Consider the following 1,036,059-nt stretch of genomic DNA (forward strand, 5'->3'; position numbering starts at 1 on the left):
AAATTACCATAGGGTAATGGAGCACTCACAGCTCTGCCTGCCTGCGCAGGCAGTAATTGGAGTAAGAGAGAAAGTCAATTAGAGTGAAAGAGACAGTAAATTCAAATTTGTATGCTGCCTACTAGCTGTGAGTGCGCCTTAAGTGTGCCAATTATAGCGCGGTTCTGGTTTAGCCGTCTTTGAAATAGAAAATTCAAAAATTATAATGAAAGAAGTAAATTTATGGCTTATTAAACTAAAAGCCCGTGTCATATAGATAATAAAACTTTTATAAAAACTTTATAAAAATTAATTATTTAAACAAAATTAAAACAATAAGAATTAGGATTAAAAACGTCAATTATGGCGCGGTTGAGTCAATTTCGGCGCGCCAATTACGGCAGGGAAAATAACGTGTATTTAGAGGTTGTGTTGCGCGCCATAACTGGAGCACGCACATTCAATGAAAATGTGCCAATTATGGCGGGGCACAATTTTTGTACTCAAATAATTAAACCAATAATAGTTCAAATGTGTTTTTTTTCGTACAATTATATCGAGTAAGGTCGAAAATAACTTTTTCTATCATTTTCAAATAACTATATTATTCTAAAATAGTAAATAATTCTATTTTTTACAAAGTCGCCATAATTGGAGCACCCGCCACAATTGACACACTTACCCTAGGAAGTCTCCATACTAAAAACGCTTGATTTTTCTCTCCGTGTAGTATAGGGTAAAAGTGGGTATTATCGCGGTATTTTATATTTTAATGAATATTTCAAATAATATAAAAAATTTTTGACACTAAAAAATCACTCCTTGAACCTGACAACTAAGACATTATAATATGCATCATATTTTTGATTATTTTTCTATTAATCAATTTATTAAAAATGTTTTAAAATTTGTTGTCTGAAAAAAGTTCAAAATGGCTCACCTTGGTTTGAGATTCAACTCTACAGTGGTGTCAAAAATTATTGTTTTTATGTTCTATAAAACTCTAAGAGATGATTCTTTTTTTATATTTTGGTAAATTTATTGTTATTCTTCATAAAAAAAATTTGTTTAGTTAAAAAAAATTGATTTTTATTAAATATTTACAGTCACGATAATGGAGACATCTTTTTTTTAACATGTGGGTATTTTCGCGGCTCCTATCATAACCCTTGAAAGTAAGGTTAGCAGTGTGTCTCTAAAGTTTAAAACGTTGAAATTATAGCCGATATTATTTTTGCTTGTTTTAATTTATATTTTAATAAAAGTACTTTGTATGTATATAAAAAAAATTAATTTTCAACTAAATAAATGTTGAATTAACATTGTTTTTCCACTTTGCACAGTAACTGTTAAACACATTTAGACACAATAAAAATTTCGTTTATTTGAACGTTCAGAATTTTAGTATATCTTATAACAGTTACAAAATACAAGCAAGAAAATAAAGAGTAATGGAAAAGATAAAAAAATTAAAGTGAGATCTGTATATTTAAGGAAAAAATTTTTAATAGCTATAAAAAAGGAGCAAAAGTGTCAAATGAGAATTGACTATACGTTAGAAATATTTGATAATAATTGCTTTAGAATATTTTATCAGAGTATTATTTTAGATTCTGAGACTAATTAAGTTATTATAATAAAACCAAGTATCTTTCTTCTTGTGATACTAGTTTACTATTGAATTCGTCCATTTATTATAATGCTTAAAATTTTCTTTAATTCAAGTTCTTGCGATATTTATATTTATATTTTTAAAAACTATATTATTATTCCCTTTAATTTTTTACATTTACTACATTTTAATTAAGTAACTATTACAAAAATCCAAAAAGCAATAAATAAATTATCCGCGATATTTACCACGCGATAATACACTCATCCGCGATATTTGACACGCGAAAATACCCTCAAGCCATTACAAGTCCCGCGAAATTACAAGCAAAGGAGTCTTCTATTTAATCATTTATTTAACGATTAAAACTATTTTCTATAACATTGGCAATTTTTTTTTAAAGAAAAGAAAGCTTAAATATTCATTTAAAAAAAACAATGCCATATACATTTATTTATAATTTTTAAACCACTTGGATGTATGACGTATACAAAATTCCTCGATAATACCCACATTTACCCTATTATATGTGACACGGACAGTTAAAACGGACCTACGATCCGAAAAAAAGATTTCGAGAAAAACGACTTTGAAGTTTAGCAAGTTGATTTTGATACTTGTAAACGTTTTAATGAATTGAAACTCGTTACTCGGGGGTTATTGGGGTCGCTGATTACGAATCCGATGTTAGTTTTTAAAAACTCAAAATGGCGGATCCAATATGGCGGATGACTTTTTTAAAAATTGATCGCATTCGCTTGAAAATCGTTACTCAAGGGTTTTTGGGGTCGCTGATTACGAATCCGATGTTAGTTTTTTAAAATTCAAAATGGCGGATCCAATATGGCGCATGACTTTTTTAAAAATTGATCGGATTTGCTTGAAAATCGTTACTCGGGGGGTTTTTGGAGTCGCTGATTATAAATCCGATGTTAGTTTTTAAAAATTCAAAATGGCGGATCCAATATGGCGGATGACTTTTTTAAAAATTGATCGGATTTGCTTGAAAATCGTTACTCGGGGGTTTTTGGGGTCGCTGATTATAAATCCGATGTTCGTTTTTCAAAATTCAAAATGTCGGTTCCAATATGGAGGACAAAATTTAAAATTTGTTAGAATTCGTGTAAAACTAAAAAATTTCGTTGCCACCGAAAACGAGGTCACTGATTAAGAATCCGATGTTCTTTTTCCGAAATTCAAAATGTCGGATTCAATATAGTGGACGTAGTTTAAAAAAATGTTTGGATTCTCATATTAATATATACTTTAGGGGTACTTTGGGGTCGATGATTAGGAAACAGATGGGTTTCTGGATCTCTATGTAAATTAGTATTTATTTGTATTAATGATGTGTTTAATTGTTCTTACCAATGTCATAGTTATTTTGTTCTTGTAGTTATTTTATTCCAAGTATTTTTCTTAATGCAGTAGCTTCAAAGGATGCATTTATTAATTTATTATGTAACAAACACCATCGGTGGTGGGACAAAGTTAACATTTTGTCATTAGTGTCAGAACTGAAGTATTAGCTTATGTTTACTGCGCGTAAATAAAAGAAAAGAGTTTGGTTACCGTGGCAAAGCAAAGAAAAACTGATATATCAGATACAAAAATTAAATCCACGAAAAAAATATTAAAGAAGCAGAATTAATTTTAAAGAACAAAGTTTTTAAACATTTTAAATTTGTGAATTTTTTAAGTTTATAATCTTTTAAATGCTTAATCTTAAGTTCTTTATCGTGTTTTTCTTTGTCTTACGTCTTTTTATTTATTGTGTTCTTCATTAAAGTAAATTTGTAAAATAAATAAAGATATGAATATTCTGTTTGCTCATTTAAAAGACCATATACATATTTGTATTAAAATCATACATTTCAAAATTCTGAAAAGCAAATCCCTATAATTTGTAAATAACTCGTCCGCCATATTGGATCCGCCATTTTGAATTTTTAAAAACTAACATCGGATTCGTAATCAGTAACCCCAAAAACCCCCGAGTAAGGAATTTCAAACGAATCCGATCAATTTTTAAAAAAGTCATTCGTCATATTGGAGGAGCCATTTTGAATTTTTAAAAACTATCATCATATTCGTAATCATCGACGCTAAAAACCCCCGAGTAACGATTTTCAAGCGAATCCGATCAATTTTTAAAAAAGTCATCCGTCATATTTAATTCGCCATTTTGAATTTATAAAAACTAACAACGGATTTGTAATCAGCGACCCCGAAAACCCCCGAGTAACGATTTTCAAGCGAATCCGATCAATTTTTAAAAAAGTCATCCGCCATTTTGAATTTTTAAAAACTATCAACGGATTCGTAATCAACGACCCTGAAAACCCCCGAGTAACGAGTTTCAAGTGAATTTGATTAATTGCAGAAAAGTTTGTCAAATTTGATTTTGCTGTATTTTTTTTGTCAAAGTACCTAACTTTGAAGTGAAATTATTTAAAAAAAACTAATGCAGCTAGAAAGCTGCGGTTTAATGCGTTAGAAAGAGCGGTTTATTTACCATAAGAATCAATAAAAAAATGAAAATCGATTTTTTCGGACCGTAGGTCCCTACTGTCCGTGTCACATATATCAATTTCTAGAACATTGTTTCATTTGAATATTAAACAATTTTTGAAAAATAAAAAATCTCCCACAGAGCCATCTGTTAACAATGTTTAGAAGTTGCAAGCGACTTTCCGAACGCTTACTGTTTCATTTATCTAAAATTTTCAATTAATTATTAATTAACTTTATTAAAGTCTGTGGTTTTTCATTCTGTCCGTTCGCAGTATGAAGTTAGTTGTTAGTTATCATTTGCGAATTATTATCATGATTTTTTTGTTTGTTTATATTTTTCGTGATGTTTTGACATTTCCGATGTTATGTTATGCGGTAGTGCGGGTGTTTTTAAAAAACGTTAAATTGTGACAAGAATTATTGTGTTTGAAAAATCGTGGAAAAATATCTGGTATCAGGCGAGAGGTTACCGTTTTCAGTGGAAAAAAAACTGTAGATTGGTAAATTCTAATTATTAATTAAAATTTTCTTCTTAATTAAATCATTTATATTATTTCATTTTATTTTGTTAAATAAAAATCTCAAAATAACTTAAAAACAAATTTTATTCGTATATCTTATTATTATTATTATTATTTTTTTTTATTTATAATTATAATTGATAATATTTATTGTATTTTGATTTATTATTATTATTGAAAATTTTATGCATTTTTAAAATCTAAAAAAACTGAAATATCGAATTGTCAATAAAAGTTGTATTATTTTCAATTTTCAACGATTATTAATTTTAATTAAAAAATTCAATTTTCCTGAATCAATAAAAAATATCGTTCTAAATTTTATTACATTGGTCGTTTTCGTAAATTACTATTCAATAATATTAATTATTCAAAATAATTAATTTTTTAATATTTAATTTTTCAAAAATTTAATTAATCTTCAATTATTAACTTATACAGTGCAGGATCTAGAGTCTAAATTTTTTGGGAAGAGCGATCCCTTTAGTGTGTGCTTTTTTTGATTGCTATTATGAGTGATAATAGCTCCTGGTTCTTTTATGTTTAAAAAATTGTTCGAAATAATTAATTTTTCAAAAATGAAAAAAAAAATTCAATTGTTTCAAATTTTAATTAATTTTAAAAAAATGATTTTACACAAAAAATTTATTTATTTTTAAAAATAATTGCAATTCAAAATCTATTTGAATTTAGTATTTTAATAAATTACTTTTTTTATTATGTTAAAAATAAATTGTTTTTTTAAATATTTTATTAATTTTTTACAATATTTGAATTTTAAATAATTCAAAAGTCAATTATTAATTATTCAAAAATAAATCAAACAATTTTAATTAATTCAAAAATAAATTATTCTGTTTTTAATAAAAATTTAATTATTTTGAAATCATTGAAAAATGTAATTGTTCAAAATAATAATTAATTATTCAAATATCAAAAATACAATTAATTCAAAATTAAATTATTTCATTTTAAATAAAAAATTGAAATTAATTTATTGGCACTTACGTAAAAAATAAACGTATTTCTGTGTGTGTTTGTGTGTAGAATTAACTTATAAGTGCTTTCTTTTGCAAGAATTAAACTTATCGTTATCTTCTGTTCAAATAAAATATAAAATGTTAACGTTTTTTTTAACACAATATCATAGAAAATAGATTTTCTAAAAAGAAAAAAAAATAATGAACTTAAAAAAAATACTTTAGGCACCGCCTTTCATTTCAACTATTTAAATACTATCAAGTCTTTTAAAGACTATATAAAGTCTTCAAATCATGAAAAATACATAATAAAAAATTGAATTATTCCGAATAAAATTCAAAAATCAACAAAACAATCAATTTACAATTAGGGCCATTTGGGGTAATTGTAAACAAGGGATAAATGTAAACAATAGATGTTTCAACTAAATTTACAAATTTAAAAATTAGTTTTAAAAACTTGAAAAAAATTGTTCATAAATTTAAATTACTTTAAAAATATCCAATTAAAATTATTAAAGAAACACAATTATTAAACAAAAAATAAAAAATAATTCTTCAGAAAAATTTAATTAGGGTTTCCAAAATTGATTTAATGATTTTTAGCGAAAATTTAATTATTTTCATAAATAATGACATTTTTTGAAGAAATTCAATGATTCTCAAATTTTTTGCAAGAATTTAAATGAAATTCAATATATTAATTTTAATTAAAGAGGCATTTCACGTCAGAAATATCACGATTTGCAAAGGGTATGCCGATTTTCGCAAAAGTTTGTGGGATTATAGTTCTATATAAGAGACTTCTTTCCCCCAAATTTTTTCAAAAAAAATTCAAAATTGTTGAAGATACGCCATTTTGAATTTTAATATTAATTTTATAAAATTTTGAATATCTCGGAATATTGTTTATGGATTTTTATGAAATTTACACATTTTTCAGGTAAAAGTATGTACTTTAAAATGCAAATAAAGTTAATAAAAAAAAAATTAATTTTTAAATAAAAAATTAAAAAAAATTTTTTAAAACAATTTTTTGTTTATTTACTCCTCTCTGAGAAAAATGTTATTAACATATTTGGATTCCTTATGAATTCACCTTTAATTTCATAAAAAAAAATTGATGGAGACTCAACTGGTTCCAGAGATATTGAATTTTTTGTAAAAAAATAGTCATAGTTACAGCAGCAATGCACGACTGCGGTAACGTACTACGCGACTTGTGCAGTATGGTGCTATGGCGCGGCGACGCTTTTTTTTACAAAAAATTCAATATCTCCGGAACCAGTTGAGTCTCCATCAATTTTTTTTTATGAAATTAAAGGTGAATTCATAAGGAATCCAAATATGTTAATAACATTTTTCTCAGAGAGGAGTAAATAAACAAAAAATTGTTTAAAAAAATTTTTTTTAATTTTTTTATTTAAAAATTAATTTTTTTTTATTAACTTTATTTGCATTTTAAAGTACATACTTTTACCTGAAAAATGTGTAAATTTCATAAAAATCCATAAACAATATTCCGAGATATTCAAAATTTTATAAAATTAATATTAAAATTCAAAATGGCGTATCTTCAACAATTTTGAATTTTTTTTGAAAAAATTTAGGGGAAAGAAGTCTCTTATATAGAACTATAATCCCACGAAGTTTTGCGAAAATCGGCATACCCTTTGCAAATCGTGATATTTCTGACGTGAAATGCCTCTAAAATTAAAAATATTGAAACATAAAATTATTAAAGAAGATAGGAAACAAAAAAGTAAATTACAACTAAATCAAAGAAGATAGAAGAAGAAGATATTAATATAGAGAGAAGATATAAAGATAGAAGATGTTAATTGAATAATTTTATATTTCTAAAAAAAATGTATTTTTCATTCTTTCCAGCATTTCCATTTTTTAAATTTATTTAAAACATTATAACGTCATAATAATAATTAAAATACCCTTAAAAATAATAATAATCATTTTAAAGAATTGCTATTTTAATAGAAAAAATATATTTATATATATATTAAAACATAAAATTATTAAAATATTAAACAAAAAAAAAATATAAACTGCGAACAGATATTTTCAATTAATAAATAAAAATTTTAATTTATTTATATAAAAAAAGAAAATGCAAAAATATATTAATTAATAGAAGATGAAATAATTTCTTTAATGGCATTTGAACCATAATGACGTCACAATTTGTTCACAGCATTTGCTAAAAAATTGTGACATCATAATGGTTCAAATTCGCTGAAAAAATAAAGTTTTAATTATTTAAAATAAAACGTTGAAAAAAAAATGCACGCGCGCTCGCGCGCGTCAGTTTTTGCTAGTAAATATTATTCTTACTGTTCCGACTCTTTTAGTCTTTTATTCTCGCGGTACAATCATTTTTTGTCATATTATTAAATAATTAATTACTTTTTAAATAAAATTAACAAAAGAGAATATTAATGCAAGTAATTTCCCGCCCAATTTGTGAATCTATCGGAAGTGTTGTCGGTTGTCGGTCAATTCTCCAATTCCAGTAAAAAAAAACATGGTGTCAATATAATCACCCGCGAATTTCAGCTCTCAAATTTCTTTCATAATCTTAAAAAGAAGTACTAATTTATCAAAAAGTTTACTCACTGAACAATTCAGTACATTTATCGGTTACTTTAATCAATAAATATCAAAAGAATTATTTTACTTTAAGCAAATTTCGAAAAGATTTTAGTTCACGTGGTGTGAATGTTTTTTTCATTGCCGGCTCAAATTATTTTCTCGTCCACGTGCGTTTACCATATTATTCTCTGCTTCAATCAGAACCAGATTTTCAAGTATAAGCAGCAAGTTTACGTGAAAAGGTAAGAAATTTTTTTTTATCTTAATATTAAAAATAACCAAAAAACTGTCATATTCCATTTTCTCCCCTTCTCCACCCCTTTGTCCTTGAAATTTTTCTTAATAACGAATTTTTCAAAATACCTATTTCTAAAATGATAATATTGAAATCGGTATTTAATTTTGAATGTTGAAAAATTATTTTCATAGGCATAATTTAATTAAAGATTTATTTTTTCTTTTTTTTAATTTTCTAATTATAGAGAATTCTATAATTTTAATTTTATATAAATAAAGAAAACAACAAATTTATGGATAACTGTTCTATTTTACTTGATGGTATGTTTTGTTACATCAGCTTAAATACTTTGTTTTCAAAGTCTTCGATCCCCTTGGCAATGCTGAGACATGAAATATTGTTTCTTTTATCTAAGAAAATTGTCACTATACAAAATGGATTATTACGATCTATATTTAAAACGAAGGAGGGGATGATTATCACAAAATTGTCGCGACGATTTTTCTTTTCTTTTTTTTGTCAGATTTTTACGAAAATCTGTTATAGCTGTTAATTATTTAATTATCTCAATTTTATATAATGGTATTCGATAATTAGCTTGATGTATATATTTATATATGTATACATTTTATACTATTGTAATAACGCTGCAGTACTGAAAAATGTTTCAATTTCCCTAAATTATTAACTCCAAGTATATAATCAATTACTTTACAAAGTGCAATTTCAGAAGCTTTTGCAAGTACTTTTTTTTAAAAGTGAATGATTCCCAATTTTCATTTTTTTTCTTTTGGAAAATATATATGTTTCGCTTAATAATTAAAGCATACACGTTTTTTTAATTTTAGGAAAAACATTCAGCATTTTATTTTATTGAAATGTGATGATAGGTAATATATCATAAAAAGAATCTCCGTGATATTTATCCTTCTATATTAACTATTGCAATTATCAATTTTTAACAATTAATGAAGTAAATAATTATTTACATCAATTACAATTTTCCATCAATCACGGTTCAATAGATACTAATTAATATACATACAATTCTTATCCGCCATGTATAATAGTTAACGTGATGTTTATTACAATTGTCATTATTCTTATAAGATAATTATTCAATGCCAACAAGTTTGAGATTAATAATTCTCGGTGAATGTCTTCTTAAAATTCAAGTTAAATTTTCAAGTCTACATTCAGGTCTAGCCTGTGTTTCCAAATATTGAATTTCTGCTTTTTTTTATAAATAAAAATTTTTTTTTACATGAAAAGAAAAATATTGCACAAAATGCTGCAAACTTTAATAGAAATTTAATTCTTTTTCTTAATTTCTAACAACATTTCATTAAAAAATATTATTCACGTTTGAAAAAAATTAATTTGTTAAAAAAGATTTACATTGATTTGTTAGAATTAAATTAATTCATTAAAATTGTTAAAAAATTAATTTGACTAAATTAAAATTTAGTCAAAATAATGAATTTTCACTAAAATAAAAATCAACGATAAATTTAGCTCTTTTTTTAAAAATAACCAGATTTAATAAATAGATTTTCAAAGGAGAAAAGAATTTGAAAAAAATTTCAAAGAACGTTAAATATAATTTTAAAAAAATAAATTTACAAAAATTGACTATTCTAAAAATATTAAAAGTTTTTTGTGCCTCTTTGGACGAGATAGTTAAAAACGTTCGTGTCGTAGAATAATTGCAAATTTAAAAAAAATAACTTATAATTTCAAGAGCCGTACAAAAAAAAATTTTTCTATAAATTCGTTTAAAAATTAAAAAAAAACTTAATTTTTGAAAAAAAGACTGGCGTTATTGCAGATTTTCAATTTTTGCAGATAATACTTAGTCACTTATTCAATATTGTATTCAGTACGTGTACAATATGTTGTTACAAAATACAGAATACAGTCATGAACTCGTTAATCTTAAGCGCTATTTACAATTCCATGTAAAATCTAGCTCAATAATTAATCATTCCTAATATTTAGCTAAATTACTTATTACAGGATAATTATTTATACATAGTATAAGTATGCGCTAATGATGGAATTTCTGTCGTTTTTTTTTCTTTTTCTTTTTCTTTTTTTTATCATAAAAAATAAAAATACTGGGTCGTTTAATTCAAATCGAATCACCGTTTTCTTTTATTTCACATTTTTTCTTTCTATTTCATAAATAAAAATTATTACTTCATTCCAAAGCAAACCACTTGTATGTATCACAAATATAAATGATAACTTCAGACACGATTTGAATTAATTATCCAGTTTTATCACTAAACAGTGGAAAATCCTTCATTGGATTTTTATTATTCCTGCTCAAAGAATGTGCAAGTAATAAGAAAATATCACGCTAAAAACCAATTTATAAATTATTCGTTTTTTTCTAAAGAATAAGAAAAAAGAGAAATTATTTTTACGCCGGAAATATTAAAACCGATTGTGAAATAGAGAAAAGAGAAATCTAACGTCTAAAATAATTAAAAAGAATAAATTTACATTAAAAAAAACAAAAATGTACAGATCTCACTCTTACAAATTGTAGATATTAGAGATAAACGATTGGAATGAATATAATAATGCATCGAACACATTTAGGTACATTCTAAAAATAGTGAAAGAACAGTGTTTAGTGAAACACTTTTTTTTAATAATACAATGTGTAAACTTATAAAATGTGAAATTCGCTAGTAAAAAGAATACTTATTCATTCCAATCGTAATGTGAAACAATCGTTAATGATTTTACGTTCTTGGAAAGACTTTCAACAACTAAAATCATTTTGATAATACAACTTAAATAAATTCTAAGCTAAATTATATATAACTTGTTCCAATTTTGTGGAATTCTTTTTTCTTTAAATTTCGTAGCTCTGCTACGTTTTACCTAGAAGAAAGATGCCTTGTTAATTACAATTTTGGGATAACTTAATTGTTAAGAATGAGACAAATCAATTGTTGAAATTGACTCATTTCCCAAAAGCAAGCGTAGCCTTTTAACAGGCGGTGGAGGAGGATTAAAATCAAGTCCACGTCTTTTGTGTCGCCTTTCACGATTTCGAGTTTTATGCTTTTTTCGTCGCCTGGTATTTTCAACACCTTCAAGTTCAACGACTTCGTACTCGGGCTCATAACTATCTTCGCTGAGACTTGTTCCTGATTCCATATTGTCATCGACAACTGGCGATCGTTTCACGCGTAATGTTAATTTTAATCTTCCACTTGTTTTCTCCGGTGTTGTCGGATACACTCGACAATTCGTATTTCCATTTTGCCACTGATAATTTGGCAATGCTGGAACCTTGAGAAAACTCTTTTCATTATGAATGATCATCCTAGAAAAGAGAAATTAAGATAAATTCACAAATGTTTTTAATAAAATTTCAAATTATACTATTTGCTCTCCAACAATTTTCATTTTTCTCTCATTTTTTGTTCTACAATTTTTCGATTTTTAATGACCTTAAGGATAGAGTTTGACTACATTTTTAACTATATCAAGAAAATGATTTACATCTTCCATAAAATTATTTTTATAATAATTTTTAGAGAGGAAATCAATGGTCAGAAAATATTCTGATCCTTTTTTTTATTTTTATTTTTCTTAACCCTTTGAGGACCAGTGTTGCTTTCAGGCAACATGAACATTTTTTTATTAACTCGTGCATAAATTTTTTAATTTTCAAAACTGAATATTGAAACAATAATTTTCACATAGTCTGAAAAATTTCGTATGACAGACACTGGTCTTCAAATAAAAAACTTCAATAACTGTCCCTGAAAATTTTCCTTAAAAATTAAAAATCGCGATTTTTTAAGAAAGAATTTGGTCCTCAAAGGGTTAAAAATTTATAGATTTTAAAATCCATCCGTAATTTTGTAGAAAATATTCTTTTTTTATTCACAAAAAATTGCCGGATGAAAAAAAATTATTTTTAATATTTTTCAAGTATTTTTTTTTAAAGACATTGTTTTTAGGTTGAAAATTGTAAAAAAAACCATTGTTATTCAATTTTTTTATATGGAAATTCACGTGTTCATTTTTCTAACTAATTTTAAATCATAAAAATAATTGAGTAATAATGGTTTTTTAAGCATTTTCAAAATAAAAAACAATGTTTTTTTTTCAAAAAAATGCTTCACAAATAATAAAAATCATTTTTTTCATTCGGCAATTCTTTTGTGAATACAAAAACATATTTTCTACAAAATTACGGATGGATTTTAAAAAATCTATCACTTTTTAAGAAAAATAAAAATCCAAAAAGGGACAGCATTTTTTTTGACCGTTTTTATTTTCCGACCATTGATTTCCTCTCTAAAAATTACTATAAAAATAATTTTATGGAACATTTAAATCATTTTCTTGATATAATTAAAAATGTTGTCGAAGTCTCCCCTTAAAGTTTTCAACGAAATTTATTTTCCCACTTAAATATTTCCAAAAATTACTGTACTAAATTAAAAAATAAATAAAAAATTTTTACTTATTGTTAGTTTCAATTTTACGTTGGTAAAGTTCACAAAGTTTATAATCAACGATTTATATAAAAATATATTTTTCTGTTTAAATTTTTATATATTTATGTATAAAAAATGTTTTTCATAATTTCTTGTTCAATAATTGGAAAAAAATGTCTAAACAATTTTATTGTTTTTGTCAAGAAATTATAGAAATAGTTGATCATGAACGTTGTGAATTTCACTGACGTTAAATTTTTGAATATAGAAAAAATTATATTTTGTACTAAAATTCAAATTGAACGAAGTAATAACAAAATTTCCGTTCCTTTGAATGTTCAAATATATTAGAAAATTAACGAAGTTAAGTCCACAATGTTGATCAACGAAAAAAAATTTGCTGAATTTATTCGAATATTTTTTTCAAGAAATATACAACAATTATTGTTGAAAATATCAGTAGAAATCTGCAATTTTTTATATATATTTTTTTAATAATACACTTATTGAAATTCTTTTTTCGATGATTAATTTCGTTGTGAAAATTAATATTAGAATAGTTTTGTAAAAATTGAAAAAAAATTGAAAAATATGTATTGAAATAAGTTAAAATTGAAATATTTATACTTTTAAATTATTCAAATATATGTCTTTCAGATTTTTTACATATATTTATTTATTTATTTACAGAAAAATAATGAAACCGAAGTTACGCAACGTTTCTAAAAATTGAAAATTAGAAAAGAATTTTTTTCAAAATTAAATCATATTCAATTTTGATGTTTCTAAATTTTTAAAGAATCAACTTTTTCTTGGTGGACAGTTATTTATAAATAATAAAAATTTAATGCCAAAGAATAAATATCGTCTCATCATTTTTCGTTTTTAAAAACGTTGAAGAATTCTGTCACATAAAAAATATTTGGTCCACAGAGTTAAAAAATTTGTATTCAAAATTATTAAAAAATATCTATTTCAAAATATTTGAAAACTTGTAAATTCAAATTTATTTGAAAATTAATTATATCTGAATTTATTTTTTACTGAAGTATTTTCTCCAAAGAATAACAAATTTGTATTCAAAGTTATTAGAAAATATTTATCTCAGTTTATTTAAGTATTCAAAATTATTAGAAAATATCTATTTCAAAGTATTTAGAAATTTGTAAATTCAAATTTATTTGTAATTTAATTATTTGAATTTATTTTTTACTGAAAAGTATTTTTTCCAAAGAACAAAAAATTTGTATTCAGTTATTGAAAAATTTTTTTCTACGAAGAATTTAAAAACAGTTATAAGTGGATTGCATTTAAATTCGATTTTTTAATACAGAAAACGAAATGAAAAATATTTTTACTAGAATTCGATTTGCTGAAAGAAAATAAAGCAGGAAAAATAATAAAACAAAAAAGTAGCGAATTTTCTTGAAGCTGAATTAAATTTAATGAATTTAATTTTAAAAAAATTGTGTAATATTTAAATTTTGAAGAATACAATTCTCATTTTCCAAATAAAATTTTTCAAAATTGATGTAATTGATAATTTACCCATTTGGCTTCTCTTCGACTTTAATGGAACTTTTTCTCGACTGATTACTGCTATTAAAGTTATAACTTTGATCTTGTGTTGAGCTCTTAGTCCATTGATCATCAGAAATTAAATTCTCGGTTTTAATTTCCTCCTTAATATTCACTTTCGTCTCCTCTGGTATTCCCACATCTTCCTGTAAATTCGTCTCCTGAATTGGAGAACGTCTTTCAAATTTATGTCTCATCACCGATGACAAACTAACACTCTCAAGATTACTGTCCTTCTCGCTGAATTCATAAATATCGCCTTGAATTCCCGAATCATCATCGGCCGCGCCAACAACTGCTGTATTGATAATTTTATCGACATCCTTTTTTTGACTCCTCGTTAATCGACCACTTGGATTGGCAACATGCGCAAGTTTCTTTTTACTAGACGTTGTTCCTGTTGTTAAGCGACTTCGTGCCTTTTTATTTCTTGATTTCGTTGATTTTCGACTTGATTTTGTTTTTTGCTCTTTACGTGGACGCAGTGAAACATCAAAATATTCACTACGTCTTGACAGTGATCTCTTTAATGTTAAATTTCGATTATCTTCCGATGTTTTAGTATTTATTGAATCGGAAATATTTGTTTCATCACAATTATCAATTCCAATTTCTGATTCTGATTCGGATAATCGATGAAGTTTTGCCTTTGATAATTCATTGTTTGTTTCAATGGGATTTATTTCGTGAAAACCCTCGGCAATCGATGGTTCCATTGAATTTGGGGAATTTTTCTCTTGCTCATACTTAACAAGTTCATTGCTGAATGTCTCCATTGTTAGGCCTAGAGAATTTTTCATATGAAAATCATCATTTGTTTCGTTAATATAAGTGGAAGTTTTTGGTGCTTTTCCATGTACGGGCGATTTTCGACAATTTGGATCAAGTGGAATTGAATTGTGTTTGGTGATTGTTTTATCGTAGAAAAATTGATTTAATGTTTCATTGGGTCGCGATGGTGATGAGGAATCCTTGAGTCTATTTACGTTTAGCACTTGATGATCACAGCGTTCAATTTTACATGTACTGACACAGAGATAGCCATTTTTTGTTTGTAAAACAGAATCATTTTTATCAATATTTTGTGAATTGTAAAGTTTTGAATGAGCAAAATTTTTATTCTCTTCAAATGAATGATGATGTTCTTTTTCGTATGAGGAATGTTCGGTGCTTTTGTTTTTTGTTTCTGAATTTGAGGGGGGGCAGTGAGCTGACAATCTGTCGTTGTAATTATTGCATCCACGTTGTTTTGGAATGTAATTTCCAGTGGCAGCTGATCTTAAATTTGGAATTTGTGTTTCATCGTTACGAATTGAATTTTCAATGTGATGATTGTGAGAATGAAATGTACAGTCACGTTCTTTTGATACTCGATCGGAATCTTCTTTTCTGTGTGACGCCTCAATTTCACTGTGATCCTCTGTCAAATCATCAAGTAATGAAGATGAGCTTTTATTTTGATTTGTTCGGCCTCTTTTCTTTTGAAGTCGTGAAGCACTAAAACGCTTCATATTATTTCTATTATTATTTCGTTCAGTCTTATTAACTTGCTTATTACGGAGATTTCTCGTTGCCGAACCAGCGACAGCGTTATTATTTTGTTGTCCTTGATTTTCCTGTGAATTCTCCTCATTATTCAACAAAAGTGGCTGTTGTTGAGCAATGTCCGAAAATCGACAGCCTTGTGCTATAAGTTCGGCATCGTATTTTGTTAAACCTTTTCTTCTTTCTTTCATGCATAAAGATTGAGGCGTTACCGCAGCATTACCAACTAGTAATTCATTTTTCTCAGTGAGAGTGCTTTCTATTTGCTGTTGTTTGTTTCTGTTCAAAGGCTGTTGTCGATGTTTTGTCCGGTTAATACGATTATCAGTTTCACGCAGTCGATAACCTGAAAAATGTTTTATTCAATCTCTATTTTTCAATTTAAAGAAAAAAACTATTTCAGTACAAAAATACTTAATTGAAAGTATTTCAAATTTTTTTTTAATTTTAATTTTCTTTAACGTTTGACACTTATTTCATTGCAAATATTTGTGATTAATTTTCTAATTACACTCACCAGACGATTGATCATCTCCAAGTTTCTGACTGGCGAATGCGCCTGTTCCACGCCTTTCACATGTTTCGCATTCACAATAACAGTTTCCGTCGCCAAAAAAATCTTCGCCATAAAAACAAGTGATTTCTTCGCCCGCTTCGATATCTCGTAAGGCTTTAACGCAAGCTGTATCCCGACCAGTTGCAACAAACTGAAATAAAGTTACATTTCTCACTTTTCGAAAAATTTAATTTCTGTCAAATCCCTACTTTTATTTTTAGAAATAAAGTTTTATTCTGATTGTGATATTTTTTTTAAAACTTGTATTTTTCTCTTATTTTTCCTTTCCGTCTTTTTTAAGGAAAGGATTTTTTAAAGAAAAATTATTCAAACAAAAAAGGGTTGCCACAAAAATTTAATTTTGTTTTTCCCTAACTTTTCTCTGATTTCCAGACAAAATTTTGACTTTTTTTCTGACCTTTAAGAATATTCTGATTCACTCTAAAAAATGAGTAAATTGATAACCCAGGTGGAAATATTCCCAGGAATATTTCCACAGTAAACAAATTTCTTTAATTGTCGAATTATTCCAAAAGCTCAATAATTTTATTAAAAATAAATACTTAATCTAGTATTTTTCCATAGAAATTAAGATTTTCAAAAAATTTCAAATTCGTATCTTTTTCAAGTTCAACAACATATAATAATTAAAGATGAACGAGTGATAAAATCATTATTTTATATTATAAGAATATTGTTATTGTAAGTTCTTCAAAATTATTTTCATCATTTCAATTAAACTATTATTTTCTAGAATTTGTAACTTAAATTCTTCTTTAAATCACTTATTTTTAATAATTTTTTAAAAGGATCTTTGAGAATTTTCAAATCCATTTGTTTACAATTAAATTTTACAAAATTTCAATTATTCGTAAATTCTTCAATTAAATATAATATTAGGAAATAAACACTTGAAATAATTTTAAAAAAAAATTCAATTAAACTTTTTAAAAAAAATTAGTTCTGCAGAATTGTTAGTTAAAAGTATAAAAAATTCAAATTTTCAAAATTTGAAACCTTTTCAAAATCCAATTACAATTTCTAAAAATTCATGCTATAATGCTTTTAATATTCAATTATTATCTACAATTTTAAATAAAAATGATTTTTAAATCAATTTTTATTCGAAAGTTCTACGAGAATTCAATTATTTAGGTAAATATAAAATTAAATAATTAATTGAATAATTGAATGCTTCTTAAAATTGAATTTTCATAAAGAATGTTATCAACAAATTTTTGATTAATTGAATTCTTTTGACTAATTTTAATAAAAGTTTTATTAACATCGAGAAATTCTATTAAAATTGTATTAAAAATAATTTAAATTCTGCGATGAGTTTTATTATTTATAAAAATAATTAAATTTTATTAACACTTTTTTTAAATAATTGAATTCTTTTGTAAAATTTTATTAAAATAGTAGATATTGAAAATTTTTGAAAATAATTGAAATTTTGCAAAGAAATTTATTGAAATTTTTAATGATAATTGAATTTCGGAGAAGAATTTTATTATTTATAATAAAGATAATTGACATTTTGACGAAAATTTTTTTAAATTTTTGAACATACACTGAACTCTTGCTGTAATGGACTAGTTTCATGATGAGTTGGTAAGCGGGAAACGGGGGCCCTGAATGTTATTGTGACCTTGCTTCAAGGGTACTCTTGCTGTAATGGACAGCACATTCGAGTCCATTACAGCGAGAGTTCAGTGTAATTGAATTTCTGCGAATAATTTTATTACTTTTGAAAATAATTGAATTTTTGCAATCATTTGTAACTTCTACAAAATTCAATTTCGTTTTTTAGTGTTTTAAACTAAAATTCTTCTATAAATTAGAGCTGTGCAAAATTCGATTCGAACTGAGTTTTGTTCGGTTTTGGGGCGCCGAAATGTCGAATGCCGAAAATTCAACATTTGAATCTCCTAGTTCGAATGTCGAATGTCGGAAACTAGGCTAATTCGAAAGTCGGTTTTTCGACATTCGAACTGGACTGACTCGAATGTCGAATATTCGACAATGTCGAACTAGGCGATTAAAATGTCGAATTTTAGCGTTCCAAAACCGAACAAAACTCGGTTCGGCTCGAATTATATATATATATATATATATTAAAAAATTTAAGTCATTTCAGAAGAATTTGAATTATTAAAATTTTTCAAATTTCTAAGTTCGTTAAAATTTTGAATTAAATTCATTCAAAATTGAAATTTAGTAAAATGTCATATCAAAACCTTTTAAATTTCATGAAAAGTCATTTCCGCAGTATTTAGTGCGCTCAATCCGAATCTGGCAACAAAAACCTTCCATCACGTCAGGTTTTTAAGAAAAGTGGGGGTGAATTCCCAAAAATCATGTTTTTCGATGTTTTTGGAATTTTCTACCGGGAAAATCTGACGTGCTAGAGACTTGTCATAGGACATTGTCTGTCAACTTTTATGCTTGACAACTGTTAAAAAAATCTTTTTTGACGGCTAATTTAGTTTGTTGTTAGCAATATCGCTATATCTTCGTAAAGTAGAGGCTTAAAGCTTTAATTTGACTCCTATGACAAGTTTCTAGCACAACGGATTTACACTGTATAAATTTTCAAAGAAAGCGAAAAACATGATTTTTGGGAATTTACCCTCACTTTTCTCAAAATCCTAACGTGATGGGAGGTTTTCGTTGCCAGATTCGGATCCAGCGCACAAAAAACTGCGGGAAATGACTTCTCCATCTCAGACAACGAAAATTTTTATTTTTTTACAGGCTTGTGTAATTTATAAGTAATATTTTTATGATAGTTCTTCAAGAATTAAGTTATTTAAAAAGAAATTATTGTCAGAAATAGAAAAAATTAAAGGTAATTATATATATGATTAATAATTATCAAACAATCCAAGTCAGGCAAAAAAATAAAATAAAAATTTATGAAGCAGAAAAAAAAGACACAAAAATTCATAATTTTCTTATGAATTCTAAAAATTTTATTTTTTCCAGTACAGGGTGGCCACCGGTCCTTGAAAACCTTGAAATGGACGTAAATTTTGTGAAACCTTGAAAAAACCGTGAATTGGACGTGAATTTTTTTAAAAACCTTGAATTTTAGTATTATATATTATTAAAACTAAAAAAAAAATTTTTTGACTATTTTCAAAATTTTATTTTTTGAAAAAATTAAAATTTTTTTAAATCTATACGATTGATTGTTCAGAATCGTAAAAAAGCCTATAAAAAATTCGGCAATGAAAAATAATAAAAAATGTAGAAGCAGTTAATTTTTTTAAGTATTACTATAGTAAAATTTGAACCAATAAAAAAAACCTTGAAAATTTTTTAGAAACCTCGAAAAAATCGGGAAATAGACGTGAATTTTATTCACGAGTTTTGGTGGCCACCCTGCAGTACTTTTAAGAAAAATCCCTTGACTTTTCCCTGATTTCCCTGACTTCTCTGACAAGTGGCAACCCTGCAAAATTATTTTTCTTAATGAAAATAATTACTTTGCAATTTGCTCTGCAATCGTGATTAATGTAAGCTGCTGGACCGAGCCAAAGTTGAGCGCAATTTTTCCTGCAACTGAACATGACTGAAAAGTCATTTTTCCCCGGATGTAATAAAGCAGCTTCCTCCTAAAGAAAAAATAGGGCGAAATTAGTTTCTCGAAATTTCTCCTTGATACATTTTCATTTTTGATGACAATTATTTTAATTATTTTTTTTATTGAACCTTTTCGGATAATTCTGCGATGCATCCGACGAGACAAGGAATTTCATCGTGTTTCAACCATTTACGAGTTGCACTTATTTTTGCTCCTTTTTGACCCTCCAAGGAATATCTGTAGCAAGCCTCAATGGCAAATCCAGAATCTTTATCGAAAACCCTTAAATATCGGTATATCTAGAAAGAAAATTAATTCACAAAAAATTGTAGGTTTTAAAAAAGTTTGTTTTAAAAGAATTGATAAAACATTACACTTAGCCACTTACATGTTCCTTTAGATTTCCCTGTTGTTGTTTAGATTTTGTATGTGGTAGACGAGCTCCCCAATCACCACCAATTAACTTTTTGTAGGTCTTCTCATAATTTTGGGTTTGAATGAACTCCTTGATAATTTTCCGTAGCTCTTCCTTGTTCGCTTTTAAAGGTCTATACCTATTTTTGAAATTTGAAAATATTATTAAAATTTCAATCGACACAATGTATTTTTGTAGAATTAAAAAAAAGATGCTTTTCGATGAAAATTGTATAAAATCTTACCTGACATTCATTTTGTGAGTGGTGAATCCTAAATAAGGATCCAATACGAGGGAAGTGGCTAGGTCGTCATTATCAGAAAGTTCTTTGGGTGTCATCCCACCACCATTTGTACCTACATTTGGCTGCATTTTGGAATTGACAGAAGTGCCTAATCTTCTCTCCTGCTTCCTCGCTACAGCTATCGAGCCCTGAACTGACAAACAATCTACCACCATTCTGCAATTTGTGCCTTCACTAAACAAAACAAACGACAAACAATTACATTGGAAATCGTTAAAATTAATTATTTATATTGTAATCAATTATGCGAACATGCCAACTTAAACTCATTATCAACGAGGTTATAATATGACTTATCACATTTTTAATGCGTTAAAATTAAGTCTCATTTTCAAATCGTTCTAATTAAATTAATACAAAAATTCAACAGTCAAATGTTAAATCATCTACTAAAAAATTATTGACACGATTTCATTTGTTCGACATAAAAAAAGAAACTTGCTGATAATTTCTATTTGAAATTCATTCTAGAGCGAAAATGTGAAATATTTTTATATAAAATCACAAAAGAAATTATTGAGAAAATTTCTGAAGTTGACTATAATTTTAAAATATAAATTCCAAATTGTTTTTGTATTTTATTATTCAATACCTAATTGAATATTATTGTGAATAATACATTTTTCAGTGCTGTGCAAAAAGAATATTTTTACAGCTATTTCAGTATATCATACTTGAGACTTTCTCACATGACAAGCTGACAAAATGCTATACACATCAAATTTCCGTTAACTTTATTTAAAATATAAATTTATATAATAGCACAATTTTCCACAATTAGTTAATAAATAAAAAAAATCAAGTTCGTCGTTGTTCCAGGGTCAAGTTCTGAGCAACCTCAAGATACATACTTGACACTTGAAAAAAAATCCAATTATTTCAGGGTGTGTTGGTTGTTTTTGTTTCAACACAAATTAAACTGATTAATCATTTTAAGAACGTAAAATAACTTTCTCATCATATGGACACTATTTTGTAAAAACGTAAAACTACTTTTTTATTTTTGGCAATTTGACACAAGAGTTCTTGGCGATTTACAGAAATGGCCGCAAACGAAGCCAAACGATCCAATAAAATGACTGTTACAGAAAAAAAAATCCATTTGCTTCTTATTATATTTCTAATTCACTAATTACAATTGAAAATAATTGACTGTCAATGAATTTCATGCTCACCGTAATTATCTGCTCCGAAAAGCACAAATTTTGCATTTTGCTAAATAATTTACCGACTTTTTTTCTCACTGTAAAGAAGACGCGTTCTGATCTATCATGGCAGATTGACCAAATCGCACACTTCCCTTATTTCCTGATTAATTAATTAAATCCTATTGAATTATGCGTGAAATCAACATATGCAAATTAGAGTATTGGGGGAAATTATTACACTAATACTTAACAAAGAAATGGAATCACTTTAAACCGACAATTAAGAAAAGAAATCTTGTTTTGGGCCTACACAACTTCGCGTACGATTCTATCGTGTGCATTCCGTTCTAGTCACAAATGTGGGTTTTGGCTCCATTAAGTCTGGAGGAATTTACACTCAATAATTCTCAAGTAAACCTAATAAAATTAAAGTATTAAAGTTATTTTTTCTTTTAAATGCGAAACAAATTTTTAGAAACGATATTTACAACTTGTTAAGTAGTAAAAATTTATTATAGCAGTACTTTTTTTTACAAGTACACTTGTTACTAGAAGTATCTAGTTTCTTTTTCCTCTATTGGTCATAATGGGTTTCCATGACGACGCACAAGTGTTGTTTACATATAAGCGCGAATAGTGTCCGAAAGCATTGTAGTAATCTGGAATTTAATTAGTATTTTTCATAACTTTTCAATAATAATTGTCCTTTTTTAGATATTGAAAGTAACTATTGTTAGCTATTTCACTTTATACAGTGTTATTGTGATATAATCATCATAACAGTGAATTAAGAATTAAATTGACAAGCGAACTCCATTCTAACCTCAAAATTGATTGTCACTTCAGCGATTATTGGATTCAACGTACTTGAAATATTTGGTAAATTATATTTTGAAATATTTTACTGTTTATTATTACTCGAAAAGTGTAAAAAATTTAATTAAAATAAAATTCAATATTTAATTATTTTCTTAAATTTATCGTCTTGTTAGGAAACTTAGTTTATTGCGTAAAAAATAACGCAGAAAGTTTTGATAAAAAAATGTCTTATTGTTTAATTTTTCAAATCGATAATTACTACTTTTTAGACTTTTCTACCTAATATTGACACTTTTTTGGTATAAAATTGTAAATATTTCGATTTTTATAAACTGTGGAAATTTAATATAGTAAAATCTTTCAGAAATAACTTTTAAATAAGCTTTTTAAGATAATTAAATTTTTTAAATATACATATAATTGAGGGTCTGGAACGGATAACTGCCTACTACGCATGGTTGAAAGAGACTAGGTATACCAGACAGGTAGCAGTGAGTGCCTCTATATAGACCTGTAGTTTTTTATGTAGTTTTTCGAAAGTAATTGAAAAATGTATAAAAAAATTTTGGACAATTTTAATTAAAAAATTTGAAAATGATTTTTTGCTACAAAATTGTAATAATAATTCTAAATGCATTTGGAAATATTATAAATAATTTAATTTAAAAAAATTTAAATAATGAAATTCTAAGAAATACTTTATTAAAAAATATTTTAATACAATTTTTAGTAGCTAATTTTCGTTAATTATTATCAGTGGAAGATTTTTCATTAGAATTTTTGATAATTTAATTATTTTCAAAAATTCGCAATGAAAATTGTAGAGAATATATGATTTTCAAAATTTTTAATTATTTAAAAACTCTTTAATTTAGGGTCTGGAACAGATAACAATTTTTAAAAAAGACTAATTTCTAGAATTTTGTATAATAATTTTTTTAAATTCAATCAGCTTAAAAAAAATTAAAATTTTTTTAAAATCTACTTTATTAGCTTTATTAAAATTTTGGAAAAATCGTGTATTTTTCTTGAATTGTTCAAAAAAATTGGATTATTTTTTAATACTATCCAAAAATTCTTCTAAAAAATTCAATTATTTTAAAAAAATTTAACTAAATTTCAATTATTTGATAATTTTTCAAGTATTCACCTAAATGGAGACTAGAGACTATAGGGGAGACTGGAGCGAAAGGTTAAGGGGGAGTGACACCTTTGACCCGAAAAAAAGTCGAATTTTTTTTTTTGATTAAACGATACTTTATAATGTGTAGAATAGAAATTATATCGTCATTAGAGATGATTTCGAAGTTATTTTATATGAAAAAAATCAAAATCTGCAAAAGGTGTCCAAGAGCGCTTCAAGTGCTTTCAAAACTTTAAACGCGTTTTTCTCGAAATGACGTTTTTCAAAACGGTGGGCAGTCTAGCTAGAACAGTTTTGATCGGATTGACTTCGGACAAAGTTTTTTTTTTGATCGTCATTTACTAATGCTTTCGAGTACGTATAGTGGATTTTTTTTGGTTTCTTTGTTTTTTTTGGCAACCGATTTTTAGACAAATTTTCGCCCTAAAAATCGACTTTTTAATTCAAACAACTGCCAAATACACCAAAATTAATATTTTAAAAATATTCTACGTACTCGAAAGCTAAATCTATCTCAGCTTAAGAAAAACTTTGCATTTTTGATTTAGATTAAACGGTCTAACCGAAATCTTGCCCACGGATTTGCTCTGCAGAGAAAGGTGACAAACTTCGGCGCCCTCTATAGGCAACAAATTTAAACTTTTTACGTATAAATATATTTTTGTAAACTTAAAAAGTTAACAAATAAATCACCCAAAACCAAATTTTGTTTACTTTATTCCCGTGTCTTAAAAAAATTCATTAAAAACAGGTTCAAAAGAGGCTTCAAACACGGAGAAAAATGGGAAAATGATTTATGCAATCAGTGTAGTACTCCTTTATAGAATAATATGTGACAGGTACACACTATAGTATTAGAAGTTTCATAGCTGAACAGTTTGGGACTCAACACAAGTTATCCCATTCATCAGCTTAAACAAGACTGTTTATATAGTCTAAGAGGGAATAAGAGTATAAAAAATTGGAATGAGAAATTTCTTTCTCATGTAATTGTTAAAAGAACGCGGCATAGTGTACAAAACACAAGTCAATAATAGAAGCGAATATTGAACAAATAGTACTCAGTCCAGTTCTTTCGAAAAATGAACGCCGTGCACATACAGTAGATACCTACTCGAAAACCACAAGTTATTCTCTCTCTCTCTCTCTCTCTCTCTCTCTCTCTCTCTCTCTCTCTCTCTCTCTCTCTCTCTCTCTCTCTCTCTCTCTCTCTCTCTCTCTCTCTCACACTAATGGTCGTTCACTTATCTTACCGTTTCACTTACTCTTACTACTCTCAACTATTATGCAGTGCAGTTAAGTTCATTAAATTATTAAATATTGGTGTGAAAATAATTAATTATACATTTCATTCAAGGTCAATTCACTATTTTGTACACTCAGTTGTGCTTAGGGCTTAACCCATGCATTGCGTTCGCGAACGACATTCGCAAAGTAGTTGTGCTTAGGCCTTTACAATTATACATAAAGGAGCATTCAGACCTCTGCAGGCTGCCTGCCTGCGCAGGCAGAAGATCGTTCACACCTCACTTTTCTCGTTGAAAAATGAGGGAAGATTTAAATATCTATTAAAATTCAAATCTTCCCTCATTTTTCAACGGGAAAAGTAAGGTGTGAATGATATTCTGCCTGCGCAGGCAGGCAGTCTGCAGAGGTCTGAATGCTCGTTAAGAGCTACGTATAATAAATAACTTTTCAAAAATAAAATTTTTCAAAAATCATAATTATGAGGGGCTGGATCTTAAAACAACACATAAAATTTCTACAGCGGTATTCGCTTGGCTTTTTTCTCAAAAACTGTTATAAATATAAAAAAATCATGAGAAGAAAAAAGATGCGCAAGGAAATTTCCTATAAGATAGTGAAAAACTTTATTTAAGAAAATTATTTTTGGGGTGTCAGGAGCCAACAAAAAGCACTGTATAAATTTTATGTGTTGTTTTAAGATCCAGCCCCTCATTTAATTCATAATTTTGTAGTATATAGGAGATATTAATATAAAATTATAATTTTAAGAATCTTTTAAATATACTTTAAAATATATTTATCTATATAGTTTCACTAGCTGACATTTTTTATAATAAATACTTATTATAATGTTCATATTACAGAATTTGGCGCCATTATCTTTGGTTTTCAGGCAGTATTAAAATTTTTGTATTTTATGTTGCATGGTTGGTATTGATACTTATAAATTCACAAGTTTTAACCTAAAAAAATCTGCCCGCCCTTCGGGCAGCTTCTACTTAGACAGCTTCTAATATTGCTCTAAAGGATGGAAATAAAGGAAATATTAATGAAGAAAGTCACTTATATGGTGCAGGCATCGTAGATTGAAATGACATTTTTCAAAACGGTGGGCAGTCTAGCTGGAACAGTTTTGATCGAATTGACTTCAGACAAAGTTTTTTTTTATCGTCATTTACTAATGCTTTCGGGTACGTAGCGGATTTTTTTTGGTTTCTTTGTTTTTTTTTGGCAACAGATTTTTTGACAAATTTTCGCTCTAAAAATCGACTTTTTACTTCAAACAACTGCCAAATACACCAAAATTAATATTTTTAAAATATCCTACGTAGTCGAAAGCTAAATCTATCTCAGATTCAGAAAAACTTTAAATTTTTGATTTAGATTAAACGGTCTAACCGAAATCTTGCACCGATTTGCTCTGCAGAGAAAAAAGACCAACTTCGGCGCCCTCTATAGGCAACAAATTTAAACTTTTTTTACATATAAATATACTCATACGAGCCTTTTCCGCAATGAGAAGTGTATAGATGCTTGTATACGAGGTGACTTTTAAAGCATTTTTCTTAATATAACACTATTTTAAAGTAAATGTAGATAATAGAAAAGAATTTTCAAAGTAAAACAAAGCTAAATTTATAAGGGAAATGAAGTTTTAAGAAAAAAAGGATAATTTTATTCAAAAAATTGAGACGCATGCATATCCCCTAATCGCCAAGTCGTCGAATGATTAAACAGTCGAATGCCAAGTAATCGAATGGACAAAAAGTCGAATGCTAAAAACATCGAATCGGCATTTAGTCGAATGCTAAAAACATCGAATTGTCAATACGTCGAATGTTCAAAACGTCGAATTATCAATTCGTCGAATGTTAAAAACATCGAATCGTCAATACGACGAATGTTCAAAACGTCGAATTATCAATTCGTCGAATGTTAAAAACATCGAATTGTCAATACGTCGAATGTTCAAAACGTCGAATGATAAAAACGTCGAATGCTAAAAACATCCAATCGTCATGTAGTCGAATGCTAAAAAAATCGAATCTTCAGTTAATCTAATGCTAAAAACATCGAATTCTCAATTCGTCGAATGTTCAAAACGTCGAATGTTTAAAACTTCGAATGGTAAAAACCAGGAAGGAAGAGTAAGGAGACCGAACTCTGTGTAGAAAGCGCTTTAAAAATCTCAGAGAAATATGCACGAAAAGTGCCAGGCTCACTGCGTTCTAGTCGACCTCCAATTAAGTTGATCATGCGCATAAGCTGTGTTGTGTCTCTGTTTCTCGTAAAAATTGTGCGAGTGAGATGTAAGATCTAATGTTTACATTTAGCCGGTCTTAGTGAGATACATACATAATTATACAATACATTTCGTTTTAATAATTATTTATTTATTTTATTTAAAAAATGTCGTGTTGTCTGCCAGGATGTAAAGAAAGAAAAAGAGTCTAAAAACATTAGTCTCTTCTATCCTTCTACGGTATGTAAATATACTCTAGTTATAAACACAATTCTTCTTAACCATTTTCGCAAAATTTTTCCCTTTTCATAAATATATTATTAAATTTTATTATTTTGAAAATCTAAATAATATCACAATTGCAAATAAATAAATTTGCTTTTAAAATTAACACTTTTTAAACTATATAATATTTACCTTGACATAACCACACTTTTCATCTATGTCAACACTGAACTTTAGTTCAGTGCGCATGATCGACTTAATTGGTGATCAACTAGAACACAGTGAGTCTGGCACTTTTCGTGCATATTTCTCAGACATTTGTAGAAGCAGAGTTCGGTCTCCTTACTCTTCCTTCCTGGTAAAAACGTCGAATGTTCAAAACGTCGAATGCTCAAAACGTCGAATCGTCATTTAGTCGAATTATAAAACCATCGAATAGTCCATTCGTCGAATGCTCAAATAGTCGAAACGCCATCTGTTCGAATTATCAAGTAGTAGAATGGTAAAGTTGTCGAATGTTCAAAACGTCGAATCGTCATTTAGTCGAATGCTAAAAACATCGAATCTTCATTTAATCGAATGCTAAAAACATCGAATTCTCAATTCGTCGAATGTTCAAAACGTCGAATTATCAATTCATCGAATGTTAAAAACATCGAATCGTCAACATGTCGAATGTTTAAAACGTCGAATTATCAATTTGTCGAATGCTCAAAAAATCGAATTGTCAATACGTCGAATGCTTAAATCATCGAATTTTCCATTCGTCGAATATTCAAAACGTCAAATGATCAAAACGTCGAATGCTAAAAACATCGAATTCTCAAATCGTCGAATGCTCAAATAGTCGAAACGCCATCTGTTCGAAATGTCAAGTAGTAGAATGGTAAAGTAGTCGAATGGTAAAGTAGTCGAAACGCCATCTGTTCGAATTGCCAAGTAGTAGAATGGTAAAGTAGTCGAATTATCAAAACGTCGAATGATAAAAACGTCGAATGCTCAGAACATCGAAGTGTTAATTCGTCGAATGCTCAAAACGTCGAATGATAAAAACGTCGAATGCTAAAATCATCGAATCGTCAAAAGTTCGAAAAAGTTCTTTGTCTTCAGTAGACATTAACTTAAAACAAAGAACTTTTTCGAACTTTTGACGATTCGATGATTTTAGCATTCGACGTTTTTATCATTCGACGTTTTAAGCATTCGACAAATTAACAGTTCGATGTTCTGAGCATTCGACGTTTTTATCATTCGACGTTTTGAACATTCGACTACTTTACCATTCTACTACTTGGCAATTCGAACAGATGGCATTTCGACTACTTTACCATTCTACTACTTGACATTTCGAACAGATGGCGTTTCGACTATTTGAGCATTCGACGATTTGAGAATTCGATGTTTTTAGCATTCGACATTTTGATCATTCGACGTTTTGAACATTCGACGAATGGAAAATTCGATGATTTAAGCATTCGACGTATTAAAAATTCGATTTTTTGAGCATTCGACAAATTGATAATTCGACGTTTTGAACATTCGACATGTTGACGTTTCGATGTTTTTAACATTCGATGAATTGATAATTCGACGTTTTGAACATTCGACGAATTAAGAATTCGATGTTTTTACCATTCGATTAAATGAAGATTCGATGTTTTTAGCATTCGACTAAATGACGATTCGACGTTTTGAACATTCGACAACTTTACCATTCTACTACTTGATAATTCGAACAGATGGCGTTTCGACTATTTGAGCATTCGACGAATGGACTATTCGATGGTTTTATAATTCGACTAAATGACGATTCGACGTTTTGAGCATTCGACGTTTTGAACATTCGACGTTTTTACCATTCGAAGTTTTAAACATTCGACGTTTTGAACATTCGACGAATTGAGAATTCGATGTTTTTAGCATTCGATTAACTGAAGATTCGATATTTTTAGCATTCGACTACATGACGATTGGATGTTTTTAGCATTCGACGTTTTTATCATTCGACGTTTTGAACATTCGACGTATTGACAATTCGATGTTTTTAACATTCGACGAATTGATAATTCGACGTTTTGAACATTCGTCGTATTGACGATTCGACGTTTTTAGCATTCGACGTTTTAAACATTCGACGTTTTGAACATTCGACGTATTGACAATTCGATATTTTTAGCATTCGACGTTTTGTCCATTCGATGTTTTTAGCATTCGACTTTTTGTCCATTCGATTACTTGGCATTCGACTATTTGATCATTCGACGACTTGGCGATTAGGGGATATGCATGCGTCTCAAAAAATTTATTCACACTGAAAACAGGTTAGAAGTTAATAATTCCTTGTTACTCTAACTAACCGACATTAGATATTTCTCGTATACGGTAAGCAGATTTTGTATTAAATTTAATTATTTTATATAAGAACATTTATATAATAAATAAATAATAATATATTATTAATTAGTATTGAAAAAAACTTATTAATTCTACCGCCAATACAAAATCGTGCTTACCGCATCCGAGAAATATCTAATGTCGGTAAGTTAGAGTAACAAGGAATTATCAAATTCTAACCTTTTTTCAGTGTGAATAAATTTTTTGAACAAAATTATCCTTTTTTCTTAAAACTTAATTTCCTTTATAAATTTAGTTTTGTTTTACTTTGAAAATTCATTTCTATTATCTACATTTACATTAAATTAGTGTTATATTAAGAAAAATGCTTTAAAAGTCACCTCGTATACAAGCATCTATACACTTCTCATTACGGAAAAGGCTCGTATGAGAGTTTTCTCATATTTCTCATACGAGCTACCGAGCTCGTATACGAACTCCGCGGTCCGTGTATCGAATTTTTTTTACTGGGAGGCCTCAAAGGTGTCACTCCCCCTTAAACTGTCAAAACAGTTAAAATTCATTATCTTTTGAACAGAAATAGTTAGAGCATTGCAATTTTAATTATAGAAGGGTGTTATGACCCTAAATAAATGTCCGGAGTTATGTGACATTCTGCTCTCTAAATCTAAATATGTGAAAATTCACATATTTGTACGTTATAAGTCGTCCTCTCGATCAATAAGTGCATATACACTTATAATAAGTGAAATTTCACTCAGAATAAGTGAAAAATTCACTTATTTATAAGTGTATATGCACTTATTGATCGAGAGGACGACTTATAACGTACAATAAGTGAAATTTCACATATTCAGATTTAGAGAGTGTTCATTTTTGTGGTGTCCATATTAAAATTTTTTTTTCACCCTACTTTTGAAAATTTTTTCATAAAAGAAAATATCAACTTTTAAGTATATTTTTGCATTTATTCTCACCGCGATTTTTTTAGTTCATTATTTGGGTCCCCTGAAGAGATACCTAAAGGTATTTGCTAAATGAGGGGCTCAAAGTAAAAGTGGTATAAAATAACAGTGCAAGCAAAAGTGAGTCAAGTTTTCGTAAGCGCGGAAGAAAGAAACAAATGTTACGCTACGAGGAAAAACGAATTACTTTTGGCTGCGAGCAAAAGCGGGATAAGATTTCACTGCGCGCAAGAAAGGGATACAGATATATTCCGTTTTTGCCCGCACTCATTTTAAGATTCATTTTTGCCTGTTTCACTCTTCCCATATATTTTATATTATTACCACTTTAATACTTATAATGATATTATTTCAAAATTAATTAACAAATTCAATTTTTTAAAATTTTAATTTTAAAATAATATAATTATTTCAAGTTTTAGGTATTTAAATTTAAATTCAATTACTTTACAATCAGACAAGAATCGAAAATTTTTTTTCAGCAGACCATCAATTTTTTTGCATTTTCCTACTCAAGTAGGTACCCAATAAATACCTAATAAGTTTCGTCCTATTATCGATAGGGGAAAGTTGTTAAATCAACCCCTAAATTTAAAAAAATAAAAAAAAATAGGAAAAAATTGTTATTTAAAAACTAATAACGAGACCATAAATTTTATTGCATAAAATTCATTCACTCGATGCCCAATCAATACAAAAAAATTTTGACCCGCAAGTCGATAGGGGAAAGTTGTCATTTTCAACCCTTAATATTTAAAAAATCGAAAAAAAATTACAAAAAACTTTATTAAAATTGCAGTTATCCTTTGACCAGCGATTTTCTTTTTGTTTATTGTTTCTACATACTCCACTAATAAGTAAAAATAATTTCAGAAAAATCGCCGCCCGGAAAACTTGACTTTTTTGCCCGTAAAAATTAAAAAATTGAAAAAAAAGTTAGAAAAAAATTTGTGAAAATTACAATTATCCTTTGACCAGGGATTTTTTTTTTGTTTATTGCTTCTACATACTCCACTAATAAGTAAAAACAATTTTAGAGAAATTGCCGCCCGGAAAACTTGATTTTTCTGTCCGTAAAAATTAAAAAATTGAAAAAAATTAGAAAAAAATTTGTTAAAATTACAATTATCTTTTGACCAGGGATTTTCTTTTTGTTTATTGCTTCTACATACTCCACTAATAAGTAAAAACAATTTCAGAGAAATTGCCGCCCGGAAAACTTGATTTTTCTGTCCGTAAAAATTAAAAAATTGAAAAAAATTAGAAAAAAATTTGTTAAAATTACAGTTATCTTTCGACCAGGGATTTTTTTTGTTTATTGCTTCTACATACTCTACTAATAAGTAAAAACAATTTCAGAGAAATTGCCGCCCGGAAAACTTGATTTTTCTGTCCGTAAAAATTAAAAAATTGAAAAAAATTAGAAAAAAATTTGTGAAAATTACAATTATCTTTTGACCAGGGATTTTCTTTTTGTTTATTGCTTCTACATACTCCAATGATAAATAAAAATAATTTCAGAAAAATCGCCGACCGGAATACTTGATTTTTTTGACCATAAAAACAAAAAAAAAATAAGAAAAAAATTGTAAAAATTACAGATGTCTTTTGACCAGAGATTTTCTTCCTCTTCTTACTTCTACACATTCCCCTAATGTATCTACACAATTTCAAAAAAATTGTCGCCCGGAAACTTTGACTTTTTTGCCCGTAAAAACAAAAAAATTAAGAAAAAATAGGTAAAAAAATGGTGAAAATTACAAATTTCTTTTGACGAGAGATTTTCTTCTTGTTTCTTACTTCTACATATTTCCCTAATGTATCAACAAAATTTCAAAAAATTCGTCGACCGGAAACTTTGATTTTTTGCCCGTAAAAATGAAAAAATTAAAAAATTAAAAAAAAAATGTAAAAATTACAGTTGTTTTTTGACCAGGGATTTTTTCTTCTTTGTTATTACTTCTACATATTCCTCTAATATGTGTACATAATTTTAAAAAAATTGCCTTCCGGAAAGTTTTACTTTTTGCCCGTAAATATTAGTAAAACTCAAAAAAATAAGAAAAAAAATTGTTAAAATCACAGTTGCCATTTGTCCGAATTGTGCAATTCAAGGGGAGATTTTTATTTATCGTGTCTTCTTTTGGCATTCGTTCAGTGCTCGGCCAATGCAGCGATACTTTAAATCCTACGGGAAGACGAGATTACCCGAATACACCCGAAGTAATTCTCCAACACAAACTCTCAACGTCGCCTGTTCTCTCCGCGAACTTGAGTGTTTGCCTGTTGGGTCCTAGCTCTGGTGCGTTCGGCAATTTTCGGCTTACCTTGAGATTTAAAGACTCGCTACGTTGCTTTCCACGTTTAGCACAACGAACGAAAATCGAATAGGGACTACCAAATGACATTTTGGTCCTACACACAGTGGGATTTTTTTACAATTTACTTTTCAAAAATGTCTTCAGCCTACAATTTTTAAACGATTTGAGTGTTCTTGTATTTAAATTAAAGGGGAATAAATTCTTATGACATCCCTTGAGACTGATTTTTGAGATATTAATTGTTTATAATTTTTTAGTTTAATCAAAGTTAACAAATTAATACAATTTTTTAAAATGGACTTTTATTTCTTATTCCGTTACTGCACATGATTTAAATCAGTTCAAGATAATCCAAGAAGACCACTAGGCAATTAATAAAACATATAATAATTTTTTTAATTGTTGTAAACAATAATAATTGAAAAATAGATTTTTCTGAAATTATTTTTACTTATTAGTGGAGTATGTAGAAGCAATAAACAAAAAGAAAATCCCTGGTCAAAAGATAATTGTAATTTTCACAAATTTTTTTCTAATTTTTTTTCAATTTTTTAATTTTTACGGGCAGAAAAATCAAGTTTTCCGGGCGGCAATTTTTCTGAAATTATTTTTACTTATTAGTAGAGTATGTAGAAGCAATAAACAAAAAGAAAATCCCTGGTCAACAGATAATTGTAATTTTCACAAATTTTTTTCTAATTTTTTTTCAATTTTTTAATTTTTACGGGCAGAAAAATCAAGTTTTCCGGGCGGCAATTTTTCTGAAATTATTTTTACTTATTAGTGGAGTATGTAGAAGCAATAAACAAAAAGAAAATCCCTGGTCAACAGATAATTGTAATTTTCACAAATTTTTTTCTATTTTTTTTTCAATTTTTTAATTTTTACGGGCAGAAAAATCAAGTTTTCCGGGCGGCGATTTTTCTGAAATTATTTTTCATTATTAGTGGAGTATGTAGAAACAATAAACAAAAAAAAATCGCTGGTCAAAGGATTTCGATTTTTTAAATATTAAGGGTTGAAAATGACAACTTTTCCCTATCGACTTGCAAGTCAAAATTTTTTTGTATTCATTGGGCATCGAGTGAATGCATTTTATGCAATAAAATTTATGGTCTCGTTATTAGTTTTTAAATAACAATTTTTTCCTATTTTTTTTTATTTTTTTAAATTTAGGGGTTGATTTGACAACTTTCCCCTATCGATAATAGGACGAAACTTATTAGGTATTTATTGGGTACCTACTTGAGTACGAAAATGCGAAAAAATTGATGGTCTGATGAAAAAAAAATTTCGATGCTGAGCATCGATGGCAACTTCAGGCACATTAAAATTTAATTATTTAAAATTTCAATCTAAATTCTAATGTATATTTAATAAAAATTGAATTTTAGAAAAATTAAACTACGAATATTTGTAAATTTTAATTGCTAAAAATTTGCCTTAAATTTCATACTATAATTTTTTGAAAATAATTAATTTGAAATATAATTTTTGTTAAAAAGTTTGTAAATAATATAAATGTAGGAAATTTGAAATACAAATTTTTGTATATTTGAAATACTTACTTTTTTTCACAAATTTAGGTCAGTAATTACATTTTAAGGAATTTTTAATGCGAGATTTTTTAAACATAATTGAATTTCTAAAAAATTTTATTACAATAATTGAAATTGACTTATGAAACTAAACTTTTATTAAAAAAATTTTAATAATTGAACTTTGGAAGAAATAGAGTTATAATGTTTAGGAATTTTGACTTGAAATTTTTTGTTAATTTCAATTATTAAAATTTGTTATTTAACAACCTTTTGAAAATAATTTTTCGAGAAAAATTTTCGAGAAAAATGAAAAAGTTTTCCAGTAAAAATTAGCATGTTAAAAACTTGAAAAATATTAGGAAATTATTTATCTACATATAAATAAATAAATAACATGATCATATTTTTAATGTAACTAACAAATTTTTCAACAACAACAAAATATTAAAAATAAGTTTTGGAAGAAATATTCTGTTCACTTTAAAGGAATATTCTATCAATATTCACACATTATTATTATTATTTTTATTATTTATTCTTATTTTATTATTCACACATTGAAACAATTAAATAAAAGTAAAATAAACGAAATGGAATCAAACGTCAAATTGTCAAAATGTAGCGACGGCTCGTATCTCGACATTACTATAGACTTCACGGTGCGAGCAAAAGCGGATCAACTTTTGACTAAGAGCAAAAATGGGATAGCCATTTAGCCCGCTTTTGCTCGCGCTCGAAAGAAATTCTGTTTTTCCTCGCAGCATTCATCTGGCCCATTCTTACCCGTCAGAAAAGTTAACTCACTTTTGCTCGCACTGTTATTTTATACCACTTTTTCTTTGAGCCCCACAAATATCTTTAGTCAGATTTTTTATATTTGTTGTTCAAGCCAAAAACGCACCCTGTGGCGAAATGTCAAAAAAAGAGTGGGGCGAAAAGTTAAATGTATTTTTACATGTTGTTAAAAATATTTTTTACATTTTTCGCTTTTTGGGTTTATTTGTTTAAAACTTATTTATTTGACATTGGGCAAGTACTCTGTTAAAAAACAAGACCGTTCACGTGAAATAAACCAAGATTTTTTTTTTTGAAATTTTATTTTTTTAACTTTACAACTGTTCTAAATCTTTTGTTAAATAAACACAGATCTTTTATTAACTAAATTACTTGTTTACGTATACTTTAACTTATCTACTACTTAACACCTATCAGAAAATAGTTTTAGTAGGCTAGAAATAGAATTTAACATTTTGCCCCAGCATGGGGCGAAAAGTTAAAAAAAACGAAATTTTCAAAGAAGGACAAAACATGTATTTTATGCGAAAATATTTTTAAAAAATGTTATTTCGTATATGAGTGTGTGTGTAAACATCACATTTTCATAAATATGTATCTCGAGATCATGAAGAGGGTATAGGTACAAAAGGTCCAAGACAGAAAGTCCAATTTGAAAGGTCCAATACAAAATATCTAAAATTTTGAAAGGTCCAATAGTCAGAATATCCAGAAGTACAAAAAGTCAAAAATTTAAAAATATCCAAAGTAAAAAAATTTATTCCAAAACCAATGTACTCTCTAAATCTGAATAAGTGAAATTTCACTTATTTTAAGTGAATGAATATTTATTCCATGTTTCAAAACTCTTCCACGTAGAATAAGTGAATATTCACACATGAAATAAGTGAATTATATTCACTTATGAATAAGTGAATTACATTCACTTATGAATAAGTGAATATTCAATTATGAGATAAGTGAATACTCAGACATTAAGAAGTGAATGTAAATAAATAATCAGGATCAATATTATATAAAAAAAATATTTATTTACTATCAACTATTTAACACTCTCTTCTCTTCTCATTATCAGTCTGAAACTTATAAACATATCAATTTTTCAACTTTTTTAAGCTAAATTCCCAAACGGTCACCCATCCTAATATTAACAGCAAGCAATGTCGCTTAACTTTCATGATCAACGAGAAACACTACAATGCCACTTAATAAGTTGCCTTATACTCATAGAAAATTATTGGGTGATACTTATAAAGAGTTAGTTTATTGTGTTCTACTTTAACGTTTTGTTTAAGATTTCTCTTATTATATATGTATATAAGTACTTAGTAAATAAAAACATTTAAAAGTTGGTATAAATAATAAATTGTAATATAATGCGCAGATGAATTTCTTTTTAACTAAATATTTCACTTATACATAAGTGGGGATTTCACTTATTGATAAGTGAAGACAAGTTCACACATAAAAAAGTGAATGTTTCACTTATGTATAAGTAGATTCTACTTATTAATAAGTGAGAAAAAGGTTCACACATGAAAAAAGTGAAAATTTCACTTATTCAGATTTAGAGAGTATAAAAAAAGGTTATATAAAACATGTGATTTTAAAAATATAAATGGTATCCAAGTAATTTAATGTATTCCATCTGTCGCGGTTGCCCTCAACAAATGTTTCGTAGCGAGTCACGATACTCAAAATTTTTTCTTCAATGCGTTGAAAATGATCATCTATCAATTTTAACATTTATCACAACAACTTATAAAAATATAAACAAACTCACAAAAAATTTATTTGACATTTATAAAAAAACAAAAAAGCATGCAACAACTTCAAACCAAAGAAACGACAATAAAACAATTCATTCGATTATTTTCAAATTTATTATTTTCTATTAATAATTTTCTCTGGACTTTTTAAGTTATTGGAACTTTCACATTGGACATTTTGCCCATTTTGGACTTTTTAAGTGTTGGACTTTTCGTCCTTTTGGACCTTCTAATCTAAGTCTTGGATCATTTGCCCTCTGGAACTTCTAAGTTTTCGAACTTTTCGGATTGGTTTTTTTACTTTGGATCTTTTGTACCCCAATCCATGAAGAGCTTTAGGAATGAATTTTTTTTAACCCTTTCGCGCCTCCAGTACATAAATGTACCACTTACAAAATTTAATAAAACTCTTATAATTTTAAACCTATTAACAATTAATATAGCTTTTTTAATCACCAACGTAACTACAATATATAAAAAATTACATAGTACTATTATAATTGTTATAAACAATATGTCTAATATTGTTAAAAAAATAGCAAAATTTCACTGTAAAAGAAAGAGCGTCTTGGTTTAAGACGTTTACGTGGTCACATTTTAGACGTTTATAAGCGTCTTATTTGCCTTCTAAAATGCATGTATTTGGAGGTTATGTTTTTCATTTAAGACGCTCAAATAAGACGCATATAATTTACATAAGACGTTTCTAAACGTCTTATTTTTAGACGCCATTTTTTGCAGTGTTCCCGTGTAGAAATTTATTTATCGCTGATTATGAATTTAAAGTCATAGTTTTTCAAAGTTTTCAAAATTCAAGTTGATGGACATTTTTTTCAAAATTGCTCATATCCCAGTAAAAAAACGAATTCAAACGGATTGAAATAAATTAAGATTTTTGGTAGAAAGCGAGATTCATTCAAGCTCTTTGTATATTCGATTGAATTCGATTCAATTGGCCTGAAGTTGTGCAAACGAATTCGCATTCGTAAGAAATGACCAAGGCATATGCATTGAATTCGTGCTGACGAATTAAAAAAAATTAAAGGCCCCAAAACTTGTCCATTGAATTAGTATGAATAGAAGGTTTGGAAGTTCAATACAGTAGTTTAACGAATTCAGGAAAATTGCAACATAGCTCCAATTCGTATTTGTCACAAAGCGGGATTCACAGAAACTCTTTGTGAATTCTTTTTAATTAATTTCAATTAGTTTTTGTTTACTGGGATTCGCTTGAAATTTGTTACTCGGGGTTTTTCGGGGTTGCCATTTTGAATTTCAAAAATCTGGTTTCAGATTCGTAATCAACGACCCCGAAAACCCCCGAGTAACAAATTTTATGCAAATTCCCTACTAAAAATAAAATCACAAAACGACAGAAATTTAGTCAGAATCTCTGACGATTTTAGGCTGCATTTGTATTACGATTGCAGCCACAGAACGTCAGGCTTGAGTCATGTTTAATCAGAAAGCTTCAAAAGTAGTTAGGTTTTTTATACAAAGTCGACACCCTTTTTTACCTGGAAAAAGGTCAACTGACCGTAATAAAATTGAAGGGAAATCTTTTTATTTGTTTATATTCATATTTATTTAAACATTATACTTGTTTTTCATCGACTTATAACACAGCCCCACAAAAAAAGAAAAGTACCCTGCGCGAAAGTTTACAGTACCATACCCCTATGTATTTTGATGCGCTGAACACGAATCCAAAGTCAGATTTGCCCCATCACGTCAGGATTTTTTTCTAACCTCAAAAAACATGTCAGATTTTATGTAATTTATGTAAAAAACAAAATTTTTTAAAAATTCATTAGATTTTTCTCAAACTTGTTTTTCGGGGGTTTTTAAGATCGCTGATTACGAATCTGCAGTCAGTTTTTAAAAATTCAAAATAGCGGATCCAATATGGCGGCCAAAATTTAAAAATTTGGTGGATTTTCACTTTACTTGGTATATAGGAGTTTTCGGGGTCGCTGATTACAAATTTGCAGTCCGATTTTAAAAAAATTCAATATGGCGGTCATTTTTTCGAAAATTGATTTCTTTTGCTTTAAAATGGGTACTCACTGGTTTTTTGGATCGCTGATCACAAATTTCAAATCAGACTTTAAAAATTTCTAACAACTGGTCCAATATGACTTGATATGCAAGCATTTTGGGAGTCGGTGAATTTAAAAGTTTCGAAAAGTTTGTTGGTAAACATTTATGCAGCAGGAAATGCAGATTTTTGGTAACCTGAATGCCTAAATTAAAATGTATTTATCGAGACGACATCTAGGAACATTTCTAGAGAATTAGGCATAATTTCTGGATGAAGTTCAATTCAACAATTGCAGAATACTTTTCTCTTGAACGCAGGCCTGCTAGGACATAATACTGTATTGTATTTCCATTGTGCTTTGGCACAATATAGACCTTTTCATTTAAGACCGGAAGTTGAAGCTACGCCATGACAGACGGCGCGATTTCAAAATTTTCGAGCAACTTTGTGTCAGAATGTATATATTGTGCTAATAACAATTCAAATAAAAAACTCGATGAAAATGATATTCCAGAAGCTAAATTAATGTTTGAACAGGTAGAGAAAAATACTGTAGCTGTCAATTAAAAATTGTATATTGTATATTGTGCTAATAACAATTCAAATAAAAAACTCGATGAAAATGATATTCCAGAAGCTAAATTAATGTTTGAACAGGTAGAGAAAAATACTGTAGCTGTCAATTAAAAATATGGTTATAAAGCCGAAGTCAGTGTTTAAAGGGTAAAAAAGTCTATATTGTTTACATGTAAATAAGGTTATGTTATGTTATGAACATAACCTTACCCAAAGGTCTCATTTTTGATATACTTGACAAGTTTTGCAATTACTTCGAATATTTTCATTCCTAATATTTCATCTTCTAAATGTTAAACGGTTTTGGGAAAGAAATAAAGTAATAATTTTCAGTCAAATAAGACTTGCAACGAGCATCACTTTTGCAATTCCCAAAACAATATTTTTTTTGTGCATCAATTTTTTTCCTTTGTTGATTATTTTTCTCAGGGATACTGCTCATTTTTAAAACACGCTAATTTTTTTTTCTACATTTATTAGTAATATTTTTTAATTACTTTTCACTATTGGCACTGTGCATTTTGTACAAAAAGTGCTCGAAACTTTGTTGGAAGTTATATATATACTCCGCGCTTGCGCAGTACAGATTCCTTAAATGAAAAGGTCTATTAATCCTTCTGCTTCGATAGATGTAGTAGGCGACGACAACTGCCCCGAAATGGGATGTGTAGAATGATTTGCTTCCTGTCTATCGAAGTAACGAAGCCAGCGAAGGCGCGCTGCCTTGCAGGGTGACGTTAGGGTGTGAGGATGATACCGTAGTGTGTCCGACGACGAGTTGATAATGTCCTCGTCAAAGTCGGAAAGCTCTCATACTTAGGCCTAGGGAGGTATGAGGGTTATCACCCCTAGGACGGCGGACTCGCCTGCGATCGGACCAGAATCCCTAGCGTGCGGGCATTTTCCTAAATATCATGTCTTTCAATAATCAAAACAATAAAAAAACTTCAAACGCTTCAAAAGTTCTTTTTGGAGTGTCAACCTCACAACATACATGTGACAGCAAAGCAGATGTATTTTGTTACGTATCCGGACAATTTTATATCCCGAAAAATCGCAAATTAATCAATGAAAACATTAAACAAATTTACAAAGATTGTTTTGATTTTGAGATAGTCAATCAGAATGAAAAATGGGTTTTAAATACAATCTGCAGTTCCTGCTACACAATGTTAACTCGTTGGAATGATACGAAAGAGGATAAACACCTGAAGTTTAAAAAACCAACATTGTGGAAAAAACCATTGAATCGAGAAGATTGCTACTTTTGCATGACCAATGTAAAAGGCTATAATAAATAATAAAAAGAATATAATTTACGCATGTGTAGTATCTGTGAAAAAACCCGAAATTTTAAGTCATTTAACTCTTTCTTCTGCAAATATGGAAATCGACAGTTCACCATTAGAGTATGTACTTTCCGATATAAGTGATGCGGTTAGTAATATTGTAGAAGACAATGATGATATTTATATTCCAGATGGTTATCAGGAAGAAAAGGTTAAAGAAGGCTTTACGCAAGAAGAGCTTAGCAACCTCATCAGAGATTTGAAATTACCCAAAAATGGAGCAGAATATCAGCTAGATAGAAAAATGCAAAAATAGAATATGCAGCTAGATATCTAGCTTCAGTTTTAAAAAAGAAAAATTTGTTATCTAAAGGCACCACAGCTTACTTTTATCGTGACAGAGAAAAGGAATTTTGGAAATATTTCACAAAAGACGATGAGCTTTCATTAGTATATTGTTCTGACATTGAAGGACTAATAAATGAATTGAAACCAAACATATATGAAGATCAACATAAGACTAGACGTTATTCATTGACTCTTCTAAAAGAAGTCTAAAGGCAGTGCTAATTCATAACACTAATGTTTTTGCTTCAATTCCCGTAGCCCATTCCACTGAACTTAAAGAAGATTATGAAACTGTTAAATTAGTTTTGGAGAAAATTAAATATAAAGAACACAATTGGCAAATTTGTGGAGATTTTAAAATTATAAGTATCATGTTGGGCCAACAAGCAGGTTTTACGAAAACACCTTGCTTTTTATGTTTGTGGGACAGTAGAGATCGAAAAAAACATTACGTACAAAAAGAATGGACCAAAAGAACATCCTTTACACCAGGTTCCAAAAATATTAAATAAAAAAACCTCTAGTTGATCCTACAAAGGTAATTCCACCACCTTTACATATTAAACTAGGGGTAATGAAACAGTTTGTAAAGTCTTTAGATAAAGAAGGGAAATGTTTCAAGTACCTGGAACAAAAATTTCCAGAGATATCTGATGCTAAATTAAAGGAAGGAATTTTTGTTGGGCCTCGAATTCGCAAACTAGTAAAAGATGAAAAATTTATCACAGTAATGAGTAAAAAAGAGAAAGCCGCATTTGGCTTAGTTTTAAGGGAGTTATTGAAAACTTTCTTGGCAACCATAAGAGCGAGAATTGGGAACTAATAGTGAATGGTATGATCAAAAACTTTCAAAAATTGGGATGCTTGATGAGTTTGAAGCTCCATTTCCTACATTCACATCTGAGTTACTTTCCCAAAAATTTAGGAGACTACAGCGAGGAACAGGGAGAACGGTTTCATCAAGATATTAATGAAATGGAGAGCAGATATCAAGGCAGATGGGACGTAAATATGATGGCTGACTATTGTTGGATGCTAAAAAGGGATATTGTTCCAGGAAGAGTAAACTTAAAAAGAAAACTACTGCACAGGTCTTTCGAAGCCAAACGAGTCTGTTACCATAAACAGACATAAATAAAAATTACATTATTTTCAAACGGACATATTGATTTTCCAAAATCTAATTGAAGATTTGTTATCAGTGATCCGAAAAACCACTGAGTACCCATTTTAAAGCAAAATAAATCAATTTTCAAAAAAATGACCGCCATATTGGATCCGCCATATTGAATTTTTAACATCTGACTGCAAATCTGTAATCAGCGACCCCGAAAACCCCTATATACCAAGTAAAGTGAAAATCCACCAAATTTTTAAATTTTGGCCGCCATATTGGATCCGCCATTTTGAATTTCTAAAAACTGACTGCAGATTCGTAATCAGCGATCTTAAAAACCCCCAAGAAACAAGTTTGAGACAAATCTAATCAATTTTTAAAAAATTTTTTATTTTACATAAATTACATAAAATCTGACATGTTTTTTGAGGTTAGAAAAAAATCCTGACGTGATGGAGCAAATCTGACTTCGGATTCGTGTTCAGCGCATCAAAATACATAGGGGTATGGTACTGTGGGCTTTCGCGCAGGGTACTTTTCTTTTTTTGTGGGGCTGTGTAATTCATCTACACGGAAAGAAAAAGTCCGTCAATCATTAATAGACTAGTATATTACTTTGAGACGGGACACAAAATCATTCAATGGATAACATACTTTGAGTCACAATCAGTGACGAGTTGCTTGCTAAAATTTAGAAAACTGTCATCATTATATAAAACTCGTTCACTAAAATTTAGAAAACTGTCTATTAAATTTTCTATGACTATCAAAAGCATTCAAAAAATTCAACTTCTTTCAGAATTATCCCTAATTTTAGACACTATTTGGTTCAGAATGAACACATTTTTTTCGTTGCACAGTTCCGATATTTTATTTACACTCTTAGACGCTTTAGACCAACACATTTTCCAACACATTTTCGCACTTATAATAACTACACGTAGAAACGCACACTTATAACACTTTAAGTTTAGAAGCAAACTGTTCTTATATACCAAATAACAAAATTTTTCACAACTTGTGAGAAATGATTTTGCACTAATAACTACTTTTTAATTAGCGAGAAATATAAAAGAAAATATATTTTCATCGAGGTCAATTTCTAGACGCAATTCAACTGCAAATTGTTAGTTAAGTTAAATATTCACATTACACATAATAGTATATAGGGATATGTATAGCAGACAGCAAAAACACATGGACTATAGAGAAACCGGAAGAAATGCGCATCGGTACACTGCGCAACAATGCGCTAGTGAAGAGCGCCGATTTAGAATACGAGTCAACTAACGTTTCACAAACTTTCACTAATGATTCGTAAACATTCAAACAGCCATTGATAACAATTCAGCATTAAATCTAAAACAATTGGTCACATACTGGCATTCTAATCAATCCATGACTCGTTTTCAATCGTTAAGTAAAGTTAAGTAACCATCAACGGAAAAAGTGTCCCGTCTCAAAGTAATATACTAATCCATTAATGGTTGACGGACTTTTTCTTTCCGTGTAACAATATGCTCTTATTATACATGCAATATATCCTTTAGAACTTAAATTCAAAAATACCCAGTGGGAAATTTGCAACCGGCGCGGATCCTCGCCTGTACCGACGCCGGAGTAGTGGTACTGGCTGGGAACCGCCTGCCTACCGCCCGAGAACTGGTATTCTACCAAAAGATGACTTGGCCAGGAGCTGGCTGGCCATCCGTCTCGGAACTGGCATTCTACCGCCCGGTAACCGGCCGCGAAGAGCCGTTCCGTGTATAATTCAACCGGCTGGGACCCGGCACTGTACCGACTGCGGATCTTTCATTTCCTAGCCAGATGTGCGCTGGCAATGCTGGCATTCTACCGCCTGACAACCGGCTCGGATCAAAATGATAATTTCAACAAATATCAATAAAAAATAATAATTAATTGCAAAAGATAAATACGGATGACAATTCATTGACAGTTCACTTTACACATTTTTTTATTTCTTTATACACTTAAACGAAATTTTTTATTACATACACATTTGAAAAATCCTAACGCTTGGGGGTACGAACCTACGCCTAACCGAATATTTACGCACCGAAATCTCGCACGCTAACCACTATGCTACGCTCGCATGGAACTCTCAAACCTTAAGTGCTTTCAAGTCTCACTAGCTGAAATAAAAATTGTAAAATTACTACGCGGCAATAGGCAATTTGGAAATACGAACTGATGTAATACCGGTATATTTTCAATACTTTACTGAATGTGTATTTATGAATATTTCAATATTTCGTTTAAAAAAAAATGTTATATTTTTATTATTATGTTTTTTAATATTTTATTACATAATATATCGAATAATATGAACATAACTTCACTGCAAAACAATTTATAACATATAAGTAATAGTATTAAATTGAATAAAATTTTAATGCACAACACATTTTTTTAATTATTTAATTTGCAGAAAAGTGTCAATAAATAATTACTTAATATATTGTTTAAATTAAAAAGAGATTATTAATTAATTAATAATAAATTAATTAATAATAATCTCTTTTTTATATATTGTATTTAATATGTTATTTATTGTAGGCATTATAATATATTGATCACATTTTCTTTCAAGTTAAATATATTTAACTTCTTTCAAATTAATATATTATTTATTAAAAATTATTTATTTAATTGCACATTAATAAAGTTGGATTTTTATATATATATAATGAAAAAATTAAGTTTTTTATATTCTTCCTTTGCATGAATACTTATTGGTTAACTAATAATAATATTATAATAAATGCAATTAGTTATTGTAATAATTAATTATAATAATAAAATAAATTTATGATTATACTGATAATGTAAACTATAACAATAAATGACGAGATCCGCAGTCTGATCCGCCCCAGCACCGAGCCAGTACAGACCTAACATCCGTCATTCTTCCGACGTGCGTAGAAGAATGAAATCTGCAGGCGGAACAAATCCAGCACCGCGCCAGTACTGACGAAAGTAGAAAGGCGGATCCAAAAGTCGGAGCCTAATCTGTTCCGCGCCGGTTGCATTTTAGGATCCGAATCGGTACAGACCATCGGTGCTGGCGGTCCGTACGGGCGCGGATCCCAGGCGGTTGTATAATCCGACATTCGTCCGACTTTTCCTCCTGGGATGATATCCTTTTTTATTTAACAATTACGGTTTTCGAGATACGTTACAGTTTACTTAAAAAAATGTTTTTACAATAAATTTTAGATATTTGTAATTGTGGAGATTTCTAGATTTTGAATTTATATTCATTTCACTTGAAATTTTAAAATTGCAAAACTTTTGAGCAATAAAAATTACACTGAAAAAAAAGTGCTGTTGAATCAAATATCTCCATGCTATTGAATTCCCCGTCATTGATTCAATGACACATTTATATTAATCGAAAAGTATATTGCTTAAAACGAAAAAATGAAACTGTTTAAATTAAAAGTACGGTACTGTAGAATTAATGATATTGTGCAAATTGTTTCTATAGTTCATCTATATATAGCAACAGAATAATTTATTGCTTCTTTGACATTATTCATTTGAAGCATCTAATAGATAAATTTGAAGAAAATGCATGTAAATTTAAATCAAATGAAAAATTGTTTGCTCTAAAGAAGCGCGCTCTGAAAACGAAAGCATATGCTTTCGTTTCAATGAGTGGTGCTATTGCGGACTGCCTATAGCATATGCTATAAAAATAAGAACACTATGTTTTGAGACATTGACAGGTACTAAATTTATTGAAATACTTACCCACATATATTTATATGTTTATTAAACCTGTCATTTTTGAGATTCTAATATAAAAAAGTATTATTTAAATTCTTTTAATTAATTAATGACTAGTTAAATATAAATTCACTATATAAATTCCCTTATATACGCGAAAAATCTCGAGCACGGTATTTAACCACAAAGTAAGTGCCCAACGTTGAGAAGCGGATGTATTACATTGCAGCGCGGCGGTTCTCGTCTATCACGGAAGTTAAGCGTCGTTGGTCGCGGTTACTAAATGGATGGGTGACCGCTTGGGAATAGCCGTATTTTTCTGACTAAAAAAGATAAGTGTGTTTGAATGTGTATGTGTGTGTGTGTTTAGCCGTTGGAAAAAATAAAAATAATAATAAAGATGTGTATATGTTAGTGTGAAAAATTGAAAAAAAGATGTGTATAAAAAGTGTTATGTTAAAGGTGTGAGAATTAATTTATAGTATATAAAAAACATGTGAACAAAAATTCCCTTTTTTCAATTTATCGTTAGTATATATTTAACCACATAAAAGAATTGAATTAACAGTATGGTGTTATTCAATCGATAGCAACAACTAAAAAAATTAAAAGTACAAATTTTTGAATCATAAAAATGATGCTTTTAAATTTAAAAGTTATAGTCATTGACTCAAAAGCATATACTGTTAAATTAAAAAATTTTGTTCATTGATTCAAAAGGAATACCTTCGAATTAACATAGTATGCTGTCAATTTGAGAAATATGCTTTTGTTTCAAAGAAAGTGATACTATCGAATCATTAGAATCGGTGCTTTCAAAACAACAGCATATACGTTAGGCAGCCCGTTATGACACTATTCAATGAATCAAACCCATATGTCATTGATTCAACAGCATTTTTTTCTCCGTGTATAATTTTAAATTTCTGATTAAATGTTTATTACTTATTAAGTAAATAATTAATTATTAATGATTATTATTTTCAAAAATTTTAATAAAATTCTTCACAAGAATTAAATTATTTTCATAAATAATAGCACTCTTTGGAAGGATTCAATTGTTTTTATAAATAGTGAAATTTTTTTGCAGAAATTCAATTATTATCAATATAATATTAATAAAATTAAAAAATCAAAATTTCAATTATAATTATAAAGAGACAAGATTATTTTTGAAAAATTAAAAAAATTTAAAGATTTATTTATTTTCGAAATCAAATTTAAATTTAAATTTAAATTTGATGAGAAAAAAAACCGGGAAAAAATTTGGACATAACCGGGAAAATCCGGGAAATAACCGGGAATTTTGTTGAACGAAAATACTAGACACCCTGATTAAATAATTGAATTACCAAAAAACTTTCGGAAAATTATTACAAATAATAGATTTAATGAATAAAATACGAGTATCTAAATATAAAAATTGTAATTTTTGTATTTAAATAATCGAATTCTCGAAAAACATTCGGAAAATTATTATAAATAATTGATTTAGAGAAGAATTTTAATTAAAAATTTCAGAAAATAATTAAATTTTTGTTACCAGTTACAGTTTGGTTGTAAACTATTTTTTTTGTGAAGATTTTAGTTTAAAAATGTGTCTTGAATGCCCTGAAAGATAATTTAGCTTTTTAGGTGAATCAAAGAATTGAAATTACATAGTAATTTTGAACCCCCCCCCCCCGTTCCCCCATGTCACACACTGTCCCTTACATTAGGTCACAAATGTCTTGAAGTTAATGTCGATGCTGAGCGGCAAAAAGCCTTTTTTCTCAAAAATGAAGAAAATAAAACAATTTTTTTTAAGGTTTCAGGTTAAAAAAAAGTGCCTTGAACATATTTTTCACTTTCGAGGTGAATGAAAGAAGTAAAATTAGTAACATTTTCATCTCTAAAAAGTCCAAACAATAGTTTTTCGATGCTAAGTGTCGACGCTAACTTTTGGGACATAAATAAAATAAACGTCTTTTTCGACTTTTTTTGTATTTTAAAGTCGATTCGAGGCCTGTTTCTAAATTCGTAAATTGTACATTTTGAAATAATAATTATTTTTACAGTCTGAATGAATTGCAAACTTTGAAATTAATTTAATTGATCAATTAAAATTAAGTTAAATACATTAATATACTTTATTTTGTTATTAGTATGAAATACAGTGAAAAAAGTATAAAATAAAATAAAGTAGTTAAATAAAATATTTCAGGTAAACCACGTTTTCTGTTTTTTTCTGTAACTGAGGAGCTGGATCGAAGAGCCGGTTCTTCGATCCAGCTCCTCAATTATTATAGTGACGTTGGTGGAGTTTACAACGTTTGTAATCAACGATTTAGAAGAAAAAGTATTTTTCTATTTATATTTTTATATAAAAAATGATTTGCATAATTTTTTGTTTATTAATTTGAAAAAGAAAAATTTGTAAATAAAACATTTTGTTATTTTTGTCAGAAAAAATATTTTTCTTCGTTCAATCGTTGATCATAAACATTTGTGAACTTCACCGAAGTTTATGTTTGCCTGCTTCCTACATTAATTTTATTTATTTATACACTCCACTTGTCTTTTGCCTTAATACTAGCGTTACAAGTGTCCCCGTGGAATTTTTCTTACATTCTACTTATACTAAATTTTTGCGTCTACAGAACGGCTTGAAATTAGGAGTAAGGGAAGTGTTCCGGTTGTGGGCACCCTTTTGTTTTTGCCTCATAACATTTGTCCATGTGCATATTATACAAATATATGTGTACGAATTTAAAGCTAGAGGTCTAAGGTGACTGTCAGTGAAGGAATTAAATTGATTCCTTTAAATAAAAAAGTTTTATTAGAAATTTAGTGAAATGGGAATTTTTTGACAAAAAAAATTTTGTACCCGGTTGTGGGCACCCTTGAAAAATCCGCTAAAAATGGAAAAATATTAAAGGAAACCAACACAAATAAAGAAGAAATGAAAGTTTCTTTATTTTAAGAGAATTTGCCGGGATAAAGAACAAAAATGATGACACGTTTTCACACTATGCTCATCGCTAACAAAAGCATAATGCTTCATGTGAAGTAGCTAGTACGCATACCATAACGCACTTCTAATGCACTGAACGACTATATTCATCGCATTTAATGGAGTTTGCGGCTGTCACTTTCCTTGGCAGAAAGTTTAGATAGATGAGACAGTAGTCCTCATCATTGTCAGATGGTAGAGCCTCCTTAACATAAAGGTGCCCACAACCGGGAATGACAGTCATTTTTTAAAAAGACCAACACATTTTGTGATGCAGGATTTTGGTTAAACACGAAGGTAAATCACAAAATATAATGACAACACTGCAAAAAAAATTAAACCCTTCTTTTCTGAACAAATCTACACCCATATGTTGCTCTTCGAAAACAATACAAAATTACTTTTTTATTTATTTAATGCAAATTTTCTTTATTATGCTCACAGCTATTACACAAATGCATATATTTGTTTCGTTATCAATACGAAAAGTCCGTATTGTCAACGAACACGACTTGCAATACTTAGATCAGTAAAGTCTGCTTGCCGTCGAAGTTTACGTAGGGGTGCCCACAACCGGCGCACTTCCCCTACTCGCATTTGCCTGGACCACCCGTCTAATGGGTTTTCTCGCCAGTGGAGAGGGAAACTGTAGAAAACCTCTCCTGAGTACAACTGGTTTATCGACAGTCGAGTTCTAATGGTGTGCACCAGACAATAATCGACGGTGCACATCATTATACCTCGACGTCAAACCTCCCGCTCAGATTATCTCACGTGCCGGAAAAATCCCAGGCTAATGGGCAGACCGCAAAGCTCGTTCACTACATTAGTCGATTGCCGGCTTCCTACATTAATTAATAATTTTGCATTTTTAAATGCCATCGAAATAGTTTCGACAATATTAACAATAATTGAAACTTTTTATTAAAATGTTATTTATTTTTTTATGAAAACTTATTTTATGAAAACTATTTGTGCTTAAAAATATACAAATATTTAAACTGTAAAAATGCTTAATTTATTTTTAAACAAATTTTTTAAATGCAATTGAATTTTACGAGAAATAATATTCATTTTGAACATTTCAACTCTTTATAAACATATTATTTAACATTTAATAGTTTTCTTAAATAATTCTCTCGATATTTTTCACATTGTTCGTCATCATCCTCATGTGAGTTCCATTCACGATGGCAAAGCTGAAAAGCAAGAAATAATTTTTTATATATCTGAAGTAAAATAATTAGCATAAATTATTTAAAAAAATAGACTTACCGCAACTGGTGTATAGCCAAGAATTTTGAGTTGTCTACATCTCATTGCTAAAAGCCCACTATATTCTTCACTGCCATTAAGCCTCATTCGCCAATTAGTTACGATCAATGACAACCATTTGTAGTTTTTCGCCTCTTCAGGAATACGTTTCACAATACCTTTTGGATATTGTGATAAAAATGGTTCCGGCGAAATTTGATTATCATTTTCATCATAACAAAGCACAATATCTTCGGTATAATAGTGAGGCATAATTTTAGTAAAATAAGCCGGTTTTTTGAATATTCTCTGTAAATAAAAATTTTATTATATCAATAATAATAATAATATCTGTATGTATAGATAAATGTGATAATTACTTCATATATTTTAAGGACTTCTGCCGTAATATTATTTACACTGTTTTCCGTCAGCTCATGGGATTTAAATTTCTGAAATCATATTATAGTAAGCGCAAAAAATATTTTTTAAATAAATAATTTATTTTCATGTAAATAATAGATAATTAATTCACCTTTGAAAAATGCGTTTGTAATTTCTCGCTTAATAAATGTCCTGAATAATTAGGACGCTCAATAATCAGAGAGTTATATATGAAATAATGACAACCAATCATTGCATACGGACTCTTATATTTTTTATCTATATATTCTTGATCCATGATTTTTGATATTAAATTCTCCGGATAGATATTAACGTAAACCAAACTCTGTAGAATACGAATAAATGCTCTCGTGTGACTAAAATAATGTAAAAAAATAAACATTGCAGATAAAGTATTTATATATATGTATGTATGTATACCTACTCTTGATATCTATAATTATGTCGATTTTTTCTTTTACCGAAACTTACTTTGAAATCTCCTCCTGTCGACTTGGATTATTCAATTCGTTCAAAACATCATTATAAAAAGGATGATTGGCGTAATTAAATACTGACATGTTACAGGAAATTCTTTCGATATCTGTCAGTGTTAAATTGTGCATTTCACTCGCAAACCTATTTCGAGAATTTAAATTAATTTAAATCATTTATTAATATGTGATTAAAAAGTTGCATATATCATTTTCGATAAATTTTGAACGTTCAAATGATGGAAATATTTTATCACTATATATAAATATTTTTAAAAATTACTGACTGTGATAATAATTAAAAAAGTAGGGGAGACTGGGCAAAAAGTTAAATTGTGAAAACAGTTAAAATTCATTATCTTTCGAACTGAAATAGTTAGAGCATTACAATTTTAATTATAGAAGGGTGTTATCACCCTAAATAAATGTCCGGAGTTATGTGACATTCTGTTCATTTTTGTGGTGTCCATATTTAAATTTTTTTTTCACCCTACATTTGAAAATTTTTTCGTAAAAGAAAATATCAACTTTTAAGTATACCCAGGCGCGAAAGACCAATGCTGACGATGGGTTGAAGCTTGATTGAGTCTTGAACGCCCAGCGTGGGTAACCCAGAGTTGAAGCAGTCTTTATATCATTGTCACTCAATATTGGTTCAGCATGGGACACCAATGTTCGTCCCATGCTCGATTCAAGACTCGGTCAATCTTCGTGAGTGAAGCTTAAACATCCCATCTTTATTCAAGCTTGAATCAATCTTGATAGTTTATTTATTACCGTGTGCACTTAACAATATTAGATATAAATATTTATAAATTATTTAAAAAATTTTTTAATTAAAAAAATAATATATTACAGTGGAACATAAGCGCGCCAAAGCTAGCGTGTAGATTCTAGATCAATTATTAAGAAAATACTAAATAATTAATTCTTTATAATTAATAATCTCAACTTATTAAAAAACTAAAATTCTAATTTTGGTAAAAAAATTGTGATAAAAAAATAGAAAATCTTTACTATTTTATAAAAATCTTTTAAAACTTTTAGTTTTATTTTCAATTAAAAATTGTGATTGACAAATCGAAATTATAAAAAAAATTTCCTTTATTTCTAAAAGAACCAGAAGTTTCATTAAAAAATTGTGATGAGAAATATATATGATCCAAATTTGTTTCTTTAAAAAAAAATAAAGACATGATTTTGTATAAAACAATTTTTTTTCTTTTTTTTATAAGATTCTTTTGATATTCTCAATTTTATTTTTAATTAAAATTTATATTATTAACAATAACAATTAACAAATTTATAAAAAAAAATTCTTTATTTCTAGAAAGATAACTTGAAATTTCGTTATAAACTTGTAATTTGGAAATAGAAATGGTGCAAATTATATCATTTAAAAAACATAGGGTGACTGGACTAAATAGGAATTATGCAAATTGTTTCTTTCTAAACAGAAACTTATTATTTTGTGTAGGGGAATATAGTCGAGGTCGGACCACCTTTTGAGTTTTGTTTATAACTTTTTTTAAAAATAAATTTGGCCAATTGAAGTATATTGTTGGAAAGTCCTGTTTAAGGGGCACACCTAGTGTGAGTGACTGAAAAAAAACGGTGATTTTTAGGAATTTTTTTCAGGGAAATTATTGCATCTAATTTTTTTTAAAGTTTTGTACATGTATATTTGTATAAATAGTGAACATTTTGTAATTTTTTTAAAGAAAAATATCTTTTTTTAAAAAAGTTATTCGCTATCTCCTGAGTATCCGAAAAAAAAAGTTCTCCCACTGCTGCAGTGATTGCGGCCTTCTCAGTGACCTAAATCAAAAAAACCAAAAAGATTATTAAACTAGAAGATATTTGCCGTACAATGACCCTCGGACGAAAAAAAATATTGAATTGCAACAAAATGGCGGAGTTTTGAAAAAAGCTTATAAATTTCGCCTAAAAAATCCGATAGTTTTTGGCATCCCAGAATTTTATTTTTCATCAAAAAAAAAAAAAACTGGAGCCTCATAGTATGGCAAATATCTTCTAGTTTAATAATCTTTTTGGTTTTTTTGATTTCAGTCACTCAGAAGGCCGCAATAACTGCAGCAGTGGAGAAACTGGTTTTTTTTTATATAGCGAATAACTCTTTAAAAAAAAGATATTTTTCTTTGCAAAAATTACAAAATGTTCACTATTTATACAAATATACATGTACAAAACTTTAAAAAAAATTAGATGCAATAATTTCCCTGAAAAAAATTTCTAAAAATCGACGTTTTTTTCAGTCACTCACACTAGGTGTGCCCCTTAATAGAAATATTTTTTCTGTACAAAGTAAATTGATTAATTTTAAAATGAAAAAGTTATAAAGATTTCAAAAAAAAAAAATTTGTAGTCCAGGTTGGCCCTTATGGCGCTCGCACAGCAATACTTCCTGCATGAGAGTAAGAGAGAAAAACATTGATTTTGAATTTTCTGACTTATTTACTCTCATGTGTTCCCATGACAACTATGCATGCATTGGCAGGTTTGCAGAGCTGTGAGAGCGTCTTTACAGTCAAGGTCGGACAATGTTTGAAATTCAAAGGGCATTACCGTTAAAAAATAAAATAACATTTTTAGCGTTACCAAAAATGTATCCTTTATTGTTTACAACTTGTAAAGAGTTACAAATACAAAAAACAAACTAACTTAATTAAAAAAGTATCTGTCAAATTCATGTATTATAAATGGTGGTCCGACCTTAACAAAATGCACCATTGTCGAATTGTTCTAACCAAGAAGAGATAAGTTTCCGGATTCAATTTTTCACTTTATTTTTTTTTTAATCATGAATCCAACAATACATCTGCATGCTTGCCTTGAGGATTCCATGTTTTTTTTATATTTTATTAATGGTTTTTCACATGATGCACAAAAATTTTTTTGAGCTTTTTTTGGACCGAGGTCATAAAAACACTACATTTAATACTCCAAAAATGGAATATAACAAAAAGTTAGGTGTCACTAAGTCAAGCTTTGACAATCATGCGCGTAGGTGGCGGTAGTGAACTTGTCCAAAAAATCTCGAATGGTTTACCTTGACAGTGGTCCAACCTCGACTATACTCCCCTACAAAATTGTTATTGAAAAATAGGTATATTAAATATAAGAAAATGAAAAATTTTTTCATTTCTTAATCATAAATTTTTAATTATTTTCTAAGATTCTAAGATTTTTTTATAAATAAATAAATAAAAAATCCCTACATACTTTCGATTTATCAAACAATGTTTTTTATAAAAAAAAAACAAAAACTAACTTCAGAATGCGGACAGAATGAATGAGAGAATACCTACAAAAATTGTTATTTGGAAAATAAAATAAAATAGTAATAAAATAAAAAGAAAGTAATAATTTTTTAATACGTCACGCAATATAATTCTAGTAAAATTTGAATTTATAAAGGAAATAAAATGAATTCCGTTCATTTTAACGTTCAGAACGTTTAAATTCAGAATTTGAATTTAATTAAAAGATCTTACCTTTCCGTAATATAAGCAATCAATACTTCATCACGGATAGTAACAGATGCTGCTAGATTAAGAATGTTAGACAAATTCCTCAAAGAAAGTTCGCCCAATCTTGGTTGAATGGCTTTTAATATTCTTTGAATAATTTCATCAAAATTGTCAGTTATTTTATACAGAAGACTAAAAAAACAACCGAATAATTAGTATAAAATTTTTAAAATATGTTTTTAAAACAAATCACACATACCTTAAATATTGGAAAACAGTATTTATATGTGCAGTGTCAATTTCGTTTATGTTCTTTAGAATAAATTGATAAATATATTCTCTCATGTTTTTATTTCTAATTTTGTATTCGTTTCTTAAAAATCCATAAAATATGTACAAAATTTGATTAATTTCAAAGGTGTCCCATTTTTTTTCAATAGCGTATTCAATATTGTAAAAGTTTAATGGAAGATTACTACAATATGCAATTAATTGCATAAATTTGGATATTTCCAGTGGAGTTAATTTTTTCATTTTACCATTCATGCGATATATTGCTTTCAAAACAAAAGGACTTTTTTTCGCAAGAGCAACGTGTTTGTATGATTGACAGAGTAATTGTAGATCATGAAAATTGAATTCTTTTAATCTCTTTATTAATTCAACATTAAAATTTGATAATATTTGTTGCTTTAATTTTAAAACATTTTCTGATCCATTTTTCCAAGAAGCTGTATGCCTAAAGATGAAAATTATTTCGTTGGTTGAAAATTTAGAAGTCAGTAATGAAATTCCTTGTAAAAGATTATCAAAATTGATATTTAGTAAATCATTCGTTTGTCTAATATACAAATAGAGATTTCCAAAATTATGAATGAATTCTTCTGTTGTAATTTTTGTCCAATCTAAATTTAATAATTTTTCAATGTCTCCATTAGTAATTTCTGTATTTTGCAATTTTATTGGTTCAGATTCGAGAAAATTCTCATCTCTTGCAGTTGCAATATTAGTGCAAAATCTTTGAGTATTCTCTGAAAGAGAATTCAGTGGATAATTATCTGTTTTTATGTATTTACTGGTTATACTTAGGCATCTACAATGTGTGAAATTATTATTTCTGAAAGTAGAACATTTAGTTTTATCAAAATATCTTCGCAGAACAAATTGTTTTTCACTAATCTTTCTAAATATGTTTGGTAACATTTTTCACCTTTTTATTTTTCACTCTTGTAAATTTCTTTGATTCTGAAAATTATAAATTATAATATATTAAATAAAAAATAAAATCTGGTATAATACATTGTAATAAGAAACCCAAAATTAATTAAATTCATATAATATATTATAAAAGTTATAAACATTTATTGTTTTTTTATTCGTTTCTTTTATAATGATGCAAGGAAAACTACACATTTTCTTTGCCCTTATTACTTTCCAAAATTTGGTTTTTGAAATTTAATGAAAATTTTTCATTTTTTAAAATACATCATTTTTCTAACAATTTTTCTTTATATTTAATTATTTGAACAACTCGTATAGAAATCGGAAGATATTTCTATAACAGCAAATTGAATGTAAGATATTTTTGATTGAATAATTGAACCTTCGAGTACCACTGGAACTATCCTGGTAATAAGTTTATTCTAAATTTTTTTAAAATTCAATTATTTTCCAAATTTGCAATTAGAATTCTTCAAAAATACGATTATATTTCAAAATAATTTTTAAAAGTAAACAAATAAAATTTATTTTAATGAAATTTGACAAAATTTTCAATTGTTTCAATTTATTAAAATTATTTTCGGAAATACAATTTATTATTTTTAAAAAATTTTAATTACATTTTTTCAAGAAATAAATTTTTTCGGAATTTGTAAATGTTCCTGTTTCTAAAAACAGGAATTAAAATTTCATATACTTTCAATAAAAAACCTTTTGAAATTTAATTATTTCTACAAATTGCAATTGTAATTCTTTCAAAATTCAATTATTTTTTTAGAATTTATGAATAAAATTATTGGAAAACTTTAAGAATTTTTAAAGAAAAATAGTGTAATTAATAATTTTTTTAAAATAAAAATTTTAATATTTTTATACTTCTGCTTCCCTTATATTTTTAAAGAATTTAATTTCAAAATCTTTTAAAATATAATTAATTCATAAAATTCCTGTTATAACGCTTTAAATATTCAATTATTCTCTAAAATTTTAACTAAATTTTTTTTAAATCAATTCCTATCAGAATTCAACTACGAGAATTTAATTATTTAAATAGAATAATTTTTGTAAACTCATAAAATAATGTTTTTTTTCAAAAATACAATTATGTTTATAGATAATTTTTACAAATGAAAAAATAAAATTCAATGACCAGGGTGTCTAGCGAATTATGATTTTCAAATTCCCGGCAAACTATACTATTAAAATTTCATAATTTTTTAAATACAGTGGAAACTGAATTATACGAACTAATTCAGGCAGGATCTGGTTCAGATAATGAAAAGTTCAAATAATAGAAATTGCAATTATTTTTTTTATATTTGTGGATAAATGATTGTTTCGGAATTATTTTGCAATACCCAATGGCATTTATGTCTTCTTTTAGATATTTACATTAAAAGTCACTGAGGTTCAACTGCAATAAGTTAAAAATATTAGGATTTATAATTAAACTTTTAATTGAAGACTTTAAAATGTTAAAAATGTATGCAACAATTATATAAATAATAACAATATACGGTCAATTCTACGTCACAAGTATATTTTATTTATAGTATATGGAGTGTATAACTCCTTTTTCATTTTAAGCCAAGTATAATAAAGTAAAGAAAAGTAAAGATTTCCTTCTTCTTTACTTTATATTTTATTTATTCCTTTTAGAAAAAAGGTATACGTATCCTTTATTTTTCTATTCTATAGGGGGACCAAAATATTTTTTGCAAACTATCCTTATTATTTGTAAGTATGTATTAGATAAGTTTTCTAAATTCAATAGTTTTAGAGTTATAGATTTTAGAGTCTACTTTTAAAAATCCAAAAATTTGGTTACCTATAAAAAATGAAAAAATAGATTTACAATAATATATTTTCATCCTAATTGAAAATGTGGATTGAAATTTAACGTGAAATTGCCTATACATATACTTATAATATATGTTTTTTTCATTTTTGAAAAATATATGACTGAAGGTAGTTCTCTGGCTTCTACTCTTGTAAAAATTTATTTTCTTCAAATTTTGAGGAAATGTTTCTTTTGGTGCCCTTTAAATGTGGTAAAAATTTCAAAACCCTTTGCGATGCTAAATTTTGACTTATTCAAGTTCAAACTTTCACTTTTCCATGCGTTTATGTTAAAAATAAAAAATGTCAACCACAATATCTCGTTTTTTGACATGGCAAAAGGTTTTGAAGTTTCTATCACATTTAAAAGGCATCCGAAGAAATATTTCCTCAAAATTTGAAGAAAATCTATCGAAAATCAATTTTTAAAAGAGTAGCAGCCGGAGAACTACCTTAAATTGAAATTTTTTTTATAGATTTTAATGAATTAGAGAAAATTTCCAAAAATTCCCGGATATTTTTTTCAATTCCCGGCAATTTCCCGGGTTTTTCCCGGTCGAACTAAATTCCCGGCAAATTCCCGGTTTTCCCGGACGCTAGACACCCTGAGTCAATGTAAAATAGAGCTGTGCAAAATTCGATTCGAATCGAGTTTATTTTGGTTTTAGGGCGCCGAAATATGTCAAAAATTCGACATTTGAATCTCCTAGTTCGAATGTCGAATGTTGAATGTCGGAAACTAGGCTAACTCGATTGTTGGTTTTTCGACATTTGAACTAAACTGACTTGAATGTCGAAAATTCGACATTCAAACTAGGCGATTGAAATGTCGAATTTTGGAAATTCGACATTTTAGCGTTCCATAACCGAACAAATTCGGTTTGGTTCGAATTTTGTAGTAACTAGGCAATTCGAATGTCGAATTTTCGACATTCGAACTAGGCGAAAAAATTCGAACCGAATTATTTTGCACAGCTCTTATGTAAAACCACTGGACAAATTTTTTATGAAAATTTGAACTGAATTTTTGAATAATATTATTGAAAACTTTTAATTTTTAAGGAAGCTAAAAAATTATTAATTTTTTATATTTAAATATTATTATACTTCTACACCAATTAGAATTTTAAAGATTTGGCAATTTAAAAACTTTTTGAAATTTAATTATTTCTAAAGAATCCTACTTTAGCACTTTTATATTATTTCCTAAAGTTTTGACAAAAATTCTTTTTTAAATCAGTTCTTATCAGAATTCAATTAAGTATTTAAATAAAAAAATAAATAATTCATAGATTAATTAATTATTTTTAAAAATTGCAACTATACCTCTTTATTGAGTTTTTGAAATTTGGGTTAAATCGAGGGTTAAATCTTCTTACTCCACTTATTTACTAATTAACTTTCAAACTTTTGACATAACAATTCGAACTATATAAAACAAAAAATTGGAATAAAACACTAACTTCACGTGAGGACAGATTATGTCGATTATTATATAATATAATAATAATTCACTCGCCCGTCAACTGGCGAAATAAAAAAAATAGTTTATTTCGCCCGTCAGTGAAAATGCATGGGAAAAAAGACGGGCGAAATAAGAGAAATATAGTTTATTTCGCCAGTCAGTAAAAATATATGATTACTATTTAAAAATATTTGTAAATTTTTCTCTTTTTATTTTGGGGAAGAAGGAGTTATCCACCTTGGGTTTTTTAGAATTAAAAATAAAAATAAAAAACAAAAAATATCACAATTATCCCTCCTATCAATTATATTTTGATAATAAAAAAAATTTCCAACCCAAGGTGAATGACTCCTTCCTCCTCAAAATAAAAACAGAAAAATTTACAAATATTTTTAATTAGTAATCATATATTTTTACTGACGGGCGAAATAAACTATTTCTCTTATTTATAAGCCCGTCTTTTTTTCCCGCATGCATTTTCACTGACGGGCGAAGTAAACCATTTCTCTTATTTCGCCCGTCTTTTTTTCCCATGCATTTTCACTGACTATTCTTATTTAAATTTTATATTTCTATTCTTAATTACCTTGATTAACATTTGTTTAAACTATGTTTACATACAGGTTTACAACAATTGTTTTTATAGTCGGTTTATTTGGTGCTTGCAATGTTTACTTGCGGTTTATTATTTTGTGCAATTTAAAGGTTAGGTTTCTAGTCCTGTCCTGTTGGTCATGTTGGTAGAATTGTCAATGATTAAAATTTTCTTTTGTTTAGAGTGGTATTTCTGTCCGAAGAAAATATTGGAAAATATAACCAAAAATACAGTTTTCATTTTAAGTTTTCAGCACAGTTTTTTCGAATTTTCTCTTTCGTGTTGTAATATTTTTTTAAAAATTTAATATAATTAAATAATTTTTTAAAATTAAAAGTTCATTTTTTCATTTCAAAATCGGGAGTGTTATAGTTTTCATGCAAACAAATTTTAAGAGAGTTTTTTTTCGTAACACCCATTATTTAATTTTAAAAATTTATTGCTTTAATAATTAAAATAATTTTTAAGTAGGTTAAAAAGAAAATAATTAATTATAAGTATTTTGTAAGTGCTTTTAAGGTAAAAATAATAATAATAAATAATAATTTTTGTAGCTGGAAAAAAGTTAAATAAAACTGAAAAACACTTCATTATTTTTATCATATGGATATGAGATTAGTAACAATTAGTAACTAAACAATTGCTTTGTAGATGAATTAATAGAATAATAATTTTTTTAAATATTTTATTAATTTTTTCAGATTAACAGGCAGGATGATACCAGAAAATACAACTTGCCCCACTAGTCATCATGACTGTGAAAACAATCTACAGTCGGTGAGTACTTATAATTTTATTTTTTCAAACAATATAGTTTATTATCTATTATTTTGTCTTATTTATTTTTTTTAAATATGGCGCGAAAAATTGTCTAATCAAATATTAGGTAGTCCGTTGGATGGGGGAAATTCAATATGGCTGACATCAGCTGATTTACCGGAGGACAAAAGGTGCTTCTATACCTCCGGTGGATTGGTCAAGCAATCGGCTCGATGAATTTTCACGGTCGGAAAATGTACTTTCATGGCGGGTATTTTTGAATAAGTAAATGTTGAAAAGGTTTTTACTTGAAAATTTATTTAAAAAAATGATTTTATCATAGAAATTCTTTTGAAAGTAATGTTAAAAAACATGTTTTATTTTAAAAGTTATCAAATTTTACATAATTCAAAATGTTTTAATTTTCCAAAGAAGTGTAAAAAGCCTAATGTTTTTGAAATGCTAGTACAGACGGTACAGACTGTTTGTTATGAATGTACATAATCTAGCGTTGTGTTGTCTGTTCATTATTATTTAATATAATTAAATCATTAAATTTAGAATATAATAATATCACAAGCACGACAACACAACGCTAGGTTATGTACATTCATAACAAACAGTCTGTACCGTCTGTACTAGCATTTCAAAAACATTAGGCTTTTTACACTTCTTTGGAAAATTAAAACATTTTGAATTAAAATTTGATAACTTTTAAAATAAAACATGTTTTTTAACATAAATTTCAAAAGAATTTCTATGATAAAATCATTTTTTTAAATAAATTTTCAAGTAAAAACCTTTTCAACATTTACTTATTCAAAAATACCCGCCATGAAAGTACATTTTCCGACCGTGAAAATTCATCGAGCCGATTGCTTGACCAATCCACCGGAGGTATAGAAGCACGAGAAGCACCTAAACAATGCATTGAATTCAATGGGACAAATCAGTTTTTTAACCATAACTTTTTAAATATTCATTTTTGAACCATAGTGTAATGGAAAATTATTCTTTATTTATCGAAATCTATTTTTTAAAACAATAAAATTTAATTTTTTGGTTTCATTGTTTTAAAAAATAGATTTCGATAAATAAAGAATAATTTTCCATTACACTATGGTTCAAAAATGAATATTTAAAAAGTTATGGTTAAAAAACTGATTTGTCCCATTGAATTCAATGCATTGTTTGTCCTCCGGTAAAGGCCAACGCAGAATAGATCTGTAACCGGAACCGCAATCGTAACCGTAAGCGTAAGAATGAGTTAGAGAAGGATAAACAATATACCTATCCTTCTTTAACTCATTCTTACGGTTACGCTCACGATTGCGGTTCCGGTTACAGATCTATTCTGCGTTGGCCTTAAATCAGCTGATGTCAGCCATATTGAATTTCCCCCACCCAACTTGGACTACCTAATTACGCTGTTGCTGCGTGTCGGTTGTCATGACAACGTACACGTAAAACTAAAAATTCAAACATTTAGTTATGTGAATAATAAACAATGTGCACATTAAATTGTTTACAATGACGAACTGTCTGTGCTCTTTTGCATTTAATGCAAGTATATACATCTTATAAAATACAATTTTTTTATAGATTGCGTAAATTGACGTATTTTATATACAGTATAATACGTGGAATCGGTAAAAGTTGTAATCTGACGTATCGCAACTGTCGTTATTGTCCGACCGTCGTTATTGTAAAGTTGTTTGTGATTTGTGTCGGTTACAAAATTTGTGGATATTTTTATGAAAAACAATGAATTCTAGAAGACGCCGTAGTGGCGATTTTACATCTTCATTATTGGAATATAATCGTAAGTTAATAAATTTTTATTAAACCTTTTTATTTATTTTGTAAAAAAGAATTTTCTATATACAAAAAATACAAAAGCATGTCCTAACCTCAATTAAATAATTACACTGTAAAAAAAAATTTCTGTACATTTACAGTTTTGTTTAAAATTTTATAAAAACTTGTAAAATAACTTCTTTAAAAGTAGTGAATTTAAAATCCCTTCTGTAAAATTAATACTTTTAATGTGTCAATTTTACAATTTTCTGTAAATTTACTACTCTGAATGTAGGTAATATTTTTGTCTTTTTATTACCTACATTCAGAGTAGTAAATTTACAGAAAATTGTAAAATTGACACATTAAAAGTATTAATTTTACAGAAGGGATTTTAAATTCACTACTTTTAAAGAAGTTATTTTACAAGTTTCTATAAAATTCTAAACAAAACTGTAAATCTACAGAAAATTTTTTTTACAGTGTATTTAAAATTGTAAACCTTGTAAACTATTGATTTTATCAGATAATTTATTCACTTTAATATTTTAATTAGTTTTCATTGACAGCAAAAAGTGTTTTTAATTTATTTTTGCGAGATTAATTTATTAAAATTTAAACAATTTTCAAATTCGCATTTCAATTGCAGTATATATTTTCTAATTCATATTATTTTTTTCAAGGTACAATAGAAGCGGAGAATACAGAGATAGATATTTATGAATTAAATTCTATGGAAATAGAATTAGAAAAGAAGAAAATGGTTAATATAAAATCAAATGAAACAATAAGTGCAGATACTACTATTTTTCAAAAAGTTATTGAATTGAGATCTCAATTAAAGACTCAACAGCAAAATTCGCCGAAAATTATAAAAACATATAAAAATCAGGGAAAAATAGAAAGCATATCACCAATAAGTAATGTTTTAAATAAAATCAGTAAAACCTTAGAATTGAAACAAGAAAAGGATAATGTTCAATCTCGAATTGAAACATGTCGTCAAGAACCAAGTAAATTATGGAATGCCCTCACAAATTTTAATAGAAGTTTAAATTCAGACAAAAGTGGTGTACAATCACATCAAAAAGTATTGAGTAGACTTTCCCAAGAATTTCATTTGTCACCAGCAAAATTTGCTGAAAAATTGGTGACAATAATAGAAGAATCTGTAATGCCATCAATATCTGATCCAAAAGATTATTCCGGTGTCAGTGTACATCGAATGACGCAGGAATTTCGCAAATTATGTAAATTCATTGAAGATGAGTCAATGCCAGAATGGCTAATAACATCAGATATTCAAGAAGAACAAATAGAAAATCAAACTATCGAATTTGCTGATGAGACTTGTTTGGAGGAATTGGAAAGATTTTCGTCAACACCAATTAATAGAGAGAATGGAATTAGGGAAATCGAAACTTACCAAGAAACACCTAAAGGTATTTTTAAATTTGATTCCACGCCGAAATCTGATAAGAAACAATTTAATAAAGCCAGGAAAAATGGTCGAATTAATGATACAAATAATTCATTCGAATATTGGGAAACAATGTGTAATGGTGTATTTTTACCCCAGCGAGGTTCACCACAAAAATTAAGAAGAAGTTTATCATTACCTGATTCACCAGTCACAAGATTCAACAATATTAAATCAACCTGCGATCGTCAAATGGCTTCTTTAGATGACACTGCAATCAATGAGAGTCGAATTGGTTATAAGTCTCGAAATTACAGGGATATAACGTTCAGTCCAAAAAAATTAATAAAGGAAAAAAAATGTCAACCAATTGAGAAAAAATCAATATTTCATCAAAATGAAGCCAACAATGAGTATAGTTTCAATTGTGAAGACGACATGGATAAGAGTTTTTTGGCAGAACTTGCACAGAGAAGGCAAAGATGTTTCGAAACAGCGAAAATAATAATGGAAATTGACAAAAATGATCCCACAGTTACCAATAATTCAGAAGTAAAGAAAACAGCGGAACTTATCGCAAAATTAGCAAGTCCTAATAAATCTCTCTCCTTACCATCAAATAATCTCGATTTTCTAAATACAATCAATCACTGCATGGAGTATCAAGATTTTCTATTGAAAAAGAGAAAATCCATTTTTCACATTCTTAAAAATCCAGTATCTTCTGATTCAAAATTAGAAAATAGTCCCGAATTGAAGAAGACAGAAACTCCTATTTCATCAGGTAAAAAAGCTTCTTTAATTTTCACTATTCTATTTTTTTATCCTTAATTCTTTATTCTAATTCTTTTATTTCCGTCTATTTTCAGTGAAATCGAAAGCTCCCATCGACACGAAAGTAAAGATTATGGAAAAGAAAGAGACAACAGTGCCAAAAAGAAAATTCTTCTTCACACCAGGAAAAAGTCCACGAAATGACGCTGTAAAACAGAAAAAAGAATATTTTCCACAAGTGGAAAGTATTTACAATTCACAAACAATGGCAAATAGTTTAAAGAGTCCTCGAACTCCAGATGTGAGGAAAAATCTGTATGATTATGTAAAATCGCCAATTGCTGAATATATAAGAGGTACCGATACAAAATTAGTCAAGAATGTTCAGGGAAAAAATAATGAATGGTTATTAACGCCGCAACCATTAGGAGTTTCAAATGAATCTAAAGGAAATCGTCTTACACCATTGAAAAGTTTTCAAGAATCTTCGGCACTTAAATTCAATTTGTCTCCATTAAATAAAAAACATCAAGATGAAAATAATCTTAGGAAGGAATTTCAATTTCCTAAAGTTGATTATAAACCTTCTTCAATTCAAATGGTATGTATTTAAATGTATGTTTTTAATTTATTACAGGCCTCAAATTTTTCTACTTTTTTCAATTATCAAAATACGACTTTTTTCAGTATAAATTGAAACTTAATTCGATTTTTATAGTATGAAAAGTAATTATAGTCAAATCTTTCAAAACGTATAATTGAATAATTTTTGTGAGATAATTAAATTTTTGACATTTACTATAATTACAAAAATGAGAATTGGTAAATATCAGTATTTCCAAGTTAGGAAAACAAATCAATATTTTTTACGTTTCAACAGCACAGCTGTTGTCTTCAGAAATGAAAAAATATTATTTTCTTTTCCTGACTTCGAAGGATTGATATTTACCAAATCTCATCTAGTTTTACACAGAGTGATAAATTCTCTCAATTGTTTATATAATTACAAAGTTTTTAAAATAATTGAAATTTTGTAAAATTTATTTAAGAATACTAATTGTTTTTTGAAGAATTTTAATCGCAAATTTTTAAAGTAATTGAATTCTTAAAAATTTTAATGAAAGATCTTAAAAAGAAAATTTGTTAATATAAATTAATGGAAATTACCTTTAAAAAATTGTATTAAAATATTTTTTAAAAAAGTAATACTTAGCTAAGTTTTTCATATTTTTCAAAATTCAATTTCTTTTAATATTTTCAATGACATATTTTCGAAACTTCGAATATCTACAAAAAAAATAACACTAAAATTTGTTTAGAAATTTAATTTTTGAGTATTATTAAAATTTTGGGGAATCAATCGTTTTCAAAGGATTTGATTAACCCGTGCCTCAAAGACTCTCAAATTTTCCATGTATTTTAAATTTGAAAAAACGATTTTTCGTTAATTTAATATAAAATCTAGAGAAAATTTTTTTTTCCAGTCGGTCTAGGATGTTTCTCTTTTAAAGTGTTCAAGGATTGTAATCCTCTTATATATTTAACAATTTTTTTTAATTTTTATATATTTTATAGATTTTTGAAAAATCCTCAACAAAACAAAAAACGGTAATTTATTATTTTTTATTAGTTATTATCATTTTTTCTCACCTATTGTAATACAATTGGCTTTATGAATCTATCAAAAAATAATAAATATAAATTCATTGAACCAATTGAATTACAATCGATGAGAAAAAATGATAATAACTAATAACAAATAATAAATTACCGTTTTTTGCTTTTTTGAGAATTTTTCAAAAATCTATAAAAAATAAAAAATTTGTAAAATATCTAGAAGTATTTCATTATTTGAACAATTTAAAAAAGAAATATCCTGGACCTACTGGAAAAAAAAATTTCCTCTAGATTTTATATTAAATTTACGAAAAATCGTTTTTTCCCCATTTAAAATACATGGGAAATTTGAGGGGCTTTGAGGCACGGGTTAATATTAATTTATTATCAAAAAAAAACAGGGGTATTTTTTTGTATAAACTTTAATCCTAGGGGGTGAGAGCAAAAAAATTCCGACCTTCTTTTTTTGGACCACCCTAAGGGACATTCAATTTCGAACACCCGTACATACAAAAATTCATCGTTCCATAATTGGTACAGTGCAGAGTTCCAAAATTTAATTAATATTATTCTTATTTCATAAAAAATAATCATTTAAGGGTCTAAATCAAGAAGGCTACACTGAAAAAATGTTGAGTACCGTGCAATCCCAATCTTTGGAAAGTGGGGGAACTATAGTTTGGATGTGCTACGTTCTCAATTCGGGAGATCTACGTTCCCATGTCGGTGGCGCTGAACACCCAAGATTTGAGACTCAAAACCTTGGAACTGCAATAGCCGCATCTTGGGCGTTCAGCACGCCTAAGTTGGAAATGCAGCTCCTCCAAACTAAAGTCGTATCGCATTCGTACATTTTCGGTCTACTTGGAACGGCACGTCACCCTAGATTTTTTCCGTGTACTATCGGTGTAAAATGTAAAGTCAGTTGGCTTTGACCGCTTATATCTTGAGTAATAAAAATCGCATAATATTGAAACAACTTGGAATCAGTAGCTACAACATTTCTACGTTACTGTAGAAAATGAAGGAAATACAAAAAAATTATTTCGAGAGTTATTAATTTTTGAAGGGAAAAAGAACATGTTTTTTGACACTATTTTCAATAAGGCCTACTTTGGTAACATGTAACTCGTTTAATGAGAGTCCTATGATATTCCTGATTTTTTTCTATGTTCCTTAAATCTTTCTGAATAATGTTATTTAAACAAATAACCGTTATTATAATAACTTTTTGAGATATTTAAACGAAATAGTAGTCATGTTATCTTTGTTGGAAATTAAGGTACGAAGATGAGACAAAGTACACGTTACGGAGAATACGACACTTATTACGATTCATCAACAAAAGTTTGGAAAAAAAATTATATCAAGAAGTTATTTGCAAAACTATATTCAGTTTTTTGCTTTATTGCACCATTAGCGGTAAGGTGCACACCATCATAAACCATTTCCCATAGGCGTCAACATTTTAAATGCGATAAACTGTATTATTGTAGACATGAGCAGGTAAGTGAGGACTTCAGGTCACTTCTACCCAAACCTACATACAATTTTGAATTTCTTAAGACAGGAAAAATATTTTGGGTGTTTACACCTCTGTACATCCTTAGAAACCAGATCTTTAAAGTTATAAATCAGTTTCAACCACAGAAAAAAATGACCAAAAAAAGGGTAGTAGTGCTAAACTTGGAGTCTCGGACAAAAAGACTTACAGTAGTATGCACCTGACTGCTAATGGTGCAATAAAGCAAAAAACTGAAAATACTTTTGCAAATAATTACTTAAAATAATTTTTTTTCCAAACTTTTGTTGATGAATCGTAATAAGTGTCGTATTCTCCGTAACGTGTACTTTGTCTCATCTTCGTACCTTAATTTCCAACAAAGATAACACAACTACGGTTTCGTTTAATAATCTCAAAAAGTTATTATAATAACGGTTATTTGTTTAAATAACATTATTCAGAAAGATTTAAGGAACATAGAAAAAAATCAGGAATAGCATAGGACTCTCATTAAACGAGTTACATGTTACCAAAGTAGGCCTTATTGAAAATAGTGTCAAAAAACATGTTCTTTTTCCCTTCAAAAATTAATAACTTTAAGAAAAAAATTTTTATTTGTTTTTAATTTTTTACATTAATGTAGAAATAAATTACTTACTGATTCCATACAGTTTCAATATTGTGCGATTTTTTTTATTCAAGTTACAAGCCTTCAAAGTCAACTGACTATACTTTTTGAACCGATAGTAGAGTCAGGGGGTGAAACTTCGGTAGTGGGGACGAGTCAAGAGCCTTTCATTAACCAGGCGTTTTTCGTTTCGAAAAGTCGCCGGCGCGGTGCTTCTGCACATCACTCACACATTCAAATTCTTGTATACCGTGTGTTTCACATGTGTATGATATGATTTTAATGTGAGGTTAACTTTAAAGTGCAATCGAGACACAATGTGTGTCATAACGGATATATATATATATATATATATATATATATATATATATATATATATATATATATATATATATATATATATATATATATATATAGAAATAATGTGAGTGATTATTAAATGAAGTGTTATTGAAATAGTTAAAAATTCCGAAAACGTGCTGTGTGAAAAGTTGTAACAAGAAGAAAGATAAACACAACACTATGACTATTACTTTTTGTTAACTTTTAATACACTTCATGCTACAGTTTACACATTTTTTTGGTTTTAAAACTTTTTTTTAATAACTAAAAGATGTTTAAAAATATAAATTTTTATATTTCATATTGTATTTGTATAGAATATATTTTCCCGTGTTTACGTGTTTAGATGCGCAGAAGTCCATGTGGTCTATTGCGGCGAAAACTTTTTTGAAAGTAAACGCCTGACCATACATCAGCTGAGTGACTCAGCATTGCCATACCCCCACTACCGAAGTTTTACCTCCTGTCTCTAGTCTTCTTGGTCTAAATACTACTAATAAAATACCAATCTTTTAATATATATATACCCTAATTATTCATATAAACACTTCTAATTCCAAGATATTTATCATAGAAATTTAGTTATATTATTTGTAGTTAAAGTTCTTCAAGAATCTTGATTATTTTTTATATTTTCCAAAGATTTTTTAAAAATATTTTCCAAAAATTCTTTTAACATTTTTACTAAATATCAATTCAAAAATCTATTACCTTTAAAAAATTATTTTTCAATATTTTTAAAGAACTAATTTTAAGAATTTAAAAATTATTTTCAATATTTTCGGTTACATGTTTTCAATAATTCATCTCAATAACTTTTAATAAGAAAACATGATAAGTTAAAATAAAAATTATTTATAGAAAATAGAATTCTTGTATTTAAATAATCGATTTAGAGAAGAAGTTTAATAAATAATTCTACAAAATAATTGAATTTTGAAAAGGTTATAGACGCAATTTTTAGACCTATTTCAACTATTTTTCAATTTTTTCAATCCAAACTTAATTTTGTAAGACTTGCAGTTCAAATTTTCATAAAAAATTTTTTCAATCGTTTTACATTGAAAGTATTTCGAAATTTTAAGTAAATATAAAGAATAACAAGTATTTAAATATTTATTAATTTACAAAAATGATTGGAATTTGAAAGATTTAAATTGACAATTCTGAAAAAATTAGGTTTTTAAAAAATAGTAATTAAAATTTTTTGAAGATATACTTGAATTCCTGAAAATAATTTTAAAAAATTAAAACTCACTCGATTCTCGTTATAACGACGATCTCGGGACTTCAAAATCTCGATATTACGACGGAAGGAGAGGATCCTACTTCACGTTCTATTCAAACGCATGAATTTATCCGTGATTAACAATACAAAACGTCAAATACGTGCAAAATTTTTCGTAAAGTATGTTTATTTATATTAAAAGTTTCTGAATTATGGAATCAGTTTAAAGAAAAAGTAAGTACATAGTTTTAATAATAATCCGATCACTAGATTCTTTAGGTTAAATAAAGTTAAGGGTTGATTAACTTTGTCTTTTTTTGAGTTAACCAAAATTTTTGTTAAATTAAATTCTTAAATTCGTTCGTGTTTTTTTGTTGTCGTTGTATCGAGAGTTTTAATGTTCGTTATAACGAGAGAACGTTGTAACGAGATTCGTTATATATAACAAGAATCGAGTGCAATTGGAAAACCGCTGTCATGTTGTACATTTTTATAATTTTGGTGTTCATTTCATGAACACTTTGCTTCCTCATAGAAATAATAATAATTGAAATATAAGAGTTAATTTTTATAAAAGAGTTAAAAACCATTAATCTTGGTCCAAAAAGTATGTTTGATTTTTCAAATACCAATAATTTGATAATTTTTAACCGAATCAGGTTCAAAAATAGTTCAATCGAAGCCTTTTTTAATGCTCTACAAGTTGGTAATGATACTTTTAAAGTTACTTTTATATTTTTCAACAAAATTTTCAAAAAGTGTTATTTTTGAAAAATTTAGATTTTTAAAACTTTAATATCTCTGGCTAATATAGACGAAAAATGTTCAGTGAAGGCTCAAAAGATGCGTCTGAAAAAATTCTACAAAACTAAAGAAAAACATTTATAGGTGTCCTAACATTTTTTTAAGTTATGACCAAAAAACGTTTTTTTACAAAATGAAAAAAAATATAGTTAAACTTTTATGAATCGGGCTGAAAATACTCTCATTTTATGTCCCCGGGGAGACTTACAATTTAAAAAAAAATTGATCTTTCTCGTTCTGAAATATTAAGGCAAATGTAATGTTAGTACACACACATCGGGACATTTTTTTAAAATCCGTTTTTTGGACTTCTGAGATAAAATTACATCAAAAATTTTTTTTATTTGGGTCATTCCAGCGAAAATCGTCTAGAGCTGGTTGCTCGATGATTTAAAAAAATGCTGTAATTAATATATGTGACGCTCCACGAGAAAAGGGACCTTATGACAAGAGTAAATAAGGTCCCTTTTCTCGTGGAGCGTCATATATAATATTCTTCAATACAATTAGATTATCCTTTAGTGGTTTATAGCACAAAATATATTTTACATTCTTTTAAATAATTATTTTAAATTTCTAACTGGTTATGAAGTCTAACATTACCCATTTTTCAAAAACTCAGTATAAATAACTAAAAACAGATTAAAAATACTGCTTTTTATTTTAAATATATATATTTTTGTTAAATACATCTAAATAAACGAAAATTATTTAAAAATAACTCACCAGAACATTTAAATCAGTATTTTTTTGTACTTGCACAGTATAATAAACATCATTTTCTTTTTCTTATATCTTCTGTGGAGAAAAAGGAATCTTCACGAAACCTTTTAAACTGGATTTGTTTTAAAATTATAAATTTATTTAAATTGGAATTTTTTTGGGACCTGTACTCATTAATTATTTAATAAATATGAAAAATTTTATAAATTTAACCTGATTTTGATTAAATTTTTATTTTCATGACTAGACTGAAGTTTGTTTTCTTTAAAAAACGATAAGGTGATGAACTTCAGTCTAGTCATGAAAATAAAAATTTAATCAAAATCAGGTTAAATTTATATAATTTTTCATATTTATTAAATAATTAATGAGTACAGGTCCCAAAAAAATTTAAATTAAAATAAATTTATAATTTTAAAACAAATCCAGTTTAAAAGGTTTCGTGAAGATTCCTTTTTCTCCACAGAAGATATAAGAAAAAGAAAATGATGTTTATTATACTGTGCAAGTACAAAAAAATACTGATTTAAATGTTCTGGTGAGTTATTTTTAAATAATTTTCGTTTATTTAGATGTATTTAACAAAAATATATATATTTAAAATAAAAAGCAGTATTTTTAATCTGTTTTTAGTTATTTATACTGAGTTTTTGAAAAATGGGTAATGTTAGACTTCATAACCAGTTAGAAATTTAAAATAATTATTTAAAAGAATGTAAAATATATTTTGTGCTATAAACCACTAAAGGATAATCTAATTGTATTGAAGAATATTATATATTAATTACAGCATTTTTTAAAATCATCGAGCAACCAGCTCTAGACGATTTTCGCTGGAATGACCCATTTATTTATAACATTTATACGGGCAATGCCCATTCGTGCATAAAGTACTAAAAGATTAGGTATAATGAAAAAAAGTTTATAAATATGTCAAAAAAGCACAATCGAAAATTTTACTAATACAATCCTTCCTCTATGAGGAAGCAATATTGTAAAATTTTATATTTTGAAGAATTTTATTTATTCATCTTTAAAAATCTGTTGCTGCTAGAATTATCTTAGCGATTTCTATACGAGTTGTTCAAATAATTAAATTTAAACAGAAACTGTTAGAAAAATTATATTTTTTAAAAAATGAAGAATTTTCATTAAATTTCAAAAAGCAAATTTTGTTAGTTTTTATAATAATTTCCAAAACATTAATCATTTAAAATTTTTATTGCCCGTGTGGAAAAGTGGTGTTGGCCCACGCCGGGGGCCTGCATGGATCGCCCACATCCATGAGGGGCCCACGTGGGTGATCCAGGCGAGGCCCCTCATGGAAACGACATGCTGATCGATGAGGGCGCCCGCATGGGCGATCCACGCGGGCGCCCTCGTCGGCCCCCGGCGTGGCCCTCGCGTTTGCCCTCATCTTAGCCCTCGACTTACCCTCACCTTTATTTTTCAAAATTAAGTTAATAAATTAATTATTTATTAATAATAAACAAGCTCAACTATTAATAAATAACATTGTTATTTAACGATTTTTACTTTTTTTAATTAAATCGTGACCATAACAAAAAACATGTTTTTCATTGTTTAAAATAATTATAAACATTAATTTTTGTTATGTAAAAAAATATTTTTTGTTTGGACTTAAAAATTTTTGCAAGTCAATGATGTGGGCGATCCATGCAGGCCCCTCGCGTGGGCCCTCAAGGATTCGCCCTCATGTGAGTGTTATATTTTTTTAAAAGTAACATTAAATATTTGTGAAAAACGTGTTTTTCATTGTTTAAAATCATTATAAACATTAATTTGTTGATGTAAAAAAAATTTTTTTTTTGGACTTAGAAATTTTTTCTAGTTAATGATGTGGGCAATCCATGCGGGCCCTCGGCGTGGCCCTCAAGGATTTGCCCTCATGTGAGTTCGATATTTTCAAAAAAGTGTAAATAATTTTTTGTTAAAAATGAGTTTTTCATTGTTTAAAATCATTATAAACATTAATTTGTTGATGTAAAAAAAATTTTTTGTTTGGACTTAGAAATTTTTGCTAGTGAATGATGTGGGCGATCCATGCGGGCCCCTCGTGTGGGCCCTCAAGGATTTGCCCCCATGTGAGTTCAATATTTTCCAAAAAATGTAAATAATTTGATGTTAAATATGTGTTTTTCATTGTTTATAATCATTTTAAACATTAATTTTTTGTTGTAAAAAAAATTGTTTTTTTGGACTTAGAAATTTTTGCAAGTCAATGATGTGGGCAATCCATGCGGGCCCTCGGCGTGGCCCTCATGGATCAGCCCTCGTCGGCCCCCGCCGGGGGCCCTCGTGTCGTGTGGGCTTGATGGGGGGTGAAAAAGCATGTTTTTGGCTATATTTAATTATGATTAAAAGAATGGGGCTTTTTCCACACGGGTGTATATTCAATTTTTCTAAATTTTAATGTATTCACAAATTTTAATCATTTCTAGTTCTAAATTCAAATTTTAAACAATGTAGATTTCAAATTTTAATCTTAGTCTCAAATTCAATCGTTTTAAACTTTAATATTGGTGTACTTTTTTATTTGTTTATACAGTAGAACCTCGGTTATCCGAGCTTCGATTATTCGAGACTCCGGGTTATCCAAGGCACTAAACATGCTCGGATAATGCGGAAAAACTCGAATAAAACGGATAGAGCGACCAAGTCTTAAAAAATAATTAAACTTTTTAAAATTTTCATTAGTTCATATTATCCGAGTTTTCGATTATCCGTGGCACCACTTCTCCACATTACCTCGAATAATCGAGGTTCTACTGTATTTGAGAAACAATTTAATAAAACTTGACAAATATTAAAAAAATTGTGCATGGAAATGTTAAAAAACATTTTTTCAAAACTAAATCTATCAATTTTTATAAATTTGCTCTTTATTTCAAAAAATTTTAAATTGACTTAATAAAGATTTTAATTTGTCATAATAGGTCTGTGAAGCTGGCCGAACCACTTTTATAAAAATGAATTTAAATTATACCATTAATTAGTGCTCAATTAGTGCTATTTTTGTACCATATTGCCGAATTTAGTGCTCAATGTTTATTTAAAAAAAAACAATGGTTCTGCTGAGTGAACGTTCCGCTGGCCGGACCATAACGAAAAACGCTTTAAAAACGCCAACAGAATATTTATAAATAGCCTATTATTTAGTGCTCAATTAGTGCTCAAAGATTAACAAAATAAAAAATTTTTTAATTAATTATTTATTTAAAAAAAATTTTTTTTCGATTGAGTGACTAATCCGCCAACCGCACCATTACGACAGACACGTCAAAAATCACAACAAAATATTTATCAATACCCTAAAATTTAGTGCTCAATTAGTGCTTAAATATTAACACAATAAAAAATTGTTTATTAATTATTTATTTATAAAAAACATTTCTTCGAAAGAGTGAACACGTTAAAAATGTTTTAAATTCGTTTTATAATTCGTTTTCTTAGCCTATAATTTAGTGCTCAAATAGTGTTCGCAGATTAAGAAAATAAAAAATTTTTTTTATTAATTATTTATTTAAAAGAAAAACTTATTCAAATGAGTGAGCGAACCGCTATCCGCACCATTACGAAAAACACATTAAAAACGCCAACAAAATAGTTATCAATAGCATATTATTTAGTGCTCAATTAGTGCTGAAAGATTAACACAATTCAAAATTTGTTTATTAATTATTTATTTAAAAAACTAACTTATTAGCTTATTACTAACTCAGCGATCCGCTGGCCGGACCATAACGAAAAACACGTTAAAAACGCCAACAGAATATTTACAATTAGCCTATTATTTAGTGCTCAATTAGTGCTCAAAGATTAACACAATTCAAAATTTGTTTATTAATTATTTATTTATAAAAAACATTTCTTCAATAGTTCTAGAGTTCCTGATAGTTTTTAGAAATAGTTCCGGCAATTAAATAGTAAAAAATAAGTTTTTTCATAATAGGGGACCAACTTCACGCAGTCCCTCACTATTGAAAAAGTGGATTTATAATTAGAGTTTTGAGTTGTTTTAATAGAGTTCTAGAGTTCCCTTCCTTTTCAAAAAATCTAAAATGTTACGTTACAAGAGTTCTAATCAGATTTCTGTGAGCCCCCAATACTGTTCGATAAAATAACTATAATAGGTAACAATTTTCTTAAGACCCAAAAACTACTGAATTACAAGACTTTAAAGTTTCAAAAAAATTCATTTTTTTGTTAAATTTAGAGTTCTAAGAGTTCTGATGAGAGTTCTGCGAGCCCCCAATAGTGTTCGATAAAAAACCCTGAAACCAATTTTTTCAAAACCTAAAAACTATTAAACTACAAGACTTTTATGTTTCAAAAGAAATTTGGTTTTTTTAAATTGAAAGTTCTATGAGTTCTAATCAGAGTTTTGTGAACCCCCAATAGTGTTTGATAAAAAACCCTAATAAGAATTTTTTAAAAACCTAAAAACTACTGAACTACAAGACATTGAAGATTCAAAAAAAATTTTTTTTTTTAAATTAAGAGTTCTTGTAGTTCTGATCAGAGTTCTGTGAGCCACCCATGGAGTTCGAGAAAAAACCCTAATAACAATTTTCTCAAAACCCAAAAACTACTGAATTACAAGACTTTAAGGTTTGAAATTAATTTGTTTTTGAATAATTGAATAAGTTCAAACACTTAGTCATGTAAAGTTGGCACTACTTTTTAAAAAAATCAAAATTTTAACAAGAGTTCTGGGCACTTTAGCAATAGTTCTCGAGTTCTATAACGATTATTATTTAAATAGTTCTGATGATTGACAAAAAAAGCGACAATGAAAAAACTTGGTGTTAACTTTGCATAGAACTATTATTTATGCAAAAAAGAGTTTTGTTCTCATATTCTGAAAGAGAATAAAGAGTTCTACAGTTCTCTACCAAAAGAACAAGAGTTCTGCAAAATTTCGAAAGTTATTAACAAATTAACCCCTTGGCTATCAACGAGATTTCCACTGTTCGGGCCAAAAGTTTGTTGAAAAAATTTTTAATGGATTTTTATGAAACTTGGTACCTTAAGGTTTCTAGGGTCGCTGATTATAATATATAATAATATATTATATAATATTATCTCTCTATATTACAAAAAGATATCGCCGCCGCTGTTTCAAGATTTTTTGACCTACAGGTCGAGAGTTGACCTGTAGTTTTCCCCTCAAAATTTAGGTCAATTTTGAGGACTGTTTTGACCTAGACGTCAACATTTGACAAACAATTTTCGCTACCCTCAAAATGTAGGTCAATTTTGAGGGCAGTTTTGACCTACGCATCAAAATTTGACAAAGAATTCCCGCTACCCTAAAAATTTAGGTCAAGTTTGAGGGCAGTTTTGACCTAGACGTCAAAATTTGTCAAACAATTTCCGCGCGCAGACTTAATGATGAGGTGAAGTTTGCCATCTGACCTAACAATGTAAGGTAATTTTATAATTGTGTTTGCTCTTACACCTATCATTTTGACCTAATTTTGACGTTTCATTTTTTACTCTCTCATTTAGTTACGTCATAATCTATGTGTAATTTGACTTTTATTTAACTACAACTTAAAGGGTTAATCTGACATCAGTATGATAATTTTTGGTAAAATCAAATGTCAATAAATACCCTGACATTAGCTGATGAATTTAATTTTTATAGTTTATTAAAATTTTTATTTAAAATTTTTTTTTTATAAAATTTTTTTTTTTTTTTTTTTTTTTTTTTTTATTTTTTTTTTATATTTTTTTACTTTTATTTTTTTATACAGGGGAGGATGGGGCAAGGATAGTAAGTTTTTGCTTATGCTCAAAAATCGAGTAATTCATGGTATATTCGCATTTTAACACCAAAAGATGATAGTAAAAATTGGAAGTCAATCTGTCACTATTTGCGAAGTTAGGAGTTTATTTTTGAAAATAGTCTATTTTGCTAAAATGTCAACGTTATGTTTATCATATTGTTTTCTATATTAGAGTTTCAGAATATTTATTTACGTAAGTGTTTTTCGGAGTGGAATTTCCTGCTGAACACGAATATTGTATTTATTTTCAAATTAATTCACGTCGTTCCTTAAAATTTAAAAAAAACTGAAATATGCGCTCAAGGGGCAAGGATAGTTATAGAGATAATACGGCACGGTAAAATCCTGTTAATGCCATTGCAAATTTTAAAAAAGTGTTTAATTGTTCTTTTTAGGTTGATATACATAATGGTGCGTAATTATATATGTAAAACAAAGCTTATTGACCAAGCAATTGGTAGTTGTCTGAAGATTTGGGGTTCACAAAACTCTGATTAGAACTCATAGAACTTTCAATTTAAAAAAACCAAATTTCTTTTGAAACATAAAAGTCTTGTAGTTTAATAGTTTTTAGGTTTTGAAAAAATTGGTTTCAGGGTTTTTTATCGAACACTATTGGGGGCTCGCAGAACTCTCATCAGAACTCTTAGAACTCTAAATTTAACAAAAAAATGAATTTTTTTGAAACTTTAAAGTCTTGTGATTCAGTAGTTTTTGGGTCTTAAGAAAATTGTTACCTATTATAGTTATTTTATCGAACAGTATTGGGGGCTCACAGAAATCTGATTAGAACTCATAGAACTTTCAATTGAAAAAAAAAAAATTTCTTTTAAAACATAAAAGTCTTGTAGTTTTGTAGTTTTTAGGTTTTGAAAAAATTGTTATAAGAGTTTTTTATTGATCTAGATGGGGGGCTAACGGAACTCTAATTAGAACTCTTGTAACGTAACATTTTAGATTTTTTGAAAAATTCTCGTGTTTTCAATTATTTTTTTATGACTTCGGATTATCAGAACTATTCAGTCATGTAAAGTTGGCACTACTTTTTTGAAAAATCAAAAATTTTACAAGAGTTCTAGGCACTTTGGTAATAGTTCTAGAGTTCTCTAACGATTATTTAAATAGTTCTGATGATTAACAATAAAAAAAGCGACAATGAAAAATCATAGTTCTAACTTTGCATAGCACTATGATTTTTGCAAAAAAGAGTTCTGACCTAATATTCTGAAAGAGAATAAAGAGTTCTAGAGTTCTTTACTAAAAAAACAAGAGTTCTGCAAAATTTCAAAAGTTATTAACAAATTAAAAAAACATATGAAAATAATATTTTGCAAGTTCTGAATAGAGTTCTGGCATCGTTGCGAAGAGTTCTATAAGTATGTCTAATGACATTTTGTTCTAAATCCAAAATCAAAAAAGTTACGGGACTATGAAGTTTTTTAAAATTTTCAAAATTTAAAATTCAGAGTTCTGAGAGTTTTGTAAAGAGTTCTGGCATCGTCATAAAGAGTTGTATAAGTATTTCTAGTGACATTTTGTTTTAAATCCAAAATCAAAAAAGTTACAGGACTTTGAAATTTTCATAAATTTTCAAAATTTAAAAATTCAGAGTTCTGAGAGTTCTGAAAAGAGTTCTGGCATCATCATAAAAAGTTCTATAAGTATTCCTAATGACATTTTGTTTTAAATCCAAAATCAAAAAAGTTACAGGACATTGAAATTTTAAAAAAATTTGAAAATTTGAAAATTCAGAGTTCTGAGAGTTCTGAAAAGAGTTCTGGCATAATCATAAAGAGTTCTATAGGTATTCTTAATGACATTTTGTTTTAAATCCAAAATCAAAAAAGTTAGAGGACTTTGAAATTTTCATAAATTTTTAAAATTTTAAAATTCAGAGTTCTGAAAGTTCTGAAAAGAGTTCTGGCATCATCAAAAAGAGTTCTATAAGTATTCCTAATGACATTTTGTTTTAAATCCAAAATCAAAAAAGTTACAGGACATTGAAATTTTAAAAAAATTTGAAAATTTGAAAATTCAGAGTTCTGAGAGTTCTGAAAAGAGTTCTGGCATAATCATAAAGAGTTCTATAGGTATTCTTAATGACATTTTGTTTTAAATCCAAAATCAAAAAAGTTACAGGACTTAACTGTTTGAGGAAAGTGCAACATGATTGTCCCAAAATTATTAAACATTAAATCCTCAGAATTCTGAATTTTTAATTTTTTTAATTTCTTGAAATCTTCAAAGTCCTGTAACTTTTTTGATTTTGGATTTAAAACAAAATGTCATTAGGAATACTTATAGAACTTTTTATGATGATGCCAGAACTCTTTTCAGAACTCTCAGAACTCTGAATTTTAAAATTTTGAAAATTTATGAAAATTTCAAAGTCCTGTAACTTTTTTGATTTTGGATTTAAAACAAAATGTCACAAGAAATTCTTATACAACTCTTTATGACGATGCCAGAACTCTTTACAAAACTCTCAGAACTCTGAATTTTAAATTTTGAAAATTTTAGAAAACTTCATAGTCCCGTAACTTTTTTGATTTTGGATTTAGAACAAAATGTCATTAGACATACTTATAGAACTCTTCGCAACGATGCCAGAACTCTATTCAGAACTTGCAAAATATTATTTTCATATCTTTTTTTAATTTGTTAATAACTTTTGAAATTTTGCAGAACTCTTGTTTTTTTAGTAAAGAACTCTAGAACTCTTTATTCTCTTTCAGAATATTAGGTCAGAACTCTTTTTTGCAAAAATCATAGTGCTATGCAAAGTTAGCACTATGATTTTTCATTGTCGCTTTTTTTATTGTTAATTATCAGAACTATTTAAATAATCGTTAGAGAACTCTAGAACTATTGCAAAAGTGCCCAGAACTCTTGTAAAATTTTTGATTTTTCAAAAAAGTAGTGCCAACTTTACATGGCTCAACTATTCGAATAAAATGTAGGGAACTCTAGAACTCTATTAGAACAACTCAAAACTCTAATTATAAATCCACTTTTTCAATAGTGAGGGACTGCGTGAAGTTGGCCCCCTATTATGAAAAAACTTATTTTTTACTATTTAATCGCCGGAACTATTTCTAAAAACTATCAGGAACTCTAGAACTATTGAAGAAATGTTTTTTATAAATAAATAATTAATAAACAAATTTTGAATTGTGTTAATCTTTGAGCACTAATTGAGCACTAAATAATAGGCTAATTGTAAATATTCTGTTGGCGTTTTTAACGTGTTTTTCGTTATGGTCCGGCCAGCGGATCGCTGAGTTAGTAATAAGCTAATAAGTTAGTTTTTTAAATAAATAATTAATAAACAAATTTTGAATTGTGTTAATCTTTCAGCACTAATTGAGCACTAAATAATATGCTATTGATAACTATTTTGTTGGCGTTTTTAATGTGTTTTTCGTAATGGTGCGGATAGCGGTTCGCTCACTCATTTGAATAAGTTTTTCTTTTAAATAAATAATTAATAAAAAAAATTTTTTATTTTCTTAATCTGCGAACACTATTTGAGCACTAAATTATAGGCTAAGAAAACGAATTATAAAACGAATTTAAAACATTTTTAACGTGTTCACTCTTTCGAAGAAATGTTTTTTATAAATAAATAATTAATAAACAATTTTTTATTGTGTTAATATTTAAGCACCCCAGGTGCAAATTTTGGTCGGCCGCCAGAGTTGGAAGGTCGGGCGCAGGTCGGCCCATCTATGGCTGCCAATAGGTCGGCAGCCAAAGTCGGGCCGACTTTGGTTACTGTTTCCACCCAAGTTTGGGCCGACTATGGGTGCCAAAGTTTAGAGAACCTAATTTTAGTTGGTCGGGCCGACTCTGGCCTCAGTCGGGCCGATGGTCGGTAAAACTATGGCAGCCAGAGTTTAGAGAACCTAATTTTAGTTGGTCGGGCCGACTCTGGCCTGAGTCGGGCCGATGGTCGGCTAAAGTATGGCAGCCAGAGTTTAAAAAGGTTAATTTCTGTTGGTCGGGCCGACTTTGGCCTGAGTCGGGCCGATGGTCGGTAAAACTATGGCAACCAGAGTTTAGAGAACCTAATTTTAGTTGGTCGGGCCGACTCTGGCCTGAGTCGGGCCGATGGTCGGCTAAAGTATGGCAGCCAGAGTTTAAAAAGGTTAATTTCTGTTGGTCGGGCCGACTTTGGCCTGAGTCGGGCCGATGGTCGGTAAAACTATGGCAGCCAGAGTTTAGAGAACCTAATTTTAGTTGGTCGGGCCGACTCTGGCCTGAGTCGGGCCGATGGTGGGTTAAACTATGGCAGCCAGAGTGCAAAAAACCTAATTTCACTTGGTCGGGCCGACTCTGGCCTGAGTCGGGCCGATGGTCGGTAAAACTATGGCAGCCAGAGTGCAAAAAACCTAATTTCACTTGGTCGGGCCGACTCTGGCCTGAGTCGGGCCGACGGTCGGTGAAACTATGGCAGCCAGAGTTTAGAGAACCTAATTTTAGTTGGTCGGGCCGACTTTGGCCTGAGTCGGGCCGATGGTCGGTAAAACTATGGCAGCCAGAGTTTAAAAAGGTTAATTTCTGTTGGTCGGGCCGACTTTGGCCTGAGTCGGGCCGATGGTGGGTTAAACTATGGCAGCCAGAGTTTAAAAAACCTAATTTCAATTGGTCGGGCCGACTCTGGCCTGAGTCGGGCCGACGGTCGGTAAAACTATGGCAGCCAGAGTGCAAAAAACCTAATTTCACTTGGTCGGGCCGACTCTGGCCTGAGTCGGGCCGACGGTCGGTAAAACTATGGCAGCCAGAGTTTAGAGAACCTAATTTTAGTTGGTCGGGCCGACTTTGGCCTGAGTCGGGCCGATGGTCGGTAAAACTATGGCAGCCAGAGTTTAAAAAGGTTAATTTCTGTTGGTCGGGCCGATGGTGGGTTAAACTATGGCAGCCAGAGTTTAAAAAACCTAATTTCAATTGGTCGGGCCGACTCTGGCCTGAGTCGGGCCGACGGTCGGTAAAACTATGGCAGCCAGAGTGCAAAAAACCTAATTTCACTTGGTCGGGCCGACTCTGGCCTGAGTCGGGCCGATGGTCGGTAAAACTATGGCAGCCAGAGTTTAAAAAGGTTAATTTCTGTTGGTCGGGCCGACTCTGGCCTGAGTCGAGCCGACGGTCGGTAAAACTATGGCAGCCAGAGTGCAAAAAACCTAATTTCACTTGGTCGGGCCGACTCTGGCCTGAGTCGGGCCGACGGTCGGTAAAACTATGGCAGCCAGAGTTTAGAGAACCTAATTTTAGTTGGTCGGGCCGACTTTGGCCTGAGTCGGGCCGATGGTCGGTAAAACTATGGCAGCCAGAGTTTAAAAAGGTTAATTTCTGTTGGTCGGGCCGATGGTGGGTTAAACTATGGCAGCCAGAGTTTAAAAAACCTAATTTCAATTGGTCGGGCCGACTCTGGCCTGAGTCGGGCCGACGGTCAGTTTGAAGTTGCAGCTTATAAAATCATTTTTGTTCTTAGGCTTTCATGTAAGCGTAGCGTAATGGTTAGCGTGTTAGACTTCGGTGCGTTAGGTTGCGAGTTCGATTCCTGCGAGCGTTAGAAATTTTAATTTGTATTTATGTGTAAGATTGCGTTTAGTGTTAAGATGTATACAATAAACAAATAAATAATGAATAATAATAATTAATAATAATAATAAATAATTAATAATTTTTTGCAATCGGTCGGCCGACTTTTGGCTGCCAAGGTCGGCACGACCAAGGTTGCCAAAGTGAATCCGACCTTCTTTCTCATGGTCGGCAAAGCTTTGGCACCCCTGGTCGGCCCGACTTTGGCTACCATAGTCGGCACGACCATGTCAGCCACTGGACGGCGGGTGTTACAATTCGCTAGTTCGGCCGACCTTTGGCTGCCAAGGTCGGCACGACCATGGTTGCCAAAGTCAAGCCGACATTCTTTCACATGGTTGGCAAAACTTTGGCACCCCTGGTCGGTCCGACTTTGGCAGCCATAGTCGGCCCGACCATGTCAGCCACTGGACGGCGGGTGTTACAATTCGCTAGTTCGGCCGACCTTTGGTTGCCAAGGTCGGCACGACTATCCACTTGGTCGGCGCGACCATGGCCCGACCAACTTTTCGCACCTGGGACTAATTGAGCACTAAATTTTAGGGTATTGATAAATATTTTGTTGTGATTTTTGACGTGTCTGTCGTAATGGTGCGGTTGGCGGATTAATCACTCAATCGAAAAAAAATTTTTTTTAAATAAATAATTAATTAAAAAATTTTTTATTTTGTTAATCTTTGAGCACTAATTGAGCACTAAATAATAGGCTATTTATAAATATTCTGTTGGCGTTTTTAAAGCGTTTTTCGTTATGGTCCGGCCAGCGGAACGTTCACTCAGCAGAACCATTGTTTTTTTTAAATAAACATTGAGCACTAAATTCGGCAATATGGTACAAAAATAGCACTAATTGAGCACTAATTAATGGTATAATTTAAATTCATTTTTATAAAAGTGGTTCGGCCAGCTTCACAGACCTTGTCATAATTTATAAATTGTAATAAATTTAATTTAAATTTAAATTTATTGCTAAATGACTAAATAAATCAATAATTTTTATTGATAAAAAATTTTAATGGTGAAAATTTGAGTCTAATCTTTGGAATCATGAGTTTAAATTTTAATTCGTTATAAATTAAATCATCTTAGCACGACCTTTTAACCTTTAAAGTGCTAAGTGTTGAAAAATCACGCTCAGTGCTAACCCCGGTCTGTCAGACCGCTATTCCCTTTTGACAGTTTTTTAGTCATTTATAATTTTTAAATTTATTTTATATTATACAGGGTGTCTACTGGTCCTTGAAGTCCTTGAATTCCTGGAAATGTCCTGGAATTTGAAAAAATGTCCTGAAATGTCCTTAAATGTCCTGGATTTTGAACTTTTGTCCTTGAATTTTCCATATTTTGCTTTTCAATATTCAATAATTTAAAAATCTTACTCAAATTTAAAAAAATAATTTTTTGACCCATCAAAAAATAATTTTAATTTGTCATTTGATTAAAGAAACTGGTATCTAAAATATTGATTTTTAACTCTTTTTATAATAAAATAAATATTTTTGTTCAAGTAGGTTAATTTAAATTATTTTAATCGTAATATGAAATAATATTACACAGGGTTGCCATCAAATTTTATTTTTGTTTTTCCCTGACTTTTCCCTGATTTCCAGACAAAATTTTCATTTCTTCCCTGACCCTCAAGAACATTAATAACTTCATTTTTAAATAAATATTTAATCATTATTATTTTTCTATAGAAATTAAGATTCTCAAATTCAATTACTTACGAGAATACTATAATAAGACATGAAAAAATTTAAGATGAGAAAGTAATAAAATCATTATTTTATTTCATAAGAATATTGTAACTAAAAATTCAAATTTTCAAAGATTTTAATTTTAACCCTTTTCAAAATTCAATTATTTCTAAAAATCCACGTTATAATGCTTTTAATATTCAATTATAATTTAAAATTTTAAGTGAAATTCATTTTTTAATAAATTTTTATTAGAAAATTTCCCGAGAATTTTATTCAAATTTTTTTAAATAATTGAATTTTTGCACAATTTTTTAAAACTTTTTAAAATTAATTAAATTCCATTTAGAAATTTCAATAAAGAAATTGAAAATAATTGAGATCTGACAAAGAATTGAAAAAAAAATTTTTTTTAATAATTGAATTCCTGTGAAAATGTTTATTTTTAAAAAATTGAATTCTTAGGAAGAATTTTATTAAGATTTCTTAAATTATTGAATTGCTTAGAATAATTTTATTTTTTACGAAAATAATTGAATTGTTTCGAAGAGTTTTACAAACATTTTGGACAATAATTGTATTTCTAGAAAAAATGTTGTATTTTACGAATATAATTGTATTCTATGACCGATTTTATTATAATTTTTCAAATTTATAAAACATTTTATCAAAAGTTTTCAAAATAATTGAATTGTCAAAAAAGAAAATAATTGATTTCTAGCGAAGAACTTTATTCAAATTCTTTTAAATAATTGAATTTCCATAAAAAATGTATTATTTGTGAAAATAATGAATTCTTAAGAAGAAATGTATTGAAAACAATTGAATTGTATAGGAAAATTTTATTAAAATTGCAATTTAATGAACTAAATCTTGCAAAGAATTTTGTCAACATTTTTTTTAAATAACACAATTATTAAAAGAATTTCATTTAAATTTTTCGAAATAATTGAATTTCTCAGACTATTTTTTTTGATTTTCTTTATATATTTGAATTCTTTCGAGAAACTTTATTAAAAAATTAAAAATAATTGAATTGATGTGAAGAAATTTATAAAAGAAATTGGTAAGTAATTGAATTCCTGTTAAATTTTTATTAAAATTTTGTTTAAATAATAGAATTGTTTTGGAAAAGTTTATTAAAATAGATATCAAAAATAATTGAAATGAGGAAAATTTTTAAAAATAATTGAAATTTTGCCAAGAATTTTATTAAATTTTTTGAAAATAATTGAATTTTGGAGAAGAGTCTTATTATTTATAAAAATAATTGATATTTGACAAGAATTTAAAAAAATTTTTGAACAGAATTGAATTTATGCGAAGTTATTTAAAAGTTATTTAAAAAGAAATTATTGTCAAAAATAGAAAATATTGAAGGGTTTGTATTAGAATTCTTGGCAAGTTCATAGTTTACAAGGCAAACAAAAAAGTCACCAATATTCAGATCTTTCCTATAAATTCTAAAAATTTAATTTTTTCCAGTACTTTTATTAAAAATACCTGACTTTTCCCTGAATTCCTTGACTTCCCTGACTTATTGTGGCAACTTTGGCAACACATATAAATGTCCTGGAAAAATAAGAAATCTGACCTGGAGAAGGAAATTTAATCAAAATTTTATTAGATATAAATTATTTATTGTGTATATATTAATTTATTTTGTTTAACTTCTTTTGTTATCTTTTTGTAACATATTTTTAAAAAATATGTTACATCTTCAAATATTTAAGTCTAAAAAACAGTTTGTATTCTGCATTTGACATAAAACAACATTTTAAACTCAAGAAATGAAATTTCTACTCATTAAAATGTATAAGAAAAAAAAAATTTATTTTCGAATATTTCTGAAAACTTATAGGGTCATTTGGGGTAAATGTAAACGGAATATCTATTTTTCACGAAAAACATTAGTTTTTTTATTAAAAGGTAAAACGGACGGATTTCTTTTTCCCTAGAAAAATTTGATGAAGTACAAAAAATTATTGATGCACCTAAATCGCCTAAAACTGACTGTTTACATTTACCCCGAGATTTTGAAATTTTCCTAAAATTCGGGGTAAATGTAAACACCACTGTAGTTAAGCGAGGTTTAAGAAACAAGTTATTTCAAGTATACTACTGTTTTAAAGGATGGAAAAACTGAAAAAAAATTCTTCGTAGATGTATAGTAGATCAACCAGTTGACTGATAATGTATCATATAAAATAAACAATCAACCATTACAAAATTAGTAATGTAAAAACTTGAATAACTTGAACAAATTTTAATAGATTTTCATTCAACTTGGTAAAAAGAAGTTTTTAAGGTTGCTGAATAAGAATCTAAATTCGAATTTTTAAATTTCAAAATGGTGGATCCAATATGGCGGTCAAACATAAACTATGACTAATTGACTAACACGAAGAACGACTAACAAGAAAGAAGACCTAATTTCTTTTTCTATGTAATTTTACATTGCCAAAGTAATGAAATTGTCAAATAGAAGCAAAGTTATTCAATTATTTTCTTTTAAAATGTAGTTCAAGTTCTGTTTACATTTACCCCGAGTTTTCGAATTCTCGGGGTAAATGTAAACACTTAATTATTTATTAACTAAATTGACGAAAATCAAAAATCAAAGTCAATTTTTGTTAAGGCATTAATAAGGAAGAATTACAAATTTTAGTTTGATTTTTTAATTTATTTTTATGCAAATGCGAGACAAAATACTGAAACAGTAAAACTTTAATTTTCAATCTTTTTTGCATTAAAAGATAACTTACACTATGGCATTGCCAATTGTCAAAATAAAATGTTGTTAATACTCAGAACATCTTGTAGGTGAGCTGAGGTAAAAATATTGACGTCGTACTTATTTTTAAATTTGTAAATTTAGATGAAATATCTACTGTTTACATTTACCCCTTGTTTACATTTACCCCAAATGACCCTAATTATTATTGAGTTAGATTTTTAAAAATTTTTTTCTAAATTTAAATCTTAAGAATTTTTATAGCAACTTTTTTTTCTTATTTAACTCAAAAATTTTTCCAAGCGCTGAGCTCTAAACAATAGTTTTAAAAAGTGACAAATTTTTTTGATCATTCAAAAAATGACTAATTTGGAACAATTTTACGACGTATAATTAATGAACGATCAAAGATAAAATTATTTTTCACACGGAAAACAATGAAAATTTTCTGTTTCTAATCTAATCAGACACCGAGATCGAGCTGGATTTTCCTCAAGAGGGGAAAGTAAGCACCTAAAATTTTCTGTTTAAAATTTTTCTTTTTAAATAGTTGATCAGAAAATACGTAAAAAGTTTTTCAAACATAATTTTATGAATAAATATTTTTTGCACCTTAAAGACAATATGAGGCCTGTTATTATTATTATTATTATTATTATTATTATTATTATTATTATTATTATTATTATTATTATTATTATTATTATTATTATTATTATTATTATTATTATTATTATTATTATTATTATTATTATTAATATTATTATTATTATTATTATTATTATTATAGAGAATAATAGTAAATTACTAACAAATTAATAAAAATTGTTATTAAATACATTTGAATTTCTTTACAGATAAATGATGATTGCGAGATAACGTCTAAAAATTCAGGGAAAAGGATGAAGAATTTATTGAAATCGTGTGAGAAAAAAATTGTAATTAGACACGAGGGACGTGTGGGTGTTGCAAGTCCAAGAAATATAAATGATAATGGCTCGGGTACTTTAGTGGACACTTCAATACAAGTAAAAACAATAGCGAAAAAAACTGATTCCATTAGATCACGAAATGTTCGATAATAATTAAAAATCAAAGTTATTTCGATATTTTATACACGTAGCATTTATATTTAAGCGTAAGAGGTTTGTTTCTTAGGATACTAAGTTTATTTTTCATATAATTTTATTTTCATTTTTTTTCTACAATTTAAACTTAAATCAGATTGTAAATAATCAAAAAATGTTGCTTCAACTTATCTTTAAGTGGTTAGCAAAGATATTTTTTTTCTATTAATATAGTAAGGTAATACATTTTTTAATAATTTACTATATGTTTAAATGATGATTAATTATATTGCATTAATGCAAATAATTTTTTTGTTTGTACTTTCTTTTCATTTGTAAATCGTCTTCCAGTATTTAAAACATTATTGAATTTAAACGAATAATTTTCTAATCGAAATACATGTTTCTGATTTTTTAAAAGGGTTATTTATTCAATCTATTTTTTTAACAAATTATTTTTAATTTAGTTGTTTACAATTCTAAGTGATTAAACATTTTTATCTAGATTATTATTAATATATTCGAAATATGAAGCACGTAAAAAATAATAATTATTACCTAATATTTATTATGTAATTATTAATGGTAATTAATTTATTAAGAAACAATTTTTCTGTTTTAAATCTTTTTAAATAATAGAATAATTATTATTACACGGAGAGAGATTTTGTATTAATATTTGTTAAAATTGGCAATAGAATTTAATATATTCTTTTTCAATTTAGGGAAATCGTGTTTTATATTAAAAATTAATATTGTGCATATTAGTAGGCAGCCCTTGATATATTTTACAAAAATTAATAAAATTGTAATACAATTTAATAAAAGAATTATAATTTTTAAAAATGACTATATTAAAATCGCAGTCCGTGAAAGTATCGAAAGAATAAGAAAAATTGAAATAGTTCTTTTAAATTTTAGAATAAAATACATATTTCAATCTTTAATATAGTCAATACTAAAAATTATGAGTGAGTCGAAAAGGACAGGAAATAAAAAGACGTAGGAAGGAGGAGGATAGAATTATCGTTTCGAAAGTATTTCGCACACATACCAATGAGCTAACGCAAGCATCATACTATACATCATACTATACAAACACAAACTATATACAATTTCGGAGATCTATGTTAAAACCTATAAACGCATACATATAAACTTAACTTAAATACAAATAAACGCAATAACGCACGCACGCACGCTGTACATTGGGAGATACAGTTCTCAACTTCCTTATATACTAAACTCGAGAAATTTTCTGAACTTGTGAGAAAGTGATATTTTCTCCATATTTTGTTTAAAAAAGTTCTTAATTTATTTTACATTATAAATACATACTTTTGTATGCTGGGTCACAATTTTATTCAGAAATGTTTATCATAATACTGTTTTTAAAATTGTTTGTTTCTGGAAAATGATTTCTATTGAAATTATATCCAATTTTTCGTTATATAAAAAAACCCATCATTTAATTTATTGGCATAAGAAAATGCAGCATATCTTAAATCATTTTTTTTAAATACCTTCCAATGTCCTAATTCATTTTCGTAAACGGAAAAAAATTAATATCTAAACTTGAAATAATATTAATTTGAAATCCAATGGAATGTAAGTATGTCTAAAGTAGACATTATAGTCACAATTAAATTCACATCTCTGATTTAGAGATTTGTTAATTTCACAACTTATCTGATGTGAATTACATTGCGTTTTAAGTTCATCATTGCCCTACTAAAAATAAAGTCACAAAACGACAAAAAAATCATCAGAATTTCTGACGTTCTGAGACTGCATTTGTTACGATTGCAGCCACATAACGTCAGGCTTGTGTCATTTTTCATCAGAAAACTTCAAAAGTAGTCAGATTTTTTATACAAAGTCGACACCCTCTTTTACCTGGAAAAAGGTCAACTGACCGTCATAAAATTGAAGGGAAATCTTTTTATTTGTTTATGTTTATATTTATTTAAACATTATACTTGTTTTTCATCGACTTAGAATTCTTCTCACAATATGTTCTTGTTATATAAACAATAATATATCCTTTAGAACTTAAATTCAAAAATGATATCAGTTTTTATTTATCAATTACGGTTTTCGAGATACGTTACAGTTTTCTTAAAAAAATGTTTTTTAAAATAAATTTTAGATATTTGCAATCGTGAAGATTTCTAGATTCTGAATTTATATTCATTTCACCTGAAATATTAAAATTGCAAAACTTTTGAGCAATAAAAATCAGGTTGAAGACCCGAAGCGCGTAACAATAGACCCAAAATTCTATTGTGAAAAAAGGGCTACGCACAAATTTCAAGTTTTTATGGTACTTTACATTTACCAACTATCTTTCGGTGGGGGACTGTAAATTAAAAAAATGAATTCAATGAGAAATAATCACAATCCATAAACATCAGTATTCAACAGTAGGAGCATAAAAAACCTTGTAGTCAGAATTAACCAAAAGCATCAGAAAACGTCAAAGTAGTCACAAAACATCAAAATTCTTCAGGAAACGTCAAAGTAGTCACAAAACATCAAAATTTCTGACGTTTTTTCATTATTCCTGATTTTATTTTTAGCAGGGTGTCAAAGAATATTTAAACCATTTTAATTATTTAAGTATTAATTTTATATTTTAAATGCAGTTTCATTCCCAGTTTTCACTTTCCATATTTTACAAATGTTTTTCGCGTTATCACGTGTGGGACATATTTTTATTTATTAGTATTTTCAGGTTAAACTTTCGTTTGACACTTGAAAACCTAACCTATATTGAAAGTTGTACCAAACCATGTTTTTTTATTAAGAAATAGAAAAAGAATGTTTATATTGTGTGATGTTGAGATAATTTGATTCAAATAAAGAAATGAAATAATAAAAAATTCATATTATCTTCAAAAAATGTCCAATTTTTTATGATTGTCAATGGATTTTTTTATAAGTTCATACTAAAAGAAAAATATACATTCTTTGAATAATTCTCACTCTAAATTGTGATAAATCATAAAATTTGAGATTTCTAATATCATTTTCAGGCATAAAAATACGGATTCTTCACACTGATAATATATGCGGATTAGATATAACTCTAAATTTCAGTTTTACAGATCTGTTCAAATCACACATCCGATTCCAGTGATAGTTTATGCCTAAATCTCATATTAAATCTCTAATTTAGAGATTAATTTCTTTCCGTGTAAATTTTGAATGCTCTCAAATGCTCATTTAAAAGACAATGGACTATGCCTTTTACTACAATTAGGAAATCTTCATTGTCGATTAAAATTATTGAATGAACAAAATAAAATTGTTCACCCAATTCCGACACATTTTGACACATCAAATTAAAATATTTTGGGGTAAACACAACGTGCACATGTTGCCACGAGGTTTGACTCGGATAATTTCGGAACTGCTCGACTGAAATATTCGGCTAATCTCGGACAGCTTCGTAACCGCTCTACGTCAGCCTGACGTCAGCCCATAGCCTGCTATGGCCTGCTACTAGGCTGGTCATAATTTTTATTATAGTCGATAATACTATTCGTAACTAAATTAACAACTTATGTAATTCTTCGATAGTATTTAGTATAATCATCTGGTAATACTTTTTACTATTGCATACTTTCTTACTTATAATATTACAACTTCTTATTGACTATTTCAATTTCTATTACTTCAGAATAATACAAAGTAATAATTTGATTATAAACTTTCTTAAAAATGGTAATATTAATTCATAAATGTACATGATTTCCCCAAATTGCAATCGGTTTTACTAAATACTAATATAATAATACGAAATATTAAAACAGAATCTCTCTCCGTGTATTATAAATTATAAATATGTAAAAAGTAAATAAATTAATAATTATTATAGTTTTTTAGACGTGATTAATATTTCATATACAATTATTTTATTATTTGAATTAAGAATTTGCAATTACATTCACCTTCAAGAAAATAATAAACAAATTTTTCGTTTCACTCGACAAAATAGGAGAAATGCATTTTTTTTTGCTTTGTCATTCTTAGTTTTGTGAAAGAAGCCGACAAGGCACCCATAAAGAAATTGGCCGCTTGAAATCTCCTGCCGAGTTTTTATTTTGTGGAATAATATTTCCCTGGGCCCTAATGTAATTAGGTGACTTTTTCCAAACTCACTTGAGAACATTTTTGGCTCATAATATTTTGAGCTGGATATGTTTCATGAACAAAAAAAATATTGAATATAACTTTTCTATTTTGAAAAGAAATCATGAAAGAAACTTGTTTTTTTTTCATTATAGATCGCAACATCGAATTTTAATTTCATTGATGACTTTTACTTCTTTACAAATATTTCATAGAAAGGAAAATAAGGGAATAGAAATTTTTAATTCTACTTATCCTTTGAATCTTTTTATATTTTCTTGAAATCGAAATTCTATTAGTTTTCCTTTTCTTTAGAGGACGATATTAAAAATTTTAAAATCTTAAAAATTACAGTACAGAAATTATAGTAAAAAGAAAGAAAGTAAAGAAAGTAAAAACAAATATAAATTAAAAATAGAAAAAAATTAGAAGAGTGTTAAAAAATATTTTTTATTCACATGAGTTATAAAATAAATATTTAAATAAAGTCCATCTAATTATTCATTTTTGAAATAACTTATAAATTTTAATGATTTATCGACTGAAGAAATATGAAAGGATAGAAATCAAGGCAACTGTTTTATCAGTGAACAGTTGATAAAAAGTTTAAAAATTTCAAAAAATCTTATTTGATATAGAGCAATTTATTATATTCCATTCTCTTTCATTTTAGAATAAATTTAAAAATTTTAAGAAATTAATTTTGATTAAAAAAAAATTCCAAAGAAACATGTTGCTTAAGAAAGTTTACAAAAATTTATTTTGTCGTCTCAGCAAAACATGTGATTAAATAAAATATTTAATTCATTCAAACAAAATTGTTTGGTCTGAATATTTTATTATCAAAACAAAAAATTGTTTATCAAAAAAAATTTTGCTTTAGATATTTTATCATCAGAGCAAAATAATTGTTATTCAAAAAAATTTACAAAATTTTTTTTTGTTTCTCTTCAAGAAATTTAGTTCATTCAAATAAAGTTTTTTGTTGGAATGTTCTATATTGTGAGAACATATAAGGGGCCGTTCAAAAAATACGTAACGCTTTAGGGGGGAGGGGGGGTCAAGCTATTTGTTACGGTCAGCAGAAAAAATGACGCTAATGTATACAACATTGCGTTACATAGGGGGAGGGGGGGGGGGGGGGGTCCAAATTTCCGAAAAATAACGTTACGTATTTTTTGAACGGCCCCTAATTGTTTCGTTGAAAATTTTTGTCCTAACAAAAAAGTATTTTTTGCAAATAAAATAATTTTTTTAAACAAATTTCTGAAATTTTTACAAAAATTCTGCCTTTTGGTCTCCAAATTTGAAAAATATAAAAAAAAACCTTTATTTCTTCTTTGGGATTTTTTTCACCTTAAAAACTTTTGAATCGCTATAAATTTTAAAATGATTCCTTAAATTTTTCTTATTTGTTTAAATAATTACATTTTTTTAAATAATTTAATTCTAGAATGACTATCTTAAAGTTAAATAATTCGATTTAACTTAAAAAAAATTTTAGTCGAAAAAAGTTTCAATTTTCAAAAATAATTTCATAAGATTTTAAACAAAAATTCTTAAAAATTGCAATTGCTATAAAGAAATTAATAATTATTTTATTAAATATTGATATTAAAAATTATTCAAGTTTTAAATAATTATAAGTAAATAATATTTTAAAATTGTATAAAAATTGTATTTCTATGAGATTTTAATTCAATTGTTTAGAGATACTTGAATTTTTAAAAAACTTTTTTTTTTAAATTATAAAATTAATTGAAATTTTTGTGAAATTCTTTTAAAAATATTACAATTTGTTAATAAAATATTCCATTTAAAAATGATTCAAGTTTTCAATAATTTTATTGAAAATTATGCAAAAAAGTTTGGTTTTTAAATAAAGTTTATTTCAATTGTTTACGGACACTTGAATTTTTATAGAATCTTTGTTAAAAATTATCAAATTATCTAAAATTTTGTGAAATTTTATTAAAAATAATACAATCGATTAACCCTCTGCCTACGCTGACTTATCCCCACTCTAGCGCTTTTGAATGTAATTCTTATAGTCCCCACCAGGCGTCCAAATAGACGATTTTAGACGATAACGGTCACATGAGTAGGCAGAGGGTTAAGAAAATAGTTCAATTGACTTTTACAGAGTCACAATTAAATGTTTTCATATGTTTATTAATATATAAAAAGCAGCAATAAAGTTTCTAAATTGTATCTTAAATAATTTAATTACGAAAGAGTTACATTTTTTTTAAAGAAATAGGTTTTGGCAACCCTGAAGTTGAAAAATAGAAAACTACAATTTCTGTATTGTCTAGATACATCTTTTGTGTTTTCTTCAGAAACACCCGGAAGAAAGATATATTTCACTCAGAGCCTGCTAAACATTTTATTGTTTCAAATAAAAATTTTTTTTTATTTTTGTGAAATAAAATTTTTATTTAAAAGAAATAATTTAGTAGAATCTGAGACAAATATACTTAACTTAAATAGTTTATATTTGCGGTTTCAAATAAAATTTTTCTCTGGATGAAAGAATTTTGGTAGTATGATAATTTTCTTTCTAAATAAAAATAAATATAAGTATAATGAGACTTGATAAAAGGTTGATATAGGTAACATACATGACTGCAAAAAGTGAGGATGGGAGATGTAGGAAAAATATTTTAGTGGGGGAATTTCTACCTTGGTGCGCAGGCCGCAGAGCTCGTTCACTACATTAGTCGATTGCCGGCTCTGTTAGACGCGCAAACTCGTCCTATCACAAACTGTACTGATATCAATAGAAAACTATCATCATCATCTTTGCTTGAAATTTATCTGCTTTTCTCATTAAAGCAAATAACAAGAACAAAGGATAATTTTTTTTTCATTCCTATTCGACATAAAAACGCGAGTGATCCATCATCTTTGTTGTTTCAGTTATTATTTTTGATATTTCATTAATAATAAATAAAGTGCATCGATAAATATTTGTGAGTGTCTTTCTAGATCCGACTAGATTTTTATATATATAAATATATATACATAGGAAAATAAAAAATAGGAGATGAGTACACCGGTGAAGAAGGTGCCGATCCATCTGCAGGTGAGATTAGAGAAGAATTTTTTACAATATCGAAGGGCGGTTTTATTGAAGGAGGTTTTTAACCCTGAGGGTTAAAATTGTTGCGCAATTGCTGTCAACCCCTTACGAGAGCTTTCAAGCTTGTAGATTAGTGAGTCAACCCCCATAGACTATGATTCTTGTCATTTCATCGGTTTTCATCCCTTTTTGAACAATTATTGCCAGGGATCAATGATTTACTATAGTTTTAAGTATTTGAAACTTAATTTATTCTCTGTGGTCATGTTATTTATGGTTATTTTTAATATCAGTCGACATAAATTAATATACACGGTTGTTCTGGACGGGTTTATTGATTGGTTCACATATTACAAGACAGATTTTTATAACTAAAAGTAAACGTAGAAATTTTTCTCTAATTTCTACAATTTTTGGATGACGAATGATAATTTATATAAAACTAGTTTGTTTATAAATATGGTTTTTAAATAAATAAATATAAATTTTCTAGAAAATACAAATAATTTAAATACCTAAAGATTTTTTGGAATCGAATAACGTTTTCCTAATAAAGTTTTAAACGTTCAAATAAGCGAAATTTTTTTTCTGTTTCAATTGTATTAAAAATTACACTATACACTAAGAAATGATTACACTTTATAAATCAAATAAACCTTTCTGAATCAATCTAAAGTTCTTTATTTTTTACATTTTTAAAAATTTTGTTTACATTTCTTTTAATCCAAAAGATATTCAATATTTAATTAGATACAATAAATTAATTTTTTAAATATTGAAAACAAATTTTTGTAGTAAAATTTAAATTGAAATATGTATCGAAAAAAAATATTTTATCTTTATTTGATTTAAAGAAACTTTATTTGATTCACAAAAGTTTTTTTTGATAAAAAAAACTGTTAATGATTTGAAAAGTTTTATTTGATCTATAGAAATATGTTTTTTTGATGTTTCTGAAGTTCTCAGTTTTTCTAAGGATATCAAATTCAGACAAAAAACGAATCAAAACGTTGCTTCCTCAAAATAAATAAATTCGTTTAATAAAAATGAAATTTTTTAAATCAAGCAAAACTATAATTTTATTTAATCAAATAAACCTTCTTGAATTATTTTAATAGTATATTACGATACTAGGCCAGAAAGTTGGATTTCCTGGCCGGCGTGATATATAAGGCCGAGGCGAAGCCGAGGCTTTATATATCACGCTCGCTAGGGTATCCAAATTTCTGGCCGTGTGTCGTATACAATTTTTCTGTATCCCCAGCCGAAAGTACGTTAAATAATTATTGTTTGAATAATAAAATAGCTCAATAAGTTGCCCGCCCGACTTTTGCAAAGTCGAGGCGAAGCCGAGACTTAGCTGGTCGGGGCGGGCATGAAAAAAAAATTATAAGTAAAAAATAATTGTAAGTAAAATTTAAAAAATAGTAAACAAGAAATTTTCTTTTACAAATAAATATTTAATAATTTAAAAAATAATAAAAGAAAATAAGAAATTTCATGCATTATTTTGATGACTGTCAGTTGTTTTCAAAACGTGAGCTCTGTATGTAACGTGTCTGTGTGGTTGCTATGCTAACATGTACGTGTGTTGAAATTCTTGTAACCAATCAGAGCGCTCGTTGGGTCTGTCGAGCCGGCCACAAAAGTCGCTATTCCCGGAGCCAAATCAGACCGGGAAGACAGTACTTTCGGCAAAGGGATACAGAAAAATTCTTTACAACTAAAGTTTTTGTGAACCAAATAAAGAATCTTTAATTGAAGTAAACTTTGTTTGACAAAAAAGACTTTTTTATCAAATAACATTTTTCCAAACAAATAAAGTTACTTTATATAGTAAAAACAACTTTTGAATGAAATGAAAGCACCTTTATGAATTTATGAAAAAAATTTTTATTTTTAATCCAGCTTTGTTGAACTAATGAAAACTTCCTGAAAGTACAAAGAAGTTTTTTTGAGTAAGATAAATTACATTCGAATCAATAATGTACTTATTATTTAACTGAAATTTCTCAAAAGAAATTTATAACAATGTATTTTTTAGATATATAATAATCTAAAAGAATTTATTTAAAAATTATAATAATATTATAATAATATTACAATTATTATTATTATTATTATTATTATTATTATTATTATTATTATTATTATTATTATTTTATAAATAATATAAAAATACTATATTTATATAAATAAAGACTTATTAAAAAAATTACTATAATTAACTACTCTACTTATATATATTAATAATGAATGTCCGAAAGTTTATATATTGATTCATTATAATATATTAATTCATAAAATAGTTTCAAATTATAAAAATACATTTTTAATTGGTGATTGTTTTAAAGAATGGTAGTTTTAATTATGTGAGTATTATTTTTGATTAGAGGATTTGTTTTAAAGAAAGTGATAAAACAATATGAAATTAAATAATAGCATACACTCTCTAAATCTGAATTACATTGTGAAAAAATAAACAAATCTCGTTGTCCTTCAAAAAATACTGTATATATGTTATTTTTGGCATATATAAGGGAAAATTCGATTCTTCGTTGTCATAGCATCGGAAAATTTATGTTCAATAAAACAGTACCACATGTGGAATATAGAATCAGACTTGTTCATATTCTATTCTTAGAACCCAAGCATTTACATCGTAGAGTGTAGACAATTGAGTACATATTTTTTTCTAACAAATCTTGAGTAATTCATTATTATTTTCATTGAAGAAAAAATCCGCATTTTAAAATATTTCTAATGATTCTTTCAGTACTAAAAACATTTTTTTCAGTTTAAATTTAAAGAATTATTTCCCTTTAACTTTAAGAAACATTGAGCTATCGCCTTTTTTCTGATTTTGGCAATTTGCCAGTTCATTCTGACGAACAACAATGCTCGCAACAATGAATCAAAATATATGTCAATATTGATTTTACACCTAACATATTTAACAATTCCGATATATAAATACTTTTCATAGTCAGAAAAAGAAATAATTTTTCTACAGTAAGATTCATTTATTGTTAAATAATTATCTTTTAAATTGTTAAATAATTTTTTTGACACAAAGTGAAAATATTTTTCTTTCATATTATTTCCGTTTGGAGTGTAAATCATTTCCCTTTGGATTATATGCCTCAATTTTCTCCAGACAGAGTTTCATTGACGTAAAATTAAGTGTCAGTTGCTTTCGCAGCGAAAACTTGTTTTTCATTAATGCTATATTATTCTTTATTAAAGCGCATTTCCGCGAGTAATTAGGACATTACAATGAATGCATCATATGTTTCACGTTGCACCAAGCGTTTCAATGACATATTTAGCCTTGACTTTGCGTCTGTGCTCCTTGTTATATTATACATTTCTATTCATATTTCATTTATATATATACACATATGTATACTTTGTGGTGTAACTTTCTAACAACAGACATGAAATTATTCATTAAAAAGTATTTTCACGTTCGTGAATTAATTATATGGATATTTTTATCTTCATATAATAATCCGATTTAATTATATGTATTCTGATATTTGTTTCCTTCTTGTTTAATGCACATGGTAAAAGGGAAAATCTCATTTTAAGGGAAGAAAGAATCCTTATTTTTAATTGCAACTTTTTTACAGGCCTTGGATCAATTTCAAGTATTTTTTAGTTTTACTTTAACATAGTTATTGCCACAAAAATTTAATTTTGATTTTCCCTGACTTTTCACTCATTTTCAGTGTAGAATTTTAACTTTTTCTCTGCCCTGAAGAATATTATCTGATTCACTCTAAAAATGAGTAGATACACTGAAAAAAATGATATTGTCGATTTTGTCATACGAGTATAGTTAGGACATATAGCTGAAACAGCAACACTGTATTTCTGTTCTTCAAATACAGTATTGGGTGTTCTCCCACATCCCGAATAAAAATTAAAATCGGAACTATGTAGACCCTATGTCATCTTGCCTACAATGCGACATAGAAGGAGTTTACACCGTAAGCCTTAAATATAAGCCTCCGCGAGCATAAACGGATATGCCTCCATGAGCATATACTTGCGTCTGCGCAAAGTGTTTGCCTGCAGCTGTGTTGTGAAAGAGTTTGCCTTGACCACGTGTTCGCGCAGGCGCAAATATATGCTCCTGGAGGTATATCCGTTTATGCGCGCGGAGGCTTATATTTAAGGCTTACGGTGTAAACTCCTTCATAGGCCTGCGAGTTAAAACTAACATACAGTCTATGACGGAAATGTAACGCTCGGCTACATAGACTATACATAGGCTTAACAATGTAGGACCTACATAAAAGTTCTACATAGGCTCTATGTAGGTAAATATACATACGATCTACGTAGGGTTGGAATGTAATATTTATATAGACCAAATAATATAGAATCTACATAGAGTGTAAATGTCATCTCTACGTAGACAAACTGATGTAAAATCTATGTGTATGTAGTATCTATCTAGGCCAAATAATATACAGTCTATATAGAGTGTAATTTATTCTCTACAAACAGAAGGGATTGATATTTAGTTTAGTTTGGTGTTAAAATTAATTGTAAATATTTTATTATTCTAGTTCTAATAAACAAACAGAAATTACAATTAAATAAAAGAATAAAATTAAAACGATTTAATTATATTTATATACATTTATTCAGTTCCAGTTTTTCATAAGATAAAAAAAATTAAACTCGTATTTATGATACACAATTTATTTATAATAAATTTATATTAAAATATTAATAAAATAAAATAAAATATTAATTTAAATTTATAATAATATTTTTATTGAATAAATCAATTTAATAATTTCTATAAAATATAATTAAAATGTATCAGTCCTTTAAAATTCGATATCACACAATAACACTTAAACAATTCACTTTACAACAAATTGTTCACTTAAAAATATCCATTTTAATGCAACAATTCACAAAAAAACTCACTTCACAAAAAAATATTAACTTCAAAATAATAATTTTATCACATGCGGTTTTAGACTCTTTCTAACGAATGCACGGAGAAAAATGAGTTTGCTATTATATGGATAGCGAATTTTTAGCTATTACAGCTAATAATTAGCTGTTTTAGCAAAAAAAGTTAGCTAATTTAGCTAATTATTAGCTGCATTAGCTAACAATAATTGCTATCCATATAATAGCAATTAAGGTTAGCTAAGGTAGCTAAAAATTAGCTGAAATAGCTAACTATTTTTCTCCGTGTGCTAAAGAGCAACTGACGCTCGAAAGACCTTCGGAAAAAGATTTTACAGAAAATATTTGAAGTCTCTGAACATTTGCTCTGTATATTTCAATCTGAAAAACTTCTAAGTTTTTGTCTAAGTAAATCTATAAGAAAAAAAGAGAACTGGAAAAGCTATAAAATAGTCCCCCTCTTACAATGAGGAACCCTTAATGGGAGCGTTCACAAAATACGTAACATTTTAAAGGGGTGGGGGGGGTCTAGCTATTTGTTATGTGCAGCAGAAAAAATGGCGCTAATGTATGTTAGGGGAGCGTGGGGTAATGGGAGCTTTTAAATTTCACGTACTTAAAAGCCTTCAAATTCGCTGCAATGTCTAGAAAATCTTCTACAACCTTTGTTTATATCATTCCAAAACAAACGATTACATTCTTGCCAAATTTTTAGTAAAGACAAGGGAAAATGTATTTTTTGCGTTTTCGTTGTAAAATGCCAAATATTTCTAAACATCACCATAAGTAGTTAAAATCGTATTATTTAGTTCTGTTTTTTCATTATATTATAGGTGAATATATGTAGATATGTATACTTGTATAAAAATTGAAATAATAATAAAATTTGTTTATGTTTTAATTTTTTTATTCAAATTTTGGCCTGTAAGAATTCTGTGGGGTAATGGGAGAATTAGTGTCAGACCAAAGAATTTTCGTTACTATGTTGCGTCTTTCGTTATTTCTTTCAAAATTGTAAAAGGTATCACCTTATGAAAAAACTTTTAATTAAAAAATAATTTTTGGTGGGAAAAATGAAAAATTTAATTTTTTTTCAAAAATTTTTTATTCAATTATAATTTAGGAAAAAATTTATTCTAAGTCTAAAGTTTTGGCTTCATTGTAAGTATTAACACTTTTTTCTATTAGAAAACAAAAAATATTCCTAAAATTTAGAAATTTTTTAAATTTCAAGTGAAAGCTCCCATTACCCCACAAATTGGGTGATTGCAAAAAATGTATTTTTTTTGAAAATTTTTTTTTCCAATTTACTTTTTCTTTTTAAGTTTCTAATTAAACATAATTAAAGATAAATAACGAAATAAGTAGGAAATGACGAAAATAATGTATTATTATAAATATAAGTTGGTTTTTTTAATAATTTTCCTTAAGGGGCTCCAATTCCCCCACGCTCCCCTACAGTGTATTACATGGGGGTAAGGTCAAAATTTTCAAAAATTAGCGTTACGTAATTTGTGAACGCTCCTAAGATGGTCAACTACGACTAACCAGATGTGACAAACTCTTGAAAATAAGAAAATTCTTTTAACATTTTATATTTTTACCTTTATATGAAAAATATTTTACAGTTTTAATAAATTAAAAAGTTGCTTTTAATTGTTTGTAAAATAATTATATTTTTAAATATATTTTAAATACTTCTAAAAATATTTCTAACTCTTTGGATTTCTAACTCTTTGGCAGTCAACATTTTTAAATAAGATTTTGGATAAAAATGATTTTCTATTAACAGAAAAATAGCTTGTTTTATTTGATTTTTGATTGCTCATTTGCAATCAGGGTTTTTTCTAAATTATATTAATGAATATCATATTGTGTTCGTATATCCTATACAGATATTACATCTCTAGGCCTACTCATACCTTATCTCGATATTACGTTGGGTGGCCTGTGTCTTTTCTACATATGAATGTAGATGTAGATCCTACATAGATTTTACGAATTAAAGGCCTACATAGAAAAGCCTATATAAAACTTACCTCAACATTACGTAGGGTAGCCTATATCTTTCCTATGTACGAATTCTAATGTAGATCCTAAATAAATTTAATATATATGGGCCTACATAGAAAGACCTACCCAAATATTACCTCAATACTATGTTGGACGACCTATATCTGTCAGACACAGGAATGTTGATGTAGATCCTACATAGATTCAGAAATTGCAGGCCTACATAGATACACTACCGTCGGGAATTATCGGTACGGCTGCACGCGCACGGCCCAAAAACATACCAATCTTTAAATCACGATTTTTTTGTAAATACAAATGTTAGAAAATTAACAAATACACGGAGAAAAATGGAAAAATGATTTATGCAGTCAGTGTAGTACTCCTTTATAGAATAATATGTGACAGGTACACACTATAGTATTAGAAGTTTCATAGCTGAACAGTTTGGGACTCAACACAAGTTATCCCATTCATCAGCTTAAACAAGACTGTTTATATAGTCTAAGAGGGAATAAGAGTATACAAAATTGGAATGAGAAATTACTTTCTCATGTAATTGTTAAAAGAACGCGGCAGTGTACAAAACACAAGTCAATAATAGAAGCGAATATTGAACAAATAGTACTCAGTCCAGTTCTTTCGAAAAATGAACGCCGTGCACATAAAGTAGATACCTACTCGAAAACCACAAGTTATTCTCTATCTCTCACACTAATGGTCGTTCACTTATCTTACCGTTTCACTTACTCTTACTACTCTCAACTATTATGCAGTGCAGTTAAGTTCATTAAATTATTAAATATTGCTGTGAGAATAATTAATTATACATTTCATTCAAGGTCAATTCACTATTTTGTACACGAAAAAAAAAGAATAATCAAATTTACCATGAGGACTGTCAAACTTAAAAAAGGTTTCAAGGTTATTAAGAAAAAATTAATGTTTTTTATTTATTTATTATTAAATTCTAATAACCGTATCAAATTTAAACTAGTTGACAATATTATTTATTCAATATTATGAATATTATTGACATCCATACTTACATTAATTACAAAGTAAAATCCACGCATGATCTAATTTATTTCATTGGTAAGGGATGTTTCTTAAATAGGAAATTTCCGCCATCGATTGCGTAGCCGAGAGGCTTAATGTAAAAGCGTGCGATTTATAATTATGTGTATATTTAGTTGTATGGTTAGGTAGATGTTCAATTCCGTATGATTGTAAGATTTTCCGATGCATTTAGTTGTTAATTGTAAGTATGAAGATGTGGGAAGAATAAAACTTGTGAATTAAGGAATATGAATATATAAAGAGTGCATTTAACACATTTCTCTTTTTTTTAATGATTGGTTATTGTTTTTTTTATATAAAATTGACGAAGTGAATAAAAGGAAACAGTCGTTTCGCGTCGCGTCGGCCATTTATTTTGACAGGTTCCGCGCCTGCGTTCCCTCATTGTGAAAATTTCGAAGTAGGGGACTGAGTCCAGTTTCTCTACTATGCACACTGCAGCGCGCCTTATAATCTTCGCCTGTGTTTCAATGCTCTTTACAGTGACATTTGGAACTAAGGCCCTCTATACACTATACGCAACACCCTAAGATGCTTGATGGAAATGAATTAATGTACTTTTACTGGACTGAGTCCAGTTTTTTCAATATTGACTCCCAGTTTTTTAAACTCTATTTTTCTCAGTGTATACCATTCGAAAGATTATTAAATTCTACGATTAATGCTACATAACTGAAAATTTTAATACTTTATACAAAGATTGCAGCAATCGACAAATTTGACAAAAAAATTTAAAAAATGAAATTTTTTTCGAAATTTTTACAACCCCTGCATATTTTTTAATAATTGTAGAAAAAATTTAAAACTTATATAGGTGTGATCATTCAAGTCTCATCTTTAATTTAAGACCAAAAGAGTTCAAAAATCTTAATCGGTTAGCGAGATATCATTATAAACGGCCGAGCATTTTCAGCCAAAAACCGTTCAAAATCGACTAATTCAATGCATTTGTCAAAAAACATGCTCGGACGTTTATAATGATACCTCACGAACCGAATAAGATTTTTAAACTCTTTTGGTCTTAAATTAAAGATGAGACTTCAATGATCACACCTATGTAAGTTTCAAATTTTTTCTACAATTATTAAAAAATATGCAGGGGTTGAAAAAATTTCAAAAAAATTTTATTTTTAAAATTTTTTTGTCAAATTTCTCGATTGCTGCAATCTTTGTATAAAGTATTAAAATTTTCAGTTATGTATTATTAATCGTAGAATTTAATAATCTTTCGAATGGTACATTTGTTAATTTTCTGACATTTGTATTTACAAAAAAATCGTGATTTAAAGATTGGTATGTTTTTGGGCCGTGCGCGTGCAGCCGTACTGATAATTCCCGACGGTAGTGTATGTCTACACAAAACCTATGTAGACACTACATTGTAAGGCCTACATCAATTGACTATAGAAAGGACTACGTATATCCTACATAGATACTACATCTTATAGGCCTTCATAGGGAAATCTACGTACACCCTACCCTATTGAAAATCCCCATATGGGAAACCACATGGGATCCTATGTCAAAAACCATGTAAAACCCTACTTCCATGAAGGAAACCACGTGGTTTACCATGTGGTTTCCCATGTCAAACCATATGGGAAATTGAGACAGGATTTTAGTTAGGAATAGACATGGGGAATTTGAACACTTCATCTATGCATAAAACCATATCAAATCCCACATGTTTTTCCCATGTCAAATCCTAAACCAAATCCCATGTGAAAAACATTATCATTTATTTATAATTATTTTCCCAAGTCAATCCCCAAGTGAAAAACAGTATCATTTATTTATAATGATTTTCCCATGTCAAATCCTAAACCAAATCCCATGTGAAAAACATTATCCGCCTTATTGAATATCCCTACATGGGAATCCACTTGGAATTTTACAAGGGATTTCACATAGGATTTTATATGGGAATTGACATAGGATTTCATGCAAGATTTCACCTAGGATTTAATGAGACATCACATAGTATTTTATTAAAGATCCAATGAAGAAATTTTCAAAGGATTAAAAATTATTTAATAAAAAATTAAATAATATATAGTATTAGTGTTACAAGTCATCAAAAAAGTAAAAAAACGATAATTTGAAACACGTCCTCTCTGCTACAGGTTCTCAGCTTTTATATACTTCCAGAATCGTCTCAACAGCGAGAGAAGTCACTTTCGCCACCTAGCGGTGAAAGTATAGGAGCGACAGTAATCTTTAACATTACTAAAGAAACCATGTGGAATACCACGTAGGATTCCATGTGGTTTCCTACGTGGGGATTTACATGGGATTTTACTTAGGAATTTAAGTAGAAATAAATTCCCAAATGAATTCCTAAGTAAAATCCCATGTAAATCCCCACGTAGGAAACCACATGGAATCCTACGTGGTATTCCACATGGTTTCCTTAGTAATGTTAAAGATTACTGTCGCTCCTATACTTTCACCGCTAGGTGGCGAAAGTGACTTCTCTCGCTGTTGAGACGATTCTGGAAGTATATAAAAGCTGAGAACCTGTAGCAGAGAGGACGTGTTTCAAATTATCGTTTTTTTACTTTTTTGATGACTTGTAACACTAATACTATATATTATTTAATTTTTTATTAAATAATTTTTAATCCTTTGAAAATTTCTTCATTGGATCTTTAATAAAATACTATGTGATGTCTCATTAAATCCTAGGTGAAATCTTGCATGAAATCCTATGTCAATTCCCATATAAAATCCTATGTGAAATCCCTTGTAAAATTCCAAGTGGATTCCCATGTAGGGATATTCAATAAGGCGGATAATGTTTTTCACATGGGATTTGGTTTAGGATTTGACATGGGAAAATCATTATAAATAAATGATACTGTTTTTCACTTGGGGATTGACTTGGGAAAATAATTATAAATAAATGATAATGTTTTTCACATGGGATTTGGTTTAGGATTTGACATGGGAAAAACATGTGGGATTTGATATGGTTTTATGCATAGATGAAGTGTTCAAATTCCCCATGTCTATTCCTAACTAAAATCCTGTCTCAATTTCCTATATGGTTTGACATGGGAAACCACATGGTAAACCACGTGGTTTCCTTCATGGAAGTAGGGTTTTACATAGTTTTTGACATAGGATCCCATGTGGTTTCCCATATGGTTTCCCATATGGGGATTTTCAATTTTTTTTTTATATTTTCAATAATTTATAGTATACATAGAATGTACATAACTTGGCCTACATAGAAGGCCGATTATAAGACTACATAAATCCTACGTAGTATTTACATAGTCCGTGTTATATTTTTATTCGGGATACATATTACTGTCTCTCACATACATATGGCTGTTCTACACTGCGTATGGCTGAAACAGCAATACGTACTGTATGGCTGTTCCATATCCACCAATATAATATGTGAGATTGGCCATATTTATGGCAGTACCATAAATATATTTTTTTCACTGTAGGTACTTAAAAAAAATGTTTTATTACATTTATTTACGAATTTCTTTAATTGTAAAATTATTCAAAAATATCAATAGTTTTATTAAAAATAAATATTTAATCATTATTATTTTCCCATGGGAATTAAGATTTTCAAAAATTTCAAATTCAAATAACCTCTTTAAAAATCAACATCTTATAATAACACAGGACCACAAAATTTTTTTTAAAAGAAGTATTGACCGGACCACATCCAAAATGGCGGATTCAATATGGCTAACAAATTAGTTAAAAATTTATCAGATATTTAATTTTTAAAAACTAAGGTGAAATTCGCATTTAGCGACCCCCCAAAAACCCCCGAGTATAACGTTTCAGGTAAATCCAATAATTTTTTTAAAAATTGGTCAGCCATATTGGATCCGCCATTTTGAATTTTTGAAAACTAAGGTGAAATTCGTATTTAGCAACCTCAAAAACCCCCGAGTAACAAGTTTCAGGCGAATTGGGTAAATTTTAGAAAAATCGACGCCATATTGGATCCGACATCTTTAATTTTGAATATTTATAAGTTTCTTTGATTGTTTAACATTATATAATATTTTCTCAGTGTTTTAAAGTTGTTTTTTAATAGAATCTTCTGCTTATTTTTATTTAAATCTTATTGTTTACAGTCAGTTATTTTCGAATTTTATTAATTTGTGAAGAAACTTGACGTGATGGCGGAAAACTGAGTTCGGATTCGAATTAAGCGACCCAAAAAACATAAAAAACATGGTCCGGTTAATACTTCCTTTCAAAAAATTTTGTGGTCCTGTGTAATTAAAGATGAACGAGTGATAAAATCATTATTTTATATTATAAGAATATTGTTACTGTAACTTCTTTAAAATTATTTTCAATCATTTCAATTGAATTATTATTTTCTAGAATATTTTTAACTAAAATTCTTCTTTAAATCAATTATTTTCAATCATTTTTAGAAAAGTTCTATGAAAATTTTCAAATTCATTTGCTTAGGGGAGAGTTGTCAGGGTTGGGCATAGTTTTGACTTTTCTTCATAACTTCCCCTGTAGGACGAATTCCGCGATTTTGCGAATATTGTTGGAAATATCTACTTAAACGCAATGTTTTTGCTGCTCTCTAAATCTGAATTAGCGAAATTCCACTAATTTCCCAGCGATAAGTATATCACTGATTCAATTAGCGTATATGGCTCATTTCATTTAAAAGGTAAAATATAGTCTACAGGAAAGTTAAAATGTGAATTTTCGATTTTGTATTTGTAATCAAGTTTTCTATATTATTTAATGTTCTAAAAAAACGAAAGGGATAGTGGTTATAACATTAGACGTAAATATTTTTTTTAATGGCAGACAGCTTTTTGACAGAATATGATCACTATTGTTTGGTTTTCGTTCAACTTTATTTTTTTAAATAAATCAACTTTTTTCGTGTAAATGTTAAGATGCGTTTATATAAATAAATATTAATTCTATTGCGTGGACAACAAACTTTTTTTGTTTTTATACAAAAAATGAGAGAAGATTGGTTACGGTACTTCGGGATAGTAGGGGACATTTGAAAAAGAAACAGAATATAAAAAAGAACAAATATTATATTAAGAATATCTATTATACTATATTCATATAAATAACTTCTTATCATATAAAACCAAGTTCCTGTTTTTTATACATTGAATTTAAAAACTCTTACCCACATAGTAATAATAAAGCTATTATACGGGACAGTAGGGGACATTTAATACACGGGGACTACTGTCCCCGTGTTTTTTTTCCCCGTGTTTTGCTCTTTTCTTGATTCACAACATGAGTATGTTATTTAGAAAGCAATGGAAGCTGTCAAATTTCTTAAAGAATTGAAACTTTTTGCTAATAATTGACTTATAAGAGATATAAAGTATTTAGTTACCATTTTACAGGCGGGACAATAGTGGACAACTATGTTACAACCGTTAATCAATTATTTTTCTGCTCCATTATATAATTTGTAGGATAGAGACCAGAACATTCTAATTGCTTTGATGTTTTAAGGTTATTCATTTATTATTGTAACATCGGTAAAACAGTGAGTGTAAGCGCGTAACCTATTCGTAGTGAGTGTGCAAAAATGAATTCATTTTGGCAGAATATAAAATATGAAAATAAATTACATGTTTTTAATCATTTCTTAAAATGATATTCTTGAATTTTATATGAAGTAATTAATAAATTTTAATATATGAGATTTAGAGATTATAAAGAATTTTTGTTTAAATATAATGCAAAAGAATGTATTTATATTAATTGTTAGAGGCAATGTAGTGCAAGTGCCCCGAGGACAGGGACAGTAGGGGACATTTTGTCTGCTTTTTAGTTTGTCATTTCGTTTGAAAGCACCTCAAAGTTCTTCTATAAGTTAATAAAAAATTAGAGTATGTTAGATATTAATCAAATAAACCAAACAATATTCATTTGCTAGCTAAAAACTTTTTTTTTTTACCAAGGGACATAGATTTTACATTTTAAATGAAATGAGCCATATACGCTAATTGAATCAGTGATATACTTATCGCTGGGAAATTTGTGGAATTTCGCTAATTCAGATTTAGAGAGAAAAAAATTTGACCAAAAGTTTCGGAGTTATAAGCAATTTAAAAAAAAAATTGTCAGGGTTGAACACATAGACATATAAGAATAGACTGCGCGAGTTTCATGATTCCCATGAGAGGAGCAAGCCGGTGGTATAAAAAGAGACGGATAGAGCGTAAGAACTCTCTTTTTTCTCCCTCACTCCAAAGCATGCCGTGCGCTAGAAAGAGTCTGACAATCGGTTCTTCTGCTCTATCCGTCTCGGTCAAACGCATTGATGTCTCTTTCTATTTCACAAGCTGAATTTCAATCCTCTTGCGCAGTCTATTCTAATATGTCTATGGTTGAACATGGTTGTCAGAGTTGAGCCCCTGTAGAAAATCAATGAAATATTTAGGTAAATGATTAAAAATGACCTTCAAATGATAGAATGACACTTGGAAATGAGGAAAGGAACCATGAAATTAAAATAAAATCCCATATTATGTTTGCGTAGAATTTTATTAAAATTTTTTCTAAATAATTGAATTCTTTTGAAAATTTTTTCGTAAAAGAAAATATCAACTTTTAAGTATATTTTTTGAATTTATTCTCATCGCGATTTTTTTAGGTCCTTATTTGGGTCCCCTGAAGAGATAACTAAAGGTATTTGCTAAATATCTTAAGTCAGATTTTTTATATTTGTTGTTAATGCCAAAAATGCACCCTGGGGCGAAAAGTTAAATGTATTTTTACATGTTGTTAAAAATGTTTTTTACATTTTTCGTTTTTTTGGGTTTATTTGTTTAAATAGTACATTGTACAACTTGTGGCGAAAGTGTTATTTTTCGAGAGTGAAGTTTGCGGCTCGAGCAGCAATCACTCTCGAAAAATCATTCTTTCACCACGAGTTGTGCACTACGTTTTCTCCGACGCCTTGCGAGGAAAGGTTTCTTCGTGAGTTTCGTATAATTTTAATTTAACGTGTGCTTATTATGTTTAATATAATAAAAGACAAATGTTTTGAGTGGGGAAGAAGTTAGATACAAAATGTATCTCGGTCAAAGAACAAGAAAAAAGAATTAGGGCAAGATTTACTTTCGCCACGCTAAACGGAGAGACCAAGATTATTAATTTTTGTATAAAATCGCACTAGAATTTACTATTTTCACATTGCAACCACCGGAAATAAGGGGACTCCCTAGTAGAAATTTGTCATGGAGCCACTCGATTGTTCAAGTTACTGGTCAGTTTTTGTCACGGACACTAATTCTAGGCGGACTGGTAAATAACTGTGAAGTTACTGACCAACGCTCTTCGTTAAAGATTCAAGTTGAATTTGATATTGGCTAGACATAACTTCTGTCTAGTTTTTTTAATGTTACTTTAAAGTACTCCTAGAAATTATAGTTCTAAGTTTGTCGTGTCGATAATAATTATTAATAAAATAAATTAATTAAAAAAATTAATTAACAATATTAATTAATAAAATAAATTAATAATATTAATAATTAATAAAATAAATTAATAATATTAATTAATAAAATAAATTAATAACATTAATTAATAACATTAATTAATAAATATTTACAATCATTTATAATAAATATAAAAATAATAAAATTAGTTAAAAATTAATTTTTTGAAATTCCATTTTAGTTTAATTATAATTTTCTATTAATTAAAAATTTAATGAATTTATTATTATTAATTAATAATCAATAATTCATATTAAATAATAAAATTAATTATTTAATATTTATAATAATTTATAATAAATTAATAAAAATAATTAAAAATTTAATTACCTACAGTAATCAATTTATTTATTAATTGTTAACGTTGCAAATTAAATTACTAAAAAGTTATAATAATTAAAAAATCATCTAAAATGTTTTATTGCATAGAAAATATTAAAAGTATATACCAATGCTTAAAATCTCTAGTTACGGCGCTGAACTGAAACATATGTGCAGTGCTTATTAATTCTCAGTATCCATTGCGTTGAACGGTCGAGTGCGTTAAGCGGTGCGACTTTAGTCCAGCGGGACCCGGGTTCGCTCCCCGTTACCCCCCAAGATTTTTTCGGTGAAATTGCGTTATCGTTTTAAGGTTTATATAGATTATAATTGGTTATACTAATAAAAAATATTTGTTTCAGTGTTATTGTTAATAATAGTGCATTAAAAAAATGAAAGTTGTTTGAAAACAGTAAATATTTAGGATATTCGAATTTAGAATTTTTTTTAATTGAATTAAAAATCAAAAAGTAATGTAGAAAATTACATGTAATAATTTACTATTCACATTATTTTTATATAATAGTTCAACTAATTAATTAAAAATTATAAAATATTATATAATTTTTTATTCTATTCTATTTATTATGTTTATATTATAATTGATACAGAAATTTTCCAAAAATAGTTTTTATTGAATTTCTTTGGTGCTAAATAGAAATTTTATATTAATTGCATGAAATAAATGTGTTAACTACAGTAAATCTTCATATTAAACAAATTTTCAGTATTTTAAAAGAATTAATTTGTCTAGTTTTTCTACAGAACCGTTGACCAGAATTTATAAAGTTGGGCTAGATAATAACTTAATGAAAAAAGCGTGACACTCCATTCCAGTTATTAGCCAGTTGGCTTGTAAAGTAACTAGACAATTTCAAGCGCGACTGGACAGTTCCTTTATAATAACTAGGACAAATTTCTACTATAGGGCGGTCATTGCAACCATTTTTAGTAATTTTTACAGATGTGGGTCTCTCCGTGTAAAAATTACTTTCGCCACGCTCTTCAGAGCAGTTGAGAAAAGTTCTACTTTCGCCACACTTTTCTACCAAGAAAAGTACTCCTTTCAGAGCAAGCGTTGGAGAAAATTATTTATTTGACATTGGGCAAGTACTCTGTCAAAAAACAAGACCGTTCACGTGAAATAAACCAAAAAAATTTTTTTTTTTTTTTGAAATTTCAATTTATTAACTTTATAACTGTTCTAAAGCTTTTGTTAAATAAACACAGATCTTTTATTAACTAAATTACTTGTTTACGTATACTTTAACTTATCTACTACTTAACACCTATCAGAAAATACTTTTAGTAGGCTAAAAATATAATTTAACATTTAGCCCCAGCCATTTAACTTTTCGCCCCAGCATGGGGCGAAAAGTAAAAAAAAACAAAATTTTCAAAAAAGGACAAAACATGTATTTTATGCGAAAATATCAGAAACTTTTTTATTTTGAATTTGAAAACTTCTGAAATTTAATTATTTCTAAATTGCTACTGTAACTTCTCCAAAATTCAATTATTTTCTAGAATTTTAAACTAAAATTCTTCTTTAACCCTCCGTCACACACCTAGGGAGGGATTCCCTCTACGGTTTCAGTATTTTTTAAATAACTTTTGTTTTCCTCATTGCAAAATATAATCAGTTTCTATACCTTTCGACAATTTACTCCTCAACACATTTTTAAAAAAACATTTAGTTTAAACATAATTAATATTTAATTATGAAGCTTCAAAGCCAGAAAAAACTCGAAAAAGTGAGGTTATGTTAAATAAAAAAATCAAGTTTTCAAAACATTTTTTGTTCCACTGTTGGTTAATGACAAAATTATATTATAAATATAATTAAAATGAATTGTTTAATGATTTTTTTGCTTATTTGTTAATGTTACATTATTTTTACATGTAAAGTGGAATTCCTTCGAAGATGTGCATTCGTGTAATTAATTTTTATTTTTGAGACCGAAAATTAATTTTATTAATTTTATAATTGAAGGGCTACAGAAAATAAGGGGACGAACGCGTGGTTGAAAGGGATAATATCAGTCAGGTAGCAGCGAGCGGCTCAAGGCTTGTCACTGCTACCCGACTGGTAGTATCCCTTCCAAGCCTCGCGTTCGTCCCCTTATTTTATGTAGCCCTTCAATTTAGAATAATTTACTACATATTTGTAAGTTTGTGTTGTCATCTTGTTAAAATATGAATTATTTACGCATGATCATTGAGTATAATATTATGTATGCATGGTTTCTATTCCCAGGCGGAAATTTCCCACTGGCAGGGTACCGCGCCTGTACAGACGTCGGTAAGACTGTACTGGCATGGATCCGCCTGACGACCGGAGCGGTGCAGACATTGTACTGGAACCTGACAATGTGTTGTAGTGGCTGCGCGCCTGGCTCGGTACAGATTTGATGCCGCCTAACAACCGGCGTTGTACCGGAATTCGTCCGTCTGGCAACCAGGACGGGCCAAATTTTGTTCCGAAACATGACTTTCTACTGGCATTCGTCCGCCTAGCAAGCGACGCGGGCCAAATTATAGTCTCTATTGAAAAATAAAATAAAAAAAATATTTAATTAACTATGCATGGTGCATGTTAATTAACATTTATTTATAGATCATTTGAAGCATTTTTTACACATTTTACATTTTTTTACACATTAAAATTCTAAACGCTCGCAGTGGGATATGAAGCCCAAGCCTATCCTAATCTACGCACCGAAGTCTAATACGCTAACCACTACGCTATTCGCTCGCTTGCGGATGTGAGCATAACAACGCCAATATACAATACCGCTAAACAACAACTTATATATAAAGTGAATAATAATTTTTACTCAGATATTTTTTGAATATTTTAGCATTTTATTTATATTATGCAAATAAATTTAAAGTTTTATGATATTTTTATTTAATCTTCAATGTTTTTAATATTTATCTTTATTTTATTATTTAGAAATAATTAGTTGAACACTTCACTTTATAACTATTCGAAATCAATACAAAATTAACTAAAATAATCATTTGTAACTTACTGCGTTTCATTTATACTTTATAAATGTTTTTAAAAAAGAGAAAAAGATGAACACGCAGAAAAATCCGATTGAAAATTGTGGATTTCAGCGCTAGTAACTTAGATTTCATTCCCAAACTTGTCTACCTTTGCGGCTCCAGGATAGAAAACAGGGAAATGAATCGTAAAAGGTTTAAAGCACGTCAGTAGGCTTAAAATGTTTTCGTTCTTATGCACACTTATACGAGGAACAAAGCAGACTAAACACATTGATAGGCTCTTCTGGGCGGAGTCCAAGGCAAGTCTAGTGCCGAGTCCCATACTGACTATAATGTGAGCAGATCACTAGTGACCTACATTATTACTTTTATTTGTCAAAATATTTACTTTTATTGAAATATTCAATTTGAAACTAAATATAAAATCTAAAAATGAAACAACTGAAAATATTAGAATACTTTAAATTTTATAAAACTTCTCACTGGGATTTTTATTATTCTTTAGATATTTAAACGTATAGAATCTCTTTAAAAATTAAATACAAGTCCTTTGCCATTTTTACTAAAATGATCTGTTTTAAAATGTTTAAAGAAAGAGATTTTATTTAAATATCTACAGATTAAATAAAAATTCCAATGCGAAGATTTTTAAAATTCAAAGTATTCTCTATTTTTTTAAATATTATTTCATTTTAGACTTTACATTTAGTTGCCTAAATTGAACATTACAATAAAATATAATAACAATTAGGCATTGCATAACCGGCTAAAAACAAAATAAACACACACCTAACCTCAAAATGAGATCAAACATTTCACATAGATATTCTTCTACATTCATTTGTAACACTAGAACTTTATTACAAAACTGCACTCACTATTATATTTAAAACTAAAATTTTTATTAATTGAAACAATTAATACACTACGAACTACATCGAGACTTCCGTGTATATAAAAAACGAAGAAACTGAACAAACGCGGGCGCAGGCGCGCCACAGAGTTTCGCATTCCTAAACACTGTTTGGGAATTAATCTAAGGACTCTCGCACAGAACAGTCCCCGTTTACGTGAACGTTGATACAAAGTTTGTAACAATTGAGTAGCTGAATTAAAATAAATGCAAATAATAATAATTGTACCTAATTCTTTTCACCTTTGAATTAATTACGGAATCTGATTGCACTTGTTGAAAGAAGACTAATGGCGTTTATTAAGATATTCAGCAATGATCTTCATTGAAAATCGTTACTAAACTTTTTAGGATAGAGAACCAAAATTTAATATTTCTTCCTATGATAATACAAATCATTCAAATTGTTTTATATTCAGTCCGAAATCTGAATTTTCATTTTTCTCCGTGAATGTAATTAATTTGAAAGAAATATTAAATATTAATTAACATTCACCTTGCATAGTTAATTAAACATTTCTTTTATTTGAATTTTTTATAAAGAATATAATTTGGCCCGCGTCGCTTGCTAGGCGGACGAATGCCAGTAGAACGCCGGGTGTTTGGCGGGCTGAAACCTGCACCGAGCCGGACGCATTTTGCAATAGAATGACAGTGCGAATGTACTTTCGACTCATTAAAAATTATTAATACAAAAAATGTTTAAAGCATGATGGATTAAATTTATTATTATTAATTTTTATTATAAAAAATAGCAAAACTTGTCAGATTTTAAAAGATATTTGTGGTAAGATTTTTAAAAGCGCGCATTTATAAAAAAAATTATCCTATATAAAAATAAAACTAATTTGAAAACTAGTAACAATTACTATATTCTAAGCATATTCTTATTAATAAATTAATTAATTAATAATTTTTAATTTACTTATTTATTGATTTATTATCAATAAATAAACAAATAAGTAATATTAAATAAATCCAATCAAATTTATTTAATATTACTTATAATTTATTTATAATAAATCAATAAATAAGTAAGTAAATTAAATTAATTAATATATTAATAATAAGATAAATTATATAGTTCTCAGTCGGTAGAATGCCTGTACCGCTCGGGTCGTTAGACGGACGAATGCCAGTACAACGCCGGTTGCGAGGTGGTATAAATTTTGATCCGGCGGTCGGATCAAATCTTGTACCGCGCCTGTACTGCCGACAGTAGAAAGACTGTACCGAAAGTCGGATCCAACTTTGTACCCCGACAGCAGAAATTCTCATCCGAATCGGTACAGACTGCCTGCACTGGCATTGACTCTCCAATTCAACCGGCGCGGGCGCTAGTCGGTTGGACGATCCGGTATTCGTCCGACTTTTCCGCCTGGGATTATTCATTAAAAAAACAAATTTCTATATATTTCCTGTGTAAACAAGTTTTGATTTCTTTTTTATAAAAGTCGCAATTATAAAAGTAACTAGAAAGTTAGAACCCCCCCCCCCTCTCTCTCTCTTTCTTTCTTTCTCTCTTTGTGTGAATTGCGAGTGTGAATAAAATTCTTTTTTCAAAGAGAGGAATTCTCAGGATTACCGCAATTTTTTCATGCTTTTTCAAATTAGCGTTTCTCTGTGTCCTCAGGGGCAATTACCTTTCCAGTAAATAGACGTAACAAATCAGTGAATTTGTATGCGGAACGCGCAAAATAGAAAAGTTGCATAATCCGTTTAAAGTCACGTCTAGAACGAGGTTTGCTTTTTATCATGCGGCTTTCTTGAATTTTTTTTTTTTGCACTGTCTGTCTCGTGCCATTTTAGGCAACGAGTCACGAGTTTCCAGACCCGTAGGCATTTTCGCATAATGACATTTTATTTATGTGTCTAATTGCCATCGTATTGATTGGATTGATTCACAATCTTTTGCGCGCTATCCACTTCTTGTGCATAATTAGGGAAACAAAATTCTTTTTACTTCAAGATGTACTGTGGATAATTTAGTACCGTTAAATCAAATTGTCGTATTTTTAATTATACGAACAACTAAAGACGCTCTCACAGCTCTGCATGCATGCCAATGCATGCATAGTTGTCATGGGAACACATGAGAGTAAATAAGTCAGAAAATTCAAAGTCAATGTTTTTCTCTCTTACTCTTATGCAGGAAGTACAGCTGTGCGAGCGCCTTAAGAGTGATTTAAATTACTGTTTTGATTACCATTGATTGATAACATGTGGACGTCCACATGAAAAGAGCCCATATTGTCGGTTCTAGTTTTCGAGATAATCGCAATTTAGTAATTTTTGAGCAAATTCTTAATTTTTTTTTTATTTTTTATTATCAATCTACATGTTTTGACAAGTCGAATAATGCGGTTTTCATTAATTTATCGATAATTTAACTGTTTGATTTCATTGGTTCTTTAGAAAAATGAAAAGGGCCCATTTTGTCGGTCATTTGCAAAAGTAATCCGTATTTTAAAAATGGAGGTATAGAAAAATTTAAAACCTCTTGATTTTTCATCTCTAAGGTGTCCTGGACCGTAAACAATTCTTATCTGAATAACTTCTCAGAAGAACCAGAGATATTGATGTTAGAGTCTTTTTTTCGTAATTATCGAAATGAAAATTTGTATATTTCGTCAATTTTTTCATAATAGAGACTGTCAAAATTTTTTAAATAAGTTTAATATCTATTCTTTTTCTTCAAATGACACAATAAAATTGTACCTAATCATTAATCCTGTAAAAAAAATGGTTTTTTAATAGAAAAACTGTCCTTTTTAGAAAAGGGCCCATATTGTCGGTTTTTAAATTAATTAATTAATTAAGGGGAGGGGGTGGTTCTAAAAATTTAAAACCTGTTGGTTTTTTATCTTCAAGGTGCCCTGAACTGGAAACAATTCTTATCTGAATAACTTCCTAGAAGAACCAGAGATACAACAATTAGTTGGTATCGCAATCTTTAATTCCGTCTTTCTCGAAATGAGGTTTTTGGCGTTCTAAACTTTGAAATTCCGTAACTCAGCGAATTTTCAACCAAAAAAGTTCTAAGACCACTCAAAATTCTCCAAATTTTGCCAGGATTACGCTTATATAGATAACTCCAATAGTGCCAAAATGGGCCCTTTTCATGTGGACGTCCACATATAATTATTAAATAATATTGCACTACAGGTGTTTTAAAACTGTCAAGTAGCCAACGGCCATTAACCAAAGTAACATTGTTATTTAAGATGTAACAAAATTGCCATTTAACTGGATATGTACTTATTCGAATAGAAATTTAGCTGAATTTTTATGACTTGACATACGAGAGAATTGCGATTTAAAAGAACGAGAAAGAAAATTGATAGTCAACCGAAATGACCAGAAACCGCGTTGTCAATCAACAGACCTGACATTTGACAGGACGGATAATTTGCTGGCCTGACAAAGAACAGAAATGACATTTAATGGACTTGAAAAGCAACAAAACTGTTATTTAACAGAATCATTATTTACATGCAGTATTTATGACTTGCCACCAAATAAAACTGTCATTTTGACTTGACACGTTACAGAATTACCATTCAAACACAACAAAAAATTGGCAAAAAAAAGACGAAAAAACAAATTATATCTGTTTGCTCAATTGGCATCTTTGGATTTTTTTAACCTAAACGACGAGAAACAGAATTGTGAATGTCAATTCATCATTAGTACATTTTACAAACCTGAACAGATATTGCAACAGACTTGACATTTAAATTTAATCGACTTGAAAAGTAACAAATCTGTTATTTAACAGAATTATTTTACGCACGGAATTTAAGACTTGACTTGACATTGTAAATAAAATTGTCATTTTGACAACTTGATATATTACAGAATTACAATTCAACAGAACCAACGTGTAAAAAAATTTATTATTCATCCTAAATTATGAAGAGCAGAATTATCTATCAACAGAATTGACATTCAACTTTTACTTGGTATAAGAAAACAATTAACCCCTTCACAGTCCAGTGAAAATAAAGTTTTCATAACGCGGTGCTAAAAAGGGCACTTTTTTGCACCTTGTTATGAAAAATATCGTTCGTAACTAGTGCTAGCAGTTGCCAATTTTTAAACGAGCACTTTTTTTGGAAACAAAAAAAAAATTGGCAACTGCTCGCACTCGTTACGAAATAAACTATTTTGTGCCATAAGTGTTCAAAAAAAATTTTTTTTAAAAAAAATTTGATATTGGCATATTATATGTTTTTGAGGTCACTGATTCAAAATCCATGGTCGAAAAGTCAAAATTCAAAATGGCGGTTTCAAAATATCGACAAAAAAAAATTGAAAGGTTAACGAATTCGTTAACCACGGATTTGGAATCAGCGACCTTGAAAACCTCCGAGTAGGCATTTTAAGGCATTTTCAGACAGATTCGTTCACTTAAAAATTTTTTTGGGCGCCATTTTGAATTTTTGACAACGGATTTGGATTCAGCGACCCCGAAAACCCCCGAGTAAGGATTTTTAGCCAGATTCGTTAACTTTTAAATGTTTTTTTTCGATGGCCCTATAGAGCCCACTGACATACAGGGCACGACTTTTTTATGGCTCTATAGAGCCCACTGGCAGTGAAAGGGTTAATGATCTGTTTGCTCAATGTGCATAATTTGAATATTTTAACTGAAACGACGAGAAATAGAATTGTCATTGAATTAAACATTTCCAACCGACTTGAAATGCAGTAAACCAAATTTTAGTTTCATTACTAAAACAGAATTTAAGAATTCTCAGTTTCGTTTCAGAAGTATCATAACATCTTGTTAAGGGTATGTGGAATCAGCCAACTTCAATTAATACATGTATTAATATTCCCACCAGTTTTCTAAAAAAATATTTAATAAATCTTGACAAAATATAAAAAAAATAATATTTTATTTATTGAGGCATGGATCTCTAATCCAATTAATACAAAAATTTGCTTTTAAATATTATTTTTCATTTAATAAAAAGTTTGATATTTTCTGAGAAAAAAAGACAATCAAATACAAATTAATATTAAAAAAAATGAATAAATTTATATTTTTCTATTCAAACTTTCATTTTTTTAACAATTTTCGAGAAAAAAAGACAATCGAATACAAATTGCCATTGAAAAAAATGAATGTTAACATAGAAAGATATAAATTTATTCATCTTTTTCAATATTAATTTGTATTTGATTGTCTTTTTTTCTCAAAAAATATCAAATTTTTTATTAAATGAAAAATAATATTTAAAAGCAAATTTTTGTATTAATTGAACTAGAGATCCATGCCTCAATAAATAAAATATTATTTTTCTTATATTTTGTCAAGATTTATTAAATATTTTTTTAGAAAACCGGTGGGAATATTAATACATGTATTAATTGAAGTTGGCTGATTCCACATACCCTTAAAATAACAGATATAAACAATCGAGTTCTATTGTTTTGTCTCATTTCTTTTATGACAGGAGACAAAAATCAAAAACCTGTTTGATCAATGTGAATCATTACATTTCCTCATAACCGAAACGGCGAGAGACAGAATTGGCAATAAATTGAACATTGATGACTAAAGTGAATATCAATTTATCAGTAGAACAGATATTTTGCAGACCTGAACAGTTGTTGCAACAAAATTAACGCTAGTAAAAAATTTAGACCCTATTTTGACTCTCGCATTTAAGCCTCTTTTGAACCTCTAAACCATGCAGAAAATTTTCTTTAATGCATCATTTGTACACGGAGAGACCGAGATGTGTAATTTTTGTATAAAATCACACTAGAATTTACTATTTTCAAATTGCAACTACCGGAAATAAGGGGGATATTTGTATTTTTTACTATTTTCTACACTAAGTCACTAATCCGGCAAATGTTCACCAAATTAGCAAAGTTTTTCACTATTTCGTCCAATAGTTCCAAACAACTGTAGTACACTGTAAAAACAAAGTCTTCCTTTAAGCCCGAAATTTGTCTTTTTTCAAGGTGTAAACGGAAGTAGACCATGTTGGCTGAATGTCAGTAATGATTAGAAGTTTAAAAAGAATACTCCCCAATTGATATACAAGTAAGGTGTTAAATGAACTGAAATTCAACTGTAAGCTAGTAAGAAGGCTAAAATTTAACCAAACCATCTAGCTAAATTTCAGCCTTCCTACAAGCTTACAGTTGAATTTCAGTTTATTTAACACCTTACTTGTATCAATTGGGGAGTCTTCCGTTTACACCTTGAAAAAAGACAAATTTCGAGCTTAAAGGCGGTGTCAAAGTCGATGCGATTTTTCCATTGAAGCTCAATGCAAAAATCCAATCGACTTTGACACCGCCTTAAAGAAAGACTTTGTTTTTACAGTGTATGTTCATATTCTTGAATTTTATTAAAATAAACATATGTCACATTTAATTTCTTATAACAAACAACAATTATTAAAACTATCAGTGGAAATTTATCTCTTTAAGATAAAGAATTAAATGCTAATGCACATACATGACGGGTTCCACGTCAAGTGACCCAGGTCCAAATTTTAAATGTTTGGGATCGGGTTAAAAGTTTGCACAAACAGTAGTCCTATTCGATACAATTAAAAATACCAAATATTATTAATTTATTTAAACAAATATAAAAACTGGAGGGGGTCAAAGTTTAAATTTTTGGTCTAACATGGAATATTTGAAAAATTTGTAGTTTCTTTAAAACAAAACGAAAATACATTTTCTATTTTGGGTTTTTCTGCTATTTTTCAACACTTTCTAATGGTGTAAACAAATGTAGAGAAAAAAAAATTTTGACCTTGAAAAATTAAATTAAAAAATAAAATTTCATTTTTTCATCAATCCCCGTACACATAATACGTCACGCAATTTTTGACCACTTTTAACCCCTCCCTCCCCCTATGTCACACTTCGTCACAAATCTTGAACCCCCCCCCTCCCCCTACGTCACGTCACACACGTAAATTTCACTGTAAATTTTATACATTGGACAATATATATTATATCTTACACTCTACATTATTGAATCAGTTAAAAATACCTGATTTAGAAGCAAAAAGTCAGTCACTAATTCAAATTGTAATATTTTTTTCTGACAATTAGTAAAAAATAACTGATGTTTCAATACAATTGTTTTTGATTGATTCAATTAGTCACGTTTAACTACCTACATAGCACCGAAACTTTCCTAAAAATTTACTAAAGATTTACTCGCAAGCTTCGAAATATTTAAATGCAAAGTTTAGTGAAAATTGTGTAAAGATTTATATATCTTACTTCAATAAATGTTTAGCGCGAAACTGTCCTGAAAATTTAACTTAAGTGCGATTCCATGGGAGATTTTAGTTTTTTCGGAGTAAGTAAACCAATTGCAATAAAATTTTGGAATTTAAATCTACAAATAAAAAGGCATATTTCCACCAAATATTACGTCAAAATATTCAGTAGTTTTTGAGATGTCAAAATTTTGGAAAAATTTTGAAATCGTTATATCTTCTTTCCATCTTAACCAAATCACTTAATTTTTTTTTGGAGAAAATTCAGCATAAAAAAACGAAAAAGTTTTTTATATTATGTTTATACAAAATTTTTATAAACAAAAAAGTTATTAAATAATAATTGAATAACTTTTGAATAGCTTCACGGAATTGAATGAAATAAACACTAAAATAATCTTACCTTTGATTTCTTTAAGATTCCGAAAAAAATACCTAGCAACGAGATTGTCTTCATATAATATTTTTATTATTTTTGTTCACTTATGAACGTAAACATTAGAAGTTTCTGCTACTTTACGTGCAAATTCAGGTGTGCGCGCAGACCTCTCTTTCTAATCATCTCCGAATTTCCGGTTTCAGAGAGAAAGGTCTGCGCGCGCACCTGAATTTGCACGTAAAGTAGCAGAAACTTCTAATGTTTACGCTCATAAGTGAACAAAAATATTAAAAATATTATATGAAGACAATCTCGTTGCCAGATATTTTTTTCGGAATCTTAAAGAAATCAAAGGTAAGATTATTTTAGTGTTTCCCAAGTGCGAAATGCCAAGACTGCAAAAACGGCCCATCATTGGTGCAGTAATGTCTGCCGAGAATTGGCAGTAGTTACTGGGCCATTATTGGTAACCAAAACGTCCCATTACTGGGCCAATGATGGTGCCGATGGTCAGAATTCAAATTTTTTAAGACTGGGCCAGCTCTCGGCCCAATAACGGCACATTCATGGCAAAGTTTATCAATGTTTAATGTCAAAAGACAATTGCCAGTGATGTGCCGACCATCGGCCCAGTAATGGCTCATTATTGGCACTTTAATGGCAAAAAATTTGTATCGTTCATGGCAAATTATAATTACCAGTATTGGGGAGTAGCTTGGCTCAGTAACGGCATAATATTGGCAAAGTTGATCAATCTTTAATGGCAAAATTCAATTGCCAGTGATGTCACGAAGATCGGCCCATTAATGGCACATTAGTGGCACTTTAATGGCAAACATTTTGTATCTTTGATGGCAAATTATAATTGCCAGTATTGGGGCGTAGCTTGGCCCAATAACGGCACGTTATTGTCAAAGTTGATCAATCTTTAATAGGAAAATTCAATTGCCAGTGATGTGACGAAGATCGGCCCATTAAAGGCACATTAATGCCATTTTAATTTGGTATAATTTTTTATAAGAATTGAAATTTAAGAAACATTCAGGTATTCAATAAATTATTTATTTTGTATTTAAATAATTGAATAAGCTTGAAAAGGATTCAAATTAAAATATTTGAAACTTTGAATTTTCTATATTTTTAACTGTCAATTTTAAAGAATTAATTTTTTTGAAAAAGTTTAATTAAGTATTAATTTAAAAAAGAAGTTATTAATGTTTTCATATAATTTTACAATTAAAGAAATTCGTAAATAAATGTTACAGAAACCTTTTTTTGAGTAAAATTTTTCCTTTATTATCTAAAAATTAAGAAATTTTCAATTTCACTTTCAATTAATATTTGCAATTGACAAATAGAATTTATAAACATTTTTTTCCTTCATTTTTTAAAAATCTTTGAATTTTTCTTAAAGCAATTGTAATTAAGAAATAGAAATGATGCAAATTATTTCCTTAAGAAAATTTATTGAATAAATGAATGTTTTTTAAAATTTAATTCTCATAATTCAATTTTAAGAAACATTTAGTTATTCAATAAATTATTTATTTTTGCATTTAAATAATTAAATTCTCGTAGAATTTTGTAGTAAAAATTGATTTCAAAATGGATTCTAGTCAAATTTTCAGATAATAATTAAATATTAAAAATATACCATGAATTATGATATTAAAATTTTTTTAAATTCAATCGCCAATGATGTGACAAAGATTGGCCCATTAAAGGCACATTAATGGCACTTTAATGGCAAAAATTTTGTATCTTTAATGGCAAAATATAATTGCCAGAATTGGGGCGTTGCTTGGCCCAATAATGGCACATTCACGACAAAGTTGATCAATCTTTAATGGTAAAAGACAACTGCCAGTGTTGTGACGAAGATCGGCTCATTATTGGCACTTTAATGGCAAAAAATTTGTATCTTTCATGGCAAATTATAATTGACAGTATTGGGGCGTAGCTTGTCCCAATAACGGCACATTCACGGCAAAGTTGATCAATCTTTAATGGCAAAATTCAATTGCCAGTGATGTGACGAAGATCGGTCCATTAATGGCTCATTGTTGGCACTTTAATGGCAAACATTTTGTATCTTTGATGGCAAAATATAATTGCCAGAATTGGGATGTAGCTTGGCCCAAGAATGGCACATTAATGTCTATCATTTTGTATCTATGATGGCAAATTATAATTGCCAATATTGGGACGTAGCTCGGCCGAATAATGGCACAGTATTGGCCAGTGTAGTGTAGCTTATAAGAACCCTTTTGCTTCCTCGACTTCAAGTCAGAGTAGCAGAGTGGTCAGAGTGTTAGGCTGTGGAGCGTCAGGTTCAGGTATCGATCCCCGCGAGAGGTAAGAATTTTTCAAATATTTGTAAGTTTGCGTTTAAATTAGGGAAATAAGCCGTATAAATGTTATAAATTAATTAGTTAATTGAATAAAAAAAAATTATTTTTATTTTTTTCTAATTTTGTCAACACTGGGGGAGTAATGGCAGCCAATATTGGGCCATTAATGTCTGCTGAGATCTGGCTGCCAATAATGGGCCATTAATGTCTGCCGAGATTTGGTGCCAATATTGGGACAGTAATGTCTGCCGAGATCTGGCTGCCGACGTCCAACCGCGGTTAACACCACAAGAGTCGGCGCAAAGTCGGGCCAATATTGTCTGCCAAGTCTCGATGCCAGCTTTGCCAATACTGGGCCAGTGTTGGGCCGCGTTGGTTTTCGCACTTGGGTTATTTCATTCAATTCCGTGAAGCTATTCAAAAGTTATTCAATTATTATTTAATAACTTTTTTGTTTATAAAAATTTTGTATAAACATAATATAAAAAACTTTTTCGTTTTTTTATGCTGAATTTTCTCCAAAAAAAATTAAGTGATTTAGTTAAGATGGAAAGAAGATATAACAATTTCAAAATTTTTCCAAAATTTTGACATCTCAAAAACTACTGAATATTTTGACGTAATATTTGGTGGAAATATGTCTTTTTATGTGTAGATTTAAATTCCAAAATTTCATTGCAATTGGTTTACTTACTCCGAAAAAACTAAAATCTCCCATGGAATCGCACTTAAATTTTCAAGAAAATTTTCACGAAAGTATAGACGAAAATGCAATTCAAATGTTCAGAAAAGTTTCAAGCTATATTTTTAAGATAATTTGACGATAGACATTTATTGGAGTGAGAAATTTAAATCTTTACACAATTTTAAAATAAACTTTGCAAGTAAATTTTTCGAAGTATGCAAGCAAATCTTTAATATACATAGTTAGAAAAATTTCGGTGTTTTGTGGATAATTTTTCAGTTATTTTTAACTGATTAAGAAGCAAAAAGTCAGTCACTACTGATTGTCAGTTAAAACCATGATTTTTAACTGATTCAAATTAAGAGAATATATTATTTACCATATTATAAATAATATGCCAATACCCAATGGGAAATGTCAGTGTAGTGCCGATGTTCACCACTGGCTTAGTACTCAGACGATTGTTCGGCGTAGTCTAGCCGAGCCTCGACAATTAGTGCTGGCGCAGAAAAGAATTTTTGTTTCGCCAAAGCTTGGACAAGCCACGGCGGCAAGTGCTGGCTGAGTATAGAAAAATTGTTCACAACGCTCTTTGCCAACATTGCTTTTTTGACATAAACTTGAAAAAAATTATAAAAAAAAGTTTATAAATGTTTATAAATATAAATTTATTGAAAAAAATTAATATTTTACTTTTCAGTTGTTCATTTTTTATTCTTATTAAATTTAATAATAACAATTTAACACAATTGTCTAATTTTGTAAATAATAAATTATTTAAACAAATTAAAATTATAAACAAAATTTAAACTTTAATCTCAATAATAATTTGGTTCCTATAAAATACTATTATACTTCTTACTATGAATAAAAAATTATTAAAAAATTACCACGTAATTTAAGAATTACGTAAAATGTTAAATGGAATAAGTAAAGTAATTTAGTTTAATTATTAAAAATTTAGTTTAACTTATTTTACTTCAATTTATTATTTCTAACGTATCCCTATTTTTTTCTCATCTTTGACTCAATAATTGTATGTCTGAATGATACTGAGATATTAATACTTTACTGTACACATGTGTCGTTAGCATAGTGGTTAGAGCGTTAGTCTGTTAGTCCGTAGGTCGTAGGTTCGATTCCCCTCGTCAGCAATTTTGTTTATTTTCATAGGTTTGCGATATTTCTAGATTCCATTCGTTAGGTACTAAAATATGAAAACCTAATGCACACTTACTGTAATTGTTTATTATTTAATTTTTAAATGTTATAAACAATTTTTTTCTACTTCATTTACTATATCCATTGTTAGTCTCCATCTTTAATACGATTTCTTTAAGAAGAGAAATATTTTATGAATAATAACTATTTATTAATATTATTTACTATTTTGTTGTTAAATTATTTATAATTATGAATTTACGACTAATTAATAACAATACGGCATTTATTGCGGCAATATTCTCAGCCAGCACTGGTCCAGTGCTGCGCCAGCGCTGTCTGGCAGCACTGACAGACAGTACTTCGGCAGCGCCAGCCGGCGTTATCATCCTAGTGCCATGCCAGTGCTGGCTCTCAGCCATGCCGCCAGTGCTGCCAGTGCTGGCGCAGTACTACGCCAGTTGTAAACCCATTGGGTAGATGTTAAACAGGTACATAATAGATATTAAATAGTTTAAAGCATTTTTAACTTGTTTTATTTAGAAAAAGTGACATTGTCACATATAATTTCTTATAATCTTTGAATTTAAAAGATTGTGACGTAACACATGAGTTCCCCCCCCCTCCCCCATGTCACACTTAGTCACAATTCTCAGACCCCCTCCCTCCCCCTAGCCGCGTGACGTATTATGTGTACGGCCCCAAATGGACAGTTTTTATTTTTTTAAAAAAAATTTTATCATAAAGGTGAGGTTTTTTCCTAAAAACATGTGTAGGTCAAAACGTGGGACAAGAACTTTTAACTGGTCAAAATAAACATTTACTTCTGCAATCCACCGCCCCTGCGCGTTGTTGGGCTGTATATTGTTTATAACAATTAAAATAAATTATTTTATGCTTTATTAATTATCTGGTGGTCATATTGGATGAATTTAAATTGATTTAGATCATGTGCATTAACGGAATAAGAAAATAAACGTCCTTTTTTAAAAAAGTGTATTAATTTGTTAACTTTGATTTAAAAAAAATTATAAATAATTAAAATCCCCAAAATCGGCCTCGAAGGATGTCTTAAGAATTTATTCCCTTTTAATTTAAGACAAAGAACACTCAAATCGGTTAAAAATTGTAAGCTATAGACATTTTTTAATAGGAAATTGTAAAAAAATTCCACTGTGGGCCGGTGCAGTGCAGATGTAAATGCTTAATTTGACCAGTTAAAAGTTCTTGTCCCACGTTTTGACCTATACATTTTTTTAGGAAAAAACCTCACCTTTATGATAAAATTTTTTTTAAAAAAATAAAAACTGCCCATTTGATAAAAAAATGAAATTTTATTTTTTAATTTAATTTTTCAAGGTCAAACAATTTTTTTCTCTACATTTGTTCACACTATTAGAAAGTGTTGAAAAACAACAGCAAAACCCAAAATAGAAAACGTATTTTCGTTTTGTTTTAAAGAAACTACAAATTCTTCAAATATTCCATGTAAATTTTTGACCTGGGTCACTTGACGTGGAACCCGTCATATATTAGGTGACATTAAGATTATAAAATGTTTATAAACTTGTTTATAATCGAATTAAAATATTAACATACTAATAAAACTAAACTTTCCGTCTAAGATTCACCAATTATAAATATAATTTATGGACTTATATATTATTAATAAAACACGAGTCAAAAGTAAACCGACAAACCGGCGACGCGACGCGCTATTCAGACTTTTCACGTTTACAAATTGCGTCCCTTGTGACGTCACAATCAACTGTTTCAGCCTCGCCAGACTTACAGTCAGCTGTTAGCCTACCTTATTAGAAGTTAATTTCATCTAACTTTTTAATAATACCATTGGATCTGAAATTAAGTCCGGTGTAATTACAAATAAATTACAAACTGAGTTTTATTTAAGTAAGAGTACAACTAACTTTAATTTTCAGTTAGTTTTTATGATTAAATAAAGTTGATAGCTTAAGATAAGTCAAAAATTAAAACTAGCCACCATTAAATTTAAGACTTTGTTTTTACTGTGTAAACTCAGAAATATTGTGTACGTAAAATTACTATAGTCGTTTGTAAATGCAGAAAGAAAGAGTGAAAGAAAAAATACGGATTTTTATCGCCGGTTTCCCGTCAATTCTTGACTAATGGAGATAAACTAGAAGGATTTTTACACACACAGAGACACACACACACACACACACACACACACACATATATATATATATTTGTTGGATAAATATTTGAAGACACACACATGTTTATTTCACTTATATGTATAGACGCGGTTAATTAATACACTAATACACAACTGCACGCACGACAACGAATTTCACTGAAAGTATACATCTTTGTTTCCTTATATATTGAATGATAAAAATTTACAGCACTTACGAGAAAGCAGTTTACTTTTAACAACTTATTATAAGACATAGTTCTTGGGACAGGAATAAATGCAAAATGTATTAATTTATAATGGTCAATTTCTGAGATAACGAACGACCTACGTTTCACATTATATTCAATTATTCTAGATAATATCCAAATTTATTTTACATACGCGAAACATAGTCACTGTCAATGATCGGATGGCATCGGCTCATTTACGGAGATTGACGAAGTTAGCAACCAATAGAAATGCAGGCGCCATATGACTGCACTCGTTAGCCACACTTTCTTACCAAAAATTACTACAGTGGATAGTAGGTTTTAGTGGAAAATGTTTTCATTTGTCAGATTTTGTCTAATGAAATTAGATAAAACTATAATCAATTTTCGCTACATTTACAACTCTTACACAAAATATTAAAACTTGCTATTTCAATGTAGCAAATTTATCTATTTCTTTTGTAAATTTATCTATTTCTGTAGTACATTATGCTAAAAGTCCCCTTATCTCCGGTCATTGCAACCATTTTTAGTAATTTTTACAGATGTGGGTATTAAATAACAATTATGTTGCTTTTAAAGCCGATTGAATGTTTCCGGGTCAAGATTTTTAACTTTCTAAAAGTAATCCAAAAACCTTTTTTAGCCTCTGTTAAGTCTTCTTAACACTTCTAAATCATGAAGCTGAAACTGGCACCTAGTTATCAGTACCAACTTAATTTTGGAAATTAAATTTTAATTTTAAATATTTTTATGATTTAATTTCTAAATCCTTCTTTTAGACCTGAAAAACTGCAAAAAAAAATGTATTTGACACTACACTGCACACTGCACTGATCTAACAGACAACAAAATTATTATTCGACAGAACTGACACGCAACAAAATTGATATTTTAACGACCTGGCGTGTAACATAAATGTAATTCATATAGCAGAGGTCAACTCTTCATTATTTTGATGCATATCAATAAGTCGATGAAATGTAAATTCTGTGGTGTTAGTTCTGCTTGGTTCTGCTTTATGACAATTCTATTGTTATGTCTAGTAGCGAAAATTTCAACTCTGCTGTAAGCACTTTAAAAAAATGTATGAAATTAGAAGCAAACGGTTTCAAATCAAAGTCGTTTTTAGGTATTCAAATAAAACAAATAAAGGTTTAGTACCCAAATTTGGTTCTAAATCAATATTTATTATAATTTGACAATTTATTTTTGAAGGGTGTTAATCTGTTAAATGCTGTATTTCTTCAAATTCAAATTGTCTATTTGTGTCAGTTCTGTTGTATGACAATTTCCTTGCCTATATCAAGTCCGTTAAATGTCAATCTAATTTTGTATCAGGTCTGTTAAATTGACAATTTTGTTGCCTCTCACTTATACATGTTGAATATTCGGTAAATCGGTAAACTGACAAATCATTTCAGGTCTATTGATTAACAATTCTAATAAGTGTTCGAAGTCCATAAAGTAACATTTTTGTTGAATGAAGATAAAAAAATACCATTTCGATAAAATTGTAATAAAATAAATGATTGGCAAGTCAGTATAGTAAAATATAAGTTCTGTTGCACGTTTTGTCAGTTGAATGACGACTGTTTTAAATACATCAAGTTTTGTTAAATGACAATCTTACTAGATCACTAAAAACTTGTTCTGAAATTGAGTAAGAATTTGATTCAATTTGATAACGCATAAAAAAAATCTTTTAAAAGTTATGTTTGGCTGGTTTTTACCTTAATTTCATAAAAATTGCAAATATAACCTAACATTTTTTGCTTCTTTGGTACTTTTTTTAGGAGCGCGTTAGTTATTAAATTACGATTTTGCTATTTTTGTACAGTTCGGTTACTTTTGTCATAGTGCAAGTATAATAAATTTTGTCACTCAAAATTTCTTTTGTTCAAATAGCATAGAAAGCCGCATTTTCCGTAAAGTTGATATTTGCTAGGACACTAAGCAATTTTCGACCTAACGACAAATGCTACTTACTTTTAGAATCTATAGGGAAAAGGTCAATACAAGAAGAAGTCAAAAATAAATAGAAGAGCTTTAAATTGAAGCTTTGGAATTTTTTATTGGTTCATAATATTTCTAATCCTTCGTTACAAAATTAAGCGACGGGAATGTGATCACCCTCGGCGCGGAAACCATTTTCGTCGGCGACGTAGTTGACTTTGTAATGTTGGTTGGTTTCTGGGTCAACCCATTCGAAGCTTCCGCGGACGGCAATGGCTTCCTCTTCAGTTCCTTGGTTGATCAGTTCAGCGGTTTCCTCCTTCTTCTGTCCATCGGAAATTTCGTAGCTGTACGAGTATCCTTCCAATCCGTTGTTCTCGTGCAATTTCTCCTTGACGAGGACGGCTTCGACGGTAGCTGGGTGGACGCGACTTTCAACAGGTGCCAAGTAGGCGTTTTCAACCCGGGACTCTGCTACTGGCGCCAAGTAGGAGTTGTCAACTCGGCTCTCAGCAGCTGGCGCCAAGTAGGAATTGTCGACTCGGGATTCGGCAGCTGGCGCCAAGTAGGAGTTGTCCACACGTCTTGAGGCTGCAGCACGATGGTGACGGCTGTTGTGGGGAAGACGTCCTGCACAAGCGACGACCACGAGGGCGGCGAGAACTACGAACTGAAATTGAAAAAATATTCCTTATTCTTTATTTTTCGATTTTTTTTTGCATTTTCAGCCTATACCCGAGTCGAAATTCAGACCCTACTTCGAAGCTTTAAATGTTCTGCCCATAGCAAGCTTGCCGTAATTTTTTCATATTGCATAACAAGATTGCTGCAGTATTGCCTGGCAAGCTTGCTACAAATTATTTTCTTACACACGGAGAAAACTGGATATCTAAAAATGGATATTAAAAAAGATATTACCGTTTAACATCTAGATGTCAAAGTCCAGGCACATGCTCAGTAGTCACGTGACTAAAATTTAACATCTTGGATATTAAAGAATAATATTACTAAATGTAAACAAATGATATAACTTTAAATCATAAAAAGTGGTTTTTAATATATAAAATACACTTTAACTTCAGAATAAATTCAAGCAAAAAATATTGAATCTTAATATATTTAGATATAGCTGTCCTTATGTTAAAGAATAAATACATTTAAGAATTAAGTTTTAATATCTGGGTAGGACATTTTAAGCTTGCAGCAATCTTGTGTTAAGCTTAAAAAACTTGTATGGTAAGCTTACAAATTTTTGTTTGTAAATTGTACGTTTCTTATTATTAAGTTAGTCTTTAAAAGTAAACGGAAAAAAATGTTAACACTCAATATCAAAGTATAAAAGTTTGAGAAATTTGAAATTAGATAGAAAGTGACGAAATATGAATATATTTTTTGGTACTCTCACCTGTTTCATGGTGATTGTATAGAGAAGATGCTTTCCACGATATGAGGAAACTAGAACTGATGATTAGCTGAAGATGTTCCACGCCTTATATACCAATTTTTTTGGGATGCCCTTTCGATTATTAATTTCCAAATTTAGTCAATAGAGGATGACATTTAAATAATAATGAGAGGCATATTCGTATTACGTGAACAGCACATTTTGATTACCAAATAAATATCGCAACTTATTTTAATTTTGACAGCCCTTTTCCGATTATATGCTGGAATTTATAATTCGTTTTATAGTAATAAGAATTAATATTACTACTATATTACCATTATAATTATTAAGATTTAAGGTCGACGCTCAGCATCGAAAACTATTTCTTTTATAATTTTTAATGATAAACTGTTAATCAATTTCACTTCTTTCAATTACCTAAAAGATAAAAAAATTATAAGATCAGTTTTTTTCACATAAAACCTAAATTGTGTGATATTGATATTAATTAATAAAAATTTAATAAGTAGGAAAAAATCGCCAAAATTAAATAGTTTCTTATTTGTGATAATCTGTAAAAATTTCTACAATAAATTTAATATCATTATGTAAAACAGATTTACAATTTTCTTTCGGTTATAATTATTCTTGTTGGAATTTACGGACCATTTGTAGAGAGTTGATTAGCCTGTTAATTGTTATGGCTTCTTTCATTGTCTTTTTTTCAAGATTCTCAAACGGTAATTTTGCACGCAAGGTATATATAAATCATGTATTTTTTCTTTCTTTCTTTCGTTTTTTTTGTTTTCTTTGCTTCATCTTCAATCTAGTTTACACTTTGTGGTTCATTGAGCCAACTGAAATCATTATCATCACGTTTTTCACATATAACAGAGTGTGAACTTTTGAAACTAATTCACACCTACATTAATACATATACCATGAAACATGTATAAAATGAAACTTTGTTGTATCTGGTCTCATAAAATTTATCTCTCGTTTTTAATAAAAGTTATACCTCCCATTTAATGATATTTCTGGGGAAAACACCAAACATTTTATTTAAATTCACTAATTAAATTAAATAAACATGTTAATAAGTGCGGTCACGGTTCTAAGAATTGAGAATTACTAAACCGCGACTACACGGAAAAAAAAGTACGTGAATCCTTCCTTGAAAGTGCTTGACTTTTGGATAGGACACAAAATACAAGACTGTATCATATACTTTTTATTAGAAAATATAGAAAAGTCCTAGAGTTATTCTAGTACTAGTATGGGCAACAGTGTTTTTTAAATTTTAACGAAAAGTCATTTGTTCAGTTTTATAAAGTACGTGAAAGATTAGTTGACTGCACAGAGAGAAAAATCAAGCGTTTGTAGTATGGAGACTTCCTATGCTAATTTTGTATGAACGTCCTGCTAAAGAGGCATGTTTTTATACCTCAGTTGCATGAAACATATACTAAAAAAGCATGGATCTCTTGCAATCGTAGTATACTGACGTCCCATGCGTTACAGGTAGAACTTTTATGCTGATAACGTAGAAATTTATACAAATACAGCAGAAGTTTTACGCATATTGCGCATGTGCATTCTTTTACGAAATAAGCTTAACTGTCCATACTACAAACGCTTGATTTTTCTCTCCGTGTGCGCTTGAAAATTCTGTAGAGCATGCGCAGTGTGCGTTGCGCGTTTCTACCCAAGGTAAATGCCAGCTGATCGTCTGTTTCCATTTGTGTTAATTTCAGATGTGAATATACTATTATTTTATGAAAAACAAATAGTGTTAATATAAATTTGTCTTCAAGAATTGACTTTCAAAAAAATATTTTTTATTTTGTGTTTCTCACAAAACAGAATGTTATGTAACTCTCAGTTTCCAGTGAAATAGCATGTCTCAGAAGTCGTGAAAAATTTCACCATCCCAGGTGCGAATTTAGGTTGGCCGCCAGAGTTTGAAGGTTGGCCCAAGGTTGGCCTAACTTTGGCAAGCAAAGTTTTGGTTGCCAGAGTTTGCCCAACTTTGGCAAGTACTTGTGCCCACAGTTGGCCCGACTTTGCAAGCCAACCATTAAATGCAGAGTTTAACCAACCGTCGGGCCAACTTTGGCGACAAAGGTTGGCACAACTTGTCCAAACGTAGTTTAAAAGACTTTCAGTTTCGGTTGGCCGAACTCTGGGCCACGGTTGGCCCAACGGTTGGCAAAACTATGTAAAACACAGTTTAATTGACTTACATTATTTTGGTTGGCCGAACTCTGGGCCACGGTTGGCCCGACGGTTGGCAGAACTATGTGAAACGCAGTTTAATTGACTTGATTTTTCTTGGTTGGCCGAACTCTGGGCAACGGTTGGCCCAACGGTTGGCAAAACTCTAGAAACGCACTTTAAATGACTTAAACTTTCTTGGCTGGCCGAACTCTGGGCCACGGTTGGCCCAACGGTTGGCAAAACTATGTGAAACGCAGTTTAATTGACTTAAACTTTCTTGGTTGGCCGAACTCTGGGCCACGGTTGGCCCAACGGTTGGCAAAACTCTGTGAAACGCAGTTTAATTGACTTGATTTTTCTTGGTTGGCCGAACTCTGGGCAACGGTTGGCCCAACGGTTGGCAAAACTCTAGAAACGCAGTTTAAATGACTTAAACTTTCTTGGTTGGCCGAACTCTAGGCCACGGTTGGCCCAACGGTTGGCAGAACTATGTGAAACACAGTTTAATTGACTTAAACTTTCTTGGTTGGCCGAACTTTGGGCCACGGTTGGCCCGACGGTGGGCAAAACTTTGTGAAACACAGTTTAATTGACTTAAACTTTCTTGGTTGTCCGAACTCTGGGCCACGGTTGGCCCAACGGTTGGCAAAACTCTAGAAACGCAGTTTCATTGACTTAAACTTTCTTGGTCGGCCGAACTTTGGGCCACGGTTGGCCCGACGGTGGGCAAAACTTTGTGAAACGCAGTTTAATTGACTTGATTTTTCTTGGTTGGCCGAACTCTGGGCCACGGTTGGCCAAACGGTTGGCAAAACTTTGTCAAATGCGGTTTAAATGACTTAAACTTTCTTGGTTGGCCGAACTCTGGGCCACGGTTGGCCCGACTGTTGCAGCTTAAATATACATTTTGCGTTATGCACTCCCATGTGAGCGTAGCGTAGTGGTCAGTGTATAAGTCTTCGGTGCGTTAGGTTAGGGGTTCGATCCCAGCGAGCGATAGATATTTTCGAAAATGTATGTATGATATTGTGTTTAATAATAATAGGTAAAGGTTATATCTGATGTTCCCGCTAATAATAACGTGTTAATTGTTTAAATAATGTAGTTTTTTAATAATTTTTTACCTTTGGCTGTTGAAGTTGGCCAAACTTTGAAAATTGTGGTTGGCCCAACTTACGCATCTAAAGTTGTTCCAACTTTGGCATCAATCGTTGGACCAACCATTGAAATGTATAGTTGGCACAACACATGCATTGTAAGTTGGGCCAACTTCCTTATGAGTTGTCGGGCCAACCATCGTCGCCATTAGACGGTCGCCGTTATCATCTGTATGGTTGGCCCAACCTCTGGCACGAGAAGTTGGACCGACTTTGTAAAAGTTGGCCCAACTATGGGCCGACCAAAAAATCGCACCTGGGATGTGGTATATAAGAACAATTCGATACGTACTTTTAAGTGTTATGTGTGTGTTTATATTTAAGTTATACGCGAATATATGTGTGTGTTATAGGTTAGTTCATAAGTGTTGACGAACGTCGAAAAGTGATACAATAATTGTTCTTTGTTTGTGTGATTAATTATCCAAATATGTGAATGAATGAGTCAATTTCAGAAAAACTGTGTGAACAAGTGGAAATTATTTTTTTTATTTTACAATTTTTTTGAAAGTCAATGAAATTCTCAAGCAAGGTACTAGAAATTTTCATTGACTGCTTTTGAAACTCTCATGCAAAAGTACAAGACTGTTTTCAGTATTTTGTGTCGTATCCAAAAGTCAAGTACCGAGTCAATGAAAATTTCACGTACTTTTTTTTCCGTGTAATCCAGGCGCGGATTCAGAAGCAAATTTGGGGGGGGGGGTGATTCGTAAATTAAAACCTTATAGTAATGAAGGCATAGATATATTAATACCTAACATTACACATTAATTTTTATATAATTAAATCCACTTTGGTTTAATAATTAAGTAAGTGATAATTTATTAATTAAACCGATTTTGATTTTACAATTCAGTTAAATTTGTTTATATTTTGATACCTTAATTTTTAATTACCAATTTTTTCTTTATTTTATTTCAGTTAATTTTCATGTTTTTATTAAAAAATGAGAATGTAACATTGAATATTAAAATAATATTGAAAAAATATAATTATAGTGTTATTAAAGTATTTTGTAATTGGTCGGAATTGAAGTTATCGAAAGACAATAAAATATTTATCGCGGACAATCATAAAACATATTGATTCACTTTTTTGGATAATAAAAAGTAATATCGAGGAAAAGATTTTACCAAAAAATTGTCTTTAAAGGTTTAAAATTAAATCATTAACCCTTTGAGGACCAGTGTTGCTTTCAGGCAACATGAACATTTTTTTATTAACTCGGGCATAAATTTCTTAATTTTCAAAACTGAATATTGAAACAATAATTTTCACATAGTCTGGAAAATTTCGTATCACAAACACTGGTCTTCAAGTAAAAAACTTCAATAACTTTCCCTGAAAAGTTTGCTTACACGGAGAGAGATTCTGTTTTAATATTTCGTATTATTATATTATAGTATTTAGTAAAACCGATTGCAATTTGGGGAAATCATGTACATTTATGAATTAATATTACCATTTTTAAGAAAGTTTATAATCAAATTATTACTTTGTATTATTCTGAAGTAATAGAAATTGAAATAGTCAATAAGAAGTTGTAATATTATAAGTAAGAAAGTATGCAATAGTAAAAAGTATTACCAGATGATTATACTAAATACTATCGAAGAATTACATAAGTTGTTAATTTAGTTATGAATAGTATTATCGACTATAATAAAAATTATGTAAATAATTATTAATTAATTATTAATTATTATCAGTCGAGCATTTCCGAAATTATCCGAGTCAAACCTCGTGGCAACATGTGCACGTTGTGTTTACCCCAAAATATTTTAATTTGATGTGTCAAAATGTGTCGGAATTGGGTGAACAATTTTATTTTGTTCATTCAATAATTTTAATCGACAATGAAGATTTCCTAATTGTAGTAAAAGGCATAGTCCATTGTCTTTTAAATGAGCATTTGAGAGCATTCAAAATTTACACGGAAAAAAATTAATCTCTAAATTAGAGATTTAATATGAGATTTAGACATAAACTATCACTGGAATCGGATGTGTGATTTGAACAGATCTGTAAAACTGAAATTTAGAGTTATATCTAATCCGCATATATTATCAGTGTGAAGAATCCGTATTTTTATGCCTGAAAATGATATTAGAAATCTCAAATTTTATGATTTATCACAATTTAGAGTGAGAATTATTCAAAGAATGTATATTTTTCTTTTAGTATGAACTTATAAAAAAATCCATTGACAATCATAAAAAATTGGACATTTTTTGAAGATAATATGAATTTTTTATTATTTCATTTCTTTATTTGAATCAAATTATCTCAACATCACACAATATAAACATTCTTTTTCTATTTCTTAATAAAAAAACATGGTTTGGTACAACTTTCAATATAGGTTAGGTTTTCAAGTGTCAAACGAAAGTTTAACCTGAAAATACTAATAAATAAAAATATGTCCCACACGTGATAACGCGAAAAACATTCGTAAAATATGGAAAGTGAAAACTGGGAATGAAACTGCATTTAAAATATAAAATTAATACTTAAATAATTAAAATGGTTTAAATATTCTTTGACAATGATGAACTTAAAACGCAATGTAATTCACATCAGATAAGTTGTGAAATTAACAAATCTCTAAATCAGAGATGTGAATTTAATTGTGACTATAATGTCTATTTTAGACATACTTACATTCCATTGGATTTCAAATTAATATTATTTCAAGTTTAGATATTAATTTTTTTCCGTGTACGAAAATGAATTAGGACATTGGAAGGTATTTAAAAAAAATGATTTAAGATATGCTGCATTTTCTTATGCCAATAAATTAAATGATGGGTTTTTTTATATAACGAAAAATTGGATATAATTTCAATAGAAATCATTTTCCAGAAACAAACAATTTTAAAAACAGTATTATGATAAACATTTCTGAATAAAATTTTGACCCAGCATACAAAAGTATGTATTTATAATGTAAAATAAATTAAGAACTTTTTTAAACAAAATATGGAGAAAATATCACTTTCTCACAAGTTCAGAAAATTTCTCGAGTTTAGTATATAAGGAAGTTGAGAACTGTATCTCCCAATGTACAGCGTGCGTGCGTGCGTTATTGCGTTTATTTGTATTTAAGTTAAGTTTATATGTATGCGTTTATAGGTTTTAACATAGATCTCCGAAATTGTATATAGTTTGTGTTTGTATAGTATGATGTATAGTATGATGCTTGCGTTAGCTCATTGGTATGTGTGCGAAATACTTTCGAAACGATAATTCTATCCTCCTCCTTCCTACGTCTTTTTATTTCCTGTCCTTTTCGACTCACTCATAATTTTTAGTATTGACTATACACTGAAAAAAAAAGTTCATTGAATCAAGTAAATGTATTTTCTTGACCTGATTTATTTGAAACAAACCCATATTTTCTTATTGGAAGAAATTTATTTTCTTGTGTCAAGTAATTTTGAGCATTGATCAAAGTTATTGAAATATGAAAATATGGGTTTGACATAAGTAAATATCTTACTGTTTCAAACGAACTGTTTTACATGCGCCAAGTCTCGAAAAAGTATTGAATCAAGAATATCATGTTCTCACGTCAAGTAATTTACCTTGAGTCATTTGGTATCTTGAGTCAAATAATTTTTTTATTTCCTTTAAAGCAACTATTTATTTCATCCAACACCCATAGTCTTGAGCCAAGAAAATGGGAAGATTAATACAAGTTAATAATTGTTTCAACTCAATTAAAAATTATTTTGTTTCAAAGAAATATTAATTAATCTAAGCATTTCTTTTACTTGAAGCATTTCTATATTCTCATGTTTCAAAATCATTAATTTCTTGCGAGAATGTTATATTTTCTGGAATGAAATATTTTATTTATTCAATTCAATTAAGTGTAAGATCTTGAATTAAATCATTCTTTTGTTTCCTTTAAAAAAGTTTTTACTTAATTCAACGCTCATATAATCCTGATTCAAGAAAATACGAAGGTTAATATAAGTAAATATTTGTTTCAAGTTGATTAAAAATTATATTCAATTAATCCCATATTTGACGGGTTCCACGTCAAGTGACCCAGGTCAAAAATTTACATGGAATATTTGAAAAATTTGTAGTTTCTGTAAAACAAAACGAAAATACGTTTTCTATTTTGGGTTTTGCTGCTGTTTTTCAACACTTTCTAATAGTGTGAACAAATGTAGAGAAAAAAAATTATTTGACCTTGAAAAATTAAATTAAAAAATAAAATTTCATTTTTTTATCAAATGGGCAGTTTTTATTTTTTTAAAAAAAATTTTATCATAAAGGTGAGGTTTTTTCCTAAAAAAAATGTATAGGTCAAAACGTGGGACAAGAACTTTTAACTGGTCAAATTAAGCATTTACTTCTGCCGTGCACCGTCCCACAGTGGAATTTTTTTTACAATTTACTATTAAAAAATGTCTATAGCTTACAATTTTTAACCGATTTGAGTGTTCTTTGTCTTAAATTAAAGGGGAATAAATTCTTAAGACATCCTTCGAGGCCGATTTTGGAGATTTTAATTATTTATAATTTTTTTTAAATCAAAGTTAACAAATTAATACACTTTTTAAAAAAAGGAGGTTTATTTTCTTATTCCGTTGATGCACATGATCTAAATAAATTTAAATTCATCCAATATGACCACCAGATAATTAATAAAGCATAAAATAATTTATTTCAATTGTTATAAACAATATATAGCCCAACAACGAGCAGGGGCGGTGGATTGCAGAAGTAAATGTTTATTTTGACCAGTTAAAAGTTCTTGTCCCACGTTTTGACCTATACATTTTTTTTAGGAAAAAACCTCACCTTTATGATAAAAATTTTTTTTTAAAAATAAAAACTGTCCATTTGATGAAAAAATGAAATTTTATTTTTTAATTTAATTTTTCAAGGTCAAACATTTTTTTTCTCTACATTTGTTTACACCGTTAGAAAGTGTTGAAAAACAGCAGAAAAACCCAAAATAGAAAACGTATTTTCGTTTTGTTTTAAAGAAACTACAAATTTTTCAAATATTCCATGTTAGACCAAAAATTTAAACTTTGACCCCCTCCAGTTTTTATATTTGTTTAAATAAATTAATAATATTTGGTATTTTTAATTGTATCGAATAGGACTACTGTTTGTGCAAAATTTTTACCCGATCCCAAACATTTAAAATTTTGACCTGGGTCACTTAACGTGGAACCCGTCATTTATTTGAAGAAAGAAATTCATTTTCTTGTGTCAAGCAATTATTAGCATTGAACAGAATTCTTGAATTAACAATTTAGTATTTGGCAGAACTCAATATGTAATTATTTCAACCAAATATTTTACTTTTCCGAAGTACCAAAAAGTATTGAATCTAGAATATCATGTTCTTAAGCGAAATAATAAAGTATTGTGTGGAGAATTCATGTTTCTTGAATCGAATCATTTTATTTATTTGCTTTGAAACTTTTTTTTACTTAACACAATGCCGGTGTTCTTGATCCAAGAAAATATTTTTCTTCAAATGTATATGCAACTTAAATATCAGTTTTTGAAAACTGTCCATTGAGGCTAGGATGGCATAGTGGTAGCGTGACGGCTTCTGGTACGTGCAACCCGAGTTCAATTCCTCCGACCGTGGAAAATTTTCTTTCAAGGTATATTTGTTGTATTTGTGTTAAGTAATAATTAAATGTAAATATATATGTAAAATAACAATTATTTAATTAATTAAATAAAAAATATAAATGTTAATTAATTAAATAATAAAAATGTTTGACCTAAGTATTAGAAAAGATGGGATGGGGGTAAGGGGGGGGGTAATTTAAGTAAATAATTTACTTGTATTGAGAAAGTATTTTTTTGATTTAAATCTATAAATTTTCTCAAATCAAGAAAATATTTTCTTGGACAGAGAACATACTTTCTTGATTTGATGCATAAATGATTTTGAATTAATATATTCTGCATTTCTTACATGCTACTTAATTTCTTGATCGAATTCCATATTTTCTTGGATCAAGAATATCTGTTCTTCTCACAAAATAAATGTTTTCTTCATTTAAATCTTGAATTACTTGAACGAACGTTACAAAAAATTGAATGAATCAAATAAAATAATTCAATTAACTATATATATTCTTAGAACAAGAAAATATTTTATTCATTTAATACATTTCATACTTCGTATAAGAAGACTAACTTCTTGGTCGAATTCCATATTTTCTTGGATCAAGAATATATGTTCTTCTCCCAAATATCCTATGTCAAGAAAATCGTTTTCTTGAATCAATACTTTAATAGTCTTGGCCGTATTCAATCCCACGATTTGCTTCAACCAAGAAAAATTTTCTTGGTTCAATACTTTTTTTTTCAGTGTATTAAAGATTGAAATATGTATTTTATTCTAAAATTTAAAAGAACTATTTCAATTTTTCTTATTCTTTCGATACTTTCACGGACTGTGATTTTAATATAGTCATTTTTAAAAATTATAATTCTTTTATTAAATTGTATTACAATTTTATTAATTTTTGTAAAATATATCAAGGGCTGCCTACTAATATGCACAATATTAATTTTTAATATAAAACACGATTTCCCTAAATTGAAAAAGAATATATTAAATTCTATTGCCAATTTTAACAAATATTAATACAAAATCTCTCTCCGTGTAAAAATGAGAAATCGCGATTTTTTAAGAAAAAATTTGGTCTTCAAAGGGTTAACAAGAACTTCAGAATTTACTTGTTAATTTTTTTATATTTAAGAAAAGATAGTATACACGGAGAAAAAAATGCTGTTGAATCAATGACATATGGGTTTGATTCATTGAATAGTGTCATAACGGGCTGCCTAACGTATATGCTGTTGTTTTGAAAGCACCGATTCTAATGATTCGATAGTATCACTTTCTTTGAAACAAAAGCATATTTCTCAAATTGACAGCATACTATGTTAATTCGAAGGTATTCCTTTTGAATCAATGAACAAAATTTTTTAATTTAACAGTATATGCTTTTGAGTCAATGACTATAACTTTTAAATTTAAAAGCATCATTTTTATGATTCAAAAATTTGTACTTTTAATTTTTTTAGTTGTTGCTATCGATTGAATAACACCATACTGTTAATTCAATTCTTTTATGTGGTTAAATATATACCAACGATAAATTGAAAAAAGGGAATTTTTGTTCACATGTTTTTTATATAACTATAATTAATTCTCACACCTTTAACACAACACTTTTTATACACATCTTTTTTCAATTTTTCACACTAACATATACATCTTTATTATTATTTTCATTTTTTCCAACGGCTAAACACACACACACATACACATTCAAACACACTTATCTTTTTTAGTCAGAAAAATAGGCTATTCCCAAGCGGTCACCCATCCATTTAGTAACCGCGACCAACGACGCTTAACTTCCGTGATAGACGAGAACCGCCGCGCTGCAATGTAATACATCCGCTTCTCAACGTTGGGCACTTACTTTGTGGTTAAATACCGTGCTCGAGATTTTTCGCGTATATAAGGGAATTTATATAGTGAATTTATATTTAACTAGTCATTAATTAATTAAAAGAATTTAAATAATACTTTTTTATATTAGAATCTCAAAAATGACAGGTTTAATAAACATATAAATATATGTGGGTAAGTATTTCAATAAATTTAGTACCTGTCAATGTCTCAAAACATAGTGTTCTTATTTTTATAGCATATGCTATAGGCAGTCCGCAATAGCACCACTCATTGAAACGAAAGCATATGCTTTCGTTTTCAGAGCGCGCTTCTTTAGAGCAAACAATTTTTCATTTGATTTAAATTTACATGCATTTTCTTCAAATTTATCTATTAGATGCTTCAAATGAATAATGTCAAAGAAGCAATAAATTATTCTGTTGCTATATATAGATGAACTATAGAAACAATTTGCACAATATCATTAATTCTACAGTACCGTACTTTTAATTTAAACAGTTTCATTTTTTCGTTTTAAGCAATATACTTTTCGATTAATATAAATGTGTCATTGAATCAATGACGGGGAATTCAATAGCATGGAGATATTTGATTCAACAGCACTTTTTTTTCAGTGTATGTAATTAGAACTAATTTATGGAACAATGATATTGGTATATACATAAACAAATATTTAATTACTAATTTTAAGTAGACGGAAACAAGGCGTAAAATGCGATAATTTTCTGGTAATCTTGTCTATGTACTCTAGATTGTAATAGTATTATCATCATCAAAAATTATACACCGTTTTCAAAAAGAGTTTCTTGTATTTGAAAGATAAAATTGACAATAATTGTCTAAAAATAAAAAATATAAATATTTCTGTAGAAAATTTTTAACAATTCTCACAATCTTATAGAAAAATAGTGCTGCTGTTAGGAGAATAAATTGACTGCTAGTTTAAATAATATACTGCAAATTTATTTAATACTTGCAATATTAATTAATTCATAACAAATTGAAAGAAAATCTATCTGTTGTTATCGAAAACTTTTAGGAGCTGCAGAGTTGTGTAACAAATATTTTCTGGCAATGATATAAAATTTTATAATATATATATTATATATATAAACAGATAGTTAGTTTCACGCATCAGAAAATAGTCTTACAAAATCACAATTTAATATAATTCTTCCTTTTTTTATATACAATTATTACTCGTCAACTTCTGACAGGAGAGACAATTAGGTGTTCCGTTAGAGAAAACACAATGTGGTTAGGCAGATATACTATTCAAAATAACTTAATAATAAATTAAAAAATTTATTTTATTCTTCACTTATTCAAATTGAATAATCATTTTTAAATTAACAATCGTTATAAGCTTATTTTAAATACATGTAAATATAGCAAAAGAAATCAAATTCTATTATATATTAAATAGAAAGAACAGAATTCATCCCCTTAATTCTTATATTTAAATCTAATTGATGCTTGCCTCAAATACAGAAATTGGTTTAAATAGAGTTTGTCTTATATTTGAATAACAATTATTCATTTCAAGTAAAATGACGTACTAATAGTATACTAATGACGTACTAATAGTCAAGTAATTTATTATTTACTTCAAATAATTTTTTTACATTTATTCTATTATTAATTTTATTTATACAAAAATAATTGAATCCATAAATTTCGAAAAGGGATCAAAAATGACTTTCACTGCTTTCTGAGTTGAACTCTTTTTGAAAACGATTATTAAAAAAAATTAATTTTTAAATAAAAAAATTAAAAAAAATTTTTTTAAACAATTTTTTGTTTATTTACTTCTCTTTGAGAAAAATGCTATTAACATATTTGGATTCCTTATGAATTCACCTTTAATTTCATAAAAAAAAATGATGGATACTCAACTGAGTCCGGAGATATTGAAGTTTTTGTAAAAAATAGGCCTAGTTGCAGCAGCAATGCACGGCTACGGTAACGTACTACACGGAGAGAAATTTATAGTAGTGGGTAACATAATTGTGGTTAGGGTGACCATCTTTAATGCTACATATACAGACAGCTATCTAGATAGTCACCGTTACCATCAATATCATCAGGAGTAACATCTTGGTAGTACGGGGTAGCATAACTATATTTTTTTTAGCATCTGTGATGGTTGGCAGTAGCATAATGATAGTATCGTGTAACATCATCTTTTTAACATCAAAATCTGACTATCCATTTCTCTCAGTGTACGCGACTGTGCAGTATCTATGGCGCGGCGACACTTTTTAAATAACGTAACTACAGTAACTTACGTAAATAGAATAACTTACACAATTAATCAAACTTACGTTACTAGAATAACTTAAACAATTAAATAAACTTACGTAAGTTACGTAACTAACGCAATTAATCAAACACTTGTAATTAAAAAAAAAACTTACGTAAATGATCAAACTTACGTAAGTTATGTGACTTACGTACATGTGATTATTTATGTAAATGTGATTATTTATGTAATTTAAGTAAATTTGATTATTTATGTAAGTTATTGTACGTACGTAACTTACGTAAGTTTATTTAATTGCGTAAGTTACGTAAGTTCATGTAATTGCGTAAGTTATTATACTTACGTAACTTACGTAAATGTTATTAAATGTGCAAGTTATTCTACTTACGTAACTTACTTAAGTTTGATCATTTACGTAAGTTATTCTAGTTACGTAATTTACTCTGGTTACGTAAGTTACTGTAGTTACGTAATTTACTCTGGTTACGTAACTTACATTAATTACTTACGTTGCTCTAGTTACGGATGACAAGGGAAACAATTTTTCTGTGATTGACACTAAATAATTATGTTTTTCAATCTTTTGTTTTGAGTCGACACGAAACTAAACTCAGTTTGTTAATTTAGTTTCGTGTCGACTTGAAACTAAAGTCACTTTGTTAATTTAGTTTTGTGTCAACTCAAACACTAAAACGAAAGTAATTTTCTATTTAGTTTCGTTTTCGAAGCGGTCCCTGATAATAACAATAATAATTAATAAAAGATGTTTTGATTCTTCTGTTTGGCCTAATGGCTTTAAGCTATTAGGCCAAACAGAAGAATTAAAACATCAAAAAAAAAAGGATTTACAAACTTCAACAACGGAAGAAAAAAATCATCTATATATAAAACATCTTTTATTTAAATAATTTTATGGCTTCCAAAAATATTGAATTAATAATAATAATAATAATAAAAACAATAGTAAAAACAAAATATAAAGAAATAATCTCAAACTTTGTCGTTCTGGTCAAATAACTTGAACATGTAACTTGTAATGAATAAATCAATAGTTTGTCGAGACAGGTTTGAGTGAAATGTATTGTAATATATATATATGTATCTTTATGCATCTTTATGCAAATCTTCGCAACTAAACGGAATTTATTTTGTTTTTGCAATTTATAACAAATATTACAGATTTTTTTGAAAAGTGTGACATTTAAAATATAAATTATAATCATGTACCTACATGTGAATATACAGAAGAGAAATTATTATCAAAAATGTTATTTACACTGCAAAAACTAGCGTCTTAGAAACGTCTTATTTTAAGACATTAGACGTTTTGAAAACGTCTAGTCTGGAATAAATGACTAATTCATCTGTCTTTCATGCAAAGTGTCTAAAAATTTGAGACATTTCTTGCGTCTTACAAATGTAAACAAGTCACTTTCAGTGCTTATAATTTAAGACATATAATGTAGACGGTAAAAGTGTCTATATTTAAGTCATTTTTCCTAATTTAAGACGTTTTCGAAGTAAGACACTTTGAATAAAAGACATTTTGTGTATTCGAGTATCTTCGGTAATATTCGTCTTGCCTCGTCTCGATGAAAGTTTCCCGCGCAATATCAATGCATACATGCATTTTTAGGTTATGTATCGATTCAAGCAGTAAATTTCATCTGAATGAAGACACTTTAAACGTCTCCAAAATAGTCACATTTAACGTCTTCCTAAAAGACATCCCAAAACGTCTTACAAATGAGGACAAAAGTGTCTCAAATATAGACACCTGTTTTTACAGTGTAATGTTATATTGTAAATTATAAAAGAGCAATGTAAAGGTTGTTTATATTAAATACAAGAATAATGTAAGCAAAATCTTATTATGTTTGAACATAAAGGTATAATTTTTAGAAATGTCTACTGTTAAAATTTGCATTAAGAAGTATTTTTTAATAACAATAGTGGCGATTTGCAAAAGCATTAAGAAGAATAATTTAGTCTTTAAAGAAGCATAACCGAACTGCAGTCGAACCTGGATAAGAGAGAACTGGATAAGCGAGAAACCTCTATAAGCGAGAGTTATTTGCTGGTCCCGTGACTTAGACTTCTGTAGTTAAGAAACTGGATAAGCGAGAAACCTCTATAAGCAAGAGAAAATTGCCGGTCCCTTGAACTCTCGCTTATCCAGGTTCGACTGTATAAATATAAATACTCCAGAGTTTGATAACCTCATGATGAGGTATATTTTTATAATTTTTAAGCAATACCGCATTATTTAAGGAGCTGTATCGAAGAACTCACTCGACGCGCGGTTAAAATAGATAATACCAGTCAGGTAGCAGTGAACGACCCAGAGGCCCTCACTGCTACCTGACTGGTATTATCCCTTTTTTCACGCGTCGAGCGAGTTCTTCGATACAGCTTCTCATTTGATAACTCGAGATCTAATATTGTACTTTTTGATATTTAAATTATTACTTTGCTTTAATGTTTAATTAAACATTATTTATTGTTAAATATATATACATTATTATATATTAATAATGTTAATATACATTATTATACATTTTTATTTTATATAAAACTATATTCTTGTCTGTAAATACTAACCGAAAATTTTGTTGGTTCATCTAAAAATGAACTTTGTCATCAAATTTATTACTGTTTAAAAATTAAGACACAAAAAGGGTATAAATTTCTAAAACAATTAAAAATTAGTAAGTAAAGTAAGTAAAAATTTGGTTGGTCCAACCAAAATGAAACTTTATCGAATGTAATGCTTTTTGAAAATTAGGAAACAAAAAACGATCTAAATTTCTTAAAATGTAGTCGAAAGTTCTGTTGTTGGTTCAACTAAAGGCGAACTTTGTCTAATTTAATACTTTTTGAAAATTAAGAACCAAAAAAAGGATCTTAAATCATTCTAAACTGTAACCAAAAAAACTTGTTTCTTTTTAAAAAATTGCCAACAAACTGAATATACAAACAATTTTATTTCTCTTTAGTGAAGAGAAATTGTTTCTCTCACGGCGCATTATCTATAGAACAAAAACTTGGTGATTGGAACGAATCAAGTTGCAGAGAAGACTGAATCATAGTAATCGTCGTAGGTTGCATAAGAGCTCCGAGTTTAATTCACTCACTCACGCCGCTGATGAAAAGATACATAGCAAATAATGTTTTGTGCGCCGTTCCCCCTTTGTGTATATCTATATGTATGTGGAAAATTCTAAAAATGCGTAAAAAGACAAAAATAGATGTGTTTTCTGATGGGGATCCAGGTGTGACCTAGGCCTGCCACTTCCGGAACGGTCATTTGCAAATAGGGTTGTATATATATATATATATATATATATATATATACAGTAAGAGTATCTAAGTATGAATCACCCCTAAGCGTGAGTGCGAGTGAGCGAACATTGAACGCCGCATAAGAGTGTCCTCTTCGCACTCGTGGACTGACTGACAGTTAGGTATTCTTACTGTATAAATATATATATGTTTGTAGACAACGAACGAGAACCAGCTTTTTTTACGTATGACCCCTTTTTTAATAAATATGCGCAGCTTTACTCAAGTGAACAACGTAAACAGTCATGGTGGTCAAACTCTTGGTGCAAACCACGGGCAAAAATACGATACCTCTCTTATTCCATGCGCGCACACTTTTCTATCTGATTCTCAATAACTCATCCGTGACATAAGGGACTCTCGTATTACGGTAAAAGACCATCATCACAATTTTCTACTACAATTTGCAATCATGTACAGTTACGTCCTTTATCCTAGTACATTATGGAAAATAGGATTCCATATTAGACAAAATTTTTATTGATAAAAATGGTTTTGGGAATATTTTGATGCCTAAAAATTATTATAGAGAGTTTCTATTACAGTACCTACCTAAAAATCATGGAAACACAGAAAAGAACTGAACTCAAAATGAGTCGGAAAAGTGACTCATTATGAGTTGCAACAAAAATGATCCCGATGAGACGCATGCTTATTCCCGAAATCTTTTTTGACCAAATAGTTATTTGATATAAAACTACTTAACTTAAAATCCACATAATATGCACATTATTTGACATAAATTTCATTGCAGACAAAAACCATTTGACATAAATATCATTTGTCATAGAATTCATTAAACAGAAATATTATGTTACATAAAACTCAGATAACTTAATTCCCATTTGACATAAAAATTATGTAACATAAATTTCTATTAACATAAAAATCATTTAACATAATTTTCTTTCGACATAAAATTCATTTAACCTAAATTTTATTTGTTATAAAATTCATTTGACATCAATTTCATTTGGCATAAATGTCATTTAACGTAATTCTCATTTGACATAAATATCATTAGACATAAAATTAGCTTGACATAAATTTCATTTGACGTGAAAATCATTTAACATAATTATTATTTAATGTAAAATTAAATTTATATAAATTTCATTTAGCATAAATTCCATTTAACATAATTCTCCTTTGGCATAAAATTTACTTGACATAAATTTCATTTGGTATAAATCCCATTTAACATAATTTTCATTTGACATAAAGTTCATTTGACATAAAAGACATTTAACACAATTCTCATTTGTCATAAAAGTCATTCAACAAAATTCTCATTTGACATAAAAATCATTTTACACAAATTACATTTTACATAACAATATCGGCGCGAATTTTAAAAGTAACCAATTAGATATTATCAACAACATTGTGATTCGCCAATTTTGAAATTCGCGCCTATATTTCCATGTCAAATGATCTTTACGTAAAATAAAATCTATGACAACTGAATTTTATGTTAAATGAGAATTATGTGTAATGAGTTATCCGTCAAATGAAATTTATATCAAGTGAACCTTATGTCAAATGAAAATTATGTTAAATGGGATTTATACCAAATGAAATTTATGTCAAGTAAATTTTATGCCAAATGAGAATTATGTTAAATGGAATTTATGCTAAATGAAATTTATAATTTATATATTTATATATTATATATTTTTATGTCAATAGAAATTTATGTTACATAATTTTTATGTCAAATGGGAATTAAGTTATCTGAGTTTTATGTAACATAATATTTCTATTTAATGAATTCTATGCCAAATGATATTTATGTTAAATAGTTTTTGTGTACAATGAAATTTATGTCAAATAATGTGCATATTATGTGAATTTTAAGTTAAGTAGTTTTATATCAAATAACTATTTGGTCAAAAAAGATTTCGGGAATAAGCATGCGTCTCATCCCGATCAACTCAGTCAAATAACAATCACTTTGTCATAAAATATTAATTAAAATCATTGTTTTCAATAAACAAACAGATTGCACTGGAAAAAACTTTGTTTCTTAAATCCGATTCATTGTATTTATGGGGAATTGAAAACAATTTTTACATTCTCATCATATGAAAAGGTACTAGTTTTGTGCAAATTTTGACTTTTGCTAATTTTATGAAATCTTCACGTTTTGGGGTCCCCTGAACCCAAACTTTATATTATTTTAGGTTAGGAAAATACAAACATCTTTTCTCTACAACATTTTTTGATAAAAACTTATTTTTTTAAGTCATTGAATCAGACCACCTCAACTGTATTAAAAAAATTTTATTGCTATTCTAAAATTTAAAACTTTTATAAAAATCTGTAGTTTACAACAAAATAAAGAAAACACTTTCAACCGTTTTTTAAAATTAAAATTTTTTTTGCATTAACAAAATATCACATGTTCTGTTAATAATCAGACAATATTGGTTTCCTTAAGGGAGAGTGACACAGGAATGAAGTAAATAAAATTTGATTTCGAGGACTTTATTTGTTAACTTTTTAAGTATACCAAAATATATTTATACTTAAAAAAAGTTTCAATTTTTTGCCTATAGAGGGCGCCGAAGTTGGTCTCGTTTCTCTGCAGGGCAAATCGGTGAGCAAGACTCTGGTTAGACTGTTTAATGTAAAACAAAAATTCAAAGTTTTTCTGAATCTAAGATAGATTTAGCTTTCGAGTACGTAAGATATTTTGAAAATATTAATTTTTGTGTATTTGGCAGCTGTTTGAAGAAAAAAGTCGATTTTTAGGGCGAAATTTTTTCAAAATATCTATTGCCAAAAAAAACAGAACAAACCAAAAAAAAATTCTCTACGTACTCGAAAGCATTAGTAAATGACGAACAAAAAAAACTTTGTCCGAAGTCAATCCGATCAAAACTGTTCCAGCTAAACTGCCCACCGTTTTGAAAAATGTCATTTCAATTTACGATGCCTGCACCATATAAGTGACTTTCTTCATTAATATTTCCTTCATCTCCATCCTTTAGAGCAATATTAGAAGCTGTCTAAGTAGAAGCTGCCCGAAGGGCGGGCAGATTTTTTTAGGTTAGAACTTGTGAATTTATAAGTATCAATACCAACCATGCAACATAAAATACAAAAATTTTAATACTGCCTGAAAACCAGGGTTCGGAAGTTACGCGTAACTTGAGAGTTTTTGACGTATATTACGTTTTCGACGTAATATACGTCAAAAAGAGTAAAATATTCAGTATATTACGTTTTCAATATGGCGCGCGCAAGATGTGTATAAATTTTTCTTCAAAATAGTTTATGGGTGATTCTCCAAAAAACCTCATTTTGCATGTAATCAATATTTTCTAAATAATTATAATCATTTGGGAAAATACCAAGTCATATTTCCCTATTTTATCACTTTTTCTAAATGTTCTGCAAGAAAAAGTTGTAAAATTTTATTGTTTAATACATTTTTAAAATATTTTACCACCTCAAAATCGATTTTCTAACCTGTCATCTAAGTGCTTTTCATTTTTTCAATAGGTAAAACAATTATTTAAAACATGAAAATTGGTACTTTATTAATTTTTTCTAAAAGTTATGATATTTAAGAATAATTTTCTAAAATATGAATAAAATATGTCGTGTAGTTTTTTTAAATATAGAAAATGAAATTTGTCATGTAGTACCGCGTCATTCCTCTCACTCGTTGAATATTATCCAATATTTTTGCTGTGGGTAGAGATATTGATTAATTATTGTGATCAATATTTAAATTAACATCTCTAATATTAATTTCTTAAGTTACTTTTTAAAAAATGTCATTATTTTGCGTTAAAAAAATTTAAATTGAGACATAAGCAGAGATTCACAACCTAAAGCGTCATTCCTCTCACCCCTAATAAAAACAATATTAATATATATAAATGGATCGCAAATTTTTTTCACATAAAGTTATCCTTTATAAACATGATAGGGCATTCTAAGCTGGAGGAAAATTATTTGTCAATTAAATAAAATTAAAAAATGTTGAAATCGTCATTCCTCTCACCCGTCATTCCTCTCACTTTTTTGAATAAAAGTTAAAAATTGATATGATTGTCGGTTGTTTACAAACTGCCAGTGAAAAGTGAACCTAAAATGTATGAAACATAATTTTTAACAATTGTTTAAAGAGATTTTTGATAACTGTAAGTATTTCAAAATCTATAAAATTTATAGATAATATTAATAAATTATAATTTTTAAATAATTTTTTGTAAATAGAAAAATATATATAATAAAAAACGCCGGCGCCAAATTTTAACCTCTTAATTTTTTTGTAAATTTTAATTTAAAATATATACTTTTAAAGCTAAAAGTTAGCATGATCATGCTATAGAGGTGGTAGATTTTTGAAAGCTCAATATAATTGACTGCATTAGTCCATAAATAATAATTTTTTTTCTTTTCTGTTTGTAACTCACAAAAAGGAGTATTTCGGGAGAATCACCCTTATATTTATCTGGACGGCAGAGAAAAAAAAATTTTGTTACAATATTATATAATGCAGTAGGATAAACTCCGCAAATATCAATATTAACGTATTAATTTTTTTGTAAGGATGTTCACTCATAACATAACCTTTAAAAACATATACCTTATAATTTTCCCTACTTATTAAACTTTGCATAATTAAGCGATAAAATTATATCACGTTTTTTTAATTTAAATTTTGGTTTTTATACAATAATTATACGTAAATAGCATTAGTTTTCTGATAGTCTGTCAATTGTTTTAGAAATGTCTGTAAAAAAGGGTGACAAAAATGCGTTCAATGCAGAAAATTTGCAGTCAAAACATTCATCTTCGCAGGCAGATGATTAATAATAAACAATTTGTGGTTATTATTAACAATGTGGTTATTGAATTACAAATATTTGAGGTTATGTTATGCATATTAAATTATTGAATAAATGAAAAGCTCAGAGACAAATGATCAGATGAGTAAATAAGTAGATAAAATTTTCGGGATTAAATGAAAAAATATATCCAATAAAAAAAAGCAAATTTAAAAAAAATTAAATTAATTAATTTAATATTTAATAAATTAATTTTATTAATATTATATATCTTTATTTACTCTCCCTGCTTAATTTCGCAGGGTTCGAGGAACCATAATACAAAAAATTCTTAACCTAATATACAATCTCTTAACTTAACTTATCCTAATACAATAATCTTATTTCCTAAGTATTCGCCAGTGCCGGGCTTCCGTTTCCCGTTCCATTTGGCTTCGTCAAATTAAAATTTTAATTTTAGCATCGTTCCCACCCTCTTTATCTTTAATTTACCCTACTATTTTCTCATTTGTTCTAACTCATACATCCATTTCTCACCTTGCCCATTCTCATCCATTATCCATCCTATCCTTTCATCCACACCTTTCTCATTTTCTCCACGACTTGCACATCTATCCAACACATGTTCCCAATCTTCCAACTCAAAGCCACACACCCTACACAGTCTCTCACTCTCATCCATCCAATATTTACATTCATTCATTCCTTCTCCCATTCTAAACCTTATTATCCTGTTCCATCTCTCCTCTTTCCTTACTCTCTTCAAGTATTGAGGTATTTCACCTCCTCTTACCATCCCATACCATCTGTTGTATTTCGAGTTTCTTATCCTTTCCCATCTCTCTTCCCTCTCTTTCTCCCTCCACCCCTCTCTCAATTCCGTCCATTTTCGACCTCCTTTCATCCCTTCTTTAATTGCATCCCTTCTCTTAATTTCCCATCTTGACAATTCTTTCCTTCCTTTTTGCTCCCTTTCTTTCACTTGCCCCACGCACATTTGAGTCCAACTACACCCTCCACCCTGTCTTAGCTTTTCCTCAAAACTCCAAGCTCTACTTCTCTGCCTCACCACCATTTTCTCTCTTCCGACTTCCTCTCTTAACATGTACCCTGGACAGTATCTACTCACACCCATAACCCATCTCAAAAATTTCTCGTGCATACTTTCCACTTTTTCCATTTCCATCCATCCCCAAACTTCCACGCCATAACTCATCACCGACCATACTAACATATCATACAACCACAATCTCTTTTTCCAGTCGTTTTTGAACATTCTCTTCCCGTTTCCCCATACTTGACCCATTATCTTATTCGCTCTTTCCACTCTCCTTCTCACATTCAACTCATGCCCTCCACCATAATGCAACCAAAAACCCAAATAACAAAATTCATCCACTTCCTCAGCCACCCTTCCATTCAGTCTCCATTCATTCTCTTTTCCATCTTTTTTCTTCATAAATCTCATCGCCTTAGTTTTTTCCACATTTATCCACAAATCTTTCTCTCTCACATATTTTTCAAATTCTTTAATCAACAAACGCATCCCTGACTCATTCTCTGACATCAAAACCACATCATCCGCGTAGGCAAGTGAATAAATTCTCCCTTTACCTAATATTATCCCCCCTTTTCCTCTTCTTTTCAATTTTTCCTCCAAGTCCGCCATCAACAAACTGAAGAGAACAGGGCTTAGAGGGCAACCCTGCATCAGGCCTCTACCTAGCCAAAACTCTTTCCCAATCGTTTCTCCTATTTTGACCTGCGTCCTCACATCCGTGTACATTTCTTTTATCCTCTCCACTATTCCTTCCTTAATTCCTTTTTCCTTAAGTGCTTTCCACAATATTTTTCTATTCACAGACGGGAATGCAGCCTTAAAATCTACAAATAGGGCTATTAGTTTACCCCCTTTCTCTCTCAAGTTCCTATTCACTAAATAATTGAGGGTGTATATGTGGTCCATTGTACCCATACCCTTTCTGAATCCAGCCTGATTGTGTGGGATACCTCCATTTTCCTCAACTTCTTTCTCCAACCTTTTCCTAAGTACCTCCGCATATACCTTATAGCTCACTGGCATTAAGGTAATTCCTCTGTACTCCTCTATTTTCTCTCCCTCCCCTTTTTTAACCAGTGGCACAATCAGGCCCGTCTTCCACTCCTCCGGCCACCCATTTCCTTTCCATACCTCGTTGACAATTTCCCATATCACCCTTCTCACCCCCATATTTAATACCCTCTCCCTCCATTTCATCTTTACCCACCGCCTTATTCCTCTTCAGCCTATCAATCGCATCTTCTACCTCTTCTCTTGAAACGTCTTCCACATCATCCTCTCTCACTATCCTTCTTCCTTCACCTCTTATTCTGTAACTCGTTCCCCCACTCATGTCCATAAAATACGTAGTCCACTCTTCTATTTTAATTTTACCATTTATAGATTTCCCTCTCTTTCTTTCTCTATTTACTACCTCCCATTCTTTACCTTCTTGTACCGCCTTCTCTACTTCCTCCATGAATCTTTTCTTTTCCATTTCTCTTTTTTGTTTTAGTAATTTCTCGTGTTCCCTGTGTTTCCTATTATACTCTTTCCTCTCAATTTCCCCGTTCCTCCATTCTTTTATATAACCTCTCATTCGTTGCCTACTTTCTTCACATTCACTATCCCACCACTTTCTGTGTCCCAGTTCTTGCCCTTCTACATTGCCCATTTCTTTTTTAACTTTCTCAATCTTGTCCTTTAACTTTAGTATTTTATTATCCACACTCTCTTCGTCCTGCCATTCTTCCATTTCTCTCCGCATTCTTTCCTGGAAATCCGCTAACCTCCCCGCGTTCCATTTACCCATTTTAATTTTCTTTCGTTTCCCAACATCTATCTCTATTTCTGGATCTCTGCTTCCATTTCTGTGTCTCTTTTTCCCGTCCCTTAATTCTACCACCAACGGAAAATGGTCAGACCCTATTTCTCTCCCTACTTTCATTTTAATTATTTCCTCTCTTCCCCTCTCATCTGTCAACACGTAATCAATAGTGGTTTCTCCTTTTCCTCTGTAAGTAAAATTTCCTTCCTCGTCTCCTCTCATATTCCCATTGCAAATGGACCATCCTTCTTCCTCCAACAATTCCAATAATCTTCTACCCTCTTCATCCACTTTCTTATGCTTGGAAACTCTAATGTACTTCTCCATCTCTTCATCCCATAAACCACCCCCCAATTCTCCTGTCCATGCATTTAAATCCCCCCCAATTATAACCTTGTTGTCCTTTCCTTTTTGCATCCAATCTTTAATTATTTCCCAACCCTTTTCATCGCCTCTTCTTCTATAAATTCCTACAATATCTAGCGTTCCCCTACCTCTCTTAATACTCCTTACTATACAATCGTCGTTCACTACCATACCCTCTTTTCTTACTTCCTTGATCTCTTTTCTTACCCCTGAAATAATCCCTCCTGATCCTCTTCCTCTTTGTCCATCTCTCTTCGCTTCTTGCAATTTCCATTTGTACCCTTTTGGCAATGTTCTTTCAATTTTCTTAAAATCTTTCTTCTCTACCCACGTCTCACTAAGAAACAGCACATCCCATTTTTCTATAGTTCTCCAAAATCCTTCATCTTTATTTTTAATTCCCCCTACGTTCCAGAACCCCACTTTTATTCCTGCTTTCTGTGTTCTCTCCCAACTGCCCCTTCTTCCTGCCGAAAAACCTGCTCTCTACTTCTCCTGTATCCTACCTGCGATGTATTTCTCTCTCTTCTCCTTTCTTCCTCCACCACTTCTCCAGTCACTTTACAAACCACCCATTTACTACCATTAACCCACAAACAATCTCTTCCCCTTTTAACCTCACTACCTTTTACCCTCTCTTCCCATTTTTTCTGATCTAGTTTTCTTGAAATCACCCTCTCTTTCCACGTTTTGTCCTCCTCTATCATTACTTTCCTGCCTTTCAATTTATTTTTTGCCGACATGACTTTCATCTTTTGGTCTTCACTTTCCAGCTGTACGATCCAAACCTTAGGTTTCTCTTTATTCTCTCCTCCCACTCCATTCAATCCTATAATTTCCACATCCGCTCCGATATCGTCTAGCACTTTTTGTATGGCTATTCTTCCTTCTCTTCTATCAACATTCATTCCTCTTATCACTATATTATTCTTTCTCTTATCTCTTTCTGTTTTTTCCATCCATCTTGAGACCTCATTCATTTTCTCCTCCAATACTGATTCTCCTGAATTTTTTATACCCGTTTCTGTTCCTGATTCCAGAACAGTAATCCTTTTCCTTAATTCCCCTATTATTTCTCTAGATTCTCTCACTTCCTCTTTTACCGCATTTAATTCCAATTCCATTTCTGCTTCTATACCTTTCTGTCCTATTTCTAATTTTTCTAACTTTTCGTACATTTTCTCTTTTTCCTCACTCCATTTTCTTTCCCATTCCTCACACATCATCTTAACTTTGCCTATTTCACTACTCAGTCCTGCAGAAACACTGTCCATTTTTCTATCCAAATTTATATTTATTTTCTCCATACACTTATTTGTATTCTCCCCCATTTTCTTTATTAATTCTTCTAATTCACTTAACCCTTTAACTTTCTTTTTGTCTTCAGTTTCCCTTTTATCGCTTAAGTCTTGCTTCTCTTTCTCTAATTTTTTATTTTTATCCCCTGCTTTATCTTTCAAGGCAAACTTTTCCATCATATCAGACGAACCTGCACCTTTTGCTGCCTGCATTCTTTGAAAATTAGTCGGCCTTCCAGGTTTCGAATTCGTATTTAATTCTATTATAGTATCATCTGTCAACGATGTACTCCTGCCTGCTCTCGGGTTCCCCTTTAGCCTCTTCCCTGCTTTTTTCTCCTTCAGTGACTCAAGTAGTTCCCTTTCCCCTTGTTCTACCACTACCTCACTCTTATCACGTCTCTCCGACGATTCTCCCTGCCCTACCTTTTCTTTTTTCGGTGTTCTAGTCGTCATACTTCGCCTTCTCCCACGTGACTACACCTCGTGATCCTAGCCTTCCTCTACTCTCTCTCTCTCCCACGTACACCTGTCACACTCACTCACCACGTTCTAAACCTAACCCACAAATTCGTTCTTTTCTTTTTCACTCTTCTACACAATCACACAACACTTTTTATCCAAACTTTTTACACACTTTTTACACAATACTTTCTTGAACACTTTTATACTCTCTAAATTATCCACCCCTTAATTATAACCTTTTAAATTGGTTAGAAAACTTCATAAATCCCAAACGCGACTATACTGAATCGGTACCGGAAACGGAAGCCTTTTATTAATATTAATATTAATATTATTAATATTTTATTAATTTTATTAATTTTACTTTTTTTTTTATTTTTAATAAATTTAATTAATTTAATTAAATTAATTATTATTTTTTTTTTTTTAAATTTAAAGTTCTTACTGAAATTTGTTTTTTGAAAAGATTTTTCTGCTTTTCGTTCCAATTTATTTGGTTTTTGAAAAGTTTTCAGTTTATTCGCTTGACTTTGTGCATCATTATTTAAATATGAAGTCTGTCCTTTTTTTACTATGCAATAATAAAATGAAAACAATAATGTGAATTAGTAATTAAATGTTACACAACCATTGTATATGAAAAAATTGCTTTTAATTTTTTAAATATAAAGTTTCAATTTAAAATTATTCAATTGTATGTCGAACAAAATATTTGTCTTTTATATAATATATTTCATTCAATTTTATTGAATATATCTATGTATTTACCATTGAGTTTTGATGTATTAAGTTTTGAAGTGCCAGGCTTTGGAAAATTTCCAAAATTTATAGTTTTTAAAGATTTGTCAGAAGAATCATCTTTTTCCTTCAACAATTTTTTCTTGTTAAGCTGCAATTTTTTTGGATTAATTTTTCCTACTTTGGTTGATCCTTTCTCTTGAACTGAATGATTGTCAGTCATGCAACAATCGATCTGCCTCAGCGCTAAGTTGCAACTTTTTTTGTCTGATTTTCTTTTCCTCTTCTAACGCCTTTTCCTTGAGAGTGTGATTATTGTCACTGTCTAGAGAGAAGACGTATTCATCCTCTTCTAATTGATGCAACCGTGTTTCAGCTTCATCATACGACCCTTAAATGGAAATTTTTAAAAAATTAATATGAAAAATTTATGCAAAAAAAATAGACAAAAGCAAAATATTAAATTTTTTACATATTACAATTAGATTAATATTATTAATTTCTTTATACCCTGTCGAAAATTTCACCAACAAATGTGGGTTTCATGATGTTTAAAAATAGTTTTATTTTGCTCAAACACAGATCTCAGTATCTTTAAACACACTTCTATAATTAAACATATTTTGAACACACTTCTGACATACTTTTTATAGTAAGTAAATCATTCATTCAACACTATTTAAACATGTTACTCACATTAAGAGTAAACAGTCATAAGACATTTTCCTGACATACATATCAGGGTTCAAACCATGTTTTGAAAACACTAAGTTCACAAACTATTGTATATTTTACAATGAACATACTTGAAACTATCTTTTGACAAACATTTGTATGTTTGTTCAGTATTACTAAACAATGATTTCACATGCTTTGGAAAACAATGAATCACTCAAGTTGTATGTTAATAGTATGTTTAGAGAACACTCTCTGAACAAGTATGAACACGGAAAGAAAGTTATTTTCAAATTTTACAAAAATATTTTACAAGTGTTGGACAAAATGTGACAAAGGTAAATATTTATATCAGAAGTATTAAACTTTAAAAAAACTTATATGATATTTAGTAAAGTTATATAAAGTATCATAAACTTGTAACAAATTTTAATATAACTTTACTAAATTTTATAAGTTTTTTTAAAGTTAAGTATTTCTGATATCAAAATTTACCTTTATCGCATTTTGCCCTACACTTGTAAAATACTTTTATAAAATTTGATAATAACTTTCTTTCCGTGTATATGTTTCATTCGTATATTATCCCAGCAAACACGTTCTATAAGTATTCCATAACAGTGTGGTCACCGAAGTGCGGTCACAGTGTTATAGGACACTTGTTATAAATTCATTAATTAAGCTTAAATTTATTGCTTTAATATTTCATTTAAAAATTAATTTTTAAGCTTTTCCTTATACTTTTAACTTTGAAAATTAACATTCTTCAATAACATAACATATTAAATATAATGTATATTATACGTGAAATAATTATACTATTGTTGCAAATACAGTATCCTTTTTTCAAGTTACATAGCACATTTTCATAGTTCCTTCGTTACATATGTAAATTCTAAACTTCCTTTCATGAGCCTCCGTGGCGCAGTTGGTAGAGCGTTCGATTTCTAATCCACTCCTAGCTGCGTCTTGCGTTCGAGACCTCGTGATTGTAAATATTTAGATAAATAGCGAAACAAATTTTCGTCGACAGGTATAAACATTCCAAGTATGTATGACATGCGAGAACAGAATGGAATATTTTTTTACTGAAATTTAAATATTTTTTTAATGGCAGATTACTACACTGAGAGAAATGGATAGTCAGATTTTGATGTTAAAAAGATGATGTTACACGATACTATCATTATGCTACTCCCAACCATCCCAGATGCTAAAAAAAATATAGTTATGCTACCCCGTACTACCAAGATGTTACTCCTGATGATATTGATGGTAACGGTGACTATCTAGATAGCTGTCTGTATACGTAGCATTAAAGATGGTCACCCTAACCACAATTCTGTTACCCACTACTATAAATTTCTCTCCGTGTATAAAAACATAAAACTTTAAAAAGGTTGTAAAGAGAATGTTAAGTGTGTGTTTAATTAGTAGATCAGGGTTTCATGAATGTGAAAAGAGTGTTTCAAGAGTATTTTTACCTGAACATTGTGTGTTCTATAAACACACTTCTGACACACAATTCAGTGTTTTCCAAACACTCAAAGCGTTCCAAAATACACGGATTAGACACACTTTATTGTGTTCACAAACACATAAACGACACACAATAAACATTCTATAAAACACTATTTAAACACGCTTTGGCCAAGATATTTTCGACAGGGTATTTAATAATTATGATTAATTTCTTCTTTAATTTTTAACAATTTAATTATATTTTATTAATTTTAATATTTTTTAATTAAAAATTGATTCGTCACTAAATAAAATATAAAAATTAAAAAAATTAATTATTTTACTTACTAGCTCCTCCTCTCACGTTAACGGAATATTCAGGCCAATCCTCTGGTGGATCACTTAAGTTTTGAACAAAATCTTTCAGCAGAGAACATCTTTCCTCCGCGTAAGGGGGGGGGCATAAATTTTGTAACAATTTTCTTCGTTTTTTCGTTTGAACCAAGCCATTTTCGTGGCACTATATCAATTTTTTTTTCGTTTGAGGACCGCGAACTATGAACTGTATTAGTTCGTAAACGTAATCATCATCTTCAGTCATTTTGATAAATTATGTCGCTCGTATTTTCACTCGAATGATATTAAACACATTTGACACTGACGTACTGATAGAAATCAACAAGACATATGAATGAATGTTGAGCTACATGAAGTTGTGAATTTAAACATTTGAAAGTTTTTGGGAAAGTTTATTTATATATATTTCAAAATAAAAATATTATTAAAATTCATTTATAATAAATAACATTAAATATAGTCATTAAATTTATTTTTTATTTATTTCTTTCTCTTAGAATAAAAATAATTGCAATTATTTTTAAACTAATTTTTAAAAAAGTAATATTTTCATACAGAAAAATAGGTTATAAAATTTTCAAATAAAATTAAATAAGTAGTAAAATTTACAATATTAAATTATAAAATAAAATAAATTAATAAATAAATTGTCAAATGAATAAATAATAAAAATCAAAAACAGTATCTTATTGTAATGTCATATAACAATAGATAAACAAATAACTGCATAAATGTGCATCATAATAATCAAATAATTGAACAAATTATACTGAAGAATCAGCTGACTTTGAAATTTTCTAATGAAGCATTCCTATAGCATATACTTTTTGAGTATCTTTTCCCGAAGCGACGGATAATTTTACTAATTTATTATTAATTGCATTGATTGGACGAATAACAACTTCGTTAGTTGGTTTGTTTTTCAGTTTCCACATTTGTAGTTTGGCTGAATCACATGGATAATTATAAATCGATTTGTCTTTTTTCCAAACTTTACCCTCTATTTGCAGCGATTCAGGACTATTCCCCATTATTTTTTAATTTGAATAATTGTTTGATTATTTGAAAGTACAATGTTGTTGGGAGAAGATGTGGTTAATGTCATTCCTTTGTTTTTAATTTCTTTTATGCTTCCATTTCTAAAAGTTTTCTTTATTTCAATTAAGGCAGGTATATCTTGTTTATTTCTTTTTAACGTTCTCTCTTCGTGCAGTCTACGACATAACTGAGCCAATGGCCGATATGGAGTTCGAAAATATTTTTGTAATTTTCCTAATAGATTTTCGAAAGGAAAAGTTGTCACGATACTCAAACTACATTTCATAGTTATAACGTCATTTGCAAGATGTAAAAGGTGATGCACATTCAAAACCTGTGATTTCGGACCATATAAATCTACCATTTTAGTAAAAAATGTCCGCAAGTACTCTTTTGCATCATTTGCATATTCTAAACATATTTCTGATGAGCTTAAAATTCTACAAGCACTGTGAAATAAAAGAAAGTGGTTATACAATTCGTCCTTAAGTAAACCCTTCAAAAGTATAGGACCTGAATAAAGCAATAGAAATCTAAACTCAGTAGCTTTAAACTTTAAATATCCCTTCAGCCCTCTTGTTTTCCTTTGAAATTCACGAGGAATTTCTGATTTTATGTTTTTGAGCCTTTTTGACAATCGTTTCTTATTTTCAGCAGTCATTTTATATTTGCGTTTACTAGACATCCAATATTCTAGTAATTTTTTCATGACGCCTTGACAACATAAATGCATGAAATCAAGTACGAAAATAGAAATCATATTTATTAACGCGAATATTCTCAAAAAAGGAGATGGGCCATGATGGTGCTCTGGTTGTTCAAAGTTACGAAAAGATGTATCAGTCCGTTCAGATTCATCAGCATCAGGAAAAACGGTTGTACCGTCAATTAATTTCCCTTTAACTGTGCATCTATCACAAGCAAATTTAGATTTATGTCCAACCGTATTTTTTAAGAAAGCTCGTGCTGGAGTGTCAGCAATTATACATTTTATGCTAACCTGGAAATTTTTGCCAAACATTCGCAATCCATTTTCGTGTATACTATTAAATTCATTCAGAAACCGATCCAAAAATAGTTGAGGTGTTTTTGGTTTATTTTGACCTTGAAAAATTGCTATTTCAAAAGGTTTATATATATCTGGCTCATAGTGTACTTTTCCTGACAGTAGCCAAAAACTATCAGTTCCAGATATTGACACAGGCATGAATCGGCATGACATATTGACATCGGCATGAATTTGCAATTCTATAACATTGTCTTCGTGTAATTTTTCATTAATGCAATTTTTAAGCCCATTTTCCAGGCCAAAATAAACAAATGAACCTTTTCCTCCTTCTGCGTCTTCCATTTCTTCTATCTGGTATTTTGCATCGGTTGTTCTTAAAAATGTTTTAGAAGACTTTGGTAAACTAGGCAAAAGTCTGAATCTCAAAATATCTAACAGTTTATCTAAATGATTCTGGTGAATTTGACATTCTATGGCCCAATTTTTTAATTTAAATATTTCATCCATTTCATCATCTACATCTTCTTCTTCCTCTTCTTCATCATCTACATCTTCTTCCTCTTCCTCTTCTTCATCATCTACATCTTCTTCTTCCTCTTCCTCTTCTTCATCCTCTGCATCTTCTTCTTCCTCTTCACTTTCTGTGCTAACTTCCATTCTTTCTTCAATTTCTTCTGTACTTTCCTCTTCAGATGATGAAATGGACATATTCATATCTAAAAGAAATATAATAGTAAATATATTTGTAAACCCTTTAATATTATTTAATATTAATAAAATTAGAAAAGTAATAGTTAAAAAATGTGAATTTAAAAAAATTATTTTATTACCCTGTATAATAGAAAAATAAAATTCTTTAACCTTACAAAATTTGACTAGTTTCAATTAAACAAAATAGTACACAATAAAATATATAAAAACAGAAAAACATTTAAGTGTAAAAAAAATGAGAAAATTATATTTAAATTAAATTATAATTATATTTCAATTATTTGCATATAGAAAATATAAAAATGTAACATTTTTAAACTTTACAAAATTTAATTCTTCAAACAAAGTTTATGTGTAAATTTTTTTTTACCTCGATAAATTTTCTTGTTTGCTAATTCTTCAGGATGCATCTTCTTTTTTGCTGACAAAACTGCTCTTCTTTTTCTGTTATTAACTCTTATCTTATTTTGATCTCTCATTGTGATAAAAAAATGACAAAGTTTTTTAACCCTCAAAAATGACAGTTATAAAAAAATTGAAAAAGATAAATAATTTCATGCTATTATCGTAACCTTTTAATTTTCAGTTGCATTTTTAAGAGCTAGTGCGAGCAGTTATTGTTCCAGAATGTCAATTTGACATTTCAATTAGTTTTTGCATATACAACACAAGTTTAAATACGAATTTGTTGAAAAAAATCATTTTCAGAAAACCCTTATAATATTAGTCAGCCCCTAGTAGGGCGCTCTAATATTTCGCTCAGATAGCCACCGACTAAAATGGTGTATCGTTTCTGGCTGGGATCCAGCCAGAAGCCCGAGAAGTGCCCAGGTTACGTCTGTGTTCACTTCCCATAACACGACTAGCGCCCAATTTTAACACGGGCTCCCCGGCCATGGCACGGCTAGCGCCCAGATTCAATTTCCACACGGGAAATAAAATCAGTTTCTATACCTTTCGACAATTTACTCCTCAACACATTTTTAAAAAAACATTTAGTTTAAACATAATTAATATTTAATTATGAAGCTTCAAAGCCAGAAAAAACTCGAAAAAGTGAGGTTATGTTAAATAAAAAAATCAAGTTTTCAAAACATTTTTTGTTCCACTGTTGGTTAATGACAAAATTATATTATAAATATAATTAAAATGAATTGTTTAATGATTTTTTTGCTTATTTGTTAATGTTACATTATTTTTACATGTCAAGTGGAATTCCTTCGAAGATGTGCATTCGTGTAATTAATTTTTTATTTTTGAGATCGAAAATTAATATTATTTTTTTTATAATTTAGAATAATTTACTACACATTTGTAAGTTTGTGTTTAAACTAAATTTTTGTTGATTCCTTTGTTTATGTTGTAATGTTGCTTATTTTACAATGTGGTGAGGGATTCCCTCTAAACGTGTGTAAAGTCGTAATTTTTTCTCATGTGGGTGACGGAGGGTTAACTTGTAGAGCATTAAAAAACGCTTCAATTGACCTATTTTTGAACTTAATTCGATAATAAATTTCGAAATTATTGATATTTTAAAAACCAAAAATTGTGAAAAATGACATTTTCTCAACTTTTTTGTTTGAAATTTTTTTTTAACTATTAAATTATTGCAACTATCTTGTAGGGTATTTAAAAATACATTGATTGACCCAAAATTCAATCACTTTTACCATATTTATAAAAAGTTATTCATATATTTATATTATTTTTATCTCTATGAGGAAGTAAAGTGTTCATGAATTTTTATTTTGAATTCTGTTAAAATTAGTTGAATTTTTTAATATACATATGTATATTTAATATTATTTCAAAAATTTTAAAGCCACTAATTTTCCGAAAGAATTCAATTATCTTGATAAATATTAAAATTCGTCTCAAAAATTCAATTATTTTCAGGAAGTTCAATAAAATTCTTTACAAAATTCAATTATTTTCATAAATAGCAATATTAATCACAAGAATTCTATTATTTTCAAAAGTAATAAAATTCTTTGTATAGAAATTTAATTATTTTCAAAACATTTTTTAAAATTTTTCGCCATAACTCAATTATGTAGTTTCAAAAATTTTGATAAAATTTTTCAAAAGAATTCAATTATTTAAAAAAAATGTTGATAAAATTCTACGCAAACATCTCCCAGTAAAAAAAACTAATTCAAACGGATTGAAATGAATTAAGATTTTTGGTAGAAAGCGGGATTCATTTAAACTCTTTGTATATTCGATTGAATTCGATTCAATTTGCCTGAAGTTGTGCAAACGAATTCGCATTCGTAAGAAATGACCAAGGCATGCATTGAATTCGTGCTGACGAATTGAAAAAAATTAAAGGCCCCAAAACTTGTCCATTGAATTAGTAAGAATAGAAGGTTGGAATTTTTTCAAATTATTTCAATTAGTTTTTGTTTACTATGAGCTAATTATTCTCATAAATAATAAAAATTGCACTGGAATATTCAATTATAGGTTACCGTAATCAATGGTGAACAAGGGATAAAGTTGGGGAATTTTTTTTTCATATACGGAAATATTTTACGAATTGCGATTTTTTTTTATTTAAATAGTACATAATTATATAAACTTTTTACATATTTATATTTAAAAAAATTAAAAATGGCGGCTGTAGCTAAACTTAACAAGTGTCAGGGAATAACAAAATTAAATTTTTATGGCGACCCTGAAATTTTTTCCAATTGTATTTTGTGTTTTAATGCAGCCTATATGTAGTTTCAATATACATCACAGAGAAAACAGTCAAACAGATCACAACTGAAAACCCAAATGATTGAAAAGTAGAATATTTTTAAGCTTAATAGTAGTTGAGGTCTTACTTAAAATCATATTCTCAAGGCTAAAACATTTTTGTATATCTACTAAATACTTTAAATTCACAGAACGTTTGTACTATAAAGTTGCTGTAAAATTACAGAAATTACTAACAAAAATTTCGTTCAGATCATTGGAATTGCAAATATTTTCGTTTATAATTCTGAATAAATGATTTTTTAAAATTTATTTTATACTATTAAATGGCATAGTATATAGTCAATAAAATGCCATTATTTTTATGAGATTTTTGTACCTATACATATGTAAGAAATGAAATTTTGGGTTCGGATAATCGAGGTTCCACTATACAATATTTTGTAATTTCCAAAAGACTATTTAAAAATTACAGAATATTAAAGAATTCGGAAAAATTCCAAGTAAAAATTTTATTAACAACAACCTATCTTGAATTTTAAAAAACTGTTAATAAATTTCGCGACTAGGAAATTTGTCCGAAGAGAAAAGAATATATCTATATATAATTTCGAGGAATATTCGGTCTTTAACGCGCAGGTATATAATTGAGTAAAAATTGTCTATCTTTCTCCGCGATCTTTAATGAAGAATCGGTATAGTAAATTTATTAAAACCAGACGAGATTAACTCTGTCCGGCGATTGGGATTTAGGAAGCACCCACTAAGAAGAACCCCTATAATGTGTTCGAAGTCTTTCGAGAGAAAATTTATTACGACCAAGTCCATGTCAATTATTTTCGCCTCTTCTTTACTAGTAATAAGAAACTGCAGTATTTTACGCGTTAAATTTTCGTTCCCTTCTCTAAAATTAAATTAGCCTTTTCACAGTGTGTAAAAATAAATGTAAGTTATTATTTTTGTGTGGCGATATTGATTTAGGGTGCAGTCCCATGTGAGCAGAATACGTCGACCGAAAGCAGAAAATCATGAGAGTGAAAAGAACAACAATATCAACCTATCTCTTTTGCACTCATGATTTTATGCTTTCGGTCGACGTATTCTGCTCACATGGGACTGCAGCCTTACTTCACGAAACAAAAGAAAGGGAGAAATAATCACACTACTCCAAATAATATTCAGCCTTCCGTAAAAAAATTGACCCACTTTGTCCTTATTTGAAATTGAGTTTTAACGATAAGGTTTCTGAAGTCGGCGTCGATGTTTGGCGTCAAAAAACTTCTTTTTCCGCTGAATCGAAAACTATAATTTTATTGTCTAGTCCTTTAGTAATATAACTTATCTGATAGAATTGCCTGCATTAAAAATAGAGCTTTAAGGGCCCATAGCAAACTTTGTTTCTAAATTCTGATAAAGTCTTGGTTTAATGTCATACTACACTGAAAGAATTTTAGGCAGGCTGCTGGCTTTTCATGTCCGAAATCAGTGCCCCTTGCGCAGGGCTCGCAGCTCACCTCAAAAAAGCGAGCATCTACTCCCGAAAGGTGAGCAGCTGCCCCTGAGGCGGTGTTTACATGCTTGCGTTCGAACGCTGCGTTTTGCGTTGAATAATGAGATAGAGAAAGAAAGACATATACTTCTGTCCTTCTTACACTCACTGCTCAACGCAAAACGCAGCGTTTGAACGCAAGCATGTAAACACAGCCTGAGGAGTTGCTGCTTACCTTTCGGGAGTAGATTCTCGCCTTTTTGAGGTTAACTGCGAGCTTAAGGCAGCGAGCTCTAGCGGCACTCATGTAAAGCCTGCAGCCTGCCCAAAATTCTTTCAGTGTAGCGACATATCCTCACTCGCTAACGCGCTCGCTCGGTTGTATTTATAATTATTTGTTTTTATTTATTTGAGATAAGTACATAAATGTTTACTGAACATAAATATTTTATTTTATAGCATCAAATAAATAGTTATTTGTACCAAATATGAATTACTTAAGGAAAAATATGCAATAATTACATATAATATTACTTATTATTAAATATAATAATTAATAATTCATTCATTCTGTTTGTCCACATCTGAAGTTTGACTTTTGCGTATGGCTTTGTTTTTTTTTCTTTAGAAAATATTGTTTGACAAATAGAAAATATGCAGGTATTTTTCATAATTTATAATAAAATAATATTTGAAATTGGAAAATTAAAAAATTTTTTAAAAGTTATGATTAACAAATAAATTTTGTTTTTTTATACGCTTTTTATAAGAAACTTCGTTTGACTGATCTAAATTATACAAATTTGTATGCTTTTTATTTATAAAAAATATTAGAAAATTGTTAATTGTTAAAAATTATGATTAAGAAATAAAATGCATAAAATGGAAATATATCCATTTTATGCATAATTTTTATTTCTCAATGGGTCAGAATTTCTCAAACGGATCACCTAAAACTAAAAAATTTTCTTTTTGAACCAAAATAGTTTTTTTTACTCTTAATATCGTTAAGAAGAATCCCTGAAAATATTAAGGCAAAAAAAAAATTTTTTGTAAAAGTTATTAACAATTGAATTTTTTAGTACTGCTTAATTAACAAATTTTTTTCTCGAGTTCCAGTTGACGGATTTTAAAATTAAAATATGGGTTTTTTCGTCTTGGATTGTACTATTTGAATATATTTTTTGTTTTTAAATTTTTGTATTTTTTATAATTTTTTATATAATTTGTTTATAAAATGTTAATAAACAAATATGTTCTTCACGTCCTAACAAAAAAATTAAAATTATATTCTATTCCTTAAATGTCTCCGAGTGTAAAACCGTTTCGAAAAAAATAAGCCTCAATTAGAAAAACAGTTATTAATTAAAAACTGCAGCTTTGTAGAGCTTTATATGACGTTAAACTCGCCCCGCGCACATTGGCATTTCTTACAATTTACTGTTTAAAATTGTCTGAAACCTACAAATTTTATCGAATTTTCATGGGTTTGGTCTTAAATTGAGGGGGATAACATTTCTAAGAGATTCCTTTAAACCAATTTTTAAATTTTAAATTGTTTATATTTTTTTTTGTTATTCAAAATTAACAATTTACAATATTTTTAGAAAAAATCATGTTAATTTTTTTATTTTTTCATTGCAGATGATTGGAATCAATTTAAATTAGTCCAGCATGACCACCCGTCAAATAATAATGTATAATACAATTTATTTAAATTGTTGCAAACAATGTTAATTTACAAATAGAAATTTAAAAAAAAAAATTTTTTTTTTGCACACAAATTTATGTTTATTTAAGTAATATATGTTGATTTTGGTAAAAATTATTTTGAATTTAACAATTACCGTTGTTATTAACAATTACATGAACAATAATCTAGTTATCAATAATCAAGTAGAGCTTTACATGACTTTAAACTCGTTAACATACGAAAAATAATTTTTCTTTTTGCCGAAATAAGCCATTTATTTGTTTAAGAAGTAAATAATTTGTTTATAACAAATGTAATTGTTTGTGCTGATAAATTTTTGAAGTTTTTGAAAGAATGTACATATTATATAAACATTTTATGTTTAAAAAATGCATAAAATGTTTACAAATGTCAAAGAAACTTGATTATTGTTCATAATAATTGTCAATAACAATAATTTTTAAATTTAAAATCATTTTTTACTAAAATCGACATAGATTACTTAAATAAACATAAATTTGTGTGCAAAAAAAAATTTTTTATAAAAAAAATTTCTATTTGTTAATTAACATTGTTTGCAACAATTTAAATAAATTGTATTATACATTATTATTTGTCTGGTGGTCATGCTGGACTAATTTAAATTGATTCCAATCATCAGCAATGAAAAAATAAAAAAATTAACATGATTTTTTCTAAAAATATTGTAAATTGTTAACTTTAAATAACAAAGAAAATACACTACCGTCCGTGAGTATCAGGACGCCCCTTTTTTCATGAATGGAAAAATCCTTAAAACGTAGAAAATAAGAATGATATAAATTTTTCGTATTTTTTTCCTGAAAGCTAATGAAATTATGAAAAGACTGACACCTGATCGAAGAATTTTCGTTGACTATTCTGTCAGATACAGAAAAAATACTGGATTTTGAATGCTTTTCGTAATTTTTTAATTTCTCGAAAACTAATTAACTTTTATTAGCGCTCTTGGTCTTGTTTTAATCTCTATTTAATATAGAATCTAACTTATTAACTGGTATTGTGAAATAAATTTTTCCAAAAAAATTTGAAACCGTAAAAGTAGGATTTATTGTCGATTATTGGGCATTGTCGATAATGCCCGGGTATTTTTAACAAAATTTAGTAAAATGTGACAGTGCCCGGGCAATGTCGTCATTGCCCACTTACTTTTGGGCAATGTTATTTACGAATAAAAAAAGACGATTCAGTTATCCTGTCTTGCAGGTGCATCTGTCATACACTGTTAGAAATTTTTGTAGGATTTTTCAGAAACGAGCAACGGAAGTTTTATTTATAATTATAATTATAATATATATATATGTAGGGGAGAGTGGTCCTAAGTTGGCCGCCTAAGCAAATTGGTCGAAAATAGTAACAAAATGAAATTTAATCACTTCAGCAAGTATATATTAGTGTTCAGAGATCGTTTTGCTATAATTTTGTGGTATTTAGAACGTTATAGAATGACTTTTGTAGTCTTAATACAATAAATCGTGAAAAGCTGCATTTTGGACATTTCAGAAATAGCGGTCCTAAGTTGGCCACCACTTTTTTTCGCTTGAGTATAAGGAAGAAATGCATATTCTTTTCAATTACGCAGAAATTTTACAAATTTGATACATTTAGGAGAATAAAAACGCATTATTTAACTATTTTTGTTTAGAAAATGAAGCAATATTTTATTTCATTTATTTACAGTGGTGGATGGCTGTAGAGACAGGCGTTTTTGTACTTCATTTTTTCTAATGTTTTTTAAACCATTTTTTTTTTGTTTTTTGTCTTTGTTTAATTCCTACGTTACACTTTTACGGTCTTTCTCGTGATAAAAAACACAAAAAAGAAATAAAACATAAATAAAAACAAACAAAAACAATAGGTGGCTAACTTAGGACCACTGTAGATTTTTACAAGTTTCAAATTATTACGCTAATAAAAAAAATTTATTTAAAAAATCAACAGAACCTCTTATTACAACATTAAATAAAAGAACTAGCGCACACACTTATTTAGAAATTTTTAATTATTTATCTCTTGTAGCTGCTCTCGAAAAAACAAGAAAAATCAAATTTTTTTGGTCAAAAACAATATTATTGTCCTCACAATGCGTAGAAGAATCTTAGATTATAATTAGGTCCATAAATTATATCATGGTTTATCAATATATCATACCACAAAATTATAGATTCGTCCAGTATACCATCTCTGAGAAATGCAGGGTGGCCAACTTAGGCCCACGGCCAACTTAGGACCACTCTCCCCTATATATTATAATTATTTCTAAGTTTGTCTTAGAATTTTTTCTATTGCACTAGATTTTCAGTAAAAAAATTATTTAAACTTAAAAATATTGAATAATAATGCTAATGTTTAAAAATTATTTATTTACGGTTTATAAATAAATTTGGTCAACAAATAACTGATCAATAATATTAATAATATTTATTTCTTACTTTTTATACACAAAACTATTTATTCAATCAAATAATATTAATCATTCATGTATTAGTAATTAAATTTCATAAACATAATTCAATAAATAGTTTAAAACTGAAAATTTTGTTACAGTTTCGTAATTTTCAGTTACTCTTTATACTTTTTGAAACTATTTCCAAATTTTCAGTTACATTTCATTAAATTTCCTTAACTAGTTACTGATTTTAGTTTGACTGAAGTTAAAATTCCGTTACTCATTAAGGATTTTTACTAAAAATGTAATGTAAATGTAAATTTTGTATACGTTATTGTGTGATTAGTTTTGTATATATCATGACGTATGAAGCTATTATATAGAATTTTCGACATTGCCCAAGTTGGACCGGGCAATGTCGCCATTGCTCGAAAAGTTAGATGATATGAATATTTTTAGATATTGACCGGGCAATGTCCAGTGACTGTGGCCATTGTCGACTTTGCCCGGGCATTGTCGAGAATGCACAATAATCGACAACGACCGTAACAGATATACCAAAATTCAAAAAAGCTTCTTAATTACTTAATTATTTAATTTAAAAAAAAATTTTTTTTTTGAAAAAGTGTCAATCTGTTTTTCAAAATTTTTTTATCCGACTTTCACAGTTTCAAATTTTTTTGGAAAAATTTATATCACAATGCCATTAATTAATTTAGATTCTACATTGAATAGAGATTGACACAACACCAAGAACGCTAAAAAAAGTTAATTAGTTTTCGAGAAATTAAAAAATTACGAAAAGCATGCAAAATCCAGTATTTTTTCTGTATCTGACAGAATAGTCAACGAAAATTCTTCGATCAGGTGTCAGTCTTTTCATAATTTCATTAGCTTTCAGGAAAAAAATACGAAAAATTTTTGTCATTATTTTCTACGTTTTTAAGCATTTTTCCACTCATGAAAAAAGGGGCGTCCTGATACTCACGGACGGTAGTGTATAAACAATTTAAAATTCAAAAATTGGTTTAGAGGAATCTCTTAGAAATTTTATCCCCTTCAATTTAAGACCAAACATGAAAATCCGATAAAATTTGTAGGTTTCAGACAATTTTAAACAGTAAATTGTAAAAAATGCCAATGTGCGCGGGGCGAGTTTAACGTCATATAAAGCTCTACAAAGCTGCAGTTTTTAATTAATACCTTTTTTTCTAATTGAGGCTTATTTTTTTTCGAAACGGTTTTACACTCGGAGACATTTAAGGAATAGAATACAATTTTAATTTTTTTGTTAGGACGTGAAGAACATATTTGTTTATTAACATTTTATAAACAAATTATATAAAAATTATAAAAAATACAAAAATTTAAAAACGTAAAATATATTCAAATAGTACAATCCAAAACGAAAAAAACCCATATTTTAATTTTAAAATCCGTCAACTGGAACTCGAGAAAAAAATTTGTTAATTAAGCAGTACTAAAAAATTCAATTGTTAATAACTTTTACAAAAAATTTTTTTTTGCCTTAATATTTTTAGGGATTCTTCTTAACGGTATTAAGAGTAAAAAAAACTATTTTTGTTCAAAAAGAAAATTTTTTAGTTTTAGGTGATCCGTTTGAGAAATTCTGACCCCAATAGCAATTGCGAATGAGTTCACAAACTTATTATTTTCTTTTGGGGAATAAAACATTAAGTACGTATTCTCGTTTCTTAATATTTTTGTAAAAAATTCTCAATTTTCAGAAGGAAATAATTTGCATCAATTCTATTTCTTAATTTTAAATGTTTTAAAAAAATTCAAATTTTTTTAAATATAAAGGAAAAAAATGTTTATAAATTATATTTGTCAATTAGAAAATTTTACTGAAAATGAAACTGAAAATTTTTGAATTTTTAGAAAATAAAGGAAAAAATTTTATTGAAAAAATGTTCTGTTAAATTTATTTACGTGTATTCTTAATTGTAAAATTATTCGAAAACAATAATTTCTTTTTTAAATAAATATTTAATTATTATTATTTTTCCGCAGGAATTCAGATTTTTAAAAATATCAAATTCAAACCTTTTTGAAATTAAACAAGTTATAAAAGTATTATCATTATTTTATATTAAGAATATCTCGAAATATTTTTTATGGAATTTAATGAAATTTACACATTTTTCAGGTAAAAGTATGTACTTTAAAATGCAAATAAAGTTAATAAAAATAAATAAATTTTTAAATAAAAAAATTTTTAAAAATTTGTTTAAACAATTTTTTGTTTATTTACTCCTTTCTGAAAAAATGTTAATAACATATTTGGATTCCTTATAAATTCACCTTCAATTTCATAAAAAAAATTGATGGAAACTCAACTGGGTCCGGAGATATTGAAATTTTTGTAAAAAGAAGCGTTGCCGCGCCATAACACCACACTGCACAAGTGCATTGCTGCTGCAACTAGGCCTATTTTTTACAAAAACTTCAATATCTTCGGACCCAGTTGAGTTTCCATCAATTTTTTTTATGAAATTAAAGGTGAATTCATAAGAATTCTAAATATATTAATAACATTTTTCTCAGAGAGGAGTAAATAAACAAAAAATTGTTTAAACAAATTTAAAAAAAATTTTTTATTTAAAAATTAATTTTTTTTAATAACTTTATTTGCATTTTAAAGTACATACTTTTACCTGAAAAATGTGTAAATTTCATAGAAATTGAAAAAATTTGCGGGAAAGAAGTCTCTTATATAGAACTATAATAATCCCACGAGGTTTTGCAAAAATCAGCAGACCTTAAAGGGTGTCTAGCGTCCGGGAAAAACGGGAAAACCGGGAATTTGCCGGGAATTTAGTTCGACCGGGAAAAACCCGGGAAATTGCCGGGAATTGAAAAAAATATCCGGGAATTTTTGGAAATTTTCTCTAATTCATTAAAATCTATAAAAAAAATTTCAATTTAAGGTAGTTCTCTGGCTGCTACTCTTTTAAAAATTGATTTTCGATAGATTTTCTTCAAATTTTGAGGAAATATTTCTTCGGATGCCTTTTAAATGTGATAGAAACTTCAAAACCTTTTGCCATGTCAAAAAACGAGATATTGTGGTTGACATTTTTATTTTTAACATAAACGCATGGAAAAGTGAAAGTTTGAACTTGAATAAGTCAAAATTTAGCATCGCAAAGGGTTTTGAAATTTTTACCACATTTAAAGGGCACCAAAAGAAACATTTCCTCAAAATTTGAAGAAAATAAATTTTTACAAGAGTAGAAGCCAGAGAACTACCTTCAGTCATATATTTTTCAAAAATGAAAAAAACATATATTATAAGTATATGTATAGGCAATTTCACGTTAAATTTCAGTCCACATTTTCAATTAGGATGAAAATATATTATTGTAAATCTATTTTTTCATTTTTTATAGGTAACCAAATTTTTGGATTTTTAAAAGTAGACTCTAAAATCTATAACTCTAAAACTATTGAATTTAGAAAACTTATCTAATACATACTTATACAAATAATAAGGATAGTTTGCAAAAAATATTTTGGTCCCCCTATAGAATAGAAAAATAAAGGATACGTATACCTTTTTTCTAAAAGGAATAAATAAAATATAAAGTAAAGAAGAAGGAAATCTTTACTTTTCTTTACTTTATTATACTTGGCTTAAAATGAAAAAGGAGTTATACACTCCATATACTATAAATAAAATATACTTGTGACGTAGAATTGACCGTATATTATTATTATTTATATAATTGTTGCATACATTTTTAACATTTTAAAGTCTTCAATTAAAAGTTTAATTATAAATCCTAATATTTTTAACTTATTGCAGTTGAACCTCAGTGACTTTTAATGTAAATATCTAAAAGAAGACATAAATGCCATTGGGTATTGCAAAATAATTCCGAAACAATCATTTATCCACAAATATAAAAAAAATAATTGCAATTTCTATTATTTGAACTTTTGATTATCTGAAGCAGATCCTGCCTGAATTAGTTCGTATAATTCAGTTTCCACTGTATTTAAAAAACTATGAAATTTTAATAGTATAGTCATTAATGTCTTAAAAATAAATCCGGGAATAATTTAGTTTTAGGTCCGGGAAATCCGGGATTTTGCCGGGAATTTGAAAATCATAATTCGCTAGACACCCTGCCCTTTTGCAAATTGTGATATTTCTGACGTGAAATGCCTCATTTGTTAATAATTGAATTCCTGTGCAATTTTAATTATTTATGAAAATAATTTGTAAGTGTTTGAGTAGTTTTATTGAAAAATTGAATTCTTTTAGGAAATTTATTTATAAAGATTATGAATAAAATTTTTCTATAAATCCATTGTTTTTAATAACTAATTAAATATATCGTCGGCTGGGAGCAGAAAGGTGTCAATTCAGACTAGTCGTGAAAAACGTGCCGTTTTAAAAAACACATGAGAAACCTGCCATTTGAGCTGAGATTTGGAAAACATGCCAACTCCGAATTGACGTTCATTTTTTTTATTTGAAGTACAAAAGAGAGAAGTTACCCATCAAATAATAAATAATCAACACAGGAAAAAAAAGTCTGACTCCGTTTATACCTTAAATTCTGCCCATGTATTTCACATAAGTCTGTCCTTGTTTAACGGGACTGACTCCGTTTACACTTTAAATTCAGCCTCAAAAATAGGCTGAAAGTAAGACCTTTTTTTAGTGTGAACAAATTAATTCAATAAATCAGTCAAAAAAAAAATTTTTTTTTGATTTTTTTGAAAAATTTATAACTTTTGTTTAGTTTAATATTTTTTCATCAAATATAGCTAATATTTTAAGTTACACCAATACCTAAAAGATTGCCAAATTTTACTTCAATCGGTCAAGACGTTTTCAAAATAAGAAGAGGAAAATAAATGATGATGACAATCATCACACAGAAGGACAACATTCATTAAATTTCAAGGGTAAATTTAGGTCGAATCAACCACCATTCATCGTACAAAATGTGAAAATAGGGAATTTAACAGGTATTTTATCAAATATTACTAATATTCAAAACTTTATATTTAAAAACCTAACTGAAAATAAAGTGGCAATATATGTTAATAATTATGATAATTACAAAATAATGTTTAATGCACTTAAGGTTAATGAAATTGAATTTCACTCAAAAACCCCAAATGAGGAAAAATTATATTCATGGATTTTAAAAGGGTTAGCTGAGGACTTTGGAGAGGAGGACATCCTCACAGAAATTAATCACCTTAATTTGAAAAATATTGATATAAAAAAAATAGAAAAAATAAACTTGAAAAATTTTTTTAGAGCAAAAAGAGGTGGGGATGCCTTCTTGGTTAAGGTCTCGAATAAAAACGATAATGTAGAGTTAACAAGTATTAGAAGACTCGCGAATCAAATCGTTTGGTGGCAGCGAATTCGCCATAATAATCCCATACAATGTCATAATTGTCAACGTATAGGGCATATGGCAAAATTTTGCAATAGACCTTATCGATGTGTGAAATGTAAAGATAGTCATAATCCGGGTGAATGTCAGATAAGATTGGAAAGGGATAACGAAAAAGAGAATTTATTTTGTGTAAACTGTAAACAAAACGGACACCCGGCATCCTATAGAGGATGTCCAAAACTAATAGAAACACAAGCCAAATTTAACGAAAAACAAGTAAACATTCAATTATTAAGAGAGAAAAAAATTAGACAATATGAAAATAAAATTAAACCAAGCGTGTCCTTCTCCGAAATGGTAAAAAATTATAAGAACGAAAATATTAGTATTAATACTCCCGAGATACATGAAATAGAGAAAAGTAATTTGACGAATGAAAAAAGTAGTAACACGATATACGTTTTGAATGATAGCAATAATAATGTAAAGACATATAGTAATAAAGACGAAAATCAGAATTTTTATAAAAACGAAATCGAAAAATAACGAGCGTTAAACAAAGAACGGAAAATATAATCAGGGATGACGGTACATTGGAAGTAATTTTATCTTCTTTTATGACACAAATTAAAGAATATATGTCCTCCCAGCTAGACGGAGTTAAGGAAGCAGTGCAACTTAATACACAAAGAATAGATCAATTATTTAAAAAAATGGAAGAACAAAAATGAATAATACAGCAATAAATAAACAAAATCACACAAAAATATATAAGCTTAATAACTTAAATTGGCTTTCTATAAACGTCAACTCAATCGTTTCCAATAATCGTAGATATAATTTAATACATTTTCTTGAAAAATATAAAATTGATATTGCATTAGTAAATGAAACAAAATTGAAAAAGAATTATAAGATAGCTTTCAAAAATTACAATATAATCAGAAACGATCGAGTTGACGGTAGAGGTGGAGGTACAGCCATAATAAGCAATAAACGTATTAAAATAAAACACATGAACCTAGCGTGTAAGGAAAAAATTAAAACATTGGAGACGACAGTTATCAGGAATCCGATACACAATAATAATAAACTTTATATAATAAGTGCGTATGCACCGGAAATGGAAGGGGAATTTTTTCGGAAGAACTGAGTGAAACATTTGATGAATTAAAATTAAATTTAAATGAAAATTACTTCCTCCTAGCAGGGGATTTGAATGCGAGACACCCAGAGTGGGGGGATAACAATTATAATAACAGAGGATTGGGTTTGAGAAATTGGATGGAAGAAAATCAAATAAAATTTAGAGCTCAACTTGTAGGCCCGGTTACACCCACTTTTCCATTAAGTGGATCTTACCTTGACTTGGTGATTAAAGACGCTCGCGTAGAAGTAGTCAATAGAGAAAATATTAAACTAAAGGTAATGAATTACGACAGTGACCACAATGCAATAGTATTCAAAATTAAAATTGAAAATATTGATAAGTTTTTGTTTACACCTAACACAAAAAATTTTCACTATGATCTAAATAGAACTAATTGGGAAAAATTCAAAAATAATTTGCATAATTTAAAATTAAATATTCCTAGTGATAAAAATTTATAAAATAATGAAATTGATCACTACATTGATACCCTCAGCAATCACATAACGGATGAATATTATAAAGCAACCCCGATATGTAAAGAGCAAGATTCAATAAGTAGATATTTAAATCCTATGATTAAAAATTTACAAAAAGGAAAAGTAGATTACTATCGTAAATTCACAGATATAAGCGGAGGGGGGTAGACGATGGAGTGACCTTGCCTACACTTAAATTATTATTACAAGAAACAAAAAACGAACTACAAAACATCTTTAATAATTCAGTAAATAAATTTTGGACAAATCGAATTTCAAAAATTAAACACAATAATAGCAAAAATATGTTCTCAGAAATAAAGGGAATATTCGGAAATAATAAAGACAATTTAAGTATTCTAAATTTAATAGTACCTATAAATAACAATCAATTAATTAATAATGATAATTATATTGAATATTGCAAGATGCCCCGGAGTAAATAATAATATAACTATTATTGAACCTCGGGATAAGGCAAACATTTTAGCAAAGTATCTTTCGGATATTAATAATAAAGAGCGCAGATCATCGAGTGAAGGACTGGAAAGGGTGGTAAAAATAAAAATTGATGAATTTAAGAATGACAATTTCTCGAACCCAAATCGCACCAAGCATTTAATACTATTTAATAAAAATAATAACGCAATTGCGCCGATTTTTTAAACGGACCCAGAATTTTTTTATTCGTTTATATCACTTAAATTAATATTAAGAAAAATGAACAACAAAAAATCCGCGGGGCATGATAAAATTCCAAATCAAGCAATAAAAAACTTACCAAATAATGTAGTTATTATGTTGCTCATTCTATTTAATAATTTACTCAATAATAGCTATTTCCCTGAAAAATGGAAAATATCTAAAGTAGTTCCCATACTAAAAAAAGGAAAGAACCCACACTTAGTAGAAAGTTATCGTCCAATCAGTTTACTTCCGAATCTCGGTAAACTATTTGAAGTCCTGATAAATAAATCTATAACGCGCTCTGTCTTATCGACTTATCGACTTAGAGAAGGCGTTTAACTCCGTCTGGTTGGAAGGATTAATATTTAGATTAATAAAAAAGAATTTCCCAAACCATTTAGTAAAAATCATATGGAATATGTTAAGAAATAGGAAAATGTATATTGCACTCGCGAATGATTGGATTTGCAGACGATATAGTGATTTATATTACACGTAGGTGTCTTGTAGAAGCTCAGACAGAATTACAAAAAACATTTCGGGAAATCTCTAATTTTTTTAGTGCGTGGAAATTAAAATGTAATAATGACAAGTGCGAAACAATTCTTTTCAGGTCACTTGTAAAAGATATGAATTATAAAAATAGAAAATTGTGGAGAGAGTTTAAAATTATAGCAAACGAGGAAGAAAATATCCCAATAAAACATAAAAATATTGTAATTTTACAAAAATTCTTCTTAGGAGTGCATATAGATGAAAGACTTAAATTTAACGAGCATGTAGAATTAGCACTAGAAAAAGCAAAAAAATCTTTTTTTAATTATAAAAGGATATTTTACTCCTCAAAACTAAACACAAGAGTAAAATTGATCTGCTATATGCTTTTAGTTAGACCAGTTCTCTCTTATGGATGCCAGATTTGGTATGCGGTGGCGCCATCAACGATGGAAAAAGTAAGATTGTTCGAGCGAGGTTGTTTGAGAGCATGTCTCGGGATATATAGGAACCCGGGTGCTGATTTTGGCAAATACGTATCAAATAAAAAGCTATATGATGCAGCGAATATCCCAAGGTTTGATGGATTTGTTGTCGGCCTCTTGCGAAATCATATTGCAAAAGCCTGCAAAAATCTCAGTAATCCCTTGATATCGCTTCCATTCATGAAGAATGACGTAAATTTGGGAAGATTAGTAAACACGGGGTACCTGACTCCCGAGACATTTTTATACCTAGATAAAAATAATTTCGTACAGGATGAAAATAACGTTCCCATTCTATACCACATCTTGCGTCACGCAAGAGATAGGATAATAAAATATAATACAAGGGACCTGATAGAAAACGAAAACGTCGAGTTAAGATTCTCTACGAGTATATCAAATAAAGAGAAAGAAAATAATTACAGATTAAGAACAGACAAATATTGGTGGCTGCGCTGACGTATTGTTATTCGCGACAAATTGTAACTTTTCATTGTATATATCGTTTTAAATTGTAATTTTTTTGTTTTAATTAAGTTTTATGAAATGTTATTAAATTAAATTTTTATACAAGAATTTCAATGTAATTAAAACATAACAAAACATTAATTCAAGTAATTATCGATATAAAGTATTTTTGTATTGAATGATGGAAGTGAGATGAAGATAGAAAAAAAAGGGAATTATAATTATTACATTAGAATTGGAAGACGTTATGTTCTCTGTCCATTGTATGTAGACATCTACACTGAGAGACCTTTGAGACTGTAGCGGAACAACGTATGTGACAGCAGCTCCACTATGGTTTTGGTGCGCTGCTGTAAAATTTTGGGCGCGTGACAGTCCCAAATGTTGGTGAGCAGCTCACCGAAGTAGTGGGAATGCCGCCTTTGGTTTGCAGCTGAACAACTTTGGGACTGTCACGCGCCCAAGATTTTACCGCAGCAACCCAAAAGTATAGTCCTGTAGCGTTCCTCCAAAATGGTCAGTAGCAGCCTATCGAAAGTCTGCTGCTGACCCTCTCATTCTCTGAAAGTGCGAATATTGTTCAATTAAAAATGTTTTTGCTTTTTCTTTCTTTTTTTTTTTACTCTAAGGTATATCGATCAGAACTAGTTTTTTGCACACGTAGTGTTTTTCTAGTCGACATTAATAATTGCGAAATTAGTATGGATTAAGATTATAATATGAATGAAAGACTTTAAGATGTAAACATTGTGATTGAGAATCGACGAGTTCAGGCCTTAGTGCTCGTTCGACAAATATCCAACGACAAACCGAGCACAACGTTCTTTGGCATCATTTATTGCGTTATGTAATTATATGTATATTTCTGTTACTAAAAAATAAATGAAAAAAAGCGGTTTAAATGCGTGCGTTAGATACTTCCGTTATGCGTTAGGGGCGTGAGTAAGATCCCACATGCGAGCAAATATTTTTCATTCTTTGTTTTAAGCGCCATATAAAATAATAAAATTGTGTGTTGTGTTGTGAATAAAAAATGTGAACATGGTTTGTAAATAATGTTAAAAGTCTGTTAAAAAATCAAGAAAAAAATGTATCGATTAACAGAAAAATTGTATTTTTTTACTAAAATTATTTTTTTAGTATTACTATTTCAAATGACATTTATTGTTAGTAATATATTATTTACATGAAAATAAGATAATTATTATAATAGTAACTTATTGTCATTAAATATATATATACACACATACATGAATTAAAATAATAACAATAATATTTATTATTATTATTAATAATTCATATATTCACATTATATTGAATAAAAGTGAGAAACGAGTAAATTTGGGAACAGTGGAAGCAGTCTGCATTAGGCTTCCTCAGCATTGATTGAGCATTGGTGTCCAATGCTGAATCAAGGCACGCGCTGCAGTCTGGAATCGGTGTTACATTAAAGCTTCGATCATTCCTGCTCTCGCTGATTCACTCATGCTCAATCAATGTTGACCAATGCTCGGCCAATCTTTATAAAGCCTTAACTCGGCGTCACTTCGCGCCTGGGTATATATTATATATTTTTTTTTAGTGCAAATATTGCTGAAAACGTTGAACGAAAAATTTTGTGGACGAAGGAAACATTTTAATATAATATACACTGAGAGACCTAGACTTTCGATAGGCTGCTACTGACCATTTTGGTGGTACGCTACAGAACTATACTTTTGGGTTGCTGCGGTACAATTTAGGGCGCGTGACAGTCCAAAAGTTGATTAGCTGCAAACCAATGACGGCATCCCCACTACTTCGGTGAGCTTCTCACCAACATTTTGGACTGTCACGCGCCCAAAATTGTATCGCAGCGCACTAAAACCATAGTGGAGCTGCTATCTCATACGTTGTTCCGCTGCAGTCCAAAAGGTCTCTCAGTGTAAGATAAGATAAATAAGACAAGATTTACAAAATTACAAATAGGAAAATAGGACAACTTCTACTCGCGATATTATAATTCAACAACTTTATTTCATAATGAAATCTCTTTAACTTATGAGAACATTTGTTGTTTCTTTATTATTTGTTCACTATACTTTGTGAAATAAATATATATTATTTAGACTTTGTTTCAAAAAACTTTTAACCATAAAATTCTATACTGAAACCGATTTGAAACTTATTTGAAAAATTTTTTTTTTCGATATAAATCTTCGTAGGGCAAATCTCTTGTCGAGACATTTAGACCTTGAAGTTTGCGGTTCATCTCTCTGAAATTCCTCCTTCTTCTTGTAGTATGACTTCTATTTTTCAGGGTAGAAGTGCTATAAATATACTCATCCAGAAATACATATTTGTAAACATTCTCCCTAAAAATTTTTAATTAATCAACTTTTAAAATTTATTAAAATCGAGAAAGGCTTGTGATGAGTATTTTTAACTTTTGCTTTTTCGTATATATATCTATGGTGTTTTCTTATTTAAGTTTTTATAGTTTTGAAAGCTTTGTTTTAATTGTAATTCATGGTATTGCATTAGCATATGCTGGATATCACGTCAAAAGTCCACCCAAAAAAAAATGTTGTCCAATTATTCCCAAATTTTTTTTATGATATGCCCTATAGGTAAGTAATTTGACGGATAAATTTTTTTGAATTTTATAAAAAATTGTCCCAGGGGAAGGGGGTAGAAGTTCTGAACTTTAGCGTGACACGCTCCACTTTGATTATTTCTTATAATTAGAGGAAAATTTTTTTAAAAAAATTAGGATATGGGTTTTTTAGATTTTTTCATGGCCTTTCGAATGGCACAGTCTATTTTCAAAAATTTTTTTATTTTGACACAAATTTCAAGAAATGGATTTTTGAATATTGCGCATCACGACGTCGCGCCGCAATTTAATTTATAAAACATTACATTGAACTATTTTCTGCATTTTACAGGGTTGAGACTGACATTAGAATAATATAATGCCTGTATTATAGTTTTTTTTTATTTTTTTTTAATTAAAAAAAAATTTAATTTTTTAAAATTTTTAACAAAATTTTTAAAAAAAATTTTTTTAGACTTTTATTTCTAATTTAATACCTACATTTTTTTTATTTTCATTTCTTCCCATTTTTTTTATTTTTTGATGTTGAAAAATTTTCTCCAATTTTTAAATATTTCAAAATACTGATTTCGTTACATTTTCAAAACTGGTATTTTATTTTTTCTTTTTGTTGGCTTTTTTACTTTAGCTGTTCTCGACTTTGTCTCTGTACTTTTTGTTTTAGTGCCCTTACTTTTTTAATCTTTTGACTCGACAGGATATTCCTACACATGACGAAAAATTGTTCCTTAAAATAACTTCGTTGGCTTTAAATTATGTGGAGTTTCCAGCATCAAAAGATTCAAAAAGTATGGGCACTAAAACAAAAAATGCAGAGACAAAGTTGAGAACAGCTAAAGTAAAAAAAAGCCAACAAAAAAATAAAATACAGGCATTAAATTAAAAATAAAATTGCAAAAAAATTTTGTTAAAAATTTTAAAAAATTAAATATTTTTTTCATTTAAAAAAATAAAAAAAAACTATAATGCAGGCATTATATTGTTCTAATGTCAGTCTCAACCCTGTAAAATGCAGAAAATAGTTCAATGGAACGTTTTATAAATTAAATTGCGGCGCGACGACGTGATGGGCTATATTCAAAAATTCATTTCTCGAAAACAAAAAAAACGGTTTTTTGGAAAACAAGTATTTCATCAGAAAAAAGCTCAGCTTTCATTTAAAAATAAAAGGAAAACGAAAAAATGGACCCAAAGATGCGAAAAATGAAAATTTATTTTTATTTTTTAAAAATTTGTGTCAAAATAAAAAAATTTTTGAAAATAGACTGTGCCATTCGAAAGCCCATGAAAAAATCTAAAAAACCCATATCCTAATTTTTTTAAAAAATTTTTCCTCTAATTATAAGAAATAATCGAAGTGGAGCATGTCACGCAAAAGTTCAGAACTTCTACCCCCTCCCCCTCGGACAATTTTTTTTTAAATTCAAAAATATTTATCCGACAAGTTACTATCCTATAGGGCATATCATAAAAAAAAATTTGGGAATAATTGGACAACATTTTTTTTTTGGGTGGACTTTTGACGTGATATCCACCATATTGTGAATGAAGGTATAGTAGGTCATCATAAGAAATAATTTGCAGAAGTTGAGATGATTTTGATGAATAATTAAAATAGAAAAAATACATAGCTGCAGCACATTGCGTACACGTTGCAAGGTCATTTCTTTCGAAATCTCTCTTGTGTTTTAATATTTATTAATTCACTTTACTATGCATGATTTTCATAATATTGAACGTAATCAATCTCTTTTCAAGGTTATTAATCTGCCTTTTTCATAAGTAAAAAATATATTTTCTGAAAATCATTTTTTTCGTTCTCTTTAAATCTGAATTGCGTTGAAATTAACTAATAAATTATTTCTATACCTGTATTTCATTATCATTATTATTATTACACAGCCCCACAAAAAAAAGTGTCGTGCGCGGCAGACCAGACTAGTCATTTCCTATGTATTTTGACGCGCTGAACACGAATCCGAAGTCCGTTTTGCTCCATCACGTCAGGATTTTTTTCTAACCTCAAAAAATCTGTCGGATTTTGAGAGGTAGGCTATTTTTTCTTAAATTAATGGATTTACTTCAAACTTGGTAACTAGGGGTTTTTTGGGTCGCTGATGACAAATTTGAAGTTAGATTTTCAAAATTCAAAATGGCGGCTCCAATATGGCGGACGAATTTTTTAAAAGTTAATGGATTTACTTCAAACTTGGTAACTAGGGGTTTTTTGGGTCGCTGATGACGAATTTAAACTTAGATTTTCAAAATTCAAAATGTCGGATCCAATATGGCGGACGAATTTTTTAAAAGTTAATGGATTTACTTCAAACTTGGTAACTAGGGGTTTTTTGGGTCGCTAATTACGAATCTGAAGTTAGATTTTCAAAACTCGAAATGGAGATTCTTATATACATAAGTAAGGTATTCACGTCCTTTTATGGTAGCGCACTCTTTTGTCCTCAAAGGATCTGTGTAATGGTTTTCGTTTCAAATTGGTGCCTCCAGGTACAATATCCCTTTTCAGCATTCAACAGTAGTCGGACATCATATTTACATCCCATCTTCCTTGATAACGACGCTCAAATTCTTTAAGATCTTGATGGAATCGTTCTCCTTGTTCTTCACTGTAATCTCCCAAATTTTCAGGGAATCGATCCCGATGCGAGTCTAAGTAATGCATCTTTATGCTCATTAAGCATCCTAACTTACAAAAATTTTTAATCATATCACTAACTATTTGCTCCCAATTTTCACTCTTGTGATTACCCAGAAAATTTTCGACAACTGCTTTGAAACTAAGCCATGCGGCTTTCTCCTTTTTATTCATCTTGGTGATAAATTGCTCATCTTTTAACAATTTGCGAATTTGTGGTCCGTCAAAAACCCCTTCTTTTAGTTACGCATCAGATTTTTCTGGAAACTTTTGTTCCAGGTATTTAAAACAGTTTCCTTCTTTATCTAAGGCTTTGACAAATTGTTTCATTCCTCCTAGTTTCGTGTGTAAGGATGGAATTATCACCTTTGAAGGGTCGATTAGGGGATTTTCTATTATATTTTTTGAACCTGGTTCGAAAGAATTTCTTTTTGGCCATTGTTTTTTAATGTAGTGATTTGCTCGATCTCTACTGTCCCACAAACACAGGAAACATGGTGTTTTTGTAAAACCTGATTGTTGTCCAAGTAGTATGCTTAAAATCTCCACAAATTTGCCAGTTGTGTTCTCGGTATCTAATTTTATCCAAAACTAGTTTCATATATTCATAGTTTTCTTTCATTTCCGTTGAATGCGCTATTGGAATTGGAGCATAAATATTAGTATTATGTAGTAGTACTACTTTTAAACTTCTTTTCGAAGAGTCAATAAATAGTCTCCAATTTTCATCTTTGTATATATTTGTTTTTAATTTATTCATGAGTCCGACAACATCTGAGCAATATACCAACGACGGATTTTCATCTTTTGTAAAATATTGTCGGAATTCTTTTTCTCTGTCTCGATAAAAGCTAGCTGTTGTGCCTTTTGATAACAAGTTTTTCTTCTTCAACACTGATGCTAGGTGTTCTGCACAATCCTTCCGCAATTTTAAATCTCTAATGAGATTGCTAAGTTCTTCTTGGTTAAACGTTTGTCGAATCTTTATCTTCTGTTCATCATACGGAAGGTAATAGTCGTCCTCATCATCGGTTCTCATGTCTTTATTTTCAAAATCTAGAACATCTTCAGTTGAACTGTCAATTTCCAAGGTTTTGGGAGAAGAAGGTGGATTGCATGAAATTTCTGGTTTTTTTACAGTGGGGACATTAGCATACAATATGTTCTTTTTATTTTTGTTATTATATCCTTGCACATTGGTGTTGCAAAAATAACAATCTTTTTGATGTAAGAGCGTGCGATTTATAATTATATGCGTATATTTAGTTGTATGGTTAGGTAGGTGTTCAATCCCGTATTATTGTAAGATTTTCCGATGCATTTAGTTGTTAATTGTAAGTATGAAAATGTGGGAAGAATAAAACTTGTGAATTAATGAATATGAATATATAAAGAGTGCATTTAACATATTTTTCTTTTTTTAATGATTGGTTATTGTTTCTTTTTATATAAAATTGACGAAGTGAATAAAAGGAACACTTGCGTCGCGTCGGTCATTTATTTTGACAGGTTCCGCGCCTGTGTTCCTTTATTATGAAAGTTTCGAAGTAGAGGACTGAGCCCAGTTTCTCTACTATGCACACTGCAGCGCGCATTATAATCTTCGCCTGTGTTTCAATGCTCTTTACAGTGACATTTGGAACCAAGGCCCTCTATACACTATACGCAACACCCTAAGATGCTTGATGGAAATTAATTAATGTACTTTTACTGGACTGAGTCCTGTTTTTTCAATATTGACTCCCAGTTTTTCAAACTCCATTTTTCTCCGTGAGTTACATATCATTAAAAAAGTACAAATACTTCAAATTTTAGAAAAAAATTGTTTAAATTGAAATTTAGTAAATTTTTTTGAAAATATTGAATTTTTTAAATAAATTTTGAAAAATTTTAAAAATAATCAAGTTTTTGAAGAATTTTAATTAAAAATGTGAAAGTACATAAGTTTTCAACAATGTTAATAAAAGTCTAAAAAAGTAGATTTTTAAAAAATTTTTATATACTTTTTTTTAAATACCCAATGGGAAAAAAACCATTGGCGCATTAATGGCCTAATAATGGGAGCCACCATTCCATTATTGTCCCATTATTGGCACCCAATAATGGACCACTAATGGTAAAATCGTGGGATGTCCACGCCGATGCCAATAATTGGCAAACCATTATTGGCACATTATTGGCTGCCATTAAAAAACCAATAATAAAAAAAAATTTTTTTTTTAAATTTTATTAAATAATAAATTTATTTATTTAATAATTATTTTATTTATTATTATTATTTATTATTATTTAAAATATTAAATTTTTAATTAATTATTTTATAGAAATGGTTATTATTTTCTATCACATCGAAATGTGAATAACCCTTTCGTTCAGAGTCTAAAAATTATTTACCTCACATCCATCAGTGCAAGAAATAGGAGAGGACGAGCAGAATAAAATTCCACAAATATTCGTGAGAATGCTGGCTCCTTATATACTTTTCAAGTTTCATGTTAGTTGCGAGAGAGTTTCGCGCAACACCTCCTATGGGGCGTTGAGCGAACTACATACTTACTAAATGATAATTTCTGCAGCGTCGGTAAGTAATTGTATGCAGTTCGCTCAACGCTCCGTAGGAGGTGTTGTTTCAAACTCTCTTGCAACTAACATGAAACTTGAAAAGTATATAAGGAGGCATCATTCTCAGGAATATTTGTGGAATTTTATTCTGCCCGTCCTCTCCTATTTTTGCACTGATGGATGTGAGGTAAATAATTTTTAGACTCTGAACGAAAGGGTTATTCACATTTCGATGTGATAGAAAATAATAACTATTTCTATAAAATAATTAATTAAAAAAATTAATATTTTTAATAATAATAAATAAAATAATTATTAAATAAATAAATTTATTATTTAATAAAATTTAATAAAAAAAATTTTTTTTATCATTGGTTTTTTAATGGCAGCCAATAATGTGCCAATAATGGTTGCCAATTATTGGCATCGGCGTGGACATCCTACGATTTTACCATTAGTGATTCAATGGCTTCCAATATTGGGCCATTAATGCACCAATGGTAGACTAATGGCTATTTCCCATTGGGTAATTGAATTTTAAAAAATTATTAAACAAATTTTAAGAATTAGTTTTCTAAACATATTGTAATGTAATTTTTAGAAAATAATTGAATTTTTTAAAAGAATTTTTGAACAACTTTAAAAACTAATCTATTTTTAATAAAAATCAATATCTTAATATTAACAATTTTGAAAATGACGGTTTTCTCCAAAATTTTATTATTTCTATAAAAATTTGATTGATTCACTACTGAATAGAATTTTAGCTTGAGGTTATAATAATTTATATACGAAATCATCTATTTAATGTAATGGAGAGTTCGATGCAATAAAAACAAAAAGCAGCTGCTAATTTTGCACGAAATCTTTATTATAAATATAAAGAGAACGTGCTATAAAAGTATTAAATTCTTCTTATAAGAATCGCTGGAACTCCGACTGATTTTCAGGCGGACTTTATACAACACATAATCTTACCTGCGTATACGCACATATAACTCACACACATATATATTTCTCTGGATGATTTCGAGGAACGGAACGCGTACAACACGGTGACGTTTGCAATAACATAACCTAACAATTTTCACATGTTGCTTATACATTCAAACACGAATAAAAATGCAATAATTTTTAACTAATATACTTACTATTAAATAAATATTATCTTTTTATAACAGCAACAAGTATTAAATACTACATATAATATATAATGTTTTACAGGACAGAGAAATATCAAATATAGAGAGAGAGAAATATATATGTGTGTGAGTTATATGTGCGTATACACAGGTAAGATTGTGTTGTATAAAGTCCGCCTGAAAATCAGTCGGAGTTCGAGCGATTCTTATAAGAAGAATCTAATACTTTTATAGCACGTTCTCTTTGTATTTATAATAAAGATTTCGTGCAAAATTAGCTACTGTCTCTTATGCTTATTGCATTGAAAGTATTTTTACAATAAGTATATGAATCAATGCTAAAAATATAAGAGAAACGTTAAGCAATTTAAGTAATGTGCTCTTTCGAGTAATATTAGCAGCAGATTTCTCTCCGTGTGTGTTTTCGGAATTGTGTAATTGAAAGTATTAAAAATAGGGTAAGTGCGTCAATTGCTGCGGGTGCTTCAATTGCTGCGCGTTCGTGAAATGTGTAATTATTTATTTCTTAAGAAAATATTAGTGTTTAAAAAACATTGAAAAAATTATTTTGAACAATATTTTATACAATTGTCTAAAAAGATATACATTTAAAATAAAATGACTTTAATTATTTAACTTTAAATTCTGCTTACCGCAGAATCTGAAACATGCATGTGAAATGCATGTGCTTTAGTTGCTGCGGAAAAAATTGACACAGAGCGCAGGATTACATGCTTTTTTGATACTCTTTTTAATTATTTAAATTTAATCAAATGCTATAATTTTATAGGTTATTAAATGTTGTAAAAATTTCTTAAGAATACAAACAATTAGTTTAATAAATTTTTAATTTAATTCCTTTGCTATAAATATTTTTTTTCTATGCAAAAAAATATCTTGGCTGCTTTTTTAAAAAATAAAGTAATTTTTTGCATCTACACTGAGAAAACTGGAGTATTGGACTAAACATCTGGAGGGACAAATCGTTGATATTTGAGAGTTAGCTATTGGATAACAATCTAAATGTTCAAATTCACCATTGACAGATATTCGTGCCATTTCTCTAACAGAGGGACAGATTAACCATCTTAAGAAATCCCTTCCTTATCCGGCGCGAAATGAATAAATATGGCAACCTAACCCCTAAATTAAATACGCATAAAATGTCAGAAAAATAATTTCGCGCGCATCAGATCGTACACATTTTCTGCGCAACTTTAAACGCTCAGATATAATGAGAGAGAATATACAAGTAGATTTCCATTATCAATTCAAAATTTATTTTAGAAGGACTATTTAACTCTCTTCATAAGCAAAGGAAACATACACTTTTTGAACCTCTGAATTTGACTCTCCACTTTTCTCAGTGTAGAAAAGATGTTAAAGTTTATTTCTTTAAGATAAATACATATGGGAAACCACATGGGAAACCACATGGGATCCTATGTCAAAAACCATGTAAAACCCTACTTCCATGAAGGAAACCACGTGGTTTACCATGTAGTTTCCCATGTCAAACCATATGGGAAATTGAGACAGGATTTTAGTTAGGAATAGACATGGGGAATTTGAACAGTTCATCCATGCATAAAACCATATCAAATCCCACATGTTTTTCCCAGTCAAATCCTAAACCGAATCCCATGTGAAAAACAGTATCATTTATTTATAATTATTTTCCCAAGTCAATCCCCAAGTGAAAAATAGTATTATTTATTTATAATTATTTTCCCATGTCAAATCCTAAACCAAATCCCATGTGAAAAACATTATCCGCCTTATTGAATATCCCTACATGGGAATCCACTTGGAATTTTACAAGGGATTTCACATAGGATTTTATATGGGAATTGACATAGGATTTTATGCAAGATTTCACCTAGGATTTAATGAGACATCACATAGTATTTTATTAAAGATCCAATGAAGAAATTTTCAAAGGATTAAAAATTATTTAATAAAAAATTAAATAATATATAGTATTAGTGTTACAAGTCATCAAAAAAGTAAAAAAACGATAATTTGAAACACGTCCTCTCTGCTACAGGTTCTCAGCTTTTATATACTTCCAGAATCGTCTCAACAGCGAGAGAAGTCACTTTCGCCACCTAGCGGTGAAAGTATAGGAGCGACAGTAATCTTTAACATTACTAAGGAAACCATGTGGAATACCACGTAGGATTCCATGTGGTTTCCTACGTGGGGATTTACATGGGATTTTACTTAGGAATTCATTTGGGAATTTATTTCTACTTAAATTCCTAAGTAAAATCCCATGTAAATCCCCACGTAGGAAACCACATGGAATCCTACGTGGTATTCCACATGGTTTCTTTAGTAATGTTAAAGATTACTGTCGCTCCTATACTTTCACCGCTAGGTGGCGAAAGTGACTTCTCTCGCTGTTGAGACGATTCTGGAAGTATATAAAAGCTGAGAACCTGTAGCAGAGAGGACGTGTTTCAAATTATCGTTTTTTTACTTTTTTGATGACTTGTAACACTAATACTATATATTATTTAATTTTTTATTAAATAATTTTTAATCCTTTGAAAATTTCTTCATTGGATCTTTAATAAAATACTATGTGATGTCTCATTAAATCCTAGGTGAAATCTTGCATGAAATCCTATGTCAATTCCCATATAAAATCCTATGTGAAATCCCTTGTAAAATTCCAAGTGGATTCCCATGTAGGGATATTCAATAAGGCGGATAATGTTTTTCACATGGGATTTGGGTTAGGATTTGACATGGGAAAATCATTATAAATAAATGATACTGTTTTTCACTTGGGGATTGACTTGGGAAAATAATTATAAATAAATGATACTGTTTTTCACATGGGATTCGGTTTAGGATTTGACTGGGAAAAACATGTGGGATTTGATATGGTTTTATGCATAGATGAACTGTTCAAATTCCCCATGTCTATTCCTAACTAAAATCCTGTCTCAATTTCCCATATGGTTTGACATGGGAAACCACATGGTAAACCACGTGGTTTCCTTCATGGAAGTAGGGTTTTACATGGTTTTTGACATAGGATCCCATGTGGTTTCCCATGTGGTTTCCCATATGGGGATTTTCAATAGGGATACGAGGTGACTTTTAAAGCATTTTTATTAATGTAACACTATTTTAAAGTAAATGTAGATAATAGAAATGAATTATCTCAATTAAAACAAAGCTAAATTCATAAGGGAAATGAAGTTTTAAGAAAAAAAGAATAATTTTGTTCAAAAAATTTATTCACACTGAAAAAAGGTTAGAATTTGATAATTCCTTGTTACTCTAACTTACCGACATTAGATATTTCTCGAATGCGGTAAGCACGATTTTGTATTAAATTTAATTATTTTATATAAGAACATTTATATAATAAATAATGAATAATAATATATTATTAATTAGTAATGAAGAAAACTTATTTATTCTACCGCCAATACAAAATCGTGCTTACGCAACCAAGAAATATCTAATGTCGGTAAGTTAGAGTAACAAGGAATTATCAAATTTACTTTAAAATAGTGTTACATTAATAAAAATGCTTTAAAAGTCACCTCGTATACAAGCATCTATACAATTCTCATTACGGAAAAGGCTCGTATGAGAGATTTCTCATATTTCTCATACGAGCTTGCGAGCTCGTATACGAACTCCGCGGTCCGTGTATCGAATTTTTTTTAATGGGAAGGCAAAGTTAGTAAATTTTGCCAAAAAAAGAATATCTATTTTCTTATAAGAGAAATAAAAATCTCGTAAAAGTTTATGGAGCTAGCTAGATTTTGTCTTATCTCGAAATTTATCAAACCCCAGCAGTTGCTATATAGCATATATAAAGAGTATGAGAAATTTTCCATCCTAGATTTAATTTTTTTCTTCTTTTGTTTTCAACGCGGTAGGACAATAGAAATTCGTTTAAAATGCGATTTATATTCGTATAATGAAATAAATATCGATATAAATTCCGTGTGAGTGAGTGAGTGTGTAAAATTAAAGTTAAGCTTCTGGGGTTGAAAATATAATCGCACGCGGAAAATCTATACACGGGGGTTAATGATATATACGAAGGGCGTCGTCGTCGTCGTCGGCGTTATAGTGAAAGTGAAGGGTGGCAGACACGAGGGCCATAAAGTTCTTTTTTTTATGTTCTTTCTCACTTCGTTCAATATTATATTTTCTCTTTTCGAAACTCTTTTTTTTCATTCTTGTTGTCTACCTCATTGTTCAATACAATTTCACGTCACTCTTCTTAATTTTTCAAGGCAAAAATTTTATTTATCATCATTTCTGATCCTTATAATAATGTCCTATATTATTTTTACTTTTGTGTAAAAAAAGAATTGTTTATTTATTTGAAATTTATTTTAATTGAAAACATATTTTATCATAACTAATATTATTTGACATATTTTTTTTGCAAAATATCATAGCCTACAATCAGATGATCATACCAGGCACTAGTGCTTACAATTAAATACGTTTATCAAAAAGTACTTTGTTTTATACATGTGTTAGTGATAAAAATACAGTCAACTCTCGATAAGACAAAGCGCGATAACTCAAATTTTTCGGTAAGTCAAAGTAATTCTTGGTTCCCGTTCATTCCCTATAAGCATTATTAAAATTTGATAACTCAAACTTTTCGATAACTCAAAGTTTTTTCTGTCTCCCTTCGAGTTTGTCTTATCGAGAGTTGGCTGTATGTGTTTTAAATAATTATTGAATTTGAGTAGTGTAGAATTATAAAAGTCGATTTCAGTATTGTTCGAGAAATTCTCATTAAACAAACTAGTCATTCGATGTAAGGGAGAGTGATAACTGGCGGAGGACGAAGGCAAAGTTAAGACAAATGTTTGGTTAAATCTGGCATTCAATCGTGGTACTTTGAAATCTACACGTTCAATTAATTGTGGGAAGTCGATGATGCTATTTATTAAAGTTTATATGCATTGAATAAGAACGCGTCTATTTTGAAGAGTGGTAACATTGAATTCCTTGCAAAGCTATTGCACGGTAAGCACGCTGAAGATATTGGTGATGTCGAAGAAAATACACTGAGAAAAATAGAGTTTGAAAAACTGGGAGTCAATATTGAAAAAACTGGACTCAGTCCAGTAAAAGTACATTAATTCATTTCCATCAAGCCTCTTAGGGTGTTGCGTATAGTGTATAGAGGGCCTTAGTTCCAAATTTCACTGTAAAGAGCATTGAAACACAGGCGAAGATTATAAGGCGCGCTGCAGTGTGCATAGTAGAGAAACTGGACTCAGTCCCCTACTTCGAAATTTTCACAATGAGGGAACGCAGGCGCGGAACCTGTCAAAATAAATGGCCGACGCGACGCGAAACGAGTGTTTCCTTTTATTCACTTCGTCAATTTTATATAAAAAAAACAATAACCAATCATTAAAAAAAAGAAAAATATGTTAAATGCACTCTTTATATATTCATATTCCTTAATTCACAAGTTTTATTCTTCCCACATCTTCATACTTACAATTAACAACTAAATGCATCGGAAAATCTTACAATCATACGGGATTGAACACCTACCTAACCATACAACTAAATATACGCATAATTATAAATCGCACGCTTTTACATTAAGCCTCTCGGCTACGCAATCGATGGGGGAAATTTCCTATTTAAGAAACATCCCTTACCAATGAAATAAATTAGATCATGCGTGGATTTTACTTTGTAATTAATGTAAGTATGGATGTCAACAGTATTCATAATATTGAATAAACAATATTGTCAACTAGTTTAAATTTGATACGGTTATTAGAATTTAATAATAAATAAATAAAAAACATTAATTTTTTCTTAATAACCTTGAAACCTTTTTTAAGTTTGACAGTTCTCATGGTAAATTTGATTATTCTTTTTTTTTCGTGTACAAAATAGTGAATTGACCTTGAATGAAATGTATAATTAATTATTCTCACAGCAATATTTAATAATTTAATGAACTTAACTGCACTGCATAATAGTTGAGAGTAGTAAGAGTAAGTGAAACGGTAAGATAAGTGAACGACCATTAGAGAGAGAGAGAGAGAGAGAGAGAATAACTTGTGGTTTTCGAGTAGGTATCTACTTTATGTGCACGGCGTTCATTTTTCGAAAGAACTGGGCTGAGTACTATTTGTTCAATATTCGCTTCTATTATTGACTTGTGTTTTGTACACTGCCGCGTTCTTTTAACAATTACATGAGAAAGTAATTTCTCATTCCAATTTTTTATACTCTTATTCCCTCTTAGACTATATAAACAGTCTTGTTTAAGCTGATGAATGGGATAACTTGTGTTGAGTCCCAAACTGTTCAGCTATGAAACTTCTAATACTATAGTGTGTACCTGTCACATATTATTCTATAAAGGAGTACTACACTGACTGCATAAATCATTTTTCCATTTTTCTCCGTGTAGCAGTATTTTAAGAAACGGTTTTGTATTTTCTCAAGGTACTCTATATCCTTTTCGAAATGCGGATCCCATATATGTGGTACATATTCAGTTTCAGATCGAAAAAGTGAATTAAAAAGGACTTTAAGAACTTTTATATATCTTTAAAGTGTTTAGCATTACTTGAAATCATTCCTAAAGTTTGTGAAGCCGAGTTGTAAACCGAAAGGTAATAAGGACGAAAATTAAGGTTTCCCGTGTGGAAAAAGCCACGTTCGTGCCCCACAGCTCCGAGGCCCCCGTTGGGGGCTCTCGTGGAAGATCCATGAGGAGAAATCCACGAGGGCACCTGCAGGGGCCCCGTTCTATACCCTTACGGTTGCCCTGCACAAAAACTTATCTAAGTTTCAAAAAAAAAATTTTTTTATTAAAAAACTTTAGTTCAGAATGCATTAAATTACATTTCAAAGCACCTGAAATAAACATTAAGTGACATTTTTCCAGAAATCCTATCACAATGTTATGGAAATTTACGAGGGCACCAGCAGGATCTTAGCCATTATGCACGGAGAAAAATGGAAAAATGATTTATGCAGTCAGTGTAGTACTCCTTTATAGAATAATATGTGACAGGTACACACTATAGTATTAGAAGTTTCATAGCTGAACAGTTTGGGACTCAACACAAGTTATCCCATTCATCAGCTTAAACAAGACTGTTTACATAGTCTAAGAGGGAATAAGAGTATAAAAAATTGGAATGAGAAATTACTTTCTCATGTAATTGTTAAAAGAACGCGGCAGTGTACAAAACACAAGTCAATAATAAAACCGAATATTGAACAAATAGTACTCAGTCCAGTTCTTTCGAAAAATGAACGCCGTGCACATAAAGTAGATACCTACTCGAAAACCATAAGTTATTCTCTCTCTCTCTCACACTAATGGTCGTTCACTTATCTTACCGTTTCACTTACTCTTACTACTCTCAACTATTATGCAGTGCAGTTAAGTTCATTAAATTATTAAATATTGCTGTGAGAATAATTAATTATACATTTCATTCAAGGTCAATTCACTATTTTGTACACGAAAAAAAAAGAATAATCAAATTTACCATGAGAACTGTCAAACTTAAAAAAGGTTTCAAGGTTATTAAGAAAAAATTAATGTTTTTTATTTATTTATTATTAAATTCTAATAACCGTATCAAATTTAAACTAGTTGACAATATTGTTTATTCAATATTATGAATACTGTTGACATCCATACTTACATTAATTACAAAGTAAAATCCACGCATGATCTAATTTATTTCATTGGTAAGGGATCCCAGGCGGAAATTTCCAACCGGCGCGGATCCTAGCCCGTACTGACGCCGGTGTAACTGTACTGGCTCGGAACCGCCTGCCAACCGAATGTGAACGGGCATTCTACCGAATAGTGACTAGGCCAGGAGCGCGCTGGCAACCGGCTCGGAACTGGCATTCTACCGCCCGCTGACCGGCCGGGAGAAGCCGTTCCGTGTATAATTCAACCGGCTGGGACCTGGCACTCTACCGACCGTGGATTTTCCATTTAATAGCCAGCCGAGCGCTGGCATTCTACCAACTGACAACCGGATCGGATCCAAATGATAATTTCAACAAATATCAATAAAAAAAATAATAATTAATTGCAAAAGATAAATACTGATGACAATTCATTGACAGTTCACTTTACACATTTTTTTTCTTTTTTTATACACTTAAACGCAATTTTTTATTACATAGACATTTGAAAAATCCTAACGCTTGGGGGTACGAACCTACGCCTAACCGAATATTTACGCACCGAAATCTCGCACGCTAACCACTATGCTACGCTCGCATGGGACTCTCAAATCTTAAATACTCTCAAGTGTCACTAGCTCAAATAAAACTTGCAGAATTACTACGCGTCAATGATACCGCTATATTTTCAATACTTTATTGAATGTATATTTAGGACTATTTCAATATTTCGTTAAAAAAGAAACTTGTTATATTTTTATTATTATATAATACATATTATATTGAATAATTGTTTTTCAATATAATAATATTGAACGTAATAATATTAATAATTTTAATTAACATGTCAATAATAATAAATTTATTATTATTAAGATATTAATTAAAATTATTAATATTATTACGTTCAATATTATTATATTGAGAAACAATTATTCAATTATTATTGAGATATTATTAATTAATATTATTATTAATATTAATAATTTATTATTAATTCTCAATAATATTAATGTTAATTAATAATATATAATATTAATTAATAACGAATTTTTTTAATTATTTAATTTTTAAAAAAGTCTCAATAAATAATTACTTAATATATTGATTAGATTCATTTATTAATAATTATTTTCTAAAATAATGCAATTACTTGTAATAATTATTTAATTTATAATGTGACAATAAATGACGACATCCGCAGTCGGATCCGGCCCAGCACCGAGCCAGTACAGACTTAACATATCCGTCATTCTTCCGACGCCGCAGAAGAATAAGATCCGCCGGCGGAAGAAATCCAGTACCGAGCCAGTACTGACAATAGTGGGAAGACGGTTCCGACAGTCGGAGCATAATCTGTACCGCGCCGGTTGCTTTTTCAGATCCGAATCGGTACAGACCGTCGGTACCCAGTGAGAAATTTCTCACCGGTCCAATATCGGTCCAATATTGGGAGCCAAGAGACCGATCATCGGTCCAATAAAGGCTCCCAATATTGGACCAATATGGGCTGATGCTTGGGATGTAACGGCATCGCCAATCATCGGTTGTCAATATTGGTCCAATATTGGCCGAATATTGGCAACCAAGAGAAAAAAAATTTTTTAAATAAATTTTTTTTAATTAAATAATAATAATAAAAAATTAATGTTTATAATTTTTGTTTAATATATTTATTTGTTTAATTATTTATTTTTAATAATTCATGTAAATAATAAATAATTTATTATTTATAAATTATAATAATTTAAAAATGCAGCAGCTATTAGAAAATAGCATTCTGCAAAAAAATTCTATCATTGAAAAATCTATGATAGGCGAGAGAAATCCGCGTCTTTAAATAGATTCGCAGATGATAGACAAGAGATACCCGCGTCATTAAACGGATTCGCAGATATACTCTGGTCTCGCGACGAATCTCTCGATACTTATATACACTGGAGTCGCCGTGTCAGTTGCGAGAACGGTTACAGCGTCCCTCTTGCGGCAGAGATAAGAATTGTCACGTAAACTGCGGGTATAATAAGGCGGTCGGTAAAGCGATTTAGCAGTTTACGTGACAATTCTTATCTCTGCCGCAAGAGGGACGCTGTAACCGTTCTCGCAACTGACACGGCGACTCCAGTGTATATAAGTATCGAGAGATTCGTCGCGAGACCAGAGTATATCTGCGAATCCGTTTAATGACGCGGGTATCTCTTGTCTATCATCTGCGAATCTATTTAAAGACGCGGATTTCTCTCGCCTATCATTGATTTTTCAATGATAGAATTTTTTTGCAGAATGCTATTTTCTAATAGCTGCTGCATTTTTAAATAATTATAATTTATAAATAATAAATTATTTATTATTTACATGAATTATTAAAAATAAATAATTAAAACAAATAAATATATTAAACAAAAATTATAAACATTAATTTTTTATTATTATTATTTAATTAAAAAAAATTTATTTAAAAAAATTTTTTTCTCTTGGTTGCCAATATTCGGCCAATATTGGACCAATATTGACAACCGATGATTGGCGATGCCGTTACATCCCAAGCATCAGCCCATATTGGTCCAATATTGGGAGTCAATCGGCGCCCAGCACGGCAACCAATATTGGACCGATATTGGACCGATTAAAGTCTATTGGCAATTTCTCACTGGGTACTTGCGGTCTGTACGGGCGCGGATCCCAGCCGGTTGTAAACTCCGACGTTCGTCCGACTTTTCCGCCTGGGATGTTTCTTAAATAGGAAATTTCCGCCATCGATTGCGTAGCCGAGAGGCTTAATGTAAAAGCGTGCGATTTATAATTATGCGTATATTTAGTTGTATGGTTAGGTAGGTGTTCAATCCCGTATGATTGTAAGATTTTCCGATGCATTTAGTTGTTAATTGTAAGTATGAAGATGTGGGAAGAATAAAACTTGTGAATTAATGAATATGAATATATAAAGAGTGCATTTAACATATTTTTCTTTTTTTTAATGATTGGTTATTGTTTTTTTTATATAAAATTGACGAAGTGAATAAAAGGAAACACTCGTTTCGCGTCGCGTCGGCCATTTATTTTGACAGGTTCCGCGCCTGCGTTCCCTCATTATGAAAGTTTCGAAGTAGGGGACTGAGTCCAGTTTCTCTACTATGCACACTGCAGCGCGCCTTATAATCTTCGCCTGTGTTTCAATGCTCTTTACAGTGAAATTTTGAACTGAGGCCCTCTATACACTATACGCAACACCCTAAGAGGCTTCATGGAAATGAATTAATGTACTTTTACTGGACTGAGTCCAGTTTTTTCAATATTGACTCCCAGTTTTTCAAACTCTATTTTTCTCAGTGTATTATTGCGAAATGTCATTTTTGCGAATTATCACTTTTGCGAATCGCCATTTTTACGAATTGTCACTTTTCCGAAGTCTTTTATACGAATTGTCATTTTTGCAAAAAATGCTATAGTGAATCTATATATACATACAAGTTTACTATAGTAATTTTCGCAAAAATGACAATTCGCAAAAATGGCTTTTCGGAAAAGTGACAATTCGTAAAAATGGCGATTCGCAAAATTGACAATTCGCAAAAATGACAATTCGCAAAAACGACAATTCGTAAAAATGACTTTTCGCAAAAATGGCTATTCGCAAAAATGACAATTCGTAAAAATGTCGCTTCGCAAAAGTGACTACTCCTAAAAATGGCGATTCGCAAAAGTGACAATTTAGTGAATGTTAATAAAAAAATAATTATACAAGTTACACATGGCTGATTCTATTTTAATTAATGTAGGGCAAATAGGTTAAAAATTCTAAATCAAGTTAAAGGTAATTTTTCTTGTTCTTTAGGACAAATGAAGAGACACTAGTAAATGCAGAAGTAATCCGGTTGGTTTAACCAGTGAATGGGCAGCTAATCCGAAACAGTCTGCTTATGGACAGGTTTTTGTCGCTCAGAATTTGTCCGGATAAATTCAAACTTAATTCGGTTTGTGTATAACCAGTGAATCCGGAATTAGTCCGATCTAGTCCGAAGTTTGTCTGATAATACGCAACTTGCAAATGTGAAATTATTAAATCCGGAATTAATCTGGTATTGGTCAGGTTTTTGTCATACGAAATTATAATTATAGTTTGAATTTATCTGCATTTAATACAAATTGTTTTTAATATAGAAATTTAATATTATACCAAAATCATTCCGGATTAAGTCTTTGAATTGGATTGAATATGGATTGTTTTGAACTGTCTGTGGATTGTATATACACACTGAGAGAAGAAAAGCACAGATTCTGAAATGGAAAAGCTCAGCATCTGTACTCCAATTGAACGCAGCAGCAGTGCCACTGTGTAATAGGTGTTGTGCTAAAATGTGAAACGGATTTTGACTGTGGCTTGAGGTACAGATGTTGTACTTCAAATGCTACTGTTTAGAAGTACAGTATCTGTCGGTCACTATGAAACAGATCCTGTACTAATTAGTTCGTACCGCCGCCGCGCTGCTTGAGCATAGTATCTGAACTATGAATGACACCAACTGAATAAAATTAAGAACGGGCACTGACACGCATTTTACACGGCCGGTGTTTGTCACAGTACGGATTCTGTTTCTGTGCTTTTCTTCTCTCAGTGCAGTCAATCCTCCACAATGACGGATCAGCCCGAAATTTCCCCTTCTCCTATCCTTCACTTTGACGGTTGCCTACGTCACACCCCCTAACTACTTTTTCAGGGCTGTACATATTGTTTGGGACACACTGGGAGAATTTTCGTAGAAAAATGTTATGTGTGTATATTATTTATTTAAACGTGCTAACTATGAAATTAATTAATTGTCCGTTGGAAAGTGTAAATAATATTCATATTAAAGTAATTGTGATATTAATTATTATAATAATTAATACAATATGTGTCACGCTCTGAGGAAAGGTACCTAACCCTCCGTCACACACATGGGAAAAAATTACGACATTACACTCGCAGTAAGAGAATCCCTCTCCATGTAAAAATGATGTGACGTTGCCGCACATGTTTGAATCAGTACTTTTAGAGGTTATAGTATAAATTTGTAAATATTTACTGATTCGTTTTAAATTCTTATTCCAATTTCAAATAAAATTTTGATTCCTCTTAATAAAGTTAAAAAATAATTTTTAATCAATAACAAATTAATATTACTAAATCAATAAATATTTTAAAGTTTAAATTAAAATTCTAAGTGAGTTGACTTAAATTACTTACATTTTCCTACCATAATCTTATTAAACATTTGCAATTTATGATAATAAATAATTAAATCAAGCAGTATAATTTTAATTTAAAAATAAATAAAATCATCTGGATATTTTCGAATTATACATTCAGTTTTATTACGAAAAACATACAAATAATACAAAATAAGAACGATATTGTGACAATGATATTTTTTGGAAATAGTAATTCTGTTTAGTTTCAGTGTTTTAAATACTAGCTTACACGGAAAAAATTAGTTGCTGAAATTTTCCGCGACTTTGTAAAAGACTCTCAGATTTAGTGGAAAGTATTTAAATTTTTAAAATCACTGAGTTTTAAAAATCATATTAACAGGTTGCAGGAAAAATAAACTACATTCGAAGAGAATTTAGAAAAAGGATTCGAAACTTTCAGCGTCAGTCGCGGAAAATGAAAACACAGCCGGCGCGCGAACGATTTGGCGACAGTCGCGGAAATCTTGTTTTATAGTATTCTAAACTTTCATCGATAGTCGCGGAAAATGAAAAATTCGGCCGACCAATGAAAAAAAAAATTCTTTCAGTTCTTATTTATTTTATTCTTATTATGCCTTATATTTAATTACACTCGTACATTTATACATAATCACGACACTTATCACATGTAATCGAACACTATTTAAACACTAATTTCCTACGTCAAACTAAATAACTAACACTAACACGCATATATTACCCTACGCTTTCGCAGTTTCGCACGCTACAAATCTACTTTTTCATCGTCCTTATATAATAAATGAAACATTTCTTTACCGCTTGCGAGAAAAAGTGCAATATTTTGAAAATTATAAATCTCAAATATTTCTGCTCAACATATTCTAGAATTTTAAAGAGTATTTCAGTATGCGTTAAGGACTATTTTACACTTATTTCCATTTTATTATTTTTAATTTATCACATGTATAGAAGAATTATAATATTTAATGAAAATAATAATTAAACCAAACAAATTTTTTTCTGTTAATTACTGTAAAAACTTCTTTAACGATTAATAATTATATTTTATATTATTGTATGTTATTATGTTTTTAATTATTTTGAATAATATGATTTGATATATTATATATTATTATAATAATCAATAATAAATTATAATAATTCATAATCAACAATCCTAAAAATTTTGAATATAAAATATGTAAATAAATATTAAAATATAATTCTACAATTTCTATAAATTTATAATGCGCGTATTAAAAGTATTATTTACAATTTAATTATAATGAAATAAGCTCGAGAGTGATTATATTTTTTGATGAAACAAAATATTCATTTAAAGTTGGTATTTAATTGTCACAAATTATTTTAAATTTCTTACCGGATTTTCAAACTCCTCCATCGTAAAGGTGCGCGATACCAATGAAAATAAAAATAGTCACTTTCTCATTGAAAAGTAATGATACCTGTACAAACTGTTTTATTTTTTATAATTTTGTTATTTAATAATTGATTTGACATCGCTAAGAAAAAAATAAAAAAAATAAATAAATAAAAAATAAATAAAGAAAAATAAAAATAAATAAATAAAAAATACGTAAACAAAGTCAGTCAAAATTATTTCACGTGACGTTTACCGCCTGAGAGTTTGCGCATCTTTTCTGCGCATCATTTTCCGCGACTCGTCGACGAAAATTTCTATCCAAGTGTTACAATAATTCTACGACTATTTTCCGCTACTAGGTTTATAAAAAGTCCTCAACTTTTTTCAGAGAATTTTTGCTAAAAGCGAAGAGTATTTCAAAAAGTCCGTAAAGTTTTTTTCCATATCCGAGAGTCTTCAATTAGTAGCTGAAAACTTCAGCGACTAATTTTTTCCGTGTATAAATATCCAAAAATCATTAACTTATATGTATCACATTTATCAAGTATTTTTAATACATAACGCACCTTTAGTCATCGTTTTATTACAAATTAATTTAAAAGTTTCAATGAAATTTAACTTTTAGTTATCATTTAATGATATTTAATTTCTGTTTCATAAATTTAAAACTTTAAAACAACTTAAAACTTTTTCATCATAATAAAATCTACTCAAAAATTGAAAATTTTTTAAAACATTTGTGACATACTTTAATAGTATGTTTAATAGTATGTTCAAATTTTTGAAGAACATCCAATGCAGCTACTTTTAGAGAATCGATTTTTCTTTTTAGGACAGTAAATGCATTTAGATGAATTGTTGTTATTTGTATCATCTTCTACTCCCAGGTACTGTAACATGTCCTGTCTTAGATTAAGTGGAAGTGCTCTAATTGACAACCTTTGTACTATTTGTGGTTTAACCAATTCATGGGCCAAATTTTTCAAAAATATTCTCCTCTTCATTTCTTCTGCGGAATTCAGAGAATGAATAACAAAGCTGTTGATTCCTGCAACATTTAGAAGGGAAAAAAATAATACAAGTGGCCATCTATTAGTATCTCGAGCAACACTATACTGAGCTGAAAGTTTGTCGACCACATCAACACCACCCTTTATTGAATTGTAAAAAGAAATTATTTCTGGTAGCAATTTTTCTCCAGATGAAGTATCAATTTCACCCGTGTCGTGCAAAGTGGAAACTAAAACGACTGATTTGTTTCTTTTTGGAACGTAGGAGACAAGTACAGTATTTTTTCAAAAACCAAAGAGAGTTGATTTAATAGCCCTCTTTTTAGTTTGCACGAAAATCGGTGGAAGCTCTCGTTTGTTTCTTTTCACAGTACCCACGATAGTCAAATTATAATCATAAAGAAGCTCTTCAATTAGTGGAAAAGATGTAAACCAGTTATCGAATGTTACATTTCTATTTGAGTTTGCAATCGGGATAACCAACCTTTTGACTACATTACTCGGCTTATTATCAACGTAGAATGGCCCATTAGGTTGTACTCCGAGATATACTTCCAATTTTATAGTATAAAATGTATCAGCATCGGCAAGATTAAATATTTTGATTCCATATTTTGCCTGTTTGCTGGGGATATACTGTCTGAACGGGCACCTGCCTCTAAAAGATTGTAACATTTCATCGATAGTACAGGTTTCTCCAGGTGTGTATAATTCAGGTAATCGTTTATTGAAATCCTCGAATATTTTCCGGATAGGTGCCAGTTTGTCAAGAGCACGTCTCTCTTCCCTCGTTTCAATATTGTCGTCAAAACGTAGAGCCTGCAGTAAAACAGCAAATCGATTTTTGCTCATAACTAATCGAAAAAATTGTGGTGCTGTATTATCAATAGTCCAAAGTTCTTCAGTATTTACATGGGACATTTGAAGGACACCAGCCATATACAATATTCCAAATAGCGCTGAGTTCAATTGTAGCTTTGTATTCTCATTTACTTTTCCGGTTTGTTTATTATTTCGCATATGACGCAATCGAATATTTGTACACATTACAATTTCGTTCATTATTTCTTCGGTAAAAAATAAATTCTATATTTCAATTGGTGTCGTACAGTTCTGAGCATCACCTTTTACTCCAGCAGAGAAATTAACAATGTTTTTTGCTCTAGTCCTTTGATTTTTTGAAGGAGGTTCTTTATTCCATTTAGTTTCGTTATCTTTACCTAAGTAAAACGCCTCAACAGCTGGATTTTTCGATGCATTAGACGAAGTATCGCAATTGGAAGTAGCTCGCTTCGAATTATCCAATTTTTTTGATTTTTTTTAACAAGGACATTATTTTGCGTTCTGTAAAAAATTAAAGTTTAATTATTAAAAATGAATATTAATTTTAAGCATAAATTTATAAAACTACGCAAAAAAATTGTCTTTTAAGTACCTACAATAAAATAATAATAATAATTGATAAAAAAATAATCGGAAAGAGACAAAATGTCATTATTATTAATTTAAAATTACATAAATATAATCAACAGTCTATATTTCAAAATTATATTAATAAATTTAAAAAACCGTTTATTACACGGAAAAAAATAGTGTGCTAAAAACACATGAGCGAAACTGTTGTGTATATTGCACGCACGTTGGGTATATTCACGCACACTACCATGCGTGATTTGCTTCCCAGTAAAAAAAAAAGTATTCAGAATAGAGAAAAAGTATTGGTGGAGACGTTCGGTGAATGCGTTTTCGCGACAAAACCGTATTGGTGGGTCACGGTGAATACATTTCGCTTACCGTGAATACTTTTTTTTTATACTCTCGATTTAAAGATTCCTAAGCAAAGTTGAGAATATTTATAAAGAGCGTAAGTGATCTGAAGTATAAAAATGACGATTGCGAGAAGGAAATAAGAAATTTTGAGAAAAAACGAAAAATTAAATGTGACAAACCTACAGCGTATGATGATGAAAAGGAACATTGACGATACCGACAGAAACTTGAGAAATCCAAGTAAATGTATGTGAAACAGTAAGTTCCGCCGGTAACGTCAAAGTTCCTTTTAATCATCATACGTTGTAGGCACAGAAAAGCATATGGTAATTGATCAACATTTGACAATCTGTTTGTCACATTTAATTTTTCGTTTTTTTTTAAATTTCTTATTTCCTTCTCGCAATAGTCATTTTTATACTTCAGGTCACTTACGCTCTTTATAAATATTCTCAACTTTGCTTAGGAATCTTTAAATCGAAAGTTTTTAAAAAAAGTATTCACGGTAAGCGAAATGTATTCACCGTGACCCACCAATACGGTTTTGTCGCGAAAACGCATTCACCGAACGTCTCCACCAATACTTTTTCTCTATTCTGAATACTTTTTTTTTTACTGGGTTGGAATCCATCCTATTTTTGCATGGTGCCTTAGCAAAAGCCACATGAGCCATGGCTTTTACTACAACACCATGCGACAATAGGATGGATTCCAAGCAAATCACGCATGGTAGTGTGCGTGCAATATACGCAACAGTTCGCTATGTGTGTTTTTAGCACACTATTTTTTTCCGTGTAGAATTGTCAAATAAGGAAAATTTCAAAAAACTTACAATTTAGAAGCACCTTTGTTTGGTGCAAGTTGCTTTTTGTGTTTCGCGCTACTGTTATCAGGAACCCTGTAAAATTCATTTATGTAACATTTATTTTCAAGTTTTGTTTTATAAATATTTTTTAAGTTATATTTAAAGTACAAAAAGTATAAATAAAATAATTTTACCAATCATCATCGTCCAAGGTCTCAGAATTTCCTGAATAGTCTGAGAAACTAGATTTCGTGTCATGTTCGGAATAATTCAAGTGATCTTTTTCATCATTTGATGAAGAATTTTCTCCTGATGTATTTTTTTCAACCTCGAGGAGTTTTGTTGCATTAAATCTTTGGCGAGTCAGCATATTGTTATTTATACCTTTAAAAAAATAATAAAATTATTTTATGTCATAATAAAAATTTACAATGCTACACTTAAAAAAAATTCCGGTTCCTTGAAAATTTTGTAAGTGTCAATATTTATTGTGAAATCTAAGAAAATTGACAACATAACCTGCACCATTCGCACTTTAAATATCGAATTTTCATAATAGTGATTCAAATCATTAATAGTTCATTTGAATTATTAATTACAATGATATAAATAATCCAAAACAATACAACGAATTGGAGGTTATGTGAGGTTAGAGTAATTTATTAAAAGTTTTTAACAACTTAAACTTATATATTCATGATTATTTTTTACGCACGCTTCGACCAACTATTATTTAAATAAAAGTTTAAAAAGAAGTCATTAGGTATTGATTTTTCATTTATAATTACTTACGTTTATTTTGTCACACTTAATAGGTTTGTTCTCGCTAGCTACACTTTCTACACTTTGTACAAAAGTGTACACTACGGCGTTCTCGTTACCAGAAGTGACGCAATAGGGTACACCTAACTCCCTAGAAGCCCGTGCACTTTTCCCTATTTTATTACACCCGATTGCGAGCGAGTGTAATTGAGTGTTCTGATTAAAATGGCGGTAAATGGACATTTTATTTAAAATGCATTAATTATTTTATGAACATAAAATTATAATATATTTCTTAGTGACTTTTAATTTGTAAAATTATTAGTAAGCAATTCTTATTTTGTTAATATTTATATAAAGTACCACATTATAAACAATTAACATTGTAAAGCAATTTTTAAATAATTATTTTCCCATTTATTAAAACCAAACTTTATTTACATAGAATTTAAAAAAAAATTTCTTAATTTTATGATGGTAAACATATTTTTTAAAAAATAATAGAATTTATGAAAAAAATTAAGTTTGAAAGATAACCTTTAGAATATTTCAAAACATGTCGCTTCCGTTTTTCTTGAAACTTATGTGAAAATGAAGCTTAAAAATTCTAGTTTTATTCTCTGTAAACATTATAATGAGCAAATCGGTTGAAATTAAGAAATTAATTAAATTTTACAAAGATGTCAGAGTTTAAACTGTGTAAAAATTTGAAAAAATTAAATTCTGCTCGGTACATATACATTTAACCTTCGAAATTCTTGTAAAATTTAATTAATGTCTCAAATTTCCATGAATTGCCCATTATAAAGTTTACAGGGAATAATAGGAATAAATCCTATTATTTAAAAAAAAATTTTAACATCATAAAACTGATAAATTTTTCTCTTAAAATCACTAATAGTAAATAAATTTTGGCTTTAATAAATGTGAGAAATAATTATTTAAAAATTGCTTCACAATGGCAATTGTTTATAAGGTGGCTTGTTTTAAATAAAATGACCCATATATTTATTTATAAAACCTAACTATATTACAGATTGTATGCAGTTTACAATTAAGATAGCGTTAATTTTTTTTCATTTTTTCGTGCACTTTCTCTACACTTTTGCGTTCTCGCTAGATTTTGTACATTGTTTAAGTGCGCATGCTCCGTTTTACACTCTTGTTACACTCGAGTGTAGCGGTGTAGCTAGCGAGAACAAACCTATTGTCCCTAGCTGTGTGACGGAGGGCTAAGAAGCAAAAAATTTGAGGTTATGTTTTTAATTTTTTGAGTAAAAATACAGAAAGAGAATCAATTATTATTAATTAAAAATTATTATATTAATATATAATTGAGGCCTTGGATTCAATAACTCGCCCGACGCTCGGAGGAACGCGCAACTGCCAGTCAGTGAGCAGTGAGCGCCTCTGGGCCACTCACTGCTACCCGACTGGTATTAGCGCGTTCCTCCGAGCGTCGGGCGAGTTATTGGATCCAAGGCCTCAATTAAACTTTTTAATTATTTACATATTTAAATGAATAATGTAGTTAAAATAATATGCATTATCATTTAAATTATTTAATATAAGAATAAGCATTAAATAAATAAATTTATTTATTAATATTATATTATATTTATAAATATAATAAATTGATTCATTTATATTTGTTTATTTTTTATTTCTATCCTCCCAAAGAATACGACACTGAAACTTAATCAAATCAAGTAACGCCATCCCACCATTGTGACGGAGATTGGAACTAAACCGAACCGTCATTATAGAGGATTCTTCATTGTGAAAAACGTCATTGTGGAGGATTGACTAAATTTACAAATTCTTATAATAATAAGACTTATTTTCGGACTGGGGTGTTTTGATCGGATATTATTCGGATTGCCGCTGACTATTACCGGATTCTTTGCACACAGATTTTAGATTGTTCCATATACTTGTTTCGGATTAAATCTTTTAACTGGATTAAATTCGGATTATTGCGGACTGATTTCGTATTCTTTACTGATTTTTGATTATTTCGTATTTATTTTAGATGAGTTTTTTGACGGACATAATTTCAGATTATTGCGTAATAATTAAGGACCTAATTCATAGTTAGACATTTAAAATTACTCCAGACTGATTTAAGATTTATAATTTCGCTCAGATTGATGTTAGATTAACGCGGATCATTTTCGTACAATTATCGGATTAATCCACACTAATATACCCGGAGTTAACCCGGATTAGTCCGAAATTTTTAGCAGGGATATAATATGATTCGGGTGGCCGATTATTACCGGATTCTTAGCATACATATTTCGGATTGTTTCGTATTTGTTTCGGAATATGATTTTACCACACTATGAATTGTTTTGTACTAGATTAAACTCGGATTGTTGCGGATTGATTCCGTATTCTTTACATATTGATATCGGATAATTCCTTACTTATTTTAGAAGAATTCTTTACCGGTCATAAATTTGGATTGTTGCGGACTATAATAACGGACTGAATTCGTAGACATTCAGGATTACTCAGGAGTGTTTTCGGATTCAGGTTTTCGTTCGGATTGATATCAGACTAGCGCGGATCATTTTCGGACCTTTTTCGTACAATTTTCGGACTAATCCGTACTAATCTGTCCATATTTAATCCGGAATTAGTCCAAAATTTTAACCAGGGAAATTTCTCTACACTGAGAAAACTGGAGAGTCGAATTCAGAGGTTCAAAAAGTGTATGTTTCCTTTGCTTATGAAGAGAGTTAAATAGTCCTTCTAAAATAAGTTTTGAATTGATAATGAAAATCTACTTGTATATTCTCTCCCATTATATCTGAGGGTTAAAAGTTGCGCAGAAAATGTGTACGATCTGATGCGCGCGAAATTATTTTTCTGACAATTTATGTATTTAATTTAGGGGTTAGGTTGCCATATTTATTCATTTCGCGCCGGATAAGGAAGGGATTTCTCAAGATGGTTAATTTGTCCCTCTGTTATAAACTCATTTTCCCTCCAAGAGAAATGGCACGAATATCTGTCAATGGTGTATTTGAACATTTAGATTGTTATCCAATAGCTAACTCTCAAATATCAACGATTTGACCCTCCAGATGTTTAGTCCAATACTCCAGTTTTCTCAGTGTATATAATAATTTGCATACAATTGTATGCAAATTATTATATACACTTTATTATATACACAACTATTATATACACAGCAGCTTTCATTAATGAAAGCTGCTTAAAAAACATAAATTAGGAAAAATAACATTTTGTTGCAATTTAAGTTTTAAAATATGCAAGTTTGAATAAATGTAAACTTTCCATTATATTCTATTTATTTCCTAAAATTTTTGCCAAACTATATAATTCTATATAACAAAAATGTATCGAAACAAAGTTTCTCTATACAAAATTATTTCGGTTCAATACAATTTTATATATTATGAAATCCATTTTTATAATCATTCTCTTATTTCCATCTTAATATTAATTATTATTTTCATTCATTAACATTAATTGAAAAAACATTGTGTTTATAAACAATTTTCAACACATTCTTATTCTTATAAAAGAAAATTACATGAAAAAGAAGTTTTGACCAATGAAATAAGGTCTATCGAATATTATACAGGATCGAGTCGAATGTAAAGACCAAAAAGAGTTGGACCCAATACTGACCTCTAAAGAACGCCTGATGACGATATTTTAATAAAATTTCTCAAAAGAATTCAATTATTTCAACAAAATGTAATTAGTTGCAAGAATTCAATTATTTTCATAAATAATAAAATTCTTTACGGGATTTCAATTACATATTTAAAAAAAATGTAATAAAATCCGTTGCAAGAATTCAATTATTTTCATAAACAATAAAATTCTTCACAGGATTTCAATTGTTTTTAATACAATTTTAAATAAATTCTTCGAAAAATATAAATTACAATTTTCAAAAATTTTTTTTAAATTATTCGAAAGAATTCAATTATCTATTATTTTTAATAATTTTTGCAAAAGTTTCTTTAGAATTATTTTCAAATCCATTTGTTCACAATTATTTCTATAAATTCATACTCTAATACGTTTAATATTCAATAATTATCGAAAATTTTAAGTGAAATTCATTTTTAAATCAATTTTTATTAGAAAATTCTACGAGAATTCAATTATTTATTTATTTATTTATAACAAAGCCCAACAGTAAAAACCATTGACAGGGCTACTATAATTACAAAATTAAATTGTTGCTGAATACAAACTGTAGATATACATTGCTTAGAGTCTAAATTACGATGTTTGTTTTATAAATTTACGTGTTGCAGATATAAATTCACTTAAAGACATAGAAAACAGATCTAAATTCATACAATCAGATAGAAGAAACATATTATTGATATAAGAACACATTCGATAAAGTGGAGAATGAATATTAAGTACAGACGGTATATAAAAAGGAGCCGTATTTCTTATTGTGTAACTAGGGACATTGAAAGGTACCATCTCCAAAACAAAAGGACATTCAATCATACCTCTAATGAGTTTAAAGAGGAATATTATATGGGCAAATTCTCGTCTTTCTCCCAAAGACCACACACCAAATCTAGCTTGGAGAACCTTAAATTCAGTTTCTCTAGGAGGATAGAATTTGAATTTTATTAACATATTTGAATATTTTCGACGAATTTTAATAAAATTTTCAAGAACAATTACGTTTTTTGAGGAATTCGATTAAAATTGTATTAAAAATATTTAAAATTCAATGATGAGTTTTATTATTCATAAAAATAATTGAATTCCTAAGAAGAATTTTATTATTTATGAAAATAATTGAATTATTGCGATGAAATTTATAAAAAATTTGTAAATAATAGCTGAATTTCTGTGAAATTTTTATTATTTATGAAAATAATTTAATGTTTGCTTAGAATTTTATCAACATTTTCTTTAAATAAATGAATTATTGATGCCTCGAATTATTTTGAAAAATTTGATTAAAATAGCAGATACAGTCAACTCTACCAATAGTGCCGCTATCAATAGTGCCACTTCTCCTCTTTCTCGCTCGAGCTCTATCCCCACTTTAGCGACTCTAGCACGGTTTCTGAATTTCGAGTTTCCCCTAAGAGAGAAATATACAAACAGTGGGGGTACTACAGTTCCAAGAAAAGTCGTAAACGCTGTGCAATTTTGCGGCACTATTCATAGAGTTGACTGTATTAAAACTCGTTATTGAATTGTGGAAAATTTTTAAAATAATTGAAGTTTTGCCAAGAATTTTATTAAAATTTTTGAAAATAATTGAATTTCTGCGAAGAATTTGATTACCTTTGAAAATAGTTGAATTTTTGCAATCATTTGTAATTTCTCCAAAATTAAATTGTTTTCCTATATAATTTAAGATATTTACTTCATTATTACGCAGAAGGTGATTTGATATAATTTTTGAAAAAAAATGTTGAAAATTCATGAATGAAAAGAAATAAAAATTCAATATAATTATATATATATTGTAAAGCATAACGAAATATTTTGTAAATAAAATAAAATGTAAAGAATAGTATTAAGTTGAACGTCAAATTTTAAATATATAATTTTTAAAGAGGTTCATTTTCAATTCAACATTCGCCGGAAGTGCGTGAAAGTGAGTCAATTATTGGTCATATTAACCGGATGCCCTTCTTAATATAAAGGAAACATACAGAAGTGTTGATTTTTTTTCTTTTATCATAAACATATACATAGAAAATGTTTTCATTATGAAAATAATAAATTAATTTACCTTTAATTTAACCACGATTTATGTCTCAATCAAGCATTAATTATACGTATTCTATTATAATTTAAGTTCATTATATTCTAATCTTGCAGAGTGTAGACGCAAAGGCTATTTTTAATTAATTACGTCAAAAAAACCGTGATTAATTATAATTTAAAATTTTTTTCGTTATTTTCAGACTTATTTATTAATATAAAAGTTATTATAGTTTAAATTTTAATAATATACCTGGATATAAATGGAGAAAGAAACTAATAAGAATAATTTTTAATTTCAGAGCGCGCAGAATCGGCTTTTGATCAAGAACGGAAAAATCGTCAATGAAGATGACATGGTTGATAGTGACGTTTATATCGAGGATGGCATTATTAAGTAAGTCAATTTACACTTTTTATATAAACTTTTAGTTAAAAATTAAAAAAAGTTATAGCAATTGAATTTTTTTTTAAATTCTAAAATACACACTGCATTTTGATGGCGTGAATATATATTATAAACTTTTTGTAATATTTTAGCCTCAACCGACTGTATATTTGCGTGTAATGACAGTGGACAGATTAGAAATATTAAAAGGAAATAAGAGCCTTTTAATCACATGCGTTTTTACATGCTGTCTGCTTTCATCATAATATAAATCCTTTTAATATATCCGTGCGCGGAGAAACTTGACACTTGTAAATATGAGTTTCTTGACATGCAGACTTTTTCATTCAAGCAAAAATGAATGAAGCGAGAGATAGCCGATGAAATACGGACGTAATATAGTATCGTACACACTTCTATATATTTATAGTAATTATTAGTTGCATTTGAAATACATATTTGAGGCTCCTGATCAAATAACTCGACCGACGCTCGGACTGGTCGCTCGAACGCCAGTCAAGACCGTCAAAATAGCAAAAAAAAAATGTCGAAAATTTAAATATTGAAACACACTACCATTTAAAGCATAAAAATGCGCAACTTTTTTGTCTTTGAAATTTTTTTGTAAGGATTATTATTTGTAATAATAATGGACAAAAACTGAAATTTTTTCAATCGTCTTTTCTCAAACAATTCTTCATGAAATTAATAAAAAAATTAGTGTACTTACGCATTGGGATCTACTGAACACGATTAAACTATTAAAACTTGTTAAAAAATTTATTATTAAGTTATTTATTATTGTAAACAAACTCGTGTCGGTAAATACGATTTCTCTACTTTGACGAGAAAAAGTGTGCGGGGAACTTTCGAGTTAACAGAACTTTCAGTGAGAAATTTGTTTATTAGTATATTAAAAAGTTTTTTGAAAATTTTCAAGCCGTTTCATTGAAAACTTTAGATATTATGATCGTTTTTCGAAAATGGAATTTACGCGTCAGCGCCACCGTCACCACAGAAAACGTGCCATGCATGAAAACTATTTCCTCATAGAAAAATATTGTTCTATATTTTTTGCAATGTTTACATTATTACTTTAGTAATTTATTGAACTTTTCTTCGAAAATTATTTAATATTTTGTTTGTTTAATTCAGTTTTAATATTATTTAATACTTCTTTCTAATATCTAACGTGTGGAATATTACATGTTATTGTTTTTAAGTATATCGATCTTTGAGGTTGAAAATCAACCGGCTGCCGAATTTTGTTTATGATTTTATGACCATCTATTAGGGTAAATGTGGGTATTATCGAGGAATTTTGTATACGTCATACATCCAAGTGGTTTAAAAATTATAAATAAATGTATATAACTTTGTTTTTTTTAAAACGAATATTTAAGCTTTCTTTTCTTTAAAAAAAAATTGCCAATGTTATAGAAAATAGTTTAATCGTTAAATAAATGATTAAATAGAAGACTCCTTTGCTTGTAATTTCGCGGGACTTGTAATGGCTTGAGGGTATTTTCGCGTGTCAAATATCGCGGATGAGTGTATTATCGCGTGGTAAATATCGCGGATAATTTATTTATTGCTTTTTGGATTTTTGTAATAGTTACTTAATTATAATGTAGTAAATGTAAAAAATTAAAAGGAATAATAATATAGTTTTTAAAAATATAAATATAAATATCGCAAGAACTTGAATTAAAAAAAATGTTAAGCATTATGATAAATGGACGAATTCAATAGTAAACTAGTATCACAAGAAGAAAGATACTTGGTTTTATTATAATAATTTAATTAGTCTCATAATATAAAATAATACTCTGATAAAATATTCTAAAGCAATTATTATCAAATATTTCTAACGTATAGTCAATTCTCATTTGACACTTTTGCTCCTTTTTTATAGCTATTAAAAATTTTTTCCTTAAATATACAGATCTCACTTACTTTAATTTTTTTATCTTTTCCATTACTCTTTATTTTCTTGCTTGTATTTTGTAACTGTTATAAGATTTACTAAAATTCTGAACGTTCAAATAAACGAAATTTTTATTGTGTCTAAATGTGTTTAACAGTTACTGTGCAAAGTGGAAAAACAATGTTAATTCAACATTTATTTAGTTGAAAATTAAAGTTTTTTATATTATATACAAAGTACTTTTATTAAAATATAAATTAAAACAAGCAAAAATAATATCGGCTATAATTTCAACGTTTTAAACTTTAGAGACACACTGCTAACCTTACTTTCAAGGGTTATGATAGGAGCCGCGAAAATACCCACATGTTAAAAAAAAGATGTCTATATTATCGTGACTGTAAATATTTGATAAAAATCAATTTTTTTTAACTAAACAAATTTTTTTTATGAAGAATAACAATAAATTTACCAAAATATAAAAAAAGAATCATCTCTTAGAGTTTTATAGAACATAAAAACAATAATTTTTGTCACCACTGTAGAGTTGAATCTCAAACCAAGGTGAGCCATTTTGAACTTTTTTTAGACAACAAATTTTAAAACATTTTTAATAAATTGATTAATAGAAAAATAATCAAAAATATGATGCATATTATAATGTCTTAGTTGTCAGGTTCAAGGAGTGATTGTTTAGTGTCAAAAATTTGTTATATTATTTGAAATATTCATTAAAATATAAAATACCGCGATAATACCCACACCCGCGATAATACCCACTTTTACCCTATTGTGTGTTTTATTCAATGTGACGAATTTTTATATTTATATTGTAAAAGAAAATTAATTTTTGCAATTATGTCGGAAAATAATTATACTCAAAGAGGCAGAAAAAAACATGAGATTTGATTATTTTTATACATTTTAAGTAGTCTTTTTATTCCGTGATTAATACATAGTTGGGTAAGACTCCTTCAGAAAAATTACAATTTGCATGGGGTCTACGGATTATTCTGTAATTTGGTGAAGTTGTTATATTTGATAACAAAAATAAGTGTACCAAAGGATTTTTAAAAATTTTCAAAATTGTAAAAGTTACGCCATTTTGAATTTTTTTATAAGATTTTTTTCAAATGTGAATATTTCCAAAACAATTTAACGGATTTTAATAAAATTTAAATATGTTAAAGTTAAAATCATGTCCTTTCAGAATTTTTCAAAAGAAAAAAAAAATTTTTGTTTTTTTTCAAAAAAAAAGTAAAAAAAAATTTTTTGAATCGATTTATTAAGCACGGGACCGAGTTTTGAGTATTTTTCGATATATAATAAAATATTCCTTATAATTTCACCTTTCATTTACAAAAAAGAAAACGATGGAGACTTTAATAGTTTTCGAGATATTGCAATTTTTGTGGAAGCGCGACCACGTTTCAGTGCCAGCGCAGTATCTTTTACCCGGGACGCCTCACAGTGGGATTTTTTACACTTTACTTTTCAAAATTGTCTAGAGCCTACAAATTTTATTGGATTTTGATGTTCTTGGTTTTAAATGAAAATGGATAACATTTCTAAGAGATCTCTTTAAACCGATTTTTGAATTTTTAATTGTTTATTTATTTTTTTGTTACTCAAAGTTAACAATTTAAAATATTTTTGTAAAAAATACTGTTTATTTTTTATTTTTCCATTGCACAAGATCGAAATCAATTTAAATTAGTCTAGTCGGACCACCTGACAAATAATAATGCATAATACAGTTTATTTAAATTTTTAAAAAAACAATTTAAATTAACAAATAGATAACTTTGGTCTTTTTTTTAAAAAATTGTTTTTTTTGTAGACAAATTTATGTTTATTTAAGTAATGTATGTCTATTTTGTAAAAAAATGATTTGAAAGTTAACAATTATCATTGTTATTAATAATACTCAAAAGTTATCGATATTTAAGTAGAGCTTTAAAATGTTAAACTCGTTCAAAAAGGTTCAATTTTTTTGCAGAAATAAGCCATTTATTTGTTTATAAAGTTAATAATTTCTTATAAAAAATGTAATTGTTTGAGCTAATAAATTTTTTAAGTTTTTGAAAGAATGTACATATGATATAAATATTTAAAGTTTAAAAAATACTGGAGATGTTTATAAATGCCAAAGAAAATAGATTATTGGTTATATAATTATTAATAACAATGATAATTGTTAACTTTCAAATCATTTTTTTACAAAATGGACAGACATTACTTAAATAAACATAAATTTGTCTACAAAAAAAACAATTTTTTTAAAAAAACACCAAAGTTATCTATTTGTTAATTTAAATTGTTTTTTTAACAATTTAAATAAACTTTATTATGCATTATTATTTGTCAGGTGGTCAGACTAGACTAATTTAAATTGATTTCGATCTTGTGCAATGGAAAAATAAAAAATAAACAGTATTTTTTACAAAAATATTTTAAATTGTTAACTTTGAGTAACAAAAAAATAAATAAACAATTAAAAATTCAAAAATCGGTTTAAAGAGATCTCTTAGAAATGTTATCCATTTTCATTTAAGACCAAGAACATCAAAATCCAATAAAATTTGTAGGCTCTAGACAATTTTGAAGAGTAAAGTGTAAAAAATCCCACTGTGAGGCGTCCCGGGTAAAAGATACTGCGCTGGCACTGAAACGTGGTCGCGCTTCCACAAAAATTGCAATATCTCGAAAACTATTAAAGTCTCCATCGTTTTCTTTTTTGTAAATGAAAGGTGAAATTATAAGGAATATTTTATTATATATCGAAAAATACTCAAAACTCGGTCCCGTGCTTAATAAATCGATTCAAAAAATTTTTTTTTACTTTTTTTTTGAAAAAAAACAAAAATTTTTTTTTTCTTTTGAAAAATTCTGAAAGGACATGATTTTAACTTTAACATATTTAAATTTTATTAAAATCCGTTAAATTGTTTCGGAAATATTCACATTTGAAAAAAATCTTATAAAAAAATTCAAAATGGCGTAACTTTTACAATTTTGAAAATTTTTAAAAATCCTTTGGTACACTTATTTTTGTTATCAAATATAACAACTTCACCAAATTACAGAATAATCCGTAGACCCCATGCAAATTGTAATTTTTCTGACGGAGTCTTACCCAGTTATGATATAATTAATATATTATCTAAGTTAAATAAAATATACATAAATAGTTTCTTGTTTCACTTCGAACATTTCGAACTTTGGTACATAATTGCTTACTTGAAAATAATAATATATTTTAATATTTTCGCACATCACAAAGAAAATATTAAATTCGATGACAAGAAAAGAAATGTTTATGAATTGTGAAAATTGTTTTTTAGTATATGTAACTTATTTATATGACTGCTTTTAGAACAGTATTTTTATTTTCAATACATTGCTCTACCATTATTGCTTATAATAATAATAATAATAATACTATTCATACTATTCATTGGTTATAACACTTATAATCTCACAAAAGTTTTATGGATTAAAAAATAAATAACTTTTTTTAATAAACAATTTTTACTTCAATCTTACTTTTAATAAAAACTTACCAAATAATTTATAACTTTTCTTTTTAAACATTTTTTCTTGATTTAAATGTCTCTAGATCTTCTTTTTTAGATTTTAAATTTGCTGCTTCTTTGGTCTCAATTATACATTATTTTTCTTATACGTTTTTTTGGATTTTTTAATTATTTTTTTCGAATTTTCTTTCAACGAGGTTTTCTTGACAGGTTTTAAATTTGCAGTATTTTTTGCTGCCTTTTCACATTTTTTTGCAGATTTTTTAAGATTCTTCACAGCTGATTTAGGTGGTTTGACACATGACGATTCAAATAAATCATTATAAGACTGTTGTGCTTGGGGACTTAAATACTTAATTAATGCTCTTACATCCTTTACTTTTGCTTCTGATATTCCTACAGGAAGTGCTGGTCGAGTTTTTAGCAAGTCGTCGAATTCAAGGGTAGTTGACAGAGTGTACTGTGAATACTCGTCACTATAATTTTTATAGACGTGGATTTGGCCGTTTGGGAAATGTTGATTTTGACTGCCTCACTGATTAACATTGTTTCTGGAACAATGTTAACTTCTTGCGGAAGGTGCAGCTCAAAATCATGAATCGTTATTTCTGAATCTTTTACTATCGTAAAAGGTGGCAATGGTGGTTTTCTCGCACTTTCGATTATTTTGAAGTAGTCCTCAGCCGTTTCTATTGTTTCTGCCTGCTTTTTTTTGACCATATAAACCGAAATTTCGATCGCAGGAACAATAGGAATGGCCGCGAACTGGAAAAAGGTGCTGAATTTCGGTCTCTATTTTTTTGGACAGTAAAGATAAAAACGCAAGTGTCAAATAGTTTTTATTTTGACCGGGACAATTGTCTGAGAATAAAAAAATTTAATTGTAATAATCCAAGTTTAGTTCCTTCTTAATTGAATCGTACAGAAAATTACACACCGCATTGCTCCCTTTTTTAAATTTCACCTAGAGAAATGATTTATTTGAATTAAATAAAATTCATTTCAAACAAATAAAAAAGGATATTTGTCACAGAACCAACTAAACTTTTATTTAGCTCAAATAATATTTTTTATTTGAATTAATATATTTCGTTTAAATATCCATTTTTATTTAAATGAAAAAAATTTTATATTTTCTTTAAATATATTTTATATTTAGAGCAAATAAAAAACACTTTTCATTTTAATAAATCCTGTAAGCATTCTAAAATATTAAAATTCATTTATAACCTTCAAATAAATTTAACAATCCCAATCACTAATGGAACTTTTAATATTCATTAAAATAAATGTTTATTTTTATAAGAATATTTGTTAAATAAAGTCAGGTTTTTTTATTGTTAGTCATTTTACTTTACTTTTTCACTTCATATGTAAAAGTCTACTGTCACATTTTTCTCACAAAATCTCAAATAAGACACTAAAATGTAAATGAAATCACATACAAATCTGTTACTTTGTACTAATTAAAATTTTCACTTAAAAAGAAAAATTCTGTACTTAAATCAATTAAATTTGTTAACTATTCATGATGAATAAACCTCTTATAATTGTACGCGTTAAACTGTTAAAAGCAAAACATCTTATTGTTTTACTATAGCAATGCAATATGCGCAGGCGTCTACATAAGTCAAACAAACATTTATTTGAATCAAATATATTTTTTATTTGCTACAAATATACTATTTCATAAATTGCAAATATATGTCTTTATTTTAGATTAATTAGTGCATTTATTTGAAATAAATATTAGTTTATTTATTTTAAATAAAATATTTATTTGCAACAAATAAATTTTTCTTAAATATACACTTTTAGTTAAAATAAATAACTTTTTTCTCTGGGTGTTCCCTTCAAGAAAACAGTACATATAACTGCGTTTGTGTTCCCAAAAAACGTTAACATTGAAAATGTTCAATGATATGAGCCTTTTGTAAAATTGTTCAGATACTGAGATTTTTGGAAGATACAAGTTCTGACCAAAATCGAATTCTAAACATAGTACATTAAACGTGGACAGCATAATTTTTTTAAGATCTTATATTTTTCAACGTTTGTCTTATGCATAACTAAATCAGGATTGTCTTCCGGATCATTTCTATGTTCAAAACAGAAATCGCACACGTCTGTTCGAGGATTGGAAAACGAGAAATTCAAATTTTCATTAAAATGCTTGGAATACGTTGATTCAGAAATTACTTGTCCCGAATTGCCAGTTTTCTCATTGTGATATTCGATAAATAACGAGTATAATTTCGTTAGTGTGAGATCTGAATTCTCGAAATAATTTAATTGTGTTTTATCTAAATTGTAGTGAGATGGAATGGGAATGGGGAATCGATTGACAGTGTTCAACAATCATATTTTTTAAATCTTCACTTAATAATGTAACATGGTTACTGTGTTTGCCCGACTGGTTTTCAAAAGTTTCATTATTTAAAAGTTTTTGTTGAACGGTCGTAAGCCTTTCTTTCCCTATATTCAGGAGAGAGCACAAAAATTTTTGGCATACATCAATTTGATTTGCATCAGAAGTCGAGTGAAAAGAATACTGCCATAAATTGATAATCTTGCTTTGAGGAACACTTTGAGCAGAAACTGATGATTTGCGACTCATCAATCCAGAGATAATTATATTTTGTGACTTATAATCACCTGCCATTTTCCAAAAATATTCGAAAAAAGCTTCTTGGTCAGCATTGGTAATTTTCTTCCAGCACTCTTGCTGGCAACATGAATTAAAGGATGCAAAAATCTTTGCTGGAACTAATTTCTTTGAAGCTGAAACGTATTCTTCTCCCTGTTATATTAAATAAACAACTTATTAAAAATAATAGTAAATAATATATAATAGTGCAATAATAATATAATAAAATCTAACCAAGTTAGAAAAATTATGTAAATAATAAGATTTAATTACTTTATAACATAATTCATTAAAAATTCTAAAAATTTTGTCAAAAAAATATTATTCCTTGTCAGTAAAATAACGAATGACTAAAATTAAATAATTTTTTCAGTGTTTTTCTTAAATATATTAAATATATATTAACTATTATATAATAAATACATACCTCCCACACAGCACATGATATTTCCTAAATATTTCCTGAATATTTCACTGAAAGATTGAAATATTTCAGTGCAACGTTCTTGAAATATTGCTGCAAACAGGAAAATGTCCGCTTATGTGGAAATATTGACGCGAAAGTTGAGAAAATATTTCATTGAAATATTCCTGCAATATTACCCATGACTTTTCTGCAATATTGTGAAAATATTTCACAAAATGAAAAAATTTGTTAAACACCTGAAACCAATAGGAATTTTTTGAAATATTTTAGAAACCAAAGGACTAAAAAGCCAAAAACTACTGCGCAGCTCTACAGGCCATAGAAACTGAGTTCGACCAGTGCGCATCATTTCAGTTGAACATTTCCAAAATATTTCAATGAAATATTTTCTCAACTTTCGCGTCAATATTTCCACATAAGCGGACATTTTCCTGTTTGCAGCAATATTTAAAGAACGTAGCACTGAAATATTCCAATCTTTCAGTGAAATATTCAGGATATATTTAGGAAATATCATGTGCTGTGTGGGCTTATTTCCTAGCTGCTTTTTTTGTTCTGTTTCCAGTCACTTTCATTTCGTGTTCTTTTTCTGACTCTTTCAGTATAATTATTTTCCGACATAATTGCAAATATTGATTCTTTTACAATATAAATATAAAAATTCGTCACATTGAATAAAACACACAATAATAGATGGTCATAAAATCATAAACAAAATACGGCAGCCGGTTGATTTTTAACCTCAAAGATCGATATACTTAAAAACAATAACATGTAATATTCCACACGTTAGATATTAGAAAGAAGTATTAAATAATATTAAAACTGAATTAAACAAACAAAATATTAAATAATTTTCGAAGAAAAGTTCAATAAATTACTAAAGTAATAATGTAAACATTGCAAAAAATATAGAACAATATTTTTCTATGAGGAAATAGCACGTTTTCTGTGGTGACGGTGGCGCTGACGCGTAAATTCCATTTTCGAAAAACGATCATAATATCTAAAGTTTTCAATGAAACGGCTTGAAAATTTTCAAAAAACTTTTTAATATACTAATAAACAAATTTCTCACTGAAAGTTCTGTTAACTCGAAAGTTCCCCGCACACTTTTTCTCGTCAAAGTATAGAGAAATCGTATTTACCGACACGAGTTTGTTTACATTAATAAATAACTTAATAATAAATTTTTTAACAAGTTTTAATAGTTTAATCGTGTTCAGTAGATCCCAATGCGTAAGTACACTAATTTTTTTTATTAATTTCATGAAGAATTGTTTGAGAAAAGACGATTTATGTTTTGAAATTCAATGAGATTGAAAAATGAAAAAATTTCAGTTTTTGTCCATTATTGTTACAAATAATAATCCTACAAAAAAATTTCAAAGACAAAAAAGTTGCGCATTTTTATGCTCTAAATGGTAGTGTGTTTCAATATTTAAATTTTTGACATTTTTTTTTGCTATTTTGACGGTCTTGACTGGCGTTTGAGCAACCAGTCCGAGCGTCGGTCGAGTTATTTGATCGGGACCCTCATTTAAACTACATAGTAAATGTACAATTTATTTTTATTTTATTTTAAAAGTATATCGCGTATTTAGTATTCTAAAAAAATTTTTTTTTAAATATTTATTCTTTTATCAAATAAATATATATTAATTAAATTCTTTATCTACTCTAAATTTGAATAAGTAAAAATGTTTACTAATTTTAATTATAGTGACTGACTTTTTGCTTTTGATTAAGTAAAGTTTACTAAGAATTTAGTAGAACTTACTATTTATTTCGAATACAATTCATTTTTTTATTCAAATATAATTGTTCAAATTAGCGCGTCATTCATGATATTTTCGCGTCTTAACACCAAAAGATGATGGTAAAAATTGGAAGTCAATCTGCCACCATTTGCGAAGTTAGGAGTTTATTTTTAAAAAACACCTTTTTTTTGAAAAATGTCAACGGAATCTTTGTCACGTTTTATCATATTGTTTTCTTTATTAGTGCTTCCGAATATTTATTTGGGCGATTATCAATTCGCTCCGAACCCCGAACTCAGGCCCCTGGCCGCATGGTGGGAGAATGCCACTTCCCCTCACGGGAGCGAATCGATGACTGCCCTTAGCTCTTTCTCGTTCTGAGATATTGAGGCCCATTCGTACATAAAGTACTAAAAGATTAGGTATAATGAAAATATGTTTATAAATATGTCAAAAAATCACAATAAAAAATTTTGCTAATACAATCCTTCCTCTATGAGGAAGCAAAACAAAAAGATTAACGGTTTTTTCTAATTTAAGGAAAATTTAGTTATTAATTAATTCATTAATACAAGAATATAGTTAATTGATTAATTATATAACTTTGAAGTAGAGTGGTGGGGTGCAAAAGACTCTTTTTTACTTTTTACGCTATAAAATCGGAATTAAAAACTTTATATAGTTTCTGTTTTTTAATCACATAACGAAATTATAATTCTTTTTTAGAATTTAATTAAAAAAATTTGCATAATTTATATTTGATAATTTTTTTTTCTTTTTTTGAAAAAGAAAAAATAAATAAATTAGGACCATTTATATTTCTCCATCACATTTTTTTTTAACAAAAACTTTAATTTTTTTATTAATAAATAATAAGAATTTGCATTCATTTTTATTTCTCCATCACAATTTCTTAACAAAATCTCAAGTATATTTTTCTAAAAATCTGCTTAGATGCAAATATGAATATTTCAATGTCGTAGGGCAACTCGTCCTCAACAACTTTCAATAAAAAAATTTCTAAGATTTTCGCGTAAAATACATATATTTTGTCCTTTTTGAAAAATTTTGTTTTTTTAACATTTAGCCCCATGCTCGGGCTAAATGTTAAATTCTATTTCTAGCCTATACTAAAACTATTTTCTGATAGGTGTTAAGTAGTAGATATATGTTCAAGTATACGTAAACAAGTAATTTAGTTAATAAAACATCTGTGTTTATTTAACAATAGCTTTAGAACAGTTATAAAATTAATAAATTAAAATTTCAAAAAAAAAAAAAATTTTTTTTGTTTATTTCACGTAAACGGTCTTGTTTTTTGACAGAGTACACTGAAAAAAATACATGAGACATTTTCAACTACATCCCCTTAGTAGAGTAAAAAGTAATAAAACGAACTACTTTTTTAGTTAGTCTGGCTACTTTTGATACTTATTTTAACTGTTTTATGTAGTTAAAAATTATTAATTAAATTAATGTAATTTTACAGTTAACTTTGTAACTGCAGGTATGTTATAGAAATGACTACAGAAAGTAGTAGATTCTACTACTTAAAGTAGTTCGATAGACTAATTTTGTAGTAGTTTTTACTTCTTCTAGGAGTTGAATTATTTTCCATGTAATTTATGTTATAGATTTTTATAGAAGATTATCAACTGTGAAAAGTTGTAAATGCAACTACTTTAAGTAGTAAAATTAACTACAGTTATCATTTGAACTGTGTCTGGAATGCCTTTAAGTATTAAGCAACTCATCGAAGCGGGCGAGCGTGGTTAGGTGGTTGGGTTATCGGTTTACGAATGTAAGGGTCGAGCGTTCAACTCCCGACGTTTAGAGATTTTTCTCCGTTAGGTATATAGACATTAAATAAATAAGGTATAGGTGAACAAAAGTGGGTAGGGGGAAATATAAAAAAATACAACTCGATAATATTTATAATAAATTATAAATAATTTTATTTTACCATTTTCAGTAGTTACTTTATTACTGAGTTATCTTAGTAACTTTAACTACATATCAGCAGTTAATTCTACTGCAAAACTGTCATTGGTTCCTATTTAAATAAGAAAAGTAGTTAATGCAACTGTATTATCACTTCATTCAACTACATATCTGATAATTAATGTAAGTTCAAAATTATCTTTGGGGACTTATTGAACTAAGGAAAGTAGTTAAAAAGTAGTCAAATCTACTAATAATTTTTTTCAGTGTACTTGCCTAATGTCAAATAAATAATTTTTAAACAAATAAACCCGAAAAAACAAAAAATGTAAAAAACGTTTTTAACAACATGTAAAAATACATTTAACATTTAGCCCCAGCACTGTAAAAACGCGGCAAAAACAAGCATTTTTAATACATTATAATCACTTTTAAAACGATTAAAACATCTTATTTTTCCATCTTCTATCTTAGAAACTAATGCATTTTAAGATGCTTTGGATAACTTTTTGGAAACAACTTAAAAGTGACTACCAAAATATCTTAAAATAAGATGCCTTCTTTTTACAGTGAGGGTGCATTTTTGGCTTTAACAACAAATATACAAAATCTGACTACAAATATTTAGTAAAAACCTTTTGGTACATCTTCAGGGGACCCAAATAAGGACCTGAATAAATTGTGATGAGAATAAATCCAAAACATATACTTAAGGTAGTACGCTCGCGATCGCACTTTTCTATAGAATTTCCTGAAATTTAAAATATGAATAGTTAATAACAAGATCCACAAACTTGCACAATTTTAAAACAATTGATCTTTTCTAAAACAATATATTTAAGTTAAAAGTTTGTTATTTAACATGGTTATAACCTATAAAGAGTGCATACCCAGTAATAAGGGGTGAATTAAAGTGGATTGGCACTTTTATGCTTTTAAATTCCAAACCAATTCCGTTTTTGTCCGCAATCTTAATGAATTCCTTTTCTATTGTTAAATTGATAATTTCTATCCAATTCAATTCTCGGTAACCACGTGACCACACTGAAAAAAATACATGAGACATTTTCAACTACATCCCCTTAGTAGAGTGAAAAGTAATAAAACGAACTACTTTTTTAGTTAGTCTGGCTACTTTTGATACTTATTTTAACTGTTTTATGTAGTTAAAAATTATTAATTAAATTAATGTAATTTTACAGTTAACTTTGTAACTGCAGGTATGTTATAGAAATGACTACAGAAAGTAGTAGATTCTACTACTTAAAGTAGTTCGATAGACTAATTTTGTAGTAGTTTTTACTTCTTCTAGGAGTTGAATTATTTTCCATGTAATTTATGTTATAGATTTTTATAGAAGATTATCAACTGTGAAAAGTTGTAAATGCAACTACTTTAAGTAGTAAAATTAACTACAGTTATCAGTTGAACTGTGTCAGGAATGCCTTTAAGTATTAAGAAACTCATCGTAGCGGGTGAGCGTGGTTAGGTGGTTAGGTTATCGGTTTACGAATGTTAGGGTCGAGCGTTCAACTCCCGACGCTTAGAGATTTTTCTCCGTTAGGTATATAGACATTAAGTAAATAAGGTATAGGTAAACAAAAGTGGGTAGGGGGAAATATAAAAAAATACAACTCGATAATATTTATAATAAATTATAAATAATTTTATTTTACCATTTTCAGTAGTTACTTTATTACTGAGTTATCTTAGTAACTTTAACTACATATCAGGAGTTAATTCTACTGCAAAACTGTCATTGGTTCCTATTTAACTAAGAAAAGTAGTTAATGCAACTGTATTATCACTTCATTCAACTACATATCTGATAATTAATGTAAGTTCAAAATTATCTTTGGGGACTTATTGAACTAAGGAAAGTAGTTAAAAAGTAGTCAAATCTACTAAGAATTTTTTTCAGTGCAGAATTTGAATCCCCTTTAATGCCCTTTAAAGAATTCAATGTTAATTAAAAGGAATTAACTCCACAACAAATGATTCCCTTAAACGGCATTAAAGTAAATTCAGACTCTGGTCACGTGGTTACAGAGAATTGAATTAGATAGAAATTATCAATTTAACAATAGAAAAGGAATTCATTAAGATTGCGGACAAAAACGGAATTGGTTTGGAATTTATTAAGGGCATAAAAGTACCAATCCACTTTAATTCACCCCTTATTACTGGGTTTATACCTTTATTTCTTTTTTAAAATTTATACTATTTAATTACTTATATAAAGAATTAATTTATTTATAATAATTCCTTACATTATCATATTTTATAATAATTGAGTGTCCCTATCAAAGAACCGGTTATAAGTTTTTGAGACTCAAAATTTTCGACCTCTAAATAAAAAAAGGATTTAAAATTTTTATTTCTTGAAAACATTTTGTATTGGTATAAAGATTACCCAAATGTTTCTTAAAAAATTGTGATTAAAAACAGCTTAATTTTTTATTTATAGGGCAATGATTTCGAGCTTCAGGGGTAAGGCCACTGTAGAATTTTCAAAACATAAAATTTTTTTTATTAACTGAAAAAATTCTTTGAACCTTGTAGAATATAGAGCAAAAGGTTTTATATGTGTCTGAAATCGATTTAATTGAAATTTCGAGCTTTTTACCGAGCGCGCCGGGATGTTCCGCAACGACTACCTGCGTCTGATGGCTACCTGTTGGGCAGAAACTGCACGGAGAGAAAAGTTGTAGTTAATTCTACTTAACACGTTTAGTAAGTCAATATGTAGTAATAATAACTGAATATTCAGTTACATTTAATAAACATCATTTAGTTTCGTTTTGTCGATTTTACTAAACAGTGTTGTCGAAGACACTAAATGCTTAGTTAAAGTCACAAAACACTGCGCAGTACACAATTTTTTCAAAATGGCGCTAATGCGATTGCAGATAAGTTTTGATATTCACGAAGTGCTTATTTTGAGGTTAGAAATTGAACGAAACGCTACTATTATTGACAAACATTTCTTTATTAATAGTAATGCAGTTTTCTATATTTAATTTGAAAAATAATTTCTGTAGTGATTACAGAAAAAATCAACATAACCACTTAAAAATATGCAAATTAACTGCTCGAAATTTTTGTGATAATTATGTTTTTGCTTTCTGTCAAAATATAAAAATTTCACGTTGACTTTCTACTACTATTGAAATTATTGCAAAATTAAATGTAGAAAACAATATTTCAATATTTTTACATTTTACTAAACAGTTTCGTCCATTTGACTTTCTGTGCAGTTGAATTAACTTTTTCCTGAGTATATAGTCACAATGACTAAACGCCTGTTTAGTAAATCCTACTACCAGTTTAGTCAGTCCAAAATCGACTATTTTGTTTAGTACATTTAACTGCGCAAGTAGTTAATCCGACTATGCCCTTCTCTCCGTGTGCTCAGATGATGGTGATACAAATACAGAAAGATGTCTATATGATGCTTTAATTACAGATTAATGGTAAAAAATTTTTTCATTTTTTCATAGGTATGTTGTATATATCTTAAAACTTTAAACACGTATTTCTCAAAACACGATTTTTGAAATCTGCACGCAGCATAACTCGTACAATTTTCATTTTTTTTACTCCAAATTTTTATCACTTCTTGAAAATATGATTCCGCAGAGAAATACGTAGCTGATTTTCGATAAGTTAAAATTTCTATTTTTGGCATACAAATAAGTATCTCAGAGCACTATTTTGCATTATTTTTTAATAAAAAAAATTTTTTGGAAACTTTAAAAGATGCCTAAAAACATCCTTAAATATAATTACTCTCCAACTTTTCTTTCTACAAAAAAAAATCGCAAATATACGTTAATTTTGTAACCTTCTACAGTGGCCTAACCCCTCAAAAAACTTATAACTGGTTCTTTGACAGGGACCCTCAATTATAATTACTGAACAAATTACTTGCTTTCAATTTCTACATTTACCAACTAACGTTGGTCAAATGTTCAATGTGTACAATCACCAATTTACTTGGGAAATGTACATAATTTCTTCTGTGAATGATAGATTATTCACATTTACCAAAAAGCTTGGAAAATGTGCACATTCGCCGGTTAATGTGCACATTCACCGGACTTCGCACTTTAACCGTAACACATATAAATGGCACATTTCTTCTAATAACTTCTAAAATTGTCTGTAGATTGTTTTCAAAAACTAATGTGACTAGTATACTTGTGTGTGAGTGTGTCTGTACATATAGGGATGACTATACCCTGTTCCACGAGAGAATGCTGTCGTAAAAGGACGAGTTTTCGTCCACTTCGCGCAGATATTAGAGAAATTGTCACTATTCGCTAAATTTTGAAATTTAGACGGCCCATTTTCCAAAAAAAAATTGTGGCCAAGCCTTTTTCCATAATTTAAATCCCCCGACTCAAGTTTAACTCTCGGCCGACACATGTCTCGACGACCCACGTTTATGACAGTGGTAATAAATGAAAAAAATAGAGGCAATAAAATATTAAAAATGTTTAAATATTACAATTAATAAATTTTTAATAATATATTTGTAATCTATTAATTCTGCCGATTCAAATGATATATAATTTTTTTTTCAACTATGAAATTGAATATTTTCTATTGTCGATCTGCAAAGTAATAAATCTTAACAATTTTTATTGAGAGCTAATTTCACTGTCGAAATCACATAGTTCAATCTAATATATTTTAAATGATTAATAAATTTTAAAAAAATATTTTGAAAAAAATTTGGAGTTCTCATTTGTAATATAATTTAAAATAAAAAATTTTTAATTTTATGTTTAGAAACAAAAATTAAATATCAATGGAATCAGCAAAACTGATAGATTCCAAATTTGTTAATGGAAATTCATTAATTGTAATATTTAAATATTTTGAATATTTTATAGCCTCTATTTTTTTCTTTTATGAGTACCGTCATAAACATGGGTTGCTAGAACACGTGTCGGGAAAGAATTGATCTTCAGAGGTTTGAAATGTATACTCTGTCCAACGAGAGAATAACCTCTCAAAATGACGAGTTTTCGTCAATTTCGCGCAAGATATCATAAAAGTGATAGAGTTGGCGTGGCTTTCAAACTAGGGCCGCCTTTTTTGAAAAAAAACCTTGGCTAGAACATATGGTTTAAATTGTCTCCTACGGTCCCTTTTCAGCTCGAGCGTTCGCAGGTCTACGTTTATGGAAGTTCTAATAAACAGCACGTTACAGTGTAATAAAAAATTATAAATTTGTTAATATTATAAATATTTTATTTTGAATAATATATTCGGAATCTGCAAATTCTCACGATTTTAAGGATATGTAATTTTGATATAAATGAAAGTAAAGTCATGCACTTCTTTTTACAGTAAAGTTAGCATTTTTTGACATTTTATCACAGGACCGCAATTTAATTTTAAAATATCAGAGACAAACAACATACTGTTGGAATCAGAAAAAAATGAGGATTTTAAAAATAACATTAAAAATTTGGTAAGATCAAAATTGATAAATTTTGTACTTTATATAAAATCATTACCATTTGAAAGTCCCATTCAGGTATGAAGGTCATAAATTACCCTTTGGATCGTGTGGGCCCGAGTTCGAACGGGAAAGTCTGAGATTGAGAAGATTGTCATTGGCTATTTTCTAGCGAAAAAAATAGTGAGATGCCATTTTCAAGTTTTTCAACGCCCCAAAAGCAAAAAAAAACTGCGCGATCGAGGTTATTCTCTCGTTGAACAGAGTATAGGTGTTCAGTTAGCAGGCATGATTTTCATTGGTTACAGAATTTTCGGAAAACACCATTTTTAAATTTTTCTCCACCCTTTAAGAAAAAAAAACTGCGCGTCAGAAAGCATTCTCTCGTGGAACGCAGTATATATGTATTCATTACAGTCCAAGCAAAAAATGCTACAGTAACTGCACCATACTATAGCATTTTATTAAAATTTACTTTTGAGAGTGACTGTCGCGAGCGTGCTACCTTAAAAGTTTAAATTTTCTTTTTCGTAAAAATTTACAAAAGTAGGTTCAAAACACACTTCATTAGACACCACAAAAATGAACAGAATGTCACATAACTTCGGACATTTATTTAGAGTGATAACACCCTTCTATAATCAAAATTGCAATGCTCTAACTATGTATTTCCGTTCGAAAGATAATGAATTTTAACTGTTTTCACAGTTTAACATTTAGCCCCAGTCTCCCCTAATTTTTGTATATAATTTCTATTTCTTTATCACAATTGAAAAAGAAAACATATTTTTTTATTTCAATTGAAAACTTTGAATAAATTGTTAAAAAATTCTCATCGAGAAAGAAAAAATTATGCAAAATTTTTTCGTTTTTTAAAAGAAAAATATAATCTTGTAAAAATAATTGACAAATTAAAATCATGTAAATTATATCCATTATTTAATTTATTTATAAAAAAAGTTTAAAAATTATTTAACAAAGTGTTAAATATTATTTTAAAAAGTTGCAAAATTTCTTATTTAAAAAAAAATTCTGATTGTTTGGAATTAAATTCATAAAGATTAAAAATACTATGATAATGAAAGTTTTGGTAGGTACAATTAACTAAATTTGTCTTTAATTATTTTTTTACATATAGTATAGTTTTAATTAACTATCAATTTGTATTCTTTTAATAATCAGACCTAGTATTTTAATAAAGTTTAAAGAGTTTTAGAATGCAGAATTTTTGAATTTTGAAAAACGTGGTAAAAAAATTCTAAAAAATGACATAAATTGAATTTTGACTGCTGGAAGAGTATTATAAAGAATAATTAATTTAAGAATGTCTGACATAAAATAATAAAATTGGTTCTTTATTATTTTCTTTAAAGACAACTTGGCCGCAATCTTATAATTCCCGGTGGCACGAGAACAATTGACGCGAGAGGAAAATATGTTATGCCCGGCGGAATTGATCCCCATACACATCTTGAATTTGAATTCATGGGAACGACAAGCGTTGATGATTTCTATCAAGGCACCAAAGCGGCGGTATCAGGTGGAACGACAATGATCCTAGACTTTGTCATTCCAAGGCCAGATGAATGTATTCTTGAGGCCTATGAAAGGTACAGAACTAACGCTGATGAGAAAGTTTGTTGCGACTATGGTTTACATATTGGCATCACTTCCTGGAATGCAAAGGTAAAACATACTAATTTTAACCCTTTTTTTAATAATAATAATGTACCTCTCATTTACCTTTAATTTACCTGTCTTCTTAATTTATCTCTTCTTCTTCTTCTTCTTCTCGAACCACATTTTAAATAATAATAATAAGTTTGTAATGAGCAGTTAATATCTATATGGGACACGGGAATAATAAATACAGTAGTACAGATATTCTCAAGAGATTCGAATTATTGTTATCGAAATTCTATTGTTTTATTTAATAAATATTCATTAATTCATAAATTATTAATAATTCATAACATAAATAGGTAATATTTTTCATTTCTTCATTTAAATTACTAAGTAACTTTTTGATACCCTACAGAATACTCGTGACCATTGTCATCTTTTTACACTAACACTGAAAAAAAATTATTTCATTCAAATAATCGATTACTTGATTATTTATCAAATAATTAATATTTTCTTGAATCAAATAATTTTTATTTGAATCAAATATTTTCAGTATTTTAAGCAAATGACATTTAATTTATTCAATTAAAAATTATTTGATTCAAGTAAATATTTGTTTAATAATAGACAAGTAATCAGTTATTTAAATCAAATAAATTTTTTTGCAGTGTATCTAAACCTTTCTCAATCTATACCGTTAATTTTCACCTGTTTTCAAAGTTGCCACAAGTAAGGAAAAAACTAAAAACCAGGGAAAAGTCAGAGAAATTGTAAAAATCCTTCAAAAGTCAGGGAATTTTAATCGACAGAAATCACAAATTAAAAAAACTTTGCAAAGTTCACACCCAGAAAAAATGTTTAGTTTATCTAAGTTTTTATTTCCTTTTTTACAAATTTTTAATTACTTTATAAAATTTCAATTATCTTCATAATTCAATTATCAAAAATAGAATTTAAATATTTTAAAAACCAAATTTTAAATATAAAGTTTTTTGACACTTATAATTAAAAAAAATTGTAATTGTAACTCTATAAAAAAATTTGTTCGAAACAACCAAATTTTGGTTGAATCAACCAAATAAAAGCATTGCTATACAGTCAACCAAACGTTTGTTTGATTCAACCAAATAATTTCTTTCAATACGTTTATTTGTATTTGTTTGAGAATTGACCGATTGATAGGATTTTGGTTCACAAATAAAATTTGATGCAGACTATTAAAAAAAACTCAGTTTATTGAAAGTAGAAAAAGGTTGTCACTATAATGGCATGACCATGCCGCAATGTGAACACGCACTACAGTAACAAAAGGTTTTCTTATATGAAAACTTTCAATTGGGAAAAAACCCGAGAACTCACTTCTAATTGAGATTAATGTTTTTTTTTACTATTTGAAACCAAACTTTATTAATTGAAATAATGAAAAGTCTGATACTTAACGCGAGTAATGAATGTTTGAAATTTGAAATAAAAAATACTGAACAGTATTAACCAAATGGTTATTACACTTAACCAAAAATTTTTATTTTATATATCTAAAAAAATTGTTTATTTTAAGAGAAAAGATTTGTTTGATTCAAATAAATGTTTTAGTTAACGTATTTGGTTCATTTAAATAAATATTTTTGTTTACTTAATTTTGTTATTTATTTTTCTGTAATAATGTTTGAATTTTCTAATTTAATATTTTCTAGTACATATTATTGGTTAATTTATAATTTATTATATAATTATTGATAGAATTAATATTAAATTAGGAAATTTAAACATATTATTAGAGGAATAGTATATTACATTATAAGGGCAGAAAGTTCGAAATTCTGCCCGTGTAATGTATACTATTTTTCTTTATATACGGTCGAAAGTACGCTCGCTAATTTATTTTTTAAGAAAATTGCAATCGTGTTTCATTTGACAGCCGGCCATCTTTATTTACTTTTGCTCCTCGCTTCAACGCCTCTAGCGGACACTCGTGAAGCTCTGGTTTTTTCTCTGTCTCTCTCTTGCAAACAATATTCGCCTGCCCCGACATTTGATGCACGAGCGAAGCGAGTGCTTCTGGTCGGGGGCAGGCACGAAAAAAAATGTGAAAGATAAATTAATATTATATTTTCAAAAGAATATTTCTGGTGGTACAAAATTAATTTTATGTTTCTAAAATTCTAAACGTTCTAATGAACACAATTTCATTATTTCTTCAAAATATTAAAATTTTATTACAACACGGAAAGAAAAGGTCTGGAAGAGATATCCATAAAAATATTGTTGAGCAGAATATTGTTGTGTTATCCAATTCAATGGAAGAGACAACTTTCAGAATAGAAGCACATTCCATATTCAATGGATGAGGGAGCCATATTATATTGTTGAATCAAATATGGATGTGACATCCATAGGCATGGTTGGGCTTACAATTCATGCTATGGATTTTCACATATGGCTGCCTCATCCATGTAAACTTTGGTTGGGAGATCCATAGTTAGTTCAAAATTTCGATACATGTTGCGCGCAATTCATTATCATGGCATCCATTTAAAAATGGTCGTCTCAATTTGTCCGTCGCGTCGGTTTCCTGTCACGTCTATATAATCACGTTGTGAGTTTATTGTGTATAAATAGTGTTATAATTGTTTATTATTTATTATCGTTATTGTCTATTTGTGTTTATGTAAATTCATTTTCATGAAATATGTGTAGAGTATATAAGGAATATTATATGCTCAAATATTGTAGTTGTGTGTATAGTGTAGTGGATAGCGTTAGTGTTTAGTATGCGTTAGGTCTAGGGTTCGTGTCTCCCCCCATCGGTTAATAATTTATTTCGTTCATATGCGGTTATTCAATAAGTGGTGTGTATTAATTAACAAAAATGTGTATAAAATATCTCAAGTGACATTGAATCTAATTAATTGAGTGATTCCAATTTTTTGTTTCCCATTTCCATTACTATGGATCACCCAACCATTCCCAGTAAAAAAAAACTAATTCAAATGAATTGAAACGAATTAACATTTTTGGTAGGCTCCAATTCGTATTTGTCACAAAGCGGGATTCACTCAAGCTCTTTGTATATTCAATTGAATTTAATTCAATATCCCAATGGGAAATTTACAACTGGCGTAGTACTGCGCCAGCACTGGCAGCACTGGCGGCAAGGCTGAGAGCCAGCACTGGCATGGCACTGGGATGATAACGCCGTCTGGCGCTGCCGAAGTACTGTCTGTCAGTGCTGCCAGACAGCGCTGGCTGAGAATATTGCCGCAATAAATGCCGTATTGCTATTAATTAGTCGTAAATTCATAATTATAAATAATTTAACAACAAAATGGTAAATAATATTAATAAATAGTTATTATTCATAAAATATTTCTCTTCTTAAAGAAATTGTATTAAAGATGGAGACTAACAATGGATATAGTAAATGAAGTAGAAAAAAATTGTTTATAACATTTAAAAATTAAATAATAAACAATTACAGTAAGTGTGCATTAGATTTTCATATTTTAGTACCTAACGATTGGAATCTAGAAATATCGCAAACCTATGAAAATAAACAAAATTGCTGACGAGGGGAATCGAACCTACGACCTACGGACTAACAGACTAACGCTCTAACCACTATGCTAACGACACGTGTGTGCAATAAAATTTTAATATCTCAGTATCATTCAGACATACAATTATTGAGTCAAAGATGAGAAAAAAATAGGGATACGTTAGAAATAATAAATTGAAATAAAATAAATTGAACTAAATTTTTAATAATTAAATTACTTTACTTATTGCATTTAACATTTTACGTAATTCTTAAATTACGTGGTAATTTTTTAATAATTTTTTATTCATAGTAAGAAGTATAATAGTATTTTAATAGGAACCAAATTATTATTGAGATTAAAGTTTAAATTTTGTTTATAATTTTAATTTGTTTAAATAATTTATTATTTACAAAATTAGACAATTGTGTTAAATTGTTATTATTAAATTTAATAAGAATAAAAAATGAACAACTGAAAAGTAAAATATTAATTTTTTTTAATAAATTTATATTTATAAACATTCATAAACTTTTTTTATAACTTTTTTTCAAGTTTATGTCAAAAAAGCAATGTTGGCAAAGAGCGTTGTGAACAATTTTTCTATACTCAGCCAGCACTTGCCGCCGTGGCTTGTCCAAGCTTTGGCGAAACAAAAATTCTGTACTGCGCCAGCACTGATTGTCGAGGCTCGGCTAGACTACGCCGAACAATCGTCTGAGTACTAAGTCAGTGGTGAACATCGGCACTACACTGGCATTTCCCATTGGGATGTACCAATTTGTCCAAACGAATTCGCATTCGAAAGAAATGGCCAAGGAATGCATTGAATTCGTGCTAACGAATTGAAAAAAATTAAAGGCTCAAAACTTGTCCAGTGAATTGGTACGGATAGAAGGTTCGGAAGTTCAATACAGTTTCACGAATTCAGGAAAATTGCATCATGGCTCCAATTCGTATTTGTCACAAAGCGGGATTCACGAAAGCTCTTTGTGAATTCTTTTTAATTCATTTCAATTAGTTTTCGTTTACTGGGTTGATCTTTTGCTGCTCCAACAATATACAGCCAGCCATAGAATATGGATGGAGCAACCTTAACGATGGATATCCCGTATTTTTCAATATAATATGGCTGTGATATCCATGTATCTGGATGTGTCAACTATTCCTTTTTCTCCGTGAACATTTTGGCACATATTAAAAAAGAAATTAAAAATTTTTTAATTATTTTATTTTTAATATTTATTAAAATAAGTTTTGAAAAGAATTATATCAGCAAAAAAAATCGTTCATTTCAATATTCAGAGCTTGTGGATACTAAATTTATAAAGTAAAAAAAGTTTTCTTGATAATTTTTTTTCTCATTTTATATTGCGATAACAATTACTCGTTAAATTGTCATTGAACTCGAAATTTTCTTATTTGCCGACAGTGGTGTTTTTACCGACAGAGAATTCTTTTAGTAGTAGTAGTGTTTAACATTGGCACTTATACTAGCGTTGCGCTGTGTATATTCGGCCATGAGAATTCTTTTACTCCCGCTGTAATAGGTAGAGGTTGGGTATGAAAATCAACCAAAGCACAAATGCTTGACTTTCTGCTGCGAAATCGCAGAGGGAAGTACGTACTTTCGACCGAGGTATGAAGAAAAATAAATAACAATTGAATAAAATATTATATAATTATTTCTTCATATAAACAAAATTACTTAATTATAAAAAAACATTTAAAATATTACATTAAACATATTATATATAATTTTTATACGTGCACTCTAAAAAAAGTTTATTCGAAACAACCAACTTTCTTCGATTTACCGATTTAAAGTCGGTTCTACAATGAGCACGGTCGTTCGTGTTCGCTATCGTGAACGTGTACGTGCTCCATGCTACTAATGGAACGCGTACACGTTCACGACAGCGAAGACAAACGACCGTGTTCATTGTAGAACCGACTTAAAGTAGAGTCTACATTCCATGGTACCCGAACGTGAACGTGTACGCGAACGTCTGACGTCACCCATGCTATTCAAATGGGTGACGTCAGCACGGCAACGTTCGCGTTCATCCAATGTAGACTCTACTTAAAGTCGGTTCTACAATGAGCACGGTTGTTCGTGTTCGCTATCGTGAACGTGTACGTGCTCCATGCTAAACTAAATGGAACGCGTACACGTTCACGACAGCGAACACGAACGATCGTGCTCATTGTAGAACCGACTTAAGTAGAGTCTACATTCCATGGTACACGAACGTAAATGTGTACGCGAACGTATGACGTCACAATGTCAAATGGGTGACGTCAGCACGGCAACGTTCGCGTTCATCCAATGTAGACTCTACTTTTAATGAATTTAACGCGAACGCGGACTGTAGACAAGTGTGACCGCCATTTTTAAATTCACACATGTACTTTTTGAAACAAGCGAATATTTTTGTTTGACTTAAATAAAATGATTTGTTTGAATCAAACAAATTTGTGTGTTTGTGTCAAACAAATTGTATTTAACTAAACAATATTCTCTATTCAAAACACTAATTTCGGATAACCAAACAAATTTTACGTATTTATTAGAATGAACCAAATTTTTATTTAAATCAACGAAATTGTTTTATGGTAACAAATAAAATAGGTTAATTAAACAGGCTGGTTAAGTGAAATAAACTTTTTCTCTGAGTGTGTAATTAAATTATTTTAGATACAATTTAGAACCTTTAATGCTGCGCTTTTTACACTATGAAACATATGAAAACTTTTAATTGTGACTCATTGTAAAATTCAATTCAATTATTTATTAATTTTTTTTAAATTGTGTAATGGCCCTTTACAGATTCTACCTAGATTTCCAGTTTATTAACTTGGTCCTAGCTTGTACATCTTTATAGTGCCTACTTTGAAACGTCACGCACTTCTACCTTGGTCCTATCTAGAGAATCTAGTTTGGGCTAATAAAAGAAACAGTTTAATTAACTATTTAAAAAAATTATTTATTCTTATTTATTATTATTGAGATTCATTATTTCATCTTTTTTTACCTACTTTTGTTATCATGTAATTTTTAATACTTATATTCCTATATGCTAACAGAGAAAAAATCTCCAAATGTTGGGAGTTGAACGTACGACCCTAACATTCGTAAACCGATAACCTAACCATTTAACCACGCTCGCTTGGTACGATGTGTTGCATGATACTTCAGGTTATTCTTGTCATTATAAGTCATATTAACTCTTCCATTAAAAAAATCCCTCAAAATAAGAAAACTGAAGTCACTAACATTTTCGTTAACACAAAATGAGAAACGAATTTTTTTAAAATCAAGATACAATTAATTTCTAATAAAAAGAACTTAATTGTTCTTTTTATTACATCCTAAACAGATTTTTAACCTAATCGGGGAGGGAAAGTCAATTGTTATTTAAAAATTGAAGTTTTTATCTCATTTCGTTTATGTAAACGTTGGAAACTTCAGTTTCATTCAACGGAATATGATTTTAACGGAAGTTAACAAGTCCGTTAAGGGTTTCAAAAATTTAACTTGAAAAATATTTTGTAACGAAAATTTTAATTGAGTTAATTAACTGAAGCTTAAATCTCAAAGCTCATGAAACTTTTAATAAATCTTTAATGTCAGCAGTTTCTCAATGTTGGGCGCAAAAGTTAACTGAACATTGCATAAAGTAATCTAATCTAACAACCGAGATCGAGCTGGATTTTCCTAAAGAGGGAAAAATAAGCACCTAGATTAGAAAACCTATTGTACCAGACTCCAGCTTGCTCGTTTATAGCAACCCCTTTAGATTCCTGTTTTTCTCCAGAAGTCCAGTATCTCTTCTATCGATAGGTTGCTCACTTGCTTAGGGTCAATAATTGCTTGACCCCAACTAGATAGCCTGATCCTAGCTAACGCTGGGCATTCAGATAATATGTGAGTCGAAGTTTCGTTACTCGTCTCACACAATCTGCACATAGGTGAAACTTGTCTACCTATTTTATGCTGATGGTAATTCAATAGTCCATGACCTGTAAGCAGACGAACTACGGTTCTAACTCTGATCTTATCGAGTTTTAGGAGATCGCTCGCTCGCCTCTTGTTGAGTACTAGCCCCAACAGAGTTTTCGCTTGCCTTCCCACCCCAATGTCCGTCCAATACTTCTCATGTTCCTTTTGACCCCATCTTTCTATGGCTCCCTTAACCATGAAGGAGTATAAGGAGACATATCTCCAATGGGAAAATTTCCTGATATTGACTGTACTTCTCTGCATTAAAATCGACAGGCACGCGAAAAGTAATAGCCTCATGTTCACTGATAACAGCGCCGCCAAACGGGAGAAATAAGTGTAATTTTACATTTTGAGTATTTTTATCTTCGACAGCTGATTGGTATTTAAGGTTAGAGAATCCTCTGAGTGCAAAAATTCTTTGCATTAAATTCATAAATGTCTGTTGGTAAAAGTATAAAAACTTTTTCCCTTACAAAATAGTATATTAAATAAATTTATCATTCTCGGTGCTTTTAAAAAACACTTTTTTCAAAAGCATTTTTATTTGCTTTAAGGGACCGTCCATAAATTACGTAAGGCATTTTTCTTAAATTTTGACCCATGCACCCACGTCTGTAAGACTCCGTAAGATTTTGAACCACCCACCCCCCCTATCTTACGTAAGTTTTTGCTTAGGTATTTTTTTACGAGAATTTACTAGTAGCATTGCAAAAAATTGTTTAACTAATAAAATGAATGAATAAATAAATGTTTGGTGTTTAGTGTATAGTTCTGTATTTCTTAGAATATACTTAATTTATATAAAATTTATTAAACATATTTTCCTTTGGTCAAAATAATAAATATTAATGCAGAAATTTAGCTTAATATTAACATCTTTGGCATTGGGACGCGTCGCGTCTTCGTTGCGTTTTGGCTCATTCTGGAACGACCCTATCATAGCTTGAGAATTTCCGAAATTTATGGAGTAGTGTAAAAAAATATATCTTACGTAAGAAATTCGTTTAACCAGGTACCCACCCATGTAAGTTAACATAGAAAAATTGTCCACCCACCCGCCCACCCAAATGGCCTTACGTAATTTATAGACGGCCCCTTTTAACTAGACATGCAATTTTTTATAAAACAATTCATATTACTACACTGCAAAAAGAAGTATCTTATTTAAGATGTTTTGGTAGTCATTTCTAAGAAGTTATGGTAATCACTTTTTAGTCATTTAAAATATCTTAATTTAAGATGTTAAAAGTATCTTCGTACACATTTTCTGTGTTTTTTTGGGGAAAAAAGTTTTGAGGTTAACTATGGGCTTATATGTAAGACATTTTATGCATCTTAGTTTTTAGTAACTTAAATTTTTTTCGCATATCTTACAATTCACAAGTATCTTATTGCTAAACATCTTATTGTGACAGAAACATCTTAATTTAAGATACTTTAAAAAACTTACAGAAGTATCTTACTTTTTTAAGATAGAAGAAATATCTAAGACGTATAAAACATCTTAAAAATCAGTAAGATACTTTAGAAAACATCTTATTTTAAGATGTAAGATACCATTTTTCCATCTTACATCTTATTTTAAGATATCAAATAAGACACTTATTTTTGCAGTGTATTATTTTTGTTACTGACCGGGAAAATATGGGATAGATACAGAGGGAATTGATGAGAGATATGGGTGTAAATGAAAGATTTATTTACCACACTTTATAATGAAACATTTATTTATATATAATGATGGAATCTGATTATAGCAGAAAACAACAATTTATAATAATTATGATGGCGGTAAATATCTAATGACAAACAGAGAGATTTCCCTTTAATATTTTAATGGACTTACATGTCTTGAAATGAAGGTTCCTCGATCGAGTATTATATTTTAAATCTTGATGATTGACGGAACTATTTAACTAACTCGCACTAAATTAATACTTTTAATAATACAATTATAACAATTTAATTGAATAAATAAATTAACAAAATAATTTCACTGTCAGCCCTAGGCTATTCATTAATTAACAAATTACACTGTCAGCCCTAGGCTATTCGTTTCGACCTTTTCAGCCTAAGTCAGGCCCACTGCGGTCAATGACCTTTTCTTGTCAGATCTCGATCGTCACTCACTCGAGCAATTAAAATTTTCTTATCGCTCCGTCCCTCTCCCTTACCTTTCCTTTTTCCTCAATTTCAATCTATATTGTTCTCGTCGGCAACATCCTCCCCTTCGGTACGGAAACAATGTGATTCCGTACCCAAATCTATGGGTACTAGCACGATTATTTTGTTGGCGGCTCGTTTTAGAATTTTTCCTCGTGTTAGCACTTCCACTACTCGAACTCTTCCATCCTTTCCAGGGAATGTTTGTGTAATTTTTCCCTTTGGCCAAGTATTCCTCGGCATAGTTGAGTCAGCTATAAGGACCACATCGCCCGTCATTAAATTCCTGGTTTCTTGATTCCATGTTTTTCTCACTACTAAATTGGGCATATACTCCTTTACCCATCTTGCCCAGAAAAGATCCGCGAGTCGTTGGGAAATTTTCCATTGTTTGCGACAATCTAGGTCTTCAGGTGTAAACGTCGAACACGTCAGTGATCCGGTGGGTGATCCTATTAACAGGTGGTTTGGAGTCAATGAATCAGGATCTCGTGGATCTACTGATACGTTCGTTAAAGGCCTGCTATTTATAGTATTTTCCACTTCGGTAAGTAATGTCACCAGTATTTCTTCCTTAGGGATTTTTTCATTTAGGACCGCTGTTAATGATTTTTTAACGCTTCTGACCAAGCGCTCTCAGGCTCCACCCATGTGAGGAGCGTGAGGTTGATTAAATCGCCACTTAATTTTCTGATTCGTTAAGTTTTCCCGAAATTTTCCTTCGTCGATGTTTTGAAGAGCTCTTTTCAATTCTTGATCAGCACCTGTGAAGTTGGTGCCATTGTCAGAAACTATTTTGGCTGGAGTTCCACGGCGATTGCTCATCCTTTGTATGGCCATGATGGCGGAATCGGTTAATAGCGATGGTACGAGCTCGATATGTGTAGCACGTGACGTCAAGCACGTAAATAATGCTCCCCATCGTTTCTATCGCCTTCGTCCTACCGTCACTAACATTGGCCCGAAATAATCAAGACCACAAAACGTGAATTGTCGCCGATGATGACCTAGTCTTTTAACAGGAAGATTACCCATTCGTGGTTGTCCTGCCTTCGCTGATAAAATACGACATTTTTGGCATCGAGCTGTTATTTTCTTAACAGCAGGTCGCACTTTGATGATCCAGAATTTATGTTTGAGCTCATTTATTACAGTTTCTGGGGAACCATGGTGAAAGCGTTCGTGATATTCCTGGATAAGAAGCTGTGTGTAATAATGCTTTCCATCTAGTATTATAGGAGTTTTTATAGATTCTGATACTCCTTCGATGAAATTCAGTCTCCCGTCTATTTTTAGGATCCCATCCTTCCCAACAATCGGAGATAATTTTTTAAGACGACTGTTTTTGGATATGGTCTTATTCTTTAGCAAGTCACGAATTTCTTCAGGAAAGCATTCCTGCTGAACCTTTTTGATCAGGTGTTCTTCAGCTCGAATTAGATCTTCGACGATCAATTCCTTGGACCTTTCGCCTCTTCAAATTTTCGCTGTCGCAAGTACAAGTGCTGTGCTTCGGATTAAGTGTAACCATTTGCTGAATTTCGTGATATTCGGTGCTTCTAGTATTTTTGTTGTGCGTGTAACGGCTACGAATTCTTTTTTTATTTCGTTCATAGAGGAGTTATGTCATGATTCCACATTTGTTTCGGCCAATCTCCTTCTTCATGTTTAAGGAAGTCTGGTCCATCTCGTCGGGTTAGCGCAATATCAGACTTATTCGACAAACAAAGCAAGAACATACTTATTCAGAAAAAAGGCAAGAACATGCTTATTCAAAATATAAAGTAAAAACAAACGAATTCGCAAATTAACCTTTTTAGTCAGATTTTAAATTTTACTTTTGTACAATTGTTTTACGAATAATAACTTTTATTTAGTTCCATTGAGAATAATTTTTTTAATATTTTGTTTTTCTAATATGAAAAGTATTATTGAAATAAAATTATAATATTCTTGATAATTTAAAGTCTGACTAAAAAGGTTAATTTGCGAATTCGTTTGTTTTTACTTTATATTTTGAATAAGCATGTTCTTGCCTTTTTTCTGAATAAGTATGTTCTTGCTTTGTTTGTCGAATAAGTCTGATATTGCGCTAACCCGACGATCTAGCCACATGGACATTGCTTTCTCTATACTTTCAGTATTTTTCGTCGCGCAGTCAGCTGAATTTTGCTTGCTGGGTATCCATCTCCACTCTTCAACGTTATTCAACTCATCTATTTCGCCAAGGCGGTGGGCGACGAATGTTTGGTACTTGCGCGGGTCCGCTCGAATCCACCCTAGTACTGTGCGAGAGTCTGTCCAAAATACTCGTCTTTCAATTTTGATATCGAGTTCGTTGTTAATCGTATCTCCCAATCGACTGGCTAACAAGGCTCTCTGTAATTCCATACGCGGGATTGATACAGGTTTTAACGGAGCTACTTTGGCCTTACCCGCTATTAGTGAAATGGTCACTTTGTTTTGTTCGTCAGATGTCCGTAGATACGCTACCGCGGCGTAGGCCTTATCGCTGGCATCGATGAATATATGGAGTTCGGATTTTCGTCGGTCGCTTCTTGCTAAACTGTAGGCTCTAGGGATACAGTAACAATTTACTCGTTGCAATGCCAATATCCATTCAATCCAGACTGAAAATTCTTGTTCCTTTAATTTGTCGTCCCATTCAATTCAACTTCGCCACACAGATTGGAGTAGGATTTTACCTCGTATCGTGAACGGGAGAAGGATGCCCAGAAGATCGAAAATCGACATCAGTATGCGCAACATTTCGCGCTTTGTTGGTTTTGTGCGCGCTTCTGCAATGTCTTTAGGTACTTTATTCCAATTTAACGCGAATGGAATTGAATCCGTTGCTGTGTCCCACTGCAAACCCAATGTTTTTTCAATTACTTTTTCATCCTGTGTAAGATATAGTTCCCTTTTTTTTCGCGAAGCTTCCGGCAATTCTCTTAGTAATGAAGCGTTGTTGCTTGACCAATTTCTGATTTCGAAACCACAATTATTTTTAATAACCAATACGTCTTTAATGCAGTTAGAACCTTCCTCAACGTCATCAAAGCTGTCTAAATAATCGTCGACATAATAATTATTTAGTATCGCATTAGTTGCAGTAGGATAAACTGATTCGAATTCTAATGCATTTTTGCGCATGAAGTATTGAGCCGTAAATGGCGACGAAGCTGATCTGAATATCATTGATTTCATTACATAAGTTTCAGGTTCCGTTGTTCTGCTCATTTCTCGCCATAAGAATTTTTGCGCACATCTGTCTTCCTCTCGAATCTCGATTTGTAGAAACATTTCTCTGATGTCGCCCATCGCAGCAATCTTCTTTTGCCTGAATCGGATTAATACTCCCAATAATGGCTTCGTCCAAATTGGTCCGGTTAGACTGGTTCCCTTTGTTTTGGCGGCTCCATCGAACACTAATCGTATATTTGCTTGTGATTTGTTTGGGTGCACTACTCCAAAATGAGGTAAATGCCATGATCGGGGATTATCGTCAGATATCTCCGATATTTTTTCAGCGTATCCTGATGCGAGCAGGTGATTGATTAGTGCACAATATTTTTTTCCATATTCAATGTTCTTATCCAATTTCTTCTCCAATAATTTCAGTCGATTTAATGCATCTTCACGGTTGTTAGGCAATTGTATTTGATCGTTCTTCCATAGTAACCCTACTTTCCAGTGTCCGTTTTCGAACGTTGCTGTATTTTTCAGTATCTGTTCTGCCCTTTCTTCCAATTTATTTTTCCTCTTGTAGCTCGTTACTCCGATGCTTTCGAACGTGAAGTGGAACTTAACGAGTTTATTTAATTCCATATCAGTAATCGGATCCGGGCTGTGTGTGTCATTGCTGTTTAAGTGAAAGGCACTCTCTTCTGTTTTCTTCCTTTTATGGATAGGTAAATGACCGTGGATTACCCATTCTAATTTAGTAAGCGATGCTACAGGATGAAATTACGAGCTATGACGCATTTGAGTAGCAGTAATTAAATCCCAGTGATCCTGACCGATAGGAAGCGATGGTCTCGCGTCAGTATAATACTCGAATGGAAGTGATGACAAATGTTTGTACCCTTTTATGTCCTCTTCCGTTAAAGATTGCGAAAAGCGATTTAGGTCCTTTACAGTCGATGCTCGCGTTATTTTGTGAATATCATTACTATCTAACGCGCTTATTCCAAAATTTACTATTTGACTACTAGAATCGAGCGTTTTGATATCTCTTATTCCAGTTAATCCCAATGAAATACGCGAACCTTCGATACCCAATGTTTTTGCTGTTTCTGCATCGATGAGTGTCACTGTCGATCCTTTGTCCATGAACGCAATGATCGTAATACTTTTTGTGGGTCCGTAGATTTTGACTGGGATTACCTTTAATAGGACGCACGTAGTTTTCTTTCGTCAGATTTCTTCATTATCCCAATCGTCTGCCCTTGTGTTTGAATTTGCCAAGTTTGTTGACTCGACTCGCGAATGTCTCTTGTCCTTTCCCTGGTGTCTGTGAAGCAATTCGTGATGTTTCTTCGAACAATCATTAAATGTACAGGATGTTTCCGAACACGTACTTTGTTGATGGTTGGTGGCCTTTAGACATTTGAAACTTATTTTGTTTTCTCTCGACCATGTCCAACGATTCGGTATTGATAGGTTGCGAAACCGTTCGCAGTCCGTAATATTATGCGAATCCACATCACAATAATAGCAAGCTTCGTTGTTCTTCGTTCTTTTTATCTCTGGTCTATTGCTTTCGACGTTCTCAATTGTTCCGTGTGCCCTTTCTTGTCGTGATAACGATCGTTTGGCCCCTCGGCGATCTTCCTGTCGATTTCCCGAATTGTGATCTCTCGAATGATTGGTGTTGTCGCGTTTCCTTTGAGGTTCACCATAGCTTAAGTCGAACGTCCCGGCTTTGCATGCGATTTCCGCCCCGTAAAACAAAAAATTCGACAATGTTACTAGAGCAGGTTCACCCGATTTTCCGTGTTCACTTAAATACCGATTGTAGTTGTAGATCATAGCGTATGGCAATTTTTGAGTTATTTCTTTAATTAGATCATTGCTATGTAAATAACCGGTGTGGTTGGCAGCTTCTAACGCGGCCACGCAATTCTTTACTTTTGTGGCGAATACGACTATATCACCGTTATTGTGAAAAATTTTAGGCAGTGATTTGATGTCATGAATAATTCGGCCAGCTATGGCGTTTGCGTTTCCGAATCGCAATTCTAGTAGATCCATAATTTGCTTTGAACTTCGCGATGTTACCATTATCTGATTTGGGTCTGCCTCTTTTTCCCCTCCCGGCATGGTCTAAACGGGATGTATATACGTGAATAAATTTATTTTATTTACAATTTTATTTACATTATAATAGGTAATCTATATTACGTAAACCACAATTTTTACACAACAATTTTATTATTATTTCAAGTCGTAATCCAAGAAGATGTATTTTCGACATAACTGCAAAGTATTGTTTGCATTTTTTCAATTTTATAATTTTTAATTTAATCAGCAATATATAATTTCGATACACCAAATTTTTTTTTTTTATTATTATTAAACAATTTACTTGAATTAATCCGAATGTCGTTGATATACGGCCAATATATTTATACCTGATCAAACTTATCTTTATTTTCCGTGTTTATTAATTTGTAAATCTAATTTAATATATAGAATGAACTTTATATTTCAACGATTATAATAATTACTTTGCTTCTAAATAAGACGATTGCCATCTTCCTAAAATACTTAGAAATCTCTCTGTTCTTGTCTTTATTTATAGTTAAAGTAATATAATGATAGAAGGACAATAATATGTCACAGGTATCTAGTATATATATATATATATATATATATATATGTTATATATAATATATGTTATATGTTATATGTTATATATTTATATAATATATGTTAGGCTCGAGCAATATTCATACGTTGAGATTTGTAAGTACTATAGTTAATACAACAGGGACGTAAGATTATATTTAATTTATCTATTAATTTGGTACTTTAAAAAATTTCCTATTTTTATTATTACCCGGCGCCTCCACCATTTTGTTACTGACCGGGATAATATGGGATAGATACAGAGGGAATTAATGAGAGATATGGGTGTAAATGAAAGATTTATTTACCACACTTTATAATGAAACATTTATTTATACATAATGATGGAATTTGATTATAGCAGAAAACAACAATTTATAATAATTATGATGGCGGTAAATATCTAATGACAAACAGAGAGATTTCCCTTTAATATTTTAATGGACTTACATGTCTTGAAATGAAGGTTCCTCGATCGAGTATTATATTTTAAATCTTGATGATTAACGGCACTATTTAACTAACTCGCACTAAATTAATACTTTTAATAATACAATTATAACAATTTAATTGAATAAATAAATTAACAAAATAATTTCACTGTCAGCCCTAGGCTATTCATTAATTAACAAATTACACTGTCAGCCCTAGGCTATTCGTTTCGACCTTTTCAACCTAAGTCAGGACCACTGCGGTCAATGACCTTTTCTTGTCAGATCTCGATCGTCACTCACTCGAGCAATTAAAATTTTCTTATCGCTCCGTCCCCTCTCCCTTCCCTTTCCTTTTTCCTCAATTTCAATCTATATTGTTCTCGTCGGCAACAATTTTATTGTTATTATCAACTTGGTACATAACCAAAAAACTACGTAAACAAAACTTTTATTATGGACAGCATGGAGGGTATATATTTTCTCCTGTAGGGGAGCTAATATCAGTGAACAAATTTCCGGTATGCCAATTTTCGTGCATGGCGATTTTACGCAGTCAAGTACAGTCAAAAGGGATACATATACATACTTCTCCTTATACTCCTTCATGCCCTTAACCAAGCGCGGCATTATTGCCACTGCTGGTTCAGAACCTATAAACATAGAGATAATATAGAGTAGGCAAGGTACACGGAAAAAAAGTACATGAAATTTTCATTGACTCGGTGCTTGACTTTTGGATACGACACAAAATACTAGAAACAGTCTATAGCCCAGTGGGCACTGGGACGTCTAAAAGACGTCTTAAAGACGTCTAAAAGACATAAGAAAGGACGTCTAAAGTACGTCTAAAAGACGTCTAAAGTACGTCTAAAAGACGTCTTTTGGACGTCTAAAAGATATAAAAGGGACGTCTAAAAGACGTCTTTAAGACGTCTTTTGGACGTCCTTTTTACATTCCTTCAGATCTTAAATAAACATTTCTTTTATAACATTTTTTAAGTTGAAATTCAGTAATATTGTATTAAATTTATTTTAAGTTTAATTTTATTTTTTCTAAAATGTGGAGAAGTAATGAAAAAATTTCTACGAAGCTGGGATCGAACTCGGGTACCTTGGGCTTGAAGCATTGCGCCTTAAGCACCTCAGCCGTTCAAGACAGATATGAACCTCTACAAAGTTAACGATCTCACTTGTCAATGAAATGAATTTAACTTTAGAAATTTATGAATGTGAAATTCATTGGAATTTTTCTAAGTCCAAGTTGAACTTAGAAAATAATATTTTCTATTTATGGAAATTTTTCTGTTTTCAAATGTTGAATGAAAAAGACGTCTTTTAGACAGCTTAAAGACATCTAATGGCCAAGACATAGAACATAAATAGGACGTCTTTAAGACGTCTTAAAGACGTCTTTTTGTACAAGTCCAAAAGACGTCCGCAAAAAGACATCCTTAGGACGTCTTTTGAACAAGTGTGCCCACTGGGAGTACTTTTGCATGAGAGTTTCAAAAGCAGTCAATGAAAGTTTCTAGTACCTTGCTTGAGAATTTCATTGACTTTCAAAAAAATTATATATTTCTGTAAAACAAAAAAAATAATTTTCACTTGTCCACACAGTTTTTTCTGAAATTCACTCATTCATTCACATATTTGGATAATTAATCACACAAACAAACAACAATTATTGTATCACTTTTCGACGTTTATCAACACTTATGGAACTAACCTATAACACACACATATACTCGCGTATAACTTAAATATAAACACACACTTAACACTTAAAAGTACGTATCGAATTGTTCTTATATACCACATGGAGAAATTTTTCACGACTTGTGAGACATGCTATTTCACTGGAAACTGAGACTTACATAACATTCTGTTTTGTGAGAAACACAAAATAAAAAATATTTTTTTGAAAGTCAATTCTTGAAAACAAATATATATTAACACTATTTGTTTTTCATAGAATAATAGTATATTCACATCTGAAATTAACACAAATGGAAACAGACGATCAGCTGTCATTTACCTTGGATAGAAACGCGCAACGTACACTGCGCATGCTCTACAGAATTTTCAAGCGCAGTCAACTAATCTTTCACGTACTTTATAAAACTGAACAAATGACTTTTGGTTAAAATTTAAAAAACACTGTTGCCCATACTAGTACTAGAATAATTCTAGGACTTTGTTATATTTTCTAATAAAAAGTATATGATACCGACCGGCCTTCGGAATAAACACAACCCTCGTCTTTTCCCACACTGAAAAAAATACATGAGACATTTTCAACTACATCCCCTTAGTAGAGTAAAAAGTAATAAAACGAACTACTTTTTTAGTTGGTCTGGCTACTTTTGATACTTATTTTAACTGTTTTATGTAGTTAAAAATTATTAATTAAATTAATGGAATTTTACAGTTAACTTTGTAACTGCAGGTATGTTATAGAAATGACTACAGAAAGTAGTAGATTCTACTACTTAAAGTAGTTCGATAGACTAATTTTGTAGTAGTTTTTACTTCTTCTAGGAGTTGAATTATTTTCCATGTAATTTATGTTATAGCTTTTTATAGAAGATTATCAACTGTGAAAAGTTGTAAATGCAACTACTTTAAGTAGTAAAATTAACTACAGTTATCAGTTGAACTGTGTCAGGAATGCCTTTAAGTATTAAGAAACTCATCGTAGCGGGCGAGCGTGGTTAGGTGGTTAGGTTATCGGTTTACGAATGTTAGGGTCGAGCGTTCAACTCCCGACGCTTAGAGATTTTTCTCCGTTAGGTATATAGACATTAAGTAAATAAGGTATAGGTAAACAAAAGTGGGTAGGGGGAAATATAAAAAAATACAACTCGATAATATTTATAATAAATTATAAATAATTTTATTTTACCATTTTCAGTAGTTACTTTATTACTGAGTTATCTTAGTAACTTTAACTACATATCAGGAGTTAATTCTACTGCAAAACTGTCATTGGTTCCTATTTAACTAAGAAAAGTAGTTAATGCAACTGTATTATCACTTCATTCAACTACATATCTGATAATTAATGTAAGTTCAAAATTATCTTTGGGGACTTATTGAACTAAGGAAAGTAGTTAAAAAGTAGTCAAATCTACTAATAATTTTTTTCAGTGCAAAAGTCCGGTGTGTAACCAAGAGCTATACACGCTCTCATATATGAGAGTATAATAAAAATTAAATAATTATAATAATAATAATAATAATAATAATAGTTATAATTATACACAGGGGTAGCTTAATACATTTCAATCCCTTTTGCAAAAGAACTCAATATATACTGTCCCCCCTGAGGCCTTAAATGGTTTGAAAGTGCGTATTGCCCAATCAATCCCTTCCGGAGTTACAACTTTGGCTGCTAGTTTCCAGTGTTCCCGATTTCCTCGGGCCCTTCTGGGTCCCACGCGATAGTTATTCTCCAACTTTTCTCTAAAGTCTGGGAAGTTTACTTCCATTAGATACTTTCGGTACTCCCTTTTATCCTGCACTGAAAAAAAAGTGCTGTTGAATCAAATATCTCCATGCTATTGAATTCCCCGTCATTGATTCAATGACACATTTATTAATCGAAAAGTATATTGCTTAAAATGAAAAAATGAAACTGTTTAAATTAAAAGTACGGTACTGTAGAATTAATGATATTGTGCAAATTGTTTCTATAGTTCATCTATATATAGCAACAGAATTATTTTTTTGCTTCTTTGACATTATTCATTTGAAGCATCTAATAGATAAATTTGAAGAAAATGCGTGTAAATTTAAATCAAATGAAAAATTGTTTGCTCTAAAGAAGCGCGCTCTGAAAACGAAAGCATATGCTTTCGTTTCAATGAGTGGTGCTATTGCGGACTGCCTATAGCATATGCTATAAAAATAAGAACACTATGTTTTGAAACATTGACAGGTACTAAATTTATTGAAATACTTACCCACATATATTTATATGTTTATTAAACCTGTCGTTTTTGAGATTCCAATATAAAAAAGTATTATTTAAATTCTTTTAATTAATTAATGACTAGTTAAATATAAATTCCCTATATAAATTCGCTTATATACGCGAAAAATCTCGAGCACGGTATTTAACCACAAAGTAAGTGCCCAACGTTGAGAAGCGGATGTATTACATTGCAGCGCGGCGGTTCTCGTCTATCACGGAAGTTAAGCGTCGTTGGTCGCGGTTACTAAATGGATGGGTGACCGCTTGGGAATAGCCTATTTTTCTGACTAAAAAAGATAAGTGTGTTTGAATGTGTATGTGTGTGTGTGTTTAGCCGTTGGAAAAAATGAAAATAATAATAAAGATGTATATGTTAGTGTGAAAAATTGAAAAAAGATGTGTATAAAAAGTGTTGTGTTAAAGGTGTGAGAATTAATTATAGTATATAAAAAACATGTGAACAAAAATTCCCTTTTTTCAATTTATCGTTGGTATATATTTAACCACATAAAAGAATTGAATTAACAGTATGGTGTTATTCAATCGATAGCAACAACTAAAAAAATTAAGAGTACAAATTTTTGAATCATAAAAATGATGCTTTTAAATTTAAAAGTTATAGTCATTGACTCAAAAGCATATACTGTTAAATTAAAAAATTTTGTTTATTGATTCAAAAGGATTCACCTTCGAATTAACATAGTATGCTGTCAATTTGAGAAATATGCTTTTGTTTCAAAGAAAGTGATACTATCGAATCATTAGAATCGGTGCTTTCAAAACAACAGCATATACGTTAGGCAGCCCGTTATGACACTATTCAATGAATCAAACCCATATGTCATTGATTCAACAGCATTTTTTTCTCCGTGTGGGCATAATGCCCATTAGGTAACTTAATGGTAGTTAGTTTGGCCATTGGGTCTCTAGCTAGTACCTTATGGAGTCTTGATGCTTCTGATGCTCTTTCGATTCCCTCGCAAAAGCTCCTCTAGCTGATACCCCGTGCATTCTCTACCTCTTTCTTGTAAGAATTACGAGCCGCATGATGTTCATCCCATGCTTGCTGATTCTTACGTTTCTTGGCTTTATTGAAAACCTTTCTTACTGTTTGCCTATGTCCCTCCAAACAGGAGTTCCACCATTCCACCATTACAACCCCTGTTGGAGTCTACTTTTTTGGCTACACAGCTTCTTTCAAAAGAGCAGATAATCGAATCTCGCAGATATTCCGCTGCGAGTTCCAACTCTTCATATGTTTCATAAAAGGTGGAGAAACACTCCATGGGGCCTTGATGTCCTCAATATATGAAGCCCAATCAGTACTCCTAGGATTACGTCCCCATTTATGTTCCCGATCTTTCGATTCCATTCTGAATGTAATAAGTCTGTGATCCGAGAGGGAATCTTCATCAAGTCCCTACAGTCCCTCACACCACTCCACACAGACTTGGAATAGATCGTAATGTCCAACACTTCTTTTCAGTTAACAGTAACGAAAGTTGGCTCATTACCCTGATTTAAAATTTCTAAATCCGTATCTATCAGAAAATCTAAGAGTCTTCTGCCTCTGTCGTTAATGTCAGTGCTGCCCCATACGACATGGTGCGCATTGGCATCACAACCTATTATCAAAGGAAGACTTTGCCGTTGACAGTAATCTACCAACTTCTCCACCTCTGTAGGTGGTGCGGGGTCATCCCCGATCCTTAAAAATAAGCGGAAGCTACTACAACCTCCCTTTTATTTCCGTTCTTTTTCAAGTACTCAGCCTTAACAACAGCTAAGTCCCTAGTAGTTAATTCCAATAGAGGGAAAGCGTCTAGACTTTCTACTAATTATCAGTAATTCAATTTATTCTGGTAATAGCAATTAGTAGAATTCTACAGATAATCTGTAAAATTTTACAAATTCAAAGTTAAAAGTAAACATTTCAGTTCAAAATTATCTCAATCTTGCTATGTGATGTTTAAATATTACTTCAAATTACACATAAACAATTACTGATACATATTTTTAAATATATTTATAACTTATAATCTAACAAGAAGTTCTAGCTATTACAAGCTATATAGGGCCAGGTTAAGGTACATTCCAAGCTAGAACCATTATAGACCCAATAATCAATATTGGCAAACCTTTGCAATTTCCACACATGTTCTTTGAATAGGTTTAATGAAATTTTTCAACAAATTGTATTATTTTAATGAAAAAATTCAAGTATCTTTGAACAATTTATTGAATTAAACTTTCATAGAAATACAATTTTTTTCGCAGAATTTTAAATAAAGTTATTGAAAATTTGAATAATTTTTAATGTAAATATTTAATTGAAGGGCTACATAAAATAAGGGGACGAACGCGTGGTTGAAAGGGATAATATCAGTCAGGTAGCAGCGAGCGGCTCAAGGCCTGTCACTGCTACCCGACTGGTAGTATCCCTTCCAAGCCTCGCGTTCGTCCCCTTATTTTATGTAGCCCTTCAATTATTGTAACTTTCTTCACAGCAATTAAAATTTTCAAGAATTTTTGTTCAAAACCTTCTAAAATTTATAAATACTTTTGAAAATTGAAGATTTTTGTAACTATAGTTTTTTTCAATTTACATTAATTAACTTTAAGAATGTTACTCTAGAATTTAATTATTAAAAATAAATTTAATTATTTACAGAAATAAGAAATATTTTAGGAATTGTTTTAAAGTCTATTGCGGTTCAAAAGTTTATAAAGTGAAAAAAAATTCCAAAAGAGAAATTAAGGTTTTTATGATTTTCAAAAATGTTTTTGGACACCAAAAAGCAAGATTTTTGTAGTAATTCTATATAGAAGTTTGTTATTTTCTCAGTTCTTTTGATAAAATTCCCTAAGTTTTTCCTAAATCTCTGATTTACCTGACTTGTGGCAACCCTGTAAATAAATTTGTTTACTTAAAAAACAATATAAATTTTTTAATCAGCAGTGTAGAATTTAAAATAATGCTAAAATTTATTAGTCAGAGAAAACAAAAAATAGGTTTCATATTTCAATAAATTTTAATTTTTCAAAATTAGCAACGACTCAAATTTTAATTGATTCTGACTCGTCTTATTTATTGAAACTAAAGTAGGGTAGGGTGTGGCATATTACTATTCTTGTTTGGATTTTTGAGTCTAAAAAATGTATTTTAAAAAAATAAAAAAATGAGTAGGACCGTTTGAAAACTTGACTTCTTAGCTACAATTTTGCCATGTTTTATTTTGCTGTAACTCGATTCTGTTCCGAACTACAGGGTTTGTACGAAACTAATTTTTTTATGTCGAAAAAACGAGGGGCGAAACTATTCATTTATTAACAAATGATATAATACTAAAAAAATATAAAAATTAATTTGTTAATTGGAGGAGTTTTTCTCTTCCAATTTCTTACCATTCTAACCTAAAAACAAGCACACAAAAAAATAGGTACACTGTTTCATAGTTTTCGCTGTCATCAGTGGGCGAATAGTTTCGCCCCAACCGCACATTTTTTGAAAAAACACTTGTAAAATTTTTGAACAATAGAATATAAAAAATCCATTATGATATTCGTGTTCAGCACTAAATTTGAATTTAGAAATAATTTTTCCGACCGTTTATCACTATTTACAATGGCAGACTAAATGAGTGAAAACAAGTAAGGGAGCGTTCACAAATGATGTCACGTTTTTGGGGGAAGGGGGGGGGGGTCTTCCTAAACGTGACACAATGTATTTTTCTCATATGAAATTGCAAAAATTGCGTGACAGGGGGGGGGGGTAAAAATCTCCAAAAATTGCGTGACATCATTTGTGAACGCTCCCTAAGCGAGTATATCAAAATCACATTTGAGTACCTAACTCCTATGATAGATGGCGCCAGAAGCTCAAATGTGGCGTACAATGTTCATTTCACATGACAAGTATACAGTGTAAAAGAAACTTCAATCGGATGAATAGTTTTCTCTCCAGGACTATAAAATAGTTTCGCCCCGCGAATAGTAATGCCCCACCCTACCCTAATACTAATATTAAACTAATTTTGAGTAAAAAAATGAGAAAGATTAAGAAAACTGTAAACGAAACGTTAGGGAAGTTAACAACATTTAAGATCAACGATTAAAGGGAAAAATATTTGTCACGAAGAAAACAATACAATTTCCTGTTTACTTTTTTTTTTAATTATTGATCAAGAAAGTATGTAAAACATTTTAAAACAAAAATTTATAAAAAATATTAACAATAAAAATGTTTATTCTTTTAAATTGTTGATTGTAAACGTTGTGAATATTCTTTCTTATTTATTTATATTTCTAGAATTGTCAAAAAAAAATTCTGCTTTTTGGTGTCCAGCAACCTTTGAAAATAATCTAAAAATATTGAATTCTTCTTGAATTTTTTTATTTGACCCATAATTTTTGAAATCACCACGAATTGTAATGCAAAACCTTTTTTCTTCTATCTCTGGCAATAATAATTGAACTTTATAGAATATGAAATTAAGTTTATTTTAATTTAAAAATAATTTAATTCTTATTGAAATACTTTCATAAAATTATTATATTTATAATATAGGATATCTATCCAATAATTTTACTTTAAAATGAAAAAAAATAATTGAATTTTCCAAGAGTTCAGTACGCAATATTTTTAGTAAAAAGTAATTGAATTTTAGAAGATTTAAAATTAAAAATTCTGAAAATCATAATTCCTGGGGAAAAATATAATAAATACTATTTTGGATCTGAATTTATTTTATGAGTTATTTTTTTCCTACTTTCCTGTCACCGTTCTCTAAAATATAATTCAACTTTTCACGTATTTTTAAAAAGAAATGTCTAACTTTTATTCATGAAAATAATTTTAAAAATAGAAAATACTGAACTTTTAGAAGAAGAAATGTAAATAGGTAGTTCTTATCAATATAGTGTAGGTGTAATTTTCCATATTCGATTTGGTAATAGAAAAAAACGCCTAAACTTGAATGACGATTTATTTTTTTTATTTCTAATTTTTCACTGAGTCAATGTATCGTGGAAAAGAAGGTTAATTACAAGCTGGTTTGTTTATACAGAAGAATAATTTATTATGAATATATAATTAACGCACGCGAGAGAGGTTAACAGGTTGTGTGATCTTGTATGTCATGTGTGTGGGTGAAAATTTCTTTTCTCTATGCGTAGATATGTATATAAACGGGAGACATGTTAAAGAATTGTTACTAATTTTCCCCTGGAAAGAATATAATTAGGCACACTGTGTACTGAACCGTGTGAACCATATCATATATATATACGTAGAACGATGACCCCTGTGAACTCATCCAGCGTCACCGGTAGATCTTGTTAGCGTAATTCTGCACAAAAAAAACAAAACCGATTCCCTCTTTTCTATCTTGTTTCTTCCTTCCTTGAATTATTTTAAATAATGCATATTTTATACTACTGACCTAACAGATGTATTTTTAAATACCATTTTTCATAACCATTACTGAAGAAATAATTTATTTGATTCAGATAGCCGATTAATACTGGCAATTTATTATCAAAGAAATATTTACTGGAATCAAATAATAATAATTAAATTAATAAAATTGAATTAATTTTATTTGATATAATCATTTTAGCATTTGAAGCTAATACCATTTAATTAACTTAAATAAAAATTGTTTGAATCAAATAAATTTTTGTTTCAGGTAATGAACAAAATAAAAGTATAAAAATTATTTCATGAATATTTTCAAAGTTCAAGTAAACGAAATTTTGTTTTAAAAATGTTTATAAATTACTACCTTTACTACATTAAAAAGGAAGGTAAATTCAAAATTTACTTATTTAAGAATTAAGTTACTTTGAATACTTAATAGTTAAAATATGATTTAAAATTTTGTTTCTCAAATAATTTTCTCCAATTTCTAAAATTTTTTATTTTTAGAAATTAATTACAAAAAGAAGAAATAATAAATTAAATAAAAGCTTGGCGAATACAAAGTATTTACAATAAACTTGCAAATTTTCTTAACGCATCTATTTCTTTTTATTCATAAATTTTCTATATATTATAATAATTCGTTTTATTCCGGTAATCCGTTCGCATTTTGAAGTTAGTTGTTGTTTCCATTTTTGTTTCCTTATTATTTAAATGATTTTTCTTTTTAAATGGTATTAGGGGAGAGTGGGGCAAACCGCTTATACTAACGGTTTTTTTTATTCTTGTGACAAAATGAATCAACCGATTTCATTTTTCGATGGCTTGTTTGAAAGCTCATTTAATTGCGCAACTTTTTCCCAGAGACACATATACTTTATCTTTTATTGTTTAGTTGCTGTGTTAACTTTAAAAAATTTTGCAAACTGGTCGGTTTGCCCCACCCCTTGGGGTAAACCGGCCAGTTAGGTTTTTCATCTATAATATTGCGTTTGTATAATCTACAATAACAACAAACATAAAGAATAAAGTTTGAAATTGTCAGGGAAACAATATTAAAGGGTCTAATTCTCATTGGAAGACAATTATTTTTCATTGAAAGTAAATATTTTAATGAAAAAAAACATTCTAATTAATAATAATTTTCGTGAAACTCTGATACAATGAAAATATCCTATGGCCGGTTTGCCCCACAGGCCCATTTTGAGAATAAATATTTGTTAAAAAGAAACGCTTTGCAAATTCATCAAAGTTTTTGGTGGTAAATATTCCTGAGGTGTGTACCTTCAAAACCTAAGCTATTTCGGAGATATTGACACCTGGCCGGTTTACCAACCGGGACAGTTTGCCCCACTCTCTCCTAACCATAAAATTAATTTATTGAAAATCATTGAATTCCTGAGAAAATTTTATCAAAAAATTTGAAAATAATTGAATTCCTTAGAAGAATTAATTAATTTCTTCAATTTTTTTGTATGTAATTTAGGTTTTTTAATAATATTTTAATTGAAAATTTTTTAAATAATTGAATTTTACGAAGAATTTCTTTCAAGTTTTTAAAACAATCGTGATTTGAATTGAATTTATATGTAGAAATTTATTATTTATGAAAATAATTGAATTTTTTGGAGAAATTTTATAAAAATTCTACTGGAAATAAGTAATTAAATTCATAGGAAGATATTTATTTTATTAAATTAAATAATAATAAATTAAATAATTAAAATTGAATTGAAAATAATTGAATTCAATAAGTGAATTTAAAAATTTTTAATAAAATAAATAAATAAATATTATTAAAAAATTGAAATTGATATTTGAAAATAAAAAATTTTGTAATTTACTTAAAAATAATAAATTGAATACCGCGTTTGGCGCTTGAAACATTCGCTAGTATAAAATATTCTTAATTGAAAATTGGCATTGGCACTTTGATAAATTTACCAATTTTCAAACGCCTATAATTCTTTTGGTGTTAAATGGTTCAAATATGAAAAACCGGACAAGTGCGAGTAGAACTCGTACTAAAACCGAGAATTCCGTACCCTCGGATCAACTCCAATATTCTTCGCTGTGTTTTTTCTGTAGAGTAGAACGGGGTGAAATAGCCAGGGTGCAAAAAAGCCATTTGACTTTTATTTGAAAACTATTAAACCGATTTATCAGCTATTTAGAATATAAATACTATCACTTAATACGCAACTTTTGATACTAGTTTGGATGTTGTACCTATATTAATATAATTTTTATTGTAATTTTAATTTTTGAGTCGCTCTGCGTATAATATTTCGATGAACTTTTCGAACATATTACAACCTGTTTAAGTGAACGGGTAATAAAAATAAATGTTTGTACATAAGGAGAAAACTATACTCAAAACGTATACAATGTTAATTTTTGGAAATTGAACTGAATTTAAAATTTATTTTAGCTTTTAGAAAAACTGGTTTTGGGGGTGAAAAAGCCAGGGACAAAAGCCATTGAATATTATGTGAAATTCATTTGTTTTCTACTTAAACTAACCTTCTAATTTTACAAAATTTTCGCGTGTTTACTTAATAAAATTAATTAAACACGACGAAAAGATGGTATAAAGTGCGTTAAAAATAAACAACGAAAAAACGGTTGCAACAAAATATGGCATCTGTGGTGAAATTTAAGGAAGACTTTAAAAAAAGGTACAAAAACTTGGCAGTGTAAATTGAAAACAGGTAAACTTAACATAATATTCAATTTTCCTTGATAAAAGCTCTTTAAAATTTATTAAAATATTTTAAAAATAAGATTATTTGTCATGTAAATAAAGGAAATCTATAAAAATATCAAAATTAATAACATATTTTGCTAAAATCGCGAGGTGGCTTTCTCTCCCCACCAGGTGGTACAAAAAAGCCATTTGCAGAGGTTTCGTAAAACTCTTATAACTTAGTTCTTTCATGGGATAAAAAATATTTCCGTCAAGAATATTCAAGCTTAATAACTAAACTTTCAATGCCAATTAGAAATTTGAGAAAAAAATTTTAAATTCAGATTTTATAAATTAAAATGTAAAAATGTGGCTATTTCACCCCGTTCTACTCTAATCTACAGGTGAAAATGAATAAATAACCAATTTTCATCTCTTCAGATAAAAAACTGTGGGCGCTAGGGTAAAAAACACGCTTTTTTGACGAAATTTTTTAAAACTTTGAGTTTTTCGCTGAAAAAAATATGAAGATAAAATCCAATCATGTTCGGTGTATTTTTCCTGAAATCTACACATGAAAATACATAAAATAAGGAAAATTGTAGTCCAATAGGCCAAGAATTATAAAAACCAAGGGGGGGACACACACTTTTTTCCTAAATCAAAAAAAATTTCTAGTTTTTCGCAAAAAAAGTATGAAGATGAACTCCAATAATTTTTTCTGTAATCTACACGAGAAAATAAATAGAAAATGCCCAACGCCAGTCCACTAGACTAAGAATTGAGAGAACTAGCATAGGTATAATTGAGCGGATGGGAAGAAGAACTCGCCGAGCGCGAGACCGTAAGGGATAATATCAGTCAGGTAGCAGTGAGCGCCTCTGGGCCACACACTGCTACCTGACTGGAACAATCCTTTACGGTCTCGCGCTCGGCGAGTTCTTCTTCCCATCCGCTCAATTATTTTCAAAAATTAAAAAAAAATTTTAGGTTTTCGCTCAAAACGCTATGAAGATCAATTCTAATCATTTCCACTATATTTTTCCTGTAATCTACACGTGAAAATACAAAAGTGTACCAATTTTCAGCTCTCTAGGTAAAAAACTGTGAGCGCTAGAGTGAAATACACGCTTTTTTGACGAAATTTTTAAAAACTTTGAGTTTTACGCTGAAAAAAATATGAAGATCAAATCCAATCATATTCGCTATATTTTTCCTGAAATCTTCACACGAAAATACATAAAAAAAGCAAAACTGCAGTCCAATAGGCCAAGAATTGTGAAAACCAAGGGGGGGGGGTACACACTTTTTTTCTAATACGAAAAAATTTTTTAGTTTTTTGCAAAAAAAATATGAAGATGAACTCCAATAATTTTTTCTGTATGTTTGTTGAAATCTACACGAAAAAATAAATAAAAATGTATAACGTCAATCCACTAGATTAAGAATTGTGAGATCCAGCAAGGGTTAAAGTATTTTCGAGCTTGAAAAAAGAGATTTTAGTTTTTCGATGAAAACACCATGAAGATCAATTCTAATCACTTCCGCTATATTTTTCCTGTAATCTATGCGTAAAAACGAATAAGTATGCCAATTTTCAGCTCTCTTGGTAAAAAAAACTGTAGGCCCCAGGAGGAGGGGTACATGAATTTTTTTCAAAATTTTCGAGTTTTTCGCAGAAAACACTATGAAGATCAATACCAAATATGTTCGCTATATTTTTCCTCTAATCCATTTTTGAAAATACATATGCATACCAATTTTCATCTTTCTATAGGTAAAAAACTGTGAGCGCCAGGGGGGGTATATGCCTTTTTTTGCGAAAAACGGCCAAAATTTGATGTTTTTCGCGGAAAACTCTATGAATATTAACTCCAATCACGTTCGCTATATTTTTCGTGTAATCTACGCGTGAAAATACATATGTGACGCGACACGAGAAAAGGGACCTATCGCCGCAAAAGAGAATTTTACAGGGAGAGCGTTTAAAGCGCCGCCATGCGCAGAAAACCCGTGTATTTACGCGTACAAGCTTAAAATTTGGGCTTTATATTATTAACACTATTTAAGTTTTTCAACTTTTGATTTTTTCACGTGAAAGAGCAAAGAATAATCTGTCGAATAGCACCATAATCTCAAAATCGATTTTTTTAACGATAGGTCCCTTTTCTCGTGTCGCGTCACATATACGTGTACCTCTCTAGATGAAAAACTGTGAGCGCTAGGGGGGGGGGGTACATGGTCACTTTCCGTAACCGTTTTAATAGGGTTCCTATCGGGTACGGAACCCTAAAAAGAGCTAATATATTAAGAAAAATAAAAAATATTTATACTTGAATTCTAAGAAGTTGAAATACATTTGAATACCTATATTATTATAAATCTGCTAAGAATTATGTCGAGTATAATTGAAGGGCTACATAAAATAAGGGGACAAACGCGAGGCTTGGAAGGGATACTACCAGTCAGGTAGCAGTGACAAGCCTTGAGCCGCTCGCTGCTACCTGACTGATATTATCCCTTTCCACCATGCGTTCGTCCCCTTATTTTATGTAGCCCTTCAATTTATAAGACTTACATCATATGTGAATTTTTATGTAGTTATGCCATGACTCTCTTGATTCTCATAATAAAGGGCGTGTAAAGTGTGTTATTTATATATTTGAAATCTTAATACAACAACTTTGCGCATTTAGATAAAAATTACTGTTCCTTATCAATTTTTCATACTTTCTTTTTTGAATAAATATTTTTTATAAAAACATTAAAGAAGAGAAAATAAAGAAATTTTTATACTCTGCTAAAATAATTTTATATTAAATATAATATATATTGAATATACAATAATATTATTTATAATTGTATCAATAAAATATTTCAATACATTTTTTATTATAATTTTATAATCTGTTCGCAATAATGGACACTGTTTATATAAATATGAATACTTAATTTATTTATAAATACAAATAATATTGGTTTCATAAAATTTCTCTTTCATAAATTTCCGCATTTATAAAAAAATCACTTTCTTTAAATTTCAAGTTCTTTCGAGCAGAACTTATTTCCATTGATTATGATACTAAAATCTTTCAATTTCTTGCAATATTTCCTTAATGATAATTATTTCTTTAATTATTAGATAATCTATTTTTACAATCACTTTGCTTTCCTTCTGTGTTATTATTTTATTGATTTTATTTTAATGAAAAAGTAATAAATTACATTGTCTTTATTTATAAATGGGACAGTCGCAGTATTTAATTTCTTATTATTATTATTATGAAAATTTCAAATTTTTTACTTTTAAATATCAACTTCAATTTTCGAATGATTTTAGATTATGTTCATAAATGATTTAATTCTTTGCAGGAAATTCTTTTTTTGCAATACAATAATTTAAATAAAATTCCTCAAAAGAATTCCATTATTTTTACAAATTTTTATAAAATTTGTCGAAAGTAGGTTCAATTATTTTCAAAAAATTTGATACAATCTTTTATAAGAATTCATTTATTTTTAATGCAAATTTAACTAAATTGATTAAAAGAATTTTAAGTTTCTTCGAAACAATTAAATAATTTTCAAAATTTTTAATGAAATTCTTGGCAAGAATTCAATTATTTCCATAAATAATAATATTCCTCAAAAAAAATTCAATTATTTTCGATGCAATTTTTATAAAATTTCTCAAAAAAAAAATCAATTACTTTTAAAAAGTTTAATGGAATTCCTTAAAAAGAACTCAATTTTATTGTTTTGAAAAGTTTTGATAAAATTCTTTAGAAGAAGACAATTATAACTTCAGTACAATTTTAATTAATTTTCTCCATAGAATTTAGATTTTCTTTGAAACACTTATAAATTTGTACGTATACAATATTTTTAATTTTTTGTTTTCATAAATAATAATGTGCTTAAATTATTTTCAATACAATTTTAATAAAATTTCTCTAAATAATCCAAGAATTCAATTATTTTTAAAAATGTTAATAAAATTCTATGTAGGGGTACACATTATTGTCCGGTACACACCATTAGAACTCGACTGTCGATAAACCGGTTGTACTCAGGAGAGGTTTTCTACAGTTTCCCTCTTCTCTGGCGAGAAAACCCATTGACGGGTGGTCCAGGCAAATGCGAGAACTCCTAATAAAGTCGTCTGTAGACGCAAAATTAGGTTAATATATAGAAAAAATTTCATATGTAGAATGGTTATGCTTAATCCAAAAAAGTATTTCTCGGGGACTCTTGTCGAAGTGCGTAAGGCCAATAGGGCAGGAGTATAAACAATAAAAAAAAATTGGAAGGCTGTTTTGCTAAAATGTCAACGTAATGTTTATCATATTGTTTTCTATATTAGAGTTTCAGAATATTTATTTACGTAAGTGTTTTCCGGATCGGAATTTCCTGCTGAACTCGAATATCGTATTTATTTTCAAATTAATTCACGTTGTTCCATAAAATTTAGAAAAAACTGAAATTATTATCTCTAACTATAGTTAGAGATAATACGGCACGGTAAAATCCTGTTAATGCCATTGCAAATTTTAAAAAAGTGTTTAATTGTTCTTTTTAGGTTGATATACATAATGGTGCGTAATTATATACGGAAAACAAAGCTTATTGGCCAAGAAATTATGGTGGTCGTCTGAAGAAAATTGGTTAAACCTCTGATTCTAGTTCAGATGAATTTTAATACAATAATTGAAATTCAGAAAATGTTCAATACATATTATTTTTAATACTTGAAATATCAATATTGAATAGTCTAAATCGAATAAAATAAAGAAAACGAAAATTTACTGATTTTCTATAACATTTTTAGCATTCGGATTCTTTTAATATCCTTGCCCCGGTGCTGGGGCAAGGATAGTTAAAAATTTTTGTTTACTTTTTCATTCGTATCTCGTATAGGGATTTGAGTGTACAGTAAAATAATGTACAGCAAAATTATAGCCAAATAACCAGGCTTTCCAAAAATACTTTTTGTTTGCAGATACATATGGGGCATTCCAGGCCAAATCGGAAATCATTTTGCTTTTGCACCTCAAATTTTTTTTTAGCTCTTTGAAATGAGCTACCATGATTTTTTTCAAATTTTTTCATAAAGCGGTTCAGAAGATACAGATTTTTGAAAAATTACGTTTTTTCCGTAATTTTTTTTTTAAATTCTTATAACTCGGTCAAAAATTGATCAAATTGGACGTTTTTATAATAAAAAGTTTTTTTTTCACGCGTAGTTTTTAATAAAAATATTTTTAAAATTTTTTAAAATAATTTACGATAAGATTTAAAATTTTTTTAAATAAAATTTCATTTTTAACAATGTATGTATCGATCAATTTTTTTCAAAATTTTTCGTAAGAAACTAGCGCTAAATTAACAATTTTTAAGCCTTGTCCGATCGTGGGCAAACGATGGGATCTATTTATTTTGAAATTTTTAATTTTTATATACACAATGAAAACGGTACGCCTAACTTGCCATTTGACCAAATCACAATTTTACACAGAAAGAAGGTTAAGTTTAGAAAGACTCAGTCTAAAAACACATTTTCTGTGAAAAATTTGTTTGATTTTAAAAATTAAAAATTTCAAAATAAATAGATCCCATCGTTTGCCCACGATCGGACAAGGCTTAAAAATTGTTAATTTAGTGCTAGTTTCTTACAAAAAATTTTTTAAAAAATTGATCGATACATAACATTGTTAAAAATGAAATTTTATTTTTAAAATTTTTAAATCTTATCGTAAATTATTTTAAAATATTTTTATTAAAAACTACGCGTGAAAAAAAACTTTTCATTATAAAAACGTCCAATTTGATCAATTTTTGACCGAGTTATAAGAATTTAAAGAAAAAATTTACGTAAAAAACGTCATTTTCAAAAAATCTGTATCTCCTGAACCGCTTTATGAAAAAATTTTAAAAAAATCAAGGTAGCTCATTTCAAACAGTACTAAAAGAAACAAGTTGTAAATCCAGATGTTCATTACATGAACATTTTGCTTCCTCTTTACGAAAATTTATACTTTGTTTATACCAATCGATTCGTCTTGATGCAAAGAATAAAGTAACTTCAATAAGCAACTTAAAAAAATTTGTTTAAAAAAAAATTTTTTTTAGAAAAAAGTCAAAAAAAAAATTTTTTCTGAGAATTTTTTAAAGTCTATCAATCCATTTCGAGATATTTTTATGATAAATATACCTGGTAAATTTTAGCCAAATTCGTTAAAACCTCTTCGAGTTATCGTGTTCACAAAAATCGGGATCCACACACACACATACATACATCCGGACAATTGTTCAGGGTCTTATATAACATAGTCCTATATAGAAGAAAATTTGGTAAAAGGATTTTTAAAAATTTTGTAAATTAGACGACTACAAAGCTTCCTCACGAGGAAGCAAAAAATGTTTAAAAAAAATTTGAGATGCAAAAGCAAAATGATTTCCGATTTGGCCTGGAATGCCCCATATTCAAGTTTGGCCGTTAGATCCAAAAAGGTCTTACCTAACTATTCTTGCCCCATCCTCCCCTACTCTCTAAATTTGAATTAGTGAGAATGTTTACTAATTTAAATTATATTACAAAAGTAATATTATAAAAATATCACTGAGAAAAATGTTTTTTAATCTAAAAATATGTAGCCAACTCAAAAAATATGTTTAAATCAAACAAAAAATTATTATTTTTAATTAAAAAATAATTTTTGGTTGACTGTATGACAAAGATAATTGTGTTTGATTCAAATATATATTGTTTTCTCAGAGATTAAATAACAAAAAGTACCTAAATTCATACGAAAGGACAAGTCTCGTATATGTTGAATATACATAAATAAATAAATAAAAATATTATTATTACTATTGGCATTGTTTCGTATTGTTTAATATTTTTATTTTCTTGACTTCCTCGCTCACGAAGTTATTGTGTCTCATTTTTGAAGATGAAATTTTTTTGTCAGAGACCTTTTCAGCAAACTTTCCCGCTGTCATGGAATGAAAACAATTTGATTAAGAGTAGCATATGACAGAGAGGCTTTCAAAGCGTCAGGTATTTCAAGTACTATTATAAATGGATAATGACACTTTTTTCTGCTTCTGATGAGACAACTTTTTTTAAATCGCGAAACAAGTTGAATAGATAAAATTTTTCTATATACAACTTGAGAGATTTCTCATATAATCTCTCATAGATCTCCTCTCTTTAATATATACATAAATGACATCAACCATAACATCGCTTCGAAAATTCTTATTTTTGCTGATAATGTAAAAATTTATAAACTCATACAAAATTACGATGATGTATCCCTTCTCCAGTCTGACTTAAATTTAATTTTTGATTGGTCTGTAAAAAATAAACTTCCCTTGAATATTTCTAAATGCCATTCTTTATCTTTTACTAGAACAAAGACGCCTATAAAATGTGATTATTTAATAAACAACATCGCTTTAGAAAGAGTAACAAGTACATGTGTGGAGTGACTTTCGATAATAGATTATGTTTCAATGATCAAATATCTCAAGTAGTGTCTTCCGCATCTAAAGTCCCAAGGCCCTAGGGCCTTGGGATGTTTATTAACGTCAACTAAGTATTTTAGAAATTCGTCAACAATAGTTGCATTATATAAATCTCTGGTTCTTTCTAAAATAAATTATATCCCATTTATATGGATTCCTTATTACAACAAATATAATGATAAACTGGAGAAAATCCAAAAATCTTTTCTAAAGTACTTGGCGTTTAAAACTAATAGAATTTATCCACGACAAGGCTGTGATTATCTCGATTTGTGTAACAGGTTTCATTTTCGTACAATAACCCAACACAGAATCCTGTTCGCGACTTAAGGGGATCCCACTTATCGACATTGCAGATCTAAAATGATTAAAAATCTGCAACGACCGTTTCTTGGAAAATATAAGATATTATTACCTATAAATTTGGAAAACTCATTTTTTATCATGAATACACAGGATGAGTATTTTATTTGTTGTAATTATTTGAAAAAAATTATTGTTAGAAAGTTAAATATGGGCAGTTTCCCTGTAACACATCTTTGACTACTAGCTCAATCTGCAACGACCATTTCTCGAAAACAACGAAACAAAATAATTTTTCCATTTGGGAAATTTAATTTTGTAGGAAAATACGGAGGATGAGACTCATTTGCCATTCAGGAATGGTTCTATGAACTACTAAAAGCTGTCACATGTGTTCTTCTTGTTGTAAATTGCTATACAAAACAGTTTACATAAATTAAAGTTTTTTATTGTTGTTTTCATATGTAATTAATCTTATTATGTGTATTTTTTATTAAAATTAAGTTTGCTAAATGGAAAAATTATTTTGTTTTGTTGTTTTCAAGAAAAGGTCGTTGCAGTTTGGGCTCTTGGAAACTGACCATATTTAATTTTCTAACAATATATTTTTTTTAATAATTACAACAAATAAAATACTCATCCTATGTATTTATAATAAAAAATGACTTTCACAAATTTATAGGTCATAATTCCTTATATTTTTCAAGAAACGGTCGTTGCAGATTTTTAACCATTTTTTATCTGCATTGTCGGTATGTGGGAAAATCCTGAATTCCCAAATAAACGCTCCACAACTTCTCGCCCAGATACCTTTTAGAGTTCCTCATCCTGCTTCTAGAAATCTACAACCCTTTTACCTTGATCGGACCTCAAATGCAGTCGCAGAAGTCGCACCCTTGTATTTTTCGTGCAACCACATAAACTTGATGTTCACACAAATCAAGCCCGACCTTGATTTGTTTTTCTCATCTAGAAAAACTTTCCAATCTGCTCTTGATATTTATATTGACAACTGTTGTTGACAATGTCGTTCTCAATTTCTACTATCAATTTAATTTTTTGTTTTTTAGACTTAAGTATTGTTAAATAATTAATTTTATTTTTTTTTCGTAACCCATGTATGGTCCATCTTGGACTGCGGGAAAGATTATGTAAATAAATAAATAAATATAATTCATTGAAATGTATTTGAGGACGACTGGATTTTTTAAATAATTTTTTTCCTTTTTCTGTCTATCATTTATAAGCATTTGTGGATACTTTCTCTTATTCCTAATATGTTTCGAGCAAAAAACTTGAGAATTTACTATTATTACGAAAGACAGTTGCAATGTGTGAACTCAATAATTCAATGAAAGAAACTTTTAACCCACATTTTAAACTCGATTGATAAGTTTATATAGAAAGGTATCGGGAATAATTTATTTCACAAGAATTTGTAATTCGATATTTATTTAATGTTAACTCTACAAAGTATACACTTAAACTGAGACACAGCAGAATACGCAGTAGCTATATAACAAAAGATATAAACATTGAACGATGGGTAATCCCATCTACCTTCCCTCTCATTATACACGCAGGTATAAGTTTTAATTATTATTTCGTAGCACACTTTTGGATCTTTACAAATAATATTATTTAACCTTTATTAAGATAATAAACGAAGTGAGGAAAACTAACAGTTTATATAGTCGATTCAATTTATATTCAATTTCATTTTAATAATATTATTATGCATATATTTTTCCTTTTTTGGAATTTAATAAAATTGAAAAAAACGTTTGATAATTTTATTTTTTTACATTTTTAATATTTTCTTTTTTTTTAATTGAAAAATTATTTTCCTAAAATTTATTTTGCTTTATTTATTCGTTCGAAATTTGGAAGTCAGAAAACCAAAATATTTTTTATATCATAATTTTTATTATTAATTTATTAAAATTATTATTTAATTATATTCTTTAAACTAATTTCTGTATTTTTTCAGGTAAAAGAAGAAATGGCAATTTTGGCAAAAGATCATGGAGTGAATAGTTTCAAATTTTTCATGGCTTACAAAGATTTGTACATGTTGAGAGATAAGGAATTAATGGAGGCATTCGCTTATTGCAAAAGTTTGGGCGCAGTTGCAATGGTCCACGCAGAAAATGGAGACATTATTGCTGAGGTGAAATTACAGAAAACAATTTTTTTTAATCAGGAGCGTAAATTTTATTTATTAATTCCTTTTTGCTTCCTCGTGAGGAAGCTTCGTAGTCGTTTAATTTACAAAATTTTTAAAAATCCTTTTAACAAATTTTCTTCTATATGGGACTATGTTATATAAGACCCTGAACAATTGTCCGGATGTATGTATGTGTGTGTGTGTGGATCCCGATTTTTGTGAACACGATAACTCGAAGAGGTTTTAACGAATGTGGCTAAAATTTACCAGGTATATTTATTATAAAAATATCTCGAAATGGATTGATAGACTTTAAAAAATTCTCAGAAAAAATTTTTTTTTTACTTTTTTCTAAAAATTTTTTTTGTTCAAAAAATTTTTTTAAGTTGCTTATTGAAGTTAATATATAATAAAATCTTATTCTTTGCATCAAGACGAATCGATTGGTATATAAAAAGTATAAATTGTATGAGAATTTACAGAGTTAATCATAATTAAAGCTGAAAATTTCGCATTTTTATCAAAAAATGAGTTCTTTTCGCAAAATTATGTTGCCGTATAAGAAAATCTTACTCATTTATTTCTAAAATCTTATTCTTTTCACCAAGACGGATCGATTGGTATATATAAAGTATATATTGTATTTAAATTTATAGAATTAAAACCAATTATAGACAAAAAATTTGCACTTTTTAAAAAAATTCTTTTTTCTTAAAAATCATGTTGCTGTACAATAAAACATTATTTATTGAAAAATAAATCAAAAATCTTATTCTTTGCATCATGACGAATCAATTGATTAAAATAAAGTATGTATATATATATATATATTGAAAATTATAGAATTAATTACAATCAAATTTGAAAAATTCACTTTTTTACTAAAAGTTTTTTTGTTTATTTAGATTCATATTACTGTATAAGAAAATTTTATTCTTTCTATAAAGACGAATGCAATTTATTTTATAAATGTTAAATTGTATTAAAAATGATTTAAAAATGAAATATATTTATCGTTAATTCTTCCTCCACGAGGAAGCAAATTTTTTTTGCTGATCGTAAAGAGGAAGCAAAATGTTCATGTAATGAACATCTGGATTTACAACTTGTTTACTTTATTATTAAGTATTTTATTATATTATTTATGTATATTTTTTACTTTTCATTATTTAGGTACTGTTTCATTCATTTTCTTTATTTATACTTTTTACAAGCCTCGAATTCTATTTATTACATTATTGTCTTTTTAGGACTATTTCGAAATTATTTTTTTAATAATATTAGGGTCAATTGGGGTAAATGTAAACGGAATATCTATGTTTCACCAAAAACATTAGTTTTTTTTTGTTAAAAGGTAAAACGGACGGATTTCTTTTGCATGAACTTGTTGCTAGTGTTCCCTAGAAAAATTTTATGAGGTACAAAGAAATATTGATGCACCTGAATCGCCTAAAACTGACTGTTTACATTTACCCCGAGATTTAAAAATTTTCCTAAAATTCGGGGTAAATGTAAACACCACTGTAGTTAAGTGAGGTTTAAGAAACAAGTTATTTCAAGTATACTACTGTTTTAAGGGATGGAAAAACTGAAAAAAAATTCTTCGTAGATGTATAGTAAATCAACCAGTTGACTGATAATGTATCATATAAATAAACAATCAACCATTACAAAATTAGTAATGTAAAATCTTGAATAACTTGAACAAATTTTAATAGATTTTCATTCAACTTGGTAAAAAGAAGTTTTTAAGGTTGCTGAATAAAAATCTAAAATCGAATTTTTAAATTTCAAAATGGTGGATCCAATATGGCAGATGAACCTAAAAATAATATTTTTAAACAAGTTGTTCATTTCATGACCATTAAGCTTCCTCAATATATATTATTATATATAATTTTAAAAGTTAAATAATTATAATAGTTTATTAAATATAATTAATAAATCTTCTTTTTAATAAATCAAAAAAAAAAATTAATGTTTTAAAGTATTAAGATAAAATTTCAAAAAATACAAAATTTCAATTTTTTTATGAAAATCTAAAATATTTATTAATTCTATAAATATTGATAAAATATATACTTTATATACATGAATCGATTCGTTTTTATGTCAGGAATGCAATTTTGACAAGAATTAATGAAAATTTTAATATAGAAAATAGTTATTTTAAAAAATCCAAAAATTAATTTTTTCAAAAATTAAAAAATTGTTGAAAAAAATTTTTTTTTAGATATTTTTGAAAATCCTTCTGTCTGATTTTTGGTATTCGTGACCGTAATACACCTACAAAATTTTATCAAAATCCGTCAAGACGTGTAAGAGAAAATTTGTCCACAAGAATCGGTGACATACACACACACACACACATACATACACACATACATCCGGACATTTGTTCCTCTCGACGAATTATATATACTACACTTGAAAATTTGTAAAAATAATTGATTCTAAAAAATTCGGAAATCGACATCACTATAAGGCTTCCTTTATGAGGAAGCAAAATTGATCAAATTTGCTTGAATCTGGCTACTAGGGGGTTTTTGAGGTCGCTGAATACGAATTTGAAGTAAAATTTTAAATTTTCAAAATGGCGGACGAACCTAAAAATATTTTTAAAAATTGATCAAATTTTCAAAAAAAAAAAATTTTTTTTTTATCAAATTTTTTTTTTCCAAGAGGACCTAAATTCCTTTTCTATGTAATATTTACATTGCAAAATTAATGAAATTGTGAAATAGAAGCAAATTTATTCAATTATTTTCTTTTAAAATATAGTTCAAGTTCTGTTTACATTTACCCCGAGTTTTCGAATTCTGGGGGTAAATGTAAACACTTAATTATTTACTAAGTAAGTTGCCGAAAATCAAAAATCAAAGTCAATTTTTGTTAGGGCATTAATAAGGAAGAATTACATATTTTTGTTTGATTTTTAAATTTATTTTTATGCAAATGCGAGACAAAATACTGAAACACTAAAATTTTGACTTTCAATCTTTTTTGCATTAAAAAATAACTTACACTATGCCATTGCCAATTGTCAAAATAAAATATTAGCAATACTCAGAACATCTTGTAGGTGAGCTGAGGTAAAAATATTGACGTCGTACTTATTTTTAAATTTGTAAATATAGCTGAAACATCTACTGTTTACATTTACCCCTTGTTTACATTTACCCCAAATGACCCTATAAGATAATTTAATTTTTGAACTTTAGAATCAATTTATAATTATTTGTTTTTAAATTAGGGGAGACTGGGGCGAAAGGTTAAACTGTGAAAACAGTTAAAATTTATTATCTTTCGAACGGAAATAGTTAGAGCATTGCAATTTTAATCATAGAAGGGTGTTATCACTCTAAATAAATGTCCGGAGTTATGTGACATTCTCTTCAATTTGTGGTGTCCATATTTAAAGTTTGTTTTCACCCTACTTTTGAAAATTTTTTCGTAAAAGAAAATATCAACTTTTAAGTATATTTTTTGAATTTATTCTCATCGCGATTTTTTTAGGTCCTTATTGGGGTCCCTTGAAGAAATACCTAAAGGTATTTGATAAATATCTTTAGTCACATTTTTTATATTTGTTGTTAAGGGGACATTCCAGTTCAAAATGTCAAAAAAATCGATTTTTTATTTTTTTTATTTTCGGATTTCTTATAGTGTCAAGAATACTCTCCTAAAATTTTATTCCAAAATTCGAAGAAAAACAAAAGTTATACATACTAACTTATTCTTCGCCATGTCAAACATGTTTTTATATGCGGATAAGCAGAACCCAATCAAATGATTTAAATGTTTTCTTATTTGCATTTTGTAAAAAAGACAAACAAATATGTATTTGGTGTTGCTGATCACAAATTAGATATCAAATTTTTAAAATTCAAAATGGCGGATCCAATATGGCGGAAGAGAAAATTAAAAATCAAGTGGATTTGCTTGAAAATCGTTGCTCGGGAGTTTTTAGGGTCGCTGATTACGAATATGATATCAGATTTTTAAAATTCAAAATGGCGGATCTAATATGGCGGATAATTTTTCAAAATTAATCAATTTTGAATTTAAAAAATATAATATTATATTTGTAATCTGCGCCCCAAAAACCCCCAAGTAACGATTTTTAAGCAAATCCGATGATTTTACCCTCCGTCACACACCTAGAGAGGGATTCCTTCTACGGTTTCAGTATTTTTTAAATAACTTTTGTTTTCCTCATTGCAAAATAAAATCAATTTTTATGCCTTTCGACAAATTCCTCCTCAACACATTTTTAAAAAAAACATTTAGTTTAAACATAATTAATCTTTAATTATGAGGCTTCAAAGCCAGAAAAAACTCGAAAAAGTGAGGTTATGTTAAGTAAAAAAATCAAGTTTTCAAAACATTTTTTGTTCCACTGTTGGTTAATGACAAAATTATATTATAAATATAATTAAAATAAGTTATTTAAAGATTTTTTTGCTTATTTGTTAATGCTACATTATTTTTACATGTCAAGTGGAATTCCTTCGAAGATGTGCATTCGTGTAATTAATTTTTATTTTCGAGACTGAAAAATTAATTTTATTAATTTTATAATTTAGAATAATTTACTACATATTTGTAAGTTTGTGTTAAAATTAAATTTTTGTTGATTTCTTCGTTTATTTTGTAATGTCGCTTATTTAACAATGTGGTGAGGGATTTGCTCTAAACGTGTGTAATGGTGTAATTATTTTTAAGGTGTGTGACGGAGGGTTAAAAAAAATTTTCCACCATATTAGATTCGCCATTTTGAATTTCAAAAATCTAATATCATATTCGTAATCAGTGACTTCAAAAACCCCCCAATAACTCCCGAGTAACGATTTTCAAGCAAAACCGAAGATTTTTTTAAAAAATTGTCCAAACTTATCAATCAAAACTTTAAGTGCGTTTATCTCAAAATGTCTTTTTTGATCTGGTAAGAGTGATATCTCGAGTTCTTATGAAGCGATTTTGAAAAATCAAAGGGTATTTGATTCATTGGCATCTTGTCTATAAGTGGAACCTCAAAAACTGGAAAATTTCCAACTCCCTTTTTATTTATAAGAGAAATTCTAAATAAAAACATGTGTTTTTTTCATATTATGGGGAAAAATACTCTAAAAAAGGAGGGGAAGAAAATTCCACTTTTTTGAGGTTCCACACCTAAATAAATATCTAACGAAGAGAATGTCACTTCGTTTTTGGTTTTATCTGTTTTAGAAAGTTTGGAATCGATCTTACCATAATAAATGGACATTTTTGAAAATGACATATATCGCCGCCATTTTGAAGTAAAAATGAAAAAAATTTTTTTTTACATATCTTAAATAAATTATTTGTCACATGTAAAAGAAATTTTATAAATAAATGTCATAGTTATTTTAATAATATAAATATATATACTAAAAAAGCCTTGTTTTTTCCTGTTTTGAACTGGTATGCCCCCTTAAGTAATTAATAACTGAATAATACTAATTAATAAATTAGTAAAACGATAGAGCTTATTAATTGGTAATTAGTGATAATAATGATAATTTGTTGTCTCGTAGAACACGAAAAAATTACTGGCTGCTGGAGTAACTGGACCGGAAGGTCACGAGATGTCCCGTCCCGAAGAAGTCGAGGCGGAAGCGGTAAACAGAGCCTGCGTCATAGCTAACCAGGTAAACCGTTGCAAAATCGTTTTTTATTCTTTATATTTTTATCACGTCTCATTCTCTTTCTTTCTATAATTGTATACATACAAAACTGTTTTAAAAATAGTTTCTTTTTCTCTCTCCTATAGTAATGCGATGTTGTATTTTTCTTTTTATTTCCAATTGATGTTGTAATTGTTATTATTTAGATTATTTATTTTTTAATAATAATTATAAAAATAATTATCGACATTATTATTATTAAATTTATTATTGTTGTTGTAATGACTCTTGTTATCAGTTTTATAAAGCAATTAGTAGACATTTATTTGTGCTGTGATATTATAGAAAATTATATAGAAAAATTTTGATAAGATAGTTTGTGTAGCCAATTTCACAATCGATAATTTTACAGTTTTTTAGTATATTTCAATTATTTTATTGTTTTTTTTAACAAATTATCAAGTTTAAATTTTTTCGTTCGAATATTATCAAATATTAATAAATCGTCACCCAGAGAAATTTTTATTTTATTTTATTTAATAATTTATTTGAGTTAAATAAAAGTATGTTTGTCTCAGAGCCTATTAAATTATTTATTATTTTAAAGAAAAATTGCTTTCGATATAAATAAAAATTTTATTTAAACCAAATAAAATTTATTTGAAAGAAATAAAAAGTGTTGGCTCTGACTTTTTTCTAGTTTTGCTCTTTTTTCTGGGTGAATTTGAATGAATGGAATGGAAAAAATATATTTTTTCTGTTTAATTTATTTTTTTTTATTTTTTTTATTTTTATTTCTATTTGAATTATTTGCTTTTCTTATTTTTTTCGACAGTTTTGTTTGTATTTTTCTACGCTAATTTCTATTCAAATTTCACGTGCAATTCTAAAATAACTTTTTCTTTAGGTATTTATTATTTGCTTTTAAGAAAAGCTTTGAATATGTGTATTTATTATTATTGAATCATAATATATGTATACAAATGTTATTATCGAATGTCGTTATCTCACCAAACATTCCAGAGCCGAAACATATTAGCACTGTTTGATTAGAAAACGTGAAACTAGTTCATGACATTTCTACAACTGATTATTTTCAATTTTTCCTCTTCATTAATATTGATAATTAAAATTTAAAAAAAGACAAGATAAATACTTAATAAAAAAAGCCAATAAATATTTGGAAATAGTTATTAGAAATTATTGAATATATTGAACTCCGTGAAGGAAACACGAAAAAAGAAATTTTCATCTTTTTCATAGTTTTTTATAGGCATTTGTTTTGACTGCTTAAAATACTTTAAGAGAAGAATAAAATTAAAAAAACAACTCAAACATAAAATAATAAAAGGAAAATAATGGTTTTTGAATAAAGAAAACAAAAATAGCGAAGAAAAAAAACACACATACACTTAGTGAAATACGATACCGAGTAAACTATAATAATAAGATTGAAGAAAAAGAAATTCATTCATAGGATGCGTATCGTTTGTATGGTAATTTAAATTTAGAGAGTCAATTATAGACTTTGTAAAGATCTTTTGACCACTTGAGAAAGAGCTTCTGTTGTTACGTAGTCTCGTGAATATTACGTCACTCTAAAGTTCATACATGTGGTAAGACGATCGTGGACTCGAGAAATATTACGCTGTTTAGAGCCCTATTCTATTAGGAAAACTGTAGGTCATGTTTACGCACATATGACACAAGAGTTCTGCTTCTTTCAATAACACTTTTTATACCTTGAATGAGTGTATATTTTTACACGCAACACTCCCACGAAAATTATACATTTTTCTTTTCTTAACAAAATAAAGAATTCCAATATTTCCAACTCAAATTCAAATAAATTCAAATATTTTCCACTATGTTAAAATCATTTTATTCATTGAAATTATTTGATTCATTAAAATTAAACTAAAACAATTTTAATAAAATAATAATGAATTAATAATAAAATAATAAATAATTAATAATAATTAAAGTACGAAAAACAAAAGAAATTAAAATACAATAATACAAAGAAATTTTAATTTCATTTTTATTTTTAATACATAAATGAAATTCAATATTTTTTTTTTGTCAATTTTAATAAAAAGAATTCAAATTCACCAATTATTTTAAATAAAAGTAAAGAAAATAAAATTTTTTTTTGTAACAAAAATTATAATTGTGAATGAAAATTTCCTGGAAAAATAAATTTTGCTATATTTAAATAAACGTTGCCTTGACAATAAATACTTATCTATATAATTTTTAAACTATAAAGGGAAAACTACTCTTTTTGATTAAAAAAAGAAAAAATACTTGACAAAACTTTACCTACTTAAAAATTTCGCCTGTGACAAAAATAAGAATTTTCTACTTTAAACGGTTTGAAGAAAACGACTTTTTTTTGTAGAAGATGTGCCCTTCTTTACAAAATAATTTTTTCCACTTAAAAAATAATTTTTCATCCGGAAAATGTCTTTATTTATTTCAATGTCTTGATTTATGTAAAATAAAAAAATTAAGGAGGTTCTATTATTGCTTGACGTAACGAATCAAAACAGAAACCATTATTTTGAGATTTTTTTTTGGGTTGCGTTTTGTAACTATACCATGAGTGTGAGAGAGATACAGATATATGTTTGCTCTATTTGCACTCATTGCCTAGTTACAAAACGCAACGCAAAACGGTGCCATGGGACTGCACTCTTAGTCGTATTGCAAAAGGTTGGTACGACTTGTTTACATTTAGTTTTGCTTTTGAATAGCAAATTCTGTGCAATGTTGCCAGACGTTTAGACAGCTGTTTAATACACTGCACAAAACATGAAACATTTTTACAAATTAAATTATTGCAACTCTTACAGGTACCTAATGACACTTTTTTTAACAGATATTTAATCATTAGATATCTGTTTCGTATTAAAAAATGTTTCATGAATTTCTTAATGTTAAATATTTTGTGGTGAGTAAATATGTATGAAAAAGTACTCAATTCCCATAAGACTCAATGTTAAAAGTTAAAAAACAAAAACGCTTATAACTTTTTCCACAAGTACCCTCAGGTCTCAAAAATTTAACTACATATTTTTCAAACCTTTATCTAACAGTGGTCCAAGTTTCATTAAATTCTTAATGTTAATTCTATTTGCGATAGAACCTCCTTAATATTTAGAAATTTTGTATCAATTTTGTTTTAATTACATAGTTGAACTTTGTACTGGTTTAGATTTAGAAAACTTTTCTGTTACTTTTTGACAAAAAAAATTTTAATTATCTATTTCATTTTCTATAATTTTGCATTAATATATATGTAAATTTTTTCTTAATATAAAAAATGTACCTTTTTTCTTTCAAAAAAAAAGTTTTAAATTTCGTTACTGAGTTGTTTAAAAAGGTTTTATTAAAAACATTAAAAAATAATTGAATACTTTCGAGAAATTTAATAAAAATGTACTAAAAGAAATTGAACCTTTTCGAAGAATTTTATTAAAAAATTATTTTTTTTTCTTTAAAATTCTTTCGAGCAATTTGATTAAAATTTTATCGAAAGTAATGGTATACTTAAAAAGAATTTTATCAAAATTTTTTAAAATAATTGAATTCCTTCGAGAAAATGCATTTAAAATGCACTAAAAGAAATTGAATTGTTTCGAATTTTATTAAAATTTTGAGTAATAATTGAATTCTTTTGAGAAATTTGATTAAAATTATGTCAATAGAAAATTAAATTCTTTTGACCAATTTTATTAGAGTTTTTATAAATATTTGATTTTTTTTTACAAATTTCCTTAAACTTTTTGAAAATAATGTAGTTTTTTAATAATTTTAATTGAAGATTTAAAAAAAATTGATTTTCTCGAAGAATTTCTTGTAAGTTTTTAAAATAATCGTGTTTATTAATTGTAATTAAAAATTCGATTATTGAATTTAATTGAACTTTTATAGAAATAATTGAATTCCTTCGAGAAAATTTTATAATACCTAGGTGTATATACAGAAAATATTTGAATTCAGGAGAAGAAATTTATTATTCATGAAAACAATAATTAATTATTATTATTATTATTATTAACAAAAATAATTCTCTAAAGAATTCAGTTATTGAATTGTTTAGAGAAATATTGAATTCATAGAAAGAAATTTATTATTTATGAAAATAATTGAATTCTTATATAAATTGTTATCAAGATAATTGAATAATTGAGAATAATTGAATTCTTTAGAAAATTTGATTACAATTTTAAAAATAAAAGTTTAATTCTTTCGAAGAATTTTTTTAAATTGAAAATAATTGAATTCAACAAGTTAATTTTTTTTAAAAATGAAAAATTTTGTAATTTGCATAATGATAATAATAATAAACTGAATACCGCATTTTCGAGTTAATTTTTGCTGTACTTATGTTATATTTTTATAATAGAAAGAATAATAGATTAGATTCGATTTTTTTCTTAAAAGAACAATTTAATTTCTTATGAAAAACTGAATTTTTCTTGAAAGAGAAAAAAAATGTTAAATTAATTAATTATTTAAACAAGATTTACAGGGAAAAGAACGAATAAATAGTAAATAGTAAATATGATGAAAAAAATTATTATTTAATTTATTATAAATAAATAATGATGTAAATTTTCCTTTTTGTTTGCGGCTCTGGAATGTTGCGAGACATTTTGCACGTGCATAATATGTAATAAGATATGGCTAGAGAAGAAGAGCTTTATAATTTGCACGCTTAGGTCGAGTGTCCGCTGTACGTAGTGCATGTGATGAGTCGTAGCGCAGCGGAAGCGCTTGAGATTGCCCGGAAGCGCGGCGTTTGTGTTTGGGGCGAAACCCTGGCAGCAGCAGTAGGCACCGATGGTACCAACTACAAGCACAAGTGCTGGAGACATGCCGCTGGACACGTACTTAGCCCTCCTTTAAGGCCGGACGCCAATACACCACAAGCACTCATTACCAAACTAGCCACGTGAGTTCAAGACGCCCCCTCTCACTTTTTTCTTCTTCCCCAACATTACGCCTAACAACAGCAATCATCTAATTAGGATTTCTTCATGCATAGCCAACTTTTTTTGCACTCATTTTTTTTAATTGCAAAAAAAGTTTTTTTCATATTCTTGGAAAATGAAAAAGGGAAAGAATGACAGTCCTTTGAAGATAATAAGGAAAATCTTCTCTTGGGTCAAGAATCGAGAAAATTGGTTGTATGTCAATTTTTTCCTTTGCATGACAAGTTTTTTCTCTGTAAAATTCAAGTTCCTGAAGTTAACGTCGACGCAGAGCAACGAAAACAATTTTTTGTTTTTAGAGTTAAAAAATAGCCCTGATGGTTTTTTAATTCCTACTCTGAATGAAAAAAGTGCAATTGAGGGCCCCCTATGAAAGAACCGGTTATAATTTTTTTAAGCTCAAAATCATTGCCCTGTAAGTCAAAAATTAAACTGTTTTTAATCCCAATTTTTTGAAAAACATTTTGGTAAATCTTTATATAAATAAGTGATTTCCCTGAAAGTGCCACTTTTAAAATTCGATTTTTCAACTCATTTTTTTTTAAATTATATGTTTTTTTTTATTGAACTTACTTTATTTCATACTCAAGAGTAAGAATTCAAGTTGCGCAAAATTAATTGTTGAAAATATTAAAGTTTTTTTTCTTTAAAGAAGATTGACTTTGTTGCTCCAATTGATCAATTTTATTTGTTTCGTGATTTTTTTTATTAAATATACACACTAATATAATTCATAATAAAATTACACTGTTTAAAAAAATAATAATTTGCATATTTTAATACTAAATATATTCAGTTTAATTAAAATAAAAATCTATAGTTGATGGTTATTTAGATTAATATTTTCAAATCAATGCAGGTAAATACTAAAAACAAAAGAAAAACTCGCACATTTCAAGGAAAAAGCTTCGGAGATGAAAGATTCGGAAATGAAAAATAAATTTTTTTTCACATTTATTCACATTTATTCACATTAGGACACAATTAAAATATATTTTTTAGTAAAATTTACAAATTTCACACCGTAATTTTATATTATCATCAAAAATATTTCGTCAAAGTTACTCGTATACTCAATTATTGAATAAAAAGCAAAGCTTCGGAGATGAAATAAAATTTTTACTCGGGCCAATAAGTAAAATTTGATTATTCATAAAAGCAATAATTCCCCTCCTTTTCACAAATAATATATGGGCAAATTAAACGTCAGACACTCAACTTTATTTTAGTGTGCATTAAAATTTTGTTTAGAATAGTTTTAATGTATAAAAATAGCATTAATCGTCGTGAGGTAATTTTAACCTAAAACTGAAGACAAAGTTTTAACATTTTTATCATATATAAAACGGAGGTCTAAAAATTTTTAAAAAGCACATAATGATAGAAAAAACATTGTACTTTCTGACACTATTTTTTAAAAAATTCTAAGAGTTTGAAAAAAAGCATAAAAATTTAGTTTTCTTATAGAAAACCTATTGGAGACATGCTAAAAAGGCTTCGGAGATGAAATTATTTTAGCTATTGCATAAATTCAGTAGAATAAAATTGTTTAATTTTTTCTTTTTAATAATAAGTAAGGGCTAAATTTTTATTATGAAAATGGTTAACAATTATTAGCGAGTAGATTTTATAAAATCAGTCAAGAAATCAAAAATATCACAAAGTGTCACTTTCGGAAGAATCACCCAAATACGAAATTTTTTCAAGAAATTGAAATCTTAAATCCTTTTTTATTTAGAGGTTGAGAATTTTAAGTCTCAAAAACTTATAACCGGTTCTTTGATAGGGACCCTCAATTAGTGACATTTTCATCTCTAAAAACGGCAAATAATAGTTTTTGATGCTGAGCGTCGAAGCTAACTTCAGAAACACTAAAATTGGTTAATTTGGATAAATATGTTTCTCTTTTAAGAGAATTTTTTTAATTAAGAAATAATTTTTTAAGTTAGAGAATATTTTTTTTGGGAAAACATTTCTTCCATTTACTATTTTCGGAACGTAAATTTTACTACATTCAAAGTAAATTTTATTTAACAAATTTACTATTTTTTATTAAATTTACTCAGGGTTGCCACAAGTCAGGGAATTCAGGGAAAAGTAAGGAATTTTTATTAAAAGTACTGGAAAAATTTAATTTTTATAGGATTCATAAGAAAATTCTGAATTTTGGTATCTTTTTTGTTAGCATAATAAACTATGAAAATACCACGAATTCTAATGCAAAACCTCCAATTTTTTCTATAATTCTTGAAGAACTATCATAAAATTATTACTTAGGAATTATTTAATGACTAATTTTACTTAAATACTTCAAAATTAATTGAATTTTAAAAGAGTTGCGTTTACAATTTTCATAAATAGATTAACTTCAAAAGAATTCAATTTTGAATGAATTTAATTATAAATTTTAAAGAACTTAGACTTTTGAAAAATTTTAATAATTAAAATTCTTCTCAAATTAGTTAAATTTTTTAATATATATATTTAATTAATTATTAAAAATAATAATGGATTTATAGAAGAATTTTAGTTAAAAACATTAAGAAAAAATTGAATTTTTGAAAAAGTAAATCATTGCAGAAATTCAATTATTTTCAAAAGTAATAAAATTCTTTAAAAAATTTGTTGATAAAATTCTTCATGAGAATTCAATTTTAAGAAACATTCAATTATTCAATAAATTATTTATTTTTGTATTTCAATAATTGAATTCTCGTTGAATTTTCTAATGGACATTGATTTAAAATGAATTTTAGTTAAAATTTTAGATAATAATTGAATATTAAAATTAATATAGCGTAAATTTTAAGAAATAATTGAATTTTGAAAAGGTTTCAAATTGAAATCTTTGAAAATTTGAATTTTTCATATTTTTAACTAACAATTCTGTAGAATTAATTTTTTTGAAAAAGTTTCATTGAAATTTTTATTTTTTAATATCTTTATTTAATTCAAGAATTTCCGAATAATCGAATTTTCGTTAAATTAAATTGTAACAGATTGATTCGAAAATTCTCAAATAACTTTTTCAAAAATTATTAAAAATAATTGATTTAAAGAAGAATTTTATTGAAAAATTCTAGAAAATAATAAATTTTAATAAATTTTAATAAATTTTTTTTAATAATTTTAATTAGTCAGTTATTAACAAAATCTCTTATTACCAGTATTATATTTATAACAAAAAATGTATTTTACTCAAAAAATCTATTTTTATGCGAATGATAGGTTATGTTACCCATATATCATTCTTTATAAAATTTTTTCGCATCATTGAAATGCGGTGAGTTATAATTATGAAAATAATCGACACGATAAAAAAAAAACATTCCTTTGTAAAAAATTATTATTAGCGTATTTATTTCAAGAATATTTTCGGGATAAAATTTGGAGAAAATGAAAAAATTTGACTTCTTGAATGTCTTAGAAATTTATAAGATTTTTTCTATTTAATGAAAAGTTTCTTAAAGTTTGTTTGTTCAAGAAAGTAATTCTTGTATTGGGAAAAACAATTAATTTATAGAGATGAATTTTTTTGGAGTTTCGCTTTCCACTCGATCAAAAAAGGATAGCGCTAATTAATTAGGGAATAGAAAACATATTTAGAAAATGAAGCAATCAAGGTCACGAGACCTGAAATGGACAAAGTGGGTTGAGAATGAAATGCATAATAAGGCAAAAGAATTCGCGATTAAGGAAACAAGAGTAATTACTTTATAGTGGAAGAAAAACTAATACCTTTTTTTTAAACTATAACATTTACGGAATATTGGAAAGAATATTAGATTTTAATTTTTTGAAATGTTTGTCCTTGTATTTTACAAAAGTTAAATTTTTTCATAGAAAAAAGTTTATAACTTTTTTTTTATTTTTTTATTTTTATTCTTCTATTTTAAATGAGCAAATTTTTCTCATTTTTCTAAATAATTTTGAATTTATTTTTTTCACAAAATATTTTGATTTTTTTCAAAGAAAAAGTCAATTTTTTTTCAAAAGCATAATATTTACAAAATATTTAAATTAGAATATTAGTTTTCAATTTCTTTTAATTTGTATTCAATTTTACAAAAGTTAAATTTTTGTTCAAAGAAAAAAATTAATAATTTTCTTTTCGAAACAATAATTTGGTTGACAAAATATGGAAATTATATTCAAAAATTTTTTTTCTTCCCTTCTAAAGAAGTCAAAAATTTTTTTCAAAAAATATTATGAATTAAAAAATTCAAAAAGAATATTTTTTTATTGACAACTAAATTTATAATATAGAAAAGATAAAAAATAAGTTTTATAATTTTTTTACACCTTTTACAAATGTACTTTTTTTAACTTCTTTTTAACACTTTTATTAACAAAGTAAAATTTTTTTAAAATGAAAATTTTGCTTTCTTGTTAGAAAAATTGTCATTTCTCATATCCTTCAGTTTATATATATTTATACGCTTACTTGAAATGAAGCATTCTATGTGCACTTTAAATGAAAAAAGTAAATTGTACCGGGAAGAAATCACAAGTCAGTGTTACGGAAAGTACAAATTAGACAGTAGTAATTTACTTGAACAGGAACTATTGTTTTCTAAACATGAAAATTGGTTTTAAAAATAACGTTTCACTGTCAATCAATGGATTGTATTACAAAAAGCTTTAGAGTTAAATTAAGTGAAAATTTCTGTCCCAGACTGAGACTAAAATTGAATAAAACAAGTTGTTCATTTCATGACCATTTAGCTTCCTCAACATATAAAATATAAATTCGTGACGTAATTCACTTACAAAATTCTAGCAAACTCCATCTAAACATATGTATAAAATTAAATTTATCCCATAAAATCGGGAACATACACACACATTCATACAAACATTTATCAATTTTGTTTAAAAATAAAAAATTTATATTAATTTATTTTTATAACAATGTTTTTTTATGTTTAAAACTTTATTCTAATTTTAATCAAACATTATCATAAATAAATGATTTATAGATTCTAGTAATTTTTTCTTGTAAAAAACCTTTGTTATATCAAAAAATTTTTAAATTAAAAATTCGTTTTTAAAAAATTTTTTTAAAAAATTTAACAATGACAAGTCGATTTTAGAGGTCATTAAAATATTAAATTTATGTTTATTTAAATTTTTTTTAAAAATGAAAAAAATAATATAATAAATAATATAAAAAATATAAAAAAATTATAAAATAATATAATATAATAAGAATAATATAATTTTAATATTTATTATCAATATTTTTTATTATTTGAAGTAATTTTACAAATAATAATTATATTATAATCATATTATGATAATTTTTTACAATATAATTATAAAAAATAAATTATCATTAACGTGAATTGTTGAATTTTTTGTGAAAAAGAAAAATTTCTATTAATTTTATAAATTTTGATAAAAAATATACTTTGTATACATCAATCGATTCGTTTTCTTGTCAGGAATGTAATTTTGAGAATAATTAATTAAAATATTAACAGATAAAAAAATTATTTACAAAAATACAAAAAAAAATTTTTTTTGAATTTTAAAAAAATTGTATAAAATTTTTTTTTTTAGATATTTTTGAAAATCCTTGTGTCAGATTTTAGGTATTAATGACTGCAATAAATCTGCAAAATTTCAAGACAATCCATCAAAATTTGTTTGAGATAATTTGTACACAATTTTTGTGACATACACACACACACACATACACACACACATACATCTGGACATTTGCTCAGAATTGAATATACATATGTTATAGATGAAAATGAGTCCATATAACCTTCTTTTGAAAAATTGAAAATCGTCACGAATGCAAAGCTTCCTTATGAGGAAGCAATTAATTAAGAATCAAACAAAAATTTTAAACTATGAAAAATAAAATATTTACTGTAAATTTTATTAATAGATATTATTATATTAATAATATTAATTATTAAAGAAAAAAATGTAGGTAGCTATAAATAAAAATTTTTATTATTTTCCACGTGAAACATTTTTTTTAATTTAATAATTTCTTTCAAACTAAAATTTAAAAATAAAATCATTAAGTCCATTTTCACTATTAATTAGTTTTTAGATTCCCTTTTATTTTATTGCAAGTGAACTTTAGTGTGCGAGTTTTTTTTTAATACTTAAAAGAAAAAGAAACGCTTTTCTCGAGTGTTCCACTTTCCTCGAATTTTCACACGACTTCTAGAAGGAAAGAACATTATAGTTAAAAAGAAAACGCTTTTTCTTAAAAAAAAACACTTCACATACTGACATAAATTCTTGATACTTGAGTTTAAGATTACACGAGCATTTCTCACATTATTTTTTCCTTTTTTTGTATGAGAGGAAGAAAACTGCTTTGTTTAAATACTCACTTCTTAAACGACTTAAAGATTCTTTTCAAGTTGTAATTTGTGACAATTTACAGTGAACAAATTAATTAGCAAATTAATTGTTTGCTATAATTAATTAATTGTAGCATTAATCAATCAGTTAATTATTGTATTTATTAATTTTTATTCGGAAATAAATAATTTAATTTATGAATTAATTAATTTGTATTCACAAATAAATTATTTAATTGAAGAAGTAATTAATTTTATTTAAATTTTAATTCATAAATCAATTTTTGATGAAAGAATTATTATTAAATATTAATTAAATAACTCAACTATTTAATTAATTTAGGGAGCTTTCACAAATGATGTCACGTTTTTGGGGGAAGGGTCTCTCCTAAACGTAACACAATGTATTTTTACATATGTGAAATTGCATGAAATTGCGTGACAGGGGGCAAAAAATATTTATACAATTTTTCGCAATTAAATGTTTTTTAAAATTTAATAGTTTGATGTAATAATTTAGCAATTTTATGTTTAAAGTAGAAATATGCAAGTTAAATTAGCTTCCCTTGTATTTTTAAGAGCATGATCACAGGCTGTTATTTCAGTTTTCCTTCGTTCTCGCAATTTTATATTTTTTGATACATATTTCTTTTTTTGAAAATGTTTATTGCACACGAAGCACGATTCAAATTCATTTTTTATTTGCCTCTATACATATTATAGAATTTATATGCTAGTCTCGCTTTCGTAAATATCACTCGATGTTTACTCTCAGCATTTATAACTATAGAAATTATTTTCATATACCTACAATACTGAAAAGAAAAATTTTAAGTTTACAAAATAAATTTGAATATAATTTACAAAATAATAATTTTCAAGAATATTTCAATTTTTACTGTAACAGTAAAATTAGCTATTTTGAATAAACTATGAATAAAATTATGAATTACGAGTGAAGAATATGGCAGATTATATTTAGAAAATAAAATTAAAATACAAAAATTAAAATTTTTTGTATTTCATACACCTACGAGATAATAAAATGATTTTCAAATTAAATTTTTATTCTATACACAGAGTGTAAAAAGAAAAATGTGATTATGCGATATTTATGTGTGTACTCGATCAGAAGGTTGAAATTGCGGTTGTAATCCAGTTATTATTTTATTTTTAAAGAAATTATGTTAATATTGCGGCTGTAAATGGAAACTATAGAAATATTTCCAAAACAATCATTTTTTATAAATCCGGTTTTATATTTATTATATTATATTATATTATATTATATTATATTATATTATATTATATTATATTATTTTATTTATATTTATTTAAAACTAAAATATAATTAAATTAAACAAAGAAAATGTTTACTTTCTTTATATTTATTGAAACCAAGATTAAAATTAATATTGATTAATATTACAATTATTCTAATATTAATTTAATTTTTTACTGTTAAAAAAATTACTCACTGAAATTTCAGTGATTGAAATAAAAATCAAAAAAATAAATTAACTCTCCGTCACACACCTTAGAAAAAATTACGACTTTACACTAGAGTTGCCACCTCTTCGGGCCTTGCCCGGAGACTCCGGGCTGCGAAGTAGATCTCCGGGTCTCCGGGCCGCAAGTAAATTCTTCCGGTCTTCGGTTATTTAAAAAAAAAACTTTTAATTTTAAGTATTGAAACAATAACACATCATGACTGAATTAGTAACTACTCTCCATATTCTTTATTGTATGGTAGAAGCTTTAGGGAGCATTTACACCTTATAGTCAAGAAAAATTCTCCGGGCCGAGAGCCGCGATGAGGTGGCAACCCTACTTTACACACGTGTAGACTTGTAGAGGGAATCCCTCACCATATTGTAAAATAAGCGACATTACAACATAAACAAAGGAATCAACAAAAATTTAGTTTTAACACAAACTTACAAATATGTAGTAAATTATTCTAAATTATAAAATTAATTTTCGGTCTCAAAAATAAAAATTAATTACACGAATGCACATCTTCGAAGGAATTCCACTTGACATGTAAAAATAATGTAACATTAACAAATATGCAAAAACATCATTAAACAATTCATTTTAATTATATTTATAATATAATTTTGTCATTAACCAACAGTGGAACAAAAAATGTTTTGAAAACTTGATTTTTTTACTAAACATAACCTCACTTTTTCGAATTTTTTCTGGCTTGGAAGCTTCATAATTAAATATTAATTATGTTTAAACTAAATGTTTTTTTGGAAATGTGTTGAGGAGTAGATTGTCGAAAGGTATAGAAACTGATTTTATTTTACAATGAGGAAAACAAAAGTTATTTAAAAAATACTGAAACCGTAGATGGAATCCCCCCCTAGGTGTGTGACGGAAGGTTAAATAATATTTCGCTTAGGGACCGTCCATAAATTACGTAAGGCATTTTTCTTAAATTTTGACCCATGCACCCACGTCTGTAAGGCTCTGTAAGATTTTGAACCACCCACCCCCCTATCTTACGTAATTTTTTGCTTAGGTATTTTTTTACGAGAATTTACTAGTAGCATTGCAAAAAATTGTTTAACTAATAAAATGAATTAATAAACAAATGTTTGGTGTTTAGTGTATAGTTCTGTATTTCTTAGAATATACTTAATTTATATAAAATTTATTAAACATATTTTCCTTTGGTCAAAATAAATATTAATGCAGAAATTTAGCTTAATATTAACATCTTTGGCATTGGGACGCGTCGCGTCTTCGTTGCGTTTTGGCCATGAAGGAGTATAAGGAGACATATCTCCAATGGGAAAATTTCCTGATATTGACTGTACTTCTCTGCAGTAAAATCGACAGGTACGCGAAAAGTAATAGCCTCATGTTCACTGATAACAGCGCCGCCAAACGGGAGAAATAAGTGCAATTTTACATTTTAAGTATTTTTATCTTTGACAGCTGATTGATATTTAAAGTTAGAGGATCCTCTGAGTGTTGTATTGTAAAATAGATGAACAGAATTAAATTGTTTTATACGTTATATAAATAGAAAGGACTTCAAATAAACAACCAAAAATTCTTTGCATTAAATTCATAAATGTCTGTTGGTAAAAGTATAAAAACTTTTACCCTTACAGAATAGTATATTAAATAAACTTATCATTCTCGGTGCTTTGAAAAAACACTTTTTTCAGAAGCATTTTTATTTGCTTTATAACTAGACATGCAATTTTTTATAAAACAATTCATATTACTATTATTTTATTGTTAAAAAAACTACGTAAACAAAACTTTTATCATGGACAGCATGGAGGGTATATATTTTCTCCTGTAGGGGCGCTAATATCAGTGAACAAATTTCCGGTATGCCAATTTTCGTGCATGGCGATTTTACGCAGTCAAGTACAGTCAATAGGGATACATATACATACTTCTCCTTATACTCCTTCATGGTTTTGGCTCATTCTGGAACGACCCTATCATAGCTTGAGAATTTCCGAAATTTATAGAGTAGTGTAAGAAAATATATCTTACGTAAGAAATTCGTTTAACCAGGTACCCACCCATGTGCACCCATGTAAGTTAACATAGAAAAATTGTCCACCCACCCCCCCACCCAAATGGCCTTACGTAATTTATGGACGGCCCCTTAAACAAAAATTATTTTTTGGCCCAATATTATGACAATAAAATTTGGTTTTGAAAAAGAAATAACTATTTTTTCAATTGTGTGTGTATGTGTGTATGTGTGTGTATGTCACAAAAAATTGTGTACAAATTATCTCAGACAAATTTTGATGGATTGTCCTGAAATTTTGCAGGTTTATTGCAGTCATTTCTAAAATCTGACACAAGGATTTTCGAAAACATCAACAAAATTTTTTTTTATACAATTTTTTTAAAATTCAGAAAAAAATATTTTTGTATTTTTTTAAATAATTTTTTTATTAGTTAATATTTTAATTAATTATTCTTTAAATTACATTCCTGACAAGAAAACGAATCGATTGATGTATACAAAGTATATTTTTTATCAAAATTTATAAAATTAATAAATATTTTTCTTTTTCACAAAAAATTCGAATTTTGTATTTTTTTCATAATTTATATAATATTAATATTAATATTAATATTAATATTAATATTTTGAAATGATTATTCTATCATAAAAAAAGAAGCAATTGGCATATGAAAGTGTAAAAAATTACCAGAACCCATAAATCACTTATTTATGATAATGTTTAATTAAAATCAGAATAAAGTTTTAAATATAAAAAAACATTGTTATAAAAATAAATTAATATAAATTTTTTATTTTTAAACAAAATTGATAAATGTTTGTATGGATGTGTGTGTATGTTACCGATTCTATGGGATAAATTTAATTTTATACATATGTTCATACATATTTCTATTTATAAATTAATATATATGGGTAGTTCTACAAACGAGGGAATATATGATGTCCAAAGTTGTTTTATACATTAATTTTAGAAAAAATAAAATTATTTTCAATTGGAACTGAAGTGCTTCCCAGTAAAAAAAAACTAATTCAAATGAATTGAAACGAATTAACATTTTTGGTAGGCTCCAATTCGTATTTGTCACAAAGCGGGATTCACTTAAGCTCTTTGTATATTCAATTGAATTTAATTCAATATGTACCAATTTGTCCAAACGAATTCGCATTCGAAAGAAATGGCCAAGGAATGCATTGAATTCGTGCTAACGAATTGAAAAAAATTAAAGGCTCAAAACTTGTCCAGTGAATTGGTACGGATAGAAGGTTCGGAAGTTCAATACAGTTTCACGAATTCGGGAAAATTGCATCATGGCTCCAATTCGTATTTGTCACAAAGCGGGATTCACGAAAGCTCTTTGTGAATTCTTTTTAATTCATTTCAATTTGTTTTCGTTTACTGGGTTAATGATTACTATTATGCCACAAAACGTTACCCGATTTCAAAAAATATTTTTTGCAAAAAATAAGCATTCAAGTGCTAAATTCTCAGTTTCCTGGCATGTCCCAATGTGAAAATGAAAGTTAATAAATTATATAAATATTATTTTTAAGCGATTAAATACAAATTTACACTTGGATAATAATTTCAAATAGTTGTACTTTACAAAGATTAAAATAATTGTTACATTACTTGATATTTTATTTAAAAAATATTATCTTGAATTTTGTCCATCGAATTAATTCTCAGTTTCCTGGCATCATAAAAAACGTTAAAAATATTAAGAATTTTCATTCCGATTAATTCACCATTTTTCACAGTGCTTAGTCAAGGTTAACTAAATATGATATCACTTGCATTTTACTTAACTTGCATTTCAATTAACTAAAATTGTGTACTTTGTGACCGAAATGGCCATTTGGTCAGACAAATTCTCAGTTTCCTGGCACGCATTTTTAAAAAAAATATTTTATGTTTTTATACTTTTGTTGCTCGAGGTGTCGTAGAACCTTATTCCCTGTTGACCAGTATGCTTTATTTTTTTATTAAGCATTATTTTTAAATTTTTTAGATGAAAAATGACCCAATTCTCAGTTTCCTGGTTCTCAGTTTCCTGGCACTTTCTGACAGAATACACATGTGCTTAAGATGTAAAATTTACAATTTTTATTTTTTTGACTGGCCACTTTTAGGTAACTTTGATAATACTTTTAACTTAAATTTAACCTACTTTTTAAAACCTGAACGTAAAAAAAATATTGTTCCAAAATTTTTTTCATTTTCGTCTTTCGTTTGTAGAACTACCCATATTTATATATTTGTAACGAAATCTCAATATTAGTTTTTCAATAAGTATTAATTAATAAGAATTTTTAGTTTTTTTAATAATTGACCTAGAATGTCCACTGCGTTATATTATTTTTAATTTTTTTACTGAAAAAAATGTTTATTAATTTTAAAAAATGATAGATTTTATTTATTTATTTTTTGGCTTTGTTCCGTTAAGTTTTGAAATAAGAAAGAAATTATGCAAATTTTTTTATTTAAAAAAAAATTGTAATTTTGTAATAATATATAAAAATTGTAATTGACAAATCAAAATCATGTCTTTTTCACTTTTTTCTATAAAAATCCAAAAATTTTATAATTAATAAATCAAGATTATGCAGTTTTCTAATTTATTTCAAAAAAAAATTCGAAAATTATTTAACAAAATTTCTAGTATTTTTTTGTAATATTAAAAAATTTGCATAATTTCCATTTGATAATCACAAAGTTGTTATCCAATGTTAATTAATTGTTAATATTGGTAGTGTTAATTAATTTCTTCTTGAATTAATTTTTTAAATTTAAGGGTATGTTATTCATTGGTCACGTGTTCCCATAGTAAATTATATGGGGCACGTGACCACTGAATAACATGACCTTAATAATAAAAATGATTTATTTTGGAAATTTTCATGAACTTCGATAATTTTTCGTTTTCTCGTATTCTAATTTGAAATTGACAATTTGAAGAAATGATTATAACCCTGAACGATATAGTTGAAAATAGACCAAAAATTTGATGTGCCAAATCACACAGGTCGTTTTCTATTTCGGTGATTCGCGAATTCAAAACAGAATATGTGAAGACATAAATTTAGGTCATTGGCTGCACTCACATTGCACAATAATCTGCCATATTCTTAATTCGAAATCATGAAATGTCATTTTTAAAATAAAAAAAAAATTAATTTTCAATTTAAAATAATGGCTAATTCTTAATTCTAAATTCTATGGAATTTAAAGAAATTCAAAAAGAAACAACAAAGTAGAATGCATGGAAAATTGAGAAAAAATGAAAAAAAATATTTGAATAGATATTGAAAGATAGGAAAAAATAAAAAATAAAAAACATTTTTTGAAGACTGAAGAAAAAATGTTTATCGCGTTTAGGTGAATTGTCCGCTCTACGTGACAGCGGTGATGAGCAAATCAGCCGCAGACATGATATCTGCTAAAAAAGCCGACGGTTACGTCGTTTATGGAGAACCATTATCGAGTAGTGTCGGAATCGATGGTTCCGACCAATATGGCAAAGATATCAATAAAGCCAGATGCATTATTACAAATCCTCCTTTGAGACCGGACCCAACAACTCCGGCCTACCTGATTGAACAATTAGCTCAGTAAGTAATAATAATTTTCCAAGAGGATGCAAGAGAATTTCCTTTTTGATCATTATTTTCTTCATTTCAATATTCACTTTTTTATTATACCTACTCTCTAAATTTGGATTAAAATGTTATAATAATAATATTTATTATTTATTATATATTTAATACATAATAAAAATGTTTACCAATTGGAATTGTTAGAAATCACGTATTTTATACATTTAAGCACATGGATAGGGAAAAGAATTGAAAATCACGAATTGTTCGAATTAAAGAAAATATCTTGAATTAAAAATCATAAAGTCACTCAAGGTAATTTGAAAAATAAACTTTATTTAATAAAAGTAATAAAACTAAATAACACACAATAGAATTATTCGCTCATAATTATCGCACTCAATTAATACGGGTTTCAAGTTACTCGCTCGCTCAAATTCGCACTGCCCTTCAAGAGAACTTATCGCCCAAAAACGTCGCACTCTCGTACACACTCGGAAAAACTGTCGAACATTCCCGAAATAATAAGTAACACGCTATCACACGCTATCAGAATTAGTGCTTGACTTTTTGCATTTGAATTAGTAAATTTTACTAATAAATAGTATTTCTATTAATTTATTAGTGAAAGTAATTAATTCACACGCTATCAGAATTAGTGCTTGACTTTTTGCATTTGAATTAGTAAATTTTACTAATAAATAGTATTTCTATTAATTTATTAGTGAAACTTATTAATTCAAAAGCAAAAAGTACTGTAAAAGTAATTAATTCACACGCTATCAGAATTAGTGCTTGACTTTTTGCATTTGAATTAGTAAATTTTACTAATAAATAGTATTTTTATTAATTTATTAGTGAAAGTTATTAATTCAAAAGCAAAAAGTACTGTAAAAGTTATTAATTCAAATTTGTAAACGTTTTTAATAATTCAAATTTAGAGAGTATAAAATAATGTCAAAAATAGGAGAAATGTTAAGCGAGAGAAATAATTGAAAATATTTTCCAAAAGGAGCGAAATAATTTTTTTCTCCTATTCTTTCCATACTTAAGCAGGCCTTGGATGTATGACTTTTTCGACTTTTTCTGACTACTTTAAAAAAAGACGATTTTTTCAAATTAATGCGACAGACTTTTCATCCATAAATAACAAAAATACACTTTTTTGGTATAAAAAGCAACTTTTTTCGACTTTCATAGTACATGAAAAATAAATCTTTATCTGTAAAGAATCTTACTTTTTGCATGTCTTTTAACGCATAAGACAGAGTTTTGTCCTCATTGTAACCAATTTGGGGTTCTAAACCATTATCAAAGATAGACGATTTATTCGATAGAAAACATTTTTTTCTACCCACATAGCACGTTATTTTGCAGGAAGTTTACAGGAAGTTTACAAAGTGAAGTTAGGAAATTTTTTTTGTAAACTTCCTGTAAACTTTAAATGTCCACAAGAAGGCAATATTCTAGTGGAAACTTCCTGAAAAATTACTCATGTAAAATTGTTGGAAAATTTTCTAAATATTGGGGAAGTTCCCAATTGAAGTAAAGTAAAATGTTTTATGAAAAATATGTGAATTTATTAGAGAAGAAAAATATGTTTATACAAAGACATAATTATATAAAATTATAAAAATAGAGGAATTGATAAAATTTTTAAAAGCAATTGAAGTTATATAATAAATTAAAATTGATGAAATACAGTCGGGTCCCCATACTGTTACATTTCCAGAAATTTCCCACTCCTCCTGACTCAGCTCTGTTATGTGCTCAAAGTATGCCTACTGCGCACCTTTCAGGAACGTAAATATATAAACCTCAAGTTTGGCCTAGAAGTATATGCCCCCTTTTCTTTGGGCTTAAGAATACGGCCCTGAAAATTGGTGACGTCACCTAACACTTCTGAATTTGGAGGTTATGCAAAAACATTACACTACTGAGGACATAACAGTTTGGAATCTAACAGTATGGGGACCTGACTGTAGTCAATTATTTATAAAATATTTAATTAAAAGAAAAAATTAAATTTTTTTACTTTTAATTAATGATAAAACTTTATTAAATTCTTTTCAGTATTATTAATATTATTTTGTAAGGGATTAAATTACCTTATAAACCCACCGTTAACGAGATTAATTCTGAAAATAAATTTGGAGGGACGGAGATTCGAACCACAGTCAACCTGAGATTTGCGCATGAAGCGAAAGACCTAACAAAAACGAAACTAACCAACTGAGCTAAACAAGTAACTAGCGTAGAAAAAAAAATCTTTCCCTTAAGGTGTTAAACAAATAGTGCCACAAATAGTGTGTGGCAACCCTGATTCCTTGCTGGTGTGAAAAAGACCGCGCTTATTTGAAAATAATATTACCATACGAAAATGAAAATTAGAATTTAAAATCAAACGTATTGTATAAAATGTGTAATGTATAAAATGTGGAGAATACCAACCAAAAAAGGTTTTATCATGCTTCCTCTTCAACACTAATCTGTAATGAAATACTTCGCAGAAATTAAATTATTTTTAAAAATTAAAAAAATGCTTAACAAAAATTCAATTATCTTTATAAATAATAAAATTCGTCTCCAAAGTTGAATTATTTTCAACAATTTTAATAAAATTCTTGTAAAATTCAAATTATTTTCAAAAAATTTTCCGATAATCCATGATTTTCGATATCTACTAATTTAATAAAAATTTTTAAAAGAATCCCATTATTAAAAAAATTTGGATAAAATTCTACACAAACATTTAATTATTTTAATAAATTAATTTAAGTTTCACAGGATTTCAAGTATTTACAAATTTTTTATAAATAACTTTTCAATAATTCAATTATTTTAATAAATAATAAAACTCATTTCAAAATTTTTATTATTTTTAATACAGTTTTAATCAAATTCCTCGAGAATATAATTATTTTTAAAATTTTTATTCAAATTTATCTAAAGAATTTAATTATTCAATTATTTTTAAATTATTTAAAAATTTGTTGATAAAATTCTTTATGAGAATTCAATTTTAAGAAATAATTTATTATTCTATAAATGTTTTAATTTCAAATTCAATAATTATGTAACAAATTGATTAAAAAATGAGTTTTAGATAATAATAATAATTGAATATTTCGTCGGGTTAGCGCAATATCAGACTTATTCGACAAACAAAGCAAGAACATACTTATTCAGAAAAAAGGCAAGAACATGCTTATTCAAAATATAAAGTAAAAACAAACGAATTCGCAAATTAACCTTTTTAGTCAGACTTTAAATTATCAAGAATATTATAATTTTATTTCAATAATACTTTTCATATTAGAAAAACAAAATATTAAAAAAATTATTCTCAATGGAACTAAATAAAAGTTATTATTCGTAAAACAATTGTACAAAAGTAAAATTTAAAATCTGACTAAAAAGGTTAATTTGCGAATTCGTTTGTTTTTACTTTATATTTTGAATAAGCATGTTCTTGCCTTTTTTCTGAATAAGTATGTTCTTGCTTTGTTTGTCGAATAAGTCTGATATTGCGCTAACCCGACGATTTAAAGCATAATAGCGTGAATTTTTAGAAATAATTAAATTTTAAAAAGGTGTCAAATTGAAATTTTTAAAAATATGAATTTCTCATATTTTTTTCTGACAATTCTGTAAAAATTTTTTACAATATATCTAAATGAAGAATTTCCGAATAATCAAAATTTCGTAAATTTGAATTGTAAAAGAAATGAATTTGAAATTGTTCAATTATACTCAAAATTTAATAAATATATTTTCTTTGTATTATTAAACATAAACATCTGAATACTTATATAAATTTATTAAAATGAGCGCTGTTATTTAAATATCCTATCACAAAATTCCCAACAAAAACATTAATTGTAAAATATTTATATTATTACAAATCTTTAATTATTTCAAGTATTGCGTATAGTGTAAAATAAAATAAATTATGATTATTATTATTATACAAAAGGACAAATTTTTAAATAATAGAAATTTGAATTAACAACTTTGTTTATAGATCAAAAATATGTTATAAAGTATAAAGAATCATTAATTAAATTTATATTTTGAAGTATATACAATAAATTATTTTTGTACAGATGTACCAATTTATAATTTAGCAAAATTTAAATTGGAAAAGTTAATGTAAGTAAAATGTTTATTAAAAATTGTAAAAAGAACTATTAAATCATTTTAAGTTTTGAGTAAAAAAATGAATTATTTTTGTACAAAAAATTAAATTTAAAATTTCATTTGTACGCAATTTCTATTGATAATTGTAAAGAACTATATTAATTAAATTTATATTTTGTATAAAATAAGAAAGGATTCTTGTTGTACCAATGTTTATAATTAATCAAAATTTAAATTACAATTTCATTTGGTTAAAATTTTTATTAAAAATTAAAAAGGGTTATTTAATAATAATCCTAGATTACTACATTAAAAAAAATAGAAACAATTTTTTTTAATTTGAAATTTACTTTATTTTCAATAAAAGTAAAAAAATTTTTTAATATTTCATAGGTTAGCCAATCAGTTTAACTGCAAATTACACGTAAATATTAGTATTTTTTAGGTTAATGAATAAAAAATTGAATAAATAAATACGTTTGATTTTAAATTCTAATTTTCATTTTCGTATGGTATTATTATTTTCAAATAAGCGCGGTCTTTTTCACACCAGCAAGGAATCAGGGTTGCCACACACTAATTGTGGCACTATTTGTTTTACTCCTTAAGGAAAAGATTTTTTTTTTCTACGCTAGTTACTTGTTTAGCTCAGTTGGTTAGTTTCGTTTTTGTTAGGTCTTTCGCTTCATGCGCAAATCTCAGGTTGACTGTGGTTCGAATCTTCGTCCCTCCAAATTTATTTTCAGAATTAATCACGTTAACGGTGGGTTTATAAGGTAATTTAATCCCTTACAAAATAATATTAATAATACTGAAAAGAATTTAATAAAGTTTTAACATTAATTAAAAGTAAAAAAATTTAATTTTTTCTTTTAATTAAATATTTTATAAATAATTGACTATTTTATCAATTTTAATTTATTATATAACTTCAATTGCTTTTAAAAATTTTATCAATTCCTCTATTTTTATAATTTTATATAATTATGTCTTTGTATAAACATATTTTTTCTTCTCTATTAAATTCACATGTTTTTCATAAAACATTTTCCTTTACTTCAATTTTGGGAACTTTCTCCAATATTTAGGAAATTTTCCAACAATTTTACATGAGTAATTTTTCAGGAAGTTTCCACTGGAATATTGCCTTCTTGTGGACATTTAAAGTTTACAGGAAGTTTACAGGAAGTTTACAAAAAAAGTTCCTAACTTCACTTTGTAAACTTCCTGCAAAATAACGTGCTATGTGGGTTCTCGAATAACTTTCTCAAAATTATTAAAAATTATTAATTTAGAAAGGAATTTTTCTTTTAAGAGGTTACGTACACTTATGATTTTCAAAAAATCGATTTTTTTAATGCATTTTCTAAAAGTATACCATTTTAAAAGTATTCTCTGAAAATTTGAGACAAATCGGACTATTATTTATGGAGATATAGAATTTTGAATGGAGCCGTCTCAGCCGTTACTGTGGCCAGGCGGCGGTATTCAAAACTTTGAACTCGTTTTTCTCAAAACCATGTTTTGGGAGTCGGTGATCACTGTAACTTAAGAACGGCTTTACCAATCGGTTAAAAATTTTTACCACTTATTTGTTATATAATTGGCCGGTACTTGAACGAAGGATTTTTTTTGACAATAATTTTTTTTTATAGCCGAAAATGTGAGTAAAATTTTGGTCAAAATTCAATTTTTGACTTTCAACATCCGCCATCAAAATTTTTAAAATCCCTTCGTTCAAGTACCGCATTATATCATTACCTAACGATTTCTTCTTCACGATTTGATTTTAGATGATCCAGTCAAGAGATAGCGTGATCACCGCGAAACCATTTTTATTTAAGGAGCTCACGCAAATGTTCTATCATTCGCATATTTCTTTATATTTATGGACTATAATTTCAGAAAATTTTCTTGAAATATATATATATTTTATGTGGAAAAAGATTTGTTATTATTTATTTTAATGTGTGGCTACAAAAAATTCCTAAAAAACAGCTTTTTTTTGAAGCTCTAACTGTACGTAACCCCTTAATTAATTTAATTTTTTTTATAATATTTATTATGTAATTAAAAAATTTTCGAAAAATCAAAATTTCGTATTATTAAATTGAAAACATTTAAATTTTAGACAAATTTTCTTTTATTAAAAAAAATACATATTTTTAATTCTCAAAGAAATTTCTCAAAATTATTAAAAATGTTAGCAGAAATTTAGTTAAAAATTCTAGAAGACAAATAAATATTGCAAGAGTTACAGAAAAAGTTTTTCAAAATGTTTTGTATTAAATTAAGTCTCTTGAATAATTTCAGTTTTAATTTTTTCAAAATTAGTTGAATTTTTTAATATTTACGTAATTCAAAAATTTTTCAATAAATAAAACGCTAGTTACTTGTTTAGCTCAGTTGGTTAGTTTCGTTTTTGTTAGGTCTTTCGCTTCATGCGCAAATCTCAGGTTGACTGTGGTTCGAATCTCCGTCCCTCCAAATTTATTTTCAGAATTAATCACGTCAACGGTGGGTTTATTAGGTAATTTTAATCCCTTACAAATAACGTGTAGAAAACTCGAAAAAATTTCTGTAAATTATTAAAAATATTAGAAGAATTTTATTTCAAAATTGTAAGAAATAAATAAATTACAAAAGGTTTCATATTAAATTATTTGAAAATTTGAATTTTGAATAACTACAATTTAAAAATTCTAAAGAACTTACTTTTTTGAAAAATTTTAGTTCAAAGTTGTTTAACATTTGTTGAATTTTTGACATTTCATATCCGAGGCCTGCTCAAATTAAAACTTTTTCACAACAATAAAATTATAAGAACAGAAAAAATGTTATCAATATGTCAAAAACAAAAAAATGCTTAAGCGAAAAAATTAAAAGAATTTTTCAAAAGGATAAAAAAAATATTTTTCTCATATTTTTTCCACTCAATAAAATTTCTTATGTATTAATAAAAGAAAAAAAGTCAAAATTAGAAGAATAGTTATAAGTGAGAGGAATTATATAATATGATAATGAAAAAGTTGAGAACACGTCAATGAAATCAGATTATGCGGTAAAAATAAGGAAAACTGAAATCAAAGGAAAACTGTTATAATTTTGCCATTAAAATTCTAATCAAAACGTAATTCAATAATATGGTAATAATTTGTTTGCGTTATTCCCAACAGAGATGGACTGCAAGTAACCGGAAGTGATCACTGTACGTTCACGAGTGAGCAAAAGGCTCTTGGAAAGGACGACTTCACGAAAATTCCAAATGGAGTGAATGGAGTTGAAGACAGAATGTCTGTGGTTTGGGAGAAGGGTGTTCATGCGGGAATTATGGATCCCATGCGATTTGTATCAGTGACGAGTACAAATGCTGCGAAAATATTCAATTTATATCCAAGGAAAGGAGCCATTGCCATTGGTTCCGATGCAGACATCGTCGTCTGGGATCCGAGCAGGAAGCGAACGATTTCCGCTCAAACTCACGTTCAGGCTGTTGATTTCAATATCTTTGAGGTATATTCATATAATATATGTGATGAATAATGTGGAAAATAATTAAACATTCCACATAAAATTCAAACGAAAAGAAAAATTCGATTCTCACGAATCAAATAAACATTTTCAAATGAAATTGATCGATTTGAAATGTCTGAGTTTTTTTTTATTTAACTTTTCTCTGGTCGAGTCGATTAATTTTTAGTTGGCCCAAAATATATGCGAGCAAAATCTGCCGGATGTTTATTGCAAAACAAGCGCTGATGCTGAGAAAACACACATGATCTACAAATGTCATGCGATATTTAGAAAAGTCACGAGCTTCGCCGGATATTGGAATAATTATTATTTGCCTTTGACGAATTTTTCTTTTCTTTTCCAATTTTCTGTGATTAGGTTAATAAGAATAATTAGATTATTGGTTTATGAATATTTATATATTTATTATTTATTTATAAAATTAAATATTTATTTTTATTTTGTTATTATTTTATTAAACTATTTTTATTTATAGGAAATTTGTTATCAACTTTTTTTATTTCTTAAAAAAAATTTTATTTATTATTTGAAATACTCTGAGGATGGTACTCAACTTGTACCAATACATCAGTTTTTTGTAACAAAATTATTTTAATTAAATTGATAGGTAACAAAAGTATTAATTAATATTATTATTTTCTCAAAATTATTACTACTAATAAAGAAATTTACGATAAAAAATTTATGGATTTATTTCCACTAATTTCTATTTTTATTTATTTAATACAAAAAATATGTCCATATAAATAATTATGTATTTATTTAAATTAAATTCTATTTATATTTATATCGTAAATAAACAAACTGTTTGATAATTTTTTCCCTTTTCTAATTTTAATAAAAAATGTGTCTAATTTGAGAATTTAGGAAAATTTCTTTCACTTTCAATTAAATATTGTTATTTTTTCAGGGTATGGAAATTAATGGAGTGCCAGAATTTGTTATTGTCAATGGACGCATTTGTGTCGACGATTGTAACTTGAAGGCTGTTCATGGCTATGGAAAGTTTATAGAAACACCTGTCTATCCATCTTATGTATATGACCTCGTCAATGACAGAGAAAAAGTGAGTTTTGTAATTTTTTAAATTATTAAAAAAATTAATATTATAGTAAAAGCAATAAAATTATATTCTTTTACAAAAAAAATAATTAATAATAAGCCTAAAATAAAAATAAAGAAACGAAATATCGTAATCAATTTTAAACACTAGTGTTCAATATAGAAAAAACGTGACAATTAAAATAATTCTGCTGAAGTAAAAGTTTGTAATTTTTGAATTTAAATTGATAATTCTAATTTTTTTATTAAAAATGATTCTAGAAAATAATTGAATTAAAATCTTGAAAATAATTTTGAAGAAGGTGCAGTAGTAATTTTGATAAATTATTGAATTTTCAAAGATTAGAAATTAAACATTTTTAAAATATGAAAAAATAATAATTATGATTAAATTTTTTTTAAAGAACTATTGATGTTTCGAATAATTTTTTTATGTATTTAATCACTTTTAGAGTAAATAAATGTTTAAGAATATTATATATAGGTACCTATTAATAGGGGTATTAATTAGCCTATAAGCTAATTGGTCGAAAATAGTAACAAAATGGAATTTAATCAAGTCAACAAGTATATAATTGTGTTCAGCGATCGTTTTCTTATAATTTTATGTTATTTAGAACGTTATAGAATGGCTTTTGTAGTCTTAGTACAATAAATAATAAAAAGTTGCATTTTGGACATTTCAGAAATAGCGGTCCTAAGTTGTCCATCACTTTTTTTCGCTTGAGTATAAGAAAGAAATGCATATTCTTTTCAATTACGCATAAATTTTACAAATTTGATACATTTAGGAGAATAAATACTCATTATTGGGTCAACCCAATATATTTCGAATAAAGTCGTTGCGGCCTAATTTTTTAAAAAATTGATACTTTTGGAAATAAATCTGTATGATCTCCGGAAAACAAAATGAAAAGAATTAAGTTAAAATATTTATTACTTTTCTTAAAATATGAGTGTAAAGTGGAGATGGTGCGAAAAATAGCACTTTTTTAGCAATTAGAAAATATTTAAGACAAGTTGTAAATCCAGATGTTCATTACATGAACATTTTGCTTCCTCGTGGAGGAAGCATTAACGATAAGTATATTTCATTTTTAATACAATTTAACATTTATAAAATAAAGTTAATTTGTCTTAATAGAAAGAATATAATTTTCTTTTACAGTAATATGAATCTAAATAAACAAAAAAATTTTTAGTAAAAAAGTGAATTTTTCAAATTTGATTGTAATTAATTCTATAATTTTCAATAGAATATACACTTTATATACATCAATCGATTCGTCTTGATGCAAAGAATTAGATTTTTGATTTATTTTTCAATAAATAATGTTTTATTGTACAGCAACATGATTTTTAAGAAAAAAGAATTTTTTTAAAAAGTGCAAATTTTTTGTCTATAATTGGTTTTAAATTCTATAAATTTAAATACAATATATACTTTATATATACCAATCGATCCGTCTTCGTGAAAAGAATAAGATTTTAGAAATAAATGAGTAAGATTTTCTTATACGGCAACATAATTTTGCGGAAAGAACTCATTTTTTGATAAAAATGCGAAATTTTCAGCTTTAATTATAATTAACTCTGTAAATTCTCATACAATTTATACTTTTTATATACCAATCGATTCGTCTTGATGGAAAGAATAAGATTTTATTATATATTAACTTCAATAACCAACTTAAAAAAATTTTTTTTATAAAAAAGTCAAAAAAAAAATTTTTTGGGGAATTTTTTAAAGTCTATCAATCCATTTCGAGATATTTTTATGATAAATATACCTGATAAATTTTAGCCAAATTCGTTAAAACCACGAGTTATCGTGTTCACAAAAATCGGGATCCACACACAAACACATACATACATACATACACACACACATCCATACATACATACATCCGGACAATTGTTCAGGGTCTTATATACACGGAAAAAAAAAGTTCGAAGATTATTCGGGAACTTCGTTCTTAACTCTTGGATACGGCGGGTAGTTCACAGAGAACTAAAGGTTGCCTCGTTTAAATATGTCATTTACTATTTCTCTACAAATTATAACTATTTCACCACTTCTCGGCAAACTGTTCTTGAAAAAGTCGGGAACTGTTCAAGAAAATCGAAAAGTTAGGCGAATGCAAGAAAAAATGGATTCTGCTTCCCCCCTCCCACTTCCCCTCCTTGACACGTCCGCACACACACACACACACACATTTATCCTTGAAGATCACATACAATTTTTATTTTTTATTAAGTTTCTGAAATAGAAAAAACCATATGAGGGAAAAATCGACGGCGGCTGGAACAGAACTCGCGTACCCGAGGAATAGAAGTCCGGCGTCTTATCCACGTGAGCTAAACAGGAGCGTTAAATACCTCAGCATAAAATAAATATATAAGGCACGCAAGTCTTACTGACGTTGAGACTGGTGCGCACAGTTTCTGCGCACCAAGATTCCTTGACGAGTTCCCGAAAATTTCAGAAACAGTTGCGGCCAGTGCCATGGACTTTACATGAGAAAGAAATGAAAAAAAGACTATTGGACTATTTACAGCGTTTTCTAATACAGTTCCCGAATTTCTTTCAAACATTCATTGATTACCATTGAATGTTCGACGCTAGTTCAGAGCTGTTACCACGTATCCAAGAGTTAGGAAATAATTCCTGAAATATCAAAAATCAATTTCAATTAGAAGAAAATAAATAGTTTTAACCTGAAAAAGTGTGCAATTTTTAAACCTTTATATTTTTTAAATTACACCCGAGACAAAAACGAACATTTTTGTGTGTATATAGATTTCGTTGTGATTTAGAAGTTGTGAAAGTGCTAAATTTTTGCTTCCTCGTGATGAAGCTTTGTAGTCGTTTAATTTACAAAATTTTTAAAAATCCTTTTAACAAATTTTCTTCTATATGGGACTATGTTATATAAGACCCTGAACAATTGTCCGGATGTATGTATGTGTGTGTGTGTGTGTGGATCCCGATTTTTGTGAACACGATAACTCGAAGAGGTTTTAACGAATTTGGCTAAAATTTACCAGGTATATTTATTATAAAAATATCTCGAAATGGATTGATAGACTTTAAAAAATTCTCAGAAAAAAATTTTTTTTTACTTTTTTCTAAAAATTTTTTTTGTTCAAAAAATTTTTTTAAGTTGCTTATTGAAGTTAATATATAATAAAATCTTATTCTTTGCATCAAGATGAATCGATTGGTATATAAAAAGTATAAATTGTATGAGAATTTACAGAGTTAATCATAATCATGAAGGAGTATAAGGAGAAGTATATGTATAATGTATCCCTATTGACTGTACTTGACTGCGTAAAATCGCGATGCACGAAAATTGGCATACCGGAAATTTGTTCACTGAATTAGCGCCCCTACAGGAGAAAATATATACCCTCCATGCTGTCCATGATAAAAGTTTTGTTTACGTACACTGAGAGACCTTTGGGACTGTAGCGGAACAACGTATGTGACAGCAGCTCCACTATGGTTTTGGTGCGCTGCGGTTAAATTTTGGGTGCGTGACAGTCCCAAATGTTGGTGAGCAGCTCACCGAAGTAGTGGGAATGCCGCCGTTGGTTTGCAGCTGAACAACTTTGGGACTGTCACGCGCCCAAGATTTTACTGCAGCAACCCAAAAGTATAGTCCTGTAGCGTTCCTCCAAAATGGTCAGTAGCAGCCTATCGAAAGTCTGCTGCTGACCCAAAGGTCTCTCAGTGTAGTTTTTTTTAACAATAAAATAATAGTAATATGAATTGTTTTATAAAAAATTGCATGTCTAGTTATAAAGCAAATAAAAATGCTTCTGAAAAAAGTGTTTTTTCAAAGCACCGAGAATGATAAGTTTATTTAATATACTATTTTGTAAGGGTAAAAGTTTTTATACTTTTACCAACAGACATTTATGAATTTAATGCAAAGAATTTTTGGTTGTTTATTTGAAGTCCTTTCTATTTATATAACGTATAAAACAATTTAATTCTGTTCATCTATTTTACAATACAACACTCAGAGGATCCTCTAACCTTAAATATCAATCAGCTGTCAAAGATAAAAATACTTAAAATCAGGGAGTAAGACTAAGGAGACTGAACTGACTGTGTGAAGTCTCTCAAAAATGAAACCTTTTTCTGTAGGGGAACTATACTCGCAGAATGACAAAACTTATGCTCCGCGCGCATGCGCAGTACATGCGCATATTGCTCTCTCTCTTTATATCGTAAAATATAAGCAAGTGAGAGAACAAAAACTTATCAATAGGTTATGGTTATGTTTTGACATATGATTCTTAAAATAAAATTTCAAAATTATGGTTTGTTGCATACCAGGATGCAAAACATCATATTACAATGATCGACAAACGAATAAATTAACTTATTGATAACTTTTATGTGACATTTAAAGCTGTTTATTTATAAAGTATATAATTAAAGTAAATTACAAATTCGTAAATATTATTTATTTAGGAATTGTTCAATTGTTTCCACAAAGAATAAAACACTTTGTAGTTTATATACCAAAAAAATTGATTCTGAACATTTATAAATATTTTATTATATTATTAATATATTACTTATCACTGAAAAATATACACTCTTTAGTATATATTTTTGTATGCACATTTATATTTATTAAATTAATTTTTTTTCAATTTACTAATAGTTATTATTAATAATATTTCCTGAAACGCACAACATTCACAAATATTAAACATAACCTTCTCAACTTGTAGCTTATAATGATTTTCTCAGTCGCATCTGAGTTACTGAGAAAGACAGAGACAAATATATTGCATGTGCGCATGCGCGAAAACCATAATTTTCAGTCTTACGTATAGTTTCAATGCGACGAATGGTTTCACTTCCATAGCATTAGTTCAGTCTCCTTAGTCTTACTCCCTGCTTAAAATGTAAAATTGCACTTATTTCTCCCGTTTGGCGGCGCTGTTATCAGTGAACATAAGGCTATTACTTTTCGCGTGCCTGTCGATTTTACTGCAGAGAAGTACAGTCAATATCAGGAAATTTTCCCATTGGAGATATGTCTCCTTATACTCCTTCATGATCATAATTAAAGCTGAAAATTTCGCATTTTTATAAAAAAATGAGTTCTTTTCGCAAAATTATGTTGCCGTATAAGAAAATCTTACTCATTTATTTCTAAAATCTTATTCTTTTCACCAAGACGGATCGATTGGTATATATAAAGTATATATTGTATTTAAATTTATAGAATTAAAACCAATTATAGACAAAAAATTTGCACTTTTTAAAAAAATTCTTTTTTCTTAAAAATCATGTTGCTGTACAATAAAACATTATTTATTGAAAAATAAATCAAAAATCTTATTCTTTGCATCATGACGAATCAATTGATTAAAATAAAGTATGTATATATATATATATATATATATATATATATATATATATATTGAAAATTATAGAATTAATTACAATTAAAGTTGAAAAATTTACTTTTTTACTAAAAATTCTTTTGTTTATTTAGATTCATATTACTGTATAAGAGAATTTTATTCTTTCTATTATGACGAATGAACTTTATTTTATAAACTATAGCCACACTATCCGCGCGCAAGCGCGCGGGAATGTTGTATGGAACTGCTTATTTTAAACAATTTAAAAAATTTTAAAGAAATAATTATTATTACCTAACAAAGAGATTTAACTAACTAAAATTCAAATAATTTCACTCAATGGTCTCAATTCAAATAGAATTTACATTACTAGACTTAAACTATGGATAGGACAATTCCAATTAGTATCTGGGTCATCTTTTGCCACTGATCTATATACTAACTGGATGGCGTATGCCATGTAAAGTTGGAGCTAGTTTCTGCGACCAATAGAACGCCATTTTTTTCCCCCCGAGTGTGACTCGTATACATTCGGCAATCTTCGTGATTTTTTCGCGCGATAATATTCAAAACAATAATATATTCTGTTTGTAAAATTTAACGATTTTATGAAATTTCCTTTAAGAAAAGCAGTATACAAACAAATATATTTTAAAAGAATATATCTCATAATAATAATAATCCATATTTGCGACAATAATTTTTGGGAAAAAGGTTAGTAATATATTTAAACGCTTGTGAAAATGTTTTATTTAGGAAAAGAATCTAATTTACAAAAATCAATCTAAGTTTTAAAATTATAATGGTATACATATAACATGATATAATGTGATATATATTTTAAACTTTTGACTAAAATTTAAATTAAATTAAGTAAGATAATTAAAACACATATATAATAATATAAAAAAAATAGTACATAATTAAAAAAGTATGTAAATATACTTTCAATAAAACAAGTGGCAATAAATGCCAAAAATTGATTGTTTCATTTGTATATCTATCACTAAAACTATTTACTTACGTAATAAAAAGTAACTTCCTTTTAGACAGTAATAAATTGTAGAATATCAAGAGATAATTAAGAAGGAAGTACTTTTGTAGAAATTCCTAATGGCAATTTTATGTTACTTCTGACTAAAAATATTTTGCGCTGTGAAATTAAAAAGTATTTATTATCTGGAAACAAAGTTATAAATTACATAATGCAGTGAAATAGTTTAAGGTAAATGGAAACATATATGATGGGTTTGACAAATAATGAATGTTTTAGGTAAAATGAAAGAAAAGCATTGATTGTGAAAAAGAATTTTTGTTTAATTGATTGAGTAATAGTAATAATTTTACAGTGTAGGAAAAGAATTATTCCAAAAATCCAAAACATGCATGTCGAAAGATAATGAAACTTCACAAACATTTTAAAAAAAGCTAAAAATAAAGAGAACTGATTGAAAAATAATATTTTTTCTATGACTAATTTTAAAAAAATTATTTTTTTAAATAAATAAATAATTTTTTTTCTTTAAAACATAATATTTTTTATACGAATAAAATTTGGACTATTAGTCAACGAAAATAATTTTTCCCTGTATTAAATTAAATAATTTTTCTTCCAATAAATATCAGACTTATGGACAGCATACATAAATATTATGTTTCTATTGTACTACTAATACTTTTTAGACTTGTAGTCGACATATATATGATTTTTCTTTGGTTCTACTAACACCTTTTATATTAATAAGCAACAAAAATAATAGTTTTCTTGTGTTCTACTAGTACTTTTGGATTTATAAATAATAATACAAAAACAGTAATAAAAATGTGACTTTTTAAACAAATTAAAGTTAGTTTTGAATCATCTAATATCACAATTTTCTACGTGACAGTGTCAATTATTGGCCGGCCCAAATAATTTGTCGATTCATATGATGTCGACGACTAACTCCTGTCAGTTTATACGTAGCTGACTTTGTAGCTGCAAACATACGTAACTGAATGTACGTTTTACAAACTTGTTTCGATAGCAAATAAATATGATTGACCTCTTCTATAGAGTTGTCGAACATGTGATCATTTAATGAGGTAAATAATGTACATGGAGGTTGTAAAACATTTTGCAAAACAGAAGAGCAAAGCAATGCCGGAAAGTTTTTTTCTGAAGGAATCATTCCATCGAATTTTGCAAGGGAATTTCGAAAAAATATTTCCGTAACCTTACAAATTTTGACCACCGACTGACTTGGAAATATTAACCCTCCCTTACTTTTTGCTTCGATCAACCTATTATCAGACAATCTTTGAGATTCTGATTGAAGAAGAGCTTGACGACAAGACTCACACCATATCACTGATTGTTTCTGATAAATAAGTTTTCTTATCACCCATCCAGCAATATAACCTATCGTAGTTTCTGAAAAACTTGATAAAGTTGTAGGAATACTGTATTCAAACTCATTCATGAAGTTGTCATCATCAAGGCTTTCCATAGCCTGCAAACCGTACTTTCTACATACCCTCATATTTTGTATGCAAAATAAATGCATCATAAATGTCAGGATCGAAACGGTCAACATTTTTATTAGCGCGACTAGAAGATACAGAAAGTACTTTTGTGGAATCCATTGCGATCACATTTCCATTGGTTGCTTCAATTTCTTGGCGTACTAAGAGTCTCTTATACGCAGACACAAATTGCGAGGCAGTTGGATTTGGGCACCAACCGCCACATTTTCGTATTGCACAAAAAAAGAGCTCCAAGTGGTCCTGACTGAATTTATATGTGAGTAAATATGATAACTGAGATTGAGGTGGTGAAACAAGAGTATCAAAAAGAGATATCACAGATTCAACAGCTGTTATGAAACCAACAAATGGTACGTACCTACGGGTTTTATACATTGGTGTACCTTCCAAATTCGTAATACCCTTTAGATACTCTATGTCTTCGAGAATCGATTGACGCCAAAATGTTTCATTGCTTTTCCGCAAAGGAGCTTTAAATCCACGCCCGTAAGGACTGCGAGAGTTTAAAAAATCGAACAATCTATCAACAACCCTGATGAATTTTACAGTTGCTTCTGATCCTTCAAATGATTTAATTTCTAAAACACGAGAACAAAAATCTATAGCATCTGCAGTGCTACTACTAAGTGTTTGGGCAGCAAGATTCACTTTCATTTTACTTTTAAAGTACAAAATATGCGCCATTCTAACTTTATTTTCAGCCCTTAAGCCTTCATCTTCTTGTAGTTTAGCTAATTCTTCTATAAACTTCCAACAAATTAAATTTCCGTCCTTATCTTTTAAAACTTTCATGTCACCTAAACAATTTCTCATGAGTTTCAGCATGTGGCATGGATCTAAAATAACGTGCACTTTTTCTCCAGAGATGGGATGATTAAAGAAAGGTTTTGGATCAGGCATATTAAAATTAGCACCAAGTAATTTCATAGTAGAAAAATGTTCCTGAGGGCCGTCTAAAGTTATAGAAGTTACTTTAACACCAATTTCATGTAATTTAATAAGGGCCTCAGTGATTAACGAAGAATGAGTTTTAGAAGTTACTCCATTAACTAGAAAATACCCTATTGGTATTTTCCACGATTCATGAAGACAAACTACCAGAAGCACAAGAGCATTTTTCGCCAAAGGAAGAGTGTCATCTGATTGAATGTCAGTACCTACATTAACGTAACCTCTTACAGATCCATTTGGTAAATATTGAAGACCTTTTTTAATACCCATTTCATCTGACATCAGAGATACTAAAACTTCTTTTCCTTGACTTCTAGCTTGCTCAACCTTATGCTTAAGAGCATTGAAACTTTCCACAGTGAACCCTGGTTCACCATTGATTGTTGAGTACCATGCTCTTAAAGAACTAGGATGAGGCAAAGCAAAACAGAATTTTCGACGAATAAAACTATACGCTTTTGGGGAATAAAAATGAAGCGTCATTGCGAATGAACGAAGTGAAGGAGGATACTGCTCACGAGAAATTTTAATTTTAGAATTCAAACCCTGTCGACTTTTAAAGGAAGTTTTACGACTACTGTTACTGTTTTTAGGTGCATTTTTACAATAATGTTCTAAAAATTGACTCACATCATTGCTACTGTCATTATTAGCTATTGATTCTAAGCATGCAAAGCCAGTTTCACACATTGGTTTAGTTTTTTTTAATTCACTTACTATGTCTTTCAAGCTGGATATTTTTTTTTCCATTCGAACAATTTTTTGATTATTATTTCGAAGAGCAGTTTTCAATCTCTTGTTGTTTTCTTGTACCTCTAAAAACTTTCTTTTTAATTTCCCTGGTGAAGTGGCATAATTATGATCTGCAGAAGTAGATTGTACTGTTATCTGTTCTTCTCTGCAACTTGAATTATTATTATCATTGCAGTCTATGGAAGGTGCATCTTCAACAACCATCATTTCTTCTTGAACAGATGTCTGTTCATCGTCATAAGCAATAGGTATCGTCTCGGGCACAATTGGATTCTCTAAGTCAGGTGTCAGTCTTTCACTCTCTTGGTGTAAGTCTGAAAAAAGTATATGAGGCTAAAGTCGGCAACATTTTTAACCCTCCTACAGTTTTACCATTTTTTCATTTTCCGGAAAATAAATTTACAATTGTGTTAAAATAAATTTTCATAATTTAATTTTTACTTTAAAACAAAAAATCAAAAAAAAAATTTTTGTATGTTACATTCATTTGTAATTTTCATGTGAACAAATATTAATGAAATTGTATAAGAATATAATAATTGTTACAATATGATACAATAATATAATATAAATAGACTATATTAAAATTATTAAAAAAAAATTTCTCAAAAATAATATGAATTTGAATTAAAAGTAAAGTAAATCGTTGCATTACTTTTTTCGTTTTTAAAAACTCTGCTGACTTGAGCCTCATAAAAATTAATTTTTTTGTTAATAAGAAACTTATTCTAAAAATAATTTAATTACTTTTATTTACCGTTTGATGATATTTCTCCAAAAACTGTTGGTACTGCGCTTTTTTTTAAATATCCCTTTCGACGCTCGTGATTCCGATAACAATCATTTTCAAAATGATTCGAACAAATCAAGCTTGTCTGCGATGGGATTATCCCTTTCGATCGTGTTGATTTTAACCACATTTTCAAAAGAACCGCATCATTTTCAGGAAACATATATATTTTATTTATTTAATAATATTTTCTTTTAGTATTGTAATAAGATAAAATTTTTATTCCGATAATTGAAAGATAAATATTATTTATTATAAACGAATATTGCTGAAAATAAAAAAGAGTTTTAATTTTGAAACTTACGTGTGAAATGATGGACAGTTTGCTTGATACTGATGTACGCCACAACAAGCGCAATATTTCCATATTCTTTTGTTGAATAAATTTGGAATGCTTTCTGAAATTAATTTTTTGTTATCCAATTTAATACCATCTTTTGTAAAATGGTCAGAACATAGTCTCCAAGATTTATGTGGTGGATAGTCACAATCTAAACCTAAATTTTTATACCATGACTTTAATAGAGTGTCATTAGTTAAAGGAAACCTGCAATGATAAAAAGAAAAAACGTAAATTTAAAACTGAAAATAATTTCACGAAATTTAGTAAATTTAATTAATAGTAAACTTCAACAAGAATTAGTTAAGAATTTAAAAAAACACCACATAACCTTCAAATTAAAAAACATGTAAATAGTATATAAAAATGTACGCAATTTAATAATTTTATTGCTTTTGTATACTTACTTTATTAAAAATCGATTTGCATTAACTTTTTCTCCACAATACATACACCTATATTGCATTTTTATATAATTTACTTAAATAATTTCATTGATGTAATTTTATGTTGTTGCTAATATACCAACGTAAACAGAGATACGAACGTTTCCGAAAACACACGAACCACACTCGGCGTAAAAAAAAATGGCGTTCAATTAGTCATGGTTTTCGGCAGCACGTCCGCTATCCAGTTAATATATAGATCAGTGTCTTTTGCATTGCTTATTTTATAAACCCATTTTAATTTAAATACATTTTTAAGAAATAATAATTATTACACACTGAAAAAAGTTTTACTTGAAATAGCGATAAGTTTCTCTAGAATAACGAAAGTATTAATTGAAGCACTGAAAAATTTCGCTACTAAAGTGAAATCTGTAGTTTATCCAGCTAAATATTTTTTGCCGTGCATAACGAAAAAAGAATTAAATTAACATTAGATTTTCTAATTTAAAAAAAACGAATTCAAATAGAAATTAATCATTTTAAACTTAACCAAATTCACCCCAGAAATCACTGAATTCGATAATTTAGAAGAAAGTCAGACAAAAGCAGGGTTCCTACAGAATCTGGAAATCATGGAAATCATGGAAATGGTATGGAATTTTTAAAAGGCTTCTGGAAATCAGGGAAATAATGGAAAAGGCCTGAAATTTTTAAAAGTTTCTAAATTTTTCAGTTTTTCATTTTTTCTCTTAAATAGAAATTCAAAGAATAATAAAGCTAAATACCATAAAAGAGAGGAAAAAATGTTAAATTTTAAGAAATTCGGATTTTTGAATTTTTGATAATTTTAGATAATTTTAGATTTTTTACCAAAGAGTCGAGACTAGGGTAAGTGTACTAATTCCTGCGGTATTTTGGTCAAGACGTCTTTTAACTATAAAATATAATTTTTATATTGATCAAATTGAACTTATGTCTTATTAAATTTGTAGTTTGTGTTATTAAGATATGTTTACAATAAATAACATCTCTAAAATATAATTTATTTTAATAAATTTAATGAATTAAAAATAATATTCAATGCGTTTAATTCTGCGCGTTTGAGTCAGTTGCTGCGCATCAGTTGCTGCGCGAATTCAATTCCTGTGGGTCAGTTTCTGCGCATAATTTCGTGTTTATGTGTATAATACCGCAAACTACTATGAAATCAAAATGGGACAATGATTTTAATCAATGTTTAATTGAATAGAATATAAATTTATTAAAAATAAATATATATCATATATTAACAAAAGTAACAAATAATTTCTGAATTATCACATTTTTGAAACATTTAGTTAAAACTTAATAACAGAATTCTTCCTTAATTAATTTATGTATTTATTAAATTTTATTTAGTTTTTCCTCCATAATCTTCATTTTTTCTTTCATTTTCATAATTTTTTCTTGCTCTTTTTCAAAATAGATAGTCTATTGTAATACCAGTCTTAGTTGATTTTCTGAGGGCGCAGAAATTAAATCAAGCCCAAATTCTGTGTTAATTACTACTCTTAAAAATAAAATATAATAACAGACAAAAATAAAGTAAAGTTTAATTTTTCTTTTAAAACAAGGTTTTCTTTATCTAAAATCATCATAATAATAACCACTTTAAGTCTAAAAACAATAATAAAGCCTTTTTTATGTAGGTATTTTTGCACCGCCAGCAAAGTTAGCAATGAAAATAAATAAAACCTTGAACACGTCAACTTTTAATTAAAATAAAATACATAAATATTATGTTTTGGTATATACTTCCTATATCTATTTTAAAACTTACATCGTTAAGTAATTTTTAAAAAAAATTTCAAAATTATTTGTGCCCTGAACAAATGTATTCACTTAAATTATTAAAATGCCGCAGAAACTGAAGCACCCGCAGCAATTGACGCACTTACCCTATTTAATAAGTGACTGAAAATTAAGTGACTGAAAAATTTTTATTTATATAAATTTAATCTTAATTTTTTATAAAAATATTTAACTTAACATATATGTTAACTTAAACATCTTATTATTTATCTATCTCTTTACATTTATAAAATATTTAATTTTCCCCTTTATATAGGTATTCATATATTTCAGTCACAAATTTTCCAAGAGCACAAAAATAATGAAGCTAAATCTCATAAAAGAGAGGAAAAAATGTTGAATTTTAAGAAATTCAGTTTTTTGAATTTTGGATAATTTTAGATTTTTTACCAAAGAGTCGAGGCTATTAAATAAGTAAAGTATTTTCCAAGAGCACAAAATAATGAAGCTAAATCTTATAAAAGAGAGGAAAAAATGTTGAATTTTAAGAAATTCGGATTTTTGAATTTTTGATAATTTTAGATAATTTTAGATTTTTACCAAAGGGTGGAGACTATTAAATAAGTAAAGTGTTTTTAAAGAGCCCAAAAATATTGAAATTAGATTTAAAATTCCACTGGAATTTCGTAAAAATTTGACCTGGAAATCATCGAAAAGGTATGGAATTTTAAATTCGGATTTCTGTAGGAATCCTGAAAAGGAAGTTCTATTTTGAATTTCTAAAATTTAATGTCAAATTTAACGCATTAGAAACGAATTACAAGTGAATCCGATAAATTTTGTTAAAATGCTGTTACTGCTGTTTAACTTTCTTGTTGTACGAAGAAAATTGAATATCGCAAAAATTGTTACATATTTTATACTTTTATTTTCAAAAAAATTTAAAAATTAAAAATAATTTTGATAACGAAACTTTTAATTATTCTAAAAATTAAAATAATAATTATTCATTTAGCTTTTTAAACAAAGAATTCCGTATTTTTCGAATCTAACATAACTGCAAAATATTAAATTAATTGAAAATGATAAAGTTAAACAACTTTGAATTCTAATTTCTTTGGAAAACAAAAAATCTGTAGTAAAAATACTAATTATAACTTGCATTAATTATTTAATTACAAGATGTAATATAATATAATGAAGCATCAAATTAAAAAAAATTCTAAATTCGTTTTTAGAAACAACGAAAAAAATGCCAGGTAAATTTTAGGCGTACCATAGCCCCAAAATTTTAATTCTATACATTGGTTGTTTAATTAAATTTTTAACTTTATAATTATCATTTACTCGGCAGGTATGTGTCCATAATTTAATGTTAACATTATTTAAATATAGAGAAAAGATATTTGATGTAATATATTTTTAATTGAAAAAATTGACAATATATTTGGGTCAGAATTCGTGAAATTTTCACAGAAAATAAAAAGTATTTTTTTTAAATCGAAATGTTGAAAAAACATTTCTATTTGGCCTTAAGAATGTGTCCACCAAAAAACAGGAAAAAAAATTATTTTTTATAAAAGTTATTGCAAAATTAATTTTTTAGCAACTTTTTAAACAAAATTTTATTTCTCCTAAATGAATGAACCGATTTAAAATGAACCAAGCGGGAATATCAAGGGGATAAAATATACTTTCGTTTAGAATTAGAAAATTTCTAAAAAGTTTATTTTTTAATAATTATTTAATAAATTTTTTATAAACAATTAATTTTTTTTAATGTTCTGCGCCTTTTAAAAATTTGAAAAAAATATTAACATACACTTAAAACTATAAGAAATCAAAATCCGTTGACAAAATTTTGGAGCAACAATTATTTTAAAAGTTATAAACAAATTATATTGAACGAAGATGCGATTTTGATGATTTTCAGAATTAAAACATTATTTTTAACTACGAAATGAACAAAACACTGTCAAATTAACATTTTTATTCAATTATATAACCATAAAAATTGAAAAAAATGGTCAAAAACTAAGTTCAGCGTTGATGCACAACACCGCGCCAATATAATTTGTTTATAACTTTTAAAATAATTGTCGCTCCAAAATTTTCTCAACGGATTTTGATTTCTTATAGTTTTAAGTGTATGTTAATATTTTTTTCAAATTTTTAAAAGGCGCAGAACATTAAAAAAAATTAATTGTTTATAAAAAATTTATTAAATAATTATTAAAAAATAAACTTTTTAGAAATTTTCTAATTCTAAACGAAAGTATATTTTATCCCCTTGATATTCCCGCTTGGTTCATTTAAATCGGTTCATTCATTTAGGAGAAATAAAATTTTGTTTAAAAAGTTGCTAAAAAATTAATTTTGCAATAACTTTTATAAAAAATAATTTTTTTTCCTGTTTTTTGGTGGACACATTCTTAAGGCCAAATAGAAATGTTTTTTCAACACTTCGATTTAAAAAAAATACTTTTTATTTTCTGTGAAAATTTCACGAATTCTGACCCATTTTCATTGATTAGTTGAATATTCTATGAATCACGTATTAATTTAAAACATAAAAAAATGTTAAAACCCCAGTAGCACGTAATATTACAGCGATATTGGGAACATTGCCTTAACATTACCAATATTGCCTCAATGTTGTGGCATATTGCTGGAATGTTCCCAATATTACGTGCTACTTGGGAAGTTTATAAAATTAACATTATATTAAACAATATTTTTATGTTATAAAAATTATAAGAAATAAAAATTGTATTAAATTACTATTTTGTAAAATATACTTTGATAACTTAAATTTATGTTGTAGTCTTTAATAATATATAGTAATTATTTCTAATAATAATTATATCTGTAAAAAATTATGAAAAATAAATATTATATTTTTAATAATTACAGTATTTAGAGTTTTGCAAGTTAAAAAATTATTAAAAAGTTAAAAACTAAATATTCTGTAATTAAGAAATTTATGAAAATAAAATTCAATTGAATGTTATATCAAATAACTTTATCTTCATACCTCGGTCGAAAGTACGTATTTTCTGCTTCGATTTCGCAGCAAAAAGTCGAAGATTTGTGCATTGGTCGATGCACAAGCTCGCCCTCTGATACAGCGGGAGCAAAAGCTGTTAGCTGTTCTGCATTACCGGCAGAGAATTTAAAGCGCGAGTGATCCAGACGTATAGGGATTGACAGTTAACCTAAAAGCTTATTGGTTTTTTTCTGGTGCTTTACTTTAAGAAAAAATGAATCAAAATGTAAAACTTTAGAATCTTTGAATATCGTAGAGAACATTCAATATGATCTCAATTTTGATGTAAACAAAAATTTATGTATTAAATACATAAATTGTATATTTCATAAAAAAATTATAAATAATTTTTGTACTCTATCAGATTTGAAAAATAGTTAATACAATTAATAAATAAAAAAACTTAATAACATTTGTTATTTATAGTATAAGAAATAAAGAAAAGCTTTTAAAAATTGACTATTTATTTAAAAAAAATTTTTAGCTATATATGTCTATTTACATGGTTTTTCGATACCTGCTCCCGACATTTATTAATTTTGATGAATTAATTAATTTTTTTTTTAGTTGTGACAAAAACTGATATTTTATATTAGAAGGTTGTTTTTTATTACTTTCATTTATTCCTTTGGTCATTTATTGCAATTAATTATTTATTTAGATGTTAAAATTGTAGTTATATTTGGATTTTGCTTGTCTTTTCGATGCCGGCCCCCCCGACCAGCAGCACTCGTTTCGCTCGTGCAGCAAATGTCGGGACCGGCATCGAAAGTCAATAACGGCGTCTTTCTTTTAGAGAGAGATAGAGAAAAAGCCAGAGCTTCAGGAGTTGCCGATGGCGGCGCTGAAGCGGGGAGCAAAAGTAAAAGATGGCCGGCTGTCAAATCGAACGCGATTGCAAGATTTGTAATTAATAAATTATTAAGCGTACTTTCGGCCGGATATAAAGAAAAATAGTATACATTACACGGGCAAAAAGTTCGAAATTCCTGCATCGCGATGATGCCCTCGGCTTCGCCTCGGGCATCATTTCACGCGATGCAGGAATGTCGAAATTTCTGCCCTTATAATGTAATATACTATTTTTAATAATATTGAAATAATGTTAACATTAAATTATATACATTAAATTAAATTATAAAAAAGTATTTACCTTCAGAATGAATGATAGTTGAAAAGTTAAAAATTGAATTAAACACATAATAATATAAAACATTGTGACAGATATTTCAACAACATTGAAATTGCATCAACTGCACAATGTTACACTTTACTAATTTAACCTTAGGGGAGATTCCGCTTTGGACCCAAAACCAACTGATGCGACGACGGCGAGACAAAGTGACAGGTTTCCAACAAATTTAAATAGACTTACCAATGTCGAAAACGAACAGCAATAATTCAGACGACACAAACAATTATTAATAATAAAACACTCGAATTGTTAACTCACGAATTTATTAATTATTAAGTTACACTTGGGAATTCGGTAATTAATATTCACGGCAAAAATAATAGTTAACACGAATTTTACTTTGACACACAATTTGAATAAACTCTCTCAAAGCAAGCAATTATGATAATAACGCCGGCCGGCTTCCTCTCGCGACGCTCCCTCGAAGATCCAGTGGACGAACTCCTAAACCGCTGGAAACACCGCACAAGACGAAACCAAAAACCTCCGGCCCAATCACGAAAGCCCCGCAAATATTTAAATGTCAAAAATAACCCAAATGACCAAAAAGGAAATTATAACGAAATGCTTCGTTACAACATAACCATTGAAACACATCAAAACACATTAAAAAGTTTGACATTAAAAAATCAGGGTGGCCGCAAGATTGACTTTATCAATTTCCCTGACATTTCCCTGACATTTTACTGACATAACAACAAATTTCCCTCACAAAAATTTTGTTGTTTAGAGCAAAAAATGTATTGCATGACCGTCTTAATTTCTTTAATTGCCCAGACAAAAAAATTTTTCCTGACATTTCCCTGACTTTACTGACAAAAAATTTTTTTTCTGACATTTGCCTTCTTCTTTAATTGCCCTGACAAAAAATTTTTCCTGACATTTCCCTGACTTTACTGACAAAAAATTTTTTCCTGACATTTCCCTGACTTTACTAACAAAATAATTTTTCCCTGACATTTCCCTGACTTTACTGACTTTACTGACATGTGGCCACCCTGAAAATATAAAAAATGCCAATACTTAACCCACCAAATTTAATTTTCAAAACAAACAAATGAATGCAGATAGTTTGCTAACGGAAAGGAAACTTACGATTATTATAATGTATATGTTAAATTGTATTAAAAATGATTTAAAAATGAAATATACTTATCGTTAATGCTTCCTCCACGAGGAAGCAAATTTTTTTTGCTAATCATAAAGAGGAAGCAAAATGTTCATGTAATGAACATCTGGATTTACAACTTGTTTTTTTTCTTTAATGGAGTTATTAAGTTGTAAAGTACGCAACAATTTAGAAATTGCGTACTTTCAACTCAATATTTCTTGTATATTTAAAGGAAAAATTAAAAAAGTGATAAGAAATCCTGAAAGTTCATCAAAAATACTCTATATTCGGTGAGTTTTTATTTAATTCAATAATTTCACCTTCTAGTAGTTAATTGATAAAAACATCAAAATTAGGTTATTTAGCGAATCGACTTTAAAAACACATTTTATCTATTATTTTTATGTTTTTACTAGTTTTATTATTATTATTATTATTATTTTATTTTTTTTTTGCTTAGGGACTTTTGGGAAATCTGCCTACAGATACCTTGGATTCCGCACTCCAAGGTTATGTGGGGTTGGTAAAATGAAACAAAAGGAAATATTAAAAAAAAGATAAATAAATAAATGTTATAATAAATTTAATAAACTGGCGACCTACTACCAGCCCTTTACCCTCCCTCCGAACTGTCGTAAGACTTTAGCCTTCGAGGGTGGCGCTCCAACTCTGTCGCTAATGCGACCTTCTTCTTCTCTCTGCGGTTTTTCTGCGTCCGTAGTTAAAAAAAATGATTAAAACTATTTCATAGTCTAAGCGGAATTTACAGCACAACAATAATAATAAAAAAAAATTGTTTGAGAAGTGTTAAAAGTCAAAAGATAAAATTGTAAACGGATATAAAAAAGAAAAGAAAAAAAAGTAAACACGTTTATAATGTTGAAAAGACAAAACTGTACAAAGACGAATAAAAAACACAAAACAAATTAAACAATGTATAAGGACAATTAAATCACAAAATAAATTAATAAGAAACGAACAAACAAATTTAAAAGCTGTTTAAATTACGCTTTTTTGGCAGCCGTCGAGGTCCTTCCTCGACATAACCGAGATTATGAAGTTCTCGACTTGCTGCCAATTCTCTTCTGACTGGGTCATCAGCGATACCATGTTCTCCGGTGTAACTTGACTGTTTACACCTTCGAACATGGCCTGCCTCTCCAAGTCCCATTTCTTGCATGAGAAGAGGGTGTGCTCCGCGTTGTCCTCAGGGAACTGGCAATATGCACACACCTCGTCCTCGCGTAATTTAAAGCGGCACAGGTACGAGTTAAAACACCCGTGACCTGTGAGCGCCTGAGTCAGATAATAGGAGACTTCTCCATGCTTTCGGTTTATCCAGGTGGTGAGTGTTGGAATCAGACGATAGGTCCATCTGCCCTTTTCCTCCCCATCCCATCTGTCCTGCCATGTCTCGATAAGTCTGTTTCTCGCGTATTTGCGGATGCGGTCCTTGCTAGGTCTTTCTTCCTCTGGGTACTCGGGATTATTTCTTCTTTTAAAAAGAAGAAATACTTCCTCCCTTTCCCTTGCCATAAGATCTGCCGGCGGGACACTTGCAAGGACTTGCACAGCACTCGTCGAGACCGTCTTATACGCAGAGACGATACGGGTAGTAACACATCTCTGCGCAGACAGCATATTATCGCAAATGGTTTTGCTTCTTGTTTTAAGTGAGGGAGCCCACGCTGCTGCTGCGTAAAACAGCTTAGCGTGGGCAACACTAACCACCAGTCTCCTTTTCCTTTCACGTGGTCCGCGAACGTTTGGCATAAGTCGTGCCAAGTCTGACGCACACTTTATCGCCTTATTCAAGGCCGTCGCTATATGGTAATATAAGTTTAACCTTCCATCGAGCTCCACTCCTAAATACTTAATATGTTTACTCCACTTGACCTCGAATTCGTCTATCACGATTCGTGGGAAACTATAACCACGTCTGTCTGTGACGAGCAGAGCTTCGGTTTTTTCCAAGGCCATTTGAAGACCTCTGGCATCCAACCAGCTTTTAACTCGCCGCAGACATTCGTTCACCAATGTCCCAAGGGCTTCCTCGCTTTCGGCTGAGCACACGACCAACGCATCGTCCGCAAAGCCGATGATGACCGCGCCTTCAGGTAGACCCATTCGCAGGAAGTTATCATAGGATACATTCCACACGAATGGTCCCACCCTCGAGCCTTGGGGGGCACCACTTTGCATCTCTTCCTTCAGAGTCCAGTTGTCCCCCTCATATATTACCCACCTGTCGCTAAGATAATCATTCATTATCCGCAACAAGTAGGGCGGTATTCTCTTCTCCACCATCGACTGGATGAGATCTTTCCATCGTGCGGAGTTAAACGCGTTACGTATGTCAATAGCCACCAATGCACAGAAGCCCTTCTTCTTCTTTGGTCCCAATTTGTTTTTTCCCGCTTTGGCTATGTCCACAACTGCCTGAATGGCATCAACCGTGGACCTGCCTTTGCGGAAACCAAATTGGTAATCGGATAGACTATTCTCTCCGGTCAAATGGGTTTGCATTCTCTGCAGAACCATATCCTCTAGAAGTTTACCCATCGTATCTAACAGGCAAATAGGCCTGTACGACGAGACTTTATCTAGAGGTTTTTCACCTTTCCTTAGGAGGACTAACCTCTGTCGCTTCCAGTCGCGGAAGAACTCTCCTCTCTCAAGGCAAAGATTGAAGCATCGAAACAGAATCTGGGGTAAAGTGTCGATTACCAACTTTAGGATCTCGTTACTTATCCCATCGATTCCAGGCGCCTTGCCTGTATTCAATCTTCTACCTGCATTTTTCAATTCTGTAAGAGTGAAGAGTTCCTCCTCACCGACTTCGCAGGTACTCCAGTCCTTCCTAACCCACTGTTCTGCAGGAGGAAATAGAGCTCTTATAATCCTTCTGACCCAATCGGGATTGTCCAGGCCGGGGGTCTTTTGCCTCGTTCCTAATTTCTTAGTAACGATTTTAAAAGCCAGACCCCATGGGTCCTTCTCGACTTCATCAATTAGGTCTTTCCAGCAACGGCGTTGTGACGCTCGAATCTCTTTTTTCAGGCTTTTCTTGGCCTCCTTAAATACTTCCTTTAGCAAAGGATCTCCCTTAGAACGGGTATAATTCCTTCTAGCTTTGAAGCACGCTTTCCGCAAGGAGGCCAGCGCATCCGACCACCAGTGCACTGAGCTTTTACGTGAAGCGGTACACCTGCGACGCGGCATAGATGCATCGCAGGCAGCGGTGATGGTTTTCCTCACCGCTCGTACCTCTGCATCCAGGGTATTTGGCCTCTGCACCCAACCCAATTCCTCAATGAGGCGGGATTCTTCCAGGGATCGGACAAATTTCTCCTTATCGATTTTCTTCACATTCCAGGAGAGGCGTTTTCACACGGTGCTTCCTGTCTTCCACCATTTCCTGTGTCTCCCACTGAGACTGAAAACTCGATGTACTGGTGGTCACTTGCGGTATACTCCTCAGAGACTCGCCATTCGTTTATGCGTCTGAATAGAGGAGATGATGCAATCGTAAGATCAATGATTGATCCAATTGCACCCCTCCTAAACGTCCATGTCCTTCCCCGGTTCACAATCGTTAAATTGCTTCTGGAGACCATTTCTCCGATCACTCTGCCTCTTTTATCAAGCCTTGACTCGCCCCACTCCGGCGACTTAGCATTAAAATCTCCGGTGACGAGTACATCCAACCTGGATCCTCTAAGGCTCGACTCAAGTTGCCGAATGTCAGCTTCAAAGTCCGTCAGTGCATCGTTTGGCGAGAAGTAGCAGCTGTACATACGTATGCCCGCAACCTCTACCCAAACGAATCCACTGCTCGTCTCCAGATACCTGGCAACCCGCAGCTCAGGATTGCACACTTGAACAGCGGCCCTACCTGATTTATCCTGGTACCAAGGAGCGAGGTCGTTTTTCCTGTGTTGCTCGCTGCAGAACAGGATGTCGATCCCTTTTTCCTTGACCGTCTGCATCAGGAGGGCCTGCGCCGTCCTGCAGGTGTGCAGGTTGACCTGCAGAAACTTTAAGGGTTTGCCTTTTTAAGCCTCTGCAGCAATTCCCTGTAAACCGGGCAAGAGCTTTTCCCGGATATATGGACAATATCTGTCTTTCCTAAATCTGTGCATGTTAAGCACTTAGGTTGTTCGACAGAACAGTTCTTTGCCATGTGACCCTCACCGCCGCATCTCCGACAGTTTTTAGTTCTGTCGGGGCCTTTGCATGATCGGGTCACGTGTCCATATGTAAGGCACTTTAGGCACCTCACAACTTCCAGATGCTCTCTGACTTGGACGTTTAGCCATCCTATTCTCACTTTGCCGATCTTGAGCAGAGTCTGACTATCAGCCTCTGCCAGGCGGACCAACGCAACTTTTGTGCCACTAAAACGTGGCAGAAGTCTGCACACTATGTCCGTGTCAGGCTTCCCCAATTTCTCCCTCAAAACTGAAACTACATCCTCCTCAGTCGTAGTTTCATCAAGGCCGTTCAATTCCAGACACCTCTTATTTACAAGAGCCGTAACCTCGGCCCTACCGTGTGAGGCCGAGGCCAGAGCCCCCGCAAACTTCAAGGTGTCACCGCCCTTTCTCACAACGAGGAGAACATCTTTATTGAGTGCCCTCCTGATCCTGAGAACCTCAATATTGGACTCTTCAGGCCTCACAGAGCGTTTCATTTCAGTCACGATCTCAGCGATAGCCTTTGGGTTTTTCGCTGAGATCCTTACTGCCTCTGTATTTCTCGGCTTTGAAGGATACTTTTGGAGCTCCTTGTCTTCTTTCTTTTTTAAGGCCTTCTTTTTGGCCTTTGCCTTTTTATCGATGACAGCGGCAAAGCCGTCGCCATCCACTGTGTCATCCTTTGAGCTAACTGAAGCGTAAGTCTTTTTGACTTCTTTCTCGGCTTTTTCTCCACTACCTGGCTTCAACGGAAGGGTTTGCGCAGGTACTTCCTCGCACTTCCTCTTCTCAGACTGGCCATCAGGATGTGGACTCGCTTCTGGACCATTCCCGCTTCTCCGGCGCTTTCTATCATTAGTTGCACCGCTCGGACTCGCCGCAGCACGCCTCTGTGATGGCGATACACAGCTTGCGTTTGTTGGCTCTGGGATTATGAAGGGCTCGGGGATAAATCGCATGTTCCTGCGAATTATTTCGTGCACCTTTCCTAACGCCACCATTCCGTCCTGGACGTCCTTGCTAATGTTTTTCTGCTTTTTGCAGGCCCGCCACATACCCTCGAGTATTTTAGGCATTAGTTCGACCTGCTCTACAACATTTTTTTGGAAACTGTTAAGTCCCTTCTCCGCAGAATTTTCGTTTTGGCCCCCCCCCCAAAATCCGTGGGGCCTGCGACGGTCTTTGAAAGACCGACGGGAGTATTGTCCCCTTGCGGGGTTCCTCCTTGGGGTAATTCATTTACACTTTGACTCATCTTCATTAATTTTTGGTTTTTTTTTATCAGGGAACCACCCTGTTGGTTGTCCTTTAGTGAAAAGCCCCGCCACCACGGCAAGGTCTACCGAACATATCCAAGATGACAGTCGTGTCTGGCAGCGAACCCACTTCTCCTAACTCATCAAAGAAATCAATCATGTCTGGCAGTGGACCCACTTCTCCCAACCCATCAAAGAAATCAATGATGTTCGGCAGCGGATCCACTTCTCCCAGCACATCAAAGAAATCAATGACATTTGGCAGTGGATCCGCTTCTCCCAGCAAGTAAAAGACATCGATGATATTCGGTAGTGGACAACCATCGGCGGGGATTATTATTATTATTATTATTATTATTATTATTTGTTTTACGAAGGAAGTTGGAAATCTGTTCATCAGATCCCTCGTGGCCCGTACCACGAGTTTTGCAGGGTTGAACATTGAGCCGCGTGTAGCATAGGCTAAAACAAGTTTAGCTTAGGCTCTATCGACCTACTAAAACCAACTCCCTATTTCCAGGACTCCATTTCCACTTGCGGAACTACCTAATGGCTTTACTTCGCAAGTGGAAGTCCTCTCTCTTACTCCTCTCTATCCACTGTTAAAAAAACAATCTTTCCATTAACCACCGGGGGGAGTCGCGGGAGTGGGAGGAGGAACGAGAATCGTCCCCAGTGATTACTCCAGGTTAACCTCTTCTTCCGTCCACATCTTTTGTCTTCATTACCGAGGTAATGAAGAACTCGATGTGGCGCCAAGAGTCCGCGCTTTGGAGCATAGTTGAGACCATGTCATCAGCGGTGAATTGAGTTTTCACTGCGTCAAACATGGCCCGTCTTAGCTCACTCCATTGCCCGCAGGATAAAGAGAGTGTGTTCCGCGTCGTCTATTTCAGCGCCGCAATACACACATTTCGCCTCTTCTCTGATCTTAAATCTATGAAGGTACTGACCGAAGCAGCCGTGACCAGTCATCGCCTGCGTAAGGTAATAGCCAACTTCACCGTGCTTTCTTTCTAACCAGGTGGCGAGGTGGGGAATCAGGCGGTATGTCCACCTTCCTTTGGATTCCCCATCCCATCTTGCTTGCCAACTATCGACTAGTCTGATTCTTGCCGATTTGCGGATAGCCATCTTTAGGCTACCGCCGCTCTGTTGTTCCTGCGAGACAACTCGTTCTTTATTGAGCTGAAAGACTTCCTGTCTTTCTTTTGCCAACAAATCTGTTGGCGGTGTACTCGCAAGAACTAGAGCAGCGCAATCAGACACCGTCCTGTAGGCTGAGATTACTCTCCGTGCGCTCCCTGTCTGCACAGAGAGCAATCTGTCCAAGATGGCGTGGGTCTTAAGGGCATCAGCCCATACAGGGGCAGCATAAAGCTGCTTTGCTAGACCCACGGTCGCCACCAAGCGCCGCTTTTTTTCCCTGGGACCACCGATGTTGGGCATTAACCTAGATAGGTTACCCATACATTCGGCGGCCTTGAGTGCTGTGATGTTCACGTGGGGACCGAAGCTTAACCTTCGGTCCAACGTCACTCCCAGGTACTTAAGTTGATTTCCCCATGAGACTTCAGTTCCTCCTATTTTCACCTTCGGGGCTTCAAAAACTCGCCGGACCGTAACAAGCAGAGCCTCGGTCTTCTCTAAGGCCATTTGCAGGCCATGACGAGACAACCAACGCTCTACTCGCCGCAGACCTTCATCGAGTTTTATCTCGAGGACTTTGGTTTCCTGCGCTCTACACACCAGAAGTACGTCATCCGCAAAGGCTTTCAGGATCGTGTCTTCGGGCAGCTCCATTCTCAGGAGATCGTCATTATTATTATTATTATTATTATTATTATTATTATTATTATTATTATTATTATTATTATTATTATTATTATTATTATTATTATTATTATTATTATTATTATTATTATTATTATTATTATTATTATTATTATTATTATTATTATTATTATTATTATTATTATTATTATTATTATTATTATTATTATTATTATTATTATTATTATTATTATTATTATTATTATTATTATTATTATTATTATTATTATTATTATTATTATTATTATTATTATTATTATTATTATTATTATTATTATTATTATTATTATTATTATTATTATTATTATTATTATTATTATTATTATTATTATTATTATTATTATTATTATTATTATTATTATTATTATTATTATTATTATTATTATTATTATTATTATTATTATTATTATTATTATTATTATTATTATTATTATTATTATTATTATTATTATTATTATTATTATTATTATTATTATTATTATTATTATTTTTTTTTTTTTTTTTTTTTGCTTAGGGAATTTTGGGAAATCTGTTTACAGATACCTTGGATTCCGCACTCCAAGGTTATGTGGGGTTGGTAAAATAAAAAAAAGGGAATTTAAAAAAAAGGATAAATAAATAAATGTTATAATAAATTTAATAAACTGGCGACCTACTACCAGCCCGACCCACTAAAACCCGTAACCCTTCTTTTGGAGCCCTTTACCCTCCCTCGGAACTGTCGTAAGACTTTAGCCTTCGAGGGAGGCGCTCCAACTCTATCGCTGCTGCGACTTTGTTCTGTGTCTGCGGTTCTCCTGCGTCAATAGTTAAAAAATTTAAAACTATTTCAATATAAAAGCGGAATTAACAGCACAACAACAATAAAAAACAAAAATTTTAAGAAGTTTAAAAAGTCAAAAGATAAAATTATAAACGGATATATAAAAAAAAAATAAAAATAAACGCGTATAAAATATTGAAAACATAAAATTGTACAAAGATGAATAAAAAAAACAAAACAAATTAAAAAAATGTATAGGGACAAATAAATCACAAAATAAATTAATAAAAAACAAACAAACAAATTAAAAGCTGTTTAAATTACGCTTTTTGGCGGCCGTCGAGATCCTTCCTCGACATAACCGAGATTATGAAGTTCTCGACTTGCCGCCAATTCTCTTCCGACTGGGTCATCAGCGATACCATATTCTCCGGTGTAACTTGACTGTTTACACCTTCGAACATGGCCCGCCTCTCCAAGTCCCATTTTTTGCATGAGAAGAGGGTGTGCTCCGCGTTGTCCTCAGGGAACTGGCAATATGCACACACCTCGTTCTCGCGTAATTTAAAGCGACACAGGTACGAGTTAAAACACCCGTGACCTGTGAGCGCCTGAGTCAAATAATAGGAAACCTGACCGTGTTTCCTATTTATCCAGGTGGCGAGTGCCGGGATAAGGCGATAGGTCCATCGACCTTTTCCCTCACCATCCCATCTTTCCTGCCATCTTTCTATGAGCCTGTGCCTCGCTTCTTTGCGGATCAGGCCCTTGCTTGGTCTTAATTCCTCATCCCAGGAACTGCTTTCTTTAGAAAAGAGAAACATTTCTTCCCTTTCCCTCGCCAAGAGATCTGCTGGCGGGACACTTGCAAGGACCTGCACAGCACTCGTAGATACCGTCTTATATGCAGAGATGATACGCGTTGTTATCGATCTCTGCGCCGACAGTATCTTTTCACAGATGGTAACACATCTTTTACTCCTCAGGGATGGGGCCCACGCTGGTGCTGCATAGAGCATTTTAGCGTGGGCGACACTCGCCACCAGTCTTCTTTTTTGTTCACGGGGTCCGCCAACATTTGGCATTAACCGTGAAAGATTAGCCGCACACTCGATCGCCTTATTCGACGCCGTAGCCATGTGGTGGTGGAAGTTTAACCTTCCATCCAACTCCACACCAAGGTATTTAATTTGTTTACTCCACTTGACCTCGAATCCGTCCATCACGATTCGTGGGAGCTCATAACCACGTCTGTCTGTGACTAGCAGTGCCTCGGTCTTTTCCAGGGCCATTTCAAGACCTCTGGTATCCAGCCAGCTTTTTGCTAGTCGCAGACATTCGTTCACCAATGTCCCAAGAGCCTCCTCACTCTCGGCAGTGCACACGAACAACGCGTCGTCCGCAAAGCCGATGATCATCGCACCTTCGGGCAGATCCATTCGCAGAAAATCATCGTAAGATACATTCCATACAAATGGACCCACCCTCGAGCCTTGAGGAGCCCCACGCTGCATCTCTTCCCTGAGAGTGCAGGTGTCTCCCTCATATATAACCCACCTGTCGCTAAGATAATTATCCATTATCCGCAACAAGTAGGGCGGCATGTTTTTCTTTTCCATCGACTCGATGAGATCTTTCCATCTTGCGGAATTAAACGCGTTGCGTATGTCAATTGCTACCAACGCGCAGAAGCTCTTCTTTTTCCCAGGTCCCAATTTGTTTTTTCCTGCTTTGGCTATGTCCACAACTGCCTGGATGGCATCAACTGTGGACTTGCCTTTACGGAAACCAAATTGGTAATCGGATAGACGATTCTCTTCGGTCAAGTGGCCCTGCATTCTCTGGAGAACCATATCCTCTAGAAGTTTACCCATCGTATCTAGCAGGCATATAGGCCTGTACGATGAAACCTTATCTAGAGGTTTTTCACCTTTCCTTAGGAGGACTAACCTCTGTCGCTTCCAGTCGCGGAAGAACTCTCCTCTCTCAAGGCAAAGATTGAAGCATCGAAGCAGAATCTGGGGTGAAGTGTCGATTACCAACTTTAGGATCTCGTTACTTATCCCATCGATTCCAGGCGCCTTGCCTGTTTTTAATCTTTTGCCTGCTTTTTTCAGTTCACTAAGTGTGAAGAGTTCTTCCTCTTCGACTTTGCAAAAACTCCAGTCCCTTCTAAGGTATGGTTCTGCAGGAGGAAACAAAGAACTTATTATCTTTCTGACCCAATCGGGATTGTCCAGGCCGGGGGTCTTTTGCCTCGTCACTAATTTCTTAGTTACGATTTTAAAAGCCAGACCCCATGGGTCCTTATCGACCTCCTCGATTAGGTCCTTCCAGCTACGGCGTCGCGACTTGCGGATCTCTTTCTTGAGGTCCTTTTTCGCCTCCTTGAAAGCCTCTTTCAGCAAGGGATCTCCCTTAGAACGGGTATATGTCCTTCTTGCTTTGAGGCATTCCTTTCTCAAGGAGGACAGTTTTTCTGACCACCAGTGCAAGGATTTTTTCCTTGGAAAGGCGCCTTTGCGACGTGGCATCGACGCATTGCAAGCGGTGACGATTATATTTCGCACCGCTCGCACCTCTCCATTTAGACTTTTCGGCCTCCTCACCCAACCAGAATCCTCAATTAAGATAGATTCTTTTAGGGACCGGCTGAACTTCTCCTTGTCGAGTTTCTTAATGTTCCACGAGAAGGTTTTGCGACTAGGAGCTTCCTGTCTCTTTCCTCCTCGTGTGTCTCCCATTGAGACTGAGAACTCAATGTACTGGTGGTCACTTGCTGTATATTCCTCAGAGACCCGCCAGTCGCTTATGCGGCTAAATATATTAGACGATGCTATCGTTAGATCTATTATCGATCCGATCGCACCTCGTCTAAACGTCCATGTTTTTCCCCGGTTTACAACTAATAAATCGTTCTTGGAGATCATTTCTCCAATCAGAATTCCTCTCTTGTCGAGCCTCGTCTCACCCCACTCTGGCGACTTTGCATTAAAATCGCCAGTGATGATGACATCCAGCTTGGATTCTATGAGGCTCGATTCTAGGTCTTCTATATTGGCTTCGAAGGTGGTCAGCGGGTCGTTGGGTGAGAAGTAGCAGCTATACATACGTATGTTAGCCACCTCTATCCACACAAACCCGCTGCTTGTCTCCAAGAACTTGTCAACCCGCAATTCTGGGTTGCACAGCTTGATGGCGGCTCTCTTCGCCTTATCCTGATACCAAGGTGCGAGGTCGCTTCCTTGATACTGCTCACTGCAGAACAGGATATCCACCTCATTTTCCCTAGCTGTTTGCATCAGGAGCACCTGTGCATCCTTACTTGTATGCAGGTTGACTTGAAGGAGCTTTAAGGATTTGCCCTTTTAAGTTTCTCCAGTTCCTCCTTGTAAACCGGGCAGGAAATTCTTCCAGGGATATGGTTGACTTCCGTTTTTCCCAAATCTGTACACGTTATGCACTTTGGCTTGTCATTAGTACACTTTTTGGAGAAGTGTCCCGCTTCGCCGCATCTCCGACAGTTTTTTGTTCTGTCGGGGCCCTTGCAAATTCGGGTCACGTGTCCATAGGCTAGGCACTTTTGACATCTTGTCACTTCTAAGTGCGTTCGGATGGATGCATTTATCCAGCCAATACGCACTTTGCCCAGCTTAAGCAGACTCTCGCTGTCCGTTTCATTCAAGCGTACTAGTGCCACTTTCGTACCACCAAAACGTGTCAGAAGTCGGCAAGTCACCTCTAATTCGGGCTTTTGCAACTTCTGCTTTAAGACGGTTAAAACGTCCTCCTCTAAAGTTGTTTCGACAAGATCCCGAATTTCGAGGGTCTTTTTACTGACAAGAGCCGTAACCTCGGCCTTGTCCAGAAGAACGGAGGTAAGATTCTGAGCGAACTTTGAAGTTTCACCCCCCTTTTTCACAACAACAAGAACCTCTTTTTTAAGAGTTCTCCTAATTTTCACAATCTCTGTTCCAGTTTCCTCTGGCTTTACCGAAGTTGTTGCCAGTTTTATGAGATCATGGTAGGTCTCTGGATTCCGGGCCACAATTTTTATTGCCTCCGTTGTTCTAATTTTGGGGGGGCGCTTCTGAAGTCGCTCCCTCTCCTCCGCTTTCTTCAAGGCCTTTTTCTTACGGGCCTCCCGTTTCCTATTGGAGACAGTTTCAAAGTCTTTTTCGTTTTCAGGCTTATTTGCCACAGTTGCCTCCGAATAAGAAGCAACCCTGGCCGAAGCAGCCTTACTCACCTCCGTCTCCATAACAGTAGGGTTTGCCTTGGTCTCCTTGCTCTTAACCCTCTTACCCTTGGGAGTGGTCACAGAAGAATCAGTCTCCGGACCTTCAAACTCTCTAGGGCGCTTCCTTGGGTCGATGGACTTGCTCTCGCTGGATGTGGCATTATTATTATTATTATTATTATTATTATTATTATTATTATTATTATTATTATTATTATTATTATTATTATTATTATTATTATTATTATTATTATTATTATTATTATTATTATTATTATTATTATTATTATTTTTTTTTTTTTTTTTTTGCTTAGGGACTTTTGGGAAATCTGCCTACAGATACCTTGGATTCCGCACTCCAAGGTTATGTGGGGTTGGTATGATAAAACAAAAGGAAATATAAAAAAAAGAAAAATAAATCCATAAAAAATTAAATTTAATACACTGGCGACCTACTACCGGCCCGACCCACTAAAACCCGTAACCCTTCTTCTGGAGCCCTTTACCCTCCCTCGGAACTGTCGTAAGACTTTAGCCTTCGAGGGTGGCGCTCCAACTCTGTCGCTAATGCGACTTTCTGCTTTTCTCTGCGGTTATCCTGCGTTAATAGTTAAAAATTTAATACTATTTCACTATAAAGCGGAACTAACAGCACAACAATATTTAAAAATAACAAATGTGTAATTAAGTGTAAAAAGTCAGAAGATAAAATTATAAACGGATATATAAAAAAAGAAAAAATAAACGCGTATAAAAAATTCAAAAAACATAAAACTGTACAAAGATGAATAAAAAACACAAACAATTAAAAAATGTATAAGGACAAATAAATCACAAAATAAATTAATAAAAAACAAACGAACAAAATTAAAAGCTGTTTAAATTACGCTTTTTGGCGGCCGTCGAGATCCTTCCTCGACATAACCGAGATTATGAAGTTCTCGACTTGCCGCCAATTCTCTTCCGACTGGGTCATCAGCGATACCATGTTCTCCGGTGTAACTTGACTGTTTACACCTTCGAACATGGCCCGCCTCTCCAAGTCCCAATTCTTGCATGAGAAGAGGGTGTGCTCCGCGTTGTCCTCAGGGAACTGGCAATATGCACACACCTTGTCCTCGCGTAATTTAAAGCGACACAGGTACGAGTTAAAACACCCGTGACCTGTGAGCGCCTGAGTCATATAATAGGAAACCTGACCGTGTTTCCTATTTATCCAGGTGGCGAGTGCCGGGATAAGGCGATAAGTCCATCGACCTTTTTCCTCACCATCCCATCTTTCTTGCCATCTTTCTATGAGCCTGTGCCTCGCTTCTTTGCGGATCAGGCCCTTGCTTGGTCTTAATTCCTCATTCAAGGAACTGCTTTCTTTAGAAAAGAGAAACATTTCTTCCCTTTCCCTCGCCAAAAGATCTGCTGGCGGGACACTTGCAAGGACCTGCACAGCACTCGTAGATACCGTCTTATATGCAGAGATGATACGCGTTGTTATCGATCTCTGCGCAGACAGTATCTTTTCACAGATGGTCACACATCTTTTACTCCTCAGGGATGGGGCCCACGCTGGTGCTGCATAGAGCATTTTAGCGTGGGCGACACTCGCCACCAGTCTTCTTTTTTGTTCACGGGGTCCGCCAACATTTGGCATTAGCCGTGAAAGATTAGCCGCACACTCGATCGCCTTATTTGACGCCGTAGCCATGTGGTGGTGGAAGTGTAACCTTCCATCTAACTCCACACCAAGATATTTAATTTGCTTACTCCACTTGACCTCGAATCCGTCTATCACGATTCGTGGGAGCTCATAACCACGTCTGTCTGTGACCAGCAGTGCCTCGGTCTTTTCCAGGGCCATTTCAAGACCTCTGGTATCCAGCCAGCTTTTAGCTAGTCGCAGACATTCGTTCACCAATGTCCCAAGAGCCTCCTCACTTTCGGCAGTGCACACGAATAACGCGTCGTCCGCAAAGCCGATGATCACCGCACCTTCGGGCAGATCCATTCGCAGAAAATCATCGTAAGATACATTCCATACAAATGGACCCACCCTCGAGCCTTGAGGAGCTCCACGCTGCATCTCTTCCTTGAGAGTGCAGGTGTCTCCCTCATATATAACCCACCTGTCGCTAAGATAATTATCCATTATCCGCAACAAGTAGGGCGGCATGTTTTTCTTTTCCATCGACTCGATGAGATCTTTCCATCTTGCGGAATTAAACGCGTTGCGTATGTCAATTGCTACCAACGCGCAGAAGCTCTTCTTTTTCCCAGGTCCCAATTTGTTTTTTCCTGCTTTGGCTATGTCCACAACTGCCTGGATGGCATCAACCGTGGACTTGCCTTTACGGAAACCAAATTGGTGATCGGATAGACGATTCTCTTCGGTCAAGTGGCTTTGCATTCTCTGCAGAACCATATCCTCTAGAAGTTTACCCATCGTATCTAGCAGGCATATAGGCCTGTACGATGAAACCTTATCTAGAGGTTTTTCACCTTTCCTTAGGAGGACTAACCTCTGTCGCTTCCAGTCGCGGAAGAACTCTCCTCTCTCAAGGCAAAGATTGAAGCATCGAAGCAGAATCTGGGGTGAAGTGTCGATTACCAACTTTAGGATCTCGTTACTTATCCCATCGATTCCAGGCGCCTTGCCTGTTTTCAATCTTTTGCCTGCTTTTTGCAGTTCACTAATTATTATTATTATTATTATTATTATTATTATTATTATTATTATTATTATTATTATTATTATTATTATTATTATTATTATTATTATTATTATTATTATTATTATTATTATTATTATTATTATTATTATTATTATTATTATTATTATTATTATTATTATTATTATTATTATTATTATTATTATTATTATTATTATTATTATTATTATTATATTATTATTATTATTATTATTATTATTATTATTATTATTATTATTATTATTATTATTATTATATTATTATTATTATTATTATTATTATTATTATATTATTATTATTATTATTATTATTATTATTATTATTATTATTATTATTATTATTATTATTATTATTATTATTATTATTATTATTATTATTATTATTATTATTATTATTATTATTATTATTATTATTATTATTATTATTATTATTATTATTATTATTATTATTATTATTATTATTATTATTATTATTATTATTATTATTATTATTATTATTATTATTATTATTATTATATTATTATTATATTATTATTATTATTATTATTATTATTATTATTATTATTATTATTATTATTATTATTATTATTATTATTATTATTATTATTATTATTATTATTATTATTATTATTATTATTATTATTATTATTATTATTATTATTATTATTATATTATTATTATTATTATTATTATTATTATTATTATTATTATTATTATTATTATTATATTATTATTATTATTATTATTATTATTATTATTATTATTATTATTATTATATTATTATTATTATTATTATTATTATTATTATTATTATTATTATTATTATTATTATTATTATTATTATTATGAGCTCCCACGAATCGTGATAGACGGATTCGAGATCAAGTGGAGTAAGCAAATTAAATATCTTGGTGTGGAGTTAGATGGAAGGTTAAACTTCCACCACCACATGGCTACGGCGTCAAATAAGGCGATCGAGTGTGCGGCTAATCTTTCACGGCTAATGCCAAATGTTAGCGGACGCCGTGAACAAAAAAGAAGACTGGTGGCGAGTGTCGCCCACGCTAGAATGCTCTATGCAGCACCAGCGTGGGCCCCATCCCTGAGGAGTAAAACATGTGTGACCATCTGTGAAAAGATACTGTCTGCGCAGAGATCGATAACAACGCGTATCATCTCTGCATATAAGACGGTATCTACGAGTGCTGTGCAGGTCCTTGCAAGTGTCCCGCCAGCAGATCTTTTGGCGAGGGAAAGGGAAGAAATGTTTCTCTTTTCTAAAGAAAGAAGTTCCTTGGATGAGGAATTAAGACCAAGCAAGGGCCTGATCCGCAAAGAAGCGAGGCACAGGCTCATAGAAAGATGGCAAGAAAGATGGGATGGTGAGGAAAAAGGTCGATGGACTTATCGCCTTATCCCGGCACTCGCCACCTGGATAAATAGGAAACACGGTCAGGTTTCCTATTATATGACTCAGGCGCTCACAGGTCACGGGTGTTTTAACTCGTACCTGTGTCGCTTTAAATTACGCGAGGACAAGGTGTGTGCATATTGCCAGTTCCCTGAGGACAACGCGGAGCACACCCTCTTCTCATGCAAGAAATAAGACTTGGAAAGGCAGGCCATGTTCGAAGGTGTAAACAGTCAAGTTACACCGGAGAACATGGTATCGCTGATGACCCAGTCAGAGGAGAATTGGCGGCAAGTCGAGAACTTCATAATCTCGGTTATGTCGAGGAAGGATCTCGACGGCCGCCAAAAAGCGTAATTTAAACAGCTTTTAATTTATTCGTTTGTTTTTTTATTAATTTATTTTGTGATTTATTTGTCCTTATACAATTCTAATTTATTCCGTTTTATGTTTTTAATATTATATACGCGTTTATTATTTTTTTTTTTTCTTTTATATCCGTTTGCAATTTTATCTTTTGACTGTTTACACTTGATTAAACATTTTTTTTTATTATTGTTGTGCTGTTAATTCCGCTTTTATATTGAAATAGTTTTAAATTTTTAACTATTAACGCAGGATAACCGCAGAGAAAAGCAGAAAGTCGCATTAGCGACAGAGTCGGAGCGCCACCCTCGAAGGCTAAAGTCTTACGACAGTTCCGAGGGAGGGTAAAGGGCTATAAAAGAAGGGTTACGGGTTTTAGTGGGTCGGGCTGGTAGTAGGTCGCCAGTTTGTTAAATTTATTATAACATTTATTTATTTTTCTTTTTTTTTATATTTCTTTTTGTTTTTTTTATCATACCAACCCCACATAACCTTGGAGTGCGGAATCCAAGGTATCTGTAGGCAGATTTCCCAAAAGTCCCTAAGCAAAAAAAAAAAAAAATTATTATTATTATTATTATTATTATTATTATTATTATTATTATTATTACTATTATTATAATCAACTAATTTTAAACATGAATCAATAAATATTTTTGCACTTTTAAGCATTTTTTCTATACTTTTTAAAATTTTTTCTAATTGCTAAAAAAGTGCCATTTTTTCGCACCATCTCCACTTTACACTCATAATTTAAGAAAAGTAATAAATATTTTAACTGTGGCACAAGTGGAAAAAAGCTGTGCAAAGTTAGCACCGGCCTTTGCAAAATTAGGTACAGACGTCTATGCGAAAAGCGAACCAAAATGTCTTTAGCGTTATTCGTAACACATTTCTCTCCGTGTAGGTCCATAAATTATATCATGGTTTATCAATATATCACACCACGAAATTATAAATTCGTCCAGTATACAATCTCTGAGAAAGGCAGGGTGGTCAACTTAGGACCACTCTCCCCTATATAATATTAATATTTTTATTCAAAATATTCTTTAGAATTAAGTTTTTAGGGAAAATGTCAAGGGGTGAACAACTCGTGAATTATGGTGTACATTTGTATTGAATTACTAATGTGAATTACCGTAAATAACTGAATTATTATTGTATTAGGTGTACACCAAATTCTAGAGTTGTTTGCCTCTCGGAAAATGTCAAAATTCTGTCTGGAAATCAGTGAAAATAAGGGAAAAGCAAAATGAAATTATTGTGACAACCCTGATTTTATTTATTGTTTATTTAATTAAATTTAGTTTGGAAGAAATGTATTTTAATAATAAGTAATGATTAATTTTTAACTTTAATAAAATTTCTTTTTAGCGACTGAGAGGAATTGCTCGAAGTGAAGCTGACGAGAAGAGATTCGCCGAAGAAGATATAGCAATACAAAAGGCAAAGGAAGCTGCACGAGCGGCTGCAGCGATAAGCGCTGCGAGAATGAATCATACAAATGGCAATCACGATTCGACACGATCAAAATTATCTCATATCTCATGCACACCAACTTTACCAGAGTCTGCAGTTATCACTCCATCAGGTAAAGGACCACGAATGGAGGGTCAAAGGAATCTGCAAGACTCCACCTTCTCCATTAGCGGTACGTTGACAAGATTTTTTCTAAAAATATTTTTTTATTATAATAGTAATTGAGGTATTCTGTCTTTACCTGAAGTTAGGTTTGGTGCTCATTTCATGAACACTTTGCTTCCTCATAGATAATAATAATAGAAATATATGAATAACTTTTTATAAATATGGTAAAAGTGATTGAATCTTGGGTCAATCAATGTATTTAAATACCCTACAAGATAGTTATAATAGTTTAATAGTTAAACAAAAATTTTCAAACAAAAATGTTGAGAAAATGTCATTTTCCACAATTTTTGGTTTTTAAAATACCAATAATTTAGAAATTTATTATCGAATAAGGTTCAAAAATAAGTCAATCGAAGCGTTTTTTAATGCTCTACAAGTTGGTAACGATAATTTTAAAGTTACTTCTAAATTTTTCAACAAAATTTTCAAAAAAGTCTTATTTTCCAAAATTTATTATTTTTAAAAGTTTAATATCTCCAATTAATATGGTCAAAAAAATGTTCAATAAGCGCTCAAAAGATGCGTCTAAAAAACTCTACAAAATTAGAGAAAAACATTTATAGGTGTCCTAACATTTTTTTTAAGTTATGGACAAAAAACGATTTTTTGAAAAATTAAAAATCCAAAAAAATATAGTTAAACTTTAGGAATCGGGCTGAAAATACTCTTATATTATGTCCGCAAGTGAGACCTACAATTTAAAAAAAATTCGGCCCTAAAGCTCTTCATGATCTCGAGATATTTATGAAAATGTAATATTTACACACACACATACTGAACGACATTTTTTAAAAATGTCATTTTTGAACTCCTGAGGTCAAATAACATAAAGATATGTCAAAAAATCGAACTCGAAAAATTTTGGTATTACAATATACTTTCTCTATGAGGAAGTAATTATTGAAAATATTAAGTAGTCTATGAATTTTCTTTTTCAAATTTAAAAAAATCCATAAGTAGAGTTACAGTTGCAATTTTTAGAAATAAACAATTAATTTTTTTTGTATTTGAATAATTAATTTCAAGTACAACTTTTTAATAAGAATTGATTTCAAGAAGAATTTCAGTTAAAATTTTAGAAAATATTTCAAGTATTGGAAGAATTGCAGTTCTAATTTTTAGAAATAGTTAAATTGAGGCCTTGGATCGAATAACTCGCCCGACGCTCGGAGGCACGCGCTAATACCAGTCGGATAGCAGTGAGTGGCCCAGAGGCGCTCACTGCTCACTGACTGGCAATTGCGCGTTCCTCCGAGCGTCGGGCGAGTGTTATTCGATCCAAGACCTCAATTTCAAAAGGTTAAAACCTTTTGAACTTTTTACTTTATTTAAAGTATTATGAAATTTTAATTCCTTTTTGACACATAGATAACAATAAATATCAAATATTGAAAAATTATTTTTTAAAAAATAATAAATTTTCATTAATAGTTTCAAAAAAATAGTTTTTATTACTAACAATAGGCACGAAAATTTCACGCACGCTTTTAGTACATTAAAGATAAGAATATGAGAATTTTAATTTTATTATTTGATCCTCCGGCATGAAGGAGTATAAGGAGAAGTATGTATATGTATCCCTATTGACTGTACTTGACTGCGTAAAATCGCCATGCACGAAAATTGGCATACCGGAAATTTGTTCACTGATATTAGCGCCCCTACAGGAGAAAATATATACCCTCCATGCTGTCCATGATAAAAGTTTTGTTTACGTAGTTTTTTTAACAATAAAATAATAGTAATATGAATTGTTTTATAAAAAATTGCATGTCTAGTTATAAAGCAAATAAAAATGCTTCTGAAAAAAGTGTTTTTTCAAAGCACCGAGAATGATAAGTTTATTTAATATACTATTCTGTAAGGGTAAAAGTTTTTATACTTTTACCAACAGACATTTATGAATTTAATGCAAAGAATTTTTGGTTGTTTATTTGAAGTCCTTTCTATTTATATAACGTATAAAACAATTTAATTCTGTTCATCTATTTTACAATACAACACTCAGAGGATCCTCTAACTTTAAATATCAATCAGCTGTCAAAGATAAAAATACTTAAAATGTAAAATTGCACTTATTTCTCCCGTTTGGCGGCGCTGTTATCAGTGAACATGAGGCTATTACTTTTCGCGTACCTGTCGATTTTACTGCAGAGAAGTACAGTCAATATCAGGAAATTTTCCCATTGGAGATATGTCTCCTTATACTCCTTCATGGCCTCCGGACAGTATAACCGGTATAACCACACATAAAATTCTGACCGCCATGCTAATTCAATGGGCGTCAGAATTTTATGTGTGGTTATACTTTCCGGAGGCTCATTTATTATACCTACATACTTCATGACTTTCGACTTTAAGTGTGAAAATTTTTAAATAAATATTAAACATAAATTTTTAGTCTACTAAATATATAAAGTACAAACTTGAGGGTTCACGTGCAATAAGGGGACGCGCAGGCTATTCGTTGTCCTCTCGCGCAGCCGCAGAATCGCTATACGCAGGGACTTTCACTTCCATGCGTATCCCCTCAGGGTGAAGTCCCATGGTAGCGTTTTGCGTTGCGTTTTGTAACTAGGCCATGAGTGCAAATAGAGCAAACATATATCTGTATCTCTCTCACACTCATGGCCTAGTTACAAAACGCAACGCAAAACGGTGCCATGGGACTCCACCCTAAGGCTGGAGTCTCATGATAGCGTTTTGCGTTACGTTTTGTAACCAGGCCATGAGTGTGAGAGAGATACAGATATATGTTTGCTCTATTTGCACTCATGGCCTAGTTACAAAACGCAACGCAAAACACTACCATGGGACTCCAGCCTTATTGCACGTGAACCCTCACTTAAACTTGGAACTATATAATTAAATATAAAACAAGTTGTTCATTTTATGACCATTAAGCTTCCTCAATATATAAAAATTGCGGTTTTGCAAACTTTTGAAAAATTATGTACAAAAGGGTTCGTCCAGAAGATTGGTTAAAAATAAAATTATATAAATCATTTATAAGTTGTTGTATAAATATTTGGTGGAATTTACACTTTCATTTGCCAATTGCTTCTATTTTATGATAGAATAATCATTTCAAAATATTAATATTAATATTAAATTAATTATGAAAAAAATACCAAATTTGAATTTTTTGTGAAAAAGAAAAATATTTATTAATTTTATAAATTTTGATAAAATATATACTTTGTATACATCAATCGATTCGTTTTCTTGCCAGGAATGTAATTTTGAGAATAATTAATAAAAATATTAACAAATAAAAAAATTATTTCAGAAAATACAAAAAAAAAATTTTCTGAATTTTAAAAAAATTGTATAAAAAAAAATTTTGTACATATTTTTGAAAATCCTTGTGTCAGATTTCAGGTATTAATGACTGCAATAAACCTGCAAAATTTCAGGACAATCCATCAAAATTTGTCTGAGATAATTTGTACACAATTTTTGTGACATACACACACACACACATACACACATACACACACACATACACACATACATACACACACACATACATCTGGACATTTGCTCATAATTGAATATACATATGTTCTAGATGAAAATGAGTCCATATAACCTTGTTTTGAAAAATTGAAAATCGTCACCAATGCAAAGCTTCCTCATGAGGAAGCAAAACTATTTAATTAATTTGAATTAAGTCTAAAATAGAATTTTTTTGCATTTTTACTGAAAATAATTTTCAAAGAAAGAAAGTTTTATTTAGCAGAATTCTTTTATTTAATAGAATTTAAATTCAGGAGATTTTCAATAATTGAGGGCTCGGATCGAAGAACCGACGCTTGTAAACGCACAGAACATTGCGAAGCGTCGGTTTTTCGATCCGAGCCCTCGCAATTATATTAAAGAAGAATTTTTAAGGGCATTTGAACCATTATGAAGTCACAATTTGTGCAAAGCATGTATTCTAAAACTGTGACTTAATAATGGTTTAAATGCCCTTAAATACCCTGCCGGAAGAATGAACTGAAAAAGTACTGAAATTGTACTGGGCTCCAGTACAATTTCAGTCCGTTTTTTTTAATGTTTCGGTAGACATTTTTAAAGTCCTTTAACAATAGTTTCAAGTGTAGGTTATGATAAAAAACCATTGTTAACAGTTTGGAAGTGAAAATAAAAAAAGGTTAACAAAATTTTCAACGAAATTCCGGGCAGTGTCCGAGATAGTCCCGTGAGGGGAAGCAGCTTATCCCCACCATGCGGCACACCAAGTCGAAACTGAGTCCCGAGCAACCCTCGCAGCGGGGGCGCTTGGTCCCTCAAACCCTCATTAAGGAAAACTGTTAATGACTTTTCTATAAAAATATAAGGGTGATTCTCCAAAAAACCTCATTTTGCGTGTAATCAAGATTTTCTAAATAATTATAATCATTTGGGAAAATACCAAGTCATATTTCCCTATTTTATCACTTTTTCTAAATGTTCTGCAAGAAAAAGTTGTAAAATTTTATTGTTTAATACATTTTTAAAATATTTTACCACCTCAAAATCGATTTTCTAACCTGTCATCTAAGTGCTTTTCATTTTTTCAATAGATAAAACAATTATTTAAAACATGAAAATTGGTACTTTATTAATTTTTTCTAAAAGTTATGATATTTAAGAATAATTTTCAAAAATATAAATAAAATATGTCGTGTAGTTTTTTTAAATATAGAAAATGAAATTTGTCAAGTAGTACCGCGTCATTCCTCTCACTCGTTGAATATTATCCAATATTTTTGCTGTGGGTAGAGATATTGCTTAATTATTGTGATCAATATTTAAATTAACATCTCTAATATTAATTTCTTAAGTTACTTTTTAAAAAATGTCATTATTTTGCGTTAAAAAAATTAAAATTGAGACATAAGCAGAGATTCACAACCTAAAGCGTCATTCCTCTCACCGCTAATAAAAACAATATTAATATATATAAATTGATCGCAAATTTTTTTCACATAAAGTTATCCTTTATAAACATGATAGGGCATTCTAAGCTGGAGGAAAATTATTTGTCAATTAAATAAAATTAAAAAATGTTGAAATCGTCATTCCTCTCACCCGTCATTCCTCTCACTTTTTTGAATAAAAATTAAAAATTGATATGATTGTCGGTTGTTTACAAACTGCCAGTGAAAAGTGAACCTAAAATGTATGAAAAATAATTTTTGACAATTGTTTAAAGAGATTTTTGATAACTGTAAGTATTTCAAAATCTATAAAATTTATAGATAATATTAATAAATTATAATTTTTAAATAATTTTTTGTAAATAGAAAAATATATATAATAAAAAACGCCGGCGCCAAATTTTAACCTCTTAATTTTTTTGTAAATTTTAATTTAAAATATATACTTTAAAAGCTAAAAGTTAGCATGATCATGCTATAGAGGTGGTAGATTTTTGAAAGCTCAATATAATTGACTGCATTAATCCATAAATAATAATTTTTTTTCTTTTCTGTTTGTAACTCACAAAAAGGAGTATTTCGGGAGAATCACCCATAAATTTGTTAAATAGTAACATTTTTAATTTTTCATTGACATATTTAAATTCCTTACTTTCTCACGATTTCATACATACGTTGTTTATCAAAAAAAAGTTAAACTTGGACATCGCCCGAAATTCCCGTTAAATTTTAAACTTATATTGCAACCTCTGCTTTAACAATAGACCCGAAAGCCTATTGTTGTATGGGATTATAATTTTATGGCTTAAAAAGTTTACAATTTATATAATTCAATTTTCAAAACAAAAAAGTTTGAACCTGTGATGTTTTATGATTACAAATATCTAAAATTCATTATAAAAAATGTTTAATTAAAAAAGTTATAAACTATCTCGCAAACTCTAATTGTTATGTAAAAGCGGATGTTATTTTTTAATTTAGATTAACACGAATATTTAGCATACATAATAGTTACTTGTAAAGAATCTGAGTTCATGAAAAACAAATATAATGTTGAAATATAAATAAAAATTATTTTTAACATTAACAAAGAAATATTCGTCCTTCAACTTAATGACGGTCAGGCCATAAACATCACCGATAGCGACCCTTTTGCAGGTAATTTTTCCCAGTACAATTTCAGTGCTGAAACGCAGCAAATTTTCACTCAAATAGCACTGAGCTCTCAGTACTAATTCCCCAGTACAATTTCAGTCCATTCTTCCAGCAGGGTAGAAATAAACGGTTTAAATGAATTATTAATCCTACCAAAAAAAGCATGAAGGCATGGGCAAGGTCCAATATCGAAAATATCGAAGAGAATTCGCAGCGCGATTTGGAAAAAAGCATTTTTAATATTATTAATAACAATGAACATAAATTCTAATTCAGCATCAGATAATTAAAACTAGACAAACGGTATATATTTATTAATTTATGTTTATTAAAAAAGCAATTAGAATATAAATAAATAGAAATCAATATTATTGAAAATAATAAATAATTATTAATAATAGTAACAAAGAATATAATTATAATATAGCAGGAGTTTAAATCTATGTAATTTAAATGTAAAGAAATTAAAGTTATTATATAAAATTAGAATTAATTCAAAATTAGGTAAGCAAACTAAATTTAGAAATGGCGTAGAACAGTTAAAGATAATTCATCCCTATTTAATGATTAGCGTTCGCCAGTTTCTTATGCCTTACGCTTATATGTTTGTGTAAGTTTAATTGTATATCAAATACACAAAGAAAAACGAAAAATTGCAATTTTTTTTTCTTCTTAAATGACTTGAAGCTAGGCCAACTGTCAGAACACACACTCTTATATACCAACTAGTTTTGCGTTTCTACAGAACGACTTTTTGAGATTAGGAGTACTCGCATTTGCCTGGACCACCCGTCAATAGGTTTTCTCGCCAGAGAAGAGGGAAACTGTAGAAAACCTCTCCTGAGTACAACCGGTTTATCGACAGCCGAGTTTTAACGGTGTGTACCGGACAATAATCGACGGTGCACATCATTATACTTCGACGTCAAACCTCCCGCTCAGATTATCTCACGTGCCGGAAAAATCCCAGGCTAATGGGCGCGAACCAAGTACCCTTGGTCCGCCCACCGAGCCAGGCATTTATCCGACCGAGCTAATCTGTCGGTAAAAATTGCAATTAATTAAAAATTAGGCAGGGAACTGAATTGAGAAATGGCAGAGAACGGCAAAGGAGACGGCCGCTTGCGGCCGTCGACTGCGCTAGTTACACTACCGTCCGTGAGTATCAGGACGCCCCTTTTTTCCTTAGTGGAAAAATGCTTAAAACGTAGAAAATAAGAATGACAAAAATTTTTCGTATTTTTTTCCTGGAAACTAATGAAATTATGAAATTACTGACACCTGATCGAAGAATTTTCGTTGACTATTCTGTCAGATACAGAAAAAATACTGGATTTTGCATGCTTTTCGTAATTTTTTAATTTCTCGAAAACTAATTAACTTTTTTAGCGTTCTTGGTCTTGTTTTAATCTCTATTCAATGTAGAATCTAAATTAATTACTGGTATTGTGATATAAATTTTTCCAAAAAAATTTGAAACCGTAAAAGTAGGATTAAAAAAATTCAAAAAATTATCATGAATATTAAAGTGTCAAAAAGGTCAATGTAAAATCTGTGGAAGAAAGGCATAACAGCATAACTGACATTTTTATCAAATTTGAGATAACATCAGATTTGTATATATTTAATATTGCTCTTCAAAGTTCAATAGCTGAAAAATCATTAAAATGGTTATTAATGTAGAAAATAATGGAAAACATAATCGCATAATTGCGTTTTTGACAAAAGGAGACCAGCATAATAACATAACTGCATTCAGCTTAAAAAACAATTGACATAATTAAAAATGAAAATAACCTTTATGAATAAAAACAATAAGAATTTTGTAATAAAATGTTTTCAGTAAAATACATTTTTCGTACTTTAAATTAAATATATTTATTTTAATAAAACTGGAAAAAATTTTTTATAGCCTAAATTGTGCATTTAATTATGTACTTATTTTTAAGGGTATTTCTATTCTAAAAAATTTTGGAAAGTATTTCAAAAAATAAATTGAAAAATTCTTCAAGTTGAACAGTAAAGTAAATTTTTTTCTCGTTTCAATAAATTAAAAACATTTTATAAAAAAATAAATTTTATAACTAAATAAACTCTTATAATTTTTTCTAACGAATTAATAGTTTAATTTGTCTTTGTATGAAAAATTTTTTTATTATGACAAATCAAACCAAAATAAATTGTGACATTAAAAGTGTCTGAGGTTGGACTCATATACAATCTGAACTTGCATAACCGCATAAGTGCAATAAAACTCATGATTCCGATGAAAAATTATCAAAATTTATATCAAATCGTGTGTTTTATTAAATGTTATAAAAGAATTTTGAAAATATTTTAAATAATAATACTAAATGCAAAAGACCGAACAAATCTGTTGATTTTCTGAATTGACAGAAGTGAGAGAACATTAAAATTAATTTATCTCGAAATCATGACAAATGCAGTTATGCTGTTATGCCTTCACTGCAAAAACTAGCGTCTTAGAAACGTCTTATTTTAAGACATTAGACGTTTTGAAAACGTCTAGTCTGGAATAAATGACTAATTCATCTGTCTTTCATGCAAAGTGTCTAAAAATTTGAGACATTTCTTGCGTCTTACAAATGTAAACAAGTCACTTTCAGTGCTTATAATTTAAGACATATAATGTAGACGGTAAAAGTGTCTATATTTAAGTCATTTTTGCTAATTTAAGACGTTTTCGAAGTAAGACACTTTGAATAAAAGACATTTTGTGTATTCGAGTATCTTCGGTAATATTCGTCTTGCCTCGTCTTCGATGAAAGTTTCCCGCGCAATATCAATGCATACATGCATTTTTAGGTTATGTATCGATTCAAGCAGTAAATTTCATCTGAATGAAGACACTTTAAACGTCTCCAAAATAGTCACATTTAACGTCTTCCTAAAAGACATCCCAAAACGTCTTACAAATGAGGACAAAAGTGTCTCAACTATAGACACCTGTTTTTGCAGTGTTTCTTCCACAGAAATATGTTCATTTAATAGATATACTAAAATTCAAAAAAGCTTTTTAATTACTTAATTATTTAATTAAAAAAAATTTTGTTGTTGAAAAAGTGTCAATCTGTTTTTCAAAATTTTTTATCCGACTTTCACAGTTTCAAATTTTTTTGGAAAAATTTATATCACAATACCATTAATTAATTTAGATTCTACATTGAATAGAGATTGAAACAAGACCAAGAACGCTAAAAAAAGTTAATTAGTTTTCGAGAAATTAAAAAATTACAAAAAGCATGCAAAATCCAGTATTTTTTCTGTATCTGACAGAATAGTCAACGAAAATTCTTCGATCAGGTGTCAGTCTTTTCATAATTTCATTAGCTTTCAGGAAAAAAATACGAAAAATTTTTGTCATTCTTATTTTCTACGATTTAAGCATTTTTCCACTCATGAAAAAAGGGGCGTCCTGATACTCATGGACGGTAGTGTATTATAAATAAATAATTATTTTAAACAAGTATTTTGGAAAATTGGTATACATACAAAAGAAGAGTTTCAATTAGAAAATTAGAAAAAAAATTAATTGTATTTTTCTTTTATTAAAATAAAAAATAAGACTTGTTTTTTAAGTTAATTAAAATTATAAATTTTATTCTAAAAATTATGAAATAAATTTTTTACTTTTACAGAAGATACAGGCGAAGATCGAAGAGCTTGTATCCGAGTTAATAATCCACCAGGAGGTCGCAGTGCCGGTGGTTTTTGGTAAATTCGTGCAAATTTGTAAAAAAAATATGGTATTTAATGAACAATTATATACATCTATGTCTCCTCCCATTTACCTCACCCTTCCTCAACCCTTTTTTTCATCTCAAAATTTTAATCCTTTTCGAAACCTTCATTCACAACTTCTTAACTTTTTCTAAAGCTATCGTATAAAAAAAATCTTTTCTCCAACACACAGAAACAAACTCTCTTTTCTTTCTAAAACAATTATTTTCCTTCGAAAAGAAAATTATTCTGTTTCACAATAACTTCAGTCTTTAAATCATTCACGTCGATCTTGAATCATTTCAAAACACAAAATTATATTTCACCAATTGATCATTAATCAATGTGTTTGATTATGGAAATGATAAATCATTTTTTCAATAAAACTTATCAATTTTTGGAATAAATAATAATTTGTTTTGTTTAAGCAACAATAACTGTTTATTTTATTATTGTAATATTATTATTATTATAATATTAAACAATTTATTTGTTAATTTGAAAGTTTCAAGGTCTAAGTTAAATATGGGCATCTTAAGTTATTTGTATTTAATAGAATATTATTATTTAACAAAAAAAAACAAAGGTTAAAAAGAAAAAAATTGGAGAGGAATTTAAGAGTGAGAAAATTTCTCAAAAATTTGCGTGTTAAGTTTTTTAATTTTTTTTGTTGTAATCTTATATTGACAGCACAAAGTTGTAGTAGATATTAGCAAATAGCAGATTAGAATTAATGTGAATATTTATAATCGTTAATTGTTATGTTTACGTCGACTTGATTAAAATATTATTACTCTAATTACAATATGCTATAATAATTAAAATATATTGTGTTATTTTCAGCGCATGATATAAATAGTTATACAATTCTAATTACACGATTAAATACTGGTGAAAAAATTTATATTAAATAAAATTATTTTTATTGAAAAAATTTATTTTTATTACAAAATTTTATTTATTAAAAAATTTTATTTTTATTACAAAATTTATTTTTATTTAAAAAAATTATATTTTCAATTAAAAATAATTAATTTCAAGCATTAAAAATTAATTTATTAACTACAATCTGTCTAAATTGAACAAATTTTTTAAAAATCCAACTTTTTCTATTTAGTAGTAATTTAAAAAATATAAATTTTTTCTACAGTTTTATTCTTGCAATCGATAATTGTGAAGTATTATTAAAAAAAACTGTTTATTGAACATTAGAAATAATCGGCTCTAAATGTATTTAAATTAGAAATTTTTTAAATCATTGGTTAAATAGAAAAGATTATTTCTTCTAAAATATACGAATTGTTGAGAACAATACATTTTATTGTAGATTGTATTTGCGTAAAAATTATTAGACTGTATGATTGTACATTTTATATTGAATGTTTAATTATTGTTGACAAAGCTAAGTGATTAGAATTCGCAATTTAAATAATTTTGAAAAAATTTGCGATAGTGCATTTATCTTTTCAAAGATTAACATTAAAAAAAAGAATCAAAATCTGCGCCTTATTATTGCAGTATAGTTTTGTATTATGTGACAATTTTCAACGAACAATTTATAAAACGATGTTAAGTTTTAATATAACGGAATGAAATCTATGAATTTTTTTTACCTATTTTACATATTTATTCCATGCGCTGAAATCGTTGCGAATGTTATTGATTTTTGTGATTAAGGAAAATAATTAGAGGCACATTCGATCATTTCTTTATAGAAGAAGTTGAAATTTTTTTCGTAATTATTTTCTTAATTACCGAGAATAAATGATGAGGAAAAAAATTGTTTTTATATTTTTTTAAATATTTTTTTGTTGAATATTTTTTTTTACTAATTTTTCCTTGCGGTTTGATTTAAATTAAAAAAAGAAAAAGAAACATTTTTTTAGATGGAAAGAGAATTAAACTCTTTGATGTGCTCTCTAATTATTTAAACTTATAAAAAATTCGTAATTTTGAGGAAGGAATGTAAATGGAAAGAAAATAAAGAGCTTGTTGCAAATATCGAAACTGAAAGTCGCTTTACGCATTTTGGCTTTAATCGCCAAAAAAAAAAAAAAAATAAAAATTGTGACCATATCTTTCTCAAAACGATTGAAATAATTAAAACTTGAAGCCAAAAAGAAAAGAATTTGATACGTATTGCGATTTTATAAGAATTTCTTAGCCAAAGAGAATCACTTCCTCTCAATTTGCAGACCAATTATTGTAATTTTTAAAGTGTCTTAAAGTAGGTTGACTAAAATTATCGAAAAATTCAATGTGTTCATGTTTTAAAATTTAAAGATAAGATGATTTATAAAATCGAAAAAACTAGTTCATTGAAAAATAATTGAATTTTTTCATAAATGAAAATATTTCTTACAAATTTCAACGATTCGACGTTTCATATACACATAATAAATAAATAATTGAACTAAGAAACAGTATTAATAAATCAATCTTAAAAGCGTCAAAACGAAAAAATATTCTTTAAACAAAAAAAAGTAATTTTTGTTTGTTTTTAGGATTGATTTTAAAATATTGAAATCAATTTTATATTAACTCTTCTAAAAAAATTTTGTATGAAAATTTACTTCAACTTTAAGACCTAAAGACAAAACCATAGACTGCTTTAAAATGTAGAAGATACGTTTTTTAGTTAATAACGCACATCATTTATACTAAACAGAATTAAAAATGAGAATCGAATTGAAATAAAGATTATTATTAGGAATTTGCTACTTTAATAGTTTATTACGTTTATATAATGATCCTCAAATATATGTAATTCAAAGTTAGCTTTTGAAAATATTAAACGCTGATTTATGGCAAAAGTAATTTTAAATTGACTATTAAAAATCATTAAAAATATTTATTGAAAATAAATAAATAATTTTAAGAAATAATAGTTCTGGCGTCTAATATCTTTTAAAGCTGCCGTCAAATATCTAATAACAACAATAAAAAAAATTAATAACTATTTCATCATAAGGCTGCTACTTTTAGAAAAATGCATAAAAATGCAGGGATAAATTTTTTAAAAATAATCTTTGGATCATTTTTAACCGAAAAATTAATACAATTAAACTTTGAAAAATGTAGAAGTTATTGTCCACAAAAGAAAATATAGCTTTTTACAAGAAAAAATATATCTATTAGAATGTAAGAATCTTTTTATTTATTAAAAAAAATGATGTAGAATTTAGAAAATATTTATAGACGTCTAGAAAAGATTCTTTTCTTATTTAAAAAAAGGCGAAATAATGACAAGTTTACTGCATATTTTATAAGAATAAAAAAAACTATTATAAGAAATAGAATAAGCAATCGTAAATCGTATTTGAATGTTTCAATTTTCAAATACATTGAAAAACATTTCAAAAAAAAATTTTGTGGACACTAACCATTAATTTTTATTTTTCCAAGAGAAAATTCCCTGTCTTTTTTTATCTTGATACTTAAAAAAAGCGAATTTTTTATTTTTAATATAAATGAAATATTTCATGCACAATGACTTAATTCATTTCATTCGTGCTTTCAATTATAATAGAAATAGAAAATTCACAATAATTCACAATTAATGAAATCGTTAATTAAACTCTCGAAAATAATTAAAATAATTGTGGTCTTATGAAACTAAAAAGAGAAACTTTGATAAATTATTTCTAATAATCAAATAATGTTGTGACAAATTTTTTGTTTATTACTTTAAATTATATTTTCTAATTAATAGAGAGAAATTAAAGATCAGAATAAAAATTTTACTTTTTTAATTTGTGAAAATTTTGAAAAAATTGCTTTTTTATCGTTTAACAATTAATCACTGTCGGAAAATAATAACTTTTCAGTTTTCATACTATAAGAAATTTGCTATTAATGATCGTAATTTTCACTGAATAAAGTTTTATAAAAATGAAAAATTGTTAGAAACAAAAAATTAAAAAATTAATTTGTCAAAAATAAAGAAAAATCGATAATTACTATTGAAATTGAAATTAAATCACTTGAATATTTATAGTTATTATGTAAATTAAATGAAAGAATGAAAATTGAATTACAATTTTTCATTAATAGTGAAACTGTTACGAAAATGAAAGCTCGATTATGGTAAAATGAATGTTATGATAAGTATGTAATAGAAACATAAAGAAACGAAAATGTTGACAAACAAAAATATTTGTATCTGTACGTATAAAAATTAAAATAAATGTATGAAATAAGTAATTTTTTTCTTGAATTTTTAGTATATTTAAATATTATACTTTTCAATTTTCGCATTCAGTCCTTTGTTATACAATCTTAGTTCTAATTAACTATTATTTATTCGATTAAGAAATAGTTAAAGAATAAACATTCACATTTTGTATTAATTTAAAATTAGGAGAATAAATTAATTTACAAACGAAATAATCTTTCTAATTAATAACTAATTAAATAATAACAAAATATTTTTATTTCTCTTTTTCTTCAATTGCTCTTAAATATTTCTAAAAAATTCTAAATAAAACTGTTCTTATTTGTTTTTTCTTTCTGGAATTATAGTTTTTCCGACCAATAAAATAAATTATTTTTCGAATTTAATTATCTAAAATTTTATTCAAAAATTTCCTCTATGTCAAGGTTTACTTATTGATCCTTCCTTTCGAAATTCGCCCAAAATTCGTTTTAGTTCTGAAGATCGAGAATTTTTTTGCTGCAAAAGATAAAAATGAAGTACTTGATTAAAATATATTTTAGAATTTTTAAATTAATTTAATTTAAAAATGTTTTCAAATTTAGTGTCGGAATTTTATGATTATGATTGTAATTTTCACGGAACAAGGTTTTATATAAATGTGACAAATTGTTAGAAAAATAAATATAAAAATTAATTAATTTGACAAACAATACTTCAAGAAAATTTGATTATTGAAATTGAAATTAAAATTAAAATTGAAATTTTTGATTAATTTCAGATTCAAAATTTAAAAAATTCACTTATTAAGTTAATATTTCATTATTATTATTTTCAAAAAATTTAATTAAAATTTTTTGCAAAAATGCAATTATTTTCGTAAATAATAACATTCTTCGAAAGAATTCAATTATTTTTTTAAATTTTAATAAATTTTTTGAAACAATTTAATTGTTTCAATAAATAATAAAATTTTTCTCAGGAATTCATTTATTTGAAAATAACAGAATGTTAATAAAATTTAATATTCTAATCTTGAATTATAATTGTTAACAGACAGTATGTATTAAAAAATTGAAAAAAATACTTTGTTTAATTCAATTTTCTTCAAAATATTTAATTAAAATTATTAAAAAAAACTGGGACAGAATTTCCCAAACGGATCACCTAAAACTAAAAAATTTTCTTCTTGAACCAAAATATTTTTTTTTCTTAATATGAGGACGTCCACATAAAAAGAGCCCATTTTGGCACTATTGGACATAGCATTTTGAGTCGCCATAGAATTTTTTTGGTGAAAAATTCAATGCGTTACAGAATTTTAAAGTTTAAAACGCCAAAACCTCATTTCGAGAAAAACGGAATTAAAGATTGTGATACCAATTGATGGTGATATCTCTGGTTCTTCTGTGAAGTTATTCTGATAAGAATTGTTTTCAGTCCAGAGCACCTTAAAGATGAAAAACCAATAGGTTTAAAATTTTTAAAACCAATCCCCCTCCCCTCCATTTGAAAAATACGAAAATTCGACAAAATGGGCCCTTTTCTAAAAAGGACAGTTTTTTATTAATAAACCATTTTTTACAAGGTTAATGATTGGGTGCAATTTTATTGTGTCATTTGAAGAAAAAGAATAGAAATTAAACTTATTTAAAATTTTTTGACAGTCTCTATTGTGAATAATTTGACGAAATATTGAAATTTTCACTTCTACGACTACAAAAACAAAGACTCTAACATCAATTATATCTCTGGTTCTTCTGGGAAGTTATTCAGATAAGAATTGTTTTCAGTCTAGGGCACCTTAAATAGATGAAAGATCAAGAGGATTAAAATTTTTCCACACCTCCATTTTTAAAATACGGATTACTTTTGCAAATGACCGACAAAATGGGCCCTTCTCTTTTTATCAAGAACCAATGAAATCAAACAGTTAAATTATCGATAAATTAATGAAAACCGCATGATTCGACTTGTCAAAACATGTAGATTGATAATAAAAAATTTTAAAAAATTAAGATTTTGCTCAAAAATTACTAAATTGCGATTATCTCGAAAACTAGAACCGATAATATGGGCCCTTTTCATGTGGACGTACACATATACTTAAGAAGAATCCTTAAAAATATTAAGCCAAAAAAAAATTTTTTGTAAAAGTTATTAACAATTGAATTTTTTAGTACTGCTAATTTAACAAATTTTTTTCTCGAGTTCCAGTTGACGAATTTAAAAATTAAAATATATGGGTTTTTTCGTCTTGAATTGGGAATATATTTATGAATATATTTTTTGTCTTTAAATTTTTTTTATAATTTTTTACATTATTTGTTTATAAAATGTTAATAAAAATAAACAATTTACAATATTTTTAGAAAAAATCATGTTTATTTTTTTATTTTTCATTGCAAATGATTAAAATCAATTTAAATTAGTCTAGCATGACCACCAGACATATAATAATGCATAATACAATTTATTGAAATTGTTGCAAACAATGTTTATTAACAAATATATAACTTCGGTTCTTTTTAATAAAAAATTCTTTTTTTTGCAGACAAATTTATGTTTATTTAAATAATCTATCTCGATTTTGGTAAAAAAAGATTTTAAAGTTACCTACACTGCAAAAACAGGTGTCTATATTTGAGACACTTTTGTCCTCATTTGTAAGACGTTTTGGGATGTCTTTTAGGAAGACGTTAAAAGTGACTATTTTGGAGACGTTTAAAGTGTCTTCATTCAGATGAAATTTACTGCTTGAATCGATACATAACCTAAAAATGCATGTATGCATTGATATTGCGCGGGAAACTTTCATCGAAGACGAGGCAAGACGAATATTACCGAAGATACTCGAATACACAAAATGTCTTTTATTCAAAGTGTCTTACTTCGAAAACGTCTTAAATTAGCAAAAATGACTTAAATATAGACACTTTTACCGTCTACATTATATGTCTTAAATTATAAGCACTGAAAGTGACTTGTTTACATTTGTAAGACGCAAGAAATGTCTCAAATTTTTAGACACTTTGCATGAAAGACAGATGAATTAGTCATTTATTCCAGACTAGACGTTTTCAAAACGTCTAATGTCTTAAAATAAGACGTTTCTAAGACGCTAGTTTTTTGCAGTGTAATAATTATCATTGTTATTGACAATTATTTTGAACAATAATCAAGTTTCTTTGACATTTGTAACCATTTTAGGCATTTTTTAAACATAAAATGTTTATATCATATGTATATTCTTTCAAAAACTTAAAAAATTTATTAGGACAAACAATTACATTTGTTATAAACAAATTATTTACTTTTTAAACAAATAAATGGCTTATTTCTGCAAAAAGAAAACTTATTTTTCTTATTTTAACGAGTTTAAAGTCATGTAAAGCTCTACTTGATTATTGATAACTAGATTATTGTTCATATGATTGTTAATAACAATGGTAATTATTAAATTCAAAATAATTTTTTACCAAAATCGACATAGAATAGGGTGTTGTGGGGTGATGTGCAACGTTTTTTTTCGTTTGACAAAAAAGATGTCAAATAATTAAATTTTGAAATATTTCAAAATTTAATGACTTAGAGGCATAAAGGTACTCTCTCACCTCTACTGCCTGCCTGCAATTAGAGTAAGGGAGAAAAAACATTTAATTTGAATTTTCTGACTCTCTTACTCTTATGTGTTACCATGACGACCTGCAGGCAGGCAGGCAGTAGAGCTGTGCGAGCGCCTTTATAATAGAATATTTCTGCATTATTAGATTTTCAGAATTTTAAATTTTTCCTACAAATTTTTCGCATTTTCAAAAACGTCTGTTTTTACATTTTCCAAAAAAGTTGGGGTGATGTGCAACACCAGTAAAATTCAGGTATGAAATGCATAAATATCGATTAAAATCTCTTTAATTATTAATTTTATGCTTTTTCAATGCAAACTACTAATCGAAATCTGCAAAAAAAAATTTACTAAGGTATAATAATAATAATAATAATAATAATAATAATAATAATAATTTACTAAAGTGGAGATTTTACCAAAGAAAAAAATTTTTTTTTGTTTAATTTTTTATTTATTCATAACTGAATATGTAATATAATTAAAGGAAAATAACTCAGAATTTTTTATTCATCATGGGAATCGCAGTTATTGCACGTAAAGTATAAAAAAGAAAAAAGTGTTTCACATCACACCAAATATGATTAGAGAAAGGTAGATTATGCATTTTGAGTCCCTCTAATTATGCGCTTAAATTGTGTACAATTATGCGGAATTATGCAACTAAAAAGATGAATTCTGCGTTAATTATGCGATAAAATGAGCATGATTATGCAGAATTATGCAATTAAAAAGAATTCTGCTTCAATTATGCGCTAAAAAATGTTCATTTTACAAAATTATGCTGCATTTAAAAAAAATTTTTGATTTGGAACAGTTACTGGTTATTTTTCGAAACCAATTTCCCGAAAGGCCCTATCCCGAATGTCTAAAATCCCAAATACCTTTTTCCCGAATCTAATTTCCCAAAGATTTATGTACCCAAAATTTTTTTTTGTTTTTTATTAAAAATAGATATATGTGCGACTCCAAGTAAGAATTTAGTTTTTTTGGAGTAAGTAAACCAATTGCAATAAAATTCAGGAATTTTAATCTACACATAAAAAGAAATGTTTCCACCACACTTAATTCAGAAAAAAAAAATGAAAAATTGTTTATATTATGTTTATACAAATTTTTATAAACAAAACAGGCATTAAATAATAATTAAATAACTCTTGAACGACCAAACGAAATTGAATGAGGCAAACACTAAACAAATCTTTGCTGTGGTTTCTTTAAGATTCCGAAAAAAATTTTAACAACGGAAACATCTTTATACTAATTAGACATTCAGACACGGCCTTTCGGGAAAATGACCGGAAACGATGTTACTCATCATATATAGTACTTACTGCTTTTTAAAATTTAAGATTTATTTAATTTTTCAATAACATTTAACAAGTTAGTTAATAGTTTAAAAATTTATTTATTTTATTATTTAATTTAAAAAAATATTTTAAAAATAAAGAAACTAAAAAAAAATTTGCCATGGTTTTTAGTTAAAAAAGCACTATTTTGAAAATTTTGAGTCTATTCTGCGATCATTATGCAAAAAGAGTACAATTATGCAGTGAGTAAAAAATTATGCAATATTATGCGCTCTAGAAACATGTTGTAAAAGGTTTAAAACATGAATTAACATAATATTATAATGTTTCTACTTGATTTTAAAAAATTATGCAATTATGCAATCGCATAATCTACCTTTCTCTAAATATGATATTTTGCGAAAAATGATTTGTACACAAAATATAAACGGATATTTAAAAACAACTCAACTTACGTACAGCAAACCTGTCTGCGAGCTGTCTCGTGAGTTATATATCAAAAACAAGTTACTGAGGACACAAACAAAAGAGCCAAAGTTATCTATATTTTGTTAATTAACATTGTTTGCAACAATTTAAATAAATTGTATTATGCATTATTATACCTATCTCTCTAAATTTGAATTAGTAGAATTCTACTAATTCTTAGTCAAATTCTACTAATTGAAAAGGGGAAAAGTCTTACACTAAGAATTAGTAGAAAACTACTAATTGAAAAAGTTATTTTTCGCTACTAATTGAATTAGTAGAATGTAGAATGTCAATGCGCATGCTCCCGCGTGCGTCTTTTTTACTCGCTTCTTTGATTTTATAAAAACATGCCATCTAAAGAATTGTAAATCTATTTAATTATATTGATTGAATTAAACTTTTATTCAGATTATAATTATAATTGAAAAAGGGAAAGAATGTTTGAGGTTAGGAGTTTATATACTATTTTTTAATTATTAAAAAAGAAAATTGAATATTATATGTTAACTATTTTATCGACAGTATATATAATACAATTAATAATTTACACCATAAAAATATAGTTAATACACATTTTTTGTATGCACGTTTTTATCATTCCAGCATGCAATGATGAAAATACCGGCGTCTAAAGATATATATATACAAACCAAAAAAGAAAATAAAGAGAATGTGGTACACGCACTTTCCCAGTTCTAAAAAGGTGATGAACGATGATTTCAATATCACTTCACGCACTTGTTGTTTGTATAAATATTTTTTGAATTTTAAAATCTTGGAAAAAGATTGCAGCTTGCTCAGGAAAAACTTTTGACACTATATACAACAGGAAGCAAATGGCCGTTTAGTGTTACCGAAAGTGAACGCTAAGAGCGCTCCTTCGCGTCACCTGACTTTTACTAATTCAAATAGTAAAATAGTAAAAATTTAAATAGTAAAAATTCTACTAATTCAAATTTAGATGAGAGTATGTCTGGTGGTCATGCTACACTAATTTAAATTCATTTCAATCATTTGCAATGAAAAAATAAAAAAATAAACATAACTTTTTCTAAAAATATTGTAAATTGTTAACTTTGAGTAACAAAAAAAATATAAACAATTTAAAATTCAAAAATGGTTCAAAAATCTCTTAGAAATTTTATCTCCTTTAATTTAAGATTAAGACCATCAAAATCCGATAGAATTTGTAGGCTCCAGACAATTTTGAACAGTAAATTGTAAAAAATGCCAATGTGCGCGGGGCGAGTTTAACGTCATGTAAAGCTCTACACAGCTGCAGTTTTTAATTAATAACTTTTTTTCTAATTGAGGCTTATTTTTTTCGAAACGGTTTTACACTCGGAGACACTTAAGGAATAGAATACAATTTTAATTTTTTTGTTAGGACGTGAAGAACATATTTGTTTATTAACATTTTATAAACAAATTATATAAAAAATTATAAAAAATACAAAAATTTAAAAACATAAAATATATTCAAATAGTGCAATTTAAGACAAAAAAAACTCATATTTTAATTTTTAAATCCATCAACTGGAACTCGAGAAAAAATTTGTTAATTTAGCTGTACTAAAAAATTCAATTGTTAATAACTTTTACAAACAATTTTTTTTTGCTTAATATTTTCAGGGATTCTTATTAACCATATTGAGAGTAAAAAAAATTATTTGGTTCAAGAAGAAAATTTTTTATTTTTAGGTGATCCGTTTGGGAAATTCTGACTGAATTTAATTTTCTATCAATAATGTTAATAAAATTTAATAGTAAAATTATTGGTGATCATTATTAACAAAATCAATTATATAAAAAAAATTAAAGAAAATTTTTGAAAGAATTCAATTATTATTAAAACCTTTAATGAGTATCTATTCTACGAAATAATTCAATTAATTTCAAAATTTTAATAAAATTCCTTGAATTAATTTTACACACAATTATTTTATACAACTTTGCATACAACCAATTTTTAAAAATTGGAATAAAATTCTGAGAAGAATTTAATTATTCTCTAAAAGTTTTAATGAAATTCTATAGGATCATTTGGGGTAAATGTAAACGGAATATCTATTTTTCACCAAAAACATTAGTTTTTTTTGTTAAAAGGTAAAACGGACGGATTTCTTTTGCATGAACTTGTTACTTTATTTCCCTAGAATTTGATGAGGTACAAAAAAATATTGATGCACCTGAATCGCCTAAAACTGACTGTTTACATTTACCCCGAGATTTTGAAATTTTCCTAAAATTCGGGGTAAATGTAAACACCACTGTAGTTAAGCGAGGTTTAAGAAACAAGTTATTTCAAGTATACTACTGTTTTAAGGGATGGAAAAACTGAAAAAAATCCTTTGCAGATGTATAGTAAATCAACCAGTTGACTGATAATGTATCATATAAAAAAAATCAACCATTACAAAATTAGTAATGAAAAAACTTTAATATTAATTTTAATAGATTTTCATTCAACTTGGTAAAAAGAATCTGAAATCGAATTTTTAAATTTCAAAATGGTGGATCCAATATGGCGGTCAAACATAAACTATGCAATACTATGCAGGTCTATACCTGCAACTGACTAACACGAAGGAGGTATGAAAGAAGACCTAATTTCCTTTTCTATGTAATTTTACATTGCCAAAGTAATGAAATTGTCAAATAGAAGCAAATTTATTCAATTATTTTCTTTTAAAATGTAGTTCAAGTTCTGTTTACATTTACCCCGAGTTTTCGAATTCTCGGGGTAAATGTAAACACTTAATTATTTATTAACTAAATTGACGAAAATCAAAAATCAAAGTCAATTTTTATTAGGGCATTAATAAGGAAGAATTACAAATTTTAGTTTGATTTTTTAATTTATTTTTATGCAAATGCGAGACAAAATACTAAAACAGTAAAACTTTGATTTTCAATCTTTTTTGCATTAAAAGATAACTTACACTATGGCATTGCCAATTGTCAAAATAAAATATTGTCAATACTCAGAACATCTTGTAGGTGAGCTGAAGTAAAAATATTGACGTCGTACTTATTTTTAAATCTGTAAATTTAGATGAAACATCTACCGTTTACATTTACCCCTTGTTTACATTTACCCCAAATGACCCTAATCAAATATTTAATTTCCATTATTAACAAACACGATTATTTTAAAAACTTGAAATAAATTCTTCGTAATATTCAATTACATTCAATTTTTTCAATTAAAATAATAAAAAAACTCCATTATTTTAAAAAAATTCAAAGAAATTCTTCTAAAAGAATTTAGGTAATTATGATTTTCAAAAATTTTAATAAAATTCTTCAAGGAATTAAATTATTTTGAACTTTTTTGATAAAATTCCTTGCAAGAATTCAATGATTTGAAAATCATAGAATTAATTTTAAAATTGAAAACATTTAAAAAGAAAAATAATTTAAAAATTTAAGTAACAGACAAAGATTGATAATATAGAAGATAGAATAGAAAAGATTTAAATTTAATTAAAAATGTATTTAAATTCAATTTAAAAATAAAAAAAATTGTAAATGTCAAAAAATTGAAAAATAGTTTTAAAAAATTGTAAAAAAAAACATTAATTTAGTTAAAATGAAATTGAATGTGAATATTATTAAAAAAAAATGTTACACTAGGTGAGTTTCGGAAACAAGTTAATTCCTCGTCCAATCTTTTTCCTTCGGCTATTCCACAATAGTGCTCCAGTTCTCTACTAGAAAGAGTTAATAATTCTGCACCAGTCATTCCTTTTAAGTGCTTAGAAATTCTGTTAGTGAAAATTAATAATTAGTATCCGGTGAAATTTATATAAAAAATCTTTTTCTTCTTGCTATTTTCAAAAGTATTTAGAAACATTTTTTTTCAGTTAATATAACACAGAACAGAAAGAAAATATACTTTTCAGAAAATCCTTTTTTCGCCAACCAATTTTGAACATCACGCGATGTAGAACATTGATCTAAAGTTTCTTTTGATTCTAAATTTGCATTTTTGGCCTTTTTCTTTTCGCGAAACATTGTTAATACAGATTTTAATTCTTGTTGCATTTCATCATGACCACTGAAACCTTAAAAAAAAATTCTGAATTTATTTTTTACTTAAACATCCATTAAAATGTAAAAATAATATTTTATAAGTTTGTTTCAATAAATAGTTATTTCTAATAACACTTTTCTTTAAAAAATATTTTTTGGAAAGTAATAAACATAAATAAAAATAAAAGAATAATTTTTTTTTAAAATACTTTTGGAAAAATAATAAATAAAAATAAAAAAATACCTTCTGGCATCGATTGAATGCTAATAGTACTTTTGGTACTTTTGTTACTTTTTATTGATCCCATTTTATTATCATCGAAAGATGATTTGGGAAAGAATTCCGGAAGAGGTGGAGGTGGTGGAGGAGGAGTTGATGCAATTTTCCCCGAGGATTCTTTAAGATTTTTAAAAGCTGGTTCGGAAATTTGTTTCTGATAAACTTTCGAACCAATTTTCAATTCTTTCTGCGCATTTTTAATAAAATTGGAAGAGTTTTGAACTTTTGATGATTCAGATCCAGAATTTGTCAATGGTTTTTTATTCAATTCCCACGAATTGACAGTTTTTATACTTCCAGACGAATGTTGACTATCAGAAAGTGATACTACATCATCACTGGGAGCCTCACTTGAAACACTTGCTTCGCCTGTAGATAATTTAAATAAATATCAACTAAATGTCAAAATAAATGATTTAGACAACAATAAATGTACAATATTGGTAAAAATAAATCTACTTACCACATTATTTCTGAAATTTTCCACATGAGACACAAAAAATGGAAATGAAAACAAAAACAAAACATTTTTTCGTTTTATAAAAAAGAAGCAAGAATAAAAGCTCAGAATTGCAATTGAGAATAAAACTGGTACAATAATGAAGAAAAATCGAAAACTGTTTTTAAAAAATGTCAATTTGTAATTAGTATAAGCTAATTCAAATAATACAGAGAGTGAGGTACATGTACATAATTCGACACATACCAAGAAAACGAAAAAAAAATTTCTAAATTTAATAATTACAAAGTCACTTAACTGTATATAATTACGTTCTTTTTTTCTTAAAATTGTTCACTTGAGTTATGTACCACTTTAGAAAAATTGCAAAACTTTAAAAATCGCTTGCAGTTTTAGTTAAAAAATTTAAAAAATTAATTACGTATTTTTGTATAATTATTTTCATATATAAATATTTACTACAAAATTTCTACAAAAGAATTTTTATGCACTTTTAAAAATCTAACTTTAATAGTTAAAATATTTTATATTTTTGTATTTAAATATTTTTATTTATTTCATTTGAAAATATTATTATTTTCAATTTTGAAATTCTGCACGATTTAATAAATAGAAAATCCTTACTTTCCATTTTTTAAAATCATTTTTTTAAGTATCAACAGGCAATCAAACTCAAGTTCAATTTTAAGTTATACTACGATAACAATTTGAAGTTAATTTGAATACGTAGTGGAAATTTGGTTAGTCCATAAATACAGAACATTTAATAACATTTCGCTGTCTTCAAAATTATTAACGTAAAATATATAAAGCAATTAATGCTATTGGTAAAATAGAAAAAAAACAAAAATGATTCAAACCACATGACGGGAATCATTTTTCTCTTCAATGTTTGATTATGTAATTTCCTGGGAATTGAAATATACAGTAGAACCTCGATAAGTCGAAAACCTCTGTAAGTCGAAGAAAATGTCCATTCCCTTCCCTAGAAGCCCAAAAACCTCTGTAACTCGAACTTTTCAACCTCTATAACTCGAAGTAATTTTTATTTCCCTTCAACAACTTTTCCATGTATTTTAACCTCTAAAAACTCGAAGTTCAGTTTTGCAACCTCTATATAACTCGAAGTTAGTACATATGGCCCTTTTAAACTTCTGTAACTCTAAGGTTTTGTTTTTCGGAACCTCTATATCTAGAAGCTAATACAATACAATTGTTATCAAACAGTGTTCGGAATCTTTAAGGCAAACAAAAATTACAGATTTCTTTTAATGTTCAATAAATATACAATATATGAAAACCTCTATAAGTCGAAACCTCTTTAAGTCGAAGTTTTCACCGTTTCCCTTCAACTTCGACTTATCGAGGTTCTACTGTATATTTAAAATAGATATTCTATATATATAAATATATATGTATATATATACTATATAAACAAATTTCAAGTAGATCTTAAAATTTCTATCAGATCTTAGTTACTTTGAATTCTACGAGGATGAAAAAAAATTCCAGTCAACAAAATTAATATAAGCACAATGTTTACATTTTTTCACCTCTTAAAAAAATATTTTTCTATACACATAATTTTATTCTTTTCTCTTTTTTTTCTCCTTTTTAATATGAGAGAGAGAGAAAAAAAAATGTAGATTGCGCTTTTTTGGAAAACAAATTTGGCTGGAAAGAAAGTAGCGCATTCATTTCAAATTTCACAAAACACAAGACAATTTTTTTCCAGTACGTTCGGAAATTCTTTTTCTAGTCTATTTTATAGACTTTTTTAAAATTCTTTTTATAAAACTAAAGAAAAATTTATGATATAATAAAAAAGAAGAATTTTTTAAAAAGAATAATGAAGAAAAGTTTGAAACATTGAGAAAATATTTTTCATTAAGATTGCAAAATTATCCAACAGAAACAAAAATTGGAACGTACTGAACCCGATATTTAACCAAAAAAAAGTACAAAGATTGCTCAGTCTAGACGATAATAGCACATTTATCCTTATTTACAAAAGACGTGGATAAGCAATGTTGCGACAATAAAAAAAATGGACATTTGACACATGTACATTTTAAAGCAACTTGAATTGGCGAAAAAGAAAGAATCCCTCGGCGCTTTGTCATCAACGCAAAATAATTTAAACACTGAAATATTTTATAGAAGTGAAAGCATCCACGAATCAAAGTATTTCATGCAATTTTTTTTTCATTTCTCAATAAACTTAATTAAAAATAGGTATTAAAAAGTAAAAACAGAAAAATTCATCCATTCTCATATCAGGGTTGCTACAAAAAATTCATTTTATTTTTCCCTGATTTTCTGACAGAATTGTGACTTTTTTCCTGACTAAGAAATAAAAAATAAAAATAATATCCAGATGCACTCAAAAATAATTAGATACACAAAAAATGTATGTTATACACATATTTTTGAATATCTTTAATTGTAAATATCTTGAATTAATTATCTTATTAATTAAAGAAAATTGTTAATCAATAGGTTTTTCATAATAATAAATATTTAATTATTATTCTTATTTTTCCATTGGAATTAAGATTTCTAAAAATTTCAAATTTTGAAATTCTATCATTTATATATGAATTACTGCATCTTCTCCAAAATTATTTTCAAAATTTCAATTCAATTATTTTCCAGAATTTTTAACTAAAATTCTTCTTTATATAAATTATTTTTTATAATTTTTGAAAAAGTTCTTGGAGAATACAATTATTTATTCAAAGAAAAAAATATTCGCCTAAAATATTTCTGAAATCCACTAGTTTACAATTCAATTTCATGAAATTTCAATAATTTGAAAATTTTTCATATATATATATTTATAATGAAACTAGTTTCAAAAAAATTTGAATAAATAAATTTAAAATTTAATTACATTTAATTAAAATTTAAAAGATTAACTTATTCAGAATATTGATTTAAAATTTTATAAAATTCAAAGTTACTAAAACTTCAACTAGAAACCTTTTGAAATTCAATCTATATTAATAATCTTTGTACTCTGGTAGTCTCTTTGCAGAATGAAGTTAGTTTTTTGATAATTTCTTTTCTTAAATGTTTCTTACATTAATAAAATTCCAAATTAATTTTTTTAAGATTAAATAATAACAAAAATTAATTAAACAAAATTGTTTTGAATCAAAAAAACATAATTTAATTTAAAAGTTTGTTTTGATGTTTTGTCTCATATAATAAATTTAATAATAGTTTAAAATTGGCATTTGTATAGGACATGAAATGTATATACAACATTTACGTTTCGAAACCGGTACCGGTCTCCTCATCAGAATTTATTTAAAAGTCATAAAATATGCCATAATTTAAATTCGGGTATGGATGTGAATAAATCCAAATGCAAAAAAGTAACCTTATTGTTGTTTTATATATTGGTCATAACTATAACCAGATGTTTTTTGGTTAATTTTTTTTGGTTAATTTAAAAAATGAATTTAATTTAAGTTATTTTTTAAATTAACCAAAAAACATCTGGTTATAGTTATGACCAATATATAAAACAACAATAAGGTTACTTTTTTGCATTTGGATTTATTCACATCCATACCCGAATTTAAATTATGGCATATTTTATGATTTTTAAATAAATTCTGATGAGGAGACCGGTACCGGTTTCGAAACGTAAATGTTGTATAAACATTTCATGTCTTATACAAATGCCAATTTTAAACTATTATTATAATTTAATTTATAAAATTAATTTAATATTCTAAGTAAAAAAAAGAATTACTTATAAATTATTGTAGAAAAATAAATTATACTCAAAATATTTGAATTCGTTTAAAAAATTAAAATTCTTAAAAATAATGGTATTCTTTGAGAAATTTCATTAAAATTATACTGAAAATGATTAAATTGTTATATGGAATTTTATTAAAATTTATTAAAAATTGTAGAATTCTTCCCTGAAATTTTATTACAATTGTATTGAAAATAATTGAATTCCAATGAAGAATTTTGTTATTTATGAAAATAATTAAATTCATGTTCATTCTTCCGACGAATCTAATTAAAATTGTATGAAAAATAATTCAATTGTTATATGTTTATTAAAATTTATTAAAAATAATTGAATTCTTTAGAAAAATTTTATTAAAATTGTATTGAAAATAATGGAATTTCTGTAAAGAATTTATAAAAATGTTTGAAATTTTTTTGAAGAAGTTTTATTAAAGTTTTTGAAAATAATATACTATAATGATTAATTAATTGGTTAATAAATAAATTTTTTAAAAGTTTTGAATCTGAAATTATTCAAAATTTGCTAGTTACTTATAAAAATGGTAAACACAACTTCTATTTGAAATCTTTTTATAAATTATAGAAGTTTAATAGTTTTCTAGTACTTTATTGATAAAATTCTCTGATTTCCTTGACCTGTGGCAACCCTGCATATTATGTTTAAAAAAATCATTATTGTTTTTGCTCTTTTTGTATTAATCTTTAAAGTTTTTCTTTAAAATTTCGCATTTTACAAATCTAGTTTTATATTTGGCAAACCGATCAACAATGAAGTGGATTCTTTCAATTTAGTGCAAAATATTTCACTGATTCTGCAAAATAAGATTTACACTATCTTGGAAGATTATGCAATTTTTTCGCAGGCGAGGAGAAGTTTAAAAATATCTGAATTCACCTTTTTTTCCTAGACGTTCTTTGCGTACCCATTCAGCTGGTGCCGGAGGTGGAATCGTATGGGGTCGATGTGTCGTTTCCGGTCCAGGACTAGTGCTGGTATCCAATTCTGAATCCTGGAGAAGAAGAAAAAATGTTCACGTTTTCTTCGGTTGATTTTCTTCCCTTTAAAGTCATCAAAGAAAAAGAAAAGCAACAAAAAAAAAATAGAAAAAAATAGAAACTTTCACCAAATTTAACGCCCCTTTAAACTCCTTAAACTGCGCCTATTTATGAAAATTGTCCATTGTTCTCTCCGCTTGGAAATATAATAATAAGGAAGTAAAGTGATTAGTTGGATGGAAATCTCACCTCGTAATTGTAGCCGTGCCCCTGCCGTTGATAGCGTCCCGTGTAGAGTGGATTATTGAAGACGTCATTGTCATCAGTGTGAGAGGGATTGTGAGGCGTGACAATTGTGTGAGGAACATGAGCTACTTGTCCCCGGGAATTTCGCGCCTTCCACCATTTCCTGCTGTCGTCAAGGATCTCAAGATATTCGCCTCTCACGACAGTGAGTTCCTTGTCGTTGTTCGCCGTACGGGGATATGTGACCTGGACGATTTTCGCGTGACGTGCCAAAAGGTCATCTAGCCATGCCTCTTGGGCCCTCTCGTGACCCGGCACACCGCGAGGATTCCTCTCGATCGAATCAACCGATATGTCGCTGTGCGCTCGGGTTTGATCCACAACCCTCTCCCTCTCCTCGCGGCCATAAAGTTCTGGCGCTGGACCATAATTTCTGTCAAAATATTCAACATTCCCGCGCTCTTCTCTGCTCTCATAGTCGAGGTAGTCACTACTGTAGTGAGACTCGTCGATATCCCTGAAAGAAAGTTTCATTATACAGTACCGTCCGAAATTGTCAGTCCACCCATTTTCAAAGGAATGACAAAAATTTTTTAACATAAAATTCATGAAAAGTAAAATTTTTTTTGGTTTATATTTTGAAAGACGATAAAATTTTGAAAAGAATAAGACCTTACAGAATGAAGTCATTTGGCCAAAATTTGTAGAAGATATTCTTATAAAAATCGTCATTTTCAATGTTTTACAAAAATTTGAATAACTTCTAAAATAATGAACGCTTTTTAATAATCTTAGGCTTATTTTAAAGACCATTTTCTACAGAATAAGAATTACTTATAGGCATTAACCTGTAATTTTTAACTTGGAATAAGCATGACGTCAAAGTTGGACAAAAAAATTCAAAAAATTTGAAATAATATTATTAAAAGAAAAATAATTTTTGAAATTCAAACATATTTTTTTATTAAATTTTCTTGAAGAATCTACACCATATCATGTTTTATATATGTTCTAGAATAGTTTTTAGTACAAAAAATTGATTTCAAATTTTTACAATTTTTTTGTCTAATTTTGACGTCATGCTTATTCCAAGTTAAAAATGACAGGTTAATGCCTATAAGTAATTCTTATTCCGTAGAAAAAGACCTTTAAAATAAGCCTAAGATTATTAAAAAGCGTTCATTATTTTAGAAGTTATTTAAATTTTTGTAAAACATTGAAAATGACGATTTTTAGGAATATCTTCTACAAATTTTGTCCAAATGACTTCTGTAAGGTCTTATTCTTTTCAAAATTTTATCGTCTTTCAAAATATAAACCAAAAAAAATTTTAGTTTTCATGAATTTTATGTTAAAAAATTTTTGTCATTCCTTTAAAAATGGGTGGACTGACAATTGCGGACGGTACTGTAATTTCTATTTTATTTCAGAAATTTTCATTTCATTTTCCAAAATTCTTTACATTTATTTATTTATCCCAAGAAGGTAAATTCATTCTACCTTTCGAAATAAAGAAAAATTTTATAAATCCAAATACCTATAAACATCAATTTTTTAATAATTTCAAATTCAAAATTTGAAAAATTCACTCATTAAGTAGGGGAGAGTTGTCAGGGTTGGACATAGTTTTAACTTTTCTTCATAACTTTCCATGTATGTTTTTCTGCACTGAAAAAAATTTCTGGCATACCAGGAATTGACTAGTTTGTCTGGTTACGAGAGGCATCCACGAGGATAACCTAGTTAAAAGACTAAGGTCAAGCAGAGTCAAAGTGACTAGAAAATTAGTTAATGTGTATAAGAAAAATTATTAGTCAAATTGACTAGGATTCTTAATCGAATTTCTATTATCCGATAACAGACAAAAAGTAAAGATTAAATAAAAAAAGTAAATAATATTGCTTAGAACACATTCATAATTCACGTTATATGTATACGTCTTAGAATTAACACAAACTTATGAAATAAATATTTAACACGGGGGGGGGGGGACGCGAATACCTAACACTAACGCATACGCACATTGAAAACCCGGAACGCTACCACTACACTACACACGCACGTGTTGTACTAAATTATTTAACAGATATTAGAATTTCCAGTCAAAATTTTGAAAATACACAATTTTACTTGCTCGTCAAGAACTATTCATTTTTATTTATTTATGACATTTATATGTCATTAGTAATTAATAGAAAATTAACAAATAGTAAATTATAACATTAAAATGCAAGCATTATTATAACGGTACTTTACTTAAGCACAGATATTAAAATACTACAAAATTTTGATTCCACTTGTGTGAAATTTCAGGCTTTTTAGGTTAGCTATAAAGTTTGAACGAATTAAATTATCAAATACATACTATATATATATATATATATATATATATATATATATATATATATTATATATTATATATATAATATATCACTGTAGAAAATCAGTAAAATATTTAAGCTGAGTCTCCAATAGGTGCCAATGTAGGTGCAAGTGCCAGTGCCAATCCCCAATACATTTTAAATGGGTTTGGCACTGGCACTTGCACATGCATATTGGCACCTATTGGAAACTCAGCCTTATAGGTAAATGATTAAAAATGATCTTCAAATTTGGAAATGAACCGTGAAATTAAAATAAAATCTCATATTATGCATTTTCATATAACTTTAGATATTTTATTCCTCATCAACGAAATCCAAAATTGAAAAAAGAAAAAAATGTTAGCAAAATTTTTTTTTCCCTCTCTTTACAATGGAAGTGAAGTTTTTAACACCTCTTTAAGTCAAAAATGAATTTCTGTTGCAAGTACGCTTTGTAATTGCAAAATTTCAGGTGGCTCAACTCTAACAATCCCTCGTGGCTCAACATTGTCTCACGCGTCGTTTTGCGTCATAACACAAACACCAAATTACTTTTCACATATTTTCACATATCATCTTAATGAACAATTTTTGTAAACTTATTTTGTCTTTGGCATATTTCTTCTACATTAAGTTCTCTTCTTTTGACACCACCAAAAAGTTTTTGTTGAGCCTATATCACTGAGTCGCACAATACTCAAGTAGACGTTCGTATACTTCACTGCGACTTATGTGAAAAGTTTGCTGACATTAGTAGCAAGAATTTACGTACAAAGACAGATGGCGCTAGTGTAATAAAACAAAATAAACAAGGTGTCTCAACCCTAACCACTGCAAATAATAATAATAATAATTTAAAAATTAACTAAAACGAAATTAATAGAACTCATATAAAGAAATTCATTTACAGGACTCGGATCAACTTTAAGAAGCAAAAATAAAATTTCAATTGAATTAAAAATACAAAAAAGTAAAAAAAAGTGGTTTTTTTATTCAGTCTTGACACAAAAATTAATTTTTTTATTTCCCTGACCTTTGATTGATTTTTAAATTCAATTATTTTTTAAAATAAATATTTAAATATTTTATATTCTCACAGGAATTAAACTTTTTTGAATTTCAAACCTTCTGAAATTTAATAACTTACAAAAATTACAACAAAATTTAATTATATTACGATGTTATTTTGTTTGGATTTGTAATTTTAGTGAGATCTTATTTTGTAAGATAAGATCTCACCAAAATTTAATTATTTTTGGAAATGTTTAAGGGAAGGGTACACCAATATTTTTATCTAGATCAAGAAAATAATTTAAATATTCCATAAAATTGTTTTTATACAAATTTTTTAAAGGAATTTAATAGCCATAAAATAAACAAGGGTCAGAAAGTATTTTGATCTCTTTTGAATTTTTATTTTTCATAAAAATTGAGATTTCCAATTCCATGCGTAATTTTTTAGAAAATATGTTTTTGTATCCAGAAAAAAATTGCGAAATGAAAAATTTTATTTTTACTACTTTGGAGCATTTTATTGGAAAAAAATAACTTTTAGGCTAAAAATGGTAAAAAATACTACCGATTGTTTTTCAATTTTTTTACTTAAAAATTCATTTGTTTATTTTTCTAACTAATTTCAAATCATAATCTTTTTGTAAAGAATAAAAAATATTAAAACATTATTATAAGTAATTATGATTTGAAATTAGTTAGAAAAATAAACAATGAATGAATTTTTAAGTAAAAAAATTGAATAAAAATATTTTCTATCTCATTTTATTTTACAACCTTTTGAATTCCTCACAAAAAATTAAAATAAAAATAATTTCATGGAATACTCGAAATATTTTCTTGATATAGGGTAAACGTACCAATTGTCGAGGATGGTTCATGTTGTCGAGTAAACAAACTTTGAATTTTATTTAAAGAAAAAAATATATTAATAGGTATTATATCCACAAACAAATGAGACATTTTAGACAATATTTTTTGGTTATTACCATGGTAACATCGATAAATGGAACACCCTCGGCAATTGGTACACTTACCCTAGTTATAAAATATCGGCGTATCTTCCACTTAACTAAAGTTCTTCTCTAAATCAATTATTTTTAACAATTTTCCGAAAGTTCTTCAAAAATTCAATTATTTACTAAATTTACAATTATTATATTTACAATTATTTATTAAAAATTCAATTTTTTATAATAATTTTTGAAAAAATCTAACCCAAAATATTAAAAATAATTAAAAAAAAATTCTTAAAAAGTTTTTTTAAAAAATTTTAAAAATTATTTATTTATTTAAGTAGTAAACGGGCTTAAATTATTTTATTTAATTATATATCATTAATAAATTTTCAAAAAATGTATTGTATTTTATTGTGATGTAATTTTTCAAAAATAATTAAATTTCTTAAAAAATTTTTTGGATAATTTAAAAAAATTAACTCATTTTTTAAAGAATTGTTGACTAAAATTTTCAAAAATAATTGTTTTCTCTAATAATTTAAAAAAATTATATTTTTAGAAATTTTTAATTGTAATTATTCTTTGTAGATATTTGAATTTTCGGAAATATGTCATTCAAAATATTGAAAAAATTTAATTTTAAAAAATTGGAATGAAAAAATAAATCACTTAAAGTTAAATAAAATTAATTAAATTCATTAAAATTTTAGAAAATTTGAATTATTTAAAAACTTTTGAATTATATTTTTCAAAAATTTAATAACCTTAAACAAATTATTCGAAAATAATTTTTAATAGATTTAGCAATGCTTATTTTTTAATATTAAGGAGGGAGTAAGGTTTTTTTCGAATTTTTTTTCATTTTTTTATATTAATGTATGATATCTTAAAAATATTGTGTGAAAATTTCAAGACAATTTGAGCAAAACTAACGAAGATAATGGGATTGTAAGTCTCCGCCTCTCCAGTCATAATCTGCGTGCAGTGAATTTTTAGTTTAGTTTCTGTCGTGATTTTGCATTTATAATTGCTAAAATGACAAAAATAACGCAAAAAGACATTCGCTTTATGAAACTGAAATCGATAATTCAGTGTAAGTACAAGAAAAAAATTTTTTTTGTAGTGTAAAAATCATTGAAACATTTAAACGCGTTTTTCTCAAATTTAGGTTTTTCAGAGACGGTGTTCACTGTAGCTCCGAATCTACTGCTCCGATCTTTTTAAAATTTTGCACATTTTTTCTTCACATAAATGACAAGACAGCAACGTCGAGTTTTTATTTTTGTCTAAATTTTATCTTATTTTAAAATAGCGATTTTGACGAGTTTTTTTTAATAAAAATCGATGTTTTGACTTTTGAGTGATTTAAAAAATCGAAAAATCAAAGAAAAAAATAAAAACTCGACGTCATTGTCTGCTAAAACTTATTAGTTAATGAAATCATTTTGATTTTTTAAGTTTAGTTGATCCAGTGATGAGGTATGAGGGACACCGCGATGGAGCTTTATTTTGAGACGTCAGCGATGATACGCTGTCAGCGGCTCATTTCTTGATAAAAATGAATGAAAATTTCACACAATATTTTTTAAATATCACTTTATAATGTAATAATTATAAAAATGAATATACATACATATACTAATTGTGTTGTCAAAAAAAATTCTCGAAAATATGCTTTTTTTAGTACTAAAGTAACCTTACTCCCCCCTTAAGAAAATCGAAGTAAGTTACTTTTTATACCAAAAAATGGCATTTTGTCGCAATAAGTATTTGGAAGTAAATTGGAAAAAGTCAATTTTTGAAAAAAAAATCAAAAAAAGTAAATATATTTTTGAAAAGTCGAAAGAAGTCCAAAAAGTCATACTGTCCGAGACAGTAAAAAAAAAAAATCATATAAAATTTTTAATTATTAAAATTGATAATCAAAAATTAAAAAATATATTTTCATTTCAAATGTTTCCGATTTGTATTATATTTATTTTCTTAATATATTTAATGTTCACTGTATGGAAAATAGATTCCTGTCTAAAATATACTATGTAGTCTTTAAATTTTACTACAAGAAAAAGACAAAATAAAAAAGAATCTTTAAAGCGCAGGATAATTTTCTAAAATATTTAAAAAACTGTAAAAAGCACATATCTTGTCCTTTTAAGGACGAGATAAATTTAGAGAATTAGTTATAGTTAGTAACAAAGTTTGAAAATAACATAGCTCTCTTATCTCTACAAAGACGAAACTATTTCTTTCGTCCTTGTAAACATTATATTTATAGATGCGAACACTGCTTATAAAGTGGAGTCGAGGAGTTTATTAAACCAGAGTCTTAAATACAATTCTCAGGAGGTATCGTGACAGGTTTCTCTCTCTCTCTCTCTCTCTCTCTCTCTCTCTCTCTCTCTCTCTCTCTCTCTCTCTCTCTCTCTCTCTCTCTCTCTCTCTCTCTCTCTCTCTCTCTCTCTCTCTCTCTCTCTCTCTCTCTCGCTAAAATGAGTCGTACTTTGTTGCAATATTTGGAAGAAAAGTCGGAAAAGTCTCAATTTTTGAATATAAATCGAAAAAAGTTTCAATTTTCTTAATTTCCCTGACAAAAAATTTGTTTCATGTTATTTCCCTGACTTTACTGACATGTGGACACCCTGAAATGTTAATTAAAATTTGTAATAATAATAATACCAAATTTAAAAGTATTAAATTTTAGAAGGAAATAAATAGAAAAGAAAAATCACCTGTGATTGTAATAGGAATCATTTTGTGCCTCGGGAAGATCATCCCTCTTCTGTTTGTCGGCATGAAGAAGTGAATTGAGATGATCATTGTCCCGATCCTCGGGAATGGGATACTCAGGTGACCATCCATCCATGAAAACGGGATGATAGGGTGGCACGTGTCCCTTCCATTGATTCCTCGGCACCAACCACGTGTCGCCCAACGAATGCCAAAGTTCCGTCTCCTTGCTGGTCACACAGTTAATCAACAAATTCACCGCCTCACGGGTCAACAGCGGCGAAACAACTTTGCTCGGCAGATTTGGATCATAATTCGTGTCATGCGATGCATCGACAATAAGTGCGAGTGGAGTGAAGAGAAAATGCACCAATTCCGGCGCATTTGGATCGTGAATGTGCGCCTTCAATTTAGCCAAGAGATTAAATGATAATTTGAATTTTTGAAAAATATCGATGAATTCAATTTCAGGTGGTGGTTTTGCCCTCATTGTCAGCATTCCATCGCCTAAACTGCGTTTTTTCGATTTTCTATTACGACGTCGACGCTCCAATTCACGTGAGGCGGCTGACGCGTGCTGCAGGCGGGCGATAAATTTCTCAATATCGTCAAAGCAATGATTCAAAATTGTCACGTCCCTCTCGTATTTCTCGGACGATGTTGATGACACCTCGTCATTGTTTTCGTCACGCGATATATCATTGTGCCCATCATCTGGAACAAAATTAATATTCATAAAAAGCAAAAGTTTACTTATTTTCCAATATAAAATATGTCATTCATATAAAGCAAGAGTTTATTTTTTTCTTTGTATTTTTTAAAAATTAACGAAAACGAAATTAATATTCATAACAAGAAAAAGTTTTTTTATTTTTTAGTTTTGAAAATAAAAAAAAAATAAATTGATTTGCAGGTCTTGCATTAACTATAAGGAATAAAGAAGACGTTTAATCCAATTAAAGATTAATTTAATTAAAGGCACGAAAAAAGCGTTTTAGTTGATTCAAAATACAAAAAAAGGCGAAAAAGGCATTTATTTTATTTACAGTTGTCACAATTTAATATTCAATTTTTTTCCTTTTTCCCAATTTCCAAAAAAAATTTTAACTTTTCCCCCTCTTCTCAAGAACAACTTCAATTATAAGTTTTTGTAAAATTTCAATTATAATCAAATGATTTTCTGATGTTTTTTTTAATTTTTCTTTAAAATACACGATTACTTTTAAAAGCAGTAATAAAATTGTTTAAAACATAAAATTTATTCCAATAATAAAAATCTAATTATTTCAGAAATTAAAACTTTTAATTCTTCTAAAATTCAGTTATTGTTTAGAATTTTCAACTGAATTTATTCAAAAGTGTAATAATTTTTTTAAATATTAAATATTATTATTAAGTATTACCAATTGGAATTTTAAAAAAATTTTAATTTTAAACATTATATTTAATTGCTTTTAAACAATTTTTACAACTCTTCTAATAATCAATTATTTTCGAGATTTTTTTAACGAATCTAATATTAAATATTACCAATGCAAATTTTCAAAAATTTTTAATTTTAAACCTTCAATGTAATTGGTTTTAAACAATTTTTTCTATAATTTTCCTAATATTCAATAATTTTCGAGATTTTTTAAACGAATTTTCTTCTCTAAGGGACCTATCGCTGCAAAAGAGAATTTTACAGGGGGAGCGTTTTAAGCGACGCCATGAGCAGAAAACCCGTGTATTTACGCAGACATGCTTATAACTTTCTCGTGTCGCGTCACATTTTCAGAAACTTCTTCGAAAGTTTAATATTATTTAAAAGAAAGAAAGGTCTCTTAAAATTCCTCCTAAAATCAATTATTTTTTATAATTTTAAGAAAGTTATTCGATAATTCAATTATTTAAAATCCAAAATTCAATTTTTTTAATAAAAATTTACAAACTGCATGGATTTTTTAAATAAATTTTTAAAGTGAAAAAGAAAATTCAAGGACAATTTTAAGGTTTTCAGTATTTTCAAAAAGAAACCAAAAATTATAATTTTTGTAGTATTTATAGAAATTTGATATTTTTCCACTACATACTTTGGATAAAATTCCCTAACTTTTCAAAATTTTCTGGTCTGTGAAAACTGTATTATTCTGGTTAAAATTCATAAAATTGTAAAAACAGTTTAACTTAAAAATTAATGTTGGGAAATATTTAAAACCAAAAGTTTTTAAATTGTTTCAGTAATAATTTCACTTTTTAGTAGATATTGAAATTAATATTATACTTCTACAAAGAGTTTTAATTCGTTTACAGTGGATATTAAACCATTTGTAACATTCTTTTTAAAGCTAAAGACTTTTTTCAAAAAAAAAAATGTTTAATTCTTCTTATTTAAAAAATAAATCTTATTTCTCAATTTTTACTAAAAATTCAACTTTTTTCATTTTTTTCACCATTTTTATTTGGAAAACTGAGATTTTTTTTCTCAATAAAATATGTAAATATGAAAGTGCCAAAAAACCAAATGAAAAAATACAACTTTTTAAATATACTTTTTTTTATTGTACAGAAAACTTTACATAATTTATTGGAAAAATCTCAGATTTCCAGACAAATTGATAAAGAAAATTGAAACAAGAGAATATCTCAAGAATGCCAAATACCTAAAAATTGGACAAGTGCGAGTTGAACTCGCACTGCAATGGCGGGTTCCGTACACAAATATTAAAACAATACTTGCAACATTTATCGGTAATTGGTAGAATTAAAATAAACAATTAAAAAAATATATTAAAATTATTTGATAAAAAAAAATAACTAAAAGAAATTAAACTATTGTATAACTAATATTGTAAACAATAATAAGTCCAGGAACTAATTTTGAAAATTTTGTTCCTCTACTTATTATTGTTTACAATATTAGATATACAATAGTTTAATTTCTTTTAGTTATTTTTTTTTATCAAATAATTTTAATATATTTTTTTAATTTTATTGTTTATTTTAATTCTACCAATTACCGATAAATGTTGCAAGTATTGTTTTAATATTTGTGTACGGAACCCGCCATTGCAGTGCGAGTTCAACTCGCACTTGTCCAATTTTTTTTTAATTTTATTTTTAAATTTTTGTAACAAATTTTTAAAAAATCTAAAAAAAAAATTAAATTTTTTTTTTTTTAGATTTTTTAATATATTTTTTGTGATGAGACTGTAAAAATATACTAATAAACCCATTTTTAGTTAATTAGATCAAATAATGTGGAAATTAGAAAAAAAAAATTTTTTCAAAAAATTGTTTAGTTTTTCCTTGACAACGCTATGGCTATTATTACATAGCAAGTTCTCTATATTTTTCCTGTAATATTCGCGTTAAAATACACCAGTATGACAAATTTTAGCCCTCCATGTTGAATAGTTTTGAAGTTAAGGGGGGGAATGGTCACTTTTTATGCATTTTTGGCCAAAAATCCTGTTATTTCCTTGACAACGCTATGGCCATCACCTCCAATCACATTCTCTATATTTTTCCTGTAATCTACGTGTGAAAATACGTATCTGTACCAAATTTGAGCTTTCTAGGTCAAATAGTTTAGCCGCTAGGGGGGGACACGATTTGGCTACGGACACAAGAGTCTCACCAATAGGGTTCCGCCGATTCACCGTAGATGTACGGAACCCTAAAAAGAAACAGTTTCTGTAAAAATTCAAAAATAATGCTTATATTTTCGAAAAAAGAGGAGTTAACAATTTTTTTTTTAATTTTTGGAATTAAAAAGTAGACAAAGAGTACTTTAAAATTTACTATATAAAAATTAAAATCTCTTTTGTCGAAATTATGCAGATGTGCATAATTATATCCTTATTAATAAAATCAGATGTCTGTCTGTACATTGCTTAAAACTTCAAAATGTTAACATGATTAGTTATTATGGACATCAGAGATTCCAAAAATGTTCTTAAAAAATTTAATGTATGTATGTATGTATGTATGTATGTATGTATGTATGTATGTATGTATGTATGTTTGTCTGTCACAAAAACTTTGTACCCCAATCACACAAAAACATGTGAATCGATTTAAGTCCAACTTGGTAGGTTATTAGGTATTGACCCAAGGAAGGTTTATAAATTTACAGATTTAAAAAATATTAATTAGAACGGGAGATATTCAATTTTTTCAAAAAATTCAAAAAATCGAAAATTTCAAAATTTTTTATTTTTCATGGATTGCTTTTGAAGTTTATATACTTGAGTATTATATGTTATTTAGTCACATTATAGCATAACTTTGCAAAAAATAAAGTCCTATAACTAATATGTAAGTATAAAAATGTTTTCAAAAAATCGAAAATTTCAAAATTTTACATTTTTTTATGGATTGCTTTTAAACTTTCTATATTTGAGTATTACATGTTATTTGGTCACATTTTAGCATAATTTTTCAAAAAATACTATTCTACAACTAAGATGTAAATATAAAAATATTTTCAAAAACTTGAAAAATGGAAAATTTCCAAATTTCACAATTTTTAATGGATAGCTTTTAAACTTTCTAAAAATGAATATTATATGTTATTTAGTCAGATTTTATCATAATTTTGCAAAAAATACTATCCTACAAGAAATATAAAAAAATTTTCAATATATCAAAAAATCGATACTAATTACTATATGAAGTATAATTCAGTAGTATTTTTGGAGTCTCTGATTAATATTTTGATGTCAAAATAGTGCAATTCAAAATTATTTATCAAATCAATCTAATATTTTCAAGAAGTTCAGAAATATTGAAAATGGAAATTTTTTATGATTAAAATGATTTCGCAGGATGTCAAGAATTGTAAGTCACCTGTGATACAATACAAGCATATTATGCCACTAGGCAAAAACTTACATGTTAAAACGTTTTTTCATTTTAACTCTAGATTTAACTTTAAGAGATGTTTTGAGCAATGTAAAGACAAAAGTTAACACGGTGTCTATTTTTGTTTAACAAAATTCCCTGCTTTGTCCAAACTTTTCACGGTTTATCTCTTTTTTGTCAAATTTAAATTTACTTGATTTTATCCATAAATAAATCTACAAATGGCTATAAAAATTTACTTATTTTATGAAAATACTGTTTCTTAAGTTCATATAAATATAGATTGTATTACTTGCTGTCGTATAGTTTTCTGTTTATACTAATACATTTAACTGGGTATCTACCAAACGGGAAAAACTGTAAAAAGCTGGGAATATGCCGAACCGGGAATTTTCCTATCAAATTAAGAAAAGGTTTCATTATATTAATTCGCTTTTAAAAAATTGCTTTTTACTTCAATTTTTATTGATGTATAATATTTATGAAAACAGACCCGAGTCAAAATTTAAGCCCTACTTTCAGCCTAAAATTTAGGTCTTATGTTAGGTTTTAGCAGTCGTAACGTAGGGTCTACTTGCGATACAATTAGTTCCAATTAGACTCTACTATAACTCCAAAAACTGTATGGAAAATTTAATTTTTTTAATACATTAATTAAAGTACTACAAATTGATAAATATTGTTCTCTGCATTTGAATTGGTTAAAATAACTAATTTGATAACAAAAAGTCAATCACTGATTCAAATAGTAATATTTTCCTACTAAAATAGCTATAATGGTAACTAATTATTATTTTTTTCCGGTCAAATTAAATTCCCTAGCTATTTCCTGATTTTCCAGATTGGTAGAAACTTAAGGGGTTACCCCCACTTGTAGCGCAAAAAAATAAGCCTTTTTTATGAATTTTTTTAAAGAAAACTACAAAACCTTTTTAATCTATAACTATATCATCTTAAAGAACACATATTGAAGAACTTTTAGTAATTTTTTTGTTAAAAAATATTACATAGTTAAGTGTCAAACTGCCGTCAACGAAATAATATTTTTATTTATACGGTTTGCGGTGACCAACATTGCGGCGAAGTGAATCATCGGAATCAAAAAATGTGGATAAATTTAGTCAAATATGAGTATAAACTAGTCTTTAATCGAAGGATTTAAAAAAATATTTATTTTTCACAAAATGGCTGACAGTCTAAGTTAAAAGTTCGATTTTAACGAAAAAAAAACGTCCGTTTTTTGGCTATAAAACGGACATTTTTTTCGAAAAAGAAAATCGAACGATTAAAGACTACATTTTTATGTATTAAATAAGCCTGCAAAATTTCAAGAAGATCGGTTCATTAGTGTTTGAGTAATCTTGGTCACCGACTTCAGAAATGCCATTTCGAGAAAAACGCGTTTAAAGTTTCAATTTCAGTTTCCACGAAGAAAATAATTTTTTTGTAAAGTTACATAGAATCAACTCCGGTAAGTGGGAGTACGTAATAGTTTGGTTTCCAGAAGTAGGCTGAAAAGTCATGGTGGTAATTAAAAAAAAGATATTCATTTTATCGATGCATATATGTATATACAAATCAGTATATATCAGTCTCTTTCGTCTCTTTCAAAGCTCATATCTCAGTCAATTTTGTTGGAATTGACTTGAAATTTTCAGGACATACTTTCAGTTACTTATGCTTCAAAAAAATGCAATAAAAGAAAAATCGATTTTTTCAAAGTTGCAAGTGGGGGTAACCCCTTAAATGTATTGGTAGAAACTAAAACCCGTCGAAGACGGGTACGACAGCTAGTATGCAATATTATATTTTAGAATTTTATTATTTTTATATATTTGGAACAATTGAAAAGCAAGTTTTCAAAACTTGATAAAATTTTTATTTCGAGAAATTGAAACAAATTATTTTTCTGACATAATCATTACAAATTTTCAAATAGAAAATTTACAATGATTTATTTCTATAACAATGTTTCAATATTTAGGAAGTTTAAAATTTAAAATTTTAAATTAAAAGTTTAAAATTAAACTTTATTCTTATTAATAAAATCAGATGTCTGTCTGTACATTGCTTAAAACTTCAAAATGTTAACATTATTAGTTATTATAGACATTAGAGATTCCAAAAATATTCTTAAAAAATTTAATGTATATACACTGTTAAAAAAGATTGTAAATTTACAATACTTTCATACAAAAAGTGATTGAAAATTTACAAATATTGTATATGAAATAATTTCAAAAACGCGTGTTTGAAAGATTTGTAAATTTACAATATTTTCAAACAAAAGTGTTTGAAATTTTCAAAAATTTTTGTATGGATCAACTTCAAATACATATGTTTGAAAGATTTGTAAATTTACAATATTTTCAAACAAAAGTGTTTGAAATTTTCAAAAATTTTTGTATGGATTAACTTCAAATACATATGTTTGAAAGATTTGTAAATTTACAATATTTTCAAACAAAAGTGTTTGAAATTTTCAAAAATTTTTGTATGGATTAACTTCAAATACATAAGTTTGAAAAATATGTAAATTTACTACCTTTTCATAAAAAAGTGTTTGAAAAATTTATGTGTAAAATAATTCAATGCACATATGTTTTAAAATATTGTAGGTAAATTTACAACTTTTTCATTGAAAAGTACTTAATTTAAATTTTTTTGAGTTTTTATACAAAATTGCTTCAAACATATGTGTTTAATAATTCTGTAAATTAGTTTAAAACATTATTTATAAGTAAATACATTTTCAAATGTTGAAATAACTAAAATTTTTTTTAATCAGTTTAATTAGTTAAATTTGACAAAACTTGTTAAGAGAAAAAAACATTTTGGATGATATAATATAATTAATATAGTTAGTTATTTTGTACATATTAAAATTTAAAAACTGCTGAATTAAATAGAAAAATATTTTTCCATAAAAAATCTTCTGTGTATAAAGTATTGTTTAAATATTTCTTAAACATCTTAATACATATCATAAATTTAACAGAAACGTGAAGAGAAAAAAAGTAAAGAATACAAGAATCGGTTGGTGAAGAATTTTAAAGATATTAAATCTTTAGAAATTTAGAAGAAGTCAAAAAAAGGGAATGGTCCACATGTTTCTCACTACTGATACTTTGCAAGAGATTTTCATAGCCTCCCTTGGTCGAGCGCGTCTAGGCGCAGCTCCCAAGGTTGATGGCTCCATACAAGACACACTATACACAGACAACATTATATACGACTAAGGGTTCAAATCGTAGTGTCGCATTTCCGTAAAAATGCTAATGAAACTTTTTTTTTAATTAATTTACATTTATTGTAATATATCAAAACACAATATAAACAGTTTAGATTTTTTATTTAAATATTTAAATCGTTTTGGTATTTCAAACAGATTTGTTTGAAATTTCAAACAGTTTTGTTTTAAATTTCAAACAAAACTATTTGAAATTTCATTCAAACACTTTGTATTAATTTTACAAAGAAAAGTTTGAAAATTTTAAAGAAATGTGTTTTAAAATTTAATAAGAAAATTTGTATTAAATTTAAAAATGTGTGTTGTAGTTTTCCAAAATTGTATATGATAATTGCTTCAAACATTTTTGTATTAAATTTGTAACAAAAATTTTTAACAGTGTATGTACGTATGTATGTATGTCTGTCTGTCACAAAAACTTTGTACCCCAATCACACAAAAACATGTGAATCGATTTAAGTCCAACTTGGTAGGTTATTAGGTATTGACCCAAGGAAGGTTTATAAATTTACAGATTTAAAAAATATTAATTAGAACGGGAGATATTCAATTTTTTTTTAAAAATCGAAAATGTCAAAAATTTTTATTTTTGCATGGATTGCTTTTAAAGTTTCTATACTTGAGTATTACATGTTATTTAGTCACATTTTAGCATAATTTTGCAAAAAATAAAGTCCTATAACTAATATGTAAGTATAAAAATGTTTTAAAAAAATCGAAAATTTCAAAATTTTACATTTTTCATAGATTGCCTTTAAACTTTCTATATTTGAGTATTACATGTTATTTGGTCACATTTTAGCATAATTTTGCAAAAAATACTATCCTACAACTAAGATGTAAATATAAAAATATTTTCAAAAACTTCAAAAAATGGAAAATTTCCAAATTTCACATTTTTTAATTGATAGCTTTCCCACATAGCACAACTTTTCACTGTAAGGTTACCTGAGACGACATCTGTAGGGCTTGTAAGGTTATCAAGTAAGAGTGTGGTAAACACGATGAAGTCTAAAAACTTCCGCCTTACTGTAGCCTTACACATGAAAGTCACTGTAAGCTTACACGGTAAGGTCATTGTAAGCTTACACAGTAAAGTTACTGTAGGGTTACACGGTAAGGCCACTGTAAGCTTACACGTAAGGTTATGGTAAGGTTATACTGTAAGGCTGTGGTAAGGTTATTATTAAGTTGTAATGTTGAGGTAAGGTTGTGGTAAGTTTACAAATTATAGAAAATATTAACAAAATAATTAATAATCTAATTAAAAAATAAATATTAAAAAAAATTAAGTTTGTTGCTTTTCTAAATTTTGGAAACCTAACATGAAACAGAAAATTTTGGAAACAAATTTGGGGGCACTAGGACTCGAACCCGGGATCGACGCGCATAAACCTAACACTCTAACTAACTGAGCTAAGTGGGGAACTGAGGAAGAGAAAATCAATTTTGCTTTTAAGGAGTTACACTGAAAAACTGTTGGTAGAGCAGTTCCGCTATTGACTGTTGTGCAGCGCTACTTAACTTTAAACTCACAGCTCTATCAAAATTAGGCGAGTTGCTCTCCTAAACTTGACTACCAATGGCGTTGGCGAGCGGCTGCTTGACAAAAAGGGCAGCAGCTCTATCAAAAAGGAGAGTTGCTCGCCCAAAAAGGAGAGTAACTCGCCCAAAAATAAAGTGAGCTGTGCGTTTCTTTTTAACGCAGCAGTTCACCGCATTGGGCGAACAGCTCTCCTAACAGTTTTTCAGTGTAGCTCTCTTCTTAGTGCACCTTAAAAGCAAAATTGATTTTCTCTTCCTCAGTTCCCCACTTAGCTCAGTTAGTTAGAGTGTTAGGTTTATGCGCGTCGATCCCGGGTTCGAGTCCTAGTGCCCCCAAATTTGTTTCCAAAATTTTCTGTTTCATGTTAGGTTTCCAAAATTTAGAAAAGCAACAAACTTAATTTTTTTTAATATTTATTTTTTAATTAGATTATTAATTATTTTGTTAATATTTTCTATAATTTGTAAACTTACCACAACCTTACCTCAACATTACAACTTAATAATAACCTTACCACAGCCTTACAGTATAACCTTACCATAACCTTCCGTGTAAGCTTACAGTGACTTTACTGTGTAAGCTTACAGTGACTTTCATGTGTAAGGCTACAGTAAGGCGGAAGTTTTTAGACTTCATCGTGTTTACCACACTCTTACTTGATAACCTTACAAGCCCTACAGATGTCGTCTCAGGTAACCTTACAGTGAAAAGTTGTGCTATGTGGGTTTAAACTTTCTAAAATTGAATATTACATGTTATTTAGTCAGATTTTAGCATAATTTTGCAAAAAATACTATCCTATCCCAGGCAGAAAAGTTGGAGGTGTGCCAGCACTAACGACCGGCATGGTACCGAACCGGTTGTAAAGTCGGACATATGCCGGTACCGGCAAAAAGGTACCGGGCCGGATATGAAATAAATACCGGCCCAGTACCGGCCCGGTGGTAAATGTGGATTTCTACCGGTACTGGTAGTGTGTACCGGGCCGGTTGATTAAAAATATCTGGCCTAGCACCGGCCCGGTACTATAATTTACTTCTTTTTTTATACCGCCCAAGGAGATTTGCCGGTGATAATATTTGTACCGGCCCAGCACCGGCGTAGCACCGGCCCGGTACTGTCATTTCGCTCTGGTTTATACCACCGAAGGAGATTTGCCGGTGATAATATTTGTACCGGCCCAGCACCGGCGTATCACCGGCCCGGTACTATAATTTACTTCTGTTTTTATACCGCCGAAGGAGATTTGCCGGTGATAATATTTTTACCGGCCCAGCACCGGCGTATCACCGGCCCGGTACTGTCATTTCGCTCTGTTTTATACTGCCGACGGAGATTTGCCGGTGATAATATTTTTACCGGCCCAGCGCCGGCCCGGTACTACTATTTGGTTTTGTTTTTATTCGGACGAAGGAGATTTTCCGGTGATAATATTTGTGCCGGCCCAGCACCGGCCCAGCACAAAAATTTACTTAATGCTTTCTACTGGCACAGAAGTTTTGCCGACAAAAATATTAGTACTAACCCAGTGTCCTCCCGGTTGTTTGCCAATGTTAAACTATCAGAAAAAGAATTAAAGAAAAGAAAAAAAATTTGAAAATTAATTTATTAATTAATTTATTAATTTAATTATTAATAATAAATTAATTAGTTAGTTGTGCCAGCAATTATATTAATAACGAGTAGGTTGCTTATTGGTGCCGGCCCGGTATTTAACCGGTGAATAGGGCGGTTGTTATTATTATTTATAATTTCTATTTTTATTTATTTTTAATGATTTAAATTGAATTAAAATAAATTAGAAAATACAAATACTGGCCCGGTACCGCACCGGTTGAATATTAGTGCCGGCCCGGTACTGCTGCCCCCAGTAAACGAAAACTAATTGAAATGAATTAAAAAGAATTCACAAAGAGCTTTCGTGAATCCCGCTTTGTGACAAATACGAATTGGAGCCATGATGCAATTTTCCTGAATTCGTGAAACTGTATTGAACTTCCGAACCTTCTATCCGTACCAATTCACTGGACAAGTTTTGAGCCTTTAATTTTTTTCAATTCGTTAGCACGAATTCAATGCATTCCTTGGCCATTTCTTTCGAATGCGAATTCGTTTGGACAAATTGGTACATATTGAATTAAATTCAATTGAATATACAAAGAGCTTGAGTGAATCCCGCTTTGTGACAAATACGAATTGGAGCCTACCAAAAATGTTAATTCGTTTCAATTCATTTGAATTAGTTTTTTTTTACTGGGCCATGTGGAATGTCGGTTGGACTTTATAAGCTCACTTTGCATTTGCTTTCCATATGCAGGTTTAGGTTAGCGGATGTGGTGTCGACTTTGCAGCCTCAGGGTCCGGAGTTCAATTCCTCGAGTCTTCAGATTTTTCTATAATTGTTTATGTTTCTCTGTTTCAGCATTTAATATATTTACTGTTTCCAATTTAAAATTAATAATAACATTGATAATAATAATAATTAAACAATTAATCAGACTGAAATATAATTTTTTTAACCGGCCCGGTACCACACCGGTTGTTTTTTACTGCCGGCCCGGTACTGCGTCAGATATTTATTAGTGCCGGCCCGGTACGGTTGCCGGATACCTACCGAAGTTATCATCCGGCAATTTACCGGTACTGCGCCGGTGGAATGAACAGACTTATGCCGGTACTGGACCAGTACCTAGCCGGTTGTGCAGCCGGTAATAAACCGGCACCAAATGCCTTCCAACAATAACCGGGCCAGTACCGCCCCGGTGGATTATTCGGTACCGGCCCGGTACGTATGCCGGATACCTGCCGCAGTTATCATCCGGCAATTTGCCGGTACCAAGACGGTGAAAATTGCGGTCTTATGCCGGTACCGCCCCGGCACTTATAATCCGCCGTTTGTACCGGGCCGGTACCATCCCGGTCGTCAATTTCTACCTGGGATATGTAAATATAAAAATATTTTCAATATCAAAAAATCGATACTAATTACTATTAAGTTTAATTCAGTAGTATTTTTGGAGTCTCTGATTAATATTTTGACGTCAAAATACACAGAAAAAAATGCGAATGGTAAAAACAACCACATTTGTGTAGTTAGAAAAAAAGTAGTTAAAACTACCATATTCAGCAGCATTTTAACTACACTTCCTCAGTTAGTGGAACCAAAATGAAGTAGTTGGTTTTATGTAGTTAAAATAACTACTTTACGTAGTTGAAATGACTAACAGACGCTTGTAAATGGCTCAAATATAGTGTAGTAGTAAAAACTATTGTTAAAAATAGTTAATTTTACTATTGTGATAGCAAAAATAACTATTTTGTATTAGTTGCAAACAAAATGAGACTTACTGTTTTTATATAGTAAATACAACCTCTGAAAGTTGTTACTTTTATGATTTATGTAGTTAAAACAACTATTTCCTACTAGTTGCAGAGAAAGAAAGAAATTTACTGTTTTCATATAGTAAAATCAATTGTTGAAAATAGTTATTTTTACTATTTATGCAGTTGAAAAGATCATTTTTTTCTACAGAGAAAAAACGTGAGTGGTAAAAGCATCCACATATGTGCAGTTAAAAAAATATAGTTAAAACTACCATATTCAGCAGCATTTCAACTAAACTTCCATAGTTAGTGGAACTAAAATTGAATAGTAGGTTTTATGTAGTTAAAATTACTACTACACGTTATGATTGTGAATAACTCAACAATAGTGCAGTAGTTAAAAGTACTGTTAAAAATAGTTATTTTCGGAATTTCTGTAGTAGAAAAAATATCCATTTCTTGCTATTTGCAAAATAAATTAAAATTTACTGTTCCAAAGTGTAAAAACAACCGCTGGAATTTGTTATTTTTGTTACTAGCTTTTAATAATTTATCTCTATGGTGGTAAGAAACATTTATTTTTATAACTACAAAAGTCATAAAAGTAACAATTTTTATGTTATTTTTACTATATGAAAATAGTAAGTTTAATTTTTTTATAACTAGTAAAAAGTGGATAATTTTACTACAGAAATTCTGAAAATAACTATTTTCAACAGTACTTTTAACTACTGCACTATTGTTGAGTCATTTAAAATCATATGCTGGCTACATTTCAACTAAGTATTTGAGCTTAAAAAATTAGTTACTGCAACTAAACGGAGTAGTTATTATGACTGAATCTAAGAAGAATGTCCTCAAGTACAATGCCAGTCATCGTAGCGTGCGAGCGTGGTTAGGTGGTTAGGTTATCGGTTTGCGAATGTTAGGGTCGTGCGTTCAATCCCCGGCGTTTGGGGATTTTTCTCTGTTAGGTGTATAAGAATTTAATATATAAATTATATATGAACAAAAATAGGTAAGAGAAAATATAAAAAAATGGACCTCAATAATAATAAAAAACAAATGAATAATTTCATTTTACTACTTTAAATAGTTAATTTAACTATTTTTTACAGTTGTTACAACTACAATTTGTTACGGGCGCCTATAGGAACTATGAAAATTTAGTTACTACAACTAAATGAAGCAGTTAGTATGACTAACAACAAATAGTTAAGATAACTGTTTTAGTAGTTAAATTTACTGTAAAAATGGTATTTATTACTACATTTTATAGTTAGACTAACTATTCTGTCATAGTTCATTTTACTAAATAATGTTACGGGCGCCTATAGGAACTACAGGAAATAGTAAAAAAGTAGTCAAATTTACCATATTTTTTTTTTTGTGTGTAATGTAATTCAGAATTATTTATCAAATTAATCTAATATTTTCAAGAACTTCAAAAATATTGAAAATGGAAATTTTTTATGATTAAAATGATATTTCAGGATGTCATGAATTGTAAGTCACCTGTAATACAATACAAGCATATTATGCCACTACCCAGTAAGAAGCGAGGAATTGAAAAGGATTGAAATAATTCAAACTCTGTATGGTGTAGTAGAAATTATCCAATACTTTTCTATACCATGATAGGACCACGTTTCGTCTAAAAATGAATGCTATTCAATTCTGTTTGTAATTGTTAACAAAGACAAAATCTTTTTCTGAATGCTTTCCAATCCCATCCGAAATTATTACAGCCTGTCATTACATCACTTTTCAATTTTTCATTGGAACCGCGTTTCTGCATGCATTCAAGCAATCTTCTGGATTTTTGTAATTTATAAGATACATACAGTGGCAGATTTTGTAAAAAGTGTTTGTGTTCAAAGAAAAACTTGCTGAAAAATTGATTGTTTACCAATTTTACGTCACTTAAACGAGTCAGGGCCGTTATTCTGTTAGACAATAAATCATAACCTAAAAATTTCAGAGACCTTTAAACACTTTTAACCCTCTTAACTGATAATTTAATAATTATTCCTTTTTAAAATATCAAATAAAGTCATGAGTGCAGTTATTTGAAAGTAATTGAACATTCTATATGTCAACAATATTAGTATTATATTATTATCCCGTGTAGAAATTGCCATTATAGTCCCTGATAATAATAGGGATCTTTTGTGGCCCGTAACAGTTTTCCCCAACAAAAAATTATATCGTTTTCCCTATCAGGGCCTAATACGGCCCGATTGATGAGACCGAATTCCACATTTTCGAATATAATATGGCACGCGAAGTAATTCCCTTATAAGGGTCCCAAACAGAACAAATACGGTCCCTAATATTAAAAGTTCAATTAATTATTTTTTATTATTTTGCGTCTAGTATTATACAATCAAATTGTTAGTCTCAGTTTATTCAACTACTATATATTATTATATTATAGTATATTATAATTATTAATTAGTTATTCATTATTATGAATTTACATTTTTAAAAAATTAAAAAAATAGCTCCTTGCAACATTTTAGTTTATTTAAACAATTTGTTTATTAATGTGGCACGCGAAGTAAATCTCCTTCAACGGTCCCAGTCAGAGGAATAAGGCTCGCTGATTACAAATCTGAAGTCATTTTTAAACATTTCAAAATGGCGGATCCAATATGGCGGTCAAAATTAAAAATTTGATCAGATTCGAATAATATTTGTAAGCCGGGGGTTTTTAGAGTCACTGATTACGAAGCTGATTTTACTTTTTAAAAATTCAAAATGTCGGATCCAAAATAGATTGTCAAAAAACTTGTTACTCACGGGTTTTTGGAGTCGCTGATTACAAATCTAATATCACTTTTTAAAAATTCAAAATGTCGGATCCAAAATAGATAATAAAATATTTAAATATGATCCAATTCGCTTAAAACTTGTAAAAATAATAAATTATTTACATTATAGATTAGTGAAAGCAAGAATTTCTTAAAAGTGACTTCAAATTTGTAAATAGCGATCTCAAAAAACCCCAAATAACAAGTTTTATGTGAATCTGACCAAATTTGAATTTTTTCCGCCATATTGGAACAGCCATTTTTAATTCGTAAAAAGTGACTTCTGATTCGTAGTCAGCGACCCTAAAAACCCCCGAGTCACAATTTTTAAGAAAACTGCGTCAAATTAAAAATTTTTCCGCCATTTTGAATTTTTAAAAGTGACATCAGATTCTTATTCAGCGACCCCAAAAACCCCCGAGTAACAAGTTTCATGCGAATCTGATCAAATTTGAATTTTGACCGCCATATTGGATCCGCCATTTTGAATGTCTAAAAAATGACTTCAGATTCGTAATCAGCGACTCCAAAAACCCCTGAGTAACAAGTTTTAATTACTGATAGAGACATTATTTTTTGTAAATTAATAATTAATGTGAACATAAATGTCCTCGAAAGTATTAAGGAAGTCATTGTAGCGTGCGAGCGTGGTTAGGTGGTTAGATTATCGGTTTGCGAATATTAGGGTCGTGGGTTCAATTCCCGGCGTTTAGGAATTTTTTCTCTGTTAGATGTATTTGTATTAAATATATGAGGTAAAATAAACAAAAGTACGTAGGAAAAAAGGTTAGAAAACGAAATTAAACAATTATTAAACATAAATAAATAAATAATTTCAGTTAACTACCTACTTTATATAATTAATTTAATTGTTTTTTATAGTTGTTTCAACTACGTTTTTTATTGGGGCCTCCAGGAGCTATGATAATTAATGTTAGAATTATGATATTAATTTATGATAATTATTTACTCATCTTCCTAATTATTTACGCCTCCTGGAACTACAAGAAATAGTCAAAAATGAATAAAAACCAGGGTTTTTTAAGTAGGCGGTCATTTGTAATTAGTAGGGCTTTGATAGGGGTCCTGTTAGGCCCTTGTTTGGGGCCACATTAATTTTCCACTGTCGGGCCCTATTACCTTTTGCGTAACGAAACTGGTGAGAACCCCAGCAATTTGCCTTATTCGGCCCCTAATATTAAAAGGGAAAACTTATACGGCCCCTACCAGTGCCACATTGCAATTTCTACACGGGATACTACTGTCGCGGAATTCAGAAGCATAGGACAGAAATGGTATTCAAAAGGATAGAATTTTTTTAATGCTTCTTAATCTTTGCTTTCTTACTGGGTATTCAAGAGGATTGATATCGTTACTTTTCATATTGCTCTCACTGGATAGAAAAGTATTGGACAGAAATGGCATTCAAAAGAATAGAATCTTTTTAATACTTTTCAATTTTTCGTTTCTTACTGGGTAGGCAAAAACTTATATGTTAAAACGTTTTTTTATTTTAACTCTAGATTTAACTTTTAGAGTAGATGTTTTGAGCAATGTAAAGACAAAAGTTAACACGGTGTCTATTGTAACGTGGCGTTACAAATTCTCCCGCGTCTGCTGCGAATCGGGCGATTGAACCCGGAAACGGCCGAAGGGCCTCGAGGGTGTCAATCGCCAAATTCGCGGACAGACGTGACACTTGTTGCCTAGACTCGTTTCAATTAACAGTGCCGTGATTTCTGTGTCGCCTCCTTTCGAATACTCATTTATGAACTCATTCTACGGAACTTCGAGTAAGTTAAATAAATACTATTTTATACCATTTATTTGTTTATATATCTTTCCCTTTCCCACCTTTTCCCACATAATTTAATTGGAAATCCGGGCAACCAATTATAAATTTGCGCCCAACGTAAAAATCCATCTTTCCTATTTCCTTTCTGTAAAGAAAATTTTCAGAAATAATTTTTTTTTCAACATCTTCGTTTGTTGAAAATTCCCAAAATAATTTTTTCATCATCTTCGTTTGTTGAAAATCCCCAGAAAATTCATTAATTTTTTCATCATTTTTTAATTGTTGAAAATTTCACCTGTCACCTCATGGTCGCCTAACCTCGAAACCAAATCTTTTCTTTTCCTGTTTCCCATATTTAATTATGTATTTAATGTTTTGTGCATAAATATTATTGATTTTTACATTATTTGAAACATTCTTGTATTGTATTTCTTTGACAAATGTGACAAATTTTCTTTGTGACGGACGCAGACAAGACAAAATTTCTGTGCAAAAGTGCGCGAATAAACCGGTAAAAATTAATCGTGAAAAATTCTTTGAAATCGTGACTAAATTCGTGAAAATTAGCGAAAATTATTGAAAAAACGGAAAATAAAGTCGAGAGTTAAAAAGAAAAAGTGACACATAAAACATGGTTGCCACACAACCTGGAAAACCTGGAAATAGCATGGAAATTGAAAAAGAGTATGGAAAACCTGGAAATAGTATGGAATTTGAACGAATTTCTGGAATTTTTTTTGGATTAATGAAAGATATTAAGAAAAATTCCATTCAACATGTTATTTTTCTTTAAAAATGTTAACATGCAATTTTCCTTTTCCATGTTATCTTAATATCTCTAATAATATTATTAACCATTTCAGGGTGGCCACTTTTTTTGTAAAAAAAAATTCACGGTCATTTCCCGGTCCATTCCCGGTCATAAATTATTTTTCCCGGTCATAAATAATAACTCTGAAAATAAATTATTCAATGAAAGATTGAAAGAATTTTCTGATTTTTAGACAAAACTTTGACTTTTTCCCAAACCCTAAAAATATTTTAGTTTACTCTAGAAATAATTTTGAACTTAAATAGATTTTTTGAAATAAATATTTAATTATTATCCATTATTTTTCCATATAGTAGGTACTCAAATTTCAAAAAAAAATTCAAATTTCAAATCCTTTAAATTTGAATAATTTTTAAGAATTGCTACTGCAACTTATTAAAAATTATTTTCAAAATTTCAATTCAATTATATTCTAGAAATAACTAAAATATTTTTAAAATCCACTTGTTTACAACACAATTTCATGAAATTTTGAATAATTTGAAAATTTTTCAATTAAATATTACATATTTAAAAACATAACTAATTTGAAAAAATGTGAATAAAAATATTTTTAAAGACTAAATTATTCAGAATTTTTAATTAAAATCTTTTAAAATTCAACTTTTCTAAAACTTCAATTTAAAATTTTTTAAAATTCAATCTATAATAATATTAGTAATATTAATTTAACATTCTAAAAAATCGAAAAATTTGCTTATGAATAATTGTAAAAAAACTAATTGATATTAATGAAAAATACGGTTTTTTAAAATTTATTTTCTAAGAAAAGAAATTTTATTTATTTTTATTTACTTTATTTATTATTTAAAAATTCATTTTTATAAATTTCGTATCACTTTTGTTCTAATTAGTTCAAATTTTTAATAATTCTTATTTGTTTTCTTATAATATTAATTGCAAAAAAATTTTTAAATTGATTTATTTTTCATTATTTTATAGGATGTGAAATTTTTTCTCTTTGAAATTTTTTTGACAAATTTAATTAAAATTATATTTTGTTTAATTATTGTTAGAAATAGAAAGAATTTAAAATTAAATTTAATATTTTCTTTTTCTAAGTCTGTTATGTTGGACAACAAAATTCATAATTTTCTTATAATTTCTAGAAATTGAATATTTTTATAGTACTTTTTATAAAATTCTCTGACAAAATATAAATAGATTTTATAGAAGATCATTCAATCTTTTTTAATGAAATATAGTTAATACCTAAGTCTTAAAATAAATATTTCTATTTTTTCTCACAAAGTAATGTGTGTTTTTAAAAAAAAAATTCCAAAATCCCGGTCAAGATCAAAATTCACTGTCATTTCCCGGTTTTTCCCTGTCCAAAAAAATTCACTGTCATTTCCCGGTTTTCCCGGTTTCCCAGTCCAGCGGCCACCCTGTCATTTTCATAGTAAAAATTTAGTATTTACTTATTATTAAAAAAATTAAACAATTTTATTTAACTGAATTTATGAAACAGCTAAAATAATGTCATCTCCAAAGTCTTTTTAACATGTCTCCAATAGGACTTCTATAAGAAAACTAAATTCACGGTGATTAATAATGTTTTTATACATTAAAAATATTTTTAAAAAATTAGAATGCACATTAAAATAAAATTAAAGGTCTGATGTTTAATTTTTCTATATATATTATATATAAAAAGGAGGAATATTATTGCTTTTATAAATATTCAAATTTTACATATTGGCCCGAGTAAAATTCAAAGAAGAAAAACTTTAATATTTTCAAATTAATTTTGCGCAACTTAAATTCTTACTCTTGAGTATGAAATAAAGTAGTTTGAATAGAAAAAACCATAAAAAAATAAATTGAAGAATCGAATATCAAAAGTATTACTTTCAGAAAAATAAACATGCCTGTGATTTTAACTGTTTAAGAAAACATTAATTTATAACTATATAATAATGAATATTGTTAACACTGTTTTGTAAAATACTTGTTTTTTATCACAAATAATTCTTAAATTTTAACCTGGAATTTTTAATATTTTTAACCTGGAAAACCTGGAAAAAGCCTGGAATTTCGAAATCTAAATTTTGTGGCAACCATGATAAAAAACGGTCGTGCAAAAAAGAATTGATTTAAGTAACGAACATCTTCAAAGTTTCTAACAATTAATAAACAAATTTAATTCTAAATAACAAATTAAAATTAATTGTTGAAAATAAGTAAAAATTTTTATCGACTGTTTTTCTTTTATTATCGATAATAGAAAATTAGGAAGAAAATAAAACTTTTTGCAACGTATACCGGGTGTTCCAAAAGTAGCAATTTAATCTTTTTTAGTGTTTTTCGGAAAATAAAAGTGTAATACAATTTTTTTTAAAGCGCAAAATAAATAAATACAATAAATTTCGAGAAAATTAACAAAAATGAGTTCGAACATTTGTGATTGAGCAATAGAAACTTTTTCTTACATAGAGTTCATGACGTTGAACAATAATTAGCGGAAAATTTTTTTCTTTTTGCGTAAGTTGAACTTTGTAGAATGGATTAAATAACGATTTAAATTTAATTCTAATTTTTCAAAATTAAGTCACAAATGCAGTCGAGACGTGTTTTACGATCGGATACAAGAAAAATTCGGGAAAACAAAGAAACAGAAAATATGTCGGGAAGCGAAACGGAAACGGCGAGCGAAACAGAATCCCCCCACCAAAATGTTACACAAAAAAAGTCGCACAATTTGGAAGCCACAATTGAAAAACAAAATGCAATGATTCGTACACTCATTGACATGATGCCCCCTGAAAGATTGCAATTTTTGAATTCCAATCAATCTTTGCCCCTCCCTAGCGAAACGAGACAAGTCACGGCGAACGCATCTCTGCCATTGCCCGAACAGAGAGAACAAGTAAATGCCCCCAAACAAAATTCTATACTACAACAATACTTAAGAACGCTTAAGAAAACGGTTGTAGAGGTAGAAAAAGAGTCGGAAAATGTCACAGAAAATTTGTTAGGAAAATTATCGGAAAATGTGACGGAAAATTTTTCAGGAAAATCAAAAGACGGAACTTTTGATATTAATTCGTTTTTAGGGACAAATAATCAAATGATTAAAAGTAGAAACGAATTAACAGCATACGATGAAATGCTGAGAAACGAAAGGGAAAAATTGCGCGAAAGAGAAAAACAATTAGAACGCGAACATCGAAGAATTGTGCAGGAAAAGCACAAACCTTCAGCACATAGTTCGGTGAACAAAAATATACAAGTTAACAGCGATTCGGAAGATAGTTTTCGAACAAAAATAGATCAATATTTCGACTCAGATAAACGCGAAATTAGGGAAAAAAGACAAAATGTTCAATTTAAAAATAAAAATCAGGAATTTAACTACGAATGGCCGAACGATAGTGCAAAAAGGAATCGTGTACGAACCCAAAGAATTAGGAACTATTCCGAAAGAAAAAAATATTAATTTTCATCGGGAAATAAAAGAAAAATCAACCGAGTCAGATCAATTCAAAAATGAAATATCGATACGCGATAAGGAATTAGATCAACTTAGATTAGAACTAGACCGAATGAAAATTGCGATGGAAAATTTAACGAAAAATAAAAATCCAAATTTCGAAGAAAATTTCACGGAAAGCACGGAAATTGAAAATCCAAATGCCCAAGTCGACAACAATCGACATTTTGGAAATTTCAATAACCATTTTCCTTTTGGCATGTTACAAACACCTTTTCAAATCATGTCAAATTGGCCAGTTAAATTTCGTAATAACAAAACGGACAACCCAGTACAATTTTTAGAAGAATTGTTCAGATTTATGCAAGGTTATGAAATCCCAGAAAATCGTGTATTAGAAAATATTGACGCAGTATTAACAGACGAAGCCCTTGAATGGTGTAGGACGGTTAGAAGAAATTGGGTTTCTTTACAAGATTTTCGTGAAGAATTCAAAAGAACATTCTTAGACAAGAAGTTCTACGAAGAAATCAACACGAAAATAAAATATTGCAATCAGAAAGAGGGAGAAGAAATTCAAACTTTTCTGATTGGAATAAGACAATTATTCGGAAAACTATACCCGCGAAAAGGTTTACACTAGGAGTTACGTCGCGCTTACGAAAATATGCGAATAGAATATAAAATGTTTATACAGAGAAACGATTTTAAAACGTTTGAAGAATTAGAAAGTTTAGGTAAAGAATTCGAGATTAAGAGAAATAAGTCTAAAATTCGCGGACAATTTTTAAAAATCACAACGGATAAAAACTCGTCTAATGATAAATCTAAGCAAACTACGAATCAAGGAAATAACGGAAATTCTAGAAGGTTTGGTGGAAACTCGCGATTCCAATCAAAGCAGTCTGGAAATTATCCGCAAAAAAATCAGCTAAAAATTACTTTTCCACCTGACGCAACTACAGACGGTAGAAATGGTCAGAAAATGTTAGAAAGTCCTTCCGGTGACAATAACAATTCAAGTAATAGTCTTCAAGTGGCAGTACCAAACCGTTCTTCTGCAGGGAATGGTAATACTTCCAAGACGAACCAAAATGAGAAAAGTCATCCGAAAAAATGCTACGGTTGCGGAAAAGTAGGTCACATTCGTAGAGATTGTAGGTCGGAAAATCAGGGAAACGAGTAGAGGGGTACTGAAAAATCCAGTATCCTCAAAAAACATAGAATTACCAGAAAGTTGCGAAACGCTGGTGAAAGATTTACGATTTTTCACAAACATTAAATACCAGGATACAATTTTCGAAACTTTAATCGACACAGGCGCTACGAGTTCATTTTTTGGTCACAAAAATTGGGTATATTTGCAATTATACGGTGTAAAATTAGAACCAGTGAAAAATAAACTCGTGACAGCAGCCAACGGCGAAAGTTTACAAATTATAGGAAAAGTTACGATTCCGGTAGAAATCGGTAATATAACGAAAAATTTGACTTTCAGAATTGTTCCAGGATTAAGGCAATATGCAATTTTAGGAATAGATATGCTTCGCGAATTAGGAATAAAATTAGATTTCGAATCAGACACGTGGTCAATGAAAGACTTGCCTAACGTACGTTATAAAATCGGAGATAGGGAAAATAAAATAGTCGAGAAAATGATCGAAGCTGTTTTGACAAAACAAGAAGTGGGATCACAAACAGGATGGTTATGCTTAATCCAAAAAAAAGTATTTCTCGGGGACTCTTGTCGAAGTGCGTAAGGCCAATAGGGCAGGAGTATAAACAATAAAAAAAATTACTACGTAAAAATGTAAAATGGACTTGGAACGAAAATCAGAAAAAAGCAAAATTAAAACTGATCGAGTTGTTGACGACAGCTCCGATCTTAAACCCCCCTGATTTTCAACACACTTTCATTCTAGAAACTGACGCAAGTGACACGGGTCTAGGCGCAGTTTTGACACAAGACATTGACGGAAAAAACGTAGTAGTTGCTTATGGAAACAAAAATTTGAGCGAAACAATGAGGAAATATTCGACAACAGAAAAAGAGTGCCTCGCGGTAAAAACGTTCATAGGAAAATTTCGACAATATTTAGAAGGTAGTCATTTTAAAGTAATAACTTATCGCATTGCTTTAAAATGGTTACACAATTTGAGAAATCCTACAGGACGCTTGGCGAGATGAGCGTTGGAACTGTCGGAACATGATTTTGAAATAATTTATCGAAAAGGTTCAGCGAACGTAGTTCCAGACGCGTTGTCGAGAATTTTCGAAAAAAACAAGAAATTTCTGAAGAAATTAAAATCGAAAGTAGCGAAAATCAATCAGAAAATAATTGGTACGAAACAAAAACGAGATTAGTAGAATCAAAACCTAACGAACACGAAAATTGGCGAATTCGAGACAAACAATTATATTTTCATAGACCCGATCCGTTAAAATCACCCCTCCTTAAAGATGAAAACCCGTGGAAATTAGTTATTCCGGAAAACTTGAGAAAGCAGGTATTAGTCGAAAATCATGATAACGTGCAAGCAGGACACCTTGGTGTGGAGAAAACTTTCCATAGAATTTCCGAAAATTTTTTCTGGTCTGGAATGTACACGGAAATAGTACACTGTAAAAAAATCTGGTGTAAAATAACACAAAACTTGTAATTTCACACATCAAAATTATAGGTTGTACGTAGTAAATTTATTTCGTTTCAAAAGTAGTTTTACTATTTTTAATAATTTTACATTATACGACTATGTAATTTAATAGTTTTGTGTAAATTTACTACGTCCGACGTAGGAAAATTTGATCACTATGTCCGACGTGGTATTTTTACATTGCGTGTATTTCTACACTTTGACGTAATATTACGTCGCACGATCTGTACAATTACATGGCGAATGTAATTTTCTTATTCCTTTAAGATTTTCGAAAAATTTTCAAGTTTTTATAAATAACTCTAAAAAAGTGTATATAATGTACATTTATAGAAAGTATATGCTAATTCATAAGTAAATAATAATATTACAAAAAGTTTTGGGCTATATTTCATAAATACAAAAAGTTACGACTGAAAATATTATTTCAAAAAATATTTGCAGGTTATGTAGATTACAGTCGGCGTGTAAAAATACCACGTCGGACATAGTGACCAAACTTTCCAACGTCGGACATAGTAAATTTACACCAGATTTTTTTACAGTGTAAAGTATATTCGAAAATGTAAAATTTGCCAACAAGCAAAAGCAAATAATAAACCGAAAATAGGACCGATGGGTAAAAGAATCGTGGAAGAACCATGGACGATGGTTGCTTCGGATATAATAGGCCCATTACCCCTATCGAAAAATCGTAATAAATATATTTTAGTATTTCTAGACATTTTCACAAAATGGGTGAAAATAATTCCAATTAAAAAGGCAGACGGAAAAACTATAGAGGCAGAATTCCACAAAAGAGTAATTTCGAGATGGGGAACACCCAGAATTTTAGTTTCTGACAATGGCACGGAATATGCCAATAAACTAATACGGGAAATGTCGGAAAAATTCGGAATCAGACACTCTTTTACGCCAAAGTACTACCCACTGACAAGCAAACCCGACGGAAAGATCTAACCGATCAATAAAAACGGCAATTACAGCTTATTTAGATAAGGAACAGAATCTTTGGGATAAAGACATCGACGATTTACAATTTGCTTTAAATACCTCTAAACATTCCTCAACTAATCTTACCCCAGCTTTCCTCAATTTAGGTCGTGAACTTCAACCTTTTCAAACACTGAAAAAAGATTTCGAAAATCCGGACGAAATTGAATTTCAGGAAGTTGACAAGTGGACAGAAAGACTGAGACGCTTACAAATTATTAAGGACGAAGTTCAACGAAATTTAGATAAAGCGAACGAAAATCAAGCGAAATATTACAATTTGCGTAGACGAAAATTAGAATTTGAAGCAGAAGATCTAGTCTGGAAGAAAGACAAATCTCTTTCCAGCAAAGATCTAGGAATTGCGCGAAAATTAAAAAAAGATTTTGAAGGACCATATAAAATAATTCAAAAAATTTCCCCCACAATGTACGAATTAGGAAAAATTCGAGGAAAATCGATAGGATCGTGAAATATAAATGATTTGCAAAAATTCGTGGAAAACAAAAATTAGGAAAAATTTCAAGGAAAATATAGAAAATTCCTAGGCAATTAGTGGAAAATTAAAGAAAAATAATCGAAAATAGCACGGAAATTTAAAGAAAATTAGACTACAAAATAAATTAAGTGAAAATTGTGTGAAAATCTTAGGAAAATTTCATAAAATTATTATGAAAAGTAACGAAAAAATAAGCAAAAACTAGTTATCATTAAGTAAAAATTAATATTAAAGAAAAATTTTACGAAACTTACAGGAAACAATTTTTTTTTCTTTTTTTAATCATTGACAAATGTACAATAAAAAGGAAAAATGTTATTTTTTTAGAAAATGGAAGCAATTCAGCTCAACAATAACGAAATCAAGGAAAATCAAATTAAAACCCTAAAAGAAAAAAAAACAACAACATAACAGGAAATAACAGAAATAAATGAGAAACGATGCGAGTGCGAAAGTATCGCAAAATTTAGGATCGGAAAAAAATATGACGACTGGAAACAAATTTCGTAGACTATAGATACGAAATCGAAATTTTTTAATGAGATTAATGCGTCAATTATTGCATTTCACGAAAAGCAAATGTAAAATAATTGAGGAAATCAAATAGACTTTTATTTTTAATTTTTTTTAAATTAACGAGAAAATTCTTTTTTTTATTGTCTTTTACAAAAATTATGGAAAACAAAAATGGAAAGGTCAAATAGATAGATACGAGCTGACGTCAACTGGAGCCAACTGGGACAAACGACGAGAGGAACTTAAGGAACTTTTGGAGAATAGCCTAGCGGAAAATTCAAGAAAATTAGCGGAAAATAGTAAAAAAGAAAACATTGAATGTATAGTCTTCGATACTGATTACGACAAATTGTCGGAAAATTAATGAAAAAAAAAATTTTTTTGTAATAAGGGGTTACACATCGTCCCGTTTAGGGGAAGGGGGGTGTAACGTGGTGTTACAAATTCTCCCGCGTCTGCTGCGAATCGGGCGATTGAACCTGGAAACGGCCGAAGGGCCTCGAGGGTGTCAATCGCCAAATTCGCGGACAGACGCGACACTTGTTGCCTAGACTCGTTTCAATTAACAGTGCCGTGATTTCTGTGTCGCCTTCTTTCGAATAGTCATTTGTGAACTCATTCTACACGAAAAAAAAAGTTCACGAATCTCTCGTGAACTAGTATATCACTTTTGGATGGGACACAAAATTTCAAAATTTTCATTCACTTTTGATTAGAAATGGTGAACGTCAACGAAAAACTGAAACAAAGTTAATGAATTTTTGATGAACTGTGTTAAGGATGAGTAGTTCGTCAAAAGTAGAGGTACAAGTTCACGAAAAAATTGTGAACTCGCGAGTTTCAGTAGTATGCGCAGTTCGTAATGCGCATCAAATATGGCTGATCAAGCATCATTCATCATTTAGTCGGTGTCATCGGTGTTTACATTCGGGCAAATTCTTTGATGAAAGTTATTCTTTAGAAACAGTGTTTTTTATTATTTAGTGAATATTTTTGTGTGGTAATTTCTTTTGTGGAACAAATAATGCATAAAATAAATTAAAGGTTACGACAAGGGTCTTTTTCTACTTTGCACGGTCCTGAGTTTTACAGCAGACAAAGCTAATCGTGTCATTTGCAAAAGTACTGTGAATATAGATTTAGCCGTGGCGGTTAGTTGTTAGAAATATTATGTTATAGGGTATAGAGTACTAGGTTCGAATCCCGTGAAGCGAATTACGAATTTTAATGGCGATAAAATTGTGTATTCTGTGTAGTTGGGTGCGTATAGGCGTCAAGTAATCAAATTAAGTTAAATACTATAAAAAAGTAGTGCCTGGAAATTATTTTTTCTTGTTTTTAGCATTTTTTAAAAGTTCACGAATTTTTCGTTAACTTTGACGAAAAGTTCGGAAACCGTACTATGTTTCTAGTGAAGGAGTTGATGAAATTTTGACGAACTGTGTTTGTTGATTTTCAAGAATTTTGTGTCCCATCCAAAAGTGATAGACTAGTTCACGAGAGATTCGTGAACTTCTTTTTTCCGTGTACGGAACTTCGAGTAAGTTAAATAAATACTATTTTATACCATTTATTTGTTTATCTTTCCCTTTCCCACCTTTTCCCACATAATTTAATTGGAAATCCGGGCAACCAATTATACTATTTTTGTTTAACAAAATTTCCTGCTTTGTCCAAATTTTTCAAGGTTTATCTTTTTTTGTCAAATTTAAATTTACTTGATTTTATCCATAAATAAATTTACAAATGGCTATAAAAATTAACTTATTTTATGAAAATAGATACTCTTTCTTAAGTTCATATAAATATAGATTATATTACTAGCTGTCGTACCCGTCTTCGACAGTTTTCTGTTTCTACTAATACATTTAACAGGGTAACTACCAAACTGGAAAAAGCTGGGAATTTTCCTATCAAATTAAGAAAAAGTTTTATTATATTAATTCGCTTTTAAAAAATTGCTTTTTACTTTAATTTTTATTGATGTATAATATTTATGAAAACAGACCCAAGTCAAAATTTAAGCTCTACTTTCAGCCTGAAATATAGGTCTTATATTACGTTTTAGCAGTCGTAACGTAGGGTCTACTTGCGATACAATTAGTTCCAATTAGACTAAACTATAACTCCAAAAAATGGGTGGAAAATTTGATAAATTTTTAATACATTAATTAAAGTACTAAGTTATTAGTTAGTTATTTGTCAATTTGTAAATTGACAAATATTGTTCTCTGCATTTGAATTGGTTAAAAAACTAATTTGATAATAAAAAGTCAATTACTGATTCAAATAGTAATATTTTCTTCTGAAATAGCTAATGGTAACTAATTATTATTTTTTTTCCGGTCAACTTAAATTCCCGAGCTATTTCCTGATTTTCCAGATTGGTAGACACACTGTTAAATGTATTAGTAGGAACTAAAATCCGTCGAAGACGGGTACGACAGCTAGTTATAAATAAGTGATTTAAAGATTTTGGTAATTTTTCACAATAAAAAACATAAAAACTATAAGTCGAAAACTATATGTCGAAAAATTTTTAAATTGAAGTTATAATTTAAATTTTATCTTTAAAATTAAAAATTTTAAATTAAAATAAAAAATTTATCCAATTTACATTGGGAGTTAATAAACTTTATTCTTAAATTCAACAGTGACAGTTCGATTTGCGAAGTCCTTAAAATATTAAATTTATGACCTACATATCTCCATTTTCTTGGAAAATGAATTTATCAACTTTTAAAAACTTGCTCTTCAATTTATCATAGTTTCAAATCAATTACAGAAAATTAAAATTTTTACTTGATCATTTCACCTGGAATTGCTCTAGAGTTTGATACTCAATAAATTAACAGAAGTTAATTTTTCAATTATTCGCGAAACTAGTTCATATTTTTCTGTCACAGAGTATAAGCGAGGATTCCGAATTGCTGGAATGCTGCATCAGCCGGTCGCACTAGGCCGCGTCAGCCAATCAGAGCATCGCTTGCTCCCACTGCGCGCGCTTCCCCACTCAACAGCGCTACAGAGCTTGGAAACAGAACTCTCAGTCTCATCGCAGAGATGCCATTAGGCGGAGGAATTTCATCCCCACTCTTGCGCCATTTTACATTGACTTAAATGTAAAATGGTGCAAGAGTGGGGATGAAATTCCTCCGCCCAATGGCATCTCTGTCTCATCGTCACTTACGTTCGAGCAGCCGACCTGCCTAGTCGCATCGTTCTCGATCACTGCGAACAGCTTTACACCAAAAGCAACTTACATTCGAGCAGCCGACCTGCCTGGTCACATCGCTCTCGACTATCGCGAACAGCGATTTCACATTGTAACTCAGGGCCGCCAAGCTGTAATGTAAGTAACCAATATACTGTATAGTTCGTCGCCCCTGGGATGGAGGCGCTTCTGTCGCCACTCACACATAAGAAATATGTGTAAAGATAGAGCGGGGCTTATGTAGTAGTGTGTAAACAAAATTTTTAACCTTTATTATAATCGTTTGTTTAGTAAAAAATATTTAAAATACATCATTTGAACACGTTTTATTAAACAAATTTAATGTGAATAGAAGGGTGAAAATGACTTTGTTCTATTCTATCAGTATTGCTTAAGTAAATATTTTAATTTTTTGCAAACATATACCGGCATTATAACTGTCAGTTTACTTTTTCACTTTCCTTAGTCTTTGTATTTCTATCATTTAATATTAATATTAGTAATAAATATAACAAATTTAATATATAACAGTGATTGATTAACAAAATTTTAACAGAATAACATAAATTATCTTTTAATAATTAAGAGATTGCTTACTGTCAAAATGCCAGCATAAAAAAATTGAAATATTTTCCTAAGGAATACTTACATAGACTAACAAAAATTGTTCTCATTTTTCCCTTCATATAGTATTTTCTTTTTAATTTTTTTCAGTGAAACGTTTTCAAATGATGTATATTTAATATTTTTTACTAAACAAACGATTATAATAAAGGTTAAAAATTTTGTTTACACACTACTACATAAGCCCCGCTCTATCGTTACACATATTTCTTATGTGTGAGTGGCGACAGAAGCGCCTCCATCCCAGGGGCGACGAACTATACATTATATTGGTTACTTACATTCATGAAGGAGTATAAGGAGAAGTATGTATATGTATCCCTATTGACTGTACTTGACTGCGTAAAATCGCCATGCACGAAAATTGGCATACCGGAAATTTGTTCACTGATATTAGCGCCCCTACAGGAGAAAATATATACCCTCCATGCTGTCCATGATAAAAGTTTTGTTTACGTAGTTTTTTTAACAATAAAATAATAGTAATATGAATTGTTTTATAAAAAATTGCATGTCTAGTTATAAAGCAAATAAAAATGCTTCTGAAAAAAGTGTTTTTTCAAAGCACCGAGAATGATAAGTTTATTTAATATACTATTCTGTAAGGGTAAAAGTTTTTATACTTTTACCAACAGACATTTATGAATTTAATGCAAAGAATTTTTGGTTGTTTATTTGAAGTCCTTTCTATTTATATAACGTATAAAACAATTTAATTCTGTTCATCTATTTTACAATACAACACTCAGAGGATCCTCTAACTTTAAATATCAATCAGCTGTCAAAGATAAAAATACTTAAAATGTAAAATTGCACTTATTTCTCCCGTTTGGCGGCGCTGTTATCAGTGAACATGAGGCTATTACTTTTCGCGTACCTGTCGATTTTACTGCAGAGAAGTACAGTCAATATCAGGAAATTTTCCCATTGGAGATATGTCTCCTTATACTCCTTCATGCTTACATTACAGCTTGGCGGCTTTGTTGTAACTTCTTCCCGAGCTGCCTGCCTGCACGGTCGCACCGCTCTCAACTACCGCAAACAGTGTTACTTAAAAAATAAATTCATCTCTTTTTTTTAATTCAAGTCATTCCTGTTAAATTTCAACTTTTATTTTCTCCCATCCATTTAACTTTCGGGTTAAATTTTTAGAAACTTTCTGAGGGTCTAAAATTCATAAACTCCCTTTTTTCCAAGCAACGCAAACGTTGGAAACTCTCGGAGGGTCCGAGGTTGTGTTTCTTTTTTTTCTTTATCCCCTTTAATTTTTCTTTAATACACAGTAAAAAGAAAATCTTATTTTAAGGCACGAAAGCTGCCTAAAATTAAGATGCAACATTTTTAAGACAGTCAATGTTGAATTTACGCACGTTTTTCGTATCCTTTAACATTATAGCAGACAGTGTTGAATTCAAGGTAGCTCTTAAATTAAGAATTACTTTTTACTGTGTATAGAGAAATTCCGGTTTCGTGGAAATTCACGGAGGGTCCTAAAACTGTTATTTCTTTTTTCCCATTCCGATTTTTTTTAAAGCGATTTTTGGAAACTTTCTGAGGGTCCATAATCGTTTCCCCTTTTGTTTAATTTATTTTTTTTATTACTTTAATTTGGTTTGCGCGTAAATCATTTCCCCAATTAGAGAAATCTTCGGAAACTCACGGAGGGTCCGAGATTTCTTCCTATTTAAATTCGCCGTTTTACTGAGTTTTCGGAAACTTGTTAAACAAGGGTCCAAAACTCTGATATTGTCAAACCCCAAAATTGGCGGTATCAAGTTATTTTTAACAATACAAAAGTCGAAATAAGTTGCATTTTATACAAAAAATTAGTATTTTGCTGCAATATGTGGACGGAAGTCGAAAAAGTCTCATTTTTTAAAAAAAATAAGTCAAGAAAAATCCAAAAAGTCATACAATCCAAGACCTGTTAATTTATAGAAAAAGAAAATTGCCATCTGAAAGAAAGTGAGCAAGCTTTCGAGGGTGTTACTTTCACCCGCTGTCGCAAAATCATTACCAAGAGTAATTAACGGTGTAATTAAAGATGAGAGAAATTTAAAAATACTTACTATTAGCGGCATTAAATGCGGAGACTTGTTCTCGAACATTGACACCATTTAATGGTGGTTCTGGAGGCGGTAGTGCCGGTGGGGGTGGTATGTGGCCACGGGAACCTCGGGGCGATCCTCCGGGTACCAATTTTCCCATTTGTAACATTTTCAGATCTTCCACGAGGTCCTCGGCGGAGACACTTTGACATTGGAAGATGTGCATTTCGGCACGTTGACCAGAGCCACAGTCTTCGCCTACGGTGAAGACCAATATATTGTTATACATTTCCATCGGATCGCGTGACGTGAAGGCCGTGGGTTCCTGTATAAGAGACGCAGGAAATCTCTCCATGACGGCCTAAAATAAAAAAAAACAAAAATTCCCCACGTTACCTGATTGATGTAATCACTCCATTATGAGTGCTGACAAATTGTCAGCACAATTTTTTTACCCCTCTGAATTTATGCAATTACTTCTAATTATATCCAACTTTTTCTAAATCCGATTTCATCATCAATCTCTATTTATTTATTTTTAAAATATTTTCTATCAATCAAATTTTTTAATTCAATTTACTAATTTATTAATTATTGATTAATTTCAATTTTATTTAAATTTCAATCACAAATTTGGAGTTACAAAAAGAGAAAGAAAATCAAATAGTCCTATAGTAGAAGATTTGATTTCACTGTTGATGAAATTTGAGAAAAGTTTATGAGTATAAATTTACCCCAGTTTCGTTGTCCATGATGAGAACCCAATTTCGCTCGAGGCGAAGTTGCATCTTCTGACTCCAAATACCGTTACTTTTTTCCAGTTGTAAAAGACGTCGCATGCCATCAGCTGGATAAACAATTCCAGTTTCTTTGGTCACTGTGAATGTGGCCAAATGCTCCATCATGTATGTTGGTTCCGGTGCACCGACTGGTCCTCCGGATGTGCTCGATGGACCACTTGAACTTCCATCTGAAACGAAAATTATAAACGTTACAACTCAATTCAAAATCAATTTCAATAATTTAGTAATCAAATTATTATCTAGTAATTTAATTATTATTATTCTTAAATAATTTAATTATATAAAACAACAATTCAGTAATTCAATTCTCAATAAAGTAAGATTGTTCAAATTTTAAATACATTGCCAAAAGTAAAAAAATAATGTAAATCATTTTAATAAGGTTTTTTGGTCATGTTTAAATTAATTTTTTTATTTTAAATTTAAATCAATGTTAAAGTAATGTTGAACAAACTTAATCATGCTTAATTTATTTTTCATTTAGAGGAATAGGATTGTAAGAGATCTAAAAAAAATTTTTAGAACCAAGAAATACATAATTCTATTTGAATTTATAAGTAAATTGAAATTATGTTTAAAAAATAATAAATTATTTAAATTTCCAATAATTCTCAAGAAATAAAATTCAAAATCGTGTTTTCTATATCATATTTGTAAAGAATTTGAAAAAGAAATTTTTTTAAATAGATCCCTAAAGTTGGCGTTCACTCAGAGCATTGAAAAATACTTTTTCCACGAAACTGGAAAAAATTAATCAATTTTTTCAAAGTTTTTAAATTGAAAAAGTCTCTTAAAAAGATTTGCTAACTTCTTATGTGAATGAAACAAGTAAAATTATAGTGACATTTTCATTAGTCTGTACAATCCCAAATGCTATTGTTTTCGACGCTAACTTCAAAAATGAAAATAATAATTATTACCTAAATTAAAATTATTATTTTTAATAAATAATAAATTGTTTAAAATTTTCAATAAATTGCAAGAAATAAAATTCAAAATCATTTTTTTTGTTTACATCACTGGAAATAATTTTGTCCAATAATAAAAATAAATAAGATTGTCAATATTTACTTTGTAGAAAATGAATAAAAATATTAATTATTATAAAATTAAATATATTGTTAATAAATAGTAAATGTTTAAATTTTCAAATTATTTTTCTAAAAAAGTACATTGAAAATAGCTTTTCTCCAACACTTGCTCTGAAAGGAGTACTTTTCTTGGTAGAAAAGTGTGGCGAAAGTAGAACTTTTCTCAACTGCTCTGAAGAGCGTGGCGAAAGTAAATCATGAATTTATTCTTTTTTCTTGTTCTTTGACCGAGATTTATTTTGTATCTAACTTCTTCCCTACTCAAAACATTCGTCTTTTATTATATTAAACATAAGAACATTTTAAATTAAAATTATACGAAACTCACGAAGAAACCTTTCCTCGCAAGGCGTTGGAGAAAACGTAGTGCACAACTCGTGGTGAAAGAATGATTTTTCTCGAGTGATTTCTCTTCACTCTCAAAAAATCACACTTTCGCCACTAGTTGTACAATGTACTATTTTCATCTGTGGAAATAATTTTAATAACAAAAAGAGTTCAATAACACAAATAGAATAAAATTGTTGACATATTGAAATACTTTATAAAAAAACAAAAATAATAGGGTCAATTGGGGTAAATGTAAACGGAATATCTATTTTTCACCAAAAACATTAGTTTTTTTGTTAAAAGGTAAAACGGACGGATTTTTTTTGCATGAACTTGTTACTAGAGTTCCCTAGAAAAATTTTATGAGGTTCAAAAAATATTTATTCACCTGAATCGCCTAAAACTGACTGTTTACATTTACCCCGAGATTTTGAAATTTTCCTAAAATTCGGGGTAAATGTAAACACCACTGTAGTTAAGCGAGGTTTAAGAAAGAACCCAGATAACAATCATGCATCGCACTTTGTCGCACTTCGGGCGCAGGACATGCGAGTCACGCGGTGCGTGCATAATGAGACGCATTTAGCAGTCACTCGTTCTGATTTTGTTGCACTTTAGGTAAATAGAAGCAAAAGTGGGATAATGTCACCTTAATCTGCAAACCTCGTAACTCCATTTAATGCAACTTTACAGGAGAGCAATAAAACTGTTTATAAACATTAGATTGGATATTTAGGAAAAAGTATGGATTCTATTAGATATTAAGGGACTCCTTTTACATATTAATATACAATTTTTTTAACTTAACTCTTTGGCGAGTTACGAGGTTAGTACTTTGATAACGAATATTAATTTGAACTATTTCAATCGGATTATTTCTTATTTAAATTTGTGAAATTGAGCTTTTCCTTTCAGGTAATGCTAAAAATTTGTTAATTAATAAAATCAGTGAATTAAAGAAATAAAAACTTGGTATAATTCTATTTTTAAGAATAATAACTTTTTTGTGAGGTTGTTCGGATAAGGATTTTTTTCCGTGTAAAATTAATAAAAAAAAAATTGAAAATTAAAAAAATATGAATAATAAGGAAATAATATTAAAAAGTATAAATAAATGTTACCAACTTCAATTGGAGTTGGTAACAGTTTAGTAGTTTTTATCAACTAAGGATTTTTTCCTGTGTAAAATTAATGAAAAAAGAATTAAAAATAAAAAAATATAATAATAAAGAAATAATATTAAGAAGCATAAAAAACTGTTACCAACTCCAATTGGAGTTGGTAACATTTTAACAATTTTTATTAAATAAGCATTTTTTTCCGTGTAAAATTAATAAAAAAAATTGAAAATTAAAAAAATTTGAATAATTAGGAAATAATATTAAAAAGTATAAATAAATGTTACCAACTCCAATTGAAGTTGGTAACAGTTTAACAGTTTTTATCAGCTAAGGATTTTTTCCCCTGTAAATTTAATAAAAAAAGAATTGAAAATAAAAAAACATAATAATAAGGAAATAATATTAAAAAGTATAAAAACTTTTGTTTTTATAAGTTGGCAACAGTCTGACAGTTTTTTAAGTTATCGAAAACTCTACAAAAATATACAATGTGGAATATTTACAAAAATTCCGTACAGAATTCCATACGTAATTTCCGCACAGAAAAAAAACTTATTCGGTAAAAACTTATTTCATTTTTGCAATTATTTTACTTATTTTTATAGTTTTTCTTATTAAAAACGTTAAGGAACTGAAAAACACACGTTGTTGACTTTTGCAACTGACATCTATTTGTTGAATGTTGACATTTTTCCCCCATCTTGAATAATCATAGATGGAGTTACGAGATTTGCCATTTAAAATTTTTCGCAGTGGAGTTACGAGGTTTGCTGGGCAAAATTTTTAAGGTACTGACACAGCTAGCTGCTGCCTGTGCAGGCAGCTGAGATACAATGAGAGTGAGGGAGAAAAAACATGAATTTGAATTTTCTTACTCCCTTACTCTCATTGCATCTCAGCTGCCTGCACAGGCAGCAGCGAGCTGTGGCAGTACCTTTAGTCTGTTTTTATTGCATAAAAAGTTTTATCATTTGAATCATGAAGGAGTATAAGGAGACATATCTCCAATGGGAAAATTTCCTGATATTGACTGTACTTCTCTGCAGTAAAATCGACAGGCACGCGAAAAGTAATAGCCTTATGTTCACTGATAACAGCGCCGCCAAACGGGAGAAATAAGTGCAATTTTACATTTTAAGTATTTTTATCTTTGACAGCTGGAGTCCCATGATAGCGTTTTGCGTTACGTTTTGTAACCAGGCCATGAGTGTGAGAGAGATACAGATATATGTTTGCTCTATTTGCACTCATGGCCTAGTTACAAAACGCAACGCAAAACGCTACCATGGGACTTCACCCTGAGGGGATACGCATGGAAGTGAAAGTCCCTGCGTATAGCGATTCTGCGGCTGCGCGAGAGGACAACGAATAGCCTGCGCGTCCCCTTATTGCACGTGAACCCTCAAGTTTGTACTTTATATATTTAGTAGACTAAAAATTTATGTTTGATATTTATTTAAAAATTTTCACACTTAAAGTCGAAAGTCATGAAGTATGTAGGTATAATAAATGAGCCTCCGGAAAGTATAACCACACATAAAATTCTGACGCCCATTGAATTAGCATGGCGGTCAGAATTTTATGTGTGGTTATACCGGTTATACTGTCCGGAAGCCATGAAGGAGTATAAGGAGACATATCTCCAATGGGAAAATTTCCTGATATTGACTGTACTTCTCTGCAGTAAAATCGACAGGTACGCGAAAAGTAATAGCCTCATGTTCACTGATAACAGCGCCGCCAAACGGGAGAAATAAGTGCAATTTTACATTTTAAGTATTTTTATCTTTGACAGCTGATTGATATTTAAGGTTAGAGGATCCTCTGAGTGTTGTATTGTAAAATAGATGAACAGAATTAAATTGTTTTATACGTTATATAAATAGAAAGGACTTCAAATAAACAACCAAAAATTCTTTGCATTAAATTCATAAATGTCTGTTGGTAAAAGTATAAAAACTGTTACCCTTACAAATAGTATATTAAATAAACTTATCATTCTCGGTGCTTTGAAAAAACACTTTTTTCAGAAGCATTTTTATTTGCTTTATAACTAGACATGCAATTTTTTATAAAACAATTCATATTACTATTATTTTATTGTTAAAAAAAACTACACTGAGAGACCTTTGGGTCAGCAGCAGACTTTCGATAGGCTGCTACTGACCATTTTGGAGGAACGCTACAGGACTATACTTTTGGGTTGCTGCAGTAAAATCTTGGGCGCGTGACAGTCCCAAAGTTGTTCAGCTGCAAACCAACGGCGGCATTCCCACTACTTCGGTGAGCTGCTCACCAACATTTGGGACTGTCACGCACCCAAAATTTAACCGCAGCGCACCAAAACCATAGTGGAGCTGCTGTCACATACGTTGTTCCGCTACAGTCCCAAAGGTCTCTCAGTGTACGTAAACAAAACTTTTATCATGGACAGCATGGAGGGTATATATTTTCTCCTGTAGGGGCGCTAATTCAGTGAACAAATTTCCGGTATGCCAATTTTCGTGCATGGCGATTTTACGCAGTCAAGTACAGTCAATAGGGATACATTATACATACTTCTCCTTATACTCCTTCATGATTTGAATTATATATTTGTCTATTTATAAAGAATCAGATAACACAAAAAACTAAATTTCGACCAAAAGTGGAGTTACGAGGTTTGCAGATTAAGGTGACGATAAGTGACTTGGGCGCAAATACGAGCTAAAATGATTTTGTAATTTATGGATAAATTAATTATAATTAATGATCAAAAAATATTTAAAATAGTAAAGAAAAACTTTAATATTTTGCAAGTCATTCGTGTAATAAACTTATTGATAAATATTTTAATTGTTTTAAACCATTTTTGCTACCAAGTCACTTATCCCACTTTTTCTCCCAATGTTTTTTTAAACCACTTTATATCAGCCCCTCAAATAATCTTATATTACATTAAATCAATAAAATTTATGAATTTATGAAAATTACTTTAATAATAACTTGTAGAAATTTTTAAAATTGAGTTATTTAATAATTTACAATTTAAAATTTAATATAAAATTTATATTTTATTAATTTATATAATATGCATATGAGCCATTCCATTATATTTCGACGAAAGTCGTTGCCGACTAATTTAAAAAAATTATAATATTTTGCAGGAATGATTTTAAAGATATTAGGATCATCGAACAAAAAGAATTTTTAAAATATTTTTTATATTTATTGTAAAATAAGCATCTTATTATTATTGCCCAATTTTCGTAATTTTTCAATTTTCTGGGCAAAAGTTATTTACATTTTAAAATCGTGAAAATAAGCAAAGTGCCAGTTTTAATTGCTTATTTTTTAACATTTGTGAAGAAAAAAAGAAGAAAGTGATAAGAAAAACTAAAAGATATTAAAAGTTTCTTTATATTTCATAAGGTTTTATAGTATAGTATAGTAAATCAACCAGTTGACTGATAATGTATCATATAAAATAAACAATTAACCATTACAAAACTAGTAATGTAAAAACTTGAATAACTTGAACAAATTTTAATAGATTTTTATTCAACTTGGTAAAAAGAAGTTTTTAAGGTTGCAGAATAAGAATCTAAAATCGAATTTTTAAATTTCAAAATGGTGGATCCAATATGGCGGATGAACCTAAAAATAATATTTTTAAAAATTGATCAAATTTGCTTGAATCTGGGTACTAGGGTGTTTTTGAGGTCGCTGAATACAAATTTGAAGTCAAATTTTAAATTTTGAAAATGGCGGATGAACCTAAAAATATTTTTAAAAATTGATCAAATTTTCAAAAAAAAAAATTTTTTTTATAAAATTTTTTTTTTCAAAGAGGACCTAATTTTCTTTTCTATGTAATATTTACATTGCCAAATTAATGAAATTGTGAAATAGAAGCAAATTTATTCAATTATTTTCTTTTAAAATGTAGTTCAAGTTGTGTTTACATTTACCTCGAGTTTTCGAATTCTCGGGGTAAATGTAAACACTTAATTATTTATTTTTTGTTCGATTTTTAAATTTATTTTTATGCAAATGCGAGACAAAATACTGAAACAGTAAAATTTTGATTTTCAATCTTTTTTGCATTAAAAAATAACTTATACTATGGCATTGGCAATTGTCAAAATAAAATATTGGTAATACTCAGAACATCTTGTAGGTGAGCTGAGGTAAAAATATTGACGTCGTACTTATTTTTTAATTTGTAAATTTAGCTGAAACATCTACTGTTTACATTTACCCCTTGTTTACATTTACCCCAAATGACCCTAATTAAAATTATTCTTAATAAACAATTAATTATATAAATTTAAAATAATTTGCACAAAAGAAAATTAAAAATAATTTTTTTCATTTCATCTCTGCAAATAATTTTAATAACAAAAAATTTTTAATTTAAAAATAAAAAGTTTATAAGAATTGAAATAAATTTAAAACTATGAAAAAATGGGGGACTAACTCTGCTGGAGCTGTGGGAAAATTAAAAAATTTATAATTTTAATTAAAAAAAAATTTTTTAATTTATAATGTAAATAAAAAATTTAAATAATAATATTTGTTACCTCTAATTAAAATTATTTTTAATAATCAATTCATTATTTAAATTTTCGATAATATTCAAGAAATAAAATTCAATATTATTTCTTTGTTTACATTACTGGAAATAATTTAAAGAACAAAAAAATGTCTAATAATACCTACAAATAAAATAAATTTAAAGAATTTTTAATTATATACTCATGCAGTAAAAATTAAAAAATAACAAAACTTATAATTGTAAATAATGTGAAATTTTGAAAGAAAAAGAAATTTTCAAAATAAAAAATGAAAGTAATAATTGTAACAATTACAATTTTTTTACTTTAAATTGTTTAAATTTCCAAAAATATTCAAAATGAAATAATAATAATTTTTTTTACCTTTATTGTAAGCAACAGGTCCATGGCCACTATTGTAGTAAGGCATCTTTTTGTTAATCTGCAACATAAAAATAAACAAGTTGTTCATTTCATGACCATTTAGCTTCCTCAATACATAAATATTTGGTAAAATTTACACTTTCATATACCAATTGCTTCTTTTTTATGATAGAATAATCATTTCAAAATATTAATATTAACATGAAATAAATTATGAAAAAAATACAAAATTTGGATTTTTTGTGAAAAAGAAAAATATTTATTACTTTTATAAATTTTGATAAAATATATACTTTGTATACATCAATCGATTCGTTTTCTTGTCAGGAATGTAATTTTGAGAATAATTAATGAAAATATTAACAAATAAAAAAATTATTTCAAAAAATACAAAAAAAAATTTTTCTAAAATTTTTTAAAAATTGTATAAAAAAAATTTTTGTAGATATTTTTGAAAATCCTTGTGTCAGATTTTAGGTATTAATGACTGCAATAAACCTGAAAAATTTCAGGACAATCCATCAAAATTTGTCTGAGATAATTTGTACACAATTTTTGTGACATACACACACACATACACATACATACACACATATGTATATATGTGTGTATGTCCATACATCTGGACATTTGCTCAGAATAGAATATACATATGTTCTAGATGAAAATGAGTCCATATATCCTTCTTTCGAAAAATTGAAAATCGTCACGAATGCAAAGCTTCCTCATGAGGAAGCAAAAATTATATTACTAAAATTGTTTTTACAACATTGGTTTCAATCAAGAAGGCTAGAGACAGGAGGTGAAACTTCGGTAGTGGGGATGAGTCAAGAACCTTTCTTTAACCAGGCGTTTTTCGTTTCGAAAAGTCGCCGGCGCGGTGCTTCTGCACATCACTCACACATTCAAATTCTTGTATACCGTGTGTTTCACATGTGTATGATATGATTTTAATTTGAGGTTAACTTTAAAGTGCAATCGAGACACAATGTGTGTCATAACGGATATATATATATAGAAATAATGTGAGTGATTATTAAATTGAGTGTTATTCAAATAATTAAAAATTCCGAAAACGTGCTGTGTGAAAAGTTGAAACAAGAAGAAAGATAAACACAGCACTATGACTATTACTTTTTGTTAACTTTTAATACACTTCATGCTATAGTTTACACATTTTTTTGTTTTTAAAACTTTTTTTTTAATAACTAAAAGATGTTTGAAAATATAAACACTTATATTTCATATTGTATTTGTATAGAATATATTTTCCCGTGTTTACGTGTGTAGCTGCGCAGAAGTCCGTGTGGTCTATTGCGGCGAAAACTTTTTTTGAAAGTAAACGCCTGACCATACATCAGCTGAGCGACTCAGCATTGCCATACCCCCACTACCGAAGTTTTACCTCCTGTCTCTAGTCTTCTTGGTTTCAATAAAATCTTTCTTTTACAATTATTCCGTCAATTACTTTCCACATTGAAACACATTTATTTAAATATTAAAGTTGTCTTGTAAATATATTCTCTAAAAATTAATTATCATCTGAAAATTATTAAATTTACTCATTTTTATGAAATTTTGATTCCCCTTTCCCATTTTTTGAAACTTTTTCAGAAAATTGAATTCTTTTTGTATTATTTTATTTATTAAATTAATTTAAAATTTATATAAATTTTTGTTTCGATGGAAGAGAAAAAAATGTTGTTCGAATTAATTTTTCGTGGATTGAAACTGACGAAGAAGAGCAGAATGCAAGATAAAAATAAAAATTCTAATTAAAATGCGAAAATGAAGCAGAAGAATATAATTTGAAATTGAATTACAGGCAATGTTTGCACGCCATGTCGTATCCGGCACCGGGTCAGAGGGCCGTACTTGGTAACAAGAAAGCCAACAGCGCAGTGAAATAAAAAAATTCCATTCACCTTAAAATAATTTCTTAGTGTTGTTCTGCTTTCCCATTTTTCCAAACCCTTTCAGAAAATCTCATCGTCAATCTTTTAGAAGAAATTCTTCTCCATTTTTTTCTCATTCAATTTTCTCCCATACACAACATTCTTGAAAAAAGTCAATCAGTTTTAATTCGTTAGACATAAATTATTTATATTTTCATCCTCACCTACGGATAAAAATTTTCTTATATATATACATGCATAATATTCTTTACAAAAATATTTCACAAATCTAATTTGAATATTAAAATAAAAATAGAATCATGATTCTTGACTAGCACAGAAACCTATTTCTTTCTTTTCTTTTTTCTTTTTTAAATCAAAAGAAGTAAATTAGCATTTTTTATTATCCAGATGACATTGTATGTTAAATTTTCGATTTCTTCAGATTCTTGCGGGAATTCGACGGAAATGCGCCAATGAATAATGAGAGGGAGTTTTTTTCCTTTATTTCTTTTTTGTAATGATATTGACGCCACTGAATTCAACTTGATGATTCACTCCTTCTGCTTAAAAAACAGAACAGGTGAATCTGATTGACTCTAGACGGCGACGTATCGATAATATTAAAAAGTCCAAACAATTCTCTTTTGCCGCTTAACGTTTCGTCTTGAAATGAAAAATTTTTTCTTTACCTCTGCAATAATATTTATATAAAAATCGCAATCTTTATTTTTATTCCAAAATTCTCAAATTTCAAATTTATATATTTTTTAGAGAAAAAAATTCACCTATTGCGAGAAATATTACTAGAAAATATAATTTTTACTAGAGAAATAAAAAAGGATGACCCTGCATTTTTTTCCTTCGTTACAAAATTTTACTAGAAAAAAATTTTTTTACTGGATTAAAAAATTCTTTTCTACCGGTTGCAAGATTTTGCTAGGAAAAAAAGTTTCTTTTATTCTATAGTAAAGACAAAATTTATTTTCCAGTAAAATCTTGCAACAGGTGCAAAAAAGTTTATTTTATAATATTTTTTTATTTTTGTTGTTAATTTTTTTCTATCTTCTTGTAAATAATTTTCTGTTGTAAAATTGAACGGTTGTAAAATCTTGTACACAGGAGAAAAAAATTATTTTCCATAATATTTTTAATTCTTTGGCAAAGCAAAATTTATTTTCTAGTCAATTCTTGCAACAGATGCAAAAAATGTATAATTTGTACTTTTCTTATATTTTTCTAATGAAAAAATAGAAAATTGTCTAAAGACAATTTTCTAGTAGTAAAATCTGACTTCTTGTTTACCAGACTTTACAACTAGAAAATAAAAATATTTTTTACTTAAGAAGGGCAAAAAAAGTATAAAATAACAATAACAACAGGCTAAAAAGCCTGTTGCAAAATTTTATTAGAAAATAAGTATTTTTTACGTGACAAATAAAGAAGGTATGAAATTAATTTTTTTCAAGGAGAAATATTTCAAAGTCACGTATTAAAGTCAATCTGAGTCTGTCGTATATAAAAAAAAGTGACTTGCGTTTCCTTTGAATCAGAGCTTGATTTCCTTTTTACCCAACAAATTTTTATTTATCTATATATCGAGGGGACTTTTTTTGTGCATTATTGTTACAATGATCTAAATTGAAACAAGAGGACAAATAGAATTTTTTACTAATAAAATCTAAAGACAATCGATTTCTTCGTTAAGTAAAAAAAATTCTTTTATTTAAACATAAATTTAATTTTGTTAAAATAATTTAAATTTATTATCAAAGAATAAAAGAAAAATATGAGAATTTCTCAAAAATGAAGTCTGAAAAAAATGAAGAATTAAACTACCTAAAATTAATTGAATTTTGAATTAAAAATCATAATTTAATTTGTAAATTAAATATAACATGATATTTATGTTAAAAAAATTTTATCATGATTTTTATCTACCCAACATTTATAATTTTAAATCTAAAATTTTATGCAAAAAATTGCATACAATTATATCAAATTTTTTTTAAATAATTACATTTTTTAAAGGAATTTTATTACAACTTATAAAAATAATTAAATTCTTGCCAAGAATTTCGTTAAAATTTTATTGAAAACAATTGAATTCCTTCTAAGAATTTTATAATCTATGAAAATAATTAAATTCTTTCCAAAAATTTCATTAAAATTTTTGAAAATAATTTAATTGCTTAATTTTTAATTTAATTTTTGTGAACAATTTTATTATTTATGAAAATAATTGAATTTTTGTGAAGAGTTTTATTATTTTTTAAAATAATTTAATTATTGATAAGAATTTTATTAAAATTTTAAAAAATAAGAAATAATAATTAATTAGTTCAATATGTGAATTTCTTAAAAATTTTGAATCTGTAATCATTCAAAAACTGAATTATTTGATACCTATTTAAAAATAATTTTAAATTTTGTTATTTGCATAATAATAATTATGCTATAATTATAATTATTTTTAATTAAAAGCAAGAAATAATCCAATAAAAATAAAAAATACTCCTAAAATTTCGTTTTAAAATTATCCAAAGGGAATTTTATATACTTTTTTATCTCGAGAAATTGCCAAAATGAAACGAGTATGGAAAATAATTTAGTGGATAATTAAAAGGTTCATTATCCATGGAATTTTTATAAACATATATATAAATGCATGTGTATACGATGGAATGCAATGCGACACTTAAAATGATTTTCCTTTTACCGTTATCTCTAGTTACTTTGCTTGAAACACGCCAGGGTAACCGATGATGTACGTGCGAGTAAATACGTGCAAATCCTTCCTTTCATTTCTCAAAGACCATTCATCCCTTTCATGCAATCTATTTATTGATACCTCGCGCAAAAAAAAAATAAAAAAAAAATATTCACCTGTTGCAAGGTCTTATTGAATTGCAGCTCAACTTTCTTCTCTCTGTTATACGATAATTTCTCATAGCCAGTTCAAACATTCGATTTCACATAGTGTAAAATTACTGAATAGCTCTGAAACTTATGACTGATTGATTTTCTATCTTATACCGTTATAATATATTCCAAATGTCATTTCACGTGCGTTGAAAAAATTACATTTTTAATTAAATTAAAGTTTAATTAAATTTAATTAAAATTTAAAAAGATAATAAAATCAACTTTCCTGACTAAATTAGAATTAGTTTCATTAATTAATTTTAATTGATTTTAAATTAAAAAATTACTTTTAATTAAATTGACTTAAATGAAAATTTTGAATCAAATTAGTTAATTTTGAATTAAATGATAAATTAATTAAAATTTGTAATAACCCAGGCGGAAAAGTCAGACGAACGTCGGAGTTTACAACCAGCTGGGATCCGCGCCTGTACAGACCGCAAGTACCGAAGGTCTGTACCGATTTGGATCTGAAAAAGCAACCGGCGCCGTACAGATTATGCTCCGACTGTCGGAACCGTCTTCCCACTATTGTCAGTACTGGCTCGGTACTGGATTTCTTCCGCCGGCGGATCTTATTCTTCTGCGGCGTCGGAAGAATGAGAATGTTGAGTCTGTACTGGCTTGGTACTGGGGCGGATCCGACTGCGGATCTCGTCATTTATTGTCACATTATAAATTAAATAATTATTACAAGTAATTGCATTATTTTAGAAAATAATTATTAATAAATGAATCTAATCAATATATTAAGTAATTATTTATTGAGACTTTTTTAAAAATTAAATAATTAAAAAAATTCGTTATTAATTAATATTATATATTATTAATTAACATTAATATTATAGAGAATTAATAATAAATTATTAATATTAATAATAATATTAATTAATAATATCTCAATAATAATTGAATAATTGTTTCTCAATATAATAATATTGAAGGTAATGATATCAATAATTTTAATTAATATCTTAATAATAATAAATTTATTGTTATTGATATATTATTAATTAATATTAATATTGATAATTTATTATTATTTCTTAATAATATTAATGTTAATTAATAATATCTTAATAATAATAAATTTATTATTATTTAGATATTAATTAAAATTATTAATATTATTACGTTCAATATTATTATATTAAAAAACAATTATTCAATATAATCTCTCTATATTATAAAAAGATTTCGCCGCCGGATTCAGTGCCCTGAAGTTGGCCACAAATGGTCAAGGGTCATCGCTCTGAAGTTGGCCTCAGGTCACAGACGTAGGTCAAGAGGTAAACATAACCTCAAAATCAGGTCAAGGTTCATCGCTCTGAAGTTGGTCTCAGGTCATAGACGTAGGTCAAGGGGTAAACATAACCTCAAAATCAAGTCAAGGGTCATATCTCTGAAGTTGGCCTCAGGTCATAGGCGTAGGTCAAGGAGTAAACACATAACCTCAAAATTAGGTCAAGGGTCATCGCTCTGAAGTTGGCCTTTAGGTCATAGACGTAGGTCAAAAGGTAAACATAACCTCAAAATCAGGTCAAGGGACATCGCACTGAAGTTGTCCTCAAATAGCTATAGTATATTTAACATAATTTCAGATCACATACGTAGGTCAAGAGGTGAACATAACCTCAAAATCAGGTCAAAAGTTATTGCGGTCACAGACGTAGGTCACGAGGTAAACATAACCTCAAAATCAGGTCAAAAGTTATTGCGGCAACAGACATAGGTGGAGAGGCGAACATAACCTTAAACTTAGGTCAAAAGAGGGCCTATGAAATCGACAAATTTCCTTATATCTTCTGGAGTTAGATCAAAATTTAGATCAAAATTGACCTATTTATTAACTTACACATAAAAAAAGCCTTCATTAAGGCCTTCCAAGGGATCAAAATTTAGATAAAATTCAACCTTTTTTTTAAATTAAAGGGGGACATTAAGGAGTCGTTATCGTACGTCACAATTAATGTCAACAGTGTCAAAAATTAAATTACATTTCTACGTACCTTCCATATTATTTAAAATCGACTTCATATTATTACAAATTAAAATAAATTCAAATAAATTTTATTTTCAATTTACAAAAATTTACAAAAATAATATTAATTTTTGTAATATTATTAATTAAATTAATTTTCCTGCTTTATTGTTTATTAAAATTATTTATTTCAACGTTTTTTTCGAAGATATATTACAGGGAAGAAACGATTTTTTTAACTCAAAATCTAAATAAAAAGAAATTAGTCATGTCTTATATTTCGGACCTGATTTCAAATACTACAATCTGAATCTATAATTTTGAGATACAAAATTGGTTACTTCCCCGTAGTGTATCTTGAAAACAAATTGAATAATACAAATAATTTCAACAAACACTAATTTTACTGAATTTGGCTAAAAACCAATATTGATAATAAATATTATTAAATAATTCTTAATTTAAAAATTAATTTTAAAATAAAAATAGGGGGTTGGCGCGCGATGCGCGCAGGGGGGCGGAGCCCCCCTAGTATGTATTATATTGGCGATTCAAACAGCTAAACTAGCGCCTCCGGTGGCCGAGTTTAAACTAATATATACACGACTCCCTGCATGGTGTTCAATGTAAATATCAACGTTTTTATAGTTTTTCAGTTTTATTTTCACTATTAAATCAAGTTTTTTTTTAATTGTTCTACTTGTTTAAATATTTATTAAATATATTATAATAATTTTGAAAGAGCATCGTTACTCGCGGACAGAAAGAAAAGAAAAAATGGGAACGAAACAAATGTTATTCGCTCTGAATTGAAAAAAAACAGAAAATCTTTATCAGCTTCCAAAAAATGTTGTAAGACGTAAACAGTAGGCTATTGCATTTAAAACAGGAAAAAAATTAACCGACAAAATGAAAGTTTGCAGTACAAATTTTAAATCTAAAGATTACATATCAACTAGAAAGAACATTTTTTGGTTATGTTTTTATATGTTTGACAAAAATTCTAATTTTATATTACTTCTAATTATATATTATTAATTTAATCTCTATAGACATTAAATTAATAATATAAAATTAGAATTTTAGATTATTAGAAATATAATATTATTAATATTAGAATTATTTAATTATTAGAATTAGAGCGGAACATAATAATTGTTTCGATCCCGTTTTTTTTTTTCTTCTGTTCATGAGTAACGATGCTCTTATCCATATTTATTATAATTTATTTAATAAATATTTAAATAAGGTTAACAATTTAGAAAAAAAATTGATTTAATATAATGAAAATAAAACTGAAAAACTTTAAAAATGTTGATATTTACATTGAACACCATGCAGGGAGTCGTGTATATATTAGTTTAAACTCGGCCACCAGATGCGCTAGTTTAGCTGTTTGAATCGCTAATAATAATAAAAATATAACAAGTTTCTTTTTTAACGAAATATTGAAATAGTCCTAAATATACATTCAATAAAGTATTGAAAATATAGCGGTATCATTGACGCGTAGTAATTCTGCAAATTTTATTTGAGCTAGTGACACTTGAGAGTATTTAAGATTTGAGAGTCCCATGCGAGCGTAGCATAGTGGTTAGCGTGCGAGATTTCGGTGCGTAAATATTCGGTTAGGCGTAGCCCAGTAAACGAAAACAAATTGAAATGAATTAAAAAGAATTCACAAAGAGCTTTCGTGAATCCCGCTTTGTGACAAATACGAATTGGAGCCATGATGCAATTTTCCCGAATTCGTGAAACTGTATTGAACTTCCGAACCTTCTATCCGTACCAATTCACTGGACAAGTTTTGAGCCTTTAATTTTTTTCAATTCGTTAGCACGAATTCAATGCATTCCTTGGCCATTTCTTTCGAATGCGAATTCGTTTGGACAAATTGGTACATATTGAATTAAATTCAATTGAATATACAAAGAGCTTAAGTGAATCCCGCTTTGTGACAAATACGAATTGGAGCCTACCAAAAATGTTAATTCGTTTCAATTCATTTGAATTAGTTTTTTTTTACTGGGAGGTTCGTACCCCCAAGCGTTAGGATTTTTCAAATGTCTATGTAATAAAAAATTGCGTTTAAGTGTATAAAAAAAATGTGTAAAGTGAACTGTCAATGAATTGTCATTAGTATTTATCTTTTGCAATTAATTATTATTTTTTTATTGATATTTGTTGAAATTATCATTTGGATCCGATCCGGTTGTCAGTCGGTAGAATACCACCGCTCGGCTGGCTATTAAATGAAAAATCCACGGTCGGTAGAGTGCCAGCTAGTAGGTCCCAGCCGGTTGAATTATACACGGAACGGCTTCTCCCGGCCAGTCAGCGGGCGGTAGAATGCCAGTTCCGAGCCGGTTGCCAGCGCGCTCCTGGCCTAGTCACTATTCGGTAGAATGCCCGTTCACATTCGGTTGGCAGGCGGTTCCGAGCCAGTACACTTACACCGGCGTCAGTACGGGCTAGGATCCGCGCCGGTTGGAAATTTCCGCCTGGGAAAACGTAGTTAATTTTTAATTGAACCTAATATTGAATAATGAATTAATTTCTGTTCAATGGACTGATAAAAAAAATAATAAAAAAATCATATGATGCTTATTTATTTCTATAATAATATTTAGAGAAAATTTACAGTTTTTTTGTATTTCTTTTTGTCCATGTGGGAAATGGAGTAGAAAAATTTGCGAATTTTGACATTAGAAAGTAAAATGAGTGATAAATGTGGCATTAGATATAATCGACACCTGCCACTTTCTTCTCAAATGTCAGGAATAAATTTAACTACCGCAAGTTAATTGTTGCAGATAGAGGCACACATATTCTCGTGGTTAATATTATGCGGTTACAAATTGATCTGACAAGTGACCACTGATATTCCAGAGATCCTCTCTCCCGCTCTCTCTCCATGTAACAAAATTCAAATTATTCTAAATTTTCAAATATAGAATAAAGAAAATTTATTCTAACAATTTAAAAAGAAAAAATCCACCTAAACCATTTGCGGTAAAAATGGCAAATTCATTTTTTAAAAAAATAATCCTTAATAATAAAATCAGACTTTTGTCTGTACATTGCATAGAGTTCAAAATTCTATTATATTCCTTCTTTTTACACTCTAACCCTAGTAGAAATTTGTCATGAGGCCACTCGATTGTTCAAGTTACTGGACAGTTTTTGTCACGGACACTGATTCTAGGCGGACTGGTAAATAATTGTAAAGTTACTGACCAACGCTCTTCGTAAAAGATTCAAGTTGAATTTGATATTGGCTAGACATAACTTCTGTCTAGTTGTTTTAATGTTACTTTAAAGTACTTCTAGAAATTATAATTCTAAGTTTGTCGTGTCGATGACACTGCAATAATGTCTAATAACTAGAGAGCTCGACTGATTATTTGCTAGAGATAAATTTGTTCTTATTCTTTCCAATATTTTAAAACTTTTCATTCTAGGGTCAGATGGGGTAAATAGAAACAAGGGGTAAATCGAAACAGTAGTTATTTCAGTTAAATAAAAAATTTTAAAAATAAATACGGCCTTACATGTTAAAGCTTATATCACCCCCAACAAGTTCTAAGTATTTTCCCATTTTCCGTTTGTCAATTAGCAGCAGAATACATCAAAATATTTCCTATTGCATAAAAGATTGAAAATCAAAGAAGACACCTTTTCACTTTTTTGACTCGCATTTGGAAAAAATAAAGTAAAAATTCATACTAAAATTTATAATTATCTCTTATTAATACTACAACAAAAATCAACTTTGATTTTTTCATTTTGCAAACTTTATTAAAAAATAGGAGACTATTTCTATTTACCCCTAAAAACTGGAAATTCGGGGTAAATAGAAACAGCAGAAATTTCAATAATATTTCTTATAATATAAATGAGAAAATTATTTCTATCATACTACAACACTATTTTCAGCATTATATATATGAAAATGAGAGAGAATAGAAGAGAAAAAGAGAGAACAAACCTTTATTTGTGTAATGTGTTTCAAACTTTGGCATGGTTTATTTTTAAACTTATGTAATGCATTATTATTTATTAGTTTGAATTATTTTATAAATAACACAATATAGGTTAAAAAAGGTCCATAACATGGAGTAGTATAAGGAGACTTAACGTTCATGCCAGTATGATGTGAAAAGTGTGCCACCTTTTCGTACTACAAGTCCTCTCGTCTTACTTTTCCGGACGTCACGTCCCTCGCGGATAAAAATTGTACTTCGGTTGTAAACAAGAACACATGACATATAACCTATATACAGCAGTAAATTTTTGTAAATTTAAATAGTGGACAAATGCACTTCTCTTTTAATTAAAGAAGGACATAAATTGTCTTTCTTTAAACCAAGGGTTTGTTCTTTTAAATATTTGACTAATAATTTTAAATTGTAATTTGTTGAGTAATGAGAAGGCCTACATACGTTTTGTTTTTTAATGAAATTTATTAAAATTCTTATTGCTCAACAAATTAATTAATACGGTCAAACAAAAATCACAAATTTAAATTGTAATATTTGTTGCTGCCATTTATTAGGAAAATAGTTATGAATATTGGAAGCAAATTGTTCTACAAAAAAACAAAGAATTGCTGAGGAGTCATGTCATTTGTGAGTTGCATTTTAAAGAAATGCATTATTTAAATACACAAACACTAATTATCTGTTACAATTTATGAAAATACCTACATAAATAATTTTTGTAAACACTGAAAAACTTTTCAACTTTAAAAATATTTAATTTCTATAAACACATCGAGCATCTGACAGTAGCAGACGATATTTAGTTTACTTTTTCCCTTTAGAGACACTACTGTCTAGGAGAGTAAAGAATCATGAATTGAGATACATGAAATTGGCTCACATTGTATGTACGTCGTTGAATCTCCTTATACTACTCCGCATGGTCCATAACGATTGTTACATTATGTGTATTTTATCATATGTGTATGCCCGTGTAGAATTTGCCATGTTATGGCCTACACAATGATCAAAAGATCTGGCCCCGATTTGGGCCATTGTTAAATTTCTACACGGGTGTGTATCATATGTGTATCTATGTGTATTTTGTCAAATTTTAATATAAGGGAACGACCTCTTGAAGGATCCTAATTAATTGGCTTTTTTGAGGTATCCCTGGTAAAAATTTCGGACTAATTCCGGATTAAATACGTACAGATTATTACGGATTAGTCCGAAAATTGTACGAAAAAGGTCCGAAAATGATCCGCGTTAGTCTGATATTAATCCGAACGAAAACCTGAATCCGAAAACACTCCGATGTAATCCTGAATGTCTACGACAGAGATGCCATTGGGCGGAGGAATTTCATCCCCACTCTTGCACCATTTTACATTTAAGTCAATGTAAAATGGCGCAAGAGTGGGGATGAAATTCCTCCGCCTAATGGCATCTCTGGTCTACGAATTCAGTCCTTAAAGGCGCTAGCACAGCTCCTACTGCCTGCCTGCCTGCAGGTTGACATGGTAACACATAAGAGTAAGAGAGTCAGAAAATTCAAATTGAATGTTTTTTCTCTCTCACTCTTATAGCGCCTGCCTGCGCAGGCAGGCAGGCAGTAGAGGTGAGAGTGTACCTTATCAATCCGAATTTATGACCGATGAAGAATTCTTCTAAAATAAGTACGGAATTATCAGAAATCAATATGTAAATAAGAATACGGAATCAGTCCGCAACAATCCGAATTTAATCTAGTTAAAAAAAAACTTAATCCGTAAAATGTCCGAAGCAATCCGAACTCTGTAAGCAAGAAATCCGATATTAGTCCGCAACAATTTGAAATTAAGTGTTGCAAAATCTTATTCCGAAACAAGTACGAAACAATCCGAAAACTGTATGCAACGAATTCGGAAATTGTCTGCAACGATTGAGATTTAATCCAATTGAAAGACATAATCCGAAACAATCCGACCCGAATTCATTCGAGTACCCGAAATATTCGAGTACTCGAGTGAATTCGGGTACCCGAATGTTTCGGGTACTCGAAAATTTCGGGCACCCGATACATCGAGCCCGGCTCGGGCTCGGCTCGGCTCGGCTCGAAAAAATTGCGGCCCGGCTCGGCTCGGCTATTCGAGCTTTTTGCACACCTCTACTTTTTTTACTAAAATTATTTTTTTAAAATTACTATTCAAATGATATTTATTGTTAGTAATATATTCTTATTTATATGAAAATAATATAATTATTACAAATAATAACTTATTGTCATTAAATGTATATATACACACATACATGAATTAAAATAATAACAATAATATTTATTATTATTATTAATAATTCATATATTCACATTATATTGAATAAACGTGAGAAACGAGTAAATTTGGGAACAGTGGAAGCAGTCTTGTTTCAGTCCTGCTTTAGGCGTCCGCAGCATTGATTGAGCATTGATGTCCAATGCTGAATCAAGGCTCGCGCTGCAGTCTGGAATCGGTGTTACATTAAAGCTTCGATCATTCCTGCTCTCGCTGATTCACTCATGCTCAATCAATGTTGACCAATGCTCGGCCAATCTTTATAAAGCCTGAACTCGGCGTCACTTCGCGCCTGGGTAAGCTTGTAAGAAGGCTGAAATTTAGCTAGATGGTTTGGTTAAATTTTAGCCTTCTTACTAGCTTACAGTTGAATTTCAGTTCATTTAACACCTTACTTGTATCAATTGGGGAGTATTCTTTTTAAACTTCTAAATTCCAATCATTACTGACATTCAGCCAACATATTATTATATCTTTATAAATAAGATCAGACTTTTGTCTGTACATTGCATAGAATTTGAAAATTCATGTTTAGTTTTTCTATTCGAGTACCCAGGTGCGAATTTAGGTTGGCTGCCAGAGTTTGAAGGTTGGCCCAAGGTTGGCCTAACTTTGGCAATCGAAGTTTTGGTTGCCAGAGTTTGCCCAACTTTGGCAAGTACTAGTGCCCACAGTTGGCCCGACTTTGCAAGCCAACCATTAAATGCAGAGTTTAACCAACCGTCGGGCCAACTTTGGCGACAAAGGTTGGCACAACTCATCAAAACGTAGTTTTAAAGACTTTCAGTTTCGGTTGGCCGAACTCTGGGCCACGGTTGGCCCAACGGTTGGCAAAACTTTGTCAAATGCAGTTTAAATGACTTAAACTTTCTTGGTCGGCCAAACTCTGGGCCACGGTTGGCCCGACGGTTGGCAAAACTATGTGAAACGCAGTTTAATTGACTTACATTATTTTGGTCGGCCAAACTCTGGGCCACGGTTGGCCCGACGGTTGGCAAAACTATGTGAAACGCAGTTTAATTGACTTACATTATTTTGGTCGGCCGAACTCTGGGCCACGGTTGGCCCAACGGTTGGCAAAACTTTGTCAAATGCAGTTTAAATGACTTAAACTTTCTTGGTTGGCCGAACTCTGGGCCACGGTTGGCCCGACTGTTGCAGCTTTAATATACATTTTGCGTTATGCACTCCCATGTGAGCGTAGCGTAGTGGTCAGTGTATAAGTCTTCGGTGCGTTAGGTTAGGGGTTCGATCCCAGCGAGCGTTAGATATTTTCGAAAATGTATGTATGAGATTGTGTTTAATAATAATAGGTAAAGGTTATATCTGATGTTCCCGCTAATAATAACCTGTTAATTGTTTAAATAATTTAGTTTTTAAATAATTTTTTACCTTTGGCTGTTGAAGTTGGCCAAACTTTGAAAATTGTGGTTGGCCCAACTTACGCATCTAAAGTTGTGCAAACTTTGGCGTCAGTGTTTGGATCAACCATTGAAATGTATAGTTGGCACAACATATGCATTGTAAGTTGGGCCAACTTCCTTATGAGTTCTCGGGCCAACCATTGTCGCCATTAGACGGCGAACCGTTATCATCTGTATGGTTGGCCCAACCTCTGGCACGAGAAGTTGGACCAACTTTGTAAAAGTTGGCCCAACTATGGGCCGAGCAAAAAATCGCACCTGGGTAATTAAAAAAAGTTTTATTATATTAATTCGTTTTTAACAAATTGCTCTTTGCTTTAATTTCTATTAATGTAATATTTTTATTTGTCAAAATTTAAGACCTACTTTCAGCCTACAATATAGGTCTTATTTTATATTTTAGCAGTCGTAACGTGGGGCCTACTTGCGATACAATTAGTTTAATAGAAAAAGTCATTTATTGATTCAAATAGTAATATTTTCCTAATGAAATAGATAATGGTAACTAATTATTAGTTTTTTTTATTCAAATTAAATTCCCGATTGGTAGACACCTGTTGAAATATATTAGTAGAAACTAAAACCCGTCGAAGACGGGTACGACAGCTAGTAAACAGCCGATAATATAAATGGTAATTATTGTATTTTTTTCTAATTCTTATTTTTTTTAAACTAAAAAAATGTGTTTTTGTTTTAGAGGAATTTCTTTGAATGAGAGAAATGGAAAACATGTTTCAATGAAAAATGATTTGACGTGTTATTGATTGGGAATTTGATTTACACTATATAGACACTCGCCATACACGATATGTGAGATTTATATTACTTTCCAACGGCATCTCGAGCGTTACGGGTCAGCGATCAATGGGAATCTGGAATTTGGTGCGTCGAAAAAGTATGCGAGAGGTACGCCTTGTGAAAATACCTGTAGCATTGCAACTCTTATGGAAATACCTGTAGTAAACTTAGTCTCTCTTTTTCTCAGATCCCTTCCCTTTTTTAGATTGCCAACTATTATTGTACGTGCCTTTTGAAACTTCCCCAAAAACTACTCCATCTTTCTAACGACTATGAAATTTGCTCTCTTTTTTTATTCTTCCATTTCTTTTTCATTTTCTAGAATAATATTTTCCAAAAGTCAATATTTACCAAATGAAAAGTTATTATCGTTTTCTTTAATTGCGTGAATTAATTCCTTATTAATTGTTTATATCCTATGTGTTAATTTTTGATTTAGTACTTAAGTACTTAAACTTAAACTTAAACTTGAGTATACTTAAACTTTCTATTGCTTTTTCTTAGATTTAATGCTTTTTTAAAGATTTGTAATTGAGGCTCCGGATCTTAAAAGGGCACTTTTACCATTTAAAATCAATGCTGAAAGTGCCCTTTTAAGATCCGGAGCCTCAATTATAGAACTAAAAAAATCACTATTGTTATAAGAAAATTAAATCAAGAAAATCTATATGTACATATTAATAATCGTTGAATTCCGAATGTCTGTTCTCAATTTGAAGTTGATTATTTTTGTAAGCTTTTTTATTTCCTAATTTTGATTCGATAATTTTTCTTTTTAAATAAATGTTTTAAATTGTAAATTAACAAAAAAAAATGCTAATTTAATGTTTTGAAAGAAAATAAATTTGATTTTATTTATTTTAATATCTCCCAAATGGGAAAAAAACCATTGGCGCATTAATGGCCCAATAATGGGAGCCACCATTCCATTATTGTCCCATTATTGGCACCCAATAATGGACCACTAATGGTAAAATCGTGGGATGTCCACGCCGATGCCAATAATCGGCAAACCATTATTGGCACATTATTATAGCTGCCATTAAAAAGCCAATAATAAAAAAAATGTTTTTTATAAAATTTTGTTAAATAATAAATTTATTTATTTAATAATTATTTTATTTATTATTATTATTATTATTATTATTATTTTATTTTATTTTCATGTATCAACGGGCTTACAAAATATAAAACGCCCTTTCGTACAAAGTACTAATATAAGAAAAAGAAAGAAAAAAAAAAGAATATTAATTATAATGAATAATTAATTATTTGATTACGCTGTGTAATATTCAAATAATAAGTTGCGCAGGGCAGTGGTAAAACGTAGAGTTGAATTTTCGAAAAAATTTAGATCATGTGCACTTTTATTAGCCTCACGACATATACGTTCGAAAACATTATTATCACCATACTCTGTTCTATGATATTTAACTTTGAAAAGAAGAAAATTACGTGATGGTTTGTAAGGCACAGAGAAATTTATTTTACATAAAATATCCGGACAGTTAATCATTCCATTTATAATTTTAAAAAGAAACATTAAATCCGAGTACAGAAATCTGGATGAAATTGTCGGGATCTTCAATTGCCTCCTTACGTCATCATATTCATGTGAAAAAAATCATAGGTAATATCGAGTTTTTTTTATTATTATTATTATTATTTATTATTATTAAAAATATTAATTTTTTTAATTAATTATTTTATAGAAATGGTTATTATTTTCTATCACATCGAAATGTGAATAACCCTTTCGTTCAGAGTCTAAAAATTATTTACCTCACATCCATCAGTGCAAAAATAGGAGAGGACGGGCAGAATAAAATTCTACAAATATTCGTGAGAATGCTGCCTCCTTATATACTTTTCAAGTTTCATGTTAGTTGCGAGAGAGTTTGAAACAACACCTCCTGCGGAGCGTTGAGCGAACTACATACAATTACTTACCGACGCTGCAGAAATTATCATGTAGTAAGTGTATGTAGTTCGCTCAACGCCTCATAGGAGGTGTTGCTTAAAACTCTCTCGGAACTAACATGAAACTTGAAAAGTATATAAGGAGGCAGCATTCTCACGAATATTTGTAGAATTTTATTCTGCCCGTCCTCTCCTATTTTTGCACTGATGGATGTGAGGTAAATAATTTTTAGACTCTGAACGAAAGGGTTATTCACATTTCGATGTGATAGAAAATAATAACCATTTCTATAAAATAATTAATTAAAAAAATTAATATTTTTAATAATAATAAATAAAAATAATAATAATAATTATTATTATTATTAAATAAATAAATTTATTATTTAATAAAATTTAATAAAAATTTTCTTTTATTATTGGTTTTTTAATGGCAGCCAATAATGTGCCAATAATGGTTGCCAATTATTGGCATCGGCGTGGACATCCCACGATTTTACTATTACTGGTCCATTATTGGGTGCCAATAATAAACCTAGAGAAAACCAATGGCTTCCAATATTGGGCCATTAATGCACCAATGGTAGACTAATGGCTATTTCCCATTGGGTCGTTCTATGTAGAATTAAAAAAAATAATTTGTAGAAATTTAATACCACTTTTGTTTTAATTAGTTTGAATTTTAACTAAATCAGATTTATAGAATTAGTTTTATGATACTATACACGGAGAGAAAAAACAAGGCTTTTCCCCATGAAAAAATATGCATTTAACGCGTGAAAATTATCACAGTAAAAATGCAGGACGCTCACGGGTTTTCCCGGTGACATTCTTGCAACGAGCTAAGGCCAATAGGGGCTAAGGCATGGCCTAACCGCTAAACGCAAGAAGTTCATCGGGAAATCCGGTGAAACTCCTACCTGAAAAAGGCATGAATTGAAGTCACAGGGAAAAGCCTTGTTTTTTCTCTCCGTGTACTTATTCAAATTTTTTAAAAATAATATACCTAAAATTTGTGCAAAAAATTTCATTAAAATTCTTTAAAATAAATAAATTCCTGCGAATAATTTTATTAATTATAAAAATTATTAAAATCTTGCTGAAAATTTTAATAAAACTTTCTAAAATAATTCAATTAATGCAAAGAATTTCATCAAATTTTTTAAAAATAATTGAATTATTTCAGGAAATTTTTTTACAAATTTAAAAAATAATCAGTTATTTTATTAAATTATAATGAATAATAAAATTTTTGAAAATTATTTAATGGTTTTGGAGAATTTTATTAAAATTTCTAAAAATAATTGAATTCCTTTAAGAAATTTAATTAAATTTGTATTGATTTCCTATGAAGAATTTAATGGAAAATTTTTTAAAGTTGTTGAAGTCATTTGCAAAATTTTATTTAACTTTTTAACATTCTTTCGAGATATTTAATTATTTATAGAAAGAATTTAATTCTTGCATAGAATTTCATTGCAGAAATTCAATTATTTTCATAAACAATAAAATTCTTAACAGAAATTTAATTATTTTATTATTAAATTTGAATAAAATTCTTTAAGTGAAATTGTATTGAATTTTTTCGAGGTATTTAATTACAATTTTATTGGAAATAATTGATTTCTTTCATGGAATTTTTTCAAAATACTATTAAAATATTAAAAATAATAAGTAAAATTCCTGCGCTGAATTCGATTGCTAATGACAATTATTAAGCTATTGCTAAGAATTTTATTAAAATATTTCAAAATAATAAATAATTATTATAAATGAATTATTTAGTTGATAAAAGAATTTTTTTTAATTTTGTATCTAAAATTATTCAAAAATGGAAGTTGTTATTTAAAAAATTTTAAAAATTTGTAATTTGCATAATAATTAGTAAATTGAATACCGTTTTGCTATGTATTTGCTTATTTGTTAGATAAATAAATAAAAAAAGTTTTGAATTATTTAATATTTTTTCTTCATATTATTTATTTATTCAATATAAACAAATAATATGAAAACATTTTTTAACTTTTTTTTAATATTTATCGTAAGAATATTTATCAGAGAGAAAAATCGGTCGAAAATATCTTGTCTTAGTATGTTAAATATGTGGAAGTCAGTAAAACAAATTGATATTTAGAAGAAAAGTAAATAAATGTAGTGAAAAAAACATTAAAATAAAGAAATAAGATAATTTAAAATTAGTTCCCTTCATCGTCAAATACCAAATCGAAAGAATGCGGCAATTTAGAAAGCCGCTTTTAAATCCACTTATCGGTTGCTTCTCGTGGTTTCGAGTAGCTCGTTTTCCATCTGGGATATGCAAATGTTTCAGACAATCCGGAAAGCCGGTTCTTTTTTTTATTATTAATAAAAAAGCAAAAATCAAACACTACATCTTTCTTTTTCTCTTTAATAAACAAACAGCCGAATAACAAATTATTATTAGAAATTTATGCAAATAAAAGTGTAAAAAATAAAAATAAGATCGGAAAGTATTTTGTTGTGAATATTCTATAAAAATGAATAGACAAAATTTTCATTTAATTTCTATTTTCAATATTTATTCCAGTCTTTCGTGCGACTTGTTAATTTTTACGGCAAAAGAAAACAATAAATTTAGAAAACTTCCCTGTTTAAATAAATTTGTTTTAAATTGGAAAGTAAACGATACACTTTACTTTTTCTTCTTTTTTTGAAGAAAAAAGTGATCGGTTTTACATATGAAATGAGAAATAGAAAGTTATGGTTTTAACATCAGAAAAGTAGTGTTTTTAGAGAGGACATAAAATTATGCTTTATGATAAGATAATTTCAATTATTATTCCCTTTCAGTTTCAGTCTAAATTTTGTTTCACTTTTTCTTTTTCTTTGCAAACGCTATTTACTACGTTTATTGGATTTAATATAAAAATGACAACTATTGAGTAATTTTAATAAAATTGGAAGAAATAATATTTCTATAAATTTTCCATGTATTTCATGCCTGAGCAATTGTCTCAATTTATTTAATTAAGTTATTAAAATTCTTTCTTGACAAAAAAAAATCAACTTACTTGTTGCGTTTTACTATTAATTTTCACAAGAATGGAAAATGACCGAATTTGGAAATAAAATTAGAAAAGAAATCAAGAGGGTAAAAAAATTAAAATCGAGAGAATTCGAAATTTAAATGAAAGAAATTCAAAATTCAACCCAGAGGTTAAATTTTTTAAAATTTAAGAGAATACACTCTCTAAATTCAAATTAGTAAAAAAGAACATTAATTATTCTATATTGCAAAATAGCAGTCACTAATTAATGCTATTTAAAATTCTACCTAATTTATATTTTAATGAAAAAAAGATTTTTCAAAATAATATAAATTTAGAAAAAGATAAAATTTAAAAAAAAAATTCTACCAATTATTTATAAATTTGTAAATCAAAATTAAAGATCGATTATCAAAAGAAAAGTTCCGAATTCAAAGGGATTTAATATGAAAATTTGAAATTCCAATAAAAAATGGAAAATAAATAAACGAAGGTGATAATAATTATGGTCAGAAATGACTTATGGAAGGAGGTCACACCCAGTGAGAGACATCAAACTTGTGGAATGCGTTGTTTGGTATTCACGTCCTTGAAAGTACTTGAGTAGCGATGCCACATACTCGTTTGGCCAGAGGTTAGAAGCTAGAAACTGAGATCTCAAGCTGGACAGTCGCCCGAGACTCTGGAAACTTTAATGCTCTCAAAGTTGCACAGAGAGTTGCACAAAGTGTATATATAGAAGAATCCGCGCATGTCTCAAGAATTCTGTTGAAAATTGGTATATAAACTTTCTCTAAATTCCTCCAAGATAGGTGTCACTCATCCTCATCGTTTACAAATTATAACATTTTTTTATTAATTAATAAAAAATGTACTTCTAAATAAATAAATAAATTAGAAAATATATATCACACATTTAAAAAATTTACAGATATTTTATGCAAATATAAATAATAGGTACCTAAATATAATTTATTTAATTTTATAAATTATTAACATTTATTGCTTCACTCGATTAAGTAAAATTTATGCGAGGCGAGAAAAATTTCTAAAAATCATTTGATAATTTTCTATTTTTTTCTGTTACGAAAAATTGAGCCCAATGTGAAAAACTCGAGAACTTAGAAGAAAATTTTAATTCAAAAAAGTTTTCTGAAATTAACGGAAAATGAAAATTCAAATTAAATCCGAAATGGAAATAAAAAAATTTGAAGACTCAAAATTATTAAAAACAATCGAATTCTAATATTGAAGCTTCAAATATTCAAATTTCGAAAAGAGAAAATCGTAAATTTAAAATAAATCCAAAATGAAGATTAAAAAAATTCAAAGAATTAAAATTGTAAAAAAAGGAATTTTACTTCAATAGAGGCTACAAAAATAAAAGAAATTGAAAAATTTTAATGAAAACCAAAATAGAGAAAAACAGTTTAGGGGAGAGTGGGGCAAACCGGCCAGGTGTCAATATCTCCGAAATGGCGAAATTGAGCCCCTGGATTCTATTACTGCCGCTGCGCGTGGTTTGGAAGGGATAGTCCAGTCAAGTAGCAGTGAGGGTCTCTGCACGGAGAGAAATTTATAGTAGTGGGTAACATAATTGTGGTTAGGGTGACCATCTTTAATGCTACGTATACAGACACCCAGGAGGAAAAGTCGGACGAATGTCGGATTATACAACCGCCTGGGATCCGCGCCCGTACGGACCGCCAGCACCGATGGTCTGTACCGATTCGGATCCTAAAAAAATGCAACCGGCGCGGAACAGATTAGGCTCCGACTTTTGGATCCGCCTTTCTACTTTCGTCAGTACTGGCGCGGTACTGGATTTCTTCCGCCGGCGGATCTTATTCTTCTGCGGCGTCGGAAGAATGACGGATATGTTTAGTCCGTACTGGCTCGGTGCTGGGCCGGATCCGACTGCGGATGTCGTCATTTATTGTTATAGTTTACATTATCAGTATAATCATAAATTTATTTTATTATTATAATTAATTATTACAATAACTAATTGCATTTATTATAATATTATTATTAGTTAACCAATAAATAAATTAATAGTATTCATGCAAAGGAAGAATATAAGAAACTTAATTTTTTCATTATATATATAAAAATCCAACTTTATTAATGTGCAATTAAATAAATAATTTTTAATAAATAATATATTAATTTGAAAGAAGTAAAATATATTTAACTTGAAAGAAAATGTGATCAATATATTATAATGCCTACAATAAATAACATATTAAATACAATATATAAAAAAGAGATTATTATTAATTAATTAATAATCTCTTTTTAATTTAAACAATATATTAAGTAATTATTTATTGACACTTTTCTGCAAATTAAATAATTAAAAAAATGTGTTGTGCATTAAAATTTTATTCAATTTAATACTATTACTTATATGTTATAAATTGTTTTGCAGGGAAGTTATGTTCATATTATTCGATATATTATGTAATAAAATATTAAAAAACATAATAATAAAAATATAACATTTTTTTTAAAACGAAATATTGAAATATTCATAAATACACATTCAGTAAAGTATTGAAAATATACCGGTATTGCATCAGTTCGTATTTCCAAATTGCCTATTGCCGCGTAGTAATTTTACAATTTTTATTTCAGCTAGTGAGACTTGAAAGCACTTAAGGTTTGAGAGTTCCATGCGAGCGTAGCATAGTGGTTAGCGTGCGAGATTTCGGTGCGTAAATATTCGGTTAGGCGTAGGTTCGTACCCCCAAGCGTTAGGATTTTTCAAATGTGTATGTAATAAAAAATTTCGTTTAAGTGTATAAAGAAATAAAAAAATGTGTAAAGTGAACTGTCAATGAATTGTCATCCGTATTTATCTTTTGCAATTAATTATTATTTTTTATTGATATTTGTTGAAATTATTATTTTGATCCGAGCCGGTTGTCAGGCGGTAGAATGCCAGCATTGCCAGCGCACATCTGGCTAGAAAATGAAAGATCCGCAGTCGGTACAGTGCCGGGTCCCAGCCGGTTGAATTATACACGGAACGGCTCTTCGCGGCCGGTTACCGGGCGGTAGAATGCCAGTTCCGAGACGGATGGCCAGCCAGCTCCTGGCCAAGTCATCTTTTGGTAGAATACACGGAAAAAAAAGTTCACGAATCTCTCGTGAACTAGTATATCACTTTTGGATGGGACACAAAATTTCAAAATTTTCATTCACTTTTGATTAGAAATGGCGAACGTCAACGAAAAACTGAAACAAAGTTAATGAATTTTTGATGAACTGTTAATGAAGAGTAGTTCGTCAAAAGTAGAGGTACAAGTTCACGAAAAAATCGTGAACTCGCGAGTGTCAGTAGTATGCGCAGTTCGTAATGCGCATCAAATATGGCTGATCAAGCATTCATCATTCAGTCGGTGTCATCGGTGTTTACATTCGGGAAAATTCTTTGATGAAAGTTATTATTTAGAATCAGTGTTTTTTATTACTTAGTGAATATTTTTGTTTGCTAATTTCCTTTGTGAAACAAATAATTCATAAAATGAATTAAAAGTTACGATAAGGGACTTTTTCTACTTTGCACGGTCCTGAGTTTTACAGCAGACAAAGCTAATCGTTTCGTTTGTCGAAGGACAGTGTATCTAGATTTAGCCGTGGCGGTTAGTTGTTAGAAATATTATGTTATAGGGTATAGGTACTAGGTTCGAATCCCGTGAAGCGAATTACGAATTTTAATGGCGATAAAATTGTGTATTCTGTGTAGTTGGATGCGTAATAGGCGTCAAGTTATCAAATAAAGTGAAATACTATAAAAAAGTAGTGTCTGGAAATTATTTTTTCTTGTTTTTAGCATTTTTTAAAAGTTCACGAATTTTTCGTTAACGTTGACGAAAAGTTCGAAAACAGTACTATGTTTCTAGTGAAGAAGTTGATGAAATTTTGACGAACTGTGTTTGTTGATTTTCAAGAATTCGTGAACTTTTTTTTTCCGTGTACCAGTTCTCGGGCGGTAGGCAGGCGGTTCCCAGCCAGTACCACTACTCCGGCGTCGGTACAGGCGAGGATCCGCGCAGTAGCATAATGATAGTATCGTGTAACATCATCTTTTTAACATCAAAATCTGACTATCCATTTCTCTCAGTGTGGGCCGTTCACTGCTACCTGACTGGTATTATCCCTTCCAGACCGCGCGCAGCGGCCGTTATAGAATCCAGGGGCTCAATTGTCAAAAGTGTTGTTTAGAAATTTGAAACAACCATGTGTAGTATACCTTATTTTTCCAATTTGACATTTTTTACTTTTGTTTGTGCAACGCTGGGGGCAAACGTATTTTTTTTAGTTTTTTTAGTACTTTTACGAACTTGTTCTTAAGGAAATTCTGAGGAAATCGTGTAATATTTCCAAATATTAGGTCTTAGGTTTTGAACGTACAGTAGTGTTCAATGAAACCTTTCTCGGATGATCGTGTTGCACTCATGGGAGTATGTATATGAGTGCAACACGATCATCCGAGGAAGGCTTCATTGAACACTACTGTACAAACCTCAAGAATATTTACCACCAAAAACTTTGATAAATTTGCAAAGCGTTTCTGTTTGACAAATATTTATTCTCAAAATGGGCCTGTGGGGCAAACCGGCCATAGGATATTTTCATTGTATCAGAGTTTCACGAAAATTATTATTAATTAGAATGTTTTTTTTCATTAAAATATTTACTTTCAACACGAAGAGAAATATCTGGGCTTTTTAGCATGAAAGTTCTTCATACTACGATTGCAAGAGACCTATGCGATTTCGGTAAAAGTTTTCTGCAATGTGATTGGTCGGCCCAGGCTCTGGGCGTGGCCTAATAGCCAGTTAGGCCAGTCAATGAAGACAAAAAGTGCACAAAAATACAAACAGCAAAGTCTAAACGGTTTCTGGTAGTTTGGGGGCTCCTTATAAGAGCCCCACAGTTTGCTCTCGATTTCCGGGTGCGAAAAACAGTGTAAACAATCGCCAAAGTTTGGAAAACATGGTTTTTCGATGCTCGTTGCTTCCGGTTAAGTTTTAGGGGAAAACGTTGTTATTGAAAGTTATAGAGCTTGGAAATACCTTTCAAATGATGGGTCATACGTTAAAAAAGGTTAATTAGTTTAGTTGCAAATGAATTTAAACCATTAAAAATAGCACTTCTTTAATTGTTTAATAACATTGTTAATAATTATCGAATTTGTTCATAACTTACCAGGAATGTTCTCCTTGCGTAGCTGAATAAATCCCAAAAAAATTAACTAGATCGGAGAAATAGTTTATGCATAATTCCATTTGTTAACTAAAAACATGTAATTTTTCAACGGAATTTCCCCACTTTTGGTCCATCGAATTTCGATTTTTTTTTTTTGGAAAGTACACTTAAGAAGTCAAACTTTCATCCTACTTAAATGGCCAATTGATTTTTTTTATCTAAGTGCATAATAATGGACTTCAAAAAAGGGTATGTTTTTTTTACATAAACAAATGGAATAACTCAGTCAATTTTAACTTTATCAATTTAGTGTAAACGGCATTTAATTTTATTTGTTTTTACAAAACTTTTTCAAAAAAAAAATCCAACCTAGTTTCAAGGGGGGGAGAGTTAGTTTTTATTTTTCAAAAAATTCCTGACTAGATAATAATTAATATTTTTAATTGAAAATTGTGCCACTTATAGTTCAATACATGTATTTTACGAAAAAAAATTGAACATAAGGTTTTGTGCATTTATTTTTCATTTACATCAAGTAAAAGTAAATATATCCTTTTTTCAACCTCTAAACGTCGGAGTGGGGGTACTCGGAGGAGCGTGATTCACGCCGCCACAACTCAATTCAGCCGTTCAAATTTGCAAAAATTGTCATAACTTCGTTAATTATTTACCGATTTTAATCATTCTTTTTTTAATTTGATGTATTTTTTTACGCTGAATCCAAAAATGATTTTATATTTTTTCAAAATACAATATTTTTAAAAATAAAAGAGAAAATTTTTTTAACAAAAAATTTTTAATTATTATTTATAACATTTGACAAAAAATTCTTTTCATACATATAATTCCGTTGAATTGAAAATAATATTATGACATAAAAAAATTCAAATTATTTTTATATAAGTGTGTAGCATTAGGTTCACATATGCACGCCTGTTCAACTATCAGTACAACGATTTGATTCATTCAATTTTTTGTAACATTCGTTCAAGTAATTCAAGATTTAAATGAAGAAAACATTTATTTTGTGAGAAGAACAGATATTCTTGATCCAAGAAAATATGGAATTCGACGAAGAAGTTAAGTAGCATGTAAGAAATGCAGAATATATTAATTCAAAATCATTTATGTATCAAATCAAGAAAGTATGTTCTCTGTCCAAGAAAATATTTTCTTGATTTGAGAAAATTTATAGATTTCAATCAAAAAAATACTTTCTCAATACAAGTAAAGTATTTACTTAAATTACCCCCCCCCTTACCCCCATCCCATCTTTTCTAATACTTAGGTCAAACATTTTTATTATTTAATTAATTAACATTTATATTTTTTATTTAAATAATTAAATAATTGTTATTTTACATATATATTTACATTTAATTATTACTTAACACAAATACAACAAATATACCTTGAAAGAAAATTTTCCACGGTCGGAGGAATTGAACTCGGGTTGCACGCACCAGAAGCCGTCACGCTACCACTATGCCATCCTAGCCTCAATGGACAGTTTTCAAAAACTGATATTTAAGTTGCATATACATTTGAAGAAAAATATTTTCTTGGATCAAGAACACCGGCATTGTGTTAAGTAAAAAAAAGTTTCAAAGCAAATAAATAAAATGATTCGATTCAAGAAACATGAATTCTCCAGACAATACTTTATTATTTCGCTTAAGAACATGATATTCTAGATTCAATACTTTTTGGTACTTCGGAAAAGTAAAATATTTGGTTGAAATAATTACATATTGAGTTCTGCCAAATACTAAATTGTTAATTCAAGAATTCTGTTCAATGCTAATAATTACTTGACACAAGAAAATAAATTTCTTTCTTCAAATAAATATGGGATTAATTGAATATAATTTTTAATCAACTTGAAACAAATATTTACTTATATTAACCTTCGTATTTTCTTGAATCAGGATTATATGAGCGTTGAATTAAGTAAAAACTTTTTTAAAGGAAACAAAAGAATGATTTAATTCAAGATCTTACACTTAATTGAATTGAATAAATAAAATATTTCATTCCAGAAAATATAACATTCTCGCAAGAAATTAATAATTTTGAAACATGAGAATATAGAAATGCTTCAAGTAAAAGAACACGGAGAAAAATGGAAAAATGATTTATGCAGTCCTTTATAGAATAATATGTGACAGGTACACACTATAGTATTAGAAGTTTCATAGCTGAACAGTTTGGGACTCAACACAAGTTATCCCATTCGTCAGCTTAAACAAGACTGTTTATATAGTCTAAGAGGGAATAAGAGTATAAAAAATTGGAATGAGAAATTACTTTCTCATGTAATTGTTAAAGGGTAGTTGTGACCTACTCATCAAAATTTGACAAAGAATTCCCGCTACCCTAATAATTTAGGTCAATTTTAAGGGCAGTTTTGACCTAGACGTCAACATTTGACAAACAATTCCCGCTACCCTCAAAATTTAGGTCAATTTTGAGGGCATTTTTGACCTACGCATCAAAATTTGACAAAGAATTCCCGCTAAAATTTAGATCAAGTTTGAAGGCAGTTTTGACCTAGAGGTCAAAATTTGTCAAACAATTTACGCGCGCAGACTTAATGATGAGGTGAAGTTTGGTATCTGACCTAACAAAGTAAGGTAATTTTAAAATTGTGTTTGCTCTTACACCTATCATTTTGACCTAATTTTGACGTTTTATTTTTACTCTGTTATTTAGTTACGTCATAATCTATGTGTAATTTGACTTTTATTTAACTACAACTTAAAAAGGGACAATAAAGGACAACAAACGTATCTATGATACGTCAAAATCTATTTAAAATTTAACGTCTTTTTAACCTACAGGTTAAAATGGGTCAAAATATATGTCAAAGTTTAATTTAATTTTTGACATATAGATAAAAAAGGTCCATAACGATTGTTACATTGCGTCAAAATCTATGTGTATGTTGTCATATATGTATTGTATGTAATTTATTAAGATGCATTCATATTAAGAAAAAATTACTTTAAATTTATAAATATTAAAATAAATATAAAAATAGAGATAGGGGGTTGGCGCGCAGGGGGACGAAGCCCCCCTAGTACATATATATATATATACGAAAACCTACCACGTCAGTCATATCCCATGAGTGGGAGTGAGACAGACTAATGCGATTCCCATACTTTCCTATGACTGACGGATATATATATATATATATATATATTGTACAGTCAGACGTAAAGACATACATGGTATGAACTACTTCTCCCCCCACAAAGATGCAGTCAAATTTTCTACTCTCCCCTCCGCTAGTATTCAGTTCTTTACGTAAATTCGATTATTTTTAAATAAGAAAATTCTACACAGGATTTCTATTATATTATTTTTAATACAATTTTAGACAATCAATCATTCTTTTTAATATGAATTACACTTTTGAATAGTTTTACTTAAAGGGTTATTTATACCCTTTATGAGTGAACGGTGCTAAGTTTTTTGTAGACCTCCGCGGCGAGCAGCAGAAGTGCTACATTTTTTTTAATTCCTTAAAAAAATGTTATTATTGAATATAATTGAAATTAGGACAAGAATTTTTTTAACATTTATTAAAATAATTGAACTTTGGAGAAGAATTTTGTTATTTATAAAGATAATTGCGATTTCTACGGGAATTTTCCTTCCAAATCTAAGAATAAAATTACAGGGGAAGGGCGTCAATGAAATTTGACTGCATCTTTGTGGGGGGGGGGAGAAGTAGTTCATACCATGTATGTCTGACTGACGGTGCCCGGAAAGAAGGTAAAGTGGGGGAAGGGTCCGGGAGCGAGATTTCGACGCCGAGCAGGTATATGGGAGTGAGTTGGCGGCGAAAAGTACACGGAGAGAAAGTTTACCTGTCAAACACAGTGTCATCACATTAAAATACGATGAACTCTTATTATATTTTCATGAACAAGTAGGAATCTGAAATGTCGATGACTGTCACTGATTTCGTTAGTGGCGCCACTATTTCTGACACTGTCCGTCATAGAAAATTTGAATGTACTTCTACAATTAAATATACTATGTCGATCATATCGTTTTTCGAAGTATACATAGATTTTTCTGTTGACAGTGATTTGAGATAGAGTTGTTCGAATGAATAGATTTTTTATTTTGTATAATAAATAAAATCTAAAGTTTTTCTCGTTCCTGTTTTTATTGCGTGTATTGAAATTTGTTATCTTGTGTCTATAAAGTGTTTTTATTAAATAATATGGACGATTACGTAAAAGAAAATTTAAGAAATTGGAATTTTCCAATGCTTCAACAAGTATTCCGATGTAAGTATAAAAGTCACCTTGAAAATAATTTATAGTGAATAAAATTGTATATAATATTTCGATAATGGTATGATTTGTGAGTAAAGACCTGAAATGCCCACATTTTTTTTTAAATATATTATATAATTAATGTATAATATATTATAATATAATTTTCACCCTTATTATTTTTACGTAAATTAATTTTAACATGCATAAGCTTTTCAACTTGACTTTTTTTCTACCTGTTTACTCTACGTTTTGATAATTTCTCACTGATTTTTGATTTGAAATATACCTAAATTTTGTTTGTAAATATAAATCATGTAGCTATTTAAATTTTGGAGACATGGGAGATTTCAGTTATTTAATATTTTTATATTAAATATAATGGTTATTTGGCTTTTTATATAATATATATATATATACACAAATTTTAATTTGATATGTTTTTGTTTCTTTTGTCATATTTTCAAAAAGTATATTTTTTTAGTTCACAGTATTGACAAGAAAAGATTAGTCATTCTCATCTTCTTCAGTTGGAAATTTTGATTGAAGAGCATCACGCATTGTACGTTAAATTATTTGGAAAATTAAAACCAAAATTTCACTTTATGCTCCATTATAAACGACTAATATTACAAAATGGACCACTTATCAAGACATCGTCAATGCGTTTTGAATCCAAACACAGAGAAATAAAAACAATTTTAAATGCCATTGCTTCGAACAAAAACATTTTATTATCTGTTGGAATTAGAAAGCAATTAAGTCTGACTCATTTCATGTTATCGAAATATAGAAATTTGTATGTTACGTATGGTGCAGAGGTACAAAATGACTCGGTTGTTCATTTTTATTTTCCGTTATCAAATACTCGAAAAACATTAAATAATGTTACAATCAATGACGTAACTTACAAGTGTGGAACTGTTATCGTTGCAAGCATAACAGACAATGGACCTATTTTTGGACAAATCCAGAGAATTTATTTAGTGGACAACTCAATCTTCTTCAAATTTATCCCTCTTCGTATAGTTGGATTCAATGATCATTTTTTCGCGTTTAGTGTTTTAGAAGATGAGAATAAACAGAAAATAATTCAATACGATTCGATTGCATTAAGAACTCCTTGTTTAATCTATTTAAAAAACAAAATTTCTTATGTGTTTACAAGACACATTTTATAAATGTACAAAAACGGTTAATTCTTATGTAAATAAACTCTTGAAATTACTTTATACAAATGTTTCAATATTTTTAAAACTCATAATTATTTTTCGAGATGAATAAAACAAAATTAATAATAAAATTCAAATTTTGTATTATTGACTCTACATTCTATAAGGACTTAATGCTAACCATATATATTATTTATAAAATATTATTAACATAAAATTACCTAAAATTAATTGAGAAAAATAATTTGCATTTATATCAAATACCTATTTATTTGAATGAAATAAATATAATTAAAATTATTCAAGTTATTGGAAGGAAATAAATATTTATTAGACCCAAATAATAATTATTTGAATTAAATAAATATTTTTTCCAATTTAATCATCGAAAAATATCTTGCTAAATATAACAATAAATTTAAATGTTGTCCACCTAAAAACTATATGGAAGCATTAAGCATTAAAATGATGACACTGACTTTTTCAGTGAAACAGAAATCACTGTATATCAAGGTGAATACATTCTCTTGTTCAAAGATGGCACTGCAAATCATAGTGAAATTTCACTATATTCCACAGTTCTATAGTGTGCACTGTCTTTGACTATTCAACTTTCTCTCCGTGTAGACTGCCCTTGGAAAGGATAGGGAGCGTTCACAAATTACGTAACATTATAAAGGGGAGGGGGGGGTCTAGCTATTTGTTATGTACAGCAGAAAAAATGGCGCTAATGTATGTAACAGTGTCCCAGGCGGAAATTTCCAACCGGCGCGGATCCTAGCCCGTACTGACGCTGGTGTAACTGTACTGGCTCGGAACCGCCTGCCAACCGAATGTGAACGGGCATTCTACCGAATAGTGACTAGGCCAGGAGCGCGCTGGCAACCGGCTCGGAACTGGCATTCTACCGCCCGCTGACCGGCCGGGAGAAGCCGTTCCGTGTATAATTCAACCGGCTGGGACCTGGCACTCTACCGACCGTGGATTTTTCATTTAATAGCCAGCCGAGCGCTGGCATTCTACCAACTGACAACCGGATCGGATCCAAATGATAATTTCAACAAATATCAATAAAAAAAATAATAATTAATTGCAAAAGATAAATACTAATGACAATTCATTGACAGTTCACTTTACACATTTTTTTATACACTTAAACGCAATTTTTTATTACATACACATTTGAAAAATCCTAACGCTTGGGGGGTACGAACCTACGCCTAACCGAATATTTACGCACCGAAATCTCGCACGCTAACCACTATGCTACGCTCGCATGGGACTCTCAAATCTTAAATACTCTCAAGTGTCACTAGCTCAAATAAAACTTGCAGAATTACTACGCGTCAATGATACCGCTATATTTTCAATACTTTATTGAATGTATATTTAGGACTATTTCAATATTTCGTTAAAAAAGAAACTTGTTATATTTTTATTATTATATAATACATATTATATTGAATAATTGTTTTTCAATATAATAATATTGAACGTAATAATATTAATAATTTTAATTAACATCTCAATAATAATAAATTTATTATTATTAAGATATTATTAATTAACATTAATATTGTTGAGAATTAATAATAAATTATCAATATTAATATTAATTAATAATAAACTTGTCATTTGTTTATCAATAACAATAAATTTATTATTATTAAGATATTAATTAAAATTATTAATATCATTACCTTCAATATTATTATATTGAGAAACAATTATTCAATTATTATTGAGATATTATTAATTAATAATATATAGGGTAGAGTGGGGTAAAAAAGCCATGGTGTAAAAAAGCCATTTGAGTTTTATTTAAAAACTATTAAGCCGATTTATCAGCTGTTTAGAATATAAATACTATTAGGTAATACGCAACTTTTGAATCTAATTTGAATGTTGTACCTACATTAATATTGTTTTTATTGTAATTTTAATTTTTTGTTGCTTTTTTGAAAACATTTTGGTGAACTTTTCAAACATATTACAATCTGATTAAGTGAACGAATAGTAAAAGTAAATGTTTGTACATAAGGAGAAAAGTATACCGAAAACGTATACAATGTTAATTTTTAGAAATTGAACTGAATTAACAATTTATTTTTGCTTTTTTAGGGTTCCGTACACCTACGGTGTATCGGCGGAACCCTATTGGTGAGACTCTGTTGTCCGTAGCCAAATCGTGTCCCCCCCCTCTAGCGGCTAAACTATTTGACCTAAAGAGCTCAAATTTGGTCCAGATATGTATTTTCACTCGTAGATTACAGGAAAAATATAGCGAATGTGATTGGACGTGATGGGCATAGCGTTGTCAAGGAAATAACAAGATTTTTGGCCAAAAATGCATAAAAAGTGACCATTCCCCCCCCTTAACTTCTAAACTATTCGACATGGAGAGCTGAAATTTTGCATGCTGGTGTATTTTTACTCGAATATTACAGGAAAAATATAGAGAACTTGATATGTAATGATGGCCATAGCGTTGTCAAGGAAAAACTAAAAAATTTTTAAAAAAAAAATTTTTTTTCCTAACTTTTACATTATTTTACCTAATGAGCTGAAAATTGGTATCCTAGTGTATTATTACAGTCTGACGACAAAAAATTTATTTAAGAAACTTTTTGAAAAAAAATCAAAAAAAAAATTTTTTTAATTTTTTTTAGTTTAAACACGTGGCATTAAATATTTTAAGGAAGAGAGTGAAATTTGAAGAGAATAAATGAGAGATTGTTTTCTGACTTTAATTTCTTAACTAAAAATAAAAAAAAATTGGACAAGTGCGAGTTGTACTCGCACTGCAATGGCGGGTTCCGCACACAAATATTAAAACAATACTTGCAACATTGATCGGTAATTGGTAGAATTAAAATAAACAATTATAAAAATATATTAAAATCATTTTATAAAAAAAATAACTAAAAAAATTAAAGTATTGTATATATCTAATATTGTAAACAATAATAAGCAGAGGAACAAAATTTTCAAAATTTATTATAGTTCCTCTGCTTATTATTGTTTACAATATTAGATATGGGTGATTCTCCTGAAAGGGACCCTTTTTTGGTTGAATTTCCAAAAAATCAAATTATTCTTTTTTTCTTACTTTTCTTTCATAAATAAGTTTAGAAAATGTTTAAAGATAAAAATATAAGTTGCGCAAAATTAATTTTCAGAAATAAGACCTCCAGGAACATTTTACTATCATGTGTTCTAGAGGTTAAGTATAATTAATTATAACTTTTAAATTAATTATTTTGTAAAAAAAACTCGGTAGGAATATTTTTTTTAAATAATAAATTGTTATGTTTTAATTTATTGCACTTTTTGCTTGTATATTTTATTTTTATTAAATTAATAATTTAATTTGAGGGTTAAATATTTCAAAACAATGATTAAAAAATTAAAAACAAAAGAAAACGCCTATCAAATATAAAAAAGGCTTCGGAGATGAATTGATAATTTAATGAAAAAATTCTCATTTTTTCTAATTTTAAAAATATTACAATTTTTTAAAAAATATTTTTAGTTTTAATCATCAAATATTTTCACATCGATTACATATTATGTTTAAAACGTTAAAAAATATGATGTTATTATATAGAAAATGAGGCTTCGGAGATGAATTTAATTTTTACTCTCATTGATAATACTATTTTAATTAATAATTTAAATAACTTTTTTTACCTTATTTTAAACAAATGTAAGTAAAAAATAATCCTTATATTCTAAACTTTAATTTGATATATATCATAAATATGTTGAAATTGTTTAAATACGTTAAAATATAATTATAAAATATACATTCTGTTTAACCAAAATTCGATGACAAAATTAAATATGTTTTTTAAATAGGAAGAAATTTAAATATAAGCAATAGAAGATTATATAAAGATAGATAAATCTTCGTAGATTATAAATAAATTTTTCAAAAAATTTAAACTTGATAAAATATTAATGAAAAATTAATTTAAATAATGAACCTCATGTTGGAGACACGTGAAGTGGTCCCTTTCAGGAGAATCACCCATATATACAATACTTTAATTTTTTTAGTTATTTTTTTTATCAAATGATTTTAATATATTTTTATAATTGTTTATTTTAATTCTACCAATTACCGATCAATGTTGCAAGTATTGTTTTAATATTTGTGTGCGGAACCCGCCATTGCAGTGCGAGTACAACTCGCACTTGTCCAATTTTTTAATAACTGGTCTTGGGTGCAAAAAAGCCAGGGCAAAAAATCCATTGAATATTTTGTGAAATTCACTTGTTTTCTATTTAAGGTATTAGTCGCGCTGCTGGCTCTGGCTAAAAATTTACCGGGCCGCTTACTAGAGTGGGGCAGTGAGAGTGAGAGAGATAGTTTAACTCCCCACTCTATTCGTTCGTATGAAAATTCATATAATTTAGTTATTTTTTTAACTTTCTGTCAATATATTTATAGTTTGGTGCGGTCAACAAATGTCATGTTTTTTCTATTCATTTGTTTCATCTAATAGAATACTTTGGTAGTTTTATTTCAAAATCTGACGATTAGTTATCATATAAATAATTATTAAACAAAATTAATACATGCATTGGGTGCTTCCTCCATGCAAAATGTATGAACTTTGAATTCATTTTTTGAAGCTTTGAAACGGTCAAAATTAATGAAATTGGTCTCATTCTGTAGATAAATACTTCAGGAATAAGTATGCAAAATTTGAAAAAAATCTGACGAAAACCATTTTACGCGACTAATACCTTAAACTAACCTTCTTATTTTACAAAATTTCTCGTGTTTATTTAATAAAATAAATTAAACACGACGAAAAAGTAGTTCAAAGTGCATTTAAAAAATAAACAATGAATAAACGGTTGCAACGAAATATGTTATCTGTGGTAAAACTTAAAGAGAACTTCTAAAAAAGGTACGAAAAATTGGCAGTGCAAATCGAAAACAGGTAAACTTAATATAATTTTCAATTTTGCTTGCTAAAAACTCTTTCATAATTATTAAAATATTTTTCAAATAAGACTATTTGTCATATAAATAAAGGAAAAATATAAAAATACATAAATTGATAACGTGTTTTGCTAAAATCGTAGGGTGGCTTTTTCACCCCACCAGGTGGTGCAGAAAAGCCACTTGCAGTGCTTTCGTAAAACTCTTATAACTTAGTCCTTTCATGAGATAAAAAATATTTCCGTCAAGAATTTTCAAGCTTAATAACTAAACTTTCAATAACAATTGGAAATTTGAGAAAAAAATTTTAAATACAGATTTTACAGCATCAAAAGTAAAAATGTGGCTTTTTTACCCCACTCTACCCTAATATTAATTAATAACGAATTTTTCTAATTATTTAATTTTTAAAAAAGTCTCAATAAATAATTACTTAATATATTGATTAGATTCATTTATTAATAATTATTTTCTAAAATAATGCAATTACTTGTAATAATTATTTAATTTATAATGTGACAATAAATGACGAGATCCGCAGTCGGATCCGCCCCAGTACCGAGCCAGTACAGACTCAACATATCCGTCATTCTTCCGACGCTGCAGAAGAATAAGATCCGCCGGCGGAAGAAATCCAGTACCGAGCCAGTACTGACAATAGTGGGAAGACGGATCCGACAGTCGGAGCATAATCTGTACCGCGCCGGTTGCTTTTTCAGATCCGAATCGGTACAGACCGTCGGTACTTGCGGTCTGTACGGGCGCGGATCCCAGCCGGTTGTAAACTCCGACGTTCGTCCGACTTTTCCGCCTGGGGTGTTACATGGGGGGAGGGGGGGGGGTCAAAATTTTCAAAAATTAGCGTTACGTAATTTGTGAACGCTCCCATAGATAGCCTTCTTGGTATGTACCAAGAAGGTACTCATATATTCTTACACGCGCATGCGTTGACCTTCCCAGCTGTTGAGTGTCATGGCGATTATGGCGTCGCGTCTTTAGATCAGAAGCGTCCCTATATTAAAGAACCAGTAGAACCGGGTAGAATCAGGAGCCTACTTGCTTTGAGTTGGTTATTGTCACGTAAGTTCCAATTTCAAACCAGTAGATATGTATTTTCAGTTGGTTTGAATTCGGAATGTCAAGTTCAAAATGAACTGGTTTCAGTTTGAACATTACAGTCAACCGGAAATTCCAAGTAGGTTACATTGTACAATATGATCTTGTTTCAACTTGGATATCGATTCATAATTGGAAATCCAAGGTGGTTACAATTAAACAGATAGTTTTGAAAAAAAAAATTTGTGGAAAAAATAATAAAACATTCTTATGACCATTAATAACTTCATATTCTTAGCACACTCCAAACATACAAACATTTTCATTAAACTGGAAGAATTAAATTAAAACTTGTACCCTATGGGAATCGAACCCCGCACCTATGACCTATCTATCTAAACGCTTAACGACCACGGCTATCGAATCGACGTGAGAAATATTTTTCGACCTGTCTATACAGTAAGAAAAGCTATCCGTCAGTCATAGGAAAGTATGGGAATCGCATAAGTCTGTCTCACTCCCACTCATGGGATATGACTGACGTGCTAGGTTTTCGTACTGTATAAGCTGCAACTTTGAAAAACGCAAGTTTATGTAAAATATTATAATTTTTGTAAGTACCTATAAAAATACAAGCAGAATTTAAAATATTTATATAGATTTGCAATATATGCTATTATGTTAAAAATATTAATTAAATATTTAATAAGTTTCTGCTCAAATGTCATTTGACCGCGTTGTAATTTTTTGCAAAAATTTGCAAAAAATAACATTAAGCGAAATAAAAAACAGAAAATTCGTAAAAATTAAAATTCGCAAAATGACTCAACTGTGTTAAAAAAAATTCCATTGATTGTGAACTACAGATTTTTATAAAATTACAAAATTCACAAAATTACAAATAGCAATAGTAATAAATTCATAAAAATATCAATTCGAGAAATGCAAATTCGCAAAAATAAAATTTGCAAAACAACAATTAAGCAGAAATAATGATTCACAACAAAGCCAGTTTCGCAAAAAATAACAATTAGCAAAAGTATCTACCAATTTGTAAAACTGTCAATTGCGAAGAATGCAAGTTTGCAAAAATAAAATTTGCAAAATAACAGTTAACTAAAATAAATATTTGTAAAAATGTAAATTTGTAATAATAATTCTTTGTAAAAATAACAATGTATAAAATAACAATTGGCGAAAATGACAATTTTATGAATTCCAATTAGCGATTAATCAAACTCTTTAAATTTGAACTTGAAATTCCAAATAGAATGTATCCCCGATTGAAATTAAACCAAGATGACATTAATCCTTCACTGTAACATAAAAATTTAGAGTTGGAAATTCCAAACTCAAGCTTGTTGATTTTTAGTTTGGTATGCCAAATAGAATGCACTATTGGAGAATCCAAATTGAACCAAGTAGATACTTGAACTTAATTTTTGTATTTGGAAATGCAAGCTGATACTTGTAGTACGTGCGAACTTGGAAATACAAGTAGAAATGATAAGATTGGAAATCCATGTTGAAGCAAGTCGAAAGAAAAATTTAAGAGGACAATCCAAGATAGAACCATTTCAATTTTATCTTGGATATCCGTTTCAGTTACATAAATAGGATTTCCAAGTTAAAACCAGTAGAATTGCTACACGGAAAAGTTTTTCAATTTGGAAAGCAAGTTGACACCAGTAGATCCATGTTCAATTTCTACTAGTCTCAACTGGTTCTTTAATATAGGGGTGTGTTTTGCACTGTGTGATTATAAGTGTTGCTGTTTAATATGTTTAACTTTCACATTTTTTTAGTTTCTTGTAAATATCTTTAACCAATAAATATTTATCAGTAATAGACAAAATGAATTGACCAAAATTAGTGTTTAAACCCACACACAATAAATGTTTAGCGTTAAAAAGACATTTTATTGAATTCAACTAATCGTTTATTAAATCACAAAAAAATAACTTTGATATTAGTCAAATAATCTTTTATTTTTGAAATACTTTTTTTCTCATTCTGGTTATAATTTAATAATGGTTTCTCAACTTTTTAAAGCTCTAATTATTTTTCAACATATTACTATTTCTCACGTGGCATATCCCGTGTGGAGAATATTAGGATATCCCGCGCGAGTCTCCCATGGGATGGAAATTTGGAAATCCCAGAGATATCTCTGAGATGTCACAAATATCCCAGGGATGTCCATGGGATATCCCAATATCCCGTGAGATATCTCTAGGATATCCCTGGGATATCCTTTTGCTCAGAGGGCGTTTAAAAAATTGTGTCTTGGCCCCAAGGTGGTCGCTTTTGATTTTTTATGAAAATGTGTTTATACGCTATATCTATCAACATTTATCACTGTGAATGTAAATTTTATCAATTTTTAAGTTTTATGATGAATAATAATGAAATAGAATTATTTTCAAAATTTTACCTGTCTAATACATACACAAAAAGTATCATTTTTGACGAAAGGGCAAAGTGCAAAAAAAATATGTAATATGTTTCTGTGATTCTAAAAAGCAATTAATATTAAATAAACAACTTAATAATACGTTTTTTACATTTTTTTAAAACTTTTTTAGTGAATTTTTGTATGGTGACCACCTTGGGGCCACTTTTTTAAAAGTCGAATTTTCAACTTTTTTTAAAAAGTGCCATAACTTTTTTTTTATTAATGAAATGAAAAAAACTTTATGATAGGAAGTTAGGTAATAAGATAAAGTTTCAAACGCCGTATTATTGACCTTTATATGTAATTCCATTTGAAATCTACAGTCGTTCAAAAGATGGGTGACCACCTTAGGGCCGTCTCTCCTATCAAAAATTTTAATAAAATACCTACTTAAATAAAATCAATTAGTTTTAATAAAATTTTACAAAATTTCAATTATTAAAAAATTTTTTAATTATATATAAATATTTTAAAAATTTAATTATTAGAAAAAACATTATTCAGAAATAACTTTTGAAAGATTTAAGGGGTTACACCACCCTGAAGGCCTGAAAATTTTAAAAATAAATTTTGACAAAACTACTAAAAATACAACTTGTTACTAATTACAGTATAAAAATCCATATATTTAACTCTAAAAAAAATTTTGAAAAATGAAAAAATGGGGCGGTAGCGATACTACACATTTGAACTCTACATTGATGAACTGTACACGTTCGATTGTATACTGTTGAATTGTATACAAATATGTATTATAAATATTTATCATTAAACTGCATACATTTCAACTCTACACAAATAATTTTAAATAATTTTATTTTTTTAATATGCTTGTTTGAATACAGTTAGATTCTACACTATTAAATTTGGTAAAATTGTATCAAAAAATTGTACACAGTTTGATTCTATACAGTAGAATTATATACTGCAAAATATTATTTTATTCGTTGAACTGCATACAGGTAAATTGTATACAAGAATAAATACGATCAATTGTATTCAGTTGTAGTGTACACAGAAATTCTTTGTATAATATTATTATTACCCTACTAAAAATCCCTGTATAAGATCTTGTACAAGAAAATGCACACGTTCAGCAGCTGAACTTGTACAAGTTCTGGTAAGAACATGTACAATTTCTTGTACCAGGATTTGGAACAAGTTCTTGTATTAGAACTTGTACAAGAAAATGTACGAGTACTTGTACAAGAAAATAAACTTGTACAAGAAAATGTACAAGATCTTGTACAAGTTCAAGTACAAGTATTTGTACATGAACACGTTCATGTTCTTGCACAAGTATATTTATAAATAATTTTTTTTTAGAAAATTGGATCAAGTAAATTAATAAATAAATTTTTTTTTTAAATTGGCATTTTAATAACTTATAAGCATTAAGACTCTCCACTTTAGACAAGCCAAAAACTATTGCGCAGCTCTAAAAGCTTATAAAAACTACTGCGCAGCCTTTAATGTTTTTAATTTTTACAACTTAAAAATAATGTTTAAAGAAAATGTACAAGATCTTGTACAAGTTTATTTTCTTGTACAAGTACTCGTACATTTTCTTGTACAAGTTCTAATACAAGAACTTGTTCCAAATCCTGGTACAAGAAATTGTACATGTTCTTATTAGAACTTGTACAAGTTCAGCTGCTGAACGTGTGCATTTTCTTGTACAAGATCTTATACAGGGATTTTTAGTAGAAGGATTTTTTTTAGGTATACTGTATACATTTCAACTCTACACAAATAATTTTTAATAATTTTATTTTTTAATATGTCTTTTTGCATACAGTTAGATTCTACACTCTTTAATTTGATAAAATAATAACAAAAAATTCTACACCGTTAGATTCTATACAGTACAATTTTATATATTATTCTACTGTATAGAATCTAACTGTGTAGAATTTTTGTTATTATTTTATCAAATTGAGCAGTGTAGAATTTAACTGTATTCAAACAAACATATTAAAAAATAAAATTATTAAAAATTATTTGTGTAGAGTTGAAATGTATACAGTTTAAGAATAATATAATGCAAAAAAGTTCTATGTAAAATACAACTGTTTACAATTTATCCTATTTTATCTTGTATACAATTTACCTGTATGCAGTTCAACAAATAAATAATATTTTGCAGTATATAATTCTACTGTATAGAATCAAACTGTGTACAATTTTTGATACAATTTTACCAAATTTAATAGTGTAGAATCTAACTGTATTCAAACAAGCATATTAAAAAAAAAAAATTATTTAAAATTATTTGTGTAGAGTTGAAATGTATGCAGTTTAATGATAAATATTTATAATACATACTTGTATACAATTCAACAGTACACTGAAAAAAATTCTTAGTAGATTTGACTACTTTTTAACTACTTTCCTTAGTTCAATAAGTCCCCAAAGATAATTTTGAACTTACATTAATTATCAGATATGTAGTTGAATGAAGTGATAATACAGTTGCATTAACTACTTTTCTTAGTTAAATAGGAACCAATGACAGTTTTGCAGTAGAATCAACTGCTGATATGTAGTTAAAGTTACTAAGATAACTCAGTAATAAAGTAACTACTGAAAATGGTAAAATAAAATTATTTATAATTTATTATAAATATTATCGAGTTGTATTTTTTTATATTTCCCCCTACCCACTTTTGTTTACCTATACCTTATTTATTTAATGTCTATATACCTAACGGAGAAAAATCTCTAAACGTCGGGAGTTGAACGCTCGACCCTAACATTCGTAAACCGATAACCTAACCACCTAACCACGCTCGCCCGCTACGATGACTTGCTTAATACTTAAAGGCATTCCTGACACAGTTCAACTGATAACTGTAGTTAATTTTACTACTTAAAGTAGTTGCATTTACAACTTTTCACAGTTGATAATCTTCTATAAAAATCTATAACATAAATTACATGGAAAATAATTCAACTCCTAGAAGAAGTAAAAACTACTACAAAATTAGTCTATCGAACTACTTTAAGTAGTAGAATCTACTACTTTCTGTAGTCATTTCTATAACATACCTGCAGTTACAAAGTTAACTGTAAAATTACATTAATTTAATTAATAATTTTTAACTACATAAAACAGTTAAAATAAGTATCAAAAGTAGCCAGACTAACTAAAAAAGTAGTTCGTTTTATTACTTTTTACTCTACTAAGGGGATGTAGTTGAAAATGTCTCATGTATTTTTTTCAGTGTATACAATCGAACGTGTACAGTTCATCAATGTAGAGTTCAAATGTGTAGTATCGCTACCGCCCCGAAAAAATATCCAAAAATGGCGAAGATATGGTGTTTTTTCGAAACTACATTTTTCGGAACGGTGTACATGATTTCTCAAAAACTACTCAACCAATTCTCTTTAAATTTTGTACACAACTGCTCAATAACATTCTCTATGACGTGACGTAGGATTTTTTTGATATGATTTTTTAAAAAAAAGTTAAACATTTTTAAAAAAAATTTTTGTTCCCAAAATTTTAGACTTTTTTTTAAGTGCTCCCATTTGCTCAAAAAATGTTTTCTTTAAAAACGGCTACGTCACGTCATAGAGAATGTTATTGAGCAGTTGTGTACAAAATTTAAAGAGAATCGGTTGAGTAGTTTTTGAGAAATCATGTACACCGTTCCGAAAAATTTTTAGGGTGGTGTAACCCCTTAACTATATTTTCCACGCACACTATAAAAATTTAAATAAGTTGCATTTTTTACCAAAAATGTAGTATTGTGTTGTAATATTGCAATATGTATTTAGAAGTTTTGAAAATAGTCGAAAAAAGTAAAAAAAAAAGTCATAAAATCCAAGGCGTGATTATTTTATTCGAGAATTTTTTTTTTGAAAAATTGAAATTTTAATAAAATGCATAATGGTGATTAGAAAAATTCGAAGAACCGAAAATTTAAAAAAGTAAATTCTAATTCAAAAAGATTTAAAATTCAAAGCAAGTCGAAAAGACAAAAAATCGTTTCATTCAGCAAAATTTGAACCCCATTTGAAAAGAAAATATTTTTTTACTACCATTTTACTTTAGTAAACACATCAACATCAATATGCAAAAGAAAATATTTATCATGTCATAAATATGAGAGAATGCGAAACAGGAAGGGAAAATCAGAGAACAAACGATCCAATTTAGAAAACTGATTTGACTCAAGTACCATTGAAAATATAACAATGGCAAGACAAAACAGTTAAGTGTCTTATTTATGATTTTCAAATGAAAACCCACTGCATATTTTCCAACGAAAAACGACTCTGCTACTTTGATAGCTTCGTGCAACGATTCCTATTACTTCCCACACTTTGAAAATTAAAGTGTGCGCAACAATTTGCAATTTACGATAATTCGCGTAACTGATTACACAGAGATCAAAATTATTGACTGTAATTATTATTAATACAAAAATCCAGGGACCGTCACGGAATCAAAACAAAATTAAAAAATACTTTTGTTTTGATTCGGATATGGGTATCAGAATCAAAATTAGTCTGTATTCAGTTTTGATTCAGATAACCGAATCAAAAATAAATGTTGTCTATGTTCTAATTCCAGTATCAAAATAAAAATTCCACTCTATTTAGTTCTCATTCCAATATCAGAATCAAAATTCCACTCTATTTCGTTTTGGTTCCAATATCAAAATCAAAATTCCATTCTACTTAGTTTTGATTCCAATATCAAAATCAAAATTCTTTTTTGTTTTAATTTTGATAAAATACTACTGCGCATGTATAAGTCTCATTGAACCTAAATTTTGTTGCAAATGTCAAATATATCAAAAGATAATATCGTTTTTACATACGGAATCTGAAGTAGAATTCGAATCGACTTCTGTTTCTATAAGAAAACCGAATTGCAGTATTACAGTATCAGAATCAAAATAGGAAGTGAATTTTGTTTCGTTACAGTATCAGAATCAAAATAGGAAGTGAATTTTGTTTCGTTACAGTATCAGAATCAAAATAGGAAGTGAATTTTGTTTCGTTACAGTATCAGAATCAAAATAGGAAGTGAATTTCGTTTCGTTACAGTATCAGAATCAAAATAGGAAGTAAATTTTGTTTCGTTACCGAATCAAAATCAAAATACATTAATAATTTCGTTTTGTTTTGGAATATCGTAACGAAATCAAAATTTGATTTCCGTGACGGTCCCTGCAAAAATCTCTTTTTTCTTTATACCCGGTAAAAACGAGTGTATTGAAATAGATTGAAATGATTACAAGCATAGCTGAATTCTTGAAATCATTTTGATCTAAACGAATGACATTTTTGTCCATCAATAAATTTATTCCAATCACAGTAATCTATTTGAACACACTTAAATTCAGTTGAATACCTGTTAACATTTCAAATCTGTTAAAATGACGAAAAATGATATCAATTTAATACAGTTTAATGCTTTCTGGAAATTTTAAAAAGTGAAATCATTTGAATCCTTTCTTGAACATAAACATTGTTAACATTTTAATTTTTTTGGATTGAAATGGATTAAACTGATTACAAATATGCTATGAATTCTCAATCATTTTAATCCAAACCAATGTCGTTTTCGTCCTTTTTGTGATATCATTTTAATTCATTTTAATACACACCTTCTTACCGGGTACCTACCCATAAACAATGTGAAGTGACACATTTTTTTTCTGTGAAGAACAATTTTAATTTTACTATCTTGAAAATGTAGTTAATTTAAAGAAAAAATTATCTCGAAGTGAAAGTATCTGCAGTTAAATGTTTTTTTAATCTAAAAACTTTTTGTATCAAGTTTTTTTTACCAAGTTCTAACAAAATTAAAGTAAAAATTTAAGAAAGGAATGAGAAAATTAAAAGGTCAACATTCGAAAGTCAAGATTCAAAAATTAAAAAAATCGAGTTTCAGAATAATTATTTTTATTTAAAAAATTTTAATATTAAAACTTTAAAATAGACACAAAAATTTAATTTTGCTTTCCCCTGACTGTTTTTCAGAGAAAATTTTGATTTTTTCCTAGACCCTAAAGAATAATCTGATTCACTCTAAAAATAATTAGATACTCAAGAAAATGTTTTTTAAACATTTATTTGCGAACATTTCCTAATTTCAAAATTACTCAAAACGAAAATAATTTTTGAAAAAGTATTTAATCATTTAATAATGATTAAATACTTTAATTATTTATTATTATTTATTTTAAATACTTTTATTTTATTAAATACTTTATGGAAAAATAATAATTTATTTTTCCATAAGAATTAAGATTTTCAAAAATTCCATAATTCAAAACTTCTAAAATCTAATAATTTACGAGAATTACCACTGTAACTTCTCCAAAATTATTTTCAAGATTGGGAATTCAATTCTTTTTCAAATCAATTATTTATAACAATTTCTCTCCAAAATTATTTTCAAGATTCACAACTTAATTATTTTCTAGAATTTTTAACTGAAATTCTTTGATAAATTAATTATTTTTAATAATTTTTGAAAAAGTTCTGTGAGAACTCAATTATTTAAAGGTAGGAGAAATGAAATTTCACCAAAAATAATTTCGAAAACCACATATTTTTAATTCAATTTTACAAAATTTAGATTATTTGAAACTATATTGAAAATTTTTTAAAATAAATATAAATTTAAAAATTTAACTTTTTTCAAACGAATTGAAATGAAAATTTTTCAAACACTAATTTCTTCTATAAATTTTTAACAAAAATGATTTAAAATTCAAATTTTCTTAAATTTCAATTTGAACCTTTTTAAAATTCAATTATTTTGTAAATATGGTAAATGTAACTCTTCCAAAATTCAATTATTTTTGAAACTTTTAAGAAAAAATTATTTGTTAAATAATTTGTAAACAATAATTTTATGGTACTCTCTCAAATTCGAAGATTAAAATTCAAAAATTTGAAAAAATTAAAAAAAATTTAATTTAAGTGCAATTGAATAAATAAGGAATTTAAAATTGAATCAAGAATTGAATCCTTATAAAATCTATTTTAAATTTAAATGAAAATAAAAAATCCAAGAAACGAAGAAAATATTTCAAACAGAAATTCAAGTAGCAATGTAAAAATTTGAAAGTTGTTTCTTTTACTCTGGAACAATTCTCTGATGGACATTTTTTTCCATCTCTAGGAATTTTATTTTTTTCTTGAACAATTTTTTTATTTCTATTTAATTTTCTATGATATTTCATTCATTGTAAATTTTTCCTATTTCAATCATAAAATATTGAATATTAACAAAATATTTCACAATTAATATTTAATAAAATACACAATAAGGATTAGAAGAAAATGGAATATTCAATTCCCTTAAAATTTGATTTTCTTTAACTTTTTAATTTTTGAAATTTTATTTTAACCCAACCATAGACCATTTCTTTTTTTAAATTTTTTTATTAATATTTGAATTTAAATTATTTAACTTTGAAAATTCAAAATTAAAATCCATAAAATATTTAATTTCCTTCAAATTTGCTTTTAATTTAAAAAAAAAATTAATTTTTTCTAGTTTCTAGAATTCTTTATTTGTTTTTGGATTAAAATAAAACACAAATACAAATAAAAAATCCCAGAAAAAATTGAGGGCCTGGACGCGCCTCAATTAAATTTAGATACCTAGAAATTCGAATCAAATTTCAAAAATTAAAAAAAAAAACAAATTTCAAGGAAATTGAATATTTAATTTTCTTTCAAATCTCTATATGTATTTTATTAAATAATATTGTGGAATATTTTGTTAATATTAAATTAATATTTTATGAATGAAAGAGGAAACGTTTACTATGAATGAAATATCACAGAAAATTAAATATAAACAAGAAATTCTTAAAAAAAACTAAAATTCCTATTACAGATGAAAAAAATGTCCATCAATTTTAATTGTTCCATAGAGAAAAAGAAACAACTTTCCCCTCAAATTAGAGAGTTTGATTTGCTATTTGAAAAATGGTTGCCTCGTACGTTTATAATACTGTATATGTGTATAAATACACAATATTATAAAACCCGGTTTGAGGTGCGCAGGAAGGTGTGTGCTACGCAAATGGACGACGAGAAAAAAATTAGCGTCTTTGGAATGCGACACGCAGTAATACGAGAATCAAGTCCCTGAATGCCTTGCAGGCTGAATTGCAGAAGAAAAAGAAGAAAAAAATGGAGGAATGCAAAGCCACGGTGCCGCTCTTACGGTACCATCGAAATCATAAACATTTGCCTGCACACATTTATTAAAACACATGACCTCGACAATCGAAAAACCGTTTTTTTTCTCTTCATTCTTTCCAACAAATCCTACCATTTTTTTTTCTGAAACATACAATGATCTACAATTAAAACGGAATTTTTAATTTTATATATTATAAATTATTCAACGGGAATATTTTTAATTTATTCTAAAATTAATAATATTTCGAAAGTGTTCCACGAGAATATTCACAAAAGTTGTTCTCAATAAAAATAAATTTAATTCAATTTTAAATGTCACTAAAATTTAGAAGGTTCGAGTGAACAAAATTTAAATAGTTTTTTTAAATTTAAATTCCATTATTATAATTTTAATATTGTGTTACACAGATAATAAAAAACTATTTATAAAATTTTAAAATATTTAATTCAGATATATTACTTCCTCATAGAGGAAGTATTGTAATACCAAAATTTTTCGAGTTCGATTTTTTGACATATCTTTATGTTATTTGACCTCAAGAGTTCAAAAATGGCATTCCGTATGTGTGTGTGTAAACATCACATTTTCATAAATATCTCAAAATCATCAAGAGCTTTTGGGTTGAATTTTTTTTCAAATTGTAGATCTTACCTGCGGACATAAAATGAGAGTACTTTCTGATAGATTAATAAAGTTTAAATAAATTTTTTTTGGAATTTTAATTTTGCAAAAAAAAGTTTTTTGCCCATAACTTTAAAAAAATGTTAGGACACCTATAAATGTTTTTCCATAATTTTGTAGAGTTTTTTTAGACGCATCTTTTGAGCCCTAATTGAACTTTTTTCGTCCATATTAACCGGAGTTATTAAACTTTTAAAAATAAAAAATTTTGGAAAATAAGACTTTTTTGAAAATTTTGTTGAAAAACGTAGAAGTAACATTAAAATTATCGTTATCAACTTGTAGAGGATAAAAAACGCTTCGATTGACCTATTTTTGAACCTAATTAGATAATAAATTTCTAAATTATTAGTATTTTAAAAACCAAAAATTGTGAAAAATGACATTTTCTCAACTTTTTTGTTTGAAAATTTTTGTTTAACTATTAAATTATTGTAACTATCTTGTAGGGTATTTAAAAATAAATTGATTGACCCAAAATTCAATCACTTTTACCATATTTATAAAAAGTTATTCATATATTTCTATCATTTTTATCTCTATGAGGAAGTAAAGTGTTCATGAAATGAGCACCAAAATTATACAAAAAAATATACAACTTAACAGCGGTTTTTTTTATTTTTAATAATCTCGATTTTTATTTGTAATTACAGTAGGTATGTAATTATTGCAAATATTTTTATCGGAAAAATATTTCGTTCAGTTGAACGTTCAATATTTTTTAAACTTAATTGAAGTCTCAAAATTTTTTTTAAAAAATCTGTAAATGAAATTTTGAAAACGAAAATGAACAAAAAGAATAAATTCTAAGAGATACCTAACTCTTAGAATTTTTTTTAAATCAATTATATGTTCAGCATTTTCAATAACATATTTGCGAAATTTTCAAAATCTACCAAAAATAATTATTAATTTTTAATTATATTAAATTAGGGGAGACTGGGGCTAAATGTTAAATTTTGCATAAATGATTTTTTTAGACAATATAAATCCGCTTATATATATATATATATATATATATATATATCAATATTGTATTCTAGCCTACTAAAACTATACTTTCTGATAGGTGACAAGTAGTAGATAAGTTACAGTATATGTAGGCCAGTCGGTGAGTGCAAAAACTGCCCAAAAATACAAACAGCAAAGTCTCAACGGTTTTTGGTAGTTTGGGGGCTCCTTATAAGAGCCCCACAGTTTGCTCTTGATTTCCGGGTGCGAAAAACAGTGTAAACAATCGCCAAAGTTTGGAAAACATGGTTTTTCGATGCTCGTTGCTTCCGGTTAAGTTTTAGGGGAAAACGTTGTTATTGAAAGTTATAGAGCTTGAAAATACCTTTCAAATGATGGGTCATACGTTAAAAAAGGTTAATTAGTTTAGTTGCAAATGAATTTAAACCATTAAAAATAGCACTTCTTTAATTGTTTAATAACTTTGTTAATAATTATCGAATTTGTTCATAACTTACCAGGAATGTTCTCCTTACGTAGCTGAATAGATCGGAGAAATAGTTTATGCATAATTCCATTTGTTAACTAAAAACATGTAATTTTTCAAAGGAATTTCCCCACTTTTAGTACATCGAATTTCGATTTATTTTTGGAAAGTACACTTAAGAAGTCAAACTTTCATCCTATTCAAATGGCCAATTGATTTTTTTTATCTAAGTGGATAATAAAAAGGGTTAAAAAAGGGTGTGTTTTTTTGTCATAAACAAATGGAATTACTCAGCCAATTTTCACTTTATCAATTAGCTATAAACGGCATATAATTCCATTTGTTTCCACAAAACTTTAAAAAAAAATCCGACCTAACTTGAAGGGGGGGGGGGGAGTTAACTTTTTAAAAAAAAAAAATTCCTGACAAGTTAATTATTGTTGAAATATTGTATATTCGCGCCTAATATCTCGCTTGACTCTAACAGTAGTTTGATTCTACGATACAGTGTGTGCTCAGGACTATAAAAAGTGTTCTAACGATTGGAAACGAAGTGTTTAAGAAGACAGAAAGGATTTTTCAAAAAGGCCCTTTAAAGAAGAAAATATGTTACCGAACGAATGATTTTTGCAACGGCACGAGACGACTGTGGCTAAAGCATTTTTATACGAAGGAGAATGAAAATTCCAGAAAACTAATTTCTTCGACGACAGTCAACGAAAGGAATTTGGATTAAAATAAAAAAAAATATAACGATTGTATCTACGAAGGTAAATAAGAACAAGTGCAGCGAATTTTTGACCTTAACCTACGCTGAAAGGTAAAAACGACTAGTTTGAGTAAGTAAAACGTTTTACATCCAACTTGCAAGTTTTTACACAAATTACACGATTTACACATTTGCATGCATTACAATATTTTGAAATGTTTAAACAGATCTGTTATTGAACGCTTATTGGATATGAAAAAATGACAGTATTTTTATTTTCAGAATCAAATAATTATGAACGTTTTGGTGTTGAATTATACAGGAAATGACTGTTTTAATATTAAAAATAATATATGGTTAAACTCTGGTTAATGACTGTTTTGACGAATGTTTTGTGGATAAGTCAAATGACAATTTTAACCTCAAATTAAACGATATGTGAAAAAGTTTATTTTTAACGATTGCAAGAGTTAACCTAAAAAAAATTCAACCCAATAGTAATATTTCAATTATTATTAATTTTATTTTCAAATATCTGTTTAATTCTAATTTTTCCCATTTTTTAACTATTTAACGAATGCTATAATAAATATAGTTCATTTACGACTGTTTAAGAATTTAATAACCAGTTAATTATTTATAATAAAATTTTTGAAAAAATATAAAATGTATCGATACATCAATATCTAAACATAAAATATAGTGCACAAATAATTTTGAGATCAAATAATATACATGTATACAAAACGATGTTTTAGTTAGAAAATATTACGACTGTTCGACTGTGTTAAAAATTCTTTTGTATAGAAAAGAATTAAAATGTGACAGAATACACATTTAACGACTATACATTTTAATGAATGTATGTTTCTATATTCTGTTAATTTTATTATAACTATACAGTTTATCAAAAAGTACTTTATAAATAAATATTTAAGTATTTATTTAATTTATTATTTGACGTCGTTAAAAATAAAACGCTACAACGAACGAAGGACCGAAACTAGAGGTTATTTTTTAACGAAAAGTTTTATTTTCTTCAGAATGACAGTATTTAATGACGATGTGTTATAAACTCTTTATATTTCATTTATAAAATTTTGAGACACATGAAACCGTTTTTCTGGGTTGTTTCTTTTTGGACGGAGTTGTGTTCATTCCCGATAAACTGAAACAACTAGGTTTGTTTTTCGTAACAATCGATAGTAACGAAGGTTGGAAAAATGAATCAGTTCCAAATCATTTTAGCATGTGTTCTGTTTTAATGGTTTAGGAGCAGACAATTTTGAAGCACGAAAAATATTTAATGACAGTTTTTCTAGTTTTTGACAAACAACGAATGTTTATTTTGAAATATAATTAACAATTTGTTTTTAGGGTACCATTCACTTGAACAGCGAATTGGACATTACAAAACGAATAGATAAATGTGGAAAAAGAGTCAAATCCAGTTGGCGGCGACGTCCAATAGCGTTGGGAATTTAAAACTTAGTGGATCTTACCACAAATAATAAGTCTGAATATGCGAGAAGGTTGACAGAAAATTTATTTTCTGATTCAATCAAGGAAGCAAATTGTTTCGATAATTCAGAATGTTATAAATGACTTTATAATTTCTACAGGTGATAAACGATTGGTAAACGAATAGAAAACGTATTGTTTACGACAGTATGCGAATAACGACTGTGTATACGATTTATTAATATCTAACGACTGTACGAGTGGGTTGTCGACAACATAAATTTAAATGACTGTTTTATATAAACTTTTTAATTTGTCTGGTTAATGTGTCACCAGAAGAAAGTAGAGGTCCTAGAAGCAGCTACTACGAAGAAAATTGATTAACGAAATAATTGATATTTTGATCTCTCAGAACGAAACTGAGACAATTAGTAACGACTGTTATTCATAGGCAACACTGTCAAAGACGGTTATAACAATAAATTATAAAACGACATGTGTTATAACGACAGTAGAGACGATTGTTAATTAAATAATAATAATAAAAATTAATAATTTTTATAAATTAAACAAAGTCATATAATAGGAAGACAGTAAATACGAAAGTTAATATGAAGACAGTAAATAATAAAGAAAATTAAAAACGAATGTTCATAATTTAAATGATATGCAATATAAATTTATAAAAAAACGAAAGTATTGTTAATAAAGACGATGGTGATCACGATGAGTTGAAAGACAGTATTGACTATCAATCAGAGACGAAAAAGGCGGAAAATCAGGCAATAACGAAAGGATATTTGTTAATTTTTAATCATAAATGACAGTTTGAATGTAAACGATATTGCTGACTCAAATTGACTGAATCTTACCCCTTTTTCATATGACCTTGACGATGCATAACAAAAATAAAACTACAGATTCAGCAACGAATGAACGATAATGAATAGCTAAAGCGACTTAGAATTATAGATAAATCTATTTGTCCAGTACTCTAAGATAATGACTGTTCCTTTAATTCAGACGAAATTTAAAAAATAAATAAATTTTAAAAAAGTACATAAATAAACGAATTGTTAACGAAAAATTAAAAGACAATTACTAATAATAACTTTAAACCAAATGACTGATCTTTCCATGAATTCGCTTCAGAGAAAACTTAAAATAAATTTTTATTAGCGAATTAGTAACGACAGTATAGTATTAATTATTTAATAATTAATAATGGCTTCAATAAATTATAATTATTTTATAATTTAATAATTAACTTAATTGTTAACGAATAAATAATTGAACTCTAAATTAATCTACAACCTTTTGTGTATTTTTACGAGTTATTGGCGGATAAATTACAGACGATAGATTTGTTTTCATACTTTAAATACGACAGTTATTTTCTTAAAATTCTTTTTAACAATAAATAAAAAAAAACGAACTGAAATTGCAAAAAATTCTCATAAGTGGAATAAGTATCTGTCATTGTATGATAATTTTCTATACTTGCGATAAAAACGAAACTTTAAGTAAACTAAACAAACGATGCGAAATAAAATATAACGAGTGTAACTGAAACAAATATAATTAATTAAATATGATACGAAATGAGATTCTATAAATTTTCTTTTTGATCGACGTGAGAAACTTATTTCTAATTATAAAAACAAAAAAAACGAGAAGAGAAGAAAAACAATTCTTGTTTTAAAAGGTTTAAATAATGAAAAATAGACGAAACTCTTTTTAATTTAATAACGAATAAAGTATTAATTGTTTTTAAAATTCTATTAATTTAGACCAAAACAAATCGAATACTGTCAGTTTACAAAAATCCTTTGTATTTTAAAGTGACAGAAATTATTTTAAATTACTTGAAACTTAAACAAAACGAAATGTTCAAGTAAATGATATAAGTCACAAAAAGAAAAACGATTGCTCTTGAAAGAATCAAGAATTCAAAAACAATATTTTTACGAATGTCAAAGCTTTACTTTTTATAAGACTGCCATCAGTCTATGACGACTGTCGCTCATTAAAAAAATTTTTAAAAAAACGTTAGGAAAACAAACAGGTATTACTGGTAAGAGTTTAGTCAGCTCAAATAATAAGCCTAAGTGTTACTAATTCAGCCAATAATGAAAGACAGTTTTCAAAATTAAATGTTATAACGAAAAAGTTAATTTTGATCTATTTGAATGATCTTTTAATTATATTATGGTAAACACTTTTACACAAAAAAGTAACGACAGTCAACTATTAAAACAATTTGTTTATAAAATGACAGTTTAAAAACTCAACAACGAAAGACACAAACAAGTACGAATGGAGAACTAAAAATTGATTTCACAGAACATCGGAACCGAAGTGTAAGTATGTTAAATCAAATTATTATTCCGTCAATGCCTAATAATATTTTCACCTTGGTAGAAAAATATAATTCACCTAATTATTTCTTCAACCATAAGAAAGTCCGATTATAAATGCAGCAATAATTATAACGATATGTCTCGAAAATAATATTTATTATTTCGATAATAAAAAATAATAATAAACGATTAATTTGTCCTAAAGTAAAAACAAGATTGATTTAAAAATATAAATATACGAATTTATGTTTTCAAAGAAGCAGCAATCATTTCGACTGTTATTTTAGACAGGTTTTTCGATTTATTTAAACGATATTTATGTGAATAGTTTTAATCCTAAAACGAACGAATTGTTTTCATCAAACTTATATATACAAAACTTTATAGGTTTAACACTTCAGATATTTCATATTGTTTTTGACACTACTGTAGATTACAATAAAAAACGGATCAAAATAACGAAATTTAAAAAATAAGTGAAAGCCGAAATAACGATTGTACAACAAACGACTTGATGAAAATAACTGAAAAATATATTAATACTATAAAAATGACATTTTTACCAAATTTTACAAAAGGACAATGATAAAATGGTTAACGAAAGTTTCCAAAATGTCAGCAATTGCAAAAGTTATAATTTTTACATCACAATAATAAAGCGAAAATTAACGAACGTAAGTAAACAATATTTTAGATGAATTCAAATTATTCTCATAACGATTTTGTTAAAACAAATAAAGCTATATTGTAGCGTATACAAACTGATTAAATATCTATTAGTTATTTTACGAAAGTTAGAGGAATATAATAGAAATAAAATAAAAGCCTAAAATTTAAATAATTTTCGACGACAGTCTTCTAAATTGTAATATATACATCTATGTAAGAATTTATACGAAAAAGTTTTTACAATACAAAAATATATATACGACAGTTTGATAATTTCGATATTTCTTGACAAATATAATCCTAGAAAGATTTAACCAAATGATACGATAAATAAATTAACTTTCGAATTTCTCTAAGTAAATTTATAATAAACGATTATTTTAACGAAATGAAATTAAACGACTCAAATTTTTAGATTATTTGTCAATAATAAAAAAAAAGTTCATAGTAAGAGATGATGTAATAAATACTTAAAGCAGAACAATTACAGAAACAAATTTGTCTTTAAACGACTGGTTCATTAAAATAAAAATTGATAAGACAGTGAATTTTTAGAAAAACAATGATGAATTATTAAAAACGGAGGGAGATAAAATAAAGAACGGTTTAGTTGACCTTAAAGACGAATTATTAAAAACGGAGGGAGATAAAATAAAGAACAGTTTACTAAACCTTAAAGACGAATTATTAAAAACGGAGGGAGATAAAATAAAGAACAGTTTACTAAACCTTAAAAACGATTATTAGAAACGAAGGGAGATGAATTGAACAAAAGTATAAATAAATAAATATTAAATTCACACGAGAAAATTACGAGACTCATGTAGTCAGAAAATAGTTTAAATTAGTAAAAACTAAATTTTCTGAATTTACAATTGTTTTAAAGAATGTAATATAAAAGTCGAGTTCATTAGAACAGAAAATAAGACACAGAAATTTTATTTTACATTTATATTAAAGATTAGTGAAAACCAGTTGACTGTTAAACAAACGATAGAGTCTAAAAATTAAAACGATTGGTTGAGAAGAATTAATAACGAATTGTATTTGACGACAAAGTATAAATTATATTCTATAATAGATTAACCAATGATAGTTAAAAATAGTAAAAAGTCAAAATATTTATTTAAGATGAGTTTTTCAATCTAAAATACGACAGTTTAAGATCTCTTAAATTGAAAGCAAGATTAATAATTCCAATATTTAAAACATAAAAATTTATATGATTTAAAATAACATTCCTCTTAGGTAATTTCAAAAAAACAACTAATATGTAAGACAGTTTCTCTTCTAGACAGTTTGAATAAACAAATGATTAAACGACAGTTCTTCTAAGAAAAATTTAAATGAACAACTGAAATACACGACAGTATACGATATGTGACGATGGTAATAAATATACTTAAATGACGAAATTAATTATTTTGAATAATTTTCAGTTACTGAATGAAACTCAGACATAATGATTGGTAGATTGGTAGATTGGTAGATGGGCTGTTCGAAAGGTGTCCTAAGATTTACAGAAGTTACATATATCAAATTCGACAATGCTGAAATGTCCAGAATATTCAACTTGAGAAAGGATGGACTTGAAACGACTATATTTAAAATAAATTGAGAAACTTATAAATTATTTTAGCTTGAAATTTGTAAAATTGATCATTTTTATTTATATTGTAAACGAGTCAATCTCGGGAGGGAGTGTTGAAATATTGTATATTCGCGCCTAATATCTCGCTTGACTCTAAAGGCGCTCTCACAGCTAGTAGGCAGCATACAAATTTGAATTTACTGTCTCTTTCACTCTGATTTCATCCGTATTTGTGTGTTGTTATTGACTACATCCTGCTCTAAATAATCTGCATGCCAACAATTATTAATAGTTTTTATTGAAACACGCACGACTTTTAGTTCAAAACATGTATTTTATGAAAAAAAATTGAACTTAACGTTTTGTGCTTTTATTTTTCATTTATATCAAGTGAAAGTACATGCATCCTTTTTCAACTTTCGGACGGCGGAGTGGGGGAACTCGGTGGCGCTTGATTCTCGCCCGCCACAAAACTGAATTCAGCCGTTCAAAGTCGCAAAAATGGTCATAACTTCGTTAATTATTGATCGATTCTAATCTTTGTTTTTTAATTCCATGTATTTTTTTATGCTGAATCCAAATATGAATTTATATATTTTTTAAATAAAATATTTTTTGTGGAAATAAAATTTTTTTTTTAACAACAAATTTTTATTATTATTTATTATATTTAACAAAAATTTGTCTTCGTACATCTTATTTCATTTAATTTAAAATAATGTTATTTTAAAAAAAAACTGAAATTATTTACCAGTAAGCGTGTAGCATCGAGTATAAGCGTTGTAGTGGCAAAATAATTATTTTTTATGGGTTAAAGTAATTTTATTAACTTTTTTTTAAAATAAGAACAAAGGTGTGTTATAAAAGAAACAATATTATATTTTTTATTAAATACTATTTACAATAAACATATTTTTGTGTTTATTTAACAATAGCTTTAGAACAATTATAGAGTTAATTGGCTTTAACAACAAATATACAAAATCTGACTACAAATATTTAGCAAATACCTTTAGGTACATCTTCAGGGGCCCCAAATAGGCTAAAATACTTTTGGTGTTGAGAATAAATCGAAAAAATAATATACTTAAAAGTTGAAATTTTCTTGTACATAAGAATTTACAAATGTAGGGTCAAAACACACTTCATTTATTATGGACACCACAAAAATATTACTTTTTCTAGTATCATTGATACATATAGTATGTGAATAATGATATAAAAGAATTTATTTTATAATTTAAATAACAAATTTCTATTTTTTGCTAAAACTTTCACGACCCAACGTTGGGTCGCAAACAGTCTGGGCCATCGTTTTTCACGACCCAACGTTGGGTCGCAAACAGGCAACGGGTTAATGAAATTGCGATATTTTTAATATTACGGGTTTTGTGGATGTTTTCTTAAAAAAGTACTCGTGGGGTTAGGCAGCCAACACTAAATTTTTCGTCTTTTTGTGTTGATTTTATTGGTTCTTCTAAATGTTTTCTCTTTTTTCGTACTCCAATACATTTTAAACTTAACATTGAATTTTATAAACCATTTTTTAAGAATAACAAATTTATATTTCCTTAAAATGTTAAATTTAATTTAATTAATGTTATTATTATAATATTATTCAAATGTAAATTTTTGAAGTTTACTAACAAAATAAAAGTAAGTTAAGGACAATTACCTTGTTATGTTTCACTAATTTTAACAAAAAAAAAAAAAATTTTTTTTTTTTTTAATTTTTAAGTTGTGTTTTTTTAACTATTAAAATAGTTGGCCGCCTCACCCCACGTTTTTTCAAATATGCCAAAATGTGGTTCTTTGGGAAAAGGGTTGTAAAAATTTTTAAGTGCAACCTACGTCAAAATGTTCTATGGCGATTTTTCAGCCAATAAGACAAGCTTTCTAACGCGATATTAAAATTGAAAAAACCTATTTAAATAACTGCCTCGCAAACCAAAATGTGCCGTCTTGGCTGCCTCGCCCCGTTCTCCTCTATCTTTAATTTATCGTTTATAGAAATTTTAAACTACTGAAAAACTATTTTATCTTTTGAAGACTGCTTAAAAAGTCTAGAGATAGTGGAGTAGTAGCAGGAAATTACTTCATCAAGTTGATTAGATGTTTATCGTTAAAAAAATGATATTACACTGAGAAAACTGGAGTATTGGACTAAACATCTGGAGGGACAAATCGTTGATATTTGAGAGTTAGCTATTGGATAACAATCTAAATGTTCAAATTTACCATTGACAGATATTCGTGCCATTTCTCTAACAGAGGGACAAATTAACCATCTTGAGAAATCCCTTCCTTATCCGGCGCGAAATGAATAAATATGGCAACATAACTCCTAAATTAAATACATAAAATGTCAGAAAAATAATTTCGCGCGCATCAGATCGTACACATTTTCTGCGCAACTTTAAACGCTCAGATATAATGAGAGAGAATATACAAGTAGATTCCATTATCAATTCAAAATTTATTTTAGAAGGACTATTTAACTCTCTTCATAAGCAAAGGAAACATACACTTTTTGAACCTCTGAATTTGACTCTCCAGTTTTCTCAGTGTAACGATATTTTTAAAAAAAATGTTAGCATTTTAAAAATTCTAAGAATTAGTTCTTAGAATTTTTTATCCTAATTTTTTAAAATTTTAATTATCACATAGAAAAGTAAATTAAAATTTTTAAAAGGCCTATTTCTTAGACTTATAATTAAAGTTTTGAGGAAATAACGTATTTTTACATTTGTAATTAAAATTCTTCAAAAACTTTGTTAATAATAAGATTTATTAATAATAAGATAATTACTGTAAAAAAAGAGCGTCTTGGTTTAAGACGTTTACGTGGTCACATTTTAGACGTTTATAAGCGTCTTATTTGCCTTCTAAAATGCATGTATTTGGAAGTTATGTTTTTCATTTAAGACGCTCAAATAAGACGCTTTTTTACATAAGACGTTTATAAACGTCTTATTTTTAGACGCCATTTTTGGCAGTGATCTTAATAAGATTTATTTTTCGAAAATTCTTTTGAATTCGATTATTTAGAAATTTTTCAATTCTCTATCATTGAAAAATCTACTATCTTTTAAAAATTATTAAAAAATATTTTCAAATAAATAATTTTTAGACGTTTTTAAAAATAATTTTTTAATAAAATCAAATTTTTAATATTTTTAGTTACATTTTTTCAATAATTCACTTTCATAACTTTTAAAAAAAAATTGAAGAATTATAATTGCAATTTCTCTAGAAAATTGAATTTTTGTATTCAAATAATTTGAGTTCTCGAAAAACTTTCGGAAAATTATTAAAAATAATTGGTTTAGAGAAGAAGTTTAGTTAAAAATTTTATAAATTAACAGGGCTCGGATCGACTTTAATAATCAAAAAATGTCGCTTTAGTCGCATAAATCCAAAACAAAAGTCGCATAAAATTTACAAAAAAGTCGAAAAAAAGTCGCATGGAATTTTAGAAAAAACGACAAAAAGGAAACACGAAATTGTCAAAATTGTAAAAAAATCACATTTCTCGACAACACATACTTTAATATCAAACAATCGGGAATAAAATTTAATAAAATTCAAAGCAAAATTTTAATTAGGTATTTTTAACATTTTTTTAAAAACACTGGTTTACAGTGAAATTGCCAATTGAACAAAACATTTTTTTTTCGAATAGTAGGTGTTTGTTGAGTAAGAAAATCATAGTTTTAATTTTTTTTCCTCGCGCAGTTTTTCTGTAGCTTCAAATTTTGCATTTTCGAGGTGCGGCGCCAGTTAAACTTACCTGTAGGAAAATTAGCTTGTCAAAATATAATAAATGAGGTATCATTGGAAAGGTTATTAAATTACCTTTCGATCCATAGGTCACAGAATAGAATTCAACAAAAATTGAAAGAGTTACAGTCGATTAAAGATGAAATTTCATGACAATTTTGATGATTTTTAGACATTTGAGTAACTTTTACTATTTTTTTCTACATCAAACAGGAAAGAATGTTTAGGTTTTAATTTTTTTATTGCTAGACTATATCATTACAAAAATTTTGAGCCCTTGTGGACCTCGATTGGATAAAAAATGACAATTCTACACTAAATTTAGTGAACGAAACTACATTCTTCATTTTTAGTATCCCTTAAACATTTGCAGCAAAAATTCAAGTAATAAAATTTGGTTAAGTGCTAAAGTTACTGAAATCACTAATCAAGAGTTTCTGAAGTCGTAACATTCCATTCGAAATGAATGGAATGTTAGTTTTGCAAATTTCAAAATGGCGGATCGAATATGGCGGACAAGTTTTTAAAAATCGATGAAATTCTTCTCAAATTCGTTACTCGGGGGTTTTTGGGGTCGCTGATTACGAATCCGATGTCAGATTTCAAAAATTGAAAATTATGGATTCATAATGGTGAACGAGTTTTTTAAAATCCATCGAATTCGCACCTACTGGATCCGCCATTTTTAATTTTTGAAATCTGACATCGGATTCGTATTCAGCGACCCCAAAAACCCCCGAGTAACGAATTTGAGACGAATTTCATCGATTTTCAAAAACTTGTCCGCCATATTGGATCCGCCATTTTGAAATTTGCAAAACTAACATTCCATTTGAAATCTACGACTTCAGAAACTCTTGATTAGTGATTTCTGTAACTTTAGCACTTAACCAAATTTTATTACTTGAATTTTTGCTGCAAATGTTTAAGGGATACTAAAAATGAAGAATGTAGTTTCGTTCACTAAATTTAGTGTAGAATTGTCATTTTTAATCCAATCGAGGTCCACAAGGGCTCAAAATTTGTGTAATGATATAGTCTATCAATAAAAAAATTAAAACCTAAACATTCTTTCCTGTTTGATGTAGAAAAAATAGTAAAAGCTACTCAAATGTCTAAAAATCATCAAAATTGTCATGAAATTTCATCTTTAATCGACTGTAACTCTTTCAATTTTTGTTGAATTTTATTCTGTGACCTATGGATCGAAAGGTAATTTAATAACCTTTCCAATGATACCTCATTTTTTATATTTTGACAAGCTAATTTTCCTGCAGGTAAGTTTAAGTGGCGCCGCACCACGAAAATGCAAAATTTGAAGCTACAGAAAAACTGCGCGAGGGAAAAAAATTAAAACTATGATTTTCTTACTCAACAAACACCTACTATTCGAAAAAAAATTGTTTTGTTCGATTGGCAAAAAAAAGTTTTTAATTTGTAAACCTGTGAAATTCTCTTTAAAATGTAAAATATTTTTATAAATAATAAAATTCTTCTCCTAAATTCAATTATTTAAACAAAAATTTAATAAAATTTTTGTCAAAATTTCAATTATCTTTATAAATAATAAAATTCTTCTCTGAAATTCAATTATTTTCATAAGTAATAAAATTCTTCGCAGAAATTCAATTATATTCAAAAATTTTTTTAAAATTCTCGTCAAAATTTTATAAATAATAAAATTCATTATGGAAATTTAATTATTTTTAAAAGTTCTGATAAAATTCTAATACAAAATTCAATTATCTTCAAAAGTACGAAAATTCTTCGCTGAAATTCAATTATTTTCAATAAATTATTTTAAATTCTCCTCACAATTTCAATTATCTTTATAAATATCAAAATTCTTCTGCAAAATTTAATTACTTCCCGTGTAGAAAAAGCCACGTTCGAGCCACGCCCCCCGGCGGGGGCCCACGTGGAAAATCCATGAGGAGGAATCCACGAGGGCACCAGCAGGGGCCCCGCTCTTTGCCCTTACGATCGCCCTGCTCAACAATTTTTCTAAGTCCAAACAAAAAATTTTTTTTACAACAAAAAATTATTGACATTTTGACATTTTTTTTTTTTTTTGAAATGATAAAAATATTAATTTATGATTATTTATAGTCTATTATTATATTATTAATATTGTTATTATTATTATTAAACTATTTAATTATTTGTCATGGTGTATTAGTGTCAATAAATAATTTATTGATTCATCAAAAGCAAGTCAGCAAGTCACCTACAATAAAGCAATAATTTTCAAGTAGGTTCCGTAGCATAGTGGTAAGAGTATTGTCTGGTAGTCAGTAGGTCGTAGGCTCAATTCCCGCGTGCGTCAGATTTTTTTTTTTTTTTGGTCACGATTTAATTAAAAAAAGTAAAAATTGTTAAATAAGAATGTTATTTATCAATAATTGGACTGATTTGTTATTAATAAACAATTAATTTATTAATTTAATTGAAAATAAAGTTGAGGGCATTTTATGAAATCCACGAGGGCACCCATGAGGGAAAGCATGTCACGCCTTCGAGGGCTCCGCGTGGATTGCCATTACGGATTCCACATGGCAAGAGGGCAATCCACGAGGGCCCCGCCGGGGGCCCTCACCATTTTTCTGCACGGGTTTTAAACATTTTTAAAAGAAATCTGTTCAAAATTTCAATTATTTTTATAAATAATAAAATTTTTCTCTGAAATTTAATTATTTGTAAAAATAATAATAAAATTCTTGTCAAAATTTCAATCATCTTTATAAATAATAAAATTCTTCTCTAAAATTCAATTATTTTCATAAGTAATAAAATTCTTCGAAGAAATTCAATTATATTCAAAATTTTTTTTCAAATTCAAATTTTCTCGATAAAATTCTTTACAAAATTCAATTATCTTCAAAAGTAAGAAAATTCTTCTGCAAAATTCAATTACTTTTAAATATTTTTAAAAAAATCTGTTCAAGATTTCAATTCTCTTCATAAATAATAAAATTCTTCTCTGAAATTTAATTATTTGTAAAAATAATAATAAAATTCTTGTCAAAATTTCAATTATCTTTATAAATAAAAAGATTCATCCTAGAAATTCTATTATTTTCAAATTTTTTTTTAAATTCCTCGTCAGAATTATATTTATCTTCATAAATAATAAAATTCATCCTGGAAATTTAATTATTTTCAAAAGTTCTGATAAAATTCTTTGCAAAATTCAATAATTATCTTCAAAAGTAAGAAAATTCTTCGCAGAAATTCATATATTTTCGAAATTTTTTTAAAATTCTCCTCAAAATTTTAATTATCTTTGTAAATATAAAAATTATTCTGCAAAATTCAATTACTTACTAATGTTTTATAAATTTCTTTTCAATAATTCAATTACTTTCATAAAAAATAATTAAAATTTTTTTTTTTTATTAAAGTCTTATAATATAAAATAATGATTTTATCACTCGGTCATCTTTAATTGTAATAAAACATGAAGACATCGATTGCTACGAGTCGAGGACTCGGAGTGATCGATTTCTTAATGCTTTATAACAATTTTTTATAAGTTGTTTAATTGAGGCCTTGGATCCAATAACTCGCCCGACGCTCGAAGGCACGCGCTAATACCAGTCGGGTAGCAGTGAGTGGCCCAGAGGCGCTCACTGCTCACTGACTGGCAGTCGCGCGTTCCTCCGAGCGTCGGGCGAGTTATTGGATCCAAGGCAAAAAAAAAAAAAAATTTCAAAAAGGTTTGAATTTGAACTTTTGAAGAATTTTATTTCCTATGGAAAAATAATAATTAAATATTTATTTAAAAAAGAAGTTATTGATGTTTTCGAAAAATTTAAAAGAAATTTGTAAATAAATGTAACAGATCATTTTTTTGACTAAAACTTTTTCCTTCAATTTTCTAAAAATTTTAAAAGTTTCAGTTTCTAATTGACAAATAGAATTTATAAACATTTTTTTCATTAATTTTTAAAAAACTTTAAATTTTATTAAAGAAATTGTAATTAAGAAATAGAAATGATGTAAATTGTTTCCTTATGAAAATTGAGAATTTCCTACAAAAATATTAAGAAACGAGATAATATGTTATGTTTTTTTCCCTAAAGAGAAGAATGATTTTGTGAACAATATTGTTTACAAAAAAAGATTTCTGCCATTTACAATTTAAGTCGAAAAGTAATTGAAAAATTTGAAAAAAGTCGATTAGTCATCGCATTTTACTAAAAAAAAATCTCGAAAAAGTCGATTAGTCGCATTTTTTCACAAAAAATTCGAAAAAAGTCACATTTCCTTAGAAAAGTCGAAAAAAGTCGAAAAAGTCGCACAATCCGAGCCCTGAATTGAGTGCTTGGATACAACAAGGGGACGTACGCTCGGCGAGCCGCTTTAAAGTCAGTCAAAGGTACCGTAAAGTCTAAAAAATGAAAATTCAAAATTTTGAATTTTAAAAACTGCCATCTCATAGAAAATAGAAATGCGCATCTTTTTTTCCCTTGAAATTTTTTTGAATAATTAATATTTTTATATGATAATGGAAAAAATGTGATTAATTTTCATTGTCAAATTTCATTGAATTTTAAAATATAAATCGTCGTATCTCCGACAAAAATGAATGAATTTACAATTTTTTAGGAGTGGTCCACTCAAGGTTACATTTTTTTCATTCCTTAAAAATTAGCTATTTTTTGAAAGTCAATTGTTTTTTCCAAATAAAAATAAAACAAAGCTATTATAGTGTAAACACTTACCTAGGGATCTAAACTAAAGCATGGAATAGAAACCTCCGATTAATTTGCTTTCATAAAGAATTTTTTCGAAAAAAAGCTTAGGCGGTCCACTCAAGGTGACATTACCCTACAAAATTAAATTTTAGTGACCGTTCTAAATATAATAAGCTACTTTTTCGATTTTTTTTTGTATATTCTATAGAATAAATCAACTTGTTTTGTACCTTAAAATTGATCCGAGTCCTGATTTTAAATAAAAATCTACCATGTCACTGAAGAAAAAATTATAATCATAGAATTCTATAATAATTTTCAACAAAGGAAAAAAGAAAAAATTTCGCGAATAACTGAAAATTATGGGAAAATAGAATACCTTGAGATATGTAATTGCCTCTAATAATGCACTTTGCGAATTTTTTTTTATTTATATATTTCTTCGTTGGTCTCTATGGTTATATGAGAGTATATTCATGGTACATAATTTTCAAAAGTATAATTTTTGTTTAATATTGGTTTAAATAAAAATCTATTTTCTCCTCTCAGCAGTGATGGGACATCATCAAAATGTGTATTTTATCGAAAATTAGGGTCATTTGTGTCGCATCCTCGATTCAAGAAATGCACGCATAATGTAAACACATATACATGCCACATAACTCGAAATAATGCAAAAAGAGACACATTTTTGTTACATTAAAAAAATCACGGGAAATGCAATTTCATTTTCGAAACAGTAGTAAAAAATTCATATAAATATCATTTATGTGTAACGTCACAAAATTATACATTTCATTCATTTATTTTACTTGTATTTTTAACATTTTTACAAAATGTTTCAAAAATATTGTAAATATTTTATTAGAATGGCAAATATTTTACTAAAATATTGTAAATGTTTTACAAATATTTAAACAAAATATTGCAAATATTTTGTGAAAAATATCATTCTTGAAAATACAGTCGGGTCCTCATACTGTTAGATTCAAATTCAGAAGTGTTAGATGACGTCACGTTACGTCACCAATTTTCAGGGCCGTATTTTTAAGTCTAAGGAAAAGGGTGCATATACTTCTAGGCCAAACTTGAGGTGTATATATTTACGTTCCTGAAAGGTGCGCAGTGGCATAGTTTGAGCACATAACAGTGCTGAGTCTAAAGGAGTGGGAAATTTCTGGAAACGTAACAGTATATGGGGACCCGACTGTACTAAAAATATCTTAATTAAATATTGTAAATTTTTGTTTGAAATATTTTTACAAATTTCAACAATAATGTTGACTCCTATTTGGAAATATTTGTATTTAAATAATGGATTTAATACTCAATATATTGCTTTAAAAATATGGGACGCATGATTCAACTCTAGAAATCATTAGTTAGAATTTTTAAATGATTGAATTTCATTTATTGGAATTTTCTTTTAGCAGAATTTCTGTTTTCTCGAATTTTTGTTTAATCGATTTTAAATTAACCCGAATATTTACATTATCAGAATTACAAATACTCGAATTTTTATTTTTGAGAATTATAATTTAACACAATTTCCATTAATGGTACTTTCTATTAAAATAAATTCTTATTTAAACGAACAAAACAAAAAATTGAAATTTTGTATTTTTTGACATTTTATCTTAACACTTTAAAATAATTATTCTAAAATAAAAAATTAAACAATTGGTATATATTATATTGAGGAAGCTTACACGGAGAGAGATTTTGTATTAATATTTGTTAAAATTGGCAATAGAATTTAATATATTCTTTTTCAATTTAGGGAAATCGTGTTTTATATTAAAAATTAATATTGTGCATATTAGTAGGCAGCCCTTGATATATTTTACAAAAATTAATAAAATTGTAATACAATTTAATAAAAGAATTATAATTTTTAAAAATGACTATATTAAAATCACAGTCCGTGAAAGTATCGAAAGAATAAGAAAAATTGAAATAGTTCTTTTAAATTTTAGAATAAAATACATATTTCAATCTTTAATATAGTCAATACTAAAAATTATGAGTGAGTCGAAAAGGACAGGAAATAAAAAGACGTAGGAAGGAGGAGGATAGAATTATCGTTTCGAAAGTATTTCCCACACACACCAATGAGCTACGCAAGCATCATACTATACATCATACTGTACAAACACAAACTATATACAATTTCGGAGATCTATGTTAAAACCTATAAACGCATACATATAAACTTAACTTAAATACAAATAAACGCAATAACGCACGCACGCTGTACATTGGGAGATACAGTTCTCAACTTCCTTATATACTAAACTCGAGAAATTTTCTGAACTTGTGAGAAAGTGATATTTTCTCCATATTTTGTTTAAAAAAGTTCTTAATTTATTTTACATTATAAATACATACTTTTGTATGCTGGGTCAAAATTTTATTCAGAAATGTTTATCATAATACTGTTTTTAAAATTGTTTGTTTCTGGAAAATGATTTCTATTGAAATTATATCCAATTTTTCGTTATATAAAAAAACCCATCATTTAATTTATTGGCATAAGAAAATGCAGCATATCTTAAATCATTTTTTTTAAATACCTTCCAATGTCCTAATTCATTTTCGTACACGGAAAAAAATTAATATCTAAACTTGAAATAATATTAATTTGAAATCCAATGGAATGTAAGTATGTCTAAAATAGACATTATAGTCACAATTAAATTCACATCTCTGATTTAGAGATTTGTTAATTTCACAACTTATCTGATGTGAATTACATTGCGTTTTAAGTTCATCATTGTCAAAGAATATTTAAACCATTTTAATTATTTAAGTATTAATTTTATATTTTAAATGCAGTTTCATTCCCAGTTTTCACTTTCCATATTTTACGAATGTTTTTCGCGTTATCACGTGTGGGACATATTTTTATTTATTAGTATTTTCAGGTTAAACTTTCGTTTGACACTTGAAAACCTAACCTATATTGAAAGTTGTACCAAACCATGTTTTTTTATTAAGAAATAGAAAAAGAATGTTTATATTGTGTGATGTTGAGATAATTTGATTCAAATAAAGAAATGAAATAATAAAAAATTCATATTATCTTCAAAAAATGTCCAATTTTTTATGATTGTCAATGGATTTTTTTATAAGTTCATACTAAAAGAAAAATATACATTCTTTGAATAATTCTCACTCTAAATTGTGATAAATCATAAAATTTGAGATTTCTAATATCATTTTCAGGCATAAAAATACGGATTCTTCACACTGATAATATATGCGGATTAGATATAACTCTAAATTTCAGTTTTACAGATCTGTTCAAATCACACATCCGATTCCAGTGATAGTTTATGCCTAAATCTCATATTAAATCTCTAATTTAGAGATTAATTTTTTTCCGTGTAAATTTTGAATGCTCTCAAATGCTCATTTAAAAGACAATGGACTATGCCTTTTACTACAATTAGGAAATCTTCATTGTCGATTAAAATTATTGAATGAACAAAATAAAATTGTTCACCCAATTCCGACACATTTTGACACATCAAATTAAAATATTTTGGGGTAAACACAACGTGCACATGTTGCCACGAGGTTTGACTCGGATAATTTCGGAAATGCTCGACTGATAATAATTAATAATTAATTAATAATTATTTACATAATTTTTATTATAGTCGATAATACTATTCATAACTAAATTAACAACTTATGTAATTCTTCGATAGTATTTAGTATAATCATCTGGTAATACTTTTTACTATTGCATACTTTCTTACTTATAATATTACAACTTCTTATTGACTATTTCAATTTCTATTACTTCAGAATAATACAAAGTAATAATTTGATTATAAACTTTCTTAAAAATGGTAATATTAATTCATAAATGTACATGATTTCCCCAAATTGCAATCGGTTTTACTAAATACTAATATAATAATACGAAATATTAAAACAGAATCTCTCTCCGTGTAATGATCATGAAATGAACAACTTGTTTCTTTTTTTTATTAGAATGATAACAATTCGCAAATTTTTTTTCAAGAACAATTCAGAGAAATTTGATGACAGGAAGTGATTCGAGGAAAGTGTATTTATAAAGGGACGCAATGTGACTATTTTTCCTGTACAGTTTACTTATGCGGAAGCCTATTGTTGAAAGTTTCATATCAATATATAATATAATATATAATATTCATATAATATATATATTTATACATGCCACAACGACATTTGATTTACATGCGAAGGTACACTATTGTATAAATGTTAACTATGTGCTTTATGCTATCGACATATAGATCCGTTTAATTTTCAAAAAAAATTATAATTGTAAATTTCTTTATAATGTCACTAAAGGAATAATACTGACAAAAAAACTTGAAAAAAGGATTAAAGATTAAAGCTGACATTTAATTATTTATGATTTACAGTTAAGCAAATTCCAAATTTAACCGTAAATTCGAAATAAATATTGAGAAATTAAATTTATTTATATATTAAAAATTCATTTTTTGAACTAAAATTTTGTAAATCAATAATATTGCCAAAATGTTTTAAAAATAAAACGTAATACAGATAGTAATTTTTAATTAAAAATAAAATCAATTTTAATTAAATCAATTTAAAATTTTTAACTAAATTAATTCGAATAAAACTGCATTTAAAAAATGTTAATGCTAAAAAAAGAATATTATACGCATCGAATTACTTTATAATTTTTAATAGAAAATTTAATTTAGAAAAAAATGATTACTTTTTTCATACACCAATAATTGTTTTCGTTCTATTATTTATATGTTGAGTAAATACGGAAATTATTCCTATAAACAGTTTTGATTGAATGCTGATCGAATTAATGCGATTAAATTAACTTTACTGTCGGATCATAATTGATAAGATATATTTTTGCTTTTTTACTACAATAGCAATCAATTTAAATGTATATTATCTTCGTCAAATCGACGCATACAATTTTTCTTTAAAAATTGGAATAATAACAATAATATAATAAAAATAATTTAAATAGAATTATCTCTCTATATTATAAAAAGATTTCGCCGCCGGATTCAGTGCCCTGAAGTTGGCCACAAATAGTCAAAGGTCATCGCTCTGAAGTTGGCCTCAGGTCACAGACGTAGGTCAAGAGGTAAACATAACCTCAAAATCAGGTCAAGGTTCATCGCTCTGAAGTTGGTCTCAGGTCATAGACGTAGGTCAAGGGGTAAACATAACCTCAAAATCAAGTCAAGGGTCATATCTCTGAAGTTGGCCTCAGGTCATAGGCGTAGGTCAAGGAGTAAACACATAACCTCAAAATTAGGTCAAGGGTCATCGCTCTGAAGTTGGCCTTTAGGTCATAGACGTAGGTCAAAAGGTAAACATAACCTCAAAATCAGGTCAAGGGACATCGCACTGAAGTTGTCCTCAAATAGCTATAGTATATTTAACATAATTTCAGATCACATACGTAGGTCAAGAGGTGAACATAACCTCAAAATCAGGTCAAAAGTTATTGCGGTCACAGACGTAGGTCACGAGGTAAACATAACCTCAAAATCAGGTCAAAAGTTATTGCGGCAACAGACATAGGTGGAGAGGCGAACATAACCTTAAACTTAGGTCAAAAGAGGGCCTATGAAATCGACAAATTTCCTTATATCTTCTGGAGTTAGATCAAAATTTAGATCAAAATTGACCTATTTATTAACTTACACATAAAAAAAGCCTTCATTAAGGCCTTCCAAGGGATCAAAATTTAGATAAAATTCAACCTTTTTTTTAAATTAAAGGGGGACATTAAGGAGTCGTTATCGTACGTCACAATTAATGTCAACAGTGTCAAAAATTAAATTACATTTCTACGTACCTTCCATATTATTTAAAATCGACTTCATATTATTACAAATTAAAATAAATTCAAATAAATTTTATTTTCAATTTACAAAAATTTACAAAAATAATATTAATTTTTGTAATATTATTAATTAAATTAATTTTCCTGCTTTATTGTTTATTAAAATTATTTATTTCAACGTTTTTTTCGAAGATATATTACAGGGAAGAAACGAATTTTTTAACTCAAAATCTAAATAAAAAGAAATTAGTCATGTCTTATATTTCGGACCTGATTTCAAATACTACAATCTGAATCTATAATTTTGAGATACAAAATTGGTTACTTGAAACAAATTTTGGTTATCTTGAAAACAAATTGAATAATACAAATAATTTCAACAAACACTAATTTTACTGAATTTGGCTAAAAACCAATATTGATAATAAATATTATTAATTAATTCTTAATTTAAAAATTAATTTTAAAATAAAAATAGGGGGTTGGCGCGCGAAGCGCGCAGGGGGGCGGAGCCCCCCTAGTTTTTCTATAAAAAATTAAAAAGAAAACTACCAGGTAATGAAAATTTTCCGTCATTTTTTTTTTTTGCTTCACTCTCTACTTTTAATTACGTTTACGATCAAAAGTCGCTTCTAATATGTGTTTCTTTATAGCAACAAGTGCAATTAAGAAATATCTTATCTTTATGATAACAACACGTTATTTGAAATTTGCTGTATTTATTCCGCGACTAGTCGCAGGTAAAAATTGTCATTGTTAACAATATTTCACAAAAGTCATTCAAAAAAAAAATTTTGATTAAAATAATTTTAAATTAAAGTTGGAATAATTTTTATGAAGTCTGTTATCAATTGTTTCACATTTACAATAATAATTATGATTTTTATTAACAAAAGCAGAAGGTAATTTTTCAATTTTTTCCTTTATTTTCTAATGTTTAGTTTAGGTATGGAAATTCTTTTAGGAAAAGAAAAATATATTTTTTGAAAATTAATTTTTAGTGAGTTTCAATTAATTTGTATAGAAATTATATTTTTGTAGATATAACTTTTCTTTTTGAAAATTTTAGAATTTATGTATGTTGTCAAAGTAAATAAAAAAAGGATCTTTGCTATTAGATTTAAAAGTGAAAAAAACAAAAATGCTATAGCATTTTTATATCATTTTTTTAACGATAAACATCTAATCAACTTGATGAAGTAATTTCCTGCTACTACTCCACTATCTCTAGACTTTTTAAGCAGTCTTCAAAAGATAAAATAGTTTTTCAGTAGTTTAAAATTTCTATAAACGATAAATTAAAGATAGAGGAGAACGGGGCGAGGCAGCCAAGACGGCACATTTTGGTTTGCGAGGCAGTTATTTAAATAGGTTTTTTCAATTTTAATATCGCGTTAGAAAGCTTGTCTTATTGGCTGAAAAATCGCCATAGAACATTTTGACGTAGGTTGCACTTAAAAATTTTTACAACCCTTTTCCCAAAGAACCACATTTTGGCATATTTGAAAAAACGTGGGGTGAGGCGGCCAACTATTTTAATAGTTAAAAAAACACAACTTAAAAATTAAAAAAAAAAAAAATTTTTTTTTTTTTTGTTAAAATTAGTGAAACATAACAAGGTAATTGTCCTTAACTTACTTTTATTTTGTTAGTAAACTTCAAAAATTTACATTTGAATAATATTATAATAATAACATTAATTAAATTAAATTTAACATTTTAAGGAAATATAAATTTGTTATTCTTAAAAAATGGTTTATAAAATTCAATGTTAAGTTTAAAATGTATTGGAGTACGAAAAAAGAGAAAACATTTAGAAGAACCAATAAAATCAACACAAAAAGACGAAAAATTTAGTGTTGGCTGCCTAACCCCACGAGTACTTTTTTAAGAAAACATCCACAAAACCCGTAATATTAAAAATATCGCAATTTCATTAACCCGTTGCCTGTTTGCGACCCAACGTTGGGTCGTGAAAAACGATGGCCCAGACTGTTTGCGACCCAACGTTGGGTCGTGAAAGTTTTAGCAAAAAATAGAAATTTGTTATTTAAATTATAAAATAAATTCTTTTATATCATTATTCACATACTATATCCCAGGCGGAAATTTCCAACCGGCGCGGATCCTAGCCCGTACTGACGCCGGTGTAACTGTACTGGCTCGGAACCGCCTGCCAACCGAATGTGAACGGGCATTCTACCGAATAGTGACTAGGCCAGGAGCGCGCTGGCAACCGGCTCGGAACTGGCATCCCAGGTGCGATTTTTTGGTCGGCCCATAGTTGGGCCAACTTTTACAAGGTCGGTCCAACTTCTCGTGCCAGAGGTTGGGCCAACCATACAGATGATAATGGCGACGATGGTGGGCCCGACAACTCATAAGGAAGTTGGCCCAACTTACAATGCATGTGTTGTGCCAACTATACATTTCAATGGTTGGTCCAAAGATTGATGCCAAAGTTGGCACAACTTTAGATGCGTAAGTTGGGCCAACCACAATTTTCAAAGTTTGGCCAACTTCAACAGCCAAAGGTAAAAAATTATTAAAAAACTAAATTATTTAAACAATTAACAGGTTATTATTAGCGGGAACATCAGATATAACCTTTACCTATTATTATAAAACACAATCTCATACATACATTTTCGAAAATATCTAACGCTCGCTGGGATCGAACCCCTAACCCAACGCACCGAAGACTTATACACTGACCACTACGCTACGCTCACATGGGAGTGCATAACGCAAAATGTATATTAAAGCTGCAACAGTCAGGCCAACCGTGGCCCAGAGTTCGGCCGACCAAGAAAGTTTAAGTCATTTAAACTGCATTTGAGAAAGTTTTGTCAACCGTTGGATCAACCGTGGCCCAGAGTTCGGCCAACCAAGAAAAATCAAGTCAATTAAACTGCGTTTCACAAAGTTTTGCCAACCGTCGGGCCAACCGTGGCCCAAAGTTCGGTCAACCAAGAAAGTTTAAGTCATTTAAACTGCATTTGACATAGTTTTGCCAACCGTCGGGCCAACCGTGGCCCAGAGTTTGGCCGACCAAGAAAGTTTAAGTCAATGAAACTGCTTTTCTTGAGTTTTGCCAACCGTCGGGCCAACCGTGGCCCAGAGTTCGGCCGACCAAGAAATTTTAAGTCAATTAAACTGCGTTTCACAGAGTTTTGCCAACCGTTTCCCAGAGTTCGGCCGACCAAGAAAGTTTAAGTCATTTAAACTGCGTTTTACAGAGTTTTGCCAACCGTTGGGCCAACCGTGGCCCAGAGTTCGGCCAACCAAGAAAAATCAAGTCAATTAAACTGCGTTTCACAAAGTTTTGCCAACCGTTGGGCCAACCAAGAAAGTTTAAGTCATTTAAACTGCATTTGACATAGTTTTGCCAACCGTCGGGCCAACCGTGGCCCAGAGTTTGGCCGACCAAGAAAGTTTAAGTCAATGAAACTGCTTTTCTTGAGTTTTGCCAACCGTCGGGCCAACCGTGGCCCAGAGTTCGGCCAACCGAAACTGAAAGTCTTTTTTACTACGTTTGGATGAGTTGTGCCAACCTTTGTCGCCAAAGTTGGCCCGACGGTTGGTGAAACTCTGCATTTAATGGTTGGCTTGCAAAGTCGGGCCAACTGTGGTCACTATTACTTGCCAAAGTTGGGCAAACTCTGGCAACCAAAACTTCGCTTGCCAAAGTTAGGCCAACCTTGGGCCAACCTTCAAACTCTGGCGGCCAACCTAAATTCGCACCTGGGATTCTACCGCCCGCTGACCGGCCGGGAGAAGCCGTTCCGTGTATAATTCAACCGGCTGGGACCTGGCACTCTACCGACCGTGGATTTTTCATTTAATAGCCAGCCGAGCGCTGGCATTCTACCGACTGACAACCGGATCGGATCCAAATGATAATTTCAACAAATATCAACAAAAAAATAATAATTAATTGCAAAAGATAAATACTAATGACAATTCATTGACAGTTCACTTCGCACCGAAATCTCGCACGCTAACCACTATGCTATGCTCGCATGGGACTCTCAAATCTTAAATACTCTCAAGTGTCACTAGCTCAAATAAAACTTGCAGAATTACTACGCGTCAATGATACCGCTATATTTTCAATACTTTATTGAATGTATATTTAGGACTATTTCAATATTTCGTTAAAAAAAAACTTGTTATATTTTTATTATTATATAATACATATTATATTGAATAATTGTTTTTCAATATAATAATATTGAACGTAATAATATTAATAATTTTAATTAACGTCTCAATAATAATAAATTTATTATTATTAAGATATTATTAATTAACATTAATATTGTTGAGAATTAATAATAAATTATCAATACTAATATTAATTAATAATATATCAATAACCATAAATTTATTATTATTGAGATATTAATTAATATTATTATTAATATTAATAATTTTTTATTAATTCGCAATAATATTAATGTTAATTAATAATATATAATATTAATTAATAACGAATTTTTCTAATTATTTAATTTTTAAAAAAGTCTCAATAAATAATTACCTAATATATTGATTAGATTCATTTATTAATAATTATTTTCTAAAATAATGCAATTACTTGTAATAATTATTTAATTTACAATGTGACAATAAATGACGAGATCCGCAGTCGGATCCGCCCCAGTACCGAGCCAGTACAGACTCAACATATCCGTCATTCTTCCGACGCCGCAGAAGAATAAGATCCGCCGGCGGAAGAAATCCAGTACCGAGCCAGTACTGACAATCGTGGGAAGACGGTTCCGACAGTCGGAGCATAATCTGTACCGCGCCGGTTGCTTTTTCAGATCCGAATCGGTACAGACCGTTGGTACTTGCGGTCTGTACGGGCGCGGATCCCAGCTGGTTGTAAACTCCGACGTTCGTCTGACTTTTCCGCCTGGGTATGTATCAATGATACTAGAAAATAAATAAATAATTGTTTATTAGTTTTAAGTAATATAACAATTTAAAAGATTTTGATGGACATTTTGGAGCACTAAAATGAATATTTTTCCAAACAGTGAAGGGGTTAATACCATCGTCTTCAGCACTAAATTCTGCATTAAAAATCACTTTACAAGAATTTTATTCATGTAACTCTATTAACTAAAATCACCAAAATAACTCTTAGAAAAGTTACATCCAAAAGTCTGTTTTCATAAATGATACTGTCACTACTAAACTGCTGCAGCAATAATGCCTATCTGTTAGCAACTAAAGTAAACTACCACAAGCAGTCTACATTATCAATAGCGCACGATTTGAAAAAATCGATCGATTTTTTTCATCATCTTAAAATTTTATCGACCGAGTAATAGCATCATTAGGTACTATATATATTTGTTAATTATTATTATTATTTTTAAAAATCACAATTTAGAAGAAAAAAAATATTTTTTCAGCTAAAATTCTAATAAATTTTTGTTTAAAAATGTTTCATACGTTCTTGATCAATAATTTAAAAAAGAAAAAATTTGTAAACAATAATTTTTTATTGTTTTCGCTGCGAAAAATATTTTGTTTTTTAATTGTTGATCATAAACGTTGTGAACTTTACTGGTGTCAAAAATCACACTTTTCTTATAATAAAGTAGGTAAAAATAATATCTAATTTACAGAATTAATTTTACACAAATAATAATTAATTATCACATATAATATAATTAACAATCTGTATTTATTTTTGTCATTAATTTTTAAATTTGCAATGTATTTTAAAGAATAAAATTATTTGATTAAAAACTTTATTTGATTGGGGTACAAAAGTTCCAAAACGGAAGTTCCAATCGAAAAATTCCAAGAAAAAAGTTCCAAAATGAAAAGATCCAAAATTTATTTTTCTACAGTACAAAAGTTCCAAAGCCCAAAATGTCGAAAATATAAATTTACCAAAGTGTGAAATTTCCAAAATAAAAAGTGTTGAATTGTTAAATAAGTGAAAAGTATTGGAGTTGTTTGAAAAAATAAAGCATCTTCAATATTTCACATTATTTTTTCCATCTGAATGCTTGTAATACAGAAATCCTTCGATATGTAAATAATTTTTTTTCGACTTGTATTAATTCTGCCATAATTAAAATGTACAATAATTTAATATAATTGCACTGTTCACTATTTTATAGTTTAAATAAAATTTTTAATTTCACTAATTTACAATTTAATATAATTTTACTATTTACTATTTTTTAATTTGAAAAAAATTTTTAATTTCACAATATAATTTTGGAATGAGCACACGTTGAATGACAATTTATGAAAATAACAACGATAATAACAACTGAACGTTTCCTGACTTAAAGTTGCACTTTGAAATTAGAAAAATAAAAAAAAACAATGTTTGGACTATTGAAAAAATAATACTTTGGTAAAAATGGCCTTTGGAAAAATAATACTTTGGAAAAAATGTCATTTGGGAAAATAATAATTTGTTTATCTCTGAGATGGAAAAAGGTAAAGTTTATCTCTTTTAATCTATCCCCATTTTTATTACTACTATCGCTTTCTATCTTCTCTTCTTCTCAATCTTTTTGAATAACATTTTTCTTATCTTCTTCAATACTTTTCCTATCTACTTTCTTCCTTTTCTGTCGCTACTTTAATCTAAGAAAACACTGATCTCTGCTTATGACCTTCCTTTATCCCAGACTTTTCCTTTTTTAATCTCTTCAATCTCTTTTTATCTCATCTTTTTTCTCAAACTCTTCTAATAACCCTTATTTTATCTCTTTTAATCCTACTACTAGAGGAGAGTAGGGTAAATTCGGTTGTCGGGTAAGTCCGTTTTTCTTAATAACTTTTACAAAAATAATTTTTTTTGTAAAATTCTTTTTAACAATGTTTTATTATAAAGTAACTATGCTTTATACAAAATTTCGTATTAATTGGTTTGTTATTGACGAAAATATTTAACAATTATGAAAATGATGGTTCCAATCAATAACACAAGCCTGCAAAAAAAAAAAATTTCCGTTGCCTGAGATCGAGAAGTCATTTCCCGCAGTATTTGGTGCGTTGAATCGGAATCTGGCAACGAAAACCTTCCATCACGTCAGGAATTTGAGAAAAGTGGGGGGTAAATTCCCAAAAATCATGTTTTTCGCTGTTTTTGTAAATTTCTATCGTGTAGATAGATGTGCTAGAGACTTGTCATAGGAGTCAAATTAAAGCCTGAACCCTGTACTTTAAGAAAATAAAGCGATATTGCTGACAACTAACTAAATTAGCCGCCAAAAATGATTTTTTTAACAGTTGTCAATCATAAAAATTCACTGACACAGTCCGTAAATACAACTATTTTAAAAAATGATTGGATTCGCTTAGAATTTATTGCTTTGGGGTTTTCGGGGTCGTTGCTTACAAATATGATGTCAAAATAAAAAATCTATAGTTGGATTCATAATCAACGACCCTAAAAACCCCCGAGTAACAAGTTTCAAGTAAATTTGATCAATTCTTAAAAATAAGTCCGCCATATTAGATCCGACATTTTGAATTTTAATAATCTGACAACATATTTTTTTTTTTTTTTATTGTTTATACTCCTGCCCTATTGGCCTTACGCACTTCGACAAGAGTCCCCGAGAAATACTTTTTTGGATTAAGCATAACCATTCTACTTTAGAAATTTTCTATATATTAACCTAATTTTGCGTCTACAGCCGACTTTATTAGGAGTACTCGCATTACGCCTGGACCACCCGTCAATGGGTTTTCTCGCCAGAGAAGAGGGAAACTGTAGAAAACCTCTCTGAGTACAACCGGTTTATCGACAGTCGAGTTCTAATGGTGTGTACCGGACAATAATCGACGGTGGACATCATTATACCTCGACGTCAAACCTCCCGCTCAGATTGTCTCACGTGCCGGAAAAATACCAAGCCAAGTGGGCGCGAACCAAGGATACTTATACCCTTGGTCCTTAAACGACCACCAACGCCATCTGACAACATATTCGTAATCAGCGACCCCAAAAACCCCTGCGTAACAAATTTTAAGCGAATGCAATCATTTTTCAAACAGTTTTATTTACGGACAATATCAGTCAATTTTTATACTTGACAACTGTTAAAAACATCATTTTTGACGGCTAATTTAGTTTGTTGTTAGCAATATCGCTATATCTTCTTAAAGTACAGGGTTCAGGCTTTAAATTGACTTCTATGACAAATCTCTAGCACGTCGAATTCACCCGGTAAAAATTTTCGAAAACAGCGAAAAACATGATTTTTGGAAATTTACCCCCACTTTTCTCAAAATCCTGACGTGATGGGAGGTTTTCGTTACCAGATTCGGATTCAGCGCACCAAATACTGCGGGAAATGACTTCTCGATCTCAGACAACAGAAATTTTTATTTTTTTGCAGGCTTGTGTAATTTTTTCAATTTTGAATTTTGGAAAAACAATACCTACTTATCCCCGTGTAGAAAAATTTCGGGGCAGTCTGGAGTCCAGTGATTGCCCCAACTAATGTCCGCACAAAAAGTCTTTGCCCCTCAGAATTTGTTAACTTTGCAAGCTTATAATTCTTTTAAAAAAAAATTTTTAAATTTTGGAATAAACAGTTAATAGAGAGTTTCCAGCAAACTTCCAGGAAGTTTCCAGAGGCGGACATTGTTGTATTCCGGGAAAGCTTCCAGAAAGTTACCAAAGGTAACTTCCGAAGTTGCCGTGGGAAACTTCCTGATAATTTCCTGGAAGTTTTTGTGCTATCTGGGAAGGCACACAAGTTTGATTTGAAAATTTATAGGTTAAGTGAAATCATGGACAGTAAAAATTATTTCAATTATTTCATTTTCAATATATCTTTATATCACAAATTAAAAAATAAAATCGAAAACGTCGCAAAAATTTACCTTGCCAACAGGTGCAAAGAAAAAAAAAGTCTTAAAACTGTGAAGGGCTAATTTTAAAATCAGGCTTAATTTTAGTCTGTAACGATATTTTAGCCTCATAATTAACTTAAGAGTATTGTTAACACGCCTTAATCTTAAAGCAATAAATATTTATGACTTAATTTTATATGTGAGTCTTAAATGTAGTCTCAGCGAGACTAGTAGAAACTTTAAGAACTTAACAGATAAAATGAAGTCGAAATGTAGACTAGTTTTTAGTCCCCTAGCGTCTATAGTCCTCTGGAAGGGGAGACGCGCTTGAGCGTGATCAGGTGACGTGTCATTAGTTGTCGTGGCGTTGCCTTGAGTGTACGTGTTTCCTTTATCTGTTAATCACTAAAAAAAATCTATAGATTTTCATATTTTTGTGTACCGAATAAATAAAATAAAAAAATAAATAAATAAATTCATTGCTACAATATTATTCAGAGAAAAAGTTGCGCAGTAAAAATCGAAAAGTATCGAAATGCTTATACAAAATGGTGACTTTTATATATTGTTACAACTCGTTTATATTTATACATAGAAGATAAATTTAAAACAAATATGTATGAAAAGTTTTTATTATATTATGTGCAAGCATAGTTACACTGAACTGAAATGAATTTGATTCAATTAACCGATTTCTTGTCTATTATTAAATAATGACACTTATAAGGTACATGTTAACAAATGTCATCATGAAAGTAGATGAAAAATTAAACCTCAATAATAAAAGAATAAATAAATAATTTCATTTTATTATTTTAAATAGCTAATTTAACTTTTCTTACAGATGCTTATATTACAATCTGTTACCGGCATCTCCTGATATAGTTAATAACTATAACTTTATATTCAATAGAAAAATAAATTTGAACTGTATTATTTACTACTTTTAAGTATTTAAGAAAACTTTATTTTAGTCACTATATTGACTTGCGAGTAAATTGAAGTTTAAAAGGAAACTACTTTTAAGTCCACTTTTTGGCTATCGGCTATTTTTAAGACTACATAGCGACTTCATTCAAGCCTGAGTACCGACTTTTTTTAAGACTCTTTTTACAAACTAATTTTAAGTCTAGGATGACTACTTTTTGTTACATCTTAAAATTAGCTCGTTTGTAGACTTTATTCAAGACTTATTTTTTTCTGTGTGAGGAAAGTACGACAGTAGCAATCGTAGCAATATTAAATGGATGTTCGTGATACTTCGGGTATCATCGGTCTTCTTCAACTTGACTTTATGCAGGCAGCACAGTAAAAATTTGTAAGCAGCACAGTTTATTTTATTAACCTGCGCATAACTATTTCATGGTACGGTTAATATGTATATTTTGCTTTGGACCAAATTAGAAAGTCCTGGTTCAGCAGTTTTTAAGGTGCTTTCAAAGAAATATTCCGAGGCCATTTTGGAAATAAAACTGTTTTCCATATGAAATAAAATTGTGCGCAAGTCAATATTTCTATTCTTCCGATACAAATAGTTTAGTAAAAACATTTTGCACATACTTTCAGGTGACAAGCACAGTAATTTTTATTGGAAATTTCTCTCCGTGGCAGGTTATTGTGAAAAATTCTCGAGTATTTTTTTTGTGAGAAAAATAATATCCGCATATTTGAGGAATGATATTTTCTAAGTACACGACGACCTATCAGACGAATGATGCCGTTTTCTTTTGTTATCCACGGTGGTGATCTTTTATATTAAGTTATATTTTATATAAGTTGGAGTTAAAATGTTAATCTGCGGGGTAACTAACTGACGACGTAACACTAGTCACCGTCGCCCCAAGGCAACCAAATGCGATAATTTCATTGTGGCAGGTGTGTCAGGTGGCCCCTCGTCATGACAAAACTATATAAATATATTCTTAGAGAAAACTTAGTATCTTGCTGCCTTTTTCAACACTTAAAAAACATTTAATTTCACTTCTATATCAAATTATAACATTAGACATAATAAATTTTTATCCACAATAATTTTCATCTAACGCAAGTCTAAAACGTGACTAAAATAATTATCATTATACATTTCAAAGTAAATAATTTGTAATTATTCAAAGATTGCAAATTTTCTATTTACGAAATATTAATTTAAATTTTTCTCTATTCTTAATAATTTTCGAATTAACTACAAATTTTTTATTTTCTGCTTTATACTGAAAAAGAAAATTTTCCCAATTTTGTTAAAGAATTTAAATTTATTTTTGGAAAATTGTTTGAATACTTTTGCTTTAAAAAAAAGTTTGTTTAATTTGTTAAATAAATAAACGTATGTAAAATATAATATTTATGTAATTTATATTATTCTAATTATTATTATATAATTATAACTTATAATTTAATATTTATTTATTATTGATAAGAAAATGAATCCAAAGTTTTTTGATGGAAATAAAAGATCATAAAGCAAAGGATAATTCTAATTGTAAACAATGTAATATCCTGCTTGCAACACACTCGACTCCTTCGCTATTTCCAGGAGGAATTTGCTGTAGGCGTCTATTACACTTTGCCATGAAGAATACTTATTTGCAATTTATCTTTTTCTTATAAATTAATAATAATAATAAAAATAATAATGATAATAATAATAATAATTAGGTATTATTATTATTCAACTAAATTATATTAAACCTTGTTATAGTTATAGTAATAATAAATTAATAATAATATAATAATAATAATTTTGAAAAATAGCCCGAGTTAAAAATTAAATTAAAGCATTATTAAATACATAAAAATTTCCAAAGTATAACACCGAATTAATTTTGTTTTTTTCCCAAACATTATCTTAAATAATAAATAACTAATGATTATAATTCTGTTAAATACTTTTTAAGACGAATTTAAATATTTTCCCATTTCTTTTCTTTTTAATGACTTTTCATGTCAATATTTAAATATGTAATTTAATTTACAAAATTATTAAAATCGAAATAAGAGAAATTTATATATATATATATATATATATATATATATATATATATATATATATATATATATATATATATGACTGTCCACGAGAAAACAGGGCTTAGCTTTCACAGGGCTAGTGATTGAAAGAAGCAGAACGAAGGAATGCATACAATATAACATCTTTAAAACGTTGTATTGTCAAAAGTAATTGACAATTTACAACTTTTGATTTTTGCATTTGAAAAAGCAATATAAAATCTATCGATTAGCATAAAAAACTCAAAATGATTTTTTAGAGCTAAGCCCTGTTTTCTCGTGGACAGTCACATATATATATATATATATATATATATATATATATATATATATATATATATATATATATAAATTAAGATAATTATTAGGTATTTAGTTAAATAGTTGAATAATTATTTCCATACATCTTAATAAAGTAAAAAATAAAATAGTTAAATACAGCCTTGGAAAAATTCAAAGAAATGAAAAATTTAAATATTGATGGTTTTCTTTAATATTATGTTGATTGATAATTTTTTATTGTCGTAAAATAACGCATTAATAATAATCAAGTCAAATGCTGTCACGTGATACAATCAATACACAGGAAAAAAAAAGTCTGACTCCGTTTACACCTTAAATTCAGCCCATGTATTTCACATAAGTCTGTCCTTGTTTAACGGGGCTGACTCCGTTTACATCATAAATTCAGCCTCAAAAAGAGGCTGAAAGTAAAACTTTTTTTTTAGTGTGATAAACTAAATATTTGTCATGATAATTGCAATTGAAAATTAGAATTTTAAATTACTTTCCATAATTTACAATTATGTAATTTGTATGTCACGTATGAGTCAATCACATTGTCAATTTATAATTAAAAATTAGCAATTTAAATATTCTTTTTATAATCGCAAAACTACAAAGCTTAAAAGTGTATTTTTTTTTAAAAGTTTCTAACGAAGATACAATACTAACTAAATTTTTATGTAAATAAATAAATTTTTATTCATGTATTTATCGTTTTTGGACCAAAAATAAAGAAATTAAAAAAAAATAGAAATAGAAAAGCCACTAAAATTGAGTCAGTAAGGGACAAGAAAAAAATTCTATTCCAAAATTCAAATTAACGGACAAAATGATTAGAACATTTAAATTCATGTTAAAGCTAATAATTCAATTTGAAAATGAAAGAATTAAAAATTTTTGTTCTTTACTAATTTGAAAGTCGTTCTGGAACGTCATCAGAGCAAAACATATTACAATAGTACGTGAAATCCGTTTTCAAAGTACATAATAATCAAATAACATAGTTTTCATATAGACATGTATACATATATATAATAGTCATAATTCTTCCCTCTCTCTCCCATTTTTTATAATGCTAATCAACCCTTTAATTAAATGATAAATTAGCTTGATTATTTTTTGTCTAGTCTTTAATGACAAAAATGGAAAAAAGAAATAAATATATGAAAAAAATATTACAATGATAATAAAAATTAGAAAAGGAATTTAATCAAAATTTCTCCATCTCCGAGTATAATAATTATAATAATGAAAACCAGTAAGTTTCAAAGCATCAATAAAATGTGCTTGGGGGGTTCATGGGATTTTATGGAAATTGATAGATTCCATAAAAGTGATCGAAGGTCATCAATTAATTTTCTTTGATAATTCTCTTTCTCGACTGGGGAATATTAACTTTCAAATCATCATTGAAATATCTCGAAAATAATTTATTATTATTTTTACTATTATTATTATAAATAAATAAATAAATTATTGTTTACTATTGTACTATTTATTTATTTAGAAAAATAACGGAATAATAATAATAATTATTATTATTATTATTAAAAAATAATAAATAGCAATTGTTATTTACTTATTATTAAATGTTTGTAATAATAAACAATATGATACATATACATTAACTTAAAAAATGTGTTTTTTCATTTGGATTAATTTTGAAAACGCAGAAAAGATTTTTTTTATTATTTCTTGATAAATTAGAAGAATATTTAGTTAATTTCCCATTGTCAAATTAACCCAGTTCTTATCACAAAATTCGAGTATCTATGGTCTATCTTCGAAATTCTTCAAACAATATATAAAATTTACTGTTTATTGAGATAAATTAAATTAGGTTAAAACTTTTAACACTATAATAAAATTTCAAACATTAATAGCTTTGGACTAATTGAAGAATAGTTGTAACAAAAATAATTTTAATAATAACAATATTGCTTTTTCCGTCTACAAATAAATAAAAGTAATAATATTAATAACAATCAGAATAAGAAAAATATACAAATTTTCTATTAATATTGTTGTTATGGTTATAATTTTAATTATAAACTCTCAGGATATTCTGAACTAGTTACCCGTGTAGAAATTTCGCTGGGACCCTGATCAGGGCCGACCTATTAGGGAATGAAACGCCGCGCCCGATGTGGCCCTGATCTGGAAATCCACATTTTCTTGTCGCCTCGATCTGGGCCTGATCGGGCGCAACGTTTTATTCCTTACTATGGCCCTAGTAGGGTAATTTCAATTTCTACACGGGTATATTCAATGAAAAAAAGACAAATTCGTTTTCTATTTGAGAATTTATTTACCAAAATTTTTAAGAAAGTCACTGCGATTGAAGGAATTGTCGTGAGTGATAAATAAACATTCAAGTAGAAGACAATTCACTTCTTCCTTGATACCAAAAAATATATGAAAATTGCACTTCAAAATAATTCTGTAAGTCTAATAAAGCAGAAAATTATTTTTAAAAAATGCTTCGTAATTAATAATTACAATTGAAAATTATAATTATAAATTCGTTAAAATTAAAATTTCTTTTCTCAGATATTTTTACAGATAATTTATTCGTTTACTTTTATAGAAATTTCTAAACTTTCCTTTTTGAAATCGTTTTTTCCCTTTCAAATTTTAAGTGTTTTGGAGAGAAAAAAAAATCCTGACTTTTTTCATTTACGATTTGGAGCAATCTTTTACGGAGTAGTTAACAGAAACAGAAATGTAAACAAAAATTATTAAGTCTTGAAAGAACTGTGGCCTCTTAAAAGGCAAGCAGCTTCTGGATTCTAAAAACGTGATCCATTTTCGAATTGAAGCAAAAACTTGATCAATAATTTTGTTACGTGATCGAAACGTAACAAGTGTTCCGACGAATTGTCTGGATTATTGAAAACTATAAGAATCCTTATGGTGAAATAATAAAATGTGTTTCAATGGGGAGCAATGACTTAGGTCATCGAGAAATCATTTCCATAAATACCTTGACAGCAATAGCAGCAGCAGCAGCGAGTTTCACTCCAGTACGTACGTCGTGTCAGCCTTTTGCAGAAAAATATTATCGTCAATCACGTCGATCCTTGTGAATATTATTTTTTATCTCCAGGCGTGGTTTCTTCTTTATGATTCACGCATTTATCACTATTTGGATCACTCTATGGTCACTTCGAGACATAAAACTAAACCAGCACACAAGAAACAAACAAACAAAAAAAAAGAAATTAGTAAATAAAAACGCAATATTGCAGCAGGTAAAGTGAAAAATCACGAGACTATGAATCACAAGAGACGTCACTTTACTTACTTACCTATTTGATATATTTACAAATATATATGTATATATAAATATAAATATCGTAACGTAGTAAACGTAACCGAGATTTCGGTGGACCTAAGTCCCGCACATCATCGACTGGAAAATACCTGAGCCTCCACTGTTTGGTACGCCCGAACTCCCTTCCTCGTGAATCTACCTGTTCGGTTTTTCAGTACAAAACCAACAGGTAAAAAGCCATTTGATTGGTCGAGTAAACGGGCCCCAAACGGAATCAACGGACTCGAGTACTTTCGTGGTGAACGCAGTGGTGTATCAATCTCCTGGGACCTCGGGTTTATAAAACGCTTATTTCTTATTTCCAACTCCAAGAGAGACAATCTAACAATTAGAATTTCACGTTTTAGAGATATACCTTTTAAAAATAAAGAGACTTTCACTGAGCAAAGAGTGAATAACCGACGACCAAGACGTTGTTCCTGAGCAGAAATTATATCGCAAGGTCATACCACCGAGTTTTACAGCAAAAAATAAAAAATTCGCTTCAATTTATTTTTTTAAATTGCCATTAATATGGATTCAAAAAATAAAATTACTTAATTATCAAATATACCTACGCTTCGGAATATAGAACAAATTGATTCCAATAATAATTATTCGATAGAATATATATCAAAACAACACTAACTACATAATAATAACAATATTAATAAAAATAATAATTTCTAAACTAATTTCTTCAGAGTTTTCAATTAAAGTTTTTTTAAAATTCAAATGTCCTAAAAATTTGTTTCGAACTCTTTTGAAATTCAATTGTTTATAAAAATTGTACACGTAACTTTACAAAACTTTAATTATTTTTAGAATTTTCAAGTAAAATTATTAATAATAATAAAAATTATTATAGATATACTAATTCATTTTCGATACAATTATTAAAAATAATGAGAATTAAACTGTTTCTTACCCAGTTACAACCGCACTACCAATTATGGCAACAATTAAATAATAACTAATAATAAATACAGGCTTCGCATCGATTCACTGATTTTCAAATTCAATTATTCAAAACTTCAATAATTTCATTAAATAAATATTTAAAGCTTGTTATTTATTTTTCGACAAAAATTTAAATTTTAAAAACAGGGTTTCCACAAAAATTTGATTTTTTTCCCTGATTTTCAGACAGAATTTTGACTTTTTCCCTGACCCTAAAAATTTTTTTGATTCATTCTAATAATAATTACATACAAAAAAAATGTTCTTAATACATTTATTTGATATCTTTCATTGTAAAGTTATTCAAAACATTTATAATTTTTTTTAAATCAAATCTTTTACCATTATCACTATTTTTGAACAGGAATTTAGAATTTCAAAAATTTTTTAATTTTAGACCTTATTTGAAATTCGATAATTTTTATAAATTGATACTTTATAGAGCTGTGCAAAATTCGAACCGAACCGAGTTTAGTTCGGTTTTGGGGCCCCGAAATGTCGAATGTCGAATATTCGACATCCAAACTGGGCTAGTTCGAATGTCGAATATTTGACATTCGAACTAGGCTAAAGGCGCTCTCACAGCTAGTAGGCAGCATACAAATTTGAATTTACTATCTCTTTCACTCTAATTGATTTTCTCTCTTACTCCAATTACTGCCTGCGCAGGCAGGCAGAGCTGTGAGAGCTCCATAACTCGAATGTCGGACTCAGTGTTGCCAGACCGTACCATAATTTAACCCCTTGTACCATGTACCATCCATAGTTTGTCGCGTACCATAATTTTGAGTCAATCTTTATTTTCGATAGAATTGAACTTTTTTTTACAAATTAATGATTCTGAAAGTGAAGAGACATGCGAGATTGCTTTTGATTAAAATTTTGAATTTGTTCACTTTTGAGAGTTTATATTAGATTAAGAGAAACTTTAACTCAAGTTAAAGTAGTTTTAAAAGATTTGTTAATAAATATTTATAAATATGAATTATGATATAAACATTTATTATATATAATTAAAGAGTATTTTTTTTTCCTTCCATATATATTTATTTCATTTGTTAATTAGTCGATTTTTGGAAGACAGGTGAATAAAGCACATTCACTTTTTTAACTGATGATGGTGGCTAACCGTGCCTCCGAAACGTCGTCGTTAAAAAAGTGAATGTGCTTTATTCACCTGTCTTCCAAAAATCGACTAATTAACAAATGAAATTTATTATATATATTTATTGGCAGTAAAATGTTTATAACATTTATGTTTAAAACTGTTAATTAACAGCATAAAAATATTGAAAGTATAAAGTTTCTTTTAAATTTTTTATTTTATTTTTATTAATTATTAAATTTGTTTTATTGATTTATTCATTTTTAAGAAACTGAATTAATACTTTGACGCACTTTATATTTGAATTTCGCGCTATATTTACAAGATCTCTATATATTCTTTTCATTGATATGCCCCTAGGGGCACACGATAACTAAAAGGCATTAAAATGTTAACATTTACTCAAAACGATAACTTGAAGTTATCAAAAAGAGAAGTGTGCCCGCTGGGTGTATTACTACTGGATAGAGGACAGTCGACTTCCGGTTGAAACGACTTGAAGGCTCACCAACTGGTGGCTGTTTTTCACGCGTGCGCATTAACATGTGATTTGTTTGTGTTGACATGTGCAATGAGTATGGATGGTTATGTTTTCTGTAATGATTATTTCTGTAAAAAAAGTTTTTAAATTTAATTACATAACATTATAATGGTACGTAAATGTATTTATTGCGGAGAGCCACAAGTAGCAGATGTTGATTAAAAGTAGGTTATGTTTGTGTGTATATCAAATTTTTGTTTCATTGATAGGTATATTTATCTGTTTCATTATAATTTAAAACGTAGAGTGTTTTCAGGACCTTAATTTTTGTCAAATAAAATTGTTTATATTGTGGCCTTGGGTCCAAAAGATTTGAGAAAGTTGTTAAAAATCAGCAATTATTACTTTATTTCATCGAATGCATTTTCACTGTGAACACAGCTCATCAGGACTACAGAAAAAATATAAAAAAGTTGTGTAAATAGAAAATATGAAATCAATAACAACATTGTGTGTGGAATAGACCTACCACATTGTTCAATGATACAAATTTATAAAACTTTTAAAAATTTAAATTCGAAAAGTTTTTTAAAGGCCAACATAACCTCAAAGTCGAGACCTGTCAAAAAATGGAATAAAATTTGTTCGGATTTACTGGATTCTTGTTTGAACAAGATCCATCGACAATTTTATTTAATTTATATACAATTAATTTCACAAGTTTTCCATGGAATGATAAGAAACTGCTGGAAAAATGGATTGAAAATATGAAATTAGGGCCAAACTTCAAGCCTAGTAAATTGGCTCGATTATGTTCAGATCATTTTGAGAAAGAATGCCTTGAAAATAAAATAAAAGGAACTTTATTATCAGGAAGTATCCCTACAAAATTTAAAACATATAAATCCAGCTGCATTTATTGCCATGAAATAAAAGGAGTTAATAAAAATAGGTCCTATCGAAAGTAAGTGTATATGCATTCAAATATTCAAAAAACATTACAAATTTTGTTTATTTTTGCTAATATTTAATAAAAATTAATTTTTAATTACACAAAAGATATGAGTAAAAGTAATGAATTTTCTCCTGATTCATTTTAATTATACACTGAAAAAAAAAATTATTTGAATCAAATAAAAATTATTTGATTCAAATAAATTATTTATTTGGTTGTAATCCAATAAATGTGTATTTGAACCAAATACATAAATATTTGAACTAAATATTTTATATTATCGCACCAAATAATTGTTTATTTGAATCAAATACAACTAATTCAAATCAAATAAATAGAATATTTGAATCTAATAAATGATTATTTGAATCAAATTCAAAATATATTCAACTCAAATATATATTTATTTGACCCGAATATTTTATTTAATTGTATCAAATAACTATTTATTTGAATCAAATTCAAATTATTTTAATCAAATAAATCGAATATTTTAATGTAATAAATAATTATTTGAATCAAGTATGAAAATTATTTCATTCAATATTGATAATTTCAACATCAACAAATATTAATAAAAAAAATAACTAATTGCAAAAGATAAATACTGATGACAATTCATTGATAGTTCACTTTCACATTTTTTTATACACTTAAACGCAATTTTTATTACATACACATTTGAAAAATCCTAACGCTTGGGGGTACGAACCCACGCCTAACCGAATATTCACGCACCGTAGTCACGCACGCTAACCACTATACTACGCTCGCATGGGACTCTCAAATCTTAAATACTCTCAAGTGTCACTAGCTCAAATAAAACTTGTAGAATTACTACAAGGCAGTGAACAATTTTGCCGCTATATTTTCAATACTTTATTCAATGTATATTTACGAATATATTTCAATATTTCTTTAAAAAATCAACTTATTGTAATATTTTTATTTATATATTTTTTAATAATATTAATTATTATGTCAATAATAATAAATTTATATAGTAATAATATAAATTTATTTGTAATAATTATAAATAAAATAAATTTATTGTGTCAAATAATTTTTATTTGCATCAAATAAACGAAATATTTGGGTAAAATAAATGAATGAATAGTTTCAAGTAACTCATTATTTTCGTTTCAAATAATTATTTAATTGATTGAAATATTTTTTTATTTATCTTGATAAAATGTATATTAGCTTTGAATAATGAATTATTCGGATTCAATATTTCAGTCTATTAGAATCAATAAAATAAATTTACTGAATCAAATAATTCTTACTTGCATCAAATAAATGAAGTATTTGAGTAAAATAAATGAAAGAGCAGTTTCAAATAATTCCTTATTTTCGTTTCAAATAATTATTTAATTGATTGAAATATTTTTTTATTTGTCTTGATAAAATATTATATTAGCTTTGAATAATAAATTATTCGGAGCAAATAATTCCGCTTATTAGAATCAATAAAATAAATTTATTGTGTCAAATAATTTATTTTTATTTGCATCAAATAAACGAAGTATTTGAGTGAAATAAATGAAAGAATAGTTTCAAATAATTCAATATTTGTATTAAATAAATTTATTTATTCAATTCAATTAACTATTTATTTGAATCAAGTACGATTTATTTGGTTCAAATAAGTATGATTCAAATAATTGCAGATATTTAAATCAAATACATATTTTTTTGATCCAACTAAAAAGTATTTAAATCAATTAAATATTTTTCAAATAATTTGAATTATTTGAATCAAATAAATTTTTTTTTCAGTGTATTTTTAAAAAAATGTTATTTAGTAAATTTTAGTTTCAGTTAAATTTTATTTTTTTCTTATAACAGATTTCCTGTTGAAAATCCTATATTATTACAAAAATGGCTATCTGCAATGAATCTGAAAGATGTGGAAGTAACAAAGAGAAGTCTTTTGTGCAGTGATCATTTCGACAACACTTGCTTCAGAAAAACAGGAAAATATTTAATTCTAAACTCTGATGCTGTTCGAACTTTATTTGCAAGGAGTAGTGGTAAAGTTATTAATATTTTTATTAATATTTCAATTAACTTAAGATATTTAAGAGTGATTTCTTTTTTTATAGATGTTGATATACATAATTCTCAGGAAACTTTTAATAATAAATGCAACAAAAGAGAAGTCTCACCGAATGGCTTACAAATTCCAAAATTATTAAAATTAACAGATTTTGAGAATTACAATATTATGGAAAACGTATTAGTTTTATCCGAAAAAGATAAATCTCTAGGTAAGCTTGTTAGTTTGTAAAATAAAAAAATTTTCAAAGAATACAATTTATTTACATTTATTAGTGATGGTTTATTTATTTTTAAGGCTTCAACAAAACTAACAAGAAAGACCGCACTGAGAAAAGAAATTATTTGATTCAAACAAATTTTGCTTAAATCAAACTTAAAATATCTTTGCCATACAGTCAAACATATTTAAGTTTAATTCAAACATATTTTCTGGTTTAGTTTAAGAGATTATATATTGAAATCAAATATAAATTGTAATTGATTTTAAATTATCTGTAGTCAACTTTTAAGTTTGATTCAAACATAAAATTTTTAAACATAATTTTTGTTTAAACCGTAACAGAAAATATGTTTGAATTAAATATAATTATTCAAACAAATAATACTTTTGAATCAATGCAGTAAATATTTTCTATATATTGAGATTAAACTTACAAACTAATTTCAATTAAACAAAATCGTCTAACATTATTTTTGTGTTTCATTTAAGTATAATGTTTTCTCAGTGCGTTTTAATATTTAATTTCTTAATAATACTTTTCTCATTTTTTGTCCTTAGGTTCTGACAATGCATTACTACCAGCATGAAGGAGTATAAGGAGACATATCTCCAATGGGAAAATTTCCTGATATTGACTGTACTTCTCTGCAGTAAAATCGACAGGTACGCGAAAAGTAATAGCCTCATGTTCACTGATAACAGCGCCGCCAAACGGGAGAAATAAGTGCAATTTTACATTTTAAGTATTTTTATCTTTGACAGTTGATTGATATTTAAGGTTAGAGGATCCTCTGAGTGTTGTATTGTAAAATATATGAACAGAATTAAATTGTTTTATACGTTATATGAATAGAAAGGACTTCAAATAAACAACCAAAAATTCTTTGCATTAAATTCATAAATGTCTGTTGGTAAAAGTATAAAAACTTTTACCCTTACAAAATAGTATATTAAATAAACTTATCATTCTCGGTGCTTTGAAAAAACACTTTTTTCAGAAGCATTTTTATTTGCTTTATAACTAGACATGCAATTTTTTATAAAACAATTCATATTACTATTATTTTATTGTTAAAAAAACTACGTAAACAAAACTTTTATCATGGACAGCACACGGAGAGAAGTTTGAACCTTGTTTGTTTGTGTTGTAACCTAAAATCACGGTGTGATCAGAGTTTTAGACGATGATTGGAAACTTAACCTAGTTTTCGACAAGATGTAGCGCTCTCTGACGGTGACTGTCACCGCCACTTGCGATTTGTGAATGGAAAAACTCTGTGAGATCACTCAGATTTACCGTGATCTTCCCCCTCTTTTAACCTTCTGAATTAGACACTGTCTTTTATGGTTCAAAGTTCTCTCCGTGCATGGAGGGTATATATTTTCTCCTGTAGGGGCGCTAATATCAGTGAACAAATTTCCGGTATGCCAATTTTCGTGCATGGCGATTTTACGCAGTCAAGTACAGTCAATAGGGATACATATACATACTTCTCCTTATACTCCTTCATGACTACCAGCATACTCTGGTGAATCAACAGAAAGCTCTAATAGCGCATTACCACAAACAAACTCTGGTACATCAGCACAATCTAGTGTTGTAATTAAAAATAATTTTGGTAAGTCAAATTTCGTCAATGCATATTAAGATTTTATTTACGTCAAAAGTAATGTTACATATTTATTAACATTTATTTAAACATTTGTTACTAGAAACACCTAATGCAAAACAATGTCGTCAAATTTATGAAGACCATCATTATTATAATTCACCGAGGTCATTGAGAAAAAAATTAAAGAAAAGCCGATCCATTATTTCAACTTTAAGAAATGTATCCCGTGTTCAGAAGCAGAGATGTCCAATATAAAAATTCATTTATAATGGACTTTTCTAAACTAGTATTTTTAAAAATATGGTATAAATTTGTTCAGGAAATTTTTAATTGTAAATATAAAAAAATACCATTCATTTCTAGTAATGAAATTTGACAAGATTTTAATACAAATAAATTTGAATTAATTAACAATTCTTTTGAATTTATTTTTATTTGTAAATAACACAAATTTTAATAATAAATTAATCGCATTATTAGTTAAATAATTAAGGACATATCTTTTTATTTCCAATAATTTTATGTGCAGTTTCGATAAATTGTTTCTAAATAATTATTTTTATACCCATGATTAAAGATAATAATTTTGTTTACTTTCAGAAATTATTATTAAAATAATAATTTTTTTACTCTTGGGTAGTGATTTCACTTGAAAATTATTTTTCTTAAGTATTAAAATTAAACAATCATATTTTTATACTTTTCAATTTACCCGCTACAAAATGAAAAATTGCCACCAATGGTGGCCAACTTCCGACTTTCTACTTGGACACAAGATTGAAACAGCCAAAGCATTGGTGTCCTCTATCCAGTAGTAATACATATCAATGGACCAAAGCATTGGTGTCCTCTATCCAGTAGTAATTAGTGTTCTAAGTCGGTTATATTACCCAGAGAATATTACCGAGAACGAGAATATTACCGAGAATATAACCGACGATTAAATTCTCTGAGAATTTAAGAGAATGTGACATAACCTCACTTTTGTCATTGCTCTGTGGTAAATTCGATTGTCCGACGTTGTGTTTTTATTTAGTAGTTGTTATTTTGTTTATTTAAGTGACTATATATTTAAAGATTTAAAAAATGACAAAACCATAGAGTGTAAAATGGAAATATTTTAAAAGCAATGAATACAAAAACAATTAAATTCTTCTGTAAATTTTGTAAATAATAATATGCCACAAATGCTATATATTAAAGGTACTTGCACAGCTCTACTGACTGCAGGTTGTCATGGTAACGCATAAGAGTAAGAGAGTCAGAAAATTCAAATTAAATGGTTTTTCTCTCTTACTCTCGCAGCAGAGCTGACAGAGAGCCTTTATTCACAAATAATTTCAAAATATTTATTTTAAAAAATTTTAAGTTCATTGTATATAATGTTAAATATATTACTTATTCTTTATTTATATATGTCTATATTCAAAAGTATCTAAACTTTTATTCGTACTAAGTTACGCATATTTTATAAACCTTATAAATGTAAATGTCATTAAATTTATAACTTAAAAAATATGTGGTTTTACTTTTTTTATTTACATAAATAACTTAAAGAATTCTTTTAGATAAAAGTAATCATCGCAATTGTGCTGAAATATATGTATTTATATTAATAAAAATAATAAATATACATTATTTAAATAAATAAACTTAAATTCTCAATATTCTCTTAAATTCTCTTATAGTCTCTTAAAAAAATTAAATTACCGTAATTTCCTTAGGGAAATTACCCCAACTTAAATTCTCGAGAATTTAAGAACACTAAGGAGGAACAACTCGAGTATTTCCGATGGTCCCGATTTTAACGGACGATTGGGTGTACTACCCCGAGGCGCACTAGTCTTCTGCACACCTCAACACATGCATAACTGTGTATATTTTATATATATTCCATCTGACAGCTGTAACAGCTGCAAGTTTTTATTATCCCCTCATATTGAATAATAAGTGTAAATATTAAGTGAACTTAATATTTTTAATACAGAAATTTCTAATAAAAGTGAGAAGTGTATTTAACACTAGTGTTTTTAATTATGATTCGTATTGATGAAGAGTGTTAATTTAAATAATAAAAGTTGTAATGGGATTTTCATAACCATTTTTTATCTTACAATAAAAAAAGGGTATGTTATATTATAAATTATTATCTATCCTATTGTAATATATAATTTATTATATATTTATTATTGCTCCAATTATATTTATTTCTGTTATAGCATTGTATTTGAGGTTAACCATAACCTCCAAAGAGGAATTTTTCCAACTGAACTAAGTTTTCGGATTTAACGCTCTACGATATTTCAAAGATTTTAAAAGAGATTTATAAATTATAAAAACTAATAAAGATGAAATCAAGCAAAAATATTTCAGAAGATACAAACTCTTTTATGGCATTTCATTTAGTGTTTTCAAAATCAACTGTCACAGAACTTGCACATAACCAAGAAAATTGTAAACAAAACAAACACACATTATTTAAAGATACACAGATAGAGTTTATACAGTTATGCATGTGTTGCGATGTGCAGAAGACTAGTGCGCCTCGGGGTAGTACGCCCAGTCGTCCGTTAAAAACGGGACCACTGCTCTCTATGAACAAGCAGGCGAGTTGGTTCTCCTGTATATAGTCTTCTTGCGGCAGGCATAAATTCACGTAATTCTCCGCTAGGGAAAAACACTACGTAACTCTTCGTATAAAAACGCATGCATTTATTTGCTTATTTCCGTAAAGAATTTTATCACATGCAAAAAATCTAAAGAACGAAATAGAATGGCAACCAAACATGTGCTGCTTTTTGAAAAGGAATAATAGTTAAAATTACAGATGTTGAAATAGTCTGCGAAAATGAGGCAAATGTCACGTAGGACACAAAAAATTAGAATTGGAAAGAAACAGAGTTTATTTCTATAAAAAATAGCCTTTTGAGAAATACATATTTCCGAACTTTGAAACCGTTGGGAAAACCCAAACATGTGGTAGCAATAAAAAAGGGACCGTGGGACTCGGACCTTACTCGAGTCCCCGGTATAAAAAAAGGGTATTGTATAGTCAGGAAAAACCTATGACTCATCCTTCGTATATAAGAAAAAGAAATGAGCTTTCTATTTAATTACAATATTCAAATTTGATATGAATTTCTTATTTTTAATTCTATGTATATCACTAACAATTTTATAAAACAACGATTATAAATTGATTACTGTTTACCATTTCATTACTAGTTAAATAATTAGATACACTTAATTAATGATAAAAGTTATTGAATTTGTTAATTAATTTATTGATTAATTAAATAACAATAATAATAATAATAAATAATAATAATAATAATAAAATTAATAATAATAAGTTGTATTATAATACAAATTATCTACATTTATTGTAATATCTTATTAGTAATTCAAAGTTACCATAATTCTATGGTAATTAAATATACAAATATTAATTAACTTCATATATTGTTAATGTTAAATGTAAATAATGAAAGAATAGTATGAATGTGTAAATAACTTGTAAAATAACACTCCGTCAGGGTTGTATTGGTCACAGGGAAGTTCAAAGGAAGAGGTAGTCATCCCCTCTGCTCAACGCGCGCAGGGTCCTATGGGGACCCATGGACCACAGGATCTCATCTCGTCAGATATCTCCGAGCTCTCTACCTGATTACATGTTGTAATCTTTCGGCTCGAACTTGTAATCCTTGGCTCTTTAATGTTCATTAAAGTAACAAATTTAAAGTATTTCTGGTTGTAATCATTTAAAAGTAGAATTTGAATCTTCCTCCTATTTACAGGGTACACTTTAGTGATTTTAGCAGTTGAATTCCCCAACGTATTTATATTCAAAATTCCCTATTATTGAACTTGGGACGTGACATTGATTAATTATATTATTAATAATTATTGTTATTAATTATTATTATTTAGAATACAGTATGTTGTATGTTGTGAGATGATACTTCTTAAATGTGTGAGTGTCATTATTATATGACGTACAGTGTATTTTGTGTGTGTGTGTGTGTGCGTCTAACTGACGCATGCGCAATTCTATAAATTTGGACTTCAGCGGAGAACGTCTTCGCTAGACTTCACTTCAACCATGAAGGAGTATAAGGAGAAGTATGTATATGTATCCCTATTGACTGTACTTGACTGCGTAAAATCGCCATGCACGAAAATTGGCATACCGGAAATTTGTTCACTGATATTAGCGCCCCTACAGGAGAAAATATATACCCTCCATGCACGGAGAGAACTTTGAACCATAAAAGACAGTGTCTAATTCAGAAGGTTAAAAGAGGGGGAAGATCACGGTAAATCTGAGTGATCTCACAGAGTTTTTCCATTCACAAATCGCAAGTGGCGGTGACAGTCACCGTCAGAGAGCGCTACATCTTGTCGAAAACTAGGTTAAGTTTCCAATCATCGTCTAAAACTCTGATCACACCGTGATTTTAGGTTACAACACAAACAAACAAGGTTCAAACTTCTCTCCGTGTGCTGTCCATGATAAAAGTTTTGTTTACGTAGTTTTTTTAACAATAAAATAATAGTAATATGAATTGTTTTATAAAAAATTGCATGTCTAGTTATAAAGCAAATAAAAATGCTTCTGAAAAAAGTGTTTTTTCAAAGCACCGAGAATGATAAGTTTATTTAATATACTATTTTGTAAGGGTAAAAGTTTTTATACTTTTACCAACAGACATTTATGAATTTAATGCAAAGAATTTTTGGTTGTTTATTTGAAGTCCTTTCTATTCATATAACGTATAAAACAATTTAATTCTGTTCATATATTTTACAATACAACACTCAGAGGATCCTCTAACTTTAAATATCAATCAGCTGTCAAAGATAAAAATACTTCAGGGAGTAAGACTAAGGAGACTGAACTGACTGTGTGAAGTCTCTCAAAAATGAAACCTTTTTCTGTAGGGGAACTATACTCGCAGAATGACAAAACTTATGCTCCGCGCGCATGCGCAGTACATGCGCATATTGCCCTCTCTTTTTATATCGTAAAATATGAACAAGTGAGAAAACAAAAACATATCAATAGGTTATGGTTGTGTTTTGACCGTTTTGACACATGATTCTTAAAATAAAATTACAAAATTATGGTTTGTTGCATCCCAGGATGCAAAACATCATAATTATTACAATGATCGACAAACGAATAAATTAACTTATTGATAACTCTTATGTGACATTTAAAGTTGTTTATTTATAAAGTATATAATTAAAGTAAATTACAAATTCGTAAATATTATTTATTTATGAATTGTTCAATTGTTTCCACAAAGAATAAAACACTTTGTAGTTATATACCAAAAAAATTTATTCTGAACATTTATAAATATTTCATTATATTATTAATATATTACTTATCACTGAAAAATATACTCTTTAGTATATATTTTTGTATGCACATATATATTTATTAAATTAATTTTTTTTTAAATTTATTAATAGTTATTATTAATAATATTCCTGAAACGCACAACATTCACAAACATTAAACATAACCTTCTCAACTTGTAGCTTGTCATGATTTTCTCAGTTATCTGAGTTACTGAGAAAGACAGACAAATGTATTGCATGTGCGCATGCGCGAAAACCATAATTTTCGGTCTTACGTATAGTTTCAATGCGACGAATGGTTTCACTTCCATAGCATTAGTTCAGTCTCCTTAGTCTTACTCCCTGAAATACTTAAAATGTAAAATTGCACTTATTTCTCCCGTTTGGCGGCGCTGTTACCAGTGAACATGAGGCTATTACTTTTCGCGTACCTGTCGATTTTACTGCAGAGAAGTACAGTCAATATCAGGAAATTTTCCCATTGGAGATATGTCTCCTTATACTCCTTCATGACTTCAACTTTAGTTCTAATCTTGACTCTGACTTGAAAGCTTGATCTTCAGTCAGTTTGTATCTTTTGATATTTTAATAAATTTACAGGGTTTTACCTTCGAAAGGAGAACAAATAATTATTCTTCTTTCGAACGGGTTTCCCTTCCGTTGTACCGGAATTCAAAGTTTTATTATTTTAAACCTTCCCGCTTCCTTTTTAAAGGATTAAACTAATGAGAATCCGGCCAATCAAATGCCATTGTTAGAGTTGCGTAATAAAAGGTAACTCGGCTCGTAACAATAGTCATTGCGTACCATAATGTACCATAATTTTAATAGGTCGAGTCCACAATTTGTTTCATTGCATCTGGCAACACTGATTGTCGGTTTTTCGACATTCGAACTGGGGCCGTGGCCGTATTCTCGAATCGATGACCCTAGATGTCGCATGCGACAGACCATTCGAGATGGAAAAAGCTATTCTCGAACGCTTGTCGCATGCGAGATTTCATGTCGTATGCGATAATTTCCGAATGGTTCATCTCGAGTGGGTAGTGGCCGTAGTGGCCATTCGAGATGCAAAGTCGTATACGAAATGCTAATAAAAAATAAGGTTGTGTGTCATCCTTGTAATAAACGTATATAATATAAAGTAGTATTAGTGTGCATGAACCGCATGCTAAAGTAGAGAAACTATACAAAATAACCTAAATGTGTTGTTTAGGAATTAAAAGTAAACTTGTGAAATAAAAGTTTATGTAAATAATTTATAATATGTGACCTGGTCAATGAAAAGGGACCTAACGTGTCAAAAAATCATTTTTTACTTTTTTGTTGATTCGGATAGGGTTTGAAACGCTCTTTAAGATGGTGCAAACCAAAAAATCATAAGTTAATTAGAAGTTTTTAAAAAAAATTTTTGAAGTCAAAAGAAACAAGAGTTAAAATACGAAAAAACTGAATTTTTGTTATTATACAAATTAAAATAACGAAGACGATAATTTTTTATTATTTAGAAAAGTTAACAGTTTCTTTGACAACTGTCAACAGTTAAAATTCAAATTTGATATCATATTCGTAATCAGCGACCTCAAAAACCTTATTACTGTATTTTTTACAAAAAACGATCACTTTTTAGAGAAGTTGACATCTGTCAACTGTTAAATTGTCAATTTAACATCATATTCGTAATCAGCGGCCTCGAAAACCCTTACAAACATGTGTCACTTATTTATACTTATTGTTGCTAGTTAGAAAACTTAGATTATTTTTTTTATGTTTGGGGAGTTTGTTATTAATTTATATAAACAATTATTTAAAAAAAATTTCATTACTTGTATGTTTTTTATTATGATACTGTGATTCACGGTGAAGAAAATAAGCCTAAATTGATTAAAAAATATTAATATTTAAAAAAGTTACAAGGGGTTTTCTAAGTTAAACTTTAACTGCTGTTTTCTCGAAAACTTGTTTTCGCACGTAAGGTCCCTTTTCACTGTCCAAGTCACATATGTAAAATTTATAATGGATAAATTTCACATGTTTGTGTTATTTTTGTGAATGAATCATGTAAACAATATAAATTTTTTCAATTTAATCTTCGTTTTATTTTTTCTGTCTGTTCACACTTTAAAGTTAGTTTTTGTGTATGCTTTTGTTTTTTTCTTTACAAAATATTGTTTCACAAATTGAAAGTATGCACTTTTTCAAGATTTAAAATAAAATAATATTTAAAATTATAAAATTACAAAAAATTTTGATTAACAAATAAATTTTCTTTTTGCAAAAATAGGAAATATATCCCTTTATTATGCATAATTTTAATTTTTTAATAACAATATTGTTCATAAACTAATTCTTCTCTTAAAAAAAAATATTACATATTCCAGTTTCTTAACATTTTTGTAGAAAATTCTCAATTTACAAATGCTTTAATAATATTAAAAGTTTTTTAAAAATAAGGGAAAAAATGTTGATAAATTCGTTAATTACAAATTTTAATTGAAAATGGATTTGAAAGTTTTTAAAAAATAAAGAAAAAAAACTTTAATATCAAAAAAATGTTCACGGAGAGAAATTTATAGTAGTGGGTAACATAATTGTGGTTAGGGTGACCATCTTTAATGCTACGTATACAGACAGCTATCTAGATAGTCACCGTTACCATCAATATCATCAGGAGTAACATCTTGGTAGTACGGGATAGCATAACTATATTTTTTTTAGCATCTGTGATGGTTGGCAGTAGCATAATGATAGTATCGTGTAACATCATATTTTTAACATCAAAATCTGACTATCCATTTCTCTCAGTGTTGTTACATTTATTTACGAATTTCTTTAATTGTAAAACTATTCGTAATAATATCAGTAACTTCTATTCAAATAAATATTTGATTGTTATTATTTTCCCATTATTTTATTATTTTTAAAAATAATTTAATTTTTGTAATCATTTTGTAACGTACGTCTACAAAATTCAATTCAATTCGACATTTTAGTGTACTAAAACCGAATACAACTCGGTTCGGTTCGAATTTTGTAGTATGTAACTCGAATGTCGAATATTCGACATCCGAACTGGGCTAGTTCGAATGTCGAATTTTCGACATTCGAACTAGGCGAAAAAATTCGAACAGTTCGGTTCGAATTATTTTGCACAGCTCTAATACTTTAACATTTCCAAAAATATTTTCATGGTTTCAAATCAATTATTTTCTCGAATTTTTAACTAAAATTCTTCCTTAAATCAATTATTTTTAATAATTTTTGAGAAAGTTTTTTAAAAACTCAATTATTCAAAGAAAAAAAATAAGTTTACTTGAAATATTTCAGAAATCCACTTGATTACAATTCAATTTTATGAAATTTTAATTATTCAAAAATCTTTTAATTATAATTCAAAAATTTAAGTAATTTCAATAAAATTTGAATAAAAAATTTTCAAAAAACTAACTTTTCCAGAATATTTAATTAAATATTTTTTTAATTCAAATTTTCTAAAACTTTGATTTAAAAGCTTTTAAATTTCAATTATTTATAAAAATTATAAACGTACCTAACTCTGCAAAAATTAAATTATTTTTGAAATTTTTAAATAAAATTATTTGCTAAATAATTTAATTATATATAGGAAATAATAGTTTCGTTATTCTCTTATTTAAAAAAAATTCAATTTCATATTCAGTAAAGTTTAATTTATTGTCGAAAATAAAAAAAATTTAAGGTTTTGTATTAAAATTCGTGGTGATTTCAAAGTTATGAAATTCAAGAATTAAATCGTTTTAATATTCTCAAAAGTTGATGGTCACCAAAATCCAGAGATTTTTTAAGAATTCTATAAACTTAATATCTTTCCAGTACTTTTGATAAAATTGTCTGACTTTTCCCTGATTTTTCTAGCCTGTGACAACCATGAAAAATTTCAATTTGAAACCTTATCCTTAACCTTATTTAATTACTTCTGAAAATTGCAGTTGTAACCCTTCTAAATTTAATTATATTCTAAAATTTTTAATTAAGCTTCTCTAAATGAATTATATCAAATCGAAAATATTTTAATATAGTAAATAATAATACTTATATAAAACATATATTGAATTTAAAAATATTATTATAAAAAACTCTTCAATAATTAGTTTTTAAAAAAAACTATATATATAACTAAAAATTTCCAAAAACTTGAAATTTAGTCGAATTATTTGAAAAAGATTTAATTTTTTAGAAGAATTTCTAGAAAAATAATGCTTTTGAAAAATTTAAATTACAAATAAGAAAATGAATGATTTTCACAAAAATTTTAATCATAATTCTAAATACGCAGATTTTTAAAAAAATTTCATTTCAGTTTTTGAAGATAATTGAATTTTAAAAACGACTGTTTTCAAAAATGTTAATAATTTAACAAATTAAATTTAATAATTTATTTAATGAGGATCTACAAAAAATAGATTTTTAAAATGTTTAATGTAATTATTATTTGTAAGTAGATATTTGAATATTCAAAATAATTGAATTTTAAAAAATTGTAATTAAAAAAAGTTTAAAAATTAATTTTAAAAAAATATAATTAAGTTTTTTTGAAAGTAGGATTCTTTAATTTTATTTTCCAAAATTTCATTAGAAGATTTTTAATTAGAATTTTTGAGAATTCAATTACGGTAAAAGCACCAGTACTTGGACATTGGAAAAAATGGAACCAATAGATGGACACTAACAAAAAGATTTAAAACTGCTTCCAATGTAAATTAAAAAATAATATATATGCCCTTTCTGAATGTTAGCTTTTGTATATAATTCAAGTTTCCAATTTCTAAGCCAAAGATTTATCAAACAAAATTATATGTCACGAACTACTCATAATCGAGTGTCCAACTTTACCAAAAAGTAAAGGTTAAAAAACAGAAGCTTTTTAACCTTGAGCACCAGCAGCACTAGTAGTTGGACAAAAACTTTACAGACATTAATCTAAGGGGCCGTCCATAAACCACGTGGACAATTTTTCACCAATTTTTGACCCCCCCGCCCCCCGTTGTGGACAGTCGTGGACATTTGTCAAACCCCCTCCCCCCTATACAATTGTCCACGTGGATATTGCAAATTAAAAAAATAAGTTTTTTTTACTCCTGTATGTTAAAAAATAAAAAAGATTATTTTTGAACATATTTCAAAGCAAGAATGTCAGTAAAGTAAGGGAAATGTCAGGAAAAAATTTTGTCGGGGAAATTAAGAAAATTGTGACTTTTTTCGACTCATTTAAAATAATTGCGACAAAATACCACAATTTTTAGTAAAAAAAAGTACAAGTTATTTTGATTTTTATAATGTGAAAAATAACTATAATCAGGGTGGCCGCTAGACCGGGAAACCGGGAAAACCGGGAAATGACAGTGAATTTTGAACTTGACCGGGATTTTGGATTTTTTTTTAAAAACACACATTATTTTGTGAGAAAAAATCAAAATATTTATTTCAAGACTTACCCAGTGAGAAATTGCCAATAGACTTTAATCGGTCCAATATCGGTCCAATATTGGTTGCCGTGCTGGGCGCCGATTGACTCCCAATATTGGACCAATATGGGCTGATGCTTGGGATGTAACGGCATCGCCAATCATCGGTTGTCAATATTGGTCCAATATTGGCCGAATATTGCCAACCAAGAGAAAAAAATTTTTTTAAATAAATTTTTTTTAATTAAATAATAATAATAAAAAATTAATGTTTATAATTTTTGTTTAATATATTTATTTGTTTAATTATTTATTTTTAATAATTCATGTAAATAATAAATAATTTATTATTTATAAATTATAATTATTTAAAAATGCAGCAGCTATTAGAAAATAGCATTCTGCAAAAAAATTCTATCATTGAAAAATCAATGATAGGCGAGAGAAATCCGCGTCTGTAAATAGATTCGCAGATGATAGACAAGAGATATCCGCGTCATTAAACGGATTCACAGATATACTCTGGTCTCGCGACGAATCTCTCGATACTTATATACACTGGAGTCGCCGTGTCAGTTGCGAGAACGGTTACAGCGTCCCTCTTGCGGCAGAGATAAGAATTGTCACGTAAACTGCTAAATCGCTTTACCGACCGCCTTATTATACCCGCAGTTTACGTGACAATTCTTATCTCTGCCGAAAGAGGGACGCTGTAACCGTTCTCGCAACTGACACGGCGACTCCAGTGTATATAAGTATCGAGAGATTCGTCGCGAGACCAGAGTATATCTGCGAATCCGTTTAATGACGCGGATATCTCTTGTCTATCATCTGCGAATCTATTTAAAGACGCGGATTTCTCTCGCCTATCATTGATTTTTCAATGATAGAATTTTTTTGCAGAATGCTATTTTCTAATAGCTGCTGCATTTTTAAATAATTATAATTTATAAATAATAAATTATTTATTATTTACATGAATTATTAAAAATAAATAATTAAACAAATAAATATATTAAACAAAAAAATTATAAACATTAATTTTTTATTATTATTATTTAATTAAAAAAAATTTATTTAAAAAATTTTTTTTCTCTTGGTTGCCAATATTCGGCCAATATTGGACCAATATTAACAACCGATGCTTGGCGATCCCGTTACATCCCAAGCATCAGCCCATATTGGTCCAATATTGGGAGCCTTTATTGGACCGATGATCGGTCTCTTGGCTCCCAATATTGGACCGATATTGGACCGGTGAGAAATTTCTCACTGGGTAGGTATTAACTATATTTCATTAAAAAAGATTGAACGATCTTCTATAAAATCTATTTATATTTTGTCAGAGAATTTTATAAAAAGTACTATAAAAATATTCAATTTCTAGAATTTATAAGAAAATTATGAATTTTGCTGTCCAACGTAACAGATTTAGAAAAAGAAAATATTAAATTTAATTTTAAATTCTTTCTATTTCTAACAATAATTAAACAAAATATAATTTTAATTAAACTTGTCAAAAAAATTTCAATGAGAAAAAATTTCACATCCTATAGAATAGTGAAAAATAAATCAATTAAAAAATTCTTTTGCAATAATATTATAACAAAACAAATAAAAATTATTAAAAATTTGAACTAATTAGAACAAAAGTGATACGAAATTTATAAAAATTAATTTTAGAATAATAAATAATGTATATAAAAATAAATAAAATTTCTTTTTTTAGAAAATAAATTTTTAAAAAATCGTATTTTGCATTAATATCAATTAGTTTTTTTTGCAATTATTGATAAGCAAATTTTTCTATATTTTAGAATGTTAAATTAATAATTATTATAGATTGAATTTTAAAAAATTTCAAATTTAAGTTTTAGAAAAGTTGAATTTTAAAAGATTTTAATTAAAAATTCTGAATAAGTCAGTTTTTAAAAATATTTTTATTCACATTTTTTCAAATTAGTTATGTTTTTAAATATGTACCTAATATTTAATTGAAAAATTTTTAAATTATTCAAAATTTCATGAAATTGTCTTGTAAACAAGTGGATTTTAGAAATATTTTAGTTATTTCTAGAATATAATTGAATTGAAATTTTGAAAATAATTGTTAATAAGTTACAGTAGCAATTCTTAAAAATTATTCAAATTTAAAGGATTTAAAATTTGAATTTTTTTTAAATTTGAATACCTACTATATGGAAAAATAATGGATAATAATTAAATATTTATTTCAAAAAATCTATTTAAGTTCAAAATTATTTTTAGAGTAAACTAAAATATTTTTAGGTTTTAGGAAAAAGTCAAAGTTTTGTCTAAAAATCAGGAAATTCTTTCAATCTTTCATGGAATAATTTATTTTCAGAGTTATTATTTATGACCGGGAAAAATAATTTATGACCGGGAAATGACCGTGAATTTTTTTTTACAAAAAAATGGCCACCCTGTATAATCAAATCTTTTTGAATAGTTAAAATTTTGTAAAATTTAATTGAAAATAATTAATTTATTTTAAGTCTTTCGTTACAATTTTTGTAGAATAAAAAATCTTTAAAGGTAAATTTAAAAATGAAAATTAATGAAAATTAGCTTCTAATTTTTTAAAATTCAATATTCTCAATTAGGGGCCGTACACATAATACGTCACGCGATTTTTGACCATTTTTAACCCCTCCCTCCCCCTATGTCACACTTCGTCACAAATCTTGAACCCCCCCTCCCCCCTACGTCACGTCACACACGTAAATTTTACTGTAAATGTTATACATTGGACAATATATATTATATCTTACACTCTAAATTATTGAATCAGTTAAAAATACCTGATTTAGAAGCAAAAAGTCAGTCACTAATTCAAATAGTAATATTTTTTTCTGACAATTAGTTGAAAATAACTGATGTTTCAATACAATTGTTTTTGATTGATCCAATTAGTCACGTTTAACTATACCTACATAGCACCGAAACTTTCCTATTACTAAAGATTTACTTGCAAGCTTCGAAATATTTAAATGCAAAGTTTAGTGAAAATTGTGTAAAGATTTAAATATCCCACTTCAATAAATGTTTAGCGCGAAACTTTCCTGAAAATTTAAGTAAAATTTTCAGGAAAATTTTCACGAAAGTATAGTCGAAAATGCAATTCAAATGTTCAGGAAAGTTTCAAGCTATTTTTTTAAGAAAATTTGACGATAGACATTTATTGGAGTGAGAAATTTAAATCTTTACACAATTTTAAAATAAACTTTGCAAGTAAATTTTTCGAATTTTGCAAGCAAATCTTTAATATACAATATTTAGAAAAATTTCGGTGTTTTGTGGATAATTTTTCAGTTATTTTTAACTGATTCAGAAGCAAAAAGTCAGTCACTACTGATTGTCAGTTAAAACCATGATTTTTAACTGATTCAAATTAAGAGAATATATTATTTATCATATTACAAATAATATGCCAATAGATGTTAAACATACTGAGAAAACTGGATATTAAAAATCTTAATATACTAGATATTAAGAAAAGATGCTAATGCATATCATCCAGATGTTATGGTTTAATATCTCAGATGTTAAAAAGTATAATCTGTAAATGTGAGGTTATGTTTGAACAAGTCTTTTTCCAATATCTTAGATATTAAATTTGAACATCTAAGAAGTTTACATAGTTCACTGTCACAGATATTGACCATTAATATCTAGATAATAAGGCTTAATATCTATTTTTCTCAGTGCAGGTACATAATAGATATATAATTTCTTATAATCTTTGAATTTAAAAGATTGTGACGTAACACATGAGTTCACCCCCCCCTCCCCCATGTCACACTTAGTCACAATTCTCAGACCCCCTCCCTCCCCCTAGCCGCGTGACGTATTATGTGTACGGCCCCTTACATATTTTCAAAAATTCAAATATATACAAAAAAATAACATTTTAAAATTATTTTTAACATTTTAGAGGAAACAATCATGTTAAAAATTTTTAATTAAAATTTATCAATCAAATTCAAAAATAATTTTAAAATATAACAGAATTTTAGAAGAACTTTCGGAAAATTATTTAAATTAATTGATTCAAAGACGAAGGTTTAGTTGCCCAGTAAAAAAAAAGTATTGGAAGAGAGCGAATAGTATTGGCGGTGAGTTTCTGCCAATATGTTTTCGCGTGAAAACCGTATTGGCAGAAACTCACCGACAATACTATTCGCTCTTTTCCAATACTTTTTCTTTACTGGGTGGAAATTGTAGAAAATAATTGAATTCAGGAAGGGTTATAATTGTCATTTTAAAAAATAATTAAAATCATAAATTTTACTCATTTTCCATAAACATTCATATTTTCCTGTAAAAAGAATTTTGTCAGGGAAATTAATTTTAATATCAGTAAATTGTCAGGGAAATTGATTAACTGAAACTTATGATCATTCTGATTAAGATTAAATAATAAATGAATTAATATAAAATGACTTACTAATAAATTTAATAGTTGACAATATTAACTAATATACAATTACAAACATTATATGCAAATAAATATTATACGTCCAACTACTGGACCCCCTAAAATGGCATGTCCAACTATTACGTTAAAGAAGCAATTATTTATTTTCTAGATTTATATTTAATTAAAATAAAAATTTAGACTAATTTCTTTTAATTTGAATTCTTTAATTATAATACAAACGAAATATAAAAATGTTGTCAAGTAAAACTATATTATCTTTGTAAAAATCGTTGCTAAATTTGCTACTATTTTAAAAGTGTTCAAGTCGGAAAAATCGCCTTTTTTGAAACGGAATAATTCGAAATAATCATATACAATTCGAGGCCTGTAAATAAATAAAATAAATGAATTTGATTATCTCATTTAATATTCCCTAATTAATCTTAATTTTAGGAATTAATTTTTAAACCTTGACACACATCGTGAAATTAATTTGAACCCCACGTTAATTAATTTATTAGTTTTGAATAACAATAATAAAAATATAGACATGAAAATTATAGGGTAGAGTGGGGTAAAAAAGCCACATTTTTACTTTTGATGTTGTAAAATCTGTATTTAAAATTTTTTTCTCAAATTTCCAATTGTTATTGAAAGTTTAGTTATTAAGCTTGAAAATTCTTGACGGAAATATTTTTTATCTCATGAAAGGACTAAGTTATAAGAGTTTTACGAAAGCACTGTAAGTGGCTTTTTTGCACCACCTGGTGGGGTGAAAAAGCCACCCTACGATTTTAGCAAAACATGTTATCAATTTAGGTATTTTTATAGTTTCCCTTTATTTATATGACAAATAGTCTTATTTGAAAAGTATTCTAATAATTATGAAAGAGTTTTTAGCAAGCAAAATTGAAAATTATATTAAGTTTACCTGTTTTCCATTTGCACTGCCAATTTTTCGTACCTTTTTTAGAAGTTCTCTTTAAGTTTTACCACAGATAACATATTTCGTTGCAACCGTTTATTCATTGTTTATTTTTTAAATGCACTTTGAACTACTTTTTCGTCGTGTTTAATTTATTTTATTAAATAAACACGAGAAATTTTGTAAAATAATAAGGTTAGTTTAAATAGAAAACAAGTGAATTTCACAAAATATTCAATGGATTTTTTGCCCTGGCTTTTTTACACCCAAGACCAGTTATTAAAAAAAGCAAAAATAAATTGTTAATTCAGTTCAATTTCCAAAAATTAACATTGTATACGTTTTCGGTATACTTTTCTCTTTATGTACAAACATTTACTTTTATTATTCGTTCACTTAATCAGATTGTAATATGTTTGAAAAGTTCACCAAAATGTTTTCAAAAAAGCAACAAAAAATTAAAATTACAATAAAAACAATATTAATCTAGGTACAACATTCAAACTAAATTCAAAAGTTGCGTATTACCTAATAGTATTTATATTCTAAACAGCTGATAAATCGGCTTAATAGTTTTTAAATAAAACTCAAATGGCTTTTTTACACCATGGCTTTTTTACCCCACTCTACCCTACTATTATAAATATAAAATTTTTTTAATTTAACGCGATTTTGTAATATGGAAATGATAGTGAGTCTATTAAAAAAAATCTCGCGAAGTGAACCAGAAAGTTCACGCGTGTCTTCTACGTGTACACACACATATATATATATATATACTTATATGAACCTTTCACAAGGTACGAAGAATTTTTCTCATCGCATTACTTGAGAAACACACCTGTTGTTTTCATATAAAGTAAGGAGGTCGCGTTAAAGGGAATTTAAATACTTTATATACACTATATATAACGCAACGAAAACAATAAAGAAAGAGAGATAAATTGCAACATACATATGAATTATAAATAAAGTTATTTTCTTTTGTCTGGACACTGATTATTTCATCTAATTTATAGTATTATATTTTGCATTCACCAGACATCCATTTTTTATATATTAATTAAAAAACTGTAATTTGCTTAAATAAATTTAGTTAATATTAATAAATTAATAAATAAATAATAATTAAGTTTCATTAATAAACGGAAAATTGAAAATAATAAGTAATTAATAATTTTAATTTTAAGTTTAATTAACTAATAATTGCGTAATATTGAAAATAAATGGAAATTGTAATCTTATTAAATTAATGTAACTATTAAATGTAAAATTTGAAATAATAAATGGTAATTTTAATTTAAAATTAAATTTAAATATTTAATTTCAAAGAAGAAAAATTGAAAATGAAAAACAATGTAAATGAAATGGTGTTATTTGAGCGAGTTAATTTAATTATTGAGGTAAACAATCAACTCTTTTTGGAGACAATATTTTATTCAAACGGTTGTTTAAAAAAATGAATATTCTTTTCAAGAGAAAATTACTTACTGTTAATAAGAAAAACAAAAGTTTGTAAATTTACCTATTATTGTAGTTGTAGATTTTTTAATTATTTTATCGTAAATTGCTGACATTTTTTTTAATTAGATAACGAGCGAAAGAAAGAAAGAAAATTTCCTAATTAATCGAAACTATTTAATATTGTCTGCATTTTTTACGTGTCATTCTCGTAATCCTTGGGATTCTTGCGTTGATTTTGATGGTAAGTTTTTTCACCCCAATCGTAGACTAAGTAGCCAAGCATAAAGGCTGTAAATTAATAGTTAATGTTTAAAACTAGTAACAAAATTTATATTTTTGTTTCTAGACTCTTATTGTAGAAAGGTAAATAAAAATAAATATTGATTACATAGAAATAGAAATATAGAATATGTTATTAATTTTTAATATTTAATGATTAGATTTTATTACTGATACTTTAAATATTTAGTTCAATTAGTTAAAACTATTTTTTCAATTTGATGCAAATAATCAAATAGTTCGAATTTTCCTAAAAAAAATATTACAACTTTTACAAAAAGATGAAAGATGATACTTACGTGGTGCAACGCGAAAAATATTTTCCCGAAATCGACGAGCCACGTTCTTTAAACCAGGATTTAGCATTCCTGCGAAGGCTTTTTGTTCCATTGAACTTAATCTATAGAATACGATTCCTCGTACATAATGAAGATTTCCAAAAGCTTTCCCCATTTTGATAGGAAAACTGTAAAAGAGATAAAAAATAATTGCTCACTGAAAAAATTATTTGCTATTGTAAATGCCAATAAAGAATTCCATTACTTTTTTAAAATTATATTTTCAGTATAAATTTAACCTAATAAGAAATATGTGAAAATTTCTCAAATTCTAGTGAGCATAATCTAGAAAACTAAATACAGTCGCATTGGAACAATTTTGTAAATTACTGACACTAATAGTTAATAATAACATTAGAGTTGTTAAAAAATAAGAAAAATGTTGAAGAAAGATGAAAATTAGAGGATTATTTAACTGAAATCTACAAAAATGAAAAAAATACTTCCTGAACATTTAACATTTTTTAGTTATAGATTATTTGAAATATTTTACTAGATTCGTTCTTATTTTTTCAACGGGGCATGCAAATTAAGTGCAAAAATTGTTATTAGCCCTTTTGGTCAATAAAAAGTTAGGAAATATTTATTTTAGAAAAAGTGTAAAACTACTTACGTAAGAAACAGAAAAGAGCTTCACTAAACCCTAGAATACTGAATTGTAGAAGTACTAAATACCTTTATTTTAAGCGTTATAGTTCCACGATTTATCCGTTCAAAAAAAGTAGATGGCGCTTGCGTAATTTGCCTTGTTACGCGCCGAGTTACCGATTAATACGCAACTCTAAAGGGGCTTGTATACCTCCTCCGTTCTGAGTATATTCAGAAACGTCCAGCGTTTTGATTGGCTATGCTCATAGAGAATTTCCAAAACATTAAATTTTTTGGAAATTCTCTATGAGCATAGCCAATCAAAACGCTGGACGTTTCTGATATACTTATAGCGAATTCGGTTATCTGCTCCGAGAGCGATCTTGCTCGGTGTAGGAGTATAGTTTACTCTGCTCTCAAAAAGCTGTGCTCTACCCTGAGGCAATCTATGACGTCATGAACACTGGCAAAGTTCGACTGTTTTTGGAGCAGGAGCACAACATGAACTGCTATGGTGTAAAGCATACACTGCTCGTTTGGCGCGAAGTTTAAATTTAATTAAACTTATATAATATAATGTAATATAATATTATATTTATTATATTATATATATTATTATACATTATATTATGCAATATATTTTCTTCTTAAATGTAAAATTATTTTACTTAAAATTAAATATTTTATGATGTATACATAAATAATATTTTTAAAAGCAAAAAATTTGATATTTTTATTAGAATTTTAAAATCTTATTCGGTCAATGTTTTGATATAGCAGAATTGTTAATCACAAAATTATCGAATAATATTTCTGATATAAATTTTGTTTACATTATTTGACATTTTGAACTACTAACAACAACAATAATAAAATAAGTGAAAAGGTTATTTCTTTGAGACCAAATAATTACTTTATAATGAGTATTTTTATTTAAATATTAAAAATATTGAAAATTATTTACTGTTTTTATTAAATATTAAAATATTGAATGTTAGTCTTTCTCTAAATACAAAATCCTTATTAATAAAATCAGACTTTTGTCTGTACATTGCATAGAATTCAAAATTTCTATTATATTCCTTCTTTTTACACTCTAAGGAATGCGAAAATACTATTAAGAAAATTATGTGTGTATGTGTGTATGCATGTCCGCAAATTTTCGACCGCGTATCACGGAAAAACGGTTCGATCGTTTGAAGTGAAACTTGGCAGTCTTTTAGGCATTAGCCTAACTTAAAATCCTAGCGATAGTAGATTAAAAAATATTAATATGGACGAAAGTTATGCCATTTTTTCAAAAATTCGAAAATTCGAAATTTTTAGTTTTTTCATATACTTTAGTGAATTGTACTTAAACTTGGTACAGGGTTAATTTTAGTGTTTTTTATGAAGATTTAATCGTCAGAATAATAAAATTTTGAATAACAAATAAAAAGTGTTAGATTTAAATATTGAAAAATTAAAAAGTTTAAAAATTGAAATTTTTTTGTAATTAATTTTTATACGGTTGTATTTCTTAGGTCAACAATAAAAATTTGTTGTTGAAATCATAAGTTTACTTTCTTAAAAGAATTCTATTAGGTCAGAATATTAACAATATCCATATAATTAATATGAGACTTTTGTCAGTATGTTGCACAGAATTCAAAATTGCTATTATATTTTATTAATTAATGATCAAAAAATGAAAAACTCAAATTTCATTCTGATGACTAAATTGTAATAAAAAATACTAAAATTAACCCTGTATAAAATTTAAGTAAAATTAATGACAATAATTATTTCAAAAGATAAATTTTGAATTTTAAAAATTTTGAAAATATATAGCACTAGCTGTCATGTCGTACCCGTCTTCGACGGGTTTTAGTTTCTACCAATACATTTAACAATGTTTCTACCAATCTGCGGAAAATCAAAAATACCCGGGATAAATTAATTAATAATTAATAATTAATAATTAGTTAATTAATAATAATTAATAATTAGTTAATAATTAATTAATTAATAATTAGTTACCATTAGCTATTTCGGTAGTATAATTATACTATTTGAATAGTCTCCACCCTTTAGCAAAAAATCAAAAATTATCAAAAATTCGAGAAACCGAATTTCTTAAAATTTAACATTTTTTTCTTCTCTTTTATATCATTAAGCTTCATTATTTTTGTACTCTTCAAAAATACTTTACTTATATTTAATAGTCTCCACCCTTTGGTAAAAAATCTAAAATTATGGAAAATTAGCAAAAATTCATAAAACCGAATTTATTAAAATTCAACATTTTTTCTTCTCTTTTATGGCTTTTGGCTTCATTATTTTTGTGCTCTTAAAAAATACTTTACTTATTCAATAGTCTCCACCCTTCGGTAAAAAATCTAAAATTATGGAAAATTAGCAAAAATTCAAAAAACCGAATTTCTTAAAATTCAACATTTTTCCTTCTTTTTTATAGCATTTAGCTTTATTATTTTTGTGCTCTTAAAAAATACTTTACCTAATTTGTTATCTCCACCCTTCGGTAAAAAATCTAAAATTATGGAAAATTAGCAAAAATTCAAAAAACCGAATTTCTTAAAATTCAACATTTTTCCTTCTTTTTTATGGCATTTAGCTAATTATTTTTGTTTAATGTAGCAAATTTTTTACTTTACATACTGATCTTTAAATAAAAAACTTTAATAACTTTTCCTGAAAAGCTTGCTTAAAGATTAAAAATCACTATTTTCTTAGAAAAAAGTTGATCTAAAAAAAACGAAAAAAAATTTCAAAATACATCTTTTTTAAAAATTTTATCGTAGAAATGGGTTGTATTTATCTGAAAAAGTTAGCTAAGGATAGTTTTTTCATTCATTTTACAAAAGATAAAAAATTTGCATTTTTTTGTTTTTTTGAATTTTTTGGAAAAATGTCATAACTTTTGTTCAAGTTAATATTTTTTAATCGGATAAGGCTATGATTGTAAGTTACTTTAATACCTAATAGACTGCCAAATTTCACTTTAATTGGTTGAACCGTTTTCAATTGATGCGCGAACAAAGTTTTGCATACAGACAGAGACAGACAGACAGAAATTTTTTTTACATTTTTAGAATTCTAATGTCTCAAAACGAAAAAATATATAAAAATTTTCAAGTTTGGAGCAATGTACAGATAGTAATCTGATTTTATTAATATAGATAATGTTCGTTCACATTAATAACTTTTAGTTTACTATAGCTACACTAAAAAAAGTTATATGATTCAAGTAATTATAATTATTTGAAAAATAATATCTTATTTAAAAAGTTTTTATTTCGATCTAATAAGAATTTATTTCGTTTAAATAATTTTATTTAGTTGAATCAAATAAATCTTAATTGGATTAATTAAATAAATACTTGACTCTAATAAATAAATTTATTTAACACAAATTATTTCTAAATTTTATATTTTTTCATGGATTGCTTCTAAACTTACTATAGTTGAGTATTACATGTTATTTAGTCACATTTTAGCATAATTTTTCAAAAATACTTTCTTATAACGAAGATGTAAGTATAAAAATGTTTTGAATATCAAAAAATTGAAAAAATTATAATTGATACCAATTGCTATGAAGCTTAATTCAGTAGTATTTGTGGGCTCTCTGATTTAACTTTTAGAGATATCTTGATCAATGTAAAGACAAAAGTTAAACACGGTGTTTATTTTGGTTTAAAACAATTTCCGGCTTTGTCCAAATTTTTCCTGGTTTACTGGACGGGTTTTTTTTAATAATACATTTAACAGGGTGTTTACCAACCAGAAAAGACGTAAAATATCAGGGAATTTAATGTAACAGAGAAAAACTGGATCTACTTGCTATACAATTAGTTCGAATTAGACTGTACTATAACTCAAAAAACTGGAGGAAATTTTAGATTTATTTTAATACATTATATTGATTGAAGTACTACAAATTGAGAAATATTGTTTTCTGCATTTGAATTAGTTAAAAATAACTAATTTGATAATAAAAAGTCGGTCACTGTTTCAAATGGTATTATTTTCCTAATGAAATAGACAATAGTAACTAATTATTATTTTTTCCCTGTCAAATCAAATTCCCGGATATTTTCCGGTTTTCTAGGTTGGTAGATACACTGTTAAGTGCATTATCAGAAACTACAACCCGTCGAAGACGGGTACGACAGCTAGTTCATTATAAAAAACATAATTCGTCTTCACTACTATCGCTAGAGGTGTCAATTAAATCTGTTAGAAGTGAAATTTTTAAATTTGCCGCTTCTCTTGACATTTTTTTAAACTGCACTAACAAAATTGTAGGAGCAAATTTTGTTGCACCTTTCGATCCTTGAGAGTGCACACTTCTTAATTCGAACACAAATAACGATCTGCGCCGGAGCAGTGCTGCCAAAACGAATACTCGAAACGATCTGCGCCGGAGCAGTGCTACTAAAGCGAATACTCCAAACGATCTGCACTAGAGCACATCTGTCAAACCGAACATGCTACTCCTGCTCTGGAGCACTCCGAGAGTGCTCCGGTGCAGATAACCGAATTCGCTATTAGAACGGAGGAGGTATACAAGCCCCTTTAGGCCGCAGTCCCATGGCAGCGTTTTGCGTTGCGTTGTAATGAGAGAGAATGCAGCAAACGTATATTTGCGTCTTTTTCTCTCCCATTACGACGCAACGCAAAACGCTGTCATGGGACTCCACCCTAAGGGTACATTTATACGACGGTCGGTAGAAAAAAAATTTACCGAAAAAGTCAAAATCACGTTTAAGGCGCTTGCACACTTTTAAATTTTTAGGCGAGCAGCGAATTTTCACGGCCTTGAAATGAACATTACTAAATATGATTGGCTCTGACAGAAGTTCATTTTCACGCAGCTTTTTGTAGAGCCAATCATATTTAGTAATGTGAGTTTCAAGGCCATGAAAATTCACTGCTCGCCCAAAATTTTGGAAGTGTGCAAGCGCCTTTACACTTCGCTTTTCCGATATAATGGAAAAACTGTTTCTAGCGGGAATTTAAAAATTTATATTTTATTAAAATGAATTAACACTGTTTTAAGTAAGAAAAATCAAGTTTTTATTAGATGAATATTGATTTTTAATGATTTACAATAGGAAGATGAATTTTCTTGATAAATAACCATGTAAATAAATATTAATTAACTTTTGTTTTGAAAAGTTGTAAGCAACGTCACAGCTGTTGTTGATGCAGAATTTTGTGTGAAATTGTATAAGTATAATGATAAATTATTAATTAATATTTATATAATTTGAATAAAAATGTTTAATGGGGATATTTAATATGCATTTTATTATTTGTATATTCATAAGTATAAGTTATTTTTCGAAAAGTAGTAGATGTAAAATTGTGTACATAACCTATAAATGTATGACAACCCTTCAACATAAAGCAAGTAAATTTTTTGTAAACAAAATATGCAGTTGTAATTTATTGTTTGACAATTTAAATCCCTAATAAATCTTTAATTGGTTTTGTTTAATTTAGACGAGTAACGTTCATAATGGATTTTAATTCACACAAAATTCCGCATCAACAACAGGGGGCGCATGATTATTCCCCAAATGTCATTTTTCCGAAATGTCATTTTACCGAACTGCACTTTTGCGAATACTCATTTTTGCGAAAAGCCAATTTTGCGAAATGTCACTTTTGCGAATTGTCATTTTTTCGAAAAGCTATTTTTGCGAATTGTCATTTTTGCGAATCGCCATTTTTACAAATTGTCAATTTTCCGAAAAGTCATTTTTGCGAATCGACATTTTTACGAATTGTCAATTTTCCGAAAAATCATTCTTGCGAATTGTCATTTTTACGAAAAGACATTTTTGTAAAATGTCATTTTTGCGAAGTCATTTTTACGAATTGCCATTTTTGCGAATTGTCATTTTTAAGAAATGTCATTTTTGCGAATTGTCACTTTTGCGAATCGCTATTTTTACGAATCGCCATTTTTACGAATTGTCATTTTTGCGAATAGTCATTTTTGCGAAAAGTTATTTTTACGAATTGTTATTTTTGCGAATTGTCATTTTTGCGAAAAGCTATTTTTACGAACTGTCATTTTTGCGAATCGACATTTTTACGAATTGTCAATTTTCCGAAAAGTCATTTTTGCGAATCGCCATTTTTACGAATTGTCAATTTTTCGAAAAGTCATTTTAGCGAATTGTCATTTTTGCGAAAAATACAATAGTGAACTTATAGACCTACAAGTTTTCTATTGTATTTTTCGCAAAAATGACAATTCGCAAAAATGACTTTTCGGAAATTTGACAATTCGTAAAAATGGCGATTCGCAAAAATGACTTTTCGGAAAATTGACAATTCGTAAAAATGGCGATTCGCAAAAATGACAATTCGCAAAAATGACTTTTCGGAAAATTGACAATTCGTAAAAATGTCGATTCGTAAAAATAACTTTTCGCAAAAATGACTATTCGCAAAAATAACAATTCGTAAAAATGGCGATTCGTAAAAATAGCGATTCGCAAAAGTGACAATTCGCAAAAATGACATTTGGGGCCGTACACATAATACGTCACGCGGCTAGGGGGAGGGAGGGGGTCTGAGAATTGTGACTAAGTGTGACATGGGGGAGGGGGGGGTGAACTCATGTGTTACGTCACAATCTTTTAAATTCAAAGATTATAAGAAATTATATATCTATTATGTACCTGCACTGAGAAAAATAGATATTAAGCCTTATTATCTAGATATTAATGGTCAATATCTGTGACAGTGAACTATGTAAACTTCTTAGATGTGCAAATTTAATATCTAAGATATTGGAAAAAGACTTGTTCAAACATAACCTCACATTTACAGATTATACTTTTTAACATCTGAGATATTAAACCATAACATCTGGATGATATGCATTAGCATCTTTTCTTAATATCTAGTATATTAAGATTTTTAATATCCAGTTTTCTCAGTATGTTTAACATCTATTGGCATATTATTTGTAATATGATAAATAATATATTCTCTTAATTTGAATCAGTTAAAAATCATGGTTTTAACTGACAATCAGTAGTGACTGACTTTTTGCTTCTGAATCAGTTAAAAATAACTGAAAAATTATCCACAAAACACCGAAATTTTTCTAAATATTGTATATTAAAGATTTGCTTGCAAAATTCGAAAAATTTACTTGCAAAGTTTATTTTAAAATTGTGTAAAGATTTAAATTTCTCACTCCAATAAATGTCTATCGTCAAATTTTCTTAAAAAAATAGCTTGAAACTTTCCTGAACATTTGAATTGCATTTTCGACTATACTTTCGTGAAAATTTTCCTGAAAATTTTACTTAAATTTTCAGGAAAGTTTCGCGCTAAACATTCATTGAAGTGGGATATTTAAATCTTTACACAATTTTCACTAAACTTTGCATTTAAATATTTCGAAGCTTGCAAGTAAATCTTTAGTAATAGGAAAGTTTCGGTGCTATGTAGGTATAGTTAAACGTGACTAATTGGATCAATCAAAAACAATTGTATTGAAACATCAGTTATTTTCAACTAATTGTCAGAAAAAAATATTACTATTTGAATTAGTGACTGACTTTTTGCTTCTAAATCAGGTATTTTTAACTGATTCAATAATTTAGAGTGTAAGATATAATATATATTGTCCAATGTATAACATTTACAGTAAAATTTACGTGTGTGACGTGACGTAGGGGGGAGGGGGGGTTCAAGATTTGTGACGAAGTGTGACATAGGGGGAGGGAGGGGTTAAAAATGGTCAAAAATCGCGTGACGTATTATGTGTACGGCCCCTTTCTTAAAAATGACAATTCGCAAAAATGGCAATTCGTAAAAATTACTTTTCGCAAAAAGGGCTTTTCGTAAAAATGACATTTCACAAAAATGTCTTTTCGTAAAAATGACAATTCGCAAAAATGAGTTTTCGAAAAATTGACAAATCGTAAAAATGGCGATTCGCAAAAATGACTTTTCGGAAAATTGACAATTCGTAAAAATGGCCATTCGCAAAAATGACAATTCGCAAAAATAGCTTTTCGCAAAAATGACAATTCGCAAAAGTGACATTTCGCAAAATTGGCTTTTCGCAAAAATGACTATTCGCAAAAGTGCAGTTCGGTAAAATGACATTTCGGAAAAATGACATTTGGGGAATAATCATGCGTCCCAACAACAGCTGTGACGTTGCTTTCAACTTTTAAAAACAAAAGTCAATTAATATTTATTTACATGGTTATTTATCAAGAAAATTCATCTTCCTATTGTAAATCATTAAAAAACAATATTCATCTAATAAAAACTTGATTTAAAAAATTATTTTGAAATATAATTGAATTTTTGAATAATTAATTCTTCCTCAAAATTTGGAAAAAATGATAATAAAAAATATTTTACATTCAAGTTGATAATTATTTTTGATCAATTTCATTCTATGATTAATTAACAAAAATTGTTAAAAATATGTTTTATCTTATGCATTAATCTTGAGAGATTAAAATTAATGTATACAAACATATACACAAACATAAAAATAAAGAAAGTTCATAAAATTTAAAGTAAATGCATTATTTGAAATAAAAAAGCAATTTGAATTTACCCGCCTTTTTTCAACCAATAAAAGTACTTGTAGCTTAAGGGCAAGATTTTTTTTTCTCTTAACGATTGGTAGTTTAGCTCAGTTGGTTAGGTTATTGCGTTTGCGTCCGTCGAACCCGTGTTCGATCCCCGGTACCCCCAAATTTATTTTCAAAAAAAAACATATTTTCGTATTTGTTAAGGTCATGTTATTCAGTGGTCACGTGCCCCATATACTTGACTATGGAAAAACTTTACACTGAATAACATGACCTTAAGGCCAACGCAGAATAGATCTGTAACCGTAAGCGTAAGAATGAGTTAGAGAAGGATAAACAATATACCTATCCTTCTCTAACTCATTCTTACGGTTGCGCCTACGATTGCGGTTCCGGTTACAGATCTATTCTGCGTTGGCCTTTAGGTTCTTGAAAAATGGTGAGGTTAAATATGAGATTCGAAACTCAAGAAATAAATTTTTTCATATTTTTTAAAAATAAGTACTTATCAAATTAAACTATGTTAGTTAACATTTATTTTAGGGAAAATTTCCTTATAATTCTTTAGGATTCTTTACGAATATAAGTTTAGAGAAAACTACAAAATAACACACACACGCCTATGTAATGAAACTTCGTAATCAACAAATTTGTTAAGCTACTTCAATTCAGATTTGTATATAGTAACCCATTTATGGTCCCCATGGACTGCGGGTAAGAAGTGTAAATAAATAAATAAATTAATTAATTAAATTCTTTTGAAGAATTTTTTTTAAATAATGGAGTTTTTTGAATAATTTTAATTTGACAATTTTGAAAGTAATTGAATTAAACAAAGAATTGTCTTCAAATTTCTAAAATAATTGTGTGTGAATTTCTTAGAAGAATTTTATTTTTTATAAAAAATAATTTAATTATTGCGATGAATTTTACTATTACTTATAAAAATAATTCAATGGTTTCGAAGGATTTATTAAAATTTTAGAAAATAATTGGATTCTTTCAAAAAATTTTATTAAAAATTTTTAAAAAATTGGACTGTTTCATAGGATTTATTAGAATTTTAGGAAATAATTGAATTTTTTTGAAAAATATTAAAAATTGAACAAATTTTAATTCTTTTATGAAATTTTATTAAAAGTAATTGAATTTTTGCAAAGAATTTTATTAGATACTTATCAAATTAATTGAATTTTTTCAAAAAAATTTACTATTTATAAGAATGATTGCATTCTTCCGTAGAATGTTATTATTAATAAAAATAATTGAATTCTTGAATAATTTAATTCAGAAATTAAAATTTTTGAAAATATAAACAATAATAATAAAAAATTATGTACTTAATAAGTGATTTTTTAAAATTTTGATTATGAAATTATTCAAAAATTCATATTTGAAAATAAAAAACGTTTGTAATTTGCATACCTAATAAAAATAGAATATCACGATTCGCTCACTAACGCGCATAACATTTGCTATAGCATATAAAATAAAATGTAAATTAATAAAACATTTTAAAAAATTAAAATAAATAATAATAATTTTACAATAAAAATAGAAAGTTGAGAATATTTTGTAAACAATTTATTATCTTTTATTTAAAATAAGTAATTTGTCACTTATCATTAAAACTTAACGATTAAACGTAATATAAACACATTTTATCTTGTAAACAGCAAATAATGTTATATATAGATATATACTCAGCATATATGTATATTAAAAATCTGCACAACTCAATTGAATATTAATATAGATCTTCGGAAGCATAATAATCATTTTCTTATCGAACGACTCGTTTAATTGCGGATGTGTCTTCACAGGGAACCAGTGGTGGATATATATTTTTTTCCTCTCATCAACAGTAAATAAAGTCAATAAAATATTTCCCTTTTCTTTACACATATTATATATAAATATAGATAAATTTCAAATTAACATTTTTAATAAATTACTGTTTACATTAAAAAATGTAAATTGTATACAAAAAAATTGTAATTCAGTTACTTTTTTTATTAAATATTAAATAAATAAATCATTTTTTTTAAATATAATAAAATTATTTTCTTACTAAAAATAATTTAATTAGGTACTGTTTTTTTTTAAATTTCTTGTAATATTGAAAACGTACATTTTATACTATTGCGAAAAAGTAACTTAGGTGCAAACTCTCGTTGAGGGAACTTCGGATTGTGCTTGGAGTTTAGATTAGATTAGAATATGAAAAATATACTTTTTGTATCATTAAAAAAGCTTAATATTTGTAATTTCAAAAAATATAAACTTTAAAAAAATGAAGTAAAATATTTCTGTAAGAGTATTTGAAAAAAATTTCCATAAATTCAAAATTGTTTTGGTAACATCTTTCAGCCGGTAGTATATTTTTCCTTGTTTTGAAACAAAAACGTAGGAAAAATAAAATTTTAAAAATAGTTCTCTTTCTCTTTTTGTTTCACATCGGTTAAAAATTCAGATTTTATTTTTCAAATCCACCCTGTTATTTTTCTTTTTTTGTAATTCAGTCTACTCATTCCCTGTAATTATCTAGTATCCGTGGAACTTTTTGACACAATAAAATTTTCTATTCTTCGTTAAAGTTTTGTTTCTTCTTTTTTTCTAATATTTTATAGCGCCTAGACATTGAGGCAAATTTCTATGTGCCAAATAACTGGCAATAAATGCATGTTTCATTTGTCTATTTGCACCTTTTTTCTATATATCTTTCGTGATATTTATTTTTCTCTTTTTTTTTGTTTTGCTTATTTATTTGTGTTTTGGCTTTTATAATATTTTTTCTCTTTTTTTTCGATGATTTATTGTTCGTCGGATGAAAAAGTCGTGATTGGTGTTTCGAAAATGTTGTGTGACGAAACTAAAGAGGGAAGACAATAATAAATTTGCAAACTTTTTTTGATTCGATTGTTTTTTCACTTTTTTTAGGTTTTTTTTCTTTGTTTTTTCCTTTTCTTGAAAAGTGATGATTTGGGAAAAATGTATGAGTGATTGTTCCTTTCTTTTTTATCTTTCTTGCTTGTTTTTTTATGCTTAAAAATTACACATTAATTAGCCTAGAGCAATTGACTTTATAGAGGAATCTTTTTTTGCACAGCACAGAGCACTGAAGTTATTATTATTAACGACAGTTTTTCAGTAAGTCTTTTTGACGAAGAAGTAATTTTTGGAGCTGGAATTACTTGCACTAAAACAAGTAAATTATGTATGATTATTAATTGATTCTTAAAAATTAGTATAAGTCAAAAATGTTTAATTTAATTTGGAAAATTCGGTAGTTTAGTTATATTTCAATTTCAGGCTTAGTACTCGATAATTAATTTTTAAAAAGTAGCAAAAAGTATTTTTAAAACTGAAAAAAGTAGTAAACAAGTAGCTATCGAAACTTAGCTATCCTCACTTGCGGCCACCCTGCTATTTATTGTTCCACAGGAATTAAAATATTTTAAATGATTTCAATGCAAAACCATTTTAAAATTTAACGATTTCTAAAAATTACAACTTTAATTCTTCCAAAATTCAATCATTTTTTTGTTGGAATATTTAAATAAAATTATTCAAAACTTCAATCATTTTATTTCAAAATAAAAATTTAAATAATATTACAGTTTTACAACAATTAAAATTTTCAAAGGTTTTAATTAATATGAAACCTTTTCAAAATTCAATTATTTCTAAAAATTCACGCTTCAATGCTTTTAATATTCAATTATTATCTAAAATTTTAACTGAAATTCAATTCTACATTAATTCTTATTAGAAAGTTTTATGAGAATTCAATTATTTAAATACAAAAATAATAAATTTATTGAATAATTGAATTCTTTACAAGAATTTTAATAAAATTTTCAAGAATAATTCTATTTTTTGAAGAACTTATTTAAAATTGTATTTAAATTTAATTGAAATTAAGGTATTAGTCGCGTAAAATGGTTTTCGTCAGATTTTTTTCAAATTTTGCATACTTATTCCTGAAGTATTTATCTACAGAATGAGACCAATTTCATTAATTTTGACCATTTCAAAGCTTTAAAAAATGAATTCAAAGTTCATACATTTTGCATGGAGGGAGCACCCAATGCATGTATTAATTTTGTTTAATAATTATTTATATGATAACTAATCGTCAGATTTTGAAATAAAACTACCAAAGTATTCAATTAGATGAAACAAATGAATAGAAAAAACATTTTTTGACCGCACCAAACTATAAATATATTGACAGAAAGTTAAAAAAATAACTAAATTATACGAATTTTCATACGAACGAATAGAGTAGGAAGTTAAACTGTCTCTCTCACTCTCACTGCCCCACTCCAGTAAGCGGCCCGGTAAACTTTTGGCCAGAGCCAGCAGCGCGACTACTACCTTAATTAAATTATGAAAATAATAGATAAAAATAATTTTTTTATTATGTATAAAAATTATTTAAAAATGTATAAAATTACAGATTCAATTGTTTTGAAAAAAATTTAAGTTCATACGAGGAATTTAATTATAACTCTACTGAAAATAATTGAATTCTTCTAAAGAGTTTATCACAATTGAGCTGCAGGATCAAAGAAGGGCACAAACCAGTGTAATTTAAGTGGGTTATGTGCCCTTCTTTGATTCGGCAGCTCAATTTTTAAGTATAAATAAATTCTATCAACTTTTGTAAAACTTTTTAAAAGTTTTGAATTTTTTTTTGAATTTTTCCAAAGAATTTTATAACTCATGAAAATAATTGAATTCTTGCTACGAATTTTATAAATTTCTTTTTAAATAATTAAATTCTTTTGGTAAATTTAATGGAAATAGTACGAAGCCTGCAATTCTTAAGTAAACGATTTTGTCTATTAATTTTAATCTTCTCTTGTATAAATTTATGTCAATCAATCAATTTTGTCTGCGAGTTAAATAATTTCATTGCTCGATTAATATTTGATGGGATTGGAAATTTTAAATTTGATTAATTAATCAAATAACTTACCAATTTCAGTAGCAAACCTTTCGTCGGCAAATTTTTCGTACTGATGATATTGTGGAATAGTACCTCGACAACTTATCTCTAAATCATCATTTTCATTAATTAATAATTCGGTTATCTTTGTTTTTAAGTACGTACTGGTTGATATTAAATTATTATTATGATGTTGGTATGGATACGAGATGACTTCATTAAATTTTGCCTGAAAAAATTATTTTAATATTAATGACATTTTTTTCCTTTATTTATTTATTTATTTATTTATATTAAAAAAAATATTTTTCATGAAATAAATATTTTACCAATATTTAATTACCTGCTTTTTATTAATATACCACGTTAAATGTGGAGCTGGATGTGCAGGCGAAGAAGAACAATTTCCTTCTAAAAATTCTCCGACGACATAAATTGTCTTATCTAAAGTTATTACTGGTGGTCCAGTTTGTGGTACTGAAAAATATTAAAATCATTATTCTGTGGATTTTTAGTCGTGATTAATTTTTTTTCTCAATTAGAAAACTAATTAATTAATAAAAAAATATCTGCTTCATTAAATAATCATACCTATTACTTCTAATTTTTCTTGTTTAGATTCTGCTTCAAAAATTGGAGATAAAGTAGAAACTTCGCAGGAATAAAGTCCAGAATCCAAGAATGTGACCTTTTTTAATGTGATTGTCTTGCCATCCGACGAATGCTAAAGTGAAAATCGATAAATGAAGATTATTTAAAAATGCAATGTTGAATATTTCAAAATAAAGTGAAAGAAGAACAATTTTATATTAAAATTTTAAAAAGTATGTATGTGCAATAATAAAAATAATAATAACAATAAAATAATAAAAATGAAGTGATAATATTAATTAATAATAAAAATTCTAATTTCGATAAAAATTTTATGACAGAAATGAAAACAAATTTAAAAACTGTTTCTGAATAAAAAAAAATTGAAACTGGCTAATCAATGAATTATTTATTCAAACTGAAACATATGTACAATTAATAAAAATATATTGATTAAATCAGAAACACCTGAAAACTTAAATGTCACGAAGAAAAGTTTAGATTACACTTCACTAAAAAAACTAGCGGAAAGTGTTATAAAAATAGTCACCCTTTATTTTCCACAGACCTACTTACTTTTTTTTCTAAATGGAGAATAAGAGAAACTTTAATAAAACTTTAACTCAGTTTACTTAAAAGTTCATTATTCTTTTAAGATTCCGCAACTAAATGTTATTTTAAATTGTTTAAGTATTACTAAGTTATTCTTTAATACATTTTTTTCTAGGTCATAGACCACACAGCAATTAAAAAATTAAAAATTAAAATAAATTTTTTAAACACTTGAATGATTAAAATTCATTAGAATAAAAAATTTTCAGAAAATTGATTAAAAAATTGAGAATCTATTATAGAGGAAAAATTTGATTCAATACAAATTTAATAAAATGAAAAATTCTGTTCTTAAAATAACAATATTTTTTATAAAAATTTGGGTAATAATTGAAACCTCCTCAAAGAAGCAAAATTTAACAAATTTAAAAAAAAATTGGAACTAAAATTTTCCGAGAAATGAAGTTTTTTAAAAGTTATCATTGAAGTTACACAAAATTAAATTTTCCATTAAAACTTTATGAAATATTATTTTTTAAAAATTTTATTTCAACTCTTACAATATTCAATAATTTTCTCGAATTTTTAACTAAAATTCCTTTATAAAATTATTATTTTTAATAATTTTGAGAAAGTTATTCAAAAGAGTTTAATTATTAAAAAAAAGAATGTAACATTACACGTGATCTTGTCTATTCAACAGTTTTTTAATTAAATTGTATAAGGTATTCAAAAATTAAACTAATTTGGAAAATTCTTTAAAAAATTGAAAGTTTCAGAAATTTTATTTTTGAAACCTTTCGAAACATAAAATACATTATTTATTTAATAATAATTCCATTATTATTGCAGAAAGCTATATTTCTATAATTTTTAAGACAGAATTTTACATGTCAGAAGTTTTCTGTAAGCGAAATTTCTTTTCTGAGAATTTTTATTTACTACGATTTTTATTTAGACGAATTTTCCTAGTACAACATTTTTTCACAATAAAAATTCTATTTGGTAGAATTTACATTACGTCGAGTTTTAATTTATCGAAATTTTCATTCCCTAGAATTTTTCTTGAGCAGAATGTCATTTAGACGAATTTTTAATAGAAATAAAAAATATTAGAAAGAATTCTTTCTTAGCCGAATTTTTATTACTCCGAAACATTATTTAACAGAAGTTCCATATTTGAGCAATTTTCTATATTAGATAAATTTCACTTTAATAGAATTTGAATAGACAAAAATTGAATATGAATTCAGGAAATTGAATATTTTTTAGTACTTATGATGAAATTTCCTGACTTAATTAATAATTAATGAATAATTTCCTGAATTGTTTATTTTAAAAAATACTTTTTAATAAGAAATTTCAACATTTCTGGCCAAGAAATAAATTCCCTGTCATTTCCCTGTTCAGCTGTCATCCTTTAAATTCTAAAAAAAATGAAAATTTCGATAAATTAAAACTAGACGTAATGTAAATTCTGTAAAATAAAATTTTGATTATGAAAAAATTTTGTACTGGGAAAATTCGTCTAAATAAAAATTCGCATAAAGGAAATTTCGGTTAAAGAAAACTTGAAGAATTAAAAATTCTGTCTTTAAAAAATTATAGAACATAAATTAAAAACGAATGAAACGAATGTATATACAAACCTCAAGATTGGGATTTTCTTTCGTCAACATAAACGGTGGATTTCGATCGCTCATATACTCGAGTATTTTTTTATTATCCTTGAGAAATTCCACCTTACGAAGATTGCTTTCATCAGGTAAACTGTGATTGCAGATCAAAGTTGCATCAGTGTGATATTCTACATAATGCGGCGCAACAAGCTGTACATGTAGCGTACAAGTTGCATCTGTAAATTAAAAATCGATAATAATTAAACTCTTGGCCCAAATTAATATTTATTAATAAGTAAAATATTAAACTTTTAATAATATAATTGACATCGAAATCTTCATTTTATCTCGTATTTTGTACCTATAATAAATAAATGTTTTAAAATCAAGAATAATTAAGAAATCACGGTTTTATTAATATTTATAAAATAGTATTTTTTTCTATGAGGTTGTTTTCTCTTGTTATTTATCATTATGTTGAAATAATTAATCAAGTCACGCAAAAGAAAAAATTATGAATCTAGACTAAGTCTAGACTTACGATACAATCTTGTTAAAAATTGTTCCACTTTCTTTCACGTCATTTCAATTAATTTTTCTACGTGACTTTTAAAAAAAAAAAATAGTTCATCACCAAAAAGAAATTTTAACAAGAATTTCCATATTACAAACAAAAAGTAATGTCTTAGAATAAATTAATATTAATAAATTAGTATTAATAATATTATTGAAATAAAAAATATTTCTTAAAATAAAAAGTGATAATTTCTTATTCTAATTAATTAATTAAAAAGAATTTTATTTATTTGAAAATTGAGAATTTGATGAGAAGTGAGAAAAGAATATTTGAATTATAGTCTCAAACAAACTGTGCTCTCTTGTTTTATTTATAAATAATTGTATTATAAGTAGAATTAAATTTAAAATTGATTGAAAAAAAAGAAAAACAAGAAAGTGAACGAACCCATCAAGGGTTGTTAATAAATTGCAAGTGTGAAGAGTCCTTTATCATTAAATGATGTGAGCCACCCTGTTGCTGGGAGGCGTTACTATGTATCGATTACAGAAATCGTGTTACTTGGTCATAAATATTGATATAACTCTATAAAAAAAATTTTTTTTTACAGGCCGACTTATATCTTAAAAAGGGAGAAAATATTACAGTATTTGAGTTTTCACATATAAATTAAAAAAAAGAAGAGAAGAAAACGATGGAATTTATACACTAAATCTATAAAACAAAATACTAGAGGTGTGAAAAAAGCTCGAAACCCGAAGCTCGAGCGGGTATTTTCGAGCTTTTCATTTTTCGAGCCGAGCCGAGCCTATTCAGTTCGAGCTCGAGCCGAGCCGAGCCGAGCTTTATAAAAAGCTCGAATAATTTCGGGTACTCGAATTTTTCGGGTACCCGAAACTTTCGGGTACTCGAAATTTTCGAGTACTCAATTTGATTCGAGCCCTTGAGAAAATCCAAAATTTTCTACATTAATTTTTAATTAAATTTTTTTTTTTCAAAAAAAAAAATTTTTTAATTTAAAAGCTCGAATTAAATCGAGTACTCGAAAATTTCGGTTACCCGAATTCATTCGAGTACCCGAAATATTCGAGTACTCGAGTGAATTCGGGTACCCGAATGTTTCGGGTACTCGAGTGAATTCGGGTACCCGAATGTTTCGGGTACTCGAAAATTTCGGGTACCCGATACATCGAGCCCGGCTCGGGCTCGGCTCGGCTCGACTCGAAAAAATTGCGGCCCGGCTCGGCTTTTCGAGCTTTTTGCACACCTCTACAAAATACTAATAATAAATAACGGAAAATAAAAATAAAATTCATTAATACAGATTATCACAGGTCGACAAAATTTTGGGGAATCTCAGAACCAAGAACCGGACAATACTTTTCCGAAGGTTTTTGACGTGCTGAATCCGAATCTGACCTCAGAATTGCCCCATCACGTCAGGTTTTTGAGATATTCTAACCTAAAAGTGTCAAAAACACGTTTTTTGGGCATTTTTGAAGTCCTGTACAATCAAGAGAAAATTTTTTTTCTAAAAGTTATTTACGGCATCTGAAAGTACTATTCTTCACCTTTAAAAAGCCTTTTGAAACTTGAAAAAATCTTTATTTTTCACTGAGATATCGTCATTTGAAGTTTTTGAATCTGCCCAGTAAGAAGTAAGGAATTAATAATTCGAAATTTTTAATTTTTTTGAATTTCGTTTCTGACCAATTCTTTTTATTTTCATTCGCAGAAGCCAAAAAGAAGCTAAGTAAACTTAGCTTCTTTTTAAATAAAAAAATATTTTGAATACCGTTTTAATATTTTAAGCGGAAAAAAAATTTAGCGGTTCGAAGATTTGAACCCTCAAGTTTCATTGTCGGAGACAAACAGCTTGTCCGCTCAGCTATTTAAACTGTACTATGACTACCGAATTTTAGAAGCACTTATCTGAAAGTGTTGCAAACTTCAAAGGAATTAAAAAATTACAAAATATTAAAACGGAATAGACAGGAATTGAACTTTCCGAATATGACACAGTATTTCGGAATTCACAAAAATTCAAAAATTAAAGAAATATTAAAACGGAATTGATTGGAATTCACTTTCAAGAAATCTTTGCCTCAAAAAGGAATACATAGGGATTGGACAGAAACGGAATTCAAAAAAATTGATAATTTAACATTTTCTGTAAAAAGTTAAGAATGTTTAATTCTTCTCAATTCCTTACTTCTTACTGGGTGGTCAGTATACGAATATTGAAAAAAAACTTCAAATGGCGATATCTCAGTAAAAAATAAAGATTTCTTTAAGATTCAAAAGGCTTTTTAAAGGGGAAGAATAGTACTTTCAGATGCCGTAAATAACTTTTAGAAAAAAAATTTTCTCTTGATTGTACAGGACTTCAAAAATGCCCAAAAACGTGCTTTTGATACTTTTAGGTTAGAATATCTCAAAAACCTGACGTGATGGGGCAATTCTGAGGTCAGATTCGGATTCAGCACGTCAAAAACCTTCGGAAAAGTATTGTCCGGTTCTTGGTTCTGAGATTCGCCAAAATTTTGTCCTGTGTTTTTAATTTATTGCATAGATTATTATTATTATTCTTTTATTATCTTTTATTTTGTATTGATGACGAGAGTCAGTATAAATGTATTGATTAAAGATATTTTTAAATTAAGTTAAAATAAAGCATTTATATGTGGACGTATACATGAAAAGGGCCCATTTTGGCTTATCTACATGAGCGAATTCCTTGAAAAATTTGGAAAATTTTGAGTGGTCATAGAACTTTTTTGGTAAAAAATTCGATGAGTTACAGAATTTCAAAGTTTAGAATGCCAAATTTCATTTTGAGAAGTTATTCAGATAAGAATTGTTATCAGTCCAGAGCACCTTAAAGATGAAAAATCAAGAGTTTTTAAATTTTCCCACACCTCCATTTTCAAAATACGGATTACTTTTGCAAATGACCGACAAAATAAGCCCTTTTCATTTTTCTGAAGAATCAATGAAATCAAACAGTTAAATTATCGATAAATTAATGAAAACCGCATGATTCGACTTGTCAAAACATGTAGATTGATATTAAAAAATAAAAAAAATGGAGATTTTGCTCCAAAATTACTAAATTGCGATTATCTCGAAAACTAGAACCGACAAAATGGGCCCTTTTCATGTGGACGTACACATATTTTGAATTAAGATTTTTCCATAACCCCTTTTTTATTTCAATATGAAAAGAATATTTATAAATTTTATATTTATTATTCTGCAATCAAGAAGTAAAAAAATATATTTTTCTCAAATAGCTATACAAAAAAACGATTAGGTATATTGTTAATAATAAATCGTAATTAAAATAATATTATGTTAACGAATTGTCATAAAATTAGTCTAAAGTATTAAATTATTTTTAAAAATTTTGATACAATCGTTTATAAGAATTCATTTATTTTTATTACAATTTTAACTAAATTCTTGGAAAGAATTTAAATTTTAATTAAATTCGTCCATTAAATTTTCTTCGAAACAATGGAATTTGTATTTTTACAAATTTAGTATGTTCTATTTTATTATTTTCATAAATAATAAAGTACTTCGTAGCCGCAAGAATTGAATTATTTCCAGAAATTTTGAAAAATTGTTTATACAAATTCAATTATTTTAAATACAAGTTTAGTAACATTTCTTTTAACAGAAATGGATTATTTTCAAAAATTTTAATAAAATTCTGTAGATGAATATTCAATTAATTTCAGTACAATTTTAATTAAATTCCTTGAACGAATTTAATTATTTTCAAAAATTTTAATAAAATTCATCAAATAAATAAATCTGAATTAAAAAATTGTATTTATTAGAACAAAAGTGATAATTATAAAAGTTCTGAAAATTAATTTTTATATTTTAACTTCAAATTGCGAACAGAATACCGTAATACATATAACAATATTATTAATACAGATTTCATCAAAATTTAATAAACCAAAATAACTATTGATTCAAATATATATTGTTGGTACGAAAAAAAATTTAATCGGTTGATTATTTGTATAAAAATAAATTTTCTCTTTCTTTCTTTCATCACCGAAAAGATAAATTAAAGCAGAAACAATAAAAATGTCAAGTAATAATTAATGAATGAATGAGATGAAAAATCCTAAACGTAACAAATACTGAGAAAACTGGAGTATTGGACTAAACATCTGCAGGGAAAAATCGTTCATATTTGAGAGTTAGCTATTGGATAGCAATATAAATAATCAAATACACCATTGGCAGATATTCGTGCCATTTCTCTTGGAGGGAAAATGAGTTTATAACAGAGGGACAAATTAACCATCTTGAGAAATCCCTTCCTTATCCGGCGCAAAATGAATAAATATGGCAACCTAACCCCTAAATAAATACATAAAATCACGAAGTAGTATAAGGAGACCTAAAGGCCTTTCTCCAATAGGTTTTAAAAAGTGTGCGAATGACTGCGTTGCGTTTATTTTAGCATGTGTTGCTATAGCAACCGACGCAGACGCAGTCAGATATCAGTTTACATTTAATGAGTCTTTAAATTCTCTTCATCACAAGAACAGCTTACTTAAAGCTTTGGCTTTTTAATTAATGCTTTATTAATTATTTCTGATTTTCGCTTGTTAATATTTGAACTTAATTTGTCCATCGTGTCTCTTTTTTCTTTTTCTTCTTTTCGAAGTTTTTCTAAGCCAGAATACATCTCTTTGACAACTGTAGTTTTAATTATATCTTTTGATTTAACGGCATCACTAAGAACTTTATTTACCTCTTTCTGCATTGACTCTGAAGCTTCGACAGCCTTTTTGTAAGATTCCTGTGAAATTTTCAGTTGACTTTCTAATCCTTTTACACTTTTGTTCGCTTTTTCAATCCTTTCTAATTGAGCTTTATCTTTTGCTTTGCGTTCGGATTCTTTTCTTTTGCGCTGTATAACTTCTTCAGCCAGTCTTCTTTTTTCCTCCAAATACGACGTGTAAGATTTATGCGCATTTTCCGAAAGTTTTATAAGTTTTTCTGTTATAGGCACTCGGTAAGTTTGATTGTCATAAGCTTTCAATCCATTAACTACAGATAGTTTTGCGTTTAGAGTTCGTTCATCCATGTTTGCTCTTTCCTCAGTTAATAAGCTCGCAGATTTGGAAAACCCCCTTTCGACATCGGCGCTTCCATGGGCTAATGACAACGCTGCCTTTAAAACAGTTGAGATCACGGGATATCTTGGCACTGACGACGACACTGAAGACTTGAGTTTAAAAATATGGCTCCAATAAACATCTAATCTCTCGCCATTTAAAGAAAAAGTAACTTCATTGTCGATTTGAAGCAATTTCCACTCGCACAAAAGAGTATCGATATTTACATTGTAAAGTGGCATTAATGTTGCCACATTCTTAATATAACGACAACTTTCTGCGCTCTTAATATTTTCAGGCGTAAGGCATTGAAAATACTTTAATTCGTGAAGATCTTTTGTAAACTTGATCAAATGTTTAGCTGAGGCAAGAAAAAAATTTTTAACGTCTTTTTGGAAATACAGTTTATCCTTCTTTGACGACAGAGACAGTAACTCACGAACAGTTTCTCCACAGTCAATGTTCTGCAGGTCAAGAAAATTGTTCGAATTTTCTAGCAAAGAATTCAATTTGCCCTCATCCAGTGACTTTTTTACTGACACGGCTGGCTTTAATACATGCGCCAATAAAAGGAGAAGCAGATTTCGGAAAGCACTGTACAAAACATGAATGAGAGGTTCGTCATTCTGCATTAACAACGTAAATTTAGTCGTAAAGATTTTCGCAGAATATACGGCAAACTGTAAATAAGCTTCAAGATCGTCGTTAATTAGGTAATTTTTTATATCCTGGTAACGAACATTCGTCATGGTGGAAGATTCATTCTTTGGTATGAATTTCAAAAAATACTCTTTTAGGGCACTTGATTGTTCCAAAATTCTCTGAGCAGCTGACTCCATAGAAAGCCATCTTGTTTCAACGTGTTTCAAAAATTTATGCTGAGGTAAATTCAGTTTCTTCTGGATTTCTTCAAAGTCTTCGCATCTTGCGTCACGGTTGTGAAAAAAATAATATACCTTGATTATGAGATCCGAGATATCAACAGACAAGCAATTTAACCCTTTTAAATAACTATTGTGAGCAATATGAATTTTGCACGATCCTGAATCAAACAGAAGCTTCAATCTAAAACCTTTGAGTTTCTCTTGAAATAATCTCACAACTTTTTTATTGGTATTTGGTCCGTCTCTACCTAACGTAAGAACTTGCTCAAGACGTAAGCTGTTTGTGTCTAATGCTTTAATCAAATGTTCAAACAAGATTTCACCAGTTGCGTGACCTAAGAAGTAGGTAATTAGATGTCTGCTTACAATTTTTTTTTTCATTTTCTGACCAATATCTAACCCTAGTCTGCAGTTCTTTTTTGCTTTTCGCATTACTCGTTTCATCGAATTCCAAGGTGAAATAAACATTTGGGTTTCGAAGTTCAATTAACATTAAATCTTGAAAATAAGGACCAAGAGCTTCGGTAATCAAATATTTGGCTTTAGCAGGTGATAAACTAAAATCTTGAGGAACACTGCCGGGAAACATTACATTAAATAGTTCTTTTTTCCAGCACAGGAATTGACAGAATTCCCAGAAATCACATTTTCAATACACCAAAACAATTCAGCTCTCCTTGCTGCTTCCATTCGATTAAAAAGAGTTATATTATGTCCCTGATTACTTGAAGCAGATGTTTGAGGTTGTGAAACAATTTGTAGTTGTGTTTTGGCGATTTTACTTAAATTATCAGTGTGCTTCTTTGTTTTTGCATGTTGGTTAATTTTTTCTAATCCTTTAGCCGTTGAAAAAGTCACATTGCAAACAATACAAGAACTTACATATAAATTATCTGGCACTTTTTTAATCCAATCAGATATAAGAGTATCATTGCAATCCTTTAGAGAAAGCCATTTTTCCTGAAATTTGATTTCCTTTGACATATTTAAATTGAATAAATACTAATTAAATTATAAAATACCCGAAATTCTGAAAATAAAATATTCATTTATGTTAATTTAATTTAAAACAAAAGATTTAACATTAGTGAAATAAATGTTTCTTATTACATATCATACTTGTAGACGAAAAAAGGAAAACGTTGTATTTTACATTATTCGCAGCTAATTTTTATCTCGCATAAGTATTTTCGAATTAATCATAAACGAAGATTTTTTTAAAGTTTCTCACTTTTCGTTAGCATAATACTCCTCGTGATATTTATACTGAAAAACAACAAAACTTGTAAATTAAAATTCTAAAATAAAAACGATCATTAGTCGACTGTTGTCTAAATGTATACATACATGGTATTATGTGTAAGTGACTGAAATACAATAAATTGATTAATATATTTTATCTTGATTGAAAATATCAAATATCTAACTTTACAACGTTAAAAACTTGCAAAAATTATAAACTTGTCGAAACTGTCAACAACGATCTTAAACCATGCGCCATTTTGAGATTAAATCATAACATAACCTTTCCGAAACTGGTGTGAAGTTGGCACAATTTTAAGGTGAAATCACATGGACGCATCAGAAATTAAGTGTAATTCATAACAATTATCTCAGTGTTTAGACTGGGTGTGGATTCATCTTTAAAGATGTTTAGTTACGCAAAGCGTGGTACTGTGGAGCCTGCATAACTATAAAGTCCAACGCACAATAGGTTCGCGAAAGTCGTTCGCGAACGAGACGCATGAGATAGACAAGGACACAAATATATCTCTGTCCTTTTCTAACTAATGCTGTGCGTTCGCGAACGACTTTCGCGAACCTATTGTGCTTGGGCCTTTACCCCCCCAAAATCTGTTGATTTTTGCCGCTGCTAAGCATTGGCGTGAGGTCTCCTTAAGGCGCACTCACAGCTAGTAGGCAGCAATACAAATTTGAATTTACTGTCTCTTTCACTCTAATTGACTTTCTCTCTTACTCCAATTACTGCCTGCGCAGGCAGGCAGAGCTGTGAGTGCTCCATTATACTACTTCGTGCATAAAATGTCAGAAAAATAATTTCGCGCGCATCAGATCGTACACATTTTCTGCGCAACTTTTAACCCTCAGATATAATGGGAGAGAATATACAAGTAGATTTCCATTAACAATTCAAAATACATTTTAGAAGGACTATTTAACTCTCTTCATAAGCAAAGGAAACATACACTTTTTGAACCTCTGAATTTGACTTTCCAGTTTTCTCAGTATATATACTGCTAAATAAATTCACTCTTTTCTATTCTTGTTTTATAAGACAGGAAAATTCATTTACGGCTTTAGTAATATAATATAGGCAATGAATCTATTGTTTTAGTAAATATATCTTAACCTATTCTTTCTGTTTATTTAGAAAAAATGAATTTCCTACCAAAAAAAAGCATTCCTACCAAAAAAAAGCATGAAGGCATGGGCAAGATCGAATATCGAAAATATCGAAGAGAACTCGCAGCGCGATTAGGAAAAAAGCATTGGAGAAAGTACGGAAGCGCCTACGCGCCACGAGGCAAAGAGAGGAAACCTGTTTCTGCTAATGTCGTTTTAGCTTGTGAAACATAGGAACACGTTCGATGGTTTGCTGGTTCGGTGGTTCGATGATGTGATTGTTGCTAAATAAAAAATTTAAAATAAGAAATAAAAATGAACCAAATTAATTTAAATTGACAATTTTAATGTAATAAAATATTTTTTAGGTATTATTTATAACAGATATTAATTACGAGGTAAATTAGGTGCTTTAAAAAAATCATATATTTTGAGGTTATAAAATGTTATCACATTTAAGGCCTAATGTTGACCTTTTTCCATTACTTTTTCATAACACATTTTATAACCTCAAAATATATGATTTTTTTTAAAGCACCTAATTTACCTCGTAATTAATATCTGTTATAAATAATACCTAAAAAATATTTTATTACATTAAAATTGTCAATTTAAATTAATTTGGTTCATTTTTATTTCTTATTTTAAATTTTTTATTTAGCAACAATCACATCATCAAACCACCGAACCAGCGAACCATCGAACGTGTTCCTATGTTTCACAAGCTAAAACGACATTAGCAGAAACAGGTTTCCTCTCTTTGCCTCGTGGCGCGTAGGCGCTTCCGTAAGAAAGGCATACTCATAAGGCTGCGGTTACACCTCTGCAGGCAGCCTGCCTGCCTGCAGGTTGTCATGGTAACATACAAGAGTAAGAGAGTCAGTGACTTTAAACTTCTCCCTTACTCTCGTTGCTCCTGCCTGCGCAGGCAGGCAGCCTGCAGAGGTGTAACCGCAGCCTAAGTCATAAGCAAAGTGCATGTTGCAGATGGAGCTGCGGTTGTCCAATTGTTGGCGCTAACTTTTAAAATGTTGATAGCCTTTTTTGAAATTGATAAAAAATAAATATTTATTTTTATTCATTTTTTAATTAAAAGTAATTAAGAAAATTAAATAAACAAAAAACTTTTTTAATATTATTAATAACAATGAACATACATTCTAATTCAGCATCAGATAATTAAAACTAGACAAATGGTATATATTTATCAATTTATGTTTATTAAAAAAGAAATTAGAATAAATAAATTGAAATCAATATTATTGAAAATAATAAATAATTATTAATAATAGTAACAAAGAATATAATTATAATAGGGCAGGAGTTTAAATCTTATATCGTCACCTTAATCTGCAAACCTCGTAACTCCACTTTTGGTCGAAATTTAGTTTTTTGTGTTATCTGATTCTTTATAAATAGACAAATATATAATTCAAATGATAAAACTTTTTATGCAATAAAAACAGACTAAAAATTTTGCCCAGCAAACCTCGTAACTCCACTGCGAAAAATTTTAAATGGCAAATCTGGTAACTCCATCTATGATTATTCAAGATGGCGGAAAAATGTCAACATTCAACAAATAGATGTCAGTCGCAAAAATCAACAACGTGTGTTTTTCAGTTCCTTGACGTTTTTAATAAGAAAAACTATAAAAATAAGTAAAATAATTGCAAAAATTAAATAAATTTTTTTTCTGTGCGGAAATTACGTATGGAATTCCGTACGGAATTTTTGTAAATATTTCACATTGTATATTTTTCTAGAGTTTTCGATAACTTAAAAAACTGTCAAACTGTTGCCAACTTATAAAAACAAAAGTTTTTAAACTATTTAATATTATTTCCTTATTATCCCACATAGCACAATAGTATGAGGTAAGGTTATGTTGAATACTAATAGTAAGGCTCATAAGGTTACACGATATTGCTGTGGTAGACCTAAGGTGAACTAAAAACTTCCGCCATGGAGGTAAGGTTACATGTTAGTGTGTGGTAAGTATATATGATAAGGCTGTGGTAACCTTACACGTTAAGGTGATGTAACCTTACACGTTAAGGTTGATGTAACCTTACACGCCCGTGTAGAAATTTCGCTGGGGCCCTGATCAGGGCCGGATAGGGCCGACCTATTAGGGAATGAAACGCCGCGCCTGATGTGGCCCTGATCAGGAAATCCACATTTTCTTGTCGCCCCGATCTGGCCCTGATCGGGCGCGGCGTTTCATTCCTTACTATGGCCCTAGTAGGGCAATTTCTACACGGGCGTTAAAGTTTAGGTAACGTTACACGTTAAGGTTGAGGTAACGTTACATGTTAAGGTTGAGGTAAGGTTATATGTCAAGGTTGAGGTAAGGTAATTATTAAGTTGTAAGGTTGAGGTAAGGTTAAGGTAAGGTTGTGATAAGTTTACCAGTTATGGAAAATATTGACAAAATAATTAATAATATAATTAATAAATAAATATTAAATTAAAAAGTTAAGTTTGTTGCTCTTCTCTATTTTGGAAACCTGACATGAAGCAGAAAATTTTGAAAACAAATTTGGGGGACTGGGATTTGAACCCGGGATCGACGCGCATAAACCTATCATTCTAACTAACTGAGCTAAGTAGAGAACTGGCAGAAGGAAAATTAATGTTGCCTTTAAGGTGAACCAAGAATATGATTAACTCCTTAAAGGCAAAATTAATTTTCTTGCTACCAGTTCTCCACTTAGCTCAGTTAGTTAGGATGTTAGGTTTATGCGCGTCGATCCCGGGTTCGAATCCCAGTCCCCCCAAATTTGTTTTCAAAATTTTCTGCTTCATGTCAGGTTTCCAAAATAGAGAAGAGCAACAAACTTAACTTTCTAATTTAATATTTATTTATTATATTATTAATTATTTTGTCAATATTTTCTATAACTGGTAAACTTATCACAACCTTACCTTAACCTTACCTCAACCTTACAACTTAATAATTACCTTACCTCAACCTTGACATATAACCTTAACTCAACCTTAACGTGTAACGTTACCTCAACCTTAACGTGTAAGGTTACCTCAACCTTAACGTGTAAGGTTACATCAACCTTAACGTGTAAGGTTACCATAGCCTTATCATATATACTTACCACACACTCTAACATGGCGGAAGTTTTTAGTTCACCTTAGGTCTGCCACAGCAATATCGTGTAACCTTATGAGCCTTACGATTAGTACTCAACATAACCTTACCTCATACTATTGTGCTATGTGGGATTATGTTTTTTTATTTTCAATTCTTTTTTTATTAAATTTACAGGGGAAAAAATCCTTAGCTGATAAAAACTGTTAAACTGTTACCAACTCCAACCCGTGCAGAAATTGACCTACTTGACGCCTAAACCTGATCAGGGCCAGACGTGGCAACTCTGGTCAGGCCCACATCAGGAAAAACTTAGGGCTCAGATCAGGGCCACGTAGGATTTAAATTTTGAATTTATATCTTTCGAAGATAAAAATGCATGAAATAAATATTTCTTATAATTTATCTTACATAGATCGACAACGACCATTTTTAATGAAAAAACCTCATTTTTGATTTTCAAAATTATGTTTCACTATTTTTAAAAACATTGCTCTACATTAATTATGTAATTTATTATTAAATATTTCAATTATTTGTTTGTAATAATAAATTAATATACTTAAATCTGTACACATAGTAACAAAACAATAATAACAACAATAATAATAATGATAAACTAATAATAATAACAATAAATAAAGAGTTTAAATTAGGGGAGACTGGGGCTAAATGTTAAATTTTGCAAAAACATTCTTTTCTAGGCAATAAATCCGCTTAGATGCAAATAATATGTATAGTTCAATATTGTAGAGTAACTTGTTCTCAACAACTTTCAATAAAAAAGTTTCTAATATTTTCGCGTAAAATACATGTTTTGTCCTTTTTTGAAAATTTTGATTTTTTTACCTTTTCGCCCCATGCTGGGGCTAAATGTTAAATTCTATTTCTAGCCTACTAGAGTGGTCTTCTTTTTTTACCAAGTAGTTGCCTAATGTCAAATAAATAGTTTTTAAACATAAAAACACGAAAAATTTTTTTAAAAAACATGGAAAAATGCACTTAACATTTAGCCCCAGGGTGCGTTTTTAACTTTAACAACAAATATACAAAATCTGACTAAAAATATTTAGCAAATTCCTTAAGGTACTTCTTCAGGGGAACAAAAAAAGTACCCAAATAAATTGTGATTAAGAATAAATTCAAAAAATATACTTAAAAGTTGGAATTTTCTTCTACGTAAAAATTTACAAATCTTCGGTTAAAACACAAATGTGTTATGAACACCACAAAAATAAACAGAATGTCACTCAACTACGGACATTTATTTATAAAAGGTAAGACCCTTCTATAGTCAAAATTGCAATGCTCTAACTATTTCCGTTCGAAAGATAATGAATTTTAATTTTTTTGAGAGTTTAACATTTAGCCCCAGTCTCCCCTGTTTATAACAAAATTTTGTAAAAATATGCAGAATATTTTAGTGAAATTGGACTAAATAAAATAAAATTTTTAAAAGTATTAATTAATTTAATTACATATAAATTAATGTAAATATCCTTGCAGAAAAAAGTATAACTAACCTGATCAGTGGGGTCCAAATGTGGCCCTGATAAGGCCCTGATGTGGTTTTTTTTAACATTTATGTCTAAAATTATTTATTATTTTAATAATGGAAAAAAATTTAATTTTAAAATAATAATAGGAAATTGTTTGTTTTTGTTTTTAAATATTATTTTTAATAATACAAAATTATTATATAAACTCATATTTAAAAACAAAATATTTTTTTGTTATTAAAATCTGTAGGTAATAATTTTATATTATTTAAAATAATATTTTTAAATAAAAACAAACAATTTTTTGTTATTAAAATGTATAAATAAGTTTTTAATGCGTGAGAAATAAGTATTAAAAAGATCCACATCAGGGCCTTATCAGGGCCACAACTGGGCCCCACTAATCAGGTTTAAAAATTTTATTTTATTTTGATGGTAAAAATAATCCAATTTTAAAAAGATATACTTCGTATGTTCAGAAAATTTTTTTTATAAATAATTTAAAATCACAATATTTTGTTATTATTATTATTATTATTATTATCATTATTATTATTATTAATAATAATATTACTATTATTATTATTATTACTAAAATTATTAAGTGTATAGCTTTAAATGTATTAATTTATTATTAAATAATACAGTCCCAACATTCAAATGGTACTTTGAGTTGACTAACTCCCAAGCTTGCGTGGCTGTGCGGTTAGTGTATTCGACTTGCGTCCTCGAGGTCTAGGGTTCGATTCCCAGTGCGTGCGATATTTTTTCGTCTTAGTTTTAAGTGTTTTTGTGTGTATTTCTGCACGGGAATTGGAGTTGGTAACATTAATTTATACTTTTTAATATTACTAGCTCCTCCGACGGCCGCAAGCGGCCGTCTACGGTGCTACACTGAAAAAATGTTAGGCCGTTGGCTGTACTGGTTCCGTGCCCCTTTAAGGCATTTCTCTAAAGGCCTTTCTCCAATAGGTTCCCAAAACTCTGCGTTTGTCTGCGAATGACGGCGTTGCGTTGATTTTAGCATGTGTTGCTATAGCAACCGACGCAGACGCAGAGTTTTTAAAACCTATTGGAGAAAGGCCTTAAAGGCCTTTCTCCAATAGGATCTGTGGCATCTGGCATCAGTGCCTAGTAAATTTTCCAGGGAATTTTAAATCCTTAATAAATAAACTAAATTTTTCTATTGTAATCTTGAGAGATTCAAATTTAAATATAATTAATACATTATACAATATTAATAATAATAATAATATTATTATTATTATTCGTAAAATATAGGAAAACCTTAATATCGACATTTAATTTTATTTTCTCTCTCTATCGTGTAATCATTGTATTATTTAAAGATATTGTAAAATTATTATTATATAAATAAATAATTATATAAAACTGTAATCTAAGGATTATGAAACGAGTAATTATTATGAAACGAGTAGATATGCAAATTAGGTAAATAGAGACAGTCTAATGTTACTTATCCTCGAAAGAGAAAGAAAGCAATAGCGTTAGATTTTCTGCGTTATAAACAGAGACCGATTTATGTTATTTCTATTTGGAAAGAGGAAGAAAGCAATAGCGTTAGATTTTCTGCGTTATAAACAGGGACCGATTTATGTTATTTATTTAGAAAGAAGAAGACAGAAAGATATATATCCTTATATGAAATCAGCAGATATGCAAATTAGGTAAAGAGAGACATTCTTATTGACATTGCCTTTAGAGAAAGAAAGAAAGGTAGCCGTTACCAGAGAAAGCGTTATCGGCGCCGTTATCCAGACGTTATCGAGACCGTTATATCCTTATATGAAATCAGCAGATATGCAAATTAGGTAAAGAGAGACATTCTTATTGACATTGCCTTTAGAGAAAGAAAGAAAGGTAGCCGTTACCAGAGAAAGCGTTATCGGCGCCGTTATCCAGACGTTAACGAGACCGTTACCTTTGGAGTTTCTATTACTATATATATTATATATATATACATATAATAGACTTTTCTTTATATTTCCCTTGCGATGAAGGAAGAAAGAAAATATTACCTGGGTTCTCCGAGGTAATCCCCATTACAAAGGCTATTGTTTAAGGGTTCGTAATCCTTCTTAGGGTCAAATACAGGCCTATATATATATATATATATATATATATATATATATATATATATATCTATGAGTGCGAAGAGGACACTCACGTTTAGGGCCTACCACCTAAATATAAGAACGAAAATTTAATTTAAAAATCATATCGTCGATTATTTTCCTTGGAGCACGTTCTACGTGTCTTCAACGAAATTGAAGTATAACAATTTTTTTGGGAATTCACTCACTATAGGTGAGTGAATAAAAAAGTTAAATAAGTGAATTATCAGTGAATACTTCGTGAATTAGTAAATAGTGATTTAGTGAATAGTAAGTATTAGTGAATATAATTAAATAAGTGAATATTAAATAATAATAGAAATACATTAAAATACTTTTTTCTAATTTTTTTCAATCATTTAAATAATTATGTATTTGAGTTGTGTTTAGTTTTCGAAGTTAATTAATAAAGTTAAAAAAATTTTTTTTATGTTTATTAATAAATTAAAAAATTTGTTATAATTTGGAAATCGTATGTAATTGGAATCCAAAGGCAAAATTAGAAGTTGGTTATATTGGATAAAAGGCAAAATTGGTTAAATTGGTTATATTGGATAAAAGGCAAAATTGGTTACATTGGTTTTATTGGATAAAAGGCAAAATTGGTTATATTGGTTTTATTGGATAAAAGACAAAATTGGTTATATTGGATAAATATTGGTTATATTGGATAAAAGGCAAAATTGGTTATATTGGATAAAAAGCTGGAAATTGGTTAAATTGGTTTTATTGGATAAAAGGCAAAATTGGTTATATTGGTTTTATTGGATAAAAGACAAAATTGGTTATATTGGATAAAAGGCAAAATTGGTTACATTGGTTTTATTGGATAAAAGGCAAAATTGGTTATATTGGTTTTATTGGATAAAAGACAAAATTGGTTATATTGGATAAAAGGCAAAATTGGTTATATTGGATAAATATTGGTTATATTGGATAAAAGGCAAAATTGGTTATATTGGATAAAAAGCTGGAAATTGGTTAAATTGGTTTTATTGGATAAAAGGCAAAATTGGTTATATTGGATAAAAAGCTGGAAATTGGTTGAATTGTATAACAGGAATATTGGATAAAATAAAAAATTAGAAATTGGTTATATTGGATAAAAGCTGGAAATTGGTTATATTGGATAAAAGGCAAAATTGGTTATATTGGATAAAAAGCAAAATTGGAAATGAATTATATTGGATAAAAAGAATGCTGGAAATTGGTTAAATTGGATTAAAGGAAAAATAGTAAATTGGTTATATTGGATAAAAGGCAAAATTGGTTATATTGGATAAAAAGCAAAATTGGAAATTAATTATATTGGATAAAAAGAAAGCTAGAAATTGGTTAAATTGGATTAAAGGAAAAATAGTAAATTGGTTATATATTGGATAAGAGACAAAATTGGAAATTTGTTTGTATTTTCTATAGGAGGCAAAATTTGTTAATATCATTGAATAAAAAGAAATTATAATATTTATAATTAAATGTATAAAACTTGATCTTAAAATTCTACTGTAATATTGCTATTTTTAAATTTTTAATTCCTTGATATAAGTAAATTTTATAAAATAAAAGAACAATGTCTAACAAAGGAGAAACTGTTAATTTGACTACTGATGATTTAAGTATTGTTGTCACTGAAGGAGCAATGCTAAATAATGATCATATGTATGAATTTCAAAAGCTATTGGGAAGACAATCAAATTTTTTTTATAATATGCAAAATACTTTGTGTTTACAAACACTTGATTTGATAGTTCCAATCGAGAAAAATAAGCAGCACATTCAAATACTTTTTAGTGGATATTATAAGTCTGGTCATTGGATTTGTACTTATTATGATGGAAAAAGCCTTTACATTTTTGATAGTCTTAATAAAAAATATTTAAATGACGATCAAAGGGCTTACTTAATTAGATTATATCCTTTTGAACCACCAGTAGTTTTCACAACTGTTGATCAACAACCATTAAACAGTCTTGCTTGTGGAATATATGCAATAGCATTCGCAACATCGTTATTTTTTAATATTATGCCTGATTCTGTCAATTACTATTATTGTAATATGAGAAATCATTTAATGTTAATGTTCAAAAACAATAGTTTAAGTGAATTTCCCTCTGAACAACTTTCTAATAGTAGATCTTGCATAGTTGTGAATGACTGGAATTGCCTTTTAAATGAAAAAGATATTCAACTTAACTATGGAGAATCAAACTTTTCTAAAAACTCTATGAAGAAAGAAATTTCTTTCCCGAGAATAATAAATAAAATAAATAAAGGGAGTATTGCATCAACAACAGTTAAACAAAGTAGGGCTGAAATTCAAAGAAATTATCGGGAAAGGCAAAAATTGAAGCGTAAAGTTGATAATCCAAATTATTCAGAGGAAGCAAACACTTCCCTTTCTTTTCCGAGAGCAATAAATAAAATAAATGAAGGAAATGTTGAATCATCAACAACACCTAAACAGAGTAAGGCTGAAATTCAAAGAAATTATCGCGAAAGGCAAAAATTGAAGCGTAAAGTTGATAATCCAAATTATTCAGAGGAAGCAAACACTTCCCTTTCTTTTCCGAGAGCAATAAATAAAATAAATGAAGGAAATGTTGAATCATCAACAACACCTAAACAGAGTAAGGCTGAAATTCAAAGAAATTATCGCGAAAGGCAAAAATTGAAGCGTAAAGTTGATAATCCAAATTATTCAGAGGAAGCAAACACTTCCCTTTCTTTTCCGAGAGCAATAAATAAAATAAATGAAGGAAATGTTGAATCATCAACAACACCTAAACAAAGTAAGGCTGAAATTCAAAGAAATTATCGCGAAAGGCAAAAACTGAAATGTAAAAGTGATAATGTAAATTATTCAGGTGAAGTGCACACTTCAACTAAGAAAAAACTTCAAGTTGAATCTAAAATAGAATATGCTCAAAACCTTAAATTAAAAAATATAAACAGTGATAGAAGTACTTTGTCAAAAACAAAAAATACTCTATGTCCAAGAAATTATTGTGAAAGAGTATTAAATCATCAAATTCAAAATGAGTTGAAACTGGTAAATAATAGTATAAATTCAAATTTGAATATTTCTGTTCCAAAGAAAATATTAAATATAGATTTAGATGATAATGAAACATTTAAGTCAAATAATGTTGAAAATTATCTAGGTCCAATGAATTATTATTGCACACATTGTCAAGCTAAACATTTTAAAGATGAACAAGTTGCTGGTAGAAAAGTTAGTTTTAATGATTGTTGTAGTCATGGAGGTGTTGTTTTAACTTCCATACAATATCCAGATGAATTAAAGCTTTTGCTAAAAGGGCTTCATGAAAAATCTGGTCATTTTAAAAAGAATATAAGGCTGTACAATAATTCTTTTTCTTTTGCATCTTTAAATGCTAATGTAATTAATTTTAATAACAGAAGAAGAGGGCCATTTTGTTATAAAATTCAAGGTCAAATTTACTATCAAATTAATAGTGCTTTATATCCGGATAAAGGTGAGGATCCATGTTTTGGTCAATTATTTATTTATGACCCTGACGAATCAATCAGATACAGATTAAAAAGTAACGAAAATTTGGACAAAGAACTTTTACAAAATATAAAAAATATTATGAGAACTTCAAACGCATACACAAAATCTTACATGATGATGTCAGAAGTAATTAAAATAGAAACTGAATTAGCAAGACAAAATAATGAAGATGTTCCAGAGTTACAACTATTGTTCACGTTGAAAAAAGGTTTTGATAAAAAAAGATATAATTATCAAAGTTACAATGAAGTTGCTGCTATTTTCAATACAAACTCAGAAGGAGAGATACCAGAATCTTATGTAACAGTTTATAATAAGTCTACAAAGGAACTGAAATCAGTTAGTAATTTAGATCCGAATGTTGAACCATGGATCTATCCCATATTTTATCCACTTGGAAATAAAGGTTATAATATTAATATGCTTCGTAGTGATAGTGATTTTAGAAGTAAAAAACATAATATTTCTAGGTCTGCCTATTGTAAATACAAAATTGCTATAAGAGATAAGGAATTTAATCAATTTTTATATGGGGGAAGATTGTTTCAACAATGGGTAGTTGACAATTATGTAAAAATAGAGAAAGATAGATTGCAATTTTGTGCAAACAATCAAGCTCAATTGAGAAGTGAAACATATCAAGGATTAATCGATTATTTACAAAATAATGAGTTAGAAAATGATGTACATGTTGGAAAAATGCTTATATTGCCTTCCACTTTTATAGGATCACCTCGTAATATGATGCTTTTTAATGATATAAAATGATTTTTCTTTTTTGTAATTAAGAAATGCAAGTAATAAATTAACAACTTTCCCGTCTTAGTCACTAACGTTATCTACTTTTTCAACAATTAAACTTGTAAAGAAATTTAAATAACTTTCTAGAATCATTTTAAAAATGTTTGATCTCGTCCTTGAGTTTGCCTTGTTTTATTAAAAAATTAATATAATTTCAGAAATACTTTACATGGTTTAATATTTTTTTAATCAATCTTAAACAAGTACCCAGTTTTTTATTATAAAAAAGTTTATGTTGTCTTAAACAAAAAAAGAATATTTTTTATTTCAGTTCAAAATTAGAGTCTTGAAGGTAATAAACAGGTGCCATAATAATAAGGTGCCAGTTTCAGAATCATGTTTTTGACTTATTTTGAAAATAATTTTGATTAGTGATTTTCAACTTTAAATTCTTAAAAATTGGTAAAAATTTAAAGCTTAGAGTGACCATCTGCAATGTTAATTTCAAAGTATTTTTATAATAGTATTTAATGTTAAAATACTTAAATAAAACTAAAAATTACTTAAGGGGGGAAACACATTAGACGTCTGAAAAATCGATTTTTTCTTTTTTGCATAAATTGTTAGTTAAGGTATTCAAAAATAGGCTAACAAAGTTTTTAGAGCAAAATTCGAAGTCCTCGCTGTACTAGCGATGAAAGAAGCGCGCTCCAGGTTACCGTAGATTAGTAGAATAAGCGTAGCACTTTTGAGACTAAGGAGAGTAGAAAGTCACGAAAAGAGGAATTATTAGACTTACATGCTACTTATGAAGCACATGAAAGGGCATTCTGAAAATTTACATGCCGATAGGAAAAAACCTCAGCTTTCGTTTACAATAATTTATTTAAAAAAACGGACCGATTTTTGAGAAATTGTAAAATTAATTATTAATTATCAAAAATTAGGGTAAATTTTTAAATATTAAAAAATAAAATACACCATTGGAAAGAGGACGAAAAAACCTTTCAGAAACACATTCTAAAAAAATTTTCCCATTAAAAGTATGTTCAGAAAAAATTCACAAAGTAGCCGGTGTTGGCAAAATTGGTCAAATTGACCCCCCTCTACCCCCTCCAATTTTTCGAAAAAATCAAAAATATTTTTTTGATAATATTTCTACTTGATAGAACAACAAATTCCTTGAGTTTCAATTTTTTTCAAGAAGTTGAAATTTCAACTTAGGACATTTCACGTAAAATGCCTCATTATATAGTGTTGGAATAGCCGATTAAAGTGTAATCACTTTAACAAAAATTTTTTGTATAAATATCAATTTTTGATACTATTTTTTCAAATGCGTTTCTCTCAAAACAGGATTTTAAAAATTGCCGTGCAGTGTAGCTCAAAAAGTTATTGACTGATTTTAAAATGAAAAATTGGAAATTGTTCGTTATTAAATTTATTATTAAGTGAACTAAACTTGAAAAGAAAAAAACAATTTAGTACCTTTTTTAAACTAAAAAAGTTGCAAAAAAGTAGGCAAAAAATCGAATTTTTTTTTAAAGTAGTGTCAATTTTTCAATTATTAATATTTTCACTTAAAAGTTAGTTCTCTTAATAATAAAATATTAATTATAAAATATGAATAAACTTGATTTTTTGCTTTCGGACAAAATTTGTGGGCTCAGGACTGCAAGGCAGACATGAACTCCGGCGAAGCAGCTCTATATGCAATAGCTCCCAATTTGGAAGATTTTTGATATAAACGCTTATAAAAAATATGAGTTACAGTTATATATATATGAACAACATAGTGGAAATGTTTTATTTCATTCAAAAAAATTCTTATTTAAAAAAAAAATCGCTAAAAACGGTAAAAAAACAGCGTTCTAATGTGGTTTTCCCCCTTAACTGACTAATATTCAAATTTTTACATTCTCATCACATGAGAAAGTATTAGTTTTGGTCGAAAATTGACTTTCGATAATTTTATGAAATCTTTACGTTTTGAGGTCCCCTAAACCCGAAAAACATGGTCCGGCGAGTCCGTCTGTCTGTGTGTCTGTCTGTCTGTATGTATGTATGTCCGTCTGTAGACCAAAATGTTGTTGACACAATAACTTTTAAAAATCTTATCTGATCGTTTTTAAATTTAACACACTTAAAGTTGGTGTAAAAATGAAGGTTAAGTTCGTTAACCAGCCATTTTCGTTGAAAACTACAAAAACTACGGTAGTTTCAAAATTTTGAAAACTCAATTTTTTCAAATTTCAGAATTTTTAACTTTATATTATTTTAGATTAGAAAAATACAAACAACTTTTCTTTATAACATTTTTTTTAAAAGACTTTTTTTTTTTAAGTTTTTGGGCCCGACCAGTTCTACTGTGTTAAAAAAATTTATTGTTTTTTTAAATCTTTTTTTTTTTTTGCTTAGAGACTTTTGGGAAATCTGCCTACAGATACCTTGGATTCCGCACTCCAAGGTTATGTAGGGTTGGTGTGATAAAACAAAAGGAGATAAAAAAAGAAAAATAAATATATAAAAGAGTAAATTTAATAAAATGGCGACCTACTGCCAGCCCGACCCACTAAAACCCGTAACCCTTCTTCTGGAGCCCTTTACCCTCCCTCGGAACTGTCGTAAGACTTTAGCCTTCGAGGGTGGCGCTCCAACTCTGTCGCTAATGCGACTTTCTGCTTTTCTCTGCGGTTATCCTGCGTTAATAGTTAAATTGAGAACTATTTTAATATAAAAGCGGAATTAACAGCACAAAAATAATAAAAAAAAACAAAACAAATGTTTAATTAAGTGTAAACAGTCAAAAGATAAAATTGCAAACGGATATATAAAAAAAGAAAAAATAAACGCGTATATAATATTGAAAACATAAAACAAATTAAAAAATGTATAAGGACAAATAAATCACATAATAAATTAATAAAAAACAAACAAAAGAAATTAAAAGCTGTTTAAATTACGCTTTTTGGCGGCCGTCGAGATCCTTCCTCGACATAACCGAGATTATGAAGTTCTCGACTTGCCGCCAATTCTCTTCCGACTGGGTCATCAGCGATACCATATTCTCCGGTGTAACTTGACTGTTTACACCTTCGAACATGGCCCGCCTCTCCAAGTCCCATTTTTTGCATGAGAAGAGGGTGTGCTCCGCGTTGTCCTCAGGGAACTGGCAATATGCACACACCTCGTCCTCGCGTAATTTAAAGCGACACAGGTACGAGTTAAAACACCCGTGACCTGTGAGCGCCTGAGTCAAATAATAGGAAACCTGACCGTGTTTCCTATTTATCCAGGTGGCGAGTGCCGGGATAAGGCGATAAGTCCATCGACCTTTTTCCTCACCATCCCATCTTTCTTGCCATCTTTCTATGAGCCTGTGCCTCGCTTCTTTGCGGATCAGGCCCTTGCTTGGTCTTATTTCCTCATGTAAGGAACTTCTTTCTTTAGAAAAGAGAAACATTTCTTCCCTTTCCCTCGCCAAAAGATCTGCTGGCGGGACACTTGCAAGGACCTGCATGTAAAACTTTTAACTGTTTTTTTAAATTTGAAATTTTTTGTTTGCATTAGAACAGAATACTACATCATTTTAAAAAATAATTAATAACTTAAAATGCGTTTACAGTAAATTAATGAAATTTACACTGACTACACATAGTAGTTCACTCTTTCAAATGAAAATATTTTCATGATTGTAAATTTAAAAATTTCATATTTTTAATAATAATTTAAAAAATTCAAAATAATAATAAAATTTATTTATTAAATATTATTATTTATTATATTAAAAATAAATAAATAAATAAATATATTTATTTTATTTTTTATATTATTTATTTATTTAATAATTTTAAAAATTCAAACTGTTTATAAAAATAAACAATTTGAATTTTTTTATATGTTTTACCCCTCGAATTGCATTAAATCTCATAAGAAGTATACTATGTAGTTATTATTATTTTATTATTTTTCTTATCTAAAGCGCCTAGAAACTAGGGTTATTTTTAAATTTTGCAAATAAGTAAGATGTTCATAAAAACATAAAGATATTTTATGATTTAATCAATTTGAGCAGCAGTTTATACAAATAATTGTTATTGACAAATGAAGGGCTGGCTGCAATAAGGGGACGAACGCGTGGTTGAAAGGAATAATACTAGTCAAGTAGCAGTGAGCGGCTTAAGGCTTGTCACTGTTACCCGACTTGTATTTTTAAAATATTGTAGCTTCTTCAACAACTCATATTTCTGCGAAAATATTTAGTAGTTAAAATAATTTCTCATTTTCGATCAGCAAGAACAAAAATTTGCATTTAAGTTCACTTAATCTCGCAATTATCTGCAAGCAAAAATATGTGATGAGAATGTAATCTTTAAAGTCGTAGTAACTTTAAGAAAAAATAATTCCTTGAAACATATAATAGAAAAAAGGAAAAGAACGCAAATAATGCACAACGGTCGCGGATGACTGCGAGCGCAGCGAGCTATTTGCGCGCAAAGCGCGCAACAATCCTCGGAGCGCGAAGCGCGACGACCAAAATTCGCGCGCCCCGAGGCGCGCTGAAACTTGCGAGCGAAACGAGCCTCCCGCGCGAAGCGCGGATGAAAATGTGTCCGCCCGAAGGGCGGGCAGATTTTTTTATTTTATAAATACTTTGTATTTTCTTATGAATATAAATTTAAAAATAAATTAATATAAATGATATAATTTTTTAATTTTTAAACTTTATTATAAAAATGTTTTTTGTGTAAAAAAATTAGGTAGGTTAGTGTTGTATTATTATGATTACTATGAGTAAAAATGAAAAATTTTATATTGTAAATGTTTTGAAAAAGACAATTTTTGTTTTAAATTTTAGTGTCTTAGACGGGAAAAATGTTAATTAACCCATTAACGCCCTCGAGGACACAAAATGTACAATGATTTCACGACTCTTATTTTGTATGAAATAATTAGTTAAAAATTTTAGGAAATACCATTTCCGACGTAAAATTTATCGCTCTTTCTGAATATGAAGCTAAAATTTGTTTATAATTATCTCAAAAAAATGTATAACCTTTTTATTGCAAAAAACACACTTTTTTATGAAAAATTTTTTTTCAATTATTATTTTGACATAGAAAACTAAAGAATATGGCCTCCAAAGCACAAAATATCGCGTCCTCGAATTCTCAGCTATAAAAATTTATAGTTCCTTTTTATTAAATTTAAGATGGCGGATCAAATATGGCGGACAAATTGTTTAAAAAGTGATTGTATTTGCTTGAAAATGGTCATTCCGGGGTTTTTGAGGATGCTGATTACGAATCTAACATCAGAACAATAATATGTTTATCTTTGCTCTTCCCTCCCTAGGGGTTTCAAGACCTTGCCGTTGGTGGGAGGCGCACGAGGGGCTTTACCCAGTGGGAGGCTACTTCTCGATATCTCTCGTGGGGAATGGGGGGTCGAACCCTTTAAAATGGGTCGGCCGCTACAGAAACCGAATTTTCTGTGTTTCGCTGGGCAGTGTCTCAGGGCACGGGGATTTAGAGGGATATCGAGAGAGACGGGATGGACAGAGGCTTAACCGCGGGTCCATTCCGAAGACTTCTCACTGGTGGAAGTCTGACCAAGAAGAAACCCTTCCATGGTTACGTTGGCTGTGCCATGGCGATTGAGGCGCGAGTCTCTGCCACCCAATCCGTGATGAACTCGTGTCCATGGATGAATGATACTAGGGTTAACAAATCCGTCGGGTTCTTCCGTGGGGGGTTGGACGGGGGAAGACCATCGCTAGGCATTACTTAGCTCTCGTAAAGTTCGGGAACGGTTGTGTTACAGGAGGGGCCCGTCCTCTGGACGACCCGTCCCCGTAGGGGGCTCGAATGGAGGTATCTGTAACGAGACTCCTAGATACCAGGCGAACTGTCGGATGTATTTAGCCTTATCCTTGAATAGAGGCTCTTCAAGGACGGACCTTTTATTTCCTCTTTTCTCGTGGGACCAAAATGGATACTACTAATTTAAACAAAGATCGAAGCAATAACGCGGAACAGGCGGGCATTGCAGAGCCCCCTTCGGGGAATCTCAATGCTGGCGCGGGGACTACGCTTGGGGCGGGGGTTGGGACCACAGGGGACCAAACCTCGCAACAAGTAGATAGGGTTCAGCAACACTTGGGTAACCTTGCCCTTGATGGCAAGGGACTAAGTGGGGCTGCAGTAAGGAGGAGAAGGCGGGAGCGAGCTCGGGACTCTCTGAGAACCGAATCGCATACTGCTGGCTCTTCTCAGAACACTTCTGGAGTGGGGGGGAGGGCGTCGGGGTCCGGGTCGAGGAAAAGACGGCAGGACTCAGAGGAGGCTTCCCCTAGCAATAGAATGCCGCCAAAGAAGATAAGGGGCCCACAAGGGGGAACCTTATCGTTTGCGGAGATCACTAGATCGTCATTAGCCGGGGCGATCGTCGCGGAAGGCTATCCTAGGGTCCAGATGACGTTGGCTAATCTAGACCAATTAAGGGTAGCAATTCATGAGGAGATTGGGGGGGACGAAGTCGGACCCTATCCTCATTTTGGAGAGGTTCACCTCACTAGGGGAGCGATCCTAGTAGAGTGCCTGGACTCAGAATCTAGGGAATGGCTAAATAGCCGTATACCTAGGTTCAGTCAGGCGTTAGAGGGTCTTGCCATCAAAGTGGTGGATCCGGCTGAGCTAATCAAGCTGGTAAGGGTTGTGGCGTGGGTACCCGGTCCTAGGGTGAACCAGGCTTCAATCCTTAAAAACCTCGGTAGACAAAATACCGGGGTGGATACATCCGCGTGGAGGGTGTATTCGGGAGGCGAGGGGAGAGCAGACCAAGCTTCGGCTGTGGGCTGGACTCTCGCGTTAGGAGTACCAAAGAGCGACATTGAAGCTCTCCAAGCCCGGCAGTTGAAACTGTGTTTTGGGCTAGGTCAAATCACTCTAAGAGTGGCGAGGCAAGGTACTGACACAGCTGCTGGGCAGGGTACTCAGTGAGGGGAAGCGACTGAGGAAACCGTGAATCAGCATTAAAAATGGCTGCTTCCGGGATTAATTGTGTGCAGATTAATTTTCATCATTGTAAGGGCGCTTCGGCGATTTTAGCCAAGAGCTTGACAAAGATGCAGACAGCTTTAGCCTTTATTCAAGAACCTTGGGTTTTCAAGGGGAGAATTAGAGGTCTGAACGGCTGTGGCGAGCTGGTTAGTTTACCACAGGAACCAGTTCCGAGGGCGTGTCTGATCTATAAAGGTCTAGATGCTTTCCCACTTTTGGAATTAACTACTAGGGACTTAGCTGTAGTTAAAGCTAAGTATCTAGAAAAGAACGGAAATAAAAGGGAGGTGGTTATAGCGTCCGCTTACTTTCCGGGAACAGGGGATGAACCTGCACCACCAAGAGAGGTGGAGAGGTTGGTAGATTACTGCCAAAGGCGAGGGCTTCCCTTGTTAATATGGTGTGATGCTAATGCGCATCATGTTGTTTGGGGTAGCACAGACATTAATGCCAGAGGCAGAAGACTTTTAGATTTTCTGTTAGATACAGATTTAGACATTTTAAATCAGGGTAATGAGCCGACTTTCGTTACTGTTAACAGAAAAGAGGTGTTGGATATTACGATCTGTTCCAAGTCTTTGTGTGAGGGACTGGAGGGTGTCTGATGAGGATTCCCTCTCAGACCACAGGCTTATTACGTTTAGATTGGAATCGAAGGATCGGGAACAGAAGTGGGGTCGTAATCCTAGGAGTACCGACTGGGCTTCATATAGTGAAGACCTCAGGGCCTCCATGGCGTGCTTCCCCACTTCCTATGGAACGATGGAGGAGTTAGAGCTTGCAGCGGAATATCTGCGAGATTCTATTATCTGTTCCTTTGAAAGGAACTGTGTAGTTAAGAAAATGGGCTTCAATGGGGGCGGTAAATGGTGGACCCCCCGTTTGGAGGAACATAGGAAAACCGTAAGAAAGCTCTTTAATAAGGCTAAGAAACGTAGGCATCAGCGAGCATGGGATGAATATCATACCGCTCGCGATTCTTACAAGAAAGAAGTAGAGAGAGCATACTGCCCTAATGGGCAGTATGACCAGGATAAAAGGGAGTGTCTAAAGCACTTGATGGAGGTAAACTTCCCGGGCTTTAGAGAAGGTCTGGAGAACAGCCATGGCATAGGACCAGGTAGGAACCGAGGAAATCGGGAACACTGGAAACTAGCAGCCAGGGTTGTAACTCCGGAAGGGATTGATTGGGCAATAAGCACTTTCAAACCATTTAAAGCTTCAGGGGGGGACGGTATATATCCGGTTCTTTTGCAAAAGGGATTGGATTGTATTAGAGTACCCCTGTGTAAAATTATGAGAGCTTGTATAGCTCTAAGTTATACACCGGAGTCTTGGAAAAAGACGAGGGTTGTGTTTATTCCGAAGGCCGGTCGGTCAGGGTATACTGCGGCGAAGGACTTCAGGCCAATTAGCCTAACCTCTTTTATATTAAAGACGTTAGAGAAACTGGTGGATAATTTTATTAGACAGGAATGTCTTAGAGATTTTCCCCTGCATCAGGGACAGCATGCATATAGAGCAGGCTTCTCAGTAGAAACAGCCCTCCATTCGGCAGTAGGCAGAATAGAGGGATAAATTAGCAGCGGGGGTTATGCGGTTGGCACCTTTCTTGATATCGAAGGTGCCTTCCCTAACACTTCTAGTAAAGCCATTTGTAGGGCAGCCAGGATGCGAGGTGTGCCCGAGCCGCTAGTTAAGTGGATCGATAGCATGCTTCGAGAAAAGGCCCTGGAAGCGGAATATGGTGAGGCTAAGGTAACAGGCCTGGTCTCAAAAGGGTGCCCACAGGGTGGAGTCCTTTCTCCTTTATTGTGGTGCTTGGTGGCAGATGAGTTAATTAGGAACCTCAATAGCCAGGGTTATTATACGCAAAGTTATGCGGATGATTTCCTTATAATTATAAGAGGGCACGCAATCGAGACCCTCTTAGAACTTACGGAACGTGCACTTAAGATTGTCAGGGATTGGTGCAATCTGACTGGACTTTCTGTAAACCCGGAGAAAACGAACATAGTAGTTTTCACAAGAAAATATAAGGTACCGAGTTTGAAAAAACCGATATTTTATGGAAAAGAGATTTCCTTTTCTGAATCGGCTAAGTATCTGGGAGTAATACTGGATAAAAAGCTGGTTTGGAGGGAACATTTCGAATATCAGTATGGCAGGTTTTGTACCGCGTTTTGGGCGTGTAGAAGGGCGATAGGGTCATCGTGGGGACTAAGGCCTAATATGGTCAACTGGCTCTATCAGATGATCTTAAAACCAAGGTTTCTTCACGCGGTGGTTGTCTGGTGGTTTAGGACTCAACTGATAACGGTTAAAGAGAAACTAGGCCAACTGCAGGCAATGATTTTCAGGGGTATTACGGGGGCAATGGGGACCACGCCAACAGCTGCGTTGGGATTCATGCTTGCCGAGGTACCTCTGCATATTGCCGCGGTGAAAAAGGCGGCTCTTACTATGAGCAGGTTAACTGCGAAGGGAAGGTGGAGGGTTGGTGGTTTACACACCAAGCTTCCACGCTCAATTCTATCAATACCAGAATTAAGTATGGTGCAAGATAGAATGATCAAGAGGGTGAAATTTAAACCCCGCTTTAAGATCATTACACCTTCCAGAATAGACTGGAAGAAAGGTTTTCCACTTGGGGACTAAGTCTGGTATACAGATGGCTCCAAGATGGACTGCGGTGCAGGCTTCGGAATTTATCGGAAAACTGGCCACATTAAAGTGGCTGAGTCATTAGGACAATATGCCACGGTCTGGCAGGCAAAGGTCTGTGCGATTTTAACTTGCGCCCAAATATCCATTCGAAATGGAACAAAGGGCAAGAGGATTAGTATTTGTGTGGATAGTCAAGCGGCCGTAGGGGCTCTGAAAAATCCCACAATAGAATCAAAACTCGTCTGGGAATGCCGCAGCGTACTAGATGAGTTGGGTTCAGTAAATAGACTTTCATTGATTTGGGTACCGGGACACTCGGGAATCAAGGGTAATGAAAGAGTAGACGTCTTGGCGAAAACCGGTTCCGAGACGAAATTTATAGGTCCTGAACCAGCAGTGGCAATAATGCCATGCTTGGTTAAGGGAGCCATAGAAAGATGGGGTGAAAAGGAACATGAGAAGTATTAGGCGAGCGTTGGGGTGGGAAGGCAAGCGAAAACTCTGTTGGGGTTAGCACTCAACAAGAGGCGAGCGAGCGATCTCCTAAAACTCGATAAGATCAGAGTTAGAACCGTAGTTCGTCTACTTACAGGTCATGGACTATTGAACTACCATCAGCATAAAATAGGCAGACAAGTTTCACCTATGTGCAGACTGTGTGGGGAAAGTAACGAAACTTCGACTCACATATTATCTGAATGCCCAGCGTTAGCTAGGATCAGGCTATCTAGCTGGGGTCAAGCAATTATTGACCCTAAGCAGGTGAGCAACCTATCGATAGAAGAGATACTGGACTTCTGGAGAAGAACAGGACTCTAAGAAGTTGCTACAAACGAGCGAACTGGAGTTTGGTACAATGGGTTCTATAACCTAGGTGCTTACTTTCCCCTCTTGAGGAAAATCCAGCTCGATCTCGGTGTCAGATTAGATTAGATTAGATCTTTACTCTTACCACCAGGAGGTCGAAGTGCAAAAAAGCCAGTTGTTTTCAAATTTTATTTACAAATTTTTTTTTGTATTTTGCCTCGAAAAATATAGCCACTAGCATGCAAAGTGCAACAAAGGACACAAAAATTGTGCATTCAATGTGTCATATATATGTGCGTCACTTGTTTTCAATCAAACCACATGTTGTGTTAGTCTCTTTTTTATCATTGTATAAAAAATGTCATAATTAAATAAGTGTCATAATTATCGTTGATTCAGATTTAGAAAGTAGAATTAAAATTTTATATTATTTATTTAAAAAAATATTAAAATATTTAGAAAAAAATTTTTAAATAAAAAAAAACAAAAAAAATTTTTTAAATAAAATAAAAGAAGTAGCTTTTTTGCACGTCGACCTCCTTGTGATAAGAGCTGGGCAACGTCATTAAAATTTTGTTGACGGCTAACGGACGTGGAGGATAAACATAATATTGTTCTAAAGTCAGATTCGTAATTAACATACTCAAAAACCGCCGAATGACCATTTTGAAGCAAATATAATTACTTTTTAAAAATTGTCTGCCATATTGGATCCACTGTTTTTAGTTTTGAAAAAGTAACATCAGATTCGTAATCAGCATCCCCAAAAACCCCCGAGTAACTATTTTCAAGCGAATCTAATTACTTTTTAAAAATTGTCTGCCATATTGGATCCACTGTTTTTAGTTTTGAAAAAGTAACATCAGATTCGTAATTAGCATCCCCAAAAACCCCCGAATGGTCAATTTAAAGCCAATCCAATCAGTTTTTAAAAAAATTACCGGCATATTGAATCCGCCATTTTGAATTTTGAAAAAGTAACATCAGTTTCGAAATCAGCTACCCCAAAAACCCCCGAGTAACTATTTTCAAGCAAATCCAATCACTTTTAAAAAATATGTCCGCCATATTGGATCCGCCATTTTGAATTTTAAAAAAGTTACATCAGATTCGTAATCAGCGACCCCAAAAACTTCCGAGTAACCATTTTCAAGCAAATTTAATCACTTTTTAAAAAATTGTCCGCCATATTGGATCCGCCATTTTGAATTTTGCATTTGAATTTTTTTCGGCCTTTTGCATTTTGGAAAAATGGCCATTTTCATATCCGCCATCTTGAATTTAATAAAAAGTAATTATGGATTTTTATAGCTGAGAGTTCAAGGACGCGATATTTTGTGCTTTGGAGACCATATTCTTTAGTTTTCCATGTCAAAATAATAATTGAAAAATTTTTTTTCATAAAAAAGTGTGTTTTTTTGCAATAAAATTGTTATAAATTTTTTTGAGATAATTATAAACAAATTTTAGCTTCATATTCAGAAAGGGCGATAAATTTTACGTCGGAAATGGTTTTTTCTAAAATTTTTAACTAATTATTTCATACAAAATAAGAGTCGTGAAATCATGGTACATTTTGCGTCCTGGTGGGCGTTAATGGGTTAATACATTTTGCAAAATGAAAAAATTATTTACAGCACTAAAATGTATCATTTGCATACACTGAAAAAAAAAGTTCATTGAATCAAGTAAATGCATTTTCTTGACCTGATTTATTTGAAACAAACCCATATTTTCTTATTGGAAGAAATTTATTTTCTTGTGTCAAGTAATTTTGAGCATTGATCAAAGTTATTGAAATAAGAAAATATGGGTTTGACATAAGTAAATATCTTACTGTTTCAAACGAACTGTTTTACATGCGCCAAGTCTCGAAAAAGTATTGAATCAAGAATATCATGTTCTCACGTCAAGTAATTTACCTTGAGTCATTTGGTATCTTGAGTCAAATCATTTTTTTATTTCCTTTAAAGCAACTATTTATTTCATCCAACACCCATAGTCTTGAGCCAAGAAAATGGGAAGATTAATACAAGTTAATAATTGTTTCAACTCAATTAAAAATTATTTTGTTTCAAAGAAATATTAATTAATCTAAGCATTTCTTTTACTTGAAGCATTTCTATATTCTCATGTTTCAAAATCATTAATTTCTTGCGAGAATGTTATATTTTCTGGAATGAAATATTTTATTTATTCAATTCAATTAAGTGTAAGATCTTGAATTAAATCATTCTTTTGTTTCCTTTAAAAAAGTTTTTACTTAATTCAACGCTCATATAATCCTGATTCAAGAAAATACGAAGGTTAATATAAGTAAATATTTGTTTCAAGTTGATTAAAAATTATATTCAATTAATCCCATATTTATTTGAAGAAAGAAATTCATTTTCTTGTGTCAAGTAATTATTAGCATTGAACAGAATTCTTGAATTAACAATTTAGTATTTGGCAGAACTCAATATGTAATTATTTCAACCAAATATTTTACTTTTCCGAAGTACCAAAAAGTATTGAATCTAGAATATCATGTTCTTAAGCGAAATAATAAAGTATTGTCTGGAGAATTCATGTTTCTTGAATCGAATCATTTTATTTATTTGCTTTGAAACTTTTTTTTACTTAACACAATGCCGGTGTTCTTGATCCAAGAAAATATTTTTCTTCAAATGTATATGCAACTTAAATATCAGTTTTTGAAAACTGTCCATTGAGGCTAGGATGGCATAGTGGTAGCGTGACGGCTTCTGGTGCGTGCAACCCGAGTTCAATTCCTCCGACCGTGGAAAATTTTCTTTCAAGGTATATTTGTTGTATTTGTGTTAAGTAATAATTAAATGTAAATATATATGTAAAATAACAATTATTTAATTATTTAAATAAAAAATATAAATGTTAATTAATTAAATAATAAAAATGTTTGACCTAAGTATTAGAAAAGATGGGATGGAGGTAAGGGGGGGGGGTAATTTAAGTAAATAATTTACTTGTATTGAGAAAGTATTTTTTTGATTAAAATCTATAAATTTTCTCAAATCAAGAAAATATTTTCTCGGACAGAGAACATACTTTCTTGATTTGATACATAAATGATTTTGAATAAATATATTCTGCATTTCTTACATGCTACTTAATTTCTTGATGGAATTCCATATTTTCTTGGATCAAGAATATCTGCGTTCTCTCACAAAATAAATGTTTTCTTCATTTAAATCTTGAATTACTTGAACGAATGTTACAAAAAATTGAATGAATCAAATAAAATAATTCAATTATCTATATATATTCTTAGAACAAGAAAATATTTTATTCATTTAATACATTTTATATTTCGTACAAGTCGATTAACTTCTTGGTCGAATTCCATATTTTCTTGGATCAAGAATATCTGTTCTTCTCACAAAATAAATGTTTTCTTCATTTAAATCTTGAATTACTTGAACGAACGTTACAAAAAATTGAATAAATCAAATAAAATAATTCAATTAACTATATATATTCTTAGAACAAGAAAATATTTTATTCATTTAATACATTTCATACTTCGTATAAGAAGACTAACTTCTTGGTCGAATTCCATATTTTCTTTTATCAAGAATATATGTTCTTCTCCCAAATATCCTATGTCAAGAAAATCGTTTTCTTGAATCAATACTTTAATAGTCTTGGCCGTATTCAATCCCACGATTTGCTTCAACCAAGAAAAATTTTCTTGGTTCAATACTTTTTTTTTCAGTGTAATTTTTGCAGATAGTGTTCAATTAATTAAAATTGATTTAATAAATGGTAATAAATCATTAATTAGAGAATAATTTAATCCCAACAAAAACTTCTTTGATGTTTAAATATAATTAGAAATATAATGATAAATATAATATTTTGACCCAATAAGGAAACAAAGATTTTTTGCCTATAAGGGAAACTTTTTCAAAAAAAAATTTTATTATTAAAGTAATTACGTGTTGAAGTTTTAGATCATTTTATTTTCATGTTATTATTACTTTGAAACAAATAAAGAACACTTTGCTTCATCATAGAGATAATAATAATAATAATAATAGGAAAATACATGAATAACTTTTTATAAATATGGTAAAAGTGATTGAATCTTGGGTCAATCAATGTATTTTTAAATACTCTACAATATAGTTTTAATAGTTAAACAAAAATTTTCAAACAGAATAGTTGAGAAAATGTCATTTTCCACAATTTTTGGTTTTTAAAATACCAATAATTTCGAAATTTATTATCGAATTAGGTTCAAAAATAGGTCAATCGAATCGTTTTATAATGCTCTACAAGTTGGTAACGATAATTTTAAGATTACTTTTACATTTTTTAACAAAATTTTCAAAAAAATATTTTTTTCTAAAATTTATGATTTTTAAAAGTTTAATATCTCCGGTTAATATGGACGAAAAATGTTTAATTAGGACTCAAAAGATGCTTTTAAAAAAACTCTACAAAATTATGGAAAAACATTTATAGGTGTCCTAACATTTTTTTAAAGTTATGGGCAAAAAACGTGTTTTTGGAAAATTAAAAATCCAAAAAAAATTTAGTTAAACTTTATTAATCTATCACAAAGTACTCTCACTTTATGTCCGCAACTCCTGAGGTCAAATAACATAAAGATATATCAAAAAATCGAACTCGAAAAATTTTAGTATTACAATACTTCCTCTATGAGGAAGTAATAATTAAGTAATTTTTTTTAAATTAAAGCTTAAAGTCTGTACTTTAATGATAAAATAAAGGGATTGTTAAAAAATGAAATTTTAAAATTGTTATTAACAATTCTTTAAAACAATTGCAAATTCAAGAATGTTCTCAATATTTCGGGAAAATTAAATTACCCTGTATTGATGTGCAAAACTCCAAGAATTAACTTAAAAAAAAATTTCGCCTGTATTTTGGCAGAAAAATCTACACAACTTTTATAATATAGAAGGTTACTGATTTTTCTTTTTTTAAATTAATCCTTGGAGTTTTTACATAATTTTTCAAGTCATTTAATCAATATTTTATTTAGACGCGCGCCCTTTTGGTTCTAGTTAGATATAATATTAATATTATATTAAATTAATATTATATTTTTGTAATTTTTTTAATTTGTCAACAATGTGGCTAATTTGAAAAAATGAAACGGATTTTAAAAGGTAAATAAAGAAAAACTGTAAGACCTCGGAAACTCCCCCGTAAAAAATAGAAACCTCCTTTGTAATAAATGATTTTTATTCTTTTTTAAAATCATTTAACATTTGTATTTATTGTAAATAATATTTAAATTTTCAAGTTGCCTTAATCAAAATGAAATTGTCTCTATTTACCTTTTAAAATCCGTTTAATTTTTTCAAATTAGCCACATTGTTGACAAATTAAAAAAATTACAAAAAAGGTAACCTTTTACAATTGTTTCAAATCTGGGGTACCAAACCACCCCAGTTTTTCGTTAGTCTATAAAAAAATCATATTTTAGTTCTAGGGTTAATAAAAACTCGTACTTTCATTAAAATTCCATTTACAATCGTGCGGCATTAAAACTGAGCGCTACAGCGCTATGCGAGGATTTACGTTTTATTTTTTTTCTCAAAAACTACTGGCTGTCCCACGATGAAAATTTCAGGACAAGTTTAACACATTTATGGCTACAAATGGTAAAAATATGATCAAAATTGAAGGTAGCATATTTTTTCTATGGCTTTTCAAAAAATTAAATTAATTTTTTAAACAAAAAATTTTAATAATTTTTTTAATTTTAATTTTTTAAATAAAAGTATATTTCAATACGAACAATTTAAGAGGTCATAAACTAAAATCCGTTAAGAAGAAGCAGAGATATATATTTTTCAAAAAAAAGTACAAAAAAATTAAAAATCCAATATGTCCGCCAATTTTTGAAATTTTTTAAAATCGCTTGGGGATTTTATTTATTACCACCAGAGGATATAATCTACCCAATTTCAACCGAATCCCAAAACCTAATAAATTTTTTTGTGTTGAACTGACGTGGAATACACCCACATAAAGGTGCTTATTTGAGACTATTTAGGTTAAACTAAATAGTCTCAAATAAACAGTTTGAGCACCTTTATGTGGCAACTGATTGGTACGACCGACGACGTCGAAAACACCCTCTCTCTTTCACACAGTAAATATATCGTTATCCTCCACTACGTGGCGCCACGTATGCGTCAGTCCTGACGTTTATTTTCATTGCTACAGTTCCTATAGTTTAATTTGATAAAAAAAAAGTTGCCAACTTAGTATGTAATTAAAAAAGTTTTTTTTAGTATTATTAGGCCGCAGTCCCATGGCAGCGTTTTGCGTTGCGTTGTAATGAGAGAGAATGCAGCAAACGTATATTTGCGTCTTTCTCTCTCCCATTACGACGCAACGCAAAACGCTGTCATGGGACTCCACCCTTATTGTTTTTTAAATTTTTAATATTGTTTCTATTGAAATAATAGAATGAGGAGTTTTGCGAAAGCTATGATGGCAAATGGAAAAAAACATAAATTGGTAAAAAAAAGAAAGTTGCCAACTTAGTATGTAGTTAAAAAAAGTTTTTTTTTCAATATTGTTAATATATTATAACAATCTGTTGCTGATTTTATAAGAATTAAAATTTATGCTATTTGAAACGTTTATTGAAAATTAATAAAATTTATTTTATTTATAAATTCATCTGCATATTGTTTTGGTCTGTGAATTTGTCGTTTGGTCGATTTAGTCGAATGGCAGTGGCTTTAAATTTTTTGTTTAGTTATTGAATTTTTTAAACAATTATTTCAATTAAAAGTTAGCAAAGCAGTAGAAAAAAATTGATTTTCTTGAGTAGAATTACAAGATTTTCAATCAGTTTTGGTCCTTGAATTTGTCGTTTGGTCGATTTAGTTGAATGACAGTGGTTTTAAATTTTTTGTTTAATTTTTGAATTTTTTAAACAATTATTTCAATTAAAAATTAGCAAAGCAATAGAAAAAAATTAATTTTCTTGAGTAGGACTGGTTGATTTTTAATCACTTTTGGTCTGTGAATTTGTCGTTTGGTCGATTTAGTTGAATGACAGTGGTTTTAAATTTGTTGTTAATTTTTAAGAATTTTCTAAACAGTTATTTCGATTTAAAGTTAGCAAAGCAGTGGAGAAAATGGCTTTTCCTTAGTAGGATTGGTTGATTTTCAATCAGTTTTGGTCTGTGAATTTGTCGTTTGGTCGATTAAGGGTGCAGTCCCACGCTGAGCAGAAAACAGAATGCAAAGCAGAATTTCGTGAGTGCAAGAGAGATAGTCAGATATCACTATCCTTTACACTCTCACGAAATTCTGCTTTGCATTGTGTTTTCTGCTCAACATGGGACCGTACCCTTAGTCGAATGGCAGTGGCTTTAAATTTTTTGTTTAATTTTTGAATTTTTTAAACTATTATTTCAATTAAAAGTTAGCAAAGCAGTCGAAAAAAAGTTTTTTTTATAGAATTGCATGATTTTCAAACATTTGTTTGAGTTGCAACGGATTATAAAATTTGTTTAATTGTTAAAAAATACAAAAATTAAACGACAAATTTAAAACCACTGCCATTTAACTAAATTGACCAAGCGACAAATTTAGAAACGAAAACTGATTGAAAATCAACCAATCCTTTTAAAGAAAACCAGTGTCAGTTTTTGATGATTACTAATCTGGTATTTGTTTTCTATAATTGAATATATCATATCTAATATGGCTTGCAGATGTTGCAGAAAGTATTTGAGTTTACTCAAAATTTGCTATATAGGGTTATTAATCGCGCTGATTTAAAATCTATATATCGAATTTGGAAAATTCAAAAATTTTTGTTGTCTGGTATATTGTCTCCGCCATTTAAAATTTTAAAAAACGGACATCATTTTCATAATCAGCGACCTCAAAAACCCCCGTGTAATAATTTTTCGAAAAACTTGTCCGCCATATTGGATCCGCTATTTTGAATTTTTAAAAACCGACTTTATATTCGTAATCAGCGACCTCGAAAACCCCGATGTAGACAGTTTCACGCGAATTGAGCCACTTTTTAAATTTTTTCAGCCATATTGAATCCGCCATTTTGAATTTGTGAAATCTGACTTCAGATTCGTAATTAGCCTCCCAAAAAAACCCCTAGATACAGAGTTTAAACAAAATCTGTTAACTTGATTACTCGGGAGCTTGAATGAGTTAAAATGATTAAATGTTTATTAATAGAAATAGTATATTACGATACTAGGCCAGAAAGTTGGATTTCCTGGCCGGCGTGATATATAAGGCGGAGGCGAAGCCGAGGCTTTATATATCACGCTCGCTAGGGTATCCAAATTTCTGGCCGTGTGTCGTATACAATTTTTCTGTATCCCCAGCCGAAAGTACGTTAAATAATTATTGTTTGAATAATAAAATAGCTCAATAAGTTGCCCGCCCGACTTTTGCAAAGTCGAGGCGAAGCCGAGACTTAGCTGGTCGGGGCGGGCATGAAAAAAAAATTATAAGTAAAAAATAATTGGAAGTAAAATTTAAAAAATAGTAAACAAGAAATTTTCTTTTACAAATATATATTTAATAATTAAAAAATAATAAAAGAAAATAAGAAATTTCATGCATTTTTTTGATGACTGTCAGTTGTTTTCAAAACGTGAGCTCTGTAAGTAACGTGTCTGTGTGGTTGCTATGCTAACATGTACGTGTGTTGAAATTCTTGTAACCAATCAGAGCGCTCGTTGGGTCTGTCGAGCCGGCCACAAAAGTCGCTATTCCCGGAGCCAAATCAGACCGGGAAGACAGCACTTTCGGCAAAGGGATACAGAAAAAAATTTTAATTATTTAAATTTTAATTATTTTTAAAATCCAATTAGTCAGTTGATCTACGACAAAAAAACGGCAAATTCCTGTAAGGTGTAATTTTTCTTTTGTTTAGATTAAACAGTTTTAGAATGATGGCTTTGCTATCTTTATATGAAGTTAGCAAAGCAGCTTATAAAAAAAAATTTGAAAAACGACAAAATTTATTTTTGCACAACTAATTAGCGACTAAAAAACGGCAAATTATTAGCTATATGCGACTTTTGAATTTTCAAGTTGTTTAGCTAACTTCATATACGTAAAAATGAGAACTTTTGTTAAGTTAAAAGAACAATTTTTATAATAGAATAATGTATTCTGAAATGTAAAAAATAAATTTGAAAGATTTTATATGTATATATAAATTTTCATGAGACTTTACCAAAATTAGAAAGATGTACCAAAATTTTTATAGGTTATGTGTTCACACATTTCAGAAATAGTCAAGAATTTCAGAAATGGTCACAGCTTCGAAAATGGTGGGAGTAAAGTGGGAGGAGCTTGGAAAGTATTTGGTTAGGAATGGTGAGAAACGTTCGAAAATGTCAGAAGTGGTGAGACTGTTCAGGAATGTTCAGAAATTCTGACCATTCATGACGATTCCTGATTTTATTTTTAGTAGGGTCGAAATTTTCTCAATGAGGGAACGCAGGCGCGGAACCTGTCAAAATAAATGGCCGACGCGACGCGAAACGAGTGTTTCCTTTTATTCACTTCGTCAATTTTATATAAAAAAAACAATAACCAATCATTAAAAAAAAAGAAAAATATGTTAAATGCACTCTTTATATATTCATATTCATTAATTCACAAGTTTTATTCTTCCCACATCTTCATACTTACAATTGAAGGGCTCCATAAAATAAGGGGACGAACGCGAGGCTTGGAAGGGATACTACCAGTCGGGTAGCAGTGACAAGCCTTGAGCCGCTCGCTGCTACCTGACTGATATTATCCCTTTCAACCATGCGTTCGTCCCCTTATTTTATGTAGCCCTTCAATTAACAACTAAATGCATCGGAAAATCTTACAATCCCAGGCAGAAAAGTTGGAGGTGTCCCAGCACTAACGACCGGCATGGTACCGAACCGGTTGTAAAGTCGGACATATGCCGGTACCGGCAAAAAGGTACCGGCCCGGATATGAAATAAATACCGGCCCGGTGGTAAATGTGGATTTCTACCGGTACTGGTAGTGTGTACCAGGCCAGTTGATTAAAAATATCTGGCCCAGCACCGGCCCGGTACTATAATTTACTTCTTTTTTTATACCGCCCAAGGAGATTTGCGGGTGATAATATTTTTACCGGCCCAGCACCGGCGTATCACCGGCCCGGTACTATAATTTACTTCTGTTTTTATACCGCCGAAGGAGATTTGCCGGTGATAATATTTGTACCGGCATATCACCGGCCCGGTACTGTCATTTCGCTCTGTTTTATACTGCCGACGGAGATTTGCCGGTGATAATATTTTTACCGGCCCAGCACCGGCCCGGTACTACTATTTGGTTTTGTTTTTATACGGACGAAGGAGATTTTCCGGTGATAATATTTGTGCCGGCCCAGCACAAAAATTTACTTAATGCTTTCTACTGGCACAGAAGTTTTGCTGACAAAAATATAAGTACTAACCCAGTGTCCTCCCGGTTGTTTGCCAATGTTAAACTATCAGAAAAAGAATTAAAGAAAAGAAAAAAAATTTGAAAATTAATTTATTAATTTAATTATTAATAATAAATTAATTAGTTTTGCCGGCAATTATATTAATACCGAGTAGGTTGCTTATTGGTGCCGGCCCGGTATTTAACCGGTGAATAGGGCGGTTATTATTATTTATAATTACTACACGGAAAAAATAAGTTCAGCAGATTTTACGAAACTAATTTCGCACTAGCGGATATTTAAGATTCCTTGACGAAGTTTTTCAAAAACCCAGAAACTTTCACTACTTTAAGCAGAACAATTTTCGAGAAACTGCAACCAGTGTTGTAATTTATAAAACAAGCTTGAATGTAGAAATGTTTCGTATTTTCTGGTGAACATTTTATTAGAAAATGGTAAAAATGTTTCGTGCAATCTAAAAACGCGTGGTTTGAGTTTTCACTTCGCTGTCTATCGTGAATTCTCGAACACAGAGTTTCGTAAAATTCTATACGGGGTGTACCAAAAGTCGCGTTATAAATAGATATTATGTTGAAGCTTGTCTCGTCGCGTCGGTATTAACTTGTCTGCTGATATAGAGATAATATGTGGAAGGAAAAAGAGAACTGCTTTACCTGCCGGTAACATTTGGATAATTGTTTTCTTTTACGTATTTCACATTTCATTGTTCCAAATTCGTAACATTTTTTATGTGATTTTGTAATCCAAACTTTTAATTATTATTAATTTCTTTTAATTTACATTCCAATAAATTTTATAGTTTATCATAATATTTACCGATGACAATAAATGTACATTATATATTAATTTCTCAAAATTTTAATTAATTCTAATTTTTATTAGTTTTAACTGTTATTACTTCAAATTTTAGACAATTTAATATTAAAATTTTTTGAGTTTGAATTTAATTTTGAAAATTTTTTTGCAATTTATTTATAATTTAAAATTAAGAATAAAATTATTTTTTAAAAATTGAAAAATTTTATAGAGATTTTATAACCAATTATAATTAAAAAATGTTATTTTAAAAACTATAAAATATTTTGTATAACTTTTAAAAAAATGATTTTTTAAAAAATTAATATTCAATATATTGACATTTCTCACAAGCGCAGTTTTAATCTCCTCAGTTAGTATATAAAGAAACTCAATTCTTTCATCTACAAGTGCGAGTTATATTGTATGTGCGTTGCGTCAGAATTCGTTTATATGTATGCGTATTTCCGTTAAGTTAGTGTCAGAATAAAATAAGCCAATCCAAGCGAACCATTGCGTTGTAGAGGGCAGTCACATGTGTCGAACCAATCATCTATCTCCTATAGAAGACGAGAAAAAATGGTCTTGAGAGCTCATTGGTACATTAAGAAATTCTTTTTTCTGCTTTATTCGTTTTTTTCTCCGTGAATATTTTTTTCCGTGGCGCATGCGCTTCAGGCTAAACATTTTACAAAACTCTTGAATTAGAACGTCCAACCGATCATTTGTGAATTCCATAGAATTTTTTTTGAGTTTTCGAGAAACGCAGTCATCATATATTACTACACGGAGAGAAATTTCCAATAAAAATTACTGTGCTTGTCACCTGAAAGTATGTGCAAAATGTTTTTACTGAACTATTTGTATCGGAAGAATAGAAATATTGACTTGCGCACAATTTTATTTCATATGGAAAACAGTTTTATTTCCAAAATGGCCTCCGAATATTTCTTTGAAAGCACTGTAAAAATTGCTGAACCAGGACTTTCTAATTTGGTCCTAAGCAAAATATATTAACCGTACCATGAAATAGTCATGCGCAGGTTAATAAAATAGACTGTGCTCCCCACAAATTTTTACTGTGCTGCCTGCATGAAGTCAAGTTGAAGAAGGCCGATGATACCCGAAGTATCACGAACATCCATTTAATATTGCTACGATTGCTACTGTCGTACTTTCCTCACCTGTTGGGAAGGTAAATTTTTGCGACGTTTTCGATTTTATGTTTCAATTAGTGATATAAAGAAATATTGGAAATGAAATAATTTTTACTGTCCATGATTTCACTTAACCTAGAAATATTGAAATCAAACTTGTGTGCCTTGTATGCAATGCGTTTACTATGGAATTTCAACTTAACCTCAAATATTGATTTGATAGTATCATGATATACATGGAATATAATAATCGCGTCACATGTAAAACAAATAAATATTAACAGTAATTAATTAACAAACATTATTTAATTTATGTTAATTCATTACATGAATTGTAAAAAAAGAATGTCACATACACAAATAGCTTATGTCAAATTATTTTTCTGTGTATTTTCTTTGCTGAGGAAGCACAGTAATTTTTGTAGTTAAAGAGACAGCAAATATTTTCGTTTTTTTAGGTATAAACTGTGTTGGTTAATGGTACATTCTACTTTGCCAACAAAACGAACCTATTTTATACGGAAGCACAGTAATTTTTTCCATAATTTCCTTACAAAAATTAACAGAAATTTCTCTCCGTGTATTGATTCTGTTTTATCTTATACTAAACTCCTCTCCGTATCCGCTATTCCAAAATTAGTTTCGTAAAATGTACTAAATTAATTTTTTCCGTGTATTTTTATTTATTTATTTTTAATAATTTAAATTGAATTAAAATAAATTAGAAATACAAATACTGGCCCGGTACCGCACCGGTTGAATATTAGTGCCGGCCCGGTACTGCTGCCAGGTGGAATGTCGGTTGGACTTTATAAGCTCACTTTGCATTTGCTTTCCATATGCAGGTTTAGGTTAGCGGATGTGGTGTTGACTTTGCAGCCTCAGGGTCCGGAGTTCAATTCCTCGAGTCTTCAGATTTTTCTATAATTGTTTATGTTTCTCTGTTTCAGCATTTAATATATTTACTGTTTCCAATTTAAAATTAATAATAACATTGATAATAATAATAATTAAACAATTAATCAGACTGAAATATAATTTTTTTAACCGGCCCGGTACCACACCGGTTGTTTTTTAGTGCCAGCCCGGTACTGCGTCAGATATTTATTAGTGCCGGCCCGGTACGGTTGCCGGATACCTACCGAAGTTATCATCCGGCAATTTACCGGTACTGCGCCGGTGGAATGAACAGACTTATGCCGGTACTGGACCAGTACCTAGCCGGTTGTGCAGCCGGTAATAAACCGGCACCAAATGCCTTCCAACAATAACCGGGCCAGTACCGCCCCGGTGGATTATTCGGTACCGGCCCGGTACGTATGCCGGATACCTGCCGTAGTTATCATCCGGCAATTTGCCGGTACCAAGACGGTGAAAATTGCGGTCTTATGCCGGTACCGCCCCGGCACTTATAATCCGCCGTTTGTACCGGGCCGGTACCATCCCGGTCGTCAATTTCTACCTGGGATCATACGGGATTGAACACCTACCTAACCATACAACTAAATATACGCATATAATTATAAATCGCACGCTTTTACATTAAGCCTCTCGGCTAAGCAATCGATGGGGGAAATTTCCTATTTAAGAAACATCCCTTACCAATGAAATAAATTAGATCATGCATGGATTTTACTTTGTAATTAATGTAAGTATGGATGTCAACAATATTCATAATATTGAATAAATAATATTGTCAACTAGTTTAAATTTGATACGGTTATTAGAATTTAATAATAAATAAATAAAAAACATTAATTTTTTCTTAATAACCTTGAAACCTTTTTTTAAGTTTGACAGTCCTCATGGTAAATTTGATTATTTTTTTTTTTTCGTGTACAAAATAGTGAATTGACCTTAAATGAAATGTATAATTAATTATTCTCACAGCAATATTTAATAATTTAATGAACTTAACTGCACTGCATAATAGTTGAGAGTAGTAAGAGTAAGTGAAACGGTAAGATAAGTGAACGACCATTAGTGTGAGAGAGAGAGAATAACTTGTGGTTTTCGAGTAGGTATCTACTTTATGTGCACGGCGTTCATTTTTTGAAAGAACTGGACTGAGTACTATTTGTTCAATATTCGCTTCTATTATTGACTTGTGTTTTGTACACTGCCCAAGTAGAAATCTCCGGAGTTAGGACGGAGTTAAACACCGACATGGTACTGACTCAGTACTGACCGTCGGTACTGACTTTCGGAACCCGATCAGTACTGGGAGTATACTGACTCCAAAACCGAATCAGTACTATGTCGGAGTTAGAAAAGTTCTAAAATCAGTACTGGCAGAAAACTGGCTTAACACTAAATCAGTACTGCGAAGGAGTTAAAAAAACAATCAAAATTTGTTATAATGTAATTAAACATTAAACATCGTTTGATTTATTAACAATTAAAATATTTGCAAAGATTTGTAAAAACATTATTCATCAACAATAATATCAAACATTTTATTAATTTATTATTAACTAATAGATATATTTTAATAATATAATAATAAATTATTATTAATTAATTATTTTTAGAATTATTACGTATTATTAATAATAAAAAAAATTTTATTTTTTAAAGCTGTATATATATTTTTATTTATTTATTTAACAAAAATTTTTCTTAAATAAATTTTTTTTATTATTATTTTAATAAATAATTAGATTATAAATAATAAATAAATAATTATATTAATAATTTTTACCATATTATTATGATGTATCTATTAATTACTACATAATGACTTGATAAAATGTATATAAAGATATATGTATAATAATTTTTCTTGAAATAAATATAATATGCAGTGGATTTATTATTAAAGCACTGTATATATCGGTCCCACAATTCAAAAGGAAGTTTATGCGAGATTACTCCCGAGCTTGCGTGGCTATGCGGTATGTGTATTCGACTTGCGTCCTCGAGGTCTAGGGTTCGGTCCCCCGTGCGTGCGATTTTTTTCCGTCTTAGTTTTAAGTGTTTTGTGTATAATTCTTAACAGTGTTACATAAAGTATAAGTTTAAATAATTAATAACCAGTAATAATAATAATTTAGTCATTAATTTAAATAAATAAGATTTAAATAAATAATGAAAAAATAAGAAAAATATTTTTTTAAAACTTATTTTAATAAAAGGAATTCTAATAATTAATTAATAATAATTAATACTAATAATAATTATTAGTATTCAATAAATTACTCCCCATGCTTTAATAATTAAATAAGGAGCTTATACTGACCGCCGGTAAAAATCAGTACTGGACAGCGTTACCAGCCAGGGTTTTCCCAGTACTGACTTAGTACTGGAGTCAGTACTGCAATACTGGCAGTCAGTACAAGATCAGTACTATGCCAGTATTACATTTCTACTTGGGTGCCGCGTTCTTGTAACAATTACATGAGAAAGAAATTTCTCATTCCAATTTTTTATACTCTTATTCCCTCTTAGACTATATAAACAGTCTTGTTTAAGCTGATGAATGGGATAACTTGTGTTGAGTCCCAAACTGTTCAGCTATGAAACTTCTAATACTATATAGTGTGTACCTGTCACATATTATTCTATAAAGGAGTACTACACTGACTGCATAAATCATTTTTCCATTTTTCTCCGTGTAATAATATTTCAAAATATTTTACAAATCTGTTAAGTAGTTTAGTCTCTACGTTTGTATAAATGTCAAAAAATCAAATTTTTTTAAGAAAAACTAAAATCTTTCAAAAAATACTTAATGTATTGAAATTTCATGCAATATATAGAGATTTTAACCCAATCAATAATATATTCTAGAATATTTTACATATCCATTTAAAATTTTAATCTCTGCTCTCTAAATCTGAATAAGTGAAATTTCACTTATTTTAAGTGAATATATTCACTTATTCCACACTGCAAAAATAGGTGGCTTTTTTGATATCTTAAAATAAGATGTAAGATGGAAAAATGGTATCTTACATCTTAAAATAAGATGTTTTCTAAAGCATCTTACTGATATTTAAGATGCTTTATACGTTTTAGCAGTGATGAAGATATTTCTTCCATCTTAGAAAAGTAAGATACTTTTGTAAGTTTTTTAAAGTATCTTAAATTAAGATGTTTCTGTTACAATAACCCAGAGAGCACGTAACGTTGTCATAATGTTAAAATGTCCCACCTTGCCCAAGTTTGCACTACAAGCTTGCTGCAATATTGCACTACAAGCTTGCTGTAATATTGCACTAAAGGTTGCCGCAAACCTGATGTAATCTTATATAGAAATAGTTTATTATATAAAATTAATAATTTATTATTAGCAACAAATTTATATTTAATATTTTTAATTTTTATTAAACATAACATAATTATAACAACGTTATAATAATAATGTTATTAATTTCCCCAAAGAATTGGAGTTGGGAACTATTATCCATGATCAGTGGATAATAATTAAAAATTGTCAACGTCGTACCAGACGTTAACTATACACATTATCAATTAAGATAATATGGTAAAAAGCCTGTTCAGCGGACCGATACTTATACTCTGCGCGAGACAAGTCGTGCGCGAGAGAGGTATTTCTCGCCATCTAGCAAGTAATTTGAAAAACTAATAGAAGTTTCTCTAACTCCCTGATAGATGGCGAGAAATACCTCTCTCGCGCACGACTTGTCTCGCACAGAGTATAAGTATCGGTCCGCTGAACAGGCTTTTCACCATATATATTATCTTAAATGATAATGTGTATAGTTAACGTCTGCTACGACGTTGACAATTTTTAATTATTATCCACTGATCATGGATAATAGTTCCCAACTCCAATTCTTTGGGGAAATTAATAACATTATTATTATAACGTTGTTATAATTATGTTATGTTTAATAAAAATTAAAAATATTAAATATAAATTTGTTGCTAATAATAAATTATTAATTTTATATAATAAACTATTTCTATATAAGATTACATCAGGTTTGCGGCAACCTTTAGTGCAATATTACAGCAAGCTTGTAGTGCAAACTTGGGCAAGGTGGGACATTTTAACATTATGACAACCTTGCAGTAATGTTACACGGCAATATTGCCAATATTGCACTTTAATATTGCAGCAATATTGCTGCAAGGTTACGTGCTCTCTGGGAAGATGTTTAGCGATAAGTTACTTGAGAATCGTAAGATGCGCCATAAGTGTAAGTTACTAAAAACTAAGATACATAAAGTGTTTTCCATAAGAGCCCATAGTTAACCTCAAAACTTTTTGCCCCAAAAATACCACAGAAAATGTGTACGAAGATACTTTTAACATCTTAAATTAAGATTTTTCAAGTAACTAAAAAGTGTCTACCAAAACATCTTAGAAATGACTACCAAAACATCTTAAATTAAGATACTTCTTTTTGCAGTGCATGTTTCAAAACTCTTCCACGTAGAATAAGTGAATATTCACACATCAAATAAGTGAATTATATTCACTTATAAAATAAGTACATACACACTTATGAATAAGTGAATGTGAATATTCAATTATGAAATAAGTGAATACTCACACATTAAGAAGTGAATTATATTAACTTATTAAATAAGTTAAAATATATTTCTTATTGAATGTAAATAAATAATCGGGATTAATATTACATAAAAAAAATATTTATTTAACTATAAACTATTTAACACTCTCTTCTCTTCTCATTATCAATCTGAAACTTATAACATATAAATTTTTCACATTTTTAAAGCTAAATCCCTAATGGTCACCCATCCTAATATTAACCGCACTCAATATCGCTTAACTTTAATGATCAATGAGAAACACCACAATGCCACTTAATATGTTGCCTTATACTCATAGGAAATTATTGGGTGCTACTTATAAAGAGTTAGTTTATTGTGTCATACTTTAACGTTTTGTTCAAGATTCCTCTTATTATATATTATATAAATACTATAAGCAAATAAAAAGTTAGTTATTAGATTACTGTTAATATAATATTTAACTGAATATTTTTTAAAAATTTTATTAAATTTTAAATGACAATTTTTATAATTAAATAAAATAAAAAATTTTTAACATATTAACTGAAATGATAAAAATATTGTTTCTGAACATTTAAAAGTATAAATAATTGAAATGTAATGGGCAGGTGGATTTCTTTTTAACTAAATATTTCACTTATACATAAGTGCGGATTTTACTTATTGATAAGTGAAAACAAGTTCACACATAAAAAAGTGAATTTTCACTTATGTGTAAGTAGATTCTACTTATTAATAAGTGAGAAAAAGGTTCACACATGAAAAATGTGAAAATTTCACTTATTCAGATTTAGAGAGTGCGTTCGTCTAAATGTCAAAAAATTCAATTTTTTGAGAAAAATCAAAATTTTTTAAAAAATACGAAGTGAATTAAAATTTCCTGCAATATATATCGAAATTTCAACCCAATCAATAACATTCTAAAATATTTTTCATATCCGTTTAGAAGTTTCTTCTCTGCGTTTGTCTAAATGTCCAAAAATTCAATTTTTTGAGAAAAATCAAAATTTTTTAAAAAATACGAAGTGAATTGAAATTTCCTGCAATATATATCGAGATTTCAACCCAATCAATAACATTCTAGAATATTTTACATATCCGTTTAGAAGTTTCTTCTCTGCGTTTGTCTAAATGTCCAAAAATTCAATTTTTTTGAGAAAAATCAAAATTTTTCAAAAAATTCCAAGTATATTAAAATTTCCTGAAATATATATCGAGATTTTAACCTAATTAATAATATTCTAGAATATTTCAGAAATCCATTTAGGAGTTTACGCTCCACGTTTGTCTAAATCTCAAAAAAATCGCTATTTTTTCTGTCTTCCTAGCCTAAATTCTATAAAACTATATAAAATATTAAATAAACTTAACAGAATTCTTTATTTTTTGATTCTTTATCCAACGAAAAAAGAATGAGCCAAATCGGTTAAGATTTACTCGAGTTATTCAATTTTATCGAAAAACCGCCGATATTTCGAGAATATATTTATTTATTTATATTTATATTTTTTCGGTTTTCCTAGACTAAATTCTATAAAACTATATAAAATATTGAATAAACTTAACAGAATTCTTTATTTTTTGATTCTTTATCCAACGAAAAAAGAATGAGCCAAATCGGTTAAGATTTACTCGAGTTATTCAATTTTATCGAAAAACCGCCGATATTTCGAGAATATATAATTATATTCGCGGTTTTTGCTTTTTAAGACGCTCTCACAGCTCTGCATGCATGCCAATGCATGCATAGTTGTCATGGTAACACATGAGAGTAAGTAAGTCAGAAAATTCAAATTTCATGTTTTTTCTCTCTTACTCTCATGCTGGCAGTAGAGCTGTGCGAGCGCCTTTACTTGGCGGCGATTCTCTACCGCGAATCTTGATTTTATACATATGTTTAGATGGACTTTGCTAAAATTTTGTACGTAAATTACGTCACGAATTTCTATTTATATATTCTGCCGTGTGATATAAAAACTTATAGTTAACTGACATTTTGGTGAAAAATGAGTTTTTGGTATCAATGAACTCTTAAGAAAAAACTGCGTCTAATAGTTATAGTTTAAATTTTTTTCGCAAATTATTGTTTGTAAAAAATTAATATTAAAAATCTAAGAAATTGCAGAAAATGAAGGAATATTTGATAAAAAGTTAAGGAAAGGACTTTGCGTAGTCCAAAAAACAAACGAGGCTACGAGCTCGAATGTAAGATTTGAAGGAAAAACTTAGTTAAAGACATTTGTGTGTTTTTTTGTATCAAATAAGTAGTCGAGTCTGAGCGTGGGATTTGAAATAAAAACTTTGCATCTGCAACGCTTGCAATTACCTAAGTTATTCCGTCAAAAAGTCAGTCGAGACAGAGCCGAACGACTACTTAACTGCATTCAGCTAAACTCGGTTTATGCTCGGGACGCAAGCAGCAAGCAGCCGTCCCCTTACCACATGACGTCATTGTCAGTTAGGTAAGTTTTTCCATCAAATCGGAGGACCGAGCTCGCGTACATTTTTGTTGAGCAACTACGCAAAGGACTTTACCTAACTTTTTACTTCATATTTGCATTCGGAAAAACACGCAAGTGCATTTTTTTATATAATTTGTTTAAATAGTTAATTTTTTATTTCATAATTAAATAGAGCACCATCATTATACCCAGTATGTGAAGTTGAATTGAACAATTTTTTAATTTTTATTAGGGTTCTGAAAGCAAACAGTTTATCCTTATTTTCTCGTTTCGATATAAATGTCAGCATGGTGGGATACGAGCCTACGACCTTTCTATTGCCGGTAGACTGCTCTGACCACTGAGCTACATGCACCCCGAGACTCTCCGAGTTCCTTGAAATATACTATCCCTTCCTACATTATTTTAATGATAACGTAGGAAGGTTCTTAAAGATGGTAAGCCTAATTTTACAATTCATAGGCAATTATAATTGAAGGAAGTGAATTTATCATTCGGTGATTAAATATTAAATTTGAAGAAGTTAACAATTTTCCCGAATCAATCAATTATTTAAAAATAATTGTTGAGCGGAATTGCTTCCTCAAGAGGAAGCTTTGCATTCGTGACGATTTTCAATTTTTCAAAAGAAGGTGATAATAGACTCATTTTCATCTAGGACATATGTATATTCAATTCTGAGCAAAAGTCCAGATGTATGTGTGTGTGTATGTGTGTATGTCACAAAAAATTGTGTACAAATTATCTCAGTCAAATTTTGATGGATTGTAATGAAATTTTGCAGGTTTATTGCAGTCATTAATACCTAAAATCTAACACAAGGATTTTCAAAAATATCTACAAAAATTTTTTTATACAATTTTTTAAAAATTTTAGAAAAATTATTTTTTGTATTTTTTGAAATAATTTTTTTATTTGTTAATATTTTCATTAATTATTCTCAAAATTACATTCCTGACAAGAAAACGAATCGATTGATTTATACAAAGTATATATTTTATCAAAATTTATAAAAGTAATAAATATTTTTCTTTTTCACAAAAAATTCAAATTTTGTATTTTTTTCATAATTTATTTAATATTAATATTAATTTTTTGAAATGATTATTTTATCATAAAAAAAAGCAATTGGCATATGAAAGTGTAAATTTTACCAAATATTTATATATTGAGGAAGCTAAATGTTCATGAAATGAACAACTTGTTTTCTTCTCACTTTAAGATTTTATTTTTTTCGGAGTAATAAAACAATTTATTAAAAGTGTAATAAGTTAATGAAGTATTCTTTAGTCTAAAACCTTCTTAGGTTTTAGACTAAAAAAATATTTCTTTACACGGAAAGAAAAAGTCCGTCAATCGTTAATAGACTAGTACACTGGAACTCCCAAGAGAGTCCATCGCAGAGTCTTATGTGACTCTCTTGGAGAGTGACCTTGACCTTTTGAAAATGTAAACATTAAGGGCCGTAGAGTCTATAAAAACAATATTTGTACGTCCATATGAAAAGGGCCCATTTATTCTATTTATATAAATGAATATAAATTTTTATATTTTTTACAATTTTATATTATAAATTAAATAAATTTTATCAATATGAATAGAAATGTATAATGTTTATTTATAATTTAAAACTTGGAGTACAATATTCTTAAAAAAACGTGTGTTTCACATATTTAGGATCAGAGAGTATAAAAACAGAATTATCACTCGAAAATAAATAAATTCTTAGCTATTGTTTCACTTAATAATTGTATTGTGTTTATAATAAGTCTCGTAAGGACAGTAAATATTAAGATTTCAATATATTCTAAGTCAAGAAGGCTAGAGACAGGAGGTGAAACTTCGGTAGTGGGGATGAGTCAAAAGCCTTTCATTAACCAGGCGTTTTTCGTTTCGAAAAGTCGCCGGCGCGGTGCTTCTGCACATCACTCACACATTCAAATTCTTGTATACCATATGTTTTACATATGTGTATGATATGATTTTAATTTGAGGTTAACTTTAAAGTGCAATCAGTGCAATCGAGACACAATTGACAATGTGTGTCATAACGGATATATAGAATTAATGTGAGTGATTATTAAATTAAGTGTTATTCAAATAGTTAAAAATTCCGAAAACGTGCTGTGTGAAAAGTTGTAACAAGAAGAAAGATAAACCTACACAACACTATGACTATTACTTTCTGTTAACTTTTAATACACTTCATGCTACAGTTTACACATTTTTTTGTTTTTAAAACGTTTTTTTAATAACTAAAAGATGTTTGAAAATATAAACACTTATATTTCATATTGTATTTGTATAGAATATATTTTCCTGTGTTTACGTGTGTAGCTGCGCAGAAGTCCGTGTGGTCTATTGCGGCGAAAACTTTTTTTGAAAGTAAACGCCTGACCATACATCAGCTGAGCGACTCAGCATTGCCATACCCCCACTACCGAAGTTTTACCTCCTGTCTCTAGTCTTCTTGATTCTAAGTGTATGAAACAGTTACTATCTTTAAAAATAACTTTTTAATCGTTTAATTACAAAAATTATTCATTTTGAGATAAAAAAAATTGATAGTTCAAAATTAAATTTTATTTCAGTTAAACAAAAATTATGTTTCACTCTCTAAATCAGAATCAGCGAAAACTCACTGATTCTCAGCGGATAGTCGCTAATTCAAATAGCTATAAGTATGCCACTGAGAATCAGCGAATAGTCGCTGGTCCAATCAGCGGTTACGTATTATCGAATATGGCAGCTGTATTAATTTTCTTTTCAATCAATTTCCCAACTGAAAAAGTCCGTCTGGATTTTCCACATGGAAATTTACGCAGAAATCTATGCGGAGATTTGAAATAATTCACATGGAAATCCACATGGAAATTTTCTATTTCCTCTATTTTTAAATATTTTCAAAAATAAACATCAAATTCGAATTCTGAGACCCCAAAGGGGTCTCACTCACTACTTTCTGCATTTTTAGAGAGGTTCTCGTTTATATTTTGAGTTTATTAAGAATATAAAAAAATCCATGCGGAAATCCACATGGCAATCCACGCGGATTTCATGTGGATAGTTTCAAATCTCCATATGTATTTCTACCTGAAAAGTCCATGGGAAAATCCAGACGATTTTTTTCAGCTGGGTAATTATAACCAACAATTATAAAATTTTGCAATAATATGTGTCTAAAATGTTTACGGGTATATGATTTATTATTTTTTATTATACTTAAAACACTAATATTTTTGTGAATTTAGAGTTAGATTTTCATTATAAATTTATTTTTCCAATTCAAGGAAAACCACTTGAAAATTTATTAAATTCACCACCGAAACCACAGAAAATATGCTCACTTTAATGTTTACTTTAATCACTACTCACTAATCACTAATTTCATCCAATTTAAATTAATTTGTCACTAATGTAAAAAAAACATTCCGCGTAATGTGACACATTTGCATAGAAATGACGCTACGAGTATTTTACACTTCTGCGCACACGCAGAGTTTACTGATTGCTTCAGTGACATCCACTGATCTTCAGTAAATTCCACTATTTTTCAGTGAAAACTTCGTTCACTGGTTAAAACAGCGCTTTTTTCGCTGATTCAGATTTAGAGAGCAGATATTTAGTTTAATTCTATGATACTATTAGATAATATTTAATTTAGAAACAAATTTTATGTTGAAATAAAGTATATTATTTGCATTAATTAAATAAACCGTTTTCTCAAAAATATTAAATAAATACAAAATTTGATCAAACTATTACTAAAAATTTGGATTAAATTATAAAAAAAAATGTTTGGTATCAATTCATTGCAATTTGATCAATTTTATTTTACAGTGAAAAAAATTTGAAACAAAAAAATCTTTAAAAAAATAGGATTTAAATATGTAAATAACCAGGGCCTTGAAGGAACACATGAGGAACACTTAAAATTTACACTCCTGCTTTTCGTTAGTTGATTTTGACCCCGTCCATCTGTACCCCCCTGACGTCTCTAAACGCCACGACCACAGCTGGTGACTCTCTTGGGAGTTCCAGTGTATATTACTTTGAGACGGGACACAAAATCATTGAATGGATAACATACTTTGAGTCACAATCAATGACGAGTTGCTTGCTAAAATTTAGAAAACTGTCATCAATATATAAAACTCGTTCACTAAAATTTAGAAAACTGTCTATTAAATTTCCTATGACTATCAAAAGCATTCAAAAAATTCAACTTCTTTCAGAATTATCCCTAATTTTAGATACTATTTGGTACAGAATGAACACATTTTTTTCGTTGCACAGTTCCAATATTTTATTTACACTCTTAGACGCTTTAGACCAACACATTTTCGCATTTTAACGCAAGCAACCTAAAACCCAGGTGCGAATTTTGGTCGGCCGCCAGAGTTGGAAGGTCGGGCGCAGGTCGGCCCATCTATGGCTGCCAATAGGTCGGCAGCCAAAGTCGGGCCGACTTTGGTTACTGTTTCCACCCAAGTTTGGGCCGACTATGGGTGCCAAAGTTTAGAGAACCTAATTTTAGTTGGTCGGGCCGACTCTGGCCTGAGTCGGGCCGATGGTCGGCTAAAGTATGGCAGCCAGAGTTTAAAAAGGTTAATTTCTGTTGGTCGGGCCGACTTTGGCCTGAGTCGGGCCGATGGTCGGTAAAACTATGGCAACCAGAGTTTAGAGAACCTAATTTTAGTTGGTCGGGCCGACTCTGGCCTGAGTCGGGCCGATGGTCGGCTAAAGTATGGCAGCCAGAGTTTAAAAAGGTTAATTTCTGTTGGTCGGGCCGACTTTGGCCTGAGTCGGGCCGATGGTCGGTAAAACTATGGCAACCAGAGTTTAGAGAACCTAATTTTAGTTGGTCGGGCCGACTCTGGCCTGAGTCGGGCCGACGGTCGGTAAAACTATGTCAGCCAGAGTGCAAAAAACCTAATTTCACTTGGTCGGGCCGACTCTGGCCTGAGTCGGGCCGACGGTCGGTAAAACTATGGCAGCCAGAGTGCAAAAAACCTAATTTCACTTGGTCGGGCCGACGGTCGGTAAAACTATGGCAGCCAGAGTTTAGAGAACCTAATTTTAGTTGGTCGGGCCGACTCTGGCCAGAGTCGGGCAGTAGAGCTGTGCGAGCGCCTTTAGAAGCGAACTGTTCTTATATACCAAATAACAAAATTTTTCACAACTTGTGAGAAATGATTTTGCACTAATAACTACTTTTTAATTAGCGAGAAATATAAAAGAAAATATATTTTCATCAAGGTCAATTTCTAGACGCAATTCAACTGCAAATTATTAGTTAAGTTAAATATTCACATTACACATAATAGTATATAGGGATAGTGTTCTAAGTCGGTTATATTACCCAGAGAATATTACCGAGAACGAGAATATTACCGAGAATATAACCGACGATTAAATTCTCTGAGAATTTAAGAGAATGTGACATAACCTCACTTTTGTCATTGCTCTGTGGTAAATTCGATTGTCCGACGTTGTGTTTTTATTTAGTAGTTGTTATTTTGTTTATTTAAGTGACTATATATTTAAAGATTTAAAAAATGACAAAACCATAGAGTGTAAAATGGAAATATTTTAAAAGCAATGAATACAAAAACAATTAAATTCTTCTGTAAATTTTGTAAATAATAATATGCCACAAATGCTATATATTAAAGGTACTTGCACAGCTCTACTGACTGCAGGTTGTCATGGTAACGCATAAGAGTAAGAGATTCAGAAAATTCAAATTAAATGGTTTTTCTCTCTTACTCTCGCAGCAGAGCTGACAGAGAGCCTTTATTCACAAATAATTTCAAAATATTTATTTTAAAAAATTTTAAATTCATTGTATATAATGTTAAATATATTACTTATTCTTTATTTATATATGTCTATATTCAAAAGTATCTAAACTTTTATTCGTACTAAGTTACGCATATTTTATAAACCTTATAAATGCAAATGACATTAAATTTATAACTTAAAAAATTTGTGGTTTTACTTTTTTTTATTTACATATATAATTTGAAGAATTCTTTTAGATAAAAGTAATCATCGCAATTGTGCTGAAATATATGTATTTATATTAATAAATATAATAAATATACATTATTTAAATAAATAAACTTAAATTCTCTTATAGTCTCTTAAAAAAATTAAATTACCGTAATTTCCTTAGGGAAATTACCCCAACTTAAATTCTCGAGAATTTAAGAACACTATATAGGGATATGTATAGCAGACAGCAAAAACACATGGACTATAGACTATAGAGAAACCGGAAGAAATGCGCATCGGTACACTGCGCAACAATGCGCTAGTGAAGAGCGCCGATTTAGAATACGAGTCAACTAACGTTTCACAAACTGTCACTAATGATTCGTAAACATTCAAACAGCTATTGATAACAATTCAGCATTAAATCTAAAACAATTGATCACATACTGGCATTCTAATCATTCCATGACTCGTTTTCAATCGTTAAGTAAAGTTAAGTAACCATCAACGGAAAAAGAGTCGCGTCTCAATAAGTAATATACTAATCCATTAATGGTTGACGGACTTTTTCTTTCCGTGTATCAACAATTAATAATTAATAAAAATTAATTATAAAAAATAATGAAAGATAATGATTAATTCAATTAATTATAAAACAAACGTTGGGAACTTCACCCACATTAAAAAATTACATTTGCCTTTTATTTAACTTTAATTAAAATAAATAAATATTTCCTTAAATTGAAAATAAAATTCGATTAAATTGAACAAATATTTTTTTATAACCGTAGATATACTAAGAATAATTTTTATCTACTCTACAAAGCAATTTCTTTGTCCGTTTTTATTTTTTTAAATTAAAAATCCACTGCAAGCTAAAAATACGCAATTCTATTTCTCAAGAAAAATTTCTTCCAACTAAAATAAATTCTTTTAATATCAAAATGCAATATGATAACAAAAAAATATGTATTCAATCGAAGTAATCTTCCAAGAGAGATTTTCAATACAATTTTTTAATATAATTTTAAAAATATGAATACAAAAATAAAATTAATTATTTTTAATACAGGGTGTCTAACAAGGATTGAGAAAAAAATTCCCTGACTTTTCTTGACTTTTTCCCTGACTTTTTTCTAATTTTGTTTTTGCTTTCTTGGGCCAAAAATATGGTAACTGACATATTTAACAATAAATTCCCAGTAATAAGGGGTGAATTAAAGTAGATTGGCACTTTTATGCTCTTAAATTCCAAACCAATTCCGTTTTTGTCCGCAATCTTAATGAATTCCTTTTCTATTGTTAAATTGATAAAATTTCTATCCAATTCAAGTCTCTGTAACCACGTGACCAGAATTTGAAACCCCTTTAATGCCCTTTAAAGAATTCAATGTTAATTAAAAGGCATTAACTTCACAACAAATGATTCCCTTAAACGGCATTAAAGTGAATTTAGACTCTGGTCACGTGGTTACAGAGAATTGAATTGGATAGAAATTATCAACTTAACAATAGAAAAGGAATTCATTAAGATTGCGGACAAAAACGGAATTGGTTTGGAATTAAAGGGCATAAAAGTACCAATCCACTTTAATTCACCACTTATTACTGGGTTAGTATCTAATGATAGAAATAAATGGTAATACAAATTTTTGAAGTTCTGTTAGATTAAAAAAATTTTTATTTAACAAAAAATTTTGATTTTTTTATAAATTTATAAAAAATTCCCTGACTTTGAATGAAATTCTTTGACATTCCCTGACTTTTCCATGACTTTTCCCTGACCGTTAGACACCCTGTTAATAGCACATTTTTTAAATTAAATACAATTTATTAGGTATACTACTAAATAATATTTATGATCTGAAAAATTATTTCAGATTATTCTAAAATTATAAATATTCTGAAAAATTATTTAAAAAATCGTTTCAACAAAAAAGAATTTTTTTTCTCAAGAATTTTGCCTTTAATTTAAAAATTATTGGTTTGAATAAAGTTTTTGTTTTCATTCAAATAAAATATTTTATAAATATTTGTTGTTGTGAGAAAAATCTGAATTAAATAAATAAATAATATGTGGTTTAGAAAAATATTATTTCGGAGTAATAAATAATATTTAGTTCAGAAAAATATTATTTTGTAGTAATAAAAAATAATTGGTTTAGGAAAATATTATTTTGGAGAAATAAATAATATTTGGTTTAGCAAAATATTAATTTGTATAAATAAGTAATATTTACTTTGGTAAAGTTCTCAAGGTTTGTTTATTTTTTAAAGCTTTTTATTAAGATTGTCTTGGAAATTAAAAAATGAAATTTCTTATCAGTTATTTTAGATAGAAAAATTTACAAAAAAAAACATTTTGACCATTTCTTCTGTGAAATTTTTTTTTCCTTCCAATATATGTAATGGATTATAAATTCTTTGAAAATCACGGACGTTAATATTTGATGAAAATAAATATTAATTAACACAAATAATATTTACTTGAAATAATTATTACTTGACGCAAATAAATAGTGAAATAAGCGATTATTTCGAATAAAGTAAATTTTCTTTTCAACTATAATCAAAATTAAGAAAAAAATTTGCAATGGAGAGAAATAAATCTGAATTTTCCTATTAGTGATAATATTTGCATTTTCCTATACTCATCTCTATTAAACACCGTACTCCAGAATTTCATTCAGCTCCACGGTAACAATAAGTGAAAAAAAGGTGGGAGTATATGACCGTATCACAAACTAGCTTTGCAATACGTCTAGCTGCATTTCCGTTACTCATGTGGGTGTTTCGGACGTAAAACGAGACGAGAGGGAGTGATTCAAATTACATACCACTATATCTATATACACTTTATGTGTATACGTGTGGGCGAGATTAGAGAGACGAGTTAATATTGCATAAATAATTATTAGAAGCGAAAAAATAAGAGATTGAGAGTGAGACTTACATGAAAATAACAGTAAAATATAGAATATGAAGAGGAATCGTTTCCAATTGGCTTGTTGACGCGGCATTATCACTTAGATATTATTAATCTTCAATTGACAAATTTTAATTAGTTTTTTAGATATAGTTTGAAACTACGTTATTTAATTAAATTTTTTTTAAATTCTTTTTTTATTAATAAAAATGTGCGACTATTTTATACAGTGTGTGCCTTTAAACTACACAACTCCGTGCCGAGTCGGCGCTACAACTGGAACTAGCTTTTCGATCGCTTTCACCCTTAACCACCCTCAACCCCTCTTATCGTGGGGTTGAAAGAGATCTAGAGTGGAAACTTGAAACAAAACCCTTGGAAAATGATCTTTCAAGCGCCATCTCCTGCCAAAAGGATATTTGCAGTCAGGACAATAGAATTCCTTATTTTTATTGTCACTTCAAACTCTCAATATCCGGAAACTTAAAGGACACAATCCTATTGATTTTTCTCATTTAAAACAATTCCAATAAGAAACCAACATGCGCAATCGTTACACGTACAATTTTTCTTTCCTAGATCTGAAAAATATTGAAAAACTTATCAATTTTTACAAAATAATAACTTTTATCAAAAACCAAAAAAATATTTCAATTATTTTTATTCCAAAAATTTTTAACTCACTTTACAGGCTTTGAATTTGGATTCAGTGATTTCCAAATTAAATTATTCAAAATTTCGATAATTTTATTATTAATATTTAAATACTTCGTTATTTATTTTTCTATGTAGGAATCAAAATATTCAAAATTTCAATTTAAAATCTTTTGAAATTATTCAATTATTTCTAAAAATTACAACATTAATTCCCCAAAAGAAAATTATTTTCTAAAACTTTTCTTAAAATATTGTATTTTGCGTTGATTAAACCTATATTAGAATTTGCGTCAGTCATTTGGTGGCCATATCAGGAATATTTACTATATTAGAAATCGAGGGTGTACAAACAGGTTTTTGCGTTTTGTTGCTAGACAAATTGGCATTCCTATTGATTACAGAGATCATGATTATTCTGATTTGAGGGTTGCTCTAAGGATCCCTTTGATGTCACAAAGGTTTTTGTTTGCTGACCTGCTATTTCTTTTTAAGAAAAACCAGGGGCACATTGCTGTTCAGTCGATCTAACGCCAAAACAAATTATTTTGAAAATTCTGTAATTAACAGACAGTGCAGAAAGGCAAACGAACATAGGGATTCAATGGATTTTTTAGTGTCCCTCAATTCTATGATACAAACTGCGAGATGCGTTATTTTTTATGTAAATATGTAATAATAGCAGTGCAGCCATTTAAATAGTACCTACACCCATAGAAATGGTATATTTGTCTCAGAACCAACTAGACTTTTTATTTGTTTGAAATAAATTTTATTTGGTTTAAATAAAATTTTATTTATCTCAAATATATGTTTTATTTGTGTCGAATAAAATTTTTATTTAAAAGAAATAAAAAGTCTAGTTGGTTCTGAGACAAATATACGTTTATTTAAGGACGCTGCACGGTGGGAAATATTTAAAAGTACGCATAGGCGTAGCGAGCGATTTCTCCTCAACTTCCACTCTTTTCCCCTCTTTTCGTCCCTCTTGGTGAAATTTTTTGACTTTGATAATTAATTAAAAAAAAATCCAGATTGAAAATGAAAAAAAGGGCGATTTAGGGAAAAATAATATTTAATAGAGAATATTCAACAAGTTTTCTTATGACGATTAGATGTTTCTATGGGCGTGAATATCAATCCGCGTTTTCCAAAACATAGCAAACTGACAGCTCAATATGGGAGGTTAGCCATGGCCGACTATATCAGGTTGCACCGTTTGCGTAGTACAGTAGAAATGAACGTGAGGAACAAAAATATTAAATGTCAATTATACTCTCATTGTTTACTATTACATTTATTATTTGTTTATTTATTTATTATTGTTATTATATCTATTATTATTTATTATTTTACTTACTTTTTTAAAATATTATTATGGAAAAGTATTAAAACAATAAAGGAAAATTTTTTATGAAAAAATTATTAAACAAATAAAATTTCTAAACAAAAAAAAAGTAAATAATAAAAAATTATGAAATGTATAATTTTAAAAATTTTTTATTGTTACTTTTATTATTGATATTTGTAAGTATATGAAAAATCTAATTTAAATATTCCACACAATTAATTTTAAAGTAATTTTTTATAAGGAATTCAACGGTCATAAAATAAAAGCGGACAGAAAATATTTTGACCCTTTTTCAATTATCATTTTTCTTAAAAATTGGTGGATTTCGAAACACACGCGTAATTTGGTAGAAAATATGTTTTTAAATCCATGAAAAGAATTCCAAATGAAATCGATGATTTTCATAATTACCTATAGAAGTATTGTTTTGAAAAAAATCTTTGTTTTTAAACTGAAAATTCTAAAAATAACATTGTTATTCAATTTTTCTATATGGAAAATTATTTGTTTACTTATTTAGTTTCTGATCAAAATTTAATCTTAATTTTTCTGTATTTCTATTTTTCATCAATAAAAATTATGATATGAAATTATTTAGAAAAATAAATGTCAAAAAATGCCCTTTTTTAATAAAAAAAAGCTGCAATGTATTGAAAAAAGACGAAAATTTAATAATCTACTTCAAAAATTGTTAGAAAAAAATTGCAAACATCAACGTCGTTTTCTCAAGACAAAAATGGTTTTCATAATTGGAAATAAATTCTGAGTACCTCCGTGTTTCAGAAAAAGGACTTTTTTCATAAAAAAGATCCAATTTTATGACAAAAATTATGTTTAATAATATTTTCATAAAAAATTTACATTACTTTGTTTTATACTTTTCCATTATAATATTTCTAAAAAGTAAGAATAATAATAAATAATAATAGATAAATAAACAAATAAATATAATTATTTATATAATATTAAATAATAAAAGTAATGACTTATTATTTTTGTTGATCATCTACGTCCCTACATTACCATAGCGTAAATACTTTCAACACGAAAATGGTGCAACCTGTTATGGTCGGCAAAGGCCTACATCGAGCTGTTGCTTTGTTTTGTAAAACGCGGATTCATATTTACGCTCCTAGAAACATCTAATCGTCATAAGTAAGTTTGAATTATATTCTCTATTAAATATTATTTTTCCTTAAATCGCCCTTTTTTTCATTTTCTGTCTGAATTTTCCAAAATTAATTATCAAAGTCGAAAACTTCCCCTCTTTTGGTGTAATTTTTTACTTTGATAATTAATTTTTAAAAATTCAGACAGAAAATGAAAAAAAGGGCGATTTAGGGAAAAATAATATTTAATAGAGAATATAAAACAAGTTTTCTTATGACGATTAGATGTTTCTATGGGCGTAAATATCAATCCGCGTTTTACGAAACATATCAAACTGATAGCTCTATATGAGAAGTTGGACATGGCCGACCATAACAGGTTGCTCCGTTTGCGTGGTACAGTAGGAATGAACGTGAGGAACAAAAATATTAAATGTCAATTACTCTTATTGTTTACTATTATATTTATTATTTGTTTATTTATTTATTATTGTTATTATATCTATTATTATTTATTATTTTACTTACTTTTTAAAAATATTATTATGGAAAATTATTAAAACAATAAAGGGAATTTTTTTATGAAAAAATTATTAAACAAATAAAATTACTAAACAAAAAAAAGTAAATAATAAAAAATTATGAAATGTATAATTTTTTAAATTATATTAGTTATACAAATTTTTTTAAACAAAATTATTTCAAATACCAAGATTAACTTTTTTTATAGACAATTTGAAAATTAATACACTGGGAATAATATTGACACATTCAGAAAAAATAAATTTTAATGGATAATTTTTTTTTTATTATTTATCAACTATAGTTTATTTCTAAAAAAATTATACATTTCATAATTTTTTATTATTTACTCTTTTTTGTTTAGAAATTTTATTTGTTTAATAATTTTTTCATAAAAAATTTTCCTTTTATTGTTTTAATAATTTTCCATAATAATATTTTTAAAAAGTAAGTATAATAATAAATAATAATAGATATAATAACAATAATAAATAAATAAAAAATAATAAATATAATAGTAAACAATAACAGGGTTCCTACAGAATCTGGAAATCATGGAAATGGTATGGAATTTTTAAAAGGCTTCTGGAAATCAGGGAAATAATAGAAAAGGCCTGGAACTTTTAAAAGTTTCTAAATTTTTTCTGTTTTCTATTTTTTCTCTTGAATAGAAATTCAAATAATAACAAAGCTAAATGGCATAAAAGAGAAGAAAAAATATTAAATTTTAAGAAATTCGATTTTTCGGATTTTTGATAATTTTATATAATTTTAGATTTTTTACCAAAGAGTCGAGACTATTAAATAAGTAAAGTATTTTCCAAGAGCCCAAAAATAATGAAGCTAAATCCCATAAAAGAGAGGAAAAAATATTGAATTTTAAGAAATTTGGTTTTTTGATAATTTTAGATTTTTTACCAAAGAGTCGAGACTATTAAATAAGTAAAGTATTTTCCAAGAGCCCAAAAATAATGAAGCTAAATGCCATAAAAGAGAGGAAAAAATGTTGAATTTTAAGAAATTCGGATTTTTGGATTTTTGATAATTTTCGATAATTTTAGATTTTTTACCAAAGAGTCGAGACTATTAAATAAGTAAAGTATTTTCCAAGAGCACAAAAATAATGAAGCTAAATTTTTGATAATTTTCGATTTTTTACCAAAGGGTCGAGACTATTTAATAAGTAGGGTAAAGTGCGGATAGATGCCCCCCCCCCCCTTCGAAAATTACATCTAAATTCAACAAATATTAATATTTTTAATTGACTATTCGATTTTTATACACTATTACTATTTATCATTAACATATGTAAGGACCAAATACCTACAATAAATAATAAATTAATCAGAACGAAAATTCAAAAGGTCTGTAGTTGGCCATATATCCCACCTGGGTGGGTAAGACGCCCCCCGCGGTAAGTTATTATCATTTATTACAACTATTATTATAAAAAATGGAAAACGTCGATCTAATATGTTTCTCTGATTAAATTGAAACAATTAAATAATCTATCTATATTAATAAAATCAGACTTTTGTCTGTACATTGCACGAAATTAATTTTTAATAGCATAATTTATTTATTTGAACAACGGAGAATCCAAAAATGGTAATAGAAAATTTCCTGTCTGTATGTATGTATGTATGTGTGTATGTATGTATGTATGTATGTATGTATGTATGTATGTATGTATGTATGTATGTCCGCAAAATTTTGTTCGCGTATAACTTGAAAACGTCTTGACCGATTAAAGTAAAATTTGGCAATCTTTTAGGTATTGGTCTAACTTAAAATATTAGCTATATTTTATGAAAAAATATTGAGCTAAACAAAAGTTATGAATTTTTCAAAAAAATCAAAAAAAATTTTTTTTTTTAATTTTTGCAGATTGGCATACATTTTTTAATTTATTAATAATACAAATGATTATAAAGATATATAACAATAAATTGAATTAAAAAATAATATTAATATGAAAAAAAATTATAAATTTTCCAAAAAATTCGAATTTTTTTTTTTAATTTTGACATATTGCTGTAAATATAAACAAATTGAAAAATTATAATTGACAGACCAATTACTATCAAGCTTAATTCAGTAGTATTTTTGGGGTCTCTGATAAACTTTTGACTTCAAAATAATGGAATTTAGAATTATTTGTTTATCCAATTAATCAACAATTTTCAATTGCAAAAATTTCGAAAATATTAAAAATGGAGATTTTTTATGATAAAATTGATACTGCAGAAATTAAAGAATACGATACTTGCATTATGCTACTGGGAAAAAACTTAGATAGTAAGATAGTAAAAAGTTTTGTTATTTTAATTCTTGATTTAACTTTTAGGGATGTTTTGAGCATTATGTAAAGGCAAAAGTTAAACAAGGTGTCTATTATTATTTTTGTTTAACAAACTATCCGGTTTTTCCCAGCTTTGTCCAAATTTTTACAGGTGTATCTTTTCTCATCAAATAGAAATTTTCTTGATAAGTATTAACAATAAATAAAACTACAAATGGCTACAAAAATTCACTTATTTTATGAAAATACTCTTCGGCGGGTTTTTGTTTTTACTAATACTTTTAACAGGGGTTCTACCAACTGGAAAAAACGGGAAATATGCATGAATTTAATTTAATCGGGAAAAACTGTGAATTCAGCCTGCAATATACCTAGGTCTTATCTTAAATTTTAGCAATTATGATACAATTAGTTCGAATTTGACTTTACTGTAACTCCAAAAACTGGTGGAAATTTTGGATTAACTTATAATACAATAATTAAATTTCTACAAATAATTGACAAACATTGTTCTCTGCATTTTAATTAATTAAAAATAAATTATTTGATGATAAAAAGTCAATCACTGATTTAAAATAGTAATATTTATCTAATGAAATAGTTAATGGTAGCTAATTATTATTTTTTCCGGTCAAATTAAATTCTCCGCTATTTCCCATTTTTCGAGACTGGTAGACACACTATTTAATGTATTTGAAGAAACTAAAACCCGTCGAAGACGGGTACGACAGCTAGTTGAAAATATTTTCTTACATGTTAAATATCCTCGATTTTTGTAATGAGGAATTTTGTCCAGCAGTTTGAAAATTTTTGGACATTTTCAGCAATCTGAAATTTTTACATTATTATAACTAATAACCCCGGGGTGCCAGCGAGCTGGTACTTTACAGTAAAATTGTTATGGCCAATAGGTATAAAAAAAACTAATAATCCATAAATATAGTTTCTTTCATATTGGAGATCTGAGAAAGGGGGCATCTATCCGCACTTTTCCCTAAAGTATTTTCCAAGAGCCCAAAAATAATGAAGCTGAATCCCATAAAAGAGAGGAAAAAATGTTGAATTTTAAAAAATTCGGTTTTTTGAATTTTTGATAATTTTAGATTTTTTACCAAAGATTCAAGACTATTTAATAAGTAAAGTGTTTTCAAAGAGCCCAAAAATAATGAAGCTAAATACTATCAAAGAGAAAAAAAACTGTTGAATTTTAAAAAATTGGTTTTTCGAATTTTTGATAAATTTTGATAATTTTAGAATTTTTACCTAAGGGTGGAGACCATTAAATAAGTAAAGTGTTTTTAAAGAGCCCAAAAATATTGAAATTAGATTTAAAATTCTATTGGAATTTCGTAAAAATTTGACCTGGAAATCATGGAAAAGGTATGGAATTTTAAATTCGGATTTCTGTAGGAATCCTGAATAAGAGTAATTGACATTTAATATTTTTGTTCCTCACGTTCATTCCTACTGTACTACGCAAACGGTGCAACCTGATATAGTCGGCCATGACTATAGTCATGGCCGTATAGTCTCCACCTTTTGGTAAAAATTCTAAAATTATCAAAATTTATCATAAATTCGAAAAACCGATTTTTTTAAAATTCAACAGTATTTCTTCTCTTTGATAATATTTAGCTTCATTATTTTTTAGCTCTTGGAAAACACTTTACTTATTAAATAGTCTCGAATCTTTGGTAAATAATCTAAAATTATCAAAAATTCAAAAATCCGAATTTCTTAAAATTCAACATTTTTTCCTCTCTTTTATGGAATTTAGCTTCATTATTTTTGGGCTCTTGGAAAATACTTTACTTATTTAATAGTCTCGACTCTTTGGTAAAAAATATAGGGGAGAGTCTCCAGTTGTGAGACGGGTTTTATTTTTGACCCGTAAATTTTAAACGGGTAAACAAAATTGTAAATAAAATACACCGTTCGAAAGGTAACAGAAATACGCAACTTTTATTAAAAGAAAGTATCCCAGTAATAAGGGGTGAATTAAAGTGGATTGGCACTTTAATGCTCTTAAATTCCAAACCAATTCCGTTTTTGTCCGCAATCTTAATGAATTCCTTTTCTATTGTTAAATTGATAATTTCTATCTAATTCAATTCTCTGTAACCACGTGACCAGAGTCTGAATTTACTTTAATGCCGTTTAAGGGAATCATTTTGTGTGGAGTTAATGCCTTTTAATTAACATTGAATTCTTTAAAGGGCATTAAAGGGGATTCAAATTCTGGTCACGTGGTTACAGAGAATTGAATTGGATAGAAATTATCAATTTAACAATAGAAAAGGAATTCATTAAGATTGCGGACAAAAACGGAATTGGTTTGGAATTTAAGAGCATTAAAGTGCCAATCCACTTTAATTCACCCCTTATTACTGGGATAGTGTTTCGTTGAACTCAAAAAAATTTACGATACATTTTTCGAGCACATCGCTTTTTTCAAAAAAAAAAATGTCTCCAGTTGTGAGACACTCATTAAAAATTGCTAAAATTTAATAAGTTTGACATAAAACGTTATGTTTAGTAGAAATAATTAAATATATTAATAATATATTATTATATACTACACTGAGAGAAATGGATAGTCAGATTTTGATGTTAAAAAGATGATGTTACACGATACTATCATTATGCTACTGCCAACCATCACAGATGCTAAAAAAAATATAGTTATGCTACCCCGTACTACCAAGATGTTACTCCTGATGATATTGATGGTAACGGTGACTATCTAGATAGCTGTCTGTATATGTAGCATTAAAGATGGTCACCCTAACCACAATTATGTTACCCACTACTATAAATTTCTCTCCGTGTAAATAATAATATTTATTCGCCAAAATATGACTATCAAATAAACACAATTTAATAGCTTCAACAAGAGCATTAAAATTGATTTCTTCTGAATCAATTGACTTTTTTCCACTTGACATGCCCAAAAATACTAGAAAAAAAATCAAAACAACATTTAAATAGTATGCCTGCAAAGTCGTATTTTTTATGCTGCCCAGATGGGTGACACCGTCTCACAACTGGTGATATGCTGTGTCTCACACTCAGAAATTGGCGCTATTTTGAAAAAAGAAAATTAAATTATTTTCAACCGCAGATTGGAACAATGCAATACACGGAGAGAGATTTTGTATTAATATTTGTTAAAATTGGCAATAGAATTTAATATATTCTTTTTCAATTTAGGGAAATCGTGTTTTATATTAAAAATTAATATTGTGCATATTAGTAGGCAGCCCTTGATATATTTTACAAAAATTAATAAAATTGTAATACAATTTAATAAAAGAATTATAATTTTTAAAAATGACTATATTAAAATCGCAGTCCGTGAAAGTATCGAAAGAATAAGAAAAATTGAAATAGTTCTTTTAAATTTTAGAATAAAATACATATTTCAATCTTTAATATAGTCAATACTAAAAATTATGAGTGAGTCGAAAAGGACAGGAAATAAAAAGACGTAGGAAGGAGGAGGATAGAATTATCGTTTCGAAAGTATTTCGCACACACACCAATGAGCTAACGCAAGCATCATACTATACATCATACTATACAAACACAAACTATATACAATTTCGGAGATCTATGTTAAAACCTATAAACGCATACATATAAACTTAACTTAAATACAAATAAACGCAATAACGCACGCACGCTGTACATTGGGAGATACAGTTCTCAACTTCCTTATATACTAAACTCGAGAAATTTTCTGAACTTGTGAGAAAGTGATATTTTCTCCATATTTTGTTTAAAAAAGTTCTTAATTTATTTTACATTATAAATACATACTTTTGTATGCTGGGTCACAATTTTATTCAGAAATGTTTATCATAATACTGTTTTTAAAATTGTTTGTTTCTGGAAAATGATTTCTATTGAAATTATATCCAATTTTTCGTTATATAAAAAAACCCATCATTTAATTTATTGGCATAAGAAAATGCAGCATATCTTAAATCATTTTTTTTAAATACCTTCCAATGTCCTAATTCATTTTCGTACACGGAAAAAAATTAATATCTAAACTTGAAATAATATTAATTTGAAATCCAATGGAATGTAAGTATGTCTAAAATAGACATTATAGTCACAATTAAATTCACATCTCTGATTTAGAGATTTGTTAATTTCACAACTTATCTGATGTGAATTACATTGCGTTTTAAGTTCATCATTGTCAAAGAATATTTAAACCATTTTAATTATTTAAGTATTAATTTTATATTTTAAATGCAGTTTCATTCCCAGTTTTCATTTTCCATATTTTACGAATGTTTTTCGCGTTATCACGTGTGGGACATATTTTTATTTATTAGTATTTTGAGGTTAAACTTTCGTTTGACACTTGAAAACCTAACCTATATTGAAAGTTGTACCAAACCATGTTTTTTTATTAAGAAATAGAAAAAGAATGTTTATATTGTGTGATGTTGAGATAATTTGATTCAAATAAAGAAATGAAATAATAAAAAATTCATATTATCTTCAAAAAATGTCCAATTTTTTATGATTGTCAATGGATTTGTTTATAAGTTCATACTAAAAGAAAAATATACATTCTTTGAATAATTCTCACTCTAAATTGTGATAAATCATAAAATTTGAGATTTCTAATATCATTTTCAGGCATAAAAATACGGATTCTTCACACTGATAATATATGCGGATTAGATATAACTCTAAATTTCAGTTTTAGAGATCTGTTCAAATCACACATCCGATTCCAGTGCATGATAGTTTATGCCTAAATCTCATATTAAATCTCTAATTTAGAGATTAATTTTTTTCCGTGTAAATTTTGAATGCTCTCAAATGCTCATTTAAAAGACAATGGACTATGCCTTTTACTACAATTAGGAAATCTTCATTGTCGATTAAAATTATTGAATGCACAAAATAAAATTGTTCACCCAATTCCGACACATTTTGACACATCAAATTAAAATATTTTGGGGTAAACACAACGTGCACATGTTGCCACGAGGTTTGACTCGGATAATTTCGGAACTGCTCGACTGAAATATTCGACTAATCTCGGACAGCTTCGTAACCGCTCTACGTCAGCCTGACGTCAGCCCATAGCCTGCTATGGCCTGCTACTAGGCTGGTCATAATTTTTATTATAGTCTATAATACTATTCATAACTAAATTAACAACTTATGTAATTCTTCGATAGTATTTAGTATAATCATCTGGTAATACTTTTTACTATTGCATACTTTCTTACTTATAATATTACAACTTCTTATTGACTATTTCAATTTCTATTACTTCAGAATAATACAAAGTAATAATTTGATTATAAACTTTCTTAAAAATGGTAATATTAATTCATAAATGTACATGATTTCCCCAAATTGCAATCGGTTTTACTAAATACTAATATAATAATACGAAATATTAAAACAGAATCTCTCTCCGTGTATTGCATCACAAAATATAAGGAAAACCCTAAAAGAAAATGCATTACATTTACCTTTTCCAATTAATTAACTTGGAAAAAAGAACTTTGCATTTATTGAAAAAACGCTTTTTAGTCGATTATCACCCTCAGTGTTAGTATTTAACAAAAACAGTTTATATATCCGCTTCGGTGTACACGAAAAAGTTGGCTCTTATAAAAAGAAATGTTTTTATATAAACCAATCGGCTTTTTAATATTGCATGTTAAAAAAAATTGACTGTCTCACAACTGGAGGTGTCTCACAACTGGAGACTCTCCCCTAAAATTATCAAAAATTATCAAATTTCAAAAATCCGAATTTCTAAAAAATTCAACATTTTTTCTCCTCTTTTATGGCATTAGGTTCATTATTTTTGGGCTCTTGGAAAATACTTTACTTATTTAATAGTCTCGACTCTTTGGTAAAAAATCTAAAATTATCGAAAATTATCAAAAATTCAAAAATAAACATAAAACATGAAAATATAATAGCTTTTTTGTCGATATTTTACATTCGAAAGTTTTATTTACATAATGAAATGTAATTGTTAATAATACTTAAATGAGATCTTTCATAAGAATTTGTTTTTTAATAACAGGCTCATAATTTTGAGAAGTTAAATTGACACCTTCTTTCTCCTTATTATTTTTTAAAAAACTATCAATAACTTTTTATCAGCCATCTAATTTTTAAAAATGAAACGTAAACATTTTTTAGTAATTTACTAATAACAACTATCAAAATGGAAAAAATGGATTGTTTTTAGTCATATAAATTTTTTTAATTTTAGAATCCACATAGCCATAATTTTGTACAATAATAAATTATGAGCAATTTAATTCCAATAAAAAAAATTATAATTTTTTTTCTAGATAGATCTTAAATCTTCATAAATGATTTTTTTATTATTGAACAACCGACTTAAAACACTGTATTATTGAAAATACAATTAATATTTTTAAATTTGACATAAAGTTTGTAAACATAATATAATAAATAATCACCTTAAACAAATATTATTTTGGATTTTTAATCAAACAATTTATATAACCAAAAGAATTAAGTTTTCATTCTTAATTGATTTTTTCTATACTTGATGGAACTTTTATAAAGTCAAAAAAGGTATTACTATTAAATTATATAGTGAAAAATTTAGTTTTTAATTTTTTTAAGAAGCTTAAAGAATAATAAAATTAGATACGAAAAATTCAAAACGTTAAAAAGTTGTAATTTAATAAACATCCACTATTAGTAATTATTATAATATATTATAATCACACGTCCAAAAATAAATTTAATTCACTTGGCGGGTTTTTTTTAAAATCTACGAAATTCACCAAAAAAACTAAAATTCTTGAATTCTGTAAATTTTTTTTACCTTTTTTGGAAAAAAGTAGCATTTAGTAGCTTTTTGACAAAATAAGTAGCAAAAAGTAGGCTTGACCAAAAAAAGTGGAAAAGTGTGTCACTTCGAAGCCTAGCTTCATTATTTTTGGGCTCTTGGAAAAAACTTTACTTATTTAATAGTCTCGACTCTTTGGTAAAAAATCTAAAATTATCGAAAATTATCAAAAATTCAAAAATCCGAATTTCTTAAAATTCAACATTTTTTCCTCTCTTTTATGGCATTTAGCTTCATTACACGGAAAAAAAAAGTTCACGAATCTCTCGTGAACTAGTATATCACTTTTGGATGGGACACAAAATTTCAAAATTTTCATTCACTTTTGATTAGAAATGGCGAACGTCAACGAAAAACTGAAACAAAGTTAATGAATTTTTGATGAACTGTTAATGAAGAGTAGTTCGTCAAAAGTAGAGGTACAAGTTCACGAAAAAATCGTGAACTCGCGAGTGTCAGTAGTATGCGCAGTTCGTAATGCGCATCAAATATGGCTGATCAAGCATTCATCATTCAGTCGGTGTCATCGGTGTTTACATTCGGGAAAATTCTTTGATGAAAGTTATTATTTAGAATCAGTGTTTTTTATTACTTAGTGAATATTTTTGTTTGCTAATTTCCTTTGTGAAACAAATAATTCATAAAATGAATTAAAAGTTACGATAAGGGACTTTTTCTACTTTGCACGGTCCTGAGTTTTACAGCAGACAAAGCTAATCGTTTCGTTTGTCGAAGGACAGTGTATCTAGATTTAGCCGTGGCGGTTAGTTGTTAGAAATATTATGTTATAGGGTATAGGTACTAGGTTCGAATCCCGTGAAGCGAATTACGAATTTTAATGGCGATAAAATTGTGTATTCTGTGTAGTTGGATGCGTAATAGGCGTCAAGTTATCAAATAAAGTGAAATACTATAAAAAAGTAGTGTCTGGAAATTATTTTTTCTTGTTTTTACACGGAGAGAAATTTCCAATAAAAATTACTGTGCTTGTCACCTGAAAGTATGTGCAAAATGTTTTTACTGAACTATTTGTATCGGAAGAATAGAAATATTGACTTGCGCACAATTTTATTTCATATGGAAAACAGTTTTATTTCCAAAATGGCCTCCGAATATTTCTTTGAAAGCACTGTAAAAATTGCTGAACCAGGACTTTCTAATTTGGTCCTAAGCAAAATATATTAACCGTACCATGAAATAGTCATGCGCAGGTTAATAAAATAGACTGTGCTCCCCACAAATTTTTACTGTGCTGCCTGCATGAAGTCAAGTTGAAGAAGGCCGATGATACCCGAAGTATCACGAACATCCATTTAATATTGCTACGATTGCTACTGTCGTACTTTCCTCACCTGTTGGGAAGGTAAATTTTTGCGACGTTTTCGATTTTATGTTTCAATTAGTGATATAAAGAAATATTGGAAATGAAATAATTTTTACTGTCCATGATTTCACTTAACCTAGAAATATTGAAATCAAACTTGTGTGCCTTGTATGCAATGCGTTTACTATGGAATTTCAACTTAACCTCAAATATTGATTTGATAGTATCATGATATACATGGAATATAATAATCGCGTCACATGTAAAACAAATAAATATTAACAGTAATTAATTAACAAACATTATTTAATTTATGTTAATTCATTACATGAATTGTAAAAAAAGAATGTCACATACACAAATAGCTTATGTCAAATTATTTTTCTGTGTATTTTCTTTGCTGAGGAAGCACAGTAATTTTTGTAGTTAAAGAGACAGCAAATATTTTCGTTTTTTTAGGTATAAACTGTGTTGGTTAATGGTACATTCTACTTTGCCAACAAAACGAACCTATTTTATACGGAAGCACAGTAATTTTTTCCATAATTTCCTTACAAAAATTAACAGAAATTTCTCTCCGTGTAGCATTTTTTAAAAGTTCACGAATTTTTCGTTAACGTTGACGAAAAGTTCGGAAACAGTACTATGTTTCTAGTGAAGGAGTTGATGAAATTTTGACGAACTGTGTTTGTTGATTTTCAAGAATTTTGTGTCCCATCCAAAAGTGATATACTAGTTCACGAGAGATTCGTGAACTTTTTTTTTCCGTGTATTTTTGGGCTCTTGGAAAATACTTAACTTATATAATAGTCTCGACTCTTTGGTAAAAAATCTAAAATTATCGAAAATTATCAAAAATTCAAAAATCCGAATTTCTTAAAATTCAACATTTTTTCCTCTCTTTTATGGCATTTAGCTTCATTATTTTTGGGCTTTTGGAAAATACTTTACTTATTAAATAGTCTCGACTCTTTGGTAAAAAATCTAAAATTATCAAAAAACCAAATTTCTTAAAATTCAACATTTTTTCTTCTCTTTTATGGGATTTAGCTTCATTATTTTTTTGCTTTTGAAAAAAAATTTACTTTTTTAATAGTCTTGACTCTTTGGTAAAAAATCTAAAATTATAGAAAATTATCAAAAATCCGAATTTCTTAAATTTTAACATTTTTTCTCCTCTTTTATGGCATTTAGCTTCATTATTTTTAAGCTCTTGGAAAACACTTTACTTATTAAATAGTCTCGAATCTTTTGTAAAAAATCTAAAATTATCAAAAATTCGAAAAAATTCAAAAAACTGAATTTCTTAAAATTCAACATTTTTTCCTCTCTTTTATGCCATTTAGCTTTTTTATTATTATTTGAATTTCTATTCAAGAGAAAAAATAGAAAACAGAAAAAATTTAGAAACTTTTAAAAGTTCCAGGCCTTTTCCATTATTTCCCTGATTTCCAAAAGCCTTTTAAAAATTCCATACCATTTCCATGATTTCCAGATTCTGTAGGAACCCTGTTATTGTTTACTATCATATTTATTATTTTTTATTTATTTATTATTGTTATTATATCTATTATTATTTATTATTATACTTACTTTTTAAAAATATTATTATGGAAAATTATTAAAACAATAAAAGGAAAATTTTTTATGAAAAAATTATTAAACAAATAAAATTTCTAAACAAAAAAGAGTAAATAATAAAAAATTATGAAATGTATAATTTTTTTAGAAATAAACTATAGTTGATAAATAATAAAAAAAAAATTATCCATTAAAATTTATTTTTTCTGAATGTGTCAATATTATTCCCAGTGTATTAATTTTCAAATTGTCTATAAAAAAAGTTAATCTTGGTATTTGAAATAATTTTGTTTAAAAAAATTTGTATAACTAATATAATTTAAAAAATTATACATTTCATAATTTTTTATTATTTACTTTTTTTTGTTTAGTAATTTTATTTGTTTAATAATTTTTTCATAAAAAATTTCCCTTTATTGTTTTAATAATTTTCCATAATAATATTTTAAAAAAGTAAGTATAATAATAAATAATAATAGATATAATAACAATAATAAATAAATAAACAAATAATAAATATAATAGTAAACAATAAGAGTAATTGACATTTAATATTTTTGTTCCTCACGTTCATTCCTACTGTACCACGCAAACGGAGCAACCTGTTATGGTCGGCCATGTCCAACTTCTCATATAGAGCTATCAGTTTGATATGTTTCGTAAAACGCGGATTGATATTTACGCCCATAGAAACATCTAATCGTCATAAGAAAACTTGTTTTATATTTTCTATTAAATATTATTTTTCCCTAAATAGCCCTTTTTTTCATTTTCTGTCTGAATTTTTAAAAATTAATTATCAAAGTAAAAAATTACAGCAAAAGAGGGGAAGTTTTCGACTTTGATAATTAATTTTGAAAAATTCAGACAGAAAATGAAAAAAAGGGCGATTTAAGGAAAAATAATATTTAATAGAGAATATAATTCAAACTTACTTATGACGATTAGATGTTTCTAGGAGCGTAAATATGAATCCGCGTTTTACAAAACAAAGCAACAGCTCGATGTAGGCCTTTGCCGACCATAACAGGTTGCACCATTTTCGTGTTGAAAGTATTTACGCTATGGTAATGTAGGGACGTAGATGATCAACAAAAATAATAAGTCATTACTTTTATTATTTAATATTATATAAATAATTATATTTATTTGTTTATTTATCTATTATTATTTATTATTATTCTTACTTTTTAGAAATATTATAATGGAAAAGTATAAAACAAAGTAATGTAAATTTTTTATGAAAATATTATTAAACATAATTTTTGTCATAAAATTGGATCTTTTTTATGAAAAAAGTCCTTTTTCTGAAACACGGAGGTACTCAGAATTTATTTCCAATTATGAAAACCATTTTTGTCTTGAGAAAACGACGTTGATGTTTGCAATTTTTTTCTAACAATTTTTGAAGTAGATTATTAAATTTTCGTCTTTTTTCAATACATTGCAGCTTTTTTTTATTAAAAAAGGGCATTTTTTGACATTTATTTTTCTAAATAATTTCATATCATAATTTTTATTGATGAAAAATAGAAATACAGAAAAATTAAGATTAAATTTTGATCAGAAACTAAATAAGTAAACAAATAATTTTCCATATAGAAAAATTGAATAACAATGTTATTTTTAGAATTTTCAGTTTAAAAACAAAGATTTTTTTCAAAACAATACTTCTATAGGTAATTATGAAAATCATCGATTTCATTTGGAATTCTTTTCATGGATTTAAAAACATATTTTCTACCAAATTACGCGTGTGTTTCGAAATCCACCAATTTTTAAGAAAAATGATAATTGAAAAAGGGTCAAAATATTTTCTGTCCGCTTTTATTTTATGACCGTTGAATTCCTTATAAAAAATTACTTTAAAATTAATTGTGTGGAATATTTAAATTAGATTTTTCATATACTTACAAATATCAATAATAAAAGTAACAATAAAAAATTTTTAAAATTATACATTTCATAATTTTTTATTATTTACTTTTTTTTTGTTTAGAAATTTTATTTGTTTAATAATTTTTTCATAAAAAATTTTCCTTTATTGTTTTAATACTTTTCCATAATAATATTTTAAAAAAGTAAGTAAAATAATAAATAATAATAGATATAATAACAATAATAAATAAATAAACAAATAATAAATGTAATAGTAAACAATGAGAGTATAATTGACATTTAATATTTTTGTTCTACGCAAACGGTGCAACCTGATATAGTCGGCCATGGCTAACCTCCCATATTGAGCTGTCAGTTTGCTATGTTTTGGAAAACGCGGATTGATATTCACGCCCATAGAAACATCTAATCGTCATAAGAAAAGTTGTTGAATATTCTCTATTAAATATTATTTTTCCCTAAATCGCCCTTTTTTTCATTTTCAATCTGGATTTTTTTTAATTAATTATCAAAGTCAAAAAATTTCACCAAGAGGGACGAAAAGAGGGGAAAAGAGTGGAAGTTGAGGAGAAATCGCTCGCTACGCCTATGCGTACTTTTAAATATTTCCCACTGTGCAGCGTCCTTAACTCAAATAAAATATATTTGATTTAAATAATATTTTTCTCTGGGTGTAGGAGGCTCATGAAAAGTCTCCAATTTTTATTTTCCGAATCTTTATTTTATCGAAATTCTTTTTATCTAATAAGAATTAATTATAATTTCTTTTAATCGAAAGAATATTTGTCAAAAACATTTTTTTTTTGAATGACTAATCAACAGAATGTTTAATACTGCGAAAGAAAATTTTTTATAATCTTCAAATAACTGAATTATCATTTATAAAAATTATTATTTTTTATATTTCTTATTTACACTAATATTTTTATTTTCGAAATGTCAATTTTGATAAATATTATTTTATAGATTTGTTAATAATTATAATAATTATATTCCCCAATTATTATTCAATATAATTCAAATATTACACCGAATTACCAATTCTTAAAAAATTTATTGTTCCTAATAATATTTTTTTATAATGTGTAAATGTTCTATATTTTAAAGTTTCTAAATTTTATTTTTTCAAAATATCATTTGTTCTAAAACTTTTTTCTTATAAATGTTTTTCAAAATAATTTAACTTTTTCGAATTAACATTACTCATAATTTTCTTTACTGTTAATGCCGCGTCAACAAGCCAATTGGAAACGATTCCTCTTCATATTCTATATTTTACTGTTATTTTCATGTAAGTCTCACTCTCAATCTCTTATTTTTTCGCTTCTAATAATTATTTATGCAATATTAACTCGTCTCTCTAATCTCGCCCACACGTATACAAATAAAGTGTATATAGATATAGTGGTATGTAATTTGAATCACTCCCTCTCGTCTCGTTTTACGTCCGAAACACCCACATACATACATACATTTTTTCTAAGATTTAAATTCTCTAATTTATTATTTTCCTAACCTATAAGTGTCATAATGGCCGTTTTCGGCACTCGCCCCGGGTTAACTCCCGGTTAACGGTGATTGGTTAGATCCAACAGAATGTTGTTGATGATTGGATAATTGTTAACTCGGGGTTAACCCTGGGTGAATGCCGAAAACAGCCATTAAGAATTGCACCGAATAGTTATTTCACCTACATAGAATATCCGGTTTCGAAGTTTCCCATCTCTGAAGAATATGGCGCCAAATTTGAAAAAGTTTATTATTTTATTATATAACAATTATTAATTATTACAAATATTGTTTAAAACAATTTCCCTAATGATATTTAGCGTATTTAATTGGTTTAAACAATGTTTGTAATAATTAATAATTTTTAAATAATAAAATAATAAATTTTTTTCAAATTTGGCGCCATATTCTTCAGAGATGGGAAACGTCGAAACCGGATATTCTCAATACTACTGGATAGTGTATAAGCAACTTCCGGTTGAAACAAATTGAAGGTTCTGAACTGGAGGTCAGTTTCTCAGACATGCGCGTTTTACAGTTGTTTGATTCTGTTTACATGTGCGACATTTGTTAGTAGTTATGTTCTTTTTTCATGTTTATTTTTGTAAATAATGTGTTTAAACGTTAATTACACACTATTATAATGGTGTTTTGAAACGGTATTTCAATAGTCAAAATTAAAAATTTAGTACCCAGTAAGAAACGAAAAATTGGAAAGGATTGAAATAATTCAAACTCTGTATGGTGTAGTAGAAATTATCCAATACTTTTGAATGCCATTTCTGTCCAATACTTTTCTATACCATGATAGGACCACGTTTCGTCTAAAAATGAATGCTATTCAATTCTTTTTGTAATTTTTAACAAAGACAAAATTTTTTTCTGAATGCTTTCCAATCCCATCCGAAATTATTACAGCCTGTCATTATATCACTTCTCAATTTTTCATTGGAACCGCGTTTCTGCATGCATTCAAGCAATCTTCTGAATTTTTGTAATTTATAAGATACATACAGTGGCAGATTTTGTAAAAAGTGTTTGTGTTCAAAGAAAAACTTGCTGAAAAATTGATTGTTTACCAATTTAACGTCATTTAAACGAGTCAGGGCCGTTATTCTGTTAGACAATAAATCATAACCTAAAAATTTCAGAGACCTTTAAACACTTTTAACCTTCTTAACTGATAATTTAATAATTATTCCTTTTTAAAATAGCAAATAAATTCATGAGTGCAGTTATTTGAAAGTAATTGAACATTCTATATGTCAACAATATTAGTATTATATTATTATACTACTGTTGCGGAATTCAGAAGCATAGGGCAGAAATGGTATTCAAAAGGATAGAATTTTTTTAATGCTTCTTAATCTTTGCTTTCTTACTGGGTATTCAAGGGGATTGATATCGTTACTATTTATATTGCTCTCACTGGATAGAAAAGTATTGGACAGAAATGGCATTCAAAAGAATAGAATCTTTTTAATACTTTTCAATTTTTCGTTTCTTACTGGGTAGTTATAAATAAATTTATAATTGTTGAATTTTGTAGATGGGAAAAGTATAGTTTTAATAAAAGTAAAAGTATAGGAAATACAAAATAAGGTCAATTGAGTACAAATGTACTGAGATAAACACCTAAATATGAAGTAGGCTCAGCTGACTCAAGGCCAAGGTTATGAAAGAAAAGAGAAAATTTAATATTTGAAAAGTATAAAAATTGTTTAGAAATTTGAATAAATATTAAAAAGATAAATGATAAAAAAATTAACACAATGTTAATTTTCTATTTAAAGTGTATATTTTATTTTTTTTAAATAATATTAATTTTATTAATTAAATTATTTAATTATATTATATTAGAATTAATAAAGTTATGGTAAAATTTATATCAATAAATAGATAAAAATTAATAGATATTGTTAGCAACATTTAAGGGGAGACCCCACCTTAATTTTGGCCCCTTTAAAATAAAATTATTAAACGAGGTAATAGTGTTCTTAAATTCTCGAGAATTTAAGTTGGGGTAATTTCCCTAAGGAAATTACGGTAATTTAATTTTTTTAAGAGACTATAAGAGAATTTAAGAGAATATTGAGAATTTAAGTTTATTTATTTAAATAATGTATATTTATTATTTTTATTAATATAAATACATATATTTCAGCACAATTGCGATGATTACTTTTATCTAAAAGAATTCTTCAAATTATATATGTAAATAAAAAAAAGTAAAACCACAAATTTTTTAAGTTATAAATTTAATGTCATTTGCATTTATAAGGTTTATAAAATATGCGTAACTTAGTACGAATAAAAGTTTAGATACTTTTGAATATAGACATATATAAATAAAGAATAAGTAATATATTTAACATTATATACAATGAATTTAAAATTTTTTAAAATAAATATTTTGAAATTATTTGTGAATAAAGGCTCTCTGTCAGCTCTGCTGCGAGAGTAAGAGAGAAAAACCATTTAATTTGAATTTTCTGAATCTCTTACTCTTATGCGTTACCATGACAACCTGCAGTCAGTAGAGCTGTGCAAGTACCTTTAATATATAGCATTTGTGGCATATTATTATTTACAAAATTTAAAGAAGAATTTAATTGTTTTTGTATTCATTGCTTTTAAAATATTTCCATTTTACACTCTATGGTTTTGTCATTTTTTAAATCTTTAAATATATAGTCACTTAAATAAACAAAATAACAACTACTAAATAAAAACACAACGTCGGACAATCGAATTTACCACAGAGCAATGACAAAAGTGAGGTTATGTCACATTCTCTTAAATTCTCAGAGAATTTAATCGTCGGTTATATTCTCGGTAATATTCTCGTTCTCGGTAATATTCTCTGGGTAATATAACCGACTTAGAACACTACGAGGTAATATTTTTTTTCTTGCATCATTTTTAACCTGAAAACATATAAGATGGTCAAAAATATTTAATTTTAATTTTTGAAGAGGTTAGAATTTTTTTCTTCTGACCTATTGCATATTATTGCAAATCCATGCGAGAAGTTGTTTAGAATGGTAAAATATGCATGGAAAAAAAATTTCGTGAAAAAATATTAAAAACTGTAAGAAAGATCGATTTTTAATATTCAAATCTTTAAATTTTGCCGAAATTTCGGAAGTCCTGAACCTTTATTTTTTTTCCAATTTGATGCTCTGAGTCGAAAAAACATCGTTAAAATTGACGATTAGCTTATTTTCATGGTAAAAACTATAAAAATCATGCCTTTTTGCATTTATTTCGGTATATATAAAGTATACCATAAAAGCTTCGGACTATGATTTTTATGGAATTTACCACGAAAATGAGCTAAATATAAATTTTAACAATGTTTTTTTAATAGTAGCATCAAATTACGTAAATATACACAATTTGGAAAAAAGTTTAAGAATTACGGCTTTCGAAATTTCGGCAAAATTTAAAGATTTGAATATTAAAAATCGATCTTCTCTTACAGTTTTTAATATTTTTTAACGAAAATTTTTTTCCACGCATATTTTACCATTCTAAACAACTTCTCGCATGGATTTTCAATAATATGCAATAGGTCAGAAGGAAAAAATTCTAACCTCTTTAAAAATTAAATATTTTTGACCATCTTATATGTTTTCAGGTTAAAAATGATGCAAGAAAAAAAATATTACCTCCTTTAATAATTTTATTTTAAAGGGGTCAAAATTAAGGTGGGGTCTCCCCTTAAAATCATTGTAAGTTTATTATTTAAAGAATTATTTAAATATAAAGAAATAAAATAAATTCATAGAGAAAAGTGATTGACAGCTATACAATGGTATTGTTCTCGGGATACGTTAGACACGTTGGAGACTAGAGAGAGAAAATATAGTTCTGTCTCTACTCGAGGAATTTAAATATTATTGGAGCGACGAATATGACACGCTATGAATTTCCGTCAATAGAGAGAACGATAGCCTCGCGAAACATGAAACTGAAGTTACCAACGTTGATTCAACGAAAAACTTAAAAAAAAATTTTCTCAGGATACAAATTTTCCTTGTATATTTTTAACCCAAGTAAACCCTCTAAACCCTAAAATAAAAAAAACGTGGGAAAAGCAGTGATTTTTATTCTATTTTTTTAATTTTTTCCAAAAATCACGAAATTTTAAATAAATTCATAAATCCTCGCCTCGGTAGTCATTTTTTTCTTTTGATAATTGTTTATTTTAATATTAGACGCTATTTAAAAAAAATTTTATACGTTTCCAAATCGGGGAAAACAGTAATTTTGGTTTTTTTTGTCACGGATTTTTGGAAAATCCGAGCGTTTCAAGTAATTTTATAATTCCTCGCCTCGGTAGTTACTTTTTTCTTTTGATAATTGTTTATTTTATTATTACACATTATTTAAAAAAAATTTTAAGTAATTCCAAGTCGGGGAAAGCAGTGATTTTGAATTTTTTTGTGTCACGAATTTTCCAAAAATTCCGAAATTTCATTTAAATTCATAATTCCTCGCCTCGGTAGTCATTTTTTTCTTATAATAATTGTTTATTTTAACATTAGACGTTATTTTAAAAAAATTTCAAGTGATTCCAAGTCGGGGAAAGTAGTGATTTTTATTTTTTTTATCGAATTTTTTTCAAAAATAACGAAATTTTAATTAAATTAATAGTTCCTCGACCCGGTAGTCATTTTTTTCTTTTGATAATTGTTTATTTTAATATTAGACGCAATTTAAAAAAAATTTTGTACGTTTCCTTATCGGGGAAAACAGTAATTTTGGTTTTTTTTGTCACGGATTTTTGGAAAATCCGGAAATTTTAAGTAATTTAATAATTTCCCCGCCTCGGTAGTTAATTTTTTCTTTTGATAATTGTTTATGTTAATATTACACGTTATTTAAGAAAAATTTTAAGTAATTCCAAGTCGGGGAAAGCAGTGATTTTGAATTTTTTTTGTGTCACGAATTTTCCAAAAATTCCGAAATTTCATTTAAATTCATAATTCCTCGCCTCAGTAGTCACTTTTTTCTTTTGATAATTGTTTATTTTGACATTAGACGTTATTTTAAAAAAATTTCAAGTGATTCCAAGTCGGGGAAAGCAGTGATATTTATTTTTTTTGTCGAATTTTTTCCAAAAATCCTGGAATTTTAATAAAAAATTCAAAATCACTGCTTTCCCCGACTTGGAACTACTTGGAATTTTTTTTAAATGGCACACGACATTAGAATAAACAATTATCAAAAGAAAAAAATGACTACCGAGGCGAGGAATTATGAATTTAATTAAAATTTCGTGATTTTTGGAAAAAATTTGCCAAAAAAAAATAAAAATCACTACTTTCCCCGACTTGGAATAACTTGAAGTTTTTTTTAAATGGCACTCGACATTAGAATAAACAATTATCAAAAGAAAAAAATGACTACCGAGGCGAGGAATAAGAATTTAATTAAAATTTCGTGATTTTTGGAAAAAATTTGCCAAAAAAAAATAAAAATCACTTTTTTACCCACGTTTTTTTTATTTTAGGGTTTGGAGAGTTTACTTGGGTTAAAAATATACAAGAAAAATTTATATCCTTAGAAAATTTTTATTTAAGTTTTTCGTTGAATCAACGTTGATAACTTCAGATTCATCGCGAAACGGAAGTCACGCGGATTTTTCCTATTAACCGGAAAGAAATAAGGACGGGTAGAAGGTTCTAGAAGGTTCGGTAGCGTCCTTTGCAGGGTATATAAATAGCGAAATCAAAGGCTTCGCTCTCTCATTTCTATTCTGACACCTGAAAGGGTAAGCATTAACACTTATTATACAAAAACACTTAATACTTGTAATATTCAGGAGTTTGTTGTTTTTCAACTTCCAACCTGTTATTATAAGTTATAATTATTACAATTACAAATATAATATTATAATCTGGAGATATTCAGGAGTTCGTTGTTTTTCAACTTCCAACCTGTTATAGAAAGTTATAATTATTAACATTTAACACAAATACACTACAAATCGTAAAAATTATACAAGAATTTGTTGTTTTACAACTAATATCTTGTTAATTACAAAATTATCTTCAAAGTCAAGCCCTGGAATTAAAATTTGAGGAGCTCGTTGAATTCTTTTTAACTTTCAACCTCAGTTTTGATTTCTAAAAGGGTAACAAAAGCAAATCGTAAGTTTATTGAATATTCTTATGAGCTGTGTTCATATAGTAATAGGCTATATCGATGTGGCAGTTTGAAAGATTCAATAAATATTGATCCCAGACCACCAAAATTATTATTTATAATAGGAAATAATTAATACATTTGTATTAATTATTTAGTCAATTTTTCAGAGAAATAAATAAATTTCTTTAAGTAAATCAAAGTAATATTGAGCATTTTTCGATATTATAATTTATAATATCTAAAATAAATCAATAATTGCATAATTTATATTTATGAAGAATATTTATTTGGTTAGAAAATAGTTAATTTAGGAAAAAGGGAAAACTTGACCTTATAATTTGTAGGCAGGATTTATAAAATTTTATTATTAAATTTTATTTAATTTTTGTTTATAGATTTGTCAAATTTGGAAAATTTACATATTGTAATTTTTGAAGTTAATAAGTGAAAAGGAAATACATTCAGAGGTGAATGAACTTTATTATTTATTTTGTTTTGTTGATATTGAGTCAATTTATATAGAACATAGCAACCGAGCTTACAAAATAATTTATATATAAAAACTATATCATAAGAAAAGATTTCTTAATAGTTAAAAAATTGTGTTAATTATTATAATTTAACTTTAATTTATTAATTTATTATTTTATATATTTATCCTACGAACAGAAGATAAAAATTGTCTTATTTAGTAGTGGATAAATTAGAAAGAATAAAAAGCTGAATTACCGAATAATTATTGGAGCAGATTCCTCTAATTTGGTTACAAAGCGACAAATTTTCTCAAAAATAAAATATAATATTAATTTAGAGAGAAGTTTAAATTACATAATTTCATTCAAAAAATTCTTTTACTATATGTTGTCAAAACAAGTTCTTATCAGTTGATATAGTTTGTCGCGTACCTCATTGTTAGAGGATCTTTAAATTTGAGAACAATGTCCTTTTAAATTTAATAATAACATTCTTTCTATTATATCATTCATATGATATAAGAATGAGAATTATCGAATACGTATGTGTGAGATAGTTTTCATGTTTTGAAACACGTGGGTTACAGAATATCACCGTGCAGTGGACTATTTAATCAAAATAAAGGAAAAATATATAGATATACACTTCCCTCGGTCTGTTAACTAATATACTCATGTTTCAGTTTAAGTGTATTTATTGTGGAGAAGCGCGAGTAGCAGATAATTTTCGTTCTTTTCATAGGTGAGTAACTTCTTTCATAATATAAACATAGGTTATGTTGACAAGTACGGAGAATTTTTATTTCATTGAAATATAATGTAAGGTATTTAATTATTATTTAAAGAATTGTATATTTAATGTTTACCAGATTTCCATTAAATGATGTTGAATTGTTGGAAAAATGGATTAAAAATATAAATTAGGGCCATATTTCAAACCTGGCAAGTTGTCACGATTGTGTTCGGATCATTTTGAGGAAACATGTTTTTCTAAAGATACTAAACGCAGTTTACTACCAAAAAGCGTTCCTTCAAAATTTGGAATTTATAAATCCTGTTGCACTTTTTGTCATGAAATAAAAGGAGCCAATAAAGGTAGATCTATGTTTTACTGATTTATGTTTTGTAAGATTATTACAATAAATCATATTTCTATTTTCGGAATTAATTTTAATTTACTCTTTCATTGAAAATGAGTTTCTAAGTACCGGAAAAAATTTGTAATAAAAAAGAAAATATTCAAAACAATTTTATTTTTACGCAATTTTTCAGGAGTTAGTTAATAATGTTTTTATTTTACAGTTTCAACAATATTTACAAGAGAAGAAATTTACGCCCACTCTAACTGAGCAAAGAAACCTATTGGAAAAAAATGTTGCTTGCAATAATGGATGAAAAAACATGTCACTGAATTCTACCTTTAAAAACCATAGAGTTATTAGAATAGAGTGCGCAAGCGACCAAAATGTTTCTTAGGCGCATAGACGGAGACAGCCATACGAAGAGAAGACCCCTTTCCTTTCTTTCTCTAATAACGCATGCGCGATAGTGAAACAGCTGATGCATCGAAACAACTGTTGCTTGCTTGCAATTATATTTTTCTTTTATTTACATGACAAATAAATAATTTAAAATAAATTTAAAATTAAAATAAAACATTTATAATATTTAAAACAATTTTTCATGCGATCTTTTAGACAAAAACCTAACCAAAAACTTTCATTCTTGCACATGCGCCAATAAACAAGGTAAGAAAAGGGGTCTACTTTCATGCTTTTGTCTCTTTCTATGCGCCTAAGAATGCCTCTCACGGTAAAAGGTATAACTCGCGCACTCTATTCTAATAACTCTATGTTAAAAACTTCTAAAAATTTTTATTGAATGCAAAATGATTAACTCGATGAATTTGTAATAATTTTTATGTATATTTATACAAAGTAGAATATTCACTTTAGTCTGATTTTTAAACAAATTTAAAAAAATCTCATTTTGAATTTTAAATTATACAAATTTATAAATTTCCTACATGAAAAATTATTCATAGTGGAAACATTTAAATCAATGATCTTTAAACTGTGAAAATTTCTTATAAATTTTGAAGCAATTTTTTTAATTGTACATATTGACAATACTACAAATTATTTTAATTGCTTAATTCTATATCTATATTTCATAACAAGATGTAGGTATTTATTTATGTGTAATAAATGTAAATTTTAAATAAATAGAATTGAATATTCACTTTCTTTAGGGCTATATGTGACGTTCCGCGGCAAAAGGGACCTTAGGTCCGAAAAAATTAATTTCGAGTTATGTATATTATTCAATATTTATTGAGTTGCTCTTTCACATACAAGCATCAAAAATAATTTTTACTTATAGATTTTTTTGTTATTAATGTTTAAAAATGAGCTTGTTGAGTGTTTACACGTGGTTGTTCAGAAAAGCAGCCCCTCTACTTTTCAATACAACTGCACTGGTCATCTACATACAATTTGTGCGCTTCGTGTAACGCGGACAAATATCAATGTGTAGTGAGTAGTGGGGCTGAATTCTAGTAGAACGTCTCCACCAATCAGAGACGCACTACTTCAATTGCCTTTCCTGCAGAATTCACTATTGGGAGCTAAGGTCCCTTTTGTCGCGGACAGTCACATATTACTTTTTATTACTTAAAATTAAAAATAAAATATTTAATTTTCTTATTAATCATTTTTTTAAATGAAATTATTTTTATAAAAACGTTTTAAGATAAACAATTTTTATACTTTCAAAAATTATTATTTTAAGAAAATTTTTTTTTTTAATTTTTTCTATTGACTTCACAAAAGATTTTTTGCCTTTTATATATTAAAATTATAATTAAACATTTTTCTATTTTTAAATTCATCCGCCAGAAAGTGACACTGAAAAAAAAAGTTCATTGAATCAAGTAAATGCATTTTCTTGACCTGATTTATTTGAAACAAACCCATATTTTCTTATTGGAAGAAATTTATTTTCTTGTGTCAAGTAATTTTGAGCATTGATCAAAGTTATTGAAATAAGAAAATATGGGTTTGACATAAGTAAATATCTTACTGTTTCAAACGAACTGTTTTACATGCGCCAAGTCTCGAAAAAGTATTGAATCAAGAATATCATGTTCTCACGTCAAGTAATTTACCTTGAGTCATTTGGTATCTTGAGTCAAATCATTTTTTTATTTCCTTTAAAGCAATTATTTATTTCATCCAACACCCATAGTCTTGAGCCAAGAAAATGGGAAGATTAATACAAGTTAATAATTGTTTCAACTCAATTAAAAATTATTTTGTTTCAAAGAAATATTAACCCCTTCAGTGTGTAGCTAAAATATAACAAAATGGTCCCAAAATGTGTAAGACCTTCTTGTAAATAAATTTTCATGACAATAGGTACTAAGGGGTTTTTGGGGTCGCTGATTACGATTCCGGTGTTAGTTTTCAAAAATTCAAAATGGCGGATCCAAAATGGCGGACACGATTTTTAAAAATTCATTGGATTCGCTTAAAAATCGTTACTCGGGGATTTTCGTGGTCGCTGATTACGAATCTGACATTAGTTTTTTAAAATTCAAAATGGCGGATCCAAAATGGCGGACACGATTTTGAAAAATTCATTGAATACGCTTAAAATTCGTTATTCGGGGGTTTTCGGGGTCGCTGATTACGAATCTGTTATTAGCTTTTCAAAGTTTAAATGGTAAGAATTATTAAAAGAATTTATCCACTTTTGAAATTTTTCAAAATTTTTGGCGACCATTTTGGATGAAAAATTATTTGTTTTTAAAATCTTACTTTAGATTCGTGATCAGCGACCCCAAAAACCCCCGAGTAAAAATTTTTAAAAGAATTTATCCACTTTTGAAATTTTTCAAAATTTTTGGCGGCCATTTTGGATGAAAAATGATTTATTTTGAAAATCTGACTTCAGAATCGTGATCAGCGACCCCAAAAACCCCCGAGTAAGAATTTCTAAAAGAATTTATCCACTTTTGAAATTTTTCAAAATTTTTGGCGGCCATTTTGGATGAAAAATGATTTATTTTGAAAATCTGACTTCAGAATCGTGATCAGCGACCCCAAAAACCCCCGAGTAAAAATTTTTGCGAATATACGTTAAGATGTTTTCTTGTTCGGGCCATGACGTGTATATGTCGTAGGCGAAAAGGAAAATCCGTCGTTTAGCTTAATGCCTAGGCTTTAAGCTAAACGCGGGCGAATAGGAAAATGTTCAAGTAAATGACAATTATTTTTTTAATCGCCTGAATTCGTTAGTCATTTCGCTTAATGCCTAGGCTTTAAGCTAAACGCCCAAAGAGCGCCAGACGAATAGAAAAATTTGTATCGATTGATCAAGAATAAACATTGTAATGAAATTTCAATTATTAATAATATTATATTGCAGGTATTTTATATTGAAAATCGTTTCTAAATTTTTGTTTATGAGTCTTTGTTTATTTTCTTTGCTTTTAAATATTCTTAGTTGAAACTACATTTTAAATTTAATTTTATAGAATATTCAAAATTATATTTAGTCTCAAACAGTTTCCTCCATTAACAATCGGTAATTGCGTAACTTTGGTGGTACCTGATGTTGATCGTGGCCCGTTAGATTTTTCTATGATTGAAGGCGTCGTAATAGACATTAAAAACGATGTTTACCAAATTGGTACAAAAAACGGCATCATTAAAGGTTGGTTTCCGCGAACTGATATATCGCAATCAGGTACTGAAATTCTAAAAATTGACGAAGTTTGTACAGATGTCACTCTGACTTTAAGAGAAGCTGCATCACATCAATCTATGTGCGGCGGACAAGGATTTAAAAAATGTTACTGTAAGGCGGCTAAAAATCAATATAAGACAAATAGGTGCTCTTACTTTAAATTAAAAATAATTTGCAGTTAGCAATGCCACCAAAGTTTAACTTGCTGCAATAAATAAATTGTTATTTTCTCCTTTTCAGTTGACTTCAATTAATTACAATAAATTATTGCAATTTTGTGAAAAATATTTTTGTCTTTAATTTGGATTTTTTCTATTATATTTCTAATTGAAATTTCATTACATTGTTTATTCTTGATCAATCGATACAAATTTTTCTATTCGCCTGGCGCTCTTTGGGCGTTTAGCTTAAAGCCTAGGCATTAAGCTAAATGACTAACGAATTCAGGCGATTAAAAAAATAATTGTCATTTACATGAAAATTTTCCTATTCGCCCGCGTTTAGCTTAAAGCCTAGGCATTAAGCTAAACGACGGATTTTCCTTTTCGCCTACGACATATACACGTCATCCACTGTTTGAGCCAGTTTTTTTCATGACGTGTATACACGTCATCCACAGTCAAGGGGTTAATTAATCTAAGCATTTCTTTTACTTGAAGCATTTCTATATTCTCATGTTTCAAAATCATTAATTTCTTGCGAGAATGTTATATTTTCTGGAATGAAATATTTTATTTATTCAATTCAATTAAGTGTAAGATCTTGAATTAAATCATTCTTTTGTTTCCTTTAAAAAAGTTTTTACTTAATTCAACGCTCATATAATCCTGATTCAAGAAAATACGAAGGTTAATATAAGTAAATATTTGTTTCAAGTTGATTAAAAATTATATTCAATTAATCCCATATTTATTTGAAGAAAGAAATTCATTTTCTTGTGTCAAGTAATTATTAGCATTGAACAGAATTCTTGAATTAACAATTTAGTATTTGGCAGAACTCAATATGTAATTATTTCAACCAAATATTTTACTTTTCCGAAGTACCAAAAAGTATTGAATCTAGAATATCATGTTCTTAAGCGAAATAATAAAGTATTGTCTGGAGAATTCATGTTTCTTGAATCGAATCATTTTATTTTTTTGCTTTGAAACTTTTTTTTACTTAACACAATGCCGGTGTTCTTGATCCAAGAAAATATTTTTCTTCAAATGTATATGCAACTTAAATATCAGTTTTTGAAAACTGTCCATTGAGGCTAGGATGGCATAGTGGTAGCGTGACGGCTTCTGGTGCGTGCAACCCGAGTTCAATTCCTCCGACCGTGGAAAATTTTCTTTCAAGGTATATTTGTTGTATTTGTGTTAAGTAATAATTAAATGTGAATATATATGTAAAATAACAATTATTTAATTATTTAAATAAAAAATATAAATGTTAATTAATTAAATAATAAAAATGTTTGACCTAAGTATTAGAAAAGATGGGATGGTGGTAAGGGGGGGGGGTAATTTAAGTAAATAATTTACTTGTATTGAGAAAGTATTTTTTTGATTGAAATATATAAATTTTCTCAAATCAAGAAAATATTTTCTTGGACAGAGAACATACTTTCTTGATTTGATACATAAATGATTTTGAATTAATATATTCTGCATTTCTTACATGCTACTTAACTTCTTCGTCGAATTCCATATTTTCTTGGATCAAGAATATCTGTTCTTCTCACAAAATAAATGTTCTCTTCATTTAAATCTTGAATTACTTGAACGAACGTTACAAAAAATTGAATAAATCAAATAAAATAATTCAATTAACTATATATATATATTCTTAGAACAAGAAAATATTTTATTCATTTAATACATTTCATACTTCGTATAAGAAGACTAACTTCTTGGTCGAATTCCATATTTTCTTTTATCAAGAATATATGTTCTTCTCCCAAATATCCTATGTCAAGAAAATCGTTTTCTTGAATCAATACTTTAATAGTCTTGGCCGTATTCAATCCCACGATTTGCTTCAACCAAGAAAAATTTTCTTGGTTCAATACTTTTTTTTTCAGTGGAGAAACTGACCTCCAATGGCGGTCAACTTCCGGCCTTCTATTCGTCGCAAGATTGAAACGGACGAAACAGGGGTATACACTATCCAGTAGTATATATATGTATATATAACAGTGGATATTCTGTAGGTGAAATAACTATTCGGTGCAATTCTTTATTATGACATTTATAAGTTAAATTTATTTATAAGTTAAATAATAAATTAGGAAATATAAAAATTATGAAAAAGAATTATTTGGAAAAATGAATATCAGAAAAAATAAAAAATCGATTAAAAATAATTATTTAAAATATAATTTCGGTAAGAAAAAAATTATACGAAATAATTATTCGAATAAAATAAAATTATTAAAACTGGTTATTATACAATAAAAAAATTTGTATAAAAATAGTTATTAGTTATTAGTAGGAGCTGTGCTAGCGCCTTAAGGAGACCGAACTCTGTGTAGAAAGCGCTTTAAAAATCTCAGAGAAATATGCACGAAAAGTGCCAGGCTCACTGCGTTCTAGTCGACCTCCAATTAAGTTGATCATGCGCATAAGCTGTGTTGTGTCTCTGTTTCTCGTAAAAATTGTGCGAGTGAGATGTAAGATCTAATGTTAACATTTAGCCGGTCTTAGTATACGGAGAGAAATCTGTTAGGATTAATGCTCGAAACTTTTCATATACTTTTTCCCATAGAGATATTATAAATAGAGTGGGGAAGGTATAGGCGGCAGCGTGTGGGGGAAGCGTCCTGTCATAAACAGAATGGGTTGGAGGGAGAAAGAAGATTTAACACCAGTATCTGTCCTTCAATGAGCTCCAGCGCAAGAAAGACATCTACTGGTGCTAAATCTTCTTTCTCTTTCTATCAAGCGGACGCATACATGCAAACCATCCCCACTCTATTTATATTATCTCTATGCTTTTTCCATAGATTCTTTGATGCTAAAATCCTAACAGAGAGCCTATTTATTGCTCGAGTCTGCCTGAATATTAGGCGGAGTCGACTGATATTCAGGTGGACCTCTTATACTTTTCGCTAGTAAGTGCTTATGCTATATTCATAGCCTCTACTCTATGCATTATTCGCAACAGATTTCTCTCCGTGTAAGATACATACGCATATACAATACATTTCGTTTTAATAATTATTTATTTTATTTAAAAAATGTCGTGTTGTGTGCCAGGATGTAAAGAAAGAAAAAGAGTCTAAAAACATTAGTCTCTTCTATCCTTCTACGGTATGTAAATATACTCTAGTTACACGGAGAGAAAAATCAAGCGTTTTTAGTATGGAAAATTCCTATGGTAATTTTGTATGAACGCCCTTCTTAAGAGGCGTGTCCTTGAGACGCATGCATATCCCCTAATCGCCAAGTCGTCGAATGATCAAATAGTCGAATGCCAAGTAATCGAATGGACAAAACGTCAAATGCTAAAAACATCGAATTGTCAATACGTCGAATTATCAATTCGTCGATTTATCAATTAGTCGAATGTTAAAAATATCGAATCGTCAATACGACGAATGTTCAAAACGTCGAATTATCAATTCGTCGAATGTTAAAAACATCGAATTGTCAATACGTCGAATGTTCAAAACGTCGAATGATAAAAACGTCGAATGCTAAAAACATCGAATCGTCATGTAGTCGAATGCTAAAAATATCGAATCTTCAGTTAATCGAATGCTAAAAACATCAAATTCTCAATTCGTCGAATGTTCAAAACGTCGAATGTTTAAAACGTCGAATGTTCAAAACGTCGAATGCTCAAAACATCGAATCGTCATTTAGTCGAATGGTAAAACCATCGAATAGTCCATTCGTCGAATGCTTAAATAGTCGAAACGCCATCTGTTCGAATTATCAAGTAGTAGAATGGTAAAGTTGTCGAATGTTCAAAACGTCGAATCGTCATCTGTTCGAATTGCCAAGTAATAGAATGGTAAAGTAGTCGAATGGACAAAAAGTCGAATCGTCATTTAGTCGAATGCTAAAAACATCGAATCGTCAACATGTCGAATGTTCAAAACGTCGAATTATCAATTTGTCGAATGCTCAAAACATCGAATTGTTAATTCATCGAATGCTTAAATCATCGAATGTTCAAATCGTCGAATGCTCAAATAGTCTAAACGCCATCTGTTCGAAATGTCAAGTAGTAGAATGGTAAAGTAGTCGAATGTTCAAAACGTCGAATGATAAAAACGTCGAATGCTCAGAACATCGAACTGTTAATTCGTCGAATGCTCATAACGTCGAATGATAAAAACGTCGAATGCTAAAAACATCGAATCGTCAAAAGTTCGAAAAAGTTCTTTGTCTTCAGTAGACATTAACTTAAAACAAAGAACTTTTTCGAACTTTTGACGATTCGATGTTTTTAGCATTCGACGTTTTTATCATTCGACGTTTTGAACATTCGACGAATGGAAAATTCGATGATTTAAGCATTCGATGAATTAACAGTTCGATATTTTGAGCATTCGGCAAATTGATAATTCGACGTTTTGAACATTCGACATGTTGACGATTCGATGTTTTTAGCATTCGACGTTTTTATCATTCGACGTTTTGAACATTCGACGAATTGAGAATTCGATGTTTTTAGCATTCGATTAAATGAAGATTCGAAGTTTTTAGCATTCGACTAAATGACGATTCGATGTTTTGAACATTCGACAACTTTACCATTATACTACTTGATAATTCGAACAGATGGCGTTTCGACTTTTTGTCCATTCGACTACTTTACCATTCTATTACTTGGCAATTCGAACAGATGACGATTCGACGTTTTGAACATTCGACAACTTTACCATTCTACTACTTGATAATTCGAACACATGGCGTTTCGACTATTTAAGCATTCGACGACTGGACTATTCGATGGTTTTACCATTCGACTAAATGACGATTCGACTTTTTGTCCATTCGACTACTTTACCATTCTATTACTTGGCAATTCGAACAGATGACGATTCGACATTTTGAACATTCAACAACTTTACCATTCTACTACTTGATAATTCGAACAGATGGCGTTTCGACTATTTAAGCATTCGACGAATGGACTATTCGATGGTTTTAGCATTCGACGTTTTGAACATTCGACGTATTGACAATTCGATGTTTTTAACATTCGACGAATTGATAATTCGACGTTTTGAACATTCGTCGTATTGACGATTCGATGTTTTTAACATTCGACGAATTGATAATTCGACGTTTTGAACATTCGTCGTATTGACGATTCGATATTTTTAACATTCGACTAATTGATAAATCGACGAATTGATAATTCGACGTATTGACAATTCGATGTTTTTAGCATTCGAGGTTTTGTCCATTCGATTACTTGGCATTCGACTGTTTGATCATTCGACGACTTGGCGATTAGGGGATATGCATGCGTCTCGTGTCCTTATACCTCAGTTGCATGAAACATATACTAAAATAGCATGGATCTCTTGCAATCGTAGTATACTGACGTCCCATGCGTTTAAAGGTAGAACTTTTATGCTGATAACGTAGAAATTGATACAAATGCAGCAGAAATTTTACGCCTATTGCGCATGTGCATTCTTTTACTAAATAAGGTTAACTGTCCATACTAAAAACGCTTGATTTTTTTCTCCGTGTATAAACACAATTCTTCTTAACCATTTTCGCAAAATTTTTTCCTTTTCATAAATATATTATTAAATTATTTTGAAAATCTAAATAATATCACAATTGCAAATAAATAAATTTGCTTTTAAAATTAACACTGTTTAAACTATGTAATATTTACCTTGACATAACCACACTTTTCATCTATGTCAACAGTCAACACTGAACTTTAGTTCAATGCGCATGATCGACTTAATTGGTGAACAACTAGAACACAGTGAGTCTGGTACTTTTCGTGCATATTTCTCAGACATTTGTAGAAGCAGAGTTCGGTCTCCTTACTCTTCCTTCCTGCTACGCCTTCAGAACCCCACTAATACTGACTCACTGCTGTGAGTGAGAAAACAGCCGAGTTAGGGGGCATCCATAAATCACGTGACTCAAAATGGGGAGTGGGGGGTTAGGAAAATTATCACGGTTGATCACCTGAGGGGTAGGGGGCTTCGCATATGATCACGTGATATGAATTAACTCTAAATTTTCAATGAAAGCTTAATTTGAGATTTGGCCGATTTTTCATATTCAGCATCTCAATGGGTATAAATAAAAATATTAATGAGATGATTATTAAATTTTATATGAAATATATATATATATATATATATATATATATATAATATTAATAAATATATTTAGAATTTGCAATTATCAGTCTCTCAAACTTTGTTAAAAATTTTTCCTTCGTTTTTTAACAATTTTCATAAAAATTAGAAGTCTCGTGACAATGGGAGGGGGGTAGGGGTCATAGAATGTATCACGGTTGATCACTTGGGAGGGTGGGGGGTCAGAAATTGACCGAAAACCAGTCACGTGATTTTTTTGTTGATTCTGCATCCTAGCCCTATATAGACATATCTTATGAAGAGACGAAAATTGTAAGTTTAGCGCTTTTTTTTAACGACGTCAATTGAATTTTTTGATAATTTTTACATTTTTCAACATATTTTATATCATTTACTTCATCATAGAGGAAGTATTGTAATACCAAAATTTTTCGAGTTAGATTTTTTGACATATCTTTATGTTATTCGACCTCAGAAGTTCAAAAATGACATTTTTAAAAAATGTCATTCCGTATGTGTGTGTGTGTGTGTGTGTGTGTGTAAACATCACATTTTCATAAATATCTCGAAATCATGAAGAGCTTTTGGGTTGAATTTTATTTTAAATTGTAGATCTCACCTGCGAACATAAAGTGAGAGTACTTTGTGATAGATTAATAAATTTTAACTAAATTTTTTTTGGATTTTTAATTTTCCAAGAAAACATTTTTTGCCCATAACTTTAAAAAAATGTTAGGATACCTATAAATGTTTTTTCATAATTTTGTAGAGTTTTTTTAGACGCATCTTTTGAGCCCTAATTGAACATTTTTCGTCCATATTGACCGGAGATATTAAACTTTTAAAAATAAAAAATTTTGGAAAATAAGACTTTTTTGAAAATTTTGTTACCAACTTGTAGAGCATCAAAAAACGTTTCAATTGACCTACTTTTGAACCTAATTCGATAATAAATTTCGAAATTATTGGTATTTTAAAAACCAGAAATTGTGGAAAAAGACATCTTCTCAACCATTTGGTTTGAAAATTTTTGTTTAACTATTAACCCCTTCGCTGTGAGGAGAAAAATTTATAAAGTGGGTCCAAAATGTTAAGAAATTTTTTGGTGACCAAAATTTGTGAGATTGGGTACAGTTAGGTTTTGGGGGCCGCTGATGACGAATCTGAAGTCAAATTTTCAAAATTCAAAATGGCGGATCCAAAATGGTGGACGTATTTTTTTGAATTCATCGGATTTGCTTGAAACTTGTTACTCGGGGGTTTTCGAGGTCGCTGATTCCGAATATGAAGTCAGCTTTTTAAAATTCAAAATGGCAGATCCAATATGGCGGACAACATTTTCAAAAATTCATCGGATTCACTTAAAACTTGTTACTTAGGGGTTTTGGGGGCCGCTGATGACGAATCTAAAGTCAGATTTTCAAAATTCAAAATGGCGGACGTATTTTTTGAATTTATCGGATTTGCTTGAAACTTGTTACTCGGGCGTTTTCGAGGTCGCTGATTCTAGATATGAAGTTAGATTTTCGAAATTCAAAATGGCAGATCCAAAATGGCGGACATATTTTTTTGAATTAATCGGATTCGCTTAAAACTTGTTACTCGGGGGTTTTCGAGGTCGCTGATTTGGATCCGCAATTTTGAATGTTTAAAAATGCACTTCAGATTCGTTATCAGCGACCCTGAAAACCCCCGAGTAACAAGTTTCAAGCGAATACGATGAATTCAAAAAAATACGTCCGCCATTTTGAATTTTGAAAATCTGACTTCAGATTCGTCATCAGCGACCTCAAAAACCCCCGAGTAACAAGTTTCAATCGAATCCGAGAAATTAAAAAAATATGTCCGCCATATTGGATCCGCCATTTTTAATTTTTAAAATCTGAGCTTAGATTCGTTATCAGCGACCCTGAAAACCCCCGAGTAACAAGTTTCAAGCGATTACAATGAATTCAAAAAATACGTCCGCCATTTTGGATCCGCCATTTTGAATTTCGAAAATCTAACTTCATATTCCGAATCAGCGACCTCGAAAACCCCCGAGTAACAAGTTTTAGGCAAATCCAATGAATATTAAAAAGTATGTCCGCCATTTTGGATCCGCCATATTGAATTTCGAAAATCTAACTTCATATTCGGAATCAGCGACCTCGAAAACCCCCGAGTAACAAGTTTCAAGCGAATTCAATGAATTTAAAAAAATTAGTCCATCATCGAAATTCATATTTGTAACCAGCGACGTCGACAACATTTTGATATAATTGTGTGAGATATTATTTTGATATAATAATGTATGCTGCCTGAGATTTAATATAATAAAAGTATAATTAAAAACAGTCTACTTTTGAGCAGCCATATTGGATTTTGGTTTTCGAATTTTCAAAATTTGACTTCAGTTTCGAATTTAGCGTCGAAAATACCATAAGTAACGTATGTGTGACGTAAATTTACTTGTTTTTTCTGCCTTTTATCAATTTTTTTGTATGTACGTCTATAGACGTACCTCACACTGGAAGCCCACTTTCAAATGTACGTCTATAGACGTACCCTCACAGTCAAGGGGTTAAACTATTATAACTATCTTGTAGGGTATTTAAAAATACATTTATTGACTCAAAATTCAATCACTTTTACCATATTTATGAAAAGTTATTCATATATTTCTGTTATTATTACCTCTATGAGGAAGCAAAGTGTTCATGAAATTAGCACCAAAATTATAAATCCAAAAATATACAACTTGGCAGCGGTTTTAAGGGGACATTCCAGTTCAAAATGTCAAAAAAATCGATTTTTTTTTGTTTTTATTTTCGGATTTCTTATAGTGTCAAGAATACTCTTCTAAAATATTATTGCAAAATTCGAAGTAAAACAAAAGTTATACATCCTTATTCTTCGCCATGTCAAAGATGTTTTTGTATGCGGATAAGCAATCGAATGATTTAAATGTTTTCTCATTTGCATTTTTTAAAAAAGACAAACAAAAATGTATTTGGTGTTGCTGACCACAAATTAGATATCAAATTTTCAAAATTAAAAATGGCGAATCCAATATGGCGGAAAAGAAAATTTTTTTATTTTAATTTTTTTTTCGTTTAATTTTTTTTTCGTCTACCATATTGCATCCGCCATTTTTAATTTTGAAAAAATGATGTCATATTCGTAATCAGCGACCCCAAAAACCCCCCCGTAACAATTTTCAAGCAAATCCAATGATTTTGAAAAAAATGTCCGCCATATTGGATCCGCCATTTTTAATTTTAAAAATCTGATTCCATATTCGTAATTAGCGACCTCAAAAACCCCCGAGTAACGATTTTCAAGCAAATCCGATGATTTTTTAAAAAAAAATTTCGAAACTTATGAACAAAAACTTTAAATGCATTTTTCTCAAAGTGTCTTTTTTTGATCTGGTAAGAGTGATATCTCGAGTTCTTCTGAAGCGATTTTAAAAAATCAAACGGCTTTTGATTCAGCGTCATCATGCCTATAAGTGGAACCTCAAAAACTGGAAAATTTCAAACTCCCTCTTTTTTTATAAGAGAAATTCTGAATAAAAACACCTTTTTTTTGCATATTTTGGGGAAAAAGTACTCTTAAAAAAAGGGGGGGAAGAAAATTCCACTTTTTTGAGGTTCCGCACCTGAAGAAATATCTACACTGTAAAAAATTTTGGAATTTTTTCCGATAAAAAACTAGGATATTTTTCCGAAATTAGGTGGAAATTACGGTTTTGCGAATATTTAGTAGGAAATATTTCCGAAATCAGTAGGAGGAATACTTTTTCCACAGAAACATGGAAATTCTTCCTCAATATACGGAAAATTTTCCGAAAATGATGGATTTTTTTCCAATATTTGTCGGAAATATTTTCGAGGAAAGATGGAAAAATGTTTCTTCCACAGTAAAACGGAAATTATTTCTCAATATTCGGAGAATTTTCCGGACCTTACGGATTTCTTTCCAATATTTACAGGAAATATTTTCAAGGAAAGTAGGAAAAATATTTCTTCCATAGTAAAACTATATATAAAGTATATCAATAAATTATTTTTTTCACATTTAATTTATAATTATTAGTTAACGTTTTTTTCACTAATTACTAAAGAAAAAAATTCGATATGTGTATTTATATACTACTCTTTAAACCTAAAAAAGTAAAAATTCACTTAGAATACATCAAAAGTATTCCACGTAAGATAATAAGTATGTATATATATTTAAAAATAAATGAAAAATCATTTATAAATAAGTCTACATACACGTACTTTTTTGCGTGAAAGATTTTTGACGTAACTTTTCTAAGCGAATTTTCACTTACTTAAATTTAACGAGTAATAATTAGTTTATTTTTACTGATTTAAATTTAAAAACTGATAAATTAGAAAAATAATTTTTCTACAAAATTGTGTCTGTGTATGCAGTAAGTAGTTCTTAAATATTCCTCAAAAATCTAAATATATATCATAAATTTAACGGAAATGTGAAAAGAAAAAAGTTAACAATACTATGAATCGGTTGGTCAACAGTTTTAAAGAGATTGAATCTTTCGAAATTCCATAGAAGTTAGAAAGAACAGATTTTACTCCACATGTTTCTTAAAACTGATACTTTGCAGCAGATTCTCATAGCCTTTCTTGGTCGAGCGCGTCTAAGCGTGCGCTCCCAATGGTTGAAGGCTCCATTAAAAAAAACCCTACGCACAGACAGCACTATAAAGGTACACTCTCACCTCACTACCTGCCTGCCTGCGCAGGCAGGCGCCATAAGAGTGAGAAAGAAAAAACATTTAATTTGAATTTTCTTACTCTCTTACTCCTATGTGTTACCATGTCAACCTGCAGGCAGGCAGTAGGAGCTGTGCTAGCGCCTTAAGGCTGAGAGTTCAAATCGTGGTAGATAGATAAATAGATTCTTCCGTAAAAATGTAAATAATAATTTTTTTAAAACTAATTTACATTTTTTTTAATATATCAGAATACAATATAAACAGTTTTGATTTTTTACATAAATATTCAAATGATTTATGTAGAATTTCCGAATAAATAGTAGGAAATATTTCCGAACTTCATGGGAGATAATTCCTTTTATTTATTCGGAAAAATTTCCACCGGTTGGAGTTCCGTGCTGTCCGTATTTTTTCGGAAAAATTTCCGAAAAATTTTTTACAGTGTAACGAAGAGAATGTCACTTCTTTTTTAGTTTTATCTGTTTTAGAAAGTTTGGAATCGATCTTACCACCGAAAATGGGCATTTTCAAAAATGGCGTATATCGCCGCCATTTTGAAATAAAAATGAAAAAAATTTTTTTTACAAATTCTTAAATAAATTATTTATTACATGTAAAAGAAATTTTTTAAATAAATGTAATAAAGGGGACATTCCACGTCAACACGGACAGAGCTCTAAACAAAAATTGCTTTGATGGATTTAAACGTTCTGGGGCTTAAAAGATTTCTACGTTCATGTACTTTAAGATGCCGATGGGCGTTTTTTGCAAAATTCCATTTCCGATGCCAATAGAACTGTCAAAAGTCAAAAGGTCCAAAAATCTCAAAATACTTTCATAAATTAAAAGCAAAAAACGAGGTAAATAATTCTGTAACTCATTCTTTATCAGTTTTTAGGGTTCCCGAATATAAATCTAAAGTTTTTTTTAAAAATCCAAAATGGCGAATTCAATATGGCGGACAAAATTCAAATTTGATCAGATTCGATTAAAACTTGTTACTCGGGGGTTTTTAGGGTCGCTGATTACGAATCTGAAGTCACTTTTTAAAAATTCAAAATGGCGGATCCAATATGTCGGAAAAAATTTTTAAATTTGATCCGATTCCCTTCGAACGTGTTACTCGGGGGCTTTTGGGGTCGCAGATTATGAATATAAAGTTACTTTGTGTTTGAGGCTTCAAATTCATAATCAGATACGCTAAAAACCACCGAGTAACACTTTTTAATTAAATCTGATCAAATTAAAAAATTTGATCCGCCATTTTGAATTTCTACAAAGTAACTTCATATTCATAATCTGCGACCCCAAAAGCCCCCGAGTAACACGTTCTAAGGGAATCGGATCAAATTTGAAAATTTTTTCTGCCATATTGAATCCGCTATTTTGAATTTTTAAAAAGTGACTTCAGATTCGTAATCAGCGACCCTAAAAACCCCCGAGTAACAAGTTTTAATCGAATCTGATCAAATTTGAATTTTGTCCGCCATATTGAATTCGCCATTTTGGATTTTTAAAAAAAAACTTTAGATTTATATTCGAGAACCCTAAAAACTGATAAAAAATGAGTTACAGAATTATTTACCTCGTTTTTTGCTTTTAATTCATAAAAGTATTTTGAGATTTTTGGACCTTTTGACTTTTGACAGTTCTATTGGCATCGGAAATGGAATTTTTCAAAAAACGTCCATCGGCATCTTAAAGTACATGAACGTAGAAATCTTTTAAGCCCGAGAACGTTTAAATCCATCAAAGCAATTTTTGTTTAGAGCTCTGTCCGTGTTGACGTGGAATGTCCCATAGTTATTTTAATAATATATATACTAAAAAAACCTTCTTTTTGCCTGTTTTGAACTGGAATGTCCCCTTAAACTTTTAAGGGCTACTCTATAGTTTACAATACTCTTCACTTATAACCACGCTTTTTTAAGAGTGTAATTATGTACATGTTATATTAAATTATTGTTTCGTTGTTGTAAAATCAATGTCAGCGGGGCTAACCGATACTAAACAATAACAAAGTTACTTTTAAGTTCTTACGTAATTATATGACGGGTTCCACGTCAAGTGACCCAGGTCCAAATTTTAAATGTTTGGGATCGGGTTAAAAGTTTGCACAAACAGTAGTCCTATTCGATACAATTAAAAATACCAAATATTATTAATTTATTTAAACAAATATAAAAACTGGAGGGGGTCAAAGTTTAAATTTTTGGTCTAAGGGTGCAGTCCCATGGCACCGTTTTGCGTTGCGTTTTGTAACTAGGCCATGAGTGTGAGAGAGATGAAGATATAGGTTCGCTATATTTGCACTCATTGCCTAGTTACAAAACGCAACGCAAAACGCTGCCATGGGACTCCACCCTAACATGGAATATTTGAAAAATTTGTAGTTTCTTTAAAACGAAACGAAAATACATTTTCTATTTTGGGTTTTTCTGCTATTTTTCAACACTTTCTAATGGTGTAAACAAATGTAGAGAAAAAAAAATTTTGACCTTGAAAAATTAAATTAAAAAATAAAATTTCATTTTTTCATCAAATGGACAGTTTTTATTTTTTTAAAAAAAATTTTATCAGAAAGGTGAGGTTTTTTCCTAAAAAAATGTGTAGGTCAAAACGTGGGACAAGAACTTTTAACTGGTCAAAATAAACATTTACTTCTGCAATCCACCGCCCCTGCGCGTTGTTGGGCTGTATATTGTTTATAACAATTAAAATAAATTATTTTATGCTTTATTAATTATCTGGTGGTCATATTGGATGAATTTAAATTGATTTAGATCATGTGCATTAACGGAATAAGAAAATAAACGTCCTTTTTTAAAAAAGTGTATTAATTTGTTAACTTTGATTTAAAAAAAATTATAAATAATTAAAATCCCCAAAATCGGCCTCGAAGGATGTCTTAAGAATTTATTCCCTTTTAATTTAAGACAAAGAACACTCAAATCGGTTAAAAATTGTAAGCTATAGACATTTTTTAATAGGAAATTGTAAAAAAATTCCACTGTGGGCCGGTGCAGTGCAGATGTAAATGCTTAATTTGACCAGTTAAAAGTTCTTGTCCCACATTTTGACCTATACATTTTTTTAGGAAAAAACCTCACCTTTATGATAAAATTTTTTTTAAAAAAATAAAAACTGCCCATTTGATAAAAAAATGAAATTTTATTTTTTAATTTAATTTTTCAAGGTCAAACAATTTTTTTTCTCTACATTTGTTCACACTATTAGAAAGTGTTGAAAAACAGCAGCAAAACCCAAAATAGAAAACGTATTTTCGTTTTGTTTTAAAGAAACTACAAATTTTTCAAATATTCCATGTAAATTTTTGACCTGGGTCACTTGACGTGGAAAACATATATATGTTTAAAATGATATAAAATATGTTGAAAAATGTAAAAATTATCAAAAAATGTAATTGACGTCGTTAAAAAAAAGCGCTAAACTAACAATTTTCGTCTCTTCATAAGATATGTCTATATAGGGCTAGGATACAGAATCAACAAAAAAATTTGAGGTAATATCATTTTTCATTTAATTCTGACTAGACGCACCGTGGACCCTGCTGATGTCTGACTGGTATAGTCCCTTTCGACCATGCGTTGCAGGCAATTATCCGTTCCACGCCCTCAATTTTATACCAAAAAAGTCGTATTTAGTTGGAATATTTAAGAGAAAATTCTAAAATGTCGACCCTTTTTGAAAATAAGTCGAAGAAATTTACTTTTTTTTAAAAAAAATAGTAGAAAAAAGTCTGAAGCTTGTCTTAGTTAAAAATTTTTTTTACGAAATGAGAAAAGTAAAAATTGCGTTTAAATTGATTGTACAGTGAAATAAAATAAACCGAATGAAAGAAGTAAAAAGAATTTAAAAAAAGGGGGAAGAATGTATAAAAGGAGTAAATCCAGCCCTTAGATATAAAACCAGCCCTCAGGGTATATGAATAAGTTCTCTCAACTCTTCTGTTATTTTTCCAAGTATTCTTCACTCGAGTGGTATTCTTATAATTCTAAAAACTTACATTTCCCTGCTATTTGTGTGAATTTTTATTAATCAGATTAATTAGCTTCCGCTCAGTTTCTGACCTGCGATAAATAATTTTATACTACTGAAAGCACCACTGAAACACTATCAGGGTGTCTACTATTTTCGTTTAACAAAATTCCCGGTTATTTCCCGGTTTTTCCCGGCTATATCCTAATTTTTTCCCGGTTTTTTTTCTTATCAAATTTAAATTTAAATTTGATTTCAAACATAAATAAATCATTAAATTTTTTGAAAATAATGTTTTTTTCAGTAATTTTAATTAAAAACTTGGAAAATACTTGAATTAAACAAAGAATTTTTTCAAGTTTTTAAAAATAATCTTGTCTCTTTATAATTATAATTGAAAATTGGATTTTTCAATTTTATTAAAATTACATTGATAATAATTGAACTTCTGCAAAGAATTTTACTATTTATAAAAATATTTGAATCCTTCCAAAGAATGCTATTATTTATGAAAATAATTTAATTCTTGTGAAGAATTTTATTAAAATTTTTGAAAATAATAAGCAGCAATAATTAATTCTTTACTTAATATGTAATAAACATTTAATTTGCTCAAGAAATAAATAAATATCATTTATTTGAACATTCAGAAATTTGAAATGATAAAAATTTAAGAGAAGTTTAATAATTATAATTATTAAAAATTAATAGAATAGTATAATTTTTAGAAGCAAAAAATTGATTTAAAACTGTAAGAGGGACTTTAAATTTTAAAAATAAAATTATAATTATGGTCACTAACTTCCCTTGATTATTTTCGAAAAATTTAAATAAAATTCTTTAAAAGAATTCAATTATTTTTCAAAAAAAGTAAAAAAATTTCAATGATTTGTTTAGAAAAATTCAATTATCTTGAAACAATAGAATTGAAAAATTACAACAATTTTATTTTTTAGACTTAAAAAAAATTTTGCGAAAGTTTAATTTTATTAAACAATTTTAAGTATGTATATTTTTTTAAAATAACTAATAAAAATTTTAATTATTAATCTTCGGAGTAAGAAACATGAATACATTAGAATTTTACTCTTTATAATATTCAATTATTAATCAATTATTAAATTAAAATACTTTGAAAATTCTATTTGTTAAAAAGTTTCTAATGAATTTCTTTAACAAATTTAATTACATATTTTCAGTCGAATTTCACAATATTTCTATTAACTCCATAATTTTTTTTAAATTTATTTACATAATATATTTGAATTGGTAACTGATTTTTTATCATCAAATTAATTATTTTTAACTAACTTAAATTTAGAGAACAGTATAAATATCTATAAAAATTGAAATAAAAATTGATTTTTTAAAAACAAATTAAAATAATAAAACTTTTTTAATTTTTGTGAAAAAATTCCCGGTTCGGTATAAAATTCCCGGCTAATTCCCGGTTTTTCCCGGTCAAATAAAATTCCCGGTTATTTCCCGGTTTTCCCGGAATTCCCGGTTAGTAGACACCCTGCACTATACAAATTGAAATGCGACATATTTCAATGACTGATCGAAAATAGTTTTTATTATTTACGTTAAACCGAGGGGTGAACAACTCTCATTCAGGGCGTACGAAGAATATATTCCCAACAAGGAATACTTGAGAATACTGAGAATATTTGGGAATATGGAATACTTAGAATAGTTAGACAAATGTAAGAATATGTTTGAATATACGTGAATATCATGGAGAATATTGAAGAATATGTTTGACTATAAAGGAATATGCCGAGGAATATATGAATATGTTTGAAAAGAAGGGAATATGTTCGAAAATATAAGATTATTATATATATTTAATAATATTTAGAAAAATTATAGAATATTAGTCAATGTTTCTTGAAAAAAAATATTAAGAAAAAGCGGAATTTATTTAAAATACTCTTTCATGTAAAACCGGGGTAAAATCTTATAAACTTTGAAAATATGCTTTGCGTCTGATTTTTATTTTATCTTTAAAATTTATTCTTTTAATTACATTTTTGAGTGTCATACCTCTCACAAAATTATTAAAAATAAGTCTTAGAACTGATGTTTTCGTAAACTGTCAATCCTTTGACGTATTTGCAGTCATATAAAGTTAGTACCTTACCCAGGGTGGTCACAAGTTTCAGTTTATCAATTTCCCTGACAATTTACTGACATTAAAATTATTTTCTATTATAAAATATTTTTACAGGAAAATATGAAACTTTACGGAAAACGAGTATTTATGAATGTTAATAATTTATAAAAACTACAATTATAACCTTACCTGAATTCAATTATTTTCTATAATTTTCAACTAAACTTCATATCTGAATCAATTATTTTAAATAATTTTCCGATAGTTCGTCTAGAATAATTCAATTATTTAAATACAAAACTCAATTTCTTATAACTGTCCATGTTTTTTCTTTAGTTATAAAGGTATAATATTTTTAAAAAACTAATAAAGAAATACTTACAATTAATTTTTTTAATATTTTAAAATAATTTTCGAAAGAAAATAGTTTTCTTATTTATATGCAATTGAAAAATTTCCAAACAATTGAAATGTGGTAAAATCTTTTAAAGATAATTGCATTTCTTAAAAGAATTTTTGTTTAATTTAAAGAAAACTAATTAATTTTTTGATGAATTTAAATTAAAAATTTTTAACATAATTTTTTTCTCCAAAATGTTAAAAGTAATTCTAAAAAGTTATTATTTTTGTATGTATTTGAATTTTTGGAATGTGTATTTAAAAATACTAAAAATATTGAATTTAAAAAAATTTTTAAATTAGAAGCTAAATTTGTTTTTAAATTTATATTTAAAGATTTTTCATTAACTCTTTTGATAATTATATTATTTTCAAAAGTCGATTTTCGAAAATTGTAATAGAATATTTGAAGAAAATTAGTTAATTTCAATTAAATTTTACAAAATTTTAATTATTCAAAAATTTTTTAATTGTATATTTCGAAAATTTAAATAGAAAAATGATTCAAAAATAATTTTTGAAAGATTTGTTTATAGTTATTTTTCGCACTTTAAAAATCGAAATGAGTTTTTTGTTGCAATATTTGGAAGAAAAGTTTTTAAGTTTTTGAAAGTATTTCGAAAAGAATATCATTTTTCTTCATTTCCACGACTAAAAATTTTTTTCCTGTCATTTCTCTGACTTTACTGACATGCGGTCTCCCTGCGTTAACAAATAAAATAAAGGCTTTATTTATTGATGAAAACGCACACCAATCGTCCTCATGTATTGCATTTTTCCTTACAATAATTGACTCTGTTTTTTAACTCGAGTATCGAAGCAGCAGAGAATTTTGAATTTCCTGAGACTTTACGCGTATAAATTTAAAATGACAAATGTAAAAATATGTTACAGTTTTCTTGAAACTGTTGTTATTGCTCGTTAATATTATAGAATATGTCAAAATATTGGAGATTACTTAGGAATATATGGGAATATATAGGGAATATTTAAGAATATAAGTGAAAACTGAGAATATTAAAGAATATCAGTGAATACTGAGAATATTGAATATTTATGCTGAAAAACATGAGAATACCCATAGAATACATGTGAATATCTAGCGAGTGTACGAGGAATATCGAAGTTGTTCACCCCTAGCGTTAAACTAAATTTCAAATTATTTTCACTTTCTTAAGTTAGATTTCATATCATTAGAAAATAATTAAATTAATTAATAAAAAAAATGTACATATAGATTACTCTTTTATCAAATACAAAAAAACTTACCAAACCTGAATTTGATGAAGTAATGAAAATAATTATATTCTCTTTTCGTATCAGCAACAATCACTTGATCCGCCTTTTTCGTCTCCTTTAGTGTGAAGAATTTTTCATAAATTTTGTATTCCAATTTTATAAACTTAAAATAAAATAAATGAAAATTAATTTTTGCGCTTTTACATAAAAAATAATATTATGAATTTTTACACCGGAATGTTGACAGGATATTTTTTCTGACGTTCCACTTTTTCATTTTTTTGGTTTTCCGCTACGGAAATAAATACGAAGGTTATTTTTAGATACACAAAACAAAGATTATATTAATTAATATCAAGTTATCGTCCTCTTTTATAGTAGATAGAAATTAAATAAATTAAAATAAGCAATGAAACTTATAAATTCAATAGACTGGTAATAAAAATTAAGCAAAATATATTAACTTTTTAATTCAATATTGCAAAAATAAACAAATTAATTAAAATGCTGTACCATTTGGAAACAATTAGGTAATTAGATTTTTATTCAATTATAGACTCAACAAGTAGAATGAAAGTGACATGTGTAACATGTGCTGTCAAAATTTTGAGGTTATGTTACGATGTATACCATGTATACGCGGTGGACATACGCAAAAAAAGTTTGTTAGCATTTGTTACAATTGTTGATTAAAGTTTCTATTTATATACAACGTTTATAAATTTATCTTATAACGATAAAATAAATTAAAATCATTTTCATTATCACTTTTAATTTCATTTTAAGCTTAATTCAAAATATTGTCCAACACAAAAGTAGGTGGAACTACCTGTGAATGGAACTTTATCTTCAGTAAATTTTAAAAATAAGCAAATTTTTATAGTTTGATATTTATAACTATAGTATAAAAAATTTAAAACTTTCTACTTATTTTTTAGTTTCCAAAAACTATTTTTTTTAAACTTTTAACGTCTACATGTCATCGATTGCATTTTAAACTCCGATTTGCGCATAACTTCATTCAAAAATATAGTGATATTTAAATAATCATAGAGAAAATAATTAAAGACTGTTTTACCAAAAAATAAAAACAACTTTGAATTATTAATTAAAGTATTAATGATTTAAAAATATTTAAAACAACTTAAAGCATCATTCAGAAGAATATAATAAAAAAAGACTTTTTTATCAAAAATGCAAAACAATTTATTTCCTTTGATTTGTTAATTAAAGTATTAATAATTTTAAATAATTGAATGATTTAAAGTATCATTCAGAAGAAAATAATAAAAAAGCCTTTTTTTCATAAAAATGCAAAAAACTTTATTTATACCTTGATTTAATAATTAATGCATTAAAAATATTTGAATTTTGTGCAAAAAATGGAATTTATTAAATAAATTTAGTACACACATAATGCACAATGTGTTTTTAATAATGTTCGAAGAATAGACACAAATCATCTAAAAACACACGTTTTTTTCAAGACGTAAGAAAAATTTATTTCGAAGCATAAAAAGCTGTGGTTAAAATTGGTGCCTAAATATATAATAATACATATTTTTTTCTTTATAAATTGATTATACGCAGACGCAGTGTGTACACTGTTCAACAAACCCCTATTATGTAGTCTCAAATATCTTTACAGGATTTTATATAATATATATATTTATATGACATTGTGCTAAATGATTTGCATTTTCATCGCTAAATCTACTCAATATTTGACTTTTACATATAAATAATCATATATGCACTCATTCTAAACACGCCTCTGCGAACAATTAAATATTTCTTATATAATTTTTTTCTTTAACACGTTTGCCTTCTTGATCACTTGTTTTTTTTGTTTTTTTATTTGATCTAAATGTTATTATTTCCTTCAAAAATTAATCCACTATATATAATCTAACGCGCATTATTTTCTAATAATAATTAAACAAATCATAAGTTTAACGTCATATTTTTTAACATATTACAAATTGATAATAATTATTTTAATATTGATGTGGTATCATATACACTTCCTCTTTTTTTTTAAATTAATGCATAGAGGGATTCTCTGTCACTTTTATTATTTTGAAAAAAGAAACTTGTCATTTAATTCCCTAAAAAATGGGCATATCAAAGCACTCTGGGTGGTTTATTAATCACTTTGGCCAGTCAGCTTCATTATACACTGTCGTCTGGAAAAAAAGTTTACGCTAATTTATTTTATTATTCAAATTTACAATTAAGAATTAGTCAAATTTATGATTAAAGCTTAGAGTTTAATTTTTTGTGAAGAAATTGTAGAAGCAAATTACATTTTTCAATTCAAATCTTACAGAAAATTTTCTTTTTCTATTTTACAATGAATAAAAAAATATATAAATGATTAATAAAAAATAAATAAACGGTTAGTAGTTAATAATAATAAATGATAAAAATATTAAATAGTATGTAATAACTATAAATGTTCAATTATCATTTTCGCTTAAAGTTTAATTTGTTCTTCTAGGAACAAGCAAATTCAGGGATGCCAACAAAATTTAATTTTTTTTCCTGACTTTTCCCTGATTTCTAAACAAAATTTTGACTTTTTCCCTGACCCTAAAGAATATTCTGGTTCACTCTAAAAATTGATTAGATACTCAAAAAAATGTTTTATTACATTACCTTTTGAAAATTTAAAAAGAATATGAATTAAAATTTTTCAAAAAAATTAATTCAACAGAATTGTTATTTAAAAGTATGAAAAATTCAGATTCTCAAAGATTTTAATTTGAAACCTTTTCAAAATTGAATTATTTCTAAAAATCCAGGCTATAATGATTTTAATATTCAATTATCTAAAATTTTAACTAAAATTCATTTTTAAATCAATTTTTATTAGAAAATTCTACGAGAATTCAATATTATTTTAAAACAAAAATAAATAATTTATTGAATAAAATTGAATTCTCTCGACGAATTTTAATAAAGACTTTAAGAATAACATTTTTAAAGAAATTCGATAAATATTGTATTAAAAATAATTTAAATTCTGCTATGAGTTTTATTATTTATGAATATAATTGATATTCTAAAAATAATTTTATTATTTATGAAAACAATTGAATCCCTCTAAAAAAATGTATTATTTATGAAAATAATGGAATTATTGCTGAGAAATTTGTAAATAATTGAATTCCTGTGAAAATTTTATTAAAATAGTTGATATTGAAATAATTGAAGTTTTAATAACAATGTTATTAAAATTTTTGAAAATAATTGCATTTTAGAGAATAATTTTATTATTTATAAAGATAATGCAAATTTTGACGAGACTTTTTAAAAATTTTTCAACATACCTAATTGATTTCTGAAGAATTTAATTACTTTTGAAATAATTTTTCTGCAATAATTTGTAACTTCTCCAAATTTTCATTTTTTTAGTGTTTTTAACTAAAATTCTTCTATAAATACATTGTTTTTAATATTTATTTTAAAATATATTAAAAAATTTAACTGATTTCAGAAGAATTTAAATTATTAAAATTTTTCAAATATCTAAGTTCTTTAAAATGTCTAATTAAATTCATTCAAAATTGAAATTTTATGAAATTTCAAATTAAAACCTTTTGAAGTTCATCTATTTGTAAATGTTATAAACGCAACTCTTTTAAAACTCAATTAATTTTGAAATGTGTAAGTAAAGTTATTCATTAAATAATTTATAAGTTAAAATTTTTTTATAGTTTATGAGGCAAAAAAAGACACCAAAATTGAGAGTTTTCTTGTGAATTCTAAAAATTTAATTTTTCCAAGACTTTTAATAAAAATTCCTGACTTTTCCCTGGTTTCCCTAACCAACTCTAGTTCACCTGACTTTTTTCCGCTTTTCCTGACCTGTGGCAAACTTGAAATCTTACAAAAAATTTTCTTTTTCGTTTTTACAACATTTGAACGATAAATAAAAAATAAATATATGATTTAACAAAAAAATAAGTAAATGTTTAATAGTTAATAATAATAAATTATTAAAATACTAAATAGAATTAACTATAAATGGTCAATTAACATTTTCGCTTAAAGTTTAATATTTTTTGCAGAAAATTTTCTTTTTCTATTTTAAACGAATAAAAAAATAAATAAATGGTTAATAATTGATAATAATATATTATTAAAACACTAAATGGTAATAACTATAAATAGTAAATTTAAAAAAGTGATGCTTACCATGATACCACCATTTCGTCTTCTTTGGATTTTTGTTACAAGTTTTGACATAAAACGAATTGTCCGGTGGTCTTGTCTGAAATAAGTTAAGTTTGTTTGAAAATTCGAGAAAAATAATTTTATTCACAATTAAGTAATAAGTACATATGTAATAGACTTTTTACTTAATTTTACAGAAATACCAAATTTGCAATTATTTTTACCTTTTCTTTGCAACTACTCAACATTGATATAATACTCAAACACACACTTTGCACACTAAGAGCTGGTGACCAATCGTCCGTTAGAATTGAGAGGCAAATGTGGCCATTACTGTAAATATGAGGATGAACAGGAATATTCCCACCAATAAATGTCACCTCAGGAGAATCAAAAGGATATTTCGGACTAAATTTAAATTGCAATTGAAAATGTTCCCCTTCGTATAAAGTTCCTTTTGCACCCTCCATATTTACAACCCATTGATTTAAATTTTCATCCACATTATCACCATCCACATACATTCCAGGTGGTGGCTCACGAATCAAAGACATCAACTCCTTTTGCAGACGTCTCTGAAAAATACACTTAATTTAAAATTTAATTAACTTTAACACAATTATAGAAAGTCTAAATTCAAACAAACGAAAAGAAATGATTATTCTTTCAATTTGTCACTAAATTATATTTAGAAACAACAAAATAATTTTTATGTATTAATTTAGAAAAATAAAAAAAAAATTATTTTCTTTGTCTTCAAATTTAATATCATGCGAAAATTTACAATGGACATATATATTCATCTTGGAATTTAAAAAAAGTGTTTATCAATGAAAGATAATCAAAGAAAGAAAATAAAAATAGATGACGACAAATTATATATAATTATTATTGAATACAAAGTGACAGTTCATGATTAGAAGTTTATCAATGTCAAATAAATTCACTTTCTCATAATCTTTCAATTTTCATTTAAAATGAAAACACAATAATTTCAATAGAAAATATTTTAAATAATCTATAATCAAAAAATTATTACCAGATATATTTTTGTCATATTTTCAACACAAAGAGATGGATGAGACGTTATTAAAAACTTTTTTAATACAAAAACATTACAAGTGCGACACGAGAGTGTGGTGAAATTATTTTACTTTATTCTTACAGTAATATAACTATTGATTGATATAATTCAATTAGAAAATTAAGTATTGCAAAGCTTGTAAACTTATGTAATCTAATTGAAACCAATATTTGTCTGGATTGGACAATTTTACAAGACCAAATTTGGTGAATATTTAAAACTAAAAAAATTAAAAAATAATTACAATTTTTATACTCAATTATTAACAAAATTATAATTTCAAGTAATTTTTCAATATTATCCAAAATTAGAAATAGATTTCTAAACATTAAGTTTATTCTTAGTTTTTTTCATAAAATAATAAATTATATTGAATAAATCATGTTTTTTATGATAAATCAATTTTTCCTACCTTTTTTAAAATTGTCAATCAATAAATTTTTTAAATGTAATTATTTTTTCTAAGGCTAAAATTTTAATCAATTCCTGTATTATAGATTCATTATTTTAATAATTTTAATGTTATGAAAATTCTTTGAAACTCACCTTTGACGGGGAAAAGTCCTCCATTGTTGTTAAACCACTATCCTTTGAAAAACATAACCATTCTTCATTATGGGATATGACAACTGTTGTTTTACACAAAATACAACGCTTAATTCTATTCAATCGACAATCCTTGTAATCTATTATACATTTTAAATGATTTTATAATCATTCACGCTAATTTAAAATAGAAGAATTTGTTTTTTTTCATCAAAAAAAAAATTTGTCACTCCCGTAAACTTTGACAATTGTGCTAAAAAATATTCTCACTCAAATATTTTCAATTTCAATGTTCAGCGTTGGCACTTATACTTGCGTTACGCTGTGTATATACGGCCATGACCTGTTGACTAGTGAATACGGCTTAAGCCTGTGAACAGAGTAAGGCTGCGGTTACACCTCTGCAGGCAGCCTGCCTGCCTGCAGGTTGTCATGGTAACGTACAAGAGTAAGAGAGTCAGTGACTTCAAACTTCTCCCTTACTCTCGTTGCTCCTGCCTGCGCAGGCAGGCAGCCTGCAGAGGTGTAACCGCAGCCTAAGGGTACAGTCACACGATCAATGCATCTGCATGATGCATGCATGCACAAACATTTGACTGTTCACACCTCAATTTTTCGCTCTCGAAAAATCATTTTTCTGGCGGGATATTTAAAATTGATTAAAATTTAAAAATAACGTATTACTAATTTTTACAATAAAAAATAAAAAAAATTGAACGTTTATTATAAGGAATTAATTGTAAATAAATTTCTCTTAATTTGTGGCATATTTTAATATTGTGAATTTTTATAATTTAAAATATGCCACTAATTAAAAGAAATTTATTTACAATTAATTCCTTATAATAAACGTTCAATTTTTTTATTTTTTATTGTAATAATTATAGTAATACGTTATTTTTAAATTTTAATCAATTTTAAATATCCCGCCAGAAAAATGATTTTTCGAGAGCGAAAAATTGAGGTGTGAACAGTCAAATGTTTGTGCATGCATGCATCACGCAGATGCATTGATCGTGTGACTGTACCCTAAGGGTGGAGTCCCATGACAGCGTTTTGCGTTACGTCGTAATGGGAGAGAAAAAGACGCAAATATACGTTTGCTGTATTCTCTCTTATTACAACGCAAAGCAAAACGCTGCCATGGGACTGCGGCCTAAGGGTACGGTCCCATGATAAGCAGAAAACAGAATGCAAAGCAGAATTTCGTGAGTGCAAGAGAGATAGTCAGATATCACTATCCTTTCCACTCTCACGAAATTCTGCTTTGCATTCTGTTTTCTGCTCAGCATTCTGTTTCCTGCTCAGCATGGGACTGCACCCTAAAGTTTGGCGGAATCGCCAGACTGAATATAATTTTTTCTAGCGAGACTAGCACCGGTAAGTTCTCAAATGCGCCACTGGACAAATGCGCCACCGGTCAAATGCGCCACGGATCAATTGCGCCACTGGACAAAGGCCCCACATTTGTCATATTTGAGGAAAGTGAAAAGTTTGTTCGAGAGATGGAGCTAGGTGTTCTTGGTATAGAAATTTGTCAAGTGAATTCAATTTCTTGCCAATTTCGCTCCGTATAGTGAAAATAAATTTAAGTGAAGTGTTAATTAACTGGTAATTAATTAAATGTTCTATATCAATTGCGGATAACATTTTTGAGGTAAGTTGCTGTTTTTATTTTATATTAATAATAATAATAATAAATATTATTATTATTATTGTTTAAAGAAATGTGGAAATTTTTTTTAATAACTAATTTATGAAACATTTTATTTTTAAATCGTTTTTATTTATATTTTTTCTTTGGAATAATTTAATAATTCCTTTAATAATAAGATTTTTTGATATTTTCAAAAGCTCTTTATTTTTATAGAATTAGTTTGTATTTTAATTAAATAACGAGATTAAGAATTCTTTATTGTATTATACTTAATTTTACTTTCATAATTATAAATTAATTGCATTTATTTTAAACTTAGAAAGTACTTAAGTTTTCTTGAAGACAAATAAAATATAATTTATTAACAATTGTAATATTGAATATAATTCTATTTTCTAATTTGAATTTCATTTAATTAATTTTTTAAATTAGCTAACGTAAAAGTTTTTCTGAATTCACGTTCATACTTTTAGAAATGATAAGACTTCTTATAAAGTTTCAAATATTACGGAAGTTTAGAAAAATTATTCCAATTTTTATTTTATAATTAATGGTATATTTATATTAAAAACAGTAATATTTTAAAAAATAATTTTTTTTTTTGGAAACGTAATATATAAAAAAAAGCAGGCTTCGCACTCATCTACTAAAATCTATACTATTTACTCCTTTTTTTGTCAAATTTCTGACACTAAAAGATACATTTTCACAAATTACATTAGTTTAAATCCTCTAATGATTGAAAAAAAATTATTCTCAATCAATTTTTTGTGATTCGATTAAAACGAGATTTTTTTAATCGTCAAATTTTAATTTTTCGATTGCTACTTTTTACTACTATTTTCAGATTTAAAGCTACTTTCTCTGCTACTTTTTTAAAAGTAATTGTCGAGTGCGAAGCCTGAAAGAGTAATAATTTATTAATTATTTGACAATGGTATTGAATTCTATAAATATTTCATTATTTTAACCTCTTAAAATATGTGACTTCTTTTTTTTAGATTCTGATCAAAGTGAAGCTCTGATGATTAAAATCGAGCCTTAAGATGTAGTGACGATAAAAAAAAGTTATAAATAATTAGGCATCACAGACCGTTATAATTTTAAAAATTATATTAAAGCCAAATAATATAATTAAAAGTTTTAAAAAATATGTTAAAATTGAATCTCAATTTTTCGACCATATTTTGTAACTTTATTCGTCAATTAAATTTTTTTAAATAAAATCCTTATTTACCCCTCTATTATTGCTAAATTAATATCTATCCTATCTCTCAAAAATATTAAACAAAAACAATTACAAATTGCATTATTCTATAGAAAAATTATATTAATAACTATAGAAAAATTATAAAGTGAGTATAAAAATTGTAATATAATTAAGAATATAAATTTATTGGCAAAAAAATTATTTTATTGCCAAAATGCAGACGACAATCGACTCGAGCTCCAGGAAAAAAATAAAATTGCAAACGAATATAAATAAGATCTTCTCTTGTTTTGTTGAAAACTTCACGCTTCCAAGCGGATTTTTAAGATTAAAAGTCGATTTTCGGCTGCATTTTGGCAGAAAATTTTACACAATTTCTATATAATATTGGAGTTTACTGATTTGTCTTTTTTTAAATTAATCCTTGGAGTTTTGCGCATCAATACATGGTAATTTAATATTAAAAAAACATTGCGAACATTCTTCAATTTCCAATTGTTTAAAAGAATTTTCAATAACAATTATAATTATAATTTAGTGTCAGAAATTTGACAAAAAAAAGGAGTAAATAGTATAGATTTTAGTAGATGAGTAAGAAGCCTGCTTTTTTTATATATTACGTTTCCAAAAAAAAAATTATTTTTTAAAATATTACTGTTTTTAATATAAATACCATTAATTATAAAATAAAAATTGGAATAATTTTTCTAAACTTCCGTAATATTTGAAACTTTATAAGAAGTCTTATCATTTCTAAAAGTATGAACGTGAATTCAGAAAAACTTTTACGTTAGCTAATTTAAAAAATTAATTAAATGAAATTCAAATTAGAAAATAGAATTATATTCAATATTACAATTGTTAATAAATTATATTTTATTTGTCTTCAAGAAAACTTAAGTACTTTCTAAGTTTAAAATAAATGCAATTAATTTATAATTATGAAAGTAAAATTAAGTATAATACAATAAAGAATTCTTAATCTCGTTATTTAATTAAAATACAAACTAATTCTATAAAAATAAAGAGCTTTTGAAAATATCAAAAAATCTTATTATTAAAGGAATTATTAAATTATTCCAAAGAAAAAATATAAATAAAAACGATTTAAAAATAAAATGTTTCATAAATTAGTTATTAAAAAAAATTTCCACATTTCTTTAAACAATAATAATAATATTTATTATTATTATTATTATTATTAATATAAAATAAAAACAGCAACTTACCTCAAAAATGCTATCCGTAATTGATAGAGTAGAACGGGGTGAAATAGCCATGGTGCAAAAAAGCCATTTGACTTTAATTTGAAAACTATTAAACCGATTTATCAGCTATTTAGAATATAAATACTATCAGTTAATACGCAACTTTTGATACTAGTTTGGATGTTGTACCTATATTAATATAATTTTCATTGTAATTTTAATTTTTGAGTTGCTCTGCGTATAATATTTCGATGAACTTTTCGAACATATTACAACCTGTTTAAATGAACGGGTAATAAAAGTAAATGTTTGTACATAAGGAGAAAACTATACTCAAAACGTATACAATGTTAATTTTTGGAAATTGAACTGAATTTAAAATTTATTTTAGCTCTTAGAAAAACTTGTCTTGGGGGTGAAAAAGCCAGGGACAAAAATCCATTGAATATTATGTGAAATTCATTTGTTTTCTACTTAAATTAACCTTCTAATTTTACCAAATTTTCGCGTGTTTACTTAATAAAATTAATTAAACACGACGAAAAAATAGTATAAAGTGCGTTAAAAAATAAAAAACGAGAAAACGGTTGCAACAAAATATGGCATCTGTGGTGAAATTTAAGGAAGACTTTAAAAAAAGGTACAAAAACTTGGCAGTGTAAATCGAAAACAGGTAAACTTAACATAATATTCAATTTTCCTTGATGAAAGCTCTTTAAAATTTATTAAAATATTTTAAAAATAAGATTATTTGTCATGTAAATAAAGGAAAACTATAAAATTACAAAAATTAATAACATATTTTGATAAAATCGCAAGGTGGCTTTCTCCCCCCACCAGGTGGTACAAAAAAGCCATTTGCAGAGGTTTCGTAAAACTCTTATAACTTAGTCCTTTCATGGGATAAAAAATATTTCCGTCAAGAATATTCAAGCTTAACAACTAACCTTTCAATGCCAATTGGAAATTTGAGAAAAAAATTTTTAATTCAGATTTTATAAATTAAAATGTAAAAATGTGGCTATTTCACCCCGTTCTACTTTATAGAACATTTAATTAATTACCAGTTAATTAACACTTCACTTAAATTTATTTTCACTATACGGAGCGAAATTGGCAAGAAATTGAATTCACTTGACTAATTTCTATACCAAGAACACCTAGCTCCATCTCTCGAACAAACTTTTCACTTTCCTCAAATATGACAAATGTGGGGCATTTGTCCAGTGGCGCAATTGATCCGTGGCGCATTTGTCCAGTGGCGCATTTGAGAACTTACCACCAAGGTTATAGGGCGGTATTCATAGTCCCGACTTAAGCAAGGACTTAAGCTTTGCTTGATCAAGTCGGTCTTATTCGATTGAGTCGAGCTTAAAGGCGCTTGCACACTTCCAAATTTTTAGGCGAGCAGCGAATTTTCAGGCTGGAGTCCCATGGTAGCGTTTTGCGTTGCGTTTTGTAACTAGACAATGAGTGCAAATAGAGCAAACATATATCTCTATCTCTCTCACACTCATTGCCTAGTTGCAAAACGCTGCCATGGGAATTCAGCCTCACGGCCTTGAAATGCACATTACTAAATATGATTGGCTCTGACAAAGTACATTTTCACGCAGCTTTTTGTAGAGCCAATCATATTTAGTAATATGAGTTTCAAGGCCATGAAAATTCGCTGCTCGCCCAAAATTTTGGAAGTGTGCAAGCGCCTTTAGACCATATGTATTCATAGTCAAAAATAAGCAACTGCTTGGTAAAGGAAATGCACCTTGAGGTTGAGTCCACAATAAAATAAATCGTCTCAATTTCGATGCGCAGTAATCAAAAATGTATGTACGCGCATCGAATCGTCTTGATAGTCGAGACGATTTTTAGCTATTCTGGAATCAGCCTCAGGGTGGAGTCCCATGGCAGCGTTTTGTAACTAGGCAATGAGTGAGAGAGATGGAGATATATGTTTGCTATATTTGCTTTCATGGCCTAGTTACAAAACGCAACGCAAAACGCTGCCATGGGTAGTGTTCTTAAATTCTCGAGAATTTAAGTTGGGGTAATTTCCCTAAGGAAATTACGGTAATTTAATTTTTTTAAGAGAGTATAAGGCTGCGTTTACACCTCTGCAGGCTGCCTGCCTGCGCAGGCAGGAGCAACGAGAGTAAGGGAGAAGTTTGAAGTCACTGACTCTCTTACTCTTGTACGTTACCATGACAACCTGCAGGCAGGCAGGCTGCCTGCAGAGGTGTAACCGCAGCCTAAGAGAATTTAAGAGAATATTGAGAATTTAAGTTTATTTATTTAAATAATGTATATTTATTATTTTTATTAATATAAATACATATATTTCAGCACAATTGCGATGATTACTTTTATCTAAAAGAATTCTTCAACTTATATATGTAAATAAAAAAAAGTAAAACCACAAATTTTTTAAGTTATAAATTTAATGTCATTTGCATTTATAAGGTTTATAAAATATGCGTAACTTAGTACGAATAAAAGTTTAGATACTTTTGAATATAGACATATATAAATAAAGAATAAGTAATATATTTAACATTATATACAATGAATTTAAAATTTTTTAAAATAAATATTTTGAAATTATTTGTGAATAAAGGCTCTCTGTCAGCTCTGCTGCGAGAGTAAGAGAGAAAAACCATTTAATTTGAATTTTCTGAATCTCTTACTCTTATGCGTTACCATGACAACCTGCAGTCAGTAGAGCTGTGCAAGTACCTTTAATATATAGCATTTGTGGCATATTATTATTTAACAAAATTTACAGAAGAATTTAATTTTTTGTATTCATTGCTTTTAAAATATTTCCATTTTACACTCTATGGTTTTGTCATTTTTTAAATCTTTAAATATATAGTCACTTAAATAAACAAAATAACAACTACTAAATAAAAACACAACGTCGGACAATCGAATTTACCACAGAGCAATGACAAAAGTGAGGTTATGTCACATTCTCTTAAATTCTCAGAGAATTTAATCGTCGGTTATATTCTCGGTAATATTCTCGTTCTCGGTAATATTCTCTGGGTAATATAACCGACTTAGAACACTACTAAAATCAACGCAACGCAGTCATTCGCAGACAAACGCAGAGTTTTTGGATCCTATTGGAGAAAGGCCTATAGGATCCAAAAACTCTGCGTGTCTGCGAATGACTGCGTTGCGTTGATTTTAGCATGTGTTGCTATAGCAACCGACGCAGACGCAGAGTTTTTAAAAACTATTGGAGAAAGGCCTTTATACATTTTCGACGTATTATACGTATAAAAGTGTATAAAACTAGGTAAAATTATAGCAGATTGCTAAAACTTTTATTACGATTCACAACCCTGATTTTAGGTGCTTGTGCTTGTGTTGTGGAAAAAAGGAAAATTATTTAATTAATTAAGTGAATTGAAGTTTTAAGTAAGTAAAATTGACCTATAATGTTAAAATTAATCTTATTTACCTGTAGGACATGTTTAAATAGTCGCAGAAGAAGTTTCTTTACGGTGTTTACACAAAATAATGTTAACCATGTGTTTCGGCAACATGCCGATTGTTTTACACTTATTTCAACAATTTTAGAATAATATTCATCCAGTTTTCACATCTATTGTTCATTTAGAAACTTCAGTGATCATTCAAATACAAATTTCTCTCTTTTTTAATGAAAAGAAGACATTCCATGCAGCGATCACTTCAAAATGAATCTTAACCTCGAAAATCACTGTATGCATTTTTTTTTGAAACGGTAGAAATATTATTGTTAAAGCATTGATTTAACGGATTTAACAAATAAAGAAAGATAGATTTATAGATTTTAAAACCTAGGCTTTGTGTTGTGTTGATTAATGCGACGGAATATAAGAATATACCATTTTTTTGACACGTCAATATGTTCTATACAAGTACAATGTCAAAACTCCAAGAAAATTAATTTAATAAAAGTTGAAAATGTGCATTTTATTACAATAAAAATGTAAAAATAAACAAAATAGATTATTGGTGAAATTTTAATACAGAGATTTTTTTTAGATAAAGTTTCAACATGAGTCGTTTTTTTGCAACTGGCACTGACTCCGAGTCCGACAGCTCGTCAGAAGAGGAGCAGATTCAACGCGCACCAGCAGCAGCATTTACTGTAATTTCAATTTTTAATTATATGTATATTATCAGGGTTGTCACAGGTCAGGGAAAAGTCACGGATTTTTATTAAAAGGAGTGGAAAAAATTACATTTTTAGAATTCATAAGAAAATACAATACATTCAATTTTTTCAATTTATGACAATAATTTCTTTTTAAATAAATTAATTCTTGAAGAACTATCCTAAAATTATTACTTATAAATTATTTAATAAATAACTTTACTTACACATTTCATAATTAATTGAATTCTGAAAGAGTTGCGCTTACAATTTTCATAAATAGATCAACTTCAAAAGGTTTCAATGTGAAATTTTGTAAAATTTCAATTTTGAATGAATTTCATTAGAAATTTGAAAAAACTTAGATTTTTGAAAAATTTTAATAATTCAAATTCTTCTGAAATTAGTTAAATTTTTTAATATATATTTAATTAATTATTAAAAACAATGGATTTATAGAAGAATTTTAGTTAAAAACACTAAATTAATGATAAATTGAATAATTGAACTGATAAATGAATTTTGGAGAAGTTACAAATGATTGAAGAAATTCAATTATTTCCAAAGGAATAAAATTTTTCGTCAAAATTCAACTATGTTCAAAAAATTTTTAAAAATTCTTATCAGAATTTTAATTATCTTTATAAATAATAAAATTCTTCACCAAAATGCAATTAATTTCAAAAATTTTAATAAAATTTTTGTCAAAATTTCAATTATTTTCAAAAATTTTCCTTGATTCAGTTATTTTTAATATTTCACAGGAATTCAATTATAAAAAAATTTCTCAGCAATAGTTCCATTATTTTCATAAATAATACATTTTTTTACAGGGATTCAATTCTTCTCATAAATAATATAATTCATCGCAAAATTTTAAGTATTTTGCTTCCTCAAAGAAGAAGTATTGTAACTTTAAAAAATTTTGCAAACTGGCCGGTTTGCCCCACCCCCTGTGGTAAACCGGCCACCCCTATGGGGCAAACCGGCCAGTTAGGTTTTTTATCTATAATATTGCATTTGTATTATCTACAATAACAAGAAATATAAAGAATCATGTGAACAATGGTTGTAATAATGTAAATAATAATACAGGATTGAATTTTAATTAAATAAATAATTTTTTTTAATAACAAAACAAAAAAGTTAGAAATTATTAGGAAATTTATATTAAAGGGTGTAATTCTCATTGGAAGATAATTATTTATCATTGAAAGTAAATATTTTAATGAAAAAAACATTCTAATTAATAATAATTTTCGTGAAACTCTGATGCAATGAAAATATCCTATGGCCGGTTCGCTCATTTCGGAAATATTGACACCTGGCCGGTTTGCCCCACTCTCCCCTATATTTTTTTTGGATTTTTAATTTTTCAAAAAATCGTTTTTTGCCCATAACTTTAAAAAATGTTAGGACACCTATAAATGCTTTTCTCTAATTTTGTAGAAATTTTATAGACACATCTTTTGAGCCCTTATTGAACATTTTTTGTCCATATTAACCGGAGATACATATTAAACTTTTAGAAATCTAAAATTTTAGAAAATAAGACTTTTTTGAAAATTTGGTTGAAAAATGTAAAAGTAATTTTAAAAATATTGTTACCAACTTGTAGAGCATTAAAAACGCTTCAATTGACCTATTTTTGACGAAGTTGAAGTCCACAACGTTGATCAACGAAAACGTATTTTTAATTTATTTGAATATTATGGGTAAGAATTACTGAAGTGGGCCCCTATTTTTCATTGGGTCGATGAATTTTTCTCATTCTTATATGTTTCGATAGCTTATGATGGTATAATAAAAACCTGTAAATAGTTTTCCGAAATTCAAATATTTACCAAAGTTATTCAAGGTCAAAGTTATTTGTAGCGTTTTAGTTTTAATAAAAATTGGTGGAGAGATTACATGAGGAATTGTACTTTAGATAAATGATCAAAATTTTAATTAAAAAATATAATTTGTTTAAATAAATTAACTTTTTAATTTTTGGGGTTAAAAAAAAAATTTGTTCTCCATCTTTTTTTTTATTTTTTTTAATAATCAAATATAGAGAATACTTTTAAGATTTTATTTGAACAATCAAAAAGTGGGATTCTCTATTACTTTAGAACATATAATATTTTTAGTTACAAAATTTTTTGAAAAGTTTAAGAGATTTGAAGCAAAACAAATGAATAAACTAAACTCGACAACTTTAACCAAAAAAATTACATATTAACAATCATACATATATGGGCAAATCTCTGAAAACTTTAACATTTGAATTTGAATTTTTTTAAAAAAATTTTTGTGTGCACAATTTTGATATTTTTGGTATTACATCTTCGACCAAAATAAATTTCATTTTTATTACTGTACAACCATTATTAATTTGGTAGCCTTCTATTTTAAAATATAAATTTTTGGAAAGAAAATAATGTTAGGTTATCTAAATCTGTATAACAAGATATACATAAACATTTTATCTCCTACACTAAAGTAAGTTATTTCTCAGTATCACAACTACATAATTAAACATGAAAATAAATATAATAAACGTCTAATACAACTAATAAGGACAAAATTAAAATAAAAAAAATTAATGAAAATTTTTTACGTATAATTATTTGAATTAGTAACATGAACTTTTCTAATTATTTGATTGGCTGAACTGTTTTGAAAAATATCGAGGATCTTAATATAACCTTCAAAAAACACTAACAGTTTCATGAACGTTTAATAAAAACTGCTGCCAAGTTGTATATTTTTTTTATAATTTTGGTGCTCATTTCATGAACACTTTACTTCCTCATGAAGATAAAAATAATAGAAATATATGAATAACTTTTTATAAATTATGTAAAAGTGATTGAATTTTGAGTCAATTAATGTATTTTTAAATACCCTACAAGATAGTTACAATAACTTAATAGTTAAACAAAAATTTTCAAACAAAAAAGTTGAGAAAATGTCATTTTTAACAATTTTTGGTTTTTAAAATACCAATAATTTAGAAATTTATTATCGAATTAGGTTCAAAAATAGGTCAATCGAAGCGTTTTTTAATGCTCTACAAGTTGATAACGATAATTTTAATGTTACTTCTACGTTTTTCAACAAAATTTTCAAAAAAGTCTTATTTTCCAAAATTTTTGATTTTTAAAAGTTTAATAACTCCGGTTAATATGGACGAAAAATGTTCAATTAGGGCTCAAAAGATGCGTCTAAAAAAACTCTACAAAATTATAGAAAAACATTTATAGGTGTCCTAACATTTTTTTAAAGTTATGCGCTACGGGCAGTTATCCGATCCACGCCCTCAATTTAAAAAAAATTCAACCCAAAAGCTCTTCATGATTTCGAGATATTGATGAAAATGTGATGTTTACATACACACACACACACACACACACGGAATGACATTTTTTAAAAATGTCATTTTTCAACTCCTGAGGTCAAATAACATAAAGATATGTCAAAAAATCGAACTCGAAAAATTTTGGTATTACAATACTTCCTCTATGAGGAAGTAAAATAAATAAATATTACTTAAGTGCCTTCCGTTGATAAATTTTTCATTCCGCGTTTCCTTTTTCTCGCTTTTTATTTTATTTTCTTTGATTTTCTTTCATTTTGTCACTTTTTGTTACATTTTTGGTTACTTCGTGATAAATAACATGGAACAAATAAATGCGAAACTTCAGATTGATTGGAAAACGATTGATTTGACCAAGCAACATATTTGACGAGGGACAATTTGAATATCCATGTAAAAAATAATTAAATAAGAATTAGAATAAATAAAAACATATGCACAGTTTTAAATTCATCTAAAGTAATATGTGCCCCAATTTTTGAGCAAATTAAATAAGAAACTTTGGAGAAATTAATGATTTGACCAGCGACATACTTTCCGTACTATACCAGTATCACAAGTATCCAACAATTATTTTGCTTAAAATATAGTTGAAAATAAAAATCACGCACATAAAATTTGAATGACAATAATTGTGCCTCTTATTTCAAATTTTTTCATTTAGTTTTTTAATGTTTATTTTATAAAACAATTTTTAGAAGATTATATGAGCGAATGGGAAGAAGAACTCGCCGAGCGCGCGGTTGTAAGGGATAATATTAGTCAGGTAGCAGTGAGCGCCTCTGGGCCACACACTGCTACCTGACTGGAACTATCCCTTTCGGTCGAGCGCTCGGCGAGTTCTTCTTCCCATCCGCTCATATCTTTTATAATTTTTACTTTTTATTTTTTTTAAGTTTGTTTATGGAATTCTTAAGATATTTTTAAATAGTTTATAAAAGTAAAAAACGTGTATTCCAAAAAAATCTTATTTAAACAGTTAAAATACTTTTAGAAAAAGTAAAAGTGACACTTGCAAAATTTACGATTTGTAGAGGGCCCCAAACATTGCGATCTCAAATTTGTAAGAGTTTGCGGTGCCCCGCACAGAGCCTCTCCTGACTGTCTAAAATCAAAAAAACAAAATTTATTCTTTAGTATACATTAATACCTAGTGGACTAACCTGATGAAATTAAAAAAAAGTAAAAAAAAAGAAAATGCGGTACTTTTAAAGTCAATTTTTAAGAAATGATGATTTTGATCTTTTGAATTTTTGACTTTAAAAGTACCGCATTTTCGTTTTTTTTACTTTTTTTTAATTTCATCAGGTTAGTCCACTAGGTATTAATGTATACTAAAGAATAAATTTTGTTTTTTTGATTTTAGACAGTCAGGAGAGGCTCTATGCGGGGCACCGCAAACTCTTACAAATTTGAGATCGACAATTTTTGGGGCACTCTACGAATCGTAAATAACGGTTAAAAAACGAAACAATTTTTTCTTTTTTTAGTTTTTATAATGTACTTTAAGGTGCAAAAATCGTTTTTAATATTTTAAATAAAATGACTGTGAAAAAAAAATATTTATGTGGGACCCATTTTTTGCATTCGCAAACGCAAGTACGCCTTAAAAGCATGTAAATATTTAAAAATCATTAGTTTTTATATTTTCACTTAAACAGCCTAAATATAAAAACTAATGATTTTTAAATATTTACATGTTTTAAAAAAGAAAATAAGGATTACGATTTAACCATTGATATAAATTATTTTGTTTTTTTTATGTTTTTCTTTATTAAAGTTCACAATACCATGATTTTGCAAGTGTCACTTTCACTTTTTCTAAAGGTATTTTAACTGTTTAAATAAAGTTTTTTTGGAAAACACGTTTTTTACTGTTATAAACTATTTAAAAAATCTTAAGAATTCCATAAACAAACTTAAAAAAAATAAAAAGTAAAAATTAGAAAAGATATAATCTTCTAAAAAGTGTCCCTCAGTTTTTGTGTCGCTGGTCAAATCAAAATGGTTTTATAAAATAAACATTAAAAAACTAAATGAAAAAATTTGAAATAAGAGGCACAATTGAATTGTAATTCAAATTTTATGTGCGTGATTTTTATTTTTATTTTCAACTATATTTTAAGCAAAATAATTGTTGGATACTTGTGATACTGGTGTAGTACGGAAAATATGTCGCTGGTCAAATCATTAATTTCTCCAAAGTTTCTTATTTAATTTGCTCCAAAACTGGGGCACATATTACTTTAGATGTATTTAAAAGTGCATATGTTTTTATTTGTTCTAATTCTTATTTAATTATTTTTTTTACGTGGATATTAAAATTGTCGCTCGTCAAATATGTCGCTTGGTCAAATCAATCGTTTTCCAATCAATCTAAAGTTTCGCATTTATTTGTTCCATGTTATTTATCACGAAGTAACCAAAAATGTAATAAAAAGTGGCAAAATGAAAGAAAATCAAAGAAAATAAAATAAAAAGCGAGAAAAAGGAAACGCGGAATGAAAAATTTATCAACGGAAGGCACTTAAGTAATATTTATTTATTATTTATTAAACGTTCATAAAACTGTTAGTGTTTTTCAAGGTTATATTAAGATCCTCGATATTTTTTCAAAACAATTCAGCCAATCAAATAATTAGAAAAGTTCATGTTACTAATTCAAATAATTATACGTAAAAAATTTTCATTAATTTTTTTTATTGTAATTTTGTCCTTATTAGTTGCATTAGACGTTTATTATATTTATTTTCATGTTGAATTATGTTTTTGTGATACTGAGAAATAACTTACTTAAGTGTAGGAGATAAAATGTTTATGTATATCTTGTTACAGATTTAGATAACCTAACATTATTTTCCTTCCAAAAATTTATATCTTAAAATAGAAGGCAACCAAATAATGGTTGTACAGTAATAAAAATGAAATTTATTTTGGTCGAAGATGTAATACTAAAAATATCAAAATTGTGCTCACAAAAATTTTTTTAAAAAAATTCAAATTCAAATGTTAAAGTTTTCAGAGATTTGCCCATATACGTAAAAGCATGAAATAGACACGAATTTATTTGTTTTGCTTCAAATCTCTTTAACTTTTCAACAATTTTTGTAACTAAAAATATAATATGTTCTAAAGTGATAGAGAATCCTACTTTTTCATTGTTCAAATAAAATCTTAAAAGTATTCTCTATATTTGATTATTAAAAAAAATCAATAAAAAAGATGGAGAAACAAATTTTTTTAACTCCAAAAATTAAAAAGTTAATTTATTTAAACAAATTATATTTTTTAATTAAAATTTTGATCATTTATCTAAAGTACAATTCCTCATGTAATCTCTCCACCAATTGAGCGGCTGGATCGTAGAAGGGCACGTAAATTTTTCTCGGCCGAAATCTAAGTCCCCTGAACACTCAAAATTTAACTTCTGATTTTAAATATTTTAAATACACATCCTTATAGAAAATTTCATTCCGCATCTTTTTTTCTTATGAAATTTTTTTGTATCTATTTCCGTTTTCGAAATATTTGGGAAAAACTGTTTTTTTGAAAACTGTAAATTTAATGACATATGGGTCAAACCATTTTATTTCGCCTAATGTATTTTTGATCTTTATAAAAAATTTCAATATTTCGGGAAAATATTCTTATATGTTTTGGGATTACGAAATGCACAATGATTTGTAAAAAATAATTTCATTTCATATAAAAAAAGATATTATAAATTGAGAGTACATGAAAAAAGGTTACATTGACATTTTGCATTACAAAATATTTAAAAAAAGGTGTAATCTCTTTAAGAAATATAAAAAAAGCGATTGATATTTATTTTTAAAGACTTAATTTGTGATTTGAACTTAATAAAAGTATCAAATAATTTATAATAAACTGTAAAATATGTTATTTAAGTTTCTGTATGAAATGTCATATCTATCATATTTAACAATTTTTTTTGACAAAGTAATTTAATTTTCGTAAATCAGAATTATTTAAATAATAAGTATTTTAAATACACTTTATTATTATTTAAATACTTTTTTGATTATCAACTGAGAAATATAAAAAAATTTAGACCGACAGATTGGCTCAGTCGGATAGATGCCTGGCGTTGGTGGTCGTTTAAGGACCAAGGGTATAAGTATCCTTGGTTCGCGCCCACTTGGCTTGGTATTTTTCCGGCACGTGAGACAATCTGAGCGGGAGGTTTGACGTCGAGGTATAATGATGTGCACCGTCGATTATTGTCCGGTACACACCATTAGAACTCGACTGTCGATAAACCGGTTGTACTCAGAGAGGTTTTCTACAGTTTCCCTCTTCTCTGGCGAGAAAACCCATTGACGGGTGGTCCAGGCGTAATGCGAGTACTCCTAATAAAGTCGGCTGTAGACGCAAATTAGGTTAATATATGTGACCTGGTCTATGAAAAGGGACCTTACGTGTCAAAAAATCATTTTTTACTTTTTTGTTAATTCGGATAGGGTTTGAAACGCTCTTTAAGATGGTGAAAACCAAAAAATCATAAGTTGATTAGAAGTTTAAAAAAAAAAATTTTTAAGTTAAAAGAAACAAGAGTAAAAATACGAAAAAACTGATTTTTTGTTACTATACAAATTAAAATAACGAAGACGATAATTTTTTATTATTTAGAAAAGTTGACAGTTTCTTTGACAACTGTCAACAGTTAAAATTAAAATTTAATATCATATTCGTAATCAGCGACCTCAAAAACCTTATTACTGTCTTTTTTACAAAAAACAATCACTTTTTAAAGAAGTTGACAGCTGTCAACTGTCAAATTGTCAATTTAACATCATACTCGTAATCAGCGGCCTCAAAAACCCTTACAAACATGTGTCACTTATTTATACTTATTGTTGCAAGTTAGAAAACTTAGATTATTTTTTCTATGTTTGGGGAGTTTGTTATTAATTTATATAAATAAGGACAGTATTTTATGACGCTGAAAATTACTGGATTATGCCCTGAAAAACTGATTATTATGCGAAATTATGCGTTGAAAAATTAAAAAGTGCAAATTGATGCTTTTGAAAGAAAAACGTTATTAAGGACCCAAATAAAGCTTTTAACATTATGTTAATTTTTTTTAAGAAAAACCACCAACATTTTGAAATAAAGCAACTTATTCTCTATAAATATAGAGTAAAGGTCATCATAAGAAATATGTTTTGCGATGACCACGGTAACAAGGAGCTGGTTTCTCAGAAATACAAAATTCAAACAAATTTAGTTAAAGTAAAAGATTAAAAAATGCTGTGGGTTCTCAGCTGTAAAAAGATATTGTTTGGGGTCATCCATAAAGCATACTTAATTTCCGAAATTTTATCCCCCCCATCTTGATACTTTTTTCAATAATGATTAATATGAAGCATGATATTTTATGGACCCCCCTACTCCTTCAAATATCACATGCTTTATGGACGACCCCTTTCTTAAAAAAATAAATCATTCTATTGAGGTGAGGAGTAGATTTTTATGTATTAAAAAAGCCCACTAAACTCAAGAAAAATCTGAGATTCAGTGCAGTAGTTTTTGAGAAATAGTGCGATCACCGATTTGCAAAATGCTGTTTTAAGAAAAACGAGTTTAAAATTTTATCATACTCTTTCATTAGACGAAATTTTGTTCCGGGCTACAGGAAGCCGGACTTAACTGAACCTTACTTCAGAACTTTAAAGCTTTATATCTCACTCAATTTTTAAAATATCAACTTATTATTTTACAAACATATGTCTGAGACCCTACCCACACAGTACCGAAACTTTCCTAAAAATTTATTAAAGATTTACTTGCAAACTTCAAAGAATTTACTTGCAAAGTTAGCTCAACATTTATTGAGCATTTAAATCTTTGGAGAATTTTCACTAAACTTTGCAAGTAAATACTTCCAAGCTTGCAAGTAAATTTTTAGTAAATATTTAGGAAATTTTCGGTGTTGTGTGGGTAAACTTAGAAAAAATACAAGAAAAGAAAAACCGATTTTTTGAAAATTACAACTAGGATTGCCCTTTTAATTATTGATGATTAATTTTATTCATAAATTTATGATAAAATGTATTTATAAATAGATATTTCGTTAATTCAGATTTAGACTGTGGAATATTTTTATATTTTTTGCACGAAAAATAAAATTATGCGAGAATTCATAAATTGTGCAATGAAAAAAAATTATGCGTTTTGATGCGACGTTAAATTTATTTTATTTTATTCATAAACATGATAAAACGTAAAAAATATAATTATGCACAATTATGCGAGAATTCAAAAATTGTGCGATGAAAGAAAATTATGCGTTTTGATGCGACGTTAAATTTATTTTATTCATAAACATTATAATACGTAAAACTTTAAACTTTCTTTAAATTTTTTAAAATTATGCGATTATGCGCTTCGCACAAAGTGTAGGTCTCTATATATAAAGAATTATTAAAAAAAAAATTTCATTACTTGTATGTTATTTATTTAGATACTGTGATTCACGGTGAAGAAAATAAGACTAAATTGATTAAAAAATATTAATATTTAAAAAGGTTACAAGGGTTTTTCTAAGTTAAACTTTAACTGCTGTTTTCATGAAAACTTGTTTTCGCACGTAAGACCCTTTTCACTGTCCAGGTCACATATAGAAAATTTCTAAAGTAGAATGGTTATGCTTAATCCAAAAAAGTATTTCTCGGGGACTCTTGTCGAAGTGCGTAAGGCCAATAGGGCAGGAGTATAAACAATATAAATAAATATAAAAAAATTTACTTTAAAAATGAACCATTCTTCATTTTATCGGGATTTTGAATGTTTGTAACTTCGTTGGAGAAACCCCGATTTATGCCAAATTTTTTGAGCATGTTGATTGAAGCAATATCTTCCTGCTACTAAAATTTCGCGATGGGTTTTGCACTAGTTTTCAAAAGAAATTGATTTAAAAAAAGTGTTTATTTTGAAGGTTATTGACAAGTATTATAGCTGACTTGAAGTTGGTTTGTTTTAAACTGACTTTAAAAAAATCGTTTTATTTTGAATTTGACTTTTATTGCAAGTAGCAAACCAACTTCAAGTTAGTTATAATACTTGTCTGTAACCTTCAAAATAAACAATTTTTTTAAATCAATTTCTTTTGAAAACTAGTGCAAAACCCATCGCGAAATTTTAGTAGCAGGAAGATATTGCTTTAATCAACATGCTCCAAAACTTTGGCATAAATCGGGTTTTCTCCAACGAAGTTACAAACATTCAAAATCCCGATAAAATGGAGAATGGTTCATTTTTAAGGTAAATTTTTTATATTTCTCAGTTGATAATCAAAAAAGTATTTAAATAATAATAAAGTGTATTTAAAATACTTATTATTTAAATAATTCTGATTTACGAAAATTAAATTACTTTGTCAAAAAAAATTGTTAAATATGATCGATATGACATTTCATACAGAAACTTAAATAACATATTTTACAGTTTATTATAAATTATTTGATACTTTTATTAAGTTCAAATCACAAATTAAGTCTTTAAAAATAAATATCAATCGCTTTTTTTATATTTCTTAAAGAGATTACTCCTTTTTTAAATATTTTGTAATGCCTGTCAATGTAACCTTTTTTCATGTACTCTCAATTTATAATATCTTTTTTTATATGAAATGAAATTATTTTTTACAAATCATTGTGCATTTCGTAATCCCAAAACATATAAGAATATTTTCCCGAAACATTGAAATTTTTTATAAAGATCAAAAATACATTAGGCGAAATAAAATGGTTTGACCCATATTTCAGTTCAACTCGCGATATTTCAGACAATTTTAAAAATTTTTCAATGAAACAAAAAAGAAAATACGTCTAAAGGTATTCTACGAATGATAAAAAAAGAAAAAAGTGGTTTTTTTTATAAACAAAATTGTTATTAATTTTTTTCTTTATTAATGTAAAAATCACGAACTACAATCTTCACGGCTCTTGTTTAACGGGCGAATTTTGAGTAACAGAGAACTTTCAGTGAGAAAGTTGTTCATTATGATCCAAAAAAGTTTCCTGGAAAATCATAAGGCAAATAAATAATTAGTGTCAAAATGGTGAATGTTTAAAGTTGCTAGCAGCCAAACGTGTAAAAAAAATTAATAACAATTTTGTTTATAAACAAAACCACTTTTTTCTTTTTTTATCATTCGTAGAATACCTTAAGACGTATTTTCTTTTTTGTTTCATTGAAAAAATTTTTAAATTGTCTGAAATATCGCGAGTTGAACTGAAAAATGTCATTAAATTTACAGTTTTCAAAAAAACAGTTTTTCCCAAATATTTCGAAAACGGAAATAGATAGAAAAAAATTTCATAAGAAAAAAAGATGCGCAATGAAATTTCCTATAAGGATGTGTATTTAAAATAGTTAAATTCAGAAGTTGAATTTGGTAAATATTCGAATTTCGGAAAACTATTTACAGGTTTTTATTATAACATCGTAGGCTATCGAAACATATAAGAATGAGAAAAATTCATCGACTCAATGAAAAATTGGGGCCCACTTCAGGAATTCTAACCCTTATATTTTTGTTAAATATGCAACAATTATTATTAAAATATAAATAAAACTCTACCTTTTTAATAAATTTTGGTGGCAGTATTGTTGCTTTTTCCTTTTTTTTCTATTAATTACTATTTATTGAAAAACTTTTTTCGTTGATAAACGTTGTGGACTTCAACCTGGTGTTTTTTGAACCTAATTCGATCATGAATTTCAAAATTATTGGTATTTTAAAAACCAAAAATTGTGGAAAATGACATTTTCTCAACTTTTTTGTTTGAAAACTATTCTTTAACTATTAGCTATTATAACTATCTTGTAGGGTATTTAAAAATACATTGATTGACCCAAGATTCAATCACTTTTACCATATTTATAAAAAGTTATTCATATACATATATTTCTATTATTATCTTTATGAGGAAGCAAAGTGTTTTTTGTACAATTTTAATTGAATTCCCCGAAAAATGTAGTTATTCTTAAAAATGTTATTAAAATTAGTCGAAAGAATTTATTTATTTAAAAATTTGTTGATAAAATTCTTTATGAGAATTCAATTTTAAGAAACATTAAATTATTCAAAAAACTATTTATTTTTGTATTTAAATAATTTAATTCTCGTATAATTTTCTAATAAAACTGATTTTGAAATGAATTTAAGTTAAAATTTAGATAATTAAATTTTAAAAGCATTATAGCGTGAATAGAAATACACTCAAATCTCGCTATAACGACCTTCTCTATAACGAGCGCTCTCTATAACGAGGGCTCTGTCTCTCGGTATAGCGAGGAAAATTTCCTCCCGATTACCCCAACTATGTATAAACAAATGCACAATTCAGTTGGTTTAAATTTGGTTAAAATCAATTTTATATATATAAAATAAAAATAAAAAAGTCACTTCTTATTTAAAATTATATCAATGAGTCGAACATCTTCAAAATTTTAGCTTATATAAATTTTCTTTATTTTAAAGTTCAAATTAAACTAGGTTACGTTTATAATTTTGACACTATGTAAATTGTAAACACTAAAAAAAATGAGTGAAGAATCTTAAAAGTGGGGATTTGTCATTTCTCCTCTTGCGCTCGTAATAGAGGGAGACTTGACTCCCGAACTTCTCGTTATAGCGAGATTCGAGTGTACATAAGTGAAACCTTTGAAAATCTGAATTTTTCATATTTTTAACTAACAATTCTGCAGAACTAATTTTTTTGAAAAAGTTTAATTGAATTTTTTTAAAAATTATTTCAAGTGTTTATTTTCTAATATATACACGGAAAAAAATAGTGTGCTAAAAACACACATAGCGAACTGTTGCGTATATTGCACGCACACTACCATGCGTGATTTGCTTGGAATCCATCCTGTTGTAGTAAAAGCCATGGCTCATGTGGCTTTCGCTAAGGCACCATGCGAAAATAGGATGGATTCCAAGCAAATCACGCATGGTAGTGTGTGTGAATATACTCAACGTGCGTGCAATATACACAACAGTTTCGCTCATGTGTTTTTAGCACACTATTTTTTTCCGTGTATTTAATTCAAGGATTTCCGAGTAATCGAAATTTCGTAAAATTGATTTGTAATAGCACATTCGGGTATGTTGCTCTGAGAATGCTCTTACTCCGAGAAAGAGTGGCTGTTAACTTGCTCCAAAGCAGTTAAGGTTCCGAGCATAAGCAATTTGTGACGTCACGATAGACTTCTCAATACTCTGCTCTATGTGAGAATCTGGTTTGTGACGTATTAAAGTATAAAGCACTCTGCCCACGAGTTGAGCGTTGTAAATCGAAGCATGTAGCGCCGAAATTTCAATTTATTAATAAAAAATTATGCAACTGCTTTCAATAACATTAATTAACTATAATAATCGTCGTATTCATTCTGGCCAGTCTGTCCACACCTGAAGTTAGTCATGGTTATTCTTTTGTTTTTTATTCGTTTTGATAGAAAATAGAAATAAAATATAAAATAACGATTTTTTAACAAAATTTATGCTTTTGTTTTTTATATGTTTTGATAGATAATATTACATTTCTTTATTTTGTTTTTATTTTTTTAATTTAATAATAGGTATTATTTTTATTTCTCAAATAATTCAAAAATATTTTTATTAATCTAAAAAAATTATTAATATTATTATATTATTCATTATTTCCTTTGATTCTAAAAAATTAGCATTTTGTAACAAACATTTTAGAAAATTAACAAATGTAAATCCTGTAAAATATTTTCTTTTTTTTAATATGAAAAACTTTATTACTTCACGGAGAGAAGAGTTGCAGTAAATGTGACAGAACGCGTTTAGTAAATCATTTAGGGCGGTATTCATAGTCCCGACTTAAGCAAGGACTTAAGCTTTGCTTGATCAAGTCGGTCTTATTCGAATAAGTCGAGCTTAAGACCGTATGTATTCATAGTCAAAAATAAGCAATTGTTTGGTAAAGGAAATGCAGCTTAAGAACTTCTTGACCAAGCAAATGCTTAAGATGATCTTATTGAGCGTTCGGCTTTTTCCGTCAATATTCTCTTGTATCTACCAATAAGCGATAGTAGATAGCTTATATTCATTAGAAAAAATGACGCTAATGCACATAAAATATCTGATAAGGGAGAGGAGGGGGGGTCAAAAAAACTGAAAAATATGCATATTTTAATATTTTTAGGATAAAAGTTATAAAGTAAAAGGATGCAAGAAATGACTACCAGAATGATGAAAATTGAAATATTCTTATTCCTCACGAAATATTATATTTAGATTCTAAATTTTTCTGTATTAAAAAATAGAAAAAATTATTTTAACTATTATTATATTGTTTCTAAAAAAATTATTGAGTCAGAATCAGTGAAATTTTACAAAAAATAAGGAGTATTTTTATAATCGAAATGAAAAAAAGCATTTTTATTTGGCCATTGTCTCTAACAAACAAACGACAGAAAAAATTTTGTTTAAAAAAAGTTATTGTAAAATGAATTTTTTTGCAACTTTTTATAAAAAAATCTTATTTTTCCTAAAACAATGAACCAAGAGTGCATATAAAAGGGGTAAAACAATTAACTTTCATTTGGAACTACAAAATTTTTAAAAATAGTATTTTTTAATAATTATTTAATATTAACAGTTTTATTTCCTCATAGGGTGTCGATTTTCTTAGAATCAATTATTTTTACAAATTTTCAAGTATAGCGTATATAAATATTTCAACATGGGGAACAAATTCTCCGGATGTATGTGTGTGGATGCATATCGAAATGTTTTTTCAACATTTCGATGAAAAAAAATACTTTTTATTTCTCGTGAAAATTTTATAAATTTTGAACCTTTTTTCTAAATTATTAAATTTTAATTATTATTAAATTGTTTTTAACAAAAAATCTTTTCATTTTTATTATAAATATTTATAAAAAGACAATAAGTAATTGCTTAAGTCATGTAAAACGTTGACTTAAAATCATAACCTCAATTCGTTCAAATAAGTTCACCGGCAATGTCAAATAAGATCATCTTATTTGACTATGAATACTTGTCATTCTTAAGATGGGACTATGCATCTCAAAATCGAAGCATTTACTTTGTCAAGCATATGCTTAAGTTGCGGCTTAAGTCGCTGCTTAAGAAATAAGTATCGACTATGAATACCGCCCTTAGTGCACCGGTTAGTGGCGCCAACTGTATGTTTAGTATAATACTAGAACCAAAAGGGCGCGCGTTGCGCGCCCACTCCTGGTCCTTTGACACACAAAATAAAACCTTAATGTAACCTTACATTAAATCTTAATTTAATAAAAACATATGTTTATATTTTAATAATTATTTTTCTGTTAATAAGATTGTTAAAAAAAATTTTAATTTTTTTAATCTAAGTTTGACGAATTGAATTTTCTATAAAAAATTACACGTTAATGCCTATAAAAAATTCTCATTCTGGAGAAAATCACCTTTAAAATAAGCCTAAAATCATTAAAAAACATTCAGTATTTTAGAAGTCATTAACATTTTTGTAAAACATTGAAAATTATCATTTTTTAAAAATGTTTAAATAAAATATTGATTAAATGACTTGAAAAATTATGTACAAACTCCAAGGATTAATTTAAAAAGAGAAAAATCAGTAACCTTCTATATTACAGAAATTGTGTAGATTTTTCTCCCAAAATACAGGCGAATTTTTTTTTAAATTAATACTTGGAGTTTTGCACATCAATACAGGGTAATTTAATTTTCCCAAAATATTGAGAACATTCTTGAATTTGCAATTGTTTTAAAGAATTGTTAATAACAATTTTAAAATTTTATTTTTTAACAATCCCTTTATTTTATCATTAAAGTATAGACTTTAAGCTTTAATTAAAAAAAAAATTACTTAATTATTACTTCCTCATAGAGGAAGTATTGTAATACCAAAATTTTTCTAGTTCGATTTTTTATATATCTTTATGTTATTTGACCTCAGGAGTTGCGGACATAAAGTGAGCGTACTTTGTGATAGATTAATAAAGTTTAACTAAATTTTTTTTGGATTTTTAATTTTCCAAAAACACGTTTTTTGCCCATAACTTTAAAAAAATGTTAGGACACCTATAAATGTTTTTCCATAATTTTGTAGAGTTTTTTTAAACGCATCTTTTGAGTTCTAATTGAACATTTTTCGTCCATATTACCGGAGATATTAAACTTTTAAACATCATAAATGTTGTTTATATCATTTTAAATATCACCGCGTGTTTAACTAGCGACATCTTATTCCCCGTGTTTAACTATTTTTTGTGGTCACATGACTAATGGTGACTTCCTGTTTATCTTTACTTTGTAATGTTTTGTGTTCAGTTTTAAGTTCCAAATAAAACGTGTTTATTTAAGTCTGTTCGTTTTTTTGGTTTAAAACCTCAACAGGTTATGGGCCCAGAGGCGATTAGTGTACAAAAACTTTGTGGAAATTGATAAGTGAAGTGAAACTTCTGTTTTCTTTTTTCGCGTCTTCAAGCTAACCTAAAAGTTGAATTCGTGCACGTGTTCGTTAATTTTGTTTTATTAAATAAAATAAATAAAAGACTAAGAAAACATGTCGGGAACAAATATACAAATCGATAAATTAAACAAAGAAAATTATGATACGTGGAAGCTCCAGATGGAGGCTGTTCTCACTAAAAACGATAAGTGGGGTTATGTGGACGGCACGAGTGTAAAACCCGAAAATGCTACACAAGCTCAAATTGATGTGTGGGACAAAGCAGATAGAAAAGCCCGTGCTGATTTGATTCTGTCTATATCTCCGTCTGAACTTTGTCATATTAAAAACTGCGTTACGTCGAAAGAAGTATGGGAAAAATTGAAACAAGTGTTTCGGTCGAAAGGTCCCGCGCGAAAGGCGACACTCCTCAAACAATTGCTTTTTTCTAAAATGAGTGAAAGTGACAATATGATTGAACATTTAAATAGATTTTTTAATACTGTGGACAAATTAAAAGAAATTGACGTGGAAGTTAATGAAGACATTGCTAGTATAGTGTTATTATATAGTATTCCGAACAGTTACGAAAATTTTAGATGCGCCATAGAGGCTAGAGACAGTCTGCCTACAACAGAAGCTTTGAAGGTTAAATTATTAGAAGAATTCGAAGCGCGAAAAGGTAAGACTTGTGATAGTAACAATTCTCAAGATGCATTGTTTACGAAGTCAAAAGACCAAAGGCCTCAGCAATCTTCAAGCAGAAGTGACCCTCCCAAAATCGGACACAAATTTAACAAGAAGTCGTACAAATGCAATTATTGTAATATTAAAGGCCATAAAGCTGCCGATTGTTGGAAAAGAAAAGCCGAACAAGCTGGGAAGAACAATCAAAGTTCAGCTGTTGTCGAAGAAGAAGCATTCGTTGTCGAAAATAAATGTGAATTATCTGAACCGGTCGTTTTAAACGTTCAAGATTGCAAAAGTTCTGAGTGGTGTATCGATAGTGGAGCGACGTCTCATATGTGCTGCGATAAGGACAAATTTGTAAATATGAATCAGGTGTCAAATCAACAAGTTCGACTGGCTACGAATAAAACTACGGAAATCGAAGGAAAAGGTACAGTTCGTGTAAATATTGAGACTCCCGAAGGAACCAAAAAGCTGAGATTGGAAAATACTCTTTGTGTACCGGAATTAAGAACCAATCTAATTTCAATTACAAAAGTCGTGGATACTGGACACAAGGTAATTTTTAATCAAAACCATGCAAAAATTGTTGATTACAGTGGAAGATTAGTTGCTCAGGCCCCAAGGAAAGGTGACTTATACTACATAAATTCGACAATGGAGTCCGCATCTACAGTAAGTGAAAAGAAATCATCTCTTGAAGAGTGGCATCGATGTTTTGGTCACCTGAATGAATCCGACTTACGAAAATTGCTGTCTGAGAAAATGATTTCTGGAGTTCCACCGAAATTATCTAAGGAGACACTCAAATGTGAAACTTGCATTTTTGGCAAGCAGGTACGTGCACCTTTTCCCAAAACATCGACCAGTAAGAGTGAAAAATTGCTTGACAGAATCCATTCTGATGTTTGCGGCACAATGCGAGTCAATTCCCTTGGCGGCGCACGATATTTTGTGACTTTCATTGACGAGAAGTCACGATGGGTCGAAGTTCGTTTTCTGAAAAGCAAAGGTGAGGCAAAAAATGAATTTTTAAAATTTAAAGCATATGCTGAAACTCAAAGAGAAAGGAAAATTAAAGTTTTGCGCACCGATAATGGACTCGAATACTGCGGTAAAGATTTTACAAGTGTTTTAGATGAAGCCGGAATCAAAAGGGAACGTACAGACGAATACACCCCCCAACAGAATGGCATAGCGGAGCGGATGAACAGGACTCTAGTCGAGATGGCTCGATGCATGCTCCTGCAATCCAAATTGCCGGAAACATTTTGGGCGGAAGCAATTGCCACTGCAGCATACCTGAGAAATCGTTGTCCGACAAGAGCGTTAGAAAATTCCACACCTTTTCTAGAATGGACCGGAACAAAACCATCGATAAATCACCTCAAACCTTTCGGATGCACAGCCTTTGCTCAAATCAATACTAAGGATAAAGGAAAATTCGATCAACAATCAACACGATGCATCTTCATTGGATACGCAACGGATTCAAAAGCTTATCGCTTGTGGGATCCAGAGGCCAGGAAAATCTTCAGGAGTCGAGACGTGGTTACAATTAATGAATTCAAGGAACCGAGTAAACCTGCAACGGATCAGAAGGATATCGTGATTGTTAACCTTGAAGACGCTCAAGAACGAGAAGAGATTGATTCACAATCTGAAACGGAGAATTACGACGAAGAGGATTCCGAAGAAATTTCTGACGAACTATTTGAAGGTGAAGGTCAAGATTCTAGTGATCAGCAAATCGACGATGTTAATGAACAAGAAATACTACGGAGAGGCCGTGGACGTCCGAGATTAATAAATACCGGCAGAAGAGGTAGACGGAAGAAAGAATACCACATGATCCGAGATGAAATTCAACACGAAGCTCAGCTATCAAGTGCAGAGCTGGCGAATCCAACTGTTGACGAAGCGATGTCTGGTCCATTTTCTGGCGAATGGAGAAAGGCAATGCAGAAGGAAGTGGATGCTCTCAACGAGATGAAGGCCTGGATCTTGGTGAAACCACCAGAAGGACGAAGAATTATCAGTAGTCAATGGGTACTCAAAACGAAGTACAAATCTGATGGTACCATCGATTGTAGAAAAGCAAGACTCGTCGCGAGAGGGTGTTCACAGTTACCAGGTGTTGATTTTGAAGAAACTTTTTCTCCAGTAGCCAGATTTGGCTCTATCAGAACATTGATTGCTCTTTCAGCAGAGTTGGGTTTAACCCTTCATCAACTGGATATCGTCATGGCATATGTCAACGGGGATCTAGAAGAAGAGATTTTTATGCAACAACCGTTGAATTATGTGAAGCCAGGAGAAGAGGACCTTGTCTGCTTACTTAAAAAATCCCTCTATGGCCTCAAGCAGTCGGGTAGGCAGTGGTTCAAAAAATTAGACGAACACCTCAAGGATTCTGGACTGCTACCTTTGCATGAGGACAACTGTTTCTACATCAAGAAATCAGAAGAGACCATTTTGATAGTCGTTGTTTATGTCGACGATTTAATGGTCGCCACAAACAGGGAGGAAGAATACTCAAATTTCAAAAAAGGTCTTGAAAAGAAATTTAAAGTTAAAGACTTGGGACTATTGCATTACTGTGTAGGTCTTGAGTTCAAACAGGATCCAATCGATAAATCGGTGAAGATTTCACAACAAAAGTACATTGAAGACACTTTAACAAAATTTGGAATGTTTGATTGCAAGGCAGCAACTACACCCTTGGAAAGTAAAATTAAACTAACGAAGCAAATGGCACCGAGCACTAAAGAAGAAGCTGATGAGATGAAAAACATACCCTATCAATCGCTCATTGGTACATTAATGTTTCTATCCGTGTCAACTCGTCCAGATATCACGCATGCAGTCAACGTGTTAAGTCAGTTTAATACCAACCCTGGTAAACAACACTGGCAGTCAGCGAAGAGAATTTTAAGATATCTTCAGGGAACAAAAGATCGAGGACTTGTGTACGAGAAAACTGGAAAACCTTTAGAAGGTTATGTAGACGCAGATTGGGGAGCCAACGTCGATGATAGATCATCATACTCCGGTTTTACATTCAAGCTTGCTGGAGCAAGTATTACCTGGGAATCAAGAAAGCAACGGACAGTTGCGTTATCCAGCACCGAAGCAGAATATATTGCCCTGTCCGAAGCTGCTAAGGAGGCCGTATTTTTACGCAGTTTTCTAAAAAGTGCCGGATTTTCGAGTTTTATAGATTCAAAGACAACAATTTATTGTGACAATCAAAGTGCGCAGAATTTAATGAAAAACCCTGTGCACCACTCCAGAACAAAGCACATAGACATTAGATACCATTATGTGAGACAAGTGTACTTAAACGGTGACATTGAAGTGAAAAACATTCCTACGGACAAAATGTTGGCCGACGTGTTAACTAAAGGTTTACCTAAAGACGGTCATAAAAAGTGTATTAAAGGTTTTGGTTTATAATATATTTTTTTAACGAAAATGGGGAAAAGAAAGAAAACAATTTCAAATAAGTATTTAAACCCTTGTTGAGAGGGGCTGTTGTTTATATCATTTTAAATATCACCGCGTGTTTAACTAGCGACATCTTATTCCCCGTGTTTAACTATTTTTTGTGGTCACATGACTAATGGTGACTTCCTGTTTATCTTTACTTTGTAATGTTTTGTGTTCAGTTTTAAGTTCCAAATAAAACGTGTTTATTTAAGTCTGTTCGTTTTTTTGGTTTAAAACCTCAACAATAAATTTTAGAAAAAAATATTTTTTTGAAAATTTTGTTAAAAAATGTAGAAGTAATCTTAAAATTATCGTTACCAACTTGTAGAGCATTATAAAACGATTCGATTGACTTATTTTTGAACCTAATTCGATAATAAATTTCGAAATTATTGGTATTTTAAAAACCAAAAATTGTGGAAAATGACATTTTCTCAACTTTTTTGTTTGAAAATTTTTGTTTAACTATTAAACTATTATAACTATATTGTAGAGTATTTAAAAATACATTGATTGACCTAAGATTCAATCACTTTTACCATATTTATAAAAAGTTATTCATATATTTTCCTATTATTATTATTATCTCTATGAGGAAGCAAAGTGTTCATGAAATGAGCGCACCAAAATTATAAAAAATATACAACTTGGCAGCGGTTTCTTTATTTGTTTCAAAGTAATAATATCATGAAAATAAAATGATCTAAAACTTTAACACCAAATTACTTTAACAATACAATTTTTTTTTGAAAAAGTTTCCCTTATTGGAAAAAAATTTTTTTTTCCTTATTGGGTCAAAACCCATTATATTAAAACATCAAAGGGGGCGCATGATTATCGCCCAAAATTCAATTTCATAATATTCAAAACATCGAAATTCTTCTTATCGAAACGTCAATTCATATAATTTTCATATTTCGAAATACCATTCAACATAATTGTCATTTTGTCGAATAATCATTGATTCTAATTTTTAAATAATCGAATCGTTTTTTAACATAATTTTTATTCTGTCGAAAAATCTTTTGACATATATTTTATTATTCTTAATGACTATTTGTCATAACTATTAATTCACCGAATGACTACATAACCTAAAATTCATTCACACTAATCGCCATTTAATATAATTTGTATGTTTGAGAAACGTCAATTCACATAATTTTCATATTTCGAAATACCATTCAACATAATTTTCATTTTGTCGAATAATCATTGATTCTAATTTTTAAATAATCGAATTGTTTTTTAACATAATTTTTATTCTGACTAATGTCTATTGGTTATAAGTATTAAATGTGCGAATTATCAATTCGTCGAATGCCCAAAACATAGAATTGTTAATTCGTAGAATGCTCAAATCATCGAATTTTCAATTTGTCGAATGTTCAAAACGTCGAATGTTCAAAACTTCGAATGCTGAAAACATAGAATTGTTAAATCGTCGAATGCTTAGAACATCGAATTGTCAGTTCGTGGAATGCTCAAATAGTTGAAGCGCCATCTGTTCGAATTGCCAAGTAGTAGAATGGTAAAGTAGTCGAATGGACAAATAGTCGAAACGCCATCTGTTCGAATTGTCAAATAGTAGAATAGTAAAGTAGTCGAATGTTCAAAAAGTCGAATCGTCAATTATTATTATTATTATTATTATGTAGTCATTCGGTGAATTAATAGTTATGACAAATAGTCATTAAGAATAATAAAATATATGTCAAAAGATTTTTCGACAGAATAAAAATTATGTTAAAAAACGATTCGATTATTTAAAAATTAGAATCAATGATTATTCGACAAAATGACAATTATGTTGAATGGTATTTCGAAATATGAAAATTATATGAATTGACGTTTCCATAAGAAGAATTTCGATGTTTTGAATATTATGAAATTGAATTTTGGGCGATAATCATGCGCCCCACATCAAAGATGTTTTTGTTGGGATTAAATTATTCTCTAATTAATGATTTATTACCATTTATTAAATCAATTTTAATTAATTGTACACTATCTGCAAAAATTATGTAAATGCTACATTTTAGTGCTATAAATAATTTTTTCATTTTGCAAAATGTATTAATTAACATTTTTCCCGTCTAAGACACTAAAACTCAATATAAGTATTCAAAAATTAAACTTAAAAGTAAAATTTAATTAACTTTCCAAAATCATTAAAAAATTTCTTGACTTTGTCTTGTTTAATAAAATTAATATAATTTTGGAAATACTTTACATGTTTTAATGTTCTTTAGATAAAGCTGAAATAAGCATTCAGTTTATTTTAATACAATTAATGTTAATAGTATTAATTTATGCTAATAGTATTTAACATTAAAATCTACAAGTAAATATGTAAATAAAAAAGCCAAACATGACAGAATTTTATGTATTATCCTAACTTCATTGCTTGGCCATTTCTAGTTAAAAAAGTATCAAGCTAAAACAAAAATTGTCTGTTTCAAAACATTTACAATATAAAATGTTTTTTGCCGTTTTTCGCGAATTTTTTTTTTAAAGTAAGAATTTTTTTGAATGAAATAAAGCATTTCTACTATGTTGTTCATATATTTAACTGTAACTCATATTTTTTATAAGCGTTTATATCAAAAATCTTCCAAATTAGGAGCTATTGCATATAGAGCTGCTCCGCCGGAGTTCATGACTGCCGTGCAGTCCTGAGCCCACAAATTTTGTCCGAAAGCAAAAAATCAAGTTTATTCATATTTTATAAATATTTTATTATTAAGTGAACTAACTTTTAAGTGAAAATATTAAAAATTGACACTACTTTTAAAAAAATTCGATTTTTTGCCTACTTTTTTGCAACTTTTTTATTTTAAAAAAGGTACTAAAAATTTTTTTTTCTTTTCAAGTTTAGTTCACTTAATAATAAATTTAATAACGAACAATTTCCAATTTTTCATTTTAAAATCGGTCAATAACTTTTTGAGCTACACTGCACGGCAATTTTAAAAATCCTGTTTTGAGAAAAACGCAATTAAAAAAATAGTATCAAAAATTGATATTTAGGGGAGAGTCTCCAGTTGTGAGACACCTCCAGTTGTGAGACAGTCAATTTTTTTAACATGCAATATTAAAAAGCCGATTGGTTTATATAAAAACATTTCTTTTTATATGAGCCAACTTTTTCGTGTACGCCGAAGCGGATATATAAACTGTTTTTGTTAAATACCAACACTAAGTGTGATAATAGACTAAAAAGCGTTTTTTCTATAAATGCAAAGTACTTTTTTCCAAGTTAATTAATTGGAAAAGGTAAATGTAATGCATTTTCTTTTAGTGTTTTCCTTATATTTTGTGATGCAATATTGCATTGTTCCAATCTACGGTTGAAAATAATTTAATTTTCCTTTTTCAAAATAGCGCCAATTTCTGGGTGTGAGACACAGCATATCACCAGTTGTGAGACGGTGTCAACACCCATCTGCACTGAGAAAACTGGAGAGTCAAATTCAGAGGTTCAAAAAGTGTATGTTTCCTTTGCTTATGAAGAGAGTTAAATAGTCCTTCTAAAATAAATTTTGAATTGATAATGGAAATCTACTTGTATATTCTCTCCCATTATATCTGAGGGTTAAAAGTTGCGCAGAAAATGTGTACGATCTGATGCGCGCGAAATTATTTTTCTGACATTTTATGTATTTAATTTAGGGGTTAGGTTGCCATATTTATTCATTTCGCGCCGGATAAGGAAGAGATTTCTCAAGATGGTTAATTTGTCCCTCTGTTATAAACTCATTTTCCCTCCAAGAGAAATGGCACGAATATCTGTCAATGGTGTATTTGAACATTTAGATTGTTATCCAATAGCTAACTCTCAAATATGAACGATTTGTCCCTCCAGATGCTCCAGATGTCCAATACTCCAGTTTTCTCAGTGTGGGCAGCATAAAAAATACGACTTTGCAGACATACTATTTAAATGTTGTTTTTATTTTTTTTTCTAGTATTTTTGGGCATGTCAAGTGGAAAAAAGTCAATTGATTCAGAAGAAATCAATTTAAATGCTCTTGTTGAAGCTATTAAATTATGTTTATTTGATAGTCATATTTTGGCGAATAAATATTATTATTATAATGATTCTAAAACTGGCACCTTATTATTATGGCACCTGTTTATTACCTTCAAGACTCTAATTTTGAACTGAAATAAAAAATATTCTTTTTTTGTTTAAGACAACATAAACTTTTTTATAATAAAAAACTGGGTACTGGTTTAAGATTTATTAAAAAAATATTAAACCATGTAAAGTATTTCTGAAATTATATTAATTTTTTAATAAAACAAGGCAAACTCAAGGACGAGATCAAGCATTTCTAAAATGATTCTAGAAAGTTATTTAAATTTCTTTACAAGTTTAATTGTTGAAAAAGTAGATAATGTTAGTGACCTAGACGGGAAAGTTGTTAATTTATTACTTGCATTTCTTAATTACAAAAAAGAAAAATCATTTTATATCACTAAAAAGTAGTATTTTACACAATTTTAAAAAACTTACCTCCTTATCCTTATTTTTAATCACAAAAATTTTTTTCGTCTTTTAATTTTGAAAAGAGAAAAAAAGTGTTCTTCACATTGCACTTTTATTTTTCTGTATTATATAATGCGAAAATCTGTTAATAAACTATAACTACACTGTAAAAAAAGAGAGTTAAATTTTAACTCCCCAGGGGATTCCATAAAAGTCGCACCCACTGGGGAGTTAAATAAAGAGAGTTAAAACTTCACACCCAAATGCTAACTCCCAAATGAAAAAATAACTCGCGCGGGTGTTGAATGAAGGGAGTTAGAAATTAACTTTCTTTTGGAGTTGATTTTTAACTCGAAAAATTTCACTCCAAACTCCCGAGTCCGTTAACTCCCTAAATTTTTTACAGTGTATATATGTATACTCAAGTATAAAATAGACTACCAACTCTCTCTCTCTCTCTCTCTCTCTCTCTCTCTCTCTCTCTCTCTCTCTCTCTCTCTCTCTCTCTCTCTCTCTCTCTCTCTCTCTCTCTCTCTCTCTCTCTCTCTCTCTGGTCACTCAATAGACTGCCTACTGGTTGAAAGAAACCCTTCAAACAATACGCCAGGTACTCGAGCAGACCTTTCGTTTCTCTTTAAATTTTTTATATATATATATATATATATCTTTCAAATATCTTTCTGTCTTCTTCTTTCTAAATAAATAACATAAATCGGTCCCTGTTTATAACGGAGAAAATCTAACGCTATTGCTTTCTTTCTCTTTCGAGGATAAGCAACATTAGACTGTCTCTCTTTACCTAATTTGCATATCTACTCGTTTCATATTAAGGACACTACGACACCTCTCTGTTTAGTAGAATATACTGTTTGCTCAGTGTATCTTACTATCTTACTAAACAGTGCAGTAGATGGCACTGTCTGTACCGTCAGTCCAAACCTAACGATTCTGTTTAGTAGATTTAACTGCCATGTCAGTAGAATCTACTACGCCCTTCTCTCCGTGTTAACAAAATTTTGACTTCTTCCTTGACTCTAAAGAATATTCTGATTCTCTCTAAAAATGATTAGATACTCCAAAAAATGTTCCATTACATTTATTTACGAATTTCTTTAATTCGAAAATTATTTGAAAACATCAATTACTTCTTTTCTAAATAAATTTTAATCATTATTATTTTCCCACAGGAATAAATCTGTGGAAGAAAGGCATAACAGCATAATTGCATTTGTCATGATTTTGAGATAAATTAATTTTAATGTTCTCTCACTTCTGTCAATTCAGAAAATCAACAGATTTGTTCGGTCTTTTGCATTTAGTATTATTATTTAATATATTTTCAAAATTCTTTTATAACATTTAATAAAACAAACGATTTCATATAAATTTTGATAATTTTTCATCGGAATCATGAGTTTTATTGCACTTATGCGGTTATGCAAGTTCAGATTGTATATGAGTCCAACTTCAGACACTTTTAATGTCACAATTTATTTTGGTTTGATTTGTCATAATAAAAAAATTTTTCATACCAAGACAAATTAAACTATTAATTCGTTAGAAAAAATTATAAGAGTTTATTTAGGTATAAAATTTATTTTTTTATAAAATGTTTTTAATTTATTGAAACGAGAAAAAAATTTACTTTACTGTTCAACTTGAAGAATTTTTCAATTTATTTTTTTAAATACTTTCCAAAATTTTTTAGAATAGAAATACCCTTAAAAATAAGTACATAATTAAATGCACAATTTATGCTATAAAAAATTTGTTACAGTTTTAATAAAATAAATATATTTAATCTAAAGTACGAAAAATGTATTTTACTAAAAACATTTTATTGCAAAATTCTTATTGTTTTTATTCATAAAGGTTATTTTCATTTTTAATTATGTCAATTGTTTTTTAAGCTGAATGCAGTTATGTTATTATGCTGGTCTCCTTTTGTCAAAAACGCAATTATGCGATTATGTTTTCCATTATTTTCTACAATAATAACCATTTTAATGATTTTTCAGCTATTGAACTTTGAAGAGCAATATTAAATATATACAAATCTGATGTTATCTCAAATTTGATAAAAATGTCAGTTATGCTGTTATGCCTTTCTTCCACAGAAATTATTTTTAATAATTTTTGAAAAAAGTTCTTTGAGAATTTTAAAATCCATTTGTTTACGAAATTTAAATTATTCAGAAATTCTTCAACTAAATACGAATTAAAAAATAAATACTTTAAATAATTTCAGAAAAAAATTCAATTAAACTTTTTTAAAATAATTAATTCTACAGAATTGTTAGTTATAAGTATGAAAAATACAAATTTTTAAAGAATTTGATTTGGAACCATTTTAAAATTTAATTATTTCTTAAAATTCATGCTATAATGCTTTTAATATTCAATTATTATGTAGAACTTTAACTGAAATTCATTTTGAAATAAATTTTTATTAGAGAATTCAATAATTTAAATGCAAAAATAAATAATTTATTGAATAATTAAAATTTCTTAAAATTTAAGTCTGATAAAGAATTTTATCAAAACATTTTTAAATTCATTTTTTAAAGGCACAAATATGAAATTTTATGCAAAGTTAGCAAAGCAGTGATATATTTTGTAAATTTCAATTTTTAACGAAATTTTTTTAAATTATTTTTTGTGATTAAGTAGTTAAGTGATTAAGTATCAGTTTTTATTGTTAATAGGCATTATTATTAATTATCTATTAATACTAGGAGAAACTACACGCGCGTTTTTTTAGCTGTCACCTGTAATAATTTCAAAAGATAACATTTTTGTAATTTTTCATAAATTTTTCGAAGAATTTTTTATTGAAATTTTGTAAAGATAATCGAATTTCTTTTGAGTAATGATAATAATAATAAATTAAACACAGTAAAAAGTAAATCTTAATTTAAGAGCTGCCTTAAATTCAACACTGTCTGCTATAATGGTAAAGGATACGAAAAACGTGCGTAAATTCAACATTGACTGTCTTAAAAATGTTGCATCTTAATTCAAGGCAGCTTTCGTGCCTTAAAATAAGATTTTCTTTTTACTGTGAATACTTTGTTTGGCAGGCGTGACATTTACTACTTATTTATATTATTTATAAAAAAATTTTAAATACAAATTTCATAAAATTCAATTATTTTTTTAATTTTTAAATAAAAAATTATTCCAAAATAATTAATAAAAAATAATTTTTTCTCGATAGTTTTTCAAAAATTAAATTATTTAAAAAAATTAATTTTAAATCTGTAAATTCTAATTATTGTTAAAAACAGGAAGAGTTTGAAATATATAAAATCTTTTCAATGCTCAAGAATAACATTCAGAATTTTCTTATGAATTCTTGAAATTGAATATTATTCCAGCACTTTTGACAAAATTTTCTGACTTTTTCCTGATTTCCCTGAATAAATTTAGAAAAATAGTGATTTTGTGTAGAATTCTTCTGAATAATTGAATTTTTGAATGTTAATGATATGAAAATAATATTAATTAATTTTGACTAGAAAACTATTAGAAACAAAATAACAAATAAATAATTAATTCTAATTAAATGTAATTTATTTTTGATAGTTAATAAGTCAAAAATAATGTAATGAACATATTTTTCATTATCGACTCATTGGCATTCACGCTTTCATTAATTTTCATGTGACATGTAATGTAAAAATTACATTATTGTTATATATATATATATATATATATATATATATATATATATATATATATATATATATATATATATATATATATATATATATATATATATATATATATGTTAAAAGTGAAACAAGAAACTTCACGCGCGCGTTATTTGTGCTAGTTGTAAAAATAAAATCCCATACATTATAAAAAATTGCTTTAATATTTTCAACATTTGATTTGCGAACTTTCAATTATATTAAACAAAACTATTTAATTGATATATATTAATACTAAAATATAAATGATTTAGAAACAAACTTTAAACCTATATTTTAAAAAATGTTAAACATTGTTGGTTGTTAAGTTGAAGTAATATTTCAAATGGCCACAAACAATAATCCATAAATAATAATAAATGTATTGCACAATAATTTTTGAATATTATTATATATATATATGAAACTCAAAATTTTTTATTAAGTGAATATTTTAATAGATATTTAATTTAATACATATAAGCAAGAAAATATTGCATTTTAACTGACGAAAATGTATAGTTTTGTTCTAATGTGCGAAAAGAATTTAAAACTAACATATAAAATAAAAAATAAAATTATTATGAATAAGTATTAAATATAATTATTAAAATATCACATAGTTATAAATTTGAACAGCTAAAGTAATAAAAATAAAAACTAAAGTTTCCAAAACGTTTATTTAACTAAATGTTTGTTTGTGCATTATTCATTTCCAATTTTTAAAGCAATGACTTGTGCAGTAAGCAGATTATCAAATTATTATAACTGCTCCGTCGAAAAATATGGGGCAAGATTTCTTGCTCTATATTAACCTTGGGGCGGATTTTTAGAAAAGCCCGAATACGTCTTTTGCTTTAAAGCAAAATTTGTTTCTCAAATACGACAATTGCTCTGACTAAAGGCAGAGCATGTAACACGAATTTGCTTTCTACCTGCTGCCGGGTGGATGTTTTCAAATTGAACACGCTACCTGACTCGCCCCGGAGTAGAGTTGTCAACCCGAACACGTTATTCTTGTTCGGAGCAATCTTGGAGCACTCTAGAGCATATAACCCGAATGTGCTAAAAATTCTCAAAGAACTTTTTCAAAAATTATTAAAAATAATTGATTTAAGGTATTAGTCGCGTAAAATGGTTTTCGTCAGATTTTTTTCAAATTTTGCATACTTATTCCTGAAGTATTTATCTACAGAATGAGACCAATTTCATTAATTTTGACCGTTTCAAAGCTTCAAAAAATGAATTCAAAGTTCATACATTTTGCATGGAGGGAGCACCCAATGCATGTATTGATTTTGTTTAATAATTATTTATATGATAACTAATCGTCAGATTTTGAAATAAAACTACCAAAGTATTCAATTAGATGAAACAAATAAATAAAAAAAAACATGACATTTTTTGACCGCGCCAAACTATAAATATATTGACAGAAAGTTAAAAAAATAACTAAATTATATGAATTTTCATACGAACGAATAGAGTGGGGAGTTAAACTATCTCTCTCACTTTCACTGCCCCACTCTAGTAAACGGCCCGGTAAACTTTTGACCAGAGCCAACTGAACGACTAATACCTTAAAGAAGAATTTTAGTTAAAAATTCTAGAAAATAATAATTCAATTAAAATAATGAAAATAAATTTGAAGAAGTTACAGTAACAATATTCTGATAATATAAAATAATGTTTTTATTTATCGGTCATCTTTAATATTATTAAAAACATGAAGATATTGATTACTTTGAGTCGAAAACTCGTAGTGATCGATTTCTTCATGTTTTATAATATTCTTATCAATTCTTATAAGTTATTGAATTTCAAAAGGTTTGAATTTGAAATTTTTGAAAATCTTAATTCCAATGGAAAAATAATAAATGATTAAAATTTATTTATTTTACTTAAAACTATTTTTATAATAATTATTAAAAAACATGAATTTTCAAATAATTTTACAATTAAAGAAATTCGTAACCAAATGTGTTAGAACATTTTTTTGAGAGTGAATCTGAAGGTATGGAGTCAAAAGTTCCAAAACAAAAGTTCCAATTCCGTAGGACTCAAATTATTATTTTCCCAAATGACATTTTTTCCAAAGTATTATTTTTCCAAAGGCCATTTTTACCAAAGTATTATTTTTTCAATAGTCCAAACATTGTTTTTTTTTTATTTTTCTAATTTCAAAGTGCAACTTTAAGTCAGGAAACGTTCAGTTGTTATTACCGTTGTTATTTTCATAAATTGTCATTCAACGTGTGCTCATTCCAAAATTATATTGTGAAATTAAAATTTTTTTTCAAATTAAAAAATAGTAAATAGTAAAATTATATTAAATTGTAAATTAGTGAAATTAAAAATTTTATTTAAACTATAAAATAGTGAACAGTGCAATTATATTAAATTGTACATTTTAATTATGGCAGAATTAATACAAGTCGAAAAAAAATTATTTACATATCGAAGGATTTCTGTATTACAAGCATTCAGATGGAAAAAATAATGTGAAATATTGAAGATGCTTTATTTTTTCAAACAACTCCAATACTTTTCACTTATTTAACAATTCAACACTTTTTATTTTGGAAATTTCACACTTTGGTAAATTTATATTTTCGACATTTTGGGCTTTGGAACTTTTGTACTGTAGAAAAATAAATTTTGGATCTTTTCATTTTGGAACTTTTTTCTTGGAATTTTTCGATTGGAACTTCCGTTTTGAAACTTTTGTACCCCAATCAATCAGAATATTCTTTAGGATCAGGGAAAAAGACAATTTTTTGTCTGAAAATCAAGAAAAAACAAAATTAAATTTTTGTGTCAACCCTGATTATTTATTTCAACTTGTTTTTTTGATAAAAACTTCTTTTTATAATCATCAATCATCTATATTTCATTATTATAATTGTTTTTACTAATTTTCTTACAGTTCAGCGATGAGGAGGAAGAACAGAAGCGAGTTGTTCGCTCAACAAAAGAGAAGAGATATGAAGAAATCACCAATCTAATTAAACTTATACGAAATTATAAAAAGATTAAGGACATGAGTAGCATGCTTACAAGTACGAAAATTATTATCAATTTTATTATTATGATTATTGTTTTTATTCCTCTTATTATTATTATTTTTTGTTAACTTGTTAATTTTACAAATTGTATTTATATTATTTTAATACTTATTCGTTTTTGAAGGTTTTGAGGATTTAATGAGAGCTTATCAAAAAGCTTTGCCGGTGGTGATGAAGGAAGAAAGTGGACAAACGCCTCGTTTTTACGTAAGATGTTTGGTTGAAATGGAAGATTTCATAAATGAAGTTTGGGAAGATCGTGATTTTCGTAAAAATATGTCAAAAAATAATTCCAAATCACTAACATCATTACGTCAAAAATTACGAAAATACAATAAAGATTTCGAGGAGGATATTGCCAAATTTCGTGAAAATCCTGATCAGGATGATGACGAGGAAGATGATAAAGGTAATATGTACAGTCAAAAAACTCTCCTTTTAAAGCTCTTTTCCTAAGCTTTAACACTATATAAAACAGAAATTAAAAAAATAAATTTGTTAATGTTTAAAAAATATTATTGCAACATAAAATTTTTCAATTTTTTTGGATTTTTTTAGTGATACAGTTTTTTAGAAAATCTCACATGTTAATCGCAGATATATCATTTGAAAAATGGTTTTAACACCTTTAAAACGCATTTTAAAAAAATTTTTACGATAATTTTTAAGAATAATAATCGTCGGGTTAGCGCAATATCAGACTTATTCGACAAACAAAGCAAGAACATACTTATTCAGAAAAAAGGCAAGAACATGCTTATTCAAAATATAAAGTAAAAACAAACGAATTCGCAAATTAACCTTTTTAGTCAGACTTTAAATTATCAAGAATATTATAATTTTATTTCAATAATACTTTTCATATTAGAAAAACAAAATATTAAAAAAATTATTCTCAATGGAACTAAATAAAAGTTATTATTCGTAAAACAATTGTACAAAAGTAAAATTTAAAATCTGACTAAAAAGGTTAATTTGCGAATTCGTTTGTTTTTACTTTATATTTTGAATAAGCATGTTCTTGCCTTTTTTCTGAATAAGTATGTTCTTGCTTTGTTTGTCGAATAAGTCTGATATTGCGCTAACCCGACGAATATGATCATTTGTTAAAAGAATTAGCAATTTTGTTCAATTGTTGATAACTCAAAAACGGTTCGTTTAAAAAAAATGTTTTAAGAACATAAATTGTTCATTTTTACATGTAGAATCAGAAAAAATATACAAAATTTTTTTAACGTATTTTTTGCATTTTTTATATTTTTAATAGAGCTGTGCAAATTTCAAAAATTCGATTCTCTCCATAAAAATTAACATGGGTTCGGTTCGAATTTCGAACCCATGTAAAATTCGAGTTTCTGCACACCTCTAATTTTTAAGTATTAATCGTAGAAATTTGCAACTTTTACTTACCACAACAAACAAATAAATTTATTATCCTATTTATGTAATTATTTTCAACTAAGCAATTATTTAAATAACTTTTGATAATATAATTAAGTTTATTGTTTGTAAACTGATCAAAAGTTATTTAAATAATTACTTAGTTGGAAATAATTACATAAATACGATAATTAATTTATTTGTTGTGGTAAGTAAAAGTTGCAAATTTCTACGATTAATACTTAAAAATGTGTCGCGCTCCGAAGAAAGGTACCTAAGAAGCAAAAAATTTGAGGTTAGGTTTTTAATTTTTTGAGTGAAAATACAGAAAGAAAATCAATTAAATTAAAAATTTTTGAAAAATTTTATTTGCAATAATATTTTTTAAACATTAACAAATTTATTTTTTAAATTTCTGTTTTATATAGTGTTAAAGCTTAGGAAAAGAGCTTTAAAAGAAGACCTTTTTGAACTTTAATAATAAACAAAATACAAAACTTTTTATAAAGTTTTTAATCGCTGTAGGGTGGGCAAAAGTTATTGAGCGGCACTGTATATTTAAATTGAATTATGTAATTTGAATTATTATTTGATTGGCTCTAGTTTTCGAGCAATTTACGTTTCAATACCCATTTTTTGAATGAATGTAAAATAATATACCGAAACAGCAAATCTGTCCGCATAGAACCCTCCCGTGGGGGTCCTGGGAGCAGAATAGGCCCTCTGTGATCTGCAGCATGTCGTAAGGCTGCCTGGGCTTTCTCGTTCAGCAGTGGTATACCGATGATGATGGGCAGTGCTGTGTCGGTCCGGCAAGTCTAATATTGATTTGACTCTCCATGCGGGGTTTCATTGTTTTCATTCCGACGGGCTTAACGAACCCGGGGTACCTGAGTTTGAACGCCCGCTCTTGGTGTCGTCGATTCGAATCGGACCCATCAACTGCGGGACCGTGTTTGGTCCGGTATAGGAGAATAGACAATCCGTAAGTCACACAACATGTCGTAAGAGGCGACTAAGTGATACTTTGTTTTTATTTTTTCATTTGAACGCAATACACCTGTCGTCGTACAGGTTTGGTGAGACTACAGTTTGGAAGCAGAACCTTCGCGTGGTCCCCGCTGGTAGTGCACGAGGCTTGTCCTCGCTAATTCACGCCCACTCCTGTTGGGGTATTATCGAGGCCAATACGACTGCAACTGCTTCTCCATTTCATTGGGCACCAGGTCTTCTTGATTCAGGGCACTGTCTACCTTTCGCCAGGACTTGTCCGTGACTCTCTGAGAGCACCATTCTCTCACAGAGTCGGCCAAAGGAATTCGATGTTATCTGAATCGTTTTTCATCCCCGATCGTACATGGTGGTGATATCACTGGAAAGTGGATTGCTTTATTTCGTCGTATCATTAATACCAAACCTTTTATTCAATACAAGCACGATAACTCCTGTTTTTTTCGGTAGAGCTAGAGCGAACCAATTAAACTTGGTATCCAGGGGTTTTGGGACCGCTGATTGCGAATCTGTAATCAGATTTTAATAATTCAAAATGGCGGAATTTTTTTCTTAATTTTACATTTTTATCATAAAGATGTAAAATATTTTTAAAAATTGGTCCGCCATTTTTAATTTTTACATTCTCATCACATGAGAAGGTAGTTTTAATCGAATTTTTACTTTTGCTAATTTTATGAAATCTTTACGTTTTGAGGTGCCCTGAGTCCGGAAAACATGGTCCGGCGAGTGCGTCTGTCTGCATGATTGTAAATTTAAAAATTCCATATTTTTAATAACAATTTTATAAACAATTTGAATTATTTATGTGAGTGACACCGTATTTTCCAGTGTAATTGTTCATGCGCAGTCTAGTGCTCCTCTGACACGTTGATTTGCTGTGCATACACAGCATTTTTCTGTGCGTACACAGTATTTTGCTGTTGAATCTTCTCTCCGTGTAGGAAGTGTACTCAGTAGTCTCTTCTTGTTTACTATACTGTAGGAAGAAGTATCTCCATTATTATCGTTTTGGTAGTCATTTTGAAGTAATTTAATTTATCTTGCGAGTCAGTTCAAATAATACGTAACGTTTTTTTGGGCGGGGTCAAGCTATTTGTTACGCTCAGCAGAAAAAATGGCGCTATTGTATACAACATTGAAAATGAAAAATGGTAGCAGCAGAATTTGACATGCGCGTCTGCATTTACTATTTGAATCTGTGAAGTCGGTAATAGTACATTCTTTTAAATCCTTTTGAACTTAGCTTTTTGACTTATTTTTGTAGTAACTGTAGTCGCGCCTGCCAAATTTTTGCTTTTACTAATTTTCAACAAATTTTAATTGATTCTTTTCGAAGTCGTCATTTTTGTACTCTGCTATAGGGAGAATCTTCTAGGAACAACATGCACAAAAATGGCGCTTTTAAATAGCTGACGACAGGGAGTAAAGTCACTCATTTGTTCGACCATATGAAAATGGCGTCCATTTTCTCCCATGTGCAAACATATAACCGCTGATCCCATGCGTTATTTTTGCCCAAGGGATAAAACGGCCGCCATTTTCATATAAGTCGTACAAGTGACAGACTTTTATTCCCTGTCGTCTGCTATCTGAAATCGACACTTTTGTGCATTAGGAATAAAATATATCGTAAGTAACGCGGTAATAACGGCAGCCAATTTGTTTACGATGGCTGCCTTTATACCCTTGTTGCTTAATATACTATTTTCTAATTAAAATAACAAAGGTGTCGTCCACATAAACCACGTAGCTCTATTTTTGTCATTTTTTATACCCTGCTTTCTAAACTGGCTACATGGATTATGGACGACCCCAAAAAACATGGAACATATAATTGTTGATTTAACAATTGTTTAAATAAATAATTTTCCTTATGTATTACCACCCTATTCGAAACGCCAAAAAACATAAATTTTTCTAAAATAGCTGGGCAATAAGATATCAAGATATATATATATATATATATATATATATATATATATATATATATATATATATATATATATATATATATATATATATATATATGTACAAAGAAAAGCAGTATTCAAAAATAATTTCGCATTCGTAATCAACTATCCCAAAAATTAAAATTAACCCCAATTAATCTCGTAATCAACAGCAATCAATAATATGTGATGAGAATGTAATCCTTAAAGTCGTAGTAACTGCAAGAAAAAAAAGCTTTTATGAAATATATAATACAGCGGAGAAGAAATAGTATATTTCGATACAAGGGGCAATACGCGAGTGCGGCACCGTGTATCGAACAATATTTTTCTTTATAAGTGCAGGCATGACCTCGTTTGGTAAGCACTTGCAGCAGTTTAATATGGCTGATCTCCTCGCAGTGCGAACAAACGGTGCGCAAAGTATTTTGCTCACCGCCACACTGTGAGCAAAATGTTTTGCGCACCGGTTGGTCGGACTGTAAGAGAATCAGCCATTTTGGACTGCTGCCAGTGGTTGTCAAACGAGGGTTTTGCATGCACGTATAAAGAAAACAACATTTTATGAAAGGCATAAGCTATATAAAAAAGAAATAAAATAATCATAGTGATAAATACGACAAGTATATTTAGCGTGACGACCTTTCTTCACGCACCCCGAGGGGCCGTTCAAAAAATACGTAACGCTATTTTTCGGAAATTCGGACCCCCCCCCTCCCCCCATGTAACGCAATGTTGTATACATTAGCGCCATTTTTTCTGCTGACCGTAACAAATAGCTTGACTTCCCCTCCCCCATAAAGCGTTACGTATTTTTTGAACGGCTCCCGAGGTGCGCTGAAGCTTGCGAGCGAAGCGCGGATGAGAATGAGATTTTTTTATTATAAATTAAAGATTTTTTTATATTTCATAGCAGATTTGTAAGCAGCGACCATAAAAACCCCCAAAGACTAATTTTTACTTAAATTGCCTTACATGGTCAAAAGTAATGTTATTTTTAATACGTTTATGGAACAGCGTATGTCACATTAGACATTAAAGGATTAAAGTGTACAGAAATTAAATTTTTTGTTTTTGAATATTAAAGAGCAGTGTTTAAGCTTTAACCCTCTGCTTACGCTGACTTATCCCCATTCTAGAGCTTCTGAATGTAATTCTCATAGTCTCCACCAAGGGAGCGTTCACAAAATCGTCGGGTTAGCGCAATATCAGACTTATTCGACAAACAAAGCAAGAACATACTTATTCAGAAAAAAGGCAAGAACATGCTTATTCAAAATATAAAGTAAAAACAAACGAATTCGCAAATTAACCTTTTTAGTCAGATTTTAAATTTTACTTTTGTACAATTGTTTTACGAATAATAACTTTTATTTAGTTCCATTGAGAATAATTTTTTTAATATTTTGTTTTTCTAATATGAAAAGTATTATTGAAATAAAATTATAATATTCTTGATAATTTAAAGTCTGACTAAAAAGGTTAATTTGCGAATTCGTTTGTTTTTACTTTATATTTTGAATAAGCATGTTCTTGCCTTTTTTCTGAATAAGTATGTTCTTGCTTTGTTTGTCGAATAAGTATGATATTGCGCTAACCCGACGAAATGATGTCACTCAATTTTTGGAGATTTTCGACCCCCCTTTCCCCTGTCACGCAATTTTTGCAATTTCACATGAGAAAAATACATTGTGTCACGTTTAGTAGAGACCCTCCCTACCCCCTAAAGCGTGGCATCATTTGTGAACGCTCCCCAAGTTGCCGAATTGTCGATAACGGTCACTTGCGTAGTCAGAGGGTTAATTTGGTCCTATGCGGACAGATTTACTGTTTCGGTTTATGTTTTTACATTTATTCAAAAAATGCCAAATATGCGTATTTTTGCGTATTGAAACGTAAATTGATCAAAAAGCAGAACCAATTCAATATTCTACCCAGTGAGAAATTTCTTACCGGTCCAATATTGGGAGCCAAGAGACCAATCATCGGTCCAATAAAGGCTCCCAATATTGGACTAATATGGGCTGATGCTTGAGATGTAACGGGTTCGCCAAGCATCGGTTGTTAATATTGGTCCAATATTGGCCGAATATTGGCAACCAAGAGAAAAAAATTTTTTTAAATAAATTTTTTTAATTAAATAATAATAATAAAAAATTAATGTTTATAATTTTTGTTGAATATATTTATTTGTTTAATTATTTATTTTTAATAATTCATGTAAATAATAAATAATTTATTATTTATAAATTATAATTATATAAAAATGCAGCAACTATTAGGAAATAATCGAAATAGCATTCTGCAAAAAAATTCTATCATTGAAAAATCAATGATACGCGAGAGATATCCGCGTCATTAAATAGATTCGCAGATATACTCTGGTGTCGCGACGAATCTCTCGATACTTATATACACTGGAGTCGCCGTGTCAGTTGCGAGAACGGTTACAGCGTCCCTCTTTCGGCAGAGATAAGAATTGTCACGTAAGCTGCGGGTATAATAAGGCCGTCGGTAAAGCGATTTAGCAGTTTACGTGACAATTCTTATCTCTGCCGCAAGAGGGACGCTGTAACCGTTCTCGCAACTGACACGGCGACTCCAGTGTATATAAGTATCGAGAGATTCGTCGCGAGACCAGAGTATATCGGCGAATTTGTTTAATGACGCGGATATCTCTTGCCTATCATCTGCGAATCTATTTAATGACGCAGATATCTCTCGCCTATCATTGATTTTTCAATGATAGAATTTTTTTGCAGAATGCTATTTCCTAATAGCTGCTTCATTTTTAAATAATTATAATTTATAAATAATAAATTATTTATTATTTACATGAATTATTAAAAATAAATAATCAAATAAATAAATATATTAAACAAAAATTATAAACATTAGTTTTTTATTATTATTATTTAATTAAAAAAATTTATTTAAAAAAATTTTTTCTCTTGGTTGCCAATATTCGGCCAATATTGGACCAATATTAACAACCGATGCTTGGCGAACCCGTTACATCCCAAGCATCAGCCCATATTGGTCCAATATTGGGAGTCAATCGGCGCCCAGCACGGCAACCAATATTGGACCGATTAAAGTCTATTGGCAATTTCTCACTGGGTAAAGGAGCATTCAGACCTCTGCAGACTGCCTGAGTGCGCAGACAAAGATCGTTTACACCTCACTTTTCCCGTTGAAAAATGAGGGAAGATTTTAATTTTAATAGATATTCAAATCTTCCCTCATTTTTCAACGGGAAAAGTGAGGTGTGAACGATCTTCTGTCTGCGCAGGCAGGCAGTCTGCAGAGGTCTGAATGCTCCTTTAAGGTCATATTCGGATTCTACAGACAAAATCCTATAAGAATTTAAGTTAATTATTAATTAATTTAAATTAATTTAGTTCATGAATTCTAGTTTCCTTAAAATGTTCTTTTTTTATTATTTTTATAAAATGTAAAATAAAAAATTAATTTTTCTCAGCAGAGGAAGCTGAAGAGTCCGAAGATGAAGAGGATCGCGCTGCTGCTTTCAAAAAATCAAGTGCTGAACCTGTACCGGATGTTTCCAAATTCAAAGTAAGTACAATGAAAATTATAATAAGTAACTTTTTAAAAATATCAAACATGCACGGAGAAAAATGGATAGTTAAAAGTAGATAGTTAGAAAATATATAATCTTTATTATTTGTATAGTCAGAAATATTATCTTCCTGAAATATTATATATTGCCGTTTAGTATATCTAGATAATCAAATTTATTATCCTGGATAGTCAACTTGCCGAGCGCTTGCGCAGAAGTTTGATTACCGATCACAAAAAAACGGTACTGCCTGGTTTAAATGACGTGAAATTGGTAAACAATTATTTTCGAACGAGTTTTTCTCTGCACACAAGCACTTTTTGCAAAATCTGCATCCGAAGCATTGACACAAATCTCATTAATTACCTGAATCCAAAATATTTTTTTAATCTATGCAGAAACGCGGTTGCAAAGTGGGAAATGCAAAAGCAACAAAAGTAATGTAATGACATGCGGCAAGACGTTTGTTACAGCCATTTGCCATTAGAGGGCAGAAGCATGCAGGGAGCGTAAAGGCTCAGCTGTTAAAATGATTCGCATTACATTACTCTGGCCTTTCCCATTTTGCAATCGCGTTTCTTTAAGAATTAAAAAAATATTTTGGATTTACGTAATTAAGAAGATTTGTGTCAATGGTTCGGATTCAGATTTTGCTAAAAGTGCTTGTGTGCAGAGAAAAACTCGTTCGAAAATGATTGTTTACCAATTTCACGTCATTAAACCAGGCAGTGCCGTATTTGTTGGGTGATAGCAGTTTGTCGAATATAATCTAGAAATTTCAGAGACTATCGAACACCGTTAAGTATAGTTTTATATTATTCGAAGTTTAAAAACATTGTCAAGTTTTTTTATAATGAATTTCAGATATAATATTGCTTAAAAAATATTGTTAAAAATATATATAAAACTTACGATTAGCAACATAACCTTTAAACCTGTCAAAAGGATTTAAACTTTTCAACGGTACCGTTAAATTGAGCGGATGGGAAGAAGAACTCGCCGAGCGCTCGACCGAAAGGGATAGTTCCAGTCAGGTAGCAGTGTATGGCCCAGAGGCGCTCACTATGCTACCTGACTGATATTATCCCTTACAACCACGCGCTCGGCGAGTTCTTCTTCCCATCCGCTCTATTAATGTATTCTGTTCTTTAAAATTTTCAGATTTTCCATAAAAAATTATTTATCTAGGAAAAATGTTCACTAATTTCTAAAAAAAATTAACTTTTATCATTAAATATTTCTTATTGATCAATTTAGATGTGTATAAACACAGCAACTTGCGTTTATTATCTAGGATAGTCAAATGTGAACATCTTGGATAATGGCAGTTAGTATGTAAGTTTGATTATCCCAAGATACTAAATTTGAATATCTAGATGGTTGTCCTATAGTTGAGTATCCAAGATCATCACCCTGATTATCTACATCGGTCTCAGAGACCGAGATTATTAATTTTTGTATAAAATCACACTAGAATTTACTATTTTCACATTGCAACCACCGGAAATAAGGGGACTTTTCGCATTTTTTACTATTTTCTACACTAAGTCACTAATCCGACAAATGTTCACCAAATTAGCAAAGTTTCTTACTATTTCGTCCAATAGTTCCAAACAACTGTAGTAAACTCAGAAATATTGTGTACGTAAAATTACTATAGGGTCAAACCATTTTATTTCGCCTAATGTATTTTTGATCTTTATAAAAAATTTCAATGTTTCGGGAAAATATTCTTATATGTTTTGGGATTTCATATAAAAAAAGATATTATAAATTGAGAGTACATGAAAAAAGGTTACATTGACAGGCATTACAAAATATTTAAAAAAGGAGTAATCTCTTTAAGAAATATAAAAAAAGCGATTGCTATTTATTTTTAAAGACTTAATTTGTGATTTGAACTGAATAAAAGTATCAAATAATTTATAATAAACTGTAAAATATGTTATTTAAGTTTCTGTATGAAATGTCATATCCATCATTTTTAACAATTTTTTTTGACAAAGTAATTTAATTTTCGTAAATCAGAATTATTTAAATAATAAGTATTTTAAATACACTTTATTATTATTTAAATACTTTTTTGATTATCAACTGAGAAATATAAAAAAATTTACCTTAAAAATGAACCATTCTCCATTTTATCGGGATTTTGAATGTTTGTAACTTCGTTGGAGAAAACCCGATTTATGCCAAAGTTTTGGAGCATGTTGATTAAAGCAATATCTTCTTGCTACTAAAATTTCGCGATGGGTTTTGCACTAGTTTTCAAAAGAAATTGATTTAAAAAAATTGTTTATTTTGAAGGTTACAGACAAGTATTATAACTAACTTGAAGTTGGTTTGCTACTTGCAATAAAAGTCAAATTCAAAATAAAACGATTTTTTTAAAATCAGTTTAAAACAAACCAACTTCAAGTCAGCTATAATACTTGTCAATAACCTTCAAAATAAACACTTTTTTTAAATCAATTTCTTTTGAAAACTAGTGCAAAACCCATCGCGAAATTTTAGTAGCAAGAAGATATTGCTTTAATCAACATGCTCCAAAACTTTGGCATAAATCGGGTTTTCTCCAACGAAGTTACAAACATTCAAAATCCCGATAAAATGGAGAATGGTTCATTTTTAAGGTAAATTTTTTTATATTTCTCAGTTGATAATCAAAAAAGTATTTAAATAATAATAAAGTGTATTTAAAATACTTATTATTTAAATAATTCTGATTTACGAAAATTAAATTACTTTGTCAAAAAAAATTGTTAAATATGATCGATATGACATTTCATACAGAAACTTAAATAACATATTTTACAGTTTATTATAAATTATTTGATACTTTTATTAAGTTCAAATCACAAATTAAGTCTTTAAAAATAAATATCAATCGCTTTTTTTATATTTCTTAAAGAGATTACTCCTTTTTTAAATATTTTGTAATGCCTGTCAATGTAACCTTTTTTCATGTACTCTCAATTTATAATATCTTTTTTTATATGAAATGAAATTATTTTTTACAAATCATTGTGCATTTCGTAATCCCAAAACATATAAGAATATTTTCCCGAAACATTGAAATTTTTTATAAAGATCAAAAATACATTAGGCGAAATAAAATGGTTTTGACCCTATAGTCGTTTGTAAATGCAGAAAGAAAGAGTGAAAGAAAAAATACGGATTTTTATCGCCGGTTTCCCGTCAATTCTTTACTAATGGAGATAAACTGGAAGGATTTTTACACACACAGACACACACACACTTATATATTTGTTGGATAAATATTTGAAGACACACACATGTTTAATTCACTTATATGTATAGACGCGGTTAATTAATACACTAATACACAACTGCACGCACGACAACGAATTTCACTGAAAGTATACATCTTTGTTTCCTTATATATTGAATGATAAAAATTTACAGCACTTACGAGAAAGCAGTTTACTTTTAACAACTTATTATAAGACATAGTTCTTGGGACAGGAATAAATGCAAAATGTATTAATTTATAATGGTCAATTTCTGAGATAACGAACGACCTACGTTTCACATTATATTCAATTATTCTAGATAATATCCAAATTTATTTTACATACGCGAAACATAGTCACTGTCAATGATCGGATGGCATCGGCTCATTTACGGAGATTGACGAAGTTAGCAACCAATAGAAATGCAGGCGCCATATGACTGCACTCGCTAGCCACACTTGCTCACCAAAAATTACTACAGTGGATAGTAGGTTTTAGTGGAAAATGTTTTCATTTGTCAGATTTTGTCTACCCAGTAAACAAAAACTAATTGAAATAAATTAAAAAGAATTCACAAAGAGCTTCAGTGAATCCCGCTTTCTACCAAAAATCTTAATTCATTTCAATCCGTTTGAATTAGTTTTTTTTACTGGGTAATGAAATTAGAGAAAACTATAATCAATTTTCGCTACATTTACAACTCTTACACAAAATATTAAAACTTGCTATTTCAATGTAGCAAATTTATCTATTTCTTTTGTAAATTTATCTAATTCTGTAGTACATTATGCTAAAAGTCCCCTTATTTCGGTCATTGCAACCATTTTTAGTAATTTTCACAAATGTGGGTCTCTCCGTGTAGATAGTAAATTTGACTATCCATTTTTCTCCGTGTGATTTTCTGTACAATTTATATTCTTATAAAAATGTGTATACATATATTATACATAATATACACATATATGTTACGGTCAATGTCGACAATGTCCAAAATGAGTGGGCATTGTCGACATTGCCCGAGTGTTTTTAATAAGGTTCACAGAAATGTGTCAGTGCCCGGGTTATTGCCCACTTATGTTTGGGCAATGTTGTTCAATAATGGAAATTTTTTTTTACTTAATATTAACTAGCGACATATGGGCGAATCTCTGGAACTTTTAACCTTTAAGTCCCTCACATTATTTTCACTTAAACAGCCTAAATATAAAAACTAATGATTTTTAAATATTTACATGTTTTAAAAAAGAAAATAAGGATTACGATTTAACCATTGATATAAATTATTTTGTTTTTTTTATGTTTTTCTTTATTAAAGTTCACAATACCATGATTTTGCAAGTGTCACTTTCACTTTTTCTAAAGGTATTTTAACTGTTTAAATAAAGTTTTTTTGGAAAACACGTTTTTTACTGTTATAAACTATTTAAAAAATCTTAAGAATTCCATAAACAAACTTAAAAAAAATAAAAAGTAAAAATTAGAAAAGATATAATCTTCTAAAAAGTGTCCCTCAGTTTTTGTGTCGCTGATCAAATCAAAATGGTTTTATAAAATAAACATTAAAAAACTAAATGAAAAAATTTGAAATAAGAGGCACAATTGAATTGTAATTCAAGTTTTATGTGCGTGATTTTTATTTTTATTTTCAACTATATTTTAAGCAAAATAATTGTTGGATACTTGTGATACTGGTATAGTACGGAAAATATGTCGCTGGTCAAATCATTAATTTCTCCAAAGTTTCTTATTTAATTTGCTCAAAAATTGGGGCACATATTACTTTAGATGTATTTAAAACTGTGCATATGTTTTTATTTATTCTAATTCTTATTTAATTATTTTTTTTACGTGGATATTCAAATTGTCGCTCGTCAAATATGTCGCTTGGTCAAATCAATCGTTTTCCAATCAATCTGAAGTTTCGCATTTATTTGTTCCATGTTATTTATCACGAAGTAACCAAAAATGTAATAAAAAGTGGCAAAATGAAAGAAAATCAAAGAAAAGAAAATAAAAATCGAGAAAAAGGAAACGCGGAATGAAAAATGTATCAACGGAAGGCACTTAAGTAATATTTATTTATTATTTATTAAACGTTCATAAAACTGTTAGTGTTTTTCAAGGTTATATTAAGATCCTCGATATTTTTTCAAAACAATTCAGCCAATCAAATAATTAGAAAAGTTCATGTTACTAATTCAAATAATTATACGTCAAAAATTTTCATTAATTTTTTTTATTGTAATTTTGTCCTTATTAGTTGCATTAGACGTTTATTATATTTATTTTCATGTTTAATTATGTTTTTGTGATACTGAGAAATAACTTACCTAAGTGTAGGAGATAAAATGTTTATGTATATCTTGTTACAGATTTAGATAACCTAAAATTATTTTCCTTTCAAAAATTTATATTTTAAAATAAAAGGCAACTAAATAATGGTTGTACAGTAATAAAAATGAAATTTATTTTGGTCGAAGATGTAATACTAAAAATATCAAAATTGTGCTCACAAGAATTTTTTTAAAAAAATTCAAATTCAAATATTAAAGTTTTCAGAGATTTGCCCATATGTATACCTTACTCGCTGAAGCTCGTTCGGTTGTATCTAAACTTATTTGTTTTTACACGGAGAAAAAAGGATAATTAAATTTACACTGAGGAGGGTAAAACTTGAAAAAATAGACACTCCTCAGGTTAAGTTTTAAACAGAAGACTGTCAACTTTTTCAAGTTTTACACTTCTCAGGGTAATTTTAATTATCTTTTTTTCTCCGTGTATTTATTTGATTTAAGTAAATATTTACTTGACATAGATATTTTAATTTATAGTATCAAATAAATAGTTATTTGTAGAAAATTCGAATTACTTGAGTCAAATGAATGGAATAATTGGATCTAATAAATATTGCTTTAAATCAATTATGAAAATTGCTTGATTCAATAATGCATGGATTTTAATTGAAATAAATGTTTATTTGCATCAATAAAATAAGATCCTAAAGTTCTGAACGTTCAAATGAACGAAATTTATTTATTTCTTCTACAAATTAAATTTTTATTGCAATCATTTTGCGTCACTATCCAAAAATTTAATAACTGAGTTTCTAACCGTAAATATTTCAGTTTTTAAATTTTTTGTGATTAGTAATTTATAAAAATATCTTCAATAAAAAATATTTCGTTCATTTGAACGTTCAAAACTTGGGGATCATAATAAAATAATTTTTTGACAAAACAAAAAATAACAAAATTATTTAAATTTTCCATGTCGAGTAAAATATTAAACGCGTCGTTAACTTCTGATAGTTGATTACTAACTAATCAATATTATTTTCTTTTATACTATAAAGTCATTAAGTGTTGAAAGTTGAATGCGAAGGATATAATATTAAATTTGTTTATATCATGACTACTTCAGCAACAGCATTTTCGACATTGCCCAAGCTAGATCGGGCAATGTCGACATTGCCCGGAAAAGCTGAATATATTGAAAATTTTCAAACATTGACCGAAATTGGCGGGTAATTGACATTGATAATCATACATAATCATACATTGATAATCGACATTGACCGTAACATATACATAATAATTATATATATATATACTAGCTCCTCCGACGGCCGCAAGCGGCCGTCTACGGTGCTAGTTTTTATATGTCCATTGTCCAAGTCCATTATTTCATTAATAATAATATTCAAATTTTTTCAGTTAATAATTTGCTTATTTATATTTGAAATGTTGACGTTTTTTTTGACAATGCAAAATAAGATTTATTATGAGTACTTTCTCTTAAAAAAAATAAAATTTATATATTCGCGCACTTTTTAAATAACATAGGGGAGAGTGGGGCAAAATGGGGTACCTTTTTGAAATTGTCTGTTTACAGAGAACCAAACGAATAAATCGATTCAGCTAAACTTCAGAATTCTTCTTTGTACACTTAGCTTTGAGGAAATTATGATAATAGCGGAGAAAAAAATTTTTGAAAGAACTTATATCGTATTTTCTGAGAAAGTGCTAAAATCCCATTTTGCCCCACCCGTGGGGCAAAATGGGGTGGCATCAAATAACTATACAAAACATTGAATATTTTTTCAAAATTCATTAAATTCTTGTTGTATGAGATTATAAATACAAACACAAAGTAGGATTCTTCATTATTATGAAAAAACAAGTAATATTTATTAGAATTTAACAAAAAAACATGGATATTGCAAAATATCGATGTATTAATAATGAAACATCAATAGTATAAATGCCTCGAAGCAAAAATATCGATTTTTCTGCAGGAAACCTTTAAATATGCATAATATAATGTTTTTAAATAGTTTTAATGAAACGGCGTAGCTTCCGGCATGCCCTACACTTAGGTACCCCATTCTGCCCCACACTGCATATTAAAACAAAATGCAATGTTTACAAGTTATTGTAAACAATTAAACAATCTATTCTATTGGAAATTACTCTAGAATAAGTACTGAAATAGATCCCACACTTGCCAAACTAAATGCATTATCCCAAAAAGTTTGGTAAGCACTTTAATTTTGAAAAAAATTCATATTTTTTTTGCTTAAAACTTAAAAGTTGTATAACTTTCAAAAAAAAATTTTCTTTGGAATGTCTTCATAATTAATAACAGTTTCTTATCAACATGAATGATATATGTCGAGGATAAAAAATTAAAAGTACCTATCATGGAAAAACAGAGGTACCCCATTTGACCCGCCTACCCCATTTTGCCCCACTCTCCCCTACGACTGCAGCGCCACCTTCACATGTACAAACAATTTTAAAAACACCCTTCTATTAAGATTTTACATTCTCATTGCCCATTCTTTACTTCGATACATTCGACCTTTCCACTCCATGTCTTTTTTAAGATAAATATATATATATATATATATACTAGGGGGGCTTCGCCCCCCTGCGCGCTTCGCGCGCCAATCCCCTATCTCTATTTTTATATTTATTTTAATTTTTATAAATTTAAAGTAATTTTTTCTTAATATCAATGCATCTTAATAAATTGCATACAATACATGACAAAATACACATAGATTTTGACGTAATGTAACAATCGTTATGGACCTTTTTTATCTATATGTCAAAAATTAGATTAAACTTTGTCATATATTTTGACCCATTTTAACCTATAGGTTAAAAAGACGTTAAATTTTAAATAGATTTTGACGTATCATAGATACGTTTATTGTCCTTTATTGTCCCTTTTTAAGTTGTAGTTAAATAAAAGTCAAATTACACATAGATTATGACGTAACTAAATGAGGGAGTAAAAATAAAACGTCAAAATTAGGTCAAAATTATAGGTGTAAGAGCAAACACAATTTTAAAATTACCTTACATTGTTAGGTCAGATGCCAAACTTCACCTCATCATTAAGTCTGCGCGCGGAAATTGTTTGACAAATTTTGACGTCTATGTCAAAGCTGCCCTCAAACTTGACCTAAATTTTGAGGGTAGCGGGAATTCTTTGTCAAATTTTGATGTGTAGGTCAAAACTGCTCTCAAAATTGACCTAAATTTTGAGGATAGCGGAAATTGTTTGTCAAACTTTCACGTCTAGCTCAAAACTGACCTCAAAATTGACCTAAATTTTGAGGGTAGCGGGAATTCTTTGTCAATTTTTGATGCGTAGGTCAAAACTGCCCTTAAAATTCACCTAAATTTTGAGGGTAGCGGAAATTGTTTGTCAAATTTTGACGTCTAGGTCAAAACTGCCCTCAAAATTGACCTATATTAACGTAAAGTGAGGCCGTTATTTATCCTCTTTTTGACCTACAGGTCAAAAAATAGGTCAAATTAGACATAGATTTTGACGTAATGTGAGGCCGTTATCCTCTTTTTGACCTATAGGTAAAAAAATTGGTCAATTTTGACATAAGTTTTGACGGCCCCTTTGGGATAGGGCGCCCTTACAGAATCTTGAAACAGCGGCGGCGGCGGCGATATCTTTTTGTAATATAGGTAGATATTGTATGTACGTTCACATGAAAAGGGCCCATTTTGTCGGTTCTAGTTTTTAAGATAATCGCAATTTAGTAATTTTGGAGCAAAATCTTAATTTTTTTTTATTTTTTATTATCAATCTACATGTTTTGACAAGTCGAATAATGCAGTTTTCATTAATTTATCGATAATTTAACTGTTTGATTTCATTGGTTCTTTAGAAAAATGAAAAGGGCCCATTTTGTCGGTCATTTGCAAAAGTGATCAGTATTTTAAAAATGATTGATTTTTCATCTTTAAGGTGCCCTGGACTGTAAACAACTCTTATCTGAATAACTTACCAGAAGAACCAGAGATTTTGATGTTAGAGTCTTTGTTTTTGTACTCATAGAAAGAAAAAATTCGATATTTCGTGAAATTTTTCGTAATAGAGACTGTTAAAAAATTTTAAATAAGTTTAATTTCTATTCTTTTTCTTCAAATGACGCAATAAAATTATACCCAATCGTTAACCTTGTAAAAAATGGTTTATAATTTAAAAAACCTCCTTTTTAGAAAAGGGCCCATTTTGTCGAATTTTCGTATTTTTCAAAATGGAGGGGGGGGGGTTGGATTTAAAAATTTAAAACCTATTGGTTTTTCATCTTTAATATGGTGCCCTGGACTGGAAACAATTCTTATCTGAATAACTTCCTAGATGAATCAGAGATATCACCATCAATTGAAGGGCTACATAAAATAAGGGGACGAACGCGAGGCTTGGAAGGGATACCAGGCTTCGCACTCTTCTACTAAAAGCTACTATTTGCTACTTTTTTGATATGAGGCTACTTTTTTGAGCCTAATGCTACTAAAAGCTACTTTTCTGAACAAATAGTCAAATTTAGATTTTTAGTTTCACATTTCCATTTAACAACAGTGTTAAAATTGTTACGTCAAAACGAGAAACCTTTTTAAATATACCTAGCGTTCCTCGTTTTAAATTAGTTTCATAAATGAATCTAATTTGGGATGAGGATAAGTCAATGAGCCTACTAAATGTGAGAGAATAATTTATTTAAAAACCAACAAGAAAGAAAAGAGTTGACAAAATTACAATGAGTACAAAATTATGAATCTTACTTAAAGAATAACGATTACTGGTGGTGTGATGATAATCTCCTGTTTAATCTCAATGGTGTTGAGCACTAGACGAAAAGGGGCCTTCTGCTTGTTGTCCTTAATGGTTGGGTATTAATCCTCTTGTTTACACTAATGAGATAGTGTATTGTATTTTGAAAATATCTGCTTTCTTCCAGACGGTTGTCGCCTCTTGAGCAAATTTCGATGGTTCGAAATTTGGAATGTGTTGTTTCAATATTAGATCTTTGATTGTTGAGATTATTTCCAATTTAATAATTTTGGAAATTGTTTAAAATTTATATTTTGCAAATTGGTGTATAATAAAAGGTTGATTTACAGTTCACTTCAATTTTAACACTTGGGGATATATTGTTCACTTTCGAACAATGCACTTTGAAAAGAATACTTGAAGATATACTGTTCACTTTCAAAGATGTACTTTGAATTCACTTGTAAACTATGTGATGTGTTAACGTTGACTGCACGATGTAAACTGGTTGATTCCCAAAAAATTACTCTCTTCTACTAAGCGATGTGTTCAAGTTGATTTCTAAAAAACTACTCTCTGATCTGAGTAGAACTCATATCCCCTTTTATATAAAACTGTCTTCATCAATTCTTTGGAATCATACACGTGTCGATGTTGGTTGGATTTTAAGGGGGGTTGGAGCGACTAGCTGCAATGCCGTGATGACTGTCTAAGAGGCGTGAGGAGTGATTATTTTTCTCTCTCAGTTGTGAGTGCTGGGCGACTGTTGTCTCTCTCTTTTGTGGCTGCTAGGTTGCAATCTAGAGCGATAGTTTAAGGGGGGCTGAGGGGCGACCGTTGTACCTCTCAGTTCAGTTTCCAGAAATTAGACACCTGCCTGCTTGTTTTATACACTCCAATGATTATGGGATTATATTAATCTGTTTGATGGATTATCGTTATTCTTTTTACATGAAAAGTATTACCCATCTTTCTTGGATTTGTTATAATTAATAAGTTTGTTTAAATACATATCAAATTTATAATGACAATTACCTTCTTATTAAATATATTGAATATAATGCAATAATATAAAGAGATTGTATGAATACGTATTTCAAATACGTTAGTATAATATATTGTATAATTCAATATGTTTAAAAGAAATACACACCTAAATATTATAGATAATTTAAGTATATTAAGAAGTTACGGACGTAACAAAATCTAAAATCGTTAATGAAAAACGACAGTCAATAAGATATTAGGAAATAATTTTACCGACATTTACTCTATCAATAGTGACTGATTATAAATTGTGTTTAGATTTTCTTGAAAATGATAACCTTTAAATTTCCTGTTTTTCCCGGCTTTGTCCTAATTTTTCCCGGTTTTATTTTCTTATCAAATTTAAATTTATTTGATTTCGAACATAAATAAATCTACAAATGGTTTCCAAAATTTGTATTAGATTTTTTATGAATATTTGCCAATAATGTTTTTTTTAATAATTTTAATTAAAAATTTGAAAAATAATTGAATTAAACAAAGAATTTTTTCAATTTTTCAAAAAAAATCTTGTCTGTTCATAATTATAATTAAAAATTTGATTAATTCAATTTCATTATAATTTTTGAAAATAATTTAATTGTAAAGAACAATTTAATTATAATTTTTGAAAATAATTTAATTGTAAAGAACAATTTAATTATTTATAAAGATAATTGAAATTTCGAGGAGAATTTCAAAAAATTTTTAAACATAATTGAATTTTTGCGGAGAATTTTATTACTTTAATTGATTTGTTTTTTTCGAATTTTATGGAAATTTATGAAAATAATTGAATTCTTGTGAAGAATATTTTCCAAAAATAATATTCAAAAGAATTTAGTAAATCTGAGAACTTTAGCTATTTATGAAAATAATTGAATTCTTTTGACAAATTTTAATCAAATTTTTAAAAATAATTGCATTTTTCGACGAATTTGATTAAAATTGTATTAAACATAATTCTATTTCTGCAATGAGTTTTATTATTTATGAAAGTAATTGAATTATTGCGAGGATTTTATAAAAAAGTTTCAAATTATTGATTTAAAAAAAAATCTAGATAAACTCTATTTTTAATAATTCAATTCCTATGAAATTTTCATTCTTTTATAAAATAATTGAATATTTGTGTAGAATTTTGTCAAAATTGTTTTTAAGTAATTGAATTCTTGTGGTTAATATAAATGAATTCTTGTTATTTATAGAAATAATTGAACTTATATTGCGAATAAATTTTTAAAAATAAAATTATAATTATACGGTGACTAACTTCCCTTGATTATTTTCGAAAAATTTAAATAAAATTCTGTAAAAGAAGTAAATTATTTGTAATAGAATGTAAAGAAATTTAAATTACATTAAAAATTTTCAATTATTTATTTATAAAAATTCAATTATCTTGAAATATCAGAATTAAAAAATCTTATTTTTCAAAATTTTCAAAAAAAACTTTGCGAAAATTCAATTTTATTAAAAAATTTGAAGTGTGTATCTTTTTTTAAATTAACTAATAACAATTTTAATTATTAATCTTCGCACTTAGAAACATGAATACATTAGAATGTGACTCCTTGTAAAATTTAATTATTTATCAATTATTAAATTAAAATACTTTGAAAATTCGATTTTTTAAAAAGTTTTTAATGAAATTCTTTCATTCTTTTTTTTGTCACCGAGGCTACTATTTCCTACTTTTTTTTGTCGTCGAGGCTACTTTTTCCTACTTTTTTAAACTCATAATGGAGTGCGAAGCCTGGATACTACCAGTCGGGTAGCAGTGACAAGCCGCTCGCTGCTACCTGACTGATAATATCCCTTTCAGCCATGCGTTCGTCCCCTTATTTTATGTAGCCCTTCAATTTAACAATAGAAAAGGAATTCATTAAGATTGCGGACAAAAACGGAATTGGTTTGGAATTTAAGGGCATAAAAGTGCCAATCCTCTTTAATTCACCCCTTATTACTGGGTTCTAAAACTTAAGTTGAGTAGAAGGCATGTCTTTATAAAATTATAATTGATTTGTTTAAAGTTGTAGAAATTTTTTTTTAATTTTGTCTAATTTTACGAGTGGACATCAAAGATTTGATGAAACTGAAGTTACCAACGTTGTTTCAAGGCAAATTTGCACTTTTACTAATTACTTATTTTAATGTTAAAAGCCCTTTAAAAAGAATTTGGAAGGATCCAAGTTGGGGAAAGCAGTGATATAGATTTTTTTGTCACGGATTTTTCAAAATTCCTGGAAATTCAACTAAATTATTGTTTCCTCGCCTCGGAAGCAACTTGTTTATTATTTATTTTAATATTAGAAGCCATTTTTAAAAAATTGCAAGTGGATCCAAGACGAGAAAAGCAGTGATTTTTATATTTTTTCGCGGATTTTTCAACAATCTCGGAAATTTAACTAACTTAATGTTTTCTTGACTCGGAAGCAGTTTTTTCACTTGATAAATATTTATTTTAATAACAGAAGCCATTAAAAAATCGCAAACCGGTATTTAAACTAAATTATCATTTCCACGCCTCGGAAGCAATTTTTTTTAGCTAATTGTTTATTTGAATGTTAGAAGTCGTTGAAAAAATTTGCAAGAGGATCCAATGCGCGAAAAGCAGTGGTTTTTATTTTTTTCAATAATGATTTATTTTAAATTCTAGGATTTCTGAAAAATCCGTGACAAAAAATCAAAATCACTGCTTTCCCATGCAAATTTTTGTTAAATGTCTTTTAACATAAAAATAAACAATATTATCAAAAGATAAAAATTGCTTCCGAGTTGAGGGAATAATATTAATAATAATTTAGTTGACATCTCTGGAATTTTTGAAAAATTCACGACAAAAATTTTAAATATTCTGTTCTTCCCGCCGTGGATCTTCATACAAATTTTTTTAAATGACTTCCAACATTAAAATAAACAATTAACAAAAGATAAAAATTGCTTCTGAAGCGTGGAAATACTAATTTAGTTGAAATACCGAGATTTAAAAAAAATTATAATTATTATAAACATGGAAGGATAGGTAGATATAAATTAAATTTATTATTCTTCTTCTGTGATAGGCAGGTAGGCAGATTGCTGCTTTGATAATTCTTTAAATAATTTACTCACGCATCGCGCGCGTAGGATTTTGCCATGTTTATATAATAATAATCAAGGTATTCTGTTCCCACGTGAAGTTAGGGCTTTTTGATTCCAAATTGTATTACAAGCTCAAATTAACATGTCAAAAGTTTGACAATTAATTTATAAATAGAGTGATTAGTGTTTTAGTGAACTTAACTCCCCTATAATTTTTACAATATTACAGGATTTTCACAGGACAGGGAAATAAGTAAATTAAAAAAATTTTATCTAAAGTATTAAAAAAATATTAAATATTATTGGAAATCTTAAATAGTCCATAAATTTTCTTTTTCAAATTAAAAAAAAAACTTTTGGAAAAACTGCAGTGGTAATTTTTAAAAGTAATTAAATTTAAAAAAGTTTTAGATTGAAATTATTTAAAATTTTAATTAAAATAAATAACAATAATAACTAAAATTATTGAAGTTTCTAATAATTTAATGTAAAAATTCTAAAAAAATTAGATTTTTTGTAAAATTGTAATTAAAATTTTTTGAAGATAATTGGATTTCCGAAAGTACTTTAAAAGATTGAAACAATTGCGTTAGGAAGTTAACTCCCGAAATAATTAATATTGATAAAGAATATAAATTATTAAAATATTATTTTATTTACAGAAAGGTGTAACCGATGGAGATGAAGGAAGTGAGAGCGATTCCGATTGGGGAAGTGACTCCGACAGCGACAGCACCAGCAGTGACGATGAAGGACAATATCAAAATATTCGTGAACGTTTCATTAAAAAGTAAGAATATTATCCGAAAAGAAAGAAAAAAGAATCTATTTCTTAACATTTTTTCTTCTATTTTCCAAAATTTGATTCATTAATTTTGAGTAATGGATAAATAGAAGAAAAAGATGTTTAAAAAAGTAACTTTTAATCAAATTAATTTTTTCTATTAATTAATAGAGCAACAGATAAAGAGGACGATGAGGATAAAGCAAAGAAGAAGGAGCAACGTAAGGAGCGCAAGGAGAAGGAGAGGAAAAAGAAGCGCGACGAAGATGATGGTGAGGGCGAATGGGAAACTGTTAAAGGTGGTGTTGCTATACCATCGGAGAAGCCAAAAATGTTTGCCAAGGACGCCGAAATAAATGTCACTGCAGTTTTGAAAAAATTGACAGAAGTAATTGCGGCACGTGGCAAAAAACGTACCGATCGTCGTGAGCAAATTGAACTTCTTCATGAATTACAATTGATTGCCGATGCACATAATCTTGGTCCAGCTGTGGCCGTTAAAATTAAATTTTCCATTGTTTCATCAATATTTGATTATAATCCGAAAGTCTCCGATGCAATGAAACCTGAATACTGGTCAAAGTAAGTGAAATATTTTTTAAATAATAACATTCTTCGGAAAAATTCATTTCCATTTTTATGAATATGTATGTATATGTAGTAAAATTCTTTGCAGGAATTCAATTATTTTCAATACAATTTTAATAAAACTTCACGAAAGAATTCAATTACTTTTAAAATTTTTCAAAAGAATTTAGTTATATTTTCTAAAATGTTAATAAATTCTCAGAAACTTAATTATTTTAAATACAATTTTAATAACATTCAAAAATCAAATTTTTAACAGATACGAATATTTTTAAGAGTTGAAAAATATCTTTGTTTAATTCAATTACTTTCAAATTTTTAATTAAAATTATTTAAAAAACTACATTATTTTCAAAAAACTTGAAAAGAATTTAATTATTTACAAAAACTCTAATAAAATTGTCTAGAAGAATTTAATTTTCTATCAATAATTCTACCAATAATTTTAATAAACTTTAATAGTAAAATTATTGACAATAATTTTTAACAAAATCGATTATATTAAAAAAATTAAAAAATTTTTTTGAAGGAATTCAATTATTGTTAAAAATCTTTAATAGTATCCATTCTTCGAAAAAATTGAATTAATTTCAACATTTTAATAAAATTCATTGAATGAATAAAATTATTTTTAGAAATTGTAATAAAATTCTGAGAAGAATTTAAAAAGAAAAATTATTTTAAAAATTAGGAAACAAGGAAGATAGATACATAATTTTTTCTTTCTTTATATTATTATAATATTATTGAAGTTTTCAAAGAAATTCTCTTGATTTAAAATTAGGTATGTTTGTAGAATAATTTTAGAAAAATGTAATTTACATTTTTATCTACTTTCAGATTACTTGAGCGCATTTCAGAGATGTTGGATATGATTTTAAATACAGCGGACATGCAGATTGCCGAGACGGTTTCTGAAGATGAAGAACAGTATGAGAAGGCACCTTACAAATTGCATGGATGTGTTCTTACTTTGGTCGAAAGACTCGATGAAGAATTTACCAAACTTCTGAAGGAATGCGATCCTCACAGTAATGAATATGTCGAAAGGTAAAATTCGATTTAAAAAGATTTCTATTCAATTTTTCAACTTTCGAAAAAGTACATTTAGTTTTTTTTAATATTAAAAATATTTTCCCCAAATTAAATTTAAAAATATAAGCGTAAAATACTTAATTATTGAGGTATTTATAAATTCATTATAGAATCTATTAGAAATTCATATTTACTAAAAAAATATATAATTTACTATTATACGGATTAATAATTATTATTAATATATTTAAAAAAATATTTTTTAATTTAAAAAACGTAATTAATCTATAAATAAATAGATAGATTAGAAGCAACTTCTCTTGAAAATTAGGGGATAATGAAAATTAATCAGTCAATTAAATATCAATAAATTATAATAATAATAAAAAAATTTTAGACAAATAAAATAAATAGTAATAAATGTAGAAATAAATTTTTTCTACTCAGATTGAAAGACGAGAAACAAGTGGCATCCATTATAGATAAAGTTCAAGAGTATCTTGAAAGAAAGGGAACAGTTTCAGAAGTTTGCCGTGTCTATCTACGAAAAATTGAACATCTCTATTATAAATTCGATCCAACTGTTCTGAAGCAAAAGGAAGTAAGTTATATTTTAAGAATCAATTTAAGAAGTATTAAATTTTTACATTGAAGTTCAACTATAATTTAAGGGGGCGGTATTAATCCTACAAAAATAAACTCTACACAAGAAAATTCTACACCGCTAACTGTACACTAGAAAAGTCTCGGGGCGGTAGCGATACTACACATTTAAACTCTACATTGATGAACTGTACACGTTCGATTGTATACTGTTGAATTGTACACAAATATGTATTATAAATATTTATCATTAATCTGCATACATTTCAACTCTACACAAATAATTTTAAATAATTTTATTTTTTTAATATGCTTGTTTGAATACAGTTAGATTCTACACTATTAAATTTGGTAAAATTGTATCGAAAAATTGTACACAGTTTGATTCTATACAGTAGAATTATATACTGCAAAATATTATTTTATTTGTTGAACTGCATACAGGTAAATTGTATACAAGATAAAATACGATTAATTGTATATAGTTGTATTGTACATAGAAATTTTTTGCATTATATTATTCTTAAACTGTATACATTTCAACTCTACACAAATAATTTTTAATAATTTTATTTTTTTAATATGCTTGTTTGAATACAGTTAGATTCTACACTCTTTAATTTAATAAAATAATAACAAAAATTCTACACAGTTAGATTCTATGCAGTACAATTTTATATATTATTCTACTGTATAGAATCTAACGGTGTAGAATTTTTTGTTATTATTTTATTAAATTAAAGAGTGTAGAATGTAACTGTATTCAAACAAGCATATTAAAAAAATAAAATTATTAAAAATTATTTGTGTAGAGTTGAAATGTATACAGTTTAAGAATAATATAATGCAAAAAATTTCTATGTACAATACAACTGTATACAATTAATCGTATTTTATCTTGTATACAATTTACCTGTATGCAGTTCAACAAATAAAATAATATTTTGCAGTATATAATTCTACTGCATAGAATCAAACTGTGTACAATTGAGGGGCTGGATGCTATAATGTGTTACGCGTGAACACACGGCCAGTCAGTTGGGTTATGGAGAGAAAATTTTGAAGTTGTTCAAAATGAATTTAAAATTATTGTTTCTTGTTTAGAATTTCAAGGCGAAACTTTTTTTCTAATAAAATTTTTTTATATAATTGTTTGTTTTTAAGTAAATTGAGAAAAGCGTGATTTTCTAACCTAAGAAATTTTAATGAATTTTTGACTTCAACTCGTGATTACTTCGTTAAATATTAATATTTTTCCACGAAATTTACACACAATATTCTTCAAACTAGTTCAAAAGTGAAACAATATTTAGTAATTTTTCAAAAATTCTATGTCTAAGTAAATAATTATTTAAATAAATGTGCCGGAAAAATGATGCAGCTATTTTCAATTGAAAAAGTTGAGTGACGAATTTTCGTTTTCGGAAAACTTCCAGTGACAAAAATATTCATCAATATGTTAGGAAGTTTCTTTGAAAATTTTTCGTCATTTGATAGTAAATTAAAGAAAATAGAGCAATTTTAACAGCGTCGTGCTCTGCTGTAAACGTAAACATTGACTCACTGTATACATTGGTCTTGTAATGGCGGCCATTCCACACGTGCGCGGCCACGCCGTAATTTTACAGCAGAGCGCGACACTGTTAAAATTGCTCTATTTTCTTTAATTTATTATCAAATGACGAAAAATTTTCCAAAAAACTTCCTAACATATTGATGAACATTTTAGTCACTGGAAGTTTTCCGAAAACGAAAATTCGTCACTCAACTTTTCCAATTGAAAATAGGATAATCATTTTTCCGGCAAAATTATTTAAACTAGCAACATATACCTCACTCGCTAACGCTCGTTCGGTTGTATTTAAACTTATTTATTTTTACTTATTTATTTTTATTTATTTGAACTAAGTAAATATTTACTGGACATAAATATTTTAATTTATGGTATCAAATAAATAGTTATTTGAACCAAATACAAATTACTTAAGTCAATTAAATAGAATAATTTGATCTAATAAATATTGCTTTAAATCAATTATGAAAATTACTTGATTCAATAATGCATAGTTTTTAATTAAAATAAATATTTATTTGCATCAATAAAATAATTTTTTTGAAATAACTAAACTTAGAAGGTTAGATTTTGAATGTTAGCCTGATTCTCTGGATAATTAGTAAGAAAAGGGCGAAGATACGTCCATTCTTTTCTTACTAATAGGATTTTCTGTAGGTAATGATGGGACATCGACATCGGAAACATCAATGTTTACAACCTCGATGTTTTAATTTCGATATTTTCGATGTATCGAGGTTTTTTTTTCCGATGTTTGATATTGATGTGAATTATAAGTGCGAGGAAAAAATGATTTTTTTAAATATCTCCTTTTTTGCCTCTAACAGTTTGTGTTTTTTTTATCTTTTAAACAATTGCTTTAAAAATATTATAATGTTATTTTTCGAAAATAATTGAATTTCTTAAAATAATTCTTATATCCTAATTTATCTTTAAAAATTTTTTTTTTAATATTTGGTAATTCAATTATTTTCAAAATTTGCAATTAAAATTCTTCAAAAAATTGTAACAAAATACTTGAAATAAATTAATTATTTTCAATTAAATTTTGCAAAATTTCAACTATTCAAAAAGGTTTCTATTGTAGACATATTTGAAAAATTTAATTATGTTAAAAAATTATTCAAAGAAATCTAAGTATACTTATTTTTAATTATCTATAACTTAATCTATTGAATTTAGAAAAATTACATCAAGAGGACAAAACTTTGTTCTTTCGTCTACTTTTGAATAATGTTTAGAAAACTAAATTTTTATTAATGTTTATTAAAAAATTATTTTATACCTAAAAATTTTAAATTTTTTTAATTTAGGCATGATTATAATCACAGGCACACAAAAAAAAAGTTGTCTGTTCATTGAACAAGACCTACATATGTCTTATAGTATTTTGGCCCCCTGAATACGAATATGAAGTCAGAATTGCTCCATCACCCTCTGTTTTTTTTAAATCGAAAAAACTACCCTTAAGTCTAAAATTCAAGAATTAAAGTAAAAAAAAAATAAAAACACGGCTTTCTTCGGAGTAAAAGAATATATTTATGCGTTTTCTTCCTTCAACCACTCAGAAATATTGTCAAAATTGCTCCACCACCCCTACTTTTTTTTAAATCGAAGAAACTACCCTTAAATCTAAAATTCAAGAACTAAAGTAAAAAAATATGAAATAACCGGTTTTCTTAGCAGTAGAAGAATATATTTATGCGTTTTCTTCCTTTAACCTCTCAGAAATAATGTCAAAATTGCTCCACCACCCCTGTTTCTTTTAAATGGGAGAAACTACCCTTAAATCTAAAATTCAAGAACTAAAGTCAAAGAATGAAATTACCAGTTTTTTTGCGAAGTAGAAAAATATATTAATGCTTTTTTTTCTTTCAACAACTCAGAAATAATGACGAAATTGCTCCATCACCCCCTGCCCTTAAATCTAAAATTCAAGAATTATAGTAAAAAAATGATATAACAGGTTTTTTCCAAAGTAGAAGAATATATTTATGTACTTTTTAATAAAGCATCAGCATTGCTTCATCACCCTCTTATTGATTTATATTGAAAAAACTACCCCTTTAAGGGGACATTCCAGTTCAAAACAGGCAAAAAGAAGGCTTTTTTAGTATATATTATTAAAATAACTATGACATTTATTTAAAAAATTTTTTTTACATGTAATAAGTAATTTATTTAAGAATTTAAAAAAAATTTTTTTTTAATTTTTATTTCAAAATGGCGGCGATATACGCCATTTTTGAAAATGCCCATTTTAGGTGGTAAGATCGATTCCAAACTTTCTAAAACAGATAAAACCAAAAACGAAGTAACATTCTCTTCGTTAGATAATTCTTTAGGTGTGGAACCTCAAAAAAGTGGAATTTTCTTTCCCCCCCTTTTTTTAGAGTACTTTTTCCCAAAAATAAGCAAAAAAAAGTGTTTTTATTCAGAATTTCTCTTATAAAAAAAGGGGAGTTGGAAATTTTCCAGTTTTTGAGGTTCCACTTATAGGCATGATGACGCTGAATCAAAAGCCGTTTGATTTTTTAAAATCGCTTCAGAAGAACTCGAGATATCACTCTTACCAGATCAAAAAAAGACATTTTGAGAAAAATGCATTTAAAGTTTTTGTTCATAAGTTTCGAAATTTTTTTAAAAAAATCATCGGATTTGCTTAAAAATCGTTACTCGGGGGTTTTTGAGGTAGCTAATTACGAATATGGAATAAGATTTTTAAAATTTAAAATGGCGGATCCAATATGGCGGACATTTTTTTTCAAAATCATTGGATTTGCTTGAAAATCGTTACGGGGGGGGGGGGTTGGGGTCGCTGATTACGAATATGACATCATTTTTTCAAAATTAAAAATAGCGGATGCAATATGGTGGACGAAAAAAAAATTAAAATAAAAAAATTTTCTTTTCCGCCATATTGGATCCGCCATTTTGAATTTAGAAAATTTGATATCTAATTTGTGATCAGCAACACCAAATACATTTTTGTTTGTCTTTTTTAAAAAATGCAAATGAGAAAACATTTAAATCATTCGATTGCTTATCCGCATACAAAAACATCTTTGACATGGCGAAGAATAAGGATGTATAACTTTTGTTTTACGTCGAATTTTGCAATAATATTTTAGGAGAGTATTCTTGACACTATAAGAAATCCGAAAATAAAAAAAAAAAAATCTATTTTTTTGACATTCTGAACTGGAATGTCCCCTTAAGTATGAACCCAGAGTATACTAACAACAATAAAAACAATTAGTTTTCGACAAAAGCATACGTTCCTTTATTTTTGTTCTCATAACTAAAAAGCAGAATCAGAGTTAACCCCTTCAGTGTGTAGCTAAAATATAACAAAATGGTCCCAAAATGTGTAAGACCTTCTTGTAAATAAATTTTCATGACAATAGGTACTAAGGGGTTTTTGGGGTCGCTGATTACGATTCCGGTGTTAGTTTTCAAAAATTCAAAATGGCGGATCCAAAATGGCGGACACGATTTTGAAAAATTCATTGGATTCGCTTAAAAATCGTTACTCGGGGATTTTCGTGGTCGCTGATTACGAATCTGACATTAGTTTTTTAAAATTCAAAATGGCAAATCCAAAATGGCGGACACGATTTTGAAAAATTCATTGAATACGCTTAAAATTCGTTATTCGGGGGTTTTCGGGGTCGCTGATTACTAATCTGTTATTAGCTTTTCAAAGTTTAAATGGTAAGAATTATTAAAAGAATTTATCCACTTTTAAAATTTTTCAAAATTTTTGGCGACAATTTTGGATGAAAAATTATTTGTTTTTAAAATCTTACTTCAGATTCGTGATCAGCGACCCCAAAAACCCCCGAGTAAAAATTTTTAAAAGAATTTATCCACTTTTGAAATTTTTCAAAATTTTTGGCGGCCATTTTGGATGAAAAATGATTTATTTTGAAAATCTGGCTAGAGAATCGTGATCAGCGACCCCAAAAACCCCCGAGTAAAAATTTTTGCGAATATACGTTAAGATGTTTTCTTGTTCGGGGCCATGACGTGTATACACGTCATCCACTGTTTGGGCCAGTTTTTTGCATGACGTGTATACACGTCATCCACAGTCAAGGGGTTAATTTATCATTATTTGTTGTTGAAAGAAGAAAACGCATAAATATATTCTTCTACTCCGAAGAAAACCGATTATTTCATTTTTTTTTACTTTAGTTCTTGAATTTTAGATTTAAGGGTAGTTTCTTCGATTTAGAAAAAGCAGGGGTGGTGGAGCAATTTTGACATTATTTCTGAGTTGTTGAAAGAAGAAAACGCATAAATATATCTTCTACTCCGAAGAAAACCGGTTATTTCATTTTTTTTACTTTAGTTCTTGAATTTTAGATTTAAGGGTAGTTTCTTCGATTTAAAAAAAGTAGGGGTGGTGGAGCAATTTTGACATTATTTCTGAGTTGTTGAAAGAAGAAAACGCATAAATATATTCTTCTACTCCGAAGAAAACCGGTCATTTCATTTTTTTTACTTTAGTTCTTGAATTTTAGATTTAAGGGTAGTTTCTTCGATTTAAAAAAAGTAGGGGTGGTGGAGCAATTTTGACATTATTTCTGAGTTGTTGAAAGAAGAAAACGCATAAATATATTCTTCTACTCCGAAGAAAACCGGTTATTTCATTTTTTTTTACTTTAGTTCTTGAATTTTAGATTTAAGGGTAGTTTCTTCGATTTAAAAAAAACAGGGGTGGTGGAGCAATTTTGACATTATTTCTGAGTTTTTAAAAGAAGAAAACGCATAAATATATTCTTCTACTCCGAAGAAAACAGTGTTTTTATTTTTTTTACTTTAATTCTTGAATTTTAGACTTAAGGGTAGTTTTTTCGATTTAAAAAAAAACAGAGGGTGATGGAGCAATTCTGACTTCATATTCGTATTCAGGGGGCCAAAATACTATAAGACATGTAGGTCTTGTTCAATGAACAGACAACTTTTTTTTTTTTAATAATAAAAATTAAAAATAATTATTTTTAATTTTTATTATTTAAATACACAATTAAAAATAATAATAATACTCCGCAAAAAAGCCCAACTAATAGAAAAATAAAAAAGTAGGTTAATTTTAAATTTAGATCTAACTATTACAATGTTAGACTTATTAAGTAATATATAACAAGTAATATTATATATATTTCTCTAAATAAAGATGTCTATTGACTTTTTAAAATTGATTTTCTTAAAAATTTCTTTATTAAAGTATTAATATTTAAATTTTATAGTTATTGCTGTTTTAAAAAATCAATCCGGGAATATTTATTTTTGGTCCGGGAATTTGAAAATAATAATTCACTAGACACCTTGAATTAATTTTTAACTTGATATAATAATTTTAATTCACTAAAATGAATTTAATTTTAGTTTTTAATAGAATTAATAAAAAAGAATTTAAATGTTTTTGGATATCGATTTTTTTTCAAAAAATAGGTTATTATTGTATTATTTTTAGTTGTCAGTTATGGGAAAGTCGAGAAGCAGTCGAGAAGTTCGGTCGATGACAATTAGAAAATTAGACGATACGATTTGACAATTAACAAAAGAATAAACGAGATGATCGTTTGAAAACCAAAGACGATAACCAAATAATCGCTCGAAAAAATGAAATTCTCGGATCGAAGTGAAACACTAACTTACAGAAATATAAGTCATTTTCACTGATTATCCATTTAAAAAATTATTGTTGATGTCTGTCAAACAAATACAGGGTTGCCACGGACCTGGAAAACCTGGGAAACCCGGAATTGTCATGGAATTTTTTTTCAGTCATGGAAAACCTGAAAAATCTGGAATTGTCAGGGAATTTTACAAAGCCTGATACTAAAAGCTCAATTTTTTGTATTTGAGTCGTAAAAATTTTAAGTTTTCAAGTTGACATTATACAACTTTTTGATTTTAAATTTAGTGCTTACAATTGAAATCAATATGGCATTTCTAAATTTTAGTTTCTTTTGGTCTCTATCTTCCTTTAAATAATTTTTAAATTAATACATTTTAGAAACCCCAAAATGTTATGAAACTGAAGCTACCAACTTTTATGCAATGAAAATTTTTTCTTTTGCTAATTGTTTTTTTAATATAAGAAGCCCTTTAAAAAATTGCAATCGAAAAAAATTGCTTCTGAAGCGAGGAAATAATAATTTAGTTGAAATTTCGGGATATTTGGAAAATCTACGAAAAAAATAATTAAAAATCACTGATTTCCTTGCTTTCCTTAGATCCTCTTACAATTTTTTTAAATGACTTGTCACATTAAAATAAATAATTTGTAAAAGAAAAAATTGCTTATGAGGTTAGGAAATAATAATTTTGTTTAAATAATATATGGATTTTTCGAAAATCTGTGTAAAAAATCAAAATTAATAATTTCCCCGACTTCGATCTTTTGAAATTTTTTAAAAGGCTTCTAACATTAAAATAAATAATTAGCAAAGGAAAAATTGTCATTGAATAAACGTAGGTAACTTCAGTTTCATAAAATGTTATTAAAATGCTTAAAATACTTGTTTAATAATTGTGAAAAATTCTAAACTAAACTAAATTTTTAAATTTAAAAAGATTTGCTCCTCATCTTTCTTCGGAGCGTATCTCAAATAATCTCACAAATTTTAACTTAAATTTTTGTTATTAATGAAATTAAAAATTAATAACTTATTTTGTTAACAATTTACTTAAAGGATTTTATACTTTTTGTCGTAATTAGCTAAAAACATACCAAAACAATTTTATTTCTGGTTTGGAATTTTTTAAGAAATGGTCTGGAAAACCTGGAAAAGTCATGGAATTTTAAAATCGATGTCTTGTGGCAACCCTGAAATAAATAAGTAAATACACAAGTAAATAAATAAGTTCCATTACAACACAGACAGCGCAGCATCAGCGAGTGAGGTATTTACGTATATTTAAGAAAATTTCAACAGACACTACGTGCATCAACGAACCTTAAAAAATTCAACAATTTATATTATCAATCGTTTATTAAATCTATACATATATGTGATTTGTGTATATGTAGGAGTTTATATCTGCATATGAGCAGTATACATGTGTATGTAATTTATGTACATGTGTGAGTATACATGTACATGTGATTAGTGTATATGTGTGAGTATACATGTGTGGGTGTTATGCGCGCATGCTTGATATTCACAGAACACTACTGCGCATGCCTGATATTCATAGAACACTACTGCGCATTCCTCACATTGATAGAACACTACTGCGCATGCCTGATATTCATAGAACACTACTGCGCATGCCTGATATTTATAGAACACTACTGCGCATGCGTAATATTGACAGAACACTACTGCGCATGCCTGATATTCATAGAACACTACTGCGCATTCCTCACATTGATAGAACACTACTGCGCATGCCTGATATTCATAGAACACTACTGCGCATGCCTGATATTTATAGAACACTACTGCGCATGTGTAATATTGACAGAACACTACTGCGCATGCCTGATATTCATAGAACACTACTGTGCATTCCTCACATTGATAGAACACTACTGCGCATGCGTAATATTGATAGAACACTATTGCGCATGCGTAATATTGACAGAACACTACTGCGCATGCCTAATATTGACAGAACACTACTGCGCATGTGTAATATTGACAGAACACTACTGCGCATGTGTAATATTGACAGAACGCTACTGCGCATGTGTAACATTGACAGAACACTACTGCGCATGCGTAACATTGACAGAACACTACTGCGCATGCCTGACATTGATATAACACTACTGCGCATGCCTAATATTGATAGAACACTACTGCGCATGTGTAACATTGACAGAACACTACTGCGCATGCGTAACATTGACAGAACACTACTGCGCATGCCTGACATTGACAGAACACTACTGCGCATGCCTGACATTGATAGAACACTACTGCGCATGTGTAACATTGACAGAACACTACTGCGCATGCGTAACATTGACAGAACACTACTGCGCATGCGTAACATTGACAGAACACTACTGCGCATGCGTAACAGTGATAGAACACTGCTGCGCATGCCTAATATTGATAGAACACTACTGCGCATGTGTAACATTGACAGAACACTACTGCGCATGCGTAACATTGACAGAACACTACTGCGCATGCCTGACATTGACAGAACACTACTGCGCATGCCTGACATTGATATAACACTACTGCGCATGCGTGATTTGTGAATATGTATACATTTGTGTTAATATTATTTTTAAAAGATATACATATATATACGACTAGGGTCGGTCGGTCGGTCGGTCGGTCGGTCGTTCTTCAACTTAATATAATAAGAGATAATTATTTACTTAGACATAGAATTTTTTGAAAAATTATTAAATATTGTTTCACTTTTGAACTAGTTTGAAGAATATTGTGTGTAAATTTCGTGGAAAAATATTAATATTTAACGAAGTAATCACGAGTTGAAGTCAAAAATTCATTAAAATTTTTTAGGTTAAAAAATCACGCTTTTCTCAATTTACTTAAAAACAAAAAATTATATAAAAAAATTTTATTAGAAAAAAAGTTTCGCCTTGACATTCTGAACAAGAAACAATAATTTTAAATTTATTTTGAACAACTTCAAAATTTTCTCTCCATGACCCAACTGACTGGCCGTGTGTTCACGCGTAACACATTATAGCATCCAGCCCCTCAATTTTTCGATACAATTTTACCAAATTTAATAGTGTAGAATCTAACTGTATTCAAACAAGCATATTAAAAAAATAAAATTATTTAAAATTATTTGTGTAGAGTTGAAATGTATGCAGATTAATGATAAATATTTATAACACATATTTGTAGACAATTCAACAGTATTCAATCGAACGTGTACAGTTCATCAATGTAGAGTTCAAATGTGTAGTATCGCTACCGCCCCAAATTAATTAATTATGTAATTCTTTTTAAAATACTATACAATTAAATTCTACACATGAAAATTGTAATTTTTCATTTTATGTGTAGAATTTACAAATGTTGAGTTAAATTGTGTTGAATATATAAATAATTATGTCTATTATTTTGTTTTGTAAAATTTTAGAAATAATTATTTCTATATTCTATACAATTAAACTCAATATTTGTAAATTCTACACATAAAATGAAAATTACAATTTTCATGTGTAGAATTTAATTGTATAGTATTTTAAAAAGAATTACATAATTAATTAATTTATATAGCTGTGTAGAGATTACAAATGTAGGATTTATTTGTGTGGAATTATTTGAAAATGTTTATTTTCATTTTTACATGAATGTGTAGAGTTTACTTGTGTGTAGTTTACGGTGAGAGTTTTTCAGTTTTCAGTTTACTCTGTAGGGTTTTAGGATGTAGTATTTACTTGTGTAGAATATATTTTTCAAATTCTGTTGAGACTTTTCTCGTGTACAGTTAGCGATGTAGAATTTTCTTGTGTAGAGTTTATTTGTGTAGAATTAATACCGCCCCTAATTCAAGAATATTAATTTAAATATTAATATTAAAATTTTATCGGTGTTATTTACATTGGTTTTTTTAATCTTTTTTTAGGGAGAAATTTCCGGCGATGTTTTCACGACCGTTCAAGTTATGGAGAAACTTTGCAAATATGTTTACGCTCATGATGGAACCGATCGACTTCGAACTCGTGCTATTTTGTCGCACATCTATCATCATGGTTTACATGATAATTGGTTCCAAGCTCGAGATTTGATGCTTATGTCACACTTGCAAGAGACGATTCAACATTCCGATCCAGCTACGCAGGTAAACAACTTTACGTCGTTTTTTTTGTTCTTTCTATTCATTATTTATTTTTAAAAAACAGAAATTTCTTCTGTTACTCTTAATTATCATAATTTATATTATAATTTATTGACGTTTCTTAATCGAATTCATTATAAATCTATTAATTATTTTGTACATTTAATTACAGTAATTACAATTATTACTTCCTCATAGAGGAAGTATTATAATGCTAACATTTTTCGAGTTCGATTTTTTGACATATCTTTATGTTATTTGACCTCAAGAGTTCAAAAATGGCATTCCGTATGTGTGTGTGTAAACATCACATTTTTATAAATATCTCGAAATCATAAAGAGCTTTTGGGTTGAGTTTTTTTTAAATTGTAGATCTCATCTGCGGAAAAGTTTAAAGTTTTAAAGTTTAAAGTTTAACTAAATTTTTTTGGATTTTTAATTTTGCAAAAAAACGTTTTTTGCCCATAACTTTAAAAAAATGTTAGGACACCTATAAATGTTTTTCCATAATTTTGTAGAGTTTTTTTAGACGCATCTTTTGAGCCCTGATTGAACATTTTTCGTCCATATTAACCGGAGTTATATTAAACTTTTAAAAATCAAAAATTTTGTTGAAAAACGAAGAAGTAACATTAAAATTATCGTTATCAACTTGTAGAGCATTAAAAAACGCTTCGATTGACCTATTTTTGAACCTAATTCGATAATAAATTTCTAAATTATTGGTATTTTAAAAAATACCAAAAAATGTGGAAAAAGACATTTTTTAAACATTTTTGTTTGAAAATTTTTGTTTAACCATTAAACTATTATAACTATCTTGTAGAGTATTTAAAAATACATTGATTGACCCAAGATTCAATCACTTTTACCATATTTATAAAAAGTTATTCATATATTTCTATTATTATTATCTCTATGAGGAAGCAAAGTGTTAATGAAATGAGCTCCAAAATTATAAAAAAAATATACAACTTGTCAGCGGTTTTTGTATTTTTAATTATAGTAATTACAATTAATTTATATACTCATTTCCAGTAATTATAAAATTATAGTAACTAGGGGAGAGTGGCCATACTAACGGTTTTTTTTACTCTTGTGACTAAACGAATCAACCGATTTCATTTTTCGATGGCTTGTTTGAAAGATCATTTAATTGCGCAACTTTTTCCCAGAGACACATATACTTCATCTTTTATTGTTTAGTTGCTGTGTTAACTTTAAAAATTTTGCAAAAGGTCCGGTTTGCCCCACCCCCTGGGGTATACCAGACTCCCCCATGGGCAAACCGGACCGTTTGGTTTTTTATTTATATAAATATTAGATTTACATAATCTACAATAATAAAAAACATAAAGAATCATGTAAACAATGGTTGTAGTAATGAAAATAATAATACGGGATTGAATTTTAATTAAATAAATATTTTTATCCCACATGCACAAAAATGGCGCTTTCTGATAGCAGACGACAGGGAGGAAAGTCATTCATTTCTTCGACCGTATGAAAATGGCGGCCGTGTTCTCCCATGGGCAAGAAAATTAGCTGTTCACATGCATTTTTCTTGCTCTTGGGAGAAAACGGCCGCCATTTTCATACAAGTCGAACAAGTGAATGACTTTTACTCCCTCTCGTCTGCTATCTGAAATCGCCGCTTTTGTGCATTCTGCCCTTCATGGCGAGAAAATGGCGGCTGAAGTGATTGTCCGAAAAAAACTGGTTGACACGATATCTCTGCTTCAAAATGTCGGAAACAAAAAATCAAAAGAATTTCTTAAAATATATGTCATTGGGTATGGCATGAACCACAACCAACATTCTACATCCATTTTTAAGCCCATTTTTTTTACCGTTTTAGGGGTGAAAAAGGGGTAAAAAAAATTCAAACCGCCGACATTTTCTCATTTTTTTTTCAAATTCATTTTTTTTGGTTCAGGCCATAGCCACTGACATATATTTTAAGAAATTCTTTGGATTTTTTGTTTCCGACATTTTGAAGAAGAGATATTGTGTCAACCAGTTTTTTCCGGACAATCACTTCAACCGCCATTTTGTCGCCATGAAGGGCAGAATAAATAAAAAAATATTTTTTTCTTAATCCTCAATATGTGTGTTAATATGTGTAAAAAGAGCCCAGTGATAGATAGATAGATAGATAGATTTATTTCATTGTATACCCTATACAGAGTTTTTACAATTTATGTTTTAACACTAAATACAAATATTAATATGTTTACATCTCGCCTCTGATTTTCTTTTCTACTATTTTAAAAAATTCACACAACTCTTCAACCACACTCGTTCCAACCAATGTCTCGATTAATAAATCTTTTAAATCTTCTTCTGTCTATTGCCCACCCAATTTAACATAAACTCTTTTGTTTCATCCGATTGCAACTTCCAAGCTTCTGAACATCCTATTAAATGAGTCAACGTCTCTTCCCCCCAATTGCATAACCTGCAAGACCAATCATTAAACCCTTCTTATAAGCTCTACCTACGCAACCACATCTAATTCTTGCCCAAACGTCCTTGTAAAAAGAGCCCAGTGTTTAGATACATTTTACTATGAAAAAATAAATGTTGAAAAAACACGCAAAAGTGGTGTACGGTCCCCTTAAAGGGTCCAACTCTCATTGGAAGAAAATTATTTTTCTTTGTAAGTAAATATTTTAATGAAAGAAAAATTTTATTTAAAAATAATTTTTATGAAACTTTAATTCAATGGAAATATCCTATGGCCGGTTTGCCCCACAGGCCCATTTTGAGAATAAATGTTTGTCAAAAAGAAACGCTTTGCAAATTCATCAAAGTTTTTGGTGGTAAATATTCCTGAGGTATGTACCTTCAAAACCCAAGACCTAATATTTGGAAATATTACACGATTTCCTCAGATTTCCTTAAGAAAAAATTCGTAAAAGTGTAGAAAAAACTAAAAAAAAAACTTTTGCTCCCAGCGTTGCACAAACAAAAGTAAGAAATGTCAAATTTAAAAAATAAGGTATACTAAACATGGTTGTTTTAAATTTGTAAACAACACTTTTGACAATTTCGCCATTTCGGAAATATGGAGACCGGTCCGGTTTGCCCCACTCTCCCCTATGTAAATTTAGTTAAAAATAAATTATAAATATTTCTTCTTCTTCTTCTTAAATGACTTTAGGCGATGACAACTATCAGAACAACATTTAAAATATTTAAATACATTATTTAAAATTAATTTTACTTTTAGAGAAAAAATAAATAATTAAAAATAAATTTTCAGATTCTTTATAATCGAACAATGGCCCATCTTGGTTTGTGCGCTTTCCGTCATGCGAATATAAAAGAGGCACACAATTGTCTTGTTGATTTGATGATGACGGGAAAAGTAAAGGAACTTTTGGCCCAAGGATTACTGCCGCAACGTCAACACGAGCGCAGCAAGGAGCAAGAAAAAATTGAAAAACAAAGGCAAATGCCGTTCCATATGCACATCAATTTAGAGCTCCTTGAGTGTGTTTATCTCGTTTCTGCAATGCTTATCGAGATCCCTTACATGGCCGGTGAGAAGTTATTTAAAGAATTTTTATTTAAATATTCAATTTTTGTATTTACTTTTTATCATTTATTATACTTTGTTTGGTTAGGGCTTTATTAACATTATTACTGTTTTTCGACTTTGAACTTGCCTATATAGTTTTTAATCAATCTACGAATTACATTTTTAAAAAATAATTTAATTCTTTTTCAGCTCATGAATTCGATGCTAGAAGAAGAATGATTTCCAAGACCTTTTATCAACAGTTGAGATCCAGTGAACGTCAATCATTAGTTGGACCCCCGGAATCAATGCGCGAACACGTTGTCGCAGCTGCAAAGGCTATGCGAAATGGAAACTGGTTGGCGTGCAACAATTTTATAATAAATGACAAAATGAATGCTAAGGTAAGAAAAATTTGTTTCGTACAAAAAATAATTATAATTTTTATTTTGTGCCACTAAAAGCTACTTTTTTCCTTTTTTATTTTATTTTCACTACTACAAAACCCACTAATAGGTAAAATGAAAAAATTAATATTTACTTTCTTCAAATTAATCATAAATTCAGGAGTCATCTGTTCACCTTGTTTAATTAATTATAATAAAAATGCTGGTTATAAATTTAACTTTATTAATTCAAATTAATCTAGTCTAATAATATAACCAAATTTTAGACGACGCAAATTTTAAACTGTTAAAGCTTTAACTGTTGATAAAAAAACTAGAATTGATTAAAATTATAATATATTAATTAATTTGAGCCGTTCGCTAGAAAAACGACTTAAGTCGACTTAAGTTTTTGACGAAAAAATTAAATTAAAGATTCAGAAACGAATTACTAATATAATTTACGTATTAATTATATCGCTCATTTTTCCCAATACAAAGGTATTATCAAAGAATACTTTAAAAGAAAATAAGGTCGAGTAAACAATGTTTTGATACTTTAATAACATTATTTTATAACAAATGACTTAAGTGGTTTTTCCAGCGAACCACTAAAAATTAAACAAAATTAAGTATTTTATGAAAGAACATTTTTATTTTAATGTATTAAAACATATTTATTATTCTAAAAAGTCTTACGATATATTTTATAGTAATATTCAATTAAATATCAACATTATAATGCACAAGTTTAGTTAACAAAATGAAAAAATTACTCGCTTTTGTAATAATCCAAAATTTTTGAAAATTTCAAATTTATAGCAGTGAAGGCTTGTAGGAAAAACCTTCTTTAGTATTTAAAAAAAAAGAAAATTGAAATCGGTGGAGATTTGTATTGTCGGCAGAATTTTGTCCAAAACACTGCATTTCTTCCCACTGTGCGCGGTAGCAGAGGACGTGAACGCGCGCTTGCGTAAGTGCCTCAATTTCGGGACCCAGGAAGTTTAAACACCTCAATTAATTCATAAATAGTGACTTACAACTTTAGAAACTTGATATATGTAATCTATATGTCTAGTAGAATACACTGATAACAAAATTTTTAAAAACCGCTTAAGTCGTTTTTCTAGCGAACGGCTCATTTATAAGTTTACATATTTATCTAACATTATTTAACAACTGTTTTGAAAAATAATTCCTCCTTTGATCTAGTGGAATAAAAATTATACGGATGTGATTATTGCAAAATATTTTTTTAGTTAGACATGTTTAGATTTTTATGAATTTTGACAATAACAGCGTTGACACAGAACAGAGAAATAAGAGACGAAAAGAAATTTTACTCAAAGTATTAGAAAAATATCAAATCATTGAAAACAGATTGTTTTTTAATTTTCTTTCTCAAAAAAGAAAAAAAATGTTTAAATACCATAGAAAGTTACAGTTGCAATTTTTAAAAATAATAATTATTTTATCGATTATTTATTTTTGTATTTAGACAGTTGAATTCTTGTAGAACTTTCTAATAAGAATTGATTTGAAGAAGAATTTCTATTAAAATTTTAGAAAATAATTGAATAGATATTAGAAGAGTTACAGTAAGAAATTTTAGAAATAATTAAATTTTAAAAGGTTTTCAAATTGAAATCTTTGAAAATTTCAATTGCTATAAAAGTATAATAATATTTAAATATTTATTTTAAAAATTAAAAACTTGGGGCATTCTTTCTGAACGGGAGACGACCTCTATCTGTTTAAAAATATTTCAGACCTAGATAGTTGTGTTAGGACTTAAAATTTATCTCTTTATGTCTACTTTTAAATGCTGAGTGGCCAGAAACGAAATTCAATATGGGTGACTTAATATGGCTGAAAATGTAATCAGAATTCATTAAATTCATTTGTTCGAGTCTTCGAGTCAAGAAGACTGGAAACAGGAGGTCTAACTTGGTAGTGGGGATTATGTAAAAGAAGTGGGACAGCAGTCGGTTGGACTTTGCAATTCGGTCACTGCGCGGTGAACAAATTTTATCCTTCTGCACATAAATAAACAATCTATATCACGTGGTTAATTTTTGTATTTTTGAGTACTTTACTTTTAATTATATGATCTGTTGCGATATAAATATTATTTAAATCAGTTTTATCAAGAATGTCGGGAACATTTAAATATTCTTGAATTTTCTACAACTTTCTCACTTTTCATCAATGTTTTCTAAACATAAAACGCATAACCTATAAATACACAACAGCTGTCAGATGTGCCAACTTCAAGCCGCTATGCAGAAGTCTACCGTGCAGTGACCCAAACTGTAACTCCACCGACTGCTTGCCCCATTATTTTCCCCTCTACCTACCGAAAGAATGGAACGAAGTTAGACCTCCTGTTTCCAGACTTTTTGGATCGAGTGATGAAATTTTTTTGGACTTTCACCCATTTTTCGCTTTTCTGATGCGGGGAGGTGGGAACGCTAGCTATTAAAAGTTTATAAAAAAAATTCGCAATGGTCACATTTTGAAGAGCAATAATCCATCTTTAATTTCCGTCTTCCGACCATATGCGATCAAATTTTATTTTCTTTGTCAGATATTAAAGAGGGATTATTGCTCTTTAAAATGTGATCATTGCAAATTCTTTTTATAAACTTTTATTAGGCAGCGTTTCTACCTGCCCGCATCAGAAAACCGAAAAATGGGAAAAAGTCCAAAAAAAAATTCATAACTCGAAAAATTGTTGACCAAATTTTTTTTCTTTGTCAGATATTAAAGAGGGATTATTGCTCTTCAAAACGTGAACATTTCAAATTTTTTTTATAAACTTTTAATAGCTAGAATTCTTACCTGCCTGCATTAGAAAATTGGAAAAATAAAAAAAATTCATAACTCGAACAATTTTTGACCAAATTTTTTTTTTTCTTGATCACACGGAGAGAAATCTGCTGCTAATATTACTCGAAAGAGCATATTACTTAAATTGCTTAACGTTTCTCTTATATTTTTAGCATAGATTCATATATACTTATTGTAAAAATACTTTCAATACAATAAGCATAAGAGACAGTAGCTAATTTTTCACGAATTTTTTATTATAAATACAAAGAAAACGTGCTAGTTCGAATGTCGAAAGTTCGAATGTCGGTTTTTCGACATTCGAACTAGCCCAGTTCGAATGTCGAAAAACCGACATTCGAACTATCCCAGTTCGGATGTCGAATATTCGACATTCGAGTTACTACAAAATTCGAACCGAACCGAGTTTTGTTCGGTTTTGGTACGCTAAAATGTCGAATTCTAAAATTCGACATTCGAGTTAGCTTAGTTCGAATGTCGAATATTCGACATTCGAACTAGCCCAGTTCGAATGTCGAAAAACCGACATTCGAGTTAGCTTAGTTCGAATGTCGAATATTCGACATTCGAACTAGCCCAGTTCGGATGTCGAATATTCGACATTCGACATTTCGGCGCCCTAAAACCGAACTAAACTCGGTTCGGTTCGAATTTTGCACAGCTCTAATATATATATTTCTCTGGACAGTTTTGTCGTCCTGTAAAACATTATATATTATATGTAGTATTTAATACTTGTTGCTGTTATAAAAAGATAATATTTATTTAATAGTAAGTATATCAGTTGAAATTTATTGCATTTTTATTCGTGTTTGAATGTATAGGCAACATGTGAAAATTGTTAGGTTATGTTAGTGCAAACGTCACTGCGTTGTACGCGTTCCGTTCCTTGAAACCATCCAGAGAAATATATGTGCGTATACGCAGGTAAGATTGTGTTGTATAAAGTCCGCCTGAAAATCAGTCCGAGTTCGAGCGATTCTTATAAGAAGAATCTAATACTTTTATAGCACGTTTTCTTTGTATTTATAATAAAGATTTCGTGCAAAATTAGCAGCTGCTTTTTGTTTTTATTGCATCGAACTCTCCATTACATTAAATAGATAATTTCGTATACCGTAAACTGGGGCTATTAGGAACAGATTTCAACTTTAAAGTCTGGCAACTTCTTTGTGTATTGAAATATTGCCTTAATTTTTTGTTTCTTTTCTTGATCTTGGCGAGCACATTGAAGGGTTAAATAATTGCCTTGATCAAAGCTGGAATTTTAAACAAAAAAAAAAGAAAAAGACGCTTTTTTCGACATTATAAAATGGGGCTATTAGGAACAAGGCGGTAAAAACCATTAGAAAACGTATTTTAAATTAAAGAAGTTATTTTTTATTGCTCGAAAGCAAACACAGAATATAAAACAAATGTAAAAACAAAACTAAAAGAGCGAATGTGTGTTTTAAACGTTGCTGGTATCATAGTAGAGGTCGATGATAAAATCACTAGTCGTTTTTTGCGACTTGTCGGTACCAACACTCTTTTACAATTTCAAACCATCTTTGAACACTAAAAACCAAATTAGGTGATAAAAAACAAAAGAAATAACGAAAAACTTACGTTTTGACAACACACTTTAACAATTCGGAAGAAATAATTATGTTTCTTATATACCCGCCGTTTGTGAATTTTGGTTTTTGTTTCTAAAATCTTACTGTAAATACAAAATAAACGTATTTATTACTTAGTGAACTCAATAAAGTTTACCATAAAAAATCCCATTAATAAAAAACAATCACTTTGAGATGTTAAAAATGAAACAACTTACATCAGCAATCAACCCAGTAATAAGGGGTGAATTAAAGTGGATTGGTACTTTTATGCCCTTAAATTCCAAACCAATTCCGTTTTTGTCCGCAATCTTAATGAATTCCTTTTCTATTGTTAAATTGATAATTTCTATCCAATTCAATTCTCTGTAACCACGTGACCAGAGTCTGAATTTACTTTAATGCCGTTTAAGGGAATCATTTGTTGTGGAGTTAATTCCTTTTAATTAACATTGAATTCTTTAAAGGGCATTAAAGGGGTTTCAAATTCTGGTCACGTAGTTACAGAGAATTGAATTGGATAGAAATTATCAATTTAACAATAGAAAAAGAATTCATTAAGATTGCGGACAAAAACGGAATTGGTTTGGAATTTAAGAGCATAAAAGTGCCAATCCACTTTAATTCAACCTTTATTACTGGGAAATGTTTTCCACGTTTGAAACTTCACTAAAACACATTAAGTCACTTACAAGCTACTATTGTTCACAAAATATTTAATAATCACAATTATTGCATTGAAAAGTGTTGCCAGTTACCGCAGCAACAATTTTTCAAAAGCAAGTAACACAATTAATCGATAATCGGCGCCGATAGCATCAACTCCACCCGAAAACAGAATTTTATTCCTAATAGCCCCGGTGTTCTTAATAGCCCCAGTTTACGGTATAAATTATTATAAAATGAATTTAATGAATTCTGATTACATTTTCAGTCACATTAAGTCAGCCATCTTGAATTTTGGCCACTCAGCATTTAACAGTAGACATAAAGAGCACACAATTTTCATCTAGAGAGCTAAAAAATTGGTACACGTATGTATTTTCACGCGTAGATTATAGGAAAAATATATCGGAAGTGATTAGAATGGATCTTCATGGTGTTTTCATCGAAAAACTAAAATCTCTTTTTGTAAGTTCGAAAATACTCTAACCCTTGCTGCACGGAAAGAAGGTTTCACCTATATTCACGGTGTATATAACCGAAAAACATAGTGGTGGTCAGTGCTGCCAGATTTCAGGGGCCGGCATCTTAATTTAATGTCATGCACGGCTTTTTTCCGTGCTCTACACTGTGTTTCTAACCTGTCAGTTAGTACACCGTGAATATAGGTGAAACCTTCTTGGGACCATCCATAAACCACGTAGCCTGCTTTGGGGGGGAGGGGGTTCGGTAATGTACTACGTTAGACCACATGGAGGGAGGGAGGGTTTTGAGTCTGAGCAACGTAGCTTTGTATTTTTATTTATTTGACATACATTTTTTTGAAATTACGCGGGCAGCTCGAAAGTCAATTCGAGAGATATATGTGGACGTCCACATGAAAAGGGCCCATTTTGGCACTATTGCACGGAAAAAATTCCGGGACATTAGAAGCGCCGAGGACAGTGTCAACAGCAGTACATTTCATTTTGCACGTCTGAGGTGCCATTTCGAGATATCAGACGTACGTAATGCACGCCAGATACGCCAAACTGGCACAGATGGCGTGCAAAATAAATGTAGAAGAAAATTTGACACAACCTGTACATCTAACGTGCCGATACTTTTTCCGTGTGGAGTTATCTATATGGGCGTATTCCTGGTAAAATTTGGAAAATTTTGAGTGGTCTTAGAACTTTTTTGGTTAAAAATTCGCTGAGTTACGGAATTTAAAAGTTTAGAACGCCAAAAACCTCATTTCGAAAAAAACGGTTACCTTGAAGATAAAAAACCAACAGGTTTTAAATTTTTAAAACCACCCCCCCCCCCCTCTTAATTTTGAAAATACGAAAAACTTTTTTTTCTAAAAAGGACAGTTTTTCTATTAAAGAACCATTTTTATACAAGATTAATGATTAGGTACAATTTTATTGTGTCATTTGAAGAAAAAGAATAGATATTAAACTTATTTAAAAATTTTTGACAGTTTCTATTATAAAAAAATTAACGTAATATCCAAATTTTCATTTCGACAATTACGAAAAAAAGACTCTAACATCAATATCTCTGGTTCTTCTGGAAAGTTATTCAGATAAGAATTGTTTACAGTCCAGGACACCTTAAAGATGAAAAATCAAGAGGTTTTAAATTTTTTCCACACCTCCATTTTTAAAATACGGATTACTTTTGCAAATGACCGCCAAAATGGACCCTTTTCATTTTTCTAAAGAACCAATGAAATCGAACAGTTAAATTATCGATAAATTAATGAAAACCGCATGATTCGACTTGTCAAAACATGTAGATTGATAATAAAAAATTTTTTTAAATTAAGATTTTGCTCCAAAATTACTAAATTGCGATTATCTCGAAAACTAGAACCGACAATATAGGCCCTTTTCATGTGGACGTCCAAATATATTGATAAAAATATATAGTGATGAAATATATATATATATATATATGACCTGGACAGTGAAAAGGGACCTTACGTGCGAAAACAGCAGTTAAAGTTTAACTTAGAAAAACCCTTGTAACTTTTTTAAATATTAATATTTTTTAATCAATTTAGGCTTATTTTCTTCACCGTGGATCACAGTATCAAAATAAAAAACATACAAGTAATAATAATTTTTTTAAATAATTGTTTATATAAATTAATAACAAACTCCCCAAACATAGAAAAAATAATCTAAGTTTTCTAACTAGCAGTCTGCAGGGTGTCTAGCGTCCGGGAAAACCGGGAATTTGCCGGGAATTTAGTTCGACCGGGAAAAACCCGGGAAATTGCCGGGAATTGAAAAAAATATCCGGGAATTTTTGGAAATTTTCTCTAATTCATTAAAATATATAAAAAAAATTTCAATTTAAGGTAGTTCTCCGGCTGCTACTCTTTTAAAAATTGATTTTCGATAGATTTTCTTCAAATTTTGAGGAAATATTTCTTCGGATGCCTTTTCAATGTGATAGAAACTTCAAAACCTTTTGCCATGTCAAAAAAAGAGATATTGTGGTTGACATTTTTTATTTTTAACATAAACGCATGGAAAAGTGAAAGTTTGAACTTGAATAAGTCAAAATTTAGCATCGCAAAGGGTTTTGAAATTTTTACCACATTTAAAGGGCACCAAAAGAAACATTTCCTCAAAATTTGAAGAAAATAAATTTTTACAAGAGTAGAAGCCAGAGAACTACCTTCAGTCATATATTTTTCAAAAATGAAAAAAACATATATTATAAGTATATGTATAGGCAATTTCACGTTAAATTTCAGTCCACATTTTCAATTAGAATGAAAATATATTATTGTAAATCTATTTTTTCATTTTTTATAGGTAACCAAATTTTTGGATTTTTAAAAGTAGACTCTAAAATCTATAACTCTAAAACTATTGAATTTAGAAAACTTATCTAATACATACTTACAAATAATAAGGATAGTTTGCAAAAAATATTTTGGTCCCCCTATAGAATAGAAAAATAAAGGATACGTATACCTTTTTTCTAAAAGGAATAAATAAAATATAAAGTAAAGAAGAAGGAAATCTTTACTTTTCTTTACTTTATTATACTTGGCTTAAAATGAAAAAGGAGTTATACACTCCATATACTATAAATAAAATATACTTGTGACGTAGAATTGACCGTATATTATTATTATTTATATAATTGTTGCATACATTTTTAACATTTTAAACACTGAGAAAAATAGAGTTTGAAAAACTGGGAGTCAATATTGAAAAAACTGGACTCAGTCCAGTAAAAGTACATTAATTCAGTTCCATCAAGCATCTTAGGGTGTTGCGTATAGTGTATAGAGGGCCTTAGTTCCAAATGTCACTGTAAAGAGCATTGAAACACAGGCGAAGATTATAAGGCGCGCTGCAGTGTGCATAGTAGAGAAACTGGACTCAGTCCCCTACTTCGAAATTTTCACAATGAGGGAACGCAGGCGCGGAACCTGTCAAAATAAATGGCCGACGCGACGCGAAACGAGTGTTTCCTTTTATTCACTTCGTCAATTTTATATAAAAAAAACAATAACCAATCATTAAAAAAAAGAAAAATATGTTAAATGCACACGGAGAAAAATGGATAGTTAAAAGTAGATAGTTAGAAAATATATAATCAAATTTATTATCTGTATAGTCAGAAATATTATCTTCCTGAAATATTATATATTCCCGTTTAGTATATCTAGATAATCAAATTTATTATCCTGGATAGTCAACTTGCTGAGCGCTTGCGCAGAAGTTTGATTACCGATCACGCGCAAGAAAAACGGCACTGCCTGTTTCAAATGATGTGAAATTGGTAAACATTCATTTTCTAACAAATTTTTCTCTGTTCACAGGCACTTTTTACAGAATTTGACAACGTACATTTGTCACAAATGTTTTTAATTGTCTGAATTCAAAAGATTTTGTTAATCCATGCAGAAACGCGGTTGCAGGATTGGAAATAAAAAAGTAATGTAATGACAGGCCACTATACGTATGTTACAGCCATTTTGACAGTAGAGGGCAGAAGCATGCAGGGAGCGTAAAGTCTCAGCTGTCAAAATGATTCGCATTACATTGCTATGGTAATTCCAATCCTGCAACCGCGTTTCTACATGGATTGACAAAATCTTTTCAATTCAGACAATTAAAAACATTTGTGGCAAATGTACGTTGTCATATTTTGTAAAAAGTGCCTGTGAACAGAGAAAAATTTTTTAGAAAGTGAATGTTTACCAATTACACGTCATTTAAACCGGTCAGTGCCGTATTTGTTGGGTAATAACTGTTGGTCGCACATTATCGAGAAATTTGAGAGACCATCGAACACCGTATTATTCGAAATTTAAATATTGTCAAGCTTTTTTATACTGAATTTCAGATATAATATTGCTTAAAAAATATTGTTAAAAAATATATAAAACTTACAATTAGCAACATAACCTTTAAACCTGTCAAAAGAATTTAAACATTTCAAGGGTATCGTTAAATTAATGTATTTTGTTCTTTAAAATTTTCAGATTTTCCATAAAAAATTGTTTATCTAGGCAAAATGTTCACTAATTTCTAAAAAAATTAACTTTTATCATTAAATATTTCTTATTGATCAATTTAGATGTGTATGTAGGTATAAACACAGCAACTTGCGTTTATTATCTAAGATAGTCAAATGTGAACATCTTGGATAATGGCAATTAGTATGTAAGTTTGATTATCCCAAGATACTAAATTTGAATATCTAGATGGTTGTCCTATTGTTGAGTATCCAAGATCATCACCCATGATTATCTAGATAATAAATTTGACTATCCATTTTTCTCCGTGCACTCTTTATATATTCATATTCATTAATTCACAAGTTTTATTCTTCCCACATCTTCATACTTACAATTAACAACTAAATGCATCGGAAAATCTTACAATCATACGGGATTGAACACCTACCTAACCATACAACTAAATATACGCATAATTATAAATCGCACGCTTTTACATTAAGCCTCTCGGCTACGCAATCGATGGGGGAAATTTCCTATTTAAGAAACATCCCTTACCAATGAAATAAATTAGATCATGCGTGGATTTTACTTTGTAATTAATGTAAGTATGGATGTCAACAGTATTCATAATATTGAATAAACAATATTGTCAACTAGTTTAAATTTGATACGGTTATTAGAATTTAATAATAAATAAATAAAAAACATTAATTTTTTCTTAATAACCTTGAAACCTTTTTTAAGTTTGACAGTTCTCATGGTAAATTTGATTATTCTTTTTTTTCGTGTACAAAATAGTGAATTGACCTCATCTTCATTTTTTTTTTGCCAAAAACCAAAAATTTTTTTCGTTTTAGAAAAAAAGTTCCTGGTTAAAAAACCGAACAGATTTCGGACTAATCCGAAATTTGTCCGAAATAATGCGGTTTATGGTCAGGTTTTTGTCACCCGAAATTAATCCGGAAAAATCCGAATTCTATACGGTTTGTGAACAACTAGTGAAACCGGAGTTGGTCCGATGAAGTCCGAAATTAATCAGTTAATTTTAACTAGTGAATCCGGAATTAGTCCGAAACAGTCAAAAGTTAGTCCGGACAATTTAGTGAATGTTAATAAAAAAATAAATATACAAGTTTTACATATTAATTATTATTACTTTATGGTACATTTAACATATTTTTCGATTTACCTATCGCAATTTTATTTACATTAACTTAAAATTTCTAACGCTTGGGGATTCGAACCTACACCTATCTAACATTATATCGCACCGAAATCGAATACACTAACCACTATACCACGCTCGCAAGGGAGTTCAAATTCATAATAGAATTTATGAAGTGCCACGAAAAGAAATGACAAGAAACTAACTCATCAGTGTTAATTTTAATATTAAAACAAGATAACTAATAATACTAGTAAATTTTTAAAAACAAACTGACTGCAGAATTAAATATTTTATTTACCGTAAGTAAATACCCTGAATAAAAAGTGGGACCGATTTCAGACTAATCCGGAATTTGTCCGCAACAATGTGGTTTATTGTTTAAAATTTATTTATTTTTAAAATTTAAAATTTATTTTTAAAATGAATTAAGTTTAAAATCAATACCGTTTTTTATAACTATTGAATCCGTAATTAGTCCGGTTTAGTCTGCAGTTAGACAGATCATATGCAACTAGTAAACGCAGAATAATCCGGTTGGATTAACCAGTGAATCCGCAGCTAATCCGAAACAGTCTGCTTATGGACAGGTTTTTGTCGCTCGGAATTTGTCCGGATAAATTCAAACTCAATGCGTTTTGTGTATAACCAGTGAATCCGGAATTAGTCCGATCTAGTCCGAAGTTAGTCTGATAATACGCAACTTGCAAATGTGAAATTATTAAATCCGGAATTAATCTGGTTTTGGTCAGGTTTTTGTCATTCGAAATTATAATTCTAGTTTGAATTTATCTGCATTTAATACAAATTGTTTTTAATATACAAATTCAATATTGTAACAAAATCATACCGGATTAAGTCTTTGAATTAGATTGAATATGGATTGTTTTGAACTGTCTGTGGATTGTACATAATTAGAAATTCTTATAATAATAAGACTTATTTTCGGACTGGGGTGTTTTGATCGGATATTATTCGGATTGACGCTGACTATTACCGAATTCTTTGCATACAGATTTCGGATTGTTCCATACTTGTTTCGGAATAAATCTTTTAACTGGATTAAATTCGGATTATTGCGGACTGATTTCGTATTCTTTACATATTGATTTTGAATTATTTCGTATTTGTTTCGGATTATACCTTTTAGTTGGATTAAATCCGGATTGTTGCAGACAATTTTCGGATTCTTAGCATACAGATTTCGGATTGTTTCGTACTTCTTTCGAAACAGGATTTTGCCACACTTACACGGAAAGAAAAAGTCTAAAGAATATTTTAATATATTATAGAAAAGTTGGACAATTTATAATATTTATTTGATATATATTTATTTATATTTATTTGATATAAAACTACTTAACTTAAAATTCACATAATATGCACATTATTTGACATAAATTTAATTGCACACAAAAACCATTTAACATAAATATCATTTGTCATAGAATTCATTAAACATAAATATTATGTTACATAAAACTCAGATAACTTAATTCCCATTTGACATAAAAATTATGTAACATAAATTTCTATTGACATAAAAACCATTTAACATAAATTTCTTTTGACATAAAACTCATTTAACGTAAATTTTATTTGTTATAAAATTCATTTTACATCAATTTCATTTGACATAAATGTCATTTAACGTAATTCTCATTTAACATAAATATCATTAGACATAAAATTAGCTTGACATAAATTTCATTTGACGTGAATATCATTTAACATAATTATTATTCAGGGTGGCGAGCGACCTGGAAAACCGGGAATAGACAGGGAATTTGAAATATCTGGAAAAGTCAGGGAAAAGACAGGGAATTTAATCTGTAGTCAGGGAAAAGCTGAAGGAAGTGTAAATATTCTTAGTTATACACTTAAATTAAGAAGAAACCACTTTCGTGGTGGGGGCATAGGTGTGATGACTTGCATTTCGAAGAAAACATTAGTTTTAAAATTATCCGCAAAGAGCGCGTTTGTGCATCGTTTCTGCTATAAACTTAGTATGTTTCCCTTCTTTAATATTACTAACACCTCGCTTAACTTCCGTCCCTTCCGTCATTTTCCATTCAGCATGACTTTTATTTACCCAGTAAAAAAAAACTAATTCAAATGAATTGAAACGAATTAACATTTTTGGTAGGCTCCAATTCGTATTTGTCACAAAGCGGGATTCACTCAAGCTCTTTGTATATTCAATTGAATTTAATTCAATATGTACCAATTTGTCCAAACGAATTCGCATTCGAAAGAAATGGCCAAGGAATGCATTGAATTCGTGCTAACGAATTGAAAAAAATTAAAGGCTCAAAACTTGTCCAGTGAATTGGTACGGATAGAAGGTTCGGAAGTTCAATACAGTTTCACGAATTCAGGAAAATTGCATCATGGCTCCAATTCGTATTTGTCACAAAGCGGGATTCACGAAAGCTCTTTGTGAATTCTTTTTAATTCATTTCAATTAGTTTTCGTTTACTGGGTAGTGTCGGTTATATTTGTTATTATCGTTTAAAAACATTTAAGTTAAATTGATATATATTTGGATTTCGTTGCTATATTTGAATATTTATTAGCATTATAGCTCAGTTATTCATGTGCATTTAATATATTTTCTGTGTATTAATCGGTAAATTAGGTAAAGGTTATAACAAACTCAGTGTTTATTTCGCCCTTCATAAAAGTTAAATTTAAATAAGTAAAGGAAATGGTCAAAATAACCTTATTTAAAAAATATATTTATAAACATTTCAATAAAGTTACTTATTTTTAAGAATTGTAAATAAAAATGTATTTATGTATTAATGGTTATAAATTAAAAAAACTCTTAAAAAAATAACATAAAAAATAATCCAGTTGCTTTTATAAAATATGTGCTCGTTTTCTATACTTACTTATTTTTTATAACGGGCGAAATAGACACTGCGTGTAATAAAGCAATAATTGAATTCAGTGATTTTAAAATGTAGAGAGCAACTTTTTACAAAACTGTAACTTTGATATTATCCTTTTCAACAAAATTAATTTACTTTTTCTCATTTTATAGGGTTTAAGTTTTATTTGATTATGACTCAAGGTAAACTAACTTCATTCCAAGTTCAGTGGTTAATAGATCCAATGTTTAAACCTTGGCTGGCAAGAGTTGAAAGTAATGGTTTTGAAGCAAAATGTATAAAGTGCCCGAAAATAATTAATTTGAGTAATATGGGAAGAAGAGCCCTGACTAGTCATATGAAAAGTGACAAGCACATAAAAGCTATAAATGCTGAAGCTAATGTGATTTCGCTGTCAAATTTTTTCCTCGAAAAACACCAAGAATCTAACAGTGCTTCTTCAAAGAATTTCGCATCAACAGTTCAGAATTCTGCTTTAATAAATTTTCCAGATCAAGTTGTTCAATTCGCAAATTCACCGTCTACTTCTCAGGATTCAGCGATAGTTGCAGGGACAGTTGAAAAAATTGTCAATAGTGCCAAACCAATGGATGGATTTGTAATTAAAGATGATATCACGAAAGCAGAAATATTGTGGGTCATTGAATGTGTCATGACGCATAAATCACTACGTTCAGGAGGGCGAGATGTTACACTTTTCTCTAGGATGTTTACTGATAGTTTGATAGCGAAAAAAATGCAGTTACAGCGAGATAAAATTGGTTATTCGATTGTGTTCGGCTTGGCACCATATTTTAAAAACGAATTAGTTAGTGAGGTAATGGAATGTGATTTTTTTACAGTTGGATTCGATGAAGCGCTTAATAAAATTGCTCAAAAGCAGCAAATGGACTTGAATGTTCGCTATTGGCCAAAAAATGGCAATGAAGTCAAAACGCGATTCCTCACGTCAGAATTTTTGGAACGTTGTACAGCCTCTGATTTAATAATTGCATTTTTAAATGGCATATCTCCTCTCATACCAAGAAAGATATTGCAAATTTCCTTAGATGGCCCAAATGTCAATTTAAAGTTTCTTAAAGACATAAAAGGCCCTATTGCACCTGACAAAAATGACCCTAAAATGTTGGAAATTGGTAGTTGTGGGCTTCACACTACTAGTGGAGCTTTTAAGGGCGGCATTAAGGAAACAGGCTGGGACCTAGAACAATTTTTAAGAGCATCCTACAATTTCTTCAAAGATGTTCCATCCAGGCGACAAATGTTTACTGAAATTACAAAAAGTCATAATTTTCCACTTAAATTTTGTTCAGTTCGATGGCTTAATAATGAAAATGTCGCACAGCGGGCTTTAGAAATACTACCTGATATTATTAAGTACATTGCTGAAGTTAATAAGTCTTCCAAACCGCCAACTTGTAATAGCTTCAATACTCTTGTGAAATTCTGTAACGATCCTTTGTTAACAGCCAAGTTGACATTTTTTAAATTATTGTCGCAAGATCTTGAGCCTTTTCTGACTGAATTTCAGACCGATTTACCACTTGCTCCGTTTTTGTACAACGCTCTCACCAGTATTATGTGTGATCAAATGGAGAGGTTTGTAAATTCTGAAGTCATGAAGAAAGCAAAATCAGTGCTGGACGTGGATTTAAATGATAGTAAAAATCTATTAACAGCTGCACAGATTCACCTTGGTATCGCCACTAAAACTATTTTAAAGAAAGTGAAAGGTTGCACTAGTCTCGAAATTCTTCAATTTCGTCAAGATTGCAGAAAGTGTCTCATTAAATTCGTCAGTAAGTTACAAGAACGATCTCCTCTAGCGTACAAACTGACTAAATCTATTTCCTGCTTCGATCCATATGTGGCAGCTGACATTAAATTGGGTGAGAAAAGAATAAATGATTTATTAACAACTCTGGTTGAAAAAAATTGGCTTGACGGTAATGTTGCTGAAAAAGCTGCACGTGAGTTTAAAAATGTGTGCAAGATGTCAAAAGTTCAGATGAACTTGAAAGATTTTAATAGAAAAACTCAGCGTTTAGATCATTTTTGGACAAAAATTTTTGATGAATTCACACCCAGTGAAAACATAAGAGTTGTGATGTAAATGGTAAATGTATTTTCTCATGGAAATGCCAACGTTGAACGTGGCTTTTCTGTTAACGGAGAATGCATGATAGAAAATATGAAGGAGGAAACGTTGGTCGCTAGGAGAATTGTCTATGACACAGTAAATAACCTCGGTGGAATTGAAAAATTCAATGTTAACAAACAGATGATTCTCTCAGTTCGAAATGCATATTCCCGTTTTAATGAAAAACGTCGAAAAGAATCAGAAGCGGCAAATACATTGGCATCTAAAAGGAAACTTATCAATCTTCAAGTGAGAGATCTAGAAGCAAAGAAAGCGAAAGTATTAGAAGATTCTCAAAAGGAACTTGATGCATTAAACAATCAAATCCAAGATTTACAAGAAGCTTAACATCATATTTGTTTGACTTTAAATTTTAATGTGAAAAATGTTTAGAAGTGTTTGATGTTTAATATTATGTATTTTTAAATATTTAATAGAATTTTAAACAATAAAGTGATACCAAAGTTGAATATAATGCTTAAAAAGAATTAATTTTGAACTTTATTTCATACGAAAATAATAATTGGTTTTATAACTAAATGATATATATAGGTTTACAAGACAGGGAATTTTGTTTTTGGACAGGGAAAAGTCAGGGAAAAAACAGGGAATTTCAAAAACAGTTTTCACTCGCCACCCTGTTATTTAACGTGAAATTAAATTTATATAAATTTCATTTAGCATAAATGCCATTTAACATAATTCTCATTTGACATAAAATATACTTGACATAAGTTTCATTTCGTATAAATCCCATTTAACATAATTTTCATTTGACATAAAGTTCACTTGATATCAATTTCATTTGACGGATAATTCATTACACATAATTCTCATTTGACATAAAATTCAGATGTCATAGATTTCATTTTACATAAAGATCATTTGACATAGAAATATAGGCGCGAATTTCAAAATTGGCGAATCACAATGTTGTTGATAATATCTAATTGGTTACTTTTAAAATTCGCGCCGATCCCTACTAAAAAAATAATGACAAAACATCAGAAAAATAATCAGAATTTCTGGTGATTTTGAGCAGTTTTTCTTACAATTGCAGCTCAAAAACATGAAAAAGAAATAGAATTCTTCAAAATACTGCCAAGAATCATGAAAACTTTTATGACTGCCACCGAATTTTTTTATAGCATAGCAAAAAATTTTTTTTTTGGGGATGTATTCTTATTCCTTTATGTAAAAAGGTCGTCACATCTATTATAACTTAGGTATAAAATGGAATAACCATTATACATTTTTTAATTTTTAAAATCATTTTTGTTTATTTCAACATTATATTTAATGTTTATAAACTCAGATTATTTTGAAGACTGTTTAACGTATACCTTATACTGTCTTGGATTAAAATTCAAAAATGATATCATTTTTTACATATCAGTTATAGTTCACGAGATAGCTTATAATTTCTTCAAAATGAAGGTTTTGAGAATAAATTTTAGATATTTGGAAACATGAAATATCACAGATTCTAAATTTTTAAATTATAAACTTCCATTATTTAAGGTATTTGTCGCGCGACTGGTCACTGTCAAAAGTTTGTATCCGTTGACTGTACTTATGAAACGATTATGAATGCGAGTTTCCGAAAAACTTTTGCGGACGTACAGTTTGACACACAGATGTTCTCAAAGTATAATATTCATAACCTCTCGCATGAGAAACGATCGTGGCAACGTCGCAAGTTTGGCGTATGGCCGTCTTTAAAATTTCGCGCCAAAAGTAGCAGACAAGCTGTAGTATTTAACAAGCGCTATTGCCACGTTTACAAATTCACCTGTCATTTACAGTAAATGTTAAAATAATTTTTCAAGTTTGATGTTAAATATCTTTTAAACAAGACGGTGAAAAATTTTCATTTTTTTTATAAAAGTTCATTTTGGTTCAATAAATAAAACTTTAGTTTTTCTAAAAAATCTGTCGATTAGTATAAGTGCAAAAATTAAAAATCTGTGGTTTTCATATGGTTTTCCTATACCGTACATGTTAAAAATCGAAACTTTGATTTCATTTTTTGAGACTTACAGACGGTCAATTTTATTTTAATAGGCCTTATTTTGTAGATAAATATCCAAAGAATAATTATGTGAAATTTAAAAAAATTCTGTCGAAAACGAATTTACGCGACAAATACCTTAAATTGATCAAGTTTCAAGTAATAAAATTTTTGTTTAAACAATCATAAACCTTCAGAACAATGCCTTTTTTCCCCACTCGACTCAACTCAGTCACAATGACCAATTTCGCTACGCACCTTTCTTTAACAATAGATTTCCGAGTCTTTTGTGATGATTTTAAAACAAGAATTTTATAACTTAAAACTTTTGCATTTTGTTCACAATTCTTGGCCTATTGGACTGCAGTTTTGCTTATTTTATGTATTTTCGTGTGTAGATTTCAGAAAAAATATAGCGAACCTGATTGGATTTGATCTTCATATTTTTTTCAGCGAAAAACTCAAAGTTTTTAAAAATTTCGTCACAAAAGCGAAAATTTTACCCTAGCGCTCACAGTTTTTTACCTAGAGAGCTGAAAATTGGTACACTTGTATTTTCACGTGTAGATTACAGGAAAAATATAGTGGAAATGATTAGAATTGATCTTCATTGCGTTTTGAGCGAAAACCTAAAAAATTTTTTTCAATTTTTGATAATACAGTCGACACTTGATAAATTGAATTTCAAGGGGATTCAAAAAAAGTTCAATTTATTGAGAGTTTTATTTATCAGAAATTTTAATTATCGAGAGAGAGAGAGAGAGTCAAGAGAAATTCAAATTAACGAGAGTTGTAATTATCTACTAGTAAAGATCGTGAAAAATTCGAACTAACAAAAGTTTTATCTTTATACAGTGTAAATAAAAACAGTCAAACGAACAAAAGATTGTTTATTTACACATTTATTGCTTATTTACGCATTTATTTTAACATTGGTGCAAAAAATCAGTTAATCTTTTTGTTTTAAGGCTTTCAAATTTGCATTATCAAGTGAATTTTCTATTGTCACAAGTGATGAGAAAAAGTTGTCATCCACTTCAGCGTGAAATGCATACGATCGCAACATACCCGGTAAGAAGGTGTGTATTAAAATTGATACCGGTCACTGTAAAGGGGAGTAACTGGATCAAAGGCCAGTTTAATTCTTTAAATAAAATTCGAATTCAGAAAAATTAAATAAAGAATAAAAGGCTCGAATTGAATAACCATAACGGCGCGGTTCGGTATTCACGTTGTGTGTGTGTGCATGTGTTCGAGAGGAATCCAGCTTGAAGTAATAGAGGTGTAAAAGTTATCGAGAGGATAACCAGCTCGATACTTTCTGATGATTAGAGTACCGAGAGGAAACCAGCTCAGTGTTACTCTAATATTGAGAGGATATCCAGCTCAATGTAATAGAGGTGTAAAGATATCGAGAGGATATCCAGCTCGATACTTTCTGATAATTAGAGTGCTGAGAGGAAACCAGCTCGCACAGTGGGCCAGATTGCAAAAAACCTGTCCAAAACCCCTAGATGTGTTTAAAAGTGGATGATATTTCTTACTCGGGGGTTTTTGGGGTCGCTGATTACGAATCTGAGCTTGGTTTTTCAAAATTCAAAATGGCGGATTCAATATGGCGGACGACTTTTTCAAAAATTGTTCCAACTAACCTGAAATTTCTTACTCGGGAGTTTTTGGGGTTGCTGATTACGAATATGACGTTAGTTTTTAAAAATTCAAAATGGCGTCTCCAATATGGCGGACTACTTATATAAAAGTCAATGCAATTGCTTTGAAACTTGTTACTCGGGGGTTTTTATGGTCGCTAATTACGAATTTGAAGTCAGATTTTAAAAATCTAAAATTGTGTCTCCAATATGGCGGACTACTTTTCTAAAAATCAATCAAAATTGTTTGAAACTTGTTACTCGGGTGTTTTGGGGTCGTTGATTACGAATTTGAAGTCATATTTTAAAAATTAAAAGTGGTGGATTAAATATGGCTGACAAATTTTCTAAAATTCAATTTAATTTTTCTAAACCTCGTTACTCTGAATTTCGGGATCGTTGATTACGAATCTAAAATAATTTTTAAGAAATTAAGAATAATAGTTATAATATTGCGACGAGTTTTAAAAATATTTTTTTTTTCGTATATAATTGGGTGTCCACAAGTTCTTGTACTGGTGCCATTGGTGTAGATTAGTTTTAAGATATAATTGAAACATATTTACAGAAGTTTAAAACACATTAATTGTTAAAAAAATAACTAAAACTTGAATTTATTTGTATATAACATATTATCTTGTTCCCCGTTAAATGATAAGCCCAGAAAATACCTTAAAAATTAAAATCTTCATCATCAGTCGATTCTGAATCACTAACTTCAGGTGATGAAAGAGTAAAGACATTGTCAGACATGTTGTCGGTTGATGATATCAATAACTTGAGTGTTTCAGGAGACAATTCTTTGATTTTTTTGTGTGGCAATTTTCTCAGACTTGTGATAAATGGGTCGGATGATACTAATAATCTCAAAAATACGTCTTCCATTGTTTTTGTTTTGCTGAATTTTCTAGAAAAGTCTTGTCGAAACCGTTTAATGTATTTGTTTGTCGATTCCTGGGCATCTTCTGCCATTTGTCCAATTGGCAATATAGATGAATTTATTATGTCGGCTCCATGAATTAAAATTTTATGGAGTGTTGTTGCCATGTAGCACCATGGATAAAGCTGCACAAAAAGACGAGCAGTATCCCTACTGTATTCTTGAAAGTTCAATATATTCACGTCAAATCCACTGGAAATTGCTTGCAGTATAACATGAAACCTGTGAATTAGGTTTTCATCAATCCCTGTTATTGAAGCAGAAATACTTGAGTTCTCGAAAAATCTTCGAGCAGTATTTCCGTCGTTCGAACTGCCACATCCAGGTTTCGGTTGATCAACAATAAGCCCTAACTGTAATTTGAAATCCTCTTTTATCTTCTTTGAACGAATAGCTACACTTTCTTTGTCATTTGCACTGGTTACTCGCCATTTTTTAACTTCAAGTTTGTAAGATAAATGTAAGAGGCACTCAAAAAATTGTATCCACGCGTGTAGTGTAGATAAACCGAAACATAAAAAGTCTTGTTTAATTGGAATCTTTAAAAGATCGTCAATATTATTGAAACGCGAAATTGTAGTATTACACAAATAGCATCGGGGTCAAACCATTTTATTTCGCCTAATGTATTTTTGATCTTTATAAAAAATTTTAATATTTCGGGAAAATATTCTTATATGTTTTGGGATTACGAAATGCACAATGATTTATAAAAAATAATTTCATTTCATATAAAAAAAGATATTATAAATTGAGAGTACATGAAAAAAGGTTACATTGACATTTTGCATTACAAAATATTTAAAAAAAGGTGTAATCTCTTTAAGAAATATAAAAAAAGCGATTGATATTTATTTTTAAAGACTTAATTTGTGATTTGAACTTAATAAAAGTATCAAATAATTTATAATAAACTGTAAAATATGTTATTTAAGTTTCTGTATTAAATGTCAAAAATCGATCATATTTAACAATTTTTTTTGACAAAGTAATTTAATTTTCGTAAATCAGAATTATTTAAATAATAAGTATTTTAAATACACTTTATTATTATTTAAATAGGGTAGAGTGGGGTAAAAAAGCCACATTTTTACTTTTGATGCTGTAAAATCTGTATTTAAAATTTTTTTCTCAAATTTCCAATTGTTATTGAAAGTTTTGTTTTTAAGCTTGAAAATTCTTGACGAAAATAATTTTTATCTCATGAAAGGACTAAGTTATAAGAGTTTTACGAAAGCACTGTAAGTGGCTTTTTTGCACCACCTGGTGGGGTGAAAAAGCCACTTTACGATTTTAGCAAAACATGTTATCAATTTAGGTATTTTTATAGTTTTCCTTTATTTATATGACAAATAGTCTTATTTCAAAAATATTTTAATAATTATGAAAGAGTTTTTAGCAAGCAAAATTGAAAATTATATTAAATTTACCTGTTTTCGATTTGCACTGCCAATTTTTCGTACCTTTCTTAGAAGTTCTCTTTAAGTTTCACCACAGATAATATATTTCGTTGCAACCGTTTATTCATTGTTTATTTTTTTAATGCACTTTGAACTACTTTTTCGTCGTGTTTAATTAATTTTATTAAATAAACACGAGAAATTTTGTAAAATAAGAAGGTTAGTTTAAATAGAAAACAAGTGAATTTCACAAAATATTCAATGGATTTTTTGCCCTGGCTTTTTTACACCCAAGACCAGTTATTAAAAAAAGCAAAAATAAATTGTTAATTCAGTTCAATTTCCAAAAATCAACATTGTATACGTTTTCGGTATACTTTTCTCCTTATGTACAAACATTTACTTTTATTATTCGTTCACTTAATCAGACTGTAATATGTTTAAAAAGTTCACCAAAATGTTTTCAAAAAAGCAACAAAAAATTAAAATTACAATAAAAACAATATTAATCTAGGTACAACATTCAAACTAGATTCAAAAGTTGCGTATTACCTAATAGTATTTATATTCTAAACAGCTGATAAATCGGCTTAATAGTTTTTAAATAAAACTCAAATGGCTTTTTTACACCATGGCTTTTTTACCCCACTCTACCCTACTTTTTTGATTATCAACTGAGAAATATAAAAAAATTTACCTTAAAAATGAACCATTCTTCATTTTATCGGGATTTTGAATGTTTGTAGCTGCGTTGGAGAAAACCCGATTTATGCCAAATTTTTGGAGCATGTTGATTAAAGCAATATCTTCTTGCTACTAAAATTTCGCGATGGGTTTTGCACTAGTTTTCAAAAGAAATTGATTTAAAAAAATTGTTTATTTTGAAGGTTACAGACAAGTATTATAACTAACTTGAAGTTGGTTTGCTACTTGCAATAAAAGTCAAATTCAAAATAAAACGATTTTTTTAAAATCAGTTTAAAACAAACCAACTTCAAGTCAGCTATAATACTTGTCAATAACCTTCAAAATAAACACTTTTTTTAAATCAATTTCTTTTGAAAACTAGTGCAAAACCCATCGCGAAATTTTAGTAGCAGGAAGATATTGCTTTAATCAACATGCTCCAAAAATTTGGCATAAATCGGGTTTTCTCCAACGAAGTTACAAACATTCAAAATCCCGATAAAATGGAGAATGGTTCATTTTTAAGGTAAATTTTTTTATATTTCTCAGTTGATAATCAAAAAAGTATTTAAATAATAATAAAGTGTATTTAAAATACTTATTATTTAAATAATTCTGATATACGAAAATTAAATTACTTTGTCAAAAAAAATTGTTAAATATGATCGATATGACATTTCATACAGAAACTTAAATAACATATTTTACAGTTTATTATAAATTATTTGATACTTTTATTAAGTTCAAATCACAAATTAAGTCTTTAAAAATAAATATCAATCGCTTTTTTTATATTTCTTAAAGAGATTACTCCTTTTTTAAATATTTTGTAATGCCTGTCAATTTAACCTTTTTTCATGTACTCTCAATTTATATAATCTTTTTTTATATGAAATGAAATTATTTTTTACAAATCATTGTGCATTTCGTAATCCCAAAACATATAAGAATATTTTCCCGAAACATTGAAATTTTTTATAAAGATCAAAAATACATTAGGCGAAATAAAATGGTTTGACCCATCGCTGAGCTGATGTCGTTTCTGTGACTGCATTGCACACTTTTCCGTCAATCATAGTTAAAGCGAGTGTATACGATATAGTTATCTGTTTTCCATCCAGTTCTGTTTCGAAATTTGTAAGTTGATTCACTTTTTCTTGTATGTATTCATTTTCTTTAGTAGTGATCTCAGTTGTTTCGTGTACAAATTGTATTCTTATGGGTCTACAGAAACGAGGAGAAGATGTTCTGGGATTTTGCCATACCACCATACCTGTGTTTAGTCCATTATTAACGGATTTTAGTTGCAAAGGTACTAGAGAAGTAAAGAATATGTTGGCATCTGATTTTCTTCCATCGTCATCATAAAATTTTTGTTTGTAGACACTTTGACCAGAGGTACCGTCACAACCCTATTTGCAGATCAAATTTTAGTGTCGAACATCTCTAGCATCCAAATTTTTGATAACATCTGTTTGCGTTTGTAAAATCCTTTTGGACGTATGTTCTAGAAGAGCTTGTAATTCCACTTTAGCACTGCTTTCTGTTACCGAAATAGCTAATTTAGGTGGGTAACATTTATTTTTAGCTTCTAATACGGTATTATAAGCAGGAAAAAGCTTACTGTTCTTCTCTTTGCTCACCGCTCGTAAACTTCTATATTGTCCCACAGATAACTGCAATTCGATCATAACTGATGAAGCACAATCAGCAGAAAGAGTCTTTTCTTCTTCTGGGTCTGTAGATTTTCTATATTTTTTAGCTACTGATGGACTACCTGATGTAATATTTTTGACAACGAATGCAGCATCATTTCTTCCAGCTGCTCTCAAGCTCATTTGTGTAGCATAAGATAGTTCTTCAGTGCTTACCTGTGAGCGAAGATCTTCAGTTCTTCTTCGCTTTGTTCTTTCACTCGAATTTGCAAACTCAGATTTGGGACGACCTGCTTTACATTTTTTAAACGATTTTACTTTATCAGTTACTTTGAAAGAGATAAAAACATCGAGATAATCACTGTAATTTTTTAAGAACCTTTCTTCCATCCTTTTAGCCTGTTGCCATTTTTTGCAAAGTTCGAATTTCAATTTTCTTATACTCGGTTTAAGAGATTCTGTCAAGTTAAAGGGAGATTGCAATTTTTCATACATAAATAATTCAATTCTTTTATATGCCACAATAGCGCCTTCATTTAGATGGTCCTTTAATATACAAAATATTTCCTTTCTCGATAAGCCTATTGCTTCATTTCTATCAATAAATTCTGAAAAGGAAAAAAAAAATTTTATCATCAATGAGTATTCAATATTAAAAAAAAAATTCAAATTTTTAACCTATTGGTTATGGTTAAACGTACCTTACTTTTATTTTTGTTATAAAAACATAAATTATGAGGTTAAATTAACATTTTATGTTATTTTATTAAAATATATAAACTCTTTTGTAATTAGTACTGACTACTTTTTTTCGTATTTGATATAAAACTTTAAATTTTACTTACCTTTTGCATTCAAGTCCATTTTATAACCCTAAAAATCTTTCAAGATAATTTCAAAATGAAAAAAAAATCGTAGGGGCAACTGTGGGCAGCTGAATATTTTTTCATTTGTAAAATGAATGCATGAAAAATAAATCCTAATAAGTTATTTAACTGTACAGTGTAGAACAAATATACTTTTTGTCAACAATTTATAAAGTTGAAATTTTTTTTATTAATTTGACATAACCTGTAGAGGTTTGTTTGTATAAGATGCTAACTTCAGTATTAACTTTATTATATATGAATATATAGTCAAATGGTATATATGTTTTATTTTCAAATACATTTTGAACGGTCATAATCAATTGAATTTAAAAGATTTTCAACCTTTTTAGATAACAAGTTAATTTTCATCCTGCTATAAGACATTTATCAAAAATTGAAAAGCAACATTTGACCTTATTGAAAAAATATTATATAAACAAATTTTTTTCTTTGAGCATGTATTTATTGTATATTAGCATTTTCTCTCACCAAATTAAAAGTAAAAAAAATAATTTTTAATTAGTTAATTTTTTAATTCTGACCAGCTTTTTTGCATTTTGAACCACTGTGGCTCGGTGTTACTCTAATATTGAGAGGATAACCAACTCAATGTAATATAGTGTACTAGTATTGAGAGGATAACCAACTCAATACTATGCTATGTTTAAAGACGGCGGGCGGGGGGGGGGGGGTGCATGCAAATAAATGAACTTAATCGAGTCAAAAGCATGTAAAGTTTTAAAGACAGTTTATTTTTAAAGTACAAGTCGATGAAAAAGTTTAAGTATCGGAGCTCGGGAAAATATTATAACTTCCTAAGGACGAAAAATATTCTGAGTCCAAAGTTGAACGAAAATATTCTAAGTCCGAAGTTGGACGAAAATATTCTAAGTTCAAAGTTGAACGAAAATATTCTAAGTCCGAAGTTGGACGAAAATATTCTAAGTTCAAAATTGGGTGAAAATATTCTAAGTCCCAAAAGTGGAAAATAGTTTAAGTCCCACAGTAGTGTTAGCAGTAGGCAAGGCTAAGGAGAGGAGGAAGACCAACCTCTTAGTAAGCTCTGGGAAGAACTAACGTTTTGGTCCAGTGCATCGAGCTCCCTCGATCGCAACTTCCCAAAATGTACAGTGGGAGAATTTCTCTAAGAGAGAGGGCAAGATCGCGTCTGCGCTCCCCATCTCTGACTCAAAACGATGCACGTACGGTTCACGCGTTTCGCTTGGACCAGAGGTAGAATCGCGCGTCTTCTTGCGAGTTTTTCCTATATCTCAAAGAATTCTCTTAAAATAAAATAAAATTACTTAGCCTTTCCTAATTACTAATTAACTAAATTTACATAACTTCTAATTAACTAAATCATAATGCACGGTATTATTAGATTGTAAAATATTGTATATTAAACTATGTATCAACCTATATTACAAAAAGATATCGCCGCCGCCGCTGTTTCAAGATTCTGTAAGGGCGCCCTATCCCAAAGGGGCCGTCAAAACTTATGTCAAAATTGACCTATTTTTTTACCTATAGGTCAAAAAGAGGATAAATAACGGCCTCACATTACGTCTAAATCTATGTCTAATTTGACCTATTTTTTGACCTGTAGGTCAAAAAGAGGATAAATAACGGCCTCACATTACGTTAATATAGGTCAATTTTGAGGGCAGTTTTGACCTAGGCGTTAAAATTTGACAAAGAATTCCCGCTACCCTCAAAATTTAGGTCAATTCTGAGGGCAGTTTTGACCTAGACGTCAAAATTTGACAAACAATTTCCGCTACCCTCAAAATTTATGTCAATTTTAAGGGCAGTTTTGACCTACGCATCAAAAGTTGACAAACAATTTCCACTACTCTCACAATTTAGGTCAATTTTGAGGGCAGTTTTGACCTAGACGTCAAAATTTGACAAACAATTTCCGCTACCCTCAAAATTTAGGTCAATTTTAAGGGCAGTTTTGACCTACGCATAAAAAGTTGACAAACAATTTCCACTACCCTCACAATTTAGGTCAATTTTGAGGGCAGTTTTGACCAAGTCGTGAAAGTTTGACAAACAATTTCCGCTACCCTCAAAATTTATGTCAATTTTAAGGGCAGTTTTGACCTACGCATCAAAAGTTGACAAACAATTTCCACTACTCTCACAATTTAGGTCAATTTTGAGGGCAGTTTTGACCTAGACGTGAAAGTTTGACAAACAATTTCCGCTGCCCTCAAAATTTAGGTCTATTTTGAGGACAGTTTTGACCTACACATCAAAATTTGACAAAGAATTCCTGCTACCCTCAAAATTAAGGTCAATTTTGAGGGCAGTTTTGACCTAGACGTCAAAATTTGACAAACAATTTCCGCTATCCTCAAAATTTAGGTCAATTTTAAGGGCAGTTTTGACCTACGCATAAAAAGTTGACAAACAATTTCCACTACCCTCACAATTTAGGTCAATTTTGAGGGCAGTTTTGACCAAGACGTGAAAGTTTGACAAACAATTTCCGCTACCCTCAAAATTTAGGTCAATTTTGAGGGCAGTTTTGACCTACACATCAAAATTTGACAAAGAATTACCGCTACCCTGAAAATTTAGGTCAAGTTTGAGGGCAGCTTTGACATAGACGTCAAAATTTGTCAAAGAATTTCCGCGCGCAGACTTAATGATGAGGTGAAGTTTGGCATCTGACCTAACAAAGTAAGGTAATTTTAAAATTGTGTTTGCTCTTACACCTATCATTTTGACCTAATTTTGACGTTTTATTTTTACTCCCTCATTTAGTTACGTCATAATCTATGTGTAATTTGACTTTTATTTAACTACAACTTAAAAAGGGACAATAAAGGACAATAACGTATCTATGATACGTCAAAATCTATTTAAAATTTAACGCCTTTTTAACCTATAGGTTAAAATGGGTCAAAATATATGTCAAAGTTTAATCTAATTTTTGACATATAGATAAAAAAGGTCCGTAACGATTGTTACATTACGTCAAAATCCATGTGTATTTTGTCATGTATTGTATGCAATTTATTAAGATGCATTGATATTAAGAAAAAATTACTTTAAATTTATAAAAATTAAAATAAATATAAAAATAGAGATAGGGGGTTGGCGCGCGAAGCGCGCAGGGGGGCGAAGCCCCCCTAGTATATATATATATATATAATACATAGCGTAAAATATACATATTAAAATATAACCTAATAACCCTTTATCATTATACACTAAAATACATTTAAAATTGTTGATGAATGTTATTTACTAGTATTGCTTCGAAAAATCCTTTGTTCAAACAATTTGCCGCGAAAGAATGTCTAAAAGAAAGTCTAAAAAGTATAAATTAAAAATGGCATTACAATTTTCCTTTAAGATAGTAACATTGGCTCGGCCAAGACTATACGGGAACGAAAAATAATGTTTTGTTTTTTTTCTACCATTTAGTGACCTATATCAAAATGAATTAAAATGATATCACAAAAAGGACGAAAACGACATTGGTTTGGATTAAAATGATTGAGAATTCATAGCATATTTGTAATCAGTTTAATCCATTTCAATCCAAAAAAATTAAAATGTTAACAATGTTTATGTTCAAGAAAGGATTCAAATGATTTCACTTTTTAAAATTTTCGGAAAGCATTAAACTGGATTAAATTGATATCATTTTTCGTCATTTTAACAGATTTGAAATGTTAACAGGAATTCAACTGAATTTAAGTGTGTTCAAATAGAACACACACAATACTTCTTTGTTCCGTGATTGGAATAAATTTATTGATGGACAAAAATGTCATTCGTTTGGATTAAAATGATTTCAAGAATTCAGCTATACTTGTAATCATTTCAATCGATTTCAATACACTTGTTTTTACCGGGTATTTAATTACGTTCTTGCTTCTTTTAAAGATACAAACGAATTTAACACATCGTCATTATCTTCATCTATTTCATGCAAAAGCATGGTCTTTTTCACCAGGAGGAAGGTTCCAAAATGAGTTATGGGTAGCAGAATTTAATTCCTCTTTATCCAGAAGTCCGTGTCCTAAAAAAGGTAATATAGAGATTGTCACACAGTATTGACGTCTTAGAGAAACAGTATATTAAATTACAAAGCCATATCAAAACTTACTATTTTGTTCAGCCTGACTTTGCGAGTTCACGATAAATCCACATGTTCTAAAATAATTGAGAATTGTTTGTTGCCTGACGTTTTTCCATGCCTTGTCAACCATGGTCATAGCAGTAAGAATTGTGATGTTGAGAGGTAATTCATTCTCAATTCTGGCCAATACCAGTTTAACTGTTTCTTTGCGATAAAAAGTTTTAAAATTTTGTATCACACCTTGATCTAATGGTTGTAGTTTAGAAGTGGTGTTCGGCGGGAAAAATTGCAATTTGATATGATCCAACAGTGGAGGGTGATTGTGAACGGTACAATTATCCATAAAAAGTAAAATTTTACGTTTCTGTTTTTTCATGGATATATTTAATTGTGTCAACCACTCATTAAAAAGTTTAGTAGTCATCCAGGATTTTTTATTAGCTCTGTACTCGACCGGAGGCGATTTAACACCTTTAAAACAACGAGGGGTTGCAGATTTCCCTATTATTAGTGGCTTCCATCCATGTTCGCAGAAAGTAAAAGCGTCAGTCTTTGTTTGGAATGTTTACCATCGTGGCATTTTCCACTTCGAAAATTTAAAGTTTTGTCTGTCAAATACTTAAAAAAAAGTCCTTTTTCATCTGTGTTAAATATGTTACAAAATTACACTGGAAACTCCGAAGAGCGAACGGCTAGAGTCTTACCCCGTTCTTGGGAGTTAGTCCTTGAACGGCCGGGAGAGGCACTATATTCTATAAACACGCAGGGTCGTACGCGTATTTTTGTGCCTTTTAATTTTTTCCAAAGCGTGACGCACACAGGGCACGAACATCACGGACCAGTTTAACTATACGCTCTTGCTTGTAGATTTCAGTTTCTGAACCCGCCCATTTTTCTCCCTCCGTCTGTTTACCGTGCCTCTCCCCTATTTATTTCGCTCTTCGGAATACCGCTCTTCGGAGTTTCCAGTGTAAAAGGACTTTTAGACAACTATGAGCCATAGTTGTCTAAAAGTCCTTTTAATTTTAATTTCCAATCCAAGCAGATTGTCTCATCAACACCCGCACTTTCACCGCAAATTTTCTATGTCATGCCGCTTTTTAAAATTAGCGAGCCACCCCTCAATAGCTGCGAAATCTACGATACCAAGTGATATGGCAGATGATAAGGCTTTTCCCTTAAGAATAGCACCACTTATGGGTATGTTTTGATCTCTGCACTGACCGAACCATTTCACAAAACAATCCTCAAGTTGTGGAAACTCACACTTCCGAAACCTTTGTTTTCCCTCACTTACATTTGACATAAGAATTCGATCTTTATTTTTCAAAATATTAGAGAGCGTTGACGGCAAAATTCCAAACTGTTTGGCAATTTCTTTTTTTGTTCCACCACTTTCTACGATATCAATAAGTTTTTTTCCAAAATCGACAAACCTTTGTGCGTTTTTGGAGATGTCATTTTAAACTCGTACAAGAAGCGAGACTAGTCTTAAACTGTATTTAACAGGGCATTGATAATTACACGACCAGAAATGAGTGACAACGAATGATTCGTTACTTTGATTTCAGAATGTACTGTATAATGATACATGATTCAATGTTTACAATAACTTTTATTTTGAAGAGAAATAAAAGTATACATTTCTATCTATTAAAAAATTCAAATTATAGAGAGTAGGGGAGGATGGGGCAAGAATAGTTAGGTAAGACCTTTTCGGATCTAGCGGCCAAACTTGATTATGTATCTGCAAATAAAAAGTATTTTTGAAAGCCTGGTTATTTGGCTATAATTTTGATGTACATTATTTTACTGTAGACTCAAATCCCTACGAGATACAAATGAAAAAGTAAACAAAAATTTTTAACTATCCTTGCCCCACTACCGGGGCAAGGATAGTTAAAAGATTTCGAATGCTAAAAATGTTATAGAAAATCAGTAAATTTTTGTTTTCTTTATTTTACTGGATTTAGACTATTCAATATTGATATCTCAAGTATTAAAAATATGTATGGAACATTTTCTGAATTTCAATTATTGTATTAAAATTCATCTGAACTAGAATCAGAGGTTTAACCAATTTTCTTCAGACGACCACCATAATTTCTTGGCCAATAAGCTTTGTTTTCCGTATATAATTACGCACCATTATGTATATCAACCTAAAAAGAGCAATTAAACACTTTTTTAAAATTTGCAATGGCATTAACAGGATTTTACCGTGCCGTATTATCTCTAACTATAGTTAGAGATAATAATTTCAGTTTTTTCTAAATTTTATGGAACAACGTGAATTTATTTGAAAATAAATACGATATTCGTGTTTAGCAGGAAATTCCGCTCCGGAAAACATTTGCTTAAAAAATATTCTGAAATTCTAATGTAGAAAACAATATGATAAACATTACGTTTAATAAACATTATAAACATATAAACATATATATTATATATATAAATATTATAAACATATAACATTATTATTATTATTATTATTATTATTATTATTATTAAACTTTTTTCAAAAATAATCTCCCAACTTCGCAAATGGTGACAGATTGACTTGCAATTTTTCCAATCATCTTTTGGTGTTAAAACACGAATATACTATGAATTACGCGATTTTTGAGCAAGCCGTCTAAGCATAACAGCAACTAACTATCCTTGCCCCATCCTCCTCTACAATTTAACTGAATTCAATTTATAAAGTGGTCAGAAAAAGTACATTTCTATATATAATAGAGAAAGTTCAAATTATAGAGGGTTCGGCTAGACGAATTCAATTTATAGAGGGGAAAGAGACAAAAAAACTTTTAATTATCAAGGGACCCAAAACAATGGGATTTATTCAATTTATCAAGAGTTTTTAAAAAGACCTGAAGAACGCTTCAATTTACCGCCCAGTAAAAAAAAATGTCTGGTGAATTTTAAGTTGACTGACGATGTAATTTTCAACTAAAAAGTAATTTCACCTCGTCAGAGGGCGCAAATTTACTGTTTTGTGTAAAATCACATCGACGCACGGTGGCAATAAAGGGTCCCTGGTGTATCGATGTAATTTTACTCTATGCTAAGATTAATTTTACGCAGTGAAAAGGAGTAAATTTCAACTAAATAAAGTAAAGTTACTAATTGTTGTTAGGCAATTCATCAAGCACGTCGCAAGTTTTCGTGTGTCAATAATTTAATTTACGGATAGAAACTAAGGTAAGATATAAAATATTAAACTATTGTTTATTTATTTATTAAATAATAAAATTATAATTATATTTATTTATGAATGAATTATTTATTAAATTTTCTAATATTTTTTAAACATAACCTAACTTTAATTTTTTATATGTTTATTGTAGAAGCAGAAAAGCAGATCATTTATTTCGATAAAGAAGAAAATTTTTATAATTTATTATGTGTAAATGTTCTTTTAAGTTTTTTAATAAATAAAGTTAATTTATAACATAACCCTGTATATTAATTGAAATTTCAATACTCTTCATTATTACACACATAACCTATAAATATACGGCAGAAATTTTTAATATGAATTTTACTTTCAATGAATTAAAATTCATCTGGAAGTGTAATTTTAAGTTTTAGTTCGTAAATTTACCACGTGCGACGAGGGTCCTTTTATTGCCACCGTGCGACGGTGTAAATTTCACCCGAAATTTTTTACAGTGTAGCTCGTATGAGAAATATGAGAAATCTTTCATACGAGCCTTTTCCGTAATGAGAAGTGTATAGATGCTTGTATACGAGGTGACTTTTAAAGCATTTTTATTAATGTAACACTATTTTAAAGTAAATTTAGATAATAGAAATGAATTTTCTCATCTAAAACAAAGCTAAATTCATAAGGGAAATGAAGTTTTAAGAAAAAAAGGATAATTTTGTTCAAAAAATTTATTCACACTGAAAAAAGGTTAGAATTTGATAATTCCTTGTTACTCTTACTTACCGACATTAGATATTTCTCGGATGCAGTAAGCACGATTTTGTATTAGCGGTAGAATAAATAAGTTTTTCTTCATTACAAATTAATAATATATTATTATTTATTTATTATATAAATGTTCTTATATAAAATAATTAAATTTAATACAAAATCGTGCTTACCGCATCCGAGAAATATCTAATGTCGGTAAGTAAGAGAAACAAGGAATTATCAAATTCTAACCTTTTTTCAGTGTGAATAAATTTTTTGAACAAAATTATCCTTTTTTTCTTAAAACTTCATTTCCCTTATGAATTTAGCTTTGTTTTAGATGAGAAAATTCATTTCTATTATCTAAATTTACTTTAAAATAGTGTTACATTAATAAAAATGCTTTAAAAGTGACCTCGTATACAAGCTTCTATACACTTCTCATTACGGAAAAGGCTCGTATGAGAGATTTCTCATATTTCTCATACGAGCTACCGAGCTCAAATATTTGGGAATTTGGGAAATTTTTGGAAACTTGCAGTGTAGGCTTGTCCTAAGCTTGCTGTGCAATCTTGCAGCAAGTAGGACATTTTAGTACTTGCAGCAAACTTGCAGTAAGCTTACGTGTAAGATTGCAAATCTTGTGGTGTAAGTTTGCTGCAAACCTACAGGTTACTTGGGCAATTTATCGAATGTTTAATTATCGAGTGTCGACTGTAATTATACCTAAATTCTAGTTCTCTCAATTCTTAGTCTAGTGGACTGGCGTTGGGCATTTTTTATTTATTTTCACCTGTAGATTACAGAAAAAAAAAAAGACATGGAGTGGAAAGGTCGAATGTATCGAAAAGTATCGAAGTAAAGAATGGGCAATGAGAATGTAAAATCTTAATAGAAGGGTGTTTTTAAAATTGTTTGTACATGTGAAGGTGGCGCTGCAGTCGTATGTTATTTAAAAAGAGCGCGAATATATAAATTTTATTTTTGTTAAGAGAAAGTACACATAATAAATCTTATTTTGCATTGTCAAAAAAACGTCAACATTTCAAATATAAATAAGCAAATTATGAACTGAAAAATTTGAATATTATTATTAATAAAATAATGGACTTGGACAATGGACATATAAAAACTAGCACCGTAGACGGCCGCTTGCGGCCGTCGGAGGAGCTAGTTACAGAAAAAATACAGCGAAAAATATTGGAGTTCATCTTCATATTTTTTTTTGCGAAAAACTAGAAATTTTTATTGATTTAGAAAAAAGTGTGTACCCCGCCCTCTTGCTTTTCACAATTCGTGGCCTATTGGATTACAGTTTTGCTAATTTTATGTATTTTCATGTGTAGATTTCAGGAAAAAAACACCGAACATGATTGGATTTTATCTTCATATTTTTTTCACACGGAGAGAGATTTTGTATTAATCCCAGTAAAAAAAAACTAATTCAAATGAATTGAAACGAATTAACATTTTTGGTAGGCTCCAATTCGTATTTGTCACAAAGCGGGATTCACTTAAGCTCTTTGTATATTCAATTGAATTTAATTCAATATGTACCAATTTGTCCAAACGAATTCGCATTCGAAAGAAATGGCCAAGGAATGCATTGAATTCGTGCTAAGGAATTGAAAAAAATTAAAGGCTCAAAACTTGTCCAGTGAATTGGTACGGATAGAAGGTTCGGAAGTTCAATACAGTTTCACGAATTCGGGAAAATTGCATCATGGCTCCAATTCGTATTTGTCACAAAGCGGGATTCACGAAAGCTCTTTGTGAATTCTTTTTAATTCATTTCAATTTGTTTTCGTTTACTGGGATATTTGTTAAAATTGGCAATAGAATTTAATATATTCTTTTTCAATTTAGGGAAATCGTGTTTTATATTAAAAATTAATATTGTGCATATTAGTAGGCAGCCCTTGATATATTTTACAAAAATTAATAAAATTGTAATACAATTTAATAAAAGAATTATAATTTTTAAAAATGACTATATTAAAATCGCAGTCCGTGAAAGTATCGAAAGAATAAGAAAAATTGAAATAGTTCTTTTAAATTTTAGAATAAAATACATATTTCAATCTTTAATATAGTCAATACTAAAAATTATGAGTGAGTCGAAAAGGACAGGAAATAAAAAGACGTAGGAAGGAGGAGGATAGAATTATCGTTTCGAAAGTATTTCGCACACACACCAATGAGCTAACGCAAGCATCATACTATACATCATACTATACAAACACAAACTATATACAATTTCGGAGATCTATGTTAAAACCTATAAACGCATACATATAAACTTAACTTAAATACAAATAAACGCAATAACGCACGCACGCTGTACATTGGGAGATACAGTTCTCAACTTCCTTATATACTAAACTCGAGAAATTTTCTGAACTTGTGAGAAAGTGATATTTTCTCCATATTTTGTTTAAAAAAGTTCTTAATTTATTTTACATTATAAATACATACTTTTGTATGCTGGGTCACAATTTTATTCAGAAATGTTTATCATAATACTGTTTTTAAAATTGTTTGTTTCTGGAAAATGATTTCTATTGAAATTATATCCAATTTTTCGTTATATAAAAAAACCCATCATTTAATTTATTGGCATAAGAAAATGCAGCATATCTTAAATCATTTTTTTTTTTTACCTTCCAATGTCCTAATTCATTTTCGTACACGGAAAAAAATTAATATCTAAACTTGAAATAATATTAATTTGAAATCCAATGGAATGTAAGTATGTCTAAAATAGACATTATAGTCACAATTAAATTCACATCTCTGATTTAGAGATTTGTTAATTTCACAACTTATCTGATGTGAATTACATTGCGTTTTAAGTTCATCATTGTCAAAGAATATTTAAACCATTTTAATTATTTAAGTATTAATTTTATATTTTAAATGCAGTTTCATTCCCAGTTTTCATTTTCCATATTTTACGAATGTTTTTCGCGTTATCACGTGTGGGACATATTTTTATTTATTAGTATTTTCAGGTTAAACTTTCGTTTGACACTTGAAAACCTAACCTATATTGAAAGTTGTACCAAACCATGTTTTTTTATTAAGAAATAGAAAAAGAATGTTTATATTGTGTGATGTTGAGATAATTTGATTCAAATAAAGAAATGAAATAATAAAAAATTCATATTATCTTCAAAAAATGTCCAATTTTTTATGATTGTCAATGGATTTGTTTATAAGTTCATACTAAAAGAAAAATATACATTCTTTGAATAATTCTCACTCTAAATTGTGATAAATCATAAAATTTGAGATTTCTAATATCATTTTCAGGCATAAAAATACGGATTCTTCACACTGATAATATATGCGGATTAGATATAACTCTAAATTTCAGTTTTAGAGATCTGTTCAAATCACACATCCGATTCCAGTGCATGATAGTTTATGCCTAAATCTCATATTAAATCTCTAATTTAGAGATTAATTTCTTTCCGTGTAAATTTTGAATGCTCTCAAATGCTCATTTAAAAGACAATGGACTATGCCTTTTACTACAATTAGGAAATCTTCATTGTCGATTAAAATTATTGAATGCACAAAATAAAATTGTTCACCCAATTCCGACACATTTTGACACATCAAATTAAAATATTTTGGGGTAAACACAACGTGCACATGTTGCCACGAGGTTTGACTCGGATAATTTCGGAACTGCTCGACTGAAATATTCGACTAATCTCGGACAGCTTCGTAACCGCTCTACGTCAGCCTGACGTCAGCCCATAGCCTGCTATGGCCTGCTACTAGGCTGGTCATAATTTTTATTATAGTCTATAATACTATTCATAACTAAATTAACAACTTATGTAATTCTTCGATAGTATTTAGTATAATCATCTGGTAATACTTTTTACTATTGCATACTTTCTTACTTATAATATTACAACTTCTTATTGACTATTTCAATTTCTATTACTTCAGAATAATACAAAGTAATAATTTGATTATAAACTTTCTTAAAAATGGTAATATTAATTCATAAATGTACATGATTTCCCCAAATTGCAATCGGTTTTACTAAATACTAATATAATAATACGAAATATTAAAACAGAATCTCTCTCCGTGTAATTGAAAATTTTTGAATAATTGAATTCTCAAAAATTTTAATAAAAAATCTTCAATTGTCAATTTAAATAAATAATATTACCTAACAATGAAATTGAATAATAAATAATATTTACACTTGAAGATTTTTCATTAAAATTTTTGAGAATTCAATTTTTTTAAAATTATATTAACCCTTAAACCGCACACTTCCGAATCCATCCTTAAACCGCACACTGGGTGTGCGACACCCGGGGACTTTAAAGTGTGTTCTCCAAGCTGGAAAAGGATATTATGGTTCGGAAAAATTATCTTATGTAGCTCAGTACATCTATTTTGAAGGAAAATAAGTTTCATAATGATTTATTTAATCTTAATAATTAAAAAAATGTTTTTTAAAACTACTGAAATCACCTTAAATTAAAAACTGGGTATCAGCCACCCAGACATTTTTCGCTGTTAATTGCATAAAGTTATCAAATACACAAAGACACTTGGGAGACTAATGTCCCTCACGGAACATAAAGTTGAGTACAAAATGGGTCGTCCAATAGCGACATATGTTCAATTTTTACGACTTTAAACGAGATATTAGAGTAAAAAGCTAGAATATGGGTGTCGCACACCCAGGGTGCGGTTTAAGGGTTAACCCCTTCGCAGTCAAGACTAAAATCTCATAAGTGGGCTCAAAATGTCGATAACTTTGTAGAAAACTAAAATTTGCGCAAACGAGCATACTATTGTATTTGATGTCGCTCATTACGAATCCGATATCAGATTTTGAAAATTCAAAATGGCGGATCCAATATGGCGGATATGAAAATGAAGAATCGACTGAATTCACTTGAAACTTGTTACTCAGGGGTTTTCGGGGTCGCTGATTACGAATCCAATATCAGATTTTGAAAACTCATATTAGCGGATCCAATATGGCGAATGAAGTTTTCTAAAATTCATCGTTTTCATTTGAAACTTTTTACTCGGGGGTTTTCAGGGTCGCTGATTACCAATCCGATTTCAGATTTTGAAAATTTATATTAGCGGATCCAATATGGCGAATGAAGTTTTCTAAAATTCATCGTTTTCATTTGAAACTCGTTACTAGAGGGTTTTCGCTGATTACGAAAAACTTTTGAAACGATAATAAATACAAAATTTTCCCTCGCAGTCAGTTGTTAAATATACTACTTTACTTACGACCCCAGAGTTTACCATGAGGAGGTATGCAGTCGGATTTTACACTTTTTCATTTATTTTGTTTTTTTAATATTTTTTTTGTTTGTTCTTATATTGGATTCGCCATTTTTAAAACCGATATTACATTTTTAATCTACTACATCAATAAATCCCAAGTAACAACTTTTAAGTAAATCTGATAAATTTTTTAAAATGGCGCCAGCCATATTCGAACCGCCACATTGTATTTTCAAAATCTGATATCATATTTGTAATCAGCGACCCCGAAAACTCCTGAGTAACAAGTTTCAAGTGAATCCGATGAATTTTTGAAAATGTCGTCCGCCATATTGGATCCGCCATTTTGAATTTTTAAAATCTGAAAACGGATTCGTAATCAGCGACCCCGAAAACCCCCGAGTATCAATTTGTGGACAAATCTGTGTGTTTTTGTAGACAAAAATCTGCTTGCGTCTATACACGTCATCGACAGTTTGAGCCCACCTGCACCATGACGTGTATACACGTCATCGACTGCCAAGGGATTAAAATATTTTTGAAAAAAGTAATTTTTAGAATTTTTTCATATTTTTTAAAATTCAATTCTTTTCAATATTTTCAATTACATATTTCCGAGAATTCAAAGATATATACAAAAAAACAACATTAAAATTTTTTAGAATTATTTTTAACATTTTGGAGAAAACAATCATGTTCAGAAACTTTTTTTAAAATTCTTCAAAGATTTGATTATTTTTTTTTATATTTGTTAAAAATTCAATTTATTATTTTTAAAAGATTTTTACCAAATTTCAATTATTTGGAAATTTTTCAATTGAGGCCTTGGATCGAATAACTTGCCCGACGCTCGGAGGAACGCGCAACTGCCAGTCAGTGAGCAGTGAGCGCCTCTGGGCCACTTACTGCTACCCGTCTGGTATTAGCGCGTGCCTCCGAGCGTCGGGCGAGTTATTCGATCCAAGGCCTCAATTGTATATAAGGGAGCGTTCACAAATGATGTCATGTTTTTGGGGGTAGGGGGGGTCTCTACTAAACGTGACACAATGTATTTTTACATGTGAAATTGCATGAAATTGTGGACAGGGGGGAGGGGGGTCTAAAATCCCGAAAAATTGCGTGACATCATTTGTGAACGCTCCCTAACTAAAAAACTATTATCTTTCAAAAATTATTAAATTTTCGGAAAATTATTAAAATTAATTGATTTAGAGATAAAGTTTAATTGAACATTGTAGAAAATAATTGCATTGAGAGAACAGAGTAGTTATCGCAACCAATAAAATGCTTACGAAAACCAATTTGGTTTGTTAACTATACTGCTGCTAATTGGATAGTTGAAGATACCATTTTTAAATAGTAAAAGATTTACCATTTTCTATTAGTAAAGGCAACTATTTTAGTTGGTAGGGACCACTAATAAAAGTTCTAATAGGTACATTTACTTAGTTCATTTTACAATAAATAAATATATAACAACAATTATTTATCTAATACACGGAGAAAATTTCTTTATTAATGATTACAATAGTCTATATTACAGCTCGGATATGTGACCACTTTTTGTAATGATTACGAAAACTATGTAATTTATTAAGAATTTAGTATAGGAGCGATTACTATAGTTACTTTAATGAATCCAAACACTGTATTAATCATGTTGAAATTTATTTTTTGGAATCATTAATAGTTTAGATGTACAGGTTCAAAAAGGGTACTGTAGGCATTCACTCAGAGACTTGTTATAATTACAATAGTCTACGTTAAAAGGAAATCTTGGATTCTGTTCACATTTGCAGCGGTCTGAGGGAATCAGTGATACAGACTGTAGTAGCCTTTACAACAGGACTATTGTAAAATAAGGTGACCGCGGCCGCCTTGCCTTCTTATTTTACTATAGTTCTTCGTAAAGACTACTATTGCTATATTTCTGATTACAAATGACTGTTGTAAAGTTAAAAAAGAAAATTTTCAACTAAAATAAATTTTTTTTGTAATTCATGACATACGTAAAGTACGTAAGTTACCTAATTAGTGCAATTTACAATAATTCGTTCATTACGTAACTTAAGTTATTTACGTAAAAGCAACTTACGTTATTTACGTAACTTAAATTATTTACGTAACTTATATTTTTACGTAACTTACGTTATTTACATAAGTTAACTTACTTATTTATGTAATTTACTTTTGTTATTTACGTAACTTACGTAACTTATGTAATTTACGTAAGTTGTGTAAATTATATAACAATTTATACAGGCAAGAGATCTTGTACCTTCGGTGCGTGTGTTAGAAAAAAAAATTTTCTCTATAGAAATGTAATAAAAAATAGACCTTACAATATTAAAGACTAACAATGAACAATAATTGTATTAATTGATGAGAACGAAGTGATTTTTTTACATTTAAAGTGTATTAGTCTTTCTCGCAAGCGGTGAATTTTCATAGCAGTTAGTATATAAGGAAGTTTAAGTCATGTATAAATATGTGTAAATAGCGATCGTTATTATGTTATGCGTTTATTATTTAAGTTAGATTTATGTACTTAGGGTTTAGTAAAATTATCTAGTTTAATAATATAATTAATCTTAAAGTGTCTTGGAAGAGTAATTAATGTGCAATATATGATTGGAAGTCATGAATTACAAAAAAATTTTATTTTAGTTGAAAATTTTCTTTTTTAACTTTACAACAGTCATTTGTAATCAGAAATATAGCAATAGTAGTCTTTACGAAGAACTATAGTAAAATAAGAAGGCAAGGCAGCCGCGGTCACCTTATTTTACAATAGTCCTGTTGTAAAGGCTACTACAGTCTGTATCACTGATTCCCTTAGATTGCTGCAAATGTGGATAGAATCCAAGATTTCCTTTTAACGTAGACTATTGTAATCAGTCACACAGACTTTGTGCTCACTTATGTTTAGTTCGTATTTATTTCGAATAAATTTTTAATGAGTACGTTCGACTTACAGAACTGTTACAACGAAGGTACTTTAGGCATTACGAAAAGTGGTCACATATCCGAGCAGTACTGTTCTACTATTGTAATCATTAACAGAAAATTTTTCTCCGTGTATTATTCGCACACTATAAAGACATGATAAACATATTTTTTAATGTGCGAATAATATTAGAAAAGTAATTATCATTATCCTTACAAAAATAACACTGCACTTTTTCTTCGAGTATACAAAATATTCACAAGTTGCACTTATTATACGTCCTTTACATTTTTCGACTCTCGATATCTCTTCTGATAGTTTCATCAGTTTTCACACACTCGATATTCTTCTTATCATAAAAATACCAAAAAGTTAGAAACAAATAACCACATAAAACTTTAACAAACGCACTAAGAGGACAACACTATGTTATGCGTCATATGTGAAGCCGACATTTTTTTTCTCGTTTACTATCGAAAATGGTAAAGCCAACTATTTTTGTGGATGCATTTACTATTTCACATTTACTAATTCTAAATAGTTACGTTTGATATGCAAAATATTAAAACTTACTGGTAAAATTACTAGATTTTACTAACTAAATAGACGGGAGAATAAATTTTGCCTTTACCAATAAAAAAGTAGTTGCTCTAACCATTCATTTCTCTCAGTGTGAATTTTGAAAGGTTACTGGTTGTAATTTTCATAAATTATTAAATTTCAGAAGGTTTTAATTTCAAATTTTTTAAATATTATTTCCCGTGAAAAACAAAATAGTATATTAAGCAACAAGGGTATAAAGGCAGCCATTTGTTTACGGTGATTCTTGTGACACGAGTGGAGGTCGAGGGCGCCCCGAGACCTCCACTCGTGTCACAAAAATCATCGTAAACAAATTGGCTGCCTTTATACCCTTGTTGCTTACGATATTTTTTATTCCTAATGCACAAAAGTGGCGATTTCAGATAGCAGACGACAGGGAATAAAAGTCAGTCACTTGTTCGACTTATATGAAAATGGCGCCCGTTTTCTCCCTTGGGCAAAAATAACGCATGGGATCAGCGGTTATCCCAGTAAAAAAAAACTAATTCAAATGAATTGAAACGAATTAACATTTTTGGTAGGCTCCAATTCGTATTTGTCACAAAGCGGGATTCACTCAAGCTCTTTGTATATTTAATTGAATTTAATTCAATATGTACCAATTTGTCCAAACGAATTCGCATTCGAAAGAAATGGCCAAGGAATGCATTGAATTCGTGCTAACGAATTGAAAAAAATTAAAGGCTCAAAACTTGTCCAGTGAATTGGTACGGATAGAAGGTTCGGAAGTTCAATACAGTTTCACGAATTCAGGAAAATTGCATCATGGCTCCAATTTGTATTTGTCACAAAGCGGGATTCACGAAAGCTCTTTGTAAATTCTTTTTAATTCATTTCAATTAGTTTTCGTTTACTGGGATATGTTTGCACATGGGAGAAAATGGACGCCATTTTCATATGGTCGAACAAATGAGTGACTTTACTTCCTGTCGTCAGCTATCTAAAAGCGCCATTTTTGTGCATGTGGGATAAAAAAGAATTATTTAAATATTTATTTAACAAAATTATTCAAGTCTTGAATAATTGAATTTAGAAATCAGTTAAAGGTCAAGCAAATACAAAATAAAATTATTGTGACCGCACTGAATTAAATAAACGACTTTTTTGTGTTTTTAATTGACTAAACCGACTTTTTTGCGCCTTAAAGTCTTGTATTTATAATCTGTATATTTCTCGAAAGTACGTATCCCTAATGTTTCTACAAAACCAATTTTGGTGAAATCCATTTTGACAATTTTAAGAAATTGAATTTGTTCTAAAACGGTGCAAAAAAGTTTATCTGTTTATAACTTGAAAAAAAAAATTATTTTGAAAAATCGTTTATAGGTCTTATTAGTGACACTGTGGGCTATCAAAACATATTTATGTTCCTTACCCAAAAAATATTAAGGGGCCACTTCAATAATTCTTCCCCAGGTAGAATTTTGACTTATAAAATTGAAATTATTTTTGTTTTTAGGTATGGGATCTATTCTATCAAGCGGATAAAGTTCGTTCAATGTTGACAAGATTGATTAAGGAAGAGGCGCTTAGGACTTATCTCTTTACTTATTCTCACGTATATGATTCGATTGCAATACCAAGATTGGCAGATATGTTCCAACTGAAAAAAGCCGTTGTTCTTTCCACCATTAGTAAAATGATTATTAACGAAGAACTCATGGTAAGCAAAATTAAATTTTTAGATATAATTTAATAAATTATATCTAAATATATTATTATTATTATTATTAAATTATTACTATATACAGTAGAATCTCTCATAAGTTAATTTTCCCCTATCGTGTACCCCATGTAGGAGTATAAGGACTTAAGGAGACATATCTCCAATGGGAAAATTTCCTGATATTTTTTTTTTTTTCTTTTTTTCTTTTTTTTTCTTAAATGACTTGAAGCTAGGCCACGCTCTTATACACCACTTATACACACACTCTTATATACCAACTACTTTTTGCGTTTCTACAGAACGACTTTTTGAGGTTAGGAGTACTCGCATTTGCCTGGACCACCCGTCAATGGGTTTTCTCGCCAGAGAAGAGGGAAACTGTAGAAAACCTCTCCTGAGTACAACCGGTTTATCGACAGCCGAGTTTTAACGGTGTGTACTGGACAATAATCGACAGTGCACATCATTATACCTCGACGTCAAACCTCCCGCTCAGATTATCTCACGTGCCGGAAAAATCCCAGGCTAATGGGCGCGAACCAAGTACCCTTGGTCCGCCCACCGAGCCAGGCATTTATCCGACCGAGCTAATCTGTCGGTATTTCCTGATATTGACTGTACTTCTCTGCAGTAAAATCGAAAGGCACGCGAAAAGTAATAGCCTCATGTTCACTGATAACAGCGCCGCCAAACGGGAGAAATAAGTGCAATTTTACATTTTAAGAATTTTTATCTTTGACAGTTGATTGATATTTAAGGTTAGAGGATCCTCTGAGTGTTGTATTGTAAAATAAATGAACAGAATTAAATTGTTTTATACGTTATATAAATAGAAAGGACTTCAAATAAACAATCAAAAATTCTTTGCATTAAATTCATAAATGTCTGTTGGTAAAAGTATAAAAACTTTTACCCTTACAAAATAGTATATTAAATAAACTTATCATTCTCGGTGCTTTGAAAAAACGCTTTTTTTTAGATGCATTTTTATTTGCTTTATAACTAGACATGCAATTTTTTATAAAACAATTTATATTACTATTATTTTATTGTTAAAAAAAACTACGTAAACAAAACTTTTATCATGGTATATATTTTCTCCTGTAGGGGCGCTAATATCAGTGAACAAATTTCCGGTATGCCAATTTTCGTGCATGGCGATTTTACGCAGTCCAGTACAGTCAAAAGGGATACATATACATACTTCTCCTTATACTCCTTCATGGTGTACCCCTTCTACCTAAACAGGGTTGCTACAGAAGTCTGTTTTTAAATTTCCATGACTTTTCCAGGTTTTCCAGTACCAAATCTGATAAATTTCCAGGTCACCTTTTGAACATTATAAATTAGAGCAATTTTTCTGTATTATAAAAATATTCACGTTAGATTATCTCTATTTGATTATTAAAGCACAGACAGGGTGTCTACTGAAAATATGACTTAAAATTCCAGGACAGATTTTTTATTTTTCCAGGACATTTACATGTGTAATATTATTTCATATTACGATTAACATAATTTAAATTAACCTACTTGAACAAAAATATTAATTTTATTATAAAAAGAGTTAAAAATCAATATTATATAATATAGATATCAGATTCTTTAATCAAACGACAAATTAAAATTATTTTTTGATAGATCAAAAAAATTATTTTTTAAAATTTGAGTAAAATTTTTAAATTATTGAATATTTAAAAGCCAAATATGGAAAATTCAAGGATATTTCAGGACATTTCCAGGAATTCCAGGACATCTTTTCCAGTAGTAAAAAATATTAAGTGGAATAAAATTCCAGGCATTTCAAATTTCCATGACATTTTCAGGTATTCCAGACCTTTTTTTTAAAAAATCCCTGACTTTTCCAGGTATTCCACACCTTTTTTAAAAAATCCCTGACTTTTCCAGGTTTTCCAGGTTCTGTAGCAACCCTGCTAAAAAATAAACATAAAGTGCATAGTGGCACTAATTTCTCCTTACACGGCAAATCTCTCTTATGTTAACCCCCCACCAAAATTAACTTATGGGAGATTCTACTATATATATATATATATATATATATATATTAATAATTACCTGTAATAGTCATGGTCTTGTAAATTATAACTTCAATATAATACTATTTATATTATTTTAATTATGAAATTTGATAAAATATTTCAAAAACGTAATTGTAAAATAATTCTATTCTGTTTTAAAGGCGTCGCTGGACGATCCAACAGAAACGGTTGTGATGCATCGCAGTGAACCAAGTCGCCTTCAATCGCTGGCTCTACAACTCACGGACAAAGTTAATAATTTAGTTGATTCCAATGAACGCATCTTTGAAATGAAACAAGGTAAAATTTTTATCTACTTCCTAACATTCTATTTTCTCCGTTTCATCACTTTGTTATTTGATTGAAAAATATATCCCCCTTTTAATTTATAAAACAAAAATGTTACTTTTTTTACCAATTTTTCATAATAATTGAATTGCAGGTAACTACTTCTCAAGGGGTGGCAATCAAGGCAATTTCCGCGATCGACCGAATTACAATCGTCAGGGTCAAGACTGGGGACGCCAGAGACGCGATCGTAATCGTGATGACAATCGAAATTATTGATTCAATCATTGAACTTTGAATTTTTTGTAAATTCTACAATTTTTTATATATATCCATAATAAAGTATTAGGATTCAATGTAATTATTATGCATGTCTTTGATTAGATATACATACATAATACAAAAAAAGAAATTTTTACAAAACAATAATTTTATTCGGTAATTGATTTTTTATTTACATAATTTATATAATATAATAATAGAGATAATTCAAATTTTCTCTTCATTCTGAAAGCGGTATAAAAAATTTGTTTTCCACAAAATTTTGTAATAATAAATATGATAAAAAAATTTCTTCTTTTCTTAAAAAAAAATTAAGTTTACATTTCTTTTCTTTAAAAAATAAAAAACAAATTTTGTTGTAATTCTAATTTGTTTGTAAAATTTAATTAATTATTTTCTACCTAAAAAAATTATAAAAAAATTTGTTGTTACGAATTTTGTACAGTTTCTATTAGTTTATTTCCGGTTATACTGCTATCTGAGACTAAAACTAAACGAATACCGGCAGATTTTTCTATTAGTCGACAAGCGGATATTTCGGCGTATGTTATGCCACCTATAATACAAACAACAATTGTTTTTGGTGTAATTGTTCCTTGACTGCCAGTGACAATGCACTCAGGTAAATTAGTCAATTCTTCGAGACTCTTCGCATCCATTTGATTCGCAACAGTATTTATTATTTGCGCCTGAAAATCAACAAGATTTTTTGATTGTAGGACAAAAGTTCCAAACCAGAAGTTCCAATCCAAAAGTTCCAATATGAAAAAGTTCCAATAAACAAAATGTCCAATTTAAAAAAGTTCCAAAGTGAAAAAGTTCCAAAATAATAACTTCCAATATCAATAATTTCCAAATTTGAAAACACGAAAGTACACAAGTGCCAACGTAAATATATTTAGAAATAAATATAAAAATTTAATACATGTAAATAAATAATACAATCAGTAAAAATATATAAAAAAAATCGAAAAACACATAAAAAACAGAAGAAAATTAAAAGGTTATGTTATGCCCGATATTTTTTAAGTAATTAATGATATCGTCATTTTGAGCGTATTCGTGGTGTTTAATCACAATGTTGTATATTCTGTCTTCTATCTTTTGACGACTCGGTGGGCGAGGTTTTTTAATTTTTTGGCCAAGATTAAGTTGGGTTGTATACGTTTATAAAAAAATTAAACAAAATATATAATATAAAAATACAGGTTACAATGACGTTAAACGTCAAATGAATTGAAAAACTGAATAAACATAAAATTCACATAGCAACATGTAAACAAAATAGTAGAATGCCGTGAATATAGCATGAAAATGTTTCCAAACTCGAAGTTTGAATTTTACAAAAAATGTTTGGAAATAAAAATAATTGGAACTTTTGGCTTTTGGAAGAAATAATTATTGGAACTTTTGGCTTTTGGAAAAAAGAATTATTGGAACTTTTGGCTTTTGGAAAAAAGAACTATTGGAACTTTTTGACTTTGGAACAAAGAATTATTGGAACTTTTTTTCTCTGGAACTTTTTTTTGGAACTTTTGTCCTCCTACCAGATTTTTTCAAGACATTTTTTCCCATAAGAATAGACTTTTTCTTTTATTAAATTGCATTTTTTTCTATCGCTTTTTTTTTGTTAAAAAAACATTAGGTAGTTAAAGATTTTAAATAACTGTAATTATTTTAAATTAATTTTTAAGAAAATGTATATAATTTTTAAAGAAAAAAACTGACAGAAAATTTTATTTTAAGTTGATACCTAAATAAATAAAAATTAAAAAATAGAATAGAATTTATTAATTGATGCTACGAAAATTAAAAAAATTATAAATTTTTAAATTGAAAATTATTTTCTTCTAAATTGTTGAACTTACAATTGCTGGAATATAAACACCGCTGAAAACGTAACTGGGACAAGTGGGACCTTTAAGATCAACATTTTTCGAAGCACTAGGAATTAATTTTAATTTTTTTGCATTCATCATCCATTTGCTTGTCCAGTTTGGCAATTTATTGAGAACATTCTCATTTCGATATTTCAGTAAATTCACTTTTTCAAGTTTATGAAACAACGGTATATTTTGATAGCCGTGTGCATGAAGATGAGCTTGTTGGATTGTTTGTGTTTCACTGCGCGTCACTCCGTCGCTTGTTATTGAAAGTAAAGCTAAAAGGCGAAGACTTCGTAGTGGATGATCATCTACAAAACAAGTAGAAGAAAAATATCAAATTTCTCAATTTCAAAACTACAAAACACAATAAAGAGATAATTACGTTGTAATTTCTAAAAATAATTAATTATTTATTTTTGTATTTAAATAATTGAATTCTTGTAGTTGAATTTTAATAAGAATTAATGCAGAGAAGAATTTTTAGTTAAGGGGACACGCACCTGAATGAAAATTCAATCCAAGAACATAGTTCAAAACAATTTTTTTGTTTCTTTAAAACTATTTTCAATTAAAAGTCAAGTGGAATAGAAAACAAATTTTTTACATTCTTTTTCTAATAAAGTATAAAGTATTTATTTCATTGTATACCCATATTACAGAGTTTTTACAATCTACACGCCTACGCTAATTAGAAACAAATGTATCTTCCTTTATCTTTCTCTCAACGACATAAATAAAAAAATTGCAGTTTTTCAAATTTTTAAAAATAATTACATTTCTAAAGGTTTTACATTGAAAGTATTTTGAAATTTTAATTCCTGTGGACAAATAAATAACAATAAGTATTTAAATATTTATTTAACAAAAATGATTGAAATTTGAAAAATTTAATTTGGATATTAGTTTTTCGAAAAAATTAAAAATTTAGAGGATTTTTACAAAAAATTTCTATTAATAAATAATTCAATTCTCGAAAAAATATTTCAGGAATTTCGAGAAATTATTTTAAAAAAAGGATTTGAATATTGGAAAAGTTAATAGGAAAAATTTTTAAAAAGGTTTAACATTAAAATTTTTAAAAATTTTAATTTCTAATAATTTTAATAAAAATTCTTTATTTTTAAATAAATAAATTTTAAAAGAACTTTTAATAAATTATTGAAAATTATTGACTATTGCAAGAATTTTAGTTAAAAATTGTAGAAATAATAAAAAATGTGAAATTTGAAAATTTTCCATTTTTTGAAAATATTTTTATATTTACATCTTAGTTGTAGGATAGTATTTTTTGCAAAATTATGCTAAAATGTGACCAAATAACATGTAATACTCAAGTATAGAAACTTTAAAACCAATCCATGAAAAAATAAAAAATTTTCGATTTTTTGGAAAAAATTGAATATCTCCCGTTTCAATTAATATTAATAAGGATTTATTTAACTAAATTATTAAAGTTTTGAAGACTTTATAAATTCTAAAAAATTTGTTTTTTGAAAAATAGTAATTAAAATTTATTGAAGATAATTAAATTCCCGAAAATAATTATAAAAATTATAATAATAATTGGATTTTAAAAAAATAACTTTTTTTAGTAAAAAAAATGCCCGAAAAATTATATTTTTAAAAAATGAAGAATTTTTATTAAATTTCAAAAAGAAATTTTTCTAAACTGACAATGGACTTTTTTTCACGCGCGCATGTAGTTATGCTAGTTTAATAATAATTTAATAAATTTATAAATTAATAAAAAAGAAGTCTCACCTATATTTCTCTCAATATATTCCAAACATTCTTTTCGTCTCGTACATTCTAAAATAGATTCTTCGATGGAATGGAGATTCTCAAATTCTGAGCCTAGAGCACTAATTGCCGCCTCACAAGCGGTAATATGAAATTCAAGTTGCTGCTTCACTTCCGTTGTTTTTTTCAGAGTAGTCGCTACATAGTGCTTCATTTCTGCCAATTTCATTCCCTGCGTTGATTCCTGTTCGTCTGAAACGAAATATTTATAATTTTAATCACTTAGAAATTGAAAGGAGCCATAAAAATATGTATTCTACATAAAAGAATTGCACTTTTTAATAACTTGGCCTTATTTCGCAGTGTGGGAAAAGCGTCGCTAAAATGTTTATCTCTAACTTCGCCATAGACTTGATCTTTATTTGGATCGAGTTTCGTTTGTGCAGTGCCGAGCGATGCAGTTCCAATATTAATATCTACAACTTCACTAAGAAGACCCAAATAAGTGACAGAAGTAAGAAGTGTCGATGCCAAATCAAATGATCTGTCCATGAGAATTAATGCACCAATTTCATGTTCACTGCTCGATGTACCAAATGATTCTTCAATTGTTTTCACCATTTTTAATGTTTGCTGACTGTGCTTGCCAAATGCAAGTGTCAATCGTGGTGCACCGAGAATTAATTTCAGTGACCAAAGATTTCGCGACAATGCCGGAAGTAATCCAGTGTCTTTATAATAATAAAGATCGCTGAAAAATGGAATTTCCATTGAGAGAAAATTTCCATCGAAAAGAATAAATTCCCACGAAAGTGAACGTAATTCGATTAATCCCGCGAGACCTGAAAATCATATTTTAATTTTAGAAATGCAAATATAAATTTATTTAATTATTAATTGTTTAATTATGTAATTAAAATTGATATATGAAGGCGTTGGATAGACATTAAAACAGCAAAAATTTTCGTTTTCATCGATTCAAAGTGTAAAAAAAATCGAAAAAGTCCCTTATTTTATTTTAAAGTTGACACAAAGATTTCATTGGTACTTTTATATTTGTGACTGTCCACGAGAAAACAGGGCTTAGGCCCAAAAAATAAATTTTGAGTTTTTTATGGTAATCGACAGATTTTATGTTGCTTTTTCAAATGCAAAAGTCAAAAGTTAAAAATATCAATTATTTTCGACAATATATCGTTTTAAAGCTGGGTATGTCAAGCGTAGTTAACTTCAATCGTCGACTGTCCACGACAAAACACGGCTTAGGTCCAAAAAATCAATTTGAGTTTTTTATGGTAATCGACAGATTTTATGTTGCTTTTTCAGATGCAAAAGTCAAAAGTTAAAAATATCAACTACTTTCGACAATATATCGTTTTAAAGATGGGTATTTCAAGCGTAGTTAACTTCAATCGTAGTACTTCAATCGCTCGCCCTGTGAAATTCACGTTTGGGAGCTAAGCCCTGTTTTCTCGTGGACAGTCACATTTGATTTGTATTTCTCTAACTTTTTTTCCTTTGCATTGAAAACTTTTCAATTAATTAAACTAAACTTAACTTAACTAAACTTAACTTTTCAAAAAATTATAATTAAACTTTTTCAAATACCTAATTTTCTTAAAATTTCTAAATTAAATTATTGAAAAGTTGAATATCTTTGTTAAACAAATATTTAAATAGGGGAGTGTTGTCAGACTTGGACAGGGTTTAGGGTTGGGCCACTACGTTTATTTCGTTTTATTGCACTAGCGCCATCTATCTTTTTACAAAAATTCTTGCTACTAATGTCAGCCATCCTTTCATATGAGTCGCAGTTTAGTATACGAACCTATACTAGACCAGCGTACCAATTTGTGATATAGGCTCAGCAAAAACTTTTTTGTGGTGTCAAAAAAAGAGAACTAAATGTAGAAGAAATTTGCCAAAAACAAAATAAGTTTACAGAAATTGTTCACTAAGATGATATGTGAAAATGTGTAAAGTAATTTGGTGTTTGTGTCACGCGATTGTGTTCTGTGCGCCTATGACGCAAAACGACGCGTGAATCAGAGTTGGGCCATGAGGAAAATTTTGCAATTACAAAGCGTACTTGCAACAGAAATTCATTTTTTTACTTAAAGAGGTGTTAGAAACTCCATTTTCATTGGAAAGAGGAAAAAAAAATTTTTTTAATAACCTTTTTCTATTTTTTCAATTTTTCAATTTTGGATTTCGTTCATGTGGAATAAATTATCTAAAAAGTTATATGAAAATGCATAATATGGGATTTTATTTTAATTTCATGGTTCCTTTCCTCATTCCCAAGTGTCATTCTATCATTTGAAGGTCATTTTTAACCATTTACCTAAATATTTCATTGATTTTCTACAGTGGCCCAACTCTGGCAACCATGTTCAACTCTGACAAGATTTTTTTTTAAATTGCTTATATATCTGAATATTTTGGTCAAATTTTTTTACAATGTTCAGCAAAAACATTGCATTTGATCTTTCCAAAAATATGCGCGAAATCGCGAAATTCGTTCTACAGGGGAAGTTATGAAGAAAAGTCAAAACTATGCCCAACTCTAACAACACTCTCCTACTTATTGTTATTTATTTTTTCTGAGAAATTAAATTTTTTTAAAATTTTCTACTTCCAACCTTCTGAATGAAATTTAATTATTTCAACGAATTACAAACTAAAATTCTTTCAAAATCCAATTATTTTCTAAAATTTTTGAATGAAATTATTAAAAGTTTTATAATGGAAAAGAAAATATTTCAATATTATTGAAAATCAACATCAATATCAATTTAAAGTTTTTTAATTTTTAATAAGAAACCTTCTGAAATTCAATTATTTCTAAAAATTGAGAAATGTAAATTCTCCAAAACACAATTATTTTCTAGAATTTTGAAATAAAATTCTTCCGCAAGTCTAGTATTTTTAATAAGTAATAGAAAGTTCTTTGAAAATTCAATTATTCAAAAATAAAGAATTTTTAATTACAATTATCCGAAATACCAATTTTTAAAAATTTCACATACCTACAACTCTTCTAATATTCAATTGTTATCTATTGTTTTTAATGAAAATTCGTCTCTAAATCAATTATTATTTTTAATAGTTTTTAGAAAGTTTTTTTCAAAAGTCAATTATTTAATTATTTATTAAAATTTCTATTGCAATTGCTCCAAAATTCATTATTTTCTATTATTTTTAACTAAAATATTCTATAAATAAATTATTTTTATTAATTTATAGAAAGTTCTTTGAAAATTTAATTATTCAAAAATAAAGAATTTTTAATTAAAATTCTAGAGTTAATTATTGTTCCGGTAATCTGTTCGCAGTTTGAAGTTAGTTGTTGTTTGCTTTTTAGTTTCTTAACATGCTTAATAATTTTTCTTTTTAAATATTTTAAATTTTAAAATTAATGTATTGAAAATCATCTAACTATTGCAAAGAATTTTATTTAAAAAATTGATAATAATAGAATTCCTTCGAAGAATTTTATTATTTTGCAAAATAATTGAGTTCTCGAGAAGAGTTTTGATAAAATTTTTGAAAATTCTAATTAATTTCTTTTGAAGAATTTCTTTGAATTGTTTTTAAAATAATAGAGTTTCTTTAGGTAATAAATTTAATTAAAATTTTTTGAAATAATTGAATTTTATGAACAATTTCTATCAAGTTTTAAAAATAATCGTGTTTCTTAATAATTGAAATTCAACATTTAATTACAAAATTTTATTAAAATTTTAGAAAATAATTGAATTCTTTTGAAACATTTTATTTATTTATTTATTATTTATTTAATAACATAAGTTCCTAGGGCTAAGGAGCCCTCTAAGGAACAATACATAGTACATGGCTGAGTAGAAAGAACAATTTTATAACGAATTAAGAAAAAAATTGAATTCGTTCCTGGAATTTTTTTGAAAATAATTTGACTACAATTTATAAATATAATTGAATTGTTTCGAAGGATTGATTAAAATTTTACGAAATAATTGAATTTTTTGAAAAATATTATTCAAAATTAAAAAGAAATTGAATTCCTTCATGAAATTTTATAAAATTGTATTAAAAATAATTGAATTTTTAAGAAGAATTTATTAAAATTTTAGAAAATAATTGAATGCTATTGAAATTTTTTATAACGAATTATGAAAAAATTGAATTCTTTCGTGAAATTGTTTTGAATATATTTGAATTTTTGCAAAGAATTTTACTTTTCATAATTATATACTTAATTTAAATTGTTTATAATTGAATTGTTTTGAAGGATTTATTAAAATTTTGGAAAATAATTGAATTTTTTCGTATAATATTATTAAAAATCTTTTTAAAATTGAATTCTTTTATGAATTGTATTAAAAATAATTGAATTTCTGCAAAAAATTTGACTATTTATAAATAAAATTTTGAATTGTTTAGAAGGATTTATTAAAATTTCAGAAAATAATTTAATTTTTGCAAAGGTTTTATCTACTATTTAAATAATAATTTAATTGTTTCGTAAGATTTATTAAAGTTTTAGAAAATAATTGTATTCGTTAGTGGCATTTTATTAAAATTGTATTAAAAATAATTGAATTCTTAGGAAGAATGTTATTATTTATGAAAATAATTGAATTCTTGCGAAGAATTTTATTAAAATTTTTGAAATTAATAAACAAGAATAATTAAATTAGTAAATTAGTTGATTTTTGTACCATTTTTAGAAATTTGATATTTTTTCACTACTTTGGATAAAATTACTTGATTCGCCTGATCTATTTACAACTCTATTAATGTCGAAATTCCTAAACTAAATTTTTTAAATATTCTACCATTAAATTTTATATTTCAAAAATCGAAATAAATATCATTTTATACCAACAAAGTGGTATTTTCTTGCAATATTTGAAAGAAATGTCGAAAAAGTCACGTTTTTTTGAAAATAAGTCAAGACTTTCATTTTAGTAAGAGAAGAAATAATTCTATCTGCCAATAATGATTTTACCTTCTTCCTCAACAAGAGAGCGGAGTGCGAGAGGAACGAGTGGAACAACCAAAACGTGGTGAGATAATCCGGGTGAATTCGAGCGTTCTGCTTGTATTTGATCCAAGACTCTTTTACACGCAATCAAATCACACGAAGAAATAAAAATTCGTTGAGCATTTGCAGGTTTTAAACCTTGTTCCATTTTGAATATTTTTTCAACTCCATATCTCCTGTATATTTTTTAATTATCATTTTATTATTTCACAAATTAAAATAAATAACATTTAAAAAATCCGTTATTTACAAAAAATATATTCTGCGTTTATATCTCAGAAACTTATGTACGAAAAAAATACCTTAATACAGTAACTCCAACGAAACAATCTAACAATTTCATTAATTTTTGTTCTATTATTAAATCCTTTTTTCCAGCAATGCCATCTAAAATTTCAATCAATTTTCTTTGACTTATTTGCTGAAAAGCTCCTAATTTGTCATCCAGTGTAATATCCATTATTTTCAAAATATACTGACTCCAATAAAAAGTAGATATATTATTCGATACATATGTTTATTATTAATTTTTATTTTATTCTGTAATTATCTTTCTTGCGTCAGTTGTTAAGTTGCTATGCTAATTAAGAGACTGTTAAAATAATTTTTATTAATTTTGCTTGAAAATAAGGAAGGGTAAATTATTATCTTACCTAGAGACTGTTGATATTAAAATATGTTTTATAACTTGACAACTTAAAACATCGTTGTATAAAATTAGAACAAAATATTTTATTTATAAATATATATATATATATATATAAATTATAAACTTAATATAATATTAAAATACATTTCTATTAAATGATTGACGACTTAAAAAATACACAATATACATATTTTTGTTGACATATGCAACGCAACCAATTTGAATTAGGTCGTGTTCACAATATTTATAAATAGATTTAAGGCACAAACACAATGAAATGTCATTTGTCAATCGTGATTCGTGTCCCCCATTCTTCTTGTAATTCTACTCAGTAATAGAATAGATAGCTTATTAGAGAATATAAAAGAGGAAGGGCTCAATTTTTATTTTTTTGAATGTACTGTAAAAATATATAAAAAATTAAATAACATTTTTAAAAGAATTTTAAAAAATACAAAAGTAAGAAAATAGTTAAAAATTTTCGCGGGTTTTTTACTGACATCTTGTGGATAATTCCAAAAGACTAAAACATTTTTTTTTAAATAAATTTTAATTTGATTCATAGTAGGTAATAAATGAAATATTCTGTAAACTAGAAACGATAAAGTAAATTCCACTTTAAAACAAAGAAAAACAATTGAAATGTTTTCAAGTCCTGATCATCCGCAGAATAGACAAACGAGTTACGAGACAAACACATTCGCAGGAAGACTTTTGAGGTTAGTTTTTATCGAAATTTCAAAAGTCGTCTGCTATTTTGACAGGTGTGTGCGCAAGGTGATACTTGTATGTCAGTAGAAATGGCAATTTAATCAATTCCCTTTCCGTTATGTGAACGAAATGCTGTGAGTCATGAGTTAAACTTGACGTTATATTGACTCCCGTTGAGAAATAAAATATTTGTTGTGTTAAATTTTAAAGTGCATTTAACAAGAGCATGGAAGCGGAGGTTCGAGTGTTTTTAAAAATTTTTCATCTTGCTAATCATGAATTGAAAATTTGTCACGGCTCTTTCACATGACGCAAATAACTTGATCAGCATTGCCAAAAAATTAATACCACAGTGCAATTTCGTAATTCTTTAATGTACAAATTTAGAAAGATCACAGGAAATCACTTGGCACATTGTTTTTATTCAGTCTTGAGATTTTATCATTTCAGGGTGACTTTATAATATTGATATTAAAATATATAAGTTTAATGAACAATTTTAAAAAAGTTTTCATTTTTCCTTACTTTTCTCAATATAAATAGATGACAAATGGTGATGTCAAATTCTATAGAATTAAGTAAATAAGAATACTCTTCCATAAAATGGATAAGATTCTATAAATAGAAAATGTTCAGCAATATAATTGCTCGAAACCAAGTATTAAAAGTGATAATGATACCAAATATTAAGTCACAAGCAATCAAAATTGTATTTAAAGAAAAGAAGAATTTATACCTAGTTGATGCTAATCTAGTCATATCATTGTATAATTATTGTGAATAAAGATTAGAATTTCGCCAAAGAAGACGCAATATATCGTTCAATTTTTAATTAAAAATGGAAAATTGTAATGAAAATGGTACAAGGGAGGAAAATTCTTTGAAATCAAAGCAAAAGAAGAAATCCCTGTGTCAAATTTTAATGAATAAAAAAACAAAAGTTGGATGTTTGGAGGCATCGCAAAAAGACAGTGAACAACAACAACAACAACAACAACAACAACAACAACAGCAGCAGCAACAAAGAAGTTCAAAAATGGAAAATTCACATCACAGCTCAAATACAAGTACAAAATTGTCACTTTGTTGTGCCATGACAGAAAGAAGTAGAACTCCACCGCAAAGTTTGACAGTTAGTCGTCTATCGCCAAAATTAAGTAGAACTTCAATCAAATCCGAAGAAATAGTTCCACTGCAAGAGGAAAATTATCAGACTGAAGCGTTAATTGAAAATGGAGCATCATCAAGGGCAATTTCCACTCCAGTTAATTCGGAATGTTTCACAAGAAGAAATAAACCCATCCTAAATAAAGATCGACACAGCGCTTGCATAGAAGGTGAGTCTTTTTAAATTTCTATCAAAAAAATAATAAATATTCATTATTATAATTTTATATTCAAAATTTATAAGATAAAAAATAGAAGAATTTATTGTTTTCTTTGTATGAACAATTAATGAGAATTTAACCTTTAATGAATTAACATTTAACTTTTAAAAATGCACCTATTTAGAATTTTTCGAATTTTTTTCCATCTCTATTTTTCACATTGCCCCACTATTGTAAAAATGTGAGCGTATGGGAGTATCTACGTAATCGAGTTGAATAAGTCAGAAAGCATAAAGTCGAGTTCCAGTTGTTGTTCTGCATTCGTGTCATACGGACCACGACGAGAAATAATAAAATGTGTGTTAGTCTAACAAACCTGAAATTATCAAAATAAACATATGTTCCTAGATATATAGACATATATAACGTGAAACAATTTTATAAGGCATTATGAGTGAGTCAGAGAGATCGCCTAAGAAAAAGAAGAGAAGTTTTCTCAATCGATTAGCTCATTCGTTCAGAAAAAAATTTACCAATCCAACAGATGTTAGTGATAATGAAAAAGAAAAACGACAATTGAAAAAAAATAATGAAAAATACAAAGAAAATAATGACACAACATTAAGTGATGAAGCATCCTGTTCGAAAAATATAATGAAGAAAACAATTTTTAGTGATAATGAAAATAAAATTTATTTTAAAAATAATACAATAGATGACGATAATAATGATTCTAATAAACAAATGACATTAGCGATGCAGAATTCTAAAGTAAATAATTTATTATTGGTAAAAAGTGAAGTTGAATTAAAAAGAAATGAGAAAAAAATGAAAAAATTTATTTCTAAAGAGAAAATGAGAAATAATGATGACACTAGCTCTGACAGTGATTATTCGACAACTGACACCAGTGATTCGAGTGATGATGAAAATGACAATGAACAATTCTTGAGTAGTGAAAAAAACGACTTTTACTTAAAAAGTGATTATTTCACTAAAGGAAAATACATGACATATTTCTTTTTGCAAATGGAAAAAATGAATTATAATCCTTATGAAGTTTACAATATTATTCGGTACTACGATTCTGAAATATCAGGTGAGAAAAAGAAGAAGGTTCAGAATTAAAAACTATTTTCAAAGTTTATTAATTTACAAATTTAATTATTTACTCTTAATTAATTTATTTTTACTAATTTTTATTTTCAAATGAAATGATTCGCAAATGAACGAAATTCTTTTATTTCTTCTTCAAATTAAATTTTTATTAAATAATAATTTTGTATCAGACAAATTAATTGTAATTTAATTTAATTAATCTGTAATTTGTGAAAATATTTTTAATGAAGAATATTTCGTCCATTTAAACGACGATCAAAAATTGTAGATCATAAGAAATTACAATAAGTAAAATCTGGGTTGCCACAAGTCAGGGATTTTTATTAAAAGTACTGAAAAAAATTTAAATCTTGGAATTCAAAACCTTCAATTTTTTCTATTTCTATTTCTAACGATAATTTCTTTTTAAAAGACTTAATTCTTAAAGAACAATCATATAATTATTATACTTATATAATATTTTACTTAAATATTTCAAAATTAATTAAATTTTAAATGAGTTGCGCTTACAATTTTCATAAACAGATGAACTTAAAAAGGTTTAAATTTGAAATTTTATAAAATTTCAATTTTGAATGAACTTATATTTTTGAAAAATTTTAATCATTCGGATTCTTTTCAAATTATTTACATTTTTAATACATATTTAATTAATTATTAAAAACAAAATTTAAAAAAATTCTCGTCAAAATTTCAATTATCTTTGTAAATAATAAAATTCTTCTCCGAAATTCAATTATTTTTAAAAATTTTATTAAAATTCTTGGCAAAATTTCAAAAATTTTCCTATTAGAATAAAATACATATAATTTTTACTATTTTAATAAAATTATTCAATTATTTAAAATTTTTTTTAATAAAGTTCTACGTAAACATTTAAATATTTTTATAAATTGAAAAATTTCTTAGGAATCAAGATTTGCGGTAGAGAATCGCCGCCAAGTAAAAAGCAAAAACCGCGAATATATTATATTCTCGAAATATCGGCTGTTTTTCGATAAAATTGAATAACTCGAGTAAATCTTAACCGATTTGTCTCATTCATTATTCGTTGGATAAACAGTCAAAAAAGAAAGAATTCTGTTAAGTTTTTTCAATATTTCATATAGTTTGATAGAATTTAGGCTGGGAAAACCGAAAAAATAGCGATTTTTTGAGATTTAGACAAACGTGGAGCGTAAACTCCTAAATGGATTTCTGAAATATTTTAGAATATTATTAATTAGGTTAAAATCTCGATATACATTTTAGGAAATTCAGGGTGGCGAGTGAAAACTGTTTTTGAAATTCCCTGTCTTTTCCCTGACTTTTCCCTGTCCAAAAACAAAATTCCCTGTCTTATAAACCTATATATATCATTTAGTTATAAAAGCAATTATTATTTTCGTATGAAATAAAGTTAAAATTAATTCTTTTTAAGCATTATATTCAACTTTGGTATCACTTTATTGTTTAAAATTCTATTAAATATTTAAAAATACATAATATTAAACATCAAACACTTCTAAACATTTTTCACATTAAAATTTAAAGTCAAACAAATATGAAGTTAAGCTTCTTGTAAATCTTGGATTTGATTGTTTAATGCATCAAGTTCCTTTTGAGAATCTTCTAATACTTTCGCTTTCTTTGCTTCTAGATCTCTCACTTGAAGATTGATAAGTTTCCTTTTAGATGCCAATGTATTTGCCGCTTCTGATTCTTTTCGACGTTTTTCATTAAAACGGGAATATGCATTTCGAACTGAGAGAATCATCTGTTTGTTAACATTGAATTTTTCAATTCCACCGAGGTTATTTACTGTGTCATAGACAATTCTCCTAGCGACCAACGTTTCCTCCTTCATATTTTCTATCATGCATTCTCCGTTAACAGAAAAGCCACGTTCAACGTTGGCATTTCCATGAGAAAATACATTTACCATTTACATCACAACTCTTATGTTTTCACTGGGTGTGAATTCATCAAAAATTTTTGTCCAAAAATGATCTAAACGCTGAGTTTTTCTATTAAAATCTTTCAAGTTCATCTGAACTTTTGACATCTTGCACACATTTTTAAACTCACGTGCAGCTTTTTCAGCAACATTACCGTCAAGCCAATTTTTTTCAACCAGAGTTGTTAATAAATCATTTATTCTTTTCTCACCCAATTTAATGTCAGCTGCCACATATGGATCGAAGCAGGAAATAGATTTAGTCAGTTTGTACGCTAGAGGAGATCGTTCTTGTAACTTACTGACGAATTTAATGAGACACTTTCTGCAATCTTGACGAAATTGAAGAATTTCGAGACTAGTGCAACCTTTCACTTTCTTTAAAATAGTTTTAGTGGCGATACCAAGGTGAATCTGTGCAGCTGTTAATAGATTTTTACTATCATTTAAATCCACGTCCAGCACTGATTTTGCTTTCTTCATGACTTCAGAATTTACAAACCTCTCCATTTGATCACACATAATACTGGTGAGAGCGTTGTACAAAAACGGAGCAAGTGGTAAATCGGTCTGAAATTCAGTCAGAAAAGGCTCAAGATCTTGCGACAATAATTTAAAAAATGTCAACTTGGCTGTTAACAAAGGATCGTTACAGAATTTCACAAGAGTATTGAAGCTATTACAAGTTGGCGGTTTGGAAGACTTATTAACTTCAGCAATGTACTTAATAATATCAGGTAGTATTTCTAAAGCCCGCTGTGCGACATTTTCATTATTAAGCCATCGAACTGAACAAAATTTAAGTGGAAAATTATGACTTTTTGTAATTTCAGTAAACATTTGTCGCCTGGATGGAACATCTTTGAAGAAATTGTAGGATGCTCTTAAAAATTGTTCTAGGTCCCAGCCTGTTTCCTTAATGCCGCCCTTAAAAGCTCCACTAGTAGTGTGAAGCCCACAACTACCAATTTCCAACATTTTAGGGTCATTTTTGTCAGGTGCAATAGGGCCTTTTATGTCTTTAAGAAACTTTAAATTGACATTTGGGCCATCTAAGGAAATTTGCAATATCTTTCTTGGTATGAGAGGAGATATGCCATTTAAAAATGCAATTATTAAATCAGAGGCTGTACAACGTTCCAAAAATTCTGACGTGAGGAATCGCGTTTTGACTTCATTGCCATTTTTTGGCCAATAGCGAACATTCAAGTCCATTTGCTGCTTTTGAGCAATTTTATTAAGCGCTTCATCGAATCCAACTGTAAAAAAATCACATTCCATTACCTCACTAACTAATTCGTTTTTAAAATATGGTGCCAAGCCGAACACAATCGAATAACCAATTTTATCTCGCTGTAACTGCATTTTTTTCGCTATCAAACTATCAGTAAACATCCTAGAGAAAAGTGTAACATCTCGCCCTCCTGAACGTAGTGATTTATGCGTCATGACACATTCAATGACCCACAATATTTCTGCTTTCGTGATATCATCTTTAATTACAAATCCATCCATTGGTTTGGCACTATTGACAATTTTTTCAACTGTCCCTGCAACTATCGCTGAATCCTGAGAAGTAGACGGTGAATTTGCGAATTGAACAACTTGATCTGGAAAATTTATTAAAGCAGAATTCTGAACTGTTGATGCGAAATTCTTTGAAGAAGCACTGTTAGATTCTTGGTGTTTTTCGAGGAAAAAATTTGACAGCGAAATCACATTAGCTTCAGCATTTATAGCTTTTATGTGCTTGTCACTTTTCATATGACTAGTCAGGGCTCTTCTTCCCATATTACTCAAATTAATTATTTTCGGGCACTTTATACATTTTGCTTCAAAACCATTACTTTCAACTCTTGCCAGCCAAGGTTTAAACATTGGATCTATTAACCACTGAACTTGGAATGAAGTTAGTTTACCTTGAGTCATAATCAAATTAAACTTAAACCCTATAAAATGAGAAAAAGTAAATTAATTTTGTTGAAAAGGATAATATCAAAGTTACAGTTTTGTAAAAAGTTGCTCTCTACATTTTAAAATCACTGAATTCAATTATTGCTTTATTACACGCAGTGTCTATTTCGCCCGTTATAAAAAATAAGTAAGTATAGAAAACGAGCACATATTTTATAAAAGCAACTGGATTATTTTTTATGTTATTTTTTAAAGAGTTTTTTTAATTTATAACCATTAATACATAAATACATTTTTATTTACAATTCTTAAAAATAAGTAACTTTATTGAAATGTTTATAAATATATTTTTTAAATAAGGTTATTTTGACCATTTCCTTTACTTATTTAAATTTAACTTTTATGAAGGGCGAAATAAACACTGAGTTTGTTATAACCTTTACCTAATTTACCGATTAATACACAGAAAATATATTAAATGCACATGAATAACTGAGCTATAATGCTAATAAATATTCAAATATAGCAACGAAATCCAAATATATATCAATTTAACTTAAATGTTTTTAAACGATAATAACAAATATAACCGACACTAAATAAAAGTCATGCTGAATTGAAAATGACGGAAGGAACGGAAGTAAAGCGAGGTGTTAGTAATACTAAAGAAGGGAAACATACTAAGTATATAGCAGAAACGATGCACAAACGCGCTCTTTGCGGATAACTTTAAAACTAATGTTTTCTTCGAAATGCAAGTCATCACACCTATGCCCCCACCACGAAAGTGGTTTCTTCTTAATTTAAGTGTATAACTAAGGGCGGTATTCATAGTCCCGACTTAAGCAAGGACTTAAGCTTTGCTTGATCAAGTCGGTCTTATTCGAATGAGTCGAGCTTAAGACCGTATGTATTCATAGTCAAAAATAAGCAATTGCTTGGTAAAGGAAATGCAGCTTAAGAACTTCTTGACCAAGTAAATGCTTAAGATGATCTTATTGAGCGTTCGGCTTTTTCCGTCAATATTCTCTTGTATCTACCAATAAGCGATAGTAGATAGCTTATATTCATTAGAAAAAATGACGCTAATGCACATAAAATATCTGATAAGGGAGAGGAGGGGGGGTCAAAAAAACTGAAAAATATGCATATTTTAATATTTTTAGGATAAAAGTTATAAAGTAAAAGGATACAAGAAATGACTACCAGAATGATGAAAATTGAAATATTCTTATTCCTCACGAAATATTATATTTAGATTCTAAATTTTTCTGTATTAAAAAATAGAAAAAATTATTTTAACTATTATTATATTGTTTCTAAAAAAAATTATTGAGTCAGAATCAGTGAAATTTTACAAAAAATAAGGAGTATTTTTATAATCGAAATGAAAAAAAGCATTTTTATTTGGCCATTGTCTCTAACAAACAAACGACAGAAAAAATTTTGTTTAAAAAAAGTTATTGTAAAATGAATTTTTTTGCAACTTTTTATAAAAAAATCTTATTTTTCCTAAAACAATGAACCAAGAGTGCATATAAAAGGGGTAAAACAATTAACTTTCATTTGGAACTACAAAATTTTTAAAAATAGTATTTTTTAATAATTATTTAATATTAACAGTTTTATTTCCTCATAGGGTGTCGATTTTCTTAGAATCAATTATTTTTACAAATTTTCAAGTATAGCGTATATAAATATTTCAACATGGGGAACAAATTCTCCGGATGTATGTGTGTGGATGCATATCGAAATGTTTTTTCAACATTTCGATGAAAAAAAAATACTTTTTATTTCTCGTGAAAATTTTATAAATTTTGAACCTTTTTTCTAAATTATTAAATTTTAATTATTATTAAATTGTTTTTAACAAAAAATCTTTTCATTTTTATTATAAATATTTATAAAAAGACAATAAGTAATTGCTTAAGTCATGTAAAACGTTGACTTAAAATCATAACCTCAATTCGTTCAAATAAGTTCACCGGCAATGTCAAATAAGATCATCTTATTTGACTATGAATACTTGTCATTCTTAAGATGGGACTATGCATCTCAAAATCGAAGCATTTACTTTGTCAAGCATATGCTTAAGTTGCGGCTTAAGGCAATGCTTATTGCACGACTATGAATCTAGGTGGCAGCTTAAGTCGCTGCTTAAGAAATAAGTATCGACTATGAATACCGACCTAAGAATATTTACACTTCCTTCAGCTTTTCCCTGACTACAGATTAAATTCCCTGTCTTTTCCCTGACTTTTCCAGATATTTCAAATTCCCTGTCTATTCCCGGTTTTCCAGGTCGCTCGCCACCCTGAAATTTTAATATACTTGGAATTTTTTGAAAAATTTTGATTTTTCTCAAAAAAATTGAATTTTTGGACATTTAGACAAACGCAGAGAAGAAACTTCTAAACGGATATGTAAAATATTCTAGAATGTTATTGATTGGGTTAAAATCTCGATATATATTGCAGGAAATTTTAATTCACTTCGTATTTTTTTAAAAATTTTGATTTTTCTCAAAAAATTGAATTTTTTGACATTTAGACGAACGCAGAGATTAAAATTTTAAATGGATATGTAAAATATTCTAGAATATATTATTGATTGGGTTAAAATCTCTATATATATTGCATGAAATTTCAATACATTAAGTATTTTTTGAAAGTTTTTAGTTTTTCTTAAAAAAATTTGATTATTTGACATTTATACAAACGTAGAGACTAAACTAATTAACAGATTTGTGAAATATTTTGAAATATTATTACGGATTGAAAGCTTGAAATTTATTTTAAAAACTTTAATACATTATTTTTTAATTTTTAATTTATGTTTAAAAAAACTTTTTTAGTTTAATCAAAACTTTAATTTTTTTCTCTATTCTTTTTTCATTTCTTTATTATGTAAAGATTTCTGTAAAGAATCATATCTTAAATAAATTCTTATTTAAAACTTAATTGTATTTTATTTTAAATTAGTAGATCAAAGACCACGATATTTTTACAAGTAATTATTTCATTTATTAAAAAGTTGAGATGATGCGAACATAATTTTTTGTCCTAACTGCATGAAAAGTATGGCATTGAGGGCACGCACGATTAAACGCTCATATTAGTTAAAAATTAAGCTCTATATAAACATTATATCGAATGAAGTTGTAACAAAATTATTCGTTAAACAGAAAAATTAAGAAATAATAAATTTTAACATGAAATATAGCGAATTTAAAAATCTTTAAGTAATAATAATGCAAATAAAAAACATAATCACAATCAAAATAATGATAAATAAATCAGATGAAATAAATAAATATAGTAGAAATTTTAATAATATAGATCTATTCAATAAAATAATATTTGTACAAAAAGATTTATCATTCAATGTCAATTAATTTGAATTTAGTTTTACTTTAATTGAACGCGTCTCAATCACACAGACACACACTTATATAAATGGAGAACAAAGTCACATATAATAAACAAATAAAATATAAAATAACAAATTTCTAAATTGCATTCTCTATTATATAGATATATAAAATTAATAATAGATTTTCAGTTAAAAATGAATTTAAAGTCAAAAAAATAGTTGTTAAAGAAGATCAATGAAAAATATCAATAAATATTATAAATATATGACTTTAAATAAAGACTTATCACTCGTTATTGCTGATTATGAAGTACGGCGTGAGTTGGAGAACGGTCAGCATGAAATTCCCTCGGCTTATATTTTGTTTTAGATGACGAACTGCAGATTGGTCATCGAATGAGAACAATTCTCCTTATTTTTTATAAACTGGTTACAAGATGAATTCTCGATGAAGACATCCAGATTCCCAAATTAATATATTGAAGCCTTTTTCTGGGTTTCAGCAATCAGCGTTACCTCCCTTATTTCACCGTTTGCATTTCCAATCTTATTTAAACGCCACACCTTCGTTAAGAACAAAAATAAAAGAAACCCCCAAATTAAATGTAATATTCCCACAATAAACTTTAATAATAAAATACACAAAAATTGAGTATTTGAACCCATTACCTGCGTGTCATCGGCGATACGCACAAGAGTGGCCTACACCTTCCCTCTCTACAGCACGAGCAATAAGACCGAGAAACCCAGGAAATTCGCTTTTATGATTATGAATTTCTTTACACCCCCCTGCAAACCCCATTAAATCCCAAATGCTGACCGTTCTCACTCTTCATTCGGAAACTCTTCTCATTTTCTCGAAACTCATCGAGAATACTCGGGAATTAGCGAACAATTCTCAGAACACACATTTACGCTAATACTTATTAGGTCTTATCACAATGCCATAACAATATAAACACACACGTTTCATTATTACAGTAAATTGACTTTTCACACGCTGGCTTATAATCGGAGAATACCACAGACTTTTTATACTCACAAAATACTCAACTCAAAAAAAAATAATCGTTTCAATATATACAGTACGAAAACCTACCACGTCAGTCATATCCCATGAGTGGGAGTGAGACAGACTTATGCGATTCCCATACTTTCCTATGACTGACGGATAGCTTTTCTTACTGTATATGGATGTTTACTCCTTTCAAATACCAAACCAAGTTGAAAATGTTTGCAGTTCTATAGTCAACATAAAAAGAAAGTCGAAAATGTCGCATTTTAATTAAGAAAATCGAATAATTAACAAGCGGGCGCAAAATACTTTCCCGCCCGCTTCTCCCACTCCTGGGCGTAATGTGTTACTTTGCGCCCGCCTCAAGTGCCCGAAATGACATACTTTCCGTGCAGGTAGGACAAAAAAAGTTTTAAAATCCCAACAAAAACATCTTTGATGCAAAAAGTTCCGCCAAGTAAAAGATTTTGTGACTGTCTAAACAATTAGTGAAATAAAAGTTTACCAAGTAAAATTTATAATGAAAATTTGAATAATGATTGATTTTAAATATTTTCTCTCCTACACAACTCGAAGTACATATTGCAGTTGAAAAAAACAACCCAAACTTAGCTGTTGTTCTTTTGTTGCATTTTGAATTGTAACAAATAAAATTTAACTTCATAATTAACATTCACAAAAAACGAAATCTAATTACTCGTCATAAAAAAATTTTTTTTTAGCAATTTAAAAATCTTGGCGTCAATACTTTCATTAATTACAAGTTAGAAGCATTATTGACACAAAGATTTTTAAATTGCTGAAAAAGAAATTTTTTTTTATGACGAGTAATTAGATTTCGTTTTTTGTGAATGTTAATTACACAGGCACACAAAAAAATAAAAAAGTCAAAACCCAGAGGTTACACCCCCCTTTCCCCATGTTTTTGGGGTCGCTGAAACCGAATATGACCATGAAAATTTTTTTTCATCGGCCATTTTCCCGCTACCACCCCCTTACACCTGCTCCCGGGGGTTGGAATTTCATTTTAAAAAAAAGTGGAGTAGGGTGTCTATTCCTATGTTTTTTGGGTCGCTAAAACCAAAAAAGACTACCAAAAACAAATTCTTCCCTTCATTAACCTCCTACAACCCCCTTAACACCCGAAAGGTGGGTGGTCGAAATTGGAATTTTCACGAAAAGTCGATTACGATGTCTAAACCTACGTTTTTTGGGTCGCTGAAACCAAAAAAGATTCCCTAAATCAAATCCTTTCCACCCCGATCCCCTACAACCCCCTGTAATAATTTTTTTCAAATAAAACGAACCGATTTTTGGGAGATTGAAAATTAAATATTAATTATCAAAAATTATTGCAGGGGGTTGTAGGATGTTGAGGGTGGAAAGGATTTGATTTTGGTAGTCTTTTTTGGTTTCGGCGACCCAAAAAACGTAGGTTTAGACACCGTAATCGACTTTTCGTGAAAATTCGAATTTCGACCCCCCACCTTTCGGGTGTTAAGGGGGTTGTAGGGGATTAAGGGAGGGAAGAATTTGTTTTTGGTAGTCTTTTTTGGTTTTAGCGACCCAAAAAACATAGGAATAGACACCCTACTCCACTTTTTTTTAAACTGAAATTCCAACCCCGGGAGCAGGTGTAAGGGGGTGGTAGCGGGAAAATGGCCGATGAAAAAAAATTTTCATGGTCTTATTCGGTTTCAGCGACCCCAAAAACATGGGGATAGGGGGGTGTGACCTCTGGGTTTTGACTTTTTTATTTTTTTGTGTGCCTGTGTTATGAAGTTAAATTTTATTTGTTACAATTCAAAATGCAACAAAAGAACAACAGCTAAGTTTGGGTTGTTTTTTTCAACTGCAATATGTACTTCGAGTTGTGTAGGAGAGAATAGTATATTGTGCAACAAGTACAGAAAGAAGCTGTTTTCCGACGAGTGCAAAGTTTGCTGTCCCGAGCGAAGCGAGGGCAGCAATTTGCACGAAGTCGGAAAATCTTCTTTCGTACGTGTTGCACACAGTACTTTGTGCAACACCTTTTGGTTTTGATAAAAAAAGCTGTTTGAAAACGCTAGTTGACGCCAATATACCACACCGTGCAGGAAGATGAATATTATCAACTTTCATTGTGGCAACTTTTTGTTACGATTTTATGATTCTACGAACCTTCCTGATGAAAATGCAGCTTTGACGAAAATCGTAACAGCTAATTCTTCAAAGATATTCGAATATTTATATAAATTGCAGCAGTTTCTTAAATCAATCTGTGTAAAGTTTTATGAATTGTGTTCGTTAGATAGTTCATATATTGTATGAACTAGCTACTCTTAGTTACTATAATCGTTTTCTATACCATACTATAATAATCAACTAAAATTCGCTGTTATTTCGTTTTTATCTTCAAATTTGTAAAATTTGGTGATTGTTTTCTAATTAAAATGAGGAAAACCTATTTTGCAAAAGACAAATAGAAAATATAATTGAAATACATTTTTAAATAATCTTAATAAAATAAATAAACATGACTGACTAATTTTTTAATTAATAAATAGTAAACGTGAATGACTAATACTAAAAAAATTACTAATAGCTAAATTTTTCGAAAATAAATAAACATGAATGACTTATTTTAATAAGATTGCTTAAAAATGTACTTTAATTATATTATTTTCTATTTGTCTTTTACAAAAGTTTTTCTTCATTTTAATTAAAAAACAATCACTAAATTTAACAAATTTAAAGATGATAATGAAATAACAGCGGATTTTAGTTGATTAATATACTATGATGTAAAAAACAATTTGCTCTTTTCCCTCGTATTTGATTTTTTACCGCCAGGACAGTACACTTTTTCTTGATTTACTTCATGAGTTTTGCCAAAAGACTTAGACATTGTTGACAACTATTTTAAGAATAGCTAGTTAATACAATTAAACGAACACACACAGTAAAAAGAAAGTCTTATTTTTAATCATGAAAGGTACCTTAATTTTTGATGCAACATTTTTAAGACAGCCTTTGTTTAATTTCAAATCATATTTTTTTTACTGAATTTAAATAGCAAAGCATACTGATTATCATTAAAGAATGTGCTGAATTTAAGGCAATTATGTTCAAAATCAGCAGATGTATGCCTAATATAAAAAAGTAGAACTGTAAATTCAGATTGCCTATCTTTATTTTCACACAAATCGATGAGTTTAAATTAAGACTGTCATTACTTTCAAGACTTGATTAATTCCAGATAGATTTTTACAAAAGATTTACTTTTTACTGTACAAATCAAAAAACAGTACGATCGATATTCGAGATATTTGTTAGTTTACAAGACATTCCAAGAAAAAACGTACATATGCTGCCGTACAAAATAAAAAAGTCTATAACTGACATTTGCTTTTAGGTTGTTTTTCACGTAGACAAACAAGCTAACAACAACCTAAAAACAAATTACAGTTATAGACTTTTTTATTTTGTACGGCAGTATACAAATATGTGAGATTTTATTTTCAACGCTTACTTATATTTCGCAATTTATAAAAATATTCTAATATCTTTGAAGAATTAGCTGTTACAATTTTCGTCAAAGCAGCATTTTTATCAGAAAGCTTTGTAGAATAATAAAATCGTAACAAAAAGTTGCCACAATGAAAGTTGATAATATTCATCTTCCTGCACGGTGTGATACGTACTGTTTAGCAGGGTTTGGAACGTATGTTACCGCACGTAATATAGGTGGTTTTCTACGCGTATATTACTGTAAAAAACAGGTATTCTACAAATAGAAAACAAATATCTATGTATATCACCAAAAAAAACCCAAAAGTTTAAGAACTTTGCCGCACAAGTGCAACAAAGTAAGCACTTTGCCGCACTAGTGCAGCAAAGTACTGTTTTGCGCCTACTTTACAGGCATGCAAAGTATTACTTTCCTTACAGGTGTTGCACAAAATATTTAAAATCAATCATTATTCAAATTTTCATTATAAATTTTACTTGGTAAACTTTTATTTCACTACACGGAAAAAAAAGTTCACGAATCTCTCGTGAACTAGTATATCACTTTTGGATGGGACACAAAATTTCAAAATTTTCATTCACTTTTGATTAGAAATGGCAAACGTCAACGAAAAACTGAAACAAAGTTAATGAATTTTTGATGAACTGTGTTAAGGATGAGAAGTTCGTTAAAAGTAGAGGTACAAGTTCACGAAAAAATCGTGAACTCGCGAGTTTCAGTAGTATGCGCAGTTCGTAATGCGCATCAAATATTGCTGATCAAGCATTTATCATTCAGTCGGTGTCATCGGTGTTTACATTCGGGCAAATTCTTTGATGAAAGTTATTATTTAGAAACAGTGTTTTTTATTATTTAGTGAATATTTTTGTGTGGTAATTTCTTTTGTGAAACAAATAATTCATAAAATAAATTAAAGGTTACGACAAGGGTCTTTTTCTGCTTTGCACGGTCCTGAGTTTTACAGCAGACAAAGCTAATCGTGTCATTTGCAAAAGTACTGTGTATATAGGTTTAGCCGTGGCGGTTAGAAATATTATGTGATAGGGTATAGGGTACTAGGTTCGAATCCCGTGAAGTGAATTACGAATTTTAATGGCGATAAAATTGGATATTCTGTGTAGTTGGGTGCGTATAGGCGTCAAGTTATCAAATTAAGTGAAATACTATAAAAAAGTAGTGTCTGGAAATTATTTTTTCTTGTTTTTAGCATTTTTTAAAAGTTTACGAATTTTTCGTTAACTTTGACGAAAAGTTCGGAAACCGTACTATGTTTCTAGTGAAGGAGTTGATGAAATTTTGACGAACTGTGTTTGATGATTTTTAAGAATTTTGTGTCCCATCCAAAAGTGATATACTAGTTCACGAGAGATTCGTGACCTTTTTTTTTTCGTGTAATTGTTTGGACAGTCACAAAATCTTTTACTTGGCGGAACTTTTTGCATCAAAGATGTTTTTGTTGGGATTCAATTATTTACAAATTTTTTATAAATTTCTTCGCAATAAATCCATTATTTTCAAAAATAATAAATTTTTTCACAGGAAGGGGAGAGTGGGGCAAAGGCGCTAGGTTTACATTTATCGATGTATATTCTTTTAATTAAGCAATTAATTTATGCGGTCTTTGTTTTTCATTATTCTAAAACTAATCAACAAGAAATTTTAATAGTTGTCATTTAGTATATTATAATTATAAATACATTATTTAATGAAATTTAAAAACAATGCAAAAAATGCCTTTGCCCCACACGCTGGGGCAGCGACGTTTTCGCTTATATTTCTAAAAGAAAGCATTTATAAGCCTTAAAAAAATTAACAAGTGATATTTATTAGTATAATATTTACGAAACATAAGGTTAACAACATATTATTAAAAGAATTAAACTATTTAAATAAAAAATAATAACTTTTAGTGATTTTAACCTTATATTGTGAATTAATACATAGAAAATTCGAATATTCAATTGTTTTTAACCAAAGTATGTTCAATATTGCTTTTGCCCCACACAACAAATTTTTTTTTACTTTAAATTTAAAATATTTAGATACAAAATTAAACTAAAACACCACGCCAGTTGTGTAAAGAAATATTTAATTTATTTACATGTTACGTTTTTAAAAATTAAATACTTAAACTTATGTTTTAAAAAATAAAAGTTTGTTTAGTAAAATTATCATTTTATTTTTGCAAAACAATTTTTTTGTTATATTTCTTAAAATATTTGATATTTTTAGGTTTTTTTTAATCAATTGGTCTGATTGCATTGCAACTTAATTTTTAATACCAATTGGAATAGACAGAAAATAAAGGAGATATTTTAAAAAAAGTCTTTTCCCCGCATAGCGCCTTTGCCCCACTCTCCCCTATTCAATTATTTTTATAAATAATAAAACTCATCGCAGAATTTAAATTATTTTTAATACGATTTTAATCGAATTCCTTGAAAAATGTAATTATTCTTAAAAATTGTATTATAATTTGTCGAAAGAATTTAATTATTTATAAATTTGTTTATAAAATTCTTTATGAGAATTCAATTTTGAAAAACATATTTAATAAATTATTTATTTTTGTATTTAAATAATTGAATTTTCTAATTACAGTCAGGTCCCCATACTGTTAGATTCCAAACTGTTATGTCCTCAGTAGTGTTATGTTTTTGCATAACCTCCAAATTCAGAAGTGTTAGGTGACGTCACCAATTTTCAGGGCCGTATTCTTAAGCCCAAAGAAAAGGGGGCATATACTTCTAGGCCAAACTTGAGGTTTATATATTTACGTTCCTGAAAGGTGCGCAGTAGGCATACTTTGAGCACATAACAGAGCTGAGTCTGGAGGAGTGGGAAATTTCTGGAAATGTAACAGTATGGGGACCCGACTGTATTTTCAAAAATAATAAAAATTTCACAGGTATTCAATTTTTTACAAATTTCTTCGCAATAATTGAATTATTTTCGTTAATAATAAAACTCATCGCAGAATTTCAATTATTTTTAAGACAATTTTAATCAAATTTCTCGAAAAATGTAATTATTCTTAAAAATTTTATTAAAATTTGTCAAATGAATTCAATTATTGAAAAATTTATTGATAAAGTTCTTTATGAGAATTTAATTGTAAGAAACATTTAATTATTTAATAAATTATTTATTTTTGTATTTAAATAATTAAAGTCTCGTGGAATTTTCTAATAAAAATTTATTTAAAAATGAATTTCAGTTAAAATTTTAGATATAATAATTGAATATTAAAAAAATTATAGCATGAATTTTTAAAAATAATTGAATTTCGAAAAAGTTTCAAATTAAAATCTTCGAAAATCTGAATTTTTCATACTTTTAACTAACAATTCTGTAGAATTAATTTTTTTGACAAAGTGCAATTTAATTTTTTTTAAATTATTTGAAGTTTTTATTTTCTAATATAATATTTAATTGAAGAATTTCCGAATAATCGAAATTTCGTAAAATTGAATTGTTAACAAATGGATTTGAAAATTCTCAAAGAACTTTCTCAAAAATTATTAAAAATAGTTGATGTAAAGAAGAATTTTATTAGGAAATAATAATTAAATTGAAATGTTGAAAATGATTTTAAAGAAGTTACAGTAACAATATTCTTATAATATGAAATAATATTATCACTCCGTCATCTTTAATTATTATAAACAGTGAAGAAATCGATTACTTCGAGTCGAAGACTCGGAGCGAGCGATAGATATCTTCATGTTTTATAATAAGAAATAATAAATATTCTTTCAAGTTATTGAATTTGAAATTTTTGAAAATCTTAATTCCTATGAAAAAATAAGATTAAATATTTATTTGAAAATGAAGTTAATGATCCTAAAGTTCTGAACGTTCGAATGAACGAAATTTATTTACTTCTTCAAATTAAATTTGTATTAAAATAATTTTGTGTCACAGTAAAAAAAAATTAATTATGAAGTTTTTAAATGTAAAATTTATGTTCTTAATTTGTTTTGCAATTTTTATTGTAAAATTTATGAAAATATTTTAAATAAAAATTATTTCGTTCATCTGAACGTTCAAAACTTGTGGATCATAGTTATTGATGTTTTCGAATAATTTTACAATTAAAGAAATTCGTAAATAAACGGAATAGAATATTTTTTGAGTATTTAATCATTTTTAGAGAGAATGAGAATATTCTTTAGTGTCAGGGAAAAAGTTAAATTTTTGTCTAGAAATCAGGGGAAATTAAAATTAGATGTTTGTGGCAACCCTGAAAATAATTATTTTACTAACCAAATTATAATTTGACTAGTTGTCTAATGAAAGTAAATTAAATTAAAATAATTTTTTTTGTTAAATAATTATTCACTTTGTGAATTAATTACTTACTTTCTAAAGTAAACAGGTGCTTGAAGTTGGTGTCGATACTCAGCGTTGAAAACTATTTTTTGTTATTTTTATTGATAAAAATGTCACTAATTTTACCTATTTCATTTTTCTAAAAAGTTAGAAAATTTTACGATTAACTTTTCAACGTAAAACCTTTGGAAAAATTATTCTTTTCAACGCTCAGCGTCGACGCCAACTTGAAGAACCTAACAGAATATTAATTTTGAAAATATTTTTTGTAAGGCCTAAGTAAATACGATTATTCTGGTTTAATTTTTTATGTATTTATCAACGAGTTTCTAATGTTTACAATTCTGATATTACAATTTTTAGGAAAATTCGAAACTAGTTGGTAAATATCACATATAGGTGTATAAACGTATTTAGGTCTTTTATTACAAAAAATCATTAAAAAATCGGCTACAATAAAATGCAAATATTAAATCAGTTTGTAAATTTAATCGATAAATTAATTCAAACAAAAATGAAATCGGAAATAAGATAATATTGTCTCTACTTTGCTAATTAGCATACATTAAAAACTGATTGTCTTATCTGAGGTTCGTCTATAATTCAATGTCAAGCAGATGAACAAAGAACCTTGAAATAATGAAAAGTTTTTTCTTCTAGATTATTACATCATTCCAAAAATATTTTATTCAAAAGTTTATTATTTTCCTGTTGGAAATCCTGGACAATATAATATATTCTCGATTTAAGATATTTCAATTATTATTTGATTGGCTCTCTAATTTGGCACCTATCGATTGTGCACTGAAAAAAAAAGTTCATTGAATCAAGTAAATGCATTTTCTTGACCTGATTTATTTGAAACAAACCCATATTTTCTTATTGGAAGAAATTTATTTTCTTGTGTCAAGTAATTTTGAGCATTGATCAAAGTTATTGAAATAAGAAAATATGGGTTTGACATAAGTAAATATCTTACTGTTTCAAACGAACTGTTTTACATGCGCCAAGTCTCGAAAAAGTATTGAATCAAGAATATCATGTTCTCACGTCAAGTAATTTACCTTGAGTCATTTGGTATCTTGAGTCAAATAATTTTTTTATTTCCTTTAAAGCAACTATTTATTTCATCCAACACCCATAGTCTTGAGCCAAGAAAATGGGAAGATTAATACAAGTTAATAATTGTTTCAACTCAATTAAAAATTATTTTGTTTCAAAGAAATATTAATTAATCTAAGCATTTCTTTTACTTGAAGCATTTCTATATTCTCATGTTTCAAAATCATTAATTTCTTGCGAGAATGTTATATTTTCTGGAATAAAATATTTTATTTATTCAATTCAATTAAGTGTAAGATCTTGAATTAAATCATTCTTTTGTTTCCTTTAAAAAAGTTTTTACTTAATTCAACGCTCATATAATCCTGATTCAAGAAAATACGAAGGTTAATATAAGTAAATATTTGTTTCAAGTTGATTAAAAATTACATTCAATTAATCCCATATTTATTTGAAGAAAGAAATTCATTTTCTTGTGTCAAGTAATTATTAGCATTGAACAGAATTCTTGAATTAACAATTTAGTATTTGGCGGAACTAAATATGTAATTATTTCAACCAAATATTTTACTTTTCCGAAGTACCAAAAAGTATTGAATCTAGAATATCATGTTCTTAAGCGAAATAATAAAGTATTGTGTGGAGAATTCATGTTTCTTGAATCGAATCATTTTATTTATTTGCTTTGAAACTTTTTTTTATTTAACACAATGCCGGTGTTCTTGATCCAAGAAAATATTTTTCTTCAAATGTATATGCAACTTAAATATCAGTTTTTGAAAACTGTCCATTGAGGCTAGGATGGCATAGTGGTAGCGTGACGGCTTCTGGTGCGTGCAACCCGAGTTCAATTCCTCCGACCGTGGAAAATTTTCTTTCAAGGTATATTTGTTGTATTTGTGTTAAGTAATAATTAAATGTAAATATATATGTAAAATAATAATTATTTAATTATTTAAATAAAAAATATAAATGTTAATTAATTAAATAATAAAAATGTTTGACCTAAGTATTAGAAAAGATGGGATGGGGGTAAGGGGGGGGGGGTAATTTAAGTAAATAATTTACTTATATTGAGAAAGTATTTTTTTGATTGAAATCTATAAATTTTCTCAAATCAAGAAAATATTTTCTTGGACAGAGAACATACTTTCTTGATTTGATACATAAATGATTTTGAATTAATATATTCTGCATTTCTTACATGCTACTTAACTTCTTGATCGAATTCCATATTTTCTTGTATCAAGAATATCTGCGTTCTCTCACAAAATAAATGTTTTCTTCATTTAAATCTTGAATTACTTGAACGAATGTTATAAAAAATTGAATGAATCAAATAAAATAATTTAATTATCTATCTTAATCTATCTTAATTATTATTCTAATTATCTATTCTTAGAACAAGAAAATATTTTATTCATTTAATACATTTTATATTTCGTACAAGTCGATTAACTTCTTGGTCGAATTCCATATTTTCTTGGATCAAGAATATCTGTTCTTCTCACAAAATAAATGTTTTCTTCATTTAAATCTTGAATTAATTGAATGAACGTTACAAAAAATTGAATGAATCAAATAAAATAATTCAATTAACTATATATATTCTTAGAACAAGAAAATATTTTATTCATTTAATACATTTCATACTTTGTATAAGAAGACTAACTTCTTGGTCGAATTCCATATTTTCTTGGATCAAGAATATATGTTCTTCTCCCAAATATCCTATGTCAAGAAAATCGTTTTCTTGAATCAATACTTTAATAGTCTTGGCCGTATTCAATCCCACGATTTGCTTCAACCAAGAAAAATTTTCTTGGTTCAATACTTTTTTTTTCAGTGTAGTTTTTTTCGCTTTTTTATTTTTTATTAAGAAAAGAAAAGAAACATAAATTTTATTTTTAATAATTATCACAGGATAATAATTAGCTTTTTTGTTATTTGATTGTCTTTTGTTATGAATAGTGTAAAATATAAAGTGCGTAAATGTGCAGCAGATTTGCCTGCATTCATTTGTTCCTTTGCGAAATTAATCTCTTGGTTATTGTTGTCATTAATTTTTGCAATGTCTTTTTAAAATTTAAATTATTTGACAAAAGATGTTAACATTATTTTAATTTCTCTGCTTTATTTTAGAATTAGTTTAACATAGAATTGATTTATTGATATGATTTCAGATTCAAAATTTTAAAAAATTCACTTATTAACTAACACAGGACCACATAATTTTTTTTAAAAGAAGTATTGACCGGACCATGTTTTTATATATTTTTTGGGTCGCTGAATTCGAATCCTAACTCAGTTTTCCGCCATCACGTCAATTTTCCGCCATTTTGAAGAAATTTAATTTTAAATTAAATATTCCAAATTTAAGATGGCGGATCCAATATGGCGTCAATTTTTTTAAATTCACCCAATTCGCCTGAAACTTGTTACTCGGGTTTTTGGGGTCGCTGAATACGAATTTCACCTTAGCTTAAAAAAATTCAAAATGGGGGTTCCAATATGGCTAACGACTTTTTTAAAAATTTATCAGATTTTGAATTTTTGAATACTAAGGTGAAATTCGTATTTAGCGACCCCAAAAAACCCCGAGTAACAAGTTTCAGGCGAATTGGGTGAATTTAAAAAAAATTGACGCCATATTGGATCTGCTATCTTAAATTTGGAATATTTACTTGTTTTTTTGATTGTTTAACATTATATAACATTTTTTCAGTGTGTTAATATTATTTTTTATCCCACATGCACAAAAATGGCACTTTTAGATAGCTGACGGCAGGGAGTAAAGTCACTCATTTGTTCGACCATATGAAAATGGCGTCCATTTTCTCCCATGTGCAAACATAACCGCTGATCCCATGCGTTATTTTTGCCCAAGGGAGAAAACGGCCGCCATTTTTATATAAGTCGAACAAGTGAATGACTTTTACTCCCTGTCGTCTGCTATCTGAAATCGCCACTTTTGTGCATTAGGGATAAAAAATATCGTAAGTAACATGGGAATAAAGGCATCCCAATATGTTTACGATGATTTTTGTGACACGAGTGGAGGTTGAGGGCGCCTCGAGACCGGAACAATGGCTGCCTTTATAACCTTGTTGCTTAATATACTATTTTAATAGATTCTTCTGCTTGCAAAGAAAAATTATTATTTGGAATTGGAATGAAATGATTTAAAACAATTGAAATTCGTAAATTAAAAGAAAAGAAGGAAAAGAGTCTCAAAAAAAATCTTATCTAATGTCTCACTGCTCGTCTTAATTTAATAGGAAGCGCATTCTTAAATCGAAGTTTTACGTTGAAGTAGAGAATCACAGTACGTTCGATAATTCTTTGGCACTTAGTCCTATGATAACGTAACAGTCTTTTTTAGTTTTAATTATTATATTTTTTTTGGCATGATTTGGCCGCTTAACTTGATAAACTTGAAAATTTTAATAGTAGTAAGTGTTATGAAAATAGTAATAAACGTAACGACTCTAAATAAAGTAATGAATAGCAAAAATTAAGTCTTTGTAAACTTGAAAGCTTGTACGCTCGTAAAACTAGAGACTAATAATAACGAAATACTTATGCGCAACGGCGCGATTTAACACAAACGAGATCACAATTAGAGTCTGTAATTTAACAGTTCTTAAAAGTCTCTTACACTGCACTAATCTGAGTTTTCTTTTTCGGAGTCGTCCTTCTCGACTACTAGCCTATAGGCCAGGGTGATGCTTTCCCAGTAAGCGATGTTGGCCATATCGGGAGTATAAGGAGAGGGTTCTTGAAGCACATTGGAGGAAATGGAGGAAGTTTCAAGGGTACAGGCGCCTTGGGCTGATGGCTCTTCTTTTTGCTTAGGAGAGGCCTTGGCTTGGCTTTGTTCCTTAGGCTTTATTGCTGGAGGGGTGATTGATTTGAACTCCAGTTCGAAAGCGCGTCTGTAACACTTCATGGTGTTGTCCGCCATCATCCGTTTTCGGCATTCATGGCAGTTAGCATCTAAAAGGTTGAGCGGACGCCAACAGCATTTGCAGCGTAGACGTTCCGATGATCCTGGCATTTCTGTGTAATGCGGCCAAGGACACTCTTCTGTCGAGAAGTCCGGATGGGAGCAAATTTGACAGAAGCGACCGGAATATGTCTTCTCACACGAGCGGTAATTATGGCCGGGAGTACCACAGTTTAGGCATCCTGGAGCAGCCTTAGGACGGAGTCTTGGCTCACGGAATTCTGCTATTGCGCGGTAAACCTCAGTGATACTCTTCTTGAAGAGTGAGCGTAGGCTTTTATATTGATCCTCAATATAATAATAATCTGCTGAAAGGTCGTTTTAGTCGACCTTATAGGAGTCGACAACTTTTTGGAGTTTATCGCATTGCTCCTCAGAAGACTTAATCTTCTCTTCGGCGGCAACTAATCTCTCTGATAACTCTCGGCGCTCTTGGATCATTAGGAGAATTTCTCTGGAATGCTCTGCAATATCCGTTTTATTAGATGCTGGAGCGCTGACCTTCTCGCGCAGTTTGTTGATGACTTCATTAGTTTTGGTTAACTGTGTAAGGAAGGTGTCGCGCTCGGTGACGATTTTTTCGAAGACCGGTTTTGAGAGCGCAATCAGCCCTGTTGGCGATTCTTCGAATTCGAGTTTCGCCTCTTGAGCCTGTTGTCCCTCAGGAACGGTTGTGTGGTATATGGCCATAATCTCGGAGACAGTGGTTGTGGTTGGAGTGTCGACATTGGTTGAGGGCTCCATTTCGTCTTCTTGAGTCCTGAAAGCGATTTTACAAATTGGTACGCGATCTAAGATTTTTCTTAGCTACTTTTAAATCGTTTACATGATATTTTCCTAGCTTTTTACCATGCGCATCACAGATAACAACTAACACGGGTGACAATTTTTCTTTTATTGTCGCAGGGCCTTTAAAACGTGGTGCCAGTTTGGAACTGTAACCTCGCGCGGCATTTGACAAAGTATTGTTAGGATAGAATACAAGATTTCCAGGTTGGAAATTAATGTCATCCTTTCGATTTTTATTATATACCTTGCCTTGCTTCTTACTAGCTTTAATCATGAATTGTTCAACTTTTGCGCGAAGCGCATCAATATGTTTTAGACGATTTCACCAAGTGTCTATTGTTTCGTCTATAGTAGTGTCAGTATTTGTGTCGCGTGGGGGTTCACCTGTTCGTCTTGGTTCACGAGCAAAATTCAGGAAGGCTGGTGTGACTACGAGAGAAGTGTGAACTGTGGTGTTGTAAGCAAACTGGATATCTTCAAGAAGGATATCCCATTCGCGTTGGTTCTCGCCAAGAAGACTCGTTAACATGGTTTTCAAATTTCGATTCACGCGCTCGACAGGATTGGCCTGAGGATGGTATACGGGTGTTGTCCGTTGTACTGAACCGATTTTTTGTAAAAACGATGTGATATTGCGATTTACGAACTCTGTACCGTTGTCGGTGATGACAATTCTAGGCGCTCCCCAGCGGTTTACAAGAGTGTTTAAGGATTTTACAATCTTGGGACCTACGATATCGAGTGACACTGTTTTCCAAGGTTCCGTAATTTTGCGCGGATAGATTAAGCCTTGTGGGGGTGTATTTTTTGGTTTACATTTGAGGCAAGTCTCGCATTCATTAACGTAACGCTTGATGTCTTCGCGCATACCGGGCCAATAAAAATGATTAATTATCGAAAGATAAGTTTTATTGATACCTTGGTGCGCGGATTGAGTAGTGCAATGATGCTCGGTAATGATCGGTAAAATTTCATTTTCTCTAAGGATCTTTTTCCAGGCGTTATTATCGCCAATGGTTTCTTTAACCATATTTGGTTTATAATAGTATAGCTGATTATTCGAATCAACGTTATACCTTTCGTAGCGCGAGGGGTTTTACGAACTTTTTCTAACATCTGATCGTACCAACTTTGACTTTTAACAGAATTTAGTTCGGTAGCGTGCGTATCGTTAGTATCGTCTTCGTAAAGTCGTGAAAGCGTATCCGGTGCTTTGTTAGTTGTTCCTTTTCGATGTTCAATCTTGACACTGTTTGCGGATAGCTCAAGAGCCCATCGCGCAAGTCTACCTTTTGGGTCTTTGAGACCTTGCAACCAAATTAGGCTGGAATGATCCGTTATTACAGTAAATTCAGCGCATTCTTGCTGTGTCAAGATAGCACCAATACCAGTGTCACTTGCATCGGTATACAAGTAGAATGGTAAACCGGGCCTAGGCGCGACTAAAGTCAAAGCGCTTTTTGAAGATTCTTTAACTTCGTTAAACGCGGCCTCGTGTTCTTCGGTCCAGTTCCAAGGCACCTTTGGACTCGCTAATTTATTTAGCGGTCCTTGCACTTTTGCAATATTGGGCAGGTGTCGATGGTACCAGTTCACTGAACCGTTGAACCGACGTAATTTTTTTCGATTACGAGGAGTTGCTCGTTCGAGGATTGGTTCGACGCGCTTTGCATTTGGTTTTAAACCGTCTTTGTTGAGGATGAAACCTAAATATTCTACCGACGATTTCGCGAAATAAGATTTGTCGCGATTGATAGACAATCCCGCTTCCTGTAGAATGGTAAGGACTACATCGAGAAGCAGAATATGTTCTTCAAAAGTTTTGGATATTATTATCCAATCGTCGAGATACGCGTGAACTTGTTCGCAGTAATGTTCTGGCAGATTTTTAGCGCGAATATGTTCTACAAACTTTTCTTTTAGTCTGTCGGTTAGAGCTTGGAAAGTTGCCGGCGCATTTGTTAGTCCGAAGAGCATTCTGACCCATTCAAATTGTCCACGACCAGGGACAACGAAAGCGGTGTATTCGCGCGACTTCGGGTCAATTGGTATAGCGCGTTCCACACTAGATGCACGACACAACGCGCGTGCCCCCTCTGCTCCATCTACCAAATGCTTTCCCCTCCTCACGTAGGAGAAGTTAGTATTGAAGAGGGGGCACGCACGTCGTGTCGTGCATCTAGTGTGGAATGCGCTTTAGTGGTGGAACACGTCGGTCAGATCAATGGTACTAATAATGTTATCCTCAGATAGCGCATCAAGTATAGTGTCCATTCGTGGCAAAGGGTATGCTGATTTCTTTGTGTTCTTGTTTAACTTTCGGAAATCCATGCATACTCTAGGCCTACCATCTTTACGATAAGTGAGCACCACTGGGCTAGCAAAACGTCCGTTGCTCCTAACAATAAACTTTTTGTCTAAATAAATATCGACTTGATCGTTGATGATTTTATTCGCTTCTAAGCTGCGGCGATACGGTTTTATTTTAAATGGCGTAGGATCGGTGAGCTCGATGACGTGTGTCGTAAGATTTGTAACACCGGTTCCAGAAGTAAATTTCGATAATTTATCATCTAGAAACGCATTTAATTTATTCCTTTGTTCCGGAGATAATTCGATTAATTGGGCCGAATTTAGGAAGCTGCGCGCATTGGAATTGGAGCTTAAAGAGTGACGAGTCGTGGACCCTTTCATGGACCAATAACCTTGGCTTGCGTCAATAGTGACTTGCCAACTAGTTATGAAGTCCATGCCTAAAATGACTGGTGTGGTTAGACCGTCAAGAACAGCAAACCATAATTCACCGTAGCAATTATCTATCTCAATGTCGAATTTTACGGAGTGACGCGGGGCTGCTACGTGATCGCGTTGCGCGAGTTGTACGCCTGCGCGCGTAATTGCATCCTTAATTAGATGGCCGTTAGCTAGATTTTTGATCTTGTCAAAAAGATCGCCTGACATAAAGGTACGATCACTACCCGTGTCAAGAAGCGCTGTTATCATTTTACTACCGATTTTAATGTTTGTTGAAATAGTACAATGCTGTTGAGGCGGTAAGGGCGATTCGTGCCCTTTGTTTACTCTGTGCTTGGTTTCGTCGGTCAATGTGAATAAATTGCTTGACCGGTTTACTAGTGGCAGGGACCTGAGTGAGGATATGCACGCGCCTTTTGTGGGGGTGAAATTTTCTTCAGAGTCAGAGTAATCCGTCTCGGATTCAGAGTAGAAGCAATCATCGTAATCGCTTTCGGAATCACTAGTATCAATCCTACTTGCATGCGCTTTGTTTAGCGTTGATGCTATTTGAGGATTGTACGTTGATTCTTCGGCGATAGGAATGCTTTCTGAACTTGAAAGATTGCTAATTTCGTTTGAATAATTTATTTTTATATTTTTCAGTAAACTAGCGTTGTCATCTAGAGGGGTGTCGCCAGGGAATGTCTCCTGGCATCCTTGTCGTTTTTTGGATGTGGATTATTTTGCGCGTTTTGACCAAAATTTGGTGGAAAGTCCCGATTATAATTTTCGTACCATTGTTGTATAGGATGCTGTGGAGACACAAGCGGTGGTAAGGGAGGTCGCTGGCTTTGAGCATTCTGCTGTTGGTTTTGTGGATAATAAAATGGGAACTGATGATAATAATTTTGGTTGTAACCGTTACTATACCGATTGTTAAAATTTCCACGGCCTCGGTTGTTTCTTCCGCGTTGACTTGTATTGTGGTCATTGTTTCGACGAGATTTGTCGTCTTTACGGCTTTTGTGTGCGGACGATCTACGTTTTTCTCTCCCCTTCCGCGAGGAAGCTGAGCTAGACGAGTGGGAAGAATTAGAAGTAGAGCGGCGGCGCGACCTATGTCTGGAAGTTGTGGTAGAGGAGGGTTTTGGTGCGCTTTTCGGTTTTTCCGATTTATTGGTATTTTTGGTATCGATACTATTTAACTTTTGCTTTAAAGAATCGATTTGTTTCTGATAAATATCGATTTTGTTTGAACTTTGTTCGTAATCTGATTTTGCTTTTTGTTTATTATTTTTCGTTTTTGGTTTTGCTTTTGTTTCTACGTTAGTTTCGGTCTCGGTAGATGTGACGGGAGGAGTTTTAGACTGAGTAGGTTGCGAATCAATTGCGTTCAATTGATTTTTATTGCGCGGATTTCGAGAGCGTTTAGCATCTTGTTCGCGTAATTTGTTCGCTTGTTGCATAAATTCAATCTTTTCTTGATATTTGCGTATCTGGTCTAAAAGTTCTTCATAGGTCGAAAAGTTATCGCGATCGAAATGGGTGATTAGTTCCGAATGTAGGCTTAGATAAATTTTATCAAGCTGGATTTTTTCTGGAACTTTGTTTCGTAATTTATTATAAAGCGCACCGGTTCTAACAACAAAGTGTATTCCTGCTTCATTTTCTTATTGTACCGCACGATGGATTTTGTTTAGGATTTGTGTATCGTCATTTGTATCGCTGAAAGTTTTTCGGAACGATTTAGAAAATTCGGTCCATGTCGTCCATTTATGACGAAACATGTTGAACCATGTGAAAGCTGTGTCGGTTAGAGTTTGTGAGAAAATCGGGAGCGCGTCGTTAGGATCTATCGCTGATGCATTTATTTTTCTTTCGAATTCGTCAAGAAATTCGTTTGCATACTATTTTCCTGGAAATTGTAAGTCCCAAGATTTGATAATCTTGTATAAATTTGGGACGTGGTTTCGTTGCGCATGAGGAGCGTTTGAAACCGTGTTCGTGGAAAGATCAATTAATTCGTGATTATTTGTACAGTAGAATCCCGCTTATCCGACCTTCGCTTATCCGAGCTTCCGGGTTATCCGAGGCACCTGTTGCGCTCTGACCGATCCGCATTATCCGAGGTGCAGCTCGGATAATACGGAAGGTGCCGTGTGCCGCGACTCATGAACACATAAACTTGTTATAACACGATTTGTGTGCTCTACGGTTGCGCGTTGAAAATTAAGTGTTGTCTTAAAAAATCAGTGTGAAAACATTAACATGTCGCAGAAAAGGAAGAAGGTGATGGTGAGTGTGGAGAAGAAGTTGGAAGCGATAAGAAGATTGGATAAAGGTGAAATTATTCGGAAGGTTGCGGACGATTATGGTGTTGGAGAAACCACTGTGGGCGATTGGCGTCGAAATCGATCAGAATTAGAACAATTCAGAATAATATCCGGTAACGCGATGACAAGTCGTAAAACGATGAAACCCGCAGAGTATGATAAAATTGACAAAGGTTTATTTCTATGGTTTACTCAACAGAGAGAAAAAGGATTGCCAGTATCAGGTGAGTACGCTTCATAATCTTCAAGTCAACATTTGTTGAATATCAAAAAATTTGAAGACTTTTATTCAAAATAGTTTTTTCAAAAATTTCTTTTCATTTTTCCTTTTCAGGGACCATTTTACAGGGAAAAGCATTGATGATTGCGAAACAGTTTCCAGATGAAAGTGAGACTTTTACAGCAAGTGTTGGATGGCTGGATAGATGGAAGAAAAGGCACGGTATTCGTCAGTTAAATATCTGTGGTGAAAAAATGTCAGCTAATGAAGGTGAATTGAAAAAATTTAAGGAAGAATTTGAGAAGATTGTAGAGAAAGAAGGATACTCGCGAGATCAAATTTATAACTGCGATGAGACTGGCCTAAATTTTAGGATGATGCCTTCTAAGACATTGGCTTCACGAGAAAAAGCGGCGGCTCCAGGGTATAAAAAGAATAATAAAAGAGTTACCATTTTAGCATGCAGTAACGCGTCCGGAACTCACAAACTTCCACTAATGTGTATCGGGAAATCGGCTAAACCCAGAGCGATTAAACACATTAAACCTGAAGCCTTGCCAGTGTACTATGCACATCAGAAGAGTGCTTGGATGAGCTGTGATCTCTTCCAAAAATGGTTTTTTAATCAATTTGTTCCTTTAGTTGAGAGATTTTTGGAAGAAAAAGGACTTTCTAGAAAAGCGATTCTTTTACTCGACAACGCTCCCTCGCATCCAAACGAGTCAACTCTCAGAAGTGGTAACATAATTGTTAAATTTTTTCCACCAAACGTGACTTCCATTGGACAACCAATGGATCAAGGCGTACTCGAGACGTTTAAACGTCATTACCGACGTTATTTACTTCAAAAAATTCTGGAGAAATGTACCGCCGGAAGTACCCTTAAAGAATGTTTGCTTGAAATAAATATGAAAAGTGTCATTTATTGGTCAGCTCAAGCTTGGGATGCTGTCCGAAGTCTCACACTCGAGAGGTCATGGTAAAAAATCTTGCCTTCTATAAATCAAAATGATGAAATTGTAGACGATGTAGATCTTCATAGCATCATGGAGCAAATTCCTGGTTGCGAAAACGTCGACAGAAACAATACTGAAAAGTGGATTCAAGAGGATGATTGTGAACAGGAACTGACCGACGATGAAATCGCTCATCTCGTGAATTCTGAAGAAGAAATCGCAGTTGAAATAGAAGATATAGAAGTAGAAGAAACTCCAAAAATCAGCCACGCAGAAGGGCTAAATGCCCTTGAATTGGCTCTTAAATATGTTGAGGAACAGCCGGAATGTGATTCAAGTGATATTTTATTGATAAAACGATAGCGAGATATTGCGGCTAAAAAACGAATGAGCAACTTAAAGCAGTGTTCTATTAAAGATTTTATCAAACCTTGTTAGTGACGATTCACATGTTATGTAGAAAAATGCTTTGAACACCAAAGATTAGTTGACGCTCATATTTTTACTTTAATTATATTTTTTCTTTACTTTCTTTTTTATTTTTACCTACTTTTGTGTGCATATTTCATTCTTCCATTCAAAATACATAAAAAATTTTAAAAATTTTAAAATTCTTTATTTCATCCGTGTTATCCGAGTTTTCGCTTATCCGAGGTGCCCCTTCCCCACATTACCTCGGATAAGCGGGACTCTACTGTATTATTGAGGTCTAAAGGCGTTTGATTTATAAAATCCGGGGCTTCAGAGAAACGTAGTGTGCGATTGGCAGAGGGGGCGTGTCGCGACGGTGTTGGAAGCAAGAGTGTGGGTTGGGTTGATGCTGCAGCTGCAGTTGCACTTTGACTTGTAGTCATAGTGCATCCCGTAAACGTAACCGTGTTGGTGGTTTTCGAGATGACGCTCGAATACATGTTGCATTTCATCTTTAAATCTATTAAATTCGAGTGTTTGGTTAGATGTAATTGTTTCGAACCGTGAATAAAATGATTTTAGATGTGTGGTTATGAGAGGTGTGAGTACAGGTTTATGTTTACGACCGCGGCGATTAATTTGTATTTTAGGAAGTGTTCCTGTTGAAGGTTGAAAAGGGTTATCTGTGTGGATGTCCCTTAATGTGTCAGTCGCATTGTCTGTTAAGTTGTTTACTTCGCGAACCGAATCTGTATTGGTGTTAGTATGATGAGTTTCCTCGTCACCGCTAATTATTGGGCTAAGGTTTCCCGCTGGTGAGGGGGGCCTCAGATTTTTGTTGGTGTTAAGGTTTCCCGCAGGTGAGGAGGTCCTTAAATTTTGGTTGTTTGCATCATCTTTGCTTGTTAGGGAAGGAGTTCTCATCATTTTGTTAGATTTGTTAGATGCGTTTCTTTGAGAGCGTGTTTGTATTGTGCTTTTTGTTGGACTTTTCTTTTTAGGGCTTCTTCTTCCCATAGTGCATTTTGTTTTACATTTATATAAAAAAACGAGGTTTCTATTTATTTAAATTAGAGGTTAAATAATAGAAAGAGAGCAAAATGAAGGAAATTGCGAAAATTTAATTAAGTAAATTCTGCCAATCAATGGTTTAATTGTAATCAATTTTGCATTAATTAAATTTCATCAAAAAAATTTTTTATTAATTAATTTTTAATTTAATTTGTTTAATTTAATTTTTAATAAAATTCAATTAATTAATTTTTATTAATTAATTTTTAATTAAATTTTATCAATATAATTTTTAACAAAATTTTATTAATTAATTTTCAATTAAATTTTATCGATTCAATTTTCCCCTTTTTTTAACAAAATTCTATCAACTAATTTTTATTTTAATTAAATTTTATCAATTTAATTTTCAACAAAATTTAATCAATTAATTTTTATTAATCAATTTTTAATTAAACTTTATCAATTTAATTTTTAACAAAATTTCATTGATTAGTTTTTTCTTATTAATTAATTTTTACTAATCAATTTTTAATTAAATTTTGTCAATTTAATTTTTAATAATATTTTATCAATTAATTTTTATTAATTAATTTTCATTAATTAATTTTTTTTTAATAATTGATTTTTAATTTAATTTCATTAATTCAATTTTGTTGACTCAAATTTCAGTTAAATTTTATCAATTAATTTTTATTGATTTAATTTTTGATCAAATTTTGTCAATTCATTTAATTGAACTTTGTTAGTTTGATTTCATTTAATTTTTAATTAAATTCTATTGATTTAATTTTCAACAAAATTTTGTTAATTAATTTTTATCAATTATCAAAATTCAATTATTTATTGTTAATTAAACTTTCAGTTAAACGAAATTAATTTAGTTTTAATTCAAGTTTTATAAATTTGATTTTAATTTAAGAACTATGAATTTTGATTTATTTTCGTGAATTTTGTAGGGAGAAGCAAGGCACAATTGGTAAAGATATAAACACAATTAGTGTTTATTTATTTTTTTTAAGCACTGGAAATTTTCTTATAGTGTAGTAGCGCTTAAGGCTACTTTTGAAACAAAAAGTTTTAAAATGTCACCCACGATAATTGAAATAATAAATTACAAATGTTTAGATTCGAAAATAATAACAGTTGCTACGGATTTTTCTACTAAAACGTAATGCGAAGCAATAATAAGCAGAAAGCTATTGCTTTCTGCTTATTATTGCTTCGCATTAATTAATTCGCAGCGGTGTAAAATTTTCAATATCAATTTTGATTAAAAAATATAAAAGAAATTTTACTACAAATTGTTTTAAAAAAAATTATTTTTTTTGTTTTGCTTTCCGCTAAATCTATTTTGCAGTGCGAGATTGGTGCGAGCGAAAGCAGTGAGAGATCAGAGAAAATTGAGCATGCTTGATTTGGTAAAATTTATTATAATAGATATAATTTTATTAAGCAAAAATAAGCATTATAAAACAGTAATAAGTCAAGGAAATTTGGCTGGTTTTATTTTGATATGACAATTAGCGCGAGAGAATAATTCGAAAAGAGAACTATGTTTTTTCGAAAATAGCAGTGAACTGCTTTTCAGGCGCGGTAAAGGCATATAGTTGTGTGAGTGTCAAGAGAGAGTAGCCCTGGCGTGACTCTACTGCGGCGACGCAAGGGAAACTTTGTATGAAGACTCACACAAAAAGAAATGAATTTTAGGTAATTTTTTTTTAAAATGCAAGTTTTTTACAAAAAAAATCGCGTTGGGCGCCAAAAATGTGGTCACGAAAATTAAGAATTAATATTTTAAATAGAATTAGGGTTTGACTTAATCCGATGGACACAATTTACCGGTCAAAAATCCTTGAAAAATGGAAATGCTGGGAAGACGCTTTTCCTTCGTAAGAGAAGCCAAGAAAAGAGGAGAGAAAAGACGAACTTAATATCCGGACACTGCTAGGCGCTGAATGGATGATTAACTATCACAAACAATTAGTTAATAAAATACACTAATATACGAAAATTATACACAATCTTTATTCCAATCAAGAAACTAAATTTACAAAAAAGAGAACGCAAGGGCTCTTTACAAAATCGAGGTTCGCACCAATCTGAAGATGCGTAGCGCCGGTTATACAAACATGTGCTTTCGTCGTCTGCTCTCTTGCAGCGACGCGCGTGGCGCCTGGTGGCTATGATTGGTACAGTGCGCAATTTCAATTTGCGCGCGTAATATTAATAATAAGATTGTTAAAGATTATTGGATTTAATAATTCGGGAAGTGGCAACGATTACCCTTAAAAGAAAGAAAACGATTATGATCGTTACATATTTTCAATACAATTTTAATAAAATATCTCGAAAGGATTTAATTTCTTTTTAAAAAATTGAGTAAAACTCCTTAAGAGGAGGTTCCTATTGCGGCAGTCAAAAAAATTGATTTTTTTTATTGTATTTTTTAAAAGCTACACGGATAAAAATGGTGCTGAGTTTCTAGTAAAAGTTCCTATGGAATAGTAATACGTAATTCTACTTTTATATTAAAAATTACTATTCATAGTAAAATGTACTTCGCATGAAGTAAATATTACTATTTCTGGTAGTAAAAATTACTAATAGAAATTATTACATTAGTCACTTTTAAAAATTTCTTTAAGAATTTTAATTTTTACATCGTCATTGTAAATTTTATTAAATTTTATATTACTTTTTACATTCAATATGTTGTAAATATTACTCGTAGAAATTCTACTAATTACTTCTGCAAGAAACAACTTTTACTATTGAAGAGCGAACTTTTTACTCGAAAAAGTAGTAATTCGTACCACTACTACTATAGACCTGTGTGTGTGATGACGTCACTACTGTCATGCCCAGCGATCGTAGCCTGACGTCAAAGTCATTAAGATTACTATACTCCAAAGTTTTATATATTAAAATCTGCAATTCTAGCTTTGCATAAAATTATTTATACCATTTATTGAAATAATTCTTTTTTATTTTGTACAAAATTAGAATAAAAAATCTAATTATAATAATCTAATAATTTAATAATTAAATTAAGTAATTTTAAATTAATAATACTGTCGTTTATTATTATTATTATTATTATTATTATTATTATTATTATTATTATTATTATTATTATTATTATTATTATTTTTTTTTTTTTTGCTTAGGGACTTTTGGGAAATCTGCCTACAGATACCTTGGATTCCGCACTCCAAGGTTATGTGGGGTTGGTATGATAAAAAAAAAAATGTATATAAAAAAAAGAAAAATAAATAAATGTTATAATAAATTTAACAAACTGGCGACCTACTACCAGCCCGACCCACTAAAACCCGTAACCCTTCTTTCGGAGCCCTTTACCCTCCCTCGGAACTGTCGTAAGACTTTAGCCTCGCTTCTTTGCGGATCAGGCCCTTGCTTGGTCTTAATTCCTCATCCAAGGAACTTGTTTCTTTAGAAAAGAGAAACATTTCTTCCCTTTCCCTCGCCAAAAGATCTGCTGGCGGGACACTTGCAAGGACCTGCACAGCACTCGTAGATACCGTCTTATATGCAGAGATGATACGCGTTGTTATCGATCTCTGCGCCGACAGTATCTTTTCACAGATGGTAACACATCTTTTGCTCCTCAGGGATGGGGCCCATGCTGGTGCTGCGTAGAGCATTTTAGCATGGGCGACACTCGCCACCAGTCTTCTTTTTTGTTCACGGGGTCCGCCAACATTTGGCATTAACCGTGAAAGATTAGCCGCACACTCGATCGCCTTATTCGACGCCGTAGCCATGTGGTGGTGGAAGTTTAACCTTCCATCCAACTCAACACCAAGGTATTTAATTTGTTTACTCCACTTGACCTCGAATCCGTCTATCACGTTTCGTGGGAGCTCATAACCACGTCTGTCTGTGACCAGCAGTGCCTCGGTCTTTTCCAGGGCCATTTCAAGACCTCTGGTATCCAGCCAGCTTTTTGCTAGTCGCAGACATTCGTTCACCAATGTCCCAAGAGCCTCCTCACTCTCGGCAGTGCACACAAACAACGCGTCGTCCGCAAAGCCGATGATCACCGCACCTTCGGGCAGATCCATCCGCAGAAAATCATCATAAGATACATTCCATACAAAAGGACCCACCCTCGAGCCTTGAGGAGCCCCACGCTGCATCTCTTCCCTGAGAGTGCAGGTGTCTCCCTCATATATAACCCACCTGTCGCTAAGATAATTATCCATTATCCGCAACAAGTAGGACGGCAACTTTTTCTTTTTCATCGACTCGATGAGATCTTTCCATCTTGCGGAATTAAACGCGTTGCGTATGTCAATTGCTACCAACGCGCAGAAGCTCTTCTTTTTTCCTGGTCGCAACTTGTTTTTTCCTGCTTTGGCTATGTCCACAACTGCCTGGATGGCATCAACTGTGGACTTGCCTTTACGGAAACCAAATTGGTGATCCGATAGACTATTCTCTCCGGTCAAGTGGCTTTGCATTCTCTGCAGAACCATATCCTCTAGAAGTTTACCCATCGTATCTAGCAGGCATATAGGCCTGTACGATGAAACCTTACCTAGAGGTTTATCACCTTTCCTTAGGAGGACTAACCTCTGTCGCTTCCAGTCGCGGAAGAACTCTCCTCTCTTAAGGCAAAGATTGAAGCATCGAAGCAGAATCTGGGGTGAAGTGTCGATTACCAACTTTAGGATCTCGTTACTTATCCCATCGATTCCAGGCGCCTTGCCTGTTTTCAATCTTTTGCCTGCTTTTTGCAGTTCACTAAGTGTGAAGAGTTCTTCCTCTTCGACTTTGCAAAAACTCCAGCCCCTTCTAAGGTATGGCTCCGCAGGAGGAAACAAAGAACTTATTATCTTTCTGACCCAATCGGGATTGTCCAGGCCGGGGGTCTTTTGCCTCGTCACTAATTTCTTAGTTATGATTTTAAAAGCCAGACCCCATGGGTCCTTATCGACTTCCTCGATTAGGTCCTTCCAGCTACGGCGTCGCGACTTGCGGATCTCTTTCTTGAGGTCCTTTTTCGCCTCCTTGAAAGCCTCTTTCAGCAAGGGATCTCCCTTAGATCGGGTATATGTCCTTCTTGCTTTGAGGCATTCTTTTCTCAAGGAGGCCAGCTTTTCTGACCACCAGTGCAAGGATTTTTTCCTTGGAAAGGCTCCTTTGCGACGTGGCATCGACGCATTGCAAGCGGTGAAGATTATATTTCGCACCGCTCGCACCTCTCCATTTAGACTTTTCGGCCTCCTCACCCAACCAGAATCCTCAATTAAGATAGATTCTTCTAGGGACCGGCTGAACTTCTCCTTGTTGAGTTTCTTAATGTTCCACGAGGAGGTTTTGCGACTAGGAGCATCCTGTCTTTTTCCTCCTCGTGTGTCTCCCATCGAGACTGAGAACTCAATGTACTGGTGGTCACTTGCGGTATATTCCTCAGAGACCCGCCAGTCGATTATGCGGCTAAATATATTAGACGATGCGATCGTTAGATCTATAATCGATCCGATCGCACCTCGTCTAAACGTCCATGTTTTTCCCCGGTTTACAACTAATAAATCGTTCTTGGAGATCATTTCTCCAATCAGAATTATTCTCTTGTCGAGCCTCGTCTCTCCCCACTCTGGCGACTTTGCATTAAAATCGCCAGTGATGATGACATCCAGCTTGGATTCTATGAGGCTCGATTCTAGGTCTTCTATATTGGCTTCGAAGGTGGTCAGCGGGTCGTTGGGTGAGAAGTAGCAGCTATACATACGTATATTAGCCACCTCTATCCACACAAACCCGCTGCTTGTCTCCAAGAACTTGTCAACCCGCAATTCTGGGTTGCACAGCTTGATGGCGGCTCTCTTCGCCTTATCCTGATACCAAGGTGCGAGGTTGCTTCCTTGATACTGCTCACTGCAGAACAGGATATCGACCTCATTTTCCCTAGCTGTTTGCATCAGGAGCACCTGTGCATCCTTACTTGTATGCAGGTTGACTTGAAGGAGCTTTAGGGATTTGCCCTTTTAAGTTTCTCCAGTTCCTCCTTGTAAACCGGGCAGGAAATTCTTCCAGGGATATGGTTGACTTCCGTTTTTCCCAAATCTGTACACGTAATGCACTTTGGCTTGTCGCCAGTACAACTCTTGGCGAAATGTCCCGCTTCGCCGCATCTCCGACAGTTTTTTGTTCTGTCGGGGCCCTTGCAAATTCGGGTCACGTGTCCATAGGCTAGGCACTTTTGACATCTTGTCACTTCTAAGTGTGTTCGGATGGATGCGTTTATCCAACCAATACGCACTTTGCCTAGCTTAAGCAGACTCTTGCTGTCCGTTTCACTCAAGCGTACTAGTGCCACTTTCGTACCTCCAAAACGTGTCAGAAGTCGGCAAGTCACATCTAACTCGGGCTTTTGCAACTTCTGCTTTAAGACGGTTAAAACGTCCTCTTCTGAAGTTGTTTCGTCAAGTTCCCGAATTTCGAGGGTCTTTTTACTGACAAGAGCCGTAACCTCGGCCTTGTCCTGAAGAACGGAGGTAAGATTCTAAGCGAACTTTGAAGTTTCACCCCCCTTTTTTACCACAACGAGAACCTCCTTTTTAAGAGTTCTCCTAATTTTCACAATCTCTGTGCCAGTTTCCTCTGGATTTACCGAAGTTGTTGCCAGCTTTATAAGATCATAGTAGGTCTCTGGATTCCGGGCCGAAATTTTTATTGCCTCCGTTGTTCTAATTTTGGGGGGGCGCTTCTGAAGTCACTCCCTCTCCTCCGCTTTTTTCAAGGCCTTTCTCTTACGGGCATTCCGTTTCCTATTGGAGACGGTTTCAAAGTCTTTTTCGTTTTCAGGCTTATTTTCCACAGTTGCCTCCGAATAAGAAGCAACCTTGGCCGAAGCAGCCTTACTCACCTCCGTCTCCATAACAGTAGGGTTTGGCTTGGTCTCCTTGCTCTTAACCCTCTTACCCTTGGGAGTGGTCACAGTAGAATCAGTCTCCGGACCTTCATACTCTCTAGGGCGCTTCTTTGGGTCGATGGGCTTGCTCTCGCCAGATGTGGCGTGAGACATCGATCTAGGAATTTCAGGATTCGACTCTGGTTTGCTTGGGCTAATGAAGGGCCTAGGTATAAAACGCAGGTTACTGCGAAGCACCTCGTGCACCTTCCCCAATTCCACCATTCCATCCTGAACATCCTTGCTAATGTTTATTTGTTTCCTGCAAGCACGCCACATGCTGTCAAGTATTTTTGGGATCAGATCGACCTGTTCTAAAACATTTTCTTCGAATCTGCTAAGTCCCACATCCTCAGAATTTTTGCTTTGCTCCCTCCAAAATCCTTGGAGCCGTCTGCACCGACTACCGGGGCTTCAACCCGATCAGAATCGGTGACGGGATTACCCTCATTTGAGGTACCCGCTTGGAGTATAATATCTAAATTTTTGTCCATTTCATTTTTTTTTATTCTTTTTATTCTTTGTCCCGTGTCGATTATTATTATTATTATTATTATCATTAATGTTTATATTTTAATTCAGTAGCTTATGTAAATAAATATAGTAAAATTACAGTAATGTTAAAGTAAATTTTTCAGAGCAAAATTAATTTAAAATTACAGTAATATTACACGAACATGTAAAGTAAATGAAAATGGCTGTGAAATGCATATCTACACGGAAAAAAAAGTACGTGAATCCTTCCTTGACAGTGCTTGACTTTTGGATAGGACACAAAATACAAGGCTGTTGCATATACTTTTTATTAGAAAATATAAGAAAGTCCTAGAATTATTCTAGTACTAGTATGGGCGATACGGGAAAAAAAAGTACGTGAATCTTTTTTTGTCAATCGAAAAAAACATTTTTTTCGAATAGTTGGTGTTTTTTGAGTAAGAAAATCATAGTTTTAATTTTTTTCCCTCGTGCAGTTTTTCTGTAGCTTCAAATTTTGCATTTTCGAGGTGCGACGTCACTTAAACATACTTGTAGGAAAATTAGCTTGTCAAAATATAATAAATGGGGTATGATTAGAAAGGTTATTAAATTACCTTTCGATCCATAGGTCACATAATAAAATTTAACGAAAATTGAGAGAGTTACAATCGATTAAAGATCAAATTTCATGACAATTTTGATGATTTTTAGACATTTGAGTAACTTCTACTATTTTTTTCTACATCAAACAAGAAAAAATATTTAGGTTTTAATTTTTTTATTGATAGACTATATGATTACAAAAATTTTGAGCCCTTGTGGACCTCGATTGGATTAAAAATGACAATTCTACACTAAATTTAGTGAACGAAACTACTTTCTTCATTTTTAGTATCCCTTAAACATTTGCAGCGAAAATTCAAGTAACAAAATTTAGCTAAGCGCTAAAGTTACTAAAATCACTAATCAAGGGTTTCTGAAGTCGTAGATTTCGAATCCAATGTTAGTTTTTCAAATTTCAAAATGGCGGATCCAATATGGCGGACAAGTTGAACTCACCGGCGTCCTGAGCAATGAGTAACATTATTTTTTAGATGCGCCATAATGGCCGCCATTTTGCATTTTTTTGAAAATAAAATATATGTCTTAAAAGTTCAAGAATGTATCTTTATTTAGAAGAAAAACTACATCGCTAAGTCATAGCCGTTCCTCGCAAAAAATTGTTAAAGTTTGTGTTTATTTTGACCTCGGCAATGAGAACCTCCCCTTAAAACAATTCAATTATTTCCAAAAATTTTGATACAATTTTTTATATAACAATTCAATTATTTTCAATACAATTTTAACTAGATTCCTCAAAAGATTTTTAATTATCTTCGAAACTATTTAGATACTTTTCTTTAGATTTGTGAGATTAAAGACTACTTTTTCATTTTTTTTTTGAGAATTTACACTACTTTAAATCAGCTAATAATTCAAATAAAAAAATGTTAATAAAATTCTTCGAAGGAATTTAATAATTATCAAACATTTTAATAAAAACTTGTCGCATAAATTCAATTTATAAAAAAATTTATAAAATTATCTTAAAGAAATTAATTATTTTTAATAATTTGGATGAAATTTGTTCATTAGAATTCAATAATTTTTAATTGTAAATAAATTCCTCGATTGAATCCAATTATCCATTTTCAAAATTTTTGATAACAATTTCTTCAAAGAATTTATTATTTTCAAAAATTTTAATAAAATCCTTCCCAGGAATTCAATTATTTTCACAAATGATAAAATTTTTTGAAGGAATTCAATTATTCAAAGATGAAAATAATATTTTCTATTTATGAAAATTTTTCTATTTTCAAATGTTGAATGAAAAAGACGTCTTTTAGACATCTTAAAGACATCTAATGGCCAAGACATAGAACATGTATAGGACGTCTTTAAGACGTCTTAAAGTCGTCTTTTTGTACAAGTCCAAAAGACGTCAGCAAAAAGACATCCTTAGGACGTTTTTTGAACAAGTGTGCCCACTGGGGTAGGGAAGGTGACTAAAATACATGCGCACCCGGTAAGAAGCGTAGAATTGAAAAGAATTCAAAAGTTGTATTCTTCTTAATAGGCGAATTTACCTCGGAGCTCTATTCCACGGGAACCACCAAAATTTCAAAAAAATATATTATTCTGAATTGACTTTACAAAAATATGAAACGCGCATTCAAAAGAATCAGAATCTACAGCAAATCATTAGAAATTTCTATTCCACTGAATTGACTCACTACCACTCAAGATTCCACTAGAAAGTGAGGTTAGGTTTTAAAACTTGACGTTAAACATTGAACATATGAAAATTCCTTTCAGTAAGAGCATTTTATATTTTATCGTAAGCACTTTGCGTTTTTTAACCATATTTTCACTAGTTTTAATATTTAATTTTAGTTTAGCACTGAAATTACAATGAAATTCACACGACGCGAAACATAACTGTCACTGCGTTTTATTTTAAGACAATAACTAGAGAAGCTCCTACAGACAATTGGAAAGATTAGGCTTTTCCAAATTGTTTGTCAAAAGTTGTATTCCTTTTAATGCGCTTCTAAAATTCGAAGCAGTCTATTGAGAAAAATAAACATTTCAGATTTACTCGTCGAACATTCTATTCTTTTGAATTGACTACCTAGAATCGTTAGAAGTCAATCCAGTCAATTCAAAAGAATAGAACTCTATATTTTTTTCAAGAACTTTTAATACCACAAAACTTTGCGCATTAAGAAAAATAGAAAATTTGGATTCTTTTCTATCTGCAAATCTACGTGAGCAATAGAGAAGAATTGATTTTTCTAAAATTTTTATGGTTCCCGTCTTTGTTTTTAACTTTTAACATTGAGTTTTGTGGGAATTGAGTACATTTTCAAACATATTTACTCACCACAAAGTACTTAACATTAAGAAATTAATAAAACATTTTTTAATACGAGATAGATATATAATGGATAAATATCTGTTAAAAAAGTGTCATTAGGTACCTGTGAGAGTTGCAATAAATTAATTTGTAAACAAATTTCATGTTTTATACAGTATAGGGGAGAGTGGAGCAAGACGGGGTAGCGGGTAAGACGGGGTACCGGCCTTATTTAACAAACGAATTAACCAATCGCGATTATATTTTACATAATACTGCACCGAGACGATAGTTTCTTGTTTACAAAACCTAAAAGCCATGAGAACAAATCTTTTATCTGTTTTACTAAAAAAAACTGTTTTTGACGATTTTCTTGTCATTTTTTCACTTTTTTTAGGAGGTGTTTATTACTTAATAATAACAGTTAATGAACTGTATAAATTTTTTTCTAACTGTTAAGGGTTACAGAAGAAGGGAAGCATATTATGTTTTTTTTTGTTGAATCGTAAATTGTAGTAATTAATCGTTTTACTCAATTTCGTAGGTGCGGGCAAGATGGGGTAGGGGAGAGTGGGGCAAGACGGGGTTCACAAATTAAGAAAAAAAAGAGAAATAAGAGAAGTTAAGAAAACTACTAAAATCAAGACTGTATAAAATAAGAGTGACCAAAAAGAAAAAAGCTTGCCAGGTTAAATCATCAATTAGCGATGGTAAAGTGGAAAATACACCTTGTCTCTATTGTAATGGTTATTATTTAGACTTAAATTAAGGCTAGGCTGCTTTTTTTTGTCTGCGGCCAATGGGCTCACTGCAGTTATGCATGAAGATGAAGATGCAAGGTTGCTTTCTTGAGTACCCCATCTTACCCCTACAGGTACCCCATCTTACCCGGTGGGGCAAGATGGGAAGATTTGCAATTTTTTCAATATTATTAATTATAAGCTTTTTTAAGTAACACATGGCCTTTGTACGCCTTTTTTACAAAATACTGATTCCCAAAGATGATAATTAAAAATAATAATAAAGTATATATTCGATAATTTTCGTTTTTTTGCGCTTTAAACCTTAAGTACCCCGTCCTGCCCCAGTCTCCCCTATTGAACAGCTGTTTAAACATCTGGAAACATTGCACACAATTTTCTACTCAAAACTAAATGTAAACAAGTCATACCAAGCATTTGCAACACGACTAAAGAAATACTGTGTTGCCAGACGTTTCAAAGTACCAAGCAAGTCAAATTACAAAATAATGGATTTTGTTTTGATTAGTTCAGTCAAGAGATAGAAAAACTTTATATATATATTAATTATACATCAGAAGAATTATTTTATTGAAGTATTCTTCCTTCTTTGTCAAAACATTGACACCGAGATTTATTGATAGTCATGATATAAGTCGAGGTATAAGCCGTCCATAAACCACGAGGACAATTTTTTATTAATTTTTGACCCTCCCCCCATCCATGGATCACAAATTTTTACTTTATGCAATTGACCTTAATTTTGTCACTCGGTAGTTTTTAGGGACGCTGATTACGAATTTGATGTAAGTTTTCATAAATTTAAAATGGTTTATTCAATATGGCAGAATTTTCTTTTAAATTTATGCAATTGACCTTAATTTTGTTACTCGAGAATTCTAATACCAGTCAGTTAGCTGTAAATGTCATAGGAGCGCTCACTAACAATTATTTTAGCACTTGCGTCGATTCACGACCAGCGAGCGTGTATAGAAATTTTTTTTAAATTTCTCTTTTCCATATTATATTAGTTATTTGAAATTTTGAAAACAAACATCGTATTCGTAATCAGCGACCCTAAACACCACCGAGTGACAAAATTAAGATTAATTGCATAAAGTAAACATTCTGTTCCATATTAGATCCGCCATTTTGATTTATGGGAAACTAAAATCGAATTCGTAATCAGCAACCACAAAAATTCGCGTGTGACAAAATTAAGGTCAATTGCATAAATTTAAAAAATTTTTTGGTCTATATATTAAACTCGCTATCTTGAATTTCTTAAAAATAACATTAAATTAGTAATCAGCGACCCCAAAAGCCTTCGAGTAGGAAAACTTAAGCGAATTTAATTACATTTTGGTATTTTAAAAAATAGTGCCACCCCTTTCAAAGTTTCCTTCATATTTTAGGCCATATTTGGTCCGCCATCTATAAATTTTACATTCTAATTTACTTTTTTTAAAAGTATACAATTTTTGTGCCTCTATGGATGAGAATTGAATATTATTCACGCACGTTTAACTCCTTAGCAGTGTAGTCAAAATAAAGTTTTCGTGTCACAACTGTGCTAAATTTTTTTTTCTTTTAATACCAAATATCATTATATTTTATGTTTTTAGGGTTACTGAATCCAAATATTTGGATGGGTAAATGGGTAAAAAAATAACCAAACTTGAAAAAATGGAATTTCTTTTGTTTTTAAAATTAAAACCGCTATATTTAATTTTTGTTTTAAACGAAATTCTTTTTTTCACACCGGAATCGAAAAGAGCACACTCAATACCTATAAGAAACATACTTGCGGTATAAAATATAATCCGTTTTATTCATAAAAGTATAGGTTGAATTTGCGCAAAGAATTTTCTTATTTCAGGCGTTAATGGGTTAATCATTAAAATAAAATTATAATATTTGGGGAGAGTGGGACAAACCGTCCAGATGTCAATATCTCCATAATGGCGAGATTGTCAAAACTGTTGTTTAGAATTTCAAAACAACCATGTGTAGTATACCTTATTTTTAAACTAACATTTATTCTTAAAATGAGCATATGGGGCAAACAGCAATAATTTCAATATAAGTTAAAATTTGACTGGTTTTTTTCTTAAATTATTCTTTTCATGTAAATAGTAATTTTTTCTATAATTATTGAAATACCAGATTTTCTGTCTTGGTAGTTAAGACTTGCAATGCAGATATCAAATTTTCTTGCACCTTCTTTCTTCTTTTCTGGACGTTTCGAGGAACCATGGCTACTTTTTTCGTAATTCGATGACGTTGTCGCAAAAGGTTGAATTGGTGCACTAGTATCTTTTTATAAAAAAGTTTGCAATCTTATAATCGATTCAGTCGAAATATAAAATAAATGAACTAAAAAGAGTTGTAAAAATGAAAAGGTTTTTTTATTTTAAGTAAATTAAAAATTTCTTCACTTATAATAAATTCTTAATTCCCTAAAAATTCATGTCGGGAAACATGTTTTTTTATAATTTTCTCATTACCAGGAATTTTCGGTTTTCATTAATTAATCGATAATTTAACTGTTAGATTTCATTGGTTCTTTAGAAAAATGAAAAGGGCCCATTTTGTCGGTCATATGCAAAAAAAATCCTTATTTTAAAAATGGAGGTGTAATTGTATAATTGTCGAAATGAAAATTTGAATATTGCATCAAATTTTTCATAATAAAGACTGTCAAAAAATTTTCAATAAGATTAATATCTATTCTTTTTCTTCAAATGACACAATAAAATTGTAACTAATCATTAATCTTGTAAAAATATTATATTAAGCAACAAGGGTATAAATTTGAAACAAGGGCCATTATTTTCATTTATTTTCTAAACAAGGGCCATTTGTTTGACCGTATGAAAATGGCGATTTTTTTTCCAAGGACAAAAAACAGCTGGCCCCATGCTTTTTTTGCCCAAGGTAAAAAAAGCCGCCATTTTCATACAAGTCGAACAAGTGAATGACTTTTATTCCCTGTCGTCAGCTATCTAAAAGCGCCATTTTTGTGCATGTGGAATAAAAAAAGTTTTCAGGGAAATTGAGAAAATTGAGACTTTTTTCGACTTACTTTAAAAGATTGCCACTTTTTCGTCTTTTCCTTCAAACTTAAAACATAAAGATACCACAATTTTTAGCAAAAAAACGCAAGTTATTTTGATTTTGATAATGCGAAAAGTAACTACCCAGGCAGAAAAGTTGGAGATGTGCCAGCACTAACAATCGGCATGGTACCGAACCGGTTGTAAAGTCGGACTTATGCCGGTACCGGCAAAAGGTACCGGGCCGGATATGAAATAAATACCGGCCCAGTACCGGCCCGGTGGTAAATGTGGATTTGTACCGGTACTGTGTACCGGGCCGGTTGATAAAAAATATCTGGCCCAGCACCGGCCCGGTACTATAATTTACTTCTGTTTTTATACCGCCGAAGAAGATTTGCCGGTGATAATTTTTTTTACCGGCCCAGCACCGGCGTAGCACCGGCCCGGTACTGTCATTTCGCTCTGTTTTATACCGCCGAAGGAGATTTGCCGGTGATAATATTTTTACTGGCCCAGCACCGGCCCGGTACTGTCATTTCGCTCTGTTTTATACCGCCGGAGGAGATTTGCCGGTGATAATATTTTTATTGGCCCAGCAACGGCCCGATACTATAATTTAGTTCTGTTTTTATACCGCCAAAGAAGATTTGCCGGTGATAATATTTGAGCCAGCCCAGCACCCGCCCAGCACAAAAATTTACTTAATACTTTCTACTGGCACAGAAGTTTTGCCGACAAAAATATTATTACTGGCCCAGTGTCGTCCCGGTTGTTTGCTAATGTTAAACTAGCAGAAAAAGAATTAAAGAAAAGAAAAAAATTTGAAAATTAATTTATTAATTAATTTATTAATTTAATTATTAATAATAAATTAATTAGTAAGTTATGCCGGCAATTATATTAATATCAAGTAGGTTGCTTATTGGTGCCAGCCCGGTATTTAGCCGGTGAATAGGGCAATTATTATTATTTATAATTACTATTTTTATTTATTTATTTTTAATAATTTAAATTGAATTAAAATAAATTAGAAATACAAATACTGGCCCGGTACCGCACCGGTTAAATATTAGTGCCGGCCCGGTACTGCTGCCAGGTGGAATGTCGGTTGGACTTCATAAGCCCACTTTGCATTTACTTTTCATATGCAGGTTTAGGTTAGCGGATGTGGTGTCGACATTGCAGCCTCAGGGTCCTGAGTTCAATTCCTCGAATCTTCAGATTTTTCTATAATTGTTTATGTTTCTCTGTTTCAGCATTTAATATATTTACTGTTTCCAATTTAAAATTAATAATAATATTGATAATAATAATAATAATAATTAAACAATTAATCAGACTGAAATGTAATTTTTTTAACCGGCCCGGTACCACACCGGTACGGTACGGTTGCCGGATACCTACCGAAGTTATCATCCGGCAATTTACCGGTACTGCGCCGGTGGAATGAACAGATTTATGCCGGTACTGGACTAGTACCTAGCCGATTGTGCAGCCGGTAATAAACCGGCACTAAATGCCTTCCAACAATAACCGTGCCAGTACCGCCCCGGTGGATTATTCGGTACCGGCCCGGTACGTATGCCGGATACCTACCGTAGTTATCATCCGGCAATTTGCCGGTACCAAGACGGTGAAAATTGCGGTCTTATGCCGGTACCGCCCCGGCACTTATAATCCGCCGTTTGTACCGGGCCGGTACCATCCTGGTCGTCAATTTCTACCTGGGTATAAACAAATTAAAAAAAAATCTGTTGAATCATTTTTTAAGATATAATTAAATTTTTGAAATATATGAGACGTTCCATGTCAACCGGATCAGTTCTCTGTACATAATTCTATGGGATCATTTGTAACGTGTAAGGTATTAAAATGTTCGTCTTGAAGTTTGAATAACAGTTACAATCTGGCCTTTTTAAAAATCTAAAATGGCGGCCAAGTTCTGACTAATTATTATATGACTGAAAAGTAAAAAATGACGAATTAAAACTTCATTTAAGAAGGAAGAAAACGTTCGAATTAGCATTTCATTGATCACCAACACTGCTAGAGGTCTAGAAAATCAAAATATGTTTACACTTTTCAAAATTTTCAGAAATACAAAATGGCGGATACAATATGGCAGACTATTTTTTAAAAAATGACCCAATTTACTCGAAACTTGTTACTCGGGGGTTTTTGGGGTCACTGATTACAAATCTGAACTCAATTTTCAAAAATACAAAATGGCGGATCTAATATGGCAGACTATTTTTAAAAAATGACCCAATTTACTCGAAACATGTTACTAAGGGGTTTTTGGGGTCGCTGATTACAAATCTGAACTCAATTTTAAAAATACAAAATGATGGATGTAATATGAAAGAGTATTTTTTTAAAACGATCCAATTTACTCCAAACTTGTGAATCGGGGGTTTTTCAAGTCGCTGATTACAAATCTAAACTCAATTTTCAAAAATACAAAATGACGGAACATTTTCGCAAGCACGATTTAATGGATGTCTGATTCCTTTATGAATTGATAATCACACTGTAAAGGTTAAGAAAAATTTACGAAAAATACTGTTAATATTTTCACACTTATATAGGGCAGTATAGTCGAAGTCGGACCACCTTTTGACTTTTGTTTATAACTTTTTTTGGTAAAATGAATTTGGTCAATTGAAGTATATTGTTGGACAGTCCTGTTTAATTGAAACATTTTTTCTGTACAAAGTAAATTGATTGGTTTTAAAATGAAGAAGTTATAAAGATTTCAAAAAAAATCGTAGTCCACGTTGGCCAATAAATAGTCAACGTCGGTCCATATTTGAAATTAGAAATAAAATAACATGTTTAGAGTAACGGAAAATTGATCCTTTATTGTTTACAGCTTGTAACTTAATGAAATAATAAAATAACTTTGTTTTTTTAACCATGAGTCCCACAAAATTTCTGATTGCTTACCTTGATGATTTCATTTTTTTATCTTTTATTAATGGTTTTTCACATGATGGACAAAACTTTTTTTGAGCTTTTTTGTACCGACGTCACAGAAAACACTACTTTTGATTCTCCGAAAATGTAATGGAACGAAAAGTTAGGTTTCACTAAGATAAGCTGCGGCAAGCATGCGCGTAGGTAGCGCTAGTGAACTTGTCCAAATAATCGCAAATGGCCTAACTAGACTAAACCTAAGAATGGATGGTCAGAAACAGGTTATGTAGAATATATTGTAATTACATTTAAATCTACTTAATGAACTGTTTAAGCATATAAAAATTCTAAAATTAAAATTAATTGAAGAAAATTTGCAGAACTAAAACCAAAATAATGTGTATGTTTAATCAACAAACACCTCGAATACACTGAAAGAATTTTGGGCACAGTGTAAGTTTTAAATGGGAGCCGCCAGAGCTCACTGTCTTAGGGGTCGCATCATACCTTAGAAAGCGAGAATCTACTTCCGAAGGGTAAGCAGTAACTCCTCAGGTGCTGCTGCTCACCTTTCGGAAATTGATTCTTCATGTTTTTAGGTGAGATGAGAAATCTGAGACAAAGAAATCTGGCGGCTCCTATGTAAAGCTTACAGTCTGACCAAAATTCTTTCAGTGTAGATGAAAAAACATTTCGTTCTAAATTTTGACAAAACATACAGACTTAAATAAAATTTCAACATGACTGCTTCAAGTTTATTGCGTTCAAAATATTAAAACATGTTTGTATTCTATGCATAATATAATATTACGTAATGCTAAGTTTAAAAGATACATGTTTATACAGTAATAATTTTTAAAGCACAGTCTTTCGAGTAAATTGGGTCATTTTTTAAAAAATAGTCTGCCATATTGGATCCGCCATTTTGTATTTCTGAAAATTTTGAAAAGTGTAAACATATTTTGATTTTTTAGAACTCTATCAGTGTTGGTGATCAATGTAATGCCAATTTGAACGTTTTCTTTCTTTTTAAATGAAGTTTTATTTATATATTTTCTACTTTTCAGTCATATAATCTGTCAGAACTTAGCCGCCATTTTGGATTTTTAAAAAGGCTAGATTGTAACTGTTAGAGTACTTCAAGGCGAACGTTTTAACACCTTACACGTTATAATTGATCCCATAGAATTATGTACAGAGAACTGATCCGGTTGACATGGATCGTCCCTAATATTTTTAAATAATTCTAGTTCTGACGATACCTACCCATGTGACGAAGATTTTCGTAAAAAAATTTTGAGAATCGGTCCAGTAGTTTCCGAGCAAAACATCCCGCAGCATGGAAAAATGTGGTTTTGAGAAAAACGCGTTTAAAGTTTGTATTTTATACTTACATAGCCGTGTACGCGCTTAAATAGCATTGAAAAATAGTTATTTATGATACAAGTGCGTAAAGTGAGTGATTATACGAGTGATGCAAATCACACGAGTATAATAAACTTTATGCACGAGTGTCATACAACATTTTTTGTAACACTCACCTGCACCCTCCCCCTTTATACAAATATTTAAATAAATAAAAGAAAAAAATATACATGTATACATACAAAGCGTATATATTTTCCCAACGCCTGGTCTGAAACTGCAACTTTCGTGGTTACAGTATGAGGAAAGAGAAGTTTAGTAGTATTAGAGTAGTACTATACTATACAATACTACACTATAGTAGTAGAAGGTGGGCAGAAAAGCGTTAATCCGTTAATCGTTAATTAAATCCGTTAATTTTTTCGTTAACGATTTAACTTTTAAATTAATTTTAAAAACATTTAACGGACTTGTTAACTTCCGTTACATTTCTCTTTCGTTAACTAAGGTCCGTTAAATTTCTTTTTTTTGAAAATTTTAATTATCCTACTAAAAATAAAGTCACAAAGCGACAGAAATTTAGTCAGAATCTCTGATGATTTGAAACTGCTTTTGTTATGATTGCAGCCACAGAACATCAGACTTAAGTCATGTTTAATCAGAAAAATTCAAAAGTAGTCAAGTTTTTTATACGAAGTCGACACCCTCTTTTACAAGTCCACTTTTACCCTCTTTTTTTTAATCAACTGACCGTCATAAAATTAAAGGAAAATATAGAAAATTAAGAAAATAGAGACAATCAATAAAAAAACAACAATTTTTAGTAAAAAAGTGCAAGTTATTTTGATTAAAATCTTTTTAAATAGTTGAAATTTTGTAAAATTTAATTGAAAAATAATTAATTTATTTGAAGTATTTTGTTACAATTTTTGAAAATCAGTGTTTGAAGAATAAAAAATCTTTAAAGGCAAAATTAAAAATAAAAATTAATGAAAATTGGCTTCTAATTTTTTTAAATTCAATATTTTCAGTGTTTTTAATTACATATATTACCAAAAATCTTAATACATACAAAAATAACACAGCTACACAAAAAAAAAGTTCTGACCTCGGGGTCTCACTATGTAGACTTTATGTTTTTTGGGTCGCTGAATCCGAATCCGAGGTCCATTTAACACCATCAGATTAGGATTTTGACATAACCTCAAAAAACCAATATGGCGGACACATTTTTGAAAAGTTCATCGGATTCGCTTGAAATTCGTTACTCGGGGGTTTTTGGGGTCGCTGATTACGAATTTAAAGTCTGATTTCAAAAATTCAAAATTTCTGTTAGTATTATTATAACGCGTCTTCACGCGTCTCTTATACCTACAAGGATTAACTCAGTGGAACATGTTTTTGTTAAATTTGTAATTAACTCTACGTGTTATATTTTGGGATCATTTTATATCCCCCCGAATTCTAGTTTAGCTACTTACACAACTGTTTGCACTATTCTTGAGAGTTTATATACTTCTTATCCTTCGGCCATTTTTTGTGTTTTTGGTGATTTTAACTTACCTTCTGTTACATGGATTTACGAACCTCATGATGGACCTTCCTGTGTACCATTAGACGGATCATCGCGCCAATGTAGAGACATTGCCAGTCATTTATCTGAGTCATTTGTATATATGAATCTCGTTCAGATTAACACTGTGGTAAATAGCGTTGGGTCATTGTTGGATTTGGTTTTGTATAATTCTTTAAATTATAATTTGGAGTTATCTATTGATCCTATTTTGCCTGTGGATAGTTATCATCCCCCTTTGACTATTGCTATTTTTAATTATATCGCTCCAAGTGTTAGTACGTCACCTTCTGATCGTCATTTTAAATATAATTTTAATAAAGCTAATCTTGCTGGTATCATTAATTTTCTTGGTAATATCGATTGGAACACCGTGCTTAACACTGGAAATATTGATGATGCTGTTGATATTTTTAATGATTATGTGTACTTTGCCTTCAGCTTATTCGTCCCAGTTAAGGTAATCAAGAATGATAGCTATCCACCATGGTTTACGTATGAACTCAAACGTTTAGTATGTTTAAAGAAAATTGCCCATAAAAAATTCAGGAACTCAAATGATCCGTTGGATTATTTAGAGTTTTCTAATTTACGAGAAAAGTGTAAAACATTATCCACTTTGACTTTTAATAACTATGTTTCTTGTGTTGAAAATTCTGTAATATCTAATCCTAAGCAGTTTTGGAATTATGTCAATTCTTTTCGTGGTGAATCGCGTATTCCGAATGATGTATATTTTGCGAATAACACAACGCATGTAACTGCGAATAGTAACGTTGACATTGCTAACTGCTTTCGACTTCATTTTACTTCTGTTTATTCTCCAACTCTTCCATACAACCGTAATACTGTTTCAGATTCTGATAATGATATTCATATTAATAGTTTTTCTATAAATAAAAAAATGATTAAGTTTAAATTAAATAATCTCGATGTCAACAAAGGTGCTGGTCCTGATCAAATACCGCCATGTATTCTAAAGTCATGTTGCTCAGTTTTTGTTGATCCTCTATTTATTTTATTTAATTGGTCTCTTGATAGCGGTATCTTTCCCTTAATTTGGAAAAGAGGCATTATAGTCCCGGTCTACAAGGACGGAGACAGGAAAAATGTATCTAATTATCGCCCTATCTGCATCTTAAGTACTATTTCCAAGATTTTTGAAAGCTTAGTTCTGGATATTCTGTATGCGCAAACTGAACATTTAATTATTGACGAGCAGCATGGCTTTATGAGGCGTAGATCAGTGATGACTAATCTTGCGTTGTTTACTAATTTTGTCTCTTTGAACTTAGATAGTAGGGTCCAGGTTGATGCTGTATATACAGATTTTTCTAAGGCTTTTGACAAGGTAGATCATGCGATCCTGGTGGTACGATTAAAGGCAATGGGTTTTTCTAATCATTTAATTTGCTGGGTGAAAAGTTATCTTTCTGACAGATTTTTATCAGTTCGGGTGGGTTACGACTACTCTGACGTATTTCTGGCTACCTCTGGAGTCCCTCAGGGTTCTCATCTTGGTCCACTTTTCTTTATACTTTTTATAAATGACGTTAAACATTTATTTAAAAATAGTTTTTTTTCATTATTTGCAGATGATCTTAAGATTTACAAACAGATTACTTGTGAGAATGATAATCTTGATCTTCAAAAGGATCTTGACCGACTCTATAAGTGGACCATTAAAAATAGACTTCCCTTAAATATAAAAAAATGTAGCGTCATCTCTTTCACGAAACGTCTGGAAGTAATGAATTTTAATTATTTACTTGGTACTGAGTTGGTTTCCAGGGTTACCCAGGTTCGCGATCTCGGGGTATTCTTGGACCCTGCCTTAGATTACAGAAATCATATTCAGAACGTTGTTAATAGGGCAAATAAGGTCTTGGGTCTTATCACTAGGAGCGCTTCTCGCTTTAAAAATATTTTGGCATTGAAAACTTTATTTTTCTCATTGGTAAGGCCAATTATTGAGTTTGCAGCATCAATCTGGTCCCCTTATCAGGAATGTTACATCATTGTGTTGGAGCGTGTTCAAAACAGATTTATGCGTTTTGTTGCGAGACAATTAAGGTTACCTTTCGATTTCTTTAGTCACGACTACTCTGAACTCAGAAGGGTTTTGAACATACCCTTAATTAAACATAGATTTTTATACGCTGATTTAATTTTCATATTTAAGATCATTAATGGAATTATTAATTGCCCGTCGATTTTGTCATTACTGCAGTTTTTTGTTCCTTTCAGGCCAGTAAGAAACCCTTCTGTGTTCAAACAGTATTGTTATCGAACTGACTCTTGTGCCAACTCAATATTGATAAGACTGTGTAGAGAAGCAAATCAATACCATGATGTTATTGATTTTTATGGTATCTCATTAAATAAATTTATTATTGATTTACGTAGGCTAATTCTTGCTAATACTAATTAGATTGTCATAACTTCGCATTATATTACTTTCTATTTAATTTGTAATTTTTAGTACTCTATGTACGAAAGGGCACTGCCCGTTTATATGTATAAATAAATAAATAAATTATTATTACATTTATTATTAATATTTCAAGTTACGTGTAACTACCCATCCCTATAGACCCAACCTTTTTTACAACAGTGCTTACATGTGATTCGCGTCATTTGATGATTTTATTTTGCATCCAATAAATGTGAAATTATAAACAATTGAATTGTGCGTACAAGTGTTTTTTCTCACATAATAAAAATAATAAAAATGACAATTTTTAAAAAATAATTGTACTTTGTGTATATATGTGTGTTTGTGATTAAAATAAAGTGATATTTATATATTTGTTTGTTATGTATTTATTATAAGAATAAATCGTATTTCAATACTTACCTTACCAAAATAATATTTATTTTAGTTGAAATATTATTAGCTTTTTTTCTGAAAAATTCTTTATGAAAGCAAATTAATCGGAGGTTTCTATTCCAAGCTTTAGTTTAGATCCTTAGATAAGTGTTTATACCATAAAAGCTTTGAATTTTTTTTATTTGGAAAAAACAATTGACTTTAAAAAAATAGCTAATTTTTAAGGAATGAAAAAAGTGTAACCTTGAGTGGAACACTCCTAAAAAATTGTAAAAGTTATTCTAAATTCTTTAATGTATTTAATATTTCTGATAAATTAAAACAAAATTTATGCTTATGCAGCTTCAGACCATGATTGTGTCGCAATGTTTACAAGTGAAACCAGTTTTAATAATTTTGGCACATATCAAATCAAAATCACAAAAAAATTAATAAAGAACATAAAACATAGTTTCAAACCAATTTATTGTCAATTTATTTCCATAAAAATGGTAAACTGACATTAAAAATATAAAAAACAGGCAGTTTACTCATAGTTATAAACAGTGGTCCATTCATGGTGACATGCAACTTTTTATGGCAGCCACCACAATTTTTTTTTAGTCAAAATTACCACTTAATTAAACTAAGACAATCAATTTCAATGCCCAAAGTAGTAGGAAAAAAATAAGTTACCTTTTAAAACTTAAATTTTACACTACTTTTACGCTTCCGAATCACTTTACTCATTGTAAGAGCGACTTCTTTTTTGGTTTGTGTTCTTAAAAATGCGTTACATCAGACGATAACGTATATGATTATCGCGGAACATAATTTCTTACGGTTTCTAGGTGCGGTGCTGCTATTCGTTTTATTTATTTCACGTTTCCGCTGTCAGATAACTTAAAAGCTCAGGTGGTCCACTTAAAGTGGCGGTCCACTCAATGTGACATTACCCTATATATATATATATATATATATATATATATATATATATATATATCAAGAAGACTAGAGACAGGAGGTAAAACTTCGGTAGTGAGGGTATGGCAATGCTGAATCACTCAGCTGATGTATGGTCGGGCGTTTACTTTCAAAAAAGTTTTCGCCGCAATAGACCACATGGACTTCTGCGCATCTAAACACGTAAACACGGGAAAATATATTCTATACAAATACAATATGAAATATAAAAATTTATATTTTTAAACATCTTTTAGTTATTAAAAAAAAGTTTTAAAACCAAAAAAATGTGTAAACTGTAGCATGAAGTGTATTAAAAGTTAACAAAAAGTAATAGTCATAGTGTTGTGTTTATCTTTCTTCTTGTTACAACTTTTCACACAGCACGTTTTCGGAATTTTTAACTATTTGAATAACAATTAAGGAAGATTTCGACTATATCAGCAATTAGTGACATCTATTAGACGTCGATTGAACTCTTTGGTTTAGAGTCAGGTGTTATTCTTAAGATAATTATTCCGATATGGTTGTCGGTATATAATTATATTTTTGAATTTAATTTTTGATCTGAAAAAATAAGCTGCGTGAACGACTGCACTGTGCATCTGTGAGGACTCGAACCCCAGTTAATAGCTGCCTTTCGCGGGACTAACGCCTACCAATGCACCATGCCAACACAGCCTGGACGTTTACGTTCAGCTCTTGACTTGCAATGTTCGGAATATGTAATTTCAATGTAAAATATTTAATTGCAATTAAATATTTAATAAATTTTTAGGAAAGTTTCGGTGCTGTGGGGGTATATATATATTTTTTTAAAAAAATGGTATTCATATATGACCGTAAATACGACCCTAAATACGGGCATAAATACGGCTGTATATACTGTTTCAATTACACTACCCTACTAAGGCCCGTATTTAGGGTCGTATTCACAGCCATATTTACGCTCGTACACACTAAAAAAAAGTTTTACTTTCAGCCTCTTTTTGAGGCTGAATTTAAGATGTAAACGGAGTCAGCCCCGTTAAACAAGGACAGACTTATGTGAAATACATGGGCTGAATTTAAGGTGTAAACGGAGTCAGACTTTTTTTCCTGTGTATTTACAGTCGTTCTTTTTGAGTAGGGTTGTTATTACAATTATATACTTATCGCAGTTTTGAAAATTAAGTCTTCCTAATCATTATAATTTGCTATTCTCCGCGAACGTGCCGGACCCCATCGACATTAACTAAAGAATCAGGGGATTAATAATTCCTAGAATGTCATGTGGCCTGCGCTTCGGGGTGAAATTATTTATTTATTGTTGGTGACTTGCAGACTTGCTTTTGATGATACAATAAAACATTGTTGACACTAATACACCATAACAAGAAAAGTGTTCTTCATTGTTTAAAATCATTATAATCGCTAATTTTTGTTATGTTTAATATTCCAAAAGAAAATTTATATACCACCAAGACATTTTCAAGTTATTAAACATTTTATTTTGCTCTCAAACAATATTACATACAACAAACAGACGACATAGGCTGCGCGCGCATCTTTCGTCTGATTTAGAGGAAGACATTTTTTCTAAGACCAGACGAAAATTGCGCGCGCAGCCTATGTCGTCTGTTTGTTGTATGTAATATTGTTTGAGAGCAAAATAAAATGTTTAATAACTTGAAAATTTCTTGGTGGTATATAAATTTTCTTTTGGAATATTAAATATTAAACAATCCAGTTAATTTTTCTCTTTAAACAATAGAATTTGAACTGGCCGCTTAAAAGTTAAATAGAATTATTTAAATAACTTTTTTAATTAACAAAATTTTATATAAACATTATTAACATTTTTTTTCGTTTTTTCATCCTGAATTTTTTTTTTTAAAAATCTGCCCGCCCTTCGGGTGGACACATTCTCATCCGCGCTTCGCGGATGTCTACAACATTTTGGTCTACAGACGGACATACATACAGACAGACTGACAGACACACAGACAGACGGACTCGCCGGACCATGTTTTTCGGGTTCAGGGGACCCCAAAACGTAAAGATTTCATAAAATTAACAAAAGTCAATTTTCGACCAAAACTAATACTTTCTCATGTGATGAGAATGTAATAAAAATTAGTTTTTTTTTTAAATAACTCGAAAAGGTTAGGGTTTGGCAAAAAGCTGTCAACAGCAAAGCTGTAGCTGATACAAAGCTGAGAAGAAAAATCTCTGGTAGCAAAATCGCATATGCAATAATGTCAAAAATAAAATGCAAAATAAAAATAAAAAAAAAGCAAAATAATGATAATGATAATAAAGATAATGGAGTCGGAATATTGATTTTTTGTCAAAAAAAGCGCACAAAAAATATATACATATATAGAGTGGTTTTTCCGGAAATTACGACTTTTTTGTGTACAAGTATGTTTTTCAAGTATTTTAGGGTGAGAATATGTCAAAATCAATTGACTGACTCTTACTTCTTTAAAAAAGTTCGATTTTCAGAGATATTTTAGGATTTTTTTAGTTTTTTTGACCATTTAGGAGACTATAACTTCGAAAATTGAGTTTTTATGAAAAAATGTTATAGAGAAAAGTTGTTTGTTTTTTCCTAATATAAAATAAAATAAAGTTAAAAATTTTGAAAAAATTGAGTTTTCAAAATTTTGAAACTACCGTAGTTTTTGTAGTTTTTAACGAAAATGGCTGGTTAACGAACTTAACCTTCATTTTTACACAAACTTTAAGTGTGTTAAATTTAAAAACGATCAGATAAGATTTTCAAAAGTTATTGTGTCAACAACATTTTGGTCTACAGACGGACATACATACATACATACAGACAGACGGACTCGCCGGACCATGTTTTTCGGGTTCAGGGGACCACAAAACGTAAAGATTTCATAAAATTAGAAAAAGTCAATTTTCGACCAAAACTAATACTTTCTCATGTGATGAGAATGTAAAAATCTTTAGTTTTTATTAAGTTTTATAGGAGATATAACGATTTCAAAATTTTTTCAAAATTTTGCTATCTCAAAAAGTACCGAATATTTTGACTTCATTTTTGGTGAAAATATTTCTTTTTATATATAGATTACAATCCCTGAGTTTCATTAAAATCCATTTGCTTACTCCAAAACACTGTCGAAGTGACGTGGAATTGCACTAGGACTTAGAAATTTTTGCTAGTAAATGATGTTGGCGATCCATGCGGGCCCCTCGTGTGGGCCCTCAAGGATTTGCCCCCATGTGAGTTCAATATTTTCAAAAAAATGTAAATAATTTTATGTGAAATATGTGTTTTTCATTGTTTATAATCATTCTAAACATTAATTTTGAAGTAATAAAAAATTATTTGAGGTTTGGACTTAGAAATTTTTGCAAGTCAATGATGTGGGCAATCCATGCGGCCCCTCGGTGTGGCCCTCATGGATTTGCCCACATGGATCAGCCCTCGTCGGCCCCCGCCGGGGGCCCTCACGTCGTGTGTGCTTGATGGGGGCTTTTTCCACACGGGCTGTTGAGGAATACATTAGAATTTAAATATTTTAAATATTGAATTAAAACTTAATTTAATTTAAATATTTTTGTATTTACATATTTATTTAACAAAAAATTATTCAAGTTTTTTAAAAGAAAAGAAGCATTTTTTGTTTTTTGTTGATTAAAAGTTTTTTAAGGTAAAAGCGTCTGGACACTTTTGTGAGAGAATGAAATTTCTTTTATTTTATATCTTTTCATTATATCTTTTCATTATTCATATTATTTCTAATTCTTAATTCATGTTGTTTCCTTGTAAAAAACTTTGTTGTAATAAAAATTTTCAATTATGATTATCCATGATATTTTATCCATTTCAATGTTTTTTGATCTCAGTAATTCAAAAATATTTTTTTTTCTAAAAAATATTTATTTTCAATCTTTAATGTAAAAATTTGTTAAATTAATAGTGTAAATTTAAAGTTTTACAAGAGTATGTAGTCTTGATTTGTTAATTTAATAATATTAGGTACAATAAAATAATTTTAGTATTATTATTATTTAATTATTGTTATTATTTACTAATTAGTTACCTAATTATCGTACTTATTAATTTTATGACATATTGCTCTATTTTTAAGCATTTTAAAATAAGGGAAATCAAATCTCATTAAAGTATAAACTATATGTATATGCATATATTAAGCAATTGAAGTATGTAATTTCATTTTATTAGTATTAAGTGACATAGTGAGGAAATTTAAAATTCTGAATAAATCCGACTAAAAATAGAGAGAAACTGAAAATATTCTAATTCTTATTAATTACTGTTTTTAATAGAAAATTATTCTTTTTTTAATGTAGAAAATTCATCTTCTGGTTCAACTTCTCCCAACATTCCAGCGCATCTCAGAAAGAAAATTTTGCACCGGAGATCGGTCGATAATTTGGTTGTCAAGTCGCCCACGAATTCGGCACGTCATTCGAGTCCGGAGTCAATTAGAAGTGCTCCGCTTCATCAGAAACCAAGATCCACTTCTCATGATACGTTGACGAGCTCCAAAGCTCGTCGTCTACTTCAAACTGATGGGGCCTCCATGGACAGTCTCGCTAAACAAGCACTACTTGCTGCGCAGGTTTTGCTTCCAATGCACAAGGCCCGAGAAAGGTGATTAAAAAAATAAACTTTGGAAAAGGAAAGAAACAAAAACAAGAAAAACGAAAAGAAATAATGTTTGCAAGACTTGTAGACTTCATATTCGTTTAATCTCAACCTTTAATTTTTCTAAATTATCATTAATTTTATTTCCCGGAAATTCAATCTTCAATAGAAGAATTTCTTTTGCAATTCTAAATATCAATTTGAGGGTGACAGAGTTGAGTTTTTTCTTTTTTAAAAACAAAAAAATTTATAGTACAATAAAGAATTAACAATTTTTTAATTCTAACAATAATAAAAAAAGAATGTTTATGGCAAGATTTACAACAAAATTACAAAATCGAAAATTAAATAGGGCTAAGCTAATGAAAATGACTACTTGAGGGGTTTTGAGGTCGCTGATTACAAATCCGATGTCAGTTTTTTAAAATAAAAATGTCGGTCAAAAAATTGAAGAAAATTTCACTTTTCTAAAAAAAAGTCGGGGTTTAAAGCCAAAAGATGAAACACATTATACACAAATAAAGGTTTGTTCTCTCTTTTGCTCTTCTATTCTCTCTCATTCTCTTATATAATGCTGAAAATAGTGTTGTAGTTTGATAGAAACAATTTTCTCTCTTTCTATTATAAGAAATATTGTTGAAATTATTCTGTTTCTATTTACCCCGAATTTCCAGTTGTTAGGGGTAAATAGAAACAGTCTCCTATTTTTAATTAAAGTTTGCAAAATAAAAAAATTAAAGTTGATTTTTGTTGTAGTATCAATAAGAGATAATATAAATTTTAATATTAATTTTTAGTTAATTTTTTTTCAAATGCGAGTCAATACACTGTAAAAAAGAGCGTCTTGGTTTAAGACGTTTACGTGGTCACATTTTAGACATTTATAAGCGTCTTATTTGCCTTCTAAAATGCATGTATTTGGAGGTTATGTTTTTCATTTAAGACGCTCAAATAAGACGCTTATTTACATAATACGTTTATAAACGTCTAAACGTCTTATTTTTAGACGCCATTTTTTGCAGTGTAGGAAATATTTTTGTATATACTGCTGCTAATTGACAAACGGAAAATGGGAAAATACTTAGAACCTGTTGGGGGTAATCTAAGGTTCGAGGTTTAAGGCCGTAATTATTTTTAAAATTTTTTATTTAACTAAAATAACTACCGTTTCGATTTACCCCAACTGACCCTAATGATCTTTATTAAAATTTTTTGAAAATAATTGAAGTCTTTCGAAAAATGTTAAAATGTTTAAATTTCTATTAAAATTGCATTGAAAATAATTGAATTCCTGAGAAGAATTTTATTCAAATTTTAGAAAATAATTTAAGTCTTTCAAAAAATTTTATTAAAATTTTTTGTGGAAAATGTTTCCTGCAATTTACAATTAATTATAACAACAATTAAAATTAATGAACTAAAATTAAAAAAAGGAAAGGAAAGTTTTTTTGAGAAAATTGATACCAATAAATTTTAATTTGCAGAAATTATTTGCACGGAAGAATTGCGGCCAATTCACTTTTGGGACCAGTGGAATTGGAAAAAGTATTGCCAAATAGAGAGATTAAAATATTCATAGGCACGTGGAATATGAATGGCCAAACACCGCCCAAGGAACTGAATGATTTTATGCTACCACCTGATATTGAGACAGTGCCTGATATGCTTGTAATTGGAACACAGGAATCGTGTTCAGAGCGAACAGAATGGGAGGCATCATTGCAAGAGACGTTGGGACCGTCGCATGTATTATTGTCGAGTGCAGGTCTTGGTACATTGCATTTGGCACTATTCATTCGTAGAGATCTCATTTGGTTTTGCTCGATTCCTGAGGAGGATAGTTTTTCAACTCGAACAGGAAGTGCTTTTCGCACTAAGGGCGCCGTTGCATTGGCGTTGATTATTTTTGGCACGAGTTTTCTTTTCGTCACTTCACATCTAACGGCGCATCAGGACAAAGTTAAGGAGAGGGTCAACGATATTAAGCGAATCGTGAGAAATCTCGATTTACCAAAAGATTTGCCCACGAGGCACAAGAGTAAAGGTATCTTAATAATTTATCATTATTAAAACCTCTTCTAGTTATCGTGTTCACAAATAACGCGATCCACACACACATACATCCGAACAATTGTTCAGGATGTATTTGCTTCCTCCACGAGAAAGCAAAAATAAGTAACATTATATCATTTAATTTAAAAATTCTGGTCGAAACTAATTTAAACATCTAACTAACCTAATATTAATTAAAATTTTAGAAAATAATTGTTTTCTTCAAAATTTTTCAATAATTTAAAACATTTGATTTTTTAAAAAATTTGAATTTTTAATAATATGTAATTGAAAAATTTTAAAGAATTGAAATGATAAGTTTATAATAGAAAAATTCAAAGAATTAATGTCTTAAAAATATTTTAATATGAATTTTTAGAAGCTAATTTTTATAAATTTTCATTTTGAAATTTTCTAATTTGATACTTTTTATTATAATTTTTGAGAATTTATATATATTTAAAAATTGCATTTGAAATTCTTCAAAATTTGATGTCTAAAAATTGTAATGCTATACTTTAAAAAACCAATAATACTAGTTTACAAAATTACAAAAAATTTCTGAAGTGCCGCAGCATTTCACTGTCATTTCTTATGTAAAAGTTGCTCCCGAATCCGAATATGAAGTCAGATATTGGTTCACAAATGATGTCACGCAATTTTTCAGGATTTTAGATCCCCCCTCCCCCTGTCACTCAATTACATGCAATTTCACATGTAAAGGCGCTTGCACAGCTCTACTACCTGCCTGCCTGCAGGTCGTCATGGTAACACATAAGAGTAAGAGAGTCAGAAAATTCAAATTAAATGTTTTTTCCCTCACTCTCATTGCGCCTGCCTGCGCAGGCAGGCAGGCAGGCAGTAGAGGTGAGAAAGTACCTTTAAAATACATTGTGTCACGTTTAGAAGAGACCTCCCCACCCCCAAAAAACGTGACATCATTTGTGAACGCTCTCATTGGACTGACGGTTTAGGAGCAATTATTTATGAATTTGTTTGAAATTTCTCATTATTTTTAACAAAATTTTAGAAAATGATTGATTTTTTCAATAAATTACGTAACAAAAAACGTGTTTACGTTTTTAAGCTATTGTCAATCAAAATTGAACTGAAAACATAGAAGGTATAAGCACTTAAGTAAACGTACAGAATATTAGCATTTGGCGGATTTCACGTCAAATGTCCAACCAAAATAAAAATGTTGATTAATCAATTCCTAATTTTTTTATGAGTTGTCCTATACGTTAGTAATTTTTTGACAAATATTTTTGAATTTTATCAAAAAGTACCAGAAGGGGAGGGGGTAAAAGTTTTGAGTTTTGATGCGACACGCACTACTTCATTTATTTATTAATTTTAAATTAAACAATGAAGAATAGTTTTCGAAAATGGTTTGTTTAGATTTTTTCATCAGCTTTCGATTGCCGTAGTCCACTTTACATAAATTTTTGATTTTGACAAAAATTTTTGAAAATAAAATTCAAATTTTTTCATCTTCGGGCTTGTTTTTTTTAATTTTATTTTTATTGGAAATCTAAGGTTTTTTCCCAAAAAATACTTAATTTACAGAAAACCGTTTTTTTGTTTTCGAGAAATTAAATATTGAATATAGCGCGTCACGTTAGCGAGCGGATATTACGCGTTGCGCCGCGTGGTCTGAATCTCCAATTTCCTGTTTAAAGAAGTGTACAGCCCATAGATTTTGTCGAAATTTTTTTAAAATACTCAAAAATAAATTTTTAAAAAATTTAAAGAGGCACTTTTTTGAATTTCGAATTTTTATTATTATTATTTTAATGCAAATAACAAATAAATGATGACTTCAATAGCTTTTCTTCTTATATGTACTCTACCGTCTACGAGTATCAGGACGGTTACACGCGACTCTATAAAAAAACATGCCATCACTTTTTCAATCACATCTCGTAAATAAAAGAAGATATAAAATGTAAAGCCGTGTTTCGACCGATTGGTGCATTGAAATTCAACTGTGACAACTCGATTCTGGCTTTGCGCGGCAGCGAATGAGAGAGAAAGCAGGACGAATTCATGCGTGGGAACGATGAACTTTAGAGTTTCTTTATATTACTCGTGAAACATCATTATTTATTATTCCCCAGCATAAATCCGTCCCTGTTTTCTCTCCCATTCGCAGACACGGGAAGCAAGAATCGAGTTGTCACAGTTAAATTCCAATGCACCAATCGTCAAAACTCGGCTTCACATTTTTAATGATATATCGAAGACGGATTAACCTTTTTTAATTTTCGAAGGCTTATTTCAAAGCTGAAATTCTAACGAAGATTTCTGTGTTTTTAAAAAACTTTTATCTAAATTTTTTTAGATTTTTGAAAAAGTTGAAGTCAAGAGATAAAAATGAAAAAATTTGATAATTTTTTTATTTCTTTCTCACTCTACAACTCACAAAATAGTTAACGAAATTACTTCAAAGATAGCTTATTTTACGCAGAATTTAATCAGCTTTCTAACCGTATTTAAGTTTTTTTTGTATCTCCTTTTATTTACGAGATATGATTGAAAAAGTGATGGCATGTTTTTTTATAGAGTCGCGTGTAATCGTCCTGATACTTGTGGACGGTAGTGTATTTGGAAAAAATTTGTTTCTACTCGACATTGTTTAAATCTTGAGTATTTTTCTGCAAGTTTTCCATGCAAAGTTCGCAAGTTTGCATCGAAGTTTGCAGCAAACTTGCATACAAATAAAAATGTCACCTCCCTGTAGGAAAGGTGACTAAAATATAGTGCGCAGCTCTAGATGTCATAGTACACTACTGCGCATACATTTAAGTTTTTGCTATTTAGGGCAAGTTTGATACAAACTTGCAGTGCAAACTTGCTAAGTGGGTGACATTTTTATATTTATGCAAGTTTGCTGCAAACTTGCGAAATTTGCATGGAAAACTTGCAGAAAATGTATGTGCTTTGTAGGTATTCAAAATGACATCTTTTTTAAGCGTTTTAAAATTATGTTACCAATAATATGTTTATAGACATTTTTCATAGCCATTTCGTCTAATAATCAAGTGAAGAGTTTGTTTATATAGCATAGTCAAATGATTACTTATAAGTAATCATTTGACAAGTTTGCATAAATATAAAAATGTCACCCACTTGGCAAGTTTGCACTGCAAGTTTGTAGCAAACTTGCGCCAAATAGCAAAAACTTAAATGTATGCGCAGTAGTTTATCTAGAGCTGCGCACTATATTTTAGTCACCTTCATTACAGAGAAGGCATTGTTCATCAAAATATATGCAATTTGAAATTTTTTTTAGGTATTTTAGAAAGTTTGCTGCAAATTTTCCTCAAGTTTTCATTGCAAACTTGGCAAGAGGGTGACATTTTTATTTGTATGCAAGTTTGCTGCAAACTTGCAGAAAAATACTGTGCTTTGTGGGTATAAACAAATGAACAATTCAATTTGTTAATTCAATTTGTTTACAACATAAAACGATGATTACTTATGAAAGAAAATTATTAAAATATTGTTGGTAACATAATTTTAACAGAATTAGAAAAAAACCATGACTTTTTAACTTCAAAACAAATGAACAGTTCATTTGTTAACTTAATTTGTTTAAATAACACTAGTCACTATTTTTGCGCGCTACGCACGCCCCTTTTCTTTCTGCTATTAAAAATGGAAATGTTTTACACCGAAAAGTTTTTAATATTACTCTAAAGATACACACATAGTTATTAAAAACATTTTATCTTTGAAGGATTAAATTTTATTTTAAATTTTGTGTACCTATTCTTTTTTTGAATAATATGTTCTTGTAATATAACATTATTATCTGCATCATTTAATTCACCATTGACAACTTTAAGTAAAAAATCTACAAATTCCGTTTCTTGTGATAAAGCTCTCATATTATCTGTTAATGTGTATTTTTTTAAATATTTCTATAGTTTACTATTTTTTATTGATAAATTTACTATTTCTGATTTAGTACCCCGTTCTTTAATTGGTAAAGTTTGTCGAAAATCTCCTCCTAGAATTACAATTTTACCACCAAAAGGTTCGTTGGAATAGATAATCCATAATTTCTAAAGCATATTTTGGAGCCATTGGTGCTTCATCCCAAATAAAAACATCTATATTTTTTAAAAAGAGGCCTTCTAAAGATTAAACTTTAATGTTTAAAGATGAATCACTGTATAATGGAACGGGTAAGCCTAAAACTTTATGAACAGTTTTTTCATTAGGAAGCAGAGTCGTAGTCATACCTGTAAATGCCATGTTGCAAACATTTATTTCTTTACTTCTTAACAATTGCCATAGAACCATCAAAAGAAGAATCCTTTAGGGCATCAAGTACATAATCAACTACATGTTTTTGTTTTACATTTAATTTAGCATAATTATGTTCTCCTATGTTAATATGTTCTGCAATATTTATATCATTAACTTGTTCAGTAAAAATTTTATCTTGTATATCTAATAACCCCTGAAAGTCAGTTAAATTATATCCTTCGTTAAATAACATTGTTTTAATATTTCTACAAGCCCTTTGTTATTTTTTAATAATCTTCTGACATTTGACCCTTAAATTGTTCCCATATATAGTTTATCCAGATGTACAGAATGATATTGAATTAAAATTCTTGTAAATAATTGGCGAAGTGAATAAGGTATCATCCATAATGCAGCTTCTTCGATTGTCCTAATCCACTCACTATCATCTTCTACAAGTCCTAATGCCAAACAAGCAGTTGTAAAAGATTCATAAACAACTCCATTAACAGTTCTCAAACTGAATACAAATCAACTGAATACATTCTTCCCAATACTTTTTCTTCACGAATTCTTTGTTTCCATTCAAGAGATTTTGTTACCCATGTATAATGCTCTGGTATATCTGAATAATAATACTTTTGAGCATTACTATCTCGTTGGTTATGTTTAAAATAATCCAAAAGTTTTGTATTTAAATCGAAAGAAATGCCGTTACTATCTTTTTCTTCTCGAATAATAACATTCTGTTCATTTGGCAAATGTATGGGTAAGCGATTAACGCTATGATTCTTTTTCTCTAAAGGTTTACTTAGAATTCTCCAAACTGCCTCAACTGGACCAACATATCTATTTTCTTCATTATGATGTATTTCATTATGATTAACAGTTGCCTCACCATTCGCATTTGTGATAACAATAGATGCATCATCATGCCCTTTGAGAATATATTTATAAAAATATTTAACAGACTTGATACTCAAAACTATTTCTACATTAATATGTCAATTAAATATTTCTGAAAGTTTAGGGCAATACGGATCAACAATAGAATTATCAACAATAAATCCATTTGGTCGTTGATACGCTTTATTATTATTTCTTCGACGACAATGAACATAGCAATTTTCTTCAATTATAGTTTCTTCTTGGTAACTTTTTGGAAATTTTTTTGAATATTTCCCATCAATTAAACACTAATCTCCACAAGGTCCGTGAATATTATTTTGCATTATTATTTTATGTAAACTGGATTGATATTTTTATCAGGAATTTCTGCAGAAATATAAAGATCAACACTTTCAACTGTTAATATTTTAGAATTTTCTTTCAATATAACTAACAAATGAATGTGTGGCAATCCTCGCTTTTGAAATTCAATAACATAAACATAAGATTTGACTTCTCCAAATAATTTATTATCAACAATAGGTTTAAGTAGATGTTTAACTTTTAATGCGAAAACCCTAGTTACTTTATCAGGTCTATCAGCATCATATTTCGAGGTGATCCTATAAAAGTAGAAGGCAATATAAGCGTTTTTCACACGTGTACATCATTTTCCAACACATGATTGTGTAAATAATCCATCAGTCCTTTATATCTTTCACTTCTCACTTGAGCTTGATTATTTGCAGAAAATCTTAATCTATCTTTTTCTATTTTTACATCATTTTCAACCACCCATTGTTGAAACAATCTTCCTCCATATAAAAATTGATTAAATTTTTTATCTCTTACAGCAATTTTGTATTTAATGTAGGCAGACCTAGAAATAGTATGATTTAGAAATCATTCTGTAATCACTATCACTCCAAATCATATTAATATTATAACCCTTATTTCTAAGTGGATAAAATATGGGATAAATCCATGGTTCAACATTCGGATCTAAATTACTAACCAATTTTAATTCCTTTGTAGATTTATTATAAACCGTTTCATAAGATTCTAGTATTTCTCCTTTAGAGTTTGTATTAAAAATTGCAGCAACTTCATTAAAACTTTGAGAATTGTATCTATTTTTATCAAAGCTTTTTTTCAACGTGAACAATAATTGTAACTCAAGAATTTGTTCATTATTTGTCTTGCTAATTCAACTACTATTTGAATTACCTTTGACATCATCATGTGAGATTTTGTGTATGCATTAGAATTTCTCATAATATTTTCTATAGATTTTAAACCGTCTTTATCCAAATTTTAGTTACTTTTTAATCTGTATCTCATTGATTTCTCAGGGTCATAAATAAATAATTGACCAAAACATGGATCCTCACCTTTATCCGGATATAAAGCACTATTAATTTAATAGTAAATTTGACCTTGAATTTTGTAACAGAATGGTCCTCTTCTTCTGCCATTAAAATTAATTATATTAGCATTTAAAGATCCAAAAAAAAGAATTATTATATAGCCTTATATTCTTTTTAAAATGACCTAATTTTTTTATGAAATCCTTCTAACAAAAGCCTTAATTCAGCTGGATATTGTATTAAAGTTAACACAACACCTCCATGACTACAGCAGGCATTAAAACTAACTTTTTTACCAGTAACTTTTTCATCTTTAAAATGTTTAGCTTGACAATGTGTGCAGTAATTATTTATCGGACCTAGATAATTTTCAACATTCAACTCATTTTGAATTTGATGCTTTAATACTCCTTCACAATAATTTCTTTGACATCGAGTATTCTTTGCTTTTGACAAAGAATTTGTATCACTATTTTTATTTTTTAATTTAAGGATCTCAGCATATTCTATTTTGGATTCGACTTGAAGTTTTTTCTTAGTTCAAGTGTGTTTTTCATTTAATAATTTACGTTATCAATTGTACACGTTATAATTTTTGCCTCTCACGATAATTTTTTTGAATTTCATCCCTACTTTCTTTAAGTGTTTTTGATGCAATATTTCTTTCTTTATTTCATTTATTATTTTCGGGAAAGAAATGGATGTGTATGCTTCCTCTGAATAATTTTCATTATCAATTTTACGTTTTAATTTTTGCCTCTCACGATAATTTTTTTGAATTTCAGCCCTACTTTTTTAAGTATTGTTGATGCAATATTTCCTTCATTTATTATTCTCGAGAAAGAAATTTCTTTTTTAATAGAGTTTTTAGAAAAGTTTGATTCTCCATACTGAAGTTGAATATCTTTTTCATTTAAAAGTCAATTTCAGTCATACACAACTATGCAAGATCTACTATTAGAAAGTTGTACAGAGGGGAATTTACATAAACTATTGTTTTCGAACATTAACATTAAATGATTTCTAATATTACAATAATAGTAATTGACAGAGTGAGGCAGAATATTAAAAAACAACGATGTTGCAAATGCTATTGCATATACTCTATAAGAAAGACTATATTCTGGTTGTTGATCAACAGTTGTAAAAACTACTGGTGGTTCAAAAGGATATAATCTAATTAAATAATCTCTTTGATCATGATTTAAACATTTTTTATTAAGACTATCAAAAATGTAAAAGCTTATTCCATCATAATAAGTACAAATCCAATGACCAGATTTATAAGATCCACTAAAAAGTATTTGAATGTGCTGCTTACTTTTCTCGATTGGAACTATCAAATCAATTGTTTGTAAACACAAAGTATTTTTCATATTATAAAAAAAATTTGATTGTCTTCCTAATAGCTTTTGAAATTCATACATATGATTATTATTTAGCATTGCTCCTTCAGTGACAACAATACTTAAATTATGAGTAGTCGAATTAACAGTTTCTCCTTTGTTAGACATTGTTCTTTTATTTTATAAAATTTACTTATATCAAGGAATTAAAATTTTAAAAATATTAATATTTTATTACAATTTTAACATCAAGTTTTATACATTTAATTATAAATTTTATAATGTCCTTTTATCCAATGTTACCAAATTTTGCCTCTTATAGAAAATAACAACAAATTTACAATTCTGTCCTTATTCAAAACTTTCAAATTTTTCCTTCTTTCAAATATAATCAATGTCCAATTTTGTCTTTCATCCAATTTAACTAATTTCCAATTTTGTCTCTTATCCAATATTTAACCAATTTACAATTTTTCCTTTTATCAATTTTAACCAATTTCCAGCTTTGTTTTTATCCAATAGAACCAATTTTTGACCTGTAGATTAAAACTGCCCTTAAAATTGACCTACATTTTGAGGTCAGAGAGACTTGTTTGTCAATTTTTGACCTGTAGGTTAAATCTGCCTTTAAGATTGACCTAAATTTTAAGAGCAGAGGGAATTGTTTGTCAATTTTTGACCTGTAGATTAAAACTACTCTTAAATTGACCTAAATTTTAAGGGTAGAGTCAAAACTATCCTTAAAATTGACTTAAAGTTTGAGGGACTATTGGTTAGTTATCTGCCCTTAAAATTGACCTGAATTTAGGTCAAATGTAACTTGTTTCTGACTATGGGCCTACCTAATAATAATTCATTCTTAATAAATTCTAATAATTTTTTTACGATTTTATAGTAAATTATGTGTTTTCTTTAATATTTTCTAATAGATGAAAAAGTGGCAGTTTTTACGACTTCATATAGGGTAGAGTGGGGTAAAAAAGCCACATTTTTACTTTTGATGCTGTAAAATCTGTATTTAAAATTTTTTTCTCAAATTTCCAATTGTTATTGAAAGTTTAGTTATTAAGCTTGAAAATTCTTGACGGAAATATTTTTTATCTCATGAAAGGACTAAGTTATAAGAGTTTTACGAAAGCACTGCAAGTGGCTTTTTTGCACCACCTGGTGGGGTGAAAAAGCCACCCTACGATTTTAGCAAAACATGTTATCAATTTAGGTATTTTTATAGTTTTCCTTTATTTATAAGACAAATAGTCTTATTTGAAAAATATTTTAATAATTATGAAAGAGTTTTTATCAAGCAAAATTGAAAATTATATTAAGTTTACCTGTTTTCGATTTGCACTGACAATTTTTCGTACCTTTTTTAGAAGTTCTCTTTAAGTTTCACCACAGATAACATATTTCGTTGCAACCGTTTATTCATTGCTTACTTTTTTAATGCACTTTGAACTACTTTTTCGTCGTGTTTAATTAATTTTATTAAATAAACACGAGAAATTTTGTAAAATTAGAAGGTTAGTTTAAATAGAAAACAAGTGAATTTCACAAAATATTCAATGGATTTTTTGCCCTGGCTTTTTTACATCCAAGACCAGTGATTAAAAAAGCAAAAATAAATTTTTAATTCAGTTTAATTTCCAAAAATTAACATTGTATACGATTTCAGTATACTTTTTTCCTTATGTACAAACATTTACTTTTATTATTCGTTCACTTAATCAGATTGTAATATGTTTGAAAAGTTCACCAAAATGTTTTCAAAAAAGCAACAAAAAATTAAAATTACAATAAAAACAATATTAATCTAGGTACAATATTCAAACTAGATTCAAAAGTTGCGTATTACCTAATAGTATTTATATTCTAAACAGCTGATGAATCGGCTTAATAGTTTTCAAATAAAACTCAAATGGCTTTTTTACACCATGGCTTTTTTACCCCACTCTACCCTACTTTAGATGCTTATTTTACAATAAATATAAAAAATATTTAAAAAATTCTTTTTGTTCGGTGATCCTAATATCTTTAAAATAATTCCTGCAAAATATTACAATTTTTTAAAATTAGTCGGCAACGACTTTAGTCGAAATATAATGGAATGACTCAACATAATTTTGGAATTATAATATACGACAAAAATATGAAATTTGATAAAACTATTTGATATAATCAAAATATTTTTTGAGTTAAAAAATATTTATTTTTTAAAATAAATTTTTCCGAAACAAAATTTTGGATAGAATTGTCTAATAACAATATTTTTTATTATAATAAAATTTGGTCGGTCAAAATTATATTAATAATAATAAGAAAAATAGATTGAACAACTTATTCATGTTAAACAATTTATTTTGTAATTACAAGAAGGTTCTTAATTCATAAGAAAAACATTCAAATTGTAATCACGAAGATATAGTTGAGACTTTTCTGTCTTTTGTACGTAAAATAATTAAATAAAATGATAAAATCACAGTTTTTGGTTACATTAACAAAAACAAACAAATACAAAATTGACGATTCTAACTTAAATTCTATGTTTAAGACAAAGGTGACAATAGATTATTTAGATTATTATTAGTACTATTTTTACAAATAGATTAATTTAATTATTATTAAAAGTATTATTTACGTAAATTTGACAGGCTTCTCACTCATCTACTAAAATCTACTATTTACTACTTTTTATACGATTTGCTACAAATTGGATACTTTTTTTAGATTTGTGACACTAAAAGCTACTTATTATCTTTTTTTTAAATTTGCACTACATTAACCTCGCTGATTGTTAAAAAAAGAAAATTATCCTCAAAAATTTTAATAAAATTCTTTGAAACGATTGAATTATATTCATAAATTTTAAACTAATTTTTCGCAAACAATCAATTATTTTTACAAATAATTAAATTTTTTGAAATTCAATTGCTTTAAAAATCTACTATTTCAATACAATTTCACAAATGAATTTAATATTATTTACAGGGCTCGAACTAGGTCTGTAAATTTGCTTGAAGTCCGTAAAAGTAATTTTTTTAAAAAAGGTCTGTATAATTTGATTGAAAAAGACGAAAAACCTGCAAATTGTACAATATAATATGAAAAATTTTAGAGAAATTTGTAATTTCTCTAAAATTTTTCATATTTATAATTACTAGTTACATATACCTCACTCGCTAACGCTCGTTCGGTTGTAATTAAACTTATTTGTTTTTACTTATTTCTTTGTTTTTATTTATTTGTGCTAAGTAAATATTTACTGGATATAAATATTTTAATTTATAGTATCAAAAATATAGTTATTTGTAGCAAATTCAAATTATTTGAGTCAAATAATTGGATCTAATAAATATTACTTTAAATCAGTTATAGGAAAATTACTTGATTCAATAATGCATGGTTTTTAATTCAAATAAATATTTATTTGCATCAATAAAATATTGTTTTTAAAATAACTTAATACTTATTTGTATCAAATATGCAATTATTCTTCATAATTTATTATGTTAATTCGGACTAATATACTTTTAATTGCTTTAAATATAGTCCAAATACTCAATTTATTCGCATCAAAACAAAGCAGTGTTAGATTCAAATAAATTTCAATTTGTATTAACCCTTTAACGCCCAAATGTGCTGATTTTTAACTTCAGTTTCAAGCTCATAATATTGAAAGAACAAAATTATTTAAAATTCTACAAGGACATATCCCTACGTTTTTAGGGTCGCTTTTTCGAATGGCATGGTCAAAAAAAGTGACTGATTACGAATCTGAAGTCAGATTTAAAAAATTCAAAATGGTGGATACAATATGGCGGACAATAAAATTAAAAATGCATAGTATTCGCTTCAAATTTGTTACTTGGGGGTTTTCGGGGTCGCTGATTACGAATCTGAAATCAGATTTTAAAAATTCAAAATGACGGGTTCAATATAGCTGGATGATAAAATTAAAACTTTATCCTATTGGCTACAAAGACGTTATCGTATGTTAGAATATTTAACAGGGCATGAGCAGTTAATACGATGCATTTTTAATTTTGTGGTCCGCCATATTGAATCTGCCAATTTGAATTTTTTAAATCTGACTTCAAATTCGTAATCAGCGACTCCGAAAACCTCCGAGTAACAAATTTGAAGCCAATACATGAAGTTTTAATATTGTCGTCCGCCATATTGGATCCGACATTTTGAATTTTTTAAATCTGACTTCAGATTCGTAATCAGCGACCCCGAAAACCCCCAAATTACAAATTTTAAACGAAGGCGATGCATTTTTAATTTTTTAGTCTGCCATATTGGATCCGCCATTTTAAATTTTTTAAACCTAATTTCAGGTTCGTAATCAGCGACCCCGAAAACACCCGAGTATCAAATTTCAAGCGAATACTATGCATTTTTAATTTTATTGTCCGCCATATTGGATTCGCCATTTTGAATTTTTAAAATCTGACTTCAGATTCGTAATCAGCGACCTCGAAAATCCTCAAGTAACAGATTTCAAGCGATTTCAAGAACTTTGGAAAATTGTATCGGTATCACAACTAAAATTGGATTAAAAAAAAATACTTCCCAAAATTTTATATTTTTTGAGTATTTTTGATATTATAATTATAAGTTTGAAACCGAAGTTAAAAATCAGCACATTTGGGCGTTAAAGGGTTAAAGAAATGATTTTTTTTTCATTTCCATACGTAAAAGAATTTTAAAAATAGGGGAGAGTCTCCAGTTGTGAGACGGGTTTTATTTTTGACCCGTAAATTGTAAACGGGTAAACGAAATTGTAAATCAAATACACCGTTCGAAAGGTAACAGAAATACGTAACTTTTATTAAAAGAAAGTGTAGTGTTTCGATGAACTCAAAAAATGTTACGATACATTTTCCGAGCACATCGCTTTTGTCAAAAAAAATGTCTCCAGTTGTGAGACACTCATTAAAAATTGCTAAAATTTAATAAGTTTGACATAAAACGTTATGTTTAGTGGAAATAATTAAATATATTAATAATATATATTATTATATACTAAATAATAATATATTTATTCGCCAAAATATGACTATCAAATAAACACAATTAAATAGCTTCAACAAGAGCATTAAAATTGATTTCTTCTGAATCAATTGACTTTTTTCCACTTGACATGCTTGCAAAGTCGTATTTTTTATGCTGCCCAGATGGGTGTTGACACCGTCTCACAACTGGTGATATGCTGTGTCTCACACCCAGAAATTGGCGCTATTTTGAAAAAGGAAAATTAAATTATTTTCAACCGCAGATTGGAACAATGCAATATTGCATCACAAAATATAAGGAAAACACTAAAAGAAAATGCATTACATTTACCTTTTCTAATTAATTAACTTGGAAAAAAAGTACTTTGCATTTATTGAAAAAACGCTTTTTAGTCGATTATCACACACAGTGTTGCTATTTAACAAAAACAGTTTATATATCCGCTTCGGCGTACACGAAAAAGTTGGCTCATATAAAAAGAAATGTTTTTATATAAACCAATCGGCTTTTTAATATTGCATGTTAAAAAAATTGTCTGTCTCACAACTGGAGACTCTCCCCTAATAAAAAACTATTTAGAAAATTATATCAAGATTCGTGGTAGAGAATTGCCGCTAAGTAAAAATTAAAAACCGTGTATAGGGTAAACCAGACAGTAGTCAGACACTTTTCAATTTTGAATAGCTATAAAACCGTATGAGATAAAAATATTTTGTTTGTTGATAATCATTTCTAAGGTGATTATAAACAAATCTAAGCTTTTGTAATTGAAAAAAAAAATTTGTACGGTTTTTGAAAGCTTTTTTAAGTGGCCGATCACTGTCAGATTCTTACTTGTTTATTTACTAATTTTGTTAACGAATAAAAATTTATTTTTTATAAACATGATTGTTTTAATAGTTTTGTGTGATCGTAAGGAACAACATTACATAAAAGAATTCGAAAAAAATATGAAAAGGCACTTTTAAAACATTGTTAATTAAAAAGATTGCCTTAAGTGGCCGACTACTGTCGGATTCTTACTTTTTTTGTAAATTTTTTTAACGAATTAGAAATTTATTTTTGTAAATATCAACTGTTTATCGATAAAATCGAATAACTCGAGTAAATCTTCACTGATTTTGCTCAATTTTTTTGTTGGATAAAGAATGATAAAAGAAAGAATTATGATAAGGTTATTCAATATTTTGTATACTTTTATAGAACTGAAGCAAAGAAAACTAAACTTCTAAACGGATTTGTAAATATTTTGGAATATTATTAATTGGTTTAAAATCTCTATATATATTTCAGGCAATTTTAAAACATTTCGTATTTTTTGAAATATTTAGATTTTTCCGAAAACAATTCGATTTTTTTAAAATTTTGACAAATGTAGAGCCTACACTGAAAAAAATATTTCTGTCTTAAGAAGATTTCTCTTATTTCAATTCATATTTTCCTCTTGTATATGGCTCAAAAACGTCCTCTTATTTTAAGAGGATTATTCTCCACTTAAGAGTAATTCTTCTTATAGAGGAATAGTCTCCAATGAAGAGTAATATTCTTAATTCAAGAATAAATTGTAAGAGGATTTTAAAAGAGGAATTGTCCTCTCAAAACAAGAATATTTTTTTTCGGTATAAACTTCTAAACGGATATGTAAAATAGTCTGGAATATTATTATTAATTGGGTTAAAATCTTATAGAATTAAAGCAAAGAAAACTAAATTTCTAAACGGATTTGCAAAATATTTTGGAATATTATTAATTGGTTTAAAATCTCGATAATATATTTCAGGAAATTTCAATACATTAAATATTTTTTGAAATAATTGGATTTTTTGACAGTTAGACAAACGTATAGACTAAACTCCTTAACGGATTTGCTCACAGCATGTGACTGTTAGACATTCAATGGTAATTTTTTTGACCACATTTCTCTTTAAATATTTAATAAATTGTGCTGAAAATTTTTTAAGAAAGTGAAAAATATAATAAAGAAGGGCAGTAATGTGCAAAAGTTTTAATAATTAAAAAATAAATTATAATAAAACACTTTGAAATTAGTAAAGACCGTGACAACTGATAATTTTAAAGTAATTTGTAATAATTGATTTTAAAAATAGTAATACTTTTGCACATCACTGACCTTCTTTATTGTATTTTAGACTTTTGTACAAAATTTCAGCTCAATTTATAAATATTTGAAGAGAAAAGTGGTTGGAAAAATTACCATTGAGAGCCTAACAATCACATGCTGTTGAATACTCTAGAATTTAATAAATTGGGTTAAAATCCCGATATATGTTCCAGGAAATTCCAATACATTAAGTATTTTTTGAAATATTTGAATTTTTTCTAAACAAAATTGGATTCTTTGACATTTAGACAAACGTAGAGCCTGAAGTACTAAACAGTTTCATAAATACCCTAAAATTTTATTAATGATGCAAAAAGTAGTTTGATCCCAATAAAAACATCTTTGATGTAAAAAGATCCGCCAAGTAAAAGTTTTTGCAAATGTCCAAACAATTAGTGAAATAAAAGTTTACCAAGTAAAATTTAGAACTAAAGTTTTAGTATAGAATTGTAACAAATATAAAATTTAATTTAATACCCATTAAGTCCCATGAAGAAACCAGACGTTTTATTTAAAAAGTAACAATTGGATTCATAAGAAAATTAAAAAAAATATAGACCTGTTTTTTGTTTTTAATTTCCAATTGTTTAAACAAATTAAAAATAAACAAATTATGCTGAGTATAGGATGTTTTATCCCAAGCATAAACAAATGCATTTTGAGTAAAAAATTGAAAAAAATGTACCTGTTTTTGTTAATTTACAATTATTTAACAATAATTGTTTAAACCAATTAATAAAAATTTAAAAATTATCGAAAATTCTTAACGTAAATCGATTCTGTGTAGAAAATTAAGAAAGTTTTGTATGTGTTATTTTCTTCTCTAGGTCGTATTTTGTTTATAAAATTGTTATTAACAAATTATGCTGGATAAATGTGTTTTATTCTAATTAGTTTCTGAGTTGGCACAAAACTATTAAATTAACAAACTGAGTTTAGTTTCGTGTTGAATCGAAACTAAATTCAGTTTGTTGGTTTAGTTTCGTGTCGACCCGAAACTAAATTAACAAGTTAGATTTAGTTTCATGTCAACTGCAAACTAAACTAAAAAAAATAAATTAGATTTTTAAACACTTGAATTTATTTTAGTACAGATAAAAAAAAATATCTGAGAAACTCAATTACCTAGTTCTAATTAAAAAATCACAGCTAACAATAAAATATTTAAAGAAATAATAGAATTATAACTTTAATAATAGATATACAGTAGTATGAGGAGACTTCAATAGAATTATAATTTATTTTTAGTTGACATGAAACTAAATTAAACGTAAATTTTTAATTTAGTTTCGTTTTAGAATCGGTTCCTGAGATTTACATGACGTACAAACATGAGAAAAATATGCTTTAAATTATCATACATTTAAAAAAATTGTTTATTGGTAATTGCATTTAAACAATAATGAAGAATATGTGTTTTTCAAATTTATTATTTTAATATTATGAAAGTAGAAAATATTAGCTTTGAAATAAGATCTTAACTAACTTTCTATCCTTACTAGAACTTAAAATAAATAACTTTGTGTAATGTCGGTCGGTCGTTCTTCAACTGAATATCATAGAGTGGAAGAGTGGATTGATAGAACACTACTGCGCATGCGTAAAACTGACAGAACACTATTGCGCATGCGTAACATTGATAGAACACTACTGCGCATGTCTGACATTGATAGAACATTACTGCGCATGCGTAACATTGACAGAACACTACTGCGCATGCGTAACATTGACAAAACACTACTGCGCATGCGTGACATTGATAGAACACTATTGCGCATGCGTAACATTGACAGAACACTAATGCGCATGCGTTACATTAATAGAACACTACTGCGCATGCGTGACATTAATAGAACACTACTGCGCATACGTGATTTGTGAATATGTATACATGTGTTAATATTGTTTTTAAAAGATATATACATATATACGGCTAGGGTCGGTCGGTCGGTCGTTCTTCAACTTAATATAATAGAGGATTTCATAATTATTATTTTATATTTCATAATTATTTTCAAAAGTAATAAAATTGTTCGTATAAATTCAATTATGTTCAAAAATTTAAAAAAATTCTCGTCACAATCACAATTGTCTTTATAAATAACAAAACTCTTTTCCGAATTCCATTCTTTTCAAAAATTGTAATATTTGTCGCAAAAATTGAAATTTTCCACAAGATCTAAAATTCATCGGAGGAATTCAATTACTTTTAATAGAATTTTAACAAAATTGAATAGACTTGAACTCTTTTTTTTAAATTAATTGATTTTCAAAAGATTTTAATAATTCTTTTAAACAATTCAATTTTTTCAATAGTTTTAATAAAATTCTTCGCAAGAATGTATCTCTTGTATCTTTACTTTGAGGTTAAAATATACATTACCTGTCAAATTTACGTAAATAATACTTTAAATAATAATTAAATAAATCTATTTTTAAAAATAGTAATAATAATAATCTAAATAAGAGTAGAGATGATTCTATCACTCAGTTGTATTTTAATAAATAGTGAAAATTAACGATCACTCCGAGTCAAGGAAAATAAAAATAAAAGAAATTCAATTCTTTTCACGTTTCGGCAGCACAGCTGTCCTGTTCAGAACTATAATTTATTATAAAACAAAATATTAAAAAAAAGATTTTTTACAATTTTTTGATTAACAATAAAAAATTAAAAAATAAAATATTTACCGAAAAAAATTTTCCTTGACTCGGAGTGATCGTTAATTTTCACTATTTATTAATAATCTAAATAGTTAGTAGTAAAATAAATGATTATGGGAAGGTGAAGAATTGAAAAATTCAATGTATCGTCAAAATTGCGACGTTTCGTTGGCTAAGGTTTGCCAACCTCATCAGGCTAAATTTATTTAAACAGAAAAACACTTCAATATTTATAAAGGTTTAAAAACAACATTATACACTATACTGAAAATATGTTTAAAGAATATCCTACCAGATTCGTTAAAACATAAAAATCGCGTTATAACTCGTCAATATAAAAAAGATTTTATTGAGAAAAAATATTTTTATATAACAATTTCCACATATATCAAAATTAAAAATGAAAAATTTCTTTATATGAAAGGAAGACATTTCAGCACACTAGTTCAGTGTCAACTGAAATAAATTAAAATTTGCTATTTCGAGAAAGTCAAAAGAATCAAGATAAAGAAAAAGTCAATGAACTGAATTTAAACACACATTTATCATAGAGGGGGCAAGTTGTGTTATTGTTGTGTCATTATAGACAAGAGTCTAAACGTCTGAGAAGAGGAAAAAAAGTTCTGTTTAGAGTGAAAATATCTTCCTTTCTATTAATAGTGAAATGATTTGTTTTTATATGGATCATTTCAGATATTCGTCGTTTTATAAAATTTGGTTCATTGTCCAAAATTTTGGCATTTTCCCAATCGAAGTCATGATTACAATTAATTCGATGGCGGTAAACCACAGAGTTATCATTTACTTTTTTATGTTCATTTATGCGAGTTAACAATGACCCTTTTGGTTTCACCTATATATGTTGCAGGACAATCTTTACAGTCAAACTTGTATACAACATTTGTTCTGTCCCATTTTTTAGATGCATCTTTACCAAGTCTAATTATAGAATTGGAGTTTTTATTAATAAGTAGAATCGCAGTAAAATGAAACTCTTTGAGAATATTTGACAATTTAAAGAAACATTTTTCTTTGAACGGTAAACAAACTTTCGGGATTTGACTGTAAATACTAATTTTATTTCGATTATTGTTATTATTATTATTAACCTGAAAAAATTGAAGATTCCGTGTTGTGTTGTTGGAGAGTGAGGACGTGCTTGTTTCCTCCTCTTCATATTTCTGTATATATAGTTACGTTAAAGTATTAAATGTATAAAATGTGAATTAAATTCACAGTATAATTGTTTTGTGTGATGTGCGTCTCTTGGTGGCTGAACACTTATTCTATATTAATATTTAAAGTGCAATTAAATAATAAAAAGTTACTTTTAAATAAATAGCACGTGTTCTTTTCGATTTATAAGATGGTTAATTTTGAGCAAGTGTTTGTTCCCAAAATGAAACAAAAAGTGGAATTGAGGATCGAGAGCTAATTATTGAAAAGCAAAATTTTTTCAAGAAACTGGAAGTGAACAAAAAATTGAATTTAACCGAATTAAAGAAATCATATAAACTGTAAGGAGCTTATATTCAATGATCTAAACAAGTGAATCATCAGATTGAAGGTCGTAAATATAAACACTTAAAATAAACACTATACCGATAACTGATATCTTATACAATTATAATTAACAGTCACTTCCTTCTAAATTCTTTCCCAAATAAAATAAATAAAATAAATTAGCTTCACGAAATAACTCATATTTAATTTTTGTTTTCTTCTATTCTGTTTAAGAATTATAAAAATCGAGTCAAGTAAATACAGATTTGGTGAAATTTAATTTTTGTAGTTATTGATATAAATAGTAAATAATTTGAAATTGGATTCTGGGACATTTTCTCTCTATTGGAAACTTATAAATACTAATCTTAATTTAACTATCGTTTTGGATATAAGAAATAACTTATTAAACAGTAAAATAGACGAAATTTAATCTGTTTTTTTTATCTATTGTCATAAGATGTCCCTGTAAGGAAAAAAAAGAGAATAAATAAATAAAATTAAAAAAAAAAAAGAAACAAAGTAAATAAAACTACAGCAATAGTAGTAATGACAATAAATAGTCAAGTAAACAATAAAAGAAAGTTTTGAATTTAATTCCTTTCCTACTCAGACTTACCAACCTTACTACCCTAAAGTGACAACCAACAAGTAGAACTTGTGAAATAAGCGGATCTCTCCCGGCACAGTGATAATTGATACACATACTCGGATATTTGTGTGCGTTGGTTAATCGGTTCTAACGGAACATTTGGCCTTTCATTGGCTCAACTACAAACTTAATTTCTGATACAGCCTATCCAAGTGATAATATATATTTACGTGAATTGTATTGGCTATTTGTCCTATTTAAGGGACCAGAGGTCATTAAAACCATAAAAACCATAAGAAAGAAAGTTTGTAAATATTGTTCCCGGCACAGTGATAATTGACTAACTACATTCTCGGTTATTTGTGTGTGTTAACTGAACTGTACTAACGGAATATTCAGCCTTTCATTGGTTCAACTACAAACTTAATTCTAATACAGCCTATCCAAGTGATAATATACGTGAATAAATAAATATACGTGAATATAATACGTGAATTGTATTGGCTATTTGTCCTATTTAAAGGACCAGAGGCCATTAAACCAAAAGAAAGAAAGAAAGAAAAGAACCTGAGAAAATTTTATATGGTTTGTACGAATTTTAATATGTTTATCAATAAAATCCGAAGGATAGTTATTGTTTTTTAAGATGGATCTTATCTTTTTTAAGTTATCAAAATGAAACTCTTTGTTGGACAATGAAATCGCTCTATCAACCAGATTGTATACAATATTCTTTTTTTGTTGGATAGGATGATCTGAAAAATAATTAATGAGTCTATCCGATGAAGTCGGCTTTTGATACCAATTTGTGACAATTTTGTTGTTTTTTCTAGTAAGTTTTAAATCAAGAAAATTAATTGAGTTATCCTTTTCTTTCTCAATTCTAAATTGTAATTTTTGATTGTAGGCATTAAAAGTATTGATGACTAAGTTGACATGTTCTTTTTTACAGTTAATATTGTGTCATCAACATATCTAAAATAAAAAAGGGGGACACAATTGTGCTCCTCCTTTAATTTTGTTAAACAAAGAGTTTCTAGATCATCAATGACAATGTCTGAAACGAAGGCTGAAATTGGTGAACCCATCGGTGTACTATAAATTTGTCGATAAAATTTTTCACCAAGAGAAAAATAGGTGTTGTTTAATACAAATTTTGTACAGTCGATAATATCTGAGAAAGGAATCTTAACCGACAGATTAGCTCGGTCGGATAAATGCCTGGCTCGGTGGGCGCACCAAGGGTACTTGGTTCGCGCCCATTAGCCTGGGATTTTTCCGGCACGTGAGATAATCTGAGCGGGAGGTTTGACGTCGAGGTATAATGATGTGCACTGTCGATTATTGTCCAGTACACACCGTTAAAACTCGGCTGACGATAAACCGGTTGTACTCAGGAGAGGTTTTCTACAGTTTCCCTCTTCTCTGGCGAGAAAATCCATTGACGGGTGGTCCAGGCAAATGCGAGTACTCCTAACCTCAAAAAGTCGTTCTGTAGAAACGCAAAACTAGTTGGTATATAAGAGTGTGTGTTCTGACAGTTGGCCTAGCTTCAAGTCATTTAAGAAGAAAAAAAAAAGGAATCTTACATTTCTGTCTTATAGAATGAATACGTCGATCTAAACTCTAAATGACCAATTCACAAGAAACGTATGTAAACATAGAACTTACGTCGAGTGAAATAAAAGTATAGTTATCGTCCATAACAAGATTGCTCAGTTTGTTTTTAAGTTCTAAACTATTATTAATATGTGAACGAGGTAGAGTAATACAATTTTTTAATGAATTATACAATATTTTTGCAAGAAAATGTGTTGGACTGTTTATTAGAGATATAATTGGACGAAGTGGAACATTTTCTTTGTGTATTTTTGGAAATCCATATGCCTTCGCTAATACAGTGTCAGTCAGGGTCAATTGATTGGGATGGTAGTTTTTGTCGAGAAATTCATTTTCATTCAGATATTTTAAAATTTTTGATGTTTCTTTGATTAGTTTTTTAAGCGGATTCTTTTTTATAAGTTCGTATGTTGACGCGTCAGAAAACATATCCAACAGGACATCAGAAAATTTTCCCCTTAAATTATTCTTTGAGTTTTCATTAATGTCGAGTGTAGATAAAGAAGACTAGGTTTTTAATAGAATTTACAACATCTTTTTTGCCAATGTTTTCTGTAAAACAGAAATTAGGTCCAAGAGATGCAACTTCCACCACTTCTAAAGGAACTTCAATGTCAGTCAAATTTTTATACCAAGAATCACAGCTAAATTGAGGTTTATTAAGTTGTTTTTTTGTTAATGTTGTTAGTTTATTTTTATGAATGTTGTTATTGGAATTTAAAATACGAGTAAATTTTATCTTAAAAAACTTAAAAAATCTTTCGCGGGATAGGTCGCTTATCACTCAATAGTCTAAATAATTTATTGTTATTAATTACAGCTAATTTGTTATCTGACGGGCCAAATAGACACTCTTTGCAAAAATTCCAAATCTAACCTCTCTTTCGAGAAAGCATGACTAATAAGTTGTTAGATTTTGTTAATAACTAAATATACTCACATTCAAATATGTCAATCGTAATTCATTTTTAAGTCACTGGATTCATTTTTAATAAAAAAACACACAAAAATTATTAAAATTCAACACTGCGTCGCACACACTATAAAACCAATGAAATGAATGAGAAAACGAATACTCGTTATGGCGACCGCAGCACGCTCTATAGTAAGTATATTTTCTTAACTTGCTAAGAAGATATTCTCAAAATAAGAATATTTCTTTAAGAATATAATATACTTAAAAATAGAATACTCTTTTTTCAGTGAAATAATTGAAGAACATGTTCTGTAACTGGTGACTCACAGGGGACTCACTGGGTACGCAAAATGTCGTAGTCAGGGGGATGTCACAGAAAAGTAACAGATCTGTAACATGGTGACAAAGATACTTGTCACAGTTCTAGAACAGTTACAAATATCTGTTACTCATATCTGCCATTAAAAAATATTTAAATTAAAATTAAAAAATATTCCACGCTGTTCTCGCATTCCATACCCGGAATGTTTATACATGTCGAAGAAAATTTGTTTTGCTATTTATTTAAATATTTACAATCACGAGGTCTCGAACGCAAGACGCAGCTAGGAGTGAATTAGAATTAAAATTCTCTACCAACTGCGCCACGGAGGCTCATGAAAGGAAGTTTAGAATTTACATATATAACGAAGGAACTATGAACTATGTGCTTTGTAACTTGAAAAACGATACTGTATTTGCAACAATAGTATAATTATGCTATGTATAATATACATTATATTTAATAATGTTAATTGAAAAATGTAAATTTTCAAAGTTACAAGTATAAGGAAAGGCTTGAAAATTAATTTTTAAATGAAAGATTAAAGCAATAAATTTAAGCTTAATTAATGAAATTTCTACATTTTTAGAACAAATTTATATTCTATAACTTTTCATTTAAATATAAATAGATTTTACAAAATTCTTTGTCAAATTAATTTATCAAAAAAATTTGCTATTACGAATAACAATAATGGCAAACAATTAACGAATAATTACATTCGAGGGGGTAATTACTGGTTAAAATGGTGTACACTCTAATACACTAAATTTTCCTGCTATTACGCGTATTACCTAGTATTATAGGGTATTACAGAACTATTACAGGGTATTACTGATTATTACAGAATATTACCTCTATATTATGTGGTATTACACTGACGCAATAATGCTCTATTACACTCTATTACGTGACTAATACGGGAGGAGCGTACACGCTAATTTATTTTTGAAGATAAAATGTTGTAAGTATACTCAAAATTTGCGTAAGAAAGTCAAGTTTTTGATGCCGTCTGGCGAATTTTATTTCCATTTAGAGGTTAGGCAGTATGTCTGAAAAATCGCCCAAACTACCCTATAAATATGGCCAAATGAGTGAATAACAAAGAAAAATAAAGTAATCTTTCTTGTAACAGAGAAAAAAATTTTATTTATGTAGTTTTAACACTGTACCCTTAAAATAATAAAAACCACCTCTAAAAATCACCCCCTAAACATAGGTTTAAAAAGTTCAAATTTTACTTTAAAAAATTGGTTAAAAAAAATAAATAACATTTATGAGGCTCGTGATTTAATCAGAATATATTTTAATCAAATTTACCCCCATAAAAATAATTACCAATGAACAAAAATCATCCCCTGTACATTATTTGGTCAATTTGTAATTATTCTCATGAACATAGGCATAACATTTTTTTTATACATTCTCCTGCACATCGTATTTAAATTTTTTGTACACAATTAATTTAAGAATAGTTGGAAATTTGTGAAAATTATGATTACGGGATGATTGTTAGGGGTTGTTTTTATTAATATTAGTTTTAGTTTAAACCTAATATATTGTGAGAAAATTCCATAACTTATAGAATGTATAAAAAAAATGTCATGTCTATGTTCAAGAGAATTATTACCAAATTGCGCAACTAATGTACAGAGGATGATTTTTGTTCATTGGTCATTATTTTTATGGGGGTGAATTTGATTGAAATATATTCAGAACAAATATTCTAGACCTTAGAAACCGTATTTAAATTTTTTGTACACAATTAATTTAAGAATAGTAAGAAATTTGTGAAAATTATGATTAGGAGATGATTCTTAGGGATGGTTTTTATTAATATTAGTTTTAGTTTAAACATAATATATTGTGAGAAAATTCCATAACTTATAGAATGTATAAAAAAATGTTATGTCTATGTTCATGAGAATAATTACAAAATTGACCAAATAATGTACAGGGGATGATTTTTGTTTATTGGTAATTATTTTTATGGAGGTAAATTTGACTAAAATATATTCTGATTAAATCACGAGCCTCATAAATGTCATTTATTTTTTTTAACCAATTTTTTAAAGTAAAATTGGAACTTTTTTAAACCTATCTTTAGGGGGTGATTTTTATGGGTAGTTTTTATTATTTTGAGGGTACAGTGTTAAAACTACTTAAATAAAATGTTTTTCTCTGTTACAAGAAAGATTACTTTATTTTTCTTTGTTATTCACTAAATTGGCCATATTTTTAGGGTAGTTTGGTCGATTTTTCGGACATACTGCCCAACCCCTAAATGGAAATAAAATTCGCCAGACGGCATCAAAAACTTGACTTTCTTACGCAAATTTTGAGTATGCAGTTGTTAGTTTTAGTTATTTGTGACATTGGCATTATAGAATTGACACGTAACGTTGTTACAGAAATGTTCTTAATTGTAATTTCAAGTATATTACAGAACTGAATTGCAACAGATGTTTAGATCAGTTACACAACAATGTTCCTGCACAGTTATAGAACAAGGTTGGAACAACAGTTACAGAAAATTTGTGACATTAAAGTTATGTAACTCTTACATCACATTGTAATAGAACTGTGACATAAGCATAATACAGAACTATTCTGTAACTAACTTGTAACTATGTTCTAGAACTCTGTTACAATCAGGTTATATCACAGATCTATAACTAGTTAGGAACAAATGTTCTATAACGCTGCGACCTCACTGTTATAGAATACTTATATAACGTGTTTGCTGGTTAACGCGCTAAACCAAAAATCAAATAATTATTATTTGAAATTATAATAATAAAAAGAAAGTAAATAATGAACATATCGTGACAAAAACACTTTGCCACAATATTTACTATGAAGATGTAAAATATACCAACTTAATATTTAAATATATCACGTCTTTTTATTGTAATAGCTGTAAATATGACTTTGAAAATCCTTTTCCTTGCGTTCCGTCTGGATTTCTTCCCAGAAAATTAAGGCGATGAAAGTGATGAATATGTTGAACGTTTTCACCAGAAAAAATAAAGGACATAGAACGACCTATACAGCGCCGAAAATTTCCTGAAAGTTGAAATTAGCTTGACTGCAACCTTCGAAATCTTTAGCGCAAAGCTCATGAAACTTGAAGTTTTTCTTTAAATGCCCGATGTTATTCAATGTTTGACGTGAAAGTTGACTGAACATATGTTCAGTCAACTTTCATGTCAAACATTAAAAAACAGTCGACATTTAAAGAATTACTTCAACTTTAAAGAGCCTCGTAACTAAAGATTCTGAACATTGCAGTCAAGGTAATTTCAACTTTTAGAAAAGTTTCGATGCTGTGTCCCCATGCTACCAAGGATTTTGGGACAAGGCAATGGTGGGTGATTTTTGTTGGTTTTTGATTTGAGAAACAGATAATATTGAAATCGAATTTCAGACACTTTTAATGTTTAAAATATTTTAAAACCTTAAACCATGCGATATGTCTTTGAGACGAATATAATTTTATATTGTTTATTTTAAGAAATAAATATATTAAATTAAGTAAAGTAAAATAGTATGACAAATCTGATCAAAATGAATAAAATAAACTCTATTCACATCCAGCGCGACCGTGTTCAGAGTTCCTGGAGTTCTATTTAGCGAAAAGTAAAATATTAATAAATACGCGGACGCTAGTTAATTTTTATAAAATTAACAAAACACAGAAAAATAAATTAGACACGAGATTACAAGGAGGTTATTAGCGTTGGAGAACCCTAATAAAATAATATAAAATAATCCAAGTGACTTCCAGGAACAAAACAAATTTATTAAAAAACAAAGAAACATTTATCACTTACTTGATGTCGATAAAATATCGACTCTTGTCGATTATACAAAATAATTCCCATCACAAGTTGTCGAATTTCTTCTCACAGGATTCGCAGATAAAAAACTCACTCCGTGATTTCATTTACACGGTCGAACAAAGAGTAACACAATTATTTTAAAATTTTGGTAATGCGACAATTGATCAAAATATTGGCATTCTATCGATGTAAGGTCGCAGGGGCGAACTATTGACCTCACAACCCTTACCCTTATTTTAGGATATTTGATCGAATATTACTTGAATTAACGTCAGAATGATCTTCCCCTCACATATTTAATAAACCGTAAAATTGTGTAAAAGCTAATTTTTTATATTTACCCTTAAGTGCTTATATCTTCTATATTTTCAGTTTAATTTTGATCGACAATGGCTTATTTTCTTCCCAAGAAATTGTACTTTGACGTCCAAAAAGAAAACCCGAAGTAAACACGTGTTTTATGACGTAATTTACTGAAAAAGTCAATCACTTTCTAAACTTTTGTTAAAAATAATGAGAAATTCCAAACAAATTCATAAATAGCTCCTAAACCGTCAGTAGTCCAATTAAAAAATGTGATAAATACTTTTTTATAGGAAATTTAATTACCTTCAATTTGCTTCAAAGAAAATTGAAATCGATAGACTACATTCGGAAATAATGGTAAATTAATGAATCCACTTTTTGGCGAAACTCAAAAGATGGAAATTTAGCTATATCTCGAAAACTTTCTTAATATCTGACTTCATATTCGAATTCGGGAGCAACTTTTACATAAGAAATGACAGTGACATGCTGCAGGTCAAAATCTTTGTAAACTAGTGTTAAAAATAAAATAAAATTCCAATTATTAAAAAATGTTTTAATTTAATTATTTGAAAAAAGTGTTTAAAAATATGTTTTAAAAGATTTGAGTTATATTCCACACTATAAAAATGGAAATGAATTGTATTCTATGCAAAAAATTGGTATTTTATTTAAAGTGACCATACGTCCCGGATTGTGCGGGACTGTCCCGGATTTTTCCCCTTTGTCCCGCAAAGGCTAGCGTCCCGCAAAACGTCCCGCATTTGACATAAAATGTCCTGCATATCCCGGAAAATAGTTAAGAATATCCTGCATTTACAGGTTAGCACACAAGCGTATATAAGTGTGAGAGAGATAGACTTCGTGATATTTTAAGAAAAATTCAATCGTCAGAAACATATGTGATTCAATGTTACAAAATAAGCATAATATAAATATGTAAATGTCATAAGACGAGCCTTTGTTTCAATTCCGCTCAAATTGACGCCTACAAATTCCCTGATTCTTTTTTCTTGTCACAAATGATCTTTTTTTTGTTTACTAAATCATATAAATAAGCGGGTGTCCCGCATTGACACTATTTTCATATGGTCCCTTTAATTTTATTGCAATATTTAGAAAATAGTCGCATTTTTGGAAAATAAGTCTAAAGAAGTCGGAAAAATTGTAAATATCGCAGTTGAAAAAAACTATCCGAGGCGTGTGTATAAAATTAAGTAATATTTTCTTTTCTCTGTAGATGTGACACAAAATTTCGATTGCGTTTTCTGGTGTGGCGATTTGAATTTTCGTCTCTCGCAATCGAGAGAGGAGGTGATTGAGTGGATATCGGAGACAAGATTTCCACGTGAGAATCCAGTTAATTTGCATAAGGACCAATTGCGAAACACATTGCACGAGGGTTCAGTGTTTCGTGGATTTGAGGAAGCGCCAATTACATTCCCTCCAACATATAAATATGATCCAGGAACACAGAATTTCGATTCGAGTAGCAAGCAGAGAACACCCGCTTACACGGATCGCATTCTTTTTAAAGGAAAAGCGCACACGAGGGGTTACATTAGAAGACTGAGCCACGAGAGTACAGCAGCACAAAAAGACGGAACAATCGAGTGCTTAATTTATGATTCCGTTCCGAGCATTTGTACCTCGGATCATAAACCCGTATGGGGAGTTTTTAAGACTACAATTCGTCCCGGAATTGACACGTAAGTTTATTTTTATTAAATATTAAACAAAATTATGTTTTGTTAATTATCAATAATTTCTTAATTCTTTAAAAAAATACTTGAGATTTCATTAAAAAATTGTAATAAAAAAATATAAATTATGCAAATTTTTTAATAAAATTTTTAATTAATATAGTTGGCTGAATCCATTTCAAATCATGCAGACTGACCAACTTTAAAGGCGCTTGCACACTTCCAAATTTTTAGGCGAGCAGCGAATTTTCACGGCCTTGAAATGCACATTACTAAATATGATTGGCTCTGACAAAGTACATTTTCACGCAGCATTTTGTAGAGCCAATCATATTTAGTAATATGAGTTTCAAGGCCATGAAAATTCGCTGCTCGCCCAAAATTTTGGAAGTGTGCAAGCGCCTTAAGTCATGGATTTAACTGCTGATTAAATATGTTATTCTATATGAAAAATAAAGAGACCCGTATTTTTTTATTTTTCATAAAAACTATTTTGAAAGAAGTTATGCATATTTGAAGTTTCAGTGGTAAAACTCGAAAAAACATTGGAAAAAAATGGTTTCGCTTATATTTTTTTTTCTAACCAATATAATCAAATTTTTTTCTTGAAATTTGTATGCAGTAGCGTAACAAGAGAGGTCGGGGCCCTGGGGCGAGAAAAGCCTCGGGGCCCACTAGTGGAAATGAACTTGGATTAAAATTGGGAAATACCTTACAGAAATAATAAAATTTCTCCTGATTCTCTTTCAAAACATTTAATGAGTTTTTATAGTCGTAAGAAACATTTATGCAAGAATAGTTAAGACTATAGCATGAAGGAGTATAAGGAGACATATCTCCAATGGGAAAATTTCCTGATATTGACTGTACTTTTCTGCAGTAAAATCGACAGGCACGCGAAAAGTAATAGCCTCATGCTCACTGATAACAGCGCCGCCAAACGGGAGAAATAAGTGCAATTTTACATTTTAAGTATTTTTATCTTTGACAGTTGATTGATATTTAAGGTTAGAGGATCCTCTGAGTGTTGTATTGTAAAATATATGAACAGAATTAAATTGTTTTATACGTTATATGAATAGAAAGGACTTCAAATAAACAAACCAAAAATTCTTTGCATTAAATTCATAAATGTCTGTTGGTAAAAGTATAAAAACTTTTACCCTTACAAAATAGTATATGAAATAAACTTATCATTCTCGGTGCTTTGAAAAAACATTTTTTTTCAGAAGCATTTTTATTTGCTTTATAACTAGACATGCAATTTTTTATAAAACAATTCATATTACTATTATTTTATTGTTACAACTTGGTACATAACGAAAAAACTACACTGAGAGAAAAAAAGCACAGAATCCGTACTGTGACAAACACCGGCCGTGTAAAATGCGTGTCAGTGCCCGTTCTTAATTTTATTCAGTTGGTGTCATTCATAGTTCAGATACTATGCTCAAGCAGCGCGGCGGCGGTACGAAATAATTAGTACAGGATCTGTTTCATAGCGACCGACAGATACTGTACTTCTAAACAGTAGCATTTAAAGTACAACATCTGTACCTCAAGCCAAAGTCAAAATCCGTTTCACATTTTAGCACGACACCTATCACACAGTGGCAATGCTGCTGCGTTCAATTCGAGTACAGATGCTGAACTTTTTCATTTCAGAATCTGTGCTTTTCTTCTCTCAGTGTACGTAAACAAAACTTTTATCATGGACAGCATGGAGGGTATATATTTTCTCCTGTAGGGGCGCTAATATCAGTGAACAAATTTCCGGTATGCCAATTTTCGTGCATGGCGATTTTACGCAGTCAAGTACAGTCAAAAGGGATACATATACATACTTCTCCTTATACTCCTTCATAGACTATAGATATCAAGCTTAAAGCATATTTACTCAAAGTCATAAATAAAAATTTTAATATAATGAGGAACAATTTGACAATAGAATTATTACAATACAAATTAAAGTAAAAGTTTTATCTTTGGAATTTATTAAAACATAAGATTCTCAGTTTCAAATATGTTCATATTAAATATCAATAATAAATTTCTATATTTATGTCTTTAAAGATTAAAAATTTCGTTTTCTCTCTTTCTTATTGCTTTCTCATCAGTCAATTCCATTTTAGAAGCAGTTTCTGCTTTAATGGAAAGTAGAGCTAAACTACTGGAGTCTGCTTTGACCAATTTGTGATCTCAAGTAGTATTTGATAAATTTTATTTTAGTTTACTGAATGACCTTTCAATACTTGCCACCGTTACTGGCAATGTGAATAACAGTAAAAAGGCTAAGTAAATCTGGCTGAAATCACATTCGAGCACTGCATATTTTTCAATTATGATTTGAAAGAGTTCTTTTGTTAAGATATTCAAATTGTCGCTTTCCAGTAGAGTCAGAAGATGCTCATATTCAGTCAAAATAGAGTACTCGAATTGCTTCGGAATATTTGTTGTAAAATTTTTTGCATTTTTTTACAAGATCTGTAGTACTAGTGCTCCTAATTATTTTAGGATCTAGAAAGTCAAAATGCTTACACACAGTTTTCATTCCTTCAAATCTTTTTTCAATCTGGCCAGTTACTTGATCTATAACGTACAAAGAGACATTAATTCTAAACATTTCCTCGGCATAATCAAATCTGTTGTCCCTCGTTATCTCATCCTAATGCTTTTTGATTTTTCACTGGCGGGTAGGTGAAACCGGGCTGTGACCGAGTTCAGTCACGATTCGGTCACGACTCGGTTAGAGGTACAAAATATAAAGATAAACACTAAAATAGTTAATAATAATTAATAATCCTAGATTACATTTATGCATAATTTGAGGTAAATACTTCATTATTTATTAAGATATTAATGTTTTATAAGAGCCATAGAAGTTCCACTCTACGATGTATGTATATATGTGTATAACATCGATAATGTAATAAAATGTTGGTATCCGTGGTAAAAATTTTGGACTAATTCCGGATTAAATACGGACAGATTAGTACGGATTAGTCCGAAAATTGTACAAAAAGGTCCGAAAATGATCCGCGCTAGTCTGATATTAATCCAAACGAAAACCTGAATCCGAAAACACTCCGGAGTAATCCTGAATGTCTACGAATTCAGTCCGTAATTAGTCCACAACAATCCAAATTTGTGACCGGTGAAGAATTCTTCTAAAATAAGTACGAAAGTCATCCGATATCAATATGTAAAGAATACGGAATCAATCCGCAACAATCCGAGTTTAATCTAGTTAAAAAAACTTAATGCGCAAATTGTCCGGAGCAATCCGAACTCTGTAAGCAAGAAATCCGGTATTAGTCCGCAACAATTTGAAATTAAGTGTGGCCAAATCCTATTCCGAAAAAAGTACGAAACAATCCGAAATCTGTATGCTAAGAATCCGAAAATTGTCACCAACAATCCGAATTTAATCCAACTAAAAGGTATAATACGAAATAATCCGAAATCTGTACACAAAGAATCCGACATTAGTCCGCTTCAATTCGGAATTAGTGTGGTAAAAACATATTCCGAAACAAAGACGAAACAATCCTAAATATGTATGTTAAGAATCCGGTAATAGTCCGAATCATATTATATCGCTAGTAAAAATTTCGGACTAATCCGGATTAAATCCGGGTATATTAGTGTGGATTAGTCCGATAATTGTAAGAAAATGATCCGCGTTAATCTAGTAATAATCAGAATTTAATCCAGTTAAAAGATTTGTGGCGACTGTAATCTAATAACATTTTTATTACACGGAATTTACACGAACAAATAAACACACATACACACACATAATGTAACACACTACATGAAATATTATTATGTTTCTTATATTGAATTCTCGGTTGTGCTTAAATTAATATTAATATAAATTGTAACTTATACAGTTTTCTAAATGTAAATTAAGTTTTCCTTAAAAGTGTTCTGTACGATACTTTTCTTCCTCTTTACGGTCAACGTGTATACCTACACCGAGACCCTATCATAAAAATCGGTTCGTACAGGATAATAGCAAATATGCAGGCTTAAACTTGCAATTCCCACTCTTTACCACTTTTCCATCTTTTTCTAACATGTAATATTTTTTGGCAAGTTTTTTTTTATCTCTTTTCTCAAGCGACGCCGTGATTTTGTAGTAGCGATTTTTATTTTCAGTCTTTGGACTTTTCTCGTCCTGAGCACAACCGCGCTCCGAGAGCTAACAAATTTTGAATAAATTAATACAATTCTTATAATTTATCACTGTGTCTATTATTATTTCACGAGTCTCTACCCGACAACCAAAGATTTAATCCGAAACAAGTATGGAACAATCCAATGTCTGTATTCAAAGAATCCGGTAATAGTCAGCGTCAATTCGAATAATATCTGATCAAAACACCACAGTCCGAAAATAAGTCTTATTATTATAAGAATTTGTAAATATTTGTACCTATACAATCCACAGACAGTTCAAAACAATCCATATTAAATCCAATTCAAAGACTTAATCAGGAATGATTTTAGTGTAATATTGAATTTGTATATTAAAAACAATTTGTATTAAATGCAGATAAATTCAAACTATAATTATAATTTCGTATGACAAAAACCTGACCAATACCAGATTAATTCCGGATTTAATAATTTCACATTTGCAAGTTGCGTATTATCAGACAAACTTCGGACTAGATCGGACTAATTCCGGATTCACTGGTTATACACAAACCGAATTGAGTTTGAATTAATCCGGACAAATTCTGAGCGACAAAAACCTGTCCATAAGCAGACTGTTTCGGATTAGCTGCGCATTTACTGGTTAATCCAACCGGATTATTCTGCGTTTACTAGTTGCATATGATCTGACTAACTGCAGACTAAAATGCACTAATTACGGATTCAATAGTTATAAAAAACGGTATTGATTTCAATCTTAATTCATGGTAAAAAAAACTCTACAATAAACCGTACTGTTGCGAACAAATTCCGGATTAGTCCGAAATCGGTCCCACTTTTTATTCAGGGTATTTACTTATGGTAAATAAAATATTTAATTCTGCAGTCAATTTGTTTTTAAAAATTTACTAGTATTATTAGTTATCTTGTTTCAATATTAAAATTAACACTGATGAGTTAGTTCCTTGTCATTTCTTTTCGTGGCACTTCATAAATTCTATTATGAATTTGAACTCCCTTGCGAGCGTGGTATAGTGGTTAGTGTATTTGATTTCGGTGCGATATAATGTTAGATAGGTGTAGGTTCGAATTTTCAAGCGTTAGAAATTTTAAGTTAATGTAAATAAAATTGCGATAGGTAAATCGAAAAAAATATGTTGAATGTACCATAAAGTAATAATAATAATTAATATGTGTAACTTGTATAATTATTTTTTTATAAACGTTTACTAAATTGTCTAGACTAATTTTTGACTGTTTCGGACTAATTCCGGATTCACTAGTTAAAATTAACTGATTAATTTCGGACTTCATCGGACCAACTCAGGTTTCACTAGTTGTTCACAAACCGTATAGAGTTCGGATTTTTCCGGATTAATTTCGGGTGACTAAAACCTGACCATAAACCGCATTGTTTCGGACAAATTTCGGATTAGTCCGAAATCTGTCCGGTTTTTTTAACCAGGGATGTAGCCGTGCATTCTGCATGGCAGATGTCGGGAGCGAGATTTGTCTATGCACTTGGTCAATCCATTTTTTTAGTTTTAATATAAATACGAAAACTTTGAGCCTAATTTTATTAGTCTTTATTTTTCCTTTAGAGAATGAGACTAAATGTTATATTTTTTAAAAATTGAAAATACTCTACATTTATTATAATAAGGGCAATAAATGGAAAAATTGCTTTTAGTAAACAGAAGGACATTGAATCTTAGTTTTATTTGCTGAAAGTCTCTATTTTCTATTTAGAGGTTGAGACTAAGTGATATAATTTTAAAAATTAAATATTCTCGACATTTTTCAATGAAGAAACAAATAAGAAAATAGCATTTTTAAAATAGGAGGAGTTTCAATCTCGTTTTTATTGGCCAAAAGGCTATATTATGTGTTTTAAGGGGTTGAGACTAAGTGATATATTTTTAAAAATTAAATATTCTCGACATTTTTCAATGGAGAAACAAATAAAAAATAGCATTTTTGAAATAGGAGGAGTTTCAATCTCGTTTTTATTGGCCAAAAGGCTATATTATGTGTTTTAAGGGGTTGAGACTAAGTGATATATTTTTAAAAATTAAATATTCTCGACATTTTTCAATGGAGAAACAAATAAAAAATAGCATTTTTGAAATAGGAGGAGTTTCAATCTCATTTTTATTGGCCAAAAGTTTTAATTCTTTATGATAATAAAACTGAATGCTATATTTTTAAATAATTAAATATTCTCACAATGTTTTAAAAAGGAGAGTGGAGTAAAATTTTTGTTTTTTATAGGTAGGAAGAGTTTGAATTTTTTTTAAATCTCCACAATAAGTAAGTTTAATAGCAAAATTGAAAATAAAGACTTTTGGCAAATATAAATGAGATTGAAACTCCTCCTATTTCAAAAATGCTAGTTTCTTATTCGTTTTTCTATTGAAAAATGGAGAGAATATTTTATTTTTGAAAATATATCACTTCGTCTCAACCCCTAAATAGAAAATAAAGACTTTTGGCAAATAAAACTAAGATTCAAAGTCCTTCTGTTTACTAAAAACCATTTTTCCATTCGTTGCGCTCATTATAATAAATACAGAGAATTTTCTATTTTAAAAAAAAATAACATTCCATTAATATAATATAACATTCAATTAACAGTCTCATTCTCTGAAGAAAAATAGAGACTAATAAAATTAGGCTTAAACTTTTGGTATTTATTAAAAGCAAGAAAAATGGATTGACCGAGTGCATAGACAAATCTCGCTCTCGCCATCTGTCGTGCAGAATGCGCGGCTACATATCAACATTTTATTACATTATCGATGTTACACACATATACATACATACATCGTAGAGTGGAACTTCTATCGCTCTTTTAAAACATTAATATCCTAATAAATAATTAAGTATTTACCTCAAACTATGCATAAACAGAATCTGGGATTATTAATTTATTCATTTCAATCGTCTTTTAAAACTATTTTAGTGTTTTCTTTATATTTTCCACCTTACATACATCGTATAGTGGAACTTCAATCGTTTCATTAATATGTTAATAAATAACCGAATCGTGACTGAACACGGTAAGAAGGCGGGAATTGAATGTTATAGAAAATTTTAATACGACTGAATTACTGATTTTAATACTGAGCTCTTTTCCACTGGCCAGGCATAAAAACATTTTAAGTTCTATTCATTTCAATTCATTCCTAGAAATAAATGAAAACGGAATTGAAAGGAATTAAACTTTCAGAAATGTTAAACAGGAAAAAAAATTTCAATTCGTTTACCGGAATGGATTACGCTTAGAGCAAATGAATTGAAAGGTATTGATTTTTTAGAAATGATAAAGGAAAAAAAATATTTCAATATTTTTTTGGGGAATCATTTTCTGTTTATTTATTAATGTTAATAATAAACTAATGATTTTGGATTAGGAATAGACAAAATATAAAAGGCATGAGGAAAACAAGAAATGCAAAAATTTCCTTTTATTGAATTTTCGAAATTTCATTAGGTTAATAACATTTTTTGAAACAATTTTTTTAATTTAGTACATAAATTAACATACAAATATAATTAAATACCCTGCTAAAAATACTGCTTACAAAAACTTTAGGAACATCTTAGAATTTTTTTTAACACAAATATTTTTTCGATTAACTTATGCACTATAAGAAAACTGCTGCTATTAAAAACCTTTTTTCTAGTGTACTCTTAAAACACAAATTATATTTCATAGAAAAAACAAGTTTTGGGGCCTTTAATTTTTTTCAATTCGTCAGCACGAATTCAATGCATGCCTTGGTCATTTCTTACGAATGCGAATTCGTTTGCACAACTTCAGGCAAATTGAATCGAATTCAATCGAATATACAAAGAGCTTGAATGAATCATGCGATTATTTTAAAAATAAAAAATGTCAACAACAATATCTCGTTCTTTGACACGGCAAAGGGTTTTGAAATTTTTGTCACATTTAAAGGGCACCCAAAGAAACATTTTCTCAAAATTTGAAGAAAATCTATCGAAAATCAATTTTTACAAGAGTAGAAGCCGGAGAACTACCTTAATATAATTCTCATTTAACATAAATTTCATTTTCATAAAGTTTATTTGACATAAAAGACATTTAACATAATTCTCATTTGTTATAAAAGTCATTCAATAAAATTCTCATTTGACATAAAAATCATTTTACACAAATTACGTTTGACATAAAAATATCGGCGCGAATTTCAAAAGTAACCATATGATATTATCAACAACATTGTGATTCGCCAATTTTGAAATTCGCGCCTATATTTTCATGTCAAATGATCTTCATGTAAAATTAAATCTATGACAACTGAATTTTATGTCAAATGAGAATTATGTGTAATGACTTATCCGTCAAATGAAATTTATATCTTAAGTGAATTTTATGTCAAATGAGAATTATGTTAAATGGGATTTATACCAAATATTTTGAATAATATCAAAAAAATTAGATATTTGAGTACATCCACTAACAGCATACTTTACAACAAAGTTTACGTTGTGATTTGCGCAATAAATATATTCTGCGTTACAGGCCCGGCAGATCAAGTTTTACCCGGGTGGGGAGTTGTTCTGGAGGGGGGATATAAAAATTTATCTCGTTAGAGATAAATTTATAAAAATTTATAAATTTATAAATATATGTGCAATTCCACGCCACTTCGACAGTGTTTTGGAGTAAGCAAATGGATTTTAATGAAACTCAGGGATTGTAATCTATATATAAAAAGAAATATTTTCATTATAAATGAAGTCAAAATATTCGGTACTTTTTGAGATAGCAAAATTTTGAAAAAATTTTGAAATCGTTATATCTCCCATAAAACTTAATAAAAACTAAAGATTTAAAAAAAAATTCAGGATGAAAAAACGAAAAAAAATGTTAATAATGTTTATATAAAATTTTGTTAATTAAAAAAGTTATTTAAATAATTTTACTTAACTTTTAAGCGGCCAGTTCAAATTCTATTGTTTAAAGAGAAAAATTAACTGGATTGTTTAATATTTAATATTCCAAAATTTAAATTTAAATTTTTACACAATTTTCACTAAACTTTGCAAGTAAATTCTTTGAAGTTTGCAAGTAAATCTTTAATAAATTTTTAGGAAAGTTTCGGTGCTGTGTGGGCATATATATTGGAAATTATATTGGAATTTTGATATTTTGGCACTTTTTTATTTTGGAACTGTTTGTGTCTTTTAGCACATTTTTATTTTGGACCTCTTCTGTATTTTAGAACAGAAAAAAATCGGAAAATTCCAAAATGAAAGCATTTTGGAATTTTCCGATTGGAACATTTGGTTTGGAACTTTTGACCTATAATCGGGAAAAGGATAGTATTATCTCACTATCCCTCTTACACTCATGAAATTCTGCTTTCGGTTTTATGGTTTCTGCTTACTTGGGAATCAACATGACAATGGAATGCGATTTGGCTTGGCAAATAAATTTTGATGATGTAATTGATAATTTTTCTAGCATCAAAGATAGAAAAGTATTACTCTATAGCTGAAAAAAGTGTACCTATTAAAAAATGATTTAAGTTTTTTTGTATACTTTTAGCAAAGGATTAAATTTGTTAATTAAAATGTTTAAATAAAAAAAAATTTAATGTCAGACAATAATTCAAACCTTAACTATGGATATCCCGTATTTTTCAATATAATATGGCTGTGATATCCATGTATCTGGATGTGTCTACTATTCCTTTCTCTCCGTGTATATTTCATTTTTAAATCTCAATATCTGTGACGAAAATCAATATTCTTGAGTCAAATTTAGTGCGTTCTCTTCAGGAAGAATAGGGCTTTAAAAATATGTAATTTAGATCATGTTAAAAAATTCCTATTGTTTAAAAAAATTCATAAATTATTGTTAAAAATCACGAATTTTTTTAACATTTTAAAATCGACTAAAAATTGTTACTCGGAGGTTTTTGGGGTCGCAGATTACGAATATGACATCAGTTTTTAAAAATTCAAAATGGCGAATCCAATATGGCAGACGATTTTTTAAAAATTGTTTAGTTTTACCTGAAACTTGTCACTCGGGGGTTTCAGGGTTCGCTGATGACGAATATGATGTTAGTTTTTGAAAATTCAAAATAGCGAATCTAATATGGCGGAAATTTTTTTAAATTGTTTAGTTTAACCTGAAACTTGACACTCGGCGGTTTTTGGGATCGTTGATGACGAATCTGATGTTACTTTTTGAAAATTCAAAATTGCGGATCCAATATGACAGATGACAAATGAAAAAATTTATTAGATTGTCACGAAACTTGTTACTCGGTGTTGTTGTAGTTCCTGATTACCAATCTTTAGTCTATTTTTAAATTTAGATTGTGGATTAATAATTAGCGGAGAAATTTTTTAAATTAATAAACAATTGATCTTAGAATTCTAAAAAGCATTAACTCTTGAAGTAAGTATCAAGCAAATCTGAATAAATTTTGAAAAATCTCATCAACCATATTGCAAACGTCATTTTGAATTTTAAAAAACTATCACCGAATTTGTAATCAGTGACCGCGGTTCACTCGAGATCCAACTTTTAGGTCAATTGGATCAATTTTGTAAAAAGTCATCCGCCATATTAGATCCGCCATTTTTAATTTTTAAAAACTAATATCAGATTCGTCATCAGCGATCTCTAAAACACCCGAGTGACAAGTTTGAGGTAAAACTAAACAATTTTTAAAAAATCGTCTGCCATATTGGATCCGCCATTTTGAATTTTTAAAAACTAACATCAGATTCGTAATCAGCGACCCCAAAAACCCCCAGAGTAAACATTTTCAAGCGAATATGATTAATTAAAAAAATTTGTCCGCCATATTGAATTTTTAAAAACTAACACCAGATTCGTAATCAGCGACCCCAAAAACTCCCGAGTAAACATTATCAAGCGAATTCGATTGATTAAAAAAAATTTCCGCCATATTGGATCCGCAATTTTGAATTTTTAAAAACTAACTTCAAATTCGGAATTAGCGACCCCACAAATATTAAGACATGAGATGTAAAGCAAATCTGTCCATATGAATAATGTGCCCCTCAAAGGGTTAGCAAAAAATAAATTTTTATTAAAAATGCAAACTTTTTGTCTATAATTGGTTTTAATTCTATAAATTTAAATAAAATATATACTTTATATATACCAATCGATCCATCTTGGTGCAAAGAATAAGATTTTACAAATAAATGAGTCAGATTTTCTTACACAGCAACATAATTTTGCGGAAAGAACTCATTTTTTGTTAAAAATGCGAATTTTTCAGCTTTAATTGTGATTAACTACAAATTCTCATACAATTTGTACTTTGTATAGACCAATCGATTCGTCTTGATGCAAAGAATAAGATTTTATTATATATTAACTTCAATAACCAACTTAAAAATTTTTTTTTAAAAGTCAAAAAAAAAAAAAATTTCTAAGAATTTTTTAAAGTCTATTAATCCATTTCGAGATATTTTTATGATAAATATACCTTGTAAATTTTAGCCAAATTCGTTAAAACCTCTTCAAGTTGTAACAAATACACGTTGTAAATAGAATACAATTTAACTTCAAATAAAAATACAAAATAGAAATAACAAGAAAAATTAATTAATCGAAAGAAGGAATAAAATCAATAAAAATCTTTCAAATAAATGCACAATAAAACAATATATTAACTTTCATAAAATCAATCGTTTTGACTCGAGTCTTGCGATCACAGAGGTTAAGCACCATTTGAGCGCGGTTAGTGCTTGGATGGGTGACCCTCTGTGAATATCGCTACAGTCTCGGTTTTTTCGCTGATCGAGATATATCGAACGGGAGGTTTGACGCCCGAGGCTATGTTTTTACATTTGTGATGGCTATCCAAATGTACATTTATGACTCGACGTCAATAAACCGGTTGTACTCAGGAAGTAGGTTTTCTACAGTTTTCCTCTCCCCTGGCAAAATGTCCAGGCGAATGCGAGTACTCCTAACCTACGTCGGCTGCAGCCGCAAAAGTAGGGACCCCAAAAAGTTTGTGAGTTAGGAAAGTTTAGTAGTGATGTTGAGGAGATTGTAAAGACCCGAAAGCGTATACAATGAAATCATACTTTACTTTTTACTTTTATAAAATCATATGAAATTAAGTGCATGAAAATACGTTCACAAAAAAAAAGAAATATTCAACAAAATTCTCATCGCTTTCAACAATGACTGGGAAGAATCATCAATGGCGTGGGTCCGGAGAAACGGCGTTGTTGATCCCTGTCGCGAGGTTGAGGTCTCTTTGTTTTCCTCCTTAGTTTTGCTAAAGATTGGATTGAATACAGTTTTAAACTATAAATTTTCCTACAGAGTTATCGTGTTCACAAAAATCGGGATTCACACACACACATACACTCCCGCTCAATAACTTTTGCCCACCCTACAGCGATTGAAGGCTTTACAAAAAGTTTTGTATTTTGTTTATTATTAAAGATAAAAAGCTCAAAAAGGTCTCTTTTTAAAGCTCTTTTCCTGAGCTTTAACACTGTATAAAACAAAAATTAAAAAAATTAATTTGTTAATGTTTAAAAAATGTTATTGCAACATAAAATTTTTCGTTTTTTTTTGTTTTTTTTAAAGTGATACAGTTTGATAGGAAATGGTCGCATTTTAATCCCACATATATTTTCTGAAAGCTAGTTTTATCACCTTTAAAATGCATTTTTTAAAAATTTTATACGATAATTTTTAAGAAAAATATGATTTTTTGTTTAAAAAAATAGCCATTTTTTTCAATTGTTGATAACTCTAAAACGGTTACTTTAGGAAAAAATTTTTAAGAACATAAATTATTCCTTTTTATGTGCAGAATTACAAAAAAAATATTAAAAATTTTTTATTCAAAAAAATTTTTTTGACTTTTTTTGAAAAAAAGAATTTTTTTCCATTGTTGATAACTCAAAAACGGTTACTTTAGGAAAAAATTTTTAAAAACTTAAATTATTCCTTTTTATGTGCAGAATTAAAAAAAATGCTTGTTGTAGTAAGTGTAAAAAGCGAGTTTCTACAATTAAAACTAAAAAATATAAAAAATGAAAAAATTATTTTTTTCAAAAAAAGTCAAAAAAAATTTTTGGAAAAAAAAATTTTTAATATTTTTTTTCAAATTCTGCACATAAAAAGGAATAATTTATGTTCTAAAAAATTTTTTCCTAAAGTAACCGTTTTTGAGTTATAAATAATTGAAAAAAAATTTTTTTTTCAAAAAAAGTCAAAAAAATTTTTTTGAAAAAAAAATTTTTAATATTTTTTTTCTAATTCTGCACATAAAAAGGAATAATTTATGTTCTTAAAAATTTTTTCCTAAAGTAACCGTTTTTGAGTTATTAACAATTGAAAAAAATGGCTATTTTTTTAAACAAAAAATCATATTTTTCTTAAAAATTATCGTATAAAATTTTTAAAAAATGCATTTTAAAGGTGATAAAACTAGCTTTCAGAAAATATATGTGGGATTAAAATGCGACCATTTCCTATCAAACTGTATCACTTTAAAAAAAACAAAAAAAAACGAAAAATTTTATGTTGCAATAACATTTTTTAAACATTAACAAATTAATTTTTTTAATTTTTGTTTTATACAGTGTTAAAGCTCAGGAAAAGAGCTTTAAAAAGAGACCTTTTTGAGCTTTTTATCTTTAATAATAAACAAAATACAAAACTTTTTGTAAAGCCTTCAATCGCTGTAGGGTGGGCAAAAGTTATTGAGCGGGAGGGTACATCCGGACAATTGTTCAGGGTCTTATGTAACATAGTCCTACATAAAAGAAAATTTGTTAAAAGGATTTTTAAAAATTTTGTAAATAAAAACGACTACAAAGCTTCCTCACGAGGAAGCAAATTATTTATTCATCAGTGATTTGAATTCTCATAAAATCAATTGTCTTCAATTTAAAATTATTCAATTTATTTTAATATTAAATTTACGAAAACATTAATTTTCAAATTAAAAATTTTTATTTATTATAATTATTTAGGAAATAGTGGGCCAAACCGGCCAGGTAGGAGCAAATAATTTTTACATTCTCATCACATGAGAAAGTATTAGTTTTGGTCGAAAATTGACTTTCGCTAATTTCATGAAATCTCGACATTTTGGGATCCCCTGAGTCCGAAAAATATGGTCTAGAAAAAGTGTCTGTCTGTAGACACAATGGTGTCGCCACGATAACTTTTGAAAAACTTATTGTATCGACTTGTAACTTTGCAAGTACAAAGTTACTGTTAAAATACAGATCGAGTTCGTTTGCCAGCCATTTTCGTCGAAAACTACACAAACTACAGTAGTTTCAAAATTTTGAGAATTCAATTTTTTCAAATTTCAATATTTTTAACTTTATATTACTTAAGATTAGCAAAATACAAACAACTTTTCTTTATAACATTTTTTCATAGAAAGTCAAATTTCAAAGTTATAGGCTCTTAAACAGTAAAAGAAATACTCAAAAATCCTAAAATAACGCTAAAAAACAAAATTTCTTAAAGAGAAAAAAATTATTACATTAATTTCCACATATTCCCACCCCATTTTACTCAAAAAACACAAACATTAACCAAAAACTAGTAATTTCCGGAAAATCCACCGTATACACTACCGACCACGCTGCCGTCCTTTTTAAAAAAGACACTATCTACATTTTAGCTCAATCGGAGATATTGAAGGAAACGCGTTTGCATCTGGATCTCTTAATAAAATTAAAATTTTTGTAAACAAACTTATGTTCTTGACTAATTCGGACACGCTCTTTTCATTGGTGCAAAAAAAATTATTAATTTTAATTATTTATTAATAAAACTGTAGATAGTGCACATTTTTTATCCAAAAATTATGGAGAATACATGAAAAGTGCACTATGTGGTAGATAGTACGTTTAAAATTGCTTTGTCGGTCCACTTTCCTGTTTAAAGCGTCACCATCTACATTATTTTCTAACACAATCCTTTATTTCTGTTATATTTTTATTATTATTTTATATTTTATTTTATTTATAATTATATTATATTTTTTAATTTTGAAAATACCGAACGAAAAATGACGAACAATAGAGGGGCTGATAGTAAAAATGGTTTATAATAATAATAATGGAAGCAAAAGTAGAATAAGTGACTTGAGAGCAAAAACGGGTGAAAATGATTATGTTATTTCTTGATAAATTAATTATATTAATGCTTAAAAAATATTGTCAATAATAAAAAAACTTATTTTATTTGAATTAAAATTTTGTAATTATTATAATTAATGTATCAAGAAATTACACAATCATTTTAATCTGTTTTTGCTTCTAAGTCACTTATTCTACTTTTGCTCCCGTTATTATTTTAAACCATTTTTACTATCAGCCCCTCAATACATAAATTTTATTTACCATTATAAGTTATAACTTTATTTTATTTGATTATTATGTTCTGCATAAAATTTGTATTAAATTAAATGTTAACTTTACAAAAAGAATAATTAAAATTGCTTTTAATTTGCATTAAATATATGTGATAATACAAAATAAAAGCTTTATTTGCAAATTATTGTATTATTTTTATTTTATTTGCATAATTAAACTTGTAGATAGTGCTCTCTCTCGCGAAAAGTTAACCAAAGTTCGAGAAAAATATGTACGAAAAACGTCACTATGTACATAGGTCTCTACTTTTGTGACTTTTGAGACCAGTTTACTGACTAACATATGTACATAGTGCCCGTAAATCAGGATTTTAGGGGTGAAGTGGGTTGAAAATCCTGAAAATTTTGTAGATAGGTCGTCTCCTTCTGCAGATAGTGACACTTTAAAAAATATTTCCCAAAAATCTCTGTAGATAGTTTAATTGACCGCTAATTATCTTCTAATCTAATTAAAATTTTCAATTACGAATACGACTATTAGATTCGTCTTTTCATTACGAATCCAACGGTATAAAAAACTCATTTTTCATAAAATATGTAGATAGTGCCTTTTTTAAACTGGACGGCAGCACGAGTATCAGGACGATTACACGCAACTCTATAAAAAAACATGCCATCACTTTTTCAATCATATCTCGGAAATTAAAGGAGATACAAAAAAAACTTAAATACGGTTAGAAAGCTGATTAAATTCTGCGTAAAATAAGCCGTCTTTGAAGTCATTTCGTTAATTATTTTTTAAGTTGTAGAGTGAGAAAGAAATAAAAAAAATTATCAAATTTTCTCATTTTTGTCTCTTGACTTCAACTTTTTCAAAAATCTAGAAAAATTTAGATAAAATTTTTCTAAAAACACAGAAATCTTCGTTAGAATTTCAGCTTTAAAATAAGCCTTCGGAAATTAAAAAAGGTTAATCCGTCTTCGATATATCATTAAAAATGTGAAGCCATGTTTCGACCGATTAGTGCATTGAAATTCAACTGTGACGACTCGATTCTGGCTTCGCGCGGCAGCGAATGAGAGAGAAAACAGGGACAAATTCATGCGGGGGAATGATGAACTTTTGAGTTTCTTTATATTACTCGTGAAACATCATTATTTATTATTCTCCAGCATAAATTCGTCCCTGTTTTCTCTCATTCGCTGCCGCGCGAAGCCAGAATCAAGTCGTCACAGTTGAATTTCAATGCACCAATCGGTCGAAACACGGCTTCACATTTTTAATGATATATCGAAGATGGATTAACCTTTTTTAATTTTCGAAGGCTTATTTTAAAGCTGAAATTCTAACGAAGATTTCTGTGTTTTTAGAAAAATGTTATCTAAATTTTTCTAGATTTTTGAAAAAGTTGAAATCAAGAGACAAAAATGAGAAAATTTGATTATTTTTTTTATTTTTTTCTCACTCTACAACTTAAAAAATAATTAACGAAATGACTTCAAAGATGGCTTATTTTACGCAGAATTTAATCAGCTTTCTAACCGTATTTAAGTTTTTTTTGTATCTCCTTTAATTTCCGAGATATGATTGAAAAAGTGATGGCATGTTTTTTTATAGAGTTGCGTGTAATCGTCCTGATACTCGTGGACGGTAGTGTATATATATTTTTTTTGATTGGTAGACAGTTTTCCCAATCCGCGTTTTCCAATGACTTTTTTCCCAATGAACATATTTCCCGAAAACGAGTCGATTTTCCCAATGTACATTGGGAAATTTTTTTTTTTTTTTTTTTTAATTGGGAAACAATTAGCAATTTTCCTACCAAAGTAGGGGACATCCATAAAAAATTAAATACAAAATAATTTATTATTTTGTTTATTATTATTAAAATGTCAATAAAAAATGTAGATTTTTGGTTAAACGAAGTTCAAAATTTAATGTGGTAAATTTAATTGTTTGTAAATAAGTAAAAATATTATCGCGCTGTGCATATTCGTTATATTGTTCCACAATATTAAAAATTTTCTCTTCGGTCTCCCTTCTTCGCTTGTCCAATCCTTTTCTTATACGCTGTCTAATTTGCAGTTGGCGAAGCATAATTTCTGTGTCTGCTTGTTCTTTTCGTAATTCATAAAAAAAACATACACTACCGTCCGTGAGTATCAGGACGCCCCTTTTTTCATGAGTGGAAAAATGCTTAAAACGTAGAAAATAAGAATGACAAAAATTTTTCGTATTTTCTTCCTGAAAGCTAATGAAATTATGAAAAGACTGACACCTGATCGAAGAATTTTCGTTGACTATTCTGTCAGATACAGAAAAAATACTGGATTTTGCATGCTTTTCGTAATTATTTAATTTCTTTAATGTAGAATCTAAATTAATTAATGGTATTGTAATATAAATTTTTCCAAAAAAATTTGAATCTGTGAAAGTCGGATAAAAAAATTTTGAAAAACAGATTGACACTTTTTCAACAAAAAAAGATTTTTTTTAAATTAAATAATTAAGTAATTAAAAAGCTTTTTTGAATTTTAGTATATCTATTCAATGAACATATTTTACATTGACCTTTTTGACACTTTAATATTCATGATCATTTTTTGAATGTTTTTAACCCTACTTTTACGGTTTCAAATTTTTTTGGAAAAATTTATTTTACAATACCAGTTAATACCTAATTTAGATTCTACATTAAATAGAGATTAAAACAAGACCAAGAACGCTAATAAAAGTTAATTAGTTTTCGAGAAATTAAAAAATTACAAAAAGCATACAAAATCCTGTATTTTTTCTGTATCTGGGTAGTTCTACAAACGATGGAATATATGATGTCCAAGGTTGTTTTTTACATTAATTTTGAAAAGAATAAAATTATTTTCAATGGGAACTGTAGTGCTTAATGATTACTATTATGCCACAAAACGTTACCCGGTTTCAAAAAATATTTTTGGCAAAAAATAAGCATTCAAGTGCTAAATTCTCAGTTTCCTGGCATGTCCCAATATGAAAATGAAAGTTAATAAATTATAGAAATATTATTTTTAAGCGATTAAATACAAATTTACACTTGGATAATAATTTCAAATAGTTGTACTTTACAAAGATTAAAATAATTGTTACATTACTTGATATTTTATTTAAAAAATATTATCTTGAATTTTGTCCATCGAATTAATTCTCAGTTTCCTGGCATCATAAAAAACGTTAAAATTATTAAGAATTTTCATTCCGATTAATTCGCCATTTTTCACGGTGCTTAGTAAAGGTTAACTATATATGATATCACTTGCATTTTACGTAATTTGCAGTTCAATTACCTAAAATTTTGTACTTTGTGATCGAAATGGGCATTTGGTCAGACAAATTCTTAGTTTCCTGGCACGCATTTTTAAAAAAAATATTTTATGTTTTTATACTTTTGTTGTTCTAGGTGTCGTAGAACCTTATTCCCTGTTGACCAGTATTCCAAATTTTGTTATTAAGCCTTGTTTTTTAATTTTTTAGACGAAAAATGATCAAATTCTCAGTTTCCTGGTTCTCAGTTTCCTGGCACTTTCTGACAGAATACACATGTGCTTAAGATGTAAAATTTAAATTTTTATTTTTTTGACTGACCACTTTTAGGTAACTTTGATAATACTTTTAACTTGAATTTAACCTACTTTTTAGAACCTGAACGTAAAAAAAATATTGTGCCAAAATTTTCTTCATTTTCGTCCTTCGTTTGTAGAACTACCCATCTGACAGAATAGTCAACCAAAATTCTTCGATCATGTGTCAGTCTTTTCATAATTTCATTAGCTTTCAGGAAAAAAATACGTTTTTTAAGCATTTTTCCACTCATGAAAAAAGGGGCATCCTGATACTCACGGGCGGTAGTGTACTTGGGTGATGCTTACCAACTACAGTAGAACCTCGATAAGTCGAAGTTCAAGGGGAACGCTAAAAACTTCGAGTTAATGAGTTTTCAACTTAGCGAGGATTTCGAGATATAAAGGTTTTATTGATCACAAATTCGACTTACAGAGGCACAATTATAATGTACATTTTTCGTCTTGTAGAGTAATATAATTTATAAATTCGACTGAAATGTCTTGAAGTAATAATTATAAGATACAAAAATTTAATAATTTAAGTTAAAAAAATAAACTTGATAAAAATATAATAATGAGATAAAAAATTTAAAAAAAATCTGTAATTTTTTTTTGCGTCACAGAATGAAGGAATTCTGTGTCAATTACCTTCTCTAGATCAAACAATGAACCGAATGTATGATCTTCAATATTAGAACATTTTTCAATGTAGCTTCGCAGTTTGTGGAGAGCTTTTTTGGCCTGTCTATTTGATACTTGCTGTTCATTATCTATTGGATCGTCGTCATCAATGTTGTCATCCTCTTCAGTTTGATGTACTCTGTTGAGGATTTCAGAATCAGATAGTATTCCAGTAGTCACAAAATCCTCAAATCGAACGTTTACATTTTCAAGTCTATTCCAGTCGGCTTCTAAGTTGACGTCTATATTAAAAGTTTCTTCTGGTATTTCTTCTGGAAGCATAACAAAGCCACATTTTTTGAAGCAGTTAGAAATTGTAATAGACGTTACATATCTCCAAGCTTTGTCTGTAAATCTAATCGCATGTAACACGTTTATACGAGACTCATTCCTTTGTTCCATGTCAGTTATCATTTTTCTGACAATTTCCTTTCTGTAAAACGTTTTGAAGTTCTTTATTACTCCTTGATCTAAAGGCTGTAGCTTAGATGTTGTATTAGGTGGCAAAAATTTAACTTTCACTGCTTTCAATGACAGAATCGCATTATGTGCTGTACAGTTGTCAATGAAAAGCAATATTTTTCGTCTCTCTTTTATCATTTTTTTATCAAGTTTAATTAGCCACTCTTTAAATATCTCGGTCGTCATCCATGCTTTCTTATTGGCTTCGTAGTCAAGTGGAAGAGATTTACAACCTTTAAAACAACGAGGTGACTTGGATTTCCCAATAACCAAAGGTTTCAATTTTTCGGTCCCTGTCATATTTGTGGCTAGCAATAGGGTTAGTCGCTCTTTACTGTGCTTACCTCCATGGCATTTTTCATTTTTAAAAATAAGGGTTTTGTCAGGTAAACATTTAAAAAAAAGTCCAGTCTCGTCGGCATTAAAGACATCCTTTGGTTCATAATCTTTTAATAAACTTTGCAGTTCAATCTTCCAATCGTTACATATTTCGTCACTTACACTTGCACTTTCGCCACAAACTTTTTTAAATACAAGTTCATGGCGCTTTTTAAAATTCCCCAACCAACCATTACTGGCTCGAAAAGAATTATGTCCCAATGATTTTGAAAATGATTCAGCTTTTTCGCGAAGGATAGCCCCACTAACACTAATGTTATTGTCACGACACTGATGAAACCATGTCAACAAGCATTCTTCCAAGTCAGGAAACTCAGCTTTACGATTTCTTTTGGTGCTTAAATTTTTACTTAATTCATATCTTAAAAATAATTCTGTTTCATTTTTCATTATTGTCGACAAAGTGCTTGCTGGTATTCCGTATTGAAATGCCACATTTTTTTTCTTTGTTCCACTCTTTACGGCGTTGATAACGTTAACTTTTTCCTGCAGAGTTAACATTTTTAATTTTCGTTTGGTACTCATGATAGTCCTTCTTAATTGTCCAAAGAAGTGCCGAAATGCTCTGTAATTAATTATTTATATTGAAAAAATATATTTTGTTAAATATTATTTATCACAATTAATAATTAATTTTTGTAATAAACTTACTTGTTTTCGAATTTATTATTTCCTATTTAACAGTTGCGTTAATTCTGAATTGAAAACACAAACAAAAATAAGATTTGTGTATTGCGTGCTTACAAGTAGAAAGTTTAATTAATACTAATTATAGCATTGAGTTTGAAGAATTAAACTTTTCACGTTCTTATATACAAAATTCGACTTACCGAGTTTGATTTTCGAACTTCGAGTTATAGAGTCTAAAAATGCACTATTAGTACCTCAAGGGACATTGCTATTTTCTTCGACTTAAAAATTGTAAATAATTCGAGATATTGAGTATTTAAGGCTTCAACGGGAGGGGAATGCTATTTTTTTCGACTTACTGAGGAATTCGACTTAACGAGGTTCGACTTATCGAGGTTCTACTGTACTAATTGGAAGCGATTGTGCCAACCCTCAGATAAATTATTTGTACGAGCCGTTTCTTCCAAAACAAACTTATACTGATTCCACAATCGAGGTGGATAAGTTGGTGAGCAGTATTGCAACCGCAAACGAATTCCTGATGACGCTCCTCGTCCTCGTTTTGCTTTCATTCGACGAATATAAGTAGCTTCAAAATAATCTGCGACAGTATTCAATTCTTCTGGCAGATCATCTCGAATATCCAAAAAGTGTCGTATCACTGTATCGCTTGGGACGAATGCTAAAGCGCAAAGGGCATGAATGCTTTTTTTAAACCGTCGATCTTCACCGTTATACAATTCTTGTAGCCCTTCTGCCTGAATGCGTTGATACACATTTTGACACAAATGGAAAAAACAGCATTTTACTCTACCATCTTCATCATCACCGAGAACTTCCTTAGCTGCATTTATTATGCCAACTTCGAAATCAGTCATCATATACATGGGCATTTTTAAATTTTGGAGTATAAGTTTTCTGCCTTCCCTTAAAACTATATTAAAAACTTTCAAATACGAAGATTGACGTTTATTTTCTAAAAGAGCATGAACGAAAGGCAATCCAACAGTCTGCGGTTTTCGATTTACACCAATTTGATTTACAGCACCGAGTATTGAAAAGAAAATAACTAAAAAAATAGAGAAGGAGCAGTTTTAAATGTTCCATCGACAAACCAATCGTTACACATAAACAGCTGCGTCAAATTCTCTGAGGAAGAAAAAATTAAAATTCTCCCGTAATCTTCATCTTCGTCTTTATCGTCGTGATAAGAATCGTATAAAAGAAAATTATTTCCACCGAGAGTTTTCCTATATTGTTCCGGAATTTCTTCTAACTCGGAGATTCGAATAGGGTTTCTGGGCATTTGTCGTAACCCTGCCAGATTTGGATTTACTATATGTCCACTTTTAAAGTGGACAAATGGTAGACATATAGTAGACATACGGTAAAAGTGGAAATAAACTATTTATAAGGTGTTTGATAGCAAAAGGAAGTGTTAAATATGTAAAATGGATGTTTAGAGAATAGATTTTAGCAAATATTGCAATAAATAAATCTCTAAATAATTAATAATTACTTGAAATTCCTGACAGATTCGATGAACAAATGTATATAGGTGGGTATGTAGGTATATAGGTGGTTTATTTGTTGGTTGATTTAAAGAAAATGGAGAAAGTAATTAATATTTAAAAAATAACACATATATTACCAACCCCCAAAGAAAAAATGGATGATTTAAACCAATAAAAATAATAAACAATCTTCTACCATTTTCAAAATCAATTTTTCTATTTGTTGGTTGAGTTAAAGAAAATGAAGAAAAAATTAATATTTAAAAAATAAATCATATAATTCCAACCCCCAAAAAGAAAAATGGATGATTTAGACCAATTAAAATAAAATTTAAACTCCTCCTTCTTAGGGGCCGTACACATAATACGTCACGCGGCTAGGGGGAGGGAAGGGGTCTGAGAATTGTGACTAAGTGTGACATGGGGGAGGGGGGGGGGGGTGAACTCATGTGTTACGTCACAATCTTTTAAATTCAAAGATTATAAGAAATTATATGTGACAATGTCACTTTTTCTATATAAAACAAGTTAAAAATGCTGTAAACTATTTAATATCTATCACGTACCTGTTTAACATCTATTGGTATATTATTTATAATATGATAAATAATATATTCTCTTAATTTGAATCAGTTAAAAATCATGGTTTTTACTGACAATCAGCAGTGACTGACTTTTTGCTTCTGAATCAGTTAAAAATAACTGAAAAATTATCCACAAAACACCGAAATTTTTCTAAATATTGTATATTAAAGATTTGCTTGCATACTTCGAAAAGTTTACTAGCAATTAGTTTATTTAAAATTGTGTAAAGATTTAAATTTCTCACTCCAATAAATGTTTATCGTCAAATTTTCTTAAAAATATAGCTTGAAACTTTCCTGAACATTTAATTACACTTTTGACTATACTTTCGTAAAAATTTTGCTGAAAATTTAAGTTAAATTTTCAGGAATGTTTCGCGCTAAACATTTATTGAAGTGGGATATTTAAATCTTTATACAATTTTTACTAAACATTGCATTTAAATATTTCGAAGCTTGCCTTCAATAAATTGTTAGGAAAGTTTCGGTGCTATGTAGGTAGTTAAACGTGACTAATAATTAAATCAATCCAAAAAAATTTTATTGAAACATCAGTTATTTTTAACTAATTGTCAGAAAAAAAATATTACTATTTGAATTAGTGACTGATTTCTTGCTTCTAAATCAGTTATTTCTAACTGATTCAATAATTTAGAGTGTTGTATATAATATATAATGTCCAATGTATAAAATTTACAGTGAAATTTACGTGTGTGACGTGACGTAGGGGGAGGGAGGGGTTCAAGGTTTGTGACGAAGTGTGACATAGTGGGAGGGAGGGGTCAAAAATGGTCAAAAATCGCGTGACGTATTATGTGTACGGCCCCTTAAAGAAAAATATTTTTTATTTGTGGCTTCAATAGAACAAAATGGAGAAATATTATTAATATTTAAAAAATATAAAATTTAGTCCCAACCCCCAAAAGATAAAATGGATGTTTAAGACCAATTAAATTAAAATTTAAACTCCTCCCTTTTAATAAAAACTATTTTTCATTCGTAGGTTCAAAAGAACAAAATGGAGAAAATATTAAACTTTAAAAAATATAAGTCGCAACCCCTCACGAAAAAAACTGCTATTAGCCAATAAAAAAATCAAACTCCTCCTAAATTTTTATTTCGTTCTTTTGAACCCACGAATGAAAAATAGTTTTTATTAAAAGGGAGGAGTTTAATTTTTAATTTAATTGGTCTTAAATATCCATTTTATCTTTTGGGGGTTGGGACTAAATTTTATATTTTTTAAATATTAATATTTTCTCCATTTTTAGGGTTCCGTACACCATAGGTGTACTGACGGAACCCTTATGAAATCACTCGTGTGTCCGTCCCAGCCACGCAAAATGGGCTGTCCCCCCCCCTAACTTCTACAAATCTCAACCTGGTGAGTTGAAATTCGGCAGGGATCTTCAGTTTTAAGTGCAGATTACAAGAAAAGAGACGCATTCCTATTCTCTAAAGTAAATTTGTTCGAACTTCAATTAAACAGAATTTTAGGTGGTAGAAATGTCCCTTATCCGTATTTTTATTTATCATAGTTATTAAGAGTCTTACAGCGTAGATAATAAAAATCTTTATAAATAAGATCAGACTTTTGTCTGTACATTGCATAGAATTTGAAATTTCATGTTTAGTTTTTCTATTCGAGTAGTAAGAATTCCAAAAATGACAATAAAAAAATTATGTATGTATGTCTGTGTGTATGTATGTATGTATGTATGTATGTCTGTACGCAATATTTTGTCCGGGATAAACACAAAGACTACTTGACCGATTAAAACGAAACTTTACAGTCTCTTTGGTCTTAGTCTAACTTAAATTTATAGCCATATCCGATTGAAAAATATTAAGCTGAACGAAAGTTATAGCTTTTTTCACAAAATTCAAAAACCCAATGGGAAATGCCAGTGTAGTGCCGATGCTCACCACTGGCTTAGTACTCAGACGATTGTTCGGCGTAGTCTAGCCGAGCCTCGACAATTAGTGCTGGCGCAGTACAGAATTTTTGTTTCGCCAAAGCTTGGACAAGCCACGGCGGCAAGTGCTGGCTGAGTATAGAAAAATTGTTCACAACGCTCTTTGCCAACATTGCTTTTTTGACATAAACTTGAAAAAAATTATAAAAAAAGTTTATGAATGTTTATAAATATAAATTTATTGAAAAAAATTAATATTTTACTTTTCAGTTGTTCATTTTTTATTTTTATTAAGTTTAATAATAACAATTTAACATAATTGTCTAATTTTGTAAATAATAAATTATTTAAACAAATTAAAATTATAAACAAAATTTAAACTTTAATCTCAATAATAATTTGGTTCCTTTTAAAATACTATTATACTTCTTACTATGAATAAAAAATTATTAAAAAATTACCACGTAATTTAAGAATTACGTAAAATGTTAAATGCAATAAGTAAAGTAATTTAATTTAATAATTAAAAATTTAGTTTAATTTATTTTATTTCAATTTATTATTTCTAACGTATCCCTATTTTTTTCTCATCTTTGACTCAATAATTGTATGTCTAAATGATACTGAGATATTAATACTTTACTGTACGCATGTGTCGTTAGCATAGTGGTTAGAGCGTTAGTCTGTTAGTCCGTAGGTCGTAGGTTCGATTCCCCTCGTGAGCAATTTTGTTTATTTTCATAGGTTTGCGATATTTCTAGATTCCAATCGTTAGGTACTAAAATATGAAAATCTAATGCACACTTACTGTAATTGTTTATTATTTAATTTTTAAATGTTATAAACAATTTTTTTCTACTTCATTTACTATATCCATTGTTAGTCTCCATCTTTAATACAATTTCTTTAAGAAGAGAAATATTTTATGAATAATAACTATTTATTAATATTATTTACCATTTTGTTGTTAAATTATTTATAATTATGAATTTACGACTAATTAATAACAATACGGCATTTATTGCGGCAATATTCTCAGCCAGCACTGGTCAAGTGCTGCGCCAGCGCTGTCTGGCAGCACTGACAGACAGTACTTCGGCAGCGCCAAACGGCGTTATCATCCCAGTGCCATGCCAGTGCTGGCTCTCAGCCTTGCCGCCAGTGCTGCCAGTGCTGGCGCAGTACTACGCCAGTTGTAAATTTCCCATTGGGAAATCAAAAAAATGCAAATTTTTTAATTTTTTGTCAAATTTATGTTACACTTTCTGTAGATACTTTTTAATATTAATACAACTAATTTTCACTATAAAAATGAAATATAAATAATATATCCGAATTTTTAAGCCAAAATCATATTTTTGATTTTCGACAAAATTTTTAATTAATTTTTTTTGTTGAATATTGTTTAATTTTTTATTAAGTTGGTAGTGATATCGATTGATGTTTTTAAATTTTTAATTACATTCATTACATTTATTTTATTAAAAAGTTTAGAGTCATGAATTTGATGCCGATTACAAATTTTCTAAAATCAATTAACGTGAGAGTTTGCAAACAATTTCTATATTGATATTTTCAGGTTTTAAGTTTGAAAATTTCATAGTATGTATTGTCATATTTAACGTAGAAAATAAAATATTTATGTTCAATATAAAGGGTATACAGTAAAAGTATCAATAATACTGAAATTTGACTTCAGCGGGTACTGGGACACAGAAAGTCCTTAAGATGCCATTAGGGCAAATTGGGATTTATGAATCAAAATTTTCTTTTTTTTGAATTCAAGAAATGTTTTAGAAATGACTTTGAAAATAAATAACAAATTCCTATTTATGAATTAAAATTGTTCTTCTTAAATTTTAGAAATGTTTGGGGTATGTTGTTGCTTTCCAAAATTCTATCCGGGCATTACGCAAAAACGGGTAAAATGTAAAATCCCATGTGGAAATTTTTAATAGGGATATGGAAAAATTATACCATACGGTTTTACATAGGAATCAATATGGTTTCCTTTGTAAAAGTGGATCCCATGTAGATTTCCCATGTGGGAATCAAAAACGTGTTATAATTTCTACTAATACATTTAACAGAGTGTCTATTAATCGCAAAGGTATCCCGAGAAATAGCCGGGAATTTAATTCGACTAGAAAAATCGGGAATTTTTTTATCTAATTAAAAAAAGTTTTATTATATTAATTCATTTTTAAAAAATTGCTTTTTGCTTTAATTTCTATTGATGTAATATTTTTATTTGTCAAAATTTAAGACTTACTTTCAGATTACAATATAGGTCTTATTTTCGATTTTAGCAGTCGTAACGTGGGGCCTACTTGCAATACAATTAGTTCGAATTAGACTCTACATAACTCCAAAAGCTGGTAGAAAATTAGTATTAATTATTAATGCATTAATTGAAATACTACGAATGCATAAAGTACTACAAATTGACAAATACTGTTCTGCAAATCTGAATTAGTTGAAAATAGTATTTGATAGGAAAAGTCATTTACTGATTCAAATGGTAATATTTTGCTAATGTAATAGTTAATGGTAACTAATTAAAATTAGTTTTTCCCAGTCAAATTAAATTCCCAATTGGTAGACACCTGTTCAAATATATTAGTAGAAACTAAAACTTGTCGAAGACGGGTACGACAGCTAGTATATAATAAAGCAATTAGAATTTAGACAAATTTGCAACCATATTAATTTGTCAATAGTAGAACTTTTGTTTAACAGAATTTTATATTTCAGAATTCTATTTTATTTGAAACTTCGATTTTGCAAATTTTTATTTACAAGAATTTTCATTTAAAAGAATTTTCAAAATACAAAATTTATCCGTAATCGAATTTTCATTATACAGAATTTACATTAGGACAAATTTTAATTTCACGAATTTTTTTATTTACTACAATATTTATTAAACAGAAGTCATTTAAACAATTTTTTAATTGACAAAAGAATCATTAGAATGAATTTTTTCTTAGTCGACTTTTTATTTCTCAAAATATTAATTGATATAAAATCGATTTGAGCAACTTTTCATATGACAAAAATCTCACATAATCGAAATTCATTTAGACAGAATTTCTAATTATTGAAATTTTCGTTTGTCAGAATGTTCATATGCTAGAAATTTTATTTTATAGAATTTAAATATGACAGAATTGTAAAATACTCGAATTTCTACTATGCCGACATCTCAAGCTAACGAAAGTTTAGTTCACAGAAATATAATTTGTCCGACAAAACTCCATTAGATAGATGTGTTGTCTTTCTCTAACTAATGGAGCATTTTTGGGCAAATTAAATTTCTGCCAACTAAACTTTCGTCAGCTTGAGATGTCGGTAAAGTAGAAATTCGTGCATATAACAATTTTGTCATATTTAAATTCTATAAAATAAAATTTCTAGCATATGAGCATTCTGGCAAACGATAAATTTTACTAATCACAAATTCTGTCTAAATCAATTTTGGTTATGTGAGATTTCTGTCATATATAAAAAGTTGCTCAAATCGATTTTATGTTAATTAATATTTTAAGAAATAAAAATTCGACTAAGAAAAAATCCATTCTAATAATTCTTCTGTCAATTAAAAAATTGTTTAAATGACTTCTGTTTAATAAATATTGTAGTAAATAAAAAATTTCGTGAAATTAAAATTTGTCCTAATGTAAATTCTGTATAATGAAAATTCGATTACGGGTAAATTTTGTATTTTGAAAATTCTTTTAAATGAAAATTCTTGTAAATAAAAATTTGCAAAATCGAAGTTTCGAATAAAATAGAATTCTGAAATATAAAATTCTGTTAAACAAAAGTTCTACTATTGACAAATTAATATGGTTGCAAATTTGTCTAAATTCTAATTGCTTTATTATATATTTTTATTATCTACGCTGTAAGACTCTTAATAACTATGATAAATAAAAATACGGATAAGGGACATTTCTACCACCTAAAATTCTGTTTAATTGAAGTTCGAACAAATTTACTTTAGAGAATAGGAATGCGTCTCCAGGAAAAATATAGCGAACCCGATTGACGGACATATTTGCGAACTAGGAGGGAAAGAAATTCAATTTTTTCGAAAAAAATGCTAAAAATGACCCTGTCCCCCCCTTAACTTTTACAAATCTTATCCTGTTGAGCTGAAATTCGGTAGGGATCTTCAGTTTTAAGTAAAGATTACAGGAAAAATATAGCGAACCTGATTGGCGGAGTTATTTGCGAAATTGAAGGGCAAGAATTAGAATTTTTCGAAAAAATTACACTGTCCCTACTTTAACTTTTATAAATTTAAACCTGGTGAGTTAAGATTCAGCTTGTATATTCTTTTTCAAGTGCAAATTATAGAAAAAATAAAGAGAATGTGATTGGCGAAGATAAGTACTATAAAAGAAAAAATATAAAGATTTATTAATAAAATAAAATAATAAAAATATTTATTCGAAATTTAAAAAAATATATTACTATTTTTTTAATTATTTTTTTCAAATTTTGGAAGAATTTTTGAAATAATTTTTTTATAAACAATGAGTTTTATTTTGGTGTACGGAACCCTCGATCTTAATGCGAGTGAAACTCGCACTTGTCCGATTTTTTTGTTTTATTGAAGCCACAAATAAAAAATATTTTTCTTAAAGAAGGAGTTTAAATTTTATTTTATTTGGTGTAAATCATCCATTTTTCTTTTTGGGGGTTGGAATTATATGTTTTATTTCTTAAATAATAAATTTTTCTCCATTTTGTTTAACTGAACCAATGAACAAAAATTTAGGAGGAGTTTGATTTTTTATTGGCTAATAGCAGTTTTTTCGTTAGGGGTTGAGATTTATAGTTTTTAAATTTTAATATTTTCTCCATTTCGTTCTTTTAAACCCACGAATAAAAAATTGTTTTTATTAAAAGGGAGGAGTTTAAATTTTAATTTAATTGGTCTTAAACATCCATTTTATCTTTTGGGGCCGTACACATAATACGTCACGCGGCTAGGGGGAGGGAGGGGGTCTAAGAATTGTGACTAAGTGTGACATGGGGGAGGGGGGGTGTGAACTCATGTGTTACGTCACAATCTTTTAAATTCAAAGATTATAAGAAATTATATGTGACAATGTCACTTTTTCTATATAAAACAAGTTAAAAATGCTGTAAACTATTTAATATCTATCACGTACCTGTTTAACATCTATTGGTATATTATTTATAATATGATAAATAATATATTCTCTTAATTTGAATCAGTTAAAAATCATGGTTTTTACTGACAATCAGCAGTGACTGACTTTTTGCTTCTGAATCAGTTAAAAATAACTGAAAAATTATCCACAAAACACCGAAATTTTTCTAAATATTGTATATTAAAGATTTGCTTGCATACTTCGAAAAGTTTACTAGCAATTAGTTTATTTAAAATTGTGTAGGGTCAATTGGGGGTAAATGTAAACAGTAGATGTTTCAGCTAAATTTACAAATTTAAAAATAAGTACGACGTCAATATTTTTACCTCAGCTCACCTACAAGATGTTCTGAGTATTGCCAATATTTTATTTTGACAATTGGCAATGCCATAGTGTAAGTTATTTTTTAATGCAAAAATGATTGAAAATCAAAATTTTACTGTTTCAGTATTTTGTCTCGCATTTTCATAAAAATAAATTTAAAAATCAAACAAAAATATGTCATTCTTCCTTATTAATGAACTAACAAAAATTGACTTTGATTTTTGATTTTCGTCAATTTAGTTAATAAATAATTAAGTGTTTACATTTACCCCGAGAATTCGAAAACTCGGGGTAAATGTAAACAGAACTTTAACTACATTTTAAAAGAAAATAATTGAATAAATTTGCTTCTATTTCATAATTTCATTAATTTGGCAATGTAAATATTACATAGAAAAGGAAATTAGGTCCTCTTTGAAAAAAAAATTTTAAAAAAAAAAAAAAAAAATTTGATCAATTTTTAAAAATATTTTTAGGTTCATTCGCCATTTTGAAAATTTAAAATTTGACTTTAAATTCGTATTCAGCGACCTCAAAAACCCCCGAGTAGCCAGATTCAAGCAAATTTGATCAATTTTTAAAAATATTATTTTTAGGTTCATCCGCCATATTGGATCCACCATTTTGAAATTTAAAAATTCGATTTTAGATTCTTATTCAGCAACCTTGAAAACTTCTTTTTACCAAGTTGAATGAAAATCTATTAAAATTTGTTCAAGTTATTCAAGTTTTTACATTACTAATTTTGTAATGGTTGATTGTTTATTTATATCATACATTATCAGTCAACTGGTTGATTTACTATACATCTACGAAGAATTTTTTTCCAGTTTTTCCATCCCTTAAAACAGTAGTATACTTGAAATAACTTGTTTCTTAAACCTCGCTTAACTACAGTGGTGTTTACATTTACCCCGAATTTTAGGAAAATTTCAAAATCTCGGGGTGAATGTAAACAGTCAGTTTTAGGCGATTCAGGTGCATCAATATTTTTTTGTACCTCATAAAATTTTTCTAGGTAACACTAGCAACAAGTTCATGCAAAAGAAATTCGTCCGTTTTACCTAACAAAAAAAACTAAGTTTTTTGGTGAAAGATACATATTCCGTTTACATTTACCCTAATTGACCCTAAAGATTTAAATTTCTCACTCCAATAAATGTCTATCGTCAAATTTTCTTAAAAATATAGCTTGAAAGTTTACTGAACATTTGAATTACATTTTCGACTATTATACTTTCGTGAAAATTTTCCTGAAAATTTAAGTTAAATTTTCAGGAAAGTTTCGCACTAAACACTTATTGAAGTGGGATATTTAAATCTTTACACAATCTTCACTAAACTTTGCATTTAAATATTTCGAAGCTTGCGAGTAAATCTTTAATAAATTGTTAGAACAGTTTCGGTGCTATGTAGGTAGTTAAACGTGACTAATTTGAATTAATAAAAAAAAATTGTATTGAAACATCAATTATTTTTAACTAATTGTCAGAAAAAATATTACTATTTGAATTAGTGTCTGATTTTTTGCTTTTAAATCAGTTATTTTTAACTGATTCAATAATTTAGAGTGTATAGGATATAATATATAATGTCCAATGTATAAAATTTACAGTGAAATTTACGTGTGACGTGACGTAGGGGGAGGGGGGGTTCAAGATTTGTGACGAAGTGTGACATAGGGGGAGGGAGGGGTTAAAAATGGTCAAAAATCGCGTGACGTATTATGTGTACGGCCCCTTTGGGGGTTGGGACTAAATTTTATATTTTTTAAAGTTTAATATTTTCTCCATTTTGTTGTATTGAACCAACAAATAGAAAAAAGGTTTCTTTAAGAAGGAGGAGTTTAAATTTTATTTTAATTGGTCTAGAACATCCATTTTTTCTTTTGGGGGTTGGAATTATAAATTTAAATATAATTTTTTCTCCATTTTGTTTAACTCAACCAACAGATAGAAAAATTGATTTTGAAAATGGGAGGAGTTTGTTTATTATTTTTATTGGTCTAAATCATTCATTTTTTTTTCTTTCTATAACACATATCACACACATATAGAAGGAGTTTACACCGTAAGCCTTAAATATAAGCCTCCGCGAGCATAAACGGATATGCCTCCATGAGGATATACTTGCGTCTGCGCAAAGTGTTTGCCTGCAGCTGTGTTGTGAAAGAGTTTGCCTTGACCACGTGTTCGCGCAGGCGCAAATATATGCTCCTGGAGGTATATCCGTTTATGCGCGCGGAGGCTTATATTTAAGGCTTACGGTGTAAACTCCTTTATAGTAATATATACGACCAACTTTATAATTCGTTGAATGTTTATAGTACATAAATCCCGAAAAACTAAGTCTGACACTTTTATTGGTAGTGATTACTTGAACATTTGCTTGAGCCATAATAATAACTTGAATTTTTTTCACTTGAAATTTTGATAGAAATTTGCGCACACGGTTATGAATAAAAAAACAATTTTATTACTATATACAACAATGAAGTTAGTTGGTCGTATCTTGGAAACGATTGGAATTGTTCATTGAAATAAAAAATTTAAAAAATATCTTCATTGGGAAAAATGTCCATTGGGATAAAAAATTTTGGAAAAAATGACCATTGGGAAAAATGTCCATTGGAAAAAAAGTCATTGGGAAAAGCGGATTGGGAAAACTGTCCCACTACCATATTTTTATCATTTTTTTAACAAAAAACCCATATTCCGACTCAATTATCTCAAAAACTATTGCCTATGAGGGCTTGCTACCAGATACTTTTTTTCTCGTCTTACCATCAGCTACAACTTTGCTGTTGACAACTTTTCACTAAACTAAAAACTTTTCGACTTATTTTCAAAAAACTATTTTTTTATTACATTCTCATCACATGAGAAAGTATTAGTTTTGGTCGAAAATTGACTTTCGCTAATTTCATGAAATCTCGACGTTTTGGGGTACCCTGAGTCCGAAAAACATGGTCTAGAAAAAGTGTCTGTCTGTTTTGGTCGAAAATTGACTTTCGCTAATTTCATGAAATCTCGACGTTTTGGAGTACCCTGAGTCCGAAAAACATGGTCTAAAAAAAGTGTCTGTCTGATCTCTATATATAATTGGATGGGCGACTGTATCTAAAACTGCAGAATATTAGAAGACCGGAAACGCCACATTTTAGATGCCCACTTTTACACAAACGGCTGAAATTTTTAAATATACTGAGAGACCTTTGGGACTCTAGCGGAACAACGTATGTGACAGCAGCTCCACTATGGTTTTGGTGCGTTGCGGTAAAATATTGGGCGCGTGACAGTCCCAAATGTTAGTGAGCAGCTCACCGAAGTAGTGGGAATGCCGCCTTTGGTTTGCAGCTCAACAACTTTGGGACTGTCACGCGTCCAAGATTTTACCGCAGCAACCCAAAAGTATAGTCCTGTAGCGTTTCTCCAAAATGGTCAGTAGCAGCCTATCGAAAGTCTGCTGCTGACCCAAAGGTCTCTCAGTGTATAAAAGTGAGATTGATATACGTTTTGCTGTATAGAAAAGTACTTAACTGATTAGCAAATTTTTTAAATTTAATAATTACTTAACCGTCAATTACTTTCTTAATTAAATAATTTATTAATCACTTATTTTATTTTGAAAACTGATTAATTAATATAGTAACAGAACTTTTAGTATTCAAACATTATATAAACTCAAATATTATTGAAATAATATTTTTATTTTGCTTCCTCATGAGGAAGCTTTGCATTGGTGACGATTTTCAATTTTTCAAAACAAGGTTATATGGACTCATTTTCATCTAGAACATATGTATATTCAATTATGAGCAAATGTCCAGATGTATGTGTGTGTGTATGTATGTGTGTATGTGTGTATGTGTGTGTGTATGTGTGTATGTGTGTGTGTGTGTATGTCACAAAAATTGTGTACAAATTATCTCAGACAAATTTTGATGGATTGTCCTGAAATTTTGCAGGTTTATTGCAGTCATTAATACCTGAAATCTGACACAAGGATTTTCAAAAATATGTACAAAATTTTTTTTTATACAATTTTTTTAAAATTCAGAAAATTTTTTTTTTTGTATTTTCTGAAATAATTTTTTTATTTGTTAATATTTTTATTAATTATTCTCAAAATTACATTCCTGGCAAGAAAACGAATCGATTGATGTATACAAAGTATATATTTTATCAAAATTTATAAAATTAATAAATATTTTTCTTTTTCACAAAAAATTCAAATTTGGTATTTTTTTCATAATTAATTTAATATTAATATTAATATTTTGAAATGATTATTCTATCATAAAATAGAAGCAATTGGCAAATGAAAGTGTAAATTTCACCAAATATTTATACAACAACTTATAAATGATTTATATAATTTTATTTTTAACCAATCTTCTGGACGAACCCTTTTGTACATAATTTTTCAAAAGTTTGCAAAACCGCAATTTTTATATATTGAGGAAGCTTAATGGTCATAAAATGAACAACTTGTTTAAATAATAATTGATTAAAAACAATATTTTTTTAATTTGGTAAGGAAACTAAAATTATTCAGCATTACACTAATATGTGTTTAACAATACGCAAAAGTGTAGTAAAATATTCTACGCAAAAAGGAAACAAAATATAACCTAAAAATATACACTTCAATAATATGTAGTTGGGGCATTTTCAGTAAAAGTTTCACTCAAAAATTTTTTTGTATTAAAACAATTTTTTTCGAATTTTATATGAAAAATAAGTATTTTTTTATTTGATCAAAATTATAAAAGTTATGATTTTTTTAAATTTAATATCTTCGGAAGCAAAGGATTTTTGAAACACTTTTAACTCCGTTATACCAAAAGATAAAAAATAATGTAATATATGAATGTGACTTGTTTTTTTCTTGAATATTTCAAATATGTAATAAAAAATAATGAGTTTTGCATTGAGCTTTCATACTGTACAGACGTTGATTTGGGTACTCTCTTCACTTTCTACAATATCAAAATATTGATTGTCTCTAGTAATTTCGATAAAAGTGAATTATTAAATCGAGCTTATATTTTTTGATCATTGTTCAAAAATTATATGAGTGTGGCATTTTGGATGACTCCCTGTGCGCGAAATATCTGTTTTATTTGGTCTGATAGAACTTATAAAGCAAAATTGCTTAAATACTAACTATTGTCCCTGTTCTCCTCCATTAATTTAAAAGTGTTTGTGTTATTGTGTTGACTTGCTGCGATCTCTCTTGGTGCATTAACTGTTGTATTATAGTGACATTATACAATTTTTTCTTTTTAATTTTATTTTTGCTGGTGAGTGGATTTTGTACGTTTATTTATTTAAAGTGTGATTCAACGTGCTGAATTCGTCGCAAATATAATAGCAATCATGACATCATTGAGCCTGTCAACAATTGAAGAAGGGAGATGGAAGGATCTCCTATTATCAATAAACAGTCTTACTCTTTCTCACAAACAACTTAGTGCCGAAATCCATGCTAACAATGGGGCCTTGAAATCGTTGAATGAGAAAGTATACAAACACGAAAAGCAAATGTCCCACATCGAAGAGAAGATTTCTTTCTTTGACAAATTATCTAGAGCAAAAAATCATAGGTGTGTTTTGTTTATTTTATTTTTTGACACTCAAGGCAATGCACCGTTTGTTATACTTTAATTAGTTAGAGAACAAACGTAGTTTTATTTCTCATAAGTAATTTTTATATCTTTCAGTAAAAAATATCCAATATTGTAAAAAAACAAATCAAATGTATAATTGAGAAATAAATAAATAATAATAAAGAATAATAATAATAAAAAATAACTTTAATAAAGCGAAAACATTAAATAAATTGAAATTTCTTCTAAAATGTGACTTTTCTCAAAAGCGAAGTAATTGATTTTCGATTTTTTTCTTCCATTAGAACCACTGATAAATATAGAAATTTTTCCCACTTATGCCAAAGTGGTGTTCTTTAGGGTTTAAATTATATTTAAAATTATGTCAGTAGTTGCACAGAGTTTTATTCGATTTTTACACTTTTTCAAAAAATAGCCCGAGGGGCAGATTTTTTTTAGTACTTTTACGAACTTGTTCTAAAAAAATTCTGAGGAAATCGTGTAATATTTTCAAATATTAGGTCTTAGGTTTTGAAAGTACACACCTCACGAATATTTACCATCAAAAAGTTTGATGAATTTGCAAAGCGTTTTATTTAAACAAATATTTATTCTCAAAATGAGCCTGTGGGGCAAACCGGCCATAGGATATTTTCATTGTATCAGAGTTTCACAAAAATTATTATTAATTAGAATGTTTTTTTCTTTAAATATTTACTTTCAATGATAAATAATTATCTTCCAATGAGAATTAGACCCTTTAATATTGTTTCTCTGATAATTTCAAACATTTTTGTTTTAGTCTTAGATAAATATACTAGATGCGGCGAGGCGTTAGTTTAGGCACATGAATCCAGGGTGGCGTTAGTGTAGATCATGTGCCCACATGTGCCCTTCGTGTGCCTCTTATAATCGGACCAATATGATTACTTCGTCAATCTTCGGTCTATTAAAGGCGGAAATGTTTGAAAATACTACAAAGCGATCATTTCTCATTCAAATTTAAGATTAAAATTGTATACAATTTATAAAAAAAATTGTTGTTTTTCTTAACTATATATAATTAAATATAGTAAATTAAATTCTTTTATTTCGTTGTATATTTAAATGTGTGAATCCGGGAAAAAATAATGTTTTCGTGAACGCTTTCTCATTTAAAAAGAAATAAGAAAAGAATATTTTCACTCGGGATTTTTTGGTAAATATCCCAGTAAAAAAAGAAGTATTGAGTGGAGCGTTTAGGAATTGAGTGAAGCTCTGAGCCAATACAGATTCGAGTAAAAACCGTATTGGGACGTTTGACTCAATCTTTTTTTCATCCGCCGAATACGGTCTTATTTTAGCATTAAAATTAAAATCACAAGATCAGAGTACACATTATAAATTGAAAGCACAATTGTCCTGGAATGTAAAAATGCCGATTTCGATAAGAAGCAGTGAATATTAGTTAAAAATTGGTAAAAGCAAAGTTTGATAAGCGCGACTGAACTTACCATGTGAATAAATGAAGTGGTAAGTTTAAATGGACGAAATGGACTGAAAGAAATCTACTGTTACCGACAGAAAGTTCCTAGAGAATTGTGGTAAATTCAACAAAACAATGAAATTTCATTGTTTAACAATTCTCTAGGAACTTTCTGTCGGTAACAGTAGATTTCTTTTCGTCCATTTAAACTTACCAATTCATTTATTCACATGGTAAATTCAGTTGCGCTTATCAAACTTTGCTTTTACCAATTTTTAACAAAAAAATAAAAAATATTCACTGTTTCTTATCTAAATCGGCATTTTTACATTCCAGGACAATTGTGCTTTCAATTTATAATGTGTACTCTGGTCATGTGATTTTAATTTTAATGCTAAAATAAGACAGTATTCGGCGGATGAAAAAAAGATTGAGTCAAACGTCCCAATACGGTTTTTACTCGAATCCGTATTGGTAAAAGCAAAGTTTGACAAGCGCGACTGAATTTACCATGTGAATAAATGAATTGGTAAGTTTAAATGGACGAAAAGAAATCTACTGTTACCGACAGAAAGTTCCTAGAGAATTGTTAAACAATGAAATTTCATTGTTTTGTTGAATTTACCACAATTCTCTAGGAACTTTCTGTCGGTAACAGTAGATTTCTTTCAGTCCATTTCGTCCATTTAAACTTACCACTTCATTTATTCACATGGTAAATTCAGTCGCGCTTATCAAACTTTGCTTTTACCAATTTTTAACAAATATTCAATGCTTCTTATCGAAATCGGCATTTTTACATTCCAGGACAATTGTGCTTTCAATTTATAATGTGTACTCTGGTCTTATGATTTTAATTTTAATGCTAAAATAAGACCGTATTCGGCGGATGAAAAAAGATTGAGTCAGACGTCCCAATACGGTTTTTACTCGAATCCGTATTGGCTCAGAGCTTCACTCAATTCCTAAACGCTCCACTCAATACTTCTTTTTTTACTGGGTACGGAACCCGCCATTGCAGTGCGAGTACAACTCGCACTTGTCCATTTTTTTTTATTTTTAGTTAAGAAATTAAAGTCAGAAAACAATCTCTTATTTATTCTCTAAAAATTTCACTCTTCCTTAAAATATTTAATGCCACGTGTTTAAACTAAAAAAAAATTTTTAAAATTTTTTTGATTTTTTTCAAAAAGTTTTTTAAATAAATTTTTTGTCGTCAGACTGTAATAATACACTAGGATACCAATTTCCAGCTCATTGTGAAATAATGTAAAAGTTAGGAAAAAAAATTATTTTTTTTTAATTTTTTAGTTTTTCCTTGACAACGCTATGGCCATCATTACATATTGAGTTCTCTATATTTTTCCTGTAATATTCGAGTAAAAATACAACAGCATGCAAAATTTCAGCTCTCCATGTCGAATAGTTTAGAAGTTAAGGTTAAGCACAGCTTAAATGTTCATAAATTGCCAAAAGACAAGGTTAAAAAATTGGAATGTCTTTATTTCAATTTTAAATTAAAACCCAAAGTATTAAACAGTTTCGCATTAACATTTTATTTTATATTTTTAAAAACTATTTCTAAAGCTTCAGAGAAATATTTATCTATTGACTGAGTCTTGTTAATTTCGTTTATAGAAAAAATAACCTGTACAGCGTTAAAAGTACAAAAAGTTTATATAATATATGATAGCAACATAAGTGTCAATATACATTTATTTATGTATGTATATAAACTGTTCCCAAGGATAAAAATACTTATAAGCATATTTAATAACTAAAAATGTTAATGTATTTTCGTTAATAAAGAAAAAATTTGACTCCGTTGAATGTAATAAAAAGTTATCTAATTCATTCGTCTCAATTTAAAAAAAACTCGTATATTCTTTAAAAATAATGGCATGTAATTTAGAATAATTTTTTTAAATTACATTGGAAAACTAAATGTTTCAAACATTAATAAATTAAACCAATTTTTCAAGATAGTTTTTACTAAATATTCCTTTCTTATAAGTTGATTTAGTATTTTTTTCCTGGTTTTAGGCATCAAATTTCAAATTTTCTATTTTTTTCTCATTTTTTTTAATGCAACTTATTTTACAAAATTTTACAATATTTTTACCATAATACGATTTTTAAAAAATAAAATACATAAAATTAAGTAATTTTCAATAAATTTACTCTATTCAAATCAACTTCTTAAAAAATGTTCTTGCTTGAACCATTTTTTGATAAAAAATTCTCTGAAATAAAATTATCTAAAATTGCATTTTTTTAAAAAATTAGTAAAATAAAATGTAAAATTATTAATATAAAATTAATTTTTAAAATCCTAAAATAAAATTATTTTAAAAATTTTCAGTTCTAAATTTTAATTAAACTTGTTTATATCAATTTCCAACAAATTTTCGGGAAATACCCTGTAGCATCGAATAGTTTAAATAATATAATAGAATCATAATTTTTTAATAGCTATCAGTAAAGTTAGAATCATTCATTTTTAAAGTATAGTAAATATGAATTAATTTTACAGATTTTTCCGTAGTCAAACAATTTCTCAATTTGTTGTGAACAAATGACCATTGAGAAAACAAGCGTTCTATGGCAGCTGTAGAACTTGGTATTCTCAGCAATAGTTTTGTCAAATTAGCTAATTGTGGATGTTCTATTTCCGCCATAATCCAGAAAGTTTGTGGATTCGTGACTTCCTTCTGTTTTAAAGTATTAAAAATACCTTCATTGTTGTTATAAGCTGTCAAATCGTGTAATCCATTTTCATCTAGATGTTTTTTAAAAAATCCGCAGCCATTGCCATGTACCGATCATTAGCAATAAAAAGTTGACCTCTGTAGACTGGACGTAAAATGTTTGCTGCTAAACATATTGGTTTGATGACTTTTTCTAGGCGTTTAGCAAGCAGTGTTTCTAAATTTTCATCATTATACGGAAACTGCAACTTTAACCACTCTTGTAGAGAATCTGCAATGTTAAAATTAGTGCTCTGACACTTATTTACTAATTCACAAATTCCGTCAAGAACAATAGTAGCCGACAACAATCGTTCTTCAAACAATTGATTAAAAATTGATCGATTAAACGAACTTACCTGTTGTGAAGTTCAATCGTAATTATATAAAGAGTTTCGTTGAGAGATAACTTGTAGTACCGCTAGTCCGCCTATGGTGTCGCCACGATCTTCAGCTAAAAAGGAACGATTAGTCTACCACCTACACATTCCTTGTCACCATTTCCGCCATATAGTTTAAAGTTTAGAACATGATATTTTACGGGTGGGATAATAGTTTTTTAAGGGTGGGATTATCTCTCAACGAAACTCTTTATATAATTACGATTGAACTTCACAACAGGTAAGTTCGTTTAATCGATCAATTATATTCCGAGTTTCGTTTTCGAGATAACTTGTAGATGTTTAGAGCTACATGAAGTGTAATATTTTATTTATTTGAAATAGTCAAAACATATATTAAGTTGAGAACAAAGTAAAGACGAAGTTGTACAAAGGAAAAAAGAATTTTTATATTTAACAATTTAGCAAAACTGTCTCAGCGAATGAATTTTTGGCCTCAACGATTGGCCGATTATAAAACTTTGCAAAAGTTAACGAGTCTTTCGACCAGCCAGCCGTACTTTTAATAATATTTAAATCTACGCCCTTTTTTAAAGCTGTCGATGTCGCTGCGTGTCTTGTGCTTTGCGCTTTGTATTTATTGTTGATCCCACTACTAGCTAGAAATGTCCGAATCCATCTTGAAATCGACTGTGTAGTAGCTGGTTTATACGGCTTTCTTGTCGTTAAAATAAGGGTTTTTATGTTACCTCTAAGTGGGCTTGTTACTTTTAAATATTCTTCAAGTGTGCTTGCTAAACATAGTTCGGGTTTGTCCGAAAACCTTGGTAAAGAGAGTAAAGGTTGACATTTTCCTGGTCGCGACGTTTTAATTAAATTAACGATTTTGATTGAATATCCTTCATTTTTCTCGACTATGTTGTCCAAATTAATTGCAGCGAGAGTTTGCATCCTGTGCGCTGTAGCCAGGGCAAGAAGTACTACTAGACGAGAAGTAAGCTGACAGAGCGTAAGTGAATCCAGTGGAAACAATGCAGCTACTGTCTCTAACACAGGAGCCACGTCCCAGATGTCTTCGTACCTTGGTTTGGTCTGTCTGAGCCGAAAGACACCACGGAGGAATCGCGTTATCGTTGCTCCCTGTGAGACCTTTTCACCTAGTAACAATCCCAACACCGCTCGGCAGGTGTTAATGGTTCCGTACGACGCTTCCGCTTGAAAACGATCTGTCAGCCATCTAAGTGCCTGATTTTCATCTGCTTGATATGGATCAATTTTAAATTTATCGCAGAAAACCAGCCATTGCTTAATGCCAACTGTGTATTGCTTTATGGTCGAGTCGGCTAGAGATGAGAGCATGATATTTATTGATTCCTCAGGAATGTTTTTTCTACGATACGCCTCCCTGAGAGTCTCCCTGCCATCAAAATTAATGACTTCGACAGTGGATGTTGACGAGACCTGCACGGAGATATAAGTAAATCAGGTGATGAGTTGAGTATTAATGGAGGTTCTATCAGGAGAGATAAAAGGAGGGGGTACCACGGTTGTGTACACCATTTAGGAAATATTAGTATTCCTTGCGCCTGGTCTGATATAATTTTGCGAATCACTTTCAGTAGAATAGCGAACGGAGGAAAGGCATAGAAATCAAAATCTTTCCAGTTCACTGTGAAAGCGTCAATGAATTTGGCCTCTGGATCACGATGCCAAGAAGCATAATCTTTACATTTAGCGTTGCATCTAGATGCAAAAAGATCTATATCCGGAACACCGAATGACTGGATTACCTGGGTGAATGCTGTGTGAGATAGTTCCCATTCTGTATCCAGGTTTTGAATACGTGAGCCTCTGTCGGCTTCAACATTCTCTTGTGATGCGATGTAAGATGCAAACAACCATAATTTTCTATCTTCGCACCAGTTCCAAATGTTGCGCGTTATTTCTGAGAGTTTCGGAAATTGTATCCCGCCCATGCGATTTATATACGAAATTGCTGTCGTATTGTCGATTCTTAGTAGGATCTCGCATTCTACTAAGTTTTTGGCAAAACATTTAAGTCCTAAGAATGCAGCCAAGAGCTCTAGATAGTTAATGTGATGACATTTTTCCGATTCTGTCCAGTGCCCGAATGTAAGTTCGCTACCACAATAGGCCCCCCAGCCAGTCAGAGATGCGTCGGAGAAGATCTCGAGCTTGTAATTTTTAGACCTAATCGGATTCACTACTTTCGGGATGGTGTTTATCCACCAATCAAACTCCAATTTTAGGCCATTTCTTATAGTCATCTTTGAATCGTAATTTCCTTGACTTGCTAATAAGGCAAGGTATCTACAACGCTCAAATGCTTTCGTATGTAGCCAGCCATACTCAACTGCTGGACACGATGATGTCAAGGTCCCTACTAGCTGCGCGAATTCCCGTATACGATACACATTTTTATTTTTAAATTCTTTTACTTTAATTAAGATTTTTTCCTTTTTTCTATCTATTCTTTTTTCTATCTTTTTTCTATCTGGTGCATTTAAAATAAAACCTAAAAATTGACATTTTTGACTGGGAACGAGACTACTTTTTTCAAAATTCAATACAAATCCTAATTTTTCGAGGGTTTGTTTAGTTCTTTGGACGTTAGTAACACAAGATGCGAAATTTTTATCTATGCACAACCAGTCATCGAGATATACTACTGACATAAAGCCTAAAGATCTTAAATGATTTATAACCGGTTTTACCAGTTTTGTGAAAACCCAAGGTGCCGTGCACACACCAAATGGCATACAAACAAATTCGAATAATTGTCCTTGCCATGAGAAGCGTAAGTATTTCCTATCAGAGAATCTTATTGGTATCAAATGATAAGCGTCTTTAAGATCAATACTTGCCATAAACGAATCAACCGAAATTAATTTTATTGCTGACCTAATGTCCTCCATTTTAAAATGATTTGTTGAAATAAATTTATTTAATTTTTTCAAATTTAACACGAATCTTTTATTTCCATTTGACCGATCTATTAAAAAATAAGACGATAAAAATTGATCCAAACAAGGTTTGCACTTTCTTATAGCTTTTAATTTTAGTAATTGGTTAATCGCTTCAATATACTGTAACTTCTCAGCGCAACTCGTGACAGGTTCCGGAGGTAAACAATCTTGAATTGGTATCTCGTCAAATGGGATTTCATAACCTTTTATGGTATTCAAAATAAATTTATCTTTTGTTATATTAGTCCAGGCGCTAATAAAATGTTTTAACCGTCCCGCATGATGACTTACCGTTACTGTTTCTGCTGTTGCTGGAATTGCTGGGAGTTCTCTCGAGGCTTGGTCTGGTTCTGAGGAGGATAATTCCGATTCGGAAATTTTTCCGGGCGATGTCTCCCTTGCGATGCTTCTCGATGATAAAAGTTCTTCGTCTTTTATCCCGCCTGGTAAGATCCTCGTTCTCTTACAGGCGAGGTTTTCCAGTTTCCCGATGTCGACGGTCTGGAAAATTTTTTCACCACTTGATTTTGAGACTTCAAAGTGAGTCTCACTTTCTCCATCGATTTTGCTGACTTAAGTTTCGTTGATAGGTCTTTTCCGAACAAAAAGGAATCGGTTTTTTCACGTTCCAATAGGTCTTTGGCTTTTTTATCTAGGCTTGGATAGATAAAAGCTTTTCTCGTTTTAGTATGCCTATAAAACGCATCAGAAATTAATTTACCGGCATCGATAAAGTAAGAAAGGGCCTCTGATCGACTAGCATCGTCGCTTCTAGTAAGTAGAGATGATAGACCAGTACCCAACGCAGACATCGCTGAACCTAAAACATTTTGATCTGCTAAAAAGAATTTGTCGCGTTTTTTAACGGTCTCGTTCAGTGAGACTTCAACTTCCGGGTTCATTTCCGGTGCCTTGAAATTATAGTTTCCTTTTCCAGCATGTTTTTTCAACAGTTCTTGTTTCTCTTCTTTTTTCAGACCATCCTGTGACCAAATTTGCCACCGATCTCCCACTTCTGGATGCAAGAATAAATCATTGTTTTCAGAAGATGACGCCTTTTCTCCCAGAAGCTCTAAAGTCTCTTTGTCTAGGAGGATTGTTTTTAAAACTTCCTCCTCCTTATCAGTGTCTTTGTTTACACTGCCATCATGTTTCTCATAAACCGACAAAAGTGACCTCTCTGGTGAGAACGAACCTGTGAACAGATAATTTTTACCGCTCATTGAAACAATCGGTTTCTATTTTACCGACCAGAATGCACGACTTATCCCCACACAGGGGGCCTGTCGCCATATTTGCGCGATATGTTCCTCCCCTCGTGAGGTCCCATCGCCAAAAAATGTGACACGGTATATCTCATACCACGTATGAGCCTACCGTTCTATATTTTATACTTACGAGATCTCGAGCGATAATCATCCAGCTCGAAGTGTGACTGTCTGCTTTCAGACCTGCGTGGTGGGCTAAAGTCGTGATCCGTTGCCACATGGTGATCACGCTGCACTACTTCTCTTAATGTTTCCAATTCTTTCCGTAGAACTGCAATTTCTCTTAATGGTGAGGGTGAACTTGAACGATGCTTTTTCTTTTTTGACTTTGATTTACCCATATTGAACACAAAAATTACTTTTTCAACGCGGAATAAGAAAACTGACGATGTGGCTTCTACCACATGAAAAAACGATATGGCGGAAATGGTGACAAGGAATGTGTAGGTGGTAGACTAATCGTTCCTTTTTAGCTGAAGATCGTGGCGACACCATAGGCGGACTAGCGGTACTACAAGTTATCTCGAAAACGAAACTCGGAATATAATCAAGTTCTGTACTCTCTCACTAATTGTGCCAACAAATCCTTTCGCTCGCAGGTTTTGGAGATCCGTAGGAGAACAAAGTATCGCCCTCAGGATAGGAATGGTGGGGTTAAGGCTAATCCCGAGCATGTGGACATGATAGAGATGACTGTGTCTGCTCATAATGTCCCTAAAACCATTTTTATCGCTAATATAGCTTGCTCAGCTATCCCAATCATTCCTCCACCTAAGAGGTGTTTCAATTGTCACAGGTTCAGGCATATTACGAGACAATGTAGAAGCTCGAGACCGATATGCGTCGTTTGTGCAGATTTCCATGAGGAGGAGAATTGTCATAATAAACTGAGGCCTGCTCTGTGCTCTAATTGTGGTGGCAATCATCTTGCCTCCTCAAAGGATTGTCCCGTATATGCCTTTGAGTTCGAAGTCATGAGGGTTAGATTTGAGAATTTTTGTGGCTATGATGAGGCGGATTCTATCCTTGAAGCTCAAGGCATCACTAAGCCACGCTTCCCAGCAGCAATCATACGCAATCTTCAGGAAATATCTCTTCGCAGACCCCAGGTTGGACAGTTTGGAGATGATAATTTGAGTGGTGGGAATACTCTCCCTCCACCATCTATTCCGTCTGGAAGTGCCTCCACAGGTTTGAGTTTTGCTGAGATCCCTGATTCGGATTCCTCTGAAAAACTACTATCGGCGATTTCTAAGTCGGCTGAGTCTTCAAAGAACACATCTTTGGTGGACATGGAGATGTGAAGGAAAGAAATTCTTCTCTTTTTATGTATTTGTTTTTCGTTTAGGGACTTTTCGTCCCCGGCCATAATTTTTGGCCTGTGGATTGTTTTTGTCTGAATTGACAACGTTTTGTCAGTTTTGTCTATTGGAAACTATTTTCTTCTCTATTTCTTTGGTTATTTTGTTTTATTTAAATCAAGTATAAATTTTCTTTATTTGATTTGAGCTTTGTTATACATAACAAATGACTCAGCACAATCTTACATGGGGCCTCTGGAATGCCCATAGTGTGGTCCATAAAAAAGCAGAAGTGGAATCAATTTTATGCACCCATCGTTTAGATGTTCTATGCATATCGGAAACATGGCTCACACCGGAATTGAATTTTAGTATCTTTGGCTATTCTACTCACAGATCTGATCGGATTGCTGGAAGAGGAGGCGGGGTTCTTATTCTAGCCAGGGATGGTTTGAAGATTGAGTTGGGGAAGGTACCAATACTGTGTGGAGGGGAAATTGATCTTTTGTCTATGAATGTGGAGACTGATCTGGGTCTGATTTCCTTTCTTTTGGTGTACTGTCCGCCCAATGTGCATACGGAATTTGATGACTGGCTGGCAATTTTCGACCTTATCAACACCTGTTCCTTTCCGATTGTATGCGGCGACTTTAATGCTCATCATGAGTCTTGAGGAGCATCCCACTCTGAATTCAGAGGTAGACATCTTTCATCTGTGGCCTCGGACCAGGGTTTTGTCGTTCTTAACGACTCGCTTCCAACTTTTTCTCCATTTGATCACCGTAATCAGTCTAATCTGGATCTGATCTTTGCGCTCTCTGAAAATCAGCATTTGTTTTCTTGGGAAGTCACTGGTGACAATTTTGGCTCGGATCATGTTTTGATCACTTCTTCGATATCCTGCGATCCAAGTTTCTGCTCAGCATCCTCGATTAGATACAACGTAAAGAAGGCCGATTGGTCCATTTTTCAGCATCAGGTCGATGAGATTGTACTTGCATTATCTAATTCGCTAGATTTGGGTGAGGATCCTGTTAGGATCTATGAGGCTTTTGTTGATGGATTGGTGAGAGCGGTTGAAGCCTCTGGGGGTTTTCTCCCATCGAAGAACTCAAAATTTTGTAAATCACGCCCGCTATGGTGGAATGAGGAGTGTGATGATGCGATTGGGAAGAGGAGGGAAGCTAACAGGGCTTATTGGATTGACCAATTGAGGGAGAATGAGGAAAAGGCGAGGAGAGTGGATATGGAGGTTAAGTGGTTTCTTCGTAATAGAAAACGGGAGTCCTTTAGGAGTATGTGCAGTGAACTCACCCCGGATGTTGGTCTTTCGAAAACATGGTCTGTTGTGAGGTCTTTGAAGAGTGGCCCTAGGGGTCCCCGATCCAATTATTGTTCATCTTCGAGTCTGGAGATTAAGAAGCTGCAGGACGAATTGGTTTGCGAGGAGGTTCCTCCTGTACAGATTCCACGCCTTCCGTTTGTTGATGATAACAATATCTATAATGCCTCTCTTTCCTGGCAGGAGTTTCGAGCTGCTTTAATGAGGGGTAATGTCAAATCTGCCCCGGGTATGGACTACGTCACATGGGAATGGTTGAGAGCCTTATCATTGAAGGCTCAATACTTTTGTTTAAGGTTGTTCAATGTATTTTTTTTGCGTTCTGTATTTTCTGAATCTTGGAGAAACACAAGAGTAATTTTTCTCCCAAAACCTGGTGGAAAGGGTTTTAGACCCATCTCTCTAACTTCGGTTCTCTCCAAACTCATGGAGAGAATGATACAACGTAGATTGGAGCATTTCATTGAGCAGAATAATATAATTCCAAACTTTCAGTTTGGTTTTCGTCGCAAACGTTCTTCTCTGGATTGTGTGTCAACAGTGGTGACGGATATCTTGCAGGGTTTTGTTCAAGGATGTGTTACACTTGCTTTGGCCATTGACATAAAGGGGGCATTCAACAATGTTCGACCTCTGATTCTGAATGAAAAAATGCGACAATTGAATGTTCCGGGACGTATTGTGGATTTTGTTGCCTCTCTTACTGAGAGAAGGGAGCTTTTCTTCCCTAACTCAGTGGAGGGTAGAACCTGTGGTGTGGGTGTGCCACAGGGTGGAGTCCTATCACCCATACTCTTCAATTTATACCTCGTCGAAATTGGTTCAACCTTCCCGATACATGTTAGAGCCACACAATATGCAGACGACCTTTTGCTATATGCTAGAGCCGGAGATGTTGAGGAGGCGAGGAATATGTTGGAGGAGGCGGTAATTCCACTGTCGGACTGGTTACTGCAGAGGGGCTTGGGGATTTCACCAACAAAGTGTATACTCTGTCCATTTTCTTCCAAGAAGGTTGATCTTGAAAATGTTTATATTGATGTTGATAATACAAGAGTGATGGGTACTTCTGAGATTAAATATTTAGGAATCATTTTGGACTCTAGACTATCTTGGATTCCCCATATAAGGGAGAATATTTCTCGGGCCTATAAGGCAATAAATGTTCTTAAGGTCATCTCAAAAGTTAGTTGGGGAGCTGCCCCGATCTTGGCTCTGATGGTTTATAAAGGTCTAATCCGTGCGTATCTGGAATGGGGTTGCCAACTTTATGGATCAGCAAATGTTGCGGCTCTTGCTGGCTTGGATAGGGTCCAGAATTCCGCCTTAAGGGTTGCTTTGGGTGTCATGAGCACCACTCCAATTCCTGTATTACTGTCCGAGTCCGGAGAGATTCCGCTGTCTTGCAGAAGGAAGTTGCTTACCCAGCGTTTTATCATCAGAAACTACTCGTGGCGTTTTAACCCCTTGATCCCTAAATTGGCGTTGTTGTCTGGAAGAATACGTTCTTCGGCTTGTCGTATGCCTGTGACCATTGCTAGATCTCCACTGCTGCGTACTTTTGATTTTATGCGTGAGGCTTTGGAGGCCATGTTTAGAACTAATAGGCCTGCGGACTATGATCACAGATGGGAAACGATAACCATGGAGCTGGATGTTCGAGTCGATTTGTATCAGGAGAAACAGGAAGATGGGATTTCATCTGCGGATACTCTTGCTTCTATTCAGCAAGAGGATTTTCCGGGATACACCTCCATCTTTACTGATGGATCGGTTTCAGGGTTGGATGCGTGTTTTTCTGGCAGTGCATTCTATGTTCCTGAATTCAACTATAGATTCGGGGTGGCTTTGCAGGAGTCATCATCTGCGTACTCGACTGAGGCGTATGCTATTTTATCAGCCATTCTGTATGCCAAGAGGAGTGGTATTCCAAGAGTCCTCATCCTTTCGGATGCGAGACAAGTACTTGGTGATATTAAGGATGTCTTTTCGCGTGAACCCTCTTCGCAACTGATATATAGAATTCTTGCTGCCTTGGACACTTCTGATCTTAATGGTCAGAGGATTTCCCTTGTTTAGATTCCATCACATAAGGGTATTATTGGGAATGATGTTGCTGATCGAACGGCTAAAGCAGCTGCCAGGACGCCTTTTAGGAAGAAATTTGGTCTTCCTCAATCTGATCTGTGCAAGTTCTTTGATAACCTTTGTCATCGAGAGGTCAAGGATTCTTGGCCTTTTTTTGGTGGGAAGCCGAAGGGATTGAGATATTTTGACAGTGTAAATTATGATTCAGAGAGGCCGTGGTTTACTGGTATAAGTTCTTCTCGCTTTGTCATTAACTTTGTTACCCGTCTCAGAACGGGTCACATTGTTTGTTCCGACCATTTCGACCGACTGGGGTGGAGAGTGGAACTAGAATGTCCATGTGGTGCAGAAAATAGGAGTTTAAAACATCTTTTCAATGAGTGCCCTATTTTGTCTCCAAGTAGACCGGAGTTTTTTGGATTCCTACATCATAGATTGGGAATTGAGGATCCGGAGAGGTTTAATCCATTTGATGTTGTGATGAGACCTACGAGAGAGATGGTTGAGGCTTTTGGTCGATTTATTGGCGGAGGCACCTCCCGTATAATAATTTAATTTAAATCAACTTTGATTGTGTGCTCTAGGTTTTAAGAATTTTTTCTTTTTCTTGTTTGGTTCTTTATTTTCTAATTTTGTTTTGCTTTTGGTTTTGATTTTGTTTTTTTTTCTCTTGTGTTTTGAGTTTTGATTTATTTTTTTTTCTTCTTAAGCAATGGTATATTTCTTTTCTTGCATTTTGCCAATCTTCCCCCTGGGTGAATTGAGTAGCCTGGGCCTACATTGGCGCTCTAATGCGGATTTGAGTATGCTTTTGCTGTTTTGTGTTTGATTTTTATTTTCTTTTCCCTTTGCTTTGAGTTTTATTTGGTTTTGTTTTATGATTTTGTTTTATGATTTTTCCCGCTAAAATTTTTGTTCAGCGGTGTGTTGAGCACCTTTATAAATTTATTGCTGAACCCTACTTGAATTTGTTTAGTTCATGGTATATGTACAAGAACTTATACTGATATATATATATATATATATATATATATATATATATATATATATATATATATATATATATATATATATGCTGTTCACAAATAGAAATGGCTGTATGCTCTGCAATAGGCCACTAAAAAGGAAAGAAGAAGAAGAATAAATTATTTAGACAGCACCTATAAGAATCGCGATAACTACACCACCGGGTTTCTCCCGCCAAAATAATTCTTTGACCTCCTCGAGTAATTAGCTTTCGTTCTAAATTAGACGATTTAAACTCTGTCAATACCGAATTTACATCAGCATTGAAGTTACGATCTACCATATCTTTAGCTAGTAGATTACCACTGTGGCTGTCACAAGTTACATGCCATAAATCAATTTTTCCCCCATGCAAGTCATCGTCGAGGCGTTGTCTGAAACACAGGCATATATGTTCGTGTTATATATTCTTTTCGCATCTTGAACAGTTTCTTCTACTACTTCTTTTAAAGCGTCTGAATTTTTTGTTTTTTCGGTAAAATCCCACGAGTTTAAAAAAAGTCTTTCACCTTGGGAATTGTGAATGGTTCCAACGACGTATTTTTCGTTTTTTGATTTATTTTTCCATCCGTCTATAAGAAGAACGCTGTTTTTATTTACTTTGGATGAACTTTCACTAATAATTTTTGTATAGGTCTGATCCAAAATTTTGCCAGACAATGTCTTCCTAGAAGGCGGTACGTACTCACAATTCAACAGTTTGACAAAATTTTTAAAATAGTCAGATTCCACAACTGAAAAAGGGATATTACATCCGAAAAAAAACATTCCATGTGCTTCGTCGATTTCTGACAAGGAAGTTGATGATTCACTCTTCGATTTGCTGCTTGTTGAATTGTTTTTTCCAGTATCAGGTTCTGTTGATCGTTGCTAAAAAATGTTTGGTAGATTGATATTGGTAACAGGTACAATTGAATTCGGAACATATTATATCTACCCTGGCGGATCGGAAATTCCGTGAATCTTCCCAGCTGGGAAGATTTAGAGGAGATTTGCAAAAATCGACCCAAAAAACATGATAACTTGGTATAAAAAGTATTTTTGAAGGGTAATTAAGCGTTTAAGGAGTAAAATAAAACAAGAATTGCATCAATTACAGTCTTAATTAATTAATAATATAGAGGAAATTGAAAGCGCAAAATACTGTAAATTCGAAATGCACTATCTCCCCAACTGGGGAGATTCTCGGAATTTCTAATCCGCCAGGATATCTGAATCCTGCGCGAAGTTGATTAGGATATAATTCCACATATAAATCAAAAGCAATGTAAAACAATTTATATTTACATATTAGTCAACAAGTAAACTTACTTCAGTTATTTCGCTTCTGTCTGAATGAGAAATAATTGATTGATTTGCGTTTTCTTCCAAATTAGATTGCAAAGTATGATCAGAAGTCTGGTTATCAGCGCTTGTTGATTTATTTTGGCATCTTTTCCTGTAAAAAAGCAATAATGAATAAATATACATGCGCAGAGAAAAATCGAAATCAAAGTTTAATTTTAATTAGTTTATTAAAAATATTAAATTTAGTTTCAATCAAATAGTAATAACATTTTGTTTAAGGTACAGAAAGAGAAATGTTTTGAACACTGTTTTGGTTATAAAAAGAAATAATAAATCATTAAGAATAAAAAACAGGAATTGATCTACATATTTCAAAAAAACATGTGGAAAATATATATGTATAGAAATATATTAATTAAGAATAATCAGAAATAATATAACGTACCTATGTTTTTCCAACCGTTCAAGACTAGTTTTCCTTAATTCATTTTTGCAAACTAAACACTTGACAACAGTTTCTTTGTTGTCTAATTTAATGCGTTTGAAGTTCAAGTTCTCGTACGGTATTGTACTTCTTCTTTTTATAGGCATTTTATGAAATCCTTATTTTAATTATTTTACAACAGTAGAAAGAATAAAAATAACTTTGGAATAAACAATAATTCATATAAGCAGGTCAAAGAGGTTATGTTTTGCTGCTCTCCACATGCTTATCATACGTCATATCGAAAATGTAAATTACGTGAGTTTTCTACAGTTGTCTACGTAAATTACTTATTTTACGTAATTTACGTCGACAACCTCGAGTTGCATGCAACTGCACAGCCCTAGTGAAAATACATATCTGGACCAAATTTGAGCTCTTCAGGTCAAATAGTTTAGCCGCTAGGGGGGGACACGATTTGGCTACGGACACAAGAGTCTCACCAATAGGGTTCCGCCGTTACACCGTAGGTATACGGAACCCTAAAAAGTTGAGAATATTTATAAAGAGCGTAAGTGACCTGAAGTATAAAAATGACTATTGGGAGAAGAAAGTAAGAAATTTTGAGAAAAAATGAAAAATTGAATGTGACAAACAGATTGTCAAATGTTGATCAATTACCATATGCTTTTCTGTGCCTACAACGTATGATGATTAAAAGGAACTTTGACGTTACCGACGGAACTTACTGTTTCACATACCATTTACTTGGATTTCTCAAGGTAAGCATGTATTCACCGTAACCCACCAATACGGTTTTGTCGCGAAAACGCATTCACCGAACGTCTCCACCAATACTTTTTCTCTATTCTGAATACTTTTTTTATTGGGTTGTATCTGACGATTGTTGAATTTTAATTGTATTTATGTTGAAAATTTTTGGAAAAATTAATTTTGCGGTTATTTTTCCTGCATTTATTATTATTAGCTATAAAAAAGACTTACTTCAGTTCGTTCATTTTTTCTCCAAAATGCAAGTAAACAATTTTAAATTTTGTAAAAAGAAATATTTCGAAAATAATCCTCCTGGCTGACAGAATGGTTTAGCCTGCTTGAAAATTATAGGATTTGTTCTTCATATTGATGAGAATTTATGGTAAAAATTGCCCAGTGGGCAAAAAACCATCATTGTTTTAAAAACGATCCAAAAACGTTTTTAGAACGTTTCATGACTGCCAAATAACGTCCTAAAAACGTTATATGTTTCAAAAACGTTTTAAAAGCAATGGAACGTTTTTGGAACATTATTTGGCAGACATGAAACGTTCTAAAAACGTTTTTGGAACGTTTTTAAAACAATGATGGTTTTTTGCCCACTGGCTGGAGAGAAAAAAGTGGGGTTTTTGAGAAAATCGACATTTTTTTTTAGAAAACTATCTCCTATTTCGTTAATTGAGTCGCAGCTTGCAATAATAACAGCTACGCTCGGACTTATTTCAAAATAGTTTTAATGAAAAATAAAAAAATAGGGGTCTTTATTTTTCATATAGAATAACATATTTTATCAGCAGTTAATTAAATCTATGAGTTGAAGTTGGTCAGTCTGCCTCATTTGAAATGGATTTAGCCAGTTAAAAATCGTATTTATCAAATAGGGTAAATGTGGGTATTATCGAGGAATTTTGTATACGTCATACATCCAAGTGGTTTAAAAATTATAAATAAATGTATATGGCTTTGTTTTTTTTAAATGAATATTTAAGCTTTCTTTTCTTTAAAAAAAAATTGCCAATGTTATAGAAAATAGTTTTAATCGTTAAATAAATGATTAAATAGAAGACTCCTTTGCTTGTAATTTCGCGGGACTTGTAATGGCTTGAGGGTATTTTCGCGTGTCAAATATCGCGGATGAGTGTATTATCGCGTGGTAAATATCGCGGATAATTTATTTATTGCTTTTTGGATTTTTGTAATAGTTACTTAATTAAAATGTAGTAAATGTAAAAAATTAAAAGGAATAATAATATAGTTTTTAAAAATATAAATATAAATATCGCAAGAACTTGAATTAAAGAAAATTTTAAGCATTATAATAAATGGACGAAATCAATAGTAAACTAGTATCACAAGAAGAAAGATACTTGGTTTTATTATAATAACTTAATTAGTCTCAGAATATAAAATAATACTCTGATAAAATATTCTAAAGCAATTATTATCAAATATTTCTAACGTATAGTCAATTCTCATTTGACACTTTTGCTCCTTTTTTATAGCTATTAAAATTTTTTTCCTTAAATATACAGATCTCACTTTAATTTTTTTATCTTTTCCATTACTCTTTATTTTCTTGCTTGTATTTTGTAACTGTTATAAGATATACTAAAATTCTGAACGTTCAAATAAACGAAATTTTTATTGTGTCTAAATGTGTTTAACAGTTACTGTGCAAAGTGGAAAAACAATGTTAATTCAACATTTATTTAGTTGAAAATTAATTTTTTTTTATATACATACAAAGTACTTTTATTAAAATATAAATTAAAACAAGCAAAAATAATATCGGCTATAATTTCAACGTTTTAAACTTTAGAGACACACTGCTAACCTTACTTTCAAGGGTTATGATAGGAGCCGCAAAAATACCCACATGTTAAAAAAAAGATGTCTCCATTACCGTGACTGTAAATATTTAATAAAAATCAATTTTTTTTAACTAAACAAATTTTTTTATGAAGAATAACAATAAATTTACCAAAATATAAAAAAAGAATCATCTCTTAGAGTTTTATAGAACATAAAAACAATAATTTTTGACACCACTGTAGAGTTGAATCTCAAACCAAGGTGAGCCATTTTGAACTTTTTTCAGACAACAAATTTTAAAACATTTTTAATAAATTGATTAATAGAAAAATAATCAAAAATATGATGCATATTATAATGTCTTAGTTGTCAGGTTCAAGGAGTGATTTTTTAGTGTCAAAAATTTTTTATATTATTTGAAATATTCATTAAAATATAAAATACCGCGATAATACCCACACCCGCGATAATACCCACTTTTACCCTAGAAATCATGGATATTTTCTTCCTAAAGATATTTAAAATTTTCTAAAAAAATGTTTTATAAATAGGGGAGACTGGGGCGAAAAGTTAAATTTTGCATAAATGATTTTTTTTAGACAATATAATCCGCTTAGATGCAAATATTTATATATCAATATTGTAGGGCAACTTGTCCTCTACATATATTTATTCTGATAGGTGTTAAGTAGTAGATAAGTTAAAGTATACGTAAACAAGTAATTTAGTTAATAAAAGATCTGTGTTTATTTAACAAAAGCTTTAGAACAGTTATAAAGTTAATAAATTAAAATTTCAAAAAAAAAAAAAATTTTAGTTTATTTCACGTAAACGGTCTTGTTTTTTGACAAAGTACTTGTCTAATGTCAAATAAATCATTTTTAAACAAATAAACTCCAAAAAACGAAAAATGTAAAAAAAATTTTTAACAACATGTAAAAATACATTCAACTTTTCGCCACACCCATTATTTAACTTTCCGCCCCAGGGTGCGTTTTTGGCTTTAACAACAAACATAAAAAATCTAACTAAAGATATTTAGCAAATACCTTCAGGTATCTCTTCAGGGGACCCAAATAAAGACCTAAAAAAATCGCGATGAGAATAGATTTAAAAAAAATACTTAAAAGTTGATATTTTCTTTTACGAAAAAATTTTCAAAAGTAGGGTGAAAAAAAATTTAAATATGGACACCACAAAAATGAACAGAATTTCACATAACTCCGGACATTTATTTAGGGTGATAACACCCTTCTATAATTAGAATTGCAATGCTTTAACTATTTTCGTTCGAAAGATAATAAATTTTAACTGTTTTGACAGTTTAACCTTTCGCCCCAGTCTCCCCTATGTATACTAACTTTGGAAATTTTGGTAATAAAAATGACGCAAATAATTTGCATTATTTATTTTTTATTTAATTATTTCTTTTTTTCAAAGAAAAACAAAATTTTGTTTAAAAATTGTGATAAAAAATAGGAATTTTATAAAATTTTGTCTTCTTTTTTAAAAAGAAACTCATAATTTTGTGAACAATCACAATTCTTGTGATTGAGGAGTAGAAAATATGCAATATAGTTTCTATATCCTAATCTTAATTTTTTAACAACTTTCTAACTTTTATCAAAATTATGGAATTTCACAAATTTCAAGAAAATAAATATTAGAAATCATAACTTTTTAGAAATCAAAACTTGTTAAAAAAGGTTTTTTAGAAAACAGATTTTATTAGAAATCGATTTTTTTAGACTTTTTGGCTAATTTTATTATTTTTGTCAGAGGATTAAGGGAAGCATCATAAAACACAGTATTATTGTTTGAACACGAATTATCTCTTAATTATAAAACACATAGAATTATCAAAAATATAGGAGACATCGCGGGAAGGCTTCTCAAAGAGAACTGAGACAAAGGGGTACAACAAAGACGCCACTTATACTTCGGTTTATAATATAAACGATATATCGATAAAGAACTTAATCGATTAAAGGGAGGGTATAGTATTTTAGCTTTTTTTCATTTTTTTTTATTTTTTTATTTTAATCTACAATACTTCAAAAGTATTGTGTGACAATTTGAAGCAGATCCAAGGAAAACTGACGGATGATCCAGCTTCGACTTACAGTGAACACCGCAAAATGATTTTTTTTAAGGCGTCTTCGGAAATCGCGTGCCAATCAGTTCCTTTTCATCATATAGCTTTCAAATTTTGATTAAATTATCTTTAAATGATGTACTATAAATGTAAAATTTGTCCAATACACTGGCTATAACCAGAGCGCAAAAAAAAAAAATCACGAAAACATGACATTTTTCACAGAATTAACTATACCCTCCCCTTAACACTAATTCAAATATTTCTTACAATTTTTAAAAATAATAAAATCAAATGCTTTCAAATATAAAATTTATTTCAATGAAATTTGAGAAAACTTTTAATTGTTTCAATTTATCAAATTTTTTCGGGAATTTTAATTACAATTTTTCAGAAACCTAATTTTTTTAGAATTTCTACATGAAATTATTTAAAACATCAATAATTTTTGTTAACCCCTTCACTGTCACTGACCTCTATAGAGCCACAAAAATGTCGTGCCCTGTATGTTCCTATGGCAATAAACAACTTCTTTAACTTTAAATACGTGTTCCAATGGTTTCTACCGGCTTGTTCCTAATAGCCCCATTTTCTAATTTCCAAAAAATTCGTATTTTTCGTCTTTTTTGCTTAAAATTCCAGCTTTCATCAAAACAATTCTTTAACCCTTCAATATGCTTGCCAAGATCAAGAAAAGAAACAAAAAAAATCTGCCCGCCTTCAGGCGGATACATTCTCATCCGCGCTTCGCGCGGAGGGCTTGCAAGTTTCAGCGCGCCTCGGGGTGTGCGAATATTGGTCGTCGCGCTTCGCACGCAAATAGCTCTCTTCGCTCGCAGTCGTCCGCGAAAATTGTGCATTACTTGCGTTCTCGTTCCTTTTTTCTATTATATGTTTTATAAAACTTTTTTTCTTAAAGTTATTACACGGAAAAAATAAATTCTGTAAGAATTCCTGAATTTGTTCCATAATTGAGGATTTGTGCAAAGTTCCAGAAATTTTTAGAAATTCAATGTAAGTATATCTGAATCGTTCCGAACTAATTACGAAACGGTTTTTGTGAGACTTTCAAAATCAGCATTGTAAATAAATTCCTGGAGAAATACAGGACTGGTCTATAATATTATCGAAATTTTGTCGTAGAAATTATATTTCTTCTAAAATAGTATTTACAAGCGTCTAATCAAGGAGAACTCTAGTTTAAATTTCATAATAATTCCCGAACTTCATCGAAAGAAAAGATGTGCCGACCCCGTTTCTCACAAGCGCTGAATAAAAGTAAAGTCTAGTATATAAGAGACTTCCCAGGTCCCTACAACCAGCGTGCGATTCAATGCGTCGTGTATTTGCGTTTATTTGTGTATAAATTATGTGTGCGTTAGAATATATGTAGGTAGCTATATAAGTGTATTATGTATGTATGTGTGTGTGTATCCTCCTCAACCAATCACAGTTCGCCTTGCTTGACGAATGTCGATCAAGTATAAACGCGTATACACAACTTCTTTTTTTTATTTTCTTTGCTACGAAATTGTTCCGGAACTATTCTGTAGCCCTTATAAGAGCTTTTTCATATATGAAGCGACCCTCTGAATTTTTCCCGAACTCATCGGAAGTTCTACCGTCCAGACTATCTGAAATACTCAGCCGCTACATTTCGTAAAAACTATCACATAAATACCGAGTTCTTACCATATAATTCCTGAATATCTATTTTGAAAGTTCGACATTTCTTCTAAATAACAGCTCTATAATAATTACCGACTTTTGCTCATATCCTCAATTTCGGAACGAATTCAGGAACTATTTCCGAATTATTTTTTTCCGTGTACGATTTTAAGGATAACATTCTCATAACATATTTCTGTTTGCTAATGATTGCGAGATTAAGTAGACTTATATAAGAATATTTTTAGTCCTGCTAATTAAAAGTGTGAAATTATTTTTAATTACTAACTTTCTTCGCAGAAACATGGTTTGCTGAATTTTCGTCTATAATAGATTTACATGAAAAAGTAACTTCAATTTTTAGAAAAGTTCTACGGTTAACATTTATTAAAGTGGGACATGTAAACCTTTACACAATTTTCTTTAAAATTTGAAAATAAATAATATTGCGAAGTTTGCATATAAATCTTTAAATAATTTTTAGGAAAGATTCAGCACTGTGTGAGACGAAGCTACAAACTTTTAAATCCGATTACAAGGGATGTGATAGTTCAACCCTTATAATAAAAAAATTTAAAATTATTTTTAACCAATCGGGACCGTCACCATGTCATTTTTACAACCAAACACGACCGTCACCCTTAAACTCCAGCCAAAAAAATAGCAGTTTTTCTAATAAATTATATTATACTATTTTATGTTTATAAATATATTTTTTGGGTGTATTTGGGTGAGATTATGTGAAAATCGTTAAACTTACTTTTATTTATTTGAAAAAATTTTGATATTTAGCATTATTTTGGAATTTTTGAGTTTTTTTTACCATTTAAGAGCCTATAACTCAGAAATTCGACTTCCTAACAAAAAATCTTATAGAGAAAAGTTGTTTGTGTTTTCCTATAAGCTATAATAATATGCAAATAAAAATTTTGAATTTTCAAAATTTTGAAAGTACTGTAGTTTTTGACGAAAACGCCTGACTAACGAACTTAGCCTTCATTTTTACACCAACTTTAAGTGAGTTAAATTTAAAAACGACCCGATAAGTTTTTCAAAAGTTATCATGGGAACAACATTTTGTGTCTACAGACAGACAGACACCATCGCCAAACCATGTTTTTTGGGTTCAGGGGACCCCAAAACGTGAAGATTTCATAAAATTAGCAAAAGTCAAAATTCGCACAAAACTAATACCTTCTCATATGATGAGAATGTAATTAAGACAATACATATTTTAATACACAAAAAAGTTACAAGTCTTTAAAGTTGAAATCTGTACCTATAATAGCCCCAGTTTACGGTAATATTTAAAAATAATTTTTTAAAGTGCAAATAAAATTCTTTTAAGTATAAAATTTATTTTAATGAAATTTGAGCAAATTTCCTATGTTATCAATTTTTTAAAATTACTCACCCAAGTACACGGAGAGAGATTCTGTTTTAATATTTCGTATTATTATATTAGTATTTAGTAAAACCGATTGCAGTTTGGGGAAATCATGTACATTTATGAATTAATATTACCATTTTTAAGAAAGTTTATAATCAAATTATTACTTTGTATTATTCTGAAGTAATAGAAATTGAAATAGTCAATAAGAAGTTGTAATATTATAAGTAAGAAAGTATGCACTAGTAAAAAGTATTACCAGATGATTATACTAAATACTATCGAAGAATTACATAAGTTGTTAATTTAGTTATGAATAGTATTATAGACTATAATAAAAATTATGACCAGCCTAGTAGCAGGCTATGGGCTGACGTCAGGCTGACGTAGAGCGGTTACGAAGCTGTCCGAGATTAGTCGAATATTTCAGTCGAGCAGTTCCGAAATTATCCGAGTCAAACCTCGTGGCAACATGTGCACGTTGTGTTTACCCCAAAATATTTTAATTTGATGTGTCAAAATGTGTCGGAATTGGGTGAACAATTTTATTTTGTGCATTCAATAATTTTAATCGACAATGAAGATTTCCTAATTGTAGTAAAAGGCATAGTCCATTGTCTTTTAAATGAGCATTTGAGAGCATTCAAAATTTACACGGAAAAAAATTAATCTCTAAATTAGAGATTTAATATGAGATTTAGGCATAAACTATCATGCACTGGAATCGGATGTGTGATTTGAACAGATCTCTAAAACTGAAATTTAGAGTTATATCTAATCCGCATATATTATCAGTGTGAAGAATCCGTATTTTTATGCCTGAAAATGATATTAGAAATCTCAAATTTTATGATTTATCACAATTTAGAGTGAGAATTATTCAAAGAATGTATATTTTTCTTTTAGTATGAACTTATAAACAAATCCATTGACAATCATAAAAAATTGGACATTTTTTGAAGATAATATGAATTTTTTATTATTTCATTTCTTTATTTGAATCAAATTATCTCAACATCACACAATATAAACATTCTTTTTCTATTTCTTAATAAAAAAACATGGTTTGGTACAACTTTCAATATAGGTTAGGTTTTCAAGTGTCAAACGAAAGTTTAACCTGAAAATACTAATAAATAAAAATATGTCCCACACGTGATAACGCGAAAAACATTCGTAAAATATGGAAAATGAAAACTGGGAATGAAACTGCATTTAAAATATAAAATTAATACTTAAATAATTAAAATGGTTTAAATATTCTTTGACAATGATGAACTTAAAACGCAATGTAATTCACATCAGATAAGTTGTGAAATTAACAAATCTCTAAATCAGAGATGTGAATTTAATTGTGACTATAATGTCTATTTTAGACATACTTACATTCCATTGGATTTCAAATTAATATTATTTCAAGTTTAGATATTAATTTTTTTCCGTGTACGAAAATGAATTAGGACATTGGAAGGTATTTAAAAAAAATGATTTAAGATATGCTGCATTTTCTTATGCCAATAAATTAAATGATGGGTTTTTTTATATAACGAAAAATTGGATATAATTTCAATAGAAATCATTTTCCAGAAACAAACAATTTTAAAAACAGTATTATGATAAACATTTCTGAATAAAATTGTGACCCAGCATACAAAAGTATGTATTTATAATGTAAAATAAATTAAGAACTTTTTTAAACAAAATATGGAGAAAATATCACTTTCTCACAAGTTCAGAAAATTTCTCGAGTTTAGTATATAAGGAAGTTGAGAACTGTATCTCCCAATGTACAGCGTGCGTGCGTTGTTGCGTTTATTTGTATTTAAGTTAAGCTTATATGTATGCGTTTATAGGTTTTAACATAGATCTCCGAAATTGTATATAGTTTGTGTTTGTATAGTATGATGTATAGTATGATGCTTGCGTTAGCTCATTGGTGTGTGTGCGAAATACTTTCGAAACGATAATTCTATCCTCCTCCTTCCTACGTCTTTTTATTTCCTGTCCTTTTCGACTCACTCATAATTTTTAGTATTGACTATATTAAAGATTGAAATATGTTTTTTATTCTAAAATTTAAAAGAACTATTTCAATTTTTCTTATTCTTTCGATACTTTCACGGACTGCGATTTTAATATAGTCATTTTTAAAAATTATAATTCTTTTATTAAATTGTATTACAATTTTATTAATTTTTGTAAAATATATCAAGGGCTGCCTACTAATATGCACAATATTAATTTTTAATATAAAACACGATTTCCCTAAATTGAAAAAGAATATATTAAATTCTATTGCCAATTTTAACAAATATTAATACAAAATCTCTCTCCGTGTAGCACGCTGTATTACCTGAGTGTTATGGCGATATCTATTGGGGATATTCCTGTGATACTGAGGAAGTATCATAATGTCTGCGATATTGAGGCGGAATATTGCTGTGATATTGAGGGAATATTTCACAGAATTTTTTCTATAAGTCCAAATTTGAACTTATAGCGAAAATTTTGTGAAATATATATTTAAATATTTTTAAAAATTAGAACTGAACTGAAATTATTTTTTAAATCAATTCTTATCAAAAGTTTTAAAATTAAAAGAATAATTCATAGATTTAAGATTTTCAATAATTTGGTATTTTTTACTAAAATTTTCTTATTTTACTGTTCTGTTATTATCAAAACTCTGGGGGAATTAATTTCACTAAAACACTAATATTTACATCTATTTACAAATTAATTGTCAAACTTTTGATATGAAAATTCGAGCTGTTAAACAATTTGGAATCAAAAAGCCTTAACTTCACGTGAGAACAGAATATCTCGATTATTAATATTATGATACAATTTTTGTCTTTCTTTATTCTCCATTGATTTAAAAATAACAATTTTTTTTCACAGTTTATTATTAAAAATTAACCATAATTTGATATTTTTTTTAGAATTCCATTGGCGGCTGGACTCTTTAATCGAGATATTTATTTGGAAGGTATACGAAGACGTGCAGCTGCTTGGGACGATCCACGAGGAACCTCAAAGGTTTGCTCTATCCAGTGATAAAATAACATTCCTGGAATTGTGAAGTATATTTTCTACATTTATTTAATAATCTTCCTGTGCGCTAATCGATGTAATATAGGAGTGCAATATTTCTGGTTAAAATTGTACAAATAATTTATAAGACGATAAGAATTAATATGATAATGATAAAAAAGAAGCTTTAGCGAGAGAAAAAGGTAAAAAAAAGCGCCTTATTTTAACTTAATTTTACTGCCAATATGGATTTTGAAATCTTTTTAAAAACTCGTTTCTTAAAATTAAAAAAAACCAATATCAATATAAAACGCAGAATTTTTTATTCGAAATCTGTGTTAATTTTTTGCTGATTAAAAATAATAGTGTTAATTGTTTTATTAAATTCTTTTGCACGTGCACTTGAAATTTCACCTTAAAAGAATTTTCTGCGTAAGAAATTTTTTTGGAATTTTACATTTTTTTTAGTCTTTAAAAATTATTACGCAAAGAATTATTTTTTATTGTAATAACTATCTATTATTTATTCTATTTTTTATAGACACAATACATTTGTGTGAAAAAGCAATATGAATTTTAATCAAAGACACAAAATTATTAAGTGAATCACGTAAAATAGGTTAAATGATTTTAAATAGGTTCTTAATTAATATTTGGCTCTAAGACCAAAAGGCCTGAAATTTTAATTTGTTTCGAAATTATATTTAAAAAAATTACAATAACAATTTTTGAGTTTTAAAAAACAAAAGGTAATTTATCCATTGAAGATAAAAAAATGGTACATGTGTTCCACATGCAGCACAATTTTGTAATACCTTTTTTTTCATTTACTTTTGTACTTGCTAAACAGTTATAATTAGCTCCTAATGCTGTTTTTCTAATCTATTGCATAAATCTAGTCAAAGATGGAATATTTAACACAACTGTGATGCACTTATGAGTCGTGGAAAAATTTTTTTTCTTAATTAAGTTTATACTTTTAAAAACAGATGTAGTTTTAGTGAACAAAAAAATAAGTTATTGCAAAGTATCTAAACATGACGAGACAGTACAAGTAAAAACAGTATTTATTTATTAATTAGAGGCAAGTGAAAAAAAATTTATAATTTTTAAACTTTAATTTGTAATTATTAATAATTGTAAAAATTAATTCATTTGTAAAAAATTTATATTGATTCTCTTGTTTTCTTAAAAAATTTATAATTCTTTAAATCGAAAAAAATTTTGAATTTGTTTAAATTACAATTAAAATTAATTAAAATGAGAATTGCGATTGAAAGACATTTTTTAAAAATGTCAAATTAATCCAAAGTTAATTGAAAATTATTTTATTTTAAAATATGATTAATTAAAAATAAGTTACAATTTTATAAAAATATTTTGTATTTTTAAAAAGAAATTTAGTTTATGTTTATGGTAATTGTTTTTAATCATTATTTACAGAATAAGAAAAAAAATATTCCTTATTTTTCATTTTGTTTTCTTATCTCTATCATAAACTATTTTTTTAATAATGTGTTTTTCTCTAGTAAATAAATTTATCGCAATGATCTAATATAAGTTGTTGCAGGTTAGAAAATAGTAATTAACAAAGAAAAACTGGTATTCGCATTCCTATTATAACAATTTACAGACAGGTACGATTAAAATCGTCCATGATATTTTTTAAAGGCTTGTGTTTAAAAAAGAAAACTAAAAGAGCAATACAAAAGACATTGTAATAAAAATTTCATTAAAAAGAAAATTATGAAATAATTACTTACGTATTATTTTTTTCTTAAATGAAAAATTGCCCAAAGGAAGTATTTATAAAAAATAAAATAAATACTATATATACATTAGTAAAACATAAGGCGTAAATATTATTTAATGTAATGAATATTCCAAAAGAATTGTAAGTGTCGTCCAATGTGAGATAAATAATTGTTAATCTTTGTGTCAATAAAACGTGACACATAGTTTCTTAAGAACATAAGTAGTGTTTCTTAAAAAAAAGTAGAAAGAAAGTCTGAAAAATGTTTTTGCTTATAAACATTTTATGGACAGAATATTTTTTAAATATAGCTTCCATTGAAACTTTTTTTATGAAAAAGAAAAAAATTTTTCTTAAAATTCATAATGATAATTTTAGTAGTATCTAGAAAGGCCTCTCTTAGAATTTCAAAATTATTCTTAAGAAATTGTGTTTATAGGAAAAAAACGTGATCAAATAAATTAGTAAATAATTACACAGGACCACAAAGGGAAATTGAGGTGGACATGTTCTGAGCATAGGTGACCTTTATGTTTTTGGGGTCGCTGATTACGATGCCGGTGTCCGTATCCCCCATCACGTCAGCATCAAGGTCAATTCAAGGTCAATCACCTCATTTTGCAATATTTAATTTTTTTGACCCCGGATTCGGAAAGAGCGGAAAATTTTACGTTCGAATACGTTTTCACCATTTTTATGAACCAACCTTTCAAGGTCAATTGGAGGTCATCTAGAAGGTCAAATTTTGATTTCATTTTCTTGTCTGGAAAGTTATAGCTAGGAATGGATTTTAAAACAAATTGTTTTTTATGTTCTTGGGATCGCTGATTACGATCCAGGTGTCCATTTGACTCCATTACGTCAGCGTCAAGGTCAAAAACCTTAATTCGAAATATTTAATTTTTCTAACACCGGCAAAAAATGAGCTTCAATTGACCTTTAAAGATTGGTTCATAAAAATGGTCAAAACGTATTTGGACTTAAAATTTACCGCTCTTTCCGACTCCGGGGTCAAAAAAATTAAATATTGCAAAATGAGGTGATTGACCTTGAATTGATCTTGATGCTGACGTGATGGGGTCACCGGCATCATACGGACACCGGCATCGTAATCAGCGACCCCAAAAACATAAAGGTCACCTATGCTCAGAACATGTGCACCTCATTTTCCCTTTGTGATCCTGTGCTATAAATGGGAATTCTTCTGCCTAAAATTAAATATTATATATTGTTCCATTCTTTAATCGACAAAAATAATAATAATACCGATAAAACAAAAAAATTATTATATTTATGTGAAAATAATAATTTACTGGAGAAAAGCTTTAAAAAAGAAAACAAATTTATGTTCCTAAATAATTAATCTCTGTTAATAAAACTGATATTTGTTAAGCTATTTGTTAAGCTGCCTTACTCTCATGCCTTATCTGCATAAATACTGACGTATTGTAAATTACTGAAGTAAAAAGATATTGTCCTAAAAAGTTCTTTATGTGATTTGAAAGTAAAAAGAAATAATTCTAATTAAGTGATTCAAGCAGAATTTTTCCAAGAAACTAAAGTATTTGTAATTATTTTAAAATAACTTATTCTAATTTTAACTAAATCAATAAATTTAATTCTAATTTTTAAATTAATTATAATTGAATTTTAATTTTATCTTTTTATTCTTTATCACAATTTTCAGATAAAATACGTAATAAGCTAATTAATGTAACACTTAATTAGATTTTAAATATTTCCAAAACATTTAAGAACAAATAAAATTCATACTGTGTCTCTTTTAAAAGTTTATCCCCGAATTGAATTAATTTTAAGCAATATTTATTTAATAATATTAATATTTATTACTATTTTTATTATTTAATCGTAATAAATTATAAAATTCGAGCTAAAAGATAACAAAAGTAATGTTTTTTTTTAGTATTCGTTACTAATTGTAAGTGGTTTTATCTAACCGGAAAATAAATAAATAACATTTTAATAATTATTCCCAGTAAAAAAGCAGAATTGGCAGTGAGCTAATAGAATTGGCGGTAAGTTTCTGATAATACGTTTTCGAGTGAAAACCGTATTGGGGGCATTCTGCCAATCCTGTCCTCTGCAACCTTTCGATTTCACGTTTATTGATCGATTCGACTGTGTACTGTTGATCTATAAAGTTGAGTCTCCAATGTGAGAGAAGGTGCGCATCGATGTTCATAGCTATAGATATACCACAGCATACTTTAGTATACCTATAGCTAAGAACATCGATGCGCACCTTGTCTTATTGGAGACTCAACTTTACCGATTAAAGTTGAGTCTCCAATGTGAGAGAGGTGCGTATCGATGTTCATAGCTATAGATATACTACAGCATACTTTAGTATACCTATAGCTATGAACATCGATGCGCACCTCTCTCACATTGGAGACTCAACTTTAGGGAGCTTTCGACGTTGGCGCTGTGAGTATAAGTCACAGCGCTAACCTAAAAAATATCCTAAATCATATGGTAATAGATCAACAGTTTGTCAAATTTCATTTATTTACATTTTAACGAAATTCCATATTTCCAGCTCGTTATCAGCATTTTTACATTTTAAAACAATCAGTCTTTTTGATTAAAATGCCAAATCGAATTAATAAACGTGAAATCGAAAGATTCAAGAGGACAGAATTGACGGTGAGAAAGCAGGATTGTCAGAATGACCCCAATACGGTTTTCACTCGAAAACGTATTGGCAGAAACTCACCGCCAATTCTATTCGCTCATTTCCAATTCTGCCTTTTTTACTGGGTTATTTCAAATGAATATGCGTTACTTAAAGTGGATTCAATTTATGGGTGTAATTTTTCGCAGCAATTGTTATAAAAGACAAATAATATTAAAAAATAACAATTCATAAATATTATTTAAAAAACAAAATCTTTTTTGAAAATACAAAATTTATTTAATCAGTGAAAATTTAAATAGAAAAATTTTCGTTTACTTTGAAAATTCGTCGACATATTTTTTATATAGTTGTTAATATATAAATGAAAACTGTTATGAAAAAAACAATAATTATATAATTAATAACAAAATTTGGATTCTTAATTTGTCAACAATCAACTTTCAGTAACACATTCAACACAGAATATAATTATTTAAATTCAGATATTTCGTTAATAAAAGTGTTAATTACTTTTTTCTTCGAATTTTGCGAAAAGCTTTATAACCATGGGTGCCAATAATATTATTAGCGATTTTTCAGGGAAAACAAATTTTAGAATCGCGTAATAAGAATTTATTGTGCACAAAACTGTAACTATAGTGTATTATTTGTTATCTTGGATACATTCATTACACTGTGATAAGTTACTAAAAATATTGACATGTTAGTATTTAATAAAATGAAAAAAATTTTCAACTCTTAAATGTTCCTGTAATAAAAAAATGACTTTCGTAATGAATTTTACGGTTGTATTTTTCTTGGGAAAGGCAGTGTAGTGATTACTTTATATGTAATACACCATTATTATATACCTAATTATAGAATTTATGTATATTAATTAAAGTAAACCAACAATATTTGAAATTCTTTTTATTTTACACCATATTCATATTTAATTTTTTAGTAGCTCATTAATTTTTAATGATTTCGCAAAGCAACTTGATTCTTGAGCAATGCATATAGGCATAGCCTCTGCAGAGCAATAGCTAAGCAATAGACAACTTTTCCTTAAAGCAATGCATACCCTCCTACATCGATACATTGGTTTTCTATTTAAGCTCTGCAGAGGCTATGCATTCTTCTTCTTTTTTTATGTCTTCTGGTTAAAGGTGCTTTTATACCTCCGGTGTTTTGGCCAAGCAATCGTCCTTTAGCCTTTAGCCGACTGACAGAACCATATACAGGGTTGCGCAGTTACGCGTAACTCGAGATTTTCTACGTATGTTACATGTATGTTACCCCCCACTCTCGAAAAATACATGGATGTAACAATGTAAGGACGTAACATACTAGGTAACATATACAGTAACAAACCCAGGTAACATACATGAATTATGTTACGTACCTATCCCTGTATTTAACAACATTCTTTCTCCAACAGGATCCCAAAACTGTTCACCTGACGTTCGTATGATTCGATTAATTTAAGAGTTTATCATGCCCAGTAGTGACATATACTTGTCGAAAAATTGTCAAAAAATAAACCGATATATTTCAAAAATAGGTGATTCTTCTGAAAGTGAAATTTTTTATTTCTCGATTAATTTTATAAAATCTACTCTCTAATAATTATTAACCATTTTCATAGTAAAAATTTAGCACTTACTTATCTTAAAAAAAGAAATTAAACAATTTTATTCTACTGAATTTATGCAATAGCTAAAATAATTTCATCCCCGAAGCCATTTTAGCATGTCTCCAAATAGGTCTTCTAGAAGAAAACTAAATTTGTATGCTTTTTTCAAACTCTTAGAAATTTTTTAAAAATAGTGTCAGAAAGTACAATGTTTTTTCTATCATTATGTGCTTTTCAAAATTTTTTAGACCTCCGTTTTATATATGATAAAATGTTAAATTTTTGTCTTCAGTTTTAGGTTAAAATTACCTTACGATGATTAATGATATTTTTATACATTAAAACTATTTTAAACAAAATTTTAGTGCACACTAAAATAAAGTTGAGAGTCTGACGTTTAATTTGCCCATATATTATTTGTGAAAAGGAGGAGAATTATTACTTTTATAAATAATCAAATTTTACTTATTGTCCCGAGTAAAAATTCAATTTCATCTCCGAAGCCTTTCTTTTTATTAAATAATTGAGTATACTCAATAACTTGACGAAATAAGTAACTTTGACGAAATGGTTTTGAGGATAATATTATATTACGATGTGAAATTTGTACATTTTACTAAAAAATATATTTTAATTCTGCCCTAATGTGAATAAATGTGAAAAAAAATTTATTTTTTATTTCCGAAGCTTTTATCTCCGAAGCTTTTTCCTTGAAATGTGCAAATTTTTCTTTTGTTTTTAGTATTTACCTGCATTGATTTAAAAATATTAACCTAAATAACCATCAAATCAGATACTTCAACTATAGATTTATATTTTAATCAAACTGAATATATTTAGTATTAAAATATGAAAATTATTATTTTTAAACAGTGTAATTTTATTATGAATTATGTGACTTATATTAGTATGTATATTTAATAAAGAAAACTCAAGAAAAAAAACTAATTAATTGGAGCAACAATTAATTTTGCGCAACTTGAATTCTTACTCTTGAGTATATAACGAAAAATTAAAATATTAAAGAAGAAAATAAATTGTTTTTGTGAAATACTGATTTATATTATACTAGAACTAAGAAGGGGCGCGCAACGCGCGCCCACTCCTAGCCATTTGACACAAAATAAAACCTTAATTTAATAAAAACATATGTTCATATTTTAAAAATAATTTTTCTGTTAATAAGATTGTTTAAAAGTTTTTGAATTTTGTTAATCCAAGTTTGACGACTTGCATTTTCTGAGAAAAAAATTACACGTTATAAATAATTATAAATATTATAAATAATAATAAAGAATAATGGATTTATTCTATCACTCAGTCGTATTAAATAGTAAGAATTTGATGTAATCGATCACACTGAGTCAAGGAAGTTAAAAATTAAAAAACTCTCTTTTTAATTTTTAACTTCCTTGACTCAGTGTGATCGATTACATCAAATTCTTACTATAAATAATAATAATTATAAATAATTCTCATTCTGTAAAAAATCATCTTTAAAATAAGCCTAATATCATTAAGAAGCGTTCATTATTTTAGAAGTTATTCCACTTTTAGTAAAACATTGAAAATGACGATTTTTTAAAAATATCTAAATAAAATATTGGCCAAACGACTTCTGAAAGATGTTGTTCTATTCAAAATGTTATCATCTTTTAAAACATAAAAGGAAAAAAATTTTAGTTTCCTTACTTTATATGTTTGAAATGTTTTTCATTCACCTGAAAATGGGTATGGTCTCTAAATTTTGACCGATAGTGTATATTATATTTTTTTTACGGTTTTTCTTCTATTTAATATTGCAATACTGTTAATATACATATATTACAAGACTAATTGTGTTCATATAATATCAAAGATGTTTTTGTTGGGATTAAATTATTCTGGGATAAATTATTTATTACTATTATATTTATTAGTAGTAAAATTAATACAATTTCGGAAATATTTACATGTTTTAATTTTCTTTGGATAATGCTAAAATAAGCATCCAGTTTATTTTAAAAAAATTAATGTTTTTGTTTAAGAAAAAGAATATTTACCATTAAAATTTAATTCTAACAGTTACAGATGCAGAAACTATAATCCAATTATTATAACACCTGTTTATTAACTGTCAGAGTTTAATTTTATACCTAAATTTTAATATGTATATTTTACGTTATGTATTATGTATATGTGTATATGTATATATATTTTACGTTATTTAATATATATATATATATTTTACGTTATTTAATATATATATATATATTTTACGTAAAATATATATATACATATACACATATACATAATACATAACGTAAAATATACATATTAAAATACAACCTAATAACCCTTCAGCATTATACACTAAAATACATTTAAAATTGTTAATGAATTTCATTTACTAGTATTGCTTCGAAAAACCCTTTGTTTAAACAATTTGCCGCGAAAGAATGTCTAAAAGAAAATCTAAAAAGTAAACTAAAAATGGTATTACAATTTTCCTTTAAGATAGTAACATTGGCTAGGCCAAGATTATGCGGGAACGAAAAAATAATGTTTTGTTTTTTTCCCTACCATTTAGTGACCTGTATCAACCCCCTTCTTTGAAAGACAATAGTTACGAATTGAAGAGTTGTTCGAAGCAGACTAGTAGTTACGTAGCTTCAGATTTTATTTCAATGAAGGAAGTTCGACGGTACATCTTCTTTGTAGATGTTTTCTTCTCCTGGATCTTCTTCTTGGTTACTGGTTGTTGGCGAGTTGGACACGTGAGCTTTTCCAGCCTCATGTGTCATTTTCGTTGCTTTATCCAAGGGACAGTTCCCTGGAATAGTCCTTGAGTAGTGATGTCGTAAGCTGCTTCAGGTACGCATTGCACCAGGGCCATCCCGTCCGGGAGACCGTAATTGTAATTAGGTTTCGTGACTAATTACAATTCAGAATTAAGGGAATAGGGCTTAGCTTGTTTAGCCTATAGAGAATCAGCTCGTCCGAGTTGTCAGCCGTTCACCTGACGTGTGTTTGAATGTTACTCCGATTGGAGCGTGGTAACATAGGACAAACGATGCCATTCACGAATTCCGTCCGGAGATTTGTGAATTGTTTAAAGATGGTTTAGAGAAGATTTGGTTATAATGTTTTCAGACAAAGGATCGTTGTCCGTTTCTTGTTCAGAAAAAGGGGACTAGAAACTTTGGTATAAAGTCTGAGAATTTTTCTTTGAACGTAAAACTTGTTCGGTTCTAGGTTCTTGAGCCTTGCTTGGTCCAATAGAAGGGAGAAGTTGCTACGTCAAGCTGGCGTACAAGAAAGGGCATGCTCAGATTTAAAGGACTGAGGCATGGAAAGCAATTCGTGGTAATAGATAGGCAGAGCGAGTAAGAGAAATCTTACTAGCTTGAAAGTATCAGTCTCGCCCCCTTTTTTGGAAAATTGAGGCTCGAGCTGTGAAATAGAGTAAAGTTTAAAAGGCGTAGAAAAATAAGAAAGAGTCTTATAAGCTAGGTTGTCAGTGCCCCCCACCCATTTAGAGGATGGAAGTTGAACACTGAGATATCGAGAAAAGGTGTTTGAGTGCAGTGAATAAGGCTGAACCTTACTGCTTTGAGAGGCAGCGCCCCTTTTATGGTGGTAGGGTTTGCTAGATTGCAACGTAAAAGGGTAGATTTCAAAATAGAAAGTAAGAATGGAACTAACCGGCTTGAGCAGTAGCGGACCCTTTATGGTGAAAAGGCGGCCTAGGCTGCAGTCGGGAAGAGCTACAGTTTAAAAGAGTGCGTAAACAATTACAAGCTGAGCAACAGCGCCCCCTTTACGGTGGTTGGGCGTGCTAGATTGCAATGTAAAAGGCGAAGATTTTAATATAACAAGTAAGAGTGGGACTTACAATCTTGAGAAGCAGCACTTCTTAAGAAGTTGAAGGGCAATCTGGGCGGTAGAGTGAAAAAGCTATCACTTAAAAGAGCGTGTAAGTATGGGTCTTACAAGTGGCGACGCTGCGCCCTCTTTTAGTAGAGTTAGCGTAAGCTAAGAATAGAAGCTGAAAAGTAAGATTTTTGAAGGCGTGATATTCTGTGACATAATCTGCATAATTAGTACATATCATGTTTGTACAGAAAATAATGTGCGGCTTAGGCAAAAGCATTAGATTGCTCATGACTGATCGTACTGAGATAAGGTTGAGCGCCACCAGGTTTTAGTAACCACTCCCGGAAGTGGTATAGAGAAATGGTAGAGGGGGGGCAACCGAAGGAGATTTGCCCCCCTATTAGAGATAAGAGCTCAAGAAAGAGCTCACTTAGTAGTAGGGTTCAGGTTAGTTTGGTTAGCTCATCGGGAGAGATAGAGAAGTCCCATTGGGGGGGGGTCCGTCCAGACTTCAGTCCAGACTCGAAAGGTGTCGTTGCCCCACGTTGGGCGCCATTTTGATACCGGTCACTGTAGAGGGGAGTAACTGGATCAAAGGCCAGTTTGATTCTTTTAATAAAATTCGAATTCACAAAAATTAAATAAAGAATAAAAGGCTCGAATTGAATAATCATAACGGCGCAGTTCGGTAGTCACGTCGTGTGTGTGTGTGTGTGTGTGTACGCTAATATTGAGAGGATATCTAACTCAACGTTGAAAGATATCGAGAAGCAACCAGCTCGATACTTTCCGATAATTAGAGTGCCGAGAGGCAACCAGTTCGGAGTACTCTTATATTGAAAGGACAACCGACTCAATACTGTGCTATGTTTAAAGACGGCGGGGGGGGGGGTGCATGCAAATAAATGAATTTAATCGAGTCAAAAGCATGTAAAATTTCAAAGACAGTTTATTTTTAAAAGTACAAATCGATGAAAAAGTTTAAGTATCGGAGCTCGGATGAACATATTCTAAGTTCAAAGTTAATCGAAAATATTCTAAGTCCGAAGTTTGACGAAAATATTTTAAGTCCAAAGTTAAACGAAAATATTCTAAGTCCGAAGTTGGACGAAAATATTCTAAGTTCAAAATTGGGTGAAAATATTCTAAGTCCCAAAAGTGGAAAATAATTTAAGTCCTACAGTAGTGTTAGCAGTAGGCAAGGCTAAGGAGAGGAGGCAACCAACTTCTTAGAGATCTCTGAGAGGGCAAGATCGCGTCTGCGCTCCCTATCTCTGACACAAAACGATGCGCGTACGGTTCACGCGTTTCGCTTGGACCAGAGGTAGAGTCGCGCGTCTTCTCGCGAGTTTTCCCTACATCTCAAAGAATTCTCTTAAAATAAAACAAAATTACTTAACCTTTCCTAATTACTAATTAACTAAATTTACTTAACTTCTAATTAAAACTAAAATTAATAACTAAATCATAATGCACGGTGTTATTAGATTATAAAATATTATATATATATATATATGTGTGACCTGGTCTATGAAAAGGGACCTTACGTGTCAAAAAATCTTTTTTTACTTTTTTGTTGATTCGGATAGGGTTTGAAACGCTCTTTAAGATGGTGGAAACCAAAAAGTCATAAGTTGATTAGAAGTTTTTTAAAAAAAATTTAAAGTTAAAAGAAACAAAAGTAAAAATCCGAAAAAACTGATTTTTTGTTATTATACAAATTAAAATAACGAAGACGATAATTTTTTATTATTTAGAAAAGTTGACAGTTTCTTTGACAACTTTCAACAGTTAAAATTCAAATTTGATATCGTATTCGTAATCAGCGACCTCAAAAACCTTATTACTGTCTTTTTTACAAAAAACGATTACTTTTTAGAGAGTTTGACAGCTGTCAACTGTCAAATTGTCAATTTAACATCATATTCGTAATCAGCGGCCTCGAAAACCCTTACAAACATGTGTCACTTATTTATACTTATTGTTGCTAGTTAGAAAACTTAGATTATTTATTCTATGTTAAGGGAGTTTGTTATTAATTTATATAAACAATTATTTAAAAAAATTTTCATTACTTGTATGTTTTTTATTTTGATACTGTGATCCACGGTGAAGAAAATAAGCCTAAATTGATTAAAAAATATTAATATTTAAAAAAGTTACAATTGTTTTTCTAAGTTAAGCTTTAACTGCTGTTTTCTCGAAAACTTGTTTTCACACGTAAGGTCCCTTTTCAATGTCCAGGTCACATATATTTATGTACAATCTATACTTTGAGGACAGAAATTTTTTGCCATTTTTTGGATAGATATCGGTGGGGCTTTACCTTTTGAGTAAAACTACCATCAAATTTTTTGTTATAAGGTAAAAATTATACAAAATTAAACACTTTTTCTGTGTCTATATACATTTTGGGGTCTCAGTAACTTAAGTTATAATTTAAAGACTGTCCGCAAAATATAGATTATACATGTGAAAAGTAGTAAACAAATGATTGTCTTCAAACTATACATTAGGCAAGTACGTGATTCATATGCTCAACATATAGTTTAATGACAGATAGTATAAACAGAAATATCTATACTACGTATACTTTGGAGCCAAAGATAAAAACTATTGGTAAACGACTTACATATTATCGTTATTATATACTATAATATAAAACACTGTACACAGACAAAAATTTCAATGACAAAGTACATATAATAAATATTTGAGCGGATAGGAAGAAGAACTCGCCGAGCGCTCAACCAAAAGTGATAGTTCCAGTCAGGTAGCAGTGTATGGCCCAGAGGCGCTCACTGCTACCTAACTGATATTATGCTTACAACCGCCCGCTTGGCGAGTTCTTCTTCCCATCCGCTCGTTTATATTATATAATATACATAACAAAATAAAATTTACTCATTAATTCTGAAAATTTTAATTTCAAATATATTATCACCTAATAGTATGCAACTACACGCACTTTTCATATGCTTAATATATAGTTTGACGACAACGTGTACTTTGGGGTCAAAAATAAAAATTGTTTCAAACGACTTAAATAATATCGTTATTATATAGTATAATAGAAAAAAATTCACAAAGACAAAATCTTATAAAACAAATCACATACAATAAATATTCACATTATAATAAAGGGTCAATGTACCAGTGAATAAACAGTTCGTGATTTTTCTAACGTTGTCTATTTTTACTTTTAAATATTAGTTTCACTTATCTTAAGAAATGTACTTTAATATTGTATAATACTTTAACTTATTGATAAAATCTTTTTTTAAATAAAATAACTAAAAATAAATAAGAAATAAAAATATAAATTATTATTGACAACAGCAGGGAATGAACACTTGAGCCAGTAAATAAACACACTGATCCAGTAAATGAACACGCAGCTTTTTTAAACTTGTTTATATTCTGAAAACCGATTATAAATTTATATGACAAAAGATATACCCAGATTCCGCATATCATTTGATTTTCATTAATTCATTCATATTTCCAATCTTCATATTTTTAGTAAAAGTGCATTAAATGTAAAAATAATTTAGTAAAAAAAGTTTGCATAAACTAATTAGTTAGTTAAAAAGTATTACGATGATATTGTGTCAGTAGTATATAAATCCTATTTATAATTATATATACTAAGTCAGGCCTCACTAAGTGTCGTCACTTGGAATTTTTTTGGACCGTTGGTCTCAGTAAGTGTTGCTGCCCTAAGCCCAGCCCCTTCAGTGAAAATTGTAAGTCCACTCATTTTTAGGGAAATAACAAAAATTTTAAACATAAAATTTATGAAAACTAAAATTTTTTTAAGAGTAATTTTTTTCTAAGAAAATGCAGGTCGTCCAATTTGGACAAAAAAATTCAATAAATTTGAAAGAATCTTATTAACGGAAAAATAATTTTTAAATATATAACAAATTCAAACATATATATTTTTATTAAATTTTCTTGAAAAATCTACACCATATCATATAATTAATCGCACATTAATATCTTACACAATTTCTTTTATACATACATCCATAGATTGTAATGTCAATGAATGTTGTTCTGGGCATTCAAAACGTTTTTCATATTAAGTATTAAAATTAAAATTTCTAAAATGAAATAAGATTTAAAAAATATTGGTTAACAATAAATATAATATAGTTTTGAATAAGTAATATACTTGTTGCTTATTTCTTAATTATTAAACATTATAGTAAATATAAAATTTTAAAGAAAGTGACTGAAAAATTAGTTATTACGTAACAAAGAAAACATAAAATATTTAGTTTTGTGATAACCTTTATATACGGTAAAAGATTGTATACTTTGACGACAGAATTAGGTAAGAAACATGTTATTTGAAGACTTGAGTTCTGGTTTTAAAGCGATTATTTGCTTTTTTTAAATTCACCACTTGAATTCGTCTAAACTTAGTAAAGCGACTTTAGCGGCCTAGATTCCATATTTCATTTGATGATCATTCATATTTCCAATTTTAATATTTTTAGAAATACTGCATTATTATATATGTATTACGATGATATTACGTCAATAGTAAGCTTCCAAGAAAGGTACCTAAGAAGCAAACAATTTGAGGTTATGTTTTTAATCTTTTGAGTTTCAAAAAATAATTAAAAATGATTATTAAATATTAAATAACATGAACCTAACCTATAATTCGTTTGCTTCTAAGGTACATTTCTTGGGAGCGCGTCACAAATATACTATCTCGTAGTAATAATTCAAAAATTTGTTATTTCCTAACTAGGACAATATAAATTATAATGTTTTAAGATTTGTTTCCATGGAGTAGAAGATTGTATACTTTGAGGACAGTATTAGATACGAAACGTATAGTTTGAAGACTGGGATCTAGTTTTACAGTGATTACGAGCTTTTTTAAAATTATTTTTGGTAAAACGCCTAAATATAGTGATGCGTCCTTAGTCGCAGATTCCATATTTTATTTGATGTTGATTCATAATTCTCATTTTAATATTTTTGGTAATACTGCAATGCATGTAAAAATTATTTAGTAATACAAGTTTGGAAAACTAATGTGTTTGTGAAAGTAATATGTATTATGTTGGTATTGCGTCAGTAGAATAAAAATCCTTATTAGCAAAATATTATTTTCTAATAATAATTCAAAAAATTGTTATTTCCTAACTAAGGAAGGATAAATTACAATGTTGTCAGATTATTTCCTAACTAGGACAGAATAAATTATAATGTTTTGAGATTCAGCTTTTATAAAGCAAAAGATTTTATACTTTAAGGACTGTATTAGGTACGAAACGTATAGTTCTAAGACTGGGGTTCTAGTTTTAAAGTGATTACGAGCTTTTTTAAAATTCTCCTTGGTAAAACGCCTACATATATAGATGCGATTTATGAAGGTAAAAAATATGAAAAAATGCTTCATACAAAAGTTGTAGATCTCATCGAAATACATTTTTTATGTTTTATACATTTTTTTTCCAAAAATGCATACTATTCGACAAAAATGCAAAAAACTTTCAATCACAGGTAAAACCATGCAATCATTAGTTTTCTTGCACATTTTATATATAGAAATAGGGTCAAATTGATTCGAGAGGTACACTTTTAATTTAGAATATTTATATGAAAGTAAAAGGAAACCTAGTCTAGGCAGGATGGGCCCGCTTCCGTTTTATTAACTCCCTGAGGTCAAAGTTTATGTTTTTTCTTTAATTGTTGTAAGGGGGTCGGGGTGGATACGGTAGGAGAGACTGGGGCTAAACCGGACACGTCAAATATTTCCGAAATCATGAGGAATTTTAAATAATGTTAATAACCTTTGAATGCGCTATTTCGTGAAGCATATATTGAATGAGGTTTTAGGGACATGTCATTTTTCTTGTAATAAAAGTTGCCGTTAATATATAAAAATGTCGTTTTTCGCAGTAAAAGTAAAAAAAAATTTTCTCATTTTTTCGAGTTTTTATCTTTATTATTAAAGTGTATATATCATATGGCAATTTTTTTATTAGCTGAAGGTGTACTGAGTTTAGTAGAAAAAAAGTTTAATGGAAAACGTTAAGAAGAAAAAATTTATATCAGGTTAATTATTAAATAAGGGAGTGGGGCTAAATCGGACGTCGTGATAAGAAACAATCAAATTGGAGAATACTATAATTTATTTCATATTAATGACCTATTTTATATTATATTCTTTGCATAGAACCACTTTATCGATAAATAAGTAAAGAATTTATTTTAAAACACGAATTAGCAAGCGAGCTGCTGAAAACAAACAAGTCTGAAACTGTAATTCATTTTATATTATATTAATTACATATTTTACATTTTATATTATATTCTTTGCATATAACTATCTACAAATAAATGAACAAAGAATTGATTTGACTTTTCTACAAAAAAAGGAAAATTTGTGTCTCTCTCTTTAATTAATTAGCCGTGTCCGATTTAGCCCCACCAATTTTGGGATTTTCGTTTTTCAGGTAGTCATCTTCAAAGCAATATATCTCCAAAGTTATTGTAGTTTTTTAAAAACGAACAAGTGCGATTTGTAGGTGAAGGAGCAAGCTTTAAAAAGGTATATTACTCTTTATTAAAAAATATTTTTTTCTATGAGTTTTCTGGTCAAAGACCAAATCTGTCCGGTTTAACCCCAGTCTCCCCTACCTCCTGGTACCAACCAAATATAAATTTGACTCTCTTTCTATATGCAAGTAAGAAGAAACCTCCCTAACGCCAAATTTAACGTTTTTTTATATCTATTGTAGGGGGGTCCGGTTGAGTTCGGAACCTTCGGGTACTAACCAAATATAAATTTGATTTTTGACTCTCATTCTATATGTAAGTAAAAGAAAACCTAGTTAAAGCAGGCTGCGCCCGCCTCCGTTTTATCAGCTCCCTGAGACCATATTTTATTTTTTTGTTGTAGGGGGGTCGGGTGGGTTCGGTAACTTCTGGTTCCAATAAAATAATTACCATGACTTTTGCATGGTTTTACCTATGAATTGCAAAAGTTATTCTAAATTCTTTAAAGTATTTAATATTTCTAAAATATTAATACAAAATTTATGCTTATGCAGCTTCAGATCATGTGTGTGTCGCAATGTTTGCAAGTGAAACCATTTGTAATAATTTTGGCACACATCACATCAATATCACAAAAAAATAATAAAGAACATAAAACATAGTGTCAAACCAATTTATTGTCAATTTACATCCAAAAAATGGTAAACTAACATTAAAAATGGAGAATACAGGCAGTCTACTCATGGTTACAAACAGTGGTCCACTTATGGTGACATGCAACTTTTCTTGACTGCCACCAGAATTTTTTTTTGAGACAAAATTATCACTTAATTAAACAAAGACAATCAATTTCAATGTTCAAAGTGGTGCTGCTATTCGCACTATTTATTTCACGTTTTCGCTGTCAGATAACTTAAAAGCTCAAGCGGTCCACTCAAAATGGCGGTCCACTCAAGGTGACATTACCCTATAAAAATATTATTTTTATAATTTTCTATGGTTTTTAAAATGAAGATGAGCTAGTGGCCAGTTTTCATTATGATTTTCATAATCAGGGCACAAAATCACGTCAGGATTCTAAGTTTCAAGATGATTGGCAGTTCGAGCGATTCGGAAGTACACCCACTACACTGTTAAAAATTTTTGTTACAAATTTAATACAAAAATGTTTGAAGCAATTATCATATACAATTTTGGAAAACTACAACACACATTTTTAAATTTAATACAAATTTTCTTATTAAATTTTAAAACACATTTCTTTAAAATTTTCAAACTTTTCTTTGTAAAATTAATACAAAGTGTTTGAATGAAATTTCAAATAGTTTTGTTTGAAATTTAAAACAAAACTGTTTGAAATTTCAAACAAATCTGTTTGAAATACCAAAACGATTTAAATATTTAAATAAAAAATCTAAACTGTTTATATTGTGTTTTGATATATTACAATAAATGTAAATTAATTAAAAAAAAAGTTTCATTAGCATTTTTACGGAAATGCGACACTACGATTTGAACCCTTAGTCGTATATAATGTTGTCTGTGTATAGTGTGTCTTGTATGGAGCCATCAACCTTGGGAGCTGCGCCTAGACGCGCTCGACCAAGGGAGGCTATGAAAATCTCTTGCAAAGTATCAGTAGTGAGAAACATGTGGACCATTCCCTTTTTTTGACTTCTTCTAAATTTCTAAAGATTTAATATCTTTAAAATTCTTCACCAACCGATTCTTGTATTCTTTACTTTTTTTCTCTTCACGTTTCTGTTAAATTTATGATATGTATTAAGATGTTTAAGAAATATTTAAACAATACTTTATACACAGAAGATTTTTTATGGAAAAATATTTTTCTATTTAATTCAGCAGTTTTTAAATTTTAATATGTACAAAATAACTAACTATATTAATTATATTATATCATCCAAAATGTTTTTTTCTCTTAACAAGTTTTGTCAAATTTAACTAATTAAACTGATTAAAAAAAATTTTAGTTATACATTTGAAAATGTATTTACTTATAAATAATGTTTTAAACTAATTTACAGAATTATTAAACACATATGTTTGAAGCAATTTTGTATAAAAACTCAAAAAAATTTAAATTAAGTACTTTTCAATGAAAAAGTTGTAAATTTACCTACAATATTTTAAAACATATGTGCATTGAATTATTTTACACATAAATTTTTCAAACACTTTTTTATGAAAAGGTAGTAAATTTACATATTTTTCAAACTTATGTATTTGAAGTTAATCCATACAAAAATTTTTGAAAATTTCAAACACTTTTGTTTGAAAATATTGTAAATTTACAAATCTTTCAAACATATGTATTTGAAGTTAATCCATACAAAAATTTTTGAAAATTTCAAACACTTTTGTTTGAAAATATTGTAAATTTACAAATCTTTCAAACATATGTATTTGAAGTTGATCCATACAAAAATTTTTGAAAATTTCAAACACGTTTGTTTGAAAATATTGTAAATTTACAAATCTTTCAAACACGCGTTTTTGAAATTATTTCATATACAATATTTGTAAATTTTCAATCACTTTTTGTATGAAAGTATTGTAAATTTACAATCTTTTTTAACAGTGTACTTTAACTCACCTCTTTATTAGATCATGTGAGGGGCTGGATCTTAAAACAACACAAGAAATTTCTACAGCGGTATTGGTTGGCCTCTAAAACCTCGAAAAAAAATTTTTTTAAATAAAGTTTTTCACTAACTTAAATAGGAAATTTCCTTGCGCATCTTTTTTCTTCTCATGATTTTTTTATATTTTTAACAGTTTTTAAAAAAAATCCAACAAATACCGCTGCTAAAATTTTATGTGTTGTTCTAAGATCCATCCCCTCATGTGAATGTTTTACAGCTTTTCAAAAATTTTAATTATATATTTAAAAGAATTTATTACTTGCTAAAAAATTATATAATTCGAAATAAAAGGAATTTATCAATCTTCCAAGTCAAAAAAATAAAAAACAACTTTTAACGTTTCGACAGCTCAGCTGTCCTCTTCAGAAACTGAAAATATTTATTAACAATTAGAAAATAATAAAAAATACAAAAAAATTACAAAATAAAATTTTACAAAAAATACCGAAAGTGAGAGTTGTTAAATAGCTTGCGATCAACTCAACGATTACAAATCAACTAACTACACTAAAGTTTTAAACAATAGACAAAGGTCGATGACTTTGCAGAAAACAAAATTATAATACATACAAAAACAATAATTGTGAAAAGAAAAAGGAAACTAATAACGGAGATAACAAACATCAATTGAAAAATATTGTAGAAATAATATTAAAAATATTTAAAAAAATCTTTATAAAAATGATTTAAATTTTTTAAATCATCTTTTTTATTTATAGGTTTTTTTTGTAAATTAATATGAATCATCTCGGATATCAATCTCTTATTTCAACATGATTCATTGTCCAAGATAGAAACATTATCATAATCAAAGTCATGTTTGAAAATGCGTTTATGTTTTGCAATCACATTGGTTTTTGATTTTTGATGCTTATAAATTCTCTTTTTTAACATTCTTTTTGATTCACCTACATAGCAAGCAGAACAATTCATACAATTAAGCTTGTAAACACAGTTTGTTTTATCACACTTTTTTGTGTGATCTTTTCCTCTTCTTATATGGCTGTTATTATTAACAATGCGAGGTAAAGTAATTATATTATTTTGTTTTAAAAGAGAAGAAGTCATTTCATGAAAGTCACTAACATACGGTAAACATATTTTACTCACTCTACGATAAAAAACGAATTATCAACTCGATTTTTGTTTGAAGTTATAAAATGAATACGTTTTTTTATATATTTATTAATAAAATTTTTTGGATAACCATTCTGTAACAGTAAGTTATGAATAATATCAAAATTTTTTTGATGAAAAATTTGATTTGAAAGCATCATAACTCTGTCAGTCAGGTTATAAACTAGCTATTTTTTGTGATAATGAATGCTGTGAAAAAAGTTCAAAAATCTACCAGAATAAGTAGATTTAGTTAACCAGTCAGTAATTAAATTATTATTTTGTTTTATAAAAAGAACATCGAGGAAACTGATAGAATTATTCGTTTCAATTTCATGCGAAAATTGCAAGCGCTCATCATATGAATTAAAAATGTCTAGCATTTCAGAAACCTTATCAGACGGAATACAAGTAATAATGTCATCCACATAACGGAAATAAAAAAGTGGATTAAAGGATAATTTTTGCAAACAAGAAGTCTCAAGATCATCCATTACGAGGTCAGCAAATAATCCAGAAACAGGTGAACCCATTGGGGTTCCATATATCTGTTGGTAATATTTATTATTAAATTGAAAAAAAGTATGGTTAAAAATAAAAGAGATGATATTGTGTAAATCATTAAGCGAAATGTTAACCTGTTTCGAAATATCTGCATATCTTGTTTCAATGCTTTTTAAAACTAAATTACAATTAACGTTGGTGAATAAAGAATTTACATCCAGTGTTACTTCCCGAATGTGACTTCTTGATCTTTCGCTAGATAACGATAGATAATATAACTAAAATAAATAAAATAGGATGAAAGGACTGAAGGAATAATTCCTTTATTTGATAATGTAACCTTTATTATAACAATTGAATTAACCTTACAAAAATATAACAAATTGATTTTAATGAAAATAATAATCGAATTGGATTGAGAACAGAGAGAATCTTTGATACAAATTATTTCGTATTTATTTGGTGATACATCTTAACATAACAAAAAACTTACTTTTATACTGTGAAAGTCACTCGACTCGAGTATCCAAATATTCGCGGGATTTTAATTACGAATCAACAATGTAACACTTATCGAACTATAATTTAATACACAACTAGCGACATATACCTCACTCGCTAACGCTCGTTCGGTTGTATTTAAACTTATTTGTTTTTACTTATTTATTTTTATTTATTTGAACTAAGTAAATATTTACTGGACGCAAATATTTTAATTTATGGTATCAAATAAATAATTATTTGAACCAAATACAAATTACTTAAGTCAATTAAATGGAATAATTTTATCGCTGGGTTAGTGGACAAAAAGGACACCTCGAATTTTGGTTCAAAAAGAGGACACCTCGCTTTTTAGTTGAAGAAAAGGACACCTTGAAAATGTTAATTTTAAATGCATTTTTGTTTGACGATAATATCGTTTTCTCCAAGTGGAATGTACGTATGTTTAAAGAACATTTTAGAAGTTACGTATCTTCCAGGTTCAGTGAAGAAACCACGTATCTTTCTGTTCCGTGCAAAAACTACGTATCTCTGTCAGTCGCTTTAAAAACTTCTAATAATATTCTAATATTTTTAAGAAAAAAAATTAAATTATTTTAAAAAATATATATTTTATTGCATCAACTTTTGAAAAAATTATTACTTCATAACAAAATATTAACTTCAAAATAATAATAATAATAATAATAATAATAATAATAAAATGTAGATCTTCTAAAGTGACTGACAGAGATACGTAGTTTTTGCACGGAACAGAAGGATACGTGGTTTCTTCACTGAACGTGGAAGATACGTAACTTCTAAAATGTTCTTTAAACATACGTACATTCCACTTGGAGTGAACGATATGTGTAAAGTAATTGACTTATGATATTTTGTGCTCAAAAAACTATGAAGATAATATGTTCTTAAATCTTCTATTACAAAAAACAATTACATTACACATAGTATCGCCTAGTGATGCATAACGAGACTTTGTCCTTTCATAAAAGGAAAGAGATGAAACTGTAACATTCAATTGTTTTCATTGTATTTTTCGCGAGATTCTCGATATTCGCTCGTAATGCATCACTACTAGTATCGCCAAACGAAAGTTGATGTAAAATGAATATTTTCGACGTGTCCTTTTTTTCAACTAAAATGCGAGGTGTCCTCTTTTTCAACCAAAATTCGAGGTGTCCTTTTTTTCGACTAACCCATCGGAATGAAGGGAATATTACATTTCATATTCGGAATATTCTAGTGGAATGTTCCAGGATCTTAAAGTAATATTAAAATGTCCGCCCCACAGGAATATTCCAAAATAACATTGAGGGAATGTTCCACGGTAATTTCGAAGTAATATTCCAGGATGATGTTGAGGCAATATTCCACCGTAATATTAATGGAATATTCCAAGGTAATGTTGAATGAATATTAAGGGAATATTCCCAGAATATTCCCTGGAAATATTCATATCTTTTACAATTTTGAAAGAAATAACGAAAGCCCTAACATAGTAACGAAGATTCTTTGGGCTGACACTAATTCTCCCATTACTCCACAGAATTGTTACAGGCCAAAATTTGAATAAAAAAATAAAAATATTAACAAATTTTATTATTATCTCGATTTTTATACAAGTATACATATCTACACATATTCACCTATAATATAATGAAAAAGCATAACTAAATAATACGATTTTAACTACTTATGGTGATGTTTAGAAATATTTTGCATTTTACAACGAAATCTAAAAAAATATATTTTCCCTTGTCTTTACTAAAAATTTGTCAAGAATGTAATCGTTTGTTTTGGAATGATATAAACAAAGGTTGTAGAAGATTTTCTAGACATTGCAGCGAATTTTAAGGCTTTTAAGTACGTGAAATTTAAAAGCTCACATTACCCCACGCTCCCCTGCACAAAAAATAAAAAAGATATTTCAAAAATAATATTTTCCCATCTTTTAGTACTTTTGACCCATTTTCCCCTAAATTTTTTATTAAAACCAGCCAATATCGTAGGTTTTAACTTGTTCACAATGTGAATCATCTTAAAATGCTATATGGGGCGTTCCATGGCTCTATGAACCGACGAAATTTTGGTTTTGCTTATACTCAAGCAGCACGGAATATAACCTTAAAATGAAGGAAATATTACATTTCATATTCGGAATATTCTAGGGATCTTAAAGTTATATTAAAATGTCCGCCCCACAGAAATATTCCAAAAATAACATTGAGGGAATGTTCCACGGTAATTTCGAAGTAATATTCCAGGATGATGTTGAGGCAATGTTCCACCGTCATATTAATGGAATATTCCAAGGTAATGTTGAATGAATATTAAGGGAATATTCCCTGAAAATATTCCAAAATTTCATACTTTGAAAAAATTTGACTTTCTTTCTCTTTATCTTCTTTCTTTAGTAAAAACGATTTTCAATGGTATTTTCAACATATTTAATATTATCTAGGAACATTCCCTCAACATCACCCTGGAATATTCCATTAATATTACGGTGGAACATTCCTTCAACATCATCCTGGAATATTACTTCGATATAATCGTGGAACATTCCCTAAATGTTATCTTGGAATATTCCTGTGCAGCGGACATTTTAATATTACTTCCCCAGTAGCACGTAATATTACAGCGCATTCAGAACATTGCCTTAACATTACCAATATTGCTTCAATGTCGTGGCATATTGCTGGAATGTTCCCAATATTACGTGCTACTGGGGTTTAAGATCTCTGGAACGTTCCACTGGAATATTCCGAATATGAAATGCAATATTCCCTTAAATTTAAGGTTATATTCCGTGATACTTGGGTACTTTGTAATTTGATAGTGTTTAGGGTCCTAAATAAGTGTGCCAAAAAGTTTTACAAAATTTTTAATATTTTGCAAGATATTTGCAAGGGTGCGTTCATAAATGATGTCACGTTTTTTGGGGGAGGGTGGAGGGTCTCTACTAAACGTGGCACAATGTATTTTTACATGTGAAATTGCATGAAATTTGCTTGACAGGGGGAGGGGGGGGGGGTTATAAAATCCCGAAAAATTGCGTGACATCATTTGTGAACGCTCTTCAATCAAATAATTTCAACACTTTTTTTCAGGAATTTTTATCTCGTAAACTATATAAAAATGCTATTTTATTAATTTTTTTGAGAAATGTTTTTTTGAAATTTTTACTGCACTATTCTTACGCACGTCACCGTCACCAATATTGTTACAATATATATTGTAACAATATTGTTACGACAAATTTGTCTAGACTTTGGGTTTTTGCAAGTCTAGACAATATTGTTATATAATAATATAAATTTTTCTTTCTAAACTAGAGCTTGAACATTTACAAAATTAAAACCTTATAGTGGTTAGAAAATGTAAAAAATTATTAATATTTATAAAAATATAAATTATTTTATTTAAAATCATTGTGCTCTCGGCCCAATAGTGGCACATTCATGGCAAAGTTGATCAATCTTTAATGGCAAAAAGCAATTGCCAGTGATGTGCCGACCATCGGCCCATTAATGGCACTTTAATGGCAAAAATTTTGTATCTTTGATGGCAAATTATAATTGGCAGAATTGGGGCGTAGCTTGGCCCAATAACGGCACATTATTGGCAAAGTAGATAAATCTTTAAAGGAAAAATTCAATTGCCAGTGATGTGACGAAGATCAGCCCATTAATGATACATTAGTGGCACTTTAATGGCAAACATTTTGTATCTTTGATGACAAATTGTAATTGCCAGAATTCGGGCGTAGCTTGGCTCAATAATGGCACAATATTGGCAAAGTTGATCAATCTTTAATGGCAAAAGACAATTGCCAATGATGTGACAAAGATCGGCCCATTAAAGGCACATTAGTGGCACTTTAATGGCAAAAATTTTGTATCTTTGAAGGCAAATTATGATTACCAGTATTGGGGCGTAGCTTGGCTCAATAATGGCACATTCATGGCAAAGTTGATCAATCTTTAATGGCAATATTCAATTGCCAGTGATGTGACGAAGATCGGCCTATTAATGGCACATTAGTGGCACTTTAATGGAAAACATTTTGTGGCAAATTATAATTGCCAGAATTGGGACGAACCTTGGCTCAGGAATGCCATATTAATGTCTATCATTTTGTATCTATGATGGTAAATTATAATTGCCAATATTGGGACGTAGCTCGGCCCAATAATGGCACAGTATCGGCCAGTGTAGTGTAGCTTATAAGAACCCTTTTGCTTCCTCGACTTCACGTCAGAGTAGCAGAGTGGTCAGAGTGTTAGGCTGTGGTGCGTCAGGTTCAGGTATCGATCCCCGCGAGCAGTAAGAATTTTTCAAATATTTGTAAGTTTGCGATTAATTCAGGGAAATAAACTGTATAAATATTATGAATTAATTAGTTAATTAAATAAAAAATATATTTTTTTTAATTTTTTCAACACTGGGGAGTAATGGCAGCCAATAATGGGCCATTAATGTTTACCGAGAATCGGCCGATGATTGGCTGCCGACGGCCTACCGCGGTTAACCTTCCGACAGTCGGGCCACTATTGTCTGCCAAGAGTAGGCACTGACTATGCCGTCACTGGGCCAGTTTTAGGCCGTTTTTAATTTCGCACTTGGGAATAAGTAAATACACAAGTAAATAAATAATTTCCCTTACAACACACACAGCGCAGCATTAGCGAGTGAGGTACTTACGTATATTTAAAAAAATTTCAACAGACACTACGTGCATCAACGAACCTTAAAAAATTCAACAATTTATATTATCAATCGTTTATTAAATCTATATATGTGATTTGTGTATATGTAGCAGTTTATATCTGTACATGAGTCAGTATACATGTGTATATAATTTATGTACATGTGTGAGTATACATGTATGGGTGTTTTGCGCGCATGCTTGATATTCATAGAACACTAATGCGCATGCCTGATATTCATAGAACACTGCTGCGCATTCCTGACATTGATAGAACACTACTGCGCATGCCTGATATTCATAGAACACTACTGCGCATGTCTGACATTGATAGAACACTACTGCGCATGCGTGACATTGATAGAAAACTACTGCGCATTCCTGACATTGATAGAACACTACTGCGCATGCCTGATATTCATAGAACACTACTGCGCATGTCTGACATTGATAGAACACTACTGCGCATGCGTGACATTGATAGAAAACTACTGCGCATGCGTGACATTGATAGAAAACTACTGCGCATGCCTAATATTCATAGAACACTACTGCGCATGCGTTACATTGATAAAATACTACTGCGCATCCCTGATATTCATAGAACACTACTGCGCATGCGTTACATTGATAGAACACTACTGCGCATGCGTGACATTGATAGGAAACTACTGCGCATGCGTAACATTGATAGAACACTACTGCGCATGCTTGATATTCATAGAAAACTACTACGCATGCGTAACATTGATAGAACACAACTGCGCATGCGTGACATTGATAGAAAACTACTGCGCATACGTGACATTGATATAACACTACTGCGCATGCGTGACATTGATATAACACTACTACGCATGTGTAACATTGATAGAACACTACTGCGCATGCGTGACATTCATTGAATACTACTGCGCATGCGTGACATGACATGTATGTGTTTTGTGTATATGTGTAACATTCATGGGTATGTGTTTTTTGGACATGTGTGAGTGAAGTATTTTCAAAGATACTTAGACAGAATAGAAAGAGGTGTGAGTCGGTCGGTCGGTCGGTCGTACATTAACTTAATATAATATAGAGGATGTATAACTGCCTATTCCATTTCAGGCTATCACACTCGGTCAGCCTACAACAGGCTTTTCATTTTAATAACCTTTCAGGTCGAACCCGAAACACTGACTGCCCCTTCCAGTCCTTGTTTTTCCTTGGGCCATCTATTTTCCCTTCCTGTCTCGATGCCTCAATTTTCGTCGTCAACATCCTCCCTCCCAGTACGGGAGTGTTGCACTTCCGTACCTAAATGCACAGGAACAAGGACGATTAACTTATTTGCTGCCCTCTTAATATTTTTTCCTCTCGATAACAGCTCCGCCACTCGAATCCTCCCATCCTTACCGGGATACACTTGTGTGATTTTCCCCTTTGGCCACGTATTTCTTGGTAAACTTGGATCGACTATGAGAACGATGTCTCCTTTTGCCAAATTTCTGCATCCTTGATTCCAGCATTTTCTTACTACTAAACTAGGTAAATATTCTTTTAACCATCTCGTCCAGAACATATTCGCTAGCCGTTGGGATATCCTCCATTGCTTACGACAATTCAAATCTTCGGAGAAAAAGGTTCCACACATCGCCGTACCGGATGACGAACCAATTAGCAAATTGTTTGGAGTCAGCGATTCTGGATCTTGTGGGTCTACCGATACATTTGTCAGTGGTCTACTATTTATTGTATTTTCGACCTCAGTAAGAAGAGTGGCTAATGTTTCTTCTTTAGGGGCTCTTTCATTCAATATAGCTTTCAATGAGCTTTTGACACTTCTAACTAGGCGCTCCCAACTCCCGCCCATGTGAGGAGCTTGTGGTGGATTAAAGCGCCACTTTATCTTCCTGTTTCCTAGTTCTTCTTAAAATTTTTCGATTTTAATCCCTTCTATGGCTTTCCGCAATTCTTGGTCTGCGCCCGTAAAATTCGTGCCATTGTCGGAGTAAATTTCAATTGGGACCCCTCGACGGTTACTCATCCTCCGTATGGCCATAATTGCAGAGTCTGCTGATAGTGATGATGCCAGTTCGAGATGTATCGCGCGTGTTGTCAAACAGGTAAACAAGACTCCCCATCGTTTCTCATGTCTTCTTCCAATCGTGACATACATTGGTCCGAAGTAATCGAGGCCGCAGTAGGTGAACGGACGACAGTGGTGACCTACCCTCGCTGCGGGAATATTTCCCATTCGAGGCTGTTCAGCCTTCGCAGACAACAGGCGACAAACTTGACATCGAGAACTCACGAATCTAACAGTAGGACAGATTTTTATTATCCAGAACTTTTGTTTGAGTTCGTTGACGACGGTTTCTGGAGATTAATGGTGAAATTTTTCGTGGTAATGTTGGACGAGAAGGCGTGTAAAATGATGTTTGCCATCTAATAGAATTGGACTTCTGACAGATTCAGGAATTGTTTCGACGTGATTTATTCTACTTTCTATTCTTAATATTCCATCTTTTCCGATAAACGGAGATAAAGTTTTTAGTTTACTGTTTCTCGATATAGGGTTTCTTTTCTGTAGATCTTGAATCTCTTCTAGAAAATATTCCTGTTGTACTTTTTTTATTAAGTACTCTTCGGCTCGTAGAATATCTTTAGCGATTATTCTCTTAGACCTTTTACCTCTCCATATTTCTGGCGCAGCGAGTACTATCGCTGTACTGCGAAGCAAACTCAACCATTTACTAAAGTTCGTTATTTTAGGAGTTTCGTATACATTATTCTTTGTGGATATAGCAGCTACGTATTCCTTTTTAATCTCAGAGGTGGGAGGAGTTATTTCACGATCACACGTTTTTTTTTGCCAGTTTGATTCATCAAGAGTAAGGAATCTTGGTCCATCCAGCCAAGCTTACATCGAACTTTCTATCTTCCCCACGTCCTTCGTAGCACAATCAGCTGGGTTCTCTTTACTGGGAACCCATCTCCATTCTTCAACATTCGTTATTTCGTCTATCTCACCAAGACGATGAGCTACGAATGTATGATACATACGTGGATCTGACCTGATCCAACCCAATACCGTACGTGAGTCTGTCCAATATATTCGTCTTTTGACCGTAATTTCGAGTTCGTTGGTTACCGTGTCTCCTAGTCGGCTTGCTAATAATGCTCCCTGCAGCTCCATACGTGGGATCGATACTGGCTTTAATGGCGCTACCTTAGCTTTTCCCGCTACGTAAGAGACAGAAACGTTACCTATTTCGTTACAAGTTCGCAGGTACGCGACCGCGGCGTATGCTTTGTCGCTAGCGTCACTAAACAAATGGAGTTCAGTGCTTCTTTGACTACTCTTAGATGTACTATACGCTCTAGGTATATGGTGGCAATTCATTTGCCGTAGTGATAATTTTCAATCAAACCAATTGGAGAATTCTTTTTCTTGTAAATTATCGTCCCAACCGACACCGCTTCGCCAAACGTTTTGGAGTAATATTTTACCTCGTATTGTAAACGGCAATAGCATACCTAGTGGATCGAATATCGACATTAGAATTCTCACCATTTCACGCTTCGTTGGTATTTTTTGTCCTTCTGTAATATTTTTCGGTATTTTCTTCCAGTTTAACTCGAATGAAATGGTATCTGAGGACATGTTCCATTTTAAACCTAAGGTTTTTTCGATTTCTTTTTCTTCTGACACGAGATCTATAGCCTTCTCTTTTTAATATGCTGCTGGTACTGTTCGTAATAAATCAGCGTCGTTGCTCGACCAATTTCTTATCTCGAATCCGCATTTTCCCTGAATCGCAGATACTTTTGTTATGCAATCACTACCTTCATCGATATCGTCAAAACTATCTAGATACATGATATCAATAATATATATGAGGCATTCCATTTCAAATCGTTCCACCGACAAAAAACAATCGCAAGGAGAGCGATTTTCTAATAAAATTAATTATTTAAAAATTTAATTATTTCTAACATATTATACACTGAATCGAAAGAGAATTTCATGAACTTTCTAGTGCTATTTTTATTTTTTAAAATTTCTCTCAATTTCGTAGAGAAATTCCTGTTTGAAAGTTTAAACTCTTAATATCTCAAAACACCCCCCCGTCGATTTTTATGAAAATTATATGAAAATAAAGCTTAACTTTTCTAGTTTCTATTCCCATAGAATATATTATGGACATTTAATGGGATTAGTAGAAAAAAAATTGTTTAAAAAATGTGTTTTTGAAAAATTTGACAAATGGTACGAAGTTGAAGGTTAGTTAGGATTCAACTTCGTGACATTTGTCAAATTTTTCAAAAACACATTTTTTAAACAATTTTTTTTACTAATCCCATTAAATGTCCATAATATATTATACGGGAATAGAAACTAGAAAAGTTAAGCTTTATTTTTATATAATTTTCATAAAAATCAACGGGGGGGTGTTTTGAGATATTAAGAGTTTAAACTTTCAAACAGGAATTTCTCTACGAAATTGAGAGAAATTTTAAAAAATAAAAATAGCACTAGAAAGTTCATGAAATTCTCTTTCGATTCAGTGTATAATATGTTAGAAATAATTAAATTTTTAAATAATTAATTTTATTAGAAAATCGCTCTCCTTGCGATTGTTTTTTGTCAGTGGAACGATTTGAAATGGAATGCCTCATATATATTATATAATAATAGGACGCGTTTCTTCTGCGAATCTCCAAAAGTGGGGTCAAAGGTTCCCGCCTTACAAGCTATTTCAGCTTCAAAAAATAGAAAATTAGCCAGGGTTACGAGGGCAGGTTCGCCAGATTTTTGGTTGTCATTTAAATACCTATTATAATTGTAAATCATGGCATACAATAGTTTCTGAGTGATCTCTCTTATTAAATCATTACTATGCAGGTATCCAGTATGATTAGCAGCCTCTAATGCAGCTACACAATTTTTAACCTTTGTCGCAAACGTCACGAGATCTCCATTATTATGAAATATTTTAGGTAACGATTTTATGTCCTTGATAATACGTCCGGCTATCGCGTTCGCGTTTCCAAATCTCAATTCTAATAAATCTATTATTTGTTTCGAATCGCGCGATGTCACCATAAGTGAGGCTACAGCCTCTTTAGCCACATCCTTGAGACTTTCGTAGAGCCGCATCATATTCTCTTCTTCAGAGAATCCCCCAGCCTTAGACGTTTCGATAAATGCTCGCTTAAAACACGGCCACTCTAATACGTCTCCCTCGAAAGTCGGTAATCGTTTGCCTACTGTTGCTCTTTGTAACAATCGCTGTGTTACATTTGTGGCTTCCTCGGAAAGATTCGCTACTCTGCCCGGTAAATATGTGATGCTCTCGTTCTGGCCGATTTTTACTGTCTTTGATTCACCTAATGACGACGGTTTTCTCCCGGTATTGTTATTTAACCATTGTTGGACGCTTTCCGCATTACGCCTTGCACTTCTCTCACGATTTCGCGATCGTCGTGTTATGACTGATCGAAGATCTTTTTCCTCATTCACTAATTCTATCGCTAGTTGTTGATTCACCATCTCTAACTCTAATCTTGCCTTTTCCTCTAACAATCTAGACTGTATTTCAAATCGCCTTTGCACTGCACGTGTCTCTATTTCTACTCTCCTAACCGACGAGATAGCACTAACGGTCTCGACGTTGCCAAGATCACTCCCGACCGCCGAATGTTCCATGTCATAATCATTTCGCTGACCTCCCTGTACACTTCCTAACCCATCTAATGTCAACATAGATCTCGTATCGAGACTTATCCGTTCTGTACTACTACTACCGCGCTGTGCCAATCGACTTTCGTTCACATCATCTATTTGAGCTCGAGTTCTAACTCGACCTTGATGAATCTCGACGCGCTCCGTACCCCTTCGTACCCGTTCAGATCCGCTCATTCTCCTCCAACCTGACATGGCCTAAGCGAAAAGTTGGTTTTATATATCGTGTATAATATATTATTTATATATTATGTTAGCAATAACTATATTTTACGTGTTTTCTGAGAGACGAAATACATATTTTCTATATTATTGTCTAATTTCTGTGGAAGAAAGGCACAACAGCATAATCGCACCTGCCACGATTTCGAGACAATTAACTTTAATGTTCTCTCACTTCTGTCAATTCGGAAAATCAACAGATTTGTTCGATTTTTTGCATTTAGTATTATTATTTAATATATTTTCAAAATTCGTTTATAACGTTTAATAAAACACATGATTTGATACAAATTTTGATAATGTTTCATCGGAATCATGAGTCTTATTGCACTTATGCGGTTATGCAAGTTCAGTTTGTATATCAGTCCAACTTCAGACACTTTTAATGTCACAATTTATTTTGGTTTGATTTGTCATAATAATATTTGTTCACACAAACACAAATTAAACTATTGATTCGTTAAAATAAATTATAAGAGTTTATTTAATTATTAATTCATTTTTTTTAAAGTTTTTAAATTATTAAATAATGAGAAATAATTTACTTTACTGTTCGTCTTGGAGAATTTTCCAATTTATTTTTTAAAATACTTTCCAAAAAATTTTTAGAATAATAATAAATACCCTTAATAATAAGTACATAATTAAATGCACAATTTATGTTATAATAAATTTGTTTTGGTTTTATTAAAATAAATATATTTAATTTAATGTACAATAAATGTATTTTACTAAAAACATTTTATTACAATATTCATATTGTTTTTATTCTTAATGGTTATTTTCATTTTTAATTATATCAATTGTTTTTAATCTGAATGCAGTTATGTTTTTATGCATGTCTCATTTTGTCAAAAACGCAACTATGTGATTATGTTTTCCATTATTCTCTACATTAATAACCATTTTAATGATTTTTTAGCTATTGAACTTTAAAGAGCAACATTAAATATATATACAAATCTGATGTTATCTGAAATTTGACAAAATGTCAGCTGTGCCGCTATGCACCTCCCCCACAGATTACTAATTTATACTAATGCACTTATTTCGTTATTTAATGATATACTGAAGGAATAATTTGTTTATTTGATAATGTAACCTTTATTGTAACAATTGAATTAACCTTACAAAAATATAACAAATTGATTTTAATGAAAATAATAATCGAATTGGATTGAGAACAGAGAGAATCTTTGATACAAATTATTTCGTATTTATTTGGTGATACATCTTAACATAACAAAAAACTTACTTTTATACTGTGAAAGTCACTCGACTCGAGTATCCAAATATTCGCGGGATTTTAATTACGAATCAACAATGTAACACTTATCGAACTATAATTTAATACACAATGTATAACTGCCTATTCCATTTCAGGCTATCACACTCGGTCAGCCTACAACAGGCTTTTCATTTTAATAACCTTTCAGGTCGAACCCGAAACACAGACTGCCCCTTCCAGTTCTTGTTTTTCCTTGGGCCATCTATTTCCCCTTCCTGCCTCGATGCCTTAATTTTCGTCGTCAACATCCAGGCTAATTAAGACATAATTGTCCGGAATTGTAAGATTCTTAATTTTGTCAATAAAAGAAAAACTATTTTTTATATAAGACTTTGGTTTCATAATTATGTTATTTAATGTGTCATGGAGCCATTTAGATAAAAAATGAGTCGGAGAACTGATAACAGAAACAATAGGTCTAAGCGGATAACCAACCTTATGAATCTTAGGCAATCCATAAAATTTTGCTAAATTAGTATCATTCTGTGTCAGTTCTTTATAATGATATTTTCTATTCAAATAAGAATTATCATTCACAAACAAACAGATTCCGTAACAATCAGCTTTTAAAGAATCAAACGGATTACAATTTAATTGTAAATAAGTTTCACCATCCGAAAGTAAGGTCTCCACTTTTTCTATGTAGTCCGACTTTTTCATAGCAACTGTAATATTTCCCTTGTCTGCTAGGGCGAACATTATGTCTTCATGTTTGTTAAAAAATATTTTTGTGTCGTTAAGTTTTTTTAATAACAATGTATCTTTTATATCTAGATGTTTATGATAACATTTTTTATATAGCATCGAAAAGTTACGTAACAATTTTTGTCTAAAATCATTTGTTATATCATTGTCTAAGTCATTAAAGGAGAAAAAATATTCCGTAGACTTAATAAATTCAATAAGAACATTATAAGATATATCTTCTTTGAATTTAAATTTTTCACCTAAAGACATAATAGTAATCACATTGTCAGGAATGTCAATGTTACTAATGTTTTTAAACCAGTTAGATTGAACAGTAATATTATCATATTTTTTATTTTTCTTAATAATATCAATTTTGTTTGCAAATTTAGTATTTAACTTACTAGTATAATTAAATTTTTCTTCGTCGTCAATTTTTAAAATCTGGTTAAAAATATTATCAGGAAAACAATTCTTTTAATAAAGGTTTTAACGAATCAACTTTTTTACTAAGATATTCAAGATGAATACAGTTATCCTCAATGAAAATATTGAGTAACTTGGTTTTTAGAGAAGTAATAGTGCGATTCATCTTTTTCATACCAGTGTTGCTATGAAAGGTAAAATGACGCAAACCTGAAGAAATATATCCAATGTGTCTTGGAGTCAGATCGTTGGTACGACAATACAGCAAAAAACGTTGTTGTGCAGAACAGCTGATTATTTTTCGATTTATGTTGATCCAATTCTTTAACAAACTTCTTTGATCGTTGTTAGAACAAAGATGAAGGATGTTGTGATGTTGCACAAAAGTGTGGCTGACCGTCATAGATTCAAGGTCAAACATTATATATTTAAAAGAATTTATCACTTGGTAAAAAATTATAAAATAAAAAATTATAAAATTTTAATTTTCGAAAAACTTAAAAGTTCACGCCATGTCAAGGTGTTTTAAATATTAAATTATATTTAAATAACAAAATCGGTGTTAAAGTTAAAGAATTCGTATAGTCTGATAAGGATTATGATGTAAATATTTAAAGAATATTGTTAAATAGATAATATTATCGAAAAATACCTGAACTAATATGTATTTAACTTACTAATTTTAATGAAATTTTTTTAGTTATATTTATATTTGACTTAAAACACTTGCAGTACTCGCTTTTGTAATAATCCAAAATTTCAATTTTACATCAGTGAAGGCTTGTAGGAAAAATCTTCTTTAGTATTTAAAAAAAAGAAAATTGAAATCGGTAGAAATTTCTATTGTCGGCAGAATTTTGTCCAAAACATTCCATTTCTTCCCACTGTGCGCGATAGCATAAGATGTAAAGGCGCGCTTGCGTAAGTGCTTCAATTTCAGGATCCAGGAAGCTTAAACACAATGAGAAAATTTTGGGGACGTTGCGGCATTAACAATCTGCTGAGGTAGCTCTGCATTGAAAATGCTGCTATAGAGCCATCTGTAGGTTAGATTGATTGACTTGGGTTGAAGATAACTTTCTTTCCTTTCAAAAAGCCAGCCTATTTTCGTAGGAAACATTTAGCACCTAACCCAAAAGTCATATGACGCTCGAAAAAAAGAAACGAATCTAACTTTCACGGATCTCTGTGTGCTCCTCGGTAAAGTTGCGCTCTAGCTCGCGATAAAACGCAGCTGTGCCACCTACCGAAGCAGCAACGTCCCTAAAATTTACTCAGTGCACCTCATTAATTCATAAATAGTGCCCTACAACTTTAGAAAATTGATATTTGTAATCTATATTTCTTGTAGAATACACTAAAAACATAAATTTGATAACCACTTAAGTCGACTTAAATCGTTTTTCTAGCGAACGGATCATATACTGAAATGAATGTTTAGTTTGAAGTCTATAGAAATATATATCAGAGTAATGGATATATCGGGGACATATACTGAACTGAATGTATAGTTTAAAGTCATAGCACCAATTTAGAACTAAATTAAGGCTGCAGGTTGGGTCATTCCATTCTAAAATAGTGCTTAGATAGTCGAATACGAATTGCAAATTATAGTTAGCTTTAATTTTAGCTGGTTGGAAGAAATACTGTTAATTGTGTATACGAAGAACAAATTTTATCGTTTATTTGAGAACTAATAAGAAACTGAGAGGAACAAATTATGTGAAATAAATAACTCTTGTTACTATTACTTATTTTTTTAAAATCATATTAAAATCATAATATTACATAAACATGATTCTAAATTTACATTTAAAAATGCTAAGATTTTTTTGTTGACGCACCGAGTTTTAAATAAAAATTTTTCTGTAAATTGTGCTGAACTAATAATCATGATTATTAATTTAAAGAATTCGTAAAGTCAGGTTCAGATTATGATATAATTATTCATGAAATAGTGTTAAATGGGTAATATTAACGAAAAGAACCAGAACTAATATGTATTAAACTTACTAATGTTTAAGAAATGTTTGTGGTTATATTTATATTTGATTTAAAACACTTGCAGTACTATTGAGATGACTTTCGTCATTCTAAATTTAAACAATTTTAAGGTTATGTTCTATAGAAATATATATTAGAGTAATGGTTATATCGGGGACATTTACTGAACTGAAAGTATAGTTTGAAGTCATAGGACCAATTTAGAACTAATGTTCAGAATATACACTTATCACAAAAACAAGCACAGGGAACAATGAAATAAAAGAAACCGAACTTTTACACATATGGAAAACTAACTATTTATTTTATAACTGCGATACGTTAGTTCAATAGCATACAAATATAAATTACTTCCGACTTTTAGCGCGTCACTTCGTTATCTGACCTTTATCAAAAATCTCATTACACAACACTCTTACATTAAGTTATAGAGGTCTCTGTCTATTTTCTGAAATTCAAATTCTTAACATCCTCCCACCATTTTCAGGAATCGTAAAACAATTTTTAAAAAACCTAATCCAAATCATACAACATACATATATACAATTACACGTAGACATATTTCTTTTCATAAATTTACACATACGCACAATTTCTAATATTTTAGTCTATCTGGCTTTTTACTAATACGACCACTTTTCGTCGTTACAATTTCATTATTTTGAAAGCTCTTATTGGAATTTTCTTTTGCTTCCAATAAGTCGTCTACTTGATCGACAAGCGGCTCACACTTAATTGATTTTATACAAGGTTCATTTTCACCAATTGGAGTTTCTAATGGATAGATTCTCTGCACTGGTCGTTTAAACAATCCGTTTTTTGTTTTTATTAAACATACTCTTATCTGTCCATCACGACCGATATTGTTTCGACGACTCGCCCAAGAGGCCAATCCATTCTTCTCTGATTGTCGCTCCCGATCAAAACAACATCTCCTGTTTTGATTTTCGCGTTTCTTTCTTATTGTTTCGTAATAACAGCTGACTCAAATATTCGTTTCGAAACCGTTCTCTTAAATCTTTTAAAATTTGATTTCTATGTCTCAACTTTTTATTCAATTTTTCACTAGAGAGTACGTTCAAATCTGGGACTCCTGCATCATCCGAGACATAAGTCAGTGGTCGCGAGTTTATTACGGCTTCCGCATCGCACAATGCCGTCGTTAAACTTTCGAAAGACAGACACGCTTTGTCTAACACCTTTTTCAGTATTGTTTTCATGACCCCCACTAATCGTTCCCACCAACCCCCCCACCAAGGGGATGCTGGCGGATTAGAATGCCATTCGATTTCTCTCGCTGTACTATACCTACAGATTTTCTCCCAGTTTAAACTTCTTAATGCATTGGCCGTTCCACAGAAATTAGTCCCATTATCGCTATACACGTTCCGAGGCCTCCCCCGTCTTGCTATAAATCTCCGGAAACACTTCACGAATTCTTCTGTCGATAGAGAAGATGGAACTTCAAAATGGACTTGACACGCTTAACTTTTTGCTTTTTGCATACGACGCATTTTGATTTGATATTTTTTATAAGTTGACGTAGCGAGATTATCCAGAATTTTTCCCGCAAAGTGTTCATTACAACCTGTGTCCCCATATGACCACATCTTTCATGTGTCTCTTGAATTAATAAATTCACAATGTCGTGTCTATCTAAAACGATCAGAAATAAAAACAAATTAGAATCGTCGCGATTAACTATTCCTGATTTGAGAATGATAAGCCCTTTATCATCTCTCAAAGTCCTGAATGACGACAATTTGCCTTTACCCGGTCCTTCAAACATGACTCCCTGCAAATATTTTAATAATTTTATTTCTGCTTCTTTAATTTCTTCGAAAGACAAACTTAAACTTTTTCTTGTTTTAATCGATGCATATGTCATTTGTGACACTTTTCCGTTTTTCCGTTTTTGTTCTCAAATCGCTTTTCTATTATGCAAAAATCTACTTGTCCACGCAATAAATCTCACGAGTTTTGTAAATGAGGAATAGTACATTGTGCACCAAGTGCGGAAAGAAGCCGTTTTCCGGCGAGTTTGTTAGTTGCTGCTCGAGCGTAGCGACTGCAGCAATCAAACTGGCCGGAAAAGGCTCTTTCTGCATGAAGTGCACACAGTGCTTTGTGTAACACCTGCATTTAAAAAACACTCTTCTTCACGGTTTGAGGAAATAAAAATTTCTACACCTATATTAAATTTTAACTTTTATTTTATAAATCTATTTTATAAACTTTAACAACGACAATTTTAATAGAATCAACTTATACAATTAATTGCACTTATTAGGAACCATTTTTTCGTGTTTAATTAATAATTTAATTTTTTTGAAAAACATAAATAATAAGATTTAACTTTATAAAATCACATTTTATGAGAATGAATGTGGATGTTAATGTTAGAACAGCTTGTCAAATGAAGTTGTATATCTTGTCCAGATAATACTTTGTTTACAGAATTCGCCTCTGATACATTTGTATTTACTTGATTTAGTGAATTTCTAATTTTATTTGTCTCGACGCATGTTTCTTGAATTGCTTCATCTAATTCGGGGAATGAAAATTCTAAATCGAACTGACGCGGTGAATCACTGTTTGATTCATTTTCTCCGATAGGTTTCTGATGATTTTCACCGTCCGCAAAAGAATTCCGACAGCCATTGTTATTTGAATCTGATTCCATGACGCCTGTAATTTTACACACAAAATATATAGTTTAATAAATTATTTAAAATATTGTAAATTACTTAAATTATAAATTTTTTTGTATTACCTGATTTTTGAAATTGGTTTGCATTTGAAGTACTTGGTAAATTGATTTCTGAACCAATTTTTGACATAGTTTTTGTCTTTTGGTGCACTGAATCGGCAATATAGCCTTCAACGACAGCGGGCGATTTCCAAGCGCCATGGCGCATCATATCAGTCATACTGGCACCTGTAATAATAATTAAATACTTAATGAAATACTGAATTTATTGTATTATTTTATTTTTATTTTATATATATTACCGGAATTGGCGAGTAAAGTTGCTGATGTTCGACGAAAGCAATGTCCTGTAAAAGTTTTTGGATTTGGAAGTTTTAAATATTGCGCAATAATTTGTGGCATTTTTGCAAATGAATTTCTGCCAATGGGTTGCGAAGTGCATTTTTCATTTCGGTAGCACAAAAAGAATCGATCTGTCGATGTATTCGCTTGTCTAAGAGATTGATACTTTGTAATTAATTCCAAATTTTTTCCTCCAATGACAAAAGATCTGGGAGTATCAGTTTTTGTTTTCGGAACGTTAATTAACATTAACGTACCCTGAATTTCTATGTCCTTTACTGACAAATTTGTAATTTCCTCCAAACGACACGCACCGTATACGCCAATAAGCATTGCAACCTGTATATAAAAACGTAATTATGAAATTATAGTTCAAATGACAGATGAATTTTAGGTTAGGTAATAATTTTTAATTTTTTTTATATAGAATTTTCACAAAGTTGAAAAATAATTTAACTTACCTTCATTGCTAAAAATTTGTCATCCGGAGCTTCTAGCAAAAATTGTCGAACTTGGTCCGATGTTAAAGCACTAGACTTTTTTGGCTTAAACCCTTTATACTTAGCTTTTAAGAAAGCGCGGAGATTAATATACCCTTCAATTTTTATGTTATTGTTAACATTTAATGTGCTTCTCAATATCGAATAGACACTCCATAGAGTTGTTGGAGCTTTTGTTTCAGATAGATGCTTCATGTAAGCGAGAAGAACGTTTTCGGAGAAATGTTCGAGTTTTTTTTCAGCTCTCCAATCCATGAACTTTTTGTAGGCAAGATTGTATATTGGAAATGATTTTTTTGGCAATGAACTTGCTTTCGCTTCCTCTGCGGCATTGCGAATTTCAGGAGGAGTACAATATTCTATCGAATCGTCCATTTCCATATCACTCATCTTATCACAACAAACAAATTAGAGGTTATGTTTCTCGATTGCAGCCGGCCAGGTAACGCACGGACACAAACAATATAACTTAACTTGACAATTTGACACTCCAGCGCATTAATAAATTTTAGTTTTTCTATTTTTATATCACATATGGTCTACATTAATTAAAAAACTAATGTTTTTTTTAACATTTGACTCCGCAACAAGTGAACCGCACGTTGACAGTTTTAATGGTATGAGAATCATGTGAACATTATTACAGCTTTGCAGCATGGTTGCCTATCTACAGGCTGAAAGTGTGCAGGAAAGTAAAAAAGTGTGCAGGAAAATAAATATGCAGAAATCAATAACTTTGTGCATCTTTTACATTGCAGTAAAGAAGCACTTTTCTTGCAGGTGTTACACAAAACAATTTACTCGCCCTAAACTCCGAAACTTCCGAGGCAATCATATTCACCAATGCGCTTTTCTTAATTTCGCTGTGAACTTGCTTTTCGTCAACCCTACTCCCCCCCGAAGGCCAGTCTGTCTTGCTGTGACGAAGCCAGTCTGGCCCCTCCCACCACTTAGATTCTACTAACTGGGAGGGAGAACAACCGCGTGATGACAAATCTCCTTCCCCAATTTCTCGACTGATTTCGATCTCTTTAATCAACGGCAGTTCCTGTAACCAAACTAGAAATTCGTCTTCTCGCTTCTTGTCAATCGCAACATCGCACTCTATTTTTTCTTCCCATAGTTGTTTAAGAAGAATTTTGGGTTTCAAGGAAACCGGACTTGTAAAACCGATAGGATCAAATATCCCATGCGATATGGATTATATCGACCGCTTGGTAAAAACGGTGGGGATTTCCACATCCAACGCATTGGGATTGATTGCTATCGTATCTCTTTCCTTATTCCACAAAATGCCCAAATCTAACGCGATTTTTATCTCCATAATTTCTCCTGAACTTTCCCACCCACGTGATTCGAAACCACCTGCAGCCATGATAGTAGTGTGAATCTACGCTGGTCACACAGTTGTCTACGTAAAATGATTTTTTTAACATTTTTACTGACTTTTTTGTCCAAGGAAATTCATCGTCACCCTGTATTCTTTCCAGTGCTTGCTCTATCAATAACTCGAATATCGGCGATAATAGAAAGGGACTACAGGATAGCCCAAAAACTACTCGGCAATGTCGAAATACAACAATTTCCCCATCAATTTCCCACAAAAAACGTAAACAATCTCTATCTAATTTGTCAACACCGATCTGTAAAAACGCACCCTTTATATCTGAAATGACACCTACTTTTCTTTCACGGAATCTGTTTAACGCAGCCGGAACGAGTTCTATTAAATTAGGTCCCGTTTCCAAACAATTATTTAATGACGGTTGACCCTTTTTTTAGACGATGCGTCAAATACTGGTCTTATAGTGGTTGTGCTATTCAATTTTATGACAGGTCGATGTGGCAAATAATGTCCAGTGCGGGAAATTTCTTCTTTGGGAATTATTTCTATAATATTATCGCGTAACCACGTTTCAAATACTTTGCTATAGTCACGAAATAAGCCTTGATTTTTAAATTTCTCTATAGTCTTTCCTAAACGCTGACGGGCTATATCGAAATTTGTTGGTAGTGGGGTTTGGTTCTCCTTCCACGGTAGTCTAACTTGGAACCGCCCTTCAGGAGTAAACTCAGACGTGCTCACTATGAATTCTCGTATGTTCGCGTCACGCATTACTTTACACTCATTTTCAATAGGATCTGTAATACCGAGAATGTCTAATCGACAAAGTTCGGATGGGTTCGCCTCTTGAACTAACATCGTCGTCAACATATTTATTGTCTCCGACTTCTCCTCTATATCTTTTGAAACCCTTCTAATCACCGTCCAGCCCAGTAGCGTCTCTAGTATAGTCAGTCCGTTGGTCAAATCGCGCTTTTTTCAAGTAATCAATTTTCCTGCAATATCGGCTCCAATAAATACATCGATAGAACCCCCCTGATACCCCGCGTCTGTCAAATGAATATTTTCTTTACGTAAATCATCGAGCCAGGATTCTTTTTTATTACATGGAATAGTCTCACAGATTCTTTCCTGACTCAGTACAGAAAAATTACATGCATATTCTTTACACGTATTTTAAATATGACATGTTTCTTTATTTTTGATTTAACACCCCCAAACAACGAATGTGCAACTTCAATCTCTCCGTGCGGCGTGTATCCTAATTGTTTAACTATATCTGCTCGAATATATGACCGTTGCGAAGCTGTATCAATAACCGCTCTGACCATTATTTCGCGTAAATCAGATATACACTAATACACGAAGAGTCTGCAGATACACTTCAGGGGCTGCACAAATGGTGGCTAAATTATTTTCTATTCCTTGTTTGTTATTATCTTTACAAATCATATCATCTTTTGACACAAAACCCGGACACAACAATAATTCATGACGTCTAGAACACCAATTACATTTTACTTTTGCCCGACACCATTTTGCCGAGTGACCTCGTCTTAAACATACAAAACATGCATTTTCTCTTTTTATATATTCTTTTCTTTCAATCAATTCTATTTTTCGTGCAACCTCACACTCTTTACTCTCATGAGTAGCTTTACAAAAAATGCATGCTATACCTAGAGATGCACGACGAGACTCTGTCCTTTCATAAAAGAAAAGAGATGAAAATATAACATTCAATTGTTCTCATTGTTTTTCTCGCGAGATTCTCGGTTTTTCGAGACGAGACTCGCTCGAAGTGCATCTCTAGCTATACCTGTTTACCTTTTTCTGTTGTAAGAAGAGCACTAGTGTCGGGCACATCTCTCGACGTTGATGTTCCTCGTCCAGCTCTAGGTTTCTTTGATTTCTCCGCTTCCGATGACAGACCAAATCCCTGGAGAGCCATATCGATACGTTCCTGACTCTCGACTTCCATTTGCAGAAACTCTAATAGTTTGGTCAGTTTATCCTTGGTTACATTCTGTTCCTCGGCGTCTATGGTATGATACTGACCATTGCGTTGCCAAGCTCGTAGAATGTCTTCCGGGAGGGCAGATTCAACTAGGGGATATAACATTGACGCACATTTCTCCGTCGTTACTCCGAGCGTGTCTAGAGCACGAATGTATGCTTCTAGCTTATCGTAAATTGTAGAGAGTGTCGCCTTTGGAGCTTCTTTGATCGCATTTTGAAGCACCAAACTTAACAATTCACGAACATAGTACTCCACTACAATATCGTCTTGACCGAATCGACTTTTAAGACTTTATATCGCCTTATCATAGTTATCAGCTGTGGGGGGGAAACTGCGCATTAGGTCACGTGCCCTTAAGTCCGGTGCTGTAGCCTGTATGAGGAATTGAAACTTATCCTCGCGTCTAATTGCTAGATCTTCATGAACCTTTTTGAATATGCTCCAGAATGGGAGCCACTCCTTAACGTGTCCCCTGAATTTTGGTATTTCAATTTGTGGTAGCTTTAATGATCCTTTTATCGCTCCATTCCCGGTGTCTGATGCCACGGTCTGGAGGCATTCAACTTGTACTCTATCCAATTCAGCAATCTTTAGTTTTGCCTTTAGAAATGCAGTTGTATACTCGTCCACTACTTCCAATTCCTTAGCAATTTCCTCCTCAGAGGGTTGAGATTTAAGGAGAGCTTTGTTGCAAATAACGTTCACAGCTTCTAGTACTTTTGCCTTAACTTCTAATAATTGGAAAGCCACCATCTTGTCGTCTCGGGGACACATGTTCGGATATCTGGTCCAAAACGAATTGCACGCTTTTGTAAAGGTCGCTCTTAAACTTTTTCGATGTCTTTTGTCCGCTTCCATGTTTCGGCTTTTTATTATTCACTCACAGATCACCTGTGTATGCACCTCGTTCGTAACTCCGAAATCAAGAAAATTAGTCCTGTCACGGTCGCCACATGTTCAGAATATACACTTATCACTAAAACAAGGCACAGGGAACAATGAAATAAAAGAAACCAAACTTTTACACATATGGAAAACTAACTATTTATTTTATAACTGCGATACGTTAGTTCAATAATATACAAATATAAATTACATCCAACCTTTAGCGCGTCATTTCGTTATCTGACCTTTATCAAAAATCTCATTACACAACACTCTCACATTAAGTTATAGAGGTCTCTGTCTATTTCCTGAAATTCAAATTCTTAACAACTAAATTAAGGCTGCAAGTTGGGCCATTCCATTCTAAAATAGTGCTTAGATAGTCGAATACGAATTGCAAATTATAGTTAGCTTTAAGTTTAGCTGGTTGGATGAAATACTGTTCATTGTGTATACGAAAAACAAATTTTATTGTTTATCTAAAGAACTAATAAGGAACTGAGAGGAACAAATTATTCCAAATAAATAACTCTTCTTACTATTACTTATTTTAAAATCATATTAAAAACATAATATTACATAAACAAGATTCTAAATTTACATTTAAAAATGCTGAAATTTTTTTGTTGACCCATCGAGTTTTAAATAAAATTTTTTCTGTAAATGGTGCTTAACTAATAATCATGATTACACTGAGTGAAAAGAAGGTACACTGCTGTTCATTTGGAGGTTGTGTATCGCAATTCAGATTTGGATCAACTGCGCACTCTAAAGGGGCGTGTAACGCGCCCCTTTAGAGCGCGCTGCTGACTCTTGACTCGTGGGACGCAGTGAGACCGCATGGTCAAATAACCTAGGTTATTGAGACCATGCGAGTTCACTGCGTCCCATGTCAAGAGTCAGCAGCGCGCTCTAAAGAGGCGCGTTACACGCCCCTTTAGAGTGCGCAGTTGATCCAAATTTGAATTGCGATACACAACCTCCAAATGAACAGCAGTGTACCTTCTTTTCTCTCAGTGTATCAATTTAAAGAATTCGTATAGTCAGGTTCAGATTATAATATAATTATATTATAATCTTGGGTTTCTTATTTAAGTCTACGAAATTATTTAATATCCAGTCAACGATGATAATTTTGTATAATTTATTTGTTCTCTCGCGCATGTCATATGCTTTTACTATTGCTATTCCATTTTTTGATAAATATAACGACGAACTCGAGAAAATTCAAAAACGATTCTTAAAAAATCTTGCGTTTAAGTCCGACGGTGTGTATCCTCAACAGGGTTTAGACTATAAGCGTTTGTGTAAGAGGTTTAACTTCAGAACTATTGCTGAAAAACGTATTTTAACCGCAACAATCTTTTTGTTCAAAGTGCTCAATTCTCAAATTTACATTCCTCACATTTTATCTAAAATCAATTTTCGCGTGCCGAGATTTAACTCGCGAAATTATGAACCGTTTTATTTGTCTAAACCATCTATCTCCATATAATATTCTGAACCTATTTATTTCTTTTGTTTTAATATCAACTATTTGTATTTGAAAATGAATCCAGATTTAGACTTATTTTTTTCTTCTTTAAACAAATTTACTTCTACCATTGAGCACTATATCGACACATGCTTGAACGATTATTGTTAAATGCGGCAACATGACATTATTCTTCTATTGAGATTTCTATACAATTTTGTTTTTGTAATTTATATTATATTTTATATTTCTTTAATCTAGTTACCCATGTATGGTCCATAGGGACTGCGGGACCAATGTTAAATAAATAAATAATTATTCATAAAATAGTGTTAAATAGGTAATATTAACGAAAGGAACCACAACTAATATGTATTAAACTTACTAATATTTAAGAAATGTTTGTAGTTATATTTATATTTGATTTAAAACACTTGCAGTACTATTGAGATGACTTCCGTCATTCCAAATTTATACAATTTTAAGGTTATGTTCTACAGAAATATATATTACACGGAGAAAAAAATGCTGTTGAATCAATGACATATGGGTTTGATTCATTGAATAGTGTCATAACGGGCTGCCTAACGTATATGCTGTTGTTTTGAAAGCACCGATTCTAATGATTCGATAGTATCACTTTCTTTGAAACAAAAGCATATTTCTCAAATTGACAGCATACTATGTTAATTCGAAGGTATTCCTTTTGAATCAATGAACAAAATTTTTTAATTTAACAGTATATGCTTTTGAGTCAATGACTATAACTTTTAAATTTAAAAGCATCATTTTTATGATTCAAAAATTTGTACTTTTAATTTTTTTAGTTGTTGCTATCGATTGAATAACACCATACTGTTAATTCAATTCTTTTATGTGGTTAAATATATACTAACGATAAATTGAAAAAAGGGAATTTTTGTTCACATGTTTTTTATATACTATAATTAATTCTCACACCTTTAACATAACACTTTTTATACACATCTTTTTTTCAATTTTTCACACTAACATATACACATCTTTATTATTATTTTCATTTTTTCCAACGGCTAAACACACACACACATACACATTCAAACACACTTATCTTTTTTAGTCAGAAAAATACGGCTATTCCCAAGCGGTCACCCATCCATTTAGTAACCGCGACCAACGACGCTTAACTTCCGTGATAGACGAGAACCGCCGCGCTGCAATGTAATACATCCGCTTCTCAACGTTGGGCACTTACTTTGTGGTTAAATACCGTGCTCGAGATTTTTCGCGTATATAAGGGAATTTATATAGTGAATTTATATTTAACTAGTCATTAATTAATTAAAAGAATTTAAATAATACTTTTTTATATTAGAATCTCAAAAATGACAGGTTTAATAAACATATAAATATATGTGGGTAAGTATTTCAATAAATTTAGTACCTGTCAATGTCTCAAAACATAGTGTTCTTATTTTTATAGCATATGCTATAGGCAGTCCGCAATAGCACCACTCATTGAAACGAAAGCATATGCTTTCGTTTTCAGAGCGCGCTTCTTTAGAGCAAACAATTTTTCATTTGATTTAAATTTACATGCATTTTCTTCAAATTTATCTATTAGATGCTTCAAATGAATAATGTCAAAGAAGCAATAAATTATTCTGTTGCTATATATAGATGAACTATAGAAACAATTTGCACAATATCATTAATTCTACAGTACCGTACTTTTAATTTAAACAGTTTCATTTTTTCGTTTTAAGCAATATACTTTTCGATTAATAAATGTGTCATTGAATCAATGACGGGGAATTCAATAGCATGGAGATATTTGATTCAACAGCACTTTTTTTTCAGTGTAGAGTAATGGCCATATCGGGGACATTTACTGAACTGAATGTATAGTTTAAAGTCATAGGACCAATTTAGAACTAAATTAAGGCTGCAGGTTGGGCCATTTCATTCTAAAATAGTGCTTAGATAGTCGAATACGAATTGCAAATTATAGTTAGCTTTAATTTTAGCTGGTTGGAAGAAATACGGTTAATTGTGTATACAAAGAACAAATTTTATTGTTTATTTGACTGAGACGAACGGATTTCGTCACGATTTATTCCTTCGTGATAACAAAATACAAATATAATATTTACAAGAAAATATTAACAAAATATACTTAGTTCATCTATTCGTTATAATCTTAGTTCAAAAGAGTTTAAATATTAATAAAATATAATATCTCTCTCAATCATTGCAGTTTATTATATTTCACATTTTTATAAATTTATATTGAAAAAGAATGAGAATTTAACTTTAATTAAAAGAATGAGGCTTCAGATACCAATGTATTGTGAAACTTAAGGAGTGGTGTGTCTAGGTTAATGAACCATGATCACACCACTGCCTAAAACTGCAAGCTTGCAGAAAAGCGCCTGGCAACGAGCAGGTGCAATAAACTAAAGTATGATTTCACCACTGTAATGTCGATTAATAAAATCGATTGACACAGGGAAATCTGGGCATTTGCCCGTGTGTCTCGGCGTGACCAAGACGGAGAGTTAGGGCTATAGTACGAAGCTCTTGTTGTTTAATTAAACTGCAGGTCTGAATAATAGACCGTAACAAAAAGATATTAAATAAGTGAACAAATAAAAGGTTAATAAAATAAAGTGAAAATAAAATAAGAAATGAAAAGTGAAATAATAAATAAAGTGCGAACATGTTACAAAATAGAGAATACTAACTAAAGGAAATAAAATAAAAAAGGAAATATATATACACATATAACAAAGGTGAGCTAAGTTGTTTTACACACTAAAATAAAATACATGCATAAAAACACATCATACATCAAAATATAGATCTTGTGTAGAATCACACACTTAAAGAGAATAAACATTGGAATATTTAAATTAAAGTAAATAAGGGAAATCTAGATAACTGTATTAGGGCTTAATGGTTATAATATATTATCATTATTTGTAAATTATTTGTTTAACTTTATTGTTATCCACAAATCAAATTCTAATTTCCTAAAAATTCCACTAATAAAAAAAGTAGAGATTCTCACCTCACTACTTGAACAATAAGTAGGAAGGAGGGGATCCACTACCAAACAGATTTAAAGGTGTCAGCTAGTACTGTGTAACATTCCTTTAAATTATTTTATTGTTAATTAATTAAATTATTAATTCAACTTTAATTCATTACATTGACAACTAAAAAGGAACTGAGAGGAACAAATTATTTCAAATAAATAACTCTTCTTACTATTACTTATTTTGAAATCATATTAAAAACATAATATTACATAAACATGATTCTAAATTTACATTTAAAAATGCTAAAATTTTTTTGTTGACTCACCGAGTTTTATATAAAAAATTTTCTGTAAATTGTGCTTAACTAATAATCATGATTATCAATTTAAAGAATTCGTATAGTCAGGTTCAGATTATGATATAATTATTTATAAAATAGTTTTAAATAGGTTATAATAACGAAAAGAACCAGAACTAATATGTTTTAAACTTACTAATGTTTAAGAAATGTTTGTGGTTATATTATTTGATTTAAAACACTTGCAGTACTATTGAGATGACTTCCGTCATTCCAAATTTAAACAATTTTAAGGTTATGTTTTATAGAAATATATATCAGAGTAATGGCTATATCGGGGAACTGAATGTATAGTTTAAAGTCATAGGACTAATTTAGAACTAAATTAAGGCTGCAGGTTGGGCCATTCCATTCTAAAAAAATAGTGCTTAGATAGTCGAATACGAATTGCAAATTATAGTTAGCTTTCATTTTAGCTGGTTGGAAGAAGTACTGTTAATTGTGTATACGAAGAACAAATTTTATTGTTTATTTGAGAACTAATAAGGAACTGAGAGGAACAAATTATTCTAAGAAATAACTCTTCTTACTATTACTTATTTTAAAATCATAATTAAGACCTAATATTACATAAACATGATTCTAGATTCACATTTAAAAATGTTTAAATTTTTTTGTTGATGCACCAAGTGTTAAATAAAAATTTTTCTGTAAATTGTGCCTTACTAATAATCATGATTATTAATATAATTATTTATAAAATAGTGTTAAATAGGTAATATTTATGAAAAGAACCAGAACTAATATGTATTAAACTTACTAATTTTTAATAAATATTTTTGGTTATATTTATATTTAATTTAAAACACTTGCTGTCCTATTGAGATGACTTCCGTCATACCAAGTTTAAACAATTTTAAGGTTATGTTCTATAGAAATATATATAAAAGTAATAGCTATATCGGGGACATTTACTAAACTGAATGTATAGTTTAAAGTCATAGAACCAATTTAGAACTAAATTAAGGCTGCAGGTTGGGCTATTCCATTCTAAAATAGTGCTTAGATAGTCGAATTGCAAATTATAGTTAGCTTTAATTTTAGCTGGTTGGAAGAAATATTTATTTATTTGTTTATACACCCGTCTTAAGCCTACAATCTTGGCTATACAAGTGTTATTACAACCGTAGAACATTTCTTACAAACATTTCTTAATACTAAATTTTTGCGCCTACTGAGCGACTTGAAAATTAGGAGTACTCGCATTTGCCTGGACCACCTGTCTAATGGGTTTTCTCGCCACTGGAGAGGGAAACTGTAGAAAACCTCATTGAGTACAACCGGTTTATCGACAGTCGAATTCTAATGGTGTTGTGGCATCTGGCATCAGTGCCTAGTAAGTTTTATAGGGAATTTTAAATTCTATATAAATGAACTAGGAATTTTGATTGTCATCTTGGAGGATTCAAATTTAAAAATCTAAAGTTGTATTTATATTACAATTAAACATTATTATTATTATTGTTATTATTATTATTAATATTATTATTATTTGATCCAAAAATTGAAAAGGCCTTTTATTTGACATTTGTTCTTTCTATTTCTCTCTCTATTTTATCGTATAATCATTGTATTTCTATAGGTTATATTATAAAACTATTGTAATTATTTTAGAAAACTGTAATTAAATATAGTATTAATTGTATTAATATTAAGTTAAATTTATTATTATTATTAATGTTTAATTAATTAAGGAATATGTATTAACTATTTTACTTATATTTGATTAAATAGAACGAAATTATGATTATGAAATGCTGAATTTGTACTTCTTATTATTGATAAGAAAAACTGCAAAATTATATTGTAAATCTTCGTATGACGGTTATTTTATTGCGCAGATAAAAACTGCGCAGTAAAATATATAACAATGAGTCATTTGTAAGATGCGTAATAATCTGACCTTGAGATCTGTTAAATGCGTAATAATTTAACCTTGACACGTGTCATTATTTTGGTCATTTGGAAAATGCGCAATAACTTGACCTTGAATGTTCAACGCTTATTGGTCAAGTGCCACGTCATCAGCGCTCTGATTGGTTAAACAAAGAGGGGAGGGTAAACCTCCCCCCTTTTAGTTGGGTATATAAAGAGAGCGCCTGAGACCCAAAGACTTAGACAATTTTCGAGACTTGAGAAGAGACCACTAATTAGTAGTGCATATCTTTAAAAGTATTATTGTTAAATCAGCGAATCTTACAATTTGTGAATAACTAAATCAAACAATTTAAATTGTTAAATTAATATTTAACAATAAAAACAATTATTTGTAAAACAGAATTGTTAAGTGTATATTTGAACTTAAATAAAATTGGTTTTTTACCCGAAAGGGGTTTTTCCAATCAATTATAAGTGTATATTTATTATTCCACCTTCAATCTAAATAACAAATTCAAATTTAAATTCAGTGCCCGCTTTCAAGCGGTTATAACAGTAAAAAGAATCCAGCCATTGGTTATTAGTGAATCCAACGGAAATATACTTAAAATATAACCTGTGACGCGACAGGTGTGTACCGGACAATAATCGACTTTGCACATCATTATACTTCGACGTCAAACCTCCCGCTCAGATTCTCTCACGTGCCGGAAAAATCTTAGGCTAATGAGCGCGAACCAAGTACCCTTGGTCCGCCCACCGAGCCAGGCATTTATCCGACCGAGCCAATCTGTCGGTGGTTGGAAGAAATACTGTTAATTGTGTATACGAAGAACAAATTTTATTGTTTATTTGAAAACTAATAAGGAACTGAGAGGAACAAATTATTCCAAATAAATAACTCTTCTTACTATTACTTATTTAAAAATCATTTTAAAAACATAATATTACATAAATTTTGATGTTTTGTGACTACTTTGATGTTTCCTGAAGCTTTTGGTTAATTCTGACTAAAGGGTTTTTTATGCTTCTGTTGAATCCTGATGTTTATAGATTGTGATTATTGAGCATTGAAATCATTTTTTTATTTACAGCATCTCACTGAAATATAGTCGGTAAATGTAAAGTATCGTTAAAACTTGAAATTTGTGCGTAGACCTTTTTTTACAATCGAATCGCGGTCTGAAATTGTTTTGCATTATTTGTGTTCTTGTTATTATTTCCTATTATATGTTTAATAAAATATTTTTTTTCTTAAAGTTACTACGACTTTAAGGATTACATTCTCATCACATGTTTTTGTTTGCTGATGATTGGGAGATTAAGTGGATTAAAATGTATATTTTTGGTAGAGATGTGCAAAAAGCTCGAAATGTCGATACGAGCCAAGTCCAAGCCGGCTCGATGTATCAAGTACTCGACATTTTCGAGTACTTGAGTGACTTCAAGTACTCGAAAAATTCGAGTACTCGGGTAAATTCAAGGACTCGATTAAATTTGAGCACTAGAGTGAATTCGAGTACTCGAAACTATTCGAGCTTTTTACACAGCTCGGCTCGGCTCGGCTCGAAAAATAAAAAGCTCGAAAAAGCTCGATCAAGATTTGAGCTTCAAGCTTTTTGCACAACTCTAAATTTGGTCTTGATGATTAAAATTGGAAAGTTATTTTTAATTATACCAACTCTCTTAGCAGAAACATGATTTGCAGAAGCAGCTAAAATATTTTTAAAGTATTATTATCAAGTTGTTGATAAAAACGAATTTTTATAAAAGTTATAACAGTTTACAAAATCAATAACAAATTCTTTAACACAGTTAAGGGAGCGTTCACAAATGATGTCACGCAATTTTTCGGGATTTTAGACCCCCCCTACACTGTCACGCTACTTCATGCAATTTCACTTGCAAAAATACATTGTGTCACGTTTAGAAGTGACCCCTCCCCTGCCCCCAAAAACGTGACATCATTTGTAAACGCTCCCTAAGCTGACTGACCCAAAAACTTAAAAAAAAGTAGTTTCTGACGAAAATAGCTGGTTAACGAACTTGGCCTTCATTTTTGCACCAACTTTAAGTGTGTTAAATTTAAAAACGATCGGATAAGTTTTTCAAGAGTTATCGTGGGTACAAAATTTTTGGTCTACAGACAGACAGACAGACAGACGAACAGACAGACACCATCGCCGGACCATGTTTTTTGGGTTCAGGGGACCCCAAAACGTCGAGATTTCATGAAATTAGCGAAAGTCAATTTTCGACCAAAACTAATACTTTTTCATATGATGAGAATGTAATAAAAATTACTTTTTTTGATAATAACTCGAAAAGTATAAAGTTTGGCGAAATGGTGTCTACAGCAATGTTGTAGCTGAGGATGAGACGAGAAAAAAAGTCTCTAGTAGCAAGATTCCATATGGAATAGATTCGGAGATAATTGAGTCGGAATATCGATTTTTTGCCAAAAAATAATATATATATATATATATATATATATATATATATATATATATATATATATATATATATATATATATATATATATATATACATATATATATATATGTATATATATATATAGAGTGGTTTTTCGAGAAATTGACAGTTTTATGTCTGTAAATATGTTTTTCTAACACACGCATCGAAAGTACACAATTTCTCACCTATGAAGAGGGTGGAAAGTACGTCTTTCCCGGAGGCAGGGAGAGAATGTTACTTTCCGTCCCCGCTGTGATTTCACGGGGAGAGAAAGTAATATTTTTTTCTTGCTGCTATAATAATTTGTAATTTTTTTCAATAAATGCGAAATATAAAAAGAGCTATATATTTTTTAAGATTAAATATGTATCATATTGTTATTTTTTTAATTAATAATGGATTTTTAATAAATTTTACAACAATAATAATTATTAGAATTGTGGTTAAATGAATATATTATTAGTAACGAGTTTGTATAAATTGCAAAAAGAGTAAAAGAGACTTTTAATTGTATTTAGTCAATCGATTATCACTTCGATATTTGGTGCTTCGATATATCGAATCGTAAATCGACTATATTCACGTGACTAGCGGTTGGCATTTAAGTTTTTATCGGCTTTATCGAATGTGCATAAACAGAGATTAATTTTATTTAACTGCATTTAAAAAATGGACGAAAGTGATTTCGATGTCACAGGAACACCTCCAGAAATAAGTGTAGCGGCTTCAAGTGTGGTTACAAATTTGTTGCCACCAAAATCAAAAGAAAAATACGAACGTACGTACTTAACCTTCAATAATTAGAAAAAATTAAATAAAATCTCATCATCGTCCGAAAATGTTTTACTAGTTTATTTCAACGAAATGGCAAAAACAAAACAACCAAGTACACTTTGGTCGCAATATTCTATGCTAAAAAGTACTCTAAGTGTCAAAAATAATATTAATATTAATTCCTACCAAAAACTGATCGCTTTTTTAAAACGAAAATCCAATGGATTTAAAAGCAAAAAATCAAACACTTTGACAGCACAGGAAGTGGAAAAGTTTCTTAATGAAGCACCAGATGAAACATATTTATCATTAAAAGTAAGTATAATTTTGGAAGTTTATTTCTAGTTAACTATTTTTTATTATAAAATAAAATTGTCATTGTTATATATTTTTTTAATTTTCATAGGTTGCTTTAATAATGGGAATAAGTGGGGCTTGCAGAACGGACGAATTGCTTAACATAATGATAGGAGATGTTGAATCACAGGAAGATATTTTACTAATTAAAATTCCGAATACGAAAACAAATGTAAGTCGGTCATTCACTATTGAAGGCAATTTTCGGGACATCGTTGAAAAATATAAAAACTTACGCGTGCAAAATACATCTTCAACCCGTTTTTTCAAAATTTTCGAAATGGAAAATGCACATCACAGGTTATTGGCAAAAATAAATTTGGTAAATATAAAAAATATACTTATAGATGTTAAATAGAATTAAAATAACATAACTATGAAATAATCTTAATATTAACAAAAACAATTTAATTTAAATGAATAATTTGATTTTACAGCTAACATGCAAAAAACAATTGCCGAATTTTTAAAACTTGAGAATCTAGAAAAATACACTGGTCACACGTTCCGACGCAAAGGGATACGTTGAAAATTCATTGAATTATAAAAGAACTACTGGACAGCAATTTTTAAATTTTGAAAAATTTTCAAATTCTTTTAAAAACGTGTTTTTCGAGTGTAATTTAGATGGAAAATATAAAAATTTCATTAATTTAGTCGAAAATCAAGATTTTTAAATTTTCTGTACAAAAAAAACGAAAAAATCGACCAATTTTCATTTTTCAGAAATTTTTAAAATCGTTCAAAAACTGATTTTTCGAGTAAATTTCTGTTTGAAAATGAAAATAAATAACGAATTCAGTCGAAATTTACGATTGCAAAAATTTTCGGAAACAAAAAATTTGAAGAAATTGACGAAAATCACAATTTTTAAATCCTTATTAATAAAATCAGACTTTTGTCTGTACATTGCATAGAATTCAAAATTTCTATTATATTCCTTCTTTTTACACTCTAAGGAATGCGAAAATACTATTAAGAAAATTATGTGTATATGTGTGTATGTGTGTATGTGTGTATGTATGTCCGCAAATTTTCGACCGCGTATCACGGAAAAACGGTTCGATCGTTTGAAGTGAAACTTGGCAGTCTTTTAGGCATTAGCCTAACTTAAAATCCTAGCGATAGTAGATTAAAAAATATTAATATGGACGAAAGTTATGCCATTTTTTCAAAAATTCGAAAATTCGAAATTTTTAGTTTTTTCATATACTTTAGTGAATTGTGCTTAAACTTGGTACAGGGTTAATTTTAGTGTTTCTTATTAAGATTTAATCGTCAGAATAATAAAATTTTGAATAACAAATAAAAAGTGTTAGATTTAAATATTGAAAAATTAAAAAATTAAAAGTTTAAAAATTGAAATTTTTTTGTAATTAATTTTTATACGGTTGTATTTCTTAAGTCAACAATAAAAATTTGTTGTTGAAATCATAAGTTTACTTTCTTAAAAGAATTCTATTAGGTCAGAATATTAACAATATCCATATAATTAATATGAGACTTTTGTCAGTATGTTGCACAGAATTCAAAATTGCTATTATATTTTAATAAATATTATTATTATTATTATTATTATTATTATTATTATTATTATTATTATTATTATTATTATTATTATTATTATTATTATTATTATTATTATTATTATTATTATTATTATTATTATTATTATTATTATTATTATTATTATTATTATTATTATTATTATTATTATTATTATTATTATTAATATTATTTTAATTAATGATCAAAAAATGAAAAACTCAAATTTCATTCTGATGACTAAATTGTAATAAAAAATACTAAAATTAACCCTGTATAAAATTTAAGTAAAATTAATGACAATAATTATTTCAAAAGATAAATTTTGAATTTTAAAAATTTTGAAAATATATAGCACTAGCTGTCATGTCGTACCCGTCTTCGACGGGTTTTAGTTTCTACCAATACATTTAACATTGTTTCTACCAATCTGGAAAATCAAAAATACCCGGGATAAATTAATTAATAATTAATAATTAATAATTAATAATTAGTTAATTAATAATAATTAATAATTAGTTAATAATTAATTAATTAATAATTAGTTACCATTAGCTACTCTCTAAATTTGAATCAGCGAAAAGTCGCTGATTCACCAGCCCAGAGTATGCAGCTGATGAAACAGCGTATATACGCTGGAAAATCAGTGCATATACGCTGTTTCATCAGTGTATATACGCTATTTCATCAGCTGCATACTCTGGGCTGGTGAATCAGCGACTTTTCGCTGATTCAAATTTAGAGAGTATTTCGGTAGTATAATTATACTATTTGAATAGTCTCCACCCTTTAGCAAAAAATCAAAAATTATCAAAAATTCGAGAAACCTAATTTCTTAAAATTTAACATTTTTTTCTTCTCTTTTATATCATTAAGCTTCATTATTTTTGTACTCTTCAAAAATACTTTACTTATATTTAATAGTCTTCACCCTTTGGTAAAAAATCTAAAATTATGGAAAATTAGCAAAAATTCATAAAACCGAATTTATTAAAATTCAACATTTTTTCTTCTCTTTTATGGCTTTTGGCTTCATTATTTTTGGGCTCTTCAAAAATACTTTACCTAATTTGTTATCTCCACCCTTTGGTAAAAAATCTAAAATTATGGAAAAATAGCAAAAATGCAAAAAAATGAATTTCTTAAAATTAAACATTTTTCCTTCTTTTTATGGCATTTAGCTTTATTATTTTTGTGCTCTTAAAAAATACTTTACTTCTTCAATAGTCTCCACCCTTCGGTAAAAAATCTAAAATTATGGAAAATTATCAAAAATTCAAAAAACCGAATTTCTTAAAATTCAACATTTTTCCTTCTTTTTTATAGCATTTAGCTTTATTATTTTTGTGCTCTTAAAAAATACTTTACCTAATTTGTTATCTCCACCCTTCGGTAAAAAATCTAAAATTATGGAAAATTAGCAAAAATTCAAAAAACCGAATTTCTGAAGATTCAACATTTTTTCCTATAGCATTTAGACTTTATTAATTTTGTCTAATGTAGCAAATTTCTTACTTTACATACTGATCTTTAAATAAAAAACTTTAATAACTTTTCCTGAAAAGCTTGCTTAAAGATTAAAAATCACTATTTTCTTAGAAAAAAGTTGATCTAAAAAAACGAAAAAAAATTTCAAAATACATCTTTTTTAAAAATTTTATCGTAGAAATGGGTTGTATTTATCTGAAAAAGTTAGCTAAGGATAGTTTTTTCATTCATTTTACAAAAGATAAAAAATTTGCATTTTTTTGTTTTTTTGAATTTTTTGGAAAAATGTCATAACTTTTGTTCAAGTTAATATTTTTTAATCGGATAAGGCTATGATTGTAAGTTACTTTAATACCTAATAGACTGCCAAATTTCACTTTAATTGGTTGAACCGTTTTCAATTGATGCGCGAACAAAGTTTTGCATACAGACAGAGACAGACAGACAGAAATTTTTTTTACATTTTTAGAATTCTAATGTCTCAAAACGAAAAAATATATAAAAATTTTCAAGTTTGGAGCAATGTACAGATAGTAATCTGATTTTATTAATATATAGATAATGTTCGTTCACATTAATAACTTTTAGTTTACTATAGCTACACTAAAAAAAGTTATATGATTCAAGTAATTATAATTATTTGAAAAATAATATCTTATTTAAAAAGTTTTTATTTCGATCTAATAAGAATTTATTTCGTTTAAATAATTTTATTTAGTTGAATCAAATAAATCTTAATTGGATTAATTAAATAAATACTTGACTCTAATAAATGAATTTATTTAACACAAATAATTTCTAAATTTTATATTTTTTCATGGATTGCTTCTAAACTTTCTATAGTTGAGTATTACATGTTATTTATTAACATTTTAGCATAATTTTGCAAAAAATAATACTTTATAACTAAAATGGAAATATAAAAATATGGATAGCTTTTAAACTTTATATAATTGAATATTACATGTTATTTAGTCACATTTTAGCATAATTTTTCAAAAATACTTTCTTATAACGAAGATGTAAGTATAAAAATGTTTTGAATATCAAAAAATTTAAAAAATTATAATTGATACCAATTGCTATGAAGCTAAATTCAGTAGTATTTGTGGGCTCTCTGATTTAACTTTTAGAAATATCACTTGATCAATGTAAAGACAAAAGTTAAACACGGTGTTTATTTTGGTTTAAAACAATTTCCGGCTTTGTCCAAATTTTTCCTGGTTTATTCGACGGGTTTTTTTTTAATAATACATTTAACAGGGTGTCTACCAACCAGAAAAGACGTAAAATATCAGGGAATTTAATGTAACAGAGAAAAACTGGATCTACTTGCTATACAATTAGTTCGAATTAGATTGTACTATAACTCAAAAAACTGGAGGAAATTTTAGATTGATTTTAATACATTATATTGATTGAAGTACTACAAATTGAGAAATATTGTTTTCTGCATTTGAATTAGTTAAAAATAACTAATTTGATAATAAAAAGTCGGTCACTGTTTCAAATGGTATTATTTTCCTAATGAAATAGACAATAGTAACTAATTATTATTTTTTCCCTGTCAAATCAAATTCCCGGCTATTTTCCGGTTTTCTAGGTTGGTAGATACACTGTTAAGTGCATTATCAGAAACTACAACCCGTCGAAGACGGGTACGACAGCTAGTTTCCTATAAAAAAAAAGAGAAAAACGACGATTTTTAAATTTTGAAAAATTTTCAAATTCTTTTAAAAACGTGTTTTTCGAGTATAATTTAGATGGAAAAAATAAAAATTTGATTAATTTAGTCGAAAAGCAAGATTTTTAAATTTTCTGTACAAAAAAACAAAAAATCGACCAATTTTCATTTTTCAGAAATTTTTAAAATCGTTCAAAAACTGTTTTTTCGAGTATATTTCTGTTTGAAATTAAAAATAAACAACGAATTCAGTCGAAATTTACGATTGCAAAAATTTTCGGAAACAAAAAATTTGAAGAAATTGACGAAAATCACAATTTTTAAATTTCCTATAGAAAAAAAACGAGAAAAACGACGATTTTTAAATTTTGAAAAATTTTCAAATTCTTTTAAAAACGTGTTTTTCGAGTATAATTTAGATGGAAAAAATAAAAATTTGATTAATTTAGTCGAAAAGCAAGATTTTTAAATTTTCTGTACAAAAAAAACAAAAAAATCGACCAATTTTTATTTTTCAGAAATTTTTAAAATCGTTCAAAAACTGATTTTTCGAGTAAATTTCTGTTTGAAAATGAAAATAAACAACGAATTCAGTCGAAATTTACGATTGCAAAAGTTTTCGGAAACAAAAAATTTGAAGAAATTGACGAAAATCACAATTTTTAAATTTCCTATAGAAAAAAACGAGAAAAACGACGATTTTTAAATTTTGAAAAAATTTCAAATTCTTTTAAAAACGTGTTTTTCGAGTATAATTTAAATGGAAAATATAAAAATTTCATTAATTTAGTCGAAAAGCAAGATTCTTAAATTTTCTGTACAAAAAAAAAATCGACCAATTTTCATTATTCAGAAAATTTTTAAAATCGTTCAAAAACTGATTTTTCGAGTAAATTTCTGTTTGAAAATAAAAATAAATAACGAATTCAGTCGAAATTTACGATTGCAAAAACTTTCGGAAACAAAAAATTTGAAGAAATTGACGAAAATCACAATTTTTAAATTTCCTATAGAAAAAAAACGAGAAAATCGACGATTTTTAAATTTTGATAAATTTTCAAATTCTTTTAAAAACGTGTTTTTCGAGTGTAATTTAGATAGAAAATATAAAAATTTCATTAATTTAGTCGAAAATCAAGATTTTTAAATTTTCTGTACAAAAAAAACGAAAAAATCGACTAATTATCATTTTTCAGAAATTTTTAAAATCGTTCAAAAACTAATTTTTCGAGTAAATTTCTGTTTGAAAATGAAAATAAACAACGAATTCAGTCGAAATTTACGATTGCAAAAGTTTTCGGAAACAAAAAATTTGAAGAAATTGACGAAAATCACAATTTTTAAATTTCTTATAGAAAAAAAACGAGAAAAACGACGATTTTTAAATTTTGAAAAATTTTCAAATTCTTTTAAAAACGTGTTTTTCAAGTGTAATTTAGATGAAAAATATAAAAATTTCATTAATTTAGTCGAAAATCAAGATTTTTAAATTTTCTGTACAAAAAAAAAACGAAAAAATCGACCAATTTTCATTTTTCAGAAATTTTTAAAATCGTTCAAAAACTGATTTTTCGAGTAAATTTCTGTTTGAAAATGAAAATAAACAACGAATTCAGTCGAAATTTACGATTGCAAAAGTTTTCGGAAACAAAAAATTTGAAGAAATTGACGAAAATCACAATTTTTAAATTTCCTATAGAAAAAAAACGAGAAAAACGACGATTTTTAAATTTTGAAAAATTTTCAAATTCTTTTAAAAACGTGTTTTTTGAGTTTAATTTAGATGGAAAATATAAAAATTTCATTAATTTAGTCAAAAAGCAAGATTTTTAAATTTTCTGTAAAAAAAAACAAAAAAATCGACTAATTTTCATTTTTCAGAAATTTTTAAAATCGTTCAAAAACTGATTTTTCGAGTAAATTTCTGTTTGAAAATGAAAATAAACAACGAATTCAGTCGAAATTTACGATTGCAAAAATTTTCAGAAACAAAAAATTTGAAGAAATTGACGAAAATCACCATTTTTAAATTTCCTATAGAAAAAAACGAAACAAACGACGATTTTTAAATTTTGAAAAATTTTCAAATTCTTTTAAAAACGTGTTTTTCGAGTATAATTTAGATGGAAAATATATGAATTTTATTAATTTAGTCAAAAATCAAGATTTTTAAATTTTCTGTACAAAAAAAACGAAAAAATCGATCAAATTTTTATTTTTCAGAAATTTTCAAAATCGTTCAAAAACTGATTTTTCGAGTAAATTTCTGTTTGAAAATGAAAATAAATAAAGAATTCAGTTGAAATTTACGATTGCAAAAATTTTCAGAAACAAAAAATTTGAAGAAATTGACGAAAATCACAATTTTTAAATTTCCTATAGAAAAAAAACGAGAAAAACGACGATTTTTAAATTTTGAAAAATTTTCAAATTCTTTTAAAAACGTGTTTTTCGAGTATAGTTTAGATGGAAAATATAAGAATTTCATTAATTGAGTCGAAAATCAGGATTTTTAAATTTTCTGTACAAAAAAAAACGAAAAAATCGACCAATTTTTATTTTTCAGAAATTTTTAAAATCGTTCAAAAACTGATTTTTCGAGTAAATTTCTGTTTGAAAATGAAAATAAATAACGAATTCAGTCGAAATTTACGATTGCAAAAATTATCGGAAACATAAAATTTGAAGAAATTGACGAAAATCACAATTTTTAAATTTCCTATAGAAAAAAACGAGAAAAACGGCGATTTTTAAATTTTGATAAATTTTCAAATTCTTTTAAAAACGTGTTTTTCGAGTATAATTTAGATGGAAAATATAAAAATTTCATTTATTTAGTCAAAAATCAAGATTTTTAAATTTTCTGTACAAAAAAAACGAAAAAATCAACCAATTTTTATTTTTTAGAAATATTTTAAATCGTTCAAAAACTGATTTTTCGAGTATATTTCCGTTTGAAATTGAAAATAAACAACGAATTCAGTCGAAATTTACGATTGCAAAAATATTCGGAAACAAAATTCGGAAACAACTATACTGTGAAAGTGTCTTTTAGGTAATTTCAGTTAATTTATTTAAATTACAATATCACAGTTAAAGAAAACTTATTTTTAATCCTAGATTAATTTCAAGTCATAAATTTTCCTGAATTTGAAGAGAAAATCATGCTGATTATCAGAACATTGATTATCTTTAATTTAAGGAAAACATATAGAATGTGAGAAAACTAAATTATACAACTATTAAATTTAGTGAATAATTTAAAAATAAAGTAATGAGAATTGTAAATTTAGATTTCCTATCCTTATTTTCACGTAAGCCCAGCTTAAATTAAGATTGATTTCTTTTCAAGATATGTTTCATTTCAGATAATTCTCAAAATAGGATTTACTTTTAATGTGATCGTATTACTTGAATAATTATAGTTCTATTACTTATTTTAGATTTGAAGCGTAATCTTCTCTTTATAATAATAAATAAATAGCATTTAAATATTAAATTAAAAAATAAATCATTACGATATATATTATAGTTAAATGTATTAAGTCTTTAAGAAGCAAGATATTTAGTTTTAATTAATAATATTAATATTACTTATTTTTAATTAATTATTAAAGTTAATTTTGTAAATAAAGATACTGCCAGTTGCATAATTAGTTATCTAATTACTTTGTTATTGAAACAATAAAATCCTATAAAACATTGTAATATCATTATATTTTTGTTATTTGATAAATAATTCTAAATGGTATAATATATTATCATAATGTTATAAAATAGTTTAAATAATACTATAATATCTTAACAGAATTATACTTATATATACGAATTATACGAATACCTACAGGAGAAATCCAATAAGCTTTTTTAAGATTATAATAACCATAAAAAATATGTATTTGTTTTATTTTTGCTTGGTTAAGTTTAGTCAATAACCATTCACGACGAATGAGAGTATTAGTATTACTTCTTTTAACGTAATTAAAAATTACCATTATAAAAAAAATGTTAAAAAAAAGTTTAAAAACAAGAATAATTAAAAAAAAATCTTAAATCAATTAGGTAAAATTAACATATTCAGATAGGTAGCATAAAATCTATTGCCTTAACCTGAGAAAAAATTAATTTTTAAATTTTAAATATTTAATTAAAATAGTACTAAGATGAAGTATACAACATTTAATTATATTGAAAAATGTCTTTCTATAAAAATAGCCACTAGGTATGTCCTAAGTAAGTTAGTAACTAATTTTGAAACTGATGGATAAGCTTTAATCACAAATATAGATTAAACTATAGCTTTATCTTTAATATATATTAATTAGTAAATTGTAAACATATTAGTATACAATTTATGTATATACTTATGTAGTTAAACGTAACAGATCGTTTTTTTGTGCTTTTCTTGTATTAGGTTATGTGTGCATTATTCATATTATCATTAATTTATTGTGTATGATTATTTTAGTTTCATCATTTTGGTTTTTTAAGTTACTTCTAAAGATTATGAGTAATATAACTAAGTTAAACCTTTAGATGTTAAAATTCACTTTTGAGATCCATCAACAATGGCTATAGACAAGGAATAAAAAAAGGACTTCACGTTACAATCCAATCACTTAGGATTTTGGAAAAATCTCACTCTTATGGAATCATCTTTCTTTCGCCTCTTTAAAATTCAACAATTTAAAAAAAAATTTTTTACAACTGTAGCATCGAAAAACAACGATCTAAGTTAAACAAAAATTGTTTTGTTTTAAAATCAGCCTATTGTTTTTTAAAATTTATGTCATTTTAGAATTACAAATTAAGTTTTGTTTAAATCAAATTATTATTTATAATTAAAAAAAAGTAATATTGACATAAATTAAACATAAAATAAGACAACTTTTGATTAATAGTGCGAATTAAGAATTGGTACACTGCAAAAGGAAGTGTCTTAATTTAGGATGTTTTCGTAGTCATTTCTAAGATGTTTTGGTAGTCACTTTTTAGTTACTTAAGGTGTCTTAACTTAAGGTGTTAAAAGTATCTTCGTACATATTTTCAGCATATTTTTTGGAAAAAAAAATTGGAGGTTAACTATGGGCTCATATGTAAAACATTTCATGCATCTTAGTTTTTAGTAACTTAAATTATTTTTCGCATCTTACGATACATAAGTAACTTTATCGCTAAACATCTTATTACGCCAAAAACATCTTGAATTGGGACACTTTGAAAAACTTACAAAAGTGCTTTACTTTTTTGAGATAGAAAAAATATCTAAGACGTATAAAGCATTTTAAAAATCAGTAAGATGCTTTCGAAAGCATCTTATTTATCGAATAGGACACTGGTTTTTGCAGTGTACTAGAACAAGGTAAGGAACCTATATAATTGTTTTTTTTCGTTTAATTCAATAGACAAACGATAAATGCTTTTGAATAAATGTTAGTATATTCGTAGTTGTTAGAAAATTAAAAAAAATTAAAATATTTAAGTCATAACGAATCATCTTAATGTCAACATGATCCGCTGAGATAAACATTACTTCCGAAATCAAAAGTAGATATACAGGGGGGCTTCTGGACCAACTGGTATTAGTGCGTGTCGGTGTGAGATGTGTGTACGTGTGAGTGCGTGTCTGTGTGAGCACGTGTGGGCGCATGATTTGACCTTGGAATCTGATCTTGAAATTTTGATGCTGGGTGCGGGGTGCAAATTTTTGAAGGGGGTCATGGATCATGAGCAAGATTGTGGGTGGTGGTTTATAGTATGATGGGGGGGGGTCATTTGCAAAAAGAATTGTGTATATTTTAAAACTTGTGCCATTGTTGGTTGGAAGAGGTGGAGTATTGTAGATGATTTATGGCTTATTTTTATGTGACATATATAATTAACGATGTCAAAAGAATGTATTTGTATTTCAGACGTGATTTTTGTAGAAATTGGATAATGGTCTTAAAATTCTGATGATGGGTGTGGGTTAACGTGCAAAGTTTTGCGGAGGGGGGGGGGGTATTTTCCGAGTTTCTTAACCTACTTTTATGTGACAAATAATTTACGATCTTAAAAAAAATTACACGTTAATACATGATTTTAGTTTGATCGATGTGAGAGGAGGGGAGGGGGTAAACGCAAAAAATTTACTGTTTATGTGTAATACTGATTTTACTACCTTTTTTCTCAAAATAATTAAAAAATCAATTCCAAGAAATATTTTCTGGGTGTGGGTAGGGAGTGAGTGGAGGTGGGGGTTATATACATAATATATTACTATTTTAACTCATGAAAAAAAAATTTGTTTGTGTTGAGACGTGTTTTTTGCGTGTGAAGAAGGGGTGGGGATATAAGGCATTAGTTTCGCGAGTTTAGTATTAGATTTTCAGTTGTAATTCATCCTGTGACTGTGACCAATGTTAGTTAACAAAGATCATAAGAAAGTTAAAGTGAGTGGACTTTTGAAAAGTATTGAAAGAATTAATAATTTACTACAATTTCGTCAAGATATTAAGTTGGTGACTGAAAATTTACGGAAACTTAAACTAATCGAAAAAGAAGAAAAAAATGGATTTCAATAAAATCAACAATGTAGCAAAAATGTTGCTTCCAATTAAATCTATGAAATCATTGAACGTCGGTGAAGTGCTTCATGTTTCAAATTTAAGAATTATTGACACAAGATATGGACAAAAAGTTATTATTGAGGTTGATAACCAATATATTATATTTTTACCACAAAGGATTTTAAAAGTTTTTCTTGACAACGAAGGTGAAGTTTTTGAGGACATGAAACAGCAGATTGAACAAGGACAGGTGTACTTTAAATACTTGGGTGGGCAGTATAACCATTTTGAATTTCAAGCATCATCTGACGCATAACCATTTTGAATTTCAATCATCAAACGCAAAATGGCTTATTTACAACGAAATCATTTAATACTTTCTACAACATATAACTTGAGTGCATCTTTTACTAAGCAAGTTGTCGTTGGTATTGCTGCAGACAATTTAAAAAATTTATCATTACAAGTACATTTAAATAGTAGCCATCCTCGAACAACCATAGCCTTATCACTGGATGAATGGGATTTCATGCAAAGCTATTTCACGGAAATGATGAAGTTCTTCGAACAAGAAATGGATCAGAGAATTTTTCAAACGGGTGATTTAATAATAAAATTTGTTATTTACTTGGGTCATCGTATGGTATTAATTTTTCGTACGGGTAATAATTCATCATCACAACCATTTTCAATTAGTGCATCTACGTTTCAAACTTTAAAAAATCTAATGGACTGTATTCAACAAAGTATATTGGATTCTGAAATTGTATCAGTGCAATATGGTGTATATAGTATTATTCAAATTCTTGGACAGATAGTGTTTAAAAAAACTGCTCCGGACGTAAAAACTGTTGAAAATTGTATCAAGAAAAACTTTGGTTTAATAAAAGGAGCTTTAGTTAATAGAAATCATTATTCTGTTAATATTGCTCGATTGTTTTCTGATCTTTGTACATTTCATTTAAAAAAATTATGTGAACAAGTTGTATATATTCTACCATCGCTGCAAATGATTGGACATTCTATTATGTAAAAGAAAAAAAAATGTACTGATGTGTTCTTAATAATAATAATAATAATAATTAATTGTGAAAAAAAACTAATTTTATATTCTTTCTTCTATTATTTTTGCTTTAAAAATAGTATATTACGATACTAGGCCAGAAAGTTGGATTTCCTGGCCGGCGTGATATATAAGGCCGAGGCGAAGCCGAGGCTTTATATATCACGCTCGCTAGGGTATCCAAATTTCTGGCCGTGTGTCGTATACAATTTTTCTGTATCCCCAGCCGAAAGTACGTTAAATAATTATTGTTTGAATAATAAAATAGCTCAATAAGTTGCCCGCCCGACTTTTGCAAAGTCGAGGCGAAGCCGAGACTTAGCTGGTCGGGGCGGGCATGAAAAAAAAATTATAAGTAAAAAATAATTGTAAGTAAAATTTAAAAAATAGTAAACAAGAAATTTTCTTTTACAAATAAATATTTAATAATTAAAAAATAATAAAAGAAAATAAGAAATTTCATGCATTATTTTGATGACTGTCAGTTGTTTTCAAAACGTGAGCTCTGTAAGTAACGTGTCTGTGTGGTTGCTATGCTAACATGTACGTGTGTTGAAATTCTTGTAACCAATCAGAGCGCTCGTTGGGTCTGTCGAGCCGGCCACAAAAGTCGCTATTCCCGGAGCCAAATCAGACTGGGAAGACAGTACTTTCGGCAAAGGGATACAGAAAATTATTTTCAGGTTTAAGGAAGAGGACATGGAAAAAAAAGTTAACACATTTATAAATTTGTTAAAAAAATAAATTCTTATTTTATTAATTTCTTTACATAGAATTTATCCAACTATTGTGAGAATTTTCAAAACCTAACCATTTTACAAACAATTTATTTCCTCGTTTCTTAATTACTTTTTCAACTAAATAAATGTCTGGATTATTGGCTGGAGAAAGTTCTTTTTAATAAAAACTACCAGATAAAGGATTATTTTGATAATCTTTTAACAGGTAAGTTGATGGTTGAGTATTATTTACATGGTAAATGGTAAAGACTTCTGTTGTCCAATTTGGTGTATAGCCTTTTTTAAAAATATGTTTCAATTTACTGATGCGTACCTTATCACCAATTTTAAATTTTATTTTAACAATAGACGACTTTACAGTAAATTTTTTATACACATTGAATAAGATTTTACGTTCATTTTTTTTGCTTACATTTTTTGGTTTTATTCTAATAGTACGATGCACAGTATTATTATAAGAGGAAATTAAATCTTGTAAAATATCCAACCATTTATAAGTACCTTGTAAACTAAATTGCATCCACATTTTATTTTTTAAAGTACGATTAAATCGTTCACAAATTGATGCTTTTAAATTACTGAACGTAGAGTACATATTTATTTTATAATTATAAAATATTATAAATATTAAATATTAATTAATATTATATTTATTAATTATATTTAAATATTATTATTAATATTTATTTTATAATTTTTCATGAGGTTTTTAAATTGTGTATTGTAGAATTCTTTTCCTTGATCCACATGTAAATTTTTGGGCACACGACCTTGTTTCAACACTGACTTCATTGCAGCTGTAACATCTTCACCAGTTTTATTCTTAACAGGAACAGCCCAAGCAAATTTAGAAAAATTATCGATGACAGTTAAGATATAGTTGAATCCCTTGTTTTGTTTAGAATATTGCAACGTTTCCACAAGATCAGCTTGCCACGTTTCATCGATTGCACGGATATCAAATTTTCGTCTAGAATAATTTCTTCTAGCTGGTCTGTGCAGTTCTTTAACTAGACCTAATTTTTCATCATTCATTTTTCTTTTCAAGTGCTAATATTCTGTTATCTAATTGCAAAATATTATCAGTGTTTAGATTCACTAATCTATCTAGTTCTAAATAATTTGGTTGAAAAGTTTTATAAAATTCTTTATTAATTTCCAATTCTAGACTTTCAATCATATAGGCAGTGTCATCAATTTGTTTTTTTAAACTTTGTATGATGTTAAAATTATCAAGTACCACTTTTTGTAATAAATTTTGCACTAACTCCAAGTTCACTGCATCACTTTTACTTGATGCTTCTGCTACATTCCGTAATTGTCTGTATTCAATATCGTAATGTCCTTCAGATGTAACCTTAAAACCAATACCGGGAGGTCCACGTATCGAATTATCAGTTTTCTTAAAAGAACGTCCAAATACATCGAGAGACATTGTTGCACCAATACACCTTGTAGTCAGCAGTCATTTGATAAGTAAATAAAATTAAGATCCTACTTTGTCTTTCCCTGAATTTTATCAATTCTATTCTCTAAATGAGAAATAATATCAGAATTTATACGCACAGAATTTTTTAAATCTGATATGTCTTCTTCAAAGTTTCTAAAAAATTGTTTATTAATCTTAAATTCTAAACGTCTAATTAATTGGAGTGTGTCAGTAATTTGTTTTCTTAAAATTGATAAATTGTTATACGTTTCTTCCATGTCTTTTTCTAATAAATTTTTAACCAACTCTAAAGTTACGTCATCCTTTGCTTCAAATACTTTGCTTTTATTAAAAGCACGTCCAAACACGTCGAGCGACATTGTTTCAACTGATTTTTTAATAAATAATGTTGGCTTCTCGTAGTTCTTCAATAATGGATAAAATTTCATTTGAATGACTTGAATTTCCCGCTTTTTCAGAGGCTAATATTAAACGTAATCGATCGACTAATTCATTTGGATCATCCCAGTATACATAGTTAAATTTACTTCCTTCTTTTGCCAACATGTATGGTGGTATAACATTTCCACCTGAAGTACTTTGTCTTTTACCACCACTTTTTCTTGAAGTAGAAATTAATTTTTCAATAAATTGTTTAAATTTAAATGATTTATTCTCGCGAATATCACTATCAGCTACATAGTGTTTTCTATGAGCATTTGTTGAGAGAATTATTGTCTTGAAATTTGCAAGATCCTCTTTATTTACAATAGACTCATTTGGCACTTTTTTAAAAAGAAGCTCAAGTAATCCTAAACTACTGGAAAAACTTGAATTACCAATACGAATATAATTCTGATCAAAACTTATTGCAGAATCACCAATCATTATTTTATCTTTCGCTAATTTACGTACACCATATACATTGTCAAGCTCCTTATTTCTTTTATTCAACATTATCAGATATTTTTTCGTTTCCTCTTCTAGTACTGGTGAAAAAGACGCTGATAAAAAATGTTGTTCTTCTTTAGAAGATGAATTTTCTAAAAGTTGTGTTGGATCCTCTTCAAATGTCGCTGATTTAAATTATTCCTCATTTATATTATAATCATCATCATCATCATCAATGTCAGAATATCTCTCTTTTTTTGTTCCATTTTTTATATTTTCTCTTTTAATTGTGTCCACAGTTTTAAGTATTTCAATGTCATCAACCAGTTTCTCCAAAGGATTAACAATAGGTTTAAAAGTATCTCCTAGTGCCTGTTCAAAGGACTCTTTATCTAATTTCAACAATTTATGTTTATGACGAATTGCCTGGCTAGCTTTTGCTAAGTGCTGTGCTATATCTTTCTGTTTGTGAATTTGTTGAATTCTCAAAGATGATGACATCTTGATTGAGTCAGATCTCAAGTATTACTAATCAAAGAGGCTATGTAAAAATTCTTTTAAGTATCAGAAATTTTTATAAAACAATCAAAACCTTTTCTATATCTACCACAATTCAATTCACTATCCTTGTCAATGACAACAAAACCATATTTATCACTGTTCCAACAATGTGAACACAATTCTCGAAATTTGTTATACAACATATCTGTGTTTACATGATCTTCATATATGTGCTTAAGATTTAAATCATCCTGCTTGAAAATTATCAAAAAATTCACATTATCGCGATTTAAATGTTTTGGAATTCGTGTATAAGTTTGACACAAATAAAAACAATCAATGAGTCTATGGCGACCTATAGAAAAAAATTCGCGTATTCTGTCTTGCTTATCACAGGCAACATCGTCAAATACAATTGTAGAATTTGGTTGTGCTTCATTCAGTTGAATAACTTCCTCATGTTCTTTAAATGGAAAGTACTCAATACCATCAACTAGTTGAAGAGTTTTCTCTAAAAATTTATATTTTGGTTGACTTAATGATTTTGAGAAGATGTAGACATTTTCAAAGCGAAGTCCATTTGGATGTAAAAGTAAGGCGAGTAACGCATTTGTTTTTCCACAATTGGATGGTCCACAGAAAATTGCACGTACGGTATTTGGCAGTAAATTTCCATGACGCTTTCTTTCAGACTTTTTATGTGTTACATTATCAAAATCTGTCACAGGAAGTTTTATATTTTGCGTTTTAAACTCCATCATTTGATCTGAACTGAGGTAAAAAGTATAAATACATGGGTTTTAATAGATACGTGGTCAGTTCATCGTAGGCTGCTGTGACAAGGTGATGTTGAAATGCTTGTACGTACACATAGGTTGTTTATGTATTGGCTGTATAACCTAATGGATGACACGTTCACGTAGAATGATTATGTATTGGCTGCATAACTTCACCACTGATAGATCTTCAAAGAGGAGAAGCGCAAAAAATAGAAAACAACATTCCAGTTTGGAGCATCAACATGAACTGACCCAGACTGGTATAAATACCTTGCTTTTATACATTTTCTCCTTCAGTCTTCAAAAGAATGTCAAATGATTATTATTATTAACATGTGTGTAAAGAAAAAATCAATCAGTTCAAAAAGATCTGTCAAACGTGGAAGAGGCATTTTCAATAGAATTACACTCGAATCTCGCTATAACGAGAAGTTCGGGAGTCAAGTCTCCCTCTATTACGAGCGCAAGAGGAGAAATGAGAAATCCCCACTTTTAAGATTCTTTATTCATTTTTTTAGTGTTTACAAATTAAATAATGTCAAAATTACAAACGTAACCTAGTTTACTTTGAACTTTAACATACAGAAAATTTATATAAGCTTAAATTTTGAAGATGTTCGACTCATTGATATAATTTCAAATAAGAAGTGACTTTTTATTTTTATTTCATATAAATAAAATTGATTTTAACCAAATTTAAACCAACTGAATGTGCATTTGTTTATAAATAGTGGGGGTAATCGGGAGAAAATTTTTCTCGCTATACCGAGAGACAGAGCCCTCGTTATAGAGAGCGCTCGTTATAGAGAAGGTCGTTATAGCGAGATTTAAGTGTATTAACAAATTGCCTATTGAATTGCATGTTTCTGGTTATCAGTATTGTGGACCTGGAACTAAATTAGCAAAACGATTGGCACGTGGTGATCCTGGTATCAATCCACTAGATCAAGCTTGCAAAGAGCACGATATTGCTTATTCTCAAAATAGAAATAACGTTGAGAATAGACACGCAGCAGACAAAATACTCGCTGAAAAAGCTTGGAGTCGAGTACACGCTAGTGACGCAAAATTTGGTGAAAAAGCAACAGCTTGGGCAATTGCTAACGCTATGAAAATGAAAACAAAGATGGGAATGGGTTTAAAATCAAAAAAGAATAAATCTAAGAATAAGAAGAAAAGAAAAAATAAAGCAACACATCCATTAAGAAATATTGTACTAGCAGCAAAAAAATCTATTGTTCCTGGTAATGATACCTCATCAGCTATTAAGTCAGCTCTAAAAGGGGCACGAATAGCTGTGAAAATCGCAGGTGGAAAAAACAAAGTGAAGCAACCTCGAATTTTACCAGTACCAAAAAAAGTTGGTGGTTTTTTACCATTTCTTGTGCCGATTTTCGCTGGTCTCAGTGCAGTAGGGGCTCTATCTGGTGGAGCTGCTGGAATTGCAAAAGCAGTTAATGATGCAAAAGCAGCGAAAAAACAACTTGAAGAAAGTCAACGACATAATCAAACAATGGAGTCCATTGCTCTTGGTAAAGGGCTTTTTTTTAAGCCATACAAACAAGGATTGGGATTAGAATGTTCTGCTAAAAAAAAGCAAAAAAAAATGTAAAATTACCACAACGAGCATTGACTAATTACGATTTACTTAAATATGCTAAATTGTTAAAAATTCCTAACTTTCGAGGAGTTTTTATGCGTGATGATTTACCATTTATGGGACCATGTAAGAATGAAACAGCTATAGTTAATTTAGATAATAAAAATAGTGCTGGCACACATTGGGTTGCCTATAAAAAAAATAAAGAATGATGTTATATATTTTGATAGTTTTGGAAACCTTCGACCACCTACGGATCTTGTAAAATATCTCAGTGTTGATAATATCAAATATAATCATAAAAGATATCAAAATTATGACTCTTTTGTTTGTGGTCATTTATGTTTAAAATTTCTCTGTAATCAACTTGAGTTAAAAAATGTATTTTCCCTGTTTAAATAAAGACTAGTAAAATTTTAAATCTCAGTTTACATTGAACCCTCAAAATGAACGATTCATTAACCTTAACATTGTCTGGAAATTCTTCAATTTTGGAAGCACACTATTTTCCACCAATTGAATTGACTCCAAATAAAAATTATGTTCTTGGACTTGTTGAATTTCTAACCTTTAATTCGATTCCAAATGTAGAAATAATAAATTTTACGTCGGTGATGAAGAAATCACTATACCGACAGGTAGCTACGAAATTGATGATATTCAACGCTATCTACAGCATGTTTTAAAACCAAAAGGAATTAATCTTCACATTAAACCAAATAACAACACATTGAGGAGTGAAATTTTGTGCAATAGTGACATTAATTTTAAAAAATCAAATTCTATTGCACAATTATTAGGCTTTAGGCAACAAATACTGAAAGCTGACATATTCCATCAATCTGATTTACCAGTGTCTATTATAAAGCTGAATTCATTAAGAATTGAATGTAATATTACAACAGGTGCATATATTAATCATAAAAAGGTGCACACAATTCACGAATTTTTTCCCACTGTACCACCAGGATATAAGATAATTGAAGTACCCTCTCAAGTCATTTACTTACCAGTTGCTGTCAAGACAATAGATCATATTCAATTCCAAATCATTGATCAAGATGGGCATATTGTGAATTTTCGTGGTGAAACTATTACTATAAGATTACACATTAAGAGGTTGTAAAATAGAAGAATAAAATTATGGGTATTGTATTTAATCAAAAAGTTGGCTTTGGTTATTATATTAATAATAATAACTCTGTAGGATGTCAAAAAAGATTCAGTTACAAATCTTCAGTCAAGGTGTTAACACCGCAGAACATTCAACTATTGAAGAGTCTAGGATTAAAAGTGATAGAGCAGAAAAAGCAAAAAAGAAGGTGAAAATAAAAGATTTAAATTTGTATGCATTTGCTTTGTTGGTTTCATCTATAGACAACTAATATTCTGTAAAAAATAAAAAAAATGGAGGACGACTTGCTAAGTATTGCAAAACCAATTGTTTATGATGAATCCATTGCTCATTATGAAGTCCATGCTCATTTACCATATGCTTCATCAACATTCAATAATAGTGATGAAATTCGAATTGCTGTTCATAATCAAGACCACTGTCTTCTACCAGGAAAAAGCTCACTTCATATACAAGGAAAATTAACAAAAGAAAATGGGACACCAGTCACCAATACTAGGCTTATCATGAACGCCATCTGTCATTTTTTTGAGGAAGCTCGTTATGAGCTAAATGCTGTGGAAATTGATAAAAACAAAAATGTCGGTCTTACGAGTCTCATGAAAAATTACATTTCAATTTATGGTACTCAAAGTAAATTTTTAGAAAATGCAGGTTGGTTTCCCACATGCGATGCAAATACTCCATTAGCTGATAATAATGGTAATTTTGATATTTCAATTCCACTAAGCGTTATTTTTGGTTTTGCTGAGGATTATCAAAAAATTATTGTAAACGCGAGACATGAATTAATTTTAACAAGATCGAGAAATGATGTTAATGCAATTTTGCAAACTGCTGAGGAACTTGTGAAAATTTCCATTGATAAAATTGAATGGTTGTTACCTAATGTACGCTTATCTGATGCACGAAAATTCAAATTGCTAAAATACATTGAAAAAGATCCACTAATTCCAATTAGTTTTCGAACCTGGGAATTATATGAATATCCTCTGCTACCAACAACTGCGAATCATGTGTGGACTGTTAAAACATCAACGCAATTAGAAAAACCTCGTTTTGTAATTCTAGGCTTTTAAACAAACCGAAAAAATGTAACAACGCGAAATGCTAGTCACTTTGATCATTGTAGAATTACAAATGTTAAATTATTTTTAAACAATCAGTGCTATCCATATGGTAATCTTAACCTTGATTTAGATAAGAAACATTATGCTGTACTGTATGAAATGTATACAAACTTTCAAGCTAGTTACTATGATAAAGAATGTCAACCATATTTAACGAAAGGTGAATTTCTCGATTTTGCACCATTAATAGTAATTGACTGTTCAAAGCAAAATGAATCTCTAAAATACGGCCCTGTTGACAATCGACTTGAATTTGAAGCGAAAGAAAATTTTCCTAATCAAACTTCTGCATATTGTCTCATTTTGCATGACAGAGTAGTAGAGTACAGACCAATCAGTGGTGGAGTAAAAAAAATCATTTAAAAATTACTAAAAAAAGGTAAAAAAAAATTACTAAAGACAATATTACTAAAAAATGAAGAATATAAATAATCCTACTTTTGTCTTATTAATTCAGTAACAGTCAAGATGGATTATGTAGTAGACCTTCAAGGTTTTAAATCACCTACAAATCAATTTATTTTAAAAGAATTGGCTATAACACCGCTTGAAGAGAACATAACCAAACCCTTTAATTTTCTCTTTCAATCACCATATAAATGGATATATATGAAACCACAATACCAAAATATTAACCGTTGGTTGGAAAAAAATTTTCATTGTCTATATTGGAATGATGGTGATATTCCTTTCGATTTATTACCAACTATTTTAAATAAAACATTAAAAAATGCACGTACAATTTATGTAAAAGGCCTAGAGAAGAAGAAATGGTTACAAGATTTATGCACTGCGAAATGTAAAATAAACATTGTTGATATGGCGGACTTGAGCTGTCCATCTCTTCGACAATTAGTTTTTTTATCAGACAATATGATACCATGTAAACATCATCATTATCATAATCGATGCATTGACCTGAGAAACGTAAATTGTTCTGTACGTAATGTGATTATGTTAAATGATTGGTTATTTAAAAATGTATTAAAAAAGAAAAATGAGTCCGAGACAAACGATTTTTGGATCTCTATGAGTTACAAAAAAATCACAGCAATTTAATTCTATCCGTCGCTTGTAGTTATTTTATTGTAGTGTGTGTGTAAATTTTTTTGTAATATAAAACTGCTTTATAATTATTCTGATTAACATTTTATTAGATGGTAAGATTTTTTTTAAGACAAAATGTATTTTTTTTTTAATTAAGAGAAAGAAAGAAGAAAATTTACTTTCCTTGCGTACTTAATATATACATAACATAATTACTATTAATTTAAATAATTTTCTAATTTTTTAAAATAAATACTTGAAAAAATGTAAAATTTATATGTATTTTTTATTCTATTACCTTAACCAAAAAAAATGAAAAAAATTTGAAAAGAAATGGTGAAAATATAAAGGTTTTAAAAGCTCAATGCAGTTTGTAGGTACTCAGAAGTGGTGATGAGCGGGCAGGGTGACTGCAGGTGGTGAGGAAGCGGGGGACGAACGTAAGAGGCAAAGCATTGCCTTGAGAGGAGAGTGGAGTGACGGGGTGGTCAAAGAAGCTGAGGAAGCGAAGGACGGACGAAGAGAGTCAAAGATATTAATTTATTAGCTGAAATTTTTTTCTTATTAACATTTTTTTACAAATTTAATTTAAAAAGAAAAATTTATATCCACTTACCTTGAATGAAATGTGAATTAGTAGTCATGTTAAATAATGTTTTTTTAAATTTAAGTAGATTTGTTATTATTATTATTTATCTATAATTTGTAGTATAAATTTTTTTTAATATAAATAGATTTTTCTTTTAATTTTTTCTAATTTAAAAAGGATTAAGATCACGCATAATATTAAATTGGGTAAATGGAAAACAAAAATTTTGAAACATTAAGAAAAAGATGATTTAAAACAAATTATCAGATTTATCTGTAAAAATTATAAATAACAAAAGTTATTTAGAAATTTTACATATAAATTCTAATTATTTGTTGAATTATTATCATCATCTTTTTCTGATAAAATTTTTGTTACAATTTGTTTTTTTTTTTTTGCACAATTTTACAATTTTTGCACAATTTTACAATTTTTGACATTTTTTAATTTGTAAAAAGAAATTTTTTTTTAAGATCAAACATTTAATGAAATTTTTTTAAAAGAAAGACATAATGCCAACTAATAAGAATTAATTTTTTCAAAACTGTAAACGCCGCCGACAAAGACTAATTTTGCAGTTATGTCTGCAAGTACAGTGACAACATTTACTGTTGATCCTTCTGCATGAAAGCATTTCAGTGGCATGGTACACCTCAATAGCGTTAAGACACAGCGTCATCAGCGAATCATAGGTAACTTCTAGGACCCACTCTATGGGTACAGATATCTCGTAGTTAATCATGACGTACTCCATGCTGTAAATATAAAAAAACAGATCTAAGACAAAAATTATATTTTTTCTTTAATTTCATAAAAAAAATCATTTTTACACTAATCTTTTAAAAAATAATTATTTTTTAAAAGATTAGTGTAAAAATGAATTGAAAAAATATTTTAATTTAAAACTTACTCTGTATCATGGAGAGGACTGTAATTAATTGGTTCGTCTCCAGCCATCTTCTTCTTCTTTTTTTCTTTTTCTTGTTGTACCTAAGCATAAAAAATTTATTGAAAAATACAATTCAATTTTAAATTACTTTTCCTTTATGATTATTCTTGCGTCACACAGTTATAGAGAAAACACTATTTTGACAATTAAGTACTTAAATTATAGCAAAAAAATTCATATCTCACTATTTTGATAAATTTGTTTGAGATTGATATTAGCTGATCTCACCTTTGTACTTTTGTAAAAGAGATGAATATTCTTCATTTATGTACAAAAATACAAAGGTGATATCAGCAAAACATCAATCTATCTAAAAAGTAGTAAAACATCTTTAATTTTTTTGTAATACTTTAAGTATTTAGTTGTAAGCAAATAGATTTTTCTATAACACAGAATCAAGTATAATCAAAATTTTTTTTTTTTAGAAAAAGTAATTAAATTGGATTGTATTTTAATAAATTTTTTATGCTTACTGGAATAAGTTTTGTATCTTCTTCTTCTTCTTCTTCTTCTTCTCCTTCTTCTTCTTCTTCTTTTTCGCTTTTCACCACCACCACAGACACCAACACTGATAAATTCCTAAGCATAAGATTTGTTAAAAAAATACAATTCAACTTTATTTATTGTTTCTAAAATAATTATATTATGTCACAGTTATATGTAAACAATTAAAACTAAATTTATTCATTGAATATTTAAAATTGGTCGAAAGCAACATCGACTCTGCGCATTCAAATATGCACCTTTCTTGGTGAGCTCTATTTAAAAGCGCAGAGTCGATGCTGCAGACAAACAATTTATAAAAAAATTATTTTTAATTGTTTCCGTATTAATGAGGCACACTATTAATTATTGTTGAATATCACTAAATTAATTTAACCGAATTCTTAACTAATCTTATGCTTACACTTTACTTTTGAGACTTTTTTCTTCTTCTTCCTACAAGATCTTCCTTCAAACTGGAGTACCAAAATGAGAGAAGTAGGGCTCATTTGACTAAGTGGGGATTATACCCCCAAAAAAGCTTTTGTATTGTTTCAATCTTTGATGAATGAAAACCAAGTCGAGAAAATTCTACGTAGAATTTCACAGAAATATATTGAAGAAGTAGGGATTGTAATTAACGCTTTAAAGTTATGGGAATTGTGTGAGTTTTAATCAAATTTTGATGGAAATTTAGAGAATGCTTATAGTCATTAAATGTTATTGTTTTTAGTGTACTTTTTTTTACACCTTTAGCTTTCTTATTTTCCGAATTCAATTGAAAAATTTTAAATGCATACAATTTTGAACGTAAACCTATAAATTCTTCAATAATTTTTCCACAACATTCATCTTTCATTAAACCTAAAACTTTTTTATTACAGAGTGTAGACCGTAAACATTATTTGGTGGATAGTCAGAGGTGTCAAATTTCTCAATATTTTGCTTCATACATTGATAGAAATCAGGAACTTGAATTTCATATATCAAACTGTCAGTATCAGTGTAAAGCAATTTTACCTTATCACCAAAATTTTTTTATGTAATATAATGAAAATCGTATGTAATAATTTTTGAAATATCTAAAACAGTTAAACTGCATATATTGGTTTATTAAACGTAATTTTCAATTTATTCATTTCAACTAATAACCCTATCTTCATCAAATAGGTGCAACTATGAAATTTGCGTTTCCAACCCAACTTGCGTGATCTCGCACCATAACGCCCTCTCCCCTTTTTGTAACCAAACGAACATCTTCATATTTTCGAACATTTTTCCATAGTTTTACCAAAAACTGAATTATTCATTAATTTCTTTAAAAATTTTTTTCAAACTCGTTAGTGGATTTTTTTCTCATTTCAGTGTTTAAATCAATGTAACTCTTTAACCAAGGCTTTTGTTTAAATGAAGAACTCTATGAATTTTTACTAATTTCATACCTAATCCAAGTATAATTTTAAATTTCTATAGTGTAAAATGTACTGCTTTTTATGATGAAGAGTTGTCATTAATTTCGGAATTTTACACTTTGAATTGGGTGGTACAAAGTGTTGTGGACAAAGAGGTAAATCCTTATGTAATCATGTAATTCAACAGGATATTCTAAATCAACTTCAAGAATATATCCAATTAATGACTCATCAGATATATTTTTAAAATCGATTTTTGAAAAATCCTGTACCCATATAAATTCTTTATAAGGTAAAAATTCACTCATAGCTGCACCGTATTGATTACACAGCCTGCATCATTTCGGGATAATGAATGCGACTAGGTGTTTCCGAAGGCAAATTTTGCTCTGAACATGAATCCGAGGTCCAAAATGCTCCATCACGTCAAGTTTTTGAAAAAAATGGGGTTGAAACCCCTAAACAGCGTTTTTGGCACTTTTTGAAAAATTGGGGGGCAAAATCCTGACGTGATAAAAAATTCGCTATTATCAGAAATTAAAGCTTAATTCATGCCCTTTTAAAGGCCCTTAGCCGATTAATATCCTTCAACCCTTAAAAGCAGGGGTGTGTGTTTTGTCCAGGGGGTGCGAAAAATTTAAAA

At 29.2% G+C, this 1,036,059-nt stretch overlaps 18 protein-coding genes and 3 long non-coding RNA genes across 40 annotated transcripts; 11 read left to right on the forward strand and 10 right to left on the reverse strand.

Moving 5' to 3' along the window:
- The first annotated feature begins 8,131 nt into the window (after positions 1 to 8,131).
- LOC122500450 (dihydropyrimidinase) lies at positions 8,132 to 353,538 on the forward strand. 4 transcript variants are annotated; one of them, XM_043609380.1, is made up of 11 exons: positions 8,132 to 8,455; positions 61,037 to 61,112; positions 216,692 to 216,786; positions 235,859 to 236,171; positions 274,002 to 274,181; positions 279,737 to 279,850; positions 298,046 to 298,278; positions 305,580 to 305,916; positions 306,848 to 307,003; positions 343,429 to 343,705; positions 353,444 to 353,538. In XM_043609380.1, exons 1-11 carry the CDS (start codon positions 8,340 to 8,342, stop codon positions 353,521 to 353,523), a joined length of 1,977 nt encoding a protein of 658 aa, XP_043465315.1. In that variant the 5' UTR covers positions 8,132 to 8,339; the 3' UTR covers positions 353,524 to 353,538. The 4 variants fall into 4 exon arrangements, with proteins under 4 accessions (XP_043465315.1, XP_043465314.1, XP_043465316.1 ...); XM_043609379.1 differs by lacking the exon at positions 298,046 to 298,278 and adding an exon at positions 284,554 to 284,786 and having other exon boundaries at positions 8,133 to 8,455; XM_043609381.1 differs by lacking the exons at positions 8,132 to 8,455; positions 298,046 to 298,278 and adding exons at positions 22,714 to 22,934; positions 284,554 to 284,786.
- On the reverse strand, positions 10,591 to 22,588 carry LOC122500447 (histone-lysine N-methyltransferase KMT5B-A). The gene is made up of 8 exons (XM_043609372.1): positions 22,083 to 22,588; positions 20,848 to 21,081; positions 20,577 to 20,742; positions 20,317 to 20,487; positions 20,091 to 20,219; positions 16,561 to 16,750; positions 14,469 to 16,389; positions 10,591 to 11,794 (listed from the first exon to the last, which is right to left on the reverse strand). Exons 2-8 carry the CDS (start codon positions 21,060 to 21,062, stop codon positions 11,395 to 11,397), a joined length of 3,192 nt encoding a protein of 1,063 aa, XP_043465307.1. The 5' UTR covers positions 21,063 to 21,081; positions 22,083 to 22,588; the 3' UTR covers positions 10,591 to 11,394.
- Positions 50,588 to 60,481, reverse strand: LOC122500451. Of its 7 annotated transcripts, XM_043609386.1 has the most exons (10): positions 60,327 to 60,461; positions 59,602 to 59,703; positions 56,426 to 56,460; positions 55,475 to 56,332; positions 55,240 to 55,407; positions 51,723 to 51,869; positions 51,382 to 51,607; positions 51,227 to 51,298; positions 50,868 to 51,155; positions 50,588 to 50,791 (listed from the first exon to the last, which is right to left on the reverse strand). In XM_043609386.1, exons 4-10 carry the CDS (start codon positions 55,759 to 55,761, stop codon positions 50,696 to 50,698), a joined length of 1,284 nt encoding a protein of 427 aa, XP_043465321.1. In that variant the 5' UTR covers positions 55,762 to 56,332; positions 56,426 to 56,460; positions 59,602 to 59,703; positions 60,327 to 60,461; the 3' UTR covers positions 50,588 to 50,695. The 7 variants fall into 7 exon arrangements, with proteins under 7 accessions (XP_043465321.1, XP_043465322.1, XP_043465320.1 ...); XM_043609387.1 differs by lacking the exon at positions 59,602 to 59,703 and having other exon boundaries at positions 55,475 to 56,246; positions 60,327 to 60,475; XM_043609385.1 differs by lacking the exon at positions 59,602 to 59,703 and having other exon boundaries at positions 60,327 to 60,475.
- On the forward strand, positions 62,536 to 89,263 carry LOC122500449. Its single transcript, XM_043609378.1, has 4 exons — positions 62,536 to 62,916; positions 63,575 to 65,095; positions 65,181 to 65,686; positions 88,634 to 89,263. The coding sequence occupies exons 1-4, from the start codon at positions 62,859 to 62,861 to the stop codon at positions 88,856 to 88,858; spliced, it is 2,310 nt and encodes a 769-aa protein (XP_043465313.1). The 5' UTR covers positions 62,536 to 62,858; the 3' UTR covers positions 88,859 to 89,263.
- LOC122500454 lies at positions 131,766 to 133,638 on the reverse strand. The gene is made up of 2 exons (XM_043609393.1): positions 133,405 to 133,638; positions 131,766 to 132,669 (listed from the first exon to the last, which is right to left on the reverse strand). The coding sequence occupies exons 1-2, from the start codon at positions 133,411 to 133,413 to the stop codon at positions 132,154 to 132,156; spliced, it is 525 nt and encodes a 174-aa protein (XP_043465328.1). The 5' UTR covers positions 133,414 to 133,638; the 3' UTR covers positions 131,766 to 132,153.
- Positions 206,194 to 210,964, reverse strand: LOC122500455. Its single transcript, XM_043609394.1, has 4 exons — positions 210,687 to 210,964; positions 210,089 to 210,278; positions 209,922 to 209,987; positions 206,194 to 208,663 (listed from the first exon to the last, which is right to left on the reverse strand). The coding sequence occupies exons 2-4, from the start codon at positions 210,262 to 210,264 to the stop codon at positions 208,540 to 208,542; spliced, it is 366 nt and encodes a 121-aa protein (XP_043465329.1). The 5' UTR covers positions 210,265 to 210,278; positions 210,687 to 210,964; the 3' UTR covers positions 206,194 to 208,539.
- A 4,437-nt stretch (positions 353,539 to 357,975) lies between the features above and the next one.
- Positions 357,976 to 507,322, reverse strand: LOC122500448 (epidermal growth factor receptor kinase substrate 8-like). 4 transcript variants are annotated; one of them, XM_043609377.1, is made up of 12 exons: positions 506,974 to 507,322; positions 506,534 to 506,729; positions 420,587 to 420,644; positions 413,057 to 413,292; positions 412,344 to 412,683; positions 379,938 to 380,649; positions 372,879 to 373,392; positions 372,529 to 372,643; positions 367,364 to 367,768; positions 366,983 to 367,151; positions 366,716 to 366,851; positions 357,976 to 358,197 (listed from the first exon to the last, which is right to left on the reverse strand). In XM_043609377.1, exons 3-12 carry the CDS (start codon positions 420,630 to 420,632, stop codon positions 358,120 to 358,122), a joined length of 2,751 nt encoding a protein of 916 aa, XP_043465312.1. In that variant the 5' UTR covers positions 420,633 to 420,644; positions 506,534 to 506,729; positions 506,974 to 507,322; the 3' UTR covers positions 357,976 to 358,119. The 4 variants fall into 4 exon arrangements, with proteins under 4 accessions (XP_043465312.1, XP_043465310.1, XP_043465309.1 ...); XM_043609375.1 differs by having other exon boundaries at positions 506,859 to 507,322; XM_043609374.1 differs by lacking the exons at positions 506,534 to 506,729; positions 506,974 to 507,322 and adding an exon at positions 421,869 to 421,978 and having other exon boundaries at positions 379,938 to 380,646.
- On the forward strand, positions 449,797 to 451,072 carry LOC122500457. Its single transcript, XR_006301480.1, has 2 exons — positions 449,797 to 450,371; positions 450,844 to 451,072. It is a non-coding gene; the product is annotated as an uncharacterized LOC122500457 (long non-coding RNA).
- A 2,019-nt stretch (positions 507,323 to 509,341) lies between the features above and the next one.
- Positions 509,342 to 514,672, forward strand: LOC122500453 (THAP domain-containing protein 1-like). Of its 2 annotated transcripts, none has more exons than XM_043609392.1 (6): positions 509,342 to 509,633; positions 509,715 to 510,373; positions 512,213 to 512,397; positions 512,470 to 512,634; positions 513,204 to 514,264; positions 514,359 to 514,672. In XM_043609392.1, the coding sequence occupies exons 2-5, from the start codon at positions 510,177 to 510,179 to the stop codon at positions 513,230 to 513,232; spliced, it is 576 nt and encodes a 191-aa protein (XP_043465327.1). In that variant the 5' UTR covers positions 509,342 to 509,633; positions 509,715 to 510,176; the 3' UTR covers positions 513,233 to 514,264; positions 514,359 to 514,672. The 2 variants fall into 2 exon arrangements, with proteins under 2 accessions (XP_043465327.1, XP_043465326.1); XM_043609391.1 differs by having other exon boundaries at positions 509,726 to 510,373.
- A 1,184-nt stretch (positions 514,673 to 515,856) lies between these two features.
- LOC122500456 lies at positions 515,857 to 517,459 on the forward strand. Its single transcript, XR_006301479.1, has 2 exons — positions 515,857 to 516,384; positions 516,478 to 517,459. It is a non-coding gene; the product is annotated as an uncharacterized LOC122500456 (long non-coding RNA).
- A 14,392-nt stretch (positions 517,460 to 531,851) lies between these two features.
- Positions 531,852 to 533,279, reverse strand: LOC122500460 (cytochrome b-c1 complex subunit 8). 2 transcript variants are annotated; one of them, XM_043609398.1, is made up of 3 exons: positions 533,130 to 533,279; positions 532,478 to 532,644; positions 531,852 to 532,187 (listed from the first exon to the last, which is right to left on the reverse strand). In XM_043609398.1, the coding sequence occupies exons 2-3, from the start codon at positions 532,629 to 532,631 to the stop codon at positions 532,093 to 532,095; spliced, it is 249 nt and encodes an 82-aa protein (XP_043465333.1). In that variant the 5' UTR covers positions 532,632 to 532,644; positions 533,130 to 533,279; the 3' UTR covers positions 531,852 to 532,092. The 2 variants fall into 2 exon arrangements, with proteins under 2 accessions (XP_043465333.1, XP_043465334.1); XM_043609399.1 differs by lacking the exon at positions 533,130 to 533,279 and adding an exon at positions 533,010 to 533,034.
- Positions 533,280 to 543,681: 10,402 nt separating this feature from the next.
- LOC122500437 lies at positions 543,682 to 658,733 on the reverse strand. Its single transcript, XM_043609362.1, has 7 exons — positions 658,702 to 658,733; positions 658,501 to 658,585; positions 549,436 to 549,641; positions 547,235 to 547,367; positions 546,987 to 547,120; positions 546,674 to 546,872; positions 543,682 to 544,888 (listed from the first exon to the last, which is right to left on the reverse strand). The coding sequence occupies exons 3-7, from the start codon at positions 549,487 to 549,489 to the stop codon at positions 544,773 to 544,775; spliced, it is 636 nt and encodes a 211-aa protein (XP_043465297.1). The 5' UTR covers positions 549,490 to 549,641; positions 658,501 to 658,585; positions 658,702 to 658,733; the 3' UTR covers positions 543,682 to 544,772.
- LOC122500469 lies at positions 575,324 to 576,334 on the forward strand. Its single transcript, XM_043609409.1, has one exon. It carries the CDS (start codon positions 575,324 to 575,326, stop codon positions 576,332 to 576,334), a length of 1,011 nt encoding a protein of 336 aa, XP_043465344.1.
- LOC122500438 lies at positions 635,360 to 636,971 on the forward strand. The gene is made up of 3 exons (XR_006301477.1): positions 635,360 to 635,689; positions 635,817 to 636,042; positions 636,250 to 636,971. It is a non-coding gene; the product is annotated as an uncharacterized LOC122500438 (long non-coding RNA).
- Positions 658,734 to 659,946: 1,213 nt separating the features above from the next.
- LOC122500458 (ubiquitin-conjugating enzyme E2 W) lies at positions 659,947 to 664,567 on the reverse strand. 3 transcript variants are annotated; one of them, XM_043609395.1, is made up of 4 exons: positions 664,280 to 664,567; positions 662,874 to 663,236; positions 662,671 to 662,746; positions 659,947 to 660,656 (listed from the first exon to the last, which is right to left on the reverse strand). In XM_043609395.1, the coding sequence occupies exons 1-4, from the start codon at positions 664,301 to 664,303 to the stop codon at positions 660,643 to 660,645; spliced, it is 477 nt and encodes a 158-aa protein (XP_043465330.1). In that variant the 5' UTR covers positions 664,304 to 664,567; the 3' UTR covers positions 659,947 to 660,642. The 3 variants fall into 3 exon arrangements, with proteins under 3 accessions (XP_043465330.1, XP_043465331.1, XP_043465332.1); XM_043609396.1 differs by having other exon boundaries at positions 662,874 to 663,224; positions 664,280 to 664,564; XM_043609397.1 differs by lacking the exon at positions 664,280 to 664,567 and adding an exon at positions 663,689 to 663,820 and having other exon boundaries at positions 662,874 to 663,224.
- Positions 664,568 to 671,624: 7,057 nt separating this feature from the next.
- LOC122500440 (eukaryotic translation initiation factor 3 subunit C) lies at positions 671,625 to 791,640 on the forward strand. 2 transcript variants are annotated; one of them, XM_043609364.1, is made up of 15 exons: positions 671,625 to 671,777; positions 672,390 to 672,495; positions 704,639 to 704,771; positions 704,902 to 705,186; positions 712,602 to 712,696; positions 727,810 to 727,937; positions 728,103 to 728,513; positions 729,360 to 729,569; positions 730,002 to 730,155; positions 741,313 to 741,528; positions 744,791 to 745,070; positions 745,259 to 745,452; positions 788,746 to 788,949; positions 791,153 to 791,291; positions 791,434 to 791,640. In XM_043609364.1, the coding sequence occupies exons 2-15, from the start codon at positions 672,403 to 672,405 to the stop codon at positions 791,556 to 791,558; spliced, it is 2,667 nt and encodes an 888-aa protein (XP_043465299.1). In that variant the 5' UTR covers positions 671,625 to 671,777; positions 672,390 to 672,402; the 3' UTR covers positions 791,559 to 791,640. The 2 variants fall into 2 exon arrangements, with proteins under 2 accessions (XP_043465299.1, XP_043465300.1); XM_043609365.1 differs by having other exon boundaries at positions 712,605 to 712,696.
- Positions 791,641 to 791,780: 140 nt separating this feature from the next.
- LOC122500442 (vacuolar protein sorting-associated protein 33B) lies at positions 791,781 to 801,077 on the reverse strand. Of its 2 annotated transcripts, none has more exons than XM_043609369.1 (7): positions 800,867 to 801,077; positions 800,516 to 800,793; positions 800,178 to 800,389; positions 795,523 to 796,029; positions 795,209 to 795,439; positions 793,430 to 793,755; positions 791,781 to 792,250 (listed from the first exon to the last, which is right to left on the reverse strand). In XM_043609369.1, exons 2-7 carry the CDS (start codon positions 800,671 to 800,673, stop codon positions 791,990 to 791,992), a joined length of 1,695 nt encoding a protein of 564 aa, XP_043465304.1. In that variant the 5' UTR covers positions 800,674 to 800,793; positions 800,867 to 801,077; the 3' UTR covers positions 791,781 to 791,989. The 2 variants fall into 2 exon arrangements, with proteins under 2 accessions (XP_043465304.1, XP_043465303.1); XM_043609368.1 differs by having other exon boundaries at positions 800,516 to 800,805.
- Positions 801,078 to 801,435: 358 nt separating this feature from the next.
- On the forward strand, positions 801,436 to 956,327 carry LOC122500441 (inositol polyphosphate 5-phosphatase E). 2 transcript variants are annotated; one of them, XM_043609367.1, is made up of 5 exons: positions 801,436 to 802,910; positions 861,698 to 862,001; positions 863,480 to 864,039; positions 892,049 to 892,517; positions 955,918 to 956,327. In XM_043609367.1, the coding sequence occupies exons 1-5, from the start codon at positions 802,412 to 802,414 to the stop codon at positions 956,030 to 956,032; spliced, it is 1,947 nt and encodes a 648-aa protein (XP_043465302.1). In that variant the 5' UTR covers positions 801,436 to 802,411; the 3' UTR covers positions 956,033 to 956,327. The 2 variants fall into 2 exon arrangements, with proteins under 2 accessions (XP_043465302.1, XP_043465301.1); XM_043609366.1 differs by lacking the exon at positions 801,436 to 802,910 and adding an exon at positions 803,167 to 804,000.
- On the forward strand, positions 830,962 to 833,020 carry LOC122500443 (jerky protein homolog-like). The gene is made up of 2 exons (XM_043609370.1): positions 830,962 to 831,250; positions 831,361 to 833,020. Exons 1-2 carry the CDS (start codon positions 830,962 to 830,964, stop codon positions 832,227 to 832,229), a joined length of 1,158 nt encoding a protein of 385 aa, XP_043465305.1. The 3' UTR covers positions 832,230 to 833,020.
- A 36,533-nt stretch (positions 956,328 to 992,860) lies between the features above and the next one.
- On the reverse strand, positions 992,861 to 996,312 carry LOC122500470. The gene is made up of 6 exons (XM_043609410.1): positions 995,779 to 996,312; positions 995,278 to 995,656; positions 995,039 to 995,203; positions 994,635 to 994,953; positions 994,219 to 994,401; positions 992,861 to 993,200 (listed from the first exon to the last, which is right to left on the reverse strand). Exons 1-6 carry the CDS (start codon positions 996,205 to 996,207, stop codon positions 992,861 to 992,863), a joined length of 1,815 nt encoding a protein of 604 aa, XP_043465345.1. The 5' UTR covers positions 996,208 to 996,312.
- Positions 996,313 to 1,009,917: 13,605 nt separating this feature from the next.
- On the forward strand, positions 1,009,918 to 1,010,999 carry LOC122500461. The gene is made up of 4 exons (XM_043609401.1): positions 1,009,918 to 1,010,050; positions 1,010,123 to 1,010,361; positions 1,010,453 to 1,010,725; positions 1,010,841 to 1,010,999. The coding sequence occupies exons 1-4, from the start codon at positions 1,009,942 to 1,009,944 to the stop codon at positions 1,010,871 to 1,010,873; spliced, it is 654 nt and encodes a 217-aa protein (XP_043465336.1). The 5' UTR covers positions 1,009,918 to 1,009,941; the 3' UTR covers positions 1,010,874 to 1,010,999.
- Positions 1,011,000 to 1,036,059: the final 25,060 nt, after the last annotated feature.

Source organism: Leptopilina heterotoma, unplaced genomic scaffold (assembly GCF_015476425.1).
Source record: "Leptopilina heterotoma isolate Lh14 unplaced genomic scaffold, ASM1547642v1 Lhet_186, whole genome shotgun sequence".
Taxonomy (NCBI): Eukaryota; Metazoa; Arthropoda; class Insecta; order Hymenoptera; family Figitidae; genus Leptopilina; species Leptopilina heterotoma.

Excerpts from the sequence above, each read along its gene's own strand:
- LOC122500469 (XM_043609409.1), top strand. The coding sequence starts at position 575,324 with ATGGATACTACTAATTTAAACAAAGATCGAAGCAATAACGCGGAACAG.
- LOC122500447 (XM_043609372.1), bottom strand. The coding sequence starts at position 21,062 with ATGGTGGTAGATTGTTTGTCAGTTCAGGGCTCGATAGCTGTAGCGAGG. Across the intron at positions 16,751-20,090 it reads ATTGCAGAGCAAATTGCAAA|TTTGTTGCAACTGGTCGGGA; the intron begins GTAATTATTTTC and ends ACTTTATTTCAG. Across the intron at positions 11,795-14,468 it reads GTCGAAGAGAAGCCAAATGG|GATGATCATTCATAATGAAA; the intron begins GTAAATTATCAA and ends TCTCTTTTCTAG.
- LOC122500449 (XM_043609378.1), top strand. The coding sequence starts at position 62,859 with ATGAATTCTAGAAGACGCCGTAGTGGCGATTTTACATCTTCATTATTG. Across the intron at positions 62,917-63,574 it reads TTCATTATTGGAATATAATC|GTACAATAGAAGCGGAGAAT; the intron begins GTAAGTTAATAA and ends ATTTTTTTCAAG. Across the intron at positions 65,096-65,180 it reads AGAAACTCCTATTTCATCAG|TGAAATCGAAAGCTCCCATC; the intron begins GTAAAAAAGCTT and ends GTCTATTTTCAG.
- LOC122500440 (XM_043609364.1), top strand. The coding sequence starts at position 672,403 with ATGAGTCGTTTTTTTGCAACTGGCACTGACTCCGAGTCCGACAGCTCG. Across the intron at positions 712,697-727,809 it reads CGGATGTTTCCAAATTCAAA|AAAGGTGTAACCGATGGAGA; the intron begins GTAAGTACAATG and ends TTTTATTTACAG. Across the intron at positions 728,514-729,359 it reads AAACCTGAATACTGGTCAAA|ATTACTTGAGCGCATTTCAG; the intron begins GTAAGTGAAATA and ends ATCTACTTTCAG.
- LOC122500450 (XM_043609380.1), top strand. The coding sequence starts at position 8,340 with ATGTTTTTTTCATTGCCGGCTCAAATTATTTTCTCGTCCACGTGCGTT. Across the intron at positions 216,787-235,858 it reads ATCGAGGATGGCATTATTAA|ACAACTTGGCCGCAATCTTA; the intron begins GTAAGTCAATTT and ends TTTTCTTTAAAG. Across the intron at positions 298,279-305,579 it reads CTGATTGAACAATTAGCTCA|AGATGGACTGCAAGTAACCG; the intron begins GTAAGTAATAAT and ends TATTCCCAACAG.
- LOC122500437 (XM_043609362.1), bottom strand. The coding sequence starts at position 549,489 with ATGAGCGATCGAAATCCACCGTTTATGTTGACGAAAGAAAATCCCAAT. Across the intron at positions 547,121-547,234 it reads AGAAAAATTAGAAGTAATAG|TACCACAAACTGGACCACCA; the intron begins GTATGATTATTT and ends AATATTTTTCAG. Across the intron at positions 546,873-546,986 it reads GGTATATTAATAAAAAGCAG|GCAAAATTTAATGAAGTCAT; the intron begins GTAATTAAATAT and ends TAATTTTTTCAG.
- LOC122500460 (XM_043609398.1), bottom strand. The coding sequence starts at position 532,631 with ATGGGGAAAGCTTTTGGAAATCTTCATTATGTACGAGGAATCGTATTC. Across the intron at positions 532,188-532,477 it reads TATTTTTCGCGTTGCACCAC|CCTTTATGCTTGGCTACTTA; the intron begins GTAAGTATCATC and ends ATTAATTTACAG.
- LOC122500443 (XM_043609370.1), top strand. The coding sequence starts at position 830,962 with ATGTCGCAGAAAAGGAAGAAGGTGATGGTGAGTGTGGAGAAGAAGTTG. Across the intron at positions 831,251-831,360 it reads AAAAGGATTGCCAGTATCAG|GGACCATTTTACAGGGAAAA; the intron begins GTGAGTACGCTT and ends TTTCCTTTTCAG.
- LOC122500453 (XM_043609392.1), top strand. The coding sequence starts at position 510,177 with ATGAAATTAGGGCCAAACTTCAAGCCTAGTAAATTGGCTCGATTATGT. Across the intron at positions 510,374-512,212 it reads AAAAATAGGTCCTATCGAAA|ATTTCCTGTTGAAAATCCTA; the intron begins GTAAGTGTATAT and ends TTCTTATAACAG. Across the intron at positions 512,635-513,203 it reads CGAAAAAGATAAATCTCTAG|GTTCTGACAATGCATTACTA; the intron begins GTAAGCTTGTTA and ends TTTTGTCCTTAG.
- LOC122500458 (XM_043609395.1), bottom strand. The coding sequence starts at position 664,303 with ATGGAGGACTTTTCCCCGTCAAAG. Across the intron at positions 663,237-664,279 it reads AGGACTTTTCCCCGTCAAAG|TGTATTTTTCAGAGACGTCT; the intron begins GTGAGTTTCAAA and ends TTTTAAATTAAG. Across the intron at positions 662,747-662,873 it reads TGAGTAGTTGCAAAGAAAAG|ACAAGACCACCGGACAATTC; the intron begins GTAAAAATAATT and ends AACTTATTTCAG.
- LOC122500451 (XM_043609383.1), bottom strand. The coding sequence starts at position 56,418 with ATGTTACCAAACATATTTAGAAAGATTAGTGAAAAACAATTTGTTCTG. Across the intron at positions 55,408-55,474 it reads ACTGTTTTCCAATATTTAAG|TCTTCTGTATAAAATAACTG; the intron begins GTATGTGTGATT and ends TTGTTTTTTTAG. Across the intron at positions 51,870-55,239 it reads ATTGCTTATATTACGGAAAG|GTTTGCGAGTGAAATGCACA; the intron begins GTAAGATCTTTT and ends TTCTCGAAATAG.
- LOC122500455 (XM_043609394.1), bottom strand. The coding sequence starts at position 210,264 with ATGCTGACTCGCCAAAGATTTAATGCAACAAAACTCCTCGAGGTTGAA. Across the intron at positions 209,988-210,088 it reads ACCTTGGACGATGATGATTG|GGTTCCTGATAACAGTAGCG; the intron begins GTAAAATTATTT and ends TGAATTTTACAG. Across the intron at positions 208,664-209,921 it reads AACAAAGGTGCTTCTAAATT|AACGCAAAATAATGTCCTTG; the intron begins GTAAGTTTTTTG and ends AATTTTTTACAG.
- LOC122500441 (XM_043609366.1), top strand. The coding sequence starts at position 803,352 with ATGAGTGAGTCAGAGAGATCGCCTAAGAAAAAGAAGAGAAGTTTTCTC. Across the intron at positions 862,002-863,479 it reads ATGCACAAGGCCCGAGAAAG|AAATTATTTGCACGGAAGAA; the intron begins GTGATTAAAAAA and ends TTTAATTTGCAG. Across the intron at positions 864,040-892,048 it reads CACGAGGCACAAGAGTAAAG|ATGTGACACAAAATTTCGAT; the intron begins GTATCTTAATAA and ends TTTTCTCTGTAG.
- LOC122500442 (XM_043609369.1), bottom strand. The coding sequence starts at position 800,673 with ATGGATATTACACTGGATGACAAATTAGGAGCTTTTCAGCAAATAAGT. Across the intron at positions 800,390-800,515 it reads GTTGGAGTTACTGTATTAAG|GAGATATGGAGTTGAAAAAA; the intron begins GTATTTTTTTCG and ends AAAAATATACAG. Across the intron at positions 795,440-795,522 it reads TAAGGCCAAGTTATTAAAAA|ACGAACAGGAATCAACGCAG; the intron begins GTGCAATTCTTT and ends ATTTCGTTTCAG.
- LOC122500461 (XM_043609401.1), top strand. The coding sequence starts at position 1,009,942 with ATGGACGAAAGTGATTTCGATGTCACAGGAACACCTCCAGAAATAAGT. Across the intron at positions 1,010,051-1,010,122 it reads ATCAAAAGAAAAATACGAAC|TTTATTTCAACGAAATGGCA; the intron begins GTACGTACTTAA and ends ATGTTTTACTAG. Across the intron at positions 1,010,362-1,010,452 it reads AAACATATTTATCATTAAAA|GTTGCTTTAATAATGGGAAT; the intron begins GTAAGTATAATT and ends TAATTTTCATAG.
- LOC122500448 (XM_043609373.1), bottom strand. The coding sequence starts at position 421,940 with ATGGTCAGGCGTTTACTTTCAAAAAAAGTTTTCGCCGCAATAGACCAC. Across the intron at positions 413,293-420,586 it reads ACCTGTTGCTTACAATAAAG|ATGGAAGTTCAAGTGGTCCA; the intron begins GTAAAAAAAATT and ends TTTTCGTTTCAG. Across the intron at positions 367,152-367,363 it reads CATTCAATCGATGCCAGAAG|GTTTCAGTGGTCATGATGAA; the intron begins GTATTTTTTTAT and ends TTTTTTTTTAAG.
- LOC122500470 (XM_043609410.1), bottom strand. The coding sequence starts at position 996,207 with ATGAGTGATATGGAAATGGACGATTCGATAGAATATTGTACTCCTCCT. Across the intron at positions 995,657-995,778 it reads ACAAATTTTTAGCAATGAAG|GTTGCAATGCTTATTGGCGT; the intron begins GTAAGTTAAATT and ends TTTTATATACAG. Across the intron at positions 994,954-995,038 it reads AAACCAATTTCAAAAATCAG|GCGTCATGGAATCAGATTCA; the intron begins GTAATACAAAAA and ends GTAAAATTACAG.